The sequence below is a fragment of the Acanthaster planci genome, linkage group LG19 (genome assembly GCF_054643075.1).
Source record: "Acanthaster planci isolate LZ-2023a linkage group LG19, COTS_SCS, whole genome shotgun sequence".
Lineage (NCBI taxonomy): Eukaryota > Metazoa > Echinodermata > Asteroidea > Valvatida > Acanthasteridae > Acanthaster > Acanthaster planci.
This window is the reverse complement of record NC_141795.1, coordinates 8,456,998-9,531,846: the sequence shown is the minus strand read 5'-3', so window position 1 is coordinate 9,531,846 and position 1,074,849 is coordinate 8,456,998. Positions and strand designations below refer to the sequence as shown.

The window sequence follows — 1,074,849 nt, the reverse complement described above, 5'->3', positions numbered from 1 at the left end:
ATTCTCTGTACTGAAGACACTGTGTCTTTCATCTGGGGAATTCAAATTCTTATGTTTACATGCAATTGTATAACTTAGTGTACCAGATTTTTTTCAAATTTAAATCGCAAAAGGCTTATCAAAATTGTTTACTTTGTAAACAATCAAGTTTGTTGGTGAAAACTCAACAATTTTTGTGACTTTTTTTCTCTTCGTGGAAACAGCACACACAGTACACAGGTTTACTTATGTTGTTGCTAGGCAACGGGGTGTTGATTTACGTTAAACTTTATTATGTCCCAGCACGTGTACTGGAAATAGTTCCTGGTCCCTTTTCGTAATAGTTCATATTTTTAACTGGAATACCTTCCAACATTCTTTTGTAGTCATTATGACAGTTTTTCAATAGCTTTTGTGCCAGTTGGGGTACTGTACAATCACATGTACTTATCGTTTATCCGGCGCATGGATATGCCAACTCCACCCACTTTCTTGCTGGGCCCGAAGTCGCAGTGACTCAATCTCTGTCTCCGCTGCGGGTGCCTTGTGTGGAGGCGGGCTGCTTCTGCTGGGAAGTTTTGGAGAATTTGCACCCTTTTCCCATTGCGTTTCCGGCTTGCGGACCACTTTTTGTGGGCCTATAAGTCCCCGGTGTACGGGGTTTTCTTTTGATTGAGGAATCTGTGGGACAATAATAAACTCGCTCATCACAGCAGATTTGTGTCCAATCCATCCCTTACCTGGCGTTTATTCTCCACACTTAAACATGAGAATAACAGAGAAATGAGCTGGTGTGTTTTTCATTTCCTTGTACCCAGCTTGAAGGGTCGGCAACAACAGTGGGCTAAGGAAGAGGAGGAGAGATTACGTAGTATTCCTGACCCTGACATGCCCCCAGGTCACAAGATGATGCCGCAAGAGGAACGTCTTAAGACGCTAGAGGTACTCAGACAAAGTAAGTTGTATACTCTCTTTACACTCAGCTGGAGCTACACATGTAAATTCAACCACACTATAAAGTGGGATTTAAGAAATGCAGATCTACTGAACCAGGCCAGTCAGTTGCACCACCTGTATGTACATGCACATGTAGCTATAAAAGGGTTTTATAGTGCATTCTCCTACTGAATGCTGGAAGTCTGAATGCTTTCTTATGAGCTACTTTAATTTTGAGTGAAAGTTGCCAAGCAAAAACAAATTGCTTAATGAGTAAATTGGGCAGGTGTTCTCTTGGGTTACATGTGCACCACAAACTTAAGTGCTTGAGGTTTCTCAGGAATTTTGTGTTTGCCACGTCATTTAAGATGTTTCATTACCACAGCTACTAATGGAGTGTGACAGATATTTTCAGGTTTTCAACAGCTACTTTTATCTTTTTTCCGGTCACTTTAAAAACATATTTCAAATTATTGCTGTATCCTTCTTAAGTAGTCATTATATCAGCTACAATGTGAAATTCCCACCCCTATTTATCGCTTTCATTCCTTCCCTGTTTTTAGAGGAGAAAGAGCTCCAGCAGGAGCTGCACAAGCTACCACTGAAAGCAGAAACACTTCGAGCCAAGACAAGAGAGGCTGAGGTCAACTCTCAACTGGCTGAGGTAGAAGAAGCAATCAAGATTTTCTCAAGGTCAAAGGTCTTTATCAAGATTGACAGTTGATGATTGCCAACAAGAAGCAGTATGACACTAACCTCTCTAGATCCTTCAAAATCCACCACTTGAGAGGGTTGGGAGGATTTTGCCAAATTGAGACAGGTTGAGGCCAGCCTCAGTTACGTTGGATGGATGTGAGGCCCCTTAAAAGTGCAGAAATATTGCCATTGGTTTCCTAATCTGCACATTGGGGATGATAAGGATCCAGGAATGTCCATTTAAGTGCCTGCACTGCCAGGGGGGAAGATGGAAGGGATGGGCCTAAATTTCAGTATATGCCTGTGGGGCATAATATTAATTCAACTTGGCCAGTTGATTATTTGGTTGGTTATTTTTACTACATCCTTCAAACTCTGGTATCTTACTTGTTTATTCATGTGCAGTCACTTCAGTGTACAGTGTAAATACTTTTTGTGGTGAAATTTAAGCTTTGCACAGGGTGTGGAGAACTATAAATGTACTGTACTTATCATTCAAGGGCAAAATCATCCTTTATGTTACTGATCCCGTAACCCTCGAGGGTTGAGGGGCACTGCCTGTCAACACGTCCTACCAAAGCCCTCCATCTCTCACGGTTGTGCACAAGCACCTGGGTTTGAACCAATGACAATCCCATCCATTCAGTAATGTTGTGGGTCCATCTCTGTCCCTGTCATCCCCGTTTCCTTTTCCCCACAACTGTTCCTTGGAGAATGGTCTTTGAGAGGCCACTTCCACTTGTTGTCAGCTTTCTCCCCTCGATGGTTGACAGTAGGTCTTCTTGATGGGGCAGATGTTGGCGGATTCTTCTACATGTACGTACCTCATTATTTGTAATGTGGTCTCTGTGCGAGATGCCTAAAGTCGTCTAACATTTCAGCAGTTTGGATTTTCCTTTGCAACACTGCTGTAAGGTCCATGATTCACATGCGTATAGAAGAATCGTGATCTGTCTGTTACGATCACCACTTGACTCCACAAAGGTTGCATTTGAAATCAAATTCCACGAGCTGTCACAAAGCTCACATCTGTTACGAGATGCCTCTTCACACTACAGAAAGCCCTATTGTGGACATGTTGACATTGAAAATAAGTTCCAAATTTTCAGAATCTGAAAAATGACCAGTGGCCTTTAGAAACCCGTCTTACACCATTTTATTCTTTCATTGATCCAGAATCAAAGTCAGCGGCAGTCTTTTTTCCCCTCAGAAGTATTTCTATAGTTATTTGTTGCAAGCCAAGGATCATGTTCACTGTGAACAGTGGACATTGAATTTTGCTTGGCTAAGCAGTATACCAACAGTGGGTGTTTGTAATTGGCTCTACGTTGTTGGCTTGTATATTTACTTCTCAAGCAATTACTTTGAAATTGGGCCCAGTTGCCATCTGATGGCAACATTCTTTCTTGGGGAGGAGATGATTTTGTTTTGGCCAGTTCAAAAGACTTTTGAGGGTGTTATTTTATTCTTTCATTCTGAGAGAGAGACATGTTCGGGTCAGGTGCTTTTTAGAGTTGGAATCACTGCTAACTTTGGGGAATGGGATAAAGTTGATGTAAATTTTCGTACAATTAATTTCAGTTCATGTAAATTATCTTGAATCTTCTGTAGTCCCGATTTTTAGCAACTCTTTAATTTATCAAGGATGCATGCGATGGCGGTTAAAACTGCTGGGAACTGAAGCAATAAATACACAGGTTGCATTATCAGCATTGAGAGTGGCTTTGAGTTTGGGATCAAGACATTACGTGCATGTTGATCAAAAGAAATCAGAAGTTAAGCCATGAAATTGGTAGATAACTGATTCATGTATTTTTTTTGCTTAGTGGTTCTGAATCTGGAAAATAATGTCCCTTCTTTACCAGTGTTATAGTCAAAACCTGGGAGACCGAGACCAGGACTGAGACCTTTAGGTTCGAGACCAAGACCGAAACCTGACCATCGGTGACTGAGACCTCAAGACCTTGTGTTTAAATTGCATAATTCAATCAAATAAATGCAGAACCTAAAAATGAATACCTGTATAACAGCTCACTGGTTACTATGTCCAGTTAAATTAGGGAGCATTTAAATGCTTGTCTTGCTCTTTGTACATGTACATGTTTGTGCTAACAAAGCGGCACAACAGAAGGATTAATCGTCAAAGAAATATGGGGACAGAAAGACAACTTTAACAATGAATGCTTTAGTCATTCCTTATTAAGGCGTACATGCACTTTGCGAGCTCCTGGATAACAGTGTTATTAGCACAAATGATTTAATTCTAGCAGGCTTCAACGCCTTCCCTAGATCATCCGAAAACAAAACAAAGTTGTTAAATATAGCCATTCAGTGGAAACTGACTGCTTACACCACTTTCGCATCGAGATACCTGTACTCTTCATGGTTTCTGAAACCGAAGTTGATCACAGCTGAATTGCTTGACATCTTGAAAGAGTGCAGAGTGCTAGGTTAGTGCAAAGTTCAACCTTCCAATTCACAATGCACATGGAGTTGAAAAACTGTTAGTCACGTGCGCGGCCAGCCCCAGCACACACCACGTGCATGCATCAGTTGACATGTACTATGCATCAGGTAGTATGTGCCACAATATTCACACTCGCCCCCAGTGCTTATTACAATGATAATAGTCATGATGCACAGGTGCGAGGTTGAAAACATGAAGTACATGTACATACAAATCTGTGAATTAGGTCGTGCATAATGTGGTGTCAATCTCTTTGAGTAATCTTGACTTGCCACCAGGGAAAATATCGAGACCTCCAATATCCGAGACCGAGATCAAGACTGAGACCACTGAATATTGAGATCGTGACCGCCAAAAACGGTCTCTAGACGGGTCTCGAGATCTACAACACTGTTCTCTACTGACTGCAGCCACAGATGTTACAAAAATGACTACAGTTCTCCTTCGTATAAATGCATTTTTAATTCTCAACCATTATTTTAAACATACAGATGTTAAACATAAACCTGACTGAAATCCAAACAAGAAAATTCATACATTGACACACAGACAAAGCTTTTGGTATTTTAATCTAAGTCTACATGTGTAACAGCACCAATTCTAGGAATCTGCATAAAGTTGATACTTTCCAGCAGAAAATAGTCTGCAAAATTTACCTAGTTCCTGACCTTTCCAAACAGCTTATTTCCACATTTTACAAGCTTTAATGTAAAAAATTTTGCTTATACAGTAAGTCTAATCATCCTTTATTTAATGGGTATAAAACTATAAATGGCAAGAACTTGTGACAAACAGAACACTTTAATGCTCACCTTTTGAGTCCAACATAGTGTGAAATTGTGACCCTTCAGTCCAGGTCTTATGACTAACATACAAACTTCAATGTATGGTAACTATCTGAACATTGCTTTAAGGTTAGATGTATTGAAAAGTACACTTTTAAACATTCAACTTGTAAATATTTTCCTGGCCAACTGAGGGCAGTGTTGCTTCAATCATGTCAATGTCATTCAGGGAAAACATGCACGTTGTTCAATGCGTGGGCTTTCTATTCAAACTGTGAATCCTCAAACATTTATGAGATTGTTTGCTCACTGGCTTATTGTGTACCTTTCCAATGATGAATCATCAAAGAAAATGCACTTCACACCAGCAATATTTCTTTTTGAAAATCCAGCAGTTTTTCATGCACAATGAGGTTTTCTTCCCAGGACATCACAGTTCGGCTCATGAATATGAAATGATGGCATAACAACCAAAAAGACAGCAAAATACCATTTAATATACCCTATATGTACATGTAGGTAAACAAAAATAGAGGTTCATTTGATGGTAATTGCATTGCAATGCCCTATAAATTAGTTGATTTCAAACCAAACCGGGAATCTCTGCTCTTTTGCCATTTCAGCAAGTCTTGGCTAGCTGAACACTCTTAGTCTAATATCCTGCACAAATGGAGTTTGGGGAAAAATGTACCGGTATACCATTGAAATAATTGGAAGGATATTAATGAGCTGTAAAACTAACCACTAGATCACACAGCTGGTCAAAGATACTGTATATGAGCAAACATGGCTTGAAGACGAATCTTGTAACTTGCAGCACATGCGAAATAGGATGAATGTACACAACGGGACTTTTCTTGACACATTTGCAGCTTTAGAGTTTTACAGCTTTGGCTAAACTAACGTTTAAGACCAGCCAAGCACCTGTTTACTCCCTTATTAAAATCCACCTACATGTACAGCATTTGGGTTCAATTATGCAACATTTAGAACTGTCAACATGCTCTTGTGGCAAGTGCTAATAAATGCATGTTTCTGTAGGCACAATTTGGAGAAGACTGTCTGATAAAATTTACATTCTCAAGCAGACAAGGGGTAGGAAAATATTCTATTTACAATCAACCACAAAATGGTATCTACATGTATACAGCACCAGGATTTTTCAAAAACTATTTCAAAAGCAAGATAAACACTCAACCATGGACAAGACTTGACATAGACCAGTGACCATTGAAACGTGAATCGTAAAAAAAGCTTGCTCAGTTCAAGTTTTACATGTCCTGACCCCATTGATATCCCAAACTCTAGCAGGGTGAGGATATTTTTTAAGAAGACTGGAAAGTACTCGGCCAAGTACTTTTGTCCTAAAAGCAAAAGTTTTATTAAACAGTGATACCGCGGTAATTTGAAGTCATGTTACTTCGTAAATCTTATCTTTGTGCATGTACCATCAAATGCCCATGTACTTCAGTTTTGTTCCCTCCTCTCTAGTTATATGAGACCTTGGTACAGGTACTCAAAAAGTATGTACATGTAACTATAACACTGCCTTTGTGTAATTGGAATCGTTCAGTGTAAAAGTGGATCATTCTGTGAACAGGTGTAGCATCCACATGAGTGGGTTTGGAACTTGGACTTCAACCAAAAAAAGGAGGAAATTTCGATCTCTACAAGACTTTGTACGATGTACAACGCTTTTCAGTGGTATTAGTGTGAAAGGTTTTCAGCCATGTCAACTGATCCAAGAAGTTGCATGCCCGTAATCTTGGTGAATTTGGGTACGTTCTGGTCCATTCTGGACTTGCTACCAAAGACATCTCCACATTCACATCAAGTCCTGTGACTTGACTCACATAGCACGAATACTGCAATTTCAACTTATGAAATAAACCAGGAAGGAGAGTTAAGAAAACTATCACTACATTTGGCCAAATGTGACATTTCAAGACCTTCATCCTTTGAAATTATTGCTATCTCTTGTCAAATCAGCTCTTAGTCCATATATGTTTGGCTTAAGACAAGGTGCCTAAATACCCAAAGTAATTCCACAGAAAATAAACATTACCAAAATGTCTAACTCAATACAAACAACATGCTACTTATACCTTGTGAAAGTAAATGTACTAGGGCTGGAAGTTTTGTAACTGAAGCAAATGGTCAAACATTCAATGATTTACAACAAACAAACACAGCATGATTTGGGTGGCAGATTTTGGCTAAAGTTGTAAAATTATCAAGTATTATGTGTTACACAATTCTGTTTCAGATTACAAATAATCAAAGTATAATTAATGATGCAAAGCAAAACCAAAAAGCCAAACAATGAATTTGCAGTTAATAACAGCTTAATACTTGACATCTGGTGTTATACCACACTTGCGACGAAACTCTTGTCCATGTTCATGGATCCATATGTTGGACACTGACAAAGACAAGGAAAAAAATGCATGGATCTGTCACAGTCACACTGTCGACAAAGATTTATTCAAAAGCTCTCCAATTTGGTAAAAACTAAAACCACAGTGCATTTACATCAGGGAATAACGCCTTAGCATAACCAGAGATAGGGGAATGGGCCCCAAACAGGAATAAATTATTTCAGATTTTCGAAAAAAAAAGATGAAAGCATATTTTTCTTTTTTACTTACCTTACTTTTCAAAGTAAACCCCCCAAATTTAACCAACATGTAATCTCTCAGAAAGGCCATAATTTGTTAATAAGTTACACATTGTCCAAATTGTTTGGCCCCCTCCAAAACAATGTTGCCCCCCCCCCGAGGTTTGGTTCTGGTGCGAGAAAGCACTTTATATTGCGAACAGACTAGACAGAGGCATGCGCTGTAGTCTGAGTGTCATCTGTAGTCCATCAGAGCCTATCTGAAACTGATATACGTGTAGGTTTTGATGTCATTTAGAGCAGAAATCTACTAAAGGCTGTTGATTGGTCAAAAGGTGTTCGCTGAAAAGATCAACTGACCAAAGCATTTTTGACCTGGGAAATCAGTGGTGGTTTTTGTAGTTTTGGATGGCAATTACATGTACACACACAAATACAGGCATGAACCAACGAAAGCCCAACTCCATGTGCGTGGCGTACGGTTGGATGTGAGCACAAGGCAGGGATTGATACACGTATGCTGCTTTTCTTTTAACATCACACTGTGGCCAAAAGTCCACGATATGTGCCTGCTGACTGGTCAAACTCTAGAGTTTATTTTTTTGCCATGTTGTATAATTAATCAGTGAATGTGTACAGTAAGGGTCTGCAAGCGGATGTCTGTAAAGGATGTACAGAGATTCTATCGGTTGGACAGACTACAAAAACTGGCTATGCAACACCAACTACAAGGCTGCTCTTGCCGTTTCAAAAGTTGCTTGAGAGGCAATGGTGTCACCAAACTTGTAAGCTGAGCAAGGACCAACTAAGAAGGAGCCACAAGGATGCACTACATTTACAGTCTGGCTCCTTCACTATTTTTGCTATCAAAAAGCAAAATCTTTTCCATGCTAAGCAGAATTCCTTAGTCTGCGGTGCCATGAAACTGGCACCAAGAGTGAGGCAGCATTCCAGTTGATCACTTACCCCACTTGGAGCCCACTAAGACTGGACAGGCTGCATGTCTTGTGTCAAAATCACCCTCACCAGATGGGAAGAGATTGTACCAGAAGGCACCTGTGCCCTGCAGAGTAAAATGAGGTTAGAAAACAGGGTTTGTATTCCAGTTTCATAGAGGAGGTAGCACAACCCTGCAATCACACAGCGGAAAAATAGGCTCTGGTTGAATGCTTAGTTCAAAATGCCATCTAAATAAGATTGCAATCCAGGCTAAATCTCCCGATCCCCTGCCACCATCTCAATGGTGTTTCTCACTGTGCAGTCTGTGCTCAAGCTCAAGATAACAATGTTGACCAGGTGAAGGGGCACATGGGATAGTCTGAATCATATGTACATCCTTCATAGATCCTTGAGAGAATGTGTACATGTGCAGGGAGGGTATACGCTTATTGCCAATGTCCCATTAATTTCAGCTGGGACATCCACTGTGTGATTGTCTCAGCAGGGACAATAGATTGAAAGAAAGCACATTCATATCTGGATGGTACACACAAGCATACAGGCATGCGGGTCTGTTTAGTCTGGCAGAGTGCTGGGAAATTGCTGAGACAAATACATGTAGCTGCTACATGTTAAGTATCCTGTAGATTGGTTCAACGCATTCGTTCAAGTGACAGACATACTGACGATTCTCTCTTTAGCACAGGTGGATGCAAAAGAATTTTGCCCAGCGGTCAGAAGCACACACACCACCTGACCACTCAGTCAGAAATTAACAGACATTACAACGAACAGAGAGAATACTTTACCAAACTAAAGGGCTAAATGCGGACTATCAAATGCACAACGAACTGACTGGGATTCAAATACAGGAAACTTTGTGAGGAAGGACTTATGACTGATTTAAATTTGTGAAAGAGTATAAGCACGCATGTGATACATTGAGTATATTGAGTATAACCACACACAATAACCATGGCGCAGTACTACATGTACCATACTTCACATCATTAATAAAGAGAGTCGTTCACGTCCATTATTTTGGGTTTTGGATGGATCATCATTGCATTTTTCTTCAAAATACCCACGTAATGAGGGAATAAAACACACACATTGAACAGGATTGTTTGTTTCACATATCTTAGTGGGCCCTTCATGTCAAACTAATTTTAACAGTCGGGCACTCTTGGTGGTCTATTCATATGTAAAACATGAAAGGATTGTGGGTTGGAATACCAAACAAGATTGGGCAAGTATTCCTGTGGATTGTTTTCCCCACAGGACTCAACGAGCAGTAACTACACTGCACTTATCATGCATGTATATTTTCGAAAGATGATGACAGGAAAGGGCCTCCACATGGTATGTCAAGCACATATGAAGAAATTCAGACAACCCATGGGCTAAATCTTGTTGGGTAACCAGGGGTGAGATTGACCAATGATAAAAAGGGCTGAAAACAGCTGAAAAAAGGCATAAAGAAGCTGAACTGTGAAAATCTCCTATACTTTTGTACACAGTCAGTGAGGAAAAAAGCTGAAATCCAAAACAAAAAACCTGAGATGAGCTAGACGGCTGAGAAATCTCACCCCTGGTAACCCAGCCCTGACCCCCCCCAACACACATTGTTTCTCATTGTGCGATTTGGGCTTTAGCAGAAGATAACATTGACCAGGGCAGTACGGAGCTCAGAGGGCTGTGCTTTAAAATAACGTCCCAAAGATTTTACCAGGATTACAGGACTAGACTACATTCACTTTATACATGCTTAAATCTGATGTTTTGTTCTTCAGAACTCAGGTTACATGTATGTTCTCAGCAAAATCAACACAGAACCTATGCCAAGCAATGTCCAATGACATTTTCCATGAAAGTTTGAAAAGTAAACCATTTTTCTTTTTTGGCTTTTTTTTTCACTTGTACGGTCAGATCTTGACGATTAAGACATTGCAAGTTCCTCAGTCCCTTGCTCCAAGACCCACTTGTATGATTCCAGACAATAAAATACAGGAAATGAGATCTCTAAAAGTTGGTATTAGGATCAGCTTCATAATCGAGACCTGCCTCAAGACCTACATCACTGACCAAACCACACTTGACAAGATTGACAAGCCAAAAGAAAAGTTTCTTGGTACCTTTTTAGGAAGAAGTCTAGCTCCCACCATGGGGAACACTGTAGCACCTCCTGCTGGTACATCGCTCATCTACCACAAAGAAATCCTTCAGATTACCATCATTACAAGATTTTGGAGTTCCTCCAACCACTAAGCAAAAATTCCAGATTTTTTATCCATTATAAATGTTCTTTTCAGCTTCTGTATGTAAACTACTTTAAGTCTGGTTCAGTGGATTTGGCTCACGTAACAGTAAAATCCTTCCATTTATAAAACCATAAAACAACTTTAACTTCAAAAATCTTAGACTACTTCTTGTACAAAGTCTTTTTGCCATCTATCCTTGTGTAAACCATTTTGAAGGATTAAATCATTTTGAGACATCTGAAATCTCTCACTATCATCGTACAGATGCACTCTTTGTGACCTTGTGACGGCAAGAAAGAGACCAAATCGTGCTTCCCATTTTTGTGCTAATCCAAGTCTTACAGAAATTATCTTTGGTCAGGTTATCATACGTGTTTCGTCCAATGTGTGATTCGATCAGAAAGATATTAATACACACAACAAATGGTTGAGCCACCTGTCGTCATCTACTCTGTTGTGTAAAACAAAAGTACAGTATAATTACATTAACTGCCTAAAGAGGCCTATAGATGTAACTTTTCACATTTTGCTTAGAAAAGTTGAGTCAGTAAGAAAAAGCATTTTAGCCCCAAAGTTGGCCAGTCAACATTTTTCCCTAATGTCGCAGTGCTTTTTTTTTCAAGTGGTGAGAACCTGTTGTGCTTATTATCACACCAATTTGTGAGAAAAGGCATTACTGTTGTCGTGAAGTGCCCATTTTTCTCATAACAGGTCACCCCCAAAATGTGTGCGTTTTCCACTGGCTAGCATAATGTACACAGGCAGGCAATTCATGTTTTGTACTTAATGTGTTATGAGTATCAATATCACACATGCACAGTTTCCCAAAGTTTAGGCATGGATGGCAGAATTCTCTGGGAATCTTCCCCATGCATCCCCCAAACCTTAGGCTCTTTGGGTTAAATAGATAATACAGAACCACCAAAACATGGTACAAACCGGTGCCACTATAAAGGAAGTCTTCCATTATCAACCAAGATGTAAGGTAAACGTAACGATAAGTCACAAACTTCATAAATAAGATACTTACATAGAAGAGCATAGTGGCAATACGATTACCAGTACCCAGGTCTTTAAATGCATTGGTTTCTTCTTTCTGCATTATGCCATCCAGTCGCCAGTATTGTATGGAAGCAATGTAACAGAATAGGGAAGAGCAAAGGTGGACAACTTACGTTTATCATTGTGACATATCAACCCAGTCCTCAGTCCTAACAACGGCTGCACACGGCACCATCTGATTTACATCTGATTATTTGAAAGGGTTTTGAAATCCCGACCCCATTTATTTTCATTTTGTGTCTATGTTGTTCAGCGATGGAAGGGACTCTGCCATTTACACTCCCAGCAGTTGAAGAATACATGTACATTGTATAATTTCTAACTGTCCATAGATTGAAACAATCTTTAATGGAATGATGACACATTTGAATGAACAGATGCTTAGGTACATGTACCATAAAGTGTGAATATGATGGAATACTTGATCCAGATTGAGCCATCATGCAGCCAGATTGAGGACTGGGTGTGAAAGAGATGGAACGACTGTAAGAGGTCCCAGGGCAAAGAAGACCATGTTGCATTGGGGGCAATGTGTGCTCCATGTACATGTATACAGAACAGAAAACAACAAAAGAATCATGTTTGAACTGGAGACAGGTGCAAGAATGAAAAAGCATTAAACCGAATCGGATTAACATGAGAAATAGGGTGCTGAATGCTGGAAATGGACAGTTCCCAGTTTCAGTCCTGTGAAATGAAAATACATTCAAAGGAGTGCTGTGAAATGAAAGTACATTCAAATTATAAACATTTCATCATGATGGAAGTCAATGAAAAATGAAAATTTGATGAACTTGTTAATAAAATAGCAATGTGTTAATAGTGGTCTGCAAGTTAAGTACCATTCATACATGTAAACGTTTAATGTAAAGACAGACACGTTTAGCGGACACAGAGTGTAAGCATTCTCAAGTTTTTGTCATTGGCATCAAGCACACGGCACACCCCCAGACAAAAATGGAACTTGGAAGAACACTGGGACCTCTGACAATCATTTGCATTCACCTTTGCATTTGTTTGCTCTTCCCCAATCATCTGGCAACTCTTGTGCACTGGGGGGGAGGGGGAGTCAGGAACAACACTGTCAACAACCCATACCTTGCACATTGTTTACTTACATAGAACAGCATAGTGGCTATTCTATTGCCAACTTGATAGGCATTGGGTCTCTGGAGGGGAAAAATCACAAGACAATACAGAAGACAGTAGGAGCTGGATCAGTCATCAATCACTCTGATTGAACAATTGTTTAACTTGTTTTCCCAGTGAAATAATCTACAAGAATACATCCTGAAAAGGGCTTTCTCTACAACAGCACCACCACAAAAGCCAACAGCAAAGATATATGTTCATGTTTCAAATTATATAGCTATGGTAGTTTGCCAACATTTGGAATTGGAAATTACATTAGGTTTGTGTTTTGGTGACTGTCTGGATGAATGGTATTCAAATTTCAGACCACGATGGGTGGTAAAGGGAGCTGCTTTTCCTCAAGGCTTTTCTGCTTCTTTAATGCAGAGTGAGAGAAGACTGCCCTGGCAAAGCAAAGCTAGATTTCAGCCACTGCAGATTTTTCCATTTTACAAGAAATCATGTCTTTTAAGTTTTACATGCAGGCAATGACAAACATAATGCATCTTCAAAATGCCTACCTCAAATTTGTTGCAAGTTCAAATTATTTTTGTTCTGGACTGAAAGACAACTCATGTTGCTCTTTTTTGTTTCTATCCATGCCAGGAATCTCCTGCACTCATGCACATTAACAACAGACTGTCAATCAATGGGTACCAGCAAAGCACATATAAGAAGTAACAATCACACTTCACTCTCTGTATTCCAGAGACTTCCAACAGCAAGTCAAAACAGGAAATCAAAATATTAGTGGTGGATTTTTCCCTGATCGTGTCCAAACTAAATTGTGGAGATCCAATTTTGCCTTGGTAATACTTCAAAACGATTGACTTTTACGTATCTGCCTGATGTACACTTTGTTTTGGCATTATTAGGGTGAGACATAATGCACGTCAAAATATTCCACATCATGCACTTTCACAACTACGAATCTTTCTGTTTTCTTAGAAAAGGAACTGTAGATCTGCTTCAGAACTAAGGGGGTACTGAAGAATGACAGTGAAAATTCGTCTTTCCTTAAAGTCTCTTCCTTTTCCTATTTAATCCATAACAATGAAAAAAAAATTATCCCAAGGTATTGTTAATTTATCACTCTTGCCCTTGCCAACCAATCGACAAAGTAATCTTATCAGTATGTATGATGAGAGTAATACATGTGTTTTATAAAGGGAAAACATTCATTCCTTCCTTGCTCTAAAAAGGAACTTGTGGGAAAAAAGACAAAAGTGTGATGCTGTCTGTCCTTCCATGAGATGTTATTTTCATTCAAAATACAAAATATAAAAATCCTTCGCTGAAATTTGGATATTTTTGTAAAATGAAATGTTCTAGCGCTTGCTGGTACCTACCAGTTCATAAAGGGGAAACAATATATACACTGTACCACATACAAAGTCATTTGCAAGGCATCAGTGAGGTGAAGGGTTGGCAAAACAAAAGGTAGAAAGAGCCAGTCAGCAATCTCAGCAAAGTCGTGTGCAAGGCTGGAATCACAAGGGAATTGCGGGCAGAAGGGGGAAGAACAAACAATGCATGGAAGCAGAGAAACTACTGAAGCACCAAGGAGAAAAAGGGTCACAAAAAGTATTGTTAGAAGAGGAGAACAAATTGGCAAATCAATCCATTTCATTTATGAAAATTGAACAGCTTCTTATCAGCAGGACAATAAACAGTGTTTACATAAAAGTTAAACCACTTGTTTAATACACTGGAGGATATGCTCCAATTTCTTTCAATATACACTGGAATGCAAGTTCACGTCCTCATTGCAGGGTTACAATATACCAATTAGATATACATGTACATGTACCATACTTCATGCCAACCAAATGCAATGAATCTGAGTGAACACAAGGAACATGTCCCATGTACAGTCAAAATTTGGTAACATTTTATGGAATTCACAGTTCTAAATCATTTGAAACCAACGGACACAAAGTGAATGAAAAATGGGTGAATGACTTTTGGAGGAATAAAACTTTATACTATTGTCATAATGTCTTGATATAGTCAACCTGTTAGACTTAACAGGTGGAAAGAAGCATAAAGATTCATTCTGAAACAACCTTTGTGACATGAAGTTGTAAGGGTCTAAAACACGTACGGTCGACTCTCGTTATTACAAAATCCACTGGACCCAGTGAAACTATTTATTGTACAGTCTCCTAAATTAACTGTGTGCAGAGCGCAGCGCACTGGCTCCTGCTCTCAGGTTTACTACATGCACAGATCCTTCTGTGTATGCAATACAAGTGTGGCAAAACCCAGGCTCCGTGCCGAAGACTGTGACAGTCTATGAGAACACGTCCGGACAAGCGGCAGTCAGGATGGTCCTAGGGCAATAATTCCTTTGGAGACTGTCTGTCACCGCACGTAACACTGTTTCCAAAATGGACAACGCAACGTGGACTGCCAACTACTACATACATAGCAGGCGAGGGCACACTACCTCTTCTTCTGAGTAAAACTTTTTAATTCCTTTTCAATCAGACTTGGTTGACCTTTATTCATGATTTATTAGGGGTGAAGAGAGAAAGAGAGTTCCTTAAGGAAAATGGGTTCCTCGAGGGAAGGAGGTTAATCCTTAAAGATGAGGAAATTCCTTAACCCTAACCCCCTAAGCTCCTGCACTAGAAAGCATACTGAACCTCACAAAATCCAACAGGTTCATGTACTTGTCTATGTACTTGTACATGCAGGTTAGTGTACCAAACCTGATAAACTCCAACAGAATGAGCCCGTTGGAGTTTGAGTGATATGGTATGGATGGGTCTATGCAGTATAGGATGACTTGCACTGAACAGTACCAAACCTGACAAAATCAAGCATAGTCCAACAATTGGTACAGCAAGCCAGACACTGCACACAATGAACCCTGTGTGTCCCAACTCACACAGAATCCAACACCATCTCCCTGGGCCTTTCATCCCAAGTCTCACAAAATTCAACAACAAGTTCCTCAGGTACGGTACCAAACCTGCCAAAACCTCACAAAACCTGCTGTTGGAGAATGGCAGGTTTTGGGCAGTTAGGGTTAAGGGAAGGGGATTCCCAAGACAATCCTCGTTAGTTCTTCTGAAGGCAGATATCAATCCTCTTGAGAACTTGATCCTCCAGAGCAGTGAGACAGTTGTCAGGCCTTAGCATTTCAGGAGTAATGAATCGGACAGGGGTTCAAGGGAAGGGAATTCCTGAAGGGGATTGGATTCCTTAAGAGAAGGGAACACCTTAAGGAAGGGAATTCCTGAACGGGATTGGATTCCTCAAGAGGAGGGAACACCTTAAGGAAGGGAATTCCTGAACGGGATTGGATTCCTCAAGAGGAGGGAACACCTTAAGGAAGGGAATTCCTGAAGGGGATTGGATTCCTTAAGAGGAGGGAACACCTTAAGGAAGGGAATTCCTGAAGGGGATTGGATTCCTTAAGAGAAGGGAACACCTTAAGGAAGGGAATTCCTGAACGGGATTGGATTCCTCAAGAGGAGGGAACACCTTAAGGAAGGGAATTCCTGAAGGGGATTGGATTCCTTAAGAGGAGGGAACACCTTAAGGAAGGGAATTCCTGAAGGGAATTGGATTCCTTAAGAGGAGGGAACACCTTAAGGAAGGGAATTCCTGAAGGGGATTGGATTCCTTAAGAGGAGGGAATACCTTAAGGAAGGGAATTCCTGAAGGGGATTGGATTCCTTAAGAGGAGGGAATACCTTAAGGAAGGGAATTCCTGAAGAGGATTGGATTCCTTAAGAGGAGGGAACACCTTAAGGAAGGGAATTCCTGAAGGGGATTGGATTCCTTAAGAGGAAAGAACATCTTAAGGGAAGGGAATTCCTAAGAGAAGGGATTGTCAACAAACCCTACTCTTTAATCACATTTTCCCAAAATACAATTTGACTAAGACAGATTAATGCCAGGCTTCAGGACGTTCTAGTTGGGTGATACTACAAATAACCTTGGAGTCTTTGGACAAGTTCTGAATAAACAACAGCCAACACTGTTCCGACACTAGGTCTTCAAGTCGCAATTTTTAAAAGACATTACAAATCTCATGATAGAGAGTAATAAACAATCTAAACTGTTCCATAACTTTTGGGACTAGCAAAACTTAATAAAAGTAACTAGCACTTGCATGTATATGTAAGTAATAATCATGACAATTTAAAATGCAGCGACACACTCACATGTCCGTACCCTCAACTTGTCCCAACCAGCCGTCGATAGCTGTGAGTGGTCGACGCAACTCCAACTCTCCATCTGGTCTCGGGTCGGCGTCTCCCACATTACAGCAAGCTCTCTACTCAACTTGGCGGGCATGCTTTATATAAAGGTTTCTAAAAATATCACCACACGTATAGCATGCCAAGTCCAACAGAACTATGGCAAAGAATCATTTCATTACACTGTGCACGCAGTGTACATTGTATGTACTGATACGTGACTGTGCGTGATGTCTGAAAAATTCTAAGAATGCTCTCTAGGGTCTGATCCATCAAATACAATGTGAATTTTTGGTAATAAACATTAATTTTAACCCATTAGGGACAACACGTATACTCGTTGGATTCAGAATGGTTAGGGTTCATGTTATTTTATAAATATGAAATGTATGTAAGACAAATGAAATAAAACACCAAGACCAGTCTTAAAACACAAAGACCAGTCTTAAAACACCAAGACCAGTCTTAAAACACAAAGACCAGTCTTAAAACACCAAGACCAGTCTTAAAACACCAAGACCAGTCTAACGTAATTTATGTCTGAGGAAAAGTCTACATACCAACCGCAGGAATGCCAAAACTAATGACCAGCTGGTAAGTAATCTTTCCTGCACAAATTGTGTCACGGAGAGACTTTTTACAGTCCATTCATTTTGTAATGTTCAGTGTTTTCTTTTGGGCATGTGGTTGGAAATTCCAAATAAATATGAACAACCACGAGTGCATATCGTCAACGTGTCCGAACTTACATGTACATGAAGCTTGCAGGTATGTGATGCAGGATTTATAAACACTCGTTATAAATAGGTTGCCAACAATGCTTTTTTGGCAACAGAATCACAGAAACCTTTTGTGGTAAAAAGAATTTCGTACTGTGCAATTTCACTGTAACAGATTTTCTCCCCATAGGAATGTGCATTATTTCGCTGAGACTGACAATATATGTTATAACTGGAATTTCACCTTTACTGAGTTTGTAATAACGAGAGTCAACTGTATATCTACGTGTAGACATTTATGATGACATTTTTCAGCGATCAAACTTAAAAACTCTTCATTCAACAGCACACGTGAGGGTTATTAGGGAGCTTTGCCATGCACAGGTATGCTGTTAATTGGGAAGTGGATGAAAACAGAAGTTCAGTGGGTACTCACCCTGGCAAAATCAAAGTGAGGTTCATAATGCCCACCAATGCCATAATTTACAACCTGAAAAATGGATAAAAATAACATCAACGCGCAGCTCAAACACCAGGCCAGTCGACACTGAAGCAATCAAAACAATAATATTGAGAAAAAACAAATCATGAGGATGTCGGCTGTATACCAAAGGTCAGATTGGTCAACTCTACGACATGATACATGTAGATATTGCCGTTACTAGAAAATGTCGGCTAAACCTCATACAACCCAACGTGTGATGGTTCTGTATTCAAGCTAAAGATGGTCTTGTTCCCCTACCAACCTGCAGTTCTTCTGCTGTTGCAAGCTCCAATCCTGAATAGTCAGATACCCTGCGTCTGATGGAAGTCACCATGGGGTCCAGATCTTCTCTCAACCAAGCACTTTTACTGATGCGATAGTCTGCATATTCCAACTTGCCGGTCACAGGGTTCTGAATCGTGGCTCGGTTTAGCTTTGGATTAAATTTTCAAAGCAGGATTATATCTATTAGCACATATGCATTTCTGCATATTTTCAATATTTGTTTTAATTTTTAATGAATTGAATTTTAATATTTGCATGTCTTTATTTTGATGAGAATTTTTTGAATGCCCTGAATTTTTTTCAGAATTCCCTGTTAGAAAGCAGTTATTTAACAAACATGGAATACCCTGTCTGAAGCTGCAACAAATACACATACATGTACATACATGTAAATACTGCTTTTCCACACAAGTTTACTGAGTCACAATTCTCTCACAATTTCAATATAAAAAAATGAAGAGAAGATACTAGCACATCCCAATTCATCCTCTGCTTCTGAGACAGATTTCAAGTGGATAGCGGCCCAACACTGATCTGGCAATGCAAGCATGACTGTGATTGTTTATAAGTTCACGTTCCCTAGTTTAATAAAGCAACACAGTAAATGGAGAGCAGACTGTGTAATGTTGTGACATAAACAAATGAATCATTTCATATAGACCAGCCCAATTACATGCCATAACTGCAGTGGCACCACACCCACACGCACATTCTTCCACTTGACACATGTGCATTTGACAAATCACGACACCTGATTTGTGGAAAAGGTAAGCACCGCAGTAATGGCTTCTAATTCTGGTTATCAAATTACACTATTGAGGATTTTCAGTCACCATGATTTTTGAGGGTCAGTGTTCAATTTACACATCCATGCGCAGAAACGCACACGCCTTGGAAGTCTCTCAACCTTCTGGCATACATGAAATTGCCAATAGAAATACACAGCTTCGAAAATAGACGCACTTCTAGGGACATGGCACACTTCCTGAATGCCTTCGCCCATCATGTTACGTCACATGAAAAAACCTCTATTGAGACTTTGAAGGAGCAGATGACATGGACAGAAACAGGTTGGTTCCGGACCGGTACATACCCTTGGAGCAGCTAGCTCTTTCACCTTAGCAATCTCCCTGTCATCCAAAATGTCATGGTATATGATCAGTCTGGGATGATCAAAGACCACTTCCTCCTTAGCTGGTTGTAGGTACAGGCGAGGGTTGTTGTAGTGCTGGTAACGACACTTCAGAACACGTCGGTTCTTAGGAATCTGTAACATAAATTTAAAACTCACATTTACACCTATATTCAAGAGGACTGTGGAAGTTTATGCAAGCTTTGGCATTTCATTCATCACCAAGGACACTAACAGAAGCCTGAATTATTTTCTCATTTTCCAAAAATATTGTAACATTAGTTTGGACTGGAATAATAGAATACTTTGATTGAGGTGGATTTGCAGATATTGTATGCTTGGCATCTTACGGTACCTTGACTGAGCCTGGATCTCCACGGCACAGGGCTTCATAAGCTTGTCTCTCTGGGGATGTATTTGGACCCAGATCTTCTGGTTTCTTCTCAGTCTCATCAACTTCTACCCATCCTTCATCGTCATCTTCATCCTCCTCAAATTCACCTCTGGGCTCTCTCTTGGATATGTGGTACTCAAAGTAGCGTTTGTTGCTGTTTCCACGTTCATGCTCTGGGTCTAACGCAAAGACACAAAAACAAAGTTCACAATAATAAATATGTTCCCTCTGTGTTACAGTCTTTAAAGGGATGATGCATACTTGTGTTTCAAATAGAATTACACTTAAATGTAAGGCACTAGTCCTTAGCCACTAAAACAATAAAATAATGGATATTACAACGCGCCGGTTTCCGCCGTGAGGGATGCTCATGGCATAGTACAATCAGGAAAACAAAACCATAAATTGATAAGAAATTAATTTGCAGTAAACAAAGAAGTGAGTTTACAGTGTAATCAAATTCTACCCAATACATGTCTGTCTGCTTAAAAATCACTGCCCACTTCAATGCAGAAACTGGTATTAACTTAGCTTTGCAATTCTGCATAAGTGTCATATACATATGCATGTACATAGGCATCAAAACTCCAACCATTCTCTTTCCAACATACAGTGTACATGTATTTCATGAATGATTCTTTCTTTGTTGACTTCTGTAAGTCTTTATTCCACAATATTTCTAAAAAAGCGAGGCTGCAAAGATACCGGTACATGTATCAGTCTGTTACCATGGCAACATACTGCTTCACCTGATCCTTACCAAGTACATTTACATGTATACGGCACATGTAAATTTAAAGAAGAAAAAAAAGATCCCTTTGATAGCGGGACACTTCTAACAAAGAAAAAAGCACTGGTGTTCAGGTCCAATTTACCAGTACATATACCCGGTACATGTAAAATGATGTTGTGTCTAGGCTTGATATGTTGTGTCTGGGCTTGATAGGTTGTGTCTAGGCTTGATATGTTGTGTCTAGGCTTGATAGGTTAAGTCTAAGCTTGATATGTTGTGTCTGGGCTTGATAGGTTGTGTCTAGGCTTGATATGTTGTGTCTAGGCTTGATATGTTGTGTCTAGGCTTGATATGTTGTGTCTAGGCTTGATAGGTTGTGTTTAGGCTTGTTATTTTGTGTCTAGGCTTGATATGTTGTGTCTGGGCTTGATAGGTTGTGTCTAGGCTTGATAGGTTGTGTCTAGGCTTGATAGGTTGTGTCTAGGCTTGATAGGTTGTGTCTAGGCTTGATATGTTGTGTCTAGGCTTGATATGTTGTGTTTAGGCTTGATATGTTGTGTCTGGGCTTGATATGTTGTGTCTGGGCTTGATATGTTGTGTCTAGGCTTGATATGTTGTGTCTGGGCTTGATAGGTTGTGTCTAGGCTTGGTAGGTTGTGTCTAGGCTTGATATGTTGTGTCTAGGTTTGATATGTTGTGTCTAGGCTTGATATGTTGTGTCTGGGCTTGATATGTTGTGTCTGGGCTTGATATGTTGTGTCTAGGCTTGATAGGTTGTGTCTAGGCTTGATATGTTGTGTCTGGGCTTGATATGTTGTGTCTAGGCTTGATATGTTGTGTCTAGGTTTGATTATGCTAATGCCCTTTTATATGGCATGAGGGGTGATCTTATGAATCAGCTTGAACGAGTTCAAAATACAGCTGCTAGAATAATTACTGAGACAAGTAGACGTGATCATATTACACCCATTTGAGGGGTGATCTTATGAATCAGCTTGAACGAGTTCAAAATACAGCTGCTAGAATAATTACTGAGACAAGTAGACGTGATCATATTACACCCATTTTAGCTCAACTTCATTGGTTACCTGTTTGCCATAGGGCGGAATATAAAATTTTATTGATTGTTTATTAAGCACTTCATGGACTAACACCAAGTTATATTAGTTCTTTGATCCAGCAGTACTGACCATCTAGGGCCTTGCATTCTGCAGATCAGTTCCTCCTGTCCGTTCCAAGAACTTAGACAAAAGGTTTTGGAAATAGATCTTTTCAACCTGTGGCTCTTGTTCTGTGGAACGCAATCCCCCTTGGCGTTAGGTTGTCCGAATCAGTTGGTTCATTCAAAAAATCTCTTAGCCACTTCCTGCCGGGGACTCTAGATCGTATGCTTTATATGCGTGGCCGGGGTCTCCGAACTCGGACAAAGGGAAAAGGGCCTTGTAACAAAAGACCGTACTCGGAACAAAAGACCAGGCTGCTGGGCATTACCAACATTTTTTCACTCTCAAAAGTGGAGATAATCCTGCCTTGTTTTGAAACAGTATACCACAGTTTGGGGCATTTAGAGCGAGCGGATTACCACCAGGGACAAAAGCACTCCACCACCGAAGCGATGAGCCACACAGCACCGCTGCATGCTAATCTGGCCCCTATTGAAAAGAGGTCAGCAGCACACTGAGCCAGGTTCGCGAACAAAAGAATATTATGTAACACCACAAAAACTGGGCTCTTTTTACAAGACTGCAGGCCTGGCTGAAATACTCAGGCATCAATAGATTTTTGTCTGCCTGGCTAGAGTGGACACCAGACGTGCCTTCGCGTGTTTGTAAATGTCCAGTAAATGAAGATAGGAATTTTCAAAGAATTTTGAAAACAGAAAAAAATGATAAAAATCCCGCCCTAGCATCATCAACATTAATAAATGCCCCGGCAGGAAGTGGTTAACATCTCTGAATGAAGAGATGATGATGTGATTATGTTTATCTCTTCTATCTCAGAATGAAGTTAAAAGTGATAAAAATTAAATCAACAGGCTTTTATTTTTGAAAACTACATTTCAGACACAATTCAAGGCCCAACTTCTCTGAATTTAACTTATGAAGGACCTTTCTCTGTACTTTTCTAGGGAATAACGGCTTATACATTTACGACACTTAAAGTTATCACTGCCAAGTTTTGAACAGAGGTGCGTTATTCGAAGGTTAAACCTTTGCTTTTCCTCTTCCAAATGTTTACAAGGCTGCAGGCCTGGCTGAAATACTCGGGTGTCAATGAAGGTCACCTATCAACTTAGAGTAGTGCCTGAAGATTACTTCGTGCGGCTATAAACGACCGTTAAATGAAATGATGAATTTTTGAAGGATTTTGAAAACGAAAAAAATGATACTCGTGCCGGCCCAGCATCAACAACATTGAAAAATGCCCCGGCACAAAGTGGTTAACAACATTTTCACTTAAAACAAGAAAGCTTCAATTAGTAAATATGGTCAAATACAATGTACATGTACAACTGACCAACCACAACGGTGACCACTGCACTCACCAATAGCCAGCAACTGGTCTGTGTATGCCAAAGCTTGGCCAACATCACCATTCTGCAGACAAAGTGAAACAAATAATTAGATAGACTACATGTATGTTAGTAACACTGAGAAAAAGGTTGATGTGACTTGATGAAACACCTACATCTAATGGCAATAAAAAGCTTCTTATACTCAATACCAAAGATTAATTCCTTTCAAATGGGCTAAAAGGGACCAGGTAATCAAAAAATTCACAAAAATCTTTGACATTGCACCTTTGTGTGACAATCAAACATGTATTTCTAATTTTAGTTTTGATATTTCCGGATATATCTGTATTTTGGGGCCTTTTGGGGTTTGACGGTAATATGACTGTCCAAAAATAATACCATGCTTAGAAAACCTGAGCTACCGTACAAGTAGTTCTTTACTGTCAGAATTCTAATCCAATCCAGTCAGTTGCATGTACTTGTGCAAGTCTTCCAAATAGTTTTCGAAAACTTGTACATGTATACATGTAACAGTATACATCTGATAAATGGTATATGGACAGTTTCATGAGTAGTGTGGTTTGACAATACTTTCATGAAACATAGGATTATACTTCAGTACCATGTAAAATATGAATGAGAGGTAATCTAAGATATCAGCCTTGTCCACGGTTGTGTCGGGACTGTCCTTCCTTCCTAATCTATCCAATGCCTCCAGCATCCATAGTCTTGAGTGGTAGAAATCATTGGCATTGTAGGCAATGCGGCCAACCTCAAAACATTCATGTGCTGTCAAAACAAAGACAAAACAAATCTAAATTATTGGCATCTGAATGTTTGATTGTCAGTTCACTGACAACTGCAAAAACTAACCAGGGATTGGGTAAAATTATACTGAAAGTGAAGAATTCAAGGCTGATTACGGGAATAATTAAAAGCACACGGGTGACATACACATGTAACACACCGTTAGCGGTCTATGGCAGTATGGGGCCATTTTGCATTTCACAGTATTGACATTTTCAAATTGAGTTTTGGCACTTCTTATAGGTACGGTACATGTACGTATCAATGCAAGTAAATCTCACCTTCCTAGGATGTACATGTACATGTATGTACAGTCTCATGTACAGTGTATCGTACATTACTTGAAAGCTGTTTACAATGTACACTACACATGTACATGTACACCCGTACATTACAGTTCCAAACACCCATTTCCCACTGTCTAGCAATAGTATACGCATCCATGCATCTACATGTACATGTATAGGGATGTAGTTTGCAGTACATGCAATGACCCTCAGGCTCAGTCATAGAAAGAGGGACCAGTTAATAATGAGGATCAGTTGCCGCAAACCATCGGACATAATACACCAGATCATGACAATCAGTACATTGTACATGTATATTTTACTGATCCTGTACGGTACATGTACTTGAACACATTTACAGGCTTTTGAGCTCGACCAATGACCATGAAACTTGGGAAGAGATGTTTGGGATGTTTACAAGTGTCATGGCACTGGACTCACATAAGAACAAGTACCGTACTATACCCATGTCATGTACAGTAAATGTACCTGTGTATTTAATGCCCACAGGGGATACCGGACATTTGTGAAAGCCTCAAAATAAGTTTTGAGTTGACATACAGTGGGCCCTTTAATCCAGAGAATATCACAGTCTACACATGCATGCAATTGATGGAAGCATCACCCAGTAATGCAGGGCTATTGATGGAAACATCACCCAGTAATACAGGGATTAGACTTCAGTACACATTTACCGCTAAGACATGCAGTATCCTACTTTCCATCTGAGACCATAAAGTCAATGGGTCAAGTCAAGGTTTCGTGTACATGTAATACAAATGTAAATATATAGATGATACGTAAAGTTCCATGCTACAAGTGCATACATGCCTGTACATGTATGTACATGTATGTCGTACATGTACATGTATGTGACTACTTGTGCATGCACAAATACACATGAACGCATATTTAAGCATAAATTAATCACTTCATCAGTTCAACCTAAATGTGAAATGTCAATTTAATGCCATAGGCCTTTTCTTTGACAGCAAAAAGCCACATGTACATGTACCTTTTGAGTATATAATGCACCATTTGAAGCAAGATATGAGACGGAGAGAACCCCCCCCCCCGCCTTTGTGTTGGTCATTGTTTGATCAGAATCTCAGGAATTCTTTACAGACTTCTAGGGGGATGTGTTAGGTAACAATAGTCTACTGTGTGTATAGGGATTGGACAGGTAAGGGGGGTACCCCTCCGTCCCATATCTTGCCTGGTATATAATGCACACCAGTACATGTATGTACATGAATACTGGTACACCGGTACACTTTAGTCTCAGCCTTCAACAAGACAGTACGTGTACTTCACTTTGATTTGTAAATTAAAATAAGGTTCAATATTTCTTCTTTTTTTTTACTTCAAGTTCCTCATTTGCAACTGTTCAGTGTGAAGAGTACTACTGCACCCCTTCTGGAGTCCAATTCCAGCAAAACTAGTGGCATTTCTGTCATTTCTGGCTGGGAGTTACTCAGTTGCAACTGGTCGGTGTGAAGTGTAATACTACAGCACACTTTTTGGACTTTCCCTTCTGGAAAAACGGCCCTGCGCTGTTGGCCTTGGAAATTCCTCCTGGAATCCAATTCTGGCACGAACACTTGCATTTCTCTCATCTTAACTTGGAGTTACTCAGTAGCGACTGTGTACTGCGGCAGACACTTTAGACTTCCCATTCTGAACTCTTAAGCCTGCCCATCTGTGATGACAAGATGCCGCAGCCCAAGCGGTAGGCTTCGCCTCCAGCAAAATTCTGTGATAGTCCCCCTGACATGCCTACTACACCTCCAAGGAAATGGGCACGAAGCCGGAAACCCTCCACAGGTCAACCAGTAGCCCCAGCATCGATGGAGCCTGCAACAGCTCCAGCCGGAGGACAGTTTATCCTACGGAAGGAGGACTCTCACAGTGGAACATGTAGCAGTAAATGTATTTCAGTACCTATTTCTAATGGTCCTGGTTTCAATTTTGATAGCACATCCACCAGTGCCAAAAAGCCTAGTAGTACTAGCCCAACTTTGAGCGTGTCAGACACTGTGACAAATGTGGGAGCCCCAACCCTACCTTTGCTACTTGGTTCTTCCACCCCTCTAGGGTATCACGTACCGCTTTCAATTAAGGAAAAGATACGGAACGGTTCTAATGTAGATTCTGCTCTTCTGTATAATGATGTAGGTGCAGCTGTACTCAGTAAAACCAATGACGATGGATTCAAACTGGTGGTCGAGGGCAACCAAATGGTTGTCTGTAAGGCCTCTTTCATACATAACATGAAACTTGATTCTGTAGATAAGTGGGCATCTGGCATCTTCAATACTTTCATTGCGATCTATGTGGTGTGTCATTCTAATCGTACAAAAGAGCTACTTAAGTATGCAGAAACGGTGCGTCAGGCAGCCCGTCAGTTTCCAGGTTTTCTGTTGGCAAAATTATGATGAACAATTCTGTCTTTGCCAAGAACACGATCCATCTCGGTCATGGGGGGCAACTGATACTGAGTTATGGATGACTGTTGCTGCAGCTAACAGTCTCCTCCGTGGTTGGTGGAACACACACATTGCAGCGCCTACCTAATGATAAGGTTTCTAACATGTCATCAAAGGGGGTGTGTTTTGTGCATTCAACGGGATGTATGACTGCCATTTCCGCACCTGCAAATACTCACACAAATGTAGTCGATGTTCCCGCCCTGGCCATGGCGCTTACACATGTAGAGTAGGTGCTGCGTTGCATTCAGGAACTCCACACTGGTGGCGCAAAGATAGCTAACCAAGAAAATCTGCATCAGGTGACACAGATCAAAACACGCGCAAACAGGGCCAAGCCAAGGTACATCAGGTGAAGGGTCCAAAGTACCCTTTACGGGTTCAACTTCTTTTCGTCCCCCCCAACACCAATTAACACTTGTGTTCTGCAGAAGTGGCTGAAGGGTTATCCAAATAGGGAAGACGCTGCTATTTTAGAGACGGGGTTTTCATCTGGTTTTGCTTTGCAATACAATGGCCCTAGATGTAGCCGTCAAGCTGACTGCCTTTTATCTGCAGCAGCCAGACCAGACGTGGTGAAGGAGGAACGTGCAAAAGAAATTAGCTTGAATAGAATTGCTGGAGCATTTGAAGTTCCTCCTTTCTCCACCTTGCAATGCTCCCCTATTGGGCTAGTACCTAAGCATGAGCCAAATTCATGGCGCCTCATTCATCATCTCTCTTTTCCCTTTGGGGAGTCTATAAATGACTTCATTGACAAAGTCGCAAGCACAGTTAATTATGCACCATTTGATGAGGCAGTCGATTTGGCCATGGAAGTCGGACCTGGGGCATAGCTAGCAAAATCTGACATCAAATCCACCTTTCGGTTGCTTCCTGTTTCCCGTAAGGATTATGAATTGTTGGGTTTTACTCTTGATGGCAAATACTATTATGACAAGGGCCGATGGGCTGTTCCATTTCCTGCTCCCTTTTTGAAAATTCAGCACATTTTTAGAATTTGATATCCAGTTTAAGGCAGTTCACATGCTTGGGGCAACCAATGACATTGCAGACACTTTGTCCCATTTCCAGAACGCTGGAATGCTTTTCTATAGTTTAAGTTTGGCTAAAAAGGGGGTTTGCCGGATTCTGCTTTTGAAATAAGGGAATTTGTGGCATGGTTATCTTTGAAGAATTTTGCACTGGCAACAATCACTTCTGAAATAAGGGAATTTGTGGCATGGTTATCTTTGAAGAATTTTGCACTGGCAACAATCGCTTCTTACATTTCTGGGGTGGGATACTACCATAAAATTAAAGGATGGACAGATCTACTAAAGACTATCTGATATCAAAACTAATGGAAGGTTGCCGCAGGGAGCGGAAATCTGCTGACATAGGCTTGCCAGTCTCATTGCCTGTCCTTGCCCAGATTATTCAAGCATTCTCCCATGTACATGTATGTGGAATAAACCAGCCCATTAATAATGCCTCATTAACTTTAATTTGGCCAGAGTAAATTAACCAAGAGTTTGAAGAAGGCATTTCTCATTTTGTTACAGGCGACAACTTTTCCCCTGAGTAGTGCAACAGGGGAGAAGAACCGTTCTTTCCTTCTGTATGTTCAAACGTTGGATAAGAACAGTGCCTGCAAATAGTGTCACATGTTCATCTGATGTACACAGGTTTTCTATGATGTATTCTGGCACACTCTCTATTTAATAGTGATTTTGCTTTATTTGAAAGGATAACTGGTTCGGTAAAATATCGCCAGCCAAAAATGTAACTAGTTTACATTTATGATTATCGTGTATTAACGAGTTGACGGTATTCACATTTAGCCCTGTGGGCTGCCCCCATTTGTATTGAGCTGTGGTGCTCAGTGAGCTTTTGGTGCTCAGAGCTGATGGTGCTTGTGGGCTTTTGGTGCCCACACTATGCAGGGGCTTGGTTGTAAAAATAAAGTTAATTGTGATACACAGTTGTACAATCCTCAACCATGAGGACTAGGAACAAATATGAGAAATCTGCATTTAATAAATTTGGCTGAGGCGTGTAGTCACACAGAACTGCATGGTGTATGGTGGGGTTTTTTTATTTCTCGTCTGCTTATAACCTATCCATATACCTGTACAGTGGTATAACAGGCAAGCTTTACTTTTCCTTTTGTTCCACTACTTTAAGAGTGGATGTTGTTTTAACGGATTTTCCCAGGGAAAAAAAACTCAAGGCAAACAAACATCACCAGACAGGGACAATGACCCTTTGAAGGCAAATCTCAAATTGATAATGAAAGGAATTGCTGAACTGTAATTAATGTCCAACAGAAAGAATTGTTTACTCAACCATTTGGTACATGTACAGTGTATGTATGTAAGGCGCCAAAACAAATCTGTTGATTTTAGACTTTGGGGTTGTCACTCAACTTCTCTACCATCGACATGTACTGTATGTGCAGTACAGTACAGGTAGATGCAAAGGAATAAAATTCAATAAATCATTGTCATGGTACACATAAATGTACTGTATAATATTACAAAATGTCATATTTGTGACCCATTCTGTGAAAATGAGACATGCATAAGTGTGCATGTGAGGCCATTTTCCAATCTTTTGTTTCAGTTTGCATTAGGAAGAGTCAGTAAAGCTCTGTTTGATGTATCACTCATTTTGGGTATCCCGATGATCAGTTTCTCCAAGGCCTTAAATTTAGCACGGCAGTTGACATATGAATGCAAGTGCAGAATGCAAAGCCTACACAGCGTAGTGTGCTGGCCCCAGGAAATTCTCCAATGTAAAAAAAATAGAAGGGTGGTGAAATTTTCAGAAGGGTGGAAAACTTTAGCGGGATAACATTTTGGCAGTGCAGCCTCCCTTACTAAAACCCCTCAATGAGAACACTGTTGATGAAACAGACACTGAGTGGCTGAAAATCTTGAGGGTTTCTCATGATTTCCCTAGTACAGTATTCTTTACATGGCCTGAAACTCCTCCAATTGAGGAAAAGGCCAATTTTCTGCAAATACAAGCAATTTGGGGGACAGTTAGCAGCGTAAGTAGTGAACACAACAGTACAATTTCAGCTCATAAGATCCAGCCAATGTCTGGTAATATCCCCAGCCATCCCGGAAAAACTTGATCAAAGGAAAATACTATAAATCGAGACAGGGCCCAGTACATGTATCAATGAAGGAGTACATGTAGGGCCCTGTTTAAGGGTCTTCCTTTTTTTTTACTTTCTCTGCACAACTGAATCCTCATAGTGATTCATTACTGCAGTAGCCTAACACAATCTGTCTTTTTTAATCTCCTTAACAGTACACTTCACATTTTTCATGGTGAATAAGTCCTTGTGTTGAAATCAAAACATATGTGTGTAATTTCACATTGGACAATAAGGCCAATTTTGTACATGTACCATGGGAAACTGGATGCACTTTTACAAGTACTATTATTGTCATTATTCGTTGTCCAGTTGGTGCAAGTGAAAGGCACCTCTACTTCAATTACAGTAAAAGTCACAGTGACTAATCCTATTAGAACACCACCTTTTATCAGCCATATCACTGGGTGGTTACTTTGTGTTCACAACCCAAGAATTGCCAAAGGCATTTTTGGGGGACTGTCAGTCATATACTTACAAAGCTTTTCAAGTCAGGTACACATATGGTACACTAACCAGGGGTGTAAGCGGAACTTAAAAAAATAACTTGAGAATAGCTGAAATGGTGAGCACGAAGCAAGTGGGGTCCGGGGCACAGGAAAATTTTGAAATAAAGATGCTCTGTGGTGCACTTTACAGCCTCCTGGTGCAACTACTGGCAAATTTTGTCTTGCAATTTAGGCTAAGCATATGTGTATTTTTAGATGTTCTTCATCATGATCATATCTGGCTGAAATTCCTGAAGGTTAAAATGAACTACATGTAGTAATACATGAATATGTACATGTACATGTAGGTATAACAAAATTGTAAATACACATAGCAAGGTTTGTAGAGTGAGTTGGCCCTTTTCCCACCTGATCTAACCATGTTTTTGGTATTTTGATTCTTTTAAAGAATGCACATCGCATGTTCAAGCTTGTGGATTTTTTGATCCTGGCGCTGAATGTGTCACCTGCCTGTGTAATGTTGTGCACTTTAAATCTAACAATATCACAAAACGACATGTGTCAGTGTTACTGAGTGGCGGGGACAGTTGCTGAGCAATGCTATTTTTGCAGGGCACAAAAGGGTTACCACCCAATTAGAGGTACGTGTCATGCAGTATGCACATGTATACGTGTATTTTATGACTGGTTCCCTGCTCCTTTTTTTTCTGAACAACTAAACCTAGTAAGCGGTATATTCAACCCATGCACATGTACTAGCAGTTTCATGAAATTGGGACAGAACCGCCCCCCCTTGATGCTTGGGGCATTTTTCGGGAAGTGGACCTGTACATGTATGTCATATTATTTGGAATTCCAACGTTGTTCTCGACAAGTACATACCAGTGAGTGAAGGAGACTTCCAAGTTCCCTCTATATTTCCATCAGCAATAGCCTTAGTGTCCAGTTTATAAGTGTCCTGAAGGCGTAGTAAAGCTGCCCCTGCACCCTTCAAGTCTTCGTTGGCAGGAAAGTAGTCACGATATTGGGAAATGTTCACAAGGTAATCTATGAAAAAAAAAAAAACTATCACACCAGACTTCTTAGACCTTTTGCTCTCAGTCTTCCTGTGACCTTTTCAAAACTGAAACAAAGTCGCACAATGCTCACATGAAAGCTCAACCTAACAACCTGCATTCAAGTTTTACTACTTCTACCAGTACATATGCTAATGAATGGACAGTTGCTTCCAATACTTTGAACATGGAATAGCCCCATGGTGGATCCTGAAATTTTGTCAGGGCTGGGGGGTCAGGCCAGAGATTTATTTCAATGTCTAATTTTAGTGGACAAGCAGAAATGATGATGAAACATTATACACACCATACTTTTTATGTGATAGTATTGGTGGTGCATTTACTTTAGGTTCCCCATTCCCCTCCCCCCTTTTTTTGTCTCAGAATGAGAGAGGGAGGGTTCAACCCCCTAAACCCCCAACCCCTTGGATCTGCACCTGAGTCCAACTTCTATTTTATTCACATTGAAAAAAAAGCATACTTGTTTTGGGCACATCTAACCGGATGATGTTTTCCAAATCGGACCATTCCCAGAGAAATCTCTTGACCAATAGCAATGCGTTGACTGGATGGGACAGGTAGAGTTCTGGGTCCTGCACAGACTCGGTACTGGCCCTCTGTAAACCATCCATCAACCTGAGCAATTGAAAAAAGCAGGCTCATGTAAACATACATGTACATTTGCACGGTTTTCTTATTTAAACCCAAAACTGCATTTAACATTACATATTGTAATACGTAAATATACATGTACATGTATGTCACTATGTACAGTGTACCTGTATTTCAGAGAACACTTGTTCGAATTTACAACCAGTCTGCCAAATTTTGTAACTATTGGTAATGTATTAGTTGCTTTTTCAAAAGTATAGGGCCTACATTTACATGTACATATACAGTACAGTACATGTACCTGTACAGTATGTCAATGTTTTTGTGATCACTTTTCTCTTTTATAAACTCCTTTCTCATACATGTATTTGTGAATAAAAGGCAAGCGTATAAAAATTACAAGAAGCATGGAGCACTTGCATGTACATGTACATGTAATTTCACATTAACACCATATATGTAATTTAATTTACAATGTACCATTTTAGAAAAACACATTTTATTATAATACACAACCACCAGTACATGTAGTTGAACTTTTTACTAGACAGATGACAACCCATGACCAACTATGGCACAATGTGCATGTAAAAAGTACACGTACATGTACATTTACTTTTAAATACATGCTTACATACAGGTACATGTACTCTGTACACATGAACATGTACAGTAGAGTGCAATTGAAAGTTAACCAGACTATGATAAAGGGAAACAAATTCACATTCACAGGTAAATTTTGCATTTTAACTGCTATTTCACCCCTCTACAAATTCACAGGGAATCTGGTTTAAAAAGGTGCAAAAATGTGTGAAAACAGCACATTGTGAAAAATCTGTGGGCAAAAATAATGCGAAAAAGATGCGAAAAGGTACAAAAACGTCAGTGTAAAGACCTGCTTGTCTATGCTAGATAGATTTTGGATGACGTCAATGTCAGAGGCACTGGACGTGAGCTGTGGTTGTGTACTGGGGCTACGTGCGTGGGGACTGAAACGGGCCACTGCGCACGCGATGTCACATGGATCGTTTTGTGTACAAACACGTGGTCGCCCAACTCCTCGTAGACATGATGCAGTTAATTGATTTTTAGCCCCAGGGACCACACTATTTTCATCAATTTTTGCATAAATAGATAAGGTTTGAGTTGCCTGAACTCCTCATTAAAAATTTCACAATAAAAGGTGAACTTTTCTGGACGTTTGATCCACTAAAATGGGGATTTTTTTCAAGTGGAATTTTAGAGACTTTCTGGTACATCTACAAGAAACTAGGTACTACTGTTGAAAAGAATGGGTCAGAAACACCTTAGAAAGATTGAGGTTTAGATCATAAATGTGGGCGCATTTGACCGCCGAATGATGAAGCCCACCATGAGTTTCCAAATGGCAGTGGAGGGGCATGAGTGCACTTTAGCCGGTCAACATGGCGTCCGCACGTGGTAGCCTCACATGTGTGGCCGTACACGAGCGGATACGGACTGCCTGATATTTTGTCTATGGTAATCACTGTTTTTATTACTGCTTTTCCAACATACAAATAACAAGTATTATGATATTTGATGGCTCTTCTGATTTTGTTCTCAATTCTTACTAAAAAATCATACATGTACATGTACATTCAAACACAAATAAAGTGTGGTTGGGGGATTTTTGGCAACTGTTCAACTACGTGTACATGTACATACATGTACTTGTGAAACTTCATACTTTAAAATCGATTTTGGGGCTGAGGTTACCGTAATTTCCTTCTCAATTGAGTAAAAGGTGCTAACATTTTCCCATTTGTGAAAAGTTTTCACACTTTGTGAAAAACAAGTGTGAAAATTTTTCCCATCCATGAAAAAAGGTGTAAAAATTTTTCCCACTTGTGAAAAGAAGGTGTGAAAATTTTGACACTGAGGGGAAAATTTTTCACAATTTGTGAAATGAATATTTTCTCAGATGGGAAAAAATGTGCAAAATTGTATTACTTCTGCAGTTACTTTCAATTGCACTGTACTGTACATGTACATGTATGTGGGCTCTTGACAATTCACACACAGTATCTGAATAGAGCATCTTGCCGCTACCAAAAGTATGGTACTTGCAAACATGTACAGTACATGTACATGTATGTACCGGTACATGTCCATGTACATGCACGGTACACATGTACAATTATGCATATACATGTTACTTTTCACTCAGTCATCAATCCAAGTTTTCCTTCTGAAGGATATTGAGGACTTCAGGGGTTATAAAAATTTAAAGGGGGTTATAAAAATTTAGGGGTTATAAAAATTATGAAAATTTTCATTTTCTTTTTAGTTATACAGATAGCATATATACATGTACCAGTATGTAGACGTACATGTACATGTAGGCCAGACAAAACTACATGGACATGCACCGGTATGAGCATATAAATATAGTATCAAAGTTCTTGAATCTGCAGGCTAGGATGTTTATATACGTACATGTAAATGTGTACGTGGTACTTGTAGTCAACACAGGAAGTTTTCAAGTGCACAGCTACATGTATAAATGTCTGTGGCCAGTACATGTACATGTATGTCCAATATCCTCCAAACTGAAATATTCACTGTCAAATCTATCAGTACTGTGTAATGTCCAATATCCAAATATTCACAGTACAAACTATGTCCAATGTCTCCAAAACAAGGTACGTGTGTTTGCTGTACATGTACGTTTATATACCGTCCCTTCCAGTAATGTCCGATATATCCGAGAAAGTGGCATTATTCACTGTACACACACTGTATGTGAATATACAGGTATGTCCATTATCCAATGCATCTCAGAAAACGAATTTTTCTTGAGGCATTAGCTGTACAGTATAAACCTATCAACGGTACATGTGTGTGAATGGCCAACATCAAATTGACGTTAATTACAAACTAGTTTTTTCAAGAACGAGCAACAATTTACATGTGTATGATTCAAAATACCAGTACTTACTGCTTGACTTTCTGTATTTTGAGTTCTTCCTGGTTGACATATTCTCTCAATGCATCCAGCATATTGCTCTCTGTGTAGATGACATGTTCTAGATCAACCAATGATGTAAACACCTCCCCTTGACAATGGACCATCAGGCCAAGTAGACTCAGTAACACCAACAATGGCCTCATGATTGTCTTAATCTAAAAAATAAGAAGGATGCAAAAAACACATCAGTTTCAAGAAGAGTGCAGTCCATGAGTGATTATACAAGATAAAAGTGAAATTAAAAACTCTGTTTCTTGAGCTTCAAGGCGGGGACTTCTTGGGCATATCTGTACATTTCGACTGTACATATACATGAATGTGTAGCAGCATGTCCAGGAGGTAAGAAGTTTTCCAAATGAGTTTTTATGGATAAAACACAGGTAAACCATCATTTTTCAATTCAGAAAGACAATGCATGGATGCAATGAACCAACAAACGTTATCAATTTAACTTGGCATAGCATATGGTCCATGTACACAGACTTCCAATACGCAACATTACACATACCAGTACACATACATGTACAGAAACATATGTGTACATCTCCATGGATGATCAATTGCAATCAATTATTAAAACAAAAAACATAGAAAGAACTGTCAGCAGCATGTACATGTACATGTATGAGCATAACTGTATGTTCACAAAATGGCATGAAATGATACATCCCTAGTGTAAACAAGCATGTATACATGTACATGCACCATACATGTGCATGTTCATGCACCATACATGTACATGCACCATACATGTGCATGTACATGCACCATACATGTGTATGTACATGCACCATACATGTGCATGTACATGTACCATACATGTGCATGTACATGTACCATACATGTGCATGTACATGCACCATACATGTGCATGTACATGTACCATACATGTACATGTATATGTACCATACATGTGCATGTACATGCACCAACACGTACATGCACCATACATGTGCATGAACATGTACCATACATGTGCATGTACCATACACGTACATGTTTAGATGTGTCGGAGAGAGCAAGCTCATGCACCAGTTTTCATTGAGCGGGATTTCCAGCGTAACATGTACATAAATGTACATGTACGGTGTACCACTAGAAGATGCACAGTATATATATACAGTGTACCCGAGTTTGCGTCAATTCAATTAAACTTTAAACCAACAAATTAGGACTGGCCAATGTAGATGTAGGCACAGAAAAGCAGCCAAAATACCAGCCCATGTACCTCAATTTTATTCCTTATTAAAAGATGAAGAGAAACTTCAAAATCCTTGAAAATGTTGCTGTACGGTACAAGTAAATCCCAAATATAATGTCAAAACATCTCCAAAAAATCCTGCAGTTTTTTAAGTAATTGCATCTCAAAGTTTGCCATAGTCTTGTATGCTAAAATGCACAATATCCAATTTTAAAGCTTTGTTTGGACACTTTCAACTTCAAAACTAGAGAACTGTGATTACATCAAACCTTCAATATTATAAATTTTGATTTGTATTATGAAAATACATGTACGTGTATATGACAAAATAAGAAAAGACAGCAAGTGATTTTTGTCAGGTGACACCACAGAAAGACTTTATTATCTTTTTCCAGGGAAGAGATCGATCAATGATAAAAATAGCTGAAAACAACTGAAAAAAGGTATAAAAAGCTGGACTGTAAAAATCTCCTATACTTTTGTACACAGCCAGTGAGAACTTAAAAGCTGAAATCCAAAACAAAAAAACCTGAATCAGCTAAAAAGCTGAGAAATATCACCCGTTTTTCCTAAAAGATTTTTGATCTGGTAGACACCATCATTAGTGGTCTCAAAATATTTCATGATCTGGCTTATTAGAATAAATGAATAAAATGCAAAAGGAGAGTTAATTAATTTTGTTCAGTACAGATACTAGGGGGCTATGATATCCAAAATGAAGATCTAAAAATGGCTTCCAATTCCAAATCCAATGGCTGTAATTCAGACTTACATGTAAATGTGATTATCTGAACCCGGGCCATTCGATTATGAAACAAGGCACTTAGAAAAATGTTCAAAAAAGGTTAATCTCACTGGATAGTGAAACTGATTATCAAAAGAGCACATTTAATTTTAAAGTAATGATTTTTTAATAAATAAAATGGCATAATGCAAAGGTAAAGGAAACAGCTCTAATGAACAGGACAGCTACGAAATCCAGGTGCTTTGTGCTTCCTTGAAAAGACAACACTGAAGAGGACTAGATAAGTCTTGAAGGATTGCATGGTGAATAGGTACAATAGAAAGTAGGTTTGCGGTAGCACCATGGACGTATCTCTTTTGTGAGTATTTGCGGTTCTGAAAAGAACCAGTGGTACTCGACGTTTCAAGCAGTATGCTCTGCTCGTCATCAGGAGAATGCCGGATACTGACTGGGAGTGGAGCTTAAGTAGTCTGGTGGAGGATTCTAGAGACAGGGGATTAGTCCGATGATCATCTTTCTATTGTACCTATTCACCATGCAATCCTTCAAGACTTATCTACGATCGCTCTACGGGGAGCAGACCTGCGCACAAGTTAGGTGCTTTGAGCGTTGTTCCATCAAGCGCTCGAAATTCATCAACAACCTAGCCTTCCTGAAACGATGCCGTGATACCAACATTTTGCCTCCTGGCTTTCGCGTCCGAGATCCCATCCGGAACACGAAGTCTCAGGGTATTCTTCACCAGTCCAGCCTAGCCCTTCTCCGACACCGCATCCAAGCCACAAGATCGACCCTGGCACACCTAGACAGACAACTTTCCACAGCACAGGATCACATCGCTACAGCGGTTTCGACTGAAGACTTCACCAAGATCAAGAGAATGACAGACAGTGTCTGCCACCATGTCTTCAGATCAACTCGCCGCCGACAGATCAAGAAATTCCGTCGCCTCTCCAAGAACCAGAGTAAATCCCATATTCCCAGTCGGACTATAGGATCTTCTATATCCTCATGTCCATACCCTACCAAGCCCCACCTCCGTTCACAAGCTGCATTCACAAGGCAAACCGTGGTCAATCTCAGTCACCGCCACTTGTCACCCACGGAATCCAAAGTCCTTGCCCTCGGCATGAACTTCGCCTTGGTCCCGCGGTCCCCTCCAGTAGCAGACATCATCCAGTCTGTTGAGCCAGCCCTTCGCCACCTGAACAAGAGTGCTGCGGACGACGCCCGCCTCCACATCAGCCAAGCCCTCAAGAACCACAAGCCCGTCAAGCCCAACATCTCTAAGACCGAACAGCAAGCCATCAACAGCCTACGTAGAGATCACTCCATCCACATCCTCGCTGCAGACAAGGGGAACGCAACTGTCGTCATGGACAAAGCTGACTATGACCGTAAGGTGCGGGATATTCTTGAGTCGGGTGCCTACCGGCCCCTTCACAAGAACCCCATACCTTCCATCCAAAAGAGATTCCAGGCTAAGCTCCTAGCCCTCCAACGGTCAGACAGCATCTCCATGGCCCTATACCGACAGCTTCGACCCTCAAGTTCAAGATGTCCAAGATTCTTCGGCCAGCCCAAGATACACAAGACCGGTATCCCACTCCGACCCATCGTAGCTTCCCGAGGCGGCCCCACCTACAACACCGCCAGGCACCTCACCAAGATCCTTCACCCTCTGGTTGGCAACACCCCACATCATATCAAGAACTCAGACCAGTTCGCCCAGTTCATCGACGGGTTGTCTCTACGCCCCACAGACATAATGGTCAGCTTCGATGTGGTCTCTCTCTTCACTAATGTTCCCACATTCGAAGCATGCACCATCGCCAAGGATAGGTTACTTCAAGATCCCTCACTCAGCGACCGGACCAACCTCACACCACATCAAATCCACGATCTCCTGAGCAGCTGCGTAACATCTTCCTGCTTCCAGTGGAGAGACAAATTCTTCGAGCAGTCTTCCGGAACCTCCATGGGATCGCCTCTATCCCCGGTTCTGGCAGACCTGTTCATGGAAGAATTTGAGCAGACAGCCCTCTTCTCCGCAGAACTCAAGCCCAGCGTATGGATCCGGTATGTGGACGACACTCTCGTCGTCTGGCCACACAGCCCACAAGACCTCCAGCTGTTTCTTCAACACCTCAACAGCCAACACAACGACATCCAGTTCACCATGGAGCAGGAACAAGACGGTCGCATTGCATTCTTGAATGTCGAGGTTTCAAGATCACAAGATGGCACCCTATCCCGCACAGTGTATAGGAAGCCAACACACACCGACCGCTACCTGAACAACCGGTCTTTCCACCATCCCAGCATCAAGGCCTCCGTCAACAGAACCCTCGTGCGTCGAGCATACAACATCTGCGACCAAGACCACCTGCAACTGGAACTTCATCACATCTCCACAGCACTACAGCGGAACGGATTCAAGTCAAGACAGATCAAGACCCAAGACCCTAGACCCCCTCCAGACCAGCGGGTCTCCTATACCCAAGGTCAACCCATTAGGCACATTAGTTCTGTCACCCTCCCCTACATAGGCAATACCTCCCACCGGATCTAGCGCATCCTTCTACACCATGGCATCAAAGTCTTCCATACCGCCCCCAACAAGATCCAAGCAGCTCTCCAGTCACACAAGGACAAGCAAGACCCCAAGACCAAGCCAGGCGTCTACAGGATCCCCTGCGAATGCGGCAAGGTGTATATCGGCGAGACTGGCAGAGATCTCACCACCAGACTCAACGAACACCGAGCCCATGGACGACGGGGGGATCTCGAGAAATCTGCCATCATCAAGCACTCCAGCACTGAAGACCACCAAGTCCACTGGCAACAAGCCCATCTCATTGCCAACATAGAACAATGGCATCCACGCCGTGTTCGTGAGGCAATTGAGATTTACAAGAACAGAACAGTTCCGCAAGACACAGGCTTCATCTTCAGTGACATCTGGCGCCCCATCCTCAACCCTTCTTAGCTCGCCTTATGGGTCATCTATACCCCTTGGCACCCTGCCCCAGTTCTTCCTTTAGTCTGCCTATGGGTCCTCTATACCCTTAGCACCCATGTTTACCAATCCACACCCCCAACAGTACTGCCACACCTGAGTAAGTTTACCGCCACGCATCACCGAGCCAGCCTAATCCCTTCTCCAGAGTTCCCGCCTTCACGCATCATCGGACTAATCCCCTGTCTCTAGAATCCTCCACCAGGCTACTTAAGCTCCACTCCCAGTCAGTATCCGGCATTCTCCTGATGACGAGCAGAGCATACTGCTTGAAACGTCGAGTACCACTGGTTCTTTTCAGAACCGCAAATACTCACAAAAGAGATACGTCCATGGTGCTACCGCAAACCTACTTTCTATTGTACTGAAGAGGACTGCGAATTGGAACCCTGGAGCATCTTCTCATTACTATTCATCAAAAATCATCAAGTAGAGAGTCATTCTGTCCTTAAACAGTGTATGAAGCGGTGGGAGCATCTGTACTAGTTTCCCAATCAAATGTGTTGGTCGATAAATCATCCTCCGAAGTATCCAGAGATTCGGCCACACTTCTTGATGACAATGTGGAGGAAGTGACAATCTCACACTTGTTTTTCCAGAAAGGTTTGTGAGGGCAGAGCTCAGGATAATCTTTGTTGAGTCAGTACTTCAACTTGTCACTTCTGTAGTAGAAGAAATAATTAAAATTAGATGAGTGAATATTTGAAGAAAACAAGAGTTACTGTGGAAAGACTGGACTAGATAGAGTGAATTTATGAGATAGATCATGCACATGATCCTTCGACAGTTCAATTTACCTTCTACTGATGTACATGTATAAACATTATTAAATGAAGAGTAGGCATCACAGACTACCTATGCAACACCTTCTCTCCACAGACTGCCCATGCAACACCTTCTCTCCACAGACTGCCCATGCAACACCTTCTCTCCACAGACTGCCCATGCAACACCTTCTCTCCACAGACTGCCCATGCAACACCTTCTCTTCACAGACTGCTTATGCAACACCTTCTCTTCACAGACTGCCTATGCAACACCTTCTCTCCACAGACTGCCCATGCAACACCTTCTCTTCACAGACTGCCTATGCAACACCTTCTCTTCACAGACTGCCTATGCAACACCTTCTCTTCACAGACTGCCCATGCAACACCTTCTCTTTAGACTGCCTATGCAACACCTTCTCTTTCCAACTTCAATGTCAATCCATGTAGTTGTTGTTTTGAAAATTTTATATATAAAGAGTCAGTTTTGTAAGCACGGCGCAATTTCGATAACTTTCAACTTATCATACCGGTGCGAATGAATGTTAGTTCCATTTTTTTTTATTATCATCTTTTTTTTATCATTGCCACGAACAGTTGAGGAATCTTTGACATACTCATGATTTCCTGGCCATTAATCACTATCTCTGCTGAACATTTTGTAGGCCTCTAGCTTGGTGCTCCATCTGAAGTTCATTCCTTTAATACAATCAGACAGTAAACAATGCTTTTATACCGGTCACTTCATCCAAACAGATTTTCCCATCACACCCTCTTGAAGCCATTTTGAGAAAATTGAAGAAACAGTAGGAAGGAGTGGCTTGGCCTTACTTTGGCAATTATGCTTGTACAATTCAATGAGTCAGAATGGTGATTAGATATGCAGGCACGTACTTGCAACTGTGCACAATGCCCGTCACAAAAGGTAACTACAAGTACAACACATTTTGCAGGTATGTACATGTACTTCAACTTGCCAATATTACAAGGTCTAGACAGAATTGACATGAGCCAGCAGTTATAAAAGTGTCTGACTGTGTTGACATGCAAATGAAGACCCCACAGTACAGTGGGAGCTGGAACAAGTGCTGGTTTCCAATCATCACAAATGGTGGTTTTAATCAGAGTTTTGAATGAAATCTACTAAAAAGCATTTCCTGCATTATTGTCAACATTATTCACCATGATTTTGAATACGACCTTAATTCTAAAAGAAGCCTAAAATAATAACAATGGACATTGAAAGACATGAGGCCAAGATTGTTCAATTATCCCAAAAATAAAGGAGATATTTTTAAACTAAGTTAAAAAAATAGGAAAACACATCAATCAAATATTGTCTACGGCTTACCCTTCAGGACCCTTGCTTTTCCTTGTAAGGAACTGAGTGTATAATTTGTAATAAGAGGTGCGATATCAAACCTCCAGAGCGACACAATCTTTGTTCCAAATGTGTATCAAAACATTCTCATCTCTTTTGCTCTCTGCTGCTTAACAAAGCATTCCTGGAAAAGAAATTTAAAAGAAAACACAATTTAAACCATCTTGCTTGTGCTCTTATTCTTATAGCCAGTTTGTTAAACGTTATTTTTTGCCAGATATTGACATTTTTTGAAAGATTGTCTGCGCTGTCTCTGTTATCAGTCCAAATAAAGGCTGCTGCTTAATGTGGACCCCTAATCAGGCATCTTTATGTACTCTGTCAATGCTTGGGTCCTGGACGGATACACATGTACAAAACAGCTTTCAAATTTTCAAATCACCCACTGACATCCACCACATTTTGTGAGCTGAAATTCCACCAGCACGTACTACCTATGCGACTAGCCATTCCCAGATTGTCATTTCAAGGGAATTTGTGGGTGTCAGTGGGTGAAACATTAAAAAATGTGAAAGCTGTTTCTATAAATACATGTACACGTATTTATATCCAGGACCCAAGGGAAGGGCCTTATTTACAGGTCTACTGCTTAATACTGCCAGCCCATCTGGTCAGATTGAATCATACTTACCGGTACATGTACATGTGTGAATATTTTTTACATGTAATTTTCAATCAGTATACATGTGTACATGCATTTCCGTCATGCCTGTAATCTGCTAATCCCACTTGGTGGCCGGCTAGTACCTCTCTTTTACGATCTTTGGATTGGCCTGGCCAAGACCCAATGTCCATTAGACCTTTCCTGTGAAAGATGCAAATTAGACAGGTGCAAGCGCGACCGTCAACACTATCGGCAGTGTACGAGAGCTGCTGTAACTATGATCTGGCATGTTGAAGATCAATCAAAACCTTATTACAGCCTCTGTCCGATACTTAAGCACGCTTTTCTCGAAACCAAGCATGCCAAGTGACGTTTTAAGTGTCCTTAAGTTGGAAAGTAACAATTCCTCGTCTTTTAAGTTTGGCCTTCCTGTCAAACTATACTAGTACACAAACAGCATGTATGTGTACACGTTGCGCGCATGGGGATTTGTATTGTTACGTCATAGTAGATTTAAGCAACTTTGCCATCCAGTTGCAGTAATGTACATGCTCCTGCCTTATTAGCACAATTCATGGTAAAAGTTCATTTGTTGAATCCAAGTTACTAGAAATACATGTACATGTAGCTTCGATGGTGGGCATGACGGACTGAAATTGAAATACCAACACACATGTACATGTACATAGAGCTACCGGTAAATTACTATGGAATTTTAAAAGCTACTTCAATCAACATGCCCTTGCCTGACTGGAATTGATTGTAATGTGCAGCTTACCTTCATCAAAAATTTCTGCCTGCAACAGCTTATCCTTGACGCATTTCCCACGTTGAGTGAAGAACAGCTCAATTTACTTTACTCCATGATACATGTACATTCAAGTTAACATACAGGCAACACACATGCCAGAGTCTTGAAGATCTTCCAAAAGATCTAGCCGAGAGTTTCTTAGGGGAAGATGAAGCTTCAGAGAGAGAATCTTAGTTGTTTTGTGTAACTTTTGTTTTCAAGCAGCATTCAGGCATTTCAAAACTCCGGTAGCATGTCTCGTGACAACCGATGCACGTGTACATGTAATTTATATGCTTCTCCATAGGCACAGTCTGTGCAGATTGTGAGTAATCCCTCGCGTTCAGTTTGTTCGATGATTTTGCGACGTCTGCCGCATAAATCAAGCCTTTCTTTGGCACACAAAGTGAACTTTCTCCATCAAACATTTGTAAGGGCTTTTACTTTTTCAAGTTTGAATGATTCTACATGCATTAAACACCTGAAATTGATAATGCAGCCCAAAGAGCTGTGGTGATTACAGGTACATGCACTTTAAAACCGTAACAAAACTTTACAAAGTAAAGTTGGAAATGTGAAATACATGCACTTTACATGTACATGTAAGGGGTTGGGGTTGGTGTTGGTTCTGATGTTGGGGTTGGTGTTGCTTCTGGTGTTTGTTTTGGGATTGGTGTTTGTTTTGGTGTGGACAGCTACCGGTACATGTACATGTAGGTACATGTACATGTAATTATGTACCAGTATATATGCAAAACAAACATCAAGGTTACTTTTTTACCTTTTCAATTCATATCCCATGAATTTTCTGTTAAAAATCAATGTGTTGGCAAGCTTACATGTACACATTGACATTATGAGTCTATGCACCGGTACATAAACTACTCAAAAAAGTTAAGGAAAATTTTTATTTTGTGCATGCTTTTTATATTCCACTGCTGAAAATATCCCAACATAATTGTCCTGAATGACCTCAAACAAACTGTAATCAATTCCACCCGTGGTTTGTTTCAGTTGTTACATACATTTATAATGTCTCTTGCATCATTTCACACCCTGAAATGTGGGCCTTTAGGGTATCAGCTGACCACGTGAAGTGGTACAAAAGTGGGTGCAAGGGCATTTTTCTGTCATTGGTCTCCACAATCAGACAACTTGCAGCAGCAATGCCAAGACGCCACCTGAGTGAACCAGAGGTTGCCAGAGCCCTTGGGATGCTGGAAGCTGGCTCCAGTCAGCAAAGAGTAGCCCAAATGATGGGTGTGTCTCACAATGTCATCGGCAGAGCAAACCAACGACACTGGGAGACAGGGATGTACTCAGAGAGACCCCACAGTAGAACTTGTCTGGGACATGATGGGAAGGAGTATCAAGCAGCTGGAGGCACAGCCACATGGACTGCAGCAGGTGGGTGCGGCTCTGGCATGTCTGGAGGCTGCATGGGATGCGCTGGATGTCAGTGACATCAATCGCCTCATTAACTCCATGAGACAGCGGTGTGAAGCCGCTAGTATTGCTGCAAGAGGAGGCCATACTCACTACTGAGCTGATTGAAAGACATGCAGACTGAACATTTTGAAAAAATTTTCATGTCTTTTCCTTGACACTGTCCATCTTGAGATTGCCCAATTTCTCATCATGAAAATGTGCATTTAATGTTTTGAAACTTTTTAATTTTTTTTATTCCAATAAGAACACCATCTAGACAAACAAAAAAAGAAAGAACTTGACCCCACTCATTGCTTGGAAAATTTACAAGTTAAGAAAAAAGTGGTCTTTAACTTTTTTTGAGTAGAGTATGTATTTTTTTTCAATCATGATGGTGGTAACCACAGAATGTTTTGTTATCAACAACAGTTCAACAAAGTGCCATTTTTGTGATTAGAAACAAGTTAACCCTGACTCCCAAGGGTACACGTACATTTACATAAAATCATATTGACTTTGAGAGGATTAAGCCATGTCAGGAAATGGCGGGTTTGGTGGCTGTAATGTGTACAGTGCACTTGTGGCAGATATGCTGGGTGCAACAATATTTTTAGCACTCAATAATGAGGGGCCTTCCAGGTAGTACTGCACCAGAGAAATTTGTCAGATGTGTTCTGAGGCTTTGCAGGTAAAGCTGCGGGTACATGTACATAATAAATTTTTCAACCAGTCCATAAATCTCTTCAAACCAACCCACTACTGCCACAAAATTCAACTATGTACAGTACATTTATGCACATGTTGCTGGGTCATTCAACAGTCTTGACAGTAATGCAGGATGGTGCGACAGGTAACTCTGTCAGTTTTTTTCCTGGTACACCTATTCTACACTGCCATCAATGCAAGCTTCAGCCCCAAAACAGGTCCTGAATCTCAGACTTCATCATGGAGAGAGTGGCACCTATGGCAATGGTTGACGATGAGGCAATGGACCACAAGTGAGAAAGAAGCTGCAAACTACAGGATTGGTGTTGGTAATGCTGACATCACAGGCCCAGCAGCTGAAGTTCCTATGGTAAAGTCTTCACAAATTTTAAAATGCACACAAATTAATGTACATAAATTCAATTCCCTTGAAAGTAATCCATTCAGGCTGTTTATAGAGTGTGGTTACTTTTTCAAACCCTTCACAATTCTGGTGTGTACGAAAATACATGTACACTGTAACTTGTGAACAAGTTCAGTTGTCAGCAGCATAGCGAGCGGGTGGTGTGGGGGAGTTGAACCCCCCCAATAATTCTTTTCAGTGGGCAAATAAAGGGTCAGTCGGCAAATGAAACTGAAATCAACGTCATGAATTATTGACGTACGTTGACCAGTCGGCCACCAGCGTTTCCCTGAAGCTGCCTGAAGGTGTGTAATGCTTACAAAATAGCTGCTAGCCTATTGAGGATCAACATCAGTTTTTGTCGGAATCTGCCCATCCTACTGTCCAAAGTCAGGTTGCCGAGTCCCGTGTGTATTTCATATGTGCTTGTCCGAGTTGTGGCCAATCGCGATTGCCGCGCGTGGTCCCACTCAGTTTCCTTACATACAAGAGGTTCATGTACACATGTACAGTACTATAGTACGTGAGTATACGTGAATGCTGCGTTCGAGCGAGCTACTCGTGTTAACTGAGTAGTCTCCTGAGCACACGAACGGCAGGCGGGTGGGGTGAGGGTCAGCTAGAGTATACTCCCTGTCGACACACAGGATAGGAGTATCCTCCTGACCCGAGAGTAATGCGCGCGCATCCACACTCGGATACCGAGTAATCGCGCGAACGCAGCCTACTGTGTAATATGCATTTCTCCATGGTACATGTACGTGCACTTGTGCGCACGCGGAAAGTATGTACATACATGTAATTAAGTCAAACTAAATTTTGTAAAATATGTAAATTTTTTTTCCTGAAGTGCTGTTGTTTTTTAAAAAAAACGAATTTTTGCAGAATTTTGCCAATTTTTCAAAATCGTTCGTCCAGACGATCTTTGGAAAATGCAATTCACACACGCACATTACCTCTCCACAGTCAGTTGACTCAGTTTTTAAAAAATGTGAATCATGCTTGCTCGTTGCAAGAGCCTACTGATATGTTTTCATTCCTCCGTGTGATATATGAGCAAGTAACATTAAAAACATCCGTGAACTCGCTTTTTGGCGGCACAACTCAAACACGTTGTAAACTGTCAAAATTCATCTAGAGTTGAAATTGGTGACCTCAAGAAGAATTTCAATTCATTTTAAGAGATTATTTCAGACTGGAAAAGTGCTAGCACTGGCAAAACAGTACACTGTCTTATAATAACCCCTTCAAAGATAATGTTATAACCCAAACCAGTAAACACGGCCGCTTGTTTTCGAGGTCCGCTGCGACAGCCGTGTTTAACTTGCAATTTCCAGATATTTATTTTCCTGTTTATGCAAATGATCTCTATGTCAATAATACATGAGTATTTGCCTCATTTTATGATTGGATTGTGGTTTTTTACGTGCAACGACTGGCCAGTGACTATGCAACGAGGCAGAGTGCCTTTTTATGTGCAGTAAAGAAACTGCACAATGACTGTGCAACATGCAAGCTTATCGAGGTGCCGTGACTCGCAATTTGGTCACTGTGCAGCTGTATGATCAAGCGTTGTTCATATTTCGAATCCACGCCACATCATTATATTTTCAAAAGAAGAGAGTTTAACTTCAAAATAAATTTGTCGAGTTCGATCCTCGAACTGAATGAATGGGTTCAAATTTCTGTCAGAGAACTGCCAATCCTGATCTCCACTGCCTTACAGGTGAATCTGTTACAACGTCCTGTGGTCCGATGGTTAATGGATTTTTGCTAGAAAATTTACAGGAGCAGCTCCTTGAACTCCAAAAACAATCATCATTTTTTAGATTTTTTTTTGAAAAAGTTAAATCAAAATGTGAAATAAATCAATGGATTGGTACTAACAGTAAATAACAATCACCCAAAAACCAAAATTCGCTAATTTCTAAATATTACTGCAAATGCAAATCTGACACACCCCCTCAAAACACCCCCTCTGCATTTTACGAATTTCGAGCGTTACGTGGACTAAATTGCCGAACAAGTTACAAGTCGGCAAATTGACCCTGGCACACACCCCCAAAGAAAATGCCTTTGCTATGCCGCTGTCAGTTGTGTTCTGTTGTGCACAAGGATACTTTGTCGTGTTTCACTGAGCATAAAATGCTTACATGTATACATGTGCTGGTACACCTTACATGTACATGTATACAACATGTGCATGTACGCAGGCTGTACAATGTCAAATTCTAATCATCGGGCAAGAGTTCTTTTATACCCTTGCTGCCCAGGTAAGTGGTATCCCTCCCTAATTACACAAACTCCAACACCTTGAAATCAAACTTCTACCTTACAGTCAATCACACGGACTCTAACAGGTCTTTACCAGTGTGATTTTCCGTGTGCTTCCTACATACCATCTGTTTCGCAACCACGAAACCCCTTTGTACCCTATGATCGCCGCCGCAATTTGTCACTGGTAATATACAACCTTAGAACTTTGTGCACTGAGGTACATGAGAATGAATATTCATGCATTTGTTGGTGCTTGATATGATCTCATGACAACTCAAATTTAACTAAATTAATGCTTGCACAATTACATGTGTACTTACATTATGCCGTGTGCCCTAAATCTATATGTGCAGTCATTTTCCATAATGAGCGCTTTCTTCTGGAGTTATTTTGGGACTAAATAGCTCGGTTGTTTACAAGATTTTGTGTTTTGTTTAATTCATTTTTATTATGGCATTTGCACAAAGGAGTGTTTTATGAGATTTCACGACCACTCCCTGTGATGAAATAACACAATTTGTTACTTATGAATTTAGCTTTCAGTAAAAGTCAACATTTTGTTGGTCAGTCTTAGCCAAATTTGTACCAAGTCTTTGAACACAGATGTATTGGAGGGAGGAGAAAAAAATTACAAAATTTACATGGGTAATAGAACAATTTATCAAAATTTTAAAAGTTTATGTACAATGGCAAAAGTAGGTCTAACATCAGGGAGGTTTCTCTCTCTATTTCCTGGTCACAGCAATAATTTGTATTTAATTGCAAGCAAAAAACTACAAGTATCGCTAGGATATTACGGGCCCCACTTGTCCGGCGTACATGCAGGCAGTGATCAGGCATTTTTGGAATGTTTTCTATTATTCGTCTGACTTGCCGCCGACCATCATTGAACACTTTGAAGTACCAGAGTTGCAACTCCTTCTGTGTCCTTCCTCTATGGTCCAAGTTACTTGGACTAAAGCCGTGTTCCCGTTAGACTTTTTTGTCCACCCTACTAACTTACTGTGGCTGCTCAGAAATCTTCCGCGACTCTTTTCGGCCTGTTAGTTTTACATCGCAATTGCGGTAAGTTGACAGGGACGTTAGTTTACCACGTGTTCCCATGGGGTTTACTTCTTTAATTCTGCAGGAAAGTCACAGTATGTTAACCAAAAAAAGTCCAATGGGAACACGGCTTAATGTTCATCATGTTCATGCTCTTTTTTGCATGCCGCTTCAGCACACACTAGTTCATTGCCGCGGGGCAGACAAGGGACCCCACAGTTCTAGGGGTACATGTAGGTCTAGCCCAGGTTGGACATTGTCTACATTGCATTGCTACTAATGTCCAAAAATTTTTTTTCAATCTCGTTTTCTCACATTTTTACCTGGCAAAGACAGCTTAAAGGTCGTTCACAAGTGCTTTGTATCCCAAATTCCATAAATGTTGAGTTGAAATTACTAAATATGCCCACAGACAATGTATTTTGCAGGAAATTTTGCGGAGCTCCATGCTTTGCGTCATGATTCAGGAATTACCTACATGTACATTCGTTTAGGCGATTTCAAATTCGTAGAAGTTCATGAAATTTGGGTTTCGATTTGGGCCATTTGTATACTACAACGAGTAAATCCTGATCGCTGACCGATGTTAAACACAGTCGGGAGCTATTTGTTCTGGGAACCAGACAGCATTAGAGACAATGATCCGAATTGCTGTTTTATCACTCGTAATGAAGCGTTGTGTGTATGCATAAATGCCATGAATGTGTTGAAAACAACAGTCATTGGGTATTTTCATGGGTGCGCGTTATCGTGTGCGATGGGGATTAGACAAGCGAATGGCATGTGCTCCACACATGCAACGCTGTCTGGCAACAAGTTCACACTCAATCCCAAGCATCTTATGCCTTTTGGTTCATCATTCATCATCAACATTCATGGGCAATGTTACGCTCTAGGATCTATGAAATAACGCTGTTGGGTTCCCAGATCAAACAGATCCCGACTGTGTTTGGCATCGGTCAGCGATCTGGAGTTAGGCCTAATCGCTGTGGGTACACGTACTGATGTAGGCCTAGTAATAAACGAATGGACCAAATCGAAACCAAAATTTCAAGGACTTCTATAAATTGGAAATCGCCCAAAATATTACATCCAAGTATTGATGGGGTGAGTGATCCATACACGCAAAGGGGGTTTCATACTTTAAAGAAGGCATTTTCGCTAATGAGCAACGTAAGTGCGACTTGATTCAAGTCTAACATGTCTAAACTCCAAGTTACTCAGATCAGACTAACCATGCTAACGTTAGGCCCTAGGCTTATTATTAAGCTCGCGCTAGCTTGCAAGGCTAGTGACAAAATTTGCCTTTTATTTTTCTTATCAATGGATTATAAAATCATGTGCAACTTACTGTGCTCTGATAATCTGACAATTAGCATGCGAAGTCTGTCATCCACTATTTTGTCTGGATTACCGCTACCCACGAAGTTGGCCAAGCTTGCAAAAGTTGCAGCCAAATTAAAAGTTGCGTACGTGTACATGTACGTGTCTTGTTTTTTCGAGGGTCATAGGGGTCGGCACCCCTGGCCGAGACGACATATACTGAATTCCTTAAGAAGTCAGGGAACCAGAGAGATCAGATTTCAGCGGCTAGCATTTGCTCAATTTCGTCTCCGTCTCAGGCTGTGTCTCCAAAATCAGTCTCCGATTGTGGCCCTGAAGCCACGGACGTATATAAAAAAAACCTGGACTTGCAACGCCTTTGTATGAAAAAGAAGCCAACCAGCGGCCATTTTACCGAGCCGAATACAAAGGCGTGGGTTGGCTCCCTACTATTGACGTCAGGAAGAACAAAGGCGGGCATTACCAGGAAAGCTTTGTATTCGGCACGGTAAAATGGCTGCGAGTGGATTCAATGACTCTATAAGCTGATTAAGGGCATTGCGAGTCCAGATTTTATTATACACGTCCGTGCCTGAAGCATACAAGTTAAATTGAAGTATTGGAACCTTTTTCTCTTTGTATCTTATTTTATGTTTCTGTGGCACTACTGGGTTTGCTTTCTGGATATCAGTCTCAAAGTTTGGTGGTGTAAAAAAATTATGCCTGAGACCACGAGTTAGAGTACTGGAAACATGGACATTTAGAAGCGCTCGCGCGGCTAGCCGGCACTGCATGCAGCGCTAGCGCGAGCGCGCGACTCGACTTGACAAGTGCAGATAGGGAGTAGCGCCGCCAACGCTGGAATGTACTAGATTGGGTCACTGACTCATAATCATGTAGTGACGTACATGTACATGTGCATGGGCGCATCTGTCTTTGTGCACCAGCTATGGAAAAGTCCCAGTTTTTTACGGCTTTTGTACGGCTATTTGCATACCTGCGTCTATATTCCAAAACAGTGCGTCAACAAAGCCGATGCCCAAAAAAATGAACACACAATAAGATAAATTAAGAGCATTGACTGTGTATATTTTGTCAATATCATTACATTCTTCTATGCACAAACAACGCAAACGCCAGCGCGTATGCGCTGTAGATAAATTTTTACGCAATTTTTTTAATCAGATTTTATCGGCACCCAATGCACGTTGCATTTAAAGTACATGATATTCATTCTATCTGATTTCGAATGTTCTACAAGTACGCACACGAATTCAAATTGTCGGCGTCGAATTTTCTTCGCGTGGAAAATGAGAAGTTAGCGCTCTAGTATAGCTCTATGAATATATCTCATTTCCTCCGTGGACCTCTATCATGGGGCAGCCATCTTCCTTTTTTACCAGTTCAAAGTAATAACTAAACTGAGGCAGGAGGGAAAAAGTCTGATCCCTTTATCAATAAGTTACTCGCCAATAGGTCTAAAGGGGACAAGACAAACAGGGCACTGCAGCATTCATCAAGGCCGGCGCTTATTAATCATTAATATTAATTGTGCGGTGTTGACAATCATGTGCAATGTATAAAAGGTTTTCCGGACCAATTCAGAAAAAAAGTCGTTCAGTTCCTTCACACGAGCAATCGATAATCAAAAGCAGGCATTCGAATTCGTTATTGAGCATTCTTTCTAGAAATACCTTCAGTCAAATTCCAAAAGTTGTTTGGTTCATTCACATTCGTCAATCGGACTTAGAAAGAAGCCAGTAGGGCATTCAAGTTATTCTATACGCAATCACATTTCACTTGTGGGAATTCAAATTCGTTCCAGTGATGAGCGCTTTCTGGATCCTATTGAAATCTGATTTTCTGAGGGAAGAAAAGGTTTAACGGTGGATCTTGAGAAAACCTTTTTTTCATCATACTTTTATCCAAAATTGTTTCGGTCGGGTTCTTATAGAAAGGTTAGAATCGTAGGTTGGAGCGATAACGCTTTTTAAAAAGTTTTTCACATGTTTTACATGTATGCAGGCTAACCCTGAATTTGTTTTCGTCAACTTTAACAAGTACATGTATTTTGAAATGGTCCAAATAATCAAAATAACACGAAACACTAAATGAACAGCATCAGTATACTCACAACAAAGAGCAAAACAAAAACGCTCTGATTCGACTCAAGAAATAGGCGTAGATACAAAGAAGGGATAAAGGAATCATTCACCATCATCAAAACGATTGTGGAACAAGAATATTATATAGATCGACCTATAGGCCTAATAAAAGGCCGACGGCATTCACTCCAATACTCCTAAATCGAACACTCAGTACGCGAAATAGATTTACCATAAACGAAAAAGTAAATCACGCCCAATCTATAAAAGATCATGCAAGTTGATTACTTTGAATCTGACTGCACATATTGCTATAAAAACAAAAGATTATATTGAAGAATGGTGGTAGTACGGTTTTTTAAGTCGAAATGGGATGACAGAAACGAAACTAAACGGCAAAACTAAAAAGATTGTGTGCATGAAAACGAATCCCAAGAAACCCAAGAACAAACCGAACCATATATCATCTCTGCGAATGTGACTTGACGAAAATGAGCCAGTTTTGCAGAAATTGGCCCAGGAAAGCCTACGCCTAAATAATAATAATAATAATAATACCAATAATAGGCCTGCTGTTCATTCACATGCTTCGCTCTAGATGGTACAAGAAGCTCCGAGGAGATAGAAGCACTCATCCACCATAAGGCTGCATATCTGGGCCTTGTACACTGTGACTTTCCCTTTGGCATTTATAGTTTGTTGGCAACTCTCTTTGTCCAGCTCTGGCTGCAATGTTGGAGATGTGATTAGTCCGGGTGAGTTTTTTGTCAACAGTAACTCCTAGGATTTCCAGCTCATCCTATTCTGCCAGTTTGACGTTTCCAAAAATAGGTCTGTCCTTGTTGGATTCCTCTTTCTAGAGGTGGCCAGGGCTTTACACTCGGATAGCTCGAAAGTCACTTTCTGTTTATCTGCTCAGTTCTTCATTCTCTCCAGGTCTCCATTCAAGCTTGCAGTTGCAGCTCTGCTGTTATTGCCTGTTTTGATCTCGCAGAAGTTAGAGTCATCTGCGTTTATATACATGTATAGGGTGTTCTCACCCTCATCTCCTACATCATCAATGAAGACGGTGAACAGCAGTGTTTCCAATATTCATGTAGAGCCCTGGGGAACAGAAGCATCGATGGACATGGTAGTTGAAGCCTGCCCAGATAGAACCACTTTGATGGAACTGTTGGAAAGGTAGCTTATAATCCAGTTGCGTAGCTTGCCGGAGACTCCCTTGCTTTTGAGTTTGGAATAGGGTCCATTATGACATACATTGTAGAAAGCGCCCTAAGTTGATGTCCAGGGTAATAATACGCACTTCGTAGCCTTTGTCCAGAACATTGGACCATTGTTGAGAGAGGATGGTGGGGATGTCAGCTGTGCCATGATAAGGTATGAATCCAAACTGACTGTCTGAGATGAGGTGGTGCTGCAACAGGTACTTCTGAAGCTGAGTCTATACCACTGCCTCCATGACTTTGCTAATGTTACTAAGGAGGGAGATGGGTCGGTACATGGATGGGGATGGACTTTGAGCCCCTCTTGTGTACTGGAATGACTGGCACATCCATGTACGAAGCACAGATCAAAATTGAAGGCCGAGAGGGTATGCCAGCTCGGCACAACACTCCTTCATCGCTGGTGGGAATCCCGTCAGGACCAGTAGGCTTGTCTGGTTTTAATTTACACAGGATCTTCCCAATGTCCTTGGCTTTGAAAGCTGTCTTCCATGGTGCATGAAGTTGTATTTTGCACTTCTGGAGCAGTTTCTTCCGTATTCTCAACTTGGCATTTATGGCAAAAGTCTGGCCGATAGTCTTTCAGGCTTTCCTTCACAGTAGTGTAGATATGGCTTTCGCCTGTCAACACAGCTACATCAGCCCTGGCTGTTCTACCGGAGAGGGCGTTCATTGTGTGCCACTATTTCTTGCTACTGATACTTCCGTCTGAGAGTTAATTCTCCAGCTTTTGATTGTACTTTCCTCTAGCTTGTCTCTCGATCCGACTGTATGCCTTTCTGGCATTTCAAACCTTGTTCTCTAGTATCTTTCTTTAGTTTCCTGAATAGCCGTCGTTTCCTGGCCACATTTTTCTTGCAATGGTCATCAAACCAGATTTTGTTGGCAGTTTTATCTTGCTTGGGATGAAGATGTCCATCGCGTCGCAAATAATGGTGATAACACTGTTGCAAGCTTCTTCAAGATCGTTCCTCAGGATTGATAGGATAAGATCTGTGGGACGTTTACATGAGGAACTGTAGAGAAACCTATAGGGGAATAAGTCATTGGTTGAGCAAGGTTTTTCAGATCGAGGTGGACCAAGAAAGGGCCCTGTTTTCTTAACAACGGAGGCTCCTTTGGTCGGAACTGAACTTACTGGTTCACGAACACCTAGGAAATCCACACGTAACTGTCGCATCACTATCAACAAACTGAACACACTCGATCAACGTAGCTCTTTTTAATCGATTGGGGGTATACCGTACTTCTGCTCTAGGCGTATATATAGAGCCTGAAAGTTGACCCCTGATGGTGCGCTTCCGGAATCCTTAGATAGGAAAACTCACGTGCAAAAATGTTACAATTTTCAATTTTTTGGTTCATTTACTGCTTTAAACAGTCACCTCAGAAAAAAGCCTTTGTCAAGTATTTTGTAATTTTACAGACACTGAAATATTACTTTGCCAGAAAGAGAATATCTTGCTAAATTGTGACTTCTCACATCCGAAGACCTAAAATACACAAAGACCAGTGCAATTCTGCGTTCTCGTATACAGATGAACGGTTACGAAATTATATTTTATGGTATAATTCTTTCCGTAAAAGCCAAAATAAAAACGGAACAAAATATGTCAAATATTTTTCAGTATATAAGTAAATAAATTCAAAGGAATAACCTGCGTTTTATGAAAGATTCTAAAGTTTAATCCAACCTTTACTGACAAGACTCAGGTCAACTCGACTGACTGCAGGTAGGTAAATCTTTGCAACGTTGTATAATCTCGTTTTCACAAAGCACATGAAGTGAAGACAAACGTGCTTGAACAAGTTGAACGGGGAGACCTAGAGGAGGTGGAAGGTCGTTAATGAAAGTACCCATCTCCGGGTGACTTTTCAAAACATTGCTTGGGGAATACAAAGGTAATTCTGACATGAGTGTTTCTTGGGTGGTTTCAGTTTATCGGACGTGACAAAACGGCCCCATGTTAAGTCCCCATAGGCGGACCGTGCGACGGAGGGTTCCGGAAACTCGCTGCGTGCCTTTTGCTTTCAGGCTGGTGATTTCATTTTGTGCGCATTCCAGAGAATCGAGTTGGCCTACTTTTACTTTTCACAAACTCATCAGGGCACCCGGTACGTAATGCGGCACTTCCAGCGCGCACACCCTGCATTTTCGTTTTCACGAAGTGGGACCTAAATTCTACCAGTTAAACGACTTCTTTTGTAAGGAATCAGGTATAGGGATGGATTGAATTCATGCCAAACCTTTCAAAGCATATTTCTGCGTACTGTATGTTACATTAAGGAGAAATGACGAGGTCGAAACGACGAAAGTGGAGATTCTTTGATTCGAATGGGCGAGGACGCGTACTTCGCGTCCGAATCATTTGAATCAAGGTTTTTGAGTCGTTTCTCCGACTAAAACCATGTCTCTCCCCGCTATTATTGTCCATATTGTACAAAAGAACAAAAAGCCTTTACTGATACCTCGACAGCAGCGAGATGAATTCCATCATTTGTCCAGCGTTGGCTACCTATGTACATGTACACTTGCATGTACATACATGTACATAAAAAGCTTTATTCCTGTCTCAAACCGTTGTAACTCCTCGGCTGGGTGCACAACTGTTTCTCATTCACAGGCACAGTACATGCTTTACACGAAGTTACACACAGACATGCAGTAGACACCATCAGTGTATCGCATGACACACTGTCTTACGGTCGAAATGGATTTATACCTACATGTACATATGTTAGTTGCAGAATTATACTAAATTTAAATTAGCAAAGACTATCGATATGACTGTACAGAGCTGGGTACCTTTTACACCACCACCAAGCAAGTTTCTCGAGTGACTGATTTGAAAACTACAGTTCACTGCTCTTCAAATAGAATATCTAAATTAAAATGAAAAAAAAGATGAAATAAAACTAAAATGGAAGGGATATGTAAAAATGAAGGAGACAAATTAAAAACATTATACAGTGCAATGTAAGGAGCGGTTCGCTTTAATTGAAAATCGCTTATCTCAACAGAAAATGTTACCGCAGCAAATCTAAAGATTTGCGTGTTATTAACGGTATTGAAAGTCTAAAGCAATCTACTTTATTTTTGAGAGCGCCTCTCGAGTCACCGTGTTTGACGTTTGCAACCTAATGTCACAAGTGATTTCTGTGTCTATCAAGTCAAGTTTGGGCTATCAGTTTTTGAAGGATGTCCAAACTGGTATTCGTAAGAATAATCGACACTTTACTGACTAGGGCCATTTGGCATGCGTGCATAATTATGAATTTTCTTGTTTATACCCAGCCAGAAATGAGACCGAAGAGGACAGAACCTGTGTGTGTAGCAGTGCTACACGGAAAAATGAAAAAGGAAGGGGCCGCGGCGTGTTGCAAAAAAGTGCTACACCATTGACTTGTGCACAAACCCGCTACCACACAGACACAGTCAGTTCTGTTCTGCTAGCTCTACGCGTACGCGGATATGTGAACTTCTGCTGGTTAATGCGCATGCTCAGTTCTGCAGCAGTGTAGCGTTGCTACAAGGAAGACCGTGTGGATTCGGCCGTCTCATTTCTGGCTGCAGGTGTGTTGTGTTAGGTCTATGATTATAACGTGATATGTCACATGATCTGTCCATTGACTCGTGATTTACCCGATGGATTGTAAGGGCGCAACTCTCTCTCCTTCTTCCGTCTGAATTTTTGTCCGAAGTGCAGCTACAGAGGCAATGGCGGGCCATATTGTGCTTTTGACTTTTTTAGTGTTACTTGTCACCGCACGCGGCATTCCGGGTCCAAGAGAAGATCTGTCCAACGATGGAATCGCGAAAGTGGAGGCTGTTAATACGCCGAACTACAAAATTGGTGTTGGAATAGCAGACATCACGGGACCAGCAGCTGAAGTCAACATGGTATCTGCCTTCTTGGCTGAAAAATTCGACAAATACATGTATATCACTCTGTGATCACCCTTAGACATGTTAAATGTTTGACCTTGTTATAGTCTGACTTGGGAAAGAGTTCCATACACCGGCAAAACTTGATGCCCCTGTGCCCCGTGTACAAACTCGAGACTTGTCTAAAAAACTATAGCTATAGTAAATACATGTACTTAAGAATTTTCCCGGCTAAATTTCATTTTTTAAGGACATATTATCACTTGCTGGTGGCTGTTGAAATATTTTAAGGGAAAATCAATGTTGTCTGTATATGTTCTGCTCCCGCTTACATATCTTAGTGACGTACATGTCCTTAGATCTCGGCAAGCATTTCTTATTTTCCCTGGATGTTGGACATGTTGCCAATTGTTGGACTAGGGAGGCCAGCGAATGGCAAGTTTCTGTGTTTGTATCTACCGTTTTTGTATGTTTTGTTTGTATTTGGCCATTTTCATCAATCCTTTTTCCACAAATACCATCATCAGTGCAGTAAAATAAAGCCACTCTGAATGGAAGGAACCTTCTTGTACAAGTAGGGCCTAAATAATAATGTTTTAATCTTATTTGAGATTTGATGAGGGAAAAAGGACTTTTAGTTTACCTGTCAATTGTCAACTTGACTAGTTGACCTGTCTTAATGGATGACTTGTCTTTCCGTTTGATGCACAGACATTTACATGTAAGTTGTACTGGTTATTTTGTTGTAACAGTGGAGTTGTCCCAAGTCGAGTTGGCAAACAATTGAGTTGTCTGAGCCCAATTTCTATCATCAATGATAACAAAGTGTGTACAAGTTCATGCATATGTTTCAGTCATCTTGGTCGGATTTCACAGCGCTGCTAGGCATACATTTTTTATGATTGCAGAGGCTCCAAATTATTTCATTGAGACTGTAAGCAGGAAGCACAGCAGAGGGCACACTTACCTTGGATTAAAAATTTGTTTAACTTAGTGAAGCAATGCCATGAAAAAGTGCTCAAATTAAACAAAATCTGCAGTATGGTAATACATTTAAACACAGCCTTTTGGCTATAAGCTCCATGAAATTAAGTCCTGGTCACATGTTACTCCTTGATGAACAGCCTGCAGGAAATTGATACTACTCAATTGTGCAGTTCACTCAGTTTCATGGTACAGTGGTTCTTGAATTGGCCTTGAAAACCGCACAATCGCAATCTCAAATCCCTGCCAGGCCACACTAACAAACTGCAGTTGTTGTTGTTTTGTTTTGTTTCATCCCAAAAAGTTCTGATATCTTCATTTAATGTTTTAAATCTAATTCGAAGTTAAATTGCAGAATATGTTATTTTGTTTTTTGTGATCTTTGGTTCTGGAGCAGTTGTAAGGAAAAAAGACTGAGATTTGTCACTGTAAACTGTCAAATTCCCCCTCCCCCAAACACTCACGGTGGCATTGTAAGTTGCCAGCAAAACCAGCAAAAGCTGGAAATAAAGACCCAATTTGCATTGATACATCTAAATGTACATGTAGGTTTGATTTCCATCTTTGAATGTACGTTTAAGCATAGAACCAGATGCAGCTTTTTCTCGACAGAATTCCCCACCCCCAAAGAAAAACCACTGTTATAAAGGCTAACGATCTTTGGACTTGTTAATTGTAGGATTTTATCACTGTCTGCTGGTGTTTTCATTCTGACATGATGTATTTTTATACATGTACTTTATAATCTGAAAGTGTATTTTCCCTCCTATACCGGCAGTTATCTTTGCAGACTATTTCTTACAGCAGATCCTCCAGATTCTGCAGATTTACTGATACTTGTCTTCCTCTGTTCAACAAGTTTAATATTAGATTTAATTTTATTTTATTGTTAAATTTTTTTTTTATTTTGTGTAACATTTTAATGATGAGATTTTCATATATGCAGATAATGTAGATAATGGAAGTGATGTACTGAACAACCAGTAGATGGTATGCACTGATACTTTTTGGGCAGCTGCAAGTATTTTGAAAATAATGAGGACACCACAAATACCAAATGTCTTAAAATGTCAAAATGACGTTTTTCCCCCAGATGGGATACGCCAATCCTTCGCAAATAACTGGTGGTATCCACCTTCGTCAGTTCAGCCGAGCTTTTATCATCGCTGATATCAATAAACCAGATCACAGGGCTGTCTTTGTCAGCATTGATGCAGGAATGCAAGATCAGCTGGTAACGCTTGAGGTATGACAGATTTAACATGGGTGTGGGTGTCATTTGTGCTTGATTTGTAGGATGATTGGTACATGCAGGAGCAGAGTAGGAGATGGACCGGATAATGGGATAGAGGCCGAGAAGATGGGCGATATGATGGGATAGAGGCTGAGAAGATGGACGGGATGATGGGATGGAGGCTGAGGAGATGGAAGGGATGATGGGATAGAGGCTGAGGAGATGAATGGGATGATAGGATGGAGGCTGAGGAGATGGAAGGGATGATGGGATGGAGGCTGAGGAGATGATGGGATGATGGGATGGAGGCTGAGGAGATGGATGAGATGATAGGATGGAGGCTGAGGAGATGAACGAGATGATGGGATGGAGGCTGAGGAGACGGATGGGATGATGGGATGGAGGCTGAGGAGATGGATGAGATGATAGGATGGAGGCTCAGGAGATGAACGGGATGATGGGATGGAGACTGACGAGATGGATGGGATGATGGGATGGAGGCTGAGGAGATGATGGGATGATGGGATGGAGGCTGAGGAGATGATGGGATGATGGGATGGAGGCTGAGGAGATGAACGGGATGATGGGATGGAGGCTGAGGAGATGGAAGGGATGATGGGATGGAGGCTGAGGAGATGGAAGGGATGATGGGATGGAGGCTGAGGAGATGGAAGGGATGATGGGATGGAGGCTGAGGAGATGGAAGGGATGATGGGATGGAGGCTGAGGAGATGATGGGATGATGGGATGGAGGCTGAGGAGATGGAAGGGATGATGGGATGGAGGCTGAGGAGATGATGGGATGGGGGCTGAGGGGATGATGGGATGGAGGCTGAAGAGATGGATGGGATGATGAGATGAGGCAGAAAATAAATGATAGGATGGGTGGAGTGGGGAAATGGATGGAATTATGGCTGTGGGATGAAGTACCAGATTGATGAGGTGATGGGATGGGAAGAGAAGGATAGGGATGGAATGGGGGGATGAGGGCAAAGTAGGAGATTGGTGGGATGATGGTACACGTACATGTACCTGTATGTGGGCAGAGTATGAGATGGATGGAATGATGGGATTGGGGCAGAGTAGGAGATGGATTGGGATGATTGGATGGGGATGGAGTACCATATTGATTGGATGGGAGTGAAGAACACATACGTGTAACAGATAGGTGGGGTTTTGGGTTTAGGGTAAAGTAGGAGATAGATGGAATGATGCGATGAGGGCAGAGGAGGAGATGGATAGGATGATGAGGGGTGGTACCGGATTGATGGGATAGGGTGAAGTACATGTACCTGTACTTGTAGGAGATGGGTGGGATGATGGTGTGGGGGTAGCGTAGTTTAAATTAGCAGCGCCATTTGTAAGTTACATTGATGTCTCTCAACAGCTCTTTTTCAATTAATGGAGATTCATTGAAGCAGTGAGCCATGGTGGCTTCACCATTCTAGTTGTCTAAATGGATTGTTGTAGTGTGTTTACAAATCTTTCATTGAAATATTAGTTGTATGATAGACATTGAGGTTTTACCAGTTCAAATTTCAAAGTTCATATCATTTATTAAATTTGTTTTACAGTTTTTTCAAATGCTTTCAAATTCCACCCACAAGTTCACCTTGTTTAAATTGGATGTGATACTGTTAGAGTATGATCTGTCACAATTCAAAGACTGATTGTTTACAATTTGTTCTGGGTATTTTACTCTTAGTTTGTGGAGCTGTGTCTGGTAATACTGTGTATGGACTTACATGTACTGAAGCCTGCTTTTCACAGATTAAAATTTACAAGTCAGTACATGTAAGTTCCTCATTTCCCTTTTTTCAGTGAAAATTTTGACGGAAGAAAGTTACCTGTATTACCCTTTCTAACAGGTTATCAAACTGCTTCAAGCCAAGTACAAGGGACTGTACTCTATCAAGAATGTGGCTATCAGTGGAACCCACTCTCACTCTGGAGTTGCTGGCTTCTTAGAACACCTTCTCTTCCAAGTGACATCCTTAGGGTTTGTCCCACAAGCCTTCCATGCCCAGGTCAACGGCATTGCTCAGGTTAGTGGGAAAGTATGTATACATGGACTGTAGTTGTAATTTGTTTTCAATTTCTACGTATCTACAAGTGCAGTGAGACTTGCAATCAGTCTGGATTAACGAGTAATCATCCAACTGTTACTGGGTTAATCTAATATGACCACAAATTAAAAATATTAATAATATTGATGATGTTGTATTTATTTGTGAACTACAAATTTCATACAGTCCTGTTCAAATGCGCTGTACAAAAAAACATGAAGCTACAATGCTGTTTACAATGTAGCTGAAGGCATTCCAAGGCCTTAGACAGCTGCCAAATGACCCATATCTATCCAAGGAGGAAGGAAAACACAGGAACTCTGAGAAAGGCTGAGATAAACTCTCAACAACCGTGGAACAACTCTACTTACATGTACATCCCAGACAGATGATTGATCCCATGACGGTGGTGACAGACCAGACCTTTGCGCACAAGCCATCCTTACCACCCAATCACTGTAGGCCTAGATATTCTTGATGTGATGCAAAATAGCATCTCCTCCAATATCTGTATTAAACTTGAAAGAAATGGAAATGAAAAGTAAAAAAAAGGGCTGAAGGTGAATATTTCTTATCCCTAGAAATATCCAAAGAAAGAAGTACTATACAGTGTGTTTTTTACTTTATAGTACCGGTACATGTATGTGTACTTTGGTGGCAAAGTACATGTACATGTAGGTGCTCCTTACTGAATGTTTTCAGAATAGATTCTGTATTTTCTATTCTCTTCAGAGTATAGAGAATGCTCACAATAACATGGTGGATGGCAACGTATACTATAACTCTGGTACCCTTCTGGATTCAAACATCAACCGCAGCCCAAGTGCTTATGAAAACAATCCCAAAGAAGAAAGAGATAAGTAAGTCAGGAGCACTTGTATCAATGTGGATTTGTACAGTGTGTCTGGTGTTTAGCAGAAGACTTCAGATTCTTTATGCCCAACTGAACCTGTGTGTTGTGCTGTTTCAAGTGAAAAAAGATATTGAGTGGGATGTTAACTATTCTTTGTTGAGATATGGAAACCTTATGAAGTTGATGTCACATACTTTCAAATTTCAAATACATGTACTTGTCAACCTCACCTCCATGAAATCTGCTTTCTTCAAATTCTTGTGTGAGTAACTGGAGGAAACAAAAGGGTCATGTTTTTCCTCGAGGTATTGCTTGAACTGACTAATTCCATGAAAAGTCATGTGACTCCACGTACCAGGCATGCAACCTTTCCTTGGATCTGCTGATTACTTCATTTTTCATTCCACACTCATACAATGTACCATTGAAAATTGAAAACACTGTATAAAGTCTTGTAAAGATTGGAATTTCCTTGTTTTTTGTTGCATGCCTGCATACTAAGAAAGCCCAAGTGAAAAGAGGCCCCGACTATGCACTGCTTGTCACGCTGTTTTGACAATAGACCAAATGACATCAAAGTTTACCCCTTGAAGGTACATATACAACATTTAAGTAATGTACATGTATTACTTTTATATGAAAAAAAAAGAAACTTTAGGTAACAAGTTCACAACATAAAACCTAAGAAAAAGATGAGTCTATGAGCAAACTATACACCATTAGTATTTATAGAAGGAGGAAATAACTGCAAAAATATATCACAACAGAGTGAGTTGATTGCGATTACATATGTTGTCATTTGAAGGCCTGGTATGACTCCATGACCCAAGGGTTTTCATTAGACTTGACTGACATGGTTTTTGTTATTATTTTAATTATTATGGGTACCTGCCAGTTACCCGGTTCCCATACTATCCATAAATGCACACCACTAGAAACAAGTTTCCCTTGTTCCTGTTCTGCAGATATACAACCAATGTGGATAAACTGATGACTGTCCTCAAATTAGTGGACAAGAACGGCGCAGACCTTGGCATGATAAAGTGAGTACATGTATGACTTCAGGAACATTTGAAATGGGCTTGTACTCAGGTCATTGCTTACCCTTTGTAAAATCTGCAGGCTAGTATGCATTAGGCCAAGTGGCTTCCAATGGTCCTTGTCGTCATCATTGAGGAACTACATACATACTCGCATGTATGTGGGCCCATATTATTTATGTATGACAAGTACATGTGCATTGAGAAGATGGCAACTACATGTAGAGTATGTCTTTGAAATTGACTGGTTGGAATGAATTGGTTACTTTGTTGCAGTTGGTTTGCGGTCCATGGTACAAGCATGAACAATACAAACCACCTCATTAGCGGAGATAACAAAGGATACGCTTCCCAGTTGATGGAGAGTTACTTCAATAAAGATGCTAGACCTGGCAAGGTGGGTGATTAAAATAATAAGATATCATTTTTGAAGAGTTTTGATAAAAAGGAAATCCTTGCTTGTGAGAGACAAGAAATCTCTTTTGCAAGATATAAACCATTTGTTCATGAAAACACCTGTACATACATGTAAGTCCCCTTAAAGATGCTAAATGATTTATCATACATGCAGAAGTTGCTGATGATTTTTGCCAGTGTATGTCACAATCTTTCTGCATATATCCGTTGTGAAGCACTGGCGACATTTGCATAAATAGAACATTCTCTAGAATTATGCTTGAGCTGAAACAATGGCACTTATCATTTAGTGTTTATGTAAAGTTCCTCTCTGTAATTGCTTTCATGATGCAATTCTTTATTCAGGGGAAATTTGTTGCTGCTTTTGCTTCATCAAATCTTGGAGACGTCTCTCCAAACACCAAAGGCGCCAAATGCATTGACAGTGGAAAGCCATGTGACTATAATACAAGCACATGTGATGGCAAGGTACTGGAACAGTTTAAAGATTTCTTTCTCATTAAATAAGAAATTTTGCCCAACACTTTAGGTTTATAGTTGTCTTTGTCAGAAACCTACATGTAGCATTTCTGCTTTTCATATCAGCAATTTAAAAGTCGAATACAATATTGTCAGCTGTTCAGAAATATCACTCCCAGTAACCCTGTATTCCGAAGCCAAGGGAGCTGGTACAGGTTGATATTATGCATCAAAAAAGTTTGTAAGGTCAGAATTTTTGCATGATTGAATATCACCTTTCAGGCCTGAGTCAATTCGAATAATCCACTATTTGAATATTCGACCCTCAAGTTGATAGAATATCTGAATATTCAGTCATACCAACCAGCAGTTTGTTGATGATTAAACCATATACGGAATCAGTTGCAATAATGCACAAAATTGTACAATATAATCGCTAGAATAGCTTCTCACATCTGGGAGTATTTCCAGCCACGATTTAGCAAGATTTAAGAGATAAACAATACTTCTTGCTGTGTGAAATATTTCTATTCCTTTTAATTTCTTTTACCATTAATCCCCCAGGGTGTATGTAAAAATAATATTGAGAGCAGAGAATTTTGGACTGTTAGGGCCACTGAATAATTTAATATCTGAGTCATGGTCAGATTTCTGCCACTTTTCATTTGAATCTTTGTGAAACAAGCCTCCATAGTACAATTTTTCTTACTTAAAATGAAAATTCTCCCTTCCTTTTCATGAATTTTACATTTGAATATTCAAATTCGGATAATAACATTCAAATATTTGATAATCGATCAACTATTTGGATATTCGGCACAGCCCTATCACCCTTTCATATCTCATGTCATTTTGTCTCTGTAAAACAAGTGGTCTTTATTGAAAGATTTATGCAGTTGGCATTAGTGAAGCTTTGAAACAACAGAAAAGCATACAATAAACAGGACGACCAGCACACTTCCAGCTCTTTTACATGTACTTATATGCAGCTCACAATTTCAGAATTTTCTGTCTTTCTGTCTTTGTTTTCTTGTCCCATCAGAATGAGAAATGCATTGCATTTGGGCCAGGAGTTGACATGTTTGACAGCACCAGGATTATTGGAGAATACCAGTACAAGAAAGCGTTGGTACGTTTTTGTGAAAGATCTACTGCAGTTGCTTCCTTTATCCTACATTTGAAGCAAGATATGGGACGGAGAGAAACCGTGCCCCCTTTTTGTGTTGGTCAATGTATGACTGGAATCTCATTAATTCTTTTCAGACATCTAGTAGGATGTGTTAGGTAATAGCAGTCTAGAGTGTCCATTGGGTTTGGACATCGAGGGGGGATATCCCTTGATCCTATATCTTGCCATCCTCTGTCTAGAAGTCGGATTCTTTACAGCATAGTGAAACAATTTTCTGCAAGTCAGAAGACCACTGGTCCACAGTCATGTTTATAATTAAACAATGAATATTTAGCCATCACCAGCAAATTTAGCTAAACAGTTTTTGCCGGCTACAAGTAGACAGTGCCCTCTTACGTATATATTCATTAACTTGTCCTATTTTTGACCCAAAAAATAAGAATGTTCTTCTTTGTTATTTTGAATCGACTCCAACATTCAATTACAGAGTACTACATTTTCATTTTTTGATTCGTGAAGCAAGGGGATTTTTTTAAGGGAAAAACGTCCGAAATTATAAAACGGGCTCATGAATATGAAGTCACAAGTACACACTGTATGTTGGCACAGCTAGAACCAGTCAAAGATTTGTCACTGTAAGAATTTCTAAGTCCATAAAAACAGTTACTGGGCCTGTGCCTAACAAACTATCATTTCGTTAAATTTGCCAGCAATGGCTAAATATCCAGTGCCTTCTAATTACACACACAAGTAGTGCTGCATATCTATTGGTGAGTTCATCCACTTTAAATAGAATCATCACAGCCTTCAACTACTACTATTCCATTCAATGAGATCATTTTTATTGTTTGTTTGCCTTCTTTGACATATTCAAACTTGTAATGTTTGTCGTCTCAATACCATTATGAATGACTTCTCAACCCTTTTCACAGGACCTGTACAAGAGTGCCACCAAAAAGCTCAGTGGACCTGTTAGCACTGTTCACCAGTATCTCGACATGACCAACCAGACTGTGATATACAACAGTACATTCTGGGTCTGTAAACTAATGAAAAATCATGTCTAGTTTAGCAATTCTAAGTTATAAATTGGCTAATGAATAATGCCAGCTGTCCCTGGGGGACCTTGAGCGCAAAAATCTCAATCTTTGATAATTTTTTGATTTTACTCTAATTTTCAGAATATAATCTGCGGCTTGTACATTGATTCTCACACTGAAAAACGTCTCTGCCGCTTATACGCTGGGCGGCTTATACCGCAAACTTTGAAGGATAAAATCAGTCACAAAAGCCGTGCCTGGGCTACGCATACCACGTGCAGGTAGCACAGTCATGTTTTCATTGGTTGCCGTTTACATCTGAAAACTCAAACCTCAGTGAATAAATAAAAATTTGAGTTGTCTGGATTTTGAGTTATTAACGTAATTCCCCGATTCATGGAGTCCCGAAATACATACATGAAATATGCTATGGCAGACTTCATTTTCTTTGGCAATTTATTGCTGTGTAAGTATATGGCATTAATCCAGCAAAAATCCTTTTTGCAAAATTTTCCCAGATAGTAAATTTTGGATTCACAATTTGAGCATGAAAATATTCAACCTGAACCATGTCTTCCTGGAGTTACATCAAAGCAAAAGCACCCTCACTTTTCCAGAAATGCTTGGTCAATTTTTAATGTTCTGAAAAGTGCACCGTTCAGTTCACGTAACTCAAAAAAGATGTCAGTCTTCATACATAGAAGAACAGTACAGAAATACCCAAAAAGTGATTCTAAGAAAAATTCATTTCCTGGTTCCTTTAAAAATTAACCGCTTCAACATGTTTAACGGTATACCTTTGTGTGGCAGATCTTTCATCTTTTCGCCAATCATGTTCAGCATGACATGCCACAGAATTTTTGGATTTTTTCACTTGGGTTTTCTGATGACAACACTTTGTGTGGTAATCAACTCAATGCAAGTTTGGGGAAGATATTATTTATTCAAATGGAGAAGAAAAGCTTTGAAACTTCATTGATTGACGTTCTATGGTTGTTTTTTATAACAACATGTCATTTGGTGTATTTAAGTACAGAGAGTCCTTGTCATGTAATTTTAGTTACACGATTGGATATACATGTAAATGTCAAGCTTGGTGTTTGCCTTTTGCTGATGGAACGGTTTAACCCTAATTGAGGGGGGGTGAGGATATCACTGCAGTGAATTTTTGTCAGGAGTTATTAGACTAATGCTTGGCTGTCATTTTGTGGAAATTGAACATTCTTGCGCAGCGTGCATTTTTCCGAGACAGATCAGCCAAACATGTGTTTACTTTTTCCACTAAGGTGCTCAGCGCACACAAGCCGGTACACATGGAGCCTCCAACTTCAGATGACTGTAACAACAAAACCATATGTTTGATTGAGTTTATACTTCATATTTGTACATATTTTCAATGATAAGGAGTGTCTTTACATGCTTGCCAAGTAAAATAATTCGAGCGTGGCACAGCCCAGTTCTTGGGGGGGGGGAAATCCAACCCCCCCCCCAGCTGTGAGATGAGCAAAAATATTAACCCGACTCTTTAAGGGTTAAACTTTGCATATTTTTGATTGGAAGGGGTTTAGGATTAGGAGAATGGCACAGTTGCAACTTGAACCTATCAGTGCAATTTCCCGACGAAGTTTCTCTGTCAGTACTCTCAGATTGTGAAATCATGCATGATCAGACAATGGTTTGTTGATATTGTGAATGAAATGATTGATCACACAGGGAAAGACTTGCAAAGCAGCTATGGGATTCAGCTTTGCTGCGGGGACCACCGATGGACCAGGAGCATTCAACTTCAAACAAGGTATATGTCTGTACAAACAGTATGATGGAAAGTTGTATGTGTGCTTACCCTTGTTCCTGATAAATATCAAGTGTTTTATCTTCTGTTATTTTATAACTAAGCATGCCCTGCATTTCGGCTCAGTAAAACAAGGCAAAGTACTAAGCAACTTTGACTGGTTCATCGGTCAGAAGCAGCTTTTCCATCTGCTGTGATCTGAAATGAGCATCTGGTTTTTCTCAGTGGGACTGAAGTAGCATGCAGACTAGATCGTTTTATTGTAAGAGGACTAGTTTTATGGTAATTCTTCCTTGCAACAAGGTAATCAAGGATAAAACCAAATAACTTTATTCTGTTTGTAGGAGACACTGAAGGGGATGCCTTCTGGAGATTAATTGTGTCTTTCATCAAAAAGCCATCTGCCCAGTTGGTAGAATGTCAGAAACCCAAACCAATTTTACTCCCAATCGGAGAGGTAAGACTGTTTCACTTCATTTCACTTCAATTTTAATCAAGGAGTCTGTGAAAGACTGTCTGTGATGAACATCTCACAGTAATTGAACTTTCCCACACCTTTTGAAGGTGGTTGGAGGTCAATCATCGGTTTTTTGGCACGAACAAATGAGACAGCAGTCATCCCACATAGTAGAAAGCCATTACTGCTTTACATATGGTATGAGTAAAAAAATCACAGTGTTTCAGAGTGATTTTTAATGATGTTTGCCTAATTTAAATGACATTTGGATACTGTGCTGACACCATTAGTTTGAAAAAATAATCACAAAAGAAGGCTACTGGCACCACTGAAATGAGATTTAGGCAGTAAATGGATGAATTGTTACCATTGTGAAGTTCTAAACTCAGTTTTCCAGTAATTTTGCATATGCAGTAAAATTGCTTTGATATACCCATGAATGTGACAAAGACATTAGCGGTCTAGCAATTTTTTCCAGAGCAAATTTACATTGATGAAACAACCAATTTACCGCCAAAAAATTTAATTTGCATTTATGCAAATTTTGCAGTAATGGCTATTACTCTGATTAAAGTTGGACAATTAAACACAGTGCGCATGATTTGTTGAATCTTAAAAGTGGAACTGTCCACTTTGAATTATCCTTAAATATCTTTAATACTGCAAAGTAAGTAAACAATACTGTGGTGGAAAATGAAGGGGGGGATTCTGAGATTTCCTTGCAAAACTTTGCGACGATAGCGCTGCCACCAGGCCGAATAGTTAAGGCCTAAACCTCCGGAGTTCTGCCTCTCTGTTTTAGCAAATCGTTTTGGCCGGGTCAAACTATATGACAAAGTTACTTCAGGAGGAGAATCAGGTGCAGGGAAAAATGGAATGCAGGGACACCAGTAATTCAGAACAGAGGTGGAACAATTCTTAAATTGCATAAGCAGCAGCTTCAATTCAGTCAGCAGCTCCATTTACACTCAGTATTTACAGTCCTCAGTTTCCCAATTTGCAGACTAGAATTAATTTGCAAGACCAAATTAATCAAAGCTTGACGAGTTCTCGATACACCAAGGGAGAATAGGAAGGGGGGGTAATAAATGTAAGTTTCCACGCAAGGTACCTAGCGACCAGGTATCGCATACCCTAGTACAGTATCGTTTAAATGTGTTCAATAATTAATTGACTTAAGACAAGGCTTCATCTAAGCCTCCAAAGTCTTACAGAAATGATTACTCAACTTCCTTCAGAGCTCTAAGTAGATTCTCTTCTCGATAAAATACACCAAGGCTCAATTAATATTTCTGACCCAGGCCAGCTCACTAAACACTTTGACCCCAAGGCCAATCTCAAAATTAATAACTCAGGCCCCAGGCCTCTTCTAAACAATATATCACTAGTCCCAGGCCAGTGTGAATAGGTATAATGTACTATTGTACATTATGATCAATAAAGTAGCTTCTCACATCTAGGAGTATCTCCAGCCACGATTTACCAAAATTGAAAGATGAACAAGACTTCTTGCCCTGTTGAAGATTTCTAATCCTTTTAAATTGTTTAATGAATAATTTACTTCTTAAATCATATTAAGATTTATTTTCATAATCTGCCTGAAACAAGCCTGGAGCCATAGTCTAATTTTTCTCATTTAAAACAAAAGAAAATTTTCCCTTCCTTTTCATGAATTTTGCTTTCGAATATTCAACTTTGAAAAATAACATGTGAATATTCGACAAATGATCGAATATTCAGTTACTCGGATATTTGGCAGAGCCCTAGACTGTACTCACTTCACTTCATGAAAAAGTTTTCTTTATTTGACAAATTTTCAGCGGTGTTTTGTTGAAGGAAGAGACAACAACTTGAAGATATGGTACATGTAAATTTGCTGACCACGAGCACAGTTTGAAGCAGTTGAAAAAATGCCCAGTTGGAGGGCCATAATACACACATCCACAGATCGACCTCAGTTGTGAATCATCCAGATTCTCGGGAACACCTTGTGGCCCATAGATTTTTTGCAAGACAAATTAAATGAGCTGCACTTTGAGTGTTAAAAATGAATCGCAGTTTTTATTATCTTTCTCAAGGAAGTGAACTCAAACATCTGAAACAAGCCCAAGTCCTTTGTGTATCGTTTCATGGACAGTGTTGAATCTAAATAACTTGCTTCAAGCAAAGGGGGTCTATGAAGATATTAGATACAAATTAGGAGATCTGATTCAGGAGTGTTGTCAAATGAGCATGGCACTATTTCCATACCTAGTAGTTTTGTGATGGGGAAAATTGCCACATATTCCCTGTGTGGATGTTGTTATTGGATTGAAACCATTCTGCATTTACATGTATATCTGTCTTTATTTGTGTATTTATCAAACATTTGGGAGCAGAGATATCTTGCAAAGTTTGATGGCCTAGTTTGAACCTAGTTTGAACCATTCACAAGCCTTTGAATGCACTAGCCAGCTTCAAGGATGTGGCATGCACACTTTTGAATACGTTCAATTTGGTATGTCTGACTTTTGTTGATATTACCACGTCAAACTGGGACAGTTAACGTAAAGGAATTGATATAGTAGCAGTATATACTTTTTCTTGAGATTTGCAGTGTTCTTTCTTTGCATTGTAGATGCTGGAACCGTACCCGTGGGGACCTTCCATTGTGGACACTCAGATGATACGCATTGGTCAGTTTGCCGTTGTGGCAGTTCCTGGTGAATTCACGTGAGTATACTGTCCTATTTTTCCTTTCCCAGGTACTTCACAAAAAGGTGAGCTCCAGTTTCTAAGTAGAATCTTCTGATGTAAAAAAAAATCTCAACCCATGTGTCTTCAAGGACCAGCCTCTTTTCCTAAGAACAATCCTGTGGTTTGACTCTTTTTGCAGGCGGCTAACGTGTGATGTTTGTCATTCTTGATCTCAAGCTGCCATAATACCTTCCTATTTTTCGCTCTCCACATTTTTACTGAAAGTTGGGCTCCAGATTCTTGATTCATTGAGTTTGCCTTTTTTCTACATCATCAAGGATATCTTTGGATGTGGGATCTGAATTGTGTAATAATAATAATGATAACAAGCACTTGTAAAGCGCCCTCTATCTAGCAAACTATTCTGAGGCCCTTTATTATCATTGTCCCTGCACATTGGGCTCACACATCATCTGAACATTCCTGAAACCATCTCAGCTCCCTGGGGAGTATACTAGCCCGGTGCTGCCATTTCGGCACAAACAGCTAAACATAAGCTAGTCTGCCCTCACAGGTACCCATTTACTCCTGGGTGGAGAGAGGCACATAGGGGTAAAATGACTTGCCCAAGATCGTAACATGCTGCCACCAGCTGGATTCGAACCTCTGACCCTATGATCAAAAGTTACAAACCCTAACCACTAGTCCACATGCCTCCTAAATAATAATCAGAATATCCTGGGTACGGGGAGAAATACATGTAGGTTCAATTGTGTGAGCAAGAACATCAACGTTGCTTGAAAATGTAACTGTTTTCATCATGTGTAAAAGTTGATGTTACAGTATCTCAAAAACATTTCTTAGCACAACCGTTGTTGTTGTGGAGTCCATCACCAGTCCACTCACAAGTCCCTTCCCTTAACAAAACCAGTAAAATAACAGGTGAATAATGACTGAAAAAGCTTTTTTTCACAAGTAAATTAAGTAGCCTGTGTATTGACTTAAGATCAGATAACTTTTGATGGATTTACAGGACTTGTGAAAGACTCAATTGCCTCACTGATTCCATCTAAGAAAAATTTTTTGGAACGTTTGAATGTTGGCAACGAAGTGAAAAAACGTCTTGATAATTATTGAAGCCACATGTGATGGTTGACCAAAAATAATTCTCAGTAATTAATTAATTGAAACGTCTCTACAAATGTGTCTGAATGATCTTCATACGCCACTCTGTTTATTTAATGTGGTGCTGTTTTTATCCCTCCAAAGAACGATGTCTGGTCGCAGAACCCGTGATGCAGCTCAAAAGGTAAGTCAGTGCATTTTGAATGGCTCTATTTTGTAAATATGTTTTCATACATTTTACAACAGTCTCGGGTTTTATTTGATGTTTTTGTTGTATGCATGAAATTAGTTTTATCTGCACATTTCAAATTAAGTAATTAATGTTAAGTATTAAGAGACAAAAAGAATCAGAGACAAGAAGCTTGAAGTCGTCATTTTAGGCAGATGTTCATTTCTCACTCATTATTTTTCAGAGCTTGATTCAAAACGGAATGCCCAATGACACAATTGTGGTACTTGCTGGCTTGACAAACACCTACGCAGACTACATCGCAACCTATGAGGAATACCAGGTACGTTTGACAGTGATCATGTATATACAGAAGCTCTGAGTACCACAGCACCCTGAATATCCCATCCTTCACACTATTTTTGAATTTTTAAGGCTTCAAGAAGGTGATTTCAGACTTCATGCAATGTGAGAGACCTTATAATTCACATTCTGTTTGACAAATTTTGCAGGTATGCTACTTGCTCTTTGTACCACATTACCACATCTGAGTAGGAGCAAGGCTGCAAAATGATCTTTTTTGTCATTACTATATCAGTTGCCAAACCATTCTATTGCAACCCATTTGAGTTGCTTTGGCCTGCCAGTGCAGCTTCCATTTCATCCAAGAGGTCCTTTGTTTGACACATCCCTCCATCGATATTCTCTTCTCTAGATCCAGCGTTATGAGGGAGCTTCTACTGTCTTTGGTCCTCACACTCTTCAGGCATACATCAACCAGTTCACCAAACTCTCTGAGTATCTTGCAAAGGTAGCTCCCGGCTCCTCACAGAGTTCCAGAAGGAATAGATTTGTCTGATGTTTGTAGTATGAAATTCGTGATTTTGATTTTGTGGAGAGCCACACTTAAACTGGTAAAATGGTTAGGCTGTGGCTTGTTATCCAAATTAACTAGATACAGTCAGACACAACTCACACACCAATGTGAAAGGATTTACCTCCTAGCTGGCCTTGCTAGGCAGCATGGATATTATGCCCTACTTGTATTATGGGTATTACATTCCCGTATGCAGTAACTTTTCTCTTCAGCTTTGAAACAGAAACAACAATGCAAAAACACAAATTTTGGTTTAAATCATTGAAAAACAAAACTTGTGTCCTTTTTTCTTTGTTTTAAATAAGCGGATTAAATATGCATTGTGAGTCAATTTTAAAATGAAAGTCTTTTATTTGCTGTGTCATCACATGCTCCTATTGGAAATTCTCTAATGGAGCAGTAAAAGTCTACACTGAAACTCTTTTGTACAACTGAGTTTCATTTATACCCCCTTTCTTTTTCCCCATCAGGGAACTGATCCTGCCCCTGGGCCGACTCCAAAGAATCTTTTGGACAAGATGATCTCCCTTCTTCCAGGGGTACTGTTCGATGAAGTTCCTCCTTTCAAACAGTTTGGTGAGGTGTCCAAGGATGCTGATGCATCTTACAAGAGAGTGAGTTGACAATGAATATCTCAGTTAATCAAATGGTGGCTTTGGCCAATTTATTTTACATGAGAGACAGGTGATATGTTTAAGGCAAACTAAGTTAATAATGGCAGGGTTAATTAAAAACAAATGTAAAAGTTAATGTGAATAAATGGCAACTACTACAAGGAAAAGTTCTGGTAATGCAGACTTAATCCTTGTTCCACAGTATTGAGAAGAACATGTTTCATGTTTCACTGCTCTGTTTGCAGAACACAACTGCAACTGCCACATTCCATGCTGGAAATCCCAGAAATGATGTGAGGGTAAGTACATGCTCCTTTTCACCAGCTCTGCTGTGAAAGGTAGTGGCAGCTGTGGAAAAGTGATAGCTGTGGTAATTCCTACCAAATATTAGTATGAAAGGATTTCAGAAAGCATTCAGCCAGCAAGTGATATGCGTCAATTTATCAAGTTCAAAAAGAAAAATGTGGTGTTATTAGTATTAAATAATAATAATAATTTATTCATTTATAAAGCGCAAATTTCATATGCATATGTTCAAATGCGCTGTACAATGAAGACATTAAGCGTGGAACAATGAATACATTTAAACATGGTCGAGGCGATGTTATACAAGGGCGCCTCGGGCAGCCGGCAAATGACCCACATTTACCAACATTACAGCTATGTTCAGTATGGCACAGTTAAGTTTTGATCAACCACAAATGATAGCTAAACCTTCAACTTTTGTTTATCAGATTTCACCCATTTCTTGTAATGTTGAAGTTTAGCTCTGCTGCGATATCAGTTCAGTCAAGTTTCCTATTGGTCCATGTGAACAGTTTTGTTGTTGCTCGTTTCCAGACAGGGGGAACCTTCATGTCAGTTGAGTTCAAACATCCAACAACAGGAAAGTTCTCTGAGATGTTCAGTGACTCAGACTGGTGTACTAGGTTTGTAGCTGGTTTTCTTTTCAGATGGAGCTGTAATTATGATTGAAATCACTGTGTTGGAATTCACTGAGCATGAGAAGTATAAGAAAACATTGCAAAAGAACTTTTAACCGGGTGCTTTGAAAAATGCAGTGCACACGGGCGATTTTCAAGATATTCAGTCTTCAATATTCTTCAAAAATTTGTTATTTCATTTAATGGACATTTACACCCACACGAATGACTCTTTGGTGGCCATTCTAAGTTGACAGGTAACCTTCATTGACTCCTGAATATTTCAGCCAGGTCTGCTGCCCTGTAAAGAGAGCCCAGAATTGTGAGGTGTTGCATAATTTCCTTTGTCCTTAGGGAATGTGAGTGAGGTCCTTTCAAACACGGCCGGATTAGCGTGCAGTGGTGCTGTGTCACTCATCAATGGGGCCCTGGAACACTTATGTCCACTGTGCTAATCTGTTGGCGTGCTATGCCCAAAACAGTGGTATACTGTTTAAAAATAGTGACGGATTACCTTCGAAAAATGCAAGCCGAAAAATGATGGCAATTCCCAGCAGCAGGTCTTTTGTTCCAAGTACGATCTTTTGATTCATTGCTCAGAAGGATGACTTCAGATGGGAACATCTGTTTAGAAACCAGTTATGGACGGTGTTACTTCAACCAGTCCAATCTTGTTTTTCATTCAGATTCTACTGGAAGCGTACTGATGAGATACTTGGTTTCAGTGAGGTAACGACTTGGTGGCATATTCCTCCCACAATGCCTACTGGTACCTACCGCTTCCATGTTTACGGCAATGCAAAACACATCATTGAAGGGATCAAACCATATGATGGTGTGTCTCGTGAGTTTACTGTCACCAGTTAACCAGATAAGACTAGCCGAGCAGGCCCAATCAATCCAGAGCATTGTAAACCTGATTGTTGTTTACTTCTCACATTCTAAAGCTCACCCTGTACCGTTATTTTCTTTGGGGTTGGGGGAGAGGTCTATTGATGATTTATGGCAGTGTAATCTGAATTGTTTACCCATGTTTTGAAAGTATTATAGCTCCTTTATTTGAAAAAAGACAATTATGACAAAACGGTCACATATTTTTGCTATTTGATGACAACATGCACACTGCATTCTTTCCATCAGTTTAGTCACGCCCATGGAATCAGATATCAGTTTTCCCAGTTAACTTAGCACTTCTTTCGTTTAAAATTGCACACAAGAAAGTTTGATTGGGTCAAAGAGGGGTCGTCCCAAATGTTGATTTCGATTTCCAAATAACACCACTAGATTTCACTTTCAGAGCACTGGAAGTTACAAAAAGTATTCTTACTCTTCCTTATTATTGTCTTTTCGTCTCAATCCAGGAATGGCGTTGAATTTGAAAAGCAAATTTGTTTTTGTCATTCATTTACCGATTCGAAATGGATGATTTACAGGATGAATAAGAATTTTTTAATCCATTACAGTGCTCTAAAACTGAAATCTAGTGGTGTTATTTTGAAATTGGAGTCAACATTTGGGGCGAGTGACCCCTCTTTAATGAAATTGACTTTCCTTTAGGCCATTTTAAATAACAGAAGTGCAAAATTAACTGGGAAAGGCAAGGAGTAAGCCGAAATGTGACACTTTTAAGTGTATTGTCCGTAAATTCTGTTTTACCAAATAACTTGATATCTTTCATCGATTAAATGAAATTCTTACTTTTACTTTCACCAAAAATTTTTGTTGCAGAAACGAAATTGATGTATAATTTGAAAAGAGATGAGAGACTCATGTGATGAAATGTAACAATCCCAACTTGTAAACTAGACTATCATGCATATTAACTATGTTTTGTTTTGTCTTCTTGCTTTGTAATAGTAAACAAATGTAAAAAAATCTCCTTTTTTTCCAGCAGGAATCTTTGCATGGTTTCTTGCAAATGAAATGTTCTAATTAAAGGGCTAGTTTCATTTATACTTTTTTGTGGAAAAGATGTGAGTGCAATTTGAAGCATCCAATATGACTACCCACCGCTATTGACAAGTGAGTCTTTCATAGAGAATTGTTCCTAGCCTGAACTGGGCCAAAATATACTGTGGTATTTCCTGAGTTACATAACAGCTTCAGCGTCGTCATGCAAGGTGGTGGGCTTCGAAGAAGGGGAAAAAATTGGTCCAGACGAGCTGGCTTGTGTAGTGCATTTAGTGATTATTTTTGTGGGTGTTTGGTTTGAACCCCAGAGGGTATTTTCCTTTTCAGTTTCAAGTTCTTTCCTATTGGAAAAGATCAATTTTGAATGGTTTTTTAAAAATAATTTCATTATAGAACAAAGTCTCAATTCAACAAGGTCTCGATAAGGTCATACCATATTTCAGCCCCGTTCTGAACAGGGCCATTATTTTCTCTGTGAGAGTCTGGCGTTGACAGCGGGGGATAGTCAGCTCCTCTGTTGAATTATTAATGCAGAAGATCGTAGGGCAATGTCACTTGCATTGAATGTAGCTTGTACCGGTGAGATAGTGCTTTCAGATAAGACATATTTGACAAAGGTCTCTAGGGATATGATTGTTGATATTTGGAGTGGCTGGAGGGCTGAACAGCACATTTCCCTGACACCTGTGCCTGGCGGGATTTCGGTAACATCCAGATGAATCCTCAGTCAATGTCTCGAAAATAGTTGAACCAAGAAGCGATACTCTTACCAGAATCAATTATGCAATTGAAAACTTTGTGTCATTGCCAGATTTTAATGACGGAATTTGACGTTTCTTAAAGAAGGGATATGAATTAAACAATTAAATTTTGTAATGAAGCTAGGGGTGAGGTCGTCTGGACCCGTCTCCAATGAGGTTGATACCTGGTCGTCTGCGAATTCTGTCGTTTTTATAGTTAACCTCAGACTGACGAAGGTGACCTGTACCTCCGAGTTTCGAAGTACGTGATGCAGCGGTCAAACAACTTGGCCGGAATAAAACGCCGTCTGGATGGCATCATTTCTTTAACCTTTCGGGTTTCTGTTGAAAGATGACATTTATTCCGTTCTCTCCTGTGCCCGTATCCCTGGAAATTTGCATTCGGGTAAGTCTAGAAATTTGGGATTTTTTTTTTTTTTGGTGTCCCTGTCACATCTGACATATGAATTTGTCAGTTTAGAACACATTCTCTAATTTCAAAGAGTGGTGAATTATTGCAAATTACCTGCCAAAGAAATAGAAATAGTTTGAAATCAATTCCGAGGATATTTCCATGTCAAATAACAAAGGTCAGATGTAACCGGGACACAAAAATGTCACACTTTTGACCCACAATTTCTGGAATTACCCATTCCATCCGTGTCATCACTCTCGTTCTCCCAAAGGGGCGACCTTTCCGATTTCGCCAACTGCAGCCGTCCTGTCTCACCTTTGAACACCGACTTTACATAAAATCCTTGCTTGAGAACCATTAAGAAATTATACGTGCAGTTACGTAGTCAACCTGGACCAAATTAAGTTAATGTGTTCTTGGGCAGACTATTCTCCACAACCTTTTTGCGTCATTACAAAATTACTGTAATTTCAATGATTTGCCTCGTGGCCAACCTTGGCCGGAACAAAGCCTTTAAGATCTTTGACCCACTGGTTGACTGTGGCATACGCGATGAGACCCACAGATTTGGGGCAGACTTTCATATCTTACATAAATTTCCTGTGGAAGGGCATCCGTCAAGTGAGCCTGCTCTCTGGCTTTCTCTATTCTATCGCTACAGAGCCTTTCCTTCGCAAATCCTCTAACATTTGAATCTCTCCCATTGGAAAGAAAGTCTGTTTCCTACTCTCTCCTTTAAAGGCAACAACATTCTTGTTGCCAACAATTCCAACCATGTTCCAACCAATGGCGGTTCTTTCTCCCCAATCAATCTAACCGAAACGACTCGCCAGCGACGCTGAATTGAAGTGTAGACCTTCCATGGCCTTGACAGTGCGCGGACACACGCAAAGGAATTCACAAAACAAGAGAGTGGCTTCGGTTGATATCCGATTCCAGTGTATCCGTAACTTTTTTACCAATACAATAAAGGCACAGAATTCAGCCCCTGAAGCTAACTTTGTGCATGGTCCAAGGCTGCCAACTTGGGCGCTCGTGCATTTAATGACGTCGCCCTCCTTTTTCGAAGAATCATAAATCACTTGAGACTTACACCTTTGATGAGAGCAAGTGCTTATCTTTTAGCAATCTGAGTTGATGAGGCAGTTTTGTTTTTGATTGGAAGCGATAATCAGGTGATTGTAAATACGTGCCGAAAATGAGGACGTACGTCCCACAGACACATCATAAACGCTCAGCCGCCAGATCACATTGAAAACCAAATAAACATTTCGTGATCAATGCGGTGCCCGACTAAAATCAAAACCGTGGGCAAATCATAGAGTCATATATATAAAAGATAGAGTACTGACTCATGTACAATGTGATGCCTGCTGGGCGCATCCATGTTTGTGCACAAACCTATGGAAAACTCGGGGAATACATGATTTGATATTCATTCACATGGAACCATAGAACCAGAACGCGCAACCTCAGCGATTGTCCAATGGGAGCCTGCAAATCGTGGCGCGTCCGCTTTTGTGACGAAGTCACTTACGAACCGGATAGGGTCCTGGCACGCGTTTGGCGTAAACACAAAGACTCCAGGATAAATTCGCTGCGCTTACTCAGCGCACTCTACGTCAAACGCAAGTAAACCTGCGCCCTATGAATTCCAGCCATAAAGTTCTATGGAGCCATTTTTCGATTGTGAAAAAAATCTTGTATTTACTTAATCTGGCCTATGCACATTTGAAACAATGCGGTTGCAATACTTGAAAAGGAGACATAGCAGTACCAAAGAGTAAAAAAGTGAACGTATTTTGAGAGCACATAAATACATGTATTCCCAGTGCGTCACGCGCAATTCGAACTTAACACGCTGCCATCCATTGTTTTGCCCACTGCTTGCCGACGCTTTTCAAAATCACGGTTGTACTCCCAACACGTGTTGCGCATCCGTGAACATCGATCTCGGAGCGATTTGACGGCCGAACGCAACGCACACGTGTGCTATGTGAATGGCGTATATTTTTGTGTCCGTGTAAGTGAAACGCATGAACGCATCGTATACGCAACGCACCGAAAAAAGTACACGTGAAAAGCCGCCTTAAGACGGTGCGAGTGTGAAGTTTTTGAAATGTGCGCGCGAATCACTTTTCCTTTATCCCGAGATGTAGGCCTACACCATTGCAAAGAAGACATTCTGCCCTTTCCAGAGATATATTTCTCTTTCCCATATTAAAGTAGTTTTGCCATTACAGTAATTTTTATCTCAGTATACTTTTATGTAGACACTCTGTATAAACGCATAGACCACTAGCAGTCTTGTGCGTATAACCGTGATTTTAAATGGCGGATGGAAAAAAAGATGGATTGCTGCGCGTTCAGTGCGAACTGCGCGTGACGCACTTAGACTGCATGTATTTGTTTACATTTTGCTCTTTGGTACTGCTATCTCTTGTTTTCAACTGTTGCAACCACATTGTTTTGAATCTGCATGGGCCAGATTAAGTAAACAAAGGATTGTTTTTCACAATAGGAAAATGGCTTCATAGAATTTTACGGCTGGAATTCTTCAACTGTGAGTAAATTCCCTACACCGAGGGGTAAATTTACCAATACTTTTGGATTTAGTCGCGTGCCATCTCGGCTACGGTACCCCTTCGTTGTTTTGAATAGGAGCTACTTGTCTATGTTTTCATAATGTCTGTGGAATAGACCGAGGACAGCGGGCACCGGAGCGCAATTTCACGGACGACGCCATTCTCAAACCATTGGCAAAGTTCACTGTCACAGACATAAACATTAGTGCACTGAACGAAATGGTCCGGTCAATTTGTCAAAGAAACTAAAACCGCCAAAGTTGAAGGTTGAAGTCCAGTCACCAGGAACAGGGTGAACAATAAAAAAAACGAATGCTTTTGTCACAGCTCATTTGAATATCTTTTGAATTGGCTTAAGACTGAATGATTTGTGATAGACTTGTGATGGACTTACGACGGACTCGAATACAACACTGATATCAACATATCTGAGGTTTCTGGAACACAAATTAAATTATTGTCTGGTTCCTAATCTTTCCATTTCTTATCAATTTTTGAGGGTTAACCAATTACATTTTTAATTTTTTCCCACAAAAAACATCCCCCATTCATCAAAAAGTGATTTGTCCAAAGTCTGCTTGCAGCCATTTTTTAAGTGGCAACCTCAAACTTACTTACGACCGTGTATCAACTGGCTACTTTTGGCTCTTCTGCTCTCAGAAGAAAGCCCAAAGACCCAGGGAGTTGATCCAGCTAAGATTTACACAATACCACCATTTTGGGGGGCCAAACAATTTCCTTTTTCAAATGATACGGGGGGCACTTTTAATGCTAATGAGCTGGCCGGAAATTCTCACTTGAAATAGTTCGCTCGTCGCCCAGCGAAAAAAAGAAAAAGAAAACATGTATCCAAAGAAACAAGCTAAACAATTTCAGAAGATGATGGGCCTACTGTAAAACTGTGCAGTTAACATACGAAAACGATATCGTTTACAAATGCACTGTCCCCTCCCTTTCGTTAATGTGTAAACGATGATGTGCGGGTGACTAGTGAGTACATTTATATAGGATGCGTTCGATTAGCTTACACGTGTAAGTCAAACTTACACGAGAGCGTTCGTTTAGCCATCACGTGATCCTCGTGCTTGCCCTGGTGTCAGCCACTACACTACCCCGGCTGGCGACTCGGAGCGGGTCTGGAGGCTGCCCGAGTGTAATGACGTCACGGATGGACTGTTCGTGCATGGACGTACATGATGGAACGTGGCGGGGACTTGACCTTTTCCCCAGGATGCCTTGGCAAGTACTCTGCAGCGCACGTTCGATTACCCTTATTTCGAGACTTCCCTTCCGTGTATTCAGGGAAGATAATCGAACGCACCCATAGTCTGGTTAACAGTCCCCGCATTAATTTATACACTGCGGGGACGCGTACGAGTCTGTTATACGATCACAATCATCGATCGAATTCACTGGTAGCCTATGCACAAAACGTATAATGGGTACCACGCAAAACTGACTAAAGGATCACAAATGTTCGTTCTCCGACTTACCGAGGCTCTTTCTTTTCGCGCGCGTACGTAAGCGTGTGCGTGCACGCACCGTCGGTAGAATGAGATGTCTCACGGTGAGTGTGACATGCAGAAATGTAGCCCTGTAGCTAGCGCTCCTGGTAAAAATTTCCCCTCAGTGCTGTCACGGTTCGCATTTTTAGCTGTAAACCCGCGTGACGTATACTTCCTTTACTAAACATGAGCAAGACCATCAGCCCTTCCCAGCGCCTTGTGTTGTGCACTGGGCGACGAGCGAATTGAATTAGTAGACTGCACCACAGCCTTGTTCCCATGGGTACGATCTTGCCACGCCATGTTGGTTCCCACCACGCCTTGCGCGATCTAACCCCTGGTATCATGATCTCCATTATCCGGTTCGTAAGTGTGCGTCACTTCAGTTTAAACCAAAGATCGTATAGCGTCGAAGACGCTAGATGTATAACTCTGCCCAAAAGGTGTAATTACCATGGACGCCATTTGAGCAAGCGATACGCCTGCGCAGTTTACGATAATGCTTCGACGCAGGCTCACCAGGTGCACGTGCCTGCCGCAGCGCCTGCACCTGTGCATTAATGTGCATTGCGCAGGCGTATCGCTTGCTCAAATGGCGCCCATGTAATTACAACGGTTTACGTGTATTCACGGTAAAGTTCGCCGTCTTGCGCCGCTTCGCGGCGCCATACGATCTTTGGTTTAAACCACGCTCATCATACATGCACTGCATGTTACATATGCATTGTCGACCCTTTATAAAGGCGCATTGGGTCGACAAATTTTGCGTATTGTGATTAGCCAACGTGTTGCAAACTCTTGGAGGCGCACTATTGTGAAACGCCCATATTTAACCACTATTTGGGATATTTAAATTAGGACTTCAGTCGGTGGTTTTTACGGGCGAGGCAGATTTACGCGTGCGTGACGTGCAGGAAAAAATAGGCTACGTTGGCGCGAGCGTGCAGCTCTTGAACGCGCAGTTGACTTAACGTTTACGTATATTCATCCTGAATAGCCAGTAAGCGTCATTTTCGTACTATACGCGACCAGCTAAGGGCTAGTAAAGGCGAACGCGGCGTGCGCAGCCATGGAGTCGAGGTTGTGCGCCCATATGGTACATCCACTCTACGGGCCTGTTTCAATGTCGATCCGGTTTGCGACCACTGATCTGCCGGGTTCATTGACACCGAAGCCCATATTATGGATAGTGCGACCCAGCTCTTGGATCACCTTAGTCTTGGTTTCAAGACGTTAGTGCTTGATAGCGGACACCGTGCATGGTGCGCCCCCAACGACTCATAATTAGACTGTGCACCAGCTCGCAACTACTTTTGCGAGGGCGCTCTTCAACAGAAATAAAACAACCATCGATCACTGACGTCTCGGGCGAAGTCTATCCAGACCCGTGCGTGTGAAACAAAGGGTGCGTTCGATAAGCAGTGTTACACTCAAGGGAAACCTCAAAATGAGGCTAATCGACCGCTGCAGTGTGTTTTCCAAGGCATTCTGGGAAAAAGGTCAAGTCCCCGCCAGTTCCATCATGTACGTCCATGCTCAAACAGTCTATCCGTGACGTCATTACACTCAGGCAGCCTCCAGAGACCCGCTCGCCAGTTGGGGTAGTGGTGGCTGACACCAGGGCAGGCACGAACATCACGTGAGGAATAAACGAACGCTCTCGTGTAAGTTTGACTTAACACGTGTAAGCTAATCGAACGCACCCCATCAGGCCTAACGTAGTAGTGATTGCGCCCTCCAGAGTGTGCAACGTCTGACCTGTACTCTTTCGTTTTACTAGTGCATTGTGCGTTTTGCCTTTGTGCACGAAACTTCTCCATTTCACCGACAAGACGATAGTGGCGGTTATTTTGTGTTAGTGGAACCGTGTCCCTTCATTGGTGCTATCATTTGCTGTAAATTGACAATTAAGACACAGTACCTCACAATTAATTTTATATGGAATTGTACAGATAAACACATCAAAGTTTAAGTGCTTATAACTTTACACACGATGATTCATCCTGACGTTATTCTTTGGGGTACAGGTTCTTCTTTATAAGGTCTTTATCTGCATGAAAACGTATTGGCATATGTGTTTCAGCCAAACTTACAGGCGAATAAGAGTACGGGTGTCAAGGGAGGAGCAGTAGGAAAAGGAGGAGGTGAAGGAGGAGAACATGAGAAGATGGTAAAGTGTCTTTGCTATCTGATATCGCTATCAAATAGAACACCTATATCTATTTCATGGAACGGCTATATCTGCCGTTACTGCGGCGCATCGCCTGTTTCTGTTACGGTCACGGCACTGCTCTCTCAACGTACTTGTCGACTCAAGTTGGCACAGTATTAGTGAAGGGCACTCGTGAAAATAGTGTGCTATACTAATAATGGGCATTTATGCATCAAAATGGCTTTTATGGGTGACAAAGCTAAGCTTGTAAAAACGTCTTCTTCAAAATCCGGCCATTTTTCATTGAGCAGTGAGAGATGTTGATGAAATTTTATCCCATCAAGGGTCACAGCACTGTACTTATAGTATGGGATTTTTAACTGTCCTGGCAAATCCTCAAGACTCAGGGAGGATAAGAAATAAAACGGCTTTTAGCAGTAGTACTGTTTGAGTAGTTGGGTTGTTCTTCAAATCGCAGTAAGTTTTCATCGGGTTCTTTTTGCAAGGGACAGGGCCCCTTGTTTTTAACTGATTGTTTGTCTTTGTTTTTGTTGCAACCCTCTAAAACACCTTGCCCATGTGTTTCTGCAGCCTGGTATCGTTATGAATTATGTGAATTTTTACTATCATGACACGAGTATACAAATCTCTTTATGGCAATCCAAGCTGTCCAAGCTTTCTGCTTGGCCGGAATATGCAGCATCCTTTGACAACGACACTTCCACTTTCTCCCCCTCCTTTTAAGGACTGTGTCATGAAGCAGTTCCTGCTTCGCTTGGATGAAATGCAGACTTTTTAGAGAAGATTCACAGTGGGTGATATGTATAGCGCTCACCCATTCTTTGATCTTGAAATTATTATCCTGCTGAGGGACAAAATTGCTGAATTACAATGGATGAGAATACGTTCTCTGTTCAAACAGCCAGAATCTGGGGAGCGCAAGGTGGTCTCTGAAAAGTGAGAGACGGAAACTTCGAAAACAATCCGCCTTTTTCGTTTCCTACACAAGTCTCTCTAATGGCAGTGCAAAGAATCTACAAAGATTACACATCTCACACTAGAAAGGACTGCCGTAATAATTTGGGATTATTAGATTTTTGTGGGGTTTAGCACAGATTTTTCCCTCTCTGGAGTCTTACCTTTGTCGAGGAGTTTGAGAAACAACATGGTAACTAAACATTTAAGTGGAATCTGAAGACATCGGGCACGATCATTAGCACTCTGCCAAAACGGCAGCTTCGTAAACGATTAGCTTCACAAGGCCATGCTTCTCATCCCAAAAAAGAGGAAGGTATAGCATCCAATCTTGAAGGCGGGAGAAATGATTTGGTACGGATGATTGAGTCCAGTAACTTACATGAACAATAGTCTTGCCTTTAGTATGCAGAAAAGATTTGAAATCAAGGTTGCCATGCACTGCAACGTTTTTCACAAGAGCAGCGCAATAATCTAGGTAAAATATTTGTAGATTGCTTTTAAGTTGTGATGAGCAGATGAATGAAACATCATTACGCTTTTTGCTTAGACTTACACTATTTTAGAAAGTGAAGCAGGTATTTTGTATGTAACACCCCACGAACGTGTATAGCAAGGGTTGAAATCTTAATCGTTTCTCGTTCTCTTCAGTCGTAATATGTGTATAAACTTCAGAGTACAACTGAACTGTTGATGTACTTAATGGATGATTCAGCCTTTACTTGTTTTTTTAAACAGTATACTGTCTTTAATTTCCCATAAAAGCATTTATGTGTCGGCTATCTAATTACTTTTGTTTTTTCAGCCATGTTAGCTGGCTGCCCCATTTTACTTGTCCGAAGTAACACACACCTATAGAATTTACCAGATGTTGTGCGTGGCTTGCATCATGTATTTCCCATGGACGAATGTGTTATTTCCAGCGACAGCGAAGTAATTTTGCTGACGTGGTCAGAATTATGTCCTTCAGCACTCAAGCAAAGTACACGTACTAGACCCAAGCAGTAAAAGTGCATAACATAACATAAACACGAGGAACTAGCCCAAGGCCAATTAAGTGATGTATTGAAGACTTAAGTTATAAACCAATGTATATAGCCATATGGAGATACTGCACGTTTCATAACAGTACTTAACCAGTTCTCAAAATATTGACGGGCACACATGACATTTTTCGCTTTCCTGTCTAATGGGCTTAACTTGATTGATTACAAATGTTAAAAATCAAGCACTACGGCTTGTTTTGTATTGGCATGCAGCTGTCGTTCAAGGAGACGACCCTTTTGCTTATGGCCAAGTGAACTAATTGATAGATTTTTGCCCTTTCATTTGAGCAAGCATTGACACGCTCTCCCGCGCTCCGAGCGGAACGAAAGAGGGCTTGTTTGTAAATAAAATTGACGGTCTTTTGGGTACCAACTCGTCGCGTAAACACGCAAATATATGCGCGTTTGACGAGGAGCACGCCGTGCAACGAAATTATTAGTCTGGTTCCTTGCTCAATGATTCCGTGACGACTGTTGATAAAACATCTTAGGTCAGGCATCACCCACTGATATAAATAGACATGACTCAAGGGTCAGGGGTCAGAAGTTGAGAGCCCGGCTGTTTTTGAATCCATCAGTGGTAACATCTCGAAAATTAGGTTTTTCCCATATCCAGTGGGCAATACTGCAAGTGTATAACCACTGAGAGCATGTTTCAGGCACAAAGCCTGCATTGGTCGAAGAAAGTTATATTCTGCATTTTGGCCAAGGCGACCGTCGATTTCAGCGTATAAAGTCAAATACTGTTGGATCAACAGTTACCATTATGATACGGAAGTTTACGTTCAGCAGCGAGCCTGCCTACTCGGCCGGGAATAGCCGGACATCGAGGGTACCATCCGAACATGCCGAACATAGACGGCACGACTTCGAAATATTTCGGCTATTTCCAAACTGGGGGGAATTCCTCCAGTCTTGGTCATGTGGAGATTGGGTGATACCGGACCCTTGATTCGTACAGTAGTCAAAATCATCGGGTCTGGTATCCAGACGAGCGCAATACGGGTGATCCACAATAGTGCGCCTCCAAGAGTTTGCAACGCGTTGGCCGATCACAAGGCGCGAAATTTATCGACCCTTTCCAAACGCGCATTGGGTCAACAAATTTCGCTCATTGTGATTGGCCAACCCATTGAAAACTCTTGGAGGCGCAATTTTGTGAAACGACGTTATTATTATGTGACCCGAGGTCGTCACAGTATTTTTGTCTCACTCAAAAAAAAGTACACATTTTAACATTAAATTTTTTTGAGCGTTTCGCAGCAGTAGAAAGCGCTGTTGCTGTGACGTCATTACAGGAAGACATTGTTTATGAGCGTGTGTTTAATTGAAACTGTGAGCCCCAAATTTGATTATAGAAAATGTAAACAAAAGTTAGCACAGAGTCGATTCTAAAATCTCACTAAAAGTTTGATATTAATATGGCTGTAACACTGATGCTTCTTTTTCAGATTACAGCACACTGCAAATTTGCATCAGCGTAAAATCAAACGAATATGAGTTTGCTTTTAAATGGCACAACAAAATTGGCAACCAGGTTATATAGGACAAGAGTCTGTCTGTGGCTGTCTGTTTTTTTACTATAGCATGTGAGGTTTTTGTATCTTATTTTACTTTGGATGCCAATAACAATGTTGCTCTCCAAACAAGGAACCTCCCTACTGAAGCGTATTTAGGACATGACCAAAACGACATTTGACCACCATTTCACCCGGGGGGGGGGGCTGTATTTTGCTTGGGTGGATGTGTATTTCGCCTGAGCGAAATAATAATCCGCCCTGGAGAAATGATGCCTGGACAAAAGCCTGATCTGCTCATGCGAAATAGTAATCCGATTGGGCAAAATATTGAATTTTTTTCTTTTTCCGTAGTCACAAATAGTTGCTGGCATGGTGGCGGTAAGCGGAAGCGGCGAGTACAATTCACTTAACTTCGAAAATAGTATATCTCGCAAGGAGGAAAATATGTATTAAAACAGGCGAAAAGCGAAGCAAAGTTGACGGAACGAAGCGAAATTTTGCTCGAGTTAAAATGTGTTCAACTTTTAAAAATTCACAATGCGGATACTTGCGTTTCGCGTAAAGGCCGGTTCAAACTTCACGCGAAACGAAGTCCAACGCAAATTTGTGAGGACAGATCAAATATTCGCATAGCCAATTCGTGAAAGTTGAACACTTGTGGTCCCCATTTCTGGGGGATCTGCATGTTCTTCTTAATGCAAGTGTATCAATACTACGAATTAGCGGTGTGATCGTCATTTTTAAGTCAAGTCGTTTTAGCCATGTCAGCTTTGCTCAAAATTTTTAACAAGGATTTGTTGTTTTATATTGTATTCAATGAAATTTGTAGTTGCAATTCTGAGTTATCTCATGATTATGTTGGTAATCTTGCCACTATTTTGTAACGTATATTCTAACAACTTTAAATACTTGATGGGCAGTAAACATAAACAGGGGTATAGTTTTATTTTACATTAGGGGCCTATAGAAGTTATTGCCACTATAAAATTCCAGGATCCTAAAAGTGGACAGATTCCGAAACCGTGTCATTGTGTCTGATATTTGTGCCTGCTCAACACTTATAAATTACTTATTGCCATGACTATGTTCGGCACCATGAGTAAAAGCGACACTAATTGCAAGAACGTCTGCTGTGTTGTGCGCTTCTCACTATATAGAAACTGTTTGTCGGTAATCAAGTCTCTGCACTAAGAGTTCCCGGTTTGAATGAGCAAGCCCCACGTCTAGACTGTCCACTTCCATAAATCATAGAACGAAACTTTAAAGCTTTGGTTAAAACGATGTGCACTTTCATATCATATTATAGGTAAGTGGTGTCAAACAAACGAACCTATCTAAACAAAAGCACATTTTCAAGATTTCCAAGGGACACGGATTTTTTTCTGGTAAAGCATGTTGCACTTTTCTTTCATTTTCTTCCTTTTCTTCCAAGATCCGAGTCCAAGTTTGCTTGAAACTGTAGGAATTAATTGAGTATGCCCTGATTTCACTATACTCCAGAGGGAAAAAGACTATAAAGAACGACACGAGTTATGGCTTTGGACTCTAGAGAAATTGCACCCACCCAGGCACAACCCATGCTGTTTTCACTGGCAGTCGACGCCTGTTCACCCCGTACGATCAGAGGCTATGAATGTAATAATATTTCAGAAATGTTTTCTCCTTACGTTCGTATAATCTCTTCATAAGTCATATTTGAAATAGTGTTTGAATTTAGCTGTTTATAAGCAGCGTCGACGGAAATCACAGTGGCGCCATGTCTGTTAACCTTTGTGGCCTTAACATATTAACTCAAGGCTCCCTCCTGTCAGAAATCGAGGAGAAATGCATGTGACGTGAAAGAAACAAAGTTTACACTTTGGAAAGTTTGGTCGCCCTTTTCCATAGTTGGCACTTATTTGCACTCCCAAAATAAGCTGGTAATCAATTGCTCTATTACAGCTTTGAATGTAGTTTTGCGTCCCATAAACCGGACGATGTACTTTTCCCCCTCTGTAAGTCAAATTTTAGGGTTTATCTGATTCCTGTTGTTATATATTGGTGTGAACAACTTCAAGTGACGTGCACACACAATGTTTTCAAAATAAGTAAAGGTAAAGTTCAGTCAATTTACCAAATTACATGTATAATACAGAATTGCAAACCAAAACTCTTCTTCACTTGCTATAACAAAGTATATTTCAATAGAGTTTGGCATTCTTGCATACGGCAACAGTGAAGTACTTCAGAGTCATTTCACGCTAATACCAGAGATGGTTAAAATCAATTTTTTCATTATTTGTAGGATGAGAGAACTTGGGGTGCAAGTAAACAAAGTATACTTTTCAATCCATACTAGCCCGTTGCCATGGAAACAGCTCATTATGTGTTTTTGGCATTTTGGGCCGACTTAGGGCTCTGAAAAACAGGTTTTTATCTTATATTTAAAACTCCACTTAATCAAAATGCAAAAATATTTCACAAATCCACTTATATAATTTTAAAGTATCATCATTGCCGCTGCTTGCGACAAAAAATATGGTTTAAAGTATCACACTTTTGGCAATTTCCACACATGAGGCAAAGCTTCATTGAAGTTGCATTGGTGGAAATGTGAAAGCAATATTTATAAAAGCAATATATATATTTAGCATGAATAGACAATTCAGCCCAAAATGCTTGCTGATGGTTTCCGGTGATCCTTCTCTGTAAACCAAATGTGTACCTGTTTTAACGCTGGCCTATACATAGGGCTTTTCTTCATTTTCCTCTTTTGGGGAGACACCGGATGTTGCAGACTAATAGTAACTGAATCAAGAACAAAAACCAATAGTTTGTGATTTCTGTCTCCATGCTCAACTGTCACTGCGACTGGTTTGACGTTAAATGCAACTTGGCTAAAATAGCTTGAAATCTGTTGTGCCGTCTGATTCCTTGTGTCTTTATTGATGCGTACTGTTTTGCAACAACAACAGGGTCACATTTTGACCACTTAAGCAAGATTGAACATTTCATTTAGGAAAAGCCTTTTGTTTTTCGTTGACATTTTTTTGACTGTCGACGTTTCTGTAAATCCTAACCTGCAGACAGGGCTTGTTTTTGTCTGGGATTACATTTGCTTCCATACATCGGATGACTCCTGTCCCACCCTGCAGCTTGTCATGAAATGTGTGCTTATCTAATAATCTTGTGCCATTACAATGTAACAAATAGTGATTCAAGTCACTCACAGTCTTTTAAAATTGATGCAGCCCTCTTTGTGACATTTAGGCTTTCAAAAATGTCTGGATTGTACGTGAAATGAGTATTCCACAGAACACAGTCACATCATCCACCATCCAGTCATCCAGAATGGATATATTTTTTATGTACGTTCTATTAAACATCGTGTAGTCGTTTAACATGACAACGCTACTTAAGCTTTTGATAAACTATATGCCTTTAAAGGCGAGCAAAATTAGCTGGGTTTGCCAGACTTAAAAAACAAACAAACAATCAACATTTTTTATTACAGTGATAGAAGTCATTGTATTCAATCCATCAATCATGATGAGCAAATGTTTATATTCTTCTGTGGGTTATCAACTGAATCCGTAAAAAGCCAAAACAGGTGGAACACTGTAATTCTGAGGCAATTGCTTTTTTGTTTTGATGTCTTGTCGTTCTTTTTAACAGTTGCACCGTGACATGACTCGGAGTACCCCAACGTTTATTGGATTAAATTTTTACCGCAAACACCCAAGCACTGATTGGTAGATTGCAGTTTTAGCAGAAACCCTTTGCTCTATTGGAAACATCATTCAAATCCGTGTGTTACGAAGTGGATTTAGTGTCAAAAAGATTGAAACCTATCTGTAGAGGAACAAAACATTTCCTTTAAAATAGTAGTGGGGGCCAATGTACTCCCGTGGAAATTTCTTGTTGGTTAATGGCAACCATTGTACATGTAAATGCATTCTTATGAGTCCCCAGAACAACAAAACTGATGTTACCATTTTTTCTACTGACATCTAGTGATTTTGACCTGAGGTCAAAGGTCACGGGTTATTTTCACCTAAACTTCTCCTTCCTGGGCGGGTTTTTGAAGATTTTTAAGGCAAGTGAGCTGATTTATATTCAATTATGAGCTTCTCCGTAATAATAGATATAAAATATTGTTGTATTGATGGATTTTGTAGAAGAGAAGGGGCAAAGTGTCAATTTTCGGTGATTTTGAGAAACTATATTTATTTAAATGCAAAAGAAGTATCAACGATTGAATTTTCCTTTGAAGTATCAACAAACTTTGGCTATTTTTTTTCACATGACATGTTTTGCTGGAACATCATAGTGTTATTTTCCCACTGGAAGTTGAGTATTTTCAGGTTGGTTACTTAAAACAACTGCTACAAAGTTAATAACGAACCTTTAGATGTTATATCGAACATATGTTCATCTCTACATAATGTTTTTGATTGTGTCCATGAGCTACCAAGACAACATTAAAACCACTTTTCCTTCAGAGGCAGAACTAAACCGAGGGATCTTCCTCCTTCTCGTCCTTATCGAGCCCCAAAATATGCCCAAGGCTGATATTGTTGCAAACCTCCTCGTCTGCCCCACACATGCACAGTTCGGAGCAGTTGAGATTCTGTGACTTACATGAGCAGTAGGACTGGCATTTGTTCTTCTTACATCTACATTTGGTCAAATGTGTCACAGCAGTTGGAGCGGGAGGTTCAATTGTTGGGATTGGCACTAGTCCATCTCCTTCCATCTTCCATCTGTACTCATTTGCTGGTGGTAGATGTGGCTCAGAGACATCGTCCTGGTACCACACCATGGCCTGGTAACGGGCTCGTGCGATCGCTTCCTTCAAAGCTCATCGTGTGGGTGGTAACTTCTGTGAGACTAACTGCGTCTTTGAGAAAAGGCTCCATCTTGGATCTGCAACATTTGTTATGGCAGTACCAGACTCATAAAGTTGGCATACAAATGCCTCAACGCCTTCTTCAGTTGCAGCTGTCAGCTTGTTTGATGCTTCCTGTGCGGCAAAATGCTGATACTACCTCAGCAAAACATTTATTTAGTGCTTGCCAACACTTAAGTTTGCCTTTCCCTGCAAATCTGCCCGTCTGATCAGCTCCAGTGAAAGCATGGAAGCCTGGTAAGACTGCAGCTTTGTCAGCACTGAGTGCATTGACTATAGGCACCAATGGTATTTCTTGTTTCTTAGTCCCTGTGCCAGTGACAAAGAAGGTTTCCTTGCAGAGTTGTCGGTATCGCCGAATTGTAAGGACAGGCATGTCGGTGTCTGGTGATTGGATGTACAGCTCTTCGAACAGCATTTATGCTGTGGAGGACAATTCTAGTATCGGCCTCTTCTTGTGAACTTTGAAGGTACTGCACATCTAAATGGTTGGAAAAGACATCCTTTCTTGAGTTGACGACGAAGGTCTCAGACCTCTTCTCAAATTGGTGAAGGGCTTTCCGAGTGAGGTAAGCAGTCAGCTCGTCCTTGGTGCTGGTACTAGACAAAAACTGTTTCACAGATACCTTCCCTATTGGTGTGTTATCCTCTACATACAACGCAGTGGGTGGTTTGCTACCTTGGCGTCTCTCTCGTGTGGCCTCCTTTAGCGAAGTAGAGACAGCGTAGCGGTCAAACACAAGATGCCCCTCATCGAAATCTTTTGTCTTGCCGTCCAGTGTGTCAGCCCAAGTCATAATCCATGCTGGTTTTCCCACTGCCTGTACAACAGCCATGCCGTCGACACCATATTGGATGGCAGTGGACAACCATCAGTTGTGATGCTGTCTCAGGCTACAGACCATATGCAGTCTCAGTTTGCTTGGGCAATGCTTCAAGTATAGACATCAACTTGATTTTATCTGTAGATGGTAGAAGCCCAGTCATAGCAAAAAGGGCCCTTGGTAATTAGGTGAACTCATATCGGCCAATGGCTTCCTTCACATTGATTTCAGGCAGGAAACGGGCAAAAATCAGCATGCTTGCAAGCAGTGCGCTGTCATTCTCCAATTTCACTACTTGGTGCCAGCTTATGTTTTACTGTCTTCCTTGCACTTTTCCACATCTTTAGTTGGGCCTTCTTCATTCTGGTCCAGATGCTGACTGTATCATTTGTGATGTGCTTTTCAACATGCTTGGCGTACATTTGCCGGCCAGTCTCATCTTGGTTGCACACATCTTTCTGTACCTGAGGTAACATGACAACTTTGGCGATGATGTTCATTGAGTCTCCTCCTGCATATGTCATAGGGCTAGTGGATAAAGCCGAAGAACATTTCCCTCCTGCCTGGACCTAACAGGAATTGCCAAGTCATGATGTGCTGTTGGTGACCCAGCCATCTGATGTGCTTCTTCTGCAAGTCTCCCTAGTTCTGGCCCTGTCAGGAAAAATCGTTCTCAGGCATTGACACTCTGGGTAATGCCTGCATTGAAGGTGGACACCTCATGGATATCTTGACCAGGAGTGTCGTCTTGGCAGAAAAAGCACTTCTCCTTCTCGAATGGAGCTGCCATTGAACAAGTGAAACAAGTGTCCCTTTGAAAAGGCTGGGATGGTACTTGGAAACTTTGGGTACTGTTAATGGAGGAAGGTCGACATCGTCGTTTCTGAATTTGTTGGCTCTCTCTCTGCTGACATGCCTTCACATAGCGCACCCTGGCACGGTCCAGATGACTACTGTGGCAAGTGTCACTGTAGCAAGTACGGTGCCATGGAGCACGATTGGCTCTTAGCTCAGTATCTGTCACTTTACCCAGTCTTAAGCTGATTTCTGGAAAGTTTCCATCCCCATACTGCCCTAGCTTGTGAACAAAGGTCAGGAATTTCGAATAAAATTCCAAATGATGGCTCTGTTACAAGTCCTCTGCTGTCTGACTGTTGACATTTTATGCAGAGCTTGAAATCTGTATCTTGACTTACTACGGTTAGAGTAGAGGTATGTGGTTCTCCCTCCATATTCCTTTAGGGTAATGTCTCAAATCTGTGCATGCACCAGAAAGGAGACAAATAAAGCTGTTTTAAATGTTTAAAAAAAGTTTTATGGACATGAATCAAGAGTCATTTGTATATCAGCACTTATCAAGGAATATTCAAATACAGATATTTCTGCTCTAAAATACACGTACCTATTGACATGTTTGCTCCCAATGCCAAAATACAGATATGTGCCCCCCGCCATACTAACCTATTAGTTGCACACTGCTCAGCTGTATCAACTAAAATATTGAAGCGCCGGCGGGTCCGGCCGGTTGGGGCGCCAGCTCGGACCCGCATGGAGTTGGCTGGCAGCCCCCGCTGGTATGCGAACGGCCCGCGGTTTTCCCGCCTCGCGCCTGCGCAGTCCCTGCCGAAGGGCGCCATGTTTAGAGCTTGTCTGAAAAACACATTGTTGTTGACGCTACAGCAATAAAACAGAGATTTCTTGACCACAACAGCGAGTTGCGGCTGTGTGTGTATCTATACCAGCGTCGGACCCTAACCCGTAGGACACGCTACAGTATTGTTACATTTCTCATTTAAAAATGCAATAAAAAGTAAAGAATGCTGTAATATTCACCTTATTTCATAGTAAACATTGTTCAAAATTATTCAAATTCAGTCTACTTGCATGTGAAAAGCAAACAATTCTACATGCACGTTGTTTTATGGAAGCTGCCATTGTTATCTTTGACAAATGTCGCCACCAAGAGTTGTCATATAGCTGGCTATCCACATTAAATTCAAATAATTCCACAGAAATAACAAAATATCGACAATATTAGTGATTCTAAAAGATAAAAAATGTTATGTTAAATGCCAGTCACTTAAGGGTTGGGCCTATCTGCATTTGTCCTTAAAAAGGTCCTCAAAATCAACGTAAAGTGACATTTTGTCATTTTGCCACTTTTTGTCACTTGTTCGTCCTCTTCACTTTTGTCATTTTGTCACTTTTTCTTCAGCAAAACCCCTTAAAACATTAATATTTTATATTAAAGATCATAGGAAACTGACATTTAACTGAAAATATGCTCAATCGCTTTGAAATTCTTCGAAAACTGGTCCCGAAAACGAATTTTAGGTGAAAATGACCCATGACCTTTCACCTCAGGTCAAGGTCACTAAAGGTCAATAGAAAAATGGCAACATCTTTTTTTATTGTTTTGAGGACTCTTAAGAATGCATTTACGGTGGTTACCATAAGTTAACATGAAATTCTAATGGGAGCCAAAATTTGTACATTGGCCCCCAACTATAGTGAACATGTTTTAAATCTTATTTTATTAAAACCAGTGTGTGTTTTGTTTTGTTTTTTATTTTCCATTTTCCAAAACCAATTGCAATCTTACGGATCAAACATCTTTTTCATCTTGAATAAAACCAACATGTTTCAAGATTTAAACGAAATGCTCATACCTAATTGTTTCACGACTCGAATGACATTTTCACACCTAATTATGTTTAACATTGGAATGAAACGTCAGATGCCTTACGTGTTACCCTTGAGGCAGCCACGCCAAAAAACGAAGACTGTTGTCACCACGTGGAGATTTTCATCACCGGTCAGTTCCCAGTCATGCCTGAACCTGTACGACTGTTTTATGGTAGCTAATACAACCTTCAGGTCCCCTATAACTACATTTCATTGTGCTGCTGTGGAAGTACAAGTAATACCAATTCACAGCCCGAACAGCCGTGACCAGTAAGTACATGCTTGTAAACAAAGGAGCAGTCACATCCCCAAACTCACACCATTACTCCATGAGGTGATTGTTGTTTCCAGGTCAGTTCCCGGTCATGCCTGAACCTGTACAACCTGTACGACTGTTTTATGGTAGCTAATACATCCCTGAGGTCCCCTCTAACTATATTCCATTATTCTGCTGTGGAAATTATGGAATTCCATATCTTCCGTCGCCCTTCGCCCGTCATCCGTCGCCTTTTGCTTTTTGTTGTGTCCCAATTCTGCCATTTACCAGTTCCAAACATACCATTTTCTGTCGCCCGTCGTGCGTCGCGCGTCGTGCGTCGCCTGTCGTGCGTCGTGCATCTTGCGTCGCCCGTCGTGCGTCGTTCGTCGTCCATCAAATGGGTTGCTTAGGACCTGCAAAAAGCCGGGGTTTAACAAATGACAATGTGATAATTCCATTCACTTCTAAGGGTTTTTTCCTAATAGGCAAGTACAAATCCCACCTGCAAAGCATAAATTAGTCCCATAATTCATGCCAATAATGGTAGACTACCCCTGCCCCTTGACAAGTAAATATCGCCTTTCTGAGGATTCAACCAAGTGTTTTGGGGGAAAAACATTTTCAGCAAAATGTTCAGGCCAACTTATCCACAGTCTTATTGTAATTTGCATATTATTTACATTCAGTTCTGTGTGATATCGTTCAGGGACAGACAGAAATATTACATAGGCTATAGACCTAACGTCAGGCCGTAAACGAGTAAAGTTACGGCTAGAGTAACTAAGTTATAGAGAAAAACAATCTACCTTAACAAAAGTCCATTATGTTAATTTATTTATGTAACAAAAAATGGTATTATTTCATATACGAGTCACTTTATCGATGTCAGTCTTTAAAAATGAAAGGATAATATTTTTCTTTCAAGTGGAGTTCGGCGCAACTGCAAAAACGAATACATCTTCTAGTTCTACTGCTTAAATGAGAGTCAGGCATGGTGGATCGATCGAACAAGGACATGTACATGTGAAACGATCACGGGTCAAAGTTAAAAATACCACTGCGCTATCGTGACCAAAAAAACCCACGGACGACAGGCGACGCACAACGGGCGACGGGCGACGCACGACGGGCGACGGCAGATATGGAATTCCACAGAAGTACAAGTAATATCAGGTCACAACCCAAACAGCTGCGACCAGTCAACAAAGAGATCCAGTTCCTGATAGCGACCATTATGGCCTCCTTGGGGTGACTGATCTTTCAAGAATTTTAACTCGGCAGTGGTTGGGGTTTGACCAATGAATGTTTACATGCTTGCGGGGCATGCATGGGTGAGGATTACAAAAGAATATCAGCCAAGTTGGCCTATTGAGAAAAAAGTTATGACCATATTTGGTGATATTTATCGATCTCCATCACCTCGCCGTTGAGCCCAGGATTAAAGGCAATTGTATCAACCGGAAGGAAACATTATAAAAGTAATGATCGGGAGGGAAACTTTCTGCTTAAAATACCTGCCAAAAGCTCTCAGAAACTGTAATATCCAAGAATATAACTACTCACAGAACATAGTCTTTAATTTCTAGATTTTCAAGCTTTGAGCATTGATCCCTGGCCCAGAGGGTAGAAGGAACCTTTCTAGAATTTGACAGCGCGTGTGCTCGCCGAACACAGCCGAATTGTACAAAAAGGTTCGGAACGTCCATTTGGGCCGAACACCCGTAAAAAATCGGACTTTCTAAATTAGATTTCGCATGCATTAAAATGGTGTGGCGAAATTCAAAACCTGCGGCAATTTGTGACAGAAAATGCACTCCGGTCTTTAAAACGTGTTTTTAAAAAATGGCCTTTAAAATTCCGTTTGCATCTTAAAAACATGTAAGGTTTGGAAAACTTCATTCAAATATTGAAAAGATGTTATACGTTTGTAAACTTTCACTCCAATCTCGAAAACATCTTGAAACCAGGCTCCAATCCAAAAATAAAACTGCTTTCAGCTGAAAGAACTAAGCGTGAAGTTGTTCTTGGCAAACTACGAAGAACGCTCAAATACTCGGGACTTTTGAGAGAGTTGTCAGTGACACTTATTTTGGGAAGTTTCTGTGAATACAGCCCCAGTGTCAGTCCAAGAATGAATGCAACTGTTAAGTTTGCCAGCAAATGATTTATACAAGTAAAACTGAGATCCAGAGGCCCCAACGCCACGTCGGAGCTGATCTGGGTGGAGGTCAAGTTAGCTGCAAACAACAAACTTCTGACAGGCGTGTTTTATAGACCCCCTGGTGGAGATACTCAGCCATTGCTCAATCTTGCCGACAGCCTTGTGGCCGCCTCCACAGAATATGACAGAATCTGTTTGATGGGGGATTTCAACCTACCGACTATGCAGTGGAGTATGGACAACAGTGCTACCCTGCCCAACTCTGCAATCGATTACACTTTTATAGATGCTGTGATAAGCCCCCACAACCTTTGCCATGTGAACTTGTCATTTACCGGCTTCACTGCCGAAGCATATTGTTTTCGTGATTATTTTTTTTTCTTTGTTTTCTTTTTCAGACACGTTTTTTTGTGACAGGGGACTTTTATCTGATTGATTTCAAACTTGGTAGACCTTTAGATATTCATGTCAGGTAGATCCTAGAAGAAATTAGGCATGATGACGTCATCATGTGATTTTTTTATTTTTAATATTTAATTTTTTTCCTATATGTTTTGTACACGTTTTTCAACTGCCAGAATGGCATTAGTTTCGTTTATCTGATTGATTTCAAACTTGGTAGACCTTTACATATTCATGTCAGGTAGGTCCTAGAAGAAATTTGGCTTGATGACGTCACAACGTGATTTATTTTTGAATTTTGAATATTTGATTTTTTCCAATATGTTTTGTACACGTTTTTATACTGAATTACTGTCTTACTTGAATTCGGTACATGTACTTTTTACGAAAATGTGATTAACTTCGTACTTAGCAAACATTCTGACGACTATTTACGGATGGTCTGCAGCCATAATTGTCATGATGACGTCATCACGTGATTTATTTTCAAATTTTGAATATTTAATTTGACCTAAATATACAAGTTTTTTACATGTATTCCGACAGGAAGACTGCTTTTACACTAATATCGATCTGAGTTCGTGTCACGCGCAAATACTAAAGCCACAAACTACAAAAGGTTTTTGTCCAAGTTCGTCATTATGACGTCATCAGGTGACAAGTCACGTGACATTAAAGGGGCACTATTTAAAGTGCTATATCTCGTGATGTACATGTCCGAATCGGTTGAAATTTTATGTGTCGCTCGGAGGGGAACATTTTTAGAACTAAATTGACCTGATGTGATGATGTCGTCATCGCATGATAAGTCATGTGACCTTAAAGGCACACTCTTTAAAGCTCTATATCTCACGAATTACATGTCCGATTGGCTTGCAATTTTGTATATAACTTGAGAAGGAAAGGTTTTACCTTGACCTGATGTAATGATGACGTCATCGTGCGATGAATCACGTAACCTTAAACGGGCAGTCTTTAAAGCACTATTACTCGCGAATTACATGTCCGATTCGGTTGAAACTTTGTGTGTCGCTCGAAGAGGAAAGGTTTCAGACCTAAACTGACATGTGATAATGACGTGATCATGTGATAAATCCGTGACCTTACAGGGGCACTGTTTTAAGCACTATATCTTGCGAATTACGTGTGCAATTTGTTTGAAATGTTGTGTATAGTTTGAGAGGGAAGGGTTTCAGGCCCAGATTGACCTGATGTGACCAAAGTGTCATCAGACGACAAGTCACGTGACATTAAAGGGGCACTCTTTAAAGTACTGTATCTCGCAACGGACATGTCCCATTCGGTTGAAACTTTGCCGATGGCTAGAAAGGGAAGAATTCAAGGTGGAAATTTCATTTCATCTGATGGCTGTACCATTATATCACAGTCCAGTTACATTTACACGAGGAAATGATATGGGTTTTAAATATTCTACCGACCAACGTTTGTACTGTATCGTTTATGTGAACTTCTCATTACACTCTTGTGCGTACTTCGACAACTTACATCACTGGTTTTCAGGTTTTAGATCAAAACCACCAAGGCCGCAGCAGCTGTGTTTGTCCACAAACACATTTCTAGTTTTAATACTTTGTGTTTTTTCAGCCCTATGATTCCTTTCTAGAGTGATACCATTACTCCAACTTTTTTCCCATCCCTTCAATCCCTTTTTGGCCCTCACATCTCCACTAATCAACTTTTTATTCTGTTTCCTTTGATCTTTGCCCTCTCTGGTCTCCCCAATGTTTATCCCTTGTGTTTTATCCCCCTTGCCTCAGTTCTTTGTTCACACACCCATGTTCCATGTACATGTGCTGTTCATCCTTTTTCCCTTTCCCTCCCTCCTTCTCTATGGCCCCCCCTTCCTTTTGTGTCTCTCTATGGAGCCCTGTTTGTCTGTCCATGCATATCCCACTTTTCTTCAGCCCCGTACTGGTGTTCTAAGACTTTGCTAAGTTTAGGATGTGTTTTAATTTTCATTTTTTTATGGTTATTTGTATAATTTATTTGCACATTATTTAATTCAGAGATTTTATCTATTTCCCATGGATTAAAGTGGCGGGTAACCGCTGTTGGTCATCAGAAATAAAAATAATTTTAAAAAACCGACAACTTATTAGTAATCGAATCTTGTATGTACATGTCTTCGGAGGCTGACTTCGAGCCCCCTTGTCTCGTGATACACTTTTCCTTAACAGAAGAATCTGAAGCAGCTTCCAAGGCTCCCCTTGCCCCTGAGCTGTGTACCGATGTCAGAGGAGGAGTCGACATATGGCGCGAGACCCTTGAGGACGAGATCCCAGACAGTGCTCTAGGAAAGCGGCTTGGTTGTACGTTGTAAGTCCGCGTTTGCTTCGGCAAAACCTACAAGCTAATGGTTGAGAATATACATGAGACACACCCAGCATTGCTATGTAGCGTTCAGAAATAGCTACCGAGCAAGTAGGATTAGCGGTCCTGACGATGTAAACAGTACGGCCTTCTCTGAGCTAATCGTTTTTCCTTTTGTCCAAATACACTGTCATGTGGTCAGGGAAAAATGACAAATGGCGTACCCTCAAAGAAATGACTTCATTACACCTAAGCAAGCCGGCATATGAGACTGTGCATATGAAAAAAAAACTGAATGTCCGTCAAGTATGCATTGCGACCACTTTTGTCAGCGATTAATTTAGCGATTGTCTCTGACGAGATTGGCTCCTTTGATGACTCTGGTCTGGCCAGCGATCTACAAGGTCCCTCTACAGTTAATTTGATGAAAACGCCTTTGAGAGAGACACGATACCCGCGAAGATAAGTTATGGGCCCATCTGAGGCTGTAGATTGCTGTGTCAATAGGGGCAGTAGAAGTGGCTGAGACTGCAAATGTTGGACGTATATCGCCACATCCGATCGCTTGAACTTCCAACGCCTCCGTCCGCCCACGTATTTCGTCATTGGATCAGCCTTTGAATGTAGCACCATCCCCTGTAGGGATGCGGCCAGGCTGTTTAGATAATTGTTGTCTGTTACGTGGATATTAGATACTAGTCTCTCCAAATTCCCTCATTCACCACATCTGGAAAAATAAGTGCAGTGTGTGTTACTTTCAAAATAAAACGGATTATTGACTATGCTTTGTGAGCACGTCAGGTGCTTGAGGATTTATTTGTTGGTCACTGATAGACGAATTATACCGATGTATAAACTTTTGTGATAAATACGCCCCTAGCCTCTCGCAGGCCGCAGATATTGTTACCTCTCGTTGGCCGTTAACCTTGAAAGCCTCTCGTGGGCCAAAAATAATGACTGAAAACCTCTGGAATATCGAAAGAACAGTTTAATCGCTCATGACAAATCACAATACAGTATATACAGACTATTGAATAGAGAAATTCACGGCACTCTAAAATCGTATCTCATTGCTATCATCTTAAAATTTAGAGAACCGTGGACAACTTGTTTGCCTAGTTTATATGTTATACTCTGCATCTGGCCTCTACCCAGAACACATAAGTCTGGAATGTTGGGTAGAAACATAAATTCAATTATGTAACTGTGAAGTGACCCGCACTTGGAAGAACGTACTGGCCAAAATGCCGCAGACAGCCACAGGGGCGCGATCGCAGTGCCTACTGCTGTGTTATCCAACACATATTGAACTGCCTTCAAAACCATAACGGGGACGGAGACCCAATTGTTGTCACGCGACCAATCTTGTGTGAAACAATCTGCGGCCTCACAACCGGGGTTCCAGTACCTGGAGTTGAATCTGGTTAACTGTGTATTACAGTGGGAAGCAAATCTTTAGATTGTTTGAGGTTCGAATTTCTCATGTCCGAGCGAAAATATGCTGCTATTTATGGACCATTCATCTGGATCAATAATTCTGCTCAGGACATCTGCACGAGTATTCTGCTAGCTAGGTAGCCACTCCGGTTCTATACCGATATTATGCTCACAATGAGTATTGTACAGATCATTCTAAAAACCATGTAGCTTGAAATTTGTGCTGCCGACCAAAATGATACAACATGCATTCTGACTTTCTGTAAACCACTTAAGCTTTCGCCTAGATAGCCGAACCAATGGAGCGCAAAATGTGTAATACTAGTCCAAAGTTCCCTATGCGTTGAACTCTCCGATTTTTCGCTACCCAACCACAGGTCTATGCATACTGAATTATTTAAGAGGGTTGAAAAACCACCGTGGACGGACTCGCTTGCGTCCGAGTACACTAGCTACTGACAGTGTAAAATAACGGCTTTAGCCCTTTTTTTAGGCCTATAGGTTGGCCGATGATAGTGGACAGCTTTTCCCACCAAAATTCTAGTTCCGACACACCGCCACGGTGGAGAGTAAAATCTGGCTTGACCAGTCTGCATGGGATTCCGTGGCTCTGTACAAGTGCCTCGTAAATAACCTGGTCAGTCGACCTAGAGCAGAAATGATAAGGCCCGCCGTGCGTGCGAATTCCAATACGGAAAAGGAACAACGCTTTTCTCTAGACACTTACGAACTGCACGTTGGAACTTAGGCAACTTTTTGTCTGGGGGTTCGAAATTACTCTTAGACATTACTCCAACCGGAAGAGGGAAGATATTTCTGCACAATCTGACTCGCTGCTAAAGCTGAATCAGCGTGGCCCGAAATACCATCATCGACATTAATGATTGAGGCGTTGCCCTTGGAACGCCAATAGAGCGCAACGTGTTGTGTAAGGTGTTGCCATAATCGCGGGACTCAGCCAGCGAGCGCACAGCCGCTGCATATTGGGCTAAGAACTCACCCTCTTCTCGGCTGTTGAACTTGAATCGCTGAACGATTTCCGATGGTACCAGATTATGATGCTGGGTCATGCACTGTACCAGGTCATCATACGATTTATCGCCGGGTTTCGTAGGAGCCACGAGATTCCGAAGTAGTTTGTAGGCCTGAGGCCCGATCACAGTCAGTAGAACTGCTTGTTTCTTTGCTATGTTAGTTACATTGTTGGCTACAAATTGATGTTCCAATCTTTCAACGTACTGCAGTCAGGCTCCTTCCCTTCTCAAAATTGCTCGATTGTACCGATCAAGGCAGCCACTAGTCACTAATTATCCTCGTCGCCAGTTTGTAACGATATGGTCAAAAGATACACACAATGTTTGAGTTCTAGGAACACTGATTTTATTCTCTTCATGCAAAGCTCTGGAAGCGAAGTGCAAGAAGAACAGAACATGCCCACGCAGCATTTGTGATACACCGAAAGAAAGTAATACAATATATTTACGACCATAGTGTCCGCAGTCCTAAAAGTAGCCGGGCTAGAAGGTGAAGCTTAGCTCTAAAATCTGTCAATGATAAAAAATACCATTGTCATCCAACAGATCGCATATGATATGCATTCCAGCCGATGAAAAGTGCTTGGATGCACTTACTATCGTCCTTAATCTGGTTAATGTAGAAAGAGTAGCTTTTATAGAACTTCACTATGAATTGAACAAATATGGATCGGAGTGAATTTCTGCCTAGAGTTCATGACGTCACCTAAAATGATTACTGTGAAACGGGAAATTATTGACAAAGAGTTAGTCGATTGAACAGCCTTCAATGAACGGTAAACGCTCAATAGGCCTACCTATAATTCTGTGACATGAATATGCCCACCCTGAGCCTTTTGAAACCAAAAGTCGACGAAGCCGCAAGTGATTTTATGAGCGTCCGTCCATAAAGGACCGAACGTCTACCATTCATTTTAATCAGGATTGCGCCAACTGGTTATCAGTATTCATCATTACATTTGATGAAACATAATGCTTGCTTACATGCAAATTTTTGTGCAAGTCAAATCTCAAGTTTCCTCGGGCTCCAAAATGCCCACCTTCTTATTCGATACACAGCTGATGAGATTTGGAAATCATTATTGAAACTGCACGGTGAGTCATTTGCCTGTATTGTCTCAAAATACTAACTTACTGTATCCTTTCCAGGAGGTGGAGTCATGTACCACTTCTCAGATAACCAAGTAAGTCCATGAGGGTTAGATCAGGCGACCCACGGGGCCACCCTACCAACTGATTTAAGAGTAAGTCTCAGTCCACTCCCCCCCCCCAATAAATTTGTCAGATGATAGGTTACAAAATGTCCTCTGTTTCGGTAAGTTGTTGTTGTTGTAGTCCCAATATGTGCCAACCAAACATGCCTGAACTGTCCCTTCTGTTGCCACTAAAATCATGAGAAAAAGCTTGACCTGTCCATTGGTCCTTGAAAAGCAATTCTTTCCAATGACAGTCTGTCGAAAAGTCCGATGAGGGTCCCATCTCCATTTAAAACGAAATTCTTTGTTTTATTTCTTTACCCATTCTAACCAACTGCCGCATTTGTTTAACGCACAATGCCTTTATTGTCTTGGGAGCACTTTACAATGAAAATGAATCTACTGACATTGGTTCCAAAAGAAAAATGGAAGAGTTATTCTAATAATTCATTGTGACAAGATCATATATGTGGGATGAATTTAAAAAATAGGCACTTGTAAAAGTGTAAAGGTTTTGGACCCATCGTGTAGTTCACGCAATTCACGTACAACTACAACCTGTACGCCGTCTTAATTTCCATTCTTTGCAATTTGAAATCCCAAACTTCTTATTCAAGCTTTCCTTTCTTTTTCTGCCTCTATTCTTTTTTATTTTGATTACCACGAAATATGGGGGGCATTTTCAAAAAAAAAATCTTTTTGAATTTCTCTTTCGATCTTTTTCTTTACTATTAAACTGGATTGCTATGATCATGACCAAATATTAAATAGAAAGCCAATGTGGTTTCATTTTGGCTGGATTTCTAAACAAACTCATCTTTGTTTTGCTCTTGTAGTTAGATTACTTGAAACTAAAACTTATAAAGTTTAATCTGCAAGGGCTCGTCGGTTATAGTTAGGGGATGTTGACCTTCCAGTCAACTCATATCAACGCCAAAACTTCTCCAATCAGATGAAAACCTTAACACTTTATCGATTAGGCCCGCTCTGTCCCTAGAAGTCTTGCTCTCAAGACCACCCTTAAAGAAACCTTCCCCAGGGTTATGTCGGTCTCCACTTTTCACCTGCGTCTTCTTCCCCTCCGTAAAATAATCTCACCGCTGCCACCATGTAATGTAGTTTCATTTTCTTTACGAAGAAACCGTTGTACTTCTGACAAACTCACACGATCACGCTTCTCTGCTAATCTACATGTATACTTATTTATTTCTACTGTAGCGCTAGCAGATGTGATACAAAGCAAGTTAAAATCTCGAAGACCCTCTTCCCCTCTCTCTCCTCCTCTTTATAACCCATCTTATTCCCATTTAATTTCTAAGAAAACATCTGTGCACTTCCAGAAGGTCAGTGTGGTCAGTCCAGGATATAGTGTGGTCAACCCCAACCACTTCCAGTCCCATAAATTTCATTTTTACGACTTTCTCATGAGCCCAGTTTCCGCCTTAATTGACCACGACCTTCCCCTACATACTTGTGGTTCCTTACTCAGAATTGCTTCATGACACTCACACTTAAGTCCGCCTTGCATGTGCCACCCCAGACACCCGCGTGTGGCCAACAGCCGTCCCCGCAACCCACGGGACCTGTTCGGGCAGAGCCCCCCCCATACCCTTCCCCCTCCTTGCATGGCACTTTCAAGTGTGAATCTAACAGACAAGTGATAGTGCCTTTGGTATGTGGGTGGTAATGGAGGACTGACCAGAGAATGTAACTGATTCCAGGACATGTTTCTGACACCGGAAAAGACTTTCAAATTGTTGTGGCCAAATACGGCACTGCAGAAACTCCGCACTTATGCCGGTGAACAGGTTTTGGTTTCGGAAACTTCAGTGTTGAAGTTGAGTATAACACAAAGACGTGCGAAATCGCACTGCTCGTCGTCAAAGGTGACGGACCAAGCCTATTTGAAAGGAACTTGCTTCGGGAAATTAAACTGGACTGGACTGGCAGCAAATCAACGTCCTCCATGGAACCATCAGTATTGATGCAGTACTCAAAGCTCATTCAGCGTTGTTCAACGACGATCTTGGTACTTTGACAGGTACTACAGCCCAAATCTATGTCGACATTCTGTACGGTTCCATACGCAATGCGGGAATTGGTGGAAACAGAACTTGACCGCCCTCAGGCTGCAGGAATCATCGAATCGGTTGAGTTCTCGGAATGGGCAGCGCCCATCGTTCCGGTTCTCAAGCCAGACGGGTCTTCCGTGAGAATCTGTGGGGACTACAAACTAACAGTGAACCAGGTTCCAAAGTTGGATAGGTATCCAATACCGAAAATCGAAGACTTGTTTGCGTCGCTTGCGGGTGAAACTAAATTTACCAAGCTTGACCTCTCGCAAGCATATCAACAGCTGATCCTGGATGAGGAGTCGCGTGCCTACGTGGTCATCAACACCCATTGCGGTTTGTTCCGCTACAACCGCTTACCTTTTGGTGTTGCCTCCAACGCACAATTGAGAGCATTTTGCAAGGCATACCGCACGTGACTGCATGCAGACCTCGCAAGTGACTGCACGTAGACCTCGATGATATCTTGATCACAGGCAGCGATGACCAGTCTCATCTGCTATACTGGAACAAGCTGGCCTTCGTCTCAAGATGAGTAAATGCAAATTCATGGCCCCTTCAATCGTGTACATGGGACATACTATCGACGCACAAGGTCTGCACCCGACTACTGATAAAGTCAATGCTATCCGCAACGCACTAGCACCAACAAAACGTGACTTATCTGAAGGCATATTACGTAGGGCTGCTTACCTATTATGGTAAGTTCTTGCCTCAGCTGTCGACAACCCTTGCTGTTTTGTATCGACTTCTGTGCAAGGACACAAGATAGAGATGGGGTGCTGAGGAAAGGAAAGCCTTCAGTGCTTCCAAAGATCTCCTGCCACCATCGAACCTGTTGGTGCACATCGGCCCCAAGAATGGTGTCATCGTATCGTGTGATGCATCGTAATATGGAATCGGTGCAGTACTTGGTCACAGAATGCCGGATGGACAGAAAAACCAGTCGGTCGCACATTGGCTCCGGCAGAGGGGCCTCGCCTGCATGTTTGGAGTAACTTAGTTTCATAGTTACATCTATGGTCGTCATTTCACGTTAGTGACTGACCATAAGCCTCCCCTGAGCCTTTTCAATGAAGGAAGAGCTGTACCGCCTCAGGCCTCTGCTCGCATTCAGCGCTGGGCTCTTACCTTAGCCATGTACGAGTACACGTTGGTCTTCAATCGACAACAGCTCACAGAAATGCAGACGCGCTGAGTCGGTTACCCTTGTCTACTGCTCCTGCAAAAGTCACGGTTCCCGCTGAGACTGTTCTGCTAATGGAGAACATTGACACATCTCCTCTCTCCGCATCGCATATTCGCTCTTGGACTAGACGCGATCCTCTACTGTCCAAGATACTCCGCATGTTGAGGGAAGGATGGCTCTCACATGATAGGTTGGAAGAGGGTAAGAGACCGTACAAAGTTTGTAGTACAGAACTTTCTGTTCAAGATGGTGCCTCATGTGGGGCAATCGGGTGATCGTCCGTCCATATTAAAGGGCGAAAGCACATTCTCCATAACCTTTACGAAGGTCACCCCGGCATATCCCGGACAAAAAGCCTCGCCAGAGGGTTCGCTTGGTGGCCTAAGATGGATGCAGATATAGAAATGGAGTTCAAAGGATGCCACAGCTGCCAGCAAGATCAACCGATGCCTCCAAAGAGCGAACTGCATCCCTGGAAATGGTCCAACCGCCCCTGGTCCAGATTTCATATTGACTATGCAGGCCCCTTCATGGGCAAGATGTTCCTTGTGGTTGTGGATTCGCATTCCAAGTGGATGGAGGTTTTTTCGATGAACCACGTCACCACTCATGCAACAATCGAAAAACTGAGACAGGCGTTTGCGACCCATGGATTGCCGGATAAAGTGGTATCCGACAACGGAACACCATTCACTAGCGCGGAATCTCGACAAAGAATGGTATCATGCACATTCGCACATCTCCCTATCACTCGGCCTCTACCGGACTGGCCAATCGTTCTGTGCGCACCTTCAAGCATGCCGTGAAGCAAATGGAGACAGGAACAGTTGAAACCAAGGTGTCCAGATTCTTGTTTCAGTACAGGATCACTCCACACAGTGCTACGGGAGTGTCTCCCGCGGAAAAGTTAATGGGTCGTCGTCTACGTTCTCATCTCGACTATTTTCGATCTGATGTCACAAAGCGGGTCATTTACCATCATGAAAACCAACAACGGCATCATGACAAGAGAGCAAGAACACGCGTCTTCCAGATTGGTGACACTGTGCTCGATAGTAACTTTACGAAGACTGGCTACTAATGGTTACTGGGCACCATCATAGGTACCTTGGGTCCCGTGTCCTACAAGATCTGACTTGACCATAATGGATGTGAAATCCGTCGTCACCTTGACCACGTCTGCAATCAACAACGTCCAGTTGAACCAGCTCGTGCCTCTCCGAATTTGGACAGTGACACTGACTTTAGAACGGGTACTACTGTGTGCCAATCCCCGGACGACAATCTGAAACCGAAGTCAATCCTCAAACGCTCGATACCCCTTCAACTCCCAATAATCCTCCAGCACAACAAGCCTCAACTGAGCCTGAGTCAAAATCAGATCAAACACCCGAGAGAAAATACCCTTTGCTTATCAGAAACCCGCCCGATTGTTATGGCTTCACGAACAGCGATCTTTGTTTGGAGAGATTGTCCACAAATGTCATAATTGTGTTGCAACTTTTTAGTGCAATCATATTCTAATCTAATTGGTAAGACATAAACAAGCTTTTTGTCAAAGGTTTTGGCAATAATTCATACATACAGTTTGTTATTTGCCACTTCATAAGCGTGAAATCCGTCTCTCTCCATCAACGGGAAAGTCACATTTTTTTACTACTTTAAGGAAACATTCAAACACGGACGTTTTCTGCTCAATGAAACCATGTTTTTCTCAAGCAAATTTTACCTTCGGAAGTTCCTCTAACATTTTTAGGTCAGAAATGGTAAAATACAATATCTGTGTCAGGGGACTATTTCCAAATAGGATCAGGGAACGTTTCAGACTGAGCAGATGATTAATTGTGTCTATCGGTATTGTCGAAAATAAACGTTTCTGTAATCAAGTGAGAACGCAAGGGAACAATTGGTTGAAGCTTGCTATCAACATTGTTTGTATTATTTATCCAGGATTGCCGATCCAACGGTCAAATATTCCCCACAAAAAAAAAAGAAATTCCCGGTCAAAACTATAAACGGACACGAACATTCGTTGTTAAAAAAATATTAGAATGTCTCGTGTCTAAAAAGCGACACATTTGCTGTGTCATTTTTTTAACAAGGAGTGGTTGAGATTTGTTATCAGCATTCACAGGGCCACTGCACACCTTTTTCTCACTGTTTGATTTTTATACAGCGTCATGGACGAGCGGTCATTTACTGATGTATTTGACTACTTTTTTGCGACCAGCGCAGCATGGAGAGATTATTAGGTTAATGTAGCTTTTGATGCACTGGTAGATATACCAGTACCAATGTTTGTGCAGATCAGAACTTCCTAGGAGTTTGCGTGAGATTTGCTTAATTTTCAGGGTACAATCCTTAACTAGGAAGTCATCATTGGTCTCATGCACGGTCACGAAAGTGGGTCGGTAACGCTTGTCAACACATAACTCGCCCGCGGGCCTTTTAAGCTGGTGTCTCCCAGAGAGCGGGAGTTTCAAAACTCCATGTCCGGAGCTTGGCGACGCAAGGGCTCGTTTGTGTATATTATGGGTTTTGTTTCTAATTCACTACATAATTTAATGTATACCGGTGTATACAGAAGTATAAAAGAACCAAAATAGGTGCATGGTTAAGTGCGGGAAAAAGGCACAGAAAACATGCTTTGCTTCCCCCAACACAGAGGAAAAAAACAGGACACAATGGGGCGGACATATACAGAAAAAGTTTGCGGACACAATGGGCCATGCGGATATAATCGGCCGGAACACACGCGCGACCCGGTTGCACTATGCTGAGACATACCCCTGAACCGCTACTCGTAGCACATTTCCAACTTACTCATTTTATTGGAGTCGATCCTACCATCAGTCACACACATGACCCGTACATTCGACCCACACAGGCCCCTACTTCATGGCGTACGTGTCCTGCCAAACCACACACCGAAAGCCCGTGTCCACTCACGGCAAAGTAAGGTCAACTACCTCCGCTCACCCACAGTTTTAGCCCATAAGAATAGCGTGTAGATTTCCTCGCCATCCAGAGACCCGAGTGCTGTACACAACTCAATATACCGAGAAATTCTCACCCTTTCCTTTCCCTCGTTGACCAAGTCCCCTTTAGCACACCCACGAGTAACCTTTCGCCATCCCGCTCCCAAACTTCTCAGCGAAGTCACCGAAGACCAAATGTACACAAAATTCCAAAAGAGTTTTCTTTCATGGACTTTCTACATGTATGAATAATTTCATTACCTCCCCAGTCCAGTGCTCTCATTGGCTTAGATGCGGCCCCGAAAGTCTATATAAAAACAGACCAGCTCCGGCGGTCAGTGTCGATCATTCCCAAGCGGGCAGCTTTGGAGTTACAACTGCTTGACCGTTCGTGAATCACTCCCGAATAAACAGCTTAGATTTGGACGAGCTGTACTCTGATTATTGTTCCTGTGATGAACACCCCAAAGAGTAATATCCAGCCTCACCAGCAAAAGTTGTTCATATGGAGACGATTTAAATACATGTAATTCTTCGGAATAAAACAGTAGTGTGTGTGTAAGTCAATCCATTGACTATCTATCATTCTTTTTGATAACGGCTCCCAACCCTGAGAGACGTTACAGTCCTATGGCCTCTACCTTGTCTGAATCTGTGTGCAACCGATCACCAGCGGAGACGTGACCAAGGTAGTTGATGGAAGATGCTCCAAACACACATTTCTGCCTGTTTACTGTCAGACCAGTTTGTCGGAGATCAGTCAGGTGTTGGCTTGGTGATGAGGAGTGGATGACAAAATCGTCAAGGTACACTTAGCATATCCTGCCAATCAGACCACGTAGTCCATAAATTGCTGGAAGCTCAAGCTCAAAAGCAAAGGCGGTCGTCTTCTTGTTGTCGGCATCATTGAGGGTCATTTGATTACAACCACTTCAAGTTCAAAGATCTGAAAAATGTGGCAGGGTGAAGTGATTCTAGAATGCTGTCTACTGTTGGCATTTGGTAGGTGTCCTGTTTGGTGACGTTATTCAATTTTCTGAAGTCCACCCACATAACACTACTCACCCTTTTTCTTCTTTGTCACCATCCCCACAGGGGATTACCATGACAAACATGACGGTTCGATCCGGTCATCCGCCAGACATCACGTCCAGTTGCCTCTGCAGTGACTGCCAGCCTCATGGGAAAGACGATGGACAGGGTTACAAAAAGGCGGGAATCACCAGCGTTGATGTGGTAAAAGGCAACATCTGTTCGACCAGACTATGCAGTAAGGACATCAGGAAATTCGCCGAGTAGTGAATCCAGGCGAAAGTGGTCATCTGTACCGAAGATAGAGGGAACGGAGCTGTGAACTTCAGCCTCTTTTTTGAGTACCCAAATGCCAGGTGTATGATTGATTGTTTTGAGTTTAAAAATTAGAAACCGCCAACTGTGATGAGGAGACAGGTGCTGATGTATTCTCATGTTAAAGGGACACACATTTGTAATGAATTGGGTTGGTATTTCTCCACACGGACGATTTCGTTCTTGTCCTAGACATTTTCTGAAAGAACAATAGAGAGTCAAGTCACACTAGAGTCTGGTATCTAGGATTAACTCGAGCCAGGGGATATAATCAAAGCAGATAAATGATTTACAGAAATCAAGACTCATGTTAGTGGAAAAGACACAACTGTATTTCCTGCATTTGCTGTTCCCCATTAACAGTCCAAGGGTTAGGACCTTCAAGTTGAGTCTGCCTATAAAACGTGTGGAAAGAGTCATTCAGAGGATTAGAGTCTTTAATATTCTAAATGTAGCGTTTCCTCATGAACTGCTATAATGCGTCAATGATATCGTACACATTTGTACTGTGATGGCAAACCTGCAGTGTCCTGTAATACAGAAATGACCTTTTTAAAATAAACTTGTTAATTTGCAGGGTTCATGCCGTGAGTTTTTGTTGGATCAGCATTGTCAAACTATTATTTTTATTAATGATTGTTTGTTTAGAAGTCACAGTTTTTACATCAACGATGCACCAAATTAATGTAACAAAAAAAAACAAAATTGAAAACAGAGTTAATTAGGACTCAGAGTTACATTTACCAGGATTGCTTTTAAAAAAATGAAAAATGTCCGTCACATAATGATTTTTTCAATACACATAAATATAACATTAAAAAGAGGTTTGGCTTGTGTAAATTTGAATTTTATTTCATATCATTCGAATTCATTTTTGAATGTAAGTTAGAGAGACTAATTCATATGAATGTGAAAATAATATACATGAACATAACGCTCAGCCATAGTACCTTTTACGTGCATAGACTTGCCGGCGCGTGCATGCATGAGATTAAATGTGAATGTGGATTCATGTGGATATATATTTAGTGTCTACTACCATTCAACCGTGGCTGGAGGTGGAAAAAAGAAAAGGCAGCAACACAATAACAGCTGTGTTTTAATTTGTCAGTAGTTTTAGTCGAATTATAAATAATTTTAATAATTAATTTCGTGAAATATTTTTACGCTGCCTTTTCTGGAAATGAAATGAATCAAATTCTATTTACAAGTATGTACGTCTGCTTGTTAGCTATAAATCCTTTAATAATTTATTCAAATTAAGAGACGACACCTCATGTGGAGAATTTGAAATCCTGAGTTGTGGTATCACTCTGCCCTTTATTATGCTTTTCTCTACTTGGACAGATTATAGGACTCTGAAAACGTGTTTTGATTTGGATAGAAAGTTTCCCTTCCGCAGTCCCTCCACTCTGTTATATTCGTTTTTATTTCACAAAATTTGCAATGTATTTTTCCATCCATGTTTATTCACACTCTGTCTCATTCAGTCGTGTTAGTTGTCAAAAGTTTTCAGCTCCTTCCGTCTTGATATTCAACAGCCTGGATTCCGCTTGTAAGTACCCAAGTGCAGGCACGCAAAAGCGATGGGAAACAGTCTGTTGGGTTCACATGGTATAACACGTAACAATAAATCAAGAAGCACGTTTGTTCCGGACCATTACGTCCGCAGGGCCCATTATGTCCGCAAACTTTTTCAGGCCCATTTTGTCCGCCCCATTGTGTCCGCATGCCCATTATGTCCGCCCCATTGTGTCCGCAGGCCCATTATGTCCGCCCCATTGTGTCCGCAGGATGCGATTGTTAATCAATAAAGTCTCAGGTATTTTTTTCCAAAGGTTTCCTTTTTTAAAATTCCTTGCAGGTATTTAAATGTATGCTGTTATTCTCCCACAACGGATCAGTGTTCGGTCATGTTCCTAATGAAAAATGAAACAAAACAAAAGTTTACTTATTCCGAGTCAAAATGATTCTGTGCGGATTACTTTGTGCATAATTCCTTGTAATGGGTTTCATGGAAATGTACATACATGTAGATAGTCGATGCAATTCATGAGAAAAAGGTTGACTTTCATGAGTAAGTGTGAGTTTGTTTTTGCATTCAATTGGGGACCCTGAACAATAGAGGACAATAAGGTCCCCGATTTACATAGGGTCCCCGAATAAAAATTGTGCACAAAATATGGGTGGTCTTTAAAGGAGTTGAAGTAAAACAAAAGAGGGACAATAGGGGGTTCCCAGTTGCTGGAAAATTGTGTGTGTGAGAGTGTATAGGGAAGGGGCGTAACAAGTCGCCCTACACGTATGCTTCTCCCCCATTCAACGTGTGGAAATTAACAACTTTGACCGTGGGAGACGGTTACTTGACCCACGGCCGGACACTCGTGAACCGTATGGAAATGTCCTTAGCAACTTGCCAATCTTCTGTTGAGCCTTCTCGTTTAGAAGACTTCTTCGCACAAAGTTAATAAACGGATGGAAACTCTTTGTATGTGCCCTAAAAGGCTTAAATCGAATAAAACACTACAGAATTGGGAAAAGAAACACGACATAAGTTTGAAATTTAGCCTCAAAGTTGTTGCTAAGATGATAAATTATTTCCATTTTCAATCGATCACTTCATCTTTTTCCACAAAATTTCTCAATTTTAGATGTTCTCCCAAAACAATGAGACACTGCATACGACTGGCCAGAATTTCAACCACACGGTACAATCAGTTCTATGTACATGCAGCTATATATTTTGGTTCGAATTCCATGAGTTTTATTGGATACTTCTGCGCAGGGCGATCTGTTCGTGTTTTATATGTCCAAAACCGATCCAGTATACTTTGGGTTGTTACCGCGGCGTACACGTGCATGTGCAGGTGCAAGGAAATTCTCGACCCTTGGAGGAAGTGTACATGTACATGTTCGTGTGGTTCATACTTGCACAGTACATGTAAAACTCGGGATGTATTTAGTTGTTAACTGTAGTGAAAGTAAAGAAACTGAAACCTGTCAAGCCAGTTCATATTCTGTTTAATGTCTTCTTCAAAATTAATTACCGTTGCAGGTTGAAGAATATCAAGGTTCAGTATTAATTTCACGTCAAGTTTGCAATCGTATTCGGTGGTTGCAAACTTTACTTTCATTTTGAGTACATTTTATACTTTATGAATTTTTAACTTCAGAGCTATTCTTTGGGATCAAAATGTCATTTGCACCACCATTTTCCCTTATTATTGGCTGTAAATCATTGCTGGTTTTAGTCTCATTCGAACCTGTCTGGTTAGCGAATGTTCTTAATGTTGAAAGTGTTGACTTATGAAGTAGTACTGATATTTAAAATAAAAATTCATAATTATAAATCCGAAACGAAGGCAGGGTAAGGAAGTATTCTTGGGTTTTAGCGTCTGCTTGTCCTTAGCTAGAGAGGTTTGAAAAGTAAAAATAACTAACATTCCTGATTTCAATGTTTTCGTGTGGTTATAAAGAAAAATGGTTAAATTTGCAAAACTGAAACCTATTACATCTGTTATTTATAGTCAACACAGATTCTGGAGTTTGTTTGTTTGAAACGCTGATAACCGATGTAATGAAAATTCTGTCTGATTCGATTGCAGTTTGTGTTCATATTCTGGGGTTTATTGTATTTCATTTTCTGGTATGCTATGTACTCTTTACGTATTTGTTCACTTTCAAAAATGTTTTTGTACACTCACAAATATTATTTGCACCTAACTTTTCTGTTGCTATTAGCCTTGATTTATTACTGTTCTTTGTCTCAATAAAACGTGTCGGTTAACATATTACTCTTAAAATGTTTGAACATAAATTGGTTCACCTCAGCGTTATTAGTCAGCTAAGGCTTTCCGTTTTAATTAAAGGACCCATGAAATGAGGTTTACTTGGAAGCACGTTTTGTGTATCTCTGCACTCTTCTTTGATGTATGAAGACTGTTTGACATCCTTTTTGAGTTGCAAGAGTTACACGATAAAAACATTTAAAATTGACCGAGCATTTGCAACATTGAGATTGCCTTCAGTGCAATCACAGGTTTCCTTGTGAATATGCACATTGCATTAAAACTTAAAAAATCCAAAATATAGGTTAAAATTGCCAAAACATTTCCACCAGTTCGATTGAAACCCTAAGGTGCAATTTCAAGGGTTTATTGAAATATTTCTATAATGATCCCTCTAAGCGTAAACAATGCAAATACTGTCTGCTTCTTTTTTGAACACCAAACAAATGTATACAAAAGACTGACGAAGTTTGCAAAAACGATTATAAGTTTCACTTGTGTGACTGGCCCGTCACTGTCATCCCTTGAACCCTGAATATTCAGACAGAAAATGAATCATTCATAGAGTGGAACCGGTATGTTCCATGTCATTATAATGGTACTGAATTGCAGAAAGAATGGGCCTGCGGACACAATGGGGCTGACATTATGGGCCTGCGGACACAATGGGGCTGACATTATGGGCCTGCGGACACAATGGGGCGGACATAATGGGCCTGCAGACACAATGGGGCGGACATAATGGGCCTGAAAAAGTTTGCGGACATAATGGTCCGGAACACACGTTCGTACCAAGTGAGTTGCGGTTACTACGAGAAGTGCTCCCGTGACTTTACTCGAGGCTCATTATTAATATTATGTGCTCAACACAGATGGCACTGTTAGATCTTGTCGATGAAGTTACTTCGTCATTATGCATTTCAAATCATGCGATTGTTTTTTTTTTTAGACTTGTCAAAAGCATTTGACACTATCGACTATTGTATATATCATTAAACAATGATAAATCATGAAATACGAGGTATGGTACAAGGACGGTTTGGGTAGATAGAAAACAATTTGTTGTGTTGTAAAATAATAATTGTTTACTCCAACCAATATCTTGTGGTGTTTCTCAAGGATTTATGTCGGGGGCAATCTTTTTTTTTTCTTTTGTTTTCCTTCTAGTTCATTAATGATTTACTCAATTCTTCACATGTTTCAAAGTTGATTTTATTCGCAGACAGCCAGATCTATTCTATAGCAGGTATGATCTGAAAGAAGCGAAACTTGTAACTAGGGAGCTGGAAACTCTCTCTCTTGTTGGAGTACGGCTAGAACAGTTTATTGTCTGCCAACCTTTCGTTTCAACATTTCTTGTCCGGTCGTGGCGATCTGCGAAAACGTAGTCCACTTAATTTCTAATGATAGCAACAATGTGTTTTCGATTGGCAAAACACTTCCTTTCCAGTCGCTGCGATCCGCAAAAGGATATGGTTTTTCTCAACACAAAGCATGATTTCCGCGGTCACCGGGATCCGTGAAATGAATAATGTTTATCAACAATTCTGACTTGGTTCCTGTCTTTGCGATCCTCGAAACATAGCTCTGTTATCATTGAACGTCTTCTGGTCGCTGCGATCTCAGAAGGCTTAAAGTTCCAAGTCACACACCATTGTTTTGTATCCGGTCATAGCCACCCGCAAAACACCATTTCAAAACCCGACACCAGCTTTTCGGTATCACTCGTGTCGCAGAACGTCCAACTTAAATAAATTGTCCAACTGTTAATATAAGCCTAACACTGCACGCAATATCCTGCTAAATTTATCGAAATACTTGGCATAAGTGACGAGTCCCCAAAACCATAAATTTAGTGAAGTTATTTTACGAGCTAGGTCATTTGTAGCAATATCATGTGACAGTAGCCGGAAAAAAATATGGCAGATCTTCGTCTTTAAAAAAATCTGTATATGTAAGCCCAAATAAAACAAAACCATTCAAGAGTTAGAAAAAATAGGCTGAGTTGAAGGCCAACAATTAATTGGCAATGTGTGGGTAATGTGAATATAACGATGATAATCTTCTCTTTTGCCATCTACCCATCCTTTGTATTTCCTGCTCAGAAATGCCAGTCATAGGCGCTGAGGTACCTGCGCCAACACGAAATGAATGGGAAGTGTAGTAAACGCCGACTAAGTCGGCACCCTCTGGACCCCAAAATTTGTGATGACTTTAATACGCCAAGGCCGACTTCGACTTTAAGTCGTCATTTTGCTGACTTACTTGAAATGATGCATACGTAAATGTACATGTAGGCCTACATAGATACATGTATGTGATTGAGTTACAACGCTCAAAATATCTACATGTAGACCGAGCATGGAAGGAAAAGACAATGAAAAGATGACATGGTCTGCAATCTCCGAAGGTTTGACACGGCGATTGAACTTTGAAGCGCAGTGATCCATTAGCGCGGAGTGCCTGCATGTACATGTACATGTACATGGACCAGTAAACGCTGAATTCGCGCGGTGCTGGCCCAACAAAACCTCACACTCCACTGGACCGCCGAAAATACGTGCACTAAATCCTTTCAAAAACCTGTACATAAAAATGGACCACACAGGGCTGTGGGGAGGGAGTGTTTCTTCCCGAATCTAAAACTGGCAACCGTCTGAAGGGCAATACATGCTTTGAGGCAGCGTTGGGCATCAAAGGAATTAAATTTCATAACTGTTTCTGTTTATACTCATTTTTTGTTTTCATTCTGTTCTACTTTCCTAAATTACACTCACTTTTTTCCATTGTACTTATCAATATTGAAAATGTATGAGGGCTCATGCAGCCAAGCATAAGCAGCAGCTTTCTGCCAGCCTCCACTGTTCGTCACCCGTATTGTACTAAAAAGTCTCACACAAAAGTATCTAAATATTTATTTATGAATATTTATTGCTGCTTTACCAGGGAGAATACAGTCAGGAGTTGAAACATTATTTTCGAACTCGGCAGCTACACTGGAACACAGCTGCATCTGCAAGTTACCACGACTCTGTTAGTGACCCTGAAAACAACTCATTTTAGTGGCTTCATGCTATTTGCGTTATATCGAGGATACTGACGATTTAATTGTGGAGGATGTTTGTAAAAACAATCAGACAAAGAAGAATACCAATCAATTCACGGTTTTCAACTGTTATCAAAGTCTTTTAAAATGATTCGTGATTGAAAGTAATAGTTTCATGTGCTATACTTGTATGTGATTTTTTTTAATGCCGTTTTTGGTTAAATAAAACATGTCAGGGCTAAAATGTGAATAATTATTTTAGTCTCTGGGCATTTGCGTTTGTAGAGTGATAGGTTTAGACGGCTACGGCATACAACCTATACGTCTTCCTTCTATATAGCAAGAAGCAGCAACAAGCAACCGCATCTTCTAGCTTGTTAGTATTGTAAACATTTTCCTTCAGGGGCCAAATGACGCAGTGTGCATGATGTCTCACCAAATGGGATTGTGATATTAAAAAAAATAAACTCAACTTTGTAGCGATGTTCGCACTATTCAGACACCAAACTATTCACTGATTCCACACATCCATCCATTCCTAATTAGCTACACATAATGTTGGTTCAGTAGGAGTATACCCAATACGCCGAATAGTATTTTCGAATCTTATTTCTTGAATTTTAGTTCATTTAAGTTCAGTTCAGTTTTATTATTCGAATATACAAATATAGATGGAAATTTGCTTTGTTCGCGTTTCAATAATGACAAAACTGCACAAACATCTGTCAAATTACATTAATTAATGTATTAAAACAGTAATTAAACCGGACGAAGAATTAATAGGTTATTTTTACAACATTTTGCATAAATAAGATAAGATATAACAGCCAGGAGGGTCTGTTGTGAGACAGTCTTTACAAATAGTGCATTTGCTTCACCGATATTTTCTTCAGTTACCGCACATTTTTTAAAAGTCGTTATACTGATGTACCTTGCGATTTTAATATTAAATTGGATTGAATATTGCGTTGTTATTACTGAATTAAGGTACGTCTTATGATGTTACATATTATTTTGTCTTCAAATCTTGTTTTTATTTTTTTATTTTTTGTTTAGTTGGTTTTTTTTTGGTTTTTTTTTTTTTTTTTGTGGGTTTGCCCCATATTAGATCAATCCATTCTTCTGTCTGGGTGAGTGTAAAAACTAGAATTAGCTCATACACCCAGTACTAGAGTCTACAGAACAGGCCTACATTTGTACTTACATAAAAAAGTCTCTCACACACTTCAACACCCTTAATAGAATGGTATTGGCCGAGTAAAGTCCGGTTCCTCATTTTAAACCAATTACGATCAACCAAGCAAAAGCTGTGCATATAACTGGTCGAGCAGCTGGGAAAAGAGGCGTGTCTACCCTGAACAGACTTAATGCACTACCCGTGATACATTTGTTGCCACTACATAATTCTTGTTCTGCGTAATATACCAGTCGTTTTACCTGAGCTTACTACGGAGCTCCGGAAGTGTCATCTGACTTGTTGTGTGTCTGACATGTTTTGCTCGGGATGACGACATGGTAAAGGCAAGATGCCGATATCCTGAGATGATTTATCACGGGATGACGATACCATAACAAGTGGCTGATGACATCCTCAGGTAATTTATTATAGGGTAACGACATAACATCCTCAGATAATGACGATAATTATTAGCTCAGGATGTCATTTTCCAGAGACATCCACCAAATGTAATGTCTATACTTCACAACTTGCAACAGGCAGTGAGACATCATGACGTTTTATCAATCTAATTGATATTTGTGGCAACAGGAGGACAATGCTTTGAAAAACACTACCATCTCAGGCCACCTGTTTCCGAGGTGGTTTGTCAAGGTACTCATTGACAAATAATGCCATCATATCACTTTTAAGATGCCGTCATCCCTGTAACTTCATGGTGTCGTCATCCTAGTTTTATAATATCGCCATCCCATAATACATTATATCGGGATGCTGTCATCTCCATTCCAGGATGTCTTCATCCTGCGATAAAACATCTCATGATGTCGCCATGTTGCCCGTAATATTAAAAAAGGTAAAAACATGTCAGGATCTCGACAAGGTGGATGGCACTTCCAGAGCTCCGTAGTACACCTCCAGTTTTATAAGTATACTTTCCAATCTGAAGGATATCGATTACACATGGAATTTCTGGTTTGGAGAAATGACCTTGAAGAGCAATCAGGGGTTGTTTTGGGAGTTGACTTTATGTGAAGCACTGATCACTTGCAGAATAACAGATAAAAAGGTGCCTGTATCGCGTTAGGCGGCAGGTGAGATCTGTCCGTCAAACAGTATACTACAAAGTTTTTTCCAACAAAACCATTTCGATTTGGTTTTTTTAGATGCTTTAAATTCACAGAATCATTGCGCGTCGTGAAAAACCTCTGAAAGTGTAACAAAATGGAAAAGAATGTTGGCCGACTGATTATCATTTACGCCGCCACTATAATAATTATGACAGGTCAGTTTTATAGGAAAAATATGAATATGCCAACCGAAACATATTTTTCATGCAGGCCTACAGATATGCACCTATTTGTTGTACAGATGCCTCACGGTCTGATTTGAAGAAATAAACGGGGGAACTTTTTGTTGCTCACCTTGCCAGATGTTCTCCTGATGGGGGTGGAAGGACAGGAAAAAGTTCACCATGAGACAATTCTGTTGGATAGCATCGAGATCATGATTCCGGTACTAGGTAAGAATATTGCTTCTTATTTATTGTCAGTATTGGAAATTGGAGGGATAGTACAAGTCAATGGTGATTACTCACACATGCATGTAAAAGCATTCCTTATCATTATAAATGGGACGTTGGACCTCAACGTATAGTTTTGTTGATACAGTCATTTGAAGTTTCACGTGTACGGTGCCAGACCGCATGCATTGAGCACCGCAGTGGAAAAAGTATTCATTGTTGGCTGACCCGTCTCGGAAAAATGCGGTATCTCTGACTTTCACAAAATCTGTGTCAAAATGACTGCAAAAATATCTGAAGGCTGAACTCCTGAAAAGGGTCACTGCAGCGAGTTCGGAGAAAATGTTTAGGGGTCGGATTCCGCCCACAGCTCTTTTAGATTACAAATGCAACCGATGAAAGTGAATCATTTTCTTTAAGCAAAAGTCGCTTGTAATTTGAAACCCCACGATGCAATTAAGACGTTACACTTGTTTGGACATCAACGGGTTAGGCTTTATCTTCGTGCCATGCTTAAAGTTGATACATTAACTGTGAGGGTGAAAAGTTGAGTGGGAAAAAGAAATCAAAATGTGAAAGATGGACCACTTTTACACCAATAGATGGCAGATGGTGTCTCATCACACAAATGACTCTTGACTCTTGCAGTTTTGTTCCTTATGGTTTAATTTTGGCTTTAAAACAATTTCTTGTTACAAGTTGACTTGTTGAACAAGGGAGTGGGGGAGGGGCGCTTAGAACACCATCCCTCAGGCATGACGGATTTGATCAAGCATTGTTAAATTAAGCCCAGCGATAAACTGATGCGATTTCTGATTGGGTTCGTTTCTGTAAAGAATATATCGTCCCAACATGTGAAAGTGTTCACAATTGTTCACAATCCATGGATCACAAAAGATGATAAATGAGAACAAGAGAGTTTTTCAACCAGGTTTCAAAGATGAGCGTAACATGGTAAAGAAAAACCGCACTGTAAAATAAAAAAGAATGAGGAAAGGTTGACAACATTTTCGGCACAAATGACTTTAAGAAAGCTATGGGCAATGATTGTAAGTTAAGTTTTAAACAAAAAAGTAAATGTCTACATATTTAAATGTACACGAATTCTCCTAATACTTTCTTTAGTTAATTTGAAGACATTAATTTCCTGCTGACGAGATCACGATTCAAGTTAGTGAGGTTCGAAAGCCTTTTACCGTTGGAGTTTTATTCACGTAATGCCATTGGTTGGACGGGTGTGAGCAGTAATACCCTGAAATCATACACCTTCCAGTTAGCAATCTTTTTTAGTAACAATTCCAAATCTCGATCAGCAGAGGGAAAGTTCTAGCTCTGTCGAAATCATCAACTATACTGCCATTGCCTGAACGTAGAAATTCTGAGGAGATGAAAGATTTGGAAAGCCTGAAAGAGTAATTAGGACCAGGCTTATGCCGCTCGTGACGAAGTCTGTGGGCCAAAATATGCATTCCGGCCTAAGGAATTGTTGAAAATGCCGAGATTTGAATGGTGATTATGACCGTCCACAAAACGCTGGTGCTTATCAGTGTTAGGAATACCTTTGTAGAATTTTCATGCACATTTAATACAATCCTGCCGTACCTCATATGGAGGTTAATTCAACCATTTTGTTCTTTAAAACTCTTTTTTAAGTTAAACGACTGTCAAAGTATAATTGAATGAGCTCACGATGTGCTACCCACTGTGCATAAAACGTACCACCGTTCTTCTTTCACGCATGTTGCACGTGTACGTGGCGGTGTCGGATTGTCTGTATGAATGGATAGGAATAGTTGAAACATAAGCAGCACGGCTGCGTGAATTGCGTACCCTCGTGAACTAATGCGACTTTTAAGTCATCAGACCAGTGGGGCCAATTTCACAGAGCTGCTTAAGCACAGAATTTACTTTAGCGCGAAAAAACCTTGCTTAATAAAAAAAGGTTACCAGCTCAAAACGTGATTGTTATGCTAACCAAAAGACAGGTGAATACAATTCCAAACCAATATACATCATATGGAGTTTTGGCTGGTAACCTGATGTGTCAAGCAAGGTTCTTTCACGCTTAAGCAAATTTTGTGCTTAAGCTGCTCTATGAAACTGGCCCATGTGCGCTGGTCTTAAGCTATCATGCACGGATTAAAATAATTTGTCTATCTTAATAGATTGCGATTATTTTTGTTTTGAATAGCAAATACTGAACCAGGACCACCATATGTGGTTGACGACAGCGTCTACGAGACGTCAAAACACACCACACCTCACAGATTCACTTGCTTTTATTGTAAAGTGTTTGTCTCCTTCATCTTGAAAGCAGAGAGCAATGATGAATTCTTGGTAAGTGGAATCAGATTTCAGCAATTTTGGAAACAAACAGTGGAACACTGGCCAGTCATTTGTGCGGTCAATATGTGAATACCCAATAATCCTTCAGGGAAATGGCGTAAAGTTACATTTCACATGGCAGTTTTTCCCATAAATACGTGCTTGAATACCAAGGACTGAATTGTTCCCATGGCCATAGGAACAATTCAGTCGGTGGTCTTGACCTTGTGCAGATAGAAATACTTTGGATTTAAACCACCATTTAAATGCCGCTCAAAAGCCGTACAAACCTTAAATAAGGAAACATTTGTGCGTACTTGTTCTTTGCAACGTTTCATATCATTAACACTTGAAAACGAACCGAAAATTACCAGAATACAAAAGAAAATCTTTTTTAAAGAAAGGGATAAAAGAAATCTGTCGACCCTTTCCAAACGCGCATTAGGTCGACAGATTTCGCGCATCGTGATTGGTCAACACGTTGCAGACTCTTGGAGGCGCACTATTGTGAATTCCCCTTATTGATAAATATGATCTGGATGAACGCTTTGCCCACCTATGAAGTTCATGTTGATTGGACGTATTAAGTGGTGAGTAGGCCTAAGTGAACTGATAGTGTTCTTCTAGATAACGTCATTAAATCGTCACAAAAATTTCCAAATATCCCGCACAAATTTTTCACCTATATAAGATCTTGCAAAAAAATTAGAAGCACACTTTTTCGTTTGAAAGATATATTAAAAAGAATGCTAAAATCAAAACATTCTAACAAAATTGTAAGAAAACTCAAGAAACAACTATCATCACGTCACCTCGATTTCCATTTATACAACATTATGGTTTACCCACACACAAAGTGTAATTACATTGAGAAATACAATTCATGAGTGGCTCAAAATTCAAACATAAATAATGACGTCACATGACACATCATGACGTCTTCATTTTTGACAATGACTCTTTTTGGTGAAATGATTTCAGATCCGATAAAGGACAAGTTTTATGCGATTTCTGTATATTTCTCCCGCTTTCAACAGAGAATAGGCCTACAATCATAAGCTATTTGATATATGCAATGCATATTTCCCGTAATTTTGTACATGTTTTATTGCAATACAGTCTACCACTATTGATGAAAAGCAAATAACTTATTAAGGTGCCCCGTTGCTTCTGCATCTAAACCTTAGAAACGTATTCCTGTCAACAGAATACAAATAATGTTTATGAGTGCAGAGGTAAGCATAATTGCATGAGGTGACAGATGAAACGGTCTAATTCACGAGAAGAATCCGATACCTGTTTATCTCTTTTATTTCGACACACTGAAACTTGTAGACTTGGCAAACAAGCACGCACTTGGGTTACTATTTTTGTCTAGAAGTTTCACATGTACACAAACATGATAGCCAGCGATTCAGCTTGAGATTCAGGTCTGAGTACTCCAACGCTGACAGCGTTATCTCCTTGGCGTAATGAATAGTCTGTTGCCACTGCGCGTGAACATGAGTGCACTCCACGCAAGTTTCGTTCTACTCAACCTTGTACTCCTTCATTTCGGAACAAATTTCACAATTATTTTGACCAGCTAATAGTAAGACTTTAAGTTTATGCATCTTAGAGATTAATTTATGATATTGTTCATTTTCTACATTATTACATTTAGGCCGCAACGATGTATATTTATGCAGGTTTCATGCATGTCTGTTGTGCCTTTCTCCACGTTACGTCATCAACCCAACACAACCACAGAATTTGACCTTGTGTGTTTACGAAATCGGCCCAGTTGGTTGTGGGCAGAAATTGCCCCTTATTTCTCTCGTCTTGATTTTCGGAAGATAAATTCGTTATAAATTATTCAAAATTTAATAATAATTGCACAGTGATGTAATTGTGACGTCGTTCAACTTAGGTATTTTACTTATATGTTATGTATTTTCACTTTGATTAGGATTCAATGTCCAAAGTGTTCAATTAATTCTTTCTGTTTAGGATGAGCTGGTCAATGACCTCTCGCAGCTGTGTGATTCCATGCCTTCTAAGCTGCGTGATGAGTGCACTCCGTTCATCCAAGACATTCCGGCAATGGTGAATCGATTGGTCGACGTGTACCAGGTAATTTAAAGCTTAGGATCCATATAGTCATCACTTAGAAGCGTTTGAACTACATCATGTTGTCAGGAGACTGGAAAGCCTAATCACAAAAGGATTGGCATTTTACAAGAAAATTTGGATGGCTGATGGAGGCAAATAGGCAATAGCAGAATAGGATCTAAATGCTAAATCGAAACTGTGTGAATAGATCACGGTTGCGAAATCAGCATGGTGCTGGTTAAAAATTACACCGAATGAAAGTCTGCTGTAAAACTATCCCAAAATCTACCTACTTATTATGTTTCATAGCTTTATATTGTTTAAAAACTTCAATACAATAAATGTTATATCCTGCACATGTTACCTCCATTTTTGTCATGAGATGTGTTTTCATCTCAGGATGATGTTTAAATGAGTAAGTTTGAATATTTTAAGTGTCATTAATCAAATTCTGTATTTACTCTGTATATAACTTCTAATTTTCAAGACGTTTTCGAAGTAGCACAAACTCACCTTGTATCCTCCGTTTCTACAATACTGCCATAGTAGGGGTCTTTAATGAAATGATTTGAATATATGATATGATTGATCATCCCCCTCTCTGTAGGACCTTCTACAAGATTGTGCACTTTTCTGTTGAACGCGGAGTTCTCCGAGCAAGATATAACCTCAATGAGCAGCTTGCAGTTGATTGAGAAGCTGACGAATGTCCATTGTAATCAAATATATGAACGCTAATTTGTAATTAAGTTCAAATATCAGGACTTCTGATTTTACATTGATTGCTACTTTTGTCTCTGCTGTTATACATATAAGTGGTTCGTTGTATGGTTTCAGGCCCGTAGGCTTGCAGTTGATTGAGAAGCTGACGAATGTCAATTGTAATCAAATATATGAACGCTAAATTGTAATTAAGTTCAAATATCAGGACTTCTGATTTTACATTAATTGCTACTTTTGTCTCTGCTGTTATACATATAAGTGGTTCGTTGTATGGTTTCAGGCCCGTAGGCTTGCAGTTGATTGAGAAGCTGACGAATGTCAATTGTAATCAAATATATGAACGCTAAATTGTAATTAAGTTCAAATATCAGGACTTCTGATTTTACATTGGTTGCTACTTTTGTCTCTGCTGTTATACATATAAGTGGTTCGTTGTATGGTTTCAGGCCCGTAGGCTTGCAGTTGATTGAGAAGCTGACGAATGTCAATTGTAATCAAATATATGAACGCTAAATTGTAATTAAGTTCAAATATCAGGACTTCTGATTTTACATTGGTTGCTACTTTTGTCTCTGCTGTTATACATATAAGTGGTTCGTTGTATGGTTTCAGGCCCGTAGGCTGGGGGGGGTTTCAAGGGGTTCGACGAACCCCCCCCCCCACTCGCTTATGAGTCCTGCTTGTTGGTTATTTGTTTTGTGTACTGAATATTTTAAATAGAGCGTAGTATTCGCCATACAAGCCACGGCTTATACGTTAATTCTCAAGCTCAGGGCGACCACGATTGTGCACATTAATGAGTCAATCTCAAGTCATATGTACCGTCAGGAAGTTCTGGAATATCCACATCTCAGGTGTTTCAAAGGGTTTGAAATCAATGTGTTTTTGTAAGTTTATTCAATATTGAAAACTACAATGTACAAGTCTTACATGCAACCTTGGTTCGCGACAGACATACAACTTTTCAATATTGTTTTCCAAACCACATTGTGATAGGCCTTTGTACAAAAATATTTGTTCACAGTGCCAATAGTTCCACTCTTTGGTTTGACGACCCCCCCCACCCCGTCTCTGGTCAGGCATCGGGCCTGGGTTTGTTAAACACGTTTTTCCTCGAAATAAAGTAAGTGAAAAATAGGTCAAAATGGGACCAGGAGCAGACAACCACAAGAGTTATCTTCGTCCTCCTTCTCTCTCTCTTCCCTTCCGCTCGTACTTTCTCTCAATCTCAGTAAACTCTTTCTTTTCTCAATATGCAAATACTGTTCCCTGATTGAAACCATCATGCCTCATCACTAGTTACACAAAAATAGTTATGAAATATTCAGATATCAGAGATAAAGCAATAAATAGGACAGAACATTGTCGTTCAGTCAAAATGAGTTGCAATGAAATAAACAACAGAATTCAGAAATTTTCAAAGCTCAACGGTCTATCAATTTGTACGCAATGTACTCATTTTACGTTATTTACTTGGGATACTTTATTTCAAGTATTTCGCAGAACTGGATTAAATAAATCAGCAGAATGTTATTCATGCCACAACGAGACTCGTTTTTTGTTTTGTCTGAAGCTATCCATGTATTGACCTTGTGAGCATTTCTTGAAACCACCGTCACCTGAAAGGAACCCATGAATCACTTGCAAATTGCAAGGTGCAAATGGAAAATTTAAATTGTCATTTATACGCCCAAAAGATCCAAGGCTTAGTCTGATTTTAAAACATGTACAAATTTCACTCAGGATAACAGTAATCGAATCCGAATGAAAAAAGCTACGTGATTACTCATTACAACAACGGCCACCTGAGAATATCACATTCATCAATGACGAACCTGAATTTCCAGCGCTTAATTGGAAATAGTCAGCTATTATTCCGTAATGAAGCTTCAGTTATGTCATTTCATTTTTGTGTTTTGGCATTGTCTGGACTCCTATTGAGCATTTTTTGTAATGATCGAATGCCGTTTAATGAGCCAATCTTCAACGTGATAATTTTCATAACGTCGGTCACGGGATCAGGACTGATTTTTGGTGCCAAATTTAAATACATGATTTCACAGTCTTGAAAAAATCTCTTAACGACAATGTGCGGAACCATTATTCAGACTACGATGAAAGAACTCCCACTGCTGAGTATTGTTTCAAAGACAATGGACGAGGACTGTCGATTTGTGGAAAGAATGGACGAGGCGAAGCAGTCAACACCGTCAGTGCTGGATATATACTTCCTATGTCTTCCTCTTGCCGCGGCGTACCACTGGTTCTTTTCAGAACCGCAAATACTCACGAAAGAGATACGTCCATGGTGCTACCTCAAACCTACTTTCTATTATACCACTTCACCACGCAAACCTTCAAGACTTATCTTCACTCAAAAAGAGGCATCTGTTCTTGACATTAGCACAACCACAATGGAAAAATCATATGTGAAAAAAAAATGTTCAGCTCCAGTTTCCGGTTTTAAATGAAATTCTCATGAGGTAGCAGTATATCACATTCTTTGCACATAGTTTTCTGCTTTAGCTTAGAGGAAACAAGCTGCATTTAACATATTGGGGAAGAAATGCAGCTCAGAAAAAACTCCTCTCACACTAATTACCTTTGTTCTTTGTAAGTGACGATCAACGATGCATGAGTTGTTACATGTATGGTTGTCATAACGCGATGCATGTCCATAACCACTGCATGCCTATGCACCGCCACTGTACTGCCTCGTCGAAACTGACATAGACTGGCCCAGTTTGTTGCTCGAAAGCTTTTTCAGTTTGTATACCTACGCAGGACGCAAGACCACTTCGTTTGTCCGAGTCCGAATCAATTGGTTGCCGCCGGAAATTACTCTGAATATTTGGCAGCATCCGCGGCTAGTTCCCATAGAATCATGCATGAAATCAAGCCGCAGCCAACTGATTTGGACACAGCCTTCGTGTAAAGATACACGAATGACGTCACCTGATCAGGGTGCCAGACTGAAAAAGTGTGGAGGCCGGGGGGTCCTTTACCGTACATATTACTCAATCCCACCAATCAAAAACATGTTAAAATTACACGGTAACAGAATTCCTGTTCAAATAAGTTTGGCGGCTTTTGGAAATCGTTTTATGCAAAATAAAAAAATTCTTTATTTCGCCGACGCACAGGTCTACGGCGACGCACGTGGTGACCAGAAACCGGAGACTTTTTTGGCCTAACATGATATACGACATTTTCTGTAAAGAAAGACAAACATACAAAATAAGGCCGGAGTTTGCCGTTCCTGGCAGCCCTTAAATTTGCCTACTGGGTCTGTTCCGAGGCCCAGTAGAATATGTGTCACTGCGCCAAACAAACAACAATGAGCCTGAGTGGTTTTTCGCACAATATTTATTGCGGCATGGAAATTGCTACCTTCCATTATTTTCCTCTCATGCCAACCACAATATCGTACCTACGACGCTGGTGCAACCGTGACAACCATCCACTAATATAAACAGAGTTTGGCTCAACGTGTGTCTACCGAGAAGTGTATTGTCTATTATAGTGATAAAGGTGAGAAATGTTTATTCATTCATTATGAATCTGTCGTTGACCTCGGTTGTTTTAAAAACACAAATTAAAGTTTGATTCGAAGTGTACAGTGCCTAGAAGATACTGCCTCTCAAACTGTAACTTTCTAAAGACAGGAAATGCTTGAAATGAATCTAAAACTGATAAATGATGACTACTTCCATTAGATATACTTGTGAATTTTGTGTTTCCTCTGGTATCATAAATCTTATATTCATTTGAATCAAAAAGTCCTGATATTCCGAATGCATTTCAATGTTACAGATCAGTCTAGCTCACGCAGATTCCTCTGGGTTTTAGGCCATATTTGGCATTCTTCCCAGGACAATAGCAAAATTAGTTTTTCTCTCTAAAGGCCAGTTCATACTGCAGGCAAACACGAAAGTGGAGCGGATTTAACGACACGAACAATTTCGCTAGAGTTGAAATGTGTTCAGAACTTGTCAGAATTCACTGTGAGAATATATTTGATCTGTAGGCACCGTATTCGCGTTTGTATTCCGATTTTGCGCCAGGTATGAACCAGCCCTTGAGACAGGAAATTATTCTCTCAGCGTTGAAGTTGGATTTACATTTGCTGACTAAACACCTTAAAGGACAAATCACCGTATTTAACATCTTTCACTTCAATAGGCCCAATCTTTTTGAGGACTAAGCTCCGAATTTCCTGTAAAATGCTGTCCTCGCAAGATAAGATAAATAAAAACTCCGGCCAGGGAGTGAAATACGACTAGCGTCCTAATTTTTGCCCGGTTGTGGTTTCCAATGTCCCTCCACCAGAAATGTTTGCAAACATCCCCTGTGCACTGTTATGGTACCCATCTGTGAATACAACCTAAGCACCAAGGGAATTTAAGGGAATACCAAGTCCCACACCCCTTGTGGCCCTCCACGTTCACCAATGCCCAACTGAGCGAAGCTAGAACGCCCAGATGAACTCAGTGAGTACATCCAACCCCTGTTCGCCCAGTGAACTGTACTAAGTCCACATTATCCTCAATAACCATTCAGGTCCACTACATCGTGGAACCATACAAAACCCCGAACAGAACGATCGACTATTTTTCATCACTTTCAAGTTCATTCATATTCCTGTTTTGAGTTTGTCCTTTTTCAACTTGGATGGTTTCTCGTCATTGCTGTTTGGATGTTGAGAACTCTTATTCAAGCCCACCCCTATTCTTTCATTTCCAGGAAGTTTAACTGGTTTTCGATATAGTATATTTCTTTGTGCATGTTATCATAAGGTGTTATGGAATCAAATTCCACTGATCATTAAAGTAATTGAGGTAAAACTCTTGCTCTTACTACAGGCGAAAAATAAAACTAAGCTACGTTACGGGCAGCGCCACGTTAGGATACATGATATAAGAGTTGCTGACTTTAATCATGTGATTTGGACTCGAATCAGACTCAAGTCGCTATTTTTGTGACTTGGGACTTGATTTGTAAATACCAGCTTTGACTTGTGACCTGACTTGGACTTGCAAAAAATGACTTGTTACCAACCCAAGGCAGACGCTCCGTATAAGTTGACGCCTGTCCTTTTGCTTATTACAACAGGACAAAATAATGTGCAGATTGACTTGTACGTGGACAAAGAGACTCGTGATTTGACATGTGTTTAGACCAAATGACATGTGATTTGAATGTACTTGCCCTGTGACCAAATGACATGTGATTTGACTTGTGACTGGACCTAATGACTTGTGACTTGACTTGGACTTGCAAAAAATGACTTGCTGCCACCTCTGCATAATATACATCAAGACAATTGACATCTTAAATACTGACCAATCAGAACAAGGCCACCGACTGAATAAAAATATCCACTGCCTTCGCACAAAGGGCATAATACCATACTTTTCAAAAATCTAGTAGTGACAAGCTTGTACATCTCTTCCACTGACAGTTCGCTGCAAGTTCCAAAGTTAGGTGTTCCCGTTACTTTCCATTCTCCAACCAGTCATTTGGGTAATTTTGAGGCCCACTTCTTTATTCCTGAACATAAGGGATTTAACCTATGGTTTCTAATTACATATTTAACTTTGTAATAACTGGCTGAGATCATAACTGTACATTTCATCATGAGTCTCAACACCGGCTATCTACTTTCCAAAGTGGAGCCTCACATGACAGGTGTGTTTAAAGATGATATTAAAATTTTGAGGTGGTGGAAGTTCGAGCGTGCCACTCCACAACCTATCCCCCCCGCCAAAAAAATCTTAATTGTAAGTGCTAAGTCTTCTTGTGTTCACATATTATGAGATTTACTCTCGGACAAACCAACTCTGTGTATAGTTGGAGATGCTGATGTTCAGTGGTGTACCTGGTGAGGGTTGCGAATACAATTTATGATTATTGTTTGAGGCCTGATATGCGGCCCTATTGCTGCCTGACTTTAAAATGCTGTAAGTTGACTCTAACAATCTTGGCCCGATGCACAAACAACTCTTAATGTAATGGCACGATATAACCCGCGAGGCACTAACTCAAATCGTAATTTTGGTTTTGTTCGGAAATTGTGTCACGGATTATATACCCATATGCGCTAAAGGAAAGTGCCGTTAAGCCAACAAGACATTCCCTTAGTAAGAATATTTATTCCTTTTTGATTCTCACAGGATCATCTAACACCCTCAGATTCAGTGATCGTCACACTGCAAGCTCAGGGAGGTTCGAGGTAACTTGACCAATGAATGAATCTCCCTAGCCATACAGTCTTAGGGATATTGGGCAAAGGTCATTTGCTGAGTGACCCTAGTCCGCAACAATTTTTCCCCCTGGAATTTCGTTCTTCATGTAAGATAAATGGTCTCAACACATCGGTCAAAACAGAACTTATTTATCGGTTTAGGCATAATATTTTATGATTAAATCTTAAGAGAGGGCAGCTGATTTCAGTTTTCCTTAGAATTTATAGATTATTTTAACTAGATGAGAACGAACAGGGGCCACGATTAATACTCCAAAAATATACTTTTAACTGACATAACATTGCTTATAGGACCCTTGGCTCTGGTGATATTGTCATTGTCATTGCATTGTGAGCTATGGCAGAAGTTATGTCAATTGCTTTATTCAGGCTTATTTCAGTTCCCCATCCGAGTCAGCTTTGGGTGGGAACAATCTTTGGTATTGTTTCTGTGCTTATATTACAGTTCTACGCTGGAACTGCAATCCAAGACAAATACATGTACATGTAGATGTACATGTATGCTTTGTGCTCAAGTCATTTACAGTTCAGTGTCACCAGCTTCGGGTGGCCATGCTCAGTAGAGGGCTGTTAATAAGGTCACAAGAGCTAGGACAAAAAGCTATCCCAATTGGTCCACCAGCCTCTGGATCTCGTTCTTGAGACTGTTCATGTGGGAATAGTCAGAGGCAAAAAATTTACAGCTTCAAATAATTTATTACCATTGGGCAATGGGCAGCAAGAGATATTTTTTTCAGAAATCTGGCGATTCAACAACCAAGGTCACTCTCCTTGTGGTCTGCACTGAGTGCATTAAGAGCTTCCACTGACAAACTGTTTCGATCTTATATTTACTGATTCGAGCACTACTCAGTTTTACTTGAGTAGCAGAGTGGATAAATCGCACACAGAAAATTCCGAACTTGCAAACGCGTGAATAAATACTTTGCTGTTCTGTGTTGAATTAGTTTTTATTAGGTGGACCTCTGTTTGGCTCAAATCGCCGATCCTAGAGAGTTATGACAGGGAGACTGAATTTGGCTACCTTCGGTGGCCATACTAGCTAAGACATGCAGGAATTTCTGCCTTCACAGCAAACTGACAACTTGATTGCAACATTATCAGAAAGTTTTTAAAATGACATCCACAAAACAGACGTTGATATTGTTACATATAATAAAAAAAGTTGGTGACTGAGTTTAAAACCCATCTTGAAAAGTAGTTAAAACGTATAACTATAAATATTTTTTAAATGCTATTGAAATGTAGTTTTAGAACTGTTTCGTTAATGTTACTAAAAAGCCATTTCATTTTGCGGGAAATACTTTGATAACATCGAAGAGATGGTATGTAACTTTTAATGAATACCTTAAGATTATTTTTGTGATGTGGTAATTTTCGACCCGGTTGTTTTATCTTTACACTTTTATTAAAACATTGTAAATTTTCATGCATAATTTCTGCATTAAAAGGCTGTAATTAAAACATTTTATATCGAAAGGAAAGTGTTTTTAAAACACCATATTACTATTGCGCTGCAAATGTTTAATAATTAATCCTTGCGAAATGTTTTACAGACGTAATATCTTAAATGTGATTTAATGTGTTATAAAGGATTTATAGATTTCAAAATAATGTTAATACTTTTAATGAAATCTTAGGGCAACATTGCAAACTGATGTGATGGTTTTATTTTGTCCCATATGTCACAGTGTTTCACTGTTATTAAACGAAGATTAAATGGCACGTTTAATCTAGTTTATGGACGCGGTCCCCTAAGATTTATCTGATTATCCCTTACACTGCTGTAACATGTTGGAACAAATTAAACAAGGCACAAGACCGTCACTTATCATGCACGTGGCACGCTGTGTTTGGAACACGTTCATTGGCTGTCAGAAACATGCCTCGAGCGTCAGTGTACCTAATTGGCCCAAAGTTTGATCATTACAACATAAGTGTAATTTCATCAAGCGACGCTTTGCCTGTCGCATGTCAGAATGCTAGCCATCGTGTTCACAACTGCAGTCTTTTGAAACCATGCAATAGACATCGAATTTTTCAACAACAACCGCTGGTTCAAGCTTTTGTGTGACGTAGTGCTCGTCGTTGATTCTACATTTAGCCAGACTTGCCAAGTGAGCTGTAGACTAGAAGCCGAGGCCTAGGTTTTGGTAAAGTCAAGGCCTATAGACAATGCTCGTTTGTCAGCGTCAGCGTACAAACTCTTGTTTGTAAACTTGTACAGAACTGGTGAAATTCATGTTTCCGCAAGGAGCTTTAATATTACAGGTCTATAAAGTTGCCATATTATACTGTCCGAAGCAAAAGTTCAACGTTTCCCAATTTCTTAGGGGCCCACTCTGCTACGCAGTTCCGTTTTTCTGTTATTTTCGTTGGCGGAACGACGCGGAACATTTTTCACTATTACTGCACGCTTTCTTGTTTTGTCACCGGATGTTTTGCGGGTGATCGCGATTGAACAAGGGTCCACTTTTGTAATGAGTTAAGCTGTCGGGAATGGGGAGCCCTTTCTGGAAACTGGCTCCAGCTTAATCGCTAACGTCCGCATACATTCTATACGCCTCCGTGGCTTATACTCCAGTGGAGTTTTACGCAAACATTTGACTGATTTGGGACAGTGGGTTTTTCTCTCTCTCTCTCTCTGTTTGGGGATTTTCAGGCGGTCCTGGATGATTGTGTGGCAATTATCCTGTCAATTGTTTTTGTTTTGTACTTGATGTCCTTTAAGCCCTTCGTTATCTGTATTTTACTCGTGTATTTGAGCTTCTGCTGTTCGTTTTTTTTCTTTACTTGATTTTGTTTTGTGCCCATTTGATCCGATGATTAGGATACAGAAGTCATGGTCTCTTCAGACTGTGGCCCAGGGGTCCTTTGGCAATTTTCTTGGCATGAAAAATTAAAATGGAGAGCAGATACGGGATGTAGAGCTACACGCATCTACACAATTTTTTTAAAAAGTACGGCATTCATATTCATGCAGGCAGTAACAGGGGAAAATATCATGGGAAATCGACGTTATTTGGAGAAAGTTACTGCTTTAGAGTTCTGTTATTTTCCAGCAACCTCGATCTGGAATGGGCAAAAAAACGTAGGCCTTCCAATGGACAACCACCAGTTCTGCCATGGAAAAAGAAGGGCAGCCAATCGAAACTGACTGCGAAGGTGGTCAAGGACTTGCAAGCCCCCTACCGTGGCTCAACTGGACTAAAACACCCTGGAGGAAACTACGGCCGTATAGTCGCTTCTGTTACAGCGTGCATTCATAATGATGTGAAAGAAAGCTTTAAACCTAGTAGGGAGAAAGGTTTCAACTGGTACTGCTGTCGTAAAATGGACAGGAATGAACTGGGTACGACCCCTTCTGCAGCTTGGTCCGGGACAGGGCAGGATGTGGAGAATTGTGCACCTTCAGCAACCTGTACACCGGCAACGTCGACTTTTGCAGGGCTCGGGCAGGGGCTGGGTCCTACAGGGTTGATTGGTGTCAGGGAGTAATGGGGATAATTCTAACAGCAGGTGAGTTAGTCAATAGGGATGATGACTCTGCCCCTAATCAGTACTATTGTTCCTGGATCTTGCAGTCAGCCAAGAACTAAGACATGAAACGCCGAGCAATGAGTTTTACTGAATTTGGCTATCTTGTGCGCCATGAGCACGCCTCTCAAACCCACCTGGTACTACAAAACATAAGAAGCGAGATATGAGACGGAGAGGGCCCCCCTGCTTTGTGTCGGTCATTGTTTCACTGGAATTTGAGGAATTATTTTCAGACATCTAGGGGATGATTTAGGTAACAATAGTCTATAGTATGTATAGCGATTGGGTTTGTTGGGGGTACCCCTAGCTCTGTTTTCTTGCTGGACATTATAGGCCAGGGTGGGGAAAATGTGATCTGTCTCACGCAAGGGGAGGAAATCTCCCAAATCTTGAAAAGAATAGAGCGCTGACTTTGCATTTTTCAGGGCTGTCTATATATGTAAGGAAAATTTTGGAAGTGGCAAACTTTGTAAAATATGGTCAAGTCATTAGGCAAAATTGCTTGTGAATTGGACAATTTTGATTTTTATAATATTACTTTCCCCATGTTGTGAGTAATAAGGAGCAGTTGGCAAAACGCTGGCTGCTGAGTTTGACCTGCAGCAATTCAAATCCCAGTGCAGGGGTATGGCTTCCCCACGGACAAGCCTCCAACACCAATATATAAAGAAGCAACGATTCAACTGTTGCCTGGCTAAGACTCTACAAAATCATGCAAATATCTGGCAGGTTTCTCCTTGGGTTTTAAACTGGGATGTGCAGTTATCAGCCAAGAACTCAAATGTAAAAACCAGTTTGCGCTAGAAGACCCTGAAGTAGTACGTGATAAACTTGAAGCTGAGCTTGATCACAGTAAGCTTGCAGAGTCATTTGCCGTTGCCCTACTAGAGAATTTATGTTTAAGCCCATAATTTGATCTCGTGCCCAAGAAACAACACGGTCAACTTTGCTACTAGTATACAATTTGTCTCACACTGACAGAAATTCTGTATAAACGATTTGATACCGGATTGCTATGCAGCTATGAAATACGCAACAACCGACGATGCAATCACGCTTTTGGAATCAGGTCTAGGCCCTGGATATTTACTTTCGGAGGTAGGCCTACATCAAAGCTGCATTTCAAATCGTTCCAGTTCATCCAGGGGTTATTGGTTATGAGGGTTCAAATGGGATGGTTCATTTTATAATGACGTTCCCTGGGGTTGCCAGTCAGTTCAGCCCCGACGTAGAACGAGTAACGATCAACAAACTTACGATTCAATTCTGGGCATACATTCCTGGTAGACTTAAATAAATAGTTTCCTACTCTTTCGCCATAGATGCAAAGATCTTGCAGATTTCCACAAGATGTGCAAAAGCGTCGGAATTACACCCACACCTGACAAAACATGGGGGCCAGTCCATAGTAAGGATTAAGCGTTCGCTGGAATTGAGCAGGACGTAGCTTTGGTAGTAGCACGATTACCAGGTGATAGAATACAAAAAACCGTTATTGCCATATAAATATACCCCCAAGAAAAGTGAAGCCACTCTTATAGAGTAGCAATAGCTTTATTCCGTAGCAATCGTGCCTTCTTGCGACGTCGAATCAACTTAACCACAAGCGTCAAAATGTTCCGTCTCCATATCCACCTGGATTCCGGAGCAAAGGCTGATTTGCGACCTTGGCTGTTTGTACACCATGTTAACAGTTTGGCGTTCTTTCTTCCCAAGCAATGGCTGCCGAACAAAGAGTGTTGCCATTATAACCCGATGCAGCCAGCTTGCTTGATCGGTGACAGGACAGTGTTGGGTACTAAATGGTAAATGGCAGGATAATTTGCGCCCCGGGAAATTTAATATTGAATTCTTTCCAATCGTCACAGCAGTTTAAAGTTGGTCAGCTTAATGATTAGCTGAAGGATCATAATCATATACAGAAAGCAAAGCCTTGGAACATGACATGGCATGACATGACATGACATGCTCGAACAAAAAGAAGTCGGACTGATGAAACCTCTGTAGTCCTTAAGCGCATGCTGAAAAAGGTCTGAATCAAGGCTGAACATTTTCGTCTGTAGGCTAACACTTTCAAACCACTTGCTTCGTGGGTGATGGACCGACCAATAACGCTCTCAACCGTTCTGCTTAAGAAATTCACCCCGAACTAAGAGCAACTCTGCGGGGATCATTGAAACCATCGTCCAGGAGGACATAGGTTACATTTTACTGCTTTTTATCAAGATTTATCATGCAATGATTTGGTCTGCCAATTAATGCGTGGTCATTACTTTCTTTGTTGCTCACCTATATACACAAGAATTCTTATACAACTGGCACCATTTCACTGTATCTCTCAGGTTTCTGCATAAGCTATGTAACATGTAGTATCCTGTACATACATGTGCGTTTCTTGTTCAAAAGCTGTCAAGGGTGTACAGAGAGTGAGCTCGATATTTAACTTGAGACTATAATCCTATTAGTGTTACACAGGATGACGGATGAACTCGAGTACTGTCTCTCAAAAGAAACATGTATATTTGTTGGCTTTTGCAGCATTCCTGCGTGTTGGGGAAATGAACGTCTATAATAACACTGGCAGTGTTCTACGATTTAAGAGGGTTCATCCTAACCATGACACTAGCGGGTAAGCTATCTTTTGGTGGTACAAGCGCTCGCAAGGCAGAAATGTATGCATAAACATTCCACCGTAGCTTGCGGATGATCACACTACAAGATAGGCATGTCCATTGTAAACGGGAGACTGAATGGATGTTTCAACTTGTTAACTGATATTCAAGGTAAAACTAAAATGAACATCAACTATAATTAACAATAAATAATGAATCAAAGGCCTCCTGAACCCCAAATAATAACGATGTCAAACCATCCGGGCAGCTTTCTTTTCCTCCTGTGTTTCGGGTACCGCTGTTCCATTAAAAAAAATTAAATTCATTCAAAGTTTTTAATATGCAATTCTTTTGATTTCAAGTAGATTTCTATTAAATTTTTAAAAAGGAGGGAAAATACATTTTAAAAACAAATCAAATGAAAAGGAAAATGCTTGTAAAACATGATTTCATTGTTGCGGTCCAAACGTTTAACTGTGCGGTTTGGCACGGTGCTGCAATGGAAGGCTCTATTTGGTTTTTTATATCAATTTGATCAAAAATTGTACAGCCAATACGGGGAGACTAAAAATCCTCTTTCAATCCACCTGTGTTGAGCCTCATTTTTAAACTGGGGTTTTTAGAGTAACTCGTTGATTGATTGCAAAAATCAAACATACGTGCGAAGCGCGCATTTTTCCGAAACAGGTCAGCCAAAAATGTATGCTTTTTCCACTGCGGTGTATAATGCACGCGTACTGGGGCGCCTGTAGCCATGAACTTCAAATGACCGTAACAACAAAACCATATGTCTCGTTGAGTTCAAACTCCACATTTGTAATGATAAGTGTAGTGTCTGTACACGAATGCCAAGTTTCGGGCGTGGCATAGCCGATCGGGGGTCGGAATCTGCCCCCAGGTTGTGAGATGGGCCACATAACCCGGCTCTTTTTAGGGTTAAATGATAAAATTCTGCATGACATTGCTATGATATTAAACAAATGTTCTACGAGGTTATAATGTTGTGACAACATCATAGTGTTACTCTAACCCTCAAACCGTGAAATGCAGGAGACCTGTGGCCGTTTTGTAACAAAGAAACACACAATGGCACACCGTCTGCAAGTTCCAACACCTCTAGACACTAACTTGTATTAATTCAAGTTATACATGTAAATCTATACTTCATTAGAGGCCAGAAATGATAAAAAATAAATTAAAGCAAGTAATGAGAAAACTTTAGAAAGGCGGAATATAGTGGCATTTGAATAAACAGGCACCATAATTATATGGCGGTAACCCCATTGAAGAAGGACACAATAGACCGAAGAGTCATATATAACCTCCGAAAGTGCAGGACACAACCAATCGATTGATACCCAGACAGTTATTACCCTAAGGATTGTTTTATATTCTCAGCAGGGTGACATTTGGGAATAAACCTTTAGGAGCAAGTTGTCTTCTTTTTTCCCGCCAATTTTGAGACAGTCAAAGGCACCACTGAACCCCAATCTGAAAATAAAGTCCGACATACAAAGTCCTCGAATCTCAGTCTGATTCAAATTTGTGTGACCATTTTGTAACACGCTTACTCATTTAAGATTTCATTTGAGTTCAATTTACATGTTGCCCCAAAAGTGGGGGTGACAAATGTTTATAAAGCAATTTAGTCGTATGCTATAATCACAGATATCCAGTTTTTTGAGAATTAGTATAAAGTTTTTAGGGTGTTGCAATGGAGGGTATTGTAATGTTCACCCATTCTAAGCTCCAAATAAAAAAAAGCCAAAAGGAGTAAACTAAACAAGTGTAGTAATTTCTATACTGGCGTACCATGCCTTAGGGAGATAAGTCTTGGACTTGGATTGCACATATGCGATTCATCAACATTCTTGTAACGGGAAGTCGTCAAGTCTGGGAAGTTGAGGAAACTCTGCATGCATAAAGTAATCTTCTTTAATGACCTAATAAATGATTTAAATTTCAGGAGCAATGTTTGCGGATGCAGTTGACAAAAATGGTTTCATTTGTCATAGGAATGATGGTAAAGAGAGAGATTTCCTCTCTGAGCACGCTTGGAAACTCAACCCGCAAACAGTTCGGACTTTAAAACCTTATACAACTGTTTTTGCATTTTATGCCTATTGAGGTTCAGTGAAAAAGAAATTGAAAAATTAAAAACAAGCAAGTGTTGCAATTGGTCGCAAAGATGTTTTATCAAATATTATTGGAATGTTAAATTGGTGTTTTCCGAGAAGGTGATTAAGATGTTTTTGCAAAAAGAGCAAACCCTTTACATTTTCACGTAAAAATAACAAATATTTTATGTATTACCGCTGATGGGTCATTTGGGAGACATTCCCGTGAGAACCTGCACAAAATTTTCCAACTTTACTGTCCCATAATTCAATATTCCCTAATCTGATCTGAGCAAAACTTTGTATGTTTTCATTTTAGACCCTAAACTATCGTCTCTCAAAAGACGGTAAAACTCGGTCTCCTTCTGGTAGTTTGAAAATAGGGAGACACTGAAATGTCTCCCTAAAAGCCAATGTCTCCCTAATGCTGAAAAAGATACCCCAAACTGTCTCCCAAATGACCTATTTGTGAATACAAAACATTTTATAACATGTTAATTCCATACGATGACATTACATGGACATCTTATTCCATTAAAACAATTCAAAACGTTGCTAAAATCATCACAAAATATATCATTACAATATCATTATGACGTTAAATTAATATTTTTCAAAACAAGTTTTCGAGATGTTTTGGCGATCAGAGTAAGCCCCAACATTTGAAGATCAAAATAACATTTTTGAAAATTTCATCCCAACCTTACACAAAACATACAAAATACAAAATATTGGCGGCTGGACGTTTCGAAAAATATTTGTTATTGTGTTTGCTGTTTTTCCTCCCAGGTGGTTTTAAAGAGTGTTCGCCTTCCTTAGATTCACACGTCAAAGACGGCAAGGGGATTAAATTCAGAGAAAAAAATCTTAGCTATAACCCCAGCTGGTGTTGTAATCAATTTTACGGATTATTGTACTCAAACTAGCTACCCTTTTAAAAATTATTGATCATTTTCGAGCAATTTTGCAAGCCACAATCCTGGACAAAATTGTTGGGACACGTGTCAATAGCAATACCGGTCAATGTTGTCTGCTCGAGCTGGAGCGCAGATCGGGCACTAAGACCCAATATTGAGAGGGAACCAAAGGGTGGCGGCCCAACGAGATTCGGTCAGGATTGCAGCTGGCTGGCCATAATACATATATTCAATAAAATCTGTTTTGGAGGTTGTAGGTTTTGTCATGATTTTGTAATGAATAATTTTTCTTATGATATTGCACACGATAAATGACTAATAAAGAAAATGATAAATATTTTTTTTAAAAATAGCATGATGACGTTCTATCAATATAGTACTCTCTGGACTTCTAGGCTATATACTCTTTGACACAAACTACAATGTACAGATCTTTCTGCTTCAACATAGTTGGTGATCTGGTGCTTACGTTCAAGCAACGGTACATAACCAGTTCATAGCGGTATGCAAAACTGGTCAAATTGTTTATCCATTAAGACTTCAACATAAACAGACCTCTTCGCTCGGGCCAAAATTCATGTCATCAGCTAGTATACGGCTTCCGAGGTGTCTTGGAAACAGAATACACTCACAAAGAATCACATTTTGTTCTTTTTTCCCAGTTTAGTTATACATTATCTTGCCCGTAATTCTAGGTTACATGTTCAAGCTCAGTGGTCTTCAATCCCCTAAACACCTGCCTGCCTTGAGTCACAGTGTACGCCAAGTATGCTACATTCGATTCTGTCGCACCTTACCAATATGAGCATACTTATGTAATTCGATCATTATCAACTAATTTGGCCAGTTGATCAAGCATTTAAGAACACCTTGGCCTTTACAAATTATTTTTTAGTATTTTGAGAACCATTTTTACAATTTCATTTGTTTAAAATTCCATTTGTGGTACCATTATGAATCATTTCTTTATATTTCTTTATTCAAATATCGTTGCTCTCTGCTTTCAAGCAAGAATGCACCGTTGGGTGTGAAAAGGATATTCAGTCAACAATCGCTTACCTGAAGCCTTGTATAACAGATGCAAATAAATAGCCGACAGCAGTACTATAGTTCCAAATAATTATCCCCGGTGTGGCCAAAATTATTTGATGTTTGACATCCACAAATCGGGCAAAAACTGAGGCAGCCTCATTGCAGCCAACAAGCACATGAAAGATACATTTACACTGCACAATAATAGCCATGTGAATAAGACACTCCTGTGGCCTTGGCGCCGAAGAGTGGTTTGGCTGTGCACCTGTCTTTCATGTCTTGCACAAAGAACTTCAGTACTTCAGTTTTGATGAATGACAGGGGCACCATTGCCAGTTTTATTAAGCAGATTTCATGATGGAATGTTTTTATACTATTGAACAAGCAGCCACCATTTTGAAGAAATCTTTACTCACCAATCTTGTGTGCGAGGTAGAGTCCGTCGACCACTACCTTTAGGATGGACACTTCAGAATTCGTCCCTCATTTATCATCCATCTTATAAATCCCAAACTTTACAGCAATACAGGAACAACAAAGCGGTTCTCTTATAGCAGATGTTGCTGATCAATTTTGTCGTAATAATGGACGGACCCATCGGCCACTTTCCTCTTCAGGAGATCTTGGACGATCTCCGCTCTAATGTTCCCTTCCAAGGTTTGTAGTGGGTTCCAAACTTGACCATCATTCTGACACACTTGAACAATTTGACCCAACGTCAAGCATTCGGGATAGTTGTCTGTCACTGCGGGCGTAGTCTTTAGGTCCTCAATGTACAGCAGCCGACTGGCATTTCTTTTTCAGGCCACCGCACCTTAATTAATTTATCAGAAACGCACCTATAGCAACTTTCAAAAAGTAAGTAGAGGATTCCTTAGGTGATTGTTGTCCCACGTATTGTAACCAACTCATTTTTGCTCCTGTAAAAACTCCTGATTTGGCACGTTGATTGTGCAATGGCGGGTAAGGCTACGATCTGGCTGTTAACTTGATATAGCGGCTGGAAGCATTGCCAACAACAGTTCTTGTGCCCCGGGCCATTTGCAGCATTTCTGCTCTCCAGCCATGATTCCGTTTGGTACAAATCATTGATCACTTTCTGGATTTGCATGTTTGTCAATCAGTAGTTCGAAGATCTTGGGCAGGCGCGTGGTAATGACTCCAAAGATTCCTCAAAAATGCCCCATGCACTGAAGCTTGCAAGCCTAAAGAATAATCCGCAGAGACGAGTCAATGAGAAGCAGTCACACTTCAGAGGTTGGAGGAATAAAACCCAGGGAATAATGTAGGAATATTATAAAAAACAAGTGTTGATATTTTAACGCTTTCTTGGTAACACTTTAAAAACATGAAAATTCAAGAAAAAGCAAGCATTTACGTAATCACCGGTTGTGCGCTGAAAGCTGGCTCCGATGGAGAGTAAAATCCGGAAGGTTAGCATGCATCGTGACTACGGCCACCCGCACCACCGCAGCGCGGCCCGGCCCGGGCCCGCCACGGCCTGGTGGTTCAACCATGCGTGGAGTTCAACGTGCAATGCAAGTACATGTACTTGTACATGTGGTGTACGTACACGAGCCCAGCCGATCGGCGCGATCACGTCTCTCAGCTCAGTACAAGCACCGCGACACACAAGCGGTACGGGCCGTTTTCAAATACATGTACTCGACTCCGGAACCGTATGAGGCTTCAACTTTTTTTTCTTACATGACTGGGAATTATAAGCGCATTAATAAGTTTGATAGTGCCACAAAACAGCAAATAAGATTCAAAAGACCGGACATTACATTTCTGTGATTTTATTTCAACACTTCAGGTCCACAATCGGGGCTTGACCTCAGAGACGAGGCCTCAAACGGAGACGAAGTAGAGTATTCGAAAACTGCCTACTACAGATCCTTTGACATCCCACGCAAAAAATTTCACTCTGCAATTAAGGATTAAACATGATTAAGAAAAACATTGAATATTTTCATTCTTTTCATATTTGACCTTTTAATCTTTAATACATAAAGGTTTGCAAAACTGCATATAATTATATGCATTTATATTATTATGGGTTGTGGTACTTTCCCACAATGTTGCGCCTGCAGGACATTGTCAATATTTCAAGATCTCGAAAACTGTTGATAAGTACTATTTGGGGGAGGGGGGTCTTGAAAAATAGTAGTCTGTGTACTACTGTAAAAATGTTGACAACTTTGGAGGGCCCCTTATTAACACGACATAAAAACGTTTACCGGGTTGTTCCATTTTAAACGAATACATGTTTACAGTTAATATTTACATGTTTACAATTAACGCAAAGGCGTGTTTATATTGGGCGTTGGTTTCTAAAATGAAACTGAAAATTCAATCGACATGTGGAAAATACCAGGAACCAAGTCGCATCGTAAAAATTAAAGGCGGGCGCGAAGAACGAACCGCCGCACCAACGTGACTCTCCGTCTGCTCACACTCGGCATAAGTGGCCCATAGAAACTTTTTTGCGACTTTTTACAATCATTTGTGTCGCTGGTATTGGAGATTTCATTTTTATACCTTTGTCCCTCTCGGTGCAAGGGTTTGGACATACCTCTTCTTTTCTTAAAAAGAGCATCAATATTTTCAGGAGTTATTAGTCTTTTTTGTTTAATTTTTTTCGATTTGTTTGGTTTGGTTTGGTTTGGTTTGGTTTGGTCCGGGTTGGTTCCCTTCCCTTTCCAACCTCGTTTCGTTACGCCCCACTTATGACAGCGTGGCATAGTAGTAAAAGTTTGATCACATTTTCTTTCAGTAATTTTTGGTTTTGCTCTGGTCTAATATTTGTAAAAAGCAAATCTTAAGAGAGAACCATTCTCCATCTGACATTGATTTGTGCCCTATTGGTCACATAATGGTGCATGTCGTTACCAGACTGTTCTACATGTACCTCATGCCCTTGTACGCGCTCAAGTTCCACCGTTGCACGATTCTTGCAAACACGAACGATTTTGACTTGTTTTGCAAGTATCTCTCAAGAAATCTCTGTCTAAATTTTCCTTTGCTGTGCATGATCGTTTACCTCAATTTGGAAAGATTTCCTTAAAAAACCGATAACCTAAACAATTACATGTATACGACATCCTCGCCTTCCTATTCAAATGTTGTGTAATATAGGCAATATATTTTTAGTAGAGTATCTTTGTTGCCAGCTACAAAATAATAAAATCCTGCTCTTTCCTTTACTGCAAATTGACAGAGTCGAATGCTGCACAGTTAGGAAAACTGGATCATACAAATCAAGGAGGGGATGGGAGGCATATAGCAGCAGCCAGCCACTGATTTCAGTGTAAATTTTAATCACCAGATTCTCTGACAGTTTACGCCGTTTTTGCAGTCATGCACCTGGTAATTCCCTAAATGTGTTATTTTTCAAAGTTAGATGAGAAGACCTTTAACCCTAAAAGAGCAGGGTTATAATTTCACGCCGGGGGGCAGATCCCATATCCCCACCCCCTCCTCGGCTGTCCAATGCCCGATTTGAGGTTTGATTTGGTAAGTGGAAATATCAAGTTTCAACCTAATCTGACATATGGTTTTGCTGCAACGGTCATTTGTGGTTGAAGACCCCATTTGCGTGCATTGAGCACGGCAGCACAAATGTTAACATTTTTGGTTGATTTGTCACGGAAAAATGGGCGCTTCAAGAGAACGGTAAGTTCAAATTTCACAAAAGGTGATGTCAAAACGACTGGCAAGAATTCCCCCCCCCAAAAAAATACCTAAAAGCTCATCCCGCATGAAAAACAGTGCTGTTGCGGTATTGGGGGAAAAACGGAAAGGGGGGGGATCGGATGCCAACCCCGGTTCTCTCTGGATTACATATACACTGCAAAAACTGGGGTGTTAAATTTAACACCTCTAACGTTATCAGAGGACTAAACCAACACTTTTCACTGGTGTTAAAATTTTTACTTTTAACACCCTCCAGTGCTTTGTAACACTTATAGGTGTGCAAAGTAACACCCTGTGGTGTGGTCATCTAATAGGCCTAGCACCAAGAAGTGTGGATTTTAACACCACAGTTTTTGCAGTGTAGTCTGCCCAACTGGCCATTTATTATTGAAGACAGAATATTTAGACGATGTTTTGAATATTTGTGTCTGGTCAGATAAAATGTCCATATCCTGGACTGTTAACTGCCGTCGTGTCGTACAATGAGTAGGTGATACACTAAACTAAAACATTTTGTTTTATCTTTCCTGGTATTTGGAGTACTACCGGTTTTGCCATTTTTATCTTTTCAAGGTTCTGAAACTTATTGGACGGGGGATGATCAAAATCCAGAAAATAACCCGGACCACGGTAATTCTTCGCACCACTTTACTACAATGCTCCGCCAACAGTTCATGCGTCCCTTCCAGATCTGGAGGCAGTCGCGGTTTGATGATTGCACGGTTCTCTGTATCACTTCGTTCGGGCTATCGTACCGTGTTAGATCCAACTCTTTGTAGCGGAATTCCACTTCATGACGGAGGGTTAAGTGATCCATCTCCAGGACTATACACTCGCTGGGCTACTTCGCAGTCTACTCAACTCATTCGTCTTGTTCTTGACCGTGCCACGTACCCAGCTCTGCGTTATATTTGTCTCCAAAACTGGATTTTTTTCTTATCTGGAACGTCGAAAGCTGCTTTTAGCCAGGTAAACAGTTCATAAATTGTGACTGAAAAATACTGCATTGCCAATAAAAAGAACAAACAGATGGTAACAATAACTGCAACCCTCTAACTGCACATGCATAGCTCAACTGTCAACAGGGTCCAGAAATTTCTCAACTTGAGCCTCAGATATATCATTGGTATTTGAATTTGTTTGGTTTGGTTTGTTTGGTTTGGTTTTGGTTTGTTTTGGTTAGGTTTGTTTGTTTGTTTTTCTTTTGTTTTGTTTTTGTTTCTTTTCTTTCTTTCTTTCTTTCTTTTTTGTGGGGGGTGGTTTTTTTTCCGGTAAGGTTGCTTTGACTCACTGGATTTTGATATGTAGTACGAGTTAAATTTAATTTTTCTACTTTTCCATGTTTTGAAGTTGTTGATGACTACAAATTGTGTATGTGACTGACATGTCAGAGGTTCGTCTTTTGGGTCTAATTACTGATCGAGTATTGGTAAATACCTATTAATTTAATCGATTATCTACATACATGATTAAGTATGAAAAAATATGAATACAAATCAATTTGTACAGTGTAAAAGGCGCTGAAAGTACAAACACATTTCTAAACACACTTTTGCACTAACCTTTTAAACACGGCTAAACGAATTTCACAGGGCTAAATGTGTATAATAGAAATGCGTATAGCATTTAATCATTTCAAAACGTATTTTATAAACATGTCGTGGGATAAATGTATTCAGTTGACAGCAAGAAGCGTTTCAACTCTAAACGCCGTTTTTACGATGTCGTCTTTGAACATTTCTCTAATAATAAATTTGCCACTCTGGCACTCATAACATGCCGGATGTGAAATAGCAAACTGTTCTATTAAAAGAGGTGGGAGCATTCAATGGCATCCATGTATTAAATGTATCGCAACGACCAACGCCCTTCATGGGAATTTTAGCTCACTCAGATCTAAGTATACTCCCACAGAATTGGAGAATTTGGACAGATAAATGGCTGTCGTTTGTCAAATCAACATGTATACACTTAGTGGCACATTTGGTGTAACACAAACAAAACAAACTAAAAAGACGTCACAAATCTCCTGGAAAATTATTGCTGATTTCTTTTTTTGGCCACCTTAGTTCGCGTATTCTAGGGAAAGTGATATCAGATCACATTTTTTGCCATGGACTTTGAGTACTAGAACTTGTAACTTCCACGTTGTACATCTGTTTCTAACCGTGGGAAATGATCTACCATACTGCGACTAACGTGTCAGCTGCCCGTGCCCACTGCTGATAGGGCTGGTGTTGTAAGCTAGTGAACCGGCCTCAGACCTAGGACTATTAATACAGTTTGAACGAAACTAGCCCAACAACCATCATTTAGGATGCAAATAAAAGTCGTTTCTGACATAACTGACCGGTATTTATAAATCCTCTACATAAAACACCCACTTACAGGACAAATAGAATAAGGTTTTCCTCCGTACCCAGCGCAGTCTACCTGTTGAATGATGCTCTGTGCTCTAAACTATAAAGGGAGCACTCGGATTTCAAATACTTTTCCTACGCTATTTTTATCACTTTTAAGGACATTTGCCCCTTTGCTTTATGTTAATTTTGTGGTTTGTGCAATAGTGTAAATTCTGACTTTTTTAGATTATAAATTTGTATAGAATGTATGAGTTTGTGCCTGTATTTAATCGCAATCAAACATATGCGTTAAATTTTCACTACAGGAATGAACAGACATTTTGAACTGAATTGAATTTAATCAAACGAAACATTTGGTATTCCAAACAAGATCCCCAAAATGCATATTATTAGAGAAAGACGGCCCCAATTGCCACTTGATTAGAGAAAATCACTAGCACAGAAAACAACGACACCAGCAGTTAGTGCATAGTCCAAGTCATTCGTAAGAGAGACGTTGCTGATAATTCGATGGCTCATGATAGTATTTACTGATATAATGTGTAAATGCAAGGTTTAATCAATGTGCTGCGAAAAATATGAACTCAGTTTTCCACTCACTTCTCTGTAAGTTATGAAAGATATACTTTTTCCCAAACCTTTTAGATATACAAAACAAACAACTTATAAAACCCTTAATTTTCAGCACTGCGATGCGGAACTTTTAGTTGCTGCGAAGCAGCTCTGTTGCCCTATCTGATGCCCTGTCACTACTCATGACAAAAAAATCAGCTGGTCTAGAAATGCCCCGTGTGCCAAAGACCAAGTATGGTTTTAATTTCCACTTTCAAGCGGCATGGATCAAAATAAAAAGACCAAACGCCGACTCAAATGAAGCTAAGGCTAAAACATAATCTTTACAACATTAACGAAAGACATTTTCAGTAAACATAATATATACATTTCGGCTCATGCATGGACCGCGGATAACTTAGAGTTTTGAATGTTACAGCGGACACCACCTTCGTTGTCTATTGCGTTACTATGGAAAGACACATCGCTGAAAGCCACCTTCAAAACTTTCTTCGCTTTTTACTTTATAAAGAATTTAGGTTTCTTTGGAAGTTTGTTTTCTTGTGAACTGACAGTCACATTTAGAGTATCGTCATTTTTAATCTCGATTTTATACCGTTGTGTCGTTTTTCCTTTTTGTTTCTCTATGTGTGTTCATTATATACCAGACTTTCAAAACTGTTTGCAGTAGTTTGGGGGTGCCTTTTATTCACTGATTAATTTTTGACAAACTAATCGAAAAATATAGATGTATTGGGTTTCATTGTTGAGAAGAGGTAACGCTAAAGCTCAAAAAACTGCAAAATGAATAAGGGTTTGGAAATGCAACAAATTCAATGTTGACCTAGATTTATTTTAGATTGTTTTGTTTATTTTTAAAAAAATACCCCAATAAACACCTAAAAACACTTAACAAATACCAAAACAATATACAAAAACGAAGAAATTAAAAATATTCAAATTCGAGACGGTATTACTATTTCAGACTTTGTCGATAGTTTCTTGCATTATGTGTGATTGTATCTGTGTATCAGCTATTGGTGTTTGAAAAGGCAGAATGCCGTTCTAGTCGCCCTCTCGTTTCTGCTGCACGGGCGTCGAGGCCAGAAGGGTCTCCAGGTTAGGAGGCCGTAACTCGGTAAAAGTACCGCCTGCTTTGCTCGTCTGTTTGTTTGCACTATTTATGTCTTGATAAATGGAGCCCATAAGGGTACGTGATTTTTTTTTTACTTCGTTCCCTCGTAATAACATTCCGTGCAATCGAAATATTTCATTTCATATTTCATATCTATTTCCACTTAATCCATATTTTCAAGAAAATGTAATAACAATAGAAAATATAGCCGTGTGGGGGATTAACCGATGGAAGCGTCCAAAAAGCAAGTTTGTCAAGTGAGGCGTCCAAATTATGAAAGCACAGTTCCATTACGTACTACATAGGTGGAAAATGAACAGAAAATAATGGTAGACAAACACAGACAAAGACAGCATATTAAGTGCAAAACCTACATATAGTTACCATGTACACATCAGTTAACATGAAAATTAAAAGTAGTTTTCCAAGTAAAATATTTTTCCTTAAATAACAGGACATTATTAAGACTTTTTAGTATAAGAGTGAATTCCAGCATTTTGGGCCTTGGCAAATTATGGTCTTTTTGCCGGAGCAGTCTGAACAAGAGGGATATGATAATTCTTGGACTGTCTAGTCTGGTGTTAGTGAATGACAAAGTTAGATTAAACATACGTTAAAAAGAATCAGGTAAAACATGAGAAACAAGCCGGTACTTGAAGATTCCAAGCTGTAAAGAATAAATGTCAGTAACTTTGAGGGTGTTACGGTTGAAATATAATGGGGAAGAGCAGATAAAGGATTAGTACTTTTATTGCCCTAAGCAAGAATACCATGAGATACATGTATGTGCAACATAAAAAGTGCATTGTAATTGTAAATGTTGAAAAGAGTCTCCGAAGGAAAGAATAGTTCAGTTTGTTGATAATACCAACGTTTCTTGAAATGAATTTGCATAAGTGATTCACATGATCTTTCCATGATAATTTGAATCAATGAATAAACTTAAGAATCTAACACAGTGAGTTTGATTTATCGGTATGTTATCGAAAACGATATCAGACGGATGTGAGGCTGTAGTATTACTACATAACATATAACAAGTTTTATCAATAATTTATTCGCTTTAACCAACTTAGATACTGTTATAAGCTTTAAATTGACAGTGTTCACCAGAGTGTTCAAAATTTGATGAGTACAAAAAAATTTGAACCATTAGCTAATACTATATGACATAATGTTGGACGCTCGGATGAAATCATTTGTATGGACAGAACAAAGGATTATCTAAATAATCCCTACATAATGGACTCTATGTAGTGGCTGAGCTGTGTCGGCAGACTATTGTGTTAATGATTACATTGTGTACGTGTACGTTGGAAGTGAGCGTTGGTCTGACTTAACCTTTAGACACTACGGAAGAGAGGGCGCCCACATGCTAGTGGTCTTGGGTTTGGCTTACTATGGCTACCGAGATTTGATCGATACGGGAAGAAGACTCTGTTGTCCCTGAATGTCCCTGATTTGAAAGACAATGCCGCCTACCAAGATTGGCTGGCTGAAGCTAGAGAAACACATAGGGAGATGAGGGATGAAAAATATGACAAGTGCGTCAACGAAGGCATGGATGAAGATCAAGCCGAGCAGAAGGCAAACAGAAAGACCCTCTGTGCAGTCAAACAAGACTTTTTCGACAACTATAAGGAGTTCCTGTCAAGTTACCTATATTTGAGGGAAAATGAAACTCACAAGGACATTGTGGATGATCTCGACGGAAAACTTGATAAAGGCATGAACGTCAACAAAGTCTTGAATAGAGTTTTGCCTAAACATGCTGAGAAATTTGCCGGACTGTTTCATGACGAAGAGGAGCACGCCTAAAAGATAACAGTCTGTAGAGACAAATGGTTCCAACAATAATGAGTACATGTAATAACTCTGATTTCAAAGTTAACACCCTTGTAGTAATTCTTAAAATTGCCAAGATAATTATTGTAAAAAATCAATGATGAACAACGGGAAATAAAACGGTACCAGAACAAACCTACCAGAAACCAATATGTGAAGTCCACCAAATTTGTTTTGTGTTATACTTATCGATATGACTATCGAATAGTAATTCTCAGATCAGATATTGGCCGGAACTTCTACACAATATTCCACAGCACGACGAATAAATTTACCCCTTGGCTACGTATCCCCAACTGACGTCATGCCACCCACAGAATTCTTAATTTTATATAATGCTGTATTTTACATTTAGGTTCCGCAATAAAGAGTCTTCTTCCCGTATCGATCAAATCTCGGTAGCCATAGTAAGCCAAACCCAAGACCGCTAGCATGTGGGCGCCCTCTCTTCCTTAGTGTCCAAAGGTTAAGTCAGACCAACGCTCACTTCCAACGTACACAATGTAATCATTAACACAATAGTCTGCCGACACAGCTCAGCCACTACATACAGTCCATTATCTAGGGATTATCCCTCTCATTAACAATCGGCACGAGCTGTCTATTGTGTAGGGATTATCGCTTCCTACTCCTTGATTACCTTAGGATTGCCTGGTGGGCCAGTCAGTATACCATCACACACTATTTGACTCATCCTCTTTCATCATGTTGTGCCATAATTTCATAAGCAAGGTCAAATTGTGCCAAAAATGTTTACCCCGTGTTAGGCCTTATTCCTATTTTATCCCATACACCAGGGTCAACCTGTACCAGACTTTCTGACCGTATCCTATGCTTATCCCTTACCAAAGGTCATTCTGTGCTATAATTTTTCACCCTACACCTCATTCCTATTCATATCAATATCATATTATTAATATACTTATGAATATTAATGTGACCTTTTGCCATTTTTGTCGCAAAGGTCAAACTGTGCCAAACAGTCCCCCCACACTACTTGTGTGACTGTTCATGTGCAGAGGTAATTTTATATACTAGCTGAAAAACAGCATGTGTGACCGAGTGTTTCTCGTTAAAACCAAACTAAGAATCGGGCAAAATTGCATGTTGTTGTAAAAACCTACAGGTACGAACATAGATGATGCGTTAAATTGGTTTATAGGTGTAGCCCAGCCCAAAATATACATAGCGCCCTCAAGCGACCACTGAGAGAGAGGCAAAAAAAGCTCATGGATGCAGCCATCTTTTTCCTTCGGAAAGCGACCGGCAGGAAAACAAAAGGGGCCTAAAATTGTAATTTAATGGCCAAAATCACTTCCTATATTACGCATTCCTGAGTTTAATAGTCATTGCTTCCAGGGATACTGCAAGTAGCTACTGGCTCTCAGGTAAGGCCAAACTTTGATGATAGAAAAATAGTCGTTTGGGAGCCATGTGCTTGTACCATAACAGTTCAGTGCTATGCATACATTACTCAACCTAGGGGGATTTTGTCAATAAGCCTGTAATTGAAATCTGAAAGTAAAACCATCATATTTGCGAACAATATAGGTCTGTAACAGGGGGAAATTTAATATTTGTAAGCCTACTTATGGGACTTAACTATCTGGATGAGAAAACCAATAATGTTTGTGGGGGATATTTTGCATATACATGGGGACATACGTAACTCATGGGTGAATATTGTGCATTAAAGGGATACCATACCGGCAAGATCTATAATTTGCATAACGTAATACTTGTTTCTCAAATTAAGAATGTTGTGAGGAACATATCTCTTTGGAAATTTGTGGAAAATGCCAAGAGGTAATAATTCCCAAGCTGATTTACTATTAAAGTAGATATGATTACCAGTGGAATCTAGAAGTGTCTAGTGTTTGTGAACAAGCTTCACATGTTGCATGTGACAGGATATGTAATTGAGCCACCCGAAAATGTTACATGTATAAATGTTACATGTATATTAGGTTCAAATTTGTTTACTCTCAGGCCCAGTGCGCTGACCCGAGAGAAGTATTGGACAACTCCCACATTCAGCTCCTCTTCCTGAGCCCAGGTGTGCCAGACAGTACCGTGGGATTGTGCACTCGGGAGTTTTTGACCTGATTGGAGAGTTCCGTGATCAGCCCAGTGTGGACTTCTTCCTCCAAAGACGTCTATTGCATCTTCAACTCTGAACGTAGGCTTCAGACATCTGTGCTCTGCATACTGGCCCTACCTGATCAGGGAACTGAACAGTTGCAGTGCTGGTGTTGGACCAGCCAGGATCCTTTTGAAATTTAAGAGAACTGACCATTTGTGGTTGAAATCCAAGATCTTGGTGAAAACTGTGTAGATCTACATATTCTATATCTTGTGTGTGTATCGAGCGCTCATTGTTATCTTGTTGTCATTGTTATCATTGTCATCGGTTTTACTACTGTTTGACCTTTGCTTTGTATTGTTATACATTTACAAGTGTTAATTCCAAATCTGCATAATTATAAGTGATTTACTGTTGCCAGAGGAAATCAAGGTTGAATTAAAGTGTGAAGTTTAATCTGAGAAATACTTGTCCTGGTTGTTTGGATTGTGTGGGCTACATTTTTGGCGACCTTGCCAGGACCTATTAAACCAAACCACATTTCCAAATTCAGACTAGCAGATTGAACTTGACTTTGATTCTTCCCACAATTTCACACATCAGATTCCTCCAAATTGGATCCATGTAATTTGGAGTGAAGTTGCTTTTTGTCATTCATCGTAAAGTTTTTCTTGAGAGCCAGTAGTTATGTAATTGCCGTATCCACACTACCAAACATGTACTAAATTTTCCTCTCCCATGTGATATTTGAGACAGTTGGTAGCGCGACTTTCATTAACTTTGGACAAGCGTTCAGCGATGGCGGCCGGCAGCGAGTTTCAACCGATCGGACTTGCATGGTGCAAGAAAGACGATGTACGTCCCTCCCATTCCCTTCTGCTAGTTTCAAATCCCATCGCTATCTCAACTGACTCCATATTGGTTGCACTCTGTGATGTCATCCAACATCTAACTGGTGTCTCCCGACGCGAAGAATCGGGTAAGACTCTCCTTCTTCTTGAGTTTGACCAAAATACGTCAGATGTGGTTCTTCCGCCAAGTGGTGAATTGAAGGTGACATTGTCTGGGCGAGAAGTTGTGTTTGCTGTTCATCGACTTACCAGAGTTCGAAGTGACAAAGTCACAGTAGCAGACCTCAAGGCCAGGGGTTTGCTGTCGTCTACTGATAAGGATGAGAGTGCACAGCCTGCAGGAGTGGAAGGACCCACTGTGGCATTACAAGCAGCTCTCTCCAAGTGCAAGATAGCTAGTTCAAGGAGACTTGCTCCATTTTCAGGTGTTGCTACAGGGGAAACCTTTGATGCTTGGGTGGAAGTGGCACAGGGACAATTGGATGAAGAGGATGAGGAGGCTGAGAAGAAGAGGCGTATCCGGGAGGCCCTCCGGGCCCCTGCGGCCAACATCATCACAGACCTGAGGCGTGAAAATCCCCAAGCCACATCAGAGGATTATCTCCAGGCACTTGAGCTAGCATTTGGAGACACTCACACTGCAGATGAGTTGAGTATCAAGTTCCATTCTCTCCATCAGAAGCAGGGAGAGAAACCCTCCGAGTTTCTGACACGTTTGCAGGGCATCCTTCGGAAACTTACACGAAAAGGTGGTGCCCCGGCTGACAAGACAAATAAAATGCTACTTACCCAGTTCATGAAGGGGACACTGTACAACGAGATGCTCTTGGTTAATCTTCAGCTGAAAGACAAGATTGAGACTCCACCTACTTACCTGGCACTACTCAGGATGGTCCGACGAGAGGAGGCTGAGCAGGCAGAAAAGGTGTCCCGGCGAGAGCCTAAGCCGGTGCCTCAGCCTATCAAGACGGCCAAGCATGGAAAACTGAGTCAAGGAGAGTCGAAAAGAACAAACACCAAAGAATCAACGCACCAACGCCCAAATTTCTGCTTTAAGTGTGGCCAGGACGGTCACTATCGCACCAGATGTGATAACCAACCTGACCCAGAGAAAGTGAACGAGAGGTTTGTTAGCTTCTACCTGCAGGGAAACGAACGGGGGCGTCAGAAGAAGGCCGATTCGGCGCCCAAAAATTGAGGCCACCTAACAGTCGACCCGTCATCTATCAACCCAACACAGACATTCCAGAGGGGTTGGTGGGGGATCTCCATACAAGACCCTGCTACGTGGATGGCATGAGGACCGAGGCACTACTGGATAGTGGTTCACAGGTGACCCTCATATATCGAGACTTCTTTGAAAGTCTTGGTCTGCCACTCCGTCCACTGCAGGATCTTGTGTTGCTGCATGGTGGTGATGGAAAAATGCCCTATCTTGGGTGGACAGAGATTAACCTTGGATTTGATGCCACTTTTTGTGGGACGGACCGGGCCTTCCCTACCTTGGCCTTGGTTGTCCCAAATAGCAAGAATACAGCCAACTACAAGTTGATTGTGGGGACAAACAGTGGAGTATTTCGCGAGTGCTATTCCTCCCTTCAGGGTGGGCCGCAAAGGGTACCAATAGACAGAGTCTGCGAAGGTATTTATAAAGAAATCCGTGGTCTGCAGAGGATTGGATCGGAGGGGTTGATAGGCTATGTGAAATCCAGAGCTGCTGCACGCATGATTGTCCCAGCAGGATCTACACAGTATGTTGTTGGGCAGATAAGGAACAGGCTTGGAAGAGCCGTGAACGGGTTACTGGACTCCACTGTCCCCAGTCGACTGCCAGGAGGGTTAACAGTTTCATGTACCCTTATCAACATCGCTCAAGGCTTTGGGAAGGTCAAAGTGTGTCTTTTGAATCAAACTGACCGTGACATATTCCTGCCCAAGAAATGCGTTCTGGCAGGGGCCTACCTTACCTCATGGGTGGCTGGAAGGACTGGCAAAGTGGAAGACAAACCTTGCACCTCCGCTGAGTTCCTAAGGGTTGCAGCGACAAGCTCCACTGAGGTGAGGGGAGACCAGAGACCTTCACTTTCAGAGAAGGAATTTTACAAATTGCCATTTGTTTGGGGCCCAGTCAGCGCAGAAGAGAAAGAGCGAGTCCTCAAAATTGCCTACCAGAGATCAGAAATCTTTTCTCTGCATGAATGGGACATTGGCTCTACGAAAGAGATCTACCATGAGATCCGCCTGACAAACGATGAGCCCTTTCGTGAAAGATCACGTCGAGTTGCCCCTGGGGATCTGAGGGATCTACGGGAACACCTTCAGCACTTGATGGACATCGGAGTAATCACAGAGTCCAAGAGCAAATACGCTTCACCAATTGTGATAGTAAGAAAGAAGAACGGCCAGATAAGACTCTGTATTGACTACCGCACGTTAAATGCCAGAACCATACCTGACCAGTATACTGTGCCGTTGGTACAGGAGGCTCTTGACTCCTTACATGGATGCAGCTGGTTTTCCGTAATAGATCTTAAGTCGGGATACTATCAAATACCCATGCATCCCAGTGACAAGGACAAGACGGCTTTCACTTGCCCAGTCGGTTTTTACCAATTCGAGAGGATGCCACAGGGTGTAAAAGGTGCACCAGCGACGTTCCAGAGATTAATGGAGCGGTGCATGGCTGGCCTCAACATGGCGGAAGTGTTGGTCTATATGGACGACATAATTGTGTTCTCCTCAAGTTTGGTCCAGATGGAAGAACGACTTGGCAAAGTTTTTGACCGTCTTGCCCAGTACGGCCTAAAGGTATCCCCGGAGAAGTGCCAACTTTGTTGTACATCCGTAAAATACCTTGGCCATATTGTCTCGAAGGAGGGAGTTCAGACAGACCCTGCCAAGTTGGAGGCACTGAAAACTTGGCCCCGCCCCGAAAACGTCAGTCAGCTTCGATCCTTTCTAGGATTTTCAAGCTATTATCGCAGATTTATTGAAGGGTTTTCTGCCATAGCCAAACCACTGTTCCAACTGACTGGAGGTGCTCGAAAGAAAACAGCAGTGGCTGGGAAGGGCGATGGGTTTGTTGATCACAGAACCCCCTTTGAGACCAGATGGACGCCTGATTGTGAAAAGGCATTTCAGACATTGAAAGTAAGACTCTGCACAGCTCCAGTGTTAGCCTTTGCCGACATGTCTCGCCCTTTTGTTCTTCATGTTGACGCATGCCGTGAAGGACTGGGGGCCGTGCTCTGCCAAGAGGCTGATGGAAGACTTCGTCCCATCGCTTATGCGAGTCGGAGCCTGAGCCGGGCTGAGAAAAACTACCCAGCTCATAAGTTGGAGTACCTTGCCCTGAAGTGGTCTATAACGGAAAAATTCCGAGACTATTTATATGCGGCAAAGGGTACCCAAGTGTTCACAGATAACAACCCATTGACATACATATTGACCTCAGCAAAACTTGACGCAACAGGTCACAGGTGGTTAGCTGCCCTTACTACCTTTGATTTCACCATACACTACAGACCCGGACGTGCGAACCAAGATGCTGATGCTTTGTCTCGAAGACCAGCTGTAGGTGGTGGTGGGACCAAAGAATTTGATCAGCAGGAGAAAATTCGGGATCTTGAAGCACGCCTGCGAGGAGAAAGCAAGGACATTGATCAGACCTGCAATCGTGAGGAAATCAATGCCATTTCAGCCCAACATCTGACTAACTCAGAGGCCAGACAGCGGTCTTCTATCTCTGACCCTACCGATGGTGAGTCTTTGGTGTATTGCATGGCAATGAGTGCAGATGCAGTCCCAAATGACTATTCCAGCCCGGGCGCTGACTTGAAAGTGTGTGGGTTGGAATCCGTTGACTGGAGAGAAGCACAAACAGCTGATGAGGACATTAGTCAAGTCATCCAGTTTGTCAAGCAGAAATCCAAACCCAAGGTGTCAACCAACTTTTCCAAAGAGTTGAAAGCCATGTGTGGACAGTTCAGCAGGTTTGTGCTGAAAGATGGTGTATTGTACCGAAGCTGTGTTGGCCCATCTGGATCTAGATTGTTTCAGTTAGTGGTGCCGCAGAAATTCCGAGAACAGGCTATGAGAGGGGTCCACAATGATGTAGGTCACTTGGGGATGGAGAGAGCAGTTGCTCTGGCAAGACCCAGATTCTATTGGCCCAGGATGGCATCCCACCTAGAGGAGTGGATTCGGTGTTGTGCCAGGTGTGTAGCGCACAAAACTGCTCCCAAGGTTTCAGCTCCTCTTGTGAATATCTCAACTACTTACCCGTTAGAGTTGGTGTGTTTGGATTTCCTCAAGCTTGAGAAGGATCGCAGTGGAGCTGAATACATCCTGGTCATAACTGACCACTTTTCGCGCTATGCGCAAGCATTCCCAACTCGGGATAAGTCTTCCCGAACTGTGGCAAAATTGCTGTGGGAGAAGTACTTCCTACATTATGGCCTGCCAACACGACTTCATTCAGACCAGGGACGTGAGTTCGATAATAGACTCATTAAAGAGCTCACAAGCCTCCTTGGTGTGCAGAAATCAAGAACGACACCTTACCACCCGCAAGGGGACCCCCAGCCAGAAAGATTTAACCGTACCTTACTTAGCATGTTGGGTACTCTGCCAACTGAGGACAAGCCAAACTGGAGTAGGTATGTAAGCTCTCTGGTACATGCCTATAACTGTACCCGCAATGATAGTACAGGATTTTCCCCGTACTACATTATGTTTGGCAGGGAGGCTCGCCTCCCCATAGACCTTTGTTTTGGCACATCCCCTGATGGTGTTGCTAATAGCGATCACTCCAAGTATGTACAACAGTTGCGACAAAATTTGGAGAGTGCCTATAGACTAGTATCCGAGGAGTCTGCTAAGACAGCAGCAGCCAACAAGCGTCGATATGATGCAAAAGTGAGAGGTAATGAGCTCCACAAGGGAGATAGAGCTCTCATACGGAATGTTGGCCTTAAGGGCACTCACAAGCTTGCTGACAAATGGGGTAAGCAGGTTTATGTTGTTGTTGGTCGTCACAATGACAGTATCCCAGTCTATCAGCTTAAACCAGAGATTGGTTCTGGACCAATCAAGACACTCCACAGAAACATGATTCTTCCTATTGGCCTGCTTACGGGAGAGATGAGTCCCACCCCTGTTCCAAGGAAGGCAGACCGGCCACGCACACGGCAGTTGGGAATGAATGAGCCATCTCTGATTTCTTCCAAGGAGGCCGACCCGTCTGACTCTGAGTCTGACGAGCCTGAAGTAATTACTGTTTGGCCAAAGGAGGATGAGGCAACCACAATTGTTCACCAGCCTCAGCCACTTACCAACTTGGGAGAAGATCTGATAGGTGTTGAACCAGACACACCCAGAGAGCAAGGCACCCAGGAGACTACTTCTGATTCAGCTCTGAGTCCGTATGCTGAGGAGTTTGTTCCTCAAACCTTTTCTTTGGACCTTAATGAGAATGCATGTGACTTGATGGGATCTGCCTTGCCATCACCAGATGATCAACCCTGTAGTGCTCCGCTAGTGAGAGAGTCCTCGGAGTCTGAGGCAGAGCCAAGTGAACAGCAGGGTAAATCTGACCAAGAGTTTGTCGAGCAGTCTGGGGTTTCCTGTGACCAGGAGAGGGGAGACAAACCATGTGTTAATGTTGTTCCTTCAGACACGTTCCCAGGAACGAGTCCTATGTCAGAAGCTGAACAAAACCCTTGTGATGAAGTCCACAAGGAGGCTACACAGGAGAATGAGCTGTCATCTGATGGTCAACGTCAGGAGTCAGAACAGTTAGGTCCTGTGGTAGAGGAAAGCTTGTCTAACAAAGATGACATCTCAGACGATGGTAGTGCAAAACCAGATGCCTCAGCTCAACCTGCTGAGCATGATCTTTGTTCTCTCAGACCTGTGGTTGGCTCTGGTGTGGCCTCTAATGCGGATGGCTCTCTTTGCTCAAACACAGAGAGTGGCTCAACCGAAAATGATGTTGGCAATATGCCTGTTGTATCAGGGCCTAGCCCTAACACAGATACACATCCTTTGAGTCGTGAGAATATGGAAAGTGCACGTCCATCTAGAGAGCGAAAACCACCACAGAGGTTCACATATGATACACTGGGTCAACCTACCCGAACTTATGTAGTGACATCTTCTACCTTTGGGAATCTAGTCCCAACACTTTATGACACTATTTTTGGAACTGGGAGAAGGGACAGGATCGGGACGATCCAGCATGTCTAGAAGGGGAGGGTGTAGCCCAGCCCAAAATATACATAGCGCCCTCAAGCGACCACTGAGAGAGAGGCAAAAAAAGCTCATGGATGCAGCCATCTTTTTCCTTCGGAAAGCGACCGGCAGGAAAACAAAAGGGGCCTAAAATTGTAATTTAATGGCCAAAATCACTTCCTATATTACGCATTCCTGAGTTTAATAATCATTGCTTCCAGGGATACTGCAAGTAGCTACTGGCTCTCAGGTAAGGCCAAACTTTGATGATAGAAAAATAGTCGTTTGGGAGCCATGTGCTTGTACCATAACAGTTCAGTGCTATGCATACATTACTCAACCTAGGGGGATTTTGTCAATAAGCCTGTAATTGAAATCTGAAAGTAAAACCATCATATTTGCGAACAATATAGGTCTGTAACAGGGGGAAATTTAATATTTGTAAGCCTACTTATGGGACTTAACTATCTGGATGAGAAAACCAATAATGTTTGTGGGGGATATTTTGCATATACATGGGGACATACGTAACTCATGGGTGAATATTGTGCATTAAAGGGATACCATACCGGCAAGATCTATAATTTGCATAACGTAATACTTGTTTCTCAAATTAAGAATGTTGTGAGGAACATATCTCTTTGGAAATTTGTGGAAAATGCCAAGAGGTAATAATTCCCAAGCTGATTTACTATTAAAGTAGATATGATTACCAGTGGAATCTAGAAGTGTCTAGTGTTTGTGAACAAGCTTCACATGTTGCATGTGACAGGATATGTAATTGAGCCACCCGAAAATGTTACATGTATAAATGTTACATGTATATTAGGTTCAAATTTGTTTACTCTCAGGCCCAGTGCGCTGACCCGAGAGAAGTATTGGACAACTCCCACATTCAGCTCCTCTTCCTGAGCCCAGGTGTGCCAGACAGTACCGTGGGATTGTGCACTCGGGAGTTTTTGACCTGATTGGAGAGTTCCGTGATCAGCCCAGTGTGGACTTCTTCCTCCAAAGACGTCTATTGCATCTTCAACTCTGAACGTAGGCTTCAGACATCTGTGCTCTGCATACTGGCCCTACCTGATCAGGGAACTGAACAGTTGCAGTGCTGGTGTTGGACCAGCCAGGATCCTTTTGAAATTTAAGAGAACTGACCATTTGTGGTTGAAATCCAAGATCTTGGTGAAAACTGTGTAGATCTACATATTCTATATCTTGTGTGTGTATCGAGCGCTCATTGTTATCTTGTTGTCATTGTTATCATTGTCATCGGTTTTACTACTGTTTGACCTTTGCTTTGTATTGTTATACATTTACAAGTGTTAATTCCAAATCTGCATAATTATAAGTGATTTACTGTTGCCAGAGGAAATCAAGGTTGAATTAAAGTGTGAAGTTTAATCTGAGAAATACTTGTCCTGGTTGTTTGGATTGTGTGGGCTACATAATGATTTATGATAAGCAGGAATAGCTTTGGCAATATTCATGGAATCTGGAACTACAGTGGAAGTTAGAGACAAATTTAAATGAGTACATGTAGTTGTGACGAGGCACCTTGTCCAATATAACTGCCCATGCAGCACCTTGTGCCCAAATTGTCTCAGATTTATTTGTGGATAAAACAATCCCTTGTTCAGTGTCTTTTTCAGTTTTCTTCAGCATAAATCAGACGGAAACCTTCCTAGGAAGACTTCTCAGTATGTTTTGTGGGGGAAGGCACCTACATCAATTATTGACATTAATACAGAACCTTGTGCCCAAATTGTCTCAGATTCGTTAAAAGACCTGTATTCAATGTTTTCTCTGTTTCTTTCAAAATAAATCAGACGGAAGCCTTTTTAGAAAGACTTCTCAGTATGTTTTGTGGGGAAGTGCCCTTTTTGGGGGCGTGGTCTGCAGTGGGGGACGCTTAATTCAACAATACGGAAATACATCGGCGATACCAAAAATACACGGGAAATTCCCGCTATACATGCTTGAATCACTGTGACTCACTCATCCAGGGCCCTTATAGCACAATAGCTGGGCCTAGACAGTGTGAATAATGCCACGTGGACAGCCTCTCCAGACCCAGGCTCGGCCCTGTCAATCACAAGGGCTTATCCAGGACTCCAGGTCACAACAATATCTCCGTCATGAAGCTCCTTGAAAGCCCGGATGAGGCCATTCCAACTGCGGTACTGTTCTGGGTTTGGCAACTGGGGCTCTTTCACGGTGATCGCTCCACATAATGTTGCTCCCTTCAGTTCTACAGTGTCTTCCGGTTCGTCGACCAAGGGGCTTGCCGGCCAGCGATGAGGAGGTAAGGACAGAAAGGATGGGCCATTTCTCCATCTTTGTTCATTAGAGAGTTCAGACACGGTCTTACCCCGAGTGATATCATCAGCAGGGTTGTTGGCTGTGTTAACATAACGCCAATTCTCTGGATTGCTCAGGGACTGTATCTCTGCTACTCGTGTCCCGATAAACACCTTGTATCTGCAGGAGTCGGACTTCAGCTAGCGTAGTACCGTAGTGGAATCACTCCACAGGGTAATCTTCTGGATGGAAAGGTCAACTCCTTTCTGAGCAAATCTGCCAACTGTGCACCGACCAGTGCAGCAGAAAGTTCCAACCTTGGGATGGAAAGTTGCTGCTTGGGAGCTACCCTGGAACGTGAGAGGATGAAACTTGTATGGATGCTTCTTTTGTGACCTTCAGTGCGCAGGTAGGCGACCGAGCCATAGACTCTTTCTGAGGCATCACTGAAGATGTGGACTTCTCGGTTGATCGTCTTGGTGTCAACTTCAGGTGGTGTGTAGCACCTTGGCAGTCGAAGCTTTGGTAGGTCAGCCAGTTCATGTTCCCATGTGTGCCATCGGGTGAGGATATCTCCAGGCTCTATCGAATCACCCCAGGTTCTCTTTGACCTCCACAGATCCTGGACGATTACCTTAGCTCTTGCAGTAAATGGTGCAAGGAAACCAATTGGATCATACTGGCTGGCCATGATTTTGTAGACAGTTCTGAGGTTGAGCATTTGATAAGCAATGGGTCGGTGCTTGTATCCAAGGTCATCTGCATCGCACTGCCACTGCAGTCCAAGAGTGGCCTCGGGTGTGTCACTCTGACAAAAGACATGCCAAAGGTCAAATCCGTCGGATCTGGCAGCAGCTGGCAGATCTTCCACCACTGAGGGGATATTGCTTGCCCATTGGCGAATGTTGAATCCACCTGTTGCAAGCAGTGTGCGTATCTTCATGACCAGTTTTTAGCTGCTTTGGCTGAGGGAGACTGTCCAGGCAGTTGTCTACGTAAAAGGATTGCTGGACAGCACGTGCGACCTCTTCGTTACCCTTCTGGTGGTCGAGTACATGCCTTTGCAGAGCAAATGAGGCGCAGCAGGGGCTACAGGTTGTGCCAAACGGAAGAACCTACCACTCATAGACACCAGGCTTAGATGCTCTGTCTATGTTCTGCCAGATGAATCTCAAGAGGGGCTTGTCAGCTAGTAGGAGACTTTGCTTGGATATCCCCGGATATTGCCACTGGGTGTTGCCTAAATCTGAGGAGGACTCCAAGGAGGGATGCTCCATACTTGGGTCCGGGTAGGATATGGTTGTTCAGCACCTGTCATCACGTTCGAATGAACAGTTGAACACCGCACGTGGCTTACCGCTGGTTTCAACAATGCAATGTGGAAAGTACCACGACTCTTCAGTCTGCTGGGCTTCTGCATCACTAAGGACTCTCACGTAGCCTGCATCAAGTAGCTTCTGGATTTGCTCTTTGTGGATCCTTGCAAGGTCAGGCTGTTTCTGGAGTTGTCTCTGTGTACGCTTCAGGTTTGGGGAAACTGCTTCTTTGCCAGCAAGGAAGTGGGTTCCATCATTCCTGCACAAGAGGGGTTTGGCATAGCGCAGAACTCCTCCTTCTTCAATGCGAACTGTTTTTGCTTCAAGCAGTTCCACAGCATACTGGTCCTGCTTGGAACGGGTAACAATCTTCTCACTAGTGTAAGGGATCACATCGGCCTTCCACAATCTCTAAACTTTGCGTAAGGTCATGGTTCTCTTGACAAATGGTAATCTTGAAGTACTTCTGCTCACTGAACTGTTCCTTCAGGACTCCAGCCGGTCCCTGAAATGTCCAACCCAATTTGATGCATACAGCCACTGGTGCTCCACTGAGGCCGATTTTCACAGGTTGCTGTGGGGTGATAAGGTCGGAGTAGTCATAGCCAATCAGGATCGAGGGAGTTGCGTTGTTGATCAGAGGCAGTGCAACTCCACGTAAGTGGGGCCAACGCTTCTGAAGAGCTGTAACTGGATAGGCATTTTCTGACAGGCGTAAACTGTCAGCGGTGAAAGCTCCTTTTATGTTGTACTTGGTGTCAGGATGTTCCCTCGTGGACACTTGGAGCTTGACCGATTGCCCTTCACATTGGAAAGGCAGTTGTTGAACTGTCGATAGGAGAATGTAGTCTTTCTTCGCGGTGAGGTTCAGTTGCTGGACTGCATGTTTGAGCACCATTGTTCTCATGGAGCCATCGTCAAGTACAGCATGTATTTCAAGTTTGCCAGCAGGACCGTGGAGGGTGATTGGAACGACCTTTAACATGATATTATGGGGTCTAGGTAAGTCATCTGAGTCGTCACTCCAACAGTATAGATTCTGCTTGCTCCTTGCTGAATGGCGTCATGCAGTACAATCAAGTGGATCTCCTTGCAGGTGTTGCATGGTTTTCTCAATGTACATTGCTCAGGTTTATGGGTGTGCCCACATTTCCAGCATCTGGACTTTTCCTTCAGCCATTTGATTATTTGCTGGTTTTTGAGCGCCTTGAATTCACGTAGTGGTCATGGTTGTTGCAGTGTGGACAGAAGGCTTTACGTTTGTCTTTTGATGGTGACTGTTGTGAAGGTAACTTTCCCGTTGTCTGTTTTCTGTCATCAGCCATGAAAACAGCGGTAGGCTTATACCCTTTCTTGCGGGGAAACTTGTCTTTCCCTTCTTGTCTGGGGTTATCTTCTTTGTAGACTGTTGCTGCTTCACCAGCGATCCGCTTTGCTCGTGACTGTACTTGCAACCAGTCAGCAAGATGGTTTAGGGTATAGGTTTGGTCGGAGTCTGCTTTCAGAATACCCTAATGGATGCAGTGTTCCACGAATCTATCACGATATCCTGTTGGTAGTTTGCAGATCAGTCGGTCCACATGGGAACCGCACTTGAGTTCATAGCCATTTTTTCCTTCTAGGGAGCGGAACATTCCAGCCAGTGACTGGACTGAAAGCCCAAAGTCGTCGAAGGCTACTTGGTCTGAAATCCAGGGGACGTGGTATGGACGACGTGCTAGTCACTGGCCGCACAAAAGAAGAACATGACAAGCGACTCGAACGCGTTCTTGGAATCGTAGAGTGCTGGGCTAAAGCTTAACCGAGAAAAATGCAAGATAGCCCAAACAAAGGTGAACTTCCTTGGCATGAAGCTGGACAAGGAAGACATCCAAGCTGACCCTGAGAACATAGCAGCCATTATCCAGATTATACCGCCAATCAACAAAACCAAAGTGAAACGTCTGGTGGGCATGGTAAATTGGTTGGCCAGATTCTATCCTCAGTTGCTGCACCAATCAATGAGTGATGTCAGCTGGATGTGGGGACCACAGCAGCAGACAGCTTTCCGCAAGATAAAGACACTCCTGACATCAGCACCTGCCCTCGCCTTTTATGACCCGACAAAGCCAACCCTGATCAGTGAAGATGCCTGGACGACTGTATTATGCAGCAACAAGATGATTAATACAGGAAAACAGTGGCCCACTGCTCAAGAAGCCTCAACAAACCAGAACGCCAGTACGCCCAGATAGAGGAAGAGCTGTTGGCTTCGGTTTGGACATGCGAAAGGTTACACGTGTACTTACGAGTCCTCCGTGTCAGCATTCAGACTGATCACAAACCACTGGTTCCACTCATCAACAATAAAGACCTCTACGATTCTCCATTGAAGTATCAAAGGCTCCTCATGTGCCTCGTGAAGTACAATTACACTGCTGTGTACACACCTGGGAAACTTCTCTTAGTGGCTGATATCCTGTCTCGGGCTCCTCTGAAGACAACAGCCACTGACGACGATTACCTTACTAACGAAGTAGACACACATGTCTGTATGGTCACTACTCTCTGGACAGTTTCCCAGAACAAGTTAGAGGAGATCAAACAAAAAACTGTTTGCAATGATATCATACGTAAGTAATGGTTTGCCAAAGTACTCCAAAGACGACTTCAGCTTTGTTCACGGACTCCTCACCTTTGGAGACTGCACTGTAATCCCAGCAAAGAGGCAAAAAGAGATGCTGTCAAGAATCCACGAAGGTCACCAGGTAATGTTCAAGTGCAGAGCTTGAGCTGCTCAAGGTATTAGCATGGATGTTGCCCAATACGTGGAGAATGTATATATTGTGAATCCAGGCACCTGGCCCAAAGTGCAGAACCGCGGATCTCTACCCCTCATCCAGACAGACCTTGGCAGCGACTTGCATGTGACTTCGCAGAAGTAAAGCGTAGACACTATTTAGTAGTACATGTAGTGGATTACTACTCCAGATGGATTGAGGTACACCAACTTCACAAGCCATTATCACTGGCAGTGATCAATATTATTGGAAGGCTATCTTTGCCCGATTTGGAGTACTTGATGATCACTGATAATGGCCCACAACTCCTCATTAAGTTTGAAGAATTCACGAGAGAATATGACATTCAGCACTGCACTTCCAGCCCTCACTATCCTCAGTCAAACGGAATGGCTGAGAAAACAGTGCAAATTGCTAAAGCAATGCTGCACCAACCTGATCCACTGGGAGCATTGCTGACATACCATCCACACCAATTCCAGGCCTTAATCTGAGTCCTGCAAGCCGACTCATGGGTCGAGAACTACGTACCACATTGCAGACGCTTCCTCAAAATCTTCAACCCAAGACCGGCAACACACACCAGTTGAAGCCCGCAGACAGACTTCGGCTTACTTCGACCAGAAGCATGGGGCTCGACAGCTGTGTGAACTGAAACCAGGTGACCCAGTGCGAATCCGTAACAAAGCGCACTTGAGTTCGGTGGAAGAGGTGGATCGAAAGGCAGGCCTTCCTCGCTCCTACATTGTCAACATCCAAGGAATGGAGCATCGCCGCAACCGTTGCCACTTGGTGCTCATTCCAGAACCAGAGCCAGTCCTTGAGGTCCAAACACCACCTGACCAAGCCAACCAACCTGAACAGACCACGTCACACTATGAAAACCCCACAGTGGCTCCAGGATTATGTGATGTACTAAAACTTGGAACTGCAGCACTCATCTAAGAAGTCAAATATCAAACCCAATTCTTGAAAGAACTGGAATTTCAATTAATCACAAATCTGGACATTGGCTTGACTTTGTATTTCGACAATTTATTCAGTTTCAAAACATGAGCCAACTTTCATTTTGAGCTGAACAGTTGAGGACATGAAAAAAATGAAAGATAACTTTGATTAACAAACCAACACGCACAGCGTAAGTGAAGAATCCCCAAACCGCTTACAATACAACACCACTTGAGAGAATGCATCAGGGAATTAAGGCTGCGAACAAGAGCTCACCAGGTAAAAGGGGAGAATTGCACAAGGCTGGCCCTGCCTTTTATATTGGCAGGCCGCGCGCAGGACAAGGCTGGCACTAGGTCTATCCAATGTTTGGTTACACCGCCTGACCTTAAGTTTGGTCTGTATTTAAAGTGTCACAATTCCTCGACAAGAATACTCCTAATTACTGTAGACTTCTATTTGTGGATTACAGTTCGATTTTTAATACTATCACACCTTGTAAACGTTATGATAAGCTTAGACATTAGAATCTTAATCCTTCTGTTTGTCAGTGGATTTTAGATTTTTTATTGGACCGCTCACAAAGGGTAAGGATAGGACGTCATCTTTTTAAATCACTTGTCTTGAATACAGGAACACCACAAGGCTGCATTCTCTCACCTATGCTGTACTCACTGTTAACGCATGACTGCGCTACCCACTCTGATAACAATTTTATGGTGATATATGCAGATGATACAACACTTGGTGGCTGCATTTTAAATGACGAATTTTCTTATCATGATGGAGTTAACCATTTAGTTCAATGGTGTTACGACAATCAGATGAATTGTTGAAAAGACCAAGGAGATCATTATTGACTTCAGAAGAAATCTCAGTAATATTCAGCCACTGTGTATCCATGCATCTGAGGTAGAAAGGGTTGACTCCTTTAGATTTTTAGGCGAACATATGACTAACGATCTAAAATGGACAACCCACTGTGATTTCTTGGTAAGGAAAGCCCACCAACGTCTGTTTTGTCTCAGAAGACTGAGGAGTTTCCGGGTCAGCCAAGGTCTACTTGTGAAGTTCTATCGGGCAGTGGTTGAGAGTGTCCTGACATTCTCAATCGCTGTCTGGTACGTTTATTGAATGTACAGGTACAGGTGCAATCAAAGTCCTAATCATTGATCCATCAGATTTTATTGTTATCTTAATCTCATTTAATTTATCAATCGTTATTTTGCTCATGCTGTCTGAAGTTAGCTGTTGTCATTTTGGTGTAAATTTTTGTAGCGTCGTTTATTATTGTTTTGTATTTATATTTAATTTTGATTATCAAGTTTTCAACGCTCGCAAAACCACAACGAATTTTCAATAATATAACCCAAGTTATATGGATCGACACAAGAGGATGACTTGGGACAAAGTTGTACTGTAGTTGATGTGATTTATTCGGCTGGCTCGATGTGCGGCTCTCTGCCCGATTGCCAGAGCTCATAGGGATTTTATACATTTGCTGGATATTCCATTTTTCATCCATCCTACAAGTTTCCTTGCCTTATTAGGTATTGGCTACTAGTCTTTGAATATTAATACAGCGTGCATGAATATGTTTGGTTCATTCGGATTTGAGGGTAGGGTTAGTCGAATTAATGAACACTGACTTTTCCTTATAAGGCAGGTGGGCTGCCTCATGGCCCATCCGGTCCAGCCCTGCTTTCCTCCCCAAGACCCTTGTGGTTCAACTAGTCATTCCTTAAGTGAGTCTCATTACTTGGGAAGCAGTTCTACTCTTGAAGGTCAATCCGAGCAACTTAAGTAGCAATACTACATGTGCTATTGTAACATGGTGACAGTTCACTGGAAGGTCGTGTTGTGGCAGAATCGCGGAGAACGCTGTGTACCGTCCTGTGCTGTGACTGTGGGGTAGCGTGGACGCTGCACCGGGAGCGCTGCGTGTGGATAGTGAGCTGCATTGGGTCTAGATCAGTTAATGGTAGAGCTGAGTGTACGTAGTGAACCAGGGCTGCAAACTAGTGGTCTTTGCTGTTTGATTGCTTATCGTCTGTAAGCACCGTTAGTGGGGTTACGGCTGGAACGCAATCCTGTTATCATTGTGCTAGCTGGCCTTGAGGTTTACTTGATGTGTTAAGATCGCTGTGAGGATAATTATCCTTTTGTTTCGTTTATTACTCGGGTGGGGCTCGAACCCACGACCTCCTGCTTACTAGTGCAGACATCTAGTAAGCTTGTGACTTTTTTCGCAAGCTCTCGGACAAGCACTGAGCATACAGTGTTTATTAATATATACGTTGGGTAAGGGCAAAACCGTTATATAAATTAACATCTTCCCAACGCAAAAATACATTTTGTAAATAAGCCTTGTCATTTATATACCTCATTAATTTATTATTGCAATAAAAAGTTACTTGAATAATTGGCCTTGGAAAGCCTGTGTCGCTGATTTAGGTTTCCTTTCATTGTCTTAATTGCTCTATTGTCTTTTCTAACTTAGTGGTAAACTTCCACCCAACGAACTTCACCTAGGCTTAGTCCGCCGTTCGTTAGCTGATATCCTCCCTTGTGTCTGGATAGACATTCATCTTTGCGCACGGTTAATAAATATATTTGTGGGGTTAGGCCAGGCATGGATCTCCGATCAAGCCGGTCTGCTGGGTCCGCCACAAGAGGTGACAGTTGTCCCGCCCCAGTAAGCAGTGTAGCATAGTAGTCTGACAGGCACAGTTCTGCTCTATACACACCAGACTACACTCCAGTGCATCTAATCAAAGACCAATAAGCCTTTTGCGAGTTAAATTTGAATAGAATCTTGTACACTGACTTCTTTAAATTCACGCGAACATAACAATTTGAATTCTCTATACTAAAAGCACTTGCTATACCTCGTTATTCGGGGCAAGCCTTTGCTTAGTTACATAAGAGACGCCTTGAAACAATAAACTGTTTTCAATGGATAAGAAGGGCACATAAGAAGGGCTATGCAAAAGCTTGCCCCGAATCACAAGATATATATAGCAACCTTGGAATTCGAATTGCTACTTTTATGTCCAATCTCATAACTCAGTGTACTAGATTTTATTCAAATTTAACTCGCAAATGGCTTATTGAAAGATTCCAGCTGGGTGTACTTGCCACAGAGGTGCAAAATTTACAACTTAAAGCCTCAAATACCTTGTGTTAAATGCAAATTAATGACATCAGAGGCTAAAATAAGTAGATCAAGATCAATTGCGCAAGTTTTCAGAAACAACCAAAACTGGGAAACCAATGAAACACATGCACGTTTGGGAAAATAAACCTTTAATTTATCAACAATAAAACAGGCTGAAGTCTGACACTGACGTAACGCCAGTTCCTTGCATTTGTCAGAGACTGTATCTCTGCTATTTGTGTCCCGACAAACACCTTGTATCTGCGTCGGATTTAAGCCAGCAAAGTACATGCACTGAAGCTGAATTGGGTGGTGTGCAACACTTTGGCAGACGAAGCTGTGGTAGGTCAGCCAGTTTGCGTTCCCATTTTGCCATCTGTTGAGGATATTTCCAGACTCTATCAGGTCATCCCAGATTCTCTTTGACATCCACAGATCCTGGACACTTGGCTCTTGCAGTGAAGGGTTCAAAGAAACCAATTGGATCATTTTAGCTGGCCATGATTTTGTAGACGGTTCTGAGGTTGAGCATTTTCTAAGTAACGGGTCGATGCTTATAGCCAAGGTCATCTGTATCACACTTTCACCGTAGCCCAAGTGTGGCCTCTGCTGTGTCACTCTGGCCAAAAACATTAAGTCTCATCCGTCTGCTCTGGTAGCAGGTGGTACCTGCCACCACTGAGAGGATGTTGCTTGCCCACTGACGAATGTTGAAGCCACTTCTTGCAAGCATTGTGGGTATCTTCAGGACCATTTTTTTAGCACAGAGAGACTGTCCAGGCAGTTGTCAATATAGAAGGATTGCTGGACAGCACACGCAACTTCTTTGTTTCCCTTCTGGTGTTCAAGTACATGCCTTAGTGGGGTAAAGAAGGCGCAACAGGGGCTAGAGGTTGCGAAAGAACCTGCCACTCATGGACATCAGGGTTAGATTCTCTGTCCCTGTTCCGCCAGATGAATCTCAAGAGAGACTTATCAGCTGGAAGAAGTCGTAACTGGTAAAACATCGGATGGATATCCCAGAAATTGCTGCCATCGGGGGCTACCTAAATCTGAGGAGGACTCCAAGGAGGGATACTCCATACTCGGGTCCGGGTGGAAGATGTTCAATCAAAACCTTTCCATCATGTTTAAATAAGCAGTTGAACACCAAACGTAGTTTACTGCAGGTTTCAACTATGTGATGTGGAAAGTACCATGACTTCTCAGCCTGCTGTTCATCACTGAGGACTCTCACATTGCCTGCATCAAATAGCTTCTGAATCTGTTTGTGGATCCTAGCGAGGTCAGGCTGTTTCTGGAGTCGTCTCTCGGTGCGCTTCAGGTTGGGAGAACTGCTTCTTTGTCAGCTTGGAACTGGTAGCCATCATTACTACGCAAGAGGAATAGCGTAGAGCTCCCTCGGTGCAAACTGATTTGCTTCAAACAGTTCCTCTGCATACTGGTTCTGCTTGGAACGGGTTACAATCACATCAGCTTTCCACAACATTTCGACTTACTGTATGAGGTCATATGGTTCTCTTCGGAAATGGTAATCTTCAAATACTTCTGCTCACTCAATTGCTCCTTTAGGACTCTGGCAGTTCCTTGGAGTCTCCTACCCAGTTTGGTGCAGACAGCCACTGGCGCTCCACTGGAGCCAAATTTCACAAGTTGCTGGAGGGTTATGAGATCGGAGTAGTTGGAGCCAATCAGCGTCAAAGGAACTTCATTATTGATCAGAGGCAGTGCAACTCCACGTAGGTGTGGTCAATGCTTCTACAGAGCTTTAACTGGCTATAGTTATAATCTGACAGGCAATAAATTATCGGCGATGAAAGCTCCTTTAACCCTCAAAGAGCCGGGTTATTTTAACCCATCTCACAGCCAGGGACGGATCCCGCCCCCCCCCGGAACTCGACTGTGCCATGCCCAATTTTGGACACTTCGTATGCATGCATAGACACTCCTTATCATTACAAAGGTGAAGTTTCAACTCAATCGGACCTATACTTTTGTTGTTACGGTCATTTGAAGTTCGTGGCTACATGCGTGCCAGTGCGTGTGCATTGAGCACCGCAGTGGAAAAAGTATAAATTTTTGGCTGACCAGTCTCGGAAAAATGCGCGCTGCGCGAGAACGGTATGTTCGATTTTTGCAAAAATGGTGTCAAAATGACTGCAAAGGCTCAACTCCTGAAAAAATGCACTGCTGCGATATTGGAAAAATGTTGAGGGGGGCGGATTCCGCTCTTTAAGCGTTAATGGTGTCAGGAAAATCCCTTGCGGACAATTGAAGATTGACTGATTGACGGTCACATCGGAAAGGCAGATGTTGAACGGTTAATAGGAGAATACTGTCTTTCTCCCCGGTGAGGTTGAGTTGCTGTTCAGCTGTTCTCTCCGGCGCTGGGCCTCTCCGTCAATTTTTCTCTGTCCGTCTTCAAGCTGCAAGTGCTTCTTCCTCAGCAGCTATCCGTACCTCATGGTGCATCATCAAATCACCTCAACTCGTCGTCAAGTTGGCTCTCTTCCTCAAACTGACGGTTTATCTCCTCCAGATGTTGTCTTTTCTTCTATTCTTGCAGCCTGGCCTCCTGGGCACTGCTCAGTGTCATTAACAAATGGCAACGCTATAGAGCCTTTATCTGAACAGGAATCAGATTGTTGGTCATTCTCGTCTACTCTGGACTGGAAATGGGTATTGTAACTGACAGCAAAGTCATCGAAATGCCCTGAGATAATCCTTTCCTCATGGGACGGACATCATATGTGGATGCCACCTCTTGCGGTTCTTGGTTTTCTCACTCTGGGTCATCCCATAGGTCGCTGGTTTGAGTCCGGCCCGAAGGAAGTGACTGGGTTCACTTGGAAAGGGAGGCGTGGCCCAAAAGGGTAACACAACTTCCTTACAGTAGCGATTAAACTGATGAGGACGGGGTATTAAAAATAACCTTCTGCATATGATGCCCAGATAATCAGAAAACCCAGTGATTGACGACTTGCAATAAGCCTTTTGAATAAAATCGGGTACACTGAGTTCTTTAAATTCACGTGAACCTAAAAATTTGAATTCTCCATACTAAAGACACTGTTTCTATACCTCGTGTTTCTGGAGGTTTTGCTCAAATACATAAGAGACGCCTTACCCCAATCCAGGTTTTCCAATAGATAAGAGGGGCACAAAGGAACCAGTCCATTCCAGAGATGGTGGTCGCTGTGCGAAAGCTTGCCCCGAATCACACGGTATAGAAACAGCGTCTTTATTAGTCTGAAGAATTCAAATTGTTATGTTTATGTGCAATCACGTCACTCAGTGTACAAGATTTTACTCAAATTTAACTCACAAAAGGCTTATTGACCAGAGTAATGTGGCGGTCTCCGTCGACGGAGCCTCTGGCTTGCCCTCGGCCGACCCAACGAGCGGCTGAAGAGGCGACGAGGGGGACAGGTCCGTTTGGAGGCAGTCTGCTGCAGGTGCCAAAGCTGCCTGGTACACTAGAGGCTCGCTACTCGGCAGATTAGCGATGGGGCTTCAACCTATAGGTTAGGCCTTCTGAGGGAAACTCTGACACAAAGTGCAACAATGACATGGGCCGGATTCTTCTGATTAGTGAAAGTGCTCCCCTATTCAGGTGATTCGGCTTATAATTTATGATATACAGCTGGTCAATAAGTAATCACTCGAAATACTGGCAACTAACGATTAAAATGCTGAAAATTTATATAGTGGTGGGGATGCTCAACCGAAGCTGACTGGGTCTTGCTTCACTCTAACGGACAGACGTTGCCATGAAACTAACCTACGGCGCTGTCAATCTCCTAGCCTGTTCCCGCGCCGGACGATCTTTTACAGAGACACCGATCTGCCCGTGCGTGGTTCTTAGCAGTCAACCAACGGAAGAGACCGATCTGGCAGCGCAGCGTGAGCTGGCAGCGTGAGCCTTTTATAACCACTTCAGCCACAGGGTGCTAACAAGGCCAGCGCTCTAAATCGTGCAAAGACGTCAAGCAATAAGACTCATTGGCATGATTTTTGCAGAACAATTATGGGATGTAAAAAAACCACTAAAGGGGGTGCATGGTTTGGCTTTCAGAGATCCTGCAGGTTTGGCTATTTGGGGGTTACAAGCCTAATCACTGAATCAAGACGATTACGTCATTGGTAAACATCCTCTAGTAATTAACATATTCCGTTCAGGAAGAAGTAATCATGTTATCGGTCTTGATCTAGAAACTGCATTTATGGTTGTATAATTAATAACTGTTTTTGTGAGAATGTATTTGGTGGTTTTTAAAGGCAGTTGAGAAACCAAACTTTATAATTAAACTTTCCGTTGCCGCGCGATACTATCTGTGATGCACCGTCTTGGTATGTGTGTACGTGCAGTTTCTTCCCCTTTCCAGACCGAACTGTGAGTGCTGTGGATATTTTCCTCGTACAAAATGCATAATTTTAATAGCTAAATAGGGCATTTCCTGCCTAACCATCGGCTCACATTCTCGCAGCATTACCAATTTAGTCTCTGTGTGAATCTTGAGTACATATTTTGGTTATAAAAATGTGAATTTTATCGTTGATTTGTCGACTGAATTCGCGGCGAACTTTTACGTTCACTCACTTGGTCGAATGTAGTGCACTCCCACATGATATGCATATAGCACTGTACTATCGTTGTAGAACTAAACCCTGGGTTGGTCTCTTGGTTATATTGCTTCAGTGTTTGGTGTGCTTGACAGATTTAGCTTGGCGTTTGGGGAACTGAACTGACCCGAATGGAACTGAACCGAGTCAATCAGATTAAGAACTTACACGTAGGCTAACTAAACTACATGCATAATAAATTATACGTATAAATTCAGATATTCATAGGGGTTTTTAATTCATGTCTATCATCTGGTATTGAAAATGTGAAAGTCATTGCATATTATCACTATTCACAGTGCCAGACTGTTTGTCAGATTCGGTATTCATTCATTTCTCTGTCAATCGTCAAGTTTTTGAGAGCCAATCAATAATTAAATTATTTTGATTATTTTCTTGTATGGTGGGATATATCTGACTCCTGTTTTAAAGTTTGTATTGTCTGTTGTCCAACCCGGCCTTTGCTATCCATAACTAATTACTTGGCGGGCCTTCCTACCCAACATGTGGTGTATATAACATTATCCCATGGTAATTCCCATGGACCGCAGATGTCGCACCATTGCTAGGTTTGACTCAAGTCGGGATCCTCCGTGACGTTGTCTGCGTTTATGCTTTTGATATGGAGGGTGGGCGGCGTTACTTGCTTTGCGCCCTCTTGTGTCTACTGGTTACTGTGAGTTGAGAAACCCTGACTTGACGAATCTGCAAACCGTATGCAGACAGCGAATCAGCTCATCTACCAAAAAGTAGCAGCCAATCAAATTGCAAGACTTGTTTTCACATCGTTCATACCTCCCTTATTATTTTGATTGGAGGAAATTCAAAGTCAGACTACTTTGATTTGTGGGAATTCCGTATACATTATGCGAGATCATGTCGTTCATTTGCAATCATGAGGAGGATGGAAGGAAACTGACTGGTTCTTGTTGAGAAACCCAAGCGTTGGGATGAGACGAATACCATGGGGTTCCCATCGACTGTGGCCATCTGTGATGGACAATGCTTTCAGTTCACTGCCAAGCCGTGAGGTGGTAACTGCTAGTAGGAATGCCAGTTTCACTGATAAGTTGATCAACGATGCGTCGCTGAGAAGCTAAAAGGGGGGGCAGCAAGCAGTTGGAGAACAGCTGACAAGTCCCATGACGGGATTAGTCTCTTAGTTGGGGGACGCTCAAGAAACATTCCTCGGAGTAGATGTGTCAGAGCAGTATTGTCGGACACGGTCGAACCATCTGGGAAGCCTTCGTGTATAGCCGCAATGGCTGACCGGTATAGTTAAGGAGAGTTGAAACCTGGAGATCTGATTTGAACAGGTGCACGAAGAAGTCAGCTTTAGAAGTCACAGAAACTTCGGTCGGAGAAAGACCTCGCTCTGAACACCACAAAGGAAAATATCGTAGTCTGGAGTCGTTGATGCTGCGAGTAGACTGGCGTTGACACTTCGGGACCATTTCGGCAGCTTCATTAGAAAGTCCTGCTGATCTGAAGGACTGTTTGACAGTAGCCAACAGGTCAGGTGCAGTGACGTTAGATGAGGGTAAAGCACGCCTGACTTCGGTTGATGTAGCAGATGCAGTTTGTTGGGTAGGATCACCGGTACCTGGACGAGAAGTCTGGTCAGATGCGGGAACCATCGGGGCGATGAGAAGGACATGGCAGCGTTCCCGCTCAATCTTGGAGAGAACTGCCCGTATTAGGGATACTGGAGGGAAAGCGTAGGCCAACATCCCTTCCCAGTTGATTTGAAGAGCGTTTGTTGCCCAGGCTTGCGGGTGGTAAAATCTGGTGCAGAACACTGGCAGTTGGGCATTTTCTGCCAAGGCGAAAAGATCGATGTACGGTTTCTCTATTATGGCGAAGATCTGTTCGACTAAACTGGTGAGCAGAGTCCACTCCATGAGATGTACCTTTCCCCGAGAGACAGCATCTGCGATGGAGTTGTCGACACCAGGAATGTGAGTCGCCTGGAGGCGGATGCCACAATCCTGGGCCCAAAGGAATATGTCTCGTCAGGAGGCACAAACGAGGAGAATGCGTGCCTCCCTGGCAATTGATGTATGACACTATTGTGGAGTTGTCCGAGCGTTTGCCTATGATGCTTCGGTGGAAAGCTTTCAGTGCGTTAAATACAGCCTGAAGTTCCAGTATATTGATGTGACTCCCTTGGAGCTGGAGGTCCCATGTTCCCGATGCTTGAAGCGGCGGTAGGGAGGCTCCCCAGCCCAGATGAGCAGCGTCCGAGGTTATAGTTATTTCCAGGTTCACCTTGGGGAAGGGAACTCCCAGAGCGAGGTGTTTCTTCACTAACCACCACTGGAAATGGGGGCGGATGAAGTCCAATATGGGGACATGGAGATTGAGTCCCAATTTTGCTTGTAGAGCGCTAAGAGATGAAGTTGTAGTGGACGCATGTACAGCCTGCAGAGGGGGATGAGGTCCACCATGCTGGCCATCAAGCCGAGGAGACGGAGCCAGGCGCGGGCCGCAGCAGACTGCTCGGTAGAAAAGACTTTCACACAGTCGAGAAGATTGTCGATGAATTCACTCGTTGGTGAGATTATGCCTTGTTGAAGGTCAATAGATGTCCCCAGATACGTCGGGTATTGCGTTGGGGTGAGATTCGACTTCATGTGGTAGATGATGAAGCCCAGGCGATTCGTGATGTCGAAAGTAAGGCAGGTAGAAACCTCTGCTTTGTTGAACGATCTGCCGACAATCAGCCAGTCGTCAAGGTACTGGAACAGCATGACGTCCCACTTTGGAAGGTGAGTGGCAACAATCTTTGCAACCCTTGAGAACACTCTCGGTGAAGTGGAGAGGCCGAAGGGGAGAGTTGTGAATTCGAAGAGGTCCCAGTTGTATAGGAAGCGTAGGTATTCGTAGCTTCGTGAGTAAATCGGAATGTGGAGTTGGGCATCTTTCAAGTCTATGGAAATGACCCAACATGGAATCTGTAGAGATTGGGAGACCGTCTGAAGGGTCTCCATGCGGAATCTGGTATTCTTGTTTCTATATGTTGTAATTATGATGTATAGAAATAAAAACCAAACCAAACCAAGCGGGATTTTCAGTGCTCTGTAAAACGACTTTACAATTGTAATTTTTCCCGTGCGCATGAGATTGCCCTATCTAATCCATTCTCTTTTCGTGCTGTTTTATTGCAAAAACGATGAATGGGATTTTCTGAAGAAAAAACTGAACAAAGCCAGAAAACCTGAGAGAAAATGATCAAAATCGCACCCCTTTACGTTTTCAATGACCCGCTCACATTTGTTGCCGCCAAGGCCATTTGTGCACGGGTGCATAATTATACATTTATAAATGAAAAGGTCTTTTGGTCGCGAGGGTTATTTCATAGTCAGTCAATTTTTGTTATAGCGTAGGTTTGTATTACATTACCGGTCGAGTATAACATTCTCGGTCCAACCAAGGACGAGATGCGCCTATGCTTGACTGACCCTAAATAGAATGTCCTACTTGACAAGCAATGCCAGCCGGCCAAGTCAGTGCAAACCCTAACCCCATACACAGGGAGGGTTGCAAAAAAAGAACCATAAACTACAGCCAAACCTGAACTCCACAGCCAAACTTGACACAAAACTAGCAGGATATATAATCTATTTTTGTTTGGCAGACTACAGATCATATTTCTTGTCAGACAAATTATTCCAAACTTTAAGCAACTATATTCCCAAGGCGGAGACAAAAACGTCAATCTTCAACTACAATAAAATGAACATGCATGAGCTGTTTCAACGAAATTCAGTCAATCAGGTTTTGATAATTCATGCACTGATTGCAGCTTTGGCACAAACACATGTCTATGCTCACAGCAGACAAAGAACTGATATTATCAAATTCTTATTTCCTCCCTCCTTCCAAGTGTCACACTATGAGTAAAGGCATAATGATAACATTTGGGGCTTTTGATTTAAGTGAAGTTATGGCCAGAATTGAAGCAGAATGGGAGGCGTTTACCAGTAACACTTTTTCAGACATGTAGATGCCTGTGATCAGTACATCCTGATCACAAAGACATATGGAGCACAGACGAATTCAGAGAGTTAAAACAAAAGTTAGCAGGAGCACAGAGGGTAATGTAAAGAATGATGTACTTACTCTACGGGACATTGTGAATCACAAGAGGGTAAATTCTTATGGAAAAGGTCATAGGAAATTAATGGAGATGAGAAGGACGTGTGGTAAGAATCAGTGACCACAAATGGACCAAGTAACTCTAAGAATGGCAGAGAATATGAGAGATGATAAAACAACATCTATGAAGACAGCATCAGGGGCAAATGAAGCAACAAAAAGAGAACACTGGGGCTTGAGGAAGTTTTTGTCCCACAGTGGATTAACTTTAACCTATTAGATTTGACCTATTGTTTAAATGTGCATGTGCGTGCAACTGGCGAACTATAACTTCAGGACTGAAACATTCAGCAGATGGGTTGCGACAATGGCAATAACATTTCATGACTCTTCACAGCTTTCAATTGCTAAAACGGTATGAGATCTCTCTAAAATGCCTATGGTAACATGAATCCTGCACTTACAGTTTTATAGAAAGCACAAAGTAGTAAAAGTCAAATGATAAAACTTGAAAAATCATACTAAAAATTAAGTAAAAACGTTTTGCTTCCTATAATGTCAAGAAGAAAATCCCCAGTTATAAACTGACATAATTGTATCATCCAGTCATTTAATTGTTGGATGTAGGCCTCAGGTAATCCTTGCTTACAACTTCAAATTCACCAGAAGGACCTTGGAATGATTGCACAGGAGAAAATGCACCCCTTTTCCAAAAGCCACTGTGCACAAAACGATACTTTCCAAGTTCAGCATCTTCCGGGATCATCCACTGCACCGTCGCACGGCTCTCTTTTTCTTCCTTTCGCCAAAAGATTCTGGAGATAAAAAAGCAAACAATAAAAACATTAGTGCATCTGCGATCTTAGAGGTTCAAAACCTTTCCTAAAATTACTACTTTCTGACAGAAAAAAACTCAAAGATAGCCATCCCCCATCTTTATAAACTCTGCATAACTGGAGGGGTACAAGTTATAGTAATGTCTCTCGTAGTTGGATATGTCATGTCAAAGTTTAAACCAACATGCTACAAACTACATGTATAGCAGCCAAAATTAGAAATATGTGACAATCTCATCTTTTGCAAATTCAATCTTTGGTTTCTAGGGAGCTTCCTTTTGTTTAGTGAAAGGTGGAGATTTTTCAAATCAAATACAGTACGATGCTATTACAACAAAATGCTGTACCAAATGATTGGGTTTACCAAATATAATTGGCTCTCAAATATTCTGTGAGCTCTTAAACATTGAAAAACTGCTTCAAATTTTCAGTGAACTTTTAGCAAAAAATGAAACTTTGCTTCAACTAAAAGAAACATATTTAGAAGTGATGACAATGAATCAAAGTCCAAAGTATAAATCTTAACTGCAAATTAATGACCAATGATCAGCAGGCGGCACGGTCTGTATTGTTGGTGGGTACATGTGTGTATGAATCGACAGCACTGTAGAACTAGCCCCCTTGTATGTGTGTGCAATTATGGCCAAAAATCCTGCATGTACTCACTGCGAAGGTAAGTGTTTTTGCCTTGCAAAACTCAAAACAGAGAATACATATGTAAATTGACATGTTTGCTTTCACAAATAGCTCCTAGAAATCTTTTTCAATATTTTGCTAGTTTTGATCATTTTCAACAACACTTGACAACCTTGGTCCTGTGCCACTAAGACTACAGTGCTACTGAATGGTTCCCATGATATCTATTATAGTTCCATGTTTGCAATGAGAACCAGTACACTCGTACTACATGTCACATGTAATTTTTAAGTGAAGACTCAATGAAAAATTCCTGGGAAACTTTATTTAATTTTGTGATTTGACTTCACTTGAGCACTACCCGAAAGGAGAAAAGATGGAAAGAAATGAACATAAAGTGAAAGAAATACATGAATTTCGGTGTTATTTCTTTTCAATTAGATTTTTACTTTGGAACTTGGGATGGATTGCCTGTTGTCTTGCTGGAAGACAGTGTTTCGGGTAATGTGAACACCTTATGCAATAGGCTTTCGTTTTTGTTGAGGCAATAGGGCGATGCATTGGTAAAAGTATTCACAAGTGAAATAACAGTAAGCAGTATGATCCAGCTTACCATTGAACAGAGTGTTTGTAGTGACTAAATATTATCTTATGGTAATCTTTTTCCTATGTTTTACAAGGTGAAATTTTCCTTGGGCCTTATGTTAGATGTGATCATAATGTTTTAATGTGAAGTGTCTCACATGTTTTTTTTTAACATACCATTTTCAGACCAATGGTGCTTAAAGAAGCATGACAGGAGGAACATCGGCAATTCATTACTGGAGATCATTTTGCTCCTACTTCATGGTAAACACATAGTTCCAATTGTGTTAACGGAGTGCATATAAAGCGAAACTGCAAAACTGAAACTTGGTAAGTGGCCTCTTTGAAGCCAATTTTCTAACGATAAACATACCAGGAAATTCCTGCCATTCATAAACCTCCTCAACTGGAAATGTTAATGGGTATTGGTAGAAGCTCTTTGGTATCCATGTAAACAGACTTTATCTGAACAATCTTAACTTACTTTGTGTCCCAGGCAGCATCGTTAGCAATCTCATTCCAGTTGGTGCCATTTAGTTTCTCCACAGAAAAAAAGGAAGTACCCAGCTGAAATGGAATGATACAAGATCTCATGGTGTCCTTCCACCTCATCTACTGAAATATGCTTTTCAAAAATGGGCAGGAAGATTTGTTTCGCTGAGAATGATTTGTTGTTCAGTTCCGAAAACAGTGTAAACTTCACAGTTAAGGGCCTTTTTAACAAAATTTAATAACTGATAAGATTATGAAGTATGTTGAAAAGAACTTCATCAGCATTTATGTACAGTTCCAGTTTTTCCATCAGAATCCTTGCTTATCTTTAATTTCTTTTGCCAACAATACACCATCAAAACGTTTTTATTCTGATGTCAAATGCAACATTCATGAGCAAAAATCTGACTCCATTCTGGTCAGAAACCTCTATGTTAGTCATTTCAGCACAAAAAAGTGACTCGAATTTTACTGTTTTCAAGAGCTCTTTATTGAGTGAGTACAAGTAGGTTAGTCAATAAGCAACCCTTTCTCATATGTTTTCCGTGAGTAAATTTGGGTTAACAATTTGAAAAGCGTCTTCCCCAAATAACATCACGGCAACAGCACTCTTGAGATATCCAGAAAAAAAAAACATTTTAAATGTTTCAAGCAGAGCACTCCTCCTCAAAAATAAAACTAGCCAAAAGGACTATCAAAGTTTCATACATATAAGAAAAAAGACTACCGTTAAAACGGTTTCTCAGAGAAATTCATCGCATGGACCTTAAAAAGACATAACATATGTCGTTTTGTCATCAATTTCAGCTTCGTCCAATGGTGACAGTATCAACACTTAGCACAATTGGTAAAAACATGACTGACATTCTTATTCCTTTTGGAGGCAAATTTCATTAATAAAAGATGTCATTACCGACTTGGTCGAACCCCGTTTGGGATCAGCAGACCAGAAGATTGCCTCTGCCAAAGAGCCCTATGAAAAACAAAGAAATTAACCAGAAAGAGCTACTATGGGGCATCCCAATAAAGCACAAGCCAAAGTTAACCTCCATTTTCTCCCATCAAATTTGGCATCAAATTAAAGCTCAAAGTCCTTTCTTCTTACACCAAAAGTTGAAGTTTAAGTTTCATTGCAAAAAAGTGCCCCAGCACTCCAGTGATGACTAGTGATACAATACCACTGCATGCTAATCTGGCCACATTTGAAAAGACACCACTGCCATTCAGCAATGTACTGGGCCAATTTCAGGAACAAAGGAAATTACACAACACCGAACAGTGCTCTCGGCAGCAGGCCCGGCTGCAATACTCGGGCGTCAATGGAGATTGCCTGTCAGATTCGAGTAGCCACTAGACAGTCATTGGTGTGGGTGTAAGTGTCCAGTAAAGATGTTATGAATTTTTGAAGAATTTTGAAAATCACCCGGGAACTCGTCCCACATATGCTAATTCCACGCAGCAGGAAATGTTAGTGAAACTGACACTTATCTCAGAAATCAATGATTGTTTAATAAATTGTGCAGTTTTATAGTTTAATGAGTATGTCTCAGAGGCAACAACTTCAGTTGAAGTAGTGCAACTGTAATATGCAAATAGGCAAACAAATGAAAAGATTGATTCCGAATTGTCTACAATGGCCCCAGGTGCGAATGTTAAAACGAGGCATTCTTCCAGACTGTCATTCTGCAATGTTGCTACCTGGAAACGTTGTCCTTCAAGTCCAACACCCTGTCCTTGGTACATATTTACATACAAGTGGGGAGGAGAATTCATGATACAATGTTTGTTTAAATGGCAAACCTGCAGAATTTTCACATTCACAAGGTGCCTCTGGGCCAAGTTTGTTTCACGGGGATCAGGACCGCGATCAGTGATCCGTCGTTGGTTCACTTACGCCAAAACCCACCTAATGGATGAAGCGAGCCAGCGATGGGATCACTGATCCAGATCCAGATCCCTGTGAAACAAGCTGGCCTAGCGTCAGCCTGGCCGCTTGGTTCCATGAGGAAACAAAATGTCAGTTACCATGCCCAAGTACACAGTGGAAATGAAATGGCAGATACCATGCCCAAGTACACAGTGGAAATGAAATGGCAGATACCATGCCCAAGTACACAGTGGAAATGAAATGGCAGGTACCATGCACCTGTGCACACTGTTGACGGCTATTTCAGTTCTGAAGTCTGATGTTGGCACTACTTTTCTAACAAAACAAACCCCGTCATACCTGCCGATATTTAGCATCAACTTTCTGGTTTACATCTCCGACACTTTTGCCGGAAGGAAACGCATCACTGTCAAGATCGAGATTCACGGGAAGGCCTTTTGATGGTGGGTCTGGGCCAGGGTTTTCCACACCAGTACCCTGAACGATTTTGGAAATAAAATTACAGACAGATATTAACTTAAATTACGAACACATGAATACATGGTGAATTTATTTAAGCTTCAACTCTATCAAAAGGGACTGTGTCTTTTAATTTCTACCTTGAACTGAAACCGTGTTTGCCTGCGGACAAAGCTACATCAAACACACCGTTGTCTATTGCAAGTGTGCGATACTGCATGTACTGTGCGCTATGTACATTGTACATGCATCGTTCTGGCGATGACGTCATCCAATCAGCCTGGGAGTGCAAATGGCCAGAAGGGGATTTTTGTGGGCGGGGAAACGCAGGATCTTTTTATTTGTTTTGTGGTCACAATTAATGGGGTGAACATTAAATTTATGATGTTTTTGAAATGATTACGTATTTATTGTTATTTTGAAATACTTCATGCGAACTAAATGTTTTCTATTTCTGTAACCCTTTAAAGGATGAGAATCTAAGGAAAATCTAGGTTTGGAACTCGAGCCCTTACTCGAGCCCTTACTCGAGCCCTTACTTGAGCCAGTTTCTCTGCTAGCATTGAGTACTGTTGGAGGTAGGCATCTAATGTATGTGGACCATACATGGTTGACGCCCCTTCATATCGCTGAGCCTACGAGAAAAATAGTCATCAAATAAGAAATAATGTTGAGATTTTAAGGTGAATTTATCAATTTGTTTTCCCTATCATTTAAATTTAATGGCAGGGAAAAACTGAACTTTCTTTGTCAAGATCTGAGTATCAGGCATGTGCTTTATTGCCAGAGATTTTAAATGGTGTCATCAGCACTATACATTCCTGCAAAATAAATGATATCCCTTAGTGATAGAATTTTATGATGTACACCAATATCATTATTGGTAATTACCAATCATGAAATTGGCTTATATCACAAAATTCTGCCAGTTTGAAAGCTACTGCAAAAAAAAAGTGAATTCATTCTTGCCAAAGACTCATTGCACACACTTAGAAAAATCAGTAACATACCCGGTATTCTTCAAAGGTGGTCACATAGTTTGTATAGGTGTTTGAAAGACTCGTGATCATGGTAACCACATTACTACTCATTCCGCTGTCCATCAGTTTCTTTTGAGAAAGAAAGGTGAAGCAGAAAGAAAATATTATCTCGTCACTAGATACCAAAGTTGTCACCTCATTTAACAGACCTTGGCTGTAAACAACATTCCACGCAAAAAGGAATGTCAATCATATCCGCCCCGAGCTGAAAATTTGGTTCCAACACCAAATTCCAGGGTTGGCGATTTTTTTCAATTTTTGTTTATGGTTAAAAATCAGATTTTTTTATTTTTGTGAAAATTGGAGACAAGTCGGCTCAATCATCTATTCAAAAGCAAGTTTTTTTATTCATCTCTTTTGTTACAAAATTAAACAAATCTGGATTTGAATTGAGACATTTCGTGGTGTGCCTGGCAAAAGGTCGTAAGCACTTATGTCCTTGCTTCCAGGCACCCGACAATTTAAAACATGTAATTTTTGATTAAATTCACAAACCACGTTGAATATTGTCTAAGTTCAGGTGTAACACATGCAGTATAGCACCTAGCAGTACGTGTACAATGTGCCTGCTGAAGACTTCCTTCCTAGACAAGTACTGGTACATACATTGTACAGTACCGAGGATGAAGTGCATACCCAATTTTAAACCGAACTTTACAGTTTTGACAAAACTAGAGTTCATAAGAATTTGTTAACAGATTGCTCATACATATGTCTGATAACCAAAGATCATATAGCGCCGAAGGCACAAGATGGATAACTCTGCCCAAAAGGTGTAATTACCATGGGCACCATTTGAGCAAGCGATACGCCTGTGCAGTTTACCGTAATGCTTGGGTGCAGGCTCACCAGGTGCACGTGCCTGCCACAGCGCCTGCGCCTATGCAGTAATGTGTACTGCCCAGGCATATCGCTTGCTCAAATGGCGCCTATGCGATTACAACGTTTTACATGTATTCGTGGTGAAGTTCTCCATCTTGCGCCGGTACTCGGCGCTATACGATCTTAGCTGATAACTAATGAGTAATGAACATGCTACCAACCACACGTACATGTATTGATTTGAAACGGTACATGAAGTGTATGCACAAAATTTCACCTCAGGTGCTCTAATGTGCGCAAAAAGCGGTTTTGTTTTGTCTGTAATCCATCTCCTTTGTGATTAATATTATTAACATTTTGATATTAATATTAAAACTCACTTCATCAAGAGCATGTTGTTATTGGTTTTAGTTTCACCGCCTGATGACCAACATTTCTAATCTCAATAAAACACCTGTATTTGCAGAAGGTTAACGGCTGCTGATACTTTATCATGTCAGACTCTGAAGTGGGTAACTTAAACATGAAGTGAAATTAAATCAGGATTATAAATCCTTCACATCAAATTTATACACTGAATCCAAAAAGCTGATTCGAATGCAAACAAGCCGATTGAATTGAGGAAAAAAAATCCTACTAACCAAACTGTAACACTTGTGCATTCATCCTTCTTATCAATACTACAAACTCAAAGGCTCACAGAGAGGGGGATTTAAAAATGTGCAAAACTTGTAAAAATTACTAATCGGTTGAACAGAATTGAAAACTTGAAACATTTTTGCCTGTTTTCCAAAAGAATTTAACGGAAATTTAAATCAGTGATTTTTTTCTAATCAGTTGATTTCGATTGTGATTTAAATCAATGATTTAAATAAAGGTGGTTTACATATAAATCCGCCAATTCTGCCAAATTTTAAACGGCTTATAGCTTATCCTCAGAGGCAACTGAACAAATTGAAATGTGCACTGTACCTCTTTAACTTTATCCATCATTCGTCTTCCTGACATTGTTCTGCATGGACAAAAATTCAAATTAAATTCATGTTATTCATTGACGGTAATTTGTACTTCATGCAGAAACTTCCAGCTAGGTTATCGTTAAGAATTACATCAATGCTTACGAACCAATATCACTTCCAAGTACCTGTACTTATCTTGTGTATCACCATGATATCACCTACCAATCATCACACTAATTGGATCAAGGCCTCAGCAATGCAGACTGTACGATGCAAAGCTGTACCTTCTGGCGGCAATGTTATGTTATGTTCAGAAAATTTTAATTTCCCTCAACCCAAGGCCTAGATATGCTATTGTACTTCTGTGAATGAGTGCGTTGTCAGCAGCACATTAGGTTTATTAGGAACAGCATTTTTTTTGTTCATTTTAATGGAGAGGGAGGGGAAGATAATTATGGTGTTCATTAAAATATGACAGAAAACTCACGTGATCTCTGCTGGGGCTGGAATGATGACAAATTGGCCGATGCGCAAAAGCTGCGTTTCTACAATGTCTGGCGCCATTGGATCACTAGCCACTAGATTAACAATTAGCTTAATTGCTTCAGGCATATTCTGTCAAAGAACACGATCAACATCACATGGAACTGTTAACACTGGTTTATTCTTTCACAGAAATGCACGATTGCAATACAAGAAATTCAATTTTAAAACGCATTTTTATCTGAAATGTTAATAACCTAATAACTGCATCAGTAACCGACAATATCATATCAAATATATGTACAACATACACCTACAAAGGGTCCTGAGATAAGATTCAAGCAAACCCCTTGTTTAATTGTTTCATAAAACTTGAAAACCTGTTTAAATTGCACTAATGAGCCAGTTCCTTTATTCATAAAATGCAAGGTCATTTGAGAACAAGGCCCACCAACTTGACCAGTAGATGTTCAGTGCATGTGAGCCTGTATACAGCCTCACTGATAGGTCTTGTGCATGAACATCATTGCTGTTAATGATCTACCATTATGACACTGCACTTCATTCCAGCATGCACGGTTGAATACCAAACTGACTCACAGAAATCTGGCTGTTTGCTTCATATGCAAAGTTGATACTGTAATACTGCCTACAAATCTGTCCAGTAACAGACCTTTCAGCAATCTGTTCATTCACAACAATATGTGAATAGTTTTACCACACTAGCTTTCTCACACCTAAATACAACAGGGTGATATTGCTGTTGGACATCAGTGTCCAATCAGTTTAATACATCAATGCCTGAACATGAGTACAATTTGTAAAATTGTGCAAAGGGAATGTAAAGTGAAGCATTTGATAACCAGTTCTACTTCTCACACTGTTCTTAAGAGCGTGCAACCAGCACTGGCATGACCAGCATGTTTTTTCCAAGAGGGGTGCAGGGATCAAAGCACTCATCAGCCTCAAACTGACAAACTATGGAATGTGTGGAAGGGGGTCAGTTTCGAGGTATTTTCAAGCAAATTGTTATTTTCTTTTGCATTTTTTTCTATTTCCCATTTTTCATTTTTTTCGGAGAGGGGGTCAACCATCTCTTTTCATGTACATTGAGCCTAAACCCCTAGGGTGTAAACGCACATAAAATCATATTGAATTGGAGGAATGAGGATTGTTAGGACTAATGATTATCCACTTCCTGCCGGGGACTCCGGAATCGGAGACGTATGCTTTATATGCATGGCCGGGGTCTCCGAACTCGGACAAAGGAAACAGGGCCCTGTAACAAAAAAACGTACTCCGAACAAAAGACCAGGCTGCTGGGCATTATCGACATTTTCATTCTCAAAAGTGGTGATAATCTAGCCTTGTTTTGAAACCGTATACCAGGGTTTGGGGCATTTATGGCAAGGGGATTACCACCAGGGACAAAAGCACTCCCCCACGCTAATCTGGCCCCTATTGAAAAAAGGTCAGCATTGCCTTGAGCAAGGTTCATGAACATGAGAAAGTTACATAACACCGCACACTCTGGGCTCTTTTTACAAGGCTGCAGGCCTGGCTGAAATACTTCGGCGTCAATAAAGGTCACCTATCAACTTAGAGTAGTGCCTAAAGATTACTTTGTGCGGCTATAAACATCCGTTAAATGAAATGATGAATTTTTGAAGAATTTTGAAAACGGAAAAAATGATAATTATGCCGGCCCAGCATCATCGACATTGAAAAATGCCCCGGCATGAAGTGGTTAAAACAATTCACTTACAGTTGTGTTGAGATAGTCCCCGACAGGAAGAAGCACAGGTTTTGGTTGTTGGCAGTCTTGGGTTTCTTCGTAATCATTGAAGAGTGAACGAACAAGACCATCCCAAAAGGGTGAACCTTCCGTCATCCCTGGGTCCCCAAATCAATAATCAAACAGAAAAGCTTGGGTTAAAAGGTTGTTTCTACATATCCCGTCACAGTTTCATCCGTTACCAATATTTCAGGAAAACAGTTTGGAGAGCTGAAGACGAGAGAAAGTTGTGGAATATGAGCACGATGAGTTTACATGTACTTACCATTGATGAATGATTCTGCCAGCAGAGCATGAATATGCACAAATTTGATGAGTCATCTGATTGGCTGATGGAATGAGCCATGATTTGAATGTTGTCATGACAGCTTTGAGCTTGAATCAGTGACATGAGAAGACATCTTTTGAAAAGAAATAAATACATATATTTGACATTTTCTAGAAGGGATACAGTTGTTAATAACAGTTTCAATTTATTTAACTTCAAAAAAGGTCTACGCACACAAAGAAAGTGTATTACTAAGGGAGGAACTGCAAATCTACGGAGTCGTGCGACTTGGTCGCTTTAAATTAAGTTTTCATCCAACACCTGGAAGGGAATTCTCCTGTTTTTTCCCAAAAAAATTTCCCAAAATGTTTTGTTTTTTGTAGGATTTTCGCTCTCCCCCATTTGGCATGAGTGTCATGGTTGCAGTAAACTACTTGTCGTTTTTTGTTTATTGTGCATTTTGCGTGTGCTTTGTCTTTCTAGCAAATATTAGCTTGTTGATATCCGTGTGTTTTGGTGTACCCTGTTAGAGATGATGGAGTTGGTGTTTGCATATAATTGTGAAGATGTCTAATTTTCAAGTTTTTATTGTATATGTATCCTTTTTATGAGTGTTTGCAAGGCCCCAATGGAAATCAGTTTTGGTAAACTGTTTGGGCTTACCCTGGATAAATGAAATAAATAAATGACTGAAAAAAAAAATGGTACGAATGTAGAGACTGTGTATAAAATACTAAATGCTTCCTATATATGATTTAAAGATCAAATTTTGACACACACATCTACGGTTTGAATGTTTGAAATGCAAATGGTTGACACGAAACTGCATTACGGTCTCTCCATGCTCTACACACATTGGAACCCTAGTGCAAATCTTTGCAGTCATGTTAATTATTTGTGATGGGATGGCACCCCGGTCAACAATTTCAACTGCGTAGAATGTTTCTTGGCATCTAACACATTTTAGTGTAAAGAGCTAGCCTCATTTCACGACTCAGGTAACAACAGAATTAGGCTCTCAGGTTACTTTGAACTTGAAACATCAACAAAGAAATTTGACACTAACTATGAAAGCACAGTCCTTAGTTTGGATAGAATCCAACCAATCTACTCTGACTTTAACCCCCCCACACACACACAAGTGTGTATTTGCCTGCAACTGGGGACCCCCTATTGTTCCTCTTTTGTTTGTACTTTTGTTTTTTAGAAAGCCCACCCATATGTTTTGTACACAGTTGTCATTGGGGTCCGTATGTGAATCGGGGACTTTATTGTCCTCTATTGTTCAGGGTTCCCAATTGAATGCAAAAGCAAACTCATGCACACAAAAGGTTGGGAATTGATTCAATTTCACACCCTGCGCACATGCAAAAACTGTACATTCCAATGTAAATTGGTCTTGCATTCTCAGCACGTCTGACACCAAACTTGTACGTGTATAAACCTGTGCACATAAAGTCCCCATCAAAGACCCATTACGCTACATGTATGTGAATGCATGCGATCTCCAGTTCCAGCACAGAGTGGATAGTAAACAGAGATTCTTTCTTTGTGGCAAAAAGCACAGTGCAATTTGTCCCTGGCATTTACCTTGTGAGAAGCTAGAAATACCAGGACCATCTGTGGTGCCAGCAGCAAAGCTGTACCCAAGAGCAGGTGTGCAGGTTGTAAACTGCAAGATACCAACAATTATTCATGTTTAATACGGTGTCAGTGAAGAACAGCAACACATGCATCCTAATTTCTCCATGCACTCTCTTTATGAAGTCTCAAAAAGTACCACTAAAAGCTAACCACTCCTGGCTCAGCCTTCAAAAACAGTTCAAACAAGGATTTCAAAGTTCCGCATCTTCAGTGAGATTTTCCATAATGTGATCTGATGTCAGTGAAAATCCATCACCCCAGAAGCAAGGAGAATAAAGATATTGACTTCAGTGCATGAAATGTACAATCTGTGTACGGTAGTGTCATTCAATGACCAGAATTAGAAGCCATAAATGTAGTAGCACAACGCTCGTGGACAGGTGGCACAATGCTCATGGACAGGTGATACGCACATGTTACATGCCTCCTTGACCAATAGGGTGCCTTGATTTGCCAAATACGCTTGTCAAGCTAAAGAATGTGAGTGTAAGTGTAGCGCCACCACATTTCTGGCATCTCCTCAGATTAATCTATAGCTCTACCCACTTCACGGAAAAAGGAGGCAATTGTGAAATTTTTCATTTGATAATTTCACAATTTGCTGAATAAACAACTGTACTGTCAGTTCATCTGTAAGGTAAGGTCAAAACAATTTTGCATATTTTAATCCTGGAGCAATTAACCATTTAAAAGCCAATATGTGACCTGTCACGACAAAATGAGCGTAAAAGTATATCCTGTTCTTGCCTATTTTTAGGCTTCAAAGTCATATTGAAGTGGAGATCAATATGGGGGGGTTGAAATATTTGGAAAGAGTAAACCGTTTTTCAATGTAATTCCAAATGTTTTGCAGGATAATATATTTCATTTTATAAATGTCATTTTCTCAGCAATTTTTCTGATAGCATTATTCATGCCCGGTCAGAAATGTTGAAACAATGTCAGAAACAAAGACGCAAAGCTGCCAGAATAATGTCACATTGTCACCTTATACTTCTACCCTAAGTGTTCCATGTACATGCCACTTGAAAAGCTCTGTTTCTGTCAACATTTAAAAAGTCTGACTTTCAGCTCATTTTGTAGTGACAGGTCACATATTTCACAAGAACAAAATTTAAACTCTGATCAAAATAATTTCACTGAAAAAAATACACATTGAAAAAATAATTGAAATATTGAAACACTATTAAAATGAATGAGCATACCGTTTCATTGCCCTTTGTAACCCTGAAATTAGACATATTCACATACTGGTGAATGGAGGATACTGGTCCGTTGAGTGGTGTGCCTGGAGCATCATACAATTCCTGCAAGAAAAATCAACGATATGATTTTGATCAACATTCTGCCAAATGATCTTTTGCAAATGTCCTGTGCCATAACAGTGCACTTCCAGTTTTCTGACTAATCCAGCGTACATGTATAGTTTGTATATATATGAACGGCAACTAGAAGCGTTTAAACTGCCTGTCAGTCATCCCATATGAAGTATCACTGAAAATCACAAACCTTTATTGTCTAGCCCTGTTTTAGAAGTCTATTGTAAGCCAAAATATTTAGAAGTGAAGCTCACACGCATGTGAGCTGCAGGAATACATGAATCATGTATGTTCTTTCTCAAAGAAATAACTACTGTATGAATGGTCCCTACAAAATAAAATTACCAGTAAACAATGAGACGATAAATGCCAAGACTACCTTTGCTTTTTCATAAAGCCTCTGGCCAATCATTCTAGTGTTCTCATACATGTCATTGCCTGGTCCTCTCCCAAGACAGTTAGCCACCTGTGAAACCCCAAAAAATGAGCATTATCAAAGCACACAGAAATAAGACCGATTCACAAGGCACATTGCACCCCTGAGCAATTGCCACAAATGTCAGGGTCAATATCTTGATATATCCCCCTACATTTAACTATCCCCTTTGCCTTATCCACAATAAACTCCAGCTGAGTAAGCCTTTTGCAAGTACAATTTAAATCAAATCTGGCACACTGAGATGTCTGATTGCAGATAAACATAACAATTTGAATTCCCCAGACTAAAGACACTGTTGCTATACCTCATGATTTGGGGCAAGCTTTTGCATAGTGACCCACCATCTCTGAAATGGACTGGTTCCTTTGTGCCCTTCCCATCCATTGAAAGCAGTATATTGAGGCAAGGCGTCTCTTATGTAACTAAGGAAAACCTTGCCCCAAGTCACGAGATGTAGCAACACTGTCTTTAGTGTGGAGAATTGAAATTGTTATGTTTGAGTGAATTTGAAGAACTCAGTGTACCAGATTTATTCAGGCTTATTGCTTGTGACAAAAAAATTCTCGTGCAATAGGATTGCCTTTTTGTTTTGGGGGATCGGTTGAGTTGGGCTTATATGCACTAAGAATTAGTTTCTTCATGGTCACCTTTCGGTGCTGCAATGTCTCGCGACTCATTGTAGTACATGTACATGTATCCTGCACCATCTCATAGCACACCATTTGCGATACACCATCTTATTAAAAACCCACAGATGCATTATGGGAAAACACATGACAGGTGTTAACCATGGCCAATACAGAGTTGATACAAAAACCATAAAGTGATTAAGATTCAGTAAGTTAAGTGCTTAGGAAGGACAATACAGTCACAATCATTCGTTTTGGAACACTGAATGCACCTCTTAAAGGTGAACTTGATCTGAAACAGGAATTTTCAAAACAACCCAAAGACAATAAAAAAACTTAACAACTGCATTACTGTCAGCCTATCCATCAAAAGGGTACAGGCTGCATTTCTGATGAACCAGTGATAATTTCCTTCTGAACAATAATCAAATACAACCCAATAATTACATGTAGTTTCAGTTTTATTCCCCGTTCATTTTTCATTTATTGTTAAGATGCCACAATTCCTGCAAAATCGTCATTTCAGAGATTGTCTGTTCCTGCATTATTAGCAATTGTTATGACAAAAGGGGAAAATGGGAGTATGTAATGAATACCCTCAACAATGGGACAGTAATTAAATTTCCGTCACTGTCCAAAATAAATGATGATGATGACTTTTTCAAAGATGGTCCTTTGTTGGTCTCGCTTGTTCGTGGTATATTTGTATTTTGAAATTTATGTCTGCAAATGAGCAGTGACAGAAATTTGGGGCTCACTACTAGATCTGCTTCTGGTAGACAGTTCATTCAGAGGACAGGGGAAAATGGGAGTATGTAATGAATACCCTCAACAATGGGACAGTAATTAAATTTCCGTCACTGTCCAAAATAAATGATGATGATGACTTTTTCAAAGATGGTCCTTTGTTGGTCTCGCTTGTTCGTGGTATATTTGTATTTTGAAATTTATGTCTGCAAATGAGCAGTGACAGAAATTTGGGGCTCACTACTAGATCTGCTTCTGGTAGACGGTTCATTCAGAGGACAGGGATATCATGATGTCGTGTAGGCCATCATCAGTTTTTTGAGGAGACAGTAATTGCATTCACTGGAAGGAAATTGACATCGGAGTGGAACTTCAGGGAGAGGATGCATGTGACAGCTACAACGTTTAGCTAAGCATACTCGTCTGTATTTCATCCAGTATCCAATCCAGTTTCCATCTTCTTCAAGATGTTTGTCATCCAAGGTTGGGGAGTGCTGCTTCTAGTGAGCTCAGCGATGATTTCCTCATGGGGTTCTGATTCTTATATCTTGAATGCCAACATCTGTAAGCAATCTTGGCAGAGCTGGAATGGGTCCTGTTACTTTAGCACAGACACTTCTCAGACCTGGAATGAGAGCCATGAAGTTTGCGATGCCCAGGGAGGCAAGATGGCTGCTCCTCAGTCACATGAAGAGACCAAGTTTATGAATACTTTAAAACCCCAAGGGCATCACCTGTGGATTGCCTGTAGCAAGCTCAACCAAGAGCACATAGAGTGTGAGGGTCAAAAGAAAGGTCATGCCTTCATCAACAACTTGTATAGAAATCCCTCCTATAATGGAGACTGCGCTGCCCTCAAGACATCCAGTGAATGGCATTTACATCAATGCACTAACAAGTACAAAGCTGTTTGTGTTCAGCCAGTAAGGCCGCCTTGCGTACGTCGGCAAACCTACTCTATCAACAAGGACACCGATACTCTCAACCACTGCCTTGTCAATCACGTCATCAGAGAAATCTCCATCAAGGCCATACCCAAATGTGCTGTTGCCTGCACCAAGATGCCCACATGCCACTCCTTCAATGTCAAAACTACTGACCAAGGAGACAAAGTATGCCAACTGAATGATGCTACTCGTCTGGATGACCCAGCCAGTTTCCAACTGACAGGCACCAAATGTTTGTACTACTCCAGCAATGAATAGCCTTGCACATGTATACATGTACATACTGTAACACTAAAAGCACTTGGACTGCTTTTATAATTTGAATCATGCTAGCATCAGACTGTATATTATTTTACCCCTTAAGCTCTAGCATTTATGCCCACCTGCACAGACTGTATAATAGTTTGACCCTTATCAGACATTTTATGGCCACCTGCACGGACTGTATATTTTCACCTTTATGAGACATGCTATGCTAATGTGCAGATTGTATAATATTTTAACCCTTATGAGACATTTTATGCCCACCTGCACACATTGTATATTTTAACCCTTATGAGACATTTTATGCCCACCTGCACACATTGTATATTTTAACCCTTATGAGACATTTTGTGTTCAAGTGCACAGACTGTATAATATTTTAACCATTATGAGACATTTTATGCCCACCTGCACAGACTGTAAATTTTAACCCTTATGAGACATTTTATGTTCAAGTGCACAGATTGTATAATATTTTAACCGTTATGCGACATTTTATGCCCACCTGCTCAAAATAATGCACTGATGGATGATTACATGTACATGGATCAGGTTGTTAACACATCAGCCTACCACAAATATTCAAGCCATACTAACTACCCTATGTTGTCAACCCCAAGTGCTTTTTTCTGAAAAACATACATGTACATGTACCATGCCTTTATTCAGTGGCCTTAGATCAATGTTCGTTACAAGAATATTTATGAAAAGGAAACAAACTCCAACAGTAAAATTTTCTCTGAGAAGATTTTAAATATAAATGAGGATTATGCATACCTTGCAACACTCCCCCCCCCAAAAAAAATACATGGTAACTGAATAAATGCAGATGGAAGAACAATTTTACTTCTCAATCCTGGAGTGACAGTTTGAATTTTACATGGAAACTGCTTCACCAACAGGTTTTATATGCTCGGGTAAATCGGTCTATTTCACGAAACTTCACGCAATGGTTTAACTTCACTTATGTCACATAATTTGACTGTGTAAGTTGAGCAACAAATTATGGCACATTACCTGAGAGTTGAACATTGCGTACATGTAGGTCTGCAACTTGTGTAACAAATTATGGCATAACTGACCGGTACACAATCACTGTGGGGTGGAGTATGAGATTTGCAGCCCAGTTCCAACAAAGAAGATGAAAACTTTTTCAAAATGGTGGGCAGAGCTCATTTGACAACTGTTTAATAATTGCTGTAATATTACACAGAGACTGCAAAAAAGGTGGTCTTCCTCGTCCAATATAATTTTTTAAAACTTTAAAAATTGGTTAAATTTTGTGAACTGAACCGTATTATATTGGTCAGCCACACCATAAACGCTACATGAAATCGGTTACTGAAGCCATGTTCAACTTGGAAGAAGTTGCCAGGTAATCACTTGAATGGCTAATCCATCAGGCCAACTACTGCCAGCAATGTGCATGTCATAAACATATTCACTAACCACACGAAGCAATGATGCTATCAACAACATTCTGATCTGCAGTCAACATGCATTGCATCTCTTCAATTCACATAATAGTCCATTAATGGTTACCTCTCCTCCACACGTGCTTGTCTCTACATCGCAAGGTTTTCCCGTATCTACGCAGATTGTTCCATTGACATGAGGGGTTGTATCACCGTGATTGCTATTTGGGAAGGCAGCTACAAAGGAGCCCTGGGATCGAAATTCAGGAAATATCAAAGAAGACAACTGTCTTTCCACACACATAAAAATCAGAAATGTTTTCACTATCCCCAAATTGAAAGATTATTACAACAAATGCATGGTCGGATTTAGGTCGAGATCAACCAAAGTGAGTCACGCTTTTTCAAAGTGGCAATGCAAACTGATTACAGATAAACAGAAGAGTTAACGAGCTGTTCTTTGTCTGTTTGCAACTCAACATAGGGCTTTCCACATTTTGAAGATGAGACAAAATGCACTTGCCACACATGTACATGCATGTACCGCAAAACATGTTGAGTAACACATGTGTACAAAATCTGTAGGATGAGCACATGTACATATAGGATGGTTTCATCACACACTTTATGAATCTCAACTTCATATCTGTACAAAGTCTGAAGTGGATTGGATAGGAGATCTTTTCCTCAGTCAAATTTTATTGTAATAGGAACTTGTTTTTAGTCGAGAGACCAGTCAAGAGGAGACATACACAAAGCAAATAGGTTTGGTGAAGAACAAGGAGAAGAAAACCGATCTGGACAAAAAGAAAGACTCTTCCAAACTTTGGAAAGCTAATAATGATACATTACCTGGCCCATCTTTGAACCTGGGTTCATGTCCATCTCAAAGAGGTAGGAAGCATAACCTTTGTTGTCACTGCTGATAAGCTTGTTGGTGTTTTCCATGCTCACTGGATGAACAGGAAACCAGCTGAGAACAGGGCACCATGCAAGAATTAGGTTCAGGACAGGTGGGCACAAATGGACAATTCAAAACCTACACACATTGTCCCAATATCCAAGACGTCATTGAATTTCTAAGCCCCTTCAGACTGAAGTTTACAAACATAAATCTTTCAAATGGTTTTACCCTCCTTTGGTTTTACAGCACAAATATGCAAGAGTGCCTCCAGTCACTCTCTTGCATGTGTTTTCTATACGGAACACAAACATGCACAGGTTCGGTGTGCACACAGTAGATTGCCAGCACAAAATGACCCAGGGTCTTTTGTGCAGTTCTCTACACTGCATTTGGTTTACTGCACAATGATGCACATGAAATAGTGAAGCACAGTTGTTGGGCAGCACAAAAGTGCAATCTGATATTCCTGTGAGGGACAGTTGGTGCAGTGCTCAACACAACACAGCTGTGCTTCTTTGAGGTGTTTACCAAGTGACCCAAAGAATGACTTCAGCATAGGAGGGTTAATCTTAATTTCTTACTTAAACAGTTCAATAAAAAGTGAACCCAACATCTGGATATCAATGGAAAACAACAGTCGGTCATTTTGCACTGTAGTATCACTTGTATGGTTTGAAATTTTCTTATGGATGAGTGAAGATTTCCCAGTTTCAAAATCTACTGACTTGTCAATCATTAGAATATAGGTTCTTTGAACACATTTTTCCACAGCCTCCATGACACTTTGAGTTGGGTAAATCTTTCAAATTTAGCATCCATTTTGTGCATGCAAAAATATCAAGCCCATCTCACCAAATGGCTCCTAATCCAATGCCATCTTTATCTTCAAACTTCAGCACCGTCATTTCTTTGTCTACATCATATTTGTACCTGCAACACAGAAAGAACTGATTGCCTTTAAGAACTGTTCAGGAATTTATACTTGAAACAGTTAAGCCATTCCCTATTGGTCAGTTGATAACGTACTGGCTGGCACTGCGCCAGCCAACACATATTACATCATGCATTTGCCATTCCCAGTGTCCTTTAAGGGCGATGGTACGAGTGAATTATGCAGCTTGACCAAATTGGGGCCAGAGCTTCTCCTGGTGAATGCTTCAACTTGTTGAGGTTGGAATGTCCAATTAGCAATTTACTTGCATGTGATGAAGTGCACCGTTATTTTCCTAGATGGCCACCGCCAGGCATGTGCGCATGGTGGCTGGTCAACATGGTGTCCGTGCACGGTAGCCTCACGCGTGCCGCCGTACATGTGCGGATACAGACTTCTGTGATTTTGTCTATGGTGTCATGAGTTCATGGTTATCACTAAGCCCTGTTTTTTTACTGTTTTTCAAGAGAAATAAGAAGTATTTTTATATTTACTTAGGAAAAAGGACTAACTCCCATAATAATGGGTACCCATAATGGGTACTCAGTTCCTCCGCCTATTTAGGGAGTACAGTACTCTCCCTCTCATGAAGAAGAACATTACAACACTAAACAATACCGAGGGCAAAAGAGTACTTTACGCTAAGCAAGGAAGTGGGTATTGTGCTCATGGCTTGAAGAAATTTATCTAAAATCCCCGAGCATGGCTGATTAACTGCTACAAATATACATGGGGAACCAACCTCTTCAAGGCAATCGCTTGGTCACAGAGTTTACCACAAATTATTCTCATTCACTTACTTATCTCTCTCTTCCTGGGGATTTTGCAAGTAGGCTGTTGGGCTCCTGTTGATGTTGGCACCCAATAATTCACCCTTGTTATACAAGATGTTTCCCTCTTGTAGGTTGTCATGGGCATTTTTGATGCTCTGACGGAGTTAAAAATGTAAAGAAGATACAGACAAGCCACTGTTACTTGGAGCTCATTTCAGAAAGCTGAAAGTGAAGAACACGCAGCAATTTTGAGAGTTTGACAAGGCACGGTGATACAGAGCCATACATCCGGAAGACAGAAATAAGTCAAGGTCATTTCTACAGCTTTCCAAGAAAGGAAAAACACAACAGATTTTTCAAACATAACTTCTCTGGAGAACTGACACAGAAAACTGCCACATTGGGTGGCCACCACCTTTGGCAGTCACTATGCCATCAACCAGTCTTGATCACAATTAAGTACCAGTGATTATTACAACTGCATATAAATAAGGACAGTGGTTGACTGAGGAAGACAGTCAGAAACAAACACAGATGTCACACTGAGAGATGACACAAAACACGATACTGAGACTGTAAGTTACACACAGGTTAGATTGACCAATGACAAAAAAAGCTGAAAAAAGGTCTAAAGAAGCTCAACTGTGAACATCTCCTATACTTTTGTAGACAGCCAGTGAGGGAAATAAGCTGCAATCCAAAAAAAAACAAACCTGAGATCAGCTAAAAAGCTGAGAAATCTCACCCCTGGTTACATGAGCAGCATTTCTGCACTGGTCATAAATTTCTGCCATTACTTCAATAAATTTCATACACATGAATTAGTGCACAGTGTATCATTTGAGGGAAGCAATGGTGCTGTTTTTGTTTATAGCAAACTGTTGTTCCGTTTTGACATCAAAAATGGACGGAACAAACTTTACCTTCAAGCATTTAACTCAAACTGCATATTGATAGGTGATGAAAATCCAGTGGCATAAATTTGTGCTGGAAATTGGAGGGGTGGGGATTTATGGGGGGGCGCTTGCCTGGACATGGAAATTTGAATGGGGAGGGGGGAACATCACATGACAGGACACGGGGGACAATGTCCATAATACACCGGTAATATGCACTTCATTCATGCCAAATCTTACGTCACAATGGCTTATTTGTGGATTTTTTATTGTTTGCCTTTTTTGAGTGATAGTCACTGGGAAGTCCACAAAATTCTTCACAATCCACTTACTTTCTGTTGCTCCCTCAAAAAAGCAGGCGGGGGATGAATCAAAAGCCCATCGCCCCTCAAAATGTGGGGGGATACATACCCCCCCTCCCCCAGGGATTTGCCTATGTGAAAAACACTCTTTCCTTTCATGCCAGTCATAGCTTGTTTTTGATTCACAACAGGTTGTGGAGTTACCAAGTCCAGGTGAAAATGTAGGACCATCAGAGGAACACTGTTACCACTGGTGCATTTGGTGTCACATACACAAAACTGAAAGGATTTATCGTTCTCTCAAATACATACCTGGACAATGCCTTCAAGGATGGCATCGATGCTGGAGCGTTTCATGCCAAAAGCAGTAATGGTATATAAGCTGTACTGAAAGTAGCCACCTGGGCCAGAGTGGGTGTGTGTGCCACTGATAGCAACGTTCTCCTCAGTGTAGCGACCGCTGTATTCCTTTTGCAGTTCTTCAATCACCTGTGCAAATTAAGAAGAAAGCGATCCAATTATGAACAATGAATTAAAGTGACAAAATGCAACGTACATGTACATGTACAGTGATACACTCCAATCCAGAAAGAGCAACTTCTTCGATACTGAAAAAAAATTTTTATGAGCTCAAAATAAAGGTCTAGTTTATAATTTGGTAGTTGGTGATCATATGTATAAAAATTTTCAACTTTATCCAGCCTTATGGCCAAAATAATACCAACTACAAACCATGATCAATAAAGACTCTGAGTTCAAGAAACAGTTACGACAGTTGTTCCAGGATTTGGAAATACTTTGCCATGCAACAAAATGCATGGGGGCTGCGCATCCCATCTCCCAACATGTTCTTGACGACAAGACATCATACTGTGGCAAGGGGTGATTCTATCTCCTAAACAATTTCAGAATACATGTACATCCACTAAGTTCAAAAAACAAACACAAACAAACAGAGATCTGTTTCAAAAACTACCACTTCTTTACAGGAAAAACCTTTTGCGGTTACCCCTCAAGTCCCATCAGTTAGACACAGCTTGATCTCCGTATTATTTCAGTTTAACACTAAGCTGCATTGGAAACACTAGTGTGATGATGATTTTCATTTGCAGATTACGTCCCAACCTGATTCTGTGGGTTTTTCCTGGGAGTAATATTTGGGGGTTTTTCCTCCCGCTTCTTAAACTGAAAATACCTTCCTTGTTGTCTCTCCAGGTTTCTTAGGCCTTCAGGGTGCTGTGCCTAGGGACTTTTGAGGAACCCTTGGTTTCCTTTCCACAAAGAATAAAATCCATAAAATGTGTATGGTGGGTTTGCATGGCTGCCATCTTGTAGGCCGGTGCTTTTGTTCCACAGGGTGTACAAAAATGAGGAACAAAAGAAATGCCCTGCAAGATGGCTACTATGCAAAACCTGTATACCAGCATACTTTTAATTTCAAGAGTGTGGATGTCATTCCAATGTCGGCGCTGACAAACACATTGCATTCCGTCTCATTCAGATCACAAGTGATGAATGCCCGGCTGAAAAGTCTCAGATGAATTCCCTCGGAATTCTGGCTAAAACTTGCATAACCCATCTGTTGAAGGAGAAAGTGGAGAACGGTACAAAAGCAAAGTGACTGAGAGACTGAAGGCTAAAAGTCTGCCACAAAAAGATGAAAGCAAAACATTTCCTCAGTGGCACCACAGAAAGACATATCATGGTTATCATGAACCGTCATGTCATGTGTACAAAGTCAAAAGATGTTAAATCACTTTATGGTAAACTAAGATAATTGCATACATGTACGTCAGTACGTGATGCAGCTGACGATTTGTAAGACTAGAAAACAAACATGAATATGAATCAATGTCATTTTCTATTTCTTCTGTACTTTCCTGGGTATTTTTGGTGCAAAGCCTCATTAAATCCTAGAAAATCCACCATCCTGTAGATTCTTAGACTATGACACAGCATTAGTCTCAAATCACCTGTAATTAATGGTTACCATGCTCTACCAGCCTAAATCCTTCAAAATCCCCCAAATCATCTTGAATAATTTAAACAACATTGAAGGGCTAGGATTAGTATATCTGAAATACATGTAATTCCATAGGGCATTGTATAAAATGAATGTCCCTCGTTAAATGCTCCAGACCAACCCATCTAGCCAAGGAGATTGGCTGTTTATGTACATGTAAGTTTGTGTATTAAAACCCTTACCACCTGGGCCCTTTTTCAGAGGATACACCCTCCATCCTTCAAAATCCCCCAACTGCCCCCCTGAAAAATTGGGGGTAATCTGAGTCCTCTAAAATCCTCCAATATTTCTTGTTCTGTGGAAGGGTGCCCATCACTGCCTCAATAGTTCCAAATCCTCCGCCAATTCCTTTCATTATGTTGAGGCAGAGCGAATGGCATCCTGGAACAGTAAGGAGGATTTCCAATATAATGTGGGTATGAATTTATGCATGGCTGAATGTAAACAACACAAGGTCTAATCCACAACCTTGAGGCAATGCATCCTTCATAATCAGCAATGCAATTTTGGCATGTAGCCTCAATCCTCCAAAATCCTCCAAACCACCTGGAGGCTTTTGAAGGATTTGGGATGGTTACGGTTAAAGGTAATGTGCAGTTGCTCACCCTCTGATAACTTTATTCCCACAAAATATTTAAGCCAGCGATGCAAAACTGTAAAAATGTACTGCTTCTGTTGACTCATTTATTTTTTAAAAGAGGTTCGATTACTGATATATTAGGGATTTGTTTATCAACTCATAACCTGGACACTCATTAAAAACCAGTTTTAATTATGTATTGTATTTTTGAAGCTTGTGCATGTTAGGGCCTGCAAGTTTGCTATAGATGAAGCTTGCATTGGCCTTGTGGCTTTATAACAGAGGACAATGAACTGAATATTTATGTACACTGTATTTGCACATTTCTTCTTCTAAAATATTGTCATTATGTCCCCCCCCCGGAAAATAAATATTTATAATATAAAAATATGTGTAAATAATATAATGTAATGTATGACATAATGTAAATGTATATTAATATATCAAAAAGTACATGTAGCAAAAGGAGGGGGTTACACGTCTACATGTACTTCAATTAGCTTAATGTACATGTGTACATGTACATTACAGAAATCTAAGTATTTAATGATTCTGGGAGTTAGTCAACACAAGGAGCTCCACGGTCAACACAAACACTGAGTCACTACTGGCAACGAACAAGTGCTGAGAACACCGATGTGCACAATATTCACTTTGGACCATAATTTGCTTTGCTGATGGCCTCTGAGCGATATCACTAAGATAATACTAGACTCTCTTAACATGTTTCAAAGTCTGCCGACAACCCAAAGGCATAGCAACTGTACCAACATGATAACGTGTGACAACACCAAGGAAAACACAGTGTTGCTGTTGACTTTATGTTTTCCTATGACAGCCCATCCATAATCTACAAAGTGCAACCTGCAACATTTTGTTCAAATGACCCCGCTTATTTAGTCTTGGCTTTCAAATTAAATTGCCGAGTACTATTTCTCCATTGATCATAATGATCCAGAGTTAAAGGGTAACAGAAATTGAAAACATTTAGTTCAAGTAAAGTATTTCAAAATAACAATAAATACATGTATGTTACCATTTCAAAAACATTGTAAATTTAATGTTTACCCCATTAATTGTGAACCCAAAATGAATAAAAGATCCTGCATTTCCCTGCCCACAATAAATCCCCTTTTGGCTGTTTGTGCTCCCAGGCTGATTGGATGACGTCATCACCAGAACGCTGACATGTATAATGTACATGTACATGCACATTGCGCACAGCACATGCAGTATCGCACGCTTGCAATAGACCACGTTGTGTTTGATGTTGCTCGGCCCACAGGCAAACACTGTCTCAGGTCAAGGTAGAAATTAAAAGACACAGTCCTACCGTGTATTTCTTGAATGATATGTCCTAAAAAGTCAAAGCGCAGGGAAAACATTGAAGCATTTAGGCCTTGGCCTACTTATATGCCTTCAGACCAGTCTCAGGAGGTTTGTGCAGGGGGTTTCAAGCAATGTCCACCTTCATGTAGGCCTATCCAGAACTCTTCATCAGTTTTTTGCAGTTTGGTTTCAGCAAGAAAGTTTACGAAGCTCCCAGATGTCATGAAGAGTTTTAGTGGCATCCTTCCATATTTATAAGTCCATGTAAAAGAATAAGTTGGTTAACATCCCCGCCCGCCTGCCCATTTTTTTTTTAGACACCTGTGAAACTGAGGTGAAAAGAACGTGACATGTCAGAGTAGCCATCATACACAAAAAATCTTTGTGATATGAGCAGGTCGCACCGCTTATTATTTTAATACGAATGTTGTCATGAAAATGCTGTCAAAAAACAAGGGAGCGCAAAGTAAGTTTACCAAAGCTGGCTATTAAGAAACCTCACCAATTATTTCACGTAGGCCTAACATTTGTTGTACACATACAGTACATGTATTTCGCCTTCATGTTGACCGTTCCTTTAGAAACAACCTCGTCGCCTTGGTTCCTTCAGTACTGTGCCTTACAGTTCTCAGGATCAACCCATGGGACGTAGCAGGACAGAGCGTGGCCGTGTCCGACACAAGGGCTATGTCAGTATGTGCTAAAGCTAGGACTACTTTTCACAGTGTGTCAATCGGAAGCAGCCATAGCTCTAGTACGCAGCCCTTCTTTCTACTTGGCCGAGTGCACCACTTTTCACAGTGTGTCAATCGGAAGCAGCCATAGCTCTAGTACGCAGCCCTTCTTTCTACTTGGCCGAGTGCACCATGCATTGCGCATGCGCTTTGTCACGGTACGCGTGGACATGGCGGACGATCGCGATCGTTAAATTTTTCCAGCATTTTTCATGTCTCGATGTATGAATTAAACTTAATTTTGAAAAAGGCATGTGATTCACTTTATTGTATTATTATTTTCATCAATAAAATGCGTCATTTCAAACTGAATCTCTCAAATGAGAAAGGAATAGGGAAAAGAAACCTCCCGTCTGCCCCTGAAAAATGAAAGGCCATGGATGCTAAACAATTGATTTTTTTTATAAGGCCTACTGGAGGAATTAGCCTACGAATACAAAACATCAAATCGTGAAAAATACATGAATTTTTGTTTTGAATAGTTAACAAAACACCCCCCCTCCAAAAAAAGAAAATCACACTGATACAACATTCATTCCGCAGACCAAATTGCTTGTCAAAGTTCAGTGCTGCTACCTCTAGGGGCTAGAACTTTGGAGATTGTATACTAGGGCCTATGGCCAGGCTAGAGAAAATGTGACTTTCTTAATGATAAACTAGCCATACAAACTTTGAATCCACTAATGTGTCATGTGTTAAAAGTTACAATACAACACAGTTTCCCCTCATAATTTCCCTCAAAACTCAAAATCCTGCCCTTTTTAACAACATTAACGCTACAGTTACTGAGCATGATTTCACAGTCATCTCCCAAGGTGAATTCAAAAGCTGACACACCTAGCTCTCCATCTATTATTCTAAGGACAAGGTCCCAAAATTTACAATCCGTAGAACTTAAACTTTGCGGTTCGACTTCCCACGGTTGTCCGCCGCGCGGTCGCAGACGATGAACCAATACTGCATGCCTGTGGCCTGTCCTTGCCTAGCTGTGCAGGGGTGGGTACGGCAGGCCTTGCTCTTTAAGTTTTAGCCCGTAATTGAATCTAGAATCTTACCATGTTGACATCCAACGCGGGGCCAGTTACATCTGATATACCAACCCCAACTTTGTAAGCGGGTGTTGCTGCACAAACCCCTGCAAAAAGCAGGATGAGAATTGAACAAGTTGTCGGGTTTAAGAACATTTTGACCTAAAGTCAATCGACAACTTTTGATGAGCGTTCAATCGTGTCAGTTGAGTCAAAGATGGACTTCTTCGATGTCAACCTTCGAGTTAAACATGTCAAACACAACGCGACGGCGCGGCGCCGTATACCTTATATATCGCCATCAACGGCAGAACTGCGATGCTCTGAACGGCTAGCTGGACGTCTTCGCCTATAAAGCATGATCTCACGACAATGGGATCTGACTACATTATGCAGGTCGACGTCGCAAAATTGAAAAAAATGGCGGCAACTCTGCAAGCGCCGAAGGCGAACACGATCACTTTGAAGGGATCTAGTGAAAAAGTTTCGGAGTTTTTCTGTAAGCTTTTCACTCTAATCAACAGAATACAATTTTATATTCACATTTTATCAATTTTGATAATTTCTATGTAGTTTATTGCTCTGGATTCAAGACCATACCACATCGTATGATCATAACCTGATCCTAGGCCGTGTGATGACGTTAAGCTCTGGGCCCTATGCCTGTCCCATGTCAGTATGTTTAGGTGTGGACTTAGCCCAGATTGGACGTTGTCTTACGTCAGGGAGTCCACCTGGGCTAGGTGTGGACTCTGAGCACAATCATGCGTTCGTCGTGCCCACCGCTCTCTGAATTCGAAGCACGCGATGAACTAGGCCTAAGACTTCAAAAGACAGTCTCCCTGTTAATCTCCCTAGTGGAAGATTCAGGAAGAATTTCTACAACTTACAAGTCTGCAAGTAGGCCTTCAGACCTTGACTTGATCATGCTGATGACCACCACGACATGACTTCTGTTACTTGGCCCACCCCCCCCACTTAAGTTTAGTGTCATTAGGAATAGGGCATACTACTTGCTTTTCCAATGGAGAAAGCAGTCCTAACTTATTCAAATCAAACAGTAGGAGCGCATGCACCAATCTTCTAATGAAACATGACCAGACCTCACACTTATTTATTATCATGCCAAGGTAACCTTTTGCTCTCTTTGACCATGTTGACATGTTTGAAGATCTGTTCTTTGGTTTGTGATTATTACTAATTTGAGGGAATGGTAAGAGTTCTATACATGGACAACACTAATTTTCCCTTAAAATGTTCTAACAGCCATCAGAAAGTGATAACATTTCCTAAAAAGTGAAATTTAGCTAAGAAAATTCTGAAGCATTTACTCATTTACAGGAATTCATGTACTTGCTTCAGATCTTATTGACAATAAGTGTTTTCTTTGTGGGTGTGTGCATGACCTGTCTCAGCATTCGGCATCAACAGTTTGCTTTACCAGCGAGGTATCTACCCTCCTGAAACGTTCACCAGAAAACAGAAGTATGGCCTGACGCTGTTTATGTCAACAGACAAGGCACTGCAAGATTATCTGGAAAATGTGCTCAGACAGCTCAACAGTAAGTTCTTTAGGAAGAGACTAACGTCTGTGACTGTATAATCACCAGGTTCCTAATTTTGCCACCTATCGACAAGTCTTATTTTTTTCAGTTTTCACAGTAAGTGGTGAAATAAGGGATCTGGCGACTACACCGGCATGAATGTTTAATTAATTATCCCTACTCTGTAGTCATTCAGTGGCCAGGAATCTTTGCAGGAAAGAGTTCCATGGAATGCTGGTCGATTCGTACGCCTGCCAACTCGTACGCACCAACTCGTACACTGACAAACTCATGCATGTACGCCGACCAACTTGTACACCGACCAAGTCGTATGCCAAATTGTACCATGACTACGACACGTACAAGGATGTGTGCAGTTGTGTTGCCATTTCCCTTTATAATATGTTGGATTTCCCCCACCCCAACTTGATACCAACCTAGTTTGGTAGAAAACACTGTGTGATATTGTGTCTATCCATGCTTTTAATGATTAATCTGTAACTTATCAATGACAAGCCACCATAGCAAAATAAGTGGCTCTGCCTTGTATTTTACATTTCTTGACTACATTGTGTATGTAGTGTGACAGAGCAGTTTTTAATGCATCTGGCAATGTAGTTGAAAAAGATCATCTTCCAGTCATTGGACCAATCGACTTGAGAATTCAGACTAAAAATCGACAGCGCGTCACGTTGTCACCGCATGAGTTGGTCGATGTAAGAGTTAGTCGGTGTACGAGTTGGCCGGCTGTGAGTTGAACGAGTTGGTCGGTGTACAAGTTGGCCAGCTATGAGTTGACCAAACCGTGTATGAGTTGGTCGGTGTACGAGTTGGCCAGCTATGAGTTGACCAAACAGTGTACAATTTGGTTGGTGTACGAGTTGACACACGTACATGTATTACTTGACGTGTTCCCATTCCATACACAATGTACTGAGACATCACTAATTTCCCTGCAGTAAGCCATCAGAAAGTGGTAACATGTCCCAAAATGTCACATTTACTGGAGAAAATATTGAATCATTTACTGAGAAAATACAAGTTTTTCAGACCATTCTCATGGGTATGGAACTCTATCTCCCTGAATTGCCCTCCACTGCCAAAGAAACCAATGTCACATTCTTTGCTCTTAAACTTGCGGGGAGCATCAATCGGTTCAAGGAAAGGCACCGTAAGTTTTATATTTTGTTGATTTGTCGAATAAACAGATATAGGTTCCACATAATTTTCTAGGCTGGGTCAGGTAACCAGAAACAGCTATTTTTTGTTTGGCCTCAATTTACATGTATATACATATATGTCAGTGTATGTGTAATCTCATGGGAGGGTTGGAAATGAGTGACCAGTATTACTTGCTACTTTCTTTTTGTCACTTTTTGCTCTCATTGGAGACAAACTGACATACATGTATTTGGTGTGTTACAATTTCATGAATCGTGTAATTATTAAATCGCTGATAATGTACATTTGCATATAGATTGGTAGCTGTATTTTGTAAAGATTTCCAAAACTAATTATGTCATCTTTTTTTCCCAAGAGTGGTTGAATGAGAAGACAGTTCAGAAGGTGGTAGTTGTAATCACAGAAGTAGAATCAGGGGAAGTCCAGGAGAGATGGCAGTTTGACATCCAGTGTGACAAATCAATGACACATGAGAGGTACGTTTGATATCCAGTGTGACGAATCAATGACACATGATAGATAAGTTTGACATCCAGTGTGACAAATCAATGACACATGATAGATAAGTTTGACATCCGGTGTGACAAATCAATGACACATGATAGATAAGTTTAACATCCAGTGTGACAAATCAATGACACATGATAGATAAGTTTAACATCCAGTGTGACAAATCGATGACACATGATAGATAAGTTTAACATCCAGTGTGACAAATCAATGACACATGATAGATAAGTTTAACATCCAGTGTGACAAATCGATGACACATGATAGGTAAGTTTGACATCCAGTGTGACAAATCGATGACACATGATAGGTAAGTTTGACATCCAGTGTGACAAATCGATGACACATGATAGGTAAGTTTGACATCCAGTGTGACAAATCGATGACACATGATAGATAAGTTTAACATCCAGTGTGACAAATCAATGACACGTGATAGATAAGTTTGACATCCAGTGTGACAAATCAATGACACATGATAGATAAGTTTAACATCCAGTGTGACAAATCAATGACACATGATAGATAAGTTTCACATCCAGTGTGACAAATCGATGACACATGATAGGTAAGTTTGACATCCAGTGTGACAAATCGATGACACAAGATAGATACATGTAAGTTTGACGTCCAGTGTGTCAAATCGATGACACGTGATAGGTAAGTTTGATATCCAGTGGGACAAATTAATGACACAAGATAGGTAAGTTTGACGTCCAGTGTGACAAATTCCGGTAGACTTGTTAAAACAAAGCCTAAGGTCAAGGCTTAGTACTTAAACATAAAACATTTAACACTTAAACATTAAACATAATTCACCTCTTCAGTCCTCACTTCTTGAGGTTGAAAGGGACAATTATTCTACTCCAATGTTGCCCCTTTATATTTCAATTAGTTTTTTCACTTTTCATTTTGATTTATGAGTATTAGCGAGGTCAATAACAGCGCGACCAAATTTCCGCTTTCATGTGGGATTGCCTTTTGGCCAGTTAGTGTAATGGAGTTTTTAAGCCAAAATCATAGACAACAAATAACCGGCAAGCAACCTCATTGACATGCTCAATCATTTAGCCTTAAAAGAGGACCACATTTCGAATAAATATGGCACGTAGATTTCACACTTCTACTTCACCAAACTGGGTTCATACAATCAGTAACATTTGTTTTGAAATTGACCCACTGTTTACTTTCTATTCATGCAGTCAACCAAGAGAAAAGTCCAATGCGGAAATCAACAAGGAGATCAAGGCTGTCATCACCCAAATCACAGCCACCGTCACCTTTCTGCCACTCTTAGCCAATCCATGTGAGTAGCTACGATGGAACAAAGTTGGGCTGTCATTAATCTTGGATCCAAGACCTTAGCATTACTGTTAGTCGAAGTGGATTAATGCAGTCTACAGAGGGCGCTATATTTACTTTTGATTCTTTTCTCCCTGTGGTAGTGGGTTATCTGGAGATAGTCACTCTCCAAGAGTGATGGTTTGCAATTGCAGAATAAGCTGCAGGGAGGTCTTGAAACCAAGACCAAGCTATGATGAGTAACCCATACCTCAACTTAACATGGCAGGCACCAGTCTCAGGTGACGTGTATTTTTTAGCCTACATTAATCCCCAAGGTAGCCTATAATACCAAACTTCTTTTTTTCTCAAAATGGTGTAAAAAGTCATGGAAATCATCATATTTTAGTCCTGGGAAAAGTCATGGAATTGGGTTTTCCGATTCATGTGGAACCCTGTGTGTTTTTACATCCAAACTGGTACACTTGGCGGTTCGGATTTTAAAGAGGTCCTGCAGAGAATTTTTTTAATAAACTTTACAGTCTTCTTCATTATGGAAACTATTCGAGAATATTGAAAAAGGCACTTTCCTAAATTGATTGATATTGTACAATTTTTTTCTGGACAACTGAGGGCACTATCGTGATGTGAATCCCAGCAGACATTGTTCAGTTTGTCTGTTCAAATTGGGCACTGGAAACATTTGTGAAAAAGGTTTGCTCATTGGCTTATTGCCAACTACTAGCACGAAAGCAAATCAACTAACGAAATGAAAGTAAGGACAGCAAAGTGTAAACATTTCTGCAGTTTTCTGTGGCACAAATCAGTGAAAGATTGAGGTTTTCTCCCTGGGATGGCATTGGCATAGCAGTTTTTCGTTTGAATAAGGAAGTTTGCATTACCAAACAAACTTAAAAGGCTTTGAAATATGTGTACCCTTTTAAAAAGGCAAAAAAAAAATTGAAAATGAAGTAGCAAGAAAGTTTGCCACCAAGAGGTTGCCATCAAAAGGCCATTTTCCACAGAGTATTACAAGAAATGGTCAGCAGAATTCTCTTTGGAATTATTCCCAGTGTTTGTCGTGAAAAATGTGTAAGTGTATTTCATGTAGCAGTTTCAATTAATCATCTCTTTCCTCTATTTGGCCCAACGAGCAGGGGTAATGTATGTGATAATGGAAGGTGATTTGATTTTAGTTAAAAGCGCTATAAAAACCTGTTATTATTACTGCATGGAATGCTCCAAACCAATCTATCAAAAATTTCTACTGGCATACACTGAAATGCAAATTGAGGCAAGACGTTTATGCTGCTGTCGACCATAATCTTGAGAAATGGCATCTCTCTGGCTACAGATTATGGGACTGTATTGTGAATCACCCCTTATTGAAACACACAGGTGTGTTTTTAAGGGCATTGGTAAAATGATTGCATTGCATTGGTGAGAAGATGGCTCTTGTTTCAACTGAAGGAGACTCCTCCACTTGTAACAAAAATCAAATAATTTGTTAGTTTGCAGCCATATGTTCCCTCATTAGGTCACCTCATTGGTTTCTGCAACCTCACTGTAGCTTAGTGCAATGGACTGTCCCCCATTTGTATTAATCTTAATTTGTACAATGATAAAACATATCATGCATATTGATATTATGACTGAAGGGGTGGAACTAGACACTCTATTTAATGTCAGTATGAGTGCATTTGCACACACTGTGTGGACAGATTTCAGGAGCTTGTGAGTTGCATCTGAAATGTTTTGGTACAAGACCTCTTCTCATGTACTCCACACAAACCTTGACCCTCAACCCTTGACCTGATTTCAGGCACATTCAACATCCTGATCTACACCGACAAGGACATGGCCATGCCGGAGCAGTGGGAGGAGTCGGGTCCATCACTGATCGCAAACTCACAAGAAGTTAAGCTGCGCAGCTTTGCCACGTCAATACACAAGATAGATGCAGCTGTGTCTTACAAGGATGACGGAATGTGAGACAAAGACGACTGTGGCTCACTCTTCCAAACAAAGCAAAGTTCTGAAAAGCATCTTTGGTGACAAGCAGTAGAGGGAATTCTTTGGCATTCAACCTGTAGCATCGCATCAACTGTGAATGTATGTGTCTTTAGAAATCACAGTGCTTTTGCAATATGATGTAACAATTAAAGCATAGTGATGTCATGAAAATTTTATTTCAAGCCAAGTCAATCATAAAAGCCATGTCAAATCCACAACTCTCCATAACTGCCCAAATGTGACCGGCTCCACAAAAATGGGTATTGTGGAACTTTTTTTTCGAAATGAGTTACATGCACATTTGAATTGGTTACATTATAAGCTTTAACTTGGTGCAATCTGGAGATATATTGATTTTTGCATAATCATATCATACACGTTAACAGAATTGCTTTCAGAGATAAAGCCCTTTTAACGCAGGAAGTGGAAAAAGAAATCAGCCAAGAGGAAAGTCTCTTGATGCCCATAGCAACAGTTAGGTTTCTGGTATGAATCGTGAAAGTAATAGAAGCCAGTAAACTGAGAAGTAAAAATCACCCTGTCCACATAGAAAAGTCCTTAGTGTGAAATAGCACAGCGTCCCTTAATACCCTTTTTTGCCGAGCAGGTCACAAATTGCCCACATAAAACTAATTTTCACTCAAGCACTTTGAATTACAGATAGCTGAATAGTATAACACTGCTTGGTAAGTTTATAACAGCACTAAATGCAAAAAGTACAGTTTTTTGGCTTTAGCCTGGTTTGGGAGTGGTGGGTCACAATTGATAAATCAAAATCAAGAGACCTTTGTACAAACAACCCCTTAATTTAACCTGTTTATTAAAAAAATTGAAGCACAAATGTCTACAAAAAGTTAAGCAATTTTGTATGAAAAAGCGAAAACACTGCATACATGTACATGTATATACCAGTTATATCCAGGGTGCTCGGCATAGGCATGTCATCACCTTGGCCGATGTTGTAATCTACCTGTACTGTGAAAAATGGAAGTGCAGGTTTATGAATTAACTGAATTAACGTTCACACAATGTTTCTCCCTCTGAAAAACATTTTCAGAGGCATTTTGGGGTCATGTGGCAAAATGACAAGAAAGAGTCCAAGGAGTGTTCATGAAAAATCCAGCTTAAAGGAGTAGTCACAGTGGTAGAAAAATGAGCCTTTTGCTCCCAAGAAGACAGAAATGTCCACACTAGGTATATGAAACAAAGCATCAAGTGTGGACCTCCAAGTGTCCTCCTTTTGCTCAAATTCAACACATTTTTCAAGAGCTCTTGTAGGATTTGGACACATTTTTCACAAGTGGACCTGCCCAAACCATGGACCCTACTGTCCTGTCCTGTATTTTGTGTATGGTTTGGATACGTACACACTCACACAAGTGTGTATTTGCCTGCAACCGGGGACGCCCTATTGTTCCTCTTTTGTTTGTACTTTAACTTTTTTAGAAGACCACCCATATGTTTTGTACACGGTTGTCAATCGGGGACCCTCTGTCAATCGGGGACCTTATTGTCCTCTATTGTTTAGGGTCCCCGATTGAATGCAGAAACAAACTCACTCACGTACACACCCATACCTGTTTTACATACAAAGTGTTCATATTCCTTGTTCTTCTATGGTTAAGGAAACTTGAGGAAAATGCTCCTTTTTCTCCAACTAGGATAAATCCTTCGAGCTGGATTTTTGATGATGATTTCCTGGACTGTTCCTTATTCATTTTGCCATGGATAACCTTGAACCCAACGCGCCTCTGAAACTGTTTTTCAGAGAGGGGAAAACACTGTGTGAACGTACGCAAGTCCACATAATGCCATCAAGGTTCCTGCGGCCTGGAAAAGTCATGGAATTTTGTAAAAATGACTTAAGTCGTGAAAAAGTCAAGGAATTTTTCAAACATTGTATGTGATTTCCGTTATCAGAAATAAGTGCATAAAATGCATAATTTTATTTGCAACTTTAAAAAGTCCGAGTAATCCAAGAATTAGTGTTATTGGGTCATGGATGTTCATAATTTGGTCATGGAAAAGTCATTGAATTTAATTGTCCTTTAAGCGCAGGAACACGTGCTATCATACCCTACATTATGTGGACTTAATTCTTTTGTGCAGAGGTCCACACTATGTATGACACGCCTGCACAATGGTATCTGCATTGCCTACAAGGTCACACTATGGAAGATTCTTCACAGGTCCAACTGTTAGAATAATAATTATTTGCTGTGGCACTTGCATAGCCAGATGTTCTTCTCTCTGAAATAAGGGTTTCTCCTTTAAGGTTTTATTTTCACAATTTTCAATTCCACCTGGCCCTATTTTTGGCTGCCCATGACCTCCTCCAATCCCTCAAAAACCTTTTTCAGGATTCAGAAGCTTTTCTTTGTGTGCAAAGTGGTAAATTTGGGGAAATGTAGGGAAGTTTCTGGGATTTTATTCAAATTAGACTTGACGCCGGAGAGTTTAAATGGTGTCATGTACATGTACGCTACAGCGGCATGTTGCAGGAATGCACTGCCCAGGAGCAGGAAGTCGCCTTACACTCCACGGAAGGTTGACACATCATAAAAAAGCATAAGGCTTGCATGTAAATACTGGCTACTGCAATGAGTTTAGAGCCAGGGTCCCAGCTTCGTGAATTAGCATCCATAGGAAGTGATCTTTAACCTCAACTTCCCGAGGATTCTTAGTAAGAACCTTGAGCATACAGTGTACTGTCTGAATCATCGAACACCCTTCAGCTCTTTTCAGAACCACACAGACACGTACTCATGCAGGAGATATTTGGTGCAACCGCAAACAGTGCTTCCATATATGTAAATATGTTTCGTGCCGCCCCCATGATAAACTCTCTGTCTCTTCCTGAATCCTTCCAAATGATTTGTGTAGAAAACTTTTGGCATGTTCTTTGGAATTCCAGCAAGCATTAAAGCCTATGTAATCCATAATGTTGATTAGCCTTCCTGCATCCTGTAAATTCCTCAAAACCTGTTGGATTGTAAACAGCCCCATTGCCAAGTTCAGGTGTCGGGGGGGGGGAGTGCCAGCTGAAGGGGCACATCACAAGAAAAATAGATCAGTTTGATGCTTACAGTTTGGGCGGGTGGAGTTGCCTAGATGCTTGTCAGAGTGGACCGACTCCCTCACAACTCACCCCCTTCCACCGTGACAGGCCAGATTTTTAGAAATCTTGGAAGGATAGGCTTTAGTTGGACTTCATGATAGGCACAGCAGAACTGCACCTCAACTGTATGCTCAAAACAAACAAAAATTAAGCCATGTTGCTGACTACCCAACGCAACCTAGAAAATGAAATGAGCTTTTGATTTTTTTTTCCAATTTAAAACAAAAATGTATCACCTTTGTGTACGTCAACTTTCTTTTATCTAATAATGCTGGTTAGCTTTCAATTGACTTGCTCTTATGTGTTTGTACAATAATCTGCTTTCCAAACTGGCATCCTGTAACCCTCACAACAAGAAAACATAACAAATGCCAAAAATTTAAGTAAAGGGCGATACATGAAATGTATTCATTTGTGAGGGGATTAGTAGGCATTGATAATTGTGCTGTTTGTATATGTATTAATTTAGTATTAATGGTTCATCTTTAGCTTCTTTACTTGCTTAACAGCAAAAACTGCCATTCAGAAGTGGCCATCTGATCTCCCTTCTGTGCATCAACAAATGATATCCGGAAACATTGTAGAACACGTCAGTCAAATTTTGTATGCTTTTTGTTTTAAACTTGACAGGGTAAAATCTAGCAGCAGGTTTTCCCAATAAAAAAGCATTACTGAACTTGTAATTAACAAATGCTTACAAAAATAATTTCGTGAAACAAGCTAAGTTGCTGTAACTCAAGCAACAAGTGAAGAGAAATTGAACCTCTCCATCAAAGACTGATTTTGTGCCTGTTATTATTTTTAGTGATGCGAGAGATGGTGATCATTACGGGAGATCTTTTCAATGGAACATTTATTAAAATAAGGCATTTTGTTTAGTATGTAAATAATATACTTTATAAAGTTATTCACCTGTATTAAAGTTGACAGCAAATTAACAAGTTTTTCCAACCAATTTCAGAAAAGAGGCATTCACTTCCATCAGCATCAATTGTGCTCATACTTGGATTTTTTTTCCCATTGGCTTCAGTTTCCCACAAACAAGTGCATTTCAGTGATACATGTACTTTCATTTGAGGCGTTCATATAGTCTCCATTTCCACCAGTACTGTCATTTACAAACTGATGCGATAAAATTAAGATTCATCAAAACCCACAGGATTTTAATCTGTGTGGTGTTCATATAGTCTCCAGGTTACACTACTGCTTTTAAGGTGTTGCACCTTTCACTACAAATGCTCCTTAAACCTAGAGGGTTTAAATGACATACATGTACCTAAGTAATCCACATTTATGATCACATGATATTGTGTAATTCAATCAATTCAATTAAAACGCAGTTTCTCTTCCTTTTTTTATTTACTCGTCTTTTCTGTTTTTCTAACCTGAATAACTCCACTTTGATATACATGTACATGTATGTACATACAGTATTTAAATGCCAGTCAGAAGCATTTGCCAAATAGAACCAATGGCGTTAATAGTTTTCACATGTAAACAAGATTTGTTGTGGTTTCCTTGTGTATTTATTCATACATTTGAGTCGTGTTGTTCTTTCCAAAAAATCCACCTTGGTAAATAGAAAATATGTGTATAACTCAGAGAGCCTACCAAAAGAGACGAAATGGAGCATGTGGAAGCTGCTGTTTGAATCAATTGATTTCTTAACCTCTTGCCAAGGATCCTGATGAATTTGAATCAACTTACGTGTATTTAATTAATGCCTGCTTGAAAAAATAAATTAATTACACTTCCGTTAAAATTTGAATATGGGGGCATGTGGCCGAGTGGTTAGGGTCTGAGGTTCGTAAAACTTATCCAAAAGCCAAATGCTTGACTTGAAAAATTGACAAAGGCTGCATGAAAGTTCTGCACATTAAACTGTGTCAGCTGTGTCATTTGGTAAACAGATGTCAATAACCAAGCAAACCTCAGTCGAGAATCTACGAACATGACAGTGGCACTCATCCTATCATTCTGCGCCCGATTTCTAACTGGACTGAAGGTAGGTGTTCTCGCAGACTGACATACCCCGTTCACCCCAGAGAATGCTTACTCCATTACCCCCACAACATCCAGGATGTGATGTTGCATTTGATTTCTCAGTGAGTCGAAACATCCTCACAGGTACAAAATTAAAAAACACAGGCTCTAGTCTGCTTCTGAGATAAAGGCTGCGTAACTGGAGCCCTAATGCTTATGACATCAGGACGTTTGCTTGTCTTTATAATGTGAATTAACAATGTTGTGTGAATTAACAATGTGTGCATAACCGCAATAGTTACTCAAGCTTGGTAGGAGAAGTCCTAGTACAACATGTATGAATTAGATGCAATGTCCAAAGAGCCACCACGATGACGTCCCTGCCGAGAATGATAAAAACACTCCTCGGTATCAGAGAGACGCGACCATGGTGGCCCCAGGAATCAGCGGCACCACCGAACCTCTAGCACCGGGTGGGCCGGTGACAGTGAGGCCGCTGCCGATGGTGCCTTTCCCCGGAACCGGTTGGTTTGTCCCTGCAGTAGAAACTGCAGAGGGTTACGAAGTAAGCGTCACTGACGAGAAAGGGGTATGTGAGCCCACGACAGCACCTGCTTCCACTCCGTCATGATGGCTGGAAAACCGTCAAACTACGGCAGAAAGCAGGCGGCCCGATCGCTTGCACTTAAGGCTGTCGATAAATTTCCTGTCGGTTGTGTGTGTATTTATAAGAAAAAAACGTATTACGCTGGTACACGATATCACGATATTCGTTTTACTGTACTTCAGTGTATTTACCGGGTACCGGGAAGACAGCGCATTTGTTTGCTTTTATAAATAGCAACCGTATAGAAATAAATATGACGTAACTGCAAGGCAAGCAAAATCACTGGTCCAAACGCGTGCAGGGCACATGTACTGTTGAGTTTGCAATTAAGTTCCGCAGGAATTGAGAGAAAAGAGAGCTGTCCGCTATGTGGTATTTTGCTAGCCAAGCAGTTTTATGAAATAACGGAACGTGAGGCATTGTCCGAGGCATGTTCCAGTACAGAAGCCGTCGATCAAATCATTGAGGAATAAAACACAAATCACCTTTGTCTTCATCACACCTCGTCTATATTTTGTAAAATCGCTCTGATTAAATAAATATGAAAATTGATATCATTATGCTGCTTTTAATTTGCTCTAGTACGAAAGCCTATTGATGCCAAAGGTTTAAATTTTCAAAAGTGAAGTACATGTACCGTATATAGTTTTATACCATGGTGTTCACCTGACATTTATTTCTCAAGTCCGTTTTGCTGACAAAATGCAACTCCAGCACAATATCCAAATTAAGCATTTTAATTTTTTCAAAGGATGAAAGTGTGGTTTACGTTTTTGGAAACCTCACATAAAAGTGTTCTGCTGTAGTTACACATCGTCTCAAGAGAAGCAATGAAATTTGGGCAAGTGGGAGCGGCGCCTGTAATAAAAAAATGGAAGTCAAATCACGCCCAGTACACTGAGCCGCTAGCGCTTTGTGCGCATGGTTTCGGTTCACGCGAGGTTTCTGCATTTGTGCATGTAGACAAATAATGTATGAAAGAGAAAAAGGGGGGGAAATGTACGTACTAAAGTCTGTCCCGTGATCTGTGCTTCATGTTATTTATCATGGAAATATATTTTTCAAACGTTTGTACAGCAGTGTAGCTTCAGTAATTATTTTACCGGATTATTTGCTTCTTTTAACTCTGCAATAATTTACGTATTAGTTAATGTCTTTAAGAAGCCATTTCATTTTTTGCCCGATTCTAGAGATAAGACAATTTGGAACGATAAAAACGACGTCACTCAATAACAATAAATACAAGCAGAAACATGTTTTCCACAGACCAACAAACCCTGCAATACTTTGAATAGTAGAAGTTTGGAGAATATTTTGAGGGGCATTTTTTTCTTCTTTTGAGCTGCAAATCATTCAAAATTCTTAGTCGGGGTGGGACTTTCCTCTGAAATTATCGTCAATTTTTTTAAATCCAAAATTACCCCTTCCCATAAATTATGGAGGGTGCTGTACTGTCTTCCAAGTCCTGAATAATTTTTTTAAAAACATGTCCCCCAGGGCAAGTGGCCCCCTCCACCTGATGAATAAACCACTAGACAAATTTAAGCCTTCATGATTCAACAAAGCAAACCAAACTGTGAACTAAAATAGTAATTTGCCATCAACCTGGTCCACGAATTTTGCCGAAGTACAAGGTTTGACATTTGGTTTGACCCAATGCACTAGAGTGGAGTCACATGTTGTCATGAACTGAGCTACACCATTCGCCATCGGCAAGATTTACTTCGTAACCCTCCAGTACCAGTGTGTCCTCGGTATAGATCGTCGATGAAGAAACGGTCCAAAGAGCCACCACAATGTCGTCCCTGCCGAGAAGAATGATAAAAACACTCCTCGGTATCAGAGGGACGCGACCGTGGTGGCCCCAGGAATCAGCGGCACCACCGAACCTCTAGCACCGGGTGGCCGGTGACAATGAGGCCGCTGCCGATGGTGCCATCCCCGGAACCGGTTGGTTTGTCCCTGCAGTAGAAACTGCAGAGGGTTACGAAGTAAGCGTTGTCGGTGACAAGGGGTGTTGCTCAACCCACGACAGCACCTGCTTCCACTCCGTCATGATGGCTAGAAAACCGTCAAACTACGGCAGAAAACAGGCGGCCCGATCGCTAGCACTTGATGGCTGTCGATACGGTGGGGCGTTTTCGCGTGCTTTTTATACAATTCTTTACGCTGGTGCCCTAGTCACAAACCAATGCTTAGTAAAGCAAATAATTTCGTAATACCAGTCACTGATCTGCCGTCATTATCTAAAAATAAATGCGATGACGCACGTTGTTATTGTTATTTGGGCCTGCCTTCGCTTGCAAGCTCAAGTCATTGCTGAGGTTATTATTGAATGCATGAAGCAACATTGTGCAATCCAACGTTAAGCTGAATGAGTGTACACCAACGTTCTTTTCAAGTAGAACTTAATGTGGTTTTCTTATTTTAAGAGCAAATAAAAATCTTAATTATAATGCTGTATAATTTAGCTGTTAAACTGGAATGGGCCACCACAAAAGTAAACACGTGAAATTGGTGCCATATGTACGGTACGTATTCGCATGGTGTTTCTAAGTCGATCTGAGGGCAGTGGCGTAAAATAAAAGTACAAAATCCAGGTTTTTTTTAACTTCGAGGTGGACATGTGATAATGAAATCAATGACAGACTGAAATCATCCTAAGAAACGATACTTGGGTTTTCCAGTAATTTGAGAGTAATCAGTTCGTGACAAAGGCAAAACAGGGTTTGCTAATCACACCATGGAGGAATAGATACACCATCACACCATGGTGGAAGCAACTTCCCCCATGATCAGACCATGAGCAGACCTTGGAATAGTCTTGGCCCAAGACGTCAGTGATCGATAGTTATTTTATTTCTGTTGAAGAGCACCCTCTCACAAATAGTTTTTACGTTAGTGGGAGCTGGCGCACAGTCTAATTATGAGTCGTTGGGGGCGCACTATGCATGGTGTCCGCTATTAAGCACTAACGCCTTGAAACCACGACTAACCTAGCTACTGCACCATGCCTCCAACTGACCTTGTAGAATTACCGTGTAACCGATGTTGCGCCCTCAACGTGATGTCAGTGTGTTTTAGGAGGCGTTCAACGACGCTAGTCACAGAGTTATCAATCCTGGTTAAATTACAATTAGGATGCACATTATTTCATAAAAATGTGTCATCGCTGTATTATGCCCAGTCGTACAAATGGCAAAAACTGTTTCGCTTTCGTTTGTTTCCTTCTTAAAAAATCACCTCGGAAAAGGGGTCTTTGTAAAATATTTGTAAGCATATTAATTTATAAAAACTGACAAATTACCTGACGTGAAAGAGGGATGTACTGCCAAAACTTACCCCTCCCTTCAGAAAATCTAAGATACATGAAGGCAAGTACAATTCGATGTTATCGTACGGAGATGAACAGTTACGAATTTATTTCGTGATGGTCTTTCGGTAAAAGCGAAAATAAAACCAGCTCAAAATATTTTAAACCCTTTACAATTTACAAGGAAATAAATTGAAAGGAATGATATACGTTTACGAAAGATTTTAATGTTAAGGCTCTTTTGCTGACAAGAACTGTGTCAGGTCAAACGTTTTTACCCATCTCTACAGGTGACAAATCTAAAAAAAAAAAAAAAAAAAGTACATTGGTGGGGCTGAATTATCCAACGGGTACTTTTGGCCTGTAAAAAAAATTGGGCTTGTGAAAAATTTGAGGGCCAATCAAAATACCTCCCATACACATGCCCACTAACAAAATTCACACAAGACAAGTTACTTTCTCTTTGAATTTCCGATTTGGGGAAAGCTTCAAATTGGTTATACATGTTATACAGCGTGTCTTCAAACATAGAGCAAGAAAACTAAAGTGAACATGAAACGAATTACTTCAAAACTATGTAAGCGCACACCAACAGTATGAATTACCTCTGCTGACGCCTTGGGATGGGCGGAGTACCGCAATATCTTACCTATGGTGACCAGGTGCTACAAGTGCATGAATGTCCTTAAATTCTGGCCCTGTCCATTGGTCCACTGCATCGGTCGTCGCCCATACCCAGTGCCCGAACAGGTCGCTGGGGAAGGCTGATGGCTTTGCACCTTGTGATGAGATACATTTACTCTGTGCACGACCACCGACCGCGAGGTTATCAATTCCTGTTAGCGAAGCGTCATTTAAGTTTTGGGTTAGCCAATTCCAGTGTTTAGCCAACGTCAAAGTGTAGGCCCAGATGATAAAAACGTGGCCTTGGAATAATCACAGTAATTCATCTTCTCATTGACTGCGTGTCTTTTGGCGATATATTTAAAATAATTGGTTATCTTGATCAAGTTCGGATTAATTAAAAGTGTGGTGAGAATGTTTTCAATAATGAGGAAGACAAAGAAAAAAATATCGATTGATAAAAAATATTCATGGCTAACCTCCATAAAGTTGAAACAAAAAGTGATCTTCTGGCTATAATCTTGAATTTCTAGGGAAAAACGGATACCAACGGCGAGAGTCAACAGGCGGCGCCATTTCGGTCTGATTCTGCACTGTTTTCTATGGGCGCGTATTTTGTGCAGTACAACCAGAGACGTATACATGTACATGTACAAGCGTTGATACATGTACATGTATGTCTGTGGGAACAACCTACCGGGGCTTTTCGTGACCTTCGCGGCCCCCGACTAAAATCAAAACTATGGGTAAATTTGCCTCGGTATAGGGAAGTTACACACAGTTGAAGAATTCCAGCTATAAAACTCTACGATGCCAATTTTTTCAGTGAAAAAAATCCTCTAATTACTTAATTTGGCCCATCGCGATTCAAAACAATGCAGTTGAAACATTTGAAAAGACGAGATAGCAGTACTGAAGAGCAAAAAAAGTGAACGTATTTTTTGGAGCACGTATAAACAAATACATGTACAATGCGCTGCCATCCATCGTTTCGCACATATTTTTTGTTTACCCATACTTTTCAGAGTTACACGCGCAAGACTGGTGGTCCATCCGATAAATGTCTGTGGTGCAACACCCGTGTGTCAGCCCTTCCTAGCACCCTGCTCGGGCACTGGGCGACGAGCGAAAGTGCACTGCAGTAAAGTTTCTCGGTGAAGGTGGCACGCAGGCATTCAACATTCCGGCCAGTGGCTGCGCGAAACAAGCGTAAACATGAAATCGAGTTTCATGCGCATGGTTACATGTTACTTCTGCATGTACACATGATGTAGTGCGTGTTTGAACAGTGTGCGTGTACCGCACAATGTACAGGGCATGTTTATTTAGGCTGACATAATGCTTCATTGTACGAGCTAGGAAACGCATATGTAGAAGAGGTTGAAAGGAACCATTGAATTCGACAAAGACATATAGGAGAAGTCCCTCAATCACGAAACTGACTCGCACTCTCTTACCACGAATAATGCGTACTAAACCAAACAATGCGGGCACTAAAAGTTCCTTGATCTACGCTTCATTTTATTCATCAAAATGACTAATTTTTGTTAACAGTGCAGTTGAACTGGAAAGTACCATACCAAAAAGCATGAAAGTGGTGTCATTAACTTGAGCGTAACCAACTAAACTCGTGACACAGACAGGTGGTGGTTTGCAAATCCAAACCACGGCACTCATAATCTTTCCAAATAAATGTACAGGTGTATTGTATAAATCCGTGTGACTGACGTTGCGCCCTCAACGTTAAAAAAATTCCAGTGTGTCTTACTGACACGACGCGCGCAAAACCATTACTTACATAATATTTGAATTAATTCATTTTAAATAGTTATTTTATAAAGATGTATTATGGCTGTTTTATGCCCAATTGTGTTTTCATTTTCGTGTGTTTAAGCTTTCTGCCTAACTTTAAGTTTGAGTCGGAGAGAATTTTTTTGATAAATGCACTTTGTACCAGTAAAACGACCAGAAGACTGTTCAAATTCATGATTCAGTCGATCAAGCTCTAGTGCACAACAAACAACGACCCGTCTTGGAAACTGTGCTTTCTGGAATTGAGGGAGTCATTACTCCACAGAAGTCTTATTCTCAGTGCTGTCTTTTTGCCATGAACTTGGTTATCCTGACAGTGGCAAGTTGTACATGAACGGCTCTGTTGTCAATGTCTTGATACAAACTGGACTTGTAAAAAAGTCCATCGGCGAAATTGGATTATTCGATAGAGTAAGTACTCTCGCAAAGGCCTAGGGCCAACGAAAAGATTACACTGTGTCTTAACGTCCCATGAACGCAAAAACAAGACGGGTTAGCGTCTCTCTTCAAAGTTTCGATTTCAGAAAAGCTTAAAACTGGTTAGAACGTGGTTTTTAATAATTATGTAGTACAATTTCGCATCAAATTGAAATGCAAGGCTTCAAAAACTACCAGTACTCCAGCCATATGCAGCAAGGAGAGACGGAGATGAGACGGAGAGAACCCCCCCCCCGCTTTGTGTTGGTCATTGTCTCGCAGGAATCTGGGGAATTCCTTTCAGACATCTTGGGGGGAAATGTGTTAAGTAACAATAGTCTGGAATGTGTATAGGGATTGGACATGTTGGGGGGGTACCCCTCGGTCTCATTTCTTGCTGGGTATTACTCCAGCACTGACACCAGTGTTATGAACTGGTGCTGATGCCTTGGGCGGACAGCATATGGAGAACTAAACAATTAACATTCCCCAGACTAAAGACACTGTTGCCATACCTCGTGGGTCGGGGCAAGCTTTCACATAGCGACCACCATCTCTAGAATGGACTGGTTCCTTTGTGCCCTTTTTATCCATTGAAACTTTGGGTCCAAGGCGTCTCTTACGTAACTAAGCAACAGGTTGTTCCGAATCGCGAGGTATAGCAACAGTGTCTTAAGAGAATTCTAACGGAGAATTTAAATTGTTATGTTCACGTGAAAGAACTCAGTGTATCGGATTCTACTCATATTTCACTCGCAAAAGGCTTATCAATCCTGCCTTGTCGATGGTCCAGTTTATAGCTCCCTCGTCACTTCAGTGCGCTCCGATTCCTCGCCTAATGTTCCCTCTGCTTGACCATGCTAAGAAATACACGATGGAGACCCCATCCCCGTCTCCTCTTCCATAATCACGGTCCATTAATCACAGGAATACCACTAAAGACCGCGACCGAATCGATGTCTGCAGTGAGACCATTTCACCGTGTTATGTCGAAGCCGTAGCCACGGTGCGTTCGAATGGAGGTTATGCATTGCTGGCGTTTCCATGGTGTCTCAGAGGCTGCTTTTGTTATTTTAATTTTGTTACAACGAATGCACAAAGAGTTCACTCGAGCCTGTCCTGGTGATGCAAAACCCTTTTCCTCTGACCACGCGTTAACACATAACTTCTATTAGACAAGGCCTATAACCCTTACTCTGAACAGAAATCGGTCAAAAGGAGTTTAGGCCTACCAGAAAAGTTTCTATACTATCTAACAGAATTATGACCCACTCGGCAAACCGGCACAAGGTATATGCTGAGTTGAGGAAACCCCGTACATAAAGGATAGTTCAGATGACTTTGTAGGCCTACTGGTGATTTTTTGATTTAAGATTGCTTTCATTATGTTATTATGATGTTTCCCTTTAAGGAATTTTTGTTCTTGAAGAACAATCACTATACTCTCTAGTTAACCCCAGAATCCGAGCGATGGAATTTTTTTCGGATATCTGTTTTGAATTCAAGCTCAATCCCATTATTGTATTGTTTGGTGTTTATTTTGAACTAGATTGAAACATTAAGATAAAACAAAACAAATCCAAAAGCAAAATTTATCAGTCTGAGTGACAAAATAAACTAACAGTTGAATTAAGTCATTGATAAGATTTTAATTAAATTATTTTTCCCCGACACTGTAAAATCACTAGAAAAAGTTTAATATTGTTAAAATGAGGCGGATTTACGAGTAAAAAATACGCATCCGATGTCACCTGTTTCGGAAAAATAATTCAAGCGACTTGTCCAATGGAACAGTGCTCTATACTCGGTTTATGAATATCAAAGAACCACTGACCGTATGCATCTAAATATCATTAAAACTGAAATATGATTTAATTCTCGTGATTAAATGGAAATCGCAATGTAATGAAACCGATTTAACAGTACGCTGACCAGCAAATGGCTTGCTAATAAAGGTAGCGTGCGTATGACACGGTTTTCCGTCGGATTTTCGCCGGGTTTTTTTGTTAGGGGTGGTCCGTCAATTACTCTGAGAGGGGCTCAGACCGCGAAAACGGGCTGCCTGAGCAGGCAATAGTGGTCAATGTTACGGTAGACCGAGCAGCGTGGAGCTTGTCATTGCCTCTAGCTATATTACAGTTAGCCGGGACTTGATATGAATCGAATTAAATAGGACTTAAAATAGCACACGGACGTGAGAAATGGCACGGGTTTTGTCTTTGGAAGGGCAAAAATTACCATGAGCCACGTGATTGCATAACTTTCAGTGTCCATCTATTTAAAATTGTTGAAAGACTTACTCTTGCAGCAGGATCATTTGAAACTTCGATTAAAGTATAGAATCCAATGCTTGAACTCGTCCATACCATGTACAGTGTACATTTTCACCGCGATGTGTCACTTCGGTTACAATAAAGAGCGCCACCTACGTCATCAATGTCACAGTGAAACTTATCGGCCTGAATCCAAACTCCTTGTGGAATATGTTGGGGAGGGTATTCATCGTAACATTAATTATTTAAAGTTTTTCAAAAACTTACAGAAAAACTTAAAATCGCAATGATCACTCACTGAAAAAAGACAGAATGTGAAACATCTGAAAACACACCCTCTTTTTCCGTGTTTTTATCACTATATTTAAATGACACTTTGACTTTGTTCTTCAGGTCCAAAATTTCTTTGATTTTAAAGATTACGGAGTTCTTATCAAAGAATTAGCGTACTTAATGTAAAAAAAAAAGAATTTTAAATCGGTACTGTCAGCAAATTGCTATCTAATAAGCACTTCATCCCTTCGTGCGACAAGACTGGGAAAATTAAAGTATCTACGCAATGACCTTTATTCTTGGACTCACTTTTTGTGCATGTTTGTCTGCAACGTATTATAACTGCTTGGAATCTTTTTGAGATGAGGTGTTGCGAAAGGTGCATTTTCAGACAGTAAGTTGGAAAATTGTCCAGACTTTTCTTGAAAAATGAGGGCGCTGTTGCTGTGACGTAAATCAGGGACGACACCGTTCAATTTCCATGCTTTCGTGTTCAAAATACTTAACCCCACCTTTGCTCTTAGAAAACGATTCTGAGAAAAGGTTGTTCACTGGCTTAATGTTTATATATACTTACACAATAATAAAGTGCCAAAGAAACGGAAATTTACGACATTAAAATGTAAAAAAATTCTAGCTGAGTTTTTGCACAAAGTTTTGCAACATTGAGGTTCACTGCCTGGGATGACACAACAGTTTTGGTTACCAATATAGAAATTTGCATAAAGTCATAAAGACATAAAACAAAAAGATCATAGAGGCTCCAAAATATTAATCAAAACAGCAATGCAAAACATGACAATGAGGTTAATTGAAAGACAAAGGTGCAATTTCAAGGGTTGTGGTAAAGATGGTATTGCAAGGTCCCTTTAATGATAATAAGAAAACTTTGGCAATAACTCAAGTATCTACGAAAAAATGGACAGTCTAGTCGAGCTGTTCGTTATTAGAATAAGTGTTGCACGTGTTATTACTAGTGCTCATTTTTGTGCGCAAGTTTTTATGAACTTTGAAATTGACACTTATTGCGCATTGCTGTTTGGACCTCCGCTTTTTTTCACCCTTATGTCTTTGCTCCCTCCTTTAATTGTGAAGCCATGGGGAACAGAATCCTTCCACCCCTGTTATATGCATGTTCATGTCCACAAACATGATTAGCTTTGCACTTTCTTTGCTCATTTTGCTTTGGTTACAAGGAAGTCGACTTATAATGTTGATGTAGCATGGAAACGTTGTACATGTAAAACAGCGCGGCGCAGTGACCAGTACATAGTAAAGGTTGTATACACGCAGAAGATGTAGGTGGAGAGGTTGTATCCATAGGTGTCTAAAGTTTGAAGAAAAAAAGACGGTTTCGCGTATTAGGTTCTATCTGCTAGCCTGCACTTCCCAAATAATACATTTTGTGTAACATTTAATTTCTGTAAGTGATCTTACGAAATTGAACAGTCTTTGTTTTACGGCAACGTTGAAATAATATACAACGGACTGAGTCTTGCGCAGCGCACGAGGCGCAGGATTTTAAATGTACACTGAACTGCTCCTTACAAATCACATTAATATACAAACAAATTTTCCGCTCGGAGCTAGGCACGTGGCCAGGGTTTTGATCTTAAGATTGCAGGGAGAGCCAGCACTTAGGAAAAAAAGAAGGGGGAAACGGAGGAGAGAATAATTCGGCAGTCACCGTGGTCATGGCCCGACCGCCGTGAGAAACTTGACGGCTTGAGCACGGACTTATAAATCAACGGCGCACAAACGCGGTAGACAAAGGGGTGAAGGGGGCATGCACAAGTGGGGTGCCGTCCGTACATGCAACATCGCCGTACGTGTGCGGATTATGCGTCTTAAAATCATTTCATAGTACCTCGCGCAAGATCTGATCTTAACTGTCGTTACGGGGCATGCTCTTCTATCTTGCGGAGGCGATTTTAAGATGATGGCGGCATTACTGTGAGCGGCAATTTTTACGCGTGTGGCGCATGAGTGAAGATATGAATATAAATGAAAAGGCCAATGAAGAAAATTTCGTGTCAAGTTTTGCTGACTGTTGTAGAATTCTGCTACCTTCTCTGCACCGCAATGTTTGAAAATCCAATCGTCAGCCGAAACAGAAATCAACAGAGTTTTCAAATTACTCAAAGAAAGTTTCTACTATTTATTGTAAATTCAAATGAAAACATGAACAAATCTGCAGAACACTGCGATTCAGTTGATAAAAAGGCAATTTGGCTACATTTGGGACCAGTGTCTTCTCTAATTCATCCCAAATTAGTCACATGACAGCCATTTTCTTACAAGCCTAGACGCTTTCATGGTGAAGGTGGCAAGTTAAGTACAAGGTTTGCGTTAGCATTTTGTGTCGGTCTGAAGGTGGGGTGCGTGGAGGAAGGTTGTGAAGGGCGTAGGAAACCACCAAATCAACTTGAGCCAAGCCTAACTCATCACCATCACTGAACATTGGTATCCTCGCCGCAGCAGGGAAGCCGTCGAAATCCTCGCGCACAACACAGTTCCCCAAGACATCGTTTTCAACATCAGCGATATGGCGCCCCATCCTCACATCCCAGTCCAATGGTCTCCTATACCTTAGGGGCCTGGTCTCCTATACCCTAGGGGCCTGGTCTCCTATACCCTAGAGGCCTGGCCTCCTATACCCTAGGGGCCTGGTCTCCTATACCCTAGGGGCCTGGTCTCCTATACCCTAGAGGCCTGGTCTCCTATACCCTAGAGGCCTGGTCTCCTATACCCTAGGGGCCTGGTCTCCTATACCCTAGGGGCCTGGTCTCCTATACCCTAGAGGCCTGGCCTCCTATACCCTAGGAGCCTGGTCTTCTATACCCTAGGGGCCTGGTCTCCTATACCCTAGAGGCCTGGTCTCCTATACCCTAGAGGCCTGGTCTCCTATACCCTAGAGGCCTGGTCTCCTATACCCTAGAGGCCTGGTCTCCTATACCCTAGAGGCCTGGTCTCCTATACCCTAGAGGCCTGGTCTCCTATACCCTAGGGGCCTGGTCTCCTATAGGCCTACCCTTGGCAACCTTCCCCCTATTTCCTCCTTCAGACTGGCACTCCTTACTGATCATCTAGCATCCCATGTTCTGCTTGAGTACCGGGGTAGGATCCTGAGTTAGCATCATCTCCACACCCCACCATCCCCAGACACCATAAGCTGCTTTATCATTGGAATCCCTGCAGTCTCCTGGCAACAGACATGGTATACTAACCGAAACGTTGGGTACCCTTTGGTTCTTTTCAGAACGACACGCACTCACACACAAAAAAATATTTTGCTCGGCACTTCCACAAACCCTGTACTTAATCTTCTGACAAATTGATTCGCTAGGCGTCTTGCTGCAAACATTTTGATATCCTATGATCTTCAAGTAGGTACATTGCACATCAAACTCAAATGATCGTTGTCGATGTTGCACCGCAGACGAGCTCTTATTTGGTCACGCTCTACACGCAGCGTCAAGCTTGGGCACTGCTTCTAATAATTAGGCCTGCTTCCCCAACTGGAAGAGCTACCGGTAAGCCAGTTTCAAAGAGCTGCTTGGGCACGGACAAGCTGCCAAGCAGAGAATATAATTATTATTTAGTTCACCAAACGGAAGGTTACTGTCAAAACTTGTTGCATCCTTCGTTTGGCGTGACTGGTTCACAGTGTTGGGACCAGGCTGCTATTTGGGGGACCGAAACCAGGGTAGAGGCTTGAGACACCACACAGCGAAGTTCGTCATTAATAATAATGAGGCAACTCATGGGGAGTTTTTATATTTAAGAAATCGCTGCTCACTATATATTAACCCTAACCCTCCTCAATCCTCCAACAGGTGAAGGATTGAGGAGGGTTAGGGTTAAGAAAATAAGCGTTCAATACAATAACGCCAGATCCTAGAGCATGCTATCCCTGTTTTCTCCAAGGGGCTTCGAGCTTCTTAGATTTTCGGAAAGTGGCTCAAGACACCTCATAGATACAAAATAGGGATGCAACGAATTATTGGGGATAAAGGGATAAAGAGAGATGGGTGATGGGTTGTGACTCTGCGTAGCCCTTAAATCTAGCGAGTTTATAGTTTTCTGCATGATAAGGTGAACCTTTTCCCAATGAAGCCTTTCCTAACATGTAAATAAGACAACCATCTCTGACGAGTCAGTGTTGAAGCTTATCTTGACGACTTGTACACCAAACTATTCTGACCTGTTAAACTGAGAACTTCTGGGGCGGTCCGCTGGACTTGTACCGATGCCACTGCACTCGGTAGTATTTCAGTGATTATGCACGTTTACTGGGCGATCTATGACCCTTATCCGTCAGTACAAAAGTAATTAATCACCCAGAGTCATTAATATAGTTGGAGTTTATTGTCATCCCACACTATCTAGCTCCAACCCCGACCCGCCAAACCAAAATCTTCCACCAGCCAATGAACGCCCGTTAATGCCTGACGATTGTCACAGAACGGCTTTAACCACTCAACCTACCGCGCCCACAGCCCCAGTCCTGAGTCGGTACGGGTACCCTGTGACCGTATGAACAAAGAATTCTTCGCACTTTCTGAAGGGAAGGGTATAAAAAGCCGAGTAATTATGAGTTAATTAATCAAGTGTTCGCGTGCGAAGGTGTAGATAAGGGCATGGTGTCTCCTTCAGATGATAGAATCAGCGTTTTTGTGTTGAGATATGGTATTGGATTTATCACCAGTTTGTTGGCAATGATAAGCCGTTGGAAAAGTGTGGAGTGGGCCTACGTGTTTCTGTGGCAAAAAAAAAATGACATCATAGTAAGCCTACTGATAAACGTCATTTGCGAGATCGTATCTACATCATGGCAATATGGCACTGAAAATTGTACTGCAGGCCAAGAAAGAAAAAACCTGGGAATCATAACGCAGGAAGGACTTAATGTTGGAACGTGCAGCGGCTTGGAAGAAATTTGCGGGATACATGTACATGGGAACGGTTAAAACAAGGGAAGTAGCAGCCGGAAAGGCACGAAGAGAAACAAGTCCGTACATAACACGGCAAAATTGCTGTTTCCCTTTGGATGTCATCATCCCTTTTTTTTCAGTTTTACCTGTTTACAGTCACAGTATTGAGAAGAAATCTGTACCAGACCACCGGTACCTTCCGAGGCTCCATGTATAGTAAACTGTATAAAACCTGTTGTCTGGCCAGCCATTCGATAGCATCGTTGTAAGAAACTAGAAATTGGTGATTAGTACCCCGAACGACGAAATAAGTTTTGTAAATGCCCAAAGGAGGCACTCGCCTTGATAAACACCAAACCTTCATACGGTAACCCTTTGTGAGCAATGTACTCTGAGAGGTCGTAAATTAAATGGGGTAAAGATTTGTAAAATTATATCCAAATGCGAGACTGAAATTACTTTGGAAATGCCTCATATACATTCTGTGATTGTCAACTCTCTGCATGCCTTTTGAAGTGAAATTATTATACATCCCGTAGAAAAGTAAAAGACAAACAAAATCCAAATTAATTTTCGATTTACAAATACAATCAAGATGTTCTGGCTAAGCTGACCACGAGGCCTCGGCTATTCATTATTGGAATGATATCCCCTTGGGTCTGATGTAGACATGGTGTAAATACACCCTTGTTGGCTTAATTTCGCCGGCCAAAACGAAGTCTTTTGTGCCGTGTTTCGAGACCGGTTCAGGCTGTCCATCTGTTCATTTCAGGCCCTGCTTTGCTTGTATTTCGTTTGACGCTGGAGGTTCAACTTCATTCCTTTTCTGGGTTTTACTCAACCCTACCATGTCCCGTAATTAAAGCCGGCGCGGCCCCCCTTATTCCAAGAACAATTCCACAGAACAGAATCCGATCACCGCGCCTGGTACATACAAGGTTATCACTAGATCTGGCGGGGTGATACGATAAAAAACAAACTTGGCGATTTCTTTCAGGCGAGAACAAAAGATACAGCGATAAGGAAATTAAAATTTCAATGAAGTTCATGCACTAATTAATTACACATTAACAAGAGGCTCAGTAAACCAGCGCCAGAGAATCGGGGTAGTTTTGCCAGAGGGGAGCAGAACTGGTGGTAAAGGCCGGTAAGGGATGTTAAATATTGTCAAGATACTGGCGTGGTTAAGTTAACTGACTGGTTCCTGCCTCTGTCGGGCACTGCTGGTTCAATTCGGTACGAATTCTATTGTGATTAACCACACTAATCTTTGTTCGAGTTGCACAGACACGACTGGTCTTGAACTTGAAGCTTGCGGTTTTATTATTACACAGATTATGTTTGGAATCTTACCAGTGAAAATTACAACCTCCAAAAAATGTAAAATAATATAAACTACGCATGATAAAAAGAGTCTCGTAATGCAAATTAAGACTGACGCTAGCCCAGGATGCCATCTCCTTGATGTTAAGTTCAAAAGTACCCCCGAAAAGTTAAGGCTGTCGTTACAGAATTTTGTAAAAGGCTGCCGTAAATTACTTCAAATTAGTTCCTGAAATGGGCATACCCCACAGTAACCCTCCAACAAGTGGCAATGGAGCCCAGGAACGAAATTCAGTTAATACGGTATTTGCGAATCAGTGATTTGAGAGGAATTCGAAAAGCAGATTAGGAAGAGATGTTTGCCTTCACCTTTGTCACAAGGCTCACATAAATAATGGATGCTAACAACGATTTGTAATAGATCATCTGCCAGGGTCGCTTTTTATTCACTAGTTTGGCAAAACTCCAACATGACTTGTACCATAGACAAGTCGGTGTTACTTAGCGTGAGGAGCACGCGACTTCTATCATTGAAATTTGCATTGCGCGTGATGTTCCCGTGTATTTTGCTCCATCGTCAAATCGTCCTAATCTTGTTGGTCTCCTGGGATTTATGAGACAATCCTTCATCGCACACTAGATAATAATACGTCTTCGAGACAGCTCAGAATAAGTCATCCAGATTTGGATTTGAATGTTGGAGGGCCTAGCGAGGAAAACAAAGGAGCAGGTCTGGGCGGTATGTTTGGTGGGCTCATCGTAGGAATGTTACGGCGGAGAGCGAGCGGGCTGCTCGCCACGTGGACTACTCGTGCTGTAAGTACCGACTCCCCACTTTTCCTCGCGAACAAAAGCGGGAAAAGTGGCCCGATTTGCAATTTATTCGGAATAACGGCCTTCCAATCCTCTTAAAGCTTCGACACATTAATTGAAGATTGCTAAGGGATAAGCGTCAAAAATCCATCATAACATGGCGTGTGTCTGCGGCTTATATCTTTCATAAGCGAGTTCAACGACCGAGATGTAGACGAAAACTAGTCTGCAACAATTCAGTCACATTATTTGAATAACAATCTCTTTTATTACAATCAGTAAGTCTTCTAACGTACAGCTTCAATTTTAAATTGCTTGCAATCGAATTAAAAAGCTCCAGATGGTACAAACTGATAACTTTTTTCATTGGCCACAATTTTATATGGTCCCTCATCCCTGACCAAACTTCTGTTATATATTTTACTATTTATATCCCAACTCTTCTAAAAGAGGCTCCCTAACACAGTAAATACACGCATATTCGCATCTCACTATCCATGTTCAGATATAGCAGAATCTTCAAGAATCTCTGATACCTTGAGTAAGACAGACCCAGACTGCGACTTCGAGTTCCCTTTATTGACAATCTTTCAATGCAAAGCAGCCTCTCAAGTCATGCATGTAATCACTTGCCACGGCAAACAACCTGCTGCAGCATGATATGTTTAATCTTTAATAGCTTCGTCTTTGTGCAGGGGGCCTATTTGCAAATCCAGCCTTTTCCCTTCAGATCATCTCTAATATGGCAATACCGGCTTTTGGATTTCGTAGCAAGTCAAGCGAATAAAGGCGATAAGTTGTGTATCGATTTCGAGGGGAAAATATTTCCCATTGTCGCTTGTCTTACTGTTTTTTCATGTTGGTCTGTTGAGTGAGATTAACGACAATAATATGACAGCATGCTGCAACCCAGCATGCCGTTTCGATCACATTTCGTTGGTTATTTGTGATGCAATCAAGCAGAACGAGTCATTTGTCGACCGAGGCCGGTTTAGTAAATTTCGTTCCTTCAAAAGTACACAATGTCGACTTCATTTCTATGAAAACCGGTGGAAGTTGAATTTCGGCCATTTTATTCTAAGACGTTTCTTCAAATAAAAATTTGACGCTACGACTCATTTTGCTTGATCACATCACATTAAGTTTTAGAGTGTGCCATGGTTTAAATACTGTTTTCCATCCAGACAACTCAATAATTCGTTGGTTTAGTCAGACACCCCAATTTGAATTCTGGTTTTGAAAGGATGACCCTCTCATCGACTGACAGGGTCATTCCAACCCCAATACAACCATATATAGTACTCTTTTCCTCACAGACGACCAACAAACTTAAATCCAGAATTTAATTCATAACCTTAGGTCAAGTAACACTTCATTGATTTCGAAATTTGATCTCATTTCTGGAGCGAAATAAACCCACATGATAAAACAGCAGGTGGTTTAAGGTAAGTTGTGACATGTAATCGTTGGGGCAGGGAACAAGACGTTTTGTCTTGCCTCCAACTAATAAAAGTATTACAGATGTAGAAATTCCGAATCCTGTCTGGTCAAGGGTCTACAGTTGCAGTTAATGGGGCTGTAATGCATGCAAGCATCGTACTTGAAGCGGCCACTTGAACGTGTCGCGCGTCGGCTGAATGATTGATTATGTACACTCAGTCAGATTAGGGAATCATAAATCATTTAGTGTTCTTCACTAACTGAAAAGCCAAGAAAACATTCACTTCATTTGCGTCACCCCGCATTCCCCTCGGAGTCTTCAAGACGTGTGTGCCCCGCTAAAAGCAGTCGGTTCACTGGCAGAGAAGACTGAGAGCAAAATCACACCCTGCAGATAAAATCGCTTGCAACGCCTGCGGGGAGGTTCCCACGAGGCGGCATCACGGTGCCGAGCGCGCCGGAACTTTGGCCGGGCCCTAGGAGCGCCAAGCTCCCCAGGCCTCACTGCGCCGTGCTCGCAAGATAGAACGGAAGAAACGTGGGCAAAACATGGACCATCCCACCCCCCTCAAGACGATCCATCAGATTTTGGCCCTCCTTGTTTGCGACTGTGTACTCACGATTCTGATCGCTGTGGTAGGGACTCAAGTGCTGTATTTGTAACACCCTCGAGGCAGTGCCTCAGAGGCATCGCCTTTTCCCGTTCCTTTCTACGGGGTGTATACTTGCTACGGTAGAGTAGCAGCATTCTTGTTTTGATATACGACGGAGCCTCCGTATATACACACGCGAGGTCCGAGCCTTCAGATTCCATCCGAATTCGAGTTCCCACGGTCACAAGTCACGATTGGTGTTATTGCCCCCGCGGCAAAATATTATCCTCCGAAGTGAAAAAAAAATAATAAAATGGGATAGAATAAGGTGATGGGCAATGATGGCCGCTGTTGTGCGTTTGACGCCTAGTACAATAATAAGTGATGGTTGCTGTTAGCGAGCGGCGGTTCGGTGGGTTATTACGCCGTATTATAGCGGCTGAAGACTCACCAAACAGACCAGAGCAAACCGCACCACACAATGGATGATCGGCAGCCTCGGAAAACGTCGAGAGGGAGACCTTGTCGCGGCCACCTCCCCTCGTCGAGGATTAGACGTTCAAGATTGGTTCTCTTTTCTTTCTCGATACAATTTGGGTGTGCGGTTTGAGGGATTTCCGCTTTATTGGCATTCTAAAAGAAATTTTCGGGTAGAACGACTTTTTTTCGACGACTGGGACAGAGTCAAATCCAGAGTCTCCTTTGTGTCCCCAATCTCATATTCATTAAACAGAAAATATGTTCCTTTCAGAAATTATGATTTTCATTTTTAAATGATACTCTTCCTGCATAATGGTGCAAGACTGAGAAATGGTTTCTCGACCGCTGGAGCCTTTCCTGGCTTTGCATGGCATTTACTGACGTAAATCTTCACAGGATAGCGCACACGGAGCAGTAAACGAAACAAGAAAGGAATTAAGGGAGGATAACGAAACAGAAAAATGAAAGGTCCAAAGTGGAAGTCCTTACAGGATGTACATGTACATGTGGAATGAAAGCAGTGACAGCTGATGGGTGAATAGTCGTGAAGGGCCGGGATTCCATGGCCTAAGAAGGCTGGAAGAAAGTCCCTCTTACCACCTCTTAATATCCGGTATGTGCATAATTATTTTCCATTCCAACGTGTTCAAATCAGACATTTCCAAAAGGTTGTTTCGGCAAGATTAAATCGTTTACTCAAAAATGCAAGAAATCAAGTCTCGAAAAAGTAATTAATTACAGCCCGAGTCTGAAACCGCAATTTACCTTAAAGCATGCCGTCCGGAAGTATGTGAATAATTATGATCCTCATTAATTCAGTAACTTGATATCGCGTATCCAATTTTATTTCAAGAACTGCAGTCCTGAATTAAAGCGTGAATTCAAACGGTTTCAGAGTTGATATCGGGTCAACTTTATCGTCATCGCCAGTTTCCAAAGAGGCCACTGGTCATTTTCTTACCGGCGACTGGTCAAACTCCCCAGTGGTGGTTCCCACGCTCAACTGGTCTGACCACGGTAAATACGACGGCGTTGTTAATCCATATCTATCGTCGATTCCCGAAGCAAAAAAAAAAAGAAAATTGAATTCTGAACACCAGTCTTAGTCAAAAGGATTTACCACAAGTATGTTTCTCTCTGCCGTGAACGGAGAGCTGGCCAGTATCCGTTGTAAACTACGAACCTCGTCGACACCGCCTGCTTTATAGTGAATAGGCACGGTGCATGATTTGAAGAAAAGAACTTTATGTCAATAACGATTGCAAAACAAACACCACTCGCATTATGGGCTGCGTATATTGTTCTTTTCACTGACGACCGACGACGTCACTTGGGAATTGAAAAAAAAATCAGCGCTATTTTAAGCTGCCCGATTCGGGTCCCAAGGCAAACAGGAAGAGTTTAAATAAACGGCCTGCCAGTAAAACTTTTTTTTTTACATTATAGTAACGTTTGTTCTAATGTTGCTCGTCAGGAAATGCTTTGGATATACGAGGTGATTTGGACGGTCGCCAGTTCGTACTTGTCAGCACATAACCACATATAGCTTAATTTAGGAAAATAATACTTTTCTATAAGAAGCATTTATCGTCTTTATTATAGAAATCCTCTATTGAAAGAATTAGATACTGACCTCATCATTTCCTTGCGTCCATCTTCTCTACAACTTACAAGCTGCCGTACGTGACTGGTCTCTGTCCATTTTGTGCGAACTTTCCTTTAAAATCTCTTATTTGATTCATGCTGCCAATACGAAGCAAATTATTTTGAATTCATTGACGAACTTCTGTCAACTCAGTCAATTATGATTTATCGACAATATACATGTGATAGCGAACCTCAATAGGCAATGACCTTAATGTGTTAAATTAGCATAATTTTTGTTACTTCAAATCCGGCCGACATGCTTATAAATTAAAATAAACTAATGAAATTTCCAATTTATTTACTTTGATGTCGGGTCGGATTCTCATCGAATGCAATTTTGTTCGCTATATCTGAAGCAAAACGAACAAAAGTGCTGTTCGTGTTTAGGGACCCTTCCTGGGGTTCGATCGTTATTAGCGTAAATTCAACTTTCCCTCCTTTGCACCTGCTCACGCACAATGTTTAAAAGGAAAATGGAAGAAATAGGAGAAAAATCCATTGGCAGAATGAAGAAATGAACGAAGACAGACTAGACACGCTAGGATGACACGGAATTAATCGCCTTTGCGGCGCGTGTTTAGCAACTGGTTAGACGCTGTGCCGTCAGACATGGGACCAGGGCATGGCTTTGATTGGCGATGCACACGCTAGCATGTAGCCCAACATAGGCGCCAAGCGATTAAATTCCAACTATAAATCCTTTCTTTTGCACCCTGGCATTGTAGCTCTTCCGAAGATGGTGTTGTATTGTATTTTGGAAGCGCTTGATGACGCTGGTGGCTAATTGCTTTCAAAGATTAACGTTGTAATCGCTTGGACGGGGGTTCCGTGTCGTAGTTTTGTGTGTTTCAAACCAGAAAGGTGTTTCTCTTTTGTAGCGTCCTTTTCTTATCCGGCGTTATTTGCCAAGCTCTAATCCGATCACAAGGCGGCGTCTTCCTCTTTATGCTTCGGTAAAGTTTGCCGGACAGCTATAGAGCAACGGAGCAACTGGAATGGTGATGCGTTTCCAGTTTGTGGCCTTCTGTTAACAGCGGCACCTAAACTATATGCAGGAACTATATGATCAGGCTGCTTTTGTATACATGTCCAGACGCCCGATGTGAGTGCACACATGAAAAAAATGGCCAATATGACCTGTGTCGTGGGATACCATTTCTCTAAATTAATCCGATCGACAAAATCAGACCTGTTGTCGGATTTAGTAAGTATATAATTTCCTTTTGAACTTTTCACAGTCCCTAATGGGTTAATCCAAAGGGAGATATTACTAGCCAGAAGAAATAACGATCTAAATCGCATTTAAAGGTAACAGTGGTTAAAACTTGTCCTCTTTCCAATAATCGAAAATTAAAACGCACCACAGGTTACACACACTACACACGAAATGTATTTCGTGCACATGCGTCAGAGGCTTGCAGTAAAACTAGAAAACTTTTCAACGTATGGCCAGCACTGAGCTTCAACATCAAAGTGTATTCTATATGTAATTAACGCTGTACAATACTTAGACTTACATCAGTCCCTGCTTTCATAAGATCGTGCCGGCACAAAAATATGTTATATCATGAGAACATACAAATGAGTCCTTTCTCTACAGTGAATTTCAGATTTCATCGATTTTGTAATGATAGCGATGCACATATTTGGACAGAAATGGAAAAGCAGTTGTGGACATATTTCATCTATTTACATCAACACAAATAAATCTGAATCGATTTCAAAGTCAGAAAATTCAAGACAAGACTTACAATAATCAAATCATTCATCACATTATTCAGACAAGGATGGATCCAGAAGCAAATTTTCAGAGGGGAGGGGGGCACTTGTTTTCGGGGGGGGATTTGGGGATTTTTTTCATGTATGTTTTTGTGGCAATTATTGGGGTGGGGCTTGACATATTGGCGCATTTCACACGCTTTTGAAAGAATGAAATTCGCTTTTTTTTAATTTAGTTTTCAAAAACAAATCTGAGTTCCTTTTGGAAGAGCGAGGTCATGGCCACCGTTGCTGACCACCCTCGTCTCCCCATATGCCCTTGCATGTAGATCTCTGACACTGGGAAAGCAGAACTGAATTACAAATTATTAATACCATCCAGAAGTGTAGTTCCTTTTGTTTCCATTTCACTGACAAGGTTGAATCAGGATATCTCTGATAAGCATTGGGTTTCCCCGTTATTGGGCGCCAGATTTGTTACGACAATTTTCCTTCGTAGAGGTGTTTAGACAAATAACACGTCCACGTGTTGAGCATCATACTGCGGGTTTGCGTGACGGTGTTGAACCGTAAACAAAAATCGTCGAGGATTGGACAAAAAAGTCAGTGCTCATACGGGGAAAGACACTGCTCACTGTCTCCCGCCGCTAAGAAAAGTGATAAATCGTGATCGCCCGCCAAGTTCTCGAGTCCAAATTTTTCGCTTGGCTAAAATAACATCGCCACAAGGTACGTGAAAGGCCATTGCCTAATATCCGAAAGAGTTGCTAAAAGCGAGGCGTGGGAAATTGATTTTTGGTGTTTCGTCACCAAAAGTGCAACAATAGAGTTTTTCCCAATCTGAGAGAGTTGAGTATCTCCTCACATTACCGGGGGGTGTCTGAAGTTGTTGGCTGTAAAGGCCGGACTTTTAGGCCATGACTTCCTTGTTGTTCTTAAGTCTTGAGGTATCTCGAGGGGAAAATTGTCCAAATATTGTCCGAGGCGAACAAGACAGTTGATTAAAGTGCAGGAAGACTAGCCTAAATTCACCGGTGGAGTGTGGGAAAATAGCCAGCATTTTGTGAGCTGTATCTTTGAACGTTTCAGCTGATATATTATTATAACTAAAAGAACACGATTTCCGGAAGAATCAATGGATGACCAAACGCCTGCCCGAAATCAACCTGAAATTCCCCCGGGCTTCCCTCGTGCCAGCCAGCTGACCATTCGAGAAAACAATGGTCACGTGTTGCTCCTTTGACTATCCCCTGTTTTGTTGGAGAGCAGATTAAGATTCGTGTAAGTCCTGTCGAGAGGTATTAGATTTCAGCGGAAAGTGAAAGAATAACAAGACATCTGCTTTGGCTGTAGTATTTAGTTTGAAGTGACACGAAAGTTTTAGAATGAGTGCCTAATAAAAAAAAATAGGGAAATGGTTTTTACGAGGTTCGTGTGGGCATTTTGGTATCTGCATGGAGATCTGTCCAAAAGGGGCTCTGTTGCGGGCAGTGTTCAGTGTCCAGATAGTCCAGCAGTCTTTTTCGCGACAAAAGAGTTCATTGACCCTTCGTATCTGGATTAAAAGAATCCCACTTTTTTCGTCACAGGCTATTTCGGTGATTTGAGTGATCGGGTCCTCATGCAGGCGAACCTTTGGCATTGAGCCGAACCGGCTTTTCCGAACCGTGCACAGCAATACCACTTGGGTCCTTTGAGATAGCGTTTGTGGTGTACAAAATCCAAAGTGACTCGCCGAATATACCTCGGTGAGGGGTACCCGTCCCTCTAAGCCCACAACTTTGATCCAATACACGGTATTCCCAGTAGGTGAAGGCACCCTTCCTCTATCCCACTTCTGTCTGAAAATGTTAGTTTCCCGCTAGGCAAGCAATTGTTTTGGGGAAAACGGTAGCACGTGGATAAAGGGAACCATAAGTGAGCAGATCACGAGCGCAGAGCTAACCAGAAGCATAAATCGCCCGATCTATTTACCGCCGGGCACGGTCCATTCGCCAACGTTACGTACATGACCCATGAATGACTCCAACTCCTAAAGTGTGTTGGTACATGTACAACCTAACATGGGTGGAGCCTAGGTGTTTCTAAAAAGACTTTCATTCTGTACTTGTGAGGGGCACATGTCAACTGCTCCTGCCATAAATCAAGGTTGTTCTTTCGGTGGTTTCGTTGGTTGACCCTCTTTCTGCCCTCTTCGCTTCTACTGGGGGGTATCTCATTCGCCCTATGTATAAACGTTTATGTTCCACGGAATGATGCGGGCATCTCAGTGTAAACTAACCATAATTGCATCAGAACCATTTTTATTGTCATCAAAATTGGTAATTTGTACCGCACGTGTGCGAAAAGTGTAATATGCTGAAGTTTTTTAGTGTTGCCATCTGGAGGACAGTAAATAGTACAACACACCATCTCGTTTAAAAGCTGAAAGATGGGATTACTGGGGAGAGTAACAGGAAGTAAAAGACCACAAAAAGCAAAGGTTTATGGGAAGTCCGAGGGCCAGGATAATATTACAATATAATCAAACCTCCAAACCACTGATACAGAAAGTTAAAAAATTGAAAAAATAGCCTGTTACGCTTTGTCTTGAAATGTATGTTCACGAAAATTCGGTATCGTTTTCATCGTATCGTATTCATCGTATTTTGTATTCTACAATAGAGAACATTTGTTAAATTTATGTTTATATAAAAACATGCTATGGAAAGGTTAAGAGGCCGATTGCGCATGCTAAGTCACATTATGAACAAACATGGCGTCCTCCCATAGCAAAGTGTGTTTTAAGTGTTGTTTAACAAAAATAAAGTCGCGTTTCATAAAGTACTAGTGCCCAGTACATCAGTCGTATAAGTAGGGTACTTTACCGGCCGTCGGCTTAATTTTTGGTAAATGACACTTATGGCACACTTTGCTATGGGAGGACGCCGCATTTGTTGATGTCTGATTGGTCACATGACTTAGTTGGCGCAATCAGCCTCCAGTTTACCTGTTTATTTGGATGTTGGGATCTTATTCTTGTTCGTTTTTTTAGTTTCCCGTATGTTTAGATCTTTTGTTTTACAATATCTAATTAATATTGTATTACTATTTTTTCCTACCGAAATAAATAAATAATGAATGAATGAACAAATCCCAAAAAGCTGGAACGCTCGTTTCTGCAATGTGTGATCCTTAACTCCAAGAACCCCCCCCCCCCATTCAATCTTCCTTCCACCGTGGTTGCCGTTGTGTATGTTACCACGTAATACTTTCTTTCGACTTTACCGAGCTAACGTAACGTTGCGCTAAGGAGAGGGTACGTTTTGGCGATCATAACCAAGGAATGCTTCGGTTGTTACTCTGTGGTTAATTGTTTTGGGGATTTGAGTACTACATTACCATGTGCAATTTTATACCCAGTAAAAATACCAAAAAAAGGCTCCCATGATTTACAATCTGGATTACCTCAGTCCTCTCAGAAGCATACGTGGAACTTTAAAGGAAGAAAAAGCCGAGAAATTAAAAACAGACAAGAGCAGTTTGTCAGTGCGCTACTGTCCAGTACTTTGCTACTAACCAATTGCCTCCCCCCCCAAAAAAAAACTGTACCTGCCGAGCAGTACCCATCATGTCGGAGGCCGCTAAGTATAATATGCATAGTTTTCAACCAGACTTGTATCAGAAACCTCTCGAGAATTAATACTTTTACTCTTGTATGGAAAAGGGAAGAACTAAAATGAGCTCTGGTTGCATGGTAGAGAGTTGCTTGCTTGTGATCAGTTATTTTTAGTCAGTTACAGCGATCCACGATTGATGTACGATCTTTGAACGCCAATCCTGCCCTAAAACGCATAAATGTCAAGTTCTCTGCTTTTCTTCATTTCAACCTACTGACCCAAGGAAGGACACCCGTTCAAAAATGCAGCAAAATAGTTCCGTTGAGCGCACTGTCATTACTTTGTATTTTATCATCTTATTGTTCTAGACTCACGCGCAGCTCCCTAGTTAGATTGATTCATGCACCGGTTACGAACCCTGTTGAGATCACGGTGGTTCTTGCAGACGTTCGCCCGGCGTGAGATCTCACGGCTTGAAGACGGTCTCACAGTACGACGGGGATTGTCTGTGCCGATCTGATTCACTTCGACTACACAATAGAAAAGTGCGAGCCTCAAGTTGACCTTTGGGCTGAGAGTTCTTTTCATCTTCAGCATGAGGATTTTTTTTTCGCGTTCACATTGAGGTGATTGAAAAGTTCATTTCACTTAACTCACTCATGAGACGTGCAGAGTGGGCAGTATGTCAGAAACAATAAGCGAAAAACTGTGTGTGAACGAAAGTGGCCCCTTCGAATCTAGTCGCTCTTTCTGCCGTTCCTGTTACATGGAAAGCGATTGGGAATAACCGAAAGGATTATTGACAGAGGATCACAGACTTACTTGTAAAACCAAATAAAATACAGCATGAACGATTGGAGAGGAGACAGAGGGAGAAATTCTCTAGCCCAAACAATGTGAAAAGCATTATACCCCTACGCTGTTCGCACCCCAATGCAAGAAATTCTCTCAGGAAAAAAATATGATCAAAGAATATATGGTATAAATTATTCTATCAAATTCAGTATTTGCGATAGGAAATCGGCTCGTGCAACTTATGATTGTAGAATGGAACACACTCTCCGTTGCGTCATTTCGAATGAGTCATTGTGAGTTTCAAGGGTTGCAGGGTTAACAGATTAGTGCAGGAAATTTGATGATGATTTGATCAGTCATTTGTTTGAAAATCTCAGCAAACCAAAATGGCAACTTTACACTTGAATGTAAGCACACTACCCCTGAATCTCTAAAGCGATAGGCCGTCAGTAATTGACTTCGCGCTTTCAATTAGCCTGGAAAGGAAATGCACTACATGGCTGGGTGACTGTCGGGGCATGCATGAATTCAAATGTGCTGTCAATTGAACAAAATTTACGGTGGCCCCCATACCGGCGTAGATCTGGCTGGAGTGTGGCGGGCGCGACGTCGCGAGAGGCCCGGAGAGATCTGATGTCCAGTGAACCCGAATGGGGCGGGCGATGCGATAAGATCACCCCCGTAGCACCGTCCACATTCCCACGGTTCCATGATGTATCGATGATGACAAACGAATGGAAAAATGCCAGAAAACAGTACCACGAATATTCTGGATATAATACAGTGATATTGGTGAATTTGCAGGGAGTGAAGAGGGCCAATAATGTGGAATAAGGAGGTCTCTTTCTTTGAAAAAAATCTGGGAATTTTTGGAATCGTTTGGAGATTCTGACGAACCTCAAGGGAAGACCATTGCATGGATATGACAGACATTTTCATGAAAGTTTAGACGGAATATAGTGGGGCTAAATTGCTTGAATCCCCGATGCTAGAGTGGCAGCTTTGTGTGATTTGTAACATAATTATTTTGAATTAGAATGTATGCTATAAAACTGCACCAGCACCAATTTTAAATAGATAAAAAATAGGTTATTCGAAATAGCTCTATGATTCGTCGTAAAATATATATCGTCTCTGACTGCTAGTGACTAGTGAGGCTTGATGCGAAATTCCTTTGATTAGTGTCTGGAGACCACCTTTGTAAAAATGGTCAAATTTTATCGGAGACCGTGAAACAAAAAAAGGGAAGTTATTCAAGTTTATTTCATACAAATGCATGCAACGTTCGAACAGCTACCACGCGTGTAATTCTTGAAGTGTTGTGATCGTGACTTTGTAGCGAAGAGAGTGGCTTAGTGGGACAACTCCACTCTAAATTACATGCGAAGAAGAAGTGGACGTGGGCATAAGTGAAGCTTATATATTTAATTTTATGAAAGTTTACATAGAAGATGAAGAACTCTGCTGCCTCCTTAATCAGCCTGTTTCAAATTGTGAAGCCTTATCCAAGAAATGGTTATTAAGAAAAAAAAGAGAATCCAAGGACACTTGTAAACAGGAAATTATTTTACAAATTTTTGCCTAACATCGTGAACTATCAAAATGACAATAAGCTGATTTGAGCTTACGTGCCTTAAAATAAGATTTATTTTTGAAGTTGACTGCTTCCTTCAATCAAAAGTCTTTACGGGTCGAAAGATTTATTCATCTCAACTCGACAAAAAAACTGAAACATGCGCGTGCATATTTTAAGGCTTTGGCGAAAAATGGCAACTGACATCAGGGAGTTTATCAACATGGCACGCCAAACCATATTGCGGTTTGTTCTAATTAATTTGAGGGGATGCGTTTGAAATGAATTATTGAATAATAAAGACTTTATTCGAACCCATTGACAGAGATGAATGACACAAAACCACAGAGTTCATGAATAGGATATGGCCTCTAACTGCACGCAATAAATCAGCGGGTTGTCTCTGTCCGCGTTCATGGTCCGTAGCCAGCTGAACACAGTATCGCCCCGTCGACCAAGGACCATGGATGTGGCCCCTGTCTCGGGATGAATGCACGCACTACCCCGCCGGGTCATCCTGAATCGAATGGATTATTTTCATTGGTTCCATAAGAGTAAAAATGACGACGATCTAAACACATCATATTTTCACCTCATTTTGCATAGAGGAATTCCAAATTATCGATGAACAGTCGTCTCAAATTTTAAAACCCATTTTAGAAAGCGAGACGACCACCTCAGCCACTGTTACTTTACGTTACCTTCCAATTTAACTATTTCAAGCGTATATACTAAAGCAATACGTTCACTGCGATAAAAATGCATTGTGAAAGGATTCAAAAGTGAATCATTTCTCAGTAGAAGTAAAACGGAAGTAACGGGTATTAGCACAAGCAGGAATTAAGCCACACCGCTTTATCCTTTACATTATCGAACTCAAACGCATGAGCGAGAATGGAGTGTCAAATTTACCATCAAATTATTATGTCCACAACAAGGATTGTAAGTTTTCAGACAAGAGGATCCCTCCCAATTCCCCCTTACATTCACACACGTATCCAGGCCTACAGGCAAAGTGGAACATTTCTTTGCATCATCCTCTTCTGTTAAATGTCTACAGAGAGAACAGCGCCAACTTCAGACTTTGGAACCAAAATGGCTGTTCATTTAGTGTGCACTACAGCATGCAGTTATTGAAAGCTATTTGCCCATGTGCATAATCCACCATTTTTGGTTCCAACAACGGAGACACTCATGTCGCAACTTTCTCTATAAATAGCAGCTCTTCTCCAAGCTGCTGAAGAGCGCCCGCATATGACATTATCTGTCCAGGTGAAATTGGCGCTGTGGTTCAACACCCAGACAGTGCTCTTACAACGTGTAGTTCATGTCTTATCTCATTCATGTCTTATCTCATAAGCATTAATATGAACCGTATAGGGAACTGGTCTCAAGTTTGGATGTCAACCACACCTTTTGTCTTTTAAGCCTGAGTGTTACATATGAGTTTCCTTACATGAAGTCTGGTATGTTGTATCACAGGTGTCTAAACCTAGGCTAACATGGTGGTCATTACGGTTCCTACTTGATTTATAACGTTTAAGAGACGAATAGAAACCTTCAAATAAAAATCTTTTCGTCAAATACGTAAAATGGGCAAAAACGGGATATATTTTCGTTCTAGAACAGAATAAAATATAACTAAAATTTTTAAAATAGAAAATGGCATTGTTTGGAATTGCTAAATATTATTTATTACTGTGGTTTTTCCTTTTACATAATTTAATTATACTTTTATCGAAAATACAACAGAAATCAAGTGTACTGAGGGAGATAAAATCCAAACGTTGTTCGTTGTCCGTTATTTGTTGAACTTTTATACCTGCACGCTTTGAGTCTGTTATCCCATAAGACAATAAATTGCCTAATGACAAAAATGGAACTAACATGAACCGGGACAAATAAAGATCTGCAGGTGACTGCATCCACACTAAATTTGCAGCATTGCAAACTGCAAGAGATAAAGGTATTTCGGCATTTCTACAGATGAACGCCATGCTGTACATGTAATTGCCGAGATTGATCAGTGAATACTAACACGAGACTGTGATGGGAATTCTCAGCTCAACTCCCACGTGTTGGAAGTCCGGGTGCAGCATCTGCGCCCGGACCCACGACCCTTCACCCGGGGGGGAGCCAGCGTTGAACTTTCTACCGTCGGATCTTACCGCCTGAAACCACCAGCCGACACTCCACGCACCCGGACAACGATGGAGGCACACACGGTAGGGGCATTTACCAGTTCCACGGTACCATACGTCCATGCAGAACACGGGCCGGGAACGGGCGGGACGCTGCCAGATTTTGTCCGCCGGTGACGGAGGCGTGCCAATGGATAACGCACGCAGGGCATATACCGCGGACTCAAGAAAAAAAAGCCCGTCACACTCTAAACCAGCTTTTGATTTTGCTATCATGGTGTTTACCCTTGCTAGCAGCAAATGCCAGAGTGTAATAATTATCCTGCGAGTTCAGTAACGGAGACAATAACGAACTATTCAGCAGTAAATAAATGAACAATCAGAAAACATTTGAATGATGCAAATTCGTGACAGTAGTACAGTGAAAAGGGCGAAAGGTTTCGTGTTATTTTCAATTCAAATACGTGCCTTAAGATGGAGCATGGCGAATCCACGCACTTGAAAAGTGCAAGGTTCAATTACCCGTATTCATGCAATATCTACGCCCAGTTGTATTGGATATTATTATTCATATGGCATACATAAATCCATTAGAAGGGGTACGTGTTATTGCCATTTGCTAGGCAGCCACGGAGGCGGTAGTGCTGCGTGTGTGCATTAGCAACTCTTATTCTGCCTCACAGTGACGACGGCACTGCAGGAGAAAAGCCATAAATATAAATGAGCACATCTTACTGCTCTGAGAATGAGTCCTGGTTTGCTGGTTTCCATTTGCATTTCACTGTTGTCTAGTCTTTACAGTCTGTGAGCTAATTTGCTTCCATTTTCGTTAATCCGTCGATTGTTATCGATTCATGAAGAAGTGATCTTCTTTTCACGGGTTGTTGATCAAACTGTAGAGTTCATTGTCACTTGTCAACCCAAACATCCTGGTTTCAACACAGCCCCCTGCATTGTAGGAGTAATGAAGCAATCTCCATGACACACATGAAGCCGCTACCCAGAAATTTATGAGCATACAGCGCTCCCATCCCCACCTCCACCACCAGTATTTCCCGCCTAAATATTCTTGTGCACAGATTTTGACATAAGATAACATGACGATACTCAGTGTTAGGCGCACCAGTGAGGATGAATCCATGTGAGAGTCTTTAGAAGAAATTGAGCGTAAATTTAGACACCGGCACCAGACTATTTCTATTGTTCCAAGGAGTTGTGGTGGATACTGCAAGGTCACAATCAGATCAGTTACTGTTACAATCCGTCGATCTACAAATTCCAACATAATGTAAAATCCACCGGTAACAACACTGTGCTGTTATTACGAAGACCGCATTGACCCTAACAGTCCTAAATCTTTCACCTGTTGGAGGATTGATAGGGTTGATAATAATTTGGTTCTGGGATTTTCATGCATTATCATTTGTCGAAAGAAAGCAATATAGTTTTCTTCGAAATTGGACGTTTGCATCATTTTTAATGATTTCCAAAAATTAGAATGATGTTGGCTAGGGTTTAGCCCCCGATCAAGTTACCAACTTTCACAGATGGGACTCGTCGTTTACTAGATGTTGCCTTTGTTTAACACATCACAAGGCTTGACGGTCAGGTGTCCGTGACGCATGCGCACACAGACTACGTGATCGATTTTCCAACCAATTTCACAGTAACCTTTACTTACCTTCGTTGTATTTACAATGCGATTTTAAAATGCACGATTATTTCCATGTGCATACAAAATTATAACACCCATATGAAGAACTGAGATTCAGAAGTTCACACCTAATTGTTACAAAGTATGGTAAAATGCATCTACAGTGTATACTTACAGTTGTGAAAGGGGATAAATAAACCGTCGAGGCAACTCTCACGTAATCTCGCGGGATTCAGACCGAGGTCAACCAGATTACAAGCGAGTTGAGCGTTTGCTCTCAGCACCAGCGCAGCCAGTGCTGTGGAGATTCTGCTAGGGCAGCTGTCGATTTTCCCGTATTTCTCTATTTAGAATACTTGTGAGTTGATATTTGTCACATAATAAAACGGTTTGAGAAGATACAATTTGACTCGCGGTAACTTGCCGTTTTATTTAGCTTTAACTCGTAATTTGTCGTCACCATTTTCACGGAGTGCCGTACAGCTTATGCCGATATTCGAATGCTAGACATTCTAGCACAAGCAAAATTATTTTGGTCAACTCGTGAGAACAGTGATTTATTAATTGTTTCGAATGGTCTATAGTTATTTTTAAGGTCTTTGTCTTCAAACTAGCTGTAACTTTGTGCCGATCAATGGAGGTAATATATTTTCATTATTGGGGTGCACACGTGGTAGAATTCTATCAGTTCATTGTGGGCAATTCGTGAATCCCATTCCCCGCCTATTTCGCCTCACGCAACCCACAAACACTCATCCGAAAGATCGCCGCCGATGACAACACGTTTAAGAGCTGACTTCTTGTTTTTCTGCTTGTTGAGATTCATCCAAATTCCATCAACATGCTTTTCTTACCTCGTGTATTGTTACCAGTGAGAGTCATGTGATTCACCGTGGATGTTTTCCAGAGTTGAATTTTCCTCAGGCATCATTTTTGCGACGGTTAGGTCACTGATTTGGTAATTCGAATTCAGTAGACCTGACTTCGAAATTGAGGTACAGGAGCTCTATTTTTGTCAATGATAGGTTACGGACAATCTATTCACAGTTCGCGCCCCACATCGTTTGTCGTGTGGTACCTTTAAGATGCACACGCCACTTTAAGATATGGAGAATTTAATGCGGGTTTCTGTAACAGTGCATTGCCATTATATTCAAAGAATAACTTTACTTAATAGGAGCAACGCTGTACTTCTTATTAAAGTTAATGACGTTCCTTTGACACTGTTTCTGATGTTTCCTTGAAAGTAGTTCAGTTTGAGTACGACCCGTTATCTAAGTAAACCGTACTTTTCCAGTTTCTCTCTGCGATTTCCGCCAGGCTTTTCAAATTCTCCACAAAGTGTGCACCCCGATAATTGTTGGTAGAGAGATGAACAACGATGGCCTATCATGAAGCTTGGGCTTAATCGCTCATTTTGTCGAGAGCCCAATTTACACACTTATCCTATCGCGCACCATGCATCATCTTTAGTCATTGTGCCCTGCTTCCATCCAAGCAGACCCGCGCAGGAAAAGCCCTGTTATAGGCCCGTAACACCACAGATGGAAGGGCCAAACACGGGGATGGTGTGCAAGAGCCCCCGAGTCGGTACCGCCTACATCTTACCCACCAGTGGGCGGCTAATGTAAATACATTGCGGACCACTCCACTGGCACTACTCGAGACGGCCAAGTACACATTGAGGCCAACAGTCTAAGCAAAGCCCCCTTTCAGCTAATACCCGCTAACGATACTTCCTATTACCGAGGAGACGCAAGATTTGCTTGAAGTAGGGCGGTGACAATTTTTGTCTGTGGTGGGCATGCGATCACATACTCCTAATTTCCCATTCATGGTACTTGAAGCCCAACAGATCAGAGAGAAAGCTTGAAGTGGTGATCCCAGCAGAGTGGGGATTTCGCGAACGCGGTTGACTTTGCTTTTCCCCACAGTGTGTTGCAAAATATCATGTTATATTTCTGCCAAATGCAAAGGGGTTTTTTTTTTCGTGAAGCGTTGTGTAACGATTACGAATTACAGGAGCGGACAGGGCAACGAGACCATTAAGGATAAAATAGATTTAATTAGTAGCATGGTTCAGCACTGTCTGAAGTGTGATGCATTACCCGCTCTCGCCCCGTCGTTGTTCCCTTCCCACATTTGAGACGAGCCAGTGAGGACGAACAATCGCATTCATCGTGCTTTTTTTTTCAAGCAGCTTCCCCGATTAATGCCGGCCCCAACATACCGCGCCGCTTGTCGCTACCTCCGTCTGTGCCCGTCGGTGGTGGTCGAGAGTTTAAAATGACTCGTGGTCTCAAATCGCCAACTAATTGCGCTTGTATGACGGATGCTCTGTGGGTAAGGAGTTAAGTGATCTCTCAATAGCTGATTTCCATTCACGGTTTGGGCAAGTTTCTTTTTATTCCCAATCTCACATGCACATTATCTGACCTCTTCTGAACTAAAGTCGTAAATTAGATGTTTGCTATCCTGGAAGTACCATTAAGTTTTGGGGAGAGAAGCAATTGCGAAAATAGCAGTGAGCCGGGCGAAGTTTGCATGATTCCAAAAAATGCAAGCGTAGTTTGACAACAATGGCGTGTGCACTTGCCGCGTGTTGTTTTACTGGTGACTATGAGGAGGAAGTAAGCGAGCCAGCGTCGATTCTTGTTAAGCGGGAGACACAAACCCCGAGACGCCGCAGCGCTGACAGTCGTTTCTCTTGGGCAGAGATGGGGGGAGTTTGAGTCTCCACGGGCGGGAGTTAAAGAGGAAACGTGACTTTTCACCCAAGATTCCCTGCTACGGTGTAGTTTTTGTAATAATTCTTCTTTGACTCGACAGGTGGTGGTGGTCTATGTGGGGAATCGCGGAGAGCTTAGGTTTGGACAAGGAAGCCCAGTATCAGTTAAAATATACCATCACCAACTCGGGACAGATTGTGCATTCGTACTCTCCTAGAGGTCCGATATTCAGTAATCACTGGAAATTATCACTCTTTTGTTTTGTTGTTTCACCATTTTTCAGTTAGCATAGAGGAGATTTAATCAACATGATTCAGTGTCAGCTGTTTCTGGTGTGAAATGTTGTGATAAGTACAGAGCACTAATTTTGAGTCCCTTTGGAAATATATCGCTTTCTTTGTGGCTTGTATCTCGGTTAGATGTAATATTTTATTTATCGTCGATAATCATGCGGCCCAGATTTCAGATTTTAATTTTTTCGTTGATAGAAATAAAAAATAAAGGAAAAAGAGTTTTGCAGAGTTTTACAAGCCATCCATCTTGCGGCTAGCTAGAAAAAGAGCTAATTACGCCGACACGCATACTTCGTATATCAGCACATTTTGATTGATATAATCTATTTGGACCTTTTGTGGTTTGCAGACGGTCACATGTGGGCTTACGTTTGGAACTAGAAGTCCTCTCGAGTTGCGGCCAAAAATAAATAACGACAGGATAAAATGCAAGGATAGATTACTGAGACTCAAGAGGCAGAGACATTTGATGCGATAGAGAGGGCACATGCTGCAGGGTAAGGGGGTTCAGTTCCCCTTGCAGCGGGACCAACAATGCTCAGAGACACCTGCTGATGAACGGTACCCGCCTGCCGGTAAGCCAGCCCAATGCACCGCCGGAAGACCTTTTCGTCACTCGACCGTTCTGCCCAGAAGGCAGGAGTGACGGTCAAGACAGCCAGACGGATTCGATTCTCCGGGGAAACAGCCAGGGGGGAAGGGCACACCAGGTCACATCAGTCGCTAGGATAGGTGGGGCACGTGATCGATTGCATCATGGGATACACCCGATCCTGAGGTCTTTTAGCTGGCCTGCCAGCGCGTCTTGAGCCATTTCTTCGTCATGCGACCACGACAAAAAGAGCGCGTTAGCAAAATTCGGTTTTGTCGGCTTTCGCCTGTCCTCCACATCTCTGCACATCGGATTAGACCCAGATAAGGTCAAAGGTCAATGGCAACATCACTTTCCCGCCATTAATTAATGAACATGTTGGCTAGTAATATAATATAGCTTGAATCACAAGGACGAAAGACCATCTGACAATTGAAGAATGAAAATATTTATTAAAATTTTAAGACCAAGGAGAAAAACTTTCTTCCAGTCTTCCATCTTATTCATTAAGTAATATGCATATCATATGTATGTATCTGCCCTGACTGTATATTGTCTTTGTGTCATTGTTTACTTGGACCTTATGAGTGAAACATGATGACAAAATACCGGCTATGAGTTTAATTCGGAATGACAAGTTTCGGGTGGCTTTGAATGGCAAAATATTGTTAATGACCGATAACGGTCACTTTCTTAGATTTGTATCACTCCTTACAGCTTCACTGCAACCTTACGCCTTTATAAATCCAGGTCACAGGTCATGACCCCGAGTTATAACCTTAACCTGAGGCAATGACGATCTCCATGTGAAAGTCGACATTTTGCCGGCCATTTGGGCACAAATATGAGCATTATTTCTCTCCGATTTTCCAAACTTTAAAAGGATCGCACTCATCCATTCTTCCTCAAATTCAGTTAAGCAATGTTAGCTTCGTATCCTACATGCATGGCATTAGCTTGATGTAAGAGGTCAGAGGTCATAACCCCTTTGATTGACCCTAACAATATAGACTAACAGACACCCAGGAAAGCTTCGTCTATTAGCCGATTGGCCTTCACTGTCAAGCTAACTGGAAAGAAGAAGAGAAGAAAACAATATTTGATAAATTATTTGCTTGTTCAACCTCAAGCTCACAGTGCACTTCCACGTCGCATGCATGGAACCCACAGATGCTTCTCAGACATATTACAGGGGTCATGACCCTATATTTGTTTCTGTCAGAGCACAATGACGTGTATTATGTAATATTCAGCACTGTGCCGGCCTTTTGGGCGCACGGGCTGCTCGTCGGAATTCAGATTCACTTTCAAGACAATTTTTACATAAAGAAATTTCATAGAGTTTTTATCTGTCCGCGATAAATCTGTCATCTTAGAAATACACCACAGTACCCTGTAGTTAATGAATTGTCTTATTTGCATATTGATTAGCGTGTATATTAAGGGTTCATCAGCACACGACCCATCGACTGCCGGTAATCAAGGACGGTTCACTCGACATGGAGGCGCCGCCACGAAAGACGGATTGTGAGAACATTTGTGCGAAGCGAATTTTGTTTTACATGAGTAGAATTTCGAATTATACATCCAGGTTCATGCACATGGAAAGTTCATATACCGTTTCAGGCGGGGTACATAGCCCCGAGCTGTGCAGACTATGAGGCGGTCCACATGAGTTTAAATGCCGCTCTTTGTGGCGTCTGTTAGGCGAGTGTGCCGTCCGCAGTCATCGAAGGCAAGCGACGAGAAAATTGAGAGAGGCAGAGGGAAAAGTGAGCACAGAGAGAAAATAAAAAAAAAATCGGAAATGTAATATTGGCAGGCCGCTAACCGTGTGCCACGCTCCCATAAGACGCTTGGGACTAGCAGTAAGTGAGGATGTTTTTGCGTGGTCGGTTCCGACGTACGCTCGCTCGCTTGCCCGTCTCTCCTGCCCGTCTCCGCGCCCACCGAGTGAGTTTTAATTAGAGCCTGCTTGCCGCTGCTGCGCCTCCGTAGCGCGGGCGAAGGCAGCAGCTCAAGACTCCGGCCTGCATGGTAATATCTGGTAGCTGAGTGTGAATAAGACCACCTTGCATTAATTCTTTTGATGCGGGTAAATAGCTGTTCGCAGTTTACTCGGTGATTATAGAAACCATGAATGCATCTCGATGTAAATGAATCCAGAACCGACACTCGTGGGCCTAGCCTCCGTGATGGGGTCTTTCCTGCTGCAAAATGCAATAAAATAAAAACACGACAGCGCCGGGGTCCCGGGACGCGCGCCACCGAACAATCGCTAGGCTTATTTTTTCCGAGGCACGATTGAAGCACCGTGAATGATAACCATCAAGCGCCCAGCCTGGACGGGTAAGGCTTGGCATATGGTCTACAGGCGCAAAGGCACTTTGACAGAGCCCTCCAGTAACAAAGTAAGTGAGGGGGGTGCACAACGTGAGTATTGTGCACAGCAGGCCTTATATTATCCCGATAGACAATGTGGGCAACACGCTTTTTTCCGGGGCAGAGAAAAAAACGGCAATCTTCTGCCGTCCTTTGTTTTTCGTTGGGGCTCAGAATTGCTGGGCACAATGGGGCAACTTGTGCGCAAACCCGGCCAGATGGATGGAGAAAGTGGTGCGAACAAACAGCCGCAGTGTCGGGTGCCGCAACACGGAGACTCAGGGATGCTAAAGTAAACGGGAATAGGTCCAGGTCGCTCGTCGAGAGGACAACAAATACGCGCACGGACTACGCGACACGTGGACGCTGTTAAAAGGAGCAGCAGTCGATTTTATCAATGCCTGGTTCGCCTCCCATGGTAAACAACCGAACGAGGTTGGAGCAAGCCACATAGTTGAAATTTATCACGGCGACCGGCTTTTCCCTTTTGGGACACGCGGCCTAGGAACAATACGCAACAATATGGCTGCGGCAGGTGAAATCTTGCAACGGCGGGCACAGCCATGAAGTGAATGATTAATGCTGGCAAAGTACCACTAATTAAGTCTAGAATTTAATCGGCATGAAAAGGAGGTGTTTAGGACTGTTCTGGTTAATGGTGAAGCCCAGGTGGAGTATTGTAGGCCGAGCCAGTCTGCTTTGTGCGCAGAGTGTGCTGCCCGGATTTTACAGCCTTATGCCAGATTCGTTGCACAATCGAACCCCACGTGGGAAAATCAGAGCCCTGCGAGCTGTCCCAATACTCAGCGCCGCCAAAAATCAAATTTTCGAGCGACAGAAACAGCGCGAAACTGACCCGAACGCGCCATCGAAAACTTTTGAAAAGTTTCAAAAGGGGCGCTACAAAAAGTTTTGGCGCATGCGCACTTGATAAATAAAAGGCTCTGAACGGGGGTTTTGTGTGGCCAGCGTCAACACAGACAACGCTCCATACACAGAAAATACGACAACGATCGCGATCTGTTGAACTTTTGACAATCTCTCACCAGTGTGTTCTTGGCGGCTGTACCTAAGCGGAAATTGCTGAGATATGTGGCCTCGTAAGCGATCCAGGATGGGGGTATGGTCGCATGGGAAACAATGGTAGGCGGGTAAGGAACAATGGAAAATATCTATGCATTGCATCAGGTTTGTTAATGCAGCGCTCTCTGGGCCGTCGTGCTCAGAACTGGCTGCCGCCGTGCCAGACAGTGAGCGCTGCGAGTAGGAATCCGCTGTCTTAACTGCGTTGTCTTGCCACTGCGCATCGTAGCGTAATGTCAGACGGGCTGCTCACCGTGGACATAGATTTAACAGACTGTGAAGGAAAAATTCACAGCCGGTGCAATTTATGAGTCCACTCGTGCTTATCTGTCTGGTTATTTGTGGGGCCGCATCGCGGCGGAACGAAATGTCAGCGTTTTCCCGGCGTTTCTCGTTCTTTCTCTTCGGCGCGCGGTGGTGTGTGGTGGCCGCTAGACATACCATGCGTAATCACTGCCTCATCGCTATCCACTCTAACGTGAAATCACTACCCAACGTGCCAGGGCGCAAATCAGGCAGGGAGCCGCACCTCCTCTGCCTAACAAAAGCACGCTCGCTGATTGGCGCAAAGAGCTGGGACATCAGTCTGAGTGGTTGCTCGTCTCTCGTCCAGCCAATGATCTTGTCGTGCGGTCGAAGATGAAGCCAGAGATGTTCGGCCTTTACTGCTCTGATAGACGATCGATCGTTAGAGGCCCCATGCACCCCGTCACCAACCCTGTCGTGACGTATGTTCGTGGCGTGTGGGTGAGGGGGGAGACTCACGTGTAATTGTCCCAGGCATAGGTTCATTGTTTCGGGGTTAGCCTATAAAAGAGACTACTCAACTCAACGGCTCCTCAAGATTTGTCCTCAAGAGGCAACTGAGCATCACCGGCTGAAAGATCCGGTCTAATGATTGAGTATATCCCGGTACATTCTCAGCATTGCCAGGGACGTTTCATAATATTTCTGTGTATTCTCACTCTTGGGGACTCTTGGACGAGACAGAAGCAATCTGAGACATCTTGGACTTGGTTTTAATTTAAGGTAAGATATTTTAAAACAAATATTCTTGAAAGCATTCTCTATCGTTTGTAATATTGATGCTTGCATAATGGTGCAAATTAAGTTTTTTGTAATGTATTTACAAAGGCTTGAATTTTTATAAAGGAGTGATCACTGTTGTATTGATGCATCTTGTAGGGCACCTTCATCTAAATTATTTTAAGAGTAAAATTCATTTTTTTATGTTCGACCCGTCTCACAAAAACTTGTCTTTTTTTTCAAATAAACGCTTGAAAATGTGCCCTAATTAATGTTGATGATATTCATTCAATTCTGTTAAGTGCAAGACTACGTCATGTAAAGATGCGCCTATTTAAAATAAAGATCGGCCCACAAATACCATTCAAATAACACGACACTCGCATTTCACTAAACGATTCTACTGTTGGCCGACGTCAATCTCCCCGTGGGATCTCGTCCCTTCCCACACTGCACTGGTCTCGTTTCTTTAACCCGGGGGAACAGGAAGATTTTGCGGTCGAGTATTCGAGTATCATCAACATCATCATTGAAATTGGTAATTAAATGTGTGTACACTTCTCGCAGTTAAGCCCTCAACGCTCGGGGGGAATGATGGTGACCACTGATATTGTAGGGGAGGGCATGGCTCACAGATGCTGTGGAAGAAGCAAGCACGCTTGAACAAGACTGAAGAACAAGAGTTTTCTTTATGAATGTTCAGAATTATTTGGAAATTGACGAGCAAGGAAATGACCAGTAGACCTATTGCTGGTTGCTTCATTATGTGCGTGGACTGCTGCGCTGTTTTACACCATAATTTTCTCTATGCGTTTTCTTTTTCATTTATCGATTCCATCTTAAACCTCGCGGTTTACTAAGTATTTGAACCCCGTCATTGCTCGACGTTATTAAATATAAACATCTTAGCAGAAACACTGAAATATACTTAACAGAAATACAGCGGTGGTCATGCGGTCGACTTATATTGGTTTAGTAACACTAGTATTCTTACTAAAACAAAAGTAACAATTTCTCTTTAGTTATTTATTACGACGATGATTTTTTAAGTGGATGGATTAGTGAATGGTACTGTAAATTCCTAAAATGTCTACCAGTTACCTGTGCTGATGTTAACCCTTGTTTAAATACAATTTTTATTCTAGTAACTACAATAATTCTTGACAAAGAGGCGCGTTCCGCTACTGCGCGAATTTTTATCTCGAAAGTATGGGGATGACGGAGAGATAAAATGTCAGTTTGGGTTTTTTCTCACATGCCTTTCTAAACTGACGCCTTGGAAGGTCAATGTAATTTCTATGCTGACCAAAATGTGGCATTTTAATGGACAAATTAGGTTTGTTTATACTTGTCGTTAAAAAAAATTGGCCTAAAAATAGCCCTAAGCCTAAACCCACATAAAAATAAAACAAAAGATTGTTTTTCATGAGACAAAATAGGTTTAAAGTTGCAGCTATTCTGCACGAATAGTTTTCTTCATACGAACATTCAAGGCACTTATCTTGACTTGCTTAATATTCTTTTCTTTTTTTACTAGCATTTACGTTACATAGACGATGTTAGCAGTGGATTGCGCTAGCAATGAGGGCACGTGTTCACGATCGTGTGCACAAGGAAAGTGCCACAGATACACCAACAGAGGGCGGTATTACAATTCGTTAACGGCTTTTGATGAGCTTGCTCGCAATGAACACGATGCTCGTCAGTCGGTTTTCTGCAGTGGCCTCCTCAATACCACGGCACGCGTGCTGATCAAAAGGGATTTAATCCGCTGCTGGTGATAATCAATAGTGATTAACTGGCTCGCTCGAGTCTTGTGTGCGTATTGATTAGCCATTACATGCACTGGTTTCCGGGCTGCACAGAGAGTTATGAAAGGATGAAAGACGGACGCGCCGAGTGAGGTTGACTTAGTTGGAACATTGACAAGGCCGGTTATCCACCTGTCAAACCAACCTGCACAAACAAAAAGTCATTACCAGAATTACTCTTTAATATTCACGACAACACTTTCTATACGAGATCCTGCTGGAGTCTGCCTTCAGCTTTAGTTGTATTGTTGATAAATAATTGCTCTCTTTTTTAAGATCGTCCTTTGTCGAGTTGTATTTTGTTGTGTCTCCTGGGAGGGCATTGTTGGTTAACGCCAATTTATTTTATTGGATTTTTTTTTCTTTCTTTTTTTCTGCAGATACCATCGTCACTTTTCTCTTCACTTAGTCGTCGCCTTTTGGCCATCACTCTCAGGCTCTTATGTTGCACTCTGAAACCTTCCTCTGCCAAGACACCATGCAAACAACACTGAGCACAGTCAATCTCTCAGAATTCTTCCCCGTGCAGACAGGACTACCTGTCCAGACGGAAAGCCCCGGGACGGAGAGGACAATAATACAAGCCGAGTCAACACCGGCGAAGACGGAGAGGAGCCGCCAGAGGCATCGAAAGAAGCAAGGAGGTGGGGGTCACTCCTCCCGGCAAGCTAAGGAGAAGAGCAGCACGAAGGGAAGCGGAGACGTGGACACCCCTACTGGAGCAATGGGGACTGGAACGAAGCGCAAACGCTACGCGCGTTCCCGGTGTCGCAACCGTAGTCCATCCTGCGTCCAGAGAATCCGTCGCCACCGACGAATGAAGGCGAACGACCGGGAGCGCAACCGGATGCATATGCTCAACCACGCCCTAGACGGGCTGAGAGAGGTGCTCCCCAAGTTTCCAGACGACACCAAGTTGACGAAGATCGAGACGTTGCGGTTTGCCCACAATTACATCTGGGCGTTGTCTGAAATGCTGAAAATGGTGGACACGAACGGCGATTGCAATCCCACTGCTGTTGCTGGAACAACGGAAGTATCAACGCCCCCAACACCCCCAGAAGTTGAGCCTCCCATGCCGACGTCTTGTGATGTTATCTGTCAACAGCATCCTTCACAAGTTACTCATAACCACGCCCCTCGCATCTCCACAGGGACTCCTATAATGCAAAACCACGTTCCTGTACCAGACTTTTCCATGCCATCATTCGGACAGCCTGCGCAGTGGCATTGCTCCGCACTGTCGGATAACACTTCTTTAACTACAGACTCTAGCTCATGTTGTATGACCCCGGACAACACACCACCGGCAGCCCAGTACGCAGATACATTCCTCTTTTCAATTTAATAATTATCCCTTCGAGAAGCGAGGCAATAATACATAAAGTCTCAGCTAAATTCGTCTAAATCGCCCGAAGGTGCGTCGTGACTGTCCACAGATAACGCACCGATAATACGACTGCCCAACACCACAAACTCGCAGGCCACAACATCACAAACGGCTGGAAAGAATATAAAACCAATTTTTGTTGTCCTAAAATTTAATTTGGTTTCAAAACACAGTGTCCCTTTAAACGTAACTTTTAAAGCAATAACAAAAACCATTCCCCGAAGTATCTGTGTTTAAGATTCAATCGAATGTAGTTTATATTATTTTTTAGAGTCTCGAGATTGTCTGAAAATAACATGAATGTTTAATCATTTTTGTCTGTATCTTTTTTAATTTATTAATAACTCATTGTAAATAGAAAACAAATCGCTTTTGATAAATTATTTGTATATAAATATGCACACCAAAACAGCTAAACTGTAGCATTTTGCAATGCATCGGTGGTGTCTATAAATGAACCGACATTCCATTAAGTAATTTTATCAGCACCGCGCAAATTCGAGTGAGTTGCAATTTTTTTGACAGACTTTTTCATACACTTTGAACGACATATAATATTTTGGAAAGCATGTGTCACTTTGGAAAGCATTTTGTGTGTCTTCTGACATTCCAAAGATAAACACCCAACTTTCCCTTAATTTCATTTCATCATTTCAGTTGTTTTCGATCTTAACTATTTTTGATATCCACTCGAATTAGACTTTTCGCAGAAAAGTGTATTTTAAGAAAGGGAAAATGAGCCACTGTGTAAAACACTTTGGAATGGGCAAGAGGCCGTGGTGCATGTTGCTGCTTTGTATGCAGACTTGACCATTTTTAAAATGGTGTAAACTTGTTTAAATTACTTCATCTGACAGTTTGTAATTAACCTCTGATATAAAGCTTTTCAGTTTCTCTTTGAAGTCCGCAATTTTAACGGAACAATATAGAATGTAACGTATTGTTACATTTGAACTTGGTCAATTCCACACAACGAACTTAAAATGACTTTTTAATATTTAATGTAACATAGTTATTATTAATTATTTATTGACACAAGAGCATAACTTATTCAAATAAGGCTACTTTGATGACCCATTTTTAAAAAAAAATCAATGAAAATAATTGAAGTGTTCTATGTTTTTTCTTTTGCTGTAGTTCGATCGCGCATGCGTAGTTGAAATGAATTTCTCTCTTGGCCACTTATGTCATTGTTGGATCTCCGAACAAAGCTGATCTGAGATAAACAAGTCTTAGTCGACCACTATGTCTTAATTCCGAATAGGATGGAAAATTTCTTTCGAAGGGGAGGGTTGTAGTTGTCGCCTTTGTTTGTGAAGCCATTTTAGTAGTTTTTTTTTCCCTTAGCGGGACAAGCAAAACACGGGCGTAAATCCCCGGGGATGCCGGTATATCCCGGAGGAGGGGAGGGCTGAGCTATTGAATCATCCCCCACACACTTTTCCGAAGTGAGGAAATAAAGCGCTTTGTGAAGAAGTTTTTGCATTTCTCAACAACCAGAATATATTCAATAGCACTTTCTTTAAGGAAGAACAAAAAAAATAAATAAATATGCCTTTCTGATGTAAGATTCTGCATGAATGTCATATATGTTAGAGATGGACATCATGTACATCGCCCCATATAGTGTCAATGGTGGCAGTCCCCCCCTTCAAATTACAATGGCAAGGGAAGTCAACCCCCTCCCCCACAATTCCTCTTTCTCCTAGTTTCCGGAACAAATCTACGCCACTGACGCAAAATAAGACCCTTACATGTTATTTATTGGGTTATCCAACCTTTAGACGAAAGCCTCTTAAACATGGCGATGAGCGGGGCGGTTGAACCACCTCCGGATCTGCGCCTGGTAAAAACGGGCTGGATATCCAGGTGTAGGGAACGCGGGTGACGTAAAGGTAGCGGGGGGTCGGGTGTACGGCGTGTCTGCAGCACGCGCTGTTTGGTCCCTGGAGGTAACTCTGGAAAAGTTTGATTTGTTTCTAATGCCTTCTTTGACAATTTGGAAATAAATCTCGGAAATGTAGCAATCATGTGGTTACTCTTTGGCCCATTTCACTGGTATCGTTGAACACCCTATGCCCTCGTCCGCTTCTGTGAAACACCACACCAAGCTTTCTGCAAAGATTAAGGGACACAGAAAGCAGTGACAAAACTAAGTACAAACGTAAATACGCCGTTATGGAGAGGCTGTACTTACAAGTTTCTACCACTTTAATGATTCTCAAGTTCCACCTTAGCAAACAACATGTAGACCGCACAGGGCAGGGTTTGACAACTTTAACATCTTCGATTTTGAACCATGTCGATTTTGTGCCAAAATTGGAAACAAATAATAAACACAGTAGCCTCTATCGATGTGAAAATTAGCTGATTCTCGAATTTGATGATCGAAGAAATTACAGATAGAAAAATCGAAAGCAGAAGGAAAAATATTACTTTTAAACTACCGTATTGTGATAGAACCTTACAAGGCCCAAACAAGACCAAGAAGAGCCGATGTGTAAATCAGATATGATGCATAATCACTTCACCAAGCAGTCTTGTATACAAGTTCGCAATGAGCAAAATAAGATGACAAAGTGACATTCGTTAGTCCTATACTTCGCTGACCATGCCCCAAACACAACTAGTTTCGTTCGTAAGCTCCACCCTCTTCACCAAACACAACTTGAATATGCATTGTGCACTGCACAAGAGCATGTGCCGTAAGAATGGGCCAGAGTCAGGCGCAAATAATGCGCGTTTTCCACACATTTGCACAAATTAAACAAGCCCGACCGGAGCAACATATTGTTTCTTGACAAGTGGGTTCGGACCAGACCCTACGCTTTGCGTTGAGTCAAAAAGTATACAATGTTGAATAATACACAGATCCCCGTTGCGTGCGTTTGGATTTTCGGATTGCATACACGCAGCACGGTTCAGGATTTTCTACTTTAATTTCGCTCTGGACTTTTAAAACATTTTCTCAAACACGGGTAAATGTCCTACTCCGTATATTTTTCATTTTGTTCCTCTCTTGAATGTCGTTATGATCATAATTATTTTGGTTAATTAATGTTGTTGAGGTGAAATTTGTGTAGGACTTCGTAACATCCGGAAGAGAATCACTGAATCAAAAGTGAGACAATTTTAGTAGAATGGGGATCTGAAATTGAGTCCAGGGGTACAGGATCGCCATGTTAGGCCTGTTTGAAATGTTCTGCTTATGCCGTGTCGAATACAATTCAACTTGATTTTTTTTATTCAGCACGGCATAAGCACGACGTTTGAAACCAATTTTTTGGCTCGGCGAGTTGAAGTTGGTCCTAAATTTCGTTGATTATCAGTAATGCGCATGTTCACAACATTTATGGCTGCGTTCGAATCACTCGGCTGAGGCAAGAAATTACACACGACTCTGTGGGAACTGGCTGCAGCCACTACTATAGACTCTTGCGTAATTGAAGGCCGTAGCCAAGTAATTCGGACACGGCCTTCATCATCGAGAAACAAACGCATCAACAAATATGGCAACTGAAATGGAAATTTCTCGAAACGCACGGGGCAGATTGCTAGACGGAGCTCGGGGGAGAATGGGTTTCAGTTACACTCTTTCTCTTTCAAATTCCTGCTTGATATAAGATAAGATAAACTCAAAGCTGACCTTTGAAACTAAAACTCCACTCCAAATGCCGGAATAAGACTCCCAAATGATATCGAACGGTTCACCTTGGCGATAGGCCTGTTTCATTGAGAAGTCAGAGCAAGATCACCGGGAACCATAACATCGGGCCGTGAGAGTAAAAAGGCCTCGATTTTTTTCAAGAAATAGTAGTGATCGCTGAATGTAAATCCGTTTTCTTTGTGACTCCGGCTGGAAGATTTCGTGTTGTGCTGGTCTGCCATGTTGGATTTATTTAAGTTCGACAGGGCTTTTTGAATTAAATTCGACGTTTTTAAACCTCCGCCGTGCTAAGGTCGTGCTCAATTCAATTTTATTCAACACGGCACGACGTTTGAAACGGGCCTTACTGTGTGAGATGTCCAAGTCATATCAGAAGCTTCAACTAGTCAAAAAGAACTGCAAATTAAGAATCGGCTTGTCAGTTCGGGGCGTGTCCCACTCTTAAAACCTGCACACCGTTGATTAGCTCTTAGTTGCGTAAATTTGTGCCAGAAATTGGGAGGATGGGGGATGGGGAAAGGGGGAGGTGACTTGCCCTAACAACGGAAATTTGAAAAGTTGGGTGGGGGTGACACCATATGACTCTATATAGAGGTCCGTGTTCATGATATTTGTATAATTCATGCAGAATCTTACATCAGAATGGCATGGCTTGTAAAATTGTTGGTTTTTTTTCTTTTTTGAATGATATTGAATGCATTTTAGTCGTTGAAAAGCCCGTAGAATGCTTCACAGTCCGTTTTAATTTGTGCTTACCACAAAAAGTGGGGGAATGATTCAATAGCAAAAAACTAAGGGGAAACTACCCCCTCTCCCTCGCCGGATTTACGCCCATGTGTACATGTATGATCCTCTCAACGCAAAACACTCCCTTAACCCCCGCCCTCCCTTTTTCCCTTCTGGAAATGACTGTGAAACGCCTGCATGCTTGTGTGTCCATCGGTAGAACCGTGATCATGTATGATCGTTATAATGTAGGTGTTTTCAACCAGACTTACTCTGACCTATAATTGGTTTTACTGAAGACATTTGATTCCCTAGAAACGTTAATGGAGAGGTCCTTGTGAATTCAACCCTAAGGATGTATGGTGAGTAGGCCTTTTATTTAATCTTCCCGCCATTCGGGGACGCACATGATGGCAATTCTATTTTACTTGGTTAATTACTCCGTCACGGCTGGGTATTTTTCCCATGGTTTCCTCGCAAGAGCGACACTGCAATGACCCCTTTGAACAGTTCGTAACTTCACGGTCGCTCGCCCGTGTCCAGGAACCCAGCCACCGTACGCTGGGTAATCCCCGACCCGCTGCTAGTTGGACGTGCTGTCGCCTTACCGCTGAGTATCATCTCGTTAGATCTAGGGCCCGCCATTGAATCGACGAGTGCACGTCTCAGCCATAGCCTCCCAGTGTCCCTATTTTGCGTCCCTGATATTATTGAAGAGGGTCAAATAAATTGGTTACTGAGGTGTGTCAGCCCCATGGGGCGGATCCAGGTATGTCAAACATCTTCATTCGCAGTTTTTTTAAGGCAGATTCAAAAATATGTTTATTTCCTTTTGTAGGGCGTCATCCAATATAAGTTTTCTCTTCAATGGACTGCTAGATTTGTTAACTAAAACGAAGAATTTCTGGCTTGACTTGCACTTGATGGGAAGGCTTGCTGTGTGTCATCATGACGTCAGAACATGCTAGAACCGATTATCTCTTTTAAATAAAACATGATGTATTCCCAAATTATTTTCTTAGTTTAATGTCCGCCATGCAAAATCTAATTTATCAGTCTTTACTTTATAAAATATTTTGGTGCGACTTTTATCAGCTGAAAAGACAGATTTCTATGTAAAAAAATATAGTGTTTTGACTTGTATCCCCCCATAATTCAAGTGCACAGCTGTAATAACCATGACCCGGTTAAAAATGGCAAGGCAAAATTTGGGTGTGAAATGACGTGGCACATCTTATACATTTTTTTGTATTTTACGTATAGGAGACACGCGTAGTTGGATGACCCAAAATTCTTTGCTTTTTGTCCTCGCTGAAATCAATATTTAAGCTTGTAATCCCAGTCTTAATATCATTGTCCCTTACTTGTAAAAACTCGTGTCTGGCTTTCAAGCTGCATCTCCGTGGACAAAGCAATGTCTTTATCCCCTTCCAATGCCCGTCTCGAGAATCGTCAATAATTGACATCAATTCGGGGCAGTCAATACCTTCTCCACCCATTTGAAGTCACAATAGATATACACGGGCCTAATGATCTTTGTGACTCCGGAAAGACGCTGGAGGTTTGCAAGATTTCCCTGGATACAAGGGCTGTCCACCACAGCGGCAGGTGGAGACCGCGGGATGGGAGGTCTAATCCCTTAGGCGGGTCGGACCACGCGAGTCGTCATCGATTATAGGTAAAAAAAAAAATCACAAGGGACTTAACAACGCGAAAATGCTTTTTAAAAAATCTTGAACTGAATAGTTTCTGCTGTTTCTTCGATGGAACAAACCGGTTTTTTTCTGTAGCTGATCTCGTTCGCTGGCTTGTAAAGATGACACCAGTTTCCAAAGGGTTACGAGTTCTCATCACAATTTTCAGCTTCACTTTTAGATCAGAACGATTGTCACTCATTATCTCAGTGCCATAAGCAGACCAAAGTCTGAATCTGGTGTGTAAACCATTGTATTGAATACTTAATGAAATGCGTGTAGCGTTACACATGTACATGTACATTATAAATCATGTTCACTATTGTTGTAATTTTCAGCGCACTTAAATGACATTGAAGCGCGGTAATGTGAAACGGTGGCCACTGGGGCGGCACTTACTCAATGGATGAATCAATTGTTATCAGCAAGGATTATACACTGTACGTACTTCAGGAGTTATGATGAAGAAAAACTGGCTTAAGGTGTTAAAAAGTCGTCACTGTTCGAATCATAGAACTAACTTCAAAACATTCGCCAACTCAGTATAGACGACCGTTTTGTGTTGTAAAATCGTTAGTCACTTACTCAACATGAAACAATTTCAATAAATTTAGTCAGTGGGAAGCCTTTTCAACCTCCCAGGTTGGACATTGACGATCTTATCCAGGGCCAGGAGCTCACACAGTCGGGAGCTGTTGGCCACACGACATGACCGGCTTTGAGTCACGTTCTGGGGCCTTGATGTCCATTATTCGGCTGGTACAGTTTAAACAATGAGAGGAGCTTGGAATTCCTGACTTGGTCCATGTTGTTGTCTTGTGTATGGTGGTCGCGTGCCGAATGATTGAACCATTGTTAGCGGGGAGGCGCTCACGCCTCGATGGGAGCGCTAAGCATTGTCTCCAAGGCTGTGCCCGGGGTGCGATGTTGCGATGTTTGTGACATTACAAATGCTATCTCAACTGGAAAGAAAGGTTGCAATTGAACATCAAAGAGCACACTGACAGGGGAGCAGTCATGGAATCCCAAGCCATTTTGTCATTGGGACATTCTCCCTTACTTGTATTCAGTGGCGTAAATCTCTGTAAATTTGAAAAGCGGGTGCGGAGGGGCGACGCCATAATGCACTACAGGGTGTCCCAGAAAAAAACCAAACCCTGAGGAAAGGGGTTAATATGCTTGTTACAAAGCAGAGGTTGACAAACTCAAACACAGACAATATGCACAACAATTGGCCAAACCATGAGTCAACTCAGTGGAAATTTTTGCAAAATTTTTAACTGGTCCTTGCGTACATGTCATATTCCTACAGTTTTCAAATTTTCTAATACATGTATTGTGCCCATACCCACAAAGAATGTTATTTCGTCACTTAATGATTATTGTCCTGTCACACTTACTTCATATATTATGAAATGTTTTGAACGTTTAGTTCTCAATTTTATGAAATCTGTTTTGCTGAGTTCTATGGACCCACAACAGTTTGCTTACCGGTGTAATAGGTCATGTGATGATGCCGTGTCACTCACACTTTACTATGTTTTTCGTCATCTTGATATTAGTGAACTGTCTTATGTTCGATTATCATTGATTGATTTCAGTTCTGCTTTTAACACCATTCTACGTCATAAGTTGTTCAGTAAATTAGTAAATTTGAATATTTTGCCTCATGCCCTGTGCCACTGGTTATTTGACTTTTTGACGGCTAGGCCTCAGCGAGTAAGAATTGGTAATAATTTTTCTGTAACGAAGTTATTGAATACTGGAGCCCCACAGGGTTGTGTCTTGAGTCTATTGTTATATTCACTGATGACGCATGATTGCATTTCAATTGGTAATTTTGCTGATGACACGACTATATTGGGCCTGATTCGACGCAGTGACGAAAGTGAATATCGCCGTCAGGTTGGGGAGTTTGTGGGGTGTTGCTTAGAGAGCAACCACGAGTTGAACGTTTTTAAGACCAAGGAGAAAATAGTTGATTTTCGTCCGAACAAAACTTCGATTTCTCCTGTGTTTATCGACGCTTTAGAAATCGAAAGAGTCGTTGTTTTTAAGTTCCTGGGCATTCACCTCGCGAGCGACCTGACTTGGTCGGCACAAGTTAACCACTGCGTGAAAAAGGCCCAGCAGCGGCTCTTCTTCCTACGTCGGATGAAGAGCTTTGGCTTTGGACAGCGTGTGCTGGTTGATTTTTACCGGTCGGTGGTGGAGAGCGTTCGTACGCACTCCATCACGGTATGGTATGGTGGAGCCACGGTGGCCCAGCGGACACTCTTACAACGGGTTGTGAAGACAGCGTCCAGGATTGTTGGTCAGCCACTGCCGTCAGTGGATGAAATCTATGTGACAAGGCTACAAAAGAGGGTTGTGGTAATTGCAATGGACAAGTCGCACCTGGGCAATGCTCTGTTCCAATTGCTCTCCTCTGGTAGACGGTACTGAGCTGTGGCTGCCAAAACTAAAAGAGCGATCGGTGGTGTTTATCCTAGTGCTGTGCGGGAACTAAACATCTCATTGTAGTTTTAATGTTTAATGTACATTCTTAATGTATTTTGCTATATATGTGTATTTTTAATGTTGTATTGCGGGGGTTTTTTTGGGGGTGTGTTTTTTGGGGGGGTTAGCAGAGCAAGGACACTTAATTTCCACCATGTATATTATTTTCTATGAGTGGCGAATAAACTATGTAATGTAATGAGATATGATGATGATGTATGAGGATCTCTGAAAAGTAAAGCAGTATTCTTTCTAATGATACCTTGATGGTATCCCTTCTGTCATGCATGACTGAACACCATTGTCTTGAAAATGGGGCATCCGAACTTAGTTGTAATACTTTGGATAAACCAGTGAATGAAGTTACCATAATTCTGAATTAAACTCTGACCTTCTGGATTTTAATTCGATTGTAAATTATCATTTGATGCGCAATATTTGGCAAAAGGCACCCCCTCTCTATTGTGTATTCTTTTGTGTTGACTGAATCTTTGGAATTCCTGTCAGATTTCGAGGGGGGTGCAGTAGGCACAATAGCCTTAGGGTATATGGTTTGTGCATCACATTAGGGGGTCCCCTTTGCCACATATTGTGCTGGATATGTAAATTATACTCGGTGTAATTTTTGACTCTGATAATTGCATGTAAAGACAACAGCTGCAAAACAACAACATCGGCTTGAAATAGACTAACGCATGCAGATCCAGAGCAAAATGTCTGTGTTGGGAGCGATTAGGAGGGGGGCAAACAATTCGAAGCCTTCTTTCTTTAATCTTTATGGTCTTCCTCAGGGCGTAAAGATATATGTTTACATCTTCTTCCTTTTATCGAAATAAACAGACGAACGCACTAAAATTTCTGCCTGGAGAAGATTTATATGGCTCAAGACAGACGGAATTCTACTGTTGGACATTCGTAAATGTGTTGCCCTCAGTGTGAATACCACGCTGGGGCTGGGATGAGTGGACGAGGACTTCTTCTCTACAAAGCAAAGAATCCCCATCCCAAGACAGGTGGTAGAGTGGTGTCACTGATGTGCAACGGTTTCTAAATTGTTCAAGTTGGCGCTTGCAATTAAAAAAGATAGCATCTCAAAGTGGAATGTCCTTCCCCCACTTTGCACATTCGGATATTTATAGGTACCAGTGGGATATGATGAAGTGCCTTTGCACCTCCCACGGTATCCTCGAACGTTAAGGGGGGTTTACACCTCCTCCCCTTTCAACGGTGGTCGCGTGGTCCTTTGCGAGTCGGCGATAACTCGTGAAGTGTTTGAGAAGACCCGAGGGGAGACATCCTTACTATTTCTCTGACCCACCCTTTCATGCAAATCTTTATTCATCATGAGTTTTTGCTTAACTTCAGTTTATTTTCTGACAAATTAGTTTCTTTTAACAAGACAATTTACGAAGCTTGATTTTAATGAAAATCCTTTGTGATCAATGTGAGAAAACGTGTTCAGTGCAGACGACGGACAAGATCATGGACAAGATATCCACGTACTGTTGAAATAGCGCCCTCAAGTGACATACAACAAACCGCTTTCGACTTATCCGTGCCGTATACCGACCGTACGTCAGGACAATAATTCTGTCCAGAAATCCTCGCTGTCTGAATATTTGTCTGCGCCGTGGTTTGAAGTTAATGTCGGCTTTCTGATGCACTGAACCTATAATGGATGTCGTTTGAGACGATACTGGACTGCAGGTGCTTTTTGTTTATTGTTGTAAAACTAAAAGTGAGGTGTTTTGATTTTGATCGTGGCTTATACCTAAACATCAATTTTTCCGTGTGAGTGCCGACTCGTTCGTTGCTAAACAACCCCAAGCGCGCATGTATGCAGATGCACTGTTTTACCGCACACCATGGAGGTAGTTTTCCCACCTCCCTGCGCACACTTGCTATACCTTATCTCTTTTGTACTGTGTGAAGAAAGGTATCATACGGAAAATTATGACATTATCAGTGATGATCACCAATTGAAGTTTTATGTTGCAGCTGTCATGGCTGTTATTTGCAGACCAAAGAATGGACTGTTAACACCTGAACACAGTGTTCTGGTCCGTGTTTGAATTACAGAAGAACTGCACTCAAAGTCATCAAGAAACTAGAAACAAATCACAGCACTTTGAAACAGTGGTTCATAGCCTACTTGTCTGATCCAGTAAAGTGTAGCCCTAGACATCAAAGTGGAGCCTGAATTCTTGTTCTTTGTCAACAGTTTAGGCTTTGAAACAGGCAGTTGGCAGAAGTCGGAGGTAGCCGCAGCTAGCATGTAACATTTAGTAAAGCACTTTCTAATATTGTGTACACGTATGAGCATCGTACCATCGCAGTACAGAGGGGTTAGTTGTGATTCGCGTGAAAAACATTTTGGGATGCTGTGGGGCTGCAAAAAGGACAAGCCCAATGAGAAATGATCCTTTGTGTACCAGGAAGTTGAGTGAGTAGACATGCACTGGTAAGTGCTTTATTTACTAAATATTATATGACAAATCCGGCTACCTCCGACTTCCTCTGCCTACCTCCGGCTACCTCTGCCTACCTCTGACTACCTCCAGCTACCTCTGACTTCCTCTGCCTAACTCCGACTACCTGCGACTTCCTCTGCCTACCTCCGGCTACCTCTGACCTCCTCTGCCTATCTCCGGCTACCTCTGACCTCCTCTGCCTACCTCCGACTACCTCCGGCTACCTCTGACCTCCTCTGCCTACCTCCGGCTACCTCTGACCTCCTCTGCCTACCTCCGGCTACCTCTGACCTCCTCTGCCTACCTCCGACTACCTCCGACTACATGTACATCCAACTACCTCCGGCTACCTCCGCCTACTTCTGACTTTTACCAACTTCCTTTGAAACAGACGCCTCTCCTTTCCATTTTTTTCAAACTCTACTTGTAACCTTTTAGTTTTACACATCCTGTTTGTACATGTATACCAATATTGAAAAGCCAGGCTGTCGTGGCTGTAAAGCTTTGGCCCTTTTTTATAGTGTCCTCTCATGTACTTACCTCATCCGTTCTGTTCTCTGTTTTCCAGCAACAGTTATGATTGAATAGAATGGCCAGTGCTTAACTATGGATGCATTACGGATAGAAGAGAAGACCTTACTGTTTGAGTTTGAACTGACAGACTGCATCTTAAATACACCAGGCAGTTATTACATTAAGTTGTCTATTCAGTGTGCAGCAGATGAGGCACAAGACCTTCTTAAACAGGTCAGATATTGTAGTTAATTAACATCATTTTTATTGATAAATAGCAAGAGCTTGCAAAACTGTGGTCTGTTTTATCTGTATTGCTTTGCTTTGTAATGAAGTTTCTGGAGGACAAAAATTTCAAGTAATCTCAGATGTAAAGATGCACTCTTATGGAACTGTAATGCACTCATAGGCACTGACCTCATGTAAGGTCACCACAACGGACCTCATCACTGCTTATTAATCAAAGGCAAGATAGGGTAATTACCACCTTGTGGACTTTTGAATAGCAGGGTTTCCTTATGAGCAGTACTGGGGTCACTGGATGGCGCTGTTTAAAAATGTTAAAAAGCTCCTGGATTGAACCCACAATATCCTGTGTTTGAAGGTTTCTTAAAGGAGAGGATTTGTTATGATATAAAAGTGAGCTGTGAATTTGATAAATTGGTCACAATGAGATATTTGTCTTGTCAATTTTTTGGTGTATCAACAGTGTTGCTTACTTTTGAGACTAATGGTCAACTTTCAAGTAATACATTTGCTGCCATTGGTTTGAAGATTTGTTTGGACCGTTTTTGAATTCAAAGGTCAGAGTGTGGCCAGGTGATGACGAAGACCTATCAGAAGAGAGTGTTTCCACGGTAACCAGCACTGTAGATGTAACAGAGGCAAATGCAGACAAGCCACAGAAATTCGCCGACAACAGTTTTACGTTTTGCCTCCCTAAAGGTAAAAAAATTTGAGAGGAGTTTAATTCTTAATTGAGGTCTCTGTCAAAGTAAAAGGGTTGTGTAATAAATACCTAGGCATTGGAAGTGTGGAAGGTAATTGAGGAGCATTCCACATAATAGACCTTATCAGACGGAAGCCATTTTTTATCATGTTCCCTGAATCTATCTTATTCAGTGTAATCTGTCAAATGGGGTGGTACCAGACTATGTTGTGTATCATGCCTTACTTTCTTTTTTGTTAAGAAATGTAAATTAAAACCTTCAGATGTAAATCACAACTTTCAAATTAGTCGTCTTCGGAAATGAAATCAGTAATGAGGTTTTATTTCCAGGCTTTCAGTTTTATTCTTAGGTACTCAAAATAAAAAAGTTAACCTCGCTTTCAATTCAATGTGGCTGACTTGTGAATGAAACCAATTAGCATTGTTTAGAAAAAGGGTGTGTGACAAAATACACTTTAATGTGGATGGCCAATCTCTACAAGATGTAGATCAAGTTAGATAATTTCAATTTTTGAAGATATGAATTAAATCATGTTTTGCAGCTTCCCTGAAATCTCTCCATCATTTCAATCACAAATGTGGTAAACTTGCAGGTCTTTGCTCTCCCAATGCTGCTAGCGAAGTCATACTCCAAGCTGAGGTTTTTCCTTACACTGAGAATGATGTCGCTGTCGGGACGGTACCCAATGTCGGGCAGGCGACCTTTACCATCTATCCGCGCACCAGCACCCCTTTCATCAAACTTGTTGGAGCCAACCAAGGAGAAAACTTGTACAAGTATGGCGGAACGCTCAGCCTGAGGAAGCTGCTGGCTGAAGACGGTCTGACCGTCCTTGGGGGTAGGCTGAATTACCAAGTGAAGTTGAGGCTACAACCAGACAAGGAGCCAGAGCCAGAGGTAAATTGTATTTTCTGATTTGTACAATTCAAATTTTTTCACATATACATGCATTTAACCCCGGATGACTGCTACTACCGCACCTTTGTGTGAGCATTAGTGCATACCACACATACAGTCTATTCACCATGCAGCTGCTGGTTCAATGGGGCCTGCTGCTGGACAAAGCCCTCCATTCGTGGCATGCCTCAGCCCAGCAGTCGCGGTCAAAATAATCCCACCGTGAAGGGGTTAAACAAGAAAGAAGTAGCTCTTAAGCTAGTTATATTATTTATTTTGTAGATTGCATGACAATTAGACAAAAATTAGGGTTTTAAAGTTGGAGCAAGATTTGTTGAAATGTTTTCCAACCAGTTTTGGATTGTATCCGGTCAATTTTTCACATCAGGTTCCCCCAGAGTCACCTGCTGTTGAGGAACCCCCAGCTGAACCAGAACCTTCCCCAGTACCGACACCAGAGACGGACATGCCCCCACCGTTACTTAGACCCAAGACAACTTCCATTCCAAAACAAGCAGCAGTCAGCCTTGAGGTGAGGCCATCCTTAGTAGCCATTGATGCAATCAACTTTGATCAGTCATCAACCACCTTTGTCGGGATCCCAGAAGACATGCGCTGAGAAATTGTAGTTCCAAATCTGATGTAGTTCTGATATCCAGAGATCAGTCTGTTTTCTTGTACGGCCACGGTCAAGATTTTTGTGTTGGTAAAACATAGATCATCTAAACTTTATGGGCAGTTTGGGGATCAGTAATATCCTACTTATATGTAAAAATTTATGGTTTGGGGCAAATTCAGTAAACTTTAACTCAAAAAGAAGAACTAATTTTATGGATCTGTCGCCTTACGTAAGATTTCGAGCTTTCAGCTTGACCTTATTAAGGCATTTTCATAATCAAAATGTTGTATTTAGAGTAAACTTGAACAGTCATTGACTAAGGAAATGGTACTTTTTTATTTCTGATGTGACATAGCAGAAGTTTACATTCCAAGACTCTTGTAGTAACCCCGATACAAAAAATCCATGGTTTGAGCCTATAGTTGCATGCTTATCTGGCCCTCTAAATTTCCACAAGTGAAGTCAGTATATTTCCGGCTCAAGGATCCTTCATCCAACCCAACACAGGACAGGCTTCCCAGGAAAGAGTTCAATCCCAGGCGAGGCTCCGATCTCCTGAGACAGAACCACATTTCCAGACCAGATCAGGAGGACGTGATAGTGATCATCCATGCTGCTTCCAATCTGCCACGATTACCGGATGGGTCTGCTCCGAGAGCCTATGTGGCAGGGTAATGGCTGAGATATTTCACTTGTTTTGAAATAAAACAGGAATTTGATTAGTTTGACCTTTATGCTTTTATCCATGGTCATTTCATTATCACACAGGCACAAGGAGAACATAGACTACTGTGTCCCATATGGGACACAGACACACTACATTATTCCGTATTCCATGAGCTCCAGTGTGATAACAAATTTATCTTCAAGCAAACTTAACGTGCAATAAAAATGTTATAGAAGCCTGTGCATGTAAACGTGCGGCTTTTAGCGTAAAAATAGCACAATGCATTGAGTTAGAATAGCGCATTATGCAGGGTTTGATATGAACTGTGCAGTAGAGTTATATTTCACACTGTTTATTGCCATAGATTGACCAATCAGAATTGAGAATTCAAATGTGCTTGCAGACAAAATTATATGTCTTCATCATATCAAGTGTCCGTATAAACTCATACATTTGGTCCCTTTGTGGCAGGCATGGCCAGTGGATTTCATTTAGTCTTAACTTGGACCAGTCAGAGACTTACTGAATAATCACATCAGGTTTTTGAGAGATTCTAAGAAAAAACCTGCACCTGTGTAAAATCAACCCATATAAAAAGTTTGCATTATTCATAGCCAGTATTTGGAATAATGACGAACATTCACGTTTTGTATTCCCACTGGTTTTTTTGCAGGACCTGTGATTCTGCAGTCAAAGAGACTACACTTGGAATCTGCACTACACACTCTGTTCAGTCCGCCAGCACCAATCCAACCTGGGAAGAAGCTATCAGAATTACTGTTCCTGTGAAGGGGATGCAGGAGAAGTCAGGGACCCAAACTATGCAAGGTAATCTCATATATTAAACGCAATATCAAAGCATTCAATGGTGGTGCCAGTCAGAGAGTAACTTTCTAATGTACTCACTACTGCTGTCATCAAGTGAAATACACTGATTTACGTAAAGAGTTTTGTGAATAAAATTATGAAGGATTTTGGCAACTTTGCTATCATTTTCTGGGAGCAGGTGACATAGTATGTAACGTCAACACTTTACAGATATCAAGCTTCAAGTTATTCATGAGACTTCACGAGATGCAATACTGGAGTACAGACTACCACTCAATCAGCTGCAGCCCTTCCATCACTATCATCTGGACCTTGTTCAAGTAAGTCTAAAGGGTAGATGGAAAGCATTGTTGCTCTACGGGTGCTAAGAAATCTCCTCGTATCTAGACCTTTCTTTGGCCTACGTATCACAAGTGCAAATTTGCCAGCAAAACAATAGCAGGCCCGTAAGTACAGAAACGACAAGACTAATTTGCAAAGGGTTTACAAAATCTGTTGTGAATATGAAAATGCTTAAGATGAATACATTAATGCTGACAAATGTAGGTCCCATGTTAACACCAAAGAAGCAACTTGAACTTTCTGCAAACTTTGGCAGCCCATACAAAATGACAGTCAGTGTTTGTAACGAAACGATCTATTTGTAAATTATTTTAATCCCAACAGTCCTTCAATTCTGAAATTTGAATGTGATTTCTTAAACTCCCTAGGGGTTCAATAAGAGTGTATGTTGCCATCAATATGGAGGATTTCATCTGAATACTATTTGATTTAATGCTTATCTCTGTCTAAAAGTGAAAATTATTTCACTTCATGTATTGCCTCTCTCCATTATGACAGGATGACAGCCACCTTTTCATCTCAGTCCTACGAAGACAGCCTCTCCTGACAAGATTGGATGATAGTTTGCTTCAATCCCAAGATGCTCTTGGCTTCCACGGATTAGAAGTATTACTGCAAGGGGTGGAGGAGCAGTTGGCCAATCCTGTGGGGCCTCTCATTGCCACAGCCAGACTCGTCCCTGACCTTCTCTCTTATAGGTCAGCTTTAAAGCTTTTGGACAAGTACTTGTCCAAAGTACTTTGGGCTCTTTTGAGTCATTTGAAACATTTGATGATGACAGGGCCATCCCATCATCAAATGTTTTGAAAACTTTCCTGAATGTTTTAGCAAGAGGTTGCAATTAAGAAACTTTTTAACAAATGAAAAATCTTAATTTAAGTTTGTAGAACTTTATTATTCACAGTTCATATAATTTCGATTTATTTACTATAGTTTCACTTGTTTTCCATTTTTGTCTTTGTATGGGAACCCTTCTTGAGTTGCCAAAAGCAAGAACAAAATTTCAGTTTACTCATTTCTGAGTATTTAATTCCATCATCAGTGAATAAAAAAGATTGAGCGCATCATTCACTTGGTCACATTAGACCTGCATGTTGTTAAAAATGGTTAGTGTGAAGCGCATACATGTACATGTACACGCATCATTACAAAGTTCACGTTTTATATTGGTGTCATCCCACAGGCATCACACTGCAGAACGTAATCTCCAAGCCTTGAGCCTCATCCCATTAACTGTTGCTTACCCTGACCCACACCCGTCTTCATTTCTTGTTCCTCAAGGAGGAGTCAAATCAGGCTCGCCCCAGGTAAGCCCAACTTCACAGGAAGCAATTTCATTTCATTTTGAAAGTGGTTGTCAAATGCATTGTTTGTAACAACTGTTCAGCAGGCTACGTAGTTTTTTCAGACTTTTACAGTGGTTTTGGAATGAGTTCCATTTGTGGTTGTGTTGCCTATTTTAGTCCCACCTGCAGAGTGATGCAATAATTTGTTTATAAAACATTATTGCAGTAAATATTAAAGGACTTTGTTGTTTCACCCAATGTGTGACTTGTTTAGACTGTGACAACCCTTTGAAGGGACATGCAGGCCAATAGCAGACCTCCCAACCCTCCCGATTTTGGCAGAAAATTTCCACTTTTTCACTTCGTTTCCGCCATTCTGATTTCGCCCCTAAAATTTCCGGCAAATCGCAATTTTGACACGCCTATCATTTACTGGAAAATGTCCATGTAATCTTGTGCATGTACTTTACTGCAACGTGCCACGTCCATGGCAATGCCCTCTTTTGAGGCGTACTTGCCTTGAGTTGGACATGATCACATGATAAAAAGCCCTCTATCGACAAGGTGCAATGTAACTAACACTGTATGTATCGTGCGGCACCCAGTTTCACTCGGAACCACTGCTAAGAATGTTTGGATCGAAGACTAAGCTCTGCAGTGAAATCATCCACAATCATGTCAAGTGTGCAAGCACCTCGCGTTGAATTTTGTGGTGAATCAACACATTTAGGAGATGTAAAAGTACTGCGGACCATATCAGGTGATGTAAACTCTTGTGGTAATCAAAATTTTATGGAATCGGTGAGTACGTGCGATCCTGTATAACCTCATGGACTCGACTCTTGTACGATGCAGCACTGAGTTTTCCTTGTTCATGGTAGTACGGAGAATGTTCCGCTTTTTCATGAAAAGTTCTAAATTTTGGAGAAAAGGATTCCGAATTCTTGATAGCCAATGTTGGGAGGTCTGTATTTCATAGTGATATACTCTTGATAGCTACACAAACTGACACTGTGTGCACAAAGTCCATGCACCGTGCATCTCTTGACGATGCAGTAGCAGCGTGTTATATGTCATTTAGTAGCAAAGTCAACAATTTCTAGGACACATCACTCAACCGCCATTTTGGTCCTACGATAAAAGAAAAATAACAGCACTCTTTGTTGAAGAGTAGAGGTTTATTTTTTGCCAGCTATGTACCAATATTGCATGTGACATACAGAAAGAGACACTCTACAGAGGAACATCATCAATTTCCCCCCAAATTGCTTTTTCCCCCTTCATATATCCTCTCTGAATTGCCTTGATTTCTACACCTCCCTAAACTTTTGAGTTTTAGTTTGACTGTAACATCAAGTTTGGCTCGAGGAGCATCAGTTGTTATGCCGTTGACCCGAGGACGGAAAGATTTTCTTTCAGTTTAGATGTATTTAGGCCAGTTTGTACTTGGCGTGAAAAGAAACTCAGATGCAAATTTGTGATGTCAGGTCAAACGTTCGCGCTGCAAATTCGCAGAAGTTGAACACATTTCAACCCCAGCGAAATTTCGCTACAAATCTCTTGTGAAGTCAAATTTGCTCCGCTTTCACATTCGCTTGAAGTATGAACCAGTCTTCAGGCCTGCATGTGGTTTCCGTATTAGAGGCAAAGTCTTAGACAGAGGTGAATGTAAGATTTGGACCTCCCCCTTGTTTGCTCTTCATCTCTTTAGGTGAGCCTAGTCGGGCTACCTGAGGATCAGCCTTGCTGGCAACATGGATTCCTCTTCACTCACCCCAGGGAGCTGGCTTCATTATTCACCGACGTTGCCGCATTGGCTCTCCAGTTTTACCCAGCATCTTCTGGTATGCTATTTTCGTGTCACCAATCTAAAACGAAATTCAGTCTGGCTTAATATTTTCTCTGCAGAAACTCTCAACGAATTCTTTGTCTGTTCTTTCAACATTTCGATTATGAAATCTTTGTCCAGTGAATCCGTTAGAAACATTCATATACACGTACTTCTCTGTTGTTTTTGGCAGCTTTCAATGGTGAAGCGTGGTTATTACATACCCCATCGGGATACTGTGCTCAGCTTCTTGATACTAGAGCATATCACGCATTGAGGAGTGATCGCGGTAGGCTTGGAATACGAGTCAATCTGCCCCTTCAGGTAAGTCTCTAATCATCACATTTTGGGGCAGAACTCTAAATGTTCAGAACTTTATACAAATTGATGAAGAAGTCTGTCAAATGAAAAGCCCAGTTGCCTACATAATGATGTCATAGCAACTTAGCAAGCCACTGAGCTACAGTCGGAATGGTATGTGTTTTTGTGGAAGTCATCAGGTGTGAGGAACATCTGTGAAGAAAATTACATCTGAAGTTGTCTCCTTGCAGAATTTTTGATTGGTGTGACAGTAAATAGTTTTTGTTTGTTAAAAAATATATTTGTCTGGACGTTGAGGATGTGAATTTTTGCATTTTGTTCGGATATATGTACTATTATAAACGGAAAAAGTATGAATTAACATCATTATTTCCAACTGTGCACAGACACAATTTTGTTAGTGCAGTATTGTAAAATGCTTCACTTTTTTGTTTAAGCTTTTAGTAAACATAAAAATAAGAAGTTAGAGTCATTTGTAAAAGTTCAAGACCACCTGGAATTTTAGTGGTATTTCTGTCACTGGGCCTGCATTACACTGTCTCACTGAATGATTACTTAACATGATTTTTACAGTGGTGCATAACATCAGTGTAGTGCTATATACCCATTTGAATGAAATTTTTGCAAAGGCAGGTCTTATATGACATTTGTCATACAAGACATGGGTAAAAAAAGCCAAGTAATCAGAAATAAAGGAGGGCACACTAAATATCAGATTGTTAACATTTCAAATCATGGAAATGAAGTCCAATAGCTATTCAACCAAGATACTAAGGTTACACATTGACGATTAACATAAGTTGCCATGATTGATAAGGTTGGTTTTTCTTCAGGTGAATGCATTTTGTGTGGGTGGTCCTAAACTTTTGCAAATAACTGTAACAGCAACATGAATACCAGGAAAAACATGTGGAGTAAATCTCGAACATGTTGGACAGAAGGCTTGGCGTAAGATGTTTGAACACATTGTCTAACAATAGTATCCCCTCCAATCATAGCCTCGTCTGTATCCTATCTCATTCCATCGTTGTTGTTCATTTGAATATTTTGTTCTGTTGATTTTCATCTGTTGCCGTTTACATGTAGTGAGGTACCACTTGTTCCCCGTAGAATTAATCCCATGCACTTTTGTCAGTTTCATTTCATGCTCACGGATGATATACAATGGTAAAACATGTCACTTCATTTTTGTTCACTGCGTTGTTTGTGTGGTTGTTTGACACGTGGCAAATCCTTCAAGCACCTGTTGCGTGTAGCAGAGCTGTTTATAGAGAGAGTTGCGACATGAGAGTCTCATTAGTTGGAACCAACATGGTGGATTGTGCGTTAGTGCACATGAACGATGAGCACACAATAGCAGCACACATGATGAACAGCCATTTGGTTCCAAAGTCTCAAGTCGGCACTACCCTCTCTATACACAAAGACAGCTCTGGTCTGTGGGTTTGTGGTTTGGTTATGCATGCAGTTTTCTGTGATATTTTGCTTGCAAAATTATTGCATAAATGGTTATCTTGTTTTGTACGTGTATGTGGCCACTACCATGAAATCTTGTCAGATTGAGCAAGGTGATGGTGGAAAGCTGGCCCTTTGAATCTGACACATTCCTGCCAGTATGGTCATCTTGATTAGTCTAACTTAAACTTGTAGATGGTCAGTGTGTTTCTTTCCCTGCAAAGCTGTGCATTGTGAATTCTGGTGACCCTCTTGGAACTTTTTTTGGGAAGAAGGTTTGACTCTTATTTAAATCAATGTTTCTATCGTTGTTTTGCGCTGCCAGACAATCCGACTATGTTTCTCCCTTTCCGTGAAACCAGTCAGGGGTGTAGCGACCGGGGGGATGTCACCCCCCCAAAAAAAGTTAATTCTAGTCAGCAAATAGAGCTTCGGTTGGCAAATAATTCAAAATAGATACATAAACAATATGCATTGGCTGTCAGCATTTCCTCTGAAGCATGAAATATAGCATACCACAGATTTCCATTTCACAGGACCCGAGAAGTCGCACAAATTACAAGTCGGCAAATTGACTCAGGCACACCCCCAGAAAATGCCTTCACTACACCCCTGATGATAGTGTTAGTTCACTGTTTTGCATAGAGACACTTGGTGTTTTGTTTGTGAAAGGTTTGAAGCATTTACTAGTACGTGCCGTTGTAACTTACAGTACCACCAGCGTTCATTTCTTGGCTTCCGATAAGTATCTCGTTTTCAAATCACTCGCCAGCATTTTGTTTACTTCACCAGACTTTCTCAACTGATTGGTTGGGTTTTCACAACAGCGATGAGGTTTTGGTGGTTAAAAAATGTCGAGTTCTCTTTGGAGCTCTGCCTGTTTTATTAGAAGGTAAAAGATGCCACTCCTTGTTTCTTTCATCAATTAGGGTAGTGATATGAAATCAAGAGATGACAAGACACCACACATATCAATCATACTGCGACTCATCACATCTATGGTAAGTTCAAAAAAAAAAAAAAGGAGAAGGTTTAATTGTTAATTATTATAGTAAATGCGGCATTTTCAGTTTAAAGATCCCACAAGCTGATTGAACCCTGTCGGGCTACCAGTACCAACAAGATTTGAAGATTGCCGCATTGGTTCTGTTGATCCAATCCGGTTGAATTTGCAAGCACAACTTGATGATGATACAGTAAGTCCATTCAGAGCACTGAGCAAGGATGAGTGGTTTTTTTGGGGGGGGGGACATCACTCTCAGATGCTGACCCTAGTAACATACAAACAATTGTAAAGTTGCTAAATATTTGTTTTCCTCGGGAGTAACTCGGTACACATAACCTGTTCCTCTCCTAGATAAGGGCAAAGATACTAGATATAGTAGCTGATATATTTGGTTGTCAGTCGACGATCATAAATAGCGAACGTAGACATGTGGAGATGATGCTAAGTGGTTTCCTAGCAGCCAATTATGGTAATTTATTTATTAATGCGTCATTATTTATTCGTTGCTGATGCTGCTGCCATCAAGGCTCTTTGCACAAGAACTTTTTAAGTAGCTAGTTACTGAAAAAACCTTATCATCTCAGGCTCAACATTTCAAACTTTGGCATGAAATTTGTTAGTGGTTTCAAGCATTTTTATTTATGTCCGTTGTTACATTGTTGTCATTTTGGTTTTAAAATATTAATATGTTTCAGTAAGAATGTACATGTACTTCAGAAGTAAGGAGTGCTTATTTGTGTGTATGCTTTTCGTATGATTTTTTAATTTTTAATTTAATTTTTAGGTTTTTTATTTGGGGCACGGTTCTTTTAAACTGGGTTGGAAATTATCTTACTTATCTTTGTTTATGTTTATGTGAAATTGTTTAAAGGTGCGACGACAGCAATGTAATTTTCCAGTTTCTGGATTTTAATAAAGATATCTTATCTTAACCACTTCCTGCCAGGGACTCCAGAATCGGAGACGTATGGTTTATATGCGTAGCCAGGGTCTCTGAACTCGAACAAAGGAAACAGGGCCCTATAACAAAAGACCGTACTCCGAACAAACGACCTGGCTGCTGGGCATTACCGACATTTTTCACTCTCAAAAGTGGTGATAATCCAGCCTTGTTTGGAAACAGTATACCAGCGTTTGGGGCATTGCGGAGAGCAAGCGGATTACCACCAGTGACAAAAGCGCACCACCACCGCAGCGATGAGCTACACAGCACCGCTGCACGCTAATCTGGCCCCTATTGAAAAGAGGTCAGCAGTGCACTGAGCCAGGTTCGTGAACAAAAGACAGTTATATAACACCGCACAATCTGGGCTCTGTTTACAAGGCTGCAGGCCTGGCTGAAATGTTCAGGCGTCAGTGAAGGTCACCTGTCAACTTAGAGTAGTGCCTAAAGATTACTTCGTGCGGCTATAAACGACCGTCAAATGAAATGATGAATTTTTGAAGGATTTTGAAAACGGAAAAAATGACAGTCATGCCGGCCAAGTATCATCAACATTGAAAAATGCCCCGGCATGAAGTGGTTAACATAGGAAATTGTGTGCCATTATGCTGGCTTCATGAATAAGTGATATTCCTGTTCAGTTCATCACATCCAACCTTCCAGCACACACATCAGTAAATTATGGCAAGTCAGTCCTATTTGTACTCTGCCTCAGAGAGCACAATTATTCGCACTCAGTGGAATTGGAGGCCCAGTGTGCATTTAACATCCTTGACTTGGTTACTAGCAACTCATTTATGTGTTATGTGCACATGCACATGCTGTCATGCTTTTTGGTGGACTTGAAAGGACACAGTAGAGGCTACTGTGTGATTCTTCCTTTGTTATTTCTCAGTTTTGAAGCAATTTGTTTCATTGACAAATCTTCACTCCCTGGAAGAAATCGGCAAAGCACTGGTGAGGATTTTGTGCATGGGCATCACATTGCTTGCAGTGGTCTTGCATGATCACTTTGTTAGCGGCAGCAACAAAGCAATCAACACTGAACCCCCCATCAGTGCACCATTATTCCACGAAATCAACAAGCCCGGGGGGAGGGGACACCGAACTTTGAAGTCCATCCTTATACTCAATTTCCCAGGGAGATTGACTGAATTTCTTGAAACTTAGGTCAAAAAAGTATTGTCAGTGAGAGAAAGTGTTTTACTTTTATAGTTACATGTAGTTTGAACACTGGCTTGGGACTTCAGCAGGTGTGTGTAAGTACTTTTAGGTCAGTCATTGTCAGTCATGCGAATCACTTCTTGATGATTGATATCAGAGACCGGATTCGTTGGCCGCATCCAGTGACTTGAACATGCTGCCAAGCCTGCCGACATTCTATCAACATGAACTGAAATCTCCGGAGCCGTCCTTCCAGCCCCTGTCAGTAACACCATCATCACCACCGGCAACGCCCAAGCAGGGCGCCCAGTCATCGCCTTCGCCTGCCCCCCGACCAATGCGGGCTAGCACCCCACCGCCAGTGCCACTCTACACACTGAGGCAAAAAACAAGAAAGAAAATTGTAAGTTGGCACCTTTATTCTATGTTGTCCCTCCCCCCCAAATGACTGTGATAGTCAGAAGCCTTTTGAGAGTGGGGAAGGGGGAGGTAAAATCATGGTTAACCTGAATTGTGATTAAATCTATAAGTCAAGTCCATGAGCCCTTCAAGAGTAACTAGATGAACAATGACTACGGAATGCTTGGGTCACAGTTCATTTGCATATTATTCGCTTAACCAATTGCTGCTGGGTGTAATTTGAAGTTGAATGACGTAAAACTGAGAGATTTTCAAGATTTTCCGTTTTCAATATTCTTCCAAAAACATAACTTCATTTATTGGACATTTACACCCACACAAATGACTGTCTGGTGGCTACTCTAATCTAACAGACAACATCTATTGATGCCCGAGTATTTCAGCAAGGCCTGCCGCCTGGTGAAAAGAGGCCAGATTGTGCAACGTTACATAAGTTTCTTTTGTTCCCGAAACTGGCACAGTGCACGGCTGGCGTCTTTTCAAAAGGGGCCAGATTAGCGTGCAGCAGATCGTATCACTCATCACTGGTGCGCTTTTGTCCCCGGTGGTAATCTCCTCACGCTGAATGCCACAAGCAGTGGTATAATATTTCAAAATAATGACAGATTTCCTCCTCTATTGACAACTGGGAAAAAAGTTAACAATTTCCAGCAGCTTGGTCTTTCCAAGTACAGTCTTTTGTCAAAAGGCCTTGGTCTTTTCTCTGGTTTTGGGCTCCCCGGTTTCATGTACATGTATAAAGCCTATGTGCCCAAAACTGGGCTCCCCGGCAGGAAGTGGTGGAGACTGGATGACTTGTGATGGACTTAGAGGGACTTGCGATGGACTTGACTACTACTTTGCCATGTTTTTCATTTATCTGCTGCCTTTTTTGTGTAGACAACCAGACTCACGGACTGTAATAAGCAGATGCATGCAATACAGAAAGGAATAATACGGAATGAATCAAATGATGGTGTGTTGTGCTCTCACAGTTCATTAGCCTAGTTCAGTTTGATGCATAAACAGCAGACATAAATGATAGAAATGAAAACTGAATTTAACTAAGTGTCCTCAAACCTGTATGTGTTAAAGTGCCATTACCTGAAGACGATGGTAAATTTGTTTGTGTTTCTTTGTCCTCAATTTCTCTGTTGAGGACATACATGTAATTATGCATGCACATTTAGGTATTTGGCAATGAGCCAAGATTTTGGTGTTGAAGTTGATTCCCTCGCAAGTTCCTTCTCAAGTCTGGACACACGTCCTGTCACAAAACCAGTCACAAGTCACAGGGTTAACAATGACAAAGGCGTACTGTTGTTGCAGTTCATTTGAATGGCTCGTGATTTGGCTTGAGACTGACCCAGCGGATGTACAGGTTATTTTGGTCCTGTTGAATTGGCCTGAGGTTGAGCACACTCAATGTTATCTGCATTGAGATAATACCAAGAGTGATGTACAATAATGCCCTAGGTACTTGATACAGATCACACTTATTTACATTTACACAGATCATTGCCAAAATAAATCAGTGCGCCACTATATGTCGTCACCATTTTCGCAGAGAGACTTGTCTCGCCATAGAGTAAAAACTAGTTTTTACTTATTTCATTTGAAGTTGGTCTCATTTTTAAATGCTCATTTCCTCATTTTTTAGCATTCCTTTGACTTGACCAATGCTTCTTCCTGAAAGAAGGGATCTTAAATGACACAAAACTACAAAATGATATTTACAGAAATACTCATTTGTTTATTCTGATAACAAAAACTTTTGAGTGTTTATGAAAATGCTAAAATTTGTGTGAGTTTTGTCGCTTTGTGAAAACAGCATGCACAGTACACGTTTTTGGCGTAGCACATGCCAGATGCAACATTGTTGCATTTGTACACATTTCCAGAGTCTACTTTGTCTCTTTGTGAAATTGGGAAATACGGTTTAGTTAAACTTTGCCCTGTGGCAATCATTATGATATGGCTGATTTCAGTTGATTTGGTGAAAATCAATTACACCAGGTTGTAGGCATCACATGCTCTAGTTGATTTTGCAAAAAAACGTAGGTAGTTCATTGTACATGTATGCATGCCATTGTGTCATTTTATGCATAGTATTTTTGTCGTTTGTGCTTGTTGACATCAATGATCTGTGAGACAACATTGATATGATGACGAGGCTATCAATTGATTCAGTAAAGGAGAGAAGTCTTGTAATGGGAGTATGTGTGTTTCCTTTCAAAGGAAAGAGAGAAGAGGGCAATGTGTGGGTATGGATTTGGGTTGGAAATTGATTTTGACATGGTTTGGGTTTTATTTGGTTTTCTTTTTAGTATGCGTTTGATTTCAATTCATTTTTTGGGCTTTGTGTGTGGTTTTGGGTTTTTTTAGGCTTATTGAGGGGAGGTTGATGGATATAGTTTGGTTTTGCAAGTAGGTTTTAGTGGAGATGTTGGTTGAGATTTCAGTGGGATCCCAACAGCTGTCTTACCTGTGTTCAGTTGAAGATAGCGGGTTACTAATGTGCCCAAATATTAACTTTGAAATTAATGGCAAAATTTATTGTCCTCCTTTTAATTCAGTTTCCTCGTCTGTAATTAATTTTTAAGAGTTTCTTGTACATTGTAATTACTAGTTTTAAACACTCTATTTGTTGTATTTTTCCATGTTGTCACTATCTAAAAAAATCAGTGGGAAAAAGGTCTTTTTGCCAACCTTTTGCATCCTTGTTTTGACTTTTGGTGAAAGAAAACCACATTACATAATAGTCCACAGAAATAAATTACCATACCAGTCTTTGTTTTCAACTGAAAATAGGAACACATTGCAAGGTGGACCTCCTGGTCCATAATTACCTTCACTTTAATCATTTGCCATTGTACATTATACAGACTGTGCATATTACAGGCACAAGACTTTTCCCAGTGGTGCTACATGTTGTGTCAATTGCATAGTTTACGGGTAATTACTAGCAACGCCCCACTGCCAGAGCCATTACAGCCTCCATTCCAGCATGAGGTTGCTAAGCAACGTACAAGCTTTTCAGGTTGACTGAACCTGACCCCGGAGTGTTACACATTCATCAGTGTGAAAGTAGATGGCTGTTTACTGCTATTGGCTTTACGGACATGAAATAGAAGTAGACAAAACACCCCCACCATATCCACTGTGGACAAAACACTCTAACTGACAAAAGAAGCTTGGGCCGGGGTGGTTCATGGACAGCCATAGCATACTATATGCAGTGCACCTAGCGATGCTTAGTGCTGACAGTATCTTGTTGATAATTGGTTGGATCAATTATGAAAGTTAACTGCTTACAGTCGCTGAGAATAGTGTTATGCTGAAGATATATGACTAGTGGTCTGCAAGGTTTTATTTGAGGAAGTTACATTATACTCACCACCGCCAGCACATCACAATTGAGTCTACTGAAACGACTACAGTAGTGTCAAAGCAGAGGACCTGGAGTACATACATGTCTATGAGTTAACACCTGTTCAGGATCACGTTTTTATGTCATGAATTGGATCATTCATCAATTTGCCACATCATCATGCAAGTGGTTCCTGCGTGTGTTGCACCGCCGCCGTGAGAATTGACATCAAAGAGTGGATGGACTTCACCACTGAGTGGCGAGACGGGAACAGAACCAGTTTTTCTATCCCAACACTGGATCTGTGAGACATGTGAGATCCGTCCATTTTGACGTGGGATGTGTAAACTGATGCTTCGAGCAAAACCAACCTGGTGACACTGTCCCTTCCCTTTCAGGACTCACTTCACAGCTATATCTTGTCTTGGATGACTTCTAGGGATTGTTTGAACAGAATGGATGTGGAATCATGCTTTGTTGATTTGCCTCTTCTATAAATGCAAACTGTGTAAAAGTCAAAATGGCAGTTGCTTACTACAGACCTTTCACATCCGATGTAAGTCTAATGTGATGATTAATTATGTACGTGTTATCAGCTGACATTATGTACATGTACTTCAGAAAAACTGTCTTTTGACATTTGTGCTTATTGCAAAGAAATGTACATCTAGTTTATGTGAAATCCTTCTTCCAGAGCATTAAGGTTTGTAAAAAACCAAATCCCCTGAGAACTGTGTTGTACTTTATTTGTAAATTGTTCCATTTTTTGTGAAAATTACTGACTTTCTGAGAATTTAATCATGAATTGATAAAGCGTTTTTTTTTTTCTTTTAAACATCTCATCTATTACATGTCCAGGCACTTACCCAATAGGGTGCCTTCCAAGACTAGCAGAATTCATCTGTTGTAAAGTACATATGTACCACCAGTGTGAGTGAAAAATTGTTCTAGCAGTATCCCAAGATAGCTTTAAAAAGGAAATTAATGAGTACGTTGGAACAGAAGTTGCAAGCTATTGAATTTGCAAGCATTTGCAGGATAACATCTGAATCTCTGTTGGAATGCCAAATCCTGGCATTCCCGTGTCTATCCTCTGAGACACCAGTCAAAAAAGGCTGATGCATAATTGATGCAGCACAAATCAAGTCATGATGTTATGCTGAATAGTGTACTCACACACAGAGAGATTAGGGAACAAAGTCCATACCGCCATCATTGTGCGCTATATTGATTTGTTTGGAAGAGACAGCTTTATATTTCTGTTAGGTACACGTGTGCACACACATGTACTATGGTCGCTGGAAAGTAACACTGAGTTACTGAGAAGCGAGTTACATGTACATCAGCCGTGAAATGTTTTTGACGGAGAGCTCTTATGAGGGAATCTTTACATTCTTTGACAGGTTTCATTTGTTTGCATATGAAGAGAAAATAATTCAGTTTGAGAATAAGTCCCCAAAACAATTGTAACACAATGGTTCTTTAGTCACATCATCAAGATTACGTATTTCTTGTGGGCATAATTCTCCAAGGAGATAGCCAACAATAGAGTGAAAAACACAGTTATCTGTGAATGTCTTTGAGGGTATCAAACTTCCATTACATACATGAACATGCACCCGTGTTTGGGACATATTGTGTGCAAAAATGTGGGCTTGCTCCTAATTTTCTCACTTTTTTCCCTGTTCATATTTTTATTTCAGCATGTTTTAAGAGGTTAAAGACTTTTCAACTGTTAATGAATATTTAACCTGTAATTTAGTCAGTTTTCAAATCTTGATGATTTCACAGGCCATGGATGATGATGACCTCCCTTCCCACAATGCCATGCGGGACCTTTTACCATCCAATAAATACCGTATTCCCCCCACAAGGCACTCTGATAATGGCCTTATACCAACCAGGCTCCCGCCAAGCCCCGACCCTTACAAACTGAAAGACAGGAAACCCAAACCAAAGTAAGTTTTCATCCCGTATTTTTTATTATTGAATAATGGTTCTCATCCTCCGTTGGCTTCTGTTACATAACATGAACTTGTAAGATTCTGCCAGAAATAAATATCCTTCCCCACCCTTGGTGAATAGAGATTTGAATCCTGTGGTTCTGGTTCAGGGAGTATCTGAAATCTTGGCACATTCCCCTTGCCTTGTGCTTGAATCACAGCCTACATGTACATGTACCTTAGTTTATTTTTATGGATATGCAGGCAGCTGCTTAATTCCACTCGTTCTGACATTTTTCCAAAACGAAGTTTCTGAGAAGAATTTCAGATTAAATTACAAGAAAATGAACTTATCCTTAGACGGCAGTTTGTACTTCGTACTCTGCGTGGTTATTAAATTCTTTCTGTTTTATGTGCAGAAAACTGGTTAAAGTCGTAGGGAAAAGAAAGCCTTTCCCCAATTATAACCTTTAAGCCAAAGGTGACAAGACCATCTTCCAAAATTAACATAAAAAATGGAACAGATTTTCTATTTATGGTCAAAAAAATGTCAAAAAAACATGATTATCTCTTTCTCTTTGACACATTGAAAATGTGGACTCAGCTAACAAGCAAACTCATGGGTTGCTGCCATTTTTCTAGAAGCTCCACATGTACACACATACAAGGTAGCATGCGATTCGGCCCAAGAGATCAGGTCTGGGTATCTGATGCTGACCGCATTATTCTCTGTGGCACAGGAATAGTCTGGTGCCACTGCATGTGAACACGAGTGCACTCTCACATGTACGCCACGCAAATTTACGTTCTGCTCCACCTTCAAAGTCTCATACTCCTTCATTTCGGAATATATTTCACAATTATTTTGACCAGCTAATAGTAAGACTTTAAGTTTATGCATCTTAGAGATTAATTTATGATGTTGTTCATTGTCATCAAAACTCCTCGTTTTAATACATTAGGGTCGTATCAATGCCAGTTGACACATATGTTCATGCATGCTTCATGCATGCCTGTTGTGCCTTTCTCCACGTTACGTTATCAACCAAACATAAACACAAAATTTGACCTCGCATGTTTCCGAAATCAGCCCAATTGGTTGTTGAAAGAAATTGCCCCTGACATGTATTTCTCTCGTGTTGATTTTGGGCAAAAACATTCACGGTAAATTGGTTTTGGGGTTGTCAATCTACCGCCCATACCGTAGATGTCAAAATATTGGAAGCCTTTTTCCTTTGCACTTTAATAACAGTGTTTGATGAATTGAAATATTTCTTTGAGATATCCCCAAGGAGTTTTTTTCCTGGACGACCCAGATTGATACGGACTCACCTGTTCAGCTATTGGCTCCATAGACATACTGTATCACTGACTGTTAGCTATTGGCAGGGGACAGGCAGCAGTGGAGCAGTTAGTTGTCTTTGTTCTTTTTTCCCTCCAATAGTTCGGCACCTTCAGAGAACTTTGACAAATACACTCTTAGTTTGATGGATGCCCAACAGAAGGAGCTATCGAGCTACCGTGAAGCACTCAACAGGATGGGGGAAGAAATTGTACGATTGCAGGAAAACGTAAGTAATTCTGTCAACCTTGACCTCAATTAAAGAGTCTGTAGTCTTGTCAGTTGCTTCTCTGATGAAAGAACCAGAGAGCCAACATGGATGGATGTACATGATCAAATCACAAGTAGCAGGGATAGACATTGACAGAGGAGTGACTTTGTCACAGTTCATTTGAGTAGTTTATCTCTAGACTTGAGACAGGAACTTGGCATGTGATTGACAGCGATTTGATTTCAACCCTGGTGTCATATTTTGTGTTATTTTGTATGCACTTGTTATCAAAAAACATGTACATGTAGTCTGTCTTTTTAAGGTGTCCAATGGTAAACACTACGGTACGCTCGAGGGTTGTTTAACAAACTGCAAGGCGTCAGAATTAAGTTTTTCATCATAAGCTCATAAAACATGGTTACCGTATAAGAAAAAAAGCTACACATTTAATAGTTTTTTAAAAAACTTTTTACAACAATGTTTGGTCATGAACTGATCAAAGTTACAAAAAAGTGGGACAAAAAGGTAATTTATCAAGTTTGCTAGGTTTTGAAATATGTGTTATAGTTTTCACATTGTTCAGATTTACATGTACATGTAGTATTGCATTCTCAAATTATGTGTTACAGCAAGTTCAGTAAAACCACAGTCCTGTGATTGTGCCATTAAGTATAACAGTGTAACTGTCATGTCATACATGTAGTTTGTTATATGAGAAACCAGAATATAAATTCTGGCATTTGCAAGAAACCAAAAAATCTCTTAGCTTGCCCACATTACTGATATTTTAAGACAACATCATACTTTGCAAAATCAACAGATAAAGTACATGTAGGTTCAACAGGAATAAGGCAAGTTTTAGCACTGCATTCACAGTTCACTTGTGCAGAGTTCCACGGCATGTTTGGGTTCCATGTTATACAGGTACATGTAGTGTGAGCATTGAAGTCCTGGCCAAACTTTGTGCCTCACGTTTCACCTTGTCCTTAGCTGGTGACATGTACCACAAGGGCTTTGGTTTAAGATATAAATCAACTCCATCTCACCTTCTTGACGTGAGATACTGAAGGGTAACTCACGAACCATGTGACTCAAAACACCAATATTTGGGTTTAGAGATTTTCTCATGGGACCCAGCAACCCCAGCAAATTCCAAGAAAATCTGTGAGATTGATGTCCGAAAGTGTGATTTGACATGGAATGACGCTAATTTTTCAGCCTATTTGAATAAACCGTGTGTGCTATGGAATGGAAATGAGCTTATTTTGGATCATGAAAGCAGTTTTGAAGTTTTACCCTGTGTGTCCAGCTTTGGACTCCAAAAAAAAAAAGAAAGACCCATGTACGCGGTTGACACCGGCGGTGGAACCAGGGGGGCCCCCCCCACTTTATAGGCCTACCAGCCGTTAGAGGTACAGGGCCAGGCCTTGCCCTATCACCCACTTTTAAAACCGTTCCGCTACTGTACACTTGAATAGGACCATGTCAATGTCTGGCATTTTTCCATTATCTGACAAGATTGATCTTGCAAATTTATATTTAGAAACCTGATTTCTTCACATAAAATAAAAATATAAATAAAACTACATGTAGAATTTGCTTGTGAGACCAGAATGTTTCAAACATTTTGTGAGTGAGTCATTAGTGTTCAAAATCTTTATATTATCATGAGTTGTCATTCGACATCCACCTGAAGTTAAATGTAAAGATATTTGTGAAGGCTTAAAATGAACATTGAACACTAACGCATATTTATCAATGGAGGAAGAGCTTGTCTACCATGCATGTCACTACTTTTGTCTGTTACGAATTTGTAGTCAACTTTCCTGTGTGTATTTACATGTATGTGTGTTTTCCTCTTGCTCTTTTGCCTAATTTCTTTTTTGTGTGCCAAAAATAAAATGGGTGGGAGCAACGGTGTGCGTTCTTGCATCAGTAGGAATAATTGCTAGGAATTACATGTACAATGTACATGTAGTTTTAAATATTAGAAATCCAGTGCCTGGAGGAAAATGGCCACTGTTGTCAGGTGCGGGCATCAACGCCAATGACAACAGGCATCAAATAAAATATGCATATTGTGTGTTACATGTACATGTATGTGGAGATCAGGGATAAATGTTGCTATGACAACAGGTGTTCATCAAAGCAGCAGTTGTTGCCGTAGTAACAGTAATAGACACACAGCTGCACACTGATCAAGTGAAGGATGCTATGAAAAGAGTAATTGTACCAGAAACTCATTAATTTACTTTAGTTTTTTTATGGGATGTTTGTGTGATATTTGTAATGATGCGTTTTTGTATATTTACAGATAACATCGGAAGCAAATGAATTTTTTGCCATCAGCCATACATTGGTTAGCATATTCCAATGAATGAAATACATTGTCATTAATCATTTCATCACTGATGAAAAAGACAATTCAAAAATACTGGTATTTGTGGAATCTCTAGAGCAATATGCACAGAGTTACCCAAGTACAAATATAATGGACCAATTCTAAAAATTCTGAAAGCATTAAAAATGTGAATATGAATTTACATCAATTTGAACATTCCTACTAGTTGAGAGCTTGCCATTAATAAATAAAAAGCTGCTTCATCAGCATAATCATGATAATGGTACATGTAGTTTTCCTTGTAAATAAGATCATTCCTGTAGCTTTATTTCATGTTTCATTTTAAAGACCTGTACTCTTCTGGGTTCAGATTGGTAGGTTAGAAGCAGACAACAGCAAGCTACGACAACGCATCAATATGTATGAGGACGCATCAAGGGCAATGGTTACCAATGATGATCTCGACGACATTACTAAGGCAGAACTGCTTGAAAAGTATGGTATGTATAGGACGAGTGGACTTCCTTGAGATGAACAGTTAATTGTTTGATCCAGATGATGGTTTTTCTATCTGTTATGCATTAAAAATCTCCTGTACAACAGTTTCTGATATTCTTAGGCTGTATGTCATTTCAAGGAGAATTCGGCTAATTTCATTCCCTTTTTATGGAAAATCATTTCCACGTTTCTGTAGGTGAATTTTTTTAATTTAAGTTTATTGTGAGTGGAACTCAACAATAAGTGTTGGTATTCAAAGATGGAGAAGAGAAGATAACAGACTGTGTGGATTATCCTACTTTCAGAGTAGTGTGCAAGTCACTGTGATGTCTTATTCAAGGAGGGATGCCAATTTTGTCATTCTTTCACAGTGGTTGTGCGGCAGAAGTTGGCCAGGCAGGTGTCAGAGACCACAAATTACCGGGACCAAGTCCTGAAACTCCAAAATGATATGATCAAGGTGAGTTAAAAGGAGACTTCCCCAGGTCAAAAAAAAAGTAAAGAAATATATTGTTTTCCTATGTAAAATGTATTTTTTTCACAATATATTTTACTTTTGTTTGGATTTTGCCACCTTAGTAAATAGCAAAGAATAATTAGGGAAAAATAGCTTTACAGAAAAACAGTGATAAAATAGTGATAAAAAATTTTAAAAATAGGTTAAGTATTTTAAAATTACTTCTCAAAAAATAGGGATAGGTTTCTCGTTTGAAGCGCCACAATGCAAGAAAACCAACATTTTCTAGTTTCTTTATCAAATGTTTAAGAAACCAACCATATTGTTGAACTACATGTACCAATGGAAGAATTTAATAACAATGGCACCTTTTGATATATTCTTAAGTTCACATTATAGGTATTCACAGGGGTCATAAATGACTCAACCTGTGACATATAGCAATGAGTAGCACACACGTTATGTATTGCAAATTGCAAACCAGAACCAGACTGTCTGTATATTGTCCGTATTCATTGCATATTGGCTCTGAATTAAGCTCACATTTTTTACTATGCAATGTTACATACCTTGTGAAGAAGACTTGGCAATTTCTTTATACATGGTACATTATGGAAATGAAATTCAACAAATCTAACAACTGTGAAACAAACCCTCCTCTGAACATGAAGTGGATCAGTATACTCAGTTATTGTAGATGTAGATGTGTCTTCAGACTGATTCAAGTTTCTCTCTTGTCAGTTTTTAGTATCTCAGCCAGTCTGATGTTCTAAGGGGAACCTTTTCCATGAACACAGAAAACACTACCAGTAATTTTTTTCATTCTGGAAATCTGTAAACTGCTATCAAATCCTCAGGCTTAAATCCTGCTGTGGTTTTTTGAGGGAAGGTTGTACTTTGTTTAGTGTGTGAGATTATGTTTTTTGACTGTTTTTCCTACATACAATACTGTTGAACGTGATTAATGTGGGTCAGTAGTGTCCATAATGTACACATTCCTATGAGAGAAATTGGACTTAGTATGGACCGTATTAGGACAACAACATGGATACGTCAAGTTGTTAGCAGCATTTATTTATCAAGTACAATTTCCAGTCACTTAGTCCCAGTAAGTCTGGAGGGAACATCCCCAGAGTAGTGTCGGTAGTGTTTCTATTTGATGTTGGTGCCATAGCAAAATGACCGTGAGCAGCTGTACCTGAGCCAGCAGGATGCCCAGTCAGCTCAGGCCAACGCCTTGCAGGAGAAACAAATGAAGATCAAGAAACTGGAGAGGACGTGCAGAGAGCAGGAGAAAGCCCTGGAGAAGATGGAGAAACTGCTCCTGAGTAAACGGCCCAAGAATGCCAAGCAAGAAGGTAAGGGATGATGGGTAAGGGCCCAGTCACATGAGGTTGTTTCCAGAGACAACTTTGACGTGATGTAACAATGGTCTTCACAAGGGGGCAAGGCGGCACTTCCCCCCCCCCATTAAAAATTGAAAAATGAACAAGAAAAATAAAAGGAACAGAAATGAATACAAGAGGTAAAGGGAGATGACGAAGGAAAATGCCTGAGGTTTAGTGCAGCTGGTTAATTGAGGTTTCAACGGTGAAGAAGTTGAGAGAAGGAAAATGTGTAATGAGCTTTGGAGTGAGGAAATGATCATGGGAAATTATCTCCAGTGAATTTGAAAATTCAGGATAACTCAGATACTTGGAAGTGAATAAATACTAAGTGTACATTTTTCCAGGAATGCTTACAAGACTTTTGTTTCTTTTTCATGTCCTTTCTGAGAAGTTTACAAGTTTAAGGTACCCATTTGGAGTGAGCGCTCACATTGACTTTTCTTGTCATTTTGTGAATGCTAGATGCAAGGAGGAACGAGGTTGACCTTGTTGCTGCTGAAAATGCCAGATTGAAGGCGCAGATAGAGCAAATCCGAGTGGAATCGGCAAATAAGGTACGTATGTAACAACATGGAAGATGTTACATACTGAAGAGATAATTATGAGCTTTTATGCTAAGGCCAGATAAAGACAATAATCAGTTTTTTGTCAAGGTTTTAAGAATGGATGAAGCAGGTGCTTTTTCTTTTAACATAGAAGATTTTTCCAAGATGCTGGATGGATCTTCTGCACTCTTTTGCTGATAATTTTGTGTCTAAAGAAAAGGAGCTTCCTCTTCATGTGTTTCATGAAAACGTGATAGCTACAGGTTGTGAGGAACAAATAAAAACTGAAATACACACAGCGACCTTGACATAAAAAGCAAACACTAAAACAAAGAACGAGGATAGTCTGCCAAAAGGAAAGGGTTGGGGACTCCAAACTAGTTTACTTGGCCATGTATACAGATCGTGACATGCGACTGTGTTTCCTCGCAGGCCTCAAGGAACAGCGATGCAGAGAAGATGATGATGCAACTACAGCTAGAGAAATCGAAGAGCAGGATACAGTCTCTGGAGAGAGAGGTAGGATGGGAGTCTGGTCGCACTTCAATCCTGATGCACTTCAGATGGGTTTGTTACGCACCAACTGTAGCATCTGTCCAAACCTTAATTGGGACGGTCCCACCTCTAGAGCACCGAAGTGTGGCGTCATTTTGAACCAGAAAGTGCAGTGCAAACGGATGGAGTATACGCATGTGTTGGTTTATGGCCTGGTACTCGTGCTAGTGCTTTTTACACAGACATTTGTGTGCCTGTGATGTATTCAATTCAGCATTCTTTAGCATAGAGTGCCAGTGTGCATGGTGTGTGGGACTGCATGTGCCAATGTCATTTTGTTTATGCCGGTAACTCGTGCTGGCTAGACCTAGTTTTTGTGTTATAGATTGAATGCCACATTGGCTATTTTGGATGATTTCTGTCGGATGTGAGCTTTAAAAAACTTGGAGAAGATTGAGGAATTTTCAATAGGAATTTGTCCAATATAGTTGGGACTTATTTCCTTGATCAGAATGTAACACATTCAAAACAGACAAGGTGCTAGTCGAAATCTTGGACTGTAATGAGACTATTTTAAATTTGTGTCTGCCTTGACAATATTTAGAAGTGTGATTTTTGAAATTTGAATCTTAAATATATTTATAAATGCACAGTAAAGATAGAGCATCTTACAGGCAGTGTTGTTCATATTTTTCTGACTAGCTATTGTATGTTTTTTGTAAATGTAAAGTGTCATGATTAATCATAGCAGCAGAAGGCAAGTTAACATTTGGTGTTCCTTGTGAAAACATGCCTGGAGTAAATAGATCTATCCGCTCCGAGCGGAACAAAAGAGGGCGTGGTGTTTTTTAGTACTCACCGCATAGGCGCGCATTTATAATGGAGATCAGTGGCGCGTTTGACGCGGAGCGCGCTGAGTACACGCAACCAATTTATTCCTTAATGTATGGTCTTTGCGTATACGCAGAATGCGTGCAAAAACCCGCTTGGAAAACTTACTACCATCTGTCTTTCTTTTGCCGCTTGGGGGTGCACTTCAACTCGGGGCGGATATAACATAATGAGGTCAGGCTCTGTGTTACATGTACACTTTCCTGTGGCAGTAAGGTGGGACAGTGATATGGTCCATCGAACCTTTATAGGAGAGCATGATGTAAATGAAGTGTGACATTGCTACAGTTGGGTCTCTTGCAATAGCTTGGTTCAGTAAAGCATTGCTTGGTACCAGTAACTTAATGCTCATGCGGTGTGTTTCTTCCATAGTGCACAATTGCACTTAGAGGTGAGGCATACCTGTAGCAGAGTAACCCAGTTCTGTTTAGTAATCTATAGCACTTGTTGTATTTGTAGTTAATGGAGAAAGCACGTGAATGGGGGAAACAAAAGGAATCGTTACGCCTTCGCATGGGTGAACAACATCAAAGTTACAACCAGAGAGCTCTGCCACCGTTACGAGACAGAGGATACAACCATTATGTGAGTTATGATGAGCTTTGTCATGTGACCATGGTTGATTTACCATGATCAGTGTTTATGCACGTTTTCCAGTTTGAAATAAGGCTGTTTTTATTCCAATCCATGGCTTTTTTTGGCCAAACCCAAGTTGTTGCATGCCATACCATAAGGCCGTCTATTCCAATTTAATCGGACCTCTTCCAATTTTTCAGTTTTCAGACAACGAAAATTACAATGTTAGGATTTCCATAATTAAAAAAAGTCCAAGCAAAACAGGGTGCTATAGTTCAGAAAAAAGAGGGCGCTATTTGCAGAAATAAGAGATTGCTACGTGTGCTTTGTCAACATAGCAGTTGTTACACATACGTACATGTACATGTATGTACATGTATATGTAAACTAGCTTCTCTCACATGGCTGTTGGTTTTGCTATAAGCTCGTAAAATGGGTGCTTCGATTGCGGACTTTTTTCGTTGTTGGTAGGTGTGTCATACACCCCTGGCCAACTCACTGTTTTAAAGTATCATGAGCCTCACGCACAAAATCCATTGTCCCTACTTCCAAATACTTTTGACTGACAACTCTTTCTGCATGGCTCATCAGCGTCCTCGATTACAAGGCCTTATTGATCAGCGATGATGCCATTTTCTTTCTTTCCCTTTTTTTTATCTACAGAGCGATGACGAACTGGACCGGGGTTACAGGGGTCTCAGGCAACATTCCCCGGTCACACACCCGTACTTCTAATGAGGGATTAACCAAGCTTGTTACCAAGATCAAGTTCCTCTGGGACCAGCCTGGTCCATTCCTTTAACAGGCAGAATCTGGGCGTGATACTTTCACAGCTGTTTGAAGATCTTCAGTTTCAGCGACTGGAGTTGCACCTGGTATACAGCCAGATACAGCAGTTTGACTAACAAGACAGGTTTAGATTGGAATACGTCGCAGAGAAGTCACTGTCATTTGCTGTTATTCAAAGCATAATGGCCAGCTTGTTTTCCTGGGTGGACAGCCAGCAGGACTATGATTTTCATAGGCATGTATTGTGTATAGATGCAGGTGCATTCCATGCACATTCTCCGTAGCTCAGCTAGTTTCCTTGATTTTGTATTTGTGTATGTCATCAAAGATTGGCAAATGTCATGCTGTCTTATGCAGTTTGGAATTACCAATTTATTCTGAATTCGTAGTTGCATTCCTACACGTTCTGTTTTCATGTCGACGATCAAAGTTGCGTGACTGGTTTACGGAAGAGTTTACGGATCTTCTTTGTGTTTCACGTTTGATGCTCAATCAGGACACACACCTGTTAATTTGACGTTTTTTTTCTGTCCAGGGATACAATGCCTCTTTCTGTTTTATTTCATCCAAACCTGGCCCTATCCATTATGATCAATTACATGTATTCCATTATGATCAACTATCCACTCTCAACGGGAACAAGAGAGGGCGTTCTGGGAACTCAACACCTGCATGCACAGGTTCATGCACATTTGGCCCTAAATGCACTCAGTATGCATGAACAATTTCTGTTCAAATGTATGGTCTCCATATGCATGTGCTGGGCATATGCAAGAGCCGAGTTGATAAAGTTCCCACCAGCCTGACTATTCTTTGTTAGTGAGGGTGCACTTTCAGTTGGCACGTACATGTATTGTTAGAATAGACTGTATTATGTACACACTGTTTTTTTACAGTGATCAGATGTATTATTTATGTACATGTGTTTTGCAAAAATTATCGTGTGAAATTTTACTTTTGGAAACAGGTTTTCTAGATGTACCAGCCATCGAATTTAATATACCCAGCAAGAAATGAGACCGAGGGGTACCCCCCCAACATGTCCAATCCCTATACACATTCCAGACTATTGTTACTTAACACATCCCCCCAAGATGTCTGAAAGGAATTCCCCAGATTCCTGCGAGACAATGACCAACACAAAAGCAGGGGGGGGTTCTCTCCGTCTCATACCTTGCTGCATGTGGAATTTAATGCTGTGAATATATCTTGTTTCCACACTATTGATTCTTTTTGTATTTTGAAATACAGTGTGACTCATGTTTGCTTTCTGTGGTCATGTGCCATGAAAGACAGCTAACTCTGCCAAATTTGATCATGAAGTGCCTTGTGAGATATTCCTAAGTGTTTATTAGCAGTTGAAATCCGTTCTTTAGCAATATGGACCATCATGCATTATGGAGATTGCCATCAAGAGGATTCAGGCTTCAATAGACCTCTGTGCCGATGACGCCACACTTTTTTTTGTTACATGTGTGCTTCCCTACGGTGTTGAGTGTACCATGGGTCCCCTTTTGTAATCAAAGTGTGATGTCATCAGAACACAGGCCTGTTATTGGCAACAAGAAAAGATGCCACAGATGTGCCTTATGTACGCTTCTCAGTGCAGCAAGAGTAGTGTTGCCTTGAATGAACCTCTGCAGGTCTGCCTTAAAGACAGTCTCCTGGTTTTCATGGGCCATGTGCTGATGTGACATCAGTTTGTTTACATGTGCACTTTCCTAAGGAACCGGTGGGGCCAGTGATGGCGACAGACCTCGGTGGCTGTGGATGCAAGTGGGGGGGGGAAACGCAGAATCTTGTGGGTGCAAATGATTCATTTTTCCTGGGTTTTTAATGCGGAGTTGTAAAACAAAAAGGTTGATTGCCCTGTCGTGATATGTGACAAAAGTGTTGTGAGTGCAAACGTGAGTGCAAGCAGCTTTTCAGTGGGTGCATTTGCAACCACATGACATCACGTAGCGCTGCCACTGGTGGGGGCCCACGGTCCACTGAGCACCAAAGGAAAGCGCACATAAACAAACTGTGGTGTCATCAGCACAGGGGTGTATTTGTTGTTGAATAGAGCTTGGACTCATGGATGGTGATCTTGTCTGCACCTTGCTAGAAATAGATATTGCTCTGTACACAAAACGTGGGAATTCTGACTGAGTGAACAGGTACAAACTAATAGTTTGTAGGATTTAAATATGGGGACCAACTTTTCTTTCTAATTGTTTGAGTACAGAATAATCACCAGTCTGTCTTCACCTCTCAAAAAAATTGCCACAATATTCATCTTAGGTCTAACGGACAACAATGGCCAAGAGTGACGATGTCATGAAAGAGGAGCACAGGCGTTACATTCCATACTTTTCACTGATTTCATTTTTCACAGCATAGCTTTGAACCAAACTTTCATCGTCTATGAACAATGTGTACTATATTGTATATGTGAGATATTATGATGCAATAATTACTCTTGTATAATTATGTTCCGAATAGAAAAAATATATTTGCATTTCAGATTAATGTGACTCATTTTGTGCAATAAATTTTCTTTAATTCTGAAAATTAATTGAAAGATGGTTCAAACTGATATTTTGATAGCGTTTGCCCAAGTTGTGTATGTGTAATAGCCTTTCCACATCATCAGAGGACGTTTATCAGCCTCAGCTTACAAGTCTGGTAGAAAACATATCAATATCATCACTCATCTGTCTTGTAAAGTTGATTTGGAATTGATTGTACAGAATGGATACAACAGGGGGGAGTGGGTTAGCATAGCGGTTCTTTCCTCGCTTTGCACCAATGAGGCCCGGGTTCGAGTCCTAGCTTGGCCCAGGCTTTAAGTGCATTTGGTTTCCAGTCCATACTCACTCTCGCAGGTTTTCTCCGGGTACTCCGGTTTCCTCCTGCCTCTAAAACTGGACCTTCTTCCCAACTCCGTAATGTGATGCTGATTAATAAAGTGTATGAATAAACGTACAGTTATTGGCGCAAGTAGCCTGAGTTGCTGAAAGCACGATTAAAACAAAAACAACAACAACATGGATACAACATTGTGTTCCTGCACACTGAATTCAGCTGTGTTCTCGTTGCGTGATGTCGATGTTGCATGGACAAAAGCAACATGTCTGGTTGGTATGTCAATCAATCATGACAAGCATGTCCAGGTAGCCTATTTGAGGTATGGGGGACACAACAGATGGGTGCTACTTAGATTGGTTACAAATCTTTTTGGTTTACTCTAAATTTACCACCATGCTTCAAAAAGGCTAATACACGTACATGTGTACCTGTACATTGTACAGCTAAGCCAATGAAACAGGGCAAGTTCGACCCAGGACTATAGTTAACCTTAGTTTGACTAATTCTGATCAAGTGCAGGCTAGTCGACGACGGTTGGATGAGTCATCTATTCGCGACCAGCCTATAGAGGTTGGTCACATCGTTGGTTGCCATAAACCGTTTTTAATAGCACAGTGCAGAGAGCACCAATTATAAGAAAAATGCCACAAAACAGTATATCGCTAGTACATGACCATTTTCACTATTTTTTTTCCTAATTTACCCTTCCTGCGGCTACCTTTTCTCCCCTTCAGCCTAATGACCTGATAAAAGATAACTGGGGTCATTCACACTTCAACTTCACTGCACATGGGCTAGGTACGTCACCAACCAACCACTAGAGAACTAGTGGTCGGTCCTTGATCCAACTTGCCCTAGAGCTGTTACCAGTGCAAAGATCACCTTGTCTTTGTGTACATCTTATCACAAATATTGTTGATGTGCGCTTAATTCCAATAGTTCTTCTTTATATCCCTAGAGTATGCCACGAACAAGAACCAATTCTAACCTCAAAGTGGCTCCTGGGCATGCACACAGTTGTCATATTAAAAAATCTAGACTTGCAATGCTCTTGTATTGACTGAAGCCATTGGTGGCCATCTTACCATGCCAAATACAAAGGTGATTGTTGGCTCGTTGGCCACTGTAACTGTCGATGCCACGACAATTTGGTTAACGGTGAGCATGCCGTTGTATTACCCTTGTATTCAGCACAGTAAGATGGCCGCTGGTGGCTTCAGCGACCTATATCAGGTGATATAGGTTATGCGTCCTGGCGTCTGCATGGTGTTTGAGAGGCTACTTTTGTTATTTTAATTTACAACGAATGCCCAAACAATTTACTCAAGCCCAGCCCACTGATACAAAACTCTTGCCCTCTAGAAGGGGCATTGTGAGTTCAGACTTCTAATGTGACATCAATGGATGTGCACAAGGTAGCTTTGATGGGGTCATGGTAAAGCCATGTCAACTTCACAAATAATAATAATATAATAATAATTTATTCATTTATAAAGTGCAAATTTCATATAGATATGTTCAAATGCGCTGTACAATGAAGATTGAGATCAAGACATGTTTTGTCTCTGAAGGAGCTAGTTGAGATATTTGGCACATTTTAAAGGGAGAATAGTTGATGGGAGCCAACTTAGAACAAACTCAAATTTACCGTCTTGTTGACACATGACAGACCTTCCTGAAAAATGTCCTCAACAACTGCTTCAACTGGAAGCATTTAATATATTTTTCTTTACACAGAAGTTACACGTGAACTTCACAGTTTAAAAAAATCTAATTGGAATTTTAAACCGTAACCTATCAAATAAGCAATGATTTAAAAATAAATACATGTGTAATGAGAGCAAATGCAACTTTAGAAGCCAAGTAAATGAAAACATTTGTAAATGCCTTCTCTCTCATGAAGCAAAGAGAATTAACATTCCCAGTTGGTTGACAGTTACCGAGTATTTACACCTGTACACTGTGGATTTGGTTTTGTACACAAAATGACGTAATTTACTTCAGTTATTTCTAGCAGGCATACACCTGCTTTCTAAGCTGGATGTTGAACTGGTGGAAATCGATAGGGCACATACAACTTGGTTCATGAGCTTACCAGAGACACACAAATTTGCGTCAAATTCCTCTTGCTAATATATTAGTTTTCTTTTCTTGCAAAACAATGAGCTTTGATATCTCCTGGCCGATCACAAGGCAGACAATCTTTCAATGAGATATTATTTTATGCATATAAAACAATTCAAGACATTACAGTGTTGCAGTTGAGACCTTCACAAGACCAGACACAAGACCAGACACAAGACCATGCACCAGACCAGACACAAGACCAGTCACAAGACCAGAGACAAGACCAGACACAAGACAGTGCACCAGACCAGTCACAAGTAACAGTGTGAACAATGACAAAGGAATGCTTTTGTTGTGGTTCATATGAATAGCTTGTAACACTAATTCCGACCTGAGGTCTTGTGTTGGTCTTACATGGTCTTGTGAAGGTCTTAAGTCGTCTCGGCGACAATGCTGGAACATTACAGAAGGGTTCACCCGACACAAAACCAACTTGTTAGACTGACTTTTCAATACACTCCACGAACACACAGTGAGAATATTCTGTGTAGTGAGAAAAAACCCACCTGGTGAAAGTACCCATTTCATGCACCGTGCACGCTCTTTCAGGCTGGATTTTTGTTGGTTTCCTTGACAGTTCCTTTTCCTTTTGCTACAGGTAACCCTAACCAAAATCTTCCTCTCCATCTGTTTTCAAGAAAGGGGGGTAGCCTTGTGTGGACCTTGCTAACTCTGCACAAGATGTGTACAACCTTCAGTATGAGGACTTTTCTTGTCCACGGTCCACACTAGGTGTATAAGGTTGCAATAACTTTCTTGCATTCATACAGGGTACATCTCCTTGTGCAACGCCAGCTTTGTTACTGCTTTCTGGAAAGCACTGTTCATACACACACATTGTATACGTAGTGTGGACGTTCCCTTGTTTTGTGCGGTTAGGATAACTCAGTAAAAATAGTCCTTTTTCTTGAAATGGGAACACGATTTTCAGCTGTTTTTTTGTAAAAAGGTTTCCTTGACTGTTCCTGTTTCTTTTACGATGGATAACCCTAACCCCAAAATGCCTCTAACCTTCTTTTTCAGAGAAGGGGAAACGTCATTTGGACATGGGTAAGTCCACAGAACATCTTCCCTTCTTGTATCGCATGGACATCTTTCATTCACAACTCCACATTAGGTACATGTATGTAAGGTTAGCGCACCAACTCCATGCAACGAAATGTCACATCAGTGTTTTGACATATGCACCGTTTCTTGTGAAAGCGTCGCACAACTTCTAAATGATCATGGATCATGCTGTCAAAATCAACAACTGTGTCCTTGTGTAAGGACTGGTGGTTCTAATTTATGCCAATCCTAGTACAATTAATGATGGTTAGACAAGTGCAGTTAATGTTTACAAGACAAGCCAGGCAGGGGGTTGCTTGGTGGCTAGTTGTCAATAGCTGTAAGCATTACAATGTACCTGCAGGGTGTACGGATAATGAGGCTACGTCAAACTTAAGCATTTGCACAGGTACAAAGTCAAGGATCAGCCTACTAGCGGCTTTCTTTGTCAACTTTCTCAGGTCAGTAAAATGTTCTTGTTTTGACTCGCAAAGCCTCTGTTGCATATTTATTTGTTACAGAGCGGTCCTACTTGCTTCCGCTGGCAAACACCGAGAGGTCCTCCTCTTCTCGAATCCCCATGCTCTATAAAAGAGAGGATTCACAAATCGTACTCTTACCAAACTCTCAAGGAATTTAGTCAGTTGAGATCAGTCTTTCAAAGTCCTCTATCAACTAAAAGAGCTGTTTTGACTTGTGAACAAGTGGAGTTTAAGATGAAGATCCCCTTACACCGCCGATCGTGATGGTGTTGTGTATTCATCAACACTATGGACACAATCTTAACTGGGCTGGAGTGCTCAATACTGTGCCGTCAACGTTTTGATACAACATCTTCAGACTCAGGGTACTCATTTTTGCGGATTTATAATCGGCATGGATAGACATCATGACACTACACACAAGTGATCCTAATTCAAAACCATTTTTTATTTAGGCAACATTATTTTTTACTCCAATAAAGGATGATTACGAAAAGTACTCACTTTTTGAATGAACTGAGGTGTGACAGATATCTCCTGCTCCATCTGTCGTAACTTCTCATCCAACATGATGCATTCTCGCATCTTGACAAAGAAAGGAAGTTAGACGATGTTACCGCCTTTAAAATGGACAAAGTGTTGCAGTTCCTACATCTGAAGCCATTTACCTATTTCCTCATAAATGTCCTTTTAAATTTATTTCTGTTCACCCAACAGCGCATTTAGCGACAATTACAGGATGAAGTGACGATTAAGAAAATGAAGAAATGTTCCGTTTTAGTGGGAGGAAAACCTATGATAAATATTCCAGGGAAAACCTACGGAATCAGGTAGGACCTACAAATCCAATCCGCATGCTGATCGAGGTGGGATTCGAACCCGGGTCACAGATATGGAGGGCGAGGAAAGAACCACTACACCAATCTGAATACCCTGATGTAAATGTGTACATGTACATCCACATGAAAATACACTTGAAAATGAGAGAAACAGGACAGATAAAACTATGACGTCCGTATTTCAACTGTCTCACCTCTCCTTCCAAGTGTTTCAGTAACGATGGATTGTCATACTTCTCAGGGTTGTCATGGAAACTAACCATCCCATCTTTCTTGCTGATGCTGGCATAAATCTGCCCTTCCTCGATCTAAAGCAGAAACAAAAAAACCAAAGCAATTTATTCAAGTCTCACATTTGGTTGGGCAAACAAGGCTGTGGCTCAAACAATCTTCAAACAGCAATCAGAACAGTGGGATCCTCACCATGGACAGCACGTGAAGTTCCGCTTCCTTGGCTGAGTTGAGGTGAACCCTCCTGGCAATGTCACTCAATGACAAAGTTAAGAATGTCTGCCAGGTTAAAAAAGTAAGGACGAATTATGTTGGAGGTGAGCTCTGATGGCTAGCAGTAACGTTTCTAATGAATTTAAAAAAAGTTGTAGATAAGGTAAAAATGCAGAAGCTGATACTTATCACGAACAGGCAAAAAATCATTTTATTTTGTGATGTGTCCTACCTTTGTAAGCCTCTGAATGTTTTTGGCAAACATTGACGACTCGACTTGCTTCACCAAACCCATGTTCTGTTCCTAAACCAAATAGGAAGGCATAGACAAAAAACATAACATTTCACCAGAGAAGGTAATGTTTCCATAAGAAGTGAACTTATAATATGGAATACAAAATGCTTGACGAGACTTGGCTGCTGTGCACTTTTGTAAGAAATATTCCTGACTCCGTCGACATCCAATAACCTCGCAGTAATGTAACCTAAAAACACATCCCTTGCACATGCTCTCAAATAGAGCACATTAAAAACTCCATTTTACTGGTAGATAGACTCTACAGAATACAGCAAAATTGTTCAAACCCTGACATAACATTTTGATGGTTATAGTTTCATTAACCAAAACTCCCCTGGAATAATTGCTCAGAACTTTCATTCTACCTCCAAAATAGGCCATGCAGAAACTTAATGCCGCATTCCTTGCACATGTTCATTCAACTTTCAAGGAGCTTCAATCTTCAAGGAAACTAACAGTGGCCGGACTGTGGCTTCCTCAATCCTTCAAAATCCTCAAACACCTAGAGGATTTTCAGCGAGGCTGGAATGTTCATCAAATCAGTACATACATGCACACCCTAGTTTATTTTACAAGAATTCTGACCCAGAAAAACCGTGGAAGTTCTCACCCTTGTGAACTGATCGGAGTGTTTGAGGATGACCGTTCGGATGTCTTGAGGGTTGTTGGTGGTGTAGGCATTGGCCAGTTCATGGTAGGGTTGACTTAGAGGCTACAGAAAAAAAAAACCACTCAGAAACTTATTCTAAACTTCATTTAAGGAAATAAAGGCTGTTTATGAACACTGCCATTATGGATTCCAACTGAAGATAAATAATGTAACTCATCAAGACCCATATCTTGAAGTTCAAAGTTAACCCTTAACTACCCCAAGCTCCTCAAACTCCAAACTGTAGGTTTAGCCAAGTTTTGGCTCATTCAGTTCCCTACATTATGAACTTGTTGGATTGAGGGACAAAGGCCCAAGGTGTTGGATTTTGTTGAGTGGGACACACAGACATCATACAAAATGAAAAGGCTGGACTCACAATGCTCTTGTATCGACTGACACAACCAGCAGCAAACTCGCTGTGCTAAACACAAAGGCGATTGTTGCCTTATGTGCCACTGTAACTATTAGTTGCCACGAACGATTTAGGTAACAGCAGGCAAGCAAGCAAGCTGGTTCCAGTCAGAGCTTTAACGTGTGGTTTCCAACACTGCATCAAATAGCTGCAACCAGCCAAACTGAAGTCTCAGCCAAATCCAAGCGTTTCGAAAATGCCCTCTGTTAGGTTCAGTACTGCTTCTAGTTCAACAGTCGGGGAGGGGGGGTTGATAGATGAAAATTTATGATATAACTGCTGGTTCAAAATGGCCACTGGTCTATCTATAATAAGGCTTGCCTTCTGAACTTTGAGATATTTAGTGTTATCTGTTATCTGAAATTTGAATAACACATTTTCAGTTTTTGAGTGACATTTATGTTTGATGGACAGAAACCTAAAGTGGGTTTCCAGATGATCTTCACGTACATGTAAGAGTCGTTCCTTAAGAACTCTTTACAACTGAGCTGAAAATAAAATGAAAGCTCGACTGAATCCTTGACGTGTTTTACAGAAAACAGTTTTCAGTGACTCCAATACCTTGATGAAGCGACCAACCACTAGAGATGTGTACTTGGGAAGCACGGTCAGTTTGCCATGGTGGATCAGCGAGACTAGAATGTATTTCTTGTAAGCTTCTAGCATGATGTGGCTGACTGCTTGACTGGGTGTGGTTATCGCCTGAAAGTTGGAAGGCAAAAAGCAGACGGATGTGAGATATAACATTGACATTGAGTCTTATCAATAAAAATTTATTCATAAGGAAGTCATTTTTGATCTTGTTCCTTGCATCTGTTTTATAAATTGTAAACTACTGAAATAGATGGTACCAGGCTGTTTCATGATTGGCATGTGTGCTAAGCCTCCCTCCAATATTTTTTCAAATCTGGTTCAAAACACTAGGGTATTTTTTTTATCAGAGTAGACAAGTGCTGACTGGTTATATAAAATTTCACATTACTGCTTTCATTCCTATTCTGAAATTATGAAAATGAAAGCGTTAACCTCCTTTTTCAATTTCGATTCGGCAGATCCGTCAGTAACATCTTTTATCTGTTAGGGCATTAAAACATCTGACAACGCATTCAAATTGTCATGTTTGGGCAGGTGATGAACTCCCCTCAAGAGATCCGAGCTAAAACGTCTTTAGACTTGTTTCTTACCACTTCAAAGAAGTAGACAGCTCTTCCCCACTTCTTGAGAGCTGCATATATCATGCCACCATAGTAGTAGTAACAAAGAAAGTGGGTTGCATCAAACAAACCACCCTGCCAGTAAAAAAAATTAAGACATCTCGTATTACAACTGCAGTACCTCCAAGGATATTAAACTCTCTAGTCTTCAACCACTCCTTTCAAATCATCAACTTTATACAATATCCATCAACTGTACAATGTACATGTATGCAGCGTTTTAGCTAGCGAGCCGTGCAGCCGTATTTTGCACGGCCAGTTTTGTGAAATCACGGCCCACTTTACGTACCTATTGACTTTTATTAGTGGTAAGTACTGTCTGTGCATCTGCGATCTACTGTTTTGAATATTCTGAGAACTCAACTGACAAGATTGTACCTCTTTGCTGATGTCAGTGATGTCCACGTCCAGGAAAGGTAGAGCAGGCTTCATACACTTAGCTAACAGACACAACTGAGGATGAAACAAGTTCAAGTTATTGATGCTTTAACGATCCGTGTGTAGAGCATGCACGAATTCTGCGTGGATTTCCTAGAACGTAACAAATGTGGCCCAAGCTTAAACAAAAACTGAGTCACAAGCCATCAAGACAGTTTCATCAAGATGCCAAACTGAGTGATACCAGAAGTACTTTGGGAATCATAATTACTGAAAAATAAGGGTCCATTCCTAGCATGACATCAAAGGCCAACTTGAATTAATTGTAGGGCTGAATAATTCACTATTCAAATATTCGACCATCAATTTGATCGAATATCCAAATATTTGGTCATACCGACCAGCAGAATGTTGATAAACAAACCATATACAAAATCAGTTGCAATAACACATTACTACAATGTAATTGTACATTATGATCAATATAATAGCTTCTCACATCTAGGAGCATCTCCAGCCACGATTTAGGAAGATTAAAGTGATAAGACTTCTTGCCCTGTTGAAATTTCTGTTCTTTTTAAATTATTTAATGCATAATTTACTTTTTAAATCGTTGTAAGATTTCTGACACTTTTCATTCGAATCTGCTTGAAACAAGCCTCCATAGTGCAATTTTTCTCATTTAAAACAAAAACAATTTTCCCTTCCTTTTCATGAATTTTGCATTCGAATATTTAAATTTGAAAAAACAATATTCACATTTGTCCCATGCAAACGTCCATTCTGGACAAACTGGTCCCCTCGGTCAGACTCAGTCGAGTGACTGTTTTTTAACTGTTCAGATTCCAGAGCTTACTTAAAGCAGAATTGACTGATTATGACTTAATACTGAGAGATGTAGCCGTGCTTCGACCGTCGATGATTGAAAAGTTGACAAAATTCATCTGGTCACAGTACCAACCTCAACTGAGATCTGATTATTGGTGAATGGTCTGGGTTTAAAGAGAAGCAGGGGAAAGTAAATGGAATTGTCTGTGACTGAAGTAGCCGAAGAGGGTTAACGACATCACAGTAAAGTGACAGTGGTGCATAACATCAGTGTAGTGATATATACCCATTTGAATGAAATTTTTTGCAAAGGCAGGTCTTGTATGACATTTTGTCTGCAAGGACAAAATTCCACGACACTAGAATTGTTCACCAAGGTTCAAAAGCCTGTATCATGAAGGCAATGCAGGTAACATTAGTATTTATCCAAGTGGATTTGAAGTTTTTCAACAAAGAGGTTTGGCAACACTATGAAGAAAGTCAAGGAACATCAAAGTGCATCAGGTAATACTCCACATGTACCGGTACGGTGCTAGCGCTTCAGCGATGCAGCCAATGCGATGACTTACGAGATACTGTCAGCACCGCGGTGAGGCTTATACGACGGTGTGGCTAATACGCTGACTTTCAACCTTAATTTGCAGGTTTTTGCATGGTGCAGCTTACATGAAAACACCGCACGGCCTACATTCCAAATATTACAGTAATTCAACTGCTACCATTACAGAACTGCAGACGACTACACATCATGCAAGTCCAGGTTAACGAGTGGAGACATACCTGGCAAAGGTCGGCATGGACGGATGTCAGTTGGGCGGTGTGCATCTGGATCTTACTGATGGCTTTACAGAGAATCTCAATACCTCTCAGATACTGCTTCTTGTCAATTAGGACTCGGGTGAACTGATGTGCCAGGGTGGCATCTGAAGCGAACAACAAAGCCTGGAGTGAAAGACTAGGGTAAGGGTAGCCATGTGTAGGCACATATACTGAGAATAAGCCATTTAACTATTACTTGTTGTTTTAATTGTACAGGTTAACCTTATCAGCTACAAATTTGCTTTCCATAAGGGCCCTCATTCAAGTTACATGAACATTCATTAAAAACCAATAATTATAATAAGTTAAAATGATAAATGTCATTAACACAATAATTATCAAAAGACAAAACAATCAACACATATTACAGAATGTGTGAAACGAAATCCAAGACCTTAAATCTTGTAAAATCACCAATAAAAAACATTGTTTAGAGGCAAAACAAAAGGTTAGTCAGGCACAACTCAAAAGCCAGAATTTCCTACTTGCATATGGCAGAGACATGGTAACCATTCTAACCACCAACTACATGTGCATGTACCATGCTTACATGTGCTTGTGCAAAACCTGAAAAAAAACCTTTTCATTCATGCAGCCTGAAAGCAGGCACACATGTACATTGTATGTTACTTGACAAGAGATACGTGTGTTGATCTCTATTGGCAAAGGGCAGACTACAGGGTTGTTCAGTGTTCAGAAAACAGACTGGACACAATTGGGTTTGAAAACTTACAGCTGTCTGTTGCAAAGCGGACTTGCTCCCCGTTGCACATGCTGAAGAAGAGATGCGTCTGAGAGAAGAGGGTCTCAAAGTCAGGGGCAGAGCCCGGTGGCAGGGTAAATTTGACATTTCTAGAGGGGGATATGATCAGGGTGGAAAGGAAGAGACATTTACATGATCCAGGCCCCCCCAAAAATTAAAAATTGAACGTCATGACGCTTTCCTAAAGAAGGGGGAAAATGTGACGGCATTGTGGTATGTGATAAATAAAAACAGACATGTTTAATGATGAGGGCAACTTCTATGTACATGTAGAGACTGTGGCAAAAGCTAATCAAAACAAAAATACAAGCATGACAAAACATTAACCCTTACCCTCCTCAATCCTTCACCTGTTGGAGGACTGAGGAGTGTTAGGGTTAATGTATACATGTACCAATACAAGATCTGAGCACAATAAGTGAATACAAATTAGTCATTAGGCCCCCCAAAAGTCTCTGGTTTCTGGTCAGGGGCTGGCTCCAAAAGTAGTAAGGTGACATGGCTTTTTTTTTTGCCCTGATTTTTTTCCTGGGAATGACATCTACATGTACTGAAATAGACTGGCCCCCTCACTATTTACATGTACAGTTTAAAGCATTTTCAGCTTGTAGATGTACATGTACACAGGACATAAGACCACCTCGTTTGAGTGGTTCCCAGATGTAAATGTATAATACAGAAACGATGTCATCTGAAAAAGAGTGCCCGACTAAATGTACAAGTATGGGGCCCATAGAAGGACTCCTTTACTGTACCTATTACTCAAATACATCCCATCTCAAACATGTTGAAATTACACAGTAGAAGGATTCCAGTTGATCAAGCAAGTTTGGCAGCTTTTGGACATCGTATCATACCAATAAAAAAAATTTTTTATTTTGCCAATGTGCAGGTCTATGGCCAAGCACGCGCTGACCAGAAACTGAAGACTTTTGTTTGGCCTTACGGAGAATTAAATAAGAAATAAATGAATTGATGAAATAAATGGCGATTTTACACAAAAACGAAGGCAAGAAGGGCGTGGTTATTACAATCCAGAAAAAAAGTCATTTTTATAAAAGCGAACACCCCCAAAACATCTACAAAGCCTCACCATTTTGTCATTATTATTATAAAGTAAAACTAATCTTATTCAAGGAGTTGTGTTAACTTACAGAACAGCGAGGACACCCAGTGAATGCAGCTGTGGGTCCAGTGTTTCTAGGATCATGTCCAGGTTTGAAGCATTCTTCTTGAGAAGCTCCAAACTCTTGTTAATCTCCTCGCACAGCTGGGCAAAGTTTCCTGCCATATCGGATTCGGATGTGGTAAAAGACTGATTAGGACCAAGAATAAGGGGAACAAACCCACTTTTGCATCTTCCACAACTCAGCGTGGTCCGTCACAAGTGGCAGCCAGCATTCGAGTGAAGTCACATCATACAGGTACATGTACATGTACATGCAGTGCTTGAACTGAACAAGCAGCAAGCACGTGGATGACATGACCAGTGGCACTCCCACCCAGGATTTGTTGTGGGAGAGGGGGCTCCGACCACAACTTCCCCCTCAAATAAAAAAGGTACATGTAGCTCATGATACACAGGCCTCTCCCCCTCCCCCGTTGCACCACAGGGACTGGGATGTACATGTAATGTAATGTACATGCAAGGCCATGGTCTAATAACAAGTAATTAGTCTTTGCTCAAGTTGTTACAATACAATTCTGAATACAATGTAACACGGTTACATTGTACATGTAATTTGTATATTATTTTCTCATGAAAGGGGTCTTGCACTGGTTGTTCCATGCAATTTCAAAGTAACTATTAGGCGCAATCAGTCATTCAGCGTACATGTACATGAACTCGTAAGTGCTTTGTGCTATAAAATCAATCCTGTACGAAATCTCCAACTTTACTTCCCTTATTTGAAACAATGTTCCACAGAAATGAATTTGTCAGAAAAGGCAATCATCCGAAAGCACAATTTATGAAAGGTTCTGTAGTACAGCACGTTCGAGATTGCATGGAAATCAAGTGATTGATCACACGGAAATCAAGTGATTGCGCAGGTTGACTGACCATGCCCAATATGAAATTATGCAGACAATTTTTCTCAGAGTCTCTGCTCTCCACCTTTTTATGGCTGAAGTACGAAAATGAAAGTTTTCCCAAAATGAAAGCTTTCCAATAACTAGTTCTACGCACAACATGTCTACGCATGTGCATGTGATGGCACTGAACCAAAATCGTTCAATTTCTTTGTCCCTGTTCACCTTTTTGCAGCAGTGATCAGTCTCAGCGAGCTCCTCTTCCATCGCAACGAAACTGGCAATAGAGCACTGAAGTGACTATGTCACGTGTGCATTTGTGTGCGTGAAAGGCATTAGTGCGGCCCCGTTGCTAAGGGGAGCCCGAGGGGGCCGGGTCTCCCCCGGTAAAAAGTATAGCATAAAGAGTATCTCAAGACATTCTGTAAATGAGCGACTAACATCAGATTCTAAAATGAGAATAATCACATTCGTGTTGGCCTAGACCGCCAAGTATAACTTGCATACACATCAGGCATGCCTCAAACGCCAGTGCAGTTTAGTAATTTCCACAGTGCTGGGCACATAAATCAATCAAGATCGTTGGTTAGTGAACTCTGACTGTATGCAACTGATGCATATGTCTTAGACACGTACGCTAATATGTGAAGAGTACATGTACGTTCAGTGTAGAGTATACTTTTACATGTACATGTATGTGTACGGTACATGTGTGACATGTGATATGGCCCCCCTAGCTGATGTGACCCCCTTAATGCCTGAAGCTGGCAACAGAGCTGCATCATTGTGAAAACCAGGGCATGAACCAACATGACATTCAACATGACATCGAAATTCAGTACTCTTTATCCTTTTAAGACAGGTAATTTACTATGTACCATGTGCGGGATGTACAGTGTATCTGTTACAGGACCCACTGCATGAAAAGGCCTTGGATATTTTTGTTACGGCCCTGATATGCTTTCACTGTTTTGCAGGCACAGCAAATGAGCATGCGCAGTGAGTGTTCTGGATACTTAGAAATTTACAGCAGCAAATCTTTGTCTGGTTCCATGCTTACACTGACATTGTAAATTCATTTCACAAGCTCACAATTCAGATCTGGTACAATTTCTGACTTGTTCCCCTTAATTAAAGAAGTGAAATCCGCCTCCCTTCCCTTTGACTTTTTTCTCATCTCATCTCATCGCAGTGCAGTTTTTTCATGAGTCGAGCCTTAAGGAGTTTTAAAATTTTAATATCATGCGGTCATTTTGACACCGATGATGTGAAAATACCATTCTTGCGCAGCATTCACATTTCCAAGACTGGTCAGCCAAAGATGTACACCCTCTTCCCTGACGTGCTTGACCCACAAAGGCTGACACAATTGTGGCCTTGAACTTTAATTGACTGTAACAACAAAATTGTATGTCAGATCCAGTTGAAACTTCACATTTGTACTGATAAGGAGTCTCTTTACATGCAAGCTGAGTTAAAAAAGAAATCAGGCACGTGACAGGGGTCTCCATGGGAGAGGGAGTAACATCCCTTCCTCAGCGGCGAGATGATAAAAAAAAAATCTGGCTGTAAATGTTTCAGCAGGTTTAGGGTAAAAAAAGACCCCTCCAGAGCCACAAATCATGAAAAGAAACTGCAATATCCCGCAGATGTACAGTATTTCAAGAATCAATTTAAAAAAGGATGATCTGTGAAAAAGCCTCCCAAATGAGTGCAGTGGGTCTTGAACCAAGGTCTCTTGAGTATTGAGCAGTGCACTGCCACCACTTGGCCACATGTTGACTCAGGCACAAAGAATGAATTTGGTTGTATTGGTTCCATGCCAGGGGACAATCCAGGGGGCCGTGGGGGGGGGACATGCCCCCATTTTTCTCCCCAAAAATAAAGAAATAATTAAAAAGAGAAGAAAAATCGGGAGGGGAAAGAAAAAAGAGGGAGGGACCCAGCCCCTAAATGTGACAAAGGCGTAAAAATAAAACCAGCTCTGCTTCCAGTTACCCAACCTCCCCAATTTTACGGCCGCAACCCTAAAAGTTTGAGTTTGTCCCCTCCCCCCACTTGGAAAATCCTGGATCTGCCCCTGCATGCTGATGTTTGAGGAGAAAAAAGCGAAACCTTAAATACGTTTTGGGTGAGATTAGTCAATCAGCACAGCCACATAATAACATTGAAACGCTATCAGTTGGTCATATCAGTTGATAACATCTCTGATTTTACTTCCGTTTTTCAAAATAATCTTACATAACTGTGAACGTTAAAGAAAAGGCCAGTGGGTGATGATAGATTTATTGGTATATTATGCAATAACATTGTTCAGTTCAATTTTTGAAAGTTTGCACATGCAATTTTCAAAGTTTGCATGACCTGAGAAACAGTATTACCACTAAGATTGCGCACGGTGATAAAAATTGCATGGTACATGAATAGTAGGAGCAGTCTTACATAAGAGACGGACATCAACTACACGTTCAATTTACACAAATTCAATTTACATGTAAGTGTCGCGTCTGTATTCTCAGGTCCTTTTTGCACATGATTTGTGACACATCATAATGTACAAATAGAGCATGGCACTTATTGGGCACGGGTACACGCCTGGTGCGACTTGTCAGACAAATTTTCACCCATGAGTTGCAAGATTTTGTACGAATATTGCCTCGTAAGAGCTATTATACTCCCCTGTTGACATCTAGACCAAACTTTACTTCCCCCTAATAGTCTCCTTAAGAGCCGTTAATTAGCAAAAAAATCTGAGAGAAAAGAAGGATCCCGGACAAAACAAATAACAATCAGAGAAACTACAGATTTTTTACACAACCCCCAAAACAACTAGTCTGTACTGGAATTCTAGCCTTTACACCGGGCAGCACTCAGTTTCCTAACTTGACAGGTGCTCATCCCAATAATAGACACAGCTGGAGACTTCTGAGGGAATGGGAACCAGTCTTTATCTGGGCATCCCCACCTAGTCGAACGCTAACCATTAATCATGACTCCCTTAAGAAATTTCACATTTCGGGGCACAAAAATTAGACACGTTCAGAGAGTGCACTTAACACTACCTGCCTAACCTACATGTCATGCATGTACATGTAACTGTGCAAGTTACACAAATTTCAAATGTACGCTCTTTGAAAGACTGTGCTGAACGTCAACAGATCACCCAAAGCTCAAGCAGTTACCCAGGCCAGATGGACTGATTGAACCCAGCAAATATCAATAGCACTTCAGCACAAAAATGGTAAAGGCATACCGTATATGTAGTTCAAGAACTCAAAGCAGCCAATGTCACTAACATTAGGTCTACTCTGTGTGAGTATAACAGAGTATTGACTCGAGTTCTCCAAGTAGTGAAGGCACAGTAACTGCAACTGCTCCTAGAGTCCTTGTCTCCTCCAATTCCCCCAGATTTGTGGGGTCCGACGTCCGCGTCTCTTCGTGGGAGAGGAGCTAACGTTGGACCCCACAGTTCTGGGGGTAAACTGCTCCATGACCATGGCCTAATGTTGGGCCTAAATTTCATTTTATTTTTAACATAACAAAATGACAACAAACATGTCAATGTCATCATGTAGCCTGATAATAACATGGTTTATTGTTCATGTTGTTATAAGCATGCTGAGTGAGGGCTCATCACCGCAGACGATGGAAATCTTGGACTAAGTGTCTTCATACTCACCCTCTGTCGATAGTGTTACGACAGAATTAACAAATCCTTCTACCTGCGATGCCATTTTAAGGACAAAACGTGTGCTTTATTCTTGGTTTATGTTGCGCATTCCTGGTGCTCTGCTGCTGAGATTCGACTGCTGATGGCCACACTGAGCGCGCCCTCTATGTCCCAACTTGATTTTCTTGTTACCGTGACTGTGGCATGTGCTTGTACATGTACGTAATGTACTATTTACGCGAACGAGTAACATGTAACAGTAGCTAGCTAGCTAGCTGTCTGCGCACAAATAATCCGACCACTCTGTAGCAAGCTGCACGCAGGCCAGCGCTGTTTACCTGGGCTTGAGATGTGACTTTATTGCGAGTTCTACTGACAGTTTTTTTTCTTTTTCAGCTGAAATGAGCAAATATATTTTCAAAATGCACGTCGTTTGCCTGCTAGACATGTCGGTGAGTAAATGAAGAATGCATTGATGATGCCACTTTGCCAGTGTATTAAAAAGTGAAATTGACGTTGCCGGCCCGGCGTTTGCACACGAAACCAACGACAAAAATTGGACGCAACAAAATCAGCTGAAAAGCTAGGATTTACAGTTAAGCTTGTGCTCGGTTTCAACTACACTGAAATTTGTGTCTCGAAATTAAAGGGAAACAAATATGTATTAGTCAACAGTGATTAGGCTAAAAGTTAGAATGAAATTATGTGGGCAAATTGTAGAGCATGGCCTAAGCATGCCAAGTGGAATTAAGTTTGAAAAAAGCAGTGTAAAAAAATTTGGAAATTAGGCATAAAATTAGGCTGCAGCCTTTGCAGGACTCTTTAATTGCTCCATTTGAACAAAGCTCCATGAAGCTGACCAATTATGATTATGTACTAGGCCCAAGGTTTACTATTTTTATTTTCATTTCATTTGCTTTTTGAATCAAAATGTATTCAGTAATTGGATTTGGATAATTAGAGAAGATTTAATGAAGCCTTAAATCCAGGACTGCAAACCATTTACATGGAAGTCCAAAATGGGAGAGAAATTGTTGAAAAATTTAAATACATGTGGAAAAATTTGTTGAAAAAATTGCATGTACATTCCCCTGTCCCCACAACCCCCTAAAATTTCTGCTACAAATAAACTGCAGGCAGTTTGGTTCATTCCAGTTTTCACAACATTGACAAATAGTCAAAAGAGGATGTATACATCTAGTGTTCAGCCCTTGATTTCAGACGTGACAATGAATAGGCAGGACATTGTACAGTACATGTGGGTAATACCAGAAATTAGGGGTTCATTTTTTGTGTGTCCCTGTCACATCTGACATGATTCTGTAAGTTCAGAACACATTTTCTAATTTCCAGCAGTGATGAATTAATGCAGATTACCTGCCAAACAAATAGTAATAGTTTGGAATCAATTCCGGTGGTATTTCCATGTCAAATAACAAAGCTCATATGTAACAAGGACACAAAAAATCACTCTTTTGGCATGTTTGGACCCCTGATTTCTGGAATTACCCATGTACAAGCATGCATTGTAGCTCACTGTTTTTTGTACATGTATAGTACTAGTGCATTCCAGCACATGAATTCAAACCTGCTCTGAGCTTCCCTATACACTGATACGTGTACATTGTAGGTTATCTCATGGAAAAATGGTGATTTTTACAACAAATGAGTACCTGTCATGCCTGTGGGCTTGTGAAATATTGCTGATTTAAGTTCTGAGGAACTTGAGTCTGCAGTATGCCAAACAGAGGTACATGTATACAGGTCATTCCACGAGGTTGGGGCACAATTTGTGACGGTGTCCTTGTTACATGGGTAACTTTTACCACCTGTCATGACCTGTAGAGTAGGTCATTTACTCTGTAAGAATAACACACACCTCTGTATTCAGCCTTGCAAGATGCTTAACAATTTAATTTGGAATCCACATGCAGGGAAATACCGGGTAGCTTTACAGAACCCATGTATGTGTAACAATGGACACCGTCACAAATTGTGCCCCAACCTCATGGAATGACCCATACAGCCACTGTGAACTTGAAAAAGACGAGTATAAAAAAAGAAAAGACACAAGCCAAAAAGCCTTTTCAAAAAACCTTTACTGCGATCCGCTTGTATAATGTACATGCATGTATACCACAAATCTGTGGCTTTGATGTGGCACCAATCTGAAACCCAAATGAAGGAGATTAGACATGGAAATAGAAACCGTTGATATAAAGTATGCATAATTAATTACATGTGAATATTGCCAATGTTTAATCTAGATGACAGCCACCTTTTTGGAAAGTCTCTTAAGGTACCCAGGCCCTCTAAGAAGTGCTAAGTTTAGAGCCCATTAATACTTGTACGCCTTCCAAAACAAGGTCATCATTTCTCTTCCCTTTCTGTCAGAAGTTTCATGTAATTGCAGAGAAGGTCCATAACCTCAGACTGTACTTTCACAGCCTTCACAGGAGTTCTTAATTTTGAATATTACATATATGGTGGGAAGCACGTTTCACTCCATGTTCACGTAATCCATGTACATGTACATCATGCATCATTGACATCACCACCTGTGGACTGTAGTGCACCTGAGGGAAGTTGGTTTTGGCAACCATGTACATGTACACTGTATGTTTTGATTTTACACAATGTAAATAGCATAAGTGCATGACTTTTTCTTTCTTTGTCTTTTCTTCACAAGCTTAAAGTCTTTTTTTTGTAATGATAATCAGGACATCAGAGTTAGTCCCATTTACATGCACCGGTACAGTACATGTATGTACATGGATCCTAGTCTAATTCCCAAGCATGCACTCTCTCTATTCCATCACGTCCACAAGCTTCTTGGCCTTCCACATTGCCCCAGCATTGTTTGCTGGCTGAACTGCCTGGTGTTGCCGTGACAACACCTTTTTATTTGAAGAGAAAATTGCCTTGTGTCAAGGGGAGTGTGTGGGAATAGGTTGGCGTGCCGTGGGCGCACATGCTTTATACAGCGTGGCCCTGAGTGGATGATTACTGCCGAAATGCCGAATGATAATGACAAGGGGGATATGTGTACAGGGTGGCACGTACAGCGTAGAGGCTGAGGGAAACATGAGGACAATTACCATTAATGTTAGATGTTGAGTAACTGCTGCCAAGATGTATATATGAATAGTGATATGTACATGCAGGAGGAACCTATTTCAGGTGACTTATGTTTCCACTTTGCACACTGATTACAGTAGATGACTTTCTGTAGTCGTTATGGCACATTTTGAAGAAAAGCTGTACAGTTGCAACCAATAAGGTACAGTGTATGTACAACACAAAATGTACCGGTTGGTGTTTAGCCTGCATAAGGGTTTATCCACTAGGCCGACAGACAAAAGGTGAGGGTTCCCCTTGTTTTCTCTGTTTTCACAGAATGCCGCAATCTACTGGTACATTCAGAATTGGTATCTACATGTAGGTATAAACAGAAAAAAGCCCTTTTTAGCTTGTTATAGTTGAGCTCTGAAGACAAATGACATTGTGTTTGATTTGGATGCTTCCATATTTTTGAACAGCAAAAAAATCAGAGAAAACATGTTTTTCCTTAGAGGTGCTCTTTAATTATAGCAAAATCTAGTACTTTTCCTTCAAGTGTTTCTTATTTTAACTTGATGTATAAGTTGTACATGTATTGAATTGCTTTTGTGGGAATTCAAATGTAAGTTGAGGGACAAATTCTCAAAAATCAATTACCAAAGTTTCAAAGAAAACACTGCAGAATAAAAATAAGATATCAATAAAAATTAATTCTATTAAACAAATAAACCATATGTAAATGAAAGTAAAGAAGACGACGAAATCACGACAATAATTAACTTAAATGTAGCTAAAACCAATTGAAATTAACTCCACTCACAGAGTGTAAAATTAAGTATCCTACATGTAAGTATTAAGTATCCTCCATTTAAAAAAGAAGACTTTCACAATTTCTTTTAAACTTCAACTCTTCGATCCCTTTTCTTCTAATCAAATATTTTCTTCCTTTCCACTCACAAGTGCCGACAAGTGTCGATATATTAATTTAAAGCAACTTATTGACTGATCGATAAGGAATTAAACATTATGTAAAAATGTCTGTGGTGGGCCCACCAACTTTTGATCTGCACTTCCCACGATCCTCGGTCATCTTCCTGTCATCACTCGGAAGTGGTTGCTGAACCATACCCCTCGTCAAGATTAGTGTCTGCCCGCTACCGTCTTGCTAGTTACACACCTGGTAGGTGCTGTCTGTGCTTTAACTCTCCGTTTGGTGGGTTGTCTGGGTTAATTGTTGGCCCAAAAATATTTGTCTGAGCTCATCGTCTCTACGGCCTAGTGTTCTGAGCCATCTGGAAATTACCAAATTTCACTTAAAGTTTCAAAACCCTAAATACTCAATACTTCAATCAAAATACGTGTATGTGTTCATATGATTTTGTTCTGGTAACATTGACAAACATCGTTTTGCATCAAATTCCTTAAAAAGGAAATAACCTGAAATTACTCAAAAACTACTTGCTCTAAATTCAGTTTAGTCCTTCATCATAATTTTACAATATCCATATACATAATTACATGTATTTCAAGTAACATATCTCAGAAAGAAAATGACGCATCAGTGACGTCATGGAATTTAAAAGAACAAAAGGCTCTATGCAACCGTTCTCACAATCTGGATAAATTTTTAAAGTTGACAATTTCAACAAAATATGCACAAAAGTTCAGAATCTCTCAGGATATTTCTTCTAGAAGACATAAACAGATATATACTCACGATAGATTGAGCTAATTTGGTGGCTTAGAAAGGAAAAATGTGACACAATCTGCAGCAGGTTTGTGTCACCCGTGGCGTGCAAATGGTCGTCCAAATTTTTCGGCAGCTCTCCCACAGTAGCGGTCACACTCAATTGGCAAGCAGCCACAATCACACTTAACATAACAATCACTCCTTTCATTTTCACAACTCAGAATCATCATTCTTTCTTACATTGGTTCATTCAAAAGAAAAGGAAATACACACAGGTGTTCTCTTTGAGAGATCTTTCTTTAAAACAAACTAAAGAGACTTATCTTACTGTGGCTGTTGGCATAAAATACATGTACATCCAAGCCTACAAAAGTAAATGGCACAAACTAGACTAACTATGCAAAAGGGAATCTTAATATGGCATCAGCTGTGACAGCTTCAAAAACATGTTTCCCTAGATACGTACTTGCTGTAGGAATGTTGCCATGGAGACAGTTACCACTACATGTACATGAGTAATTTCATAAATTAGGGGTCCATTTTTGTGTGTGTCCCTGTCACATCTGACATATGATTTTGTAAGTTTAGAACACATTATCTAATATCCGTATTTTCTAATTAATGCAAAATACCTGCCAAACAAATAGTAATAGTTTGAAATCAGCTCCGGGGATATGAATTTTTTTAAAGGTCAGATGTGACAGGGACACAAAAATGTCACACTTTTGGACCCTTAATGTCTGGAATTACCCATGTGTTCTCAACTACGAAGTGGATTTGATCACAGAAACATCAATTTCAAGGCAAATTTAGTAAAGCATCTGCATACGTGGATCCACTTCCCTTAGGCATGTTAGGGCACGCCCTTTAAAATACATGTAATAGGCAGGCTAGTAAACACATGTATCTTTACACTATTCCTTAAGCAGTCACTTGGGTTGGACATGTTGGAAGACTAAACAGAATGAATGTCTGGTGTTGAGATTTGTTTGAATAGTGAAGACATTCAGTGACTCAGTAAAACAGCAAAGGTTGAAACATGTACACACTGTACATGTACACTATACATGTGTACATGTAGGTGAATGAATGTGCAAATCTTTTTTTATGAACTTTGTTAATTTACATTGTTAATTTCACCTTTTAGGTCAAAAATAATGTGCATCACATGTAATTTGTACATGTCTTCATCAACTTTGTTTTCAATTGTGGTTTTGGTACATGTACGTATTTTTGATGTTAATTTGATGCCGTTGGGGTTTTTATGCTAATGAGATTTCTGTGTACTGTTACAATGTATTCCTTAGCAAAATTATTCTGTGTTGTAAAGAAAACCTCAATGTTACATTGGTACATGTACATGCCCCAAGTCTCCTTTCTGTTGTGGTCCATTGTTGTTTAAACGCATAGCAGTATACCAGTGAGCAGCAATGAACCAGTGAGCAGTCCTTTCTCATAGATGAGCAAATGCTGGTCAAATCACAGTTTGGGTAGAAACTCCACAAACGAACCATTTCTTCCCTGATTGACATCATGGCAAAAGTGTTTTCAGTTGTCCTGAAAAGCATGGACATTTTTGAAAAAAAAATGCACTTTTCAACAGGTACATGTATAATTACTGTAGTTTCCGTACACATGAGGAGTGTGTAGTCACCGAGAAAGCATGTGTGAGAAAAGTTCATCACTAGCCCTTTAAATTCAGGTCTGCACCTGTAGTCTGTCCAAGCTCGACTTATCGGTACCAAATGCATCTACATGTACCCCTATGTACAATCAGAGCCTTTGTTTTATCAGCCGCATAAATTTGTGTAATTGGAGTGTACATACAGTACCATTGTAATACGCGTATTTGCAAGGTCAGTCGTCATTCAATTTTCCACATGCACATGTACATGTATCCTAATTGAAGACAGCTCTTTTGTCTTCTTTGGACTCTGTTATTGTATAGAAAAAAACTACCGGTACAAGTGATGACAGAGATGTACATACATGTAGATATACATTGTACATGTGTATGTCTTGTTGCGGCAAAACATACAAGGGCGTTTACAAATAGCTTTGTTACTGTTGACATCGTAAGAATGTTTGCTTTCTGTGAAATTACAGGTATTTTGTGTGCTTCAATACTTTCAAAGAATACAAGGCGTACATGTACATGTGCCATACAGGGGACAGGTTGACACTTGACCATCCTTACGACTACGTACAAACTATCTTCTGTCAAGATTAGGGACCCAGGGACCCTTGAAATTGAAGAAAAAGAGGAACCGTACTATACACTGTAACTAACTATGTTTTTTCAGGAGTCCACTTACTAGTACTAAGGCCACTGTTGGAGATCTTTCATTTGTTTATGCTGCTTTGGAATAACTTACGATACTATTTTTTTGTGGAAGCTTTTCCTGACACGGTACACTGAGTCTCAGCAAGTAATGGGTTTTGTGATGTGCAGTTATGCACCGTTAACTGCGCAATGAAAATATAATGTCCATTTGTACACGTACATGTATACATGTACCGGTACATGTAACTTTTGTATCAACTTTCAAAATACATGTATGTAATACATTTCAAATAACAATTTGTCAACAATTGGAAACAATATTTGGGGTATTAATTGAATATTTACTCATCCATCAGTGTTTTTAAGCATATAGGGAGATTTATGCTAATTTTGGGTAAAGATTACGAAAGGAACAGTGAATAATGTGTGCTTCCTACATGTAAACACATGCTCTGACGATAATTGATATTTCTAGAAAAATATTTAAGGGTGTTTACAAGTCAGCACCCCATGTTAAATTATCTCCAAATCTGTGGGATAGTCAGTGAAGATTTGAATCTTATCAAATAAATCAAGTTTGAATTTACTCAAAAGTGCGGAAAATTAATGGCAGTGCAAGCTGTGCTATAGTACGGTAGTTGTGTCAATCAAAACAGTTGGTGACTGGCAGACACTTGATGTGTCACAATTTCCGCACTGAAGGAACCTTCCAGCCCCAAACCACACACACACTCTACGCTCTCCAAGAATGAAAGCTGCCACTTCACTCTCTGTTTTTGACATGGGCCAGTTTTTTTTTTTTCACCTGAGTGCAACGATAGGGGGACGATCTCCTCCAGCCCATTTTTTTTAGGGGGGACGGGGACTGGGAGGGCATATTCCTCCTCCCGACTCTTGGCACGGGCAGGGCTTAATAGACCACTCTATTGATGGCACCCCATTTGAAAATTGTTCTTCTGCCGTTGCCTCATTATGGAAAGCCGGGAGTTTGGATTTACATGTCACCTTGCAAGGCACAGGTACCTGCACATGTACATGTAGAATATACTGTTGAAAGTAAGGATTTTTTTTTTTCATTTTGGACGCTGTTTTTGAGAAACAGCAAAAATCTGTCACACAAAATGACATAATGCATACATGTGTACGTACATGTACTGGCAGCCTCTGCCTGAGATGGACAGTGTTGGCTAAAGATGACCTCTCACATTACCACTACTGGCTATGATAAAAATAACGGATCGTACTGGACATCACAGTAATATTCATGACTGCACAGTGCATGCCACGGCATTGTGCGCCTTAACAGGGTACCGTCTGGCTACTTTACAGATGCTTTTACAAGTAGAATTAGTTGGTTGTTTGCCCTACCCTACTCAAATATAAAACAAAACAAATGCCCCAGCATTTTTGGCTTTTTCGCAACTTTGCGAAAAAGACATTCTTTTTTTTTCTTTATTTTTATGTGGACCTTTTTTGGCAGGGCCCCAACCTAAAAAAAAAATTTAACTGGATGGGTATTGACATCGGCGATCGGGTACCAAGTATACACGTAGGGTTACATCTTGGTGATATTCTTGTAAAACCACTGAGGAAGATTCCTCCATGGTAAAATTAATTGTCTTGGGCCTTTATTGTGATTGGACAGAGATTACCAGTAGTAGTAAACATGTACATGTGTATATGCAGAATTTCTTTGGTTTAGAGGAAAGCTGTCTACCTTGATTTGTGTGATACTTACTGAGTGCTTTTGCCGGCTGTATTAATGTGAAACCCATGCATGTACATGTATTTATTCTTTGTATTGTGCACAAATCTTTTGTGAGACTTCCATCTGAGACTTCCATCTGGGCACTGGCCATTAAACCGGCACCAGAGTACCGGTACATATAATTTTCCATCTGCTGATTAGAGGTGGTCAACCTGCCCATTGGCTAACTACTTCTAACCACAACAGGCTCATCTATCAGGGCAGTCTCTGTCTCTTCACTGCTACAGAAACTAGCACAAACATTTTCTGCACGACCTGGGCTGGATGTTTGCGTTGTCTAGGAGGGAGGACGGTAACCTTTGGACCTTCTCCCCAAAGACTCATCCGCAATCCCTGCCCGCGCTTTCTCTTTCGCTGCCCACCCTGCCCATAAATGCATTCATTTGTTTCTGCATGATTTCCATGTTTTCTAGTAGCAGTTTACTCAGGTGCATGTACGTGCATATACCGTACATTGTACATACATTGTACGGAGTTCTTTATGGCCTAACTGTTTCAAATTTATTAGGGGTACTATGCACTCTGTCCGTTTCCCAGATACAATCAGAATGCAAAGCTATAAAGACATACATGTAGTAAAGATGGAGTGTACCATGAATACCTCAACTAACGGCATGCTCATATCTTGTTGATTACACCTGCTGTCTATAATTTCAATGGCTTTTGTATATCTATGGGAATCTGTGTATCTATATATGCATCACAGTGCATGCATGTTCAGGTACAGTGCATGTGTACATGTACTATGCACATGAACTTCACAAACTAGACCAAAAAAGTGGAGTGTCCTGATAACTGTCTTGTTGCTTTTGTTGGAACTGTCCGTGTTGAATGGAAATCTGGAAATAATTTACCTATTCCTGTTTATTTTTTATGGGAAATCATTGCCAGTCTGTGACATCATGAAATTTAGTGTAACTTGGTAGACTGTGTAGCCTAGAAAATTGGCTCGTCAGGGAGGAACTCAAACTAAACCAAGGATCTTCAAGGGAAAAGCCGCAGGGAACTGAATAAATAAGGACACAGATGCTAATTCTAGATTTTGAAACAAACAAGCAAAACTGTAACTAACATACGTATACATGTAGCTACATGTACGTGTACACTGCATAATACTCCCGCGTCCGCCGACCTACATGTACATTTCCATAAACCTCAACATAGAAGGTTACAATATCAATAAATACATGTATTAACCACATGCTGCCGGGTGCTTTAAAAATGCAGTGCACACATACGGAAGATTTTCAGTATTCAAATTCTTCAAAAATTCATCATTTCATTTCATGGACGTTTACACCCACACAAATGACTCTTTGGTGGCTACTCATAGCTGAAAAGTAACCCTCCGTTGACTCCTGAATATTTCAGCCAGGCCTGCTGCCCTTTAAAGAGAGCCCAGAATTGTGAGGTGTTGCATTTTCCTCTGTCCCCAGTGAATGCGAGTGGCATCTTTTCAAACGCGGCTGGATTAGCAGGCAGCAGTGCTGTGTCGCTCATCGATGAGGCCCTGGAGCACTTTTGTCCACGGTGCCAATCTGCGGGGGTGCGCTATGCCCAAAACAGCGGTTTACTGTTTAAAAACAGTGACGGATTACCTTCGAAAATGCAAGCAACAATGATTCCCAGCAGCAGGTCTTTTGTACCGAGTACAGTCTGTTGTACACGAACCAGCTCTTTTGTCCCATTTCGGGCACTGGTGCTCTGCGTATAAACCTCTGGTGCTCGAAACGGGATTCCCCAGTAGCGTGGTTAAGGACCTACAGTGTAAGCTATGGGATACAAGCAGCTGATGGATTTCTCAATCCGATGTTTAAGGTCTTGTAACACTTTCAAGCGGAAACTTAAATTTTATCAAATGCAATTCATGCATCCCAATCTCTAGTCTTCGTTTGATGTGTGATCAAGTATACTGTGTGTAACCCCCTCCCGGCAGCCCTCTCATTCGTCATTATTTTTATTTGATGCTCATTTCGTCCAGATAATGTTTTCCCAGTTTGTATTTTGTTGTGTCTTTTGTGTTGTCTTGTAATGGCTTTGCTTAATTGTACATGTAAGCTTTTGCCACCTCTAGAGGCCTTTTTATCTCATACATTATTCATGCCTGAACAATATACATGTATTTTGGAGGAAATAAATATAATTGAATTGAATATACATGTGCATGTACGGTACATGTACATTGTTTACATGTACTGTATGAGTACGTGCACGATAGTACTGGTACTTTGAGTATTGAAAAGCGAATTTTGCCACTCCCGAAACGAATTCCTCTCAAACATTTCCTTGTTTGTTGTTTACATTCTAGTATGTGCCTCCATGTCAGCCCAGGATATTGGTTCATGTACATGTATGTGTTTATTTAAAATGAGAGAACAAGGTTCAGAAATATTTGGTTTGTTTCAGTCAGTGAAAACTTTATGGCCTGGCAGGTGCATTATTTTCCAACAGTTGTGAGTGGTTTTCTTGTGCCGGTAGGGTAAATTACTCAAGAATGGCATGCTTTCAGTTGAAGCCACATTGACAGTGGCTGTCTGTCATGGACTGGTATACTGTACGGTAGCCCATTGTCTATCTCAGTGAAATCTAATATCACTTCAATGTCTCGAACTAACGGCTTCCCCTATTTTGTTGATGCCGGTATTTTGTGCAAAGGAAATTAAATCATTCACTCATTTTTTTTTCAGTCAATTTCATTCTATAAACCAACAGTGGTTTACTTTTCTTCAAGATGTACAGTTGTAAGTTGAAAGTACTCTGGTACATACTAGTAAATGTTGATAATTGTAGATGAATAAATGAGCCTACCTTTCGGCAGAGGCAATTGATAAAGACATGAACTCAGCAAAGTATTTTGTGAATGACAGCAGTACATTGGCCATTGAAAACCAGGTATTTACAAGTGCCTTGTTGCCGGTAGTAACCCCTAGCAATGCTTTTTCTTTCACTTACCATTCCAATGAGGAACCACCGGTCTTTGCAGTACTTCGCAATTAAAAGTTGACCTGGGAATGGACAATTCATTCCACACTTTTCCATTCCCCTAGGAGTTCATTGTCATTTCACAAAAGTGAAAACAATTTCCCACAAGTGGGAAACATTTGCACAACTTTTCACTCTAGTGGGAGACATTTTCACCCCTTGTGAAATGCGAACATTATCTTGAATGTTACTTTACCCAATTTCCCCTTCCCACTCACACTGTTAACTGTTAATTGCAATATACGTGTACATGTACATGTACCAATACATCCTGTGTGTTCATGTAGGGGACTGCCAACTCCATCGAAATAAAGACTGCTCTTGCTTTGAGCCTTCACAGCTGTAGTGGCTGAGGGAACAACGCTAAATATGCCAGAATTAAATAATTCCAGCATTTTTCTGCCCAAAAATCTTTGGTACATGGACCAATATAGGTACATGTGCATACCGGTGCATACACAGTATGTACATGTACATGTACATGTAGGTACATGTACAGTACATGTACATGTAGGTACATGTACAGTACATGTACATGTACATGTAATGATTCATCACTGTAATTTGGGCATGTGGCTTTTGGATAAACATTTAACTGAAATACATACAGTTGACATCGTACCGAATTGAAGAACCAAGCACTTTATGGACATGTACGTGTACCGTTACATGTACATGTACATGTATGAATCCTTACATGATAAGTATCGTATATGTACACGATAACTCAGAAGTGCACGTCCTATCCATTTGTGTGCAGGGAAGGGGTGTAATCATACATGTCGCCTCTACATCTTAAGTTTGGTGGATCGGAGTTCGGCCGCCACCTTGATTTTTATTTTCCAGACTGTTTTCCAAGGTTTAATAAGTGAATTCTTTCTATGGCTAAGAAAATAGGGGAAACCAGTCTGCGCAAGCAAGGTTTAAGGAATAATCGGTCAATTTCATCCTTTTGTTTACGGGTTTTGGGGGGGATTATTCCAAAAAGATCGCTGCTGTGAATTAGATTATTTTAGCAAAGAAAGGATGAGATTTGTTATCAGCATTAACAGGGCCACTTCCCAGTCTTTTTTTACTGTATTTCTTTCTTTTTTGAGACAGGCGTAGAGAGATTATTAGGTTGATGTAGCTTTTGATACATTGGTAGACATACTGGTACCAATGATTGTGCAGATACATGTAGGAGCTTCCTAGAAAGTTTGTGTGAAATTTGCTTAATTTTCAGGTTACAATTCTTAACTACCTGTAGGAAGTCATCGCTGGTCTCATGCAAAGTCACGAAAGTGGATGGGTAACGCTTGTCAACACATAACTCGCCCGCGGGGCCCATTAGGCTAGTGTTTCCCAGAGAATGGGAGTTTTGAATCTCTATATGGGGAGCTTGCACCCAAGGGCTTGTTTGTGTATATTTGTTTCTGGGTTTTGTTTCTAATTCACTAAAGAATTTAAAGTACATGTATACTGGTGATAATTTGCCGTCTCACCTGTTTTTTTCTCTTTGTGTTGTGGAAAACAGCATATTTTCTGTGCAATCTTTCTGCACTTCATCAGTCACATTTTTTGGTTCTTTTATACTTATTTATCGCAACTACATGTAATTACAAAGAGTCCTGGTCTGTGTCGTTCTTCTTCAAGCCATGCATGACCGGAGAAGGCAGATTTCACTTTTAGTTTTCGGGGGTTGAATTCTTCTTAACTTTGTTCCTCAAAGAGTTCCATTAGGATTTGAATGTTCTCTGCATCCAGTTCTTTTTCTTCTTTGTTGGATAGTGGAGATCGATTTCAGTTGAACTTATCATGTATGGTACATACATGATACATGTACATGTTGTTATCCTGTATGTACACGATAGTTATCCTATATGTACACAATAGTTATCCTGTACGTACACCATAGTTATCCTGTACGTACACCATAGTTATCCTGTACGTACACCATAGTTATCCTGTACGTACACCATAGTTATCCTGTACGTACACCATAGTTATCCTGTACGTACACCATAGTTATCCTGTACGTACACGATAGTTATCCTGTATGTACACGATAGTTACATGTACTTGTATGTACATGGTAGTTATCCTGTATGTATTGTACACAATTGTTATCATGTACATGCATATACATGATAGGGACAAGATTTTTTTATTATCATAGCAGTAATAAAAAACATTGTTGAGAAAGACTGATAAAATGTTTTGCTTCTTTGTGAGAACCAAGAAAACAGACTCTGCATTGTGAACTTCGCAGACAGGACAAAGTCCCTAATTTGGCGATCAGCTGTCAGCCTTTTAAAGTTTAAACCTGATATTCTGCTAAGTTTTCTCATCAAACATTTGCTGACTCTCAATCTCAGAAAAAAAACCAGGTATGCACGTTGTACAGCTGACCGCTGCATGATTATAGCTTTACCGTTCCTGCGGCAGATTCTGTGGTCTAAATTGAAATCAACTCAAAGTACGGCCTGGCCAACTGCAGGCAAAAAATGATTAGTGTTCATGGAATTGATGTTGGCCACTTTGCATATGTACAAGTTAAATACGGAATGCTGGGATTTTTTGGCCTGGTCTAATGAGATGAAACTCGCACTGTGACTACCGGACCATATTTATATTATTAAGTACCAGTACCTAATTTGGTTACTTGATTAATTGATTGATGAGTAGGTTATTCAAATACAATTTCATTTAATCAAAAAGCGCCCAGCCAAAGAAAACGCTTTCATTCAAAAGGCACAAGAGAATGGTCAAAATACTGATATCTTGAATATCTCAAATATTTCACGTACATGTACCGGGTACATGTTTGACACTTGGTTCAAAGTACAAATGTACGTGAATGATAAAGATAATTTGGCAAAATTTTTCTTTTGATTTTTACATGTTGATCATAACTGGGATGTTTTGCACAAACCTTCAGTGATTCAAGACTATAATAATAGACACACGACAAGGATTTTCAGTGGTTCCAGCTTTACAGAAATTCTGTGGATGAAGAGACGTGTGTGAGATAGGAGTGCCAGGCAGCCCATTAAGGTTGTGCTAGAGGTTGCCATGGAGATGGCCAAGAGCCTTGTAATAACAAATGAAGTAGTCATTTGTAGTAAACTTAGTGTGAAATGCCAGCGGCCAGGTCGTTGGTGCAAATGATGCCGAGCACAATATGATGAATTGCACTGAGCGTGCCAAAAAAGGTGAACCTATTTTTTAGACCTGTGCATGAGTGTTTGGATTACAACATGTTTGCACTGGTACATGTATGCGTCTAATCTTTCCGTGCATGAATGGAGGAAACCCTTCTCAGTGGTACATGTAAGCTACGGTACCTGCAGATAAAAGAGGAACTTTGGGAGCTGTAAGCATTTTGAGAATTTTGTAAGACCAGTTATTTTGGAAACCGAAATAGATATACCGGTATGTATGCCTAACGTACATGTACATGGAACTGTATTAGTGTACATGTACCAATAGCAAAATTTGCCCATTGCTTTTGCAGTTTATAATATATACCTGCTCAAGTGTGTATTTTGTGAAATACATGTGCATGTGTACATAAATGGACATGCATGTACCAGTACTTAGTACATGTTTCCATCCATGAGCAGTGTTACGTTGTAACTCAGAAAGGTACATGTAAAAGGTTCACCAATATGCCACATGAATCATTAACGCAAGGATTTATTGAGTGTACGCTTTCATCATGAATGCTTCATGGATTTCTCTTCTCTACTCTCTTTTTTCAAGGTTTGATTAATCCAGGAAAAGTGGTCGCCCGGTACAGCATCACGTGCTTTGAGAGTTTGTGTTTATAAGAAGCCAGCCACGGTCGTCAGTATAGGTCAGTGCGTGGTACAGACGGCCAGGATGGGGACTGGTGCCAGCAGCGCCTCATCCCGCTCGCCTTCCCCCGAGATGCCGCGGAACAACCGACTGGAGGAATCAGACCGGCGCAAGAACTCCTTTGGGATTGAAGGGGGTGACAAGTGGAAGGGACACAATGTCATCTGCAACGAGGTGGCACCCATCATCATCACAAAGGACTGCTTTGAGGAGTTCCAGTGCACCCTACTCGCCGAGAAACAGGAGGTGACCAAGGGGAGCATAAAAGATGGTCTACCTGAACACACACTAGTCCAAGTAAGTGATGGTGGAGTATCACAGCATTTACCACAATGCATTGATGAGATAGAATTGGGTCAGTCTTGACGCATAATGTCCTGTTTGGTGATACCATTCATTTTTCAGTCGTATCTGTACACTTTCTTCTATTCATTGTTTACACAGGAGTTGACAATGAATTAATACCCGGGTGCGGTACTTGTTCCACAAACAAAAGTCTGTCACAAAATTCACGATGGTCACTGAATTCAAATGGATTAGAATCTACTGAAATCACAACAGCAGCAACCTGGATCGCATCAAATGTTCTTAAGATTGACTCTTGGATTATCACCTACCAATATCCTGTGTGATTTTAAAAGGTTCCTTCCACTTTTTATAGAAATCAGGGCAGCTTGTGATAATAAAAGATGGATGTCAGCTCCAACAAAATGCTGAAGCACAAGTTAATGAATCTGCTCATAAATTCCATGCACAGCCATGCTTTGCATGCAAATGAAGTACAGGTAGAAGTGAACGCACTATGCGTAGAAAGTCAAGGTCTTGGAAATAATTTTTTTAATTTATATTTTTATTACACTTTCCACTGACCAGCATAAATGACACCATAGCAAAGTACATGTAATCAAATTAAAACACTGCAAAATACAACACTAAAAAACAAAGAATCAGAATAACAGGATTAAGATAAAACAGGTGTCTAGCACCTCCACAAGGCATATTCTACCACTGAAAAACAAGATTGTTAAAAAAGGAGGGGGGTTGCTGGGCACAGGAGTGACGAAAAAGGGGAAAATACAAAGGAAAGCCGAGAGAAATCAGAATTGAACAGAACTAGAACAGAAGTGATAATATTAAGTGTATGACTGGCAAGTGGAATTGTGCTTGTACATGGTGCCTTGTGGGGTGCCAGAACAATGGAAGGTACCCCACAAGGCTAAAAACTGGCCTTGTGGGGTACTAAAGTGGTACCCCACAAGAATTTCACAAAATAGATATTTCAAATTTACTCAAAAAGGAGGAATTTTCCAGTGCCATTCATTCGTCGCAAATTGAAGTGTTTTACATACTGTATATAAAGGACATACGGTCAAAATTTCAACCCAGGAAACTGAATTTGGTTGAAATGGAAGTGATTTGAAATTTTTTCTGTGTTGTGTGGGAGTTTTGTACACGAGAACAAAGGAAATACCCCACAAGTATACATATGGATGTGGGTGCACAGGTACACGTACATGGACATGGACATGTAAATCAAACTTGATACTGAAGTGAGTTTTTATATTGTTCATGTGTACAATGTACATGTTCATGTATTTATACATCTTCTCTACCTGGTACATGTAGAGTTCTTACATGCGCATGTGTTTCTTGCACAGGGAAAGTACTTCATGGTAGCTGACCAGTTCAAAGGAATTGATAAGATGAAAACGACAGAAAAGCAAGGCGCGCCCAACTTCAGGAGAGCTGGAGGAGGATTTGCGGTGTTTGGCATGGGTCAGCCTACAGCCTTAGGACTGGCCAAAGTTATGGACACGCTTGGACAAGAAGGCTGCTCAGTAAGCTGGCATTGTTGTGCCTTTTTCTATCATGCTGATTTTTTACAATGAATTTAGGGCAGTTCCACGGTGTCGGACGTACATGCAGTGCACATTTCAGGCACTTCAACCGTGTGAATTAAGAGACTTCTATGTACATGTGTAATCCTCCCGCAGATTTTCATTGTGATAAAAGGCATAAGTTGGTACGCTGATTAAGTAAAACTTTTACCCACTCAGCATGATTACCCTGGTAGAAACTGACTCAAAACACCATGGTGTCAGACGTACTCAGGGAAAGGTCTTTTTTTTTTCAATTTTTGCATCTCAAACTCTGTCATGTGCAAGGACTTAAGGCTATCTTTTTCTGAAATTACTTAAAATTAAAAGCAATCAGTTCAAACCTGAGCTTACCGGTATCTCATTTCACGTTTTTCACGAAGGGCTTTCTGAACTTTTCAAGCAAAAAGAAACTCCAAAATCTATCAAAACCAACTGGAAAGAAATTGGATAATCAAGTATTCAATGAAACGGAATGACAGAAAATACTATTCATAAAGATATATATGTCTGCAAATTTTGCGAGATCAATCAAGTCATGAACTGTCAAACAGTACAACTTTCAAAAAGTTCAGTTTTCTACAGTTGACAATCCTCTTGATGTCTTTGGTTCCAAGTACTATAACGTAAATGGCATCAGCATCAAATTCAGCCAAACGTGAATTTGCGTCAATGACCTGCAACGCTTGGCTAGCTGTACTTGCTGCATGTGGATTGCCTTTCTCCCATAATTATAATGCTACAGACCAGTTCACTTGTAGATTCTAATTGATGTGTGTATGCACATAAATGAGAAGCAACAAGCTTGAGCAGCCCATTGAAAATGTACAGGGGCATAAATTTTGACATTTTCTCTGAGCTTCTGCACTTTTTTCAGTTTAGTCTTTGGAAAAGACTCTAAAATCATTATACAGTGTAGCCTTTACTTTTTGTCTGAAAAGATTTTATACTGCAAGATATGAACCAAATTTGCTTTCTTCCTGAATGCATGAGAGTACAGGGCTCCTTTTTGACGATGTCCCATTAAGTATACAATTTGTACTTCAGGGCACTACATGTACAATGTACATGTACAGAGGCACCTACTTTGAACCATGAATTAGACTTTAAATTGCTTTAAAATGAGAGTTATTGGAAATACATGGTACTCCCTTGATGCCATTCATCAACAGAACCATTATTATCCTTCTGATGTCAAATGTTTTGCCACTTACCGGTACATCTACGGTACCTCTTGGACCGAGAATGCTGGATGGTACCCTAATGTATTCTGTTGCACAATTTGTGGTAATTTGTAACTCGCAAAGAATGGAACCGTACCGGACTCATTTCTTTTGACCGCAGGCACTTTGAAAAAAAAAATTTTTTTTTTTTTACTTTGTTCTGCAAAACAGCAAATGTTCCTCCCAAACCAAATGTTATGGCTACATGTATAACGATTTTAGAGGGTTTCTGAAATTTGAAATTTGTGCCCCTGTATATTTCAATGCGTCACTCAAGCTTTTTGCCTCTACATGTACATGTACTTGCCATTTATACGCATGCACAAATAAATTGAGATTTATTGGTGGTCTGATCTATTAGGAAGTGCTTGTCCCAGTCGTCAAATGCATGCAAATAAGGAAGCCTATTTGGTAACTGTTACAAAAGCGTGGGGCCGTATTTACAATGTATGTGTATACCTGCAAATAAAGTGTACAGATGATTAGGGGTTTCTGTGCATTGTATGGGCATTGCACTGCCAGCAATTTATGGTTTTGCCGGTGTCAGACAGACATGTACCATACATGTGCAACATTGTACAGGGTGTCAGACGTGCACATCCAAAACCTTTGCTGATGTCTAGGAATAGAGCACTTTTTGTGTTTTGTATTGTAAATTTGGCACTCTTGTCTCAAAGGATGTACATGAATCATGGAAATAAAACTTTACTCACTCATGTACATGTACATCAAATCGGTGTTGGACGTACATGTACATGTGCATACGAAAAGTAAGTTTTCTAAAATGATACATTACTTAAAATTTAAAAAGAAAATGGAAATTCATTTCTGTCAATGTTTACTTACTGGGGCACTCTTCAAACTGTTACAAAACTGGAGCAAAGAATTTCTACATGTAATTTCTCGGCACATTTACAACTACATGTAAGTTTTCAGAGGCAAATAATGGATAAATTCTTGAATATTGTTAAAAATGATGTATGTTTCAAGAAAGTACATGTACATGTACATACCACCAGCTTCAAAATGATATACATTTGCATTTGGACCATTTTGAAATTTTGACCCCGTGGTTGATGATTCTGTGGAATTGCCCTTTACATAGAAGAGGACCAACATGTGAACAGGTGAATCATTAACATGTACATTGTACATGTATTCTCACTGAAAAGAATGTGATGACTACGTATCATGCATGCATGTAAACACTCTTAAGATGACAGGGAACATTTCTCAGCTCAGCCAACTGTTTGCCAGTGATCACTTTTGCCTGAAAATTCAACTGATTTAGTTTTTCTTTCAGAGAGAATACAGTGCATGTGTACATGTATATTTCATGTTTTGAAATGCTGTACGACTGGTGTATATTGGCAAACAATTCAAAAGTGGAATCAACTTTTTAATGTTCATGCGCTGAGCTTCTGACACAGCCTACCAGTACATGTACATACATGTAATGATATTTGGTCCATAGAAAATCATGTCTAGCCATTCCCAGAGTCCGAAGTGTAACATTTGAAATGTTTGCCTCCCAAAGGAACTCATTGTGGTCTGCATTCGAGAGGAGCCTGTTCTCTTCCTCAAGAGAAATGAAGACTTTGTGTCCTACACACCCAGGGAGCGGGAGAAGCTGTGTGAGAATATCTATACCAGAATAGCCACCTCACTGGGTATCAGCAACAATGAAGTTGCCCTACGGAAAGAGGTCAGTCAAATCTCAATCTCAGTCAATTCCCAGAGGGCGTGTTTGTTTCACACAAATCCCGATTTCAATCTGTCTTTGGTTCACTGATACTAAAACCCGCTTAATGGATGGAGTTAGCCAGCGTTGGGATCACTGATGAAAATCCAGTGGGAAACAAACAAGCCGTGAATTTGTCCTGGTGGTCACTGTGTATGACCTCTACACTTAACAGTTGTTGACTGCTGTGATGCGGGATATGACATTATGAACACCTTCAAGGATACATAGCACCCTTGGCTTCACCTCAGGCGCTATGCATCCCTTCGTATCCCATGTCACATGCGGTCAACAATTGCTTTGTCACATCTCTGTCTCGATAATTTCATTCACTTGCTTTTCTATACATTTAATGAGGGAAATTCAAGGGGACAAAGAAATCTTTGATCATTCACAGTTAGTGATCCCTGCATTATCTTGTACACGGCCGGGAATATGTGTGGGTGGGCATACGCGTGCGATATCATCATACACTGACTTATGTGATGTCTAGTGTGACAAGCAGTTATGTTGCCCTGTCATGTGATTGTTCTGAGCCAATGAAAAGAATGGGATTTAGATAACTTGCACATTGGCGTATATACATGTACGTTTCCTGGCTTGGAATTTAGTCAAAATACGCAGCATAAAACCTCATGCAGAATGTAACATATGCTGTGATTTCTACTCTAGAAAGAGTACCATAAATTTCTGGATTTTTCATGTTTCATCAATTACGCCCTGCCCAACAAAGTAACGTTCGTAGCAGATGCTATTGAAACTGATTTGTTCATGTTCATCTATGTACAGTACATGTATTTCCTGATGCTCCGTGCATTATTCAGAAAATCCCAAATCGACAGGAAAGACCCAAAGTGAAATGTGTTGTAGACCGAAATGGGCTACTGCGCACGCGTTGTGCGCATGGATCATTTTGAGTACAAAAACATGGTCACCAGGCACCCTGAAGAAATGATGCAGTAAAATTGGTTTGTAGCCCGCGAGGACCACACAGTTTTCATCAATTTTTGAGTGAATGGATAGGCTTTGAGTTGCCTGAACTCTTTATCGATATTTCTGCGAAAAACATGAACGTTTCTGCAAGTTTTGATCTGCTAAAAACAGGCTTTTATTTCCAGGTATCATTTTTTGGAAAATTTAGATCTGAAACACTGTAGAAAGATTGAGGTTAAGATCGTGAGTGTGAGCACATTTGACTGCCAAGCAATAAAGTGCAACTTGACTTTCCAAATGGCCACCGCTTGGCGTGTGTGTGCAGTGGCCGGTCAAAATGGCGCTTGCACGGTTCACAGTAGCCTCACATGTACTGCCGTACATGGGCGGATACAAACTTATGTGATTTTGTCTGTGATGTCATGAGTATCACTAAGCACTTTTTTTTTACTGTGAGAGAAATAAGAAGTATTTTTATATTTACTAAGGAAAAAGGACTAACTCTCATAATATGGGTACTCAGTTCCTCCGCCTATTTAGGGAGTACAGTACTCTCCCTCTCATGAAGAAGAACATTACAACACTAAACAATACTGAGGGCAAAAGAGTACTTTACGCTAAGCAAGGAAGTGGGTATTGTGCTCATGGCTTGAAGAAATTTATCTAAACCCCTGAAAAGACAATATTCAAGACATGTATGACTAGAACCAGACATACATGCATGTACATGTATTATAACATATCGTTTATTGGGAGTCAGGTTTACAGGTAGTTTCTTCCTCTGCAGTCCGGATTTAAATCCCACCCAGGCTGACATTGTAGATTGGCTCCTCAGCCCCAATAGTACCCGATTCCATGGCTTCCTCCTCTGATACTGAATATTTTCAACAATACCCTCTTCCCTTTAAGGCCCATTGGGAGAACAGGTTGTGGGGCATTAGCCTGGTTATAAAACCTTGGAATAAATATGCGCTTGGCTGATCTTTTTTTAAAACCAACCCAGGAGAATGGACGTGACTTGCGGCTCTGGCATTATAAGCCTTCAGTCTCCTGAGCCAGTCTTACATGTAAACATTAGTTTAAGACCAGCCAAGCATACATGTATATTTATTCCCATTTATAGATACCTTTTAGTCAGAGATTCAAGAGAAGTCTGTATCATGAATGTTCAACAATTTTGTTGTCAAATTTTACTTTCATTTTCCTGAATACCCCCGTCCATTTATTTTATAGTTGTCTGAAGAATCTCTTTATATGGACATGGCACTCATGTGGCGGGTCACATGCACACACACTCTTGACCAATCAAAATCAATTAAACTTTCTTGTATCTAGGAGCCAGTGTGTGATTTACGCAGTAGGCATTATCAATTCTCAGCGGGCATTATCAAATGTTAATACACGGTGAAGTTGCACGTTGTTGAATAGGGAGACTATCTGAGGTATTTATGAATAAAGAACAAATAAATATTGTAACAGATCAGATAAAGGCACAACTTTTATCATGTTTATGGCAGACTACATGTACCTGTAGGCTATCTGTTCTGGCCATGTACATGTACATGCATGTACATGTACCTGTAGGCTATCTGTTCTGGCCATGTACATGTATACATGCATGTACATGTACCTGTAGTCTATCTGTTCTGGCCATGTACATGTACATGTATGTACATGTACATACCTGTACTTGTACAACACAGTATATTTGTGGGGATCTCTGTGCATTGATGTCTGTTTAGGGATCTTACTGATTTATACATGTATCCCAGTTTACATGTACATGTACATGTATGTGGAGCACATACAGTACTTTATGTACATGCGTATTGTACTATTCATTTAGTGCATTGTTCAGTTCCCAAAAGCACTGGTTATACATACTAATAACAATGTACATATTTTATTGATAAAGACTCCTTTAATGATTCCCCCTGTGTGTTGCAACTTACAAAGATCCGGATATTTGTCTTTTATGATCCCCTTATATGAAATACGAAGCACCGATATTCCGTTCTTTGGTTTTATGCCTGTCTGAATATTTCAAGTTCTTCTAAAGGTGCCTTTCTATATGCATGTTTTCATTGTGCCTTGACGAGTCCTTGAATGCCTCATGCGTCAATTGTGGAGAGCGTTCACTGACGTTGTGCAGGAGTGAAACAGATGCAGACAGGGAACAGGCCAAAGGCAGCCCAAGGATGTAGCGGTTCAAGTTTCAAGCTAACACAAGTGGCCACTGAGTTTGAAGTGATTTCAGCCAAGAGTCATGAAATATACATGAGAGTTGCCCTAGTGCAGTACTTGGTAGATGTCCCAATCAAATTGAAAACAACCTTGCAAGAATTTCCGGTGGCCTTGCTGTCAGGCATAAATATTACCATGCACGTACCATAGAATGTACCGTACATGTAATACCCACTTGAGTTTCTGATGGAAAATTAATTCCACTCTACTGCACCTGCCTGCATGTGTTTTTTGTCCCAAGAAGGTGAAATGTTTTTTTAATAGCATGTTAGCAGTGTCGAAAAGGTTTTGAAAAAAAGAAATATGAAAACCTGACTTCTGTAGTAATAGTTGTAAATTCCTCGTGATATTTCATGCCTTTTTGCTTTGTCAACAAACTTCACACCAGAAGTGAAAGAAATTTCGTGTTGTTTCCCCACCGAATCCTCCAGATTCTCAGATATGCTCTCCGGGACCAAGAGAGCGAGTTCTATTTCTATGAGGACATTGATCAGTTTGTGGACGAGCCCCACAAGTATTGCATCTACTATGAGGAACACCTGAAGACAATCCAAGAGATGTATGCCATCCACACCGTCTCGCAGACAAACGCCAGATACCTTCGCATGCCCATGAGGACAAATGGGGCTCCCGACGAACAAGTCATCGATACCTTCTTTGATGTTTTGAAGGTACATACATGTACATCATTTGTTCACACGTGGAAAATTATTGGTTTTATTCTGTTTGCATGCATGTATATTTTGGAGGGATGGCTTGTATTTGAGATACATATATACATGTACATTTTGATGGAGAACAGGAACGTTAACACAGCAGAGGATTCATTCTTGTCGTCGTGAAATCGAAACTGGTTAACCTTGGAGGACATGCAAAGTGGCGAGAATTGTCTGAGACAGTTTTACAGAGAACACATTGCTTGTAACGTGTTTAGGTCGGGTGCCGTATGTTTATATCAACCGCAATGGGTGGTGAGTTCAATTGTAAAATGTCCTGGTTGTATTCACATGCACAAGGGTATTCCAGAAATTAGGGGTCCCGTTTTTTTTCACGTCCCTGTAATATCCGACATATAATTTTGTAAGTTCATAACACATTTTTCACAAATGCCAATGGGAAGTCTTTTCTCTATTTTTCCCTGTCATTTTCACAGGGTTAAGTTTCAACTGCAATGTATTGTATGGTACATACATGTAGCCCACTTTGTTGCAAATGTCATTGTATGGTGTAGGACCTTGCACTATTGCAAAAGATGAAGCTACAGTAAGAAATGTGGTACTGTAAGTCTGAGATCCTTCATTAACTTACATGTACATGTACGTGTACACGACAAAATACTGACTGATTTATCATTAATAGTGCAACCATGCATCCTTATTTGCTCAAATCTCGTTGCATCAACTTTCTAAGTCCACAGATATCAGGAGGGGTTTTGTTTGGTTTCTTTTTTTTGTTCGTTTTGTTTTTCCCCTTCAGCAGTATTCCTTGTAATGCAAACAGATGCAGATGTTTAGACTTGGTGTTGACTTTCCAGGGTTACTTTTGCTTTTAGTTTGTTTATATTAGAAAGTAATTGATAATCTCTTCAAATGCTTGTGGTAGTTAAATACCACAGCAATTACTTGTACTAAGTAGTGTAAACAGGTTCATGTATTGTACATGTACATGTAGATCGCAGTAGTTAAATGGGCTTCTAACCATTACCATAATTATAGAGGTCAGGGAATCCCTGTGGATCCACTAACCTTCCATAGAAGTGATGGCAATTTTGTATTGTTACGTGTTCATGTACAGGTATATACTTGCGTACTGAACATGTACATGTACTTGTAGTATATAGTGTATTGTACCCCGGTACATGTGATACACAGGGACTAATAGAGGGAGTCGAGAGACAAGACCCCGGTGCATTTAAACATGCTGATGTGCGGTACATTTATCATGAGTGTTCCATTACCGGTAGTTCTCATGTATTCATTGCAGGATGCTCTAACAGTACCATATTAGATTTTCTACATGTATATGTAGCTGTACACGAAGGCTTGCTTGAGTCCCTTTTTAAAAGCTTCTTGTGAGGTGAAGAGGGCCAGTGAAGGTTGCTGAGGATAGAGTCTAGTATGTTTATAATTTTATTCCAGTAATTATATGTATACATCGATGTACTGCTTTTTAACACTCTCCTTGGACTTTAAAAAAAATCTTCAAAAGAGCTTCAAAATGCATGATAAAACAAAAAGTTTGAGAATTGTTTCTCAGGCAATTTGTTTTCAAATACATATAGTTGCTTGAATAGATGAGTGATATCAGATTAGCACATGTACCTAAAGGTCAGTGTACATGTATAGTACGAGTGTTGTCGTCGAGACCAATTAAGACCTTCACAAGACCAACACAAGACCTCCACTCTGAATTCAAGTCACAAGCTATTCAAATGAACTGCAACAAAAGCATTCCTTTGTCATTGTTCACACTGTTGCTTATGGCTGGTCTTGTGTCTGGTCTTGTGTCTGGTCTTGTGATGGTCTCGGCTACAACACCGGTGAAAACATGTACTTAAGGCAAATGCAAAAGCAAAGTAAATTGATGTTGAGAAATATCTGCCGCTGAATTCAGTTGACACGAAATGCGTTCACCTATTGCAAATTTACCGCACAAAATTGTAATCTGTTATCACAGATGTGTATTGTGTTTGCTTTTGTGTCAAGTACCAGTGACGGCCGGCCATGACGTTCAGTTCTCAAATGAGCAGTGCATTATGGTCACTTACATGTACACTACACACGCAGCGTAAGTTTGTCCATGGGTAAATTTACGTTCATGTATGCAGTTGTCCAAATGTTCATGCATGATGCCTGATTGACGTTTTGCCTCTCACTGTTTGTCCATCAGGATGTACCAACTCTGTTTGATCATCAAGACACATCCACGCCTGGAATGGTCTTTGTGGGTCACATGGGAGGTAGTCGTACCACCTTTGCCATGGTTCTGGGCATGCTGGTCCTTGCTCATAAACACGGCTTTCCTGATGTGGCATAGTAAGTCGTTGACAATCAAATGGTTCTTCAGTGAGATAGAGACAGGTTTAAATTTTGACGAACAATTTACACTCTCATAAATATAAATGCATGTATCTGCCGACCCACGCCGCCACCAAATACTATTAATGACTGCTGTACAAGAGGCTATCTACACGTAGTATGATGATAGGCCTATGCACTGGCACACTTTGTTTAAATGTGCACTTTCTATGGATCCAGAGGGGGCCCATGATCCACTAAGCATCCTAGGAGAGCACGCATGTAAACAAACTGTGATGTCATCAGTACAGAGGTTTATTACTGAGTCACTTATCGATTCTTCTTACAGTGAACAGACCCATGCTATGGAAGAGAAAACTCGTAATTTGGAGAAGGGGGAATTCCCAGTGGTTCAGCAGTTGTGTGGGGCATTACCTGACGGCATACAGACCAAACAAGAGGTATGGAAAAAAAAGGCTTTTCAACCACTTTATGCTGGGGCATTTTTCAATGTTGATGATGCTGGGCCGGCATGACTGTCATTTTTTCCGTTTTCAAAATCCTTCAAAAATTCATCATTTCGGTCGTTTATAGCCACACGATGTAATCTTTAGGCACTACTCTGAGTTGACAGGTGACCTTCATTGATGCCTGAGTATTTCAGCCAGGCCTGCAGCCTTGTAAACAGAGCCCAGATTGTGCGGTGTTGTATAACTGTCTTTTGTTCACGAACCTGGCTCAGTGCACTGCTGACCTCTTTTCAATAGGGGCCAGATTAGCATGAAGCAGTGCTGTGTGGCTCATCGCTGGGGTGGTGGAGCGCTTTTGTCCCCGGTGGTAATCTGCTGGCTCTCAATGCTCCAAACCCTGGTATACGGTTTCAAAACAAGGCTGGATAATCACCACTTTTGAGATCGAAAAATGCCGGTTATGCCCAGCAGCCTGGTCTTTTGTTCGGAGCACGGTCTTTTGTTACAGGGCCCTGTTTCCTTTGTCCGAGTTCGGAGACCCCGGCCACACATATAAACCATACGTCTCCAATTCCGAGTACAGTCAGCCTGAGATGGAACACTCGCATAATTGGGTTGCCTGAGCAACCGGATACCTTGTCTACATGTACACACTGAGCCTGAGATGGAATAATTGAGTTGCCTGAGCAACCTGATGTACCTAACACATACCCGGTACACAAACCTGTACTTGGACTAGCCATTGTAAATGTACAATTGCAGGGTTTTTTCAAGGACAAATCTATGTGCATCCACCAGGAGGCAATGATACACAGGTATACCAATTACATGTACGTAACAGAGATCTGCTTGCATATTAGCATATGTTTATGCATAGGCGTCCGTTATTGTGAATAGTGTAATGGAAATATAAGTGAACTGTCAGTTAAACTCTAGGGTTATTTCTCTTCGCCCCATAAGTCTGAAATTTTTGGTTGTTGTTTTTTTTTTCTCAGTACAAGCTATTTGAACAGTTTTACTCATTTTCTCAGAAGGCTTGTTAGCTTTTTATACAGTGGCAAATATGCTTATGCCATCTCTCACTGTTGAAACTAGCATGGTCACGGAGACATGCTTGAGTTTTACCCATTACAACTTCCACATCAATAGTGCTTTTAGGCATGTAGTGTCTAATGGGATAATGCTTCATTTGTTACCTAGTGCCAGCAGGCATTTATTGAGCCTAGCAACGCCTGGACTCACTGAAAGCACGTGGCAACCATTTGCCCTATGTTTATGCTTTGTCTTTTGTGGGGTGGTGTTGCGTTGGCAGTAGGGTGGGTGTACTGTTTTCAGAAGCGTTGGGTAGCCATTTCACAAAGTTTGAAATGTACTCGTAGGAGGAATGAGTAAAGTTGCCCTTGCTTCATTGGAACACTCGTTGCTTTGTTGTTTTGGTCTTATTAGGTGTATTGGTACCAAACAGCTACTCTGATATTTTGTTTTTGCTGGTTATTTGCAACATGCTTCATCCAAGCAGAATGAGGCTGGTTCATACTCCACAAGAATTTTTAGATTTACAGGGCGGTATTAGTGGTGGTAGAAGCAGATTGGTCGCGGGGTATTTTAGCTTGAAGCAGATTGGACAAGGGGTATTTTAGCTTGAAGCAGATTAGTCAAGGGGTATTTCTTATAGTGTGAAGCACATTGGTCAGGGGGCATTTTAGTTTGAAGCAGATTAGTCAAGGGGTATTTCTTATAGTGTGAAGCAGATTGGTCAGGGGGTATTTCTTATAGTGTGAAGTAGATTGGTTGGGGGTATTTTAGTTTGAAGCGGATTGATTGTATATTTTCAGTTTGACACTAATTGGCAGGATTGTATTTTAGCATGAAGCAGATAAGTTAAATGGTATTTAATACGAGCACATATGAAGCTATATTGTAATTTACAAGCTAGTATTTTTGGACATGTAACTTCAAACATCACACTGACATACTCTACGGTACATCGAGCATGTACATTTATAGTTCTTCGTGTCACAAGGCTCATTTTTCATCCTTTCTGTCCTAAAACTATGAATTAACCCTTCCCCATTTTGTTTCAAACCTGCATGTACACCTCCCCCCTCCCCGATCATCTGAACCCCAACTGCCAAGCATATTGTTTGGCTTACACTACACAGTACTAGAAAATACTAAGTAATAGTCTTAAGCCTGAAGGACCAAGTGCAACAGATTAATACTTCTGGCTAGGTTACTTCCATTGTTACTTGTACAGAGAACAATAAAGCCATGCATTCATAGTGCCACAGCACTGTATGGTACATTGTCTTATCTATTGTATCTTATGGCTTCAGAGAACAATAAAGTCATGTCCTCTTACAAGTGACAGTGCTCAGTACTACATTTTACCACATGTAGTAATTTGTAGTATGATGTAGGGTTAGGGTTAACAAGGCTGTGACAAATTGGATACTACATGAGAATGTTACACATTCATAGCTATTAGAGCCGAATTCGCGGATCCAATGATTTACCTTAGGTATGGCAGGTGTGGTAGGTGCTGCACAGTGTAGCCTGATATGTATTTGTTTGGAGATCTCTGGCCTGTTCAGTCCAAATGTGAGAGAGGTCAGTGACTGGAGACTGGCAAGGGAAACATTGATGAAAGATTAAACACTGTCTGCTCACCAGAGAGAGAATTCCTGCACTTCTTAAAAGAAAGCGAGAGCTAAGTAGATTAGCATCTAGCATGCTTTGATTTGATATTGCCCAGCAGGATCGGATTATCTTAAACAGTATGCCCTTCACTTGTTTAATGATTCATGCTGACGCCACTGAAGATATTTGCAGGGACAAAAAGCATTATGAATTGATATTGTTCAATGTATTTATAAGTTGGAATGATGGTGAAGCATTGTCGGTATGGAAGAGTCTGATGGATGGCTTTATAGCTGAATATTTTAAATCAGTCGTATCCTGAAGCCACGTTTTTTTTATTCATATTCTCAAAGATGTTGCATTATGAATAATGCTTCCTGCTGCATTGTGTGTGCTTTTTACGGCTGAATAGATTAGATTCTTACAAAGGCTACGTGAAAGCACGAACAGCATCCGAATGCATAAATGTATTGAGATGTACATACATTTGTAATCTGTCAAAATCCAGCCCTGCTTGGTTTATCCATGATATTGTTGTTATTCATCTAAGGTGGATGTTTTAATTGATCTGTGCGATGACATGAGCAATATCCGGGGAGACATCTACGACAGCAAGAAGAAGATGGAAGCAATAAAACAGGACTACGAAATTGCTGTAAGTCAGTGGAAAGGAAAGCTAGTGCTTTGCTGCTGATGCCTAGTCATTTTGTCATACATTGGAAATAAGTCTTTGACAAGTTAAGCTTGATTCATAAATACCTCAGACAGTCTCCCTATTCAACAACGCGCAACTTCACCGTGTATTAACATTTGATAATGCCCGCTCAGAAGTAGTAATGTCCACTGCGTAAATCAGGCACTGGCTCCTGGATACAAGACACTTTAATTGATTCTGATTGGCCAGGAGTCTTTGTGCACGTGGCTTACCACACGCGTGCCAAGTCCATACGAGGAGATTCTTTTGGACAACTTGCACAAGGAATATACCATAAAATGGATGGCAGTATTCAGGAAAATGAAAGTAAAATTCTAAAACAAAATCATTGGAAATCCGTTATATATTGAGTTCTTTTGACTCACTGACTAAAAAAGGTATCTTTGGATGGGAATAAATATGTGCTTGGCCAGTCTTCAACATTAGTTTAAGACCAGCTTAGGAGACTGCACTGATAATGGCCTTGTCTTCAGCTTGGGCATTAGTCACGTCCACTCTCCTGAGCCGGTCTTATGCATTTAAGACCAGCCGAGCACATAAGAATTCCCTTAATAAAATTTGGTACACTGAGTTTTGTTTGCACATAAACATGACAATTTGAATTCCTCAGACTAAAGACACTTGCTGTAACTCTTAATTCAGGGCAAGCATTTGCATTATAATGACCACCATCTCTGAAATGGACTGGTTCCTTTGTACCCTTATCCATTGAAAACAGTGTATTGAGGCAAGGCGTCTCTTATGCAACCAAACAAAAGTTTGTCCCAAATCACTAGGCATAGCAATTGTGTCTTTAGTATCAAAAATTCCAATTATTATGTTCACGTGAATTGAAAGAACTCAGTGTACCAGATTTTATTCAACTTAAACTTGCAAAAGGCTTTTTAATAAAATGATAAAAGTTGAAAAGCATGGGGTTTCACTTCAAGCAGGAACTTTTGTAAAGGCAAAGTGGCACTGGGACTTGTCCCATCAGTTTCATGTCCAAACCAAAGGATTTGATGCACATATGATGATGTTTATTTAACCCTAACCCTCCAAAATCTTTTTCTGCAAAGTGGAGGAATTTGGAAGATTCAGGGTGTATGGCAAAAGTGCCTGGCTGATTTCGAAGGATGCCATACATGAAGGTCATGGATTAGACCTTATGCTGTTTGTGCTTAGTCAAGCACAAATGTAGCCCGATATTTCTTTTGAATCAACTGCACAGCTCAAGAGTGCCATTCACACTGCCTCAACATAATGACAGGAATTGCTGGAGGATTTAGAAGGATTTGGGCAGTTAGGCACACCTCCAAATCACATTTTCATAAAATTTCAGAGGATCTTGGAGGATTTGGGCTGAAGGCAATTTTTTTGTGTTGAAAATCAGAGGATTTCGAAGGATTCAGGATGGTTCCTAGTAAAAAGGTCTTGGTGGTTAGGGTTAAACATATGAATCATTTTCATTCACCGATTAAAGTGAACGGCTGAAATTCTTGGACTCCTATTTTCGATTTGGTTTTTTTCATGCATGTATCTTGTACTGACTTCAGGGAGGCAGCGCCAAGCAGTTTTTTCTGCAGAGGATGTTCAAGTACTTGGAGCGGTACTGCTTTCTTCTTCTCTTCAATAGCTACTTACACCAGCAGGTACATACAGACCATGACAGGTGTCTGTCGGTGGGGGGGGGCATGTCTATCCACTTTTTAAAGTGGGGGATATCGTATCATTTGTCCCTCCACTTTTTATCCCGACCTCAAATAAAAATGTAGGGGAGCAGGCCTACATTTGATTTATATTTCAGATAAATATTATTTGAAAAATGAATTAATTTTTCAAAAGCATTTGCTGAAAAATCTAGTGACGTAGTCAGAAAGTGCCTCGGATTGCACCACTAGACATCTAGAATCTAAAATTTCCCGGGGCCCTTAAGCAGGCCCCATACCCCACACGGTTGGGGCTCCACTTAGCACTCGCATTGGCTCTAATCAAGGTTATAACACCCCCCCCCCAGTTTTGAAAAGCAATTGGCGCCTGTGCCTAGGACCATCTTTTGACCCAGACGAGCAGATCATGTCGCTGTCTTCAATACCACTGTGTTGGTGGACATATTGACGTTCTTTGACTTTCATTGTGCAAGATTTTTGAAGAGGTTGCTTTCTGTTCAGCTCCGGCAGCTATCCTCATCTCTCGTTATAACAAAGTTAAAAAGACCAGACAAATGACTTTGTTATGAACAGGACTTTGTTATAAAAGGAGTGGAAAAACAAAGAAAGCATAAGAATTCAAGAACTTGGGATTCTCTTTGCTTTTGTCACAGTATTTTGTTATAACAGTGTTCCTCATAACGAGAGTCGACTGCACATTCGTAATGTAGAATCAGAGCTGTGTATAAAAAGTTGCGACATGAGTGTCTCAATTGTTGGAACCAAAATGGTGGATTATGCGTTGTTGCACAGGGACAATTAGCACACAACAGCTGCCTGCTGTATTGCACACATAACAACCAGCCATGTTGGTTCCAAAGTCTGATGTTGACACTACTCTTTCTATGTGCAGTTCTGTGTTGTGAACTATACCCCATCAGCTTCTCATCTACCAATAAACTTACAGTTGGAAGAAATCAAGAAATGAGGAAGTCAAGTCATGCCGGGATTGCATATTTCATTCACTGTGAATTGCCTTTTCATGTTGGTGTGATACAGAAAATCCAGATGTTCTGCCAGTCATTCCAAGTGTGGATGCAGCAGCATCCCATACTCTACCGCATCCTGGGTGACATGGACTCATTTGAGAAGGACGTCAATCCTGCTCAGCAAATCGCCATGGGCAACAGATTTCTGGTGAGTTACACTGTAGCAGTTGGGTGTTAGTTCCCTCATCGGTTTCCAGCGTTCTTTTGCTCCATTCATGAGATGGGAGACACAGAATGCATTTTGTTTGCGGAGAGGGATTCATCAGCATTTGTAATTTGCCCTACATGTAAATATTGTTTCCAGTTCTCTGACAATCATTCAAGTTCAGTCTAACTTTTCAAGTCCTTGCTTGACCAGCTCCTCAACGGAGTGAATGCCATATGTCAAGTTACCTCCCATCCTGATGAGGAGAGAATGTTGCCACAGGTATATTTTTTTATTCACGCAAGTTACAATCGTGCTTCAATGACACAGGTTGCTGACGAGTATCTTGGGTTGGACGTGTTGAGCTCACACCGAGAGGTCAAAGTATCAAACTTCAGACGGGTCCCCGGGTTGCCAGTCTTTGGCATGGCTCAACCTGGAAGAGAGGTATGTTAGATACTAGACTCACTGTGCAGTCTTCTTAGGTTGATGCAGGAGTTGCCTTGGACATTTCTCAAACCCTTGTGAATTTTATTTTTTATTTATTTTGATTTAAAAGCATTTAACAAAGCCGGTAGCACAAACATACATAAACTACAGTGGTATGTGTACAGTGTTAAGACATACAACACTGATAAATTAAATATTATTATTACCGAAAATGGGTCACTTGGGAGACATTCCCATAGCAACGTGCACAAAATTTTTCAAACTTTACCGTCCCATAATGATATTCCCTAATCCGATCTTAACCAAACTTTGCATTTTTTCCTTTCAGACCCTAATCTATCATTTCTCAAAATGTGGACAGGAAAGATTTTCCTCCTTTTGGTAGTTGAAGCATTAGGAGCATCTCCCGAATGACCGATGTCTCCCTAATGTTGAAAAATTTACCACAAAATGTCTCCCAAGTGACCTATTTTGAAATATTAATTAAACTACTCACAGATTAAAGAAAAAGAAAAAATGTAAAACATAAAATATTTAACCAGTCAATAACTTTATCAAAGTGTTTAAGCAACAGCAGTGCCAAAGCTATAAATGCAAAGCCAGACTTAAGAGTCCATCAAACATACAGTGCCAGATACAGCACCAGAAAGGAGGTCAAGGTCTGAAAACAATCCGGTTCGTAAGTGTGACGTCACTTCAGTCTAACCCACGTCCACTGCACATGCACTGCACGTAGAGTTACATGCATTGATATGGAACCATGGAACTTCAGGGATAGTCCAATGGGAGCCTGCAAACCGTGGCGCGTCCACCTTTGTGACCAAGTCACGAACTGGATAATGGTCCTTTGGCAGGGCAGGAACTTCATGGAAGCATTGAAGGCAATTGCCTTGATGCCCCTGGTCTGTCGCCTCTGTGCCCATTGCAATGCCTCCATAGACAAGTTGATTCTCTAATACAAGTGCCCTTTGCAGAGAGAAATTGCCTCGCCCTTTTCAGAACAAAGTCCCTTCCCTGCTTTCGTGTCAAAGTCCCCACTTGTTAGCGGCGCTGAGAGTTAGACTGGCCAACACCTCAACACCATCACTGCTTTGTGCCTGTCAGGGTGTCCAAGCAAAGGCCCCAGGGGTTTTGCACATTCTTGACTTGACTGACTGATGTATGGACTGATGCATCAAGCAGAATGAGAAGTCACTGCTGTGGTGATTGCAGCATGCTTGTAGACAGGTGCCAACAACCAAGAGGTTGCCAAAATCACACCCACATCAAGTACGAGAAGACATGCTGGAGGGCGGTGCCTCCACCAGTTGTGGCGTGACCACGGGTTAGCTTAACCTCTGTGCCGTACTCCCAAGAACAGTTGTGCCCCTGTGGGTTTGTTGGTGTGCATGTCGTTGCTAGGTAAAAAGGCAACTGTTTCTTATTAATGCATGGAGCTCGGTCAAACAGAGTGGAGGACTGTGGACTCGTGATTGAGGACATTAGAGTTGTGATCTCCAGCAGGTAACGCTGCAAGTTGTGGGTTCTAATCCAGCCTGTGGCCGTGGTGCATGTGCCCTTGGGCAGGAGCACTTTGTCACTCATTGCTTCTCCCCACCCAGGGGGTACCTGTGAGGGCAGAGATGGTTAGTGTGATTGAATTAGCTTCTTTACGCCGAAATGGCTGCATTGAGCTGTATACTCTCCATGAAGCTAAGTTGGTACTTGGAATGTCTCATTGGCTCAATGAGCTAGGGTAATAACCATGTAGCGGCACCAGTCTTGGTGGATTTGTGTGCTTTTTAAATAATCACTCTTATTATTTGACAATCAGAACAGGCTAACTGCTTCATTCACATCACTAGCTGCTCGAGGCATGCCATGGGCAAGGCCGTACCCAGACCAACATTGGGGGGGGGGCAAAACAAGTCAGTAGTGTCCCATCACACCAGTCACAATTAAGCAGCTGCTCAGAAACAATTTCCTGAACAAAATGGCTCCGTCCATACAAAATAACCTCCATTTAAGACACTTAATATCTTCACTCTGATTGATTAAAATAAACTCCTCATCAGTCTTTTTTTGGGGGGGAGCATGGCCCCCCATTGGCCCCCCCTCTCCTGGGATCTGCCCCTTGCCATAGGGCCACTACGAGCACTGAGTGGGTCGGCGAACACTTCATCAGTTCCTTTTCTTGGTCTGGCATAACACAGGGCTTGGCTAAAGTTATCCAGCACCTGGTGCGTCAGAAGTATACCCATTCATCCGTGCATGTCTTCACGCTGAGGGGGGAGGTAGTACTAGAATGTGACGGCGCCACCTACACGCCCAGAAAGGTCAAGTCGCTCTCTCGGAATGTCTTCATACCGGGGATCACCGTCAATGAACTTGAGGTAGGGGTTAGGATCGATGATCGCATGATTAGCTTGTCATCGTGCGTCCTTGAAACATAGATCCAACCTCGAGAATGGGTATCAGTTAGTCATGCAGACCAGGAGCCAATTTCATAGAGCTGCTTAAATACAAAATTTGCTTCAGCGCAAAAAACCTTGCTTAAGAAAACTAAGATTACCTGCTCAAAATCTATGTGATTGTCATGCTAACCAAAAGACAGGTGAATACCATTCAAAAACATTATATATCACATAGAGGTTTGGCTGGTAACCTGATTTGTCAAGCAAGGTTTTTCACGCTTAAGCAAATTTTGTGCTTAAGCAGCTCATGAAATTGGCCCCTGCAGTTAAGCTTAGCTTGAACTCCTTTGACTTTCTGCTAAACAAAATGAGCTTTGTACATGTATTTCTGTTTTTAGTTCCATGCTTCAAACCATTTCTTGAATGATTAGCCTGAACATGACGTAAGCATATCCTGTAAATGAAACAAACAGTTTTTGAAAAACTGACACCACTACAAATTTTGTAGTTCACCCAACTTGTTCAGTAGAAACCCTTGTTGACAGTGGCATATTCTGCTTCGTTTTTAAACAGGAAAGAGAACTGAAGCTGAAGAACCAATTGCTTAAACTGAACGGACCAGTCGAGGTGAGACTGTTACTGTGAATCTGCTGATTGTCCCCTTTTACACAGTACCTGCATAAATCCCTGTCATCTGATTGGTGGATCGTTAATCACATGTCTCTGAATTTTTGTTCTATTTAACAGTATGGTACCCTTTGAATAGAACTCCACTTGACTGGTTCCTGCCCCCATTTCATAGACACAATATATTCCATTCTCAGTAACAAAGAGGAAAACAATGTAAGGATGGGAACTAGACTAACAGTGTACACTGCTTCCAGTGGCTGGCACTTGGGACACGAATCTGTTTCACAAAATAGCAGTCATAAATTTGCAAATATTGTTTGTCCTCATAGAAGAGGATTCATGCAGGTATTGTGTAAAACAAATCATGAATGTTTCACTTTCATGGAACGGTAAGAATAATTTCATGAGGTGACATGTTCCATTCTGCAAGGCAAAACCGAATGAAATGAAACATTTCCTCCGTCACCGAATGAAATTAATCTTACCTTTGCACTTCTAGACATTCACTATTTTGTATAATACCCACCAGTTCTGTATTGTTGGTAATCATTCCTGGATGGAGCAAATAGCATACGTTGTTTCATTTGCTTCTGTTTATGTCCTGAATTGGTTGACAGATTTATCAAGATATCACCGAGCCAAGACAGGCCGAACAGTTCTCAACTATTCTGACGCTTCGAGAGATGTTTGAAAACCAGCAACAGATAACACCAGAGTTACACTACCACAGAGTGGCAGCAATGGAGTATGAAAGATCACCCCCGGAAAAGGTCAGTCCAAGTCCCCAGAGGCTGCTCTTGGAAATTTCAAACAAAGAAAACATTTGGCCAATTATCTGTGAAGCGAATATACCCAGAGCTTGTCTGCAGACATCGGGTTCAGTGCGAGTGTGGTGTGTTCTGGGTACTGTGACAGAATCTTGGTTCAATATGGAGTTAGTAGGGCTGTGCAGAATATCCACATAACCGAATATTCGATCGATTGTCGAATATTCGAATATTATTTTTCGAATTTTAATATTCAAATGCAAAATTCATGAAAGGTAAGGGAAAATTTTCTTTTGTTTTAAATGAGAAACATTGCACTATGGAGGCTTGTCTCAATCAGATTCGAATGAAAAGCATCAGAAATCATACAATGATTTTAGAAGTAAATTATTCGTTAACAATTTTAAAGGAATAGAAATTTTCAACAGGGCTATAAATCTTGTTCATCTCTTAAATCTTGCTAAATCGTGGCTGGAGATGCTCCTAGATGTGAGAAGCTAGTATACTGATCACAATGTACAATTGTGTGTGTTATTGCAACTGATTTTGTATATTGTTTGTTCATCAACAACTTGCTGGTCGGTACAACTGAATATTCGGATATTCGATCAAATTGAAGGGCGAATATTCGAATAGGGAAATATTCGAATTGACTCAGCCCTAGGAGTTAGTCCAGTCAACAAGCAAGTTTGATCTAGAACTTGGGTTAATCACAATTAACTGTAATTGAATGTATTCTCGTCAGCAATAGGTAATTTCAAATGAAATCACTTCTTAGAAATTGCCAAGTGCATTGGCACTTTGGTCGTCAATTTTTGTGCCACTTTTCAAGGATGTTTGGATCAACACGCACGTGTGTAGAAAATTTGCGCACTGCGTGCACATGCACATAACTGTGTTGAATATGCTGTCATAATTTTCTTACTATGTTTGTTTCCTATGAGAGAGATCTGTAGTTGGACTTGCCTAGTCTACTGTAGGGGTTTTTCAGTCACATGATTTTTGACGGTCGGCATTCAGTGTACACAGATGTGTGCTTCAAAGTCTCTCAACATTCTGCCGTACATGAAATTGCCAGTTGAAAGATACATATTCGAAAACACACACGCCATTGCAGACTTGGAACGCTCCCAGAACTACCTTTGCCTGTCAAGTGACGTCACATGAAAAACCCCTTATTTAGAGATGATATGGTGAGATTGGTTGCATTGCAGGTTGGTAATCAGTGTATATTTGGCAATAAAGAGTGCCATAACCATCAGTTACTTCGATTGTTAGCATAGCTCATCTAGACATACCCTCATTTTAGTATGAGCCCACAGGTGTAAGGTACATCATGAATTCACCACTAGTCCGCCAGATTTACCTCAGTTCAAGTTAGTCAGTGCTGTTTTTTCTCCTTTGCTGACGACACACAGGAGTTTGATTTTCTCGTCAACGTCATCAAGGACTTGAAGGATATCTACACAGATGAGGACGGCCCAGCCCTGGTCTTCAACTGTGACTGCGGCAAAGAGAGAACAACAGTCTTCATGGCAGCAGCTGGCCTGATTATCTGGCATCAAAAGGTTGTCCCTCCAAAAGCATTCCTCAGCTTTGCTCTCTCTCGGTTTCTCCCTCCAACAGTCAATGAAATGCATCAGTGAACTATTCCAAAATGGGTACCCCCTTGGGTTGTGGAGCAAAGGTTAACCAGACACTTCTTTATCTGTATCTGTGAGTCGGCAAATGTGCCATGCGTCATCTTCTGACACATCCTGCTAACTTGTAGAGCACGCTACATGTGGACATTTCACAGGCATTAGTGAAAACAGGATCTCCTGGGGTTTGTCAGGCGGATAAAAACCAATAGACCAGAACTTGGAATGTGCTGTATTTCTATTGACTTTCAGTGTATCGCATCTATCGTCATTTGTCTCATTGTCTCAGTACCTAGTCACACAGAATGAGTCTGAAGTTTCCACAACTGCACTTCATTGTCGGGCCCTTAAGCATGATTTGATGACCATCTAGACAAAGAGCTGATTTTGCTTTACCTTAAATATTCTCTTAAGAAATCATTTTCCAACCCAGTTTTACATAACGAGTCTCAAGGTCGTATTTTCAGTACTTTGATTTTAGTTTGTTTTAGAAAGAATAAGCAGGCCCTTTTATTTTGAGATACACGCACCAACCACCTTGAGAAAAAGGGACATTTTGCAGGTGAAAAATGTTGAGGATTCCTTTTGATTTATATTGAGCACAATTCTGTGAAATGCCCCTAACCCATCGTTATGATAGGTTGGGTTACATTTTATGGGATACGGTCATAATCCTAATAAACCCCAAACCTTCTATCGTGAACTTTTGATTGCATCCCAGTGCTCATAATGAACATCTGATTTCAAGATTGCACTTTTTTTTCCAATAAACAGCTGACAGTTGTTGGTGTTTGTTTTTCCATTGTCAGGGTTTCCCTGTTGGAGTGAAATTGGAAGAACAGGAGCGAATCAGCGTGCCCCAGGCTGAGTACACCAAGGGAGAATTTGCCGTAAGTCACTGTAATTGGCACAAACCGACAAGTTCCAATGTTGGACTTGGCCATGGCAGTGTTCCTAGGCACTGGTTTTGCACATGTATTTTATGTAGTACATGTAATGAGAAAGATAATATGTTGGTCTCCAACAACTCCAAGTTCAACAGTATTAGACCTTATTCACAAGGAAGCCATTTTTGATCATATTTACAAATGGGGTGGTGCCAGACTATTTTGGGTTCCATGCCTAACTTTGATTTTTTTAAAATGTTCCTTAACACTTTTAGATATGATAAATCACAAATTTAAAGTATTGAATATTGTAAATGAAACTAATTAACGTTTTCATTTCTTTAGTATTTATTTGGTTCCCCAAATAAAAAGGTAACCACACTTTCAATTCAATAAGGCTGACTTATGAATAAGGTCAGTTCTATCAAAGGGAGACTTGTCAGTTGGAGAGAGGGAGTTTAGCCGTGTCTGAAATGGGCTTCCAGAGCTATGGCTAGGTCTGTTGTCTGCGCATCTTCATGTATTTCCAATGGAGCGAAGACCTAAATTAGCTCTAGACAACAGATTCTGATGTAGCCTTTAAAATGTCAAAAATAAGTTTCAGTGAACTTGATGGGAAGAATACCATACTATGGATGGACGCAAAATGCCATGTACAATTGAATTAGTGCTTCAAAAAGCCAGCAATCAAGGAAAAGGTGTTATACGAGGTATCCCTTTAATGTTTGTGCTCCAATTTTCAGATTTTTTTTCTCCAAAGCTCCAATTGCATCCCTGCAGAGCACTTGTAAATTTCATGATTGCTGTGACAGCAATTTATGCCTCAGTGTGACGTGTTCACTGTTGAACACACCAATTCACCCCGTAATGCACATGTACATTGCATGGCTATCACACAGATCGTCATGGCATATCAAATACACTTTCAATTTATACGAGAATGAAGATATCGTGTGTCTGTCTTATGATCTCAGGTTGTGATGAACCTGGTCAGACGTCTGCCCCTGGGGTCACAGGTCAAGCGAGAAGTTGACCTGATGTTAGACAAGTGCTCCGAGACAATGACCCCAATGCACTACCATCAAAGAGAGACCATCTTCTCCACCTACAACAAGGTGAGTGGGAATATGAGGGCTCCCATTTCGTTGGCCAAAACACTGAACGGGGTTAGACTGTAGAGATCTGTCCGTGAAGGACCATGAAGAATCTCAAGGTTTGTAAATGCCCAGCTGATGCATTATCTAACAGTAGCAAAGACTGAGCATCATTTGTTTGGCCGCCTCACACAGAGCAGAAGTACTGGAATTTTTCATAATGATTTATTCAGGTCAAATCGGCCAAAGACGAAGAGACCGCGGCTAGACTAAGACATCAGAGCTTCAACTTCCTGGAGCGATACATCTACCTGATCCTCTTCAACAGCTACCTGCACATTGAGCGCCCCAACAATTGGACCAGCAAATTCTCCACGTGGATGATAGAGGTATCAGCGTCCCTTTTCCTCTCGAAGATTTGAACAGCGGCATAACTAACGGGGGCGTAGGAGTACATGCTCCTGCTCAGATATTGGAGAAGGAAAAAGATCTGGTGACAGTCAGCCTCGGTCACTCTTTTAACTTTCAGCCGAACCCATGCAGAAAATGGGAGGCCCCAAGAGCCCTTGTGCAAAACGTATTTCTAGAAATGCCACTGGATTTGAACGGGGTTGAGGAGTGTACTTGTAGCCTTTGAACTGTAGACAGCATTGTACTGCCTACTTAGGAGAGCTGATGGAAGACACGGTGTTATGGACTCTCTGTACTTACTGATGGTGCAAAAAAATTTTCAGGTGAATGAGCACAAAAACCTCATTACTGTTTTACAAGAGAACGGTGCACTGGAGTATTGGAGCATGGTGGCAGTGGTGTAACTCACACGTCTCTAAATAACAGGAACAGGGCTGTGACCCAAAAAACCCCTTGCAAATGACCTTTTGATCAATCTTGCTGGGCATAGTGTCTATTTGTAAGTGTTTCTTTAAATGTGCGTGACATAATGTTGAAATGATTGGAACAGCCCAGGTACCAAAATGACCAATATCTTGGATAACGTTAAATAGCTGACTTTTCCTTCTTTGATTTTATGTTTTTGATGTCGGAAAGGTGCTACAGTAATGCTTTTCCTTTGCTCAATAAACAGACTGGTCGAAAGATTGGAGCATATGAAACACTGGATAATCTTCACTATCACGATCTTGATGGTGACGATGCACAAATTGTCAGCTCCATACGCCACAGATGGGTCAACAAAGGGAATAAGCATGGCTACCAAGGAACAGTGGAGTGATGGGTCGAGGGTCAGCATGGAGCCACAGGTCAGCACAAGTATTCAAAAGTTCAGAGAACATGGATAAAAGCTGTCGACAAATATCCCAATCCCTTGGTTTGATCATCTAACACCCTGCAGACAATTTTCTTCTGAAGGGATGTCACATAATGAGTTTTCTCTTTACAAGAAAATTGTGAACTGAAAAGTCATTAGAATCAGCTTCAAAAATGCGATTAATTTTGTTTGTTAAACAGCACTTAATTTTTACTCAGAACTCCTGCCTCAAAAAGTATTTTATATTTTTCACATTGCCGTCACGTGTGCTAAATGGAAACAAGTATATATATACATGTATATTGAGAGTGGCCATTCCTGAATGGTGTACTTGCCATAGTTCAATAATATTGTGTAAAGCTGCCTTGGGTTTGTACATACATCAGTATTTGATACTCAAGAGAAACACCATACTTGCCTAAGATGCCGGAGATACGTGCATTTAACCACCAGTGTAAAGAGTAACATATCATTCTAGTGTGAAGTACAAAAGAGAACACAGTAGCAGTTTATAAACAGTATTACAGAGAGTGCACATTGGTCTGTACAGGGGGTTAATCTACTTGAGATGTTGAATTGTGTTTGTAGACATTTCCTTGTATCATACAAAAAACTTGAAGATTCATCTGTGAGAGATCGTGTCAATGAATTTGGGGGGATTGGTTTCCACTTTGCATGCTCTGTTGATTTTTATGTACATGTGCTTGAGTTTATTAAATCATACTGTTAGGGAAGAAAAATGCGTAATTAGTTGGAGATGCGGTTGTTATTGGCAACCAGGCATTTGTAACTAGACGAAATTCGGTCAGAAATTTTGTCCTGAAAAGAGCAAGAACAGCATGTCTCTGTTATTTTTCTTTCTCTTTTTCTTCCTGTGAAGAAGTAAATGAAATTTGAGGGTTTACAACTCTTAACATTAAATCACTACACTAGCTTTCTGCCATGCATTTTCCACCATGTTTTTCAGTGCCCTGATGTTTAGTTTAATAGTACAAAGTTCTTCAAACTTTAGGACTTCTCTTTAACAGGGTTCTGTCGTCACCTTTATTTTCAGAGTCCTGTTTCACTCTTACCTTTTGGCCTGACAGTATTGGTTGACCAAAGTTAAATTACATAAGTGATAATCTGCATTAAGGCAAAAAATTATGCCATGAATTAAATGTTTACCTTTGAGTTTGTTAGCTATCAGCTTCACCGTTACAAGATTAAGCCACCGTCCTTTTTTTTATTCTACTTTTTGAGATCATATTTCCTGCCAGTGACTTACAAAAGGTATTTCTAACTCAAGTATTATTTTTTATTAGTTCTAGTGGGTGTGCAGATTTGTGCAACTTCATTGCAACATTTAAGGAGTTTCTTGTGTAATGTGTAAGGACAAGTACATGAGGCAATTGTTTATAGTTCTGTAAATACACCACCTTTTTCGGGTAAATGTTGGTCTAGAGGTATTTTTGAATTGCCTCCAAACTAAATGTATGTGTGCGCATAGATAAGTGCAGATCTTCAAGGTTATCCCTGGAATGTGGAGTATGTGACAGAATTCTTCAGATTTTTACACAGACACACAACAGGTGTGCCTTGGACTTTGAGCAGCAGTGGCTGACATAACAGGTTTTTTTTTTCCCTCTTATTTATTAACGCATGTGGAGCAAACACTCACACCTTCACTTTTGGTTGTATATATGTACATGGTGTGAAAAACCATATGCCTTGCTACCAGCTATGTCATATTCAGGGAGATTTTGGTAGCTTTTCACACTAATGAGAGCCAGATTGTTTTGACTGTCTGTGGTGGTTTCGCAGTTGGGTCATTCTGTAAATCTGGGGTCTGACGTGCGATATTTTTCTGTCAAGGGATTTTTCATTCAAATTGACTTCAAACTATGTTATATTTGGTTGGCAGGTAATTTGCATTGCTTAATCACTCTTGGAAATTGAAGAATGAGGTTTTAAACTAACAAAATCATACATTAGATGTCAGAGAAACAGGAAAACGAAATCGGACCCAAAATTTACAGCCACCCATTTTGGTTTGGCCAGTCTGGTTCCTAGACTGGTTTTGTAGTGCACTGAGTCCATCGTAAGTTCATCACAAGTCATCCACGGCTAAACCATGACACAAAAGTTCTAAATGAACATCAGCATTCCTTTATCATTGTTCACCGTGTTACTTGTGACTGGTCTTAATGGACTTGTGACTGGTCTTGTGAAAGGACTTGCTTAAGGACTTGTGATGGACTTGATTGGAGAGAACCGGAGTGAATACATCATGTAAAATATTACATGTGTAAACAGCAGTAGCACGAGAACCAACCCGTGAACCAATTCCATTAGTCTGTATTACAATTCCCAGTTCACTGTCCCACACAAAAGGATTCTGTTTATTTACTGGATAAACTGTTGTGGTAGCTGCCTGCATTGTCACCTTGGCATGTATGGCAGTAGGATTTTGGTAGCTTCTCTCTGACCATTTGCGTTAGTGCCTGTGCAAAGCCACTGTGGAACAACCCTTTGGAAGCTGCACGGCAACAAATCATGCGAGCACCAACCTTGTTCCCTGGTCTTTTAAGTAGTGACGTCTCCTGATGATGAGAACCGTGTCAGACCCAGGCTACAAGTTTTGCCCTTGAACTGTCAAAAAAGCTGTGCTTTCACTTTATTTGTGAAAAGAATTTGTTCATATTTTGGTTAGTCTGAGGAGTTTAACTGTCATAGGTATGCTTCTCACTGCTGTTCTGCAGATTAAGTCGACCCTCCTTTTGACAAAAATCCCTTTGACGTGATTTGCTGGAGCGCACAGACACATAAGCGTTGTTTGACTGATTTTGTCTGACAGGATAAACTGTGTCAAGAATGCATCTTTGCATGGGACGGTTAAAGATGAATGCTGCACCCTTGGGTATGATGTACAGGTCTTACAATCTCTACTCTTCTATGGATAACATGCTTGGGTTGTTTTTTTTTTTCAAGTGAAGGCAATAATATGTGGTGAAGCACCTTGTTTTTATATTTAGTAGCCTGTAAACAGCACAAACTATTGGTACTTGATATAAATTTAACAAGTCTATCACAATAAACATATACAAATGTATAAATCACATTAAAATAGTCATTTATAAATAAAAAATAGTTTTATATTCGATCAAAAGTATTTATTATGAAATGAAATTTATATAGCTCCAAACAGTATGAACTTAATTGACAGAATATTTACACGTACTTCAATATTTAAAGAAATACTTAACATGTCATTAATTTGATTCAGTTGGTCTTATACTGTTGAAATAATATTCAATTGAAATTTGACATCAAGGACATTAGACCCTGCCACAGTAGGCAGAATAGAAATCGACTTTCTTGCACTTTCCATTCACATGGCAACACTTTTGATATTACCTGGGGCGTGTTCAGGTGCACAGTACTTAGCCTACGTCTGCATTCCACTAACAAAGGTATAATAATAGTAATTCTGATTTATATTGCGCACGTATCCACCCTGCCGGGTGCTCAAGGTGCACCATCATTAACCCTGCACATTGGGCTCACGACAACTGAACATTCAACATTCCTGAAACCATCTCAGCTCCCTGGGGAGTACACTAGCCTGATGCTGCCATATCACGCACACAAAAAAAAACTTGCCCATGATATAACATAACCAAATCTGCCCTCACAGGTACCCATTTACTCCTGGGTAGAGAGAGGCACATAGGGGTAACATGACTTGCCCATGATCACAACATACTGCCACCAGCTGGAACCCCTGACCCTACGATCAGAAGCTACAAACCCTAACCACTAGGCCATATGCCCCCCATGTGTACAGGGTATGCTAATACCCGCATGTGTATTATATTACTGAACATGCCCCTTTAGTGCATGACAGGATGTCATTTCCATGTATACTCACTCAGTGATGTGTTTTCTGTCTCATGCACTAGTGGCGTCATGGTCATAAGAGCAAGGTATGATTGGAAGTTCTAGTTTTTTTTCAGTGGTCAGGTGGTTAAGCCAAAGTACATTGTAGTCTGCTTGCTTTCTTCTTCTTCCAGAGAGATTCATGTTAAAGAACAAAAAGATTCACACAGAGGTTCATGTAGTTTGCACTGCTGAGGTTTATCTCTTTCAGCCATGATGAGGTTAATGTAGATAAAATGCTCGGGTTACTTGGATACTAGCCCTTGTGAACCAATTTCTCTTCCTCGCCAAAAAAAAAACAGGAAAAGTCGAAAAGCATTTAGCAGCTTACAAGGCTATTGGTCGTCACCTAGCATACGTAAGAACACGTAGAACGGGTTAATTTTCCATTCATAAATACCTGGGACAGTTTTTCTATTCCTATTGGTCAAAATGTATCACGTGACCATGTTTCAACGTTTGATAATGCCCGCTGAGAAGTGGTAATGCCCGCTGCGTAAATTACACGCTGGGACGTGGATACGAGACAGTTTAATCGGGTCTGATTGGTCAAAAGTCTGTGTGCATGTGACACGCCAAAGTTCATTTAAGGAGATTCTATTGGACAGGTTTGAAAAGGAATACACCATAAAATGAACGGGATGTGAGGGGAAATGAAAGTAAAATTCTAGAACATGAATGGAAATCCATCACAGTTGACTTCTTTTGACTCTCTGAATATAAAGGTATTTATGAATGGGAATAGATGTGCTTGGCCAGTCTTAAACTAACGTGTAACGTTTAAGACCAGCTCAGGAGACTGAATGAAGATAACGCCCTTGCCTGCGGCTTGGGCATTAGTCGCGTCCATTCTCCCAAACCGGTCTTAAAACGCACATTTAAGACCGGTCAAGCACATACATGTGTTCATTCCTTTATTCAAAGTAAGCTTGTCATATAGTTAACTCGTCCTCAAAAAGGGCTCATTTTTAGTCAGATGACACGGCTTTCATTTGCTATTTGTCAGCAGTGATGTGCAGTGGATCTGCTCTGCTCTTGGGAGTTGATCGTAACAGATCACCTGGGTGTGGTATTCATGCAGCATAGTTTGTACTCTACCCAGGTAGTAAATCGATCTTTTTCTATTTTGGTTGTCATGACGTAATTGAAAGGGTGAGCTTTGAATCAGTAATTAACAGTGCTGGCACTGGCCTGTGGCAAGTGTGTTATATTCGTTTCTCTACTTCATTTAGGAAATTATAATCAAGGAAGTACGGTGTTAATGTTAGTGATTTTATAACTCCATAGAGTGTATTTTATGTTGTATTGCTTTGTTATTTTTAGGATGGATGTGTAAAGGAAGATCAACTCTGGATTAAGTGAAAAAAGTTGGTATGATTCTTGCATCTGAAAAAAAAACAAAATCAATTAAAAATGGAAAATATTGAGTGAAATGGAATATTCATAAATGGAATGTACAAATCGTTGAAATTTATGACCAGTGGTAACAACTATTTCATGCAGTGATGGATGGAACATTCCATTCATTCTCTGTCTCATGAGGTGATTTGTTCCATTGCACGATGCAAAGAATTCATCATTTTGTTTTGTATAACTCCTGAGGAAATCACCTGTGTGAAGAGCCTCATTGTGGCAATGCCGCTGCAGTGACTGTGCAATGGAGGTTTTATTTACCGTAGAATGGAACTTTTTTGGGTGCAGCCTTGCCAAAATAATTCAATGACAGTAGGTGGACAGTCCACCAGTCAGATGACAGGAATTTATTTGGGCTTTGTGTAAAGGTTTGTAATAGTCTTGAACTGACGAGAGGTGTAAAAAAAAAATAGTGCGTATAAAGAGATTGAACAATACATGTATGTATCGGATACTGGGTGCAATTATCAACTTACACGATCAAAGTGTGGCATTTTTTTTCATTTTTTTTGTGGGGGAGGAGTCCAGTATTTCCTACCAGATCAACTGATAGCACAGCAGGATCAAAGGATGGTGCAAACTGACTGATCATGCCCAAAGTTTGGAGCAAAGCTTTTTTAGGAACATATTTCAATCACAATCAAAACTGACGAGCCTGGACGCCCAAATGGATGTTTCAGATTTGATTTTGCTAGACGTTCAACCACATTTTATAGAACTACACTCACCTTGTTAAAATTGTAACTTGAGCTTGTTTGGCTCTTAGCATAGTTTATGCTCAGGACTTTCATTTAAACTGGCTACAGAGATCACACGTTTGTATCATTTATAAGAAAACACGTCAACACACTTAGCAAATGGAATAAATTCACATAGAATTGGTTCATGGAACTGACTTGCGTGCAATACTTTGGCAAACAAGCTTTGTAAGCAGCTTCTATCTTTGACATCCTGTGTTGAAAAAGTCAAAGATCCATGCATTATCTCTAGTCACTGATGAAATCTGTGCAATGGAGACCAGCTCAGCCAAAGACCAGCTCATCAAGGTGTGGTCAGTCTCAATGAGAGAGCAAGCAGAAATATGAATAAGATAACGCACAGCTGTTGATACCAAAGTTGAACTTTGCCTAACTTAAATTGCATTTTCCCAGTGCATTTGATCGTGCATTTTAATTCTGCAGACATTCCTGACAGTTTCTGATGACTTCTCTTGCATTCATTCCTCTTAAAATTTTGTGTATATCAACTGGCATGGGCTTTGGTAAAAAAAGCTCTGTCTAAAGGGTTTGAAGGTAGTGTCAGATAGTAAAAATAATCCAGATTCACTGAACGTTATTGTCCTCTATCATACAGCAGCCATCTTGCTTTTCTACCATTTAAGCCAATGGGGCTGGAAGGAAAAACAGTCTGTTCCCTTTTATCAATATGTGAGGTTGTATTAATATTGTTAATGGGTCTACAGGCGACAAGACAAACATGGCAGCACCTTGATACGGGTCTATGGGACAGAGTGGAGCCTTACTTTTATGTATTGACATTGGCAATGTAGGTCCAGCAAAATGGTTTGTTGCATTAATTGAAAAGCTATACAGATTGGCTTTATTTCTCCTGTTATTCTCGTAAACTCCTAGAATTTCTGTCAAAATCTGTAATACATTGTATTTGTAGGTTGCTTCAGAAGGGTTAGTATTCATAATCATACACTGTTTAAAATGCACCCTTACATGTATTTACACATTTCTTGCTGAGAAATTGAAAACAGAAATCTTTAATTTATTTGAATAGTTTTGTATGAATCCAAATTTATGCATTTGTAGGATCTGATATGGGTGGATTTTTTTGTGCTTTCTTTTAATGAAAGATTGACTTCATGCGAGAGAATTAGAACTGAATTCCATGGTAATACTTGTGAGTGCATCACTATCATTTGATTTGTTATTGATGTGAATGAATTTCAATTAAACCAGGACCAAAGCACCAAACAGACGATGTGTCAATTTGTGTCAGTTTGGGGAACAATCTGGGCCTAAATGCACTTTTTTATGCTCCATTGGATCAACATGATGAACTTGTACGATTGACTTGCTGAAATCACTACGGGATTTGTCAAATGGCTTTCATATTTGTTAGACTTGTGGCAGCTGTGCTTCACATGATAATTACGGCCAAGAGACAGAGACTGTCCACTTACACGGATGGAGATTAATATTGACTCCTTTGATCTGGGATATGTTATTATACCTGAGGATAGGTGAATGTCCCACATCGGCAGTCAACAACTGTTTTGCTTTACATCCAGTGGCGTAGCTCTGATTTTACAAAGGGGGGGGGCACCAGCTTTCAGTGGTGCGGTTTTTGGGGTAAGTTTTTGTTAGCCTTTTTCAATATTCATCCGTTTTTTTTCAGTGGGGAGGCACCTGGGGGGCACCGGGAATTTTAAGGGGGGGCGTGCCCCGGCCCCCAATGGCTATGCCACTCTTTACATCCATCTTAAAATTCTTTGAAACGTTCTCTTCACCTGAAGGTTTCAAAATTCATTGAAATAATGAGGATCTCGGTCCGTTCCGGCATGGAAAGTTGTACAAGGAATAGGTGCATCACTATATCGGTTTGTGGTGTTCTTGTTTACTTGCTTGAAAGTTATATCTCAAAAAAACCATTTGGGGAGAAGCATCTGCCTGTGTATTCAAGCTCAGCAGACACTGTGTTGAGGAGAAACAAACTTCAACAGTCGACAAAAAATTGCGGTGCTCCAACAACGGACCGTATTGAAAGCCTTGGCCAGTTCACTGCTTGCTCTAGCGTTCAAAATTATCAACTGTATGTAGGTCAAAGAAGCAGAGGTACCAATGAATAGTCTGGTTAACAGTCCTTGCATTCTTGTGTGGAGTGAGGGGCGGGACTAGTCTATAATACCATGAAGTGACAGCTCTGATGAGTGATATCCACAGTGAGGGCGATATGCATTTTTACTACAATCATAAGTATTTATGAGCAAATTGGAGCATGTCATTGGCCAATTTTGCTCCACTTCTGGGAAGTAGAGCGCATACACGTCCAGGTGACGTCATACCGGTGAGCATCCAGCTCGCTGCCATATGGTAGTTTTTTATGGTAGCACCAAAAAGTCCCTCTGGTACCCATCTTGTAGACATGTAATCTTTGGCATGTAATCTTAACGGAACCAGTCTATTGTAGTTCTTGCCAAACACATGGTATGTTGACCTTGAATTTAATATTGTGTCAATTTGCTCACGAATAATTTCAGAGGTGTAGTAAAAAAAAATACAGCATCATTTATTTCTGGGATACACGTTAGGAGGTAGTCAAACTGACCTACACTTCGGAATTCCCGCCACTTTCCGTCAAACCATACTGTATTCGTATATTAATGCTCAATCACGTAATCGTTCTGGACCAATGAAACTACAGAATTCATGACAGAGGTTTGACAACACGCTCTGTAGTTAAAGGATACTCCAGCTTCAAATATTTTTAATGGTAGCCATTCAATTTGTTTCAACAAGATGTTAGCTATCTAAAACCCAAGGATTCAACTTATAAACATGTATAAATCGCAGTACTTTATGAATGAGTTGTTCGAGTTGGGTAAGATTTCTTTTGCCGGATGGGAAATTATTTCACCTGAATTTGTATGTCTTGTGACTGTTTGTCTCCTGATATGTAGCAACCAGCTCCTCAGTTAGCGATGGTCGGCACCAGTCTAAGGCACTCACAAAGTGTCTGTGATGGATGAGGCAGGATTCAGACTGGTCCAGTCCATGTTCTTGGAGGGCTAGAAGTCCAGCCTTGAGGAACGGTGAAAGCAAGAAACAAACAGCAAATTGGATTTCTAGGAGGATTTCAAACACTCGATGGACGGTTTGTGTTGAAATTTTGTGAAACAATAAACAAATATAGGACAGTTTAAGGTTGGATTGTCACTTTTTGCTCCCCTCAGTTCCAGAACTTAAATAACTGGTTCCTGAGGAGAAATCACCCACAATTAGCCATGTTCTAGTTGTTTTACCATGCCTCAGATATGTTCAGTTGCCATTCAAATTTCAAGAGCGAGGGGAAGGCACCTTGTGCATGGGCCACCATGTGTACATGTGTGGTGTGCATGTAGCATACCACTTACTAAGGTGATGCTCCAACATGCATACAGGTCTCTAGGTGACAGTTTACTTGAACACTAGTATATTTGACTTGTGCACGGATCCTCCAATACGTGCAAAAACAGCAAAAACAGCAACTGGCGCATGATAATGGATCAGTGAGAGTTCGGCTCTTGATCATGAATATGCATGAGGTATGGTAGTTTTGGTGTAGACATTCATTGCTTGATGTAACAAGTGCGTGTGCAATAATCTCCGAGATGCTGAGAGAAATAAAACCCTTCACAAGCCTGCTCAGTTGAGACTCAAATTGGCCAGTCAATCCAAACATACATGTACTTTGTTGAGTGATGAGGAATCTGTACTCAAAGCAGGAGTTTGTGGATTCAAACCCCATCCTAGTCAAACTTGCACAGTTGTATTTTTTTTCCTCACACATTTTCTTAGCACAGGACACATGTGACCCAACTTAACCACATGCTGCCGGGTGCTTTTAAAAATGCAGTGAACACATACGGGCGATTTTCAAAATTCTTCAAAAATTCATCATTTCATTTAATGGACATTTACACCCACACGAATGACTCTTTGGTGGCTAGTCTAAGCTGACTCCTGAATATTTCAGCCAGGCCTGCTGCCCTGTAAAGAGAGCGAAGAATTGTGAGGTGTTGCGTTTTCCTTTGTCCCAGTGAATGCGAGTGGCGTCTTTTCAAATGCGGCTGGATTAACGTGCATGCTGTGTCGCTCATCAATGGGGCCCTGGAGCACTTTTGTCCGCGGTACTAATCCGTGGGCGCACTATGCCCAAAACAGTGGCATACTGTTTAACCACTTCGTGCCGAAGCATTTTTCAACGTTGATGATGCTGGGCTGGCATGACTATCATTTTTTCCGTTTTCAAAATCCTTCAACAATTCATCATTCCATTTAACAGTCGTTTATAGCCGCACAGAGTAATCTTTAGGCACTACTCTAAGTTGACAGGTGACCTTCATTGACGCCCGAATATTTCAGCCAGGCCTGCAGCCTTGTAAACAGAGCCCAGATTGTGCGGTGTTACACAACTGTCTTTTGTTCACGAACCTGGCTCAGTGCACTGCTGACCTCTTTTCAATAGGGGCCAGATTAGCATGCAGCGGTGCTGTGTGGCTCATCGCTGCGGTGGTGGAGAGCTTTTGTCCCCGGTGGTAATCCACTCGCTCTCAATGCCCCAAACCCTGGTATACGGTTTCAAAATAACACTGGATTATCACCACTTTTGAGAGTGAAAAATGCCGGTAATGCCCAGCAGCCTGGTCTTTTGTTCGGAGTACGGTCTTTTGTTACAGGGCCCTGTTTCCTTTGTCCGAGTTCGGAGACCCCGGCCACACATATAAACCATACGGCTCTGATTTCGGAGTCCCCGGCTGGTAGTGGTTAAAAACAATGACGGATTACCTTCAAAAAATGCAAGCCGAAAAATGATGGCAATTCCCAGCAGCAGGCCTTTTGTTCTGAGTACGGTCTTTTATTACATGGACCAGCTCTTTTGTCCCATTTCGGCCACCCCGGCTCTGCGTATGTTGCTCCAAATGGGGTTCCTCAGCCGCAATTGGTTAACAAGATGGGCCACCAGTCACCAGAGCCATTTTTGAGTTAATAGCTTTTATAACAGAACCTTGCACAGAATAAATCCAAAGGAACCATCAACATGTTCCGTCAGCACAATGTCCGTTTTCATCCAAATGCCAAACTGAATGATACATCAAGACAAAGAACTCATCAGGCCATTCTTTTCAATGCAATTTAAAACAAAATGACTGGAGAAAAAATGCCTTACGCCTCATAAAGTTAGTTACAGTCTCATGAACATTGAGTGCTAACAACCCTACAAACCAGGTATTGGAGTCTCACCTCCCTGCATAGCCCCTCTAGGTCGGCTCCCGTGTACATGTGCGTTACCTTGGCTACCTCCGTCAAGTTCACATCACCAGCTAAGGGCATGTTCTTGGTGTGCACTCCCAGTATCTCCTGTCTTGCCTGAAGACAGAGGACGTGGAATTGACACCTTTTACATCTTGAATACCGTATATGTGATGCAATCAAGCAAAACAAATCAGTGGTCCATTTTTTTTATCTGAAGAAACGACTCTGACGATGTCCAAATCGAATCTTGTCATGTTTCAAATCCCACAATAGTTGGTCGAAAAGTTATTTCAAGGTTGGGAATGAAGTCATTGTATAACTTTCAAAGGAATGAAATTCAACAAATTGGTGTGATTTGACAAATCATTTTGTTTGATTGCATCACATATGCTGTTGCCAGTGGCGTAACTACAGGGAGATATGGAAGGGGAGGATCATTTACCCCCATCCCTTCACGCCCCCAGGGTGCATCCCACCAACTGAAATTTTGAAAGGTACACTGTACACAACTTACATACGTATGTATCAGCCATAGTTACACTCCTAGTGGTTACCAACGTTTCCATTTAATTGTCACTGCACGGAAGCCATATTTTGGGTTTTTTTAATGGATTGAAGCTATACAGAATCCTACGTTAACGTGTGTTTATCCTTGTTCAAGGTGAATTTAATCCACACAAAATGTGTAACGGAAATAAAACAAGTCAGGCTTGTTAAATTTTTTTATTAAATCATTACTAGACTCTCGGGCTTGTTAATAAATCATTTTTAGACTCATGACATTTTAAGAGTTGCCATTGATACAGTTTACAAATAGGTCACTTATTCAAGTATGGAAATAAAAGTGTGATGGTATGGTTCCCTGCCATCCCCTACAGCATCGACATAGGGCTGCACAATCAACCGACCACACCCAACAGTGACAAACTGGTCAGGATCTGGTAACAGAATAAGTGTACTGATATGACAGACCCGAAAGAAACAGAGCAATATATGAAGCAATATACTTCCACGTACCTCTTGATCAGGTGGCGGTACGTAGATCAAACAATCAAAGCGACCAGGCCTGAGCAGGGCTGCATCAATGAGGTCTATCCTGTTGCTAGCGGCGACCACCAAAACGTTGGGTCTCCTGAACTCTGCCTGCAAAAGTGGTACAAATAAAGCCACTCAAGAGGAGAACCAGGTAGTTTTCTAAGCATCGACAATAACATTTTGAATAAATTTGTTTTTCTTTTTACAGTTTTTATTGTTCTTGCATCAGTATTCATGCAAAATTCCACCCATATCTTCACTGTGACAGATACATGTAAATCATACTACACTCCAAGCTTTCATAGTCCATCTGATTAAAGTATGTTATATTTGATATGTTATTTTCCATCCTTTCCTTCCTTTGCATGGTGCTACCACAAGCCTTTCCACCTGTTGCTGTCCTTCACCATGACTAGCCTGAAATTCCACCTTTCCTTCTTGTTTAACAATTTACTCTAGTAATCCACATTGTTGTAGTCAAGATCATCACCTATTCAGACAAACGGAACTGGGAGAGCAATGAAACAGTAATACTTTTGTTGTAAATCATAGCTTGTGACTTGAATACGGGCGATGGAAAGGGTCGACAGATCTCGCACACTGTGATTAGTCAACGCTTTGCAGACTCTTGGAGGCGCACTATTGTGAATCAACCATATTCAGACTGGAGTTCTTGTGTAGTTCTTGCCGTGGTCTTTTTTGATATCCCTGCAACAATTTTTTCACAGAGTTGAACCTTTAGCAGTTTTTCTTTCAGAAACTCTTTGCAGTCATTTTCACACCAATTTTGTGACAATCGAACAGTTCCTGTTTCTCCGAGACAGGTCAGCCAAAAATGTATGCTTTTCTGCTGCTACGGTATGCTCAATACATACTGGTATGTGGCCTTGAACCTCTAAGACCCCCCCCCCGCCCTTTGAGATGGTCCAAAATAACCCTGCTCTTTTAGGGTTAAGGGGTCCCAACTACAACGCGACTCGACACACTTGAAATGAGTCCCTTTTTCATGCCGACTATACCTGAGTTGTTTTGTTGCCCATACCGTCTACACTAGGGACCTCTTCATCGATGGACACACCTATTCCATCCATTTCTACCAGGAGACAGGACAGGAGACGTTCGGACAGGTTACGCCCTTTTTCGGTACCCCGCCCTCCAATCAAGGAGTCAAGCTCATCCAGGAAGACAATTGAAGGAGCTGTCAGTCGAGCCTTGCGAAAAACCTGACAGTGGGAGAAAATAACTAGCGTTTCTGCAGAAATTTTCATCATCATCAAACAGGAAAACACGAGAAAAGGTTTCATGGTATGAGAGCATTTCAGGTTGGATGATTTGGAGCTTATACACTCGGTACTATCACACGATAAGAATTAAGATTCTGTATAATTATTCATTATTATTGACATTTTGATCAGATCTGTCTAAGCCTGTTCTTAGTGTTCGGGTGCGAAACGCTTGATGTCAATATCGTTTTTTGAGCTGATTTTTTTTTCACCTTAACCTTTTTTGGGACGTGTAACTGCTTTTAAAAAAGTCACATATAAACAAAAGAAAAATTCCAGACATGTCTGGTTTGCTTTGTGTTTAAGCACACATGCAGAATAACCTGCCCACTCTAAATACATCAGTCGTAGTTGGAGGGTACCCTGTTGATGGCATACAGTGCTGTGCTCAAGTGGGCTGTTTTGCAGTCAAATTACCAAAATATCCAGCATAATTGGTTATTCTTACAAGAACAATACATGTATTAAATTTTTGTCATTTTGCAGGACAATATTTGCCGTTTCTTACAATCAGTGTTTTCTATTAGCAAAAGGGCAGAATGAAAAAACCTCACTTTCCTACTTCTATTATATATCCTTTTAAGGTCGGGAGAAAAAAATCCTTTCCATCATGTCTGCTGTAAGGTGAAAAAAACCTGTTTTGTATTGAAAACAATCAGTCACAGCTTTCACATGTAGAAATGGCCCTTGTTTCATGAAAGGCCCCTACTGGTACCCATCATAAAAATGACACAATAAATGGGTCAGTAAGCCAATTAACTGTTAACTTGTTGGTGCTTTATACCAACAGCAAACCTATCATGATTTCCATCCTACCTCTGTGATGATCTTCTCCGAGTCACCTACAAACGGCGAGTACAGCTCAGCACAGCTGAGGGCGAGGAAGCTGGCGTGACACGCTGTGGCCGCTGCCCGAGCTAGGGTTGTCTTGCAGCAACCTGGCGGGCCATACAGCAACACGCCGGACGGCCCCGCTAGGCCTAGATGAACAAAGCTCTGCCAGTGATTCATAGGCCACTCCACTGCCTGTAAAAATGATGGAGCACTTCAGAATTACACGAATAAGGGAACAGTTGGTGGAAACTTGAAGAAACAAAGAATAAAGCAAATCATAAAAAGTATCACAAAATGGTATTTAAAAAAGCCAACTCTGGACAGTATGATTCCACATCAGAACAGCTATTTGGTGCAAAGTCATTTCTGACTTGGTCCATGAAACCACTTCATGCTTAGTCATCTGTGACAGAAATTTGGATTTCTTGGTGTCATGTGAAAGAGGACATTATAACGAAACAGACGATGATTACCATTTAAAAAAAAATGAATCACATTCAAGAAACAAACAAATTTATCTCGGTTTTCTTTATTTAAGATACCCGGTATCTGCCCTGAGTTGAAGTACACCATCCCAAGCAAAAACAGACAGACTGGAACAAAGCTTTCCAACCAGGTTCTTGCACATGTTCGGCGTGCACATTCCAGAATAAATTTGTTGCACGTACATGTACTCAGCGTGCCCTATGTCAAACACACATAAACTTGCCAAAGGACTGTCAATTTTATTGGAAAACACGCCCTCTTTTGTTCCCACTCGGAGCGGATAGCATCTTCAACCAAGCAGTTTGTAAGCAAACCAGCTGATCAACCAGTCCACGGACAGTACATGTAAGTTGGTTGACTGAACCCATTTGTGTCATGCAAGCTGACAGACTACCAGCCAACCAAGTGACAGCCAATCAGCAAGTCTATACCACAAAGCCAATCTTTAAGCTCCCATGTCTGTGTTCATATTTTCTCTGGAAAAAACCTAAATATGTTATCTGACACAGTTATGCAAGCCTTCAATTAAATGCATTCAATTACACTGCTACACACTGGAATATCATAACTGGTGTGTAGCCCTGGGTCCAACAAGTTTCTGCATAATTTCAATGGTCCCTACAGGTTTAATCTACGTAATAGGCACTTGCTTGCAGATGAGCATCTATGGAATCTGAGCATGTCTGCTGATTAATTATGCTGCATGTAGATGAAAATCGCCTGACCCCTAGAGTTTGACCAATGAGGAGACACATAGGCCTTCAGCCACAGTAAGCTTAGTGACATTAGAGAAAACACATGACTCAGGTGAGTCAATGCCTGGCCCTGTTCACATGCCACACTCTGTACTGTGGTTCATATCTAGTTGGGCTTTAGGCACCATTTCAAAATTCTGATCGGATAGGTGTCGGACAGAACGGTCTGACCGATACATTTATTATTGGTTGACTATCAGGTTAAGTGCTCTCAAGTGGCCAATTCTAACTGATTATGCCTTTTTACTGCATTACTTCCAAGGCTATGTGGTTTCAGTGGAGCAACACCCCGTCCATTATTCACTCAACACAAGTCACTGTTATCAGTCGGATGGCCCTGTCCTATAGTCAACCGCTAGGAATTTTGAAAAGATGCCTTAGTTGGGCTCAGGAAGAGGTCGGTATCTCGGTGTAAGTATATGCTATCCAAAAATTACAAATAAGCAAATTTGCCAGGTCTGAAACACTCTCGATTACACTTTCCATGGAAGTGGCCTAAGCCACGTCAGCTAGTCCAGTCACCAGTCAAAGTATGGTCAGCTGACACATCTTGACCAATCAACATCCTCCATCACCATCCGGATTGAAGATGACTTCGTAACAGCCGTGATTGACTAATATCCTACTGCATAATATTTGCAATTTTTATGTGCATGTACATACTAGAAGTCTGTACTGAGTACGCAGTAAGCTCAGTAGAACAGAAGATACTCACTATATGAGCCCTGAGCCAAACCAACAGAGGGCGCAATTTTCCTAGCAACAGCGTCTCCTTTGGTAGGAACTTCACTTCGCTGATTCATGAAAAAGACCGTTAAATGCATGCGTGGCGTGCGCATTGCAACCAACAAATTGAACATTTCCAACCAGCATGACTCTCTTCAACCCATGAGGGGGTGCTTCTGCTCAAGGGGGATACTGGGTAAAGATTAATGACAATATTCAGAAACAAAAACCCAAATCACCTGTTTTAACTGTGCCTTCACTTGCGCCAACCCACCAATGGCTTCCCATGGGACTGGCTGTAGCTCCTTCACAACTGATCCTGCTGCACGATGAAGGGAAGGTGTCACGTGACTCAGGGCACCAGTGAAATCTCCCATCATCACAGTAGGGCACTCCTTGAAGAATGAGGAAACCAACAATGACAATGCATTTTGTCACATCTTCCAAACAAACCTAGATTAGTCAGGTCAGACACTCGGTTTATTACTAATAAACGCTGAGGCTTACGATGAATCACATAACAAACCTTTAATTAATCCTCACCTACTAGGGCCTTTTTACTAGGGCACATCCTCAATCCTCCAAATTCCTCAAATTGCCCAACTTCAAAAACTGCAGTCATCCTCAATCCTCCAAAATCCTCCATGGCCCTACATGTACTTTGGGGTTTTTTTTGGGGGGGGGGTTGTTTTTTGGGGGAGGGTTGGTCACATCAGGTTGGTTGCTGGGCTGAGGCTGGTTTTCTGCAGAGTTGGCTGATGGCTTTACAGTTGTAATAAACAAAGCAGACATGTGCCTTTGTTTTAACACACTGCAGTAGAGGATTGTGTAATTTTATGACCAGCAGCAGTGAACAATGGAACACGCTGTCCTTAGGTCCATTGTAAACAGTATAATATGTGACCATATGCACCACCATGTGACCGATTTTTGGTACTTCATTCACCATTCATCCTGAATCCTCCAAAATCCTCCAAACCACCCAGAGGATTTAGGAGGATTGAGGTGGGTTACGGTTAAAGTGTGACACCTACCAACTTCCCCGAGGATTCTACTGTCTTGCTACCATCACCTATCGATCTCTCCAGAGCGCTGAAGATTGCCTGCTGGCAAAGGTAAGCCAAGTCGGCTCCACTGAAGCCACTGCATCGTTCGGCGAGATTACGCAGATCAACATCACCAGCAAGACACATACCCTGACAGTGTGATTCTAGGATGGCTACCCTCTGTGAGGTGGAGGGCATACCCACTAAAACCTGGCGGACAAGAACAGTTGCAATAGGGGTCATTCCACAAAGTTTGGGCACAGTTTATGACAGCGTCCCTTGTTACATCGGTGAAAATGAACATCTTTTTTGCCCTGCATGTGGATTCTAATTGACACTGTTCAAAATCTTGCTAGGTTCTTGGAGTAATGTGCTTCATCTTTGCTGAATAATAATGACTTCATCTGTTGTAATGTGAAAATAAAGGGCAATAAAAGTTACCGATGTAACAAGGGACGCCATCACAAACTGTGCCCGAACTTCATGGAATGACCCATAGACCAATTGAGCCTGTTAAGTCACATGACCTACAGTGGGTATCAAACATTAACAATCACGGTGTCCTTCCATAGCGAAGTGTGTTTTAAGTGTTGTTTAACAAAGCCAATTTTCAGCATGGTACTCAGCACATCAGTGGTCCGAGTACAGTACTTTATCTACCATCAGCTTTATTTTTGGTAAATGACACTTAAAACACTTTGCTATCAGAGGACACCATGTTTATTGATGTTTGATACCCACTGAAGGTCAAGTGACTAAGTGGTCATGCAATCGGTCTATTAACCCTCCTATGCTGAAGTCATTCTTTGAGTCACTTGGTAAACACCTCAATGAAGCACAGCTGTGTCGTGTTGTGCACTGCACCAACAGTCCCTCACAGGAATATCAGATTGCACTTTTGTGCTGCCCAAGAACTGTGCTTCACTGTTGCATGTGCATAATTGTGCAGTAAACCAAATGCAGTGAAGAGGACTGCACAAAAGACCCTGGGTCATTTTGTGCTGGCAACCAACTGTGTGCACACCGAACCTGTGCATGTTTGTGTTCCGTATAGAAAACACATGCAAGAGAATGACTGTGGGCGCTTGTGCATATTTGTGCTGTAAAACCAAAGGAGGGTTATGTGTATGTGCCATTATTAATTTGCCAAAGAGAAGTGACTTCCTTTACTCTTATTTTGCCAATTACAGACTTTGTTTCCGGTAATTTATGTAACAGTTACTAGACCCTGTCCTTCCACTTTTCTAATTGGTCTGCCCTAGTCTCAGCAACTGCAAAATTAATTATTCTTAGCTGAGTAATTTGAATTAAAATCAGCCTGTTGTGGTTATTTCTGGCCCGTCTATGCTACAACATTTATGTGTGTACAATGTACATTTATTTGCCATCCAAAAAAGACGAACACATTGTCCAGGTCTGAAACACTCTTGGACATGCTTTCTGTGGAGGCCACCTAAACCTTGTCAACTGACATAGTCAGCTGGCCTCGTACGGTCTGAGCAGAATTCTGCTTGAAATGGCATCACGTGCAGAGCTAAGTCGCATAAAATTTGCACGCACATATCAGACACTGTTTTGGAGCCATGGGCTCTGTTGAACAATGGATGGCATTCAGATTAGCATTATGAAGATCCACTAGAAACGACACACTGCTGGATCTTGATGGAATCTGCATGGTTACCTGAACAGTTGGATGAATGGACAGGCCCAAGAAAGTGACTAAGTTGGGCAGGCTTAAAACTCATTCCGATTGAACTTGGAATTTAAATGTCATGCACTGCACAATATCGCCGATATACATGTACTTCAAATCTATACAAAAGCAATGATTTCACAATTTCGAAAATTTATTGATTACACTCTCTTTTTTTTTTAAACTCACCTCTTGATCAAACCTCCCAGGCCGTCTGAGTGCTGGATCAAGCACATTTGGTCTGCTTGTTGCCCCAACAACCAGAACCTTACTATGACCCCTGACCTCATCCATAAGCATCAGCAATTCGGCGACTACCCGGCTCTCGTGGCTGCCACTCGTGTAGTCCCTCTTTGGGCACAAGACGTCCAGCTCGTCAATGAACAGTACGCAGCGATGGGTTTCGCTTATTGCAAAGGCCCTGTCAAAAATCTGACGCAAATTGGACTCGCTTTCTCCAGGACTGGCTCCGAAGATTTCTGCTCCACTAACTTGCAGGAGGCATACCTTTAAGGCAGAAACAATATCAATCATGCAATAGAAATGCAAGAATCATTTCAAAAACCTTTGACAACCAACGCTCTTAACTTTCATCAAGTGAAACGACGTCACCCAACCAGCCAGGCAAAATATTTCATCAGGGGCAGGAAGTGAACTTTAGAACCGAAACAGCCAGCGAGCAGCCTCCTAGATCACATTTGCCATCAATTGCGATGACGGCCGCGCATCAAAAAGTGATGGTTATCACTGATTGGTTAGTCTGACCAAATAGCCAATCAGCAAGGGATGCAAATCATGAATATATACTAGTGGATAAGACAATCTGGGAAATAGGCAACTGCTGGGTCAGTCATTCTGTCTGTCAGTGAGTGAGACATAAAGAGAGTTTATCCACTCCGAGTGGAAACAAGAGAGGATGTGTTTTTACATGGAAACAACTGGTCCTTGGTGGGAACTCATCTGGTGAGCAGGCAGGTTTATCTGCATTTGTAGCTCAGCGCACTTTGCATGTGTGCCAGTCACATACATGAAAGCCGTGGAAAACCTTCCAACTAAAGCCTGTCTTTCCTTTGCCAGTGAGGGTGCACTTCAGCGCAAGGCGGATAAGGCTGCCAGTGTCCCGAAAAGCAAGACAGCGCATGAATGTCAATGAGGAGCAAGCCAGCCAGCAAAACCTAATTGACAGTCAGCCAGACCTAGTTATCGAGCATTCAGCAACTATGCAACACAGATCAAAGCTTAACTTCAGCACCACAAACGGAAGACAAAATTAACCTTGGATTGAGATGCCACTGAAAGCATGAGCGATGTCTTCCCGCATCCAGGTGGTCCTCGCAGCAGAATTCCATGAGACTGCAGGAGGCCAAGTTTCTTTAAGGACTCGGGGTACTCGTCAGGATACTCGACGAGTTTTCGTAGCAAGGATGCTGCTTCGTCAAGTCCTCCAACCTTAACACTTTTCTGGCTGTATACATGCTGTAAGGTTTCTGTGCTTGTGATGTGTTTGATTCTAATTTTGGTTTGCTCACTGATCAACTGGAGAGTTAGCTCTCTCACCGAGTCACTAGATTTTGAATACTCATTTAGTCGAGAGTTGTTGCTGACAGATGCTGCTGCTGATGAAATTACTGAGTTGTTCTTTGCTTGATTACCTGTGTGTTCACTAGATGATATTCTACATGTCGCATTAAAGACAGATGGTGACAAATCTATGCTTGGCTCATGTACAGTTTTATCAATGGAGGGCATCGTGGGATGTTTGTCCTCAGTAACCACTGATGCAACATTTGTCTTTTGTGAGTTTGGGGGCAAAGCGACAGACACCTCCTCCGGTGGCGTCTCTACCAACAAAGAACTTAAATATTCTTTTTCTGTACTCTGTTCAGCTGCTTTTGGCCTGTCGAGTTCAGTCTTCCTTTGACGACTGCATTTCTCTACGACAATATGCAATATCTTTGGCCCTGCAAAGTCAGAATCAGATGGCAAAGACACTGTGCATCTGTCCATCACCACACAACCCATCAACAGCTGCCTGAGCTGTCTGATCACAGCCTCCCTCGGTACCTGCTGAAGGCTTCTCAGATGCTTGAAGTCAGTCAGGACTGAGACAGTGACTTCCTCGCAAGGAACTGGTGTCGGCACCGGTTGAATGGATTCAACAGAGATGTCACTCCATTGGAACATTTTTCCGGCTTTGGTCTCCTGACAGGGAAGAGTGACTGTGTCTTGGACCTCTATTGGCCCATCTTGGAGGTCGTTCCTCACCCACAAGGAGCAGATACTCCTGCATCCATCAAGCTCAACGATGCACCAGCTTCCAATGGGCACACTGAGTTGTTCAAGCACCCCTGGACCCACAAGGCAACGTTGGGTACTGTTCCCCAAAGATGAAGTCAGCTGATCTAATGATGACATGTTGCATCACCTGTAAGATAAAATACAGACAAGCACGTACATGAATGTAATGCATCTATCGGGCAATCTTCATGATCGTGTTGTGCTATCAGTCAATCTTGCATGAAATCTTTGACTTTGCTCCCCTTTTACATAAGCTTCACAACTACAAATTAAAGAGAAAAGGCTGATGCTAGAATTATTGGCAAATCATGCAATAAGATGGGCAGATTGTGTAAAAATCGAGGGATCACACAAATCAACCCATCACACCCAACATACATGTATCAATATGTTAGACTTGATCACAGCAATGTCGCCACTTTGGATATGAACACTTACACTATTTCAACTTATTTCTTGATAAAAGTTCATGTGCACATATTTGTACATGTAGACTGTTAAGGCTGCTTTCATCCTCCAAAGTAAAAGTTAAAAAAGGGAATCATTTTGTCCGATGGAGAGTTCCATATCCAGCCAACAAAATTCTGCATTTCCATAAAAACCAACAACTTTTAAAAGATACTTGTGACATAAAAACCCTTTTTATCAAGCATTTCAAGAAATTTCCACTTTTGCAACACCGACAGAGTTCCTTTTTAAAAACACAAGCACGACAGGGTGAGGTGGGATTCGTTGCTACGTGACGAGTACATCTTGATGAGACGCAGAACTTCTGCCCAAATGTAAAAGGTCCATTTTAAAATGGGCCACGGGAGACAAATACTGGCGATGTGGTTTGAGGGTGGATATCAATAGTCCACTTCAGCTCCCAAAGGTATTGGAAGTTGGAAAAATTCCATGTAGTTAACGAGCAGTGCTGGAGTCAAGTCTATCACAAGTCCCTTCACAGGGCCAGTCACAAGTAATAGGGTGAACGATGACAAAAGAATACTTTTGTCACAGTTCATTTGAATAACATGTGAATTGGCTTACGACTGAATGACTTGTGATGGACTTACAGGGACTGTGATGGACTTGACTACAACACTATCACTGGGTGAATGAGTATCCTACCTCACCACCAAGTAAATTAATCTAATATGAATTAGCTGTTTTAAGTGGAGCGTTAGTACTCCCTTCTTTGAATATTGTACTGGATTGGTCATGAGCCTCAGAGCAGGATATTATAATTAGAGAATTAATATGTGCTTGGCCTGTCTTAAACGTGCATTTAAGACCAGTGCAGGAGAATGGATGCTGATAATCACGGTTCAGGCATTAGTCACGTCCATTCTACCGAGCAAGGTCTTAAACGTTAGTTTGAGACTGGCCACGCACATATTTAGTTCCATTGACAAATACCTTATTCAGAGAGTCAAAAGATGTCAACGTATGATGGATTTCCAATGATTTTGTTCAGAAAATTTTTCCGGAACACCCCGTCCATTTTATGGTATATTCCTTTTAAAAGTTGTTTAATAGAATACCCTTCAACGAACTTGGTGCGTGTATGGCATGTCCAGTGCACACAGCCTCCTGACCAATCAGGCCTGATTACACTGTTTCGTATCCACGTACCAGTGCATGATTTACTCCTCAGTGGGCATTATCAAATGTTAATAAATGGTCACGTGATGCATTTCAACCAATGGGAATAGAAAAACTGTCCCAGGTATTTATGAATGGTGGGTAAAGAGTTCCATATATGGGCATCACTAATTTAATTCACATACATGTATCAGCAATCAGAAAGTATACCACATCTAGTGACGTCTTCAAAAGTCAACTTTAGCAAGGAAAATATAAAAGCATCTTATGATTTACATACATTGTAGAAAACAAGTTTTCAGACCAGTCTCGTAAGTCACAGGATTTGTGCACAGGATGACAAGTAATGCCCATGTATGGAACACTTCCCAAACTGTTTCCTATGTTGGTGTCTTGACACACTTCTATTGGTTAGTGCACCTTGTTGTGTACTGTACTGCGCCAACCTAAACACACCATGACACAAGTATAAGTTGTAATGAACCTAAACACACCATGACACAAGTATAAGTTGTAATGAACCTAAACACACGCATGACACAAGTATAAGTTGTAATGAACCTAAACACACCATGACACAAGTATAAGTTGTAATGAACCTAAACACACACATGACACAAGTATAAGTTGTAATGAACCTAAACACACGCATGACACAAGTATAAGTTGTAATGAACCTAAACACACCATGACACAAGTATAAGTTGTAATGAACCTAAACACACGCATGACACAAGTATAAGTTGTAATGAACCTAAACACACGCATGACACAAGTATAAGTTGTAATGAACCTAAACACACGCATGACACAAGTATAAGTTGTAATGAACCTAAACACACGCATGACACAAGTATAAGTTGTAATGAACCTAAACACACCATGACACAAGTATAAGTTGTAATGAACCTAAACACACGCATGACACAAGTATAAGTTGTAATGAACCTAAACACACGCATGACACAAGTATAAGTTGTAATGAACCTAAACACACCATGACACAAGTATAAGTTGTAATGAACCTAAACACACGCATGACACAAGTATAAGTTGTAATGAACCTAAACACACGCATGACACAAGTATAAGTTGTAATGAACCTAAACACACGCATGACACAAGTATAAGTTGTAATGAACCTAAACACACGCATGACACAAGTATAAGTTGTAATGAACCTAAACACACGCATGACACAAGTATAAGTTGTAATGAACCTAAACACACGCATGACACAAGTATAAGTTGTAATGAACCTAAACACACCATGACACAAGTATAAGTTGTAATGAACCTAAACACACCATGACACAAGTATAAGTTGTAATGAACCTAAACACACGCATGACACAAGTATAAGTTGTAATGAACCTAAACACACGCATGACACAAGTATAAGTTGTAATGAACCTAAACACACGCATGACACAAGTATAAGTTGTAATGAACCTAAACACACCATGACACAAGTATAAGTTGTAATGAACCTAAACACACCATGACACAAGTATAAGTTGTAATGAACCTAAACACACGCATGACACAAGTATAAGTTGTAATGAACCTAAACACACGCATGACACAAGTATAAGTTGTAATGAACCTAAACACACGCATGACACAAGTACATGTATAAGTTGTAATGAACCTAAACACACGCATGACACAAGTATAAGTTGTAATGAACCTAAACACACGCATGACACAAGTATAAGTTGTAATGAACCTAAACACACGCATGACACAAGTATAAGTTGTAATGAACCTAAACACACGCATGACACAAGTATAAGTTGTAATGAACCTAAACACACGCATGACACAAGTATAAGTTGTAATGATATACCCAGCAAGAAATGAGACCGAGGGATACCCCCCAACATGTCCAATCCCTATACACATTCCAGACTATTGTTACTTAACACATCCCCCCAAGATGTCTGAAAGGAATTCCCCAGATTCCTGCAAGACAATGACCAACACAAAGCGGGGGGGGGGGTTCTCTCCGTCTCATACCTTGCTGCATATGTGTAATGAACCAGTCTGCCATCATGGTGAGAACTCTGAATCTCAAACATGTTGATGGGCATTTAACCCTTTCATGGCCGGATTCTTTTGACCGTGACTGCTGGGCTGTGGTATGCCCTGAATGGAGGGCTTTGTCTATCGGCAGGCCCCATTGAACCAGCAGCTGCACAGTGAATTGACTGTACTTGTGGTATGCACTAATCCTCACACAAAGCCACGGCTTTTGCTGTCAGCAGGTACATGTACATGTAGTAGGCCTAGGCCTAAAGTTATAAAACTGGTCGGTTTTCATGTCAACATCAAAAAAGCGTCCGCGCTTTGCACCATTGTTTTTCTCCTCCAGATCTATCGTGTCTATTAATTAGGAAAGAGTTCAGCACACAGACAACTCTTACTTTCCCTTTAAATGTTATAACAGCCACCAGAAAGTGCGAACATGTCCTAAAAAGTGAAATTCAGTCAAAAAAAATCCAAAACATTGACATGTGCTTAGAAAACACAGGGTTTTTTCGGACAAGTCTCACAAGTTTGTGCACAGCCAGGGTCACCAAGTTATTGTCTGTATGGAACTCCTTCCATATCATTTACAGGTCTACATGTAGTTATGTTCATCCAACAGCATATTTAGCGCAATTTACAGGATGCAGTGACAGTTAAGAGGACAATGAAGAAATGTTCAGTTTTTGGAGGGAGGAAAACCCTGGATAGATATTCTGGGAAAGCCCACAGACATGACGGAATCAGGCAGGGACTGAAAAAACAATCTATATGCTGACCAAAGCTACCCCCAGTGTATGGGGTCTGACATCGGACCCCACAGTTCTGGGGCCGGCCTAGCCCAGGTGGGCTCCCTGACTGTACTACGTTACGGAGGGTCAGTCCAACCTGGGCTAGGGCCGGCCTGGACCAAAACCACGCAGCGCTACACGATCTTTGATGCTGACCTAGGTGAGATTCGAACCCAAGTTGCAGAGGTGGAAGGCGAGGAAACAGCCACTCAAGATGAGCACCGTGCATGGTGCTTGGTTGGTTGGTGTGTTCATGGCACATATACTAGCGCATGACCGTGCATGATCAACTCTTTCAGCTGCAGTTAAGATGTTCACGAACAACATTTCCACGTGCTTGCTTTACCCTGGTCTGATCCTGCTTTTACCTGACATTCGCTAAAACGGCTGTGATTTGGGTACTAGTTCAGTCATGAAACTGGAATTTCGAAGTCATCTCATAGAGGGCGCTCGTTTTAAAAATGGCGGCCTCCATGAGAAGAGTGATTTTATTTCTTCGGGCAAACATGTTCAGTCAAGCTGAACGTCGTTCTTTTACTCCTCATCTTCCTTTTCAAAGTTCATATTTAATCTTCAACGTATGGAAGACTCATGTCTTAACGTATGCCAAAAAAGCAGGTAGGCCTAGGCCCATGTTGAAGTTATAGGCCTACGTACGTACAAGTCAGTACTCAGTAGGCCTACATGCAGTGACGTAGCCCATGTTTGACGGAGTCATTTGTTGGTAGTGTTAATGAAGACAACATCCAACCTGGGCTAATGTACATGTAGCCTATATATAGTCGTCACATGTTAATGTTTACACGCCATGATGATGATGATCACACTACATCATCATGTACATGTACATTACTACATGATGTATGATGTAGCCTTGGCCTACCATGGGCATGTGGCTAGGCTGCATAGCAGCGCAACCTTGTTGACTGTTAGTATTACAAAGTGTACATGTGCATGGGGATGTAGGCCTATATCATTACTACATTAGATCAAATGTCATGCATGTCATTTTGGGGCACAATCATGACAATTAGTTGATCTACAATCAAATGATTGATCAATCTGATTGCTTGATTTGTTCGTATTTCCGCCATCACCATGGTGACTCTAGTCACTGCTAGTAGTATCAGCCAATCACATTTTCTTTGTATTGTGGAGTACGTTTCCCAAAATTAGGGAGACTAGCATTAGTAATCAGCGGTAATACATTTTTCTAGTGTTTTTTCTATTTTATTTTTGAAGTGATCTTGGAGAGGATGTCATAAGAATTCTTCTGATGGAAATTTGGATTCCATCGGACTCTTCAAAGCAGAGAAAAATCTATTTGAAGTGGGAATGTTGTGAGACGTTTTTGTACATGTGTAATGCAGGGCAAACTGTGATTATTTTGTACACAAAAATGAGTATAGATTTTAAATGAAAAGCTCAAAATGCATATTTTTGTAAAATCTTTGTTCTTATTTGTGCCTTATTTCAATAAATCAAATGCTGGCTTCACTTCGAATTTCAAAAATTTTATTACATTACAGGCCGATTATAAAAGATATAAAATTTTGTTTTAAAAGCCAATAAATGATCACTGTGAGGCCATGATCAGAGCTGAAAGTCAGACTTCGAAACGTAAATGATGACTCCAGTTGACTTTTGCAAACTACTGAGGGCGTTATCAAAAAATGCAGAGCATGAAAAAAATGTACCATATATTTTCAGATTGCCTTTGCCAAGGCATGAATCTAGTAACAACTGGGGTTTTTTTTGGTACTTCTTTTTGCAGAAATGGTACTATATTTGTGTTAACAGTACCCAAATTGACTACCAGTATATGTATATGTACACTTGCATTGAGGTCTGTTGCTTCTTTGGGGTAATATATTGAAAGAAGAAAATGTAAATGTATGCATAACTCTAAATTGAAAAAATTAAAAGTAAGAGGGGAAAAAGAAGAACATCAAGATATGGCAAATGAACGTAAATTTTTCTCAAGCTGGGTCACCAAATACAAGAGGTACCAATTGATAGAATTTTTTGATAGAATTTTTGGGAAGTACCTGTAAGGCACAGCTTAATCCCTGTAAAATGATGTTTGTAGTGTTTGCGAAAAACATGTAGGATGCACCATGGTGACTTAATTCAACCGACCTGGCTTGTCTGCAGATGATGGCATTTCTGTCACTTCGGTGACGTCCAGTGTTCCTCAAAATATTAAGTATGTTGGATTTTAGTCAAACTTTCAACTTGTCAAAGTGAAGCCACAAAAAGTGTAGTTTATTTAAGAACAAAATTTGGGCGAAATACTAAGCGCAAATTACGAAAAACTCATGGACAATTCGCAGGTGTGAAAGATTCTTTTGAGAAAGGGGTGTAAAGTTGGAGATTCAGAATTTACTTCAGGATCAACCAAAACACGCTCTGCACACAGTTGCCATGGTGATAAAAAGCAAAAGCATATCAGGAAAATGAAGTCCAAGGCCCATGCATCACAGACTGGTCCGGTTCCTTTTTGGACCCTCCCATTGCATTTACACTGTAACGAGTACGAATATGACTAATTCCTTACGTACATGTATATGTATGGCCGTATAGCCACTTAAGAGAATCTGCATTGGATGTACATGTACGCCTTTTTCTCCACAAACATATATCCGTATAACTGTACAAGGTAGAGATTCAGAACTGTTTTCCTCCTGCCCCATTGATTTTGCACTCTGCCAAGTGTTAACTTCCGCTACAAGTATATTATCCCCATCATATCTGCACTTCTGAGGTACTTCATGAAAGTCTTGCTCCCTAACTGCTCTGTGGTAGACAGGAAAAGATTAAGAAGTTTCTCCACACTTGGGACTGCGATGGAAATAAGTTTTTGCAATGTTATTGCATCATCCCAGCTCTTTCCACAAATGTTTTTGTTTTGTATCATGTAGCCATAGTCTTGATATCTTTTTTATGCATATTTTTTTTGTTGTTAATGCATATACATTTATTCTTTCTGTTATTATTTTATTGTCCATGTATGTGGAAAGGGAAATAAACCAAATCAAATCGTAATATTTTCAGGGAAAGGATCCAGAGTTGCCGAGCCAAGAGAGTTGATGCAAGTCAACACAGATCCCAACTACCTGGTGAACCACTGCTCTGGGTCGAACTACTTCCGAGAGGGTCAGGACGTCAAGCTGGGACCAGACGAGGACTATCCAGACTGGCTGTGGGACCTCCATATCGGACCTCCCCCAACGCTGGAGGAAATGTCGCCCGACACACCGCAGTACTGGCGAAAGCTGAGGAGGATGCACATGAGGAGGAACAATCGCCTGGCTAAAACCAAGAAGTTCTAGGGACTGCTGGAGAGAGCCGCCGACAGACTGCACTGCCCAATGCACATACATGTACTATCACAACTGCACTGACAGAGCTGTACAGTGTAACTGCCAGGCTTGTGCAGAAAGGAGTCTATTTCGTACATGGCTATCTGTCTTGTCATACATGTGCTTCAACTGTGAACCATATTAGTGCATAATTGGGTGTGTTTAGGGAATTTATAGGAATGACTTTCCCAGCTGGGATATAGAGCATATGTACATACATGTATGTATTCCACAGTGGATTAATGCTGATGCCATTTATATTGCAAGTTGTCAACAGATGTGGATATCAGATTTGGAGCTGTTTGTTACAGGTCATATGTACCATAGAGGAAGAACACAGAAGGAGTTGCAACTCAGGCAAGTCAAAGTGTTCAATAATGGTCACCGCTGAGTCAGATGAATAATAGAAAACATTCCAAGAATGCCTGATTACTGCCTGCATCTTAGCTGAACAAGCGGGGCAAGTAATATCCTAGCAATATTTGTAGTTTTTTGCTTGCAATTAAATATAAATTATCGATGTGACCAGGAAATAGAGAAAAAATCCCTGATATTAGACCTACTTTTGCCATCATAAATAAACTTTTAAAAAATTGATACACTGTTCCATTATCCATGCAAAGTTTGTAATTTTATTCTCTTCCATCCAATACATCAGTGTTCAAAGACTTGATACGAATTTGGCTAAGACTGACCAACAAAATGTTCACTACCACTGGAAAGCTTAGTTCATTAGGAACAAAATGCACTATTTCATCACAGGGAATGATCGTGAAATCTCATAAAATATGCTTTTGTACAAATGCCATAATAAAAATGGTTCAAATCTTGTAAACAACCAAGCTATTTATTCCCAAAGTAACTCCAGAAGAAAGTGCTCATTAAGGGCAATGACTGCACATATAGATTTAGGGCACAGAGCGTAACGCAAGCAACTGCGCAAGCATTAAATTGGATGTTGTTATAAGATCATACCAAGCACCAACAAAGGCATGAATATTCAATTTCCTATACGGTATACCACAGTACACGGAGTTTTAAGGATGCAGATTACCACCAACAAATTGCAGTGGCAATCATAGGGTACAAAGGGGTTTTGTGGTTGTGATACAGATGGTGCGTAGCAAGCGTTTGCTGCACTCTGGCTATGGACATACCAAGCATGCCAGAAAGCGGTAATTGGCCAGATGTTAAAGCCTGGGCAGTTCAAACTCCTTCTGTGTCCTTCCTCTATGTACAGGCATGAGATTCTTCCGACTTTTGTCTGAATTCAGACACATTGATTCTGATAGAAAGCATTATGGGTATAGGAAGAAATGCCCCTTACAGCCTCTTTATACCTAGTTTCAGATATGATTTAAAACTGATGAGCTTATCCCTGCACGTATCAAAGAATCCCATTGTATGGTATTATGTAATTAAGTCAAAGATTGAATGTGATATAAACCTACATGTATTCTGGGTTGTATTTGCTGGCCGTGAAAGCATGAGATGTTTACCAGTGCTCTGAACAGGCCTTGCGGGCAGAACCACCGATATCACTAGACCTTTACATGTAGGTTGCACTGTTTGCAGTTCATACCAGTGAAACATGTACATGGGCTAACTTCACTTGAGAATATTCTGAAACAAAGAAGACTGTTTCGTTTCTTTATCACTGTTTGAGTGGGGTTAATTACATGTACGCTGTAGCAAAGCACTGGTAACACAGGGGCAACTGCTCTAACAAAATTTTTACTTCAGGTTCTTCCTGTATAAATCAAGTGTATATTAAAAAAAAGCTGGATTTGAAAGACACTGGCAAATTTATTGTGAAAAAAGCATTTTTGTTATGGTTACACACGGTAAGGACTTAGCTTGAACTATTTTCATGGTGCACTGTACTTAAGCAAGAAATAGTCGTGAAGATAGTGCACTACTGTAAAAGATAATATTTACTTATAATGCACACTTATATGAGAACATGATAAAAGTGCCATGAGATACATCATTACCTCTTCTCAACAGGGATGTAAACAGACCTAGTAAGACCATCCCAGCTCCCTGAGGTGTGTACGGCTTGCTGCTGCTATTTCAGGCGCAAAGAAATAATGCAGTATCATTTAAGTTTGAACACTCACAAGGAAAGTGAGAGCAAAATTACGGGTACATTTGCCCAGCTTTCACAAAATACTATACAGGGGTTTTACATAATACAACGTACTTACTCTTAAAACATAGAGATACATTGCCCATGGATTATCTATGCAAATAAAAAAAATTGTATAAAGATTAAGTACACTTAAATACCATAAATGTGTTTATCTTGAAAAATAAATAATTTCATCTATCACTAAAATATGAGCACATGAGTTTTACAAGACATTTTAAAAACCCTTCTAAAAATACCTTTCCAAAAGAGGCAAAGCTGGGCATAGTGGTCATAAGGGAGGTATTCCCATAAGAATGTGCAACAAATTTTTTCCAACTTTACTTTCCCATAATTCAATATTCCCTGATCCGATCTCAACCAGACTTTGTATGTTTTCATTTTAGACCCTAGTCTATCATCTCTCAAAATTTGGATGGTAAAATTTGGCCTCCTCCTGGTAGTTGGAGCATTAGAGAGACACTGAAATGTCTCCCTAAGGTTGAAAAGTTTACCACAAAGTGTCTCCTAAATGACCTATTTGTGCTAATACACAAATGGACTTTGTTGAAAGCTTTTCATTGTGCTGTCTACCAAACTTGACAGAACACTCAATAACCCTCACTTTTTTATTCATTTATCTAAAAAATTGTTAAAACAGTCGTAGATAGATTTGGTCACAGAGCCATTCTCTACAATTTAATGCATCACATATCGGAGTCGTGTCTGCAGCCTTTTAGGCCAAGGCCAAGTAACTGCCATTCGAGGCCGAGGCCAGTGTCCGAGGCCAAGGCCAGTTATTACACACAGACACATATAACATACATTTGGCTGGCACACAAGATTCATCAAGCAGAACTCAATTTGTCTTGGAATGTAGAACTGAAGAACAACAAATAAGAGGTAGGTTTTTATTTCAACGGATCCAGAACTACATGTAGGAACAATCTGGAACTGAAAAGAATTTCAATGAGTACATGTAGCCTAATTCATGCAACACAAAAGCTATCCTTTTCGTGCAACAATCAATGGAAGTATGTTCCCTGGGAATAAAAAACTATTCAGATGCATTGCGTCATTGAGGAGTCTAGGTTCCATACCATGTGTTTGTACACAAAAATGATCCATGCCCACAGCACATGCACGTCGCAAGTACAGTAAACTCTGTCTCGATAAAATTTTTTGGGGGGAAGTAAAAGCTAAGAAAACTGACTCAAGATAGGTGGCCTTGAACCGGCCTCGACTGATTCTTCAAGTCCAGAGGGGGCCAAGACCGAGTCATTGCGTAGTAAAGCTGAGGCCAAGGCTTTGAAAAACCGGCCTCAAGGCCGGGAGGCCAAGGCGAGCCTTGAGACCTCCAACACTGCAGGGTGGAATGTTGGTTTTACGTCGGCTGATTGTCAAAGATACTCTGGAGCAAGTCCTGGGTTGACCTGATCATGCGGTATTCTTTGATCAAGCGTACCCCGATGTTCAGGCTCATCAATTCAGCTTGAGGTTTCTCTCGTAAATCCGTAGCTTCTGCCATTCCAATTATCCTGAGTTAAAATAAAAATATCAAAGTACATGTAATCATTCATATGAAATTTTAGTGACAAAGGACCAAAAATCAGTGCTACCATTTCCACAAACAACCCACCTGTAAAAGTAAGTTTCAAAATTGTTTGTATTAAACAATCTTTTTACCGACTTCAACTTCTTTATCATTTATTATCCCCCTTTTCTCTATCTGCGATTTGTGGGATTCAGATAACAATTCTGGGAATTGGTCAGTGTAGCCCTTTCTAAGAGTTTATCAAGCATCTTACCATTTGATGATGTAACAACCAGTAAATCCCGCTGTCTGCGATACTAACGCGGCCAGGGCATCTTCACTCAGATATTCCTTTGCCTCATCAAAGTAAATTTCCACTGCATTGGGGTAAAACAGTATGCATGTACATGTGTGAAACATTGTTTTCTGACAAATGCCAGAAAACAGCATTCAGAAGATTTCTCAAGACCGTTTGTCAATGGAATGTCAAAGGGCTGCATAATTCAAGGCTCGCACTGGACATGTTCATTACAGAATCTATTGAATCAAAATTTCAGCTGGATTGTGAAAGATGGCACCGACATATCTCCATCAGAAATTGGCAATTCTTTTTCATTTTTAAGAACTTCTTGGCAAAGTGTACCAGTGTGTTTAACGAATTGACCTTATTCACAAGGAAGCCATTTTTGATCGTGTTCCCTGAATCTACTCGTATTTTATCGAATGTGATCTGTTAAAAGGGGTGGTGCCATGCCTCGTTTTCACTTTTTTAAAGTGACTTAAAACATTTAGATATTACATGTATATCACCCAGTTTAGATTATTCATTGGCATAAATGACAATAATTTGCTTTGAAGTTCTGTTTCAGTGCTTTCAGTTATTTCTCCAGTGTCAAAATAAAAAAAAATAATAACCTCACTTTCAATTCAATATGGCTGACTTGTGAATGAGGACAATTGAAAGCCTGCAGTGAGTATCTGTCAGTGTTCAGTGCTGACCTGTGACTCTGATTGCTTCCTGAAGGAGGCGGTCAAAGGATGAATTCTCCTGTCTGGGATACAACGTGTTGGCAGCATAAAAGAAGATGAAGTTTGACAGGATGATGCCAACGTCTGCAGCTGCTGGGCCCATGAATGCAAACTCAGCGTCAATCAGCTACGAATTTAAGGCAGTCAAGGAAACCACTAAATGTCTCATGACAAAATTCACCATGGATCGGCTGCTGGTTTCAAACTTGATGGCTTTCTTGATACTTTTTTCTTTTCAACACGCATTCAAGTCAGATTTGGCTTCATATGGTTATACAGTATTGAAATCAATTGCAATGGATTCATGAATGGATTTTCAAATACATGTAGAAGCATGCAGCTAAATGCATATCTTTAATTAAGTCAACTTGAGATTTGAGTCTGTTTCCTGTTGATCTTGTGGATTAATATGCTGCATGTTTCAACAGGTACATGTACCAACAGGTGGAAAACCCTCTACTGTTACAAATACCCCTAATAAATTTTAGGTTTTTTTGTTTTTTTTCTAAAGAATGAAAAGTGGGCACATAATACTTGGGCCATAGTCAAATGCTTTTAGCTGTCAGGTATAAATGATTAACGGCTTTGGTTTTTACCTCATTTGCATAACAAAGAGAATGCTACATTGTTTAAATTCTGACATGCTCAGAATGGTATTCATACCCTTCTGCATATCATGGTATTTGGCCACATTCCTCCGAAATGCACCTGCTCCAGACATTCCTAAGGTTCTGCAGGATGTGTTGAATATATGCAACAATGCACACATCCTCTAGAATCTGTTGAGAATGCCATCTTTTGCAATTAATTTGTGGAATGTCATGATCAGTATCCTGCTTCTAGAGTATAAATTTAAGTGCAATCGTGGAGTCTTCCTCGGTTGTTGTAAACATGGTGAAAACTACAGAACTCAGCAACTCACAAAGATGGGAAAGGCTGGAAAGCTATTTCCAAGCTCTTCAGAGCACCAATTCCCAATGTAGTGAAAACAGAGTGCATTTTCAAGAAGTACAACAAGTTCAGTACTGTGGAAAACATCGGCAAGCCTGGACGGAAGCCAAAGATGTCTCCTCGTCTGGTCAGGAAAGTGTGCTGCGAGGCCCTTCCCACCCCAGAACAAGGCACTTCAGGACCACTTTACTTGGGTGAGATGGACACCAAGGTTTTAGCGCAGACAATCCGCAGCACACTGCACAAGGGAAGGCTACATGGGAAAGACCCCTTTTCTCACTCACAGGCATCAAAAAGCTGGAGTGCCATTTGCCAGAGGGCACCAAGACAACGATCAAAGTTTCTAGTCATTAAATCTATGGTCAGATGAAATGAAAATGGAGCTGTTTGGCCACGGGGATGTTTCCTTCGTTTGGCGCAAGAAAGGTGAAACACTCAACCCAAAGAACACTGTGCTGACTGTGAAGTTCAGAGGTGGGAGCATCATGTTGTGGAGTTGTTTCTCTGCAAGCAGGCCTGACAATCTCAGACAAGTGGAATGAATCATAAAGCAGGAGTAGTACATCCAGATTCTGCAGGACAATGTCAAGCAGTCTGCAGAAAATCTCCATCTCAGCCCCAACTGGACATACATGTACCGGTACCAAGAGGACAATGATCCTAAACGTACAGCAAAGGAAGTCAAAAAACCGTTCCAGGATTAACAATGTGGAGGTAATACTATGGCCAAGTCAAAGCCAATTTTCAAGATTTTCCGTTTTCAAAATTCTTCAAAAATTCATAACTTCATTACTGGACGTTTACACCCACATGAACGACTGTCTGGTAGCTACTCTAATCTGACAGGCTATCTCCATTAACGCCCAGGTATTGCAGCCAGGCCTGCCGCCCAGAAAAGAGAGCCCTGAATTGTGAGGTGTTGCATAATTTCCTTTGTTACCGAAATTGGCCCAGTGCGTTGCTGAATAGCAGAGGTGTCTTTACAAGTGTGGCCAGAATAGCAAGCAATGGTATTGTGTCGTTCATCCCTGGAGTGCCGGAGCACTTTTGTTCCCGCTGATAATCCGTGGGCACTGAGTGCCGCAAACAGTGATATACTGTTTCAAAACAATGACGGAATTACCTCCGCTAATGCCAGCTGAAAAATGATGGCAGATCCCAGTAGCTCAGTCTTTTGTTTTGAGTACGGTCTTTTGTTACAAGGTCCAGCTCTTTTGTCCAATTTTGATTACCCCGGCTATGCATACAAACCCAAGGTAGACAGTAAGGAGAACCCCGGAGACAAGTGGTTAATCGTGATATTGACTCTTTAATATTAATAGGTAAAGGGAATGCACATGTATAATTCTGAACATGTCAGAATTTAAACAAGGTAACATTCTCCTTGTTATGCAAATGAGGTAAAAACTATTAGTCATTTGTACCTGGCTGCTATTCAACTATGGCCCCAATATTATGTGCCCACCTAGAAAAACACAAAGATTTATAACGGGTATGAATAATTTTGTTGTTCACTGTACATGTACACATAGATGCTATTTTGATTTGTACACGGCTATCAATTGAAACCAGGAAATCAGGAAGTACTAAAATTAGTGCAAATGAGTTGCCAGAAATTTGACCACTCAAGATTTTTCCGGATGGCAGAATTTTTGACAACAAAATTCAGTATCATTAGCCATTTTAATCATTCAGGTTTTTAAGATATTTTTTCCACTTCAAAATTCTTTCTTGTTACAAGTAGCTACGTGTATATGTTAAGCCCTACATAATATTGTTGTCATTAATCCAACCTCTCTGCTGGATGCTTAGCCCTAAGTTGCAAAAGAACACTTGATCTACCTTTACAGTGGACTCATTCACCATGACAGAGCCAAGGTGCAGGTCTCCATGAGTCAAGCAATCCTTCTGCTGTTCGTAGACAGAGTGAAGGCTCCGATAACTCTGCAGGATTTCAGGGTCCTTGCGGATGCTGTCGGCGAGTCCCTTCAACTCAGCAGAACAGCGATTGGCGGGGTGGTTGGGGTCAACCGCACTGATAAAGGTTGTGTCAACATTCAAAGCCACCATTTCCTCATTGCTGTTGGATAAATTACATTAAAATAAAATCAACGGCTTTTTAAAAATTGAGTTGTACAAGTGTGTTTTGCTTCTGTAATCACAATGAAGCACACACTGTTTCATGGGAAAACACACCTCTGAGTCATCACCTACTGTACTTGGGAAAATTTGTGTCTTATTCCTTGTTGCAAATTTACATATAAACAGCCTATTCACTAGTTTATGCTTTGCAAGCATGTGTAGGCAGGGCATACAGTACACAGTGTGGACCTCTGCATAAAAGAAGTCCACAGAATGTAGGGTGTAGGGTGTGATGGCGTTGTGTGGACTCGCACACATCCACACAATGATTTCCCCTCTCTGAAAAACAGTTTCAGCGGCGTGTTCATTGTCGGGGTCAAGGTTATCTGTGGCAAAATGAAGAGGAACAGTCCAGGAAATCATCATCAAAAAGACAGCTCAAAGGAGTTATCCTTATTGAAGAAAATGGAGTATTATCCTCAAGTTTCCTTAACCACAGAAGAACAAAGGAATGTCCACACTTTGAACGTAAAACAGGTATGCACGAGCTGGCAGTGTATGTTTGCAGAGGCCCGGGGAGGCGGATGCATCAAACTTATTCGTCAAGCTTTCCCCAAGTCTGCAGCAGGTGTCCTTGGGTTTTATTCACTGGCGCACTATGTTCAATAAGTCCATGGAGACAGATCTTGTTGTGAACTTGGCCACTGCACAAGGCCTGTCTTTACTCTATGCTGGGGTCTCTGAATTGTTTGCAAAATATGTATTTATAGTGAGCAGTATAGTGCAAATGGGATACAAATGACTTTCAAGAGTCAGTATTTGTATTGTTAAGACTTGAGTTTAAAATTTAGCCAATGTGTTGGGTCTTTTTCAGAAATCACGTTCTCTGTCCAAGAAAATTCCGGTAAGCAGCGCTCTCGGGCAGTGCCTCACAATTATGGGGGAAACAAGGTAGCATACCTGAATGTTGCCAGCATTGTCTGGAACTCCTCTTGTGAGGTTGTCCTGATATGTGTCTTCCGATGCAGTTTGGCCGTAACGCTGGCGAGTTGTCTCACCGTGGTCAAGTCAAGACAGCCTTTGGCCAACTGCCTGTCCAAGACATTGTAGTCCCGCAGGTCTTCCATGACAACTGTGTTTGATAAAATCGGGTCAGAATTGTGCAAAATAGGTTCTTGGGAAATTACTGTGCAGTCCCTTCATCAAAATAATTTTTAATAAAACTTTGAAGCTTGGACTCAGAAATCCTTTAGAAATGCTCACGCTTCCACTTCACACTTAGTTTTGCAGACGGAATTGAAAAGTGACATCTTTGCCGTTAAACCCTCATGGAACATTTCATTTGTCACCTTATGAAATTATGCTTACCACAGCACTCGTAAACATTGATTCAGGTATTTGTAGAATGAAGGATCCTCACCACATTTTGCCTCATCATCATGGAAGTAGACTTTTGGTACGGAGCCAGGAAGGACGTCGTGAAATTTCCTGAGAGCTAAATACTCCAGATAGATCCTTTGATCTCCAAGTGGTTGGTCATAACCCAGGCACTGTGGTAAAATGACCGATTGATTACATGTACATGTAATTAGTTTTGATTTTTCTGTTAATTTGCTATGCTTGTAAGTTATTGGTTTTTCTGTAACATGTTGGTTCACATTTGCCTGTTTGTTTCTTCATTTTTAGTTTGTGAGTACATGTAGGTTTTTTGTTGAGGAGGGTATTCCCTTACTTTTGATAACCTAAAGACCGGTCCAAGCTTGGAATGAAAGTCAGCACATATGGAAACTAATGACGTTTGCAAATTTGCAAAAGTTGAACACATTTCAGCTCGCGCGAAAAGTTGCTGCAAATCTTTCGTGACATCAAATTTGCATTGCTTTCACATTCGCCTTAGTATGAAGCAGCCTTTATTGATGAAAACTGTGACTTGTCAACTTGGTAAGACCATCTTAAGTAACCAATCATTATTTGTGCATTATTGTCAAAGTGGGCACTTTAAGTTGATTCCTTGTAGACTGCGAGCATTACCTTGATGTATGGGGGAGCATGCTTAATGAACACAGATTTCGTCTGGTCATCCTTACTGTACAGCCTGTAGACTCGATTCAAGTAGCCACCCTCAACATTGCGCATGACACAATGGGATGCATTCCACTGGAATGAATGGTTAAACAACACAACAATGACAAAGGAATTGTCCCCCGTGTTCTGCCTATGGATTACAGTGGACAAGTGGTTTACCCAGAATTTTTTTTGGGGGGAGGGGCTAAAGGGACACTTGCATCCAAGGCAGTTTTTAACAATTCTTTCACAAACCATGTATGTTTTCTTGGTTACATGTCAATTAGTCTCTCAAATGACGTCACTTCTTACAGATTGTCATGTGCGTAAACATTTTCAGTGTCCAATTTTCATGACGCACATCGGCTATGCCGTGTAGGCCTATCAACGATTTTTTGAGGAACGTGCTGGCAGAACACGCTGCACATGTGTGCACACGCACTTGGTGGCATTACACACGCTGTTGTTACATATATTCCTACAAAGAGGGCTGTCTGTGAGACGAGTCCATATGCCTTTATTTGACACAGCTGCAGGATATTAACCCTAATAGAGACGGGGGAGGGAGGCAGAATCCACCCCCTCAACATATTTTCTGATACTGCAGCAGTACTTGTTTTTCACAAGCTTAGCCTTTAAGAGTTTTGGAGCAACTCGTTGTGGTCGCTTTGACACCACTTTTATGAAATCAAAGCTACCGTTCTCGCATAGTGCCAATTTTTCCAAAATAGGACAGCCAAAATGAATACTTTTCCACAGCTGAGCTTAATACAAGCAGGCTGGCATGTTTGTGCCCTTGAAAATCAAATGATCATAACAAAATCATACAGCATGTCACATTGAGCTGAAATCTCACTTTGGATTGATAAGCAGTGTCTTTACATGCACGGCAAGTTTTTTTTTTTCAATTGGATATGGGACAGCTGAGATTTCAGAGGGGTGGGCGAGTGTGAGAGGGTCCGAGATAACCCAGCTCTTTCAGGGTTAAATATCCCAATTTTTGAACATAAAACTAACTTTAGATGCAGGAATATGCATTGCAAAATACAGTGCTAGTAATTTCACGGTGCATGCTTTGGGATGAGTCAGACAAAATACCAGACAAGAAAGTTATCCTACAATTTCTAGTGAAAGTGGGAAATTCAGTAGAGAGAGCTACAAAATATCAACCAACGATCTACCTGTACACATACATGTACCTTACAGTGGCAAATAAATTAACATAATGGTGAAACAGAGAAGATTCAGTAACTGTGACATGCCGTACCATTCGGGTGTAGTAAATATCAGAAAAGTTCATATTTTAAGTTCTGAATTGGCTAGAATGATGTTCTGGCAATATTTAAGACCCACCACATTGAAAAAAAATTTTTCAAAACTTTGCCCAACCGAAAAATGGATTTCTCTTAAAAAGTGCTGAGTCATGGTGCGTTGCATTTTATTGCATTTTGGTCACATTGTGCATGTACACTTTCCTCATTTTTTTTGCAATAAATCCTCAATAAGCAATCTTATCTGTCATTTACTAATTTAAGGTATACAATTTGTATAGATTTAGGTTCCCAGGCCTGATTTCCAAAGAGCTGGGTCAAATATGGATGTGGTTTTGGGTAGTTTTGTACATGTAGAATCCATTAGTTCCCTTTGAAGTACACGGACATGTACATGTACTGTCCCTCTTTTGAATAAACAAGCCCAAAGAATCCTGCTAAGGTTGATTCAGATGTTTTGTGGTTGGTCGCCTGGGCATATGGCCTTTAGCATTACATTCAAGGCTGCACAGGAGCACATCGGTACATGCAATCTACACATGTGCTCTTTAGAAACTAAATCGTAGTTTGCAAAATAATTATTACTGCTTGTTCTCCTCATGATGGTTCCATTTGGAGAGAACCAGGTCTACTACAAACTCTGTTATTTTTCATAGACTACAGTACTGAGTTCAAAATAAACAAAGACTGAGCTCTGGTGAAGTGAAATGTTCCCGACAGATAAACTTTTCGATGAGAGAGATTTATACTCAAATGGCAACTGAAGAGATCATGATTGGGCAGTATGCTTCTATGAAAACATCCAATGCTGATGCAGTTGCAAAGAACATTAGGAATTGGTACAAACAAAATTGTGTCTGATGCTGTCAGGTCCAAAATTAACAGATTCAAGGAGTATGAGCCATATCTATAAAAATTTCTAGAAATCTGCACATGTAAATGTACATGTGCAGCTTTCAATCTCCCAGATTGTAGAGACAACTGTACCACAATCCATCACACAAATACTTGTAGCTGCAAAACAGACTGCAATTGTGTCCATTTAAACTTAGGATTGTCACAAAAATAAGGCTCCGGAAAAAGAAGTTCCATTTTTGCTGAAAACAAACAAAGAGGAATGAAGAGAGCAAAATATAGGACTGAATAATGACTCAGGAAATAACCCCAAAAGGAACCAGGGAGCATGCCATCTACATGTACTTCATATCAAACAGGCTTTTCATCCTCACCAAGGAGCAGGATGATCGAGACTGAGAGCAGTAAATAAGCCAATAATATTGAGCCCCACCATTGTGTGAAAATACAGCAAATACACGCAAAACTAGCTCGAGATTTTGACGGGTACTGAATCAGTAACAGCCTGTGCAGCTGTTGCAACGCTACGCTCATTGATTTCAACATTGTATCCAAAGATGACCAGATGGCAATAATTGATCACCACTGAATGGCAAGGGAAAGGAAACGTCTTCAATGGTGAAAGTCTGATTGGAAGGAGAAAATCAGTAATTTGTACTTTGACAGAAAAAGGGATGCATCTCTTTTTCAAAATGAGGTTGGTAACAAAGTCTGCCCAATCAAGGTCAGTCATAGAAAACCACTGTGATTGTTGCAGAGCAAGGTGGATATCACTTGCAGCAAGTTACCCCAAAGTCGAGATATACATGTAGAGTAAATATGACCATGGCAATCTACAAGTTTCTACTTTCAAATAACTTTATACGGTTTGAGATGGCCTTAATGTCAATGTCGGATGGCGGGCAGGTGCTCTCTTTATCACCTTGAAATTTATGTTCCTGAAGTAGACCACTGCAAAGGCAAACAATGCATGTTACACAGCAACAAACAACCTATACAACTGATGGTCATACTACAGGATCAGTCATTCAGTGGGCAGTTATAAGGAGAAATAGATTGAAGGAACAGAGCTTACTTTATTTTAAAAAACCAAAGAAAAACCGGAGAAAACTCCACAGAAAAAAGAAACCAGAGCTGAAAAACCTTTTGACAAAAACAAGCTGGTTTACCATGAATCAGCACTTTGGGGAGAAATTTCAATCCATTTGTCCATGTCGGGCAAAGGTTTTTTGAATTTTTTTTTTCAATATGGTAGGTCAAAAATATCACCAGAACATCATCCTAGCCTATTCAGAACTTAAAATACAAAACTTTTTTCGAAATTCACTAGACCCTAACGTACACGTACATGTAAATGCACTCTAAAATATAACAGAAACAGGGTCAACAGAATATAAATAACTTGACAGAGGTTTGAATCAATAAAGCTTTTCCACTCGGCAAGGCAAGAACTCTCTTCCTCATAGTTTTGAAAGTCATATCTAAAGTAAAAGAAACGGAGAACTTGCAGATGTATTGTACATGTACATATCCATCACATTATACATGTGCCTTGCTCGGTTTCCTTGCCCACATTAAAAAACCCACTAACTACCTGCAGGCTTATACTACTATTAAGGTGAAATCTTTGGAAAGAAAGCTGACACGAAAGAAAACCAACTTCAAACTCGACTGTGAAGAGAGCTACCAGAGGACATGCATACATGATGTTGCTCAAAATACCTGTCCAGCTGGCAGAGTACCAATGGTATTCCTCCATTTTCTTCCAAACGTTCCGGCCAAAAGTTTCTGCAGTCCACTTTCACTACAATCCATGTTTACCTCCCAGAATGTGCCCGACAAGCAAGACTGATCGAGAACAAACTTCACTTAAACAGAATCAGCTCACAGGGCGACGCCCACATGTCAAATAACAACAGTTATCCTAAGCCTGCAGGGCTGTGTGACAACCAACGGTACTGTAGTTTCATTCTGAGGACTGCAAGTTCCTGCTACTACTACAATACTAGTGACGTACAATGTACATGCATTGCACACGTCAAGTGTCCCATTGACAGGAAATACCCAAGAGGCCTTTGCAATGATGTGCAATCATCAGAGTCGGTTGAGCGATCCCTTTTACAAGGACGAAGACTGTACACATCAGGATACTTACACTTCCAGGATTTTATTTTCTAATGGAATGTTTAAGTGCCAACTTGGGATTTACACAAAGAGGCATGGCATTGCAAACTTGGGGGGATACCCGATTGCCTCGGCAATGTGCAATCCAGTGAGTCATGACTGTGCCATTGTTTAAAGGGTAACAACTATGAATCATTCTGAGAGCAACTGTAGATCCTTCTTCAATATACAAGTATAAGAAATATTTGAAATGATTCCTTTTCGGTTAAATGTACTAAGGGTGTACAGCGACCAGCGGCTAGAATGTGTTGTAATAACTAGGACAGAACCTCTGCGTTACTGCCATGCTCCGGGAAATTGGTGAGCCATGCACTCCTCGAATCAAGAAGATACATGATAGCCTCTAGTTGTGCTTTATAAAATTCCACAAAGGTTGGTATGTGTCCATACAAAACTGAATTTTACCATGCAAAACAGAATTCACAAAAGGTCCCACCAATTTTTGTATCAATGTAGCCATGCCGAAAGTAATAGCTTTTACCCAACTGGGAATAACCTGCTCTCCCCTATCAATGCCCCTAAATCGGATCAATTTAAAAGTACTGTAGCTGACTTTCTTCCATACCACCACTACCCCATAGCTTCTCTGGCCCCTCACAACGCCAACTCCAGCGGGATGCGGCTGAAGCCGTTTCGCTGGAGAACGAGACACAGACACAGAAGCACACAAAATTGTCTGTGCTTGCCTGGACATCAGAGGGCACGCTTGCTGTGATGTCATTCAGGGAAGACGTGATGGGATGTAATCCGTGGTTCAGTGCATACGGTTTTCGGCTCAAATTATGAATCAAGAATTTACTCACTGAAAACACTTGTGAGGAAGGGTTGCTTGCATATTGCCAGCACATTTTCAGTGTACTTGCACAATTATGACTCACCAAAGAAAAGAAATTTTGACACAAAATGATGTAACATTGGAGTTTTTTCCCAGTACATGTATGACATCACAGTTTTTCAAACCCAAAACTTCAGCAAAAAACCCATCAAAAGAGTGACACAAAAATCTGAAATGGTCAGCTGGAATTCAAAGGCCAATTTTTGAGGTTTGTATTGAGAATAATTACAAAGCAGAGTTACGTCTGACTTGTTGTCAGCGCAGCAGTTGAGGTGTATTGAATGGAGTAATACCAAGGACTGTGTCTCTTTATTCTAGTCTCTTCAGGACTTGCAGAGGGTCAAATTTGTTTCAGAAGCAACATTAAAATAATGTCCAATAAGATGTACAAGTATCTCGATAGCTATCTTCTTTTAAATATAGGTTATTTCTTTAGTTACTATCAACTTACTGAAATAATGATAAATATAACTGTGGGTACATTGAAATGTATTCTGTGTCAACAAACTAATTTTCATAGAAAAGAGCCCAGCTTTAGACAGTACTGGAGAGTGTTTTCATGACCAATTCAATGAGCAAACTTCAACATGACCACAGAGTAAAGTACTGGGATATAATCTAATTTCATGGACAAACTCTAACTACTTCTGCATTTGTACTCAGGTTGGTGTCTTTTAAATTACATTTATTTCCTCCTAAAATACAGGTACGAACGATGTATGAGATCAAAGAGGTCACTAGAGGTGGCAAAACCTTAAAAACAGAGCTTGTGTCAGGCATGCCATTACAAGAAACAAACAAGACAATACAAACAAAACAACAAAATACAAACACGGAAAACATGACCTACAAATGTATAACTAAATGCGCATCAAATAAAAACTATGCAGTCGGCTTATTTCTCCCAGGTCAATCGCACAAAATTATCCCATCTTTTTCAGTTTTTCAGTCCTTCAACATATAAACATCCAGTGCAGCTGCTTGTGTTGAAGTCACACAACAATATTTTTGTAAAGATCAGGGGCGAATCCAGGATTTTCCAAAAGTGGGGGGTGTGAACTAAAGCAGCAATGGTACAATGCTGAGACTCTGCTTCTTTTTCTTCTCTTTTTATTTATTTATTTTTGGGGGGGGTGAAAAAAGAGGGGGCATGCGCCTCCTCACCCCACTGGAATGAGATTTGAACCTGTGACCTCTGGAATACGGTACCAGTGCTCTACCAACTGAGCTATCTATCCTGCCCTACATGTACATGGGGTGATAGTCAGAAGTCATCTAACCTGAAACACCATAGCTAGGGGTCACAGCCCAAATGCACAGTACAACCTAGGAAGTGGTGAACAGGGATTACTCACGAGGATACAGCTTTTTAAAAACAAATCACCAAACTACCGCGGTAACAAAATTATCAGAATGCGTTTTGTAAACATTAAGATACATGTAAAAAGGTTTATTTGTAAAATCCAAAATTCTCAACCATTAATGATGTTTTAAATTTACTCAGGAAATGATATTCACTTACATAATATTTGGAAAAAGTATATTTGAATACTGGCTGTAGTATTTGCAATTGTCACGGTCACCATTGTAAAGAATCACTTTTGTTACAAATGAGGAATTTGCAATCCATTTTTACTCAAATAATCTGTGTTATGTAAATACACTACACAGAATAGGTTTATGCGTTATCATGGTGTATCTTGGGTGGAGGTAGGGGGGGCAATAGGGATTTTTTTATTCTAAAAGTGACTGTCAAATTTTTTGTCATCGATACAATTTCGGGGATTTTGTACTTCCGGACCCTCTGTTTTTGTTACTCTTACAAAACAGGTCAGTCCCAGAAAGAGTGCAACCAAAGGTTGTTTTTTTTTTGTGAATTTAGAATTGTAAACTTGCCTACGTGTAGATGAGTCCAACAATGAAAAATGTTGTTCGTGTACAACAGGGTCTGCTTTTATGACATTGCAGTTGTGTTTTCTAGTACAAGTGGCTGCTAAAAAACATGGCTCATGGCTGCGTTGGTACAGAAGTTGAAGAACAATTCACAAAGTGTCAAAAATCCCTCACAGCTATCAGAACACCAGATAAATTATGCACATAGCCTGCTAAATACTTAAAGGAAATACAACCCTATTTTTAAAATAATTCAATGAGACAAATGTCTATTTTGAACGAATTGGAGGTAAAATCAGAAACCAACCAGAGGGTGATATTTTCTGCACACTTTAGCCACCCTTATAACTTATAAGTCGAAGGCAAAATGAGAGTCGTGATGTGGTCTTTTCTCCATTTACTTATATGTACAGACACTGACAGGGTTCCAATACACAAACCCCACAAAATCCTTCCCCACCTGCTTCCCCTCCAACACCCCCCCCCCTTATGGTGGTACTGATAAAGTGGTCAGTACCCCCAGAACTGTGGGGTCTGACATCCGCCCTGCCCGTCTCTCAGGAACAGTTCTGGGGGTACTGTGGTCAGGTGGTACCCCAAGAAATGTGGGGTCCGCCCCGCGTGGGAGCAGGGCGGACGTCGGACCCCACAATTCTGGGGTTTCAGGTGGTAGGCCTACCGTTCTCGTAGTAGTACAGTAGGCCTAGGCAAAGGCTGTTTTACTCCACGTGTGTGGTACTGGTATTATCAGTGTTTATCAGATCTTCAATAATTGGGCTAATAAAATAATTCATAACCAGGATAATTAATAAAATAATACGTGGCTACGGCCGCCTACCTGTCTTGCGTTTCCGGGTACCTGCGGCTTCTGAATGTACATGTACGTGTTGATATGATAATCGTCTTCAAAAGGAGCTCGGAGCGGGTGTAGTTTTTGTTTTGGATTGAGGGCGCTAGTCAAGATGGCCGCTTCCACGACCAAGTCATGAAAACTTTAGTTCTGCTTTTAACTTCAGAGTTCAGGTAAGAATAAGAATGTATTTTCACGAGTTATGGCATTAAACTTGGCACTGGCATATCTGGTTTAGGCTTAGGCTTCCTCCATGATCACACAAATCAGGGTGAGTTTTGAGTTTGAACATTGTTGACATTGGAATTGACGTGATGGAACTGTTTTGGACATTTTGACATAGTTGAGGCTAACGACAGCAGGAAAATTGTCAGTTGCAGTTGTGTCACTCGATCAACCAAACCTTGAATAGGCTTGAGGTAATTTTAGGACAAGTAATTTGAGTGCAGGCCTAAAATGAACGAAGTGGCTATCGTTAGGGCAGTCGTAACGCATTTCTCATTTTCTATCGTTACGGCACTGAACTGCGCAAGTGCAATGACATAGCTGATCATCACGACTGTTTATATATTTTAAAATTACTCAGATTGACAGTAAAGGCGGGGGTATTCAGATGTCAGATAACTCGATTGTTCAAATCCACTCGAGACAACTCGACCGGTGAGACAACTGGATCGATGGGACAACAACTTGACTGTTTACCTAGTCATCCATTAAGACAACTCGACTGTTCATGGTGTGAACGCGACAGAGTTTTGGACATTTAATACAGATTGCAGATCGTGTGTTTGGGCAAATTTGCGTGCGTCACATTATGTTGCAACTGGACTCACCATGTATGGCGCGCTAGGGACGCGGTAAAGCAACATGCACAGGACTGGTGTACAACATGTCGGCTGCCCCAACCAGCACAACTGTGATGCAGCATGCACAATGGCGCGGCACACAGTCCACAGTGCACAGGCATCTCAGTAGGGGTGTGCATTTGCGGGTATTTTTAGAACCGGGTACCCGTTTTTCAATAACATCGGGTACCCGGGTACCCGGAAAAGAGATCGCCTAATAACAAATGGCATTGCACGCGACCCGGTGGATCATGTACCCGAAACACGGTTCTTTTTGGTACATAGGAAGCAAGCAAAACATTGTTCTAAACGTCGGAGTTAATCTCTCCTACCTTTTTATCAAACGAAATTGAATTGTTACCTTCAGTTTACAGTTTACAAATTTTTTGTGGGTGTATGAAACAGAAAAACAAATCTTCACGGGGAACGAAAAGAGAACAGAGCTGCAAACCACCTACATGATACACGCACCTGCAAACGCTCAAAGGAAATGTCCCGGATGCTGCTTGACCACGTACACGCGGAACGCATGTGGCGTGCACAAATGGTGAGCGCTGGTCGTGTCACGTGCGGACCAGATCAGTGCTATGTACGACACCATAAAAATACCACCGTAACTCGAACAATGCCCCCACCATTACATCCACTTATTTTGAAGAGTCAAATTAAAAAAAAAACCCGAAATGCTTCAAACGGCGTTAAAAGTATCGGAAGTCTATATAGGGTTACGAGTCATCCCAAGTTCATTTCTTTTCTGACAAGGACCAACACGTTGCATAATTATAAATCAACGTAGCTGCAACTGTGTAATCCTGGCTTTCAAGACGCTGAAACTAACCTGATTGCAACGCGGGCCCAATTGTAGTGCCCTTCAGGCAGTCCAATCGCTGACACTACAGCGGCCATGTGACCGTAAAAAGAAAGGTCATGTGACCACACATAGGGAAGCCCAAGTGAAAAAAATAGCAGCGCTTCACGTTGTTAAATGACTAACGATACGAAAGTTTTGCCACACGAAGGTACCTACCACGATGAAGTGGTTTAGTTTAATAAATATTTTTTTTCAGGATAACTCCATTACCCTGAGGATCAGTTGTCGAGATTTTAATGTACAAGTACTTCGACAAGTGACATTTGATTGGCCGACTGTATTATGACTTGCACATGTCAACATTTCCTTTTTTTCCGAGTGAAAAAATACTTAGATTTGAAATGCTTTAGTACATGTTCATACAGAAAACATCATTCCTGCTCTTTTGGTCAATTCCTCATCCACAGTTCCGCTGAATCACTGAGGAAATTCAAGTTGCTTTATTTTAAAATAATTTTGAAACGGAATATTTCTTGGTATAAAACTTAACTAAACTGGTTCTCTGACTCTTTGGGTTTGTAGCGCACATTTAGTGCTTTGATTATAAAAAGAGGCCGATCAACCGCACAATTTGTGCGTGATCACTACTTACCGCACGCCGTTCGGAGTCCCAGTACCGCTGGAATATAACACAATCCGCTCTCGCTTCGTCGTCAATCCCGACATAAAGTAATTTTCATTCATATTGTTTTATTTGACAAAAATACTCTTAATTCAAAGAGTAAGCACTACTTATTCCGCACAAAAGTCATTTAAGCCGACAGGGTTTGATAGTTACAAATACAGTCATGCAAGTGTACATCAACAGCGCTACCCCCTCATAAGACAAAACTCCTTCGGTCTCTTGTTCATATAGGTTTGGTACAGTCAGTTTCCGAGTTCCGGATCGCCAAAATTATTCACTACGACTGCAGCTAAAAATCCTCAAATTCGATTGAAATATGGTCAGAAGTCAACTTTGTGTTTTGGATATACTTCAATTTTTTTTTCAAAATCTAAGCTTTTATATTTGGACTCACAGGATCGATCGACGAAAGTGACGATGACACCTTTCCTAGTTCTGGATCGGTTCAGGATCGAGACAAAAACGTCTTCACAAATAAAAAGTAACCATACGAAAAATCCATTTTCAGCCAAAACCATTGTAAAAAGTTGCTTTTCTAATAGAGAATCTTTTAATTTTGAGAAAATTAGATGAAAAATAAGAATTCCAATGAATTAAAAAGGTAGAAATTGCGTAAGGTTTGACTCGACTTTTCAACTGTACAGTGAGCTATCAACGTTACCCTCCCCGCGCTGCACAGTTGACGAACCCATTACGTCACGTACATTTCTGCTGCGCCCGTGTAGTTGAGTTCGCAACGACTTTGCGTGGTAACACCGCGCGATCCGAGAGTAGGGGAAAAGCTTGCAGTTTTCGGTAAATTACAAAAACGGAAACTCTAAAAAAGTCATTTTGATTAAGCAGACATCAGATGCAAAGGTTTATATGACTATTCAATTTAAAGAAATATTTAAAATCACACGTAGCGAGTGACCTATCGCCCGTGAATTTTAGTGGTTTTTTTTCGCTCTTGTGAACTAGGAAATTCCGGAACTAGGAAAACGACTTGCGGTACAATGGGCGGAGTGGGTAACAAAATTAGCTGTCGATCTCAGAATTCAAGTTTCATGTATGACCGCGGGACCGGGTTTTCATCGGCACGGTGGTTTTTCATGAAGTCTGTTCTTCAGTAAGAAATTTCACAGACATTTTATGCATGAATGTTTGTTCCTAATTTATTTACTTTACTTTTTTACGGGTACCCGGCCCGGAAAAATGGAACCGGGTTTTGAAATCGACGGGCGGGTACCCGGGTACCCGGGTACCCGGCACAGGCCTACATCTCAGCCCCACCAATGATCAGTTGTTAGTCTACCAGTGTGGGAGATGGTAAATCTGTCTCAGTCTTTTCTTTTTGTTTTAATTTGGAGAAAAGGTGCATGGTGATGTGACTGTGGAACGCAAGCACACTCACTACAAGTCAAATATCTCAATCGATGATTGTCTCAACGGTCGAATGTCTGTCCATTTGAGGCACAGATGGTTCAGTTGTCTAAACAGTTGAGTTGTTCCAAGTCAAGTTGGCAAATGGTCAAGTTATCTGAGCCTGGGTATTCAACCACGTAAGAACAGTGAGAAATTCGACCAGATGTGTAGTGTTTGTATAAAGCTGATTGACTTCTCCTCTGGTCAAAAATACCCCCAGTTACCCAACTCTTCACTTTTTGGGGACAAAAAAAAAGGGATGATTGCTGGGAATCAAACCTAGCTAGTTGGAGTGTTTCATGTGGTCTCACACAAGACCACAGACCGTACTCGTATCTAGTGATAATTTAATAACCTCTGTAGGTGTACTCATACATATATACACATCAAAGAGGGCACAGTGTACCGGTACGTATAGCAGGCTAAATGATTTTTGCCGGCACAAGCTTAATATAATAATTTATAATTTATTCATTTATAAAATGCAAATATCATAAAGATATGCTCAAATGCGCTGTACAATAAAGACATTAAGTGTGGAACAATGAATACATTTAAACATGGCTGAGCCGATGGCATACAAGGGCACCTTGGGTAGCCGCCAAACGACCCACATTCACCAACATCAGTAAAGGGGAGACAGTAAGAAGCAGTTACAGCTTTAGAGGTGGGAGGAAAACCCCAGAGGAACATTCTGGGTAAAACCCGCGGAGTCAGGTAGAGACTGAAAACCCAATCCACAAGTGGACCGGGCCGGGAATCAAACCCGGGACCACAGAGGTGGAAGGCGAGGAAAGAACTACCTTACCAACCTGACTCCCTAATATGAAATGACATAAAAGTTGGACATATTCAAGTCTTCTCTCCTTAACTACCTGTCTAAGGATATATACTGCCATACTGTCACAGTTAGCCTAATGCCAGACCAGCATAGTTCCCACCAAAGCATTGCCACAAACTGTGTTCTCTTTGAACTACTGTCTATTGATGCTCGCAAAGTTGTGAACTCAAAATTTTGAAAATGCCCCAAAATTGCATGTAAAAGTACAGAGCTGCTCCCATATCATGACTGCGCCTGTCCTCTGTGGTCCAGTCTTGATCAGGGGTGATAGGGATGCTGATGTTACAATATCCACAGAAGGAGGAGGTGTTCCGGAAACGGGCTGTATAGACATCACCTACTATCCCTTTCAGTTGGCGGTGATTTATAAGCCATCAGAAAGTGAAACGGTCAAATTTTAGAAATGAAAATTATGAAGCATTTGCTTAGAAAACACAATTTTTAGAGCAGTCTCATGCTCCTTCTCTTTGTGCACAGGGTGTCATGTGATGTCTATGTATGAAACTCTTTGCAGGTGTTACTTAATGAATATTCAGTTTGTGAAAATTGTATGCTGTGTGTGGGCAGTTAGGCATCTTGCTTGGGTGGCCCGGGAGGGCGCATGCTTATCCCACTGGACAAAAATGACAAATTACAAAGGGGGATGAAGGAAAAGGGACAAAATTAGAGAAACAGAAAAAACCGAGACAAAGGGGTTAGAAATTAGCAAGTTGCTTCGAAACACCTCAGAATTGGCGTCTAAATGCACAATGAATGGTCCGTCTATTTACTCTCCTGACCACTCTGCCCCCTGGACAAAGTCCTGGTGACGCCCATGACACTGTGTGCTTATTATTATTATTATTATGAATGATTTATTTATTTAACTGTATTCCTCGCCGCCAGGGGCAGAATTGTGAATACAATTTACATGTACATTAAAACAAATAAATGTACAATAATATGTACAATTACAAAAAGAAAAGCTTATGTCATGCTCATATCTTTTAAAATACAATGTAATTGCTTTTCTGCAGGTGAAATAATCTTCTCCAAGGAATTTACCTGACAAGCGCTTCCTCTGTGGCAAAATGGCAGATGACAGAGAGATCCTACGAGAGGTGTGGGAGGGACGCATTCCCGTCTGCTTCACCCTGGCCAGTGACGAGGTCACATCCGAGCAACCGGACCTATTCTTTGTGAGTTTGTGCTGAGCTTTGTTGATGAGAGTTGATTACAGGATGACCAATCTCAGTTGGCACCAGAAGCGGTATGGTGTCTGGCTATAGAAATGTGTTTGAGAGTGCTTGGGCACAACTAGCCTCCAGTGGTTAAGGAAGAATACTGATTATTGAACATTCATTCCATTTTATGGAACGGCAAAAATCTGACTTCTGTTTTTTTTTGTTTTTTTACCAAATACCAAACAAATCATACAGGGTCTTGACTAAAGTGCTTACATGTACGTATTAATTATAAAGATGAACAAAGAACTGGATCCCAGTGGGACTTGAACCTGTGACCTTTAAACCTTCCGGAGGTCACAGGTTCAAAGCTCGCTCCAGTCAATTCCTTTTTTAATCCATATAATTATTTACTTTTACATTTTTTCTGTTTCAACTCCCTTATAGCATTTATTTTCACCTTAGTTATTTTTCTGAAAGCCAGGACTTCAAGATGGCAAGTAACTTTTGCCATCAAATGTGCAACTAACTTTGTTTGACACTCTCTATTTTTTAGCTGCTCATATCCAGGCAAACCTACATCACACTGGTTACCGATAAGGTACAGAAACATTTCAAGAAATTCACAGATGTGACAGAGGAGGACGAAATGTGGTTCGACTATGAAGGGCAGCCACTGAAGTGGTAAGAATTGCCGTTAGTTAACGTGAAAGTTACGAATGTCGTGAATGTTGCAAACTGTATGATACCCTTGTAAGAAACTCTTACGACAAATTAAAAAGTGCAGTACATATTTTTAAAAATTTATGCTGATGCTGCATCCGAATCAGTTGTCTAGAGCTAGGTCTAGGTCTTCCCTCCGTTGAAAATGTGTGGAGACGCATAGACAATAGACCTAGCCGTAGCTCTGGAAGCCCGTTTCGGACACGGCCTGATTTTGTTTTAATGCAGCCGACGTAATAGGTGGACAAAAACAACAGCCATGTTGATGTGTAAACTTCGTCGAAGTTATTACTGATTCTCCATTCTCAACAATACTGTATCTCTTAAAAGACTGCCAGCTTTGATAAGTATTTAATATTTTACCAGTGTCTCTCCTGTTGTGTCATCCGTCTTCAGGCACTACCCGGTAGGAGTTCTCTTTGACCTGTATGCGCACGGGATCGTCCTTCCATGGAACATCACGGTACATTTCAAAGTGAGTATACATGTCCCTCGCTAAAGGAGCTCTGTTTGGTTCGGGGTTCTCTTTGGTTTAATAAATTTATCACTTTTTAGTATTTCTGGCAATTAAACCAAGGATTCTGCAAAAGAAGCTCTATGTAGCACACTTTGGTTGTGAAACCGACGATTCCTCCAAAGTACCTTAGGCACTGTAGCTTGCAAGCATGTAGCCTGAGAACTTTCCAGAAAGCGACACATCAGTGGACTTCGTAGAAATGCCAAAGTAAGTAGCTGTTTCTCGTGAAAAGTGCATAATTACATCACAGTTACATTTCGGCCTACGGGGGGCTGGTAAAACTTTTTCTGGCTGTCAGAACAAAAGCAAAAGAATCATTCAGTTATAAAGTGGTAAAAAATCTCACTCCACTATCATAACACTTAACAACAGAAACAAGCACTGATAGTTGTGAAGAATGCAATCTCTTTCAAAAGTACAGGTAATGGGGAACATGTAAATGTACATTTTGAGGTTAAATCTGACATCAAGCTAGGCTGATGTTTCTGCAAACTTTGGCTGCCCACACAAATGGTAGACATTGTGAGAAGGGTCTTTCGGCCTTACCCACTCAGTCTTTGTAAAGTCTGCATCAAAGCTGATGTGATTCATTGGTCGGTGTGTGCAGTGACAATTTGTCCTTCCTTGAGATCGCCAATTAGCACAGACACAAGATGCACTCCTGTTTGTGTCGAGAAATGTAACTCTTTCATTTGACCGCACATCACTTGTCATCCCCGCCAACTGACCAGTCGCCAAGTGATTGATCCCTTACCTGATTGGACAATGCTCCATGAAATCAACTTTGCTTCCCTTTTCTGAAGCAGTCTTTCAAAACTGTGGATTAGAAAGACAAAGCAATTGGCTGATGGTGGAATTATCAACAAATTATGCGTCATCCGTAAGATCCACCGATAGCGCAAAGGTCAAGCGATCGCGAATACCGACCGACTGCACCCGACACAAGCATTGCTCAGTGTAGTGCACCAGATTCAACAGTGTTCTGATACTCCCCTGTGCAACATGAGCCCACCCACCTTGATAATTTGTCAACAGAATTTCCCCGAGGAAGACATCCTGCACTGTAGGAGCAAAGACGTGATAGAGGCCCATTACATGTCCTGCCTTAAGGAGGCTGACGTTCTGAAGCACAAGAGCCACGTCATCAGCAATATGCAGAAGAAGGATCACAAGCAGCTGTGGACAGGTCTCCAGAATGGTCAGTTCTTTATATTTTCCTCCTTTAACTACCCACAAGCCAGGAATAAGTCAACGCCGATTCTTGAGTTTGGGAATTTTCAGTCGACTTAGTGTCAAATCAAACACAGTCGTGAATGCTTTCCTGAAGAGGCATGAGGGGAAAGTACTTGAACCCACTGAGAGTTAGGGTTAACCCTCCTATGCTGAAGTCACTCTTTGGGTCACTTGGTAAACACCTCAAAGAAGCCCAGCTGTGTTGTGTTGTGCACTGCACCAACATGCAAGAGAGTGACCTTGGGCACTTGTGCATATTTGTGCTGTAAAACCAAAGGAGTTAATCCAGGAAAAAAATTGAAACTGAATGTACTCGGGGATGGTTTACATCCTCAGATAAATTTGACCAGTTCTGGGCCACCAACCGTCGGCTGATGGAGAGGATATCAGATGAACCATTCAAGTTTGTTCCCTTCAAGATTTACCAGGTAAGAACAAATGCTGTAATTACCTTGGTCAGTGTGTGTGTGTGTGTGGGGGGATGTTACTGTCAGGGTAGAGGATGATAACAGTGATTGGAAACGAGGTTTGATTAGTGTTCTATGAAAAACTGGCCAAGCTGGGATGCCAGTGCAGCATTTTCAGGATTATTTATTCAGAGTCATGTTTTCGAGACTGCGACCAGAAACGTGTTTCTGCTATGGTTGGGCATTCATGCAACCAAAGTTTTGCCTGTTTGATATCATTGTGCTGACTAAGCAAAAAACCGAAGGTTAGACTTGGTTCCTCGCCAGTTCAACATGGCTAAAAATAAGCTGACAATTTTTTCTTGGTCCCCACAACAATTGGATTATGTATCCCTAAATTTATTTTTTACAGGTAGCAAACTAAAATGGGTTCTTTCTTCTAAAATATGAAACTGGAGAGAAGCAGTTGTTAGAAACTTTCCAAATGTTGATTGAAAGTGACGTTTGTCGTCTATGTCATCTGCAGCCTTCAGGCCATGTCCTTTTTATCTCACTTGGATGGCATAACGTTTCTGTTTCTGCACTTTTGTGGGCTACCTTTAACTCGTTCCCAGTTATCGCTTTGATGTCACAAACCTATTTCTGGTTTGGAATGCGAAAACACGCCCCCTTTTGTTCAGCCATCTGCAGGTGTGTTCTGGACCTGCATGCTAGTAATGATAGCCTCACTCATCCAACCGTTTCTCTTCACCAAATGGTATGACTACAATGGTAAGAAGCACTCGTGACTTTTTTTTTTTTGGGAAATCTCACAGCCCCACACCATGTACATTCAGAAACTGTTCCGGCCAGTGACGGAGCAAGGGGAGCCGTTGCTGCTGAAACACCTACTGGAGGAGGCGGAGCCAGACAGCTGCAGAAGCTCAGGTAGTCTTGCCCCAAGACTGGTTTTACTGTTTTGGCCCGTGCACCGTGCAGGCGACATGCGCTGGCGAGCACAGCCGAATAGCACTAACAGTAGAGGGCACTATTTTCACAAGAGACGACCTGCCAGAAAAGCAGTCTTGTTGAATTTGGCCGGCTTACCCGAAAAATAAGAGTTAAATTTGTAGAGTTTGATCACCCTTGTTGCCTCAAAGGAACGTAATGGACTAATGACAAGTGATGGACTGTACCATTAACTGCCCAGGAGGCTCAATTTATGCTTGAGTGAAATCAAAGGGCTTGTGAAGTAGCTGCAAACAATTTATGAGCAATTTGGAAAGTTAAGCTAGCATACAACATTACTTCTGTTCTTCAAGGATTCTCAGGATTTCAGTATGGTCACATAATGTTTCCAAAAAAGGCAGTAGAGTTTTCTTATTTGTCAACATTATTTGCAGATGGAGCGAAACAGAAAGTCTTAATTCAAGGCATCGAATCTCCACTAGACACACCAGTTCAGTGGTTGAGCGAACACCTAAGCCATCCCGATAACTTCTTACACATCTGCTTAGTGCCAGCAACTGCGGATAATCATGAAATATAACAAATGCACTTGAGGCCCTTCTGTTGGCAACAACTCTGATGTGACTGTGATGCCATCAAGTAAAAAGACTTGTTTGTCGACCAAGGTCAATTTGTGGAATTTCATTCCTTTATAAAGTATACAGTGTCGACTTCATTCCCAACTTCGGTTTAACAGTAGTGAAGTCAAAACATTGAAAAGATTTGATTTTGGCAATTTTATTCTGAGACATTTCTTTGACAAAATTTGACAAACAACTGATTTTGCTTGATCGCATTGTGTTTGTGTTCTTGCTTGCAATACATAAATGCCACACACCTATTGTCTTGACTGAGGTGGAATCTCTCTGAAGACTTCTCTTTGTAGAATCTTTCATTATTCAACCTTGTTCCCATGATGCGAGCGTCTATCTTCACAAGCACCTGGCTGTGTAGAGTAAAAAACAATATTGAGTGGCAGTTCAGAATACGTGTAAAACTAACTCTTACTATAAATACATACTGTAGGTCCTGCACACTACATGTTCTGGTGTTAACTCTTGGCCGTACTGCTAATGTATGTAGGCACTGCTAAAGATCGAGATGCCTCCGTCACCTGGAAGCCTCATTTTTGCCAGATATACTTGGAACTTGTGCTTTAAATTTGAGCAAAGGGCGGAAGGATTTATTCTGCGAACAAACATTCACAATTAACAAATGACATTAGGCCTTCCATCCTAATTTAAGTGTCGAAGAAAGATGGATATTTCAATGGCAAAAAAGGGGGTCAAGATTACACAAGGCACTGGGAACAAGGTTGGTCATTACATTATATTATGCAGCAAACCTTCATTTAAAATTTTGTTTGCATTTTACATGTGGAAGAGGAAAAGGAAAGGTTTAACCATCGAACAACGCACTTCTGTTCAAAACTTGGCAGTGATAACTTTAAGTGTCGTAAATGTATAAGCCGTTATTCCCTAGAAAAGTACAAAGAAAGGTCCTTCATAAGTTGAATTCAGAGAAGTTGGGCCTTGAATTGTATCTGAAATGTAGTTTTCAAAAATAAAGGCCTGTTTATTTAATTTTTATCACCTTTAACTTCATTCAGAGATGTTAACCACTTTGTGCCGGGGCATTTATCAATGTTGATGATGCTAGGGCAGGATTTTTATCATTTTTTTCTGTTTTCAAAATTCTTTAAAAATTCCTATCTTCATCTTCATTTACTGGTCACTTACAAACATGTGAAGGCATGTCTTGTGTCCACTCTATCCTGACAGACAAAATCTATTGACGCCTGAGTATTTCAGCCAGGCCTGCAGCCTTGTAAAAAGAGCCCAGATTTTGTGGTGGTACATAATATTCTTTTGTTCACGAACCTGGCTCAGTGCACTGCTGACCTCTTTTCAATAAGGGCCAGATTAGCATGCAGCGGTGCTGTGTGGCTCATTGCTGTGGTGGTGGAGTGCTTTTGTTCCCGGTGGTAATCCGCTCACTCTAAATGCCCCAAACCATGGTATACTGTTTCCAAACAAGGCAGGATTATCTCCACTTTTGAGAGTGAGAAAATGTCGGTAATGCCCAGCAGCCTGGTCTTTTGTTCCGAGTACGGTCTTTTGTTACAAGGCCCTGTTCCCTTTGTCCGAGTTCGGAGACCCCGGCCACGAATATAAAACATACGTGTCCGGATCCGGAGTCTCCGGCACGAAGTGGTTCAGGGTCTCTGATCCATAGCTGATTCTTTGTCCTCTGTAAATAGACCCAGCCCCTCCATAGGTTTTAATTTATTGTGATGCAGTGCAAGCGAATATTGTAAAATATATGTGTGTCCAAAAGGTGCATTAAATAAGAATATTGATCCAGTTTGAGGAACTAATAACAAAAGAGGGAATGCAAAATTACAGACTTCCGAGCGGTGTCTAAATTGTACTAGCTAAAATTCAAGATTACTTCTGAATTTGTCTTAATTTGTTCTTGTGTATACATGTAAATGATTTAAGTTTTTTCAAACTTTTTCAGGCATGAAAAATCCCTTTTTTCTGGTCTTGTGTCTGGAGGAAGCTTTATTTTAAAAGAAAAGGAGTTTCCAAGCTACTTAAGCTGGAAACTGGCCTGAGTAGTGCACACCAAGCAGGTATTCAGTACAGGTCATTTGCTTCAAATTTGTAATTTTGGTCTTTAAAAATAACTTCAAACCTTCCTGATTCACTAGTACATGTACATTGTATGAGAGACACACATGCATTACTTGCTGTACTTCGAGACACAATTGTATTTTGAATATTGTGGCATTCCCAACTCGTGTTGGTGTGTTTTTCAAGGATGTGGTTTAGTGACCAAGAGTAAAAAGCATGTTCCAACAGATGTGTTGGAATTTTTCATGTAACCTTTTATGGTCTTTCAAAGGGATGAGGCTACAGTTTGGACCCTTTTACACTCTTGTTGAAGGAAAAGAAATGATATAGGCCAAACATATTGCCTTTCATTATTTTTCAAAAAAGAAATTTAGGACTCGAGAAGGGGTGGGCATTCCACCTGTTTGTTGAATGAAGAGTACAGACATGGTTTAAGAAAAGAAATGTTTAAATAGCCGAGTTTTGAAGATAATTGTGTATGAGCCCTGAGCCAGGCCAAAAGAAGGTGCACTTTTCCTAGCAACGGAGGCCCCTTTGGTGGCAACTGCACCTTGCTGGTTCCCAAACGACCATGAAATGCACGTGTTACAGTTATGGTGGCTACCAGTGAAATGAACACCCCTGACCAACATGGCTCTTTCTAACCCATGTGGGAGTGCTGCTGTTCAAGATGGATAGGCACACATAGTTGAACCAGCAGTAGTCTGGCGCCTTCACCTTGCAAAGCTAAGCATATCAGTATTGGACAACGTGCTGCAGTGTCACTCATTTTATTGGGTGGATGGGGAATTTCATAATGCAAACTTGCCATTTGTTTGGAGTTTTTGTCCAGCTGTAAATTAGTCATTGCAGTATTAACTTTTATAGTTGGTCTTGTTTTCTTCAGAATAAATGGTAAACAATTTTTTCTTAATGGTAGCTTTAAACAGTAACATTCACTTTCAAATCACCCTCCTGTAATTACATGGTTTTAAGGTTTTCTTAATGTGTTGCATGTATTCAGGAAGTGCTCGTATTTCCATGCCGCGAATAATGCATGAATATCCTGTAAATATGTCAGAGCTCACTGAATTCTTCTGGAGTGGACTGAACGAAAGTCTCATGAATTAATTACTCCAGATCAATTGGTTACTGAAGTCCGAAGAAAACCATGGATCATCCATCGATATATAATCATTTTATTAATAATTCTTTGGAATTGCCAACTGTACAATAAACTACTGTCATTCATTTGCAACATAAGGCATAATTTTTTGGTTAACCATTACGCCCTCTTATAAAATGTCTCCATCATATAAAAGCTACATATACGCTTACAATATGTAAAATACAACCACTCTGTAAACATTGGACAGACTAAAATTATCAAATTGTGCTTAAGAAATGCAAGTCATAACTTACTACAGTGCATGTTGTGACTCATTGATGAACACACATGTATACGCGCATTTCAGTTCTGTCAGAAATATTAACCTGCATTTTGCTTTTTACAGAGAGATGTGCGTGGTTAACGAACAAATGTATATGTATAAGCTACGGGATTTTGGCCATAAGAGACTTGCAAGTTCTTCTTTGAAAGAAGGAATTATTCACACAGCCAAAATGCTGGAAAATCATTGTGTATCTGCATCATGACAGATTAAGAATGTTCACATTGCTCAATGAATAAAAGCAGCAACACCAAGCTGTGTTGTAATTGGTAAGGCAAGTTGCACTCTGCACCTGTATTCAGTTTTTTGATCATTGGGATCAAAGGTTGGTTTGCAAAGGTGACTGTCAACTTCTGCTGTGTGATGTAAAATACCTACCCATGTATTACACACACCAACCCCAAGTGCAGTGTAATCAAACTTATCTGTTATCAGCAAACCTAGGAAAGTAGCAGAACAGAACAGGAAAGATCTGGACTGAACAGGACAGGCCAAAAATTGGAAAAACAAATTGCAAGCACTACCAGAACATGTACAGACATAAATTCAATTTATAGCACGATTTCTTCCGGACTCGCCTGTTCGTAAGCGAATTACACAGTTAAAAATAGTAACTAAAATTAATATAAAAAGACCTGCACATGATTAAAAAAATTAAGAAAATGATAACTAAAATGAAACAAAGTATCATTAGTTGTATATAAATATTCTAACTAAAAAGAACATAGCAAAGAACCCACACAGTATAAATTAAAAACAAATACAAAATGAGCAAATTAAGATACTACTTGCCACACACAGCATTAGCTTCCTCCCTAGAAATATATGTACATGTGCTTGCATAGTGTGTTCCCCCCCCCTAACATGCAAATATAATGGTATTCAACACTACCAAATCTCAGCATTTTCTGAGGTGAATTTTTGTTAGTTAACTATGTCTGAAAATGGAATTCATAAAAAATGATGATGGTGTGGAAGTGATGCATGCAAACGGAAGTACAGATTCACATGTACACTTGTACACGTGCACGCTTACAATACAACATTAACGCTAGATCAACTGCTTGAAAACTGAAGAGACTGTAATGCAAACTGGAACAAAACACTACACCCAGAGACTTGGGTACAAGGCACGCCACTCATTATACCAACTGTGACATCACAAATCCCTGGCAGATACCAGTTTCTATGTACACGTACATGTACATTAACAACCCAACAGGCTTATACTGTATGACCCAAACTGCCCAGTATCCACCCACCTCCACAGCAGGTTTTGCTAGGTTTTGGCAGGTTTGGGACCATACCCAATGAATTTCTTGTTTACTTTTGTTGGACTTGGTATCAAAGGCCCCAGGGTGTGGATTTTGTGTGAGTCGGGACACACAGGGGTCACTGTGTGCAGTGCCCGGCTTGCTGTACCAATTGTTGGACTATGCTTGATTTTGTCAGGTTTGGTACTGTTCAGTGGAGGTCATCCTATACTGCATAGACCCATCCATACCATATCAGTCAAACACCAACGGGCTCATTCTGTTGGAGTTTATCAGGTTTGGCACAGTGACCTGCATGTACATGTATCTGTTGAACTTTGTTGGGTTCAGTATGCTCCCTAGTGCACGAGCACAGGGGTAGGGTTAAAGGTATTGCCTAGTTTCAATATGTTAGACAGCGATTAGCTGCAATATAATTTTCATTTCATTTGTCCCATTTCTAATCAACAATATCAATATTACATAGTAATGCCCGTTCGTTCACACAACTTACCATGGCTGTTACAACAAAGTGTTTACTCAGACAACAGGACCATTTAACGTGGATTGGATCTGCATTCTGCATCTGCTCTGTCTTTTGAGAATGTTCTTTTTGAAATTACCTACTTTGATCAATATGATCCATGTACATGTACGTCATATTTCAGAACATTCCTGGAACCGTCCCAGATCCTTCAAAATCCATTAAGAGGTTTCTGAAGATTCTGTAGGAATCGGAAAGGGTACAATCTGGCCACTGCTATTTGACATTGGACTTGATACAAATCAGAAGTGGGTGACCTGTGCAAAAGAATTTTTGAGGGCTACTAACTGGAAGAGGTTACTTGCAAAATGCTATTATGTAAATTATAAAATGAATTATACACATACAAAAATAATTTTAACGATTTAGTTGGCAGGGTTTAGTCAAAATTAAATGTGAATAATTTTTCAAACAGAAAAATATACAAATCTCCAAAAAGAAATCAATATAATTGCCACATTAGGTTGAATATAATTTGAAGGAGTTGAAACGCCAGTCTGCCATTAGGGTTGTAGCTTGAGTTTAGCATCCCACACTGTCGCCAATCCAACCAGTGAGCTGATGAGACCACATAATCCCTGGATGCCTGCCGGTATAGCAAGATACCCGAGACTTGACAGCGGAAGGAACAAGTCGGCAGCATTTTTCACTAGATCCAGCACAATTGGCTTATTGCTCTGCAGACAGAACGCCAGCACGTCCAACTGCCTGGCATTTTCATTGAACTGCAAGTTAGTTTCCACCCGAACTAGATCTCCGTTTGGCGAGTCACCGTGGCGATGTTCCCTCTGTTTCATGTAAACATCGATGGCGTTATTGACAACGTTCATGAGCTCATACAGGTCCCGGGAGAGATTCAAGATGAGCGTTGCCAGCCAAAATCGAGAGGAGAGGGTGGTCAGACGCTCGTTATTGGCCTTGACAATACCGATACGGTGAGCCCACAAAGCATGATCTATCAGGAGGTACAAGGCCTGATTCAGCTTTGACAGGGTAATGGTAACCTGGAGAAATGTGTCCTCCAAGTGAATTGTCTTCAGAGCACCAGTTAGCATGTCTAAACTTTTGCCGAGCCGCAACACTGAAAATAAGCAACAACTGATAGATTACCGATTGATCTACATGAGAGACAGAGCACTGTATAAGTTATCATTGATCACTACATGGGTCAACTTATTGGTGTGTTTCTGAAGGGCCTCTTGGCAAACTCATCGGAACAATCAAAGATGTGACTGAAGGCTAATGAGAATCAAAAATAACTTGTGAAAAAAATTTTAAAAGTGAGTGGAAAAAAGTTTTGTTTCTTTAATTACAAATTTTAGAAATGGCACGTATTTAGAATTGACAAAATTCAGAAATAACTCATCAAGAAAATTTTGAAAGATCTGCCATTTAGTGCAACCCTGGCAGGCTGGATGACCTAGCTAACATCCTTGTGTTCAGCCTTTCATCATACCTGGGTAATGCACCTATCACTAGATTGATTCACTCACATTTCCGACTGGTACTCAGCGTTCTCTCCAATGCTTTGATCTTCTGGATCAAGTCCTGGTCACCACTTCCCTGCTCCAGACACCACCCCAAGAACTTACTCCCATACTGGAAAGTCCTGAGGAACAATGCATCACCATTTGCATCATTTTTTGAGCACGAGCAAACTTAACAGAGAGTGCATGTGCATGTAAATGCCGGTCTTTTTGCACTGTGAAGTAATGCTCCATCTGAGCCAACTGCCACTTTCTCAACAACACAGATGGACGGAATTTTGTGAGTTTGATGTGAGATTTTGGTGGCATTCAAAAAAAATCTGTCCATTGACCCTTAACCCTAACTCCAGCACCTTCCAGCCTACTTTGGCTAAAAAAAAACCTGCTAGACACATCAGCCTGCATCATTTGTCAAAGTGGCTTTCCAGCCCAGTGTAACAAGATCCTACAGGTCAACTCTCCCCAAGGCCAAACAGCCTAGGAGTCTGGTTGCCAGCCACCACAAGATCCAACAGTGGCACTGTTCAATGAGACTAGCTCCCATTGTCTCAACATGGCCAGTTTGTTTGGCTGCTGTTGATTGCCCATTGCATAAAAGTGCATAATATTTTTCACCCCATGCACTGTGCTGCATCTGGCAGGGCTGGGCCAATGTTACATTTTGTGAAATTTGGTGTCACCCAGCAGACTTCATGGAGTGCCTGTAAAAATGTCATATCAAATTTCCAAAATTTAAGTTTAGGAATGATTACAATGTAGCTGTGTTCTATCTAAGTTACATGTTGTTATTTGGGTGGAATCTGAAGCCAAAAAAAATCAACTTTAGCAAAAATTGATGAAAATGGCTTAATGTCCCTGTTACATCCACAACCAGTTTCCCATCAAAAAAATCAGCCAGAACAATTTCAAAATGTCTTCGAAGCATTTCAGAACCAGACGAAGAGCCAAAAGCAACATTACAAGCAACAGAATTATACTTTGAACAACACCCTTTTACCTGTACAACTTGTCCCTTCCAGATGTCTGTGAACCGAGCTTAATGACTCTGTTGACAAATTCCTCAGACATTTTGCTGAAAACAAACTAGGCCTACCGGTTAGCAGAAACAGTGAACCTGAAAGACACCAAAAGACATTTCATGATAAATCCGTCTGATGCAAGCATTCATACACAGGCTTCCATGCTGGTCTGACACTGGACATGCTATGGACAGCTTTGGTTGGCAATGGTTGAATTGCTCTGTGAAGCAAAACTTTGAGCCTTGCAGCTACACATAATTATTTACTGCACTGATCCCTCGTGCAGGAGCTAGTGCGTAATGTCTATTGCAAGACTAGACTAGAGCCTGCCTGCACATCCACTGACATTAGTATTCTTACACCCCAACTAGGCCTATAGCATAAGTCTCAACAAGGCCTATCAGACTATAGTTGGGGCAGATCAGACTATAGTTGGGACACTCCCAACTGTAGTGCTGCAGTTGGGCTGGCCCAACTATTGTTGACTAATGTCTGTGGGAAATGTCTCAACATTATCCAAGTCAATATGTCTCACACTTGGCACATTTCATCTAAAATGTGGCACTTCATCTGTTCATCTAGCCCTATGACCGATGACATGACATTTGTTGACAATATGACTGGCACATGCTGGGCACATCATGCACACAGGACCTCTCTGCTGTATTTGGGCCGGCCCGTAGACATGCCTGTGCAACCAGGGCCCAACTGTAGCAGTCTAGTTGGAACGGGCCCAACTATAATTGGGACTGATGCTATAGCTGGGGCGTAACACTAACAGTATTACTTAGTACTTAACTTAATCTCTGGTTAGCACGGACTCTCACTCCCGATCCATCCTTAAGGATGGATCAGGAGTACGAGTGAGAGTCCGTGCCACACTAGTGGGGCTACTCTCTGGTTAACTCAACGCTTGTTCTGTAAAAAAACAGATACTATTCTAACAACGAAAGCATTAGTATCTGATTCATTCAAAATTGACTTACGTGAGGAATCGCTGATCAGAAACCTGACCACCTCGGTCAATCATTCTTTAACAACAGCTAGGGACCTACACACGAAACTACATGCAGTTCGGCCCCATGCAGCAGATACTGTACGGGTACCGGTACGGTACGGGTTGCCGTACCCGTACGTAGTACATGTACGTAATGAAATCAACAGATGGCGCCCTATTGAATGCAAAAGAAAGCATTTTGGGAGAAAAATCCCACAGGTCACTTGAAGTTAATGTATTTACTCACCTTACCCTCCTAAGCCTTCTAGTCTCTCAAGTAATTGTTGCGATATCCGCAAACCAAATGCTGTCATTGAGTACAACAATCATATGGGAGGAACTGATCTTTACATTGTGTGTACAATGCACTATCACAGATAGTGCAGTGGTGGAAAAGTATTGGGGGGGGGCTGTTCTTGACGTCGTGTTCTACATCATGCAAGTAAAGGGTATAATCACAGTACAAACTCAAACGCACATTTTCAAATATCTTGACTTCCAACTCTATTGATCCAAGGTCTGCTGTCAACAGGGAAGGGTGGTAGCATCACACATGTGCAAAAGAGCACCCCTTGTGTTTCTGAAGGTGTACAACATGCAGAAGTGTCACTGTAAAAAAGCGCAACAGCATTGTTGCAGCACAAAAAGGTGGAGGTAGCAAACCCGTACGATTTGCGAACAGTGTGATAAACTATCGTGTGTCATTGGATCCATGAGCGTTTTCAAGTGTCTGTCATATGTTAATTTTAGTTGACAAGAGTTCAAATTTAAGTTGAACCCCCACACACACCCCAAAGAGCTTACTACCTACACAGGGCGCTACGCTCCGCACATCCTGTTTACGTCACAGGATATGTACACACAGTCTTTACTTGTCTAGTCCTTATTATTATGCGCAACAAAAATTACAAAAGTTAGTACACTTTCCGCTACAATATAGCCGGGAAAACGTATCCTACTGAAGAAAATTACCCAGATTAGCGACACTCACTTCAAGTGAAAGGGGGGCTTGCAAAACAAAATTTTCCAGCATGTTTTCTGACGCAGGCAAAGAAACCAATACTCATGAAACGCACTAACGAATTTTGGGTTTATCATAAAAGTTTTATTGTTTTGCTTTGCTTTCTTAAGACCCACTAACAAAGATGTCTAAATTTTGCTAGAACATTGCACAAAATGCGACACAGCCTGTTGGCTAAGCACAATAAAAAATAGTGGTAATATCAATGAACGCCATGAACATAATGTGCACTGTTCATAGAGGGCCATCATTTTGTACACGCATGCTTGCAAGCCTTAGGCCCTAACCATATTTGAAAGCGGTTTTTCACACGAAGGATTTTGTGCAACATGTATTAAGCCCTCTCTTCCCATTTGTCACATGTTAAAGAAGCCCACAAATCCACAATGTTAATATTTCTTAAGACAGGAGGGATGCAGTGGCCCATTTCCGGCCACACAGTGGGAATGAATGATCGCATCCCCTTAATTTACGCATATGTTTTGCTTTCGGAACATTTAGCACAAAAATTATGCATGATGATTTCTCTCTGTTTCCTGTATCAACCGAGCTTACGTCACGACTAAGCAAATAGACTCGCACCAGTCATAGAACAGTCAGGCAACTGGTGCACCTGACTTCATTGACACCATCCATCACGGCCTCTAATAATACTCGCAACTAAATTGTTTTTCCATTTTGCAAATTATAGATGTCACGGAAATTGCGTCCACTTTAATTTAGTAAAGGCCTTCAAAGGTCATCAGTTTAAAACCTGAAAAATAACGAAGTGCCGGCAAATTGATGAGTAAATTACTTCAAAGAAGTTATTCAATTATGAAATAAACTCAAGTGGCAGTATGAAATAAAGTCAAGTGATGCGCTTCCCCAGTTCTGGTCATGAAGTAAAATACTCTTCAAACACGTATTCCCATTGGCATCGTTTGGTCTCTCTTCTTTTTAAAAATCTTTTTGAAGGACGCCTGCTTCAGATTGGGATGGGTGTTGCATGCATTTTCCTCATCTGGCTTGGAACCAAAGGAGACCGTGGGACGGCTCACAGGGTCTGATTGTATAAATTAAATAATCTGCTGCAAGCTGCAGTACATTTTGTGCGCTGGGAGGATGCAAAATATACGCATTTCCCATTTCATTCGACGACCGTACTTAGGTAAAACCAAAATGCGTATATATCGAAATTGGTATCTCTCGTTTTATCAAAGTGAAATTTCATTGGCTGAATGCCACCGTTGTCTAATTTCAAGTTTTAAATTTAATTAAAATGGGGGTATGTGGCCAAGTGGTCAGGGTCTGTGGTTTCCAATCACAGGCTTGGAGGTTCGAATCCAGCTGCTGGCAGTATATGTTGTGGCAGGGCACCTCACCCCTGCTTGCCTCTCTCCACCGAGGAGTCACAGTATAAATGGGTACCAGCATTAGCTTGGAAGCATGTGATGGACTGGCATCCCATCCAGGGGGGAATAGAAATATTCTCAGTCGTTTCATGCCAAGGAAACCGGTGATAAACACTGGCCTGATAATGAGCCAAATTGGCTCAGACCAGACTTGCTTTTTTTCAATTGGTCACTGCTATCCTTGAGTTCCGAAAGAAACTCACTATTTTCGAGTGTTTTATATTAATAGCGAAGCTAATTGAAGGAATTGTCTTGTCATTTTCAAGTGTTTATTTCACGGTTTAGTTTTAATGGTCAGTGGACAGCCTTCAGTTGAGAAAAATGGGAAAAGCGTGTTTTGGTGCTGAAAAATACAATTGAAGGACTTTGGTCGGTCCGTTTTCCGGAAATTGTGGTTGCTGGAGTGCCTCAAGACAAGCGCAAAATTGTTATAAAAACATCATTGGAGACCGTAAGTTTGTTATTCCCGGCGATTCAACACCTGCGCAATGATGTTGAAGATTGTCGTGCTTGCAGTGTTGGTTTCCACGGCTTGCTCCAAGCCTGGGGTAAGTTACTTCTGGTCTAGCCTCGCGCACGCTCCGAACTTGTATTTGCACCTTAACGTTTATCATTTACTGATTGGTGGCATTTAGGAATTTTAACAGTTTTAATTGAGGAATTAAATTTTGACGGAGAGTATCAAATAGACAAAGAAAACCTGGGTATCCCAGTAGCGTATACAAGTGTCAATTCCTCGACTGAAGTACTCGATTTTTAGATCTCTATAGTGGCGTACTTCGCAACAGCTCAACAGTTCTTATGTCTGGACATCCACCGAAGTACACTTGAGCTTTATCAATTCAATTTAGTCAACTGAAATCAGCTGTCGAAATTATACATCTCTGTCATAATATATTTGGAAGAATTCAGCGTGAATTGCTTTTGTGTTATAACACAGGTGTTGAACAAAGACGATGAATTTTCTACCGAGGAGCTCATTCGTTACTTCGGTGTTGAAAACCACGCAGAAGGTAAACCTTCAGAACCAACCTCACTCACAGAAAGAATCACGAAATAACACAAACTTTCGTCTAAGTTCATCATGTAAACCTCCCTTCAGATCGTATTCAATAACGCAATAGTTGTGTTTGTCAATCAACAGACCTTATACATAAACATCACCGAAAATCCTCCTGTGGGGTAGTGATTGCAAAGAAGGAATCTCGTAGAGATGTACATGATGTGGCGTAAAATAATGCCTTTCCCTTTTCTTTTTTTTCGTGTATAGCTCCTGAGTATGAGGTCGTGTACCCACTCGTAGTCGAAGCTGACAGCAAGAGAAGTGTTGGCAACGGAGCCATTGCAGCCTCTTTCCTTGAACTGGAAGTCGAAGCCTTCGGAGAGACACTCATCCTCAACGTGGACCACGATGACAGCAACTATGCTCCTGGGCTCGAGGCTGAGATTTACACCGATGAAGGCATCCAGAGGGTGCCACTCAGGACAGACTGCGTCTACACGGGGAAGGTAGCTGGGGAACAGAACTCTATCGCTTCGGTTACCACTTGTGACGGCTTGGTAAGTCCCACGCGCGGCTTACACAACCGGTACGTGATTATGTTTACACATCAGTCGTCAAATGATTCGGAGTTTTGGACAACAGGTTCTGGCTTTAAGACGGCAAGAAAAAAGGTCTTAGACTTCGCACACCGAGTGTTCATTTCCAGCTTTTCATTGTACAGTGGTGCTATGAAGTTTCTGTATTTTAAAATTGAAATGATTTGCTTTCATGCCAGATGGCGGTGATATTTCGCAACGACGGGCGCGGTGAGCTTTACATCGAGCCACTAGAAGACAAACATGCCGCCAAAAGGGATGTTGGGCGTGGCCACCCGCACGTTGCTTATAAGAACAGACCACAAAAAGGCGGGGCTTTCTGCTCAGCTATCGGTAGGTCGCCTTTTAGGAGGTGATCGGGCTGGACCTGGTCACCTGTTTCTTTGGTATCGTCTCTTTGGTATTCTCCGCCCTTCCCCACAGTTGTGTAAGTTTCAATCCATGGACCTTAAGTTTCTCCCAAATACATGTAGTCACAATCTTTTGGCCTTGGAACCAAACTGACTCCGCCTCCGCTACCTGGATTTCCCGCCCATTTTGCTGATTTCCTATCTTGCAGACCCGCCGATCTTGCCAATTTCCTCCCTTGCAGACCTGCCCATCTTACCAATTTCCTCTCAAGCAGACCCGCCCAACTTGCCAATTTCCTCCCTTGCAGACCCACCCATCTTGCCAATTTCCTCCCTTGCAGACCTGCCCATCTTACCAATTTCCTCTCAAGCAGACCTGCCCAACTTGCCAATTTCCTCTCTTGCAGACCCGCCCATCATGCCCATTTCCGCCGAGGAGCCCATAGACACTGAATCAACCAAGTATCTGGAGCTGGCGTTCATTGCCGATTCGTCGTACACTTCCAGTCGTGGATCTACCAGCTCAGCCACCACCTGTATTAACACGCTTTTCAACGCGGTGAGTTTTATACACTGATCAATTTCGTTGCTGGATGTTGCTGGACTCCCTCTGTGAAATAAGTCTGTTGCAAGTTCAATTTGAATACAATCTGGTACACTGAGTTCTGATTGCACATAACCATAACAATTTGAATCTTCGTGCGGAAGACACTGTGCTATACCTCATAATGTGGGGCTAACTTTTGCATAGTAACAACCATCTCTGGAATGGACTGGTTCCTTTATGCCCTTCTTATCCGTTGAAAACAGTGCATTGGGTGCAAGGCGTCTCTAATGTAATCACTTATTAAAAGCTTGTGCCTAATCATGAAGTATAGCAACGGTGTCTTGAATGAAGTCAATGATGGAGACTTTAAATTGTTAGTACCAGATTTTATTCAAGATTAACTCGCAAAAGGCTTATTATAACACAGCTGCACTTTTATTTAAACTTTACTCTCAGAAGGCTTATTCAGGTACTCCAAGAATCAATTCACCGAAATGCTTTTGCAAATGACTTCCTACGAAATAAAATTCCATAATTCTTCTTTTGAACCAAGAACTCACTCTTCAATCACAAAAGCATTAAGGGAAAACTTCCACCCAACGAAGACCCGATCTGCATAATTACAAAGAGCATTTTAAAGTTCAGAGTTCATGCATGGTAAATGTAAACTTCAGGGAGAAGACTCAAGATAGATTATATTTAAACTATTTTCCCTAATGGTATGTTGATGGTCTTTTTAAAAGAGCTTTTTTTTCGATTCGCACGCTGGGGGTGGTGGTGTTCTTCAATGATAATCAATCTTTTTGTTCGTATACTTTCAAATCCAGGTAAAAAACGTGTTGCAATTGAGTTCTCTCAGAGGTACTGCACTGGTTCCAAAGCTGGTATACGTTAAGATCTTTGGCAAAACAGAGGTAAGTCGAAGTCAAGATTTGAAACGACTTGATAAAAGACTTTTCTTTAGAATTTGAATAAACATAATCACAAGGAAGAACTACATGAAAATGTGTTAACCTTGAAGGAATTGCTAGCGTTTATGTACCGAATAGAATTGAAGATTTCTCTCACTTAGACCCATTTATTGCTATGTTGATTTATTAGACTGGACTGACAAGTAATACTGATGGCAGTACCTATTTGGGTACCTGTCGTGTATGGCAAGATACCAACAACAGGCCATCATCGAGCAGTGAACATTGGGACAATGCTGCATTTTTCACAGGGTGCGTGTTCCTCGCTTTGAAAATCGATTCTGTTCTTAATCGCACTCTTGCATGCGATATTACACACCACTGTGGATTTTCTCTTCCCAAACGGTGACTGGTTTCTTTCGACATGTTCGATATCAACAAGACTTTTCTTTCATAAATTTCAGGCCTTGGAATGGTTATTTTTGTGTCTCTGTGTGCAGTAAGTTCAGTTAATATCAAACCAAGAACAAGGTAACAGATCAAAAATAGTAATGCTACCGAAATCACTTCTCTTGCAGTGGTCTTCGTTACACCTGAAGAATACCGGTGTGCATTAGGCAAGGTTAATCTTCAGCGATTTTCGTCAGAAAATATCCGTAGTTTAGGCTAAGCGGCACGAATAAAACAAAGACAGCTGCGTTTCTAAAGTTCATTGATTCAGGCTGAGACTGATTAAGCAAAATATGATTCAACAAATAAATGAGAAGTCAAAAGAAGCTAGATCCCTTAATGACTTTTAACTCATTGTTCGTCACTGATTTTCCATACAAGCAGAATAAACCTATCAGATCCAGACGCCGGTGAAAGCCTTCTAGGCGTAGCCTACGTCGGTACTTGTAAAGCTTGGGGTGCGTCTCTTAGTGAGTTCCGTAGTCTTGATGCCACAGCTGTCACGGCACACGAAATCGGACACAAGTGAGTTGACGTATACGCACAAACCCTTACATATGTATACTTGTGGGGTTGTTTCCTTTGTTCCCGTGTACAAAACTCCCACACAACACGGAAAAAATTTCAAATCACTGCCATTTCAACCAAATTCAGTTTCCTGGGTTGAAATGTCGACCGTATGTCCCTTATATAAAACACTACAATTTGCGATGAATGAATGGCACTTGAAAATTCCTAGTTTTTGAGTAAATTTGAATTATTTATTTTGTGAAAATCTTGTGGGGTACCACTTGAGTACCCCACAAGGATCAAATCTGGCCTTGTGGGGTACCTTCCATTGTTCCGGTACCCCACAAGGCACCATTTAAAAGCGCAAACACAACTGCAATACACGAACGCCCCGTGGTGCCACCATGTAAATATTGTCAAAAATTGAAGTACATCTTTATGAAGTTTATTGTTTCAACTTCGATTTCACGAGATATATGTTTCCCAAAGTTCGTTTGTACGAAATATATATTCTCCAATTCGTTTCTAATATTATTTAATATTGGATCTAATGTTTTTATTTTTGGAAACAAGTCGTTGTAATGGAGACATATAGTTTTGGATCAAATTCGATTGTTTTAATGAGATAAGTTTTTTTTCCAAATTTAATTTGACATACATTTTCAAGTTTGATTTGATATCGCCCCAAACGAACTCATCAGTGTCGTGTCGATACCAGTACCCAGTGTTAATGTTTTTGAATAAATTATAGCTTGGGAATGTACCACGATTCTTCCGGACCGACAAGTAGTTCCCATAATAGCTGCTCATCGAAGGGCTATTTGATGGCTGCATACAATGACAACCATCAAAAAGATCTGGGCTGGTCTACTTGTAGCCGATCCTACTACGACACTCGCATCACGTGAGTAGAAAAACAACTTTACTGAAATTTTGACGAGTATAGATAATAATCAGATGCTCGATTTGTCTCCTAAATATGACGAAAACAAATGAAAGAACGTTGTTCCTTACACACAATTGATCCTGTTCTTGTGTTTGTAGCCAAACCACCTGCTACAACGATGCCTAACTGGATGATCGGATTTATTGGGACACCACTCAAACTGTAAGTAGATAGCGCCATTATCTGTACTTCTCTTAAATTGTCAAGTTCTTGTATCATCCTCATTATAAAGGTCGTCTCCTCCCAGCACACTCTAGAATTAATATTGTTTGTGTATTTGTCTGTTTCTTTGAGGTTTTCATCATTTGAACCGAGTTTAAGATTATTGTCATTTGAAAAGAGAAATATTCACGATTAGATCGAAACTTAAAGGGAAGAAAATAAAATCTGAGAAGGTTAATTGTAAGCTATTAGCATGCTGAATAATTGCAAAAATCTTTTTTAAGTGTACTGTTTTAAAATTGTCAACAGTTATAGGTAAAAGTGAAAGGATAGATGGATGGAAGTTTTCATCTTTGGTTGAAAAAACAAGGTCCATTCCTTGTTAACTATGGTCTAAATGCTGTAAGATTAAATGTTACCTTTTCCTCGTTGTGAATTTTCTTGCAGGAGTGAGAGGAAAAACCTGCGACATTTCTGAAGTCTTCAAAATGCATTCAAAATACTGGTCACTGTTAAGTATTGTTCTCATCGTTCGTATTTATACGAACAACAGAGGTGGGTTGTCTTCAGCCGCAGCCAAGAGAAGTCCATCGATAATGCTCAGTCCGACAATGCTGAAATTGCATGATTACAATACAGAGCCCCAAGGCGAAATTAGATAAAAATTCAACTTGAACTGTAGTGATCTTTTGATCCATTAAGGGTGGAAAACTAAAATGCCCAGTTTTGAGATCGAACTATTTTTCGTTCCAGCTCTCGTCAGTGAAATAAGAAGTTCTAACGGCTATATAGGGGGGGGGTTAATGATGAAAACTATTTCCCCCGAATAAGTCAGCATTGGAACATTCGATACGCAGGAGGGGTGGTCATCTTACAGGAGGGCGCTGTTTATCCATTGAGTATAAACCAATACCCAGCTTATACTCTGGCACATTTCCTTTCGCCTTTTCCGTACACAAAAAAGGAGGCGGAGGAATCCATTGGCCCGTCCACCGGTTAAAATGTAATGGGAGGTGAGAAAACCCCGACTGGTCCCTAAGATTTGTACCCATGCCACTTCGTAAGGAACGAAGAATGAGCCTCTTTCAACTGTTTGTGCACTCACTTTCCAAGAAGACAGACTTGCAGCCTGACTTAACGGTGGAAGTGGCATTGAACAGAATGCTTAGCATGCTTGGAATGATTGTACAACTTCACTTGAAAGATAACAGTAAACTGTTATTTCCGTAGCAGTGATTTTAATACAACAAAAGCGAATCAAATATAATCAAATGCAAATTAGGTGCTTGCTCTAGTATTTGAGTAAATGTTCATATCTCGAATTTAATTTAAATTTGCAGCAGCTGTACAAACTTGATATTTCTTTGTTGTCATTATGTATTGAGGTGAAGGGAATAAATTTCAAACCATTCAACATTAAACAGTGTGGTTTGTGTGTCTCAATTAATATACAGCATACTGAGACGATATGATAGCTAAGGGTAACGGCGTATCTGGGTTTTGTTCGGGAGCATGCTTTTCCTACAAGGGCTGTCCTCTTTTCATTCGTAATAGAGTCTGCACACCCCGAATAGACAAGTGTTAGCATCGTTTCTAAAGTCTTGGCAACTTTCCAACTTTGTGAGGTGATAATTCTATTCTCAACAAATTGTGGATTGATAGTCGAGATTATTTCACTGCGGAGTGATCACGCACTATAGCACGAGTATTTTGGCTGTCAGGACTTTCATTTTCTCCGTCTTCCACTGCTTCTGGAACTGAACATTCAGAAACTCCATTGAGCAGTTTTGGCCCGGAAATTCCCCTTTTGACGGGTCATAAACATACCTGAATACTGGTGGTAAAAGGGTCAAAAGGTGTATTTCAGCTGCACTCTAAAATTCTCCGGTCAGATTGACCCAGAATTGGGTCCCATTCGGCGTGTCCCTTATCTGGGTCAAGAAATGACCCCCCCCATCGGGTCGTATTTGACCCTTTCTGGGTCAATCTGTCCCGGGAGTTTTTAGAGTGTGGCTTGTATTAATGAGCGTAATCGAAACGTTACGAAATATCTGTGTAATACACGTTGCAGCCAACTTGTGCACATTATTCCTTATTGCCGTAGTTGGCTGGGAGTGAGAGCACACTGGCTTGGAGGGTTTTCTCTTGGTTTCTTCGCTGATCCTGGTCCTCGCATCACATCACAACACAACGCATGCATCAGAGGAGTAAAGACTCAATAAATATCTGAATCAAAATTGCAGTTACCGCAAGTAGGCCTACTGGGAGCTGTTGAGGAAATTATTTTGCACTTGTAATTGGTCAGAGCGTCCCTCTTGGTGGTGATGACCGGTTCCATCTCAGCCCAATGTATTTCTAACACCGATCTCCTCTCTTTCTTCCCGAGTGTTGCCATGGCCGTGGTGTAGACGGTATCACTCCACTGTTAAGAATGTGAAGACCATATGGGTGCATTGCACCAAATGGTTGGATTTCTGCGCGCGAGCTCATTAATATTTTGTGATCCCTCGGGGCTTTTACAATAAGACACGCCATAACCAGGAAGGATCGTAGAAATATTTCTATGAATCCCGAATTTGGGACTGATAGTTTCTAGTTCGGGTTATTTCTGTCACAAATCGCCCCAAATTGCGGGCCTATTTTAGCTAGAGGCGGGCGGCCACATTCAGAGCTGAACGCATAGTTTTACTACTATTTTGGGGGTATCTTCGGGGAAAGGTGGATTAAAACCTTCAAGTGGCTAATCCCCCATAAAATCGAAACAAAAAGTGATCTTCTGGCCATAATCTTGAATTTCCAGTGAAAAAATTGAGGCCAACCGCTTCCCGAGAGTAAACTGGAGGCGCTACTTCGGTTTGATTTTGCACTGTTTTCGATGGGCGCGTATTATTTCCATATTATTTAAAGTATATTCAAATGATCCCTTAGAAAGTCTCCAAGAAGTAATAAAATGTATAAACAAAGTTATTGTTCAGGTTGATTGTAAAAAATACAACGCACCTACGTTTTAAGTCCACGTGTGGATCAGTGAAATGTCAAAGGTAAGCTATAATAATTAAAAATTAATGGACGCATAGACGTATAGCACCTTCCAGAAAGCATCCGTCGAAGAGAAACCAGATTTCTCCGGCTTGGAAACCAAGTCTATAGATTGTTTTTGTTTAATGCAACAGACTAATGAAAAGTCCTATGGGTTTATGGAGATCTTTTTCTAGTTCCAATCAATAAGTTTCAGCCCCTCTAACCTTTTTTTAAAGTTCTTCTGAAGCGCCAGAAGCCAATTGGAATATCCAACAGAGGGTAGGGGGAGCAGCTGCTTCAAATTTAATGGAAGGAAATCAGAAGTATGAACATTTCTCCCAGGGCAGGCACGTGATTTGCAGTTGCAGATATACTTTGTTGTTGGTCATGGGCCCAATACGGGCGTTTCACAATAGTGCGCTTCCAAGAGTTTGCAACGCGTTGGCCAATCACAGTGCGCGAAATTTGTCGACCCAATGCGCGTTTGGAAAGGGTCGACAAATTTCGCGCGTCGTGATTGGCCAACGCGTATCAAACTCTTGGACGCGCACTATTGTGAATCGCCTGTATTAATCAAAGCATCCAAATTTTATGTTTTGTTTCACACACACAGAGGCAAATTTTACTTTTGACAAAAGTATCAAGAATACCATCAGCAAAATGAATCTAGTTGTTCTTTTAAAAGCAATATCATAAGTTTGAAAACACACACACATGTGAATTTATATGTTGAGGCTGAAGCACGTGTACAACAGTGTCGTACATGTACAGGAGGGTATATACACGTACACACAAAACATTTCATGTACAAGTACACGGTGTATTGGACATGTACACATGGGTAGGCCTAAATCCCGGGGATGAGAATTCCCCAACTACCCTTAGGACGGGGGAAGGGCTATTGAATCACCCCCCCCCCTTTTTTGTGAGCAAAAAATTAAAGCGGACTGTGAAGAACTTTTCAGACTTCCTCCGACTAAAATGCGTCAATATCACTCCGAAAAGGGAAAACAATTATAAAAGCCTCCAATATGCCCTTTGAAATATATTTCATAGATGTACATCAATATCATGAACATCGACCTAATTATAGAGTCATATGGTGCCCCCCCCCTTTCCAAATTTCCATGGCAGGGCAAGTCATTCCCCCCTTTCCCCATGCCCCATCCCCCATTTCCAACACAGATTTACGCCACTGGTAGTCATTCGGCGCAACACGTACAATTTAGCATGTGGCTTTTGGCATGAGCACGCCTACCAATGAGGTTAAGCATGCATGTGTAGTTTTGATTTATATCTCACGCTCATACAAAAATTTATACACGTAGCCTACACGTACAGTGAACTTGTTTTGTGGTAGCAATTTATTCATCCCAGTGTTGCTTTTTAACCATTTAGGGTTCTTTTTTGTGCCTTTTTAGGGCAAAGCATTGGAGAAGAGTGACAAGAAAGGACTGTGTTCATATTTCTTGCAAATTTTATTGTAGATACAGGATACTTGTCACAGAAACTTGCAGTAACGTGTTATTCCTGGTCGACATCTGTATTCATCTATTTGGGCACAGTAATGCAAAGTATATGTGACAACCAGTCGGCCAGTTCTGTGACAGTGGCAGATGAAAGATCTGGCCTCAATATTGGTTTTTTTTTTTTTTTTTTTTTTTTTTTTTTTACAAAAGGAAGATGAAAATGGTATGTTATAAAGCACTTATGCTACATGAACATTTTAACATACAAACTACCCTGGAACGTGTTCATCACCGCGTGTCGTTCCCCTGACAGCTCGAAGCACCAGACTGCTTATCCTCTACCGGCTGGGCTTAGACGGTGTGACGTGTGGGCTTAGACAGTGTGACGTGCCGGGGTATTAGTGCACCGCGATCTTCAGTACAGGTGATCATACGCTGCTCCAGTCGCTCAAGTCGGCCGGGATTCGCTTGGGCTAACCACGGACCATTTCCACTTCGGCTTCGTCGGTGCGTATGTCAGTGGTCGGCGTGGTAAGTGTCAGCTGCATGGTAGGATGACTGCGATGAGGTAGGAGTCGAGTAAAATCAATTTGGAGAAGACATCTTGAGCAGTGGTGTAACTTTGTTGATCTTAGTGGCTAGCTGGCCGACTCTTCCCCTTTATGCCTTGAACCCTCATACGTGTCTTGTAAAGATGTTAAGTATTCCATTGTTTGCTGTTTTTGACCTTAAGGAAGTTGCATCATCTGTCAGATAAAGATTCTGAAAGGCCCACGCATTATCCCGTGCTCCGATTGGCCCGTCTGCATATTCTGTCGGATAAAGTTGTTGAGGTTGGCTCTGCATACCCCATTAAAATTCATTTGTGCAAATGAGCCAATTGTTATGCTAATCCGCCTATTTTTTTTCTGCACTATGCAAGGCACACCATGAACATTATGTGGGCCGTTCATGATTAGGAGGTGCATCATTTGTACACGTATCATGTGTGACCGCACAATATTCTTTTCCGGTGGTAATTATGATGGTATATTTATTCCAAACAATGATAGCAAGGATATATATATATAAAAAAAGGTTGGATACAGTAGCCCCAAAATCTGCTAGTGCGCTTCAACGATGGGCTTATAATGGGCAGGAGCAAAGATGTATAAGTGTAGTGGTCTTGAACTAGGCAAGAAGCAGAATGATGATGTGGCAGCTGGACCACATGGTCAGCAAGAGGGTGCCACAGGAAGTAGCCTGTGGTTTATCTTATTACTTATTCGTAAACTTCTTGGAAAAACTCTGTGTCAGTGAAATACAAACTACATGCTACAAAGGGGGATAACTTTAAAGGTGCATGTATAATATGAAAAACTTCCAAAAAATCCTGTTACAGTTCTCCACTGCTTGGGCGTTGGGTCCCACACCAACGACGTATATGTCCCAAGGTCACATAACTTTGCATTTTGGAGATATGCCAAAGCCACAGTACAAAGAAAAAAAAATTCAAGATCTATACTTATATGGACTGCCCACGCAGAACTTTAGTGTCCAAATGATGGCGCTAAGTGTCTTTACATTTCTTTGACAATGTCATCATAGCGACGCGGTTGAAATGCAGACCAACCTGCCTGCAGTCTTTCTCCAAGACTCTCAGCGAGCATCTCCCCCAGGCCAACAATGGCTCGGCTGAACTGAATAAACTCTGATGGAGAGGACGTTACATCTGCCACTACGTGGTTGCTCGTAATGCGAACTGCTGACTCTGGTAGGTGATGCAGATTGGAGTGCTGACCAGCTGTTGTGCGGGTAGACCTTCTTGGTGCCACTGGCTCAGCACTGTCTGCAAGGCACTGGGGTGCTGAGGAACTCTCGAGCTCCACTGCTTTGTCAGAAGCATGGGGCTCACCTGAAGGAGACTCAGCTGCAGAGGGGCATTCGGACTTAGGACCATCTGAAGGAGACTTAGGCGCTGAGAGGCTCTCGGGCTCCACTGCTTCGTCAGAAGCATGGGGCTCACCTGAAGGAGAACTCTGCAGTGGGATACTACTCAGCTTGGGATCATCCTCCTTCAGCAAGACCATCACATCCTGCAATGCGTGCGTAAACTCCCTTTCATCACCTCGGTTGGGTTGAGGCTCACTCTCTTCAGGGGCTGTCACTGAGATGGAGTCTTTCTTTCGACTCTCAGCAGGGGGCTCTTCCACTGGGCCTCTGGGTGTAGTGTTATCATCTGGGACTGCGGTTGGGGATGACTCCTCTGGTACAGCCTCTCTAGTATCCAACAGCTCCGTCCTTGTCACTCGCTTCCTAGGTCCAGTGCCATCAGCCAGTTGAACTTCATACACGTTTTCACCTGGCCGTGCCGTCACCCTGTATGGTGCTGCCTGCCAGTGATCGCCAATTTTGTTCCGGCCTGGAATGTGATTCCTCAACAGCACACGGTTTCCCACTGCAACGCCACTATCATTTGCTCTCTCCTCACCGCGCTTACGCCGTGCCTCACTCCTCTCGAGTTGTCTCGTTCTTGACACCTCTGCGGCAGCACGCAACCTCTGTTGGTGTCGTTCAACCCAGGAATCACAAGTAAGTGGTCTGTTGGCATCGCCCTTTGGGCAGAGAAGGAGATCTATGGGAAGGCTAGGCTGTTGTCCCATGAAGACGAAGAATGGGGACAGGCCGGTGGATGAATGGGGGGTGCAGTTGTAAACGAACACCAGTTCCTGAATGTACTGGGGCCATTTTCTTTTCTGCTCTGGGAGAAGCGTGCGTAGGCGGTCATGGAGCGTGCGATTGAACCGCTCGCACTGGCCATTCCCTTGGGGATGGTATGCAGTTGTCCTGCTCTTCTCGATGCCATAGAGGTGACAGAGGTCTTTGACAAGCTGCGATTCAAAGTTCCGCCCCTGGTCACTGTGGATGCGGCGAGGAACACCATACTTTTGGAACCATTCTTGAACAAGGACTTGGGCGACAGTGGATGCCTTTTGATCCCGACATGGTACAGCCTGGGAAAACTTGGTGAAGACATCCGTCATAACAAGTACACTCTCCCTGCCATCTGTGGCCTTCTCGAGAATGGTGAAGTCGAGTGCTAGGATGTCAAGTGGGCGCTCCGCCAGCAGTCTCCCTATGGATGGCCTAACCGCAGGAGTTGGTGCTTTAGAGACAGTGCATCGCTCACATTTCCGACACCACTTCTCCACTGCAGCAGCCATCCCAGGCCAGAAAAACCTCTTTCTTACGAGGGCCAGAGTGCGCTCCCTCCCTTGGTGTCCTGCTTGGCTGTGGAGTGCTTCTAAAACTGTTGGTTGGAGGTTGGCAGGAAGAAGCAGCTGGTAGAAGTCTCCCTCGACTGGATCATGGGATCGAATGTAGAGAACATCTCCACGGACTACTATACGGTCCCATCTCTTCACAAGAGCCCTTAGAGAACTGGACTCGTGCTTGAGCTGCCGACTTCCGGGTCTACCTCCTCGCCTCCACAATCTCTGGAACCGTGAAATCAACGGGTCACTCTGCTGCAACTTGGCAAGATCATCACAGGAATATCCTGGAATGGTTGAAGTAGCGTCGGGAACTTCGTTGGCCATGGTCATACACACAGTTGCTCCACCAATCGACGTCCCTGGGTGGACATCAGGCATTGCAGTAGAATGAGTGACGCTTTGAAGTGTTTCCTCTGGGTGGGTCTCCTGCCGACTGAGGGCATCTGCATTAGCGTTCGACCTTCCAGACCGATACTTAATCTCGAAGTCAAACTGCGCCAGTTGGCTGGCCCATCGCATCTCCGTAGCACCCAGCTTTGCGGTCTTCAAGTAGGAGAGAGGGTTGTTGTCGGTGAATACGATAAATTTCGCGCCAAGTAGATACTCACGAAATTTTTCGGTCACCGCCCATTTCAACGCCAGCAGCTCAAGCTTCATGGAGCTGTAGTTCTCCATATTCCTCTCTGGTGGTCTTAGCCCTCGGCTGGCGTAGCAAATCACAACTCGCCCCCCTTCCTGCTCTTGTGATAGCACAGCACCAAGTCCGTCCAGGGATGCGTCCGTCTCCACTATTAGTGGCCGGGTGAAGTCGGGGTATCCAAGCACTGGTGGTGATACCAACTGCCACTTTAGCTCCTCGAACGCCTTGGTGCAATCTGCACTCCACTTGCCCTGGAACACCTCCTGTTGCTGGGCTGTTGGTCGGCGCCACTTCCTTCCCTTCTGGCATCCCTCCTTAGAAAGAAGCGCATGCAGAGGTGCAGCAATCTTGCTGAAACCCTTCACAAAACGGCGATAGTACCCAGCTAGCCCAAGGAAGGAACGCAGCTCCTTTTCATTCCTTGGGCGTGCCCACCTCCGGATGACTTCGGTCTTGGATGGGTCGGTGGCAACTCCTTCAGCTGACACAATATGCCCTAAGTACTGGCACTCCGTCCGCAGCAGGTGGCACTTACTGGGCTTGATCTTCAGGCATATGGAGTCATCAGTCACATCAATGGCACAGTGACTTGAGTGGATGACGCTGGCCTCTGACACAAGCCCTATTCGGCTCCTTGGCTGTAGCCACACATCATCATCACTGATGTTTGTCACTGTAACTGGGACCAGTCCTCTTTTGGCCTTGGCATATGTGGCGACGACTGCTATCCCTCTTGGCAGATTACTGGATCCATCCTGGATGGCCTGAACGGCCACCTCCTCCTCTTGCGCTTGGATCTGCCTGGTTATGCAAGTAACAACACGAGTAGATTGGGCGGGGATGCACAGTGGTTCCCTGCCTCCGACCTTGGCAAAGGATGCCTTGGCTCTGCTCTGCTCTTCAAGGTCATAAGTGAGCAATGCTCCAGCCCACTGCTCGCCTCCAACCTTGTCAAGCTTCTCCCTGTAGTCTCTCCCATACTCCTCCTTCATAGCTGTGTGCAGCTCTCTCAATGCGTTGGACCCCAGAAGGCCCTTCTGACGGCTAGACATAGAGTTACATGGAGAGATCAGCATCCCCACTCGGCTCAGCTGCACTCCAAGGAGCTCCATGTCCATCTCAGCATATCCGACGTACGGAATCTCAAGGCCATTGGCCCCATAGATCCTTAACCATCTCCTGACATCTTCCTCCATTGGTGCGCAAGATTTCAGGTGTTGGTAAAGGGTGTCTGGCAGAACAGTAACTTCGCTCCCCGTGTCTAAGATGAAGGGAATCTCCTTGCCGTATACTGTTACAACAACTTCTGGACTGCTGGCTACTGCTCTGCCAAACACCTCCTGTCTCGCCATGCCTTGTGAGCCGTCCTTCCCCTCCACCGTTTGGCTCCTTACGACAGAGGGGTGGCGTTTGGGGACTTCTTGTTTGTCTTCGGGGGTTGATTCTGGGGTGCAGGGTTCGGCGTAGCCATCTGGGTGGCGGGGATGAAGGGTACTGCTTCTGCCCAGTTCCCCTGGGGTGCTGTGGGCATCTGGCCGCTGCCTGTGGATCCAGGACGCTGTCCAGTTGGTCTTGGGTTGCCCCCTCTTCCACTTGGGCAGACTCGTCTCATGTGACCCACCCCGCCACATGAGTAGCAGGTCGGGCCGCTGAATTTCTGCATTGCTCCTGCAGTTGGAATTGGCTGAGGACTTTGCAGCACATGGGCCAACTGCTGGCACAGCTTATCCACGGCTGCCTGGGTTGCTTGCAGTTGTTCTGCCTGCTTGTCCAGTTGCTGCTGAAGTTGTCCGTAGTCTGAACTTACACGGGCTGACAGGGCTCCTGACACTGGTAGTGATGGAGTCTCCCATGCAAGGACCTTGCTTCGGAGGAACGCAAAGGTTATATCTGGATGCTCCTGGAAATATCGCCGGACGTCTCGTTGCAGTGCATGGTCCGCTAGGCCTGCAGCGAACCTCTCACATAAGATGCTGTCTTTGTTGTGCATCTGCGGGCAGTCCTCCGGGGACGCCAGCTCCACTCTTCGAAGTAGTTTCATCAGCTGAAGAGAGTAATCTTGCAGGGACTCACCCGGGCGCTGCTGACGACTGTAGAAATCACTCCATCGGTTCGAGGGGGTCTCGTGGCAGGCGTAAGTTGTCAGGATCCAATTGATGACATCCTCAGCCCTGGTCCGCTTTGCTGGTGGGCACAGCCTAACTTCATCTCTGGCGTGTCCAGTGAGGTGATCGAGGACTAGCTGAACACCCTCAGCATCGGTGAGGTCCTTGGTCAACCTCCTCATGTCCTCCGCCCACTCGATGACTTCAGGATCCCTCTCTGAACTTGGCCGTCCAGAGAGCTTTGTCGCCCTGTCTCTCGGAACGACAACCAGCTTGGTTGCCTTCCCCTTGCTCTCCATGTCCTCCAGCTTCGTGGTGAGCGCCTTAAGCTGTGTCTGCAGTTCCTCCATCCTGCATCGATCACCACTGTACCAACCCTTTTTTTCTAATTTGTAAACCACCTGATCCTGTCTACGACGCTTGTGACCGCACAATATTCTTTTCCGGTGGTAATTATGATGGTATATTTATTCCAAACAATGATAGCAAGGATATATATATATAAAAAAAAGGTTGGATACAGTAGCCCCAAAATCTGCTAGTGCGCTTCAACGATGGGCTTATAATGGGCAGGAGCAAAGATGTATAAGTGTAGTGGTCTTGAACTAGGCAAGAAGCAGAATGATGATGTGGCAGCTGGACCACATGGTCAGCAAGAGGGTGCCACAGGAAGTAGCCTGTGGTTTATCTTATTACTTATTCGTAAACTTCTTGGAAAAACTCTGTGTCAGTGAAATACAAACTACATGCTACAAAGGGGGATAACTTTAAAGGTGCATGTATAATATGAAAAACTTCCAAAAAATCCTGTTACACATGTATGCAAGCCTTAACCCAATCTTAAAGTGTTGTGACAGTCTTTGTGTTGTTATGTTGTCTCTCTTCCGATTGTCATTACTGACTGCTGTAACGTGAAGAAACCCAAACGTCCACAAGGATAATATTTCTTACTACATGCAGGAGGGATGTTCCAGTGGCCCATTCCCGGCCACACAGTGGGAATCAATGATAGCATCCCCTTAATTTACGCATATGTTTTGCTCTCAGAACAATTAGCACAAAATTATTCATGACGATTTATCTGTTTTCTACGAATAATTGATATGTCCGGGAAAGGCCGAATGACGCCGAATGACGTCGGACGCACTTCGTTTTAGGCATGCGCTGTTGGAATACCAAACTGGCTCTTAGTACAAAACATTATTCACAATGATTTCTCTCTGTTTTCGATTAATGATTCCTATATCCTTTGCCTTTCATTCAAGTAAACTTTAACACACCAAGTCGCGTCACTTCTACGCAAAAAGACTCGCGCCAGTCATATCTAGAGTATGTACAATAAGGAACAAAAACATAAATTATCTGTTAATTCTGGTACGAACAGGGAGAAACAAAATAGGCCAACTTAATGGAGGAGACAACAAAATTACCAGACGAACCAGCAGGTTGCTGGCGCACCTGACTTCATTGACACCATCCACTGGTATTTCTGATAATACCCGCATTTTTTTCTACTGGCAAATTTAAGATGTTTTTGTGGAAATTGCGTTCAGTTTAATTTAGTGGGGCCTTCAGACCTCATCAGCTGAAAAATTAAACACTAATGAAGTGCCAGCGAAATGAGAAAAGCTCTTCATATAAGTTGTTCATTATGAAGTAATTTCATCTTTAATCTTTTCAAAGATGCTGGTTGGGATTGGGAGGGGTATGGCATGCATTTCCCTTATCTGGTTTAGGACCAAGGAGACTGTGAGACTGCTCATAGAGTCTGATTATATGAAAGACTGCTGCAAGCTACACGGTATTGAGTGTGCGCTGGGATGAAGCAAAAGACGCATTTTCCATTTCATTTCGATGACCGTATTTAGGTCAAAACAAAAATACATACATCGGTATTGGGCCAATCCTTGCATTATTCATAAAGCACTTTAACATAAAAATCGAAAGTGGCATCTCTCGTTTTCTCAAGTTCCTTTCTTCTCATAAGATATACATAATTCCGACGGTTGAAAGCCGTTGTTGTCTCATTATACGTTTTAAAGTTGGAATGCTTGTTAATTTGAATAGTACATGTAGTTGTTTACCGTTATCCTTGGGTCACACAAACTCGTTATTCTCGAGTGTTTTTATTTTAGAGGCGAAGCTTAGGGAATTGTCTTTGCACTTTCAAGTGTTTATTTCACGGTTTAAATGGTAAGGTCAAGGACAGCCTACTTGGGCTCGGAAAAGCGTGTTTTGGTGCTTAACGGTACGATTACAGGTCTCCTATTGGTCCGTTTGGCAGAAATTGGTTGCTGAAGTGCCCCAAGACAAGCCAAAAATTGCTTATAAAATCATCAGCAGAGACCGTGAATTCGTTATTCCCGGCGATTCAACACCTGCGCAATGATGTTGAAGATTGTCGTGCTTGCAGTGTTGGTTTCTACGGCTTGCTCCAAGCCTGGGGTAAGTTTATTTACTTCTGGTCTAGCCACGCGCACGCTCCGAACTTGTATTCACACCTTAACGCTTATCATTTACTGATTGGTGACATTTAGGAATTGTAACAGTTATGAAGAACTATTTTTTGACAGAGAGTATCAAAGAGACAAGGAAAACCTGGGTTAATGACAGCGTATCTACCAGTGTCAAGTCCTTGACTGAAGTACTCGGTTTTTAGATCTCTATAGTGGCATAGTTCGCAACAGCTCAACGGTTTGCTTATGTCTAAACATGTACCGAACATACACGTGAACTGTCTAAATTCAAACTTAGTTAAGTGAAGTGAGTCGTCGAAATTATACATCTCTGTCATGTATATTTGGAAGAATTCAGCGTGAGTTGCTGTTGTGTTATAACACAGGTGTTGAACAAAGACGATGAATTTTCTACCGAGGAGCTCATTCGTTACTTCGGTGTTGAAAACCACGCAGAAGGTAAACCTTCAGAACCAACCTCACTCGCAGAGAGAATCACAGGGTGATAACACAAACCTTCGCCTCATTGTCACGTTCATCATGAAAACCTCCCCCAGATCGTATTTAAGAATGAGATGGCTGTGGTTTTCCATCGTATATACAATCTTATCCATAAAAATCACCAAAAATCCTCCACAGTAAATTGGAACCTGCCTTCAGATTTTGTTTGAAATAAACGCAGTCCTCGTTGAAACTAATTAGGGGCAATCCTTGTGAAGAAGTAAGCAAGCAGTGACGTACATGGTATGGTGTTAACACAATGTCCTTCCCTTTCAGCCCCAGAGTATGAGGTCGTGTACCCACTCGTAGTCGACGCTGACAGCAAGAGGAGTGTTGGCAACGGAGCCATTGCAGCCTCTTTCCTAGAACTGGAAGTCGAAGCCTTCGGAGAGACACTCATCCTCAACGTGGACCACGATGACAGCAACTATGCCCCCGGGCTCGAGGTTGAGATTTACACCGATGAAGGCATCCAGAGGGTGCCACTCAGGACAGACTGCGTCTACACGGGGAAGGTAGCTGGGGAACAGAACTCTATCGCTTCAGTTACCACTTGTGACGGCTTGGTAAGTCCCACGCGCAGCTTACACTTAATAGTTATGTTTGCACATCAGTTGTCAAATAATTTTGCAGTTTGGGAAGACATGTTCTGGCTTAAAAACAGGAACAAAAAACGGCCTTAGACGTCACACTTCACTTTGTCATTCTACAGCGGTGCTAACAGGTTTCTTTTTTAAAATCGAAATGATTTGTTTTCATGCCAGATGGCGGTGATATTTCGCAACGACGGGCGCGGTGAGCTTTACATCGAGCCACTAGAAGACAAACATGCCGCCAAAAGGGATGTTGGGCGTGGCCACCCGCACGTTGCTTATAAGAACAGACCACAAAAAGGCGGAGCTTTCTGCTCAGCTATCGGTAGGTCGCCTTTTACGAGGTGATCGGGCTGGACCTGGTCACCTCTTTCTTTGGTATCGTCTCTTTGTATTCTCCGCCGCTCCCCACATCTTTGTCAAGACAGTTATGTCAGTTTCAGTTTATGGACCTTAAGTTTCTCCCAAATAGTCACGATCTTTTGGTCTTGGAACCAAACTGACTCCGCCTCCGCTACATGAATTTCCAGGGCCGGACACCTTAAGGATTTTGGTCGTTACCCCCTATGTGCATATTAAGTTTTGTATGAGACCTTTTGACGATCAAATGAAAATTTTAATTTATTGATTTTCAGTCACAGTGACGGTATTAAATACGAAAGTAGGCCAGCTTCTAATGACAACCTGGAGTTTTTCGGTTTTCCAAGTAATACCGTATAACTTCTTGTAGACCTGCCAATCGTCGCAATTTCCTCTCTTACAGACCCGAACTACAAAAACTGGGGCGTTAAATTTAACACCCCTGGTGTCCTCAGAGGACTACACCAACACTTTTCACCGGTGTTAAAAATTTTGTGTTATTTGGTGTTATTTTAACACCCTCCAGTGCATTGTAACACTTATAGGTGTGCAAGATAACACCAGTAACATGCTATTGTGTGGTCATCTGATAACACCAAACGGTGTTGATTTTAACACCACAGTTTTTGCAGTGCACCGATCTTGCCAATTTCCTCTCTTGCAGACCCGCCGGTCTTGCCAATTTCCTCTCTTGCAGACCCGCCCATTATGCCCATTTCCGCCGAGGAGCCTGTAGACACTGAATCAACCAAGTATCTGGAGCTGGCGTTCATTGCCGATCCATCGTACACTTCCAGTCGTGGATCTACCAGCTCAGCCACCACCTGTGTTAATACGCTTTTCAACGCGGTGAGCGTCATGCACTGATCAATTTATTTCCCTGGATGTAGACTCCCGCTTTGAAATACGTCTGCTGCGAGTTAAATTTAAATAACATCTGCTATAATTGCTCTACCTCGCAATTTCGGGGCAAGCTTTTGCATAACGACCACCATCTCTGGAACGGACTGGTTCCGTTATGCCCTTCTTATCTGCATGTTGAAACAGTGTATTGGGTGCAATGCGTCTCTAAAGCCTGGTTTCCATATTGACGTAAGAAACGCAGAGAAAAACACAAGTAAGACGCAAACTACAACGTGGACATACGGAAACATGCCAAACGGAGGTGTCGCCTACGGAAGCCCGTTAGTGCCAATTTGAACCATGCAAAAAATTTTTATCGCGAAATAACGCAATAACATTGCGAAATAACGCAATACCGGTAGTATTGCAAAATAACGCAACAACTTTACGAAATAAGTTACGCAATAGATCTGCGGACATTCGGGACACGTTCGCGCGGTTACTCCGATTAGCAAGAGTAGGATGCGTGTGCATTATACCTACGTGCAGGATCCGCGTGAAATAAACTGGTCCTGCCCTGTCTTCACGTCTTGTGGGCGTCTGCGTTACCAACGAACATAAATCAGGCTTAACTAAGCAAAAGCTTGCGTCGAATCACGATAGCAACAATGTCTTTAGCATGGAGACTTCTAATTGTTTTAAAGAACCGGTGTACCAGATTTTATTCAAGTTTAACTCGTAAAAGGCTTATTACAGCACTACTGCACTTTTATTCAAACTTTACTCGCAAAAGGCTTATTCGGGTACTCCGAGAATCAATTCACCGAAATGCTTTGCAAATGACTTCAACTAAATTGACATTTAATCATTCTTCTTTGGAACCAAGAACTCACTTTTCAATTTCAAAAGCATTCAGGGAAAACTTCCACTCAACGAAGACCTGATCTGTATAATTACAAGAGCGTTTTAAAGTTATTTGGTCACAGTAAATGAAAACTTCAGAGGCAAGACTCAAGACAAATTACCATTTAAAAAAACTATTTTCCCTCATGGTATGTTGATGGTCATTTCAAAGTCTTCGCTGCAACAAGTAAATGAGGTTTTTTTTCGATTCGCACGGTGGGGATGGTGGTATTCTTCAATGATAATCAACATTTTTGTTCCTATGCTTTCAAATCCAGGTAAAAAACGTTTTGCAATTGAGTTCTCTCAGAGGCACTGCACTGGTTCCAAAGCTGGTGTACGTTAAGATCTTTGGAGCAACAGAGGTAGGTCGTAGTCAGGATTTTGAAAAGACTTGAAAAAAGACTCTTCTTTTAGAATTTGAATAAACATAATCCACAAGGAAGAACTACTTGAGAATGTGTCAACCTTGAAGGAATTGCCGGCATTCAAGCACATGTATCTAAGTAGAAGTAAAAATTTGTCTCTCACTAGGACCCATTTTACTGAAATGTTGCTTTTCAATGTGTCAGGGAGGGAGAGGAGTAGGATAGACAAGGTTGGCTGGCGGGGTGATTAGCAGACCACAGGAGACATTTGACTTAGCGTACGACCGACGACTGACAGACAGGACTGACAAAATACTGATTGACGTAACTCACCCCCTGGGAGGTGAGTTTGACGAGCGACGAAACGAACGAAGTGGGAGACTGCGACTGCCGACGACGAGGACACAGCGTTATAAACATTCTTTCATCCCTAGGGCCATTGATGCATGCAATTTGAAACATACGAGGGGAATAAACGAACTTTGATAAGATGAGGTATTGATGATTTTTAATGATTTGTAATGTGTTAATTCTGTATTTTAATTAGATTCAGTATATGTATGTTTTAGGATTCTAATTTTTGTATGTTTTTAATGAGGCTGGTACGCAGAGATGTAATTTCCTTTGGGATTAATAAAAGAACTATGAACTATGATTTAGACTGGACTGACAAGTAACACTGATAGTAATACCTACCTGGCGACCTGTCGTGCATGGCAACATACCAACAACAAACCGTCATCGAGCAGTGAACATTGGGACAATGCTGCATTTTTGACAGGGTGCGTGTTTCTCAGTTTGAAATCGATACTGCTTTTAGAAAGGGTGGCCGATATCTTTCGTAACATTTTGATTTCAACAAGGTTTTTAAAATAAATATCGGACCTCAGAATACGTTTGGCTTTAGATGTTTCATTTTCATTAACCATTTCTGGCGCTCGTACACTTGCCCCAGTTTCGATTAAAATATTAATGGCGTAACGACAACTTGGCTGGACTTTTGGTAGAGTTGAATCAGCAGCAACTGTTTGCATGTAGTATTTGCGGTTAATATCAAATCAAGAACAAGGCAACAGAACAAAATTAGTCATTTTATCGAAATCACTCCTTTTGCAGTTGGTTTTTTGTAACATCTGGGGGAATACCGGTGCATACCTCTCGTTTTCCATCAGAAAAGAAAATGTCCATAATTCGGGCTAAACGGACGAATAAAATAAGGATAACCTTTTGCGTTCCTAAAGCTTCATTAATTCACTGGTGAGAAATTAGAAGTCCAAAGCCAGACTCCTTCATGACTTTCATCGTATTGTTCGTCATTGATCTCCCATACGAGCAGAGTGGACATATCAAGTCCGGACGCTGGTAATGCAGTTCTTGGCGTAGGCTATGTCAGTGGATGTGACTACTGGGGTGCGTCTCTTAGTGAGTTCCGTAGTCTTGATGCCACAGCTGTCACGGCACACGAAATCGGACACAAGTGAGTTTTAAACGCATACGCAAAACAGCTGCAATATATGAAAGTCCCGTTGTGCCATCAAGTGGGTAGATATTTTCAAAAAGTGGAGTATGCATTTTTAAGGTGCATTTTTATGATTTTTTTTTTCAAATTCGTTTATACGATATTTTACGATATACATATACTTTCCCCAAGTTCGTTTGTATGAAATATATATTCTCCACTTCGTTCTTATGGGAACTAATGTTAGAGACAGTGTTTCTATTTTTGGAAACAAATCGTTTCAAGGGATATATTTGTGGATCGAGTTTGTTTTTAGGAGATACATTTTTCCAAGTTAACGTTCTAAAGACATATACAGTTTTAAGTTTCATTTTACATCTCATCAAAGCAAACTTTTAAAAATATGGTTCATGAAACAAACTCAGCATCAGTGTTAATGCCTTTTAATCGATTATAGCTTAGGAATGTACCACGATTCCTCAGGACCAGAGGGTGGTCCCTATAATAGCTGCTCATCGAAGGGGTATTTGATGGCTGCATACAATGACAACCATCAAAAAGATCTGGGCTGGTCTACTTGTAGCCGATCCTACTACGACACTCGCATCACGTGAGTAGAAAAACAACTTTACTGAAATTTTGACGAGTATAGATAATAATCAGATGCTCGATTTGTCTCCTAAATATGACGAAAACAAATGAAAGAACGTTGTTTCTTACACACAATTGATCCTGTTCTTGTGTTTGTAGCCAAACCACCTGCTACAACGATGCCTAACTGGATGATCGGATTTATTGGGACACCCCTCGAACTGTAAGTAGATAGCGCCTTTATCTGTACTTCTCTTAAATTGTCAAGTTCTTGTATCATTCTCATTATAAAGGTCGTCTCCTCCCAGCACACTCTAGAATTAATATTTGTTTGTGTATTTGTCTTTTTCTCTGAGTTTTTGTTTTATCATTGACACGAGTTTAAGATTATTGCCATTTAAAAAGGGAAATATTCAGGATTCGGTCAAAACTTAAAGGGAAGCAAATAAAAGCTGAGAAGCTATTCAGCACACTGTATAATTACAAAAAGCATTTTGGAGTATATCATTAAAAATTGTGTAAAATTGAAAGGATGGATGGATGGAAGTTTTCATCTTTGGTTGAACAAAAAAGGTCCATTCCCTTGTTAACTGTGGTCTGAATGCTGTAAATGTTACCTTTTCCTCGTTGTGAATTTTCTTGCAGGAGGGAGAGGAAAAACCTGCGACATTTCTGAAGTCTTCAAAATGCATTCAAAATACTGGTCACTGTTGAGTTTTGTTCTCATCGTTAGTATTTATAACGAAGTCAACAGAGGCGGGTTGTCTTCAGCCTATGTCTTCGATTATGCTCAGTTGGACGAGACACAAACTGCGTAATGCTTACGAGGCAGAGCCCCGGGTCAAAATTATTTAAACATTCAACTTCTACTGTAGTTATCTCTTGATTCATCGAGGGTGGAAAACTAAAATGCCCAGTGTGGTGGTTACAAGATTTCTTTTCATCGCTTCAGAAAGATATTATAGCTTCAGAGACAAATACAACAGAAAGGATTTTTTGCATGACCGTGTTTTTAATTCTGCGAAAGCCAAATTAATCAAATCGAACGCAAATCAAGTGCAAATCAGGTGCTTGCTCTAAGTAAAATGTTCATATCTCAGATCTAACTATTAAATTTGCAGCAGCTGTACAAACTTGATATTTCTTTATTTTCATTATGAATTGAGGTGAAGGTAATAAATTTCAAACCATTCAGCATTAAACAGTGTGGTTTGTGTGTCTCAATTAAAATACAACGTACTGAGACGATATGATAGCTGAGGGTAACGGCGTATCTGGGTTTTCACTCGGGAGTATTCTTTTCGTAGAAGGGTTGTCCATTTTTCCTTATGTAACTTTTCCCCACCCCTCTGATCGCTTCTGATCTCTGGATTCTGATTGCTTCAGTAAGGTTGCAAAAAGCTAATGAATAATGGCTGAAGCTTATTGGATTGGAACTAGAATACCAAATGCCGTTGCTTTAAGAACTGTGAGAAGTTGCATATTGATAACAAAAGTCAGCATGTGGGGTGAAGGCGATTTCTTTTTATGGTGTTACCTGCAGAACCAATTTTTCACTACACCCTCAGCTAATGTTCAGGAGTTAACGTGCAAGAATAGTGGAAGAAGTCAACAATCTCCGTCATAGCCTTGAAATGATCAGACGAGCAGTAAGGGACATGTTACGAAGATGTCAGATGTGCATTGACAGGAATGGTGGCCATGTGGAGGACTTAGCACATTAAACTGATGAGGTAAGTAGCGAAAACAAAGCAGATAAGATTGATTTAGGTACATTCCTTGTTTTTAAGAATGCGTTCTTAAAGCAAAGGCTTTTGGTATTCTGCAAACTAGCATGGTCTAGCCTTGTTAATCACGTATGCAAACTTGTCACAGTGCCGATTTCAGTACCCTTAACATCGGACTAGTTTGTTCACTCATCTGTGTCAATAACATCACAAGCTGTATACCATTGCAAAGAGGGCATTCTGCCCTTTCTAGAAATATATTTCTCTTTCCCATATATGAAGTAATTTTTATCTCGGTATACTTTTTATCTGGACACTTTGTACATGTAATATATAAGCCGCGCCGCGCGTGCGACTTACCAGGCCGTCATAAGTGGTAACCGACGCGATGGAGTTCTGTTCCCCAGCTACCTTCCCCGTGTAGACGCAGTCTGTCCTGAGTGGCACCCTCTGGATGCCTTCATCGGTGTAAATCTCAACCTCGAGCCCGGGGCAAAGTTGCTGTCATCGTGGTCCACGTTGAGGATGAGTGTCTCTCCGAAGGCTTCGACTTCCAGTTCTAGGAAAAAGGTTGCAATGGCTCCGTTGCCTGGACTCCTCCTACCGTCAGCTTCGACTACGAGTTGGTAAACGATCTCATACTCAGGGGCTATACACGGATAAGGGAGAGATAATATTTTTTCGCGAATGACACCATTTTGTGCACGTCACTGCTATCTTCCTTCTTTTACAAGCACTGCCCCAGAAGGTACAGCAATAATTTCAACAAGGACTGCATTTATTTAGACGGGATATTTAACAAATAAAATCAAGCCTGGCCTAGAGGCAATTCCAATTTACTTTAGAGGATTTTTTTAGTGATTTTTACGAATGAAGTTGTATGTCCGCACATTTTTGTCTGTTAATTGAGAAGCACATGGGGCCATTGCATTATTAATACGATCTAAAGAAGGTTGCGTGGTGGACTTAGACAAGGTTTGTGTTGTCACCATGCAATTCTCTCTACAGCAGCGTAAGCTCATGCCGGAAATTGGGGAGGAAGAGGCGGAAGGGTTAGGGTGAAAAATTTGAAAAAATTTGAAAATTGGAAAAGCGCAGGGGATAACAGTACACGACTCTATATAGAAGTCAGTGTTCATGATATTGATGTATATACGTATGTAATATGTATTCAGAACGGCATATTTATGACTTTTTAAAATTATTTTCCCCTTCTTTGAAATGAATTTTAGTCGGAAGTCCTTAAAATGCTTCACTATCCGCTTTAGTTTTTGCTCACCACAAAAGAGTGTGTGGAGGAAGGAAGGTGTTCAGCGTTATAAGCATGTGATTCTCTCTGTGAGTGAGGTTGGTTCTGAAGGTTTACCTTCTGCGTGGTTTTCAACACCGAAGTAACGAATGAGCTCCTCGGTAGAAAATTCATCGTCTTTGTTCAACACCTGTGTTATAACACAAAAGCAATTCACATTGAATTCTTCCAAATATGACAGAGATGTATAATTTCGACGACTCACTTCACTTGACTAAGTTGAATTTAGAAAGTTCATGTGTAGGTTCGGTGCATGTTCAGACATTAGCTGTGCTGTGGCGGACCACGCGACTATAGAGATTTGAAATCAAGTACTTTAGTCGAGGACTTAACACTGGTACACGCTGTCATTAACCCAAGTTTTGCTTGTCTCTTTGATACTCTCTTTCAAAAGGCATTTCCTCATAACCATTACGATTCCTGAATGTTACCAATCAAAAGTGTTAAAGTGAGATTATGAAAATACACAAATTATGTACACTGAGTTCAAAGCCGGTTTCGCTAGATGACGAAGTAAATAAACCTACCCCAGGCTTGGAGCAAGCCGTGGAAACCAACACTGCAAGCACGACAATCTTCAACATCATTGCGCAGGTGTTGGATCGCCGGGAATAACGAATTCACGGTCTCCGCTGATGATTTTATAAGCAATTTTTGGCTTGTCTGGGGGGGGGGATACCAACCAGGCTATAAAACTGTGCTGAGATAAAACATTATGCGTAAATCGAGGGGATGAGATTATTCATTCTCTCTTTGTGGCCTGGGCATTGGCCGCCGGATCATCCCTCTTGTATTGAGAAATACTAGCAATGTGGATTTTGTGTTTGTTTGCGTTACAGCAAGTGACAGAGGGGAAGAGAGAACGTAATCACAGAAAGTCTTACAACAACACTGTCAGAATTGAATAAGGCTTGCACACATGCATGCAAGTGGGCTACCTGTGTACAAATGAGGTACTTCTTTATCATGAACAAAGCACATCGTTGGCGTTCATTACCAAAGATTATTGTGTGCTTAGCCAACTGGCCGTGTCTCATGTCGCACACTTTTATCGCAAATGGGTTCCAGGCAGTAAAGCAAAAAGAGCCAACGTTTTGTGATAAACGGAAAATTCATCAGTTGGTTTCATGAGTATTGGTTTCGCGTCCAGCGTCAGAAAACGTACTGGAAAATTTTGTCTTAAAAGTAACCCCACGCCATTGTTTTTTTTTTCTTTTGAAGACAGTGACTGTTGCTAATCTGGATAAATTTATCCTGTAAAATAAGTTTTCCTGGTTAAAAAAGAGAATAGAGTGTGAAAATCGACTGTTTTCACAAATTTAGAATCCCCTGGATAGGAATTCTGCTGAATGAGTTTGAATTTAACACATTTTGGGGGGCCATTTGGTGTGAAAACGCACTTTTTGTCATGGAAAGATCCGCCAAATATGTAATTACATAATAATTAATTATTTGTACATTTTGTATGGGCGGGGCCAAAGTTTCGAAAACGTTCTCCCTCGGATTGGAACAACTTAGTGTTGCCTGAAAACCCGGCACTTTTTGTTTAATGACTGTTACAATAGGAAGCAGCTTTATTTGGTATTTTGGTGAAGTATTCATTATGCAGGGATTTTATATTTACGTGATAGTTTAGTAGGCCTATGGGTATGTGTAAAGGCGTCTCTCCATAAACGTGCCTGCCTTAAGTTTTTTGTGTGAGTGTGCGTTGCGTACACAATGCGGTCGTGCACTTCACTTTCATGGACCAAAATAGACTCCATCAACATGAGGCACGTGTGCGTTTCGTTCCGCCCTCACAATTGCCCTGGGAGCCATTATGACAGATGCGCAACGCTTGGCGCAAGCGTTGACACACATATTGAAAGGTATTGCCTTAAATACGTTTCCGTAGGCTACACTGCACCCTTGAGTCACGGAAGCAAGAAGTAGGGCGCCATCACCTTTTGGCTGCGAAACTGGCAGCGGCAACTTATAACTTAACTATACCATAGACTCATGCGTGTATCCGGCCGGCCGGGACTGAAACCTGTGGTTATCAGTGGAATTTGCAATGCTAAAAGATGGTGAGTCTGGTGCTCCACGCTTTACATTCTATCTGGCCCATCCCGGTCCCCGGCGGTGTGCTTGTCCCTATCTGCTGGTCGGAGTCCAGTCAGTGTCGATTTTTTGTCTGCTGATTTGCATGCACCTTTGAGCCTTTGTTTACTGATCCTATTTGTATTTTTGATATGGCTTCAGGAGATATGAGCGAACCTATGGCAAAAAAATCGAAGATGGATGTCTGGTGAGTTTAAAGTCGTTCAGTAATTCATCTCCATGTCCACACGTGACGACGCGCCGCGGCAGCGCCGGCCGCAGCCGGGTTGGCGGCACTGGCATCCGGATAGTAGTACCAGTACTAACGCTAGCATGCATACATGTAATATATGTACGTACCATAGAAAAAGGCAAACGGGTCAAGTCGTCCCCCTAAAGTGAAACCCTAGTCAGGTTGTCCCCTCGTCACTAGTTGTGTGTCAAATGTTATCTGTCCGTGTAATTTTCTTTTTAGGTATATCGTACATGTCATACGAAGAAGAGAATGGAAAACAAAATAGAAAGACAGAAGACTCGTACTCATTCATGCACAAAAGAAAAAAAATTATTACGCCTACCCTAGTAAAAACTAAAAAAGTAAAAAAAGAAATTAAATAAATTACCTCCCTCCACCCCCCAAAAAGAACAAATAAATTACCCCAGTGAAAAATGGAAAAGTAAAAAAAAATTAAATAAATTAATCCCCCCCCCCAAAAATTCCCCAGTGAAAGCTAAAAAAAGTAAGAATACTTTTGTAGTAATTACGCGATATTACAGTGAACTTCGTATATGGAATTCTTCCCGACCAACATTCCGTACCATGCCCATCCCTTGGAGGTGCATTACTTGAAAGGGGGAGGGATTATTTTCCGGAGAGGACAGAATTGTGTTATATTTTTAACAAAACGTGACATCAGTAGAGAACTCTAAGTCGCTAGGCTTACTCCATGGGACTTAGTTAGGCCCCAGTTGTCATTTTCGGGGAGTCTTAATGCTACATGTATGTGTTTTTCCAATCAGGTTTTTGCTGTGGTTATCAGGTCGCGCAAACTCTGCTTTTTCGATCAAATTTTCCTGTGATAGCAACCGTGAGGTTCGGGCTCTTGAAACAGGAGTTTCAAACCACGAGACCAAGTGTTTGTAGAACAATCTGACATTTTTACTCACCAATTTCTTGTTTCCACCCGGCGGTGATGGCACCATTTATGCCCCCTGTGTTTATCACATTGCACATGTATGCATCAGGCTGGCCAATGGCCATGCTTGCTCTGCATTTCAGTTTGACCATTTTGAAGTGCGAGGATTCTAAGATCTTGCAATTTGTCACAGCTTCTCAGTGCAACGGTCACGCAGTGAAAACAAGATGTCATTCCCCCCTCCTCTTAAAACGGCCAAACTGAGATGCTCCCTCCATTTTGCCACGCCAAAATTTGGAACTTTTCTCCCAGAAAGAAATTTTAAAAAGCCTGCTGCAATTGTAAAAAGTTGCCTGACAAGATAAATTGTTGTTTTCTCACAGAACCTAGATTTTCAAATCATGTAAATTAAAACTTTAAATGCACACATGGTTTAATCATGATTTGTGTCATTTGCTGTGCCATGCTTTGAATTTGGACTTTTTGTCTGAAATTTTTGGACAGGAACAACCCTTCCACATCTTCTCTATTTTCAATCCTTACTTTCTAAATTTCTAACCCAAAAATGTCACTTGCAGATAATTTCAATCAAACTCATTCCAGTCTACAGACAAAAAAATAGCCTTACCCCATCTGTTGACTGTACATGGCAGGGAAATCTTATTGCTGTTACCTTACTTTTTCGACACGATAGAAATGAGACGATTATGGACTTAGGGATTATGCAAATAAATACATCATGTAGAGTGTACAGCCCAGGTACATGTAGTAATATCCCATTGTTCAAGTCGAGCAATGCTGCATGAAATGCAACATAAATACATCAGCTGCTCGACTATTATCCTTGATGTAGATTGTGAAAAAGTCGAACTAAAAACTGAGACCAGAATGTACGTGTACATTAGACTTCTTGGTGAGGTGAAACACACCTGTTGATAAAGTGGTCCAGCCCAGCTAAATCATGCTGGTTGTTTGTAGATAGCATATAATGGATTGGTCCAGTTCAATACAGCTGTGACCAGAACTGGTAGTGGTTCTTTTTAGCATTCAACTCCCCATCAGGGCAGTTCAGGCTGGTTGTGTGCAGCAGTGCAAAGAGCTAACAGTAGTTAAAGAGTAGTATAACAGTATTAATTGGGAGTTGTGCTTGACACACAGAAGCTTTGATCCACTATGGTCAGGTAGGTACTGTGCAATGTCAGTACTCAATATGCGTTTTTGTGTTTACACATTTGGGAAAATTTCATGCAATATGTGAAATTCTGCAAACTGAGTGATAACACCTAGGTACATGGACATCCATCACAACTGTACTGGTGTCTTTTATTTCCTGTGGGATTTCTGCTGGCAGTAAAGCGTATTTAAGTAGATTGATTCTAAGCCCAGGAACTGTTAATGCATGGTGTGGGTTGTAAGTATTTCTGAAAAGTGACCAAGAGAATTGTGCTGACTCATTCGCTGTGATATTTAATAATACAGAGTTACAAATACCATCAGTAGGACACCAGAAAGCTGTAATTAAAATGCAGTCATGAAGCTAATATCTTAAAGTTTGTTGCATACATTTCATCTGTGTTTGTTCCTTGGACTGTTTCAAATACATCAGCAATTTTTGTTCTTTGTACACTTTCCCTGTTTCAGTTTTTCACCGAGGATTTTGGTAAACTGGTAGAGGTTATGAATTGTCTGGTGCCTTGGAGGCTGGTCTGTTATCTTAATTTAGTGATAATAAATGCACAAAGGGTTTACATGAGCCTATCTTGTAGTGAGACAAAGCCCTTGCTCGCCAACTTCACCTGAATGCATGACCTTGCATTGGTGACCTTGCACAAAGAGAAACCTTGAATATTTCCATCTGTATTATACATGTGTATCAACTGGGTATGGAAATATTTATCCTCCCTTATATCTAATGTATTTTTTTCACTGTTTTGCCTTTGTAGTGAAGGTATCTTGTTTGGAATCGGCAACCCTCTCTTGGACATCTCAGCCCATGCCGATAAGGACTTTCTAGATAAGTAAGAACATCAAGGTCAAAGTACAGTTGAATATTTGGTATTCCTTTCTTCTTGAACTTACTGTCGCTTTATTAAATGGCCCATTATTGTAAACACACCTTTGTGCGGAATTTAACCTTATTGCCAATTGTTTGATAATTTCAGGGATTTCTTTCTTCTTTGGGAAGAAACTTCAGTTCGCCACTGTTTCAGAGCCAGAATTTTATTTTGTTGTCTGAAAGTTTCCTTTCTTTGGTGATCTGTTGTTGTTTCAGACTTCAGACACCCTCAATTTAACTGTGTCCCCATGAAATGACATGACAGCAACAGGAAAAACCTGTCAAATGCTTTAGGTTTTTGAAAAAGTTCTCTACACCAGAAAGGGATGTCAGATAGTTTTTAAAAAAGGAGTAAAAATTCCGCATAATATGTTCCCAAGTGGCACTTGTATCGTAGCCCCTCCTTAAGGAATTGTATGTTTGGTTATCTCTGAGGTAGGAAAAAATGTGCATTAGCTGGGCCAACTAGTGGATGTTACCATCCTCCTGGACGTAGACAGCATGTGAGAATTCAATTTTGTCCTTGTGTCATTCTCTGATCACTGTTCTGCTCGTGTTTTGGGGAGGCATTGTGGGTGGAAAAACGTTCACGAGCTCGCTCAAACAGGTCTCAAAACAAGATTTACGCGAATGGTTATAATGTACACATTTCCCGATATGTTTTGTGCTCTCTCATTCGATTTTTGTAGGTATGGCTTGGATGCAAATACAGCCATCTTGGCTGAAGAGAAGCATATGCCAATGTACGAGGAGATGATCAAGCGATTCAGTGTGGAGTACATACCAGGCGGAGCTACCCAAAACTCCTTTAGAATTGCTCAGGTACATCTCTCAGAGTGCGAAATTGGACCAAACAAGTGCTCGGACAAAATGTCACGACACAATCAACTTTGTTCTGTCATTACCAGCTTTTGATTTGCCATATAATATAAATGGTAGAGTTGGGGTTCCCAACCCCATTATTATTTTTGTTCGGACTACGGGGACCGGGAAACAGTCTAACTTGGAGCACGTTCAAGCCGTGACTAAGGGCTGCGTTCGAGCGAGCTACTTATGTTCGGCAGGAGTAAGGCCTGCGGGTCAAAGAGGGTATACTCCCATGGCACATACAGAAATATAATGCGCGCGCACCACGCTCAGGCTGAACTGAAGGAACCGTGCAAACGCAGCCAACCACTACTGGTCCATATTGTCTGGTACCCATGTTTTGTGTCATGCATGGGTTACCATGGAAAATTGAACATGGGTTGACAGCATGACTTACGTTTTATGATGCGCAAAGAATTATGGGGCGATTTCCTGTCAGTGGTCCGTGCAAGTAAAGTACATGTGTGTTCATACACGTGTGGCGCTGGGTGATACGGAACCGCTCTGGACAATTATGTATTTATATTGCACTAAGATTTCAATGAATTTATGTCCAAAAATTGTTTGAAAGTGCATACAAAATGATGCAAAACCGCGCAAGAATGCAAGGCACAAAATTTGTGCGGCCCACACCAGTTGTCACGAAGCCCTCTATCAGCAAAAGAGAAAATTTACTAACCTCATTTCAAGCCACAAAGTTATGGTGAAATGTGTGCATGCGTTTGCTCATGCAGAATGGCTGCTACGAGTCCCACTGACACACATGTGAAGATTGATATTTCATTGGCAGCCAATCACAGCACAATGACCGGATGGTCCACGGATGCTGTTCCCACACAAGGCTTGCTCCATGCAGAATGTACATACATGTACTGTACAGTATGTACATGTATACCTGTATATAAGCCTCACAACCGTGCTCCAGTGCTGTTTGTGCTAAAATGTTTTATATTCAACAGGAATTTGACTGAAAAGTATGTTTTATGTTTCTAATTTCCACCAACTACATCAAATTTTATACACAAACTCTTCGATTTTTGTGCTGGTTGGATTGTGGACATTTACTGTCAGTGTTGGTCGGCCAGCTCGAGGGCTGGTTTCACATGACCAGTGCCGATCGGCGTAGTGACAACCCTGGCTGTATGGTTCAAGTACTTCAGACCTGCTTTTAAGAGTTCACTTTTGATAATATTTTGAACAGAAGTAGCGCACCCTAAAAAAATCACTGTTGGTTCCTCACCTGAGAAAAACAGTCTGGTTGAAAGAATATTTTTCTTCAGGACAGCCAAAAAATTGTAATTCTAACTTTTAAATCCAGTTGGGTCTTGTACCTGGTGTAATAGCTTTCAGGGATGTTTTGTTCATCCTTGATTTATTCTATTCTCAAAAGTACTAAATTTATCGAGTACATGTAGATCTCGTGCTGTTGCTCTAATACGCTGCATGTAGCTACCATTAAAAGGGGTTTAATTATTTACCTCAAAGTCTCAGAACAAAACGTTTATCTTGAGATCTCAGAACCCGCCTGACCCTGTTATGTCGCACCTTTCATGCGCTTCATGCGTATTGGCTGTGGTATTTCACTGTAATTTCTCGTTCTTTGTTCTCCAGTGGATTCTGGATCAGCCGGAGAGAACAACTTTTTGTGGCTGCATAGGCGACGACGAGTACGCCGTGAACATGAGGAAGAAGATGGCCGAAGCCAAAGTGCGCACCTCATATCTGGTGGATCGGGAGCATCCCACCGGCACATGTGCTGCTGTCATCACTGGAAAGAACAGGTTGAGCCTTTATTGTGGTATTGTTTGCCCTGCATGAGCCGTGGAGGGCAGGGGGGCAGACCCTCAACATTTTTCTTCTGAAATTGCTGCCGTGTATTTTTCTTACGAGTGGAGCCCGTAGGTGTTTTTTCAGCAACTCACTGCAGTAATTTTGACACCAATTCTGTGAAAATCGAAGACACCATTCCGAGACATTCCCAGATCCATTCCCAGATTTCCGAGACAGGTCAGCCAGAAATTTTTATAATCATCTACTGCCGTGCACGTGGGCCATCAGCTTCAAATGATCAATTATAACAACAAAACCATGTTTCAGATTGAGTTGAAACTTGTACTCCATATTTGCACTGCTGAGGAGTGTTTTAAATGCGGTGCCCACATCCCCCTACACCCCGCAGCTCTTGTATTCTTGAGTATTTCTGATCATGAAATCAAGGAATCTTCTGCAGTACCCTCAGTACTGTAGCTTGTAAGCCTCAAGTTTCAAAGAGAAAAACCCAAGTTGCTGGATGAAACCCTCAGAATGACGTAGGGTCTGAAAACCCAATCCGCCAGTGGACAGGGCGAGGAATTGAACCCGAGCCACAGAGGTGGAAGGCGAGAAAAGAACCACTAATCCAACCCGAATTCCCTCCTGCCCTCTAAGTATTTGTGTCAGCCGCTCATCTCCTGTTGTCTGTTTTGCACAAACTTGCACAAGCATCGTGTTCCATGTAAAATAAAAGTGTTGGGTCCGTCTTTCCAAAAAATCAGTAAAATTTTCGGTGAAACCTCCAATGTAAATGCTTCCCTCCTGCAATTCGTGAGTTCGTGGAAATGTTAAGTCACGTATTTTTTTTACCTCAACCGTTTTCAGCGTAACTGTGTGATGAGCAGATGCAGGGAAAAGCTGGCAATACCTGTAATTGGTACTAAATAAGCTCTGTCATGCATGGTTAGTCATTGAACGTGTTTCACTCTCTTACTCCAGTCTATTTCTGCACTTGCATACATATACATATATATTAATTAATATTTCCCAGGTGAAATTAATTCCCTAATGCTTTGTGCCTGTGGTGGATTTGCAATAAGCACTTCAGCCAGCTGTGCGTTCATACATGTGCATGTATATCCATGCAAAGCAAGATGTTTTTTAAATGGAACCTAGATACAATCAGATCTTGGTATATTTAAAACACCGAAGAGGTAGAAATGTCCTAAATGTAAACATGTCCAGTGTATAGCCAGTGTCTGGGCAAAGTTTTGCTGGCTGAGATATCTGATAAGTGGAACTTCAAGAAACTTTCGGAGGATCCAGGAATGACCACATGTAACAATTGTTGACCACTGTGTCTTGGGATATGACGTTTTGAAACCCGAGAGATGCATAACTCCCTAGGTGAAGCCGTGGGTGATATTTGTCCCCGAGGGTTTCAAACATCATATCCTACATCACAGCAGTCAGCAATTGTTTTGTCGTATCTCCCTCTTGATATTTTTCACTTTAAGGACGGCAAAGGAATCTTTTGATCATGAGCAGTTTAGCGGTCCCTGTATTATCATGTGCCCTACGGGGAACGTGGAACATGCATGCAAGCATGAATGCTGGCTGATGTGATGTCTAGTGGTTAGTGTGACATGTAGTTATGTCACCCGTCACATGTTCGCTATGGGCAGTGAAAATAAAGAACAGGAGGCAAGTAGGGCTGTGCCGAATATCCGAATATCCCATCGCTTATCGAATACATGTATTCAAATGTTATTTTCCAAATTTGAATATTCAAATGCTAAATTTGTAAAAAGAAAGAAAGAATTTTCTTTTGTTTTAAATGAGAAAAATTGCACAATGGAGGCATGTTTCAAGCAGATTCAAACGGAAAGTGACAAATATTAGTATTCAACAAATAGATTATTCATTAAAAAATTTAAAAGGAGTAGAAATGTTCAGCATGGCAAGAAGTATTAATCTTGCTAAATCCTGGCTGAAGATACTCCGAGACGTGAGAAGCTATTATTGTGATTATAATTTACAATTTGTGTGCATTATTGCAACTGATTTTGTACATGGTTTATTCATCAACAGTCTGCTGGTCGATACAACCGAATATTCAGATATTTGATCGAATTAAAGGTTGAATGTTCAAAGAGTAGATTATTCAGATTGACTCGGGACTGTATTCCAGACAGAGGTATGTCAACGTGGAATGCGGCCCTCCCTTCCTCCCCAGTAGTACTGTAGTTGTCAAAACATTATTTGTCTCATTCAACCCATCAGGTCGCTGGTGGCAAATCTAGCAGCCGCCAACCACTACAAGAAGGACCATCTCCTCCAACCTGAAAACTGGAAGCTGGTTGAAAAGGCAGAATTTTACTACGCCACTGTAAGCAACAGCAAGAAATCTTTAAACTTGTTATTTATTAACTGCATCGACCAATGGACTATATTAACGGACTCATACTATTGATGGGTTGAAATATACCCTGGTTACTTTGAAGCATTTAAAGAGTATTTCAGCCACATAAAGCAGCTTGAGATGATCTGTATTTATACAAAATAACCAATAAGCCATTTGCGCGTTAAATTTGAATAAAATCTGGTACACTGAGTTATCTGATTGCACGTAAGCATAACAATTTGAATTCCCCAGACTAAACACACTGTTGCTATACCTCATGATTCGGGGCATGCTTTTGCTTCGCAACCACCATCTCTGGAATGGACTGGTTCCTTTGTGCCCTTCTTTTCCATTGAGAGCAGAGTATTGTTGCAAGGCGTCTCTTATGTAACTAAGGAAAAGCGTGCCCCGGAATCACGAGGTACAGCAACAGTGGTTTAGTATGGAAAATTCCAATTGCTATGTTCACATGAATTTAAAGAAGTCAGTGTACCAAATTCTATTCAAATTTAACTCACAAAAGGCTTAATCTGGCATTCCAAAGAAAATAAAGTTGACCTGTTTTATGAGGAAGTCATTTCTAATCATATTTCTTGATCAAGATGAAATTCTTAAGGATTGTAATATTGTTTTATTTATGTTATACACGTATTTGAAATTATTCATCAGAGCAGTCTGGTATTTGCTATGAAATTTCATATTACTGGTTTCCTCTCGCACAAGTTCACAAATGGGTTGAGCTAGATTTCACTTTAACAGGGCTGACTCAAAGTTGCTGTGAATACAGAAGCATATATGCCCGGATTTGTGAATACATGTACATGTACTACATTGCAAGAGAGTGATTTGAAACCACACCATTTCAGACCATACCTCAAGGATATCAGATCGTGAAAAAAAAGTCTTCGGGATTGCAGTATTTTTCGTGATAAAATGAAAAATGTCGGGCACAAAGAACGTACGATGTCAACGGTCTGTTTAGGCCGGTCAGTCGAACTGTGCAGTGACTTATCTTTACGGCAGTGTCAGTTTTACTTTGTTGTAGTTGAGCCCACTACAAGTCCCTGCAAGTCTCCAGCCAAGTTGCTAGCTGTTCCAGTCAACTGCAACAAAAGCATTCCCTTGTCATTGTTCACCCCATTACTTGTGACTGTTTACTTGGTCTTGCGAAGGACTTCTTGAAAAGGACTTGTAAATGGCCTCAACTGCAACACTGTTTTGTTGCGACAGGTGCAGAAACTCATGAGTACAGTCGAACATGATTGACACGAGCGTGCTTCAGATGAGATTGTACACATTCCTATGAAAGAAAACTTACTTGATATGAGCTGTGCTAAATCAAGAACATGGACAAGACGAGCACTTTTGCCGAACCCGGAGTGTAAAAAACCATTGCCCGTAGCATTTCTACAACACATACAATTGAAAACACTTCTTGAAAAGCTTCATCCCTGTAAATCCTGATGGAGCGCGTCAGTAAAGCTTATGCTAATCCACTCGGCAGTTTGTGCTGCGGTTTTACCTTCGATGACTTGGCAACTCTGTTCCTTGAACCACTAGAAGGGGCTTTATTCAAGATGACAGTGGGTGTTGCAATGTCGCGACATCAAAGGAGTTTCAAACACAGTGGGTCTGGTCCGAAAGAGGTTTTTTTTTTAATTTTAACCAAACAATGGGTGAACCTGACTTGAAAATCGTAAATGGGATGGAAGTTTTGATGCCAAGGAAAACAAATGCATAAACAGTCCTCATCAAACACCCTGCATGGTCAAAGGTTTGGGAAATTACACCCTTCAAAAGTTCCCTTCCCTCAGTTAACCGATGTCCCACATTCCCCTTTCAAAATAAACTTGCACAACCCTGTCGCAAAATAAAAATGAAAGTTACTGTTCCATTTCTACAAAATAGTTTCCCTCCCACCAATTAAAAACCAATGGAAATTCCCCAATTTCAAGGCCCTCTTACGTCCGGTCCTTATACGCATGAACTAGTTCTTATTACATGTAACATCGGGTACCAGTTTCCATGTAGTGCTGCGCGGCGCGGCGGGCCATTTACACCACTGTTCTCTGCTGTTGCGGCAAACAAGTAAGCGTACTCAACATCTTTGTTTTATTCATCAAATCATGTTGATAAATACGATTTAAAATTTATTAAAAAGTTAAAGGCTGGTACATGTACATTGAATACGAATCCACTGCATATACTATGCAGTACATTGCCGTAATATACATCAAAGCTTGCTGGTGCATGACGCCAGGCTTGCGCTTTATGAATGGGATAAGTGTCAACAGGAACACAAGGTTCACCATAAGACGAGGTGTTTTGGAGAGTCCCTTTAAGCTCGGATTAACCATGTTTGGCTGTACATGTTGTTTCCGGGAGCTATTGGCATGCCCACACATTGAAACCAACACGTTCTTCTTTCGTTTCAAATCTTTGGCCAGGCTCTCGCACAGTAAACAGACTTCTCATTAGCCACCAGTAGATCTTCTTGGCAGCATTGTTCACCGAGAACAGGGCATCTTAGTAGGTGTGGCATGGATTGTACAGAATTGTGTTTTCCCGTGTTTGTGTCTTGTAGGGATTTCATTTGACGGTGTCGCCAGGTGCAATGCTGGCATTGGCAGAGCACGCCTTAGAGCACAACAAAGTTTTTATGACAAACCTGTCCGCTCCCTTCATCTGTCAGTTCTTCAAGGAACCCCAGATGCAGGTCATGCCCTATGTGGATTACCTCTTTGGCAATGAAACTGTAAGATTTCTTCTGTTTTAATGATCTTTACTGTTATCCTCTCACATCCCTCGAAATCACCCGGAAGGGTTTTTGGGGATAGATTTTACAGGATTGAAGAAGGTAGAACCCCCGGCGTATTAACCCTAACCCTCCAGGGTACTTTGGCTAGAAACCCTGCCAGACACATCAATCTGTTTCAGTTGTCAAAGTGGCTTGCCTGGCCAATATAACACTATCCAATAGGTCAACTCTCCCCAAGGCCAAACAGCCTGGGAATCTGTGGTTGCCAGTCACCACAAGATCCAACAGTGGCATTGTTCAATGAGACTAGCTCCCATTGTCTCAACCTGGCCAGTTTGTTTGGCTGCTGTTGATTGCCCAACGCATCAAAGTGCAGCAGACTTTTACACCAGGTTTGGCAGGGTTAAGGTTAATGTGGGGTTTGATGACCTTTGCTCGTCAAATTGATTTATGCTGTGGAAGATTGCGGATGATACAGAGTGACTTCTAGGGAGTTCACGTTTCAGGTTTTTTTCGACAGAACAAATCAAACATATCTGCAAGTTGGTGGCCCAAAAAAAAAAAACATCTTGAAAAAAAAAAAGTTGGTGGCAGTTTTGTTCCAGAAGTCATGTGAATATTTCTTACGGTAGCTCACAGTCAAATGTTTGATCAGAACTGAAGATTGCACTTCTAGTTTTCAGAACAATTCACCTCCAGTTAAACAAGATTTACACCTTTTGTGAAAAAGACAAAATCTGATTTGTTGTACTATGAACCGTTGTATAAGCCTTGTAAACAAGATGTGAAGAAAGCAAATGTCATGTATTTGAAGAAGGTTGTGGCAATATTACCGTTATATAACAAAGAATATCCGTAGATAAACATGTCAAAAGTCGGTGTTGGCATACATGTAAACTTGAAACAATTCGAACGATTGAGTTGACAAATTCTTCCAAGATTTCCAGGAAGTGCATTGAAGATTACAGTACATTTTTTTCTGCTTAGGAATTTGCAACTTTTGCAAGGGAACAGGATTTTGGGGTGAGTTGTTTTTTTTCCTTGTTCGTAGCCCTTCATTGCCTATATCTTGATAACTGGCTCTGAGAAACGAGCCTCAGCTCAGTGTTTTACAGCCAGCCGCACATACATGTACAAGGGTAGTTTGTGCAGAATCAACCATCTCCAAGACTTCCAAGGATGAAACAGTAACCAGTCCACTGTCACAAGGTTGTGTGTTAACTGAAAAAATTTCCCTTGTAGTGATTTTTATATCTTTACTAATGAAAGAGCATTTGTGATCCAGCCTGTCAAAATGGTTTGAAATCACCAGAGCCACTTTTGAGATAAATTTCTTTGAAAGAATCTCCCATGATTGAAATCAATAGGTACCCTCAACGTTTTCCGCCCTCGTAATGCCCCTTTTCGTGTGGATGTCAATTTAAGAGATAAATCAAAACACAAGAGTTTGCACTTCCCTGCTGGAAACCGAAACAAAACATCGTCATCAAGACTCAGTTTGTAGGATCCGGTCGTGCTTGTGCCATGGAAGTCAAATTCAGGTCCTTGTCAGTTTGGATTGGCTCTTTACATCACGTGTTGTTTCACACCGGCAGACAGAGGACCTTGAAGAAGTGGCTCTCAAAGCAGCAGCTCTAGAAAAGAAGAACACAAAGCGGTCACGCATCGTCGTCATCACCCAGGGATGTAATGACACGATAGTGGCACAGGGTATGTACGTGCGTTTCAAGCGATCCGAGTTGGTTACTTCACCTCATTAATCCCAACCGTGCAAAAAAGCTTGAAAGTCCATCTGGAGGTTATGGACAGTTTACCAGGCTGAAGAAGGTAGAGCCCAACCTCTATTATTTTACTCAGAGTTTGGTGCTCTTTGAAATTTTAAACACAAATAATGTGCTGTTATGTGTCTACGTAGTGGTTAAATTTTGGAGAATCCTGTAAAGTTCCTGGCAGAAATGCCTTGCAAGTTTGGGATTTTCCAAAGAGGAATCTTAACAGAAACCACTCCAAGTATATGAAAGGTTGTTCATTTAGCTGGATTCCAGTTCATTCCATTGTATTTTTACTCTGATCTCTTCCCACCTCACATCCCTTTGTTGCTCAACTACGCCTTTCATGCAGTCCCCTTTACCCCTTGGCCCTTTATCCAGCCTGCAGCTTTCTTGACCTTTCCTTTTGTCCTCCTGCATTCACCAATGCTTGTTTGCTTGTTTGTCCCGTTCACTTGACGTTTTGCCTTTGAGAAAGATTCTGCTAGGATCAAAACGTCAGTCCCTCCATACTTTGTGATTTCATTGGTTTAGTGATGCGTCTTATTTTGGGGGGGGCTACAGTTCAATGCCCTAGTTTGACAATCATGATTCTTTCAAAAATCATTTTGCCAAATTCCGGAATGCACCCATTGCTTTCTTTGTCATTTGAACAAAGCGGCCAGTCATGGAAATCTGGATTGTCACTTTCAAATATTCTTCATCCTTTGAAATGTGACGCCGTTTCAGTGGTTCCAAAGCTTGTGTTTTGCCCTTGTAACGCAGCTAATGGAGACTGATACATTTGGCTAGTGAGTATTCTGTACTTCCTTCCTAGATGGCAAGATCACAAAATTTCCAGTGAAGCTGCTGAAAGAGGAGGAGATTGTGGACACCAACGGAGCAGGGGACGCCTTTGTTGGAGGTACGTCAAAACTCAAAGTTGACCTACAGTCGATTTCACGGTGGCTTAACTTCACGTGCCACACATTTCACTTCATCAATTGTGCAATAGATTTCATCTCATCAAAGCTGCACAATGCACAAGTCTGTGACTTGCACAACAAATTATTAAAAGTCTGTGCAGCTAAGCAACTTCTGCAAAATTGGCCGTAGGTGTATCGTGCAGCTACAACACAAGGTTGTGGCGCAAGGCTTACGCAAAGTGTGATGTTTCGTCACGTTTCTTGAAATCGGCTGCAGGTCATGGTGGAAGTTGTGTGACAGTGTTCTGACTGTGGGTGTGGCCTTCTTGAACTACTAGGCTCAGCACCTCCAACTCAGGCTTGTCTCACAAATGCCTTCCCAAACGGTGTCCTACAAATCACCATGTCCCCACAAGACCAATTCAAAACCTTATCATGGACATCAAACACAGGCACCTACCAGCAAGCAAGTCTGGTTCAAGCCAATTTGGCTCATCGGGCCGGTGTTTATTGCGGCTTCCTTGGCACGAAACAACTGAGAATATTTCTGTTCCCCCCTGGAGGGGATGCCAGTTCATCGCAGGTTGCTTCCCCAGCTAATGCTGGTACCCATTTATACTCCTGGGTGGAGAGAGGCAAGCAGGGGTGAAGTGGCTTGCCAAGGGCCACAGCATACTGCCAGCAGCTGGATTCGAACCTCCAACCCTATGATTGGAAGCCACAGACCCTAACCACTTGGCCACATGCCTGCCACACCTACCAGGCATTGGTATTGTTGAAGTAGTTTCCAATGATTTCTACTTTCAGGTTTCCTGGCCCAGCTGGTGCAGGGGAAAGATGTGGCCGAGTGCATACGATGTGCTAACTATGCTGCCAACTATATCATTCAGCGTTCCGGCATCTCATTCGGTGGCAAGTCGGACTACCAGTGATTCCAGAAGATCCCAACCTTTTGTAATGTCAATGAGGAAATTTGGGTGGATTTGTTTCTTCTTTTTTTTTTAATTTGTGATTTTTTATTTCCGAGCTAAATTTCTTTTCCGTGTTCGGGAAATGTGGATTGAGAATGTCCATTCAACTGGCAAATTTTATGGGAACTTGCATTTAGAAATGTATTTTTAAGAAGCTTTAACATTAGTTCAAAAGGTGTTTTTCAGGCTGCATCGCAATCTGTTGCCTAGAGCTAGGTCTAGGTCTTCCCTCCATTGGAAATGCGTGGAGACGCGTAGACAGTAGACGTAGCCGTAGCTCTGGAAGCCTCTTTTCAGACACAGCCTAAGAATCTGTGAATCCACAACAATGTCCCTCACGTCGCAGCCAGTTTGGTTTGAAACAGAAAAGGACACTGTCGTACTGCTTTTTTACATGATGGAGAAGATATCTACTGCAGTGGATATGCGGGGTTGTGATCTCCGAGGATTGTTGCGTAGTTCAGGATTGTTGACCCTAAAATTGTGGGTATTTGGAAGTTTGACCAGCCATGGTTTGCTACCTGTTTGCACTTTGGACAGAAAAACCAAGGGCGAGATCCCAATAACCGTAGCCGTTTGGAAGAGAGCTCATACCTTGGTAACTATCGAGAGCCTGAAAAAGTCAGGATTTTATTTTTATCGCTACAAAATTGTGGATTTTTTCTTTTGTACCCTAGTCCCACAACTACACATCATAGATACGAGAAACTGCTCAGTAAAGAGGTTTTTCACGTGATGTAACATGACGGCCAAAGGCATTTCAGGAAGCGTACCGTGTCTGTGGATTTTTGAATCTGCGCATTTCTTTTGGCAGTTTCATGTGCGCCAGAAGGTTGAGACGCGCACATCCATGTAAATTGAACGCTGATCGTCAAAAATCACGTGTCTTAAAATCCTCTTTAGTGGGCCATTAATGGAGCGATCAGTAGGCTTCGATGCATCATGCTTTCTGTACATGTGCACTCTCCTATGGAGTTAAGGAAGGACCAAAGCCCACTGATGAGCACCGTAGGAAAGCGCAGCATGGAGTGTTGCATCATCATTACAGAGGTCTATAATATGTATTGAAAAACAATACAAACAAAAGCATGTGGTGCTTTCTGAAAAAAGTCTGATGATTATATCAGACTCATTACATTAGACTTTTTAATTCAGGAGTAGGGCACCACTCTGATGTCACTTCCTCCATTTTGACCAACTTGGAGCATAAATGGATTTTAGCCAGCACTGCCAACCGTTTTAGAATGTTCCGTGACAAATGTTAGCTTCTCTTGTTACCTGCTCAGTGTTCAGAGAGCTTGGCTCATCAACAGCTTGGCTTGGTCACTGACGTGTGTCTGAAGTCAAACAAGAAAGCACCTTGGGAGATCAGATACAGGAACAGAAAAATCCATTTGTCACACCTTCTGAGAAAAATCAGCTTGAAAAAAAAACAAGAAAACAGGGTCCCTTACTTTGGCAAAAGTGCACTCTGCCTGTTTCATTGAGTCTCGTGCACATTTTGAAATTTTGATTTAAATTTTTTTTAAAGTATCCAGATAGATGGCTTTTCGGGGGGGGTTGGTAAATTTCTGATTTTCCCCCTTTGGCCTCAGACCTCTTCATTAATATGTGGATTTTTTCCATCAGTAAGGATACATACATATATTGCTCAAAATGTCAAAGGTAAAGACACCTTTACTTATTCTCATTAGCATAAAGGAATGCAGAGAGCTACTTGTGCATTGGTATTTAGTGGAGAATTTTTTAATTTTACACGAAGCATTAAAACCTGTAGAAGGCATCATCGTACTGAAAAAAATGTCTGATCGGTGGGAAGGCAGGATCTGTGAATCCAATTCTGTAAATGCCAGTGGTTATGTTTTTTATTTGTCTTACAATTTGAATTTCACCAGAAGTGCAGCTTTGTAACCAGATATCTCTGTTGTGGCTTTTAGGCATTGGCAAGCAGGTTGTTCTGTCATATGTAGCAAACTAAAAGTATTAGTTTTTGCAAACCGACGAGGCTTTGATTTATCATTTGATGGGAGAGTCGGCACTCCTGCCGTTAAATGGAGTAATGTTCTTGAATTCCCCTTTGCAACGCACACCAGTCAGGATATTGCCATTTTGGTGAATCCAAGGATAATTGTGACACCCGACTGTTCTCAGTTTTTAATTGGGCTTATTTTGCCTTTGTAAATGGGCGAATATTTTCTGGCAGTTGATCAGCCAAATAACATGCTGCTGTACACTTTCATTGTGAAATTGTCAGTATTGATCACATAAAACCATTTATTTCTCCTGTGTCGTCATTTGACTTTTCAATGGAAGTTGCAAAAGAATGAAAAAGTAGCTGAAGCTGGCAGAAAGTACATGTACCTGAAGTAGTCCTTACTCAAGACAAGTATCGCATCCCTCATTATGTAACTGGGGCTGTTGTACTTTCCAGTCCTGTTTGACATCTAATTATTCAGGGCCTAAATTCACAGCGCTGCTCAGCACACAATTTCACGCTAACAGAGGCCGTGTATAGTTCATGGAAACCATAAGCAATAAGCACAGCCAACGGCATGTTAACCGGAGAGGAAAGATTTGCTCAAACTTAGCGGCATAACGATAGAAATCTCTATGCTTTAGCACAACCGTGGCAATCACCACCATGAAATAATGCTTAAAGGTTAGTAGATTTTTCTGCTCAAGTTAGCATGGCTTTTCTGCCAACTGTTAAGTAGCTCCGCGAAATTGGGCCCAGGCAATTATTGGGACTTCAGAGAGCAAACAATGTGGATGATACAGGGCTTGTTTCACATGGATTTGGACCTTGATCAGTGGCTCCAAGACTGGGTTATGCCGGTTCTGGTGTCAGTGAACCAACTATCACTAACCATCACTAATTGCAATCCGGATCTGTGCGAAATGAATAGGTCAGTAATACACAAATGTCAGCCTCGTTAAAGCCTAGAGGAACTAGGATGGAAGTGTCTCCAACGGTACACTTGACATGCTTCATGAGTTAATACTTGTACACAGTGAAGACCATAATTTCTATGTGATTTCGGAATTATATGAATAAATGGAGCTTTTCAGTTGAAATTTCAAGTGTCAAGATATTTCTTGTTTTGCCATGTGCATTAATCAATAGAAGATGAAATTTCTGAAATAAACTCCAAATATTTCAAATCTCATAAAGCTTTGCCAGTACCCAAACTTCTTGATCAAGGCATTATATATAATCAAGTCATCGTTTCGATATGACTCTAAGTAAGAACCCAAGTCAGACTTTGAAGGAGTATTAGTCCAAACCACAATTCATTGCCATTACACGTGCTTGCATCTTGATCCCCACTAGTACTGTTCCTTCCTCGGCCTCCCGGCCGGCCCGGCCCCCCCAGGCCCATCGTACGTCACCAAGCAACCATAGTCATGTAATAGCGCCCTCTGTACTACAAATTATGTTCTACAACAATGCCATTCTTTTTCCGGTAGGTCATAAAGCTTTAAAATACGCTATGGCTAGAGAATGGCGAATGAATACTATTCTTGGAAATGTGTTTTTTATATATCACGCTTGTGTCTGCGGTATAAATTTCGGTCATGTTCTTATTGGTGGTGTAAAACTGCAATTCGGTTTACCGTTTGAAAGCTACTACGTTTGTTTTATATTTCTTCAGTTTTAAAAGCGCATCAAGGGATAAGGACGTCAGATGAAACGTAGACGCAGATTTCACCAGAATATGTAATAAGCCAATCAAATCATGTTTTGATCTGCGCTTGTCCAATCATATTGCGTAACACAAAAGATGTAGGCGTACGTTGGCTCATCCATGGTCTTATTGATGTTATAAGAATTTATTACTAGATATTTGATAAGTATCATTACTTTCCATACGTGGTCACTTAAAAACTATCAATTATTATTTTATGTAGCAAAATGTAATTTTTAGTTGTCTGGTGAGTTTATCAGTCTAAAATCCTAGGTGATAGGAAAGTCTGGCCAAATTTTTATTGATCAGATTCAAAATCTCCTTACGCAATCTGTTATTCGCACAGCAAGTTTGCAAGCAGTGGCGTATAGCCAAATTACCCGTATCGACAAAAGTTACAAGGGGCGATTGATCAATTTTTTGTCGTTTTCATGCTTGAGTGCAGATTTATCACGTCTTTGAATTATAATTCAAAAATCGTTTTGTTTGGATTCAACCATGTAAATATGACCCCATTTAATGTAAGATGGCGACGGTTATTGAGCTTGGATTTGGAGCCTTCTGTCAGCGATTTTATCGTCTGCCGTAAGTTCTCACACACTCACTAGTTATACCAAATATACCCGTACGTCATGCATGTACTGTACATGTAGTACGTGCACGTAACACGGAGTACAATTTATTATTTTATCAAACTGAACCAAACATTGCTTTGTTTTTTTCGCTAAGTGGGGGTGATCCCAAACATACCTTTGTAGCTTGGGATGGTTGTTAACTCCAGTAGAGTGCCCACGGCCACGACCGCTTGTGTGTTAACTCCTCCAGATAATGAGTATTTCTAGCGATGTTGACATGTGATTTCGTCAGTTCGTTGCAAATTTGAGCACATAATAAACGGACCGTGGTCACGGACATTGAGGGAAGAAATGTGCATTGATTTTTCCATGGTGGTGGAGAGCTTCTAGTGTTCTTGTGAACAGTTCCTTCGTACATTGCATTTAGTGCAGGTTTGTTGAGTTCGTGTAAACTGAAAATTGTGGACTGTTTTAAATTTATAATTCTGTGGGGCATGTACATGAACATGATGAATACTGAGTGATCATGGAGTTCAACCCTTGTACTATCCTCGAAGTTAGAAAGACTAGCCCCATAGGCCTATCTATATTCAGTTGGACTACATAGTAATAATCACCAGTACATAAACATTATGTGGAATGAAATTTAAAGCCTCGAATTTTCCGTGCTAATGTTAAACATTGGTCAAACAGTGTTACTGAATAATGCGACTTGCTTGGCCAACCAAAGTAGGCAAGACAGCGCATGTTAAGGCCCTGCTAAGAAACTACCAAATGCAGGAAATGGCCACCAAGGTATTGTTAGCCATTTTCATTTCGAAGTGAGATATATTCAGTTCAGTTAAGTAATAGGCCTAATATTTCAAGATGTACTTTGAGTCTGGGAGATGTTAATATTATTTTTAATAACACGTTTTGCCCTTACACTGACGCCACTCAGTGCTTGTCTGGAGAATTAATGTTGCTGAAACAGAAATGATTATATTGGAGACTCGTAAATGTGTGTCTTTGAACTATGAATATACATGTTTGTTTGAGAAGATGAAGTTTATATGTCATCGTGCCATACCCCCAGAACTGCTGGGTTTGTCATTCACAACAGACGACAAACCCCACAGTTCTAGGGATAGTCATGCCTAACTTGCATTTTGCTGGTCAAAATGTTTTTGACTTCCATTCATGCCAATCATCACCAGTGGTATGAGAGTCCAAAAATACATGCATGAGGTAGACATGCATTACAAGAACATTGACTTTTTCACATCCAAGGCAGGCACCTTACATGTACAATGAATATGGAATTTTCTTGACGAATGTTACATGTCTGAATTTCCATTGCAGCCTGTCATGATTAATTCCATGTCTTTGATGTGGATGATTCATCATGTCTGTGTTGCAAGAGTCTAGCTTGTAAACATGGTTTTTGATGTTCGTACATAAGGTTGGAGTTGGCACATCAAAAACACACTGATAAATATGACCGGCAATTTTTTGGTCATCACTCATACATGTAGATCCTACAGCTTTGATGAAATGAGAAAGTAATCATAATATTGAGAAGGAACCAGTTACATAATCACTTATCTTTATTTTTTTTTTACAATAGGCTTGTCTCATTCTAAGTATTGGCTCTCTTCCTGAATCATGTTCATCAATAAATGCCATAAGCTCATCCCTGAATTTTTAAATTGTTTTGTAGGCAACTTTTGAAGAAATAGCCAAGGTTTGCCAACTGAGTCGCAGCAGAAGTTTTCAAGATCCCTCAGCCTCTGTTTTATGGTAAGTAGCCAAGGCTGCATTTTCTTTGTCGTTATGACTGCTGCACCCTTGGATGTAGTAAATTTGTGACTGTGAGTTAACCTGATTTTACAATGCCTGAATAGATCCATCTCATCTGATCAGTGTGTTTTTCGTTGATTTGACCCAACACACGATGCAAATGCACAATGGAGCCGTGTACTGTCGAAAAATGCAGTGCATGGTGAATAGAACGTTCTAATCCACAATCATGTGAAATATCTGAACTTGTTCGTAATCCAGGCACTTACTTGAATGGGGATTTATTTAGGCATCGTATAAATAGTATACAAATAATGAATGAGTGCAGTGGTAAGAATATTTTCATGAGTTGAAATATGAAATGTTCCATTCAACGAGCCAGGTGAAATGAATAGAACATTTCATCTGTCAACGAATGAAAGTATTTTTTCCATTGCATGTATGAAAAGCATTCATTACTTGTTTTATGTTACATCTAAGTAGATCTTTTTCATTTGATTGGAGGATAACATTTATGAAATATATGAATGTAAATAAGGTACTTCTGTCAACTGCTTTTTCCTGATCCAATATATAAACTTCAAACTTGGTGTCCGATTGAAATGTTCAAGAATGCGAAAAGACAAAATACCAATGGTTAAATAATATTGAACGTTTCACTTGTGCCATGGAAAGAACTTCATTCAGTGGCAATTGAAATGATCCATTCCACTTGACTTCACCTCATGGAATGGAACATCCCATCCATAACCTCATAAGTTATAAGTTTTCTTGCCATTGCACTTAAAATATTCATTATGTAGTTTTATTTATAGGACACATGAATAAATCCCAGTCATCTGTTTGGTAAGTCACTGATCAGAGAAGGTTCTGTCCCGGCTTTTCACACGAATAGACCAAATTTTAGCTCAGGTTTGGAACTTGGATACTTTGTGTCGCACATTTATGCTGGACCGGCCAAGCAAAAGGGTGACTTGTTCACAAAGAGGAGTTATCCAGGATTTATCCAGGTGCTGTACAAAACGAATGAATGTTGCACATTCATGCAGTGGGAAGAATTATTTCTTTCGTAACAGCTGGGATGATCTGTCAGAGTTACACTTGTAATCCGTATAAAAAATTATTTCATCACGATTATCTTTGTGGTTTCATCTGGAGTGTGTTGAGCTGTTACAGTGTATATCTCTGTTATTCAGAAGGTATAATTTCAACATTATGTCGGTGGTGTTTATCAGTGAAATCCCTGACATTGCTTGCCCAAACTCAGATGTTTCCTCCCTTTGGGTCCAGCACGGAAAGAATAAAACTGCACCTCAGTAGAGGTCATGAAAAAAATGTTGTACAGATTTGAAGGAGCCATCCATCATACTTCAGTCTCAAGTTTGACAGCTGTTGGTCAAAACAAAATGGGGGAGGTCTTGGGCTTCTGTGACTGCCACTAGGCTTCCAACACTTAAAGTGGGATGGTTAGATTATCATAGGAGGTTTCAAGATTGGTTTTCTATATTTGCTTCTAATTTACACAAATTAATTTATTAATATTCTTTCTGCAGGTGTGGTCACGAGTAACAGTGAATCCCATCAAGAACCTGTACATACATGTAACAACAGGATTTCTGACTGCACTTTGCATTAAGCCATACCACAGTCCTTCGGAAGCCAGTTTGGTTGTACTCTGTTGTTGAGCATATGCTGTACATGTACATGCATGTTAGGTATTCAACCGGCTTTTGCTTGTGTTCAGTGTAGTCTCTAGCTACAGGGTACAATACTGCTTTTGATTAAAAAACTAAGAAGAAATGTGATTGTAAGTCAGTAGCACAGTAACAAACTATGCACCCCAGCATTAGCTGCATGTGACCGCTGGGCATAATGGTGAAGGACAGTGACTCTTGCCTCGCCAATCCCAAGTACACGCAGTGGATCCTGGAAGCCATCTCCAAAATCAAGAAGCAAAAGCAGCGCCCCTCGCAGGATCGCATCTGCCATGTTGTTCATGCCAACAGGGGACTGAGTGAGGAGCTAGTGCTGGAGCAGCTGGATCTCAGTGTCAAGGATGGCAACATTTCCAAGGTGATCAACAAAGGTATCGCATCCTATCGCGATGGGGATGCCAAGAGCAGCATGAGGAAGCGCGGCCCCTCAGCTGCTGCCTCCGTTGCTGGCAAGAACTCTAACATGCTGAAGTTGATGCATGATGCCATTGTGAATCTCGGTGATAGTGGCTCAACTCTCAAGAGCATTGAGCGGTACATTCGACAATCACGTGCAGATATAAACCATGGTGAGCTCACGGCACAAATAAGGCTTGCTGCCAAAAAAGGTGCCACTAATGGAAAACTTTTGAAAGATGGGCGCATTTACAGAGTACCCAAGACAATTGGAGGAGGCACCCATTCAAGAGATGCAGCAAGTAGCAGTGCATCAGTAAAGTCAAAGGTAAGACAACTTGTCTGGAGGCAAGTGCATTTCATTCTAAACATCTTCAGATGGTCAGCTCCAAGACAAACCATTTACATGTTCCATTCATTTTCAAACAACAAACATGCCTTTGTAGATTTATACATCCAGGAACACTGCCACATGAATATCACATAAATCAGTATTTACTTTCTTAGCCTCTGTTGCTGCCATCTCACAGCGGATGAAGTTGACCGGCACTTCCCTTCTCAGACCTCCCAAGTTCAACAGTTGGAAGTGCATGTATTTGATCTGAATTTTTGTTGTGTGAATCGTGATACAGTGCATGCACGGTACATTACAACAGCATTGACTACAACATGAAAGTCCAAAGAAAGATATTTACACTTTTCTTAAAGGCATGCATTGCTGAAATTACTTGAACTTCTGGCCTTTCAAATTCAAACTTGAAGCTGTTAAATTACATTTATAAATGATACAAATGTCCACCAAAATGAACTTTGGGGTACATCTTTTAGTCATAAACTTGGTTCACATGTAGGTTACATTCATGTGCAGCCAGGAGCTATCAGGCAAAAAGGAGTGACGAGTTTATTTAAATGAGTCAGTTCGATATTCCAAAAAGTTACGGTCTTTCGGGAAAATGCCATACATATGGGGTGGTACATGGCTACACAGAATGGCACTGACAAGAACAGACATTGGCACGCTCGTGCTGCTGTTCCCAAATCACTTGGGACACACTTCAGTTTGGGCATGTGCTGTAGAGTACCGAAGTGGCTATGTTCATGTGTGGGCCAAGTTTACAGTTTATATGTACTTGCATACTGACTGTTCAGCGATTCCTTTCTGACTACTGTTGTGCCTTGAAATTCTAAACATTTTCGCATTGTGGTTGTGAAGGTATCCCAGGTGACCTTGGAAAAGTCTGTTGGCTGTAGGCAAAACAGTTAACCACAAAGTAGTACAACATAAATCCACCTGGGATGACTTTTGTTGTGTGTGGTTTGGAAAAAGTAAACACCAGATACCAAGGGTGTCTGGCTACATGTATGATTTGTAAATAATGGTTTCAGGTTGGTCATTATGTACATTTAGCTGATACATTAGGCATTTGATACGGTATGCTAGTCTGCGTCTGCCACTAGATGGTGTACACATTTTCATGTCCATGAAGATTTATTTGCTTTGTGATTTGGTCCTTGGTAAGTGTAGACTTTAAGTTTAATTTTTCATGTCGTTGCCAAGGTTTAATTGACTTTTAGCAAAAACACTAGATTTGGCTGAAGTTTGGCTCATAAAAAAATATTTTTATAAAAATGGGTGGCCAAACAACTTGGACGGCCATCTTTAATTCAGAAGTAACTCTAAATGTGTCATTAATTTCAGGGTATAAAGTCAGTGTAAAAGATTCATGTGATCTGGTCCTGCAGTCCAGTCATGGCAGTGCAGATGGTTACTGATGAGGCTCCAACTTTAAATAATCCCACGAGTATGACTGTTAGAATTTTAACTATCACAAAACTTAAAATATTGAACAAAAGTACATGTACATGGACGGTGTATGTTTATAGAGAAACATTTCCTTGCACAGAATCTGATTAATTTGTACATGTGCATACATGCATCCTTGGCTCATTGTAAACATGCTTCTCAATGGCATCTGTATTTAAAAAGAATGCACATGGTTGCTTCCCAACCCACTTCTCTGTGGGAACCCTTTGCTCTATGATTGAACGGTTTTGCTCCTCTTTTGTCAAGAGCGATTTGACATTGGGTTGACACCTATGTGATCACATGAAGTATTATCCTTAGAGATTGCAAGAATCAGAGCACTCTGGAAATGGATGACTGTTTAATCATGATGTTTGTGTTCCTTGTGCTGACCACATGCTTAATTAATTTCCTGCTGCCATGGGACAGCAAGGATGGTTTATCAGGATACTCAGGGTAGGGTCTGCTCTGGTCAGGTCAGGCGGGGATCTAATTAGGAGTCTCAAGGCCACTTCCCGTGGGACCCATGGAACACAGCCGCTGGACATACATGTAGATCTGTTAAATGACCCCTTTAAAAAAAAAAGCATTCCCCATCCTGTGAAGGTAGTGAAAGTTGCTTAGTAAATAAACACTACCTGTTTTGTACTTCACGCACATGTTAAATGTTCAGTTGAATCAGATTATAACATTCCCAGAACCAAACATATGCACTTAATTCTGCTCTTATGTGGAAATCATCCATTACAAGGCTAAAATCACTTACATGATATAGGATAAAGTGCTATCAAATGTAATGATTCAACTGTGAATTGAATAGTTTGCCTTTGGTAATAACAGAAGACAGTTTTTGAAGAGCAGAATGCACAGATACATGCATCACAGATTTTTTATTAATTTTTAGGTGAAATTTCATTCATTTTTACATTGGAAGCAGTCATTTTATTTCCTCACCATTGGCTCATGTTTGATTTCAGTTGTCAAACCGACCCAAGTCTGAAACTCACTCCCCCAACAAAAACATTTGCAGATTTTGATATTGGTATATATACATGTACCAACATAAATCACACTCACACATGCAGTGTTCGTTGTGGTTCTCGCCAAATTAAGGCATAGTTTTATCTGGAACACAGGGCACCATTAATCTCTGTTAAGAAACAAGTCACATTGAAATCCATATACTTTATCATGGCCTTGCCAGTAATAAATTGGGTCCCTTTCAGAGGGTATTTCTGTCTGCGTGCGGGGAGTAGTCTTAATGCTGTGCCAGTTTTGGTGTCAGGTTTCACCACTTCAATGTTGTTTGGAAATTAGAATATTGGTTGATGAAATACCCCTGGAAAAATATAACCTGTGCCATGGCGTAACTTGATACCATTCTTGGCAGTACATTGTAAAAGGGTATCCCGCATTATGTGCAGTCGTGGTGAGCTTTTTGTACTGGAGGTACAGCTGGACCAGTGTACGTTACATGCACATGTAGGGTAACGATGGGTGCCATTTGTGGAGTATAGCTGTTCTTCCACTTACGGGAATTATTTTTACATGTACAAAATTTTCAGCCTTGTACATGTATATATTGTTCCAGTTGATTTTAGTGAAATGTACATCACTCTGAACATTGTACCAACACAGTTCTCCAAACAAAATTATCTGCTGTACTTTTGCTCTTTTATTTATGCAGAATTTCACTGACTGATGTTCTATTTTCATGTAAAATGTACAAGTCTTCAAGGCCACATGCTGTTTCAGTCTTGTAGCATTGAACCATGTTTTATATGTTCCAGTATGTGCTTATGACAGTCATGTAATCATTAACCACAGGACTGTGTTTGTTTCATACCCCCTACCCACAAGTTCAAAGGTCACAGGCAAAGTATGCGCCTGGGATTCAGGTTTTTCAACCTCAGGGTGACCCGTTGTACATCCCTGTGGGAAAGCAGTCAGCTTGCTGGCAAATTGTGTTTTTAGTGGGTGAATGGCATCCCATAGGCCCTAACCCCAGTGACCTTGCCTGTAGTGAAATGTAATACATCCTGTATGTGTGCAGAGTGTGTGCATTTTGCTTTAGCAAATTGAGTTGCTAATCATGTTGGTCCTTGTCCAGGCAATTGGGTCTCAGGAGAATGGGTGGCGATGTGAGTCAATTCAGTTGGATGCCTCACCTGATTGTTGAGCTTAAATCTGTCTGCAGTGGGGTGTGGTGATTACACCATTCACCTATTCACTGAAAAAAATGTCAGTAGTATGACTGATACAAACAATTAACTTCTACCTTGAACCGATGATACAGCTACACGTAATCAGCAAGTCTGTTCACATTCTATATAGTTTACACATTCATGTTTAGAACAAAACAGTCAAACAATGCTATCAAAACAATCTGATGAATTCCATAAGAACTTGGTTTTTCATTTGACGCACATATATTGAAACTGCCCAAGCTAGAAATAACAACATTGCGTTTGTAGGCATAAATTGTAACAGAAACTCAGGTCAGTGGAGAACACCAAACCAAATAAACTTTAATAAGCTAATTTGGTGCAGCTCATGTTCTACTGTTTGGGTTAGGGCCTATATCCATTATTGTGAGTAAGTAAGTACTTTGGTGAATCCTGAATGAAACATGGGTCATCGTGATGAGATGGGAATGATAAGTGGGAAATCTGATCTACCCATGCTCCCTACTGAGTGGGGAATATTCAGTTTCCAAGATATTTGTTACTGATTTTAGAAATGTCGTGATTGCCTCTTGAGCCATTGTTTTTCTTTCCATTCAGCACAAACCCACAATATACATACCCTGTGATTTGGGGCACAATTTCCAGTGATTTCCGTGGAGATTTACATGTACATCACCCGCCATATACGAATCATTCAACAACACAAAGCACAGTGACTGTTAACTGTGATGTAATGATGACTGTTATAAATGAAATGAAATAAAATAATAATCATGCGCCCACAATATAACAGACACAGTAAATGGTCTAAAACTCACTACACATTGGAAATTTACTGTCAGTTGTTCACTGATTATGGGCTGTGATCCAGAACTGAAGTGTCCTTTTTCATGAACCGTGATCAGAGCATTAGTATGCAGTTATTTCAGCAGTTCAGTCAAGGCCACGGAGGTTGTGTCAAGTACACATGACCTATAATGGCCTCGCATGCAGTACACAGGTGGAACCCTCTCCACCTGTGTGGCTACTGTGGAGTACCCTTCAATTCACTGCCTGACAAAGTGTAAGATTGATAAAGGACAGTGGATGACAGTATTACACATCTGGTATCAGATGATTAATATTTGCCGCATGAGCATGGGTGTTGGCTTTAATGATGTCATGGTTCACCTGTTTTCCTATGTACATGTACATGTAGGGTGTAGTACATTGTAGATGTTCACTGTGCACGCTCATTTTACAGGCTCATGTACGTGGCATACCTTGTGCATAAGAAGTTCCCAGTCATTGTTAATGTGATACAGTTACCATTTACAGTACGTGACATGCCGTTGATATGATTTGTTATGGAGGACAGTTGCAGTGGGCCGGGATGCATTTGTACCGTACTTTCTGTGAGGAATTCTGGCTCTCTTCTTACCGTTCATCTGCACATGTGCACAAACGAACAGCCCTCTGATTTGTTGACCTTAACAGAGAAAGAAGAGACATAATCAATGGCACACATTGGTAGCAACAGAGCAGACATACTGATTACAGTGGAAAAGGATAGGCCGATTGTGGGCTGACTCAGATGTGTACATATATGGAACAGGTGTTGTGCAACCTGATGCATAGTGTGTAGACATGTTGACATGTGCTGTGTTTATGTAACCTCTTGAGATAGGGGATCAATGAAAATGCAGAGGCACACATCACACTTAGAGCAGTAATACTTCAAAATAAATGCATCTCCTACACATGTTGTGTTTTTGTTTTTAAGTAGTTTTTATTGCAAATGCAGTCCAAGTACGAAAAAGTAACGAACTATGGTACATGGTATACGCACCCGTATGTAGATGGATCATATTCATTATAAGGTATGGAATCAGAACTTACGCAACCAACTTATTTGTTTGTTTGTTTGTTTGTTTGTTTTACCCAAGTCTGGGTATTTTGCCCAGCTTTTTAAAAATTTTCCCTTTATTTATTTGGCTTAAAGACGTATTTAATGTTCAATGGATTTCCAATGGATAGCACCCTCTTGGTAGTTGGCTTAGAGATGTATTTAATGTTCAATGGATTTCCAAACCTGTGTCTTGTGCGTACTTGCCAACCATTCCAATTTAATCGGATCTGTCCTGACATTTAAGTTTTCAGATAGCAAAAAATCAGAACCTTCCAATTTCTGTAAACAGGCAGAAAAATGTAAAAGTCCTGGCAACAGAGGATGCTATTTGCAGAAAAAAAGGGCCCTATTTCTATTAAAAGGCAGAGCTGTTTATGGAGAGTTGTGACATGAGTGTCATGGTTGTTGGAAACAAACTGGCAGGTATATTCACCAGTGTACATGTACATGGACAATTGGTACAGTACATGCATGTCTGTAGCCGCTTGCTCTACTCTACACATAATGAACAGCTATTTTATTTGCAAAATCTGAAGCTTGCAACTTTCTAATTTAACAGCTCTGAAAAAGGCCGCTATATGCTATGTGAAAAATGGCAGTTACCAACAGACATGTACATGTGTGTACCGTACATGTAAATAGCTTCCCTTGCATGGCTGCCTGTTTTGCTATAGACTCCTAAAATGGGTGTTCCAATTTCTGACCGACCGTCGTGATGGCAAGTACTTGTATGTTTGTGTTATTATTTAAGTCAATCCTTTCTAAGGGGGAAAGAGGGAGGGCATGTGTTTACATAGCAAAGATGGTCCTGTGGTGGGAACCGACTACGTGTGCTTGCAGCAGGTTCATGTGCGTTTGGCACAGGACATGCTGAGCACGTGCTACAAATTTCCATTTGAATGAACCCGTATATGTAGCTCGTGTGCTGGGCACATATACGGACCTGGTTTAGAAACTTCCCACAAGCCTGTCTCTTCTCCGCTGGTGAGGGTGGACTTTACCTTGTGGCAGATAATACGGAAGTTTCAGACATGAAACCCCATTCCTTTATAGAAAAAAATTGCTACTTGTTGATACTTCTTCTTGTTGACACCACTCGCGTCAAAATTAAATTGCCATTTGGAATCACCTCATTGCCTGTACGAACTCATGAAAATCATTAAGGTGGCATATAAACTAATTTGGAAAGAAAGTGCACTGTCTATAGAGCCATTTGATTAACATCTAACAGGTCCCTGGCTGTCAGCAGTGATGAGTATTGAAACCACGACACCGCAAGCCGTATAAGGAATTGTTAATTTGTATGTGAATGCATGTGTGGTTTCGCTTTTCTGCTCAAAACTCAGCTGAAGAATCACCAACCAAGGGATGATTCAAACCTGGCATGAAGAGGTGATTTCAAACAGGAAAAATCATCCAATGACTTGGGATGGTAGAGAGTTAAAGTATGCCGAGATTGTTAGGCTGCAGCTTAAAATTGCGCACAAGTCTGGGGCTGTGGCTGTAGCCAATTCCCATAGAGTTGTGTGTAAAGTTACGGTATTATGGACATAGCATAGCATAGCATAGAGGATAGGTCTTCCTAGAAAGACAAGAGCTTGAGCAAACTCCCCTGTTATGTGAGCTTCCCACTGTAACATGTTTCTTGATGTGCCCAAGTGGGCTATCCACCATTTTCACATGACAGCATAGCTCAACTTTACCCTGCCAATTTGCAGCAGTGGGTCTACACGGAAAGAGTTCCTCGTCACGGGCCCTGCCAACCACAAAGCATGCAGTTTGGCTTGAGCAAGAGAACACTCACCCGGCCCCCTCGGACACTGAAGCCAGGTGCTACTATTGAGGCCCATTAACACACATGCGCAATATTTGACGTTTACTCTGTAGCAGAAAACCTTTCGGTATTTATGTTAATGATAATCCACAACAATGACGTACATTGTACCTTGACGCCATACTCAACAAGAATGCTGATTGGCCATTAGGGATTAACTGATGATCAGATCAGACATTGGATCGAGCCAATGTTTGGCAACATCAGTAAAACATTGGATCGGCAACATTTGACCTTCCTTGCCGATGTGAGTGTCAATGTTACATTGAAGAAAGGAACAAACTGTACACTCAGTTTCAGCAAACTCGTATTGTTATATATCTCAAATTGTTATTCGACTATGAATAAAAACAGTGTTTTTTTGGTCATTTGGTGAGATAAATGAACAGTTATACCATAGTTAAACCCATGTAAAGTGTCCCGAAAATTACGGCGGGCGATCCCTGATGCAGCAACACCCTGTGTGGCACCACAAGGTGCTGTGTGACCAGTCTGAAGGTACCGTTAGCCCGAGATGTAGCCTTTGCTCAAGGCATGCTTGGCTACCTGAACACACGGCACACACCTCTGCCGTTAGCACGACGAAGGCACCAACGTGAGTGGTGAAGCCATCAGCCGAGCATGGTGCACCGATGCCGTGCGTGCCTTGACTAAAGGCTAGACATGATTCAGCCCGAGGTGCTGTGTGTATATTCTGCATGTATGCACCACATGCGTCGGGTTTGAATACAACAGAGCACTGTTGGTACTGCACGAGCGGCAATGTGATGTACGCAATTCTCTCAACTTATTGACAGTAAAGGCAAAAAACTAAACCTGTTATTGGTAATGTGTAAACTGACATTTTAAATTTTAAGGGAGTACACTGGTTTTTTATTGTTATGAGCAGGCTTACATCCTACCCGTATTAAGGTTGTGTTTTCAGTTATTGTCCGTTAAAAATTGGATCGGATCGGACATCTGCCAATGTTCCAATTAAAACATCGGAAATTGGATCGGCAGTTAAAACCTACATCGGTTGATCCCTATTGGCCATAACAGGCAGTCACAGCGTGGTATCTTTGGGAAAATTTCTCTGGTTTCTGACGCAGCTTTTTATTGATCCACCAAATGATGTGTCCACTCTGAATGTAAACAGTGGAATAGAAAACCATGTGTTCCATTTTTTTTTGTCTATGTGGAATTCCATTAATGTAAATGGGCCTTTAGATGAATTGAAATTCCAAGTTTTTCATCCCTAAATTGTGTTGCAAGATCTAGGCAAGTTGTTCAAAAGTTTCCAGTGGATTTGGTATTGCCTGTTTTCTAAGATGTTGGCCAATCATTTACGGTAGGGTCCATGAGGCACCTGTGCTAAACTCTAATCTATGCGGGTGGACGATTTAGCTGTCATGAATGTTTCCGTAATTGTGGTAGTCCATAGGCAACCATCATCTTAAATTTTGTGATTGCCTCCATTAACTTTGTACACAGTAGAAACTATGACCTCAGATTTAGACTATGACGTCATTTTAGACTAATTGGTTAGCTGAAACAAGACATGTTTACATTGATATAACACCACTTAATACACAAGTATGAATTTATTGAAAATGTTTTGTTGGTTTACATGATAAAGAAATGGTGAAGAAAAATGGGTGTGTAAAGGCTTAAATGCACGCCAGTGTACGTGCACATGTAGGTAAAACATCGTTTAGTCACATGATTCTTTTTTCACTCATGAGGACCTGTACTGCTGCCCAAAACAGTAACCTCAGGATCTATTGGGCCCTGTATTGTCCCCACACCACCTCAACACTCTCTATTCCTTTTTACACCAAAAGAATATTTTCAATGCAGTACAGTGTAGTATAGATGCTAATGGATTAATCAACTGAAACACTTCAGTTCTACACAAGGCATAGCTGATGCCTCAGATAAATGTATGTAGATCTGTCAGATTTGGGCGTTGTGATATCACAAAGTCAGGTGCACACTTTGCTGGTTTATTTGTACCTGAAGTGAAGCAAAACACTTGTCACCACTGATCACGTGGCTTGGCATTGCTTTGAACGGCTTTGTCTCTTCCTATGTGTTTGTCGCACACCTTACAGGATGACCGGCCAGTTGCCCCTCCAATGGCCGTGTGTGGTTGTTGCCAGGCAACAGCGGACTGTAATCGGGAGGGCAAGCCAGAACAACTGCTGTCATGTGTTGATTGTGGAAACAGTGGTAAGAAAGTGTTTAAAGACTGCAACAACATTATATGTGGTTGTCACAAAAGTCAGGAGGCGGTGTAATGAGTGTGTGCTGTTTGAAGAAGTTAAGTCATTATATAAAATAACAATTCAGCGGGTTTTTTTTATTGGTTGTCTTGTGCTTGATGTTGCAAGTGAGATCTGCAGGAATAGTGGTTATACCACGTCGGATGTTTACCAGTTCATTGATTTGTAATTTTGTTATCAAAATATGGAATGGATGTGAGGCTGTACTGAAGATGTGAGAGGAATTTCAATATCTTAGGGGTGTCAAAAAATCCTGGTAATTGATAAAGTCGTGCAGATATATACATGTACGTTATAACTGATTTCTTTCACTTGGAAGTTCCTGAAGATAATCCCAAATCAGATGAAAATGTACTTGAGACAACCAATTCAGGGTGATTTTGATTCCGTAGCTGATATTTGTGTGTTAAAGTCAGTTTGTTTGGGTTTTTCTTGTTTTACCACTTTCCCATGTTCAGCACACCCATCCTGTCTGAAGTACTCAGCAGCACTGACTGAGAGAGTTCGTCAGATCCACTGGCAGTGTGCCTCTTGTAAAACATGTGCAATCTGTGGCAAGCGGGGAGAGCAGGTACTTGGACAGAGACATCAGACCTTTTACCAGATAAATAGCCAAGAGTTTTCACCAAGTAGATCTTTGTCACAGAACGTGGCAGTTTCTGTCAGTTTTTGAGAATTTGTAGTCATGACCACATTCACCAGGATGGGAGACTGTCCTCTCTGGTTCTGCATTCTCCAGTGAAAAATTTTGTCAAGATTTGTTCTACCTTTGTCCATTGTTCTTTCCTAATCAGTCTCTTTCCCTCAGGGCTTGTATATAGGATTATATGTCAAACTTGCTTCATGTCTTGGGTACTACTTTGACTCAAGCTGCCCATCTAGCTTCTTGTGCTCTTGATTTTCTTGGAATCGCTTGATTCATTCAGAACTCAGAACTTTAAGCTGCTGATCTATCATGGTCCTTGTTCCCATGGGTCCATAGAAATGTATAAATCCCAGTGGTGAGCAAATGGGAATTTAGAACATTGCATCTCAGGTGCTTGTTACCTGTTGATAGTATTTTGTTCAATTGTTCCAGAGAGTCATTTCTAAGGAGCTTTCCACTTTGTTTTTCACATGTAGGAGCTGATTTCATGTGCATGGTGTGGGCGAGGATACCACATGAGCTGTTTCAAACCACAACTCAAAAGAGTACCCAAAGGTAATGTAAAGAAAGAAGATTACATGACAGCAATTTTATTAAAACTCTAACAGCTTTGTAATCAGTTTTGGAGATTTAATGTGTTCTGATCATTAGTAGAACTTTGCTGGATAACTGGAACATAAAAACACAAGATCCAGGTAGAACAAAATGACATGTTCTACTGGCTTTAATTTTTGCATAGATCGGCATGATTGACTTCATAGATCATTTTCAGTGTCATTAATTGGTTGACTTCATTAACTGTTCACGCATACTTGTTCTTTAGTTGTGGGGACTATACGTGTATTGAAATATAGACCTTTTGTCCTCACAAGTTGGTCCTGACTTTCTTAACAAAAGAAATTGTCCCTGAAACACGGTGAAGGCCTCTCCTATAGTTCATGAGGAGTGTGACATGCTCTGGCAAGTTTTGTGTGCCTTGGCGAGTGACCGATGTACACTCCCTCACAGTTTACAGTGGTTCCCATGGGTTTTTGTGCACAAGCATAGTGCCTGACTGACTGTGTGTCGTACCTTGACTTGGTATTGAGCCACGTCTGGCCATCTTAGCAAATATCGCTCTGATAGACAATGCACAAGTTTGGTACAAGTTACTCTCCAGATCAGCATTCATGGTGTCCTACTTAACATGTAGTTATAAATGGCCATGGTATCCTGGTATTTTAAAGATTCCATTTTTTTTTCATCAGGTTCATCATGAAATATAAAACTGTCCATAGGTGGTTAAGGCATCATTAGTTTCACAAACACATCAAAGAACTGAATTTCAGTCAGGTGCAGAGCAAGTGCTTACATGTGGGGGCATTGTCTGCCGTTACTCATAACAGCCTCAGGGAGCTGGCATTTATCTCCCATCAAACGACTAGAAACATGTACCACTTCCTGTGGGTGATATTTTAGGCTATCGCTTATTACTCCCAACTCTTACTGTGAAGAATTGGTGCTCAAGATAAAAAGTACATTGGCGAGTGCCTTTGCCCAAGGCCAGAGTCCGGATGTAACCATGACCCTTCCTTGATGAGATGACTCGGCTGTGCTGTCAATTTTTTAGGCAACTGTACCTAAATTAGTTCTACATTAACTCTGCCCTGGTTTCCTCGCAGGACCCTGGAAGTGCAAGCCATGCAAAACTGGCAAGTGGTTATCGTTGCCATCTTCTTCATCCGCAGTCAGCTCTGCCTCTGGTCTGAAGAGAAACTACCAGTCCAAACTGGGTAAATCCAACAAATTGAAGATCCAGTCTGTCAAATCAGCACCCCGCAGAACGTAAGTTGTCTTTTCTTGCTATTTGGACTCCGTTTGACCTATTAGATCTGTTAATAACTCATTGACATTTTACAGGTCTTTACCCCAGCTGTGGTGAAACATTTCAGAACTGGTTTCCGATACAATTAAAAGTGCCGTAAGAGGCACAGTCTAGAAATGTGAGTGAAATAATTTGCCGGAAAGGGCAAAACCCTGTGAAAACCCTTCTGGTTTTAACGGGATGCTATAGCAATGTCACAGAAATTGGTGTAAGGCCATCCCTCTGGAAAAGTAGATTCAGCAACACCCTGCACCTGTCCTCTAGTTGCATCTCATATGGTTCTCAATATGTTTAAGCATAACTAGAATCAAATCAGGTGATGTACTGAAGTGATAGATGGGAACATTTATTAGCCACACTTACTACAAGTGGTTTGCCCAATGTACTTAGTGCCTATCCAGTCGCCATTTGTTCCAGGAATGTATTACATGCTTCTCCACCTGATAGTCAACATTGCCACGTGAAACTGTAGTGCTTTTTAGGTGAAGTACTCATCTTGTCAGTTTGGGACTTGAGATCAGCTGTGGGATTCACTTTTGAATTGGTTTGCTCAACCTCGTGTCTTTGCAAATCATTTACATTATGCACAACGGCTCAGTGAATCATGGCCAGAGAGGATGTGTGTAATGAGGTTGACAGGTCCCAAAATGAGAGTGTCCAACTGATGTCACATAGGATGAAACATTGTCCCTATCAGTAATGTCCTGATTGATTCCGTTTGGCCATGAAAAGGGCATACAACTTGGATTGGTGAGTCACATTTGATTTTCTGAGTAGATTCTAAAGACGTGAATTCTTTCTGTGCAAGTACAGTAAAGATCTTAACAAGTTTTCAGATGTGTACAGTGTAGGTCAGTTGAATGCCACATAAGTATAAGTTGATGCTGAGATCATGAAAACAAGAGTCATCAGACATGACCAAAGTAGGTTATCAAGTATTCATCGAGTGCAGTGTGGCAGTGTTTGAAGGACTGGATGGCTGTTAATTAATGGAACTAACTGGATGTTTGAGAGATTGGTGACTGTCAAGGTTCAATGTCTGCTGTTGTTTTGCCTAATTGTGTGGCTGTGTCTCCGTATGGGACTATTTAACCATTGCCCAGCATCTGGCCAGACAGGATGTTAGCCTGCAAAGAATCGTATGTGATGACCAGAGGCTTGGATTCTCTGGGCATTCAGGATAAGCTCGCTATCAGTGCAGGAAGAGTTAGTGGGCCCAACCTTTTCAAGCCAACAACCACTTCAGGATTCTCATGAGTATTAACTTGGAGAGGCTGAATCATCTTCTTGTATGGTGACCAAGTCATGCACATGTATGTATCTCAATCACCGACCGTGTCCCTTTGTGCTTTTATTCATGCGAGGGCTTCATGTGCCTTATACATTGACGGCATATTGCATCCAGAATACTGTCATGCCACAGGTCATTGACCTCAGGATTTTGACACGGGGTGAACTTGGATGAAGCAGGCTGTGTGGGGCAGATATAGGGGGAAATTTAGGGTAGTTCGAGGCCTGATGTGTGAGGGTGTGAATCATGACGACCTAGATTGGACAAGGTCAACCCCAGGCATCCAGAATGCACTATTCCCTCAAATCAGTCTGGAGCATTACCACATTTGGGCGTAGTTACCCTTCCTTGTGATCCAGCTGATACAGAAAGTTTCATCCTACGTCGGGGTTAATTATCTCTAGTAGGCAACGATGAATTTGAAGTCACGTTGGTACCGACACAAGCATGCTTTAGAGCATATAGATGATGTCTGTAGTGGTCTTTTTTTTGCACAGCTAATCAAATTTTTGCAAACAAAACTTTTCGGTCGGTGTTTTTTGTTCCATATGCCCCAACGTTAAAGAAAAGCACCCCTGAACATGAAAATACCCACAATCCTTTTTGGGCTGCTAGAATAGGCCTTGTAATTGGTCAGAGTGCACGAAATTTGTGACATAATAGCCCGTCCAAGTAGGGTAAAACTCCAGACTTGAAATGTGGCCTTTACTTGTGAATGCAAATTCAAAGGACAGATTCGTTATTGTTAACTCAAAACTTCTCACTGCAAATCTTACCATTTAACCGGTTAAAGTCAGATTTTCTTACCCGAAAAAGCTGTTGGGATGGGTTTTTTTTTCCCAAAAACCTTGCAATTGTGCTTTGACCCAGCCAAGCACAATGCATTAATACATCCACCATGGAAATAAAAAGACTTCTTACACAGTGTACACATCCTCAGTGGAACATATAAAGAAAATTATGTGTGTTTACACGTCATCTGGCATCAAGAAGTTCATTGAAACTCAAAACAAAGAGATGTTTATTTTTACCAATGATTAAGAAATTGTCGATGTTCACATCTCATTTGGAAGAAGACGTGAAAAAAGAGCCACTTGCAACAGAAAGTTATTCAGTTGAATTTCTCAAAGGAAAGCAATTAGCTGGAAAGAATGCCCTTATTAATAATTGGTGTTGCCAGCATACATACATGTAGGTTGTCAATTTACTGCATGTCAACCCTGAGGAGAGTCCATCAATATTACAAATGCGGAAGACAGATTTTGTATTTTTATGCTTGAGGGTAGTTATTCCTGCAACGTCTTGTTCGGAAATGAAGCATGCTCAAATTAGTCAAGACATTTCGTGGCACATAGTCAAAGTCGTGTGGCATTTTGCCCTGCACCTTTCCTGTTCTTTTCTGCAAAAGTTCTCAAGATCTTGATGTTTCAAGTAAGGCTTGCCAAAGTCATAAATGTCATGCTAGCATGTTGGCATGCATCTACCATGTTGTGAATTCAGAAGTAGTGGCTGCAAAAACAATTCAATTAGTACATCAGTGGGGTCATTTTTTTCCCCCTCATTTTGAACTGTGATTGATGGATATTATCAGAGGAGTTAAAAGGAAAGTCACACTTCCTGTACAAAAAAGGGCTGAGTTCATGCTAGTATTTCTGGATGTTGACCAACTTCTTCTCAGCACCTTGGTTTGTAGACCTGAGGGCGGGCCCACGCCTGTTGCTTCCTGCCATTGGGGTTGGTTGTACACCCTTGCCACAAGTTTTCAGTGGAGTTTCTGATGGATATTGGATGTGTGTATGGAAATGTCTCACCATCCGCCGTTCTCCCATAGGAGGGGGGATTTCATAAAGGGTTCCGAATTGAAGCTGCATGTTCAGTATTGGTGAATTTGATCCAACCATACCGTTCAGGGCTCTCAGTTTGATTTATCCTGGTAAGTGTTTTACAGGTCCCTCACTTGACATCTGGTATTTTGGGGGTGTGCAGTTTAGGGTAAAAGATTACTGCACTTCAAACCACGCTCATTACCCCGGTAACTTACTGGGATTTTATCGAAACAGTCATAGAAAGGATTGTTCAGGTTGTTGCAGCATTTTAGCTTGCGAGCCGTGCAGCCGTGTTTTGCACGGCCAGTTTTGTGAAATCACGGCCCACTTTCTCACGCACGGCCTAGCGGTGCAAATCAAGCCGTGCACTACTTAATTCGACGCTTGTGTAATCGAGATCCCCGAAAATGTGAAAGTAAAATCTGAGCTAAAATTTGGTCTTTTCCCCATGCTTTTCCCCCATCAACCAAGTCCAAACTAGAAACTACACTGCAATACATGTACGCTTGCACTAGTTCGGACGTCAGAAGGTATCAACGTCGGCAGGCGGGTTCCCATATAAATAATGAACTACAGCACTGTATCTATCAACTTGTAACAAAATGAACACAGGGAGCCATACTTGTTCACCAGCAATCAGATCATACATGTAATCACATTGTTCCCATGGCAATCATTAGCCGCCATATTGCGCCCACTCTCGCATGAGATAGTCCATGGGGACGAGATTGACATTATCATTTCGGGGCTTGCACTATTTGCTCACTAGATCATCCAGAATGAATCGAAAAATAATGGATTTCTTCTCGAAGGCAAAGCTTGACCTACACATGACCTTTGTTATTGTCAATAATGAGCATAAAGCTTGTTTAGGTTCTTCTACCTTAATTCTGGAAAAAATTGTCGAACTCTTCCGATGCCATGTCCAGACTCGTGCACAAGTACGAGCACGTGGCCTGCCTGTGCTGTGGTTTATATGGGGGTGCATGTACAGTGTGCATGTACACGCACTATGCATGTACAACATGTATTTTTTCATCCACATGAAGTCAAGTCATGTACTCAATTTACTTGTTCTTAGCCAAATTGCCAAAGGAAGCATGCATACATAGGAAAACTAGGGTTCATTTTTATGTCTTTATTTATTTTTGTTTGCTTATGACATAATAATCTGAATGTAATGCATTGCAAACAAAAATGCATTACCTGCATACCATTTTTTTGAAAACAAAATAAAGTGGTTATGAGAAATCAGTTCAAATGTGTTTGTCATTTTTTCTACTTTGTTGCAGGGCTGTTTAAGCACACTGTATAAAACAATAAATGCAGACAGTTTCACAATTATTTTTTTTCTAAAAGCCATTATTTTTGTTTGAAAAGGCAACAAATCTCATGAAAAAAATGTCAGAAATTCATCAGAGACCACCAGAGAGCATCTAAAATAGCCAGTGCTTCCAGGGCCCTTAAGCAGGCCCTGGATCCAGGCCGTAAGGGACTTTGCGCTGCGCGCTCGTGTTGCGTGCTTGGCTCGCAAATTTTGGACTCTTACAAGATTGCACTCCCTGGTTTTTTATTTTGCACTCCCACTTTTCAAATGCTAGCTCAAACACTGGGTTTGTTGATCCAATAGGAATGTTGTGCACAGCATATGTCACCTTGGAACCATAGGAATTGTATAACTTTTGAAAGGCCAAAAGTTGGGCATAGGTGTGTGTTTGGATTTAGTAAAGTATTGATAAATTGAAGGCCCAGCTTTTGTTTATTTGACGTAATTCAAAGATATGTGTCCATGATATTATAAAACCATTTGTAAATATTGCCACTCTCTTTTGAAAAGATCTTTTACGATAATATTTTTTGTAACAATTATGTGGGCTTTTTTTTAAACGAAATTTTTGCATTGCTAAGGGATTGCTTGCATGTGTACTTTCTGTCCCTGTTCATACGTGTAGGTTCCCTACTTACCAAAAGACCATATATTTTGACACAGGTTAGGCCACCGTGAACAATAATTGTTTCAGTCCTCACCCAGTGTTCAAAATCCTCATGACAAATAACGAGATTTTGATAGTGCTGGTGACCACAGAGAGCAAATATAAGTCTTGCGGTCAGATGTGTCAGAAGTTAGGGACTTCCAGGCTGGTGCGTTTTTTTATACTCATAGTTTTTGCAGTTTGGGCTGTCATGCACAGCATTGAGAAAGCCACTTTATCTCTATGATATCAGCGTTGGAAATCGCTTGATAAGTTCTTTCCTCTTATGTCACGGAGGATCGAGTTGTGGTTTACCACACTGGAGCAGAAAAAAAGTTTGCAAGAAGTTTCACTGCATATCAGACAACTTCCTTGTTTTGTAGATGTGTATCCTTCTATTAGCAGTGTGTGTTACGGAGACTACAGTTGGATTCCGTTGCCCTTTGAAGACGTGTGTGCACTGCCTAACATTAATGGAATTGCAGATACATAGCTTCCTGCTTGAAATGATTACTGTAATTACCCCTTATCTGCAAGCATTTCTGAATCAACCAGAATCAAACTCTGTGTAGTGACAATGTTAAGCATCTTATTTAAGCGGCACTTTATGCCAAAGGATTCAAAGTGTATTTATATGAAACCAGGGGGCCAATTTCATAGAGCTGCTTAAGCACAAAATTTGCATAAGCGTGAAAAAACCTTACGTGATAAATAAGGCTACCAGCCAAAATTCCATGTGATGTATATTGTTTTGGCATGGTATTCACCTGTCTTTTGCTTAACATGACAATCACATAGATTTTGAGCTGGTAACCTTTGTTTTTTAAGCAAGGCTTTTTGCGCTTAAGCAAATTTTGTGCTTAAGCAGCTCTATGAAATTGGCCCCTGGACATTAAGGCCAATCTTATGATGCCACCAGTAGCTGCTGTACATTGTAAGCGTATTATCCATCAAAGCTGTGCAAGATGGAGACTCAGATTGTGTCTCCGAAGTACCAGTAGTTAAGTGTTGTTGTCTGGTTTTGCCTTGATTAGATTCCTGTTTCATTTAAATTCAAAGCGTGGTATTGTAATGATGCCGTTGAAAACTTAAAGCATGTGATGTCACATCATTCAACTATAACCACAGACACTGAGCCGCAGTGAACAGTGTTGGAATTGAAACTGTTGCCCTTCACTCTTGATGAGAATTGCTTGGGGGGAGGGGAGCTCTGAATAAATACGTGTGATATCATCGGGCGCTTCCATCCCAACCCACATGCTCTTGCATTTGCTTGCCGAAATTCCAGACTGAGTGCCAGACAGAGTCACTGCTTTCATTTCCCCCCAACACAGTCGCCCTGATCTGCATCGATCATAATTTACCGAGTGCTTTTAGCCCTGGTGGCTGTTGCTGTGCAGGTGCCAGTTCACTGTAAAGGAGGATGCACTTGATCACTGAGTCCAGCCCCCATAAAGGCCACTGTACATTGGATGATTTCCTGTTGGCATTCATTCAGGATGCAGGGACTTAATAATACGTTAGAGTGGAGGCCGTTTGTGTATTAATGAGGTGTGCTACTGTGTGTGGGCTCTTGAACTCAAGAAAAATAATGATTGCCTTTCCTCTGTGATGACTTCGCTTTTATCTCTGGGTTGTTCAGTGACTTTAGTCACTCTGTCATTGAAAATTTGGTTCCAAACATCATTAGTAGTTTTGTTAATACATGGTGCCACGGGTGACAATATATTTTCGAGTGCACACTTCTCAAGCCATAGATGATGTCAAGTTTCAAGAACCCCGGGTATTACGACAAATCGACTGTGAAGAGCATGACTCTGTACCTTTGATCTCATGGCCGATATGTACCTGTGTTCCATCACACTCCATTCCAGACATTGACTAATGAAATTCAGGATGATTCATCAATGTTGCAAACTTGCAAGGCATTGTGCACATTGACAGCATGTCAATAGTCGTTCCTAGAAGCATAACCATTAGTAATGGCTCCTATTATCATGCAGTGTAATGCTATTGCAGGATTGGCCTATTGCTGTTTTGCTAATTTTAGCTACAGGAAGGAAGGTGATAGCCCCCAAAAGCTCATGAATATTTTGTGTTGACCATATTGCAGAGGCTGTCCATTTCCAGGGTGCAATGGAACAGGTAACACCAATGGCAAATCCAAGCTTCATAAGTCGTAAGTCTTTCTTTGTACTTGTGATGCCTTTCAAACTTAAATCATTCTGACAAACTTCAAGGAAAAATCATCAGTTTTCAACACAGTTGGAAACAAATGTATAAATAGAACAAACTGCTTGAGAGAAGGCTTTGGCCCCTTCTTTATTTTGATGTCACTGTGAACAGCAATTGCCACAATGCTGCCTGTACAGGTGAGGTATCCTGTGAACATGCAGTGCTCATGCACTGCTCATGCACTGCGGGTGCGTGGACATTCATGTACATGTATGTACAGTAGTTTAAGACAAGTTACAGCAGTGTTGTGTTCGAGTCCATCACAAGTCCTTTCACAACTCTTTTCACAAGGCCAGTCATAAGTAACGGTGATCATGTGGGAGACTTTAATAGAATTTTTTTTTTTTCCTTTTCTGCAGGCTTTTTGAGTGCCCAAGATGCCCCCCAGGTAAGCGACCCCCTAAGCCTGGTAACCGTCGGCTTAGTACCCATTCCTCGTCAACCTCAACAGGGAAAGGCTGTGCCCATGCCCCCAAATCCCCCAATGAATCCCCCTTTATCCCCAACTCCCAAGACCAGGGAGGATCTAAAGTGTCGGATTTGTCCAGTACACCACTGCTAGAGCCAGCTCAGCCCCCTACCCTGAATCTGCCAGACTGCTATGACCCCAAGTACAAGCCCCGAGGTCTGGTGGACGGACTGAGCCGATTCTTCACACCAACCAATCGCAGGAAGTCGAGGAGCTCCTCACAGTCCAGTATGACCTTCTACCCCCACAGTCCCCCGGCCCGGCCGCGACCAGTGCAGAAATCAAACAGTGATCCCACCCCTCCGGCATCTAGACCTAGTGCTGGAGCCAAACCAGCCGAAGCAGAAACCAAAGAGAAAGTCAGCAGTGCCCCTGATCAGGACACTTCGCGCAGTGTTGGCAAGCAGAGATCGAGCCTGCCACTTCTGGTGACCGGCAGCCCTGCTCCGCCGCAGCTTCAGTCACAACAGACAACCCAAGCAGCTGATGACAAGTCACATTCAAACTCCTCATCGCCACACTCGCAGATCATGCGCACGGGTAGCTCGCAGCTGAAGAGTCTGTTTGACGGCCTGTCCCACCTGTACGCAGCCCCGACAGAACCTAGGAAGCGGGGACTCTATGGGTTCCCACCCATTTACAGCCCTCAGAGGAGACCCCGGAAGACTCCCAGTGCCGAGAAGGTCTCCCCAAATGGGAATAACAATAAAAAGGGTGGCTCCTTGAAATCCAGAGGAGGTCTGTCAGCCAGTGCATCCAAAATTGTCAAGAAGGCGCGAGCAATGGGATCAAAGAAGACAAGACCTGTGGCTGCTAAGACAGCACCCACCCAGAGGCAAGTAGCCGTTAAGAAACGCCCCGCGAAATCAGGAACGTCTGCCCCGACGGACAGTGCAGCATTGTCCAAGCAATCGACCAGCACCAAGAAGTCCAGTAAGCCGCCATCTGGTAAGACTTGTGCGTGAACTCTAAACAGGGCATGGTGTGCTTCCTTCCCACCAAGCTACCAATCATCCCTCCATCCTCAGCTAGTTCTCCCATTTCTCGCTGTTTCTGCTCGTGTAGAAGTAGATTGCTTGTTAGTCACTATCCTGTGTGCATCTTAACACCTTGTCAAGCCCGCTGATGCAATAACATCTAAAACAGAATGAGTTTATTTCCCAAAGTGAGCTTTCTGTCCTCGTGTAACTGCTCTTGTTTCTTTGTCTTTCCAAACTTGGGGACACTTCTTTTTCTTTTCTTTTTTTTTTTCTTTATCAGTACCTTGCCTTCATAAAAAAGAAAAGAATGAAAAAAAATGACGGTCTCATAATTAATCCACCACCTGACAAGTACAACTTGGAGCAAGTTCTTCGTTAGCAGTTTGATCCTGAAATCCGTGGCCAGTGTCAGAAATGCCAAACAGATGACCTTTGTGGGCACTGAGCAAATTGTTTTTCACAGAAATTTCATGACTCATACCCAAAGGTCAGTTTGGGTCGTAACTTCCCTTGCCTACCTTTCAGATTTCCAAGAACCTCTCTTCAGAATCTTAACTTCTGAACCTGAGAAATGCAGATTGATTGATTGATTTTTTTTTGCATACATCTTGAACAGCCTTTTGAAATAATTTAGCCCATCATACAAGTGTTGAGAATACTCTCGAAAATACTAGACTTGTCAACCAGAGTATGGTTTCTGACTGGTGACATGTTCACCTGTCTTGACATAAAATTGTACTGCTACTTCCTCCTGCAAGCCCTAATGACACACTGAAACTGATCAAAGCTGGCTATTTGACACATGTACCAAATGCTCTTTCATGGTTGCTTAAGTGGAGTAAGTGCTATTGAATAAGCACATTTGTACATCCTGAACTTCTTCACTTTTGTTTTCCTTCTTGTTTTCCACTGTTTAAAAATGATGAGCAAAGCCCAAAGTCAAGTTAAATGTGCGAGTTTGAAGTTGTGTTATCAGTAGCAGTGTATGGTTCGTCCATGCGATTTTTAAAACTTGTTTTTAAAAAATGGTTGATGTTTACATGTACTAGCATTTTCAAATCCCCCCCCCCCAAAAAAACTTGCCTAACTATATTGGTCATACATGAAGGTTTTTAAAAGATTGAACCCAAAAGCCACGTCTATCAGTGCGCAGCAAATTTGGACATTTTTGTAAACGTGCTGGCTTTTTTAAAACCAGGCTGGGCACTTGCCTCCTCTCCCCCCCCCCAAAAAAAAGGTTCAGAGTAAACAAGACAAAATACAACAGAAGAGATAGAAGGGGATGCAAATCAACAAATTACTTGAAAGAACCTTGAAATTAACCCCATTCCGCTGTTGATGTTTATTCAATTGTTACTGAAGAGTGATTTGCCCCTCTGGGAATCTCTTCTTAGAAAAAGATTTCTTGCCCCCACCTTCCAACACTCCCCTCCCCCCCCCCCAAAAAAACTTCCTGGTCCATGTGGGTTACCTTGGTCATCGACAGCAATCTCCTGCTACTATCTCAGACTGCTTTAACCTCCAGTGGGAAATATAACATGACAAGGCTGGGCTGGTTTCTCTCATTATTTGCCTTGAGCCAGCCCCCAGAGATTCCATTGAAGCCAGGGGCGTTATGCAAACAAATCATGCACAGCACAACACCAGCAAGTAAGGCACAGAGGTAGTCAGGCTTGAAGGATTGGTGTGATTTTTTGTGTGTTCCTTCCCCAGCTTGGTCTTCTATTGTCCCGCACAAAGTTTAATGCTTTGATCTTCTCACACCTTCATTTGCTCCCTCAGTTTGACTGTTTCTTCTTTTTTTCTTCTCCATTTGTACTGATTGCATTTTCTGCATTATGTGTGTTTTGAATACATGTACAGTACATGACATGCTGTGCATTGTGAATACTTAAGGGTAATTCCAGAAGTTAGGGGTCCATTTTTTATGTCTCTGTTGCATCTGACATACAATTTTGTAAGTTCAGAACACATTTCTAATTTCCAAGAGTGATGAATTACTGCAAATTACCTGCCAAACAAATAGTAATAGTTTGAAATCCATTCTGGTGATATTTCCATATCAAATAACAAAGGTTAGACGTAACAGGGACACGAAAATGTCACACTTTTGGACCCCTAATTTCTGGAATGACCCTTTACATGAGCCTAATGGTGTGTGCATAGGGGGATGTGAGTTTGTTTCTGCATTCAATTGGGGACCCTGAACACGAGAGGACAATAAGGTCCCCGATTGACAGAGGGTCCTCGATTGATAACTGTGTACAAAACATATGGGTGGTCTTCTAAAAAAGTTAGAGTACGAACAAAAGAGGAACAATAGGGGGTCCCCAGTTGCAGGCAAATACACACTTGCATGTGTGTGTGGAGGGAGTGGGTGATTTTGGTCTAAATTTAGACCAGGCTGGCAGTGGTAGGATGTGATTCATGTGGAATTCCCTTTATACGCATTTTAATGGCACTGTTGTGTGGAATAACTTCAGTACAAAGATGTCGGCATGTGAAGTTCAGGTGATTCATGTTAAGAGGCATGGAACATTTCATGGAAAGTTTTGACATAACAGCTTTTATACATAATTCATAAAGCTCTCTCTGTCCAATTTGGTTATGCTTCGTTCTGCAGACTTGAATGTACATGTAGAGTTTTACTGGGCCAGTACCCAAATTTCATGTTGTCCTTCATGCTGATTTGTTTCATTGGCTGATTTGTCTTTGTTATATAGTCCACTGTTGGCAGGGGCTGTGGGCTGGGATTTCCCATAAGATTTGACAATTCACGATTATTTCTGCGAGTGTGCCCTGGCCTCGCAAAGTTGAATCGAAATTCCAGTTTTTGCAGTTGTCTTGCGACTCGCCAGGTTTGATGTTTGTGGGCTGCTCTCGCCATAACAACTATGTGGAATTGCCAGAACGGGTCTCAATAATCAAAGCCTGTTTTTTGTTTTGGTGCAACCCACAGAGTCCATACCCTCAACCTCCCTGTCCCCCCCTGCCCCTCAGAAGACTGTCCTCCCTCACGGCGTCACAGAGCGAGATGTTGAGATGTTCCGGGCAGCACAGGAGAGAGCCATGATGGTAATTATGTCAGACTACTACAAACAAGCCACACTGGGTGTAAGTCAACCATTTACCTCAATCAGACCCTCTCTCTGTCCGTCTCCTCTCCCCTCTGTCTTTCTCTACCCTTAGTCTGAACTTCCTTTGAGGCTTTCTCAGTGTGTGATCCAGATGTGGAGGCTTCTGAACTTCTGAGTAGTCCGCGGCATCAAAACACGCGGGACCAAAATTGTGCATTGAGATGCGGTGTGGATTCATTCTGAAGGTTAATTTAATCTATATGCATCTAATGGAGCGCGCAGAAAGTGCAGTTGAAAGTCAAAGCATGCTTAATTTAGCGTCGCTTCGTTGAATCCATATTCTGCATCTAGGAAGCACACGCTTTGCCAAAGGACATTCTCGAAATGATCTCCTTTTGTTGCATGTCCTACGAGGGTGCCACAAATATTCAACTTGTGCATCCCTGAAATCCTGAAGCCAGAAATTCACACTGATCACATTGCGTGTGCCTGCACTGAGAAATACTGTGCCACAGTGGTATTTTATGTTTGAGAAAGCACGTAAATGTGAGTTAGTTTAATAGTCGCATGCATGCTGAAGCCCGTGCACAATGAGGGCATGCGTTGTCATTTGACAGTTCGCTCAACTTGTGTAGGTTGCATGAAAAGTACCTGCTTTTTTTTTTTTTTTAAAGTAAATTGTCCTGATACTTCAGTAGTTTCTGTGACCAACAAGTAACCAACCGTATAGAATTAACTGAGTTATGGTGTCATAGATGATAGATCTGATATCCTTTGATGTTTTCAAGTACATGTAGCTAGCCAGACTTTTTGTGAAATGGAGATTAATGAAGCCAATGATTTTCCGCAATTGTGGAAAACGGATGAAATTTGAAACGGAATCCATTGCTTGAAATGGAACTTGCAAGATTTTCCAGTGAGCATGGCTTACAAGTAAAGAAAACTTTCCACACAGTATTAAATATTACTGCCAACCCAATTCTTATATAAAATGCTTCCTTTTGATGAATGAATTGTGTTTGAAACATGCTAAATCGCACCATTCCAGAACACGATTTAGTCAGCTGCGCCGGTACCATTACTTGAATATGTGATGCAGCAGCCGGCACAGCGTGGGGGCACGGTGCGCACATTTGCCATTCACACGTGCACCTATACTAGCAATGAAAGCAAGGCACAAACAGCTTCATACTCACACAGTACCAGAATCTGCTTATTGTGCATGTGGGGAATTCAGTCTGTGAATCTGCGTAGACACCTCGAGACGAGGCTAGTACTGCATGGCGAAGCAATCAAACCATGGCAGAAAAGTCGAAATGGAAGACTAATTACATTTGTCTTGAATTAAACGAAACCTAGTGAGCTTCTGAATTTTGTAGCACTGTTGCCAAATAAAATGGCGGGTGGATGTCCAATATTAATATAATTATTGCGATCAGCGGCTGTTCACGCAGGGCCTACTCTGTGGCTGAACATGTATTAAAAATCCAATGTTTTGTCACGAGTGACATATGGATTGTCCGTTAATTATTAATCATAGTAAGTTTTTGACGATCGTGCTTTGGGGAAATCAAGGAAAGGATGCCATATTCGTTGTGTAGATTTTTAAAATTTATTTTCACAACAGAAAGTTAGGAAAAAGAGTTGCAAAACGTTGCACAGTATTTTCAAGCAATGGTTGTTTCTTTCCGGGGGGGGGGGAGTAAGGTAGGGCAGATGGTTTGCATGTAGAGTTTATGGCATGGTCTCCTTTCTTTCGCCTGCAGAGGTATGAAACAGAACTTGAATTTCTGAAGCAGAATTCGAGATTTTGCAAAACGCAAAATACCCGTTTTTGAAACGGAAAATCATTGGCTCTAGTTATTGTAGATCTTCAGCTTGATTGCAACTCTTGACAGTGGTTTTGTAGAGTGCTTACGTGGCTGTAGGTTGTGAACGGCGTTGCATGTTTCTCTTTAATCAAGAGGTCTGTTTGCATGAATGTATTGAACAAAGGCAGTGCAGGAAATGGAAAACCTGCAGCTCATTAGAGGTATAGCCAACACGAGAATCATCTGATCTTTCTCGACATGCGGCAAGGCAGCGCATGAACTCCCAATAACAATTGCGAGTTGCCCCACACCAGTTGCAAAACGCAGAAAATTAGTTGTACTGGTATATCTAAGTTGACTGGATTGAAATAGATGTTTGCCTTCAGTGCGTGGCCTTACCAGGTGAGGAAGCTGACTGTAACCTTGTCGTTTGTGTTCAATTTACCGGACCGAAATTGTTCTCTTGCTAAACGACAGAATAGTTCAACTTTACTTGTCAGGGAAATGGTGTCCTCTGCACCATGGCACCTTATGTGCTGCCGGAAAGGTTCCAGATCCCCTATGCTTCTTAGGGTTAAAATGACATCCATAGTGTACTGTATACTGTATACAGTGTACTGTATGGTACAGTTACTGAAGCATACATGTGCAGTATGCAGCCTCTGTCAGGACTTATAAGCTTTAGTACTTTCACGTTAGAGGTAAACAGCTTTTTTCTTTTCTTTCTTAGTGGTACTTTCAGAGGTGAATAGACTTTTTTTTAGTACTAAAATGTCTGCTGTTCTCTGGTAGGCTGTCAAATGAGAAAGAGGGCACATTGTCAATTTCCATGAGATGTAATTACATGACCATAGTCGCGTGACTAGGGGCAAATACAGGTTCATATTGCTGGATTGCTTAGCATTTATTTGTAACATCTCCAGGTGCATGAATGTACAGCCTTAATTATTAATCGTTGGTGTACTGTATTCCAGCATTTTTGAGTTTGAAAAGAAACTTGTTAGAGCTTTTTATTTGCAATGAATTTAGAAACGAGTTATACAGTTATCTTGCATGCACTCATTAACCGTTAGACTGATTAGTCTCTGTAAGATATGTGTAGTCTTTACAATGCAAAGTAGGAACTTCTCAGGGTACTTCAACCAGCTGATTAGGTTTTCCTGTTGAACTTGTCTGAATGAAACTCTGTAGCAAGAAAGTATATCTCAGGCATGCAACTTTTATATGGAGCTGTGTGAGCTATGTCTGAGCACACTGCGGGCCTCAACATTAACCCTAACCCCCGCCTTCTTGCTGGAGACCCGCCCCAATCCTCCAAAATCCTCCAATGGGGGAGGGGGAGAATTGGATTCTCCCGCAATCCTCCAAAATCTACCAAAATTTCTTGAAAATTTTACTTGGAAATATGCCTACTGCCTCAATCCTTCAAAATCCTGCAGCGATTCCTGCCATTATGACGAGGCAATGTGAATGGCATTCTTGAGCAGTGCGGTTGATTCAAAAGAAATATCGGGCTGAATTTATGCAGGACTAAGCAAAAAGACACAAATTCTAACCCTTAACCCTTCATGCATTGCATCCTTTCCAATAAGCCATGCACTGTTGCCATTTATCCTCAATCTTCCCAAATCCTCCAAAACTGCCCAGAGGATTTTGGAGGATTGAGGAGGGTTAGGGTTAACCGTTATCAGGTATGCTACTTTTCCTCGGATTAGCTGATTTTTTTCATTTTTTCACTTCATACTCATGCCATTTAAGATGAAAAATACAGTACAAAATCTTGTAAAGATTTGAATTTCCTTGTTTTTTGACAAAGTCCAAGTTGTGTGCCTGAGTTATCCAATTAACTTTGTAATACTTCTGAATTTCCATATTTCCGGCTTTCCCGGTTGCACACTACATGCAGGTATTTTAAAAGTTCAAACTTGGCGTAAGTGCTTGTACTTTATGCTTACCGTATCCAGGGGAAAAAAGCCAAATGCCCACAACTAGCAACTATTTCCGTTTCTGTCCTTTAAACATGAAGTGCTGCATTGAGGCACGCCTCTTTCTATTCATCTCTGTGACTTGGAGAGGGTCTGTTAAGGCTGGCTTGCATGTTTGTCATTTTACGTTTGCCTTGTGCTTGTGGCTTGTTTGTGCTTTTCAATGCTAGTGTAGTGTTAGACATGTTGCATGCAGTGTTTTGCACCACCAATAGGGGTGCGCAAAGTTGAATGATCAGCCATTTTGTATTGTTCATTTAACCTTAACCGCTACCCCTTAATCTTCCGAAATTTCACAAAAAGATTTTTGCAATTTTTGTAGAGGTTGTTCCTGGCAGCCATCTTTCCAGTAAGTGTTTCTGTTTCACAGGGATACCCCTGTTGTGTGTATCCTCCATATCAACAGCGCTAACCGGAAAGACGGCTGCCTTGCACAATGTCAATCGCGCAAACTGTGAAGATTTCATGAGTGGGGTGGTAAGAGAATTTTGCTGAAGCTGCACATGAAAAGGACAGTTTCATTTGTCTCCAAGGGCGGATGTTCTTTCCGTTGCACTAATTTCAGATGTTCATTATGTTATATAACACCTGACTAAATGCTGAAAATAGTCATTGCATCCTGCATAGATCCCCGAAAGAAGAAATCCTTGCATCGCCTACAAGTTCATAAATTTCTTCTTACCGCGGAATGGAACTTCTATTCACCGTGGTCTGTTGTACAGCGGTACCATGCATTGGGATGAATAATTCAGTGATACTTGATCAACGACCCCCCAGTCAAATGCCAGGAATTTTTCCAGGTGTTGTCTAAAAAATTCTGATTGGAGATGCCCAGCAAAACTGCATTACCTAGGCTTAACATCCCGAACTTTTGAACCCTTTTGAGTAACAAAGAATGTGTCATTGATTTGCTGCATGATGTTGGATTTTAGAGGATTCAGAAAACTCTCCATACAAACAACAAATACATGTACTTTGGGGTTGGTACACTCCCCCAGTCTCAGGGGAACCAAAAAAAACCACATTCTGACCATCAGCTTTTCCAGAGCAATGACACAGCATTAATTTTTATCCCCCAAAGTCAAACATGCTTCTGCTTATTCTCGTGTGCCATCTATTTCATTAAAGTCATGATTAATGTGGTTAATCTCCACTAAAAAAAAGTCGGGACTTCCTTTTCATGCAACAAAACTGTTTTTGTGCATACATAAATGTACCTGGGAAAATGTGCTAATCATGTACGCACCTGTTGTCATAACCTGCACAAGTGGATTGACTGATCGAATTTATAGTTGAAATGGATGCTTAACACACAGCCTTTCCAAGATTTGTTTTTCTCCATGTACTGTTCTTATTTGGGAAGTGGGGGTGGAATCTTTTTCAACCTTAGATGAATCCACAGATGTTTCACTGGACACATCCTGATGGCCCCCTTGAATGGCGGTAAGCATTGTGTTGGGTTTTGTATAGAGCAACTGTCATAGAACAGTGGCTCAGTACAGTAGCTGTCACAATGCTTACCACCATTATAGGGGGCCTCTGCAAATAATCACTGATGGCATTACCATGGTCACCGCAATTGCCTATAGATTACTAGTAAGCCTTTCCTCCGCCAGAAGGTATTCATATTCCCAGAACGGATAACCTTTCCTAATTACATGTACATGTATCTTGCTTGAAATGTTTAAGCTGCAGTGGCTTAGCTCCAAGCCCTTGAAGGCATTGCGGTTGCCCTGCCGTTAAAGAGCAAACTCAGCTCCCAACCGTTCTCATCATTATTCCCCTGCAGCAGACGAGCAGTGCTGAGCCCCAGCAGATGGACCATCAGTCGCGGTCCCCCAGCTGCATTGAGTTTGGCCGCTATCACATACAGACATGGTACTCGTCGCCCTACCCTCAGGAATATGCCAGGTATATTGTTCAACTTCACACTTCATAGAGGGTTACCAGGGTGTTGCATATGTATGAATAGCTTCTGTGTTGTATGCTGCAGAAGGTTCGGACAAAAACCCCTGAGGTAGCGTACACAGGAATCCAATATCTTGAACACTGGTTAACATGAGATGCACAAATCCTTGTCATAATCACAGATTGCGGGTATCGGTATTCATGTCGTGCAATAGATACACAAAATTGTTTCTTCTGAAATCTGTAAATGTATTATCTGCCATCACTTTTGTGTCTAAAATTACCGCATTGGCTTGCTGTTTCAGGTTACCAAAGCTTTTCTTGTGCGAGTTTTGCCTGAAGTATATGAAAAGCAGAAGTATCCTCGTCAGACACTTGGTAAGTAAGGCTGCTTTGATTGTAGCCCCAAATTTAACATCAAGTTTCCTATGCATACATGGTGTAGAATTCAAATGACGCTTGAGGTTACTGGCAATTACTGTGCCAAAACAGTGTGGTGCTCCAAAGATTAAAATGTTTGGATAACCAAAATACCATTCACTTAGTACCAGAACTAGAAAGCAATGGGAATGTTATTAGTTTGCCAGCGTCAGGTTTGGATTAAAAGATGCTGAATTCTACCATGCACAATTGACGACGGGTGACCTTTTCAAAGGTTATAGTCTGGGGCGACCATAACCTTTGAACTTACTTAGTTTTGCGTACGCTGTCATCTGCAATTCTGCACACAGCACACTGCCACCCAATACTTGATTGGAAAGTTCTTTTTCCTTTGTTGCTCTCAGGCCAAATGTGGTTGGTACCATCCCCCCGCCAATGAGATCTACCGGCACAATGACCTGTCTGTCTTTGAGGTGGACGGTAACGTCAGCAAGATCTACTGTCAGAACCTCTGTCTGCTGGCCAAGTTGTTCCTAGACCACAAGACTCTCTACTACGATGTGGAACCATTTCTCTTCTATGTCCTGACCAAGAATGATTCAAAGGGCTGTCATATTGTTGGCTACTTTTCAAAAGTAATTACCTTGTTTTAATTAAGTAATCATTGGTATAAGGTGCAGTGAAATGAATATACATACAATCACAATAAAATCCTAAATTACTTTTGATAAGTGGCTACTGATTGATGAATTCATTTCTTATCCATCCTTACTTTCCTGCCTGAAACTTTTCCTCGATATCAAAAATCTCCTTGTTGACATTCGTCCTTTCTTGACAGTTTTCCAACATCAAAGTGAAAGCTCATGTTGAAATGATGATGACCTAAGCACATTTTTAAGTGGGAGAGAGAAAAACGTGAAAATTGTGAACTGGATGGCTTTAAGTTGCTTGTGAGTAGTTGAACTGGCTGGCGGAACTTTTTACTGTGAAAAGAGCCTGAGAGATGTTATCTTGTTCCTCATGTACTCCCCCTAGGAAAAGCACTGTCAGCAGCGTTACAACGTATCCTGCATCATGACGTTACCCATGTACCAGCGGAAAGGATATGGCAGATTCCTGATAGATTTCAGTGAGTAATGCACTGGCAAACATCAGTCCACGTTCGTAGTTGCTTTGGCCCACCTACAAGGCTGGAGCGTGAAGTTCCCATGGAGAATTCTCCAGATATTGAAGAATCATGCTGTGCGCTAAGGTGGAATGATAAATGAGTTTATTCACCCCAGTAGTCCCTGTTGGAGTGGATTTATTATGTTATCTGTGTTTGGCACTATGCTGCAGGGATGCCGGATTTGGGCAAAAGCCTGATTTCGGGGTTTTTTATGCAACATGTTGGGCTAATGTCAAGCCTGAACAAGTCATGTTTAAGTCTCTCTGGTCTTACTTAAAGGCAGTGTATAAGAATGTGACCAATATCCACCATGCTCGTCCTGTATGTGGACAAAGTACATGAATATCATACCAATCAATTATGCAGAATGCAGCAGAAAAAGATCCTTCATTAATCTGCACAAAGTTCCAAACTGCTGAAAGGACAGATCCCAGAAATCCAAAATCCTAGATTGGAAAAACTTTGTTGTGAAGTCTTCCCCAGTAGGTTGCAGGAAGGCAGATCTGGATGTTGTAACTCTTCTCTCTGTCACCCTCTCCCTGTCTGTCCAGGCTACCTGCTGTCTAGACAAGAAGGCCAGCCAGGAACCCCCGAGAAACCCCTGTCAGACCTGGGTCGGGTCAGCTACAACTCCTACTGGCGCAGCGTCATCCTGGAGTTCCTGGACAAGAACGGGGAGAACAGAAAGATCACCATTAAAAGTGAGTGCTTTGTAGTGAGAATTTCTCGAATTCCCCCCCTTTTTATTGACCTCTTTACAACCAAGCGTCTTCTCAATTTCAATTTGTGGATTGTCAGTCTCAGTTTATTAATGTGCTTGATACCGTATTATGTTTAAATGTGTAGCAGTTTTCTAAATTGGACTGGTTTTTGGCCTGCTTTGTTCAAATATTTGTGCGTTAATCTAGGAAAAAATGAAAGTGGGTGTCAGGGACAACTGCTTTGCCTTCCTGCTGGATTCCTGTGCTCCCAAAGCAAGTTGCTGTCTGAAGCAATTCAAAGTTAATATTTGCTTCTCTGTTGGCAGTATTTGACAATGTGTAACCAGTTGGCAGTGGTTCTACACACACATATTCACTATTCAGACGAGGACTCAAATGATTCATGTCTGGTGCAGTTGTCAGTTTCCATTGGTACCCTCGCTGACTCCCATAAGTTATGCCCCGTTTTCCCCCCTATATGCATCACAACATCGCGGCTACAGCAGAATTTGATTCGAAACATTTCCGGTGAATAACACCAATCATTTGGAATGACTTGATGTGACAGGTATCAGCCGAGCGACCGGCATGTGTCCGCATGACATCGCAGCTACACTGCAGTCACTCAGGATGATAGGCAAGAAGGATGACAGGTAAGCGGCTTAAGACTTGACAGCCTGTCATACACAAGGGACTCTATCCCTGAGGAGTTCTTTGTTGGAAGGGGTGTAAGCACATGAGCTGGGGCCAATTTCATAGAGCTGCTTAAGCACAAAATTTGCTTAAGCGTGAAAAAACCTTGCTTGACAAATCAGGTTACCGGCCGAACCTCTGTATGATGTATATTGGTTTGGAATGGTATTCACCTGTCCTTTGGTGAGCATGACAATCACATAGAATTTGAGCTGGTAACCTTTGTTTTTAAGCAAGGTTTTTTGTGTTTAAGCAAATTTTGCACTTAAGGAGCTCTATGAAATTGGCCCCAGGTGCGTTCTATTGTTATGAAATATTAGTGCTTAGATCAAGCAGTGCAGTGACATTGGTTGAGCTGCAATACATTTTGAGCCAGTAACATTACTGACTGTTGTGTTGTTAAGCATAGTTTTTGTTGTAGTGTGTTTTGTAGTCTGAAACAACTGTTTATTACACAAGTTGACGATGAATTAAATCCCATGGAAGATAATTTTGAGTCTGTGGTTTTTGTTCTGTGAACGATCTTGCTTGGATTTTCTGTTGATCATATCCGTCCTTTTACTCTTCTGCCACTCGTCAGAATCGTGCTGAAGTTACGTCACAAGTTAATCAATGACCACAAGGCCAGAGTGGCCAGGAGTTCCCGTATTGAGCTGGACGAGGACTGCTTGAGGTGGACACCACTAGTGGTCAGTGGTATGGCCATCATGGAAGAGGAGAAGGAGGTCAAGCGTGAGGTATAGTCTTTCATTTCCTTCATTTCATGCATTCCTAGAATCAGCCTAGGCTGCTTCAACCTTCACAGTTCCCGTGGTAAATGTGAGAAGTGCCATTCATTTTGGCACTGTCTAGTTTAAAAGACGGGTGAGATTCCTCCGGATTTTTCTGGATTTCCGGATTTTTCAAAAATCCGGTGTTGGTTTTGCAGATTTTTTGGGTTTAACACTTTTGGTAGAATTATTTGCAAAATAAGATTCATTTGAGACTTGGTAAAGTCTAGTACGGGCAATCAAGAAGTACAAAAATTTGTGTTACTCCCGCTGAAATACTATAGTATGCACATTGGGTACATGGGGTAGTGGTAGTAAAAGTAATGGCGGAATGGGGTGAAGCGTGTAATCCCACTTGTGTACAGTAATGTGCAGCAGGCCAGAACATAAGTGTGAAACAAACCAGCAACACATGCCATGTGTTGTGCATGTGTTACTTGAGCACCAAAACACGGATGCCATGTTGGGTTGTGTACGTACATGTATAAGTACATGTGGTGGATTCCGTGTGGCTTTCTACTGAAAATCGGTTGATTTTTGTGATGTTTCACAGGATATGCATGATTCTGGATATTTTGACATAATGGTATATCAGATAATTGACCGAGATGAGGATCTATCTGTTGATAAAGGCGCCAAAAATCTGTGGCGATTTTTTATGGGTGGAGATGAAGCTTGTGAACATGGCATGTTGAAGGGGAGACAACATACAGAGATTTCCTCTTAAAGATTGATAAGTTTGGGCATTGCAGATGCTTGTAGTATGATGTTAGAGGCTTAAAGAACATAGTGTGCTGTAAGTGTTCATTAACCCTAACACTCCCAAATCCTCCAATTTCAATACGATTTTACATACACCCTTGGGGGGTAGGGTTAAACAATGTGTAGGCTAATACTTTGAATTTCTTTTTAAACATGGAACAAATAATACAAAACTGCCGCAAACTGCTTGCGGTGTCCTAATCTTTCTTAAACTTTTAGGGCAAAAAACATGGAACTCTTTAGTAATGTTGTACATGTACATATTCAATATTATGCGTACATGTAACTTGGGATGTACATGTTGTGTACATTGTACATGTAATGTGCATACGTGCATGCGTTAATACAGCGAACATGAAAAAACCTGCATGCCATTGACAGTGTTTACGTACGTACAAGTAGGCCTAAATGTACACGTATGCACCTGTACCAGTACATGTACGTATACATGTACATACATGTACGTGTGTAGATGTACAGATAATACCTACTGAAGTTCATGGATTTTTCGTAATGGTCCGGTCTCACCCCTGAAAAGATTTACAAGTCAGTGTGAATTTGAAGAACAACCACGGACTTCATATGCAATTAATTCTCATGTAGGCAGCTGCTGTTACAAGGTCACACATTCTCATTGACTCCTGGCTTTGTTATGTTAAATAAATCAGTGCTAGACTGCAAGTTTAAAGATCATGAATTTTAAAAAAGACTAGAAGAATTAAGTTGCAAAATGGTTACAAACGTCTTTGCCCAATAGAAGATGCTACGATTAGAAAAGGTGACCTGTGTTGATTGTATGTTCTTTACTTCGGAATAGTTGCGATATTGATTTCACTCTTTCATATTTTTAAATTGCAAATAGTAAATTACTGAATGAAAAACAAAACCTCAGTGTGTTTTATCTGAATATTTGAATTAGGTTGCAATGATGGGAGCCCTTGTCAACGACATCGATGAGGAGAGACGGCGCCTTGACTTCTCTCCAAAGTCATCGCCGCAGAAAAACTTGATGAGGACTCCACCACCACCCCTCAAGTCACCCCTCAAGGGCAGCCTGAATGTGGTTGCACTCAAGACATCCGACCCCTCTCACTTGAAATCCACCTTGGCCCTGCCGCCGAAGTCTCCACCGCCAAAGACACCACCCTCAACCAAATCCAAGTATAAAAAGGCATCCAAGTTGAAGGAAGTGAAACACAAGAAGTCGTCGTCCGATAAATCCTTGAAGCCGCCGGGCAGCAGTAGCTCACCAAAGAAACTGAAGAAATCTCATTCAGAGAAGTCATCGGAAAAGGACTCAGAAACCTCTGGCAAATCCACAGCCGAGAAGTCGGTGAAGAAAAAGTCTGCAAAGGTTAAGATCCGCAAAGTCAAAGCGAAAGGAAAGTCCACCAAGTCCAAGTCCAAAAATGTCCCCGAAAAATTACTGTCGGGTCCGAAAGAGCCGGCAGTGGACAAGACCAAATTGAAGGTGTATCGGAAGTCACGGTCAAAGTCGCTTCTTAAAGCTCACCATCGGCGAAAGGGCCAAAAGGATGACGTGCCTTCTGAGAGTGATGAAAAGAAGGATGTCAGTGGCACTAAACCCAAGGTAAGTGTGCAAACAAGTGTCAGTCATTTCCTTTGAAGTGTTATCCTTGGTACCCATCAAATGTTGGTTGAAATTCTTCACCCAGCGCACTGAAATCCTTTTAATATTGTGGAACTTTTAGCATTGAATATTGACATCTAAGTTAGAGTGAAACATGCTTGCAACTGATCTCGTTTTTAACAAAAGGCTTATTTATTTCCACACCCTATCACTTTTCCTAAGATTAAGTACCTGAAATACGACCGCACATTTTTGTGTCTGCATTTAAAGGTTCATTTGTTTAAAATGAGCATATTGAGAAAAAGACGTCTTCAAGAGACAATAGAACCCAAGTTCCCTCTTCTGGATTTTTTATTTGGCAGGAGGGTGGAGAAATCGTGTATTGCCCATTTGATATTTCGTTTGTACTCTGATAATCTGTCCTGCACTTGTTTCCCATTATTTCAAAATTTAACAAGATTGGTTTACTACTTACTCGAAGAGACGAAAATGCATCTTAACCTGTGCATTTTAACTTGTTCTGCTGCTTTAAAATTATATCATATATCAGTTTCACTGACAATGCTGGAAAGCACATGGCCTCTTATCTCTTGAAACAAACGTCTGACATCCTTCCATTTCACTCAACAGTACCAGTTCTCTAAGGGGTTTGAAATTGTTTCCCGATTAGAATGCCAAATTTGAACTGGTCTCTGTTGGGTGTCCCAGACCAGACTGTGACTGGAAGTCACAACTGCTTTTCCAGCATCCTTCTCAAACAGCACATGTTTGTAACACCCCTGTTTAACCTCACTCCTAATGCTTCTCACACACGCCTCACTCACTCACGTGGCAGCCTCTAACCAGGGACAGGACTTCCGCCGAAGGCTTAGCCGACAGTTGTGACATACCACCACCCGAGCTTACGAAGGAAAAGGTACGCAGAATAGCGAGAATCCTGCTCAAGGCTGGAGCTCGAATTCTCACTCAACAAAAGTGTTCACCAAGCTTTTGTGAAAGTTTTTTGGGAGAAGAAGTCACACTTCTCTGTAGATAAACCAAAAGCTTGACCTGTTGTTTTGTGTGTTTGTGCCCTGGGGTGTGGTGGAACTATAAAGGTACAGTCCATCGTCTGTCATTGTGAACTGTGTTCCTTTGAGGCAACAAAATTACTCAAAATATAAGAAAGATGCCTAAGAGCAAACCTGATGAAGTTTCAGCCCTGCGAATACTTTATATTCCGAGAACAACAATATTCTAGGATTTCAATTTCATGTCAAAAATTGCTGAGTCATGTTTTGAATGGTGCCTGAATGCAGTGTCTGGGATATGCTCGGTCGAATGCAGCTACGCAATGTCATGCCCTTAACAGATGAATTGTAGCAACTGTGGGCGTGTGGTGTGTCAATGCTTGCGCACGTTTCTAATGGCAATTTTCCAAAAATGCATCTAAAAAGATGCAGTGTTGGAAAATGGTCTCCTTTCTTTGTCGGGATAAGGTATTTCCAGGATTTTTCCTGATATCAGGATTTTTCAAACAATCTCTTCCAAAATCTTGAAAACCCTGAGTTATCGTCAAGATGTTTTTACATCTTTTTTTTTTACATGTGTTTGACATGGAACACAAGAAATGGGCATTGTATGGGATGCCTCGAGACAAGCACTAATGTATACAGTAGACCGTACACTGCTTGGGACCCTCAAAACCAGGGAGGATTTGCTTTGTAGATATTTTATTTGCCTCTAATCTCACCCCTGCATTGTTCTCGTCAAAAAAAAAGCTTCCCAGAAATAATAATTTCGCAAGGATTAAGTCTTATATCCATCTTTAAACTAAGTACCGGTATGTTTTTCAACAATAATTTTGTTGTTTTCTTTTTGGATAACTGCAAATGATGGACTGTACCTTTAATAAATCCCATTTTTCCCCTACTTTCCGATACCCTTAATTAGATTCATCATTAAATGTGTCTAGTCATAGTATGGTCCCAGCGCCAAAAGCTTAATACGCAATGAGATAAATTTCACAACACCCAAAACTATTACGAGGGTTTGCCTTGACCTTGCACAGAAAAAAATTTAACCCCTTGTTACCAATTAAAACAACCTGCATGGTACTGCGCCATCACTTCATCCTAACATAACATTAAATGGGCACAGAACTCTAACCTTAATAAAGCCAAGAAGATCCAATGGCAAAGGTCCTGTTTGGAGTTGTACTTTTGCATTGAACCAAAATCACACTCTTCAGGGTGTTGGGTCCTGCTGGACTTAGCATACTTTATGCAATAAGAGCTGTTGGATATTATTGGGTGAGGGATTTGGGTTAAAGCCTGTTTATTTACGCATGCAGGCCTTGAAATGAAGGTGCCCCACAAAAAATCTCCGTCCTCACGGCCAGCTTTGCCTTGCCCTATATTTACGTTGGCCGTCATGCCCTTTTTCCATAAACATCCATAAGCCTATTAAAAACACAAAAATCCTTGTTTTCAGATGTTTGCAAAGTCATTGAAAGTTTATTTTGACGCTTGCCAGCTTCGATGTCGATTCCGTGTATATCATTCACCTGTGCACGAAGCATGCAGTAGACATGTACCGTACACTGTACCAGTACACTGGTGGTCAAAAGTTAAATCGCATTGACATCGCACCACGTATTTGTTTGTAAATGATTGCAAAAAACAATAAAAAGTCATTACAAACTATACCTGTGTCTTCCTTGATGTCCATATTCCAATAAATTCATGTTTTATGTAAGGAATCAAAGGTTGCCAAAAATGCCAAATTTGACATTGTCTCTGTGCACAACGTTATGCCCTCATTATCATATCAGCAAAATCCAAGATGGCGGCACCCATGACCCCAAAACGCATACAATGGCCCATCGTTTAGTACCGCGTATAGGTCTCATTGACCTCAATCACGGCCTGACATTGTCTTGGCATTGAATCCAAGAGATTCCTGATGACATAGCGGTCAAGGCCTTCCCAGATCTGATTGAGAATCTCGAATAATTCTTCTTTATTCTGGGGTCAATTTTCACACTGGAGACGCTCGTTGCTCCAAAGAACGCGGTCCCACTCAGCAGCTGTCCATCCCTGATGGATACGGGCCCAAGCTAATCTTCTCTCCTTGTGAGCTGGCGTAAGGTGGGGCTTGTGCCTGGCAACTCGCCCATGAAGACCAGCTTCAGCCAATCGGTGTGATACAGTCCTGCGGCTGACCTGCACACCAGCATGGTTGGCAAGTTCAACTGCCAGCTTAGGGGCAGTCTTGAAGCGGTCGCGTCTTGATGACTGCACGAGGTGCCTGTTGTCCCTCTCTGTTGTAGCCCGTGGATGACCAGATTTTGGCTGGGCATTCATGCTTCCACTCTCCTGAAGCTTTGTCAGATTGTGTCTGATGGTAAACTCACGCCAATCCATCTGGCTGTTTCCCTGTTGGCGACTCCCTCCCGATTCCAAGCCTCTATCATCCCTTCTTCATGATTAGTGAGTGGAGTCTTCGATGCCATTGTTTGCTCTCGAAAGGTCATTGAATGGTATTCAAATGCAAAACAGCTTCCCTTTTATAACTGACTTGGTTATCTTATTTCCATTTCCAAGGTATTGGAGTTCGTATTACCTTATAAATATCACTTATAAAGCTTTTCCCACCACGCAAACTTTGTCATCATTGGTTTAATTGCTGCAATAATTCAATTCAAGAGCTCGAGGCGATCTAAGATGGCGTTTTAACGTGTTGCAAGGAACTGTCTCGGAATTGGCATCGAAATGGAGTTAGACGGATGCCATTAACCATTGGAAACATGAATTTATTTGATTAAAATAAAGACACATCACACAGGTTTGATCATTTATTCGCCACTCGGGATATTTTTGTGCCAAACACTTCCCTCAAATGGTGCACACACGTGCGATCTAACATTTGACCGATAGTGTACTTCTGTACATGAAAGCACTGGTCTGGAATGTGCCAATACTTAAAGCAGCAACACCCCCGCCGCAAAACTGAATGCCTCCATTCGTACACTCAAATTCCAGCAGGAGTACGTGCGGCAGATTTTACGTGCAGAGTCGCCTGACTCTCTCTCTCCATGCTTGTATATGCGATACACAGTTCACATTGAGGTCCGTGTACGAGGCGTGTGTGTGTGTGTGCAGTGTATGTTCTTATTGTCAAGTTTTTGATGAATGAATATTGGCATTTAGCCTCCATGCCCCTTTTGCAGATTTTATCTGGCCTTGGTGCCCTCCCAACTGGCCGTGAAACCCTCTGTAATTTGGCTTAATTAAGGCCAAAGAGGCTTGCCCTAAAAATTACCAAATTCAAGGCCAGTGCATGTTGCTTGCTACACCTCAAACTGTATTTAGTTGTCTTCTTTTTTCTTCTCTCTTGTCTTTTCTGTGTTGAGAATGTTGTTAACCTTGTCGTAGATTGGATCTGTCCTATTTTTAAAGGGCTGTAGCTGATAAAATTGTTCTCTTATGTGGCATCTGTACTAAGCAGTAGTTTCTTTGGGCGGTCAGTAACCAGTGTACAGAGTTAGTAACCAGTGTACAGAGTCAGTAACCAGGGTACAGAGTTAGTAACCAGTGTACAGAGTTAGTAACCAGTGTACAAAGTCAGTAACCAGTGTACAGAGATAGTAACCAGTGTACATAGTTAGTAACCAGTGTACAGAGTTAGTAGCCAGTGTACAGAGTCAGTAAACAGGGTACAGAGTTAGTAACCAGTGTACAGAGTTAGTAACCAGGGTACAGAGTTAGTAACCAGTGTACAGAGTTAGTAACCAGTGTACAGAGTTAGTAACCAGTGTACAGAGTTAGTAGCCAGTGTACAGAGTCAGTAAACAGGGTACAGAGTTAGTAACCAGTGTACAGAGTTAGTAACCAGGGTACAGAGTTAGTAACCAGTGTACAGAGTTAGTAACCAGGGTACAGAGTTAGTAACCAGTGTACAGAGTCAGTAACCAGGGTACAGAGTTAGTAACCAGTGTACAGAGTCAGTAACCAGGGTACATAGTTAGTAACCAGTGTACAGAGTCAGTAACCAGGGTACATAGTTAGTAACCAGTGTACAGAGTCAGTAACCAGGGTACAGAGTCAGTAACCAGTGTACAGAGTCAGTAACCAGTGTACAGAGTCAGTAATCAGGGTACAGAGTCAGTAACCAGGGTACAGAGTTAGTAACCAGGGTACAGAGTCAGTAACCAGGGTACAGAGTTAGTAAGCAGTGTACAGAGTTAGTAACCAGTGTACAGAGTCAGTAACCAGGGTACAGAGTTAGTAACCAGTGTACAGAGTCAGTAACCAGGGTACAGAGTTAGTAACCAGTGTACAAAGTCAGTAACCAGGGTACAGAGTCAGTAACCAGGGTACAGAGTCAGTAACCAGTGTACAGAGTTAGTAACCAGTGTACAGAGTCAGTAACCAGGGTACAGAGTTAGTAACCAGTGTACAGAGTTAGTAACCAGTGTACAGAGTCAGTAATCAGGGTACAGAGTCAGTAACCAGGGTACAGAGTTAGTAAGCAGTGTACAGAGTTAGTAACCAGTGTACAGAGTCAGTAACCAGGGTACAGAGTTAGTAACCAGTGTACAGAGTTAGTAACCAGGGTACAGAGTTAGTAACCAGGGTACAGAGTCAGTAACCAGGGTACAGAGTTAGTAACCAGGGTACAGAGTTAGTAACCAGTGTACAGAGTTAGTAACCAGTGTACAGAGTTAGTAACCAGTGTACAGAGTCAGTAACCAGGGTACAGAGTTAGTAACCAGTGTACAGAGTCAGTAACCAGGGTACAGAGTTAGTAACCAGTGTACAGAGTCAGTAACCAGTGTACAGAGTCAGTAACCAGTGTACAGAGTCAGTAACCAGTGTACAGAGTCAGTAACCAGGGTACAGAGTTAGTAACCAGTGTACAGAGTCAGTAACCAGTGTACAGAGTTAGTAACCAGTGTACAGAGTCAGTAACCAGTGTACAGAGTCAGTAACCAGTGTACAGAGTCAGTAACCAGTGTACAGAGTCAGTAACCAGTGTACAGAGTCAGTAACCAGTGTACAGAGTCAGTAACCAGTGTACAGAGTTAGTAACCAGTGTACAGAGTCAGTAACCAGTGTACAGAGTCAGTAACCAGTGTACAGAGTCAGTAACCAGGGTACAGAGTCAGTAACCAGTGTACAGAGTCAGTAACCAGGGTACAGAGTCAGTAACCAGTGTACAGAGTTAGTAACCAGGGTACAGAGTCAGTAACCAGTGTACTAGCTCTTACCCCTCCTCCCAGACAGTACCAAAAAAGTGATGGCCAACCATCGTTTTTCTCTGCTTTTTGCAAGATGCATAGTTCACCTAAGTCATTACCTTTTCAATGGTCCAGTTTTTTTCTTAAAAGATTTTCCCAACGTTTTAGATGTGGGAGAGCACTTCTTGTCATTCTAATTGTGCTCGTTGTGCACGGCTAACAACAAACTATTTCAGCCTTGTTTTTTTAAAGAAATGTGTATGTTGGCACATGCACTGTGTCTTAATTGGGCTAGAGACACTTAAGATTCATTCAGAAAAAGTCTCTCTGATATATAAACAGAGACTTTTTCTGGCTGAATCTTGCTAAACAGAAGTGTCTCTAGCCCAATTAAGACACAGTGCACGTGCCAACATACACATTGTCATCCTTTTTGTTCTTCACCTCTGACCCCTCCTCCCAGGGAGTACAGAAGAAAAGAGTGATGGCCAACCATCATTTTTCTCGGCTTTTTTGAAAGATGCATAGTGTCTCTTAACACCTCAACCCCCCCCCGTAAATATTGCACGCTTTCAAAAGTGATGACAAAAGTGGGATGACTCAGAAGTTATAACGTAGTATTGATCAGTACAGTTGTCGGTTATCAGTTATCGATTGAGTTATCATCTGATTTGTGTTCTACAGGTGTATATGAGGAGGAAATATGGAGGCAAGCGTCGTCGGCAGATACCAGTGTTGGAGTCCATCAACAGCGATCCATTAACAAGAGAACCGGAGGCTAAGAGAGCGAGAAAGCATGAAGCAGCAACGAGTGAGACGGAGCCAAGCAAGAAAACCAAAGACACAGCATTGATTAAGTCAAAAGGTAGGGCATCATTTTGTGTGGACCTTACTAGCAAATGTGACGTGAGTGTCATGGTGTACTATACCTGATCATACTTGAGAAACTCTTGAATTTGGAGTGAGATCTTATCGTTTTGAAATTCTTGGTGAATAGCATGTCCAGTGGCAAAAAAAAAATCTTCATTTGCCTGAATGTTGCCAATGCTGTGCTGTTTTGGTTTTGGGCTGCATCAGTATTTTGGAACTTTTTTTTGTGGTTTTTTTTTTGCGTTTCAACAAACTACCATGGTTCCAGTTGATAGGTTTTCATGTAATAGCCAAAGTTTCAGCCAATAGGTTTTTTGAACTTTTATTTCTTGACAGTTGCTTAAGATTTTGGCCATTTTTTAAAATCTCTATTTGCCATCAGACAAGAATGGTTACTGACAGTAAAGGATTTCCCTTCTCTTGCTGTCTGATTTCTGTGATCATGCTGAAATGCTGTTCTGGAATTTTAGCAGAGTGTTAAAAATGTTGAAGAAATACATGTACCGTGGTAATTCTGCAGCCCTTCTTCTGGCATGGGAATAGCAGCATCCTAAGGTAGTCAACGACAGGAGAGTCTGAGAAATGCAAATGGGACTCTTTTTGTTCAATCTCGAAGAAAAGATGAGCCCACAGAATATGTCTCTCAATCGTTTTTCGAATTTCAAAGTTGTCCTTGATTAAGGTTTTTTATGTGTTAGCTCAGTCAAGCCGGTATTGGAAACAAATCATGAAACAAATTATTAAATTCCTGTTCAGACTACTTTCAGTATGTGCTCGAGCTCCAGCGCCAACAATCGACATTCCTATTCAGTCATGAAATGTTACCCCAAAACCATGGCCAAATTGGCCTCTGCAGTCACTTGAAACAGGTTAAACTTTTTACACATTTCGCTTCGCATGGAATATATGGCTCTGGCTGGGAAGGATGTTAAGACATTTTAATGCAGCATTGACATTTTTTGTTTTTACATTATTGGTTTTGCCCTCACCAATCGTATATTTACGGTCTATTTATTTATATAAATACCTCACATTTACGTTTTATTTATTTGTGTTTCTTTGTTGTAGTTGATGGGAGAAAAACCTACAAGAAACGCCAAAAGCGGAAGACAGAACCCTTTGGCAGTTTTGATTCAGAGGATGACTTTCTCCTGCCATCAAGCAGAGCAGCAAGTAAACTCAAGAGTAATAACAACAATGAAGATCTAAAACCCGTCACCAGGAAGTACACCAAGCGCAATAAGGCTGAATCAGCAAAGACACCAGTCAAAGGGAGTAAAACACAACAGCCGCTGCCAAAAAACGATGAGCCCGTGACCCCCACCTCTGGAAAACGTGGGTGGCCTAAGGGGGTCAAGAGGGGCACTTCGGACAAGAGTAGGCCACTCCAGCGACGCAAGAAGAAAAAACGGCGTGGCTGGCCCTGGAAGGGCAAAAAGAGGCGAGCTCCATCAGTGCCGAGACATCCCGAATCGGATGGAAATGATGCTGATGATTCTAGCCAGTCTGACCAGGACGATGATTGCGATAGTACTGCAGCATCCTCCAGGAGCTCTGTGTCAACTGGGGAGTCACTGACGTTATACAGGCTGCCGCAGTCGTCTGAGCACTGCGAAGACGGCAACTGCACCACCGACGAAGATGACAACATTGGGGACTGTGACCAATTGAATGGCTGCGAGGAGGCGTTAAGTCCAAGTCCCTGTGAAAAACTCAGAGGGAGAGTGGCACCCAAGGAGGATAGCTTGGTTGTGAAAGTTACTCCCATTATAACACTCAGTGATTCTGATTCCGACCTTGACAAAGATTTACCCTCCAATCACGTTGGGGATAGGATCACATTGAACCATACCACCCAGCCAAGTGATCATCCTTGCATGGGTAAAGAGTCGGATTCAGATTCGGATCTGTCTGAGGAGCCGGGCAGCGAAGACCAGCTTGAAAGTAATACTGTCAATAATTTCAAAACTGAGTTGCAGAAGGATCTGGAAAGTTACCACTCAGGAGACCGGAAAGTTGATTCTTTTGACAAGAATGTTGAAGAACCTGTGATCAGTGTCCTTTCCGACGAAGACAGTGACAACCAGTGTAAAGACAGTGAACCAGATAAGTTTACATTGGTGCAAAGCAATTCTGGAGATGAACAGCACAACAGTGGTGAAATGTTGGAAATCAGTGAACAGGAAAACCATGGCAGTGAGGAGGAAAATTTCACCAAGACATGTGGTGAACCCAGTGATGAAAGAGTAGTGAGAGACAGTCAAGAGTTTGACCTGACAAGCAAACACGAGCACAGTGATGTCGAGAACCTTTCAGAAGACGAAGTGTTTAAGAGCAGGGACATCATCTTAGATAAGGAAGATGCTGTCAACTGCCAAAAGCAGGATGAGGCCACACTTATGGAAACAGCAGAAGCTGTGGAATCGATCATGGATGTGAGCATGGTTCAGGATGAGGAGACAGAAGCAGTGATGCGCTCCTTTGAGCAATTTGAGGCCGAGAATCCACTTCCAGATGATGAACATCCCGAGGAAGTGGATAAATATCTTGGTCGTGCTCAGGACGAGGAGCAGACATTAGCCGAGCACGAAGAGTCTCTTGTGGAGAAAGAACTGCGCCCCGTGGAAGAGAAACAACTTGCAGTACAGCAGTGCAACGAGGAGGATCGTGCAGAAAACTCACATTCAAGGATATCTGCTGATGATTCCTTACCGCACGATTCTCCTGAACCAGCCTCTGTATTTGCAAATCTACGGTCACAAGATTCCATTGAGCCCCTTGCTGTGCAGGATCACAGAGATGATGGTTCCTCTGAAGCTCAGAAACCTACAGTTTCAGATTCTGTTGGGGAGCAAGATAGCATCAACAGTCAGGAAACTCTGATGCCGCCAACAGAGCAAAATGTCGCTGGAAGTCAGGAAACCCACACAATGACACAAGAATCCAGTGAAATATTGAGTATGGCAGCTAGGAGTAACGAAACCAATTTGAGCAGTGAGCCATCTTATGGTGGCATGCCACTTGAGACAGACTGTTCAGCACGTGGACCATCCACCATGCAGGATAATCTTCAAAGTGATGCTGTCATGTCAAGACAGTTGTCCTGCGAGCCGATGGAACCCCTTCAGCATGAGCTGCCCTCATGCAGACTGGTTCAGATGCCATACCGCAATTCGTGCATGCAAATTGCAGAGATACCTTGTGAACTAGAACAGAATGAGATGATTGGTGGCAGCGGTGGGATGGGCAACCAGGTCATGGCAGCACCTAACATGGGTGCTTCACAGATGGCCGGTCAGCCCGGTCTGAATCAGCAGCCTGTGTGCAGTCCGGGCATGAGCAGCAATAGCTCCCAAGTCTGCAGCCCCGGCATAGTCAGTCAACAGCAGCAGCAAGTCTGCAGTCCAAATATGATAGCCAGCCCTCAGCAGCAGATGCAGCCCAACATGAGCCCGCAGATGCCCAGCCCGCATCAGGTCAACAGCATGAATAGCCCACAGATGAACGTCAGTCCGCAGATGTCATCGGTTAGCCCACATCCCGTGGGCAACATGAACAGTCCACAGATGAACAGCATGCAAAGTCCGACGGTGTGTAGTCCTGCTGTCAACAGTGCTCAGGTTCTCAGCCCAGCCATGGGTAACGTTCAGGCATGCAGTACCAGCATCACCAACACACAGGTGCGTAGTCCTGTGTTGAATAACCCCTCCCGAAGCCCAGCAGTTAATAATGTGCAGGTGTGTAGCCCGGCTATGAGCAATGCTGTTTGCAGCCCGGCTATGAGTAACTCAGTATGCAGCCCAGTAATGGCACCCAGTAATAGTGTTTGCAGCCCTGGTATGACCAACACCCAGGTGTGTAGCCCCAACATGGCTAATTCACAGAGTGTGCGCAGCAGCCCACAGCTGAACGGTGTTCCCATCAACAATCAAGCCTGCAGTCCTCAGATGGGCAGTCCACAGGTGTGCTCACCGGGAATGAATGCACAGCAAGTGCCGTGCATGCAGGGCAATGTGGTCAATTCACCCACACACCGCAACAGCAGCAAATCCAACATCAGGTACGGTGCTGGTCAAGCGCCACAGCGACGGAAGGCCACCAGTTGCAACATAGCCAAGCTGCAGCAGATGACCAATGACATAATGACCAATACATCCATAGCAGTACCAAGGTCCCCTAAACCAACGGCCAATCTCACCCCACCCCAGAATGCTACACCTCCGTTAATACCCACAACCACTCCACCACCCCCTCTGCTTAAGAGGAAGCGGACACCTCCGACTGCAAACACGCCACCCACGCCAGCGAGAGTGGCTACCGAGATGCAGCCTCCTCAAGTGGCAGTGTGGCCCCGGATGCAGCAGCCGCATCAGCAGCTTCAACAGCAACAGCAGCAGCAACAGCAGCAGCAGCAGCAGATGCAGTTGCAGCAGATGAGCAATCAGATGGGGGAGCCGATGGGTGGACACAGAGGTGTGCCGGTGGACAGTCAGATGCAGCATCCGATTCAAATCCAGCGGTTTGCCTACCCCCATCACCAGCAGCAGTATGCGCAACAGTACCATCACCACCACCAACAACAGCAGCAGCCGCACCACCAGCAGCAGCTGCACCAACTACAGCATCAGCAGCATCCACAGATGTCTAACCAGAACATGCCCAGTCACCCTGCTCGTCTCGCCACCCCTCCAGCCCACAACAGCCCGGCGACCCAGCACTGCAACATGCAGCAGCACGTCGTCTGCAAGAACACTTACCCAGCCACCCACCAGAACCCTCCCCTACGGCAACAGCAACAACAGCAGCCCCCAACCCAACACCATAACTACAATTACATTCAAGGCTACCCCTCGCAACCAGGAACACTAAACGGTTACGTGGGACATTCACAGCCAGTCATGCACAATGCCTACCACAATGCAGGGCCGGGGTTCATGGAGCCACCTGTTCATCACATGGTCAACATGGGACCACCCCAACACACACTCAGGGCAAACCACTATGAAAATGAGATGTACCGATATGGCATGGGCAGCCATGGTCAAGCAATGATGAGACGATAGCACCGAAAAGGTAAAAAGAAAAAACAATGAGTTGATGCATTCATTCAGTTCAACAAAAAGGCAAATTATTCAATTCGGTCAGGGGGGATGTGGAAACCATAGAAAAATTGCAACTTAATGTAAGATTCATCATAACAAACAAAAGGGCTTATACCCCAAAAAGCAACAACCTAACATACAGTTGAATGGATTTTGTACTATGTTATATTTTGACAGTGTTTGGCAATATTAGTGTTGATAATTGTGTCTTTGTTAAAGGAAGACAAAAACTTTGATTGATGTAAGGTAAAGCCAGGGTTTCCCTCTGTGTAATATAGTCTGTTCTCCGTATGTCTTTTCTGTCTGTCGACCAAAAAAATTGATACAGAATAAATGATAAACTTGATAGTTATCGTACTTGAGTGGCGGAAGTTCATCCCCTGATATTTTAGTGTCAGCAAATGAGGATTTAAAGTTGTTGGTTACAGGGTTGATAAGACAAAAAAAATGGTCGTGGGTTTCTTCATAAAAATCCAAGTGATACAAAGGCAATTAGGAATGGGGATCTGTAGTGTTTTGTTGTGGATTCCTGAGGCGAAGCAAGTAGGCTTGTTTGTGTTTCCAAGATGGCATAGCACATGTTCCTGTGACCCATGTCAAAGGTCAGCTACTGGCTACCTTATTTCACTTTTTATGAAGAGGTCATTTTCCACGCAGAACAAGTTTCCAGTGCCCTGGTGTTGTACCAACAACCAAAGTTGATATTCATTTTTGAAGGACTTTCTTCTGCTGCACAGAGGCAAGTTCAAACTAATCTCATGAAAACTGCTCGTCCTGCTGAAAGATATGAATTAACACAAACAAGGTTTGGCCCAACTTGAATTTCTTAAAAGGAGTTAAATGCAAACACTGCTATTTACCTTTGATAAATATCACTTTATTTCTTGGCCATCATTGAAATGTCTCTTTGTACGTGAGTGGGTGCGTCAAGAACAGCTGTGATACATCACTGCAGTTTTCTCAAAGAATTCATGTGTTTGGAATTAATCTTGTATTATAATAGACGTTAAAAGATATATATAATATATATAATAATAACTATATATTTATTGTACAAAAATTGTGTTAATTTCAATTTTTGAGGTAGGAAGAAATTTTGTGTACTCTACTTTCTACAGCAACGTTGATCAGGACTTTTTGTGTACGTCAGTTTATGGTTAAATATTAAGGCGTGTACATAATGCTTTATTTTGTGGCTAGATACATAGTCTGTATATTAAAGAGACAACTTCAGGTGTATTTTCTCAGAGAGATACGGTAGTCAAACTTTCCTTCCGGAGACAAATGTATTTATTACTTTGCAGCTCTTTTAAAGAGAACCAAAAAAAAATTCAACTAGTCTGAGGACTTAAGTGGTATTCAAGATGATATTTTGCATTTAGATTGGATTGATTGATTCCTTTTTACATGGTTGATTAAGATTATAGTTGAATTTTGAAGCTATGTGTGCTTTGATTTCTTTCCTAGGCCAAGAAACCAGTTGTCCAATGGCACAATAATTGGGTGGCTCATTGCATGTACATATTTACATAATTATTATCTATTAAAATCTGTGCATTGTATAAATAGTTGCAAGAGGTCACATGATGAATACCACTTAACCTGTTGCATCGGTTTCTTGGAAAAGTACATTTGAAATATAGATCACCGAGGCCTTAGTACATGACAAGGATTGTCATAGCTACCAGTAGAATCCTGAAGTCAGAAATCTGGAAAAAAGTGTTGTTAAAGTGATTATTTTTGGGAATCTGATATTTTGAAATCCAAGTCTTGTTTTGATTGTTTTAGAAGAGTCCACAAAATTTCTCCAGTGAATTGCATGCTTGTGTACGTTTGATCTAGTTTGTGGTTACACTTGTTTGATTTCTGTTGATTTGTGAGTTTTTTACCTTGTACTATTGAGGATCGTCTTGTTTAGGGCAGTCAGGTGTTTGGATGTTGTTGTGACCGGTCCCCTCTTCTCCACATCTATGAATAGCCATCATACAAACTTTGTGTAGTTGACTGGGATTTGGATTATACTTGGTGATGTTTCAGTATCACTAGCTTAATATTGATCAAAACACTTCCTTGAAAGAAACGGTAAGGGAAATTTTAAAAAAAAAGCTTTCAACAAAATGAAGGACAACATCAAAGAAAAACAGTTTATAGTTATTGGTCTTAAAATGCTTGGAGCAGCCAACATCTTTGGGTTTAACTGGGTTAAAGGGATGCCAAGAATTCAGAAAGAATGGATAGAAAAGAACACAGATTGAGCATCTGAAAACATGAAATCCTGGGCAAGTTTCAAGGTAAACAAAGCTGAAATAATACACTGTAGTGATGTATGATGAATTCCAGTCAAGCACACTGGCTCCAATGTAAATGGCTATTGTATATGCTTTAGAACTTAGAACTAAGCCTTCAAGCACGATATTTTCTTTCGTACCACTTGCCACCCAATTTAAATTAAAAGCATTTAAAAGAGTTGGTTTTTCCCTTTGCACAATTGACCCATTGCTTCATTTTTAGTGATTAGTAAGATGTACATGTATTTGTTTTTGAACTTTTTGATTTGTTGATTATAATTAGTCAAATCACGTTTTTAGTTAAACCTTACGTCCACTGGCTTGTGCATTTTAAAATCCAACCCCGCCAAGGCTTGTTAATTTAGATTTCAATTAGTCATTTGATTTTCAAGTATCACTTGCTTTGCTTTGTGAGTTACTCGATAAGTCTTTTACACGCTCAAATTTGTTTGTTACATTATGTCATCAAGTTATACACATAGATGACATGATGATGTGAGATGTCCCCCCCCCCCAAGAGAAACCTCCTACCGCCATGGTTTGAATGAAAATGTACTGAGAGATTTATCTCACTTTTTATAATGTGGTGATTTTTTTAAGTTATTGAAAGTAAGTTTTAGTGTTCTCCAATTGGTTTTAGTAATATGGTTATTATATGGGGTTGTTTGAGAGTTTCAGTTTGTATAATGTACTACACTTGATGTTCATAATTCTTTGCACTCCCCTCCTCCCATCAGACACATGTAGGTTCCCTTGTGTTTGTAAATGCCTGTACTTACTGCGTGGCTTTAATTGGGCACTTTTTGTTTCGTCTCACACTTATTTCCTGTATATATGATGAATTAAATTAAACTTTGAGACTACATGAATAACTGTTGTAAAAATGGTAGCTTTCTGTATTCCATTTTTAACCGAGTTGATGGAAGTTTGCACAACGGGTGTCCAGAGCTATGGTTAACATCTTTACCAGCATGCGTTCATGTATTTGCAATCCACAAAGACCAAGGCCCCTACATGGCACAGACACAAGATTCACACATAGCCTTCTGGAATGAGAGATATCAATTATGAACTAATTCATCTGTCACTCTGACTTTGTCTCTGATATTGAAACAGCCAAGAATCCAGGCTTGTGTCTGCAAACAATTTTTCTCATTGAATATGCTAAACGGTGGCAAAACCAGAGGGAGGGAGACTGCTGTAGACACTGTTTTCTAGACCTCTACCTCCCCTCATTTTTTTTCCACCGAGGGCAAGACCAAAACTGCCCTATCAAGGGTGGATGGGGGCCAACATGGGCCATGGATGGCCCTTCTCCCCCCAAAAGGAGCAATTTTTGTTTTAAGATTTTTTGGGGTCTATTTTTCTTCCAAAAATGTGTTCAGAGTGGTTAAATGTTGCCTCTCTCAGAAAAGCCATAAAATTAACATTTTTTGGCCCACTCTCAATATTGGTTCTGGGTGTGCCCTTGTGTCCTGTAGCACAGGCCTGTCCTATAGTGCATCCTGGAGGTCCATGCCCCCAAGGCCCACCATTCGAAATTTTAAAATGTACCAATCATAACGAGCATTGTTTGTCAGCCTCAGGTCCCCCTCCTATTGCCTGTTAGTTGGTCTTCATGCCTTTAGTTCTTCACAATTGTTCAAACTTACAAAGGTAGGTGCTTTGGAATTTTTTTAAATACAAACCTTCAAAATGCACCTTTACATCGCAATTAACCTCATTTTCAATTTGTTGCACTTTTTTCAGTGGGGATTTACTTCTTTTTTTGGCTTTTGTACTGATAATTTCTATATTCATGGCAAACCTGTGATGTCATCCCCAGAAGGAAGCCTCAATGTTACATTGGTTTGTACATAAAACATGCATTTTTACGAAATCACAATGAAATTAACCACTCGCAATAGCGCGCGCCCTCTCCAGCTTTCTCTTGGCAAAAAGTTTGGTCAGTAAACTAGCTTCGAGCGCATGCGCAGCTGACCCACGCACGCAGCTAGCTAGCGCAGCTAGCCAGCTAGCGCGCGGTATCGCTAGGCCGGCTGTGCCGGCTAGCTGCCGCGGGTAAACAGCATCATTTATAAACGGACTGCGCACACGAGAGGGAATGCGCGTGGAAATTGCTGGCCCGCTTGCAGAAGTTAAATTTGACGTTTCTCAAAATTTCTTGACAGATTTTTTTCCTCCACTACACCTTGAATATTCCAACATAGGAGGTAAGTGTCTGTATTTTTCTTTCACTTATGTTTGTGTGTGTATCGCTCACAGTCGAGATTAAAGAGTAACATTACTGGACGTGTTTTTGCTTTCTGACGGCTGACTTTTCTCTGTAGCTGAGGCTGAAATTTGCTAGGCCTACTAAAAGTCTGTAACAGGGCTCATTGTGTCCTTGCTCTATGGTGTAATGACCAGCCCCATACTTTAGTTGGAGGGATTTGGCCCTGGATGCAGTCCATGGTTGGATACATTTGCCGCTTCAATAAAAAAAATTGGAGGAAGGATTTTTACTTTAGTACCGAGGGTATCAAGATCAGTTTTGCGCCGCAAAACCTTCAAATAAAGTATCCAGCATGTCCAGTCCTAGCCTAAAGTTCAAATTTGCATAAGCCTTTCTGCTAATACTGCAAGAGTGATTGCACAATAGTACAAAGGCATCGTTGGAAGGAAAAAGGGGCAAACCTTGCCCTTTTCCTTTCCCACAATGCCTTTCCACAGTTGTGCAAAATCAGCCGTGCTGTATTAGCCTAGTTAGCAATAAGGCTTATGAATGCTTGGCACAATCTTCAATTTTATGACTGAATTTTCTGTGTTCAGGTGTTCTTGGTACTGTATGATGACTCAAAATGATGATAGGCAGGCCTACTAGTACTTTCTGCCCAATTTTTCACTAGTTTTACTGAAATAAATCAGGAAATGACATTGTACCCAGCATTTATATAACTCTGAACACAGCTGATAAGTTATTTTCAACGATTTTGGTGTTCCCGACCAATTCTGGTGGGACAATTTCAAAGTAAAATCTTTCCAATTTGGAGAGTAACAGGTGTGGAATGTTTTTAAAAACTGAATGGGCAATTTTGACACAGTAGGCTGCAAGCTTGAAGGCCTGTTACCATTATGTTTACCAAAGCCTGCAGTGAACATTGGATCGTGACCTGATCTCGAATGTGGTTTTGCTTTTGCACCAGGCGTAGTAGGCCTAACTGAACATATGCAGTGAGCATCTCTCATTATATTGCGGCTTTTTGGGTAGGACCCCCCCATGTGGTTATGGCCCCTGGATTCAATCCAGCATCATCGCATTAGGAGCTGCATGCAGTAACTATTAGGCTAGCACTCGTTCATCTAGGAAAGAGTCCCATACGTGGACATCACTTGATAATGCTGTGCAAAAACCCTCTGAGACTGGTTTGAAAAATTGTAAGTATTTTCTAAGTTAATGCTTCCATACTTTCCCGGCTAAAGTTGACTTGTCATGACACAATATTGCTTTCTGATGGCTGATAAACCGCTGCAGAGGAAAATTAATTACATTTCCTTAGTCTACAGGTCTGTCCTCACTAATGCATACATTTGCACACAACCAAATTATCTCTCCCTTAAGCACTGATGAGAGTCAAGAAATTATCGAAGTTAACACTGAATTGAAGAGATGTATAGGCCCTAGTTTACACAGTTTAATAGGATTGGCTTGTTAGTTGTTAAAATAATCACTTTTGATGAAACTGTCCAGCTTACTTGTATGTTAGGGGCTCTGGTGGGACTAGCATATAACTATGTCAACTCACGTTTTTAAGATTATCCACGGTAAAATACCACTCTCATGGAGAAAACCAATTAATCTGTTACAACATAGGTACTACAGGAATAACATTGAAGAAATGTGTCAAAATCTATGGCTTGTTATTTGTTCAAGTTATATTAAACAGGAATTTAAAGAAAGCTACATGTAATTCACGAATAACATGTCACGGTGTCTGTCCACAGAGTGACAAACATGAAACAGGCTGACTTTGCCATTCCTTGAGCAGATAACTTCAAAAATCTATAGAAATCTTCCTGAGAAAAGTTTCAAAATTAATACTTTAAATCATATTTGTTTTTTTTTCTATCAGAAACAAAACTAAGACTCAATTTTAGGAATTTCAGATGTCTGTACCCTCTTTTGTAGAGTTTATCACAAGTATTTTTTTCCTTCTAAATGTAAAAATCTTAAAAGACTTATCTTATGAGTGCATACTTATTACAAAACCAAATGAAATAATATAATAAACAATCCATTGGAAAAAGTTGGTTCATTCTGTTGAAAAGTGAGAAGACTGTCTGTCCCAGGTTGTGATATGTGACAAACATTAAATCTGTCCATGTATAAACAAACGTAACTCATTGTTTGAGAAAACTTACATAGTGTTCATTTAAGCTGAAGTTTAACAGTCTTTTCAATAAATATGATTTTGAAAACTGAAAACAAACAAGTTTGGCGTGTGATCTATTCTGATTTTATTCTCTAATTTAAACACCAAAAAATGTCTGTCCATGAGACATGTTATTACTGTCCATGTGACAAACGTGATGTCTGTCAACTTTACCTTGTATTCTTGAAATACATTTCAGTGTCATACACACTGGAATTGATTATAAAAGTTTCTAAAAGTAAACTAAAAAAAAAAGGTATTAAATACGTTGCAGGTAATTACTTGCATCAATCATATTTTGAATTTACATTGGAAATTTTATATTTAAGAAACAAAGTGTCTGTCCATAAGTCACAAACATTATATCTTCAAGAATAAGTTTCCATAACTTACATACTGCTCAAGTTATCTTCACATTCCTCTGGTAACATTCAGAAACAATGAAGATATGGCAAAATTGTTAGGTAGGAAATTTGCCATTGAGTGTCACACAGGTGTATCTTTTAGTGTGAACAGACCTCACATGCACACCTACAATTATATGGAACTGTTTTCAGTGCATGGCCTTCTTGGAAAATTTTGTTTGGGGGGGGGTTGCAAATCTGATAACCATAAACTAACCCTCCTCAATCCTCCAAAATCCTCCGGGTGGTTTTGGAGGATTTTGGAAGATTCGGGATGAATGATAATTTGAACATTGGAGGATTTTGGAGGACTGATGCTAAATGGTATGTAGTGTACTGGAGAATTTTGGAGGATTGAGGCTGAATGGTAATTTTTTGGACAAGGATTTTGGAGGATTGAGGCTGAATGGTAATTTTTTGGACAAGGATTTTGGAGGATTGAGGCTGAATGGTGATTTTTTGGACAAGGATTTTGGAGGATTGAGGCTGGATGGTGATTTCTTTTTAAAAGGCTTGTGGAGAATTGAGGCTGAAAGATGATTATGGAGGACTGCTGGGGGGTGTGCAATGTATGATTTCAAATGATTTGTATGGCCTGTTAAGATATATTTTATCATGGAGGAAGTTTGATTTTATCAAATAATGCATATACTGTACACGTACTGTACATGTGCGTCGGTGTGGGTATGCAGACAATCCCTCCTCCATGAGTATACCATTGCAGGTTGTTTGACTTTACATGGTATGCACAGTTCCTTCACACTGTACCATACTTCCGTTGTTAAACACTAGTGTGCACTCCCCAACTTGCTTGTCCTTGAACTTACCCCAAGGGTATATTTACTGTTTACACAGCAAAGCCAGTGGAAGGTGCAGTACCACTTACACTGAGGTAAGTATCACGTGGAATTTATACCTTTCTTTTGTAAATTGCAGTATTACAAAGACTTCTTATTCAGTTTCTTAGCACCTAAATGGAAAAGTCAACTGGATTTGTCAGCAGTGATTTTTCAATAAGTTTGGGCGAATATTGGCACTGACCCAAGTTCCTGTTTGAAAATCCCTTAAACCATGGAGGTATTTCTACCTCCATGCTTTAAACCCACCCCTTTCCCTTTGTCCTATCTCACCCTTGCCTCCCATAAAGGCAGTGATTACAGTCCACTGAATGTAACTGAGAAACACCTTGTCAGTTCAGAAAGTATCAGCCTCCCCCCCTTCCCCAGCAGGCTGATTTTTGTCGTTTTTTTTTTTTTCAATTGGAGGATTTTGGAGGATTGAGGCCGTGAGCAACTCTTAATTTGTACCGGTACAGTACAAAATATCGGAGGATTGTGGAGGATTGAGGCTGAAAGCAATATTTTAATGTCGGAAATCTGAGGATTTTGGAGGATTGAGGATGGTCCCCAGTAAAAAGGCCTAGGAGAGGGCCAGCAGTGTGAATGAGACAAGGTGCTGTGAACAGCAGTACTGGTTTGTGACTCTGTATGAGTGAGTCGGTCGTGTGACAATTTCCTATACATGTGTGAATCGTGTCTCAAAATTGGTGGTGTAAGAATTTACACATATTTGCAGGGTAAACATTGGTCAGGTTATGGACCATAGCAAAAAGCAATTTGCCACGGAGGTACTCAGAGTTCACCGTACCTGTCTGCTGGCTGTTGCTTGCAGCTGTACTCATGTGGGCGTGATCGTTGGAAAGTTTTCCCAGGGTAGGGCAGGCCCAAACTGATGAGTTTATGCCCATTTCTTTCCTTTTTCTCTCGGTTTTTCTTCTCTTTTTGTTTTCATTTTTAGGGGAGTCGGAGTGCCTCTCTCTTGCCCCTCCCTTCCCCAACCTATCCCTGACAACACCTCTGGCTGTGCTCATACTGCTCAATATTTCATTAAATCCTGAATGTAGTCGGTAATGACACTGTTGCTCCGCGGGACTGGTGAAATTAAATTAAACATCTTTGCTTTCAAAAAAGAAATTGTAAAATCACAGCTGGTGCATTAAATGCCATGCGCTGCTCCCCACTGCTTAGTACTCGCCCTGACAAAAGCCAGCTTCAGTACACGTACCGGTGAATGTGTACATTTATTGAATTGGCACAAGCCCTTTTCAAACAGTTTTTCAACGGTCTCGACACCAGTGTGTGTGTGTGTGTGATACAATTCATGAGAATGTTTCATTGCACGGGGGGGACCTCTGATGGATGGTACCTGGTTCGTTTGTTTTTTTTATTTGAAAGCAGCAGCTGCTTTAGAAGCCCTAAAATTTCCTTTGAACAGCACTTGTGGAAGGTCTTTGTGATGTACATGCGAATGTTCAGTGCATGCGTCACTGAAATTTGATAAGGAAAGGAAGATGTCTGCATCAGTGGCAAATGCTGCGGTAGAAAAGCTGGAGTCATATTAAAAAAAATTAAGCAAATTTCTGACTTCAGGGAATTTGTGAAGTTTTTGTTTCAAGGATAGTAATCAAACAGATTACTTCTATAGATTTTCACCGGAGTTTGTTTAGCTCCCATTATGGGGCCTTCATCCTTGAGCATCAAGACAGAAATGAAAAAAGTCCTTGTTCGACTTTTGCTGTTTGTACAGAATTATCTCGTCAATTTTGTCAGTCTGTCAGTCCAGCATGTCAACCCAGCATGTCAACCATCACTGACGTTTGTACAGGAGTTGATGGTTACCCATACAGGGTGATTCACATCAGTGTAAATTTTAAATTCATATGTACATGTGTGCATACCGGTGTGTCATCACAACATTGTACATACTTGTCCTCAGGAAATTGCAACGCACACATGTAGCGGTACAAATAGATTTGTTACTCAATGTTCAGGTCATGCCCTGTGATATTTCAAATTTTGAAGTCTTCCTTTCTGTATAATTCAATTCTGCATTTTAAAAAGTCTGTTAAATGCTACCGGGCTTATAATTTCCTTTGGGTCCATATTTTCCAATTGATCTGAAATTGCTCAGCTCTGATGTACACAATGCACACGTATTGTAATTGCTCAGAGCAGCTTTGGCGGGAGGCACATTATCAAAGGGAAACAGGGAGCACCACCTGCGCTCTGTATTGATAATTGGGAGGAAGCATTTGTTGTGGAAGCTGATCGCTTTCCTGCATGCACTGGTACAGACAGAGTGGGAAGTACAGTTAGTGTGAAGATAAATGATGTCGCTAACATTGATCCATTGGTCAGCTCAGATCTGGGCAATGTCAGGATCAGTGAACACTCTTGTGTCAGACTTCCTCGTGAAGCAACCTTTTCATTTTTCTTCATCGCCTTAATTTCAGGCTCACTTGATGACTGATGACTGATCATGATACAGTAACTCTCTGGACAAGTTTGACTTGACATGCATGTGCTATAGAGATATCGGTGCTTATGAAAAAAACAAGAATGTATAAATTTAAAATGCATTTAAAAGCGATTGAATTACAGTCTGTTTCATTCATAAGCGCCTTAGAACTTAAAAGGTATTTTATTGCACTTTTGGTTACTCTGCTTTACCTTGATGCAAGGTGCATTGTAACTTGAGTTGATTTATGCAGCACTCCAAAGATAAGGAAGAGGGAAAGAACTTGTACAGAAAGGAAGAATTCCGTACATGTTCATGTACATCGTTAGGTTTTCTCTGCAGCAGCATATCAGAAAGTGATGGCATGTCCTAAAAAAGATTTTTCAAGGAAGATTCTGAAGCAGTTACATGTACTTCAAAAAACAATGAAAATTTGTCCGACCAGTCTCATTGGGTGTGTATCAAGTCATGAATTTTGCAGCTGGCCTCACCGTTCCAACCTGTTGCCACCTTGCGCCCATTGTAAAATGTTAATGAAGTTGAGCTAACGAAAGAGCCGACAATTAAGTACCGTCCATATAGCCATGCTGCAAACAGTGCATTCAGAAGGCCCCTCTTTTGGTTGATCAAACTGTGAAGGCCATTTCTGTGGCTAATTGGTAGACTTTAGGGAGACACCCAACATCAATATTTGGCAAGGCCAAGGAAAATCTTCCATCCAGGTCACCCGATCTCTTCTCGTTCATGGCAGGGACTGTTCACTAAATTTCTGTGTGACTTGTTTCCCTTCAATGCTTAATTATAGTAGTTTGAATTGAGCCTCACTGGGGATACTTTTGCAGTCATTGCACTTCGTAGGTTATTTGTAGCATTTCGGCGTGCAAGGTACTGGCATTGACCAAAGTTTTAGCTACTCAAGTAAATACACTTTGTCAACGAAATTCTTTTTCAGCATTTTTTTTTTTGCAAAGATTTACATGAATATAGTCCCATTCCTAAAGTTACACATGGTGTACTTTGTATTTGGAGAAAGGCAAGTAACAGCTGGTACTCTCACATGTATGTAAGCATACATGTAGAAATAGAATCAAGGAGATTTATGCCCCCCGCAAGGGTACAGTTCCATAAGAGCATGAAAGGATGGCAGTCGATTTGAGATTCTTGCAATGGAATGTTGTATACACTGTACTTTCAGGAGATCATTTGTCACATAATGTGTAAGCTTTATTACTGTTGGGTAAGCTTCTACTTAGAAATTTGACCAAAATACTTCTCGAGCTCAGCAATTTTGATGCGGATTGCGAGCTTTATAATGTGGTCAAACCTGGTGGCTGCACCCTTCAGTCGATGTGCTTGCTTCATTGAGCCCAGCTTTCCCATCCCTGCCTTCAGGTTGTTTGGTCAGGTTCTTTTCAGGTTGTATACAGCTTAATGGCTTTGTTAATGGAGGCCGTTCAGTAATGTGACACCATGTTGATGCCCTCAGAAGTGACTGGGAGGAAACTGATAGTGTACCCTGGTGTACCTGCGTTGCACATAATTATGAAAATGCTGTTTTGTGATGCATGTACACCACAGAGCTGCCTTTTTCTGTAATTTTCTGGGGGTTTTTTTTTGGTTTTTTTTAACACTTTGGGCAGGAAAGGAAACACAATAGCACCGAGAATTCATCCTCTGCTCTCTTTTTTATTTCAAACTACAAAATACATTACGTACATGTATGTACCTCTCTGATCACTCCCACCCACCCTTTTTGAGAGTGATCATTCGTTGTAGCAGGTTAACGGTACCAGTAGGTATTCTTAACCACTTGACCGAGGCGAGCTGCCATCACGCAGCCTACACGTTTTACATAGGTGTAATTCCAAAACTGTTCCTTTTGAAGAGTTAGAATATTCAGAAGTGTGAACATGTATTTTAACCATTGAAATATGAAAATTCCCTTGGTAGCCTACCCACATGTCAGACCACCACGTGTTGTTTAGAGGGTGTTTCGGTAGCAGGGTTTTGCTTTTCAAAATGAACCCTCAACTTCTAAACCAAACGATCGTAAAGATAAGTGTAATTTATGTAAAGCACAGACCGAAAATGCAGGTACTGTTGTTGGAGCATTACAGAGAGCACAAGGCATTTTCCTATTGATTACTTTTAAAATTCAATATTTAAAATAGGAAAATTTTTCACTGTGCTGCTGACTTTCTCAGTTTACACTGAACTATTCAATGTTGGCTCTGCATGAATATGAAATTGGCATTTTTATAATAGTCATGGAGCTAGAGAAAATGGACAGTACAGTGGTTTTAGTCCTATCCCAAATTAGAATTTTCATTTGCTCATTGCCTTTTGTTTTCCAGAAGCTTGTATATGGTATGTGTATCAAGATTGGCCCCAAAATGAGATAAAATGTGGCAATCTGATCATGTTTTTTCAGGTTGACCATTTGCTTGGAACTGCCTAATGCATACATACGCATGTGTGTGTACATACACATGGATACACAGGGATCAATTGATTTTTTAATTGTTTTCCATTTTCAGCGTTGCAAGCTGGGCGTTACACCATCCACCCAAAGCCCTCTTCTGCCGCATCACAGACTATTGCTTTGTCCAACTCAGAATGACGTGGTCCAGCTGCAGGGGCATGATTCAACTTTGCAGTAAATCATAAGATCTGGATGCAATCAGTGAACGCTGTGGAGGCGACTTTGTTGAGCAGGGAGCCGGATAATGACCACAACCATGACAATTAACAGGAGAGACCCTTTCATGGAATGCCTACTGTTCATCTTATTGTTGTGGGGGATAACACAACAGCAGTGTGAAGGTATGGATATATGAAACTTTTTTTTTTAAGAATATTTAATTTTAGTTGTAAGTGATTTGTAAAATTCACTTAGCAAAGAAGCATTCTTCATTATCTAAAGTCATTGATCCCTGCTTAAAAAATTCCAATTCGAAATAAGAAAATTTAGATCACTCCAACACAAATTTCTTGGACATAAATTCAAGTTCTATGTTATTTCCTGTGGTCTCTGTGTTTTTATCCTCGCGCACATAAAGCAGACTCCGTTCTGTTCTCTGACCTCAATTTACCACTTTCTATAATTACTGGTAGCCTGTCCTCCCTGTACATGTACATGTAGGTCGACAATATTAATACATGCATGGCTTTTGACCATAATGAACTTTCCATGAGGCTATATAGTCCCCATGCTTGGCGGTGCGGTGGACCATAAACCCAAACTATATGTAGCCAGACACCGCGGTTCAACTATGGTTTTACTGACAGAGGATGTAATTGCCTTCAAGAGTATGTACACTGATGTAGGCCTACCGTTGCTGATCCAGTCTACTTTGACCTGCATTTTATAGCCTTCTGTTTTCTGGCTGTTTGCTTTTTGGGGAGTTTTGTTTTGGCTGTTTTCTTCTTTTTTGTAACATTTGGACAAATTTTGAATCGTACAGGAACATGTATGTGTAAAAAATAGACCCACTATTTGCCTGATGCCTATTCATTCCTATAAGTCCAGGGGGACTTATGTGTTTGTTATTTTTGAGACAGTCATATTAAACCAAAAGGGAATCCTTGAATATTTGGAAAAAGGCTTCCAAAACCTCATGTCGCTACAGTTTGTAACCTCTACCATTGCACCCTACTCTCGCAAATGAAAATTTTTATTTTGGTGGGGGGGGGGCATTGCACCCTACTCTCGCAAATGAAAATTTTTATTTTGGGGGGGCATAAACAGTGAATGTACAGCTTTGGAAAGCAAGTACATGTATCAATGTTCTCTTGATAATTACCTGTGCTCCCATACAGTGGTTCTGATGAAAAATGTAAGGGCCAGAGCTAGCATACATAATTGTCCACTCATCTCTGACGCAGTCATTTAGGTGCTGGATGACAAACACAGCTGCACTTTTTATTAATTTTGTGGTAACTGAGGTAGCTTACATGTGTTGGTGCTATGTATAGATTTCCCTGCGTAATTACCCCATAGTTGAGATGCTGTCGATTAGCCCGGTATTGATCATGATCAAGCAACTACATGTAGATGTACATGGTCCCCAAAGGAATATTCCGGCCAGATATCATCAGTGCACTCTGTAATATTCTAATAAGGTTTGGAATAGTCTGGTGTCGTTAACCAGTAAATGGACCATCTGTTTTAATTAATCACAGATGAGAGGAGATGCACAGTATACTTAGGAGGACAACCTTAAGATGATGTGACCTCAAGATTATGTGGCAAAAGCGTGCCATGGTGGCATTTTGCTCTTGCTGATATTTCAAACCAAACAGGAAGAAACTAGCGTATATAATTTTGGACAGAAGTCCCCAGTTTTGTAACAAAGGGTTACATCATGTGTGCATGTACCATACTGGTAGGTGTTGCCATCAGAACAAACAGCACTGGCAGCATTCATGAACTCACAAGACAATTTTGTTGTCAGTTTGTTATGGCCTTGGCTCGGTCACTTCCTCCTTGATGCCTGCTCTGTCTAGTGAAGGACTGTTGCAATTTGATTGCCCTGTGGGGCCGTGTCAGTATTTATTAAAAAAGGGCTAATTCACAGGATTGCTACTGCAACTCGCAAGCTGCATGAGTGCTGTAGAGTAAGGCATACGTGTACGATACATGAAGCATCATAAAATCGGCCAAATGATGATGAAAACCTAATACTAAATTGATGCATAAACTCAAAATGTGTAGACTGGCGTTTCAGACTGTCCCAAGCATTATTTGGTTCTCAGTGGCTGGGTTGGGGTTCAAATCGAGTCAGATTGACAATTCTCCAGCTCATTTTGATGTGGTTGATGGTATCACGCTACATGTACATGTATCTACAGCAAACACCAGGTTCATGGAGAAGTTGGAGATTTGTACAGTACCTGCTTTTTCACTGCTTTCACACTGTTTGCTGTCATGTTGATCTCCTTTGTACGCAAAATATCAAATTCCACCACCATTTGCAGTACATGTATATTACAGATGTGCTTTTTATTGCCATTCAAATGTCAAATTTTATCAGCTGTTTCCTGACTTTTTTTTCCCCTTCACCAGTAGTTGCCACCCTTGTACCGGTATATCACAGTCTTTCTCGGTGCACGAGTGTATATGTTCCTGGGTTTTTTTTTTAATTTTTAACCTTGATGGTATTTTTCATCCTTTGACTTCTCATCCCTCCCACCCATTTCCTGTCTTCCATCACAAACCATGTTCGTCAGTCTCTAAAGTAGGGTTGCGTAGGTGTACACTTTGGTTGAGATGAATGGACACAAAGGAGCGATCAACAGCAAGCAATTAAGGCCTTTTTTTTTCTCTCGCTTTCTTTGGGCCTGGATATTTTGTGCAGGTCTCCTAATTTTTTGTAGTTTGTAAATGAACATGTTCGTGTATTTTTTGTGTCTGTCTTCATTCCCAAATGCAGCATTTATGGAGGTCACGTGTCTGTTTGGGGTTGAATTTGAAATATCCTAATAAATAAAATTTTGGAATCAATTTCTGTTTGTTTGTTTTCTTTTGCTGCATTTATTTCACAGGTTATACGCTTTCCAGCACCTCAAAAATACAAAAATCTAATCAATTCTGCTGAAACAGACTTAGCTGAAAAACCACAATTTTTTGAAAAATGAAAAGAGTACACTGATGTACATGTATATCTTTTCATTTAATCAAGAGGTGGGTTTCTTGGTTGTTTTTTCTTCTTTTTTACGAATTTTTCAGCAGACACAACACAAGCTGTGATCTTAGTTGTTCTCAAGATCACACTGAGGGAAAAATGCACATTGTAGTTGGTATGTTACATAAGCTACCAGTAACTGGGTCATACAGGGGTAATTCCAGAAATTGGGAGGGGGGACATTTTGTTCGTGTCCCTGTCACATCTGACATGATTTTGTAAGTTCAGAACACATTTTCTGATTTCCAAGAGTGATGAATTGATGCAAATTGCCTGCCAAACAAAAAGTAACAGTTTGAAATTAATTCCCATAAAATTTCCACGTCAAATAACAAAGGTCCGATATACGCATGACTGGGACACAAAAATATCACACTTTTGGACCCCTAATTTCCGGAATTACCGGTACCCATGGATGAAAAAATCATGATTTTGAGATTTTTCAATAGAAGAATGGTATGCTGTTTCTTTCAGTAACTTGCATTTAGTTAAGTACATGTACATGTATTATGGCAGATTAACTGGCAAAGTGTTTGTGGTATGCCCCCCTGTAGCACTAATGCTTATTGATTTGACTTCATCAAATATATGCAGAGAGAGTCTTGGGCGGATGGTGCAATATGTCATTGTACATGTCACTTGATCAATAATCTCATGTTGTGATTTGGTCACTTGAGAATGAGATTTGTCATCGGTAGAACGAGGAAGATATTCCACAAGAAAGAACTCCATAGACAGTCGTCAGCACCAGAAATGAGATGTGGAATAAATAGCCATATAACCCAAACAGTGCCTTCTGACATACTGTACATGTACATGTAGTTTGGATGCACAAAGTTATATTGCCTTTTGAAATTCCAACTGTCTCCTACCGGTATTTAACTAATTGCTCCATTTCAGAAGCATTTATTCTTATTTACTTCAAGAAAATTGACAAGTAAAGGGATACTGCATGCGTGGAGATGTGGCTTGATGGGGTTTGTATCGTGGAATTTGGTATTTGAAGTCTACATGTATAATGTAATACCAGAAATATTCTGTATTATACCATGCAATACCTACCTAGATCCGTCATCTGATTGGTGGATCATTGATCACATGTCATTGAGTTATTCGTTCATTCAGTGATACCAGTTGAATAGAACTTTTCCCGACTGTATCCCGTCCCAGTTTCATATCGTATCTCATTCCCCGTACTTCTTCAGGGAGAAACACTGTGGTGTAGGGAGTGAAACCATTCTAACGTAGCACGTTGCTACCAGTGGGTGGCACGTGCTTTGGATATGAACTTGTTTGGCAAAATGACGGACGTGGATTTGCAAGCGGGACCCATTTTTTTTCTCCTAACAGACTGAGGATTTGTACAGGTATTGTATAAAACATTCACCTCACGGAATCCACATTTCATCTAGTCACCTCACAAAATATTCTCACACTTTGCGCTCAGAAACATTCATTATTTGTATATTATGAAATGTAAATCTCAAAGATTCAACTAATTTTCTCCTTACGTTTCGTAACTTTACAAACTGTAAGAGTTTTAATAAGGAAAAGGATGCCAATTATAACTATGATCAATATTAATCACGGTACATCACTTGGGAACATGCACTTCGGTTCTTGTTCGTATACATGTACATACATGTACCGGTACCGTATGTTGGGCCTAGCTGTGGTAAATTAAAATGAGAAGTAAGGCATAACAATTTATATTTCATGCATATATTATTGATTTTTGAGTAAATATTCTTATTGGCATTTACATGTAAGACTAGTTATCTTGATAAGAATTGATTACATGTACAGTACATTGGAGACAGGAAGTGGGTCATGCATATTTCATGTATTCTATCCCAGTTTCTTGGGCATAAATGTAAGAATGATTTATACATGAATCTGTATGGTACTGATGCATGTATGCGGGTACGTTGTAATTGTTCAATGTTTAATGAAAACCGTGGAGGCTAAAAAAGTACTCGTAGACTTGAGAAATGGACATTGTTGACTCTAAACCATGCAGTTGCACCACAACCACAGACATTAAATATCTTTTATGTCAGACTATTCTGGGACACATGCATAAATTAGCATATGGAATGATACGTTCTATTGGTTTCCATGGTGAGGCCAATATGGATATTGCATACTCTAGTTGTGTTGTACACGGGACAGTACTTTCAAGAACGTTTGCGTCATTACAAAGGGAAATTATATCAAAGGGGTTTTGTCCTGGACGGCATTAATTTTTTTTTTTAATCGTGTTTCTAATGACATGAGCTTTCTTGGAAATTACCATTGACCGGGTTTGACAGTGAACCACTTCAGGTCAATCTACCTGCACATTGCATGCAGATTATCCTTGGGACAAGCTTTTAACGTCATTGTGTCAAGCCAGTTTCACTGGATCACTGCCTTTGATTAGTGAATTTTTTCATGTTTTTGTTAACTGATCAGTGTTTATTTCAACAGAGCCAAAAAGTGTCATGTACACGTATGTTCAAGTCACCGGAGAAACCTGACTACAAATACAACTTTTCATTTTCTGGACTATTCCTACATGCCGGTACAGTAATGCAGTACATCAGGTCAAATTCGGGCGGCCTGTTTTTGACATGAATTTCGTGTTCTCGCACTCGAATGGCGGGAACATGACCCAAGAACACTGTTCTCAGAACAGGTTCACACACCACCTCCTCGTCAGGGTTTTACATGAACACGTGGAAAAACTCATGAGATTTGATTTTTGAAATGCTGCAAAAACTATCGAGATGGCTTACAAAGCTGGAGACAATGGAAAGTTTTCCAAAATTAACAGTAATTTTCCATGACAGAAATGATTTTTAATGGAAAAGAAGTTAGCCCAATTATCCAAACATTAACTTTCGAAGAATTTGCAAGGACGCCTCCATGCTGCTTGCATGCTACAAATAACTATAGTACCAATAACCCAATGTACATTCCCAGCGTTCGAGCGGCCGACCCATGAACAGCAAATCGAGCTGTTCGTGAACATACGAGAACAAGCCGCTTGAACTCAGCCTTAGAGTTTTATCTGTATTGCACATATTCTAAACAGCCATAAATTTTACATGTTGTTATCAAACTGGTGACTACTGTTCAACCAACAAAATAATTGTCATATAGTCAGTCATCAACCTAATCCAAGCAGGTCTTCAATATGAAATACACTTTTCACCTTGTCATGTCCAATTAAGTGTCATTTGTCTCCCATTTTGAGGATAGCAATTTTTTCTTTTTTTTGTGAGGGATTCTCCTCATTCCTGGGATTCCTTGATCGCAGCATTCCAAATTGGCCATGTCCAAGCCCTCCGAGAGAATACAGTCCCAGCCTCGGCGGGATATCCGCATCTTCAATTTGATCTTCCAAGACTGTCCTCCATCTCCATGCCGACTACGATGCAAATACGTGGGGGAATGCGGGAGCTCAACTCTGTCAAGGAAGCGGCGGGAGGCCAAACTGACAAGAAGATGTGCATTAAAATTTTCAAGAGAATGAGGAAATGCATCATCAGCAGGCATGCCTCAGCTTCGAGGATAACAGATGGGGTGAAGTAAACTGTACATAACTCCTGTCTCAGGACCGTTTGAGACCCACAAGGGATCTCCTCTAACGCAGAGTTTGCAGCCTGTAAACCTAACACTGTTGCCTATTATGGTGGGAGTGATAATGTGTTTAAGGGATATAGTAATGTCTCATGAACATGTAGATGACTTAATGCCCTGGCTACCTCTCTGCCTGAGAGGCTGCAGAAACCTGTGATGGAGGTTTAAGTGTTATTTAAACTTGTAAAAAGTCTAGATTTTTTTCATTTTTATCCTTTTGGAGGGAAAAGTGATCGAAGTGATTATGGTGAAATGCTATCAAGTGTACCGTACATTTACATAATTATGTTGTCCAGAGTACTGAAGTGAATATGTCATGCGCACACTTAAGTGTGTAAAAGGCATTTGCGCGAGAAACAGCGCACAAACCAACACGCATGCATTCTCCGTTCGTTTACACTAAACTTCCTAGTTCATAATGACATCACACTTTGGTACTCTACGTGTAAGTCTCTTGGCATTCACAGAAATGTTTTGGATATGGAATACAATTCATACCCACTCCACATTCATGATTAGTTATACTGTTTGAATGAGTGATTGAAGGATGTAACTGTGCTAAGAATGTACAGGATGATCCAATAAGAACTACAGTAGATGTGCGTATTAACGGTGTCGTGTTAATTAAAATTTGGTGTCTTAGCCTTTCAAGTATTCCAAATATTGGCAGATAATAGAACCCCTGAAGCTTTTCCTTGACCTATATGAGGAACACAAATTGTACTGCACAGTCTTTGAGTTTGACCTTTTGCCCAAAGACCTTAAGAGAATAATCTGAATTCAGGTCATGTTAATTTTTCAGGGAGTTTTCTGTTTACATTTACCTGAATATTTTCTTGCAGTCCCAGAAAGAGTTGGGCTGAGGTTTAAGAAAAATAACATAAACCTCACAGTGCCTTCATGGAAATATATAACCTAAAACCATTTGAATATGTATGCCGATTTTCCACCACCCTTGTGTGATCACATTTTGTTTGCCTATCTGCTGCTAAACTCTTTAGGAATCAGCTGTTTGCCTTCTCAGCATGCCTCTTAGCTCTCTGATTACCAGCAAGAGTCTGTTTGCTCAGGTCTTTGTTACAGCAATCAATGCTCACATAAATGGACAATGAGAAAGTGATTGAAGTGATCTGATTTTTCATACAAGGACAGTGATGAACAGCACATGCTGTTGCCACATACAGTTATATACATGTACATATGGTACCTGGTGTGGATATTTTACATGTATTTACATGCATGTAGCGGTACTTTGTTTCTCTGTGAGAAACTTTTCATTTTTCAGGCACATTGAAAAACACTTGAAGCCGGATTTTTACCAATGACCTCCTTGATTGTCAGTCAATTTGCTGCTGAAATCTCGCACCTTGTTTTTCAGAGAGGGAGAAATGGTGTTTGTGGAAGAAGACAAGTCCATGTAGCATCTTCATAATCCACACTGTGTTGACATTTTCTGGCAGGTCTCCAGAAATACCATAGCATTTGTGCGCTTAAAAATGAAAAAAATTGTAATTAATTTAGCAACTTTTCATCGTAAATACTTCAACAAAATACATTGAAGTTAACTCATGTATAAATTGTCACTTATCTTTCCACTTCTTAAGTCTTAATTATGGTCCAAGCAATGAACAATTGACATATTCTCTAACCAAGAAAATTGTTCAAGAATCAGTGATTTTTGAAATATTGAATTTTTGGGGGGTTCTCCCATTAGATTTTATTTGTATGTGGTACTTGTGTGCATACATGTATATGTACGGGTACGTGTCACTCTGTACACGTTCATGCGTAGCATACGTATTTGATGACAGAGCTTTTGTTAGTTCATGGGTGGACCCACCATCTGGTCCGTCATGAATATTGATTTTCTTTTATTTCTGCAATCTACCTCGCCCAATAACTCCCACGCCTGCTGATAAGTACATGTCCGTTGTTTCTCCCTTCTGCATGTACATGTATGCCGGGAGCCTCAATCAGATCGACGTGCTTGTTTAAATGTAAATAACCATTTGCTAAATACAAACATAGAGATCCATGCATATACTAATACAAGTGTGGTAAAAATTGGCTTATTTGTACCAGCTTTATGTACCTAAAGTAAGGGCTGGTATAACATTTCACAGTGTACAACATGTGCAAGCCTGCTGTTGTGATTTTTAAAAGTCTGAAGTATCATAATTCCGTGAAAAAGGTCAAGTTTTGGTTGATACATGTACAATATGAAAAATAAGTCTGTTTTTTAAGCAGAGCTAAGTACTTTAATTGGCTACAGATCACTATGATTTAAACAAAATCAATTTGGTGACAAGTTTAAGTGGAAATTTTCGAACTGTTCTGTGCATAAAGCTCACGTTAGAGCTTCAATCAAGAATTAAAGTAGTAATTAATTGTTACAAATTATGCACACATGTTAAGGGATGTTGTCCTTGGAAGCAGATGCATTTTATTCTGATGCAAACAATGGTTTTGCATTTAGGTTCAATCTTACATTCAAGCACATTTTTAAAAACAATTTTTTTCATTTAACTTACATGTATATGGGTATGCATGCAAAACCAAGAATACATTTGCTTCATATTTTTACGGTACCAAATCTTAAAGTTTTTTTTTTCACTTCCCTTGTCATACTGATTCACGGTGTGCAGCTAAGTGGTTGAGAAGTGGCTAAGTTGTTAACTGGTTGAATATAACAGCAAAGAGAGGTCAGATGGCATTTGGTTCAAATGGAATTAACACTTGAAAGGGTTCTGACAAACATGTCCGTTGAACCCTTTTAAATTACATCCAAACTACACCTGTACAATAGGCACATTTTTTCTTCCCCTTTCTCCAATTTTACTTTTTCCTAAAATTACTCCCTCCCCCTCCCCCCCAAAAAAACTTTGGTTTCACTTTTCAAAATACAGCAGGTCTGGGAGCAGGAAGGATAACTCTTTTTCCTCAACAAAAAGAAGCCAAGACAACAAATATACATGTACATCCATAAAAAGTATATACCTGCAGCATTGATACTGTATACAGTACATGAATGGTGGCAAATGCAGATCCGTACAAGCTTACCAATATGAATCCCTATTCTGCCGTGCATCCATTACAAAATATTACAGGCTATTTGCACTTGTAATGACTACATGTGCGATGCACCCAATTTTACGGAACATATAATTTTATCACCAGAGATAAATACACATACAAACTTAGCGGTATGTGTTTGACAACTGCATGAACATGTACATGTATGCACATTGTAAATCTGTCCTGACAACATTGAGATATTTCTGTCTAGACTGAAGATCCTTTCCTTTAAATCGATACAACATGCAGACACATTTTTCAAAATGGGAGTCGGCATTACATTAATTCACATCTGGGAAATTTCATTTAAGAATGCCTACGTGTAATGTTTATGTACATGTACTGCTTCTGACTTGTAATGGTATGTGTCATATTTTGCGGTATTTCCCCTCCCCCACCCCAACGACTTTTGTCTCATTCTTTCCTTGTGATCTTTTCTAAAAAAAAAAAAACCAAACCCGCATCTTGACCAACTCTTAACCATGGTGACAAGCTGACGTGTTGCTAGTGATGCAGACAGGTTTTATGGATGTGCATAATCTGCTACTTGATTTCTTCTTCAGTCATCATAAACATGTAGTAATGGACACAGACAGTATAATGTATGTGATTGAAGACAGCATGGAGACTGCTCCAAGCCTTTAGAACCTGCTTTAGAACCTGTTCAATGTCCATCACCTCGTTCATTCAATACTTTTAAGTTACAGCATTAATATAACACGCACGTGTATGTTGTGAGCGCATGAGCAATGAGATTACTCCATATAGGAGCTTTACTTGCCAAACTAATGGATGATCAGGATGTCGTAAGGGAAATCATGTGCTGAATGGCCATGTGTCCATTTGTTTAATTAATTAAAAATAGTGTTGTAGTTGGAAACTCTCCGGCTGAGCAGTTTTTCTACCTGGGGCATTTCCAGGGAGAAGGGCAAAGCACTCACAAGCAATAACCGTTATATTTAGTGGAAAGGGGTCAATTTATATGGCTTTTGAAGAAATCCTTCTTTCACTTTTGTCCTGTTTTTCCTTTTTTGGGGGGGGCCTCCTTATGCCCCTCCCCCCTAGCATTATAGTTTATCAGGCACAAATTTTTGATTTCAGATATCTGTGGACAAGTTTTTTTAAAGAGGCTGACGGCATATTTAAAACAGCACTGTAGCAGTTGTTAAGATGTGAGTCATTAGGGAATTGGGATTAAAAAATTCAGTCCACATGTAGACGAGTTATAGGGCCGATGCAATAAAAATTGTTGGCCTCGTTTTCTGTAAACACATTTAGAATTATTGCCCCTTGGTATATTTATAAAGGCCAAGACTATGCATTTATCACCGTCATGTTTCAGTGCTAACTGAAATAAACCAGAGCGGGCACATTTAGGTTGAAGTACGTACCCGACAAAGCCCTCTGAATTTTTGGAGCAGGAGCACTTGATAGATGTTGACTTCATCCTTCAAACCTTGAAAAAAAAATGCAATTTGCAATGTACATGTAGATTGAAGCTATTCTCTGCAGAGCATTATGACATGTTTTATAGATACATGTAGTGATTCTCTCTCTGGCAGATTCCCAATTGATCGGTGCCTTTATTACATGTACATGTTCCTTAATTTCCTGTGGGACTGAGAATTACCCGAAGATTGTAGTTCCTTTGTGCACAGTCGATTTTTCTGTGTATTATTTTCTTTCAAGTACTCTGACGTCAGAAAGTTAAATCATTTCATCAAAGTCCGTCTTTATGACCTGCAGTGTCATGTATTGAGTTTCATAAGATGAACTGCAGACGCACAACGTGCATCCGTCACCACTCCTACGCGTGTGCTTACAGTGGAACTTCAACATGCAATTAAGTTACTGGTAATCTCCCTGTTGGAACTGAATAGCTACCGCATAGATCAGGGGTGTGAGAATTCAGCTTTTTAGCTTTTTTTGTGCGTAGATGTCGACCCCGAATTCCAGCTTTTTTGTACACCTGGTCTGTACAGAAGTATGGGAGCTTTTTACATTTCAGCTTTTTGCTAGCTGTTTTCAGCAATTTTAAGTGGCCACTCACATCCCAGGGATATGGACATGTGCCTGGTTGAATTGAATGGAAAGTGCAGATGATGTGTTCTAACCCAAGGGAAAGAAAACGTTTGCCAGTTTGTTTATTTATTTTTTCAATTCCCCGTTGTTTTCAAACAAAGTGGTACAGTTTACATTTACCTTAATATATTATCTAGGGTTAAAGTACAGTATACCTGTAAGGACTGATCCTTAAGTAGTTACATGTAAAAGAACATGTACAGTGTACCAGTAACTTTGTTGAATGTGAAAACTTGTAATTTGGATGCTGGTAGTAAAGTTTAGTTGATGTGTGAAACTTGATCAGACATACAGCTGTACAAGTACTAGGCTAAAGTGACTGGTGTGGCTTCTAGACCGCTTTCGTTATTGAGTCTAGGGGTACAAAGTCAGTCATTTGAGTGGATTTATATGCATAGCCATCTCGGCATGGGCTCTTGCCTCCCTCACACTTTGCCATCACTTCAAGTCCTTGTGCCTGACTGCATACACTGTAATGCTCATCCCTCCATCCCTCAGCCCACCCAGGATGCCGCAGGTGTTGCTAGGCAACTGTCACCGCTCTCTCGGGAGCACCTCATCAAGGAAGCCTTTCCAGCCGGGTGAGAGAATCCCTCCAGCAGGTGACTGTGTCAATAATTATGGCACTCATCTGTGCCAAGAGCCACAGCATCACGGGGAAAAATTGGTGGGGCCTGTCCCGATCCCTTCTCTGAAGATAACAGTGCGTCTGTCATCACCAGTCATTGACTGGTACTCTGTCTTTGTTCATCATTAGAGGGAGTTATTGGAGAGTCTTATGAAAGGGAGTGTTTGTCTATTTGTTTGATATGTTGGTTGTTTTCCAGTTAATTTGTTGGCATTTGTAAGTTGGCATCTGCAGTCATGCAGCAATAAGGACGATTATGAACGGCTTCATTCGGACAAATCCTGTAATATTTTGTAAACTAGAGACAGACAAATATACATGTAGCATTTCCTTATCATGCCTAAAACTATATAACAAAAAATGGTAATCAGGAATTTGTAAATGAGGTCACCTCCTTTAGGTACATGGAGATTCCTTCATTGAAGGATCAAGAGTTGGCACCTAAGGGTGCAGACCGCTAATTCAAGTGAGAATTTCTGACCAGCTCATTAGCATTAAAAGTGCCCCCACAGTATCTTTTGAAAAAGGAGATTGTTTGGCCCCCAAAATGGTGAGATTGTGTAAATCGTTGCCAGAATCAACTCCCTGGGTCTTTGAGCTTTCATATGAGGGCAGAAGGGCTGAAAACTACGGTTGAAAAATGGTCCTAAGTGCCCGAGAAAGTTGAGGGTTGCCACTTGAAAAATGGCTGCAATCAGACTTCGGAAAAATCGCTTTTTGGGGGGTGATTTTGTTTTGTGGGAATAATTAAAAATGTAATTGGTTAACCCACAAAAAATTGAAAAGAAATTGAAAGATCAGTGACCAGACGAGAATTTCATTTGTGTTTCAGAAATCTCAGGGATGTTGGCGTGCATGCTATTGGGCCCTGAACGGTGCTGATTTTACACTGTTTTCAATGGGGCTTGAATTAGTGGACTGGACCCCTAAGTGTTGTGTACGGAGTGGTGTCCTTTGGTGGGAAAGCCTTTATACACATACATGTAGATTCATGCGCAGTTGGTACAAAGCACACTGTACATATATATACAACGAATTCCCATTGCAATATGCACAGATCTGTGTACATGTGCATGTAGGTACATGTACATTGTATAATCCATATCCTTCCATGCACTCCTAAAGCCAGGTTAAAAAATTTTCCAACCAGCCTCTCTCCTTTTTCCCAGTGAGGATGGTGCATCTGAACAGAGCAGATAAGTGATAATTATTTATTTAATCCAAGCCAAGTACCGTACAGCTGAAACTCCGGTAATTGATATCTTGAGCTATGAAAATCTATATCACTTGAATCCAATCCATGTCTGTTCCTATGGTGTTGCACTCTGCAAGTATTTACAGAATGACATGCATTTTTTCTGCATTACTGACACCGGATGTAGAGATTCCTTGAATAGAATTCCTTCAATAATGTGCTACGGTCGATGTGTATCTGTAACTACATGTACTCCTTGCGGTATTTTCTGTCAAAAATATGAGGTTGTGCCATGCCGGTACATGCTTATGTAAAGTATGTAAACGGGGCAGTTTTGAACACCAATCAACCTGTTTTTGTCTTTTCTCGCGGGCGGATGGATGGTTGTACAGCGTCACCATATATGACTGAGGGCCCCACCCATGTTGACAATGCATGCAGACCTCGTTCAATTGATTTTTCATCATGGATGGAGTGGTGGATGTTTAATTCTACACAGAACTGGTTTTTGTGCTGTCGAGGGTGTGCGTATGCTGTACGTGAATCATTCACGGCGCCCGCCTTGTCGTTTTGGGATATGCAGAACCGGGGAAGCTGCAATCAGATTAGCCTAACCCTGCCTGAGGCAAAGCATGTTATCTCTGTCGAGTCAGATGATGTCTTGTGACATGTGTACATGTACAATTGATGCAAACACATTATGATGAATAATTATACACACGCACAGGAGTTACACGTAAAATTATTTGATTTCAGATTTAAACTCTGTCAACAGTGCGTTGGCGGCATTGAAGGTATACCATCATGCTTTCTTGTGAAAAATAATTTGTTGTTTCTTGTATGATGGCACAGGGAGGCTTGTGTTGATCATTGTTCCGCATCATCAATTGCTTGCATATGAGCATGTGATTTCATTGTTTTGTCTTCTTTCTGTCTTTTTTTTACATTTCATTTCTTACTTTTGAAGCGTTTCTCATAAAAAACATGTATTTGGATGTAGATTGAAATATTAGACTGGAGTACGGGTACTCCCCCAGTGTGAGTGATGTCGCGTCAAGATCTCATCTCTGCCTTTGTTCTTGGGTTTGGAGCATTTTTTTTGCCTTTTCATGGGAGATTTTTTTTCATCTTCTTTTCACCAGATGGGCCTACCATTAGGGAAATAAACTGGTTGAGATAGTGGAGCTGGCTGGTTCTGGCAAAATTGATCTCTTTTGTAATCAACAGAGAAAAATATCAGAAAGTGATTTGACAGTGATATTCAGAAAATCTTTGAGAATGTGGGAAGAACAATCCTTGGATTTGGTACATGTAGATTGTAACTTTGATATATTTTGCTTGCTAAACAACTGTAATATTACATCATTGTGGTACATGTCCCTCCCCCCCAAGAAACAGGTCTTCCTTCCATCCTTCTTTTTTATGGCATCTACAAAAAAAGCAGTTCGATTATAAGTTCTGGTTTTTTTTCAGTATAGCACGTAGCTGATTTAGTATGCACCTGAGCACGTGACTGGACAAAAATAATGGCAAGACAGGTCAGCCCGTGATTCAAATGAAATGAACAATGCTTAAAAGGGTACTAATTGCATGCATAAATAAGTCCTTTGGACCCTGTTACAGAACATTTAAACTAAAATAGACACGTTTTTTCCGTTCTTTGTTCCCAATTTCATATTTTCCCAAAAGTTTCCCGGACAAATCGTAGGGTCACCCTGGCCTATAGGGTTGGTACTTGGTAGGGCAACAGTGATCCCAGAGTACCTTTTTTTGCCCTACCTAAACACCATAAAATTAATATCCATTTGGAAGCAATTTTTAGAGAGATTTTAAAATCAAATTTAAAATGTTATGAACATGTTTATTTTTTTTCTCCTTTCTTTCTTGCCTCTTCTCCTACACCAGCATCAGGATCTTCACGTGGTAAGTGGAAATATTAATTTTGGAAGTAAAATTTTTGTATGTTTCAGGTTCTGTGTTTTCTTCTGTTCAAATAACAAGTAGGCAACCAGCCTGAGATGGGAGATTCCCTGTTTTAATTTTTGGGTTGCTGGAGTTGGAATTAAAAATGTTTGTTTTTCCCTTACTGAAGTCGTGCATGCATGTACCTTGTCTCATTGTTCACAAGTGACTGACCTAATTTTTTTTTTGTTCAAAATCTAGTAACGATATTGCAGAAAGTTAGTACAATAAATGGATAATTCTATCTGGATGCATTGACGTTTGTCGTTACAATCGCCAATTTAACATAATTTGAATGTAGTCACATGTACACGCATATGAAAATCTTGAAAGTTGTCTACAGGGACTTAATCCCCTGTAATATTCTTCAGTGGTTGTATGGACGTGTACAGTTTAAATGCCCATGGTGCTATTGTACAGGTGTTCTTGGTATGAATGTTTACCCCTTGCCTAAATGCATGATGTAAATCTTTCCTACAGCCAGTAGTCTAACCCAATACTTGAATTTATGTTGTGGTTTAATTCAACTAACAGCCATACACAGAAGACAAGCCCCAACTGATTTAAATGGTAAGCTAATAATCTTTCCTGTTGTTTTATTTTCACAATTTTAACCTTACTAATTCCTTTAACTTCCATTGCAAGGAAGGTTTGGGATTGGGTCTCAATCATTTTTTAAACGACCAGAGCAGTCTGCTGTCACTGTTTCATATTCTGTAACTATAGAGACCTTGCGCGGTAGCCATCTTGCAGAGCGGTTCTGGTTTTTTTTTTCCCAGGGGGAACCTCATTTGTGCATACCCTGCGAAACGAAAGCATTGGCCTGCAAGGTGGCAGCCATGCAAACCCCCCCCCCATTCCTCAGATTTTCAAATCCAGATGCTGTTAACCGTGCTCGCCATTCGTCCAAATGTACATGTATTATTTGGATGGTCTTAAAAAACGTTGATTTCATATGAAAATGACTTCCTCATATTAATGACTGCTGAAAAAAAAAATCAGCCTGTTTGAAATTGTCAGAATGTGGGCTGTACTCAACTCAGCACTTAGACCTAGTTCCGTTAAAAAAACAACGGAGGTCCGTGTAGGTATCAGGATATGGGTGGGTATTTAGACATCCGATCCGACAGTGTTTGTTCACAAGTGAGTGCCGGTATTGTCGACGGAAACTGAGACACTGATGAAGAATGAAACAGAAACCTCTCCATTGTTCAACACCTGTCTTCCACCTGGCTGGATTTTGAATGTGCTGTCACATGTGCTGGATGGAAAGAAGCTCATCAGAATTACAACAAAAAGCTTTTGAGTTTGAAATCTCATGGGATAACTGACGTAGATCTCTTGACAGCGCTTTTGATCTGTTTTACACATGTTTTAGTTAAGAATGGTCATGTTCTCAGGATATTTTATATCAGTCAACTGCATCACTATCATCTTACTGGATAGTGCCTGTATTATCCAGGATAGTGCTTGTATTATCCAGGATAGTGCTTGTATTATCCAGGATAGTGCTTGTATTATCCAGGATAGTGCTTGTATTATCCAGGATAGTGCTTGTATTATCCAGGATAGTGCTTGTATTATCCAGGATAGTGCTTGTATTATCCAGGATAGTGCTTGTATTATCCAGGATAGTGCTTGTATTATCCAGGATAGTGCTTGTATTATCCAACCCATTGGCCCCACATGTACATGTATTTTCTCCTTTCTCCCAGATTGCATCATTTGTCTTCATGATAGCATTGGGAGTAACCGTGCTGGATTGGACTGATTTTTATTCAACCATCTACAGGACCGGAAACCTGTCAAATTAATATGCAGTTTATCTGATACTGAAATACATGTACTTGTATGTCTCATCGGTGAGATAGTCCGAATCATCTTGGTCTGGACTCCTCAAGTTCATTTGAGATCTTTAAACTTACTTTGAAAGAAGTCAGACACTGGGTGGATCTTTCCTAGAGACCTTTGTAAAATTCATCTTTTAAAGTGCACATGAGATTTTTCGGGTCAATCCCGTCAGTGTTAGTGACAGCCCATTGTAATTTCTCCAACCTCTCGTGTACATGGACTCTGACAAAATGCACTAGACCGAGCTGTCTTTGTCAATTGGAATCAATTGTCAATTGGAACCACGTCCATCGTTTGAAGGTAATGCCTGGTCTCCCACAGTAACTCCTGATTTGCAGCAGTTTTGTTTGGTGGAAACTATCTAAGCGATCTTGTGTAATCCAGATAGGCTACAGTGAAAGAAGTGATATCTGAGTGTGTACCCATGTGTGTGACCAACCATACCAGTAATGAGAGTTTGCCATGTGTGGAAAGCAAATCTTTGCAGTTAGTGGGTGTATGGTAGTCAACCGTGGCCCAACTGTTTTTTCCCTCTCCTTGTGGGTCTCAAACAAGTCAGAAAATAGTGGTTGGACAGAATTAACTTTTTGAAAAAATGTAAAGGGTCAGTGTTTCCGTCCGTCCTGCAAAGCAGAATGCCTGTCCGCCTTTGCATCTAGTTGAGGCGACAGACTGTAAATGGGAGCCTTTGAAGTGCTCATGGAATAGGGTAAAGGAACACCTGCCTAGAAATGTGTCGCAGTCGAGACCAGACGGTCAACGACTGAGACTTGGAGTTGTAAGATGGAGACCAGAAGAATGAAGACCAAGACCAACACAGCCCTAGCTTGAGACTGGGGCCATCAATAACAAAATACATAATGTGTAATACAGAAAAGAAAAGTGCGCCAAACATTGCATGCCGTTTAATTCGTTTTAATTACTGCTTCTTTGGTTTTCTCCTTTTTTTTCTACCGTACTTTACGGTACAGGAAAAAAAAAAGACCAATTCTAAGAAAAGTTCTTTTTGAAGTTGGTCCATTATTTTCATGCATTGTGAATGGCATATAATTTACTTATAAATGCACAAATGGAAAATTTAAATGGAAGGAATAAAGTTGACCTTCATACTGCGTTGTAGAGTTAGTTACAACTTGTCACAACACTCACGATGTTGGATGAACATCATGTTACCGATTCCGAGCATAAACATGCTACATATTGACCTGAGACCAGCGAGAATACTGAGACCTTTATTTCCAAGACAGAGAGCAAGAACTGAAACCATGGGGTAGTGTCTAAGACTGAGACCAGCAAAAAGTGGTCCCAAGATTGACTTTTAGACCTAAATCACTGCTAGCAAGGAGAGCCTTAGTTGATTAGACTGGTCAAAACAGCAAAGGGTAATTACAAATTACATGTACAATAGCTTAGAAAGATATTGTAAATTGCATGTAAATTTTAACTTCAATACCTGGCAGCTCTTTCCTGTTCCTTTTTTCCCAGTAATCTGATTAATATTCCACCTTTTTGGTTACCTGGTTTCCTCCTCCATATTTGATTCAGTACTGATTTCATCCGTTCCGTGAACGTTTGTCTGCTTCCCTTAAGGTCTTGACTGTCTCAGGAATGACGGTGGCGGGGACATAATATCATTCAGTCTCAGTGAGGATGCCTTGCCAGGTAGGAGGATGTTTCCTTGTGATATATTAAAGAGCCTCATTTCCCAACATCTTGTCAGCATTTTCTTGATCCTCTGCGGCCTTTACGTTATCAGTGTCTTCTACTATTGAGGTTCATTTAAAATGCATGTGTTATCCAACCGTGTCCAAGTTGGATTTTCATACTTACGACATCCCTTCAAACTGCATCTCCCCGTTTTATAAGTTACGAACTAGAGATTCTTACTTTATCAGCATTCCTACTTTTTTGTCCCCTGTCCTTGCCACCCTCTCAAAACGTAATCAGTGCCACGCCTTTGTAGATTGTTAAACTGTGAACTGTCTTGACCTTTCAGGACACGTAATAGGGGTGTTGCCACTGAAAGGGGAGCCAGCGGGAGACAATGCAACAATACGTCTAACCATCAGCCCGAGCCCGCAGTCACAATTCGTGCTCCTCAACGTCTCGGACAAGGCGCTTCTGTTAGCGCAGCAAGTAGATCCCGATGTGAGTATGAGGTGTTGAGGAAATGATAAGGAGGATATGTTGCTGGAGAGATGATGAGCCACGCTGACTAACCCATGCCCGTAAATAGTAGGCGCATTTGCGTGACCAGGCTGAAATTTCTGTAGAACTATGGGGGGGACACGTTTTATCAACTGCGGCTTGCAAATTTTTGGGTACATTTTGAAACTTTGGGGAGGGGGTGTGAAAGAGTTCAGCTTGGAGGTGGGCTGCAGGCCCCTTTCCCCCATCTACCGTGTATTTATGCCGCTGAGTGTGTAAATTGCCGTGTCAGACAGGCAAAGTTGTAGTGTCGGCTTCCCATGTGACTGTCCAATTGCACAGCGTGGACTTTCTGTCTGGTCCATATTTTTTTCCCCAATTTCGGATCAGAACGTGAACCTCTACATTACCAACTTCTTGTTTGGAATATTCTTTGGCCCAGGCCAAAGCTTGACATGCACGCCTCGGTTTGCCGTTTTGAAGAAGCTGAGAGCTTGTGTAATATTTTGCACAGGGAAATTGCTGTTTGTGTGGACACTCTCTGTCAAAGTGACAAAGTCATCATCGTGGTTGTTTACAAGACCTGTTCACTTCATCAGCCTGTCTAATTTTAAGGGATTTTCTTTGGTCAGTTGTTCACTCACACGGATGGAATTTTTTTTGCCTTTGGCGGCTTATAAATCAACTGCAGAGTCCCACAGGCGGCGTGCCAGACAGTACGTCATCCTGTCTGTTACCCATTGACAGGTAGACTTGTTTGTGCAGAGGTAGACTCAGGGAGGCCTAATTCACCCTTTTTAAGCATCTTTTTTTGTGATGCCTTCAGGGGGGGACCACTGGTTTGTACTTGTTCCCTGGTCCGTAACCCCAGACCCATATTGTGCAAGCAACAAAGCCACCGTGTTCATTGCTTCAGTGAATAAGTGTTGGTTAATATAAGAGATCTTTGTCAACTGTTGCACGCGACCAGGAAAAAAAAAAAAGCATTTGCTCCGACACATGATGGTTTAAAACCCTGAATGGTTATCAAGTTTGTCTTAATCATATCCAAAAAAATAAATAATAAAAATAGTAATTTTACAAAAGTGCAAAACAAAAAAATGTATGAAATCACAGCCTTGACAAGAGTAAATACATGTAAAGAGATGAATCAATGTTCGGGCATGTATTTTGTGCACGTTTTGAAAACTTTGCCAGCTGAGATACCATGCCCGGGGCATTTGGGAGGGCTATGATTTGATAATGCCGTGCCGAACTTTCACTTGCCATAAGGGCACTTGCAATAAAGCTGTTTTGTGTGTGGGTGAGTTTGTTTCTGCATTCAATTGGGGACCTTGAACAATAGAGGACAATAAGGTCCCCGGTTGACAGAGGGTCCCCGATTGACAACTGTGTACAAAACATATGGGCGGTCTTCTAAAAAAGTTAAAGTACAAACAAAAGAGGAACAATAGGGGGTCCCCAGTTGCAGGCAAATACACACTTGGGTTGGGTGTGTGGGCGGGCCGTCACCGCATGTTAAGGGATGAGTTTGTTTTGTTCGGCAAATATGGACCTGGTTGTGGGGGCATTAAATTTTTCTGTTGCCACAGTTTTATTTAGATCACTACAAAATATACATTTGTGTTTGTCCCCCAAAGCATTATGTGTGTTTTTTGTTTTCTTTCCTTTTTTAATGTCGTATTCTTCGAGAGTAATGTGAGACCGAACAAAATCTCCAACTTTGAAAGTTAAAGTGATGTTGTAAGTTACCCTCCCAGTTAAATAGTTACCTTCGTAAGAGCAAGAGCGGGAAGTATCGCAACAACCGGCTCATGTTGAAGGGGAGAACGGATTGTTGCCATCTCAATCTTGAGAGGGACCCTTCCTTCTTGAAAAAGTGCCCTCATTGAAGTATACCCCCTGGTACATGTAGCTACCTCAGGACTTGAGATAAAAGCTATTTGTTAAATTAGTCCCATATAAAACCAGTGTCATCTCCTTTTGTGAACCAAACCACTTCTGTTTTGCTCTCTTTCAGTTGGAAACGCAGCAGTCGAGGTTGGGCCTCCAACTCCAATGTGAAGTCTTAAATTTTGGAATACCGGTATGTTCCAATTTATTTTCCTGACGAATCAGTCACCCCTTGTCAATACATAGTGACTCATTTGATTTCAACCCTATATTAACCCAAACAACAGTTGGAACCTGTTCATCAGTGGCAAGCCTAGGTCTTGGGTGAGTTTGGGAGAGGGGGAAATTGGAAATTTGTTTCTGTCAGAATTTTGTCATCCATCCTGGGCCCCCCTCCCGTTCACAAAAGGTGGTAGTAGCATTTCTAAAATGCTGGCACTTTCAATTCCTAACCAACAAAAGGAAAACAAGGGTAACATGTCATTCGCCCCTCCCCTGCCCTCCCCCCCCGCTAGATACGCCACTGACCATGCTTAAGTGTACCTGTCAAAATGTGTGATTAAAAGGGTAAAACATTCAAGGTCACGTAGAAACTAATAACTCGCAACTAATAGATGTCTGCCTGTGATACAGAGCTGCTCTGCTGATGGATTGAACGTTCGTCACAAAGAGATTAAACTGTACATCTTCAATCAACCTTGACCTTTGCCAGCCGCACCCACAGCCCTGGGGGAGTTCAGATCAGACACTGCTAAAAACTGTTTGAATAGAAGGAATGGGCATTAAGAACTGTAATGACCTCGATGGCAGGCCAGCATGGGTGGGGAAGATTATGACTCTGGTCCTGCAGCAGATTTCATAAAACTTGGTGGAACTTTGCACAGTGCTTGACCTCATGCCACAAATTTGTGGTGAAGCTGCGCATTACACTTGCTGTCGATCTCGCCAAAAGCTGCATACATGTAGCTGCACACTGAGCGTTTTTCTGATTTGAAACGTCTTAGACGACAGATTTTACGACAGCTGTTGCTTTGCTGAAATATTAGAGTATAGTCATTTAATTGTCATTGAATTAGCTCTGCCTGCCGCCGTCAAAAAGTTTTCTTCTTTTCTGTGTTGGAATCTGGGTTGCAGATCTCCCAGATTTCTCTCACAGCCAACTGAATATTTCTTTATTTCCAAACTATGGTGCTAAGCTGGGCATTTCTCATTTTCACACTGATAAGTTGAGCAGTCACACTGAGCCTCACAACAACCTGATTAGTTAGTCATAAAAATTGTCAGCATTTTCAATTTGTTTACTGCATTCAGGACACCTGACATGACTGCAGAAGTTACTGTATAATGCGCTGCACAAGCCACAGATGTACACTGTGCAACTTTCATAAAATGCGTCATAATTTGATACGCAATTTGTGCAATAAGATGTGACATAAGTGATGTTATGCCTTCCATATAGTGGCACCGGTCACTGCCTCGGGAATTTATGTGAGGACTTCCTGTGTCGTAATATGCTGAATATGAGCATTTATCTATAGATTAGCCATTTGCCAGTGGTAAAGTTGAGCATGCTCACCTTTTGTTTTATTATTTGTTTGCTGAACGCAGCTTCAATTTGACTACCGCATCAACATTGATATATTGAACGTCAACGACAACACACCTGTGTTTCTGGGTCTACCCTACCAAGCCAACATATCAGAAGTAGGTATCTTTGCTCGGAAGTGGGTGTATGGGTTGTCCCAGGATAGAGCAATCCATTAATTAACCCGACCCCCCAGGGACCATTGAAATCCTGCATCACCTTGTTGGGCTCAGCATGGTTAGGGTTAAGCCCTGCCCCATTTATTTCTGACCAATCAGCATCATAATTGTGTCCGACTTGCATGCACAAAAGTCGGACATGCATGCATGAACCTGTAGATGCCATTTGATGTGATGCGGTTTTCATTCAACAGCAGACACAGCTTTTAAGAGAAACCTGGCCCTGATGCAAAGGTCATTGACTGGAATGCACATTGACTTTGCTATTTACAGTTGGCACAGGTGGACACAATCATTTTCAGTGGCATACGAGCTACGGACATGGATGGCGCTAACAGTAATGGTCAAGTGATATACAGCGTTGAATACAATCCCACTGATCCGGTAAGGCACCGAAGACATATACCCTATGTGTGATGATACTTGTATTACGTACGGAGCAGACACGATTAACCGTGCATGGACCCCTTGTATTTTTTTAAATGCACACCACAAGCAAACTTGAAAGTGGAGTTTGAAAAGGGGGGGGCAGATATGAGACCATTTGAGTGAAGCCCACTGAGACTGCCACCCGTTGTACTTGATGATGGGACACTGTTGGGGGACTCCTTGGGGGTGGAAAGGGGCCATTGCAGCCCCTGCCCCACACATCACATTGTACTCTCGCTGCTACATTGAATTTGAGCCAGCCATCGGATCCTGATGTCAGCACTAGTAAGCAGGAAGTCGGGGGTTCAAATCCCGCCCAAGCAAGCTTGCAATTTTTTTTCTTAACTCATGGACCACACTAAGAATACAGTGTGACCTTATACATTGGTTGTGGGTAGAACCTATTTTAAATTATTTTTCTGTTCAACTTGTCAAAATTAAAGAGCACCTCCAAGGAAAACATGTTTTCTCTGATTTTATCTGTTCAAATAAATATGGAAGCATCCAAATCCAACGCAGTGTCATTTTGCATGCCAAACAATCCACAAGGGTTTATCCACTTCAAACACAGTGCTAGGGTTCCCCTTGTTTTCTCTGTTTTCCCCAAATGACGCAGTCCACATGCAGAATTCACATCTTGGCGTGAACCTAAAAAGTCCTCTTTAGCTTGTTATAGTTGTGCTCTGAAGACGTTGGATTTGGATGCTTCCATATTTATTTGAACAAATAAAATCAGAGAAAACATTTTTTTTCCTCAGAGGCGCTCTTTAACGCGAGAAGTAACAGTTGTATGTGGAATGTTGCATTAACATGATCACTAAACCAGACTTAACAGAAAATCTTTACTTTTCTGATATTTTTGATCTTACGTGACAGCCACAATCAACTTTCAATCTGCTTTCACTGATTCAACATTCGTCATTTTGCTCGGCACTGATGACTGGGCAAACGGCTCATATCATTTCCAACTTGGACCAATTGCCCAACACAGTTTGGAGCACAGCTAGATTGCTGGCCTGTCCTCTACACATGGCCACATGAAACTGTATGCATCTGCTGCATGGAAAGCATTTTCTCCTGTGCTGGTGGATGTAATAAAATCTATCTGTGCATCCTTCCAGAAGGTTCTAATTGACATTTCACCAAGGCCCAATTTGATGGCTATGCTTGCAGTCGGCGAGGAATCTCTGCTTACTGTAACAGTTGGTGCATAACGAGGTTTAGAAAGGCATTTTGGCTGATGTTGATAAGTACATTCCATAAGGAGTCTGGAGTTGTGTGGTTAATGCTCACAATTAGAAAAGTTGTAAGTGATGATATGAATACTGTGGTTTAGAGAATAGTAAAATTGGAACTGTATCCAATCAAACATTTCATTCCATTGGGTGTTAGGCCCGTCCAAAAGGGGGATTGGATTAGAGAAATAGTTGTTGGGTGATGGAGTGATCCCGATGTACGTTCATCTTTTGTTGGCTAGGATGCAAGTGACTATTTCACAATCAAAAACGGTGGAATAGGCGCCGTCTCTCTGCTGCGGCCGCTGGACTACGAGACCAAACGGACGTGGGAGGTTCTCATTAGAGCCAGGGTAAGATGACGTCCCAACTGGATTCTGCTGACCAGCATTGAGGAGTAACGTAGAAAAAACATTCAAATTCATTGTTTCACAATGCGTTGAGATGGTTCAAGAGTAATAAGAGCCTTTGCTGGAAATGAATGTAAGGTTTCCTTCCGTACAAGTCGAGCGTGGTGTCAGCTGCTGGTCGTGCCAGCAGACAGACATTCAAATCCAGAGGAACAGATTGAGAATTGATAATATCTGTACATATTCGGCAGCATAGATGAGGTATTGTTTAGTATTTAATTGCTGACAATTTTGTTCAAACTCAGGCCGGAAGTCGGCCAAACTCCACCAGCATAAAAGCGGGGCAGGATTGCCAAAACTAATCAGATTTGGTGGTCAGAAAATACCGCACATAGGCCTACACAGCTGCGTGTGTTTACTGAGATAAGTCTGTGGATCAGCAGTAGCAAATGAGATGTAGTAAAAATGTATCCTCAAGCCAAGAGTGTCCTCCTTAACCCCTTCTTGGCGGGAATTTCTTTCCGAAAGCTGACTCCAAGAATTCCAGCCTCGCTTGGCCACAAAGGCCACCTGCCAAACCGCAAATTCTCAGTTTGTGGCCCAGCGTGCTCTGCACGCTTTGAATTACACGGTGAAAAGGCTGATTATTTGGTGGCACGCGGCTCTACTCAAGCTTCCACATTCCCGTTGCCTCTTTTCAAAATGGGGACTATTGTGAAGCTGGTGATTATGATGCAAATTCGGTCTTTTCATTTCTGGGCTACACACAAAGACCAATTACCATATACACAAGAGCCAGGGTCTGCCTTCTTTCACCGTGTTCGCTCGAGCGTGGGCCGAGAATAATTCCTGAAAAGCGGGCTGAGGATCTCAATTTTTTTGGCGTGTTTTAACGCATCCTGGCATGAAGGGATTAAAATCAGTTAAGAATACCCCCGCTTGTTTGGACAGTATTTGCTTGCACCTGCTAATTATCAAGTGCTTTTGCCACGTCTTCCTCCAGGATAATGGTCCAGAGCCCAGGTCAAACACCACCGTCCTTTTCCTCAACGTCTTGGACGGGGAAGATCTACCTCCTCAATTCTTGCCTTGCAATTTCACCCGTGGAAGCAGCTGTGAGCCTGTGACGTACTCCACAACAATCTTAGAAAAAGCAGTGAGTGGCATCTAGCGCATCAAAGCGTCGTACCATTTTTGGCCTCTTTCTTAAGCAATCTCATTTTTTCTTAAACAATCTACATTTAGAAACATATAACAACAACAAAGTTAGTTCAATTGAATAATGTTCAAACAGTTACAACAATGTGAAATTAGAAGGGTAATTACTTTCCTTGATATTAAATGATGTGAAGAATTAATTTTGGCCTGTAAATTTATGGCAAATTTGATCGAACAGATTAACAGAATTAACAGGTTTACTTGATATTGATTCTTTACTATCCCACACTTCTCCAATCGGTATCTTTTTTTAAAAATGTTGATGACAAGTTATTGATATCAGAATCTGACTGGAGCAATTTTGTTTATCTCGTCAGAATATGTCCGGGCCATTAGTTTTTGAACCTGGCCCCATCCGTGCCATGGATGCTGACCTTGATGTAGCAACCAATGGACCTATACAGTACACGTTATCTGACGGTGAGCATTGAATGTAATGTTTAAAAAGGCCCGGTGCTATTTCACTGTGCCACTAAGCGCACGATTTTACGTTAACAGTGTCTCCTTTCAGTATTTCATGAAGACTGTAAGTAGTCTTAAGCAAGGAAAAAGCGTGTTTACCTTGGAGGGAGAAATTTGCTTAACATAATGAGGAAACAGTGCAATCTCTATGCGCATGAAACCATAAGAAAAACTGCACCACGCATCGCCATGAAGGAGTGCTGAAGGTTAGCAAAATTTCCTGCAGTAGTAAGCAAGACTTTTTTCACTGACTCGCGAAATGAGGAGGGCCTGATGTTTTGATGGTAGCAGAGTCTTTCTCGAAGGCAACATTTTGCCGCTTGACTGTCAGACACCAGGGGCTCAGGTTTATGCTGCACTCTCACCCAGCCAGCACACCCATCCTTACACAGCTGTACTTATTATATTGCCTTTGTTCTCATGTACAAAGCTCCTACACAACACGCAAAATATTTTTAATCACTCCAATTTAAACCAAATTCACTTTCCTGGGGTTGAAATTTTGACCGTATTGTCCCTTATATAAAACTCTTCATATAAAACTCTGCGACAGATTTTTACCCATCAAAATTTTTCCCTTGTTGAGTTATTTCCAAATATCAGTTTTGTGAAATTCTTAAGGTAAAAAGTGGCCTTGTGGGGTACTTCCCATTGTTCCGGTACCCCACAAGGCCCCGTGTATAAGCACACCAGACCAGGCATGGGTTAGCCCAGCCCTACCCTGCCAACCCATCCCAGGGCCATGCAGTGTCAGCTAGGGGCTGGCATTGTTCCCTAAATCCTTTTGTTATGACCCTGTCATTAACTCGCTCACAGTTACATGTATGTCCACTTAACTCTTCAATGCACACTGAGCCTGGCATCATTGTCATCCTGAAGCTCACGATATGCTACAGTACAACCAGTGTTGTATTCGAGTCCCATCACAGGCCCTTTCATAGGTCCAGGCACAAGCCCCTTCACAGCCAGTCATGAGTAATGGGTGAATAATGACAGAAGCTTGCTTTTGCAGCCATCCTTGTCACTCGAGTACCTTGTGATTTGACTTAAAGACTGAATGACTTGTGGTGGACTCGAATACAACTCTGAATAGAACACACGGCTCATAACGTACCGGTGGCCCATTCCATAATACACGTCACAGTCTCTTGAAATGTCTACATTAGTTTAATTGTTAAGTAGAATAGTTTTTATCTGAGTCGCTCAAAAGTAATGGGGCATATACATGCAAGCAATTTGAGGCAAAACCTGCCACCGACCAAGCCTGATATTTCTGCACACTTTGGTCGCCCGTATTTGTTTTCTAGCACCTCCCTCAACAGATCCTGCATGATTTGAGCTACAACTGACTAAGTTGATGTAGCAGCATAAAATGAAATCAGTTAATAGTCTATTTAAATGAGAAATTACATGCATGTAGAAATTGAACCCAGCTCTGTATCTCTAGCTCTCTGGAATGCTAACTAGTATGCATTTGCACACAGTGTCGATGGTTATGCTGCTATAGTTCTTTGGTTGCTAGGGGTATAGTATTTTGGTTGCTAGGGGTATAGTATTTTGGTTGCTAGGGATATAGTATTTTGGTTGCTAGGGGTATAGTATTTTGGTTGCTAGGGGTATAGTATTTTGGTTGCAAGGGGTATAGTACTTTGGTTGCTAGGGGTATAGTGCTTTGGTGGTTATAGGCGAACATGTACACAAGACGACAACTAAAATAGCGATGGCTATGTAGCTGCCTGTCGGCCAGTCAATGTGGGTGAGGTATTGTTATAATGCGAGAGAGCTCTGTTGCATGGTACGTTTATCATTTTCTTTGCTCATGGCCGTAGGCTTCCCACCGGAGTACATAGACTACTTCAGGATTGATTCAGAGACCGGCGAGGTGTTCCTACTGCAGCCTGTCTACAGAGCAGACTTTAAGGAGTTCACTCTTCAAGTCACGGTAAGAAAGACAAGTGACTTCAATCCACCTGCCTGTGTGAGAGAAATCATATTCTTACAAATGGGTCATTAGGGAGACATTTTGTGGTAAATTTTTCGACCTTAGGGAGGCATTTCAATGTCTCTCTAATGCCCGAGCAACCAGAAGGAGGCCGAATTTTGAGAGATGATAGATTAGGGTCTAAATTGAAAACATACAAAGTTTGGTTCAGATAAGATTAGGGAATATTTAATTATGGGACGGTAAAATTTGTGCACATCCTTATGGGAATGTCTCCCAAGTGACCCATTTTTGGTAATTCTTATTTTGGAAGTCATTTTCAATTTTGTTCATGGTGATCAATACTACTCTGGAATTTAAGTGTGAAGTGCTTGGAGACTTATAATAATATCATAATATTTATGATGAATTGATACACAGTATAAAACATGGTCTAGTGGACCATAAGTTGCCGTCACATTCATGGTGTTTTCCTGGTGGTTGTAACATTTTTGCCATGCCTATATGACCAGTCAACAACCTGTTCCTCGTGCGCGTCAGCATGGAGGCTGAAACTGGATTGGAAGCACCGTAGACTGGTCTCTCTTTTCACATAAACATCAACTGCCATTTGAATGTCAAAACTGACAGTTTGATTTGGCTCCGTGCATTTTTGATTTGAAGAGGGAATAACTCTGTATTAATCCTCCTATGCAAAGATCATACATTCTTGACACAGTTGCCATATCAGTGAAAATCAGTCAAATTTTCCCTATGTGTCTGTGTACTGGGGGAAATCAATTGGAAGGCATTTTTTACTGTTTTTGACGGTTTTTACAGCAGAAGGGGGGTAAAGCACATGTACATGCTCTTACGGTTTCAGTCCATTTGCAACCATGTTCACTTGCTCCCATGTGCAAAATTTCTTTGGCAGCTGAGAGGCTTGCAGAAATTTATAACCATTTGGGTTCACTGTGTTTTGTGTCATATAAACACCAATTTTTAATAAGGGAATAAATACGTGTTTGGCTGGTCATAAACGTGCATTTAAGACTGGCTCAAGAGAATGGACACGACTAATGCCCGAGCCGCAGACAAGGGCATTATCAGCATTCACTCACCTGATCCGGTCTTAAACCTTACACTGACTTGACGCATGCATGGGCAAGCTCTTCATTCCATGGCATACGCAGACTCTTAACCCCTAGGAATGGATTAAACTGTCTCGTATCCAGGTGCTAGTGTGTTTTTTATGCAGCAGGCATTGCTACATCTCAGCGGGCATTATCAGATGTTAATACACTGTCAAGTTGCGCACTATCTGTCCAAGGTATCTATCAATATCCATTAATGACTGGGTAGAATGAAGAAAATCAATTCAGCCAAGTAGAGTTGATCATTATGCAGTCCGACCCTTCAGTTTGTAGGGAAAGGTTGAGGCCTTTATGAGAGAGTAATGAGGCAAGTTCCATTGAAATCAAAGGAAATGACATCTTATTTGGAAACGACAAATAAAGATATTTTTAGAAAGATCAGCACGATATGCGGGAGTGCCGAAAATTAATGGTCCGAAAAATAGTCGAGCCAATTGTTGACGTTCTTGTGATTTCTACAGGCCAGCGAGAGCCCTGCAGAGGGCGGTTTGTACGCTATCACCTCTGCAACTGTCACCGTTCAAGAGGTCAACGAGCACCGGCCCGTCTTTGCCCAAGACTACTACCAGGGTTATGTCTATGAGAACTCACGGATCGGCACCCAGGTCAGCATGTCCAATCGGTCCACAGTGCCCCTCAAGCTGCACGCATCAGACATGGACATCGCACAAGTAAGGAAACATTCTTTCACTAAATGAAATTGTGGTGTCTAGTGATCATCCATGCTTTAAAGTGGCAGTCTTGCAGAAAAACCATTAAATTGCTATATCTTTCTGGACTTGCATCGCTACAAAGAAAGACCAACCTTGAGGTACAGATAATCAGTGCCCATGTACATATTTACCAGTTCGTCCTTGGGCAAAATGGCCAATTGTGGAAAATTACCCTGCTCAAGGACATCAGCTCAAGCCATTGGCTTGAAAAACCTGTTGGCTTGAAGAAAGCTTCACTGAGACTCAGTCAGATGTTATGACTGCGACTGCTTGTTTGGCAATCATAATGGCTGGTAAGCTTTCCATATATTCCAAATTGAGTGACTTGGAGGAGTAAATCACTTCTTTAAAAACTATAACAGGAAGAGGTTTTTCCCTGTAGGGTCGTCCCCTCATGCTCAGCTATTACTTATCTGACGCCACGGCTCATTTCATCCTTGAGGCTGGTCCGGATGGCTCATTTGCGTACGTTGTTGTCAGTAGCAACCAACTGGATCGGGAGGTAGCCAACAATTACACCATCAGGGTAAGTGAAGAGTTGTCAAGTAGGATTCAGAGTGGCTGAAGTTGCATACGGCTGGGTATGGTCGTCAGAGTGCAGGTGCATCAATTCATTCTCAGAATACTGATTAGACATGAGCTTAAGTTTCGGTATTGGTGCGTGACAGTTGCTCCTGTCTGAGACAGGATGCTGAGCAAGGAGCGATGTGACAGAAGTTCTGGGACCAATGTTTCAACTCCACATCCGAAATAACCAGCTTGATTGACGGTGTTGATGCAGAAATATCCACAGTTGCATTAGTTAGAGGTGCACTGTGAACTTTAAACATACGGGTGCTGTCAGCCAGTGAAGAATCATAACACGTAGATTTGTCCTCGTGCACACCTTCACCCAAGTTTTCTCCGTTAGCGTGTCCCAACATAATACAAATTCACAATTAAGTTCTTCACACGCTAGGTTTTGGCGGTGGAAAACGACACCTTTGCCCTGTTTCAAAGCGAAGAAGCCGTCGTGGATATCACAGTGTTGGATGTTAATGACAAACCCCCTGAGTTTGTGCCCAACGAGTACAGCACTGGCGAGAACCGATACAGAGCTACAGTGGAGGAGAACGCAGAGGCGGGCACCGTAATCATGACAGTAAGCCAAATCAGAATGGGTAGTCAAGAATGTTTCCATATCAACGTAAAGAGATGCAGACAGCATCACTAAACAGTCCCTGGTGATTCTCAATCAAACGGAAATGCCTTGTGGCGGAATAGTGCATGGATGTCACAAAGTCGACCGAGTTGGATCTCGTCCGAGTTGGATCTCGTCCAAGTTGGATCTCGTCCAAGTTGGATCTCGTCCAAGTTGGATCTTGTCCAAGTTTGATCTTGTCCAACTTGACTGACTGTCTGTGTCGAGTCGTGTCAGTAGGCCCATGCAAACACATGTTGGCATAATGGTAGTACGACCATGCCCCTCAAGTCAAATGAAGTACATGAAATTGAAGCACTGTTTAAGAGTCAAGAAATGATATTACCTCCTGTAAAAAAAAAAAAAGGCATTTCATGTTTTCAGAATTGCAGATGCCATATTGCTTTCAGTTTTGGGGAGGGGGGTTAGAGCTAGGTTTGAGACAGGGGTCCACATCAATGAGTGTAATCCTCTACAGTTTTACCCAAAATAAACACATACAAACTGGAAAGCCGATATTAGTGTCCCTTGGACAAGCCTTTTTCATAGCCTCCAGGTGCAGATCCAGGATTTTCCAAAGGAGGGGGGGCTTGAACTAAATCAGCTTTGGTAAAACGCCCAGAAGCACGAAGCCCTTAGGTCTTGGGGTTTGGGGCCTGCTGTAGATCCCCGGGACATTTTGGATTCTAAGTGCTGCAATCTCAGGCAGTTTGACCCCTTTTTATGTCTTAGTCACATTGATGAGGCTGGGTCCCTTCCTCTTTTTTCCTTCCTCCTCCCTTTTTTTCCCCTTTTTGTATTTATTAATTTTATTTTTTTTTGGTGAAACAAGGGAGGGGGAACGTGTGCCCTTCGTGGCATCCCTGGATCCACCCCTGGTCTCTTGTTTCATTTTAGACATGCAAGGTTGACATGTCTTTGCTTTTGACAAAAGAAAGTTTTTGTTTGACCTGTGAATTTGTGCAAGATATTCCTGTCAATCAAGTGTCCCAATTTTCTCTTGTTTTGTCCCAGCTATCTACAACAGACATGGACTTGCCTCCTTACGAACCTGTCGAATTTGTCATCAACTACATTGACAACGACGGTGAGACTAAATTTGGCCTGGCACAGTCCATGCCCAGCTCCGTCAACATCATCCTTGAGGAGAACGGAACCATCTTAGAAGGAGAGGAGTATAGCATCTCTATGCAGGCTATAGATGGTGGAATAAGTAGCTTAATGTAAGATTTCTTTATTTAGTGCCACTAAAAACCAACAGCGGGCAAATTGCCATTTAAAGGTTCAGCATTTGATGTTGTATTATTAAAATGGCAAAAATCTAAAATAAGATGCAGTCACCTTAGAAACAGAAGGAATGCCGCTATAACAAACATGACGGGGTCAATACCGTTGGCAGATTAACCATGCGTGCCCTGGCAGTTACTAGGCGATGACTTTGAACAAGTGCAGGCCAATGCACCCAGTTTCTCAGCTAGTTAATCACAATTAACTCTTCAACAACTAGTGACTTTCCCTTCTAATCCTTGGGGAAATAATGGCCACTTGTCACTTTCCAACATAAAAACTGGACTTTTTTTATCAAGTTGATGTTCAGGAATTACACACGCCAGTTGCATAGGGTTTGGTAGGTTTTGTGCACAAAATATTGGGAGCCAAGGATGATGTTCGTTACAGCCGAATGTTCGGTATATCGGTGTTTGGTATAGCAGCGTTCCACTGTATTACAAACTAACCTCAAAAAAGATTTAAAAATTAACATCTTCAAATATTACCATAAAAAGAAAATGAGATTATTACTGATTAATGAAAGTTTCTCTTACTTGTACAGCTCTCCATCAAAATAATGATTTTTTACCTTTCACTTCTGTATTGCTTAAGATCTGTCAGAAATTCAGTCTAATTGGAGCTGTTCTTCTTAAGTTTATCTTCACCATAATGTAAACTTACATTTTGTATTCGTTTCTTCCCACAGGTCAGAATTTGTGTACATTGAGATCACCGTTCTGCCGGCCAATGTCAGCCACGCGCCAACCTTCGAGCAACCTGTGTATGAGGCGTCGGCGAGCGAGGGCCTACCAGAGGGAGCATTTGTTACGACTGTCACGGTAAGACATTCAGGAGTTTACTGCTACTTGTAACATCATGGGCGTTGCCAGGATTTTTTGTCGGGGAGGGATTGAGCACTTATTGTAAGCCATTAATGGTGGGGGGGGGTCAGTTCTGACTTACTTGCAAACAAAGTGACCTTTGTTGTTCTCTTTTCCTCCTTTTTTCATTTACTTTGCCATTTTTGCTGTTTTTACTTCTCCCCTGTTTTCCCGGTGGGTGGTTGAGTACGGTACCCCATGCCCCCTCGAGCTCCCCTGGCATGGGGGGGAGGGGGCCATGCTGACAAATTTGAAACTCCACAGCAAAGAGGAATCCTCAGAATGAAAGGTTGCCAGGGAATTGGAACTATATTTGGACAAACTAAACGCTCGAAAACATCGAGTTATTCCCCGGTTCTTCTCAGAACCACACATACTCAAGAAAGAGACTGATCCATGGTGTAACCGCAATCGTTTGACTCATATAGTTCTTTCACCATGAAAACCTTCAAGTCTTAAACTAAATTTCATCATGCAAAATGTTGACTGATTGCTTGGCCTGTGGACAACTTGACATGTTCTGCTCAATTCTTCAAGACATTTTCAAAATGTGTAATATCGAGTGGAGGGCGAGTTCTCGGAATTTAGAAAGTCTGGATAATTGTTCTTAGGCCACTGACAGGGATGAAGGGGACACTGTATACTACAACATCACCGCCGGAAACATCAACAATGTCTTTACGGTGGACTCTGGAAGGTATGTGCCAGTGAAGTTGAGGTACTCGGAATTGGATTCGTAAAGTACCATGATGATTTGTGCTAAAAAGTGGATTGGATTTGATATGTCAATCACAGAAAAAGTTTTTAAAAAGCCTGGGCAGTTACTCAATGACTTTGTATCTCAAATATCAGTTCATGGTATTTTGGTGTAAGTTCTTTCATTTTGTTGTGGATTCATTTGTGTCTAGATTTTCCTTATTGACGTTTTTAAGTTCATTCGCATGTGAGTTAGTGGGTTTTTTCCCATTTCAGTGGTGAAGTCAAACTTGTTGGCACGCTAAACAGAGAAGCTGTGGCCAGCTATGAGTTGACCATACAGGCCAGTGATGGAGCCCTTGTAAGTATCCAGTTTGTTTTCGTTTTTCACCGTCCCGTTTCTTAAACCTCATCTTTGATTAGTAGTTACCTCAACTTGGGTGGACCTATTTCCAAAGTGAAGGGGGCATGATGCGTAAGCCACTTAGAGACCAATCCGTTATAGCCCCACCCCATTGTGTTCTGATTAAGAGTGGGAGGACCATGCCCCCCCTGTCAAAAAAATGGAGGGCCACAGCCTGCTTCACCCTCATTCCAATTTCCCCCCCCGCCCCACCCCGCCCCCGCCCCGCCCCTTCATCCCCAGTACCTCTGTAATCGTGGAGTCTGGCTGGAGACTTGGTTGCGCACCCTTGTTTTGTGGCTCAAGCTAGGTTCACTAGGTCTTTGGTGTTTTCAAACTCGTGGCCATTTGCTGCCTACATACCTAGCCACTGCCCTGGAAGCACAGTTTAGATACAACCTCAACATTGATTAGGAAGCTCTTCCTATTTGATAGACTGCCTGTTAAGGTTTAAGCGTTGCAAATTCAATTCCCTTCCCGTCAATTTCTTTGTTCATCTCGATTATTATTGTTGTTTTTTTTTTTTCTGTGATGGTTTATTTTTTACCTCAATTTTCTTTCTTGTTTTTTCTTATTTGGAATTCTTGTGCTTTTTCTGCAGAGTTCCACGTGCATCTTGCAGATTACAATACTTGACGTCAACGACAATAACCCGGTATTTAATGCCTCATTGCCAGCCGAGTTTTTGGTGTTGGAAGGTTTAGCTGATGAATTTGTAGGCCAAGTCATGGTAAGCAGATATTGTTATGTAATTTGTCTTGCATTGCGTATTTGTCGCATCACTGCTGAATGGTGCCATCACTGTCCCTTCATTAACGTACATGTACTAGCCCCCCTTCATTAACATACTAATCCCCTTCATTAATATACATGTACTAGCCCCCCTTCATTAACATACTAATCCCCTTTCATTAACATACTAACCCAAGCATTGTCTGGGGCTGTTTGAATGGGCTCAAAGCCTTGAATATCTGACGACACCACTGGAGACAGACGTAGGGCTAACAATTGTGATTGCACCTTTAAACTCATGTCGGACTTTGTCTTGGTGAAAAATTACCCAGTAGAAGCACTGTAAACTATTGACCAAGCTCGATCAGCAACCATTTATCAACAACTGGTTGATTCTTTGTGGTAATCAGTGTGCAAAATATATCCAGGGTACCAGGTAAAATTGACCAATGGTTGACTGTCACTGATCCAAGTTGGCCGTTAATGTAATAATAATAATAATGCACTTATATTGCGCCCTTTCCACTAAAAGTGTTCAAAAGCACATTACAAAGATAAAATTGCTCGACTAAAATCACAGACAACTATTATTACTGTTAACATTTAATAAGTGACAAAAAACTGACATACAAAATTTTAAAAACTATACAACTGAATATCACCATACCTAAAAAAGCCCCTCCAAGACACAAACAACTCAAATAGACCGTAAATAAACATCCTTTAAAGAATAGCTTGCCTAAACAAATGTGTTTTGAGCTTAGTTTTAAATGACGTCATACAATCCGCACCCCTAACATCAGCAGGAAGCATATTCCACAGCTGTGGTGCAGCCCCCCCAAAAAGTGGCATGCCCCCTAGTTACGTACGTAGTTTTCATGCTCATATTATCTAGATCCAGTGGTTTTTAAAATACTCATCCAGAGTGTCTTGAGTATCTTATGACTTTGAAGACCAAGAAACTCAAACTTATATTTGAGTAGTGTAATTGGGTGACCAGAATGAGAAGCCACTATACTGTGGTGGCACAGTGGTCCTATAGACAGGTGCAGTAGGGGTTCTGCTTTGCCAAATGCACGCACGTGCCAAGTGTGGTGCCACCGCAGTTATGGCGTCTCCTCAAATTCTATCGAGGGTTTTCACATGATGTAACATGACAGTCAGGGGCATTCCAGGAAACGTACCATGTCAGTGGAGGCGCGTGCATTTTTGAATCTTTGTATTTCTGTTGGCAGTTTCATGTACACCACAATGTTTGGAGACTTCAAAGTGGCGCACGTTTCTGCAAACATTGTAAATTGAACACTCACCGTTAAAATCGCATGACTGAAATTCCTCTGTAAAAGTGTTTGCCTTTTTCTTCTTCAAAATTCAGGCCAGTGACATGGATGAACCAGACACTCCCAACTCCAATGTCCAGTACAGTCTGGTATCAGACGCATTCCGTATCGACCCAGACAATGGCATGATCTTTACAGTAGGTGCCTTGGATAGGGAACAGCAGGATCGCTATGTGCTAGACGTTGTGGCTACGGACCAGGCAGCATCTCCGCGCAGCACCACACTGCAAGTTGTGGTGGTAGTGGAAGATGTGAACGACAACAGCCCCGTGTTCGAACCCAAGGAGTACTCTGTCGACGTGATGGAGAACTTACTTGCTCAGGACTTTCTGGTCCTGCAGGTGAGGTGTCCTGTACAGATTCAGGTGAAGGCTTTTGATCGAGGGGGAAACGCTGGATTCTTTGAGATGGGCAAAAATGTAGGAGGAGTGTTGAGGAATTCTCCAGGGTCACTGTGTATCTCTGCTGGTCTCTGACCTTGAAACTAAAACCATAGCACATTTATTCAAGAATCAACATAATGTATACAGATCCCAGTCTGAAGAAAATTGGTAATAGACACACCACAGAATACATACATCCAAATTTCGTTTGAATGTGCACATGCAGACAATGACATGGCATGCTGGTGTGAAAGCAGTGCGGCTGAGCGTGGTTGCATGATGGAAATAATTTCGATGTTGGTCACTCACAAGTTTTATGTTGCAGAGAACTTGGAAATGGTGTTTTATCGCTTGCTGCTGATCAAGGATTGGCTTAATTGAGACACAGCTAAGGCGAACAAAGGGGTTGAACTTTGATAGCACATCCTGCTGGGTGCCTCAGCCAATCAGAAAGAAGTGATCATGGCAACTAGTCACCATCCAGCCAATCAGCTGTGCAGGCTGCACATGGGTGTCCAGACAAGCCACATGTACATTCTTGGATACAGAAGCTTGTCTTTTTTGTGGGGGAGGGGGAATTCCTTCAGTTTTTTTTGGGGGGGGATAGATGAATGGACTTTTTTTTCGTAGCTATTATAAAGTCATAAAGTTTTAGTGTAGTTCACTCAAAGTCCACACTCACTTCATCTCAGCTCAATTTTATTCGCTGCTGCCCTTAGGCCCTTGACCGTGATGCGGCAGCTGTTCTTGAGTACCTTATCACCTCAGGGGATACTCAAACCTTCACCATCGTTCCGGAGACTGGAAGCCTCTCCCTCCTGAAGACACTGGACTACGAGGCAATGCAGACCTACACCTTAGAGGTTACGGTGCGCGACACGGAAAACGCCTCAGCAGCAAACGCCACAGCTACCGTGACAGTCAATGTTCTGGTGAGTTGTAGTTGTCAGTAGGTCCTAAACTCAAGTCACAAAGCTACAAGAAAGCCATCTGGCATGATCTTGAGAATCAATCATATAGTCCACTGCCCCCATCACAGGTTTTCTTGTCGCATACAAAAAGGCCTTAGGATTTCAAGCTGTTGGTATCGTTGGTGATATTTACTCCCTTGCGGAATCTTATGTTTCACATTTAAGCATCAATGTCATTTACAGTGCATAAGTCATGAGGGTGAAGTATATCTTACACTGCCTATTAGCGTAAGTGTGAACAAACTCCATGGGAGAAAAGTCTCCCTCTTTACTCCCTCGCGTTCACCATTGTTTGTGGTTTTTCTTCTTCAGGATGAGAATGACCACGACCCCGTTTTTACCATGACCGGCTACGAGGGCGCCGTTCTCAGGACAGCCGACTTGGGGACCGTGGCTGCGAGTGGCATCAGAGCAGTGGATGGAGATCTAGCTGTAAGTGGAAGCGGAGGGAGCGTGCACTGTGTGGCCCTTCAGCATTGTAGAATGCATTGTCTCAGCCCCCCCCTGCCTGGGTCTCCTTGTGCCCAAATTGACCCATGCAGTCATGGCTAATTGGTTGCCATGTTTCAGACAAATGGGAAGCAAGGCCTTACTCAAGCAGTGGCTTATCCAGTACAGGGCAGGGGTGCAAGTTGCCTCTCCTCACGCCCTCCCCCCCAAAAAAGACACCTTGCCAATTTTTGGAGAGTAAAAGCATTCGAGAAATGGTACTACTATCGGGGGGGTATGAGGATTCTTTTGCCGATGAAAGCCATTTTTAGAAATTCCTGCTCCCTGCCCAAGACTCAGATACATCACTTGCTTGTTGTATCATTGACTGCCAGCAGGTTAAAACACCGTTCATTGCAGACAAATCATTGTTGTGGGTGTTGGAAATTGTGGAAGGTTAATTTACTGTATCAAATACCCACCTCCTGGTCTAGTCTTTTATTTTGAAAGAGAAGAGATACTTGATTGATTGGTTGGTTGGTTGGTTGGTTGGTTGGTTGGTTGGTTGGTCGGTCGGTCGGTTGGTCAGTCGGTCACTCACATGACTACTTAGACAGAAACTTTAATCCAGTAGCCATAGGCACCAGTTAGCCTTTGGTGAGGCAGGTTTGTGCAGCTTTGCATGTTACTTTGTGCCTTCTATCTCTGCGACTCAGGTTAGAATCCCCACCCAGGCTGATATGTAAATTTCGTTCTTGGCCCCCTACATGTACCTAATTCTGAAGTAGTTCTCCCCCCCCCCGCACCTCAGAGTTGTCTTCCCCCTTGGGGTCCTGGGGAGAAGGGTGCCTAGTGAATGATATCGCTGTCCTGGTTGGTCAAGTGTACACCTCTTTCAACCATTCATGTTTTCTTGTCTTCATTTATCAGGACACGGCCAACGGTCAGGTGTTCTATAATTTGATGCCAGCCAGTGTTTATTTCACCATTCTGGACCCAAGTGAAGGATTGGTGGTAACCAAGACGAGCCTTCAGAATGCTCCCGACGTGAACAATGTAAGATTTGCCTAAATCAACATAAATTATATTCTTCAGTAGAATTTTAAATGCTGTTCCCTTTTAATTGTCTTGCGGCCTTCAAGTTCGGTACTGTTTTTCCTCATGCCCTAGGGGTGAGGGATAACATTGGTCCAACATTTGTTACCTACATATTGGTTTTATGAATCTTCCAGTAATGGGCAATGTTGTTGGAGGAAAGACTTGCCAGAAATATGTAGCTTTTCAGCCAAGAATAACAAAATGTCAAGTGACAGACAGTTTAGGAGTTTCTTACACGATGTCAGGTTTTGGAAGGCATTTGATCTAATGCTGTGCTTTAGCGAGTGGTAAGGTTGTTTTCTGCTTTTTTTTTTTTTGGTAACAGTTGACTATTGTTGCCTATGACAATGGGAATCCATCCCGGAGCCAGACTGCGTCCCTCATCATCCGAGTCCGAATGGAGAGGCCTGTCTTCCCACAGTCTGTCTACATGTAAGCACCCTTTGAAACCCTTCCTCTTTTACTGATTGGCTTACTTGGGAGTCAGGTTGGTGTAGCTGGCTCTTTCCCCCACCTGTGACCCAGGTTCGAATCCCACCTAAGTCTGCACGTGGATTTTTTTTTTTTCAGTCCTAGCCTGATTCCGTGGGGTTTACCGGGTGTTTTCCTCCCACCTCTAAAATTGAATGTTTCGTCACTGTCTTCTTCTATTAATTGCCACTTTATGCTGTGATTGGTACTAAATACACTGTCGGATGCAGAGAAATAAATAAATACTCACGTATGCAGTTTACTTGATATGAAGTCTTGCTGTTTCAGCCCACAAGAAGCTCCATTGTTTTGTTGGCAGAAGGACAGAATTATTTGATTATACATGAGAGAGTGATAAACCCAACTTCCATATCTTTTAATACTGTCGTTCACACAAACCGCTAACCAGACTAGACCTGTAACACAACGACATTAACGCTTTGTTTACACGTGCGCTTTCCTGTGGCAGTGTCCCCAGTGTCAATCATGACCCCATAGGAAAGTGCATATGTAAACAAAACGTGACGTCATAATGTTTGAGGACTATTTATTTACGTTACAAGCTTCAGTGCCTTTATACAACGCAAGTGAGCCACTTTGATTGACATTGCATGCAGTTATTTGAGGGCTTTACATTCATCCTACATCTGCTTATGGCTCAAACGTTCCCTCTTCAGCAACCAGATTTAAAGATTACTAAACTTTGTTTACTAAAGTGACAAAAAAATTGTATTTTTGTGCTTATCAAAACATAATATGCTATGTGAGAGCAAAATTCAATATAATTTTATTGAATGAATTTTTTTATTTAACATACCCACTTTGGAGCTTGAGTATTGTAAGCTTTAATACTCATTGAAGTTTTAGCATTGATTTTTTTGATTGAAATATCTGGGGTTTTTTTCTTAGGGTTGATGACCTTAAAGAGGAAGAGCCACCAGGGACAAAGGTCATTGAACTTCGTGCTTCAGCCAATCAGGGTGATCAGATTGAATATGAGATTATTGCAGGTGATCCTGACGGTACGTCTGAGTACAGATCTCTCAAGTGTGAAGGCTTGCCCCGATGTGTAGAGTTTGGTTTCTGTATGTTTCTAAACAATTGAAGAATTATGTTTTTTTGTTCGTGACGTTGTACCATATTTGGTTAGTAGAAGGCCAGTCATTTTTGACATTGCGTAATGGTGTGTGGTTGCTGATGAGTCATTTCAAAGAGTTCTTAAACTTTCTTTTGAGTGTAGTTTTGGTCCATCTTCACTTAAAGAGCACTTACATACTGTACATTGCAATTAAAGGTTAACCTGTGAATAGGACAGTCTTTTCCCACTTTTTCTCTTCTTATTGAATTTATTTTCATTTCACAAAACAGGAAAAACTTTTCCGAAAGTGGAAACAGATTTTCGTAGATTTTCCTACAGGTGGGAAAAAAACGGAAAAGTTTTTTCACGGATTTTCCCACTTTTTTACAAATCATTTCCCCCCTTGTGAAATGTGAGTGTAAATATGAAAAAAGGGTGAATTCTTTCCACAGAATTTCCCCTCCCAATTCACAGAGTTAACATTAAGTTGCAGTGTACTGTACATATGCGAGTTTCAAAGGCACTTGCCTGCTTAGCTACAGCAAACTGGATGAAACTCCCAATTGTTGCTTGAGTAGTCCCCACTTACGCAAGGATTGCGTGCATTCCATGTTACTTGGTAGTTGTTCATCCAGGCTTGTCCCTTGAGCTGGGACTGTTAAAATGATAAGGAAAACTAAATTCTTAGATGAACTAAAGTTCCTCGACTAAAATTACATCCAGCGGAATGTATCACGTAGTGTGTCATTTTCCTTAAACCTCAAAACTTTAAACTCGCAAACAGGCAAATTTGAGTTGGTGTCCCAGGAGAATATTGGGACAATCCAAACGCTGAAGGTGTTAGACAGGGAGAATGTGAGCAGCTACTCCCTGATGGTACGAGCCAGCGTGGTGGAGGCTACTACTGGAGGAGGAAATCGGAGAAAGAGAAGACAAGCCGGTAAGTTGCCGTGGCAACTAAACTGATGCGGATGAGGAATTGATGGATTGGTTTGTTGTCATCTAGGAATTTCAAGAAGCGCGTAGAGCTTCATTGGACAAGTTCAGTTGCATTTCACTGGGCATTGTTGATGGTTCCCTTGAATGACCAAAAGCATTGGGTTTGGTCTAAGGGAGTCAGGTTGGCAAGGTAGTTCTTTCCTCGCCTTCCACCTCTGTGGTCCCAGGTTCGATTCCCGGCCCGATCCACATGTGGATTGGGTTTTCAGTCCCTACCTGACTGCGTGGGTTTTACCCAGAATATTCCTCTGGGGTTTTCCTCCCACCTCTAAAGCTGTAACTGCTTCTTACTGTCTCCCCTTTACTGTTGGTGAATGTGGGTCGTTTGGCGGCTGCCCGAGGCGCCCTTGTAGGCCATCGGCTCAGCCATGTTTAAATGTATTCTTTGTACAGCACATTTGAACATATCTATATAAAATTTGCGCTTTATAAATGAATAAATTATTATTGATTATTATAAATTATATTGATTATTATTAATTATTATTGATTATTATTAGTTATTATTATTATGTCTTGTACATGAAATGATTTTCATGGAACAGCAGCTGTGTACGATGGTTGTTGCATTGCTGCAAATATGGTGATAGCAGTTGACATGGTCACCAGATTCATCTCTGTGTTAAATCATATTCTCCGTGTGTGGAGATGTAACGGCAAGTTTTACTGGTTGATTTCAGATACCAATGTCGTAGAAGTGGTGATAGACCTGGTAGATATCAACGACAACATGCCGGCTTTTGAGAAGACTGCTTACTTTGTCGGAGTGTCCGATTCGGCGGGCATTGGCACAACAGTGATCACCATGAAGGTGAGTGCGATCGAAACAAACCTCACTGCCATCGCTGGACCCTGGCTTCAGCATCAGTGATGCAGTGAGATCTCTTCAGCAAAAGGGATTTGATCGCAAAGCCTAATGTCAGGCGAGCTGTAATAAGCACAATTTATTTCACATTATGTCAATCACTCGTGTATCAGATTGCTATGATGAGCATGGTCACTAGTGCAGTGTGGTAAATCTCTGTCTTTAAATTTACCGAAGTCGCCGTCAGCAGCATACACTGATAGAAAAATCGAATCAAGTTTACTTCTTTCTCTGGTTCAGGCCATCGATCAAGACAGCGGCAACAACAGTGTGATAGATTATTCCATGCAAGCCAAGCCAGCCTCATCCGACAACCAGGTGAATAAGCCTGCAGCGGATAGCTTTACCATCGACGCCTCCACGGGAGTCATCAAGACAGCTGTGGCAGAGTTGGCTGCTGAGCCCAGGACCTTTACCTACTCAGTCTTCGGTCGAGAACGATTGGGCCCTCCAGAGAACGCCGCAAACACCACTGTCACGGTACAATATTTATACTCATTTCCGTCCAGATCCAAATCTGCTTCCAGATTCAAATTTATTTTGGAGGAGAGTGGGGTTAACAAAGCTTATTGTTTGGGGGGGGAACATTTGGCAATTCTATATGTAACCTTTAATGACCTTTCAGGGATGAGGCTAAATATTAAAGTTTTCACCCTTTTTTGGAAGAAGGGGAAGTGAATTAGTCCCCCAAGATTGCCTTTTTCTTAGTATTTTTTGTAAAGAAAAAAATTGCTCTTTCTTGGTTGGGGGGCATGGTCCTTGTGGGGCTCCCCGGATCTGCTAGTGTGTCTTCCATTGATGGGTTTGAAGTTGCCAATAAGTGAGTATGAAATTCAAAGTACAGGAAATTTTGATTGTAAAGGTTGTGGAACATCCAAACTCTTCTACTAAGGGAAAAGAAGAGAAGATTTACCTTTGATGGTTACTTACAGTACACTGTAGTTGAAAGTTAACACTGCCGTGAATCAGAATGGGGAATTTTGTGATAAGAACTCGCGTTCACATTCACATTAATAAGAACATTGTCTCACTTGTGCAGAAAGATTTTAAAAAAGTTTTCCAACTGTGAGAAATTGTTTTCACATTTTTTCTAACGAAAACAATTCCCTGGGAAGAGAGAAATGTTAAAAAGAAATTCCCATTCCCAGGTCAGCTTTCAAGATACCAATCTAGTAATCCCGCCCACTGCATACTTGGGCACTGAGCGCGTACCCTTCTCCAATGCCATACTACATGTTCAAGCAGGGCACGCATCATACGCACATGCATGCAAGTCTGAATTTTGTGCACGCATGTCAGATGTAAATTACAGCTGTGATTGGTCAGAAAACAATGGGGTGGGGCTTCATGGATAGGTCTATTATAATGCACTGTCGGAGGAGTGTACCGGGATTTTAATGCTGACCGTGACTTGTTTTTTGTCGTTCGGTTGTGCAACACAGATTTCCCTCGTCAATGAAGACAACCGTGTTATCCTCGCGACCAGCCTCCCTCCCAGTCTCCTAAGAGAGAACCAAGCACTCCTGGAGGCAGCCCTAGAGGAGCTGCTAGGAGCCGAGGTTGTCATAGAGGATATCGGAGTACGTCTCTATGGCGACAACCTGGAGAAAAGTGACCCCTCAGGGTCAGACGTCCAGTTTTATGCCATCAATGTGAATACAGGAGAGCCGTTTACAACCGACGAGTTAATCCAGTGGGTACAGCTTGTTGGATTCTTATGTGGCAGTCACTTTCGAGTTGCATCACTGCTCTTTCTCTGTGAACACTGTGAATTGAATATAAGAACCAAGCGACTGAGTCTCCTTTGCTAAGATTGTCTTCACTGACATTGGGGAATATCGGTAGACCTGGGGCAAAGATCGATCGCTTATGATTTTTTTTTTCAGTCAGCATTGAAAAATTGTTAATAATGTCTTGGTCATGTCTCCATCATGCCATTTCAACTACAAGCTCTTGCTTCACGTTTATAATTACAAAGCAAAGGTTTTTAGTAGCATGATGTTTTTGGGGGTTTTTTTTGAGTGTGGTTTCAAAAAGAACCAGTTGAATCAAGTGATTCCTTTTAGACCTCAACCGAGTCACGAGAAAGGTATGTGGTGTGCTGAAAACTTTCCTCTCATTACTATATTCGCTGTGTAAACCGTCAGATTAATTTAACCCCTTCGTGCCGGGACGCGGCTAGACACGCCGCAAAAATTGAGATCTTCAGCCCGCTCTTCAGCTATTATTCTCGGCCCACGCTTGCGCGAACGCGTTGAAAGAAGGCATACCCTGGCTCTTGTATATATGGTTATCGATCTTTTTGTGTAGCCCAGAAGTGAAAAGACCGAATTTGCATCATAATCACCAGCTTCACAATAGTCCCCACTTTGAAAAGAGGCAACGGGAATGTGGAAGCATGAGTAGAGCTACATGCCACCAAACAATCAGCCTTTTCACCGTGTAATTCAAAGCGTGCAGAGCACGCAGGGCCACAAACTGAGAATTTGTGGTTTGGCAGGTGGCTTTCGTGGCCAAGCGAGGCTGGAATTCTTGGAGTCGGCCTTCTGGAAGAAATTCCCCGGTGCGAAGGGGTTAAACAAAACATCGAAAAATATGAGATATGCTTTTCATATTGATATGCATAAAACCCTCCACTCATTTGATCTGTAGGCTCTTACAAAATGTCAGTCAATTGGACGCCGTCCTCCGAGACATCTCCCCGGATGGCAACGGCAGAGTCATCGAGGTCCGCAAACCCAGGACGGGTCAGCGCCCGGTCACCTCGGATGCTGAGCCCACAGTGGAAGCCATAGCCTTGCTCTGCTTGGCTGTGGCTCTGTTCATCCTGTGCATACTGGCCATCGCCGTCGTTGTCGTGTCCTGGAAGAAGTGAGTATAGCCCCCTCCGTCTGCATTTTTACAGTTGCGTGATTTGGGTCGCACTCGACAATTTCTTGAAGAATCTTTGCCTCAGGTCTGTCAGGATTTGAGCCAGGACCTGAAGCACGTCGTTGAACCTTATGTACCCCGGTTGACCTAGCCTCTGCTCCTATCACAATTCCACTCTGCTGACTGTACCCAGACCCAAGAATAGCTTCAATGAATAGGACCACTATTTCTGACCCCAAATCCTAAAACCTAAATTCTATCCTGTATCAAATTTCTGGATAGTGTTTCATTATTCCCCAAAACTAGCTGCAAATACACCTATTTAGAACTTCATTCTTATGTCTTTCTTCGTCATTGCTTACTCTTGCCGTGAAGTGCCACGAACTAGATGGAATGACACCGTTAAAATCTCATATTATTTTTAGATACGAAGTATTCCAGCTATTTTTAGAATTCCAGATTTTTTTTTGTTAGTAGGAATTGAAAGCACCAGCATTTTAGAACCATTGCAACCACTTTTTTTAACGAGTTAAAATTTATTTACTGATAGAAACAATTTGGACAGTCATTGTTGGAACCAGAACAATCTTTCCCACTTCCTGACCTAAACCCAGGATATGCCACTGGCCGGGCAATACGTAAGCCACGGTTAAGAACTACCATTAATGGTCAAAGTTGAAAGACTTTGTTAAAATGGCTTTTTGGAGCAAAAACAGCATACTTTACTTCATTGTCTCAGTCGTGACTGAAAATGTTTAGGGGGTTTGCATGGCTGCCATTTTACAGGCCAGTGCTTTTGTTCCACTGGATATACACAAAGGAGGTTTCCCTGTGGAACAAAAGGACTGCCCTGCATGATGGCTACCATGCACAAAAGTACAGCCCCCATTGAATGTGTTTACACCCTTAGACAAAGTTCACTTAGTCAGATCTTCACATAATTTGCACCCCTGTAACCAACTTCCGTGAGCTTACATTCAGTGAAGAAGTGTTTAATATCTGTTTCACTACAGAGCACGATTTTTGTACAACCAATATTAATATTGATGCTATCATACCAAAAATATACACCCGCCATTTCCACCATTCGTTTCCTGTCAACCTGAGCCATCAGAAACCCCCTAGAATCTTTCCAGAAATGTCTTCTTTGTCCTTTACTGTGACGAATATACATGTAGTGATGGAGCTTTTCAGAACGCAAGGAACCTTTGTAACCTTGACCCAGCTGCATGATACAGCCAACCAAGAATATTTCTGCTTGCCATTTCTGTTGCACCTGTAGAGTCTACTTTGTAAACAGTGAATCGGAGTCCGATGTTAAATGTTGTCCCATGTGGAAACGATATGTATCTCTTCGAGGCGAGCAAGCGACAGAACCAGGGTACATTAGATTTTGAAGTGGCCCGTTCTGGGGTATGAGAAATTTAACCGTAAATCTAACCGAGTTTGTACTAGTCAATGGGCTAACACCAAGGTGACAGGATTGACTAAGTCGTAACAGTTTAAGTTTGGAAGATGTGCACTAGATGACACCATGTGCGAGTTGTCAATTGTTGCATACAAATACTGACTGCTTGGAGTGGTAAAGAAAACCTAGCCTGTCCACAGGGGATTCATTGATTATTCTATTTTCCCCGGGGGGGGGGACAGAGGGAAAATAGAATGTTCCATGGATTGTGGGAGACTCATTTTATTACACCACGAGGTAAAGCAGTCCGTATTTGGTTTGTAACATCTCTCCCACAAAATTCAGCTCAATTTGATAATAACTGATTAATTTGATACATATAAAAGGTACATCTATTTGAACAAGAAATTTGTTGAGAATTCACCACAAAAGTGCCAGCACTTTTCGCAACTACCTCTTCACAAAATGTTTGAACCCAGCTCTGTAGTGCTAGCAATTCGGAATGCGCATGATGTGCTATGCGCACACCAGTATGCAACTATACACAATGTCGTTGGCCACGCAGATAGTTCTTTGGTTGCTTTGGCCGTAAAAAGCAAGATAGCAAAAATAGCGAATGTCTTGTGACCGGCTCTGGGCCAATCAAGATGCAGCATCTGTGGTTGAGATGTTATTATGGAAAATATATGGGGTGGGGCCTGGAAGTACACATGTCCTCCCGTCATGGTTTTCCCAGTTTCTTTGGGTATTTACCAAATGAAAGAGCGACTTTGCTTCAAATTAACACTTGTCATAAAAATAAACGTCCAGAATTGCCCTCAACTGGGCCCTATCGTTCCATAATTCTGCCATTGCTGGAAAACACTTAAACTGATGAGAGGTTTCTGCAGCAGGTGAAACTACCACGCACCCTTTGCACACCCTTGCACCCATCCTGCTAATTGCACTAACCACTTTTAAACGCTGAGCAGCTTCTCAGAGAAATCTCGGTGTAAAATGCTGCAATAACGCTTCTTGGAGTCTGACCTTGATACCTGATCAGTCTTATTGACATACCATACTTATGGTATAATTGTCTTATCAACATACCATACTTATGGTATAATTGTCTTATTGACATACCATACTTATGGTATAATTGTCTTATCAACATACCATACTTATGGTATAATTGTCTTATTGACATACCATACTTATGGTATAATTGTCTTATTGACATACCATACTTATGGTATAATTGTCTTATTGACATACCATACTTATGGTATAATTGTCTTATCAACATACCATACTTATGGTATAATTGTCTTATCAACATACCATACTTATGGTATAATTGTCTTATCAACATACCATACTTATGGTATAATTGTCTTATCAACATACCATACTTATGGTATAATTGTCTGCAAATGATTAATAAATCAGATTTGCATTTTCTCCTTTTTTTCCCCAAAGATATTCTGTCAGTGTGTAAATACGAAGAAGTTTTACTGGCAAATTTCTGAATAGCTAGTTGGAAGAAAGTAAATTTTACTGCACACTGGAAATCTGTGTTGGTGTAATGCACCTGTTTTTAGCATTTTTTCCATGGTAATCACGTAGTGTTATGTTTGCATAGCATTGTATATTTTTATTTTCCTTTGTTGAAATTTTTGTTTGAATGCTAAGCACACCGTTTTGAATTGCAGAGAACTTTCATATTACATTTAAGCATTTTGGTAACGAGTCAGAGGATGCATTTAACCCTTGCTGTTGTAAACATTAACTGGGTATTGCATGCATCCTTCAGAATTCGAAGGAAAAATTGAAAGCTTTTGGACGAGTCTCATTCGTGACAGTTTTATAGAAACATGGTTTGAAACTGTTGTCATCCTGAGAAATAGCGGTTCTCTTTTTGCAAGGGATCCTGGCAATACTTAACATTTTGAAATTTGAATTAACGTCAACATCTGTAAACTCGACACACCCCACAACCGTGCCCTGAAAAACATGCTGTAAAGAGGGGCTGGAATTATTTATTTTTAAAAAAATCTATCGTTCTTCCCAAACGAAGCTCTACCGATGGTTCTCAGTTTCTCACACTACGCACAAGAAACCTAAATCCTTCAGATTATCATTGTCTGAAATATTCAAGAACCGTATTTTAGTTCTTATTTGAGACAGAAGGATGGATGCAGTATTTTTTTAGCTTTGTATGATTTCTTCTGCTGAGTGGCATTAATTGTTTTGTTTGGCTGTGATCCATTGTATGTGCTTGGTGTCATGTTATTGCCCTCTCACCTGTTTCATATCTTGCACGGTGTTTGTCCTTTTTTCCCCCGTCCCCTTCTCTCCGCCCCTCCCCCGTACTACATCTCACACTCGGCCTCCCCCCCACCACCACCGTCGGCGTGTTATGCGACACCGAGCATGCTCACAGGTATAGTTTGGTTCTTGGCTACAGACGTGAGATGGAACGTGAGAAGCAAGCCCGGCTCTACCTGCCTGTGTACAACACCTTCAATCCTTACTCCACGGCAGAGGACCATGAAATGTAGGTCTTTTGAAATATGTCATCTTTTATAAGCCGCATTTTTACCCTTTTTTATTAGTTGAGAGGTGTTTTGTTTGTTCAGTTCAGTTATTCTCGTGGTGTGAGCCGTAGACAAGGGCAGATCAGCAGTCCATGTGTGATACGTTGAAGAGCCTCAGTAAAATTTTCTCTGTAGTACTGATTGAGCGCTTTGGGTTTTTTGTGTATCGTGTGTTCGTACATCTTTTCACAATGCAGGGACAAATATGCAAATAGCTGTACAAAAACCACAGTTTTTGTTGTTTTTTTTTCATGAGTTTTTGCACAAACATGGATGCGCCCCAGCAGGCTCCACTTTGCAGTGCGAGTTAGCGCCCTAGTCATTTAATATCGGTGTGTGGTGTTAGCAGACTCCTTTCGGAGGAGTAGCTTGTATTTGTGTGTTTGTTTTTGAGCTAGGGAATTGCTGGTTACATTCAGTGGGTGGCTTTTGTAGGAACAAAATACAGAATTAAGGAAAGGTAACAGTGTTTTGTGGTGAACCGTCAGTTGCCAGCTGTGACATTTTGCACCATCCCCTAATCGTAATATGTAACACTGCTTCTGTTGATTTGCCTTGTTACCTGTTCAGTTGAAATATGTGTAAGGGAGCGTTTCATAATTGTTGAAGGCGGTATTTACTGTGGTACCGCTGTTTTTTTTTAGCGGCACCGCACTAGTTACCCAAAAGGGCTTAATGCTGGTACTGCAGAAATACAGCAGCACCGCAGTAAATACCGCCTTCTGTAATTATGAAACGTTCCCTAATCTTTTGTCAGCCTAATTGTCTAAATTTTTATCTGTTATTTTTGTTTGGGTTTTTTTTTTTTTGGCGGGTTGGATATTGTTTAAGTTACACCTCCCTCCCCAAAAGTTTCTTGTCCTGGCTCAGCTTCAGATCAACTCCCTTAATTGTTCCATGTTTGGTTCGACAGAAATTTGGATGGTCACACAGAGCCGTCAGGTCTACTTTGAATTTCAACTACTTGTCTCTCGTTATTAATGTGATTTGCCAATTTTTGTGATGTATCAATCATTGGTCATCCTTCACTTGTAAAGTAAACCTTGGCAGTTATTTTCTCATTCTTATGAGGTCTGATCTGCTTATGTTTTTAACTTTCTTCAGTGTTGTTAGCTTTTGTAATTCTGGCAAGGAAATCCTTTCCCCCTCTTTTTCAATTTTCTCTGCTTACTTTTGATATCTTGAATCCTCCTTTGATTCTGCCAGTCCTGGCACCTCAGTTCCTGATGGTAGGATTTTCACCACACCATCAGCGTAAGTTCAGCTGTCAGTGCCCCCAAAACCTGCCCTAGGTGTGATCCCCTCACCCCAGCACGTTCACATGGAATGACTTAAAAATAACTTAGTTATAGCTAGCTGAAGCCCATGTCTGTGTTCCATGCCATTCTTGTCTCAAATTTCCCCATATATTGACTGCTACAATCGTATATTGACTGCTACAATCGTATATTGACTGCTACAATCGTATATTGACTGCTACAATCGTATATTGACTGCTACAATCGTATATTGACTGCTACAATCGTATCTTAAACTTGCTTGAATTCCAATTGGATAATTCCAAAGCGATTTGTGTAAGTGATCACATATTTGAACTTCAGTGTGGTTGCAACCGTTGCATTGATTTTGGTTTTCATTAATCATCGAATCAGACAAGATTTTCCTTTTAGTTTTTTGTTGTTGTTTGGTTATTTTTGTTTTTCCAATTGTCTTTCCAGGTTGGAATTCACGTTTCCACTCCATAACAGTTTACCACTTTTGACCTCGGAACGACAAAAAAGTACACAGATTTCAATGCATGTGAATGTAGATCAGGCTGATGAAGCTTAAGCGGCTCATGTTGAAGGAATTTGAAACAAGAATGAGCAAATCTCAAATATTGCCTGAAAAAATCTGTAGCCAACAGACCCTTGGTTTGCCCACTTAGTGTTACCCAGTATTGCACAGTGACACCTTAGTGTAAATGTTTTCAGTTGTCAGGATTAACCCCTCAGTTTTCTTTTCCATTTCCGTTGATATTCATTGGAACGAAATTTTCCCTTTTCCATTCAGAGCAAATCCAGTCTATTTTGATGACCATGCAGTTCAGGTGTAAGTACCTTTGATAACCACCCCCCCAAAAAATACCCCTTCTTGTTCTGGAAGTGCAGTTTAAAACCTCAAATTTTTCATGTCAAACATTGTTCACAACTTCTTCAATTATCCTTCCTCATAGAAACTCATTTCCCTACTTACTGACCACACGTGTAAGCCATCCTACCATTTCCTTGATCAAAATCAATACAAAACAATTGCAGCAGATACCATGCATGCCAATGTCATGTTTATTTTTCTTTAAAACCGCAAGCCCAACTCACATATCATTTACACCCCAAGTATTTGCAATTTGTCATGTCATATATCATATATTTCACCCTCATTGAAGACAGTATCATATACCATTTGCTATTACCGTCTTTCCCATGCATGAATCTGATTGGCTAGGATGGATCCATGGGAACAGCAGAGGTGTGTGTGCTCATCGATTAAGCTTGTGTAATGCCCTGACTTTCAACACAAGTTCTAAATTGACATGGCCCTGGGTTAGGGTGTTCTGTTTACCCTCTATCTCCTCTCTGTTTCCATGGATTTGTCTTAGTCTTCTAACCCCCCCCCCCTTGCCGGCTCCTCCCCCTTCTCCACCTGAGTCTCCCCGGGGCTACATCTTGAGCGCATCATTTTGTCAGGTGTGTATCATTTGAAAACAAAGTTCTCTGAACTGTAAAATCAGACACAAATATTGTGAGGCTGAGACTCGTCACAATCTTCACTTCCTGGAATTGGCTCCTGCTAGCCTCAAAGTGCCAATAATTATAATTTAGTGTTTTATTTCTTTGTTGCCGAGAGAGATTCAGCATGGTTTAAAAAGTGTATTCAGATTTGGTTGATTTTTCAGTTTACTTGTTAAAACTCCAACTCTCTGCTTTAAAAGTAATTTGGAATTTTAGCCATCACCCGATTCAAGAATGGAAGGACAGACCGTTTTCTGTCCTCAATGTGGGGTAAACCTGACGACGTTGAAAGTTGATTCATTATTCCAGTGGAAGTATGTGTCCAGTGCTGTGCTGCCCAACTCATACCCTTTCCCTGCCCCCCTAACCCTGTTTCATTTCATCCTCCCATATTTGGTCTCTTTTGGCTTCCCCACACCCCTCATTATGTAGTAACCCTAGATCTGCATGCGACAGCCACTCGTCCTTGTTGATTGGTGCCGGGCAGGATGGAGACGAGAGGGGTAGACTTTTATTTGAAGAGTAAGTTGAGTGGTTAGTGTCTGGCTTTGGTAGATACCAGGAATGCATGACTTCGACTCGGACATTTTTTTTAAAGATATTGGTAAGACTATTTGTCAAGCAACATGCCTGGAAAGCAACATGGCTCATGGAAAATCCTGGAAAAAAATTTACCATGGAAAGTCTTGGAAAAGTCATGGGAAATTGGGGGAAAGGGGTGTCCTGGAATCCTGTTGTCTGAGGAAAAAGCGGAGAAGTCATGGCAATCAAGATCATGCAAGAGTAATTTTTGATCGGCCCCTTTTTGATGTGATATTTTTGACGTGATAACGGAACAGTGATCAATATACAGGTTATGTGATACATCCTTGTCAGTCCGTAGCAGTGGCAGTTTTCCAGTTGATGGTACTAAACAACTTTTCCCTGTGAAATGGCGTTAAATGTCCTGGAAATCGTCCAATTTTAGTCCCACAAAAGTCATGGAATTTGGCTTTCAGGTTTCTGTGGGAAACCCTGCAATACCCAAGTAAAAAGAGTGTGGGACATTCCTTGTTTGACAGTAGTGAGTTGTTGCTCTGCATGAATGATATAGTTGATAGCCGTTTTTCTATTCAATTTTCTGCCGTCTCTTTATCCAAAGGCAAAAATGTACGTGGGTAGGGAGACAATCATCCCATTGTATGCAGTGATCTTGCAAACAATATGTACGCCATTGTTGCTGTGAGCTTTATTCACTGACGGTGAAATTACTGAAATATGATCAAACGAAATCTGTCTTTATTATCTATTTCCAGAGGAGCTCCGTCGTTCTTGAAACCAAGAGAGACACAGGTAAGACACACGGGAAAAGCCACGTACGATGAAGTCTTCATTCTTCCTTTGTGAATTATTTCCCTTTTTTCAAGTAATTTTTGTTAAAATGCGACAAAGATCTTTGGAAATTAGTTCAAATGCGGCTTCCATTTCCAAAGTCTTGGCTGCAAGATTGCCTTGATGCTCATTTTCCAATTTCAGGATTTTTGACCCTGAATTGTAGAAGTGTAACTACAAGTTTTTGCCACTGGTAGCACTTTGTACAAATCCCCTGGGATTATTCATACAACCAGACCCATTTCCAAGAGAACTAATGCCTTGTTTTAAAGCTGTCCCTGAAAAATTGCAGTATTTTTGGTTGTCATTGTTAAATCTCTCTCTCTTGTATGTTCTGTAGATTTCTGTTTATAACCCAATCTCAACCCTGGTTTGGCACACTGTTTTGTTGAATTATTTTCTTTGTCAATCCGGTTCGTAAGTGACTTCACCATAAAGACGGATGCGTCTCAATTTGCAGGGTCCCATTGGACGAGCGCTGAAGTTGTGCGTTAATTTCCGGTTCCGTGGTTCCATGTAAATGGCGATCAATGCATGTAACTCTGTGTGCAGTGCTTGTGTGGTGGGCGTGATTTAAACTGAAGTGACGTCACATTTACAAACCGGATTCCCCTACATGCCCTTTATTGATAATGAGACTTTGCTAATAGAGATAGTGGTTACAACTTGTGAATTTCATCTTCTGTCTGCCATCTTTCTCCTTATGTCTATTTTATCTAGGAGCACACAATGGACTTTGATGACGAGATGTCATCGGAAGACCTGACAGACGAGGCTACAGCAGCAGCCAATAGCATCGCGGCGGCCGTCCGTAGCGGCAGCAGCCGGAAGTCGTCCAAAAGGTCAAAGAGAAGCAGGTAGGTCAAAAGTCACATCAAATCTGGTGTACTGTCACATTTCAGTGGTACGTGACAATTAAGGAATTAATGTTCAGTGATGCAGAAACTTTGCATTCAATCATTTAAGTCCCTCAAACTTCTTGGGAACTTTCTGTGCTTTATCACATCTTAGTCCATCATAAAATTGTTAGAAAATACTTCTCCAATCACCAAATAGAAAGCAAATGGCTCAAAGTTTTGTTTGTGTCATACAAGGTCCCAATGAAGTATTTGCCCATTGTAGCATTCAGTAATAGACCTGTAACATTATGACATGTGCTTCGTTTACACGAGTGCTTTCCTATGGCATTGCGGTGTGATGCAATCCATCATGTCCTTATAGGAAAGTACACATGTAAACAATGTGTGATGTTATTATGTCACAGGTCTACTGCACCTGTTCCTTTTCCAATTTAACAGCAGGTCAAGTTCGCGCAGCAAAACTCCATCCAGCAGCGGTCCCCCAAGTTACTCCAGCAGTGGGACCATCAACAAGGGCAACACCTCGTCCCCCCCGTCCAAGATACATGAGGTTTCCACCATCCCGTACCGCAACAGCGAGACACCACGGGAACCGCTCAGGCCCCCGCCGCTCTTTGACCCCCGACCCAGTCCGACTTCTGACCCCAGGTCGCCGTTCGAGTCGGGGGGCTACGACAACTTGGGGGCGGACGTGGAGGACGGCTTTGGTCCGGTGGGTAGTCCCATATCTGGTGCGAGGACGAACTCGTCACTGTCCAGTCATAAGGTGAGTTCATGATGACATCATGATGATGCAGTATAATTAATGCGCATATATTAATGATTTTTTTGAGATTTATACAATTTACATGTTTGCTTTTAGAACACGTACGCGTTTCAAATGTTATTTACCATTAAAATTGAAAACTGAAATATTTGTGTAATTTACAACAGAATCAAAGAAAACATTTAAAAATTAAAAGTGCACACCGTATACATGTAGGTAGCAATTTCCTGAACATTCGTGCCATATTCATTGACAATCATTTGCAATCATTCTGTTATCTTTAAGATCAACAATGCATGTTCCACTAATCACCAATGAATCCGTGATGGTTACTTTTCTCTCCTGATGTGAGAGTCTTGCATTTAATTTCCCTGTCGTTTACACGGCACAGTACACCGATGAGTTACGATGAAAGGTGTTAAACATTCCATCATTATCTCCATCACCTCTGTCTACCGTCATTCCATTATCATAACCATCATCACATTCTTCACGCAAATACGTTTCTGCCCCACCCCGTACTCATCACTCAATGGTGTCTGACGTGTTTTGCATAGCCAGGATCACTGGAGGGGCGTCAACGGAATCAAGGTGTACCCTTAAAAACCTCCTACTTCTCCCACTATAAGCAAGCCAGTAAGGCAAGTGGAGTTGGCCCAGATTATCGGCCGTGTATGCTATGCATGGAGCCTTCCTCAGCAAACCCCGAATACTTTGCTCCTTGTAGATACTTGGAGTTAACTGTCGTAATGCCCTGGTGACCTAGGCGTCCATCTTCCTTTGGAATAAGTTTGAGTCCAGAGAAAATTACCTACCCTTTCCAATCACCCAAACCCCAGCCCGAAGGCCCCCATTCTTTCCCTGAGATTTCTCCAGTGAAGAGTAAAATTATCTACATGGTGTTTGGAAAGTTTTTCCCCCCTTTCAAGAAGGACCTATTTCACCATCCGGCGGAACTTCTCTATCCTACAGAGGACCAAAGTGAATACGTCACGCGCACAATAAGTGTGTAAAAGGCATTAGCGCGAGAACCAGCGCGTGAACCAACACGCGCGCGTACTCCATTCGTTTGCACTGCACTTTCTGGTTCACAGTAATGTCACACTTCGGTACTCTATTGCCTCATGTCAGTCAGCGGCAACCACAGCTGTGGGTGCATCTTTGGTGGAAGTTCATTTCACTTATTCCCATATCTTTTTTTTTTGCTTTTTGTTTTGCTTTTTTTTTTTCTGTCATCATGGTGCTGGGGACTGTGTCCTCTTTTTTTCTGGGTATGCGTCATCCTGGGTGCACGGTGCCACTCAGTTGGACTTCTAACTTGCCATTCGAGCAACGCCTTCCATTATGCAAGAAGTGCAAGCAGGTCAGCTAGTCTCGCTCGTGTAATCACGACCGTGATGTGGTGAAGTGTCTGTGACGTGATTGTTGATGTGATTACATTCCTTGTGTTAGTGTGGATGTCGTTTCTCTCACTTTTGTTGTCCCTAGTTGTTTTGTTTTGTTTAGTTGTCGATCTAAAATCGCAGGGGTCATTTTTTGTGCTTATATCCTGTCAGCGATGCAACTCTGGGTTTTTGCAGTGGAATCAATATTTAAAATCAATCTGGTTAACAGTTTTGTAGTAAGCAGTGCCCTGCGCACCGACATACATTCTATGTAACACTATATTCTCAGTGTGGTCCGAGAGTTGTGAAACAATCACAGTCTTGCCCAGGTAGGACTTGAACCCACGACTTCCTGCGTGATTTCCTTTCTGTGCAGATGTTTGCACTAGCAACCAGGAGGTCATGGGTTCGAATCCCACCTGAGCAAGCCTGCGATTTGTTTTACAACTCACAGACTCACACTGAGAATACAGTGTGAATGTACACATCAGTGTAAGGGAAAAAACATAGTGTAAAATTAACATACCTGACAGAAAGCCAAATGAATGTCATTGACTGTAAAGTACAGGTTATATCCTGTTATCTTTCAAAACTGAAAAGCGTTTGCTTCATAAGTGACAGTGTTGTGGAATGTAGTTCATTACAGTGTTGTAGTTGAGACCATGATAAGACCAAACACAAGACCAGTCACAAATATCAGTGTGAACAGTGATAAAGGAATGCTCTTCTTGCAGTTCATTAGAATAGTTTGTGATTTGAATTCAGACTGGAGGTCTTGTGTTGGTCTTGTTGGGTCTTGTGATGGTCTTAAGAGGTCATGACTACTACCCTGATTCATTAATTTCATGATTTCAACTGTGGGCTCTCTTCTCACTGCAGAATGACCCTGCCACAGCAAATGCTCACAGAAGTGAACCCTGGGAACCATCCGATCAAAAACTCTCCCACGTCGCTTTGGAGGACAATTACTCAGTCAAACTGGTCCACATGGAAAACAAACCAAGCATGGGATCACATCCCTCGACCCCGAGCAGGGATGGGAGGAAATCTGAAATGCCATCGCGGAGAGGGTCACGTAGAAAGCACAAGCGTGCCGCACAGCCTCACTCGCATCACGAGGACAGGCGCGGGTCCACCAGCTCCGATGAGGGCGGAAATGGGCATTTATCACACAGGGGCGGGCAAACAAATTCATGGTCTCGTAGCAAGCCGGCAAGATCCTCAAGCCGGTCCAGGAAGCTTAAGCGTAGGACATCGGGAAGCGACAGTAACTTTAGTTTCGGTGTGGCAGACGGCAAGAAGGGCCTTCACCAAGGCAGCAAGGATAACGACAGAAATGGGGTGGATGGGAACAACCCTGACATCTTGCAACCAATCTACCAGTACACACAACCTCCCTGGAATGAACTGGACATCATAAACACGGTTTTGTAGCACATGCTTTGACGGGTCCTGAACTTGTCCGTATCTTGCTGTAATGGATATAATGATGTCACACGTTGTACATGTGCGCTTTCCTATGCCAGTGAGTAGAGTTGTAATGACTCAAGTTGCTGGCTCGACTTGAGTCCAACTCGAGTCACAATTTTTGGCAACTCAAGTCCAAACAGGTGTACAACTCGACTTGAGTCACTGCAAGCAACTGAATCGACTCGAGTCCCTCATCGTAAGACCCAACTCAAATGAAAGTTCATAAGACTTGAGTCTCAAAAAATAAAAGCAAACTTCTTTGTGAAAAAAGATATTTACAATGACTGTTTACATTGCCAGTTTATAATGTTCATGACGTGTTGTCATCCTCACGAGTAAGATGTGGTACCATCTTTAAAAAAAAATTGAGATGACAAAAAATGATTTTCTTGTTTTCATTTATCATATTATGCTCAAATTTTTGTGACTCAAATTGACTCACGCTAAATACTTGACTCATATTTTTTGCCCAGTGACTCAACTTGACTCCAGTCTCTATATTACGATGACTCAACTTGAGTCACTATGTTAAAGTGACTCAACTCAAGTCATCAAAAATGAGTGACTGGTTACGACTCGGCCAGAGAGGTGGGACACAATCCATTAAACCCCTGTTAGAAAGCACACATGTATTGTGATGTGATTACAGTTTAATTCTGTCAGTCAAAGGGTTGCGGTTGGCTGAATAAATGAAGAAATAATATGAATCAAGTAACTCAATCAAGGTTCCACATTCGGATGATTTTTAGAGTTCACCACTTTTTCCCCAGACCGGCTTGGGAGACATAATGCTGTACTCTGTATGTCCTATCATTTTCATTACAAGAATGCGAACATGTTAGAAAATTGCAACTTGTCACTTGAGTAAGTTGAGTTTCAATTTTCTAACTTGGTGGTCGTTAAACTCTATCTAAACAGAAGGTTTGTCCGCTCGGTGAAATTGTGATCGACTTGACCAGCAAAAAAAAATGCATGAGGCGGTAGCACAGAAGACTGACTTGCACCTACTTCAACGAACAAAACTAGCACACCATTATCATGTTTAAGAGCAAGATATTAAGCTGCCTATATCTTTAATCAAATGATGGGGATGTTCAAACTAGAGATTAAATGAAATAAAGCAGGTGTACTTAATTCTAGTAATATTATTTTTTAAATCCCAAAATTCTTGCACTCTACAAAAAAATAGTTAAGACTTTCAAAAGAAGTTTGTTTTCCCTGTGCCACAATCATTTTAATTGCACTATTTTATATAACCAATGTTTGTATTAATTAGTGCCTAAACTACAAAAGTGATTTTTATGAATATTAAACATTTCTGTGGAGTACCATCTCATAAATTTGACAAAGTATTTGAAGAGAATTACGTATTAAGTGTATATATTTGTAGTAAGTTGAGCAGAACAGAGAGCTGAAAATCTGGGATTACACTGGTTTGTTACGTGTGCGATAACTCAATTTTTAAAGGTAATTTAAAGGTAATGGCGTTGAGTTACAGAGTTGGATTTTTTTAAATATATATAAGTATATCTATATATGCAGAGGTTTTAGAGAAGGCAGTATTTTTCAGAGTGTATACTAAATACCAGGCGTGCCTTGGATTATTTCCTGCAAGATCTTGAAGAGCATTGTGAATAGACTTAGACTGCATCCGAATCTGTTGTCTAGGGCTTCGTCTAGGTCTTCGCTCCATTGGCAATGTTTGGAGACGCGAAGACAATAGACCTAGCCGTAGCTCTGGAAGCCCGTTTCGGACACGGCCTTAGTGCAGTCTATTTTTGAGCTCATTGCAAGTGCCATGACTTGTTTGTAATTATCACATTGTAATCTGTGTGAGGTTTGCTTGTTTGTTTCACAGGCAAGATGTTTTTTCACGACGCGCTGTATTGAGGCTGATCATCGTCAATCTTGTGGATACACCACACACCGAACGCACAGTTCATGGTATCAGGGTTGCGTAACTGCAGAAATATTGAACTTTTTATAACTTTGTTTGAATAGTTATAAACCAAATGTCCAGGCTTTCATTAGTCACTTCTCAGGAAGATAACAGCTCATCTCTGGGAGCTGTCCCTGGCCAGTCCTGAATTGTCACCCTGTCTGAAGAAATGGAATGAGCTTTCAGTAGTAAACAAGGTAAAATCCCTGTACAGGCTGAAGCTGTAAGTATTCTCTCCAATAACCTGGTCTTGGTGGTTTGTAAAGTCTTTCACTCAGGCTGCATTTACAGGGTTTGAAATCTCAACATTTTAAAGTCCTTATCCTGCATTTTGTTTGTATTCTGTGCCATATATGCAAAGACCGGCATGCACATGCACCGACTAATTCTCTTGTACTGCCGTTGTGTGGGCCACGCATTTTATGCACGTTAGATTGCTGTGGGGCTCAGGTTGCTGTGCCCCCCTCACACACACACACACACACACACACACACAAGTGTGTAAACGCCTTCAATCGTGGACTCCCCATTGTTCATCTTTTGTTTGTACTTTAACTTTTTCGGAAGACCTCCCATATGTTTTGTACACATTTTCCAACCGTGGACTCTTCGGCAACCGTGGACCCTATTGTCCACTACTGTTATAGGTCCACAATTGAAGGCGTTTACACACGCACCCCCACACAATCGTGTTCCTGCACGAAGCCTATGGGGGCACTGTTATGAGGCTCCACTCACATGAGGCAGTGCATATATCCAGTCTAAAATCTGCACATGCTGAAGGGTAGAAATAATATCCACTTGCAAGAGAGTGGGCGACGTAAGGCAGCATCGTATCATGTTAAGAACGGGGAAGATGAACATGATGAATGGGCGATTTGACTTCAGGCTGAATTAATCATTCAAGTTGACGTAGGCTGACGAAGGAATATTATCCTTCGTCGGCCTACGTCAACTTGAATGAAAGCTGAACGAGAATCTAAAGCTGAACTTGATGCAAAACCATTCGACAGACACTCCAATTTTTTTTTATCGGCAAGGTGATAGTTGAATGTGAAATATTTTCCGGTAAAAAAACTTCTGTTGATTGTTCTGATACTATTATTTTTAACAACTCCCCCGTATTTCTATGGTTTGCGGTTGCCTCTAGCAGCATTATGGACGCAGGAAAGCACCTGTCAGATTGTGGTTACGGTCATTATGGTTGATTTATAGCACATCTCATTTTTTTTGTACATTGACAGTGTTCATTCTTAAGCTTTAATTGAATTAAGGCAAAAAGGGTGAGAATGTTTTAAAAGATTTTGTAGGATCAACTTGTGCACTATATACATCTCATGCATTCAATTTTCGGTTAATACATGTAAACTTGTCTTGGAATTCAAAAAAGGTAGAATACGTTTTGATTTGTTTCTTTTATATTTCAGGTTTGATCAGTAGTTTTCTTTATCAAGAAAATTGTGAGCATTCTAATTGGCATGATAATGGGGTGCAATAAATGGTTAATGCGCAGTTCAAAATCAGAAGCAACATTTCCACAATGTCATTTGTTCTTCACAAACTGTTAGAACAGTCGATATTCAGTCTTGAGGTTCAGCCCTGATGGTGGAAAAGATGCAATGAAGTAAAAATAAACAAAGCGCTACTGTGAGTTACAGCTGGACCTGGGCAGGCATTGGCTTTCCTTCAAGACCGGCGAGAAGGTTTCTAGCGGACAGCATAGCCATTGCAGTCCTCGTCTCGACGGTGGCACTACCAATGTGGGGAAGAACAACTGCAGAAAAAATTTAACCATGATGATGCGTATTTATGACCTGCTCAATGAAAATGAGTCACAAGTTACTAGAGCCACTTTCGAGTTTTGGGCCTTTTAGATGAATGTTGCATAATGTAAAGCAATAACAATCCTCAACATTTCTCATCTATGTAACCATCCATTTTCATCTGGATGTAAAAATTGAGTGACATTAAAATAATGAGCCGAGTTTCCTCTTTCCAATACGATCTAAAAACTCCAAAGTGGCTCTGGCAACTTGTGACTCATTTTCTTAGAGCGTGTCACATTTAAGTCCCAGCTGAAGCAAAAACAGTGTTGCATTGCTTGGCGACACCTAGCCCAGGTTGGAGGTCTTTTACATTGCATTGCAACTAATGTCCGGGGTATAAAAGTCCTCCGATGCAAAATTTTTTTCAACGGTTTTTTCTCACATTTTTACCTGCCAAAGACAGCTCAAATGTCATTCATAAGTGCCTTGTATCCCAAATTCCATAAATGCAGAGTTGAAATTGCTATATATGCCCTTGGACAACGTATTTTGCTGGAAATTTTGCGAAACGCCACGCTTTCCGTCGCGATTCATTAACGATGTACGTTCGATAGTCTAGTACGCATACATGTACATGCGCAAAATGCATGCGCGGAAGAGCTGGGGGGCGTGAAGAAGTTGCAGATGACGCCGTGTCCGAAATGCACTTCAAAAGCTATGGCTAGGTCTACTGTCTGTGCATCTCCATGCATTTCCAATGGAGCAAAGTCCTAGACCTAGCTCTAGACAACGTAACTGACAATGTGGGCTGCGTGGAGGCCATTTCGCGCATGCGCAACTAGTTACTATACCAGACGAACGTAGGTCGTTCATGAATCTCGACAGAAAGCGTGGAGTTTCGCAAAATTTCCTGCAAAATACGTTGTCCATGGGCATATCTAGTAATTTCAACACAGAATTTATGGAATTTGGGATATAAGGCACCTGTGAATGACATTTGAGCTGTTTTCACCAGGTGAAAATGTGAGAAAAAAACATTGAAAAGAATTTCGCATCGTAGGAGGACTTTTATACCCTCGACGTCAGTCATGGTGTAAATGAAGACAATGTCCAACCTGGGCGAGGCGACACCTATGTTTTGATTGGTTTAGTAAAGCAAGTCTGCAACTGTCACTGAAGTTAAGCCCGCTTAAACCTCCCCCCAAGTGATCTCAACCTTTCACATACCTCCAGTTTTCTTATAAATACCATACTGACACGTTTTCACTGCATTAAGGTTTAGCAGCATTTTTAGCCTTGCGAAACCAATTTCATAGAGCTCCATGCAGAATATAGCACAGCAGATTCACATGCAAAGCAAAAATGACCATGGGAACCAGTCACCAGTGATATACAGAATGCAAGTATTTTGGATGCTAACCAGTGTTTGCTGAGAAAATATTTCGTCATTGTTTTCACAAAGAGACAAACTAGGCCCAAAATCATTATTCTTGAAATTTCTGTTTATTTTGGGTCAAAATCAATCAGGCTATCTCATGGTAACAATTTGGTTGGAATCAGTTTGACCACATCTACTGAAATCAGCTGAATCGTTATAAGGTACAGAGGGCAAAATTCATCTAAACTGCACTTGTCACTTTTTCACAAAGGGACAAATTTGTTTGCCAAAGTGATTACATTCAGTGAAAAGGAGCAACATTTTCTCCACCTGCAGAGAATTCAATTCTCAAATTGTAAACAATACGGCCGTTTCACAATAGTGCGCCACCAAGAGTTTGCAACGCGTTGGCCAATCACAATGCGCGAAATTTGTCGACCCAATGCGCATTTGGAAAGGGTCGACAAATTTTGCGCGTTATGATTGGCCAACACGTTGCAAACTCTTGGTGGCGCACTATTGTGAATTACCCGTATTGTAACAATTTCACACCTTGCAAACACCATGACAACAGAACTCCCGCACTGCCAATCCATTTTCCTCATTTTTGCATTTTTGTGAGGGGACAAAGTGTAGGTGTACAAGAAATCTTCCAACACATTCAAATTAGGGATTGGATGGTATAATTTCTAGCATTTATGTGGCAGGTCTGCATCTCTCAAGGTTGATCTTTGTGTATTCTCTACTATAAAAAAACAAAATTTAAAATTGCAACTTTCTCAATGCAAAAAACTCCAAACTTTAGTTTGGCTATGCACTCTGTCCACTTACCACAGTTGGTCAACTTGAGCAGCGGGTGATCCACTGGTAGTGGCTCTGGGGTTGTCACGTCCAGTCCAGCATAAGCTATGGTGTCTGACTGCAAGGCCTCCACCAGATCGTCCTGATTGACGACATCACCCCTGAAGGAATACATGTAAACAGAGCTGTAGACTGTTCTGTTTGTACTAAAAAGTCTGAAAGCATTTTGACGGCAATCTGCTCCGTGTACAAATAAATGTAACCTCCCGACCCCCATCAGCAAAGAAGGATGAGGCTAGTAACTGACCATTTCAATTGGCACACAAAAGGCTGGGCAAAAACTGTACAAAGACTAAATTCCAATTCAAAACTGCATGGCGGTACGCAAGGACCCTCGGTGATCCAAAAGAGATGTCACTGCTATGTAAATAGTACCAAGTTCTGGTCATACTCTGAACCCAAAGTATGACATTTGATTATCTTTCATAAAACAACCATGGGCATACCCTGGATTATCAGAAGAGTTCAAAACACAATAGCTTGGGATTCCCTGGGAACCTTTTTAGAAAGACATCTAATCCTGCAGTCTGGTACATTTTAACCCCTTCTGGCAGGGATTCTGTTGACCGTGACTGCTGGGCTGCGGTATGCCCAGTATGCAAAGCTCTGTCCAGCAGCTGGCCCACATTGAAACCGCAGGTGCGTGATGAATAGAATGTATGTCGACAGTTCCCGGGATGAACGGGTTGAATATCCCAAAAGACACATCTGGACTTCTGTTGGTTGTTTTGTGGATTACGGAGGATTAGAAAAGGTGGACCCATCCCCCCCACACACACACACCTACACAAACCCCTCTGTATGCCCTTGGCACCCCTGGGGAAATCAGGTGCATCAGTGTTCAAATAAAATGGGTCGCACTTGGCATCATCTGTGTATTAACCAGAATGCCCATGCAAACATATGGCCCAAAAGGAACATCATTACAATGTACAAACGTGCCATTTCTTTCATACTCGGAGTACATTAACCACTTGGTGCCGGGGTTTCCGGAACCAGACTCCTTGGGTTTATATGCATAGCCGGGCTGCATGAAATTGGACAAAAGAGCTGGGCCTTGTAACAAAAGACTGTACTCGGAACAAAAGACTGAGCTCCTGAGAATTGCCAACATTTTGTCAGTTTTCAATACCAGAGGAAATCCGTCATTGTTTTGAATTATTATACCACTATTTGTGACATCCAGTGCGAGCGGATTACCAACGGGGACACAAGCGCTCTAGCGGTCAAGCGATGAGTGATACCACTGCACACTTATCTGGTCTGCATTTGAAAAGATGCCAGCAGCGTACTGGGCCAGTTTCGCGAACAAAAGAAAATTACGTAACACCACACAATCCGGACTCTCTTTACAAGGCAGCAGGCCTGGCTGAAATACTTGGGCGTCAATAGATGTTGTCTGTCAGATTAGAGTAGCCACCAGACAGTCATTCGTGTGGGTGTAAACGTCCAGTAAATGAAGTTGTGAATTTTTGAAGAATTTTGAAAACGGAAAATCTTAAAAATTCCCCGGGTATATGTCATGCAACTTCAAATTAAATTAAAATTATTGTTATGACATTTTATACAATACCTGTATAAATCTCTGTCATCTGATTGGTGGATCATTGATCACATGTCAGTGAATTATTTGTTCTATTCCATGGTACCTGTTGAATAGAACTTTCATTTCACAAAGAAATCAATACATACTGTCCGATTTATGCAGGTATTGTATAACACGAATAATGAATGCTTCACATTCATGCAATGGTAAGAATCATTTCATTTGGTGATGGATGAAATGTTATGGTGAAGTTATACTATGAAATTCAGGAGAGACCTCAAAAGTATATTGATTACTCAGGTCGCTTTAATAAATCAGTGAGGTGTGTTCATCGCGCGCAGGGCTGTCATTTGGTACCCGTCCTGTGGGGATGGGCAGTCTAGAGTGTGAATCAAAAGGTTGTGGATGTGCATCTATCTGTCTTGTCCGCTGAACACCTTGAGCCTTCAAGGAGGGTACAACTTGTCTGGGAAAGCATTAGCCTGGTGGAAATACAACAATGTTCCATTCCACTATGGTGAACATTCCTTACACTATCTTTCAGCCGGTGTCACCCCTGTATATTCCCAATACACCATTATCTACTGCGTTACACATTTTCATTTGATAATATCCTTGCTCGTAACGCATACCTGCTGGTGTTGATGAATACTGCAGACTTCTTCATTTTCTTGAAGGCAGCACTGTTGAACATCCCTTGGGTCTCTGGTGTCAATGCACAGCAGACAACGACAAAATCCGACTGCTGCAGTAGATCATCCAGGGATACTGCAAGACCAGAAAAAGTTCTAGGTAATGAAGGACCAACCCGTTAAGGTACTCTGCTTCACCTAGTTGCAAATTACACTTCGGAGGCTTCCAGACTTGCAGTACCCCCAACATCTGTTGTGTTATATACGCTTTCCACTCGCTGCATTCTTGCTCAGGAAGTGTTCATTTCATTGCAATGCAGCATCAAGTGGTGCACTTTGCATACAGGGGGGAGGGGAGTTAGGGACCATGGCATCACCTTTTTCAATAAGGGACAAATTTGACCAAAAATCGTCCCTTTTCCCAACTTCCATTTTGGTGAACTCATTAGAAGCAAATCTATTGAAATCAGCTGAATCATAATGACTTATTTTGGGCAAAATTCAGCTTGTCTGCAATGTTTTCAATTTCGTGAATGGACAAAATCTGTGCACCACGGAGATTGCCTTAAGACATGGAGGGCAAATTTTATTGACCCTACTTGATTTTTTTTTGTTTTCGGGAGGGGACAAAGTCAACTCTCAAACTACATACAAATGAAACAATTCTGGATGTACCCTCTGCAGTGGCAACAGCATATGCACTGAAATACAAGATTCCCCATGCTTGAGCTTTTGTTTGTGTTATTGAATAGGGAGACTGTCTGAGGTATTTATGAATTATTAATAATTAATTAACTCTTGCAGTTAATCTCTTTAAATTGTGATTTAAATTATGACCAACTTACTGCAATTTACTCAAAAGCTTAGTTTTGTGCTCCATAGTGGAAGTTGTTTCATCATGAAAACAGTGAGGAAACTACTGTACTGTGCATTTGGCCGATGGTCTACTTGGGTAGGCATTCACCGTGTTCAGGAGACAAGTTCTTTTGTCAGGGAAATTTGAACCCAGTTGTGGGGACATTTCTGAGTCCCCACAATGTTTGTGGTCCCTACAAAATAGATGAAATGTCAAGTGTATGTCCCCACACCTACGGTGCAGGAGTTACTGATCTTTTTTTCTAGAAATGTACACACTACTTCCTACTTTTAAGCACATCATTTAACTTAGTTTCTGGTTTAGAATTGTATTTTTTTAACAAATTACAAAATAAGCATTGGAAACCAATTAGATCGGCAAAAAAGATAAAAGCAAACTCAGAACATGCCAATCTTCACTGCATGGTGCATCAGAACAGAATAAATCTACACTTTTGAAATTGTTCCCATCTGACTTTTACCAACCAAATTCTGCTGGCAAGGTCTCAGCTCCTGGCTTCGGAGAGTGCCCGCAGTACAAGAACCTCTTCACACCAAACGCTTTGAGCCGCTGTCCAACAGCCTGTCCAATGCGGCCCAAGCCAACCAGGCCTACCGTGCTACCAGACAAACCTGGTCCACACATCCAAAAAGCTTTCCAAGAGCCCCACGTGCCACTACATCAGGTTCAAAATAGAAAGAGAGTTTGGACAAAGCCTAAACACATCATCTGCAAAATATTGAGACTGATATTGAATGATAGTATTGATAATGAATTGAATGAGAGGCTGTAACACCGCAAGAGGATGACATCCGTGACAACAAACTAGGAATGGTTAAACTTTAAAAGATTCAGGGATATTTTTTTTTAAAGCTGACTAAAGTGAGGCCGCGTCATAACCACTAGGCTTTGGCTTGAAATTAGTACATACAGGTCTACGGCTGTGGCCATAGCCGGTTCCCATAAAGTTGTGTGCAATTTCAAGCCATAGCCAAATGATTCAGACGCAGCCTGACCTACTCAATGAAAGACAAATGTATGGACAGTTCTTGAGTAATTACACTATTTAAGGATTTCATAATACTCTTGTCAACTGTGAAAGCATTTTATCGTCTGAAAAGGAGATAAGTTTAGCCACAAATTTAAGAATCTGTATTTGGGACAAGAAGGACCCAACGTCCCACATTTGTGGCTTTTAATAATAACTATTGCTGTTGTAGTCGAGACCTATCAAGACCATCACAAGATCCCACGAGACCGTCACTAGACCAACACAAGACCTCCAGTCTGAATTCAAGTCACAAGCTATTCAAATGAACTGCAACAAAAGCATTCCTTTTTGTTATATTTCACTCTGACACTAGTGAATGGTCTTGTAGCTAATCCTGTGATGGTCTAGAAAAAAACACTGACAACTTCCAAAATGTACAAAAACTAAGGCTACCATGACAGGACATTTTACACTGTTATTAATTGCCAAAAAAGGACCAACTTTATCGGCTAACCATCCTGGCAACCTGCCTGTCCTTGGCATGGTGATGCCACCAACAAGCCTCCTTACTTTTTAACATGGTGAGTGCTTTCAATGAGTCGTCTGGATGTTGTGAGTAGAAGAGCAACGGTCAGCTCTGCAGTGGCGTCAGTCAAGACTCCTGGGGTATTCCCCAGGAGAACACCTCTACACGTAAAAAATATGTTCACGTCAATGACTACAGCAGACAAAACACTAATAACAATCAAGGCAAATATCTTCTGGAAAAGACATTCATTATACACTCCCCAAAACTATAAAAAGACAAACAGGAAAAGCGATATTTGCAGAGAAGGTAAGAGGTACCTTAACCTTACCCCCTAGGCTCCTGCACTAGAAAGCATACTGAACCTCACAAAATCCAACAGGTTCGTGTACTTGTCTATGTACTTGTACATGCAGGGTAGTGTACCAAACCTGATAAACTCCAACAGAATGAGCCCATTGGAGTTTGAGTGATATGGTATGGATGGGTCTATGCAGTATAGGATGACTTGCACTGAACAGTACCAAACCTGACTAAAATCAAGCATAGTCCAACAATTGGTACAGCAAGCCAGACACTGTGCACAATGAACCCTGCATGTCCCAACTCACACAGATCAATCCAGCACCATCTCCCTGGGCCTTTCATCCTAAGTCTCACAAAATTCAACTAAGAAGTTCATCAGGTACGGTACCAAACCTGCCAAAACCCCACAAAACCTGCTGTTGGAGTATGGCAGGTTTGGGGTGGTTAGGGTTAATTGATTGAAAATAGAAAACAGTGTACACTAGTGTTATCAAAGGTGTACTTTGTCAGGTTTCCAAAACAGCCAGGGAACTTCTGAAACAATTCAGAGTTGGAGAACGGAAGCCTCAGGAAACACTCTGCAGAAATTCGCAGGATCAGGAATGAACAATAATCCCATATCACAAGTCAGACTCGGTTGGTAGGCTTTCCCCATGTTTAAGGGGATAATTTCTTCTGTTAGGGAAGTCAGAACTGCCCCATGGGGACAAAAATGTGTCCCAAACTGTTCCCTCCCAATGTCTATATTTGTTGGGATCACATCTTTTCTGTTGTCGTGCTCGTCTATTTGCCCTCATTAAATCTTTTTCGTCCAAATTGTTTGTATTTTGGAGTTGTTGCTAATTTCATTTATCCTTTTGTTGGTGTGATTTTGTTATTGTTATAGTTTGCTGTTGTTCTTTGTTTTGTTTAGTTGCAGTCAAATAAATAAATAGTATTTCATTACTTGGTTAGTTCCCATTAGCCAGTAAAAGTTTGTGTCAACAGCAACGGAACAGTTTTCAATGTGTTTAAGAGTTGTGAGACGATCAGACATGTGCCATTAATAGACCGATCCCTAAGCCCTGCCCTGTAAGAACACCTGCCTGGGGTGGTGTTGGTGGGGGGGGGCTACCCTGCTTCCACTTCCACTTCCACCGTTTGGTATGTGTGAGATTCACAGCACGGCCAACCAGTTGAGTGACCAAGAAAACATCACAATATCAAACTCAGCTGTCTCTCAATTACCTTTCCTTCAGTTGCTGTGGTTCCACGTGATCGTAACCAACAGATACAGTACTGACCACCCTCAGACTGGGTCCTAAAGTTCAAATGAAAAATTTCTACAAGTTTTAGCAAAAATCATTACAGTGATTACTTACTCCTAATGACAACATCAGAAATTACCATATAACCCTAGAATGGCCACAGAATAAAATCAAATGCACCTTCGTTAAGACAAATCTGTACACAACTCATTTTTTGAAGCCTTCAATACGGGTGATTCACACAATAGCATGCCTCCAAGAGTTTGCAATGTGTTGGCCAATCGCAATGTGCGAAATCTGTCGACCTTTCCAAATGTGCACTTGGTCAACAGATTTTGAGCACTGTGACTGGTCAGCGTGTTGCAAACTCTTGGAGGTGCGCTATTGTGAAGCACCCGTATTTTTCTAACTCTCAAAAGTCGGGTGGAGACTTCACGTACAGGGAATAGACAGGAACCATGTCTCAACGCCTGATGCTTATTAGCTTCTAAGGCAGTAAAGAAGTGGCACACTGGTCATCTAAGCTGATCAACATGCACTTTCTTTTACTTCACGTTAGCACCGAGTCATTTTACACAGCAGTCATTTTACACAGCATTCCCTAATTTTCAAACTACCGTAGTTTGGGATGTACAATAATGAGAATTCTGGCGCCACGCCATCAACTCATAATTCTCAGCAATTTCTGAATGTTCCATGGACATTCCTATGTTCAGAGCCAAAACTTTTCTCCTTTTACTGACCTGCAGCATCCAGTAGTTCTTTGTTGATCTTTTCGGTGAGTTGGCAGAGAATACCCTCCTTGCCGGCCACCCTCCTGAGTAATTCATCTCTTGGTACAACTATGTCGTCATGATCCCAGATCTCTATGTCACATCTGCATCAAAATGTTATGATTAGTGCACGGTGAAAATCCTTAATTAATAATCAGTCAATCACTCCAGCAACTACTTCAGATCTCTGAGAATCCATCTCAGATTCTGCTTTGCATATACTAGAGATCTACCCTTAGTAATCACCTCCATCAAGCACACATCCAGGGTACAGTTACGCCTATTAACACGCGTAGGATGGTTGTGCATTACACTTGGGTCCAGGAGTATACTCCCCGAGAGCATACTCTTGCTGACCCTCGGGCCGTACCCCAGCCCTTCGAGCGCTCAGGAGTATACTCATATTAACACAAGTAGCTCGCTCAAACGCACCCCAGCAATTACTTGCTTGGAAAACCCAGCTCACCGTCCTAAATCATCCCTGGACCTTCTCTTAAGGCGGATCCCCATAGCCTGGGTAGCACTATGGCTCATGATGTGGGGAGAATCTCTCCATTCCATAAACAGAGTTAAGTTGAAGGGTAGATCTGGATCGAAATTTTCAGGGGGGCCGCAAGATTTTTGTAGGGGAAAAAAACAATTTAAATTTTTTTATGCATTCCTTTATGCCCTTCTTGGGGCGAGGCTACATTTTGGGGGTGTTTAGATGCTCTTGGAGGGAAAGGAAATGAAATAAACCAGATTGCCTTTCTCCTATTATTATAAAAAGTGGCTCTTTTTGGAGGGGAGCTGGGCATGGCCCCTGTTGTCCCATCTCCCCCATATACCCTTGGATAGGTTTTCCAACAAGCCACGCGGGGCAGATATTTTGACATTTCCAGAGGGCAGCAGATACTTAGCTGTTGCCAGCAAATTTAACTAAATATTGCACAGTAACTGTTTTGGGGGGACTAATCATTCTTTCAGTGACAAATCTTAGTCTGGTTCTGTGCCAAAGTAGCCATACTAGAAATTTCAACTTTTTCAGGTTAGCCATGTATTTAGTCAAAACAGGCCCATGCCTGTTATCCTTGCTCTGTGCTTCCTTCCTCCATGCTCTGTGTATGTTTATCTCGTTCGAAATGTTCCTTACTTTGGCTGTATGGTACACATGGTCACTGCAAGTGCAACAGATGTGAGGCAAGGAGCCCGCCCACCCCCCTCCCCTAAGGTCCCCGAACCTGTCATGTTACATTCCACATGGCCAAACACACACAGTTAAGTTGAGCATACATGTACATGTATATTTGCCGGAATCTGCACGGAGCTTACTTTTCTTGCAACAGCTCAAGCACTTCAGGCAATATTCGCCGTGTGATGTAGATCTTCCACCTTGGACTTGCTTGATTGGTCATTGTTCTGGAAAATATATTTTGACATGAGAGAAAATGACGCGAATTCTGTATCAGTATGAACTTCGACGATAATGATGTCAAGAACGAAAAGAAACACATAGCCATAAGTTAGCTACGAATCACTTCTCAGTTATGTCGTATAGTGCCGCATATGCATAGCGGCGCACCAAGCACCTGTATCGTCACTTTGTGTCATACAACTTCATATGCCTCACAACTTCACGGGACATGGGCGCCGCCATTTAAAGAATGACGCAGTTCAGGGACGAGACGATTTGTAAAAGGGTAGATTGGGGTTTGCGTCCAAAAATCATGGTTAACAAACAAACTCAAGAATACATAAAACATTTCATAGTGGAGTCATTAACACATTTACGTTATGTTCGTGCTTGCTTAACAAATGAATTCATTTTTGACCCAACTTTCTTTTAGGCAGCATGATTCAGGTAGAACAGCACGCACCTTTATTGATATTGACTGTACCAAACCAAATAATCGAAGTAGGCTCTACACGTTAAGTAGGCCGTTCGTACGCACGCCGCACCGGAAACTTTCCCGGATCTACAAATTCTTCACATTGGCCTATTTGTCATTTGAGAATATCCTTTGTAGTCTGACATGTGCAACTAGTATTACAGACTGTCACAAGAAAGAGCGGTTTGTGTCATCACTACTATTTACTAACCTATTTTTTTATTCAATGTTCTCGAACCTAGCCCACTAGCATGTGCGCTCTATGATGAACTCTCGCGGGAGCGAGAGTCCGTGCCACACTAGTGGGGCTAGCCCGAACCAAGCCCGAACTCATTAGGCCTAGTAGTAACATGACTAACGAGTAGCAGGCTAGGCCCAATTTCACGGTTCGATTTCATGCCAACAGAGGCTCCACGTAAAGCAAGGCCTATATAGGCCTACATGTCAAGAGTTAGGCCTTCATGTCATAAGTTAGGCCTACCAATAATGCTTAAGATCATGGAAAACTAATTGCTAACTGTAAAAGGGCAGTGCGCAGGTGGGGGGAGGGTTCCAGATATGGATGCCAATAAGCTGGTAGGCCTAATAGGCTTACCCCCAGAACTGTGGAGTGTGACGTCCGCTCCGCTCCCACGAAAGAGCAGAGCAGACGTTGGACCCCACAGTTCTGGGAGTAAGGCTACAATGACCTATTGCCATTGATTGGCCATCATAAAGCAAAAACATCCCAAAAAGTTCAATTTAGGAGGGGAAAAGTACCCCCAGAACTGTAGGGTCTGACATCTGCTCCTCTCCCACGAACCCCACAGAAAAAAAACTTTTTTGCCATAGGCTATGCGTGACGTTTAGCAGGGCATGAAAAGTGATTCCATTCAAGTTGTGTACCCATAGAAATGTTGCTTCATTTCTCCCAAGAGTTTATGTAAGATAGCTTACATACATGTACCCTTGTTTTGAGTACCAAGAAATAAAAAGGCCAAAACCGTGCCGTTGTTGGAAAGTCCCCACTGCAGTGTTGCAGTTGGGCTGGCCCAACTATTGTCGACCAATTCCTATAGAAAAATTTTTCAACCTTACCCAAGTTTACGCATCTCACACTTGACACGATTCATCTAAAATACGGCACTTCATCTATGACGTGACATTGTAAACAATATGAATTTGGCACATGCTGGGCACATGCACACTGACTGGACCTCTGTGCGATAGTTGGGCCGGCCCAATTATAGCACTCCAGTTGGGACGGGAGCAACTGTAGTTGGGACGGTCCCAACTTTAGTTGGGACTGATGCTATAGTTGGGGCGTAACAGTACTACTCCCTAGGCCTTACTGGGTTCATCTTTTTGATGGTCCCGTACACTATGGCATTTTGAAAAGTGTCCTGCACTCGTACCAGAGAAAACCTCCGTTTGCGCTTTCTGAAGCAAATCGTCCCCTAAAGACCGTATCATAACTAACCTACATGGGAGTACCGGTGTATTTTGTAGTATTTAACCTACCATCCTAACCTCTCATCCCTCGGCGATCTGCACACATCTGCATTCTCTGTGGCCATACAGTGTACGTCACATGACAAAAACAGGCGCAGCATATTTGTGTAAGGAACGTTTGTGTTGCTTTGGATACCAGTCCCTATAATTCTGACTATGGTTAAGATTATATGTATAGATACGTCAGAGAAATCGGTGATCAGGGAACCACATTAAGGCAGATAGGTGCGGATCGTCGAGGGATGAGAGCAGTGTTGTTGTTGGGTACCTTTTTTCCGAGTACAGAGTACTGCAGAGTACCTAAATTTCCAAGTACCTGAAAGTCTGAGTACTTTACCAGCCGAGTACAAGAACTGATTTTCAAGCACAAGTACTTGTACCATACCTTCAAGTACAAGTACTTTTAATTACGAGTACAAGTCAAAGTACTTTATCAGCCGAGTACAGCAACTGATTTTTTAAGTACGAGCACTTGTATCTCCGAGTACAAGTAGTTCTAATTACGAGTACAAGTCAGAGTACTTTAAGTCTGGGTAAATAGTCAAATTTGTGTGTCAAAATGTTAGAATGAATATGAACAATGGAACTACAAACTTTTTTGCAACTGATTTTTTTTTTAATGAAAATCTGCCACAGCTTTCCCAAATCAGTATTTACGTATAGGTAAAGTCACAGATTATATTTAGTCCCAAAACTGTGTACATGTATTTTGGGCTCCTTGGCAAAACATAGAAGTACAACATTTATAGGGCAAGAAAGGTCATCAGTTCTGATGCACCAACAACAGCAAAAGCATTTAGGCCCACTCAGAGGTAAAATGTAAAAGCATCAACAATAAGCACATGCCGTTGATGCATGGCCCAGTTTCACAGAACTGCTTTGCAAAACTTGCTGAAGTGACAAAACCCTGCTCAGAAACAAAGGTTACCGGCTAAATCTCTGTGTGATTGTCATGCCAACCCAAAAACATCTAAATAACATTCAGAAACAGTATAAATTAATGAAGTTGTGATAGGTGATCTGTGCTTACACATGGCCATGCACAATGTACATGTACCAGTACTCCTGATGCATTAGTAACACGTAAATGTGGATGGGTGAAGTCTGCCTTCCAGACTTCATATTCCTACATGTATGTCAGGGCCAGGAACCAGACTAGCTACTACTGAATTTAGTGCTACTAGTCTTGGACCCAAGACGCATTTTTGGTGTGCTGCGATGCATTATTGTGTGTGGTGTACGTGTACTTTACAAGGCTATACACACTGACAGTGCCTCTTCCAGCTACTACATCTGGTAATGGTTTGTGTCACAGAATAAACAGGAAGGTCTTGGAACCAAGACTATGAATACACCAACATTGATTGGCTAAGAGAGTGAATGTGTAGGCCTTGTGTTTGTCAGACTGTACCAAATATCGGTCTGCAAGGATCGATTTGCATCGATGCTCGAGTACAATTTTTTTCTGAGTATTTTGCAGCCCAAGTACAAGAACTGTTGTTCGGGTATGAGTAATTGGAAATTCGAGTACAAGTAAGACATGAGTACTCTGAAAACGGTACTTGAGTAGTACTTGAGTAGTACTTGAGTACGAGTAACAAGTATGAGTACTAAAACACTGAATGAGAGGTGAGGATGGTAGAAAAAAATGATTTTTTGCCAATAATATGTTAACGCTACAAAATACACTCGTGCCTGTAGTTCCATATAGGTTACCATAGCTATTATTATAGGGTCTTTAGGGGAAGATTTGCTTCGGAAAGTGCAAACGGAGGTTTTCTCTGGTACGATTGCAGTCAAAACTGAAGCTGTACTATGTTCACAAACTTATCTCATCCCAACCCAGTTCAAAAAGGAAAACAACCCTTTCTGTTGTATGGATACTGTTACGTGTGTGAGGACGCCAATCCATCTGAACCAGCTTTGCCAATATTTCTCTTGAGTCATGTCTACGAGTGAGAATCAAGAAGCACATGCTCCCTCTGAAATCAACACAGCCAAGGAATCAGAGGAGAGACCCTCTGGAAGTGGCACAGCCACAGACGCAAGGACTGGTATCAAAGCAGGTTCCATTAGCTCACCAATAGGAAGGCCTGCATTGCGAGGAGCAGGGTACCAGGCAAGAAATGACCAGTCATCTGCATTCCGTTTTCCAGGGTAAGATTTGCTTCACATAGAAATGTCTTCCTGGCAAAATTTTAAATGTGAAAATTAAGTCAGCCTTTCTTGGGTTTTTTTTCCAATAATAATTACTTGTTAGGAATTTTCCAAACTTAAGATCTGTTACTTCACATATTTGTGAATTATTAATAAATAATTGTCAGGCCTGAAGTTTGCTATTTACTTAAATGTCCTTGATAATTAACCTTCCTATGCAAAAGTACAAAAAAATTAAAAAAATCCAAAGTTATCCTCAGTCAAATTGATTTGGGTTTTAACAATGAAGCAGAATTGATTGGCTGTGACCGTTGAGATACATGTACATGTAACTTGACGTAGCTGTGCTTTGACTTTCGATGATTGATTAGCCAGCTTTGTCTGTCAGTTGCCTGCCTTGGTCTGTCAACTGTATTGGACTGGTCACAGTACCAACCATGGTCATGATCTGACTGTTAGTGACTGTCCCATCCCGTGTAGAAAGTGCAGTTGGAGAAAGTGAATTGAATTTTTTTATTGTCTGTAACTAATGACTACAGCCTGAAAGACGGTTAAAGGAAATGAAAAATCTTTGTTGAAGTTTTCTGGTTACTGACATGCTCCTTAAAACTAGCCTTTTGATTAAGTTAACGTTTCAGCTTTCAACATGTCCCCACAGGTTCATAGAATCACTCACTGATGAGGCCCAGCTGCGATACCGCATGGATCACCCCAAGCGGGGACTGGCCATGGTCTTCAACCACGAGAACTTCTCCATGTCCGTCGGCATGAACAGGCGGATAGGAACTGAGCTGGATGCCCGGAACCTACGCAAGCACTTGGGCAAAATAGGCTTCGAAGTGGTGGTGTTCCAGGACTTGAGGATAGGAGAAATTAAAAGGCAGTTTGAACGAGGTTAGCAGATGTTTTTCTTTAATTAGATGGTTTGTCTGTGATGACCAAGCAGTGCAGAGCAAGTCTTGAAGTGAAGATATTGGGGATTTCATGACCATTAATGAACCTTCTCAGGATTTACATGTAGGAATGTGCACTCTTGGACAAATTCATCTGATCATTTAGGAGCATGCCCAGACATCAACACCCCGAACACTTTTATTGACATTAATGATCCATTCTGATTCTTCCGTAAGTTTTCTCCTCACATTTAATGTCAGTCTTCAAAAGCATTAGCCTGATTTTTTAGGGTGTTTGATTTGGAATTTCACATTGATTGTCTGGGTGGTTGCCATTGTTTTTATCGTCAGCTTTTCTGCAAGCACAGACTTTGACATCTGTTACATCCCTGCTTTTGGTTGCCCATTGTCAAAAGCTGCACCAAAGCCACTTTCCTTTTTCCAATGTGTTTTGCCAATACTTTACAGGCTAAGTACCAACTTTTTGCACATACCGAGATTTGGAAGTGGTCCACGTGCATTGTAGAATGGAAATTCTCCGTGAAAATAAACATCTCACAACCAAAACGCATGCATTTTTTTAAACAGGTGTGTCATTATGTGCTTTGAATTTCTTGAGACTGCATTTGCTTTCTTTCTTAGCGGCCTTTGAGATGGACCACTCAGATTCAGACTGCTTCCTGTGTGCATTTCTGACGCACGGAGACGATGGCATTATCTACGGTTACGATGGCACCCTGCCAATACAAGACTTGTTTGACTACTTCCGAGGTGAAAACTGTCCCTCGCTAGTGGGCAAGCCAAAGATCTTCTTAGTACAGGTACGAAAAAATCCTTCCAGAAACAAAAAAAGCGTCAGTTTCTTCGCCAAACATGGCTTTTAATCTGGCTGTATATTTCTTGCTAAATGCTGGTGTACCATTCGTAGTATCGTGTGTAGCATTTTTATTTATGAGCATATTTTGGCTTGCAGATGAGCTGGCAGGCTTCACATTTTTGACGAGAACTTGAAATTTACTACATGAAATTCCCACAGACTTACACATATATGTGTTCAAGTTATCAACATGCTTGCGTACAATCATATTCTACCGTGCCTCAATTCAGTTATTCTTTTGGTCAATACGTTTGAACTGAAGTGTCTTACCACAAACAGGGAAAATGTTTAGCATGGGAAAACTGTTCAGCATTAGTCGTACATGTTCTCAAACCTTCACCTGTTGTAGGATTGAGGACTGTCAGGGGTAACAGGTTAATAAGGGCAATAGAGATGTGCTTGGCCAGTCTTAAACATTTCTAACCAGGTAAGGAGAATGGATCTTTCTGAGTTGGCATTAAGACTGGCCAATATTTACTCCCATTCATAAATCAGTCACAAACTTCCAACCGTGGTTTTGTTCACCAGTTTCGCTTTGTTTAGCAAACACCCCCAGCCATTTTATGTATGTTTCTCTTGTGAGTAGTCGTATACAGTTTCCTTATATGGAGATTGGTACATCCATGGCACGTACTGCGTGAGGGGCCGCACAGCCAGCCGGTGCTTTATTAATCCTATAAGACTGGCCAACTGACGGGCTCTCAACCAGTAGGAATAACTGAACTGTCTTAAGAATCTATGGAGAATGGCTCATGTCTTTCTGCAGTGTCATTTATTTTTCATCCTCCTGTAGGCCTGTCGAGGTGACAAACATGAAATCGGTCTGGAAACAGACGCCCTAGGTGACAAGGATGAACCGGATTCATACGGCTACACAGTTGTAGACGGGGGACCAACCCCAACCGTTCCAGCTGGGGCGGACATGCTCATCTGTTACTCTGTAACGCAAGGTACGTTGAATGATCACTCGCACAACTTTAGATGGATTGATCACCAGATACCTTTGCCAGTTAGCTGGGTTGACCTCTGGCTGTCAGAATTTATCAAGCATCATTACTGTGATACAGCCGACGGGACTGAGCGGGGCTGAAGATTTCTTGCGAATGCTTGAATGGCCTGAAATATCGATCCCTGCAGCACCTTTCTTAACCTGTAATGTTAGGTGGACTATTACGCCAAATCATGGATTAGTTTGTGGAAAGTAACTATTGGAAAAACATAAAGTGCAATTGCTCTATTCCTGTCAGTCTTTACTTTTAGTTAAACTTCATTCAGAAGGTCATTCTAGTCTTTATCACCAGTCTTGAACGTGCTATTTCTGAAGCTTTTGGGCAAAGATGCCAAGCACCTCTCATATTGTAGACTACGGATGGGTATTTCCCCCTAGATTACCATTGTCTTGTAACACTGATACAATTTTGTTTGCTTCACCGTTGCAGGTTTTTACTCGCATCGAGACACGTCCCTGGGATCCTGGTTCATCCAGGCACTAAGCCAAGTCATGGAGAAGTACGGCAGCACCATGGAGTTCACCACCATCCTGACCGTGGTGAATCGCCTGGTGGCCCAGCGCTCCGTGGAGAGGTGCCTGGACCCCAGCATGATCGGCAAGAAGCAGATCCCCTGCTTCATGTCGATGCTGACCAAACAGTTGGTGTTCACGCCCAAGTGAAAGCAAGACAATTGGAGCTCTGAAGTCAAACGGTGTCTCTCTGTAGAGGGACAGGCCAATAATGTGACAAATCAGTGTAGTGCATTTCACAGTGCATGGCGTACTGTCAATGCACTTTACACCCTATCCCTGCTCACTGGTCCCAGAAACAACCCTATGCACCCTGTCAACTCCCTGGGGGGTATCCACCTGAAGTAGAAGCCCCCCCCCTTTATCAGTTGCAAAGAGCCATGTTGGTCGGGAGTGTTTGATGGTAGCGATGCGACCATAACACATGCATTTCACAGTCGTCTGTGAACCAGCGAAGTGCAGTTCCCACCAAAGGAACCTTCGTCGCTAGGAACATTGCACCCTTTCATGGTCCAACTCGCGGCTCGTACACCCAACTATACAATGATTTCAGGCACTTTGCTACCAGGTTATCAACCGCAGTAACACTGTCTACCCTCACAGGTACCCATTGATACTCCTGGGTGGAGCTCGGCAAGTGGGGGTAACATTACTTGCCCGAAGGCACAATGGGCGCCCAATTGCAGGCTTCGAACCCGTGACTCTGCACTCGGGAGTTGCAAGCCTCCAACCACCAGTCCACACATCTCAGATTCAACATCCTACTGATTTGGGAGTGCCTATGTCATCACTCTTCGGTTTGTAAGTGTGTCGCTTCAGTTTAAATCACCCCCTCTGCACAGAGAGTCACATGGAACCACAGAACCGGAAGTTAATGCTTAACTTGGGTGCTCATCCAGCGGAATCTTGTAATCAGTATCATGTGCGCGTGTACGACAAAGTCACTTACAAACTGGATAACTATGAAGAGACAGGTGGTTGTCGTTACATGCATTCCATACAGGTGCAGTGTACTGGCGTAGGACAGGATAATTTTTGTTTATTCATGAACTGAAACTCAAACAATGCTTAGGCACACGCACTCCATTTTGGGTTTTCACAAACTGAAATTGTTTTGTCATTATTTCCTCAGTTCAGCCGTCATGGACAGATTTTTCTGTTTACCACAAGTAAGGGGGTGGAATTACTTTGTGTCAAGCCTTTGAAACGAGTGAGATTTGTCAGGATTTTTATTTTCTGATTTCAGGATTTTTGTCATTGACATTTTCCTGATTTCAAGATTTTTCAAGCAATCTCTTTTGAAAATCTGGAATATCCTGAGTTTACCATGACGGGTGTTTCATATAATAACAGTTGATATCGAACACAAGAAATGGGTACTTAAGGGGTGCCTTCAAGCAAACATAAATGTATGCCATAGGCTCAACGCTGTTGTGGGCCCTCCAAACCTCATGTGATAATTTTGTGGATATTTCATTCTCCTCCAATTACACCCCTATTCAAAGCATTTCTCTGAATGGTATCTGTGCCATATCTTGCATTTCGGTTCATGAAAACCCAGATTACTCTGTTCTGCCTCAGTGTATAAAGTGCACGCACAAACCCACGTGTTGGTGTGGGAACCAAACCTGGGCAGCTCTGACAAAGGGAGTCTGCACATTGTACATGTGTAGTTGAGTGTGCCAATGGTGACAATAGACCTTCATCATGATGCCACCATGTTTGTCTCAATCCCTGTAGATCCATCTGCAATAGTAATGCAACTTCACATACTAATGGAAGGGAACAGACTATTTTTCCTTCCAGCCTCAGTTTGGTTGCATTGCTTCGAATGGTAAAAAAAAAAAGATGGCTGCCCCGTGATTGAGGTCTCTTGAATAAGCGTAGAGTGTCATGCATACAAAGTTATGCAGGGATATTTTAATTGTAAATTAAATTAACAATTAAAGTGTAACATACATGTACACGTCTATAGATTTGGTAGTATTCGGTATCAGGGCTCGAAATTAACGGGCGCAGGTAGCTAAAATGCACCTGTTTGTCTCCGAAATGCGCCCATAAATCATAATGATGGGCACAAGTACTTACACCCGTTTGATTCCATGTACAGCTGTACCTGAACATTTTTACTGTTTGTTTCTACTTTTGTCATGAAAAATACCTTAACTTTTTGACTTCACTGTGGATCAGCCTTGTCATGGAACCATAACATGGTACAATTTTGTTTACGATGTCACTGAGCGCACGCTGCAGTCTCACATGCGATGCACGCACACACATGAACGGTTACACACGCATACCTGCGGCCAGTGTCACGGTTGTATGGAAACTGGCCCCTCATGGGTAAATTCAAGCCAAATGAGTGGATTTGGCTTAGACTTAAGTTTCGCTGGTTCCAGTCATAGCTTGAACATGCGGTTTTGAACCATGCTCCAAAACATCTGGAAACAGCGAAACCAAAGTCTCAGATTAATCCACTCGTTTCAAAAATGCTGCAGTTAGTTCCCTTTTACATCTTTGTGGATATGTACATTATAAAGGCCCGGTGCCCGACTTCTGCGTAGCATCGCTATCACTAAGCACATGTTTGAGGTTCCGGTTGGTCGCATGCTCACTACTAGTTGTACGTTGTGTGCAACCCGCAAAAATAACAACTCGATCAAGGCTTTAATATCTGCGAAAGTCTAAGCCGTAAGTTATCAGTGTCATTAATTTAAACAAAAGCAACAGGAAGGACCAGGGTCTTTGTTGTTTTTTTTCTTGAACATATGTCTTATATATAGTACAGGAGCTACTTGCTTCTGTAAAGTGACAAATTCAGCTGTCTAGGGAGCAAGTACTTGCTCCCCTGATGATTAGCCCAATTTCGAGCCCTGAGTATGTGCAGGCAAACATCTAGAAAATCACATTTGTAAATGAAAAGTGTTCTTGGAGATTTCCCGCACCCGAGGTATGCTGCTGTGTGGGTGGGTTGCTTGTTCTGTAATCAATGGATCAATGTAATCAGTGTTTGGCCAGCACTGTCGTGCTAGTGTAGTGTGAATATTCTATACATAACTGTTGTGGTTGTAACCTCCGTTTGTAACCTCACTGAATCATTATAAACCTGCTACCTCCTATCTGCTCACTGCCTTCATTAGCCCTTCCTAAATAAGACTTGATTAGAGGTGTCAATATCTTTTTCAACTGTGCAAATCAAAGGGTTCAGGCAATGATTTCTTTTTCCGAGGCAAACTTTTCTGTGCAACTCTACACTCTTCTCTAGTGTGTAGTGTTTTACTTTTTTTGTTGTGTGGGGGTAAGTGCATTGAAATTGAACTTGAATGCAAACAGTGAAAACTCTCTGTGCTTTGCTAGGCAACACAGGGAGCTACCGCTGTGACATCATTCAGGGAAGACACTGTTCAGTTGATGTTTTTCTGTTTAAATTATGAACTTGAATTTTCTCACTGGAACATTTCTGAGGAAAGGGTCTCGCTTTGGTTTATTGCCATGTACTTGCTCAATAAATAACCAAGGAAATGATCATTTAAGACACTAGAATATCGAAAATTCCATCAGATTCCTTTGCACCAATCAAGACAACAATGAGTTGTTCTCCCTGGGATGATATGACAGTTTTGCTCATGAATGGGGGCATTTGCATCCTTTTGAAATAACAAAGCAAAAACTGAAAATATGGTTAAATGAATCGTAGAGGTGCATTTTCAAGGGTTGTAGGGACCCAAATGTTTTTGCATAAACCCTTTAAATACTGAACAAAGTGTCCACATGTCGAATATACGAACCTTGAGTACAAACGTTTTGGATCCCGTCAGGTTGATACTAATCATGCAGCTATGATAGTTAATTTACGTTTGATATCTCATAGAGGCTTTGCATGGTAGCCATCTTGCAGGGCAGTTCTTTTGTTCCTCAGGGAAGCCTCCTTTGTGCATACCCTGTTGAACAAAAGCAGTGGCCTGCAAGATGGCAGCCATGCAAACCCTCCATACTGTTGCCCAAACCTGCAAGAAGTGTTGAAGTTTTGTCACTATTCTGTGCATGTAGTAATTTCTTGTGCTTTTTTTGCTGTAAAATTTTTAATTGTAGCGAACTTTTCACATTCACTGTACAAAAACTCTGTAGCAGGAAGACAACGCATACTTGTCTTTACTTTCATTTTGTGAACCCTATCTGCTTCAAGTGGGAACAAGAAATGATGTGTTTTTCCATTGAGCACGAGCTTCAATTGAAAAACTTTTCACCAGCTTGTCTGTCCTGTGCCAATGAGGGTGCTTTTCAAATCAGGGAGGATAGTTTGTTCTACTGGAAAAAGTACAAAAATTCACTACACAGCTTGATTTAGGGTCTCAATACTAATATTTTTGAAATTATGCAAATGATAGTGCTCCTATTTTACACAAGTGCACTCCAGGTGTGATTACTTTGTACATTTTTTTTATTTGATAGCCATCGGTAGAACTAACGGGTTCCAGCAGTTAGCAGGCAAACTCATTCTTTGCTTTTGTACTGACACAACCTGCAGTTCATTGTGCCTCTTTGCCCCCAAGTTCTCCACGTTCCATAAGCTTTGCTGCTTTCAAAATCAAGCGTCTATGGCATTTTCCTAGTATGTTGCTAAAGCATTCCAAACCACATGTGGTAGTATTGTTACAGTGGTGCCGTACAAAATGAATGCTCACCATGGACTACCTACATGTCCTACATTTAATCATTTTCTTACATGGACATGCAATGGTATTCTTCCAGACCCTACCACAAATTTTGATATCATACATTTATGAAAATTTATTGATAATTCTACATTTGAATGTTCTTGGACGGGAAATGTCGTAAATGATACAGCACCGTTTTTAAATCCTGGCATTAATTGACATATCACTTTTTATATTAATCTGCAGAAAATTTCAGATTCTTACTGGAGTTTGCCAATATGCTGGAGACAAATGATCATTGGGTTACGCAAGGTACTTGAGTATATTTTCTTGTAGTTGGTTGTAAGAAAGATATTTTAAGTTATCAAGTGTAAATAAGTCCTAGACATTGCATGTAATTTTGTGATGTGTGTGTAAAGATATATAGATTGTGTGTAGTGTACTTAATGTCATTCCTTTGACATGTAGAACAAACTTATGAAATATTGTCCATTTTGGCTATGGGGTTGAATTCCGGGTTGACCATGACAGCTGTTTTCAACATCATAGGGCTGATCTTGAAAGTGTGTTTTCTAAGAGATGATTTGCTTGAAGATGTTCTTTGTGACGGGGCACACCTATTGAGGCTTTGCATGGTAGCCATCTTGCAGGGCAGTTCTTTTGTTCCACCGGGAAGCCTCCTTTGTGCATACCCTGGTGAACAAAAGCACTGCCCTGCAAGATGGCAGCCATGCAAACCCTGTGTAGTTTGTTTGAAGTGAGAGCATTTTAAATTCACTGTCGTGAATTTGACAGCAGTAAAGCAGCTTTTCCTAGAAGATTTGGAAACAATTCCTCATCGGCCAACATTTTAAAGTTTCATCACTAGTCCAGTATTTTTAGTACTCGGGTTTAAATTCTCATAATTTGACTGTTGTTGCCTTTGTGCAATCCACAAATAAGTTTGAAATTGTCAGCAATTACAGGTATGTATTTGTTAATAACTTTATGACAGAAACAAAAGGTACTACGTAAGATACAGAAAAGAAACGATTGAATTTTGCAGCATTTGTCTTCTCATTGAACGACATAAATGTTTGAACAAATTCAAGAAATGAGACAGCCGTATTCCACAACACTCAATAAGTGCCACTTGTTCCACGTCTGGAATAAGGATCACACTTGTCACAAGAAAACTTCGTCAACAAGAAAAGGGAGATATAATTTATCTTTTTACTGGGAGCTGTGCACGTTTCGTCGTGTCATTTGAGTGGATGCCACTCTGCCACCGCGCTCCGCGGCGTGGCCATCATGTCCCGCCAGTGAGCCGCCCCGTCTCCCGTCGCTTTTTCGTCCGGTCCGACCAAGCATCGCCCGAGGGTCTTGTGGCCGGCGAAAGGATTCACGCGCAGGCAGACCGCGAATACGATGCACACCTTTGGTAATGGAAGTAAGAGACGCCAGTCAGAAAGTTTCTGGCTTGAAACTGCCGAAATTTGAAAAGCCCCAGGAATTATTCCGATCCAGTATTTCCATCCTTGAAATCGTTTGTGCTTAATTATATGCGAAAACTTGCCCAGATATGGGGCCAAAATGTATCAAGAGGCTTACTGGTTACCTGTTCGTCTTCGCTGCTCATATCAATGGTAAATGCCTCGTTGAAGGTGGGATTTGCATTGCGTCTCACCACAGAGGTCTGCTTATTTTTCACTATTTTATCTCCTTTCACCACAGTCACCTTGACAAATGTGTCCATAACTGTCAAGACAAGTAAGGATTTTTAAAATGCTTCCAATAACTGTTGTTGTTGTGTTTTTCAAAATCCACAAGGTAAAGGGAATTTCCAAGACCGTCTTGTCCAGATCTCAATTTTACAATTGCATGTACTATGTCATAATGAAATTTCGTCTCTTTTTTAAACTCCAAACTCGTCTCAAATCCAACAGTTTCGTGTGATTTGCAATGTATATACCCGTAGATCGGTGTTAAACCATAGAGGAAGGAGTTTGGCCCCTGCCCCCTAAAAAGGGGTGATAGTTGAAGCAACACTTGCCAAATGTTCTTCAAGTGGACTTACCCAGCTTCCTGGCCTCTGGTTCTTCTGACTCCGGCAGGCGTAAATTGCGAGCCTTAAGTATGGCCACGGTCACCCGCTCAGCAGTGGGAAGGTAGGTCAAAGAAACTAGGATGTCACCCTGTCTTGGTTCTTCTGGCTGCAGAATGTCAAATAATGTCAATTAGCTTGAAACATTTGTTTTTCTTTGACAAAACGTTGACTGAGCCACGGACTTTTAACATTTACCCAAAACACTTCTATTGTGCTTGAAATGTTTGGTCTATATGAATTTTAATTTCTGCTTTTTGTGCACATTTTTTTTAAATGAATAGGGCTACATCTATCTACCATCTTTGGTTGTAGTTACATGAACAACTATAGCGCCGATAAGCACAGTTGCTTACTGAGTCTGACTTTTCGATATCCCGCCAAATCGGTTGACTGACGTCACTCGAAGACGAACCAAAGTCGTGAGTGCGCAATGGGTACACCACTTGACCGATGGGAACCGGATGGGAATAGCCGTCCAAGCCGACTACCGTCAGTTTGATCACCGTGTCGATAACATCCTCCTCCGGCACCCGGAAGATGAAATTCTGCCGATAAATGGGGTTGAGAGTTCGTCGATGAACCTTTTGAGAAAGGAAAAGAAAAATCGTAAAATGTGCTAGCTTCTTCAAATAACCGACTAATTTCTGCGGGGAAGAAGTCTTTTTCATCGTGAAAAAGTTGGCTGAATCCTGCAGTACCTTCTAAAAATATTAATATTTGTTACCTTGGAAGTTGCAGATTTTTTCTCTTCATCTGGAAGTAACGACACCATGACGTAGGTGTCTGCAGTCGCACGCTCTGTTCTTGCGGGCAGCTGGACCGCCTGAATCAGGTACACCGTCAGTTGCCCCTCGCGCTCGTCGTAGAAGAGCGAGAACGACAACTTACCAAGGCCGAATTTGGACGGCGTGTACAGCTCGTGCTGCTCGTCGATGCGGTACAGGTCCGGCTCAATTTCTCCGATTGCAGTCTGGTAGGCCGACGTCTGGTCCACCTGGTCCGCCAAAGCTGATGCCGCTTCACCCAGGTTGATGGGCACAGAGTGAGATCGCGCCATTCGGTTGTTGCTGGCCTTCCTCTCCTCCGTCTGCAGGCTCCGGGTTCTCATGGCACTGCTCAGGTTGGGATTCCTCGGCCTCTTGAAACTCGGAGACATCCAGGGGTCCTTGCTGGGCTTCCTCATGGGAGGCAGCGGGAACTGCCTCAACTTCTCCGAAGCCTTTGGCCGGACGAGCGTTTCAGTCTTTGTCGGGATGGAAAACTCGATGGGACGGGACATGGTCTGCACGTGGTGTGGGACGACTATCTCTCGTTTCTTCTCCCTCCATTTCTCCAAGAATGTTGCATCTTGAATGCTGTACTTTGCGCTCGCTTTCGCACATCGGTCACCCTCTCGGAGTCCTAGTTTCTTTCGTACTTTCTTCCAGAATCGAGATCCGGAGAGAGGAGATCGACCTATTTCGCGGTACGCAGATTTCTCCGTGTTTCTGCCATAGCTGAGGACGTACAACAGAATAGAGACGATGATGACGATTTGTGCGCCCACCAAGATGGCGATGATCATGGGAATGGGATATGGAAGGGGGGCGTAACCTTCTTCAGGGGTAGGAGGGGAGACCGGTTGCGGCTCTCTCAAAAGTGGGACAACGGAGAAATTATGCATCGTTCCTCGGGTATCTAGTTTGAAAATAAGAGAAAAACATGCACAGTTTATGCAGGTCTTTTGTAATTATAATCGACATTAAAGGAATGTTTTTGTTTAAGTACACTGTATAACAGTCATTTTGACAACCTTTAACGCGAACCGGACAAGGTCCGAAAAAAAATGAGAAAATAATCATCTTCTCTCATTCTTACTTTAAAAAAAACCATAAGACATAACCGATTTAAAGGTTACTCATGCCAAGCCGGGAAGGTCTGTATATCTTAGATTATTCTGCAGTATATCTTTAAAAAAGGGGAACAAAGATTACGCAATCTGCTTCTTTAATGTGACAAATTATTTTAGTGAATGGTAAATAATGATCTGTTTCATGTCTTCTTTCTTGTGACACCAAGAAATCCACATTTCGTAATTGCTCACTTCTTTTGCACCCGGATTTAAGTAAAGTCGGGCCACAGCGTGTAACAGAGAGCATAATTCAATGACATTATAACGCACTGTTTCCGTTTCCCTTGTGCAATGTGTAAAGGCCCCAGTGGCCTTTCCTATTTTTCTGTTATTTCGGACAATATACAGGTGCGAATTCCCCTATGTTCGATGTTTCAAAATGCACCCCTCTGCAAACCAAATACGGATGTGTCGACCAAGGTACCAGTTTGCACAACGAAGATTCTGACTCCTTCAAATGACCAACCTGAACATATTGACCAATAAATCGCACAGGTTGGTCTGGTAACCTTTAAGACGATATGCTTCTAAATTCAGCGTGATGGGGGTAGGCCTAACTTGACACGATTTTTATACGGTTTCCCGGCATAAGACATTATTTCGCGTCAGACTTTTTTCTGACTTTGTTCCTACAATAAATGCTCTTCCTAACACCAACTACCGTAGGCTATGTGTAGATTTAACCAAACAAATCGAATTGACCCAGTATTGCGTTTTCTGTACGTTAGGGTTTTCCAATTTTGGTACTAGACGAAAAACCACGACACGTAGAACGACGTGCGTCATATCCATATACATGTACTCTATTCTATCAACTCGTCTGCGATTCGATTTTCAGCTTCCCATGTCTTGTCTCCTCTACTTTGGTGTTATTTTTATTTATAGAATACAGTATAAATAAAAAGGATCTGCATTTGACGCACATCGTTCTACGTGTCGTCCTTTTCCGTCTACCCCAATTTGAAACCACAACATATGAGATACCGGCATGTCCATCTGAGATGTCACGTGTGGCCTCTCGATACGAATTATCTTACCTCGGTTTGTAGCCCTTTCAACTGCAATATCAGATATTTTTGATTTTGTCTTTGGTTCGTCAACTTGTTATGATTGTGATAGAAAAATGCAACCTGTCAGTGGTGACGGGACTGAGTGGACACTACCTGAACGTAGACATGTCCAGTTCGGTGGTAGGCCTACTGTTGAAATCACCGGCCCTTCGTGTTTTGGGCCTCACGCCTTGCTTGGGTGATTTTGAAAAGCGCGGCAACATTTTGCATGACAATGTCCTCCATCCAGGGGCAAAATGGAATGTTGAACAGTTCTACTGAAATCTCAGAAGATATCACACTTCGTGTGCATAAAATACGTATTTTGAGAAAATTTAAACACTTGTCTTTATCACTGCTAGCCCGTGCTGTTGAGCAAGGTCTCCACAGAAATTTCGAGTTTTAGCTGACAAGGTTCGACGCACAACCCTATTTCCCTAAGCGTGTGTTTGCAATAGCGCAGTGGAGTGGCGGAAGTAACGGGCTGGATGATAATTTCCGAGCACAATTGGGACGCCGATTGAAGCCTATTCAAAATTATGAAAATACATTGTAAAAGCAAAAACAAGGACGCAGGAAATAGATGGTAAAACCATTGGGTGGTGTCACTAACTGAGTAGCGATTTCTAGTACAATTTTTAATTTAACCTAAACGGGACAAACCATCGCCCTGTGTTCGTAGGCCCAGTGGATAGACCTCTGTGCATGCCAATTTGCCAAACAATGGTTTGCACAGATTATCCACTATATGCACGTAGCTACTGTTCGTAGCCTGTTTGGCATGCACGAGGGTTTATCCACTCCGAATATAGGGCGAGGGCTCCCCTCGTTTTCTCCGAATGACGCAATCTACATTCAGAATTTGCATCTTGGCACGAACCAAATAAAAATCCTTTTTAGTTTGTTACAGTTGAGTTCTGAAGACAAATGACACTGCGTTCGATTTGGATGCTTCTATATTTATTTGAACAGATAAAAAGAGAGAAAACATGTTTCCTTTAGAGATGCTCTTTAAACATGGTTCACAGACGCAGTTGTACATCCTGTTTGCGCAAAGCAACATCTACATGAACATAATATCGTGCGGTATCCATCTTCTGTGTTGGTCTTTGCAAAACAACCCCACCAGCAAAACGATGCTTTCTCTTTTGAAACCTGGACATGTACGGAAATTATACGCCACCTATATATAACCATTTCTCCTTTCACTTCCAACACCGTGACTGCTATATCGCGACAGCCGGGTGGACTACAAACTCCCAATACATCTATTTTTGCTCTAAAAAAATTCCCACAAATACACTTGAAAGGATCGGTTTTTCCATGTTGGCAAAAGTTTATTACATTATACACAAATAAACATTCGAAATAAAACATACGAGAAGTTTATGAACAGCGAATTACACTGTGAACAATTTAGGATTCCCCTCAGATGTTACTAAGCCGTAGTAGTTAGTACTGGTGCGTTTATTTTTCTCTCGAGTTTTCAACGAGTCAGCTTGGCCGAGCCTGACAGAGTAAATGTAAGCTAATTTCGTGTTTATATTCAACGAAAGAACACATGTTCGTTAATGTTCCAGCCAAATGACGAAATTCTCGTTGTATCAAGAATGCTAGCACAATTTGCAATACGGAATACACACGTGCACATTTTTTAATTATGCGAGCACAAATTACAGGGTTAAAGAATGCGGAAAACATTACTTTCGTAACTGTAATATAAAAAATCCCCAAAAGACAATTATTTCTAATCAGTAAATACAATTCGTTTTGAAAATTAACCAAATCAAGTGAATTTTTTTAAGGAAACTGTTAACTTGTCGTAGATATTTTTGTTACAACACATACGGAGTTAACTAATACGCTTAACATTTGACATCAGAAAATGTATATGAATCAAGATCACGATTGAATAGCATAATGTTCAAAAAGCCCTTTTGAAATAACATTTTCGTTCGACCTCTGTAACTGTGCCGTCTCGGTTGTTGTATAATTTATGAACTACAGGACTAATGAATTAATGGGACTGGCGGGTCCAGGGAATTCCTTCGGGTTGGCCACAGCCCACTCTTTGACATCCATATCGGGCTGTCATTTTGTCAGTCAATTCTGTAGCAACTTCAGCTATGGACTTCGTGTTCATTAACAACTTACTTGGCATTTTTTTCCAGGTAGTTACATGTATAAACGACAACCGCTCAGTTATGCGTTTCGTTGTAATTGTGCACGTCAAGCTTCGCAAAATATACGGCTCGCGTGAGAATCACGTTGAGGCTTTAATTTACTCGTTTTACTGGAATCATACAAAATCAAAGTGAAATTTCTGACGCCACGAAATTTACTTCATGTTTTTCTAAGAAGTATAAAGCGCTATTGCGACTGTACGATATAAGAAAAGCATCACAGATTTAAGGAACGGCTGTTTCCCCCTCGATGGATGTTGCATTGGACAAGTTGATTTGAACTAAGAAACTGAGCATAAAAACCTGTTGTTGTTTTTTTTCTTTGGGTTCTAAATTTCATGACATATTTGCTGTTTTCCTCAAGCTGGTGGACAGTCTCCACGATCAATTTTGGGGGCTATATTTCTGTGGGGTTGGAGCAAACTACACGATCGATTATTTACCACAAATTCCCTCACTTTGTTGGCAGTGAATAAGGTTGGCGCTAATGTTTTCATTCACAGACGTGGGACAAGATTTCTCCTGAAGTGAATTCTGCATCAACCAAACTTAAACCATACCTCTGGCCAAGTTTGATTAGACTGCTTAAGGCATTGTAAAAGTTAAGTGTGGATGTCAATATCACAACCACCTCAATAATAACTACCTAAAGATTATGACACCTAGTGCTCAAAACACCTTAAATTCATTATCGCCAGACCCTGTTTCAACAATCTCACAGCTACCTCTTTCTTTTGGAATTTTAGTACCAGACACATGATGCCAGAAGGCATTAGATGTCCTCAACCAGAGTTTTCAGGGATTCTAGACTCCTCAGACCCAAACTTGGCCAGTAACGAAGTAAATGTGACAGGTGCGGGTGAGGTGTTTGACGGACAGCCCAACAAGTGGTGCATGGATGACTGGTGCCAACTGAACAAATCTCTCTCCAAAGAACTTGTTTGTGGTGCGTGAGAAAAAGCTTTTGATCATGAAGTGGAGGAACTACTTTTGATGGCATCAAGCACAAACGTGTCTTTCTAGAATAAGCTACGCTCTGCACCAACTTCTTGGAATAATAAGGAGACATTCTAATAAGACAACGCACAAATTAATGGACATTGGAACTACAAACACATACATAGTTACATACAGAGTAATAAGTTACGTGCATCTCACAAGACACTTTGGAAATGTTGTCCTCTTTGCCTTCTGTTTCAGGCAAAGTGGGATAAGCTTAACAACAGTGCTAGGTAAGCATTCAAGCACTGCCCTAAAGTTAGCCAAAGTACTGTTAATCCAGGAAGCGACCGTGTTACTTAATGTTTTCAGTTATGAGAAAATTGTATAATCCTAACGCTCCCTTTGACCCGTGGCAACATTAACTTCCAGCAAACTAATTTGTTTAATTAGCCACAAAAGCGCTCTAAAATTCGGATCTGGACTTCAGTAATTATGACCAATGAGGAACACTTTTAGTCCCTTGTTAATACTTTCTAAGGTACTCTTCACGTTCACCAGTTTGTCGGCAAACAACATCAAACCAAAGATTTAACAGGTTGAATCCCGATTCGAACTACAATCTGTGAGTTGTGGACTCCTGAGAATAACCCTCCCTGACCTGTCAAGTCCTCATCATGAGCGGGCGTACGATCTTGTCCACTCCTTGGCCAATTTGTTGTATCTATCTCTGTCTGTCTTGTACACCCTGGCTATCTCGGGTACCAGAGGGTCATCTGGGTTGGGGTCGGTGAGTAGCGATGAGATGGATAGCAATACTGAATGAAAGAGAGAAAAATATACATAACTGTGAAGACATGAAGTGGTCAAGACATTTCAGATTCTGCCATTCTCTACAGCTGCCAACACCGGATGACCATATGGCTTGACAGGCAGCTCTGACATACACTATCTTTGTGTGTTTAATTCTATGCGCAGCCCATGTCTTTGTAAGTCAGAGTCGTGTGAATGTTTGACAGGTATTATTATTATTATAATAATTAAATTTCTAGTAATGACACCAAGGACTTCTTAACTGAGTGCCCTAGGCACAGTAAGCTCGTAAGCCTTGAAAAAACCTGTAGATATGAGACAATGAGCAGTTACCGTTTCAGAGGTGGGAGAAAAACCCAAGACGAATATTCTGGGTAAAACCCACGGCTTCAGGTACAAGTAGGGACTGAAAACCCAATCCACATGTGGACCGGACCGAGCCGGGAATCGAACCTGGGACCGCAGAGATGGAAGGCAAGGAAAGAACCACTACGCCAACCCGACTCCCCAAATTTCCAGCAATGCTTATGTTCTACATGCACCTTTGGGGGGGTTTGTTGTTGAACCCTGATTGTGAATGTTTCAGGGGGACTTTCGTATCATTCTGGAGCTACCTGTGAGGTTTGTTGCAACCAGATCACTTAACTGGCTAACTTTTGGTCTCCATCTTGTATAAGGCACTCCACAAGAATTCTCTATCTGAATCCCTGGCAAATGCATATCTTAATTCTACCCCGAGATCAGCTATGTATTAATTTATACAGAAGCAAGTTCTTGGCAAACAACTTTTCACATTGACAATGTTGCCTTTACTGAAAGCCACATGTACGGCAGATTTGAAGTTCGCACACATGGGCAAAATCCCAGGGGGATAAGCTATTCAATCATTTACCCTCCCCCCACACTTTTTTTGTTGTGAGAAAAACACACAAGGTGGATTATGAAGGATTTGTTCGTCTTCCCAATAACCAAAATGCATTCAGCAGCACTGCAAAAGAGAGAACAGTTTTTAAAAAGCCACAAATAGGCCATTTTGATGCAAGATTCGGCCGGAGCGTAACATATATTAGAGATGTATCTGTACCATAAGCATCACCCCCTCGTGCCACAGGAACTCAAGCTCCCTCCCCCCCCGGTGCTTTTCAAATTTGTTTGATGACCAGGCAAGTCATTCCCCCGAAATCCCCCGTCCTCCCTCCCTGAGTTCCTGGCACAAATTGATGCCACCGTTCCTACCCGAGCTGATTCCCAGCAGAAAATGTGCACAGTTGATCCCATTCCCAAGCCACAACTGACCTTTGGAGACCGTCAGAGCGGGGGACCATTGAGACCTCAGGATGTCGAGGCATATGCTGCCGTTTGTGTTGATATTTGGGTGGTAGATCTTCGTCTGAAATTGTACCTGTTACGTTAAGAACATTTTCAAGAGTGCAAAATGGTGTCAAGAAGGATCCACGGAAAATAATGGTACCGGAGAAGTGATTGTAAAAATGGCTGCACTGCACAGGTGGTCACCGAATAGCCAGATCGTAAAACATGTCCAATATGAATGTGCAATGAAGTTATCAGGAAAATCTAACGGAGCCACACCATGTTACTCAATTCTCTGCCGCAAAATTTCTGTTCTTCACAAACAGAGAATACAATATGTGTTCAAGTACTGTGGGATAACCATGCTGCATGTATGTTGGACTAGCCTTGTAGGAGGGCAGCATTGCAGGGGTCGAAATTACCTTTTTTTCCTGGTAGCCAGCAGGACCAGTACTTCAAAATTTTCACTGGTCCTGCTGAAAGTTTGGCGGTCCCAAACTAGAACCGCACACGCAACCGCATTGAGCAATCCTTGTTATGTTAGGGCGCAGGCCACGCCGAATTTTTTTTTGCCCGATTGGGCAGGCCATGCCATAAATTTGTTTGTCTGAATAGGATCAACACTTGCCCAACATTTCTCGGAATCTACGATTATTAGGGTTATTTAAATTAGGCCTACTGCAATACACGCAGTCTTTTATTAGGCCCCAAAACAGTTGTGCTTTGCCTCTCAAAAATAGGATTGGTACTAGGTCGGCATTTTTGTTTGTTTTGGGGGCAATTTTTTGGTGCGCATTTAATGGCATCAGTGGGGACGACAGCTTTCAACATTATCCCAAAAAGTGATTGTCTTATTCTATGTAAAAATTTCTCCATTCGGCAGTTCACAAGAAAATTATCGACAATTCACGCAGTGCTGCTCAGGTGATCGGGACGGCAAACTGGCCAACAATGTCCGTGTGTCACATGGTAAGTGCGCGTGATGCATCCAGACCAGCAGGTGATAGACCTTGAGCCATGAGAGCAACCTCAAATTAAACTCATGAACGCAGAAAATACGTAAGTAAATAAAAGACCAAGTTCTGAGAATTAACTTGCAGAAAACCTCTTGCAACATCGATGTCTTTTCGACCTGCAGCCTTAGGGTTGCATCCGTGACATGTACGGCCAATGTGGAGTGGACATGTACCGAACGTTCAGTACATGTACAGTACAGACTGGTTCTGGTTGCTACATTTCCATCATGCATTCTTTTGCATGGGTGTGGCGCGGCGGGAACCAGCGCAGCTTCGTTTAATGCACTGAGCTTTGCCCATGTATTTTCACCACTGTGACAGCGAAACGTGAATGGAAACTTGTGAAAATAACTTTTTTTTTTCAAAAATTGCAAATGTAAGTAGGAAGACAGATAACAACAAGCATTTTAACATGAGAAAAGGTTATTGAAAGATGTTTGTGAAAACAGAAAAGACATGCAGATTTCAACTGGCCCACCTGACCACCAGTTTTATTAGATCACCTGGTCCGCCGACGTTTCTACTGGCCTCGGGCCAGCGGACCACATTGGATTTTGTAGATGGCTTGTTATTGCCAAAACAAAGTTTTTTTGGGGAGGAGGGACGTCACCTTGATAAGAACTAACACAAGGGCAAAACGCAAAGCCCTAACAGTGTGGGGCCTAGGGCTGCTTGAGGGCCTTGGGAAATTTGGGATTCTAGATGTCTAGTGGTGCAATCTGAAGCAATTTCTGACCACTTACACTACTCTCTTTAACAGATGCTTTTGCAAGATTTATTTCAATTTTCAACTGATTTTTTCTGTAATATGAATCAACTGTTGGCTCACTCCCCCCTCCCATTTTTTTTTTATTTAGGGCCCAGGAAAAAGGTACATGTAGAGGGGATAAATGATACGATATCCCCCCCCCCACACACACACACACACACTTTGAAAAATGAGGCGGCATGTCCCCTCCCGCACTGATTGACACATACAGTAGGCCAAAACCAGAAAAGCTGAGCTGTTAAACAGAATGTGTGGCACTGTTTTAGTTTTGTCTCCTAGAATGCACTGAAGAGAATCCTCTCACCTTGGGCGGTTTGAACGGGTAATCTCTGGGAAAACGTATCTCAAGGAAAAACAGACCATTCTGATAAGGACTTTCGCTCTGCAAAGTGAGAGAAAATGTACAAAATTCAAAATGAAGAAAACAAAATTGAATTCCACTATTATTCATATTAAAAAGTCCGGCCTTTTAAAAATACATCTTTTAAGATAATTTTTACATCTTTGCCAGTATGTTCTTTTTACACCCTTGATTGTTCTGTTTTAAACTCTAAGTACCGGTAGAATTTTACAGCACACAATTTTCTATAATTCTGCATCAGTGAACGTATACATGTACATGTACTTACTGGCCCTGCAATGGATGCCCTCCAATGGAATACTTCACATGTACAAATGCAAGCAGGAGAAAACAAAGAGAAGAAGAAAATCTGTGAGATGGGTTTCCGTTTATTTTTGTTTCTTACTTTGGGGGGGGCACTTCAATTCTATCCACAGATGGGACAGAGACTTTGACCATCTGTTATTGTTTGCACTAGATATCCAATATTAAAAAAAATCAACAGCTGTTAAAAGGAACTGAACAGACCTGAGTAGGAGACAGTAACAATGGACACCATTCACGTATAGCCATGTCTTTCAGTTTCACACGCTGTGCTTTTGGACCCAAATAAAGAAACTCAATCAAATCCCTCGATAACACTCACATGACACGGGCTCTGCATATCAGTTTCTATGATGTAATAACTGGGGAAATGTCAACACAGCACATTGCAATGGCATCACAATTTTGGCGAGATTTGCATTTTTCTTTGTTGACTTCAAGGGTCCATGCAATATACCAGTAATCAAATCATGTACCTACAACCCGTAACAAAAATATACCTTTGTGTTTCAATTAATTGCATATCACATTTTTGTTTAACGATATTCAGAGGTTTTTTAGCCTGTTTCTATTTTTCTTTACACTGCAAATTCCCTGTTCATGAGCAAAACTGTGATGTCATCCCAGGGATAAAACCTCAATATTGCACTGATTTGTGAACAAACAATTCTGGAATTTTTTATATTTGCTGTCTAACATTTCCTTATCTTTGGAGATTTATTGTTGTTAAGTACATAGCAAAAGTCAGTTGCAACCCTCTTTCAGAAATATTTGAATGACTACTGCACATTTGGTGTGCGCAATTTAAACAGAAAAACCTACAAACTGAACAGTGTCTTTTTTTGACTGACATCACAGCAATAGTGCCCTCGGTTGTCCACAAAAACTTGCACAAAATTAAATCTTGGCAAAAAGTGCACTCTTCAATAGGCCTACACTTACATGTAACCCCAAAGGGATATCAAAGAGTTTTCATATATTGAAGAATAGTAGAAAGATGTACAAAAAGTGAGTCCAAGAAAATTTCATCGCATGAACCCTTTAGTGAAATCCTCTAATGAATACATACATGTACCACAAGCATAGTGCTGGGAAATAATGGGAGTTTTTTAACAATCTCAATCTTAACAATCACTGTAAGAGATATGGCCACAGTCTATCTTATTAGGAGCAGGAAAGTCACACCATACAAATGCAACACTTGAATATATGCACTTTACGTGTATTGAAAAGGTACATACATGTACATGTATTAGTAAGTTGGTATATCACACATACGTAATTGATGTCCATACTCACAATCGTCATTTACAGGTCCCGCAGAACAAATTGCTAGAGGATCTCGGACTAGATCATTCAATTCCTGAAAAGGTAAACAAAAATGGTTTTGGAAACTCTTGTGTCAAGAAGCAATGGTGCCTTGTCTGCCTTCCATAAGCTAACCTACATAAAAACAACACAAAGCACAGAACGGGGAGCCAGTCACATTAACGGGGTTTCTCCTATGGTTATAAAATATCTCTGAGCATTTCAACACCCCAAACAGTTTCTACTTGTGAACAGGTACATAGGCTGGAGTTTGAATGAGAGTAGAGTATTTTATGTTCTTACAAAGTTGCTATTCCCTTTTGGCAGTTAAAAATGGATGGAACAAAATTCACCTGTCAACGTCGACATCAAAGTGGAAGTGGGCACTGATTTTTTATTTCAAAACACACACTGGTATCACTTTATGTCTCCATCCAATAACGACCTGATACAATGATTTAAAACAGGTTGTCAAGTGATTGTGGAGTGCTCAAAGCATGGAAGAAAAGCGAGACCATCAGGGAAAAAGCTGCTAACGGGATGATGCATGTAACCTAAACGCTGCCTTTACCTTTTTTTGTGCCAACCACCATAGCATGATCAGAGAAACCTTGCTATACTGAGAGTGTTTTGGGGAAGAAAAATACCATTAACGGGATTTTGTTTTCTTTCACAATGAAGAATGTTGCATCAGTAGTTTAAATGTTCACTACCAGTGTTTGGGACATTCATACCACAGTTTACAGTATGCTCTAACTATCACGGCGACCAACTTGGAGAAATGGTTTAATAGCATGGCTGAAATTTACCCCGAGGCTTCAAGATGACGTTTTTTTGCACTGTTTATTGCACTGGTCTTTAGTATTTTCTGGACTTTTGTACTTTGCTCACTTTAGGGTACTATGTTTAATTAACCAGTGAGCACAGTTAATTCTGCAAACTACTGGCAACAGATGGTCACGAGAAGAAGTCATATTAAGACACTTCTTTTCTACCTTACAACCTGGTTTAGTAGTCAATACCAGACCGTTGACCTGGTATGTGGCTAAACCAGGTCGGTTGAGTTAACTTCAACTTTTTCTGATGGCAAATGTGAAGGTCTCATGAAACAATGAAAACAAATCTATACATTTTACACACAACACTATCCTCATGGCTCAATAAATGATCAATTATCAGTTGTTGCCCCCGCCCCCCCCCAAAAAAAAAGTGGTGGAGGGGCAACAGCTTGTGACGGAGATCTCAAACTGCAAACAAATTATAATGTTAAATTACATTAAATTTTATACAGAGACATATTAGCCCTCAGCACAGTGACCTACCGTTAGCCATCAGTTATTGGGGATCGTATACTTTGGGACCCCCCCAGTTTTTTTGTCATTTTAATCTTGCAAAACGGGTAAGTTCCCTAAACAACAAAGGCAACACTCTCTTTATTGTGCTGACCCTATTTTGGGGGGAAATTTCATATTGTAAATTGTGACAAAATGTGATCTTTCTTATTGATAAACTAGCCATGCAAATTTGAATCCACCATGTGTCATGTGTTAAAACACTCACAGTTTCCCCTCATGATTTCCTTCAAAACTCAAAACCCGGTCCTTTTTTGACAGCAACAACCCTATAGTTATTGAGCATGATGTCACAGTCATCTAAAAAGTTAAAATGTAGCTCTTTCTTCTATTATTGGAACAGGGTCCCCAAATTTACAATCCCCTGGGCAGTTATGTTAACCTTTTTTCTTTCCAGGCATTTACTGCTTACTTATCATGTCCCCATCTTTGTCCACTTTCTTAATGTTTTGTCCTTAATTGTATTGTACCCTGTCCTTTGTTATTTTTTCCTAATGCCAAACAAGTAATAATCAATAACCTATAGCGTGTCCTAAAGTCAAATTTAGCAGTGAAGTTACTGAGGTAAACACTTTTGTATAAAACACTTAGAATTGTTTGGACCAGTTTCATGGAGATTGTGTGTAGGGTGTCAAGCAGTGTCTGTATTATGCAATTCCTAAGATAAATAAATTAGGCCTAATAAAGCTTTATTATATTCAGGTGATATTTTCATTTTGCAAAGATGAAAAAATAGGTTTTATGAAGAATTCCTTATTACTGTTTATACACAAGCCATGTGAATCTTCTGTCTAACCCAACCTTGCTTGATTACATGAGTGCAATAATACAGAGCAAAAGGTGATTTTTGTAACAGCTGTAGCCCGATAGGCCTAAGAGTGCGTATGCTGCTGTTGTCCATTTTCCTATCGCTAAATACCTTTTTACCAGCGAGCTAGCTGTTCCTTGGCGTTCGTTGACATTGTCAAACTAGCAGCTACTCACTTACGAAGTATTATCTTGTCTCTATATATGAGGCAGTAGCTTACCTTTTGTATTCTTGTAGCTGCCATTTTCTATCGTGATAATTGGTTCAATAAATTCCACAAGTTTACGCAATTAGGATCCTGATTGAGAATGAAAAAATAACCTTCTCATCAAGTGGAGTTTCCCCAATCGCGTACTTACGTACGTCTGCATTGCCTGTACGATGTCAATTACCAATAATCTGGTAACCAAATATGTATAAATTTTCTAGATATGTGAGATACTCTGGGCACCAGACAAGAAAGGATGTATTTTGTCATTTTCAAACGAGTAGTTGGACCCGAAGCCTTTGTTCAAACTGTTCGCCCGGGTTGGATTTCGGTATGCTTTTCATTTTCCTAGCCGAAAAAAAAAAAACAAGGTTGTTGACTCAGAAAACTTATTAAACTTGAGAAAAAGTTCCGCAGAATGCACTTACTCGACTCAGCACCCTTAATGCTGTAAACTGTTTCCTTAATTACGCTTTGAGGTTTTTAGTTGATTAAACTTTTTACTACAAAATTTTTAATTTTCATCCAATCGAGGATCGTTAATAGCAAATTTCTTTGTTTTTCTTTTTGTTTCGCTTTGTCCTTTTTTTGTTATTTTTGCATATTTTCGATATTGCACCCCTTTTGTCCACGATTCATTTATTTGCTTCAGGTCCATAGTTCACTGAGGGACGATGTGAATTGAAGGCATTTTGGTGCCTTATGCGGATGGTTCATAACCTACTTTTGCTCCAGGCAGAGTTGAGTTCGTTAAATAAAAGAAGTTCCCCGATGGTTTACTTAGAAGCGCTGCTTAAACCATTAACAGAGAGACCTGTTCTAGTCATCTTGGATGGTGTCATGGTTACTCGTCATAATTTGATAACACTCTATACATTACATTGGGCGGCTGGGACCACGTGTAATTTCAATTGCGGAAATTAAACCCACGAATAAAGACACGATGTCACCAGATAACCATAATTATGGGCTCGGACAAATCGACCTCCATGTCGACTCGACTCGAGACAACTTGACCGTTCAGGCGACTACCGTCCAGCGAGACTGATGCAGAAAGTCCGGCAACTACGGTGGGTGTAAATTCCAGATAGTTACTTACAACAGCCTGTGATACAAGTTAAATGCGTTTTCTTCTTAAATATTGGGAAGCTTTTGATGTGTATATTGTGATTTATAAAAATAAATAAATCTGATATCCTCGTCTTTATGAAATTTATGAATTAATGTTTCGTGTTTTTCTTTGGACTTCGAGTCTACTTCAAGGGGCAATGGGATGGCTGGTCACCCAAAAACCTGCTCGTGCGTGGGTTATATTAGGTGAGCCTCAAGGCCGGTTCATATTCGCTGCGCATTCACTGCCTTCGCAGTGCGAGGGTCTATTTTGAGGTGTCTGCAGTGCGCGAAGGAAAGCGCAATGAACCAAAAAAAATATGTAAACGTACATTATATAAGTTGGAAGTTCAGGGAAATAAATTCATCAAACATAACACGAACAAAAATGAACAAAAAACTTGCTTACTGGCCTTCCCTTGGTGCGTTATTGCCCTGGAAAGCGTTACTCAGTTGTTTCTTACTACCTAGGCCTATGCCAGGTGCGGATCGGGGGGGGGGTTAAAAAAAAGTAAAATCGGGAAAATGATAGAGAGCAACTAAAGTAAGTGTACTAATACCATTGTAAACAATGTATGTCACGGATAATATTTCATCATTTCTGCTTGTCGGGAAAAAAAGGGAACTATTGAATAAAAATCTCACGCTGATGGCATGACTCCTCCCCACAAAAAAAATTCCTGGATCCACCCCTGGACACTCACTTTCTGGTTAGAACTTGGCCACCACAATTTTTGTACAAAGTTACATTGAAAAAAAGGCTGTCTTAAGACCCACCATTATACCTTTTTTTCCTTAGAAAATTAGATTGTTACAACATCCAGAAAGCGCTTATCACTGCAACGATCGGAATTCCGAAATTGTGCATGATGGACTTTTAAGTTAGGGCTGGTTCATACTCGCTGCGTTTGCACACACTCAGCGCGTCATGTGAACCCTACATTTGACGTTCATACTTTCCGTTTTTTAATTTGAATCCACACAAGGTTTGGCCCAGGAAAACCCATATTTACTTGAGAAATAAATCATTCAGTGTCAATTTAACTCAGGGCCCATTAAAATTCGTTTTAAACAGAACGATCTTTCACACGAGCATTCGAAAATTAAAAACAGGTCTTCGATTTCGTTATCGAGCATTCTTTCTGGAAATACATTCATTCATATTCGTCAAAGGGCTTTTAGAAGGAAGTTGACCAGGCATTTTTTCTTAATACGTTTGATAAATTTGTTTCTGGGAACTTTTAACTTGTATATGTACATTTACATATATTTTGAAATGGTCCATAACTCCGTAGTCAGATATGAAACACAAAATGCGCAGCATCAGCAACAAAAAGCAAAACACAAGTTCTCTGAATTGACTCAAGAAACAGGCGTAGATGGAAATAAAAACCTACAGATACAAAAAAATCATTCACAATAATTAAAAAAAATTTATGGAACACGGATATCATACAGAAAAACAGACCAACAGTATTTCGCCAATGCTTCTAAATTGGGCACTCAGATCGCGAAATAGAATTTACTGTAAACGAAAAAGGGAATCACGTGCAAGTGTAAGATCGTATACATTTCGACGAGTTTCAGTTTGACTGCACCTACTGGAAAAAGACAGCAGAGATTACACTAAAGGATGGTGATATTTAAAATGGATATGAACGAAGTAGAATGGCGGAATGAAAACTGAACGGCAAAGCTAAAAAAAATTCGAAAACGAATTTGAATGTCAGAATAGGAAAAAAAAATAAACCAAAATAAACCAAACCGTAGGATCTTATCTGTGCGAGTGTCAATACGTGTTGACGAAAGTAAGCGAATTTTTGCTGAAATTGGCTGGGAAAACCTTTTACCGACCCAAACGTCTTCTATCTTTGAAACAAGTTTTGGGTGAACACAGAACATTAACAATGCGCTTGGTTGCTTCACAGGCTATGCACAGGCTGATTGGAAGGGCGCCCTCACGTCTTGTCAGATGCAGACTTACACAATACTTGATGTGCATTACCGTGTCCGAAACGGGCTTCCAGAGCTAGCTACGGCTAGGTCTATCGTTTGCGCGTCTCTGCGTATTTCCAACGGAGCAAAGGCTAAGACCTAGCTCTAAACATCAAATTGAGTTGGGGTTCGTGACTTAGAGCTCCTTTGACGACACAGGATTTCGCGGACTCGAGAAGGTTCCGAAATTCCTGTTTCCTGAATTTTCTAAATAATCAGCACATCTTAACCCAAGGAACAACATGACTATTTCTGGTAAGGGTAGGATACTGTTGGTGTGCGCATACTTGATGTACGCATTAACATGATTAAGTCTGGTCATGATATTTCTTTCCAAATCAGTCATGTCAGTGGCATGATGTGGCTAGCCTTTGCCCCTCGGTGTGCCCATTTTGCCCCAACCATGGAGCTATAAAAAGGTTTATAACGGAGGAATAAATTCCTCCATGCTCCAACCACCAGAAAACTTCGCCCCCTTGAACACTGGTCCTGCATTAGGTAAGGTTTGGGTTAAGGTCCCACATGAGCCATTTTCACATTTCATGTCATGATGTGCGTAAGCTTAGAAGACTTAATCATGTTAACAAAGGAGAACAAATTCATGACAACAATGTTGCGTAACATTTGGCAAATGGACACTTGCGATTGTCATTGTTGTAGATAGTTCGTTCCCCTCTAGCTGTGTTCACTAAGGTCTACTCGCGCAGGGGAGCTAACATCAACATGGCGATGGAACGGGAAATTGGCTTACTGCAACCAACGTCCAGGGTACCAACTTGTCCTGCTAAAGAGACATTTTTTACAATCCACATATTCAGGAGTTGGAATAGGTCTTATGAATACCCTACCACTCAAAAAAAGACCCTGGAATCATGGTTACCATGGTAACATGGGTACAAGGTACCCCAAGAACTGTGCGGTAGGTACGGAGTTGAAAATCCCCATGAGAGCAGTGAACAGTGTGACCTCAAAGGCAGCTATGAGGTTGAACATGCGGGGTGGTGTGCTATTCTGCAATTGAGCTCAGGAATTATCCAAGCACTAGGTTAAGAACAAGCATGGAGCAGTTAGGGTGAAGTAGCCAAGGGGGAGGGAGTGCAACTCCCCCTTCCACCTTGGGAACTCTGCCCATCTTCATGGCCACTTTGCCCCGCCCCTCTGAGGCATGTGAGCAGAGTCCCACTCTGCCACTATAAAAGGTAAATACATGTACATGTATGCCTCATGTGTGGTGTGTTTGCAGCATATCACAACTCCATGCATCTGGATAGACCTCTCTTGTGACAAATAAAGCCTGGTTTCCATATGGTTGTAACAAACACAGACAGTACATAAAGACATCAAGACGCAGGCAGTTGCGGAAGAGACTCTGCATGATGCCATTTCACCCGAAAATCCAAGCAAACATCCTCTGAAGCGTAGAAATTGGTCGCATAATATGCTCTTTTTAGGTGGCAGTGCCACCTCTTAAAGCCAGGCTGATACTCCAGTGAGATGTATTTTTGTTTATGGTCATATATTTTGTTGACAATTGGGGCTGTACGTGTTAGTCATAAGGAGCAAATAGGCAAAACAAGTAATGCTAAGTGAGAGAGACGTCGTTCTACAATTGTCATGCCAGTGTGCATGTTTGTATAGGCCTTCTCTGGCAACTCAATGCAGACAGTCGGCAAACATTAACCGGATCCAACTTACCCGACTGTCTACGTTGATGTTTACGTTAGTTACGAAGACTCACGATAAAGGTTTCTTTATCCTTGTGTGTCATCGGGGACTGATTAGCAATGCTCTCTGCATCTCTTTACGTTGAAAGGGAAACGAGGCATTACACATGCCCACACAACAAGTGCAAAGTGCACAGTAACTGCTAATCTTGCTCTTAGTCCAAAAGATCCTTTCTTTTTTTGATTGATCTTTGATATGCAGGGGAACAAGCCAAACTTCTTCGCATGAAGATTTCTCTGAATATGCTCACCATGGAATACCTTCGATTTACAATAGTGTACCACCAAGAGTTTGCAACGCGTTGGCCAATCATAACACGCGAAATTTGTCGACCCTTTCCAAACACGCATTGGGTCGACAAATTTTGCGCATGGTGATTGGCCAACGCGTTGCAAACTCTTAGTGGCGCACTATTGTGAAACGACCGTGTTGTGATACACGACCTCAATCAGTGATCCAACGCTACAGTAGTTCACTGACCCTAGAACCCGCCCAGTGGATAGAGTGAACCAGCTTAGCGTGGAAATCAAGCTGATTTTTCTACAGTTCTATACCAATGAATGATTTTTTTGACCAGGCCAAGATTGGTTGACCGTCATCCCCACTGCTGGAGCCATAGGCCTAGTGGTCTACTTGGCTGTGTCCAAGTTCCAAAGCTCCTCTAGTAGCAAGGACACCATCGTCAACAGAAGCATCAAGAAAGACGTGGAGAAGGTGGTGGACTCCTTTGATATAGAGGACCTTGGAGATAGCACAGCATTCTGCCGATGTTGGCGGTCTAAGAAGGTGAGGACATCACCCAAGGGTTTGGCATCAGCACTCCAAATCTAAACCTACTCTAAATCTCGCTGAGCAGCAGAAGAAACTGTTGTTAATTAACTTTGGCAGGCATTGCATTGCAGGGGGAATTGGGGACACTTATCGGCCTCCCCCTCCCCCGGGGAAAAAATAGGATTTAGTCTGGTTTATAGTTGGCCTGAAAGCGTACACAAATGTCAAATTGTGACATACATGTAAGGTCGAATGTTTGCGCCGCAAATTTGCAGAAGTTGAACACAGCTCAAGGGAATTTTGCTGCAAATCTTTCACAATGTCATTTCTGCTTTGCTTTTGCGTTTGCATGAAGTACGAACTTGCCTTCAGTGAGAAATAGTTGAGATGATTTTTTTTTTGCGGCTGGCCAAGTATTTTGAAAAATCAGTTTGAGTTCAGCTTTTTTACTTTCTCATCACCCTCGTGCCTTTCCCATATGTTTTTGTTTTTAATGAAGTTAAAGTGTACACAGTGCTCTGTATGCATGTGTAGTAATGAGCATCTGTCGCACATAGGAGGGCACGGGTTTGTTAGTTGCAAAACACAGCCTCTGGTTTATAACTGTTTTGTCTACAGTTTCCCTACTGTGACGGGTCACACAACAGCCACAACAAGGAGACTGGGGACAATGTTGGACCTCTCTGCCTCTCCAAGAAATCTGGCAGTTCTTAATTAAGAGAATTGGCCAGATTTATGCAAGGAGCAAAGGCGGAATCAACAAAAGACGAGCAATAAATTGGAAATTGCTATGGGAGTGTTTCATTGGTAATTCGAATTTTGTTTGTAGAAGTTGGGGGTTGTAGGTTTCTTTGAAGACAAAATGCCATTGACATTGTCAAAATGCCATTGACATTGTCAAAATGCTGTTGACATTGTCAAAATGCTGTTGACATTGTCAAAATGCTGTTGACATTGTCAAAATGCCACTGACATGGTCAAAGTGCTGTTGACATTGCCAAAATGCTGTTGACATTGTCAAAATGCTGTTGACATTGTCAAAATGCCGTTGACATTGTCAAACGGCATGTTGTCTCTTCATTGTGTGGATTGCACTTGCTTTGTATACATCAGTCTGCACGTTGGTTGTGGAGCTAAGCTTGGATTGGTTTACAGAAATATCGTGTGTGTTGGTGTTCCCTTTGCAAATAATATGACATGCAGTCAGAGATTAACTTTCAGTATTGGTTGAAATTTTTCTACAAGAGGCCTTTGTACTGATCACACCACAGTTTGCTTACATGTGCCTTTCTTATAGAGGCCAGGAGATGAGGACAGATTCAAAAGAATCGACACTCCGTAGGAAAGTGTACTTGTGAACAAAACATGGCGTCACCAGTACACAGGCCATCTGATTAAAAGGTGCTACAGTGAGCCAGTTGGGTATTCCAACTGCACATGCCCAAAGCTAAAGCGTGTATATAGGAAGAGCAGCATGCGTGCGTGATCGTCTGTCCTATCAGCACAACCATAAGCTGACTCAAGCGCATGCTTTGTTTCCGAAAGACCTTGCCTTTATGAAATGCCAGCTCACTGCACTCTGACTTGGTAGCATACCCCTCAAAACCTTTTGCCAGTACCGCAAGCAACCTCATGAATCTCTGGTTAAGAAAACTGTTATGATCTAGGGTCTGATGCTGACTAAGAAAGCATGATATATGCAAAAACCTACATTTCTAAATGTATTTGCATAGACAAGTATATATAAGTTCAGTGAAGTCATTTTTTTCCCTGGCAAATCCACCTTACTCAAATTTGAAGTGAAATTTATTTAGATTTTGTTGAAAAGTATAATTTCAAATTATTATTTCAAATTGTTGGTATTGAGTTCAAATAAAAATAGCAAGTCAGGTTCCCAACCTGGTTTTTTATTTTCTTGGTATGGATTTAGTTAGTTATTTTTTTGTATATTATAACCGTATATAATTGGTGGTTTGATTTCCAAATTAATGCGTGTAAGAATTATCATGGAAAATTTAATTCAGCTGGAAATAATTTTGACTCGAGATGTATATCTGGATGACAGCCATCTCCGTTATTTTGGACAACAATGACTCGGTACCTCAGATATCCATTTAAAAAAAAATATTGGCATTTTTATATCTGTCTTTCCAACTTGCAACTGAGCATGTAGCAGTCAACAACTGTTAAGTTGCGAGCATTTATAAACTAACACTTTCAAATGGAACCCCCGCAGTTTGTAGAACATCAGGGTGTTGGTTATGAGAATAAAAAGTGTGATCTGTGTCACTTGATATGATGATGATGTTGCTGTCTGTCATGTACAAAGTCAGGCTTTACAAAAGTCTCAGAAATAATTCTCTGAAGTGAAATGGTTGAGGTAGAAATAGATGCAGTCTTTTTCATCAGTGACTACATTGACAGAAAATAGCCATGAAAATACTTCACAGGTTTGACTTGAAAAAGATGTGTGTGTCAGTAATCTTTTCTCATTCAGCAAGCATGATGAAAGCAAGCAAAAACTGGATTTTAGATCAACTGAGATCTCTTATTTCATCCGAAATCTTGCCAGTGATGCTCTGTTGCTCGGAAGGGTATTTTCCAATTTGCTCAGAAAAGGGAATAATGGAAGTGTTCCCCATGGACGGTGGGAACAAGAACTTGCAGCTACTAGCCAGTGAAATGGAAAGAAAACAAAAATTGTCATGCATTTTGTAATCTTGGGGGAGGGGCTTATTTTTCTCCACATGTAATAGTGGTGATCACGTACATGTCTGGCAGAGTATGATGAATTCATTCAGGACGCTAAATTTAAACATACTGGGATGTGAGTTCAGTTCATATTCTGTGATTTCATACTAGCCATTTTCCATATTGATTTTGTTTTTAACATGGAATGAGTGTGACAATAAACTCTTGGAGAAATATAAAGCCTTTTTTTTTCTTGAGATTTCCAGACGGTGTTCATTCATTGAAATGCACTCAAACTGCTGTAAATCTAGATAGAAAATTGCAGATATAACATGCTAGAATGACTACTGCATGGTCCTGCCTTGGACTCTCTCCTAAGGTTCTCGGTGAGGGAAACCGGTTTGGCTGTGTGGTTGACAACACACTCTAAAATAAACGCCTACTTTCTCAAACTACTCATACGGAAACGTATTGCTGCCAACGCGAAAAAAAATATGTTGTCTCCTTTAAACGACATAGTTACCTCGCTTAAACGAAATACTTAGTCCAGTTTGGAGTCTCGTCCACAACCTTTGTGGCCCTCTGAGTCCGGGTTCTCCGAGGCCAAGACCGAGTCACTGCCATTCGAGGCCGAGGCCACAGTCTCCAAGGCCGAGGCCAAGGCTTTGAAAAACCGGCATCGAGAGCTCCAACACTGACTAAATCGTTTAAACGAGATAACTATGTCGTTTAAACGAGATAATAAGTCGTTAAAAACGATATGCATGTAAGTCGTTTAAATGAGAATTTTTTTCGTGTTGGCAGAAATACGCTTCCGTACACACACACTAGCTCTGCAGACAACTAATTCAAGCCCCATTGAAAACATTGTAAAATCAGCACTGTTAAGGGCCAATAACATGCACGCCAACATCCGTGAGATTTCTGAAACACAAATGAAATTCTTGTCTTCTCACTGATCTTTCAATTTCTGTTCAATTTTTCGTGGGTTAACCAATTACATTTTTAATTGTTCCCACAAAACAAAATCATCCCCCCCAAAAGTGATTTTCCGAAGTCTGATCGCAGCCGGTAGCCATTCTTCAAGTGCCAACCCTTAACTTTTTGGGGCACTTAGGACCATTTTTCAACCGTAGTTTTTAGCCATTCTGCTATCATATGAAAGCTCAAAGACCCAGGGAGTTGATCCTGGCAAGGATTTACACAATCTCACCATTTTGGGGGGGCACATAATCTCTTAGGGGGGACTTTTAATACGAGTGAGCTGGCCAGAAATTCTCACTTGAATTAGTGGTCTGCACCCTGCACACAGGGCAAGCATCGGCAGGTCTGGGGTTGTTGTGTATGTACGTATTGCCGAGAAGGTGTTGATCACGCCCTCAATCGATATCAACCGTCAACTGGTGCAAGTGATAGTTAGCGCCACAGATCATTGGATTGTTGTTTATAATTTCTTGGAATCGCCTATCTCAAAACACTTTACACAATGAAAAGCCAAACATGCAGGAGAGAAATTAATTATGAACGAATTTGTCCCAATAAGGAGTGCATTGTAATTCCGAAATAAAGGCGCTGCAGGCGAAGTATTAAATTTGCCGATTTTGATGTCCCTGATATAAACTCATGCACTGGAAAACGGATGGCATTCTTCGGAAAATGTATATATAGGTGAGGATGAGATAGTCAACCACAAAACCTGGCTCATGGTTCTTACATACAAGCATGAAAGCTGTGTTTTTGGGGTATGTTTGTTTACAAAAATAGAGAATGGAAAATTCCCACGGTGTAGCACGCCCCTTCCAGGGGGCACCACTATTTAAATGATTTCAAACGGAATTGTGTAATTAAAGTTGGATTTCGCATAACATATGTAACATCTGAGTAAGTATATGACAATATTTCCAGTTTAGTCTAATTCTAAACCCAATAAAATGATTTTGCATAAAAAATGGGCAAAGCATTACCCTAATTATTAGACAGTCTTGAATCCCCTGGTATGTTTTAAGCATATTGCATAACATTGAATACATAATTTGATCACTCACAAGCTGCGTGATCGGCTGCATGTTTACGTAGCTAGCTGTGATGTGCGCGGCGCTATAATCGATTTTACTACGGCCCGACATTCACCGCCCACCGAGCCGTTTGGTGGCACCGTGGCACACGCCTTCCGTAGTTTGCTCGAACTTGAATGAATGATATGGTCCCGCAAATTCGACCACATTTTTACACCCACTTTCAGTTTGTCTTCCTAAAAATTGGGTAAGTCGTGGACGTCACAGCGGTCTCCCATGTATATTTTGACGTGCATTTTAAGCATTTGAAATGTGGTGTTACTGTAGATAAGAGCATGGTAAGAGTTTGTTCACCTCAGGCTGTCAAATCATGTCGTCCTGCTCATGTACAGCAACATGTACATGTAATGTACACTGTACATCATGTACTGTACATGTACATAGTATTAGTAATGTACAGTCTTTGTGGGAAGACGGTTAACTCGTAATCGTACGATGCTTATACTCCGTACATGGTGACTGGGTAAATCTGTGATCTGTTTAGGTTTGGAAGTAATTATAAAGATGAATAAAGAAATTGACTGAAGCGGGATTTGAACCTGCTGCCTCCAGAATACCGTACCTGTGCTCTACCAACTGAGGCTGAGCTGTCCAGCCCTATGTTCAAATGTTGGTGGCTCTTCCCATTTTGTTCAGGGGGCGCTAGCCTGAAGCCATTCAGCCGTAGTAGAGTCAACTTTCACTTGACTTTCCTCTAACAGCATTTGCCAAACCTTGTTGTCGGAAACTCGGAATACTTGTACTGTACTGTAGCCCTTATGATACATGTCGTTGAACCTCTGTGAACAATTCCAGTGTCATGAAATTTCGTACGAAACCCCGGTGTCAGTGTCCGGAAACTGGGCTCAAATTCAGCTGAGTGTTCTCTAATGTGGCGCACTTGACAAAATCTCAGAAAATCCTACATAAACATTTTCGAAATTCTTTAAAGTGGATCAATTCTTGTAGAGCAACATTCCATCCATGCACATACCCATCCACAAGTTTGTCAGAGAATTATTTTCGTAGTTCTGTGCACATTTTGAAAATATTCATTTTGCCATCAGAAAAAAAATTGGAAAATCGGCCAAAAATAACAGTTTCATCAGACCTTTGTAGCATGTGCATAATATCGTGATTTATGAATCAGAATATTGATAGTTTGATGAAGTTTCATTAACTGGAATTTGAGGTAAAAATATTGTTCCAGTGAGACACAAGAGGCCAAAAATGAAATTGCGCCACGTTAGAGTAGATCAGCCATAAACCTGAAACACCATGTAGCCAGGGATCACAACCCAATAACATGATCCAACCTGGGAAATGGTGAACAGGTTTGGAAGTGTTGATTGATACTAAATTGATTCCATAATTTACATATTTATACTAGGGCCTATTTATTTGCCGTGTTTGGAGACTTTTTCATTCGTAACGTTAATAGAATGTCATTTCAACAATATTGAGGATAAGTATTTTAGCAATGACCGACCTTCAATTCATGAGATCTGAAACAAATGTAACATTAGGCCAAGGCCCTATGGCTAACCAGCCAACTGAAAAAAAGAGTGGAGGCAGGATGCATCGTTCTTTCCCGCCTTCTACATGCATGTCTTCAACAGCCCAAAATGGTAAGAAGTTTACATTATCATTGTTGCAACGTCCTCTCAAGAATTACCCCCAGAACTCTGGAGCACAGTGGACAAGAAGTCTCAGAGTTCTGTGGCTAGGCCTATCCAAGAATGACTCTTGAATCCTTCAGTAACTTGTAACGAAGGAAGACTTTCCAAAGTGGCAAAGTTAATTTTGATTGATACAAACCCAACAAGAAGTTCAAAATTTGAGTGAAACAAAAATGTAGCATCCTGAAAACTTAAAGTAAGGATTACCTGATGTTGTTAGAGGAATTTTTGTGAACATGTTGAAGCCAAGCCATATAATCGGTGATAGTGCATATACATGTAAGTTTCTTAACCCCTACTTTTTAGAAAACAGTGAACACCAAAACGGTGAAAACCTAAGATTTCTGCATGCCTCTAACTGTAGGACTTGTAAAATACATTAAAACTTGACTTCAGACAAATAGATCTCTGAAAGGACGGCATCTTCGTAGGAAAATTACAACTGCATATTTAACATAATCAAGTAGGTGTGTACACAGGTTACAAATGTTCTCTGCAAGTCTGCATGTGTGCGTGGCAGTATTCTAACCACGGTGGGTGGCGGCGGGTGGCACCACCTGGTACTGCAAATTTCCTCCCGGCTCCCGGGTTCAAATTGGCTGTGTCCCCAAACACAGCTTTTCCAAAAAATGAACTGAAATATCACGGAAAATCATTGAAATGTACCAATTCGATTGTATTTCAAGCATCAGAAAGCACTGAGAACTGTGCTCGCTACGGTTTTCAATCCAAAAATTTACCCGGCACTAAAATGGTCCTAGCTAGAACACTGGTGCATGGTGGTCCAAATATCTTTGATGTACGTCACAACTGATGCGCGTCACAAAAATTTGATGTCCAAAATGCCTGTGCACGTGGCAGTCTGCAGGATGTGACGTCATTTGAGAAAGACGTACGGAATTAATACCTTCTGTACCTGGAGAAAAATTGGCAGTACAAGCTCACACTTTTTGTGAAATTAAAGTTTGCAAACTTTGAAGTGGGCTAATTGATTACATTTGTATCTTAAAACAAAAATTATCAGTGTATTCAACTTTAGGAGGTATGTGAATTGATGGGTTCAGCCATTACAAGAAATTGATATCTTTTACATTCTATGCATCTCTTGAGAAACATGCTTTGAAGATTCCAAGGCACCTCCAAAAAAGAAATATGGTAACTCTTGCCAGATAGACCCAAGTTCCTGCCTTGCACCCTTGCAAACTGGGTCATTCCAGGGACATTTCCTGGCTGGAAATGTCAAAATAATCCCCAGCTGGTCTGCTCAATGCATTGGTAGACATCCCCGCATCCTGTTCAACTTGGACAGAAAAAAACGGGCGTCTTGCTTTTGATTTCCTCCACGCCAGTGCAATCCACTTTCACCAAAGATGTTGCAATCGGGCTATTGTTTAGAAGTATCCTGATATCTTTTGACATCAGGATGGGTGTGAGGTATGAAAACATTGTCATTTTACTTCTCCCGGTGTGTTGCAGTTACAGTGCTAATTTCAAATCTTGAGCTATTCTCTACGGATGAATAGCAAACTTAAATTACTCACAAGGGAAATGTATACCCGAAACTGAGCTGCAATCTTGCATTTTTTTGGGGGGGAGGCATGAGAGTTTAATGTATTGTGTTCACATTTGTGATGCTAGATTTTGGGAAATTTTCACAAGAAATGATTTCACACATTCAAGTATGTGTTCTCCCCAACCCCCTGTAAAACTTATGACAACTGTAATTGTTTTTCCTGAAATATAAAAACGCGAACAACTGCAAACTGCCTGCTGATTACAGTGACCTTAAATGTCCTAATTGAAAACAGTTAGATGGCCTGACTTTTCAATCTGTGTTCCAGTCGTCGGGCCCTCTTTTTCAATTGGTAATTTTGTTTTATTTTTCTCTCGATCAAGTGCAAGTGATAAATGTTAAATTTAACATAGGCAGCCTTGACAGAGGCCTTTATACAATTTAGCCATGCCAGAAGTTCTCCATATATTCTCAACACTTGGAGGAAACAACATACATGTACATGTAGAAGACGGATCACTGCGGAAAGTGTTCATTGCCAATCTGCCCCAACGGAAGGATGTGGGAGAACTCTGATATTATTAATTTACAGTTGATATGAAAGTCAATATTTGCTCAGTTACTCGGGGCCAACTTCCTGGTTGTCTGTGAGGCCAGCCAAATAATAGACCCTGGTATGTGTGGGTGGTACATCGGTCAACAAACTTTGGTCCAAGAAGCAGCCTTGCCGTGAAGCCTTCACACCAGGACTACTTATCAAAGGCAGATCTGAAAGATCCACATTGATATTAAGTTCACACGTCTTATGTGAAGCCAGACATTGTTTTTAAATTTTGTTTCCATTTGTCGGATTGATTTAATGACAATTTAAAGCAAGATTTTGAAAGTTGATTTCATTACAAACAAAAGATCCGTCAAACTTATTTGCAATAAATCCTCGTATGTACATGTATGTTTCCTCTTAATAGTGAACTAAATCACCTATTTTACAAATGAATTTTTCAGTGAGGAAGAAATGACATTGTTGTTCAACCTCATCAATTGATATTTCAATGGACATTTCCTTGTTAGATCTTCTTGCCCTTGTAAAATCTTATATCGGTACCGGACTATTAGGCCATGTAGCTACCATATGCGTTTGTGTCACTGTTTAATTTTGGGGAAGCAAATGTAGGTCTAATGTTCAACTCAGATAGGCAGTAGTCTTTTGGCGTGAATGAAGTGATAAAGCGTTCCTTGCTGGCAACAGTGTTGGGGAATGGTGACAAGTGGTGAAATACTTGTAGGTTTGTCAGGTCTCATGAGATGTTGTGGGTGTTCAGTTGAATTGAAAAGGTGTCATGAAATTTGCAAAAGGGATATTTGGGCCTCCTCCACGCGCCAAACACCTTGGTCCATAAACGTATGCATTTACTGTACATGTACATGTATGTACATATGTACAGTGCATGTACATGGACACTTAATGTGACTTACGTGTACAGTACCAGGGCGTTATCCTCCCGATTGCATTTCTCACAAGATAACAAGTGAGTCTGAAGTGAAAGTGGCATTGTGCTCAAGGAATGTCAGTGGGCGTAATGGCTTATTCAGAGAAAGCTCTGCCCGTACCATACATGAGCAAGCAAACATGCATGGCAGAAGTACATGTAATTTGCTTGGAGAACGGTTTTTTAAAGCTCTGTTTTTTCCCCTCATTTTTCTCCTAGTGGGGATAACTTTGCTCAGCATTTTTATGTGTTGAGACATTCTACTCTTGTCGCAAGGATCTGGAATGTGGGCCTGGCTCCAATCTTGAGGTCCTCCATCAACTGGCTTGGTAAGTAAGCGCAAGAGGAATTTTGAAATGAATTGGTTATTGCCTGAAGACATGTTGCCTTGAAGCCTTTCATACCTCTCTACCTACTTGCTGGATTGTTCTGAGTTTGTCACTGCATTTTTACTTGATGCGTAAGGCTGTGTGTGGATTACTTTGCCGCAGCTTGAAATTATGCCAGAGCCTGTGATAGTGGCTGTAGTCAGAGACACGGCCTAAGGCTCCATAGTCTTTCGCTTCTGATTCTGTGCATGTATGAAAGTTGTAAAAGTTCTTACTGACATATAATTTCCTTTTTCTTGTTGCAAGTCAATGTATTTTACTATTACATCAAAGATCTTTGTTTTCATTTTGAAGTGTCATTCCTCTGTGTTGGATACTGTCCTTTTATTGGCCCAGAACGATCACATGAGAGGGCGATATATACACATATCACACTCACCATGAGACATTTCATTTTACCGATGGTGTGTGCGCGCACACGCATACGTGCGCGAAACAGAAGAGTTTTGGGAAGTTCGAGAATGAACATACATATGTACGTGGTCCTTTAGTCAATTTTGTGTGGTGCCCATTATACGTTTTGTGCATAGGCTACGAGGGAATTCGATCAATGATCGCGCTTGTATAACAGACTCGTTCCCGTCCCCGCAGTGTATAAGGTAATGCGGGGACCGCTTACCAGACAATATAAATGTACTCACTGGTACCCGCACTAGTTTCACATTAGTGTTTATGCAATTAACGAAAGGGAGGGAACAGTTCATTTGCATACGCTATCGTTTATGTACGTTAACTTACAGTTTTACAGTTGGGCCAGCATCTTATGAAACTGTTCAGCTTGTTTCTTTGGATAAATTCTTAAAGACAGTACTCGTAAATCTTGGATAAAAGCAAAAACAACTAGTCATATTATTCAACAGTCGTATTTATTCAGACTAAGGCAGTTTAGCCATTCATATGGAGAGTGGATCAAGTGGCCGGTCTCATAACAGTTGATAAAACATCAGCAAGCTGTGCATTACCTCATGCAATATGTAGCTACCGGTACTGCCACATGCATGCCGATCATATTGCTTGTGACTACTTAAGAGGAATGTACAAGTACCATAATAAGGCTGGAGGGGTGTGTTTGACAAGAAAAGTAATCTTAAAAACAAAATCATTGGGAAAAAATAATTGTTTCAACCTGTTTTGACTTTATGACTCCAAAGATATATATGATTGGGATTAAATACCAGTATGTTTGGCCAGTTTTCGTTGAAGACCAGCTCAGGAGAATGGACACTGATGATGTATCATGCCTTCCTCTTGGGCATTATCAGCGTCCATTTGCCCAATCCAGTTTTAAATGTTGGTTTAGGACCGGCCGTTCCCGATATTCATATCACTTCACAGTCACATTGATGTACATGTAGTTTTCTTGACCAAATGGCAAAATGCTGTAACCCTTCAACCGCGTACTTATCGACGAGTGCCAAACGGCGATAAAGTCTCACTTGAGCCCCCCCTCCAAGGGCTGTCTTATTTTCCTGAGATTTTTATGCAAGCGTATTGATCGCTCGCCGACAGTCAGCTCCGACTCTTTTGACTCGAACAGGGGTTCATTTTGCAGCAAGCTGCAAGTTGTTGATGTGTGTTTAGCCACTAGCCAAGTCTCTGTTTAATCAATGAGAGACCTGCTCATCTGGCATAGGGATCAATAGTGTGTTATACATGCTTGTTATTAGCTGCCAGTTTGACTGAAAAGGCACAATTAAAAATTTATCATTGGACAGGCAAAGATAATTTGGCTGAGTGCATGTCATCTCTGAAGATACTGGTGCCATTTGTCATTCTCTAATTCAATATGATGGCAGCATTTTTAACCCTACAGTGTATGTAACTCTCCGGGATGTCTGTAAAGTCATATTGAAATTGTAGCACTTAGCTCAGTTGGGTCAAATAAATGGTTTGGTCATTTTTTTCTACCAAAGCTGGAGCTTTCTCAATTTTTCCAGAAGTATTTATTGTGCTGCATAATATTTGTGTTGAAAGAAGCTGAAACTTTTGGAAGAAAGAGAAAAGGCAGCTAAGCCCCATTACTTTTGGAAAGCACATGTACATGTAGGCAATATTTCTGTATATCTGTTTCTTGAACTGTACCTCCTGGGAGATATTACTGTGGACATTTCAGCACGTCCTCCTTTATTCCAGTGTTTAATCTTCTTTTTGTTTTGTACACAGACGCATCGGGATCATTTAATTTCCCACAAGAAATTCCTAATTACTAAGCTAACAGCAAAAGCGGGCTATTGGGGGTAGGGAATCTGCTGGATAATTTCATTTAGTGTCTGGCCAGAGAGGTCATCCACGGAATGGGTAGGATTCCCATGGATTGTTTGGAAGCACTCGGAGACATGAAGTGGTTGGCTATTCAATTAGCGGTGTTTGCCAGGTTGCAAGAGCTTGCCCTGAAAATGGAGAGCTGCACGAGCAAACTTCAGCTGTTTGCTTTCACGTTGTGTTGTGTACAATGTACATGTTCCACCTTCTAATTTAGCTTAGGCTAAACAAAAAAATAGCTGTATTTCCGGTTACCCGACCCAACCCAGAAAATCACGCGGAACCTATGTCTTTTTATTCGACAAATCAATAAAATGTAAAAACTTACGGTGCCTTGCCCCGAGCCTCATTTTGTGTACATCGTCCTGTACATTGTATTGTTTAATTTTTTTTGTTTTTGCATGAGCTGGACGGCTCTTGTGTGTTTGTATTTTAACAACCAGCTGCTTTACTACTCAATCACAGTGCTGATATGTAACATTGACATGTACAGTATGAATCTGACACTATGTACCTGTTACAAATATACGCCCCCCCTTAAAAATACAGACCATCATTCGACCCTAATTTTTTGGGTTATGAAAATTTAGAGTAAAAAAAAAATTGTACGCAACCAACCACCCTAATTATTTTCCAGTGTAATACTATAGGAAACACAACTAATTTTTTGTTTGGCCTTAGCTTTGGGAACATTGGTCTCTTTGATAACTTCATACCATTTCTTTACTGAAAAGGAAGTGTTGTACTTTTCCATTGTTTCACAGGCTGGTTGCCAGAGTGGATCCAGAACTAAATTTTCGGGGAGGACAATTTTTATTAGAGGGGGAGGCGAACAATGTAGAAATATTGTGATTTTTTTATGGCTTTCTTAGGGTTGGGGTTACATTTTGGGTCATTTTACCTGCTTTTGGAAGGAAGGGATGTGAAATATACCCAAACATCCCTAGTACCCTTTTCATTTGTTTTTCACAAAAGTTTTTTTTTTTTGTGTGTCAGTTAATGCGACATTACCAAGCACCAACATCCTTCCGATGCTCCAAAATTTTGTAAAAATAGAAAAATGACACTTCACAGACAGCACTGAAAATCAAAATGAACACCTGGTCCTGTTTTGGCACAATTTGTGGGTTGATTTGAAGCTTTTTTTGCTTGTTTATGCATGCAAACATGGCAGCCTTAGTTCACATCGTGTATGTACATCTTGTAAGTGATGTGTGGAGTGTACCCTGTATACCCGAATATTGCTTATGTCACGGAGGCAGGGACACAGTATGGACAGTTTTGCAGGTTAAGACTAATAAAAAGGGGGCTGTTTGTGGGGTGTTTTTGTGGCAGCAATCAATTCTGTGTTTGTACTTGCTCATTTTCCCTCTCTAGCTCTATTTTGAGAGGCAGCACGGGTGAACTCTGCAGCACTTTTCCGGGCTAAATTATCTGACTTGATGACCTTGCACCACATAAGGTCAACGGTAGACCTCTCAAAGATTGTGAAATTATCAGTCTGGCCTTGGACCTGTTAAAAGCGTAAGGTCGACAGAATCTGGAAAGCATTGCCACACGTCCCAATTCTCCAAGCGTGCTGCGGAAACATTTTCAGGTTACCAAATAAGGCACTGGTAACAAGACTGTTCTACAGAAACTGGTCCAGTAATTCAATCGCACTCGTGTGTCTGCAAATCCATATCACACAGGGGGGTGCTGTCAGATGGGTTAGGACGAGGCCAGTGTTGCAGTGTCATTGTGGAAGCCTCCTTTTTTTTTGGGACAGAATATTTAGCGGTCCCTTGTGGTCCTGTGGCAGGCTTACTTTCATATTTAGAAAGCTCGTAAGTTGTAACATGGACTTCAGCACTGTGGTGAAGGGGAGTCAGTCAAATCATTCAGACTTGGAAAGTATCGTGTTCCTGGGTGCTGTGGATGTACATGTACATGTAGTTTTCACGTACCGGTACATCAAAATCCAGTAATTTTTTGTTGGGAGGGGATTTTGGCCTAGAAACACAATTTAGTAAATAAGGTCAAGCAAAAACAAGGCAGTGTAAAAAACAGGAAAAAAAAGAAGGAATGACATGATTAATCTTGATTTGTAGTTATCGTGATGGCAATGACTAATGATGTACTGTATAAGCTAATTTTGGCTTTCAGAGCACGATTTCCTGCACTGTTCAATGCTGTTCCTCTTAATTCTCCTTCCTTGGAGATGTGACTTGAGATGGGACGTGTATTGGTAATAAGAAGTGATGTACATGTACGTGTACATGTACATGTACTCCTAGAATTCCCGTACTTGATACACACTCCATGTGCTATTTAACACTTCTTCAGCAGCAAAAAGTCAACAACAACCCTGCTGGGCGAAAAGTTTCACACTCTCACACGTGCTCTGTGCGATTTTACACCTTAACTGCCATGAAAATCACAAGGCGGGGTCGAAATGCTCCGAGAAATTGACTGGACAGAAGGAGCCTCAAGGGGCTAGCGCATGCTGTGATGATCAGCCGTGGGAGCTGGCAGAGACACTTTCAGTAGGCAGGTCAACTGGGCTATCAATATTTTCAGCCAACTCGGCACGCACACGGTACTCACACACAACATGGGCCGTTGTGAAAATGAGGGTGTACTTTGGAGTGGCTTTGTCAAAACATAAAGCACCTAAAATGAAATGACAGAGAAATACTGAGATAACTACTCAATAATCTCCTCTTTACTATCCTGTTTTTAATATTTGAAATGAGGTTAGAATAAAGAAGGTATGGCGATTTAAAAAACGACCTTCTTGTCAGAACCGCTCTGTGTGACGTGCAACATCGCGAATTGGAATAGCGTCGAAGCAAGCTGTTCCCCCTTATGATCGTATTCTTTGAACGATTCCGTTGTGTTTCATGTGACCTACGACCCTGGAAAGGCTATGTTTAGATTCGTTAAAACCACTGCAAATGCACCACGACTTTGAAATTTTCCACAATGGTGACGCGAAGTGGTAATCATTGATCAGGTAAACCATCCATGTTTTCTTACAAAATGTGGCATAATTAGGCATTTTGAATGTGGGAAGTTAAAATAGATGTGTTGATCGTCAGTATGAAGTACGGATTGCCGAATTTTGTTGTGAGAAACACTTAGAAACATCGCCCACTGATGGTTTTCCCAGAATCTCCAATTTTTGACATGTAGAATTGGAAGCTGTGACAGACTTAATTTCCTTTGGTTGATAATGTGTGCCAAGTCCCCTTTAATATTAGCCAAAATTTAAAGCATACAGTGCCAAAATATTCATAATTTCTTAATTGGAAAAACGAATTTATTGATTTGGGGCATTTTTAAAAAAATGGCAGAAAAACACAATAAATGTGGATTACTTTTCAAAAATTCTTTCTGTTCTGTGATTGTATTTCATTAAGATGCTTCACGAAAGCTGCAATTTAATCATATTACAGAAACTTCAAAATTTTAGTGACATGCCTACTTTCAGGACTAGTATGAGCACTTGTTGACAAGTGCCCGTGCTTGATTATGTGGGATTGGAAAAGGAATTTTTAAAGGTTCTTGCCATAAATACAATGAGTGCGGAGCCAGATACATGTACATGTAGCAACAGAAAGTGGTAGATAAATTCTGTACATTGAAGAATTCAACTACATACATGTATGTACACTGTACATGTATGAAAAATTATGGAATTGGCTGTCTGGAGTGGAGAGCTACATGTACATGTACATATACATGTACATGCATGTATGTACATACATGTAGTTGTACCAAAAGAAGTTCACACTTACCGGTTCATGTACATGTTGCCTGTCTGCAACAATCAGACATGTACATGTATCCGAGGGGCCTGAAGCCCCCTCCCAAAAAACAAAATTCCTGGATTCACCCTCCCCCCATGTCATTGTGGTGCTATGGCAGTATGGACCAGTCTACTACACACCCTAACATTTACAAAGTAGGCAACTCGATCGCATGCAGGCAGGAAGCAAATAAATGATTGTACATGTAACTCGAGCCTGAAGTTTTTTTAATCTCCTTTCATCAAAATGTCTTGTATGAGTCACGCGTTATTGCAGTTGCTGCTAGGCTATTACAAAGTGTCATCTCCAATATAGTAATTATTTTCCCGCATGAACACATGTACATGTAGCATCTCTGACAAAGACGACGAGTGTTTATTGTCACTGAGGGTTACACTCTAGAGCCATGTAATTGAAGACATTCCGAGATGGTGACTTCCTTGATATGCACGTGAAATTTGCAGGGCAGCCGACAGTGTCCAGACTTAATCATGTTGCTCGCACGCGACTCCTGAATGAAATATCTCAGACGTATCATCCCACGGACGGTGCACAGTTTCATCTGCCTGGCCTCCGTGGATGTACCCCTTGATTGATGCTAGTTTATGGCATATTTGTGATCGGTCTTAAGTCCAGACACGTTTTGATGCCGCTGCACAGCTGGCTTTCCAAAGTAAAGCCTACTCGTGCTAGTTCTTGCTCATTATGCGTGACACATGCATATGTATGCCTACAGGTGCTATTGTACATGCCACATGTCATCGTCATTGGTGTGTGACCTGCAATTGCAAACTGTCACGCATTAGGCCTACTTTATCTTCTTTGATGGAAAATATATGAGAAGCATCGTGTCATCATATGTACATGTACTGGTACATGTGCCGGTGCGTTATCTTTAAATTCTTGAACTTTGAAAATGCTCGAAATATTTCAAGAATATAAAGAATGTGTGAAGTGACATCAATTGTCCTGTTTGTTTTGGGGGCAAGTTTGTTTGATGTTGAGGTCTGTTTGTGTCAGGAAAATGTGGTTTTCGTTGTCTTCTGTCTTGTCTTCATTGATGACTTTTGTCTGTCATACAGTAATATTGTAATGGCAATACTCAGTAGCACACTGTTGAAATTAAGTTGATACCAGTGCCAATGTTTTGTTTAGTTTCAGGAATTTGTGCGTGTCGGAGCCTGTTTCCACGGTATTGTTGGCACATCTCGTAAACGTTCATGTCAAATGTTTGATGCTCTCTGAAAAAAAAGGAGAGGACATATCCAGATAAGGGAAATTCAACCTCGTTTGTCACACCTGAGCAAAGTGGAGTATAAATCACTTGCCTGCATGTGTAAGTGTTTCTTGTTATGCATCTTGTTGGACTTGCCGATGGGATTCCCTGGTACTTTGCACTACTAACTTTTGGTGACCTGCTCCTTGTCATTACAGAAATCAAACACCGATATCCCAGCAGGGGACTCACAACAATTCAGTGAATTTGAAGTGGTGTTATTTATGAACTTTGGTTAATCTTTTTTTTTTCTCGCAAATGTTTTTGTTAGATAAATTCAAGAACGCAGACTTCATAGTTTGGGTCTCATTAAATGGCAAATGATTAAATAATTGAACAAGGTGACATGCAGTTATCAAACTTGTCACCAAAGTCGTACATCTTCTGCTCGGGTCAGAGTCCTCACTCTATGATTGCAGTGTATACAGTGTAAATTGTGAAGTGCTCTTAGAAAATTACATTTGCGGGCTTTATATTTTGTTCAAGCAACATTATCTCTGTACAATTGTAGTGCCTCATTGACGTCCCCACATTGTATAAATTTGTCCCTGGTAAGTTGCAAGAGTGCATAAATTCCAAGTACAGGTAGAACAGGTCAGGATCCAATATACATCTACTTACAGTTCGTTTCACCATAGAGCTGCAAACCCAACAATGTACCAGTACATGTATACCCTGTACAGCCCTAACCATGCTGAACCCCACAAGGTTATGCAGGATTTCAATGGTCCTTAGGGGGTTAGTTCAGTGGCTTATTATCCTCAGTAGTTCACCATTTTTGTTCAAGTGCTTCGATTCATTATGCATTATGACTTCATAACCATTAGCAAGGGCTTGAGAAGAGACCTCCCCCTTCCCCGTAATTGATAGTAAGTCGTACCTTAGGCTGATCCTGCTGAGAAGATTTTAAAATCACTCTCTTCAGATCCGTGGATGGCTTGGCCAATTCCGTTCAGCACGCATGTACAGGAAGAGTTGCCACGGGTGCACATCAAATTTCATCAGTTGCTTGAGTTGTTGTCTTCTGCCTTGTACTGATAGCGTACTGTAAACATGCACATGTCACGGTGCGTTAACACAATGTCTATTATGTCATTATGTCCTGTCACCTCTTCTCTAGGAACAGGTGCATTGTAATTGTAATGTTACAGCAAGAGAGCACAGTACATGTAGTTGTGTGTGAAATTGCTTGCGAGTTCATGCATGCATACAGACTGATCAACATTTAAAGGAAAACGTGTACTTTGCTTTGAAAACAGCACGGAACTCTAATCTACCGTATCTTCAGAACTTTGGGAATCTGATGAGAACGTGATATGAAGCTGGTGCCCAATGGGTTTTATTCATGAGATGGTCATTTAAGCTTGTGCTTCTCGGAATCCATGTATCATCTTCAATACTCTGAAATGGGAAAGAACCCAGCTACATATCAGGGGTGAGATTTCTCAGCTTTTTAGCTGATTTCAGCTTTTTTTGTTTTAGATTTCAGCTTGTTTCCCTCACTGGCTGTGAACAAAAGTACAGGAGATTTTCACAGTTCAGCTTTTTTATGCCTTTTTCCCAGCTGTTTTCAGCTATTTTTATCATTGCCCAATCTCATCCCTGTACTGGTAATTATTGTACTGGTAATTATTGGTTTAGCCTCGCATTGATTTTTTTTTCCTGTTTGGACAATAAAAATATGACCTTTATCCATAAATTCAGAACTAGCCATCAGAGCAGCAGGATGGTAATCTACAATTTGTCCAGTTATTGCATCATCCCAGTGTGAGGTCCCACTCACAATAGAGTTTAGAAATTACAATAGGAATTGCTTTGCTTTTGCTTCAAGATGGTTGACTTGTACTAAGGCCAATTATTTACGTGTAGTTGGCAGGGCATTATTGTAGACCTGGGCATGTGTGTACATGCACATGTACTGGTAGATACGTGTACATGTATGCGCCAGTTTGTACATGTACATGCGCCCGTACATTTGCCTGTTGGTTCGTTTTGCCACAGGCAGTTGTGCAAACAGAATTATTCTTTTTCCATTTTAAGCAATTTAAAGATTTACTGTCCTTGCTTTTCTGGTGTGGCACCTTATAATTTACTACGTTATCAGATTCAATTGATGCATGTAATTTTCTAGGATTGCAATTGTTCCGAGCTTTCAGGTGCGACGTCACTCAAAATAACTGGTCGTCGATACCAACACAACACTTCACAAGTGTATACATTGTACACACCGGGATACCGGTATGTACATGTAAGTACATTTACAGTGTGGAAAGTGACCAGTCGCTATGCGACAAGTGCACTTCTATTTCATAGCAAGGAGTGGACAAGTGGAGAAACGCATGATGTGTTATTAACATTCTAGTTTGCATGCCACTTCATATGAATACCCTGTAGTTGCAGAAATTTTGCCCTGAACTCTTTAAGCTGCTCTGATTTTGTTTACTTCTAAAGGGCAATGTAAGTGCATAACGGCCTACAATTATGAACAAGCAACTGTATTTGTCACAGAATATCACATTCCTTCTAAATTCCACCAGGAAAGGAAGCTGATATTTTGAAAAGGCAGGGACAGTGCTGTAACTCAACTTACACAAATGGCAAGCAAAACATTGCCAGTGTGGAAGTTACATGTATCTCAAGTCCTGACTCAGTCTACCTGTTATCATTCATCTGTCACCAATCCTCAGCCACTTACCCTGCATTTTGCCAGGGGGGTTGGCACAGACCTGTCTACAGCTCCTGGCTAAAGGTACATGTATGTCTGCAGCTCTCCAAGATTCTCAGAAGAGCGTGTTTTGAATGGAATTTGTGGCTGTGAGCCTTGTTCATTTAGGATTAAATTTGTCATTGAAGATCTCTCTCTATGGGCTTATGAGCATACACGTAATGTACATCCCATAGAACGACATGTAAGGTGATAGATTGAAAAACTTGGTCAAGAGGACAGTGCTTATAAGTTATAATGATGTGTGTTATAGTCATCATCAAGTCAATTCTCGTCTTGTACGTGAACCTTTATACCACATGTACATGTACATGTATACATGCATGCAATTAAACGTGGAGTCTCTGCATTCAGCCATCTTTGCTGGGAGGTTGTTTACATTTTATGTTTGGGAAAATCCTTTAAAAAGCCGATCCTGTTTAGTTTGTGTACATGCAAATGTACACACTACCTTCAGGATATATGTAAAAACACACAAAAGTCCCATTGTGACCATTTCCGCAGGTTCTGGTTTGTACACGGTATGCACTTTAGCAGGTGAAACAAAATTAGCAAGCTAACATAGAAAAAAATTCGTGTAAAAACAGACAAAAGTCCCATTGTGACCATTTCCGCATATTCTGGGTTTGCACACTGCATGCACTGGAGCAGGTACCGGGTAAAACAAAAGTAGCAAGTTAACAAAAACGAAAAATCCATGTTAAAGATTAATAACAAATGTTTATTTAACTGACAAACCACAAACGCAGTGTTGTTGTGGAGAGCCCACCGGTACAGAAGTTCTGATTTACATGCAACTCGTCTGTCATTTTATACACGTACAGGTATGTACGTGTATGTTACTGTTGACACATTGTTACTGGTACATTTACATGTATTTTTGAGATTCTGTCTTGTTCATCTCCTCCGTCCTTGTTGGTCAGCAGTCCCTCAGCGTGATGACCAGCAGACGGCGAAGGTTTCTTGCCGAGGGGTAGAGACCAGTGGGAATTCGCATTGCACTGTCTCCCAGCAAGACTGCTCTTCTCCCCTTGTAAGCCTCGCATGACTGCATGGCGTGAAGCCTGTTTAGAGTGCAGAGAGCCTTAATGAAAAATGTCCATTGGAGCAGAAATATTGAGATGATGCCATAGGAGTCTCCAGGTACATGCGCAAATTAATGCGATTGAGATTGATCAATACAAGTGCATGTGCACTACAGACCCTGCAGTTTAAAAAGTCTGCATTTCAAGTGTAACAATTTCTCATTCACGCCTACTAGTATCTAGTGATTACACCAATAAGTGAACGTACACATGGTCTCTTGTTTCTACCTGTTTCCTTTTCCGACCCACCTTTTTTTGGGAGGGGGGAAGATAAATCTGCAACATGCTTTCACTTTTTGTTGCTAACAACATGCACAGGTGTAGCTTAATACCGGTATGCAAGTTTCAAACCTGTTACTCGGTAGATAGGGTTAAATGTCCCTTCATTTTACAACCGGAATTACCACTGTGAACATCAGTAAAAGATTCCAGAGGATCCATCCGTTGTCTGGGAAAAATCTTTCTAGTATGAAAAATTAAAAAAAACAAGAAAACTTGGCTGTGTCCTCCATTAAAAAAATCTGTACAGGGAAACCTTTTTTCGTTTTTTTTTTAAAAACACAACCATAAGATATAGATGTGTGACTGGTTGATGAGGGTGTCCTTGCAAATCCTGGGAGTATTTTGGGGGGCCAGTATGCACCCAGCACACAACAGCGATTTGCCTGACTCCCTGTTCCCTGCTTGACTATGCACCCCTGGGGTGAGTTTGTTGACCTAGCTCTGGGACAGGTTTTGTTGACTTGTTTGGAAGTTGTGGTTTGTGTGCAACATTACACCATAACAAACCATGACTCCCATGAGTATAGTGCTGTACTGACCTTATTCTTCCTAAGGTCACTAACTCAAGTCCCATTATAATTTGTTTTCAATCACAAAGCGTAGTTCAAGGCATGCGCATGTACACGTATAACATACAGGTACCTATTCAGTATATATAAACTTGTACAGTAGGGAGCTCATGTACCAGTATTAAGTGTCTTACAAACTTTCACAGGTGTTTTGCTTGACAGTTAGTTTTACGTCTCTCTTGATTGAATTTGAAAACCCCGGTTGTTGCCACTTGTAGAAGGGGGAGTGTTGGAGGCATTTGTTCCCCTCCCAGCTTTCGCTTCCTCACAACAGAAACACGTCGAGTGAGCTCCACGTTTAGAAACACATTGGTTTGTGTCTGTGAACAGGGTTTTTAGAGCAACGATGAAGGTTTTTCCCACGGCTGGTTTCCACATGTGTACGATTTGTTCATGTCAACAAAAATTTAAAACATTTCAATTGTGCAAGATGTGGCATTGTTATGAACTCCCACCCCCCCAAGATCCATTTGGAAATCAAGTCAGTGCCTGTGATACAGAGTGACTCATTCCAGATTCCATTTTAGACAAAGCAGTGGCATGTACTGTTTCATTAGAGGAATCGAAGTGAAGACTTTTGGTTTTTTTCTTACTCACGCCGTGAAACTAATTACTGTTGAATATTCATAGCTTGCATTCAGTACCTTGGATGAGTCACGGGTTGTCTCTCATTGCTGCCCGGCCACCGCTGTCCAATAATCACTCTGAGGCATATTTGCATAATTAATGATGGAACAGAAGGTCATAATGAATGACTGAATGCTTCATTCTTCAGTGAGTATTCATCACAGCTAATTCCAAGGCTGGCAGATGGTTGTTAACAGAGCCACTACACGTACATGTGGCAGGTTATTTATTTGGTGTTCTCTGCAACATTCCTGTTTTTGCTCATTCGTGTGTAGTTAGACGCCCTGCACGAATGGGTAAAGGGGGACCCCCCCTTGTGATGTGCAAGCCATATACCCTAAGGCTATTGTGTCCACTGCTACCCCCCCTCAGAAATCTGAAAGGAATTCCAAAGATTCCATCAACACAAAAGAAGACACGATAGACGGGGGTCCCCCTTTACCGCATATCTTGCATCATATGTGAAGTTAAACAAAAGTTCATAAGCTGTACTTAGTACCCCATACCATACTGGCATATTAATTTATTGTATTATTGCTAGTACATAAACATTTATAAGTAGACATGTGTACAGACAGCACATGTATCGTTACGGTGCTATGTGCCATTTTGTTTTTTGTTGGTTTGTTTGTGGGAGGGGTGGGGAAGAATTAATATGAAATTATTATAATTTACATGTAAATTTCACCGTGGCTGGAGTAAATTGTAAACAAGCAAGGTGGAATTTTTCACATTGCATTTTGTCATCGCACTGTGGTCCCACGTTTTTTGAGCAAGGTCTGTTTTTTGGTCTCGGGCAGAATGTATTTTTGGCTCAATGTGACAATTAGATTATCTGTTTTCTGGCCTGTTCTCCATATGGGAATTCCTGGCCTGGAAAACATCTTCCCCCAGCCAATTAACGGTGGAAAATATTTTGGGGAAGACTATTTAAAGGGGCCCTAAAGATAACTTGGAATTAGCTCAGTGATTAAAAATTATGTCCAGTGTCCTGTTTGAGATTTTGTTTTCGCGTCCCAGGTCTGCAGACCCTCCTGACGTTTCCTGACGAGGTAAACTTTCGTTGTCAACACAGAGTTAGATGGATAGTGCCTGCTTCTCAGATGCAGGTGGCAGCTGTCATATCTTGGTAAGAACAGTGCACACATGTACATGTACATGTACCGGTATGCTGAACAAAAGGACTATATCCTTTGAATCACTGAAGGAAATTAGCAATATCCTGAGGTGCATTGTTTTGTTTTGGCGAGACGGTCTGTCAGACTACTTGCTTTATTGGCTTCACTCTTCTCATGTCGGACCCTTGACGCAGAATCGACGGGATATGAATGGGATGGTGACTTTGTAAGATAAAGAAAAGAAAATTTCTTTTGTTTGTACTTGTATTTGATTTGGTAGGAGGGGTGCATGTACATGTACCGATGCATGCCATCTACATGTACAAGTGCTGGCCTGCACTGTACAGAGATTGTGCACTGGAATTTGCAGACATCCGTGTACATGTGCAGGCAATGTTTTTCACATACATGTACACGTAGCAATGGTTTGCATGCATACACAAACCCTACTGTAAGTGATTTTTAAGCGTTATGCTTTATTTCAAAGGGTCCACTGCAAACAATTACCGTTGTAACTCCCTTCCAGGGGCCAATTTCATAGAGCTGCCTAAGCTAAGAATTTGCTTAAGCGTGAAAAAGCCTTGCTTAATAAACAAAGGTTACCAGCTCAAACTCTATGCGATTGTCATGCTAACCAAAAGACAGGTAAACTTCCATTCCCAAACAATGTACATCACAAGAAGTGTTGACAGGTAACCTGATTTGTCAAGCAAGGTTGTGTCCCACTTAAACAAATTTTTCGCTCATGCAGTGCTATGAAATTGGCCCCCGGTGCAAAAGTGTCCTTCCAACACCCCCCTCTTATCCTGTTCTGTCTCACTTGTTCCTTCTTTCTGAATCCTGCAAGAAACGAAGCAGAAGTATGTCTCCATCGATCACCTTGACAGCATGTCCCTCCCCCTTCCTCCAAATCATGTTTGTCACCTCCATGCCAGGGTGTTTTCACCTGGGCTTAATGACTGCGGATCTGTCTCTGTCATCGGCCAGTCACGACGTTTTTCTTTGGGGAGGGGGTCGTCCCTTTGAAAGCTTGTTATGTGGGGTTCACACTCCTCCTTTGCTCGTGTGCCCATCCTCTGCCGACCATTAGCCAATATCCTATTTTCGCGTTTGCGTGTACAGGTAGTTTCAAAATTTTTTCTTTCCCTTGTTATGGGGTCAAACTGAGTGCAAAACATGCATGCAGCAAGGGACGTCACTCAGACCATTTGCATAACCGGTATGAGATTCCCGTATATTGCATGTATGTATTCGTATAGGGCCCTCACATGTTCAGCGGCATCTTCTTAACCATGTGTTGCTTAGAAGGCCTACATGCATACATGTACATGTACATACGCATGTACTACGAATACTGCTAGAATATGCATGTTGTGTGCATTCCAGTGATGAATTAAAACCTCTGCAATTAGTGTGTGACTTAATGCATGCACTGGTATACTGGCAGTTCGACCGGTAATGTTTATGCAGCATTTTTTAATAGAAATTGGACGATACCGTATGCTACACAGACAGGTACAGTGTACAATCTGTTCATTTGTTAGCATCATTTTTCAATCTGAATACCGTGGTAAGGTGCAGACCTTCCTAAGGAAAAAAGCCTGGACACATTTGATTTATATCCTTTAAACTTCTGAAAATTATTGCCATTATGGCAGTTTCCAAGGGCATTTTTGTCATATATTGATTTCGATGGGATTATTGTTATTTCTTGGAGTGAGGCTGATGTGGTTGTTTATTAGGAATCCCAGATGTGTTTGATGACATTGAAAGCATGTTTCCTCTGGACTTTATTGTTATTTTTTTCTTAAACTTTAACCCCTAAGGGTATTTGAAAAATCATATTGAAATAGGATGATTCAGGAGTGTTAGGGATGGATGTTGAGAGCCCTTGTATACTAATTTGTAAAGCATAGTGGACACATACAACATCTCTATGCGGTACATGCATTAAATAATGAGATGGGTATGTACATGTATACATGTACATGTACATTACATTAAACGTGTACTGTACAGTCACATGTTCTTTCTGTTTGAACATTTCTCACTTTAATTTCTTGATAGCTGTACTCATGCTTGTACAGTGTACGTGTATGGTAGTTTTTACCCTCTGGGATCTTGTACAGTGTATGTGTATGGTATGGTAGTTTTATACCCTCTAGGATCTTGTACAGTGTGTGTGTATGGTAGTTTTATACCCTGTAGGATCTTGTACAGTGTACGTGTAAGGTAGTTTTATACCCTCTAGGATCTTGTACAGTGTGCGTGTATGGTAGTTTTATACCCTGTAGGATCTTGTACAGTGTACGTGTAAGGTAGTTTTATACCCTCTAGGATCTTGTACAGTGTATGTGTAAGGTAGTTTTATACCCTCTAGGATCTTGTACAGTGTATGTGTAAGGTAGTTTTATACCCTCTAGGATCTTGTACAGTGTATGTGTATGGTAGTTTTATACCCTCTAGGATCTTGTACAGTGTATGTGTAAGGTAGTTTTATACCCTCTAGGATCTTGTACAGTGTATGTGTAAGGTAGTTTTATACCCTCCGGGATCTTGTACAGTGTACGTGTAAGGTAGTTTTATACCCTCTGGGATCTTGTACAGTGTACGTGTAAGGTAGTTTTATACCCTCTAGGATCTTGTACAGTGTATGTGTAAGGTAGTTTTATACCCTCTAGGATCTTGTACAGTGTACGTGTATGGTAGTTTTATACCCTCTAGGATCTTGTACAGTGTACGTGTATGGTAGTTTTATACCCTCTAGGATCTTGTACAGTGTACGTGTATGGTAGTTTTATACCCTCTAGGATCTTGTACAGTGTACGTGTATGGTAGTTTTATACCCTCTCTGATCTTGTACAGTGTATGTGTAAGGTAGTTTTATACCCTCTAGGATCTTGCACAGTGTACGTGTATGGTAGTTTTATACCCTCTAGGATCTTGTACAGTGTGCGTGTAAGGTAGTTTTATACCCTCTAGGATCTTGTACAGTGTACGTGTAAGGTAGTTTTATACCCCCTAGGATCTTGTACAGTGTGCGTGTATGGTAGTTTTATACTCCCTAGGATCTTGTACAGTGTGCGTGTATGGTAGTTTTATACCCTATAGGATCTTGTACAGTGTACGTGTAAGGTAGTTTTATACCCCCTAGGATCTTGTACAGTGTGAGTGTATGGTAGTTTTATACCCCCTAGGATCTTGTACAGTGTGCGTGTATGGTAGTTTTATACCCCCTAGGATCTTGTACAGTGTGCGTGTATGGTAGTTTTATACCCTCTAGGATCTTGTACAGTGTGTGTGTATGGTAGTTTTATACCCTCTAGGATCTTGTACAGTGTACGTGTAAGGTAGTTTTATACCCTCTAGGATCTTGTACAGTGTACGTGTAGTATTGTACATGTACATCATTCACAACTACATGTATGTAATAGACATGTACTGTATATCTGCATGGTACATGTACATTGCCAGATCTGATGCCCCAAGCTGTTGATTTGTCACCTGGGTAAACTGTCCCAGACCTACCTGCAGGATCTTATGGCTGTTGATTTGAGGTGGAGGGCATTTGGCACGACTGACTTCACACACTGCAGGAAGATTTGACAGCCTTGTGATGGGGAAGATGTTGATACGATTGGGCCGAGGGGATGATGGCGTACTAAATCAGACGCGGCTGTCAGAGATTTAGCGACTGCCTCTCATGTCGCCCGTTGTGGGAAATGCAGGGATAAAGCCTGTTGCCCGGTTGCTGTGGCTCATTGGAGATGTCTAACAGCCAGAGGAGGTTTTAAGGGGCTTGGAAGGTAGACTAGCCTGAAGAGTACGGAGAAGTAGCAAATTGTCAGTGGGGAATAGTCTCTGTCATTTTTATGTACTGGCACGTCATAAAACTGGGCAGTGTTTGTGTTGTAGAGGTTTCACGTTCAATGAATATTCAATTCAAGGATGCAACTTTTCCTTGGATCAGTCTCGTAAAGATTAGAATTTCCTCGTGTTTTGTCAGAGTTCAATTTGAATACCTGTCAATCGTTATGCAGATTTTACATGTGGTTTTTGGAGACTGGACATGTTTTCTTCAGGGAACTTTTAGAAACGATGGCTTCGTGTTTCCATTGCAGTGGTCAGTAAGAGAGTTTCTAGAAACAACTTGATGGGCCTCTGCCAAATAAACAAGTATTTGAATACTCAATATTTACTGAATATACAGATTTATTTTCTGTTCATGTAGGTGCAATACAATGAAATAAAAAGGACAAGAACTCAGATTATTTGTAATTGCCTTCTCAAAGCTTAAGCCAGAAAAACAAAATTGTAGTGTTTCTGGTTACCAATTAATCCTGAGATACTCTGATGAGTATAATATGTCATTTCATGTATCAATAAAGAAACTACTTCTCCTGAGGCTGTGTTGACCGAATATTTGCTGTATGACTGAATCAAATATTTCAGCAAATTTCAAGTTGAATATTCAGATGTTCAGCTATCCGATCTGACTTAGCCCTATAACTCGATACAAATTTGAAGTAAATGAGTTTTGATCAGTGCACGTGCACCGGTACTGAAATGTACAGTAGGGCAAACTGCCCTTACATGTACACGTACCTGTCCTTGGTTTATTTTTGAATTTCTTTCATTGCCCACTGGTGGCTAGCTGACTCGATACATGTAGCTCTGGCTTATTTTTTTCTTACCGGTTTACAAACACTCCACCGAGCCTTAAGCAGATATTAATATCTCGTCCAGGCAAGATTGATTGCTTACTCCCCGGTGGACTTGCTAATGAAAACTCCAATTTTCCCAGGGACTGTGAAAAGCATCAACTCGAGTGTTAGCACGCAATCACAAAACACTGGGCAAATTAAACTTGGACAACAATACAGACTGCGTGTGGTCCTCTGACGTGCCGGGTGGGGAGACTTTCTTCTATTGGTTAGGGCAAGTACCTGGACGTAGACTTGTCTGGTGGCCTTTTTGTTTTCCTCACTGGCATTATGATTTTATTATAGACCTTGCATGGCATTGCACTTGTTGAATCAGCTGTGCCCAAACTGTCAAATTTAGTGCTCAGAACAAGGTCCTCTCTAGCTCTGTGCATATCCTGTCCAACCATGTGTCATCATACCTACAAATGAACACGCACATGTACATGAGGAAATGAGTTGCTCCTGGCAGGTTGACCTGTACTGTACATGTACCAGTACATGTACTGTACATTGTATCCAGAGAGATGAACACATGCAACTGTAGACCATTTTGGAGGGGGGGTGGTGGTGACACTGTCTTTAGAAGGTAACCAACTTTCAGATGCTGATTTCTGAATCTGTGGAAATTCTAGAAAGTATGGGCAACATTTTTCTTCTTGTAACATACCAGTACATGTGTTACAGGAAAAGGGTTCAGACAATTTGAAGAAGCGCCGAGGTCGAGGTGAAATTGATATTCAGGGTGCGCCTATCCTCTTTTTTTTTTTTTACAGAACTGCACTTTGAGGCAAAGAGTGTTAATTTGTTATTGATCATGACTATTACAATTGTGCAATGTACAGTAGAGACCTTGCTATGATTAACAGGGTATCAGCTTGTCAAAAAATACGTCGTCTTGCCATATCATTTCAAAATAGCTTTTACGGTACTTCCCTTTTAATTTTGGTTGACAGATATAGGACACTCTTTATTTAGCCTTTGCACCAGATACTTCTAGGAACTGCCCTTGATATCCTAAGCTGGGCATCTGCCTTGTCCCTCTGATTGAATCTTCCAGCTCTGAGCCTGTTGTTTTTCTATCGATTGCCATAGTTACAGCTGCGCCTGGTAGATACATGGCTTGGCAGTTGATGACCAGGTCCTCAGATTTCAATCTGGTCTCTGGGTGTTTTGTGGCCTTGCCACGAAATGAATTTCTCACACTGCAAATGGCAGGCGGGCAAGCTGCTTGCCGGGAGGCAGCGCTGTAGGGAAAGTCAGTCCTGGGCAGTCTCTCTTAATTTCCTGGAGTGCCAGATAAAGGCTAATAACTTAACATCCCCTCCCCCATTACACTGACCACATTACATTGGATGACATCAGAAATCACCTTCAAATCTTCCCACGCAGTTCATTCAGCTGTGGTATCTTTTCTTTCTACTGCCCTTAGAAAAATTTGGTATTCGTTGAAAGATTACTTTCAAACAATTGGGCTTTTTCTGCTCATACTGTACATATGGAAATCCATCATGCGAAACATCGTATGCTGGGAAGCGCTTACACTCTTTTGCCGGGAAGCATGATCACTGCAAAAAAAAACTTTTCCTAGCAAACGGACGTATTTATGCAACTGTTTTATTTTAATGAAAATATAAAAATTTCTTTGTAAAAAGTAAAAAAAAAAATTCCTCAGTCATTGATTAGGTTGTTCAAAGGTTGCTTTTTGTACAGCATGTGTTGATTATGTAGTAAATTTTATCCATTTTTACTAAATAAAGATAGTGTGGTTCTTACCCCTTTTTGCTGGGAACGTCATTTTCTCCTGTGATCATGCCTCCTGCAAAAGGGCATAAGCGCACTTACGACCTTTTGCCAGGCACATGACAAACTACTTTGCTCCATCAAAGTTGAAGCCCACGTATTGTGAATGCACTGTTCTTGCCCCCAAGTATTTCCTACAAGTAATTATAATTTGTACAATTCCAGTGCTTATTTTTTGTGGCCATTTAGTTTTTCCGAAGTTGGAGATACAGGAAGAAAACAAACCATGCAGGTATGTACAGCACATGCCCACAGAACTGGAATTAATGACTGCAGCTTATTGGCAGAGACTGGGAAGAAATACTGTAGTTCTGTTGAGAAAGTTACCGAAAAGAGAAGCAGGAATATTTTTATAGCAGGGTCCTATGATGCCAAAATGATCAGCCAAACAACTCACCCCTACATGTAAAAACAGTGCTGTGGGTTTGTTTAGTTGTGTTGTGAAAATACACAGCAAGTGTTTACAAATTGACAGCCCTGGTGGGAGTTGAATTCTTGGGCTGGGTGTTGTCCAGTATAGGGTCTGTTAGATGTCAGCTGGCCAGCCCACATGTTTCCCAGGGAGGGCTTTGTGGGGAAGGACAGAGACAAATTGATTCCACTGCCCACCCCTCAGTGTGAGGGCAGTTGTTCCTCACACTCTGCCAAGGGGGACAACTTGAAGGAAAGTATGTTACTGTACATGTGTAGGCCTATGTACATGTACATGTACATGCATATATTCTGTACGCATGTACATGTACACATGGAGAATATGGGTAGGATCACGAGAACTGAGTTTTTGAAAGGGATGGTGATTTGCCAAGTGAAGCTTTCGCATTACACTCCAGATCCTCTTGTATGTGTGTTATCAGTCCTTCCGAAAAGGAAATGAATCTGCTGAAATGTTTTCGAGCATTTTTTATTGCCGTTTGGCACGTGAGTCAGCAGTGCATGAACGGGCTCCACGAGGAAGTTTTCTAATTCATGTATTAGGTACATGTACATGGAGAAGGGTTTCAATGCCGCATCCTTTTTCTGCATTTTTTTGGATGGATTATCAGTGGTTTGTCTTGAAAAGGAAATGAAAGGGATTTTCCCTGGCTTTAATTTGTGAAAGAGTCGACACAGTCACTCCCAAACAAAGCCATGAGTGCAGGCTGGTGTACTTGTAGTTCCCATATTCTGTGTACGGCCAACGGGACATCTCAAGTCGCCGACACAACTGCCACATTAGGCAGTCTTGTGTAACTTTATCATGGATCGCATTAGGTCAGTGGATTTATGGTGCGTAAGAGCAGAAACAGTGCATTTATCGGTATCTGCCCTTTTTTTTAATCTGTTGAATTTTTCAGTTGAATCATTGGTCTGGTTATGGAGCTTTTACCAGCTTGGATGAGGACACTGACATGAGTCCGAGTGCATCAACTTCAATGTGATCCCATGAAATGGTCAAGGACTACCGTAGCTTACAGCCTTGCATATTGGACCGAACAGCTAGTCAGAAATTTGGCAAAGTTGGGTCAACAATTTTGAGCAGTCTCGTCACTTTCCCTGCTTGGAGAGGCCAGGCTTCGCACACATATAAGTCCTACATTGTATATCATACCCACATGCACCGGTACATGCACATATAGCTTCAAAGTGTGCACAGCATCGCTGGAAGCCTTTGTTTTTCAATAGTTTGGGGGTTTTCAGAAAGCTCGCAATGGTTTGTTGACAAAAATTATATGTACATGTACTGGTACATGTAGGCACATGCAGTTTTTTGTTTGGTTGTTTGTTTTTTTTGTAGGGATTTGGGGTCCATTTGTATGGTTGATTCTAATTTAGTCCTATTTTTAGAGGATACAGATTACGGGGAATGATTATTGATATACTTTATGAGAGCCACATGGAGGTTCTGGACCTGGTGTTGCTGGAAAGTTGCAGTTTGTCAGCATTTGTTCCACTTGTGCTAATTTGATTTTGTGCAGTGCTTCCGTTTATTTTCTGCACCTTCCTGGAGTCTTCATCCTGATTTCTCTCTGTTCAGGAAGGACCAAATTAATGTGACTGAAAAACAGCTCTCCAAATTGCTGATCAAGTTTTGGGAGATGAACACCGATGTTGTTCTCTGGATCAAAATTCTTGATCAGATTGCTGGGTTGAAAGATACATGTAACATCCAGAGAAATGCTGTTTCGACAGGTGCAGGGCGTACCCCCACCAAGGCTCTGTTGGGTTGGCTGTCTCCCACAAGCATGGCACATAGCTACCAGTACTAGTAAAGTTCTGTCATTTTTGGCCATAAATGCTGGCAATAAACAGACTGTTTTTACGATGCCGAACTGTAGTTTTGTTGGTGGTCTTAAAATCTGTATCTATAGGTCAATAGTTGTACTGTACATGTACCAGTACCTCTCCCGGGGCCCTGTGTAAGGTCTAGGGTGGTTTGCAGTATGCCTGGAATGGAGTCAAACCAACAGGCTTGCTTTGTGTTGTAATTTGTAGCCCACTTTGATTTCATTCTTGTGTCATTGGGTGTGCTTCACAGTCATTTTCATGACCTGTGTGTACATTGTGCATGCCAAGCCTGATGGCAGAGAGAGAGAGAAATGGTATGCCGGTCACAGAAAAAGCAGCGGAACTTGTTTTTGACTAGTTGGCCGCCAAACAGCTCTGTTAATTTTCGGTGTTATCTCTGCTTCATCTAGCATCTTACAGTGTACCTGTATATACCAGTACAATCGGTAGGTGTGCATGTGGAGGCCAATAAACTTTGGCAGAGTAGCACTGATAAGGAATCATCTATTGTCACCAGGCTGATTGAACCTGTACCAACTTTGGCAAAGTTATTTAATATGGGTCTGGGCTCTGACCACAGCAAAAGGTTCTTTGTGCTGGTGGAAAAGTGGAAAGACCAGAAAACTTCTTTAGAAGCCTTTTTTAGTGATACTGAACCGTGACGCATTATCTGTCGAACCAGCGAAGCGTTTGAACTCAAAAGGGAAGTTGGGCTCTGTCAATTGTGTAGGTACGGGGAATTTACATCATCACAAGGAAATGTATGAGAATGCTGTATGGTACCTTGGGTTTTATGGAAGAGGGCTTAACACTGGACAAGGAAATTGATTCGACCCTAAAAGAGACAGAACTCCATTTGGAGATAACAACAAATCCGTGTGTCAGATTGCGTTGCACCTTCATAGACTGTGCACATTTACAAATTTAAAGAGTGTCTTCATATGTGTACATGTACATGTAGGTATGCTTGCCAAGTTCCAAAGAGATCTGGCACATTTTTTGGGGGGAAGGGGGCAGATTCTGCCTCCCGCTGATGGTGAGGTTCTGCGAAAGAGCCCAGTTCTTGTCAGAATTCAAAACAGTTACATGTACATGCAGGGTTAAGTGAGAAGGGGGAATATCATCTTAAAGGGGGAAAAACTTACATTTGCCGCGTTTGTCACTGTGCTTTCATGCTTTTGATAACACTATCTGTTCAAGGTTTGTTTTAAGGGACTATCAGTACATATCCCACTTTGAATGACAGGGATTTAAAATATGCAAATATTTTACGTAAAAGGTTTGTTTGCTTATAAGCCCAAATAGCGTCTGGTCCCAGGACATTTACGAAGGGGCTTTTTGAAAAGGTTTTACTGTTCATATTTTGCCTGATGACCTAAAAAAAGTTCGGAAAGAATAGAAGTGAAAATGTTCTATTGGCTTTTGCACAGAGGAAGAAAGTACATGTACCTACACAAAAATGCCCCAGAATTTCAAGTTTGAATCAGTGTTCCAGTTAGAAGTGTCACATATTGTTTTCAGTAAAAGTGAGTGTCAAAAGCATAATTTAGATCACAGAGCATTTAGGAACTCTTTAAGTGGCTGTCACAAATGATTTGTCGGTCTCCTTTTAGGAATTAGCCCCTGCAGTTCGGTCTATTCCATAATCCCACCCGGAATCCAATCCCTCTAAGTCACTTACTAGGCTTTTAGTGCTGGTGAGGCTCTGCTAACACGATTTACCCACACAGAATTACCATGTAACTGTGTCCTGAGAGCACAGAGGATGGGAAGGACCCTGTCCATGCTCTGCACTCGTGATCATCCCCTCTCCCTTTGGTGGATTTGTCCATTCCCCGCCTCCCCTCCCATCAAAATGGAAGAGTCCATTCACGCATAATATATTGCTGTCTTTTCCTCTTCTGTGCAGGTCACTCCCACTTCAGCATTCACAGAGGGTAGATGGCACGTCAGCCGAGTTCTTCCATGTGTTGTTGGGTTGTGTGCACACATATAGCAGTTTGATTGTAAGGATTGTTGCCTGATCAAGAATAAGAGTGTGTATATGTACAAGACGAGAACATCGAATTGTGGAATAACTGCTCTCTGGAAGAGATAAATTTAAGAGTTCATTTTCAGTGGAGTTCATCAAAAAATGAAGCGAGAGACAAGGAGTGCAGAAAGATGATCAGATATGCAGCATGTGCCGTGGATGATTGTTTTTTAGTGATATCGAAAAGCAATATTTGACAACCTTTGCAGTGGTGATTATCTATGCACGAGAGACAGCAAGGTGGAAGCACTGAAATGGTGAGAGGAACTGACAGCCTTGGACAGATGGGTTTGTAAACCAAAGGCCAAGTGTGCAGGAAATGAGAACTACGTAGTGCCAGTTCCTGTTGTTTAGCTGAACCACATACACATCGCACAGGGTTATTGGAAGGTGGAGATATCATCAGTGACAGCATCACCACGTAGGGGGGACCAAGTCACTAGCCAAGAGGAGCTGGACGTCATCTTCTGCTGATTCAGACGGGCTTGCAGCTTGTCTCTCGGTTGCAAAAACCATGACTTCCAACTTCCTAATGAGATTACTAAAGCGTGGCTCGGGGCCACCTCGGCCACAAGTGGATATGCATGCACTCTTTACCAGCTCCCAGATGAGTACCATGATACTCCAGGGGCAGCTGTCAGTCCATGAACCCTGGCGTCGGAACAAGAAGAAACCCAAGATCATCTATGCGTGCCTGTACACCAACGATTCCAGCCCCTTTATCGTGTGGTACACGGACAAAGCGCACAAGAAGCCCCGGGGATTCTTTAACATCCGGGGTGGCAAAATCGCCCCCGTTGGGGAGTTCAGCTTCCAGATTGCCTTCAAGGACCAGACCAGCCAGATCTACAAGTTCAACACCTCGACCTGGGAGCGGCGCGAGGAGTGGCTGCACCTGCTGCGCAAGGAGAGCCGCAAAGAGGTCCAAATGCCGCTGATCGAGACCATTTGCAAGCAGGACTACCATGTCAGCCAGGACGACCTGGCCATCACCCAGACAGCTGACCAGAAGGCCAGACAGCAGCAGCTCCGGCCCCAGTGGAAGGGGCATCGCAGGACAGTCAGCGCCGGTTCACCGTCGCCGCAGCGCTGCACCGTCCAGCTGCAGCGAAGCAGAAGCCAGCCGCACATCCAGAAGGGCCGGCTTATCAAGAGGAGACCCACTGTCCTGGAAAAGCACTCGCCGACCCTCGGCCAGACAGTACAGAGTGAGAGGAGGTTTATACGGGCACCAGAGGTTTGTCGTAGCTGATTCGTAGCATGAGATTATGTTTTCCATTTGCCATTTTTGCACTGAATATTTTCTAAAAAAAATTGCATATTTATAAAATGATTATTTTCTTCACTACTCCCTTTCTGAATGAGTACTTGTTCCCATGGACGGTACACAGAGCTCAATGTGTGAGAAAACCTACATGTACACACGACAACTTGCAGGAAAAGCCCGTGTCACTGAATTTAGAGCTTGATGAATGCCAACGTACACGGTTCTTAAAACAGTGCACTGAACAGAAATGGAGAAATAAATTCTGCATTGTTGAATTGTGACACAATATCACTTGCATTTTCATTTCCTGGATTCTGAATAGTTTGGTTTCCAACAAATACATGTACCACCCCTGCCTTTATTCACTGGGGACAAAAATGAACACCAGTAGGTTTTTGGAGGTGTAATAGACATGACCTGGGGGACAAAAATGAACACCAGTACGTTTTTGGAGGTGTAATAGACATGACCTGGGGGACAAAAATGAACACCAGTAGGTTTTTGGAGGTGTAACTGACATGACCTCTTCCAAAAGGAAATGAAAGTTTGAACTCAGTTTTTGTTTTCACCTGTTGAGCTCTGGTTTTCATGGAGGCTGCCTTAATATGATGAAATTTTGCAAGAGTTCTTCAGCTGAATGTACGTATACACTGTACATAGTGGTAAAACTATAAAATTCCTAGCAGAATTTTGCATTTGTGCATGATTTAAAGATTAATAAGGCTGTGACTGATGGTTTGTCCTCAGAGGCTCACTAAATTGGGGCGACGGAATTTTTCAAGGATTTTGAAGGATTGGCGTTAATATGAGGCTCACTGCCAACTGCGGTGTGTGGTTCGGGACAAACATGTCAGTGGTAAACGTCAGATTGCATTCAGTACAAACACGTGATACATACCGTGCTTTAGAATGTCGCTGGCCACCCTGTTTTGTATTACGAATATTAGATCAATATAACTTCCACTGCATGAGTACTTGTACCAGTAATTCTAAGCTCTTTAGACCAAGGTCAATGTTTACTTGCCATAACAGACTCACTCAGATAACCGTATATTTTCCGTATTCCTGGGTGCATTAATTATATTTTTAAATGGTTTATATTTTGGGGATCAGTAAAACAGAGCAGCCCTTTGTATCAACTCTATTTTCATTGTGATGTTACCCAAACTGTATCAGTAGTCAGTAAATCAAACAGTGTGCCGGGTACCAGTATTCCTGTTTGCATGGATCACATATTTGTACTCCTGTCAGTAATGATCCTTCCAGGTGGTGTAAATCTAATAGTACCTTTGCTGTGACTCCCCTACCATGTTGATTAAGACATGCAATGTACACCTACGTGTAGCACGTTTTCAATCTGTACAGCACAAAATAAAAAAGATAACGTTTTCATTTTTCAGCAATCCAAGGGCTTTGGAGTTACCGATAGGTACATCTTTTTCTTGAAACGTGCTCATGATGTATCTGTTTTTCTGGCTCAATTTATTTAAGGTGGCATTTGTTTTGAGCAATTCCACTGGTCTTTCCACACGAGTGTCTCGACAGACAAGAGACTGCAGGGTATTGTAACTGGTAAAGGGCTGCAGAATTTTACCCAGTATGGTTCATTGCAATTGTAGCCGGAAAATCCTTCAATACAAACATGTAATTATTTTGAAGCGTTGCCCGACAGCTTTGTGCAAACCCGGATGAAGAACAGGAAATCCTTCAGGCTCATACCCTATACGACCGCTCATCCTCTGCTTAGCCATACCATTTATTTTTAGATCTACATGTAGCAACAAAGTACCCAGTCATCATTTCCCAAACCTGGATGTTCATAAAGCATAATGCTTCATGCAAGTGATGTTTGGGCAAGTGGGGAATGAGATGTCGGTTCTTACACAAGCGTCACCTGATACATATCATCAGTATTTGGTAACTTTATGTACAGTCCTCCCCCGATTGTTTTTTAAAAGTTCTATGTATTCCATATTATTTATAGCCACATATCTGAACTGAATGTGGAATGGTGTTTGCATGTGTGCAGCCCACTGAAATTCTAAGGCATCCTTTGCCTCGTTACGTGGATCTTCACACTGTTCCCGAAAATGCCCAAACACTTTGGTTGTTTGAAAACACAAATCCTACACGTTGAACACAAACATGCATTGCTTTGACCACTGAAATACCGGTACAAGCCCTCCTCCTGTGGGGAAAAAAAAAGGCAATTGGAAAAATCCTGTCAAATTCTCACCTTGAGAAGCAACAGCTGTACCCCTCATACCAGGCAAGTCAAATGGCCACAAACACAGATTGGAAAAAAACAAAGAGGAACCCTCCCATTGGCCTGAAGAAATTCCTTGCTGAATTGATATTCGTGGCATGTCATCCTCTGGAAAGCGAGAGAAGAAAATGTAGTTTAACAATCAGCAAGATATCGAGGCCGTCAAACTGTGAACTTGGTGCCGCGGTGCCTCTATCAGATCTCTGTCCCGGGGTTCGATGCTACGAATTACGTCAGCAGAAGAGTTACCAGAATTGATATTGGAAGTGGTCACGTCATACTTCTTCCATTGATCTTAGGTTTCTTTAATACGGGCTCATTTCCTAGAGTAATACATAATGAACCTTGGAGCAGTTCTGATGTTCATCAAAAGACTTTGTATTTATAGGTTTTTGGTGCACTCTTCAAAGCAGTGGTGTTGTTGCTTTTAATAGACACCTCCAGGTCCCTAAAAATAAAAAATTTTACCACATTTCATGACAAGTCCTGAGATCTTACAGAGATGAACTCGGCATCTGTACACTGTATGTCCACAATGTGCATGACTGCAAGGTACCCTGTACATGAACATAGTAAGTTTATCTGAAACTTTAAGGAACAGGAATTTCTACACTGCAGGTGTCTGTCAACGTAAATCATTCATCAGTTGACGTTAATTGTTGCATGTCATTACAATGATGTTGGTTCCATTATACCAAACAGTTCCCTGCAACTTGCTTATTGCATGGTTCCTTTCTGCTGCTGACTATTTCCTGGGCAATAATGGATAAAATATTCAGCGGCCCATTAATCATGCCCCCCCCTAATTCTGGATATATGCAGGTTCATTTGTTTAGGTGAATATCCACTGGTAAGACCAAGTTGACCTCCGGGTGCTTTGAATGGTTGACGGCCTCGTCTCTTCGCCCAGGCCACTTCCATTAGCATCTGAGGGAAACTGGTATAGATATCCTTACATGTACCTCTGACTCATAAACATTGTAATTGTCCTGAAAAATGACTTTGGTTGGTTTCCGGGCGTCTGCAAACCCAAACCCACTTAATTATGCATGTTACTTGCTCTTACAATGCGGACTGTGAATGCTCTCTCATTTACAGTGATGCATTCATGCACAATTCACGGCAATTGTCGGCGCAGATGCAGGGAGAGTGACTTTATCCAAATTTCACGGCCAGTCAAGTAACGGTGGTTTCCATGGGAATACCTTTAGCACTGGCCACAGAATGCAGTTTGCGTTGCACGCAGCTCGGGTTGGTAGTGATGAAGTGTACTGGAAATTTTGAGTCAGGGGAATTGATGCTTGCGGGGGAATTTGGGTACATATCCAGATTCTCTGGTTATTTTGTTGATTTTTGTTTTCTTCGTAAAGAACCTTGCCTCTTCATCAATGCAAATTCACAGCATCAGCAATTGTACAAATTTTATGTTTATATGTTTTGTAATCAAGGTTAAGTTATGACAGTCATATCAGAAATTACATTTGAAATGTCAATTTTTGTACATTGGCTACCAACCACTGCTATATTATATGGTGGTCATTTAAATTGAATTTGAAAAATTCTTGGAGGAACTGTCATCGTTTGCAATTTCCCTCAGTGCCAATTGTAGCTTGTTTTTGTTTTGTTTTCATTGTTAAAGATAAACACATTGTTTTGGTACACGTGAGCCGATGCAAAAGTATTATGGCCAGTATTTAGGAGTACGTGTACATAAGTACATAAATCAAAGTGACGAAAGACGAGGCCTTCATTCAGTGATTTGCAAATATCCTTTAATCCACACTATTATCTATACGTGAGGGGCAGAATGGATACACTGCACTTTTCCCAAGGTTTTCCGATTTTAAGAGGCTGCACCCAGCTATTTTTGTAATTGCTGAACTTTCCAGCCAAATCGTTATGTCTAAAGTTACAGAGGTATTATTCTAGTAATCTAAAGTGTAGTTTATGGAATTTATGAAATTTATCTCCTAAAATTTAATCCAAATTGTATAATGAATATGTATTATTTGTGATATCCCATTATATCCCACCTGGTTATCCATTATTCATATTTTTTGTATTAATTACTCCATGTAATGATGTATCTAAAAGTATCCTTTGAACCTTTTGAATTTACAGTCAGTGAATTTTGAAGTTCCTTTTTTGTTCCCACTGTTCAGTATCGTCCGTGTCAAATGAAAGCATTAAACATGAAAATGTGCTTTTGCAGTTTGGTTGTCAAGTTGTCAGATTATTTCAGTTGAAATTTTCCCTTCTTTAGGTTAAAAAATTGCTGAGACAAAATACTGCTCATCTAATTTTCAGGAGGGTTTTAGTCACTCTAAGACGTGAACGACATGTCATTAACTACCGTTTTTTCGTTAAGAGTGGGAGGGAAGACTTCAGAGCACAAACTCTCGCCATGAGCTTCACTTAAAAGGAGATACATTTAATCCAAACCGCCACATGATTTGAGGATTTATTCGAGGAAAGTCCAGGGGTGAAGGTACAGTCAGCGACTGACTTTGTACAAGAAACCCCCAGTAAGACAAAGTGCAAAGAATTGCCGTCGTCTTATAAGTTACATACAGAAAGTTTTGGAGGATTCTTGTGTTTGGCCTGTTAACCTAACATCCGTTTGGGTGTGGTTTGACCCGCAAAGCTTGAATTTTTCAGTATTAATTGTTTTTTTTTTCAACATTCTTCATTTCGTACAATGCCTTGGTGAAAAGAAAGCTGCTCAGTAATCGGCCATTTGCGAGAGAACTCCAGAAAACCCGGTAAAGTCTTGGCTTTCTATTACTAAGACCCCTCTGTTGAATGGTTTCATGGATTTCTTGTCTTCCCTCGTCGCTGTACCGCATGAAAAATTTCTTGTTACGGATAACCTAAGTTTTCTGCAGCAAAGGAAAGGGGCTGGCATCGTTTGAAAGGCTGTAGAGTGCTTTGACCTACATGTAGTAGTGGAGGACATAACTAGAATACCTGTGGTCAGTTACTGAAGAGCTGCGCATTGTGATGAGCATGTTCCTAAACGTGCGTAGGCCCGCCGGCCCCGCTAGGCTCCCCACGTGGAATTTCTGCCACAAGTGTTGAATGGCCGAATATTGAATGAGACAAGGCAGAAAGTCAACGCTTGAAAGTTAACAACTGCCGAACATCTCTTTTATGTCGATTGCAATTAAATGGACATTCGAAGCTTGAAGCCAGCCATACATGTACTCAGCGGAGGTGGTGGGTGTGTGTCGCTCTGCTTCTGTGAGCTTCTCAAGTGCATCACGTAAGTACTCCACACCTTATGAAAGAACCCATAATAATGTATAAAGCATGACACTCCTCAGTCGGAAATCTTAACGAGACGGGATTCTTTTTTTCATGGGGAGACGGTATCAAAGAATTCCACTTTTGGAACGGTGACAATTGTTGGAGATCTGGAGTCCATGTTCTTTGGATGTCTTCGGTCATTGAACGATCAAATTAGGTATGAATTCACCCATGATTCATCCATTTTCAAAATGTTGAAGTGAAAGTTCTCAACTCTGGAACGCCGATGGGTCTTTCTTTCTCAAGAGAAAATGTCTTCTTGCTCTCCTGTGACCCCCAAACTAGATTTGTGCTTTCAGCCAATCTTTTGTAGGTTTTGTACAGTTTTCAGTTGGTTTCACCGTTTCGCTCATCTTTCGCCCTGAGACATCAGGATTGATGCTTTGGAAAATCAAACTTGGATTAATTTTCCCCAAAGTTCTCTGCTTAATTGCTTTATACATGATTTCTGTTCGTGCATTACTCAATCCCAAAGTCAACGGATGTCCATAAATTCTACAGCAATTCATTTCGGGTCACTCGCAAATTAGGTCATCCAGGATCGGACTAAAACCAGCTTTAGGTTTGGCCATTCACTCTTCTTGTGGGAGTACAATCCTTCAGTAAAATTGTTAGACTTCTTGAATCACCCCGTTTCCAGAAGTTGAAAGGTCCGAAAAATTGCCGCTAGGATCAAGACCTTCAATTTGTTCTGCCCAGCATGCAGTGAGGCGTGCAAAGCTGAAAAGAAAACGGGGCTCATTTGCTGTGGCTGGAGTATTGCATATTTCACAGCGTGATACACATCAGTCCCTGGGGTGATGCACCTAGCCAAGGTCGGGTATTGTGTCGAGTGGTTTTTCCCATGCCATCTCAAACCACATTTCCCTAGGTCCTTTTCTTCATTGGACAGAAATAAATCCATCGAACAATTTCCTGCAGAGATTCTACCTTGAGAACATAGCCTATGCTGAAATTGCTGCAATTCTCTAGAAGTATCAATCACAAATGAGGATGACTTCACTTAAACTCTTTGCAACCAATTTTATTGTAACTGTCGGGCCCTGTAGTGTGTGAGGGCGGATCCAGGGAGCTGAGGGATACACTGATTGATTCAACCTTGTAACTCTTTGTTATTTGCTGAAAGTAGAGGAGACCTCTGGGAAATTCTGCAATTTATCACAGAGTTCTGGAAAAAATTAACGAGACGGCACTCCTTTGGTTGTGTACAAAGTCTATGGAGTATCAACAACAGTTTCCAAGTACCATTCTGCAGAATTGAAACTTTTCAATAGGATAACTGACCTTTATGGAGATACCATATGAAGGAAAAGTTGTGACAGGTACAACATTCTTTTCAACACATTTCCTACAATTTGTACAGGGTAATTAATGTTGCAGAGTTACTCTTGAGGGAAATGTGTCTGTAGTGTAGTGGAAGACTTCCTGATGATTCATCCAAGTTTCGTGAGAATTCCCAAATGTTTCCAAAGGTCAGCCCCTCCAAAAATAACCATTGCCACTATCTATAGAGAATCTTAGAGCTCCTCCCCCAAAAGTGTAACACTTCTTTATCTCAGCTGTTGTGAGAATGTTCATTGAACCATATAACTTTCAGTTGGCCAAGTTGTGGCAATGAGATTTTGGTATGAGAACCCTCCTATGCAAAGATGCATTCTTGACACAGTAGTCCTACCAGTCAAAATCAGTCGAGTGACATATGATATGTCTGTGTACTACACAGTAAGACAGAATTTTTGACTGTTTTTGACGATTACAGCAAAAGGTTAATTGGGGTAATATTACATTTTGACCTAAGTGTACTGTTAGATTGCTTGTTGTCATGTTATTCTATTTATAAGTAATCCGACATTCCAAGTTCTGTTTGTCAACTCAACATTCGGACAATGTGATATTTTCACTGAGGGAGAACTGAAAGATATGAATCGTTTTGGGGTCGTCTTGTTTACAGGTTTCAAAGATATTATTGTTTCATTGAATTGTTTAGGACTTGAACCGCGCTCATGGCATTTCACACTGAAATCGGCCCGGTAATGCAATATCTGAGTGGGAGGAAGATGAAAGATTTGAATCTTGACAGCTTGCCGGCTCACTACATGGTCATTTGCAAAAATTATCATTAGAGATCAACTCTGCTTCCTTCCCATGGATACCAGTCAAGCCCAGTAACATTTTGAGTGGGCCGGGAGGTCATGGAAGTAGACATATTTTTGGATCATGTTGAAATAACCTCACCGGGCTTTATATTGCCAGTACAGAATGTCGCCGGCCCTGTCCATGTGAACCATTACCTGTTTGCTTTGCAGCAACACCATCAGTCAAAGGGCTGTCAATTTTTACTATTTTGACACCTTGGGAAAATAAATAAAACCTTGCCTGAGAGTTCAGTCAGTTCAAGGCATTAGAAGTCACACCTTGAAACTACGCAATCCTAGATTGTTAGTAGGATATTAAATTTGTGACTTGTGTTTGCTTCAGCCAGTTGCCTCACCTGTGAAAAAGGGTGGAATGAAGCATTCCCACTGATGCACCCTTGTGTGATGTCTCCTATCTACCTTCATCAATTTGGACGTGTAACAGGTGCATTACGCTTTCTGTGCTTTCTTCGTGATTCTACTGACAATCCTGCATGGCAGTGAAGTTGCACACATTGATATATTTTCTGAAGACTTCTCATATGAATGAAATAACACTTTGCTCGTTTGAGGGTCTGGGCAATGATATTTCCTCACACTTTCTTGTGCAAATCCATACTCGTGTTTAGTGCATGAAAACAATGCGACACCCATTCGGGGTTCATTTTACAGGTTTTTTTTTTCTGTTCAAATTGCAAATCCAAGAATCACTCGGTGAAAACATTTCTGGGAAAGAGATGCTTGTTGGTCTGCTGTCATGGACTCATTGAATGAGTCATCAAAGAAGAGGAAATTTAGAACCGGAAAATGTCACAAATTCCAGCAGTTTTTGCACACAAATCCATGATGCAACATGTTTTTTTTCTCCCTGGAATGGCATCACAGTTTTGCTCAAGAAAATGGGAATTTGAATCGACATAAAACCAACAAGGGCACGTACTCTAAAACTTTCCAACCAGCCGAAAAATACAAAGATGCATTTTCAAGGACCATAGTATTTTCATCGACACTTTAATACACAAATGTACGTATTTCATTACACTGTGTATACTTTAATGTCCCAGTGTTAATTTGGCTCAACGGTACATGCATGTAGCCTAGGCTATATTCTTTAAATATGAAGTCCAAAACTTCAAGCTGAATGAGGTTTTCTTGTTTTCTTGCAAATAATGTCATTGACCAATCAAAATTAACGAAACTTGGTAAGTCCGTGTAGGTGCTTCCCTGAAACCCACAAGGATCTCCATTTCGGATACCCAAGATTTTCTGTTTGGGGTTGCCAGTTGAAGTAACACTCTTGGAAATACCCCCCACGGCTGTGCTGATTACTCTCATATCAGTCTGTTCTTCCATGGGGTCCATCGTATCCACGCACCTGTAACTTTCTTCCTGGAAAGGATATCAAGGCTCGCCTGGCGGGGTGTGCCAATGTGGGATTGATACCCTCACCGGGATACGTCTGCTGGTGGAGAGATCAAAAGGAGAATTCATTTTCTCAGGGCTTTTCTGGAGTATAAGGCCATGTGTCCGAGGGTTAAAGTGTTTGCACAGAGGTAGATGACGATGTCTTTCTTCAGTGTCTCCATTATTTGTGCATAACATGTGCAGTGGTGTAAACTCGGAGACTGCGTCCAGAAATCTCATCTGGTAGCTTTCCTTTTTTAAATAAATTCTTAGATGATTAAAGGGGAAAGAAGTTCAAATGTGTCTGTTTTCCTATTTTTTTTCATTTTAATTATTTTTTTGAATTGGCACTTTGGAGGTTAATAAATAAACCCACCCTTACAGATGTCATTCAGTTGCCCTACAAATTCCTCTGTGGTGTGGCCCTGAAAGTAATCACAGTGCCACCAAAATTGTGTTCCCTACTATTTCTGCTTAAACTAAAGTTTGCGTCATCGTCATCATCTTTCCAGACGACATCCATCTTTTGAGGAAGACTGTCAGTTCATAGACTAAAATCTACCATAAAGACATGTATCACGCGTTTTCCAATACGTCCTAATCTTTCCCCCTCCAATCACACCCACGCATTATTGCTTTGTGGGAACCATCTTGTGCCAGTAATTTCCATCAATACCAACTGAGACTACTTCCGAGAAGGTTCTTGGTCCCTAGGAAGGAGATAAGAAGTTGTGTGGGTGGGAGGTATGGGTGGGGCATTGTTAAAGAAACCAACCCTTGGACGTATTAGCATTGGCCAACATTTACTTTGTTGTGCTAAGGCAGGCAATGAATAAGTACAAAATAAGGCTTGTTACCTGTCCCAAAGAGGTTTTCATTGATTGTTCGTTTATGATCCCAGGTAGGCTTACTGATTCAAGAAAAGGCAGCAAGTCAGTACAATGACAGAAAGCTATCAAACTGATTTTCTGCTTGCCTTTAAAATCGGGTGCGTATCGTAAGTCCGACGCCTCATAGGTCCAAGGTCCATAGGTCCATAGGTGAGACCTATGAGGCGTCGGACTTATGGACTTTTTAAACGCCTTTTTCGGACTTATGAGGCATTGGAATTATGAGGTGTCAGACTTATCTAGTCCCACTAGGTCCAATCCCAATGGGTACCTATAGATTTGGTGTGTCCATGCTGGATTAGTCATTTCTAAAATCTCGGCTTATCCTCTCAGTACTACAACTAATACCTCCTCCATCGTCCTCTCTTCAGGTATTCTTAACACATTGTAAGGAATTTGCAGTGACTATCCGGGGGGTCTTTACAATCATTCATTCTTACTGTAAGGAGTTTGTCAAAGTGCCGTTAGGTCTGATGAGTGCCACGGTCTTTGCAGTAGAGCAGGTAAATCAAAACTGATCTGCTTTCTCTTTGGTGATCTCTTTTCACAACATGCTTGGCACATTTTTGTCCGGGGGGCCAAAGGAACCTGTGGTTTTACACATAGGTTGTGTACATTTCAAAATTTCTAGGGGAGGGGGATACTCCTTGGGTGCATGGACCTCTTCCTCTGCCCCCTAGTTACGCCACTAAGTATGTGCTGTTCACAGTGAAGAATCCATTAGTTTCCTTGAATACTATACATGTATATGTTTTTTGTTTACGTTTCAAAGAGTACTTGTTATATAAATTCCCACTAACTTGACAAAGAAGTAAGTGTGCCAAGAAAGCATCCACCTCTTTTCCCTTGAAAGTCTTCTTCACTCTACTGCTGAGATTAAAGGTCGGGTTTGGGTGCAAGTTTGAAAATGAATTACAGTCTGGTTTGTCGGCGTTATGATAATTGAAATTGCTTCTGTATGTAAATTCCTGAAGTTTGGCCTGATTTGATAGCTTGAGTAATGCCCATTGCGGATGCACACAGCTAGGATATCTGCCAAACAGTGTGACACAGTCTGTTCAAGATTAAAAGATGGCCAAATCTTTCGCTATAGTTATTTGGCACTTGTGATTTCAACAGATCATTTATTTGTGTACTTTTTTTGGTTGTTTTTTTTTGAGTTACGCATTGTTTGCTTGGATTTAGTTCATTTGAGTGAGGATCTCTTACCAGAATTATGAGAAATAGGTCGATGGATTGCAACCCCCCCCCAAAAAAGACAGGAAGACTTATGAGATGGTTGTTTCCATGACAACAGAAGCACCATTGAAGAAATCCAATTCACACGAGAAAGAGTAGTGCAGATCTTTAAACTTTTATGTCTTAGAGGATTAAAACTAAGAGAAAAAAAGTTGGCATAGCAACAGCACGTTGACAAGTGAGTTATAAGCATTTGGTGACTGTTTCAAAATCCGAGTTGTTATAAAATTCTGTTTAGTGTATAAGAATTCTTTACAAATCTTGTCATCAGTACGTACTTCAAGACATGCCAACAGCTGACATTTTTATACACTTGTCCATGTCAATAAAGTAAAGAATTTTAGGGACATATCCTTTACTCGTTAACTTGAGGAAATAGAGGAGGGTAAGCATGTTTTACTCAGAGCATTGAATGCGATGTTTGAGTCCATCTCCACAAACAGAGGAAAGAGAATGTTAATCCAGGAAACAGTATCCTCTTTCGTTTCCCCATTTTCTGGGTTGGGGATTAGGAATTCCATCTGTCCGCAGTGAAGGTTCGGTTATCACGTTCTACATGATTTCATTTCCCCGTTGTTACATGTGGTCCCAGGCGGCCACAATAACAATGCTTTGGCTTTATGCCGATTGTTCCTGGCCCAATTAGTCAGCTATTGTGTGATCTAACTTGAAGGATTCAACACTTCCTTGGGACCCATGTCAGTATTGTGAATATTGTGCATCAAATAATGAATGGGATAGAGTGTTTTGATTGACTGTGCTGTTAAACATTACATTTTACACATTCTATACTGAATTGCCGCAATAATTATTATATAGATCAGATCACCCCTTTCTGTCCCACTTGCTTAAATTGATATTGTGAGGATCCCAAGATGCTTACTTCAGTTGTCCTTTGACTAGGCTTACAGACCTCTCATGGAGCTGTAGGTCTGTCTCAAAACATCTCTTTCAATATTTGCCACATGCATCTGCACTGTGGACACCAACCTTTCTTGACGCACATCTGCTGCTCCATATTTTGAAGATATCTGGATCAACTCGCCATCAAGCAAAGAATAAGAAAATTTGCACAGTTGTCATTTTTCTATAGAAGATGGTATTCTATGACGATTAGAGAAGTTTATAAAGTAGATCCATGTTATATTTCTCCATAACAGGGTCAGGATCTATCTGGGCAAGGTATGAATTAAACGAATGGGGGAGTGTTTTCTTCAAAATAAACGAAATCATTAAAGTTAAACTTTTCACTGGAAAAGCAACACATTCCAACTGGGTGATAATCTGTCCTTGGCTGTGCCAAAGCCCTCTGTCTGGAAATTAATGGCCTGGCTTTCAAAGAACACCAAACCATCATTTACATACAACTGTACCCTTTCTAAAGCCATTAAATTGGAGTCTGGCTTACTACCAAGGATTTACGCCCACCTAGGTGGTCACACCTTTTTAACAAGTGTGAAGTCATACCAGCCTTTGTAACCCATGGCTCTATGATTTTACACACAAATGAATGTACATGTATATCTACATGTACATGTATACTGTCACAGTAAAAACTGTCCAGTATCAGATGTGTGAACATTGTTTTAAGAGGGTGAAAATGCAGTGGTGGAGGGGAGACCTGCCCCTCACTTGAAATATACAAAAGCCATTGCATATATATAGGTTCCAATGCCCCCTCAAAAAAACAAATGCGTGCACCTTTAGGTGTCCCCCTGGACATTTCACCCTAGTTATGCCGCTTGTGAAGAGCTCACCAAACAGGAAAAAAATTTCATGAAATTTTGATGACCATACATGCTCTCAAAGCACAGGAGACTACACAACATTCATACCAGCATATAACAGTGAGTAATTGTTATAAAGACCCTGGCAATTCACTGTAATCTCTTTACAACATGTTGCTGACAGTGCTCTTAGAGAAGACAATGAAGGAGGTATTAGTTTTAGTTGTGGGCCAACAAACCCTAGAGAATTCAGAGTCTAATCAGGTAGAGACAGATAGCCTACCTGTTGTAATGGACCTGATGTAACTGTATACCAGTGACCACAGAACCAGTTTGATGGCTCCATCTACATTCTGTACACTAACCGACTGCCTTTGCCTTAATCATTAGACCTACCAGGGGTTGTAAAAGAACAATACATGTGTCTGAAAAACTCCCTAGGATAGATAACGAGCCACCTTTGTTCAGAGAGCTGTTTTGTATACATATCCTTGCTCCTACTTTCTCCTTGCCTCCTTCTCCAGAATAAAATCTATATACTTCATTTAACGGGACCCAGGGGATCACTGACTGCATGACCAGATAAACGGACAGTTCCTCAAAAGATGAGGTCCAAGAGAAATATTTATAACATCGTTTAAATTTAAACAGGAGAAATTACCGGGGGGGGGAGCATAATTGCAAGGCACCATTATTACACTCATCCGACCACACTAACTACATAACTTTTTCGGGTAAATGAATGACACCAAAGGAAGGTTTGCTGTGGGTGACAGACTGACTTATTGGAATGGATTTTCAAAGTGTGTCTTGTTCTGTTGTGGTAATGATAGTAAGATTTGGATCTATACTCTAGTGCTGTTTCTTAGTTGGAAGTGTCTCTCACAAATTTCTTTTCAAATGTGGACTTTGCAAAGCGACGTGTTGCCATGGCAACAGACTGACATCTTTGACAACCTTCCTCTTGTGGGTATAATGTGGAGAAAAATGCACAGAAGTTGGCAAGTGAAGAGCAATCACGTACAGTAATCAAGTACATGAAATGTATTGTATCTGTTAATGCTGGCCGTTTGCCAATGTTGCTGCCTCCACAACAGTGCCTAACGCGATCGTTTTCTGTGGTAAACAAAATTTGAAACCCTGGACATCATTTTCATAGAAATGATTGATTATCTTGAAGTTGCTGCTTTCTAGATAGCCAAAACAGGAACAGAACCCCCCAAAAAGAAAGAAAGGACCTCCATTGCCCTATCTACTGGCGTTTCTAATAATGAAAGCTATCTCAGATTTTTTTTATATGGTCTTTTTTTTTTCAATTTTCAATCAGGGGTTCACAAGTGGTAGTGTTAAGTGCAGGAAAAAGCTGTGGGAACGCATAGGTAACTTAACAAAAGACCATTGTTGGCAGTGTCCACTTGTGTGTATAGCCAAGAGCCAGAGAAGTCTCCCATGAATGGAAAAGCTGTGTCTGGTGAATTGGCTGGGTGAATTGGCTGTCCGGGCCAAACAATCAGAAAGCCGGAGGGGCAGTGCAGCGCATTCATTTGTACCACTGTGTCCTCACTTCACAGATTTGTTTGCTGTCAAGTTGAACAAACTTTACGGTCACTGTCTGATAGTGCACAATTGCACAACTGCTTTAGGAAAATCCCATCAGGTCCCAGCTGAGATAGTTCTGGAATAACACCCACGAAGCATCCTTTAGAACAAAAGACAGTCATTGAATTACAGAGTGAAGTGTACATCAAATCATGGAGGTAAAAATCTATTTTTACCTCCATGATCAAATACCCCAGTTGCTCTGGAGAATCCTAGTGATCCGATCTCTGTTTTCAAAACACCCATGGAGTGATGGTGGAATTTCCATTTTCTTTTTGGATGGGGGATTATCATAATTCTCAATACTGAATACATTCCAGAGTGGCCAAGCTGAAAATGCATGTGCTGTATTACCGCTAAAGTTCTCTCTTGAAGGGAAGGGAAACCCCAGGGTGGCCAGGGGGGGGGGGAAGTCTTGGTAATGCCAACTAATGAGCTTATTTGTCAGTTGATGGCCTGCTGCTTGAACATTTCCCCAGGGCTAATTTTATTATTTGACATTGTACAGGCACAGGCTGGCAAATTGGAAGGAGAAAAAAAATACAAAGCAAGAGTACAGGTAACAGTTTGAGAGAAAAATGCCAAAGCTTTATTTCTGTCAAACATTTCTGAGCATATCTAATTATGTTTGATTCAAATCGTAATGCAACACAGTCTGACATGAGAATGTTGCCTTGCCTCTGGTGCATGAAAATGCATTTGTGGAAATCAGGTAAAAATGTAGGAGTGTTGTCTGTACATCGTACATCATTTGTGCTCATCATTTTAATAATCCCCTAGATCCAGTTTCACTCACTTCACATAAACTAAAAATGTAAAGAGTTCCAGCCCCCCCCTAAAATGATGCACATCAGGCCGCAACCTACTGTAATTTACCTCAAATGCCAAAAAAATGAAATGTAAAACATGCAGATGATGAAGGTATAATGTACATTAATTGGAATTAACACATGAATGCAAAATTGCAACGGAGTTTTCTCTTTTATTACTATTTGAAAAACCAACCTACCTGCCGCCATCTCCCTTTCTGCGATAAAGAAATTTGAGTTAAAATCCCACCCCAAAAAGTGAACACAAAGATGCAAAGTATGCTCCACACCTGTGAACTTCTGAATAAGATTTCATGCTGACATTTATGACTTTGGTGTTAATTATTGAGTGGACCCCAAACCTGAACTCGTATTGATTGATAATTGCACTGCACCGAAGTAGACATGTCTTTGATCGGCTCCATGGGGTTACAGTCATGCACTGCGCTTCAGCTTTTAAACAATCAGCCTTTTCTTTTTCTTTTCCTCTCAAAGGCAGCGAGTTTATTAAGTCCGATGGACAATTGATTTTCCTTGCATAGAGGCACGCTCGATTAAAAGGCCGTGGAGCCAACGCCATCTGTCAAAAGCTGCCAATCTGCTGTGGGGCAACATCGTTTCGTCAGACACTAGCTAGCTGTTTGCTCTGAGCATGTGCAGCAAGCTACATCCAGACAGATCCGACGACGTTTCTAAATTAGCCAGCTGACAAGTCAAATTTGATTAACTTCGGTGCGGCAATGGCAACTCGGCAAGATTAAAACCTTGCAGTCGATCAATCTTCATTTGATAAGCAGACATCTGTTTGTTTTTATACGTCCACCATCACTGTTGCAGACATTGCCTCCTGATGTAAATACCACTCACAGTAACGTCCTTTTAACAGTTTGCAACACATTTCAGTGTGTTTTTACCTCAGTACTTGAGAATTAACCCTTTAACGTCAATTTCACAAGCAAACCAAATATACAGCGGAGACTTGACAGCCTGAATGTCATTAACTGTGGAAAAACGACCAGGGCATTTATAGTTTCTTGTGTAATCTTTTGGATGGGAAGGGTAAGACGAAAAGAAACTGATTGGAGAAAACAAACTGATGACACTAAAGGGACAGATTGCATTTTACATTTACTTGCTCGATTTGCAGTGCTTGTTTACACCCAAACTTTCAACTGATGACTGGTCTTTATCTTCCCCCATTGTGTAAAGTCCAAATTCTGAGTGATGAAGTTTGAAAAATATTGAGTGTTTTGGGTTTTAACGTAAATTCGTGCAGACTAAAACTTCTATGAAAAATTTTGTCCATGTCAACGAAAGTAATAAATATTTGTCTTTTTTCCTGTGCTCACAGAATGTCACACCATGACCCGTTTGTTTTACACATTTATATGCTCCTGGGTGATGAGGTAGGGGTCAGTGCAGTTATTACCGAACCAAAGTGGCCAGAGCTATGACTTTGCAAAAGTCATTATCAAGTATTTCTGATAACAAAACCAAAGATTCCTCAGAAGCACCCCTGGCACTGTAGCTCGCAAGCCAGAAGAAAACTGTAGAGAGGAGACAATGAGAAGCAGTTACAGTTTTATTGGTGGGAGGAAAACCCTAGAAGAAGGTTTTTGGTAAAACTCACAGAGATCAGCTAGGGACTGAAAAGCTCATCTGCATGAGGGCTGCACCAGGAATCGAACCTGTCTCTGAAGAGGCGCATGGTGAGAACTGTGTACCTTTTCACATCGCTTTTGCATGGTCTTTCAGCTGTGCTGTTTTATGAAAGAATCTTTTCAGAGGATTCTGAGAAAAACTTGACACTAATTACAGTTTACGTTATCACCGTGCAATCAGGTCCCAACAAAAATATGCGACATAGCTCATTTTCCTGTTGTAATCCATTTCACAATGGCCGAGGTACCTCCCCCGGGTAGTTAAAATTACAAAATATCAGGAAGCACTCTGCATTATATTAATGTCACCTGCTGAATGTTGTTGACAGAGCTGGATAAAATTCCAGGGGTGTGGACGGAATTGTTGTAATCTTGTTTGGCAACCTGGTATCAGCTCTCGCCTGCCAACCATCCGGGAGAAGCTCATTTACACGCAGCTAGGCTATTTGTGAAGAGGCTCTTGAAAGTTTGTTGCTCTCGAGTAATGCAACTCAAGTTCGGCACTCGCGTGGCCAAACAATACACAATAACAATTAGTGCTTCAAGTGGACAAATGGAAAGTGTACATGAAGTATTCTGTTCTATCGAACGTGCTCCTGGACGTCTGTCCAGAAGTACTTTGAAAACAAGAACAAAGCTGTTAGTGTAGAACTCATTTTAAGAGCTTGATCAAAAGATGGAGTATTTGTTGCCAACGGTAAATTCAAACCCCCAAATTAAGTATGTGGAGATAAGTTCCACAGTGAAAAGGCTCATTGCTTTGTATCTCTAAATACTCTTCAGAGTGCTTTTCAAAAGAACAAAGTTTAATCTACCTGTGCTGGTATTTGACGGTATTTCTGCATTTATGTGCATGTCAGATGCATCAGGGCATCAGAAATATACAAGTTCTGGATAAATATACCGGCTCGTGAAAACTAGGTGGTTACATCAGAATTCTGCGTGGTTATTTTACCCAACACCCTATGAGCAAAGTGCATTTCGCGTCAGTATGTAAAATTAGGCACACGTAAGTTTCTGAAATAACCATACAAAAGAGCAATATAACTGATCAGTTGCTGGCGAGCCACACGTACACGTGTGTGCATCTCTTATCTGTACCGATGCCCCCCTGTCATGCATTTGAGGCTAGGCAAGGCGTGCAATTTGGTAAATTGCTGCTTGTCGAAGAGGCGTGCAACAAGTGCCGTTGACCTACTTACAAGCGTGATACGATTACAGTGGTGGCTTCTAATCTGCTGGTCAGTAGGTACAGCCAGTATTTATGGAAATGGTACATGCCATTGACTCGTGCATCACACAGCTACACAATAATGATCAAATCAACGAGTCTATTACAACGTGCAAGTCCCTGCAAGTCTGTCAAAAGTCATCCAGTCTTAAGCTCAAGTCACAAGTAACTGAACATACCATGATGAAAGCATTTCTCTGCCACACTGTATCCTGTTACTTACTTGTGGCCTTTGGCAAATCGGGAATGGGGAAGGGGGGGCCAAAGGTGACCATATCTCCTTCAGGGGAGCCAAAGAATTTGTTTGAAGAATGAGAAGGTAATTTTGAGGGACTATTTACCTCCTATCCTTCTGAAAGCATGTAAAATGCCAAAAGAATTTGCCTTGCCCCTTAAAAGGTTACATAAAGAATCTTCCAAGCATTTGCCCCCCCAAAAAAATTTAGTTGTGGATCTGCCCTTGCTTGTAACTGGTCTTGTGACTAGACTCGTAATGTGCAATGTACTGCACTACTGAAGCCCTACTAAGATCACAGTAACCTAGATACAACACAGAGGTCTGTCCAGTATTTTGTACATACAAATTCTGCTCCAAACATTTGAAAATATTTATCAGTTCCCTGTCCATTCCTTCCTCCCTGGTAGACACCACACCTGTATACTGGGGGGAGGGGGGCAGGGCATATATTCCACCGAAAACATTCCCACAAATAATAAAAAATAACAAACAATCAATGAAACTGCTGCTGTGAACTCTGATAAACTGTACCACCACCCACAAGCTCTAAATAAAATCACTGGTGCCGTACACAAACCGTAAACAAACCAACCAGTTAATGTCAAGTCAAACAGAATCCACCCACTGCATTTAATTTGGAGCCTGGTCCTTACATGAAAGAAAAAAAAACAAACCAATGCTCGTTTCCAGATTATTTGCTGTTTGTTTTACCAACAAAAATGTACAAGGTCTAATCTTTCAAATGTGAAATCCTGACCTAATTATTTAGAAAAACTGGTGCTGGAACTTCCTACCTCCATGATTTGACAAACTGTGTATACATGTACATCAGCACAGATACACTAATAAAAAGCTTTTTTCTTTGCTTTGCTATGACCACGCAATGACAACACTGCAGTATCCTTCGTTTATTTGTGTTTATTCCAAGTTGTATATGTATGTGCACTTTGCCACTGTAAACTCACGGCAGGGCTGCAGATGCACGCATTCCAAGCTGTCGGCTAATAGAAACCCTACATGATAAATTGCGCAGGAAGACTGATAGACCCAGATTGAAAATTCTGATTGACGATCCACTTTGCCAATGGAATATTTCGGTTGCCACTGGGAACAGGTTTTTTTTTTACTGGCTGGCCTTCTGTCTTTGAGGCCTATTGCTAGTTTTCAATTTAAGCCAGAGAGTGCTGGCCATTGGAATTCGAGGTGGAAGTTAAATTTATGGACAGGTCGTAAGTGACCTGAATTCTGAATTATCAGGCCAGCATTTGCTCTACATGTCTGGACTCACTTGAATTAATGCCATGGACTACACAACTACGTGACTATACTCATTTGCCATTTTTTATCTTTTGTCTTACTTTAACTTCTGTACAAATGGGTGCCTTTATAGTCTGTCTTCTTAATCAATATATGAGTTATTATTATATAACTTTTCATATAGTGTTTTAAACTGGCCTATTTATGTATTTATTTGTAAAATTGACCACAATTCAGCCTTTTTGGCTGTGAGAGTCTCCTTTTAATCATTTTAATCAAACCATTAATAATTATACACAAATTTGGCAGATGAAAAACGTCATGAACGTTCCCAAAATAAAGATGTACATGTATGCATATATTTTAAGAAAAAGAAAAGAAAGCAATTACTTAGAAATAAATTGTGAAGTGTCTTCAGAGTATTGTAATCTTAATGTTCAAATGTGAGGGACTGAACTACTTGACAGCTAATTACAACCCTGGGAAGAGCCTAATTTCTTAATTAAAAAAAAATTTATGGCCAAATGCAATGACCTTTCATCATATGTAACTCTGTGAATACTTTCTGTATTAAACAGATGTGGCAACTACAAAAATGTCTTTACATTCTGTGAAAAAAAATAAACGGTATTCTTTTAATTTTCAACAAACCAACTGCTAGTGAGTACATGTATTTTACTCAGCACACACAAACAAGAATGTGGGAACTGTTGGTTTAACTGATAAGTGTCAACAAACATTTCCCAAGATATTTAAGCACACTTCAGAAACAGGGAAGTGCAAACAAATCAAGGACAAAATGTTGAATGCAAATGAAGTGTTGGAATATATCACAATGTTTGGAGGACCGCTTCTGCAATACCTTATCAGCTGGATCCACGAGATGGAATGTTGGAAATGCAAGATAACACCACATATCAGTATCTCCAGAATTTGTCTAAGCATATTTTAGGCTACTGCAGTTCTCATGAATGACAGAATGCAACTCGTTTCATTTTTATAGTTGGCAAAATCAAGTTTAAATGGCCACTGGGTAAAAATAGGCAATACACACGATATGTTTGCTTGTGAAAACTTCAAAAAAAGGACAAGATGGTCAAAAGCTCAAGCTTCTACAATCCCCACCCCACCCCCCCAGAAAGTTTAAAACATCTGAACAAAATATGTAGCTGAACATTTCTCCCTTTCAATAGAAAAATTAGAGGTCACAACACAGCAGTTTCAAAATTGTAATTGAATGCATACATCACCTGAACCTACTTGGCCTTTTTCTACGAACGTCCAGGGTGACATTTACATGCAGGGAACTGTGCCCTTTTCGTTTCATTTGCTTTTCCTGTCTTTTATAGACTGACTAATTCTGTTTTTTTACATCAAGTGCAGTGACAGGATTTTATGTCCAGGAAATGTACAGGTACTGTGGGTTGAACTGGGCCTGTGAATTATATTGCCATACACGTAACGTGTAACACGTGGATCTCTGGTATTGAGCAAGAATATATGTACAAGCAAGTGTACATGTTTTATTGAAGGCACCGTATAGTCCAGCATCTGCGGTTATCCAAAATGTAATTGACAAAATTATTGTTGAAAAGCAGACTTGATTTAAAGATGGTTAATTAATAAGGGACCAAACTCCCTGTGACTTTTTTTCTGGCAAGCTGTCACTTTGAAGAAAGCAATGAAAGAAATCCATTTCCAACGATGCGTCTGAAAATGCGTTTTTAAAAAACTGGCATAAGAAGTGCATTTCGGTTCACTGCGTGACATCACATGGCTGTGTTTGACTGAGCGTGAGACCATGTCTCAGATGCTGAATTCAGGTGCAGCTCAAATCGTGACTTGTCAACTTCAGATCCGAAATCAAACTTCTGGAATGTTGTTTTTTCTCAGAATGCACAGAATTGACTGAGCAGGAACTTCATCGGGTTGGTTCTGAGGCACCCTTCTTTAGATTTTGAGTAATTTTGTTCCCCAGAGGAACACGATGCATCAATGACAACTGATGGACTGTACAACACTTGTCAGAAATCACCCTTTTCCAGTTGCCTACCAGCTTAAATTCTGATCAGCAGATAAGCCTGAATATGTATCTGGAAGGCCTACAGTGAATATTTCATTCATGAGCTACAAATGTGTGATTTTTTTTTTCAGGGGAGGGGGATTTCAACAACCTTTTAGTTAAAAAATGAACCTCAAAAACAAGTCAACTTTGTCAATAATAGCTCATTTAGTTTTATACAAGCATACCGGTAATTGTCATAAAAGCTGAAAAGCAAATGGAAAAAGAACATATAAAATAAAAAGAAAAAAAAAATTGGCATCAATTTTAACAGCCAACTCCAATAAAATAGTCTTGTGACTCAATGACAAAATATGCTTCACCAGGTTTTATAAATGCACACTCCCGATGATTCCAGCCAATGTTTGCAATTTAAAGGACTGTCATCCATCATCGTTCAATGCGCCCGGATATTCACACGGTTTGAACACCCATTAAATCTTTGTGTACTGAACAAAACGTATTTTACAGGAGCATTATCGTGCTGTACATGCGGATATGCTCTACCAAATGAAGTTGTTTTAATCCCTGCCGTTCATAAAAAATCTACTTTTAGTGCTAATTTGGCAGAGCAAATGTTCCATTTTCATCCCTACGGAAGTCAGGAGAACTTTCCATTAGAGAGGCTGAGATTTAAAGACCAACTCCAATGGTTTTATAAATTTTGAAAATAAACTGTGATTGTATTTAGCGTGTAATAAATAAAATGGTCATTACCAAATCATATCTGTATTGCATCTGTAGTTTGTGTAATTTTGCCTAAACTTTTGAACGATGTCTTTGAGTTTTATGAAAAATTTCCACAATCTGACAGCTGGCAGCACTGTTGAGAAACGAAATTTGTGTGATGTAATTCCAGAGTAAACATTGACATTGGTATCCGTGGCATGACTGGTTCCGCTACAAACATACATGCACATGTACATGAAATGGAGCTACGTGTACATGTGCGTACACTGCGTACCAGGGATCGATCCATGTGCCAGGTCTACTGTGCCGCATTATCTCTTTTCCACGGAGAGTTGTCTTTCTCCATGATTTACAACAATGCTGAAATCGAGCGTCATTGGTGGATGTATAAATCCTGCGAAAGAACCGGGATTGAAATTCTTAGAGTTTCCGAAGAATGAGAGCGTTCTTCAAGTTCGTGCTGTCGTCTGCGGCTTTGTGCTATGCATGCTGCACAAGCACTGTCCATTTTTACAATACCGGACTGGACTCGCAGGAAAAATGGACACAACAACTGTGCTTTATAAACACAAAATGTGTACTGCAAGGGAGGTATTGATATGTGCCACTTTAATTAGACTTGGCTCTTCTGAATAAGATTCAATATGAGAAAAATTAGCATCGTTGGAGTTGGTCTTTAACCATGTACAGGTGAGAATACATAGGTATGGCAGTAAAATACAAATAAATGCCAAATGAACACAAAGCAGCCCGTTATTATGAGGCTGTGCTTGGAAGACAAAGACTCCTTCATGTCATTGCTTGTTATTTAAGGCTCTACAAAGGGCCAACACGCACCTGCTCATCTCAGATGCTTCCAACCACAGCGAAGCTTGCTACAAATCAGTTTGTTCAAACATCCATCTTTTCAACACTAAAGTAACCTCTTATTGGCACAGATAGGCGTTACACTTGTCGCAGCGCATACGCAATCTCAACCTCGCCATTTTAGTACTAATAGAGTGCATACTCAATCTCAATCTCGCCATTTTGGTACTACATGTAATATGAGGAATAAACTATTTGTAAATTTGGGTTCTAGGAAATGGCAACATCACTCAAAAAAAAGGAGATTCAATGTGTGAATCATTTCAGCACACTATTTCAGGAACTTTGTAATGGAGTGTAGGCAAGACATTTAACAAGAGGACAAAGTCAGATTTCCATAAATTTACACACATACCACAGGTCTTTAAACCCATTTAGGAATATTCACCAATTATCCTCGTTAAAAAAACTACTGTACAAAGGGTACAATGTCACAGGATTATTGCTACACTTTTATCTTGCAACCACTATGTGGTTTTTATCACTGACTTATTACTTAACTTATGACTTACAAGCTCGTTAAAATCCACATCTTACGTTTTCATGAAACTCGACCAAAATACCCAAAAAGGAGTGAAAACCAAGAAACTATTAAGCAGGTGTCTCAACATTTGTGTCCGTCTGATCTCACATATATATCAAAAATTTCTCCGATGAACCCTGTCTCGGTTAAGGTTCTGCCAAAAGTTCTGAGATCTCTGTCGCTCTAACGTCACAGGAATGGATAGGGGATTTCATGTTGGGAGCATATTCTTCTGCAAATCCGATCAGGAAGGGCAAGACTAGACATATACCCCTGGGGCCACGCCCCTCTTGAATGGTTCCCCGCTCATCTAAATAACAGGCTGTGATGCAACCCTGGTTTCAACGTTCAGTTTGGGTTAGAAATTCTAAACTGGGCACCGTCTTAACTGCAAAGATATCTTCATGCTCTGGAGCTCGAGGAAGGAAACTGCAATCCCCAGAAAGATTTTCTTTTTCGACGATCCGCAAGGCTGTTTGAAACAACATCCTCGTATAAGAGCCACACATGAAAGCAGCATGACTCGGCACATCTGTTGAATCTAACGAGCTGTCCAAATTGGGAGCTGTTCAATTTAATCCTAACCTGTCCCAAATCTCGCGAGGGGTTTACCGGGGATTTGGGGAATAATGAGGCTGCACGGCAAAAGCATGCGGTTGATTTGGAAGGATGCACTGTGTCGAGATCTGGCGCCGGATCTTGTGGATTTTTATGCACAGCCATGTGTAAAGTTAGGTCAAGATTATCCTGGAAATCGACCTTGCCACTCCAGGAGAGCACTTGCATCCCTTGAATAAACTGAAAGGAATGGCCAGAGGATTTTTGAAAGACAGAGGCAGTGGTTACCCCTCCGAGGAACACATTCCAAAATAATGGAGGGTCATGGAGGATTGAGGCTGTATTCAATTTTGTACATGGAGACCGTTGTGGTATTCACGCTGCATCCTCACAAAAATTTCACGTTATCTTTAAGGTCAGTGATAACCTTGGGCCGATTTCTCCCGAGTGAAGAATATTGCCTAGATTACCTGTCCCCGTGCTTACAGCATGGACGACGTTTCGGCTGGTCCGTCTCGAGGCTCCTCCTTGGCCTCCCCTTCCTGAATCCCTCTGGACTCCTCCCCTTCGGGAGCGAGGACCTTGACCTTGGGGATCCGTTGCCCCCTGATGTCGTCCCTTGTCAGTGATTTCTCCAGGAGCCTGGGTCCTCCGAGCGCAATCAGGATGGCGCCGATTGGAGCAGTCAGAATGATGGAGAGCACCGCAAGGGTCAGAACCTGCATAATCAGAATATTCCTGAGTGAATTCTTGTCTTGTCTAGTCCTGTTTTGAACTGGCTAGGGCGGGAGGCAATAAGCAAACATAAGCTGTTGTTTATTTGGTACAAATTTGATTTCAAACTGTTTGACTACCATCCATTAGACTGCATAAACACAGACCATGCGTTTGAATTCAATTGATTCAGAATATGATTTGTGGCAGTGCATGAGGAATTTCTTTCTGGAAAAATAATTTGTTATGCTAATGCTGACTTTTCAGTGTGACACTTGATGCCTATGTGGGGAAGGGCAGATAACCGATTAGAATTGACCGTATTGCCTTCAGCTCCGGAAAAGGTTGTGTTTTGCATACACTTAATGGAAGGACAGTTTTCAAAGGTCCTGCGATTCTGAAGCAACTAAGGCCTAAAACAACTGTTACAAGAAGAAGTGTGTGTACATCTGCTTGAAACACTACCATAAAGCATTGTATTGGGGGAGGGGGAGTCTGGGTTTGTGACTGCTAAATGCTGCACCACACTATCAAACATATTCCTTTGACCTTTCCTTACACGAAAATTAAGATGTTGGAAAATTTCTCAAAGGTACACGTAGCTTCTGAGTTGTCAGTTTATTCCCAGAGTCCAAGTCCCCCCCCCATCAAGTGTTGCACTCTGCTCCCAACTAACGCAGCCGCTAATTGGATAGGTAGTTCAACTTCTCATTCAACAATGCAGTGATGCACTGATGTCACTGCAATCCCATTGCTGAATATTTTCCTCCGTTGAGATTACAAAAGAGTGGGTGACAGAGCTCTTTGTAAGATCAGTGTGGAGCGGGCTACTTACTTTGATTCCATTCTGCTCTGCTATTGGCCCGGCATTCTTGTCTTTCGCAACCTCCAATGCCAGTGGACCAATGGCAGCCTGGGAAATATAATGCGATGGTACATTACAAACTTTGCATTTTATAAGGAAAAACAACGTGGATAAGAGATGGAGTTGGTTAAATACGCTTTATGATGATTCATGAGCTTTTTCTAAATCAAACTTGTGAGTTGGGAACGGTTTGTAAATTTTACTTTTCATTTGTTGAAGTACATGTGTACTGTATGTACGTGGTATGTTTTTGCAATTTAGATTTGTAACCAGTAAGTCCTGCCCACTTCATAGGCCTTGACTTTGCATGAAAAAGAACCTTCCTTTGTAAAGTCAAACAGGTCAAACTGTTTCAAAGGGTTCTTTTCAGCATAAATATCAATATGCCCTCTATTGTGTTTCACAGACTGCGTAGCACCTTACCTGCACTGTTGCCTTTGGCAGCCAAGCGAGGGCAGCAAACACCTTAGATTTCAAATCCAACCCTGCTTTGCACACCATCAGGTAAGTGACTATTGTCCGCACAATGAGACCTATCACCATTATGGCTATGCCAAAACCTGGATGTAGAGGGGAAAAATGTGGTCATCAATGGCCATTGAAGTTATACGAGGCTAGATCCGACAAAAAACGAGTCATAACGCCTTTATGCCTGTAATTATTCTCTTTTGGTATCCATCAAGGGTGTCCCATAGTTCATTCTATGCTTGTCATATTTTGCTGGCCTTGAGGAAATGTCGGGGAAAAATAAGAGTTCAAAATTGTCAAGTCGCCGGGATTTCCTGGGATTATGATATTTTGCCCCCTTGTTTTCTTGGTCGGAAATTCTTCTTCCTTAGTGGGAACCAAAAATAAGGGTTGGTTGGAAATGAGAACCAGAGAGTTAACTATGGATGCCCTCAGAGAAAACTAAGCTCTGTTTTGATGTATCACTCAGTGTGGCATCCAGTGATAAGTATTCCTAATAAGTGCAGTGTGTGACATTGTTTCATAGGCTTTAATTCAAAAGTGGCTCAAGGGACTTTCCACTTCTTCTGTTAGGTTGACTCACAAATATCTTGTCAGGACTGTCTGAAGATATATTAATAAGCCAGACGTTTCATTTCAGACAGCAGGAACACCGTCCTGTCAGAGGGTGGGGATCTTTTATCCAAGATTTCACTGTAGAGGTCAAAATCCCCCCCCCAACAAAAAAACTTGCTGATGTATGAAACATATTTTGATGACTAGCACCGATTTAATGATCAGTCCACCACGGATGTATGGGCAGAGTTTTAGCTTAAGTCTGGTCTTGAAGAGAACCTTCATTTTGACACAAAATAAATAGGTTCAGTTCTTGAGAAAGACTCACCCACTGTGTTCCCATCCAAGTATTCGACTGACACGGCAGCGCCTATAATGCCAAACAGGATCGGCTCAAAGAGGGTCCAGATGATGCCCACGATCTTATTGACGGGCTCCTGGAACAAAATGAAAGCCGACAAATGCATTGTTAAGCACCAACAATGCTGTCTTGACCAACACTGCCTGTAAATGAAGAACTAAGGCCGTGTCGGAAACGGGCTTCCAGAGCTACGGCTAGGTCTATCGTCTATGCGTCTCCACGCATTTCCAATGGAACGAAGACCTAGACCTAGCTCTAGACAAGAGATTCGGATTCAGCCTAAGTCCCACAATTAGGCATGTATGATACATGTTTGAGAGAGAACCTTTATCAGTTAGACTTAAAAGATTGGCAAACACTGATCAAAACGATTCACATGTCGTTAAGTATTTTTTGTATTCATTTTGCGTCCCTAAGCAGGATGGTTTAACTTAATGCTTCATTACCCAAAGAATTAACTCTTGTACAAATATCCAGGATGTGAGTAAGGACTGTAAGTCCTCCGTCCTACACATCATGCTAAATGACCACTCACGTCAGCTTTTGGGGGTTCTGAGACCTTTCGTTTCCTTCAACACTATTACGCCAAATATCACCTGCAACAGATGCAGTGACAATTACCTTGGCTCTGCCCCACCCCTGAGCAGCTACAAAAGGCAGAATGAGACATCCCATGGCCCCCGCGCCGGTGAAGCCAGCTTGAGCAAATCCAAACACGGAGAACAGTCCTCCGCCGCAGACGAGCAGAGCACGCTTCCACGTCAGAGATTTCTGGGTACGATTTCAATTTAAAGACAAACCTTGCCATAGTTACAGGGCTAAAAACTGACCTTTGTCACTGTCTTTGAACACATCTTGCAAAGCTTCCATATAAAGGAGCATATCTCTTTCACATTCATGACCTATTCTACCCTTGTCCACTTTGTTCCTGCAGTACAAAGACATCATTTGTTCAGCAGCACAGACCAACTCTTAGCCTCACCGAAATGAATCAGGATTCAATCTTAGGTCCACAGTTTTTTATGTCATTATTCTTCTGAACACTACCATGCCAAGACTAGTTACCAACCCTGTTCTGATTATTACAGAATACCAATATAAAGACAGTTATAATTACCTGGTTTTTGTTTGGGATGTACCATAGGAAAATACCGCCCACACAACCAAAAGCCACGCCCATCAGCAACTCAATCGGAGCTCTAAATATATCGAACACCAAGTCGCCAACATCTACACGTAGATTAAGAAAAACAATATCTCACGGGAATGATTGCTTTGTATGTTGAAGTTTTATGGAAAGACCAATTTTCACAAATACATTTGATTTAGCATTGTCTGAGCTAGGTGAGTTTTCAGAGGACAAATTGTTTCTTGGAGGACACAAAATATTGATCACATATGTCTTCCTTGATTTTGATAACTAACATCTTTCCTAAGACAAAGATCATCTGGATCAATGTCACATGACTCTCAGTCATGCCATTCTTCCTCAGAATGGCTCAATTTCATCTACTTCAGGCAAGTCCAGGGCAAACTACAGTTTAAAGACTAGTTAATTTGTTTAACAATGCACAGTACAGCCATAATAAAATTACCACAGTTGAATTGCTCTCTCAAAACTCATCATCACTCACATTCGCTGCTGGCTATAACTCACACAGCGTTCATGGTTAATGATATCTCATACAACCAAACAATGATTTATGCATGAATGGTTCCCTCCATAACAGTAAATAAATCAGGTATTGGTAACCACCGGTGCTGCCATCCCAAAGGCCTGGCTCCAAATGATCGACTGGTTGGTCCAACCACCCGTCATTTGAACGACATTGGTCAAACTACAGTTAATTATAGTCATCACGTGAATTAGCCCTTTGCTGCATAACATCAAATATCAGTGAGATCATTTCCTTGCCACACACCTAAAAAAAATCATATGCAACAACATTTTTTAAGACATTTCTATGGAAGAAGAACCATGTGATTACATCTAATGATGTAACTTTGGCCAAAACCACCTGGGCAATTCAGGTCTTCGGCGTAGCCTCTTTACACTTACCATCACTGGAGCTATCCGACGTACTCAAAAAGGGTTGTTCTGTGATGTTGCTGTAGCTTGTGTTCATTTGTTGGTCACTGACACCAGTGTTGTCTGTGACAATAAGCAAAACAAGATAAAGAACTGAGTAATGAGCGGGCTTTCGCTAACAACTGTCAAAATGTTTTCTAGTGTAGTCATTGGCTAGCGACTGTCAAAATCTTTTCTAGTGTGGTCTTTGGCTAGCGACCGTCAAAAAGTTTTCTAGTGTAGTCTTTGGCTAGCAACTGTCAAAAATTTCCTAGTGTGGTCTTTGGCTAGCAACTGTCAAACCGTTTTCTAGTGTAGTCTTTGACTAGCGACTGTCAGAAATTTTCTAGTGTGATCTTTGGCTAGCGACTGTCAAAAAGTTTTCTAGTGTAGTCTTTGGCTAGCAACTGTCAAAAATTTCCTAGTGTTGTCTTTGGCTAGCAACTGTCACAAAGTTTTCTAGTGTAGTCTTTGACTAGCGACTGTCAGAAATTTTCTAGTGTGATCTTTGGCTAGCGACTGTCAAAAAGTTTTCTAGTGTAGTCTTTGGCTAGCAACTGTCAAAAATTTCCTAGTGTTGTCTTTGGCTAGCAACTGTCAAAAATTTTCTAGTGTGGTCTTTGCCAAGCAACTGTCACAAAGTTTTCTAGTGTGCTTTTTGACTAACAACTGTCAAAACATTTTCGAGTTTGGTCTTTGACTAGAGACTGTCAACACGTTTTCTAGTGTGATCTTTAACTAGTGTCTATTAAAAATGTTTCTGGCATGGTCTTCAGCAGGCAACTGTCAAAAACTTTGCCAGTGTGGTCTTAGTTCGAGTAGATGGTCAACATAAAGTTACTTGAATACTTCTCACAGCCATTGTGAACTGATTTTTGGCTTCATATCTGCCTCTGTGGACTACTGCCCAAATGCCTGGTGGGGCAATCTTGTGACATAATGTGGCAACTCATTCCGATCCAATATGGGTTGATCAAAGTTGTGGTCAGTCCATACTGAGCAATGTTGGTTTTCCAGAGGGATCCAACTGGTTTTGTTTGTTTGTTGGGTTAGTTGTTTGTCAGATTGGAGATGTTTGAATGATGGAAAAGGGCAAACAGTATTATGACCAAAAGTCTCTTTTGTGAAGATTTTGTGATTCTAAATGCTCAACAAGCTTAAACTCCAGTCATCATCGGACAGCAGACAACCAGACCACACAAGCTGTGATCTTGCTTTGTCCAGGAATGCCTATCTAGGATATATGATTATGAACGTTTTCAGATGAACTTTGATAAATAGTAGTTTTCCAAAGGATGTTGCTCTATGACCCTGCTCTATAACAGGTTGAGAACTCGCTAGCACATACTGATGTCTTTTAGAGGGTGTTGTGAATGAGTGCTGTTGGATATCCCTCAACAAGGCCAATCATTTTGAGATTTATTTTAAAGTGATGCTGCAGAAAGTTAAATGGTCCAGGTGATGAATTTTTTTTCACACTTTTTGTGGAACTTTATATTCCTTTGTATGAAGGCTATCAGTATTTCACATTCCTTTCAGATTTAAGTGTATTGAAAAGCCCACTTGTTTAACCACTGAAAATTGTCCATGCCTTTCCAGACAACTGAGGGCACTGTTGTTGTGAAGTAAGTCAGGCAAGACAATGTTTAGTTTATAGGTTTTCTGATCAGATGGTGAAACCAAAATTTGCTAATTGAAAACATCTTTGAGAGAGGATTGATCACTGGCGCATTACTACATGTATGTGCTGCGACCTAGACAATAATGAATCCCTATACAAAAAAATGAAATTTAAAAGAGTAGAATATTTCAAATCCTAGCGTGCGTTTGTGGACAAAATAACACCAGGATTCTTTGACCGTGACTGCTGGGCTGTGGTATGCCCAGTATGCAATGCCCTGTCCAGCGGCAGGCCCACATTGAAACTGCAGCTGCATGATGAATACAATGTAAGTGTGGTAAGCACTAATCCTCACACAAAGCCGCGGCTGTGGACGGCTCCGGGTATGAAGGGGTTTCAACTTGGCACCTCACCAACTTGGCACCCAGTCAGCTCAGTGGTTACTGCATATGGAAATAATTAGCACTAAAACCAAAAATGGTACCCAAGAATACATGTAACAGAATAAAAATTGAAAATAGGATCATTGAGACACAAGGATGCATTTTCAAGAGCACGGACCTTCCAAGCTGGAAACAGAGCTTGACTGTATTTCTTCTTTTGCATTTACGTGTAAAATGTGTTTTGCACCCACCCGATGAAAAAGCGATACCCAGAGCGACGCCGAATGCTGCGATTGCAAAGACGTTTTCACAGCTCGCCGAGGCAACAATCAGCGTTGGCACCCCCCTGCGGATGCCGTAACCTTTCTCCTGTAACTCCAGAACCGACGGTACCACGACGGCTGGTGAAACCGCTGCTATAACAAAACTGAACAAGACATTTGAACGTTTACATGCCGACGGTGGCAAGTTAATAAGAAATAGGTTTGCGGTATCACCATGCTAGATATCTCTTTTGTGAGTATGTGTGGTTCTCAAATGATCTGGAGGGTTCTCAATGTTTCAGACAGTATGCTGTCAATCGTCAGGAGACTCACAGAACATAAATCCTTCCTAAATTCCATGGAACCTACGTCCAGTAAGACTCAAAAGGCAAGAAACGACAAGTTCATGGTTATAATTCCTTACTTCTAAGGAGAGAAAAAGTTGACATTAATAGCGGAATGCGAGGACTTTACATCCAAAGCTGGAAGATAATTGACAACTCTAATGGACTTTAGCATATTAGGTTGAAAACTGCTCTTATCAAAAGTTAAGAGATCCTGAATCAGTCGTCTATTGGAATCTCTATCCACCTGACTTGAAGTACTCCCTCCTGGGCGAGAAAGTGACAGGCTGATGAGAGGTTTTTCCAACTGGGGCTTATCACAAGTGTGACATTCATGTGCAGACTGTATATTCCGATAAAAAGCTGTAACGTGTCTTACACAAAGGTGCATAAAAATGAGCATGTATGCGATGAGTCCTCATGAAAGGATAGTAATTGCTTTTTAAAAGTGAGCCATATCTAGTCCGGGGGGGGGGGAACTCTGATTACAAATAGTGAGTGCATGTTTTCCAATGAAGCGGGGCTCACCCGAGCATGAAGGCCCAATCCCAGCCGAAGCCCAGCAGACCACGTGACACCAAGGCAACGGTAACAGCCTCTGACACGCACGGCACGGTGGCCAGACGGGCACACACCACGCTGAGCCTGCGCAGGGCCGCCGCGTCAATGCCCAGCCCCGCCTTGACCAGGATCACCACCAGGGCGATGTTGCGGAGTGCCGAGGCCCAGCCGGGGTGGATGTCGTCCGCAATCTGGATGCCTGGCACGTTCTTGAACATGAAACCCACCAGCAGCATGCCTGAATGGGAAAGTATAAGGATGTGAGATGGATGACTTCCGTCAAACTCTTTGTACTCTGTTATTCAGACTTTGCAGTGTTCGCGAAGTTCTAAATTGTAAACTCAGTGGGAATTGACACAAACACTGGAACCAGAAAGAAGGAATAAAGCCTATTCGTGGGTTTCACGCCCCCCCAAATGAGTTCAGGGCTCGTGTTTTCCTGAGCATTTTAGAGGAATTTGGCTGTCGTAAACAGTGGTTGCAACTTTAAACATTTGTACATGTAAACAGCGTTTTTTGTTCAGGATAATGTTGTGTGAGATGAAATGTTCCAGAATTGTAACATCCGAAATCTCAAACTTGGTGACTTGATTTTAAAGCCTGCTGGGCTACTTTTTAAACATGGAGGGGAAACAAGTAAACTTGGTCCGTCGCCAAGCTAGTTCTGTACCTGTAGCTTGGGGAACGCTGATTTACATGAACAAGAACGTTTTACTTTTCCACGTTAAGAATTTCCAAAGATGTACTTGCATTGGGGAAAATGTTAATTATGGTATTGCCCTTACACTGTGCATATTCATAATACTGTTTGCTCAGAGTAGTCGAAGAGCTTGTGAAAACATTCACCAGCATACTTGGGAATCGAACCCAAGACGTCTGCATTTGTGACCAGGAGGTAGTGGGTTCCAGTCCCAACTGAGTATTTTTCTACAAGCTCTCGGACAATGTCGAGCGCTGTGTTATGTAGAAATGTTGGTGTAAGGGAAAACCCATTAATTCATGTTTGGAATGTTACAAGAACAGTGACTTATCAAGCCTTAAACTCACCTAGCAAGGCCGGCAAGTGAACTAACTCAATGAGTTTTCCTCCAAGAGCTGCCACGACCACAAGAACATAGATGGCAAAAAGGTTCCCACCGGGCAAGGCCTCAGCCCCGGTGATGGACCACAGTACCGCCCACAGCAGCACCACGATTGTGACATTCAGGACGACCTTGGCCACGAGGCCGTGAGGCGGGCACAGGACGGCAAACTTGAGCCGGGCACGGCGGGACGGGTCCGGGGGAAGCTGATTGTGTTTGGTCAGACACGGCCGACAGGCCATCTTGCATCGGTCCCTCAACCCCAAGCAACACTGGGGCTCCCTGTCTTCAGGATAGCTCATCTGAACGTGGTTCATCGGGACGTCGGTGTTGATGACGGCAAAGCTACCGTGCTCGTCTACACCCATCGGCAAGCCGTGCCACGGTGCACTTTCCTCCTCCTCACCGTCGGCCAAGGTATCATCTCCACCCCCTTCTAAGGGAATGCTCGTATCCGGTGTACTATTCATTGTAGTGCTATTGGGGCTTGCGTATTGGCTCTTCTCATCCTGGAAGGTGGAATAGTCCTCAGGCTTTGCCACCTCCAGGTCTGTGGTGTTCCCTGTCTTGTAGGATGTCGAGACAATGTTTCCTCCCATATCTGCCTAGTAGTATTACAATGTTTTCTTCAAGATTTTCTCTTTGCCTCAAGAAATCCACATGGGCCCTTTGGGTTCAAAGCAGAACATGGAAAAAACAGTTGTAAGTTTGAGGAACCTGTAAAAAGTGACTTAAAAGTACCATATGTCAAACAAATTTTAAAAAATTGAGAGCCAAATTCTCATGAGACCGTTTTTCCATCACGTGCCGTTCACCTATTGTTGCTGTTGCCAAGAACACATGCAAGCTTTCAGGTACAGAGTACATGGAAATATGTGGTCGTTCATCCATGCATGTGCTTTACAAAGCAATCGAGGAACCGTTGCACGGTTGTAGTATGCACGTGCTAACATTTTCTTTTTCACAGACTTACAGTCTTGTTTCAATTGATTATAGGCCTAATTTGTACCAATTGTATATATTGTATTCAGTTAATTTTTTTGTTTTGGTAGAATGTCCCAGAAATAATGGCAAGAGTTGCACATGCAGTACCTGCTGACCTGACTGGGTACCAAGTTGGTGAGGTGCCAAGTTAATGAAGTTCTGAGTTGACATAATGCCAAGCTACCGTTTGTACCTTACCACTACGAGTGTTGGTACTGGATAGGAAGGTTTCCCACTTGCATGGGAAATTTATCTTTTGTTCAAAAGTAGGTGAACCTTAAGCAACCATTGGAATTTTCAATTCCCACTTAATCCTACTTCAAGAAGTGTAAGGTTTTTACAAACCTTATACAAGTTACAGTTCTGGAAGTAACTGAATTCTACAGTGGCTGCATTAGGGCTGTCCGACAACTCGATCCCACTACTCAACCACTGAGACAACTCCATTGGCGGGACAACTCGACCATTTACCAAGTCATCTATTACAACTCGACCGAGCAGGGCATGAACAAGACGGAGTGCGGGGCATTTAACAAGATTACCACTCGATGTGTTTGGGCAAAGTTACATGTGTTACGTTATGACCTCGACTTGCCGGGCATGATGTGCACAGGGACCCAGTGATGCAGCACGCACAGGACCGGTGGACAGCGCATTGGCCACCCCTACTGGATGTGCACAGTGAAAAGCTGTGACAGCAATGCGGCATGCATGGTGGCACCGGGCAGAGTCGCCTCAAAGAATGGGCCACGAGTTGGATTAGTGATGCACACTAGTACACTGGGAACAAGACCTTGTACATTTGTAGCTTCTTTCCATTCTGATGCGTACAAACACAGCAGTGAAATTATCCTTCAACTTTCACATGTCTTACTCATGTCGGTCATGAGGGGCAGTAAAAACATGTCACCAAGCAGCAAATGCTTTTTTTTTCTGGTTTATTTTGTACAGGTTGGGCACATTTTCATGTTAACCAACAAAAAGAAATCCCCAATACATCAATATCATACATAGGACTACATAGTGAACGTTTGCTACAACAATTAGGGCCTATTTAATGAGAACAGATGTGCAGGGTCTAGTCTAAATTATTACTAACATCATAATGCCTTGGTGTTAAGAAGGTAATGGTGTTTTCAAATGGGACAAAAAAATGAACAGATCTTGAAAATCAATTTGGTCAACGTCGGACCACTTTTTACTACGGTACTATATGGTATATTGTCACAAATAACATAGGCTTCCAGTGGACAACACCCTCTTTGCTGGCACAGATAGACTGCTTCCAGTGTCTCAAAGATAAGTTTGAAAGCAACAGCATTCATAAGAAGACTGCATGGGATATGGTGGCAGAAAGGATGGCTGACAAGGGCTTTCCAGATATGACAGGCACCCAGTCTGATGAACAGTGGAGAAATCTGAAGCACAGGTACAAAAATCTATCGTCAGCAGGCCCTGCTGGCATTGCACGGCCTGTATTGTTCGCTTACATATATCGTACTGTATTTCTTTTTGAGATGTGACACTTTTCCAATACTTACCTCAGGGTAATTTTAGTCTAGCCTTTTCGTACCCTTAACTTTTTTTTCACTTTAGTAAAAAAAATAATTTTCATGTGATTATCATTATCTTGTTCTAGATACATAGCCATATGTGACAAGACAAAGACAGGATGAGGGAAAGGAGAATGGGAGTTGCTTGATCCAGTGGACGATGTCATTTTTGGGGATCCAGCAGTTAATCCTGAATCACTGGTTTCTCGTATGTCGCCACCGGTCTCCACAGCTGTTGCCACAGTTGTCCAGAACCACCATCGAAATCCTCAACTCCCTCCTCGTCAGCAGTGTCGCCAGCGAAAGATGCAGAAACTAGCCAAAACAATTACGTCACACCGTGCAAGAAGGAGCGCCAAGCAACGATGGCACGGCAAATCGTTGAGCAACAGCTTCAGGAGACAACTCTGCTGAAACTTGACTCCGTTGCACAAGAGCAGCGGCATTCAAACAAAATTCAGGAAGCAGGAAACAATCTTTTAAAAGAGTTTAATTCAATCCTGAAAATCTACCTGCAAAAACAACAACTAATTTATTTCCAAGGATGGATTTGTGCCAGGGGGAAGTAAATTAATTTTGGATTTTTTTTTTGCCCCGCCCAACGTGTATTATAACACTGTATACTCAGTGTCTTCCCCCAAAGGCTTGTGAAAAAAACCACAAGTATATTCGGGTGGGACTTGAACCCCCGACTTCCTGTCTACTAGTGCGGATGTCTTAACCACTCGACCACCGAGCTTACCGGTGTCGGCTGCCTGGTTCAAGTCAGATAGTGTTATAACACTGTAAACTCAGTGTTTGCCCCTGAAGGCAAGCTTGGTGGTTTAGTGGTTAAAACGTCTGCACTAGTAAGCAGGAAGTTGTGGGTTCAAGTCCCACCCTAGTACGCTTGTGGTTTTTTTTTCACAAATCTTCGGGGGCAAACACTCAGTATACAGTGGTGTCATATATGTCGGGCAGTTAACTGGATATTTTACTAGCCCGTATATAAAAATTTAAAACCCAAAATTTATTATCAGCTCAAAATTTATTATCAGCTCACTAATAAAGAATTTGACATTTCGGAAAATAAAAGGCTGATGGTATAAATAAAGAGGCATGCATGTTAGTTAAACATCGCTTGAGTCACTGATAATGGAGTCGGGAACAAAATCACCTTTTTGCTCCATCTTTCCTCTCATTTGGGTTGCTTACGTTAGGCAAAAAATGCCACTTTTTGCTTACTTTCTGATATTTATATATTAATTTATATTGAATACATATATTTATTTTGATCTAAGTTTTAACAGGTAGGCTTATTCTGAATTTTTCATTAGCCCACCGGGCAACCAAGGAACAAAGTTTAGGATGCCCACTGCACTGGAATTTGTACGCTGGGCTACTACTATTTCGAGGCCTGTTAAATAACACGCTGCTTAAATTATGGATTTGGAGTGGTTATTTCGGATACATAAATTCGTTCAATCGATAAGTTAGGGCCTTTAAGCACTAGGCACATTATTCAGCTTTATTTTAGTATCAACTACTTTGTGGGGCTATACAATGTAAAAATTGTGATGGTTATTCACCCGCAACGCGACTGCCTTGGACGTTTGGAGGCCTCGGCGCTTTCGTCATTAATGCCGCCAGCGTATGCCTGGGCCACGTCATGTGAACAACCATGAAGAACATTAGCAATAAAATTTAATATAAAGCCAACATAAAAAAAATCACGAAACGGTAAAAGAACAGACCGTCAGCAATCGGTAGACGCAGTCGTGTCTGTTGAACTTGTGAAGTTGACTTGAATTTCATTGATTTCTTTATCCCTGATAGTACGTCTCCCAGATTCACGCTTTTGAAATAGCGCCCTCTTTTGATTATTTTTTTTAATTCGAGCCCTCTTGGCAATGATGTAATCGCGGTAGCGCCCTCTCGAAAACTCAAACCGATCAGGAATTAACAAAGAAAATAAAAACCTTTACGTGTTCTTTTCCTAATGTTTTTAATGGACGTACCAGAAGATATTCAAATAATCGGGGGGGGGGGGGGGAGTACAGAGTAGTACTTTTTCAGGGTGCTGCACAACGTTCAGACAACTTTAGCAGGGAAAGCTGTTCTCCACCTCACAAATACGGGAATCATTTCGAGAAATTTCTATGAAACTTCTTTGTGGTATCCCTTTTTAACTGGGTACACAGCAAGGCACAATGAATTAATTCACTCAACAAACGTCCAATTTTTGCCCTAAGATGGGCATTTATGTTCTAAATTTTTTCAAAAACATTAGTATTTTAACCACAATTCCGAATTATTGGTTCATAGTTCATCTAGGCCTACCTGATCTAGAATATCATATTTAATGGTTGTATACAAAATAAAGAAGAGGAATTTTGAATACACTTTCTTAAAGATAAAATTTACAGCTCACAAAGCAGAATAAACTTTAACCACAACTAGTTCATCTGAGTCATAGCATTACGCAATATTTACATGGACAAATTGTGGAAATAGGTTGAAACATTTAATAGCCAGTCTGCAGTACAATGACATCGATTAAGTAAAAAATTCACACATTCAGAATCATAAACACCGAAAGCAACACACGAATACTGTAAAGTGAGGTAAAGGTCACTGACCCAGACACTAGATTTCATACAACAATGAGGCTACCACCTGTTATCACTACTCTCTTATAAAGAGATGAATAAAGTTACACAAATTGACTAAAGTACGTTTTAATGGCCGAAGCATAATACAGTACTTATTTCTTTGCCCAAGAAAATTAATTTGTTAAAGAGGTTAATGAGCCACATCACAAAGAATTAGTACTATACACTCATTACAGCCAACAAAGTACACGCCGTTTCCATATTTGTCCCGACCTTGACTGATGCTTGAAATCATGGGGCATAGAGTGAGCAAGTTGGGTAATCCGACACCTCCTGCTCAAAAACGAAAGTGTACCATTGGTCATTTGAGAACATCGGTGTTTGCGTGCAAGGTTGGCCTTATCAGAGTGGCCGAACACGTTCAAGCTCTTGTGATTTCAGCTGCTTTCTCCTTGCATGCCCATTGCCCTTTTTTGAAAAAAATGTCTCAGCTGGCTAACTGTCTTTGTGGCGCACCTTTAGGACAAATCATGAAAAAAAATTCCTTCACCAAGAGTACTGTCCGAGTAAATTTGTCCGTTCAGCGGTGGCCCTTATGCTGTAAATACAACACTTCACTTCCTTTTCACACAAGCTGGACTCTTGAAACGTTGGTAGGGAAATCATATTTACAACCTTTAGTGAATTATTTCTTAATGAATCATCTTTTGCTTACTTAAACAAATTAGAAGACCAAAAGTAGAATGCTTCATCATATTAAACTCTACAGAAAAATTTCATCATTTCCACGGAAACGGCTTTACACGCAGACAAAGCAATTATTTAATTGTCATAATTAATATTGCTCTGCGAAAGTTTTTGAACGGTGGGAATTATTGGCAATACCCTGTCATCCTTCAATTCTCTCAGTCCAGTGCTAAATTCAGAACACATCACCTCTGTGTCTCATCCATGGCGCAGTCAGGACTGAACAAATTCTTCAAACGCTTTCATCGTTTCGGGCAGCCTTGGCCCCCCTATCCAGCAGATTGGAATGATCCGGCTCGGGGCTGACGGGGGAGAGCTCCACGACTTCGCTCTCTGGGGGTGTCCCTACCAGATGGATTATAGGTCGGCGGTTGTTGTTGTCTCTGGGCACCTCGTTGACAGACTTGCTGAGGAGGCGTGGCCCAGCCAACGCTATGGCGATGGCCCCCAGGGGAGCCGTGACCAGGATGGAGAGAACTGCGACAGTAAGCAACTGTGATCAAACAAAGCGAATGAAAAAACTGATTGGACAGGCTAATCTCTCATGCATATGCAAGAGGCAGAAAGGTATGTACATGTTTCATTTTTTACCGTAGAAGACATGACACAAAGGATGTTGCTGTGTCCTCAGTGGTCAATTTATTGAGTTCAGTAATGTGTTCAGTCCTTGATAGTCAATCCATTGTCCTCAGTGGTCATTCCACTGTCCTTGGTGGTTAGTCCACTGTCCTCACCACTTAAGACCTTCACAAGACCACACAAGACCAACACAAGACCAAGCTATTCAAATGAACTGCAACAAAGGCATTCCTTTGTCATTGTTCAACCTGTTACTGGTGACTGGTCTTGTGACGGTCCTGACTACAACACTGGTCCTCAGGTCAATTATTGGCCTTGGTGGTCAGTCTTTTGTCTACAAAGATAGGAGCCTCTGCTTAGTTCATGGGAGATTGTTATATGTGACCTGAAGTCACCGGAGCCACTTTTGAGTCGCAGACCTTCTTCATAAGAATCTTGCAAAGTGAAAATCAATGGGCACCATCGACATCTTTCACCCACACAGTGTCTTCTTTCATTCGGATGACACCAAGGAGTGTATTACCAACAAAGAATGTTTGGTCTACTCTTGCGAACTGATGCCTTTTGGCTATTCTTTCCATAGGGCGTGTCACGTTTGGAATTCAATGGTATCATCAGTATATAACCACATGTGTAGTCATGCAAATACCACTAAAGATCTGATCTGCTATCAGCTGCAAACATCAGGTGTGTACTCTGGTATTTTCTGTATCCACTCTGAGCGGGAACAAAAGAGGGCGTGTTTTTAAATGAAATTGACAGTCTTTTGGTATGAACTTACTGCACAGGTAAGCACGTTTATGCGTATTTGAAGCAGAGCATGCTGAGTATGTGTAATGAATTTACTCTGGAATGTATGGGCTTTGGGTGCACACCGAATGCACGCAAGAACCCAGTTGGGAAAATTTCGTACCAGTTTGTCTTTCTTTCGCCAGTGAGCGTACACTTCAACTCGGGGTGGATTGCCAACATTCCTCCGGACATGAATCCCAGTTCATCACTTCTCGGGGATGCAACATTGCTCATGTTGCTTGTATCATGCTTTAGGGGCAAGATCCTAAGCTATAGATGTTTGGGTTTAACCCCTTCACGGTGGGATTATTTTGACCGTGACTGCTGGGCTGTGGTATGCCCTGAATGGAGGGCTTTGTCCAGCAGCAGGCCCCATTGAACCAGCAGCTGCATGGTGAATAGACTGTATGTGTGGTATGCACTAATGCTCACACAAAGGTGCTGTGCTGTAGTAGCAGTCATCCGTAGCGAAGGGGTTAACAGCCCCCGACTAGCTCCCACCAAACGAAAATATTAACAAACGGGAAGAACCGCCAACATGGGGCTACATAGCTCAGATGGTAGAGCAGTGGTGCGGTGCTCCGGAGGTCGCGGGTTCAGTTCCCACCCCAGTCAACTTCTGTGGTCATCTTTATAACTAATAACAGTCCTGGTGTGAACGTCTCACCCTGGCGAGAGGCAAACAACTAACCTGTGTTCCCAGCTCCTCATACTCCGTGCCAGCTCCCTGCTTGATGGCTGTGTCAAGAGCAACAGGTCCAATCGCAGCCTGTGAAATTGTCCAAATAATATTAATTTCAAGGATTCCATGCAAAAAGAATAGTTTGATTCTTTTCCAAACGAGGCCCTTTGAGTTTGATTGCCCTTTGAATTTATGATTGGTAAATTTATTCCAACCAAAGTTGATTTTTTTTTATCTCCCTATGCCTGTGTGATAGATAGAAACAGACGTATCCTTTTAAGGTAAAACCAATTCCTCTCCTGCAAACTCACATAGTACATCGAGGAAAATTGGTTTATTTGAACCAGTTTTTAAGAGAGACAAATCTTCATTCAATTCTTTGATCAACTCAAGCGACGTTCTCCTACCTGCACAGTTGCTTTAGGCAGCCAAGCGAGGGCAATGAAGATCTTCTCTTTGAGATTCATTTTGGCTCTGAAGACAGCGAGGAATGAGGCCAACAGCCTGGCAACCAACCCGATGAATAACGTCGCCAGTCCAAGGCCTTGTATGAGAGAAAGCAGAAGCATGAACAGCGTGAAGTGGCTGCCAGACTTAACCTCAAGTCAATTCCATTCGATCAAATATTTGTTTATACCAAATTCCAACAACTGCAGAAACAAACTGTGCATGCTTTTTTGAGTGTAAAAAAAGAAAAGAAAACTTGAAAGGCAAAGTCATTTTGGCTTCGGCCTCACTGTATTCAGCTCCTTTAGCCTTGCTGGTAATACTCAGAAAAATGAATTTAAAAGGCAACGTTGTAACCAAATGATTACTTTTCCCCATTTTCAAATCATTCATTTATCTCCGAAATGATTGAGTAACTAATTATTCCAACATTCGCTAATAGATCGAATATCTGAATATTTGAATAATCAGCACAGCCCTACTGCAAGACTCAACAAATCTCAAGTGGCACTTCAAGATAGATATCTACGAACCTAGATTTATGGGAGGTAGCTGGAGGTAAATTGTCCTGCCTGAGGGCATGACTGGGACACAGGCTTGATTTGAACCCTTGCTACTTAACACTATGCCAAGCTGGCGCTGATGGCTTACCGATAGTGGCTGGCTGCACTGTTTCTATGGCAACTTCTGCACCAATTAGTCCAAACAGCAATGGCTCGAAGATAACCCACAGGAAATCAATGTTCTTTACAACAGGCTCCTGTAAGTAACAAACATCCACACTGCCGTCATTAAACTTTTAAATAGAAAACCTTTACCTGAACTACGAGAATGCAGAACACATTTCTGATAGAATTTTTCGTTGATACCTTTTACAGTTTAATTCTTCCGAATGCTCTCTTATTTTTATTTGAATGGATGCGAATCGAAACCAAACCTTGCTTTTTCTCCAGCCGTATCCTGCCACAAAAGCCATAGTCAGACAGCCGAGGGGCCCCGCACCAGAGAACTTCACTGCAGCGCTGCCGAAGATGACAAACAGCCCCCCGCCAAAGAGCAGAAAGGTGCGCCGCATGACAAAAGATTTCTGAAAAAGCAACAAACATTATCAACAATATCATTAGGTGATCACGACGAGGACCATTAAATTACTACTGTAAACACGCTTTAGAATGATGTTGCCACTGAAGAAAGTTGACAAGAAACAAAAACCGTTACAGTATTTTTGCTCAATAGCAAACTTTTGTGCAAAATGCGAACTTATATATGTCTATTACCAATTATGCTGCATTTTGAGTAAGTGATTTCAAACTAAAGATAAATCTTGTCACAATCAATTTTAGGGCTGCCCTGATAAATTTCCCTGTCATTTTCAATTGCTTTATCTCATTCTCTAAAAGATGGGGACGTTTTCTGACTGATGTTACAGTAACACAGAATTCCAAGAGAGGTAAAGGAAGGAGATGCTTGTGATGGAGCAGTTACCTGGTATCTGTCTGGTAGGTACCACAGAACCACTCCAGCTAGACAGCCAAACGCGACCCCCACGACCAACTCCAGGGGTCCTCGTAGTATGTTGTAGACAAGGTCGCCTGCGGGGGAAATTTGCAGAATGAAACCTTGGATGCCATGAATACGGAGGAAAAGTCAACCCCAAAAATCGTACCCACTTGTTCAAGTTGTCACGGACCTTCTTACTGATGAATATGCAATCTGTAAGTATGCATGCCGCGGTGGCAAAAAGCAAGAGATGCGCATTGAAATTGTGCAAACTTCAATGTCATGTTTCTCTCGGGTTCTGCAGAACTTATATTTCCTTTTTTCAGAAAACCTTCTAAAATTGACATAGCTTTCACTTTCTGGTCTAAATTTTCTTTTATGCTCTTGTTTTGAGCGCTCAAGGTCAAAAGAACTCGGCAGGGCTCCTTTCTGCATGAGCTTAGAAATCAACTACATTGCTTTGACGTAAAATGGTTATTTAACGGGGATTTGGTCACTGTCACCCATATCATGACTAACGTGGCAGCTTCTCTTTGCATTTATAAAAAAAATGTCATTTTGGGAATTTAGTTCCACTGCGAGAATGCTCAGAGTAAAAAAATGCATCGATGAGGGCGGCAAACAAAGCTAGCGATTTGATGATGTCTTTAAAATGAACTGTGGTATTCGGATTACCAGACATCCTTCATGTAGGCTGAATGTTGGACACTTTGGTTTTCCAAATCTCGTTATGGCTTTGCCAGCTCTTTCTCGCCACTGACTTGGGCGTGCGTAATTCAAAGGACCATTTATGAAATGATATGTGAGCTGGGAGGGACTGGGTAGCGGCTGTGGCCACTTTCCATGGAATCATGTACTTCTCCTAGCCACAGTCAGTAGGTTCAGACATGGCTGATCATCACTTCTTCTCACTAATAACTACACCAGGCCTGTCATGATGGTGGTTTAATTTACCAAATCAGGCTGAGTGGTTTGATTAATTAAACTACGGTGGTTCCATCTCTAACTCCAGATCCTTTACAATGTTGGACTTTGCAAATGCTGACCCTTGGTGGTCATTTGTGTGCGACATATAACACATTGCTGTTTTTTGCATAGTCTGAGACTATGTTGTGATGCGATAATCGCTTCAACGCCTAGCCACGGCTCACCCACACTTTAGGGCTCCACACACGCTCAATCTCTGCGAACCAGTTTGAGCCTAGTTGTGTGTACAAACTCAATGGGAATCACTCCCATGTGAACATCGTGTGAACATCCTCCATATTGTCACACAAGAAATCCCTGTGTGTTTAGACGACATCCGATGTGAAGTGGTCACAAAGCTGGTTATGTTTACTCAACATGGGTGCTTGTGCAACAGAGAAAGGACCACTACTGAATCTAGCAACCTGCAGGAGTCTGGAATGGTGGAACCTTTGTAAAACATACTAACTAGAGTCTGACAACGACGCTGGAGAATGAGTCTAAGTATACTCAACCCCTTAAGGTAAGAAAGAGCCCAATAGTTACTGCTTGAATTTGAAAACAAGACAAAAATGGACATGATGTTTCAACAATCCAGTAAAAATGTTAGGTTGTATGGATAAATCTTGTGTTGTAAGCTAAGTCCAGGGGCCAATTTCATAGAGCTGCTTAAGCACAAAATTTGCTTAAGCGTGAAAAAACCTTGCTTGACAAATCAGGTTACCAGCCAAAACTCCATGTGATGTATATTGGTTTGGAATGGTATTCACCTGTCTTTTGGTGAGCATGACAATCACATAGAATTTGAGCTGGTAACCTTTGTTTTTTAAGCAAAGTTTTTTGTGCTTAAGCAAATTTTTCGCTTAAGCAGCTCTATGAAATTGGCCCCAGGTTACAAATATATGACCGTATGCAGACAACAGTCATGATCATAGCTCTGAAAGCCTGTGTTGGACTTGACCTCAGTTTTCTACCTGTGGCAAAGGCAGCACCGAGTATCACCCCGAAGGCACTGATGGCCAGGATGTCATCGCAGCTGGCCGCGGCAATCACTAGGGTCGGAATGCCTTTAGCAACGCCGTAGCCTCGACTCTGGAGAGACAGCAAGGAAGGGACTATAACAGCCGGCGTGACGGCACCAAGCACAAAGCTGCACTCAGACGGAACAAAAAGAATAATAAAAGTCCGGTTAATGACTTGATTTTCTGAACGGTGATCATTTATGCTTGGACTTTTCACAGCTGGAATTGTTTCTGCGGAAGGTTATTTTGAAAAGGTAGAACTTGAATTTTGGTTTAAAAAGTAAATGGAATACCAGTCCAGAGGCTCTTGAAATTTACAGCATTGAAAGCACTTTTACAAGACTTTTACTTCCAATATAAACACCATCTTTTGAAAACTACTAAGAACGATCAGAACACACTGGTCAAAATGATGAGTGCACGCTCTCCGGTTCTTATCAGAACCATACCTCTTCCAAAAAGAGATCTATCCCCATGGTGTTACCGCAAGCCCTCTCTTTAGTCGATCTCCACAATGCAAAGCTTCAAGTCTTATCTACCATCTCCTTTAGTTTGCTCTTGCACAATTTCAACAAATAACACAGTGCTAAGACGGTTAATTTGGTATGATTAACTGTGGGGTTGGGGTCCTGTCAGGGTTAACAGCACTAGCACAAAACTGCTGGGCCAGTGAACTTGTATGGTCACGGGCTGCACAAGACCAACATCAAAAATCAGGGAAAGGGAAAATGAACTCTGAGATTTCCCGCAGGAACGACCGACGGCATGGTGCAATCGACTGACTGACTGCAGTCGACAAACTCACCCCAGCATGAAGCCCCACGTCCAGGGGAACCCCAGGAGGAAGTGGGAGACCACGCCAGCCACGCAAGCCTCCACCAGGCAGGGCAGGCAGCACAGCCTCAGGCACACCATGCTGAGACTCCTTAACGCCTTGGCGTCCAAGCCCAGACCTGCCTGCAGTAGGATCACAACCAGGGCAACGCTCCGGAGGGCGGACGACCACTCCTTGTCGATGTCCACGGCGATATTGATACGGGGGACGTTACGGAGTAGGAAGCCAACGATAAGCATGCCTGAACAAGTGTCATTGTAGAGAAATGTAAACAAACCTTGGAACATATGTATGGGAATCTGTTAAACAGGGATTTTATTTGCCCGTAGTAAAGTGAGTAGTAAAACAGTACACTTTGTAATGTCAATTTCTAGAATTTCTGTAAAGACTGAAGTTTTGACCAAGGCTGGCTGCAAATATTTGATTATGAATAAAAATAATTACTTCAATATTGACCATAATATTATTTAAACAAGTGCTAGGACACATGTACATGTATATTTCTATAATCACGATTACAATGTAATTCATGTATACTGGCTGGCAACTGTTATGATTAAATGGGATGATGTATGCGCCACGGTACAAATGTAGTCAGACAAGAAAGGAAACAATTCAGGAAGCACAAAACTCAAGACATCGCCCTGCATTCTTCAGTAACCATTGGTTCCTAAAAGAGTTGTTAGAAAGACAGAAAGTACTGATGTGGGGAAGGGATACTCTGTATGATTACCAATAAGCCATTTGCGAGTTAAATTTGAATAAAATCTGGTACACTGAGTTCTTTAAATTCACGTGAACATAAAAACTTGAATTCTCCATACTAAAACGACTATTGCTATACCTCATGATATGGGGCAAGATTTTGCTTAGTTACAGAAGAGACGCCTTGCAACACTACACTGTTCTCAATGGATACGAATGGCACAAAGGAACCAGGTCATTCCAGAGATGGTGGTCGCTATGCGAAAGCTTGCCCTGAATCACGAGGTATAGCAACAGTGTCTTTAGTCTGGGGAATTCAAATTTTTATGTTTCTGTGCAATCAGATAACACAGTGTACCAGATTTTATTCAAATTTAACTCGCAAGTGGCTTATTGGCTAGCTCTTTGCCTTACTGCTGAACCTGTGACCTACATGTACCTTCCACTCCGAACCTACCTAATAAAGGTGGAAGTCGAACAAGTTTCACCAAAAATCCTCCAAACACACAGCAGATGGTCAATACATACAACGCGAAGAAGGTCCCCCCTGGAAGTGCTTCATTCCCGGTCACACCCAACACCACACCCCAGGACAGACACATGAGCAGAACCAGCGTCAAATCCCTCGACACCCTCCCGTGGGGCGGGCAGAGGAGGGCGTATTTCAGGCGCCCGCACAGGGTGGGGTTGTCGGGTAAGGGGTTGTACTGCGTCATGCACGGCTGCAAGATGGCTTTACAAGATGAGCAGCGACCCGAACAGACCTCGCCGGAGTCTTCCGAGCCTGCGTCATCCCGATCTTCCAAGTCTAAGTCAAAAGGGGGAATCTCTGGTGGGGTCTGATCCCACCGGTGACTGTCCTGGGACATCCGAGTCTGGTATCCATCCCACTCCATGGCGGGAGACCCTGGTTTGCTGCTGTGGACCGGGCTGGTACTAGTTGGACTCTGATTAGGAGTGGCGTACATGTTGCCACGCTGAGGGATGTCATACACATTGGCTTCACCAGGAGTGGCATAGATGACTTCTTCCTTTGTGTCCTTAGGCTCTGCGTACTCATCATTCTTTGGTGCTGGAGCAGCAGCACTGCTCCGTTTGCTGGCTCTTGGTTTGGGCTGTGGTTTTAACCTCGCAGGGGATGCCATGGTGTTACTTACCTGCATGGGTGAATTAGACATGATGTATCGTGAACTTTGCATAATTCTAGTACCTAATCTTTTGAAAGAATTCCATGTACGGAATTATTAGTATTAGCAATCTGAAAGCAACATGACCTGAAAAGTTAACTTTAGCAGGGAAAATATTGAGGTATTCATGTATAAAACACCTAGAATTTTTCAGACCAGTTGCATAGGGTTTGTGCATAGGATAGCCTGGCAAGCGGAGTACATAAGCCCCTTTCCTGATCTTCAATTGTCATCAATATAGCACACACCTGTCAAATTGAAAAGACCATTGTTCTAGCGATCATAAACTTGAATTTCCAATGAAATGCACAAGGCTAACCTGTTTCTGAGAATCAGGGGATAGTCAAGTGCCTTTGGGAAGGTCATGGGGTAAATACGGTGGCCCTGGAGGGACATCGCCAATCGTCAATACTGACATCAATATTTACGACCAAACTTACAACCCGCTCTTGAGTTGCAAATATTGATGCCAATAATCACGACCAAATTGACGACTTGCTCTCTAGTCGCAAATATTGCCCTCAATATACACGACTCACTCTCCGGTTGTGAATATTGCTGTCAATATCCATGAGTCGCGCTCTGGTTGTGAATATTGCTGTCAATATTCATAACCAAAATTCACAACTCGCTTTTCAGTAACAAATATGACAATATAACAAAAATGACTCGTTGTATCTCCAGTCGCAAATGTTGCTACAACTTTTTTTCCAGCAAACTAGGTAGAAATGAAATGTTCTACATTTTTCGTCTTGATCTGTTTTTGGCAGTCTCCTGAAGACGGACAGAGCACACTGTTCGAAACGTCGAGTTATTCCCCGGTTCTTCTCAGAACCACACATACTCAAAGAAGAGATAAATACATGGTGTTACCGCAATCTTTACTATAGATCTTGATCTGTTTTGGCAGTTTTGGCACAACGCAGGGGGCACAACATTGAAAAGCAATTGCTATGTCTCTAGCCGAGCAACTTCTCTCGCTACCTGGCTTGCTGGAAAAAAAATGCAACAATTTTGCAACTGGAGATATGGGTCGTGAATTTGGTCGCAAATATTGGCGTGAATATTCGAGACTGAAAAGTTGTGAATTTTAGTTGCAAATATTGATGACAATCTTCGCGACCAGAGAGCGAGTTGTGAATTTTGGTCATGAATACTGACAGCAATATTCGTGACTGGAGAGTGAGTCGTGAATTTAGTCATGAATTTTGGCATCAATATTCGAGAGGGTCGTAAATTTGGTCGCAAAAACTTACGTCACGATTGATGATGTCCCTCCAGCGCCACCATAGGTAACTGCACTGTAACGAGTGATCATGTTGTGCAGGCCCCAAGTAGGCCTAAGCCCTAACAGCAAAGTCATGAAAGTCGTGAGCCTAAGCTTGATTTCCACACGTGAGAAACCGATAACAGCTTTAAAATAATGTTTAGTTATGTTTTAGAGAGTTTTAAAGAAATGCCTACCTTACATTTCACGTCCCTTATAAAGTATCTTGCAATATCGTCTCGTAAAAGGCTAGTACTAGAAGATTTATTTTTAGCCGTTCGGAGTTCCCCTCTCACCCGTCACTCTCACGTATAAAATTAATGGCTCAATGTTTGCAGCCAGACTAGACTACGACTGCACGTACGTTGGCACACGAGAACGAAAAGATGTATACAGGATACCGCACTATTTTGTTAGTCTGGGGATTTTTAAGGTTTTTTTTGGGGGGGGTGGTTGGGAAATTGTCACGAAACCTTTTATTGCCTTTCTGAGAGGTGAGGTTACATACTGGAGGCTTTTCCCACGCTTTTGGAAAGAGGGGAAATGAAACAGAACAAAAATACCTTTTTCTCTTTATTAAAAAAACAATTGTTACTTTTGTTGACGCCTCTCGTGGGGGTGTCCCCCTGGAGCGTCCGCCTTTGCGCCGCCGCCAACTTGAAGGTTTTCACTAGAGCGAGTGGAGGTAGCTATCTGTTGCAGTGTGGGGCGGCACAATTCATTTTTTTTCCAGTGGGGTAACAACTATTTTTATTATACGTGGACCCCCGCCCCAGCTACGCTGCTGCCCTATAGTGACCCCCTTTTGAATTTTGAAATGCGTACGTACTTTCTATTTTCATTATGTAAAATTAATTTCTTTCCATTCCCCCCCCCCGAAGTTCCAGCCTTCATCTGCCAATCATGATAATATCAATCACATTGCTATATTCTTCCACTAACAGCTCAATTAATAGGGATGCTCAATGGCTGATTCAGAACCATTTTCGTGGGGAAGGAGACAAACTCAAGTTGTTTCCGGGGAGCCAACATTTGGAAATTTTTTTTGTAACCTTTTATGGCCTTCCTGAGGGGTTTGGCTACATGTGAAGGCATTTTACACGCTTTAGAAGGAGAGGAAAATTAAATAGACCCCACTGTGACAAATCGCCTTTTCCTCGTTTTCTTTGGATGACAAATACAGAAGTAATTATGTCCACCATTTTTAAGCAAAGTGGTGCAGATTACGAGTGAGATAATCAAATTGGGATAACTTGAGGGTTTTCTTGACTCCTTGGGGGAGCCTCAGTCTGGCCATGGCCCCCGTTGTGGCCCTGGATTCGTTGTTGGGAATGCTAGAAGTAGTTTGAAGGCATTGGTGCCGAAAGCCAACATTTGGTCGGGGGATATCCTGGAATCAGTTGTTTGACGGAAACAGCCCCATCAAACAAAATGATGTAATCAGATCGAAAGTAGAGACGAATGTTTTCCTTGCCAAAACGGTATGAACCGAAATGTGACTTTTTTTTGGTAATGATCGACTTGCTCAGAACCCACGGCTTTTAAGCCAAGGGGTAAATAATTAAACGGAGGAAAAAACATATTACAGTTCATCAGCCGGCAGGCAGACAACTACCTGAAACACCTGCTGCATAAAGACAGAAAAATTACTTCCGAAGACAGAACAGACAGAACCCTTGGTTACTAAGACGGAATGCATCTCCGCTCAACCCTTCTTCGCCGTTCCCTGTTGCTCACTGTCAGTCGTTTTTATTTGTCCACTTCATTTTTATTCATTTCAGTTATTGTAGACCTGGTTCTTCTATCGGTCCATGCTTCTTACAAAAGTATGAAGTCTCGATCGTTCACTAAGTCTTCGGTTTGTCAAGTTTTGATAATCCGTTGCTATTAGAGATTGTCATCCGGGAACTTGACACTCCGGCTCATTTTTCCTGCTGGTAACCTGCCATATCTTTATGCACGATTACGTCAACGGGAGCCTGCGAAGTCAAAACTACGGGAAAACATTCCACACGGGCGGTATCTATGTAAATGTACATTGATATGCATGAAGTTGGGGGTCTCGATTTCGAGAGAGGAGTCATGACGGCACAGAATCTGCGCTTCGTTGCCTTTTTGGGATAAAATTAAGACAATTATTTATGATTTCTAATCATGGAAGTGTTTTTGGCATCGTAGCAACATGTGACTGGAGTGGAGAATGTGTTTGGATCGGAGAAAGAGTGTTAAAGTGGCGTGGGAAAATGACCATGACTGATGACAGTGATTGACGGCGAGACGGAATTTCCTTCGGATCCTGTAATTCACTGGCGCGGCGGAACACTTTGATGTCGGCAGCCAGTATGCTGTTACCTAGAGTCACAAAATCGCGTCCTTATACAGTATTCTGGGACAGTTAGGAGCATCTTACCGGAGCTATGGAGTACTTTGAGTACCCAGAATACGCAGACATAATGGAACTCTTTATAGAGACCCTTACCGGCACCGTTTTTGAGCTTCGGGTGTCGCCGTTCGAAACAGTGATCTCGGTTAAAGCCAAGATTCAAAGATTGGAAGGTATACAAACGAACATTTTGTATAAAGTGTTATTGGATGGAAGATTGAGCTGTTTCAGTGTTGGGGCTGCAGTGTGGTTCTCAGCATGCTCAGGGCTGGTTCATACTCGCTGCGGTTGCATACACGCAGCTCGTAATGTGAATGCCGCATTAGACGTTCATACTTTCACGTTTTCTCAAGTCTCGGCTGTATATCCAACAAAAGTTTAAAAATTTCAATTTGTCCAAATATGCATACATTTGGTGCGTGCCCACTTTCCATTATTTTTACAAACTGCGTGCAAGGGCACACATTTCTATTACGCACTGCACTTTCTTTCACGCTTTGCAGACATCTCAAAATAGACCTTTGCGCTGCATACACATTGAATCCGCAGCGAGTGTGAACCGGCGTTCAGTCATCTGTTGGGTTGCAGATCCATATAAATTTGACCAGTTTGCAAATACACGTCCAGACCAAGTTTTTTTCCTCATTCAAAAGTAGTGGAAGCACCTCACCGAGCAGCAGGTAGGTCAATGGATGCACATACATGTAGGCCTATGTTACAAGCATGTAGGCCCTCTGATGTAAGTGAAAACTGGAGATATGATGACATCTAACTATGAAGGCAAATTAGTCACAACACTAGGGCCTATAGTGGCTTTGTTAAGTTAATTTGTACTACACTTTTGTGTTTCCACTTTGCCTGTTGTGCACCGAAGTGATGAAGTGACTGTCATCATTTTGTGTGGGTTCATTTTCCACAAGCATGTCCAGAATTACTCTGTGAAGTTTATGTTCATGTCTGTGACGAAGTGTTCTAGTATCACCTGCACAGTTTCCTTGTAGTGAGCCAGCCTAGTGGACGTTGTCTACATTGCATTGTGACTAACGTCCAGGGTATAAAGTTCTCCTGTCATAGAGAAATTTTTTCAATTTTTTTTTCTCACATTTTTACCCGGTGGACTTGGCTCAAATGTCATTCAAAAGTACCTTGTATCCGAATTATGGTATGATGTTTTGAAATTACTGAATACACCTGCGGATGATGTATTTGCAGGAAATTTAGGGCAACTGGCTTTCCGTCGTGATTCATGAATGATCTGTGTTCGTCTAGTAGTACGCATTAGTGCATGTAGGAAATACATAGCTACTGACCACCCCTTACATATGCACGGACGATTATTCATGAATCAAGGCAGAAAGCATGGAGTTGTGCTAAATTTCCTGCAAAATACGTCATCCGTGGGCGTATTTATTAATTTCCACACTGCATGTGTTATATGGAATTCGGGATACAAGGCACTTGTGAAGAACATTTGAGCTGTCTCCGCCAGCTAAAAATGTGAGGAAAAACGTTGAAAACAATTTTATTATGGCAGGAGGACTTTATACCCTGGACGTCAGTCGTACTGTAAATGAAAACAACGTCCAACCTGGGCTAGAAGTGAGCCATCTGCTAGGTTGGTCCCGTAAAGCAAAGCTAGATTGAGGATTTCTGTGTTGTGTAATTGATGTTAGGTCTCAAACAGAATGGTGATCACAAAACAGAATTTAGTGGTTGGCAGAGTCATGAAATTTGACCCTGATATTGCGGCAAGTAGGCCTGCTATCAGAGGGTGCTGTTACAGCAGCACTTAAACATTTTCCAACCATTTACCTTGCCCAAATAAAAATGGCTGAGAGTTTGCTCTTGACAATTCATTAGATCGTGGTAGATGGCGGATGAAAAGCTGAAGATGTTCAAAGTTCAGGCACTTTTGTGTCTAGTTTCACCCTCTGACACTGTGATTAAAGACTTTTGGTAGACTTATCTAACACATGACCAGAATTATGTTTCACTTCATGAGAAGTGGTGTACTACACGCAGGGATCCTTGTGGCATACAAAAACTTTGCTACAAGCAGTTCACTGAGACAAGCATGTGAGTATGTGTGACCAAATCAACAGAATGAGTTACATGTACAATTGACCAGAGCCGCTTTTGAAGAAAATGTTAATCAGTGGAAAACCTCAATAATTAGTCAACACGATTCACAACCGGATGCCATGTTGAATGTTTCATCAAAACACAGCGGTTCCATCGCTCATACGTGTACGCGCTCATGTCCAGAGTTTCTGTGGACAAACCAAAGTCTGTCAAGGGTTACAGTTTAAAATGGTTAAGCGCCAACGGCATTCTTGCACGTTGAGACAGATTTTTATCCGCATTGAGCACTGAAAAGTACTTATTCCTCTCCTCATACCCAGGAATCCCCATTAGCCAGCAGCACCTTATATGGCAGTCGGTGGAACTTGAGGATGACTACTGCTTGCATGACTACGGGTATGTTTAAAACATTAATGAAAAGCTCCACTTAATGAACAATTTCCATGTGGTGTCGGGGCTGGTTGCACAAAAAGTGATGACAAACCATGGGCTTTGGTGCATCATCCACAACATAGGATGAACATAGGATGACATCAGTACGGGATGAGTGGAATTAAGAGCAATCAACTTTTTCTGTTTATCACACTGCTAGTTTACTTTGCCAACTGTTTGGCACCTAAGTCAGGGCTCGCGAAATTTAAAAAAATGTAGTTGCCCTTTGGGCAGGGCAGTCTAAAATCTGGTTGCCCGAACTTCATTTTCAGTTGCCCGACAAGGAAGTTTTAGCCACACGTTGTCTCAAAGCTTTCGGTAATTACAGTCATTTTCCTGGTTCCCGATCGCTTGAAATGAACAGGCCTAGGACTATCCACCTTTTTGCTATTGCTCTGCAGCATTACACGCTCAGACGACTTCTTTTTTGAAAGGTAAAATAAAAGTCTTGCTGTACAGATTTTACCCCCAGAAAATTTCAAGAAAAGGAATTCTCGCTAAATTTCCAATTCGCACTTTGACGTTTGTTGATGGTTTGTCAAAAATCACGGGAGCACAAAAAAATCAACACCGGAAAAAATTACAGGTCGGTAGGTCACTCACTACGCAAGATTCCATGAACGTTTTTCCTAGTTTCGGATCGCGCATGCAATTTTGCAAGTAGGCCCTACATGTACCAATGTCATAAACTCAAGTACACGTGCCTAACAGATTTGTACGTGACGTAATGGGTTCGTCAACTTTGCGGCGGGATGGGGGATTTGTGGTCGACGGCTCGCTGAGCAGCAAAGTCAAGTCTATCCATGTTGATGCACTGATATTCTAATATATAAACAAATCCCCTCTAAAACAAGACTTGCTTTACTTGAAAATAGGCTTGTTACAATGGTTTTGGAACTTTTGGCGGAGAAATGGGTTTACGCTTGACTACTTTTTATGTGTAAAGAAATTTTTGAAGCGATCCAGAACTGGCTAAACCGATCCAGAACTAGGAAAAGTGTCGTCGTCACTTTTGTCTATCTTGTAAGATAAATTAAAAGCTCAAATTTTGAAAATATACATGCACAAGGTAGACCTCTGACCCCATTTTATTGGAATTTGATAATTGAGCTGTAATATGACGGAATATAGTTTTAGCGATCCGGAACAAGGAAAACGACTGAATTCAGACACGGCTGCGTTGTTCATGTCAACGATTCGACCACGGTGCACCTATCTGAACGTGTTCAGTCGTGCAACAACGTTAGGATGTCGATCTTTTTTTGCGGTCTTTTTTCAGTGCACGGTGCTGAAACGTCCAGAACGCCGGGCAAAAAAGTGTGTTGCCGAAAACAGGTGTTTGCCTGTCGGGCTGGCAGCCTGGAACATTTTATTGCCCGATAAAATATTTTGGTTGCCCCGGGACATCGGACTACCGATTCCGCGTGCCCTGCCTAAGTTCCATTATTTTGAGTGAAAGAAGAAGTTTTCTCCTTACAGTAGCTAAATGACATATCATTCCTACATTTGCCTATTGGTGCTCACTCCAGTGCGTTTTCATTACAAGAACATGTACCAACACAAAGGCATGAGAGAAGTCCACACCTTAATTTTGGATACAATATCAATTACTGTGTGTCATTTGAGGGCTTGGTAGCTGCTGCAAGGTTGATCATTGACCCATAGGCTTCGCTTGCACTGTACATGTAGTCTAATCAAGGACTTGACCCCCTAGTAAGGGTTGTTCAAACAGAATCATTTGTTAAACCTTGGAGATTAACACTAGTTATTTGCAAAAGAAAAGTCCATGGTAGTGCACAAGTTTCATTGCCATTAGATGATGCTAGGATTTATAAGTTGAAGTGACATATTCAAACTGACTGGTCGTGCACTTTTGAGTGAACCTGTAATTGTTTTTTTGAGAAACGAATTTTTACTCAGTTGGGAGCTTGAAGCCTGCTCAGACATTTTTAGAGTGTTTTTTCGGCCTTTGGGGTGGGGCTTTTTTCAATGTATGACTTCTAAAAGTATTCAATTTTTTTGGCATCTGAAATCACTTTCAATTCTTGCCATGTACACGTACATGTAGGTTGAGGGAAACAGTTTTAGGAACCACACAAAAAAAGTGGACAAGTTTTTATTTTCTGTGTAAATGTACAATGAAAATGACAATAAAAAAGTTCATAAAGGCACAGATAAATAATAAAGTACAGAACATCTACATGTAATTCACAGGGATGATTTGAAGCTTGTTGATATCTGACACCAGTGTTATATATCAAACACGTGCACACAATAGAAGGCAAACACTCAGTGTCAAATGTGTGTTAACAGCGCCAACCATGCACAATGCCAAATGTCAGGGGTCGCATCTTAATTGATCTGTGATGTATTACCTATGCAAAAGAGCCTTTGTCAGCATTAAAGCAAGAGGGCAGCCATTTATCAGGCCTACACATGCACACTGATCAGCATTGGGTAATTTGTCATTCTTTGCACATTCTTCACACATTGTGCAGCAATGTGGGTCGGTGTCATTAGCCCAATTTGTCATGTCTACCCATAATGGAAGACTTCTGGAAGTACGAATATATTCTTAATGTAAAGAGATAAAGAAGAGAAAAGAAGAGAAGAGATAAAGCTTCATAGAGTGGGAATCGGGAAGGTGTACCAAATATCTCCGCAAGATTTAATTTAGGTTAATAAGAAGTGCTGTGGTTTTGATTTGGTTAAATAAATTGTATGTTTGAACACTTTAGGAGGCTTTGCACTGATAAGACAAAGTTGCATTAATCAAGTTTGTTACCTGAAACAATTTGGAGGTGTTGAATATGGAACACAATATTTCTCATTGAATGGTTATTATTTTGTGACAGGTGTGACATTTTTGTAAAAGGCAACAAGATAAAAAATGTTCTGTAATGGAAATGGAACAATATATTTTTGGGTACTACCCGGTACTTGCCCTGCTCTTTTTCATGATCCAGTTAGTTTGTCAAATTTATCAAGGGAATGAATGGTGCATTTTGTTTTTGCTGAGTGTCTGATATCAGTTTTCCTTACCCTTACCTTGCTGTGCTTCAAGTATTATACCAGGACAGTGCTGGTTTTAAAGCAGTTTCTAATAAAATTGTCTCACCCTAAAAGTTTTTCCACCCAAGTAAGATCTTATAGCAAGAACAAAGTTTGTTGATTTCATTTCCCAATAAAATCTCACAGAAATATGTCCATGCGTTACAACACGTAGTTGAACTAGGCAGTCGAGTAAGGAGGTACCGGTGTGCAATTTTCTGCAAATATGGAAATACTGTTTTACATCTCTATCCCATTAACCTGAACCCCTAGGATGTTTAATAAACTCTTGACATGAGAGAATGCAGGAATGTTAAGGGTTAATTTTTCATTTTCTGTTGCAGAATTCCTCCTAGCAGTTCTCTCAAATTAGTGCTGGCCATGAGAGGTGGTCCCATCAACACAAGAAGGAGTAAGTGTCTTGGAGAAGGTGCAATAATTTTTGACCAAACATCCTCAAGTTGCTGTTTTTATACAAATTATGAACTGTTACATTCTTCAGCATGTTTCTGTTCAAATTTATTAACGCTGTGACTTCAACTCAGCTGCTTTATTTGTTGAGTTGGATATAGAAACAGTCATAGTGTCAGTCTAGTATTAAGAACACCCTTTTCTCAACAGAAATGTTTGACCTTCATCAGGTTGCTAAGCACCATTTTTCTTAAACTATGTCTGTTAGTTAAAAGTCTTTGGTTTTTGTTAAGTGTTAATTTAGCATGTGAAATTTCCTGAAGTCACAAGTGTTCATTGTTTAAGACTTTGTAACAGCTTAAGAAATCATTTCTACACCTCAAAGTAAGAACAGCTTTAAAGTGAATGATCTAAGTTCCATGTGATGTTCAAGCCATTCACTGGCCCAATTCAAGGTGTTGTTGAGAAAGCATTAACTCGGGGGAATCTGCCTTGTAAAGCTGCCTTGTAAACCCAAGTGCCTTCCCTTATTCCTTCCTTCTCTTTCCGGCAAGAGATCAAGGCTGCTTGAAAGCAATGGGGTTAAACGGCAAGTAGCCAAGGAGACGTGCATTTAGTTCCTCCTTCTTTTCTTGAGGTCATGCTATTCTCGTCTCATACACTGGTCCTTCTTTTGTCACAGTTCCAATGGAGGATCCTGCCATTCGGGAGATGGCCGAATACATGGAAGCCAACAGGGACGAGATCTGGGAGAAATTACCCGGCAACCGTCAGGTCACTTTGTTGGTGTTTAGGGAAGGGGACCAGTTGAATTTCTTCAGGGTGGTGGACCGAGGTGATGGCACCCTGACTCCACTGTCAGAATCATTGAGGTAAGGACAGGGTGGGTAAGAATTGATTGAAAATCTCAAGCCTTTGAAAATGGGTTTACTTAAGCATAACATAACATTGTGAGAGAAATTTAGCCAGATTTTGCTGTTGCTTGTGTTGTGTAATCACTAAAGTCTTCAAATATTATACCAGAGTCATTGTGTGTAAAAGATACAGGGAAGAAATAAGATAGGGGAATATGATTTGGTCTAATTCTGGTTTGCATATCTTAATTCTTTACCAGATTTCTTTTAGTGCGGTATTTGGTGTATTCAGATACTATAAGGAAAAGATGGAAGAAATACGTGTAGCTTGCAGTAACAGTGTATGTTGTTCAAAAGCTTGAGTTGATCCAAATTAGTAGATGACGACCATTTAACCATTGACCCTTTTCAGGGCCACCTCAAGAGCTACAGGTTTCTAATGCACTGGTCAGTGGAGTCCATTCCCTTTGTTCCCCTCACCTTGGGCTCTTTGGGGGGTGTTTGGGAAAATATTGATTTACCCTTTGTTTGCTGGATCTTGGGATAAGATTAAACTCAGTGGGTAATTGATTGTTTGTAACCTAGCAATCTGGCAGACTTTGTTGTGGGTTCAAAGGCGGTGCATGACTAGGTATTTGCAAGTTGGCCAGCGTAATCGTGCTATTCCATATCAAAAGTAAAGGCAGTACACTTTTGCATTGAGAAAATAATTGGACAATTTTTTGCTCAATTAAATTATATTTGCAAAGACATACTGTACTAGATCAAAAAAGATAGTTAGTTTAGATAAGTTATGGATGTCTTAAAGTGGGATTTTTATTATTAACAGTGAGGTGAAGATGCCAAACTACACTAGTCAAAGTTAAGGACCACTTTTTTTTTCACTCATATTTTTTTCCCAAGCAATGATTGGGCTCTAGTTCGTTCATTTTTTGTTTGTCTAGATGGTGTGCTCATAGAAATAAACAAATTAGAAAATGTTTCAAACCATCAAATGCACATTTTCAACAGTAAAATATCTCATATAAACAAGTATACACAAAATAAAAAGTGGTCCTTAACTTTTTTGAACAGTAATAAGAACAGGAATAGAAATATGTTAAAGTACCAATTTAAACTTTTAGCATAATTTGAATGAGATACGGTTTGAAATATGAATTGTTTCTAATGCACTTATCTTTTAAAAAAATTGTACCAGAAGATTATACATGTACATTTGATTGAATTATGTAGTAAACGTACATGTATATTTGAATATATCATATTTGAAACACTGAAGAGTTGAGGAGGCACATCAAAATGTTTACTTGAAAATTGAGGGTGTTGGTGGAGTTTCCCGTTGTTTTTGGTGGATAACTTTAACAAATGACACCTAGACAACAGCATTTATGTTTATGAGAGCAGAGACCAGTTCTGAAGGTGTGGGATCATCTATAGAGGGCTTGCATGGCAGCCATCATGCAGGCCAAAGCTTTTGTTCCACAGGATATGCACGAAGGAAGTTTTCCGGTGCAACAAAAGAACTGCCCCGCAAGATGATTACATGTACCATCCAAAGCCTCTGCAATAACGCCTCTGCAAATGAAACCTGCACTTGGAAGTCTGTTCACAAAATGACAACATTATCCAGAGATCTTGTTTGTCGAGTTGTGGACAAGTTGCGAATAGGTTCCAGTTTCACCAGAAAGCTGACGATCGAATGTACGTGGATGGCGCTGATGTAATTACAGTTGTGGAGAATATTATCCTGTAACATGGTTTAAATGTTCATCACTGTTTTGTACTGTTTCAGCGGTGCTTCAATGTACAATAACATGTTTGATGAAGAGGAGGAAGAAAGATTGCCCACTCAGGAACAATCCGTTGAAAATGATGTTACTATGAGTAAAATGAAACTCCTCCGTGCAAAGATGGAGACGTTATCAATCGGGAAAAAGGTCAGTCACTGTGTCTTTTCTGCCTGCAGTTTTTTTCTCGTAGTCGCTTTGTACATGTATATTGTGCTCACACACTTGGCAGTTTGTACAACTTTTCCGGCTAAGAAGTGATACCTGATGTAATGGAAAAGGTCATCGGTTGAGTCACTGTATGTGAGCGATGTTCTTGAAGGGAGTGTCGGTTCTCACTGAACTTGTGGTATGTTCTTTCAAGAGCTGATGCGTCTTAGACAGATTATGCGTGTGCTTTTTCTGCAGTCCCCCACCCCCCGCCTTAGCAGTGTGCAGACCTGTTTATCTCAACACAAATCACTTCACAAGGTTTGTCGTGATATCAGTATGTTTGTGTTGGATGCTTGTAAAATTGTCGTAATCCGTGAAATTTTTCTCCTCACAGAAGCATAAAACACCGCATCCACCAACCACTGCTCGACCAAAGAGCACAGCAGTTAGAAGGCGGCTACCTGTTTCCAAGAAGAAATCACCTCCTCTTCTCAATAAGAATAATCCCCTTCCTCCTGTGGGCACACGGAGCGGAGAGATTCGTCATTCCGTAGATGCCAGTGTTAAATTAGACTCTCCTAAAGGGAGCATGGACTGCAGTTCCGTGGGAGGGTCAGCCAGCCGGGTGGAGAGGCGCCTTGGCACCGCGGATAAGCGTCGTAGCCCGGCCCCGCCAGCCTCTTGCCGTGCTCTGGAGTCGCTGACCAGCGCCCGCCTGCACCGGTCCTACACCAACCTAGGCAATATGTTACCCCCCTCCACAGCCACCGTCATGCCGGAGATGCGTCCCAACACCTCTTCCAAGGTTCAACAGGTACTGACGTCCTCCGCTGATGCCCGGGGCAGAGAGCGGAGCGGCATCAAGGCCGAAGCCCGTCTGGTCACGGAGCTCGTTAACCAGGCTAACAGGGACGGCAAAATCAATGATATAGTTTGTGGTGCTCCCAGGGACTTGCATACGGCCAAGGGCAGCGGAAGGACCAGAGCTGCCTCGGGGGCATTAGCCCTCAGCCAGGCCTTGAACACAACGTCATCAGCGCTGAAAAGTACCACCAATGGGGACCGAATTCGGACTCCAGATGGAAGGACAGCTCTAATTGTAAGCACATGCCACAGTAAAACAAAATGTACTATTTTCTGCCCAAGATCATTTAAACTTGAAATCATCAGTGCAGTTTTTCTCATCTTTTTGTTGACATTTAATAGGACAGATGCTTACACTCTCGTGAAAGCTGCACGCACAGCCCAGAATGACAAAGTTGCTTTAACCCTACAAAGGCCGGAGAAAGGAAAATCTCCCCCCCCCCTGTCTTCTTATTTCCCGTTTCTGTTGCTGTGCATTTTCTTCACTAGACTGCCCTCAGGAGTTTTTCGTAGTCTCTTTGCGGTCATTTTTACACCAGTTTTGTGAAAATCGAGCATACCGCTCTCACGCAGCGCCCAGTCAAAAAAAATACACTTTTCTGCTGGCATGTCCAACGCATACAGGTTGGTTCTCCTGTGGCCCTGAACTTCAAATGATCAACCGTGTGTCTGATCAAGTTGAAACTTCGCATTTAAACCAGTAAGGAGTGTCTTTGCACGCCTGCCGAGTTTTTGAAAAATCGGTCCTGGGACAGTTGAGTTTTTAGGGGTTGGAATCCCCTCCTCCAGTTGTGAGATGGTCCAGAAATAATCTGGCTCTTCTAGGGCTAAGCTACAAGTGAAAATATTTTGTTAGCCAGAGCATGATGGTGAAATCTTCATATCAGACTCAAAGGAAATGAATCATGACGTTTAGACACCTATTGATGAAAGGCAGAGCTCCGACAGTAATCAACTGGGCATAGAAAATTTCTCATTGTCACCTTTACAGCCATAGCAAAGATCCTCGCCATGCTGCATTTGAATGGCATTTTGTGGAGCACTTGTACTTATTAATTTTCTGTGTTTTGTTTTTCTACAGTCTGCGCATAGTATACGGGGTAGAATATCGGGAACACGGGACGGAAGGCTTTGTAAGTATGGTATATAGACATTTCGACGAAGGGTTCATATTATACGCACTTGGTTTGGTAACCAAGCCCGACAAAAATATTAAGATTCATTTTAATTCAGTTTTACTCAAAATGCTTTATCAACATGTCCGACAGTTCACTGTATAAAAACGTAGCAAGCATGAAACAATGGCAAGAACACTTTTGTAGACATAAATCTTGGTTGAAAAGAAATGAAAAATACTATCTACCTCTCGAATAGATGTACCTGCATATTGAAATAATCAAATGCTGTGCTTGAAAGAGATGTGTCGTATTTACTAGTATTAGTAGCCAACAGTTATCATTCATGTGAATTGATTGATTGATTGATTGATTGTTATTTCTGTGTTCCCTCAGTATCACCGAGTCACCGGCTTCCACCTGTCAGTAGCAGTAAGCCAACCTCTCTTGCAACTACGAAGAAAAAGACGAGTAAAAGGTGCTCTTTTTGCAACAAGAAAACTGGTCTGGCCACCAGTTACCAATGCAGGTACATTTCAGAATTTAAACGTTTCATTCTCTGTGTTGTGTTATATAAATCCCTAAAAGAAACAATTTTATTATTTTTTTTACCGTACACCAGTGATATTCAGCCAAATTTCAGGAGCAAGGAAAAGGCAGCATGTATGTGTGCTGCCGTCAGTGTGGTGTGTGTAGTGTTGGTTGGGCGGTACTTCACCTGGGCGACTGTTCGCTGACCTGTTCCCGAGGAACAGTTCTGTTTGTTAGCATGTTTACCACGTGCGTGGATCCTCACGTGTGCTTCTGGTGAAATAATAGCAAAAATAGTGACCGGCACATGATAATGAAAAACCAGTGAGAGTTCAGCTCTCGATCATGAAAATGTGTGAGGTGTGGTAACGCTGGCTATTTACCGCTTCGCTGATTAGATCAACACCTGGCAAGAACCTTTTTGAGTGTGACACTGTCACACAGCTAGCCCTCAGTAAAGAAACATCAATCCACCGTAAGGAATGCTTATAACATTGCTCATTTGAGACACATGCCGTGAAAATCCCAAGCAGTGCCTCTCAGGAATACTCCCTTCAGATTGGCTTGTGTAGCTGCATGTTAACATCACTAGATGACTTGCCTAACGGCAAAACCGGAGCTCATCCTACCATCTCCTAACGTCATGGCAGTTCAGTTTCGTTGTCCCTTGATGCTGCTTACATTTGCCAAGGTTAAACGTAGTCACCTGTTTTGATTTTGTTGAATAGAGCAGCAGAAAATGGTATTCACGTTAATCCTCCTTTGGTTTTACAGCACAAATGTACACAAATGCCCACAGTCACTGGTGAGCATGTATTTTCTATATGGAACTCAAACATGCACAGTTTCAGTGTGCACGCAGTTGGTTGTCAGCACAAAATGACCCAGGGTCTTTTGTGCAGTCCTCTTCACTGCATTTGGTTTACTGCACAATTATGCACATGAAACAGTGAAGCACAATTGTTGGGCAGCACAAAAGTGCAATCTGATATTCCTGTGAGGGACTGTTGGTGCAGTGCACAACACAACACAGCTGTGCTTCCTGAGGTGTTTACCAAATGACCCAAAGAGTGACTTCAGCATAGGAGGGATAGTGATAATAACAGAATGCATAAACATAGACAGCAAATTCCACCTAGAAGAGCTGTTTACGGGTAATGAGTAACCGTCCTTGAGAGGGTGATAAGTCATTGTGGAAATATTCACAGGCAAGTGTATTTAACAGATGTGTACGAGTCCCTTACATTGAGACTGTAAGGTCATTTTTCCCCAGTAATTTTTGTAATTAGTGTGCATTAACGAGAGCCAGCTGAGCTCTTTTTTGCGATGCATTGCTCGGGTTGGCACCCAGATGCAAATGGTATCACATGACTGAAACCCGGCGAGGGTTCCCGTGGAGTTGCAAGATTCTTGAAAAGGCCTGTGAACTCATGAGTGGCACTGGTGACTCGTGAGTGATATCTGTCAGGTTGGGTCACAAGTTGCAGTAAAGATTTTCCTACCAGTGACACTTATAGATGTACATAATAGAGTGTTCAGCTCATTCAGTGATTTGTAATTGATTGCAGATGTGGACACAACTTCTGTGCAACCCACCGCTATGCCGAGGCACACCACTGTGGCTACGACTATAAAACTGAAGGACGTAAGATGCTGGAGCAGAGTAACCCACTAGTCAGTGCTCCCAAGCTGCCGAAAATTTAAGGCATTAATTGTTCAATGTTTTTAATGCATACATTACAACATTGCATACATTTCCACATTGCATATATAGCAGAAATAATGCTGGATGACCTATCACTGCAGTAGAGATAGTGTGTGAAACACTGAGATGTGCAAGCAGGGGGAAAGCTAGTGTTGGGAGTGGTGCATCTGTACAGAGTTCATGTGCACTGAAGTGCAGCTGCTTTATGAAGAAGCTCCCTAATTCAAAGTCACATTTAAGTGACTCCTACGGTGTTACTCCCAAAGCGATTTGGGAAAAAGGTCATCCTTAGATGTGTCGTTCACATTCTCGTTTCCGAAGGTTTAGTTGATGGTGCAAAGCTGTGGCTTGGGAAGAATTGACAGGTTTTTGGTCCACAAGTTGATTAGCAAGAACATACACGCCATGGCCCGCCGACCGAATTCCAAACTGTCTCCAAGGAGCAGTGGACCTTTTTCATGCCGTGAACTTTTACCAGAATGTGCGTGCATGTTGGAATGTCCTTGTGGGGAATGTGCTGTGAGGAAGGTGGGTGGTTGAGAACCTTTGAGTGGAGTTGCAGCGACTTTCTGGTTCCCACAATAACTGTCATTTAACACGTGTGCGCCCTGCAGCTTTGTGGAACAAGTACATGCATGTGTGAGATGTTAGTCGAGAAAGGCAGGTACCGCAGAGAGCAGCAGGACACATACCTGGACTTCAGCCGCTGATGAAGTTTCTCCCATAAAACAGTCGGGCAAGGCACTAAAATGTCACCAACACGGGAAAGATGTTCTTGATAATCACAGTACTAATACTTGACACCATGGGGGAAAAATAATTCAAATGTGAGCCTGGGCAAACCTTCAGAAAACTCCAGCTGAATATTTAGGTAGTGTTACCAGAGAATGAGACGGTTGAATGTTGAGCGTTTGCCATCTGAATGCTGCACAGTGTCTCTGCCTCAGTTGATACGGTCGATTCTTAAATTCTTGAAATACTGTACATTGCATTTGTACAGATACAAGTCTATATCAGTACCATATCTTAGCCATGGTTAAGTTTGTATTTTATTGGTTTCCAGTTCTTTATGGCTCGTTACAGCAAATTTTGTCTTAAATCTGGATTGTGATTTTAGAGCAATACATCAGCTATTCCTGGTGATTATTATTTTTTTCTTCTAAATTATAGTCTTCATGTGCTCAAAATGTGTGAGTCTTTGAGCGTTGCATTCAGAATCATGCGGCAAAATTCTAGGCGAGTGGTTTGCATTGAAAGGAAAAACACAGACGATCATTATTTATTGATTTTTTTGTTTCAACAGTTCTGTAGAGAAATTCCATGTGTATGTACATTTGAAAAGTGAACATAAAGGTCAACACGAAGTGTGTTTCAAGGCTAATAATCTAGTGAAGAAAAATATTGTGAAGTTGCCTTTGAATGAATCTTGTATTAAATCGATGACTTTAACAAGTTGGTTGCATTGGCTAGAGCAAAAAGCCACAAATGCGGTTCTTTCTGGTTGAATCAGTCACTCTTATTTCAGCAATTTTGGAAATACCCTGTGCTCTGAATTGTCAATAAGTATGTGAGAGGCAGAAACGAAAGTTTATGAGTGTAAAAGGGGGGGCGGGGTGAATCTTGGCACCACTTTGTGCGGGCCGTTTAGAAACAGTTTCAGATTGTGCGAATTGAACGTTTAAAGTGCTGGCTATCTATGTATGAAAAGCTCAACATTATATCATGTCCATTTGGAGATTCAGTTTCCCATCAAAGGCCCTTGTCATGACAAATGCCTGGTTCTGTTTGGTGCAGAAATTGCATATTGGTACTTTGTTTTTCCAGTGACAAGTGTCAGAAGTATTTTTCTGAATGCAAATAGCTTGTCAGTTTATTTCATGTTATTCAGCAATCTTAGAATTTTTTATGAAGTTGTGTTGTTTTACTCCATTAAACATATACGAGTACATGTACATGTATACTTGTATCACAGAATTTACATTTTACAAGTAGAGGTGCGCCGTCACAAAAATTGATCTTGATTTTTCTCCTTAAATATGAAAACGAGGAAAAATTGTTCCTTTTAAAACAAATTTTGAACTATTTCAATTTTAAATTGAATAAAAGCAAAGCCTTTTTACTTGAGCATTGTGTTCACTTTGTCAATCGTGACCACTTCTCTACACAAGGGTGTTCTCATTCATTTGGATTGCCTGCTGATGACAGCATATAATTGGTATTTCATCCATCTCAGAAAGGATGCTGCAGAATGTAAAAACATCCTAGTGAGCATCAGGCTGTGATTTACGTCAATTTCTGAGATACACGGGCAGCAATTATATTGAATTTGTGAATCCTACCCGTTCCTCGGGTTTTTAAATGTTAGCGAAGCTTGGGGATTTGGGGTTGTCAGGGTTGACAAAAATTATTGACTCGAAATTAAGCCCTGGGTGTTGGGATCGGCCAGCCCGCAAACTTCGGCTGCTGAGACCTGCTTATCATGGAGCAGTGTTTTCTGCTTCGCTTGTGGACGTCTGCCAGAGCCGTGCTTGTCATCACTGTGGTACTGCTATGTCGCCCTCTCTCGTGAAGCTGTGTCCATTATACTAAAACGTTGCCAGGCCTAACTTGTGTCATCGAGCACAGCACGTAAAAGACAAGGAGCGCGCCCAAACTTTGCAGAAAAACTTGTGCCAGTAAAGGCTCACATGTAAAGATTTTTACTGTGTCACTTAAAGTAACAACGATATAAAGGACTGTTCCTGTGATAGATATCCAGCCATATATCATAAATCGATGTGGAATGAGGCCCCAACTGGGAGGGTAGGACGGGTGGGCAAGGCGGGCGATAAGTGAAACTTGAAGCTTTGCCGTTTGCCATATTCCAAATTACATGTAAATACAAAGTGTAGTCTCCGTCTTGTCTTAGTTTGACTCTCGAGCTATATAATTAACCTTCAAGATGTTTGCAGTTTGTAACAGCAAGGGACCAAATTCACACAAAGTGAAGACCAAACCAATCGAAACAAGGAAACGACCGTCACCGTGCTGGTGGGGCCACAAGTCAAGATTTTTTTCAGTCAGTCAAAACCCCTCCTTATTTAATTTCTATTTGTTTTTCCGCAGCTTTCGGACTTTTCCCGGTCCCCCAAGAAACTTTTCAAATTGAAACGTCAAATGTTAATATACGTTGCTTGTTGGTTTGTTAGACAAAGTATTTCTCTTACACTTGCGAAGCATTACAAACTCTGTGACCTTCTCTAGCCTCCAGTCTTTGGTCAAGTGGGGATCCAGACCCAAACTTTCGGGGGGAGGAGCAATTTTTTGAGGGGGGTGTTTGTGGAAATATTTTCCTGTAAGCTTTTATGGTCTTTCTGAGGAGTGAGGCTACAGTTTGGGCTTTTGGCACACTTTTGGTATGAAGTGAAATTCGCCTCTTTTCATTTTTGAAAACATAAACATTGCCCCCGGTAATTTTTATATGACTTCGCCTAGGAATTAAAATGCCCAACAGATCACTCGAAGCAGTTTAAATTTGTTTGAAGTCGAACACTTTGGACTGGGAACACTTATTTTGGCGTGTTTTTCACCCAAACCGCGACGCTATTTTGTGTGATTTCGCAATGCCGCACACTAGCTTTTATTGCACATCATCAGCCGTAGCCAGCCAAGTAATAACTTAGACTGGGTAAGGCCTTCCGAAGTTTGCATTCTATGGCTATGGCTCTGGTGTTTTTGCTTTTAGTGCGCCGTGTGATGTGAATAGCCGTAGCCGTACACAACAATATTTTGTCAGCCATTTCGTTGGAACTGAATGTGAAAACAATGACATCATCATCATCATCAAAAAACGTACGTCATGCATGGTGGTCGTGTGCCCGCTTATACTAGTCATACATATCCCACGTACGTTGTGTGTCTGCTGCTCATTTGAGTGACATTCGTGATCTGCGATCACAGTTAGAAGCTTACTTGCACTCTTGATACACATTTACTAAGGGTTGGATTGTTTTACGCTGTAGGCCTAGTAGGTGAGTATTTTCCATCTTATTTTTAATTCGCCTTAGTCATGTTAGTTAGACCATGGAGGTTCCTTCCTCCATGGCCCTAGGCGTAGGGCCTACCTATTTTCTCACTTGTCTTGGTTTCGCATATTTCATATCGAGATGGGAATCCTAGACCGAGTAGGCCTAATTTGGATCCCATTTTGACATGGTCGGGTGCCTACTTTCGCCCGACTATGTCCAAATGTTAGACATGTTAGAAAAGGGCGATTCGTAGGGACCAGGGTTCAAATTACTTTGACCACTGATGCCGACTTCGTAGAGTTTTACTTTAGGCTGGTCCGAATCATGAAAATTACGCATGAGTCTCTGCTGGGTGGCTGCGGCCATTTCCCATAAAGTCATGTGTAAATTCCAGCTGTAGCCAAGTGATTCGGACATGGCCGTAGCCTCGTCTGAGGGCCTGACCTGCTACATGTATGAGTACAAAGACTGGCAGTGGCAATGGGGTAGCGTGGATGATCCGGGAGTTTTGCAAAATGGCAGGTAGCAACCGATGAAAACAACCACAATGAACGCATGCGTACGCACTGATCAAAGAAATGATTGTGTAATCGATCCTCTGACTGGCTGGTGCCATGCATACGTCACCATGGTTGCTGTTTTCATCGGTTACTACCAGCCATTTTGCGAGAGTCCTGGATGTCTGCACTGCTTCATAAGATTCATCTAAATAATTATAGCATATAATTATAGGGACAGTTACATCACTTCTCTCAAATCATGGATGGATTTTAATACCCTAGTCTGCCTAGAGCAACAAGGAAAATCAGTCAATTAGTCATGCTCAATAAGATTTTGAATAGCATTGTTGATGTACATGTACAAGAAGAGGCTTTTGTCACTACAAACATATGATCATCTTGGGGACACAAGCAGAAATTAAACCAACTATATGCCAAGACGAGTGCCTTTAGCACGGACAATAATCAAGGATTGGAATAGTCTCCCATCTAGTATTGTTGAATTTGCAGAAACATCACATGCAACTTTAGAGCTGAACTTTTTAAATTGTTTTGTGCTTGAAAATAAGCTACCGAAGGTGAATGCTGGTCAACTCGTACACATGCCAACTCGTGCGCCGACCATCTCCTACGCCGACCAACTTGTACGCTAACCAACTCGTACGCCGTGTAGTTGCATGCGTAGTTTAGTTCATACAAGCCCGATCATGTGCTAGGAATTAGTTTGGCTTTCTGCAAATGTACAAAAAACAGAAGTTTCTTTGATGCACAAGATATATGAAGCGAGAGTTTCAGAGAAAAATTTTACATGTAGTTTTCTTTCCAAGCGACCTGGACCCCCAAAAAACTGAACAGGGATATTAATTTTTTTTGTAAATCTTTTTCTTGAGATTTTTGGGTGGTAAATACAATTTATTTATTTTTTTTTTGGGGGGGGAGGAGTGTGGCTCCTAGAAGAGCCTTTATTTCTGTACTGCAGCAAGAAAGTATCTCTTTTGAAAATGTGTGGCCCTGAAGAGGGCTGTTGGGGTTTGTGTTCTTGGGTTCTTCAAACGGCTGGACCGTACAGATGGCTTAAAGCAGAGAGAAGCCCTGATGCCTTGAGGTCACCGCTCATGTAACTCACCCATAGCTAAATTACACGCCCCTGCATCTGCCTGGCACTCCTCCGCTGGTTGTGGCACATCTTGGATTCTCTGACGAGAACCATCTGGATGCTGACTACTTTGGCCTCTGCATGTAGAAGGGGGATGATCTGGTATAGGTGCAATCCAGATCTTCCGGTCTTGACATTCAGTTTCCGGTGCCACCCTTCAACATCGTTGTTGGTCAGATGCTATGGTTGAAGATCGACCAGTGTTTCGGTGGCCAAAAGCTGCTGTTGATCCCGGAATCTTGGACGTACTCGAACAGCTGGCTAAGGAGGGGTCTGGTGACTTTGTTCTTGAGCTTGATGAAGGAGGTCTGGACATGTTCATGTGGTAGGAATGGAAGAGCCATCAGTTTCCAGATGACATGTTGCACAGCAGGATCTGATGTGTAGGGGAGTGCTAAGCCAAGGCACTGACACTTTCTCCAGATTGCTTGGGTCTAGTGGTAAAAGCACTCTGGAATGTGACGATCAGGGAAAATAGCTCGAAGTGCCGACAACAGTCCGGACTCGAGACAGTCCGGACTGGTCAGTGTACAAGTTTGTTGATGTGTGAGTTGGTCAGTGTACGAGTTGGCTTGCGTACAAGTTGGCTTGTGTATGAGTTGGCATGCGTACGAGTTGACCAATCCACATACGAGTTGGTCGGTGTACGAGTTGGCATGCATACAAGTTGACGTGTTCCCCCAAAGACACTTCTAACTCCACGCCCCGAACTACATGTACCGGTATGCCTCAAGTTGGTGTGATGTTTCCTGATGGAGGCTTTGCCGACTATGATTCAGATTCAGACAAATCGCTGCTTTTAATTGGTTGGCAATCATGGCATAATTTTCACGCGGTCAACCATAGTCATGGTTATGATGGTAGGCCTGGCTAGTGGCTTTTCCTGCCTCCGTGCTATAACGTCTGTGGCCGTAAGTCTGATCGGTTTCTCAGCAAGTGGCAAAGTAAGGGGCCTGGCGACTGTACGATCATGGACATTAATGATATTGCCAGTCACTGACTAGGCTCCATATCGGTCATGTTATTTAGCGTCAACAAGTGTCAACATATACAAGTAGAATCAACAACGCGTCAGCAACTTGAAAATACCTTCTTCTACAGATTTAAAAGTGGCTTTTATCATATTTTAGAGACTCTAACACCTGCGACTGTGTAAGAGAAACACTGAATTTTGGAGTATAGTACCATTTACACATACCTGTAGTCAAAGTTAATTGAATTGGACGGAATTTGACTTTTTAGAGGTGGTTATTAGGCCAGGTTCAGGTTAATTCAAATGAGTTTCGTGTTTATCAAAATAGGGTTTTTCTTGTAAAAGCACAATGCACATATACATACATGTAGGTCCCAATACCGCGGTATCTTTGTTACCAAGGAATTTCTTTGTCAACTCAAATAAATTAATATTAAATTTTTTACTGAATGTTCAAATTAGTAAATAGCTACACATAGTTGAATGTTTGGTTAATAATTGCATATTTGATATATATTCAGAGCAGCCCTAAAGTTTGGGATAGGGAAGGGAAGATTGTGGAAAGATTACAAAAAGTGAAGGCCATAAATTAATGGACAGTGATAGATAAAATCCATCCCATGTTGAGCGAAATTCTTGCTTGTGGAACTCCTCCAGAAGAAATTTTAGACAAGAGTTGAAAAAAAAAGTAGAATTGTATAATACATGTATCAGGCGTGATCTGATCGCTGTACCGTCATTTTTAATGACTTCGTAACTTCTTTCAAAGTCTTCAGTCAAATTCCAAGCGATTTCCTGTTTGTAATCAGTTGTTTTCCAGTTAAAAGTTTCATATTCCCATGAACCTTGCTTTATCTTTCGGTGTTCCAACTTGAAATGGATTCTGCCGTTGTGACTCATAAAATACCAGTGACGTAGCGTTTATCTTTCTCTTTATTGTTTATCTTTTCTCTGCACAGGCACACTTTTGTTATGTGTACAAAATTACAATGTACTTATCTGAACATTTTTCTTTGCCCTACACAAGCCAGATGGTGTACTGTTCTACTGTACATGGCAGAAATTACACTCAATTGTACCATTTAGAGTGTGAGTGCCAACGTGTTCAGCAGTGTGTAAAAGCTTGTAGGGAAATTGAACTTACATGTACATGTATTTTATGAATTTCCTGTATCAATAGTTTAGTGAACAAATGGTTGAACATGTACTGTAGCTAAATTTTGGATTTTTTTTTCCTTTTTTCTTTTTTTTTATGCCATGCCCGACGTGTGTATCTTGACACTGAATACTCAGTGTATGCCCCCGAAGGCTTGTGAAAAAATCACAAATGCACTCAAGTGGGTTTTTTTTACCATCTCCCCGGCGCAAATCCATCTTTGAAATATACTGTAGCTTTTCCCGCACAGGCTAAATATATGTACATGTACATGAAGTTTTAGTGTGTCAAATAAAAATCCACACTACCCCTGTCCATGTAGATTTATATATATTCATTCTTCAGTCAGTAAACCTCTTGGAGCTTGAAATTTCACAAAATGCCCTCAAGTCTTTCTTTTATAGAACTACAGAACTTTCCCTTGAATGGAGCGTGACCCGCACCTATTTGCTGAAAATGGCACGAAAGACTCGCCATCAAGTAGTGACATAGACACGGAAACAATTATGCTGGTAAATTTTCTGGTACCATTGAATTTTTGTGAATCTTTTGGAACAGTCCAACGAAGAGTGTGGAGTGTGCATGTCTGCAGACCAAATTCGTTACATGACATACATGTGTACATGTACATCACACGCAGGTACATGTACATGTACGTCACAAAAGCCTGGTAAAATGACCTCTAATCAAACAAAGCATGCATCACCTCATGACATGAACGCCTTGAGCTCTTAACCAGGCTAGGTTTGAAGTGTGCCGTTTCCAGTATTTACTTTGGAATGGCTCAATGTCCCAAGGATTATGGAAGGATGTTTTCCAACAAACAAGGGCAGGGCTTTGTGTGTGTCAAGGGGAAAAATTGTCTGGTCCTGATGATATTGCATTTGTCATGCAACTGAATATCAGATCCTTGTGCGAGTTCCTTTGAGAGAGGGGTCATTTGATAACCCTGTTGAGGTTGTTCCTCACACACACAGGTTGGCCTACTTCATTGTGTTCAGAGGAAGGACCATTGAAATATAACTGGTCAAATTTTGATGCAGCAGGAAAGGTAGGGAAATGTATGAACTAAAATGTACGATGTACATGTAGGTTACTTGTCTGTATTGTGCTTGGTTTTCCATGTACAGGTGCATGTATGCGTGCAGTGTCAACTTCCATGTGCAACAGGTGCTTGATATACTCATTTAAATCTGAAATGAAAGTAGGGATTTATTGTATTGTGCGCACGCGTGGCACATACAATGCCTTCGGTTGGCCTAGGAGTGGTGGCGGCATTAGTCATACTGCATTGCATTGTTGTGCAGTGCCCATTACACTATGCCTACATGTACGTGCAAATATGATGTATGCACGTACAGTACATGTATGGTGCGTTCACATGATTGAGCAGTGTACCAGTACATGCGTTTATGGGGTTAAGCAGTCAGTACCGAGTGCCGCTTGTGGTATGTGACCGGTTCAGATCATAGTTTGCTTTCATCGGTTCAGGCTTTATGATCATCATTTTGGAAAGAGGAATTTTGGTTAAATGAGTTTAAACCAACAGCTAAAGGCAATAAATTAAAACCAATTCATTAGCGAAGCTGAGTTACATGTACAGTGTCGCTCAGTGGCTATTAACATGCCCACTCGCATACACTCCACGTCAATAAGAGAAAGCTTACAATCTAACCAAGCTCTTCAAGTCTTTTACGGGGAGTTACCTACTGCCGGTAAATTTGAGCATGTTGCCTATTCTCTGGTGCATTTAAGTGTTGTAAAACCTCATTTTGAACAGTGCCATTGCCATGGAAAGTGACACATGATAGAGAACAGTTTAATCAATATAAACAAAATAGCCTTATCCTTACCAGGTTTTTGAGAGTTGTCTCTAAAATTGGCTCTAAAGAGCATTGCTCCTCTGGATTTCCTGATTGACCAGAAATATCTTCCTGTATACACTCACTCAATCTTTTCATTTACGGTAATATGGCAAATGTATTGTAAACACCGTACATACATGTAAATGTACGTACTCATTTCCAATTGGTTTGTTTAGATGGATGAACATAGGGAAAGACAGTAATGCATACAGTACATGTACATACAAAATGTACATGTACATGTATGTAAAAACCCCTTTGTTATTCTTACATGTATGTTTGCCTCTTTGACAGCTGTTGTTGAACATGTACATGTATGTATATTTACATGTACCAGTAAGTTCCATTGTAAACATTTACTTGCATTATTATCTGGTTAGGTTTGTCCCTCAAAGTGGTTAGCCTGCCACATTGATTGGATTACAGTACATGTACCTATGTGTAACTTGTAGGTTTTGGAATTATTGGCATACTGGCATGCAAGCGTGCATGTTGATCACCTTGTGCAACATTGACAGCCACTAATGGGAATCATTGCCATGGAATGGAACGGAATGATGGTTACAACTTTGATTAGAAAACCGATAGTGTACAAGTTTACATGAATGCGTTGGGTGTACCGCTAGGATGACCTGGGCATTTAGGTACCGGGAGACGAGTTGATGTACAGCAAAGTGCTGAGGTTGAGGTCCATACGTGTATACCTGTGTGGAATAAATCATACATTTGTTGGATTTGAGCAGGTGCCCTGTTGTAGTGATGGGAAAGATTTGCCTCCATTTCCACAAGCTTGCAAGCCATTTCTACCGGGGTACAAGCTTGCTACCAGTTGACACACGAATGCTGGTCTTTGTTTGCCCGAGAAAGAATTTAGCCCATGCATGTGATTGAGATGCACCTGTTGGCAAAGTTCTGTTCATCCATGGAGGGTACTCTCCGATCTATGATGTCTGGCCCTGTCATTCTCTCATCTAGTATGTGAAATGTCTATGTAAAATGTCCAAGCAGTGTCGCATAATTAATAAGTGCCACCTGTGGTTTGCTTTTAAAAACAATTTACTTCTTTACTTAGCCAGGGTGAAGACCCATTAGTTATAATCTGTTCTTCCTGTGGGCCCCCTGGGGAAGAAGACAGTGAAGAAATGTTCAATGTCAGAGGGCGGAGGAAAGCCGAGACAAATTTCCCACAGATTAAGGCAGGGACCAAGAGCCTAACCCCCATGTCGGGCACGGCAGGATTCGTACCCTGGGCCGCAGAGGTGGAAGGCAAGCTAAGTACATGTACCAGTACCACTGTGCCAAACTGACCCCCCCCATGCTCTGTCGTTCTTCCCGACAGATTCTGTCTGCACACTGGACTCGGCACCTTAGCAGTCTGTGTTCTCTGAGCATAATTACCTACAAACCGCTTTCACAGAAGGTAGCGTGTGAAGTGGGATCGTGGTTGTTTCATCACCGGCCAAGTCCACAACTAGAGAGATGTTGGGACAAGTGAGGTTACCCTTGGCAGCATGTGTGTGCTTGCTGTTAATATCAGGTAGGTCTTACATTTAGTCACAGGGTTTTGGTGGACCCACTGGAAAGCTCGAAGTTCTTGAATAAACTTTTCTGATGAAGTGTTGAGTCTTCACATATAGGCTAGTTGGGTGCTTAAAGAAACCATGAAATAGAAATATTTTTATAAATTTTATTTGAAAGCCTTGAAATTGCATCATTGGGTTTTAATTAACCTTATTTTGAGCTTTTGAAATTTTACCCCATATTTTGGAACTTTAGTGGTTTTATGGTAATGCATATTTGCATATTCATGAACAGAACTATGATGTCATCCAAGGCAGTGAATCTCAATGTTGCACCGAGTTGTGCAAAGAAAATGTTTAGATTTTTTGAAGCACTGCGATGGTAGATTTCATTTTCTTTGGCAGTTTATTGTTTTGTAAGTATATGGCAATAAGCCTGCAAGCATCCTTTTCAAATGTCACTAGATGACAAATTTGGAGTTCACAATTTGAACATGAAAACATGCAACGTGAACCATGTCTTCCTGGATTTACATCAAAGCAAAAGCGCCCTCACTTGTCCAGAGATTCTTGGTCAATTTTAAATGTTTAAAAAAGTGCACCTTTCAATTCACGTAACTCAAGATGTCAAACAGTCTTCATACATGGAAGAAGATTACAGAGATACGCAAAAAGCAATTCTTAGAAATCGATCCTTTTGAAAAAAGGATCGCCCAGTTGAAAAAAATACAACAGCCTGTCTCGTCTTTACCAGTTAAGTGGTACAATTCAGAGTGGATGAGAGTAGAATCACAGTTTGTATCTTGTGGTATTTTCCCCTGTTCATGATGTCTGTGACAGGCATACTTGCCTGAGAATAAACCCAACTTTTACCACACAATTCATTATAAACTCAGATGTTTTTACTGAATCCCACATATATAACATATGCCACTGGTGCACCGATTTCAGCAATGGCGGAGACTGCAACACAACCATCAATAGCATCTGAACCCACACCATCACCAACTGGAGGACCAACATCGTCGCTAACAGGGGCACCAACACGGTCGGCGTCTCCAAAACCAGCACTGTCAGCATCTGCAGCACCGACATCATCGGCAGGAGGAACTCCGACATCTTCAGCCTCTCAAGCACCAACACCGTCAGAATCTGCAGCACCAAATCCTTCGGCATCTCCACCACCACCACCACAAAGTGCAGCACCAACACCGTCGGCAACAGGGGCACCAACACCACCGGCCTCCCCAACACCAAAACCGTCATCTCCGGCACCGTCACCATCACAAAGTGCAGCACCAGCACCATCGCCAACAGGTGCACCAACTCCATCAGCCTCCCCAACACCAAAACCATCAGCATCTCCGTCACCGTCAGCATCTGTAGCACCAACACCGTCAGCAACAGGGGCACCAACACCACCAGCCTCCCCAACACCAAAACCATCAGCATCAGGGGCACCAACCCCGTCAGCAACAGGGGCACCAACACCACCAGCCTCCCCAACACCAAAACCGTCAGCATCTCCAGCACCGTCACCTTCAGCATCAGGGGCACCAACCCCATCGCAAAGTGCAGCACCAACACCGTCAGCATCAGGGGCACCAACACCACCAGCCTCCCAAACACCAAAACCGTCAGCATCTCCAGCACCGTCACCTTCAGCATCTGTAGCACCAACACCATCGGCATCAGGGGCACCAACACCACCAGCCTCCCCAACACCAAAACCGTCAGCATCTCCAGCACCGTCACCTTCAGCATCTGTAGCACCAACACCATCGGCATCAGGGGCACCAACACCACCAGCCTCCCCAACACCAAAACCGTCACGATCTCCGGCACCATCGCCAACACCAGGACCATCCTCCAAACCAACTACATTACCCGCATCCCCCCCAGGCACCACTGCTGGCCCAAACAAGAATCCTGCAGATAAGGGATCAGGGTCAACAGGTGCCATTGTTGCTGTGGTGGTGTGCGTCGTCATCTTGTTGGCACTAGTAGCAGTTTTCTTCGTCTACAGGCGGTAAGTGTGCAGCCTAGTTGCCCAGTGACAGTATTTTTGCACATGACAAAGCAACCAAGTATTGGGCCCTTTCAGGCACTAGAAATGTGCAAACTAACTCATCCAAAACCAAAGCTGCCATGATGTCAGGGGTTTTCATTTTAGTCTTCAATGATCTTGCCTTGTTGAAGTACCAAATGTAGGAATTTCAGGGTAGCGCACCTCCAAGGGTTTGCAACACATTGGCCAATCACAATCCGCGAAATAGGTCGACCCAATGCGCGTTTAGAAAGGGTCGACAGATTTCACTCATCGTGATTGGCCAACGCGTTGCAAACTCTTGGAGGCGCGCTATTGTGAATCACCCATATTAGCTTATTGAAATGAGCATTTTGAATATTCAGAGAAGGGTCATGGTGTCTTTTTCCGTCCCTTGCTTGAATTTACACCAAAAAAATTAGTTACATTTTAGCAATTCAGATTCTCATTTTGAATGTGCAAAAACCTTTAGCACCCTGTTTCAGATTTCAAAACCAATTGATAACACTGATTATTGTTCTTTGTTGCATGTTTAAAAAAGGCAGCATTCATTGAAAATTATTCTAATTTTCATGGAATTACAATACACGTAATCTCTGAGAATGTGTCATAAATATGCGGTCTCTTTTTCACAGACGGAAGCTCAGAAACAGTTACGGTCGTCTGAATGAAGATACGGAAGAGAGCGGTTGGTCGGCATTCTCTAAGAATCCTATCTACAGAGGTGACAGGGTAAGGCATCACTTTATCCATCAGACCAGACAAGAAATTAGTTGCTTTTCCAGGGACCCAACCCCACCCAGAAAATTATGGAGAACCAGTGCAGTTGTATTTTAATAATTATTAAGGAATAGAAATTTGATGGGTGATTGATAACTGGCATGTTAAACCTTAAAAGTCGCAGGGGGACTTGTAGGAGTTTTTGGTAAGTCTTTGCAGTCATTTTGACACCAATTATGAGATATTTGAATAAGCCGTTCTTGCACAGTTCTGAGACTGGTTTACTTTTCCACTGCTGTGCTCAATGCATGCCTGGCTGGCAGACATGTGGCCTTGAAATGACCGTAACAACAACCCCAAGTGTCAGATTGAGTTGAAACTTCATATTTATAAATATTTTCAAGCATTGGAAAGTCAACTTCTTGGGGAGTATAGAAGAATCCATTCCCCTGCCAGCTTTGAGATGGTCCAAAATTACCAAGCTCTTTAAGGGTTAACTAGTATTGAAACTGGAACGGGGTCTGGTGATCATAATGGACTGAAAATGGCTTGCTCTTATTTTTTTTTGTCCGTACAACTTTTCACTTTCTAAATCGCAGGTTTTTAACCACTCAACTAGAGAGAGAGTGCTGATATGTTGTATTAACATGTAGAGTAATCAAATCTTCAAAACAAGTCGATCATCAGTCCACCTTCAAATCTTGTGCTCACGAAAGAGCAACACTGGCCACCTTACGTTTTTGTTTTTCAGTCTACCGGTAATTGGAAACCGCTGTTTTTTTGCTCTCCCAAACCTTCTGAAAATATCATGGTATGGTGCTCATACTTTCTCCACTTTGAAGTCTCTTTTGACATTCAATGTATTTGACTCGTAATCTCTCTTCCCTTGTTCTTGAAATCAACAGGACTACTCGCCACTCTGAAAATCATCAGCATGGAGAGGCAACTTGACTGGTCAGGAGTATTTGGAATGAAGTCAGGATTTCCAAGGATTGGATATTGGGGTTGGCTGTACAGCGTTTTCTCATATGATTATGTACTTGTGCGGGGAGAATGGAGGGTCAAGTCCTCACTCTGCTTTTGTTTTGTAAAGGAGTAAGCTGTGCCTTTTCGAGAGACCCAAGATGAAAATGTGAAACCGGAAAAAGGTATTGCGTAATTTGAAGAGTTTTTAACGGGTGTTCGTGGCTTTATTGAGCTGCCTCTATTTTGCATCTTGCTTTTACAGCATTATTCCATGCGTCACAGCATTTCTCTGATTTCCAACAGCCCGTGCAAACCAACTCTTTGATGGGCACAAGATTTTTCCTGCTTTTGTTTTCACGGCTTTTTGGGGCATTCACCACTCTCAAATTTCAAAACTCCAGGTTCCAATGTGTAGTTCATGTTGTATATCATTTGGTAAATGTGTCTCAATGCGGACATGAAATATCATGCGATACACGAGCACTGAATGTTAGGTGTGAAATCTTTGGTCGTCAAAAGTCTGCAAAGGTGTGGATGTGCCCCTTGTAACTCCACATACACAATGTTCTGCTGCATACTTTCTTACTCTTCCCTTGTATATAGCAATTTCACGTGAGACAATTTTGTATCTCTCTCTCGAACTTGTATTTTTTTGTATTTTCATTTGCGATTGGCTCGGGCAACATGGGGATTATTGGTATAAAAGTTGAAAGTGAAGTCTATGTGAAATTTAGTTGTGCAAGGAAATCAGGGAGACGTCGGCAGTTCTGACCAGTTGCCTGAGTTGGCTTGTAACTGCTAAATTGTCTTGCGTAACAGATTGGATGGAAAAGGTGAACATGTGTTGAAAGCTGAAATTTAGCCTGAGCTCTCCTTGCTTTTCTGAAGCCATGAACACCTACTAGGAAATTGTTCATGACCTCAAAAGCCCTAACCTTCGGCAGCCGTCTTATACAGTGTTGTGGAACTACACGTTTCTGTGAGGTTGTGCATGAATTCACAGAAACTTTCTGAAGTACAAAAAAAAAAATGAGTACCTCTGCACTCTTAATTTTAGTTGAGTACACTTCCTTATGTGTGAGTAGGAAAAAGTACTCAGTGAGAATGTTATACAAAACAACCGTGATTCTCCAACCGTGGATGAACAAAAAGGCTTAATGCATTGTTGCCCCCCAAAGAACCCAAGCGCTGCCCTCCAAGATGGCAGCCGAGTTTCAGGTGTGTATTTGACCTCTCAGCCTTCACTGAAGGATGTGAAATGTCACCAAGTGTCAGGTTTTGCTCAAGCGGGTCAGACCATTTGGTTTGCTGGCTAATTAAAAACCCGCAAAGCAAGTTCATTTCCTTGTCTCAGTATTGCACGTGCACACTTACAAATGTATTCAGCAGCACGATACTTGAAATTAAGTTATTTTTGTCATTTGACCTTTTCGTCAGTCCGCTTTTGATTGCAGGAATCATTTCCTTTCAGCTGAAGTGATGTTGAAATCACAACCTGTCAGATTTTCAACAGCGGGTGACTGCTCACGTACGAGGCTGCACAGTATTAATGCAATAGATAGTAGGGTTTGACTTAGTTAAATACAGTTTTAAAACCTAAATAGAGGAAAAAAAGTTCGTAAAATTTTGTCATTAGTTGTCTCAGTTACACTTTTACTGGCCAAGTGTCTTAAAGGCTTTTGCCTGATTATTTGTGTGGCAGTTGTACCAAATTACAGTTTCCCAGAGAACATGGGTAGCCGTCCTGTTGGCAGGTACCCACTTTGAGTAAGAAAACGTTGCTGTGTCCTAGGAAATCACATACATCCCCATTTAGGACCATGTACATCAGTGCTTTGCCTAGCAGAGGGAAGTGTTTAATCTGGAGGCTCTAGCCCAGAGTTGGATATCTTTTCAAACGGTCAACGTCGGGAAATGTAGCTATTGTCAATAGACCTATAGCACACTGACGTCAAGCTTTGTTGACGTGTGCTTTCCTGAGGCAGTGGACGCGGGACGAGATCCATCGAGCCCCTTCAGGAAAGCGCATACGTAAACAGAAGCCTGGCATCAGTATGTTTTGGGTCTATTCCCATAACTAATCTTGGGAGGTAACATTAACCTGATGTGCGCATATCTTATGGCAAGTTAGAAGACCTGATGACCTGCATGCAAGCATGATACCACTGAAGAAATGGCTTTCAGTTTCTGTCGCTGGATAAGTGCACTGTGTGTAATTCATCTTCGGACATTTCCTAGAAATCAGGATGGAGGGAGAGAGCATTGTAATGCCTATTATGATTGTTTTCATCCACTGGAAAAAAAATAACAAGTAGTCAATAGACTGCTCCAGTAAGCCCCGCCCACTGTGTACCCAGGCACTTAACACATGCTCTTCTCCAGTGCCACACTACATGTTGCAACCGCACGCATCATACGCGCGTGCATGCATGTCAGACTTTCCTGCGTGCACGTCGGAAATAGATTGCGACTGTGATTGGACAGAACACTGTGGGCGGGGCTTTATGGATCGGTCTATTCAATAATTGATAGCTAGCTGATGGGGTTTGTTAAGTTTGTTGCAGAGCGAAATGCGTTTACCCTCTGGACCAGCAAGGTTGAAATGCCACATTTGCGTTAACTTATTTTATAGATTTATTTCACAATCTGGGTTGAGAGGTTTTTCCTTTTCATGTTTGTTGTGCGTGGAACATTCCCTGTGTTTGTTCGGGATAGAAGGGTGTAATTGTCACATCAACCATGTGAACATTTTGTAGGGTATGAAATGCATCTGAGACTTTCATTGATCAACCTTTTACAACAAGGAAGGTGAAGGTGGAAGTACATATTTAAATGTAATTTTGAGTGCTGTAACACAGACACCTTAGAGTGTATTTTTGTAGATAGACTACCATGTTTGGACTGATTGGCAAAATCGGTTTTCTTGTGCTGTCAATAGCTTTGTTTTAACTGGTGGAAATATTGGGAGTAGCAGTGTTTTATGGAATGCATTAAGAGAACAACATATTTTTTGGCTTCGAAGGAGCTGATTTTTCAGTCTTGAAATATCCTACTGTGAAAAAAACTGAAGAACTGAACCTTTTTTTTCTAAGAATGAGAATTTTATAGCAATAGAATCCAGATGTAAGATGTACAGTGATATATGTCATTCCAAATTTGTTAGCAAGCGAATTTGTGTCGGTAATTGTTTTTCAGGGGCAGAGCCAAATTGAGAGGTCTGTGAAGGAACTTTGTGAGTTGGTATCTAGGTCCAAGGCCCTGAGAAAGTTTCCTGGTTCAAGTGTTGTGCTTTGGAACAGTTTAAAAGCAATTGTGAACACTTGGCTGTCTGCACGTGCAGCCCCTTGGTGCACGGTGTCAGCTGAGTGTGGAGAAAAGTCTGGTGTAACATTTGGCTCTGCCAACTTGTAATGTTTATATAGTGTATAAAAGTAGCCTGTCTTGCATAAGAGTTGAATGTAGTCACTAAGCATTGACCAAGGCTCTCTACTCTCTCCTGTGTGGTTGTATACGGCTGACTGACGGGCAGGCACACTAAGGGCCTGCATGCCGGTCTGGTCACTCAATCTGCCTTGAGTCCTGCATCTCCTCATCGGTTGGAGAGAGCCATGCTGGTTGGGAGGGTTCATTCTGTTGGTAGCGAAGCGCACACAACACATGCATCTCGTAATCGTTTGTGAACCAGAAAAGCGCAGTTCCCACCAAAGGAGCCTCCGCTGCAAGGAAAGACACATCCTGTCTTGGTCCAGCTCACAACCCATTAGACCTTTCAATCAGGAGACAGCTTGGGCTAGGGGAAAATGCGCATTGCTGGTACTGTGGCTAGAGCTGCACGAGTTATTTGTTGTGCATGCATCAACGCAAGGTTGACGGCTGCCATGGCCGCTCGCTTAAGTGGACAGCCTTGGTCAAGGTTAATAGTCATCACTGGAGAGCATGCATTCCTATCGTGTTGTACAAACAACTGAAGCCTCTGTGATTTGATTTCCTGGGGGGCCTCCAAAGATGGCCCCAGGTGACCTCCAGTCCTCAGTTTCAACACACTATCCATTTGGTATAATAGAGACCAGTGGTAGTCTCTCTACAGGTGTCTTTGATTCCTTGATGTCAGGCCCATTGACCATCATGTTACATCTTGGGCACCAGAGCGTTCTGGTGTCTTTGATTTCTTGATGCCAGGCCCATTGACCATCATGTTACATCTTGGGCACCAGACTGTTCTGGTGGATTTCCTTTATAACAAAACACAGAGATTGATGCTGCATCCAAATCTGTTGTCTGGGGCTAGGTTTTAGTCCGGTCGCTGGGTATATGTAGGGACACACTGACAATGGATGTAGCTGGAGCTCTGGGAGCCTGTTTCAAACAGGGCTTTAGATGTCTGCAGAGTGATATGCAAGACGTGTAGTAGCAGCATTTAGTATTAGGTGCCATTCGCTGCTGTTTTTGTGCACATCCACTGTAATTTAATGTACATGTAGCTCAGCTCGTGCCTGTGTGGTGCTTAATGGTGTTGTGACTGTAGTCTGTACATGGCGTAACTTTTTTAAAATAAGTAATGATGTAAGAAGTAAAGTTGACTGGTGTATTTTGGTATATTATTCAGTTGAATGGAATTTAAAAATTGAAGGAATGTTGTTAAGATTTATTAATACATGCATATGGGTCATTCCACGAAGTTCGGGCACAGTTTATGATGGCGTCCCTTGTTACATCAGTGAAAATAAACATCTTTTTGCCCTGCATGTGGATTCTAAATTGACATTGTTCGAAATCTTGCAAGGTTCTTGTAGGGGTGTGCTTCATCTTTGCTGAATAATAATGACTTAATCTGTTGTAATGTGAAAATAAAGGGCAATCAAAGTTACCGATGTAACAAGGGACGCCGTCACAAACTGTGCCCAAACTTCATGGAATGACCCATATATATATTTTGTTGTGTACAAAATCCATTGCTGGCTTGTTGCATGAGTGAATTTCCAACTTCATGTTTTGAGTTTGTCCACAGAAAGTAACTAAGTTACACATTTCCTGATTTGTTGTTTTCATTTCTATTTGTTGAGAGTTCATTGTACTCTCGCAACTTACTCCCATTGTATTCTTTAAAATGTGTCATTTTAAGATGTTGGAAGCAACATATCACACTCATGGTAACATTTATTTAGTTAAGGTAATTTTTTTCTCTGAATTGAAAGATTAAATTTCTTTACATTTTTTCTAGCCCTAAAGTGCAAAATGTAATTATAATGTATGTATGCCAAATTTAATAAATGTAAATTTCTCAGAAATTCTTAATAATTGTCTATTTTAATGCGAAATTTAGCTAATAATGACCCCAAAATGTTTGACTTCATGGATGTATGGATTGTCATTAGAAACATGGAACTCCTATTTTTTGTTTGTAGAAATATGTTAGTGGTATTCAGAGAAGGTCTTTGTTTAATGCGAAATATGCTCACAGCTGAATATTCCTGAAGAAATTAGAACATAACCCCAGAGTGAGGAAAATGGTCTTGCTTTTCAATATTAAACAGAGAATTAAAAACAAACAAAAACCTATTTGACAGCTCTTTGTGGTTTGGTTTGTTGTCTTTGTGTGTAATCTACTCCGTGCACACATCTGGTTTTAATCCCGTAGAATAAAACTCAAAGCAAGTCTGTCTCGCCCTGTATTCATAATTATCATCGGCAGCAGTGCGCCACGTTGCAGTTTGAACGTCGCATTTTCTTTAAGCATCCTTCTGGAGTAAAGTTCAGAAATTGTTTGTTCGATTGAGGACAATATTTTTAGATCTTTGAAGTTGGTAGAGCCTGAACCATTAAGAAATATACTGGAATGGTATTTTTCAATCGCTCGGGATGTTTATGAAGATGACTGTGACGTGGCCTTGAATGAATGTTCAAATTCTGAAGAAATTTGAGAGTCGCGTTAATTGAAATGAAATCTACCTTTGGCCTCATCCTGGAATGAAATTTTGAACACCCCCGCCGGCAAATAAGTTTATCCAGAAGTTATCAGAGTCATCACAACAGCGCAAACTCTAAAGATAATGAGTCTGAACTGAAAAAAAAACACGCTACAAAAGTATCGACCATAAAACAAGATTACGCTCGTCAGAGTTACGTTAGATGGAAGTTAGAACCTCATGGATTCGAAAAGGTGAGTACCACATTTCTTTGAGGTATTATTGGATTTTGCATTATTTTGTTGCTAACACGCATTCTAAATATTTTAACAAGATTTCCAAGCAGTGACGAAACTAGAAAAGGAGCGTGTCCCGTGTAGTGCTGGTCCCCCAAAGACGTCCCACCTTTGGAAATTTAATTCATGAAGTTCCCCCCGTTTGAATTCAATGTTATATACATATGTGCGCACACTTTCAAAAAATTGCCCCGACAGACTCAAGTTACGTCGTGTATTCAAAGAAGAAATAACTAAGATAAACAAGATACTATAAGCTGGCATTCCAAGGTTAGAACACTCTCGGTAAAATGCACTGACCTCATCGGAAAACTCGAGATTTAATTGCTCCTATTTACTAATATTGTTAGCAGTGCAACGATTCTCTCTACCCGAAGTGAAGGACGGCATATTGTAGACATCTAGATTAATTCATTTCTTTGTGCATTACTTCACTATACTCGATTGTTTATGTGAGGGTGTCATAAACAATTTACTTCCACCTTCCAGCTCCAACTATGGTACAGTTCCATCAGTGGTTAAAAACCCATGTTATTGACAAACATGACTAGATGGACACAGCTAAACTGTTCGGCGCACAAATGTTATTTCTGTTCACGGCTCGTACATCATGTCATTGGGCCTGTGTGGCATTTTGCCATCATTGTGTTCGACGAGCGTGTTACTCCAATCAGTTTCACATAGCTTTAGGCGCAAAGCCAACAAAGGCATCATCAGTCGCCTTGCCAGGGCGACGAACGACTTCGTCGCCCTCTTCGTCGCCCTCCAACGGCCTGGTACGGTCCAAGAGCAGCTTTTGGCAAATACATTCTGTCTTTGGGGAAGCTCTTGAGCAACCGTGACGCCGAACGGTTCGACGGTCGTAAAACCATTGAACTTGGATACCGGCCAACATGATATCGTCAGCCTATATTTTCAGGGTGTGATGATGTGAAATCCAAGAACTGACTCCACTAGGCTAGAACCAATCAAAAGGTGAAATTGTACTTTGGAATGTTCAGTTTGTAGCGCGCAATTGTAGTGGGCAGGCGTATCACCCCCGTAACTGAAGTGAAAGGCACCGTGAGTACTTTTTTCTGAAGAAAAAAATATATGTTGTGATTGTTTCTGTTATTGACACTTTGATTATATGTGTTTTCCTTGAAGGCTTGAGACTAAAGAAGATAATGAATTCGTACTTCTACAAACACGTTTCTTGAAGAAATAAAGTAGAGGTCTTTTTTCCCTTGACTTAGGCTATTTTAACAAACAACACGATGTGCTTGGATTTTTAGCCCAATGGAAGTGTAAGCGGCCGATCGCGCGTTGGCATAATTACTTCATCAGAGAACCCGGTGGCGGCGGCGGAAGTTCACACGACTATTGAGAAAAACTGTTGTTTTTTTTAGTTGAACAGATTTCTTCTGAAGAAACACAACAGACCTGAGGCCATGAAGCTTTTCTACTTGCTGGTGATCGTTGGGGTAGTAGTTCGCGGACAAGAGGTAAGATATTTTTGAAAAGTTTACTTGGGCCTGTAGCAGCGGCTCTTGTGAACTCTCGTCATACGTTGCCTGTTTTAGGTTTGGATAAACATTCAGGAAAAAAGTTTCCAGCGCGGAAGCCCACTCACAGGTACAGGTACAGGTGGGTAATTTTGTAGCTACGGCTTCGGTTTCGCTGCAGGCGGCGGGTTTGACCAAAATGTGGTGGCGTCCTTACAGCGAGGCATGCATGCCGCGGGCGAACTTGATCGCGAGTCTCGAGATCATAGAGCTCTATGGTCTGATGATGGTCGAGGAAAGTGACCCTGCTGACTCCAGCCATCGATCGCAAGCTTACCCAACAAGTGTTTTTGATGTAGGCCTGAAGGATTTAAATGCCTACTTCAAACCAAAAAAACAGTGAATGACAGTGTCAATTATGCACCATTCGCACACTAGTGCGTCACCGTATGGTCGTGAATGCCACATTTCAAAAGCAATAATTAAATTTAAATTAAAAATTGGCCTATTTATGTTCATCGTCATTTCTGATGTCTCATGCATTGCTAGGTTATGTGGGTCTTACATCAATGTTGTCTTGTTTTGTCTTCCCTTCAACAGATAGGTGAACCGGGAGGAACAGGTAGGATTAGGAAACGGTGGTTGCATGCTTTGTCTTCACTATATTTAGGCCTAGATCGATTACATGATAAAGGTGAACAGGGAGAAACAGGTAGGATATGGTTGTTTGTAGCTCTACTACTAAGTGGAGTGTTAGTATTCCTCTTTTTTGCATCCAAAATCGAAAAGGAGGAATACCAATGCTCCACTTAGTAGCTAGAGCTAGGTTGTTTGATGTTCAAATGTCAAACTGGAAATTTGTACTTTTAAATTAAGTTTAAAAGTTTCAAAATTGCCTTTGGAGTTCTAGGAATTCTTTCATTATTACACCGTGGAAGGATTGAAGAGTCATTCTGTTACTGGGAAGGTAGTTGATATGTGGAATCCTTACCAATTTGGCATTTGAAAACAATATGTGGCCTAGCTAGTAGTAGCGGGATCCAGAAAGTAAGGATGGTTGAATAATTGAAGGAAAGTAGGCCTGTCAACTTTTCATGTGTATTTAAAATGATATTATCTTACCTTTGAAAGTAAATTCTTTTTGGCATGATCTTGTATCATGTATTTAAGGGGCTAAATAATGGAGCCCGTATTCTGAGTAACAAGGGCTCATTAGTTCACCTCTTTTAACATTTTGACATAGTTGGGGCATCCCCTGGGAAAAAAATTTAAAAATTATAAAAATGAGAAGAAAAACGAAAGAAATTTTAAAAAGTAGAGATGAAAGGGATGATCATCAATTTGCTTGGAAATACTCAAAATTGACCCCTTCCCACTGTTAATTGGTTACATTTGTTAGCTGGTGAGTGCATTTGGGCCCCTTGGAATTCTCCCACCCCTGGTCTGCGTAAGTTAATATTTTGGGGGGCCTGTAAAAATATGCTTCTTTAGCATCTGTGTGAGGGTAAAAATAAAAGATTGGAACTGAACTGAACTTTGAAAAGTGCCTTTGGTCATATGACAATCATTTATCTTCTCCTTCAGGTCCTGTGCCACCTTGCCAGGCGGAGATCGATGTGGCCAGTCCTGGCGATGTCTTGCCAGAGTGTGACGAGTCTGGATTCCATGCCCCAAAGCAATGCAACGCTGACAGAAGCCTCTGTTGGTGCGTGACGCGCTGCGGCGATCCCATCATGGATACCAAGGGGGGGCCGGACATCATCTGCGGTAGGTTCCCCCAGCCCTCGTTTGGGCCTTTACCCCTCAAGTTGCAAAAAGTGGGGGGCACTAACCCTGTGGCACCCCCACTTCTGCTGCCAGTGGTCCACAATTTGCAGTAAAAGTCAAAAGCAAGGTTGTGAGGCTTTTAAATCTAAGCTGTTTTGAATCACAAACAAGTTTCTAAAATTGCCTACCACCGTAGCTAAAACTTTGTATCAGGCTTGAGTCACATTTTCATAGCAAATCAAAACCACCTGAAATTATTTCTGAGGATGTTTTTTTAGCACATCTTTATAGTAAGTGCCAAATGAGGTGGTCTTGAGAGTAGAATAGATGGAGGATTTACGTAGCTTGGATGACACCAGGAGGTGAACATTACTTGGATGTTTCAGAGGAGAGAAACTAGAATCCTTCTCTAATCAATTTGTTTAAACTGATATCGAGTAAATGTGTAAATGATTTTCCCATTGTGTGGTTCAGTATTGCAGTCAGTTGGTGAATGGAGATTAAAATCCCGCAGCATTCAGTTTCATTGTTCAAACTAATGTTGATGAAATGTGAGCATCCATTTCCCATAATAGTTTGTTAGTGTGGTCTTTTGATGAAACCCAGTCATTTTGTTTCTTGGAATTTGAGGTAATAGTGACCAAAGAAACTTCTCGTTGTGGGTTTATGACTGCCGTCAATCAATAATTCTGTTGGGGAGTTCAAGCAGGATATATTTTTTTTGCACAGAGTACTGGGTGGGGAGTGGTAAATTGACCAGAACTTACCCAAAACTACTTCCCTGCCTCCCCCGTGTTTTTTTTTTCAATGACTCAATAACAGACATTTTCAGTTCAAGAAAGTTTTTCCCTGAAATAGTTTTGGGAAATATTCATAACTGTGAAAAAAGGAAGTTGAGAATTGAGTCTCAAGCTTCCTCCTTTTTTCCCCCCGTCCTTCAGAGCAAGATGACCCTCCCTGCATTCAGGAATTGGAGAGTTCCTCTGGTGGTCGTATGCGACTTGGGAAATTCAAGCCACGCTGCCACGAGAGTGGCTTCTACCACCACACTCAGTGCAAGGGGTCGGTGTGCTGGTGCACGGATCGCTGTGGCAACCGCATGGAATCATCCTCGTACAGCATTGGGAGAAGTGGAGTTTGTGGTAAGTGTACACATTTGTAATCTGCTCTGAGCGGCAACAAAAGAGGGTGTGCTTTACGTGGTAAAAAGGAAGTTGAGAATTGAGTCTCAAGTTTTCTCCTAAAATCCAAGTTTTCTACTACAACCACTGTTGCTATACCTCATGATTCTGGGCAAGCTTTTCCTTAGTTACATAAGAGATGCCTTGCAACAATACACTGTTCTCAATGGATAAGAAGGGCACTAAGGAACCAGTCCATCCCAGAGATGGTGGTCGCTATGCAAAAGCTTGCCCCAAATCACGAGGCATAGCAACAGGGTCTTTAGTCTGAGGAATTCAAATCGTCATGCTCATGTGCAATCAGATAACTCAGTGTACCAGATTTTATTCAAATTTAACTCGCAAATGGCTTATTGTTGACTATTTTCTCAGCAGTCAAATTTGGGTTTGAGCATTAATGGCAGTCTGACAGGCAAAAAACAAAATGGTCCCAATTCAAAAATTCCAGCTATCTCAATGAAGCCTTTATCAAAATTGTCATATACAATGTACACCAGTCATAATCCGTAAAAGTTGGTTCGGATCACCGACAGAACAGAGTGTGCTCTATGTACATTCTTCATGGTGCAACAGGACACCTCTCATTTTACCAAACAAAAAACCCAAGTTGTTGAGATTTGACTGTGATTTCCGTCTAGAGTTTGTGGTTATTATTGCAATTCGGCTTTCGTTATCGAGTGATTTTTCTGTTGAGGGCCATAATCTGATGTAATATTAGTGAAATGTTTTATAACCTGTTAAATAAATCCATGTTACCCATAAATGAAGACTAAGTTTGTCTTTAAGAGTTTTAAAAAAGAAAAATCATTACAGTGGTAAGTTTTAAGCTAGTCAACAGTTGCAGACACGTTGTATGTGCACAACCAAAATTTTCAAAGGAGGACTTTACCTCTTTGAAAGCTGGTCAAAGTTTAAAAGGCTTTGGCCCCAGAAAAAACTCCTTTGTATGCAAATTTACAAGTACATGTACAGGCATCTTGTAAACAAGTTTGTCCTTGGAATTTGGGTCGAAGTGTCCAATGTCATCAGTGGGCTGATAGCTTTGTCATCTCCAACTCAGTGCCGGGGGCCGGGTGGTAAACAAATTGCCCATAATGTCAGGGTGTATGAGTCTCTTGGGGGCGATATCCTCCTGGAGAATTCCCTGTAGCCTAATTTCTCTGGAGAGAGTTTCAAAGGCTCCGAACAGGCCCTGAACCTTACTTCTGACCTTAAATGTGAATAAAACAACCAAAAAACAAAAACAACAGGTGCAGATCAGTTTGAAGTATTATCTATATACTGTAAATATAATAAACTGATTCAGTCGCACGATCAGCCGTAAACATTTTGTATTCTCGTGGGGTATTACCTTTATTCTCGTGTACCAAAGAATTAGTGTGAGCAGTGCAGTTTTCAGATTGCTGCCATTGGAACCAGACTCTTTCCTGGGTTGATGTTTCCCCCAAATGTCCCTTATTCAAAATACTTTATTTTGCGACAAATAAGTGCACCGGGAATTCCTCCTTTTGGAGTAAATTCCAACAAACTGTTTCTTGAAATTCTTATGGGGTACTATTTAAGTAGCCCACAAGCATGACAAGGGCAATGTACATGTGTATGTTCCTCGTAGGGCACTTCCTTTTGTTCGGACATTCCACAAGGTACCATAAATTATACGCACTCCATCTTACCAGTTTTGGGAGTGCCATGTAGGTCATCGTTTAGTTGTCAATGCATATTCATATTTGTAAAGTGTACATATTTATGATCACTGGACCACTGAAGCCACATTATTAATACCATTCATCATTTGACTCAAACATTCAGAAAATCAGCTCCCTTAGGAGTACGTCGCTCATTGCTGTGATTTCAGGTGTGAAAAGCTGAATATATTCACAATAAGTTTTTCTGCCTTCACAGGCTCCAATTATATAATCGTGTGTGGAGTGAGACAAGTAGAGTTAATATGACCTGTGTGCTGGATGTGTGAATATGTGTGCACCTGCTGGATTCAAACCCCAACCTTGTGATCTTGGCAGCCAAAATGCAAACTACTATGTTAAAGTAACAGAAATACTGGTCAACTGCATGGACTTATGTACATAAAAAATGCGTCTTCAGCCCTGATTGACCGGTTGGTGATTTGGTGGAGAAGTTTCAATGCCTCTGTTAACCCTAACCGCCAAGAATATTGTTTGGCTTACACTACACAGTACTACAAAATACTAAGTAACAGTCTGAGCCTGAAGGACCTAGCGCTACAGATTACTACTTCTGGCTAGGTTACTTCCATTGTAATGTTACTTGTACAGAGAACAATAAAGCCATGCATTCATAGTGCCACAGCACTGTATGGTACATTGTCTTCTCTATTGTATCTTATGGCTTCACAGAACAATAAAGTCATGCCCTCTTACAAGCGACAGCGCTCAGTACTACATTTTACTACAAGTAGTAATTTGTAGTATAATGTAGGGTTAGGGTTAATGCCAAATTATGAGGTTTTTACACAAGTCCAGTTGTGCAGTTTCATAATTCATATTACTAGATGAGTCCACCGGGATGAATCATGGAGGAAGGTTGAGATCTACACCTATTTACTGTCACAAAGCCACATACTGTATGTATCACTGAGTTGTTATCCTGTATGTGACTGACCACATTATACATGTACATGTAATTTTGGTTTTTCAACACAGATTGTGACGATGGTGACTATGCCTGGAAATGTACGACCAACCCCTGTGACCTCGAGACCACTGCCTGCCCTGCCCACCCCGATGCTGTGTGCAAGCCCTCTGCCTGCGGCGCCTGTGTTGCCAAATTTTATGTCGGCGAGAAGGAGGTGGATTGTGCCTTGCCAGAACCCAGTGTCTTAGGTGCGTATACTTGAGAAACAGACAGCTTGCATTTACAAAGCGGAGTGCCCCAAAATGGAGGTGAACTTGAACATACAAGCGGGGCATATTTTTCAACTTGATTTTTGTCTTTGAACATTGTAAATGTGCAAAGGTAAGATTAGAAAATAAATGTTAGACTTCAGACACTCCCAGTTGTGTAAAATTCTCGGCCGAGTACTTTCCGAGTACTTTTTTCCTAAAAAGTTAATTTTAATCAAACAGTGATGGTCTGAAGTCATTATGTTGCTTTGTAATCTTACCTTTATGCATGTGCCATCACATGCCGATGTACTTCAGCTTTGTTCCCTCCTAACTAGTTAAATATTTGGTAGAGAACTTGGTTCTCAAAAAGTACTTGACTACATCACTAACCTTGGGTATGCACACATAGCCGGGGTGCCCGAAATCGGACAAAAGAGCTGGGCCTTACAACAAAAGAGCGTGCTCGGAACAAAAGACCAGGCTGCTGGGAATTGCCAACATTTTTTCAGATGTCAATAGTGGAGGAAATCCGTTATTGTTTTGGCATTTAGCTCGAGCGAATTACCATCGAGGACAAAAGCACTCCAGTACTCCACTGATGAGCGATACAAACCGCTGCATTCTAATCTGGCCCCTATTGGATAGATGCCAGCAGTGAACAAAAGAAAATTACATAACACCACACAATCTGGGCACTTTTTGCGAGGGTGCAGGACTGGCTGACATACTCCGGCATCAATAGATGTTGTCTGTCAGATTAGAGTAGCCACCAGACAGTCACACGATAGGGTTTAGGCATTCAGGAAAAAAGATATGAATTTTTGAAGATTTTTGAAAACCAAAGATATTGAAAAAATCACCCAGCATTAGACACTGCAATCCCAAAGGCACCGGGCAGCAATTGGTTAATGCGCCAGTGGAATTTTGAACAATTTTTTTCCAGATTTTTCTAACATTTTTATGGTGTAATATTTTAAGTGTTTCATAAATGCCACATCTTGTTGAAGTTGAAGGGAAATGATATTTTAAACTATGAGGACTTCAACTGAGTCCCCACATTTTTTAACAAATTGTTTGCTTGCATTTAATAAATGATTGATACATGTACATGTGTTTAGCATGTTAGCCCAAATTTTACTTGTGAAATAAATTCAAACATTAATTTTCAACGACTTTGTGCATGAAAGTTACATTAAGCTATTTACCAGTTTGGAATTCATTTGAGTTATAAATGCCAAACTCCTAGTGCAGTGTGTTAGTTCAATCCCACATAAATACTAGAAAGCCCACCAAAAGTCCTCATGATGCCATTGCACAAAAGTCCTCATGATGCCATTGCAAGTCCTCAGACATTATAAATTACAAGTCCTCACATGTCAATCGGTCCCCTGTCAGCTAGGTGAACTTCGACATGAACAAGCCCCTGAAAATCCATTACAAGTCCAACACAAGTCATTCAGTCTTGAGCCATTTAATTCACAAGCTTTTCAAATGAACCGTGACAAAAGCATTCCTTTGTTATTGTTCACCCTTTTACTTATGACTGGTCTTGCGAAGGGACTTGTGACAGGACTTGTGACAGGACTTGTGACTGGACTTGTGAAGGGATTCGTGACAGGACTTTTGACCGGACTTGTGAGGGGACTCGTGACAGGACTTGTGACTGGACTTTTAAAGGGACTTGTGACAGGACTTGTGACTGGACTTGTGACTAGACTTGTGAAGGGACTTATGACTAGACTTGTGAAGGTACCTGCGATGGACCCAACTTCAACACTGATTTGTATATGGAGTATTTGAAGGAACACTTGATATTATTTCATCAATAACCAGGACCAGAGCCAGGACCAGAACCAGGACCAGAGCCAGGACCAGAACCAGGCCCAGAGCCGGGACCAGAGCCAGGACCAGAGCCGGGACCAGAGCCGGGACCAGAGCCGGGACCAGAGCCGGGACCAGAGCCAGGACCGGAGCCGGGACCAGAACCAGAACCAGGACCAGAGCCAGGACCAGAGCCGGGACCAGAACCAGGACCAGAGCCAGGACCAGAGCCAGGACCGGAGCCAGGACCAGAGGCAGAACCAGAACTGACGTGCACCGACACTCACGGCACTAAGCACAAGGCTGCGGAGAGGTGGAAGATGGACAAGTGCATCGAGTGCCATTGCCAGAATGGGGAGGCGGTCTGCATGACACCGATGTGTGCCGGCCCACTGATGGGCTGGAAGTATTGTACCATCAAGGCTGGTATGGAGGATGCCTGCTGCCCGGAGTTTGACTGCGTGGGTAGGTCCAGATTCGTTCGCTGTGTCCTCTGTTTGTCAGTGTGATGTCATATTAAAAGGATCTGTGCAGTGTAATTTTTTTTTTACAAGAGTCCTTGAAAATGCAGTTGTATGTCAAGTTATCTTATTTTCAGTTTTTGTTTAAGGGTATTTGGCTATGTTTTGGGTTTGTATTATGTCTGATGCCTATCTCAATACATGTATTTGTGAGCAAAACCATGACGTCATTTAAGGGAAAGAACTCAATGATGCATTGACTTGTGCACTACAAATGGCTCTTTGTGTTTCTGTATTTGCTTGTTTCTAGACTTTCTTTAGTGATTCCATCGTTGTTTGAGTATGTGGGGATAAGCCAGTAAGCAACCTTTTCTCCAAAACAGTTTCATTGAGTGTGTTTTGGATTCACAATTTGATTTAAATTTGGTGATTTCCCATTGGATAGGCTGTCTGGACTCTGAGAGACTGAACCATTATGATGTGGGGGAGACGTGGAATGGAGAGGGTGACCCCTGTAATGCTTGTAGGTGCGTTGGCAACAACAGAGTGTCTTGTGTCAGGGAGATCTGCCCAGGGGTGAATCGTTACATCCCGCCTTTGTGTCGATGGGTGACTCTTCCCGGGGAATGCTGCCCGAGGGACCAAGGACCAAGTGGCATTGTGTGCAATGAACGTAAGTCCAAGGTTCTGTACGGTGCATTTTTTCCCTGATACATCCCTTGAAAATTCACCTTTGTGTCTGCCCTTATTTTCATTGTCTGTTTTGCTATTTTGAAGGATGCTTTTTTGCCCTTTTCATTGATATGCCAAAACTGTGATGTGCCTGGAAGAAAACCACTTTTCAATACATGTAACTCAAAAGAGGGATTGCGTGGCTGCCATCTTGCAGGCCAGTGCTTTCGTTCCACAGGGTATTCACAGAGGCCCTGTGGAACAAAAGAAATGCACTGCGTGATGGCTACCACGTAAAGCCTCTATGAGGATGTAAAATACTTTTTAATACAAAGGGGGAATATAAACTTGCACAAGAAGCGTGTACAAAAAAATTGCTAGGACTCTAAAAGATGGTTTTATGCATATCTTAGATTTTTCTCTGTCTCAGGCTTCATTTTTTTTGTCAAATCCACTCGTCGGCTTATAATACTCAAACTGAATGAAACTGCTTATGTTTTTGCATCAACAGCTTACAATCTGACACCACTGCATAAGATCAAGATAAGCCTTTCTGTTGAGCTAAAATAATTCCAAAGTCAGGGTCATAAAAGACAGATACAAAGCAGAGACTTATAAACTCTCTTAGATGCCGTAAGTTTTGTTGCTGTCAGTTTTGTTTCCGTCAGATCTCATGTCTGGCACTGTTTTAATTTTTGTTTATGGCATGATGTTTCTTTTGTACAAATGCAGCACGAAAATAAGGATATTGTACAATTTGTCTTCAAGTAATTTTCAGCATTTAGTACTGTTGCAAATGGGACGTTTCTTCCTTTATAATTTGCCTGCTGTTTTTTTATTTAACTCTTTCTTGAGACATTGTGGTATTTTAAGTCTAACCTGTTCTGCAGCAGACCCTATGTATTGTGTTTTGTACCCAGTATTCTTTTGTTAAGATGTTGCCCAGTGGGCTGACGGGTTATGTAATGGCCCTTTTATTATTTTCTGGGTGCACATGTATTTAAGAAGTGGGTTGTACCATGCTTGGGTGCACTCATCACACCACAGCCACCCGTCCAGCCAGGGGCTCTGTTCTTTTTTCAACTGTTGCCAACCTTCATCACTCCAGCCAATGTCCAATTGGCCCTCCAGCTTTACACTGCCTGCAGATACAGCGAGTCACCGCTGTACTCTTCTCCTTCAAGTTAACAGCTTACCACATGCATTGCATGTAGAGACAGTGAGTCTCCGATGTTCTCTCTCTCTTTCAAATTGATGGCCCAAACCAACCGATTTTGCGGCTCTTCCTAGATGGCCTAGGACCAGACAGGTTCTGAGGCTCTTCCTAGATGGCCTAGGACCAGACCGGTTCTCTGAGGCTCTTTCTAGGTGGCCTAGGACCAGACTGGTTCTGAGGCTCTTCCTAGATGGCCTGGGACCAGACCGGTTCCGAGGCTCACCCCAGATGACCTGGATCAGACCAACCGGGTGCACCAGCCAGTGCTTCAGCCAGCTGTGCCTGAGTTGTCCCTCCGCCACAGAATACCAATAGTCAACTTGACAGCACGCACCCAATCAAATCCTCAACAACAACCTATAAGTAATTATTTAATTTTATAAACAATTAGTAACCTAGATTTAAATTGCTTTAATTATTATTATTTTGGTATGTAAACTGAATAAGTTTCTGTAAATATAGTTGATGGTTTCCTTTTCTCTGCTGTCATGTTCATCTGTCGTGCCCTACTTCATTTTGGTTCTTATGAATTAGTTGCACGTAACAGTACAATGTTTTAATATTCATGAGCCTACACACCTTGGTATTTCCACATCACTTACCACTAGGGATAACACTATTCTGTTTACCGTAATGTTCCAAATATAAGCCGTGGCTTATATGCTTATTTTCACACTGGAAAATGTCTCTGTGAGTTATATACGCTGGGCAGCTTATGTGGTAACTTTTGAAGGATAAAATCATCAAGAAAAGCAGTGCCCGGGCCATGCATACCACGTGCAGGTGGCGCTGTCATGGTTTCGTTGGTTACTGTTTACATCTGATAATTCGAACCTCGGAGAATAACTCCCCGAGTCATGGAGTCGCGAAACACATGTACATGAAATGTACGTGTCATTTTAAACTTTACTAGCTCTGCTGTGGCAACATTTGCAGTGGTTATTTTCCCATCTTTTATTCATTCTCATGGTGTATTTTTTGCCGACAAATAGTCACTAATATACATAATAATTACAAATATATTTTTAGTTGTTGTTATCTAAAGATTTCTGTCTACTATTAAATACAAATCAACAGCTTCGACAGTGTACACGTACCTTCATGTGGCAGATCTTTCGTCTTTTCACCGATCGTGGTCAGTGTGACATGCCACAGAATTTCGGGGTTTTTCACTGGGTTTTTCTGATGACATGTTAATGAGGGCGCTTGTCGTGGCTGCCTCGTTGATTTTTAGCTGCTCAAATTTGTTCGACTTTTATCATCTAAGATCTTCTGTTTCAATTGTCTGTTTTTATTGGACTATTGTGCCTATTTTGAGACTGTAATTGCTTGTTTGTGACCGTCATTAGGTTCTTGGCCGCTGATAACGATTTTGATGTTAGTTTTTAAGCATGTACACATGTATTCAGAAACTTTAGAATCAGGCAGCTACATGTAAGTTATTAACAATAGGTACTAAAAAGAAGGATCACATTTCCCCAGTTCCAATGTGAGGACTCGAACCAAGGTCTCGCGGCGGGTTTTTCATTTTTGAAGCGATTTGGGTTTATTTATTTTTTGGGTTTATTGGCGTCACAAAAACTTTGAGATAACCGGATGTAGTTTTATGGACAGTTACAGAGATTTTTTTTTACAAAGAAGCCTATTCTTTGGCAAGAAATAGTTGGCCTACGAGATAAAATGATCTTTTGACTTAATCGACTTTGTTGTACGCCCCCGACCGCATAACTTTTGCCGGCCGCTGGAAAAAAGGGGCAAGAGCTGATGCATGGCCCACGCAGAACAATCATTCAGCCCGCAAAAATTATTAAATTTAAGGACTTAGAAAGGACTTATTTGTGACACCCATTTGAAATTTTCTTAAATTTGTTAGGATTACACATGTAGGATTTCAAGCTATTCATGGTGACAGACGACTAAGATGGAAAGCTTGCGGTAAGCACCATGCAATATCTCTTTTTGAGTCTGTGTGGTTCTGATAAGAACCGGAGAGGCTCAATGTTTCGGACAGTGTGCTCTGTCCGTCGTCAGGAGACTGTCTCCTGACGACGGACAGAGCACACTGTCCGAAACGTTGAGCCTCTCCGGTTCTTATCAGAACCACACAGACTCAAAAAGAGATATTGCATGGTGCTTACCGCAAGCTTTCCATCTTAATTACACATATAGTAGAACCATTGATGCGCCTTGCGGGTGCTTCAGCATGCAGCAGCTTCGTAGTTGGATCATCAGCACTGCAGTGCAGCTTACATATATATGTGGTGTGGCTTACACGCCGGTGTAGCTTATACGCCAGTGTGGCTTATAAATACGCTGGTGTGGCTTACACGCCGGTGTGGCTTACACGCCAACTTTAAATCTTAATTTGCTGATTTTTGCATGTTGAGGCTTACGCACTGGGTGGCTTATATTCTGAAAATTACGGTACATAAAGTAATCGTCGTGCTTCATCATGAGTTGAGAAAATAAAATGATTGTCACGAGTTAAGAGAGACATCATGTGTTCTATCGTACTAGTGATTTTAAGATGTGCATGTATATATTTAATTGTGTTGGGGAGACATTAATTTCAGTTACAGGTTTTGTTCCCTCACCGTCTTATGTATTCATCAGCACTGTCTTCTCAGTGCCTATCCGCAAGCGTTCGGACAAGCACTGAGTATATAGTATTTATGAATACACGTCGGTGTGGGGGTGAGTCCTGGAATTGACATTGACATACTAGTGATTGCTAGATTACTTTGTAAAATGTAATAATTATCCTATTCATCAGGCAAGACAAGTTGGCGTCCTGTATAGGTGAACATGTATTCTTTGACCTCACTGGTATCTATTCCACACATGGGTTTAGGGAAGTTATTCATCAGCAAGACAAGATGGCTGCCTGTATAGATGAACGGTATTCTCTGTCCTCACTGGTACCCATTTTCACCCATGGGTTAAGAGAGGCAGGAAGGCATGAAGTGACATGGAATCACATGTAATCACCACCTAGATTCGAACCCCCAACCCTATGATTATAAGTCACAAATTCTAACCACTGGGCCACACGCTGCTCGTTGGTATACCTTTAACAAAGGCAATTCTGGGAGTTCAATGTGAAATTGGAAAAAAAAAACTGTGAATTTATTTTTCTCTCTCCCAAGCCATATCTGCTTGCGTTCCCGGGAGTGCTGTGATGCCAGATTGCCCCTCAGACCTGTGTTTGACGGCAACGTGCGAGGGCCACCCGGATGCCCAGTGTAAAATAAGCCACTGTGGCACATGCCATACCGTCTTCTACGACAGCGACGGCGTGAAGCTGGACTGTCTGAATGAACCTGTTGTCCATGGTATGTTCATTGCACTTTTTTCTGTCCCTCAGAGAGGTGGAGCATTTTCTTCCTTAACAAATAAAAACTCACAAGCTTTGTGCCTGTTAAAAACCAACAAAATGCAATCTTTGTTTTGCCAAATTGTGCACAAGCGTTGGATTACAAGCCCATTCGTTGTAGTTCTTTGTAGTAATGTTTTTCAAGGACGAAAGTGTGTCATTTGTCTAAACTGCAGAGTTTTGTTGGGTTTATGTTAGTGGCTATCAGGCAGTGTACAGTACATTACAAGTGCCTTGGCAGCAGTGCTGTATTTGAGTCCATCACAAGTCCCTGTACCTGTAAGTCCATTGCAAGTCATTCCGTCTTAAGCCAATTCATGAGCCATTCAAATGAACTGTGACAAAAGTATTCTTTTGTCATCGTTCACCCTGTTACTTATGACTGGCCTTATGAGGGACTTGTGACTGGACTTGTGAAAGGACTTGAGATGGACTCGAGTACAACACTGCTTGGCGGGGTTTGTGCCATAGGAGAAACGTTCGTTTGGATTGAGAAAGAGATTTTGAATGGACAGACAAGGCATTCCTTGTGTTGACCTGAAGGAAAAAGAAAAAATTTGCCCATGTCCACACAATGTTCCCCATCTCTGAGAGAGGCGTAGAAGAATTGTGTGGGTAGGGTTATCAGGAGAGGAACACATGTAAGCACATCTGTGAGGAAATTGTGGTCAAAGATTGAGTCTTAATGAGTTCTGATGACATTTTTTTCTCATTTTTAAAAAACTACACAAAGATTAAGAAATGTCCTCACAAGGTATGCATGACAAGTGTGTGTGTGTGTCCTCACAGCGTCTTTCTTTGGCCCATATGATGTCTGCCTGGGATTGACATATTGATGTTTACAGCTTACTGGTAGAAACAAGTAGTTTGGGGACAAACCGTATTGTATATATCAGGTTTCAGAATTTCACAAGAAATTGAACGTTCCTGCCTGCCCGGATTTTTCAAAATCAAAGGCCAATGGGGGCTTATTTCGGTGAATGCCTGACAAGAAATGCACAGTCACTTAAAGAACTATCCGCGGCATAATTTTAATGGACAAAAGAATTTCTTCCTGGGGTGAGTTTAAGAATGGAAGGAGTGAAAGTGTCTTCTTCCCTTGAAGTGGAAACTCTTGCATGTACCTCTTGTCAGATGTTCAATTTCAAAAATTAAAATTGGACAGTTCAGCTGAAAGTTTGAGAACGAATTAAAAAGTGGATTCAAGTCCTACCACTAGTAACAAGATTGTAAAGGCACTCGAATGTCAAATAAAGTTAGGTTCATATGCAGAGGAGCGAGAACCTGTAACCTTTTGTGGCCATTGATGTGGTTTTATACGGTTACATTAAGGTTATTTTTACAGCTTTGAAAGTAAGGAAAGACGAGAGACTCTCCCCAAAAAATCACATTTCATTATTTATAAAAAAAAAATTGGGGGGAGGGGGCGTGGCCCATCCCCCTTTACAGGGGCTAAAATTGGTGAGTCTTGAAACTTTCTGCTTAGCTGCTAAAATACCATGCAAGTTTGTGGCTGGTTCCCAGGTGATATTTGCTTGACGCATAAAACCACTAAACATTTTCCGCCCACAAACTTACTATGGAGAGGGGTTTGGTGACAGCTAGGTCCATTCACATGTATACAAGCAATATTCTCCTTCCCTCCCTCCAGAACCCACCTGCTCTGATGAGGCGATGATGACTTGCCTCTTGTCTCCCTGTGACGCTGGGGCTGTCTGTGACGGGCACCCCGATGCTGTCTGCTACGTTGACTACTGCCACCAGTGTGAGGCAGTGTTCTTTGACAAAAGAAACCAACCGTTGGCATGCCGGGCCCCCCATGACATTACTGGTAGGTTTTGAATGAATTAAAATGGAAAACCCATCAGAAGGGGTTACGTTTATCACATAAGGTCTGTATCAAGCCGATGCCCTTCATTGCCTGGACTGATGGCACTTCCATGCACCTCAGTAGACTGATTGTGCCTGCCAGGTCACTTGACCAATAGTGGGTACCATCAAACATCAACAGACCCAATGGCAATATATATTTCAAGTGTTTTTTCCCAAAACTGAAGCCAATATTTGATACACAGTAGCACCCAGCCCATATCTGCAGTCTGTATTGCACCAACTGTCACCTTTCATTGTTGATAAATGATACTTATGACACCCTTTGCTATTGGAAGATGCTATGTTTGTTGATATTTGATACCCACTGCAGGTCACGTGACTTAGCAGGCGCAATCGGTCTATTGTACAGAAGTACACTTACATGTATTTCTGATTCAGTACATAGTGTCAGAAATTGATGATTATGTAGTAGATTTCACTGACATGAAGCACATCTCTGAGTTTCTTCGGTACAAGCTTGTTGAAAACCCACAGATTGCATTTCCTATTTGTCTGTTTGTGCAGTTTCCTTGTCAAGTAAACTAGGCAAGGCTGATTGACATACTTCAGACGATTGAAAAAGCGAAGCGACTTTCGTGTCACATATCATTTACAGTGATATTTGTTTGAGTTGAACTGTGGTCGAACTGTTGTGAAGTTGTGGTGCGAATAATTTATCCGACATCTCCAAATCGTGGAAACGTTTGCTTTCATGTCACACTGGAATGGGCCTTCCCACAGTCAAGTCGTTTTGTGGAGTAAAAATGATGCGGAATAATACTGCCAATTGTGTTGATTGTTTTGTTCCCAGAAAGGTGCGATGAAATTCACAACGTCGGTGACCATTGGGACGAGAACTGCATGACTTGTGAGTGCACCAGCGATGCGTTCATTGCCTGTGTACCCAACGAGTGTGGCGAACCACCTTCCCCTCTTCCTCTGAGATGTCGCTTGGTGAAACAAACCCCTGAGGAATGCTGCCCTTCCAAAGTGGTTTGCGAAGAAGGTGAGATAACAAGTGTCAGTTTGAGCCTCTTTTCTGAAACTTTAAAAAGTGTAGCAAAAATCGGCCCCTTTAACGTTGTACCGGCATTTGAGCAAGCGGAGTTTTATCCAGCCTACATGTAATGCATTGGTAATTGTTTGATTTTAACTATGAACTAAATTACCATATAGAACGGCAAGAACTAGACCTTATTCCCAGCCTCCATCTTGGAGTTAAAAGTCTTTCTTACCGTTGGACAGGTTTGGGAAAACCTTTTGTACTCATGTTGTTACAGACTTACAGTGACAAATACACATGTACCTCCATGATGGCCGCACTGAACAAGGTCTACACTCAAATGCAATCATTATGATAATTGAAACTCCAATTCACGGAGTTGATAATTAACCTATCAACGTAACAGAAGTTTCATACAAAAGCTGACTTAAAAAGTTTGAATTCAAGTGGGATTCTCAAGAAAAAAAATCACTCCACTATTGATAGAGTACTTTCATGTATTTTTTAACAATCTGATGTTCTCCATTTTATTTTAGCAATATCTGATTGTCCCGTGGGAGCATCCATTCCTCCATCCTGTCCGGATGACCTTTGTAACACGACCTGCGAAGGTCACCCAGAGGCCGTCTGCCATATCAGCCGATGCGGAGGTTGCTTCGCCAAGTTCTTTGATGAAGAGGACCAAGTGGTTCAGTGTGTGGGAGGTCTGGTAGGTAAGTGAACCCTCCACCCCACCAACCAAAAACACCTTGGGTTCCGTCCACCCCTGCAATGCACCCTTTGGAAATATTTACGCCGGCCTACAGAAGTGCTTGCGTCCATGGGCGTTGCCAGAATTTTTCTGGGGGTGGGGGTGGGCAAAGCACCCATAAGTAGCAGTTGGACAAATGCATTAGAGGGTAATTTTCTAGGTATTTTCCAGCAAATCATTGGTGTTTATCCCCTTTCGTCCGTTTTTCAGTTTCTAGGACATCTGTTCTTTTTTCCCTCTTTTATTTTCATTTTTTTGGGAGGGAGAGGGGGAAGTACCCCTTTTCCCCTACCTTGGGGGACATGTGGCCTCGTGGTTAAGGTTTGTAGCTTCTGATCATAGGGTCAGGGGTTCGAATCCAGCTGGTGGCAGCATGTTGTGATCATGGGCAAGTCACTTTACCCCTATGTGCCTCTCTCCACCCAGGAGTAAATGGGTACCTGTGAGGGCAGACACGGTTATATTTATCCGTTTTCACCAAAATAGCAGCATCAGGCTAGTATACTCCCCAGGGAGCTGAGATGGTTTCAGGAATGTTCAGATGATGTGAGCCCAATGTGCAGGGATTATGATAATAAGTGCGAAGAGACATTCCATAAATAGCTTTATAAGAACTGATTATTATTGGTAGTAGTACCTTAGAAAATAGGATTCACAGCTCGGAAACCCTTCACTGTCAAACCCTTTGAAAAAGCTGTTTTTAAACTTTTAACAGACCAACATGTGTTAGCTAGATTCTGTAAAGCCAGGACCCAGTGACTAGGCAAAGCTGAATACTAGAGATATAAAGGTGACGTTTGAGCAACGTTCTGATGAATCATTTCTTTTCTTGTCGCTGTTCAACATTTTCACGGTCTGTCTTTTTATTTTTTATCCAGAGGTGGAACCGAAATGTCCTGATGGCTCTCTACAGGCCCAGTGCCTCGTTTCCCCGTGTGAGTATGCCACGTGCAAGTACTATCCCGAGGCTGTGTGCCATGTCGACTACTGCCAGCCATGCGAGGCCATCTTCCATTGCCCCTTTAACAAGGAGCTGAACTGCCTAGAGAAAAGGAAAGAGGAGACAGAAGGTAGGTTTTCTGTTCAGTTGGCAGGAGGTGGTCAAACCTATTTCTCAGCATCCAAATTATTTTCCAGAAGTGGCCGGAAGAGAATGGATTCGAGATGAAGTCACATGTGTGTCGTAACCTATCAAAATGAGTCACAAGTCGCCAGACCCACTTTAGAGTTAAAGGCTTTTGTGCAGTTAAAATCAGTCGGAGGCTTCAACATTTGTCATCAAACATGTACATACAAAGCTTGGTTTTCATATGGTTGTAGCGAACACCGACGCCGTGCAAAACATCGAGACGCAGACAGTCGTGGAAGAGACGATGCGTGACATCATTCTGCCAAAAAATTAAACAAATGGTGTCTGAAACTTGGAAAATTTTAAAATGCCAGTTGTGATAAAGTATTTTCATATGAATACGTATCATCAGAAAGAAATCAGCAATGCTCTCTGTGTCTTTTTACGTCAACATAAAAATTAGGCTTAATGCCCATTTTTACCTAGATGCCAGGCAGAAGGAAAAGCTCAGTTTGCTCTTTCCCTAAGGCAAACTTCAATGAAAATGCTTGGAGAAAGGTTGTAGGGCTCATTTTGTGGGATCCTGTCCCAAATGTTCAGGAAGAACTTTCTGCCTTTTGAATCTGATATAATAAAAGTCATTAGATTGATAAGCCTATAAAGTGTAACATTTCCTGCCAAGAAGTAATGTTCTGGTCTGTTTGTTTCTCAATCAGTGATCCCAATGCTGGTTTGCTCCTTCCATTAGGCAGGTTCTGGTGTCAGTGAACCAACAACGGATCACTGATTGCGATCCAGATCCCCACAAATCAAACAGGTCTTATAACATCGTCTTCATTTCCTGCACATTCATCACATTTTTGGAACAATTTTACCACAGGGATTGCTTTGCTGTTGATTTAAGAGGGCCAATTAACTCTAGAATAAGGCTTATTGTGACACACTTTACTCTTGTTTTCTGTCTATTTTCAAATACTTGGCACCAGTTGGGGACCCTTTCATGTCCCAGGTGTCCTTTTATTCATCTCTGGTCTGGTTCCCCGTATTCAGAGTGTAAGGATGCCTCCAACATCAAACATGACGTGGGCGAGACGTGGATGGAAGGATGCAATGAGTGCACGTGCACGGAGACAGGCATCCCAGCATGCCGAGCTAAGACGTGTGACACTGGTGAGGATGGCTGCCTATCCATTCATTGTGGGCTACCAATTGTATTAATGGGGCTTTTGGTCATTTAAATTGGTTGTATTTGGAAGACCTCAACTTGAATGACTTTGGAAGTACATGAAGAAACAATAGAAATAACTAGTAAAACTTAACATGAAACAAATGAAAACAAAAACAGTTGGAAAACAAAGTACAAGTCAGTCCGAGAATCTTAAGTGAAGAATTTGTGAAGTCACATTCAAATGTGCAAATTTGGTTAATCCAACCTTATAACCCAACCTCAAACCCAACTAAAACTATTAGCCCCAATCCAAACCCCCCAAACCCCAACCCAAAATCCAATCCACAAATTAACCCGAGTCCTAACTCCAAATCCAATCCCAAATCTAGCACTAAACCCAACCCAACCCAACCTCAAACCTAGGCCAAATCCAACCCCATGACAATAAGCCATTTGCGAGTTAAATTTGAATAAAATCTGGTACACGGAGTTATCTGATTGCACATAACCTTATAAATTGTTATAACAATTTGAATTCCCCAAACTAAAGACACTGTTGCTATACCTCGTGATTCGGGGCAAGCTTTCGCACAGCGACCACCATCTCTGGAATGGACTAGTTCCTTTGTGCCGTTCTTAAACATTGAGAACAGTGTATTGTTGCAAGGCGTCTCTCATGTAACTAAGCAAAAGCTTGCCCCGAATCAAGAGGTATAGCAACAGTGATTTTAGTAAGGAGAATTCAAGTTGTTATGTTCACGCAAGTTTAAAGAACTCAGTGTACCAGATTTGGGTCAAAGTTAGTTCGCAAAAGGCTTATTGACCACATCCTAAACCCAACTCCAACCCAACCCCTCACAACGAAACCCAACCCCCAAACCAAACCTAAACCGAATGCAAACCCCAAATTAACACACCCCAATCCTTTAAACCAAACCCCAAACCTAGCCCACAACCTGTCCCCATAACCTCTGACCCCCCCAAAACAAAAAAACAAATCCTAAATCACAACTTCCAAACTTAAACTAGGGTTTCCGCAGCCTGGAAAAGTCATGGAAATTTGTTTTCATTTTCTAGGCTGAGAAAAGTCCTGGAATTTTTTTAAAATGACTTAAGTCATGAAAAAGTCACAGAATTTTTCAAACACTGTGTGTGATTTCTATTATCAGAAATAAGTCCATAAAATGCGTGATTTCATTCACAACTTTAAAAGTCTGAATAATCCAAGAAATTGCACTATTGGGTCATGGATTTTCATAATTTGGTCGTGGAAAAGTCATGGAATTTAATTGTCCTTTAGGTGCAGGAACCCTGTTAAACAAAACAGAAACAAAACATGGAAGGACCAATAATTTTTTTTCTCAAACCTCCACCCCCAGCCACCTGTGAGGGCGGTTACCGTGTGGGTGAGCGTTGGCAAGCAACCTGCATGACCTGTGAGTGTTCTCCATCCCTCACCCCTGTCTGCATATCCCACGAGTGTGGACAAGCTCCGCCCCTCCCTGACAGGTGTTACTGGGCCAAACAAACACCCGACGAATGCTGCCCTTCCAAAAGGGTCTGTGAAGAAGGTAAGGATTGACTCATAAAAATACAGTCAGATTTTTACAATTGGTCTTTAGTAATTTGCAATTCTAGTGGAAAATTTTGAAAATGACTTTTTGTTAACTGCAGTATTTGGAAGGGATTCCTGGCCATGCCTCCAAATAAACTGGAACACCATTACATGCAAGCCCACAGAGCAATTGAAGGATTAAAGAAAGAAAGTAGTCAATCTTGTTACGTTGTGAGAAATTCTAAGACAAGTTGCATGGGAAAGCCTACAAGTTCAGGTAGAGAGTGAACCAGGGTAACAGTAGTGGAAAATGTATGATAGTTGCTGGCACGAGATGGGATTGAATATCCAAGTTGAAGGGGTTGAAAGTTTTGTGTATGATTTGATTTTTTACCCCAGCTATATCAGCCTGTTCCGAAGGGTCCTCGGTTGCCCCATCCTGCCCAGACACACTCTGTGACGCACCCTGTGAGGGTCATCCAGAGGCCACGTGCCTCATCAGCAGATGCGGCGGCTGTGTGGCAAAGTATTTTGACGAGAACGGCCAACGAGTTCAATGCGAGGGAGGACCAGTGGGTAAAGAGACAATCCCATATCCAGCGTTATAGTCAAATTTGCCAAAGAGAATTAGAAGCCATAATAGCGGCGCCTTCCCGTTAAAACGCAAGTGGTACATGTGCCTTAAATTCCTCTCTGACAAGTCTGGTTTCGTGATTTGCGAAAGTGTGTGAGTGCGTTCAAGTTAAGGCTTATTTGTGAATGTGATGGCCCTGCAGAAAAGGCAAATCCTTGAGTTTGTCTATGGTCGCGACTGTCACAAGTCCTTTCACAAACTGCCTCACAAGTGACAGGGTGAATACTTTTGTCACACTTTGTCTGAATAGCTTGTGACTTGGCCTAAGACTGAATTACTTATGGTGGACTTGTTAATGACTTGGAGTGACTTGTGGTGGACCCGACTGTGCATATTTGATATATCAAGCCTTACTTCTTTGACTTCACCCCTGAAATTGATTATCGGTTCCCAGCTAGAGCATTCGTTTCCAGGAATATCAAATACATGTAATATTTTAAATGGCTTCATACGGGCAATTGAGTTATGTCATTATTCCTGATTACATCTTTAAACATTTTGGACACATTTTCAACAGAAACCTTACCAGAATGTCCTGATTGGTCGCCCCCAACGTGTCTCATTGTGTTTTGCGAGCTTGCCGAATGTGAGCGTTACCCAGATGCTGTGTGTCACACTGACTACTGTAAACCCTGCGATTTCGTATTTTATGATGATCATAACCAGAAACTGGACTGCTCCATTGAAGGTAAGGTGGATGAAATTGGTTCGTCCAAATTATTTCCCACTGAGATACAAGTTTGTTGTTGGCTGAAATTGTTTTGGTTACAGTGGCCCAAGGTGATCTTGTTTTTTTGGACATACAGTATACACTCATAGCCTGTCATTGAGGTCAGTAGCGCACATCTATGCACCTTGAGGCCTGTAAGTGACCAGAAGGGAGTTCTATTTCCATTGGTCATTTAGGACCCTCTTCTGGTCACTCAGATGCCCAAAGAGCAACCTATTAAGCACTTTTCCTGTGGCACCCCCAAATAAAGAAATCCTCCCCCAAAATCTCTCCCAAACCAAAAGCCCCAAACCTTAACCCTCTAAACTCAAACATGGAAGGACTATTTTGTTGTTAAACCTTCAGCCCCAGCCACTTGTGAGGGCGGTTACCGTGTGGGTGAGCGTTGGCAAACAACCTGCATGACCTGTGAGTGTTCTCCATCCCTCACCCCTGTCTGCATACCCCACGAGTGTGGACAAGCTCCACCCCTCCCTGACAGGTGTTACTGGGCCAAACAAACACCCGACGAATGCTGCCCTTCCAAAAGGGTCTGTGAAGAAGGTAAGGATTGACTCATAAAAATACAGTCAGATTTTTACAGTTGATCATTTTCAACGTGCAATTTAATTCTCATGAAATACAGCAGAATGTTAAGAAAGTGATTTTTTGGTTTGGAAGTCATTGTTTAAGCCCATTTTGTGTCATAATTGATTTTTTAAAACTTTTGTGCTCTTTTTCTCACATCATTTCCCAAGGTGAACTGTGATGCTTTGTAATACTTCATTATAATAGTCTCCTATTTCAAATGATAAAACAGAGATTTGGTTTTGCTTAATAGTAATAAATACCTGTTTTCTCAGATTTGTTTTGACAAAGGTTGGTAGTGTCTCTGTCTGGGAGTCAGATTTGTTCAAGTCAAGTTGGATTACAACTATCTTTCCTAGTCAAATCAAATACAAGACAAAATTCCAATTCGAGTCTGACTCAAGTCGGAGTCAGCAATTCAAGTCAACAGCACTGGAAACCAGACATCTCAGTGAAGGAATAGTAATCCTGACTAAAAGTCTTAAAGTTTTGTTTATGACCCTTTTTCCACTCCAGCTATATCAGCCTGCCCAGAAGGTTCCTCGGTTGCCCCTTCCTGCCCAGACACACTCTGTGACGCACCCTGTGAGGGTCATCCAGAGGCCACGTGCCTCATCAGCAGATGCGGCGGCTGTGTGGCAAAGTATTTTGACGAGAACGGCCAACGAGTTCCATGCGAGGGAGGACCGGTGGGTAAGTGAAGAAACAATGCTATATCCAGTGTAATGGTTGAGACAATCACAAGGGCTTTCGAAACGGGCCTCATAATTCCCCTCACAAGTGACAGGCCGAATGCAATAGAAAGGAATACTTTTGTCACACTTCATCTGAATAGCTTGTGACTTGGCCTAAGACTGAATGACTTGGAGGGACTTGTGGTGGACTTGACCACCCATATCTGATATATCAAGCCTTACTTTTTGATTTCACCCCCTGCAGTTAATTATCAATTCCTAGCTACAGCATTTGTTTCCAGGAATATTGTATCAAATGATGTTTAAATGGCTTCAAATGGGCAACTAAACTGCATCAAATTATCTTATTCCTGATTACACCTTTAAACATTTTGGACACATTTTCAACAGACACCTTACCGGAATGTCCTGACTGGTCGCCCCCAACGTGTCTCATTGTGTTTTGTGAGCTTGCCGAGTGTGAGCGTTACCCAGATGCTGTGTGTCACACTGACTACTGTAAACCCTGCGATTTCGTATTTTATGATGATCATAACCAGAAACTGGACTGCTCCATTGAAGGTAAGGTGGATGAAATTGGTTCGTCCAAATTATTTCCCACTGAGATAGAAGTTTGTTGTTTCCTGAAATTGTTTTGGTTACAGTGGCCTTAGGTGATCTTGTTTTTTTGGACATACAGTATACACGCATAGCCTGTCAGTGAGGTCAGTAGTGCACATCTATGCACCTTGAGGGCCTGTAAGTGACCAGAAGAGAGTTCTATTTCCACTGGTCATTTAGGACCCTCTTCTGGTCACTCAGATGCCCAAAGAAGGTCCAGACGTTCAGGAGTGACTGAATTATTTCAGTCCATATTTGATTTATAACACACCTGTGTCCAAAATGTTTCATGAGAGAAACTTTTTGGTGATTTCTGACTGAACTGTTTTAACACAACCATGAACTTATATGCAGCACAATAATTACAAAAAAAACCACTTCCAATTTCCAAGATCAGTTTTTAATTTTTATATATAAGTGTACTGTAAGCAGTCAAACCTTTTGGGAACAGTGCTCAATTGGGCACCATAATAAGGAAATTGCATGTTTTCGGTGCACTGATGCACATTCCATGAATTAGGTTATATCAGTAAACCCCACATGATTGTGTTTCAGCCAACAAGTACAATGACCATGAAGAGGTGTGTTAATTATGAATTTAATTGTAATACATTCCCCACAGATTGCGCATTTTGATGAGCCGAGAGATAGTCACACGGCATTTGCTAGTTTTACTGTCTTGCTGTGTATTGCCAAAAAGTACTAGACCTGGAGTAACCAAAATACTTCAGCAACCAAAATATTGTACCTGTAGCAACCAAAATATTGTACCTGTGGCAACCAAAATACTGTACCTGTGGCAACCAAAATACTGTACCTGTGGCAACCAAAATACTGTACCTGTGGCAACCAAAATACTGTACCTGTGGCAACCAAAATACTGTACCTGTGGCAACCAAAATACTGTACCTGTGGCAACCAAAATACTGTACCTGTGGCAACCAAAATACTGTACCTGTGGCAACCAAAATACTGTACCTGGAGCAACCAAAATAATGTACCTGGAGCAACCAAAATAATGTACCTGGAGCAACCAAAATAATATACCTGTGACACCTTCCCTTAATAAAGAAATCCTCCCCCGAAACCTCCCCCAAACCAAAAGCCCCAAACCTCAAGTCCCCAAACTCAAACTTGGAAGGACTGTTCTGTTGTTAAAGCTCCACCCCCAGCCTCCTGTGAGGGCGGTTACCGTGTGGGAGAGCGTTGGCAAGCAGCCTGTATGACCTGTGAGTGTTCTCCATCCCTCACCCCCGTCTGCATATCCCACGAGTGTGGACAAGCTCCACCCCTCCCTGACAGGTGTTACTGGGCCAAACAAACACCCGACGAATGCTGCCCTTCCAAAAGGGTCTGTGAAGAAGGTAAGGATTGACTCATAAAAATACAGTCAGATTTTTACAGTTGATCATTTTCAACGTGCAATTTAAAACTCATGAAATACAGCAGAATGTTAAGAAAGTGACTTTTTGGTTTGAAAGTCATTTTTTAGCCAATTTTGTTTCATAATTGATTTTTTTAAATTTCGTGCTCTTTTTGTCACATCATTTACCAAGGTGAACTGTGATGCTTTGTAATACTTCATTATAATCTTCTTTTTCAAATAATAAAACAGAGATTTGGTTTTGCTTAATAGTAATAAATACCTGTTTTCTGGGATTTGTCTTGACAAAGGTTGGTAGTGTCTCTGTCTGGGAGTCAGATTTGTTCAAGTCAAGTTGGATTACAACTCCTTTCTTTCCCAAGTCAAATCAAATACAAAACAAAATTCCAATTTGAGTCTGACTCAAGTCGGAGTCAGCAATTCAAGTCAACAGCACTGGAAACCAGACATCTCAGTGAAGGAATAGTAATCCCGACTAAAAGTCTTAAAGTTTTGTTTATGACCCTTTTTCCACTCCAGCTATATCAGCCTGCCCAGAAGGCTCCTCGGTTGCCCCATCCTGCCCAGACACACTCTGTGACGCACCCTGTGAGGGTCATCCAGAGGCCACGTGCCTCATCAGCAGATGCGGCGGCTGTGTGGCAAAGTATTTTGACGAGAACGGCCAACGAGTTCCATGCAAGGGAGGACCGGTGGGTAAGTGAAGAAACAATGCTATATCCAGTGTAATGGTTGAGACAATCACAAGGGCTTTCGAAACGGGCCTCATAATTCCCCTCACAAGTGACAGGCCGAATGCAATAGAAAGGAATACTTTTGTCACACTTCATCTGAATAGCTTGTGACTTGGCCTAAGACGAAATGACTTGGAGGGACTTGCGGTGGACTTGACCATCCATATCTGATATATCAAGCCTTACTTTTTTTATTTCACCCCCTGCAGTTAATTATCGATTCCCAGCTACAGCATTTGTTTCCAGGAATATTGTATCAAATGATGTTTAAATGGCTTCAAATGGGCAACCAAACTGCATCGAATTATCTTATTCCTGATTACACCTTTAAACATTTTTGACACATTTTCAACAGAAACCTTACCGGAATGTCCCGACTGGTCGCCCCCAACATGTCTCATTGCGTTTTGCGAGCTTGCCGAATGTGAGCGTTACCCAGATGCTGTGTGTCACACTGACTACTGTAAACCCTGCGATTTCGTATTTTATGATGATCATAACCAGAAACTGGACTGCGCCATTGAAGGTAAGGTGGATGAAATTGGTTCGTCCAAATTATTTCCCACCGAGATAGAAGTTTGTTGTTTCCTGAAATTGTTTTGGTTACAGTGGCCCTAGGTGATCTTGTTTTTTTTGACATACAGTATACTCGCATAGCCTGTTAGTGAGGTCAGTAGTGCACATCTATGCACCTTGAGGGCCTGTAAGTGACCAGAAGAGAGTTCTATTTCCACTGGTCATTTAGGACCCTCTTTTGGTCACTCAGATGCCCAAAGAAGGTCCAGACATTTAGGAGTGACTGAATTATTTCAGTCCATATTTGATTTATAACACACCTGTGTCCAAAATGTTTCATGAGAAAAACTTTTGGGTGATTTCTGACTGAACTGTTTTAACACAACCATGAACTTATATGCAGCACAATAATTACAAAAAAAACCACTTCCAATTTCCAAGATCAGTTTTTAATCTTTATATATAAGCGTACTGTAAGCAGTCAAACCTTTTGGGAACAGTGCTCAATTGGGCACCATAATAAGGAAATTGCATGTTTTCGGTGCACTGATGCACATTCCATGAATTAGGTTATATCAGTAAACCCCACATGATTGTGTTTCAGCCAACAAGTACAATGACCACGAAGAGGTGTGTTAATTATGAATTTAATTGTAATACATCCCCCACAGATTGCGCATTTTGATGAGCCGAGAGATAGTCACACGGCATTTGCTAGTTTTACTGTCTTGCTGTGTATTGCCAAAAAGTACTAGACCTGGAGTAACCAAAATACTTCAGCAACCAAAATATTGTACCTGTAGCAACCAAAATATTGTACCTGTGGCAACCAAAATACAATACCTGGAGCAACCAAAATACTGTACCTGTGACAACCAAAATACTGTACCTGTGGCAACCAAAATACTGTACCTGTGGCAACCAAAATACTGTACCTGTGGCAACCAAAATATTGTACCTTTGGCAACCAAAATACTGTACCTGTGGCAACCAAAATACTGTACCTGTGGCAACCAAAATACTGTACCTGTGGCAACCAAAATACTGTACCTGTGGCAACCAAAATACTGTACCTGTGGCAACCAAAATACTGTACCTGTGGCAACCAAAATACTGTACCTGTGGCAACCAAAATACTGTACCTGTGGCAACCAAAATACTGTACCTGTGGCAACCAAAATACTGTACCTGTGGCAACCAAAATACTGTACCTGTGGCAACCAAAATACTGTACCTGTGGCAACCAAAATACTGTACCTGTGGCAACCAAAATACTGTACCTGTGGCAACCAAAATACTGTACCTGTTGCAACCAAAATAATGTACCTGGAGCAACCAAATACTATACCTGGAGCAACCAAAATAATGTACCTGTGACACTTTCCCTTAATAAAGAAATCCTCCCCCGAAACCTCCCCCAAACCAAAAGCCCCAAACCTCAAGTCCCCAAACTCAAACTTGGAAGGACTGTTCTGTTGTTAAAGCTCCACCCCCAGCCACCTGTGAGGGCGGTTACCGTGTGGGAGAGCGTTGGCAAGCAACCTGCATGACCTGTGAGTGTTCTCCATCCCTCACCCCCGTCTGCATATCCCACGAGTGTGGACAAGCTCCGCCCCTCCCTGACAGGTGTTACTGGGCCAAACAAACACCCGACGAATGCTGCCCTTCCAAAAGGGTCTGTGAAGAAGGTAAGGATTGACTCATAAAAATACAGTCAGATTTTTACAGTTGGTCTCTTTTAACGTGCAATTTAAATCTCATGAAATACAACAGAATGTTAAGAAAGTGATTTTTTGGTTTGGAAGTCATTGTTTAAGCCAATTTTGTGTCATAATTGATTTTTTAAAACTTTTGTGCTCTTTTTCTCACATCATTTCCCAAGCTGAACTGTGATGCTTTGTAATACTTCATTATAATAGTCTCCTATTTCAAATGATAAAACAGAGATTTGGTTTTGCTTAATAGTAATAAATACCTGTTTTCTCAGATTTGTTTTGACAAAGGTTGGTAGTGTGTCTGTCTGGGAGTCAGATTTGTTCAAGTCAAGTTGGATTACAACTCCTGTCTTTCCCAAGTCAAATCAAATACAAGATAAAATTCCAATTTGAGTCTGACTCAAGTCGGAGTCAGCAATTCAAGTCAACAGCACTGGAAACCAGACATCTCAGTGAAGGAATAGTAATCCTGACTAAAAGTCTTAAAGTTTTGTTTATGACCCTTTTTCCACTCCAGCTATATCAGCCTGCCCAGAAGGTTCCTCGGTTGCCCCATCCTGCCCAGACACACTCTGTGACTCACCCTGTGAGGGTCATCCAGAGGCCACGTGCCTCATCAGCAGATGCGGCGGCTGTGTGGCAAAGTATTTTGACGAGAACGGCCAACGAGTTCCATGCGAGGGAGGACCGGTGGGTAAGTGAAGAAACAATGCTATATCCAGTGTAATGGTTGAGACAATCACATGGGCTTTCGAAACGTGCCTCATAATTCCCCTCACAAGTGACAGGCCGAATGCAATAGAAAGGAATACTTTTGTCACACTTCATCTGAATAGCTTGTGACTTGGCCTAAGACTGAATGACTTTGGAGGGACTTGTGGTGGACTTGACCACCCATATCTGATATATCAAGCCTTACTTTTTGATTTCACCCCCTGCAGTTAATTATCAATTCCCAGCTACAGCATTTGTTTCCAGGAATATTGTATCAAATGATGTTTAAATGGCTTCAAATGGGCAACTAAACTGCATCAAATTATCTTATTCCTGATTACACCTTTAAACATTTCGGACACATTTTCAACAGAAACCTTACCAGAATGTCCTGATTGGTCGCCCCCAACGTGTCTCATTGTGTTTTGTGAGCTTGCCGAATGTGAGCGTTACCCAGATGCTGTGTGTCACACTGACTACTGTAAGCCCTGCGATTTCGTATTCTATGATGATCATAACCAGAAACTGGACTGCTCCATTGAAGGTAAGGTGGATGAAATTGGTTCGTCCAAATTATTTCCCACTGAGATACAAGTTTGTTGTTGGCTGAAATTGTTTTGGTTACAGTGGCCCAAGGTGATCTTGTTTTTTTGGACATACAGTATACACTCATAGCCTGTCATTGAGGTCAGTAGTGCACATCTATGCACCTTGAGGGCCTGTAAGTGACCAGAAGAGAGTTCTATTTCCATTGGTCATTTAGCACCCTCTTCTGGTCACTCAGATGCCCAAAGAGCAACCTATTAAGCACTTTTCCTGTGGCACCCCCCAAATAAAAAAAATCCTCCCCCAAAATCTCTCCCAAACCAAAAGCCCCAAACCTTAACCCTCTAAACTCAAACATGGAAGGACTATTTTGTTGTTAAACCTTCAGCCCCAGCCACTTGTGAGGGCGGTTACCGTGTGGGTGAGCGTTGGCAAGCAACCTGCATGACCTGTGAGTGTTCTCCATCCCTCACCCCTGTCTGCATATCCCACGAGTGTGGACAAGCTCCGCCCCTCCCTGACAGGTGTTACTGGGCCAAACAAACACCCGACGAATGCTGCCCATCCAAAAGGGTCTGTGAAGAAGGTAAGGATTGACTCATAAAAATACAGTCAGATTTTTACAGTTGATCATTTTCAACGTGCAATTTAAAACTCATGAAATACAGCAGAATGTTAAGAAAGTGACTTTTTGGTTTGAAAGTCATTTTTTAGCCAATTTTGTTTCATAATTGATTTTTTTAAATTTCGTGCTCTTTTTGTCACATCATTTACCAAGGTGAACTGTGATGCTTTGTAATACTTCATTATAATCTTCTTTTTCAAATAATAAAACAGAGATTTGGTTTTGCTTAATAGTAATAAATACCTGTTTTCTGGGATTTGTCTTGACAAAGGTTGGTAGTGTCTCTGTCTGGGAGTCAGATTTGTTCAAGTCAAGTTGGATTACAACTCCTTTCTTTCCCAAGTCAAATCAAATACAAAACAAAATTCCAATTTGAGTCTGACTCAAGTCGGAGTCAGCAATTCAAGTCAACAGCACTGGAAACCAGACATCTCAGTGAAGGAATAGTAATCCCGACTAAAAGTCTTAAAGTTTTGTTTATGACCCTTTTTCCACTCCAGCTATATCAGCCTGCCCAGAAGGCTCCTCGGTTGCCCCATCCTGCCCAGACACACTCTGTGACGCACCCTGTGAGGGTCATCCAGAGGCCACGTGCCTCATCAGCAGATGCGGCGGCTGTGTGGCAAAGTATTTTGATGAGAACGGCCAACGAGTTCCATGCGAGGGAGGACCGGTGGGTAAGTGAAGAAACAATGCTATATCCAGTGTAATAGTTGAGACAATCACAAGGGCTTTCGAAACGTGCCTCATAATTCCCCTCACAAGTGACAGGCCGAATGCAATAGAAAGGAATACTTTTGTCACACTTCATCTGAATAGCTTGTGACTTGGCCTAAGACGAAATGACTTGGAGGGACTTGTGATGGACTTGACCATCCATATCTGATATATCAAGCCTTACTTTTTTTATTTCACCCCTTGCAGTTAATTATCGATTCCCAGCTACAGCATTTGTTTCCAGGAATATTGTATCAAATGATGTTTAAATGGCTTCAAATGGGCAACCAAACTGCATCGAATTATCTTATTCCTGATTACACCTTTAAACATTTTTGACACATTTTCAACAGAAACCTTACCGGAATGTCCCGACTGGTCGCCCCCAACGTGTCTCATTGCGTTTTGCGAGCTTGCCGAATGTGAGCGTTACCCAGATGCTGTGTGTCACACTGACTACTGTAAACCCTGCGATTTCGTATTCTATGATGATCATAACCAGAAACTGGACTGCGCCATTGAAGGTAAGGTGGATGAAATTGGTTCGTCCAAATTATTTCCCACCGAGATAGAAGTTTGTTGTTTCCTGAAATTGTTTTGGTTACAGTGGCCCAAGGTGATCTTGTTTTTTTTGACATACAGTATACACGCATAGCCTGTTAGTGAGGTCAGTAGTGCACATCTATGCACCTTGAGGGCCTGTAAGTGACCAGAAGAGAGTTCTATTTCCACTGGTCATTTAGGACCCTCTTTTGGTCACTCAGATGCCCAAAGAAGGTCCAGACATTCAGGAGTGACTGAATTATTTCAGTCCATATTTGATTTATAACACACCTGTGTCCAAAATGTTTCATGAGAAAAACTTTTGGGTGATTTCTGACTGAACTGTTTTAACACAACCATGAACTTATATGCAGCACAATAATTACAAAAAAAACCACTTCCAATTTCCAAGATCAGTTTTTAATCTTTATATATAAGCGTACTGTAAGCAGTCAAACCTTTTGGGAACAGTGCTCAATTGGGCACCATAATAAGGAAATTGCATGTTTTCGGTGCACTGATGCACATTCCATGAATTAGGTTATATCAGTAAACCCCACATGATTGTGTTTCAGCCAACAAGTACAATGACCACGAAGAGGTGTGTTAATTATGAATTTAATTGTAATACATCCCCCACAGATTGCGCATTTTGATGAGCCGAGAGATAGTCACACGGCATTTGCTAGTTTTACTGTCTTGCTGTGTATTGCCAAAAAGTACTAGACCTGGAGTAACCAAAATACTTCAGCAACCAAAATATTGTACCTGTAGCAACCAAAATATTGTACCTGTGGCAACCAAAATACTGTACCTGTGACAACCAAAATACTGTACCTGTGGCAACCAAAATACTGTACCTGTGGCAACCAAAATACTGTACCTGTGGCAACCAAAATATTGTACCTTTGGCAACCAAAATACTGTACCTGTGGCAACCAAAATACTGTACCTGTGGCAACCAAAATACTGTACCTGTGGCAACCAAAATACTGTACCTGTGGCAACCAAAATACTGTACCTGTGGCAACCAAAATACTGTACCTGTGGCAACCAAAATACTGTACCTGTGGCAACCAAAATACTGTACCTGTGGCAACCAAAATACTGTACCTGTGGCAACCAAAATACTGTACCTGTGGCAACCAAAAAAATATACCTGTGACACCTTCCCTTAATAAAGAAATCCTCCCCCGAAGCCTCCCCCTAACCAAAAGCCCCAAACCTCAAGTCCCCAAACTCAAACTTGGAAGGACTGTTCTGTTGTTAAACCTTCAGCCCCAGCCACCTGTGAGGGCGGTTACCGTGTGGGAGAGCATTGGCAAGCAACCTGCATGACCTGTGAGTGTTCTCCATCCCTCACCCCCGTCTGCATACCCCATGAGTGTGGACAAGCTCCACCCCTCCCTGACAGGTGTTACTGGGCCAAACAAACACCCGACGAATGTTGCCCTTCCAAAAGGGTCTGTGAAGAAGGTAAGGATTGACTTGAAGACTCAGATTCGTACAACTTACAATTTAAATGTGAAATATGGTGGAATATTTGGAAAATGACTTTTTGATAACTGTTTTTGTAATTTTAAACGTGTCTTACCGTGCCTGAAAATAAGCTGAAACGTTATAGCTCGCAGGCCTGATTAGCCATACCGGAATAAAGGCAAAAAAGGAAGACTTAATCTTGTTCAGTTGTGAGAAATTCTCAGACATGTTGTGTGCAAAAGCCTAGAAACTCAGATGGAAAGTTAACCAGAGCAACAGTTGAAATTGGTGAAAGTACCTCACAAAATGAAAAGAATGACAATCACGATTTGAAGGGGTTAAAAGTTTTGTGTATGATGTCTTTTGTCTTGCCAGCTATATCAGCCTGTCCCGAAGGGTTCTCGGTTGCCCCGTCCTGCTCAGACACACTCTGTGACGCACCCTGTGAGGGTCATCCAGAGGCCACGTGCCTCATTAGTAGATGCGGCGGCTGTGTGGCTAAGTACTTTGATGAGAATGGCCAACGAGTCCAATGCGAAGGAGGACCGGTGGGTAAGTAAAGAAACAATGCTATATCCACTACTATTGGTTGAGTTCATTACTTGTCATTCCACAAGGCCCTTCCACATACAGCAAAAAAGTAGTCAAGGAAGTTTGACAGGCAAAAAGAAGGCCAATGATGTACATTTAATAACAAAAATTCCAGTTGGTTTTTGACTTCGTTTTGATCAAATGCCATGTATCTACAGACTAACCAAAGCCTTAAGAATGAGGAAAACAAAAATTATTAGACACGTTGTCTGTCCCGGGACAGAACTGGCTTTTCAACTTCACTGACTACCCTTGTCTATTGGATGGTATATTGCTTGTGCAAGTAGTTCATCAGAAGAATCTCCTTGTATAGACTTGGTGTGCGCATGGTGAGCCATGTGCGCACAGACTTTTGACCAATCAGAATCGATTAAACTGTCTTGTATCCAGGTGCCAGCATTGGTTGACGCAGCAGGCATTGTCACTTCTCAGTGGGCATATTATCAAATGTTAAATACACCATCAGATTACACATTGTTGAATTGGGAGACTGTCTGAGGTATTTGTGAATATTGTATATGGCTCCAAACCGGCAACTGAATCACATTAAATTATCTCATTTTCCCTAATTTTTATCTCAAAACACTTTCAAAAGAAACCTTACCGGAATGTCCCGACTGGTCGCCCCCAACATGCCTCATTGTGTTATGCGAGCTTGCCGAATGTGAGCATTACCCAGATGCTGTGTGTCACACTGACTACTGTAAACCCTGCGATGTCGTATTTTATGATGACCTTAACCAGAAACTGGACTGCTCCGTTGAAGGCAAAGTGGATGAAATTGGTAGGTCTGAATTACTGATGACTTAAGGTAGAAGTTTAGTTCAGACTACAAATATTTTAGTTGCAATGACACGGGATGTTGTGGAGAAGTAATATACTCATGGATTGGCATTGAGGTCACTGTAGTGAACATCAATGCACACTAGTACTTGGGGTAATGTTGATTCAAGATGGCTGACTTTATCGTAAGAATCATTGTGCCATACTTTCCCTTTGTTTTTCTGGCCATTGGCACCAGTTGAGGACCCTCTCATGTCTCAGGTGTCCTTTTATTTGTCTCTGGTCTGGTTCCCCGTATTCAGAGTGTAAGGATTCCTCCAATGTCAAACATGACGAGGGCGAGACGTGGATGGAGGGATGTAATGAGTGCACATGTATGGAGACGGGCATCCCAGCATGCAGAGCTAAGACGTGTGACACTGGTGAGGATGGGACTTACTTACCTGTTCATGAATAATTAGCTGCCAGTACCTTATACCCAGCACGATATGGGGCTGAGGGATACCCCCCCCCCACATGTCCAATCCCTATACACACTCTAGATAATTGTTAACCAGCACATCCCCCCCTAGAAGTGTATAAAGAATTCCTGAGATTCCGATCAAACAATGACCAACACAAAGGCGGGGGGGTACTCTCGGCCCCATATTGTGCTTCATATACAGTACCTCTTGGCTAGAAATTGCCTTTTATGTTGTGGGATTTTTGTTTTGTTTTGTAGATATTAACCCCAAACCCCAAAATTTACCCAAATCGCAACCCCCGACCTAATCCTAAACCTAAACCTGGCCCAAAACCCACTCCCAACCCCCCTCCCCAGAAAAACTCACAATCCTGAATCAATCTCCCCTAAACTACAACAAATCAGAAACAAAACGTTGAAGGGGGATGTGATTTTTTTTCTCAAACCTCCACCCCAGCCACCTGTGAGGGCGGTTACCGTGTGGGTGAGCGTTGGCAAGCAACCTGCATGACCTGTGAGTGTTCTCCATCCCTCACCCCTGTCTGCATATCCCACGAGTGTGGACAAGCTCCGCCCCTCCCTGACAGGTGTTACTGGGCCAAACAAACACCCGACGAATGCTGCCCTTCCAAAAGGGTCTGTGAAGAAGGTGAGGATTGACTCATAAAAATACAGTCAGATTTTTAAAATTGGTCTCTTTTAACATGCAATTTAAATCTCATGAAATACAACAGAATGTTAAGAAAGTGACTTTTTGGTTTGGAAGTCATTTTTTAAGCCAATTTTGTGTCATAATTGATTTTTTTTTACTTTTGTGCTCTTTTTGTCACATCATTTCCCAAGGTGAACTGTGATGCTTTGTAATACTTCATTATGATATTCTCCTTTTTCAAATGATAAAACAGGGATTTGGTTTTGCTTAATAGTAATAAATACCTGTTTTCTCAGATTTGTCTTGACAAAGGTTGGTAGTGTCTCCGTCTGTGAGTCAGATTTGTTCAAGTCAAGTTGGATTACAACTCCTATCTTTCCCAAGTCAAATCAAATACAAGACAAAATTCCAATTTGAGTCTGACTCAAGTCGGAGTCAGCAATTCAAGTCAACAGCACTGGAAACCAGACATCTCAGTGAAGGAATAGTAATCCCGACTAAAAGTCTTAAAGTTTTGTTTATGACCCTTTTTCCACTCCAGCTATATCAGCCTGCCCAGAAGGTTTCTCGGTTGCCCCGTCCTGCCCAGACACACTCTGTGACGCACCCTGTGAGGGTCATCCAGAGGCCACGTGCCTCATCAGCAGATGTGGCGGCTGTGTGGCAAAGTATTTTGACGAGAACGGCCAACGAGTTCCATGCGAGGGAGGACCGGTGGGTAAGTGAAGAAACAGTGCTATATCCAGTGTTATGGTTGACACTATCACAAGTGCTTTTAAAACGTACCTCGTAATTCCCCTCACAAGGGGGGTGAATTCAACAGGGGGAATGCTTAGAAAGGAATGCTTTTGTCACACTTCATCTGAATAGCTTGTGACTTGGCCTAAGACTGAATGACTTGGAGGGACTTGTGATGGACTTGACTATCCATATCTGATATATCAAGCCTTACTTCTTTGATTTCACCCCTGAAGTTAATTATCGATTCCCAGCTACAGCATTTGTTTCCAGGAACGATTTTTAAATGGCTTCAAATGGGCAACTAAACTGCATCAAATTATCTTATTCCTGATTACATCTTTAAACATTTTTGACACTATCTAAAGAAACCTTACCGGAATGTCCCGACTGGTCGCCCCCAACGTGTCTCATTGTGTTTTGCGAGCTTGCCGAGTGTGAGCGTTACCCAAATGCTGTTTGTCACACTGACTACTGTAAACCCTGCGATGTCGTATTTTATGATGATCATAACCAGAAACTGGACTGCTCCGTTGAAGGTAAGGTGGATGAAATTGGTTCATCCAAATTGTTTCCACTTCCGGTAGAATTATTTTTGCACCCCAAAATTGTATTTGTTACAATGGCCCTAGGTGATCCGGTACCTTGACATACAGCATACATATGGACATTCAGTGACGAGGTCACTACTGTACGTCTGTGCACCTAGCTTGAGGGACTGTGAATGACCAGTAAAGGGTTCTATTTGTAGCAACCAAAATACTATCCCCCAGCAATCAAAGTACTATACCTGTAGCAACCAGAGTACCTCAAGCAAAAGCACTTTACCTCTAGCAATCAAAATACTATACCTCTAGCAATCAAAGTACTTTCCCTGTAGCTACCAAAATACTATACCTGCATCAACCAAAATACTATACCTGTAGCACCCAAAGTACGTTACCGGAAGCAACAATAACACTGTTCCGTTAGCACCATGTAGACAACAAAAGTACTATACCTTTATCACCCTAAGTACTTTACCTGTAGCAACAAAAATACCTTACCTCTAGCATCTGAAATATTATACCTGTAGCAACCAAAAGACTATACCTGTAGAAACCACAATACTACACTTGAAGCAACCAAAGTACTATGCCTGAAGAAACCCAAGTACTTTACCTATAACAACAAAGGACTTTATGTGTAGCAACAAAAATGCCATACCCCTAGCAATTAAAATACTATACCTGTAGCAACCAAAATACTATACCTGTAGAAACCACAATACTATACCTGTAGCAACCAAAGTACTTTACCTGTAGCAACCAAAATACTATACCTATAGAAACCACAATACTATACCTGTAGCAACCAAAGTACTTTACCTGTAGCAACAGAAATACTATACCTGTAGCAACCAAAGTACTTCACCTGTAGCAACAGAAATACTATACCTGCAGCAACCCTAAACCCCCAAACGTCAAGCCCCCGAACTCAAACATGGAAGGACAGTTTTTTTTTTATACCTCCACCCCCAGCCACCTGTGAGGGCGGTTACCGTGTGGGTGAGCGTTGGCAAGCAACCTGCATGACCTGTGAGTGTTCTCCATCCCTCACCCCTGTCTGCATATCCCACGAGTGTGGTCATGCTCCACCCCTCCCTGACAGGTGTTACTGGGCCAAACAAACACCCGACGAATGCTGCCCTTCCAAAATGGTCTGTGAAGAAGGTAAGGATTGACTTGAAGAGTCAGATCTTTACATTCGATCGTAGTTAATCCGTAATTTGATTCTCAATAGAATACAAAAGAATATTTAGAATGTATGTTTTTATTCACTATTTGTGTTTGATAATTTTTGGGGTTCTAAAGTAAATTTGTAGAGCCTGTCTAGACTTGGTACTTTCGTGCACCTTTTGTGATAACATTTACTGTTGATGTGACCTGAAATGCTTAGCAATTTTTTGGTTTTATCATAATGTGCCATCTCCTGTATCAACCGATACAATGGACAGGTTTGGGTTTTCATAGTCATTAATACATGTTTGTCTTGCATTGTTTTCAACAAAAGTGGATAGTGTTTGTGTCGGCAAGTCAAATTTGTTTAAGTCAAGTTGTAAGCCATTTTCTCTCAAGTTAAGTCAGGGTAACAGCTCCTTTTTATCCCAAGTCAATGAAGTTTCTCAGGTGTGCGTTTCCAAGAGTTTGCAGCACGTCGCATCACAATGCGCGAAATCTGTCGACCCAATGCATGTTTGGAAACTGTCAACAGATTTTGCCCATTGTGATTGGCTAACACGTTGCAAAGTTTTGGTGGCGCATTATTGTGAACACACCTGTATTCAATTCAACAGCAGTGGAAACCAGAGGTTTCAGTGAAAGGATAAGTTATCCTGACTAGAAGTAACCAAACTTTTGTGTGTGACCTTTTTCCACTCCAGCTATATCAGCCTGCCCGGAAGGTTCCTCAGTTGCCCCATCCTGCCCAGACACACTCTGTGATGCACCCTGTGAGGGTCATCCAGAGGCCACGTGCCTCATCAGCAGATGCGGCGGCTGTGTGGCTAAGTACTTTGATGAGAACGGCCAACGAGTTCCATGCGAGGGAGGCCCGGTGGGTAAGTGATGAAACAATCCCATATCCAGTGTGATGGCTGAAACTGTAACAAGTCCTTCCACAGGTTGCCTCATGAGTCCAGTCGCAAGTGTCAAGGTGAACTCTCAGAAAGGATTTCTTTTTCCAAAGACTGGATGACTTACTTGTGGTGGACTTGTGAATGACTTGAAGAGACTTGTGATGGGCTCGACTGCCCATATCTGATTGATCAAGCCCGACTTAGTTCTTTTATTTCACCCCTGAAATTATCATATTCTCAGCAAGAGCATACCTTTCTAGAAATATTAAATTGAATGTTTTAGATGGCTCTAAACATGTTACTTAACGGCATTGAGTTATCTCATTGTCCCTAATTCCATCTTTAAACATTTTTTGACACTCTTTCAAAAGAAATCTTACCGGATTGTCCCGATTGGTCACCCCCAACGTGCCTCATTGTGCTTTGCGAGCTTGCCGAGTGTGAGCGTTACCCAGATGCTGTTTGTTACACTGACTACTGTAAACCCTGCGATGTCGTATTTTATGATGACCATAACCAAAAACTGGACTGCTCCATTGAAGGCAAAGTGGATGAGATTGGTAGGTCAAAATTTTTTCCAAATGACATTGTTTTGGTTACACTGTGGCTATAGGTCATGTGGTTTTTGAGAAATATTATATACGTACTGAGTGTCAGTGAGCTCACTAGTCCACGTCTATGCACTTTGAGGGACTGTGAGTGACCAGAAGAGGGTCCTATTTCCTGAGGCCAAGGGTCAATTTAAACAGGACCCCAGTCACTCAAAGGCCTGAGGCGTCATGGACTTGCACAAGTGACCAAATTGTGCTAGTCCACATGTATTTTATAACACACCTCTGTCCAAATACCAAGCATTATTGATGTTTACTAAAGTGATTGTGAATTTTTAACAAAGTCAATATTCAAATAGAACTACATTTTTTATTGTATTTAGATTAAATTTATAAGACAGTTGCCACCCTTAGAAACAACCTAGAGGGTGTATGAATTGTGAAAGTTTCAAGGGTTTGATATTCTGATGCTTGGAACTTCTCGAAAATTTCTCTACATTTAAAAGAAGTACTTTCTTCCCCTTTTGACTCAAAATAAGTTCACTAAATAGTGAAGTTCTGTGCTTCACTTTACTGAAAAGTGTAAGCTAGCCTGTAGGGTTGGCCAGTTTATGCGATTAATCCAGTCCGTTCTATCTTTGGCAGAGTGCAAAGACTCGTCCAATCGCAAGCACGACGCTGGTGAGACGTGGATGGAGGGGTGCAATCGTTGTATGTGCGAGGAGACCGGCTTGGCATCCTGCAAGGCTGTCAAGTGCGTGGCCAGGGATAGCAACCTACCACCGCTGTGCCAGGTGGTGGCCACGGAGGAGGGCAACTGCTGTCCATGGCGCGTCGTTTGCTACGAAGGTAAAATCCATTTGCGATTAAGTTGGCTGTGGTTCGATATCGTGCACATGTCAATGACGGTGGTATGAGCCGCAACCCATAGAGTGGGGTGTTATTGTAAGCCATAGCCAAGCAATTTGAATACAACCTCAGATTAGACTGATGGTTTGTTTTTAACTGGGCCTTAACACTTGTCCGCTAGCCAAATTCGAGTAAAGTCTAGTAAAACAGTATTCTAAAATAAGTGGCGAAACAGTTGATTGTGATGTATGCTGGAATTTGAACCAAATAAAATAGAACCTTTTGCCAATCAAGAAAATTTTGGTCCCTGGCACCAGCCCAGCAGACGCAATGCTGAAGTCTATGAATGCAGCGGCAGCAAATCCTCTGAAACTTCTGTTCCGCAACGCCTTTGCGGCGCAATCGCACCTGTGGGCCGTTTACTGTACTGCCACGTGTGGCCGGTACACTCGACGATGCTATGACTTGACGTTGGTTCTGCTACAAAATCTAAATCAGCATGGGCTTTCACGCATTGCATCATAGAGGTACATATATATGTCATGAATATGCATCCCACGCGAATGACATGCCGAGTGTGTATGGTGTGTGCATATGCATTACATTACTATGAATATGCAATACTGATTTTTCCGATTGGTCATTGGTAAGATGGAAAGCTTGCGGTAAGCACCATGCAATATCTCTTTTTGAGTCTGTGTGGTTCTGATAAGAACCGGAGAGGCTCAACGTTTCGGACAGTGTGCTCTGTCCGTCGTCAGGAGACGTTGAGCCTCTCCGGTTCTTATCAGAACCACACAGACTCAAAAAGAGATATTGCATGGTGCTTACCGCAAGCTTTCCATCTTAGTCGTCTGTCACCATGAATAGCTTGAAATCCCATCTGGTCATTGGTAGTTGTGACACCAGCGATGTCACGGTTGTGATTTCGTGTTTGGTTCGCGCACTACGGGTTGCATTACACCAAGTACACACCCACAGAAAACATTGCAAAGTCAGACTAAAATAGCTCCACCTGTTGACTCTTGGGAAGAGGTTGGCCTCTGCTTTTTCACTGGAAATTCAAGATTGTGGCCAGAAAATCACTTTTTGTTTCAATTTTATGGGGGTTAGCCACGAAATTTTGTTTATTCGCCTGTCCCGAAGATACCTCCAAAATAGTAGTAAAACTATGCGCTCAGCTCTGAATACCCTGAACTGGAAATTATCAGTCTCAAATTCGGGATATATAGAAATATTTCTATGATCCCTTCTGATTATGACATGTCTTATTGTAAACACCCCATAGGATCACAAAATATGAATGAGCTCACGCGCAGAAGTACAACCATTTTGTGGAGTGGGCCCCTGGGTACTGGACACAGTCTAGAACGGACATGTACTGTATGTACATGTACATATCGCCGGGCGTAAATGTAGTGTACGTATGTGTGTGTACTTGTGCATACTGCATAAAACGTACATGTACATAAACTGTTCATAACGACATGGTTTTCTCTCTGTTTCTTGGATTGTGTGTTTAATTTGCTTGAGTAGAGTTGTACTCATGAATATTTTGGTCCGGTGGCCATTGTGATTACTCATCAACAATTAAGCAACAGTCGGCACCGAGTGCACACTGTTATGCATGATGTTGGAGCAGAAAACACTAGTGCCAAAAAAGAATGTTGAAATTAGGGGAAGACGCGGACTAGTGAAAGTGCTGGCGGACTGGTAAAAAGCTCTGCTGGTCCGGCTGGCAAGTGAGAAAAAAAGTTGAGGGCAAACCCTGTGAAGCAAATTTGGCTTTCGCATTTTTGTTTTTCTTGTCTTTTCTTTCCTCCCGAAGCTCTGTCGGAGTGCCCTGCATTTTTCACAGTCGCCCACTCCTGCCCCGACGACCTCTGCATCGATGCTTTTTGCGAAGAGCGCCCCCACGCCACATGTCGCATCAGCCGCTGCGGAGGGTGCTCTGTCAAGTTCTATGACGAAAATGACCAAGTCGTTGACAGCTGCTCGGGCCCACCAATCAGTGAGTGACTTGAGTGTGATTTCTGCTTTATTTCTAGAGCTGCAATTATATCTCTTACCCTAGTGATAAGGGAATGAATATAATCCCCCGAGCCAGTCTTAAACATTGAGTTCAAGTCCTGCCAAGCACATATTTATTCCCATTCATAGATACCTTTTTTTAGTCAGAGAGTCAAAAGACGTCAATAGATGATAGATTTCCAAAGATTTTGTTCTAGAATTTTAGTTTCCTTATCCTAAACATCCCCGTCCATTTTATGGTATATTCCTTGTGCAAGTTGTCCAGAAGAATCGCCTTATATTGACTTGCTGTGCACGTGGTGTGTTCTGCATGCTGAGGCTCACATAGATGCTTGCCCAATAGGGATGGATTAAACTGTCTCGTATCCAGGTGACGGCACGTTTTTTATGCAGCGGGTATTATCAAATTGCAGCGGGCATTATCAAATATTAATACACGGTCACTCTGCGCGTTGTTAAATAGGGAAACTCTCCGAGGTATTTATGAATAATTGATCAACGTGCAACTGTTCGGTTACGTTTTGTATTTAATTATTTGTTAGGATCCAAATATCCCCGAGCTGTACGTGCATTTATTTATTTCTGTTCATGCAACAGCGCATTCAGTGACAATCGCAACATGAAGTGACAAGTTAAGAAGACAGTGAAGAAATGTTCAGTTTTAGAGGTGGGAGGAAACCCTGGATTAATATTCCAGGGAAAACCCACGGCAACAGGCTGGGACCAAAAACCCAATCCACATGCTGACCTAGGTGGGATTCTAACACACCTGACTCCCTAACTATGAGTGAATTAATGTAATTCATTAAAAAGCGTGAGTTTTCTCGGAATAGACATGGAGTTACTGCTATGTCAACTACTGCCGACCATATGTACAGCCATCTTTCATGAGAAATGATGAGAATATTGGCGATGACAGCTAGGGCTCAACAAAAGAGTCTCATGGTTGGGTTTTGCCCATGTACAGTGATTTAAAGTGCCAAATCTTGGGGTTGGTCCTATTAGCGGGGTTTGACACTGACTCACACTCGGCGAGCATGCCCAAGCTGGTGTGACGTTGGGTACTTCGCTCGTGAGTAACCTTTGCCTTTTTGAAATACTGAACTGCAACGTGATGCTACGAACCAACCTGACGCAGCTGCGTCTTCCACTGTATTTCAGGCTCTGACGTCATCTGTCACGATACTGGTCCAGTGCGGACGTGCTTGGTATCACCATGCATGACTGGCACATGTGAGAGTCATCCCGAGGCAGCCTGCCACGTCGACTACTGCCAACCATGTACGGCCATCTTTCACGACAAGGTCAATCAAGAACTTGAGTGCTCACCATCAGCAGGTAGGACTGGACTCACTTTCCTTGAGCACCTTTTAGGGAATAAGAACGCTTTACTTCTATATCTTACCAAGTCACTAACTTGCATCTGCTGAGAAGAAATCCTTACAAAAAATTACCAGCAGCTGTCGACACTCATCCAAAGTCAAATACCGGATACAAAGCTGCTCGCAGTCTGCCGATCTTATGAACTTGTTATTACTGCAAAAGATACAAAAATGGACCCGTCTGCTGTAAACGCCAAATGCCAGCGAACCAATTTCGAAGCCCACGCAGCTGTGAAGGTTAAAATTGGAAGCTAGGACAGCTAGCACAGATGAAGACGATATCAGTGCGTTGCCTCAGCAGAGTCCAGAGTGTGGGTGTACATGTGAAACCCACGATACACCTTTTTATATCCGCGTTCCGCACAAAGAGGTATAAAAAATAGGAGAGCGTTCTGTATATTATCGGTTAGGTCTTTCTTGATAATCAACTGGCCAAATGCTTGAGCTTCGTAACATAAAAAGAAAGAATTCACTGCAGACTTACTGGTAGTACAGTAGTCCCGTTTTGTGTGTTGTTTTTCCATTTATAGGAAATCCGCAGACCAGGGAATTATTAGTACACCGAGACCCTATTCTTCGACATTCTGTCATTTCCGTTGTTAACATCAGCTGTAAAAAGAACAAATAACGCTGCTTTCGCAAGTATCCAGATACTGTGTTGTGGATTTCTGCTGAACCAGCCCTGGGCCCAGTTTGAATGAGTCACACAAATATCAGGGCCCAATTCATGGCCTGGCTAACCTCAGAATTCCATGCTTACTATCGGCATTCTGTGCTTAGCGCAACAATCCCATGCTAATCAAGTAAGCAAAGAGTTGTAGTATTTCTGTACGCACACAAACAGAGTTTCTCGCCACCTGTGATATAAGCATACCATTTGCACAGAATTTCGTTTTTACGGTTGGAGAAGATTTTTACCGGAGAGTTGCGAAATTGGACCCAGCTGGGCCAAAATACCGTCTTTGATTTCTTCATTTACGTGCCGGACAGTTTTGTGAAATGAGGCATCCTGTTACTTCTTTTTTTCGCAATCAGATCCTCTGCCGGCCTGCAGTGAGACAGAATACATCACCACTCCCCAGGGCACCCAGTCGCTTCCTCGCTGCCAAAAGAGCGGGCATTTCTCTCCGAAGCAGTGCGACACCACTGGTCAGTGCTGGTGCGTCAATCTGGATGGTTCCTTGGCTGCGGAACAACTGGACATCCCACCGGGAAAGGACTTTATCTGTGAATCAGGTGAGACAGCCGATGGGATTTTTGTTGTCTCTTCTGACAACCGCTGTACCAAGATAAGCAAGGGATGGTAAAAATCTTGACTTCTCTTCCCACGTTAGATTTAACGCCATGCTTGAGATGAATACACTTGTCTCAAAGCCTTTGCAGATGAATTTGCTTGAGTTGAAATGTGTTCATCTTTTGCGATTTTGTAACTATTGATACGTTATCACAAATTCATAATTGTGTTTGCTTCTGAGTGAAATGTGAACTGGGCCCAATTTCTTGGCAGTCCTTAACAGTTAGAAGAAAATTCGTACTTACTATGGCAGAAAATTTTGGCTAACCATGAGCACTGTTTCATGGCGACGCTTGGTGTGATTGTGCTTACAGTCGCGCACAAAGAGATTTCCATTGTTTTGTCACTGCTTTTAAGCCAATTTTTCCTCCGAGGTAAGCGTGCCTTTTGCCATGCTCACTGTCTTCATTTATTACATGGAGCCTCTAAATCTGTTACTGTAAAATTGTGTGCTTAGCAGAGCCATGAAATTGGGTCCTGGCCTTTACTTTAAGGGATCACCTCATTTGAACCTTCTTTTTCATTGCAACATAGTGCAGTGATTCCATGCATTTCAGTGGTTTCAAGACAAAGTCTTTTCAAGATTTGTGTTCAGAATCTCAGGTGGGGTTCCTGCAGCCAAGGCTATTCAGGGATGCAGTCTCTCGGTTTTTTTCCCCAGATTTCAGGATTTTGTCCAAAAGTTGAGGAGTTTGGGAGGTTTAACAAGCCACGATTGTTGCATTTTAGTAAATTAGTACTCCAGTGAAAAAAGTGCTAGATTTACATAATCATATCCATCTGTGAGAAAACCTGTGCCTAATCAGGAACCTGAAAAACTATTATAAAACCTATAAACGTACGAGACTTTTTCTGAAAAAAAAAACACCTGTTTTCTAAGTAAATGCTTTGGATTTTTCTTGGCTATTTTTCACTTTAAGGACGTTTTCACTTTCTGATGGCTGTTTATATTTTAAGGTAAAATTAGCGTTGCCCGTAAATGTAACTCTTTCCATTCATTTTAACCTCTTCAGGAATTTCAGACAATGTGAAGCAAACTATTAAAAATATGCATAGCCTAAATTGCAAGAACAAAAAAATGATCAACGGTTGCACCAGAGCATCTACATTTCAAAATTTTCCCAGGGCCCACTCAAGGGCCCCGGACCCCCTCAAGGGCCCCGGACCCCCTCAAGGGCCCCGGACCCCATGCAGTATATGCTTTGCGCTCACGAATTCAACTATTTTCAGCGTTATTTTAATATTTCACTCTTACCCCTGATTATTTTATGGTCCTTTAAGATCTGAAGCTTTGCATGGTGGGTATACGTAAAAGCAAGCGTTTTGTGATGACACCATGTAGCTTGAAAGATCAATCTCTTTTATATTTTTGGCTCCAATAGGAGCCAGCTTACTCTCAGGCATTTTCTAGATTTATCAAATCAACTCAAGTAAACTGGCTCCTTTCTGAGCCACACATACAAACAAGATTGATCTTTCAAGTTACATGTGCATGGTGTCGCTGCAAACCACCTGCCTTCATGGTCATTGTCACAATCCCTCTGCTGGAGGTCATGCAGATTTCTCTTCATTCCCTCAATCGGGACCCCGGTCGTTCATTTCGTCTCAGTTTTTACCCCCATTTCTTACGGGTCCTTTTCTTCCCCTCCCCCAACAGATCCGCCGTGTCGCAGGGAGCTCAAGACGAACAACTTGAAGCGCCAACGAGGAGATCCTGTCATCACCGATCCCGTCTGCAGCTTGACGGGCTGGTACGAGCCTGCTCAGTGCAGTCCCGTGACTGGCGAGTGTTGGTGTAGCGAGAAGGACGGCACGGTGGTGATTGGATCCCTCAAACAGCAAGGGGAGCCTCTCAATTGCAGTAAGTTGTGTTTGACATAGCTTGGGGCTGCCCTTGAAGTACATACACACAAAATGTTGACTTTCTTGAATCCCCCGTCTCCAACTAGTAAGGTTGGAGAAGAAGACATGGAATTTTATGCGGACCAAGTTATTTTGAAACTTTGTCTGTTCATTATTTAGCACTGGAAATTTGATTTTTAGACCTGACGGAATGCAACAAATTTTGCTGGAAAAAGTCAAGCATATTTTTTTCCTGTTTCTGTTCAGCGCTTTTCAAGGGACAAGTTCTACTGTTTGGATTTTCATAAATTGGTTCTAGAAGTATTGGCATTTTATTTTTAGGGCTGTGCCGGATATCCGAATAGTTGATCAATTATTGAATATTCGAATATTATTTTTTCAAATTCGAATATTCGAATGCAAAATTCATGAAAAGAAGGGAAAATTTTCTTTTGTCTTTAAATGAAAAAAATAGCGTATGGAGGCTTGTTTCAAGCAGATTCAAATGAAAAGCTTAATGATTCAAAAAGTAAATTATTCATTAACCCTCCTATGCTTTGATGTATTCTTGACACAGTTGCCATATCAGTCAAATTTCCCATACGTGTCTGGGGGAAGTCAATTGGAAGGCATTTTTGACTGTTTTTGACGGTTAAAACACTAGGAGGGTTAAACAATTTAAAAGGAAAAGAAATTTACAACAGGGAAAGAAATATTGTTCATTGCTTAAATCTTGCTAAATCGTGGCTGGAGATACTCCTAGATGTGAGAAGCTAGTATACTGATCATAATGTACAATTGTGTGTGTTATTGCAAATGATTTTGTATATGGTTTGTTCATCAACAATCTGCCAGTTGGTATGACCGAATTTTCGGATTTTCAATCAAATTGAAGGTTGAATATTCGAATAGTGAATTATTCGAATTGACTCGGCCCTATTTATTTTCCTTATTAGGTTCAGGAACTCTTTACAATGTTGATCAATTGTTGCAACAATTTTCCATGACAGTTCCAGCTTAAATTAAAAGGTGTAAAACTGAGTTCCTTCAAGTGTGATTTGGGATGGATTGCAGAAGTGAAATACATGTTTGAGGAGATACGGATCAAGACGCCCTATTTCTGTGACACTAACTTCCATTTTTCTTGACAAATATTGACGAATCTGGAACTCTGAAATCACAGTTCAAGATGTTGCTTTTTTAGATCTTGATTTCAACTATTTTGTAAGAAGGTGAGTGTGAAAAGTAAATCGTGTTGAATGCATTCATTTCCCAAACTTGAAGATCTAGAAAAAGGTGCATCTGCTTCTATTTGACTTTACTCCGCAGATGAGCCGTGCCTTGGCAACGTCGATAACACCATTCCTGACCTGGTGTGCGCCAAATCGTACGACAGCTGCCCCAGGGATGCCTTCTGTCACATACCACCCAACCGCACCAGTGGAAAGTGCTGCTACCTGCCAGTCAGAGTCATGCGTGAGTGCAGTCCCCTTAATATCGAGTTTTAAGCGTGCACTGATGGTATTATTTTAGACCGAAATTTCGACTTTTTAAAAAAAGCACACGACAGATATGGCGGCCAACTTTTGATTTACAGCCACATGCCACAAAGTGTGACTTCACAAGAGTCACTTCAACAGTATTTGTATGATAATGTCGCTACCTCATATTTTTCGACACCCCGGGGCGTGCCCACTGAGCGATATTTGCCAGCACAAATAGGCCGTGCATAGCAGCCAAGTTAAACACACAGTATCATTAAGAGGCGAGTTAAGGCATGCTTGACGTTTCAACCCATCCGCCATACCCTTGTATACAGATGGCCACATCATGTGTAGATGTCCTCCAGTCAATTTCACAACACATGCAGTGGTGTAACTTTGCTTACAGATTACAGTGCTTATGCGGTGGCGTAACTTTGCTTACAGATCACAGTGCTTACGCAGTGGCGTAATTTTGCTTACAGGATATATCAGTGCGTAACTCAAACAACAAAATAAGGGCGTATTTTACAAAGTAATGCACTGCATAAAGTCCACAACTTGCTCACCAAATCATGGTATAACTTAGTCATTTTGGGTGGCGTAAGTTGTGCCGAACAAATTGCAAATAAACGATTCCATAACTAATCTTGTTTGGTAAAGGTTGATTATTGCTCAACTTTAACAAGGTTAATACAAGAAACACACAGTTTTGTTTTTGGAGGTACTGACAACTGTTTTGGTTGTGAGAGTGTTCTGCCTGGTTCCGACTGAGACGGAGCAAACCTATGAACAGTGTTCATAAAAGCCCTGATCTTCCTTGTCTGAGAAGTTTCATATAATTAAAACTTTTGCAGCGAAGCAACTTTTGTGAAATCAACCATAAGCATACGGCACAGCTATGCCACGTTTGTGGCATAGGGCTTTCATAGGGTGCAATATTATGCCAGGTTTTGCAAAATCAGCTGCTGGTAAATGGGTACGGCCGAGCCTAAAGATGGCCAATGAATGGCTCACGCTAGAAGCAACGAGGAAAATTTTTCCGGTTTTCTCACACCAGACCGAGGGGGTCTGACAAGGTCTGCTCAGACAGTTACCTCTTTTGCCGTACTCGGGTCAGATGTGGGGACTTACTTTTCCGTTTCTTTGCATTTCAGCCTAGCGACGGGCAGGCACGCTCTACCCTTGTCGTTGCTCATTCCAGTGAGGGGCAGGTTGCAGTCACACATCTGAATGCAATTCTTCTCTCATCTTGTGTAAGGAGCTGGACGACCACCAATGCGTTTGAGGATTAAAACCTCACCAAATTTTAAAATCTAACAATTTAAAAATTTACAAAGTGGGAGCACTTTGTAAATTTTATGAGCGTTATGAAAGTGAAACCGTGTAACACATTTGTGGCTCCCACCAGTGGGAAAATTTCAAACGGCTGATGTCGGCAATTTAAAAAATCAAGACTGCCGTTTCCAGAAACAAAAGGTAAAGGCAACTGAAAAAAATTAAAATGCTTCTTTGTGTAAACCTTTAAAAGTTGGAATTTTTGTTAATTTGTAATGCATAATTTGTGTGTGCTTTTTATGTTGCTTCAAGTTTGTCCTGTGTTTTCAGTTTAGATTGTTTGTGGTTTTTTTCCTTGTGTCGTGTAGGGTTACTTGCGAAGATGATGCCAGTCGATTTGAAGTAGAATAGACCACCGAGTCAAATTTGAAATGTACTTTCATACTCCAGAATTTCCTCTTCCATCATTTTACATTTAAGTGATTTTCTGTCACAAAATTGTACTTGCTTTTCTAGATTTGACAGTAATAAACTTAATAAGTGAAAATGTAGTGTCTTTTTTCTAGCTTACAGTGCCAACGGGCTTAAAATGTACCCGATGACAATACAACTGAAATTTTGCATTTTTAGGTAAGCCGTCCAGACCCCTCTAACGTAGCAACTGTGACACAAATGATCCTCAATGAGAATAACAAGTGAAGAAATATAAAAAAAATAAGAGCAAAGCTAGCTTGGAACAAAACAGTGGAAGTGAGTTCATTAAAAGAATTTCACCCTTTTCATATTTGCTGCAAAGAAACCACGGAGGTATTGTTTGGTTTACTTTTAGGGACCAGCCAATATCGTTGCTGTGTTATGTCTCTGGCGCCCTCTGCTGTTCACTTTTCTTTTGCTCTCCAGAATCCTCGCTCCTCTTGTCCCTTCTCTCCCAGATCTGGTCACGAAAAGAAAACGAACAGGATGCCAAGAACAATTGAAAGAACTGGAAGTATTAATAAGCTCTTTTAGGGGCATGTTTTTGTTTATGCCTTTGTGATAAGAGTATGGTCTTACAAACCATATGCTACCGGGGAACCCGGTTTCGGGTACCTTGGGTTTGTACGCATAGCCGGGGTGCCCGAAATCCGACAAAAGAGCTGGGCCTTGTAACGAAAGACTGTACTCGGAACAAAAGACCTGCTGCTGGAGTTGCCAACATTTTTCAGCTTGCATTTGTCGGAGGTAATCCGTCATTGCTTTGGAAACGTACACCACTGTTTTGGGCATAGTGCACCCGCGGATTAGCACCGCGGACAAAAAAGCTCCAGCTCCCCATCGATGAGCAATACAGTACCGCTGCATAGTAATCCATAGTAATCCACGAAGGAAATTACGTAACACCTCACAATTCTGGGCTCTCTTTACAGGGCAGCAGGCCTGGCTGAAATACTCGGGCATCAATGGAAGTTGCATGTCAGATAAGAGTAGACACCAGACAGTCATTTGTGTGGGTGTAAACGTCCATTAAATGGAATTAAGAATTTTTGAAGAATTCTGAAAACGGAAAATCTTGAAAATCGCCCGTGTGTAGGCACTGCATTTTTAAAAGCACCCAGCAGGAAATGGTTAAAGAGGTCTCAACTACAACACCAAGAAACTCTCGATAAAAACTTCAATGCATGTTGCTTTCAAGGCAACACATCACAACGTATGCTTGCCTTACTGTGCCACATTGTTTGAAAACTCCTTACAATGCAACAAGGGTAAAAGTCAGGATGTGTGGCAGCTTGTCTGAATCGTAAATCTCTAGTAACCTACTACCCAGAGTACAACTTACCTGGATGTAAGCTTCTGAGAGGGTGATCATTTGTGGCAGGATGTCGGCTACGTGCAAGTCCTGAATCTCGTGCCATTTGCTGGTGCTCTGAGGAAGAAAACCAAAAAGAATCATTTTTTCAAATACTTGTGAAACATTTTTAGCGGTCAGCAAAACTCTTTGCCAGGCATCATATTGAAAACCAAATTCCAATGTTTAAAATTCAGGTTCTCTTGAAGAAATTCAGGAAATGTAGGAATGGATTTGGAATTTTTGGACGAAAATATCAAGCATCACACCCAGTGAAACTTACTTTGTGCAAAACGTGCACCTTATAGATTCCTTTTCCCGAGCCCGGCTCGCCTTCGTGCACAATGTTGGCGATTAGGTCGTAAGTGGTCGATGGGTTCTGCCGGCGGACCTCAGGATCATCTGACAGGTACTCTGTGAAATCCATGTTCCTGTGTTAACGAGGGATTGTAGGTCAAGGATATGACTTTTTAATAAATGGTGGTTTCGAGTTGACCGGCTAAACTTGAATTCACTGGATGAATAAATCTCGTACAATTTCATATACTGTACATGCACAACAAGTAGAACATTTCAATACCATTTACTCAGCTATATGAGTAGACAAAAAAGGTAATACTTTGTCAAAAGGTTATTCCAACGAATTTTTTTTTCTTGAAAGTTACTAGCACACTGTCAATAATGCACCCTTTTAGTTATTTATAAAAATCTTTTTTTTGTGGCTTCAGATTACAGAAAAACATAAAAATGGACAGTCAGGAAGATTGGACAGCCTTGTATCTGAGAAAATACGGTTGTCCAGAGTCCACTCACTTGACAGGAAAGTTGACAATTGTCCTGTTCTTCTCAGTGAAGAATAGGTTTTTGTTGAAGCGTTTCATGCAAAGTATGAGGTACGGTGGTAGTCTGGTCAGATGGAACCGCTTGATGGTGGAATCTTTGTAGGTCTTGTACTCCTGTTTTGTATTGGTTGACAACAAAACGGGTGGTTAAATGGACTCGAGAGAAATCTGTTGATAACCCGTCAAGATTGAATCCATGCCAAGAGACCGGAAAAAAAATTAAATCAATTTTCTGACATCAACAGGAAGCTGAACATCCTACAGCCATGCACACATACATGTACATCCGTGTAATGTCATCTGACATGGCCATAAACATCTTATCCCAAATGAGACTTTCAAATATGCATGTTTGTTCAAGCTTGGAAATAATTTCTGGTACTCTCTTTTGCATTGGCACACAATTTGTGGAAAAGTGACCCATTGCAGTGACACTAAAACTCAACTCACTGCATTTGAACTGGAAAAAAAAATGTGATAAAAAAGGCCTGGCCAAAAGATGATTAAAGTAGCTGTTGCATAGAACTAATGATGGGCCAAGGACGTCTGTATTGAAATAAACTGTACTGAACATAAAATGTTCCAACGTCAGTCTACTGCGGCAAACATTTTAGTAGCCGGTCCAATTTTTAGCTGCAGTGGATTGTCGGGCTGACCTTTTCCGTCGCGCCATCAAACTTGGCCAGGAGCGAAGACAATGGGATCTGGGGAATGATGTTCTGCTCAAACTCGTCCTTGAAGAGCGGCGCCTGGGGGATGTCCAGAGTCAGGTATAGGAAGGGCGTCTCTGAGACCGTCTCTGTGGGAACGAACACGGCGGTGGCGTAACTAGGCTGAAATGTCGGGGGGGAGGGGTACACCGGGGGGGGCAGTTTTTTTTGCAAGGGGGCACTGAAAGCAACTTAACTTTGGCTTGCGCATGTGATGTGTACCTTTCGAAGTTTCAAATGGGGGCATTGTGTAGTTATGCCTCAGGAACATGGCTGTGGAAGAGGGCAGCGCTGAGATTTACAACCAAATAACGAATTTGGACTTGACTTAATTTGCTCACCTTTGCTCAGATTTTGTACGACCAGTTGCCTACGGATGATGGCAACGTTGCCACAGAGTTCACATGGTTGAACTCTGACATGGTTGCTCAACTTCTTATTTTGTTCTTATTTTGTCAGCTCGGTTCATGGTGGATTTGGAACAGATTCAGCACTATATGTTTCATAGTGGATTTGCAGATGGCGCCGAGAAGGCCACTGAATTGGAACAGAGTGAGCCAAGGCGGTCGGATTTTAAACCAGATTGACGTTTTGCTCAAAGTAATTGGATAGCCGGGTTCTGGCACAGCCTAGAGGCAGGTGGAATCTAAAATGGAGCTCTGATTGGAAACCAAGATTGGTTTTCCTTCCAAATACCTTTGTACTCCTCGGTTTTCAACAGCGCTTCCTTCTCCTTGTCCGGTACATCCATGGGTATGACCTTCCTGGTGAAGACCTTCATTCTTCCTTGGAATGTGGTATACACGATGCTGCTCTTGGCTTTTTTGGTTCCGCCCAGCGACGCGTGCAGAGCATTGAGAAACCAGGACAGGAACTCCACTGGGTCACCTAATCACAGATTTAACAAAAATGAGACTGGATCCCCCAAACTGAGTCCTAAGGTGATTTTTCAGTACCTTTTGTTTCAGTTTGCGTTAAAAAGAACACACTGAGCTCTTTTATTTGACGTATCTATTTGGCATGTTGCTGAAAATTGACACTGCACGAGTGAAAAAGGTGAAGTTCCCTATTGATTTAGATCATGGGAGATACATTTAAAAGCCTCTAACTTGAAAGTGGTTGTGGTGTATATGACTCATTTTGTTAGATGGAGTCATATTTGTATGATAGGGTAGTGTAGATTAACTGCATACAACAGCCATCCCCAAGGCAGCAGTTAATGTTATTCAAGGCCTTTCAATTTTTAAAACAGCGCAACTGTGCAACATTCAGCGAACTGCTCTAAAGCAAATCCCATAGCTTCACTAAGTTGTTGCCAAACATTACATGCATGGCATTTATGCTGCCGCCCTCTGTTCTCGGGTCCAACCCGTGTTTTTATGACACACCCGCACACCGGCAAGAAACTCGTTTTCGCTGACCATGTGCGTAAATCTCGGGGGATAAGGGGTATGCAGAGTGTATAAAAAAACCCAAAAAACCCACACACATTTATATTCAATTTTATGGAGATTGTGTTAGTTTTACACCAAAATGACGAGTACCAACTTAGAGCCACAGATCCCCTCTTTCTAATGATATGTTATTAATTCAAACACAGTCGTGGATGGCTGAAAAATCTTTCTTATTTAGACAATGGGACAGAGTAGGCTTGGAGCCAAGTTTCAGTTAGAAATGCCAGCATAAATCCAATTCAATTCTCCCTCTCTCCTGTGAAATGTTTATAACGGTTACAATGCTTGCAGAGAGACGTGCCAACAGACACAATGGTAAGTTATCATCATTAAGTTCGATTAACTTTTTCCAACAACATGAGATCCCCTGATAATTGCGGTGTCTAAAACTTCCAAGCAATGCCCCATCTTCCCTCCCACAACCCCCGTCACTCACCCTGCTGAGTGATCTGGAATCTCTTCTTGCTGCACAGGACCACCGACTGCAGCATCTCGTGGGGGCTGACGTGGGCTTTGAAGTTCCTGGGGTTCCACATCTTGCGCATCAGCTCGCCGAAGCGCTGGGACAGGAGGCACATGATGTCGCCGGGCGGCAGCTTGATGTCGATGTAGTTTTTCTCCTCCAGGAAGTAGTTCCGGAGAGGGACGATGTGTGCCAGGGCCTGTTGACGGGAGGAACAACGAGAAGAGAGGATGGATGCAATCTCAAAACGTAAATTTTATGTGATGTGGCCTGTGATCACCAGGCAGAATCGGGCAAATTTACACATGGAGAAACGGCTTCAATTGGCATGATGATTTTCATCCACAGCGATATCAGTGCAAGTTCATGATGCTATTGATGTTTAAAACATTGTATAAAAGTTTAAACCTGGAATTTCATTGACGAAGTACTTTTCTTCACTGAACTTCATAGTTGCTCTTCATAAACGTCTTTCAGAACACCAAGATTTCGTCTTGACACAAGGGTTTTCCAGGAACACAGGAAGCTTAAAGCTACATGCGATTAGAAAAACTACAACACCAATATCCCGCATATATCTTATCTGAAACCTTTTAAAAAAAAACTGCCAGTCATTCATGGGCAAATCGTTTGGCTCTTACGTGAAGAAGTACATTGCAGTAGTCGTTGGCTTTGATGTTGTTCAGCCCCACGATGCCAGGTAGGTAGGTGGTTTTGTCGTAGGCTCTGGAGAGTTTGGTGTTGCTATCAAGACTCTGAATGTGCTCCTTTGTGAATGTTGGCTTCAGTACATACTGAAAAAGACAAAGACATTAATTTCTTAAACTGATCCATTTCTATGCTTCACACACTAACATGGTATACTGTACATTCGTTGTACATCAAGGATTAGGGTTCAGACTTCAATGTTTTCAATGGCTCTTAAAGGGCCCATGCAATGCATTTTTGTTTGGCTATTTTTAAAGGATATCGAGCAGAGAAATAGGTAGAGTTGGCCATTCTTGTGACAGATGCCTCAGAGGTTTGAGCACACTTTCTACATAGTGGAAAGTTTTGGGAAGGTTTCTTGCAAATTCTTGTGAGGAAACAAGGTTAAGTAGAAATAGGACCAACACCTCCCTAAATACTTCAAACTCTTCCATGTCAAAGAGGATTATTATTTCACATTGGGGCTTGATGTTCAAGGAAAGTTTTAGTATGAGAAAAAAAAAGTCATTGGTTGAGTGCAAAGTTGGGGATTTGGGACCAGAGAGAAACAAAAGTTACTTTTTGATGAGTGCCTTTCTGGGCCCGTGCAGTCAGCGTGCTGTAGGCAAAACCAGGCTGCATATCATGTTGTCAAGATCAATTAAAGCTATCAACGGGATCCTACAGTACTCACTGTGATATCCTCCAGTGAGGAGTCAATGATTTCGTAGTTGTCGGGCAAGCAGTAAAACTTGAGCGTGTGCAGGTTGAGAAACACATGGTGGTTGATTTGGACGCTGTGGGTGTAGGCGTGGGACTTGCGGCCCCGCCCTTAAAAAGGGGAAATTGGGGGAGAAAAAAACCACCAAATTTCAATGCATTCGAAACCTCAAGTGGATCTTAAACGCTTCCTTTTTCATTATTTTTACGAGATCCTGTATCGGGTACAAGTTTGCGAAGAAATGTTGCCCTCAATCAAATTAGATGATGATCTCTCGGTCATGAGCAATGCTACAACTGATTACCATGTCTTACCTTGGAAGTACTTCCCGCACACTAGGCATGCATAGACATTGAGGTGTGACAGAGAGACTGAGCAGAGCTTCTCAAAGTCAAAATCCAGTAAACTCCTGCAAGCCCACAAAATGAAGAAATGACATCTTTTCATGCACAGAAATCGTTTCAGCAGTACGTATCATGCATTCCATCACATCGATGCTATTGAAACCTAAAATTCCAAAACCCATCCAAATGAAACGACTTGGCCAAATTTCCTGGTTCTGATTACAGATTATTTCCTGCTTTTAGAAACTCTACTTCATGTGGCTTCTCAAAGCAGCGAGCTTATTAATCAGAGACATGAGAAATATGAATATTTGATAATTAATCAATATCCAATTTGAATAATTGGCACAGCCTTACATTAGGGCTGTGCCAATTATTCAAATTGGATATTGATCAATTATCAAATATTTATTGTTTGAAATTGACTATTTGGAAGGGAAATCTATCTATAAACCAGAAAAAGGAAAGATTTTGTTAGAAAGTTACATTCTAAAGGCATATCTGAAGATACTACATGTAACCTTATAGGCAGCTGAATGCTTCTGGCCAACAAATCAATGCGGCTAAAAATAATGCTTCCTTCCAGTTTTTGTTTTGTTACTTTTGGTAAAGCATAAATATATCTTGCGCCCACTTTTCTGGAAATTTGGTGCAACTGAACATTTGAATATTCAAAGAGACAATTATTTGAACTGGCCCAGCCTTATATGTGGGCATTAACAAGAAAGCACATTGCCATTTATTGTTGACCAGCTGCACGAAATTGGTCCCTACTAAGAAATGGGCAAGAAAGTAAACTTCAACAGAATACAGACGTACATATTACTCTTATAACTCATATCCCAATTGCCAAGACCAGGCCATCACTCGGGTGTCTTGGCGGTCATTACCAAAAGTTAATTCGGTTGTAATTCACTGATTTTCTTTGGTAAGTTTCACTGGGTAGGAATTCCATGTGGTGATGTCGTACTCAAATCCTCAAAGCAATTCACCAAAGAGAAACAACCAAACCAATTCTTGGTAAGGACGACCAAAATGCACTCCAGGTTGGAATGTAAGAACTTCTGGTCATAGGTAAAGGTGCTTCACTACTCAGGCTCTGTCCCAGTTTTTACCTGTTAATTGTGTCCAAGTATGGACAGCTTCTACTCTTGTCAATCTTGGGATCCTTCACAGGAGCTAAACGCAAAAAGTCCAACAAATAAACTCCAGATTTAAAACAAAATTGACCGGTTCAACTTTGGACAAGGCCTTCTGATTTTTCAAATCACACATAAAACAGCTGTCATGGCTAGGATGAAACTTATACTGTAGGTTGCCAGGCAAGGAGGCCGAGAGTTTTCTGAATGGTGTTGATGGCATAGTAGCAACAATGCACATGCATCAGATCTGGAGGGCCTTTGAAATATTGTGGAATAATGTAAAATGGATGGTGGGACTGCCTGTGATTGATTCCTGGAGGCTTTTTCATTTTGTTCCATATTCCTCGGCCACAATGTGCTACTTCTGGGTGTGATATGTACAAAGTGTACAGTTTGCAGTGAACTAGTACCATTTTTTTTCATTTGACTAAATTAAAATAACAAAAGAACAGCCTCCTTATTTGACTGGTCGCTGTCCCTCTGTATATGTTTGGAGTACTGGGACAGGACGGGAACCAGTCTGCATGTCAACGGACATGCGCCACAGTATGCAGCTCTACATTTAGATTTGCAGAGCATTCATATAATTGGTGAAGAGCGGCAGGATCATAAATAAAATGTCTGGATTTTGCCAAAGAACTGGTTACATGGTCCAAAAACCATCATGCACGAGTGTTATTTAAATGAGATATTATTCAGTTTTGACGGCATGGCGGAGGGGGAGATCTGATAGACAAAGTGCACTTTAACTCTTACTAGGCAAACAAATGGGCATACATGTAGGCCCCTTATTCAAAATCCCAGCATTATGAACCAGGAAAATTTGGACCTCTGACTGTGAGTCACAGTTCGGGCAGTAGAGTCAGATAATGTCACTGTCAGGATATTTATTGCAACTGGCCAGCGCATGAATCATGAATGTACTCTTGAAGGTGCTGAACAATGCACCCTTCAACTTAATAAGGGTGCTGTAGGCCTACTCTTGACATGTCTTGAATAAGTTGAAGGTGCTGAAAATTGTGGCTATATAGTCGGCTTTAAAGTGGTTCGTAGAAAGCTCTTACCTCAAGCTCTACTTCGAATCTTTGTAATGTTCTTTGACAAAAAAATTAACACTGATGAACTATGAATAAACGTTATTAAATAGCAATGCATCATTGCATATGCATGGCAGCTCGCCATGGAAAACCAAATTCAACTCTCATTAATAAACATCCACAAAAGAGTGGGAAATTTCTTCCCTTCTTTGTCCAACATGACGAATACAATTGCACCAATGTTATTCCTGTATATTTACCAATTTCATCATCACTGTCTGAAAAATCATCAGGAATGTCGACAAGTTTACGCTTCACTCCGGAGGCCGCCATGATTTGCAGCGCAATCTCGTCCCCAAGCAGTACTATCATAGCTCCATTAATCACTGTTATAATCTATGGAACAAGGTTAGCCGGGCCAAGGACGTTTGACCTATGACCGAAGTAAAACGTCTGCTCAATGTAGTCACTTGGGTGCGAGAGTTTTTCGTTCAGAATGGTTTGTGAATGTTGTCAAAATCCTTACTGTGAGTTCATATGGAGGTATTACACCCCAATTGTCCGGATATGGGGCATGGGGACCGCTGCAGGTACGTTTGACAATTCGAAATTAAGCCCTATATCCGAAGTAGGCCTAGCCTATGTAACTTTCATGACCATGAGTCATGAGCGTGCATGCATAGAAAATAGAGCATGTGGAGTGTTAATTGGTGCCCCAAACCCTACACTTTGAAGCCTATTTTGGCAACAGGGTGTTAACTTGATATGGTTTTGACTGAACATGTCCTGCATGCTTACGATGATTGTGTTTTCACAATCCATCAATTTAATTTTGAAAAGGAGCCTGTAGACATGCTGTTGCTTGCTGGGGGCGTGGCCCATTCTTCAATAATTAATTTTCTTAAATTCTGCCCCACCTTTCATTTGATGTTGTCAGCATTCACAGTTTGGCAGTTTTTTATTTTGATTTTGTTTGCAGTTAGAATGAGGTCTACCGATTATTTTTGCTTACTTTGTTTCCTTTTAATTTGTACAGCTTTCTGGGCAGTAGGGATCACAGCATTGCAAAGAAACGATCCCAATCCTGATCCCGATCTCTATGGCATTTATTTTATGTAAGTTTTACTTTTGTTGATTTAAACCTGACATGCCTGTCTTGGCCTGAGTGTCACCTCGTGCGGCCATAGTCACAAAATTAATCTCGGTTTGTCAGTCAAGGGTCAAATTAATGAATTTGACCTCATCAAGTAATGTGCCTAAGTCATTCATGTGCCTGAGTCTTCAACTTCATGAAGTTGGCGCACCATCTGGAAGAAAGAAGAAGTTTTTATAGGCCACACTGAAGCTGAATTCTTTTGAATGTTTGAGACTTTGCAATCTAATTTGAATTTGTTACGCCCCAACTATAGCATCAGTCCCAACTATAGTTGGGCCGGTCCCAACTAGCGTGCTATAGTTCGGCTGGCCCAACTACAGCACAGAGGTTCATTGTGCATGTACCCAGCATGCCCCCAAATCATTATTGTGTACAATATCATATCACAGATGAATTGCCATATTTTAGATGAACTGTGCCAAGATTTGTAAACCTGGATAAGGTTGAGAATTTTTCTATAGAAATTGGTCAACAATAGTTGGGCCAGCCCCACTGCAGCACTACAGTTAGGATTGTCCCAAATATAGTTGGCTATAGTTGGAGCGTAACAAATTCAATTAGAGGGGCTGCTCAGAGCACCTTCACAGAGGACCGTATAATGGTTGGCTACACATTTAAGGTTCAGACAACCTCACCACATAAGATTTCCATTTGATCATCAACAATCATGAATGATTTATTTTGGAATCACATTCTGACATGAGAAATCACAATATTGATTGCCAGCCATCTTTGATCATATCCCAGCATCCGTTTCTGTGTTTACGTGCGCATGTTATTAGTCTCAAGTCAAGTCGTTATGTCAGCACTGTCATCGTTACATAGTCTCCGTACAGTCATCGTTACATAGTCTCCGTACAGTCATCGTTACATAGTCTCCGTACAGTCATCGTTACATAGTCTCCGTACAGTCATCGTTACATAGTCTCCGTACAGTCGTGTCTATCCCGGCACAACAGGTCTTTGTTCCTGTGTGATGTGCTTGAGTAGATGCTATACTACAGTGCTTCATTGTCATATGAATCTAAATAACAAACATGTCCTGTGTGAGGGCGCTCCATGCAGCCCCTCTATTTATTTTATCCAAAACTACCTGCCCCAATGATGTAGTTGGGATACTTCAAACTATAGTTCGAATGATGGGCCCACAAACTATAGCATACATACAGTTGGGCCATTGTGTGCCATAATGTGTGTCAACGCCATTTCATTTGTCGGTAACTCATGCTAGTGTTCTGGATGAAATGCCGTCTTGGCGTATATCGGTCAAATTCTGTAAGGTGTGAGCCACAAGAACTTGGAGAAGGTTTAAGAAGGAAACCCAAGGGCTTTAATTGGGATCAGTTGCAGTATACCGCTAGCAGGGACTGATGTTATCGTTTGGGTGTTACAAATTTACATACCCGCCAAGTACATGTATAAAGTTATTAACAGACCTTCACTTTCAAAATAAGTACCTGCACTCTCAGTTTATTGGTGCCTTAATGTCTCCACTTTGGAAAATTTGTGAGTAGAACTCTGCTGATGTCATGAACATTAGAGCAGGTTTACAGTGTTCCTGCGTTAATATGTAGATTTTGTCGCAAGAATGGGATTACATGTAATGAATGTTTGATTTTAATCCCGTTAAAAAAACAGAGCATGCAGGTCAGGAAGCTGAATTGAAATCTGATTTTTGTTTATTCCAGTGTTGTTGCTTCCATCATCACACTCCTTGAGGTGATCTTCTTCTTTGAACCGTGTTTTGAGAAATGCTGCTCGTAAGTGCCCAATGGCCCATCAGCTTCATTGCCAAATCTGACCCCAAATCAGTATTTCTTTACCCGCCACATTTTTACTTGACTTTTTTATTTCCAAAGTGGGTGTTAATCCCGCATGGCCTTTGCAGCCTCAGGATGTCATGCATTTTGCTCAGTTGAAGGGTTGAGTTATTTAAGAGAGGATTTTGTTCGTAAATGTGAAACTTAGACCAATAGTTTGTTGCAGAGGTGCAGGGTCCCAAAAGTAAGGATGGCCCCAAAATTAACCACCTGCCCAAATAGGATGTAAAAATGCCATTCTGTCTGAAAAAAAAGCTGTTTGTTTTGGCAGAAGTTTGCAGACTCCAAAGTGTCATCTATATTTTTCCAGAACATTTGCTTATAACCCGCTCTGTGTGTTAACAAGATACATGTATGTATGTAACGTGTTTGCTTAGTAATAGTGGTCGTTTGATGAGAACTTACTACTTGTGCACAGGTTTATGCCTGTTTGGCACTAAACATGCTAAGCATGTGCTCTCAATTTGACCGTCTGTCAGATTGTATGACTGTTCGCATGTACCCCAGGGACCCAGATGAACATATTCCCACCAATCTGTCTCTTCTGTGCCCGTGAGAAATATGTCAGGTCGTACAGTGTACTTCTACCAATAGTTACAGAATCATGAATATGAACAGGCAGACTTCACGCTGAAGATTTTAATTGGTGGATGATGGACAGTAAAACTGTAAACCTTTGGGCTTGGCTTGGCCGTTGCATCTGACAACATGCGTCCTCAAACATGGCCCGAACTTGCAGGATTGGGCAAAACTTTCCCAAAGTATCGCATGAGCCATTTTTCAGCTGGACCTATCTCGAACACAGTGCAGAAGTGAAAAATTACCCTGCTTTTAACATTTGCCATCATTTTAATGTTTCCAGACCAGACAATTGTTGTGGGAAGACTTGGACGGTTGTCTCTTGGCTGGACAACTGGAAACGAAGTGCCATCTACATTGCACTCTCGGTCATCTGTTTTTTGGACCACAAAAATGTTTGGGCGATTGTTGCAGGTGAGTCACTGCTGCTTTTCAAGTTACACATTTTTCTTTTCGTTTCCATTCCGTCTGCAGTGGTGCACCATGTGTTCATTAACTCGGCATATCTCTTGTGCAAAAATGGATGCATTTTGAATGTGGAATGATGGAACGCCTGACCCACCATTCCAAAACCAAGCTAAAGAATTTATAATGTGTCGTCTGAAAGATGTTAACAATGTAAAGTCCACAACTTTCCTTTCCTAACAAACGGGACCTCGGGATCACTTTGAACATACAGTTAACAGTGGGAGAGAAAAATTGTCCACCATCAAAATTACCACCTTCGGTCTGGCTTTGGAAAGCTGGGATGCAATTGCTTTGTACGTGGATGTGAAATGGAAACCAAACGAGAAAATGAAGAGTCTTATCACTTACACTCCCTCTTTGCACTGGATTCTTTCCTTCGTCTTTTCTGTTGGTTGATTTGGTTCTGTAACGGCACTCACACCTGACAACTAATCTTGTCCCGTATCCTCCCCCCTGTCTGTTCTAGGGAGCTTGTTAGCCCTGCATGCCCTGCTGTGCGCAATGCTTGTTTGTGGCTCGTGCAGAGGACAGACCAAAGAGCAAAGGGATGTGGAACGAGACAAATACCAACTTCTCTCCACCTCCACTAACATCTAGTACTTTCCAAGTTGAAATCTCTGTAGTAACCTGGGAACTAGAGTGGATAAGACCATGTGGTGCCCGTAATGTTGTGCTGTGCAAATACTTGTCATGTCCTCTAATGTGCAGTGGGATTTACATGTGCATGTATGCCTTGTACAAATGCTGTCTAGCAAGCATCCAGTGATAGTGTGCCATCATGGAGGTGCGACCAATCAGATTGTAGTATGTTCATGACACTGACACTGTTCGATGCCGGACAATTTTTAGCATGACACTGGGGGGGGGACCAATTATATAGAGATTTCTCAGGAGAAAAAAATTTGCTGAGCAAATTTTATGTGTGCAGCAAAAGTTTCAAGCAGAAGGCACCTCATGGTGGTGGCCTGTTAAGAAAACTTTCTTAGTAGTTGGTAAAGTTCAGAACTGAGCTCGAAGAAGTTGTGCCCATTCATTTAGTAGGGATTTGGGACTAGATCTGTTGCACAAGTGTTCAAACTTATGTTCCTTCAGAATACGCGTGGATAATGTGCACAAACTGCATTTGGCTTCGTCATGCTGAACAAATGCAAAACGTTTTATCAAAACTGTAAAGGCCATTTCACAGTCGGCATAAACGTGAACATGGATAAGAGAGGCTGTTGTCATGGCAATCGGCAAGCGTTCAGCCTGTGAGTTTGCAAAAGTCGAACACATTCAGTTTGCATTGTTGTGTGATTTGTGAAGTGGCCGTTTACACTGTACGAGGGCTCTGCATTTACTGAAATTCGTGTACATCATAGGAGCCGTAAGACATTTGAGGTTAAAATATTAATTTTGCCATCACAATACATGCACTTCTCATCGCCGGTGGTGTTTTCCATATTCTTTGGTGCTCTACTGTGGTGCTTGTGTGTAAGTTCATTTTGTGTGATGTTTTCAGTTTGCATGTGCGATAAAGACATGGTTTCATTTTCCTTTCTAATTAGTGTCAATTTGTGCACTTATATGCCAAAATTCTATTAAAGTACATGTAAGGGTGCGTAGAACTTTAAAAGAGAAATTTATGAATTAAGAGACGTGAAAGTTATTTGTATAAAAGCCAGATTTGATTCTCTGGCATGTTTTGCCACATTTTTGAAAATTAGTCTTATCTGTTGGACAAACTGAAATCGCAGAATTTCTGAAGGTAATAAGCACACAATATGCTGCCAGAGGAATATAATATATCCTGCTCTATATTTTAAATGATTGTATGTATTATTTTCCGTAAAATGTTTATCATCACACTGTAATTTTGGGGTACATGTACACATATGTTGAACTATGTGGCATTTTAAACACAGCGTTTTCGCTATGCCATAACAAAGAAGAGCATTTTCAGTACGCTTGATATAATCAGGAAGTCTTTAAATATTGGAAGATTGGGTTCAATAACATGCATGCATTGTTTCTTCATTTACCTGCATGCATATGTACATGTATTTTGGAAGTGACCCGTGAATTACACATGTAATATCAACAGCAGTACTTCTGATGAATTTTGGATTCAAGTTTAGTTTATTGTCATTTGAAGTAATATTATTATTTAATGTAATGGCTTCAGGTTGGTCCCACCTGCAGAGATGGAGCTGGGACTTCTCTGAGTTGTGGAATTATTTAAGGCATGATGTAGTTTACTGTTTATTTATTTTTCTGTTTGTACTCTTTTCTGTATTTGAAGTGTGCTCCACAAAGTGTCATAAAAACAAATGCCGTCCAACAGTAAAATTTATTTTGTCCCAAAATAGTTGCCAGTAATTGTTCTTTGAGGGCATCAAATGAAAGCATCAGGCGGCATCTTTTCCAAACTAAAAACTTCGTTTGTATCTAACGACGTGTTCCAGAGATCATCTTGATTACGTCAGACAACTGCTTTTTTGTTCTGTCCAGTGGGATTTTAATACCACAACAGTTGAAATGATGTGTTTATGCCTTTCAACACCCTTTAAGACATGGGATCATTCAAAAGACCGGCAGAATGAGGATACTGATCTAAACAATATTGTGTTGTGTTAAAACTATGTTTATTTCTCGTCAACAAACAAACGTGATCTGACGTGGTTCAAACTTAATGTTACAGAAGTAATGAGATGAGCCCCTTGTTACAAATTGATTGAGGTCAATTGCACAGTTTCAGCTAAGTTGCTTTCTCTGAAGCAAACTTATTGGACTTTGAAACTGCACAATTGATTAACAGCCACCCCCCCTTTCTGAAGTAAGCATCAGTTTCGTGGAATTTAGAGCTAGAAGGAAATTTGCAAAAGGGTACAGATCCCAAACAGTTGCACAGTAGCTTGGAGATTTGAAAATAAGTGACTGCATGCACTTGAATGATTAAATTTCCATTGGACAGAACATAAAAATGAGTTGTTATACACAACTGGAAAATATCTCCATAACGAACCATCAAATTTGAATTACATGTAAGCGTTCATTTTAACAAGATAGCATCCTAAGGTCCGATACCAAAAATTTCTGACAATTATTTCGGGAGAAAATAAATTTTGTTTTGGGGGTTCTTTTTGGGGGAGGGGATCACTGAATAAGCTCAAAATTGGTGACATATCACAGTCAGGTGTGCTGCATCCTAACTACACATAAATGGATGGCAAGAGACAACGGAAGTAATATGATCTGCATGGAAACATGCATGTACATGTAGATTCCGTTCTTGAGTTAATTGAAATCAGTGATGCATGGAGTGAACCATATGCTATACCCACTGATGTCGGTGTACCATACATTGTAAGTAATTTACATGTATGAAGTGTGTTTTCTATCGTTGTTATGCATCAACAGTACACCTGCTAATGAATGAATGACATGAATATGAATGAAAACTATTAACGATGGTAGCCATGTCACTCTAGAATGATTTTCAGTTGCCATTGTTAACATGGCAAATAAAATTATGGACAACCTGCTTAAAAAGTTGTAACTGCAATGAAGATGTGGGGTGAAAACCCCAGATAAACATTGCGGGGAAAGCCTAGGGATCCAGGTTGGGATTGTAAAGCCAATCCGCATCAGCCTGGGTGGAATTTGAACCCAGACCACGGACCTGGCAAACCTGACTCCCCCCATCGGTGTGATATAATTTATGAGACGCCATTTTTGCGTCAGGGAGATGATCCTTCTTTTTTTTTAGATTGGGTTTTTTTCCCTTCACCAAAATATATTTTTCAAACTGTATACTCATGTTGTCTGAGGACACGTGCTTGTTAGGAGGAGGTTGTGGGTTCGAATCCCACCCAAGAAAGCTTGTGAATTTTTACTAGCCTGTGGGTGTCACCGACTCTTAAGAGTGTTATAAATACATGTATACTATAGTGAAGGGCAATACTTCCCTATAAAAATTGTTCGATATTTAAGCTTTTTCAAGTTTCCAGAAATTTTTTTTATCCATATTTACAAGTACTGTGTTTATAGTACTAATTTATGCTAAGATGCCGTTTCAGAAATGGACCAGTGAAAGCTGGTCTGTCTTGTAGTTTAAGGTTGATTTCTTTTCTTTTATTTTTATCAAAGTGCAATTCAGTGAAAATCCACTGAAGCTACAGCAGAGTTTGGATGAAATGGTTTGCCGCTAGGGTATTTGGTGATTTGCTTTTTTATTTCTATCAAGGTGCAATGCAACGAATCATTAAAGCACGGACAAATCTTGCATGAAACATTAACCACAGGGATGCGCCATGATTGGTATCATTTGTGTGTGCATGGATTCTCTTGATATCTCCTACATGTCTTAGGCTGAGTTCGGGCGGCTTGTTCTCATTTGTTGACGAACAGCTCGATTTGTTGTTCGTTGGTCGGCCGCTCGAACGCCGGGAACGTACAACTGGTTATCGCTGGTAGTGAGAAGCAACATGCAACATGGCGGCGTTTGTACATGTACGCTATTTGAGAGTTTGGATAACTTGGCTGAATTCTTTTCTGTTTAAACAGGAACATTCATTTCTGTGTTACGGAAAACAATTAATGTAAAGTTTGCACAACTTCTTATTGTCTCTGGCTTTGTAAGCCATCTGTATATTTTTACAGCTGTTCAAAAATCAGAATCTCACAAGTTTTTCCATGTGTTCCTGTAAACCCTGACGAGGAGGTGGTGTGTGATCCTGTTCCGGGAACAGTTTTCTTGAGACGTGTTCCCACCGTTTGAGCGCAAGAACAAGAACCCTGTGTCAAGAACAGGCCGCCCAAACTCGAACTCAGACTTGTCAATCCTTGAGGTGTTGGGTTTGTGCAAAAATCTCTGAACCCCATGACTCCATGTCCTTCCAAACAAGTGAAAATATCATAGCATTTACTTTCAGAGAGCCGTGATGGGCTTTACATGTATAACAAAGAAGTTTCCATCTTTTTTAGCCCCCCTCCAACAATTTTGCGACCCCCTCCAAAAATTCTGTTTTGGATCCAAACTTGATTTTAATGTAGAACTACACCTTGCCAGGAAATGAATTTGCGTTGTCCATGGCCATAATAAGAAATTCATCTCTGAAAGAAATTCCTCATCTTGCCATCTCTCTTTTCTGTGCCCCCCTCCCACCCATCCACCCATTAAACACTTCCCCATACAGGAGTTGTATTGGACCTCCTCGCAATATTGTACCTCTTGCGCACATACCAGGAGCAAGCCCTCCGCCATGCCGCTAGCGAGTCGACCCCCCAGCCAGCCCCTGCCCCCTCCACCACCAAGTACACCCGCTTCGACGAGCGGCAGAGCACCAAGAGAGAGACAGACACCCCAGCGCCTGTGTCCCAGGAGCCAGAATCCGATGACGACTACTTCAAGACAGAATCCAAGAACCCGTTTGGGGATTTTGATGACGATGATGCCGATCCTGAAGGCGACGCTGGCATATCTCGGTATCCGTAGTGTTGAACTAAGGTGAATAACACAGACCTCGCATTAGTTTCCATTTAGTACCACAATGTTTTGAATTTGGGGAGTTTTCATCCCTTAATATCCTGTGGAAATGGTTTTGGACTGACCTCTGAGGCACCACGAAATGCCACAGCTGTGCCGAGTTGTAGCACTGAGTCCCTTTCTCATTGGCACTCTGTTTTGACATCACTTTGTATACAATAATATACAAATACAAAACAAAGACATCAACTTGTTTGGTAGTGTTAATCAAGTCCTTTGCCATTAATCTTGTGGGGTGCGTACATGTACTCTGTTCTATGTGAGTGAATGTTGTTTTGAGCACTAAATGGGGGGCTGGGTTATAAAATGTAGATATGCTTGAACTCAAAGTAATTAATGCAAATGTTCCTGGATCCTTCATGATTTCCAGATGGTTATGGAGGATTTTGAAGGATTAGCAATGGCCTCCCAGTCATCATCATTTTTACACTGACCTTGCAAGGACGACTTACGTAGGCTTGATTTCTTGGACACTAGAGTTTGAAGAGAATCCGAAAGAATAAGAGCAGAAATGCTCAGCTCAAGGAGACAGGAATTACCTCGTCAACTCTCACATCTTCCGAGAGTGAAATCTGAGAGGAAAATAATCTGGATGACCCAAGTTGAGATCAACATCTTCTCACTGCTCACAATGACAAAAATCGAACGCTCTCCACGTTGGATTTTGTGGGGAATTTCACAGCATGCATTCACTCCCACCTGATTGTCACTTTTGAAAAGTCCATTGTAGGGAGTGTAAATGTTTCCCATCAAAAGAGTACCCGCCTATATATTCGGCTTATTTTCATTTTCCTCACAACAGCACCAGACGTTCTTGGTGGATGGTGTACCATCAGCTCGAGTCAGGCAAGGATTCAAGGTTGGATGTCTGTAAGATGATGGATATACAAACAACTGTAAATCTTAATACCCAAAGACTGTATCAAATTGGATGCAAATTCAGTTTGGCATTATGTTTTTATAATTTGTGGGGGATGCTAGTTTAGAAAAATTAATATTTTGTATAAACAAAAATAATAAGAAAATTTTGCCTTTTTCAAACGAATATCTGTAGCTACATGGAAATATTTTCTGTTATCACACCATCGAGAAAAGCGAAAAATCAATCTTTTAAAATGTGTGTAACATTGCAACTATAGGATTTTTAAAATATACAATATAGAAAAACAGCTGCAGGGTGTGCATTTGTCATGCAGACCAGGTGATCAAGACCTCTCGGCCATTCGCACTTTGTGTCCTTTTTTTGAGAGAAACTGAAATGTGTCACTATCTTATAGTTTCCATCTCCTTCAGTAACTTTGTTCTTTCATTAACAGATTTATTTATAAATGGTGGTTGGCTTTCTTTTTGAGGTTCAGCTTAGTTTTAGTGCAATGTGGCATTCAAAGCAGGATTATTTGTAAGACCAAGAGTTTATCTTCTAAAAATGGTACTTGTGTACATATTCGCATTTGCTACTTTTGCTTTCATAAATTATATTATTAACTAGGGGATGTAGTCGTGGTTATGGATGTGTACTGTATGTAAGATTCTGTACTGTCATACATATGGATTGGCAATGATCGAGCTCACTTGTGCATCTCTATGCACCCTACGGGACTGTGACAAAGCAGAACTTGGCAGAAGAGGGTCCTATTTCCCGAGGCTAAAGGCCAAGAGAAGATGGTCCAGTTTCTGGAGACATTTGTAAAAGAGTCTTTTGGTCACTTACGGTTCCTTCTAGATGCAATGAAGTCACTGCCCCTCCATGTGTATAATTGATTGGGCCAAAATGTGGTAAGGTGTGCTTCGTACTTGGTACTTCTCAGAGAATCTGACAAGTTCTGACAAGTTCAACAAAAACACACAGAGGATTTGGGGTTCAAGCAAATCTAAATTAAGGTGTGTTACTCTGTAAAAGGTTAACATATACAATGTACTGAGCAATATCTCTTGAATAATTCATTAACTTCAGAGACACCTTGTCTTCATTGCTTTACTGCGAAGGTTTCTATTTTTCTAATTCTATTTCGGTGCTAAAATGTTCTTGGTGTGAGAAATAAACTAGTTTAAGATAAACACAACACAAGGTTTTAGAGTAATTTTATAATTTTATTGATGGAGATCCACAGCACTGTAACCAGAAAAGATTCAGTGCCCAGGCTAAATCTCAGTACATGAAAACCAAAATGGCTATCCTGTGGTGAGCATATGTAGTTGAAATTGAATGCAATGCAATGATTTCTCTGATTTTATTCTGTTCAAATAAATATGGATAAGCATCCAAATCGAACACAGTGTCATTTGTCTTCAGAGCTCAACTATAACAAGCTAAAAGGGGCTTTTTTATCTGTTCATGCCAAGATACGAATTCTGAATGTAGATTGCGTCATTTTGAGAAAACAGAGAAAATGAGGGGAACCCCCACCCTGTGTTGGTAACGGATAAACCCTTGTGCATGTCAAACTGTGCATGCAGCCATTGTAGCCATCTTGGCATAAACAGAAAAAACCTTTTAGCTTGTTGTAGTTGAGCTCTGAAGACAAATGACTCTGCGTTCAATTTGGATGCTTCCATTTTTATTCAAACATATAAAATCTGAGAAAACAGGTTTTCCTTCGAGTTGCTCTTGAAGTCATGTGGGAAGCCGAGTTTACGTTTCGTGCTAAGACTTTTAGTTCTCTTTATTTCTCTAAATACTTTGTCTGAGCCTCCATAATGTTATGCTGGCACACTGAACTATTTATTTTTGGTGACATGCATCTGGGGGAGGGGCAAAGTGGTGCTTTAATTCCACCGTACTGCTCTGGGGAAAAAAGCCAAAAAAATGTATCAAGGGGGAAAAGCAGAAGATATAAAACAAGGAGATGAAAGGGGATGAAATCTATACTACTTGTTTGGGGACAAAATCGAAATTAAACCCCTTTCACTATCATGGTTTATCAGTGCTTCCCCTGGAAATCCCCCCCCGCAAAAGTGAAAAAAAAAAATCCTGACGACGCCCCACTTCAAGGTACTTGCACATCATCCGCCTGCAAAACAGGTGGTTCCTAAAAGTTTTCTTTAAAGAGCGCCCTCTCGAAGTTCCTTCGACAATACACCCAGAACACGGTACGGACGTCGTACCCCACAGTTCTGGGGGTACCTTTGACATCATTTTGCACAATCACTTTCTATTATCAGATCAGAATAATCCAGGTTTTGGGATAGCATTATAAAAAGTTTCAAGTTTGTACCATCGGAGAAAACTGACCTCCCATGGAGCTATAGCTCCATGGACCCACTGCACCTAGTGAAGCAACCTGATTTCATCAGCAAAAGTTCCAAAAACCATTTCCATCTAGTCCATATCAAATTTTTCTCCAAGAATTTGGGTGTGGATTGAATCTCTTGCTATGTAAATGAAAACCGTGCATTACAGCTCCATGCTTGATCCGACGTTTAGAATTAATTTCCTTCTGAAAGACACAAACGACCCTGAACTAAGACTAAAGAGTGGAGACCGATGATCGAGACTTTTAATCTTTCACGCGTGCGCAGTTTGGTGAGAAGATCCCCTGCATGCAGTACTAGCGCGCCCCAAGCAGCTCTGCCCTAAGCTGTAGTTTACTTTTCTGGAACCGGAAGCAGTCATACAACTCCAAAGAGGAAATTGGCGACAAGTTATGTGCGTCGTGTCATTCGTTTTCTTAATGTCCTTGTAGCATTCGTAACAATGACTGTCAAAATGGTCTTTACGGGCCAAATGTTTCTTGCTTTTCTGCCCCTAGCAGCGTTGGTTTTGAACTGCATTCGTCATGTTCATGCCGGTAAGTGCAGGCTTACTACATGTACTAGTATTATTAAGTTCATGGTGAGTTGAAATTGAACTACAAACTTAACAACAATCGACTGCAAAAATTCCATACGGACAACACTTGATGCCCCTGTGCACAAGCCTTTGAGAGTTGTCTGAAAAAAGGGATTGTAAATTTGGCGACCCTGTTCCCATGATTAGAAGAAAGAGCTACATTAACTTTTGAATTCACCTTAGGAGATGACTGTGACATCATGCTCAATGTAGGGTTTATTGGTAGAGTTTTGAGTTACGAGGGAAATCATGAGAGGAACTTTGAGTGTTTTGAAACATGTGGCACATAGTTGATTCAAATTTGCATGACAAGTTTATCAGTAAGAAGGTCACATTTTCTCACAATTAACAATTGGAATTTTCCCCAAAAATAGGATCAGTGCAATAAAGAGAGTGTTGCCTTAGTTTTTTGGGGGAATTACCCGTTTGGCAAGATTAAAATGACAAAAACTGTGGAGTCCCCAAATAAACTATCCCCCTGAAAACACCCTAAGTGTTTTCTAACTACGTAAATGCTTCGGAATTTCCCTTGCTAAATTCCCCTTTTTGCAAAACAGTGAAATTTAGCTAGGGAAATTTTCGGACATGTTATCACTTTGTGACGGCTGTTGTAATATTTAACTTGAAAATTAGTGCTGTCAAAATAAACCAGTCATTGCCAGTCGACGTTGTTTTGGTTGTTGATATGGTTTTTCCGAGGCTGGCATGGCTGGCAAAGAATGAGACATGGCAGACCACCAAAATATTCAAGCGTACTGTAAACATTAACATGTTAATGTAGCTGTGGGGAATTTGGGCATTGTTGGGGATTCACTGCCTTAGGGAAATAGGCAAAGTTTGGAAAGTAGGAAAAGAACATGTTGGTATTTTAAAATTTGGCAGTCCTTTAAATTGTATCCTGCTAGGCCTACTAATGCAAGATCCTGCCACTAGTGTACATGTATGCCACCATGCTATTACCGGCGGGGGGAGACTGGGGCTGGTATAGGTGGTTAGTGTGTAAAGCACCCAACTCTAATCACTGAGGTTCCAGATTCAATTCCTGGCCTGGGATGTGTGAGTGGAGTTCTTCATTGGTTTGCTTCTGTGGCACAACAGGTTTTCTCCGGTTTCCCTCCCCTCCCTTAAAAATCAACTTTTAATATGGTTAGTGGCTCTGCTCCTTTGGCAGCTACATACGCTGTATGGGTCAAGGACGGTAGCCTGATGCTCATGTATGCCTTTCACTCGACCATAATTGGATGGAATTTACGCTTGAAAATGAATAATTTTGAATTACCATTAGTCATAAATTTTTCAACCCCAAAAATTGGTAAGAATTTCAAATTTGCATTTTCTTGAAATGTTTTCCCTAAAACGACTCCACAATGGTTCATTTGTTCAAGGGAGACTCTTCCAAAGACTGCAAAGGTAATTTTGGGCTGATAACACTCCATGTCAGGAGTTAATATAGGCGTTTCACAACAGTGCACCTCCAAGAGTTTGCAACGTGCTGACCAGTCACAGTGCACAAAACCTGTTGGCCCAATGCACGTTTGGAAAAGGGTCGACAGATTTTGCGCACTGTGATTGGTCGATATGTTGCAAACTCTTGGAAGTGCACTAATCGCGCAGCCCGTATTGAGCATTCAGCACACACCACCCATGGCATAAAGAAACTGTTTAAATTGGTGACAGTCCACTTCTTGCAATGTCATTAAAATGACACTTTTTTCTCTCAAATTCTGGATGACCAAAGTTGGGCATGTTCAGCTGTGTGGACACAGTTCAGAGAAAATAGTGGGCACTGGACAAAGTTGGGGCAGTAGGGCAGTAGGGTAACCTAAGTTACCTACCGGGTACCCCACTGTGACAAGGCGTGTCAGAGACAACCTTCTATTTTTGTGCAGCTGACATGCATACCCATAAACATAAACACGACATTTTCCCTTTGAGTTTGTAATTGGTACCGTAGTCATAACTTGAACTTCAAAACCAGTGCAAGCATACCGTGATTTTCTTTTCGAGCTGGCTAACTTTGTACATGTAAAGTACTCGAAAGTTGATGACAAGCCAATTATGAATAAATGTGTTACATATTGTAATTTTAAGTTGAAAATTTGGGCTTCCTGTTATAATTTCTGGCCAACATCTTGACATGTACTAATTGAAACTTTTTGTACTCATTTTCATCTATATACACGTACATGTAGGCTGTCATTCCAAATCTGTCTTGTATAAACTGGCAAACTTCATTACATTTCAGGTTTACATTAATGTGAACATTGGATTTGCTTTATTTATCTCCTTCGATGGTAATGTGTGTTTCTATGCTGGTAGTTTCTCAAACTCTTTCAAAATGTGGCGATAACTTTTACAAGCCACTGATGTACATGTAACTCAGTGAGATGCATACGTACAGTGTATAGCTTGAGTTTTGTAAAATATTTCAACTCATAACATCGAGGGTTCTTTGAGTAAAGCAAAATTGTACTTGATTCCTCAAAAAAAAAAATCTGTGTTGGTTATTGAATCCAATGTTGACAGTGAAAAGTAGTTTGTTGCTTAAATGCATGGAATCCTCTTAATGCATGTAAATTGGCAAGAAATTTACACACATGTACATTTGGACTGGCTGTGGTTAAACAACAACAGTTTGGAGACTTCGCAAACTTCTTTTTCCGTGGCTGATTAGTTGGCACATCACTTTACCTGTACTTACAGGAACCTACATGTACATGTACTAACACATTAAGCAGAGTAAATGCTCTCATTTATCAAATGTACAGTAGTTGTGGCTAGGAAAGTTATATGTTGTAATTAAACACCTTTAACCTTTTTGACTATAGCTGTTAAGAAGGCCAATTGTGCTCTTGCTGTAGATTATGCATATAACCAGAAACTGTACACTCGTTGCCAAGGCCTTCACCTTTCATATGAACCCGGACTCACCAATCAAATAAAGGAAATGCCAACAAAAGCCCTCGGAGGCTGGCAGACATAGGATTTTTGTATTGGCATAAGGAGTGTCAACAATGCCCCTTTGGAGGGACAAATGCCTCACCATGGTTACATACCAACAACCTTAAACTCGGGGTTAATTTTCATCATTGGAGGTCTGCCGTACTGCCCGAAACCACTGAAAGTACAGGTGTCTTGTTTGCACGTCTTGATTGTTTGTCCATTAATACTGCGGGCCTCATGCACAAAACCCACTCTGGTGGGCATTGTACATACATATATACATGTACATGTACGTTCTGATAGGAAGTTTGTACGTTCTGATAGGAAGTTTGTAGATTTCTCAACAGATTGTTTTGGCATTGACAAATGTTTTCTCGGATGTCGAATGATTTCTCAAGAGTCGTACAAATATTAGGTTTTTGTCAAGCAGTTTAAAATTAACAAACATGCAGACGTCCATGTAAGACAAATGGGACAAAGCCGTTAAGTGCGTAAAGTACTTTTGAAATGTTGTGGGGTGTGCCAACAAATATTTGATCCGATTGATTGTCTTGTTGGTGTATTTTTTAAATCAAATATTTGGAGGTGAAAATCAAGAAAGAAAAGAACTGATTACTTGGTGACAAAATTGCATAGGCCGGCTACATGCATACACTTGTAAACCTGAAGGCAGCAATTAATACAGTGCCTAGGAGCAAGGTCAGATTTAACTTGCGTTTTCCTGACAGCTTTTTGTTTCTTTCTACCAGTATTTTGTGGTCCTAATTCACCAATAAGCCACTTGCGAGTTAAATTTGAATAAAATCTGGTACCCTGTGTTATCTGATTGCATAGAAAAGTAACAATTTGAATTCCCCAGACTAAAGACACTGTTGCTATTCATTTTAACTGAAGGGTGAGATATTCAAATATGCAATTAATCAAGTTGTCTCAGCCGTAAAATGTACTCATGGCTTCAGCTACAGTGTACCGTTCATGTACATTCAGTGGATGTTCACCAGCGTCTACATACATGTACATGTACACAAGTCCACAGAGTTAAAGTGGGCATGATGCATGTATTTTATAGACACATTTATGTTTATCAATGTACCATGTACACTTTAATTCTGTGGACTTGTGTACATGTACATTACTTCATGAATTTTGGACCACTGACTTCCTCCTATAATAAATGGGATTCTGTGCTCACTTAAAGAGTCAAACCAGGAAACAATGTCTCAAATCTACTGACAATTTCCACGAACAGTTCCAGTTCCCCGTCCAGGATATCGTTCACCTTGGCTATCACATGTGTATGTGTACACCTTCAGATTCTTTCCATGGACATGTACATGTACAGAATATCAGGATATCGTGAGCCGAAATTTAAGTATACAGTGTACAGGTGTATTGTATACCTAGTACTGAGGTACATGTACATTTATACACATGTACATGTACATACCGTATCTTTAGGTCAGATTTTGTGTTTTGTACATGTACATCTGAAAATGATTAACAGAACAAGGCTCATTGAAATAACAGCAGTTTGTTTACATAATCCATTTGTTTGAACATTTACTGGGATCATTATTTTGACTGATTGAAATGTTAGCTACCGGTACATGTAATAAAAGTTATTTTCAGTATTTACTGTGTCCGTAATTGTTTTGTTCCCTGCTCTAAATTCTCAAACAGTGAAGTTGGTTTCCGTTATCTGACCACAAAAGGTGACATTCTTGGTTTGTATCGTTGGCCTGTTTTTACATGTACATGTACCACTGAAGGATTGCCTAAGACTGTAACACTGTGATTTCTGTTGACCAATTGACAGACAATACCAGGAAGTACAGTCTCTGCAATCTTTTCGTTTTGAATTCAGAGTCGGTGAGTTTCCCCGCCGGAGAGGATTTCAACTCTTTGTCTGTTGATGAGGCTGAGTTTGATCCCACCGTGTTTGACTTGTCTGACGTCAAGGATACGGGTAATTAATGCTCATACATGTTCCTTTGTTATTTTACATGCACCGACAAGATTACATACAAGATAACCCGTAATTAGCTGGTGAGAGTGAAGAGCGCATGTGCGTCGTTGACATGTCCAAAAAATAAATAAGGAATTGTACAAGTACCTTCGTCAAAATGGGTTGTTTTACATTCTTTGGGACTGGAGGTTAATTTTTTGGTCAGGACCCCTCACCATACATGAAGAGGAATAATCCAATACCGGAGATAGCAAACTTGTCACGCAAGGAAGATCTACACGCATGCATAGTAATTAAGTTTCTCCATGCCCTGTACATTTATGGCCATAATGTAATATGCCCCGTTCTGGATAGATTCTACATGCACTCGTGCCTTGTTCGAGCGGAGAGTGATAACCTGCATGTCATATTTACATACATGGCACATCACATTCCAAAGGAGACTTGATGTGACCCTTGTACACAGTGGTCAGTTTGTTGTTGGTTTATTTTCGCAACTTTTTTTGGCACGTCAACCGGCGTAAAACAGAATTCATTCAGAGAGTTTCAAACACTATTGGAAACTTTGCAAGAAAAATTCTCAAGTCTCAGTTTGTTTGGAAAGTTGCAGTGAATACAGGGTATTGTTTGTGCCAAATGAACAGCATTTTCCTAAAGTTAACACTTACTTTAGGTGACCATTTGACCACTCCAGCAATGCAGTACATTATGAAATTTTTTGGAATTTCAGAACAAAGGCAGAAATGATAGAGCCAATTAATTGTACGCTATTGCAGGTAGCTACCTGTTTGATTCGACCAGCATCGTCAACAAGAAGCTGTCCCTGAACTTCTTCATTAGAGATTTCATCTCTTCCGACATCAAGTACTTCCGAGCCAATCCTCTCCTCTTCAGATGCATTCAGAGAATTCAGAATGATGTCTCACAAAGGGGCCAAAAGGTAAAACAGGAATTTTTTGTAAAATTTTATTCTTAACTTCAAAAGAATTGGGCTGCGGAAGCGTCTGCCTCCACACCTTTTCGTTTCAACCTTGGTTGGTGTGCATGTGTACAAACACTCATAAAGTTCTGTGAAGTTTCAATAAGCCCCGTGCGAGTTGAATGGGAAGAAAATCTGGTACTCTGAGCTGTGAACTCTGATTGCGCATAAACATGACAATTTGAATTCCCCAGACTAAAGACACTGCTGCTGTACCGCATGATTTGGGGCAAGCTTTCGCATAGCGACCACCATCTCTGGAATGGACTGGCTCCTTTGTGCCATTCTTAATCCATTGAAAACAGTGCGTTGGTGCAAGGTGTCTCTTTTGTAACTAAAAGCTTGCCCCTAATCACGAGGAATAGCAACAGTGTCTTTAGTATGGAGAATTCAAATTGTTGCATTCACATGAATTGGTGTGCCAAATTTTATTCAAGTTTAGCTCGCAAAAGGCTTACTCAATCCAGTTTCCAATATTGTTACAATTATTTGAAGTTTATGTCCTTAGGCCCGTCGGCCTGTGTTCATTCGTTCATTGAGTATGTCAGTGGAAAAAGTGTGCAATCCTGGCTGACCAGTCTCGGAATAGTGGGTATTTTAGCAGTGTGTAGAAGTTTAATGCTGTTTTCTGCATGATGGGGCTTTGGATCCTATGTTGGTCAGGCATCTTTGCCCTGCTGAAACTTTTTTTTCATCATATCAATAGGGTGTGAAAAGTTAATCTGGCATCAGTTGTTAAACAGAGCCAGCGGCTCCAAAACAGCATATGATACATTTGAGTGTGCAAGGTTTAAGCAACCCCACATGCTACCCAGTTAAATAGAAAGCATGGAAATCTACCAAAGGCCGTTGATTGGTTGATGGGTGTCAGCTGATCGTACTTTGTCAGGTGGCCAGATCAGCTGACCAGGTTTAGGTGGCCTCCACAGAAAGTGTGTCTGAATGTGCACAGTTTTTGAGGACTTTCCTCTGCACGGATCACTAAAAATGTGCATGTTGCAGATGTTCTGGAGTAGTGAATACCGGTACAATTGCAGTGGTTTTTTGTGAAGTTAAAATTTTTCAATCTGGTGAATTTGTGGACATTGATGTGGTTTCTTTGAATCTTTGGAATTTAATTCACAGATTGTCATCCGGAAGGGTTATCAACCTCGACGGCTGGCCAACTTGCCCGTCGATAGCTCAACGGCATATCACAGCACCGGGTCTGCAGTCACGGTGGGAATTGAACCGGGGACATCTGTCACCATCGAGGACTTAGTCGGCATTGCGGCGCAGCTGTGTGTTCCCCTGTTCCAGGTATGGCTTCCCTATAAAGTCTGTGTGAGTGAGAGAGATGACCTTGGCACCAGGATCTTGATTGAGAGCTCCATCAAGATCTGCCCAGGCTAGTGGCTCACTTGGAAGGTTTGCCCTGCAGGGGCTATCCAGTGGGACAGAGAGTGATCACTGGTTACCAGCGCAGTGTGACCGTTCCTTCCATGCCAGCGATGGTTCTAATTTGGAACAGCTGGCAGTTGTCATCGTGGGTGAACCCATGAAAGCAGGAAGCAAGGCCTTCTGCCCAAGAGCACACAATCTGTGGGAATGACTAATTTGGGTCCTCTCTTTTGAGTGTTTTCTCAATCAGTTTTCTGACAAATTGCGCCTCTCAACCCTAACTCCCTACGATGTGTGCAAAATCATATTAAAATTAGAGGATTCAGTACAGGTGGGCACTAACATACTGACAAGTGGGCACTGATTTCCAGTCCGTGTCTGAAAAATTAACCCAACCAAACCGAACAAGAAATAACTTAAGGCCGGTTTCCAATACTCGACTTGAGCTCCGTCTTAGGTTCAAATGTTTTTTACTTCCTGACTTTGAGCTATTTCTTCTTCCATGCTTTGAGGTTGTAAGTACAATATTAAGTCTGATGGTGCCACAAAACATCAACTAAGATGCAAAAGAGCCTAACATTACAGTACATCAATTTAAGTTAAACGCTTCAGGCCCACAATCGAGGATTGGTTTCCTACACAAAGCCTGAGACGGAGACAAAGTTGAGTATTGGAAAACGGCCTAAGATTTCACATTTATGCTCCGCACACTTGTACAGCATGAACCAGCACGCGACCCCTCCCCCCGAACAAAATGGGTCCCAAATCACCAATGCCACTTTTGAGATACATGTAAAAGCTTTCCAAAAAACGTCTTGCACCCATGTCAGTGAGTAGAGACTCAACAGTTTTCTATCCACAAACTATGCGATACTTGTACAGTTGGGGTCAAACAGTTTACGTACACTTGATACAAAAAAGCAGAAGTTTTCCTCATTTTTTGCTGTTTGAAGTAGTTTTGCCAACTTTTTTGTATGGGGGTCGGACAAATTGCATCTCAACTTAATGCTCATAGTGTGTGCTTCAATCGCAAATACCCGGAGACATTTATTATGGTTCCAAAAATTAGTATTTCTGAAAACTAACTTTGTAAAAATTTACATTTATCCCTTGATTGTCATTCAAAAACACTTCAGAAAGTGGTCCACTGCGATTATGAGATGCGATAAACAAAAATGCAGAAAGTGGCACTAAATATTAGGGTTGGAGTATGTAAATTTTGATTTGGTTGTAAATACAAGTATAAATATAAATCATACATGTATATGGGGTTTCTATTTGACACATACACCACGTACATTAACCCTAACGCTCCTCAATCCTTCACCTGTTGGAGGACTGAGGACTGTTAGGGTTAAGAAGTGACCCATTTTATCTGTCCTTGCGAAAAGAAAAGTTGGTAGTTAAATGAGTGAACCTGTAACATTTTTTGTTCTACCAGGTTTTCAGTCCTTGTGATTTGGAAATTAAAGGCGAGCGAAAAAAAAAAAAAACACTCCTGGACATTTCCGGGTGTGCAATTTATCTGGGAGTGTGATTTTGAACAATGAATTAAAACCTTGGGTCAGTCAAGACATATTAAAATACAAAGATAAAATTGGGTCAACATTACAAATAACAATCAAGCAATAGTGCAACCAACAAGAATAGTGCAACAGTTTCAGACCACACCCACTTACTTCAAGCAAACTGGAAGGGATACTGGTACATGTATGTCCAATACATGTAAAAGAATCAAACTTTTATGATGGTCATAAAATCACGCCCATATTTTGTTCTGAATCAGATGTCTTTTTCAAGCATTCTTAATGAATTCAAAGGGTAATTCAAAGTGATTCAAACCGTCCAATGTAACGGACACCGCATCGGCAATAAAACAGTGCCTTTTTTTTGCTGGCCAATGTCTTGAGAACTTGAATATCGCCAACTTACATGTAAACCCTTTGAAGTACATGTATGTGTCATAAAAAAAGCTGAAACAGCCTTGTTTGCCGACATAAGCACATTTCTTATTTCTTTTTTTTGGATAGATGATAATGCAGTGCATTGACTCAATATTTGTTGTCAAATTGATCACACTTAGTCAAAACACTTTGTCACCAAGTATAACACACGGTGTCACTTTTCACATAAAATGTACATGTGTTTGTGTGTATCCTGAAACGGTGCACCAGGAAAAATTTGGGGAAAAATGTGTCAAGTTTCAATGTTATTCCAAACAGCCCTTTTATAAATAAAAACTAAATTTTTGTATCAGTCAGTTGGGAATCACTTTGGCATAACCTTTTGCCTTGAAAATCATCAACATCTGAACATCATTAAAGGTACATAATTCACATTTATTTTCACTGCTAATTGATTTCACACTAAATCATCCATATACCAGTATTTATAGTTCTCACGTACACATAGTTTTTACAATTTTTTGGAACTTTTTTTTTTAGCTGTCCAAGATTGCTCCGATTGTTCAAATTTTAAAGACAGTAGTTCAATTCAATTGAATCTGATGATGGTACACATAGTTGTCCATGCATGTGACTACTCAATGAGTTTTAATAGCGTACAGTGTAGTAGATACAGTTGGTGTCAGTCAATTGGAAACTGGCTGGGTCATCCAGACGAGTAGCATCATTCAGTTGGCATACTTTGTCTCCTTGGTTGTTAGTGTTGACATTGAAGGAGCGGCATGTGGGCATCTTGGTGCAGGCAGCGGCACATCTGGGTGTGGTCTTGATGGGGAACTCTCTGATGACGTGGTTGACAAGGCAGTGGTTGAGAGCATTGGTGTCCTTGTTGGTAGAGTAGCTCTGGTGATGTACACAGAGTGGCTTTGCTTGCTGAACACAAATAGCGAAGTAGTTGTTGGTGCATCGATGGAAATGCCATTCAGTGGATGCAACAAGAGCAACACAGTGTCCTTCATAACCTGGACTTCTCAAGTTATTAATGAAGGCATGTCCCTTCTCTTGGCCGTCACACTCCAGTATTTGCTCTTGGTTGAGCTTGCTACAGGCAATCCACAGATGTTCTCTTCGGAGCTCATTCATGAACTTGGCCTCTTCATGTGACTGAGGAGCAGCCATCTTGCCTCCCAGGGCTCGGCAAACTTCATGGCTCTCATGCCAGGTCTGACGAGTGGATGTGATGAAGTAGCAGGACCCATTCCAGCTCTGCCAAGATTCCTTGCAGATGTTGGCATTCAAGATGCAAGAATCAGGGCCCATGGAGACAATAATTCCTGCAGTCACCAAGAGCAGAGCCCCCAAACCCTGAATGGCGAACATCTTGGAAATTGAAGGTAATCACGATTGGCTGAAGCAGGAGACAAGGATGAGATTGCTTTGTAGACTTGTGAGTGCAGAATTTGCAGTCGTTTGGTCTTGGTAATGGCCAGAGAGCAGTTACCGAAGTCTTGTGAATCAGTCTCCCAGAAAGTACAGTTATACAGCCGTTGCTACATTCGATGATCTGCTGTTTATGAGTGACAGAACCCTAGCAGTTGCAAGTCTGCTTACAAGTGATGGCTGTTCAACACTGTCGGATGTACTGAAGCTAATGTCAAGGCCTGATGATAGTTCGTATATTTATAATGTGTTCCACCTAGCTTGTCTTTGCCCGGAGTTTTTTCACCAATCAGAAACTGCGAATTCTGAGGCCCCGCATTATAGCCAGTTGGTGTTATTTTTTTTCAAAACGCACTCAAACAGGTAGCAATCATGGTTGTGCACATAGCCTTCAGCACCCATGGGACTATGCCGTCCTTGGTCATGATAGTGTTATCAAATGACTTCTCAGACAATGTGGAAGCTGGTGTACCACGACAATACAGTCAATACCAATTTCCGAATCTCCAGCCGTGCGCCTCAATTGCAATTTTCAATCTGGGAGCTTAGTATCATCTCCGTTATTACCATGTTTCATTACAGTAACAAAGCATTGTCCTCTTTCATGAATATGTCTTCAATCAAGCTACATGTAGGTGTACATGTACTTCCTATCGCTAGTAATAAAAACAATTAGCAGGATGTAAGGTTTCCAACAAGGTATTTTATGTTATCTTGTGGTGCCATACTTGTGTGGCACCTTGTGTGGCTGGCAAGTTAATGCTGTTGACAACTCAGCGGTCGATTTGATCTGATCTCAGGGGATCTGCAGTCAAGGTTGGAATTGAACCAGAGGCAATGTCTAGAGGATGTAGTTGGCATTGCAGCTGGGTTGTGTGTTCTGCACTTCCAGGTATTGGCTCCCTCTCTGAATAAAAGCTGCCTTTTCATATCAGTCAGTGGTGAGTCAAAATCGATTGCCTTGAAAATGATATCCGAACATCAATTGAAAGCACATACATGTGTTTTCACTTTTAATTAGTTTCTCACTAAATCACACATGTACATATATTTAAGTAGGTCACAGACACTGTAGATGTGACTTTTTTTCAATTTTTGTGAGAACATTGTTCACCTTTCGTTTAATTGGCCAAGAAGGCTAATTGCTCAAATGTTACAAACAAAACTTGAATTTCCGCTTTGAGAATTGATATAACACTAAATCACACAAATATTAGTACATGTAGTTTATATACACCTTGTTTCAAATTTTTAGGTAAACTTTGATCACCTTTAGTTTAATCGTCCAAGATAGCTAATTGTTCAAATCTTAGAAAGTAAAGATCAGTTCATCACTTCAAGTTCACTAGGTGATGTAAGTTGGCCGTGCATGTGAGTACTCGAGTTTAGTGTGTACATGTACATGTAGATACAGTTCAGTAACTTTTCTAATTACACTTACATGTTGGTACATGTAGATTACTTATTTACATTTTTCTAAACTGTTATTCCCCAAACCTGTTTTGCCTCTCTCAGCCCTTGTAATTACGGTAAATCTTAAATTAATTCTTTTGCCTTGAAGTGAAGTCATTCTGGTTTGGTTTGATTTTGAATATGAAAATCAATAACTGGAAACATTTCCATGGATGTATTGTTGAACTTTCCAACATCTGAAATTGTCTTTTTTACAGGCCTGATACCGGTGTGTACCAAATTATATGTGCGCATCCAATTAGGCATGTTACACATTCGGGCAGCAAAGAAAGTTGTCATGTCATGGTGGCGGTGCAGTCATAACTTGAATTGACAATGTCATCAGCCTGAGGTTACACCAAGAAAAATGTAACTTTTTCTGCAGTCCAGTATCGTTAGGGCTGAAGAAATTGTCAATTTAAACTCCTTTATTTGTGTGCATCATCCACAAGCTTAGGTACATGTGCATGTAGCTGCATTTACCCACATCTTTTACAACAAGCACCCTTTTTTTTACCTACACACTATTACGTTGACTAAACATTTGTTGTCAATTTGATCACAATTTCTGAAAAGATTCAGTCACCAAATATAATACAAGGTATTTCACACATTTTTTTACAGGCTTGATATTTACCAAATTACGTGTACATTCACACGTCCATCAGGCAGGTTATACGTGTACTTGTACGTGTGATAAAAAAGATGTTGTGATGTGATGGTGGTGTAATCATAACATCAGCTGACAGTGTCATTATCAGTCGTTCCAAGTTATACCAACAAAATGGTTACATTTTTCTGCTGGCCAGTATCTTAAGGGCTGAATATTTTCAACTTACCGGAACATCTATACTCCTTCAAGTATGTGTCTTAAGTGTGTGTCATACAAAAAAAGCTTTTTAGGTACATCCATACCTGTTTTACATACAAAGTGTGGACATTCCTTTGTTCTCCTATTGTTAAGGAAACTTGAGGAAAATGTTCCTTCTTCTCCAACTAGGACAGATCCTTCGAGCTGGTTTTTAGATGATTATTTCCCACTGTTCCTCTTCGTTTTGCCACAGATAACCTTGACCCCAACATGCCTTTGAAACTGTTTTTCAGAGAGGGGAAAACACTGTGTGGACGTGGGCGAGTCCACACAACGCCTTCATAACCTTCATTATGTGGACTTCTTTTGTGCAAAGGTCCACACTATGTGTGCCATGCCCCGCACAAAGAGCTTTGCGGTGGCACCATGCATGCATGGTACTACCGCAAATCTCCTTATCTACAGTACGTTACTTGCCACCTTTACCATGAAGAGCTTCAGAGCTCAAAAAAGCTCAATTGCTTTGTTTGCCCACTTAATGAGCACATTTCCAATTTCTTTTCACTAGACGCAAATACAAGACATTGACTAAATATTTGTTGTCAAATGGATCACACTTTCTTGAAAGATTTTCGCACCAAATATAATACATACGTGGACCGAATTGGGAAAAAGAAAAGTCAGCTTTTAAACAAACTGTATCAAGTTTAAATGTTACTTCAAACAAGTCCTTGTGAATCACTTTGGCATAATCTCTTACCTTGAACATTGTCAATATAAGAACGTAGATTGGAAGTACATACATGCGTTTTCATTTCTAATTGATTGAACACTAAAATACGTTAGTAGTCCAAATACACATAGTTTTGAAATTTTTGCGAATATTGTTCATCTTTTGTTTCATTGTTCAAGATTTCTAATTGTTCAACTTTGAGAAAGAAAAGTTCAATGCAAATTAATCTGTTGATGTGAATGGTCCGTGCATGTGACTACTCGTTGAGTTTAGTGTAGTAGATACAATTCTTGTTGGTCAGTTGGAAACTGGCTGGGTCATCCAGACGAGTAGCATCATTCAGTTGGCATACTTTGTCTCCTTGGTTGTTAGTGTTGACATTGAAGGAGCGGCATGTGGGCATCTTGGTGCAGGCAGCGGCACATCTGGGTGTGGTCTTGATGGGGAACTCTCTGATGACGTGGTTGACAAGGCAGCGGTTGAGAGCGTCGGTGTCCTTGTTGATAGAGTAGCTCTGGTGATGTACACAGAGTGGCTTTGGTGGCTGAACACAAATAGCTGCATAATTTTTGTTGCAAGAGTGGAAATGCCATTCATTGGATGTGAAAAGAGTAGCACAGTGTCCTTCATTATCTAGACCTCCCAAGTTATTAATGAAAGCATGCCCCTTCTTTTGGCCGTCACACTCAAGTATTTCCTCTTGGTTGAGCTTGCTACAGGCAATCCACAGATGTCCTCCTTGGAGCTCATTCATGAACTTGGCCTCTTCATGTGACTGAGGAGCAGCCATCTTGCCTCCCAGGGCTCGGCAAACTTCATGGCTGTCATGCCAGGTCTGAGAAGTGGATGTGATGAAGTAGCAGGACCCATTCCAGCTCTGCCAAGATTCCTTGCATATGTTGGCATTCAAGATGCAAGAATCAGGGCCCATGGAGACAATAATTCCTGCAGTCGCCAAGAGCAGAGCCCCCAAACCTTGAAAGGTGAACATCTTGGAAATTGAAGGTAATCACGATTGGCTGAAGCAGGAGACAAGAATGAGATTGCTTTGTAGACTTGTGAGTGCAGAATATGCAGTCGTTTGGTCTTGGTAATGGCCAGAGAGCAGTTACTAAAGTCTTGTGAATCAGTCTCCCAGAAAGTACAGTTATACAGCCGTTGCTACGTTCGATGATCTGCAGTTTATGAGTGACAGAACCCTAGCAGTTGCAAGTCTGCTTACAAGTGAAGGCTGTTCAACACTTTTGGATGTGCTGAAGCTAATGTCAAGGCCTGATGATAGTTCATATATTTATAATGTGTTCCACCTAGCTTGTCTTTGCCTGGAGTTTTTTTCGCCAATCAGAAACTGCGAATTCTGAGGCCCCTCATTATAGCCTGTTGGTGTTATTTTTTTTCAAAACGCACTCAAACAGGTAGCAATCATGGTTGTGCACGTAGCCTACAGCACCCATGGGACTATGCCGTCCTTGGTAATGATAGTGTTATCAAATGAATTCTCAGACAATGTGGAAGCAGGTGTACCACAGCAATACAGTCAATACCAATTTCCAAATCTCCAGCCGTGCAATTTTCAATCTGGGAGCTTAATATCATCTCCGTTATTACCATGCCTCATTACAGTAACAAAGCATTGTCCTCTTTCGTGAACATGTTTTCAATCAAGCTACATGTACATATAGATGTACATGTACTTCCTATCGCTAGTGATAAAAATCAATTAAGAGGATGTAAGGTTTCCAACAAGATATTTTATGTTATCTTGCGGCTCCATACTTGTGGGACACCTTGTGTGGCTGGCAAGTTAATGCTGTTGACAACTCAGCGGTCAATCTGATCTGATCTCAGGGGATCTGCCGTCACGGTTGGAATTGAACCAGAGGCAATGTCTAGAGGATGTAGTTGGCATTGCAGCTGGGTTGTGTGTTCTGTGCTTCCAGGTATTGGCTCCCTCTCTGAATAAAGGCTGCCTTTTCATATCAGTCAGTTGAACATCAATTGAAAACACATACAATGTTTTCACTTTTAATTTAAAAAAAACAGAAGTGGAATTTCCACTTTGAGAATTGATATAACACTAAATCACACAAATATTAATACATGTAGTTTATATACACCTTGTTTCAAATGTTTAGGTAAACTTTGATCACCTTTAGTTTAATCGTCCAAGATAGCTAATTGTTCAAATCTTAGAAAGTAAAGATCAGTTCATCACTTCAAGTTCACTAGGTGATGTGAGTTGGCCGTGCATGTGAGTACTCGAGTTTACTGTTGTACATGTACGTGTAGATACAGTTCAGTAACTTTCTAATTACACTTACATGTTGGTACATGTAGATTACTTATTTACATTTTTCTAAACTGTTATTCCCCAAACCTGTTTTGCCTCTCTCAGCCCTTGTAACTACGGTAAATCTTAAATTAATTCTTTTGCCTTGAAGTGAAGTCATTCTGGTTTGGTTTGATTTCGAATATGAAAATCAATAACTGGAAACATTTCCATGGATGTATTGTTGAACTTTCCAGTGACTGAAATTGTCTTTTTTACAGGCCTGATACCGGTGTGTACCAAATTATATGTGCGCATCCAATTAGGCATGTTACACATTCGGGCAGCAAAGAAAGTTGTCATGTCATGGTGGCGGTGCAGTCATAACTTGAATTGACAATGTCATCAGCCTGAGGTTACACCAAGAAAAATGTAACTTTTTCTGCAGTCCAGTATCGTTAGGGCTGAAGAAATTGTCAATTTAAACTCCTTTATTTGTGTGCATCATCCACAAGCTTAGGTACATGTGCATGTAGCTGCATTTACCCACATCTTTTACAACAAGCACCCTTTTTTTTACCTACACACTATTACGTTGACTAAACATTTGTTGTCAATTTGATCACACTTTCTGAAAAGATTCAGTCACCAAATATAATACAAGGTATTTCACACATTTTTTTACAGGCTTGATATTTACCAAATTACGTGTACATTCACACGTCCATCAGGCAGGTTATACATGAACTTGTACGTGTAATAAAAAAGATGTTGTGATGTGATGGTGGTGTAATCATAACATCAGCTCACAGTGTCATTACCAGTCGCTCCAGGTTACACCAACAAAATGGTTACATTTTTCTGCTGGCCAGTATCTTAAGGGCTGAATATTTTCAACTTACCGGAACATGTAAACTCCTTCAAGTATGTGTCTTAAGTGTGTGTCATACAAAAAAAGCTTTTTAGGTACTCCATGCCTGTTTTACATACAAAGTGTGGACATTCCTTTGTTCTCCTACGGTTAAGGAAACTTGAGGAAAATGTTCCTTCTTCTCCAACTAGGATAGATCCTTTGAGCTGGTTTTTAGATGATTATTTCCCACTGTTCCTCTTCATTTTGCCACAGATAACCTTGACCCCAAAATGCCTTTGAAACTGTTTTTCAGAGAGGGGAAAACACTGTGTGGACGTGGGCGAGTCCACACAACGCCTTCATAACCTTCATTATGTGGACTTCTTTTGTGCAAAGGTCCACACTATGTGTGCCATGCCCCGCACAAAGAGCTTTGCGGTGGCACCATGCATGCATGGTACTACCGCAAATCTCCTTATCTACAGTACGTTACTTGCCACCTTTACCATGAAGAGCTTCAGAGCTCAAAAAAGCTCAATTGCTTTGTTTGCCCACTTAATGAGCACATTTCCAATTTCTTTTCACTAGACGCAAATACAAGACATTGACTAAATATTTGTTGTCAAATGGATCACACTTTCTTGAAAGATTTTCGCACCAAATATAATACATACGTGGACCGAATTGGGAAAAAGAAAAGTCAGCTTTTAAACAAACTGTATCAAGTTTAAATGTTACTTCAAACAAGTCCTTGTGAATCACTTTGGCATAATCTCTTACCTTGAACATTGTCAATATAAGAACGTAGATTGGAAGTACATACATGCGTTTTCATTTCTAATTGATTGAACACTAAAATACGTTAGTAGTCCAAATACACATAGTTTTGAAATTTTTGCGAATATTGTTCATCTTTTGTTTCATTGTTCAAGATTTCTAATTGTTCAACTTTGAGAAAGAAAAGTTCAATGCAAATTAATCTGTTGATGTGAATGGTCCGTGCATGTGACTACTCGTTGAGTTTAGTGTAGTAGATACAATTCTTGTTGGTCAGTTGGAAACTGGCTGGGTCATCCAGACGAGTAGCATCATTCAGTTGGCATACTTTGTCTCCTTGGTTGTTAGTGTTGACATTGAAGGAGCGGCATGTGGGCATCTTGGTGCAGGCAGCGGCACATCTGGGTGTGGTCTTGATGGGGAACTCTCTGATGACGTGGTTGACAAGGCAGTGGTTGAGAGCGTCGGTGTCCTTGTTGGTAGAGAAGGTCTGGTGATGCACACAAGGTGGCTTTGGTGGCTGAACACAAATAGCTGCATAATTTTTGTTGCAAGAGTGGAAATGCCATTCATTGGATGTGAAAAGAGTAGCACAGTGTCCTTCACTATCTAGACCTCCCAAGTTATTAATGAAAGCATGCCCCTTCTTTTGGCCGTCACACTCCAGTATTTCCTCTTGGTTGAGCTTGCTACAGGCAATCCACAGATGTCCTCCTTGGAGCTCATTCATGAACTTGGCCTCTTCATGTGACTGAGGAGCAGCCATCTTGCCTCCCAGGGCTTGGCAAACTTCATGGCTGTCATGCCAGGTCTGAGAAGTGGATGTGATGAAGTAGCAGGACCCATTCCAGCTCTGCCAAGATTCCTTGCATATGTTGGCATTCAAGATGCAAGAATCAGAGCCCATTGAGACAATAATTCCTGCAGTCACCAAGAGCAGAGCCCCCAAACCTTGAAAGGTGAACATCTTGGAAATTGAAGGTAATCACGATTGGCTGAAGCAGGAGACAAGGATGAGATTGCTTTGTAGACTTGTGAGTGCAGAATATGCAGTCGTTTGGTCTTGGTAATGGCCAGAGAGCAGTTACTAAAGTCTTGTGAATCAGTCTCCCAGAAAGTACAGTTATACAGCCGTTGCTACGTTCGATGATCTGCAGTTTATGAGTGACAGAACCCTAGCAGTTGCAAGTCTGCTTACAAGTGAAGGCTGTTCAACACTTTTGGATGTGCTGAAGCTAATGTCAAGGCCTGATGATAGTTCATATATTTATAATGTGTTCCACCTAGCTTGTCTTTGCCCGGAGTTTTTTCACCAATCAGAAACTGCACATTCCGAGGCCCCGCATTATAGCCTGTTGGTGTTATTTTTTTTCAAAACGCACTCAAACAGGTAGCAATCATGGTTGTGCACATAGCCTTCAGCACCCATGGGACTATGCCATCCTTGGTAATGATAGTGTTATCAAATGACTTCTCAGACAATGTGGAAGCAGGTGTACCACAGCAATACAGTCAATACCAATTTCCAAATCTCCAGCCGTGCAATTTTCAATCTGGGAGCTTAATATCATCTCCGTTATTACCATGCCTCATTACAGTAACAAAGCATTGTCCTCTTTCGTGAACATGTTTTCAATCAAGCTACATGTACATATAGATGTACATGTACTTCCTATCGCCAGTGATAAAAATCAATTAAGAGGATGTAAGGTTTCCAACAAGATATTTTATGTTATCTTGCGGCTCCATACTTGTGGGACACCTTGTGTGGCTGGCAAGTTAATGCTGTTGACAACTCAGCGGTCGATCTGATCTGATCTCAGGGGATCTGCCGTCAAGGTTGGAATTGAACCAGAGGCAATGTCTAGAGGATGTAGTTGGCATTGCAGCTGGGTTGTGTGTTCTGTGCTTCCAGGTATTGGCTCCCTCTCTGAATAAAGGCTGCCTTTTCATATCAGTCAGTTGAACATCAATTGAAAACACATACAATGTTTTCACTTTTAATTTAAAAAAAACAGAAGTGGAATTTCCACTTTGAGAATTGATATAACACTAAATCACACAAATATTAATACATGTAGTTTATATACACCTAGTTTCAAATTTTTAGGTAAACTTTGATCACCTTTAGTTTAATCGTCCAAGATAGCTAATTGTTCAAATCTTAGAAAGTAAAGATCAGTTCATCACTTCAAGTTCACTAGGTGATGTAAGTTGGCCGTGCATGTGAGTACTCGAGTTTACTGTTGTACATGTACGTGTAGATACAGTTCAGTAACTTTCTAATTACACTTACATGTTGGTACATGTAGATTACTTATTTACATTTTTCTAAACTGTTATTCCCCAAACCTGTTTTGCCTCTCTCAGCCCTTGTAACTACGGTAAATCTTAAATTAATTCTTTTGCCTTGAAGTGAAGTCATTCTGGTTTGGTTTGATTTCGAATATGAAAATCAATAACTGGAAACATTTCCATGGATGTATTGTTGAACTTTCCAGTGACTGAAATTGTCTTTTTTACAGGCCTGATACGGGTGTGTAACAAATTATATGTGCGCATCCAATTAGGCATGTTACACATTCGGGCAGCAAAGAAAGTTGTCATGTCATGGTGGCGGTGCAGTCATAACTTGAATTGACAATGTCATCAGCCTGAGGTTACACCAAGAAAAATGTAACTTTTTCTGCAGTCCAGTATCGTTAGGGCTGAAGAAATTGTCAATTTAAACTCCTTTATTTGTGTGCATCATCCAAAAGCTTACGTACATGTGCATGTAGCTGCATTTACCCACATCTTTTACAACAACCACCCTTTTTTTTACCTACACACTGTTACATTGACTAAACATTTGTTGTCAATTTGATCACAATTTCTGAAAAGATTCGGTCACCAAATATAATACAAAGTATTTCCCACATTTTTTTACAGGCCTGATATCTACCAAGCTACGTGTACATTCACGCATCCATCAGGCAGGTTATACATGTACTTGTACGTGTGATAAAAAAGATGTTGTGATGTGATGGTGGTGTAATCATAACATCAGCTGACAGTGTCATTATCAGTCGTTCCAAGTTACGCCAAGAAAATGTTACATTTTTCTGCTGGCCAGTATCTTAAGGGCTGAATATTTTCAACTTACCGGAACATGTAAACTCTTTCAAGTATGTGTCTTAAGTGTGTGTCATACAAAAAAAGCTTTTTAGGTACATCCATACCTGTTTTACATACAAAGTGTGGACATTCCTTTGTTCTCCTACGGTTAAGGAAACTTGAGGAAAATGCTCCTTCTTCTCCAACTAGGATAGATCCTTCGAGCTGGTTTTTAGATGATTATTTCCCACTGTTCCTCTTCATTTTGCCACAGATAACCTTGACCCCAAAATGCCTTTGAAACTGTTTTTCAGAGAGGGGAAAACACTGTGTGGACGTGGGCGAGTCCACACAACGCCTTCATAACCTTCATTATGTGGACTTCTTTTGTGCAGATGTCCACACTATGTGTGCCATGCCCCGCACAAAGAGCTTTGCGGTGGCACCATGCATGCATGGTACTACCGCAGATCTCCTTATCTACAGTACGTTACTTGCCACCTTCACCATGAAGAGCTTCAGAGCTCAAAAAAGCTCAATTGCTTTGTTTGCCCACTTAATGAGCACATTTCCAATTTCTTTTCACTAGACGGAAATACAAGACATTGACTAAACATTTGTTGTCAAATGGATCACACTTTCTTGAAAGATTTTCGCACCAAATATAATACATACGTGTAGCGTTAAATTTCACACAAGACGTGCATGTGTTCATAAATACACTGTACATGTACATCCTGAAACACAGTTTCAATGAAAGTTGGACCAAATTGGGAAAAAGAAAACTCAGCTTTTAAACAAACTGTATCAACTTTAAATGTTACTTCAAACAATTACCTTTAAGTCCTTGTGAATCACTTTGGCATAATCTCTTACCTTGAACATTATCAATATGTGAACATAGATTGGAAGTACATACATGCGTTTTCATTTCTAATTGATTGAACACTAAAATACGTTAGTAGTCCATATACACATAGTTTTGAAATTTTTGCGAATATTGTTCATCTTTTGTTTCATTGTTCAAGATTTCTAATTGTTCAACTTTGAGAAAGAAAAGTTCAATGCAAATTAATCTGTTGATGTGAATGGTCCGTGCATGTGACTACTCGTTGAGTTTAGTGTAGTAGATACAATTCTTGTTGGTCAGTTGGAAACTGGCTGGGTCATCCAGACGAGAAGCATCATTCAGTTGGCATACTTTGTCTCCTTGGTTGTTAGTGTTGTCATTGAAGGAGTGGCATGTGGGCATCTTGGTGCAGGCAGCGGCACATCTGGGTGTGGTCTTGATGGGGAACTCTCTGATGACGTGGTTGACAAGGCAGTGGTTGAGAGCGTTGGTGTCCTTGTTGGTAGAGTAGCTCTGGTGATACACACAAGGTGGCTTTACTGGCTTAACACAAACAGCGAACTTGCTGTTGGTGCATCGATGGAAATGCCATTCATTGGATGTGTAAAGAGTAACACAGTGTCCTTCATACCTTGGACTTCCCAAGTTATTAATGAAAGCATGTCCCTTCTCTTGGCCGTCACACTCCAGTATTTGCTCTTGGTTGAGCTTACTACAGGCAATCCACATATGTCCTCCTTGGAGCTCATTCATGAACTTGGCCTCTTCATGTGACTGAGGAGCAGCCATCTTGCCTCCCAGGGCTCGGCAAACTTCATGGCTTTCATGCCAGGTCTGACGAGTGGATGTGATGAAGTAGCAGGACCCATTCCAGCTCTGCCAAGATTCCTTGCAGATGTTGGCATTCAAGATGCAAGAATCAGGGCCCATGGAGACAATAATTCCTGCAGTCACCAAGAGCAGAGCCCCCAAACCCTGAATGGTGAACATCTTGGAAATCGAAGGTAATCACGATTGGCTGAAGCAGGAGACAAGGATGAGATTGCTTTGTAGACTTGTGAGTGCAGAATTCAACAATCACTTGGTCTCAGTGAAGGCCAGAGAGCGGTGACTGAAATATTTTGGTTCAGTCATTCAGAAAGTACAGTTAAACATCCGTTTGATGGTCTACGTTTGATGATTTGCAGTTTGTAAGTGACAGCGCTCCAGCAGTTTCAAGTCTGCTTAGAAGTGGTGGCTGTTCAGCACTGTCTGATGCACTGAGGCTATGTGTCAAGCCCTGATAATACCGTAGTTCATATATTTATAATGTTTAACACCCAGCTTGTTTTTGCATGTGTTTTTTTTCTATCCAGAAATTACATACATGTATTCCGCGCAGCCCACTCTCAAATCATGCATAAGTTTCCATGTCTTCAGCAGCACCCATGGGACCCAGTCTGGTCACAAGTAGCAGCTGCTAATTAATTAGAACTTTCAATTGTGATGCGGCTAATTGTCAATCCTTTGTGGAAGTTCATACATGTATAATGTGTACCACCTGCATGTATATGTAGCTTGTCTTCACACATTATTTTTTCATTAAGAAACTGCGTATTCTGAGAGCCTGTACGTTGGTGTTTACTTTTCCAAAATGCACTCTGAAGCAGGTATCAGTGTTGGTTGTATACATACACAGTGGCCAACAGCACCCATGGGACTGTGCCATCCTTTTGTAAAAATACCAAACTGACTCCATCAATTAATAAATACATGTATAACAGGGAGATAAGGTTTCCCAGGAGAGCCTGATTTTTTGTTTTTCAAATTAATGTTAACCTGAGGCTCCATACATGTGTGAGACTTTTTATTCGGCTAGCAAGTTTATGCTTTTGACAAATCAGTAGTCTATCTGATATCAGGGGCTCTGCAGTCACGGTTGGAAGTGAACCAGAGACAACTGTTTCTATAGAAGATTTGGTTGGCTTTGCAGCTCGACTTTGTTTTGCTACTCTAGGTATAGAGGGATTGGGATTTCATATTAGCGCCGTCTGCGCATACCTGTATCGAAACCGAGGCTCTCTGTGTTGAACTTTGTCGCGGGCGCCCGCGGAGTCCACACAGTACATGGAGTAGCCGGTGCATAAGTGTGACACCACTTCATTTTAAACCAAGCCCACTGCACAAGATATGGCAGGTATGTTAGTTCGCGGTCAATTGTTATTTTTTCTTTTGATTTAACGCGCTGAGTCATCCTGAAAGACTCTTCCACAAAAGACTGAATTTAACATACCTTTATGTATTTTGCGTCTTGACTCCTTACTTTCAATCGTCTGATTGTACTAAGAATTGAAGCTGACACATACAGCCTCATTTTCAAATGCGGAAGTGCACAGATAGACGCCAAAAGCGTCGTATTGGGATCCCTCTATTGGCTCTCTGTGTGTGAATGAGAAAGGTTATCTCGACACCTTGAAATGACTTCTTGGACTTGACATTCACACTGGTTTACATTTGTGTGAACCCTCCCCCCCACTAAACAAAATGGGTCCCGAGTTGCCTCACCAGGAACTTTCAGCAGTTTTCACCAACACGATGTCCATTTGCATCAGCATTCCAAACCAAGGAGGTCAGGCTGCTCTTTCTGATGCAGACTATAAACATAAGTCAAGGAAAAATGCCATTCCAAACTCATTTTGTGGGACTCTAGTCACACATTGGACAGTTTGCTCACATAACTTTCGTCGGAATGTGTACAAATTCAGAAAAGTCTTGGCAGGGGAGCATGGCAGCATTGTTTGGCCCATGTCATTATTGAAAGGACACCTCGACAGAGTGTTCATGTATGTAGTGATATGAGACTTTTGCTGCTTGCCGCATTTTGATTTAACCCTACTACCTTAACAATGTGAAGCATTTGGGTCAGTCTCTGGCTTCTTTGAAGGGATGGTGTTTGAAAATAATGTTGAAGAATTCAACAGAATAATGCTGCTAGTGTAAGGAGTTGCAATCTGGCCTTTTCTTCTGCACGGTGCATCACCACCCCCGACAGCAAAAATTGGTGTATTGTGCACCCTGGAGGGAAAACTACATGTCAATCAGTACAAAGATCTCAGCAAATGAAGAGTGAGAAATCCAATCTTATTTTTATATAAGTGCATTTTATTTTCATTTGAATTTCTACAACCAAACAATTAACTCACTGTTTATGGATTCAATAGTACATTTGAGTCTTTCAGTGAATCTCCTCAAAGTTGATTTTCTTTACCTTCAACAAAGGCAAATGAATGTAGCACGAATTGAAATCTTGCGCTGACTAATAGTATCATTAAGCTGGCATCTTTGAGCCATGTTTTGTGATCCAATTGCGGAACGGCTGTAAACACTTTGACATTGTGGATGATGAAATTTACATACATACATACATGTAACTAGCATGTAAATACCAACTGCCATCTCGAATAATCATTTGAAACTCAAATTCACTTCCATGTTATAATTACCGGTAGTTGAGTATTTTTCCATCCAATTACACCAAGCTACCGTAGATTAGACTCGGACCGGCCAGCCGACCCCGGCAAGCTCGGTGGTCGAGTGGTTAATACGTCTGCACTACTAAGCAGGAGGTCATGGGTTCAAGTCCCACCCGAGTAAGCTTGTGACTTTTTTCGCAAGCTCTCGGACAAGCACTGAGCATACAGTGTTTATTAATATATACGTTGGTAAGGGCAAAACCCGTTATATAAAGTACCGTAGATTACTTATTTACAATCTTCAAAATGCTGTCATTCCCCAAATCTGTTTTCTCTCTCTCTCAGTCCGCATAACGACGGTAAACCTTTGCCTTGAATTGAAATCATTCTCACTCGGCTTTGATTTTAAATGGGACAATCAACCAGAGGAAACATTCCCATGTATTGTACTTTCCAGTGAATGAAATTACATTTCTTGGGCGTGCCTGGTGCCTTAAAACTACAATCCAATTAGGCATCTTCCCTTCAAGCAGAACAAAAAGTTGTGATGTGATGGTGGTGTAACCATAATTTCATTTGCCAATGTAACTCAGTTCCAGGTTAAACCAACAAATGGAACTTTTTTCTGCAGTCTAACATCTTAAGGGCTCAATACTGTCAACTTACTTTACAAGTGCATCATACATGTACCAAAACTTACACAGCTGCATTTGTCATGCATCACATTTCACTCTTTTTTTTTGTTTTTTTGCTTACATGCACTTAGACACCAAAACAATACATTGTAAATATTTGTTGTCAAAGTTAAAATGCTATTTGAAACAGTAATTTAAATAAATCATGAATAAAAGCTGCCTTATTCATATCAGTCAGCTGTAAATCATAATCGATTACCTTGAAAATTATATCTGAACATTAACTGAACATTTTCACTGCTAATCAATTTCACACTAAATCACTCATGTACATCTACATGTGTACGTAGGTCACATACATGTAGATGTGATTTTTGTCAATTTTTGTGAGAACATTGTTCACCTTTTATTTAATTGTCCAAGATTGCTAGTTGTTCAAATCTTAGAAACTAAAGATCAGTTCATCATTTCAAGTTCACTAGGGTAATGTGAGTTGTCCGTACATGTGAGTACTCAACGAGTTTAGTGTTGTACATGTAGATACAGTTCAGTATCTTTCAGTCCAATTATACCTTCATGTAGGCAGGTGAATTATTTACATCTTTGAAAATGCTGTCATTCCTCAAACTTATATTCTCTCAGTCAGTCCGTCTGTATCGCTACGGTAACCATTGCCTTGAATTGAACTCATTTCTATTCTGGTTTGATTTTGAATGTGACAATCACATTTCCATGTGTGGTTGAAATGTCCAACGATTGAAATTGTATTTGTTGCAGGCCCGATTTCAGTATCTACCAAACTAAATGAACGAGTATGCATCTCTAGGCATCTTCTATTCAAGAAAAGAAAGTTGTGATGTGATGGTGTTGGTGCAATCATACATGTAACTTCCGTTGACAATGTAAATCAGTTCCGGCTTACATGTACATCAAAAAATAGTAACATTTTTCTGCAGTCCCGTATCTTTAGTTCTAAATACACGTATGATCAGTTTGAACTCCTTTAAACTAACAAAATGAAATAAAATAAAATCCAAAAACTTACCACGGCTGTGTGTGTCCACATAACTGAACATTTCTCTGCTTTTGTATGTGTTTTTTTTTACCTGGACACTAACACAATATGTTAAATATTTGCTGTCAAATGGAATGTTGGGGAGTCAGGTTGGCAAGGTAATTCCTTCCTCGCCTTCCACCTCTGTGGTCCCGGGTTCGATTCCCGGCCCGGTCCACATTTGGATTGGGTTTTCAGTCCCTACCTGACTCTGTGGGTTTTACCCAGAATATTCCTCTGGGGTTTTCCTCCCACCTCTAAAACTGTTAACTGCTTCTTACTGTCTCCTCTTTACTGATGTCGGTGAATGTGGGTCGTTTGGCGGCTGCCTGTGGCGCCCTTGTACATGTATGCCATCAGCAATTAATGTCTTTCATTGTACAGTGCATTTGAACATATCTATATGAAATTTGTGCTTTATAAATGAATATATTATTATTGATATTATTATACATAGCATTTCACAAAAAATGTGCAAGTGTCTATATACACGTACATATCAATGTACATCCTGCAGCACAGTTTCAATGAAATTTGTACCAAGTGGGGAGAAAAAACTTTTGAGGGAACTACACCAAAGTTAAATGTGATTTCAAACAATCGTTTAATGAATAAGTTACCCTTATACATAAGTCAGTTGTGAATCACTCACGTATAAACCTTTCACCTTGAAAATTATTGAGGAGTGAACATCAGTTTAAAGTAATTTATTTAACACTAGACTCACACGTTAATTTATGTATAGTTTTGCAATTTTTTTGTGAACATTGTTCATCTTTTGTTTAATTGTTCAAGATTTCTAGTTGTTCAAGTGTGAGAAAGAAAAGTTCGGTGCAGATTAATCTGGTGATGTGAGTCGTCCGTGCATGTGACTACTTGTTGAGTTTAGTGTAGTAGACACAATTCTTGTTGGTCAATTGGAAACTGGCTGGGTCATCCAGACGAGTAGCATCATTCAGTTGGCATACTTTGTCTCCTTGGTTGTTAGTGTTGACATTGAAGGAGCGGCATGTGGGCATCTTGGTGCAGGCAACAGCACATCTGGGTGTGGTCTTGATGGCGAACTCTCTGATGACGTGGTTGACAAGGCAGTGGTTGAGAGCGTCGGTGTCCTTGTTGGTAGAGTAGCTCTGGTGATGTACACAGAGTGGCTTTGGTGGCTGAACACAAATAGCGAGGAAGTAGTCGGTGCATCGATGGAAATGCCATTCATTGGATGTATAAAGAGCAACACAGCGTCCTCCACTATCTAGACTTCCCAAGTTATTAATGAAAGCATGTCCCTTCTCTTGGCCGTCACACTCCAGTATTTGATCTTGGTTGAGCTTGCTACAGGCAATCCACCGATGTCGTCCTTGGAGCTCATTCATGAACTTGGCCTCTTCATGTGACTGAGGAGCAGCCATCTTGCCTCCCAGGGCTCGGCAAACTTCATGGCTCTCATTCCAGGTCTGAAAAGTGGATGTGATGAAGTAGCAGGACCCATTCCAGCTCTGCCAAGATTCCTTGCAGATGTTGGCATTCAAGATGCAAGAATCAGAGCCCATTGAGACAGTAATTCCTGCAGTCATTAAGAGCAGAGCCCCCAAACCCTGAAAGGTGAGCATCTTGGAGATTGATAGAAATCACAATTGACTAAAGCAGGAGACAGGGATGAGATTGCTTTGTAGACTTGTGAGCGCTGAATCTGACAATCACCAGATCACAGTGATGGCCAGAGGGCAGTTACTGTAATGTTTTGCTTCAGTCTTTCAGAAAGTTCTGTTAAACATCTGTTTGGTGCTGCATTTGATGGTCTGCTGTTTATAAGTGACAGCGCTCCAGCAATTTCTTGTCTGCTTACAAGTGATGGCTGTTCAGCACTGTCTGATGCACTGAGGCTATGTGTCAAGCCTTGATGGTAGTTCATATATTTTTAATGTGTTCCACCTGGCTTGCTGTTTCACACAATATGATTTTTGTCCATCCAGAAATTGCATATTCTGTGTAGCCGGTTGGTGTTTTTCAAAATGCCTTCACAGCAATCCTATATTTTCATGTAGCCAACAGCAGCCCTGGGACCCAGTCTGCCCACAAATAGTGGTTTTTAATCATTACCGGCAGATGTAATGAGGCTTGTAGTCAAGCCTTTGTGGTAGTTCATACATTGGTAATGTGTTCCACCATACCGGTACTTGTAGCTTGATGTGTTCTGCCGTGGCAGGCTTTTGTTCTCTCCATGTAAATAAGAGAGGTTATCTGAATAGACACCTTGAAATAACATACAGCACTTGATATTCACACTGGTGACATGTGGGTCCCAAGTTGTTTGGGTACTTTCCGTGAAAGACCCTCTAAAGAACATTGCTTATTGTCGGTCACTTGGAACTCTCACCAATTTTCACCAACACAGTGTCCATTTGCATCCGCATTTCAAACCATGTGATGCATCAACAGAGGGACATGAGTTTGTTCTTTCTGATGCAAACTAGAATACATAATTCCTGTCGAACTGGCTAATTTACAAACTCATTTTGTGTGACTGTAGTTAAGTTGGTGAACCTATTGCTCTGACAGCTTTCGTCAGAATGTGTACAAAATAAAAAAAGTCTTTGCAGGGGAGCATGGCAGTATTATATTTTGGTCCTGTCATTATTTCAAGGATAGCTGGACTCTGAGTTCATGATACTTGACCTTTTTGTGATATCTACATGTTAATTAATCTCTTTATAGTAACAATATTTGTGATCAATCTCTGGCGTCTTGGAAGGGATGCTCTTTGCAAATAACGCAGAACACTTTGACAGAATAACACTGTTAGTGTAAGGAGCAGCAGTCTTGGCCTTTTGTTCTGCACAGTGCGCCAGCAACTGTGATAATTGAACAATCAAGTAGTTGGCAAGAATCGCTATTATAGTGCACCCTGCAAGAAGATCTACATGTACACGTCAATTGGGACAAGGATCTCAGCAAATGAAGTGCTACCAATCCAATCTTACTTTTATTTCAGTGCAGTTGTTTTCCATTTGAATTCTCTACAATCAAAAGTATTATTTATGGCTTCAATAGGGCATAACAGTCTGTCAGCGAATCACCCCAAAGTTGATCTTCTTTACATGTACTTTCAAGAAGAAGGAAAATGAATTGAACACAAATTGAAATCTTGCGCTGATTTATAATATAATCAAATCAATCTTATTGAGCCATGTCTTGTTGTCCAGTTGTTCAAAAGCAGAAAACACTTGATGTTTGGGATTATTAGAGTTACTTACAATGTACATGTAAATGCCAACTGTCATTTCAACTAATTAGATGAAATTATACAAAGGCCATTCCATCTGATAATTCTGTCAGTGTCTCTCAGTCCAATTACCACTCAGTAGATTATTAATTTACATCATTCAGAATATTGATACTCCCCAAATGTATTTTCCCTCTGACGGCCCATGTAACTATGGCAACCTTTTATGTTGATATTTTTTACCTTGAAATGAAGGGATTTCCACTCTGCTTTGAATGTGGATATGTAAAAGTCAATCATTTGAAACATTTCCATGTACATTTATTGTTGAACTGTCCAACAACAGAATTTTTATGTTTTTTTTACAGGCCTGATATTTACCAAAAGACATTTACGCATCCATTAGACAAGTTATACATGTAACAAAAAGACTTTGCCATGTAATGATGATATAATCATAACTTCAGTTGACAATGTCATTAGTTCCAAATTACACCAACAAAATATTACATTTTACTGCTGGCCATTATCTTAAGGGTCAAATGTTATCAACTTACAACGTATATGTGAACCCCTGTACATTTACTGTGTAAAGTGTGTCATATAAAAAGCTGTATTTGCCCACATAAACACATTTCCACTGTCTTTTTATTAGACGATAATACAATACATTGACTAATGTATTTGTTGTCAAATTTAAAAACATGTTGTCAAAAGATTTTTAGGGCTGATCCGAATATCCGGATTGGAATATGATTTTCTGAATTTGAATATTCGAATGCAAAATTCATGAAAATGAAGGGAGAATTTTCTTTTGTTTTAAATAAGTAAAATTGTATTTTGGAGGCTTTTTTCAACCAAATTCAAATGAAAAGTGACAGAATCTTATGATTCAAAAAGTAAATTATTTCATTCAAAAATTTGAACATAAAAGACAAGAAGTATTGTTTGTCTCTTAAATCTCACTAAATCTTGGCTGGAGATACTCCCAGAGGTGAGAAGCTTTCACAGTGATTATAATGTAGAATTGTGTGCGTTGTTGCAAGTGATTTTGTATATAGACATGTATGGTTTGTTCATCAACAATCTGCCAATTGGTACAACCGAATACTGTAGTCGGATATTCGATCGATTCGAAGAACGAATATTTGAGTGGTGAATTATTTGAATTGACTCAGTTATAATGATTTTGTGACCAAATGTAAAACATATCATGTTTTGCATAAAATGTACATGTGTTTGTATACATCCTGTAACATTTTTTGAGGAAAGTTGTACCAAGTGGGAAAAAAAGAGGAAAAAACTTAAAAATGAAACATATCAAGTTAAATTGTTATTTCAAACAGTTTTTATAAATAAAAACACTTTTTTATCTTACCGGTAGATGCCAGTCAGTTGAGAGTCACTTGGGCAAAGTCTTTTGCCCTAAGAATTACGAAGGTCATAACATCAGTTACAGGCTTACATTTAGGTACATGTATTTTCACTACTAAAACATTAAATCACAGGAATATTAGTAGCCTATATACATGTACACAGTTTTAACATTTGTATCTGAATTTTGTTCACCTTTTGTTTTAATTGTCAAGATTGCTAATTGTTCCAATGTTAGAAACAAAAGTTCAGTGCAAATTAATCTGCTGATGTGAGATGTGCGTGCATGTGACTACTCGACGAGTTTAGTGTAATAGTTACAGTTGGTGTTAGTCAGTTGGAAACTGGCTGGGTCATCCAGACGAGTAGCATCATTCAGTTGGCATACTTTGTCTCCTTGGTTGTTAGTGTTGACATTGAAGGAGCGGCATGTGGGCATCTTGGTGCAGGCAACAGCACATCTGGGTGTGGTCTTGATGGGGAATTCTCTGATGACATGGTTGATTGAGCAGCGGTTGAGAGCGTCGGTGTCCTTGTCAGTAGAGTAGTTCTGGTGATGCACACAAGGTGGCTTTACTGGCTTAACACAAACAGCGAACTTGCTGTTGGTGCATCGATGGAAATGCCATTCATTGGATGTGTAAAGAGTAACACAGTGTCCTTCATAACCTGGACTTCCCAAGTTATTAATGAAGGCATGTCCCTTCTCTTGGCTGTCGCAAACCAGTATTTGCTCTTGGTTGAGCTTGCTACAGGCAATCCACAGATGTCCTTCTTGGAGCTCATTCATGAACTTGGCCTCTTCATGTGACTGAGGAGCAGCCATCTTGCCTCCCAGGGCTCGGCAAACTTCATGGCTGTCATGCCAGGTCTGAAAAGTGGATGTGATGAAGTAGAAGGACCCATTCCAGCGCTGGCAAGATCGCTTGCAGATGTCGGCATCATCCAAGACACAGGAGTCAGTGCCCATTGAGACAGTAATTCCTGCAGTCATTAAGAGCAGAGCCCCCAAACCTTGAAAGGTGAGCATCTTGGAGATTGATAGAAATCACAATTGACTAAAGCAGGAGACAGGGATGAGATTGCTTTGTAGACTTGTGAGCGCTGAATCTGACAATCACCAGATCACAGTGATGGCCAGAGGGCAGTTGCTGTAACGTTTTGCTTCAGTCTTTCAGAAAGTTCTGTTAAACATCTGTTTGATGCTGCATTTGATGGTCTGCCCTTTATAAGTGACAGCGCTCCAGCAATTTGAAGTCTGCTTACAAGTGATGGCTGTTCAGCACTGTCTGATGCACTGAGGCTATGTGTCAAGCCTGGATGGTAGTTCATATATTTTTTAATTTGTAATAAGCTTGCTGTTTCACACAATATGTTTTTTTGTCCATCTAGAAACTGCATATTCTGTGTAGCCTATTGGTGTTTTTCAAAATGCTTTCACAGCAATCCTATATTTTCATGTAGCCAACAGCACCCCTAGGACCCAGTCTGCCCACAAATAGTGGTTTTTAATCATTACTGGCAGATGTAATGAGGCTTGTAGTCAAGCCTTTGTGGTAGTTCATACATTGGTAATGTGTTCCACCATACCGGTACCGGTAGCTTGATGTGTTCCGCCGTGGCAGGCTTTTGCTCTCTCCGTGTAAATAAGAGAGGTTATCTGAATAGACACCTTGAAATAACATACAGGACTTGATATTCACACTGGTGACATGTGGGTCCCAAGTTGTTTGGGTACTTTCCGTGAAAGACCCTCTAAAGAACATTGCTTATTGTCGGTCACTTGGAACTCTCACCAATTTTCACCAACACAGTGTCCGTTTGCATCCAACAGAGGGACATGAGTTTGTTCTTTCTGATGCAAACTAGAATACATAATTCCTGTCGAAATGGCTAATTTACAAACTCATTTTGTGTGACTGTAGTTGAGTTGGTGCACCTATTGCTCTGACAGCTTTCGTCAGAATGTGTACAAAATAAAGTCTTTGCAGGGGAGCATGGCAGTATTATGTTTTGGTCCTGTCATTATTTCAAGGATAGCTGGACTCTGAGTTCATGATACTTGACCTTTTTGTGATATCTACATGTTAATTAATCTCTTTATAGTAACAATATTTGTGATCAATCTCTGGCGTCTTGGAAGGGATGCTCTTTGCAAATAACGCAGAACACTTTGACAGAATAACACTGTTAGTGTAAGGAGCAGCAGTCTTGGCCTTTTGTTCTGCACAGTGCGCCAGCAACTGTGATAATTGAACAATCAAGTAGTTGGCAAGAATCGCTATTATAGTGCACCCTGCAAGAAGATCTACATGTACACGTCAATCGGGACAAGGATCTCAGCAAATGAAGTGCTACCAATCCAATCTTACTTTTATTTCAGTGCAGTTGTTTTCCATTTGAATTCTCTACAATCAAAAGTATTATTTATGGCTTCAATAGGGCATAACAGTCTGTCAGCGAATCACCCCAAAGTTGATCTTCTTTACATGTACTTTCAAGAAGAAGGAAAATGAATTGAACACAAATTGAAATCTTGCGCTGATTTATAATATAATCAAATCAATCTTATTGAGCCATGTCTTGTTGTCCAGTTGTTCAAAAGCAGAAAACATTTGATGTTTGGGATTATTAGAGTTACTTACATGTAAATGCCAACTGTCATTTCAACTAATTAGATGAAATTATACAAAGGAATTCCATCTGATAATTCTGTCAGTGTCTCTCAGTCCAATTACCACTCAGTAGATTATTAATTTACATCATTCAGAATATTGATACTCCCCAAATGTATTTTCCCTCTGACGGCCCATGTAACTATGGCAACCTTTTATGTTGATATTTTTTACCTTGAAATGAAGGGATTTCCACTCTGCTTTGAATGTGGATATGTAAAAGTCAATCATTTGAAACATTTCCATGTACATTTATTGTTGAACTGTCCAACAACAGAATTTTTATGTTATTTTTACAGGCCTGATATTTACCAAAAGACATTTACGCATCCATTAGACAAGTTATACATGTAACAAAAAGACTTTGCCATGTAATGATGATATAATCATAACTTCAGTTGACAATGTCATTAGTTCCAAATTACACCAACAAAATATTACATTTTACTGCTGGCCATTATCTTAAGGGTCAAATGTTATCAACTTACAACGTATATGTGAACCCCTGTACATTTACTGTGTAAAGTGTGTCATATAAAAAGCTGTATTTGCCCACATAAACACATTTCCACTGTCTTTTTATTAGACGATAATACAATACATTGACTAATGTATTTGTTGTCAAATTTAAAAACATGTTGTCAAAAGATTTTTAGGGCTGATCCGAATATCCGGATTGGAATATGATTTTCTGAATTTGAATATTCGAATGCAAAATTCATGAAAATGAAGGGAGAATTTTCTTTTGTTTTAAATAAGTAAAATTGTATTTTGGAGGCTTTTTTCAACCAAATTCAAATGAAAAGTGACAGAATCTTATGATTCAAAAAGTAAATTATTTCATTCAAAAATTTGAACATAAAAGACAAGAAGTATTGTTTGTCTCTTAAATCTCACTAAATCTTGGCTGGAGATACTCCCAGAGGTGAGAAGCTTTCACAGTGATTATAATGTAGAATTGTGTGCGTTGTTGCAAGTGATTTTGTATATATACACGTATGGTTTGTTCATCAACAATCTGCCAATTGGTACAACCGAATACTGTAGTCGGATATTCGATCGATTCGAAGAACGAATATTTGAGTGGTGAATTATTTGAATTGACTCAGTTATAATGATTTTGTGACCAAATGTAAAATATATCATGTTTTGCATAAAATGTACATGTGTTTGTATACGTCCCGTAACATTTTTTTAAGAAAGTTGTACCAAGTGGGAAAAAAGAGGAAAAAACTTAAAAATGAAACATATCAAGTTAAATTGTTATTTCAAACAGTTTTTATGAATAAAAACACTTTTTTTATCTTACCGGTAGATGCCAGTCAGTTGAGAGTCACTTTGGCAAAGTCTTTTGCCCTAAGAATTACGAAGGTCATAACATCAGTTAAAGGCTTACATTTAGGTACATGTATTTTCACTGCTAAAACATTAAAATCACAGGAATATTAGTAGCTCATATACATGTACACAGTTTTAACATTTGTATCTGAATTTTGTTCACCTTTTGTTTTAATTGTCAAGATTACTAATTGCTCCAATGTTAGAAAAAAAGTTCAGTGCAAATCAATCTGGTGATGTGAGATGTGCGTGCATGTGACTACTCGACGAGTTTAGTGTAATAGTTACAGTTGGTGTTGGTCAGTTGGAAACTGGCTGGGTCATCCAGAGGAGTAGCATCATTCAGTTGGCATACTTTGTCTCCTTGGTTGTTAGTGTTGACATTGAAGGAGCGGCATGTGGGCATCTTGGTGCAGGCAACAGCACATCTGGGTGTGGTCTTGATGGGGAACTCTCTGATGACGTGGTTGATTGAGCAGCGGTTGAGAGCGTCGGTGTCCTTGTCAGTAGAGTAGGTCTGGTGATGCACACAAGGTGGCTTTACTGGCTTAACACAAACAGCGAAGTTGTTGTTGGTGCAAGAGTGGAAATGCCATTCATTGGATGTAACAAGAGTAACACAGTGTCCTTCATAACCTGGACCTCTCAAGTTATTAATGAAGGCATGTCCCTTCTCTTGGCCGTCACACTCCAGTATTTGCTCTTGGTTGAGCTTGCTACAGGCAATCCACAGATGTCCTCCTTGGAGCTCATTCATGAACTTGGCCTCTTCATGTGACTGAGGAGCAGCCATCTTGCCTCCCAGGGCTCGGCAAACTTCATGGCTGTCATGCCAGGTCTGAGAAGTGGATGTGATGAAGTAGCAGGACCCATTCCAGCTCTGCCAAGATTCCTTGCAGATGTTGGCATTCAAGATGCAAGAATCAGGGCCCATGGAGACAATAATTCCTGCAGTCAACAAGAGCAGAGCCCCCAAACCCTGAATGGTGAACATCTTGGAAATTGAAGGTAATCACGATTGGCTGAAGCAGGAGACAAGGATGAAATTGCTTTGTAGACTTGTGAGTGCAGAATATGCAGTCGTTTGGTCTTGGTAATGGCCAGAGAGCAGTTACTAAAGTCTTGTGAATCAGTCTCCCAGAAAGTACAGTTATACAGCCGTTGCTACGTTTGATGATCTGCAGTTTATGAGTGACAGAACCCTAGCAGTTGCAAGTCTGCTTACAAGTGATGGCTGTTCAACACTTTTGGATGTGCTGAAGCTAATGTCAAGGCCTGATGATAGTTCATATATTTATAATGTGTTCCACCTGGCTTGTCTTTGTCCGGAGTTTTTTCACCAATCAGAAACTGCACATTCAGAGGCCCCTGCATTATAGCCAGTTGGTGTTTTTTTTTTTCAAAACGCACTCAAACAGGTAGCAATCATGGTTGTGCACATAGCCTACAGCACCCATGGGACTATGCCGTCCTTGGTCATGATAGTGTTATCAAATGACTTCTCAGACAATGTGGAAGCAGGTGTACCACAGCAATACAGTCAATACCAATTTCCAAATCTCCAGCCATGGGCCTCAATTGCAATTTTCAATCTAGGAGCTTAGTATCATCTCCGTTATTACCATGTTTCATTACAGTAACAAAGCATTGTCCTCTTTCATGAATATGTCTTCAATCAAGCTACATGTAGGTGTACATGTACTTCCTATCGCTAGTAATAAAAACAATTAGCAGGATGTAAGGTTTCCAACAAGGTATTTTATGTTATCTTGTGGTGTCATACTTGTGTGGCAACTTGTGTGGCTGGCAAGTTAATGCTGTTGACAACTCAGCGGTCGATCTGATCTGATCTCAGGGGATCTGCAGTCAAGGTTGGAATTGAACCAGAGGCAATGTCTAGAGGATGTAGTTGGCATTGCAGCTGGGTTGTGTGTTCTGCGCTTCCAGGTATTGGCTCCCTCTCTGAATAAAAGCTGCCTTTTCATATCAGTCAGTGGTGAGTCAAAATCGATGTCCTTGAAAATGATATCCGAACATCAATTGAAAGCACATACATGTGTTTTCACTCTTAATTAGTTTCTCACTAAATCACACATGTACATATATTTAAGTAGGTCACAGACACTGTAGATGTGATTTTTTTTTTCAATTTTTGTGAGAACATTGTTCACCTTTCGTTTAATTGGCCAAGAAGGCTAATTGCTCAAATGTTACAAACAAAACTTGAATTTCCACTTTGAGAATTGATATAACACTAAATCACACAAATATTAGTACATGTAGTTTATATACACCTTGTTTCAAATTTTTAGGTAAACTTTGATCACCTTTAGTTTAATCGTCCAAGATAGCTAATTGTTCAAATCTTAGAAAGTAAAGATCAGTTCATCACTTCAAGTTCACCAGGTGATGTGAGTTGGCCGTGCATGTGAGTACTCAAGTTTAGTGTTGTACATGCACATATAGATACAGTTCAGTAACTTTTCTAATTACAACTACATGTTGGTACATGTAGATTACTTATTTACATTTTTCTAAACTGTTATTCCCCAAACCTGTTTTGCCTCTCTCAGCCCTTGTAACTACGGTAAATCTTAAATTAATTCTTTTGCCTTGAAGTGAAGTCATTCTGGTTTGGTTTGATTTTGAATATGAAAATCAATAACTGGAAACATTTCCATGGATGTATTGTTGAACTTTCCAACATCTGAAATTGTCTTTTTTACAGGCCTGATACCGGTGTGTACCAAATTATATGTGCGCATCCAATTAGGCATGTTACACATTCGGGCAGCAAAGAAAGTTGTCATGTCATGGTGGCGGTGCAGTCATAACTTGAATTGACAATGTCTTCAGCCTGAGGTTACACCAAGAAAAATGTAACTTTTTCTGCAGTCCAGTATCGTTAGGGCTGAAGAAATTGTCAATTTAAACTCCTTTATTTGTGTGCATCATCCACAAGCTTACGTACATGTGCATGTAGCTGCATTTACCCACATCTTTTACAACAAGCACCCTTTTTTTTACCTACGCACTATTACGTTGACTAAACATTTGTTGTCAATTTGATCACACTTTCTGAAAAGATTCAGTCACCAAATATAATACAAGGTATTTCACACATTTTGTTACAGGCTTGATATTTACCAAATTACGTGTACATTCACACGTCCATCAGGCAGGTTATACATGAACTTGTACGTGTAATAAAAAAGATGTTGTGATGTGATGGTGGTGTAATCATAACATCAGCTGACAGTGTCATTACCAGTCGCTCCAGGTTACACCAACAAAATGGTTACATTTTTCTGCTGGCCAGTATCTTAAGGGCTGAATATTTTCAACTTACCGGAACATGTAAACTCCTTCAAGTATGTGTCTTAAGTGTGTGTCATACAAAAAAAGCTTTTTAGGTACTCCATGCCTGTTTTACATACAAAGTGTGGACATTCCTTTGTTCTCCTACGGTTAAGGAAACTTGAGGAAAATGTTCCTTCTTCTCCAACTAGGATAGATCCTTTGAGCTGGTTTTTAGATGATTATTTCCCACTGTTCCTCTTCATTTTGCCACAGATAACCTTGACCCCAAAATGCCTTTGAAACTGTTTTTCAGAGAGGGGAAAACACTGTGTGGACGTGGGCGAGTCCACACAACGCCTTCATAAAAGCTTTCTAATTGTTCAACTTTGAGAAAGAAAAGTTCAATGCAAATTAATCTGTTGATGTGAATGGTCCGTGCATGTGACTACTCGTTGAGTTTAGTGTAGTAGATACAATTCTTGTTGGTCAGTTGGAAACTGGCTGGGTCATCCAGACGAGTAGCATCATTCAGTTGGCATACTTTGTCTCCTTGGTTGTTAGTGTTGACATTGAAGGAGCGGCATGTGGGCATCTTGGTGCAGGCAGCGGCACATCTGGGTGTGGTCTTGATGGGGAACTCTCTGATGACGTGGTTGACAAGGCAGCGGTTGAGAGCGTCGGTGTCCTTGTTGATAGAGTAGCTCTGGTGATGTACACAGAGTGGCTTTGGTGGCTGAACACAAATAGCTGCATAATTTTTGTTGCAAGAGTGGAAATGCCATTCATTGGATGTGAAAAGAGTAGCACAGTGTCCTTCATTATCTAGACCTCCCAAGTTATTAATGAAAGCATGCCCCTTCTTTTGGCCGTCACACTCCAGTATTTGCTCTTGGTTGAGCTTGCTACAGGCAATCCACAGATGTCCTCCTTGGAGCTCATTCATGAACTTGGCCTCTTCATGTGACTGAGGAGCAGCCATCTTGCCTCCCAGGGCTCGGCAAACTTCATGGCTCTCATTCCATGTCTGAGAAGTGGATGTGATGAAGTAGCAGGACCCATTCCAGCTCTGCCAAGATTCCTTGCAGATGTTGGCATTCAAGATGCAAGAATCAGAGCCCATTGAGACAATAATTCCTGCAGTCAGCAAGAGCAGAGCCCCCAAACCCTGAATGGTGAACATCTTGGAAATTGAAGGTAATCACGATTGGCTGAAGCAGGAGACAAGGATGAGATTGCTTTGTAGACTTGTGAGTGCAGAATATGCAGTCGTTTGGTCTTAGTAATGGCCAGAGAGCAATTACTGAAGTCTTGTGAATCAGTCTCCCAGAAAGTACAGTTATACAGCCGTTGCTACATTCGATGATCTGCAGTTTATGAGTGACAAAACCCTAGCAGTTGCAAGTCTGCTTACAAGTGATGGCTGTTCAACACCGTTGGATGTGCTGAAGCTAATGTCAAGGCCTGATGATAGTTCATACATTGATAATGTGTTCCACCTAGCTTGTCTTTGCCCAGAGTTTTTTTCGCAAATCGGAAACTGCACATTCTGAGGCCCTGCATTATAGCCTGTTGGTGTTTAGTTTTTTCAAAACGCACTCAAACAGGTAGCAATCATGGATATGCACGTAGCCCACAGCACCCATGGGACTATGCCATCCTTGGTAATGGTAGTGTATCAAATGAATTCTCAGACAATTTGGAAGCAGGTGCACCACAACAATACAGTCAATACCAATTTCCAAATCTCCAGCCGTGGGCCTCAATTGCAATTTTCAATCTAGGAGCTTAGTATCATCTCCGTTATTACCATGTTTCATTACAGTAACAAAGCATTGTCCTCTTTCATGAATATGTCTTCAATCAAGCTACATGTAGGTGTACATGTACTTCCTATCGCTAGTAATAAAAACAATTAGCAGGATGTAAGGTTTCCAACAAGGTATTTTATGTTATTTTGTGGTGCCATACTTGTGTGGCACCTTGTGTGGCTGGCAAGTTAATGCTGTTGACAACTCAGCGGTCGATTTGATCTGATCTCAGGGGATCTGCAGTCAAGGTTAGAATTGAACCAGAGGCAATGTCTAGAGGATGTAGTTGGCATTGCAGCTGGGTTGTGTGTTCTGCGCTTCCAGGTATTGGCTCCCTCTCTGAATAAAAGCTGCCTTTTCATATCAGTCAGTGGTGAGTCAAAATCGATTGCCGTGAAAATGATATCCGAACATCAATTGAAAGCACATACATGTGTTTTCACTTTTAATTAGTTTTAATTAGTTTCAACATTTGTGAGAACATTGTTCCTCTTTCGTTTAATTGGCCAAGAAGGCTAATTGCTCAAATGTTACAAACAAAACTTGAATTTCCGCTTTGAGAATTGATATAACACTAAATCACACAAATATTAGTACATGTAGTTTATATACACCTTGTTTCAAATTTTTAGGTAAACTTTGATCACCTTTAGTTTAATCGTCCAAGATAGCTAATTGTTCAAATCTTAGAAAGTAAAGATCAGTTCATCACTTCAAGTTCACTAGGTGATGTGAGTTGGCCGTGCATGTGAGTACTCGAGTTTAGTGTTGTACATGTACATGTAGATACAGTTCAGTAACTTTCTAATTACACTTACATGTTGGTACATGTAGATTACTTATATACATTTTTCTAAACTGTTATTCCCCAAACCTGTTTTGCCTCTCTCAGCCCTTGTAACTACGGTAAATCTTAAATTAATTCTTTTGCCTTGAAGTGAAGTCATTCTGGTTTGGTTTTATTTCGAATATGAAAATCAATAACTGGAAACATTTCCATGGATGTATTGTTGAACTTTCCAACATCTGAAATTGTCTTTTTTACAGGCCTGATACCGGTGTGTACCAAATTATATGTGCGCATCCAATTAGGCATGTTACACATTCGGGCAGCAAAGAAAGTTGTCATGTCATGGTGGCCGTGCAGTCATAACTTGAATTGACAATGTCATCAGCCTGAGGTTACACCAAGAAAAATGTAACTTTTTCTGCAGTCCAGTATCGTTAGGGCTGAAGAAATTGTCAATTTAAACTCCTTTATTCGTGTGCATCATCCAAAAGCTTACGTACATGTGCATGTAGCTGCATTTACCCACATCTTTTATAACAAGCACCCTTTTTTTTACCTACACACTATTACGTTGACTAAACATTTGTTGTCAATTTGATCACACTTTCTGAAAAGATCCAGTCACCAAATATAATACAAGGTATTTCACACATTTTTTTACAGGCCTGATATCTCCCAAGCTACGTGTACATTCACACGTCCATCAGGCAGGTTATACGTGAACTTGTACGTGTAATAAAAAAGATGTTGTGATGTGATGGTGGTGTAATCATAACATCAGCTGACAGTGTCATTACCAGTCATTCCAGGTTATACCAACAAAATGTTACATTTTTCTGCTGGCCAGTATCTTAAGGGCTGAATATTTTCAACTTACCGGAACATCTATACTCCTTCAAGTATGTGTGATTAGTGTGTGTCATACAAAAAAAAGCTTTTTAGGTACATCCATGCCTGTTTTACATACAAAGTGTGGACATTCCTTTGTTCTCCTATGGTTAAGGAAACTTGAGGAAAATGTTCCTTCTTCTCCAACTAGGATAACTCCTTCGAGCTGGTTTTTAGATGATTATTTCCCACTGTTTCTCTTCATTTTGCCACAGATAACCTTGACCCCAAAATGCCTTTGAAACTGTTTTTCAGAGAGGGGAAAACACTGTGTGGACGTGGGCGAGTCCACACAACGCCTCCATAACTTTCATTATGTGGACTTCTTTTGTGCAGAGGTCCACACTATGTGTGCCATGCCCGCACAAAGAGCTTTGCGGTGGCACCATGCATGCATGGTACTACCGCAAATCTCCTTATCTACAGTACATGGTACTTGCCACCTTCACCATGAAGAGCTTCAGAGCTCAAAAAAGCTCAATTGCTTTGTTTGCCCACTTAATGAGCACATTTCCAATTTCTTTTCACTAGACGGAAATACAAGACATTGACTAAACATTTGTTGTCAAATGGATCACACTTTCTTGAAAGATTTTCGCACCAAATATAATACATACGTGTAGCGTTAAATTTCACACAAGACGTGCATGTGTTCATAAACACACTGTACATGTACATCCTGAAACACAGTTTCAATGAAAGTTGTACCAAATTGGGAAAAAGAAAACTCAGCTTTTAAACAAACTGTATCAAGTTTAAATGTTACTTCAAACAATTACCTTTAAGTCCTTGTGAATCACTTTGGCATAATCTCTTACCTTGAACATTATCAATATGTGAACATATATTGGAAGTACATACATGCGTTTTCATTTCTAATTGATTGAACACTAAAATACGTCAGTAGTCCATATACACATAGTTTTGAAATGTTTGCGAATGTTGTTCATCTTTTGTTTAATTGTTCAAGATTTCTAGTTGTTCAAGTGTGAGAAAGAAAAGTTCAGTGCAAATTAATCTGTTGATGTGAGTGGTACGTGCATGTGACTACTCGTTGAGTTTAGTGTAGTAGATACAATTCTTGTTGGTCAGTTGGAAACTGGCTGGGTCATCCAGACGAGTAGCATCATTCAGTTGGCATACTTTGTCTCCTTGGTTGTTAGTGTTGACATTGAAGGAGCGGCATGTGGGCATCTTGGTGCAGGCAGCGGCACATCTGGGTGTGGTCTTGATGGGGAACTCTCTGATGACGTGGTTGACAAGGCTGTGGTTGAGAGCGTCGGTGTCCTTGTTGGTAGAGTAGGTCTGGTGATGCACACAAGGTGGCTTTACTGGCTTAACACAAACAGCAAAGTTGCTGTTGGTGCATCGATGGAAATGCCATTCATTGGATGTGTAAAGAGTAACACAGTGTCCTTCATACCTTGGACTTCCCAAGTTATTAATGAAAGCATGTCCCTTCTCTTGGCCGTCACACTCCAGTATTTGCTCTTGGTTGAGCTTACTACAGGCAATCCACATATGTCCTCCTTGGAGCTCATTCATGAACTTGGCCTCTTCATGTGACTGAGGAGCAGCCATCTTGCCTCCCAGGGCTCGGCAAACTTCATGGCTCTCATTCCAGGTCTGACGAGTGGATGTGATGAAGTAGCAGGACCCATTCCAGCTCTGCCAAGATTCCTTGCAGATGTTGGCATTCAAGATGCAAGAATCAGGGCCCATGGAGACAATAATTCCTGCAGTCGCCAAGAGCAGAGCCCCCAAACCCTGAATGGTGAACATCTTGGAAATTAAAGGTAATCACGATTGGCTGAAGCAGGAGACAAGAATGAGATTGCTTTGTAGACTTGTGAGTGCAGAATTCAACAATCACTTGGTCTCAGTGAAGGCCAGAGAGCGGTGACTGAAATATTTTGGTTCAGTCATTCAGAAAGTACAGTTAAACATCCGTTTGATGGTCTACGTTTGATGATTTGCAGTTTGTAAGTGACAGCGCTCCAACAGTTTCAAGTCTGCTTAGAAGTGGTGGCTGTTCAGCACTGTCTGATGCACTGAGGCTATGTGTCAAGCCCTGATAATACCGTAGTTCATATATTTATAATGTTTAACACCCAGCTTGTTTTTGCATGTGTTTTTTTTCTATCCAGAAATTACATACATGTATTCCGCGCAGCCCGCTCTCAAATCATGCATAAGTTTCCATGTCTTCAGCAGCACCCATGGGACCCAGTCTGGTCACAAGTAGCGGCTGCTAATTAATTAGAACTTTCAATTGTGATGCGGCTAATTGTCAATCTTTTGTGGAAGTTCATACATGTATAATGTGTACCACCTGCATGTATATGTAGCTTGTCTTCACACATTATTTTTTCATTAAGAAACTGCGTATTCTGAGAGCCTGTACGTTGGTGTTTACTTTTCCAAAATGCACTCTGAAGCAGGTATCAGTGTTGGTTGTATACATACACAGTGGCCAACAGCACCCATGGGACTGTGCCATCCTTTTGTAAAAATACCAAACTGACTCCATCAATTAATAAATACATGTATAACAGGGAGATAAGGTTTCCCAGGAGAGCCTGATTTTTTGTTTTTCAAATTAATGTTAACCTGAGGCTCCATACATGTGTGAGACTTTTTATTCGGCTAGCAAGTTTATGCTTTTGACAAATCAGTAGTCTATCTGATATCAGGGGCTCTGCAGTCACGGTTGGAAGTGAACCAGAGACAACTGTTTCTATAGAAGATTTGGTTGGCTTTGCAGCTCGACTTTGTTTTGCTACTCTAGGTATAGAGGGATTGGGATTTCATATTAGCGCCGTCTGCGCATACCTGTATCGAAACCGAGGCTCTCTGTGTTGAACTTTGTCGCGGGCGCCCGCGGAGTCCACACAGTACATGGAGTATCCGGTGCATAAGTGTGACGCCACTTCAGTTTAAACCACGCCCACTGCACAAGATATGGCAGGTATGTTAGTTCGCGGTCAGTTGTTATTTTTTCTTTTGATTTTACGCGCTGAGTCATCCTGGAAGACTCTTCCACAAAAGACTGAATTTAACATACCTTTATGTATTTTGCGTCTTGACTTACTTTCAATCGTCTGATTGTACTAAGAATTGAAGCTGACACATACAGCCTCATTTTCAAATGCGGAAGTGTGCAGATAGACGCCAAAAGCGTCGTATTGGGATCCCTCTATTGGCTCTCTGTGTGTGAATGAGAAAGGTTACCTCGACACCTTGAAATGACTTCTTGGACTTGACATTCACACTGGTTTACATTTGTGTGAACCCTCCCCCCCACTAAACAAAATGGGTCCCGAGTTGCCTCACCAGGAACTTTCACCAGTTTTCACAAACACGATGTCCATTTGCATCAGCATTCCAAACCAAGGAGGTCAGGCTGCTCTTTCTGATGCAGACTGTAAACATAAGTCAAGGAAAAATGCCATTCCAAACTCATGTTGTGGGACTCTAGTCACACATTGGACAGTTTGCTCACATAACTTTCGTCGGAATGTGTACAAATTCAGAAAAGTCTTGGCAAGGGAGCATGGCAGCATTGTTTGGCCCATGTCATTATTGAAAGGACACCTCAACAGAGTGTTCATGTATGTAGTGATATGAGACTTTTGCTGCTCGCCGCATTTTGATTTAACCCTTCTACCTTAACAATGTGAAGCATTTGGGTCAGTCTCTGGCTTCTTCGAAGGGATGGTGTTTAAAAATAATGTTGAAGAATTCAACAGAATAATGCTGCTAGTGTAAGGAGTTGCAATCTGGCCTTTTCTTCTGCACGATGCATCACCACCCCCGACAGCAAAAATTGGTGTATTGTGCACCCTGGAGGGAAAACTACATGTCAATCAGTACAAAGATCTCAGCAAATGAAGAGTGAGAAATCCAATCTTATTTTTATATAAGTGCATTTTATTTTCATTGAAATTTCTACAACCAAACAATTAACTCACTGTTTATGGATTCAATAGTACATTTTGAGTCTTTCAGTGAATCTCCTCAAAGTTGATTTTCTTTACCTTCAACGAAGGCAAATGAATGTAGCACGAATTGAAATCTTGCGCTGACTAATAGTATCATTAAACTGGCATCTTTGAGCCACACTTTGTGATCCAATTGCGGAATGGCTGTAAACACTTTGACATTGTGGATGATGAAATTTACATACATACATACATACATGTAACTAGCATGTAAATACCAACTGCCATCTCGAATAAGCATTTGAAATTCAAATTCACTTCCATGTTATAATTACCGGTAGTTGAGTATTTTTCCATCCAATTACACCAAGCTACCGTAGATTAGACTCGGACCGGCCAGCTGACCCCGGCAAGCTCGGTGGTCGAGTGGTTAATACGTCTGCACTACTAAGCAGGAGGTCATGGGTTCAAGTCCCACCCGAGTAAGCTTGTGACTTTTTTCTCAAGCTCTCGGACAAGCACTGAGCACACAGTGTTTATTAATATATACGTTATATAAAACCCGTTATATAAAGTACCGTAGATTACTTATTTACAATCTTCAAAATGCTGTCATTCCCCAAATCTGTTTTCCCTCTCTCAGTCCGCATAACAACTGTAAACCTTTGCCTTGAATTGAAGTCATTCTCACTCTGCTTTGATTTTAAATGGGACAATCAACCAGAGGAAACATTCCCATGTATTGTACTTTCCAGTGAATGAAATTACATTTCTTGGGCGTGCCTGGTGCCTTAAAACTACAATCCAACTAGGCATCTTCCCTTCAAGCAGAACAAAAAAGTTGTGATGTGATGGTGGTGTAACCATAATTTCATTTGCCAATGTAACTCCGTTGCAGGTTAAACCAACAAATGGAACTTTTTTCTGCAGTCTAACATCTTAAGGGCTCAATACTGTCAACTTACTTTACAAGTGCATCATACGTGTACCAAAACTTACACAACTGCATTTGTCATGCATCACATTTCACTCTTTTTTTTTTGTTTTTTTGCTTACATGCACTTAGACATCAAAACAATACATTGTAAATATTTGTTGTCAAAGTTAAAATGCTATTTGAAACAGTAATTTAAATAAATCATGAATAAAAGCTGCTTTATTCATATCAGTCAGCTGTAAATGATAATCGATTACCTTGAAAATTATATCTGAACATCAACTCAACATTTTCACTGCTAATTAATTTCACACTAAATCACTCATGTACATCTACATGTATAAGTAGGTCACATACATGTACATGTAGATGTGATTTTTGTCAATTTTTGTGAGAACATTGTTCACGTTTTGTTTAATCTTCCAAGATTGCTAATTGTTCAAATCTTAGAAAGTCAAGATCAGTCCATCATTTCAAGTTCACTAGGTGATGTGAGTTGTCCCTACATGTGAGTACTCAACGAGTTTAGTGTTGTACATGTAGATACGGTTCAGTATCTTTCAGTCCAATTATACCTTCATGTAGGCAGGTGAATTATTTACATCTTTGAAAATGCTGTCATTCCTCAAACTGATATTCTCTCAGTCATTCCGTCTGTATAGCTTGTACAGTGCATTTGAACATATCTATATGAAATTTGTGCTTTATAAATGAATAAATTATTATTGATATTGTACATAGCATTTCACAAAAAATGTGCAAGTGTCTATATACATGTACATATCAATGTACATCCTGCAGCACAGTTTCAATGAAATTTGTACCAAGTGGGGAGAAAAAACTTTTGAGGGAACTACACCAAAGTTAAATGTGATTTCAAACAATCCTTTAATGAATAAATTACCGTTATACATAAGTCAGTTGTGAATCACTCACGTATAAATCTTTCACCTTGAAAATTATCGAGGAGTGAACATCAATTTAAAGTAATTTATTTAACACTAGACTCACACGTTAATTTATGTATAGTTTTGCAATTTTTTGTGAACTTTGTTCATCTTTTGTTTAATTGTTCAAGATTTCTAATTGTTCAAGTGTGAGAAAGAAAAGTTCAGTGCAAATTAATCTGGTGATGTGAGTTGTCCGTGCATGTGACTACTCGTTGAGTTTAGTGTAGTAGATACAATTCTTGTTGGTCAGTTGGAAACTGGCTGGGTCATCCAGACGAGTAGCATCATTCAGTTGGCATACTTTGTGTCCTTGGTTGTTAGTGTTGACATTGAAGGAGCGGCATGTGGGCATCTTGGTGCAGGCAGCGGCACATCTGGGTGTGGTCTTGATGGGGAACTCTCTGATGACGTGGTTGACAAGGCAGTGGTTGAGAGCGTCGGTGTCCTTGTTGGTAGAGTAGCTCTGGTGATGTACACAAGGTGGCTTTGGTGGCTGAACACAAACAGCAAAGTAGTTGTTGGTGCATCGATCGAAATGCCATACATTGGCTGTGGAAAGAGCAACACAGCATCCTCCAGGATCTAGACCTCTCAAGTTATTAATGAAGGCATGTCCCCTCTCTTGGCCGTCACACTCCAGTATTTGCTCTTGGTTGAGCTTGCTACAGGCAATCCACAGATGTCCTCCTTGGAGCTCATTCATGAACTTGGCCTCTTCATGTGACTGAGGAGCAGCCATCTTGCCTCCCAGGGCTTGGCAAACTTCATGGCTCTCATTCCAGGTCTGAGGAGTGGATGTGATGAAGTAGCAGGACCCATTCCAGCTCTGCCAAGATTCCTTGCAGATGTTGGCATTCAAGATGCAAGAATCAGAGCCCATGGAGACAATAATTCCTGCAGTCACCAAGAGCAGAGCCCCCAAACCTTGACAGGTGAGCATCTTGGAGATTGATAGAAATCACGATTGACTAAAGCAGGAGACAGTGATGGGATTGCTTTGTAGACTTGTGAGTGCTGAATCTGACAATCACCAGATCACAGTGATGGCCAGAGGGCAGTTGCTGTAACGTTTTGCTTCAGTCTTTCAGAAAGTTCTGTTAAACATCTGTTTGGTGCTGCATTTGATGGTCTGCTGTTTATAAGTGACAGGGCTCCAGCAATTTCAAGTCTGCTTACAAGTGATGGCTGTTCAGCACTGTCTGATGCACTGAGGCTATGTCTCGAGCCTTGATGGTAGTTCATATATTTTTAATGTGTTCCACCTGGCTTGCTGTTTCACACAATATGATTTTTGTCCATCCAGAAATTGCATATTCTGTGTAGCCGGTTGGTGCTTTTCAAAATGCCTTCACAGCAATCCTATATTTTCTTGTAGCCAACAGCACCCCTGGGACCCAGTCTGCCCACAAATAGTGGTTTTTAATCATTACTGGCAGATGTAATGAGGCTTGTAGTCAAGCCTTTGTGGTAGTTCATACATTGGTAATGTGTTCCACCATACCGGTACTTGTAGCTTGATGTGTTCTGCCGTGGCAGGCTTTTGTTCTCTCCATGTAAATAAGAGAGGTTATCTGAATAGACACCTTGAAATAACATACAGCACTTGATATTCACACTGGTGACATGTGGGTCCCAAGTTGTTTGGGTACTTTCCGTGAAAGACCCTCTAAAGAACATTGCTTATTGTCGGTCACTTGGAACTCTCACCAATTTTCACCAACACAGTGTCCATTTGCATCCGCATTTCAAACCATGTGATGCATCAACAGAGGGACATGAGTTTGTTCTTTCTGATGCAAACTAGAATACATAATTCCTGTCGAACTGGCTAATTTACAAACTCATTTTGTGTGACTGTAGTTAAGTTGGTGAACCTATTGCTCTGACAGCTTTCGTCAGAATGTGTACAAAATAAAAAAAGTCTTTGCAGGGGAGCATGGCAGTATTATATTTTGGTCCTGTCATTATTTCAAGGATAGCTGGACTCTGAGTTCATGATACTTGACCTTTTTGTGATATCTACATGTTAATTAATCTCTTTATAGTAACAATATTTGTGATCAATCTCTGGCGTCTTGGAAGGGATGCTCTTTGCAAATAACGCAGAACACTTTGACAGAATAACACTGTTAGTGTAAGGAGCAGCAGTCTTGGCCTTTTGTTCTGCACAGTGTGCCAGCAACTGTGATAATTGAACAATCAAGTAGTTGGCAAGAATCGCTATTATAGTGCACCCTGCAAGAAGATCTACATGTACACGTCAATTGGGACAAGGATCTCAGCAAATGAAGTGCTACCAATCCAATCTTACTTTTATTTCAGTGCAGTTGTTTTCCATTTGAATTCTCTACAATCAAAAGTATTATTTATGGCTTCAATAGGGCATAACAGTCTGTCAGCGAATCACCCCAAAGTTGATCTTCTTTACATGTACTTTCAAGAAGAAGGAAAATGAATTGAACACAAATTGAAATCTTGCGCTGATTTATAATATAATCAAATCAATCTTATTGAGCCATGTCTTGTTGTCCAGTTGTTCAAAAGCAGAAAACACTTGATGTTTGGGATTATTAGAGTTACTTACAATGTACATGTAAATGCCAACTGTCATTTCAACTAATTAGATGAAATTATACAAAGGCCATTCCATCTGATAATTCTGTCAGTGTCTCTCAGTCCAATTACCACTCAGTAGATTATTAATTTACATCATTCAGAATATTGATACTCCCCAAATGTATTTTCCCTCTGACGGCCCATGTAACTATGGCAACCTTTTATGTTGATATTTTTTACCTTGAAATGAAGGGATTTCCACTCTGCTTTGAATGTGGATATGTAAAAGTCAATCATTTGAAACATTTCCATGTACATTTATTGTTGAACTGTCCAACAACAGAATTTTTATGTTTTTTTTACAGGCCTGATATTTACCAAAAGACATTTACACATCCATTAGACAAGTTATACATGTAACAAAAAGACTTTGCCATGTAATGATGATATAATCATAACTTCAGTTGACAATGTCATTAGTTTCAAATTACACCAACAAAATATTACATTTTACTGTTGGCCATTATCTTAAAGGTCAAATGTTATCAACTTACAACGTATATGTGAACCCCTGTACATTTACTGTGTAAAGTGTGTCATATAAAAAGCTGTATTTGCCCACATAAACACATTTCCACTGTCTTTTTATTAGACGATAATACAATACATTGACTAATGTATTTGTTGTCAAATTTAAAAACATGTTGTCAAAAGATTTTTAGGGCTGATCCAAATATCCGGATTGGAATATGATTTTCTGAATTTGAATATTCGAATGCAAAATTCATGAAAATGAAGGGAGAATTTTCTTTTGTTTTAAATAAGTAAAATTGTATTTTGGAGGCTTTTTTCAACCAAATTCAAATGAAAAGTGACAGAATCTTATGATTCAAAAAGTAAATTATTTCATTCAAAAATTTGAACATAAAAGACAAGAAGTATTGTTTGTCTCTTAAATCTCACTAAATCTTGGCTGGAGATACTCCCAGAGGTGAGAAGCTTTCACAGTGATTATAATGTAGAACTGTGTGCGTTGTTGCAAGTGATTTTGTATATATACACGTATGGTTTGTTCATCAACAATCTGCCAGTTGGTACAACCGAATACTGTAGTCGGATATTCGATCGATTCGAAGAACGAATATTTGAGTGGTGAATTATTTGAATTGACTCAGTTATAATGATTTTGTGACCAAATGTAAAACATATCATGTTTTGCATAAAATGTACATGTGTTTGTATACATCCTGTAACATTTTTTGAGGAAAGTTGTACCAAGTGGGAAAAAAGAGGAAAAAACTTAAAAATGAAACATATCAAGTTAAATTGTTATTTCAAACAGTTTTTATGAATAAAAACACTTTTTTTATCTTACCGGTAGATGCCAGTCAGTTGAGAGTCACTTTGGCAAAGTCTTTTGCCCTAAGAATTACGAAGGCCATAACATCAGTTAAAGGCTTACATTTAGGTTCATGTATTTTCACTGCTAAAACATTAAATCACAGGAATATTAGTAGCCTATATACATGTACACAGTTTTAACATTTGTATCTGAATTTTGTTCACCTTTTGTTTTAATTGTCAAGATTGCTAATTGCTCCAATGTTAGAAACAAAAGTTCAGTGCAAATTAATCTGCTGATGTGAGATGTGCGTGCATGTGACTACTCGACGAGTTTAGTGTAATAGTTACAGTTGGTGTTAGTCAGTTGGAAACTGGCTGGGTCATCCAGACGAGTAGCATCATTCAGTTGGCATACTTTGTCTCCTTGGTTGTTAGTGTTGACATTGAAGGAGCGGCATGTGGGCATCTTGGTGCAGGCAACAGCACATCTGGGTGTGGTCTTGATAGCGAACTCTCTGATGACGTGGTTGATTGAGCAGCGGTTGAGAACGTCGGTGTCCTTGTCAGTAGAGTAGCTCTGGTGATGGACACAAGGTGGCTTTGGTGGCTGAACACAAACAGCAAAGTAGTTGTTGGTGCAAGAGTGGAAATGCCATTCATTGGATGTGGAAAGAGTAACACAGCATCCTCCAGGATCTAGACTTCTCAAGTTATTAATGAAGGCATGTCCCCTCTCTTGGCCGTCACACTCCAGTATTTGCTCTTGGTTGAGCTTGCTACAGGCAATCCACAGATGTCCTCCTTGGAGCTCATTCATGAACTTGGCCTCTTCATGTGACTGAGGAGCAGCCATCTTGCCTCCCAGGGCTCGGCAAACTTCATGGCTGTCATGCCAGGTCTGAGAAGTGGATGTGATGAAGTAGCAGGACCCATTCCAGCTCTGCCAAGATTCCTTGCAGATGTTGGCATTCAAGATGCAAGAATCAGGGCCCATGGAGACAATAATTCCTGCAGTTACCAAGAGCAGAGCCCCTAAACCCTGAATGGTGTACATCTTGAAGAGGAGTGTAATCTTAAATGGCAGAAGTAGGAAATAAAGAAAAGTCTGTTTGCAGACTTGGAAGTGCAGATTAGTCCAATTACTCGGTTACAGATTTAGAGCCAAGATTTTGGATGTGCTCATTCAGAAAGTACTGTACAGTCAAATGATTCGTTGAATCAGATAGCATGCAGTTTGTTGAGTTACAGCGTTCAATCAGCTCGGACTCGGCTCACGAGTTCTGGCTTCTCCTCCACACTGTCGGACTGGTGTCCAAGCCTCGGTTTTAGTTCTATATGTTTTCAGCACAACTCGTCTCCATCGGCTGCAGTGGTTTTACCCATCCACATTTGGGTACCAACCAAACAGTGTGCATGTAGCTAACAGTGTACACGAAACTCTACCAACCTCCATACAGTCTCCATACCAATACACCACCAAACAATTGTATCCCCTGACGACTGCTGTTTGATTGAATTCGGCTGATTTGGATCAAGGTCTTTATAATCACTGCAAGGCAGGCCATTTCCTGCATTTCCAGTCGTACATCTTAATTGCTGTTTTCAGTCTGGGAATTTACGGCAATATACAGTCCGTTATTACCATGTCTGCTCACGTCTGCGAGCTTACGATATTTTTTTCTGTTTGATTGATTGTCCCTTTTTTAAATTGTGGTTGTTGTTTCATTTTTAAAATTGTGATTTACAATTTATAAAATCGCCATTTTGTTTTCATGTGCAAATACTCATTTTTTAATCCAAAAACATGTTCTAGCATCTTACAACGTTTCTCTGTTTTGATTATTTGTAGGATCATTGTTGTGTTTATTCCAAGTTTTTTTGAGAAAAGTTTGCTGGAATATTTTTAGGTTTTAGAAGTTTTTTCATGGTTTTTTGCACTTTCTGATCTGAAACACCTTAATTTTCGCAAAGAGGTTTTCCTAAGCCCTAACCTTCTAGGGTAATTTGGCCAGAAACCCATGCAGACCCTCCAGTCTGCACCATTTGTCGAAGCGGTTTGCCTGCCCAGTGCGAAAAGAGTCCAGCAAGTCAGCTCTTGCTAATGAAGCCAAGCAGCCAGGCGAGTCCGTGGCCGCCAGCCACCATGGAATTCCAAAGTGGCATCGTTGGATGGCACCAACTCCCATTGTCTCAACACAGGCGGTTTGTTTGGCTGACGTTGACTGCCCAGTGATGCAGAATACACTGGACTTCTACAGCTGCCTTGCTTTGCTGCACCTGCTAGGGTTAGGGTCAATTGAAAAGAGGAAAAAAAAAACTTAACCTGGTAATCAACATGCTGGTTGGTAGACTGTACAGCGTACGTTTTCAGCATGCAACATTGCCTCCCATTCGCCTCCATGTAGATGACAGTGTAGATGAGTATCGGGTTCATAAGTGACTTCGTCACCCGCCAAGATTTGCAGGCTCCCATTGGACAATCGCTGAAGTTGTGCATTAACTTCCAGTTCAAAGGTTCCATGTAAACGGCAATCAATGCTTGTTTGTACTCTATGTGCAGTGCGTGTGCAGTGGGCACGGTTTAAACTGAAGTGACATCACACTTACGAACCGGAGAGGTTTGTAGTTGGAAGTCCCCGAATGACACATATAAGACTTAGTTCTATTTTGGGGTACAAAATTTCACACTATGGGACTTAAATTATGTATAGGTTTACATATTAAGCTGCCTGAAATGTCAATTTCACTACAGCAAACATATAAAGGAGAAGGGGAGGGTTATATCATACTCAGTTGATCAAGGAATAGTGACAGTGACATTGTTGTTTTCAACAGGTCAGCAACCAAGACATTGGGATTGTCCTGTTTGGACAGAGCCTGGAAATCCGCATCCAAGGCCGAGAGGAAGAAGGTCCGCTCTTCGATGCTGATCCGACGGCCTCGCTCAGCCAAGCCGAAGTCAGTCAGCGGGCGTGGAACAGCATCGACTTTGCCTATGGTACGCCTTGCTTTCACCAGTCTTCGAGAGAACTAAGTCTGACTCTTAAGACTGGAAGTGATGAAGTCCTAGTGCACATTTGCTTTGAGGTTTCTCAAGATACACGCCATGCACTGCATTTCGTATCTCAAATGCTGCCGAGTTCAGATCTTTCCGCCTCCTGTCAAGGCATGACATTCATAGTTGTAATGGTAACGCAATCTTTTTAGAAGTGACAAGACTTAAGCTTTCTTGTGTAAACTTAGCTTTCTTGTGCAGCAGCTTTTGGCCTTCAGTTTCTCACATGATAATGCATGGATTTTCTTTGTTTTCTGCTCAGACCCACCCAGGGTTCCGATTTGCCTTTCCAATGCATCCCTGTCCAGTGGTGCAGTTTTCCCCCCTGGTGCCGTCAACGCGGATGGCTCTGTGGGTAAAATCCACCGCCCCATCACCAGGAACGACACCGTGGATTTTGCAAGGTGGGTAGCGTACGGATTTGAAACTAAACTCGCTGCTTGTTTCCAGCATGGCTTTCCAATTGTACATGTAAGTGCTTGAGGTGAAGTCATTTTTAAGTTTCTTTTCCGGCTCTGAAATGTGTCAGGGACTCGGTCAGTGTCAAGTCCACAACCTTGGCACATTTTTGGTTGTAGCCGGAGAAAGCCTTATGTTAGAAATCTCTCAACCGATTTGTTCACTAGCTTTCACCGAAGAAATGAGGACGTATTGTTGTATGGAATGACTGTCCTGCACTAGTGCTGGATAGATCGTTTGTGACCACTATTTGTCACGTGACCTGTAGCAGGTAATAATTACCAACAAACTCGGCCCCAACCAACAGCAAAGTGTTTCATAAGTATCATTTACTAAAAATAAAGCCGACGGTAGGTACCGTACTCAGACTACTGATTTGTTGGGCACTATACCATAACTTCGTTTTATTGTGTGAAAATAACACTCAAAACGCACGTTGCAATAGGGTTGTACCCACTATAGGTCACATGATTTAATGGTCTATTCCATTACATACATGTACCACCTCAGGCTGTGTTCAGTTATTGGTATCAACAATCTATACAGTTTTGGCCGTGATTGTTATGAAATTGTGGGAAAGTTTGATTCTTTCCTATTCGTTGCTTCTCAGTTTGGTGCAGTATCCTGGTACTCTGATAGCTTTTGAGAATGAAGAGAGATCGGCCGCTTGGTGTGGAGTTGAGGACAGGAGCTGTGTAGACTGCACGGCACACATGAAGGGGTTCGCCTTAAACAGCAGGTAGGCCGTAGCATTTTCTGAGCCCTTTTGCTGAAAGTTTATCATTTGACGGAGAAACTAGATTTGCTGCAATTATAGCCCGTGGTCCGTTTTATTTTAGCTTATTATTTTGACCGGGGTTTTCAGAAATTTGTCTCCAGGATTGGTTTGAGGCTGCTTCCCCTTCAGAATTGTTGAGCTCAGAGTGGAGAAGCTCGACTTCAGTGGAGCTTCAAGGTGTCTGATATGAAGCTAACATTTGGAAGATTTTACATTTCAGAAGCACGTGCGTGACGTGTGTGGAAGAAACATCTTTGAGCATGAGATGAGCCAGAAGAAAGCTGAAGTCAGAAAATAAGGTGCACTTGAACTGTCGTCAAGCACCAGATGTGAACCTTTTTTTTTTCAAGATGTACTTTGCGTCGGGGGATGTTAATTTTAATTACGGGTTTTGCCCTTTAACCGACGTATATTCATAAACACTGAATTCTCAGTGCCTGTCTGGTTCGAGAGCTTGTGAAAAACATTCATAAGCTAACTCGGGTAGGACTCTAACCCACGACCTGCTTACTAGTGCAGACGTGTTAACCACTCTACCATTGAGCTTGCTGGGGTGGGCTGGCCGGCCCAAGTCAAATGTAGCAGCGGGCACCGCAAACTATTTTTCAAGATCTATGTTGAACCCCATATGACTTTGCCGTAAAGAGTGTTAGTAAATAACCTCAGTGTTTCCTCTTTTTTTTTTTACCAGATGTGCCGATCGGACCATGAGTGCAAGGTTGATGGCAACTCTGAAGACCCTGGGAAAACTTGTCAGCATTGAGTGGCCAGGAGGTATCGTAATCTTTCCCTTGAGTTCATTGCAGTTTTCATTTTCGTTCATTAACTGATCAGCACTCCCTGCAAATAGCTCAAGTTTCTTTCATGCACATCATGAGTTATTTTGGGATAAATTCCAGTCTTAGCCCCCCCTCCCTGCATTGACAATCTTGGGTGTGGCATTGACTCACCCGAAAGTTCCTTTAACCACTTCATGCCCTGGCATTTTTCAATGTTGATGATGCTGGGCCGGCATAATTATCATTTTTTCCATTTTCAAAATTCTTCAAAAATTCATCATTTCATTTAATGGATGTTTATAGCCGCACGAAGTAATCTTTAGGCACTACTCTAAGTTGACAGGGGACCTTCATTGATGCCTGAGTATTTCAGCCAGGCCTGCAGCCTTGTAAAAAGAGCCCAGATTGTGCGGTGTTATGTAACTTTCTTTTGTCCACGAACCTGGCTCAGTGCACTGCTGACCTAAATGCCCCAAACCCTGGTATACGGTTTTAAAACAAGGCTGGATTATCACCACTTTTGAGAGTGAAAAATGTTGCCAATGCTCAGCAGCCTGGTCTTTTGTTTGGAGTACAGTTTTTTTACACAGCCCTGTTTCCTTTGTCCGAGTTCGGAGACCCCGGCCAAGCTTATAAAGCATACGTCTCTGATTCCGGAGTCCCCGGCAGGAAGTGGTTAATGAAAGTTGTCCTGAATACAAATTTTCAACAATTGCAAGTATCTTACTGTCTTGCTCCTCGCCATGAGCCCATTATATAGCACTCTTTGAGTCTTCTGCATCCTCCCTCTTGTCTTCCAGTGAAATTGTTAGTGTTGGAGGCCTGGGACGAGGCTCATGAGGGCAGCACATACACTGATGGGGACCAGCCAGCTGGTTCCCTGCACTATGAGGGACGTGCTGCAAAGCTTTCGCTGTCGGACGGAGACACTTCCAAGTTCAGTCGCCTAGCAGGACTTGCAACCTGTGCAGCAGCCGACTACGTTGAACACAACGGTTAGCATTCTAAAGTTGTCGAGAAAAATGCTCTTGATTATTTGCTTTGAATGGGCCGCATTATTTCTCTTCTTCCTAGAGATACTCCAGATTTCAACTTTATTCCCTTTACAGTCCTGTAATTGTTAATACACTAAAGTTTGCGGAGTTAAAGTGAACACCTGCAGAACTTGGGTGTGTTTGTTGGTGGAGCTGATATAAGAACTTTGACTTTAATCTGTTCAGAACATCTCCGCTTATCCAAAACAGGTTTACCAGCAAATGTTGATGCTGATAGTTAAAGTCGATGACTAGTTCTATGTTGATTTTTGGCCCAGATTTTTGCCAGTGCGGTGTGATCTTTGAAGCATTCAAAGGTGTTGCTTGTATGTTCTCATATATGTTTGATACCAGGTCACGTCTATAGTCTTGTTAAACCTCGTTAAAACTCACATCTACCCTGACCAGGTGATCACATCTTCGTCGCTGCCAAGAAGCAGGCAGGCATGACGGCCATCACAGTCACCTTTCCTCGGACTGAGCTCCTTGTGGTCGAGCCACCAGCCAGCGAAGCTGTGGAGTACCAGCTCCCCGAGGGTTTTGAGGGAACGGAGAGCCAACGGCCGCTCTTTGACAAGGATCATCAGGTTAGAGCCTCATCAGCTGCCTACCTGGACAAGTGCTTTATTCCTTTAGAGGACATGAGAACAAAAGCAGTGCCTGTAGTGTAGGTAGTGAGGACCTGCCCAGGTCCACACAAGGTTTTTCCATCTTTACATTTTTTTTTGTAGGGCTTATGGCTGTTTGCAGTAGAATGAAGAGGACTGTTTCAGGAAATCCTAAATGAAAATTCATTGTAATGGAAAAACTATTTTTTCTCTCTTTTTCTTAAAATTCTTTCCTGAAAAAATACCACAACAGTGTAGTTACGTAAACTTTGTTCAGTAAAAAGAATTTGTTTTGAAAAGTATTATTTGGTCCTTTTTTGTTTGTAACATAGTTGGGCGTGTTGCTGTCTGACGATGCCACGGTGAACCAGTTCACGTCTGAGGACGGCCGATATTTCCGTCTTAGTCCCCATCTCCTGCTATGTTATCAGGACCTGGTCAGCCAGGAGAAGAAATGGAACACTGGTAATTTGGGTTAATTTCTGTGCTCTAATTCTTGGGCGAAATTCCACGCCTTGTCGGATGGAGAATGGTCCAGTGGACATGCACGGTAGAAGTTCCGTGCGTGTGCTTGTGTCCAATTGCTGTGTTTTCGAGTGACTGTTCATGTTGGACAACAGTGTAAGCTGTTCTTGGCCCTCAACAAATTTCAAACTTCCTAAGGTGCTTGATGGAAGGCACGACGTGTTTAGGATCTTCACGTTGAAGCTGCTGTGATCAACGTAAACGTGATTTGCACTCACGTGGCAAGCGTTTGTGGTACCAATTCACAAAATAGGATACGTTTCAACTCTTGAAAAATTTTGCCTGGACATACATCTTGAAGTCAAATGCCACTTGCTTTTGCATTTGATTTGGTGCAATTTAAACTAATCCAATTCTGATTTATTTGTTAAAAGCACATCTTTTTGATGAGACTAAAAATTAGATGAGTCTTAAGAGACGTAAAATTACAAATTAAAGTTTGAATGCACTGGTATAACTGGGTAGATGACAGAAAATTCCAGTTAGGTAGAGAACAGAAACTTGCCAAAGAAAAAAAAAATCAAATTAGCACCTCAAAACAAGGTTAACTACGGTCCCAGCTAAAAAAGCCACAGTACGTACAAATTGTATGTGTCAAACTCCAAATTTCAGTCTGATGGCAAGTTTTCCATTCTTGCTCTTCCATTTCAGGAGCAAAGATCAAAGTCCTTCAGGGCTTCATGACCAAGACCGAGCACAACAACATCAACCTGTTGGACCCGCGCTACGGTTCGCCCATCCTGGGCCAAGGCATGGAGTTGACCTACGACCCCGAGCATTCGGACGCAATGGTCCACCACCCGGAGCGGTTGATGCGACACGCGATCACTTTGTGCGGCCCTTCCTTCGTTGAAGCTGGCTTCAACATCGGCATCGGTGAGTGCGTGCCTGCCTGACGAACAACGGAGTTCCCTCGACAAGTTGAAGGCTTCTCTCTGAAATATTCAAAGCATAGTCTCTTTTTCTCAAGAATGACGCTAAAGTTACAAAAAGAATCAGGATCCATTTATTGCTTTCTTAACACCTCAGTATGCACTTTGTTAGCAAGTATGTTCAAGGTGCAATCCACCATGTATCATCTGTACGCTATGCTCCTTTGAGACAACAAACATGGTCGAAATCTTGAAAGGAAGATGCCAAACAACTAACCAGATGAAGTTTCAGCTAAGTGAATGCTGTATACTCCAAGAAGAACCATGTTTTAGGATCTTGATGCCAAATCAGATTACCAAGTCAATTTTGAATTGTGCCCAAATTCAGCGCCTGGGACATGTTCTCATTCAACCTAATGTGGCTATTTGATATTGCGGGCTGAACTGACAAAATGTCGTACCTGCGCGCGCATGTGTCATGTCAACGCTTGCCTGCACTTGACCGAGTAAAAAAACTAACAACTGACGGCAACTTCCAAAAATGTGTCTTCAGACCCATCATTGGAAATGGTCTTCTGTCATTGTTTCCTTCAAAATAATAGCTTACCGGAAAGAATAATTTTTACAGGGACTTTATTCTCAAAACCATCTTAAAACCAAGCCTGCTTTGCAACAATAATTTCACCAGTTATTTTTTGGAAAATCGCAAATAATAAGACTATAACTTTAAATGCTTCTGCAGCCAACGGGGTTGCCACAATGCATCTGTACCCCCTTGGCAAGCTTTAGAACCTATATGAGGCCAAAGACTGCAGTGATTGGGTGGATTCGGAATGCGTTTCAGAATGTCGGCTCAGTTGTTAAAGGTCATTACGGCAAAAATGTAATTTTTGAAAATGCTCTTAAGGGGTCAACTTAAACCATGCACAAATTATTGTATCAAAACAGACTACCTTTTTTTTGCTTTTATTCATTAAACTAGTTTTTGGGGACCACGATATTTCGATTTCAACCAATTTCCATATTTAAAACAATAGTTTGTGTAAAAGATGCCATGCCGTTACCAAAAATGGCTCTGTGCATTTCTCTTAGGGCAGCTACTTAACCCTAACAGTCCCAAATCCTCTGATTTCAACATTATTTTACATATACCCTAGGGAGTTAGGGGCACATCTAAGCTGCACTCTGTCTCGGTTTTCCAAATAACATAAGTGGTGCTAAGCTAATTTTCAGTTGAATGAGCACAATCTTTGTTTCAGCCAACCTCAGTCACAGTTACCTTCGCGCATTTTCTGGCAAGGACATTTTCGTATAAATGTTCAGTTTTGCTTGGTTTGGGTCATGTGCTAGGTCTGTACGAGGACTCGGTCTTCATTGACATGCGGAAGACATTCCACACCTGGGTCGAGAACGGAGATCTCCTCGGGCCGGGTGAGACGGAGGAGGACTTTAAGAACGAGCAGGGGCGGTGGCTGGTCAGGGCTGTGGGTGAGTAAAACACCAGACTCTAGCTGTCTAGTTATCCGAAGCCAACTCTCCCATGCATTCTTCACAAAGTGGACCTGTCAGTCAAAATCAGTCCAATGACCCCTATGTGTCTGTGTACTGTGGCAAATCATGTTGAAGGGATTTTTGACTGTCTGCGACTGTTGCGGTGAAAGGAGAGCTAATGACATGAAACATGAACAGGATGATCAGGAAAGAGATAGAATGTTCAAAATGGTTACCTGTTTCTTGTTTCAAGAGTCAAATGGATTTGGACAAGTGGAAATTTCAGAGCGTAACAGAACCCTCAACATTCAAAAGAGTTCCATTTTTCATAAAATCCCCCAAAAGCAAGCACTTCCTTTGCTAAATCTCAGAAAAGTCATATTTTTTAGACAAAATATAATTTGTGCTTTGCGGATATTATTGTTTTTTTGGGGGTATTTTTGCCCTATGCTGACGTATATTAATTTAGTAACACTGTTGTTTAGGGGCTTTTTGAAAAATAATTTACAGGCTCTTGAATGGGACTTGAACCCACAATCCCTTCCTCAGTTGTGTTGGCGTCTTACCACTTGACAACCAAGCTTGTTTGGGTTTGCCAGGCCGGTTTGAGTTAAGTGAGCTATGGTACTATGCCAACCATAAATTTGTAATTGTTTATTTTGTAAAAAATGATTACCGTGACAGCAAGTTGTAGGCATCATGTATCATGTAGCTTAGTAAATTTTGCCCCAAAACCCAAAAGACCCCAAATTTTGAAGAGAAAAAATCATAATTTTGGGCCAATTTTTCTCTTCACGCAAATGATGATGATCCATTTAAAGCGAATTTATGTTTCGCAGTATTTGATGTATCCGTGGAGTTTATTTCTTTCCCGTCTGGCTTTCTGTAGCCCCTTCGGAGAAGGAGGCTGTTATTATTAGGAGTGATCTCATGTGAATTTCTGGTTCATCACAGAGGGGCGTATTGTGGATCCCAATGATCCTATGCTTGCCTGCAGTACGTCCTACCAGCCCAAGAAACAGAGTATTGACTTTGTACACACTGCCCCGGCATCTGTCGCGAGCTCAGCTGACGACGAGAAGTGCGTGCCGAGGGAAAATACACCGTTCTGCATGAGGACAGCTCAACACAGACAGGAGCAGGTAATGCCGATCAAACATTCTGTGTCATCACAGCGGTTTTTGTTATAAAGTGCATGAGTAAATTGCTCTCATTTTATTGGTGGATTTTTAATCCCACGTCGTTGAATTATTCCACCCAATTCAGAGTAAGGCCACATGCTGCAGCACCCGAATAAATTCCCGTGATGTGATTGGTGGGTTGCCGATCATTTGGAGTCGCGCATGTGGCAGAACTAGAAATGTATTATACTTTTTGTGAGCATCGTTTCATAGGAGTAGTTCCCCTCAAAGAATACAGTTTTGGTTTAGCGTTCCCCTGTATTTTTCTGTTTGTGTATCCCCCCGTTTATTTCTTTTAGCCCTTGCTTCTATCCATATAACTTGACCCCCCATGCTCTGACCACTTAGTTTGAAGAGCAAACCAGCAGAGACACTATCATTGTTCATTTGTTTCTCCTCATCGGAGGGTGCGATTTTTGCTTGAGTCAGGTTTCTGTCTGTGAGTCAGTGATCGAAAGCTAAACTCTCCTCATTAGATCTATTTTGACACACTGTGTTGGTTTTTAGTTCTGGAGTCCTTTTTTTTGGTTTTTAAAATTTTTTGTCAGTACTTTTTCATTAATAAATTCTTTTGTGTTTTTCAAAGTCAAATTTTGGTGTCTGAGTCCTTGTTAACTCAGTTTCGTGCGAACCTTTCCCACAACGATCCTTGGTTTAGTTAAAGATTTTTTGATCTTTTGCGAGTTCCCCCATAGTGTGCCATTTTTCCCGGTTACACGTACTAAACTTAGGAGGGGGCCATGGGGGGCACGTCCCAGCGCTCAATGCCTGTTACCCCCCCTTCCCTTCGGTCAGTGTTTCACCTTTGACTCCATGAGACAGAGGTACCTGCAAGTCAGATCCTAGCATGCTCCCTCCACAACATGAGGGCCCTAAAGTTTGCCTCTGCCGAATGTATCCCAGTTATGCCATTAACCACATCGTGAATTATTTGGTGTAAGCAGCGATTGACCGTTGATCATATCTGTTGAATATACCGCTGAACTGTGCATGTGAAACATGTGTGGACAGTATGCATGAAAGTGTATTTTATGTAACGTACAATGTGTGTTACAATATTCGTGCACGTTGTGGTCCTACAGTCGCTGGTTTTCAATTGTGGGTGATACTGACAAACATCAAATGCCATTTTGTCCTCTGTCATGAAGGTTCCTCTGTCATGAAGGTGAAGATTCCGCTTGGCTTTGCCTTGTGGAACAGAACATTAAATCTGTCACCTCATGAAGTTGTTCTTACCATTTCGCCCATAACCTTTCATTGTTTGTGTACTAACCCATGATGAATGGAACGTTCTGAACCACGGTCACAAGAAATGCCAGTCTGCCACTTCGTGAAATTGTTCTTACCATTTCACACGTAAACATCTGTATACTAATCCATGATAAGTAGAACATCCTGAACCACAGTCACAAACAATTTCTGAGCTATTTGGTGTCGCCGGTATTATAGGTGGAACGCATCTGGAAAGAGGTGACCAGGAAACACTTGCTGCACAATGTTGGTGAGGTGAGGGCTGCCCTGGAAGGCTGCGTGGGTGCCTGCTCCACCTGCAAAGAAGGTGAGGGGGAGTTCAGGTGGGGTGGAAGGGGAGTGGGCGAGGGCGAGAGAGGGGTGTAAGATATTGGGGAGGTCTGGGCAGATCATTATGGGCGTGTCGACACCCGCTCTGCATGCAATGAGGTTTAGGATGGGTGCGTACTTGTTTGCCCCACCTCAAAAGGAGGTGAGACAAGAATGAAGGGGTGGGGTGGGGGGAGATACAACTCTAGGGGAATACAGTTTAGGAGGAGATGGTTGCATCCTGGGCATCTTTCACCCGACTTTCCATCTTCTCCCACCCAACAAAATGAATAAGATTAGTGGTGAAAGAACACTTTGGCACTTAACAAATCGCCTCACTGTTCTAAGCTTCCAGACCTGAATTTTTCTAATTTTGGTTGGTTACTAACCATTTCTTGTCTCGTCCAATCAGGAGAATTCTACAGTAAGAAGGTGGAGAACTGCAACAACTTCCTTCATTGGGTGCCGTTTGGTTTCCTGGAGGAGAAAGACGAGACAAACCTGTACGTGAGGGCCAACACCGAATTGAAGATTGCTGCCTGCCGTAGACACTGCATAGACAAGACGCCGCTGTTCTCTCTCATGGGTGAGTGATATCTCTGGGCCATCTTTGGCAGTCTCTTGATATTGAGAATACTCATTGTAAGCATTTTTTAGCTGAGTCATTAACTGGTTGAATCTAGAAATGGTTTGTTCTCCACAGGCACTGTGTATACGCTAGATGTTACCTCATGAGTAAATTAACTCAAGAATGAGTTACAGGCACTGTGTATGCGCTATATGTTACCTCATGAGTAAATTAACTCAAGAATGGGTTACAGGCACTGTGTATGCGCTATATTATGTTACTTCATGAGTAAATTAACTCAAGAATGAGTTACAGGCATTATGTATGCGCTAGATGTTACCTCATGAGTAAATTAACTCAAGAATGAGTTACAGGCATTATGTATGCTCTAGATGTTACCTCATGAGTAAATTAACTCAAGAATGGGTTCCAAGACGTATTAGATCTTGTGACAGATGATACCTTGTGAGTAAATTAACTCAACACTGGGCTCCAAGAAGTAGTGGATCTTTCACTAGATATTACTTTGTGAGTAAACTAACTCAAGAATGAGTTCCAAGAAGTAGTGGATCTTTTGACTTTCCTACAGTTCCCACTATTGAGAAACTCTATCGACCAGACCCTAATCGCAGCATCAAGGAGCGACTATATGCTGAAGAGAACAACCCCTTGCCCGTCTATGAGCTGATGCAGAAACTGTATGCCATCCATGCGTCTGGCATCCTGACTGTTTGGGTCAAAGATGTTGCGGAACTGAACATCCTGCAAGAACCCCTGAAGGTGGGTGGTTTGTGCATTGGTAGCTGATGTAATGGTGTTGTCTTTACTTTTCACCCTGGCAACCTCTGACCTCTGATCTAGGGGTATGATAGACTGGTGTTTGCCTTACCCTAACCTTCTACTACTGCGACCCAGTTTTGAATTTAAACCAAGCCGATTTATCATAATGATTGGGTTTCCCAGTGGTTATATCTGCTTTCCCGTGGAATGTTTCCTGGCATTTTTGGTAGTGAAGCCAAAGATTCCTCACAAGTGCCCCTATGCATTGTAGCTCACAAGCCTGAAGAGACCTGTAGAGAGGAGAAATATAAGAAGCAGCCACAGATTTAGTGGTGGGAGGGTAAAAACCATGGATTCAGGTATAGAGACTGAAAACCCAATCCACATGTGGGCCAAGCCAAAGAACCACTACACAAACCTTAGTGGAATGAATTTTTCTTAGAAATAATTTTTCTGTAACTTTGTATTCTTCTTAAATGTCTGAAAACCTCATGCATTTTTTTGGTTTGGTTAAATGCATTGAAAATGCACTTTTATAAACACTCAAAATCATCCATGATTTCCTGGACAATTGAGGGCACTGTTACTGTGATGTCATCTAAGGAAGACACAGTTCAGTGGAGAGATTTTTCTGTTCAAATTACTATCTGAAAACATTTTTGAGAAAGAGATTGATGCTTGCTCATTGCTATGCACATAAACAAAGAGGTGCAAATTTAGTCCAACAAAATCTACAAAAAATGGAGGACTTTTTTTGTACAAACCAATTCAGGTTTTCTTCCTGGGATGAGATCACAGTAGTGCTCATGAATATGGAAAAACTCATTAACATAAACACCAGAACGGCAGTAAAACATCCCCCCGGAAATAGTGTAACAACAGTGGAAAATGAGGTTAAATGAGACACAGAGGTGCATTGTGAAGGATTGTGTTTTATTGATTGCAGCTGCCCTTTGAAGTTTTCAGGTTTTTGCAGGACTCTCTTGTTTCAATTTGGGGGTTTAGTTCGTTTTGCTCTTCAGAGCAAGGCATGCATTGTTAAGCATGCCACAGTCGACACAAGCTGTGATATCAAACTCCCTAAAATTCTTCCTTTCCGTCTCAGGTGGCTATGTTGTACAACAAGAATGTGACACAGGTCAGATTCTATGCCACTCCTTTGAACCAGGCGAGCGTGGCAGGTCGAGTGGCCGACCTGACTGCCGAGTGGACCAATGGGGGATGTCTGGACCACTCTCGGACTTTCCTACCTCCTTACGGGAAAGTCATGGATTTGCCGTCAGGTAAACCATCCATGCATTATCAGTGAATGACAAAGTCTTTCACTTCCTGGGAGGAGGGTCGTGTGGTCTAGGGATTAGGATTTTTGGATAAGTGTATAAATGCATACCTGTGTGGCTGCAAATGTTTATGGGTTTGGTTTGCCGTTTACACCTGAAATGACAGCATCATGCTCTATACTCCCCAGGGAGCTAAGATGGTTTTTTTGTGGGGTGGGGGAGATTTTTATAGGCCCAATAATAATGATGTGGCACAGTGATAACCGGCACACTGGGCTAAAAAGTGCTGCTAAGTGCGCAATTTTATGCCGACAGAGGCTCCGTGTTTTTCATGGAGAATTTAAGTAATGAGCTCAGTAAAGACGCGCTCACCTTGGAGGAAAGATTGGCTTAACAGTGGAAATCTCTAAGCGTGCCCAATTGTAAGCATGCTAAGTACTGCCATGAAACAGTGCTACAGTCAGGAAAATTTTCTGCTACAGTAAGCATAACTTTTCTGCTAACTGTTAAGCAGCTCCACGAAATTGAGCATTTGAGTTTCTGCTTAATGCTCCTGCTGTCTTATATATCTGGCTACATCAGAAAGTCTTTTCACTTGTGGATGTTGTGAGAGAAGGAAGCCATGTAGGTCTAGCCCTTCTACTAGGGGATGAATTAGTTTGCTCTTGCAAAGTTCTTTCTCATTAAATAAGTTGAGAAATGCTAGCTTCATCTGTCAGACTGCCCTCCTGGCTGTGGCTGTCCAAATCAACTGGCTATGGCTAAGAGGAACACACGTGTCTATGGGAAGAAGCTGTAGCCGTTAGCCATCTCTTTACATGGGCGCAAGTGTCATTTGCAAATCAGTATTGTTTGTCTGTGAAAAGTGGTCAAAAACGTTCTGATCGGTGAGTTGGGTTGTTTTTTTCTCGCAGGCATCTCCAAGCGTAGTCCGGAGCACGACCTGAGGGAAGCCATGCTGAAACGACGGAACAACTGGGAACGTAGATGGGTGCTGGACCATCCCTTGATTTAGAGCTCCGCAATCACAGGAGGAGCCAGGGACCCAGATGAAGCTGAATGCACAGTGCTGTGTAGAATTTTGGGGGCTCTTTGCACGGTTGTACTTAAATACAGAGCTGGCAAGCTTTTACTTTGAAAAAGTAGAATAGCGTACCGGACAGCGTCGTATCACATGGGGGGGGGACAATTTTCATATATTCTCACAGACGGAAGAGTCCGTTTAGTTTTCCTACAGTGCCTCATGCTGACAACTCAAATACGCAGTCTTCCAGTGCGTGCCAGTTACCGATTAATTTTGTGATTTTTGTTGTAACGGAAAACCTTTGCATATTCACTTGGATATTTGTAAAGAAACCCAGTTTGGTGTGGAAGAGTTGAACTTCAGTACTCAGATATGTTATATTTTGAATCAATTTTGCACTGACAGCCGACGTTACTGAATCTAACCTCAAAATGTTGAGTCTATTGGCTATTTGCTGAAATGCAAGAGGGCGCTTTGTTACAAGGGATGGTATTCGGCTTTACGACTTCGAGTGCCACAATCAGTTTTGAATGTGTAATTTTTGGAGTGCAATGAAATTCTCCAAAGCTGAATAGCCTCGTGTAAAATAACGTGATGGATTTTTGTGGCAGAGGACAACAGTTTTCTTTATTTTGTAGAGTGGGGGGGAATGCCCCTCAACAGAGATCAGTCCCTCCCCCCTTCTCTCTCAGTGTCTGTCCCTCAGTTACTGCAGCTCATCTCAAGTTAGCACAGAAATTGTAAAGAAATTGAATATGTGAGCAATATTAACCTAGTAAGCGGTTATGTAGTCCCTGCACTGTGCTGTCTTAAAGGACAGTGCATGAGCTATGGGAAATAAAACCTTGAATATGCCAAATTGTCTTTTAAAAGGAAATTTAAAGCTAATGTGCCAAGATCTAATGTGTACCTTTTTTATTTTAATCCAGTGTATCACAAAATAGAGTCACAGCTAACTGTTCTGACTGATATCATTGGATTAATTTTTGCAGCTTTACAGATTTGATGTGTAAAATCATCCTCCCAAAATTGTTAAATTAATTCCTGAAATATCTTCCTGCCACAAACTTTCATTTGAATAGACATTTCTTTCTTTCTTTATATTGATTGAAATACAGAGATTTTGATATATATTACTCAGAATTTTTATATAAATTTTGTAGTTACCAGTATTTTGATATAGCAGTATTTAACAAATTTTTCTACTTGTGTATAACGTTTATACGTGTTGCCTGTAGGCCATCTTTAACGGGCACTATTTTAGTTCAATTTGTAACTCTACTTGGTCAAGTTCCTTTAAGCCGTTCGCTAAGAGGCAAACAGTTGTTTCTCTTTCCACTTCTGCAGCCATAGATTTGTAGGTAATGAAAAATCCAATAAAGTGGAAGTTTTATTGGGAAAGTTGACTGAAGATGTTTTATCTTGTGGTTGTGGGTCCAAGTTTACCAGTTAAGGGGACGTTTAGTACTTATCAATATTTTTTTTTCTTTTCAAAAGAAGCATACACTTTATTTTATGTCTTGAAAATAAATTCTGAAGATTTTACGCAAATAGATTTAGTCCACTGTGACACAAAATTTCCAAATCGATAGCAGTTTTTTTCACCTTATATGGTGCAAAAAGATGACTGAACTATTGAATCTGAATTTTGCATTTTCTAACTCAATAATTTAGGATTCATCAAAGAGTACGTAGAAATTTGTATTCGCGTGAGATTTCTGTGAAGTTAACTGTGTTTCGTTGTTTCTTTGTTGGTAAATTACTCAAGTATTACAAAGTTCCTTTCTGAAGATTCCAAAAGATTTGAAGAAAGATGAGATGCTTTTCTTTCTTAGTTGATGAAAGCAAATTCGTGCACTATTGGCATGATGACGGCTTTTTTGTAGCTAATGAGATTAAGTGGTCGGAACTCCGTGTGGTATACCAGGCCCAATACTTTCTTTAGAACGACAGGGTACCAGTCGTTTGTTTATGCTCAAGAAATGCGCACTCTTCTCACGCATCCTCTTTCTTAGAATGGACGCCCAATTCAACATCGGATCTTACTAAATCCTGACACACGGTGCTTGCATTTTCTGGGACTTTAAACCGCTCTGTGTTTATTAGGCCCACTACGTGGAAGTGTTGATGAGGCACTGGCGGGAAACTTCGGCGTTACGCTCACGAAATATCTTAAGATCAAGCAGAAAGTCAGGTCAGTAGTCTCGTACTTTCTCCCTGAACGTCTTGTTGAAATATCGGTAGAGCTTCGCGTACGTATTGTTCCATTAACGGATCCTTCCGGCCAGTACAGAAAAAATTTTGGTTCGCGAGGAATTTCTTCAGACTGGTTGGGACACGTAGGTGAGAGAAATACCAGCAAAGCATCTTCCTTAAAATGTATCAAATACTCGTCAAAATGTTCGTGTATCATCACCAAATCCATCTCTCGTCGTAGTGATTCGATTATCTCGTCCGCAGACTTGGCATCCTGATATCTTCTTGCTCCAATCCCAGGTCGAACATTTGTCCATTTTGCAGAAACGCCAGCCCCGATTTAGACTTGCTGTTGGTCAGAAATCCCACCGCCTTTGTCTCGAAAATGTCTTCAATTCAGTGGTGCTGCATTTGACTACCAAACTTGTAAAAGCTGAAAGCTGATCCCAGCTGCAAAACCGAGTACCTGATGACCGTGAAGTAAAGCTTTGGGAATCAGGGCGTCCTGCTGGGGTCGATTGTCGATACTCTCCCAAGGCTGGCCATACCAAGTTCCCCTCCTCTTGTCGGTTTGACTGTACTGGTATGCGAAGCTTTAGCGAAGGGCGCTTTAAACTTGACAGATTTGTAGAAAAAAATGCCTCTGGGCGGGCAAGATGAAATTGGGGTCCTTGTGGTGGCCGTAGCGCTGGAGCGTGGTGGTAATTGTTGAGCTACCCAATTTGTGAGTCTTGGCGACGCCATCTGCAGAAAGGTAACTTCATTTTATTTAAACTTTCTCATCTTTTTTTTGGGGGGGGGTTGAAATTGCAGTAATTTTCTTCGTGCGGTCTTGACTATCCATTTCGCCGCGGGCGCCCTGATCAAGCCGGGGAAACCACGTCCACGTAACGTCGGTCGATGTTTGCTATGACGCGACAGCGTAAAGTAGTGCTTCGTATTACATTTGGAAGAAGTAGGCCTAACCGTTATTCACAAAATGAGCACGTCGCTTGCTGTTCGACAGTCACAGGGTCTCCTGAAAACGTGATCATTACCTCATAACTCTCAAGGGCGCATGCACGTATTTAAACTGGAATATTACCCACGGCTATTAATTAAGCTTTGCTTCGAGGATGTTGCCCATGCACCATCTCAGCAAGCTTGTGATTCGTTCACAGCTGCTGGATCACACTGGAACATCAGTCCAGGCTTAAGGGGCATGCGCGTATTAAAAATAAATGGAATATTAATGATGTCGTTGCTTTTCTTTCATTAATCCTCCGACTTATTTAGTAGGCCTACTATTCGAACTTGTCTTCATTGTCGGTCTATTAATCATGTTAACTGTCCAACGGGCAGGCACGATTCTCGCTTCGCTATAGGCCTATGCGGTGGCACAACGCTCGAGCACAGGTGGCACGCGCGCGTTACATGCCTATTCGACCAATGGGTTTCGTGATTTGCCAAATGCACGCGCGCGTCAAGCTGAAGAATGTGCGTGTCAGTGTGGTGCCACCCCAGTTATGGCCCATAATATGTAAACTAGTTCCCTTTTGTACTACTATGAATATTGCTTCTCAATATATTTGTTTACGTGACACTGTAAAGTGTAATAACATCGCTGAATAAAATACCTACAAACATTTGTAACCAGGCCAAGTGTTCGCCCGCCCTCACGTGACTCTGGTTCCTTTTCTTTGTGCAGTCATTGAGTCAATGGACACACTGATCCATTCCATTCCGTTTTGAACGTACTTTCGCGGAACACGTGCGCGGCCGTATGCATAAGTAACTCTGACTAGCGCCCGCTTGCAGCTTACCATTTTTTTTCGTTCTCACAGTCCCACGCCGGGTTTTACGCGCTGAATTTGAATATGTTGCATCCTCACTTTTGTTCGCATTGCATGCCAGACATTCTTTTGCGTATTTTCTGAGTTTTCTCGCTAAGAAAAACGCGCGGGTTGCTGATTTCAATCCAGCTTCGGCCAGAGATAACGTATCCCTTTTAGCCTGTGCTGATGTCAATGACATTTCTGGCAGCCTGGAGCTTACGGGCCCGGGAGCCATGAACCAGCAGTCCAACTGGTGAGTTGCAATTCTTTATAAATGAACATACATGTACTTGGATAGATAAACGATCTTTTAACGTTGTAGGCGTAAGCAATTTTGTAGGATTTGCTTCTCATTCAATCAGGTTACAAATAATTCTCTCACAGCAATGGATAGTTGTTTGTTCAGAAACTTATAATTTTATTTTCCGTAATTGGACGTTTGTTTCACACACGAGGTGAATTGAATCTTGTACAACGGACTCTGTAGTGAGCTTTAATGTTGCAGGGAACAACCAAGCAGAATCCTGTTCTGTTACAACTAAGGAAAATTGAAACCTTCATAACGTTTACCTTAAGTTGGTTAGTTTAACCATTGTATGAACTTTCAAGAGTGGGTAGTTTCAGACATTTGTCTTTCTGAGCTAGTTTCTTGAGGCCGCTCCATTTCCTTGAGATTTTGTAAGATTACAAAAACATATTAACTCAGTCGAATACCTGTTATATGAGAACCAGAAGCGTATTATCAATGGTAAAATATTATTTTGTACTTTAAACTTGTAATAAAATTGTAAATACAACTCTTTTCACGAATACATGGACCATTCCTGGTACGTTAGGTAATGTGGTGCAGATAATATACAGTAAGGAGGCTGGGAATCACTGTCCTAGAACAATTAACTTTAAGCCTGTAAGAACGAAACAAAATTTCATATAATTTATTTTCTTTAACTTTGAGACAGTGGTCACCATCCCTGTTGACTATTACCATTGATACACCCTAAGAAAACTTTGTACATTCATTGGAACTAGCTGCTTCCCCCAATCCTTCTTTCTGAGTGGATCCACTCAGTAACAAATGATAGAAACGAATCGATGTTGGCACCTAAGCAATTTTCAGCTTTCTGTTAATTGTTCGTATGAAAGATAACATTTTGTTCGGGTCACAGAAAGTACAGGAATTGTTCAGGTCACAGGGAGTAAAGAAATTGGTCAGTTGGTAAAAAATCAATTTGCTGTTTGTTGTTGATGTTTACTGTAATTATTACTATCATGATAATTAGTTTTGTGAAAGAAGAAAGAAGCTTTTAAATTATAAATGATCCACAAAATTGAGATCAACCAAATGCAATGAAAATTGTTGGCATGTGGTCTGACACTGATAGAAAACACGCACGCTAGACTTTGGACTCACGTCACTGTTTATCTATACAAGGTTGGAGTACACATTTCTCAAACACAAATGTAATTATTGTCTGGTCACTAATCTTTCAATTTCTTTTCAATTTTTTGTGGGTTAACCAATTTCATTTTTAATTATTCTTACAAAACTAAATCACCCCCGAATCTTTCCTAAGTCTGATTGCAGCCATTTTTCAAGTGGCAACCCTCAACTTTCTCGGGCACTCAGGACCATTTTTCAACCGTAGTTTTTAGCCATTATGAAAGCTCAAAGACCCAAGGAGTTGATCGTGGCAACGATTTACACAATCTCACCATTTTGGGTGCCAAACAATCTCCTTTTTTCCAAAAGATACTGTGGGTGGGGGCACTTTTAATGCTAATGAATTAATGGACTGCACCCTTCCACTACACCCTCTGTGACGGCATTTTCACCAGATCCGGCGTTATGTCAGCTACTGATGAACAACCTGGTAAACAAACAAAAAATATAAATGTTCGACTGAAATCCTGAGCATGATGTGTCTGGCCTAATGTTTAAAAATAACAATAACGAATACATGGTGAACTGTGTGCCGAAAGTAAGACAGTATCTGCCTTGAGCAGAAGCACCCCCTCATCGGTTTAATAGAGCCATGTTGGTCAGGGGGTTCCCATTTTGTTGGTGGCCATGTAACGCGTGCCTTTCCTAGTCGTTCGTAAACCAGCGAAGTTCAATTCCGACCAAATGAGTCTCCGTTGCTAAGAAAATTACACCCTCTCTTGGTCTAGCTCATATTAATGTTGCTCATCAGGTCGAGTTGAACTTAGTCCAAACTGACCAGAAACATCACATGCCGACTTCGAAAAAGACCGATCAGAAGTCCCAAAAGAAAAACACAATCACAAACTGACAAAACTCAAGGCAAAATCAACCCCAGCCAACCCAAAACCGACCCCCCCCAAAAAAAACCCCAATCTGGCTCAGACTCGATAATCTTTCAGCATTTCGTCCACTTCTCTTTGCCCGGACTAATCCGCGTTGTGTTATTTTGGGGGGGAAATCATCGCAAGATCTCTTAACAATTATTATAAAAATTTCATGTCTCTCTTGGAATTTTATAGCCATTTGTGGACTGTAGAAATTAATAAAAGAGAAAAAGGCACGCACCTCGGTCATACCGTGCACTGTGACTCTGCATTGAAATTACACGAAGTGAAACTCTGGACTATTTTTTTCCGGTTTACGTCGGCTTACTTACTGGATTTTTCCCCAAAGCGGCTAATCACCGAAACCGATTCCACCCGACTGAAAAGGCGGAAAACCGATCCGATCCGATATGACTGGCAGTCAGTTTAGGGTCAGGTCGGTTTCGGATCAGATTTGCACAACACTATCATACCACTCAACGCCATAGCTCTGCTCAACTCATCTCGAAGGATTTCCAAGACCTGCTTTACTCCTGCTGCGCCCTGAAAAAAAATGAAAAGACAGAAATATCCCATTAATTCTCAAATTCGAAACGCACAATGACTTCAAGACTTAAGGTCGTTTCACACGTTGCGAAAAAGCGATCACAAACGCGAATTAATGAGGGCGGGGCAGCTCAACGGTGCTGCGAATTATCGAAAGGCGAACACATTTCAACTCGAGAGAAAATTTCGCTGCAAATCTTTCATGACGTAAAATTCACTTCGCTTTCACGTTTGCCTGTAGCATGGCCTCGTCTGAATCATTTGGCTGCGGCTTGAAATTACACACGAGTCTATGGTAGTGGCCGCGGCCAGTTCCCGTAGAGTTGTGTGTAATTCCCGGCCTTAGCCAAGTGATCGGACACGGCCCATGAACCGACCTTTATACTTAGATTGGTTTTTGAAATACAAGACGAAAAGAATGCGATCAATAGGAATCGATAGTTCATTAATTTTCGGGTAGAAAACACAAAAATCATACTGAACTTAGAAGAAGTTTATCGGGAATCTGAAAAAGCAACACCTTCACTGTATATGCATTTTGCTTGCTTGTTCTTCATCATTTGAGCAGAGAGAAAGACTGACCAAACTTACATCGTATGCGAGGCCCCAAAGTGCCGGTCGGCCGATGAACACGGCCCGTGCGCCGAGAGCAAGAGCCTTTAGGACATCGGTGCCCTGACGTATTCCTCCGTCGAGATACACCTCGATATCAGATCCACGCACGGCGTCGACCACCTCGGGCAGTGCGTCTATCTGTGATAATTGATAATTATGATAATTATGACGGTGAAAATTTTATTTGAAAAATTATCAACATGACAGATCTTTGCTTTGTTGAACGCGGATTTCACGGAAATCTTCACCCGTAATCCAAAGAACTGGGCATCCTCCCATATTCAGCGTTGTTAATACCTCCACAACTAACTCGTAACAATAACACATTTTATATAGTGATTTCAACTAAGATCAAAGCGCTTTCTATTATTTCTACCCCTGCTCATTGGGCCCATAAAACATCCAATATACCATCTCAGCTCCCTGAGGAATATACAGCTCCATACAGCAATTTCGGCGCAAAGCAGCTAAATCAAACACAACAGCTATCCCTGCCCTCACTGGTACCCAATTTCTCCAGGGTGGGGGAAAGCAATGAGTGGATGACAAAGTGCCTTGTCTAAGGGCATGCGCAACCATGACACCAGGCTGGACTCCGACCCGCAATCCTGTGGCTTTATATGCCCGCCGTTTACAAATAACCAAGAGGCTGCTGCTGCTTCTCACAGTCACGTGATGTCAAGTGGCACACAATTCATATTCACGCTAGCTATGCAGCATCATACTCTCAGATTCAAAGTCCCCCCCCCCCAAAAAAAATCCTGGCTTCCTCGCCACCTTCACCTTCACTGTGCAGCGCCCACCGACGCTGACATTCAACAAAAGGCCTATAGTGTCCATAAACACTTTCAACATTTTTACCGAAGCTGATACACCGTCCAGTTGTCGGCCACCGTGATTTGAAACCCAGATAGCGGACACACCACGCCTGACTGCTTCCTTCGCGTCTTCAGCTGCAACGTGGGAATTGATACCAATTCGTAAATTATACATTTCGTGCACATCGTTTCCCCATACCAACCAAAGACTACAGGATGCGGTTGTAACCCAAATGTCAAAAAGGGAACTTTTAAAAAATGGGTATTGGAAACTTTGGCCAATTACAAGGACATTGTCCTGGCGCATAATGTTTAACTCACCGGTTAGAATGCCTTTAAGAATGATTGGTAGAGATGTCATACTCTGTAGCCATGCTATGTCATCCCAGGTCATTGAAGGGTCAAAGGTCAATTTTGCAAAACCAAAATGAGGATCATTGGGAAGAGAGATAAGCGGGTATCTGCAAAACAAATAAATGTTTGCATTGAGCACTGTTCAGTCAGAGCCAATTTTACACATTTCGTCACTAGGCTCATGATTTCATCGCCCTCATAATGGCGCGCACTGCGTTTTCAGCTACGCTTTCCCTTGGTAGTTGATCAAACGCTCCTTTTTTCAGTCTGAGTTTCTGCCCATTGCAAAGAAAAACGGACACAGCCATGCCAATATGGCTTTTAACATTGAGAACCAAATCAAAAGGTAACAGTCTTGTGCACCAATAATGACCACAATAAGATAAACCATCATTGTGGTTTATACTTATGACTGATTATGATCAATTCATATGCAGTCCCCTTCCATTGTTGGAAAGGCAAGGGTGGTATCTTGTCCCCCAAAGTGGCCATGATTTGAGAAATTAAACCCTATAAACTTTTACAATGTAAATACTAAGGTATGTCATACCCGACTGACATTTTCTGCCAAGAATCATGTCTCTCAGGTACAAATTAAATCCATGGTGGTTCTTTTGTACCTGTCCACTGGAAGGCATAACAGCTCATCACCTTGACAATAATTGTGAAAGAAAAGCAAAGCATTGTGGACAGCAGAGATCAGTTCAAGTCATAGGTTCAAGCTCGCTGCGTCACGGCGCCCCTCTCAAGTTCTAAAGGGCAAATTCTGATCGAACGAAAGCTAGTCAACGATAGTTAGACTAGTCTATAGTCAACTACACTCTTAAACTCCCGGGTCAGACTGACTCAGAAATGGGTCCCATTCGGGATGACCCAGAAAGGGTCAAATACGAACCAAAAGGGGGTCATTTTTCACCCCGAAAAGGGTCACGCCAAATGGGACCCAATTCTGGTTCAGTCTGACCCGGAATGTATTAGAATGTATTCGTGACCAGCCTATCGAGGTTGGTCGTATCATTAGTTACCATAAATCATTTTTAATAGCACAGTGCAGAGAGGACCAGTTATGAAAAAAATGCCGGAAGCAGTATGTCATTAGCAACCGACCGTTTTCACTGTAATTTTTGCTACATATTTTACCCTTCCTGCTGCCACCTTTTCTCCCATTCGGCCTAATGCCCTGACAAGGGTTCGCACTTCAACTTCAATCACTGCATATGTGCTAGATACGTCGCCAACCAACAATTAACTAGTGGTCCATAATCAAACTTGCCCATTGACTACTGGCACTGGTATCTTTTATACTTTGTGAAGTATCCCACAATTCAACGCAAAAACATTGCAGTTTTTGACCCAGTAGGGCTCCTCGAGTAACCCAAGATCGTTGTTTGTTACCACATATTGCGCATGCTCGCCTATCAACCTGACGACATCACGGATGAGCGCGAGAAAAGAATCAGATCACGTGCACCGCTGCGAAGGGTCATGGGAACTTGCGATGTTGAATACCCACTTTTAACCGCATTAATCTCCCGTTACCAATACTGACAATATTATCATGTCATTTTTCGAACGTTCGTATAATGGGGACTCAGGATAATTGCCCAGAACCATTACTTATAGGGGTGGTTCCCCGACAAATAAGAGTCTTTTCCTTTCTTACTTGACCTGACTTCCATAGGAGTGTTTCCCCCTCTGTGCTAATCTCAAACAAGAAACACTGCAGCTTGTAGACATCAGTTGTGCAAGAGCATGGGCTCAGGCATAGGCCAGCAGCAAGAGGGTGAACAGCTAGTTCTCAGGACCTGTCCTTTTGTATAGCAAGTTTACATGTTGGTCTGTAGAGGTGTTGGTTTCCTAAGCTTGAGTACTATAATATCTGCGTCTATTTACTGAGTGCTGTGTTGGTTAACCACTAGTAATTACAGGTCTTGTTTAAAGGCATAGGTTCACTAAACTATAGTCTTGCTCAAGTGTTGGTTTAATTCTGTGACATAATTACAAGTCTCGTTTAAAAGTCTTGTTTAAAGGTCTGGCCTATCCATTTTGTGTGAATATTTATATTTTTGGTTCACCGTTTAGTTTAAGGAATTTCTTCTATTAGGTTTTTGGTTGTGCAGACTGACCGGATTTCACTACTTTCACTACTACTGTTTGTTTTTTGAATCTCTCCCAGTTTCCCTGGGAGTGGATATCCTGCGACCCAACTTCTTACCGACCCTTATTAGTGTTATTGTTATTACTTTACTTTTGGTCAAGGTTTTCCCCGTTTGGTCGCACTGTGTTATTTTCTCAGGTTACATTCGCCCCTGGTCGGTAACAGCTTTTGTCCGTTACTTCATTATAAATGACATACTTTCAATACGCTTTTCACCAAGACTCCTTTACTGTCTTGTGCTTTGGTAGCTGTGAATGATTTTCAAACCTTTTGAAATATTCTCTTGGCATTGACAAATTAAGGAAAACGTTGATTGACCAAGTTTTGTAGCAAGCGTGTACTGCAGCAGTAACAATGCACAATATGTATACTTACTTTAAATAATGGGGTTCGACAACTGGCTCAGCTAGCTGCCTGCCGATAAGTGGTTGATCAACCGTCAGCACAATGCCCTTCAAGCCTGCCTTCTCGGCTCGTTTTATTATGTGCTCGGTGTGCTCGACTCTTCGCTCCAAGGTTTGACGGTCGCAAAATACGTTCAGTTGTTGGAACACCGGTGTTTCGAACGAAAGGGGATTGGCTACGTCTTCCAAGTCTTTGCTTGAAAATATGCTCAGAGCCATTGCTGACCCAGCACTAGCCACGCCTATAGAAGTAACGATTTGCGAGTAAGGCTATATGAAATATAGAGTGACGTATGGATTAATGTTGCAACTAAACTGACCAGGGACATTAATTTTTCATAACACAGAGGTAGTGTGTCAGGCTTTGATAAGACACAAGATTTTTCGTATATGCAAATCTACGCTTAAATTAATAATAATGAGGTATAATTTACACAAGTGAATTGATTGTATTGGAAAGAGGAAATTTAGCTCCTTGTTTTTATGTGCCACTCAATTTGATATCCAGATGAATGTGCATACTATGCATATGAAAAGTTTTGAGGGTTCCTAGTGCTTTACATTAAGACTTTAACTCAACAGTGTCTCTGGCGACTATCGTTTTGACAGAGCAGGTCACAATACATGTTACTTGATAATTATGGGCAGGGCATGCAATGTGCATGCACGAACGACAGCTGCAGTATGTTTCATACACGGTCCTACAGGTATATACTTTTCATTGCAGTTCTTGTGAATATTCTTTTGGGTCCCATTTATTTCATTTTCGATGTTTGTTGCACCATTCTCAGGGAATTTTTGTGTATGTCTTTTAACGTCTTCAGGCAAATTTAGAAAATTACAGAAAACACGTTTTGGAGTAAAATTGACATCATGGCCTTTTAAAACTCCAAACACCTTCATCCCTTGTTTCTCTCTCCCAAAAAACCTCCGAAGTACCGCTAACTCTACCTATAGGCCTATTCTGCCACTTTGAAAACAATAACTCGAAGAATTTCTGTCTCGCACCGTGCCTGTGTTTTACCTTTAGCCGTGGCGATTTCTCCCTCGGGATGGACCATACCATGACAGGCTGTCGGAGAGACACCGACCGGAAAGTCTAGACGATGGCCCAATATAGTGGTGCTGAGGTCCCGCTTAGATACATCCCGCAAACAGCGAGGTCTTAGTCGATACCTGCATCAAGGATGGATGAAAAGCATTCATGGAAAGGAGTGAAATGTAAGTTTATGATCTACATGTACCAGGTACGCATTCAAAAAATGATTCAAACCGGCTCAAATCCAGAAATTAAAATGCAAACTCACTCGGAGCGGGTTTTGATATCGAGTAGACACCTAGCATTAAAATATTTTGTCGAACAACTGAATGAAAACAATAGACAACGAAGACAACGACGTACAGACCATCATCTCCTTTAATTAAATGTTTTTCTGATTTCTTTTGTTTTAATGCATTCACTGTTTACTGCCGCCTGGCGATACATTTCTAAAATGGCGGAGGGAGTTCAGTATGGCCAAAGATTATAATTTTAACATGACCATTTTATGGCGTGAAATTTAAGAACAGACCGTATTTGAATTCCTGACATAGGCCCTAACGTAATTCAATAAGCCCCTGTACGGATGACGTCACACTTTGTGTTTACATTTGCACATTAATGATATTCTTGGGTCAGTTTCCCGCGCTTATGGGCTAGCTTTGTGCAGTGCTAGCTCGTTTGTGCAGATATAAAGGAAAACGACGTCATGGCCTTGCACGCCCACCGTGACAGGGAAAATCTGCTAAACAAGTCTGACGCCCGTCAAACTCAAAGCCTTATCAGCAACATGTTCACTTTGACAAATAACGCAAAGCCAGAAACAGTTAAATCATAAGCCTCATCGCAAATACTGCATGGGCGATTTTGCACAATAGTAGGCCTAGAAAGGCATTTCGGGAAGGAAAAATGAGTAAACATTGAACCTTCTTCCTTCCCACAATGCCTTTCCAGTTTCTACCATTGAGTAAAATCACCCATGCAGTATTTGCGATTAGGCTTATCCCACTGAGGAAGGAGTACAAATGAATACTCAGTGTTAACAAATGCTATTCTTGCTCAATAGGGGCCTATGCGGTAAATCGATTGCCTTCTGCTGCTCCCTCTGTTGGCATTTTGGGAGAAGAAATCCACTTCGATTTGTTGCACGATTGCAACAACAAATTTCGGGATACATAATTCTATTATTTAGGAGGCTACAAAAAATTGCCGATTGCTTATTTTGCATCATTTTGAAACGGCGAAGAAACTTTGGTCTAGTCACAATATCGCACAATCAGCAACCAAAGCACTGTAGAGATACGTTTCTAGCATTATGGAGGAATGTTGCGAAAACACACCGGTACCCTCCCCTGGATGGCGGGACAGCTAGGCCACGCCAGGTCGCTATCACGGTTCGGCTTTATTCTTGCATGGCACACCTCGCCTTTGAATAATACACCCACACAGAAATAGCAGACGGCCAACGACGGACGCATCTATCCAGTTCACAGGTCGAACGTTCGAACGAGGAATTACTTTTGAAAAGCCAGTCCGTTGTCAGCCAAAGTCTGTTGGGCGTCTGCTCCCCGTCGGAAGTACTCCCACCACGTCCCAGGGACTTTTTTCTTCAGATACGGCTCAAAATCCTGCAGAATGAGCGCTTTTGATGTCATGATGACGCGTCCAAACGAGCTCAAAGCCCAGAGTACACTTCAGATCCAATTGTAGGCCTAGTTACTGTTGCAGCGAAACAAACTGGAACTGTCGGTGATCAAGGGTGTACTGTCTTGCAGCCGACGGTCATTTTATGACTGTCAAAATAGAGAAATATCATACTAGTTAATCTTACTTAACCTGTGGATGGACGCGGTCTGGGTACTAGAGCTATATATAGCCCTAATTCTAACTGGCCGGTCATCTATAGGCTATTCTGCGCTACGGCATGCATCTTTACTTTGTGCTGATTGTCCATGTGCACTGATGCATAATCCACCTGAGTCTCCCACTTCGTACGCCGTCAGATGCCCAAGACGTCAGTGATCGATAGCTGATCGCCGCTCGTGAGCGAATTTTTTTTGGTAAATTGGGACGCCCTCTATCGCACCAGTAGACTAAACCCGACCAGCTCGCACTAAGGGTACGGTACACTCCACTAATTCAAGACTCATTGAAAACAGCGTAAAATCAGCACTTCACAGGGCCCAATGACGTGCATCCCTAATCATTCATTTTCTTTTCAATTTTTTGTGGGTTAACCAATTACATTTTCAATTATTCCAACAAAACAAAATCACCCACCAAACAGTGATTTTTCCACAGTCTGATTGCAGCCATTTTTGAAGTGGCAACCCTCAACTTTCTTGAGCACTTAGGACCCTTTTTACCATAGTTTTTAGCCATTCTGCTCTCATGTGTAAGCTCAAAAGCCGGGGAGTTGATCCAACGATTTACACAATCTCACCTTTTTGGGGGCCAAACAATCTCCTTTTTCAAAAGATACTGTTGGTGGGGGCACTTTTAATGCTAATGAGCTAGCCAGAAATTTCACTTGAATTAGTGGACTGCACCGTGAACATGCGGATACTTTGTTGGCGCCTCTTGGTTATGGACGCTTTAGAGCGTCCTACTTTCCAATAGCCGACTTCGTCTCTGCCGCAGGTTTCGTCTGTTTGTTTTTTTACCACCTTATTTCAAAGTTGTTAGCTCAATAGCAAGTCTGAAAGTGAAAGTGCTAAAGAAACCTGAAATAAAATTCAACAGAGCAAAGTATTGGTGTATTTCAATTTGATTTGAATTACGCCCCGGGCCTAAAAACGTGTAATGATTTTGGAAACGAGCCAAACAGCCCCGTTATCGTGAAGACATGTGACGCTGCAATATGGCTTGACTCAAAAGGTGGATTAGGGCCGGGGTCAGTTCCATGGACATTAAGCACAAAGTATAGCTGCATGCTGTACTGCACGGCCTATAGACGACCGGCCAGTTTGGTTTCAAAGTTCGAGCTCAGGAGCTATTCTCTCTAATATACACAACTCTGGTACCTGCACCCCGTCCATCTTCAGGTTGAATAAGATAAGCGAAGGGTGATATTTATGTATTTATAAGCAGTCATAAAAAGGCTGCGGGTGAGAAGTGTATAAACACAGAGCATTCTACATAATCTCGGAGCGATTATTTCGGGTGACGCTCGAGCACCGACGGTTCCAGTTTGTTTCGCTGCAACAGTAGGCCTATGATCCGCAGTGGAATTTGAACTAGTTTTGACGCGTCATCATGACATCAAAACCGCTCATTCTGCAGGATTTCGAGCCGTATCTGAAGAAAAAAGTCCCTGGGACGTGGTGGGAGTACTTCCGACGGGGAGCAGACGCCCAACAGACTTTGGCTGACAACCCACTGGCTTTTCAAAAGTAATTCCTTGTTCGACCTTTGACCTGGATCGATGCGTACGTCGTTTTTTAATAGCCGGCTGTCTGCATGATTACTGGTGTGACCCATTGGCTACTCACGCGTGGCTGTATTCCGAGTGACAGTCGGTGTGCCATACAAGAATAAGCCGAACCCGAAGCGACCTGAATAGGCATGCGTGATGTCCTGTCATCCAGGGGAGGGTATACGGGTACCGGAAGTGTTTTCGCGACATTCCTCCATACTGCTAGAAACGTATTTCTACAGTACTTTGGTCGCTGATTTTGCGATTTCGTGACTAGACCGAAGTTTGGAGTTGGTCCATCGCCGTTTCAAAATGACGGAAAATAAGCAATCGGCAATTTTTCGTAGCCTCCTAAATAATAGAATTAGGCCTATGTATCCTGAAATTCGTTGTTGCAATCATGCAATAAACCAAATTAGATTTCTTCTTTAAAAAATGTGAATAGAGAGAGAGAGCAGCAGAAGTCAATCAATTTACCGAATATGGAGCAAGAATGACTCTTGTTAACAATGAGTATTCATTTGTGCTCTTTTCTCTGTGGGATGATTTAACTGTTTCTGGCAGCTGGAAACTGTCAATGATGATTCGCCATGACCAAGAATATCATTAAAGTGCAAATGTAAATGTGTGACGTCATCCGTACAGGGGCTTATTGAATTACGTAAGGGCCTTTGTCAGGAATTGAAATACGGTCTGTTCTTCAATTCCACGCCATAAAATGGTCAGGTTATAATTATAATCCTTGGCCATTTTAAAAGTGTATCGCCACGCTGCAATAAACAGTGAATAAATAAAAGCAAAAGAAATCAGAAATTTCGCACGAATGTTTAAGCTTTTAATTAAAGGAGATGATGGTCTGTACGTCGTTGTCTTCGTTGTCTATTGTTTTCATTCAGTTGTTCGACAAAATATTTTAATGCTAGGTGTCCACTCGATATCAAAACCCGCTCCGAGTGAGTTTGCACTTTAGGATATGAACCGGTTTGAATCATTTCTTGGATGCGTAGATCATAAAACTTAAATTTCACTCCTTTCAATATTTTTCCTCCAACATCGATGCAGGTATCGACTAAGGCCTCGCTGTTTGCGGGATGTATCTAAGCGGGACCTCAGCACCACTATATTGGGCCATCGTCTAGACTTTCCGATCGGTGTCTCTCCGACAGCCTATCAGGGTATGGTGCATCCCGAGGGAGAAATTGCTATGGCTAAAGGTAAGACATAGGCACGGTGCTAGACAGAAATTCATTTTTTGCCATGTCGCACCACGGTACGGTCACAATGTCTGATGTCCATGCTCGCTGTAGCACTGCGAATTTGGTCTATTTTCCCCCAAACCTAGAAGTTTATAGGGTAAATGATCAACGAGTAGCTGCATATTAAAAGTTGTTATAAAAAATAAGCTATTGGCGCATCTTACAAGGCATGTTATAGCCATCTTCAGATGGCATTTTTTCGGAGATTTTTGGACCTCGAGATCGGGACGCCATATTTGTTTTCAATTCTCGGTTGAGAAACGTCTTGAACTTATAGGAATAATTCAATATAAGGCTAAAACGAAGGTGTTGATTGGCTCCCTCAAAAGTCTAGGGAAAAAAATGAAAACCATAAGAAATGAAAAAAAATATCAAAGATCTTCCTGCAATAACGATTCGCGTGTTGATAGCGCCCTCTAAGAGTGTACGTGTGTAGTTTGTGTCACGGAATAACTACCGGGAGGTCCAAGACGTTCGTCGACGTGACGTGTCTTTGTTCAGCTGATTTGCACATTTTCTTACACCGGGTGAGGTCGCTCTTCGCCTAGATTTCGAGTGTCAGGTGCGCGCTGCACTGCCGTGCGCTGTGATGCGACGAATGACGAACGCCTTGACCAAGGCTGCCGGAGCCACTGTTGAGTAAAAGCCTTCAAAAGAATCTTGCACAATGTAAAGCAATAGGAACCCTCGACATGCAGTGAAATGTTTAGTTGAAATGTTCATCCCTAACGTCGCTCAATTTCACAGAGCCTTAATCTCAAATCGTTACTTCTATAGGCGTGGCTAGTGTTGGGTCAGCAATGGCTCTGAGCATATTTTCAAGCAAAGACTTGGAAGACGTAGCCGCCCCCCTTTCGTCCGAAACACCGCTGTTCCAACAGCTGAACGTGTTTTGCGACCGTCAAACCTTGGAGCGAACAGTCGAGCACACCGAGCACATAATAAAACGAGCCGAGAAGGCAGGCTTGAAGGGCATTGTGCTGACGGTCGATCAGGCAGTTTTCGGCAGGCAGCTAGCTGAACCAGTTGTCGCGCCCCCTTATTTAAAGTAAGTATACATGTACATGCTGTTCATCATTACTGCTGCGGTACACGTTTCTTATACAAAACTTGATCAATTAACGTTTTGTTGAAAGCACATCACTTATAATGAAGTAACGTGCAGTTTGTGGAAAAACCTGCTGTTACCGAACGACGAACTTTCTTCTAATGTTCAAATATTGACATAAAATTAAAGTGCAGTGTTGGTAACGGAAGATAATGATTAAAACTAAATACTCTAACGGTTAAAACTGAATACTCTAACAGCGTAAGTACCTATGATCCTTCAGAGCTGTGCACGTGTTTTCAGAGCGCTTATCCGTGATGTCGTCATAGGTTGATAGGCGAGCATGCGCAATATGTTGTAATAAACGAACGATCTTGGGTTACTCGAGGAGTCCAACTGGCTGTCAAAAGGCATATAAAATTTGTCATACAAATTCAAACTCTCGACAGCTGTGGACATCCACACACTTATTGAATTGAGTCAAAGTTGCCCCGGCATTAATCGGTCTGTGTGAACTATTTTACAACGGCATCAACTTTCCTTCACATAGTTCAACTAAGCTACCATGTTTTTACGTTGAATTGTGGGATACTTCACCAAGTAGGCCTACGTGTATAAATACATATACAAGTTACAGTTTAAACTTGAGAGGGGCACGGCACGGCCGGATTGAACCTATGGCTTGAACTGATCTCTGCTATCGACAATAGTTTGTTTATTTTACAATTTTGTTTTACAATTATTGTCAAGGTAACGAGCTGTTATACGTACCACTAGACAGGTACGGAAGACCCACCATGGAATTAATTAGTACCTGAGAGACATGATTCTTGGCAGAAAATAACAGTTGGGTATGACATATCTTAACATTCACATTGTAAAGGTTTATATCGTTTAATTACACAAATCATGGCCACTTTGGGGGACAAGATACCACCCTTGCCTTTCCAACAATGGAAGGGGACTGCATATGATTTGATCATAATCAGTCATAAGTATAAACCACAATGATGGTTTATCTTATTGTGGTCATTATTGGTGCACAAGACTGTTACCTTTTGATTTGGTTTTCAATGTTAAAAGCCATGTTGGCATGGCTGTGTCCGTTTTTCTTTGCAATGGGCAGAAACTCAGACTGAAAAAAGGAGCGTTTGATCAACTACCAAGGGAAAGCGTAGCTGAAAACGCAGTGCGCGCCATTATGAGGGCGATGAAATCATGAGCATAGTGACAAAATGTGTAAAATTGGCTCTGACTGAACAGTGCTCAATGCAAACATTTATTTGTTTTGCAGATATCCGCTTATCTCCCTTCCCAACGATCCTCATTTTGGTTTTGCAAAATTGAACTTTGACCCTTCAATGACCTGGGATGACATAGCATGGCTACGGAGTATGACCTCTCTACCAATCATTCTTAAGGGCGTTCTAACCGGTGAGTTAAACATTATGACATTTTGCACCACGATAATGTCCTCGTAATAGACCAGAGTTTCCGATACCCATTTTTTAAAAAAAAGTTCCCTTGTTGGCTTTTAGGTTACAACCGCATCCTGTAGTCTTTGGTTGGTATGGGGAAAAGATGTGCACGAAATGTATAATTTACGAATTGGTATCAATTTTCACGTTGCAGCTGAAGACGCGAAGGAAGCAGTCAGGCGCGGTGTGTCCGCTATCTGGGTTTCAAATCACGGTGGCCGACAACTGGACGGTGTATCAGCTTCGGTAAAAATGTTGAAAGTGTTTACGGACACTATGGGCCTTTTGTCGAATTTCAGCTTCGGCGGGCGCTCCGCAATGAATTCCAAGTTAGGAAGCCAGGAATTCGAGGAAAAACCTTTGAATCTGAGAGCATGGCGCTGTGTACTATAGCTGCTGTGAATGTGAAATGTGCCTGCCACACCAAATCACGTGACCGTGAGAAGCAGGCGCAGCCTCGTTGTGGCCGGTAGTGCTGCAGCCCTCGTGGTAATTCGTAAACGGCGGGCATATAAAGCCACAGGGTTGCGGGTTGGAGTCCAGCCTGGTGTCATGGTTGCCCATGCCCTTAGGCAAGGCACTTTGTCGTCCACTCATTGCTTTCCCCCACCCTGGAGTAATTGGGTACCAGTGAGAGCAGAGATAGCTGTTGTGTTTGATTTAGCTGCTTTGCGCCGAAATTGCTGTATGGAGCTGTATATTCCTCAGGGAGCTGAGATGGTATATTGGATGTTTTTATGGGCCCAATGAGCAGGGTTATTAATAACAGAAAGCGCTTTGATCTTAGTTGAAATCACCGTACAAAATATGTCATTATTATAGGTTTTGGTTGTGAAAGTATGAACAACGCTGAATATGGGAGACTGCCCTGGTTTTTTTTTTGCGTTACGGGTTAAGATTTCCATGAAATCCGCGTTCAAGAAAGCAAAGACTGTTCATGTCGATAATTTTTTAAATAAAATTTTCACCATCATAATGATATCAAAGAACTGTAAGATGTTAGAGTCATCAAAACCAGAGAGCCATTGAAAAATTTCTGTAATTGTCCATCGCAGATAGACGCACTGCCCGAGGTGGTCGATGCCGTGCGTGGCTCTGATATCGAGGTGTATCTTGACGGAGGAATTCGTCAGGGCACCGATGTCCTCAAGGCTCTTGCTCTCGGCGCACGGGCCGTGTTCATCGGCCGACCGGCACTCTGGGGCCTCGCATACGATGTAAGTTTGGTCAGTCTTTCTCTCTGCTCAAATGATGAAGAACCAACAAGCAAAGGACAGTGAAAGTGTTGCTTTTTCAGATTTCTGCTGAGCTTCTAAGTTCAGTATGATTTTTGTGTTTTTTACCCGGAAAATGAGGAACTTTCAGAGAGGAATTACATGCGTTCCATGCATTCCTTCAACTTCCCCTATTGATCTTTCCCAAGTTTTCCTCGTTTATTACAAAAAACAAACGTATACTAAAGGTCGGTTCATGGACCTTGTCCGAAACACTTGGCTACGGCCGGAAATTACACACAACTCTACAGGAACTGTAGACTCGCGTGTAATTTCAAGCCGCAGCCAAATGATTCAGACGAGGCCATGCTACAGGCGACCGTGAAAGCGAAGCGAATTTTATGTCACGAAATATTTGCAGCGAAACTTCTGGCGAGTTGACAAGTGTTCATCTATCGATAATTCGCAGCGCGAATATTTGAGCTGCCCTGCTCTCATTAATTTGCGTTTGTGTTTGTTTTCGCACAACGTGTGAAACGGTCTCAAGTCTTGAAGTCACTGTGCGTTTCGAATTTGAGGATTAATGAGATTTAGTTGTCTGTCTTTTCATTTTTTTTCAGGGCGCAGCAGGAGTAAAGCAGGTCTTGGAAATCCTGCGAGACGAGTTGAGCAGAGCTATGGCGTTGAGTGGTATGATAGTGTTGTGCAAACCCGATCCGAAACCGACCTGACCCGAAACCGACCTGACTCGAAACCGACTACCGGTCGAATCGCATCGGTTTATCCGCCTTTTCATTCGGGTGGGATCGGTTTCGGTTTTAGATAAGCCGCTTTGGGGGAAAATCCAATAAGTAAGCCGGAAAAATAAGTCGAGACTCTCACTTCGTGTATTTTTAATGCAGAGTCACAGTGCCCGGTATGACCAAGGTGCGTGCCTTTTTCACAGGGTATTTATTTTTACAGTCCACCCAGGACTATAACAAATGAAAAGAAAGAGGTAAAATTATTCTTCAGAGTTCTTGCAATGATTCCCCCCAAAATAATGCAAAGCAGATTAGTCCGGGCAGAAAGAAAGTAGACAAAATGCTGGAAGATTATTGAGTCTGAGCCAGATTGGTTTTTTTTTTCGGGGGGGGGGGGTCGGTTTCGGGTTGGATCAGGTCGATTTTGCCTTGATTTTTGTCAGTTTGTGATTAAGTTCTTCTCTTGGGAGTTCCGATCGGTCTTTTGTCGGAGTCGGCATGTCATGTTTCTGGTCAGTCTGAATTAAGTTCGACCTGATGTGCAACATGTGCCTCGAGCTGGATCAAGAGAGGGTGTAATTTTCTTAGCAACTAGACTCCTTTGGTCGGACTTAGACTCCTTTGGTCGGACTTAGACTCCTTTGGCCGGAATTGAACTTTGCTGGTTCGCAAACGACTATGAAAGGCATGCGTCGCATCGCCACCATTGATCTCCATCAGTGATCGCCACCAACAAAATGGGAACCCGTGACCAACACTGCTCTTTTCAACCGATGAGGGGGTGCTTCTGCTCGAGATGGATACCGTCTGGGCTAATTTGGCACACAGTTCACCATGTATGCCTCGCTGTCATTTTCGAACATTCTACCAGACACATCATGCTCAGGATTTCAGTCGAACATTTATATTTTTGGTTTGTTTACCAGGTTGTTCATCAGTAGCTGACATAACGCCGGATCTGGTGAAAATGCCGTCACACGGCGTGTAGTGGAAGGGCTTAGAGTAGCGTCCATGACAGGTTGACTTAAAAATGTCAGCCTTCATACCGTCTTTGCTCGAATTCTGTCTATTAAATTTAAGAAATTGGATTTTCGTTCAAAGCATGTGTTAAGGGGACACCACCAGAACGAACTGACTCTTGCGTTTTCAGTCAGGGTTCAAAGTGCCAGGAAAAACCTCAAAGCCACCAATGGACGGACTGTTGCAGGCATCACTTGCGACAGCGTAGTAACCAAACGAGAAATATTTTTTTTATCAGAGTTTGTGGGGGTCGGTTTCGGCCAATGTCATCGACGCACTCGCTTGAAATGAGCCACTTCTGGGAACCACGGATGACAAGATGTGATACACTAGTAGGGGAGTGAGTGACCAACAACGGCGAGGAGGGGGATTCGAAAATTTCTAGGGTCGGGGGACCAGTGCAGAACACCTTTTATCACCCTTTTGCAACTTCATATTAGTTTCGTGTCTCCGTGTTTTTGTCATGGTGGTCGCGTTCCAGCTCCCACCGCTTCATTGCAATCATATTTTTGACTGCTGATTTTAACAAGACTGAATTTGTGGTAGTTTATGCTATAATCAGGACTAAAAGTAGGAATAATTAATCTTCTTCTTGGTTGATTTTGGAAAAGATTAAAAATGGTAATCATTTTTATATCATAAAGATATTATAAGCTCTGAAATGTGTACTCTAACTTGGCAGATAAACAGTAATATGAGACACGAGTATAACGTGCGTGTTTTCTATCAGTATGGACCACAGGCAACCAGTCGTCTAACAAGTTACTTTCAGAAGTGTCGTGGCACAAAGCCAGGCCCGTTTGGAAAGATTGCAGATATGTGAGGGTCAATCTGTCGAAGTTCAAGCCTGTCTTGGCGTGGCAAACGTGTACAAGAAGTTGGGGCCCAGGCCTGATGCCGTTGTATCCGTGATATGAACTGCACAGCCACGGGCGCGTAAATCGGAGGTAGGCCTACATTATGAACGCGCGGTCAGACGCCATGGACTGCCAGACATTTGTAGTTGAGTGGTTCTGCTTGGGTGTTTGAAAACACGAAGGTTGTTTGAAGAAAAACATGTCCTACAATGCAAAGAATTTATTCTGGCACTGAAGACTATTGAGGCCAATATTCATTGGTTGCATCGTTCACATATAACTCTATTTCGTGGTCATAGCCGCCCGCAATACATGAGATGTCAGTTTGGTTGGTGGATAACTCAGAGGTGATTAAAATACTACGGGTACTAGTTCCATCACTCAAATCAGTCATCCAATCCACCTCCCGACATCTGGGGGGAAACGTGGCGCTTGCGCTGCGAGCAATCTGGCCGGAAAGGGCGCGCTTCACCAAAGCAGTTTGCAACAGGCACATTGCATGCATCTATCAAAATGAAAGAAGCCATGCATTCAAACACACTTTCTCGGGTTAGAGATTCATCAAATCAACTTCCTCTCCAACAGCGTTCCTGCTCCCATCGCTTCATCGCATATCATATTTTTTGACTGATTTTAACAAGACAGAATTAGTAGTAGTTTATGCTATAATCAAGACTAAAATAAGAAGGATTAATCTTCTTCTTTGTTGTTTTCGGAAAAGAGTAAAAAACGGCAATCATTTTTAATTAAAGGAGATATTATAAGCTCTGAAATGTGTACTCTAACATGGCAGATAAACAGTAACATGAGACCTGTAAGTCTAACGTGCGTGTTTTCCATCAGTATTAGACGACATGTCAACAATGTTTGCCACGATCAGCTGGCGGATGATGAAAAAAGAGATTTCGGGGTGTGATTCACGTAGTCTAACTTCAGCAAGTGTCGTGGCACAAAGCCAGGCCATGTGAGGGTCAATATGTCGAAGTTCAAGCTTTTCTTTGCGTGGCAAGCATGTGCACAAGAAGTACTGTAGGGGCCTAGGCCCAGTGCTAGTGACGTTCCATGCCACTTCAGTTTAAACCACGCCAACAGCACACGTGCACTGCACATACCGTTAATTAAATGCATTGATCGCCGTTTAAGTGGAACCATGGAACCGGAAGTTAACGTGCAACTTCTGCGATCGTCCAATGGGAGCCGGCGAATCGTGGCGCGTCCGCCTTTGTGACGAAGTCACTTACGAACCGGATAGAAAACTTCAACTTGCATAGAACAGAATGTGCATATAAATATACATATATATATACACCCCTTATCCATAGTTCAGAATTGATCTCATTTTGTAAACATGTACTGCAATGCAAAGAATTTATTCTGGCACATTACATGCATCTATCAAAATGAGATAAGCCGGGCATTCAAACACACTTCTCGGGTTGTAAGATTCATCAAATTAATTTCTTCTTTCAAACAGGATTAAATATACAGTCACTAACTGTACATTTACCTTCCTGGTAACTCTGGAAAGTTGTCCCTGTATAATGAGAAATTTAAAGGTTTAGGAAAGGTTAATAGATTCCCAGTGTTTGTGAGGAAAAACTTTGAAGCTTGATGTTTTTACAAGAACATGATCGATTTTCATAAATGACTGATCCAAAGAGCACTGACGTAATTTTTTTTAAATTTTTCAAAGTACAGATAGTTTTCACGAATAAATATCTGTTCAACACTACAAAATATAAAACACAGTTTAGAGGTTGTGCAGAAGATGACAACGATATGTAAACCATTTAATGGTTGAAACAAACTCTAACACATGGAAATGTAAAAGTAGTAAATCAAACTCATATTATTTAAACATTGGACAGTTTTGTCAAGATTTTCATTCTGTTGCTTTTCAAAAATGAAAATGTGTATAACAGATATGACAGAGTGTTACTACACATCAGATGTGTAGCCAGTGCTAGGTGAAAAGCATCTACAAACGCTATGAAATTCACAACGTCATCACACGTTCCGGTGATGGCACCAACAATATCATCGATGTGTCGTCGGTACATCAGGGCATCCGGCCGTTAAATGTTCACAGAAATTGATTATTGACGTTTTGGGCCAAGACTAGTGGACATGCGTGACGTGGATATTAAGCGTGCGTCAGTGCACATGGACAGTTAAGCACAAAGTACATGTACACAGACTGCCTGGCCTATAGATGAGATGACCGACCAGTTTGGTTCCGAAGTTCGAGTTGGGGCTCAGTGAAATACAGCTCCGGCGGTACCCAGACCGTGTCCATCCACAGGGTGATACATGTACATGTATTTCACTATTTTGGCAGTCATAAAACGACCGTCAACGACAAGTGTACATGTTTAACCATGGAGGAATAAAAACACATTTCTCCATAGTATAACACAGACCATTCCACATGACCTCACGGCGATTATTTCCAGTGACGCTCGATCACCGACAACTTCCAGTTTGTTTCGCTGCAACAGTACTGATCTAGGCCTACAATTGGATCCAAATAGACCGTAGGACGATCGAAGTGTACTCTGGGCTTTGAGCTCGTTTTGACACGTCATCATGACATCAAAACCGCTCATTCTGCAGGACTTTGAGCCGTATCTGAAGAAAAAAGTCCCTGGGACGTGGTGGGAGTACTTCCAACGGGGAGCAGACGCCCAACAGACTTTGGCTGACAACCTACTAGCTTTTCAAAAGTAATTCCTTGTTGGACCTTTGAAATGGATCGTTCCGTTCGTCGAAATTAGCCATCTGCATGATTACTGATGTGACTCGCTGGCTATTTACGTGTCACGGTGGCTGTACTCACAGCCGATGTATGAATAAAGCCGAACCGTGACAGCGACCCGGCGTACTAGCTGCTTGATGTTCAGGTCATAGCAAGGGGAGGGTATACGGTAGTGCTTTTGCGACATTCCTCCAATGCTAAAAACGTATCTCTAAATAGACCCGTAAAGCGGGCCCAACGTGTACTCCTAGATCCTCCGCACTCGTCACGTACTGGGCCCTGTCCCGATTCTTAGGGGTTTCTTTTGAAAAATTTTATCCGGGATATCCCTGGCATAAATAAACATCCACTTGATTTTATAAGCTGAAATTGCACCGGTATGTTCACTACTTACGGGGTAAACTATCCCCGAATTGCAGAAAAGTCTCCTTTTCCTCGTTTGGAGGACGAAATGTTGCCTTTTTGTTGCTGTTTCCCACTCTGGACAAATTTTAACCCACTTGTGCAAACTAACTTGAATATTGTTCTGCCATTTTACAGACTCCTTTTTATGGTTAAGTGGATGGGTATCGTGTACAAGAGCCTGTCTAGTGCACCCAGACTTCAGCACTTAACAATTTCGTTCAAATCTGCGAGAGTACCTCTCGATCTAAGTAGTTGTGGGAAATTATGGCTGTTTTGTGTCGTAGCTACTACGCAACGCCCTTGGCTGTTTCACTGTCCAGTCACACAATGTTTGCGGTAATGATCATTGGTAGCGCGGCTCGCTTTCTGTAACGTGACACGAGAGTAACGAAATAACCGTCAGTTTTGTGCATTCGTCCGGAGTGGGAAAACGGCAACAAAAAGGCAACATAGTTTACCCCGTAAGGAGTGAACATACCAGTGCAATTTCTGCTCATAAAATCAAGCGGATGTTTAGTTATGCCCTAGGATATCCCGGATAAAATTTTTCGAAAGAAATCCCTATGAATCGGGACAAGGCCCAGTATATGACGGAGGAGTTCACGTCGTGCCCTGTTTACGGGTCTTATCTCTACAGTACTTCGCTGATTTTGAGATTTCGTGACTAGACCGAAGTTTGGAGTTGGTCCATCGCCGTTTCAAAATGACGGAAAATAAGCAATCGGCAATTTTTAGTAGCCTCCTAAATAACCCGAAATTCGTTGTTGCGGTCATGCAACAAACCAAAGTGTATATCTTCTTTCAAAAATGTGAATAAAGAGAGCAGCAGAAGTCAATAAATTTACCGAATATTGAGCAAAAATGGTATTTCTTAACAATGAGTATTAATTCTTTCTTTTTTCTCTGTGGGATATGTAAGCGTTTCTGGCTTTGCGGTTTTGCTGGTCAACTTAAACATGTTCCCGGTTAGGCTTTGACGTCAGACATGTTGTTTTGTTTTAATGGTGCTTTTCAGCTAGTCAGGCTATTTGCGCCACGCATACGTTTATTCATACACACCCTTATTAATCAGCATCGCATTACGGAGTTACGTCAGACATATTTTCTGGCGAGAGGGTCCCTGGTTAAGGCTCGGCGGATATCCCTATCACGGTGGCCGCGCAAAGCCATATGTTTTTCTTTATTTCTGCACACGCGAGCTAGCCGCTGCACGAAGCTAGCCCACAAGTGCGGGAAACTGTTCATGATGATTCGCCTTGACAAAGGTTTTTTTTATTAAAGTGCAAATGTAAACAACATCATCCATACAGCAGGGGCTTATTGAATTACATTGTGTCGGGAATTCTGCTCTGTTTTTAAATTTCATGCCATTAAAAAAATAATTTCGGGATATGAACCAGTTTAAATCATTTCTTGGAAGCGTGGATCACAAAAGTTAAATTTCACTCCTTCTTTCAATATTTTTCCTCCAACTTCGATGCAGGTATCGACTAAGGCCTCGCTGTTTGCGGGATGTATCTCAGCAGGACCTCAGTACCACTATATTGGGCCATCGTCTAGACTTTCCGATCGGTGTCTCTCCGACAGCCTATCAGGGCATGGTGCATCCCGAGGGAGAAATTGCTATGGCTAAAGGTAAGACACGGGCACGGTGCTAGACAGAAATTCTCCAGGCCTACTTATTGATTTCAAAATGACAGAATAGGCCTGTTCAGTTTTACGTATTAGTGGTACTTCTGAGATTTTTTGGGAGAAGGAAGGAAATGGGATGGAAGTTCTAAAGGGCCTTGATGTCAAGTTTACTCGGAAAACTAATTTTTCTACTCCATTCAGCTGTTGAAAACTATTTGGGACATCTGTTGTTGGTTACTCATTGAAAATCGCACCTTTTTCAGCATTGAAATCCCCCCCCCCGCTTTCCCTGACAAAATAGAGCACTTTCGATATGGGGTCCTTGCAGAAAAATCACTGGTTATTTTAAGGGTTTGCGAAGTTAATCACATGATCGGTTTGCTCATTGAATATGTATGCGAGAAAAATTACTGTCAAGGACGAAACGACAACGGATCAAAAACTCAAAATAAAATTAATAACAGTAAAATATCAAAACTTTAGTGTAAGAAAAGAGGTTTCTTCCTCGGAAGCCATCGTATTTTTCTTCATGAAAAGTCAAAATTAATTTGCCTAAAGTGGTTAAAAGGAAATTTCCGGAGAATGACGCCACAAACGTCGAAAATGAAACAAATATAGGGACCCAAAGGAATACTTACAAGAACTGCTATGGAAATTACATGGCCTATAGGACCGTGTATAAACATTCAGCAGCTGTCGTTTGTGCACATGCACTGCATGCCCCGCCCATAATTATCAAATAATTGTGACCTCCGTGAAAACGAGCCGTCGTTGAGCCTTCAAAAGAATCTTGCATAATGTAAAGCAATAGGAACCCTTAACATTTTTCATCTGCATAATATGCATATTCATCTGGATAATACAAATCAATTTACTTGTGTTAATCATACCTAATTATTATTCATTTATGCGTAGATTTGCATATGTGAAAAAAAGTTATGTCTTGTCAAGAACCAACACACTACGACTGTGGTATGAGAAATGAATGTCCCTGGTCGATTTAGTTGAAACGTTCATCTGTAACGTCGTTCTATTTCACATAGCCTTAATCTGAAATCGTTACTTCTATAGGCGTGGCTAGTGTTGGGTCAGCAATGGCTCTGAGCATATTTTCAAGCAAGGACTTGGAAGACGTAACCGCCCCCCTTTCGTCTGAAACACCGCTGTTCCAACAGCTGAACGTATTTTGCGACCGTCAAACCTTGGAACGAACAGTCGAGTACACCGAGCACATAATAAAACGAGCCGAGAAGGCAGGCTTGAAGGGCATTGTGCTGACGGTCGATCAGCCGGTTAGGGGCAGGCGGCTAGCTGAACCAGCTGTCGCACCCCCTTCTTTAAAGTAAGTATACATGTACATGCTGTTCATCATTACGGCTGCGGTACACACTTCATATACAAAACTTGATCAATTAATGCTTCCCTTGATTTTCAACGCCGAGAGAACATTTCAAAAGGTTTAAAACTCGTTCGCAGCTATCAAACTAATAGTAAGGAGCATCGTGAAAAGCGTGTTGAAAGCACATCCCAACTGGGTCAAAAGAGATATGAAATGTGTAATACAAATTCGAACTCTCGACAACAAGGCATCTACACACCCATCCAAGTATCCGTCAACTTATTTCACATTACATGTACTTGCCCCAGCATTAATCGGTCTGTCTGGACTATTATCAAAGGCATCAACTTTCCTTCAAATAGTTCAAGTAAGCTACCATGTTTTTACGTTGAATTGTGGGATACTTCACCAAGTAGGCCTACGTGTATAAATACATATACCAGTTACAGTTAAGAACTTGAGAGGGGCACGGCACGGCAGGTTTGAACCCGTGGCTTGAATTGATCCCCGCTATCGACAATGCTTTGTTTTTCTTTTACAATTACCGTCAAGGTGACGAACTGTTGTACGTTCCACTAGACAGATACGAAGGAATCATCATGGAATTAATTAGTACCTGAGAGACATGATTCTTGGCAGAAAATGTCAGTCGGGTATGACAATATCTTAGCATTTAGGCCTACATTGTAAAAGTTTATCGGGTTTAATTACACAAATCATGGCCACTTTAGGGGAGGCAAAATATCACTGTCGCCTTTCCAACAATGGAAGGGGACTGCATATGATTTGATTATAATCAGTCATAAGTATAAACCACAATGGTGGTTGATCTTCCCGTGGTCATTATTGGTGCACGAGACTGTTACCTTTTGATTTGGTTCTCAACGTTCAAAGCCATATTGACATGGCTGTGTCCGTTTTTCTTTGCAATGGGCACAAACTCAGATTGAAAAAAAGAGCGCTTGATCAACTACCAAGGGAAAGCATAGCTGAAAACGCAGTGCGCGCCATTATGAGGGCGATAAAATCATGAGCATAGTGACGAAATGTGTAAAATTGGCTCTGACTGAACAGTGCTCAATGCAGACATTTATTTGTTTTGCAGATTCGCGCTTGTCTCTCTTCCCAATGATCCTCATTTTAGTCGTGCAAAAGTGACCTTTGACCCTTCAATGACCTGGGATGACATTGAATGGCTACGGAGTATGACCTCTCTACCAATCATTCTTAAAGGCATTCTAACGGGTGAGTTAATCATTATGACATTTTGCACCACGATAATATCCTTGTAATGGACCAAAGTTTCCAATGCCCAATTTTTAAAAGTTCTCTCGTTATCTTTCAGGTTACAACCGCATCCTGTAGTCTTTGGTTGGTGTGGAGAAATGTCTTGAAAGATGTGCACGAAATGTATAATTTACGAATTGGTATCAATTTCCACGTTGCAGCTGAAGACGCGAAGGAAGCAGTCAGGCGTGGTGCGTCCGCTATCTGGGTTTCGAATCACGGTGGCCGACTACTGGACGGTGTGTCAGCTTCGGTAAAAATGTTGAAAGTGTTTACGGTCACTGTGGGCCTTTTGACGAATTTCAGCTTCAGCGAACGCTCCGCAATGAATTCCACGTTAGGAAGCCAGGAATTCGGGGGGGAAACCCTTTGAATTTGAGAGCATGGCGCTGTGTACTATAGCTGCCGTAAATATGAAATGTGCCTGCCACACCAAATCACGTGACTGTGAGAAGCAGGCGCAGCCTCGTTGTGGCCGGTAGTGCTGCAATCTCGTGGTAATTCGTAAACGGCGGGCATATAAAGCCAGAGGGTTGCGGGTTGGAGTCCAGCATGGTGTCATGGTTGCGCATGACCTTAGGCAAGGCACGTTGTCATCCACTCATTGCTTTCCCCCACCCTGGAGTAATTGGGTACCAGTGAGAGTAGAGATAGCTGTTGTGTTTGATTTAGCTGCTTTGCGCCAAAATTGCTGTATGGAGCTGTATATTCCCCAGGGAGCTGAGATGGTATTTTCGATGTTTTTATGGGCCCAATGAGTAGGGGAGCAATGAACAGAAAGCGCTTTGATCTTAGTTGAAATCACCGTACAAAATGTGTCATTATTATACGAGTTGGTTGTGGAGGTATAAACAGGGCCGAATATGGGAGACTGCCCTGGGGTTTTTTTTGCGTTACAGGTTAAGATTTTCATGAAATCCACGTTCAAGAAAGCAAAGACTGTTCATGTCGATAATTTTTCAAATAAAATTTTCACCATCATAATGATACCAAAGAACTGTAAGACGTTAGAGTCATCAAAACCAGAGGGGCCTTGAAAAATGGTAGGATTCCTGTAATTGTCCATCGCAGATAGACGCACTGCCCGAGGTGGTCGACGCCGTGCGTGGCTCTGATATCGAGGTGTATCTCGACGGAGGAATACGTCAGGGCACCGATGTCCTCAAGGCTCTTGCTCTCGGCGCACGGGCCGTGTTCATCGGCCGACCGGCACTCTGGGGCCTCGCATACGATGTAAGTTTGGTCAGTCTTTCTCTCTGCTCAAATGATGAAGAACAAGCAAGCAAAGTACAGTGAAAGTGTTGCTTTTTCAGATTTCCGCTGAGTTTCTAAGTTCAGTATGATTTTTGTGTTTTTTACCCGGAAAATGAGGAACTTTCAGAGAGGAATTACATGCGTTCCTTCAACTTCCCCTATTGATCTTTCCCAAGTTTTCCTCGTTTATTACAAAAAACAAACGTATAAAGGTCGGTTCATGGACCTTGTCCGAAACACTTGGCTACGGCCGGAAATTACACAACTCTACGAGAACTGGCCGCGGCCACTACCATAGACTCGTGTGTAATTTCAAGCCGTAACCAAGTGATTCAGACACGGCCATAATTATTATACAGGCGAACGTGAAAGCGAAGCGAATTTTATATCACGAAAGATTTGCAGCAAAACTGCTGGCGAGTTGACAGGTGTTCATCTGTCGATAATTCGCAGCGCGAATATTTGAGCTGCCCTGCTCTCATTAATTTGCGTTTGTGTTTGTTTTCGCACAACGTGTGAAACGGCCTCAAGTCTTGAAGTCACTGTGCGTTTCGAATTTGAGGATTAATAAGATTTAGTTGTCTGTCTTTTCATTTTTTTCAGGGCGCAGCAGGAGTAAAGCAGGTCTTGGAAATCCTGCGAGACGAGTTGAGCAGAGCTATGGCGTTGAGTGGTATGATAGTGTTGTGCAAACCCGATCCGAAACCTACCTGACTCGAAACCGACTACCGGTCGAATTGCATCGGTTTATCCGCTTTTCATTCGGGTGGGATCGGTTTCGGTTTTAGATAAGCCGCTTTGGGGGAAAATCCAATAAGTAAGCCGGAAAAAATAGTCCAGACTCTCACTTCGTGTATTTTTAATGTATGAGTCACAGTGCCCGGTATGACCAAGGTGCGTGCCTTTTTCACATGGCATTTATTTCTACAGTCCACCCATGACTATAACAAATTAAAAGAGAGAGACATAAAATTGTTGTTCAGAGTTCTTGCGATGATTTCCCCCCCCCCTCAAAAATAATGCAAAGCAGATTTGGGGGGGGTCGGTTTCGCGTTGGATCAGGTCGATTTTGCCTTGATTTTTGTCAGTTTGTGATTAAGTTCTTCTCTTGGGAGTTCCGATCGGTCTTTTGTCGGAGTCGGCATGTGATGTTTCTGGTCAGTCTGAACTAAGTTCAACTCGACCTGATGCGCAACATGATGTGCCTCGAGCTGGATCAAGAGAGGGTGTAATTTTCGTAGCAACTAGACTCCTTTGGTCGGACTTAGACTCCTTTGGTCGGACTTAGACTCCTTTGGCCGGAATTGAACTTTGTTGGTTCGCAAACGACTATGAAAGGCATGCGTCGCATCGCCACCATTGATCTCCATCAGTGATCGCCACCAACAAAATGGGAACCCGTGCTTCTGCTCGAGGTGGATACCGTCTGGGCTAATATGGCACACAGTTCACCATGTATGCCTCGCTGTCATTTTCAAACATTATACCAGATATATAATTTTAGTCAAACGTTTATATTTTTTGTTTGTTTACCAGGTTGTTCATCAGTAGCTGACATAACGCCGGATCTGGTGAAAATGCCGTCACACGGCGTGTAGTGGAAGGGCTTAGAGTAGCGTCCATGACAGGTTGACTTAAAATGTCAGCCTTCATACCGTCTTTGCTCGAATTCTGAGGGAGATATCGTCTACTAAATTTAGGAAATTGGATTTTCGTTCAAAGCATGTGTTAAGGGGACACCACCAGAACGAACTGACTCTTGCGTTTTCAGTCAGGGTTCAAAGTGCCAGGAAAAACCTCAAAGCCACCACTGGACGGACTGTTGCAGGCATCACTTGCGACAGCGTAGTAACCAAACGAGAGTTTGTGGGGGTCGGTTTCGGCCTATGTCATCGACGCACTCGCTTGAGATGAGCCACTTTTCGGAACCACGGATGACAAGATGTGATACACTGGTACGGGAGTGAGTGACCAACAACGGCGAGGAGGGGGATTCGAAAATTTCTAGGGTCGGGGGACCAGGGCAGAACACCTTTTATCACCGTTTTGCAACTTCATATTAGTTTCGTGTCTCCGTGTTTTTGGCATGGTGGTCGCGTTCCTTCTCCCACCTCTTTATTGTAATCATATTTTTGACTGCTGATTTTAACAAGACTGAATTTGTGGTAGTTTATGCTATAATCAGGACTAAAAGTAGGAATAATTAATCTTCTTCTTGGTTGATTTCGGAAAAGATTAAAAATGGTAATCATTTTTATATCATAAAGATATTATAAGCTCTGAAATGTGTACTCTAACATGGCAGACAAACAGTAATATGAGACACGAGTATAACGTGCGTGTTTTCTATCATTATGGACCACAGGCAACCAGTCGTCTAACCAGTTACTTTCAGAAGTCTCGTGGCACAAAGCCAGGCCCGTTTGGAAAGATTGCAGATATGTGAGGGTCAATCTGTCGAAGTTCAAGCCAGTCTTGGCGTGGCAAACGTGTACAAGACGTTGGGGCCCAGACCTGATGCCGTTGCACGGCGTGATATGAACAGCACAGCCACGGGCGCGTAAATCGGAGGTAGGCCTACATTATGAACGCGCAGTCAGACGCCATGGACTGCCAGACATTTGTAGTTGAGTGGTTCTGCTTGGGTGTTTGAAAACACGAAGGTTGTTTGAAGAAAAATATGTTCTACAATGCAAAGAATTTATTCTGGCACTGAAGACTATTGAGGCCAATATTCATTGGTTGCGGTGTTCACATGTAACTGTATTTCGTGGTCATGGCCGTCCGCAATACATGACATGTGAGTTCAGTTGGTGGATTAAAATACTGCAGGTAGTTCCATCACTCAAATCAGTCATCCAATCCACCTCCCGACATGGGGGGGGGGACGTGGCGCTTGCGCTGCGAGCAATCTGGCCAGAGAGGGCGCGCTTCACCAAAGCAGTTTGCAACAGGCACATTGCCTGCATGTATCAAAATGAAAGAAGCCATGCATTCAAACACACTTTCTCGGGTTAAAAGATTCATCAAATCAACTTCCTTTCCAACAGGATTAAATATACAGTCCCTAAAAACTGTTCATTTAACATTCCTTGTAACTCTGGAAGGTTGTAATGAGAAAAGGTTATTTAGATATTTGATGTGATCAATTTTCATACATGACTGGTCCAAAGAAGAGAACTCCGCATCGCTACTACAAATCCTACGCAGTCGAAGAAGCTGAGAGTAAGGGATGGAGTTCTTACACTTGACGGGGGTGAGACGACTGGTACTGCAGGTAGCTGTGGGAATCTGTGGGTTTGTTATGACGGTTGTGCCAAGATCTGGACGCGCACGTCGAGGAAGGTAAGAGAGGGTGCGTTCGATTAGCTTACACGTGTAAGTCAAACTTACACGAGAGCGTTCGTTTAGCCATCACGTGATGTTCGTGTCTGCCCTGGTGTCAGCCACCACTACCCCAGCTGGCGAGCGGGTCCCTGGAGGCTGCCCGAGTGTAATGACGTCACGGATGGACTGTTCGAGCATGGACGAGGCGGGGACTTGACCTTTGTCCCAGAATGCCTTGGAAAACACACTGCAGCGTTCGATAAGCCTCATTTTGAGGCTTTCCTTGAGTGTAACTCTGGTGTGTTCAGGGAAGCTAATCGAACGCACCCAGAGTGTTTTGACACATCAGATGTGCATCGCAGTGCTGGGTGAAAAGCATCCGCAAACGCTAAGAAATTTTCCACGTCATCACACGTACTGGTGATAGTACCAACTACATGTATATCGTCGATGTATCGCCGGTACATTAACGGCTGCACGCCCTGATACTGGGTCAGCATCTGCTCCTCGATGTGGCCAACATACAGACAGGCATAACTTGGTCCCATCCGTTTGCCCATAGCCACACCCCTGGTCTGAATGTAGTGCTCACCGTTGAACGCGAAGTTGTTCAACGTGAGCACCAACTCAGCCAGACGGAGCAGAGTGCTGGTAGGAGGATCCCGAGTCTGGCGGAGATCTAGAAAGTGTTTGAGCGCAGCCAAACCACCCGCGTGGGGAATGGATGTGTAAAGCGATTTCACATCCATGGTGAAAAGAAAGTTGGATGAACCTGGGAACTCAAATTCATCGAACAGACGTAGAGCGTAATCAGTATCCTTGACGTAGTGGGGAGCGTTTTGACAATGGGTGTTAGACTGGTGTCCAGGAAGTTGGATATCAATTCAGTGGGACAACTTCAGGCAGACACAATGGGGTGGCCTGGATTACCGGATTTTTGAATTTTGCATATAATGCACGATATGCGGCAAACAATAGAGGGGTCCCCTATATTGTTTCTTCTTTTGTGTTGCTGGAATCTTTGGAATTCCTTTCAGATTTTTGAGGGGGTTGCAGTAGGCACAATAGTGTTAGGGTACACAGCTTGTGTATCACAGGGGGGGGTCCCCGCCCTTTGCAGCATATCTTGCAGAGTAAAGAAGTTTGGGTAGCAAGTAAAAGACATTGCCGTGCGTGGGCTGGGAACGACCAGTTCCCACATGACTGACCAGTTTGGTTCCAACTGAAAGTTCGAGTTCGGGGTGCTCTCTCTAATATATGTACAGTATATACAGCTTTAGTGCCCAGACTTCGTCCATCCACAGGTCAAGGAAGATGGAGCTATCTATGCAGCAATACGTATGAAGCCAAACCACGGTTCACAACCATTATGCTGTAACCGCTTGACTATCGCAATTCACACAAGTTAGTGGTGTTTTTACTGTTGATAGACCGATGAACGGCTGCAACGCGAGTCTAATACACACTGGGCATGCGCGATACAAACACAACCACCGTGGTTTGGCTTCATGTGTGTGGCTGCATGTGTAACTCGGAGCTGTAAGATGATATTTCTGTATTTTGGAAGTCATAAAACGACCGTCAAAGACAAGTGTACATGTGTACACTATGGAGGAAGGAATATCCTCCATGTGTACACAGAGCATTACACATGACCTTACAGCGATTATTTCCGGTGCAGTGACGCTTGACTACTGACAGTAGGCCTAATTCCAGTTTGTTTCGTTGCAACTGTAGACCTACAGTTGGATCCACAGTCTACAGTACTCTGGGCTTTGAGGCTCGTTTTGACGCGTCATCATGACATCAAAACCGCTCATTCTGCAGGATTTTGAGCCGTATCTGAAGAAAAAAGTCCCTGGGACGTGGTGGGAGTACTTCCAACGGGGAGCAGACGCCCAACAGACTTTGGCTGACAACGTACTGGCTTTTCAAAAGTAATTCCTTGTTGGACCTTCTAACTGGATGGTTCCGTCCGTCATTAGCCGCCCTGCATGATTACTGATGTGGCTATTTACGTGTGGCTGTATGATTCACAGTCGATGCAAGAATAAAGCCGAACTGTGACAGCGACTCGGTGTAGCCTAGCTGCGTCATGTCCAGGCCATCTAGGGGAGGGTACACGGGAGTTTCGCGACAGCCGAAAATTGAACGCGTCTCTTCACAGACCTGAAACCGTCGGGGCTTGGGCCCAACGTATATGTATACTGCTCCGTTATATACTGGGCCTTGTCCTGATTCATAGGGATTTCTTTCGAAAAATGTATCCAGGATACCCCTGGGCATAACTAAACATCCGCTTGATTTTGTGAGCTGAAAGTGCACCGGTATATTCACAAGTTAATGGGTAAACTATGCCTTAGGTTGCTAATGGCAGAAAACTCGCTTTTCCCTCGTTTGGAGCAAAAAATGTTGCCTTTTTGTTGCTGTTTCCTACTCTGGACGAATTTTAACCCACTTGCACAAACGAATATTGGTCTGACTTGTACACTATACAGACTCCTTTGTAATTGTATGGTTAAGTAATGGTACTTAGCACCCAAGCTTCAGTACTTATCGGAATTTCGTTCAGATCTGCGAGAGTACCTGTCGATCTAAGTAGTCGTGGAAAATTATGTACATGTATGTTGTCTGTCGCAGCTAATACGCAACGCCTGGTTGCCCTGTCAAGTCACTCAATGCTTGCGGCAAATCATTGATAGCGCAGCTAGCTTTCTGTAAAGTGACACGAGAGTGACGAAACAGCCGTCAGGTTTGTGCAAGTGGGGTAAAATTCGTCCGGAGTGGGAAAAAGGCAACAAAAAGGCAACATTTTTTCCTCCAAACGAGGAAAAGGCGAGTTTTCTGCAATTAGCAACCTTGGGGAAAGGTTACCCCGTAAGTAGTGAACATACCGGTGCAATTTCAGCTCATAAAATCAAGCGGATGTTTGGTTATGCCCCAGGATAACCCGGATGAAATTTTTCAAAAGAAATCCCTATGAATCGGGACAGAGCCCAGTATATAACGGAGGAGTATAGGCCTACGTCGGGCCCTGTTTACGGGTCTAATCTCCACGGTACTACGTCGGGCCCTGTTTACGGATCAAATCTCTACGGTACTTTGGTCGCTGATTTAGCGATTTCGTGACTAGACCGAAGTTGTGGGTAGTTCCATCGCCGTTTCAAAATGATAGAAATAAGCAATAAGCAATTTTCTGTAGCCTCCTAAATACCTGACAGTAATAGAATTATTTATCCCGAAATTCGTTGTTGCTGCCGGAAATAAACCAACACAGATATCCTCTTCCAACAATGTGAATAGAGAGAACAGCGGAAGTCAAATCAATTTACCGAATACTGAGCAAACTTAAATGTCACTCCATCTATCAATATCTTTTCCTCCATCCTCGTTGCAGGTATCGACTAAGGCCTCGCTGTTTGCGGGATGTATCTAAGCGGGACCTCAGCACCACTATATTGGGCCATCGTTTAGACTTTCCAGTTGGTGTCTGTCCGACAGCCTTTCAGGGCATGGTGCATCCCGAGGGAGAAATTGCTATGGCTAAAGGTAAGACATAGGCACGGTACCAGACACAAATTCTCCAGTTCTTGTTTTCAAAATGGCAGAATAGGCCTGTTTAGTTTTACGTATTAGTGGGACTTCTGTGGCCTTTTGGAAGAGGGAAGGAAACAGGGGATGGAACTTTTAAAGGGCCATGTCAATTTTACACGGAAAACTAATCTCTGTACCGTAACTTTCTACTCCGCGCAACTGTCGTAAACTATTTGGACATTCTGTTGTTGGTTACTCATTGAAAATCGCACCTTTTTAAAGCACTGAAAATTTCCACACGCTTTTCCTGACAAAATAGGGCACGCATATGAGGTCCCTGCAGAAAAGTAACTGGTTATTTTAAGGGTTTGGGAAGTTAACAGTGAAATATCAAAACTTCAGTGCAAGAAAAGAGGTTTCTTCTTCACAAGCCATCGTATTTTTCCTCATCATGAAAAGTCAAAATTAATTTGCCTAAAGACGTTAAAAGGAAATTCCCTGAGAATGGCACCACAAACGTCGAAAATGAAACAAATATAAGGGACCCACAGGAAGAACTGCTGTGAGAATCACATGGCCTATAGGACCGTGTATAAACATTCAGCAGCGGTCGTTTGCCCAAACTGCACGCCCCGCCCACAGTTATCAAATAACTGTGACCTTGAAAACGATAGTCGCCAGAGCCAGCGCCACTGTGTTGAGCCTTCAAAAGAATTTTGCACAATGTAAAGCCAAATAAACATTTTTCATCTGCATAATATGCAGATTCATCTGGATAATACAAATCAAATTACACGTATAAATTATACCTCATTATTATTCATTTATGCGTAAATTTACGTATGTGAAAAATTTGTGTCTTAACCAAGGACCAACGCATTATGACTGTGGTATGAGAAAAAAATGCCCGTTGTCAATTTAGTCGAAACGTTCACCCGTAACGTCGCTCTATTTCACATAGCCTTAATCTCACATCGTTACTTCTATAGGCGTGGCCAGTGTTGGGTCAGCAATGGCTCTGAGCATATATTCAAGCAACGACTTAGAAGACATAACCGCCCCACTTTCGTCTGAAACACCGCTGTTCCAACAACTGAACGTATTTTGCGACCGTCAAACCTTGGAGCGAACAGTCGAGTACACCAAGCACATAATAAAACGAGCCGAGAAGGCAGGCTTGAAGGGCATTGTGCTGACGGTCGATCAGCCGGTTAGGGGCAGGCGGCTAGCTGAACCAATTTTCATACCCCCTTATATCAAGTAAGTATACATGTACATACTGTTCATTATTACTGCTGCGGCAAACGCTTCTTATACAAAATTTGATCAATTAACGTTTCGCCATGAGAACATTTGAAAGGTTTAAAACTCGTTCCCAGCTATCAAAGTACTAATAAGGAGCATCGTGAAAGCGTGTTGAAAGCACGTCACTTTATAATGAAGTACAGGTATCGTACATTTTGTGGTAAACGCTGTTGCTAAAAAATGACGATCTTCGAATGTTCAAACAGTGATATGGAAAAAAAAAGTGTCAGTGATGGTAACGGAAGAAAAGACTGATGCGGTTAAAAATGTGTACCCCAACAGCGTAAGTACCCATGACCATTCGGAGCTGTGCACGTGTTCGGATTCTTCTCTCGCGCTTATTTGTGACGTTGTCACATGAGTTTATAGGCGAGCATGCGCAATGTGTAGTAAATAAACGAAACACCTTTTTTGAGGCGCACAACTGGATCAAAAGGGATGTAAAATGTGTAAAACAAATTCGAACTCTCGACAGCAACAGACGTCCACACCTATCCAAGTATCCGTCCATTATTTCACATTACTAGCCCCAGCATTCATAGGTCTGTCTGAACTATTGTACAACATCAACTCTCCTCATCTGCTTTCCTTCACATAGTTCAACTAAGCTGCCATGTTTTTGTGTTGAATTGTGGGATACTTCACCAAGTAGGCCTAGTACGTGTATAAATATGTATACCAGTGACAGTTTCGAATTTGAGAGGGGCACGACGTGGCGGGTTTGAACCTATGACTTGAACTGATCCCTGCTATCGACAATGCTTTGTTTTTCTTTTACGATTGTTGTCATGGTGACGAGCTGTTATACACACCACTGGACAGGAAAGAATCACCATGGATTTAATTACTACCCGAGAGACATGATTCTTGGCAGACTTAAATATTAGTCGGGTATGACATACCGTAGCATTTAGGCCTACATTGTGAAAGTTTATGGGGTTTAATTTCACAAATTTTGGCCGAGGGGGCAAAATACTACTGTGGCCTTTCCAACAATGGAAGAGGACTGCATATGACTTGATTGGAGCATAATTACATGTACTCATAAGTATAAACACAGTGGTAGTTGATCGTCTTATCGCGGTTATTACATTCGGTGCACAAGTCTGTTACCTTTTAATTCGGTTCTGAACGTCAGAAGCCATATTGGCATTGTTGTGTCCGTTTTTCTTTGCAACGGGCACAAACTCAGACTAAAACGAGAGCTTCTATGTCTGTTTGCAACAGAACGTAGGGTTTTTGCTTTTCAATGAAAATGTTATCGTCGTGATTGCATATCTGCAAAGTATATGCAATGGGACATGTACTTTTGGAGATATTGGGCTTTAAAGGATGCAACTTTAATGTCACGTGACTTGTCAATCGATGATGTCATCATTTCATGAGGTCAGTTTTTTTCTATCACATATCCCGTTCCAAAGTTTCAACCCACTGTTCCATGTACTTCAAGAGATATAGGGCTTTAAGTGATGCAACTTTCATGTCACGTGACTTGTCAACTGATGACGTCATTACCCCATGAGGTCAATTATTGTCTATCGCACATCCCCTTCCAGATATCTGCAAAGTGTCAACCCGCTCGGACATCTACTTCAAGAGTTGTACGGCTTTAAATGATGGATCTTTAATGTCTTTAACGTCACTTCATTTTCACGTCAATGTCATCTTTACTGACTTGTTAACTGATGACGTCATCATTCTATGCGGTCAATTTTCCTCTCTCACACATCCCCTTCCAGATATCCGTTAAGTTTCAACCCACTGGAACGTGTACTTCAAGAGATATAGGGCTTTAAATGGTGGATCGTAAATGTCACGTAACTTGTCAACTGATGACGTCATCATTCCATAAGGTCAATTTCACACATCCTCTTCCAGATATCTGCAAAGTTTCAACCGGCTGGGACAATCGCTTTAGGATTTAAGGGGCATGAAAGGTTGCACCTTTATTGTCACGTGACTTCAAAATTATTAGTATCTCATGGCGTTAATTTTCGTGTATCACACATTTCCCTCTAGATATCTGCAAAGTTTCATCTCAATGGGACGTTTACTTCAGGAGATATAGGGCTTCAAAGTTTGCAAACTAAATGCCCTGTCACGTGACACATGATGACATCATGAGCGCAATTTTCTTGACAGACCCTCTGTATCTGGGGGACGAAGAGTATACACCTAATATATAATCAGTCACATTGGTAAATGTGCCGATGTCCGGCTGTTTTAAAAAAAAAAGTGCGTGTACAAAACCATGGGGAAAATAAATACTCAGAATTAAAAAAGGACAATGACGTCATCACGACGTCATCTCCCCGCGGCACATCTTTACCATTTAGGTCTTTACTTGAGGCAACTTTGATGAAGATACGAACTTGCAAAGGGACTAAAGTGGCGTGCAGAAAAACCCTGTACGAAACGAACGGGGTTTTGACGGAAGAACAAGAAGAAGAAGAAGAAAAGGAAAACGAGAGGTCATCTGTCTGATTGCCAACAGAACAGAGGGCTTTATCGCATCCTTTTCTTAAGTTGAACAATCAATCTACTGCACAAACCTAATGGCGTAAATCTGTCATTATGACCATTTGGATCAAAGGTTTCAACAGAATCAGGCATGTGTACCTCAAGAAATAACGTGCTTTAAATAAAATGTAATTTGACTCCACATCCGATGAGGTCATCATCACATCAGGCACAAATTCCTCTAAAGCACTCCTTTTTCAAGATATCTGCAAAATTTGAACCCGATCAGACACTCTGCTTCAGAATACAGGGCCTTAAAGAGAGCACCTTTAATAATGTCCTGTGACTTGTCTCCTGATGACGTCATCATCACAAACGGTCAATATTCCTCTAAAGCACATCATTTTCAAGATATCTGCAAAAGTTTGAATCTGATCAGACATGTACTTCAAGAGATATAGGGCCCTAAAGAGTGCACATTTAACGTCACGTGACTTACCCGCGATGACGTAATCAGCACAGGAGGTCAACATTCGTCTGTAACACTTTTTTTCCTAGTTATCTGTAAAATTTCAACGAGATGGGACATGTCCTTTAGGAGATAAAAGGCTTTGAAGTTTTAATACAGATTTCATGCCTAGTCAAAAACGTGCACAAAAGCTATGGGAAAAAATAAAATATTCAAATATCAATACAACATAAGGTGATGACGTCATCGTGACGTCATTCATTTTCAATAAATTTTGCATCAGGGTCTTTGTTGGCTATCACTCTGTAAACGATCAAACATCAAAAGGTTACCAAATTAGTGGCTCGAAAACGTGTACAAAGTCAATGGGCCATAAACTCGTTTGCAGAAACACTGCTCCTTTAAGTTCATGTCACGTGATTTGCACTTAAACTGAACAATTTTTATGAAATATTACTTCACATTCAGACTCTGAGACATATTTCAAATCAACAGAGCGTTAAGTGCCCGATTTTTCTTTCGTTCTTTTAGTAATCTTGAGCCGAAGTAAAGGACTCCTCGTTCACTTGTGTGAAGTAGAAAAACGTGTACAAAACATTTGGGGAAAATTAAATATTCAAAAACCAATAATAAGGTGACACGTCATCATTACGCCATAAATTAGGCATTTGTTTTGCATCATGGTCTTTTGCGGGCTGTAACTTTGATGACTAATAAAGATCGCCAACTAACCAAAATTGCACCTTGAAAACTTGTACAAAGTCAAGACGCTGAAATAAATATGTAAAGTCAATAATAAATAACTGGATGACGTCATCATGATGCCACTCTTCGGCATATATTTATGCAATAATGACTATGCCCATGTCAACTTTGAATGCTGTGCGACAAAGGTTAATTAATGGCAAAAGTGCTGCACAGAAAAAGCGTGTGCAAAGTCTATGGGCTTTTGGCCCAAAAAGAAAAAAAAAAGAACCGCAGTGCGTCTCATTGGGAGGGCGATGAACTGAATATAGTGACGAAATTTATAAAGTTGGCTCTGACTGAACAATGCTTAATGCAAACATTTATTTGTTTTGCAGATGCCCGCTTATCTCTCTTCCCAATGATCCTCATTTTCATAGTAAAAATTTGAGTTTTGACGCTTCAATGACCTGGGATGACATTGAATGGCTACGGAGTATGACCTCTCTACCAATCATTCTTGAAGGCATTCTAACCGGTGAGTTAAACATTATGACATTTTGCACCAGGATAATGTCCTTGTAATAGTTTCCAATGCCCATTTTGAAAAGTTCCCTCGTTAGCTTTCAGGTGACAACCGCGTCCTGTTGTCTTTGGCTGGTATGGAGAAATGAAAGGTCTTGAAAGGTGTGCTCGAAATGTATAATTTACGAATTGGTATCAATTTTCACATTGCAGCTGAAGATGCGAAGGAAGCAGTCAGGTGTGGTGCGTCCGCCATCTGGGTTTCGAATCACGGTGGCCGACAACTGGACGGTGTGTCAGCTTCGGTAAAAATGTTGAAAATGTTTACGGTCACTATAGGCCTTTCAACGAATTTCAGCTTCAGCAGGCGCTCCGCAATGAAGATAAAGGTGGCGAGGAAGCAAGGAATTCGGGGGAAAACCTTTGAATCTGAAAGCATGGCGTTGTATACGTTGGGTGCGTTCAATTAGCTTCCCTGAACACACCAGTGTTACACTCAAGGGAAGCCTCAAAAATGAGGCTTATCGAACGCTGCAGTGTGTTTTCCAATGCATTCTGGGGAAATGGTCAAGTCCCCGCCACGTTCCATCATGTACGTCCATGCTCAAACAGTCCATCCGTGACGTCATTACACTCGGGCAGCCTCAAGAGACCCGCTAGCCAGCTAGGGTAGTGGTGGCTGACACCAGGGCAGGCACGAACATCACGTGATGGCTAAACGAACGCTCTCGTGTAAGTTTGACTTACACATGTAAGCTAATCGAACGCACCCTATAGCTGCCATGAATGTCAAATGTGCCTGCCACACCACATCACGTGACTGTGAGAAGCAGGCGCAGCCTCGTTGTTATAATAAGAGCATTGGATTCGTAAACAGCGGGTATATAAAGCTGCACTATTGCAGGTTGGAGTTCAGCCTGGTGTCATGGTTGCGCATGCCCTTAGGCAAGGCACTTTGTCATCCACTCATTGCTACCCCCCACCCTGGATTAATTGGGTACCAGTGAGGGCAGGGATAGCTGTTGTGTTTGATTTAGCTGCTTTGCGCCGAAATTGCTGTATGGAGCTGTATATTCCTCAGGGAGCTGAGATGGTATATTGGATGTTTTTATGGGCCCAATGAGCAGGGGTATTAATAACAGAAAGCGCTTGGATCTTAGTTGAAATCACCGTACAAAATGTGACATTATTACACGAGTTGGTTGTGTAGGTATAAACAACGCTGAATATGGGAGACTGCCCTGTTCTGTTGCATTACGGGTTAAGATTTCCATGAAACCCGCTTTCAAGATAGCAAAGATCTGCGAGGTTGATAATTTTTCAAATAAAAGTTTCACCGTCATAATGATATCCACGAACTTCAAGACGTTAGAACCAGAGAGCCAGTGAAAAATGGTTGAATTCCTGTCATTGTCCACCACAGATAGACGCACTGCCCGAGGTGGTCGACGCCGTGCGTGGCTCTGATATCGAGGTGTATCTCGACGGAGGAATACGTCAGGGCACCGATGTCCTCAAGGCTCTCGCTCTCGGCGCACGGGCCGTGTTCATCGGCCGACCGGCACTCTGGGGCCTGGCATACGATGTAGGTTTAACGATCACTCTGTCTCTCTGCAAACATGTTCTAGAACAAGTAAGCAAAATACAGTGAAAGTGTTGCTTTTCCAGATTCCCACTGAACTTCTAACTTCGATATGATTTTTGTGTTTCCTACCCGGAAAATAATGAACCGTCAGAGAGGAATTTCATACGTTCGTTTAATTTCCCCTATTGATCTTTCCCAGGTTTTCCTCTTTTATTAAACAAACATATATAATGGTCGGTTCACTGGCCGTGTTCGAAACACTTGGCTACTGCCGGAAGTCACACAACTCTACGGGCACTGGCCGCGGCCACTACAGCAGACTCGTGTGTAATTTCAAGCCGCAGCCAAATGATTCAGACAAGGCCATGCTACAGGCGAACGTGAAAGCGAAGCAGATTTTACGTCATGAAAGATTTGCAGCGAAATTTCTCTCGAGTTGAAATGTGTTCCCCTTTTTCAAATTCGTGGCGCCAATATTTCAGCTGTCCCGCCCTCATAAATTCGCTTCTGTTCGCTTTTTCGCAACGTGTGAACCGACCTTAAGTCTAGAAGTCATTGTTCGTTCGAATTTGAGAATTAATGTAATTCATTTGTCTGTCTTTTCATTTTTTTCAGGGCGCAGCAGGAGTTACGCAGGTCTTGGAAATCCTTCGAGATGAGTTGAGCAGAGCTATGGCGTTGAGTGGTATGATAGTGTTGTGCAAACCTGATCCGAAACCGACCTGACCCTAAACCGACTGGCAGTCGTATCGGATTAATTTTACTGCCTTTTCAGTCGGGTGGGATCGGTTTCGGTTTTAGATGACCGAGGTGCGTGACTTTTTTCCACGGTATTTATTTCTACGGTCCACCCACGACTATGAAAATTCTAAGACAGACGTAAAATTATTATAATAATTGTTCAGAGTTCTTGCGATGATTTTCCCCAAAATAATGCAACGCAGATTAGTCCGGGCAGAGAGAAAGTAGACAAAATGCTGGAAGATTATTGAGTCTGGGCCAGATTTGGGGGTGGTGGTTTCGGGTTGGCTTAGGTCGATTTTGCCTTGACTGTTGTCAGTTTGTGGTTGAGTTTTCTCTTGGGAGTTCTGATCGGTCTCTTGTTGGAGTCGGCATGTGATGTTTCTGGTCAGTCAGGACTAAGTTCAACTCGACCTGATATGAGCAACATTAACATGAGCCTAGAGCTGAACAATGAGAGTACATCATTTTCTTAGCAACGGAGACTCCTTTGGTCGGAATGAACTTCGCCAGTTCGCGAATCAACGACTGTGAAAGGCACGCGTTACGGTCGCATTGCCACCAACAAAATGGGAGCCCCTGACCAACATGGCTCTTTTCAACCGATGAGGGGAATACCATCTGGGCTCATTTCTTATATTTGACACACAGTTCACCATGTATTCCTCGTTATTTTCAAACGTTATACCAGATACATCACGCTAATGATTTTAGTCAAATATTTATATTTTTTGTTTGTTTACCAGGTTGTGCATCAGTAGCTGACATAACGTCGGATCTGGTGAAAATGCCGTCACATGGCGTGTAGTGGAAGAACTTAGGCTGAATGAAAAATGTCAGCCTTCATACCTACTTTGCTCGAATTCAGAGGGAAATATCGTCCACTGACTTTATGACATTTGATCGCTTCGTCACTATCATATTTTTGATTGATTTTAACAGACAGAATTAGTACTAGTTCATGCTATAATCAATGCTGAAATAGCAATGATTAATCTTCTTTGTAGTTTTCAGAAAAGAGTAACACGGCAATCCGTAAACCACCACCCACCAACAGAGGGCGCTCTGCATTATGTACTCTAATGATGGCAGATAAAAAGTGACGTGAGACCAAAGTCTAGCGTGCATGTTTTCTATCAGTATTACACCACAGGCCAACAATTTTCTTTACATTTGGTTCATCTCAGTTTTGTGGATCGTATATAATTAAAGCTTCTTTCTGGTGTATGACCACAGCAGCAAGTGTATGGTGGTCACGCTGAAAACTTGCCTTGAAGCCTCCCGCGAAAATGCAATCACACGACAACGCACCAATACCATCCAAGATCCAACACCCCTGGATACGAGTGCGTTTCGGTACGAGTTGATTTTTACTGTGTTGCATTATTTTTTATCTGTGAGTGATGGCTGACCTAAGATTCTTTATCAAGGATCGTCAGGGAATCTTTGGGCAGGAAACCAGACTAGAACATAATCTGCTATGAGCGGAAAAACGGGAAAAGGGGCCGGTTTTTGGTACTCACTGTAAAGTAAAAGGTTAACTGAACGAACAAGTACAAGTCAAAGATATTCATTTTGCAACTTTGTATATTTCTTAGCCTTGATTTCAAGCGGCAGGTGCGCACTGCCGTGCGCTGCGATGCGACGAATGACGAACGCCTTGATCGAGTCTAGATAGCAAAGTGTCACAGATGGATACGATTTAGGCACTGACGTTTGACTACATGTCAGTTTTGGTCAGTTCACATCTTGTTCATGTGACCAATTATGTCTCATACCCAAGGGAGCGACTTGTTCCGTATTAGATGAGACCATTTAGATTAATAAAATTTTTAACATTTAAATTTTGCTGGGCTGCATACCCGCGGGTAATAGTAGTTTATTTTACTTTTGCAGTCCCTGACCAACATACTGTTACTTGTCTTGGTATATGTATTCGGTTTGTCTCTGGTCCCTGATACTGCTAATATTTACTTATATGTGTAGTTTTACTGTTTTTTTTTTATATAAATGTACTTTTTGTAAAATTTTGCTTTGTTTGTTCTTGTGATAGTCAAATAAATAATAATAATACTGTTAACCCTAAAATGCTGGGGGTGGAATCCTCAACATTTTTCTGATATCGCCGCAGTGCAATTTTTTCAGGATTTAAGCCTTTGGGACCTTTTAGAGTAATTTTTTCAGTCATTTTTGCAGTCAATTGCAGTCAATTTTACGAAAATTTGACATAATGTATACATATAATATATATATTATATCGGCTAATTGGCGCAAGTCAGTGTTACACTTGCCATCGATAGAAGATTGTAAGAGTTAACGTACCCCGTTTACATTTATTTACAAAATGAAAGTTGTTTCCTCTTGTTCGCGTTCACCTCTTACTTGACGGGCAGGGCAATAAACCTTGGCTTCTCGCACAGTTGGTACCATTTATCATTTATTACGGCTAGGGTTCAGTTTGAGGGATAAAGAATGCTCTGAATCGATTGTGTCACTTAAAAAATTCTCACACTGGATTGCTAGCAATTTCAATTAATGTTTTAGTTGTGTTTCAGGTGATTAAGGCATTTTGGCTGAAAACGAAAGAGAGTTGACTACTGTTGTGTAATTTTTGGGACTAGGACAAGTTTGTCGTATCCGTAGACTAGATCGGCTGACATTCGTAGCGCCCTCTGGTGGTTTAATTATCGATCGAATTGTGAAAAACCAAGCCCAAAATGGCGACTCTCTTGGAATCACATCGGGTGCAAATTCAGTGTTCTTGCGGCCTCAGTTCGCCTATTACAAAGCTCTATTTCTGTAAACACTGCCTAAAGCTGAGATGTGGACGTTGTGTATCACACGAGGTTCGTAGGTTTGGGGAAGATTGGGGAAATTTTGTGGGTTGAAGATTTCCATAGGCAGGCTTCATCATGCATGTTATTTCACGTCACGGACATTCTCGATGTCGGAGGTTGTTCCATTTATTGCACTCCACATGCTCGACGTCTGGCAAAGGGGCAACTCTCAACTCACCTTCTACAGGGATTTACAAGTTTTCCGCTTTTTGCAGCAGTATGAGAAAATAACTGAAACCTTTTCAGTACAGTGTGGAAGATGTTTTTAGCATGTAAATAGCGAAATTTCATGCACATTTGATATAAAGTTATAAGAGTTAAGTTAAAAAAGTTTAGTCACGTTAGTCAATAATTCAGATTTTCCCCATAGACCGCAACACTTTTTTTTACCCCTTTGAGTTTTGATTGAGATATACAGCCATCAATTGAGCTATCAGAGAGAAGAATCAAGATTTAGTGATGTCATCCCGACCTTCAGAATTGATTCTTTAGCCTTGCATTTGCGTAGTATTAGTAGTACAGTTTTTGGTATCAGAAAATAACTGATCAGGTTGGGTACCAAACTACAGTCATGTGACGATGTTGGGACATGCATTAGCCCATGGAGGAAGGACACAGAAGGAGTTGTAACCCAGGCACTTCAAAGCGTCAATGATGGTCGCCGCCGAGTCTGAAGAATAATAGAAAACATTCCAAAAATGCCTTATTGGTGCCTGCATCTTAGCTGAACAAGGCCAGTAATGTCCCAGCAAAACTTTTAGTTTTTGCTTGCAATTAAATACAAACTATCGATGTGACCAGGAAATAGAGAAAAATTCCTGATATTAACATTTTTTATTTACGGGATATGTACCCCAGGGTTTATGGCCTTGGGAAAAAGTTAAGGAAAGAGTTCCATATACGGACAACATTAGACGCCCCTGTTCACAAACGTATAATGAGACTTGTCCGAAAAAAATAAGTGTTTTCTAAGTACACGTAAATGCTTCAGAATTTTGTTAGCTAAAGTTCACCTTTTTGGACATGTTATCCCTTTCTGATGACTGTCATAACATTTTAAGGGAAAATTAGTATTTTTCGTACATGTGTATGGAACTCTTGAAAGTCAGTGACACTGATTTGCAGGATCCTGTTAATTAATGGTACTGAGATGCTGTGAATGTCACTGTGCATTTGTCCCATGTTTTTAGCTGTTGATTTACGCTTCTGTTTCGCTACCTGCAGGTGGATTCCCACTATTGCCCAAACTGCTTGGAGAACATGCCATCAGCCGAAGCTAGAATTAAGAAAAACCGGTAGGGATTTGAAAAGTTACTGTCTACGAGCAGGTCTAGATTGGAAATTTAGGGGTCTGCTCTAAAAACATAGGCCATGGTTAAAATTTTTTTTTTGCCTGTTCAAAGTGTGTTTGAAGTCATTTGCCGCCTGTCTCATGTATCACTTGGCAACCATCTGGTTTTGATTTGTCAACACTTGCCTTATTACTTCAGAGGATGGGGTTTCATGTGAATGGAGTCCGAGTTAATGAAGTAATTCTTGGGATCCACTTGTGATTCTGACGCCTTTTAAGTCAGACAAGATCTCATTCGTAGCCAAATAAAGCCTATACAGGTCCGACGCCTATCAAGTCCTAATATTAATTTACTTCTATTTTGGTCCGTAAATCTGACGCCTCATAAGTCGATGCCTCATAAGTCGGACAGCCATTATTTATGTGTACCAGAATTGAGTAAAATTTCAGAATGAAAGCGCCACCAAGTGTTACAGTTAGAGATTATGTATTTCAGTTTGGTGTGTAATTTCAGTTGTTTGACTCTCTAAACACAGTGAGTTCAAAAGCACTGGAGTTGGAGTACATTTACTGAGACTGTCTGGACAAATGGATCTTGGACATTCTTTAAAACTTTGAGTAATAAATCTTGTTCTTCAGAGAGTAACAAGTAACTCGTACAAGAGAATCATATCGCAGAACCTGTGATGGATTTTTTCCCCTTATTACTGACCAGTGATCATGCCGTCTTTTTTTCCCCACACAGTTGCCCCAACTGCTTGGACTGTCCAAGTTGTAAGCACACCTTATCGACGCGGGCCACCAGCATGGCGTTGCCGGACCCCAGTGATCCTTCCAAAGCGACCACGAAGAAGGTGTACTACCTGGCCTGTGGTTTCTGCCGTTGGACCTCCAGGGATGCAGGGATATCAGACAAGGAAGTGGGTGAGTGTGGGAACAAGTCGAGGCTGTCTGTGGGACAGCAGTGAGGTGTATCCATGTACTCTGGGAGCCACACAATTTTCCGCTTGTAGAGGTATGGCAGACTTCATGGAGACCTTGAGCAGTAAGCACAGCATAGGGCATGCTTACCTTCGAGGAAAAAACTCGCTTAACTCAGCGAGGCAACAGTGGAAATCTTTATGCATGCACAGCCGTTTGCACAACCATACCAAGAAAGTGTGGTTAGTATAAAAAAGGTTAGTGAAATTTTCTGCCATAGTAAGCACAACTTTTCTGCTAACTGTTAAGCAGTGCCATGAAATTGGGTCCTAGTCTTAGCTCCGGGGGGAGGGGGGAAGGGAGAGAAAATGGATTTTTTTTCCCTCCAAAACGATTGTCCAATTTTTTATTCATCTGTGGACGAATCGTCACCCCCCCCTGTGGTGAATACAATTTCTAAAATTCTGACACTTTCAATCATAACACTACCCCCTTGGCCTTTTTTCTAAGCACCATCCACAGTCTTTCAAAATCCTCCAATTATCCACGCAAAAATATTGCATTCAGCCACAATCCTCCAAAATCCTTTGAGGGGTGCCCACTGCCTCAGTCCATCCTTCAAAATCTGCCAGCACTTTTTATTGTTACGTTGAGGCAGTGGTATCAGCAGTGTGGATGATTTCATCTGTAATCTAGACACAAATTTACGCGTGGCTGAGCACAAACAACGTAAGGTCTAATCCATAACCTTGACGTTATGCATCCCTCGCAATCAGCCACACTTTTTTTGCCATTCTTTCTCGATCCTCCTAAATCCTTTAACCCTTTCAAGGCCGGATTATTTTGACTGTGACTGCTGGGCTGTGGTATGCCCTGAATGGAGGGCTTTGTCCAGCAGCAGGCCCCATTGAACCAGCAGCTGCATGGTGAATAGACTGTATGTGTGGTGTGCACTAATCCTCACACAATGGTGCGGTAGTAGCAGTCCTCCGTAGCAAAGGGGTTAAAACCACCTGGAGGATTTTGGAGGATTGAGGAGAGTTACGGTTAAATAAACATTAAAAACAAAAGAGATTGAGAAATTGGAAGAGCCACCAACACGAGGATGGGTAGCTCCAGTCAATTTCTTTTTTTGCCTTTGTATGAATATGTAAGCGCACAGTCAGGTTCCCCATATGGTTTGTGTAATAATCAATATTTCAGTCTCTTGGATAGGTTGATCGTGCACCTTAACCCTCCTCAATCCTTGAAATTCCTCAGAAGTTTTAGATTGTGTAGGTTTGAGGAGGCAGAACCAAGCAGTTACTTCGCTAGTTGATGTTGATGGATCTTGGTTCTTTTTTGTAACGTACAGCCAGTGGTGCGTGGGTGGAACCAGAGAAGGAGCACACAAAAAGGGTAAAAATAACATCCTCTTATTTATTTATTATGATGAAAGATTCAATCCCAACAGTTTGAAATCCTTCAGCAATACATAACTTTAGTAAAAGGGAGTTGAGTTTCACTGATCCGTGACCATAAAGGTCATCTGGAAAAGGGCGTAGTCATCGCATTCTTATATGCTGTTTATTTAGCACTGACTTCATTTGGTACTCGCAATATTTACTGAAGAAAAGACTACCAAAAATAAAGTTGAAAAAGATGTTCTAATCAAGACAATCCTAGCTTCAAGACGATTCATGTAATTGAAGGAAATTCAGCAGTTTGTTGTGTTTCTATCATTTTGTATTTCGTTTGTATCTCTAATCCAATTTTTCCCTCAAACAGATCCGTGAACTCCTTGATTATTACCGTCAGCTGGCGAGCCGTGAAAAGTTAGAACGAGAGAAGAAAAAGTACACACGCCGACGTACGTACTTCCATATCCAGGAGAAGCTGTCGGCCCCTACATCCTCTGGAGTGCGCCGCACCAGCGGTCTGCTGACTGCACTGTCAAGCTTTAAGTAAGTTGGCCTGTCTGGTTGTCGGTACGATAAACTTGATGTGGTTTGGACTTTGGAGGCATTTTTAATGTTGAGACCATCACAAGTTCCCAACAGACAAACACAAGGCTGTCTCAAGACAAGCACAGAGTCCCTAGAAGACCAGTCACAAGACAACTCGCAAGACCAGTCACAAGACCAATCACAAGACCAGTCACAAGACCAATCACAAGACCAGTCACAAGACCAATCACAAGACCGGTCACAAGACCAATCACAAGACTGGTCACAAGACCAATCACAAGACCAATCACAAGACCAATCACAAGACCAGTCACAAGACCAGTCACAAGACCAATCACAAGACCAGTCACAAGACCAATCACAAGACCAATCACAAGACCAGTCCCAAGACCAGTCACAAGACCAATCACAAGACCAATCACAAGACCAATCACAAGACCAATCACAAGACCAATCACAAGACCAGTCACAAGACCAGTCACAAGACCAATCACAAGACCAATCACAAGACCAATCACAAGACCAATCACAAGACCAGTCACAAGACCAGTCACAAGACCAATCACAAGACCAATCACAAGACCAATCACAAGACCAATCACAAGACCAGTCACAAGACCAATCACAAGACCAGTCACAAGTTAGTTGCAAAGGAATGCTTTTGTTTACCATTTATTGGTCCTGTGAACAGGTCTTGTGATGTCATATAGTCTGGTTGTGGTCTTGTGATGGTCTTATGACCTTGCCATGGTCTTGTGTTTATCTTTGGGGTCTTGTGATAGTCTTAAAGGGGTTCAGTTACAACACTGTAGTCTGTCTGTGTAATGTTGGTTTGGCTTTGGTCTTGTGATGGTCTTATGGCCTTGTGATGGTCTTGTGTTTATCTTTGGGGTCTTGTGGTGGTCTTAAAGGGGCTCAGTTACGACCTTATGTAGTCTGTCTGTGTAATGTTGGTTTGGCTTTGGTCTTGTGATGGTCCTATGGCCTCGTGATGGTCTTGTGTTTATCTTTGGGGTCTTTTGATGGTCTTATGGCCTTGCGATGGTCTTGTGTTTATCTTTGGGGTCTTGTGATGGTCTTAAAGGGGCTCAGTTACGACACTGTGTCGTCTGTCTGTGTAATGTTGGTTTGGCTTTGGTCAGCTGGATGCTTGCTGACTTGAGGACTGCTCACCAGACTCCTTGATGTTTTCCTCCGGTGTTGTTCATTTTATGTCGCAGGAATCCAGTGGGCTTTGTGCTGACTTTCTTTACAGTTTTGGCCTTTTGATGTTTATTCATAAACGTTGCTCTCAGTGTCATCCTAGGGATTGTAAAAAATCACAAGTTTACTTGAGTTGGACTCAAACCCGTCACTTTCCATTAAGCTTGCCGGGCCCAGCTGGTAAGTTTGGGTCAGATGAACAGCAAACATCATGCTTATATTCAGACACCATCCCTTATCTTCAAGTGGAAGTGTCCATCCTGATGCATGACATTGCTGATGTTGGACTGTTACATTTCAGTTTGAAGGAAGGAGAGCAGAAATTCTCAATTTACTTTACAATCAAACACGAAACACCTTCCCTAATCCTCAATGCAACTGTCTGCCCCAATGCATTGCTGTGCTAAGGTTGGACTGTTCCATTTCAGTTTGAAGGAGGGAGAACAGGCAGAGGAAGTGACTGTCAAGGTCATTGAACCTTTGGAGGATGTTGACCCGGTTCCAACTAAATACTTCACCCAGCCAGTTGTCCTGGAGAAAGGTAAGTTTGAGCATACATGTACCGATATTCTCCACGCACATCAATCACCGCCCCTCCGCCCCACCCCCCGAAGAGAGAGCTGTGGAGATAAAGGTGATGATTACATTCAATAACTATCCTTGGTTAAATTACCGAAATGTTCATATTATTTTAACATACTCTTAACCTGTAAATCTAATGCCCCCCCTGAAATAGATCATTTGAAAATAAGTTTTTATTGTACCAGTATTCAAGAAAACAAATTTTGTTGAATCGTGTTGGAAGCTTAAGCCGCATGGCATCATCTGTTATGCATTTGATTTCCCCGTCCAGTTCCCAGTATCCGTCAACGTTTCTTGCAGCCCGAGATGACCGCACCCATTGTCAACGATCTCTACCCGCGGCATAAGCATTTGCTCATCAAACGCTCCCAGAGATGCAGGGTGAGCCAGCTAAAATGGCCCAAAAGCCAGAGACTCAGTATTTATATCAAGAGCTCCTTTTTTTCCTCACCAGCATAAGCAATAAAAGTTTTCCATGCGTGACAACGTTCTACCTGACAGTTTTGGGAAAAGATGATGTGACATCCCACTTCCTACTGTCGATTGTTAATGAACGCGTAATCTCACAGCGGCTCCCTTCTTTCGTTCTTTGTAGGAATGCGAGCACAATTTGAGCAAGCCGGAGTTCAACCCTTCCTCCATCAAGTTCAAGATTCAACTCATCGCCTTGTAAGGTTTCCACTGTACTCCTCGCGTTCACAAGTTAAATTGTGCCCTCCACAAAGCTGTGAAGGTTTTCGGACTTGCGCTTTGGCAAAAAGCTTGCCTCACATTCATACAGACATTTTTCCACGGTGGTTTCTGTAAAGAGAGACGTCGGTGGTACCATTTGGAAACTTGCGCATGGGCTCGTGCGAAGACCCAACTGCCATTGGTTTGGTCACACATGCTCAGTGCAGCCCGCGCCTAGTGCCCATGGATCTGTTCACACCTCGCACGGAGCAGATGTACAAACCCCCTTACCATTTTCACCTCAGTCGTCTGTGACATCCACCCCCCCCTTTCTGTCCTCCTTCCTTTCTCCCTCTCCCCTCCGCAGGCATCACATCCCGGACATCCGCGTCTTCCTGGTGCCCAAGCTCAACTTCCAGCGGGAGAGCCTGGTCACTCTCCTGGTGACCAATCCAGTCCAGAATGCCACCACGATCAAGCTGGAATCCCCAGAGAAGACTGACAACGAGAGTGATGCGGCCACGGCCAAGGTATTGCCCTGTTTGAAACCCCAACAAGTCGCCCAGACAAATTATTTTATCAAAGATCTCCACTTCGCTGACGGTATTTTTCCTCAACAACTTGTCCCAAGAGGGATATTATTTTTGGCAAGAAAGTACTGTCTTTGAAATGGAGAGAATACTTTCAACCACAATCCCGTACCAAGTTGAACTTTATAAATGCTGATCGAAGGGTTTCACGCATTCAGGACACCGTAATGTTGCTGTTTTTTAAATCCTGAGTCGTTGCCGCTGAGCGATATTTGCTGCGATGCCAGGCTTTGGCCCATGACCGGTTGAGGACTCTTCACAGACACTACTTCAGTGTCTCTCATCCCCTGTAACGACTCCACACGCGATAAATTTGTTACAATTTTTGTTTGAATGATGGGGTGGTTGAGACTGGTTCCCCCCACACATTTTAATGAAGGAATGGGGAACCAGTGTGTAGATGCAGCTGAGAAAGGCCAATCAACTGTCTAGATTTTTAGGTGAAGATCAGTGTTTTTTTTTTTAACACAAGTGCAATTCCAAACTCCTGCTAAGCACAAGTGTCATGTAACTTCTCAGCAGAGAACCAATCACAAGCAGGATGTATGATATCGGCTGGTAACCGTGTCTTCTTGGGCTAATGGACCTTATTAAAAAACCAGAGGAAGCTGATTTTGATCTTGTTCATTGAATCCGTGTCATGAATTGTTAACTGCCGCATAGGATGGTATCAGACTATTTCAGAATTCATCTAGGCTCTGAGCTTCCCTTGCTATTTTTTTCCAAATCTGGCGTAAAATACTAGACTATTTTTCATCACAAATATGACATTGCCCATCAGAGTAGACAGGCAATCATTTTACAGGAAATCTCATTTTATTCTTTCACTGATGCTGTCAAGTTTTAAAAATTATGAGTATAAAGCTTTTCAACAATGGCCGACTCATGAATAATGTTGATTCCTTTGTTCATATGCTGCTTCAACTTTCGTCTATACAGAAAATCTTTTTCTTTGAAGGGAATAAGTGATCATGTCACAATTTTATTCCGCAGTGTCACATTACAAAATACAAATCGAATTTCTTGTCTGCATTTCCTCTGAGCACCCAGAATTATTAAGGTCATTTGGGGGGAGAAGGGCAATTTGATGCAAGTGTTGTAATCAACGGGTATTGACCGTGATAACGTGGGATTGGATGTGTTTAACCCCTGAGGGATCCATGCCACATGCCCCCAAAGCTATTTGAACCATTATATCCCACATGACTGCAGTCAATAATTGTTTTATTTTACCTCAGTCTTGAATTCTGTGCACTATTTCCCCCACCTGAAGTCATGGGACTTCAGTTGAAACACCCTATTCACGTGGAGGCCATTTTTGATCTTATTCCCCAAATCTGTTATATATATTGCAAACTGTTGATTAGGATGGCACCAGACTGTTTTATACTTCTGTGCATTCCAAGCCTCCCTTTCAATAATTTTTAGAATCTGGCAGTGTACAATTCTGTAAGTTCAATCATGAATTTAAAATTATTCATCAGAGTAGACAGGTGCAAATCTGTCAAGAAATGTCATTTTATTACTTCATTTGTACTCTGAACATTCAAAAATGAAGAGTTAACCTCTCATTTAAATTCAACATGGCCGGTCCCCTGAATAGTCTATGGATGTCATGGTCTATAACTGCCAGAAAGTTGTACAAAATGCATGGACACAGTGCCTGGTTAAAATTGTGTTGGTTCCACCTGTCTTGCTCAAAAGTAGTGTCTTTGTGTCCTTTGGAAAATTATGCCCAAGAACTTACATGTGAAGAAACAAGTTTCAGCAAAATGCATCTGATTTGGAATCACCATGACACACTCAACCACTGACAAAAAATTAAAGTGCGCCGCTAACCCGGGTACCAATGACTTTGAGTAGTCTGGTTAGCAGTCCCTGCATTATGGTTTGGATTGTGTGGCGGGGACCGGTCTATGACATCACAATGTGAAATGCCCAAGCATGAGGGTCATTTGCATTTTTATTGACCGGTCACATGATCCGTCTTGGCCAATGAAGATCCAGTATTCAAGACGGAAGTATAAGAATATTTGTCTTGGTTGTCTTTTGGGAAGGTCGTTGTGCCAGATGAGGAACTGACTCTTGCCCCGAAGGATGACACTTCGGAATTTGATGATGCGTCTACGGACACCAAAGAGTACAGCGACAAAGCAGAGTAAGCTAAAAACCCTTGAGACGCTGAACGTTGAGACCTTGTTGATCTGTTTGGCTTGAAGTTCTTTGTAGAGAAAAGAGTAACTTTCAAAGACGACATTGCGGGTTGCAGTCGAACAAAAGAAAAATGGGCTGAAGTAGATTATGCAGTTTGGCCGAGCAAAAAAAATCAATAATCTCACACAGGTTTCTTTTTTTTTTCCTGCCACTTCATCTGTATCTGTCGAATGAATTCTTTACATGTATATGTTTCCAAGTGTAAAATCGGTTAGATGAGGTTGTAGCTCCTTGAGACCAAAAACAGTTAGCAAAAGATTCATGAAAATTCATCCGCAAATTGTCCCAAAAAACAAAACAAGCTGTCTCCTCCCTTTTTTCAAAAATCCCAGACGAGAAACAATTTTTATTTTTTTCTGAGGCCTAATATCCAAAATACCTCATCACGTCCTTACTAACCAGTCTGTTCAGCCAAATGATTTTTAGCGGCTCAGTTTGCTAATAAAATTCCCTCCCAGTCATCCAAAGTTTGACGGGGACCCGGATCACTCTGGTTTTGAAGAGTACCAATTCTAATTGGGGAACTGTGTTCATCAATGGGAACATTTTTGAAATTGAGTGTTTTTGGAATCTGATCCCCTCAACATTTTTTTCTGATATCAACGCCGTGCATTTATTTCATGCACTTAGCCTTCAGGGTTTTTTCAGTAATATCTTACAGTCATTTTGACACCAATTTTGTGAAAATCGGACCTACCAGTCTTGCGCAGCATCCATTTTTACAGGCTAGGTCAACAATCTGTATGATTGTGTTGAAGTGATTTGTGCTGATTATGAGCGTCTTGATGTGAATACCAAATTTAAAAAAGATTGGGCATGGGACTGCTGACTCAGTGGGTGGGGGTGTGAGACGGTCCAAAAAAAACCCCTGGTCTTTTAGGGTCAAGCCCCAAAGAGCAGGGTTTTTAGAGCTTTGTCAGCCTACTCGCAAACTTTTTATCACGACCTTTTAAAGTTAGAACATATCAGCAGCACAATGCATGCAGGACGTCTTTCAAAAGGGAAACGCTCAAGTGTCAGATACAAGAAAACAAGTTTTTTTTCAGAACACACTTCTCAAGAAGAGAAAAGCTCACATGCATATCACCGCAAGCACTCGGAAAGTAGCCTTTTTGGACTCCCAATCAAGGATTTTTTAACAGTGCGTCAGCCACGGCGACTTGTACTGACCTGACTTGACTCACCCTGTGCAGAATTTGGATTGCTGGGAAAGTTATGAGTCATGGCATTTTTTTTTCTGGTTGTAGGTTTGTCCACTTCCGGAAGGCCCACAAACTGGGAATTCTAGTCAAAGTGACTCCCTTGAAAGCAGTAGGAGATGTCACTGTAAGTATTGGAATAAACGCTCCTTAAAAATATTCACTTCTTGAAATAGTAATCAACTTTTTTAAAGCTTCAGTGACTTCAGTAAACCAGTATATGAAATAAAAGTGCCCTAGTAAATACGTTCCCTAGTGAATCAAAGAAATAGTAACCGTGACTTGAAACCCTACATGTCTAGAGCTACTGGCAACAGATTGTGGACAAATATAAAATGGTTCGAGGGTTTAACTTCTATAACCAAGAGGAGCTAACATTGACTACATGCCCAAACTAAATCATTTCAGTAAGTATTTTAACCATTACTATTTCGGACATACTGCCTTCTCTTCATGTGTAGCTAAGACGATGCTTTTGGGTTGGCACTTCACTAGAGAGACAATTCCACGGTAGCTTCATAAAGCATTCACATCGTAAGAGGGGAATAGATTACTACCCTGTTGTATTTGACTCAAGTGTGGATCCTCACCTATGAGCCAGATGAGTTGCACAAATAGCAACTGGCACGTGATGGTGAATGGACCAATGAGAATTCGGCTCTCGATCACGAATATATACAGTACATCAGTCGAGTGCGACAACAACTCTTCCTAACAGAATCCCACATCCAAGCTCCATTGTGTTCAGTGTCCTCTAAGGGCAGAAAAGAGATCGCGTTTGTCACACGCTAGAGAATCCATATGAAAGCTTCTTCCAGACGCAGCATTCCTTCACAGGAAAGATCAGCTTAATAGTCACACTTCGTTATCGTCAAATAATGTCATCGTAACGACCACTAGACCGGCGCTAGCAAGGCCACTAAACACCGTCAGTAGAGTAGTGAGTGATTTTGATGTACATGTGCTCATTGTTTTTTTTCCTTTCCAGATCGCATTCAAGCTTAAGTACGACTACAAGAACGCCACCCCTTCGCTGCGCACAACCACGGAGACGCAGAGCGAGGTGGAGACGGTTTGGTTGCAGCACCCGGTCACCGTCAATCTGGGACCGTTGGCACAGAACCATTGAATCCCGCACTCGATGCCCACAGGGCGGGCAGAGCTAGTACTGCACATTATTGTATTTGAAATGAGACTGTCTCATTTACAGCATACCGTTTAACCAAACACTTGCCTACTTCAGTTGCAGTCGATCTCTTGGAAACCATGGGGTCCTTCGACGCCTTTTGGTCAGACTCTCTGTCGTGCAGCTTGTACATACAACTTTTAAATTATCTGCACCGAAAGTGCACGTCTTTTGTTGCAAACTTTCCTTGAAACCAGTCTTTTTTTTTGGGAGAGGGGCTTTATTTTGTTTGGAATTTTGGGAAAGTTGGAGGAGTTTTTTGTCAGTTTAGTTTGAAATATATAATTGCGCTGTAAGGTTTTAAACAAAGGAGAAACTATATTTGCCAAAATCCAAGTACGTGTACAGTGTTTGAACAACTGTGTGAAATGGCGCTAAATGTGACCATTCTGCACTGAAGATCGCGCCGCTTTAAATCATTAGTTATGAAAGGATCACCAGTATTTCATTCTTAGAATCGCATGCATGTATCATGTTCACCTGACAAATACAAGTCTGATGTAATAGTGTCCAAAGTTTGTAGTCGGCATTTCTCTTTGGCTATAATCGGTGTCTAGAAATATTGACTGCCTAACTCTTAAATGTAGTACATCGTGACTGTAGCACTGTAGTATACACATATGGACTGGCACTGAGGTCTCTAGTACGTGCCTATGTGCCCACAGGGACACCCTGAGTGACCAGTAGTGGGCTGTTTCCCCCGAGGCTGAAGGAAACCAGGACCCTCTTATGGTCACCCAAATGGACGTGCATCAGTGACCAAATTATGCCAGTCCAAATGTGTTTGATAACACACCTCTGTCAAAAATGTAAAGTAAGAAACTATTTAGGGTTTCATAACTGTACTCTTTTTTTGAATTCAACCGTACACCCATATTGGCAATTCAACTAGCCATTCCATAATGACAGGAACGCTTCTAGTTCTTATCGTGAGGGCACTGTAACAAATCAAAAAATTCAAGTCTCTGGGATTCGCACACACAATGTCTTGGCACATGTCCAATCCATGCTGATGCGTGACGTGAACAGGTTTATATTTGTGAACCCCATGTGACCATTTTCCAGCCAACCAGCATAAGGAACCAGCAAGAGGTGTTAAAATACTGAATATTTATTGCTACCGTAAGATAAGACTGTAGTGTACATTCTTGTTTACACTGTATTGTACATGAATGTGGTGTTGGTCAGAGATGTTTGGCCCATCCATGATAAATGCACGTCTTGGTGAATTACTTTGCCATATACAGGAATGAAACCAGAGAAAAATATGTTTGAAAATGGAAACCAACAGAATTATTTGTGACTCTGACTAAAGGAAATGAGTCACACAGGTACCCAAACTCAGTTCAAAGGTTTTTATCTGTATACGTTGTTCAGAGTGAAAACGGTAATTTTCTCCTTAAAAATATCAGCGTCTGTACTTTATCCAGAGACCCAAATTAGAGAGAAATGATGTTGAGCTGAGCATTTAACCCTCTGTTTGACACAGCAACAGTAAGGGGAAAAGTTGTCACTGAAAACAGTCTGGTTTTAAGAATTTGCGTAAAATAAAAATAAATATTTATTGAATTGGTTCTGCTGTACATTTTTGCTTGAAGATAGTGCATTTGAAATGCTTCACCAAGCAAAACTGTACAGCAAATGTTTTAAAAGAATTTTGTTCATTGATTGCTAGTGGACATTTAAAAGTCTCTTTATGCTCAACATTTTGTTCACATTTCTAAACTTGCAGTAGTATGATTATTGGTTTTTGGTAATCTTGGTAGCAAAGTTTTTTTTTCTGGATACAAAGACAAAATCACTTAAAATGTAATTTAGTGGTAGTGCATGGTGATTTTAACCACTCTGTGTTTTTGCATAGTGCAGACAAATGTTGCCGATGAACAGAGTCATATTTATAACTCTGTTTATCTTCAAGAAATACCTGAATCCGCATTTCTGATTGGTTGATCTGTGGCAACAACTGGTATGATAGTATATGTATTGTACTGTACACAACTCCATGGTGTACACCTTACACCGTCTTGATATCGACAATGAAAAATACTCAAACTTAAAAATGTAGTGCGTCTGTGTCCCGTATGCAGCCGAGTGGTATACGGTACACAGACGCACTGCACCAGCACAATAATGAATTTATCTTCAAACTTGACGCGCAGTAAATAAAATATAAAGGGGCCTGTGCGTGCACTACAGTAAACACCGCATGCGCCACAATTCTGCAATTTTATAATTTTATCTGAAGAGCATTGGAATTGTTTGCATAACAGGGCTTGCACCTAAGAACAGCTAGAAAAGTACATGCGTTTATACACGCGATTGATCAGCATAGGCAAACTTAGTGTACAAATAGTGTAGTGCATGCCATTGTCGTGTTAGAACAATGCATTACACGTTAGAACAGTGCATTACGTTAGAACAGTGCATTTGTTTCTGCATGGGACTCAAACATTTCAACGGTCAGGGTTAGGTACTGTAGGCAAATCGAAGAAGACGCCACTCCTGCGGGGCAACCACACTCGTGCACATCTCGAGTGCGTGTGCGCACTTCGGCGTATGAGTGGCAGCGCACCGTAAGGCGCGAAGACCTGCGTTGCGAACATGACAGCCGGAATTCCGTACGCCGGATTTGTCCGTGGTACCCGACCGAGCGGCAGCGAAGAACACACACACACCATGCCATCCGCATACACTGCAGTGTCATTTATTGGCAACTAAATAATCAAGTATGGATCTTCCAATGTGATATGGGATCTTTTGCCTTCCCTTCACATGTATAACATGTAAAGACAAAGTACACCTGTAGAAATCCACTATGTGGCCCAGGTCTTAACACTATTCTAAACAGCAAAGACGTTGGTATCACATTCCTGTTTCACATTTCAGATGTTGTAAAAGGTGTCTCCCTCACAACCGCAGTGGTGTTTTGGCTGCTATTAAATGCTTGAACATTGACTGTGTACTCTATAAAGTGACGGTTTTACCATTTCTTGTACTTGTGATGCTATGAGTATGTAGTGCTGGGTACTTTTGGGGAGTGACAGTTCTTTTCCAATCGAGAGTCGCCAGAGTGTTTTGCACTGTTGGCCTTTTGCGAGTTAAATTTGAGTTCACTGAGTTCCTTAAATTCCCATAAACAACAATTTGAATTCTCCGCACTAAAGACACTGTTGCTATACCTCGTGATTCGGGGCAAGCTTGAGCTTGGTTACATAAGAGACGCCTTGCACCAATAGACAGTTTTCACTGGATAAGTAGGGCACAAAGGAACCAGTCCATTCCAGAGATCGTGGTCCCTATGCAAAAGCTTGCCCTGAATCACGGGGGGAAGAGAAACGGTGTGCATGTATTTAGTCTGGGGAAGTCAAATTGTTGTATCTATGAGCAATCAAGTCACTCGGTGTACCAGATTTTGTTCAAAGTCAACTCGCAAAAGGCTTGTTATTTCAGGCAGAACTTATTTGTGTGCCCCTGGAGGTGTTCAAAATTCACCCATACATTTGAACCAAATAAATTTCTAGCGGTTAACTTTCAAGATGGTGCGGGTTGAAAGAAATCCGCGTGCTTAATACAGGTTTATACAATATCGGTGTGCTTGATCGTCAGCCTGCAAGAGTAGATCTCCGTCTGGAAATTAACATAATTTTTCTCCCCACGTTGACAAATTCGGAAAAGTCCTCTGCTGCTCATGTCATGCATTCTCACAACATTTTTTTTTTTTAACCACAATACAAAAACTAATCATGCAGTGCTTCAGTACATCGTGACGAGAGAGTGGGTGGGACAAGCCTGACAAGTCTAGTACAGTGAAATCCCTGATGAAAAGGCATTTAATGACGCCTGTCGTTACCAGTCCTTATACATAAAATCACCATCATAGACAGGTAGAGGCTGATTGCCACAAGTTGAACTGGTATGACTTATTCTAGGCTCTTTTTCCATTACCGCATACAAAACTAACATGAGTTTTGCAATTTGAACTTTGTTCAATACACCGACTGTAAACTATTTCCAATTAACAATCCAGACTACCAGGAGAATGTCAAGTCGCCATTGCATATCTGTCCAATTTCAATATCCTAACAATAAGAAGCAATTAACTCCTTAGGGTTCCTACAAAAACATACGCTTTAATCGACTACCTGCTTCTGGAGGGGAAAAGAAAGATACAATCTCCAATAAAAATGCTTCTTGGACCACAACTCTTAATACCAGAAATTTTCAATTAAATGCAAACCTATGATGATTCACTCACTACTACATCTAAGGGGCATGATCGCCTGGGGATGGGGGAGTAACTCGTACCTCCTTACCGGCCCCCAACCCCTTATACTCTCTGCTCTTTACACTTGCCCGCAGTCGGCAATAACAACTTTGGCCGAGGTGCTTCCACTTTGGGATCCAACTTTCTCTATCTTTTCTTTCACGATATCCATGCCTTCTACGACCTGTCCGAATACTACATGTTTACCGTCGAGCCAGTTGGTAATGGCGGTTGTGATGAAGAACTGGGAGCCGTTGGTGTTCGGACCAGCATTTGCCATCGACAGTTTACCTTCAAAAAAAAAAAAAAAAGGGAAAGAAAACAGACCCCGAACCCCAAAACCACAGCGTTATCAACGTTTTCAAGCCATAACCTTTTACAATCCAATTCCCACCTTGGTATGAGAAATACTACAAATGTTATAGACTGAAGACTACTTGCATTAACAGTCGAACACCCTTATCTGAAATGTCTCTGGGATTTCACAAATAGACCTATTAATAAAAGCATGTCTTATGTGTTTGACTGTACTCCTAAGTCGGTCTGGGTGTTTTTAAAACCAGGGCCGACTCAAATCGAATAATTTTCTAACCAAAAAGTCCTTTCTAACAATGCATCAAAATGTTTATCCTGTGTGCTGTCCGGTTTGTTGCGGGGTAAATGCCGTTTTGCAATGAGGCAAACACATAAGCAAATCAGAGACCATTTGCAGTGAATTTCACTCCAGTCTGTAGTGTGGTCAACTTGTGCGAACTTGCTGCATGATGTTTGATCTCGCGTCACACTCTGGGGTTTTCGACCCTCCTCAATCTTCCAAAATCCTTCGGGCGGTTTTGGAGGATTTCGGAGGATTGAGGATGAATGGCAAATGCGCATGGCTGATTGCGAAGAATGCCATGCATGAGGGTCGTGGATTAGACCATGTGTTGTTTTTGCTTAGTCAAGCACAAACTCGGCCCAATATTTCTTTTGAATGAACCACAAAGCTCCAGAATACCCTTCGCACTGCCTCAAAATAATGACGGGAAATGCCGGAGGATTTTGAAGGATTGAGGCAGTAGGCACACCTCCAAAAAAAAAAAATTCTCAAGAAACTTTGGAGGATTGAGGCTGAATGCAATTTTTATGTAAAAATTTGGATGACTGTGGAGGATTGAGGATGGTTTTCAGCAAAAAGGCCTAGGGGGTTAAGGTTAATGTTTGCTTTTGTGTCAAGTGTGAACTGGCCTTTGGAATGTGCCTCATTTCCTTGCAAGACGGACAACAGGGTCGAGTCATTTCGAATAATTTTGCATTCACATACAAGTAGTAATAGTAGTCATAACCGAAGTGATCTCAGAAATTTTGCTCTATGCCAAAGGGCTGGCATTCCAAGAGATTGGACGTGCACAAAAAATCTGGCAGCAATAGGTGTCCCCCCCCCATCGAATAAGTTTTACCAGCAGATTAGAAATACAATGCTTCCTTTTTTTGTCTTTCAAAAATTTCTCCCCAAACACAACAAATGACCCACCAATTGCGGTGTGCTTCTCCTGGAAGTTCTCATCGGGAAACTTTGCCCCGTAGATGCTCTTTCCCCCAGTGCCATTGTGGTTGGTGAAATCGCCCCCCTGACACATGAAGCCAGGAATCACACGGTGGAAGGTGGACCCCTTGTAGCCAAAGCCCTTCTCCCCGGTGCACAGGGCACGGAAATTCTCTGTCGAAAGTGGGTATGACGTAACATTCGGTTTAAGGACAAGTCCTCATAGGTACATTTTCCGGGCTGGGATTAATCAGGCTGCCCAAGGTTGGGTCTAACCGATCACGAACTGTGAACACAGTTCTTTACTCTTTTCCAGAGTTAACTTTCAACTTATCTGGAAATGCTCACATTAGGGCCGTCCATAAAATATGTACGCACGAAACACCGACTTTTCGGACCCCCCTCCCTAGAGCCAATGACTTTCTGTTTCAAAAATGGGTATTTACTATTTCATCAAATTCCGCTTCGGAAATTCAAATTCCGTTTCATACCTTCGTAAGCATGAGAGCAAGTCTTAAACTGTGCATGGGAACCATTTGCTCAACCATAACCCCCCCAAAAGAAACAAATATTGTTTGGAAATACTCTGCAATGTTTCCGACTTTTTCATAATTTCTGTAGTGAAAATAAAGGGAAAAAACAAAACAAAATAATACGGCATCCCCCACCCCTTGATATGTCCCAGGGCGCGATCATCAAAAACTTGCTACAATTAATCAACGGGCAATTCATGTGCTACTCTTCCTAAAACCAGATTACATGTACAGAGAAGTACATGTACTGTACAGTGAAGTCACAGAGTAGGTCTTGCATGTAACAGTCGTTGATCACAATATGTTAATGTTGGACATTGACCCGCCATTTTCTTTGGCAGTAGTGCGACAAAATTCAGAAAGTTAACCCCTTGACGACGGAAATTTCTTTCCGAAAGCCGACTCCAAGAATTCCAGCCTCGCTTGGCCACGAAGGCCACCTGCCAAACCACAAATTCTCGGTTTGTGGCCCTGCGTGCTCTGCACCCTTTGAATTACACAGTGAAAAGGCTGATTGTTTGGTGGCATGCGGCTCTACTCACGCTTCTACATTCCCGTTGCCTCTTTTCAAAGTGGGGACTATTGTGAAGCTGGTGATTACAATGCAAAATTTGGTCATTTCATTTCTGGGCTACACACAAAGGCCAATCACCATATATACAAGAGCCAGGGTCTGCCTTTCACCGTGTTCGCTCGAGCGTGGGCTGAGAATAATAGCTGAAAAGCGGGCTGAGGATCTCAATTTTTATGGCAGCTCTAGCCGCATCCCGGCGCGAAGGGGTTACCACTGAATCTGAGCCTTAAAATACATACTTGTGACTGAAAACCTCACTCTACTTGGGTCCATTCAGCTATGGTCATCAAGCTTACTAGGTTTTGTTTAATTCAAGAAATATGTAATTAATCTCCCGTATTGCTGCTGTGGTTTCATCGTTTTGCCATGCGGTACTAGCCTTGTCTCAAGGCGTCCATGCGGATTCACAGACTGAATTCCTGACATGTGCAATACGCATATATGTGAGTATGAACTTGTTTGGGCCTTGATTTCACTGATAGTACGGTGCACGTGTGAACGGCCAATGTGTATGCCGTACTACGCCGCTGCGCTCAGCTGTGCCGGCTGCTACACGCAAGGGGTTCATGCACGCCATAGCACTTGCAAATATCGGTACCGTAAGCACGATCGATATATCGATATTAACGATATGGGTTTGATATTGATATCGCAATGTTGGTTATTTGATAACATTCATATATCGAAAATATCAGATTTTCAAGAAATATCGAAACTTTGAAAACATTGTTATTGAAAAATATACTGAAAATATCGCTACTTAGGAACTAATTTTATTAAGTGCACCGTCACTTTACTGTAATTTTCAATAAGCCACGGCTTACGTAGGTTCTCACTTTTTACATACATAACTGTGCATGTGGCATATTCACTTCTGTACTCTGTAGTGTCACCATGGACCTAGCCTAAACACAACCGCAAAGAATGTTGGCATTACTGGGCACAGTGCACATACATGCAGCTTACTTGTATGTAGTCAACCTTACCTCTTGAGAAAAGACTAACATTGGGGTTACAGCAATTGATGCATTGACACCAACCCCTATAGAGCGCACGTGCATGTGTGTTGTGTGATTCCGTTGCAGTGGATTCCGTTTCAAGTGTTGATTCCGCGAATTCCGTATGTTTTCCATGATTGTGGAGAATCGTTGGCTCTACCTTCCGTACGTATGGCGTACCCAGTGGCTCCAACCCCCTACCCCTGTACGCATTCCACACTTCCGGAAGATGCTGTTGGTTTTTGTGTCACGAGTAATGTTGCGGTTTACTGATAATGGGCGATGGCATGGGAGGATAAATGGTTGGGCGGACGGTGGAGAATACCGAGTTTGAATTTCGACGCACAAAAGCCGATTCTGGTATTCATTTGTAAGATAAAGTGTACTGATATGATGAAAATTCATTAACCTTCCTATTGCTGTAACCTTCAAAAACAGTCAAAAATTCCTTCCATTTCCCCTGTACAGTACATGGACATATCATTTGACTGATAGGATGACTGTGTTGAGAATGCATCTTTGCACAGGAGGGTTAAGGCAAATTTCCGGTTTGTGTACGGCACGCACTGGCTTGAACCCCCTTCCCTCTGTTTTATGTACTCAACAGCACCAACCCCCCCCACCTCTTTGTGCACGTATACGTTCTATATGGACCGCCCCTTAACCGCTCGACAAGGTTTCATTTTGGCCGAAAAATTTCAACTTTAAAAAAAAAACAAAAACAAGACGATACAGCAGCCCACTTTCTGATATACATCCGAATGTAACAAGTGGTACGCGTATTATCTGAACGGCACTGGTAGGATATTTCTGACTGTAACGCTATATTTTTCAATGCTCTGCTAGACTTTTTTTTTTTAAAATTTGAAACGACCACATTTTCTCGTAGGTCATCTAGCTGCCGGTTTCTCATTTGTCCGTATCAGAATGAGAGAGGAAATCAAACGTGTGACAAATTACTCTACAAAACAGGTCATCACACTTGAAACCTTACCTGCTGTTTTAGGGACAACATCACTGTAGAGCTGTGGGTAAAAGCAGACAATACAGAAATCAATCAAAAATTAATCAAATATTAATTAAAAAAATACACCTTAGGCCAAACAAAAAATAGCTGTGTTTCCCGGTCTCCCGACCCAACCTAGAAAATCATGCGGAACCTACATCTTTTTATTTGACAAATCAATAAAATGTAAAAACTTACGGTGCCTTGCCCCGAGCCTAATTTTGTGTATATCGTCCCGTACATTGTATTGTTTTAATTTTTTTGCATGAGATGGACAACTGTGTTTGTATTTCAACAACCAGCTGCTTTACTACTCAATCACAGTGCTTATATGTAATATTGACGTGCACATTAATCTGACACTGACTTAGTACCTGTTACAAATATACACGCCACCCCCCCAAATACAGACTAGTATACGATCCTAATTTAAAAAATTAACATTTATCCAACCATCCCCCATAATTGACTTTTCAGTGTAACAGGAAATAAAACTGTTTGCTTGGCCTAATGTACCAAAATGTACCTCTTTTCCATAAAAAAAAAACAAAGAAAAACCCTGCAAAATTATTGCTCAACTAAGGTCTGGTCGATTCTTCCCCTTCTGTGCTTAATAGTGACAGATCCAGCTAACTGAACACAAATCACCGAGTCTCGATCTATATGGCTCCTATCCACCCTAATGTTATCTCAAGTCAAGGAAGAACTAAGTGTGGCATTTCAATTCACGTTTTCAATTCAAACATGCCTTTATTTCCCATGGAAAATGACAAATGCAAGCGCAGAATACACTACACGAAATAAAATAAGTCAGACGACAGAACAGTCAGACAGACGTAAAGGCTAACATAAATAGGTGTGGAAGCCTATTCTAGAAGCCTACATGTAGGCTTATGGCGACATGCCTTGGACGGACCAACACAAAACAGCCTTCTGCATAAAAACGCAGCAAGGTCTCTATTATTTCGACTCAGAAATGTTGAAATATCTACACAATATCACTTGATGACATCAAGACTGGTGTGAAAAGTTGTAAGTGTATTCAATGTGATTACTTCAATATTTTCACTGCTAAATTTGACAGTTTAGGACGACGATCATCATGCTCTGAATATTCTTGATTTCAGGGATGATTTGGCATGTTTGGGTGGGTCTTTACCCTTTTTTGTTGAATATTAAGAAAGAAAACAATTTAATTGTAGGAGTGATATGAAGCCGAGAGTCCATGGAGACAGAGGAGCAGACAGAAAAAAAACAACTCAATTTAGTGAGTGGCCGGATTAGGAAATCTCACTTGGAAGACATGACTCTCTGTGACATCCGGGAGATTTGTGACTCTTTTGCGGTGAAAAGGTTGCAAAAGTTTCCAGATGAACGTATGATGTTGCATATGTCCCTGGGCTATCGAGGTATCTTTAACAATGCTAATGCATTCTTTGGCGTTAACATGTTGACTGCCAACCACTGGTATTCTCGCAGTAAAAGGTGTGGCACATTCTGTCCACGAGTATACTCGTAGGAAATGAAAGGCTTTTGTAATGTAAATTAAACATCACTGAGAACACTGCTGGCAGTGGTAAGGATGTTCATTAGCAAAATGCTCACTCAAACAGCAGGGGTGTGAGTATAACATAAAAGAAAATTGCTGAAAATAGCTGAAATTGCAAGCGCGAAGCATATATGCCATGGGGTTCAGGGCCTGCTTAAGGGCCCCAGGCATGCCATGAAAACTTTGAAATGCAGATGCTCTGTGGTGCCTTTTAACAGCCTCCTCGTGCAACTATGGGTAGGCCCTAATTTTTTGCTTGCAATTTAGGCCTACAGCTAGGCCGTGTAACTAAACCGTTTCCGATTTGAAGGGGAAATTTCTCTTTTTCCCCCAAATGTGAATAAACCTTACCATCATTACTAGAATCACTGATTCTCACTCGGTCCGGCCGTAGCCAGGTGCATTAAACAGTTTAAAGATCATTTTGGAGGTGAAGTCGGAAGATTTTGATTTGGGATAAGAGCTATTTTGAGTGAAATGAATTTATGGAAGCAAAAGCCTATGGAAGGTACTTAGAGTTAAAAGACCTATAAAATATCGCCCATGAACGTTCGTGGGAGAGGAGCTGATGTCGGACCCCACAGTTCTGGGGGTATCGCCCAACCATGTCATGCCATGTCCTAATGTAAAAAAACGGTGATTTATACTACATGGTCCAACTTGGACTAGCCTATGCCATGGCCATGATGGCTTAACTTTTTCATATTTTTCTGAAAATTCCTGATGGTTCAAGTGAACTAGTTTACTAAAACTGTAAATATCAACATTATCAAGGTTTTTAGAATGAGTTGGCCTTTTCCCACCTCATTTGACCACATTTTCAAAATTTCAGTTCTTTGTAACAATTCATTTCTTTGGCAGTCAACGGTAACGTTAAGACATGTATGCCTAGGCTTACATGATGATGTAAGAATGGCGTTTCCAAATCATGCAAACATGGCATATCGGACAAAAAATTAACAGATTTCGCAAGTGAATTTAGTCAACGCCAACGTCCGCAAGAGTGGTGGGGCACAGGTTACGGAGACAGTCCAGTATCTGGGAGCCCCATTTATGATTTAATGGGGCTACATCTCTACGTGAACATTAGACTATGATAAGTGAAAACGTGAATATCATTTAACGTTAGCCTAGTCGAGTCGCAGTTACGGACATGACGGACCTGATCTGAGCCCAAGTTAGACCACAGAGCTACGCTTAGACAATGTTAGACCCTATTTTCAAACATTAAAATACCTCAAAAACAACCCTTCCAACTGGTTTACCACCGACGGTCATGTCAAAGTAACATTTAGGTCTTTCCATGGTTGACAGAAATCGTCGAAATATGAGCGCAATTGTGAAAAATTTGCAGCCAAAGTGGCGATCTTCCAAGACCTTCAGGAGCTGAAATCTTGTACTTTCGAAGCACGCAGCTGAAGCAGCAAGAAAGAAAGGGCACCGGTCCCGAGGAAATTATGCACAACGTGATCGCACGCTATTTGCTGGTACCCCGCGCATAATCGATTTCATGGCCGATGAATTCGAATACCAGCGTAATTTACCAGGAATGCGCTTCCTTTCCTACGGGGGACCCAAAAGGACATTGGTCGACGATCTGCGTTTTTCAGCTGAGTGTCCCTTAATTTGGCGCCCATGAAAAAATCTCAGAAAATGCTACAAAAAATCCAGAAGTTAAAATTGATAAATTCTAGTAAATCGTTATTACTTCCACTCACCTAAATAAAATTTAACAAACAGTTGGGGGTCGGCACACGTGAGTAGAGAAAATGTAAACGGTAACCAACGAAAACATGACTGCCTTGTCCCGGTATCCCCGCGCCCAGAGCGCTGCGCCGCTTGCACGCGTGGCTTGCAAGGATATCCCTAAAACTAAATAAATTACTTTTAAAAAGACAGTCCAGATTGAGATGTAAAATATAATCCTTCTATACAATTAACTTCATAAATACTTGTCATCAGTGGATCGTTGATCACATGTCACAGAACTATTCATTCTATTCAACAGTACCTGAACTTCATTTCGCTGGAGTTGATTGGTTCTCACCCCCCATTTTGTATTATCCCATTCCCACTAAGAAAGAGGGAAATAATGTAGGGACGGGAACCAGTCTAATATGTGAGTAGGTGGTGGGTAGCACTTCGAACACGAACTGGTTTCGCAAATGACTGACGTTGATACCCGAGCGGGATCTATTTGTTCCCCAAGCAGAATATCACGGGAGTAAATCCCGGGGGATGGGCGGGGGGTATACTGCATCACCCCCCACTTTTTGAGAGGGGGATGGGCTATTAAATCACCCCCTTTTTAGTTAGGGATGAGTAAAAACATGTAAGCGGATTGTGAAGAATGTTTAGGATTTCCCGTGTTTGCAATATCACTAAAAAAAGGGAACGACTTTTATAAAGCCATAAATATGCCATTCTGATGTAAGATTCTGCAGGAATTTGATACACATTACAGATGTACATCTTTATCATGAACATCACCCCTATATAGTGTATATGGTGCAGCCCTCCTCCCGCTTTTCAAACTTCCCAGGCTGGGCAAGTCCCCCCCCCCACCTTTCCCCACCCACCCCCCAATTTCCAGCACAGATTTACGCCACTGCAAGAAGATGACTTATGCAGGTATTGTATAAAGCAAAGGATGGAATGTTTCACATTCGTGCAATGATAACATAATTTTAGGAGGTGGCAATTGAAACTTCCATTAAAATATTTCAGCTGTCACCTCATGAAATTATTCTTAACATTGCACTCATGAACACTCATTGTAGCAGTATATTGGCATGAAATGTTTAGTCGATTGCAGTAACGTTTGGACTAGTTTTATCGTTTGTTATTTTTATATTGCCAAGGCAGCATTTATTTTCCCTGTGCTTTTATCTGTTATGCTGACGTACGCATTATTATATAAATCTTTTAATTTTTTTCATTATTGGGTGTCCTTTAACGACAACCGTAGTTTGTTTTTTGCCCGGGGACGGACCCAACGCCCATTTGATGCATTCTGAGGGCGCTGCAACTACCCGTAAATTCCACTAAAATAATGCCGGGCTAGATTTCTATGCATGAGCTCATTAATATGTCGTGATCCAGGCAGGTTATTTACGATAAGAAGTGTCATAATCGGGAGAAATCACGGAGATATATTATTAAAATCACCAGTTTGGGACTTGTGGCTTCCATTTTTTGGCGCTCACAAAACCTGCCAACCTGTGGGCCTGTTCTGCGTAGAGGCGGGCGGCTGAATTCCGAGCTGAGTGCATAGTTTTACCATGGTTTTACGGAGCCGGAGGTAGAATGTGACCGTGATTTTACTTAACCCCAGAACTGTGTAAGGGGTCTGGGAGCGAGCGGGGCCGCGGACCCGACAGTTCTGGGGTAAGTTTTACCACTGTACGACGCTGCCAGAAATCTGTTGACTTGAAATATCATATAACTTATAAGTCTGTGCCTATTACCAGCCACAAGGTGGCGGCTACAGCTAATTTTGTAATTATCATAGTAACAGTTTTAATCCCGTCCTAAGGGTAAAGCCTGTGGAATAGTTGGGGCCCCCCCGGGGGGGGGGTCGTCATTCACAGTGCGCGAGCGTCTCTTTGCACATATGCAGCAAGGTATGAGACGGAGAGAACCCCTCTGCTTTGTGTTGGTCATTGTCTCGCAGGAATTTGGGGAATTCCTTTCAGACATCTTGGGGGGATGTGTTAAGTAACAATGTCAATAGTCACGAATGTGTATAGGGATTGGACATGGTGGGGGGGGTACCCCTTGGTCTCATTTCTTGCTGGGTATATGATTTCGGCCAAGGCGACCTTCTATTTCAGTGTAAAGTCAAATATTGCCATTAGGATACAGGAGTTTATGTTCAGCAGCTAGCCTACCTACATACATGTACCCGACCGGGAATAACCGCACATCAACGCTACCAACCGAACATGCCGAATATAGACGGGACAATTTCAGAATATTTCGGCTATTTCCGGAAAACTGGACGAATTCCTCCAGTCTTGGTCACGTGGACATTGGGTGATACCGGACCCTTGATTCGTAGAGTAGTCGGAATCATCGGGTCTGGTAGGAGTAGGGAATATCGAAAGGGAGTGTACCGAATGGAGTCTGTGTGTGTGTGTGGGTATGAGGGGCTCCGTAATCATCAGAACTGTGAACTCGTATTAGTGACAAAGTCAAGCCAAAAATTCCTTTTTGATGGGAAGGCAATGCTGGGTAACGGGATATGTTTGAAAGATTTGAACAGCTATATTTTATCCAACTCAACTGGCTAAATTTACAAAGCATTTCAGATGCAGATACATCAGGGCAAACTGAAGTACCTCCTTCCGTTTTAAGCTGGAGACGATCACAGAAGAAAATGACACACACATCAGAAGCCTTAATCACATTTCTTTCTTGCTCTATGAGCTATTTTTTTTTAATATACTTGTTCCTTGCGACAGCATAGCTTACCACTGCACAATGAAAGAAGCACAACAAACACGCAGACCAAATTCTTCAAGTAACTTCAGATGTCCTCACCTTTTGATTCGGTTTTCATCTCGAGATTGTTCACCTCGATGGCAATGAAATCTCAATCAAACGTGCGTACGATAGTGACAGTAGCAACAACCATGTGTGTGTTTTTAAAGACCTGAAGCAGACCCAGCGTTGTCACTCTCTTGACGAATTCCCGGCTTGAAATGGTGAGCGTGCAAAAAATGGAACGGAGAAATTTCTTTTGGCGAGTGAAAGTCAACTAATGAACTTAAGAATACATTTGCTGCGGGAGAGACATCTTGCAACATTCTTTCGTTACTCTCCTAAACTTTAGATATAGTTCAAGTTGGCATGGCACAATTTTAAAGACAAATTTTAAGTGCTTGGCCGGTGTTCATGGTCTAGGACAATACAACTGCTGCCCCACTTCCTAGGGGGCAGACCCTAAGTGGAAAAGGCATACTTTAAATAGGGCGAAAATTAATATACTTTTTAAATCAAAGACATCACTGTCTGTATTTTGTACACGATCAATTTTTTAAAAATATATATAAGAAAGAGCACAGTTGCTTTATTACAATCCACAGAAACTAATGAATTGATCTGCCCTCGCACCAAATCTTGCTGAGAACGTGATTCTGTCATCCGGCACTGGTCCAAAATTCAAAAATTCAACGTACCATTCTCATTTTTGGAAAGGAAATACGAGACCACCAAAGAAGGATTACGGGTTTGTAGCTATATATACAAACACAGGCACACGCAATCACATTGACTATACAATCATTGTGCATTTCGGTTGATACAAAATGATGCAAAAATGTACTTAATTTCAATGCTGCATACTCTACACGCAAATCTCATTAATCTATCCTTGTTCATGTCCTTGTTTTCTTAAATTTCATTACAATTTACACATTGAAAAAAGTGACATGCATTTGTCTTGTTCTGTGAATGAAAAACAGATGCATGAAGCTTGCTGATGAATATGCCCAATACACAGAGAACTATGCAACTGCATGATCCAGCCTAGAGCTGCTATAAATTGAACAAACCAAACTTTGAGGCTTCAAAACAGTCAAAAAGAGTTGTGAAACAATTTTTTGAGAGCTATAACTTTAAAACACCAGTTTTGTGCATTATAAATGAACTTTTTTTTTTTGGAGCCAGAGTCAAATCTGGGATGTTTAGGCTAGAATCATGAACAGAAATGTAATGTTAAAGACATAACAGGTTATGAGAGAATTATGACCCAATTTGGTTGGATAGCCCCCAAATCTCTTCTTCTCTGATGATTTCTTCTATAATGTTTGAATGGAGTTGAAATCCCATCCCAGCTGCAGTATGTTTTGTTCGTTTGCTGCACAAATATTTGCTAAAGGCTTCCATCTTTTCTGTAAGTAAGCATGCTGTTTCCCCCCAAACAGTGAATACATTGTAATCTGCTGAGTAACAATACTTCCCAAACCGTCTCATTATTCCGAATTCTTCTTTCTCAAACTTCTTTGCTTGATTAAAGTCTTTTTAACTTGAAATAATCAATTCTGCACCCATAGTCTGGAATGAAATGCCTTGTAACTTTTGAATATCTGTCACAAGGAAGCATCGATGACTACTTTTTTACAAAATGCATTTCAAAGAAACCACAAATTCATTGCGAAATTAGGACTTTTTTGTTCATTGGAGTCACGACCGAAAACTCAATCTATGAAGTTTAGTGGCCAACCAGTGTAATGCCCTGGGAACAAAACTGTCAAAAGGAAAACTATTCCAACCCTCCCCCACCCAAAAAAACCAAAAAAAGAAACAAGGAAACTAAAAGCCAAAATTACGGACAGAAAATTCTCCACAAAGAAAGCCAGCACTCCAGGGCAAATCTGAAAAAAAAAGCCTTTAAAGCACTTTCCAAGCTGAGCCAGTTGCATTTTTCTTAGAAGCTGTGCGACGGTGTATGGTGTCCGACTCGACCTCGTCGGAAACAAAGCATGGAAAATTCTGCCCTATCTCTGGAAAAACTGACATGAGAAGTCGGCATGGCACAATTAAAATCCAACAAAAGCGACATCTCTGCAGATCTGCGTATTTACAGATTTGCCTCTCAAGCCAAATCAACAGTGTGACCGCTTTTGACCAGCCATCATCACGTGGCGACTGACCCCGACGGCAATACACACACACATGAATACTACAAGTGAAATTGCAAGCCCGATTAAAATGCTACTTGGTCAACAGTCTGGCCCAAACGCTCGCGACCAGTGAAAGATAACATCTGGCGAACCTTTCCAGGAAAAGGGCACTACCCTTCCGCCATCCCAATTCTGACCTTAAAAAACACTTCATCTAATAAATAATCACAAGAACCCACTAATATTTATCTTTATTTTACAAAGTACTGAATTTATGAGCAGTGCAGTTTTAGGCCTTAAATTATTTCATCCCTTGGCAGTTATCTATTTACAAGGTAGCATTCTTTAACAGATAGTCACAAATTTCTCTTTTTTTTCCCCTACATGCTTTGCAGGAAGGTACCAAAGCTCAATAACTATGAACAAAGTATTGCGGGACTCAAAGTCATAAAAAAGTGTGAATTTTGTTTTGTTTACAGCAATGTTTAAATTATACAACTTTCCTTTTCTCGTTTCTTCGACAACAGGAATTGCCACGCTAAATGAATACAGACAATCAAATATGTAAGAAGGATGAAGTGTAGTGCAGTATACGGAAATATTCTGTGTGTAGCAAATAAAATGCAAGCTCTTCTAACATCAAAAATATCTGCCACAAGCACATTGCAAGTTTATATAAATCCTGCTATCACAATAACAGCTTTTGTATGAACTGTCCTCACAATGCCAATTGCTATTGTTAGACTTGCTATCAGAATATCAGCTATCACAATGTCGGGTATTTCAATGCCCGTGATCACAGTAGTGGCTACTCCAGCACCTCCTATAGCGTAGTCGGGTCTCCTGATACCTGCTGTATTCGCAATATAGGCTACCACAGAATTAGCTATTGCCGTAGCTGCTATCACCATGCTGACTACTGCAATACCTGCTATCACCATGCTGACTACTGCAATACCTGCTATCACAATAGCAGCTATTGGGATACCTGCTATCACAATGCCGACTATGTAATGCCTGCTATCATGATGGCAAGTATTTTAACCACTTCGGACCGGGGCATTTTTCAACGTTGAGGATGCTGGGCCGGCATGACTATCATTTTTTCTGTTTTCAAAATCCTTTAACAATTCATCATTCCATTTAACAGTCGTTTATAGCCGAACGGAGTAATCTTCAGGCACTACTCTAAGTTGACAGGTGACCTTCATTGACACCCGAATATTTCAGCCAGGCCTGCAGCCTTGTAAACAGAGCCCAGATTGTGCGGTGTCACACAGCTGTCTTTTGTTCACGAACCTGGCTCAGTGCACTGCTGACCTCTTTTCAATAGGGGCCAGATTAGCATGCAGCGGTGCTGTGTGGCTCATCGCTGCGGTGGTGGAGAGCTTTTGTCCCCGGTGGTAATCCGCTTGCTCTAAATACCCCAAACCCTGGTATACGGTTTCAAAATAATGCTGGATTATCACCACTTTTGAGAGTGAAAAATTCCGGTCATGCCCAGCAGCCTGGTCTTTTGTTCGGAGTACAGTCTTTTGTTCCAGGGCCCTGTTTCCTTTGTCCGAGTTCGGAGACCCCGGCCACACATATAAACCATACGGCTCCGATCCCGGAGTCCCCGGCTGGTAGTGGTTAATACCTACTATCACAACAGCAGCGACTGTAATACCTACTATCACAATAGCAGTGAATGTAATACCTGCTATCAAAATAGCAGCAATTGTAATACCTGCTTTCACAATAGCAGCGACTGTAATACCTGCTATCACAATAGCAGCGACTGTAATACCTGCTATCACAATAGCAGCGACTGTAATACCTGCTATCACAATAGCAGCGACTGTAATACCTGCTATCACAATAGCAGCGACTGTAATACCTGCTATCACAATAGCAGTGATCGTAATACCTGCTATCACAATGCCTACTTTCATAATGGCAGGTATAAAGGTACAGTGCGCCAACAGTGACGGAGCCCAAAGTGTCATCTAAGAAAACATGGTGGCACATCATGGAAGGGGGATTTTCACAGCGGGCACAGAGACTGGACCCATACGGTCTTGTGCTGCTCCCTGTCGATGACCTTCTTGACTTTTGTGCAGACGCTGGCCAGGTTGCCACCGGCGACAACATCTGTGTGAAGACGGAGAACAAGAACGAAAAAAAAGTCCCGATGTTATAAAGATATTGTGATTTGTTTATACTTTGGAGGCTGAGTGTAGTCTGAAGAACACTTAACCTGGTTGGTTTACAATTCCAAAAACTGAATGGAGGCTTTTCGGTTTGCACAGTATTCCTAAGAAGGGGATGATGACAACAATGACAGTTAAACCAAAACTGGACAACGGAAGGAAATTTTCACAGAATTCCCGGAGCAGAGGGGCATCTCTACAAGGGCTTAGCCTGCAAGCCACCCGAGTAGGGATTACTTTGGGGGGACCACGTTTCCGATGACGCAAATCTCTTGACTCTGAACCTCACCTGAAAAGAGATTCCGACATTCTTGCTCCAGCTTCTGAGCGTGCTCAAACATCTCCTTGGCCACGCGGTGCGAGACACGGTCAGGGATGTAGTGGGGATCCTTCTGGTCCCTGTGTCAGAGACATAACACTTTGACTTTTACTTCACTTTTTTCTTCGGGAAGGAAAAAAAAGAGGTTTATCCACGGAAGTCTTTCCCAAACCAGACTGAAGGCCTCTCAGCTGTTATCTGGAAAATGACACCAGTATGCACACACCGTTTCTTTTCGGAGTAGAAGTGTAGACTTTCCTTTGTTCTATTGTTAAGAAAACTTGGACAAAACCCTCCTTTTTCTCTCACTATTGTAACTCCTTCGAGCTGGATTTTGATGACGATGTCCCACACTATACCTCTCCAATTTACCGAAGATAACCCTGACCCCAAAATGAAGTAGCGAGGGCCAACCACCCTGTGGACATGTGCTAGTCCACACAATGTCCTCTGACCCTACATTGCGTGGATGTCTATTGTGTGGAGGTCCACACTAAGCACGCCACGGCACAATACAAATTCCACAGCTTTTACCGCTGGTAACTACCAATGCTTTGCCGTAGGCCGTATTTGCGCTATGGATCACTGGCATGAAGCATGAAATTTAATGCTGGACGAAAGGATCTATCAAACTTTAAAGTTACCTTCTTAAGCCTAGTTTTGGAATGGTAGGTCACATTTTTACAAATGAACTTCTGGAGGTACTGGTGGATTTTTGAGAGGGGCTCTTCAAGGAAATAAACCCAGTCATCCTTGAATATCCATCTCTAAAATTCCCACCTTGACTTACACATGTAACTGCGTTTACTCTCAGTTGGGAGAAATCAACAGCACCTATGATCGCAGTCATGTGTTGGAAAGCACTTCCGTCCCCAAACCAACAGTGATCAAACTTTCAGGACAGTCCGACACGTGATTATCAGTATGAGATCTCTGTTTTCCTGGCTGATACCTGATTTGCTTTGCTGATTTGTAGCGGATGAAGATGACAATTGGGAAAAGCTGGAGCATCTGCAACCTCTCCGTGGCGAATGGAGACACTCCGTCCAGGATACAGTGGCATCCCTGCAGGACAGAAAGAACAGTTGTCCAAGATGTCCAACCTTTTGGAATACGCGTACGAAGTCACACTACTGCTCAACTTTCTTTAACCGCTTGCCCATGGCATTATTCCTCGTCACACTTGACCCAGTATTATTTTTGGCTGAAAATACCGACTGGTTAAAACGATAAGATACCACAACCGCAGTCAGACATCACAAATACCGACCCTTGATGGCCACTTTGCTCAAGATTGGTGCGGCTATTCTTTGAAAGGGTATTTTGGTGCCTTGTTGGTTTTTACGCTGATGAGTATTTCCATATTCATGCGCAAAAGTCTGATGACATCCCCGGAAGAAAATCTCAAAGTCGCACTGAAATGCGCAGTAAAAAGGCTGGATTTTTCATGTTTTACGGGCCAAAATTTCCTTTCCTTTGTTGATTCACTGTTGCTTGAGTGCACGGTAAAGACAAAAAAACAACCCTTTGTTTACAGCGAGCAAATTTTTTCCGTTTCAGTAGACAACTACAAAAAATGAGCTGTGTTTTTCCTTACTGACATCATAGCAACAGCGCCCTCAGTAGTCTGGAGAAGCAAGGACAAGGTTTAAATACACTTAAAAAGAGCACTTTTCAATACAGCTGACACAAGAGAGATGTCAAATAATTTTCAAAAAGATTGAATTGAGACTAATCCATTACTTGGACTCTTCAACCCATCCCCTCTTCCAAGTGGCTCTAAGCAGGCAGAGATACACTTGCCACACGTGCGGTCACCTTCGCGCATTGGGCATAGCCTACCTTCTTGGTGATTTCCTTCACCATGGCGGCGTGAATGCATTCAAAGTAACTGTCTCGTCGCTGGTAGTCAACGTAGACGTTGTCGGCCAGATCCTTCAGCATGATCTCAGACGATGTCCGAACAATTTCTGAAGATAACAGGAAACAGAAATGAAAATATTCAATCGTTCTCAATGCTTGAATTTCTGCTGCAACATTCTGGATTCGTAAGTTTTCATTCCAAATCAGTTTTGCCCTTTCCCACTGACACAATCTTACTGTCTGTAAGGAATGACGTGACTTTAAAGCTTAACCCTTCGCTGCGGGAGACGGCAAGAGCCGCGGCTTTGTGTGAGGTTTAGTGCATACCACACATACAGTCTATTCACCATGCAGCTGCTGGTTCAATGGGGCCTGCTGCTGGACAAAGCCCTCCATTCAGGGCATACCACAGCCCAGCAGTCACGGTCAAAAGAATCCCGGCGCAAGGGGTTTAAGAGACTGTCATCTCCCATTGAATCACCGGTGCCGATTAGTCTTACAGACATTTTCTTATTCACCAATGCCCACATAAACTAACTGTACTTGGAGGTTTGCACACCTGTGCCCACCTGTCAGATACTGGCTGACTGGTGCAGAGCTTTGAAAAAGAAGACAGTGTTTTCTTGATTGACAGAAGGCTCTGGGTGCTTTTAAAGTAATGGAATATGACAGTAACAGTATGGCCCTTTAAGGCGCTGCCTTGGGGGAATTTGGAGGTTTTCCCACGTTGATCCAGCATAGAACGAGAAACCATGCCAACAACGTTAATGCAGTACGCGCATTCTATTGCAAGATTCAAAGAACTAATCGCCTGTTGGGTGACACCGGGGATGATTAACATGCCGGCGGAGAGAAACGTGATGTGACTCACTTGGCAAGCATCGGTTGAATTTGTCGGGGGACTCGTCCACCATCTTGGAGGCCACCCGATCGGTCAGTGGCCCCAGGAGAAGTACTGGCCGCTTGATATGAACTAGAAGAGGGGACAGGAACGTGCAGGAAGATTACCAAACAGGCTTTAAAACATTCTGTAGAATTCATTCTGTAGAATTCATTCAAAGTCAGAAATCGCAACACCCATTTTCGAAGCCTATAGCAAAACAAGCAGCCATGTGAGAGAAGCTGTGTACATGAACACACATGTATGTATGTGCAACAACTTCCATTGTGACATAGCACAACAATTATTGTTCATGTCTGATTCTCTTTTGCTCCAACAACTAAATGAAGACATTCGCTGTCTTGAATTCAACTTACAGTCCAGCGGTTCCACTCTCTGGTAGGTTGGCAGGATGGCCTCTGTAGACAGACAAAGGTATTGGAACAAAAGTCAGGTAAGCAGTGACGATAGATTAGAAAAGATGCATGCATTCCAGGTGCCATTCAAAGTTTTTGCAGGATGAACCTCAGGGGTGGCAGGAGGATTTCTTTGTAGAGAATTGTTTGCACGAGCTCACTGAGGAGCCATTGAGATACTTGTGACCTCTTGTGAATACTTGTAAAGCCACTGAGTACATCTTAAGTACTAAAGAAGTACTAAACTAAATATTTATTATTTAGAGTACCAGTAGATTTATTGATCTCAACTCAGAAGTTCATGAGATAACTCAACTACAACACTGAAGTCTTTGATTAGTACTTGACTACAACACTTAAGTACTTATGAAATATTCATTTACAAGACATAAGTACTTGAGTAGTATTCCACAACAATGAAGTACTCATGATTACAGCAATGAAGCATGAGAGTAATACTTGACTACAACACAGAAGCACTTGAGTAGTTACTCTATTACAATACTAAAGTACTAGTATAATACTTGACTTCAATATGGAAAAGTACTTGAGCTATACTTGACTACAACAGAAAAGTAACCGAGTAGAACTTGTCTAGAACACTGAAGTACTTGCTGAAACCTTGACAACAGCAACTGTGAGTTTGAAGACCGCCTACCTTCCTGGATGGGTATGTCAGACACAGAGCCCTCGCTATGCTCTTTGCCATCCGAGTTGCTACGTTGGTGCTTCTTGCGTCGGAAGAGGCTGCGCCTGGCGGGGCCAGCATTACGTCTGGAGGAGGCGCTCCTCAGCTCCTCCTCCTGCAGACCCTGGGAGATGCTGCGCTTGCGGGCTTGGTCCTTCTGCAGCCTGTAGCCAGGACAAGCCCAGGTAAGTGTACTTTAGCAACCCGGTGTTCTGAACAATGCTCATTGTGTTTCAAAAGTGAGTTCAGAGTCAGTGGTTTAACCAACCCATGCAAAGATGCATTCTGCACAATGTCGTCCTATCAGTCCAAATCAAAGGACACATGATACGTCTATGCACTGGGGAGGAAGAACTGGGGATAAGGTTTGACTGTCTCTGACTGTTATAACAACTGGAGGGTTTTAAATAGCCAATAAAAAGCTTCATGGGTGACTGATGAAGGTTTACAAGATGTCCTGAAAGCAAAATGAGAACTAGGACTTCGGGATGAAAACTGACACATCCCTGATGGTTTCCGCAACACAAACACACTGTGGAAGGTGTCATAGCACTCCTAAACTCTTGTATGCCTCATTTCCTGGTAAGCCTTTGATTTGCACGGTGAGTAATTAACACTTGCCACAAGTATGCACTTCATTGACAACGGTAAGTTGATGCTTGGGTCATGCATGACTGATCAGAGACAACCTGAATTTTTGGTGTCAAAATCGGCTTTTAATGATCCAGAGGTGGTGAGCAACGGGGCACACTTTTCCACTGATTGAAAAAGAAGTTACTGAATATGTCCTTGAACACTAATAACATTTAGTTAGCAAACTCATTCAAGCTACTCATTCCCAAAAATCCTGGTTTTTCTTCACAGGACACCCTGTCTACACAGGGCATTTAACTGGGAAGTCACAAAAAACCAAGCGTCTCCAACCTGTATGAGCTTTCAGTGAGGATTTCTGTGAGAGGCAAACAGTGCCCCAATGCCCCATGATCCAAGCAAAATGTCAAAACGTGAAAAATCAGCTGGTTGTATTTGTGACTTCTGTGATATTTAAAGAGGACGCTCTAGGCTCGATGGTGAAATTTATTTCATCTTGGGTGCTTTCAAGTGGTCCAAATGATATGCCCCTATACACACAGGCACCCAAAACTGGGTGTGTGCCATCTTTTGGTAAAACAAGGGTTAATTATAATCCTCGGCATATCACAGTGCAGAGTGCTGTTGGTATCACCTTTGAAATCAAATAGTCCAAGTGAAATGTGCGTTTTGCTCTTTTTGAAATCATGTCTAGTGACTGGACTCAAGAGGCACAAAGTCAAGCTTGTTCGTTTGTGTTTTTGGGAGCTTACGTCTGGATGACAAAAAACAGATAACGCGTTACAAAGAAAAAAGCAACACGGAAACAAGAGTGTCTGCTTTGAAACCAAGGAAGTCACAGATACAATCAGTTGACTTTTCACATTTTTCATGTATTGGGGGGCAAACTGCATACCTCATTCAAGCTTCTTACAAAATTCTTTATGAAGGCTTGTGCAGCTTGAAAGTGCTTGGGTTTTTTTTACTGCAAGTTGGCCTTTATGTTTAAAACTGGATGGTATTGACTAGCACCATTTTTGGGGGATACAAAAAGAGGAAATCATCTTGAGGAAAGAAAAAAGCTTTTGCTCTGATCTATGAGCCAGTGACTTCCGTGGGTCGTGCCGCAGAGCCAAGCCCTCTTACTTACAGTGCCTTGCTGGGGATCTTCCCCCGCCGCGTTTTCTTGCCGATGGGGTCCAGCAGCCAGGCGGACCACACCCCCAGTGTGCCATTGTACATGGTGTCGTCCACGTACAGGATGTCGTCTTTCCGGAAGGTCAGCTGGTCCTCCACCTCGGCCTGGTAATCCACCAGTGCCCGGACGTACAGCGAGTCACCATGCTGGTCCCGGATCTTGTTGAACTCTGAGGTTTTTTGGGGCAAGGGTCAACGAAAGGTGTGATACAATGTTTTGCTCATTAGACAGACTTGATAGTGAATTTCTGTTGTGCTTTGGCTGGCGTAGTCAAGACACTTTGAAGCTTTTATGTCCATTGATCTTATAAACTTGATGACAAATCATTCTCCAGATTGACTTCATGGAACCGTTTGCCACACTAGTTTAAGAGAATTCAAATATGTAATCTCTTTAATCAATTTTATTAGCTACGCTTTTTTTCACTGTGTCCTAGTAATATTTTTCAGATTGGTGGTTTTTCCAGTGTAATTTTCTCACTTTTTAAATGACCGATGTTTAATTACATTTTTAATATCAAATTGATTTGTACAGCACTTTTGATTTTATTTAATACAAACTATGCTTCGGAAATGAAATGAATGTTAAATGCATAATAGGAACAGGTGGGGACCGAAGACAAGCTTAACCACTTTATAGTTAACCACTTCGGGCAGGGGCATTTTTCAACGTTGAGGATGCTGGGCCGGCATGACTATCATTTTTTCCGTTTTCAAAATCCTTCAACAATTCATCATTCCATTTAACAGTCGTTTATAGCCGCACGGAGTAATCTTCAGGCACTACTCTAAGTTGACAGGTGACCTTCATTGACGCCCGAATATTTCAGCCAGGCCTGCAGCCTTGTAAACAGAGCCCAGATTGTGCGGTGTTATACAACTGTCTTTTGTTCACGAACCTGGCTCAGTGCACTGCTGACCTCTTTTCAATAGGGGCCAGATTAGCATGCAGCGGTGCTGTGTGGCTCATCGCTGCGGTGGTGGAGAGCTTTTGTCCCCGGTGGTAATCCGCTTGCTCTAAATACCCCAAACCCTGGTTTTACGGTTTCAAAATAACGCTGGATTATCACCACTTTTGAGAGTGAAAAATGCCGGTCATGCCCAGCAGCCTGGTCTTTTGTTCGGAGTACGGTCTTTTGTTACAGGGCCCTGTTTCCTTTGTCCGAGTTCGGAGACCCTGGCCACACATATAAACCATACGGCTCCGATTTCGGAGTCCCCGGCTGGTAGTGGTTAAGAACATACAAATTATAAAACCTCTCCAGAGTTGCATGATTCTCATTGTGGATAGCACCATGCAGAAGGATTGCCAACTCTGATAAGAACCGCAACATTCTCCATGCAGGCAGCCATCTTGGTGGTCATTAAATGCATGAATACCCTTCAAAGCTTGCACAAGTATTAAGGAACAGCCACTTTTTTGCTCGAGTTTTACTGTTGTCACCTAAAATGTCCAGGCAGACAGAGCAACACTTTTTAATCTGTGCACAAGTCAGTGCGATCGCGTCTTGGATTCACGATGAAAATTCTTCACTCACTGGCGATGTTGTACTGGGCCAAAATGGAGACTTTCTCGGTAGGTTTCTGGAGCTCCATGGCGGCCTGTTCAGCGGTGGCACCGCGCAAGTCAACTCCATTGAACTGCAGAGGATCGCAAGGCAGAAATGAACAAAGTACAAGAGAAAGAAAGCTGGCATTAAAGAATGCTACTCCTTGTTTCTTTAGATCTGCCGCAACTCCCTGGCATTTGTTGGGAACTTTCCTCAAATCTTCTCTAATCCACTGCTCTGAGGGAACTTGACAGCAGATACGATGCATTTCAACCTTAGAAGGCCATCAAGCCCTTGGGAAGTCAAAGTCGCTGAACTCTTTCCTACTAAATCCTGGCAAATTTCGTAGGATCTGGCAAGGTTAAGTGCTAAGTTTTCTTAATCTCACGGCAGGAATGGGCAAACATACAGTGACCAATCCTAAAATAACTAGTCACTAATTCTCTATTGTCAAGTGACAAATCCTCTGACAAGCAACCGAGCCTCTAATGAAAAGTGACCAATCATCTATCAAGTGATCCCCCTTCTAATGATAAGTGACCAATCCTTGGACAAGCACCACCCTCCCAGATAACAAGTGACCAATCCTCTCACAATCAGTGACCGATTACCTGGTGACAAATGACCAATCCTCTCACGAAAACTTACCAATCCCCTCGTGCTAAGTGACCCTTTCTCACCTCTAGTATGTGGTCCCCGACCTGCAGTCCGTTGGGCTTTGCCGCCACTCCGTCTGGCTGGACCTCATAGACGAATATCCCGACCGCGTTCCCGCCAAACACCCCTACGCCAAGGCTGTTGCTGCTCTTCTCTAGGAACACAAACCGAGGCTCGCTGGGCGATGGAAGGTTCTCATCCTTGGGGACTCTGCTAGAATTGGGATAGACAAAGACCGCAAAATAATGAAAACAACAGTCTGCAGAGTACCGAAGTGAATACCTCACATGCACAATTGTGTGTAAAAGGCATTAGCGCGAGAACAAACACGTGAACCAACATGCGTCCGTACTCCATTCGTTTGTATGGCATTCACTGGTTCTAAATGACGCCACATCTACAGCACAGAATCTTATAAATTGCATCAGGATCTATCTTGTAAGTGGCACTCTCTATTGTGGGTGACCCTTCCCCACGTTGAGGAGAAATTTTTTTTTAATGTTTGCAAAGTCTAGACCCAGTTGCTGGGACAAAAATTGTCCCCTTAACTTTCTTGGGCTGGCAATATCCAAGTTTCAACATCTGTATAGTCCCACAACTAGTGAACAAATACGCATATGCTATCTTGTCAGAAATACTTCAAAAACAAGACCGAACCATACTCCTACTTTTCATTCCAATCTCAGAACTTTTGAACGGAAGCATCTAGGATGCAGGCACTATTGTGTCCGTAAGCAATGCATCTGACTAGAGCCAAAAGGGTTGTGGGACTCGACTCACGTGTATATCCGGCTGGCCCTGGGAGTGGGCGGAGTCATGGTGCCTGCATCCGAGCAGACTTCAGACTGGGGCCGGCTGGGCATGGGGGAGTTGGTGCGCGTACTTTCAGGTGTGGACGTGGGTGTGGCATCCTCACTGTCACACACAGAATTCCTCTGCATCTCTGAGGGAGGGGAGGTATGGGGTGGGGGAGAGATTACAAACAGGAAGGCAGTTGAGCATCGGAGCAGTTTTCTCCAGTGCAGTAAAAAAAACCTGGTGTTTATGTCCTGATTCCCAGCACTTGCAACCATACCTGCCAACACTGAAAAGTCAAAAATCCGAACTGCCATTTTGACATAACAGCGCCCTCTTTTGTCTGCAAATAGTGTTCTCTTTTTTACCAGCGTTTAAAAATTTTTTTCTTCTTATGGAGACTGGATCATTCCGATTTTCACCCCTTTGAACAATAAAAAAATCCGAGCAGTTTCGATCAATTGGAACAGATGGCAGGTATGGGGGTCCAGGCGATGCAACCCAGCATGGCGTCAGTCAAAACTGCCCAGCATTCAGCAGATACGGGGGTCGACAAGGGGTCAGGGGCGACTTACTTTTGATGTTGTACATGACCAGCATGCTGATGCTGTTTCCAGCCTGGCTGAGAATGATGGCCGCCTGATCGTATGTCGCTTGGCGCAAATTCAATCCGTTGAACTACAAAATGACAAAGAAAAAAAGCTGAAATTATGTTCTCAGGAGACAGCAATCGTAATCAACATTCGGCAACGGACTATCAACAAACAGTTCAGCACTTTGGAAATATCGTTACAACATGGCGAAGAGGAAAAAAAGAATCATTATTTGAAAAGAAATCTCCAGTCACGAGTGTCTTGATAAGCTGAAATGCCAGTAAGATTCTTTCTACAGCCCCAAAATACGGAGAGAAGCCAAAACACACCTTGTTCAATTAAACATGTACCTTGAAAATAGCCCAACATGTTAAATGAAAAAAAAAACCAACCACCCCGAAATCAGGCTTTTGCCTGAAATCTGACATGGGCAATTCACAATAGTGCATGCCTCCAAGAGTTTACAATGCGTTGGCCAACCACGACGAGTGAAATCTGTCGACCCCATCCGCGTTTGGAATGGGTCGACTGATTTTGTGTGTTGTGATTGGCTAATGCGTTCCAAACTCTTGGTGGCTCACTACTGTGAATCATCCGTATTGTGAAAGAAACCTTGAAAGCCCCAAGGGTGAAGGTAGACCAAAATTAGGGTCCACCCGAAGGTTGACAGTGAGGAATGTACCGGTGTGTCGACATCACTAGCACTAGAATCAGTTAACTCTCTCATGTCTGTCTCATCTTTGCTTGAGACCTGGGGCCAATTCCATACAGCTGCTTCAGCACAATATTTGCTTAAGCGTGAAAAAACCTTGTTTGACAAATCAGGTTACCAGCCAAAACTCCATGTGATGTATATTGTTTTGGAATGGTATTCATCTGTCGTTTGGTTAACATGACAATCGCATAGATTTTGAGCTGATAACCCTCGCTTTTTAAGCAAGGCTTTTTTGTGCTTAAGCAAATTTTGCGCTTAAGCATTTCTATGAAATTGGCTCGTAGACAAAACAGAACGAGGCAAGTCCTTTCCCTTTAGACCTTCAACTCTTCCGCACCGCTTCAGGATTTGAAAAACCTCCCAAACTGCATTCAAAAAACCTGCTTTAAGACTTACAAATCAACACCAAAAGCATCATGTACCATATGAAAAAAGTTCAATCTTAAAGCTTCATTTCTGTGACTGTATTCTCATTTTTGAGGCACCTTTTCATAAATGTGTTTTCATTTGCACCTTCTCTCTGTATGCTTTAAGCTGCGAAGAATGTTCATTCGAAGTGTACAAGAGTAAACCTTTTATATAGAACAGCCTTAGAAAATTGTCATAAACATCTCTAGTTGATCTTTTGGGTTACCTCAAGGATTTGGTCACCGTACTGTAGCTCCGCCCTCTCGGCCAGGCTGCCTGGGGTAACGGTGTGGACGAAGATCCCCCCTCGACTGCCTTGGATGATCCTGATCCCCAGGGGCTCGTTACTCTTCTCGATCTCGATGGTACGAGTGGAGGAACTGGGGGACGAGACGGAAGAATACTTGAAAACTTGCAGGTTTCAAGGAAATATGACACAATCAGGAAGAAAAATCCTGCTAGATTTCTGGCAAAATTGACTTGGAAATAATGTGCCCCAAGGTTACAATGTTCAAACTGATTACCCAGATATGCACTGAACTGAAAGTAACGGAAAGAGGATAAATTCTCCATTGCACTAGTCTTTGTGTCATTTTGTTCAATTTACCACAAAGGAGTCTGCTGATCTGAGATGCTGCATGCATCTAAACAACTGGGACATCCATCCTGGCAAGACGGGACATCTCCCCTTTCATTTTTTTTTCTGAGACAAAAAAAAAAAGCGACCCACCCTCTGGTAACGATGACGTCTGGCTCCGAGAAGGAACTGACCGAACTGCGACCGGACGAGCTGACCGACAGGCTGCTGTGCAGACTAAGAGGGAGTTGGTTATCCCTCCCCCCGGAACTTGAGATGGAACCTACGTGGGATTGGAGAGAGGGTGGGCAATCCGTGAATGTTAAAATTCCGAGGTGGTAGCAAGTAAAGTTTTGCAATCCAAGACAAGTCATAAGGCAAAACCTGATAGTTACAAGTCAAGTGTCACAGAAACAGTGACTCGAGTCCGACTCAAGTCCAAGTCAAGTGACTCCAAGTCTACGGTACAACTCTACTAAAATCTAGCGCTTTGTGTCTTGAAAATTTGGAACTTTGTTGAGGTCCTCTCGGTAATGCCAAACTTGTGACTGCGACTTGAAGGTCAAAAGACTGAAGGACCGACACATTGGCCTTATTCTCTGGTTGGTCATCTGGAATCAAAAGTTAAGCGATCCCTCTTAAAAGCTTTCTATGAACAAACTGTGAAAGAGGACGAAGATGATGTAATAGGAGTGAGTTATAGATTACTATTCTTCTGACCCAATGGATAGTTCCAAATTATGGATAAAAAGTCATGTCACCTTTACAGCCCATGTGAAAAATAGTTTTCAAAGTGAGGCTATACCTGTAGCTGTAGCAAAATAGTCAGGCTCCTTCCCATTTCAGAGTTTTCAATGTATGCAAAGGATTCAGGACAATCTCAAATGGCCATCTCATGAATAAAGCCCATTCCCAATACATCTTACCTCTTTCAACAGAGCTGGTTGACAGGCAAGGTCCAGGGCTGAGACGGTATTTCTGGTTCATCCACATTCTCTTCTCGCTCTTCTTTGGAAAGGTGCCAAATCCATCCTCCCTCGGGTTGTAGCCGTGGGGCGCAGAGTGGGCAGAGTGAGTCTCGAACTCAAAGCTCTGGTTGGAGTTGCGTCGGTCATCTCCTTGGAAACCCCGCGGGGTGGGCGGGAGAGAGGCACGCGAGGGAGAGCGCTCGCTGTCGTGGGTAGAGGATGAGGAGATGGAGTGGTTCGAGGATGCGTACGACGGCATGTAGATTGGGGGGTGGGCAGGGCGCCCTGGTCTGTTGGAATTGGTCAAGGGTTGACTGTGGACCTTGAAGTATGGCACCGAGTTGGGGAGGCGGACCATGTGGGTCACGGCTGGCTGGGAGCGGAACTCGATGTGCTGGGACATGGTGGAATGGTGAGGTTCCCAAGAGGGCCGGCCCCCCGCCGAGTGGGGTGGGGGTGTCTGAGGTGAGTAGGGGGAGAGCTCGAGCTGGTTTGGCCGGGCGGTGCGCCGGCGTATTGCACGTTTAGATTCGGACGAGGGGCGGTCCTGGGCACCAGGGATGGCCGGGGTGGATATCGGCCGGAACTGGGTCGCCACAGGAGCTGACTGCTGTGCGCTAACGACAGTGTAGTCGACGCTGGTATCCGGCAATGACCCTGCTTGGTAATGCACTGCCGAGGACTGACTGTCCCGATTGTTGTTTTTGTTGACACTGTCCTTAAACTGCATCTGCCCATAACTTGAGCTCTGGTGCTGTTGACCAGATTGCCCGTGCGGGGCTGTCTCAGGTACTCCCATGTGCTCAGGTCCTGTGGATGATGATGACGACCTCTGGGTCCTCTCTACGATCTCCCGCCGACGATCTCTGGAGGCTTTGAGCGAGGAGTTGCGACTGGGAGGCTTCGGGGGCACCATCTCACCATCTCCCTTCTTGTCGCTTTGTATGTTCTCATACGGCGGGTTCATGATTGGAATGGTCGTGATACGCTTCTGCCGCTTCCTGTTGGTCAAGTAAACCTCCGGAGGTCCCCTAGATTTTGGCCAGGTGCTGTTTTCCGTCTTCTCAGCATGGCCAGCCCCGCGAGAGAACTCCCCACGCTCCGTGTACGGGTCCACCCTCGGGCTTCCGTCGCGTTCCCTTCGAGGCAAATTCATGGCTGGAGACGTCTTGTATTCTGGAGGGCTGCCTGATTGTGGTTGGGGCAGCGGAAAGTTCTCCTTGGAATCCTGTTTCTTGTGGCTCCCGTGTTTCGACGGCGGAGGAGACCGATACGGATTTTCTTTGGTACTGTGCAAATTGTGCCCGGCATTGTGACTGTCATGGTCTCGAGACTCAAGGCTGTTCTGTCGCTTGTTCTCCCGGAAGCTCTCGCGACTGCTGTGGGACGTGTGGTAGCCAGAATGCCTCCCTGGTGACTCCCGCGAGCTCTGTCGGGAGTGAGATGAGCCCTGTCTGGAGTGTGAGGAGCCCACGAAGGATCCTTCCCTCGAGTGTCTGACACTGTCTCGGGAGTCGTCCCCGTGGGAGTTAAAGTCCTGTGAGCTCTGGCGAGAATGCTGCTGTTGCTGCTGCGGATGTGGTTGCTGTGCCGGATAAGCCCAAGCATTTTCATGATTGCACTGCGGCTGCTGCTGTTTACTGTCCCAAGCACTGACATCCTGTCTGCAAACAGGTTCACTTCTTGTGTGAGGTCTCTGGCTTGGATATACCAATGCTTCCTTGACCGCATGCCAGTCGGGAGATGTTGGCGGCAGGGCGATGCCCTGTCCTCGGGATGATGGAGGTGGGTAATCCCCGGGTTGGAAGTGGGGATTCTGAATCACCTTGTCCTCGAAGTGATCAGGGTGGTGACGCAACAGCAGCGTGGGTGACATGGGGGGCGGAGCCTGAGACTGCGACGCCTCCGTTTGGACGCTGATGTTCCGGCCACTCCTGCTCCTCTCCGGGTCCTCGCAGGGGGAGACGAGGGGTGTCAGGCTGGACTTGGAGGACAGTGTCTCATGGCTCTTGACCGACTCCGCCGTTGGGCTGGCGTTGGACGGCAGCCCTGAGGATGAAGACGGGGATGAGACTCGCATGACATTGAGGGTGATGGCTTCGCCCACTGTGTCCAGCATCTGCTGCACCTCTTGGGCGTCCTTGTTCACCACGGATTCTCCGTTGACTGACACCATGCGGTCGCCGACCATCAGGCCGCTCTCTTTGGCCGAGGCAGAGCCCGGCTCAATGCGGCTGACAAAGATGCCCGTCTCCAAGGTGACACCGTGATCTTTGTTAGTCAGAAAGAGGGTCACAGGACAGAACTTGGCTCCTGATGAACGACGTCTTTTCACAACCTAATAAGAACAATTATTAACAAGATAAGCTTGTGCTGTTTCTGGGGGTTTTTTTTAACAGAGAAATCCAGAAAAAGTATCAACAATCAACCCAAGACCAGGTTGAGCTTCAGACCAAAATCTTGGGAAGTTTCAAAAAAACTAATTTCTGGGATGGTATTGTAGCCAACTGAAAGAATTTGTCAAAATTATATTTCACTTTGTAAAATTGTTTAATACACTTTAAGAACTTTTAGTAAAATAGTACAACAGTTTCTCTGTTCTCTATTGACCAAATGAAATCGGGAGGGTTCCATTCCCAAATACGGCCAGAAACTGAAGGATAGACATACACGTACAACTCCAGAAGGTAATAAAAAAGTTACCGAGAACAAGGAATGGCTGTTTGGGATCCATATTATTTCTTGTGATTTTCGTAGCCTAGATCTGATTCCTACAGAACTCGTCAAGACCAGCATCAATAATCAGCCATAAATGCATTATTACCCACAAACTACGAATCCAAACTTAAGGAAGGTCCAGGTGTTGATTGAAAGTGCTCCAACACTGCTTCCTAATTTAACAGTAGCTCAAAACAAACCAAATGACGACAAATAATAATGGTCTGAAAAAGTGCACTTAACCAGGAACCTGTCAAGGTACCGAAACATCAAATATCAACCCTGCTCACTGAGCCATGAACATTCCTAAAAACCATCTCAGATCCCTTGGGAGTATACAGCTTGGAGCTGCCATTTCTCTGCTCAAGTGGCTAATCAAACACAACAGCCATCGCTGCGCTCCCATGTGCCTATTTATACTCCTGGGTGGAGAGAGGCAGGTGGGAGTACATGTAAACTGACTTGCCCGAGGTCACAACATGTAACCGGTGGCTGGATTCGAACCCCTCACCATGTGTTTATGAGTCAGACACTTATATACAGTATACAGCAATTATACCTGTTTACCACTGGCTGTTGTTGCTGTTGGTGCCGTGATCTTGATGTAATGGCATTTTCAACTAGTATCATTACTTTAGGACTGTCAAGATTGTCTACACCACTTACCATGTTGATCACGCCCCTGGCTTTCTTGACCGCCTGTAGAGCCACAGTCCGGTCACCGTTGGTCAGGTCAATGTCGTTCACTCTCAGCACGTAATCGTTGACTCTGCAGTTCAGAAAATGAGACGTAAAAATCTTGCACGAAGTGTTCTGACATCTGCTCTTTTCTCAGACGCCCAATTATTCGGGCAATAACACTATTCCAGTCAGGCTGCCCTTTTCACAAGAGACAATCACAGGCCTCCCTTCAAATGAACCAGAATTCTGAGGACATAAATGAGTCTGCCACCTGCCAGGCTGTCCTTTCACAACAGGCCACCATAAATCATCACTTTACACAAACAAGACTATTCTGAGGACTGACACAAGTCTGCCAGCTCCAAGGCCCTGCTCTGACAACAGACCGTTGTAGGTCCTCATTTTAAATGAACCAGACTATCCTGAGGACTTACTTGAGTCTGCCGTCTGCCAGGCTACCCTTGTCCACCTTGGTGATGATTAGTGAGCAGTCGTCGGGGATCTGGGTGTGGTCTTTGCTGTCGCCAAAATCAAAACCCAGCACGCTGACATCACCATCCTCCTGGGGGTAAGATAAAACGACAATGGAATCGAGTACAAAAAGTTCAGGGAGGAAGTAAAAGATCCGAATACTGCATCATCTCCAGAGTTATCAGAGACTGCCAGTGGCAATTTTAAAGTAATGCCATCTGAATAAGGATGTTGACGATTGGAAGAAAATCAGCATACTGCCTTGCTGGAAAGCTCTTTTGGTGAAGCACGGCACTTGCATTCCGGAGGGCGCAGGTTCAAATCCAGGGCAAGTCAGATTTCTAAATTAAGAATTGACAAATCCTCACCAACGGCATGGAAAAAACTATTCAGCCATTTTGTTCGTGACGATTTCAACTGACAGTCTCATAAAAGCTTGCACTAGCACTGTATACACAGTGGTTACAGAAAGGCAGTGGGATAACACCTTTTCTTAGAGTTGTGCTGTTTTCATTTGCAAAGAGGGGAGCACAAGTGCAGGAAAGTTACTCACTCGTTCGGTTTCTATGGCAACCGTCTCCGTTTCCCATTCCTGGGAGTCTGCGTCAATGGCTGAATCCCGGCTATGGTGAGTGATGAGTTTCTTCATTCCCGTGTGCATCTCTTTCTCCGTCTGCTTCTGCATTTTCTCCCTGATGGGGGAAAAAAATTGACACTTGTAGAAGATCACTGACTGATGGTTGACGCATCAGCTGGAAGACTATATCAAAACCAATTTGAAACTGTTTGTCTGTTTCGAACAGAAAAATGACCCAACTCCAACTGGAATGAATCGCGAGTTGCCAGACCCTCTGGAGTTTAAGGTCTTTGAAAGAATCTTGTAACAATCACATTAATAGGAACTCGCAACATTCTTCTCCTCCTTGACCCTAACTGTCCTCAGTCCTCCAACAGGTGAAGGACTGAGGACTGTTAGGTAGGATTGAGGACTGTTAGGAAGGATTGAGGACTGTTAGGGATAATGTTCCTTTTAAAGCAAGATGCCAAACTGAGTAACACATAACAGCAATGAGCATGGTCTGCTCTTTCTAATGCAAACCGTTACTTGCATTATGTACTGGTAGGATTGGGTTACCTACGTGGAGAATACCAGCGATTCACAATGTGGTGGGGAGGAACTTAAATTGTTGCCAATTTTTTATTCGAGTAGAGAAAGGTGAGCGTATTTCAATTATCAATTTAAATTGGTTTTTGTGAGGTAACAGATTTCTGATCCTATCCTTCAGAACTCTAAAAACCTGATAAAGGCACATGAACCATTAAACATTACAGGTAATCACGACGTGCATATATACATGCAGGGTTGTTACGAACTGAAATGTCCGAACGACAGCAAGTTCACTTAAGCAAGAAAGCCAAATCCTCCACGTCAAATTGTGATGCCAGCCTCCTGTAACCTTCTGGGAAATCCTCTTTTCTTCCAAACTGATCAGTAATAGTTTTTTGTGGGGTTCATTACTGTTCCATTTTCTCATCCAAGTCTCAAATGCCAGACTCACGCAAAACCCAGTCAGTCTTTATTACACTCACATTCCCAGCAGCGTAATCCCCATCAATTACCGCAGCACCGATAAATCCATTTTAGGGACCGAATCAACCAGACCCATCTGATGCGACAGCAGGCAATAACCAATTTTGTTTCTTTTCCCCCTCTCTCCCGCCGGCAACGAGGCCCTCAAGGAGGCTAAGAAGATTACACAACATCGTCACCGAAGATAATTGGGCTAAACTCCGCTTGGAAACTGAGTGACGGCCAGCAAAGCCCGGGCATGTACTGTCTCAAGCGTGCAATTGACATTTCAAATTAAACCATTTCGATATTGTGAGTCTGTACATCCCTGGCATGTACATTCTTAATGGCATTTATATGCCAGAGGCTGTTAAACGGACTGTGGCCACTTCATGGTACGTTTCCATCATTTCATGGGTCTTTTTTCTTCGTATTTCCCCATGTCCTTAACCGTGGAAGTAATTACACTCCAGATAGTTTAAGAATAAATTGATTCAGGGTTGTGGAAAACTGACTACATGCACTCCATTTCAAAGCGACTGATTTTTTTTTTTGACGAACTTTAAAATGATTTGAATGGGTCAATGGTACTTTTCAGGACAATTCTGAATTTTGTTTTCTTTCAGACAAATTTACAATATCTGTCTGAGAAAATCCACATTTTTTCTGATCAATACATTAACTCGCAACTTGTTAGCAGTTATCATTTGTTGGTGAAACATGCTTCACGTACGCGAGTGTCATGTCAACAACTTACAGCGCTTGTGAAATTCATGTAAGCCTCCTCCAGCATGTCCAGTGATTTGCCAAAAAAAAACAAAACACCGCATTGAATAATTTGAACAGTTGCAACGCTGGGAAGGATATTTCAAACCAATTTCAAATATATACGCAGTGTTAATAAAAATGAACAACTCAAAGCTACATGAACACTCTATATGAAACACATGTATTTTGATGGTTCCCAAAAGAAATCATGCACAGAGGTGAATGAAATATCCATACAGCAATCTTTGTGTGCTTTAATGATTGGAGGGAACTTTCTTGAGTATGGGGTCAATGTGCTTGCTTGTAGGCTGGGAGAGACCTGGGGGCAAGAGTTGCCAGTTTCCTGGTACCAGACACCACTGATGACTCTGTAACACAAACCTGTAACTCGGCCAGCATGCATACTGGGGGGGGGGTGGTCTTCAGTCATACGCTGAGAGTATTTTTCGAAAACTGGCCCATGAGGCATTCTTGTCAGGACCGACACGGTCACACTTGACCAGTGACACCTCATTTCGAATCTCACGGGAGTGATACATGCAAATCAGGAGTGCCTCGCTAAATATAAAAGACACCGAACTGTCTAGACGATACAATTTATCTCTCCATAGTATCTGTCAAGCACGTACTATACATGTACATACACGTACACGGAATCTGTGACAGCCTTTATTTCTTTTTTCCTACAATGCCCTTGGGAAGTGTTCCAGCCTAATGGAGCCTGGCCATCCATCCACAACACTTTGCCAGGTCACCAGCTCATTTAACCTGGCACGGCATCTGTTCCTGTTTTTTTAAATTTTTTGGGCTGGATCTGCGCAATTTGCTCCCTGCCAAATGATGCACATGTTTTGCAACTGGAAAAAAAAAAGTCCCATTCGCTCTCCTGCAACACAAATTTCACTGTAATCTGTGTGGCCTCCTCTTCAATATTAATGACATAAATACTGATGTAAATATTAGCGGATTTGAAATTAAGTCTCGGATTTCAAATAACAGGACTGCGCAATTGCTGCTTTCAGATTCCAAATCTAGAACTGCTTCATACATTTTCAGATATCTGCATGAAAACCAAAGACATAAAAGGTAAAGACATATACGCACGTGGGTAATTTCAGAAATTAGGAGTCCATTTTTTTTTTTCATGTCCCTGTCACATCTGACATGATTTTGCAAATTCAGAACACATTTTCTAATTTCCAAGAGTGATAAATTAATGCAAATTACCCGTCAAAGAAAGCCTAATAGTTTGAAATCAATGCCGGTGACATTTCCATGTCAAATAACAAAGGTCAGAGAGAACAGGAACACAAAGCTGTCACACTATTGGACGCCTAATTTCTGGATTACTCACATGCATAGTGCACATTTATGAGCTTCATGTACATGAGCCACCGGTAATCTTTTCACACTGCAAGTAATTTGAAATTACTTACTTCATTTCTTTGAGCTGCTTCATGGCATCATTTCGCTGTCTCTTGACGTCATCAAGATTCCTCAGCGCCTCGGCAAAGTCGCTGACAGCCCGGTCGCGCTCCCGCCGGAGCTTGTCGCAGAGTGTCCGGATACTCTCCCGCTCCATCATGATCTTGACCCGCTCCTGGAAGGCCCGGTCGCGCTGGCGCTTGGCGTCGTCCGTCTCCGACTGCACCTCCTTCAGCTCCTTCTCGGCTGTGTCCAGGTTGCGCCGCAGGACCTCGGCCTCCTTGAATGCCTGGTCGTAGTCGTAGCTGATGGACTTCTGCTGCTGGACAGCGTTGTAGCATTCCTGGAGGAGCTTGTCGCGCTGGTCCAGGGCCTCGGTGCGCTCCCGCCGTGCGACGTCCCTCTCCTCCTTGAATTTCTCAAACTCAAACAGTGCTTTATCGCGCTCCTTCTGTGCCAGCGCTGTACTACTGATGATGTCGCGATAGCGATCGCTCAGTTCATTGTACTCTCTCAAGGCATGGTCACGTTCTTTGCTCATCACATACATCTTGCCTTTCAGGGCTTCGTTGATGGCCAAGATGTTCCGGTATTTCTCCTCCACGTTCTTCCGGCAGGAGCTCTCGGTCTGCGCTTCCTCCTGGAGTTTCTCCATCTCCTTGTGCACGTCATCACGCTCGCTCATCACCAGCGTGTACTCGCGCACCGCGGCATTACGCTCCTCCGTCACACGCTCGATCTTCTTTTCCATCTCGTGCTTGACGTGCTTCAGGTGGTTCAGCTCCCGCTGCACCTTCTCGTATTTCTGGTTGGCAAGCTTCGTGCTCTGCAGTGAGTCATCCATCTCCCGCAAGACGTTGTCGTACTTTCGGATGACGGCGGTGCACTGTTGCTTCAGTGCATTCCTCTCTGTATACGCCCTGTCCCGCTCCGAATAAGCTGTCTCCAACTGCCCCTTAAGTCTCTTAATATCATCCTCCATCCGCTCCGTGTTGAAATTCAAGATGCTGTTCCTGGATGTCAGATCAGCATTCCTCTGTTTGAGAGCTTCATACTCTCTCTTCAATCCCTCGTACTTATCCCAAGCGGTGTCGTACATCTTATTCAGGACCTCCGATGACCCCCGTTGGTTCATCACCTCGCGGTTCTGCATCCTCAGCTCTGACAGCTCCTTCAGGTCGTTCTCGTGGGTCTGCCGCAGGTCGAGGATCTCCCGCTTGGCCTGCTCCCAGTCAGCCGTCAGCTCAGCGCACTCCTGCATCTTGGCCTGCAGCTCAGCCCGCAGCTGCTCTGCCGTCTCGGCTGAGGACCGGTACCGGTTGCGGCAGTATTCCGCCTCCCGGTTGGCGTGCTCGAACTTCTCCATCACCTCCGAGTGCTGCCGCTTCAGGCTCTCCAGCTGCATGATAGCCTTCTTGCACTCGCTTCGCAGCTGCTCGTAGTTCCGGTGGCTCCGGTGGTGGCATCGGTCCTCCGCCCCCAACGACCCATTTTCGCTGGCCCTCCCGGCGGGGTCACTGTCAATCCTGTTGGTGAGGGGTGATGGGGAACCCCTTTCAACACTCTCCCCAGACTGCTTCATGCTGAGTTCCTGTTTGAAAAACTCCAGGCTTCTATTGCCGACACTACTGTGGCCATTTTGTTGGCCTGCTGGAAGTAGTAATCTCGGACCTGCAACAATTTATAGAAATAGCAACAAAAATTACCAGTCATCGCTTAATTATAGGTTGAAACTGGGACAAAACAACTACACAAACACTGATCTGAGAGGACAGACAGACAGAACCATGACTCGAAAAACCCAGACAAACTGACAAACAGACAAAATTTGGTGTCCCTGTTGCTCCGTAAGATGAAACCTACCTGACATGCTGACCAAGTCCCCGGCTAGCTCGAGGTAATAAAAAGGCTGGGCCTTGCGGAGAAAAAGTTTGACGAGGCCCATCTTGCCGCACCAAGTCCTCAGCGGAGAGCCCTTGGCCGGACTCACTGTTTTGTCCTTGTCGTTGTCTCTCTCGACCGTTTTCTCATGGGCAAGGCAGATGGCCCATGGATTGGTAAGAGTCAAGGCTTGCGAGGACTCATCTTTTCCATTCTTAGACGCTGCCTGGCTTGCCATGATGTCCTCATTTATCTTTTCTCAATAGTCAAGACTACTGTTCAATAAACTCTTGAGCAATAGATCCCCAATTGCTCATACCTCAATGACATTCAATCTCGCCAGTTCACATCAAGACTCTGTCTGGTGGCAGTACCAGAATAAGGCCAAGGAAAATTCATCTATCCTGATCAAACAAATACAAAAAACAAAACTGAAGCTCCAAATGCATGCACAGAAAGGAAGGAGTCAGTAGACTGTCCCACAAACCTGGATGTGAGTGCAACATGCATGGATGATGGTTGGGCCGCCTCGGGAAATTTGACTAGTCCATCGCTTTGAGCGGGCATCAGGCATGGTAAAGTGATCTCCCATTGCCTGTTACAATAGTTGTGCCACAAGCCTGCCCTGTGTGACCCAGTACCCCAGCATCCGTACATACACAGTTTGAATGTTGACAACTGTGGGAACAGACTTCAGCTGATAAGAGATCAGTTCCAACTGTGAGACTGAGACGGCAGTGAATAATCTGTTGTGAATATGATCTCCATCCCCAGACGAAATGGCAAACAGACGGAGCGATCACACTGACAGAAAATTTTCAGACTTGCACCTATCCTTTTACGTGCCTGTCACAGTTTTATTTTTTATTTTTGGAAAATGCCCCGATGATTTGGGGGAGACAAAACAAACTTGGGAAATTTAGGAAGCTGTTTGAAATCTGTGAACCTGGGGAAAAAAACTTTGCCACATTTCCGACAATTTCAGAAGGCACTTTTTATTGAACAGACAGCTCATTCTAAACTTGTAACAACTGAGTTAAAATGCAGAAGTTTTCCGTAAAAAAACCAAGCTCACTTTGCAAGACCAACTTCTTAATTTTTTTTCCTAGGGGAAGATTTTCTAAGTCATTGAGCCGAGTATTGTCCAAATGCACCTAACATACATGCTAAATCACACAGTTTCCTCATGCAGCTGGTGAAGTGATACTGACAGGAACCGGCCTACTCCCTCGACAATGACGGAGGATTACCGGCAATTGTAAAAAAAGTCAAGTCAAAATGACAAGTGGGGGGGGGGAATGCACAATTTATAAACCAGACCAGACCCCGCACATAATGCCTGCATTGCTGTACACTAAGGAGGTGATATGAAGATCAATCTCCGACAAGGACATTTCCAAATGGTGTCTTGTCTATCAACCCCCCCTGACTATATTGGGGTGCAATTCACCACAATGCGCCCTTTGTGATTCCCCACTACTGGTGGCTTCCATTCTGAAAAAAAAATCGTGAGAACTTGGGTCCGGAAGTCTGAACCACCGGATGAAGGCCTGGACATGAGAACTACAAAATAGACTGGTCTGGTCCCACTATTTAATACAGCGGATCAGATTTCTGAATCCCAAACCCACAGTGCAGCAAAGAATTTCAGTGTTGCAAACTTGTCATTAAATCAATCATAAGTCCCTGCAAGTCCATCACATGGCGAGCCATCCAAAGTCATTTTGAACCAAGTCAAAAGCTAATTAAAAGTTACTTGTCTTAGGGAAGGACTTGTGACTGGTCTTATGAAAGGACTTGTGACTGGTCTCATGAAAGGACTTGTGACTGGTCTCATGAAAGGACTTGTGACTGGTCTCATGAAAGGACTTGTGACTGGTCTCATGAAAGGACTTGTGACTGGTCTTATGAAAGGACTTGTGACTGGTCTCATGAAAGGACTTGTGACTGGTCTCATGAAAGGACTTGTGACTGGTCTCATGAAAGGACTTGTGACTGGTCTTATGAAAGGACTTATGACTAGTCTTATGAAAGGACTTGTGACTGGTCTCATGAAAAGGACTTTTGAAAGAAGTCCTAACGTACTCAACTACGACAACAGCCAAGAACCTACTTCTGGTACTAGATGTACAAGTACAAATATCGGCACATTCAAGTAATCACCCGTACAAATATGTATAAGTACATGTATGATTTAACAACTTTTCTTCACCAATGCACTTTACGTGTAAGTTTTCCAACCACAAAAACTCTTGGATGGTACAAACTACAACACCACTCAAATGCTGGATTCTGAGTTGGTAAGTCCATGGTGGAGTGAGCAAGGGAAAATTCGCTAGGACTCTTTCAGATTTCAGTAGGTAGGACTCTTGTTTCAAAGTTAAAAGTACAAGTATTTGTCTTTATCAATATTCTAAGGTGCAAGATATTAGGCACTACCTAAAACCACTGTTTTTTGGGTTACAGCCATATTTCTGGTGGTGATGTACATGTATGTGGGGGGAAGGGGGCTGAGTTTAAAAGCCTGATGTCCTAGCTGACATGGATTAATCACTGGTGACACCTGCACCTAATCATGAAAATCTGCCCACCCACTGAAAGAAAACAAATCAGGATATGGGAGGAAAATCTGACAGGCAGGCAAAGTTGCTAAGCAAAGGCAGATCTCAATTAGCAAATAGGTTACTGATCAATGCATACATTCATGTACAAGCTCACAACGAAACCTTAAAAAATTTGACAACTGGGATGCACCCTACGTGAAAAAACAAAAAAGATCATAACCCTTTTTTTAGAAACTCTAAAATGTCAGTCTTGGCTATGCTGCCCTGCGCCCGTAACTTCTGAGCCTGGACCGACCGATAATGTGATAAAGAAGATACCCGATACCCCGTGGAGTAACGCCGGCTGATGTCAATGAGGTGATCACCGACTACAGACGTGGCCATTGGGATGAGCATTGGCTTCCAGATGTTCAAAGGAACATCTCTCTTCAATGATATACGAGTGCACAAGCATGTAGCAAGGATGTATTCAAGGAAAACGAAACATCCATGAAATAATCACCTGAGCTTGCCCAGACATTGTAAGGGGCCCCACAGCAGTAGCTATACATTTGTGCTCGCCTAAAAGCACCTCTTCAAATACCCATTTCTTGAGTTTAATGTCATTTTTTAATATATGTAAAAACACCTTGATGGTAAGCTCAGAATTTTCCAGAATTTAAAAAAATGTTTGAAAAATCCAGGAATTAGGAAACTCCTGATGACAAAAAATCCCCAAATCAGGAAAAATCCTGACAAAAATCACCCCTGATGTAGACAACACATTTCAGACTTCAAAGGCCTCAAACATCGTATTATGTCCCTGCAAATTAGTACCTCCACCTATACATGCACAATAAGCCTTTTGCGAGTTAACTTTGACCCAAATCTGGTACACTGAGTTCTTCAAATTCATGTGAACATAACAACTTGAATTCTCCTTACTAAAACCACTGTTGCTATACCTCGTGATTTGGGGCAAGCTTTTTGCTTTGTTACATGTACATAAGAGACGCCTTGCAACAATACACTGTTTTCAATGGATAAGAAGGGCAAAAAAGGAACCAGTCCATTCCAGAGATGGTGGTCATTATGCAAAAGCTTGCCCTGAATCACCAGGTATAGCAACAGTGTCTTTAGTCTGGGGAATTCAAATCATTATGTTTATGTGCAGTCAGATAACTCCGTGCACCAGATTTATTCAAATTCAACTGCCAAATGGCTTATTACATGCACAATTACTCTTTTTGAAGTGCACACAAATACATGTATTTTGATTGTGTACACGTGCAAGTACACCACACATGTGAATGTCTGTTGCTGGCACATGTACATGTATATGGGCTCTTCCATAATATATTATGGCAGAGGGCACAGTATAACACATCACACAAGCATTCCTTCCAACGTTTCTATTACACACACGCATCCGTTCACGGTAACTTCCAGGGGATTGCTAGCTGAATGATTTCAATACAAATCTTTGCTGGGTACTGGTTGGGGGGAGGGAATGAAAACTGGCTGTTATCCTTTCTGTGGTACGCGTGAAATGCGTTTTGCTGTCTTTAGCGACACGCTGTGGTGGGACCAGTGCTGGGCCCAATCGTATGGAGCTCGTCCGACTTCAAGCAGTCACTGTGTCTACGCCAGCCTTCTGTCATTCCCCATGATAGAAGCTGTGCTGAGACAAGACCCGGAATGAATACTGTGATATTTTGGCAAATGGCAGGCATCTCAAATGCACAGGTCATGGGGTCACTAGATGATCCATTTCAAATCAAAAATCTTCTTGTGTATGTGCCTTGTTTCCTTCTGACAACATTTTTTTGTTTGCTCTGGGGAACATGGGGGGGGTTAAGTTGTCAATTTCAATTGAGTTAGTGGTCAGGCCTGCAAGCATGTGGTAAAATAAATGTTTTGCAGGCCACGCTTTCACATAACAATGTATATCTTGGATAATACATGTACATGTACATGTAAGTAGGTAACAGCCTGCCAGACCCGGCCCTGTGATTGGCTGTCAAGCCTACCCACTCCTTGACAAGCAACCCTGGAGACAGACAGGGGTCAGGAGGACTGGGCTATTTCCATCACATTGTCACCACCATCATGAATGTAGCCAAAACAAGCCACAACACCCCTGAGCCTTCAACAACCCTCTCCCAGCATATCATACAAATGTACATTGTACCTGGGTAAAGCGTTCTTGCCCGTGGTTGTACCTGGCCTAATTTTTTGGAGAAATAAGGACACTGCTACAGATATCGATGCAGAAGTGAGTGCAGATGTTCAAAGTTTCCAAGAATAACTGAAGTTTGTACCCCCTTTCTCAGCGTACTGTTAAGACAAAATTCCCAGGCAAATGTGGACGTACCGGTAGGTAATATCAGCTAACAGTCATGTATAAGTTACATGTACATGACTTGATCAAACACTATACAATGAAAAAAAAACAAAAAGAACACAGGGCTAATTAGAAAACAGACAGAATGGGCAACAATCCTCGAAAGTGTCAGCACCAGGGAGCCAGTTTTGTCATTTCAAACGGGCAAGGTCATTCTGATAACGGAGCATGCGAGCGTGCTCAGCCTGTGCAGGTTGGGTCGGCATACAGCCACGATGATTAGGCCGACCCCGCGCGCGCACATTAGTGCTGGCACCGAGCGACCTCTGGCGTGCTTCGTTTTGGGGCAAGCGCTGCGGGCTTACCGAAGTAGCTCTTTGTCGGCGGTCGGCACTTGTATCGAACTTCTTGGAAATTACTTGCCGTCAGTGCTGCATACAAATGCCATACATAAGCATGTGGATATATACAATGTACATGCACATGCCTGCATTGCAGCACCACAACATGTAATGTATGCAGATATAATAAACTGATTTAATTTCTATGCCACACAACTATTGCTACATGTAATGACATGAGCATCCTTCTACTCACAGGCCCCAAACATGTAACACACTTTCTACTGTTTCTGGGTTGCATTTATTAGGACAGAACGGACCAACAAACCCGCCTTTGGTAAACCAACAGAGGAATCCAACGTAGTAACGGATGGTTCACAGGACATCAAACCTCATGAAATCTGATATTTGTAACGCAGTGGATTCATTCAGAGCATATTCGACCAAGGGTTGGATTTAGCTGAATTCTGAGAGGTTTAAGTAATCCAACTTAAGCAAACCAAACGCAGGTGGAAATCCTTGCTGAAAGCCATCTTGGTAACATCAACAATTGCCAGCCCCCCCCAGACACAGAGGTATAAGCTGTCTTAAAAAAAATCCTCTGGAAATGTTTCCTCCACAATTTCAGTTACAGGGGGGGGTTCTTTTAAACAATAGAAATTTCATGCTGCCTCGCTGTTCACTCATTAAACCCATTATATCCTCAGGGTGCCCACTTACAGCCATCCCTACGCAAATGCACTGCCGACCCTTTCTGCGTTTGCAAGGATTAACAATTAATACCCTACACCAGGGCTTTCCTAACAAACAGCCCACGCAGATTCACCATGGCTTGCCTACCAAACCCTCTGGGTGCGTGTCCTCCAGGCATCGGACCCGGCGATAATTTTGCTGCGACTGGTCGCCGCACCGAACCCCTCTGTGCTCCGATTGCAGATGCCCCGGTCCAGGTGTCGGATTTCTCTCCCCCTTGTTGCGAGCAGAATCTGCTCGTCATTTCTCATTGGGCTTGAAATTTCATATCTCGATATTCCCCTGTTATCCCCCCCCCCAACCAAACCCCGCTGATGGTTCTTGCTCTATGGATCGGTGCCCAGCGCTTGCTGTCAAACGCTGGGATGAGTCACCGTCTCAAAGAGACCACGATCCGTGACCGCTCCACTCCTTCCCAGGTTACCTCGTTCGTAGAGAGTGATGGATTTTCTTGAAATCCATATTTATTGATCTCTGTGCTAGAGGACTTTCTTGCCCCTTGGTAGATTGGAATATTGAGGCCAAGTACTGGAACAAGAATTTGATCTTCTGAGTAAAAGAATATTCATCGGCTGATGAGGGTGGCTTCTGGGCAAACTAAAGTGCAAACCTCTTTGAGGTTGATGGATGCAACAAACCCTGGCATTATGTGCAGTGTGCATCTTTAAGTGCAGTGTGGGATAATGTGGTCGACTGGTAAAGTCAAGCGTTTCAAACTTGACGCAGTACATAAACACGTATCCTTCCCCTGAAATACAGACAGAAAAAATACTACACCACTGCCAATGCACATAAAATCCACCTTTTGTAGATCTATGATCATGTAACTTAAGAATTTTAAAAATCTCACCTGCACGTACATGTACATGTAAAATAAAATTTAAGACAATCTGCCCTCAATGGCTGATTCAAGATCGAATCATTTTTCACTTGGGTAAAAACCTTAGTAATCTAAACAGAATCTTTACAATATTGGCTACACTTGGAAATTTCTGAAATTCTTTTTTAAAAGGTTGCTCAGCAACAAGGAAAATAGAAAATAAATGACTGACAACACTACCATTTCAAATGTGATAGATATCCTTTTTGTCCACTGGCCAGACCCCTTGCTACAAATCACAGGGCAGGTGGTCCCCTAATGCCAGACAGAGCTCTCCCCCGTTTTCTTCCTTGAGCTGGGGGGGGGAGGAGAGAACGTAATCCAAATATTTTGACTGAGCATGAGGATAAAGGGAAAACAAATCTGGGAGATTAGGGAAGATCTTGACAGAAGGAATGATGGGGGGGGGTTGGATGCTTGATTACACAGCCCTGCTGCGCCTAACTGGACCCACAAGTCCCTTAAATTCATTAACCCTAACAGTCCTCAGTCCTCCAACAGGGGAAGGATTGAGGACTGTTAGGGTTATTGATCATGGACAAATGTTTCATGAGAGCGAAAAATTCCCCTCACAAGAAACCAAACTATCACGATGAGTATCAATATACTTCTTAGAACAGAAAGCTCAACCCCACTACATGAATACACACAGGAGTAGATCCAGGAATTTTTGGCACGGGGGGACAGGAGATTTTTGTAGTGTCTCCTGTTTTTGCAGACAAGCAGAAACGATGATGAAACATTACACGGCATACATTGTTTCCAATGGTAATGGTGCATTTACTTCGGTTGTTTTTATTATGTTCCCCATTTTTTTTCCTTTTCAGATCCTCCCTCCCGAATCCGCGCCTGGCACGACCAAAAGGAGCCATCGAGGAGAAATTTGTGACTTTCATGTGTACACGTACAGTGGTACGGTATCCGTAAAGATCCAATTACAGTGCTAGTTATGCAAAATGGTTTCAAACACTGGAAGTACACGTACAAATGGCAAAGTAATACACTGATTTACAGATTTAGCACGTGAAATGATCAGTGCTTCGCCTTCCAAAAGCATCCAAGCTTCGCCAGATCTCTTTAATTGGACCGTTGGGAAATCCAGTTCACAATGGCAGCAGTGTTTGGGCAACTTGCCACTTATCCCGCTAGTACCTAACTAAACACATGACAGTTTACCAGCCCCCCTCATACTCGATGATACACACTGTCGTTACCCTGGCAAGATCCTGATGCGCTATCAGACTGAGTCATAATGGAAGAACAACAGTCCGGCAAAGGGAGGGAAGGGGGAGGGAGTCAACTTCTCATCTCGTCAGACCTTGGGAAAAATATGGATCACGGACCGAGAGTATGTGGTCATTAGTCATTGTATAAACAACGGGAGACCACCCTCGCTAATTAACCTTCATTTGGGATAACGACTACAAACAACTACCGGGCAACAATGAGAGGATGGCCCCCTTTTCAGGCAATGAACCTGGCCAACTCATCCTTGTACGCGTGACATTTCAGCTCCATCAGCTTTCCTGTGTACACTGTACACACTTCAGCATGCGTGAAATAGCTCTCATTTGGAACCACTTGCCTTCAAGTTTTTGTCAGTGTATGAAAATATCAAGTGATGTCTTTTTTTCCCCAGAGGAACGGGTAAAAAAGGCTTGGCAAGAGGCAGGCATACCGGTACACTGTCTACGTAAAACATATGGATAATTATTGGTCTGGGAGGGAACGGTGATGCTGCATCCAGAAATCCGGATGATTTAAACTGTTTAAAAACAAAGATAGCGAGCTCATTCTTGTAAATGACCGGCCCGGCTGGTTCCCCACACACAGGGATAAACAACTCAATTCAACTTGACTTTGTTCAAAAGCCAACTCCCTTAAACTTGGCTGTTTTTACTCCCAAAACATTCTCCTTCAATTTACAACTTTGAAGCCCAAACGTTTCCAATTCTAATGGCCCGCTGTCCTCTAGACACTCATTTCATCGATCCAGAACCATCTACTCTTTCCATCAGGCTCAATGGGCACACCCGATACTACTTGAAAGAAAGCATCTCCAAGCAAGCCCTGGCTGTTACTTCAACAACTGCAAAATCTCCCGGATCCCTCATTCTGCTCAATTTTCTCTAAAAAGCGACAACTCCCCATCCCGTGAAACGAGTTCGTGTATTCCTCCCAGTTCACACTTCCAATCCCTAGTCATCTTCAGTGCTCCATTTTTTTCTTACCCGTCGGGGATACCTGCCCCCCCAAAAAAAACCGAGCTCAGCTTCTGAAAATCAGCCTAAGAATTGGTCACCACTTATGTCCCCTCTCCCTCTCATGTTGGCTCCTTTCCTTTCAGAATAGAAATGGCCTCGAGTTCTGTCCTCTTTCTGAAACTGTCGTACCAAAATCCTTGCACCTCTCCTGATCTGAAAACACAAACTGTACATCCCTCAGGAGCCTGGAGTGATAACCAAAAACATTCTAGGTACATCCCCCGACACCAGCTCATCCACACTTTGCTCTATTAAAGCCAAACCATTCTTGAGCCACGCCTCTTGCTAGTGAAACCTAAAGTCACAGCTGAAATGTGCCCCACTTTTTTTTAACTCTATCTCCACCTCCGATAGACACCAGCCCCTCCCCCCAAAAAAACACTAAAACCTGGTGAAAGGTGTGACCCTCTTTTCTGGATGCTCCTGCCGTGAGAGATGATCCTCTCAAACCCTTAACACCACGAGTTCTGCTTTTTGGGGCTTATCCTATTGGCAAACCCCACCTTCAAATTCTGCTGTTAACACCCAAAAGTGTCCATGTCCTGGTCTTGTTTCTCAGAACTAGAAATGTTCCATTTCACCCCCTCCCCAAAATACATAGATAGAAATTACAACGCAGTCAGTCTTTTATCAATGCTGGATTGAAACATAAGAAACCTGTTAAAAACCGACACTGATGATTCTGATGATTAATCAATCTACATTATCATTCTTGTAAATCCGAGTTCTGCAGGTGTCTCATTGGGCATCTACACAACTGATCTTTTTTCTTCAGGGTCCTAATGTCCCTAAGTCCTGTGTGGCATTTGCCAGTTTTTTGATAAATTTTTTTCAAACCTATCATTGTGAAACGCCACCTGCCCAGGAAATCCTTCCCTAGTCCTGAAACTTCTGGACGTTCTCCTGTCAGAACTAAAAAACATCCTCAAGTCCTTTTTCATCTGTGACTATCCAATTTCCATCTGTGACGTCTATTTCCATCAGAGGCGAAACCTCCAGACACACATATCCAGTTCTCTTGTCAAATCTCTCTCCTTTCAGAACTGAAAACAGCCCTAACTCCCAGTCCCTTTCAGAAACTAACTCAATAATTCCCCCTTATTGTATCTCCCATCTTCACTGCCACCAGAAAGAAAAAGAAAAGAAAGCGAAAAAAAAGAAGAAGGAAAAACAAGTTTAACCCTCCCGACACTCATATCCTGTCCTGATTTCGGATCGCTTAATTTTGACCACTCAAAATATCCTGAAGTGTTGTCCCCTTTTTCTTGCGACTAACTCAATAAATTCTCTCACTCATCTGATCTCCATCTTCCAATACACAAAAAAAACCCACCGTCTGAAAGCAAATCCTTGCCCAAATCTTGACTCGCTTTCAAGACTGGAAACATCCTTGCCCCCCCCCAAAAAAAAACTGGCTCAATAACTCTCTCACACTCTGTCCATCCATCGTTCCATTATTCTTCCTTCCATGCCTCAAAATCCGACCCCCCCCACTGCTTCGCCAGTGTGTCATTCCCCTCCAACGTCCATCACTCGCTCCAGTTTTCTCAGCCCTCCATTATCGCTGCACCTAACCCAATAATCACCCCGGCTAGTCCCTGCTTTCCTTCCAGCACAAAAGCCATCACCTGCCTGCCCCTGCATCAATCCATACCCTCCCCCTCCGTCCTAATTCACTCATTTTTTCCCCAAAAATCCATCGTTAAGTTTGGATTGTATCAGGCTGAATTATGGACCAAACATGATATGATTTGTTCCTAATCAAGAACAGCTGCCCATACAGGGAAAGAGTCTCTCCTTATCAAATAAATACACATAACATCTTGAGATCACACCGTGACAGAGTTTCAGTATTGAAGTAAAATTTGCAAATGATGGACTAGAATTTAGAGACTTAAATTCCACAACCATTTCATCGATTTGTTCACTGGTTATCCACAGCTTCAAATGCTGAAATTTTCTTTCAACGTTCATCAATCTTACTCTATCCGTACTTAAGAATGGAATGAAAATTTCTTTTTTGTTTATGAATTACGAGTACAGGTGTGATGTCGGTTGCCATGGTGATGGTTGCTGACACTGGCTAGTCAGCTAAAACAGCCATTGGAAATGCACAGAGATATGGTTGAGTGTCTTCTGTGTTGAACCATTACCTTGGCAACTGGCAATCGATGGCTCTCCTTACACGAGCGAACACTATAAACGCCTTCGCAGTCCTACTAAGGGCATTATTTTCATGACACAATTTTTAATGGCCTAGTTTTCTCGTCTGTCATAAACTAGACTGGGCTATTATCACCCATCAATCCATTCTCGGATCACTCAGTCTCACGACAGTTATTCTTCTGTCTGTCCAGAGTTGCAAATACACTCATTACAGGGCGATAAACATCACAGAGGGTGCAACATCCCTGGCTCCCCGCCGTAAATGGTCCCCTCTGTCAGCACACAAAATGGAAAGACAATAACCAGAAACTCACTATCTGGCTCTAACGACCATCTTAACGCAAATAACTCATACGTGTACATCATAACAATGGCATCAAAGCTGTACAACCTTCATGTGACCTATTAAAATGTAACTTGATGTTTTTTGGCATCATGGAAATGACCCTTGCAGCCACTCTAAAGATGGCATCATTTTCGCTTTAGATTTGTACAGTCCACACATACCGGCATGAAACTGTTTCTTTTAAAAAAATGGAAATCTACGAAAGAAAAACAAAAATCCTCCTCTTCTTGCCTTCCTGTCTATTCACAGAGTAATGTCTGACCAGAATGAGCTACTGTAGAAGTATTTCTGGAGGCAGATGGGGTAGGGACAGGTGTACAAGGGCTACCTCAAGTGTAAAAAAACATATATTTGGAGAGTGCAAAATATGATTGCTAATTTTCTATGTACAGGACAAAAATACTAGCATATGCTGTTGATATACATGGGGATGAAGCTAGGACAAAATGGTGCACCGATGATCTTGAATTGAATGGCTCAGGGGGGGGAGGGGGGAAGAAAGGGAGGGAGGAGGGGTGGGCCAAACCAGTCCCTCGATCGCTCCTTTTTATGACGGCTGTCCAACCAAACTGCTGAGCAAACATTAATTAAGACAGTGCCCCTGGACCAGTCTGGGCTTGTATGATCCGGGGCTTCCCCCCAAGGAAATGGGGGGAGCGTTGCTCCACGAGACCCGAATGAATCTGTGTCAAGTTGGGTATTGGTTACAATTGGCTTCTGGTGTCAATGGAGAGGCTGGGGGAGGACTACTTGTACTTGTGCGATGCACAAATACAATCTGACAGGACAAATGGCAGGGCGAAGCAGGTGGATCCCGACAAACAATATTCATTAAAGTGTATCAATAACAAGACCAATTTTCGCCTACAGTGTTGCGCACGTCAGTCAGGGGAGACAAGTCTGCGACGGCACTTTAAGATGCCAAAAAGAAAGGAGAAATTTGAGGGGTTGAGCTTGGAACATACACGAATGATCTGCTCCCTGTTCTCTACCGTATCTTGATTCGGTGAGTTCTACATTTACAACTCCCTAGATACGTACATGTGCATGCACTTTCAAATTTACATGTACATGTATGTACAGGCCTACTCGAAGCCAGAGTCCAATCATGTGTGTCAAACGCACACAGTTTCTTCAGTTTCTGATATAAAAGGTTACCTGTCCTGAAACATTTGTTCAGCTTAGTTTTTACAGTTCACCCACCGATCATAATTTACTGCACTGCCTCTGTTCAGTACACTTAGGCTCGACTCTCCATTTCTGAGTACATGTAAGTGTCCTGGACGGTGCATGCCTGCTTCAAATGGCAAAAAATTGTTATCACGTGGTGCCGCTCTGCAAAATTATCCAGGTAGGTTGGAAGAAAAATAGTGCAACTTTCCAAAACTTCAAGTCAGTTAATCTCACATGCTAACCCTGTTAACAGTAACATGTACTTTAGGTCGCCACTGATGATGACCTGTTTAATTTTGTTAAATCAAGGAGATTAATTAATTCATTAATCAGTAACAACTCTTAACTAGTACAAATAAAAGTGTGTTAAAAGTGGTCTATTTCATTTGAATATCCATAAATGTGTTGATGTAAAGTTTGAGGTTGCCAGTTTTGTCCTCGCAAAGCCCCAGGTACCGGTAAATGTAGGTCAGATTACCACTGATAGACAATTGTTCTTCTTGGCCTTATGGCTATTCATATGCTCCTTGGTATTTTGTTACATGTTTTGACAAGCCTACATGTGCGGTAAAATTTGCTGGCAGATCAGAATACAGTGAGCAAGCTGTTATTAGATTTCAATGGCTAGACAATTACTTTTCACAGTTACATTGCATTTTCCGAGCTTAGAACTGTCGATCTTGTTTTCACTGAATCTCGTGTAAACTTACGCCAATTAGTCGCATCTTTTCAACATATATAAGTATAGAGACCAGTTCAAGAGTACAGATGGCTTGGGGATTACTAAATTTTTTCGGAATATAAATTCCACATTTCCCTGGCAGAAAGAAAATATCACATTGCTCTCGCAATGAATGTTGGACCAAATAACGCATCGATCATGATTGGGAACATACTAGGAGTGGAGCCATTAATCATGCTAAAAATTAACAAATGCCGTTGTCGCTACGAAGCAGCTGCACTGGAATTGGTTCATTAGATGAGACTGTGAATGTAGTCTCAGTGTACATGTACTAAAGGACCAGCAGAGCTCTTTCCGCAAGGTTAATTACATACATGTGAAAATTTAACAAGGGAGAAACCGGTGAACAAGATACAGTACAGTGTACAGAACTGTGCAACCCAAAACCTGGAGATACTGTGCGGTACACACTAGGAACAGGTACATGTACATGACATTTTAGTGCCAACTGACTGAAGATCTTTAACTAACACGTATCGTGGTAGATTTTTATTGATAAATTCAAAGGGTCTGTGGAGTCCAAATTTTACTGTTTTTTTCAGTACCCCTCTGTTTCACATAACTTTAACTGCAATTTCTGTTTTGCTATTTTAACAGGTTTTGGCATCTTTTATGGTTTTTATGCCAAAACGAATTTCCGTATTCATAAGGGACTGTGCTGTCATCCCAGTGAAAAAGCCTCAATGTTGCATCAACATGTGCACAGAAACAATTTCCATATTCATAAGGGACACTGTGATGTCATCCCAGTGAGAAAGCCTCAATGTTGCATTGATATGTGCACTGTAAACCCTGTTTCAATTCTTGATATTCTGCTGTGCCAAATTTATTCACTGGGAGATTTACTGTTGTATGAATACATGTACATGGCTATGAGCCAACAAGTAACCCTTTCCAAGGAATAATCTCCTAGATTAAGTTTAGGTTGACAATTTGAACAGAAAACACGAACCGAACAGCGGCTTCCATGAGTGACATCACAGTAACAGCGCCCTCAGTTGTCCAGAAAAGCATGAACAATTTAATATATTTCTTAAAATGCACTTTTTATTCCCAAAGGCTGTCAAGTGCAATGTTCCATACCTGAAGAAGAATATAAAGTTGCACAAAAGGTGCACATGAAAGATTCATGGCACGGACCTTTAAAAATAAGGCATTTGCGAGTTAAATTTGAGTAAAATCTGGTACACTGGGTTAACAATTTGAATTCCCAAACTAAAGACACTGGCTGTACATGTACCTTGTGCTTTGGGGCAAGCTTTTGCATAGCGACCACCATCTCTGGAATGGACTGGTTCCTTTGTGCCCGTCTTATCCATTGAGTGTATTGCTGAAAGGCGTCTTTTATGAAACTAAGCAAAAGCTTGCCTCGAATTACAAGGTATAGCAATAGTGGTTTTAGTATGGAGAATTCAGATTGTTACGTTCATGTGAATTTAAGGAACTCAGTGTACCAGATTTTATTCAAATGTAACTCACAAAAGGCTCATTGAAAGATACATATTATGCATGTACATGTATGTGCTCTCCACTGCACTGCAGCTGATTTTATTTTTAGACTTTAAATCTTTAATTATTTATAGCTACTTTCCATTTTTAATGTTAGGACTGCTTTGAGGCTGTATTGATGAACAATTCAGTCTTAAGCTTCTTCGCATAGTTTACCGTCATTCAATGCATGTGACTTTATTTCTTGCATGCTGGATGATGGGCAAATTGTGGTTCAATCTCAGGGAGATCGAACACAGTCCATGATTTTTTTAATTCTGTGATGTCAGCCAGTTTCTTTCAACAGGTGTGAAACAGGGGCCGTGAATTGCTGGATGACTTGAAACACCTGCAATCCAACAATCATCCAAGTGACAGGGCTTGGCATTCGGATCCTACCAGAAAAGAAAGCTTGGGTTTCCCCTTCCTGACTCATTTTCTTTCATTAATAGCACACTTGCCCTCGCATTGGTACCGTGACTTTGTTTAGAAAAAAAGGCCATTAAACTAGCATCATGACAAATCCGACTTAATACTCATGCATTAATCATGACGGAAACTTGATCATTTCCCTGTTCAATTACCGGTGCGACATCTCATCTCAAGTGGCCACTAATGACATGAGGTTTCTTGACAGTCAAATTGAAAACACCTATAGCTTTTGTGTTCCCAATATGACTTGGAGCCGACCGACGACATGCAGGTACAAATACATGTAAATTCTTGGAGCCAATTTCACTGTCAAGCAGGGAGTCAAATGCACCTCCACTATTAAGACCGCATGTGCATTCTCCTAGCCACGTACCTGTACATGTACATGATTAGGTGAATTCATTAAAACCTGCTTAAGTTCTATGCAAATTCGTCCAATTTAAACAATGCAATGAGCACAGATGCAATTTTGTGTTATGTAACACTCGGCAATACACTGGTACCGCTGCATACATGCATGTACATATGCCTGCATCACTTGAAAACCATCTTACATTGTATGTACAGTACATATCCCTGACTTCATTAACTGAATCCGTACAGGTTCCCAGAGCACATGATCTATGCTACATGACTGTAGGAATCGATCGTGTCAACTGTTGAGCTCTTTTTGATCGATGTTGCATCTAAACTATGAACTGTAACTATGAACACCAACTACAATCCAATCACGTAATTCACATGAAACCTTTCACCGAGTGAAAAGTGTAAAATTATCTGTGTAAAGAAATTACTCAAAATCAAGGAGACGTGCCTCTACAACGCTGTGACTGAAAAACATAAACGAAATATAAAAATCACTTCTCCTTAATGATATGCAACCACTATTGTACATTTACAAACCCATGTCATCCATCCACAACGCCGTAAACATCCTGATGACGCTCTCCAAAAGTAAGAAAACTGAAAAAGCCAGTGCTCTTAAAAAAGAGAAGAAAAAAAACCCAGCGCACCAACTGCCAACTTCCAGCAGACAAACAAGATCCTCCAGACTCCAGAAGCCACTCCGGAGTGGCACACCGGGGAGAGAGATTGAAGCGGTTGAAGATTCAAGCGGACGAATGCACGGACGAACAAATCAACTAGGCCAGCCGCATCCTTGGGCTTCCTCCTCTCGAGTGACAAGAGATGAACATCATCTCCCCAGCCTGTGACAGCATCAAATGAGAGATGCACGTTGCCTTGGCTGCACTCGGGACTCTGGAGAACCACTCGAGCGGAGACTACCAATCACCAATCCGCATACACATTACAATATACCTGTGCACTCTCCTTTCCAGGTGCCAGCACAAGTCCAACCAACCACACACATGTACATATATACCAGCTACGTCAACCATGCTAATCACTGGGCCGGGCCAAGCAGAAGTATGACTGGCTCCCTGGACTCCCCGGTCCCATGTGGGCCATTGATTATCATTATGACCGCACTGATGGAATTGGGTTCCAGCCCACGAGATGGATTGGAGCATTACCCTCAAACCTGTGTGTGTAATATCCACAGTACATGTATATTTATGTACAAGTCCAGTCTTCATGCAATGCATCACAACAGGATGAAATGGCCTGTGAATGATGTACTGTAATCATGTTTTTTTAAGTGCTTTTTTACATTATGACGGGGCATATACAAGGTGTAATTTTGATTATGGTCCCTTCCATTCCAATGATTAATTAGCCAGCTTCAAGTAGTGGAGCGAGAGTTTAAATAATTAAGGCATCCTGGATGTTCATTAATTATGTTGAAGCTACAAAATTACTCCACGGTGTTAACCAATTCTAATGAAACCCTGAGAGATTCAGTAAAGCTGATGAGGTTCATAGTGTCAAGACCCTCAAAAATTCAACAACGTTTATGGTCCATTTTCAAAGCTTTTTTATTGACTTCCATAATCATTATGTGCAATTCTCCTTTGATGTGATATTGACGTAACAGTGATAACAGTCTGTGACTCACAAATTGGTGCGCTTAACGCAAAATATTGAAACGTGTCTCGAAAAATCCAACACAATTATAAAAAATACAAGATGGAAAAGATGACAATCTAATGACTTTTAATGACTTTATTCAATTTTCTGCAAACATTTAATGACTTTGCCGGGAATTTCATGACCACAATCAAATGTAAAGATTTTAAAAGGAATTTAATGACCGCAACGACCCCTGTACTGTTGAAAAAGATGATTCCCTTTTAAGAGATTTATTGACTTGGGTCTTGATGATGACAGCATTCTGCAAACCCTCCTCGTCCACTGGAGACTAAAGACAACCCGCAAACCTATTGAACCTGCTTATTTTTTTAACTAAATGGTCAGCTTTTTTCTTGTGATGAAAAATAAAAAAATAACTGGCCAAGCGACATACCATGAAAGGCTGCAAAATTTCCCCCCCAACCATTTATGCATTTGAAGAGCCTGGGCTTAACACTGTAACAATGTTATAAAGATACTGAGGGTGTTTAATTAACACTAAAAGTTTTTGTTGTGTAATTTTTCCTCCCAATCTTTCTGCAGGAAGAAAAGAAAGAGATGTAGGACGAAAAACTGAGTGACTAAAAGGAAAGTTATGACGAAAAGCACGCGGTACACCGCCTTGGAGTTTACGTGCTGCCACTTCACCACAGCTTGACAAATAAATGCTAATTATTATTACGGTGTTGCTCACTGTCAGTGACTACACCTGAGACACTGGCCAAAACAACCTTTGCTAGGTGTGATGCACTTTCATACAAATTTCAGCCAATCACAGTAAGCCGTCCACTGCCAGGGTAGGCAGTGTAAATCAATGCTCAAGCAGTCTTAATGGGCCGGCACGGTCCACCCTTCTCTGGGAATATTATTACGGCGAGGACGAAACCTTAGAAAGGGGATTGCCGAGCACCGGTGAAACAAAAGACTGAAGTCAAAATACGTGACAAAAAGGTGTGAGAGTGCCCGGTGCCCCGTCGGTGAGTCATCTTCGGCGATCACCTTGATTCGCAGCCGTGGCATGTGCGCACCTATGTATCGCATTCCTCGAGGGCCACTCAGCTGGACAGCTTGATCCATTTCTCCTTCCTTCGGACGCGCTGCCCAAGATGACAGAATCCAGTGACGGAAAGGTGGGCATCGGGGGGGGATAATAGCCAAAGTCAGGAGGGGTCGGATTACGAGTGGGCGACGGGCGCAGGTCCTGAGGACATGTATGTAAGGTGTTTGCCAAGAAGGGTCTGTCTCTAACAGAGCTGCCAAAAGTCAATACACAGGGTATTTGTGTAAATTTGGCGAGGCACAATTACGGTACCTACACTCCCACCGTGGCTACTCCCAACAGAAGGTTGACAACTGTAAGACTGCTTCGATGAGAAAAGTACATTTACACCACAGTTAATACTTGGCCTGAATGGATGAAGAACTAAGCATTCATTGAAATATAAAATACACGTAACTAGTTACAAGAAGCCAAAAGGTACGTGTTTATTTCAGAGATGGCAGAATATTGAACCCACAATTACATTACAAGACTTTTGTTCTTAATGTGATTTACACAGGTATACTTTCCTACTAAACGCATTTGTCAGCATTTTATCTACACGTGAATCGTTTTTTGGTTCTTTCTGTTCTTCTTCGAATTCCCAACATTATGGCCGTCCTCCACATGAATACAATGACTTGAGTACTTTTCATTTCGGAACAGTCTGGGTATTGGCAGGAACATGTCATACAACATTTGGAAGCACAGACAAAGCATGGTAACAAAATCAACCCCCAAAAACCTTAACCCGCCTGCAGATTAGAAGCATCAGAACATTTCAATACGTGCAGCATTTTCACATGCTTAACTTGGCATCCTTTTAATAGACCGTGGCAAGTACGTGTTCGTGTACATGCCACTGCAAAGGAGCCTTGTTTTCCACCTGAGCTTCTCCGACAAAATAAACCATCCCTGGCGGTGCACCCTGCCGAGAAAATTTCATAAAAAAATACCGTCCCCCCGCTGAACGGAGCGAGGGGAACAGGTGCAGACAGATCGGCCGATGCTCGAGTGAGCACTCGAGGGGAGAACCGAGTACACGACACAACATTGGAGCAAATCGGTGGACGATGGAATAAAGGACAAAAATCTCGACACGATTAATGAGTAACATTTCTAATTGGCCTATTAGTGCACCGATGAAGGTGAGAGGCCAGATGAGGCTAGGGGCCATTTCCGTTTGTGCTGTGCGCGTGCTGAGGTGTGCACAAATGGTTTGTGAAGCAACGTCTGCGTACCTGAGGACGAATCAATGAGCAGCGAGTAGTCTGCCTTCAATCAGGGTGGATATGACGAAGGAAAGGACAGAGTACAGACAATCACCTCATTTTTCATTTTCAGAAGGACTAAAAAAGAAAGTCACGGCCAAAACTGATTGCTTCACTTTACACCTAGGCTCTACAACCAAAGCCCTTACCCATGTACATGCATCGTGCTCTGTGGGTCTTTCCAGAGCTAAAATGTCCTTAAAATAACCTTATACATGTACACAGAAAAATTCTACCACTTTTAGGAGCCTCTTCTGAAAGTACAGATAACTCAATTTTCCCCTGAGCATTTCTGAAAGTGAAGTCCCCAAAAATTAAAAAACATGTACTCGTAAAGTATATACCATGAGAGAAATAAATGAGAGTATTTTGGATTTACTGTTTTCATATACGTGAACATGTACAATTGTACATGTACGTACATGTTGTAACATAACACTACTTGCTTGCGAATATGTTTGCGGATTACTGTTTAAAGACTTGAGGGCAAGAAGTGAACAAAGTGAAGAGAATATCTTTCCGCTGACGAAGTTAAGAAGACTTACTTGTAGCAATCTCACCTGCCGGTAGATAGCTCTTGGCCAATTTTATTCGGACTTGCGTATCCAATTTCGCACATAGTCCGGCACGAGCACCTCTTACTTCTAAAATTTTATTATATTCTGCCCTGGAGGCCAAGAATTCTTGCATTTCATGAATACGTTTGTTTTTTGGTGTTCCTGAAGGTGGGATGCGGTTCATCTTTAGCATATGATCTTTTCCATCAAGAGCAACGACGGCGTTGTTGGACAATTGATGAATGATAATGGACGGAAACGGAATCAAACGCTGTGAAAGTGCTCCTTCAACGTTGACAGGAATCATCTGAGATTTCAAGGATTTGAAGGGAAGGGATGCTGGCACTCAGAACTCAAAAATTCACTCAATGAGTTTAGAGTGAAGCCTACAAATGAGCAGCACTGAATTCTCACGAGTCGAGGCTGATCACTTGCACAGCTTATACAGAACATGTTGAACTTTCCACGCATACTAACACTAACCCATCTGAATATTACAACAAAGTTTAAGGGTGGTTGAGTGTTGTTGCATTCAGCAACCCACGAATGGCCGAGTATACTGAGCCAGCCACCGACCGGGCTGTTGTTTGTCCAGTGCCCTGCTCACTGCCACAAAATCCAACACTGAAGTTTGTTGCATTCGGCATTTCAACCGTGTTGCATTCTGTTGCATTCAGTAGGGCTCTCATTTCAACTGTGTCGCATTTTGTTACATTTAGCAGGGTTTTCATTTCAACCATGTTGCATTCTGTTGCATTCAGCAGGGCTCTCATTTCAACTGTGTCTCATTTTGTTACATTTAGCAGGGTTTTCATTTCAACCATGTTGCATTCTGTTGCATTCAGGAGGGCTCTCATTTCAACTGTGTCACATTTTGTTACATTTAGCAGGGTTTTCATGTCAACCGTGTTGCATTCTGTTGCATTCAGCAGGGCTCTCATTTCAACTGTGTCACATTTGTTACATTTAGCAGGGTTTTCATTTCAACCATGTTGCATTCTGTTGCACTCAGGAGGGTTCTCATTTCAACTGTTTCACATTTGTTACATTTAGCAGGGTTTTCATTTCAACCATGTTGCATTCTGTTGCATTCAGGAGGGCTCTCATTTCAACTGTGTCACATTTGTTACATTTAGCAGAGTTTTCATGTCAACCGTGTTGCATTCTGTTGCATTCAGGAGGGCTCTCATTTCAACTGTCTTGCATTTTGTTACATTTAGCAGGGTTTTCATTTCAACCGTGTTGCATTCTGTTGCACTTAGCCGGGTTTTCATATCAGCTGAACTGTATTTTGTTGCATTCAGCAGGGTTCTAATTTCCTAATTTTAATTGTGTTGTATTCCGTTGCATTGTTTTTCTATTACAAAACCTGATCAGGGCTGAGGCTGAAACTATAGAAATTTTTGATAAAAAGCTGTCCTGTTATTAACCCTCCTATGCTGAAATCACTCTTTGGGTTATTTGGTGAACACCTCAAAGAGGCACAGCTGTGTCATGTTGTGCATTGCACCAACAGTCCCTCACAGGAATATCAGATTTCACTTTTGTGCTGCCCAACAACTGAGCTTCACTGTTTCATGTGCATAATTGTGCAGTAAACCAAATGCAGTGAAGAGGACTGCACAAAAGACCCTGGGTCATTTTGTGCTGACAACCTACTGTGTACACACTGAACCTGTGCATGTTTGAATTCCATATAGAAACTACATGCTCACCAGTGACTGTGGGCATTTGTGCACATTTGTGCTGTAAAACCAAAGGAGGGTTAAAGACCACAATAGTGCACATTTATGATTACACATGTACGTGTTTTTGAACACTGATTGAATGTTGAATGCATTTTTTTCTTATTCAACTTTCAAACTTAACTAATCTGAAGAAAATTACATGGAACTGCAAGTGTGCAACAGACGAAACAACTCTAGGAAAAAAATGGAAGCAGCCCCTTAGGGTAAAAGCTCCATATGAAAGACCGATACGTAAACAGTTGCTACAATTTTCCAAAGTACAATTACTATTTGATTCAATCTCAGCCCCGCCCCCAAAAAAGAGGCAAGGCTCTTTGATTTCTACAAAGAGGAGCAATCACCAAGGTAAACAACTGCTCCGTCACGCGCACACACACTATTTTGCCATCAGGCAGGAAATTTGCCTCGGCGAAGCATAGCCAATTTGACGCTCGACAGCGTTATCAATGTCCAGATAGTCGACCAGACGGCCGGGAGAAATGATGCGTGGCTCACTCATCGCTTTTGTGGAACCCAACATAAACATGTCTGTACGGTACATATGCCCCACGTGAAAGTACTGGCACTATATGAATAATGAATAGGATAAACGTATACGTTAATTCATAAAATACAACATTTCACAAGGGCTAAGTGGACAACGTGCATGCAATGTCGACAATTTGCTACATGTACAACACTTTAAAACCATTCAATTTTGATCATAAAGACAACAAAGAAATTGACTGGAACGGGATTCGAACCTGCGACCTCTGGAACACTGTACCTATGCTCTACCAACCGACCTATCCAGCCCTACGTTGGTAACTCTTCCCACTTGTCAATATCACTGTTCGGGGGACAATTCAATTTTGGTTAGAATGAAGCACTGTACACCATGCGCATTTGAATGTGTGACAAGCGTATTTTTAAGGATATATACAAGTGAAATGAGGTCCATGGAAACAAGCACAGAAAGCTACAACCCTGGCCAAAACTGGACCCCCCCTCCCGGACCCCTCTCAATGCTGGGTCTCACTGCACGGTCTGCGCTCCAGCTTGAGATGACAACACTGACCGTGAGAGTGGGAGACCTGCAATAGGGTACGGCTATTGACACGTGTCCCAACAGCTTTGTCCAGGATTGTAGTTCTATTTTGTGACATAGTTAGTTCAAACACTTCAAAAATTCAGTTGGGCAAACACTTTCTCAGTTCAAGGTAGAAAATTAAAAAACACAGTCCTACCGTGTATTTCTTGAATTGAGACAGTGTTTGCCCTGTTGGCCAAGCTACATCAAACACAACAGGGTCTTTTGTAAGCGTGCGGTACTGCATGTACTGTGCGCTATGTACATGTACACTGTACATGCATCGTTCTGGCGATGACGTCATCCAATCAGCCTGGGAGCTTGATTGGCCAGAAGGGCATTTTCTGTGGGCAGGAAAATTGCAGGATCTTTTCATTCATTTTGGGGTCAGAATTAATGGGGTAAACATTAAATTTATGATGTTTTTGAAATGGTTACATATTTAGTGTTATTTTGAAATACTTCACGCGAACTAAATGTTTTCTTTTTCTGTAACCCTTCAAGTATTCCTTCTTATTTGTGAAACGCAAATTTCAGGAGAGTAGCGCCGCCATTTTGTCGCAAGTACATTTTCAACTACTGCAGTATTCACAGTGAATGTCCAATAACTTGAAACTATTGTGCAACTCGTCCAGTGACTTCGTGTAAAATTCAAAAGCCCAAGTTATTTAGCATAAGACTGGGACTGTCTCACAAGGGGGAAAGTACTAGCATGAAAAAAAAAATCTCATTTGGTGGGGGAATTCACCAGGGGATAGCACGAGGCGTGCAACCTCATCCATCTATGATGACATCGCGAGGACGGTACCTGGCCGTCTTGGATCACTCGTGAATATTTGATAGAGGAAGGGATGCACGCGAGAGAACAAGCCCAAGGGTTGATGGGAGACACAGGTGATGCCATCTCAAGACTCTCGCGAGGAAACCAGCAGCGATGGAGATCAGGGCGCGTGATTTGCATTCAAATTGCCAAATTCTGCTCATGGGGGACTGGGTATTGCAGATGGTAACTTCTGCAACAGAGTCATTTGAAGTCAGTTACGGTTTGTCTTTGATGACGATGTCATCACCTTTCACCTGTCACCTCCCATTTCGACATCCTCTATACCAGATGCCCAATCCAGGGTTCCTGCACCTAAAGGACAAATAAATTTCATGACTTTTCCGTGACCAAATTATGAAAATCCGTGACCCAATAATGCAATTTCTCGGATGATCCGGACTTTTATAGTTGCAAATAAAATCACACATTTTATGCACTTATATCTGGTAACAGAAATCACACACTGTTTGAAAAATTCCATGATTTTTCCATGACTTCAGTCATTTTTACAAAATGCCATGACTTTTCCAGGCCTGGAAAACTAAAACAAATTTCCATGACTTTTTCATGACGGGAATCCTGCCAATCAGATCTGTACAGTGCTTGTTCCCTTGCTTTCCACCTTCAACCTCTAGGGTGCAGGTTACAATCCACCCTGGTTCACCATAAAGCAGGAAATACATTGCACTTGTCAGCACTTGAGAGGGAACCGGGATGTTGCCAACCACCTCTGAAAAAAAAGTTTTTTTTGCTTCACTCTCTAACAAATCATTGACAGTAAGAAATCAAATGACTACCACTAAAACATCAGGATCCGCCCGTTTGGGTCCCCCTCCCCAACTTGCAAAATCACTGCCGCTGCTACTTGTCAGCCCTTAAAGTACGACAGTGAACTGCCTGGACTTTTTCATAATCAGCGCTCCGACAATCTCCTTCCAAATCTTGAAACTCTTCACTGACTTTTTGAATTCACTTACAGAATCAAAATTGTTTTGTTACTGACAGGGGTACATAAAACTCCGAACAAACTCTGTGGAGATATTTTACCAAATAAAAAAAAAAAAAACATCGGCAGAAATCATTGCTTAAAGGCACCAGACAGGCTCACTAGGCTTCTCACTACAATCACGAAAACTAAACTACTCATAAAAAAAGAAAAAAAAAAAAAAGGAAATGAAACACTGGTTTTTTCTAACTATCCGTACTCCCAAGCAATTTTTTTCCTTTTCAAGCTAAGAGGATTTATGGAATGAGAATGGACTTACATTGCAGCCCCAGGCTACAGTACAAGGATTATGATGCCCTGTACAAAGAGTTTCTCCCCCATTCCTTAATGCCCTGCACAGGGAGAAAGCCCCGGCTTAATAATCGGAACCAGCAAAATATCTCGCGGCAGTATTCTTTGGATCCAGTCTTGTTTTGGGGTAAAAGATCTGATCATATAATACCAACGTTGCTCTGCACTTGCAAACGGGTTGGAATTAAGTTCCTTCTTTTCCCGCTCGCTCCGGAAATTTCCTCAAGTCTTACTGATATTCCCAGGGTAGTACAAGTGCATTTTGTCTTCAACAACGGCATTCAAAACCATGTCAGTAACAAGTAAGAGTAATACACACCCAGCTAAACAGTTGCAGACATGGGCTCGGGAAGCCTTTCTAGTCACGGGTAGAAATGTAGAATTATGCAGTTTGGACATGTATGCAATTCTGGACACAAGATGTACATGTACACACGAGTTTGATTCAATGTCATAATGCTAACGAGTTCGCACTTTTTGTATCAATTTTATTTCAAAGGTGTTTGGTTGTTCCACAAAACTTACGTGCAATACTAGCTTCAAATTTTCACTTGGCATAGACACCTGTACAAGCAATCTCTTGTCTAGACAAAGTCGAAGCCACGATTCTCCAACCCCCCCCACCACCTACAGCTTCCTGGGCCAGCGCTGTCTTTCCTTCCTTCATCAAAGCCAATCTCCCGACAAACGACGAAACAAAACACTCGAAATCCTATACTGCGACGCGGCAGCCCTCACAATAGTGTAAGGATTCCACCTCCAGGACACGGCTTGAGTGTGGAATCTGAGAGCTCGGCACCAGTCTGTTTTTTTTTTTGGTCAGGACTGGATTTTTTTCTAATTTTCCATCTTTTTTTATTCTCCCTAAGCTAGGATTTCAGACTTCTATTGGCAACAAGCACAGGGGACTCTGCACAACGACTCCGTGGAGTGTTGATTGGTGGCTGTATCAGACTGGATTTACAGGTAGCCTGGTGCATGGAGTTTTTGATGATAAAATTGATTTTATCAAGACAAAAAAAGACAAGACAGTCCCTTGTGTGTGCCTGTAGGCGCAAAATCCAGAGCATTCAGAAGCACTTTAAGCTTGGAATTCTGATTGATTGGTACACACTTTCCATCCCAAAAACATCAGCGGAACAACAAACTACTCAGACTCTAGCAAAGTGGGGCTGGCCCAGCGACTCACATTCCATCGACTTCAGGGTAATTTTACCCGTAATTAATATCATCAGAAACAAAAATGAGACCAAATTACCACTAAACTCTGATCGAGTGAAACAAAAATATTAACATGTACATCTGTTTGTAAACACCGAAAGCTATGGGCTGTGTTTGTGAGCAAAACTGGAAACTTCAGATTCAACATACATGTACTTGGAGAACCGATGTGCTTCCTATGCAAAAACACAGGTGTACGGTATACGCACTACTCCTCCCGCACCGTAGCTGTGGGGGCACACACTGGACATTTCACCCATTTTCTGGGGACCGAAAATGTTGTGGGGACTCAGGAATGTCCCCACAGCTCGGTTCCAATTTCCCCAACAAAAGAACTTGTCCCCTGAACGTGGTGAATGCCTACCCATATACGCATATAGGTTTATTATGTTCATCTTATGGCTCAAACATTGAAGGCGTCAAATTAAAAGGGCCAAGTCCCGACAATGACAGCCTATCAGGATCGTTTGAGGAGGGAAAAAAATCAATGTTGCCAGCTCAGTCCTAAATTATGACTAATTCCCGAGCAAGGCCGACTGTTATGGGAAGTTGATTGCGTCTACACCAGGGTAGAGTCTACGCAGGTGATAGGGGGGATGAGTTGTTGATTGTTGGGGACGGGTAATGATCAGTTGAACTGAAAAAGTCAGAGAAAAAAAAAAGCCAAGCCAAACTCTGCACGTAAAACACATATTTGCATCTGCAGTTGTCTAAAATTTGCAGACTAATGAATTTCATGTCACTTTGTGATTCGTACTTCTGACATACATGTATTTTGGGGCGATGTTTTCACAACTTGGTTTCACACTTTGAATTGTTTAATTTTTACAAACGACAAAAAGTATATGTACAGGTACAACAGAAAAAAAAACTGCCTTGGAACAATCCTTTGTGCATTTCTCTGGCAAAGTGCCAGATAAATTCAGCGACTCCTTTGTTCTGGTTGTATACAGCTTAAAGAAGTCACAGACTATGAAGTACTGGGCTCAAAGTGTACGTTTGTAAAAATCCATGCAGCTCACAAAGATGAACATGCACTGCACATGTTGTAAACACTGTACACATACATGTACATGTGCATTATGTCGTACATTTAAATAGAAATAATGTGGAAAGAATGCAAAGTACATGTACAGCCCCCTCTGTTGACATCAATGGTCACAGTCACTTTGTTAAAAGGAGGCCGGAATGTCTAGCGCCCTCTGTTGTCAGACTGAAATAATGTATTGTCCAACAACAAAAAACACTTTAAATGCACAGTGGATTCTGAGGAACCTAAACCGGTACACATTCAGTTAACAACCCACCACTGATAATATGTGACCGGCTCCACAAAAATGGGTATTATGAGACAGTTTTTTTGAATTGAATTGGTTACACCATAAGCTTTAATTTGGTGTAGGTTTGAACCCTGTGGCATTTGGCAATCCGGAGATTTTTGCATAATCATATCATGCACATTAACAGAGTTGCTTTCAGAGACAAAGTCCTTTAAACAGAGGGAACGGAAAAAAGAAATCAGCCAAGAAGAAAATCTCTTGATACCCACAGCACCAGTTAGTTTTCTTGTGTGAATTGTGAAAGTACTGATATAATAGAAGCCAATAAACCGAGAAGTAACAAATCACCCTGTCCACATAAAAAAAGCTGTTAGTGTGAAAAAGCACAGTGTCCCTTCCTACCCCTTTTTTTGCAGTGCAGGTCACATATAGTTCTGCTCTGACAAGGAGTCTTCCTTAACCCCTACCCCCTAGGCTCTTGCACTAGGGAGCATACATGCACGGAACCCACCAGCCTTCAACAGATACATGCACATGTACATGTCTTTGTACATGTATGGATACAAGTCAATGTACCAAACCTGATAAACTCCAACAGAATGAGCCTGTTGGGTCCAAGCAGTACACGGTAGGATGACTTGCACGGAAGCAGTACCAAACCTGACAAAATCAAGCACAGCCCAATGCTTGGTAACAAGCCGAGCACTGCACACAATAACCCCTGTGTCCCAACTCTCTTAGAATCGAACACCATCTCCCTGGGGCCTTTGATACCAAGTCCAACAAAATCCAACAAGAAGGTCACTGGGTATGGTGCCAAAACTGCCCAAACCTAGCAAAACCTGCTGTTGGAGTTTAATGGATACTGGGCAGTTAAGGTTAATGATTCAAAACATTCTTCCCAATTTTAGTGTGTTCAACTTCAGCCCCAACGGATCAGCCCTACCCGTACATGTAATTCATCGATCCCAGCCATATCACCCACGCCTACAAGCTTGGCCTGAACAGAAAAGTCCCCAGGAACAGACGACCTTGCTAGACAAGATCCCCTCTGGATCGTTATTAATATGAGCCACAAATGCAGTGTGGGGAAAAAAACCTCAGTCAAGCGACAATAATCAAGGTGCTGGCTTCGTGGAGTTTCACAAATTTAACCAATTCTGATGGAATTGGACAGATCGCTCAACAACATGAGAGTTTCCTCAAACGCCTATTTTCTTTGAAAAGGACACAGGTTTTCCTGATTTTTCTTGGATTCAATTATAGTTCCGTGTGTACATGTATCTGTACGCATAAACATTTTCTTGTTTACACCGTGTACTTTCGAACCAAACGGAGTCTGCTCTTAACAAAGCTGCAAGAGCTTTTGATACCAAAGATCTGAAAATTTTGTAAGCTTGAAAGTTCTAACCTTGAGAGTCATTATTTCACAGTGAAAATCCCAGCAGGTGTGCAGTCACTGGGCATAAAATTAAAAGAAAAACTCTTTTCAGGCTACCACGTTGTCTACTCCACTCCAATCAAATGTCACCATAAATCGGGTAAAAGAGGGTAAGCTTCGTGTACGTGCAGCCTACACGTACCTTGACAGGCAACAGACATTCAACATATACATGTGTGTCAAAGAAAGGCCCTTTATCTGAAAACACAGACGCGACACCTGCTGGAGTCCCCCTATTGTTGTACCTCCACGAACGGGACACATGCGCAGCTAGACACCGTGGGGGAGGGAGGGGGAGGGCTCTGGCTTGGCACACATCCAACAACAATCCAGACACTTGAGCACGCACAAATGATGTTTGCCCAAACTTAGGACTTTGACCCAGAGCCAAGGAGGAAGAAACAAAAACGAAGCTAATAAATAGAACAGTGTTTGGTGTTGGCCACGATAAAAAGTGTGCTCCCCTCCAGATGCAAGGACAAGCCTGTGAGACCTGGCAGCACGCCTGGGAAATGCAGACAGCCAATTTCATGTCTGGAGTCGCCAGTCTCCATGTGCCGCGCGCTTCACTCTCATCTACGGCTTAAATGATTGCACCTTGAGCTCAAGTCTAAACACGCTGCATGATTTGGAAGGCGGTCTGTGCAAACGTGCAGTGGTAAAAATAAGCTCAGGGAGCGACATCAAAGTAAACACAAGTTGTATTCACTAATAGTCTTCTGCTTCTACTTCTGTCAAGTGATGCGCCAACTTCATATGCAGGTACTCGAAGGCTCAGCCACACTGAAATGGGAAGCAGGAAAGAACCACTAGGCCAACCTGACTCGTTTGTATTCCTCGCTCACTGATGTGAAATTTTCAAGTACATGTTTAAACACTGTCGAGTTGAACAGGAAGGCTTTAATTGAAGTGACTCCCCACTGAAAAAAAGTTGATCGATTGACTTATTTCCAGATGTCACTCTTTTGGATAATGAACAATTTATAGAGACTGCGATTTATACAAGAAAAAGATGAACGGTGGCGGCTGGCATGAAGACTAATCCTGTGCTTGGCCATGGCAGGTTTCCCATGTACATGTATGTACACATGTACATTCAAATCTGCCTTACGCACCTGCTCTTCCCCCTCGAGGTCCTACACTGCGCACCAGCGCTATGACATGGGCTGATTGTTAGTACTCCATTAAAATGGGACACCAAGTCACATTTCAAAGTGGTTGTGTCTGGGCACTACAGTGCTGAATCCCTGAAAATCAAACAAGCTAATGAAATTAGGACATTAGCACAAGTTAAACTTGAACCATTGGTACGTGTACGTGTACATGAACATAGATCGGTGGGTGAGTAGGGGCCACTGAGGACCTTTCCATCTCCAAAAGGAGCAGACAAAAAAAAAAGGGGTTGGTGAGGCTGGGAATAAGGAAGAGCAACTTTTGTAGTTTACTTCAATCCCTTCCAGAAGTGTAAAATAGACCTAAAATGTGGTCTCACCCCTGAGAAAGACCATATAAGGTTAAACGTATCAGAAAATATTTTTAAACTTGTTTGGCCCCCCCCCAAATTTTGACCCGCCACAGAGTTAAACAGTTTTGGAATTTTGAGCCAGAATGATAGACTCTGGAAACTAAATGCCTTGAGGGTGGGGGAGTCCCTTGTCATGAACATGTAAGCATGATGATCCACGTCAAGCTGATGTACATGTACAATGTACATGTAACTGCAACTGAAACTTAACCCTGTGAAAATGACCGGGAAAATTGTGAAACGAATTCCTATTCACGTCCACAGGAGAATTTCCCACTTGTGGGAAAAAAAAGCTGCAAAAATTTTTCCCACCCAGGTAAAAAAGGTGTGAGCGTTTTTTTTCACTGGTGAAAAATCATAATGGTGTGGAAAAAATCTCCCACATGTAAATTTGTTTTTCACAGAGGGAAAAAAGTGTGAAAATGTTTCCCACTGAGGGGAACATTTTTTGCAATTTGTGGAATGAACATCCATTTTCCTGGATGGGGAAAAGTGTGAAAAGTTTTCTCCTTTTGAGGTTAACTTCCAATTGCATTGCACTGTACATATAAGTCCATGCACTGGATGCTTGACAATAAACCCAACTCCTGTGACATTCACCAACAACCTATAAAGCAGTCATCTGGAGCCAACCTCTATAGTCATAATTTTCTCCTTAACAATAGCTCCTTCCAGACAAAAACAACTGGCGCCCCACTGGGCCCCCAATTCCCTGAAAGGTCTTGGATTCGACCCAAGCTCACCAGACGACCCTTGTTCGGCGCTTGGAGGGAAACTCCTGGGCTGTCCGGGAACCAGACTGAGCTGATCAGAACATTATTTTTGGACAGGATCCCATGGGAGAACTTTGATGCCAGAGAGCGAGCTTCGGCCCCAGCAAGTGCTTACACATTAGGGCCCTTCCTGCCCCCCAAGAGAACCACTATCCGGATTGTGTGGGCTGTTTGTGCAATGCTGTTGACATTTTATGATGGGCTAGCACCTCTCATGGGGGAACCTCCATGGGAGAACTGTCCCACGCTGGTGTCTGAGCCCTGACTGTGAAGAAGTACTTGTGTTTTTTGTTGACTGATTACTTCTGCTTGGTCTGAGTGTAACTTATTTCTGTTGACTGATTACTTCTGCTTACTAAGAGTGGAACTTGAACACATACAGGCACATGCATGCCAACAGTCGTGTGGAACAGTCTGACACTCTCTCCGTGTATGGAAAAGCCACTTCTCTTGGAAAAGGGGTAATCCGAACTCCAAGAAAGAAACCATTCCCAGCTTTCCTCTTGACGACTCACAGATAAACTGTCCCACCAGGGATTACGAGAGCCGGGAATAAAACAATATTTGGTAGACTGTCGTGACGGCATTTGACACACACGTGGGCGCAGCTGGAGTCTGGGAGGTCCGTGAATTTCTATTTTCAGACTGGCACTGCGGCAGTAAAGTTGTACCATGTTGACCTGAGCACGTTTCCACGCACCATTACCAGCACACGGTCTATCCCGAGCCTATCCCTGCTGCTCCACAGTGACAAATATCAATCTTGCTGATCTAACACTAAAGACTTACCTTGGAATCGGTTTTCACAACATCGTGAGGGAAAAAATTCAGTTTACTCATAACAGTGAGGGGAGGGAGTCTTGCTGATACTTTTTACAGCCAGTATGAATGACAAATGAGAACAATGAGCACACAACAACACTGGGACAAAATGACACCGTAGCAGAAACAAATCTATTGGAAATAAACACAGAGTGAGCGAAACAAAATTAATGACTCCACAGGATGCAATTATTTCACTGCATCGCTTGAGCATGCACCTTTGAGGTTCAATTGAATTTTCAATATACGCTTTGCTAGGTGAAAAGGTCTTTTGGTGCCTTTTTTGGATATCATGCTGATTCAATCGTCCATATTCATGAGCTCAACTGTGATTTCATCCCAATGGGGGTTTTGGATATTCTGCTGCCGTAAATTTTCTTTTACCTCCCGACGCGACGTCGGAAGGTAGTCAAGCTGACCTACACCGACGGACCAATAATTCCCACTACTTCCCCTCAAACCACGCTGTATTTGTACAAAACCCAAGGTGTGTTTTCATGGTTGACTAGTGCCATTGTCATTTACCACTGTCCTCTGCATGTTCTGAGAATTCAACAAACTCCCACAACTGCAAAGTGTGATGCGGAGAGACTCTGACAAAAATCCAACAGAGTCAAACCAAGTCCAACAGACTGGGCTTTGGTTGGAACATGTTTAGATCAGTGAGGTTTACATGGATACAAAATCAAAGACTACTCACTTCTGGGATCTTCCACGTCCGACTCAGAGGTGTAAGACGACACGGTGGACTGTGAAGAACCTGGAAGTGCAAGAAAAATTACAAACAGGGAACATTATTTCCAATTTCTCGTTTCTGTTGGTACCCAAACATCGTCAACGGTCCCTGAGCTGCAGGTTACCACTACGGATTTACTTATGCCCTTGAAAACAGAACTGGGTCATTCCATGAGGTTGGGGCACAATTTGTGACGGTGTCCATTGTTACACTACGTGGCTTCTGTAAAAATGAAAAGGTACCTGTATTTCCCTGCACGTGGATTCCAAAGTGTACATCTTGCAAGGCTGAATACAGAGGTGTGTGTTACTTTTATGGAGCAAATGACCTACTCTACAGGTTATGACAGGAGGTGAGAGTTACCCATGTAACAGGGACACCGTCACAAATTGTGCCCCAACCTCATGGAATGACCCAAATACAAAACCTCACTCTTTTATCAGGCATCTGATTGAGAATTTGGGGGGGGGGACAAGTTAACTATAAACTTCACAAGATTCTGTACATCACTTTTCAATTTGTAATGTCATTACAAGAAAAGTATAAATGAAGAATTAAGATTATCTGAGAAACACTCTTAAATCTGTTTGATGGGGAATACACCTCTCCAACATCAAAACTGTGCTCTTTCTGATCTAAGGCTGCGTCTGAATCACTTGGCTACGGCCAAAAATTACACAGGACTCTATGGGAACTGGTCGCGGCCGCTACAATAGACTCGTGCGTAATTTCCGGCCGTAGCCAAGTGATTCGGACGCACCACAATATTCTGTCAAAGGCCAATTTTCAAAGCAGGTAAACTTTTCAGGTAATCTGTTCATCTTTTTCACTCCTTAAGCATACGGTACCATAACTACATGTACGAATGCACATCCGCACAGCCAAACAGATTAAAAAAAAATGTTGCTCCTAATTTAGGACGGCGCATGTAGTGTCAGTATCCTGCGTTTGGTTTTGAATTCCGTATTTCTATTTTTTGAAAAGATTTCCCTAACCACGGACAGAGATGAGTACATTTTTTTTTATTCAGATATTTTGAATGATGTTGCAGTGATGCGGGAAAAAGCAATGCGCACACTGTGATAGCTGCATGCGCATGGTCATCCGCTTCCGTCAATTTTTAATTCAGAGCAACTGTCCAACCTCAAATTGGATGCAAGCTTTCCCAAGATGCAATGGAACTTACTGGCCTTTGTAAAGATATCCCTCAGGGTGAGCTGTACTGCTCGCCTTCAGACAATTAAGCCTTGAAGAATTAATATTATATTTCATCCATTCCTTTGCAGGATTCCTCATCCACCGCATGTTTGCATATGACCTTCCTTTTTGTTTTTTCCTCCTGTAATGGATTAGTCAGTCACACCAGGAACGGTCTGACTTTTTTTTTTTCTGGGGTGTTTGTCCAGCGCTTTTGCGATGAGCTAAGAAAACATGGAGAGCAATTAATGTCCAGGAGATGGTGACAGCTTGCCATACGTCAGAACCAAGGGCTGTATTGAAGTAAATGTTCCAAGACTCGCTTAATGGACTTGGGACCCCTGCGTGGGCTTTTACTGATCATGGCTTAGTCATCAATGCAAACTTCAGATGGTACATGTATTTATCTCTGGTGCTCACGATAATGTGCGGAGCTACCAAGACGAGACTGAACACATCTGTTGGGCAAGGCAGTTTGCCTTAAAACTGTGTGAATAAAAGCTTGATAGTGAACATAACAGAGCAAAGCCCTACCGCGCTCACGTCATTTGTCCCAAAAAGAAAATTAGCAGTTCTTCTGCTAACCAACTATTCCTGAAACAAGTATTCAAATTTAAGAATAACTGTAACGGCACAACCCCCAGCACATGCAGCTGCGAAGCCAATAATCATAGGCCTTGACAGTAGCTCTAGACTGGCACACAACTTCTAGTATTAATTGCGGTGGGTTGTTAAAATGTATTCGTTAACTTGAACATTGGGCTAGTAAAGAAATACCTGCTTGTTTCGAAACTGTCATTTGTCCTGTCTGTACAGATGAATACGGCAAATGCAAATTTTTCATTTCAACTGCTGTGTGCTGTTAACAGCAAAAGTTTTGAATCTTCCAATTTTTAAGTTTTAAAACTGACCGCACGACTCCATAGTATTAGTTGAAATATAGGTACATGTAAATAACTTCAAAATGCCAGTTAAAGTGAGTCGTGCTAAAAAATGTCCAATGGGCTAGTGAAAATTCCTGCTGGCTTGTAACAAAAAGTTAACTTGCCCGGTGGGCTTTGCAAGAAAAAGCTTAAGGTCGAGGCCAGACACATTGGAAAAAACCCAATAATTTCCTGCTGCTGCAGTCTGTGCGTATCTTATTAATTTTTAACAGCACGTGTTGAAAGTACAAATAGACGAAGTCCATCAATTCATAAAAACTTCCACACATTTTCAAATATTCATACGTTTACAAGTACATATTAAAACCCCCTTTCTATTCCAAGCCAAAGGGTAATTTTCTTTTCATGAAATGCGACCATTACCATGAGAAAAATGGCACTTGGTAAATGGTACAGAAAAAAGAAGATTGAATGGTCTACATGTACCTGCATGTTTGACCCCAAAGAAAACCAACGAGTGGCAATTAATAATGTATATGGTTTGTGCATGGTCTACATCTGGTAGCTCATGGGAACGGATACTGGTGAAGATTGGTCATGCTGTCGTACAGAAAAGAGTAAACATTAAAGCAACCTGCAATCAGTGGATTAAGTTTTCAAGGAGCCTCAAGCCCCAAGCTTCTAGGCCTGTGCCGGGTACCCGGGTACCCGGGTACCCGCCCGTCGATTTCAAAACCCGGTTCCATTTTTCGGGGCCGGGTACCCGTAAAAAAGTAAATAAATTAGGAACAAACATTCATGCATAAAATGTCTGTGAAATTTCTTACTGAAGGACAGACTTCATGGAAAACCACCGTGCCGATGAAAATCCGGTCCCGCGGTCATACATGAAACTTGAATTCGGAGATCGACAGCTAATTTTTTTACCCACTCCGCCCATTGCACCGCAAGTCGTTTTCCTAGTTCCGGAATTTCCTAGTTCACAAGAGCGAAAAAAACACTAAAATTCACGGGCGATAGGTCACTCGCTACGTGTGATTTTAAATATTTCTTTAAATTGAATAGTCATATAAACCTTTGCATCTAATGTCCGCTTAATCAAAATGACTTTTTTAGAGTTTCCGTTTTTGTTAATTTGCTCTGGCACTATGACTATAACAATGGAGGATGCCCCAGGCAGAAGAAGTAATTTGTAGCGCTAGGTCCTTCAGGCTCAGACTACTGCTTGGAATTTTGTAATACTGAGTACTGCAAGCCAAATTTTATGCCAACTGTTTACGACTTACATTTCCAATGGGGTCCCTAATAACAATAACCAAAGCATTTATGGTCGAGTTCGGGCGGCCTGTTCTTAACACGGGTTTCATGTTCTTGCGCTCGAACGGAGGGAACGGAGGGAACACGACCCAAGAACAGTGTTCTCTGAACAGGTTCACAAACCACCTCCTCGTCAGGGTTTTACACGAACACACGGAAAAACTCGTGAGATTTGATTTTTGAAAAGCCACAAAAACTATCGAGATGGCTTACAAAGTTGGAGATAATGGAAAGTTTTGCAAAATTAACATTACTAATTTTCCATGACGGAAATGATTTTTTTTAAAGAAAAAGAAAAAGATAAAAAACCCCAGCTTATTTCCATCATGCAGCATATGAATGACCTAATTTCCATGAAACACATTTTCCGTTACTGACGACCTTATCCCACTTCAGCAGCCAATCGTGTTCATAAACCAAATCAAGCTTACAAGGCTTTGGAGGTGGTTGTGTAAATAAACTAGCTGGAGTGCCATTCAAATTCTTTACTTTATGAAAAAAACAATATTTGTGCTGAAAAAAAAGGGCATTCCTCGTTGAAATTTGTTCCTTTGTGATTTAATCAAAAGACCTGACATAAACTTTATCATTTGGAAAAACATGCAGACTGTACCCTGTATGTATGACACCGGTGAACCTGTGCTTACTGCCACACACCTTCCTACATCCCACAAAATCTGAGACTGTGCTGGAACCCAAGGGCAAATCCTTCAAACCTCAACCCTGAAGGACCATCAAGACCCATACACTGTACAAGTGCTGGGCTCTGTCGTCCTCAATCCTTCAAAATTCTCCAAACTTTGCTGGTGGATTTTGAAGGATACGGGAAGGTCAAGACTGACCAAAATTGAGAATCAAAAAAGTAGTCTACATGGAAAAACAACAGCACCACTGCCAACAAAACTGCAGCTACTGTGCACAAGTTAATGTAGGCACTGGATACACTTTAAATAGTAGCTTCATAGCTTTTAATAATTGATACTGAGAAGCAATAACAGACACACTCAACACTAATTGAGAGGCTAACTGCCTATTGATTCCATCCCACACCTCCACAAAAGAAATCCATTACAGGCTAATCTGGTTCCCTAGAATTAATGAAACAATATAGCAAGGCATTGATACTTTTTATAAATGGCAACGAATCGCACTGGCCTGCAAATGGTGCAATGTACATGTACAGCATGGAAAAATTAACAATTTACCAGGTATACTGTACATGTTTACAATGTCAAAAAACTGTGGTGATTAGTCGGTGTTAAATTGACACCCTAGGCCTGTACCTTAGGCATCTAATATGGGCAATCCCATTGTTACGGACATTACACCTGTATGCAACTTCCAAGTTTCAATTAATAAACAAATTAACTTGTGGAGGAAAAAACTGTTTATTTGCTTGTAAACTAGTAGCCTCTACTCAAGTGTTAACCATAAAAGAAACTATGTTTTAGCTTCAATGATTAATTAGCCACAAGTGTGAAAAATGATGTTACAGATGTTACGCATTATGACAGCACTTTGATCTTCAGTGCATTTAAGTAAAACCCTGTGAAGTTGCTTGCACTTGGTCTGAGTCCATTCCATCCAGGCATGAAGGGAAAATCAGAAAAAGTACAGCCCTGTAGTCCAATTTCTTTAATTGAAGCTGTTACAGGTGTTACATTTTAATGTTACGGATATTAAATGTACATACATGTAAAGAAAACAATGTTAAGAATTATTCTATTAATGATAACTTTCCGCACGGTATTGGCATGATATCCCCTCGGATTCATTAAAGACTAACTCCAACGGTTTTAAAAGTTTTGAAAATAAACTACCGGTATGATTGTGTTTAGTGTGTAATAAATCATATCTTCATTACCAAAACACATCTGTATTGCGTCTGTTTTTTTCTTGTAATTTTGAATGGTGTCTTCGAGTTTTATGGAAAATTTCTACAATCTGACTGCAGGTGGCGCTGTTGAGAAAAAAACTTGTATGATGTAATACCTTGGAAAACACTGAAACTGGTATCCGTTGCACGACTGGTTCTGCTACAAACGTACATGTACATGGAGTTACATACAAGGAGTTACGGAGTTATGGAGTTACGTGTGCATAACGCAAGTACGGTACCTGGGATCGATCTGTGTGCCGGGTCTACTGTGCCGCATTTTCTCTTTTCTGTTGAGAGTTTGTGCTCCTTTCTTTGTGATTTACAATAATGCTGAATCATGTGTCATTAGAGGGAGTCTAAATCCTGCGAAGAACTGGGATTGAAATTCTTTGAGTTTCCGAAGAATGAGAGCCTTCTTCAAATTTGTGCTGTCGTCCACGGCTACGCGTGCTACGCATGCACCGTGGTATTTCCTCTCCATGATAGTACATCACAGAAATCAATATTCATTATATGCTAATGAGTTATGACGACAAGTCCATTTTTACAATACCAGACTGGACTCGCAGGAAAAATGGGTACAAAAACTGTTTTTATTAGCACAAATACATGTTTTGCAAGGGCGATATTGACACAGGTAAGTCCCACTTTTATTAGACTTAGTTCTTCTGCATAAGATTCAACATGAAAAAAGTTAGCATAGTTGGAGTTGGTCTTTAAATTGAGGTGGATCCGTGAAGGTGTTCAATTAACACCAGTGCCCACAGTGTTCAATTGTCAGGAAGCAATTCCATCCACGATAAGTGTTTGTAAGTATGGAATAACTTCAAACTTTCGGGCGTAGTAAAATCTTGAAAATCTTGAAATTTGTTTTTTAAAAGTTGTATGCCATTCTGACATGTTTTACTCTTATCTGGTTTCAGCTTTAACGCGAAAATAATGGAAAATCAATTTGGTGGCAAATCTCCCATAAATAATTTCAAATAATCTGGATGTAATTTCTTTCCTTTTTTTATCACCTGGCTTTATGAAGGCGCAGCAAATTTCAGTACTTTAAACACAATTATACAGGTGCAATGAACACGCACCTCCTGCATGACTTTGCTTACAGTACAAGGCACTGCATGGTCTAGAGTCCAGAGTTCACCGTTTACCAGTCGATGTGACTACGCATTCATACAAAAACATGCAGGAACATGAAACTCAATATACAAACACTGAAGCGTTCAGGGAAAAACAAAACATCCGTATGCTTAGGAATCAGATTATCATGCATTGCCGCAAGCAACTTCAATATTGCCTCGTCAGAATTAATTGCTTTCCTTACAAGCACAAAATTGCTTTGAAGGACATCAAAAAAAACGGGGATTGGGGTATTTGCCGAGAGCCAATTAGTCTAGTAACGCAATAATAACCAACACGTTCCCAGATGGACACGGAACGTGCCATAATCCCTCTTGTTGGTAGGTGGAGTGCCTGGTGCGGGGAAGAGGCTTTTTCATTTTTGATGCACTGTGAAAAGCCAAATGGATTTTTTCCCCCAATTTCCAGACTGCTCACGAGCACATTTAGCAACGGGGGCTTACTATGTCAGCGAGAGAGGCAGACCAAAGAAGATGGATAAAATACATGTAATATCATACCGCCGAATACTGCCAAACGCAAACGGCTGTATAAATTGCACACAGTTGGGGGAGAAAATGGGTTTGGGGAATTAAATAAAATCAACTGAAGTGAAATTGGAATTTCTGACTCCAAAACTGTCTGCGGGTACTCTACAAAGGAAAAACAGGATGATGGAAATGCAGGCAGGAACTTCAAACTGGCGATGAAAACCAACAAAAATAGACTCAGGACTCGTTAATGACAAAAGCTCGCAAAACGTGCAAACATTTCTGCAAAGCCAAACGACTTACTGGTACTCTCACAGAGAAAGTGAAGTCACAGAATGATCATAAACGAACATGGTTTATCGCAGGCTTTAGTTTAACGTTACAGTTTCAGAATATCAAAGCACGGATGAATTGGGGGAAAAATTACTTGAGGCACCACGGATGGCTTGTCTAACTGGGATGCTGAAGAGGATGGTGCGATGGTACATGTACACGCTGGAAGCTCAGTTCAACCCTAACAGCCCTAAATACTACAAAGTACTACTTAGTAGTAAAATGTAGTATTCAGTAATGTCGCTTGTAAGAGGACATGACCTTATTGTTATCTGAAGCCATAAAATACAGTAGATAAGGCAAGGTACCATACAGTGCTCTGGCATTATGAATGCACGACTTTATTGTTCTCTGTACTAGTAACAATGGAGGGTGCCCTAGGCAGAAGTAGTAAGTTGTAGTGCTAGGTCCTTCAGGCTCGGACTACTGCTTAGTATTTTATAGACTGAGTACTGCAAGCCAAATTTTGTGTAGGACTGTTAGGGTTAATACAAGTACATGTAGTTTAACTAAACGTTGGTGTGATTTTTTTACCCAACAGATATATATACAGTAGAATGTTGCTGCCTCCTCTGGGGCCAATTTTATAGAGCTGCTTAAGCACAAAATTTGCTTAAGCTCGAAAAAACCTTACTTGATAAATCAGGTAACCAGTCAAAACTCTGTGTGATGTATATTGTTTTGAGATTGTATTTAGCTGTTTTTTGGTTAGCATGAAAATCAGATAGAGTTTGAGCTGGTAACCTTTGTTTATTAGGCAAAGTTTTTTCGCACTTGAGCAGATTTTGTGCTTAAGCAGCTCTATGAAATTGGCCCCTGGTTTGCAAAGCCAGCAACATCGGGAACATGAGCTGGCACAGCGGTGATGATATGCGAAACCTCTGGATTGCATTTAAAAAAAAAACCCCAACAAAACAACAATATCGAGCGATGCCGATCACGCTGGTAATCTTGAGGTCAAGATCTTTGGGGCCTCCATCAAATTTTCGGACCAGTTTATGCAAGGAGTCCTTTTCTGTGATAAGATCAGCCATTTTTACTTGCAATGTGGGAAAAGTGTAATCGCTTCTCGTGAACTATTGCTAAATGACTTGCAGTAGAGGGATTCTATCCCAAAGTGGTTTGTATAGAGGCTTGCCACATTTCCCAAGAACATGAACATTTTTTGGAAAAACAAAATACATTTTCTGGCTGCAATTTTTTTCCCCCATGTGCCTTGCATTTCAGTAAACAGCTTGACCTAAAGAAAATCTAGCAGGCGGAGACTTTGACGCAAACAAAAAAATTGCCCCAAACTGGTAACAAACAGAAATGTGAGCTTCTGAATGTATATTTTTATATCTACAACAACTTTGAGAAATTGTAGATTTATCCAAGTGCCAATCAGTATTTAAAGACTAACTCCAATGGTTTGAAAAGTTTTGAAAATAAACTATTATTGTGTGTAATAAGTCACATATTCATTACCAAATCACGTCTGTTATTTTGTAATTTTGCTGAAATTTTTAACGGTGTGTTTCATTTTTATGAAAAGTTTCCACAATCTGACTGCTGGCGGTGCTGTTGAGAAACGAAATTTGTGTGATGTAATACCAGAGAAAACATTGAAACTGGTATTCGTGGCATGACTGGTTCCGCTACCACCTTACATGCACATGTACATGAAATGGAGCTACGTGTACATGTGCGTACACTGCGTACCAGGGATCGATCTGTGTGCCAGGTCTACTGTGCCACACTATTTCTTTTCCGTCAAGAGTTTGTGCTGCTTTCTTCATGATTTACAATAATGCCCAAATCCTCATCGTTGGTGGATGTACAAGAAATTCTGCAAAAGAACCGGGATTGAAGTTCTTCGAGTTTCCAAAGAATGGGAGCATTCTTCAAGTTCGTGCTGTGATCCGCGGCTACGCGTGCTATGCATGTCCATGGGTACAAAAACTATGTTTCATTAACACAAAAATGTGTGTTGCAAGGGTGATATTGATATGTGCCATTTTAATTAGACTTGGTTCTTCTGAATAAGATTCAATCTGGAAAAAAATTAGCATCGATGGAGTTGGTCTTTAAATTGCTGTAAGACTTCAGAGTTCAGGAAGATTCAGCGACATTCAACTGGGGGGGGACGAAGACAAAAATAAACCAGACTGGTTGATGGTGAAAAGAACTCAATCGGCCCTGACATTATTAAAGTATCCAGTACAGCTGTTGAGTGGATTAGTGTGGACTTCACAAAATACCAGCATTAATGAACACGGCTACTCTGTGTAGAAACCCTGCTGGCATGTAAAAACTGTGTACCAACGCCTCTCAACATAAAAAGCGTTACAGAAACATAATAGTTAGATTAATGCTACTAACGAGATCATTTACTAATGAGTGACCATGCCTTCTCTAGGATAATTTTCAGTGGCCTCTCATTAACAACATGAGAAATGCGAGGAGATGCATGTACTGTACATAGGAGCTCTGAGGGGAAGTGTTCAGTTTTACAAGGGGGGACCTCTGATAAATATTCCACGGAAAACCTGTGGATTCAAGTCGGGACTGAAAGTCTAATCTGCAAGTTGGCCTGGGTTGGATTCGAACCCTGGCCAGAGGTCAAAGGCGAGGAACTTATCCCTACGCCAAGCTAAACATTCATGTTCAACATTCACGTATGCAAATGCCCACAATGTACATATTATGCATTCTCACCTTTTGGTTTCCGGCGTCGTTTGGGAAGTCGCTGCAGAAAGGAAAGGCTCGGCCACTTGGCGGCCATTTTGTATCTGGTTTCCGTGTTCCACTTTGTAGCCATTTCATTGGAAGGATCGCTGTGAGTCCGAGCACAGCCCTTGCTTTGCATACGGCTATCGCGAACAACCATCGTCAGCATTTTCTTTCCACGTATTGCACATGTAAGTCCTTTAATCTAGGGGCATTGTCAAAATTGGGTGTATCACTGTCATGCTGGCTCACAGTCTCGATGGGTAATCCTGCACATGCATGTACTTAACTGAAGTGGTTCATGGCTGTCAGCGTGCCCAACACCAAACTGACTCACGATTAGGAGATTTCCTGCGAGGCAAGATTCTCATTGTGCAAACGAATCGATGTAAGCCGTTAATTAATCACTGGCTGGCAATGCGGCACAAGGCCAGAGTCTGCCTAAGCACGTGCAGAAGATGTACGAATATTCATCTGACGTTTCCTAACACCAACCACAGCTGAAACAGAATAATTCTCTCTTACTGTGTCCACGTGCAGCCAATACCATACCGTGTATCTTGAAACGAGGTTACCAGCGCATTGTACTTGGCAAAAGTTTTTTTCCTCTCGTGGACGAGGAGGTACCTGGGAAAAATGATGACAATCCTCATACAATGTTCCCCGGGGAATTTTGTACCGTTGCCATAGTTTCTGGTGAGTGATTTGACCAAATTGATTTGTGTCCCCTGCCGACTCTATTGTACGTACCTGAAAAGGGTACAGAAATGATTCCAGTGGCTCATTAGGTTTTTCCATTTCCATCAGAGGAAACTATCATGGTGAGGTGCATGCATGGGGGGTGTGGGTGGGTGATATGGGGACAAAATCAAGATGAGGAACTGATAAAGATAGATAGATGCCTTTTACAAGGGGGTCACGAGCAGAGTTAGAGTGACTGGTCAGGTTCACTGGATCAGTATGGAAACATTGGCCAAATATGGAGAGGGGTGACAGCGGATAGGAAGTGCACGTTTGACAGCATCAAGAGGGGAATTTAAGACGCAGATGAATAATGGTTACTTGTGATGGAAAAGAATTTGATGCAAGGGGAAAACAGATGGGACATAAATTGTACGTTGGTAGGAGTGACGAGAAAACTACTTTGGTTAAAAAATTACATTGAGTTGACAAAAGTTAGGGCTCCTCAAGATCGAAAGAAAAACTGCTACCGTTTGTTCAGCTTCAAGACTGGGAGGTAGACAAGTTGGCCCAGGCAGAGGGAACATTAAACATGTAACGTCTCAACAACAATGCACATCTGACAGTAGAAGGCATTCGGCACTCTTTGCTGGAAAGCAACATCCATCTCAAATTACACACGCACACAGAATGCCCACGCTGGAGAGGATACATCGGTTTTATGCCAAGTGTGCGACTACTCCCTCGGGAGTCCGTAATGCAACATCGACCGTTAAAAAAAGTCCAACGGTAGGATCGACCAGATAACCAGCCTGGCCACTCGATCCACCTGTTTGTTGCTAAATCCTCTCTGGAAATCAGTGCTGTATGTGGGGAATGCTCAGATGTACATTCATTAACCTTTTTTATGGATTCGCTGCACTTTGCGCCGACGCAAACGTCTTATCCTCAGAACCAGCTGCTCGGCATCCTGGCTATCCAAAGAAATAAGGGGGGGGGAAAGACAACAGTGTCTGGGGATTTGTTGGCATTTGAGCACAGGCCCGAACACAAGTAGGCTGCAGAACACCAGCCTCGGAAATGCATTGATCTTACTTTGATTCCTGTTAGGTTTCACTGGACAAGACAACCACCCGACTTCACAATGGAAATGAGCCAGTATTTCCTGTCCACCGGCTGACAATAAAAAAATGTTTATGCATACCGTGGACACGGCAAAGGGAAACAGATGATGTCTCTCCTCCTTGGTACTTTCAGACTCTTGTGGGCAGGAGCCAAACGCACAACATCCCATCACCTTTTTTTAAAATCATACATGTAGCTTGTCTCCTTCAACTACGTCCAATCCCAGACCACGCAGATGGCATCTCAGTTTGCAAGAACATCTCCACCATACTCCCACTTTTCTTGAGAGACGTTAGCCCCACATCTTTCCCCGACGACGTTGTGCCATGGCTCTGACAATTACGGGCACTAAGTTCCTCGTGCCCTGCTCCATCCACTCCTAGGACGTCAAGTCTACATTTCTGACGATTGGCCTCCAGACAGGAGACCTGAAATTTTCGCTCGTGATCCTCTCTGCAACAAGAATCTTTTAGTCTCGGTGCGCAGCACGTCCCAACAGACTGCTCATGAAAGCATAATCCTCTCTCCCAACTGACTGTCCCCCTCGCCAAAAAGACCTCTGGGCTCTAATATTCCCCCCAGGGAGGATCAGTTCAGAGTTAAGAGAGATGAGGAGTCCCCAAAACAATGAGAATACAGGCCATCAACTGCTCACTAATTAGGTGTAAACATGAATAATGCCGAGAGGTGGTGCCAGCCTTTTTGGGGACAAGAAATGCAGACGGGTATTGCTTTATCAAACAACCGCAAGACTAGTCTCTTTTCCCTGACCATTAGCCTCAAAATGATTCATCTCAATAGGTTATCAGGATGGAAGAGCGCGAGCTAGCTCGGAGCAAGATTTCTCTCCGTTTTTATTATCACGCAATGAGGCCTGTGCTCACGTGTGGTGAGGAACTAATTAAGCCCTCACAGGAATGGGCTGAACGGGGTGCACTTCCTGTCCAAGGCGTTTTTGAAATGTCTATCTTCCAGGCACACTCATCTTTATGATATTAATCACTGTGATGTGGCTGGCAGGTTCCGGGGAGCCCCCCAACCGATTTCTCAGCCAGTAGGGTCCCTGGAGGCCACAGAGCCACGAGACGACCGACACGAGATAATCAGAGGGCAAGGCGACGTTGTATGTAAACAGGGCCCTTGCAAGCTCCTTGGATTCTGAAGCCGAGATTCTAAAGTAATTTGGCTTCAAGATAACAGCTACTTCAGCATGTATTCAAAATAATCACTCATCTCGAGAACATCAAAGCTTTTTCCTAAACCTCTTTGAGGATTACGGACCATTTTAGCAGACTGAGAACTCAATAAATTGACAAGATAATCCCCTAACAAATTGCATTTATGATGAATGATGTTCGGAAGAATCTGTGACTGGAACGCTCAAAATTTGACTCCACTAGATGGAACACCGGAGAGAAATGGACACAATCAACTCCTCTATCAACAGCCGACATTAAATGTCTACGTGAACATGCACATGTTCTTGACAGCTGAAATATCGGGAACTCTGACAAAGATTGATAAACCCCTCCACTTGCCGGATTCATGTCTTGATGCTTATCGGATCATTCGTCTACTGCTCAGGACACAGTCGTGTACATTCATGCATCACTGGCACGGATGCAGAGCTGGAAGCGTGCCTCAAGTCTGTGCAGGTTATCTCCTTGGCTTCTTCTTGCATTTCCTGACATGTACATGTACATCTCCATGAATGACACAATAAATGAATTCGGTTTTTACTCCAGGGTAGCCTGCCACAGACGCACATGTAGATGGCCTGAGGGGGTGTTTTTCGACTCTCTGACCGCACCCATCAGCAAGAGACATCAAAATATGGTTTCTGCCTGCCACCAGTGTGGACGGCCTGACAAAACCCATGTCCCAAAACATGCATGTACCATGTATCCTCTCTGTGCACATACTGCAGAGGGCGCTAAAGAAACTTGGAACTTAGTGAGCACAAACCTGTAGCATCTCTGTACGAGATGAATGAAGGTGACCTCTACTTCATAGTAGAAACAGTAATAGGTATCCGTCAATAATGCAACAATCTGCATTTTTAATGCTGCTGGCAATGTGATGAATGTTGCTAACTGTACGCAAACACTCTATTGCTGGAGATTCAAATGGCTTCATTACAAGCCCACGCAGAAGCCTGGTAACCCAAAGAGGCTGGCTCTATGTGTATCCTCAGCATACATATCTGGACTACCTATGCACACTTAGCTCAAAAATGCCTGTCACCATGGCTATACAGAGCAGGGGGAGTAACTTGTCCATATCAGTTTCTAGCAGATGCTGAACACACGGGGGGACGCATTTCACCCGACGGCGACGGCACAGAATGGGCCATGCGATCAAAAGACCGCTAATGCTCGGGGTTGCTTTTTTCGCCCTGGTCGGCACTGACAGCCTGCGGTAAATGCTTGTGCAAAATGAATTACAGACGACACGGTAAATTTGCCGCTAAAAATAAATGAGACGGGAATTCTCTGAGGAGATTTGCTAAGAGCTTTCGCGATGGCACAAATCCTTGGGACAGAACCCTTTCCCCATGTTCCCATGGCAACAGGTGAATTTGTAATTAGAGGACTTACGGTCAAATCCTTCCTTTGATGAAACAAGAGGACTTTTTTTGAAACAATGTTGTAAGACCTACACGTATGTCCCTGGTACAAGAAAATGTGTACTCTCATAAGCCAGGTTTCTGGTAATGTCAACATTACTGTCCATGTACAAGGACACATTAAGCTACACATCAGCACCTGTCGACACAAGGTTGCATATGCATTCTTACAAGTTCACACATGTGACGAGATGGAGGTGCACCACTGAGGAAATGAATCTTCTGAGAGAAGCTCTACAGTGGACAGGAGACTTTATTTTGCAAAGCAGATTGATTTAAAAGCCATTCCAACGGAATGCCCAGTGCAAGGCCTCCGCTGATTTCTCATACAACTGCTCTGAGAAACACATTCAAAGAAAGGGTCTACCAACGAACTACCTGACTGGTTGAAATCTGACAACCAATCCCTTGACCACCTGATCAGATGACCACCAAACAGATGGAAAGAAGCCAATCCACTGACTTGATGACAGCCAAATGACTTGGGGGGGTGCTCTCCACACACAGTTAAATTTGACAGATGTTCGATCAAAAGTCACACCAGAGTAAAGTTCGACACAATTCCTTTCTAGGAAGACCAAGAGTGAGCAACGAAGCAGTAACATGTTGAGAGCACCATGAGACCGCACATATATGCAGCATGTCATGTACATGTACATGGGCACTGTACGCATGTATGTATGTAGATGACAAAACCAGCTACATGTAAGATGCTACATTCATCTGATGAAAAAAACATGTACTGTACATACATGTACAGGTAGCAAATGGTGCACAATAATATGATTAACTACCAGTACATGTAACATGTACCTCTTGAGGTAGAGGTGTATCTTCTTGGGAAGCCTGTCGCCTCTCGTAAGATTTAAAATGACGATGTGGCACTGACAAAGCGAGAAATGGTTGTGGCTTTCAGTGGCCGAGATAAAACACAGATGTTGAACAATCCGTTCAACCAAGGGACGCCGGACTGGTGTGCAACTCCGAAGTCAGACAGCGATGACAAATTGTGCAGCAGCACAAGACTTTGTGCCGTGTTTTCAATTTGCAGTGGCCATGCATGGGGGCGGGCAGTGAAAAAGAGAAAGACTTTAAAGTGGCCCACGGAAACGCTGCTGGCCTCGGTGATGACACTCTACTGTTGTCTAGCCGACGCACTGACCTCGCGATGATGATGGTGGTGGTGATGAGACAGTGCTCTTGAAATCCCCCTTTTAACACTTCCCGGGTATGCAGGAGCATGAGCGAGCACTGATGCCCACGTCCCAGGCACTGCGGGCAGAGATGAGAAGGGGATCCGAGCAAACAAGTGTCCTCATCACTGTGCTGATGGACGTTTGAAAAAATCTCTGGATGTGCAAAATGCACGGGACCCCCCCCTCACAGATGGAGAACAAACACGGCGAGTTCTGGGAAGTATGGTCGGGAACGCAGGCACCTGTATTATTGGAGGGGATGGTCAAGTATTTGACCGGGTTGGAATTACATTTTGATGGTGGCGTTTTAATGGCACACACACATCATTATCCCAACGTGAGTGCAATTTACACACAATGGCAGGGGACAGGCAGCACGAAGTCAAACGTTCTACAAGTGAAAGCGAAGCGAATTTGATGTCACCAAACATTTGCAGTGAAATTCGTTCAACTTGAAATGAAATGCAATCAACTTTTGCAAATTCACAGCACAAACATTTGATCCGACTTCACAATATCCCACTCAGGTTTGCTTTCATGGACCGGCCTATGGATAACGCTGCTCCTGTTGAGACCATCCTTAAGAAACACACGCTGTTTTCTGACCGGCACAAGTGAAATGATCATCCAACTGACCAGTCCAGTAAAATGCATACAGTACAAATATTCGATCTCCCCCCCCCAATTTTTAAACGTCAAACTTTGTGATTTTGAAGATACAGCATGAAGAACAAAAGAAAATAGAACAAAACAAAACCCTGGTCTTTAATATACTGTACGTATATGTACTGTGCATGTACCTCGGTCTTAAGGCAATTTTAGAAATCAAGAAACTGCACATACGAGTACATGTACACTGTAGTCTCAGACATGTCAGATATAGTGAACAAGAACTACATGTACATGTACATGTACAGGGTGTCCCAATTGGCAGCACAGAGCCTGTAGGAATAGTGTACATGTACTGATGTGATTTTTGTTATGAACTATTGTATAAAATTCTTTGGACTCTCTCCCTTGCTTGTTGTCACAATCAAGATGCATTCTGCTGAACAGTCAGCAGCAAGTGAAATGACGTGGTCAAGTTTAAAGGAGAAGTTTTGGTAAAAACCCCTGCTGGCTCCACTCATGTCTACGCTCATACCGTTTACAGATAATAGATACATGCACATTGCCTATGTGTACCGGAGCCCAGAAGTGTTTGTCACAGAAGAGACTGGTTTTGTACTGTCGGTTTCCAGGATTTTTTTTTCTGTTGGTTGTGAGCTGATGCAAGAAGGTACTCAGTTACTCGGCTCGGCAATCACATATTCCAGAGCACTGATTTTATATTATATTCTAGTCAACATTCTGATCACGGTGCTATGCAGCCCTTCCATATTTCCATGAAAATTACAATGTTTGACATCCTTCTGCAGTTGACATTATTCAAAAATGAACTTTTTCAAACATTCAAAACTGTTCAAGCTTTAATGGACAAGTGAGGGCACTCTTGCCGTGATGTCAATCGGCGAAGACATTGTTCAGTGTATACAGCATGCACCTGTTTTCCTGTGCAATTTTCAAATGCAATCTTTTCTCACTGGAAATATTTCTGTGACAGGTTTGCTCACTGGCTTACTGCTACTTTCATATTAAACAAAAAAGCAATGAACTTTGGGACAGAGGAAATATCAGATATTCCTCCACAAATCAATGCAAGACTTCTCTGAGATGACATCACAGTTTTTCTTCTGGGAAATTTGCATTTTGTGCCATTAGCATGAAACCAACAAGGGGCCAAAGTACCTCTTAACACAGCACAACAAAAATTGAAAATTCGATTCAATGAAACAAACCCTTTTCAAGGGTTTTTAGTAAAATAATTGCACTGCATGGACCCTTTCAAGAGGATTTAACATTAACACATTGACTTGAACAAACTCAGTACACAATATTCTTGCAGCTCAATGAAATTATGGTCTGGCATTTTCCGTCAAACGCAAGGATTCCACACAATTGACACATCAGTGGACCGACGACGGTTTCCTCGTTTCTGGTGAACGAGCCATGAAGATGGGAACAGACCGTGAAAAGGCGCTTCCCTGCAGGTATATGACATGCTCCAGCAGACAGACGAGATGTCAGGACAATGTCTCACATGGAAAGACAATCACATACAGATATGGGTACGGAGCTGAAATACCAACTTTTCCAATTTCCGATCCAGGCATTCAGGGACGGGAACGACAGAACGACAGGAACAAAACATTGGGTGATTCCACTGCAAGCTACAACCGTCGTCCATTAAGAAGTCTGCTACCAAGTGCAAGTGTCCAATGCTGCTTTTCAATAAGCACACGTACATCACAGATTCTTTCCCAAGAATAACGCACGAAGCCTCCTTTCCTTGCAAACATGTACATGTACACTCATCCCAAGTTGTTTTGCAGTATCGGCTGGTACAAATTTCAAGCAACGCACTTCACGAGACTCTTCAGCAGAAAGACGAATCCAGACGGACGGGAGCAAAAAATCGATGCTGGATCACTGAACGCGCCAGAAGAAACCTGTGGTGGATTCGGTTTATCACTCAATTTGGAAGGGAATCCAAGAGGAATGGCTTTTAAAACATGTCCAGTGACGATCGAAGAGGCTTCGCCACTGAAATTAGAATCCGAGCCAGCCAGATTAAAAAAAAAACCCCGTCCGTTGATTTGTGATTGGTTTGGGTTTCAGGCAGAACTGGAGAGAAACCACAATAGAAGCGAAGATTTGATGATTGAAAGATCACTCTGGCCAACACTGACAGCTAGTGATTAGTCTGGGAATGGCGACATCTCCGTTACAGATTTATATATACACATCCAAACTGCGGCAGTTGTTAAACCCTGAGCACTAGGCGTACTAGTGGTACACCTGAGTAACAACTGCACAATACACCGTTTTGCATGCACGCGCACCTACTCAAATAATCTAAATGTAAAGGAAAGGCTGTGTTCATTATCCATCTTATTAGATTCGGGAGGTTCACCTGCATATCAAGCCAAGAAGACATCAGGGGTAATGTAAGGGGACAAGGCATGGACGATCCTGGTATCCTGCGCACCGGTGTTGGCATCACATGCCTTGATGAAAGGAAGTTTTTTTTACAACCCTTGGAGAAAGATTTTTGCAAGCATTTCAAAAAGTTGACAACTAACAAAAAGACCTAAGGCTTTAGGGAAATTTGTCAAAGTGACAAACTCAATCTCACTTAAACGTGAACAGAGTTTTTTTCTCTCGAGATCTCATCCCACAGAGGATTCAGAGAGCTACACGTTACAAGTACAAGACCTTTCAATTGAATTCTTTTTCTGGTATCCCTTTTACAAACTGTATTTTTGTGACCCCGGGGAAATTTCAGGAAATCAATTTACTGTCAGACATGATGAAAGGCTGAAATTTGCATGCTTTTTTTTTTATCATTTGTTACATCGGAACAGGTGTTCCTGGGAATTGTTGACTTGCCTGCAGACAGAGCACGTACATGCACACGTATAGTTTTATTACTGCAGTGAAAAATGGCACTTTTGTATACATGGTTCTTTCAGAAGTCAAATCATACTTCTAAACAACATTAAACGTTATCATTGCACAGATAATCTTTTTTAATCCATGCAATCATGACGGACAAATGCTCCGTCCTCTTCTTTTTGAACCCATGGCGCTCACAGTAAATGCTCCGTTAAGATATCACTCGCTTCGAAAACCCCTACAGCACTGGACAACGCTCTGTTCACCAGACAGCGACAATATTATGTCAAGAGTGCTCTCTAAACATGTCCGAGAGAACAGGGGTGTAGTCCATTCATGGGGATGATAACAAAATGGAGATGTGTTTTTCGGTGCGCTTGCAAGTCCACAGGGTAAAGCAATTTCCTGTCAGAAGACGGTGGCAGATGCCGGCTTTCAAGTCTCCCTGTTTATTACAGAAAACGGCATATTTACGGCGGCTCTTTGATGGTGAAATCTCATCAATTTGACCTCAAAACCTGATCGGGGCTCTTCCTTCGAAAAATGGGGGCAGACGCTAATGTTTTCTTGGGAAAGATGAAGATAAAAAAGGGATTATGACCCCCACATCATAACATAATAGAGGCACGAAACATATTTGATCTCTACTGACACAAAGCAACAAGTGAACATGTGCGTCTAAGTCATATGTACATCGTATGTGTTTGTGAAATAAAATACTAAAATGTGGCATGATAATTATAGACAAATGAAATTTTCAACATCTTTGGGTCGGTCCTCTTTGACGCCACTATTCATAAAAATGCATCCAGGATGACATACATCAGAAACATGTCGAGTATAGTATACCATAGAGTGTTGCGTATTAAAAATAATGTATCTCATATAAAACATGTACATGTATAGCTTCCGTGAAATGTGCAGGTTGCACGAGTTCATTGACACCATACATGTGCAGGTACGGTCCACATGTTTTCCGAATGACAGGGTTTTTGTCAGATTTAAATCACAAAAGTACAAGTATTAACTGAGAAAGCTCAGTTTTGTTCCAAAACAAATAATTTTTTTCATAAAGTGAAGAATTTGAATGGCACTCCAGCTAATTTGTTTGCACAACAACCTCTGCAGCATGTCATCATGCACATGAACATGATGGACTGCTGAAAGTTGGATGACGTCATTAGAAATTAAAAGATGGTTCATGGAAATTAGGTTATAAAAGGTGTTATGTACAAGGCCAAAAATACGTTAGTCTTCCTGATTCCCTACGGTACCTCCCTATTTGGCGGCGCAATCCAAACGTTTTTGGGGGGAAGGGAGGGGATCTTGGGAAGATGGAAATAAAGGGAATCAAAGTGTGCATCTTGTACGGTAGTTTGAATGTTTGAATGTTGGCAAGACGGTTCAACAGACTTACATGTATCTATGCATGCAACTGGTACCCTTTGCAGTGTTGTTGGTTTTATGCATGCAACTGGTACCCTTTAAAATTCTGTTGGAATCATTTATTGAAAAAAAAAAGCTGCCTGACCTCTTTTGATGTTGTTAGTTTTAACCAGTTAACTCCTACAGGTACACGTTTAGCACTGCACGCTGAATCGTTATAAAAACCAAATGAACAAAAGAAGATTCTACCTTCCTCCCCTCTTCTCAGATGTCGTGTCATACATGTAAAGAACAATGGGGAGGAAGCTGAACTGGGCACTCTCCTCATATTGAGGGACCACGTATCGTATATTTTCTGCACGAGTGTATGAACCATAAACTGCGAGGGGCTGAGTTTTAGGGGCAAAGTGCAGGTGTCAAAAATATTATAACTGGCAATATCCTGTGCAGGGGCCAATTTCATAGAGGTGCTTAAGAACAAAATTTGCTTAAGCGTGAAAAAACCTTGCTTGACAAATCAGGTTACCAGCCAAAACTCCACGTGATGTAAATTGTTTTGGAAGGGTATTCCCCTGTCTTTTGGTTAGCATGACAATCACATATTTTGAGCTCGTAGCCTTTGTTTATTAAGCAAGTTTTTTTCGCACTTAAGCAAATTCTGTGCTTAAGCAGCTCTATGAAATTGGCCCCAGATTTCCTCACTGTTCTTCCCCTCATTCATCCCTTTTTAGTCGGTATGGTACTCGCTAGGACAGCAAGCGGAGGTCAAGATAAAAAGAGTACCCTTAGAAGACTCATAAAACTCGAGGAGGAAACAGACTGGCCCCTGAACTGGAGACAACTAATCCATCCTCTACATCAAGCTGGACTTGGGTTACCAACCGGTGTCAGTACCAGCCACTAAGTCCAAAAGGTCAAGGTACCACTATTCCAAGCTCAGGGAGGATCAAGGTGTATGACACAAACTGCTCGTTGAGAACGATGAGAGAACTTTCTGTTCTCCAAATTTCCGCCTAAGTTCCCAATGAAAACTTCAGCACAACAGACGGAAAACCCCTGTCCTTAATATCCCTTGTTTTCCGTGTTGATTTTGAGTTGAACTAAGATTTATTACATGTACATGTAAAATAACTTTCTGGTTTCAAAGTCATATATTCCTTTTTTTTTTTTTCAATCTTGATGAGACATTTCACCTCATTCATTCAGCCTTGTGTTAATAAGGGAGGATTCTGCTGACTGTGGCCGGGTTGCTGGTTTGGCGAAACTTGACACCCCCGACCATTTTCTGGCCTCTTGGAAAAAAAGCCTCCCAGGGAGGACTAATTTACCCAGAAATAGAAACCACAGCGGGATACCGCGCGATTGGGAAAAGTAGATGCAGAGGGAGAGAGGCTTTGTATGCAGACGGCTCAGAGTTTGTGTTAGGACGGAGCCTTAAAACAATAATCACAAAAGGGAGGAGGGCAAAAGGAAAAAAAAGGGGGGTGCAATGTCTATATTTAGGGTTGTGTCCTACTGTTTTAGGTTGGGAGTTTTCCCTCAGAAACTGGAGCCAAATCAACATGGAGTCCCCCTCAGTCCCAGACAAAAACATTACCCACTGATGAAAGGGTGTATTACAAATCACCTGTGATGTACATGTGTACCCGTACATGTACACTGTACACACAATGCTGTGTGGCACCCTTCGCATCAATGACAATTGCACAGGCAGACCAGTATGTGACATGTCACGACAAAATGGGAGTAAAGTCACATCCCACTCTTTCCTATTTTGAGGGTTCAAAGTCATATTGAAGTGGAGGTCAATTTTGGAGGTTTTGTAATATTTGGAAAGAATAACCGTCTCATATTTAATTCCAAATATTTCACAGAATCACATATTTAAAATG

At 41.5% G+C, this 1,074,849-nt stretch overlaps 43 protein-coding genes, 3 long non-coding RNA genes and 1 pseudogene across 126 annotated transcripts; 29 read left to right on the top strand and 18 right to left on the bottom strand.

Moving 5' to 3' along the window:
* Window positions 1–714: 714 nt before the first annotated feature.
* LOC147796007 (enkurin domain-containing protein 1-like) lies at window positions 715–3,320 on the top strand. Its single transcript, XM_087149135.1, has 2 exons — window positions 715–934; window positions 1,479–3,320. Exons 1-2 carry the CDS (start codon window positions 763–765, stop codon window positions 1,637–1,639), a joined length of 333 nt encoding a protein of 110 aa, XP_087005261.1. The 5' UTR covers window positions 715–762; the 3' UTR covers window positions 1,640–3,320.
* Window positions 3,321–4,515: 1,195 nt separating this feature from the next.
* On the bottom strand, window positions 4,516–51,386 carry LOC110986832 (prolyl 4-hydroxylase subunit alpha-1-like). 6 transcript variants are annotated; one of them, XM_087149130.1, is made up of 15 exons: window positions 50,895–51,386; window positions 35,150–35,334; window positions 32,060–32,214; window positions 31,406–31,570; window positions 23,972–24,138; window positions 23,380–23,431; window positions 20,063–20,280; window positions 19,669–19,842; window positions 18,553–18,723; window positions 18,243–18,296; window positions 12,861–12,911; window positions 11,711–11,776; window positions 10,555–10,623; window positions 8,447–8,543; window positions 4,516–7,285 (listed from the first exon to the last, which is right to left on the bottom strand). In XM_087149130.1, exons 2-15 carry the CDS (start codon window positions 35,320–35,322, stop codon window positions 7,209–7,211), a joined length of 1,689 nt encoding a protein of 562 aa, XP_087005256.1. In that variant the 5' UTR covers window positions 35,323–35,334; window positions 50,895–51,386; the 3' UTR covers window positions 4,516–7,208. The 6 variants fall into 6 exon arrangements, 5 of the variants coding, with proteins under 5 accessions (XP_087005256.1, XP_087005258.1, XP_087005257.1 ...); XM_087149132.1 differs by lacking the exon at window positions 11,711–11,776 and having other exon boundaries at window positions 50,895–51,385; XM_087149131.1 differs by lacking the exon at window positions 12,861–12,911 and having other exon boundaries at window positions 50,895–51,383.
* On the top strand, window positions 37,661–44,875 carry LOC147796006 (uncharacterized). The gene is made up of 2 exons (XM_087129972.1): window positions 37,661–39,043; window positions 44,837–44,875. The coding sequence occupies exons 1-2, from the start codon at window positions 37,661–37,663 to the stop codon at window positions 44,873–44,875; spliced, it is 1,422 nt and encodes a 473-aa protein (XP_086986098.1).
* Window positions 45,911–78,919, top strand: LOC147796005 (neutral ceramidase B-like). 2 transcript variants are annotated; one of them, XM_087149128.1, is made up of 19 exons: window positions 45,911–46,189; window positions 60,161–60,313; window positions 62,170–62,346; window positions 63,100–63,227; window positions 64,186–64,263; window positions 64,537–64,657; window positions 65,023–65,145; window positions 66,179–66,265; window positions 67,198–67,302; window positions 69,019–69,100; window positions 69,442–69,554; window positions 72,172–72,266; window positions 73,500–73,539; window positions 73,769–73,867; window positions 74,240–74,335; window positions 74,872–75,015; window positions 75,261–75,314; window positions 75,856–75,944; window positions 76,625–78,919. In XM_087149128.1, exons 1-19 carry the CDS (start codon window positions 45,953–45,955, stop codon window positions 76,803–76,805), a joined length of 2,202 nt encoding a protein of 733 aa, XP_087005254.1. In that variant the 5' UTR covers window positions 45,911–45,952; the 3' UTR covers window positions 76,806–78,919. The 2 variants fall into 2 exon arrangements, with proteins under 2 accessions (XP_087005254.1, XP_087005255.1); XM_087149129.1 differs by lacking the exon at window positions 45,911–46,189 and adding an exon at window positions 57,724–58,098.
* A 43,794-nt stretch (window positions 78,920–122,713) lies between these two features.
* Window positions 122,714–129,792, top strand: LOC147796004 (uncharacterized). Its single transcript, XM_087129911.1, has 5 exons — window positions 122,714–122,886; window positions 123,034–123,123; window positions 125,315–125,460; window positions 127,438–127,560; window positions 128,147–129,792. The coding sequence occupies exons 1-5, from the start codon at window positions 122,826–122,828 to the stop codon at window positions 128,177–128,179; spliced, it is 453 nt and encodes a 150-aa protein (XP_086986037.1). The 5' UTR covers window positions 122,714–122,825; the 3' UTR covers window positions 128,180–129,792.
* Window positions 129,793–137,809: 8,017 nt separating this feature from the next.
* Window positions 137,810–149,690, top strand: LOC147796003 (uncharacterized). The gene is made up of 3 exons (XR_015423404.1): window positions 137,810–138,046; window positions 140,606–140,696; window positions 149,015–149,690. It is a non-coding gene; the product is annotated as an uncharacterized LOC147796003 (long non-coding RNA).
* A 5,817-nt stretch (window positions 149,691–155,507) lies between these two features.
* On the top strand, window positions 155,508–158,468 carry LOC147796002 (paraneoplastic antigen Ma1 homolog). The gene is made up of 2 exons (XM_087129937.1): window positions 155,508–155,724; window positions 156,326–158,468. The coding sequence occupies exon 2, from the start codon at window positions 157,218–157,220 to the stop codon at window positions 158,466–158,468; it is 1,251 nt and encodes a 416-aa protein (XP_086986063.1). The 5' UTR covers window positions 155,508–155,724; window positions 156,326–157,217.
* A 17,100-nt stretch (window positions 158,469–175,568) lies between these two features.
* On the bottom strand, window positions 175,569–181,613 carry LOC147796001 (uncharacterized). Its single transcript, XM_087129967.1, has 4 exons — window positions 181,068–181,613; window positions 180,757–180,939; window positions 180,227–180,611; window positions 175,569–175,633 (listed from the first exon to the last, which is right to left on the bottom strand). Exons 1-4 carry the CDS (start codon window positions 181,611–181,613, stop codon window positions 175,569–175,571), a joined length of 1,179 nt encoding a protein of 392 aa, XP_086986093.1.
* A 150-nt stretch (window positions 181,614–181,763) lies between these two features.
* Window positions 181,764–210,158, bottom strand: LOC110984971 (putative neutral ceramidase C). Its single transcript, XM_087149163.1, has 19 exons — window positions 209,916–210,158; window positions 205,624–205,773; window positions 204,507–204,683; window positions 203,024–203,151; window positions 202,145–202,222; window positions 201,241–201,361; window positions 200,516–200,638; window positions 196,327–196,413; window positions 195,834–195,935; window positions 194,575–194,656; window positions 192,687–192,814; window positions 190,926–191,053; window positions 190,452–190,491; window positions 188,628–188,726; window positions 188,157–188,252; window positions 187,498–187,635; window positions 186,184–186,243; window positions 185,263–185,345; window positions 181,764–183,536 (listed from the first exon to the last, which is right to left on the bottom strand). The coding sequence occupies exons 1-19, from the start codon at window positions 210,042–210,044 to the stop codon at window positions 183,332–183,334; spliced, it is 2,154 nt and encodes a 717-aa protein (XP_087005289.1). The 5' UTR covers window positions 210,045–210,158; the 3' UTR covers window positions 181,764–183,331.
* A 102-nt stretch (window positions 210,159–210,260) lies between these two features.
* Window positions 210,261–221,037, top strand: mad2l1 (mitotic arrest deficient 2 like 1). Its single transcript, XM_022245642.2, has 5 exons — window positions 210,261–210,387; window positions 211,304–211,450; window positions 212,970–213,090; window positions 214,327–214,430; window positions 216,228–221,037. The coding sequence occupies exons 1-5, from the start codon at window positions 210,261–210,263 to the stop codon at window positions 216,395–216,397; spliced, it is 669 nt and encodes a 222-aa protein (XP_022101334.2). The 3' UTR covers window positions 216,398–221,037.
* A 40,330-nt stretch (window positions 221,038–261,367) lies between these two features.
* Window positions 261,368–266,495, top strand: LOC147796000 (uncharacterized). The gene is made up of 2 exons (XM_087130171.1): window positions 261,368–261,657; window positions 263,846–266,495. Exon 2 carries the CDS (start codon window positions 263,908–263,910, stop codon window positions 264,811–264,813), a length of 906 nt encoding a protein of 301 aa, XP_086986297.1. The 5' UTR covers window positions 261,368–261,657; window positions 263,846–263,907; the 3' UTR covers window positions 264,814–266,495.
* An 8,498-nt stretch (window positions 266,496–274,993) lies between these two features.
* On the top strand, window positions 274,994–306,533 carry LOC110985010 (coiled-coil domain-containing protein 33-like). Of its 2 annotated transcripts, none has more exons than XM_087129769.1 (23): window positions 274,994–275,148; window positions 276,487–276,659; window positions 277,229–277,370; window positions 277,968–278,272; window positions 278,661–278,804; window positions 279,399–279,562; window positions 280,232–280,386; window positions 280,597–280,706; window positions 281,227–281,426; window positions 281,912–282,035; window positions 283,726–283,858; window positions 284,036–284,166; window positions 286,548–286,619; window positions 288,889–289,134; window positions 294,292–294,458; window positions 295,888–296,014; window positions 298,708–298,837; window positions 299,207–299,295; window positions 300,467–300,650; window positions 301,143–301,234; window positions 301,658–301,744; window positions 303,071–303,196; window positions 303,851–306,533. In XM_087129769.1, the coding sequence occupies exons 2-23, from the start codon at window positions 276,519–276,521 to the stop codon at window positions 303,920–303,922; spliced, it is 3,141 nt and encodes a 1,046-aa protein (XP_086985895.1). In that variant the 5' UTR covers window positions 274,994–275,148; window positions 276,487–276,518; the 3' UTR covers window positions 303,923–306,533. The 2 variants fall into 2 exon arrangements, with proteins under 2 accessions (XP_086985895.1, XP_022101381.2); XM_022245689.2 differs by having other exon boundaries at window positions 276,481–276,659.
* Window positions 306,534–308,511: 1,978 nt separating this feature from the next.
* LOC110985017 (COP9 signalosome complex subunit 3-like) lies at window positions 308,512–322,991 on the bottom strand. The gene is made up of 13 exons (XM_022245701.2): window positions 322,840–322,991; window positions 318,284–318,413; window positions 317,100–317,218; window positions 316,328–316,470; window positions 314,720–314,794; window positions 314,312–314,416; window positions 313,689–313,829; window positions 312,674–312,775; window positions 311,998–312,069; window positions 311,745–311,831; window positions 311,516–311,629; window positions 310,987–311,067; window positions 308,512–310,585 (listed from the first exon to the last, which is right to left on the bottom strand). The coding sequence occupies exons 1-13, from the start codon at window positions 322,892–322,894 to the stop codon at window positions 310,529–310,531; spliced, it is 1,281 nt and encodes a 426-aa protein (XP_022101393.1). The 5' UTR covers window positions 322,895–322,991; the 3' UTR covers window positions 308,512–310,528.
* A 106-nt stretch (window positions 322,992–323,097) lies between these two features.
* pald1 (phosphatase domain containing paladin 1) lies at window positions 323,098–372,579 on the top strand. 3 transcript variants are annotated; one of them, XM_022245730.2, is made up of 19 exons: window positions 323,098–323,282; window positions 338,359–338,751; window positions 340,113–340,292; window positions 343,092–343,259; window positions 346,904–347,143; window positions 349,362–349,507; window positions 349,839–349,950; window positions 353,150–353,254; window positions 354,850–354,945; window positions 356,002–356,139; window positions 356,467–356,583; window positions 358,779–358,958; window positions 359,553–359,606; window positions 360,227–360,379; window positions 361,795–361,944; window positions 362,826–362,906; window positions 363,878–364,018; window positions 364,231–364,386; window positions 365,082–372,579. In XM_022245730.2, the coding sequence occupies exons 2-19, from the start codon at window positions 338,479–338,481 to the stop codon at window positions 365,226–365,228; spliced, it is 2,637 nt and encodes an 878-aa protein (XP_022101422.1). In that variant the 5' UTR covers window positions 323,098–323,282; window positions 338,359–338,478; the 3' UTR covers window positions 365,229–372,579. The 3 variants fall into 3 exon arrangements, with proteins under 3 accessions (XP_022101422.1, XP_086986078.1, XP_022101423.1); XM_087129952.1 differs by lacking the exon at window positions 323,098–323,282 and adding an exon at window positions 325,991–326,010; XM_022245731.2 differs by lacking the exon at window positions 323,098–323,282 and adding an exon at window positions 336,934–337,969.
* A 1,483-nt stretch (window positions 372,580–374,062) lies between these two features.
* LOC110985031 (uncharacterized) lies at window positions 374,063–391,625 on the bottom strand. 2 transcript variants are annotated; one of them, XM_087129951.1, is made up of 10 exons: window positions 391,549–391,625; window positions 385,752–386,901; window positions 384,666–384,983; window positions 382,772–382,993; window positions 381,977–382,132; window positions 379,753–379,962; window positions 378,673–378,876; window positions 377,636–377,761; window positions 376,607–376,732; window positions 374,063–374,404 (listed from the first exon to the last, which is right to left on the bottom strand). In XM_087129951.1, the coding sequence occupies exons 2-10, from the start codon at window positions 386,889–386,891 to the stop codon at window positions 374,237–374,239; spliced, it is 2,670 nt and encodes an 889-aa protein (XP_086986077.1). In that variant the 5' UTR covers window positions 386,892–386,901; window positions 391,549–391,625; the 3' UTR covers window positions 374,063–374,236. The 2 variants fall into 2 exon arrangements, with proteins under 2 accessions (XP_086986077.1, XP_022101419.2); XM_022245727.2 differs by lacking the exon at window positions 391,549–391,625 and adding an exon at window positions 391,337–391,542.
* LOC110985033 (large ribosomal subunit protein mL54-like) lies at window positions 391,172–396,347 on the top strand. 2 transcript variants are annotated; one of them, XM_087129957.1, is made up of 2 exons: window positions 391,172–391,340; window positions 394,235–396,347. In XM_087129957.1, exons 1-2 carry the CDS (start codon window positions 391,187–391,189, stop codon window positions 394,510–394,512), a joined length of 432 nt encoding a protein of 143 aa, XP_086986083.1. In that variant the 5' UTR covers window positions 391,172–391,186; the 3' UTR covers window positions 394,513–396,347. The 2 variants fall into 2 exon arrangements, with proteins under 2 accessions (XP_086986083.1, XP_022101425.2); XM_022245733.2 differs by lacking the exon at window positions 391,172–391,340 and adding an exon at window positions 391,622–391,798.
* Window positions 395,147–412,278, bottom strand: LOC110984965 (uncharacterized). 3 transcript variants are annotated; one of them, XM_087129956.1, is made up of 8 exons: window positions 412,207–412,278; window positions 404,298–404,423; window positions 403,687–403,816; window positions 403,227–403,398; window positions 402,027–402,264; window positions 399,204–399,360; window positions 398,479–398,581; window positions 395,147–398,208 (listed from the first exon to the last, which is right to left on the bottom strand). In XM_087129956.1, the coding sequence occupies exons 1-8, from the start codon at window positions 412,246–412,248 to the stop codon at window positions 398,055–398,057; spliced, it is 1,122 nt and encodes a 373-aa protein (XP_086986082.1). In that variant the 5' UTR covers window positions 412,249–412,278; the 3' UTR covers window positions 395,147–398,054. The 3 variants fall into 3 exon arrangements, with proteins under 3 accessions (XP_086986082.1, XP_086986081.1, XP_022101325.2); XM_087129955.1 differs by lacking the exon at window positions 412,207–412,278 and adding an exon at window positions 408,117–408,465; XM_022245633.2 differs by lacking the exon at window positions 412,207–412,278 and adding an exon at window positions 408,179–408,460.
* A 7-nt stretch (window positions 412,279–412,285) lies between these two features.
* atg5 (autophagy related 5) lies at window positions 412,286–426,178 on the top strand. Its single transcript, XM_022245634.2, has 8 exons — window positions 412,286–412,391; window positions 417,821–417,982; window positions 418,524–418,651; window positions 419,087–419,165; window positions 420,243–420,405; window positions 420,777–420,868; window positions 421,663–421,774; window positions 422,230–426,178. Exons 2-8 carry the CDS (start codon window positions 417,875–417,877, stop codon window positions 422,373–422,375), a joined length of 828 nt encoding a protein of 275 aa, XP_022101326.2. The 5' UTR covers window positions 412,286–412,391; window positions 417,821–417,874; the 3' UTR covers window positions 422,376–426,178.
* On the bottom strand, window positions 425,599–431,332 carry LOC110984980 (peroxisomal membrane protein 11B-like). Its single transcript, XM_022245653.2, has 4 exons — window positions 431,190–431,332; window positions 430,182–430,298; window positions 429,191–429,306; window positions 425,599–428,778 (listed from the first exon to the last, which is right to left on the bottom strand). Exons 2-4 carry the CDS (start codon window positions 430,250–430,252, stop codon window positions 428,201–428,203), a joined length of 765 nt encoding a protein of 254 aa, XP_022101345.1. The 5' UTR covers window positions 430,253–430,298; window positions 431,190–431,332; the 3' UTR covers window positions 425,599–428,200.
* A 2,677-nt stretch (window positions 431,333–434,009) lies between these two features.
* LOC110984949 (A disintegrin and metalloproteinase with thrombospondin motifs 4-like) lies at window positions 434,010–440,511 on the top strand. The gene is made up of 11 exons (XM_087129954.1): window positions 434,010–434,163; window positions 434,556–434,628; window positions 434,886–435,175; window positions 435,394–435,547; window positions 435,972–436,123; window positions 436,939–437,025; window positions 437,213–437,334; window positions 437,857–437,997; window positions 438,734–438,886; window positions 439,027–439,090; window positions 439,538–440,511. Exons 1-10 carry the CDS (start codon window positions 434,104–434,106, stop codon window positions 439,052–439,054), a joined length of 1,260 nt encoding a protein of 419 aa, XP_086986080.1. The 5' UTR covers window positions 434,010–434,103; the 3' UTR covers window positions 439,055–439,090; window positions 439,538–440,511.
* Window positions 440,512–451,867: 11,356 nt separating this feature from the next.
* On the top strand, window positions 451,868–458,719 carry LOC110984996 (A disintegrin and metalloproteinase with thrombospondin motifs 10-like). Of its 2 annotated transcripts, none has more exons than XM_022245668.2 (11): window positions 451,868–452,024; window positions 452,422–452,494; window positions 452,813–453,102; window positions 453,301–453,454; window positions 454,154–454,338; window positions 455,514–455,600; window positions 456,264–456,385; window positions 456,940–457,080; window positions 457,520–457,672; window positions 457,813–457,876; window positions 458,299–458,719. In XM_022245668.2, exons 1-10 carry the CDS (start codon window positions 451,965–451,967, stop codon window positions 457,838–457,840), a joined length of 1,293 nt encoding a protein of 430 aa, XP_022101360.2. In that variant the 5' UTR covers window positions 451,868–451,964; the 3' UTR covers window positions 457,841–457,876; window positions 458,299–458,719. The 2 variants fall into 2 exon arrangements, with proteins under 2 accessions (XP_022101360.2, XP_022101361.2); XM_022245669.2 differs by having other exon boundaries at window positions 454,187–454,338; window positions 458,299–458,718.
* A 21-nt stretch (window positions 458,720–458,740) lies between these two features.
* On the bottom strand, window positions 458,741–464,811 carry LOC147795999 (uncharacterized; annotated as a pseudogene). Its single transcript, XR_015423393.1, has 4 exons — window positions 464,533–464,811; window positions 461,217–461,352; window positions 460,747–460,819; window positions 458,741–460,029 (listed from the first exon to the last, which is right to left on the bottom strand). The product of XR_015423393.1 is annotated as an uncharacterized LOC147795999 (transcript).
* On the top strand, window positions 462,788–480,461 carry adk (adenosine kinase). Of its 2 annotated transcripts, none has more exons than XM_022245647.2 (10): window positions 462,788–462,976; window positions 465,848–465,922; window positions 466,650–466,782; window positions 468,439–468,608; window positions 470,863–470,968; window positions 473,568–473,738; window positions 474,729–474,764; window positions 475,337–475,451; window positions 476,328–476,414; window positions 477,223–480,461. In XM_022245647.2, exons 1-10 carry the CDS (start codon window positions 462,921–462,923, stop codon window positions 477,345–477,347), a joined length of 1,074 nt encoding a protein of 357 aa, XP_022101339.2. In that variant the 5' UTR covers window positions 462,788–462,920; the 3' UTR covers window positions 477,348–480,461. The 2 variants fall into 2 exon arrangements, with proteins under 2 accessions (XP_022101339.2, XP_022101340.2); XM_022245648.2 differs by lacking the exon at window positions 462,788–462,976 and adding an exon at window positions 464,931–465,085.
* Window positions 480,462–481,414: 953 nt separating this feature from the next.
* On the top strand, window positions 481,415–537,008 carry LOC110984920 (uncharacterized). 8 transcript variants are annotated; one of them, XM_022245560.2, is made up of 21 exons: window positions 481,415–481,657; window positions 483,347–483,426; window positions 484,980–485,865; window positions 495,343–495,460; window positions 495,972–496,084; window positions 496,636–496,714; window positions 497,821–497,983; window positions 505,227–505,292; window positions 505,708–506,765; window positions 509,757–509,872; window positions 515,463–515,581; window positions 515,884–515,956; window positions 516,364–516,594; window positions 516,995–517,088; window positions 517,679–517,828; window positions 518,397–518,481; window positions 519,102–519,258; window positions 520,973–521,644; window positions 522,480–522,560; window positions 528,549–528,729; window positions 529,803–537,008. In XM_022245560.2, exons 3-21 carry the CDS (start codon window positions 485,299–485,301, stop codon window positions 533,795–533,797), a joined length of 8,118 nt encoding a protein of 2,705 aa, XP_022101252.2. In that variant the 5' UTR covers window positions 481,415–481,657; window positions 483,347–483,426; window positions 484,980–485,298; the 3' UTR covers window positions 533,798–537,008. The 8 variants fall into 8 exon arrangements, with proteins under 8 accessions (XP_022101252.2, XP_022101251.2, XP_086986207.1 ...); XM_022245559.2 differs by having other exon boundaries at window positions 515,460–515,581; XM_087130081.1 differs by having other exon boundaries at window positions 509,757–509,911.
* A 1,149-nt stretch (window positions 537,009–538,157) lies between these two features.
* Window positions 538,158–609,363, top strand: pcdh15 (protocadherin related 15). Of its 18 annotated transcripts, XM_087149106.1 has the most exons (43): window positions 538,158–538,337; window positions 541,796–541,832; window positions 546,775–547,060; window positions 562,431–562,448; window positions 563,022–563,057; window positions 565,929–566,000; window positions 566,335–566,486; window positions 568,507–568,572; window positions 569,988–570,083; window positions 570,417–570,527; window positions 572,050–572,160; window positions 573,161–573,313; window positions 573,693–573,795; window positions 575,667–575,779; window positions 577,374–577,583; window positions 578,008–578,151; window positions 578,584–578,766; window positions 579,820–580,028; window positions 580,781–580,913; window positions 581,567–581,652; window positions 581,928–582,012; window positions 582,656–582,784; window positions 584,162–584,467; window positions 585,229–585,441; window positions 585,793–585,912; window positions 586,840–586,965; window positions 587,333–587,439; window positions 588,388–588,500; window positions 589,341–589,496; window positions 590,236–590,366; window positions 590,661–590,900; window positions 591,863–592,113; window positions 593,073–593,291; window positions 594,574–594,672; window positions 597,146–597,235; window positions 598,482–598,529; window positions 599,328–599,366; window positions 600,479–600,568; window positions 601,342–601,378; window positions 602,138–602,274; window positions 602,716–603,043; window positions 603,601–603,684; window positions 605,308–609,363. In XM_087149106.1, exons 3-43 carry the CDS (start codon window positions 546,964–546,966, stop codon window positions 605,860–605,862), a joined length of 5,796 nt encoding a protein of 1,931 aa, XP_087005232.1. In that variant the 5' UTR covers window positions 538,158–538,337; window positions 541,796–541,832; window positions 546,775–546,963; the 3' UTR covers window positions 605,863–609,363. The 18 variants fall into 18 exon arrangements, with proteins under 18 accessions (XP_087005232.1, XP_087005233.1, XP_022101279.2 ...); XM_087149107.1 differs by lacking the exon at window positions 541,796–541,832 and having other exon boundaries at window positions 602,719–603,043; XM_022245587.2 differs by lacking the exon at window positions 541,796–541,832.
* Window positions 609,027–620,384, bottom strand: LOC110984951 (glyoxylate reductase/hydroxypyruvate reductase-like). 3 transcript variants are annotated; one of them, XM_087149123.1, is made up of 9 exons: window positions 620,288–620,384; window positions 620,031–620,117; window positions 618,690–618,823; window positions 617,927–617,999; window positions 616,438–616,554; window positions 615,362–615,552; window positions 614,021–614,156; window positions 611,813–611,943; window positions 609,027–609,611 (listed from the first exon to the last, which is right to left on the bottom strand). In XM_087149123.1, the coding sequence occupies exons 2-9, from the start codon at window positions 620,111–620,113 to the stop codon at window positions 609,490–609,492; spliced, it is 987 nt and encodes a 328-aa protein (XP_087005249.1). In that variant the 5' UTR covers window positions 620,114–620,117; window positions 620,288–620,384; the 3' UTR covers window positions 609,027–609,489. The 3 variants fall into 3 exon arrangements, with proteins under 3 accessions (XP_087005249.1, XP_087005247.1, XP_087005248.1); XM_087149121.1 differs by having other exon boundaries at window positions 620,031–620,373; XM_087149122.1 differs by lacking the exons at window positions 620,031–620,117; window positions 620,288–620,384 and adding an exon at window positions 619,852–619,953.
* A 220-nt stretch (window positions 620,385–620,604) lies between these two features.
* Window positions 620,605–633,222, top strand: casp6 (caspase 6). Of its 2 annotated transcripts, XR_015428372.1 has the most exons (7): window positions 620,605–620,770; window positions 623,925–624,235; window positions 624,894–625,129; window positions 625,771–625,949; window positions 626,799–626,955; window positions 627,445–632,820; window positions 632,907–633,222. XR_015428372.1 is itself a non-coding variant. In XM_022255017.2 (6 exons), the coding sequence occupies exons 2-6, from the start codon at window positions 624,024–624,026 to the stop codon at window positions 627,675–627,677; spliced, it is 1,017 nt and encodes a 338-aa protein (XP_022110709.1). In that variant the 5' UTR covers window positions 620,605–620,770; window positions 623,925–624,023; the 3' UTR covers window positions 627,678–633,222. The 2 variants fall into 2 exon arrangements, 1 of the variants encoding a protein (XP_022110709.1); XM_022255017.2 differs by having other exon boundaries at window positions 627,445–633,222.
* LOC110990155 (synaptotagmin-1-like) lies at window positions 631,951–637,420 on the bottom strand. The gene is made up of 6 exons (XM_022255012.2): window positions 637,200–637,420; window positions 634,996–635,948; window positions 634,625–634,852; window positions 634,242–634,377; window positions 633,783–633,922; window positions 631,951–633,600 (listed from the first exon to the last, which is right to left on the bottom strand). The coding sequence occupies exons 2-6, from the start codon at window positions 635,932–635,934 to the stop codon at window positions 633,427–633,429; spliced, it is 1,617 nt and encodes a 538-aa protein (XP_022110704.2). The 5' UTR covers window positions 635,935–635,948; window positions 637,200–637,420; the 3' UTR covers window positions 631,951–633,426.
* A 1,103-nt stretch (window positions 637,421–638,523) lies between these two features.
* LOC110990152 (ubiquitin-conjugating enzyme E2 2-like) lies at window positions 638,524–648,769 on the bottom strand. The gene is made up of 6 exons (XM_022255009.2): window positions 648,595–648,769; window positions 646,206–646,269; window positions 644,872–644,903; window positions 644,547–644,624; window positions 642,443–642,548; window positions 638,524–641,151 (listed from the first exon to the last, which is right to left on the bottom strand). The coding sequence occupies exons 1-6, from the start codon at window positions 648,616–648,618 to the stop codon at window positions 641,009–641,011; spliced, it is 447 nt and encodes a 148-aa protein (XP_022110701.1). The 5' UTR covers window positions 648,619–648,769; the 3' UTR covers window positions 638,524–641,008.
* Window positions 648,770–651,783: 3,014 nt separating this feature from the next.
* LOC110990160 (CDGSH iron-sulfur domain-containing protein 1-like) lies at window positions 651,784–656,477 on the top strand. The gene is made up of 3 exons (XM_022255018.2): window positions 651,784–651,942; window positions 653,990–654,198; window positions 654,802–656,477. Exons 1-3 carry the CDS (start codon window positions 651,930–651,932, stop codon window positions 654,895–654,897), a joined length of 318 nt encoding a protein of 105 aa, XP_022110710.2. The 5' UTR covers window positions 651,784–651,929; the 3' UTR covers window positions 654,898–656,477.
* Window positions 656,478–658,979: 2,502 nt separating this feature from the next.
* LOC110990148 (uncharacterized) lies at window positions 658,980–694,281 on the top strand. Of its 3 annotated transcripts, none has more exons than XR_015423360.1 (4): window positions 658,980–659,136; window positions 663,830–663,939; window positions 688,415–690,205; window positions 690,312–694,281. XR_015423360.1 is itself a non-coding variant. In XM_022254999.2 (4 exons), exon 4 carries the CDS (start codon window positions 689,052–689,054, stop codon window positions 689,787–689,789), a length of 738 nt encoding a protein of 245 aa, XP_022110691.2. In that variant the 5' UTR covers window positions 658,980–659,136; window positions 663,830–663,939; window positions 677,637–677,745; window positions 688,415–689,051; the 3' UTR covers window positions 689,790–694,281. The 3 variants fall into 3 exon arrangements, 2 of the variants coding, with proteins under 2 accessions (XP_022110691.2, XP_022110690.2); XM_022254999.2 differs by adding an exon at window positions 677,637–677,745 and having other exon boundaries at window positions 688,415–694,281; XM_022254998.2 differs by having other exon boundaries at window positions 688,415–694,281.
* A 581-nt stretch (window positions 694,282–694,862) lies between these two features.
* Window positions 694,863–723,677, top strand: LOC110990151 (uncharacterized). 3 transcript variants are annotated; one of them, XR_015428404.1, is made up of 4 exons: window positions 694,863–695,332; window positions 716,252–716,349; window positions 717,835–718,004; window positions 718,164–718,384. It is a non-coding gene; the product is annotated as an uncharacterized LOC110990151 (long non-coding RNA). The 3 variants fall into 3 exon arrangements; XR_015428405.1 differs by lacking the exon at window positions 718,164–718,384 and adding an exon at window positions 723,565–723,658 and having other exon boundaries at window positions 694,871–695,332; XR_002599772.2 differs by lacking the exons at window positions 717,835–718,004; window positions 718,164–718,384 and adding an exon at window positions 723,565–723,677 and having other exon boundaries at window positions 694,869–695,332.
* Window positions 711,051–727,954, bottom strand: LOC110990149 (sodium/hydrogen exchanger 9B2-like). 3 transcript variants are annotated; one of them, XM_022255007.2, is made up of 12 exons: window positions 727,822–727,954; window positions 723,517–724,218; window positions 722,437–722,707; window positions 721,553–721,728; window positions 719,289–719,381; window positions 718,347–718,459; window positions 717,851–718,000; window positions 717,197–717,305; window positions 716,269–716,405; window positions 715,816–715,893; window positions 714,737–714,985; window positions 711,051–714,506 (listed from the first exon to the last, which is right to left on the bottom strand). In XM_022255007.2, exons 2-11 carry the CDS (start codon window positions 724,148–724,150, stop codon window positions 714,749–714,751), a joined length of 1,998 nt encoding a protein of 665 aa, XP_022110699.2. In that variant the 5' UTR covers window positions 724,151–724,218; window positions 727,822–727,954; the 3' UTR covers window positions 711,051–714,506; window positions 714,737–714,748. The 3 variants fall into 3 exon arrangements, with proteins under 3 accessions (XP_022110699.2, XP_022110696.2, XP_022110697.2); XM_022255004.2 differs by having other exon boundaries at window positions 711,051–714,985; XM_022255005.2 differs by lacking the exon at window positions 727,822–727,954 and adding an exon at window positions 727,657–727,795 and having other exon boundaries at window positions 711,051–714,985.
* Window positions 727,955–728,301: 347 nt separating this feature from the next.
* Window positions 728,302–741,299, bottom strand: LOC110990156 (sodium/hydrogen exchanger 9B2-like). Of its 6 annotated transcripts, none has more exons than XM_087149190.1 (10): window positions 741,024–741,299; window positions 737,412–738,111; window positions 736,220–736,490; window positions 735,367–735,542; window positions 733,412–733,518; window positions 732,864–733,013; window positions 732,578–732,686; window positions 731,887–732,023; window positions 731,489–731,566; window positions 728,302–729,919 (listed from the first exon to the last, which is right to left on the bottom strand). In XM_087149190.1, the coding sequence occupies exons 1-10, from the start codon at window positions 741,105–741,107 to the stop codon at window positions 729,659–729,661; spliced, it is 2,073 nt and encodes a 690-aa protein (XP_087005316.1). In that variant the 5' UTR covers window positions 741,108–741,299; the 3' UTR covers window positions 728,302–729,658. The 6 variants fall into 6 exon arrangements, with proteins under 6 accessions (XP_087005316.1, XP_087005319.1, XP_022110708.2 ...); XM_087149193.1 differs by having other exon boundaries at window positions 741,059–741,299; XM_022255016.2 differs by lacking the exon at window positions 741,024–741,299 and adding an exon at window positions 739,611–740,987.
* A 108-nt stretch (window positions 741,300–741,407) lies between these two features.
* Window positions 741,408–756,900, top strand: LOC110990154 (AN1-type zinc finger protein 4-like). The gene is made up of 9 exons (XM_022255011.2): window positions 741,408–741,964; window positions 744,194–744,269; window positions 747,701–747,768; window positions 748,450–748,639; window positions 750,414–750,558; window positions 750,956–751,660; window positions 752,507–752,558; window positions 752,937–753,069; window positions 754,640–756,900. Exons 1-9 carry the CDS (start codon window positions 741,826–741,828, stop codon window positions 754,773–754,775), a joined length of 1,644 nt encoding a protein of 547 aa, XP_022110703.1. The 5' UTR covers window positions 741,408–741,825; the 3' UTR covers window positions 754,776–756,900.
* Window positions 756,901–775,692: 18,792 nt separating this feature from the next.
* LOC110990153 (uncharacterized) lies at window positions 775,693–827,695 on the top strand. 19 transcript variants are annotated; one of them, XM_087130035.1, is made up of 47 exons: window positions 775,736–775,846; window positions 777,285–777,372; window positions 777,973–778,084; window positions 778,957–779,139; window positions 780,081–780,281; window positions 783,002–783,181; window positions 785,018–785,029; window positions 785,174–785,470; window positions 785,912–786,139; window positions 790,501–790,686; window positions 792,379–792,558; window positions 793,411–793,605; window positions 794,139–794,315; window positions 795,232–795,423; window positions 796,473–796,592; window positions 797,970–798,161; window positions 798,545–798,721; window positions 799,297–799,467; window positions 799,855–800,052; window positions 800,593–800,769; window positions 801,162–801,332; window positions 802,532–802,735; window positions 803,275–803,451; window positions 803,845–804,015; window positions 805,490–805,693; window positions 806,238–806,414; window positions 806,808–806,978; window positions 807,369–807,566; window positions 808,106–808,282; window positions 808,676–808,846; window positions 810,144–810,341; window positions 810,720–810,896; window positions 811,531–811,719; window positions 812,021–812,140; window positions 812,639–812,830; window positions 813,375–813,551; window positions 813,940–814,110; window positions 815,092–815,283; window positions 815,994–816,170; window positions 816,560–816,748; window positions 817,385–817,588; window positions 819,417–819,599; window positions 820,781–820,957; window positions 822,037–822,237; window positions 823,953–824,156; window positions 825,467–825,613; window positions 826,776–827,695. In XM_087130035.1, exons 1-47 carry the CDS (start codon window positions 775,833–775,835, stop codon window positions 826,778–826,780), a joined length of 8,004 nt encoding a protein of 2,667 aa, XP_086986161.1. In that variant the 5' UTR covers window positions 775,736–775,832; the 3' UTR covers window positions 826,781–827,695. The 19 variants fall into 19 exon arrangements, with proteins under 19 accessions (XP_086986159.1, XP_086986155.1, XP_086986151.1 ...); XM_087130033.1 differs by having other exon boundaries at window positions 775,693–775,846; window positions 777,277–777,372; window positions 777,973–777,994; window positions 785,018–785,470; XM_087130029.1 differs by having other exon boundaries at window positions 775,693–775,846; window positions 777,277–777,372; window positions 785,018–785,470.
* Window positions 827,322–836,534, bottom strand: usp39 (ubiquitin specific peptidase 39). The gene is made up of 12 exons (XM_022255595.2): window positions 836,382–836,534; window positions 835,058–835,121; window positions 833,913–834,007; window positions 833,572–833,708; window positions 832,832–832,984; window positions 832,164–832,389; window positions 830,970–831,161; window positions 830,220–830,362; window positions 829,535–829,677; window positions 829,005–829,152; window positions 828,713–828,799; window positions 827,322–827,830 (listed from the first exon to the last, which is right to left on the bottom strand). Exons 1-12 carry the CDS (start codon window positions 836,491–836,493, stop codon window positions 827,750–827,752), a joined length of 1,581 nt encoding a protein of 526 aa, XP_022111287.1. The 5' UTR covers window positions 836,494–836,534; the 3' UTR covers window positions 827,322–827,749.
* LOC110990546 (uncharacterized) lies at window positions 836,527–847,739 on the top strand. Of its 2 annotated transcripts, XM_022255597.2 has the most exons (6): window positions 836,527–836,711; window positions 837,158–837,236; window positions 838,966–839,037; window positions 839,960–840,090; window positions 845,322–845,632; window positions 846,474–847,739. In XM_022255597.2, the coding sequence occupies exons 1-5, from the start codon at window positions 836,618–836,620 to the stop codon at window positions 845,618–845,620; spliced, it is 675 nt and encodes a 224-aa protein (XP_022111289.2). In that variant the 5' UTR covers window positions 836,527–836,617; the 3' UTR covers window positions 845,621–845,632; window positions 846,474–847,739. The 2 variants fall into 2 exon arrangements, with proteins under 2 accessions (XP_022111289.2, XP_022111290.2); XM_022255598.2 differs by lacking the exon at window positions 837,158–837,236 and having other exon boundaries at window positions 836,555–836,711.
* Window positions 847,740–849,224: 1,485 nt separating this feature from the next.
* LOC110990548 (uncharacterized) lies at window positions 849,225–918,610 on the top strand. The gene is made up of 19 exons (XM_022255599.2): window positions 849,225–849,459; window positions 854,308–854,409; window positions 855,186–855,349; window positions 856,514–856,687; window positions 904,051–904,213; window positions 904,533–904,674; window positions 905,340–905,468; window positions 906,199–906,281; window positions 907,087–907,281; window positions 907,729–907,907; window positions 908,261–908,393; window positions 909,105–909,329; window positions 910,676–910,813; window positions 911,771–911,958; window positions 913,447–913,555; window positions 913,970–914,143; window positions 914,715–914,905; window positions 916,011–916,188; window positions 917,100–918,610. Exons 1-19 carry the CDS (start codon window positions 849,366–849,368, stop codon window positions 917,198–917,200), a joined length of 2,862 nt encoding a protein of 953 aa, XP_022111291.2. The 5' UTR covers window positions 849,225–849,365; the 3' UTR covers window positions 917,201–918,610.
* Window positions 918,611–922,948: 4,338 nt separating this feature from the next.
* On the bottom strand, window positions 922,949–931,526 carry LOC110984479 (2-Hydroxyacid oxidase 1-like). The gene is made up of 8 exons (XM_087129674.1): window positions 930,979–931,526; window positions 929,446–929,597; window positions 928,393–928,663; window positions 925,827–925,966; window positions 925,549–925,640; window positions 924,664–924,825; window positions 924,000–924,069; window positions 922,949–923,087 (listed from the first exon to the last, which is right to left on the bottom strand). The coding sequence occupies exons 1-8, from the start codon at window positions 931,113–931,115 to the stop codon at window positions 923,026–923,028; spliced, it is 1,086 nt and encodes a 361-aa protein (XP_086985800.1). The 5' UTR covers window positions 931,116–931,526; the 3' UTR covers window positions 922,949–923,025.
* An 877-nt stretch (window positions 931,527–932,403) lies between these two features.
* On the top strand, window positions 932,404–941,504 carry LOC110984478 (2-Hydroxyacid oxidase 1-like). The gene is made up of 8 exons (XM_087129673.1): window positions 932,404–932,852; window positions 933,938–934,089; window positions 934,909–935,179; window positions 936,474–936,613; window positions 936,812–936,903; window positions 937,713–937,874; window positions 938,492–938,561; window positions 939,541–941,504. Exons 1-8 carry the CDS (start codon window positions 932,716–932,718, stop codon window positions 939,600–939,602), a joined length of 1,086 nt encoding a protein of 361 aa, XP_086985799.1. The 5' UTR covers window positions 932,404–932,715; the 3' UTR covers window positions 939,603–941,504.
* Window positions 941,505–941,669: 165 nt separating this feature from the next.
* On the top strand, window positions 941,670–952,154 carry LOC110984477 (2-Hydroxyacid oxidase 1-like). Its single transcript, XM_022244705.2, has 8 exons — window positions 941,670–943,214; window positions 945,135–945,286; window positions 946,355–946,625; window positions 947,728–947,867; window positions 948,071–948,162; window positions 948,981–949,142; window positions 949,767–949,836; window positions 950,700–952,154. Exons 1-8 carry the CDS (start codon window positions 943,078–943,080, stop codon window positions 950,759–950,761), a joined length of 1,086 nt encoding a protein of 361 aa, XP_022100397.2. The 5' UTR covers window positions 941,670–943,077; the 3' UTR covers window positions 950,762–952,154.
* Window positions 952,155–953,615: 1,461 nt separating this feature from the next.
* On the top strand, window positions 953,616–965,637 carry LOC110984475 (2-Hydroxyacid oxidase 1-like). 5 transcript variants are annotated; one of them, XM_022244703.2, is made up of 8 exons: window positions 953,616–953,794; window positions 955,888–956,039; window positions 957,014–957,284; window positions 961,341–961,480; window positions 961,681–961,772; window positions 962,891–963,100; window positions 963,668–963,737; window positions 964,540–965,637. In XM_022244703.2, exons 1-8 carry the CDS (start codon window positions 953,748–953,750, stop codon window positions 964,599–964,601), a joined length of 1,044 nt encoding a protein of 347 aa, XP_022100395.2. In that variant the 5' UTR covers window positions 953,616–953,747; the 3' UTR covers window positions 964,602–965,637. The 5 variants fall into 5 exon arrangements, with proteins under 5 accessions (XP_022100395.2, XP_022100394.2, XP_022100392.2 ...); XM_022244702.2 differs by lacking the exon at window positions 953,616–953,794 and adding an exon at window positions 953,832–954,029; XM_022244700.2 differs by lacking the exon at window positions 953,616–953,794 and adding an exon at window positions 953,834–954,427.
* A 623-nt stretch (window positions 965,638–966,260) lies between these two features.
* dctn4 (dynactin subunit 4) lies at window positions 966,261–982,171 on the top strand. Its single transcript, XM_022244699.2, has 12 exons — window positions 966,261–966,639; window positions 967,855–967,925; window positions 968,667–968,845; window positions 970,197–970,240; window positions 970,610–970,785; window positions 972,420–972,532; window positions 972,845–972,954; window positions 973,169–973,242; window positions 973,613–973,775; window positions 975,893–975,993; window positions 977,297–977,375; window positions 978,237–982,171. The coding sequence occupies exons 1-12, from the start codon at window positions 966,511–966,513 to the stop codon at window positions 978,375–978,377; spliced, it is 1,380 nt and encodes a 459-aa protein (XP_022100391.1). The 5' UTR covers window positions 966,261–966,510; the 3' UTR covers window positions 978,378–982,171.
* On the bottom strand, window positions 981,123–990,326 carry LOC110984491 (peptidyl-prolyl cis-trans isomerase-like). The gene is made up of 4 exons (XM_022244734.2): window positions 990,120–990,326; window positions 987,323–987,353; window positions 984,212–984,397; window positions 981,123–982,989 (listed from the first exon to the last, which is right to left on the bottom strand). The coding sequence occupies exons 1-4, from the start codon at window positions 990,186–990,188 to the stop codon at window positions 982,778–982,780; spliced, it is 498 nt and encodes a 165-aa protein (XP_022100426.1). The 5' UTR covers window positions 990,189–990,326; the 3' UTR covers window positions 981,123–982,777.
* Window positions 990,327–993,286: 2,960 nt separating this feature from the next.
* LOC147795998 (uncharacterized) lies at window positions 993,287–996,548 on the bottom strand. The gene is made up of 2 exons (XR_015428375.1): window positions 996,468–996,548; window positions 993,287–996,437 (listed from the first exon to the last, which is right to left on the bottom strand). It is a non-coding gene; the product is annotated as an uncharacterized LOC147795998 (long non-coding RNA).
* Window positions 996,549–997,146: 598 nt separating this feature from the next.
* Window positions 997,147–1,063,185, bottom strand: LOC110984490 (disks large homolog 5-like). 4 transcript variants are annotated; one of them, XM_087149140.1, is made up of 21 exons: window positions 1,062,437–1,063,185; window positions 1,052,481–1,052,540; window positions 1,017,542–1,019,201; window positions 1,014,321–1,014,459; window positions 1,013,731–1,013,858; window positions 1,013,282–1,013,384; window positions 1,009,856–1,012,235; window positions 1,009,083–1,009,212; window positions 1,008,579–1,008,732; window positions 1,007,212–1,007,314; window positions 1,006,622–1,006,784; window positions 1,005,865–1,006,054; window positions 1,005,173–1,005,275; window positions 1,003,588–1,003,804; window positions 1,001,838–1,002,031; window positions 1,001,141–1,001,182; window positions 1,000,755–1,000,856; window positions 999,863–999,990; window positions 998,973–999,085; window positions 997,991–998,100; window positions 997,147–997,642 (listed from the first exon to the last, which is right to left on the bottom strand). In XM_087149140.1, exons 1-21 carry the CDS (start codon window positions 1,062,615–1,062,617, stop codon window positions 997,536–997,538), a joined length of 6,507 nt encoding a protein of 2,168 aa, XP_087005266.1. In that variant the 5' UTR covers window positions 1,062,618–1,063,185; the 3' UTR covers window positions 997,147–997,535. The 4 variants fall into 4 exon arrangements, with proteins under 4 accessions (XP_087005266.1, XP_087005265.1, XP_087005263.1 ...); XM_087149139.1 differs by lacking the exons at window positions 1,052,481–1,052,540; window positions 1,062,437–1,063,185 and adding exons at window positions 1,019,394–1,019,815; window positions 1,035,787–1,036,151 and having other exon boundaries at window positions 1,005,865–1,006,051; XM_087149137.1 differs by lacking the exons at window positions 1,052,481–1,052,540; window positions 1,062,437–1,063,185 and adding exons at window positions 1,019,394–1,019,815; window positions 1,035,787–1,036,150.
* Between the last annotated feature and the right edge of the window lie 11,664 nt (window positions 1,063,186–1,074,849).

What these genes read in the sequence shown, in the direction of transcription:
- LOC147796007 (XM_087149135.1), top strand. Translation starts at nt 763, where the DNA reads ATGAGCTGGTGTGTTTTTCATTTCCTTGTACCCAGCTTGAAGGGTCGG. An exon ending in GCTAGAGGTACTCAGACAAA is followed by an intron (nt 935 to 1,478) that starts GTAAGTTGTATA and finishes CCCTGTTTTTAG; the next exon opens with AGGAGAAAGAGCTCCAGCAG.
- LOC110986832 (XM_087149130.1), bottom strand. Translation starts at nt 35,322, where the DNA reads ATGAGGCCATTGTTGGTGTTACTGAGTCTACTTGGCCTGATGGTCCAT. An exon ending in AAGAGCTAGCTGCTCCAAGG is followed by an intron (nt 18,724 to 19,668) that starts GTATGTACCGGT and finishes TTTAATCCAAAG; the next exon opens with CTAAACCGAGCCACGATTCA. An exon ending in CTTAGTGGGCTCCAAGTGGG is followed by an intron (nt 7,286 to 8,446) that starts GTAAGTGATCAA and finishes TGTCTTTGTCAG; the next exon opens with TGTCCAACATATGGATCCAT.
- LOC147796006 (XM_087129972.1), top strand. Translation starts at nt 37,661, where the DNA reads ATGCAATCCTTCAAGACTTATCTACGATCGCTCTACGGGGAGCAGACC. An exon ending in ACGATCTCCTGAGCAGCTGC is followed by an intron (nt 39,044 to 44,836) that starts GTAACATCTTCC and finishes CTCCACAATCAG; the next exon opens with ACAACTTGCAGCAGCAATGC.
- LOC147796005 (XM_087149128.1), top strand. Translation starts at nt 45,953, where the DNA reads ATGGTGCGACAGGTAACTCTGTCAGTTTTTTTCCTGGTACACCTATTC. An exon ending in CAGCAGCTGAAGTTCCTATG is followed by an intron (nt 46,190 to 60,160) that starts GTAAAGTCTTCA and finishes TTTTTCCCCCAG; the next exon opens with ATGGGATACGCCAATCCTTC. An exon ending in TATACAACAGTACATTCTGG is followed by an intron (nt 67,303 to 69,018) that starts GTCTGTAAACTA and finishes TTGATCACACAG; the next exon opens with GGAAAGACTTGCAAAGCAGC.
- LOC147796004 (XM_087129911.1), top strand. Translation starts at nt 122,826, where the DNA reads ATGGAAAAGAATGTTGGCCGACTGATTATCATTTACGCCGCCACTATA. An exon ending in CACTATAATAATTATGACAG is followed by an intron (nt 122,887 to 123,033) that starts GTCAGTTTTATA and finishes TCACCTTGCCAG; the next exon opens with ATGTTCTCCTGATGGGGGTG. An exon ending in GATTGGTCGACGTGTACCAG is followed by an intron (nt 127,561 to 128,146) that starts GTAATTTAAAGC and finishes CCCTCTCTGTAG; the next exon opens with GACCTTCTACAAGATTGTGC.
- LOC147796002 (XM_087129937.1), top strand. Translation starts at nt 157,218, where the DNA reads ATGGCGGCCGGCAGCGAGTTTCAACCGATCGGACTTGCATGGTGCAAG.
- LOC147796001 (XM_087129967.1), bottom strand. Translation starts at nt 181,613, where the DNA reads ATGGAGACCCTTCAGACGGTCTCCCAATCTCTACAGATTCCATGTTGG. An exon ending in ATATACTGGAACTTCAGGCT is followed by an intron (nt 180,612 to 180,756) that starts GTATTTAACGCA and finishes CTTTGGGCCCAG; the next exon opens with GATTGTGGCATCCGCCTCCA. An exon ending in TGACCAGACTTCTCGTCCAG is followed by an intron (nt 175,634 to 180,226) that starts GTACCGGTGATC and finishes ATTTGGCTCCAG; the next exon opens with TGGAGCGCCAGTGGCTGTCT.
- LOC110984971 (XM_087149163.1), bottom strand. Translation starts at nt 210,044, where the DNA reads ATGTTCTTAAACCCGACAACTTGTTCAATTCTCATCCTGCTTTTTGCA. An exon ending in CCCCAGGAAGAGAGAGATAA is followed by an intron (nt 202,223 to 203,023) that starts GTAAGTGAATGA and finishes TCTGTGTTGCAG; the next exon opens with GTACAAATATGATGTAGACA. An exon ending in TATTTCTAGCTTCTCACAAG is followed by an intron (nt 192,815 to 194,574) that starts GTAAATGCCAGG and finishes TTGGGGACCCAG; the next exon opens with GGATGACGGAAGGTTCACCC.
- mad2l1 (XM_022245642.2), top strand. Translation starts at nt 210,261, where the DNA reads ATGGGATCTGACTACATTATGCAGGTCGACGTCGCAAAATTGAAAAAA. An exon ending in AAAAGTTTCGGAGTTTTTCT is followed by an intron (nt 210,388 to 211,303) that starts GTAAGCTTTTCA and finishes GACCTGTCTCAG; the next exon opens with CATTCGGCATCAACAGTTTG. An exon ending in AAATCAATGACACATGAGAG is followed by an intron (nt 213,091 to 214,326) that starts GTACGTTTGATA and finishes CTATTCATGCAG; the next exon opens with TCAACCAAGAGAAAAGTCCA.
- LOC147796000 (XM_087130171.1), top strand. Translation starts at nt 263,908, where the DNA reads ATGTTGCACTCTGAAACCTTCCTCTGCCAAGACACCATGCAAACAACA.
- LOC110985010 (XM_087129769.1), top strand. Translation starts at nt 276,519, where the DNA reads ATGGATGCATTACGGATAGAAGAGAAGACCTTACTGTTTGAGTTTGAA. An exon ending in TCAAATCAGGCTCGCCCCAG is followed by an intron (nt 282,036 to 283,725) that starts GTAAGCCCAACT and finishes TCATCTCTTTAG; the next exon opens with GTGAGCCTAGTCGGGCTACC. An exon ending in CAAGAATGCCAAGCAAGAAG is followed by an intron (nt 300,651 to 301,142) that starts GTAAGGGATGAT and finishes TGTGAATGCTAG; the next exon opens with ATGCAAGGAGGAACGAGGTT.
- LOC110985017 (XM_022245701.2), bottom strand. Translation starts at nt 322,894, where the DNA reads ATGGCATCGCAGGTAGAAGGATTTGTTAATTCTGTCGTAACACTATCG. An exon ending in CCGCTTTGCAACAGACAGCT is followed by an intron (nt 316,471 to 317,099) that starts GTAAGTTTTCAA and finishes TGTTCGCTTCAG; the next exon opens with ATGCCACCCTGGCACATCAG. An exon ending in TCACTGACATCAGCAAAGAG is followed by an intron (nt 314,417 to 314,719) that starts GTACAATCTTGT and finishes TTTTACTGGCAG; the next exon opens with GGTGGTTTGTTTGATGCAAC.
- pald1 (XM_022245730.2), top strand. Translation starts at nt 338,479, where the DNA reads ATGGGGACTGGTGCCAGCAGCGCCTCATCCCGCTCGCCTTCCCCCGAG. An exon ending in AAGTTGCCCTACGGAAAGAG is followed by an intron (nt 343,260 to 346,903) that starts GTCAGTCAAATC and finishes CGAATCCTCCAG; the next exon opens with ATTCTCAGATATGCTCTCCG. An exon ending in ACACCAAGGGAGAATTTGCC is followed by an intron (nt 362,907 to 363,877) that starts GTAAGTCACTGT and finishes TTATGATCTCAG; the next exon opens with GTTGTGATGAACCTGGTCAG.
- LOC110985031 (XM_087129951.1), bottom strand. Translation starts at nt 386,891, where the DNA reads ATGTCATCATTAGATCAGCTGACTTCATCTTTGGGGAACAGTACCCAA. An exon ending in TGGGCAACAAAACAACTCAG is followed by an intron (nt 377,762 to 378,672) that starts GTATAGTCGGCA and finishes CCACTTTTGCAG; the next exon opens with GCAGAGTTCAGGAGACCCAA. An exon ending in TACCGCCACCTGATCAAGAG is followed by an intron (nt 376,733 to 377,635) that starts GTACGTGGAAGT and finishes CTCTGTCTTCAG; the next exon opens with GCAAGACAGGAGATACTGGG.
- LOC110985033 (XM_022245733.2), top strand. Translation starts at nt 391,642, where the DNA reads ATGGCGGCCTCCATGAGAAGAGTGATTTTATTTCTTCGGGCAAACATG. An exon ending in AACGTATGCCAAAAAAGCAG is followed by an intron (nt 391,799 to 394,234) that starts GTAGGCCTAGGC and finishes TAATATTTTCAG; the next exon opens with GGAAAGGATCCAGAGTTGCC.
- LOC110984965 (XM_087129955.1), bottom strand. Translation starts at nt 408,215, where the DNA reads ATGGAGGAATACCATTGGTACTCTGCCAGCTGGACAGGTATTTTGAGC. An exon ending in TGAATGAGTCCACTGTAAAG is followed by an intron (nt 399,361 to 402,026) that starts GTAGATCAAGTG and finishes TTAAATTCGTAG; the next exon opens with CTGATTGACGCTGAGTTTGC. An exon ending in GGTTGTTACATCATCAAATG is followed by an intron (nt 398,209 to 398,478) that starts GTAAGATGCTTG and finishes ATTTTAACTCAG; the next exon opens with GATAATTGGAATGGCAGAAG.
- atg5 (XM_022245634.2), top strand. Translation starts at nt 417,875, where the DNA reads ATGGCAGATGACAGAGAGATCCTACGAGAGGTGTGGGAGGGACGCATT. An exon ending in ACATCACGGTACATTTCAAA is followed by an intron (nt 419,166 to 420,242) that starts GTGAGTATACAT and finishes ATTTGTCAACAG; the next exon opens with AATTTCCCCGAGGAAGACAT. An exon ending in GTGGACAGGTCTCCAGAATG is followed by an intron (nt 420,406 to 420,776) that starts GTCAGTTCTTTA and finishes TTACATCCTCAG; the next exon opens with ATAAATTTGACCAGTTCTGG.
- LOC110984980 (XM_022245653.2), bottom strand. Translation starts at nt 430,252, where the DNA reads ATGTCTGAGGAATTTGTCAACAGAGTCATTAAGCTCGGTTCACAGACA. An exon ending in GGAAGGGACAAGTTGTACAG is followed by an intron (nt 429,307 to 430,181) that starts GTAAAAGGGTGT and finishes ATTGTTCCTCAG; the next exon opens with GACTTTCCAGTATGGGAGTA. An exon ending in GCTGAGTACCAGTCGGAAAT is followed by an intron (nt 428,779 to 429,190) that starts GTGAGTGAATCA and finishes GCTTATTTTCAG; the next exon opens with TGTTGCGGCTCGGCAAAAGT.
- LOC110984949 (XM_087129954.1), top strand. Translation starts at nt 434,104, where the DNA reads ATGATGTTGAAGATTGTCGTGCTTGCAGTGTTGGTTTCCACGGCTTGC. An exon ending in AATGCTGCATTTTTCACAGG is followed by an intron (nt 437,335 to 437,856) that starts GTGCGTGTTCCT and finishes CCATACAAGCAG; the next exon opens with AATAAACCTATCAGATCCAG. An exon ending in GCACACGAAATCGGACACAA is followed by an intron (nt 437,998 to 438,733) that starts GTGAGTTGACGT and finishes AATAAATTATAG; the next exon opens with CTTGGGAATGTACCACGATT.
- LOC110984996 (XM_022245668.2), top strand. Translation starts at nt 451,965, where the DNA reads ATGATGTTGAAGATTGTCGTGCTTGCAGTGTTGGTTTCTACGGCTTGC. An exon ending in CGGCTTGCTCCAAGCCTGGG is followed by an intron (nt 452,025 to 452,421) that starts GTAAGTTTATTT and finishes GTTATAACACAG; the next exon opens with GTGTTGAACAAAGACGATGA. An exon ending in TGTTGAAAACCACGCAGAAG is followed by an intron (nt 452,495 to 452,812) that starts GTAAACCTTCAG and finishes CTTCCCTTTCAG; the next exon opens with CCCCAGAGTATGAGGTCGTG.
- adk (XM_022245647.2), top strand. Translation starts at nt 462,921, where the DNA reads ATGGCTTCAGGAGATATGAGCGAACCTATGGCAAAAAAATCGAAGATG. An exon ending in AAATCGAAGATGGATGTCTG is followed by an intron (nt 462,977 to 465,847) that starts GTGAGTTTAAAG and finishes TTGCCTTTGTAG; the next exon opens with TGAAGGTATCTTGTTTGGAA. An exon ending in ACTCCTTTAGAATTGCTCAG is followed by an intron (nt 466,783 to 468,438) that starts GTACATCTCTCA and finishes TTTGTTCTCCAG; the next exon opens with TGGATTCTGGATCAGCCGGA.
- LOC110984920 (XM_022245557.2), top strand. Translation starts at nt 485,299, where the DNA reads ATGGTGAAGGACAGTGACTCTTGCCTCGCCAATCCCAAGTACACGCAG. An exon ending in ACTCAAAAGAGTACCCAAAG is followed by an intron (nt 496,715 to 497,820) that starts GTAATGTAAAGA and finishes GTTTCCTCGCAG; the next exon opens with GACCCTGGAAGTGCAAGCCA. An exon ending in TTGTTGGCTACTTTTCAAAA is followed by an intron (nt 516,595 to 516,994) that starts GTAATTACCTTG and finishes TACTCCCCCTAG; the next exon opens with GAAAAGCACTGTCAGCAGCG.
- pcdh15 (XM_022245587.2), top strand. Translation starts at nt 546,964, where the DNA reads ATGACCACAACCATGACAATTAACAGGAGAGACCCTTTCATGGAATGC. An exon ending in ACCAAGCCAACATATCAGAA is followed by an intron (nt 570,084 to 570,416) that starts GTAGGTATCTTT and finishes TGCTATTTACAG; the next exon opens with TTGGCACAGGTGGACACAAT. An exon ending in GATGACCATGCAGTTCAGGT is followed by an intron (nt 599,367 to 600,478) that starts GTAAGTACCTTT and finishes CTCATTATGTAG; the next exon opens with TAACCCTAGATCTGCATGCG.
- LOC110984951 (XM_087149121.1), bottom strand. Translation starts at nt 620,218, where the DNA reads ATGGCTATGTGTTTCTTTTCGTTCTTGACATCATTATCGTCGAAGTTC. An exon ending in GACCTTGCCAGCAGAATTTG is followed by an intron (nt 614,157 to 615,361) that starts GTTGGTAAAAGT and finishes CTGGTCTTGCAG; the next exon opens with TATCCCTGGATGATCTACTG. An exon ending in GCTCAAGTTGACCAACTGTG is followed by an intron (nt 609,612 to 611,812) that starts GTAAGTGGACAG and finishes TTTTTTCTGCAG; the next exon opens with TTGTTCTTCCCCACATTGGT.
- casp6 (XM_022255017.2), top strand. Translation starts at nt 624,024, where the DNA reads ATGTCTACGAGTGAGAATCAAGAAGCACATGCTCCCTCTGAAATCAAC. An exon ending in TCTGCATTCCGTTTTCCAGG is followed by an intron (nt 624,236 to 624,893) that starts GTAAGATTTGCT and finishes ATGTCCCCACAG; the next exon opens with GTTCATAGAATCACTCACTG. An exon ending in CAAAGATCTTCTTAGTACAG is followed by an intron (nt 625,950 to 626,798) that starts GTACGAAAAAAT and finishes ATCCTCCTGTAG; the next exon opens with GCCTGTCGAGGTGACAAACA.
- LOC110990155 (XM_022255012.2), bottom strand. Translation starts at nt 635,934, where the DNA reads ATGCATAATTTCTCCGTTGTCCCACTTTTGAGAGAGCCGCAACCGGTC. An exon ending in AAAAATCTGCAACTTCCAAG is followed by an intron (nt 634,853 to 634,995) that starts GTAACAAATATT and finishes CTTTCTCAAAAG; the next exon opens with GTTCATCGACGAACTCTCAA. An exon ending in ACCAGAGGCCAGGAAGCTGG is followed by an intron (nt 633,923 to 634,241) that starts GTAAGTCCACTT and finishes TTGTCTTGACAG; the next exon opens with TTATGGACACATTTGTCAAG.
- LOC110990152 (XM_022255009.2), bottom strand. Translation starts at nt 648,618, where the DNA reads ATGGCAGCTACAAGAATACAAAAG. An exon ending in CAGCTACAAGAATACAAAAG is followed by an intron (nt 646,270 to 648,594) that starts GTAAGCTACTGC and finishes TTACCTTTTCAG; the next exon opens with GAATTGAATGATCTAGTCCG. An exon ending in ACCCGTTCAAACCGCCCAAG is followed by an intron (nt 642,549 to 644,546) that starts GTGAGAGGATTC and finishes TTAACGTAACAG; the next exon opens with GTACAATTTCAGACGAAGAT.
- LOC110990160 (XM_022255018.2), top strand. An exon ending in GATGTTGGCGGTCTAAGAAG is followed by an intron (nt 654,199 to 654,801) that starts GTGAGGACATCA and finishes TTTTGTCTACAG; the next exon opens with TTTCCCTACTGTGACGGGTC.
- LOC110990148 (XM_022254998.2), top strand. Translation starts at nt 689,052, where the DNA reads ATGACTTCCAACTTCCTAATGAGATTACTAAAGCGTGGCTCGGGGCCA.
- LOC110990149 (XM_022255004.2), bottom strand. Translation starts at nt 724,150, where the DNA reads ATGGGAGGAAACATTGTCTCGACATCCTACAAGACAGGGAACACCACA. An exon ending in TCACTTGCCGGCCTTGCTAG is followed by an intron (nt 722,708 to 723,516) that starts GTGAGTTTAAGG and finishes TTTCCCATTCAG; the next exon opens with GCATGCTGCTGGTGGGTTTC. An exon ending in TGCCAAAGGCAACAGTGCAG is followed by an intron (nt 715,894 to 716,268) that starts GTAAGGTGCTAC and finishes TATATTTCCCAG; the next exon opens with GCTGCCATTGGTCCACTGGC.
- LOC110990156 (XM_087149190.1), bottom strand. Translation starts at nt 741,107, where the DNA reads ATGCATTCCGTCTTAGTAACCAAGGGTTCTGTCTGTTCTGTCTTCGGA. An exon ending in AGTGCAGCCAGCCACTATCG is followed by an intron (nt 732,024 to 732,577) that starts GTAAGCCATCAG and finishes CTCTCATACAAG; the next exon opens with GCCTTGGACTGGCGACGTTA. An exon ending in TGCCTAAAGCAACTGTGCAG is followed by an intron (nt 731,567 to 731,886) that starts GTAGGAGAACGT and finishes ACAATTTCACAG; the next exon opens with GCTGCGATTGGACCTGTTGC.
- LOC110990154 (XM_022255011.2), top strand. Translation starts at nt 741,826, where the DNA reads ATGGAGTACTTTGAGTACCCAGAATACGCAGACATAATGGAACTCTTT. An exon ending in CAAGATTCAAAGATTGGAAG is followed by an intron (nt 741,965 to 744,193) that starts GTATACAAACGA and finishes CCTCATACCCAG; the next exon opens with GAATCCCCATTAGCCAGCAG. An exon ending in CCACTGTCAGAATCATTGAG is followed by an intron (nt 748,640 to 750,413) that starts GTAAGGACAGGG and finishes GTACTGTTTCAG; the next exon opens with CGGTGCTTCAATGTACAATA.
- LOC110990153 (XM_087130024.1), top strand. An exon ending in CAAAAGGGTCTGTGAAGAAG is followed by an intron (nt 805,694 to 806,237) that starts GTAAGGATTGAC and finishes TTTCCACTCCAG; the next exon opens with CTATATCAGCCTGCCCAGAA. An exon ending in AGGCAAAGTGGATGAAATTG is followed by an intron (nt 811,720 to 812,020) that starts GTAGGTCTGAAT and finishes CCCCGTATTCAG; the next exon opens with AGTGTAAGGATTCCTCCAAT.
- usp39 (XM_022255595.2), bottom strand. Translation starts at nt 836,493, where the DNA reads ATGATAGTACTGCTTGGGGACGAGATTGCGCTGCAAATCATGGCGGCC. An exon ending in GAAAACCGAGGAGTACAAAG is followed by an intron (nt 830,363 to 830,969) that starts GTATTTGGAAGG and finishes TCGTTCCCACAG; the next exon opens with AGACGGTCTCAGAGACGCCC. An exon ending in TTGATGGCGCGACGGAAAAG is followed by an intron (nt 829,678 to 830,219) that starts GTCAGCCCGACA and finishes AATACAAAACAG; the next exon opens with GAGTACAAGACCTACAAAGA.
- LOC110990546 (XM_022255597.2), top strand. Translation starts at nt 836,618, where the DNA reads ATGGTTTGTGAATGTTGTCAAAATCCTTACTGTGAGTTCATATGGAGG. An exon ending in GGGCATGGGGACCGCTGCAG is followed by an intron (nt 836,712 to 837,157) that starts GTACGTTTGACA and finishes TAATTTGTACAG; the next exon opens with CTTTCTGGGCAGTAGGGATC. An exon ending in TGTTTTGAGAAATGCTGCTC is followed by an intron (nt 839,038 to 839,959) that starts GTAAGTGCCCAA and finishes TAATGTTTCCAG; the next exon opens with ACCAGACAATTGTTGTGGGA.
- LOC110990548 (XM_022255599.2), top strand. Translation starts at nt 849,366, where the DNA reads ATGACTGTCAAAATGGTCTTTACGGGCCAAATGTTTCTTGCTTTTCTG. An exon ending in CATTCGTCATGTTCATGCCG is followed by an intron (nt 849,460 to 854,307) that starts GTAAGTGCAGGC and finishes TTTTGAATTCAG; the next exon opens with AGTCGGTGAGTTTCCCCGCC. An exon ending in TGGCTTCAACATCGGCATCG is followed by an intron (nt 909,330 to 910,675) that starts GTGAGTGCGTGC and finishes GTCATGTGCTAG; the next exon opens with GTCTGTACGAGGACTCGGTC.
- LOC110984479 (XM_087129674.1), bottom strand. Translation starts at nt 931,115, where the DNA reads ATGACATCAAAAGCGCTCATTCTGCAGGATTTTGAGCCGTATCTGAAG. An exon ending in TTTGGGGCCTCGCATACGAT is followed by an intron (nt 924,070 to 924,663) that starts GTAAGTTTGGTC and finishes ATTTTTTTTCAG; the next exon opens with GGCGCAGCAGGAGTAAAGCA. An exon ending in CAGAGCTATGGCGTTGAGTG is followed by an intron (nt 923,088 to 923,999) that starts GTATGATAGTGT and finishes TTTGTTTACCAG; the next exon opens with GTTGTTCATCAGTAGCTGAC.
- LOC110984478 (XM_087129673.1), top strand. Translation starts at nt 932,716, where the DNA reads ATGACATCAAAACCGCTCATTCTGCAGGATTTCGAGCCGTATCTGAAG. An exon ending in TCTGGGGCCTCGCATACGAT is followed by an intron (nt 937,875 to 938,491) that starts GTAAGTTTGGTC and finishes ATTTTTTTTCAG; the next exon opens with GGCGCAGCAGGAGTAAAGCA. An exon ending in CAGAGCTATGGCGTTGAGTG is followed by an intron (nt 938,562 to 939,540) that starts GTATGATAGTGT and finishes TTTGTTTACCAG; the next exon opens with GTTGTTCATCAGTAGCTGAC.
- LOC110984477 (XM_022244705.2), top strand. Translation starts at nt 943,078, where the DNA reads ATGACATCAAAACCGCTCATTCTGCAGGACTTTGAGCCGTATCTGAAG. An exon ending in GTCGCACCCCCTTCTTTAAA is followed by an intron (nt 946,626 to 947,727) that starts GTAAGTATACAT and finishes TTTGTTTTGCAG; the next exon opens with ATTCGCGCTTGTCTCTCTTC. An exon ending in TGGACGGTGTGTCAGCTTCG is followed by an intron (nt 948,163 to 948,980) that starts GTAAAAATGTTG and finishes TGTCCATCGCAG; the next exon opens with ATAGACGCACTGCCCGAGGT.
- LOC110984475 (XM_022244700.2), top strand. Translation starts at nt 954,291, where the DNA reads ATGACATCAAAACCGCTCATTCTGCAGGATTTTGAGCCGTATCTGAAG. An exon ending in TTCATACCCCCTTATATCAA is followed by an intron (nt 957,285 to 961,340) that starts GTAAGTATACAT and finishes TTTGTTTTGCAG; the next exon opens with ATGCCCGCTTATCTCTCTTC. An exon ending in GCAAACATGTTCTAGAACAA is followed by an intron (nt 963,101 to 963,667) that starts GTAAGCAAAATA and finishes CATTTTTTTCAG; the next exon opens with GGCGCAGCAGGAGTTACGCA.
- dctn4 (XM_022244699.2), top strand. Translation starts at nt 966,511, where the DNA reads ATGGCGACTCTCTTGGAATCACATCGGGTGCAAATTCAGTGTTCTTGC. An exon ending in GCTAGAATTAAGAAAAACCG is followed by an intron (nt 967,926 to 968,666) that starts GTAGGGATTTGA and finishes TTCCCCACACAG; the next exon opens with TTGCCCCAACTGCTTGGACT. An exon ending in GAGTACAGCGACAAAGCAGA is followed by an intron (nt 975,994 to 977,296) that starts GTAAGCTAAAAA and finishes TTCTGGTTGTAG; the next exon opens with GTTTGTCCACTTCCGGAAGG.
- LOC110984491 (XM_022244734.2), bottom strand. Translation starts at nt 990,188, where the DNA reads ATGGAAAGACCTAAATGTTACTTTGACATGACCGTCGGTGGTAAACCA. An exon ending in TGTTGTCCCTAAAACAGCAG is followed by an intron (nt 984,398 to 987,322) that starts GTAAGGTTTCAA and finishes CACTTTCGACAG; the next exon opens with AGAATTTCCGTGCCCTGTGC. An exon ending in GGAGAAGCACACCGCAATTG is followed by an intron (nt 982,990 to 984,211) that starts GTGGGTCATTTG and finishes TTTTTTTTGAAG; the next exon opens with GTAAACTGTCGATGGCAAAT.
- LOC110984490 (XM_087149137.1), bottom strand. Translation starts at nt 1,019,649, where the DNA reads ATGGCAAGCCAGGCAGCGTCTAAGAATGGAAAAGATGAGTCCTCGCAA. An exon ending in TCGGGGACCACATACTAGAG is followed by an intron (nt 1,005,276 to 1,005,864) that starts GTGAGAAAGGGT and finishes GATCCTCTGCAG; the next exon opens with TTCAATGGAGTTGACTTGCG. An exon ending in ATTCAACCGATGCTTGCCAA is followed by an intron (nt 999,991 to 1,000,754) that starts GTGAGTCACATC and finishes TGTTATCTTCAG; the next exon opens with AAATTGTTCGGACATCGTCT.